General features: G+C 44.7%; 1 protein-coding gene, 5 long non-coding RNA genes and 1 pseudogene across 9 annotated transcripts; 2 read left to right on the top strand and 5 right to left on the bottom strand.

Annotated features, from left to right (window-relative positions):
- Positions 1–31,715: 31,715 nt before the first annotated feature.
- Positions 31,716–679,577, bottom strand: CLSTN2 (calsyntenin 2). The gene is made up of 17 exons (XM_021071127.2): positions 679,255–679,577; positions 431,998–432,120; positions 183,613–183,808; positions 182,683–182,891; positions 175,564–175,713; positions 143,360–143,545; positions 132,377–132,625; positions 124,295–124,416; positions 73,734–73,896; positions 57,955–58,121; positions 47,206–47,354; positions 42,838–43,055; positions 38,650–38,820; positions 38,010–38,155; positions 37,762–37,885; positions 36,800–36,984; positions 31,716–34,603 (listed from the first exon to the last, which is right to left on the bottom strand). Exons 1-17 carry the CDS (start codon positions 679,358–679,360, stop codon positions 34,397–34,399), a joined length of 2,871 nt encoding a protein of 956 aa, XP_020926786.1. The 5' UTR covers positions 679,361–679,577; the 3' UTR covers positions 31,716–34,396.
- Positions 53,992–54,636, bottom strand: LOC146397499 (large ribosomal subunit protein P1 pseudogene; annotated as a pseudogene).
- Positions 250,800–399,217, bottom strand: LOC146397496 (uncharacterized). Its single transcript, XR_014824053.1, has 2 exons — positions 399,055–399,217; positions 250,800–255,022 (listed from the first exon to the last, which is right to left on the bottom strand). It is a non-coding gene; the product is annotated as an uncharacterized LOC146397496 (long non-coding RNA).
- LOC146397498 (uncharacterized) lies at positions 316,000–324,238 on the bottom strand. The gene is made up of 2 exons (XR_014824052.1): positions 323,179–324,238; positions 316,000–322,232 (listed from the first exon to the last, which is right to left on the bottom strand). It is a non-coding gene; the product is annotated as an uncharacterized LOC146397498 (long non-coding RNA).
- On the top strand, positions 388,151–394,413 carry LOC146397497 (uncharacterized). Its single transcript, XR_014824049.1, has 2 exons — positions 388,151–390,275; positions 390,655–394,413. It is a non-coding gene; the product is annotated as an uncharacterized LOC146397497 (long non-coding RNA).
- On the top strand, positions 639,216–647,755 carry LOC146397495 (uncharacterized). Of its 4 annotated transcripts, XR_014824045.1 has the most exons (5): positions 639,250–639,598; positions 639,719–639,848; positions 642,051–642,092; positions 644,426–646,354; positions 647,275–647,755. It is a non-coding gene; the product is annotated as an uncharacterized LOC146397495 (long non-coding RNA). The 4 variants fall into 4 exon arrangements; XR_014824043.1 differs by lacking the exon at positions 644,426–646,354 and having other exon boundaries at positions 639,216–639,598; XR_014824046.1 differs by lacking the exon at positions 644,426–646,354 and having other exon boundaries at positions 647,270–647,755.
- Positions 671,299–675,186, bottom strand: LOC146397494 (uncharacterized). The gene is made up of 2 exons (XR_014824051.1): positions 675,007–675,186; positions 671,299–674,071 (listed from the first exon to the last, which is right to left on the bottom strand). It is a non-coding gene; the product is annotated as an uncharacterized LOC146397494 (long non-coding RNA).
- Positions 679,578–909,902: the final 230,325 nt, after the last annotated feature.

Genomic DNA, 909,902 nt, shown 5'->3' with positions numbered 1-909,902 from the left:
CCATGTCAAATGAAAGCACAGGGCAGTGGAGAATCAGATAGGAGGGGACCTGGGTCAGTGTGGGGTGGGGCGGGGGGCCGGGGGCAGGGAAGCTATCCTCAGGAAAGTGGCATCCAAAGTGAAACCCAAGTGATGACCAGCACTTGACAGATAAACTGGCTAAGAAAGATGTTTCAGGTGGAGGGCACATCAGGAGCAGGATTCCAGAGATATGGATGTACATAGAGTCCAGGGATGCACCAGTAGTTTGAGCTGTCACTCAGAGTGTCCAGAGAGGAGCAGACAGAAAAGAGGCTCAATAAAAATGCAGCGGCGAGATCACCAGGGCCCTGGACTACCATGCTAAGGGGACTTGTACCCTCGGTGATGGGGAGGCATTGAAAGAGGCAAGTGAGATTTCCATATAGAAAGCTCACTTGAAGCAATGCTGAATTGGATAGGCGTGGGGTAATTAAGACTGGGGCTCGTGCAAGAGTATGGGTAAGAATAGCTCTGTGCGAGAAGAGAAGGTCCAAATATTAGGAAAAAAAAAAAACTAGAGGGAAAAAAAGGCTTTGGATGATTTGGGATTTCCAAGGACACTGATCCAGGTGTCTGGGTTGATGTGATGAGAGAAGGGACAGAGGAAGAGGAGTAGGTTTTGTTGGGGAAGCTGACAAGCTGCTGGCGGTTCTTAGAGGACATTTCAGTGAAGATGCTCCATGAATGGGCACCAGATGCATCTACAGTGCTGGGGAGGGATCTGCCATGGAAGTGACTTTTGTAAGTCAGTGAAGTCATAAGCTCTTCAAGAGAGAAGAGGACATAGCACTAATCACTGAAACCCTAACATTGAAGGCAAAGAAGTAGAGCAATATGCATTGGAAATTGAGAAGAAATGGTCAAAATGTAGGAGAAAAATCAGTCTCTGGGGAAGTTTTCTTGAATTTGAGCATGATCCAAGAACAAGATAGAATCAGACAGAGCTTCCAAGGAAGCCCCCAAAATGGCAAGAGTGATTTCCATTTTACAGTGCCAGGTTCTCTTCCATATTGGCATTATCTGGTTATTGCACCAGTAATTTTTTTTTTCTTTTTAGGGCCGCACTTGCGGCATATGGAGGTTCCCAGGCTAGGGGTCGAATTGGAGCTACAGCGGCTGGCCTACACCACAGCCACAGCAACGCGGGATCCGAGCCACATCTGTGACCTACACCACAGCTCACGGCAATGCGGGATCCTTAACCCACTGAGAGAGGCCAGGGATCAAACCCGAGACCTCAGGGTTATTAGTTGGATTTGTTTCTGCTGCATACCAGTAATTTGAAAGAGAAAACTACCTCCATTTTATTTTTATCTTTCCTTAGGGGTACTTGAGAAAATACAAAACCATAGGACTCTCTGTATCTGAGGTAGACACTCATGCCATTAGCAGTGAACATAGACAAATATGAAATCATTGAGGTTTTGCCTAAAATTATCCTATGACTTGCTATCTCCAAAGCCTAAAACATAAACTAGCTTTTGCATATACATGTATATTTACCAATGAAATTATTTAACTCTTATTATATTTTAGTGTTGCCTTCTATTTAGATGAATACAGTTATTCATCTTTTTGATTGATTGGCCAGAGTAGTGCTATGTAGCTTAACACAGCAAAGGTTTCTTTCCCACTCATAGTTCATGTCTAGCATGAGTCAGTGGGAATTCTGCTCCACCTGGTTCCTTGTGACCAGGCTGACAGAAAGTCTACCATCTTGAAGCTATACTATCTAGAACCTTTGGCTTCCGTTGTTACTTTAGAAAGAAGAAGAGAGATGCTTTTTCATGCCCTAGCTCTACAATGTGTTGTCCCAGAAGGGATATGAACCACTTTGATCCACAATCCTTTGGCAGGGACTAGTCATTCAGATCCATAGCCACGTCTAGTTTCACTGGAAGCAATTTACTTTTTAAAAACCCTAATTATTTAGATGTTGACGTCTTTTTTGATATATTATTTTACCACATTGACATTATATATTTTCTAATGTTAATTTAATTAAGAGTAACTAGATTCTTTCTTTCCTTCCTTCCTCCCTCCTTCCTTCCTGTTTATAGCTTCACACGTGACATATGGAAGTTCCTGGGCTAGGGGATCTAATCAGAGCTGCAGCTGCAGGCCATAGCCACAGCCGCACCGGATCCAAGCCATGTCTTCAATCTACACCACAGCTCATGGCAATGCCAGATCCTTAACCCACTGAGCCAGGCCAGGGATCCAACCTGCATCTTCCTGGATACTAGTCAGGTTCTTAACGCACTGAAACACAATGGGAACTCTAGAGTATTTCTTATTGTTGTTTTTATATGAAAATAAGCATAGGAAATTCAGAAAACTATAGTCATAAAAAGTTTTGTCTTTGCTGTAAAACCCAATCTCCGCATAATTAAACACATCACGATGTATTTTTTCTTTGCTTCTTGTTGTTAAGTGCTGAAAACTACAGAGATAAAACACACAGTACTTATAAAGAATTGAATTTCAACAAAAATGAATTCACCAATGGCATTTTCTTCTCCTGCCAATTTTCAAGGAAATTACTAGACTATCAGATATTAAATTTCCCAGTGTTATTATCTAATACTTTCTTTTTAATTTGGCACTAAACTTCACTACAGAGTTTCCAAGTTTGAGATTCCCAGTTATTTGGAGAAAAAAAAGCTTATACACAAGATTTTTTTAAAAGTCAGGGAATAGTTTCATTTCCCCTTTTTTTTTTTGGCTCAGAATCCACCATTTCTTAGGCCAAGATAGAAAGTAACGCTTTTTCTTTTTTGTTTGTTTTTTTTTGTTTTTGCCTTTTTGCTATTTCTTGGGCCGCTCCCGAGGCATATGGAGATTCCCAGGCTAGGGGTCCAGTCGGAGCTGTAGCCACCGGCCTACGCCAGAGCGACAGCAATGCGGGATCCGAGCCACGTCTGCAACCTACACCACAGCTCACGGCAACACCGGATCCTTAACCCACTGAGCAAGGGCAGGGACCGAACCCGCAACCTCATGGTTCCTAGTCAGATTCGTTAACCACTGTGCCACGACAGGAACTCCCCATTTTTCTTAATTTTTATTTTTTTCCCGCTGTACAGCATGGGAATCAAGTTGCTCTTACATGTATACATTTTTTCCCCACCCTTTGTTCTGTTGCAATATGAGTATCTAGACATAGTTCTCAATGCTACTCAGCAGGATCTCCTTGTAAATCTATTCCAAGTTGTATCTGATAACCCCAAGATCCCGAACCCTCCCACTCCCTCCCTCTCCCAACAGGCAGCCACAAGTCTATTCTCCAAGTCCATGATTTTCTTTTCTGTGGAGATGTTCATTTGTGCTGGATATTAGATTCCAGTTATAAGTGATATCATATGGTATTTGTCTTTCTCTTTCTGACTCATTTCACTCAGTATCAGAGTCTCTAGTTCCATCCATGTTGCTGCAAATGGCATTATGTCATTCTTTTTTATGGCTGAGTAGTATTCCATTGTGTATATATATACCACCTCTTCCGAATCCAATCATCTGTTGATGGACATTTGGGTTGTTTCCATGTCTTGGCTATTGTGAATAGTGCTGCAATGAACATAGGGGTGCATGTATCTTTTTGAATGAAAGTTTTGTCTGGATATATGCCCAAGAGTGGGATTGCGGGGTCATATGGAAGTTCTATGTATAGATTTCTAAGGTGTCTCCAAACTGTTCTCCATAGTGGCTGTACCAGTTTACATTCCCACCAACAGTGCAGGAGGGTTCCCTTTTCTCCATAACCCCTCCAGCACTTGTTGTTTGTGGACTTATTAATGAGGGCCATTCAGACTGGTGTGAGGTGGTATCGCATGGTAGTTTTGATTTGCATTTCTCTTATAATCAGCGATGTTGAGCATTTTTTCATGTGTTTGCTGGCCATCTGTATATCTTCCTTGGAGAAATGTCTATTCAGGTCTTTTGCCCATTTTTCCATTGATTGATTGGCTTTTTTGCTGTTGGGTTGTATAAGTTGCTTATATATTCTAGAGATTAAGCCCTTGTCCATTGCATCATTTAAAACTATTTTCTCCCATTCTGTAAGTTGTCTTTTTGTTTTCTTTTGAGTTTCCTTCGCTGTGCAAAAGCTTTTCAGTTTTATTAGGTCCCATGGGTTTATTTTTGCTCTTATTTCTGTTGCTTTGGGAGACTGACCTGAGAAAATATTCATGATGTTGATGTCAGAGAGTGTTTTGCCTCTGTTCTCTTCTAGGAGTTTGATGGTGTCCTGTCGTATATTTAAGTCTTTCAGCCATTTGGAGTTTATTCTGGTGCCTGGTGTGAGGGTGTGTTCTAGTTTCATTGCTTTGCATGCAGCTGTCCAGGTTTCCCAGCAATGCTTGCTGAATGGACTTTCTTTTTCCCATTTTATGTTCTTGCCTCCCTTGTCAAAGATTAATTGACCATAGGTGTCAGGGTTTATTTCTGGGTTCTCTGTTCTGTTCCATTGGTCTGTCTGTTTTGATACCAGTACCACACTGTCTTGATGACCGTGGCTTTATAATATTGCTTGAAGTCCGGGAGAGTTATGCCCCCTGCTTAGTTTTTGTTTCTCAGGATTGCTTTGGCGATTCTGGGTCTTTTGTGGTTCCATATAAATGTTTGGATTGTTTGTTCTAGTTCTGTGAAAAATGTCATGGGTAATTTGATAGGGATTGCATTGAATCTGTAGATTGCTTTGGGTAGTATGGCCATTTTTACAATATTGATTTTCCCAATCCAGGAACATGGAATATCTTTCCATTTCTTTACATCTTCTTTGATTTCTTTGATTAAAGTTTTATAGTTCTTGGCATATAAGTCCTTTACCTCCTTGGTCAGGTGTATTCCGAGGTATTTGATTTTGTGAGGTGCAATTTTAAAAGGTATCGTATTTTTGTATTCCTTTTCTAATATTTCATTGCTGGTATACAGAAATGCAACTCACTTCTGAATGTTAATCTTATATCCTTCTACTTTGCTGGATTTATTAATCGGTTCAAATAGTTTTTGGGTTGAGTCCTTAGGGTTTTCTATGTATAGTATCATGTCGTCTGCATGCAGTGACAGTTTTATCTCTTCTCTTCCTGTATGGATGCCTTTTATTTCTTTTGTTTGTCTAATTGCTGTGGCTAGGACTTCCAAAACTATGTTGAAGATCAGTGGTGAGAGTGGGCATCCCTGTCTTGTTCCAGATTTGAGTGAGAAGGCTTTCAGTTTTCCCCATTGAGTATTATATTTGCTGTGGGTTTATCATAAATGGCTTTGATTATATTCAGGAATGTTCCCTTTATACCCACTTTGTCAAGAGTTTTGATCATGAATGGATGTTGGACTTTGTCAAATGCTTTTTTTGCATCTATCGTGATCACATGATTTTTGACTTTTCTTTTGTTAATGTGGTGTATGACGTTGATTGATTTGCGTATGTTGAACCATCCTTGTGAACCTGGGATGAACCCTACCTGGTCATGGTGTATAATTTTTTTTGATATGCTGTTGGATTCGGTTGGCTAAGATTTTGTTGAGAATTTTTGCATCTATATTCATCAATGATATTGGCCGATAGTTTTCTTTTTTGGTGTTATCTCTGTCTGGTTTTGGAATTAGGGTGATGGTGGCATCATAGAATGTCTTTGGGAGTATTCCTTCTTCTTCAACCTTTTGAAAGAGTTTAAGGAGGACGGGCACCAGATCCTCTTTATATGTTTGATAGAATTCGCCTGTGAAGCCATCTGGTCCTGGACATTTATTTGTAGGGAGTGATTTTATGACCTCTTCAATTTCATTTCTAGTGATCGGTCTGTTCAGTTGGTCTGTTTCTTCTTGATTCAGTTTCGGCAGGCTGTAAGATTCTAGAAAATTGTCCATTTCTTCCAGATTGTCAAACTTGTTGCCATACAGTTGTTCATAGTATTCTCTTATGGTTTTTTGTATTTCTGCAGTATCCGTTGTGATTTCTCCTTTTTCATTTATAATTTTGTTTATTTGAGTTATTTCTCTCCTCTTCTTAGTGAGTCTAGCCAGGGGTTTGTCAATTTTGTTTACCTTTTCAAAGAACCAGCTCTTGGTTTTATTAATTTTCTCTATTGTTTTTTGAATCTCTATTTTATTGATTTCCTCTTTGATCTTTATAATTTCCTTCCTTCTGCTGACTTTAGGTCTTTTTTGTTCTTCTTTTTCTAATTCGTTTAGGTGGAGGGTTAAGTTGTCAATTTGGGATCTTTCTTCTTTTTTGAGAAAGGCCTGTATCGCTATAAATTTCCCCCTGAGCACTGATTTTGCAGCATCCCATAGATTTTGAGAGGTTGTGTCTTCATTATCGTTTGTCTCAAGATATTTTTTAATTTCCTTCTTGATTTCCTCATTGACCCATTGGTTTTTTAGTAGCATGTTTTTTAGTCTCCATGTAGTAGGTTTTTTTCTCATTTTCTTTTCCCGTGGTTGATTTCTAGTTTCATGGCATTGTGGTCAGAGAAGATACTTGAGATAATTTCTACGCTCCTAAATTTGTTGAGGTTAGCTTTGTGTCCCAGTATGTGGTCGATTCTTGAGAATGTTCCATGTGCACTTGAGAAGAATGTGTATTCTGATTTTTTTGGATGTAGTGTCCTGAAGATATCAATTAAGTCTAACTTTTCTATTGTTTCCTTTAGCATCTCTGTTGCTTTATTGGTTTTCTGTCTAGAGGATCTGTCCATTGGTGTGAGTGGGGTATTAAGGTCTCCTACTATGATTGTATTCCCATCAATTTCTCCCTTTACGTCTGTTAATATTTGTTGTATGTATCTGGGTGCTCCTGTACTTGGGGCATATATGTTGATGATAGTAACATCCTCTCATTGGATGGGTCCCTTAATCATTAAATAGTGTCCTTCTTTGTCTTTCTTTATGTCTTTTGTTTTAAAGTCTATTTTGTCTGATATGAGTATTGCAACACCTGCTTTCCTGTCATGTCTATTGGCATGAAATATTTTTTCCCACCCCTTCACTTTCAATCTATATGTATCCTTTGTCCTAAGGTGAGTTTCTTGTAGGCAGCATTTTGAAGGTTTTTGCGTTTTTATCCACTTAGCCACTCTGTGTCTTTTGATGGGAGAATTCAGTCCACTGACATTTAAGGTGATAATTGATAGATGATTATTTATTGCCATTTTGAATCTCATGTTCAAGTTGATTCTATGGTTCTCCATTCTTCCTTTCTTTTTTTGTTTGGATGGTCTCTGGTTATTTTCTGCTTGAGTGGTTTTTTTTTTCCCATTTTTTGCAAAAGCAATGTTTGGTTTTGGCTTGTGGTTGCCCTGTTTTTTAAGTATGCTAACCCCTTCCTATAATTGTGTGTTTTAGTCTGATGGTCCTGTAGGTTCAAACACTTCATTACTATACTAAGATTAAGAAGAGAAACAAACAAACAAAAAAAGGGTCTATTTATTTCCTTACTTCCCTTGCCCACATTTTATGATTTTTATGACTCTTTTTTTTCTTTTTAATTTTATTTTGTTTGAAACATGTTCATGATTAAATCTGTGTGCTGGCTTATTTGAGTGACTGCTCTCTGATTGTAGTTTCCTCAATCCTAATTCTTCCTTTTTTTTTTTTTTCTTTTTCCTTCCTTTATTTCCTTCCTTTTTTTAGGTTTAGAGAAGCCCTTTTAATATTTCTTTTAGCCTGGGTTTTGTATTGCTATATTCTTTTAGACTTTGTTGGAAAAATTTTTTATTTCCCCTTCTATTTTAAATGATATTCTTGCTGGATAGAGTATTCTAGGTTGCATATTTTTTCCTTTTAGCACTTTAAATGTCTCTTGCCATTCCCTCCTGGCCTGTAGTTTTTCTGTAGAGAAATCAGCTGATAACCTTATGGAGGTTCCCTTGTAGGTAACATTCTGCTTTTCTCTTGCTGCCTTTAGGATCCTCTCTTTATCATTAACTTTTGCCATTTTTATTATGATGTGTCTTGGTGTGGATCTATTTGGGTTCAACTTGTTTGGGGCCCTCTGTGCTTCCTGTATCTTGAACTCAGTATCCTTTAGATTTGGGAAGTTTCCAGTGATAATTTCTTCAAATATATTTTCCATCCCCTTATCTTTTTCTACTCCTTCTGGAATTCCTATTATGTGTAGATTGGCCCACTTTATGTTATCCCATAGGTCTCTTCTTTTGCTTTCCTGTTGTTTCATTTGGTTTTCTGTCTGCTGACCTGATTGGATGAGTTCCATTATTCTGTCTTCTACATCACTAATTCATTCTTCTGCATTATTCATTCTGGTTTTTAGTGCCCTTAGCTCAGTTTGTATCTCTGCAAATGAATTTTCTAGTTTTTCTTGGCTCCTCCTTATATTTTCTAGTTCCTTTCTGAGGGTATCTGCATTACTGTTCATATCTTCTCTTAATTCCTTCAGTATTTTCACTATTTCTCTTTTGAACTCCAGGTCTATCGGACTGCAGAGATCTGTTTCATTGTTGATTGCTTTAGGTGAGTTCTCCTGTTGGTTTAACTGGGGGTGGTTTCTCAGCTTCTTCATCTTACTTGTTGTTTTCTTTTTCCCTGGTGGAGTTGTATTCTCCGTGGCTGGACAGTGTTTGCCTTGGCACTGCTGTGGAATGTTTCCTGAGGGCTGGCACTGTTGGTCAGTCTTCTTTGAGGCAGCGTGGCTTTTCCAGAGGGTGGGCAGGGCTGACCGGGTCTCTTTGAAGCAAAGGAGGACTTCCTGAGGGCAGACAGGACTGGGAGGTCTGCACCGTGATGGAAGCAGATTTCACTCAGCCGGGCAGAATTTGCTCTGGTGTTTTGGGGCTGTGGGGCTCTTGCAGGGGGCTGGCGGTGTTGGGCAGCTATTCCACGGGAGTACAGCACCCCCCAGGTGCTGGAGCAGCTAGCTGGGCTGCTGAGAACCCAAGAGGCTCTTCCCCAGGGGAGCCGGAATTGGAAGGACTGCCTGAGAATGGAAGCAGATTTTTCACGGCCCAGCCGAGCTTGTTCTAGCTTTTCTGGGCTGCAGGCCTTTTCCCAGGGGTTGGCGGTGTTGGGTGCTGCTTTGCAGGGGTGTAGTGCCTCCAAAGGGCAAGCAGGCCAGGGCAGGGAAAGCTCCTGTGGTGGTAGGCTCTGGCAAATGTTGAAGCCAGCCCTCTGGAATGGCAGGCAGCCCCAGGTCCAGAGCGTGCATAGGGGGAGGGGGGATGCACTGGGAAGCACAGCTTTCTGATCGCTAGCAGGCCAGTGAGCTCGCTGTGGCATGGGGAGAATTCTATAGTGGCCCACCCCTTCTTCTCTCCCCTCCCCAACACTGGTGCCCTGTCTCTCCTGCAGATCCAGCTCTTCTCCCAGGTTCCCTCTGATGCGGCTTTCCACTTCCCAGCCCTTAGCGTATTGCTTCCTCCCCCTGCAACGCTCTGCTTTCTAGTCTCCCAGGCAGTCTCTGCCCTGTCAAACCTGACAGACTGGTTCCTAGACACTCCCCCAAGCAGTCTCTGCACTGCCCACCCCAGCCTGTTCCAGGGGACTAACCTCCAGAGCCGAGGTCTCTCTGCCCAGCCCCCACCCAAGCGTCTCAATTTTTGGTGACTGTGCCAGTAGTTCAGATGATCTGTTCGGTTCTCACTCTGCTTTTCAGAACTCCAACTTATTGCTGCACTCTTCTCTGCATCTGGAGATTCCTCCAATTCGATTGATCTTTCCGTCGAGTAGGTGATCCAGGGTGTGGGATCCCTTTCTCCTTCACAGTTCCCTTTCGGGAGCGCCCGTCCAGCTTGGATTCCCCTTATCTCACTCTCCTCTTTTCTCTTGTTTTACCCAGTTATGTCTCGAGATTCTTGCCATTATTGGAGTTTAGATTCTTCTGCCAGCAATTGATTGCTGTTCTGTGTGAGTCGTTTAACCTGTAGATGTGTTTTTTTTGTTGTGTTTGTGAGAGAGGGCAAGTGTGTCCCCCTACTCTTCCGCCATCTTGCCTCCACTTTTTTTTTTCATTTTTAAAAAAAGAATTTTTAGCCTTGTGTAAAGAAAATGATTCTCCCATGATTCTCCTTTAGTCACACACTCACCATAGTTCTGACAACAGACATGTGGGCTTTCTACACATCAAGCAGCTCTCTGAGATGCTGGCTGGATGTCCTTTAATTCACTTCGACTCCGACCAATTTACCTGGACTCAGTTCCACAAGACCGCCCCACTTCAGGCACCAATGGCATGGTTCTAGGTTGGTGCCTGTATTTCTGACTGACCAGTTATAACCTGGAGGTCCCTCGACACCCCCTTTGAGCGCCATAATTTTCTGGACTGGGTCACAGAATTCAGGGAAAGATATGTTTATCAATTCATCATAAAGAATATAGTCAAATGGAGAGGTACAAGGTATGGAAGGGTCCTGAACATAGGAGCCCCTTTCCCCGTGGGCTGGGGTGTTCCACCATCCTGGCATGTAGGGGTGTTCACCAGCCCAGAAGCTCTCTGAACGCCATGCTGTTGGGATTTTTATGGAGACTTCATCACAGAGGCATGATCAATCATTAACTCAATCTCAGATTTCCCATTGTGGCTCAGTGTTAACGAACTGACTTGTATCCACAAGGATTCAGTTTGATCAGGGGGTTAAGCATCTTGCGTTGCCGTGAGCTTTGGTGTACGTTGCAGACATGGATAGGGTCTGGTATTGCTGTGGCTGTGGTGTAGGCTGGCAGCTACAGCTCCAATGTGACCCCTAGCCTGGGAACTTCCATATGCTGCATGTGCAGCCCTAAAAAGACAAGAAAAGAAAAAAAGTCATTAACTCAGTCTCCAACGTTTCTCCTCCTCCCAGGGGCTGGGGCTGAGAGTTCCAAGCTTGTAATCCCACGTTGGTCTTTCTGGTGACCAGCCCCATCCAGGAGCCCACCCAGAGTCACCTCATTAGAACACCAGGCACTCTCATCACCCAGGAAATACCAAGGGTTTTAGGAGCCCTGTGTCAGGAACCAGAGACAGAGACCAATATGTGTATTTTCTATTACTTCATACCTTAAAGACATTTTCACATTATTTTATGTTTATCTTAAGCTCATGTCATTATACCTCAGAATAATTTTGGAATGCTACCAGTTTCCATAGCATACACGTTATTGAAAAGTTACACTTTAAAATTAGTAATTAAAATGAATTAATTATAATAACATCTTATTTTTTACCTTGAACTCATTTTGAAATTTATGAAAGATATAATTTGCTGCTCTTTACAAACATGTGTGTATATGTCATTTTTTTTTCCCCTGGTCAGAATATATTTATTTCTTAGGAAGCCTTTTTAAAAGAAGTTTTTAAAAAGCAATCTTACAAATGGGGTTTTAGACTTTTCAATTACATTTTGTATATTGGAGACAGCCTTACTTATCAGACACTCTCTTTCTGAGACTTCCAATCTCTGAATGTCATTTTAAAGCTATACATTATTTTACAGAACGTTTGTGTAAATTTATAGAATTCTAAGTTCACAGCTTTTCTTTTTAAAGAGCTAAGTCTTTGTATTTGAAGTGAGAAGAAGATTAATATATGGTATCAAGAATCCATTTACTTGTAAATTACAGAAACCCAATCAACATTGGTTTAACAGATAACTGGGGTGGGGAGGGAAGGCGGGAAGGGTCCAGGCTGTCACTCTGACTCAGTAAAGCCACCAGGAGCCTAAGCTCCTTTGTATCTCCCTTCTTGGTCACCCCTCGTTTGCCATCCTTCAGCCTTGGTGTTGGCATCAGACAATTACAAAGTGGTTTCTGCCCCTTTAATTTCCAGGCAGGAAGAAGGACAAAGGAAGAAGGGGGAGGGTTACCTCCTAACAAAGCCTTGCCTTTTAATTCAGGCAAGAACTTCTTCCTCAGGGTCTTCCACCCACATCTTATTGACCAGAACTGAGTGAAGTGGCCATTCTTAGCTGCAGGGAGATTGCATATTTGTAGAGTTCTGTTCATAAGAAGGGAAGTGGGAATGGACACTGAATAGGCAATTAGCAGGGTCTGCTGAACTTACCTGAGTTAAAATAAAGGTACATAATTAAAAACTTAACACTTACATGTTTATTTGACCTGTACATGAGTAACATTCAATGTTATTTATAATTGGCCTCCTTTTAAGATTTTCTTCCTCTAAAGAGCCATCTTAGGAGTTCCCATTATGGCTCAGTGGTTAACAAACCCGACTAGGAACCATGCGGTTGCAGGTTCGATCTCTGGCCTTGCTCAGTGGGTTAAGGATCCAATGCTGCTGTGAGCTGTGGTGTTGGTTGCAGACGTGGCTGGGATCCCATGTTACTGGGGCTGTGGTGTAGGCCAGCAGCTGTAGCTCCTATTAGACCCCTAGCCTGGGAACCTCCATATGCTGTGGGTGCAGCCCTAAAAGACAAAAAGACAAAAAAATAAAAAAAAATAAAGGGCCATCTTAGAGTTCCTTGGTGGCCTAGTGGTTAAGTACCCGGCATTGTCTACTATAGCTTGGGTTCCGTCCCTGGCCCAGAAGCCCGGAACTTCCACATGTTGTGGGAACAGCAAAAAAAAAAAAAAAAAAAAAAAAAAAAATAGAGAGAGAGAGCCATTTTAGAACATTTAGAACATTTCTCAGCTCTATTCTTATAACCTTCTATATCTGATATCTGTAAAAATAAATAAATAAATAAAAATAAAAAATAATAACAATTAAAAATAAAATAAAAATTAAAAAATTAAAAAAGGAGTTCCCATTGTGGCTCAGCGGTTAATGAACCCAACTAACATCCATGAGGATGCAGGTTCGATCCCTGGCCTTGCTCAGTGGGTTAAGGATCTGGCATTGCTGTGAGCTGTGGTGTAGGTCGGATCTTGCATTGCTCTGGCTCTGCTGTAGGCTGGTGGCTACAGCTGCAATTAGACCCCTAGCCTGAGAACCTCCATACCATATGCGAGGGTGTGGCCCTGAAAAGACGAAAAAAGAAAAAATGTATATATACATGATACCTTGGTATTTATCCTTTTTCTTTTAAAATAGAAGGGTCTTTGTTTATTTTAAAATTAAAGTGAGGAGGACTCTTTTGGTTAATTCGTGAGATAACTAGACAGATGCAAACAGACCTAAGTAAGGAAATGCTAGAAACCTTAATGCACAACCCCAAGTATGTTGAATGACCACCAGACTCAGAAATGTTACATTTCCCAGCTTTGTTCTAGAACATGTTTTAGTTGCTTTTGAATTTGCTCATGTGAAAGTCCAAAGCAGGCATTCCTGTTCATTGGGCAGCTCTGCCTCAAGTGGTCCATCTCCTGGTTCTGCCATCGTCAACCATTGCTTCCAAGGATGCATGTTGATAGGCATCCAGGGGCAGAAGGAAAAGAGCCTACAGGACTGACTGTTCACAGCAGTCAAGGGCCAGGCTTGGAGTGGCTGGCTCACTTCCATGCACATGCCATTGGCTAGAACTTCCTCACAGGACCACACTAACTGGAGCCCTGTGGGAAGAAGCAGGCACTGGGTACTGCTTACCAGGAAGAAGAGCAAAGGGGTTTGGGAAAGAAAGAGCTGGTCTCTGCCTCACAGGGCTGATTCGGCTGTTTAACAGTTAACCTTCTGGTAAATACTGGTTGAGTCTGGCAAATGGGGGTTGGTGAAGCCATATCTCTCCTCCACAGTTTTGCTGCCAAAGAACAATAGAAACACATTCTAAACTCAGTTCTGATCAATGTACCAGAAGTCACAATATAGTCACAGGAGCTCTGCTTGTGAACAAGGTAGTCCTCACTCTATCATTAGTGACTACTACGAATGCTTTGCATGAAAGGTTCACTCCAGGGTGGACTCAAAGGTGTTCCAGACATTTTGATGGCAGGACCAGCCAGCCATAAATCTGGGGGGATGGATGGAGTGCCCTGGAAAGTGGTCCCCAGGGCCAGTGAGCTCTAGACCTCAGTGCAGTTCTGATGGAAGTGGGCAGCTGCTCTTTTCTTACCTGTTCCTTTTTTTTTTTTGTTTTTTGTTTTTTGCCTTTTCTAGGGCCACTCCTGTGGCACATGGAAGTTCCCAGGCTAGGGGTCTAACTGGGGCTGTAGCTGCCAGCCTACGCCACAGCCACAGCAACACCAGATCCGAGCCGAGTCTGTGATCCACACCACAGCTCACGGCAACACCGGATCCTTAACCCACTGAACAAGGCCAGGGATCGAACCCACAACTTCATGGTTCCTAATCAGATTCATTAACCACTGAGCCACGATGGGTCCTCTTACCTGTTCTTAATACAAGGGCCATGGAGACCCAAGCCATCTCTGTGGGCAACAACATATCCTGAACCACCCCTCTCTTCACCAATTCAAATTATTTATTATTAGTAGTAATAGTAGTAGTAATTTGGACCTCGGGTGCCAAAGTGCTGACTCAGTGAACCCTTTAGCTCATGTCATGCTGTCATCATTGGTCTTTCTCTCTCTCTCTCTTTTTTTTTTTTTTTTTTTTTTTGTCTTTTTAGGGTAGCACCTGTGGCACATGGAAGTTCCCAGGCTAGGCTAGAGCTGCAGCTGGGCCCTATGCCACAACCATGGCCACACCAGAATCGAGTTGCCTCTGTGACCTACGCCACAGCTTGTGGCAATGCCAGATCCTTAATCCACCAATGGAGGCCAGAGATCCAGCCCACCTCCTCACAGGGTCCTTAACCTACTGAGCCACAATGGGAACACCTTCATGTATTTATTTTTATTTTATTTCCTTTGTCTTTGTTCAAGGCCCCATTCCTGCTCTTGTTCTCCTCCCTCACATATGTAATCCACCTAATGTTTTGATGTGTGTTCTCTTATCTATATGTGTTCTTGAAAACATGTATAGTTTTTGTTTTGTTTTGTTCGCTTTTTAGGACTGCACGTGAAGCATATGGAAGTTCCCCGGGCTAGGGGTCGAAGCAGAACCACAGCTACCAGCCTACACTACAGCCACAGCAACACTGGATCTGAGCCACATCTGTGACCTACACCACAGCGCATGGAAATACCAGATCCTTCATGAACAAGCTGGGTGTTCAGGCAAAGAGAAGAAAATTTGTTAAAGGGAAAGGAGAGGGTGTCTGACCCTTGGCGGGTCCTTCTTATACCCTGTGGATGGGAAATTGGATCCCCTGAAGTTGGGGGTGGGGGTGCGGTGTTAGTTTATCTTTAGCCTGCAGCTGGCCTCTGGTGGTCATGTGGTCATGAGAAAGTCAGCGGTGCCCACGGTAGGGTGGTCTCATAATCTTGAGAAAGCTGGAGGTGTGTGGTGTCCTGTGGTAGGGGGGTCTCACAGTCTTGGGAAAGTCGGCACCAGCAGTGAAAACAGGATGTCACTTGAGCAAGTGGTTAGTCTCATGGTTCGAAGTGCCCTCATATTTTATTTGCAAGGTCAGCACAACGAGCCATTTTAACAGTGAGCCCTAACAACCCACTGAGAAAGGGCAGGGATTGAACCCACGTCCTCAAGGATAGTACTCAGATTTGTTTCCCCTGCACTACAACCACAGCTCTGAAATATGTATAGTTTTGTGTGCATTTTTGGTGAATTTACCTTAATTAGAGATCTCATTCTGTTAACATTTTTCTCTTTCCTGTTATCACGGTTCTTACATGATCTACCCATGTTGCTATGCGTGTAAGGTTAGATTTCCCAGGAAACAAATGCTGAGGTAGAGATCAGCATGAAGTTTACTGGGAATGTTCTTTGCTTCAGATCAGCCCCTGGGGGAGAAGGAGGGAACAGGGGAGAGAAGTGGGGCTACACAGTGGGCGGAGCTGAGCTATGATGCCGAAGATGAAGCCCTCACGAGGAGCTCTGGAGCTGGGGCCCCGGCATTGCTGCCCTGACTTAAGGCAACAGGCACCTCAAGGCACCGACCAGTTATGCGTTGTGGGCTGCCCTGGGTGAGGAGCTTGCTCCAGCTAAGAGCAACTGTCAGAGAGGGATGAAGGGAAGAGCCTCAGTGGCCAACAATTCCAGGGTCTGGAGGTATGCATGCGGCTTCCATTCTGAGAGAAGTCAGGGAGCACACTCTACTATCGGCTACTCCACACGTTAAGTCCAGCCTGTTATTTCTAAGCCTCACTTCACATCCCACCATGTTTACTTGTATGTCTTCAGATTGATAGAGGTGGAGGAGGATAGTTACATAGGTAGTTGCAGAAGTCCCAGTAAGGGACCGCAGATAGAGAGGGAAACCTAGGGGACTTTGGGAGATCACTGTAAGTTAATAATTGCCCAAGAAAGCCATCAGCACAAGGCAGGCTTGCTTGACTAGTGGAGGCCTGAGATATGCCTCAGGTCATGGGGTGGGGGAGGGGGTGAGACCTGCCTTCCGGTTCAGACCAAGGGCAGGACCACCCTTCCGCTGATCTGAATAAGCACTGTGACTGTCCTAGTTTGACCTTATAGGGTCAAATACCAGATACCAAGGAGGAGCTACTCTTGGAAGAAAGAGGAAGAGGTCTTTTCCCACCCCCACTCCCCTTGGATTATAAAACTGTAGCCCATTAATCCTAGGGTAGAGCCTCTTTGCCTGCCCACTTATATATCTCACAAGGGCTTTATCTTAATAAATCTCTTTCTTGCCTATCACTTTGTCTCTTGCTGAGTTCCTTCTGTGCTGAGGCACAAAGAACCTGAATCTCAGTAAGTCCAGACACCGGGTGAGCGATCCTAATTTAAAAACTGTGGGTTCAAATCCCAATCTGGGTTCTGGCTGGGTTCAAGTCATAAGTGCTATCAGTTTCAAGATGGCCTCAACTCCCTGGTACCACAAATGATGTTGAAACAAACATCCCCATTTACCAGGTGGATCCAAGAGAGCTTCTCTGGAGATTGTCGGAATGGAGTCCCAGGTTCTGGGTAAAGGTGCTGGTCGCCTTCTGGAGCGGCTGTGTTCCCACTGCTGCCTCCAAGGGGTGTAGCCTCCACCAACTTTTGATGCTATCCAGCTCTCTAATTCTTGCTAATCCAGTGGGTCTGTGATTCTTTTTTTTTTTTTTTTTTTTGCCTCTTTTAGGGCCGCTCTCTCGGCATATGGAGGTTCCCAGGTTAGGGGTTGAATCGGAGCTGTAGCCGCCAGCCTATGCCAGAGCCACAGCAACACGGGATCCGAGCCGCATCTGCGACCTACACCACAGCTCACGGCAGCGCCGGATCCTTAACCCACTGAGCAAGGCCAGGGATCAAACCCGAAACCTCATGGTTCTAGTCGGATTCCTTAACCACTTCGCCATGACAGGAACTCCTGTGATTCTTGAGTTTGGTTTAAATTTGCATTTCTATCATTGCTAATTGGTTTGAAGATGTCTTTGTATGCCTTTTACCCCTTGAGTTTCCTGTTCTTGGAATTGTCTGGTCCATTTTCCTCTTGGGTTCCAAAAAGCATTCCTGATCTCTCTTAAACTGGTAAACAAACCTCCTGTATAGATTTTAATGATATCAAAAGAATTTAAGCAGCCCTCTCTGGGAGTGTGGATTCCTGCTGGGAATATTTTAAGTGTTAACTACCATTCTTTTTCTCTCACAAGCACACAGTGCTGTTTATTATGAAGTATTTTTGAAGAAATGATCACTTTCATTATGTAATAATTGTCTAGTTAATTTTTACCTGAGGATTTCATTGGAGTGGCTGATTTTATGTGTGTGTGCTTTAACTCTCACTGCTTTCTTTGTGCCTATTATTAATCCTTTTGCATCTAAATCTACAAAAAACTTAAAATATTTTGTACTATTTCAGGGTTAGAACTCAGTCAGTGAAATCTATAAAAGTGGCTGAAGCAGAAAGTCTGGTTTTCTTATTTCTCCTTCTCTCCTGCCTACTCTCTCTCCCTCTCCTTTCTCTGTCTCTCTCTAGTATTTCTCAAAATAAGAGCCCAGGAAGCCCTGAGTTCTATGATTCTAGGGATTTTCTTTTCTTTTCTCTTCTTTTTTTGTTTGTTATTTTAGGGCTGCACCCGAGGCTTATGGAAATTCCCAGGCTAAGGGGTCAAATTGGTGCTGTAGCTACTGGCCTACACCACAGCCATACCAGGTCCCAGCCACGTCGGCGAGCTACACCGAAGCTCATGGCTCACAGCAACGCCAGATCCTTAAGCCACTGAGAGAGACTAGGGATTGAACCTGTGTCCTCATGGATGCTAGTCAGATTCGTTTCTGCTGATCCACAATGGGAACTCCTCTACAGATGTTTTTAAGGTGCATGATTTTGTCTAAAACAGAATACCCCGTTTGAGGGAAATTTTTTGTCTGTTTTTTAGGGTCACTCCCGAGATATGTGAAAGTCTCCAGGCTAGGGGTCCAGTTGGAGCTGTAGCTGTGGGAGCAGACTGCCTTCAAAATGGACTGACCCTGCAAGCTGAGTGTGCCCCCAGTCCCAGGAAAATTCAGTTTCCACTCCAGCCAGCACACAGTTCTGAAATCAGTACCTAAAATTAATTTTCTCAGCTGGAATTGGCTATTCCAGCTTTTTTGTTGTTGTTGCTTTTTAGGGCTGCACATGTGGGACATAGAAGTTCCCAGGCTAGGGGTTGAATCAGAGCTACAGCTGCTGGCCTACACCACAGCTCACAGCAATGCTGGATCCTTAACCCACTGAATGAAGCCAGGGATTGAACCCTCATTCTCATGGTTCCTAGTTGGGTTTGTTACCACTGAGCCATTGTGGGAACTCCAGAATTGGCTACTTTTTTTTTTTTTTTTGTCTTTTTGCCTTTTCTAGGGCTGCTCCTGCAGCATATGGAGGTTCCCAGGCTAGGGATCAAATCAGAGCTATAGCCACTGGCCTACACCAGAGCCACAGCAACGAAGGATTCGAGCTGCGTCTGTGACCTACACCACAGCTCACAGCAACAGGATCCTTAACCCACTAAGCAAGGCCAGGGATCGAACCTACAACCTCATGGTTCCTAGTTGAATTCGTTAACCACTGCGCCAACAAGGTAACTCCAGAATTGGCTACTCTTTAATGCACCACATTGATAGCACCTTTATCCTTGAGTCTAGACAGCCTATTTCCTTGTCAATGAAGGGGCTGAGGAAATCTATCCCTCCAACTGTTGCAGGTGTGGTGAACATGCACCCAGACCGCCCACCTCTGAAAGCCCTGGCCAGAGTTTCATGGGACTGAGCAGATTGTCCTACTGCCTCTGTCAACTCCAGTCTAAGCCAGAAGAATCTTAGAGTAAAAGAAGCATGCTTCCAGTTGTGTTTGGGTCAAAATCTGCAGCTGGCTTTTGTGCAAACCTTCAGGCTACTGTTAAGAGAGAGAGAGAGAGAGGGCACCAGAGGGTCTTTTTAATCAAAGTGTTCTCCCACCAAGCGACAGAGTTGATGTATTTTTGTCAAGCCCAAAGTTACTTTATCATTTATTAACAGAAGGAAACTGGACAACGCAGCGTTTCAATTTTTAACATGTCCTGCCTGAGAAGGCTCGTGCCGCCCATCCCCAGCATTGCAGATAAATAGCTATATTTTTCCAGAAAGAAGAGATCACTTCACCTTCCGGCATGCTTGGTTAAGTCTGATGGGCACAGGGAGGAGCTCTGGCCAGCAGGGCTCCATACAGGAAGGAATGGTTGGTGTGTGTCTGTTGTAAGTAGGTGGTGGCCTGCTCATTAGCTGTATATCATGAGCCGTGCAGTGGGTTTCACTTTATCTTGAGGTTCCTGGGGTTTCTTGGTGGCTTTTGAGCATGGAGGTAGCATAATCTTAATTGACAAAATCTGAGCCCATTTGGATACAAGTAGCCCCAGGCCTACTCTACACACTCACTGACCCTCCATCGGGTGCCTCGTCGTCACTGAGACCGTGTTTCAGGACATAGAATCATAGGGAGTTTGGGAGTGAAAGTCTTGGGGACAAAATAGGGAGAGGAAAGCAAGATGGAAATCCCTTCAGATATGCAGCCCCCATTTGAATTCGGGCCTCGGTTCATTTCTTCTGGAGAAGGCATAGCTGGGAGATGTTTCTGGAAGATCAGATTCTCTCGTCTCCCCAGTGATTCTGTTCCTAAGTATCTGCTGCCTGCAACTGGCTAAAGGTGACTTTCCAGTTTGCTCATAGGAAACGTGACCTTCCCCTTTCCCCCTCTTCTCTCAGCCTGATCATCGCTGTAGGGGCCTTTGGCTTTCTGGTGATGGGAATCCACCCTAGTATAGAGCCCCTAACTCCAGAAGTGACTCCTTTGCAGTGTTGATAAGTGCAATTGTACCCTAATTTATGGGTTATTAGATAATTATTTCTGTCCTCCATTTAACTGGACATCCATTGACGGTGGGGAGCTGGTGTTGCTGGTGTCCTGGTGCCAAGCACAGTGGATGGCTCACAGGAGGCACTGAATAAGGATTGTGGAACCTCTTTAGCCAACAAATAGACAAATGAATGAACGAAGACTCCACGTTGCTCTCAGGATCATCATCGATTCCAGGACAATGCAGAGGTCAGCAGAGGCCCTGGGGAGGAATTGCTTGCCTTCTTGCTCTGGGAGAAGAGACACATTTGCCCTTGTTTCTAAGTGTGTATTTCCATGTAGTTTGCTCTCCTATTGGTTTTTAGACTCTCTGGTTTATATATTTTTTAGCACTTGTTGTAGTTTAGGTACTGTAGTTGTCTAGTCAGGACTTTTCAGTTCTGATCTGCTGTGTGCTTTGGGACTGGTGGTAGCCCAAGGCGCTAAAAAAGGAAAACGGCATTCATCACTGGGCCCTGGCACCCACACATTTTGCGTTCGTGAAAGCAACATTTCCCTCTTCAAGGCTGGTTATTTCCTAGCCATGTGGGCAGACGTTTGGTTCAGCAGCCCAAGCCCAATGTTCAGAAAACAACATCTGCTGGGGAATCTGGGCTCTGCCACTCACCAGATGTGTGATCTTGGGAGTAGACGTCGTCTCTCTGGAACCCTGCTCCTTTATGTATAAACTGAGGATGAAGGTGCTTTCCACATGGGGCTCCTGGAAGGATTAAGTTTAGAAAATACCAGTGAAGTGCCCGGTCCAAAGTGAACATCTCCCCTTTTCTTTCTGAAAGCCTCCACTGAGTGATAAAGAAGAGGCCACCCCTGGCGAAAGTTGTCCAGGCTAGACCCAAGGACCGCCGAATGAATGAGTGAGTAGAGGAAGGAAGGACTGAATGAATGAGGGTGTGACCCACACTGCCTATGACTGGAGGAGATCAGAGCTTATAGCTGGGGTGACAGTAATTATTTAGTGAGTGTCTAAAGGGCTGAACATTATAGCAGACTCTTAATGAAAATCATCTCCTTAATTATCACAAAAGTCCTTTAAGGAAGGCACCGTTATCACCACTTTATAAATGAGGAGATGAAAGCTTAGGAGATTGTCATGGAACAGTGGTACCATAACTGGTAAATGGTTTTATTAAGGTATCATGAAAATGGGAGGCCATAGATATGCATATGTGAGCATAGGCGTATTTGCAGGTGTATGTATGAGTGTGTGATACTTAACTTCATCAGAGGAAGACGGTAGGCACTTACGACATGATTGCGCAGTTACTGGATGACAGTAAATGTTGGTGGTAAGTAGAAGGATAAAAGTAGATAAAGTGAAGGGTGGAACAGGAATAATGGTTTGACAGTATAGCTTTGAGGATGGGAACTCAAGGTCAATCCGCAGAGGGCTTCCAGAGCTGCCTTCCTGTCTTTAGGGGAGGAGAGAACCAGGCTGAAGGCCCTGAGCGAGGTCAGAGGGCTGTGCTTGTAGATCCCAGGAGCCAAGGCTGTGTCCAGCAAGGGTCCTGGTGAAGTTCATGGGCACATATGGAAGTCTCTGCCATGTGACCAATGTACATTAGCACCCAAATCTTGCCCTCTTGGCGAGGTTTCTAGTAGCTCTATGGTTATAATGATGCTGGGGCCTACCTTTGGACTGATATATGGGTTCAAAGCCCTGGGTGTGCCCAATATGAATCAGGAGGTGGAGGTAGCTCTACCTGAGACCCATAGAAGCTTAGGGAAGTGCTGTGGGTCTCTACTGGCTATGTGTGTGTGTGTGTGTGTGTGTGCGTGTGTGTGCGTGTGTGTGTACATATTTATGTAATTTTCAAGGTCACCCCTGCAGCATATGGAAGTTCCTGGGCAAAGGGTTGAATCAGAGCTGCAGCTGCCAGTCTATCCCACAGCCACAGCTGGATTGGAGCCACATCTGTGACCTACACCACAGCTTGTGGCAATGCCAGATTCTTAACCCACTGATCGGGGCCAGGGATTGAACCTCACTAATATTATGTCAGCTTCTTAACCCCCTGTTCCACAATGGGAACTCCTCCACAGGCTTAAGATGGGGAGGCAGCCCATCTTCGTGGGCCTCCAGAACAAGTGGCCCTGGGTGGCAGCTGGGTGTAAGGGAAGGCCCACAGGAATGGAAGAGCAGGAAGGAATGGGCTAGGAGAGAGAGCTGTGCCCAGCCCGCCTGCCCTCTGCAAGCCTGTCAGCCTCTTTGGATCTCATCTTCTTCATATCCTCTTCTCTCTCATCTTCATAGCTAAGATCACACATGAAGCTCCAGCACTTTGTAGGTACTCAATAAATACCTCAGCATTGTGTTTGTATTGATCTCCAGTAACAGTGCTGCTGAGTTCAGCTCTGGGGGGCAACAGGGTGCCCTGATGGGGGCCTGATGGGGACCTGTTTGCCATGTCACCGTCCCTCACGTCCTCTGCCCCATTCTTCCCATGCATGGATTTAGGACAGAGCCCCAGAGAGTACTGACCCAACCGAAGCTATTCTTGGCATCTCACCTCATCAGATAGTCTAAAGAAAAAGAAAACTCTCTGAGGTTGTCTTTACTGTGAAATTCTAAAATCATATTTATTCACCAATTCACAGAAAGTGTCGTAATGACCACCAACATGAATCAGTTTGTAGGCATTTACAAGCCAAGGCTGAAAATAAATATCTGTGTTGAATAGGCATTTAACAAAGTACTTGGAAATGGCAAGAATCTTCATTGTTCGAAATTTCAAGTGTGTGATTCAAACAGGGTAAGATCACAGTCATGGGAAGAAGCTCAACAAATTCCTGTCACGGTTCTTAGTTCTTCCTACATCTTTATATACATACAGATTCTCAGTGCCCCTCACTGTGTCAGCCTGGGTAGGACAGCTCGATGAAACAGGAGAAGGGTGCTGAGAGAGGGTGGGAGGAGGTGAAAGGGCATTTTCTCTGATTGTTTGTGACTGGGCAACCTCATTCATCGAGTAGACTCAGCATTCTATAAATGCATACTGTCCTTCTCACGAGATAGTCCAGGGTTTGCAGTGTATCACACTCATACACACAATAGTATATATAGCAAAAAAACATATTTTCTCAATTGAAGGAATTCACTCTGAGGCAGCTGGAAGAGCTCAGTCTGACGCGGGTGCCGGGCACACACTGGCTCACCCAGGGAGATGCAGGAAGCCATCACAAGAGGCACTCTGGCCAACCTGACAGTAATGCTTGCACAGCAACAGTGGTTGAAGTTGATTCTATAAAATGATGCTGCTGGTCCTTCCTCCGTCTGCAACATCAACACGCTAGAGGTTTTGAGGAGAGAGAGCTCATCACACCTTTCCCCCTCACAATACGGCTGGGCAGATAGGAATGAACAGCCACCCAAGCCGTCTTGGGTGCCAAGATGGTGGCAGCATCTCCAGATAAGGGAGAAGGGAAGGGTTGGGAAAAGAATCACCAGACCTTTCAGATCAGCTGAGTCCAGAACCTTTTCATTTAATTCCAGAACTGTATCTGAAATTGGCCAAACTCAACAGCATTTCGCTGAGTGTCTAGGAAATGGCAGAGGCAATAGGAGGCGAGCCCCGAGCTCCACACCCTATATGCAGATGTGGTTTAAGTGGTACCCACTCACTTAATGCTATAGCCCATCACTGATCACTGTCAGAGAGCCCAATTCAGGATTTGCAGCTTGCTGAACGCAGTGCCAAACCTGTGAATCCGCAAAAGCTTCTGCTCCGCTAGTTGTGATGATCTACAAGGGGGATGTGGCTGCGCTGCTTCTCTGCAGCTCAACTTGGTGTATACAGTGATGATACTAAGCGTCTACCTAGAGGTGACAAATGGACCTTCAATTTCTTCCTACCTTTTTTTGTTTTGTTTTGTTTGCTTTTTAGGGCCACACCTAGGGCATGTAGGAGTTCCCAGGTTAGGGGTTGAATCAGCTGTAGGCTGCAGCTGCCAGCCTACATCACAGCTCACGGCAATGCAAGATCCTTAACCAGCTGGGCGAGGCCGAAGATTGAACCCGCATCCTCATGGATACTAGTTGTGTTTGATACCACTGAGCTACAACGAGAACTCCCTGGACCTTCAATTTCTAAACACTTGTTAAATGCCTACGATGGGCCAGGCATTGTTCCAGTGCTTTGTAAGCCAGAAGTAGACAACCACTAAAGAAAAAGTGTAACATCCAAACCAAGGAATGTAATTAAAATGCTTCCAAGAAATTTAAAATGTGTTGGGACCATCAGTATATTCATTCTAAATCTCACTTATTTCTGTCTCATAGATAGGCGTATGACATATATTTAGCTATCCTTAGCTATCATCTCTGATAGTTTACAGTGAATATATTTTCCAAACAAATGCCCCACCAAGTCATTCTAACTCTTACCTTACTGACATTATAATGTCCATGACACACCCACTCTAATACCTACAGATTTCTCTGAAAACAACTGATTTCCTCATACAATTTCTTTTCTCAACTACCAACTGGTTTCCTTCAATCTCCCTACAAGCCTGTCCAGCTCAGGATACCAACAATCCTTTTTGGAAACCACTGAGGTCAGGCTGGAAGCAACCAGGTGGACTGAACCATCATGGCTAGTTTAATAAAGAATTGAAACAACCTTCACATAAGAAGCAATTCATCTGATAGCCTCTGGGGTCACCTGGCCAGACTCACCCACAGTTGGCTGAAACCTGGAGGTGGCTCTCAATACAGAACAATCCTCTGACTTCCTGGGTGACGGAAGTCCCCCCGTTGCTTTCACTCCTGCTTAGCCTCACCTGTTTCCTCTCAACTCTGAGTCACCTCTCCCCTCAATCTCTTCTCTTGCTTTCTGAGTGATCAGCCATGGGTCTCGTCTCTAGCTTCCTGACCTCCAAAAAACTTGTTTCCATCACTTGAAATTGACTAGTGAAGATGGGCAGGACCACTCCTGAATCCCATGTATCAGCGGCTCCCCTGCAGGCACTTAAGGGAGCTGGGGGGGGTGGTGGTGTCCAGATCCTTGGGTTCCACATTCACCAGGGCGATGTCCCTTAGTCTTGAGGGGTGGTTGTGCACATCATATTCCCATCTGCAACCCCCTCAGCCACAAGAAGAGCCCCCATCACAGAGCTGTTAATGAACCCCTCCAAAGGGCAGATGTCTCCTCACCCCTTCCACTGCCTTTCCCACACAGGGGCTGGAGCCTACAGCTGAGACTTGTGGTTGATTCAATCTCTGCTTCTACACATAGACACAACGTGTGAGCTCATTTCTCTGACAGCTTTTTCTGTTAAGGAAAATAACCCTTCACACGTGTGACTGTGTGTGTATATATGTGCTGTTTCTGCTTTGAAATGCTCAGGAGAAAGGGTCTGGGCAGCAGAGATGCATTTTCATTTCAAGATAGAAGAAAATGGACATCAGAGCCGACATGTTTCTGTGGCATGTGATTAATACACACCCTCTGCATTTTTGGCCTTTCTCATGGCTGTCGCCCTCTCTCCGTTAGTCTCTTGGGAATTGAGCTTCCTCTTGATGAATCTCCTCTGCAGTGAATCTGTTAACAGGGCCTGGAGAGCAGCACAGGGCTGGGAGTATTAACAGAGTATGGCTCTTTCCTCAGTTGCGACACTGCCCATGACCTTTGGGGCAGACAGAGCAAGTGGGCTCATCAAGGCTCACCTACCCGCTCCTTGTCTCAGGGCTCCTTTGATTGGTTATAGCTGGGAGGCGGCAAGGGGTGGGGGTCCCTCTTCAAATAACCCCACTCCTTTTTTCCACTGGGACTGCAGGAGTGTTTTCCTTTCTATTCTGTCCTTCCATCCTCCTCTATGTGATTTTATAAAAGACCTCAACTTGTACATGGAGAGAAAGGAGGGAGGAATTTTCCTCCATGTGAGCATCTTAATTTTTGCAATGCTGTGCATTTGTGGGGGCTAAGTGATCTCGGATATTCCCTTTACTTCAGTGTTTATGGAGCACACACTGTGAGCCAGGTGTGTGCTAGACACCCAGGGTGTTTCTATAGATGTTACTCTTCTTGCTTGAGGAGGGGGCCTGTGAGAGCAGAGGAGGCAAGATTTGGGGAACCATCCTAGCCTCACACAACCTTGTTTTCTAGGGTCCTGGACACCATCAGCTACCCGAAAAGTGAAGGCTGCAGTTCCCTTTCACTATACTGAAAGTTCTCATGGAGAGGGGGGCCCCTGACTGTGGAGATGTGTCACCACCATGGCCCAGAGGTACTGGCTTCCCCTGCCACTCAGAACTGGAGGAGCCAGCTGGTGCTGGGACATGGTTCTATTGTTTCTGATAAATGTAAATGGCTGGTGTGTCCTGCCCAGTGACACCCCAGGTGTCTCACCTGCACCCAGGCTTCCCAATGAACATGCCCCCTTATTCACTCACACCACCTGGTGTCCTGGCTGGATCTGAGCCCATCACCCTCAGTCCGCAGTGCACCCCTGTCCTGCCTGCCAGCGAGAACAAAGCCCACCCTGTTTCCAGAACTGCCAAAGGCTGTGCCATCCACTTTCTGCCACTCCATTCCTCGCCCTTTTGTCCCATAGGAGCCTGTGTAGTAAGTGACTGGCCTCAGGGAAATATATAAAATTGTCGAGGTCCTGGATGAGAAATGTTTCCTAAGGGAATTCACAAAGAGAGGCTGGGCGGTGAAGAGAAGCGCTTCTGGATCTAAGCAACATGAAGCAAGGCTTTACCTTCTCCTCTCGGGTCTGGTTCTCCCAACACAGCTGGCCGATCCTATCTGTTCTCATTTGTACGTCCCCGTCTGTTAGAGATGAGTTATTCCCAATGGGATCTCTGTGGTCTCAGAGACTGGGCATGTGATCGGAAGAACTTTTCCAAGTTGGGCGGGAGAAAAAGAAGGGTCCTGCAGGGTGTTTGTGAGGACTCAGCGAGGAGAGGCTGAGAGGACCAGGAATGATCAGGAGGGAATCGGAGTTCATAGGAACGAAACGGCAGGTGCTGGATCACTGAGGCCATGTATCTGGGCTCCTGCCCAGCCCATTTCTCCTCTAGGCTTCCATCCCAAGCCCAGTAGCCCAGTCCTCTGACTCCAAGCCTTAGAAATCCTTACACCAAGATGGACTCTGTACCCACAGCTAAGTGTCCATGACAGGTAGGGCACCAACTAGCTCCTTCCAAAGGTTGGTGGACCTTCATTGAGTCAAAACCATAAAACAAAAATCTAAATCCATCATTGTGAACCTCGGGGATCTGGTTAATGGGGAAAAAGAGCCTTGGTGGAGCCTGGCACCTTTGTGGGTCTTAGAAATTTGAGGGCCAAGACATCATCTGTAGGGAAGGTTGCAGGTTTGTTTTGGGGTTTTGTTTCCTACTTTCGGTAACATCCGGCATGAGTTACTGCCCTTCCAAGAAAAGCCATTCCTTCCTCATCCAATTTAGTGCCTGCCTTGTGACACTGCATGCCCCAAACCCATCACTAATGGAGAGATGCTGCAGTAAACAGGCAGTGTCCTTAACTGACCGGCTGCCCTCCTGCCAGGCACCGGCTGGCTCCAGGCTGTATAGAGACCACTTCTGGTGATGCAGGGTCATTGCTGCAGTTTGTTTCTCCCTAAAATGTGGACCTGCTCAGCTTACAGGAACCATGGTGGTGGACTCCCTAGGGATGGGCAGCCTCACCACAATTTCTCCCGGGCTGTATCTTTCTCCAGGATGAAGGGAGACTGGTAGGAAGTGGCTCATGCCCCAGGGGAGGAGTGGAATTGGGACCAGGACCAGGGTTCCCTGAAACCACTGCTTAAGGGAGTGTGGATTAGAGCCTGGAGGCCCTGGAGCGGGGTGGGACCATCTGCCTTGGTCCCCTTGTATCACTACACAATTATTTATTATTTTATCTTGTTAACCATCACATCCTCCCAATGCCAGCTCAAATCCTCCTCCTCCTCTGAGTGGTTCTCAAACCTTAGTGTGTATCAGGATCAGGGAGCTCATTAAAAACATGGATGCTGGGCCCCGCCCTGGAGTTTCTCGGGTAGGGCCTGATAATTTGCATTTCTCACTAGACCCCAGGTGATGCTTCTGCTCTGGTCCAAGGACACACTGAGAACCTGGGCTCCAGAGGGTCAGGCATGAACCTGCAGTGGGTCCCCCCAAGTCAGGCCCTTCTTCCCTCTTTAGCTCTGACCCAGGGCCTCTGAGGTGCCCTCTCACATCAGGCTGTTCCATGGCTGTGGATCTTGGCTCACGCTGGCCCCTGAACCTGGGTTATGCTTCTTCACTTCTGAGGTCTGGCTGCCTGCTCCTTGTACTTAAGAACTTCTTTTGGCTGGTTTCACTGAATCTCACCATCAACCACGTTATTTCTGCCCAATAGGCAAGGTGACCGGCTTTAGGTGAACTGAGTCAGCTTGGGTTGGAATTAAGAAACACAGAAGGGAATTCCCATCATGGCACAGCGGAAATGAATCCGACTAGGAACCATGAGGTTGCGCGTTCGATCCCTGGCCTCACTCAGTGGGTTAAGGATCCGGTGTTGCCATGAACTGTGGTGTAGGTCGCAGATGCAGCTCGCATCTGGTGTGGCTGTGGCTGTGGCTGTGGCTGGCGGCAACAGCTCCAATTAGACCCCTAGCCTGGGACCCTCCATATGCCAGGGGTGCGGCCCTCAAAAGACAAAAAACAAAACACAAAACAAACACAGAGGGAGGCATAGCCTGCTTTCCTAGAAAGTTCTCCACTTGGCTTCAGCAATACGTGGCAGGGCTCCCAGCATTGCACCTACCACCAGCCTCCCACAGGGCACAGGAAACATCCCAGAAGCTGGCAAGACCAGGAGATCCTCCTGGGCAGGGCCGCCTTTCATCCACCCTCCATTCCCTGTACCTGGCACAGGGCCTGGCACACCACAGGTGCTGAGCAAGGGTTTGCTGAATTATATGAAACATAACGGCAAACACAGAATCCCATCTGTTCACTGATGGCACACAGGGGGTGTCTGATTGCTTTCTGGGGTGCTGGGGGAGGTAACAACTTCTGTCTCTTTTCGTCTCCCTGGGATAGTCAAGTTTGGCCTCTCGCCCACCGCCCTTACCGAGCTAACTCTTCTTTCTGGTTGGTGCTCAAAGGACAGCTAGAGCAAGATCTATAAAGTAGGTACAGAATAAATTTATAAAGTAAAGCAAATCAAGGCAGGGAAATGAAGGTGCTGGAGTAGACTTCAAAACTTTCATTACTCATTTCCTTTGCCTACAGCTGGACAATGGAAAGTGGTTACATGAAAATTAAATTGTGCCCAGGGCTTTGACTTGTCAGTCTCGATAAATGTCTGATGCAGATAGAGAATGGTGTAGCATCCTAGCCTGCCAGAGTGCATCCAGGAGGCTTTGGGCATCTCCCAAAGGCTCAGCATGATCTTCCCTGAGAAGCATCTACTTTGCACTGGTAAATTGTTTCAATGGCTTAGACCAGCTCGCTCACTTTTTGTGTAAAACCAATTTGGTTAATTTGAATGAGGGGATGGCTGAGAAAAAAAAAAAAAAAGACCTCCCTTTTTTCCTCTGGCTAATATTGAATCACACGGCCAAGAAGACTGCTAATTTTGAAGTGTGCTGGGTCGGGTTTTCTACTGATTATGTTGTATTGATTCAAACAGTCACAAGTCTTTAAGATCATTTTTAGAGCAATGGCATGAGCAGGGCTGAATGGAAATCAGTCTGAGATAATGAACGTTCCTGCTTAGAAATCAGTATGGGCTGAGTCGCTGTGGGAGGCCCTGCACCTGGGAGTTAGCCCTTAGCTAACTCAATGGGGATCGTGCTCAGTGGTCAGCCAGTTCCTGGACCCAAGACTCTCAGCTTGTGATGGGTGCTTGTCTGTGGTTGAGTCAATGCAACAAGTAACAGGTATTTTTTGTTTGTTTGTTTTCCCCCTGGAACATGGATTTTTTTTTTTTTAAACAGCTTAATGAAGGACTGAAGAGTTGTTTGCTAATCATTTTGGAGGCAAAGTCCACTGGGTAGTTGATGAGAGGGTCTAAGATAGTAATTTGCCTTCCTTGGCAGATGGAGGGCTGCTGGCCTCACATGTGTGGTTGGGGTGTGCAAACTGAGACCCACAGGCCAAATCTGGCCGGCTACTAGTTTTTATAAGGCCTGTGGGCTCAGAAAGGTTTCTACATTTAAATTTTATTTTATTTGTATGGTCACATCTGCAACATTTAGCAGTTCCCAAGCGAGGGGTCGAATTGGAGCCAAAGCTGCTGGCCTATACCACCACCAAGACAATACCAGATCTGAGCCACATCTGCAGTCTACACTGCAGCTCACACAACCCTGGATCCTTAACCCACTGAGTGAGGCCAGGGATGGAACCCACATCCTCACAGAGGCAATGTTGGGTCTTTAACCTGCTGAGCCACAACAGGAACTCCTCTATTTTTAAATACTTAAAAATCAAAGGAGTAATACAATTTTGTGATGTGACAATAATATGAATTCAAGCTTCCTGCTTTTTTTTTTTTTTAAGTATTCATAAAGAAAGTTTTGGCGGGGAATATAGCCATACCCATTTTTTAAGTATATAGTCTGTGGCTGGTCTCATTCATGGTCAGATGCGTGGCATTGGGCTAAACCTGCTGGAATGTACTTTGAGTATCTTTTAAGGCCTATGACCAGCTAGCTGATGGCTGTACTCCATTGGGACAAGTCATTCTGTACTGGCTTTTTCCATTTCAACCTCCTCTTTCTCTTCCTCCTTGTCACCTGTGTCACGTGAGAGGTGTTTCAGCCTGTGTGTTTTCAACCTCCAGAGAGCAGGATCTAGTCATTCCCTTTGGCAAGACAAGCAATGGTCTGGCCTGTGGCCAAGCCAGTCAGCTGTTCCTGCTGGTACAAATCTGCATCTGCTGCTGCCGCTGTCTGGGTGAGAGGCCACAGGGGACCTGGCCATCTGGGAGTTTGGGTTCCCAGATGCCAGCAGATGGAGGCTGGAAAGATGCTGGGCTGATTAATGACATTTTCTACCTGTGGTTAGAATCCCTGGTAGAGGGCAAGTTACATTACTCATCACTCACCCTGATGCTCCCTGAAGCTTCTGTTCCTTTTATGTAACTGCCCCTTCTTGTTCTCACCCATGGTGCTGATCAGGTAGGGCACTGGGAACACAATAAACGCCCATTGACCCAGCAGCATCATTTTAAGGGCCTCGTCCTTGGGGCTGGCATGCAGAGTGACCTCCCACGGCAGGGTTGACCCTAATATTTCTCTCTGTATGAGTCCAGGCACAAATGAATCAACTCCGCAGCTCTGGCCGAGTGCCACTTTCACCTGCTCCATTACCCCTGCAACCCTCTCCCTCCACCCCCACAAGCATATAATGATTCCATGTGCCCCAAACAGCTCCTTCAACCATGAATAAGTGATGCAGCCATCGGAGGCAGCAGAGGGCACGAGGACCACTTTCCCCAGCCCAGCCAAACCGAAAGGCCCAGCAGAGGGAAACACTTTCATGAACACCAGACTTAATATTTTAAATCAAAATCCAATTCAAAAAGAACTGATTTTAAACATTATAAAGTGTTCACTTTACTGCCATAATTTTAGAAGAATTCTATGAGCTCCGAAATGCCTAACTGAAGAAGCTCTTTTTTTATTCAACTAAGGGGATTGTGAGGACTAAAAATTCAAGATTTTCTCCTTGTAGATGAGCAGACACAGCCTGATAGACAAGGGCTATGTGACTGGGAGAATTCACACAAGTGTCTCTTTCCATTCAATGACTGAAAAACCCCAGACTCCTGCTAGGGTTTTCTCCCAGGAAGGGAAAGTAAACGTATGAGTTGAGTTTGCGACCATGTCCCTGTTCTCCCCATGACTTCTCCTCTCCCTCCCTCTGCATTTGTCTCTTGTATAATTTCTATGCCTGATGCCTGATTTCTTGTCTGCAACTATCAAGTCCTTTGATGGAGGTGTTTTATCTGTTTTCCTCCTTTCCCACAGTTGCTGGTAGAGCGCTTAGTGCATAGTAGGTCCTCAGCAACACCTCTTAGCTGCATGAATCTGAATGTAAGTAGAATCTGGGTGGTGGGCACTAGGCCAGGAGTGGATGGTGGGGAGTCTGGTCTCCTATCTACCTCGGCATGACTCTGGGCAAGATGCTGAATCTCTGAACCCCTGTCTACTCAATCATGAGAATGGGTCTAACAACAGATGTCTTAACTACCTCACAGGATTATTGTGAGGATCAAAGAGGGAACCGATGTGAAAAAAACTTTAGATGATGGAAAGAGGTGCAGAAGGTGGTTTCCTCAAATCAGAAGCTTGCTAAGGTCTGTCAGGGGTCCTCACTGGGTGGGGGTCAGGCTAGAGGACACTGATGCCTGTCCCCCTTTCTAAGCTTTGAGTTGGTGATACAGGGAGAAGAATGAACAGATTCTGGACTTTCTTTTGAACACAAATGCCCTGTGACTAGGGACCAGCTCTGTCCCAAGCCAATATGGGACAGACTGGGGAGGGTGGGGACAGATGGTGCACATTGATGACAAAGCCTAAAACATTTGAAACAAAGACGTTCACAGAGCCTTGTCGAAGTCCTATAACAGTCTTCGCTCTTGCCTGCTATTCTTTTGGCCACAGAAGATCACAGACCAGTTACTATAGCAACTCCCAAAGTGTCCATGTTAAGATGGAAATGGAAAAGATTTCCTCATTTAAAAAAAGAAGAAAGAAAGACAGAAATTAGGTTTTGGATATATTTGCCCTCCACCCAAAAATGTTGCTCCCTTTCTGAGAAGAAGAAAGAAGCTGTTATTTTTGCAAATACGCTTCTAATTTCTAGCAGTTAAATCTCCAAACTCTTATTTTAGATTTGGCAGGGTTCATGCTTGTTCCAATACATCCAAGAGGAATGTACCTTTTCAAGAGGCAAAACTGTGAACTAGGGGACAAGGGACCCTAAAACTAGCTGGTGAGAGCCTTGTGAACTTCGGGGCCCCCTCCGGCCCTGGGAGAGCCCAGCCACCCCCATCACCCAGCTCTGTATCCACTCTGAAGCCCAGCCCTGTTATCAGCCCTTACTTCTAATCCCTGGCTATAGGCTTGTCATAGCTGTCACCTGGGGCAGAGCCTGTGTGGAACACTTCCTGGCTCCCATGGTGTCGTGCGGTGGGAGGTCCCAGCAGGGCAGCCCCTCGGGGCTCAGGAAGGCAAGTTCTCAGAGAGCTTTGGCTAGAACCAGACCTACTATAGCCAAGGACCTATTTTTTTTTTTTTTTTGGTCTTTTTAAGGCCATGCCTGAAGCATATGGAAGTTCCTAGGCTAGGGGTTGAATCGGAGTTGCAGCTGCCAGCCTATGCCACAGCCACAGCCATGCCAGATCCAGCCACATCTGCAACCTACACCACAGCTCATGGCAACACTGGATCCTTAACCCACTTATCAAGGCCAGGGATCGAACCTGCATCCTCACAAAGACAATGTAGGGTTCTTAACCAGCTGAGCTACAATGGGAACTCCCAAGGACATATCCTTGGTTTCCAACTTTTCATATAAGCTTCTGTGGCCTCAAAAGGGACAAAGAGGAAAAACAAGGACAAAGGGAAAGGCTCTCCAAGCTGAGAGCATGCGTGCATGTGGGTGTGCGCGCGCCCAGCCTTGGTAAACCTTTCCCTGTAAACTTAATTCTGCTTTGTCAGGATGTTCCTTTGAAGTGCTGAGGACTGAGATCTCAGATCTGTGAAACCTGACCACCTGCCTGTAGGGTAAGGAGAACCCACCAGTCTGTGCCAGGTCCGTGCACAGTGGGCTGGAACCTAAGGGCTCTGGGAATGTGGAGCCCAGGTAGGTGAGGGACCTAAAGGCCGCCATTCTCCCTTGCAGGGAAGAGCGAAGGCAGAACCCACAGATGGGCTGATAGGATGCTGGGTGAGCCCAGGGCAGGAGAAGTGGGGGCTCCAGGACAAAGGCCACCCTGAAGTCCCCATGGACGATGACGCTGGGCTCCTGCGAACCGCCCCAGGGCTGGGATATTGGGGAGTGCCCCAGGCGTAGAGAGTGGGTTCCCGGATGCTGGGGAAAAGACCCTCCCAGGCCTGTCCTAGAAATCAGAGGCGACATGTGATAGACTCGGGCGGACGTTGGGGTGGGGCTTATAAAAGGAACACGTGGGTGAGCGCGGACGTGGGCACTAATAGGGGAGGGTAGAGTCATCCCACTCCAGCTGGGCTTGCCTGGCTCCACTCTGCCCACGTCTGCCCCTGCCCACCCCTTCCTCCTCCTCCTCCTCTTCGCTGCCCTCAGAGTCGCTGCTGCTGGAGCTACCATCTTCCTCTGCTTCCTCTTCCTCCTCCTCTTCCTCTGTCTCATCTTCCCCACGTCCTGGGTCTCCGTGTTTCTGGATGTCAGGGAGAGAAAGGACATGCTCATCAGGGGCCAAGCAGCAGCCACACTGGAGCTTATTTTTCTCCCTCCATTAAGGAAATCTTGAGGGCCCCTGGGAATGCCTTCCCTTAATGCTAAACCCTTGGGCCAGGAGATAGGCTTTCTGGAAGGGAAGTCCTCTGATAAGAGACAAACTAGATGGCTAAGGACCAAGACAAGAAATAGCAAATTCCAGGACACAAGCTCAAGGTAAATGGTTGTGTTTTAAACACTAGACATTTAAGCCAATCTCATCCATCATTCAGTGAGCCTTTCAGGCCGAGGTTTGTTTTCTGGCATTTCCGGAACCTATCTACATGTAATTTTCCAAGTCTCCAGTGAGGTGCTTCTCAATGAGAGAATGGCATTTAGGCCTGTTCCTCTTTTTCAGGTGGGAAAATAATGTCTCTGGGAGCAGAAGGTCTTATAAGTCAAGATTCAGGTGTGCTGCTCCTCAAATACAATTCCCTTCAGAAAGACCAAGGCCATGGCCTTCATTATCCACGCCTGGACTTCGTGTCCTCAAACACTACCCCACTCTTTTCCAGTTCCTTCCCTTCTTCCCCAGATTTTTGGTGATCCCAGCCAAATCTTATTTCTGGATTTCTGTTTTGAGTTGTTGAATGAGCCATAAAAGATGTGAGCCCACACTTGGCCATCCATGTCCTCTCTCTGGAGTATTTTCTCTCTTACCTTTGTCTCCTCAAAGTCCTACCCATTCTTTAAGGCCTCTCTTAGGCTCTGAGAAATCTTCTGTGGACACTCCGGCCCCAAAGACTCTCTTTCATGAGCCACTGACTGCTGGCATCGCCAAGTGAGCCCCTGGTAGGTACCCTCTGGCTGGGTACTCAGACTGCTCCAGGCATCATGATCTTGCTTCCTACAGCCAGTGCTGGAGTCCCCACAGTGGCGTGCTTAGCACTCTCCCTACAGCACATGCTGGAAGAAGCCGAGCTGCAACCTAACAGTGGCTCTGAAATTGGAGTGTGAGCCAGGTGCTGGGGAAACTGGGGACCGGCTGGGATAATCTTCTCTTCCTTCTTCCATGGCTTCTCCTGATGGCCAATGACTCCTTTGCTTTCCTACTCCCTCCTTCCCCTCCACCCAGCACCCAAAGGGCATGATGGAAGTGGCTTTTCTCCCCACTCCTGACCCTCGCAACACACAGAAGTTCCCAGGCCAGAGATTGAACCTGCAGCACAGCAGTGACAATGCTGGATCCTTAACCCATGAGCCACCAGGGAACTCTGAAAGTGGCTTTTCTTGATATTCATATGTCCAGACCAGGGGCCTTGGACACTCCTCCGTGGGATTTGGGGGTGGATGGCTAACTAGGACTGTAAGAACTTTAGAATCAGCTATGACTTTGAATACTGCTGCTGCCATCACCAGCTCTGTGAGTTGGAGCACTTTACCTTCCTCTCTGAGTTGGTCCCATCTTGGTAAACCAGGAGGGTGGCACTGAAGGGATTAAATGAGGTTCTGGTATCATAGGGGCTCCGTAAATGGCAGGTATTATCATTGTATTTTCGTGTTAACCTATTTTGAGCCTTTAAGTGAGCTCTGCAGGCAGATGGAACAAAGCCATCTAATTTATATTGTTAGCTAATCAAAAATTCAATCCTGAGTCCCTAAGTGTGAGTCAGCTCTGAGCTAAATATTCTGGGGGAGGCCAGGGACAGACACCACATGGCTGCTTGCCTTAAGAAATGTCTGGTTCTGTTTATCATGTGAGAACAATTCACCCTGTGTGTGTGTGTGTGTGTGTGTGTGTGTGTGTGTGTGTGTGTCTTTTCAGGGCCATACCCATGACATATGGAGGTCCCAGGCTAGGGGTTGAATTGGAGCTGTGGCTGCCAGCCTATGCCACAGCCACAGCAATGCCAGATCCTTAACCTACTGAGCGAGGCCAGGGACCAAACCTGGGTCCTCACGGATACTAGTCGGGTTCATTACTGCTGAGTGAAACAATAACTCCCAATTCACCCAGTGGTTGCAGTTGGTGGGAAAGTATGGTCCATTCAGGTGAAGAAGGCTGGAGGAGCCCAGAGAAGGGGAGGATGGAGGAGTGGGGGCTGGGCTAGCTGGGAAGGGCTTCTGGCACAAGAAGGATGGAGCTGGGGGGAGAGGAAGCATCTCATTCAGTGCCCAGCCCCTGCATGAGGCTCACCTCCATGGGGTTGACCGTGATAGTGAGTGCAGAGTCGTCCCAGTCCATCTCGGCTTCCTTGGCAGCCTCAGCCTCCTGGGTGAAGTGCTGGTGGGCGATCCGGACGCGGTACACGCCCATGGCCACGACAAACACTAGCATGCACACGGAGATGATGATGACCACTGTGGCGATGCTCGGGACCACTGGAACGCGGACAGAATTCACGGGACACGGTGAGCAAAGGACTAGCTCCCTCTTGGGATGGAACATGATTGAAACATCCACATGTAGGTTAAAATCTGCCCTTACATGTCCCAGCTGGGGAACTCTGGGTCAGCTCCTTTCTCTGCCTGGGCTTCACTTTTGTCCTCTATATGATGGACTTAATCATTTCTGTCTCATGGGGAGTTGTGAGGAGTAAAAGAAACCATCTAGGTGAACTTCCGCAGAGGCACATAGTAGGTGCTCAATGCACGCTATTTTCGCTCTTGCTTTTTCCATCAAGGTATAGAGAATCTCCTCCCACCCTACCCCCCACCCCTGAGAGCCTGGAAGTGGAGATCAGTCAGGACAGACAGAAGTGCCCATCAGAAAGGCAGGCAGTATGGCAAGTGCCGGGATGGAAGAAGGGGTAGGAGATTTTTGCAATATGGTGCATATGTGTATGTGAGCATGTGTGAGGGGTTCAGGGGAATGTTTCCTACAGCCTGCAACTTTGCATTGGGCTTAAAAGGACTTGCAAAATTTTACCCTGGCCCTTTGTATGAACATCTGTTATTGTATATTGCCTGTAACTTCCTGTGTACTTGCCTGGCTCCCTCCTGAGACTGTGAGGGCCTCAGAGCCAGGCCATAGCTTCTCCATGGCTGGCCCCCCCCCTCAATTCTGGGTGTCTCTGGCTGCTGCATCCTGTCTGTTTGGTTGATCCTTGAGTCACAATGACCACCAGGTGTCCTGCAGTCCCTGCACAGGTGACTTACCTGAACTGCGCTGGAGGCTACTTTGGGACTCGGGGTGGTGGACCGACTGGAGGAAGGGAGGCTGCACAACAAGGTGGTTGACATGCTCCTTGTCTGGGACTCTGACCTCGTGGAGGACGCTGACCTGGGAAGAGCAGGGAGAGGTGCTGTGGGCTGGGAGCAGCAGGTGGGCCAGTGGCGGCAATCCTGAATGAACCAGGGGATGAAGGGGTGAGCCGGGGCTGCCCTCCACCTCAGGGCTCACTCACCTCCAAGTTGAACTCATTGCTGGTGTAGCGCCCATTGAGCTCCGAGCACTTGATCCTGAATCGCCGTGCCTCCAGGGCAGCCGGCTGCCAGTTGCGGTAGCGGACATGATGCAGCACTTGCTCGTAGCGGCTCATGGAGCCCACACCTGTGCCGAGAGACCACAGCTTCATAAGAAGCCCAAAGAGGACCTGGGGGAATGGGCTGTGGCCGCTGGGGCCTGTGGGTCTCCTGGACTTGGCCAGTGTGAGTGAAATGCTTAGGGGCCAGCAATGTGCCAGAGCAGAGGTTCCAAGGAGCCAACTAAACGGATGCACAGAATTTCCACACAGATTGAATTCTGGCTGGAACGTCCGGCCTCACATCTGCCAAATGCTGCTGTAATATCTGCTGAGATGGAACATTCTAGGAGCAGGTATCCACCTAGTTTCTACAGATTTCCCCACGAGTGGAACAGGCGCCAGGGCCTCAGGATACTGAAGTGGCTCACCAAAGGAGGGGCTAGAAGTCCAAGCCTTGAGGTCAAGGGTTCCCTCCTGTCCCCTCTTCCAACAAGCGATAGAGCTGCCATCACACTCGTGACTCCCTGGACTCCCCACTCTGAGAGGGTCACACCGGGTGGAGGGCTGAGCATGGCCTCACCGTAGATGGAGTAGCCAGCCGTGGAGTTGGTGGCGTCCAGGTGTCGCTGATGGAGCTCACTGTGGTTGAGCTCCAGGCACTCCTGTCTTGGGTCCAAGTCCCCTCCCAGCACTAAGATGTCACAGAAATCTAAGTTGTGAAGCATTTCTTCTAAAACTGCTGATTTGGGGGCTGCAGGAAGACAGACACATGTAAAACACAGGTGTGAGGACAGCTCAGACGCTGGCTTGTGCACATCCTCCTCCTCCTCTGTGATCATGCCCCAGGTTCTGGTGGGGTCAAGAGAAGAGGCGGTGCCATCCCAAATATCACCTCCTCTGCTCGGAGGGATGTCCAGGCAGCCTGAGGTTGGGCAGCATGAATCTGTATGAAGAGCGTGAATACAGCGGTCCAGATGTGAATCTGAAAACCATCGCTTCCCCTGAGAGGCTGCATGGTGTCAGAGGCCCTCCCTACTCCTCAATTTCTCAACCATAAAGAGGCTAAGGGTCTTGAAAGGATGGAAAACAGTGTCTGGCCTGTAAGAGGTACTCAGGAAAGACTGGTCTCATTTGGGATCAGAGATAAGTACCCACCACCAGGCTCTCACATCTTTCCCCATGTGGTCAGGGCTTGTGTATCTTTGCTCCCAGCAGATGCTGAGTTTCTCAAGGGCAGTAGCACTTGACATGACTGACCCCTCAGTATCTGACCCAGGGGGTGGCATGAAACAGTGTTCTTAAGCTATTTTCAAGTGGAGCTGCATCATTGATATAATTGAATAATTACATAAACTGGTTAGTCCGGTTGGCGAGCTGTTGGTCAGGCTAGCTGTCCTTGCCTGATATTATGATCCCGAGTTTTGCAGAGGAGTGTCTGAGTATTTGAATGCAGGACAGGTTGGCAGTCCTATATTTAAATCCTACCTTCAAATAACAGTGATTGGTATTTATGGAGTCCCTTGTTACGTGCCAGGCACAGTGCAAAGGAAATCCTAACAGGTAGACAGGGGGAAATTATCCCTATTTCACTGATGGGGAGTAGAAGGTTCGAGCTGGGGCTACATAGACAGCAGGGAAGATGGTGCGACAGCAGCCACGGCTTTCTGATTCTACAGTTTGTGAAGTTTCAACCTCTGGGCCAATGGTCTTCAAATGTTTTTGATTTTGTAGCCTTTTATTGAAAAATGTATGAATGGAGATCATTTAAATACATATTTATGAAGCCCACTCATGTATTTTGTGCATGATAAAACATTTATGAAAACAAATTTTAAAAAGATTCACAAAAGATGAAAGCTATTTAAAATTATTTTATTTTGTTTAATTTTTTTTTCTTTTTCGGCTACACTCATGGCATATGGAAGTTCCCAGGCCAGGGATCGAATGTGAGCTGCAGCTATGACCTACGGCACAGCTGAGGCAATGCCAGATCCTTAACCCACTGTGCTGGGCTAGGTTAAGGATCTGGCATTGCCTCAGAGACAACGCTGGATGCTTCCTGGATGCTTTTCCCACTGTGCCGCAGTGGGAACTTCCTATTTTGTTTAATTTTTAAGGGATCCCAAAAATATGCTTTTGTCCTCACTCGAGAGATACTGTTATAAATAATTTCATATGCTTAATTTTTAAAAGCTTGCCAACCTCAATGGCTTTGGGTATTGCTGGCAAAATCCAAAAGAACGTTAATATACACTTAACAAGGTCTACCATTGATAAGGGTGTATGTAGGAGTTCCCACAGTGGCTCAGTGGTTAACAAGCCCGAGTAGTATCCATGAGGACTCTGGTTAGACCCTTGGCCTTGCTCAGTGGGTTAAGGATCTGGCACTGCTGTGGCTGTGGTATAGGCCGGCCACTGTAGCTCTGATTCGATCCCTAGCCTGGGAACCCCTAGGGCCGAGTGTAGCCTTAAAAAGGCAAAAGGCAAACAGTAAAAAATACTGGTGTATGTATATCTCTCTTTCAAATGGCCTTGTGGTTTCTTGGGTTTGGGGGCCACATTCTTGTCAGGTCAGGTTGGGTCATCCTTGCTCCTACCTCCCAATGTGACTGACTGGTTACTCATACTAGGTGGGGGGCATGTTCGCCCTTTTCTCCTTGCTCTCTCATACTTGCATTGTGGGACGTGTCTTCCACTGGCAGTTTATCTGGTTCCCACTGTGCTAATGGGACTGTACTGGACTCATAGATTTAGAGGCGGGTCAGCCATGGCTGAGCCCTGGAGGAGTGCCTGGTCTGGTTTAATAAAGATAATCACCGCGGAGGGCTAGCCAACATGTGTTAGAGGGAGCAGAAGATGATGCTGGAGAGGGTCCTTGGTGTCAAATGCCATTGGCCTGCTTGTTTAAGGCACCCATCATAATGATTATCCTAACAACAGTAAGAGTAAAATTTTAGAAGTACTAAAGTACCCTTGGGCCCTTGGCTATGCGGTCTGCATGCAGCTCTCATAAACAGAAGGTGAAATGTGGACCCAGATAATTGCTTGTCCCTCAGTTGCCTGGATGCTGGTGTCAGGTCAGGCCTCGCAAATCCATGCCTCAGCTATGGCCTGCAACCCCCACAGCCAGAGGCCCTTTCTTTTTCTGTCTGATTTTAGCCACAGATGAGGAAAGAGAAGATCACCTGATCTTCTCTTTCTTCATATTTGGAGTGTAACTGGGAAACAGTCCTTTATGGACAGGTGGTACAACACCATCTATTTTTGTGAGCTAAGAAGGGCTGCCTTGCCAGGCACCCCATCTGCTGGGGACCAGCGTGGTTTAAGGCAATGGGTAATTAGGATTATTATAGAAGCAGCCCTTCAGGGACTCAGGCCCATGGGCACTAGCACATCATTAGCAGCTGCTTTTGGAGGAGGAGAGGGAGAGTCAAAAGTGATCCCCTGGAGGAGGCAGCAAAAGATGGTTCTCACACAGGTGTTCCCCCCAAAGATCTGGGCCCCAGGTTTTTCCTGCCTTCCTTCTTTATCCTTCCATCCCTCCCCCTGCCTTCCTCCCAGCAGAATCTATGGTAGCTTTCAGTGCAACTCAGTGTTTCTTCCTGGCAGACAATTCTAATAAATTACCTTTACTGAACAGCCCTCCCAACAATGAAACTGTTGGAAAGAACAACCGGAAAGTTTCCTAAGAGTTGCGAGTAATATTGCTGAACAAGACTCTTTTGGTGTGTATCTAAAGATGCAGCTATACTTTTTTCTTCATGCTTCTTTATCATTTCTCTTGATTATCAGAATAATACATGTTCACTATAGAACATTTTGCAGTTGTAAAAAGTGAAGGGGGGCAGAACAGATTGGCTCTTTTCCTGCTTCTCAGAGACTGCCACAGTTAGCATTAAGGGTGTGTGTTTTTTCCCCTTCCTTCCTTCCTTCCTTCCATTTCTCTCTCTCTCTCTCTCTCTTTTGGCTGCCCCATGGCCTATGGAGTTCTCAGGCCAGGGATCAGATCCAAGTCTTAGTCACAACCCATGCTGGGTCCTTAACCCACCGTGCGGGGCCTGGGATCAAACCAGCGTCCCAGTGCTCCCAAATGCTGCAGATGCTGTTGTGGCACAGCGGGAACTCTGAGGTGTGTTTCCTTCTTGATAGTTTTCTGTGTATTTTTTTCTTTACATAGTTGACATCACTCTATATGTAGATATTCCATAATTGGCATCTTGCCTTTTTTTTTTTTTAAACTTATCCATTGGCATAAGTGCCTTTCCTCCAGCGTCATACCTCTTTGATGGGTGTTCCACAATTTGCTAACCCATTCATTCCCCTCTATTATTTACCTGCATTGTTTCCAGGTTTTTATTTATTTATTTATTTATTTATCTTGTCTTTTTAGGGCTGCACTTATGGCACATAGAAGTTCCCAGGCTAGGGGTTTAATCAGAGCTGCAGCTGTCAGCCTATACCACAGCCACAGCAATGCCAGATCCAAGCCGAATCTGCAACCTACACCACAGCTCATGGCAGTGCTGGATCCTTAACCCACTGAGCAAAGCCAGGGATTAAACCTGTGTCCTCATGGATACTAGTTGGGTTCCTTACCGCTAAGCCACCATGGAAACTCCCTCCAGGTTTTTTTTTTTTTTTTTTTTAGATTCTGCTATTATAAATTACTCTGCTCTGGTGAATAATGCTGTGGCTTGAAGTAATTAGACGAGAGTCATACTTTCTGAATTTAAGACTTACTGCCCCCCAGCCCAGCGTGCATGAGTACCTGTGGTCTTCAAGTCACCAGCGGCCTCAGCTTTAGTGAAGGTGCTCACAATCTTGATGTCGGGGAAGAGAATGACCCCTCGGGCGCTTTCAAACTGGGCAGCGGGTCTCCAGAAGCGGTCAGTGCCACGGAGGGTGATCTGGGGTTCGATGGCCTGCAAAACCATCACGTAGGCATCCACATCGGGGATACTGATGCACACGTCTTCTCCAAAGCACCTGGGAAAACAGTAGTCATGGCGACTGGCCCACCCCCACCCTTATCATCCAGCCATGGACCAGGATACCTACTGCCATCCCTGGTCCTCGGAAAGGCATTCTCACTGCCTGAGCACCTCTGAGGATGTCAGCAGCCATTCAAATTTCAAGCCACATTATAGTCAAAACTACTAGCAATCTGGGGACTTCAAGACTGGCTCCTAGGAGAAACAGGAATTTTCTATACCAGCAAGAAGTAACCATTAAACCTGTAATTATCTTTTAACAAAGTAATCAATGACAATGTTAATTAGACAGCAACGGCTTGTTATATGAATAAGGGTTTGGTAAGCAAATTGTCCTCTCACTGGTTAGTTACAGCCATCTTACTAAGTGAGACCCCAGGGCTAAATTCTCCTGTGGAGAGGCTAGGCTCTTTGTTCTTTTCCTATGAGGATATCACACTAGTGTGCGACTACTCTAGGAATGTCAGCAGAATGGTATTGTAATCCAATTCCTTTTTTCCTGATATACTGCCACAAAAAGCTGGCAGCCAGAATGGTATATCACAAGAACAAGGCCTGGGAAGTAAGACAGACCAAGGTGCATGCCTGGCTCTGCCACTATTGGGCTGGAAGGTTCTAAACAAGGAACATGACTCCTCTGAACTTCATTCTCTTCATCTATACAATGGGGATGATAATAATTAATTACCTTATGGTAGTAAGGCTTAAATGAAGAGGACATGTAGAAAAGAAGCTGCCCCAGACCAGGACCTGCATCATGATCGAAGCTTAGCAAATGTTGACAGATCTGACATTCTTTTTTTGTCGTTGCGTTTTTTTTTTTTTTTTTCTTTTTAGGGCTGCACCTGCGGCATGTGGAAGTTCCCAGGCTGGGGGTCGAATCAGAGATACAGCTGCTGGCCTACGCCACAGCCATAGCAACATGGGATCTGAGCCACATCTGCTATCTACACCACAGCTCACGACAATGTTGGATCCTTAACCCACTGAGTGAGACCAGGGATTGAACTCGCATCCTCGTGGATCCTAGTTGGGTTCGTTAACCACTGAGTCATAAAGGGAACTCCAAATCTGACACTCTCATCAGACCTCATCAGGCACATGTGTCAGTTACCTTCTCTGCTGGTCATTTAGGCCAAAGATCGAGGCCATGATAGGGAACCCCAGGGTCTACGTGGAAGCTTTGGGAATGGTGGGTAGACTCTAGCTGGTAGCAGCTGTCAACTTGCATCCCGTGGCAAAGTTCATGGGGAAAGGGTAAGCTGGGTGGATTCTACACTGAGCCATTCCATCCTTTTCTCCAGGGTGGGCAGGGCATGGGAGTGGTGATAGGCTCTTGTTCTCACCTTTCTTCAGCATTTGTGTCACCAACCTCACCATTTACAGAGGACACCCCTCCCTGTGCTAGTTTATGGAAGCCTTGTCCCAGAGGAGGAGACTGGCCAGTCTAGAGACTCTGTCTGGTCCCTCTTCTTCACTGCAGTGTAGAGCTGAGCTGGAAGTGCCTATTCCCCATCCTGGGCCTCCAGGGGTGGTCTTTAGTGTGGAGATGGGAGTAATTCCTCCATCACTAGAACTATTGAATATAATTGTCGTCTGTGGGCTTTATCCTGGCATCGGTTCTAGGCCCCCAAAACATGGCAGTCAAAAGATCCATCTTTCCCACCCTGTTCCTGTCTTTCTGGGTCCTTCTTATGGTTCCAGGTGTCTTTCTGCTTCACAGGAGTTATTCTGGTGTCTCCTTCCTCACTGACCTTACAGGGCAGTGCCAAACAGCTGAGAAATGATTTGACAGGCCAGTAAGTTCATTATTTAAAAGTCAGGGTGACAATCTCATCTCCTTAATTTAACTCTGATCTCTGGGGACAAGAAATGTGCCTCCTCTTTTTCTTGCATACTCATGATAATTAGGAGCTCAATCAAAGTTGGATTGGTTAATTTAATTCAATTAATAAACATTGGTTAAGCATGATACTCTATGTAGAAAATCCTAAAAATACTACCAGGAAACTATTAGAATAAATGAATTCAGTAAGTTACAGGATACAGAATTTATATTCATAAATCTGCTGCATTTCTATACTAACAAAAACCTATCAGATAGAGAAATTAAGAAAAAAAAATCCCATTTATGATTGCACCAAAAAAAAAACTAGGAATAAATCTAATTAATGAGGTAGAAGACCTATATTTGGAAAACTATAAGACACTGATGAAAGAAATTAAAGACATTACAAACAAATGGAAATATATACCACGATCATGGATTGTAAGAATTAATATGGTTAAAATGGCTATGCCACCCAAGACAAGCTGCAGATTCAGTGGAATCACTATCAAAATGCCAATGACATTTCTCATTGCAAATAATTCTAAAATTTGTATGGAAGCATAAAAGACCTCAAATAGTAAAAAAAAAAAAAATCTTTAGAAAGAAGAACAGAGTTGAAGCTACCATACTCCCTGACTTCAGACTATACCACAAAATTATAGTAATCCAAACAGCATGGTACTGGCACAAAAACAGAACATAGACCTATGGAACAAAATAGACAATGCAGAACTGAATCTATGCATATCTGATCAATTAGTCAATGACAAAGGAGGCAAGAATATAAAATGAGGAAGACAGCTTCTTCAATAAATGGTATTGGGAAAATTAGATAGCTACATGCAAAAGAATCAAACTGGACTACTTTCTTCCACCATATACAAAAGTAAACTCAAAATGAATTAAAGAGTTAACTGTAAGACCTGAAACCACAGAACTCCTAGAAGAAAACACAGACAGTGTGTTCCTTGACATCAGTCTTAGCAATATTTTTAAAAATTTGTCTCATTAGGCAAGGGAAACAAAAGCAAAAATAAACATACGGGACAACATCCAACTAAAAAACTTTTGCACAGTAAAGGAAACTATCAACAATATAAAAAGGCAGCCTACTGAGTGGGAGAAGATATTTGGGAAAAATCTATCCAGTAAGGGGTTAATATCCAAAATATATAAATAACTCATAAAACTCAACATCAAAAAAATAGACAACTCAATTAAAAGATGGGCAGAGGACCTGAACAGACATTTTTGCAAAGACATACAGATGGCCAACAGAAACATGAAAAGATGTTTAGCATCACTAATCATCAGGGAAATATGAATCAAAACCACAAGAAGGTACTACCCAAATGCCTGTCAGAATGGCTAACATCAAAAAGGCAAGTAATAAATGTTGGAAAGGATATGGAGAAAGGGAAACCCCTATGCACTGTTGGTTGAATGTAAATTGATGCAGCCATTATGGAAAACAGTATGGAGATTCTTCAAAAAGCTAAAGATAGAAATACCATATAATCCAGCAATTTCACTTCTGGGTATTTACCTGAAGAAGATAAAAATGGTAATTTGATAAGATAAATGCACCAATGTTCACTGTAGCATTGTTTACATTAGTCAAGATAGGGAAGCAACCTAACTGTCCAAGGATAGATAGATAAATAAAGAAGATATTACATACATATATACACACAGTGGAATATTACTCAGTCATAAGGAAAAATGAAATCTTGCAATTTGCAACAATATGGACAGATCTAGAGGATGTTATGCTAAGTAAAATAAGTCAGAGAAAGGCTGTATGATTTCACTCATATGTGGAATCTAAAAACAAAACAAAACCAGGCTCACAGATATAGCAAACAAACAGGTGGCTGTCCAAAGGGAGGAGGTTGCAGGTGGATGAAATAGATGAAGGGGATTAAGATGTACAAACCTCCATGTATAAAATAAAAAATCCATAGGAATATAACATACAGCATAGGGAATATAGTCAATAATATTGTAATCACTTCATATGGGGACAGATGGTTACCAGGCTTATCATGGTGATCATTTCATAATGTATACAAATGTTAAATCACTATGTAGTGCACCTGAAACTAACATAATATTGTATGCTGAGTATATTTCACTTGAAAAAAGAAGAAAACAAAAGGAGAACATAAATCCATTGGGGCATCCTCCTACAGACAGCAGAGAAGCTGCCAACAGCTGAAGAGAGGTGAATCCTCTTTTGCAAGACAGCATTCCCCAGGAACAACCCCTGACGCCTTGGCTGTGCCCCAGGCTGCATGGCATCCACTCCACTCACTGGACTTTGGAAGAGACTTTTAAGCGCCGCACACCCGCGGTTGGGAACTGCCTGGAGTTGATGTAGGAGACCTTCTGGAGGGCACGGTTGATGTTTCCAATGTCATCACCTTCCATCACCAAGACGGACTGCGAGGGGTTGAAATGATACTGAAAGACAGAAAGGGGTGTATCACAGGAGAGAATGATCAATGGTGTACGCATTCCCATGGAGACACTCCATCTCCATGCAAAGGTCCTAAGGCCAGCACAGGCATCTCCAAAACATCTGCAAGTACAGCAGCTGTGTGAACAGAATGACTATTTCAACCCCTTAAGCAATCCCTGCAGTCCCCCAGTGGGCTTTGGGACCCCCTGAGTAAGATTCCTCAGGGATTATAAAACTCCTGGTAATACCACCTGGAGCAACAGGATGGAATTCTGAAATCCTAGTCACGGCACTCTTGTCGCCCAGACTTTGGTAGGGGTGACCCATGCTCTGGGATACTGTGGGGTCCTGCCCAGAAACTTTTGGCTCTTAGATTGCCCCTCCCCTCAGTTGACAGCCCCAAAACTTGGGTCTTTGGTTCCTTTTGCTTGCCTTTGGCCTTGAACTTCTCCTCCATTCACCCTGCACTCCACTTCCTGAGCCAGGTCCCATCTTTTTGGGTTTCAATCCTAAAGCTCATTTTTCAATTAATGGTCTTCCTTCTCTCTTAGATCTCATCTTCAGTTTTTCCTTCTTGGTGCTAAGGCTGGTTTCCCAAGAGTTTTACTCACTGTCAGCTTCCCTAGGTTTGTTATCTATCTGTCCCATCTGGGTCCCTGGTATCCCACACTGGGTGAGAGCTCAGGGGCTACGATGCTCTCCAGTGAGTCACTTGGGTCCTCAAACCAGATAAACCAGATCCAGACTTTTGTCTTTCCCATGGCGTTCCCAACAGTTACTCTTCTTTGACTGGAGCATCAAGAACTGCTTTCGTACTGGCTTGAGTTTTGGACCCTGACACACTTCTGAGTAAGAATTATTAGGAGTTGCTATCAATAAGATGTCGGGAACTTATCCTTGGATTCAGGTTCTGTATCCAATACTCATGCCATGGGAAAGACAGATATGGGTATATATATATATATATATATATATATATATTTTTGTCTTTTGTCTTTTTTGTTGTTGTTGTTGTTGTTGTTGCTATTTCTTGGGCCGCTCCCGCGGCATATGGAGGTTCCCAGGCTAGGGGCTGAATCGGAGCTATAGCCACCAGCCTACGCCAGAGCCACAGCAACGCGGGATCCAAGCCGCGTCTGCAACCTACACCACAGCTCATGGCAATGCTGGATTGCCAACCCACCGAGCAAGGGCAGGGACCGAACCCGCAACCTCATGGTTCCTAGTCGGATTCGTTAACCACTGCGCCACGACGGGAACTCCCAGATATGGGTATATTTTTATGTAGCTGCTTGCCAATAATTATTTATTTATTTATTTATTTATTTATTATTTTTTTTTTTTTTTGTCTTTTTGCTATTTCTTGGGCCGCCCCTGTGGCATATGGAGGTTCCCAAGCTAGGGGTTGAATCGGAGCCATAGCCACCGGCCTACGCCAGAGTCACAGCAACACGGGATCCGAGCTGTGTCTGCAACCTACACCACAGCTCATGGCAACGCCGGATCGTTAACCCACTGAGCAAGGGCAGGGACCGAACCCGCAACCTCATGGTTCCTAGTCGGATTCGTTAACCACTGCGCCACAACGGGAACTCCTATTTATTTTTTTGAATAGATAATATAGCCACCTGGCTCAAATATACATATGTGCTAAGTCAAAGTGTCTATCTTAGTCTTATCTCCTATCCAACTAACCAATTTCCCCAACCCCATCCCAGAGGTAATCACTGTTCCATTAATTTCTTAGTGACAAATTACATTATTGTTCATAATTACTTGCTTCCTCTCCCAGCAAATGGCTTATACATGCTTGCCCTCTTTTTTTTTTTTTTTTTGGTCTTTTGTATTTTTAGGGCCGCACCGCAGCACATGGAGACTCCCAGGCTAGGGGTCAAATCAGAGCTGTAGCTGCTGGCCTATGCCACAACCACAGCAACATGGGATCTGAGCCATATCGGCGACCTACACCACAGCTCACGGCAATGCCGGATCCTTAACCTACTGAACAAGGCCAGGGATCGAACCCACATCCTCATGGATACTAGTCGGGTTTTTTAACCATTGAGCCACAGTGGGAACTCCCCCACTCTTGCCCTCTTGTCAACAGGCTTGATCATGTAATTTATGGTACCCTTCCCTACAGGATAAACATTTTTGTCCTGTTGTGCTTGATAGTGGCCATTTGACTTGCCTGGCCCAACAAAATGTGAGCAGAAGTATTGTTTGGTTCACACCCAGGTGAACGATTTAACAGCCAGTTAGTTTGTGGTTTGCTATGTCCCTCTCTCTCTGCCATGAAACCTGCGAAGTTCCCTAACCCTCTACCAGCCTGGGTCTCACAGTGAGGGGCTAGGGATCAGGGCTGCAGCCCATCTTTACTGGAGGGGAAGTGTGAGAAATAAAAAAAAAAAATTGCTACAATCCATTGAAATTTTAAAGCCATTTGTTACTGCAGCATAACCTAGCATGTCCTGACAGTTATACCTAAGTATTTCATGAATATATAATCGATGAATATAGATTCCCATTTTTCTCCTTTCTTCTACAAAGGAAACTTATTACACACTTTAGTGTACTTTGGCTTTGCTCACTTAGCTTGTGTCTTAGAGATTTTTTTTTAAAGTTGTGTAATATTATTTAATATTAAATATATTTTTAAATCAGTCTCCTAATATGAATATTTGGGTTGTTTCCAATCTTCTACTAATAATGCCACAATGAATAATCTTGTATCTATAAGATTTCCTAAGTGTATAAATCTGTAAAATAAACCCCTACAAGTGAAACTGTTAGGTCAAAGAGTATCTGCACTTTTAAGTTTGACAAATGTTATCAACTTTCCCATTGCTATGGATTATGTCCATATGCACCTCTCACAATGAATGAGGATGCCCCTTTTCTCAAAACCTGAGCAACAGAGCATGCTGTCAAACTCTGAGATTTGTGCCAATTTGATAGGTGATAACTACTATCTTAGTGTAGTTTTATTTTGCATTAGTCTTTCCATGAAGTAGACTCAGTAGGTTTTCAAGGGTTCAAGGGAAAAAATCTATATTGCCTTTTCCCTGATAGGACTCGTATGTCTTTATAAGAGCTCCTCATTCTGTGTCTGGACCCAGGCACAGGAGGTAGATGACTCAGAAGCACTGTGGTGCCATTGTGTCACAAATAAGTCCCTTGCATTGTGGCCCCAGCCAACCAACAGCACAGTCTCTCTCCCTCTCAGCTATCATGAGTGTTCATTGTTACCTCCTCCTTGAAGCTTCCCCAGCTTCCCTCACTTAGGTTCCTTCCAGGCTCCTATAGAGCTAATGAAGTGGTAGCATAATTTTTATAGTACAGTGACCACGCCCTCACTGAGGTCAGGGGCTCCAACTCTTATTCCTGAACCCCAAAACCTCTTCCTGGCACCTGGGAAGGCCCTGTTAGATGAATGAGTGAATGGTTCCCTGACCCCCATTTTTCTTAGTAGCATCTCCTCAAAAGGACTCTTTTTTTCAATCACTTGTCTTTCCAGTCAGGCCTTGGTGCAAGTCATCATCAGTGCTCACCACAGCCCATTCCTCCTTCCTTCCTGGGTTTCCTGGAGACTGCACTTCCCAGCTGCCTTGAGCCCCTGAGGCGGGGCCATGTGACTGTGGTCTGGCCAATGGGATGTGAGAGAAAGTGAGGCAGGCACCCTGGGCTGAGGGCGTGAAGAGCCCTGCTGGACCTACTAGCCTTTTTATTTTCTTTTTGACATTTTAGGGCCACACCCAAGGCATATGGAAGTTCCCAGGCTAGGTGTCAAATCAGAGCTATAGTTGCCCATAGCTCATGGCAACACCGGATCCCAAACCCACTGAGTGAGGCCAGGGATCAAACTTGCATCCTCATGGATACTAGCCAGGTTCATTACCACCAAGCCACAGCAGGAACTCCATGAGCCAACTTTTTCCTTCTCTGCTCTGGTGACCTACGGCGTCCTAGGCAGGAAACCTACCTTATTTCCCTGACTTAGTGTGAGAGAAAAATAAGCATTAAGTGATAGAACTTTTGGAGCCATTTGCTATGGCACATGCTCAGCCCACTGGAAGAATTCATCCCTTCCCTCCCAGCTGTGAGCCCCACTTCTCCAAGGCTGTGTGGCTCTTTGGAAGATCGTGGGCTGTGTGCACTGCCATACCCGGTTCCAGCACAAGCTACAGAGCAATTTAGGATTATTTACTTCCCTTTTCTGGGCTTCATTTCCTCATTTAAAATAATGGAGATATTAATATCTACCAATCTGGAGCTTAAATGAGATAATGTGTATAAAGTCTTAAGCACTTAAAACGCTGTTCAATCAATAATAGTTTTTTTTTAATTATAACTCCTCATATTTCTGCACTGAGTCTGCCTGTGCTGGTACCACTGCCCTCACTGTTCTTCTTGCCTTATGATCCAGTTCCCTCCTGTCCATAAAGCTCTGAGCAGGGTCTCTCTGAGCTATGACCTCTGGTCACAAGCTCTCTTCCCTGTGATGGATGGGTGGGGGGCGTATGCACCGGTGATGCCACAGTTGGCCTCTGGTTGGCTTCTCTCTTGCTGTTGCTGACTCAGCTTAGCGTGGCAGCTCAGGGGCGGCCACACGCTGGTGAGTTATTTATGGTTCTGAGTATTTTACAAACCATCCATTTCTGATTTGAGCAGATTCAAGGTCATTCTTCTAAACACACCACTTAAATTTCCATGTGTCAGAGTTCCCCTGATGGCTCAGTGGTTAACAAACCCGACTAGTATCCATGAGGATACAGGTTCAATCCCTGGCCTCATTCAGTGGGTTAAGGATCTGGCATTGCCATAAGCTGTGGCATAGGTCACAGACGTGGCTCGGATCCCGGGTTGCTTTGGCTGTGGTGTAGGCTGGCAGATACAGCTCCCATTAGACCCCTAGCCTGGGAGACTCCATATGCCACAGGTGTGGCTCTAAAAAGACAAAAGATAAGACAAACAAACAAAAAAACCAAAAAACAAACAAACCAAAACCCAACACATTTCCATGTGTTTTTCACTCCCCGCCCCTGCACCTGCCAGTCCCTGCTATAGCAGAGTCCTGTGGTGCTGTTTCTGTCTGTCTGTCTGTCTGCCTTCCCCAGCGGACTGTGAGCACTTTGAGGGCGGTGTCTACTGATTTCTCTCAGCATCACCAGAGGGTCCAGCACCTGACAAGCATGAGATAGGAAGATGCCCTCAGCATGAGGGCTGAAAAGGAAAACCAAGCAGTTCTTCCAGAGGGATGGATGGGCAGCGACCTGTGGCCTCAGCGGAAGGCATTCCCACTGCAGCCCTCGAGGGAGGGGACAGGTTAGGGAATGTGTTGCATCTCTAGTTAATGCCCACGTCTGGCTGCCAGAGTAGCGCAAAGACTGCTGCAAGGCATGAGATGGACAGTGGCCCGGTCATCAGTGCAGTTTTTGCTGGATCAACAAAGCCTTCCACTGAGGTAGGTTTTGTCTGTGTGTTTGTGTTGCCTTTTGCAGCCTGACTGAGGGTCGGTCTCTGATATTGCGGGACACAGGGTCGAACTGGCATTCCCATAAGGGCAGGATATGGCTTTCTGAGGACCCAGCAAAGGGTGACAGCATTCGCTCCCTCTGGAAAGCTGGATTGTAGCCACAGTGGTTCCTTTTTTGAGCCACGAAGCAGTTAGATAGACGGCCTTTGCAGAATGGACAGCTGTCCTGGAGGGTCAACTGATGTCACCAGCCACACAGCAGGTGGGACATAGGTGAGGTTCTTGCCCAAAGCCCTTGCCTGTTCTTCAAGGACAGGCTGGCCATGGGCCTCCACACACCTCACTCTTGGACTCCTGCCAGCCACTTTGGGCTGGGTCAAAAGAAGATTTGCCACAACAGAGGCTTTTCTGTCACGGCTGTCACCTGGGCTTACTCTTCAAAAGAAGCTGAAACAGCAGTAATGCCAAGTATAAGGCCAGACCATCAGGAGAAGGGAACTGTGATTTGTTGAGAGCCTATTAGGTTTTCTGGGGGAAATCTATAACTTTTCTACCTACATGCATGACTTTGCTACATCTGCTATTATAAATATGTGTATGGATATATAAAACCATATATACTTCAATTCTTACATCACTACAAAATAATATGAAGTCCATTTAACACATGAGGGAACTGGGGCTTAAAGGATTAAAGAATCTTGCCCAAGGTCACTCAGCTCAAATATCCATACTCTGCTTTGAACTTAGGAGTGTTTTGTCCCAAAGTCCTTGTAATTTCCCACTCTCCTATACTAGAGATGACAAATTGGCAGGGATTACGTACGCTATGGAAATCAGAAGGGAGTATTCCTCAGGAATGTGGTGATTCCACACTGTCTTATATGGATACATAACAGCAACCACCTCGACCATTTAATGACTCCAGACATACTAGAAAGATATCCAGAAATATGCATGATCCAGGGGAAAACAAGCAAGAAGAGGAACTGGCATGGGGCCCTGTGATTGGACAAGACATTTCCTTAATCATGGGAGGCTCTCACTTTAGGCTAGCCAGAGAGGAGGGTGAAGGCCAGGAGCCAGTGCAGAGAATACTAGTCATTAGTCAAAATGAAATGAGAGACAAAGGAGGTGGGGCAGGTAGGAGGCAGTGTTAATAATTTTCAAGAATGACTTATTTATTTTTTTGGCCACACCCATGGCATATGGAAGTTCCTGGACCAGGGATGGAATCCGAATTGCAGCTGAAATCTATGCTACAGCTGCAGCAACACCAGATTTTTTTTTTTTCAGCAAATAGCTCAGCTTTTTATTATTGAATGTGTTATAGAAGTTTAGTCAGAAAGACCAAAGACCATATCATCATCAGACTCCTCAGATTCTTCTTTCTTTGCTTCTACTTTCTTCTCCTCAGCTGGGCAGCAGTGGTGGCTGGGGCAGGACCTCCTGCTGGTGCAGCACCAGCTGCTAGGGCAGGTCCTCCAGTCCCCACATTGCAGATGAGGCTCCAGATATTGACATTGGCCAGAGTCTTTGCAAACAAGCCTGGCCAGAATGGCTCAACATTTACACCTGCTGCTTTAATGAGAGCATTGATATCCTCCATGACTGTCACCTCATTGTCGTGCAGGATGAGGGCAGAGTAGATGCAGGCGAGCTCTGAGATGGAGGCCATGGTGCGGACGAATGTTAGGTGGGGGCTGCCTGGCGTGGTGCTAGTAGCCAGATGAAGTGAGGGCCTCACCCCAAAGTGGCCTTAGCTTCCTCGGAAGGACCGAGCACCTTAGCGGTAGCTGAGGAAAGGGGCAACACCAGATTCTTAACCCCCTGCACTAGGCCAGCAATCTAAGCCATGGGGGCTTAAAGGACTAAAGTACCTTGCCCAAGGTCACCCAGCTCAAGTATCCATACTCTGCTTCTTAATCCACTGTGCCATAGCAGGAATTCCAAGAATGCCTTCTAACCTGAGATGGTGGTGTGAAAAAAAGAGCCTAGACTTATTTTTGACAAGTCCCTGAGCCCTAATCTCCTTATTCCTGAAACAGGGTCATAAATTTAATTTGTTGTGAGGAGTAGGGGTAATGAACTTAAAATAGCCCCCAGTGGGTGCACGGTAAATTGTGTGTCTTATCATTAACTTGTCACACAGCGCTCTAGTTCTTGCCTGTTGTGCCCTAAGGATGGAAAAGGATCATTTGCAGTGATTGGTGATAAGCAGGTGGTATCCTAAAAAGTCGGATTAGCCTCCTCCACCCCCTACAGCTTTGGGTGCCACTTAATTCAGCACATCCTCTTTCACAGACTAGGACTGCTAGGTAGGAATTGCTGTGGTTCTTTATTTATAATTCTAAGTATGTGTGGCTTTTAAGGCCAGTGTCTTTGATTTATTTGTCCTGCAGTGCTTGGGATCCTGAAACTCTGGCACCATGGGATGATCCAGAGCGTAGAAGATCCACTGAGAGGCAGGGAGGAAAGCCAGAATCAGAGAGGGTTGGAGGAGTGATTCCTGCATAGGTGGCTTGACAAAACACTAAGAGAACAATACAAACAATAGGTCAAAGATCAAATCCTAGCCTCTGTACGTGAGGATATCTGCATGAAGTGTGCCACGTACAAGAGGCGTGCATGGGCCAGCTGCCATGGAATAGACCAGTAGTGGCCTTTGCAATGCAGGTGGTCTTGTGAGTTTCCTTCAAGGGCACCTGTGTATATGTTTCATGCATGTTAAACAATGTTCTGGAAAGCCATTCTTGCTTTACCCTGCCCAGGTAGCCCTCCCATCTTCCCCTCTGACCCAGGCTCCAGAGTAAGCATTCTGAACCCCACACCTGTCAAGATTATGCTCCTTTATGTGAGGCCCTTCAATGGATGCTTGTTGCCATCAGAGAAAAAGCAAACAGCAGACATTAATGAGGCGCCATGACATAGTCTGTGCCCACCTCTCTGGTCCTACTACCTACCTTTCCTCCTGAATTTGAGCATTTGTCACACTGGCCTTCAGCCTAGAGTGATTGCGCTGCCCTCTCCCCCACCACTGCCTGTCTTTTTCCTGGTTGGTTCTTCCTCATCCTAAACAACACGAGGAAACTTCACCTCCCCTACGAGCCTTCCTTCACTGCCGTTCCCCCAGGTTCTGAAACTCTGGAGCAGAACTGCCTAGGATCACATTCTGGCCCCACTCACCACTCACTCTGAGATCCTTGGCAAGTTTCCTTTAGCTTCCAGGCCTCAGTTCCTCATAAGCAAAATGGGAATGTTTATAATACTTTTACCATAGAGCTGTTCTGGGGTTTAAGTGAGTTAAACCCATAAAACTTTTAGAACAGTGCCTGGCACCTGGGAGACCTTCAGCATATGTTAGTGCTAGTATCACTGTATCATTTATTGTACTGGATGACAGGTATCTGCTTGGGCCATTGAGTTCCACAAAGACAATAAGCTTGGAGCACTCATTTTTGTGTCCTTCTACCCAGCCCAGAACTGAATTATAGGGGTGTCAATGGAATGTTTGCTGAAGTGACTACAATGTAAAGAACAGCATGATGTGCTTAAGTCACAGTGGATTAAGGATACAGCGTTGTCTCTGAGACAGTGTGGGTTTGCTTGGAGCAGTGGGTTAAGGATTCAGCATTATTATAGCTATGGTGTAGGTTGCAGCTGTGGCTTAGATTTGAACCCTGGCCTAGGAACTTCCATATACAGTGGGCAAGGCCAAAAAAGAAGGAAGGAAGGAAGAAAAGCATGATGTGCCCAGATCACTGGTTCCTCCAAGGCTACCCCACATCAGAGCCCCATAATAAGTAGGTCGCTAACAGCATAAATGAGAGGGCTCTCTTGTGGAGGAAGATGAACCCCTGTCTAGGAGAGGCAGGCCTGGGGCAGGAAGGTGAGGGAGGGGGCTCCAAGGGCAGTGCTGAGTGGGGACAGGAGGCAGTGGGAAACCTCTGCTCTAGCCGTGATTTTCTTGGGAAACCCTCACAGCTGCTGGGGCCTTATGGGGCTGTCCTGTGTCCCTGGAGGCAGAGGGTGGGCCGCCCAGATTTGCAGAGAGGAGACGGAGGGGCTGCCTGCTCTCACAGGAGTCTGTTATACTGAGCAGGGGCTGCCATGATGTTTACCCTGGTCTTTGCTCAGAACCCCAGGGCCCAATGGCAAATGCTCCTTGGTCCAGGTGAGATCAGTGCTTTACCCGCCCATAGTGGGGGGTGCTTGATGAGAACAGTCAGCTACATCCTGCCCTCTCAGGAGGAGCTTTTCTCAAAATGTAGCTTGGATTCCCTTGGATCACTTGAATTTTTTTTTTTCTTTTAGGGTCATACCTGAGCCATATGGAAGTTCCCAGGCTAGGGGTAGAACTGGAGCTATAGTTGCTGGCCTGCACCCACAGCCACATCAACTCAGGATCCGAGCCATGTCTGTGACCTACACTACAGCTCACGGAAATGCCAGATCCTTAACCCACTGAGCAAGGCCAAGGATGGAATCTGCATCCTCATGGACCCTGCCTCCTTGCTTGGGTCCTTAACACACTTGAGCTACAATGGGAATTCTGGATCATGTTAATATTTTTATTTTGCTTGAATGACAAAAAATCATGAATCTGCTCATATTCCTATTGATGGCTAGACATTGTCTGGAGCCAAACCTGTGCTTCAACTTAACAACGTTAAGACCCAGTGACCCCTGCATCTGCTTTCTAATTCCACCCACCCCAGAGTAACCTTCCTCTCTCATTAGTATTTTCCAGGGTCCACACTTTGAATTCTATTTTCTTGTATTTCTCCAATGCTCTTTCAGTTTCCGGAGGCAAATCAACAACAAAGCAAAACCACCACCAACCAGACAGTCATCAAGTAGAACTGCCTCCTGGTAGACACTGAACAAGTGCCTGCTCTTGTGCACAAAACTGATTACACACAGGGCTTCATCTAGGAATTTTAGGAGATGGCACAAAGTCTTTTGGGGAGTCAGAGTCCTGAATCTCCCCACCATGGCAGCACCTCTGCTGTGGCACCATCTCTGCCACATGGCAGGAGGTAACTCCTTTCAAGAGTGCCCTGGAGCTGGGCAGCCTCACCTCACCAAGCCACATCTTACTGGAGGCCATGTGGCTCCTTCCTTACCTTTATTCCTTGGCCCAGGCTCTCCAGGGAATTGATATCCAGCCCTTCCTTGCAGGCCTGCAGGCAGGAAATCACCTTCTGACTGTCCATTCTGCCCGGGCGGATGGTGAGGCTGGCCAGGCTGCCGTGGAAGAATTGAGCAAAGCGTGGTTTGGTGACTTCTCCTCCTAAAAGATAGAGAAGTGCCATCGTTTTCCCTATGGAGACTGGGTAGGAAATTCCATTTCAAGATGCCATGGGGAGCTGGGGACTCCGTGGCTGTGTCCCCTAAACCTGAGCTTTTCCTTTCAAGTGGTGAGCGCAGAGTTGTGAAGCCAGAATCTCAAGAGGAGTTACCGGCTGCCAAGACCCTGGCACTCCCCAGCTGCACCTACTGAGGAATCTGGAATTCCTGAATTTTAAAACCTTTACTTTCAGAAACATTTACTTTCAGAGGTGTGAAATAGTAGGAGAGAGGGAAGCTACCAGTGGTAAGAGATGGACTGTGTGCCAGGCTGTCTGTTGGCGACTTCACCTGAGTGAGCCTGCAGAGAAGGGATCCTTGCTTCCAGCCAATGGATGAAGAACCCTGAGACTCAGAATGGTTGAGGGACTTACCCCAGGACACACAGCTACATGCTGGGGCTGGTTCGTTAGGCCTGGTCTGTCTGAGTGCAGAGCCAGCATTTGATCCCCTATATTCATTCCATGGAGAGGCTGGCATGTAACTGATGGGTCCTAGAAACCCCAGGTCCCTGGGCTCTGCCTCTCTGGCTGGTGAGTTAATTTCACATCTGTTCAAATGTAGGTTCTTCGGCAGATAAGGGTTTCCTTGATTCTTTTCTACCTCTGACCTTTTTCTCACCACCTAAGAGCTTTCTGCTGTTCCCTTTACTGGCTGAGCTGTCTGTTCAAGGCAGCTCATGTTGTGAGCAGCCTCACCTCCTCTCATTTTCTCCCTCATTTTCTTAAAAGCCCCCCTAAGGTCCACTGGAAGCCTCATCTCCTCCAGGAGGCCCTCTCTACTGGCTTCACCAAGCACAGGTCCCTTCTAGCCCTGGGCAGCCAATGTCATTGACAATCTTAGCCTTGATCTTGCACTTCTGGTTGTTAAGAAAGGTAGCTGAACATATGGGAAAGATGGATCTGGGTGGAACTCCAGCTTTGCTAATTCCCCAGGGAGGTTCTGTAGCCTCTGACTCTCCACTTGCTTATAGGGGATGCTGCTGGGCTTTGCTTCCTGGTTCTCCTGCAGTGTCTCAGTAGCACCCCCAGCACCTGACTTCTGTGGCCCCCTCCCAACACTGCCCCCGCTATGTGCTCCATGAGAAACTTCCCTGTGAATGGCTTTCCCTAGCACTCGGGAGGGCAAGTTTTTGGAAGGTTCTGCCAGGGTAACATCACAGTGACTCTCTGCCCTTCAGTGAGCCATGTTGTATCAGCAGAGTCTGGACTCAGCCTGGGAGGCAAAGGGCTCTCCACTGCATGCTCAGCCCCGGGGGAGTGGGTATACCTGATGTCTGTGTGTCTACAGTCTTCAGCCTTCTCTCTGCTTAGCAGCTAAGCCTTCATTATCCCAACCCTCTGTTATAGTTAATCATTCCTTGTATTTCCTTCTTGAAATTACTGTGTAGTTTCTCTCTCCTGACTAGGTCCAGACTGATAACACCCTCTACATCTGCACGCACGCCTTTGCTCACATCCATTCCTCCTCACACTGAGATACCACCTTCAAACTGCTCAGATCAGGCAAATCCCACTGGTTCCTCCAGCCCCATAAGGCCCCTGCCCACCATGCCCTCTCCCTGCCCTGAGCCTTGGAACACCGACAGTTCATTTTAATGTACCACTCACACCTCAGCATTGGTAGTTAATGTACGTGTGTTTTATGTCTTCAGTAGCCAGTAGGTGGCTCTCAACTTTGGCTGCACATTTTAATCACCTGGGGAAACTTTAAACAGACAAAGTGATTTTCTGGTGCGGGTCCCACCTCCAGAGATTATGATCTAACTGGTATGGGAGGTTTTTTAAAAATTTAATTGAAGTGTAAGTTGATTTACAACATGGTGTTAGTTTTAGGTATACAGGAAAGTGATTCAGTTATATATATATATATATATATACACATATATTTCAGATTCTTTCCCCTCATAGGTTCTTACAAAATATTGAGTAGAGTTCCCTGTGCTATACAGTAGGTCTCTGTTGGTTATCTATTTTATATGTAGTAGTGTGTATGTGTTAATCCCACCTTCATAATTTATCTCTCCCCTCCACTTTCCCCTTTGGTAACTATAAGTTTGTTTTCTATGTCTGTGAGTCTCTTTATGTTTTGTAAATATGTTCATTTGCATCTTTTTAAAACCATTCCACATATAAGCGATATCATAAGATATTTGTCTTTCTCTGTCTGGCTCGTTTCATTTAGCATGATAATCTCTAGGTCCACCCATGTTGCTGCAAATCACATTATTTAATTCTTCTTTATGGCCTTGTAATATTCCATAATATATGTGTACCACATCATCTTTATCCATTCCTCTGTTGATCTTCTTCAGGTGAATCAAACATGAAGCCAAAGTTAAGAACCACTGGGCTATAAGCTTCTTGAGGCCAGGCTTCTTCAACTCTCTCCTTTGTTCCACCTGCAGGCTTATTCTTGTCCTTCTTCACACACTGCCAGAATTTATTTGTTTAAGTTTTTCTCCTGGATGCAGGGAGCACACATGCATGATTCATTTCAGTGAAGACAACACTGAACAGGTATTAGGGGCCGAGGGCTTCCCCAGGCACTTTGCATAACTTGGCTCACTTATCCCTCTTAACAACATGGGCCCCTGTCCCTGTGTCATCGGGCATCCTGTATCCTCCCTGACACACAGCAGGCACTTGATAATTGTCTGCTGAACTGAAGGAAATGGTCTGGCAGAGCAGTGGAGACTGGTGTCTCTCTAACATCCATCTCACTCCTGCCCTTTGCCACAGAAGCCCTGGGGTTTAGGGGTTTGACTGAGTTCCATGGATGGATTCTACTAAGTCAAATCTAATTAGCTTATCCTGTCTCCATTGCTCCAGTGACTGAATCAGGTGTGGACTTGGGACCCCTGTACCAAAATGAGGCCAATCAGCATCTAGCATGCAGAAAGCCACAGGGGTTGGTTCAGGGATAATCATGAAACCAAATTTAGGCCAATGAGATCAGCAGAGAAGGTGACTGGCAGACTCTAGGAAAAGAGCTTCCATCTTTGCTCTAGAAAGTTCCTGGAAACTACTCCTTCTCTGTTTCCCTGGAGATCATGATGTGTGGATAGAAGACTGAGAGCTGCTGCAGCCATCCTGCCAGCAAACCAAGGACAACCAAGGCCATGCCTGGAGGAGGGCTGGAGCCAGAGAGTACTGCAGGCTGAGTGAACCCCGGGCAGCCCTCTTCACTGCTTCACTGTGGGTGTCTTCAGCTGTGGGAGCCAACCATCCATCTTCATGGAGAAAATATTTGCAAATGAATCGAATGACAAAGGATTAATCTCCAAAATTATAAACACCTCCTACAGCTAAATACCAAAACAAACAAACAAATAAACAATCCCATCGAAAAATGGGCAGAAGATCTAAACAAACAATTCTCCAAAGAAGACATATAGAAGGCCAAAAAAAACATATGAAAAGATGTTCAACATCACTCATTATTAGAAACCACTATGAGGTACCACCTTACACCAGCCAGAATGGCCATCATCCAAAAGTCTACAAACAATAAGTGCTGGAGAGGGTGTGGAAAAAAGAGAACCCTAGTACACTGTTGGTGGGATCATACATTGGTGCAATCACTGTAGAAAACAGTATGGAGATTCCTCAGAAAACTAAAATTAGAACTACTATTTGATCCAGCAATCCCACTCCTGGGCATCTATCCAGAGAAAACCATGACTCAAAAAGACACATGTACTCCGATGTTCATTGCAGCACTATTTGCAGTAGCCAAGACATGGAAACAACCTAAATGTCCATAGACAGAGGAGTGGATCAAGAAGATGTGGTATTTATACACAAAAGAATATTACTCAGCCATTAAAAGGAACGAAATACTGGCATTTTTAGCAACGTGGATGGACCTAGAAATTATCATGCTAAGTGAAGTCAGCCAGACAATGAGACACCAACATCAAATGCCATCACTGACATGTGGAATATGAAGAAAGGACACAATGAACTTCTTTGCAGAACAGATACTGATTCACAGACTTTGAAAAACTTATGGTTTCCAAAGGAGACAGTTTGGTGGGTGGGGCAATACGCTGGGGGTGTGGGATGGAAATCCTATAAAATTGGATTGTGATGATCATTGTACAACTATAAATGTAATAAACTCATTGAGTAATAAAAAAAAAAGAAAAAAAACACTACAAAAAAAAGCTCTGTTTCAAATCTTAGAAAGAAAAAAAAAAAGCTGTTTTGACTTGCACTCTGGTTACTTGCCACCCAAAGCATCATCACATTGGAAATGAAAGAAGTCTCTATTGAAGGGCTCAGTCCACAGATCTGGCTTTGAGGGATGACCTGGGGTGGGTGTTGCCTTGGGTCTGTAGGGGAGCCAGCTTGGGGCCTTTCCATTTAGACCCTCGAAGCCCTCAGGGCTAAGGTGTCCCTCACAGCCATTAGCACGTTCCTCGCTCAGCAAAGGGATGCTTCTGTTAACCTGCAGGAAGAAGGCTGAGACTGGATCTGAATGGTAGAGCTGCCACCCTCCAGGGCATCCAGGTGGTCATCTCTCCCTGCCTTAGCCCCCACTTTGAGTGGCAGATCCAACCACAGCTCTCACTGGGCACAAACTATGTGCCCAGCATGGTGGGAAGTCCTCACCACACATTATTTTAGGAATCTTCATCTAACTCTTGGGGGGTAGGTACTTATTCTAGAGTTACAGAGGAGCAAATTCAGGCTTGGAGAGAAGGAAGTAGCCAAAGCCACATGAGTAGAAAGTGGTGAAATGTGGGCTTCTACAAAGTACATCCATCCAAGCCCAGGACCAGCTGGGCATCCTGGTGGTACTGGGCCACCAAGCCTGAAGTATGGCCGGGAGAGAACCACTGCAGTCTGCTGTCCAGGCCCCTTCAACTGCTCACTCAGTTGCTCCGTCCCTTTTTTCTTTTTCTTTTTGGTCTTCTTAGGGTCATACCCACAGCATATGGAAGTTCCCAGGCTAGTGGTGGAATTGGAGCTGTAGCCACTGGCCAATGCTACACCCACAGCAATGCCAGATCTGTCACAGCAACACCAGATCCTTAATGCACTGAGTAAGGCCAGGGATCAAACCTGCATCCTCACGGTTACTAGTCAGATTCATTTCCACTGAGCCACAAGGGGAACTCCCAGGTGCTCTATCTTTAAAGGCCACACTTGGTGACTCTCCTGGATGCCAGGACATTTTCCTACACACTATTTTTTTCCTCAGAAAAACATCCATGTTTTATATTTTTAACTCAAAAATCCCAGATCTGTGGTGCACTCTCTTAGTAGCTTGGCTCTAGGAAAGCCATTCGATTAGCATTTTGCCTTAGGAGGCCAGCATAAAAGTTGAAATAGATTTGCACCCAGAGGTGGTTGTGATGCAGGATTTTAAAAAATAATGTATACATTGAAAAATCTCTTCTTTTAATACCTAGAGTGTCTGTATACACCACATGGCTCCTCTGTTCACATTTAGACATACACATGCTTGTGAATTATTTTAAGAAAAAAAAAACCAACCTGATTTCTAACACAAAGAACCTTTGCTAAATATTTGCAAACACGATTTTGGATTCCTGAGGCTACATCTGCACACATTTTTAAAATGTTTGCTGTCTGCCTAGCCTTCTGTTCAAATCAGTTGATTATAAGATGGGACCGTGTTCTCCAGGAGCTTACATTTAGTTGGGAGAATAAAGTATACATACTGGGAAAGTAAAATAAAAATATGAGTAAATTGCCAGTATAGTAGATGTTCTAAAGCAGCGAATGATTAATTTCCAAACACGTAATATAAATGACGTGTTCAATAGATAAAAGGGGAAAAACAATAGTCATGATATATTAAGTCCTAAAAACATAGCAAGCAAATTCTTTCATATGCTATTTTATTTAATACTAAGTGGCAGGATAGATAGGGAGATAGATAGTGAGATCTTATCCTCTCCTCTGGTTTCCTCCATCTTACCCTCCACTTAAACACAGCTCTGCCTTGTGCCCATTGCCTAGGAAACGGCTGTGAAGGGAGGTGGGATTGGGGGGGGGCAGGTGGGGCTGAAGCTGAGTCTCTTTCTCAGTTTCATTTCCAGAATCCAAAACCTTTAAGGAGGGTGGGGAAGATGTGGGTATCTTCAACATTTGGGGAAAAACAGAGGAGGAAACTCTAGCTTCCCGCAGTCTAGAAAACGATACTTCAGGCTTAGAGGTGGCAGGGAAGAGGTGGAGGATAAGAAAACAGAGATTCAGGGTGAGGGCACCTGAGACCTGCCACCTGGGCTTAGCCCTGGAAGGGGTGTGTGATGTTGGGAGGGACTGTCAGCCTGGCGCATCTGGACAGATAGACCATAGATGGTCTTACAAAGACCTTGAGAAGAAGCATCACTATTTCTGTGCCCCTAAATAAGGCAAGGAAATACGGAGAGCACTGATGGCCCTGAGGGACCATTAATGAAAAGAGATGGACCCATTTCAGTGGACGCCCGCATGGAAAGATGACTGGAAGCACTCAACATCCCAGCACCTTACATATCCCCCTGAAATCAGTTAGCACCTCAAGGAAATGGGAGCATTCCAAATTAGCTGTGGTTAATCTCCCCTACTCAGATGGAAAAGAGGGCATGGAATGAAACTAAGATGGAGGTGGAAAAACTACTTTTTTCTTTGTGAATCCAGATTCTCTCCCACTAAACGTATAGGTAGGTTTTCAAAGTTAGGTAACTTTCAAAGTTAGCTAACTTTCCCAAAGCTGCATAGGCAGAAATCAGTGAAGCCCAGCTTCAAACTCAGGTCTTGTTTGCTCCCAAGCCTTAGACTTACAATCCATACAATGAGATGTAGCCGTTAGGGTTCAGGGAGGATTTCTTGGAGAATGTCCTAATTGGGACTGGAGGGGACTAACACGATGCTGGGGGAGAATGTCCAATTATACTGGGTTCTGTAGACACTGAATGGCTTCAGCAGAAACTCCCAAAGCTTTGTGTCAAGTCTGCTGGGAAACACAATTGTCTGGAGAAATAAGAGTATTTGGCAAATGTGATTTAATAAGCTGGACTTATTCTGAGCCACAGTTTGCACTGGGAATGAATTCTTCCTCAGCTTTCTTTCCATTGAGAGGTAGGTCCACCCACTGTACACCTAGCTATCGAATCAGTAATATTCACTTTTCTCTGAGTACAGGATCTAAGTGTGAATGTACTCAGTCTCTTCTCTTTGCAAAGTGTGTGCAGAATGTTGCTGGTCATTTTTCCCCCTCCTCCTGTCATTCCCACAGCTATTTAGTCTGAGAAACACATGGAAAGGAGTGGAGGCCACATTCCCTTTCACTAGAATTGGATGCTGCTCTGCATGTGGCTTGCGGATGGGGATGCCCCTCAATGAACACAATTTCACGGATGGTTGGGTATCAATTTTGAGCAATGCAAATGGTGAGACTGTCTGAAATCTCACTTTCTCTCATTTCTTCATTTCAGTGATGGAGACACCCACGGAATGCGAAGACTAAGCAAAGTGTGTAACAGACCCCAAAGTTGTGGCTTTAAAGCTGTCCACACAACCCCTGGGGGATGAACCCCTGAGGACTGAGTCCCTGGTGGTTGCAGGGACTTGTGGGTGTGGATGCTCTGCCTTCAGGGCTGGCCATGACACAGTCTCAGCAGGCTTTCTCTACCCTTCAGGGTTTTTTTTTTTGTTTTTTCATTTTTGGCTACCCTGTGGCATATAGAGTTCCCAGGCCAGGAATCGGATACAAGCCGCAGTTGTGACCCTATGCTGCAGCTGTGGTAACACCACATCCTTTAGCCCACTGTGCTGGGCTAGGGATTGAACCTGTGTCCTGACACTGCAGAGATGCCACTGATCCTGTTACGCCACAGTGGGAAATTCAACCCTTCAGTTCTTACGTATCCACCTCTCCAGCCTTTCTATCGAACATTTACACGGCATGATCTAAGTGAGCAAAACATCCATTTATGGGATGACCTCCCAAAATCAGGACTCAGTGGTTGCGGACCTAAATTCACGGAGCTGGAAGGGCCCTCATATATCACCCAGGATGGCCTCTTCCTTCCTCCAGGAGCACAGAGGCAAGACCCAGTCTTCAAGATCCAGAGCAGATAAGCAGCAGCCGTGAGGGTTTAGAATTCTCTTTGCACTCCAAACTCAGCCCTCCCATGAAAGCATAATGCCCATTATCTTCGGCCTCAGCATGATTTTGTCTGACCTGTGGGTAGGGAGTCTGGGTAAACAACTAGACCACAGATTTCAGAATCCTCTGGTCTTCCTCACTTGGCTGTGAAATACCCTCTGGACTTACATGTCCGCAGGAACAGAAGTGGTGAAGCAGCATAATAAAGGCCAAGCGCTCTGGGGAGCACAGCCTTGGGTGCAAATCCAGACTCTAGGTGACCCTTCCCAAGCTACTCATCTTTTCCGAGTCTCAGTTTCCTCATCTGCAAAATGGGGATGGTAACCACACCCATGCTGTAGGGTTGTTAAAGAGAAGACAAGCCAGAGCTTAGTGAAGGAACTCAAAACTGGCAGCTAACTCTGGTGACAGCAGGAAGCAAGAAACTTTGAGAAGAGATGTGTCACGTGGGGCTTCTTTTCTTTAAGGTAGAACTGAGTTTATTAAGGACAGCCTTTATTGTAACCACTCTCACGTGTAAAAAAAATAAAGGGTGATTAAATAAAATTGAGAACTCACTTGGACGTGCTGTTTGGCCTTTCACTGGCTGTGCTAAAGGGTGGGAATCTGGCCTGATTCTGAATCAACTGGTCAGTGGCCTCTTTCTCGCTCTTTTTTTTCCCTCCCTGCCTGATATGTCTCTCAGAGAAGCTAACATGATCCTGTTTTTGCTCTAAGACTCTTGTCAAATTTTCTAATTAACCTGATTTTCAGAATAAGATTCAAAGTTAAAATAACTCAGTTATACTGTGTTCCCACACATGAATCACTGAATTTTGAAGATGACTTCATCTGCGTTGTCTTTAAACCAACACACCCTCATTGAATGAACCTCAGCGCCTAGAAGCATCTTTTCTTGGTCTTTTTAATACAGACAGTGCCAAGAGATACCCTGTTAGTCATCCCTGTGTGTCAGACCATGAACCATATGCCTTTGTCAAAACAGACTCAAAAATGGGATATAATTCAATAAACATTATCACTGACCTTCTCCCAGACAAGATGTAGGAGGAAGGAGGAGGGGAGGGGAATCTTGGAGAGCAGGTGGTCCCTGCCTTCTACAAACTCAAGTCCTCTTAGGGGATGCAGACCTGCACTGATAACTCCAATGACATGTTTCCCAAACGGTGCTCCCAGAACACTATTTCACAAAGAGTGAGTTCCATGATGAAATAAGATTGAGAAACACAGCTTAAGTAATGTCCAACTGAGTTGCTTTTCTTGGTGGGCTTTTGAGAGCTTTGAATAAGTGACTGTGCATTGTGCCTCTCCAATGTGGGGCTGTGGGGATGGCTTACACCGTTTCCCAAACCTGACCTTGGCCTCTTTGAGGAGGGGGTGGCCCAAGATGCTGAGCTTCACAAAGCCCTCCCTGAGAAACACCATTTGAATGTAAGGCAGGCTATGCTAGCACGTGCCTCTTTTTCCCAGTGGCAGAGACCCCAGGGATGTAGAATAATTTTAACACAGACTTTATTAAGAGAATTTGTACTAAATTATACCAAGCTTATTAAGTGAAAGCATGTACTCCACGTCTCTGTAATAATTTTAGTGTCTGGCAAAAAAAAAAAAAAAAAAAAAAGACCTGAAAATGTACACGAGCTCTCAGACTCCCCTCTGTCTGAGGATCAGAGGCTATTGACTACCACAACCCTTAGGGTTAACCAATTTATTTATTTATTTATTTTAGGGCTGCACCCACATCATATGGAAGATCTCAGCCTAGGGATCCAATGGGAGCTACAGCTGCCGGCCTATGCCACCACCATAAGCAACGCCAGATCCAAGCTGCATCTGTGACCTACACCAAAGCTCATGGCAACACCAGATCCTTAACCCACTGAGTGGGGCCAGGGATCGAACCCAAATACTCATGAATCCTGGTCAGGTTCTTAACCCACTGAGCCACAATGGGAACTCCTTTATTCTTTTGATCGCTCCTATCTTTGCCTTGGTTCCTCGCAAAAGCCACAGTGGGGTTCTGTGTCTGTCCCTTAACAGGTCTGCATTTTTAGAACCATCCCTTTCTCTACCTCTCACTGCTTTATTTGTTAAGCAGAGAGTAGGACTCAGCCAGACCAGGAGCTGGTCTAGAAAGCCCTCCTCTTCCAAGACCAGGGAGGTGCCACGGTCAGGAACAGGCAAAGCTGGACACTCTAGGAAGCCCGAGGTCCAGAGCACTGGGGGAGAGTCCCCAGGAGAGGTAAGAATGAGACAGTCTCTGGGGACAGAGCCACAAATGGGGAAGTGTGTGATGAGCTCAAGCAGGGAGCAGGATGGTACCTTCTTGCACATGTGTCTAGAACCATGCATCTTCCAGCATGTGCAGCCAGTTCATTAAAATAATGCTTGCCCTGATGGCATACAAAACAGGTAACACAGAGCTGCTCTGGTCGTGGTGTTGGAGGAAAGGGGCCCTGGGATGCCACCTGCTGGGGCATTTCTCTGAAACCCCAGGGGCCTCCCTCAGGCCCTAGTCTGGCCTTCTTGACTCACCCCCAAGACAGCTGGGTTACAGGCCCACCCAGTGTAGAGGTCCAAGTGCAAAGCAGATGTGATTATTCAATTTTTATTATATATGAGAAGAATTTGAATTTTTGTTAGAAATGGATGACTAGGCGCTCTAAGGGAAAGGACAAATTAATTAGCCTTTAAATGATCTTCTTCCATGGTGTGACCCAGAGAGAGACAAGGGACCTGGTATTTGCCTAAAGGCAGCCGTTTCTGAGATGGCACAGGCTAAGCTTGAGTTCATCCTGGGAACACTGACATGGAGCACGGAGGTGATGGCAAGGTGGTGTGTACCGGCCACACAGAGCAGGGAGGACTCTCTTGAGATGTCCTGACTTCAAAAGTCCATCTCTGGAATGAAGATATGCTGCCTGCTCCAGGTTGTGCTGGCCACATTTCTTTTTTTGCCTTTTAGGGCTGCACCTGTGGCATATGGAAGCTCCCAGGTTAGGAGTCTAATTGGAGCTATAGCAGCTGGCCTACACCACAGCCGCAGCAACTCAGGATCCGAGCTACATCTGTGACCGACACCACAGCTTCTGGCAATGCCGGATCCTTAACTCACTGAGCAAGGCCAGGGATTGAACCTTCATCCTCAAGGGTATTAGTTGGGTTTTGTTAACCACTGAGCCATGATGGGAACTCCCTGGCCACACTTCTTAAATGTAAATTAAGTCTCAATTTTTTTTAATTGCTGGAAAAAAAAATCAGTGAAAATGAAATTCCATTGATGGCTATGGCTTTCAGATTCACTAAGAGGATGTAGTGTGCTAATTAGGGCTGCAGAGCACTGCCCAGCAACAGTGCTGGAGCCAGTTCCCAGAAGCACCCAGCAAGCAGCTGCAAGCACCTTATTTTCTATTCTCATTGTTAAACCCTGAGTGGAAATTTCACAAATGGGACCTGGTTCCCTTGCCAACCTCAAAAGTACCTGAAAAACTCCCCACAATTACAGGCCCAAAGCAATCAGAGGTTCACACAGCAGGATTATAATATGTATATAAATGGACTTCAGAAGGTTTGGAAACATGCTGAGATAAGGGCTGCATTATAGGCCATCAATTTCATAGCACCATGTTCAACTGAAAGACCTTTCAATGTGTCCTTCTAAGACAAAAACATGGCTCCAGGGAGGATATAAATATTCATGAGAATCTAAACTCCAAACAAGGCAGGATGGCATCCCGTGATCTGGCCTTAACCCCTCTTCTCAGCCTCCTCTCCACTCACTTCTGTCCAAGTATGTTCTAAATGATAGGGCACCCAGAGCATGCCAATGTCAAACTTCTCTGCCATGCCACATACTGTTGCCTTCTCTCTTCCTAGTGAACTCTTAGGCATCCCACAAAGCCCAATTTTAAAGATTTTTCTCCTATACTGAAAATTTACCAGTATCATCCTTTTCAGGGCAGATACCCAAATCTTTTCCATGCCCAGAAGCCTGGATGATGTAGGCTCACACCTACACCACCATCTTCCAGTACTTGTTTCCTGACTGACTTTTGTCCAGCCTCAATGACCTTTGTTTTGACCTAGAGATGGACCTGGGAGGGCAGGGTCTGTGTGAAGGTTAGTCCTAGGGAAGGGGAGCAAAGTTGATGCATGCAGGGAGCCACAGGAAATCTGGAATCACTGAAGCCAGAGTGGACCAAGGTCTTGCTGACAATCTGCCACATTGGGTTTAACTGCAAGGACGTGGAGGAGGGGACCAGCAGATATTTTCAAATTTACACATTCTTTTGACTGAAGCATGCCAAGCGCACTCCATGTGCCTGTCGCCTAATCTTTATAATAACCCTGTGAGGTAGGTATTATTCTAGATAAGAAAACAGATGAGAAGGTAGGAGCTCAGGGAAGATAGGGAGTCTGTTGGGTCCACACAGCTAATAAGTGGCAGGGCTGGGATTTGACCCAAACTCAAATTTTTTATAACTCAAAAGTGGAAACTCTTTTTTCTTGTTCTATTGAGAGTCAGTTAAGGGAATACACAGCAAGAGATTAGCAAAGGTAATTGCAGAGTTCCTGTGGCTTTTTGATTCCAGAGTTGCTAGATATTTCAGAAGGTAAAGGGTTTATAACATTTGTATCAATACACATCAACTCCTGCATTTTACTTCCTTCTCAGCTATGTGGCTGCTCTGTCTGCTTGGGTCCCAGGCTGAAGGAAAAGCAAAGACGAGCCCCCATCTTTCTGCAGTAAATATGAAGTGAGAATTGCTTTTAGTAACTGAGAACTGGGGCTTGATTGTCACTCAGCACAACTTAGCATATTCTAGCTGATTCAAAGAATTCATCTTTATTCTTTACAAAATCACTTTTTATTTTGGTGGCACTGTTCTACCCATTTGGCATATAACTGGGAAACAGTGGTTTTAGCTGGCCTGATGCAGTCAGGGGTGGGTTCCCATGGCAGGCTGGGGTCACAGGGATCCAGATGTAATCTCTCAGGGCCTCTAGGGAAGAGTCATGGCTAGGTTCATGGTGAGGACATGACTAGGGCTCCCTTATCTTATGGGCAGCACCCAAGCTATGTTCCAAAATATTCACAGGCTAGCTGTCTGGGGCACTGAGCCACAGGAGAGGACCATTGCTCTAGCACAGTTGTGTTAGGTGAATAGTGACTCCCGTGCAACTTCTGAATCAGTGCCGTGCTATACTAATTTTATGGACTTTTCCCGGATGACTTAGTCTTCCTTTCCTGATGTCCTGAGGAGTTCTGCAATATTGAGGAAGTGCTCATCAAGTTCTACTGAAATGGTTGAGAAACTTCTTACTATCACATAACATAGGTCAGACTTCAAGTAGGTGACTTCTCAAAAATACACTCTTATACTCAATGATAGAAAAGAATGACTTAATGCCATCTGCAGAAACATGGATGGACCTAGAGATTATCACACTAAATGTGGTAAGTCAGACACAGAAAGACAAATATCATATGATATTGCTTACATGTGGGATTTAAAAATATGATACAAATGACCTTCTTTACAAAACAGAAAGATACCTGCAGACAGAGAAAGCAAACTTATGGTTGCCAAAGGGGAAAGCAAGGGAAGGGTAAATGAGGAGTTTGGGAATTAACACATATACACTACTATATATAAAATAGATAAACAGCAAGGACCTACTGCATAGCACAGAGAACTATACTCAATATTTTGTAATAATCTATAAAGAAAAAGAATCTTGAAAAAGAATATATATACGTGTACCACACAGCCATACAAAAGAACAAAGTAATGCCATTTGCAGAAACATGGATGGAACTACAGACTCTCATACTCAGTGAAGTCAGAAAGAGAAAGACAAATACCATATGATATCACTTATATCTGGAATCTAATATAGGACACAAATGAACCTTTCCACAGAAAAGAAAATCATGGACTTGGAGAACAGACTTGTGGTTGCCAAGAGGGAGGGGGAGGGAGAGGGATGGACTGGGAATTTGGGGTTAATAGATGCAAACTATTGCCTTTGGAATGGATAAGCAATGAGATCCTGCTGTGTAGCCCTGGGAACTATATCTAGTCACTTGTGATGAAGCATGATGGAGGATAATGTGAGAAAAAGAATGTATGTATATGTGTGACTGGGTCACCTTGCTGTACAGTAGAAAACTGACAGAACACTGTAAACCAGCTATAATGAAAAAAATAAAAATCATTATAAAAAAGAATATATGCATTTATATATTCAGATACATATCTATCTGAATCGCTTGGCTGTACATCTGAAACTAATGCAGCATTGTAAATCAACTATACTTCAATTTAAAAAAATAAACTCTCTTCCCTTGTCTCATTCCTGCTTTACTTCCTTCTTGGGTTTTGTATCCCTAGTGCTCCCAAGGCTACACGTGTGCCCTTCTTTCTATCTCCTCTTGCATGGAGCTTCCCAGAACTCACTCTTTGCCCCCACCCATAGGAGCCTACTTCTCTCTTAGAGGGAAACAGCTCTCTGAAGGCATATTCTTATACCACAGTCCACTTTCCCCCTCAGCCCCATGGCAAATGGTCAAGGTCATAAATCTTGGTCAAGGTTCAAAGAATCTATCAACACTAGTTTGAGTCATCTCAAAGTGCTAATCTGCTTATTTGGGGAGCATTTTACTTCCTCTCTGCTTTCTCACTGGTATTTCAAAGCAACCCAGGTGTTAATGGAGCAAAACCAAAGATACCAACAGATCTAAGTGGGGAACAGAAAGGTTACATGCGTGCTCAGAGAACTTGTTTTCCTGCTTCCAAAGAGGAGACTTGCCTGGATTTGGGGACCAGAGGAGAGGCAGCAGGAGAGGAGGTAAGGAGAGGAATAGAGACCATTGAGTGAGAGCTTCTGCTCTGGGGAGTAGGGAATGGGCTCAGAGCTGAGCTGAACTTGAGAGTGGCCTCCCTTGGCCTGGAGCCTATGGATAATCCACACCCCCTGCCACCAGAGCCCAGCATATTTGCGAGTTCCTGGAACAGAGGGGTGGGGTCTTGGACAATTTGAATGGGGATAAAGAGAGATCCTTGGCTCCTGACCAAAGTAGCTATCAACAGAGCCAACTGGCAATTTTGATACAAGATTCCACATTCAGGCTTTTATCTATACAGCCCAGTTTGAAACCAGATAAGGTTCCAGAACAATAAAAGGCATTAGCAACTCAGAGGCAACCATGAAATTGCTCGTGTTGATCTCAAATCAAAATCTTGTCTCAAGCCAAATGCTTTATTATTACACAAGCTTAGTGCCTGAATTAATCTTTCTAAGTCCTGCTTTATTAGTAAATTTTCCTGGCTGATTCTCATACCAATTGCTTTGCCCTCTTCTCTGTCAATTATCTTTCATGGACATACAGAGATGGGCCAGGGAGAAGGGTGGGACTTAGGGTTACCTTGCCAACAAGCGCCGACTGTAAGTTGCATGGCTATATGAGATGGATGAATGGGCCAATCGTTGGTCACCAGGTATGGTTCATACGTTGCTCCATCCATGTATAGGGTAACCACAGGAAACTCCACATTGATGACATAGTAATGCCATTCTTTGTCACAAATCTAGTGAAAAGAAAGAGAAGCAACACTTAAAATTGAATATGCAATGAACCACCAGACTTTTATTCTAATTATGAAAGAGGAAAAAGACTTTTTGGGGGTCAACAATTTTTATTGCAAAGAACTCAATGAACGTAATGGTTGGATATGCACTGAGGTTATAGGAGCTCACATCTAACATGATGGGGCCAACCATGGGGTAGAGGAAGACCTGAGAGTCCAAACATCAGGCAAATATTTGACTACAGGTGGATTATCCTGGGCACATAATTACCAGCTGTCTAGGCTGGCAGATTCTTGGTGGACAGGTGTGAGTTGTCAGTTTAAATCTGCCCTGTATGAAATTTTACTTAGTTCTTCACTAGAGAAGAAGTTAAATTGAAATTGCTTTCCTAAGCTTTGGGATAGAGGCAGCTATAAAAAGAAGAATGCTAGTGTGCAAGTAGATATGAAGATGAATATCGAGAAGCGGAAGAGGAAGGGAAAGAGAAAGAAGAAAATCGAAGAGGAAAAAATTCTGAGTTAGAAAGAAGTAAGGAGAGGAGTTCCCATTGTGGTGCAGTGGTAACAAACCCGACCAGAACCCATGAGGATGTGGATTCCATCCCTGGCTTCTCTCAGTGGGTTAAGGATCCGGCATCGCTGCGACCCAGACACAGCTTGGATCCCTGAGTTGCTGTGGCTGTGGCATAGGCTGGTAGCTGTAGCTCCTATCTGACCCCTAGCCTGGAAACTCCCATATGCACACCCGTGGCCCTAAAAAATAGAAAAAAAAAAAGAAGAAGAAGAAGAAAAGGAAGAAAGGAGTAAGGAGAAATCAATGAACATGGAAGGAGGAAGAAGGATGTATTTCAGAAGAACAGGAACAACCCCCAATTCCTTTGTCTCTGTATAAAGGTTCATCCAAGGAGCTGTTGTAGTCTAACAACTTTTGCACCTGGGAACCAGACCTTGAGATACCAATTCTTATAGCACCATCCAAAATAGAAACCAATATGGTGTGTCTTGGGAAAGGACATAGGAAGCATAAAAGATGGCAAGGGTGGAGAATGGCATCCCCTTCCTCCCAAGCAAGTGCCTTGGAAATCATGTCAGACCCTCTCTCCTCCACGCTCCCTCCCCCTCAAAGTCCTCTGCACCCTGTGGAGTCTACCTCTCATGCGCAGCCTCTTATTTCCTTTGCTCCTGCCATCTGTGGGAGCAGAGACAGATGAGTTCCACATGAAGGTGACCCCAAGTGAGGGATCAAAGCCCTCCCTACATTCCATGTTGGATTAAATGTGCTGTTTCTCATGAATAGATAACACCAACAGGGATGCTAAATGATCTTTTCCCTTTCATTTTGGAATAAAAATTTTTCCCCTTAATGCTCTTTTTTTTTTTTTTTTGTACTGCCCTGTCACATGTCTCAGAAAATTGCTCCTTTTGAAGTCCAATAACCTGATAAAGCCTGATGAATATTGTAGGGGCCCTTAGAAGGCAAGCAGGAGTTTCCAGGCAGATGTCTCCTAAATCCTATTACATTTCACTGAGTGTACAGCTCAGCACCTATTATGTCTCATGAGAGGTCCCAACTCTATTTACACTCCCCTCCTTGATACCTGAGATCAGACACTGGGCTGGATGCAGGGATCTTTGGGATGGGTCTGTGACCCAGGTGAGGCTGATGCAGGGGTGTAGGTATGTCACAAAGGAAGACCTGGAGACAAAGTCTGGGGCAATGGAAGAGTGGGGACTAAGGAGAGTTTTGAATGAAGAAGCATCCAATCCAAGGAAGTGCAAGGTATCCTGAATTTGGGGTTTGCAATCAAGGATGAGCACTCAGAACATCCTGGGGATGTTCTTTGAGGCATCAGGAGACCTCTGGCCAGTCCCAGGGTAAGGAGGGAGCAGGTGGCAGTTCCATGACCCCATCCATACCCCATGTACTTTGAAACATAGGCAGGACAGGAGCGTCAACCAGGCAGCACCAGGGGCTCCCCTGTTCAGGCCACCATCACCACCTTTCCAGTGGCCATCCTCGTGGGCCTGACTGCCCTGTTGAATCCACATGCTGGCTGACTCTACAGTGCTCCACATCGGCCAAAATCAGATGCCAATGATTTCACAACACTTAAAGCATCTCTGTAGGACAATATTAAACAAAAGTCCAAGGAAGAAGTGAAATAAGTCCATAACTCAATGGGAACAGCAACCCCTGTCAACATTACAGTCTGTTCCTGGGCAGCCCCTTCCCCTAGCTCTTTTGAAATGTGCTCCAAGAATAGCAGCGCTTGTGATGTCCTGCATGAAAATTGTGATGCTGAACAGCAAGCCTTGGTTTCGTTTTTCGTTTCTCAATTTCCCATTTCATGAACATATCCAAGGCTCCCAGCAACCTCAGGGTATAGGCCTATAACAACTTTTTGGAAAATGGGACTTTTTCATTTATCATATTCCTAAGAGCATCCTGTGAAACAGTGGCTGGGAAAGGTCAATTTGTATTACACTGTACATACAACCTGCTTGTTTCACTTAACATCAACGTTAATATACCTTTACCAACCTCATTTTAAGTGGCTGTATAATATGGTTATACTACATTACACTATATATTACACTTAATTAGTCCCTTACCAGGTATTACTTGTATGCCAACAATTATAAATGATACTATAATGAATTTCTTTTTGCATTAGTATTTGTCTGCATTTCTGACTATATCCTTGGAAGAGATTCCTGGAATGGAATTACTAGGTCAAACAATGGAGGTATTATGATGGCTCTTGATACATACTGTCAATTTTTTTTCTGCAATAGTTTGTGCTTATTTAAACACCTGCCGCAGAGTGTGAGACTGCTCGTGTGTGTACACCTGCCACACTGAATATTAAAAAAAAAAAAAAGAAAATCCTGGCAATTAGAAAGGGGGATCTGTTTGACTTATTTTAATTTAGGTCACAGGAGATGGCAAGATTTATATTTTTGAGATCAGAAGGTAGGGCCTTCTGGGAGTGGGGAGCAGCCTGGGCTGACTCAGAGGTGGGAAATATTGGGAGCTTCCCCAGTTAGCTCCCAACTGGGCATCCAGATAGGCTTTTAGCACAAACTAGGCTTATAACTGCAGACTTCTTGCACCAAGTAATCTATGATGAGAGCTAAAGAAAACACCTAATTAGGGTTTCATAAATGTGGATCTATGATCAGGAAGAGACCCGCTTTAGCCTTCTGCTAGAACTGCAGGGACAGATTTAATTGAAAAATGATCAAGCCAGGAGGCAGTCAAAATAAATGTGTCGAGGCGATGGCTCAGCCATGAAAGGAGGAAATTAGGCAAAGTGACCTTTCCTTGGGGGAGAGAAGAACTTTAATTCCTGACTGTTTGTGAATCACTGGGGAACCCAATGGTACCAGGCCTGTCCAATACCACCCCCTGAGACGATGCTTAAGGCCTCAGTTGGGCCAGAGATGCTTTGCCTTCTGGAAAACTACAGATGTGTCCCAAGGTGGCTGCTGTCAGCTGCTGTTTAGCTGGCAAGTGAATCAGAGACAGAGGCCCAGGGACAAATGTTGGGGAAGGGTGGGGAGCAGGGACAATGCCAGGGAGGTCTGAGCTGGGAGTGAGCTGCTGCTTAGGGTGAGTTAGGGACAGGGAAAGCCTTCCAGAGACAGGAGGAGAAGATCAGGCTGCCCACGAGTTGGTCCAAATGTCCTTCAATGCACCACACTGCGAGTTCTGAGTTGGTTTTCCCAGGAAATCAGGTCTTTTTGCATGCAGTTATTCAATGTGAGATATGATTTCCTATGAATCAGTATGCAAAGAAGGGTACCAGGGGCTGCATGGGATTCAGGACTTGTCAGATATGTGCTTTGGCTTCAAGAGTTTCTATCCAAGGGGGGATGGGGTTAGGAATTAAGTACACAGAAGAGTCCAATGCAGTGGGAATTGAGGTAAGTCTTACAGACCAGGTACAAAGCACTATGAGATCCTAGGAAATGAAGAGCTGACTTCTGGCTGGGAGAAGATGGCATTTAGGATGGACAGACCTGTAAAGAGTTCATTAGGAATAGATGGCAAGGAAAAAATTCCAGGCAAATGGAACACCAACCTTTTATTCCTTCATTCATCTGTCCTTTCTGTTGGCCAAGAAGGTACTAGGTTTGAGGCAAATGGAGATTCACACATTCACTTACCTCTGAGAGACATTGACTGAATGCATATCCTGCTGTGTGAAGAAAAGAAAGCAGCTGCCCCCAGGGAGCTTCCAGCGCAGACACAGAATTGACAGAAAGGCTTGCAACAGTTGTGACTCATGCCCACACATTTGTGCAAGCCACCAGGGTGACACGGTGGAGGGGAGTGGGGTGCCTGATTGCATTGGAAAGAGGGAAGGAGCACAGACCCAGAGCTTGGAGGAGTCACACTGGTTTGGGAAAGGTGAGGAGTGGGAGCTGAGGCTGCAAGGAGAGTTTGGAACAGAGGCCCGGGGACCTGGTCAGCTTTTCTTCTGTAGGCAACATGAGGTATGGGCTTTGGGGGGCTGGAGGAGGACAGTAGTCATAGCAACAATCCATCTTGGAACATGCCTCTCAATTGCAAAGCAGCCTTTCCTATTCCTTGTACTAGTTAATCCTCACTGCAACCCTAAAAAGCCGGGAGACCAGTTCTATTTAAGGAGAAAATTACTAGAAAATAAAGGGAAAGAAATGACGTGGTTTTTAACATCAGGAGTTTCTATTGGAAGTTAGATGAGCCACACCCCCCACAGGGGCTTCCACGCTCTGCCTCTTGTCTTTTCACTCCACACACAACCAGTGGCTCAGCTTCATATGCTCACTGCCAAACCTGGACATTGAGCAGATACTTAACTCCTGAGTGATGGTCTCACATGTCAGATTGCCCCTGAATGGCCAGCTTGATGGTCTATGGGCCCTTCAAACTCATCAGGCCCCAAATTGAGTTCTACACCCCGCCTCCAGCCTCACCTGCTCCTCTGCTATGCTCCTCGCCTCAACAAACGCTCCCTCATCTGACCTGTTACCACTAAGCTTGGATGATGCTTCTCTCGTCCACGCTCAGCTCTGCACTCTCACTCCTACTCAGCACTCTCAGTATGTGCTAGAGAGGGGAAAGGCTGAGAAAGGGTGTCTGGGACAGGTGACCACAAGATGGAAAGGATTCCAGCAGGAGGAGAGGACCAAACGTAGCAGGGGAAGGCTGAGAAAGCTTTGGTCTGACAGAGCAAGGGGCTGCCCTGGGGCTGAAGGCAGTCACAGAATGCGGTGAGCAGGACAGCCAAGGAGGGGGCAGAGAGTCCATGGAGACCCAACCTGGAGGTCATGGGTTGGATGTTACACCTCCTTTAGGAATTTCTGGCAAATCATGTTCTGGACTTTAGGAAAATAATGAAAGCTTCCCAATCCTTAACGCCTTCATCCGCAGAGTAAGGATGATACTAGTATCTATACCATGGGGTTATCGTGTGACTTGAGCTAAAATAAAGCATCTACAATGCTTAGAGCATATTTTAACCTAAATAGATACACCTTTCCTTTTCCAATTATGTTGAGAAGCTGCATAAACTGCAACAACAATAAAAATAAAACCAAAATAAGAGAGTTAGAAAGGTCCAGACTATCAGCCCTGGTTTCAGATCCCACGGAAATGAGGACTGACTCAATTCCTCTGCACAAAGGAGGCTTGAGTCGGCATGTCTGCATAAAGCTTGGTACTGTCTGAAGCCTGGGTCCTGGGACCACCCATCATCATCCTAGGGATGAAGGGAGGCAGCCAGTCAACCACTCGACCAAGCCTCCGCTGAGACATTACATCCCCACACCTGCTCTGAGCTCCCTTGTTGTCCCCAAGTATACACAGCCCATGTGGTGTGGACATCTAGAACTCAGACACTATTTAAAATTTTTGTTTTTGCTCTTCTTTTTTTAGGGCCGCACCCCTGGCACATGGAGGTTCCCAGGCTATGGGTCGAATCAGGACTGCAGCTACCAGCCTACACCACAGCCACAGCAACGTGGGATCCGAGCCGCATCTGTGACCTATACCACAGCTCATGGCAAGGCCAGATCCTTTAACCCACTAAGCAAGGCCAGTGATCGAACCCGCCTCCTCATAGATGCTAGTGAGATTCGCCTCCACCGAGCCATGATAGGAACTCCCAGACACTACTTTAAAAATGCATTCTGAGAGTTACTGCTGTAGTGCAGTGGGTTAAGAATCTGCCTGCAGTGTCTCGGGATGCTGAGGAGGCACGGGTTCAAACTATGGCCAGGAGCCATGCGTTAAAAGGATCCTGCATTGCTAAAACTGTGGTATAGGTCTTAGCTGTGGCTCAGATTCAATCCCTGGCCTGAGAACTTCTAACTGCTATGGGTGTGGCCATAAGAATAAAATAAAATAAGAATGCATCCTCAAAAATTTTAGGCCTGTGGCAAAGACATACTCTACACCTCTGGACAGCCATGTGCACACAATCTAGGGTACGAGCAGGACAATTCCTCCCAGAGGTGAGCTCATAGTAAACGCATAAAACAAAAAAGAAACAATCTTTTGTACATGTGAGAAAAAGCAGACACAACAAATGATCAAACTCACAGTCCAAGAACGAAAGAAAACAGAGTAATTGGAAAGCAGGGGAGAGAGAGGGGAAGGCGGGTTTGAAGAAGAATCAGGTAGAAATTTCCAGAGATGAAAGATTCAGTTGTCAAAAAAAAGAATAAATTGAGAATGCTGATAGTTCATGACTTGGAAGAGAGATGAGATGGGAGCAAAATGGAAAATTTGATAAAGCAATTAGGAGAGAAATGGATTCTATGCATGATGGAAGGATACAGTCCAACCAACATCCTGTCAGATGTGTGTGGCCAGAGGTGAAGCTGGTGGGGAGCAGTGGGGCTGCCATACAGAGACGCTTGTACACCAAGCCAAGGAGTGTGTTACTTTACTCTAGTGCCTTGTGTTCTAGGAAGCCATCCTTCATTGCACCATCTTTATCACGTGTTTGATTCAGATGACAGTGGACACAGAGACCTACATAAGCCCCTGCCCCATGGGACACAAGGTCGACGCTGAACTTAGTTTCCTGAAATGGGGAGAGAAAACCATGCACAATGGGTCTCACTGAGGACCTGCAAGGCTGTCTGGCCTCAGGCCACTGTTTTGGAACATGAGTAAGATGAGGTTTGGGTCAGTGCCAAGATCAACCTCATGCCAAAGCAAAGATGCCACTCTCATTTGCACATCTATTTAAGAGCTCCCCAGGAGGTTGCCCGCGCTTCCGAACTGGCAGGGAGAAGTTCAGCATGTTTTCAGGGCAAGGTGATTATGACAGCTCAGAAAGCACCCCGCTGGGCCTTCTGTCAAAAAGCAATCACTGACTCAGGGCAGTGGAGTGCAGGGAGCAAGAAACATGAAAGGTAGCCTGTGTCAAAGAGACCAACCCCATTCGCAATTTGGTCGAGGAACATTTGGGCAAGTGCCCAAAACCATCTTGAAAAATGGTCCTGGCAACTGGTGCTTGGAGAGCATAAATCAAAAACTGCTAGCACGCAGGATTTAAACTCATCCGTGGGGGGAGAAAACACACCTTTATTATGCACCAACGATATGCCTGGTACCCCAGCACCAGACTATAATTTTTGTCTATGGTAACAGCTATGGACCAGCTGGTTTATTCTTTCCCACCACATCCCAGTATGACATCCTGGGAAGATCCCTTAACTTGCAGGTCTTACTGCTGGGCCTCATTGCCACGTAATTAAAAAGTGCACTTCAGGATAAACAACAAGGTCTTCCTGGACAGCAAAGGGAACCATATTCAATATCCTATGATAAACCATAATGGAAAAGAACATTATATATAAACATATATATAAAACTAAATCACTTTGCTGTGCAGCAGAGATGAACAACATTATAAATCAACCATACTTCAATAAAAAGTGCACTTCACACCTATAACTTTTATAATATTGTGCATCAACTATAATTGCAGTTTTAATAATGCACTTCAGGGTCTCTCATGCAGGCCAAAGCCTCTCTCGGCCACTGTGGGGCTGATCAGCAAATTCTGCAAAACTCCACAGAGTTATTAGGGTTGTTTGGGTTGATGTGGGGGCCAGAGATTAGGGCAGAAACCCTGCTCTCAATGAAGTGGGGATTGTGCATTCCAAGGGCTCTGTCTCTCGCTGGCGTGTAAGAGGGACAGGACCAGCCAGGGGAGATGAGGCCCTTTACTAGCCATCACTCAGGAAAATCTTCTGCTTAGACCCTTTCAGGCTTCTTTCCCAGCCGAGTTTTATAAACACCATCCTGCAAGATGTACCATGAACAATGGTGTCCAGTGACAAGAATGTTTTAGAAAAGCTTCACTTAACCCAGTGGAACAGATTTCTTTTAGCAAAGGTAACTCAGAGCAGTAGTTCTCCAAGTGTGGTCCCTGGACAAGCAGCATCAGCATCGCATAGTGTTGGCAACTGAATGTCTGCATCCCTCAAACTTCATATGTTGAAGGTTTAACCCCCAGTATCTGCAGATGAGGTCCCTGGGAGATAATTAGTTTAGAGGAGGTCATGAAGGTGGGGTCCCTATGGTGGGATTAGTGTCATCCGAATGACCAGAGCCCCCTCTTTTTCCCTCTGCCAAGAGAAGACACAGGGAGAAGGCAGCCATCTGCAAGCCAGGGAAGGGCCTTCACTAGGAATCAAATCTGCAGGCACCTTGATCTTGGGCTTCCTGGCCTCCAGAACTGTGAGAAAATAAATGTCTGTGGTCTAAACCGTCTGTAGTATTTTGTAACAGCAGCCTGAGCCAGGACATTTAGGAACCTGTTAGACATGCAAATTCTCAGGCCCCACACTGAACAGAAACTCTGGCGGGTGGGGCCTGGCCGTCTGCATTCTAACAGGCCCTCCACGTGGTGGTTCAGATAGACTAAGTTTGAGGACCCAAGAACTTAATATGCAAATGTGAGGGAAAGAATAGCCAGTTTGCCAAATTTTCTGACCTTCTTTATTGTTTTTTTCCGGTGAGGCACCTATGAATACCACCTGGAACAAGGAATCTCAGAAGACATGCACTCTGGGGTTCAGTTAACACAGAGGATTGAGTGCCCACAACGTCCCAGGCCTTCATGGGCACTGGGAATGTGACAGGGAACACGACAGGAAGATTCCCACCACTGTCCACCATATGCCATCATCTCATCTCACCCCTTCTACGCCCCACCCCGAAGCCTTCCTGCCTCTGAATGCACATTTTTCTCAGAGTCCCTCCCTTAAGCATTAGGATGCCACTGCCTGCTCCCCCCCACCCCCAAATACAAAGCCTCCTAAGCAGCCCAGCTCGCTCCCTCCTCCCCAGTTTATGTTTTCAGGATGTGCCCCAGAATCCATCTGCAGATATTCTCCTCCTGAATTTCCTGAACAGCTGACATCTGTCAGGGCCCCGGGGCACGGATTGGAGCCTCAGAGGCACAGCCTGCCTGCTGTAGGTTGTAAGTGCCCATGTACAAAGCGAGTTTCATATTTTAACAGGCCAGGAAGCACATGTCTTCAATTTGACAATTAGGAAAGAGACTATGCCATCTTCTCTGGTGTTCTTTCCCTGATCACAACTGACTGCACCAAGACCAAGCAGGTCCCTTGGCTGGAAAAAGGAAATGTCTTGAAAGCGAGTCACTTTAGGGTGGGATTGAGGTGGTTAGAGTCCCATGCTGTGGGCATAACCCCCCCACCTCCTGCGAAAGGCTGTGAGTTTTTTGTTTTTCGTTTTAGACCTGCATCTGCGGCATATGGAGGTTCCCAGGCTAGGGGACCAATCAGAGCTGTAGCCGCCGGCCTACACCAGAGCCACAGCAATGCAGGATCCGAGCCGCCTCTGCAACCTACACCACAGCTCACGGCAATGCTGGATCTTTAACCGACTGAGTGAGGCCAGAGATCAAACCTGCAACCTCATGGTTCCTAGTTGGATTTGTGTCCACTGCACCACAATGGGAACTCCAAGGCTGTGAGCTTCTTAAGGTACAGTATGAGGGAAATGATGACCACTTAATGATTAGCATTTCTAAAATGAATGAATAAATGAATGAATTATTATAGCAAAAGCCAGCAATCGTGGAAATGGGGGCTCAGGTTGCTGCTGTGGCATGGGTTTGATCCCTGGCCCAGGAACTTCCGCATGTCGTGGATGCAACCAAAAAAAAGAAATAAACAAATAAAAGAAAGAAAAGACAAAGAAAAGACTGACATGGGTCCAGCTCAGGAAACTGGAGCATGGTCATGGAGATGAGGCCATATCTGTGTCAAAGTTACAATTCTGGGGGCTTTACCAGGCTGGCAGTCCTATAGGAAGGGTTGAGAAGGCCCAGCAGACATGGAAGGTTTGGGATAGAAGGTGGGAGCCTTATGGGGTAAAGGAAACAGAGTGAAAGTTGTCAGATACAGGTGAGTCCCAATAAGACCCTGGGGAGGGAAGGGGTCATGCGTACTGTTCAGGCCTGGGCCTGGCCTCTGGCTTTAATGCCCATCCTGGTGGCATCAGCACTCCCTTGTAGTCCCTGGGGCTTTGGAGTGAGCCAGCTCAGGGGAACTTTCCACTCTGCCCTCTTCACTGGAATGGGACCTGAGGCAAATTTCGTAAACTTGCTGAATGCCAGTTTCTTCATTATACAATGGATAGAATACCCCTGATGCAGGAAGATTTGATTATTTATCCAAGGGATATCTACTGATAGCCATTATGAGTCAGGAATTATTCTAGGTGTTGAGTACCTAAGGTGAGCAAAAAGAGATGCAGTTCCTTCCTTAAGGGAATGGATGAAAAAGAAAATGCTCACATAAATAAATGTAAGTTTCTGTCTGAAAGCAATACTCTGAAGGGGAGGTACCAGCTGCCCTATGAGCTCATAACTAGGAGGCTTACCTAGTGGTGGAGACGGGAAGTGATGGCGAAGGAAAGGAGGCAGGCAGGGAGGGAGGAATGGGATGCTTGTGGGCAGCTGCAGAAGAGGAGGTGGGAGGGTCCCCTGGAGCCTTCGACCAGCCTCTGGGCCCAGAGAGTATCAGAGACCCATTCAAGGTGAAACAGCTTGTTAGTGGCAGGGCTGAGCCCAGAACTCCTGTTTCCTGTCCTCAGATGCCTTGGAATGTTATCTCTCGGCAAATATAAGAATGAATCAGGAGTTCCCGTCGTGGCGCAGTGGTTAACGAATCCGACTAGGAACCATGAGGTTGCGGGTTCGATCCCTGCCCTATGCTCAGTGGGTTAACGATCCGGCGTTGCCGTGAGCTGTGGTGTAGGTTGCAGACGCGGCTCGGATCCCGCGTTGCTGTGGCTCTGGCGTAGGCCGGTGGCTACAGCTCCGATTCAACCCCTAGCCTGGGAACCTCCATATGCCGCGGGAGCGGCCCAAGAAATAGCAACAACAACAACAAAAAAGACAAAAGACAAAAGACAAAAAAAGAAAAAAAAAAAAAGAATGAATCACATGTGCTGTACAGCACAGATTGATAGAACATTGTAAACCAACTATTATTTAATAAAAGTTTTTTTTTTTTAAAAAAGAATGAATCACAGGCTCTTTGAAGAGGACCCCAGTATATTAAATAGGCTGCTGAGATGCAGCTAATGATTCAGTAGAGTATTTGAAGACAATTCATTTTTCATTTTGCCACTCAGAATACTGAGGCTGGCTGTCCGGAAATACACAGCCGGACTCCTCTTTGCAAGTTAAAAAAGAGAGAGAGAGTTGCGGGGGGGGGGGGGATCTCAGAGGATATCATTAGAGTAAATGTAGTTTTAATTTAGTTGACATATTTCTCAGTGAATAAAAGCTCCCCTGAATAATTCAAAGAATACATTGGAAAATTGAGCTGATTTTGAATGGAACTGGCTAAACGTTTCCACCTCCCATGACACAGCATGTGCCAGGGCAGCCAGCATGTCCTGCATTTCAAATCCCACCAGGATTTCCTCAGGTATTGGCTCCATAAACCGAGTGCCCCATGGCTAACCTGTCTCACCTTTGGCCACATGTCCGCCTGTTGTGTGTCTGTCAGCGGAGCAGTGAGACGAGTGTGCCTTCCAAACAGAGGGACTAAATCTCCAGCACAGACCCTTCAGTGGCCTCTGGGATGCCTGCTTACAATTAAAGGCTGTCAGTGGGCCTTGGCCATGAGCATCACATGGCTGCTCCAGAAAGATCTATCCTAGCCACACGTGGTTCCCCTGTTCCCTGAAAAAGGATTTCTGTTGAGAGGCCAATTTGCATTTCACAGGGTCCTCCAGGGAAAGCATGTGAACAGGTTGCTCTGCTTGGAATTCCACAGCGAAGAAACTGGGTTCTTTGTTTGAGTTACAAGTCAGTCCATTAAGTTTGGGAGAATTTGTAGAAATCTTTAGGGAATAGTTGCAACATTAAATCCATTAGCACATCCAAGATCTTACGATGAGTCTGTTAGGGAGATGTGCCACGTGGAATTGTCACACCTGGTTTTAGTCTCATACAAAGCTTTGGGAACAGTTCAAGATGCAGAAATACCTCTTCTCCCTCCCCATGTCCCCTGCCCCCCACTCCTGCCTGAAAACACCCAAAGAAACACAAAAATCTGCCACACCGACCTTCTCTTGCTTTGGGAGGGTGGGGTCCTCTGACCAGTCCCAGGCCCAGGTCAGTTACTCAGCAGGGACTTCTGAGAGCAAAGCACTCCTGGTTTCAAGCTTCATTCTGACTGCAGGTGTTAGAAATACAAATGGGCCTCCACATGAAGGGAGATAAGTGTGGCTTGTTCATGCTGGCTTCCACCCAAATGACACCATTCTTGGACCAGGTTTTATAAAATCTCAAATAAGACTGGGAAGGCCTATGTCCATGACTCCATGTTGGCCTTTGTATCAGGCTTCTAGGGCTGCTACAGTGGAGGACCGCTCGCTGGGCAGCTTAAAACACTAAGAACTGTTGGCCTTCCAGTTCTGTGGGCTAGAAGTCTGAGGTCAAGGTGTTGGCAGAGTTGGTCCTTCTGAGGGTCCTCAGGGAAAGCCTGCTTTATGCCTAGTGCTTGATAGCCACAGGCCCTCCTGGCTCACAGATGCATCCCTCCAAATCCTCCATCTTCACATGGCCATCAGGATGCCAATCATATTGGGTTAGGGGCCTACCCTACGCCATCCAGTATGACCTCATCTTAAGTAAGTCCATGTGCAACAATCTTTGCAAATAAAGTCACATTCTGGGGTATTGGAGGTTAGGAATTTAACATCTGCTTTGGAAGTACCCAATTCCACCCCTAACAGCCTTCTCTTGTTCCCACCGTGTTCCCACCTTGTTCCAAAGTACAGGGCTGGGGCCAAAGAAAGTGCTCAAAGGTTGTGCCCAGCATCCCACTCTATCATACAGGATAACAGAAACAGTAGGGTGGCCACAGAAGTCACCACTGCTTTTTGGTATGATGAAAGAAAATTCTTTGAATCCTGTATAATAGTGGTGTCCAGGAAATGTACACAAAAGGAGAAACCCTAATTAAATAATTTAATCCCATTTAAAGGTCTGTAGACTCTGTACTCAGTCGTCTATCCATCCATCCATTTATTCATCCATTCAATAGATATGCATGCATCCCACAAGGTGCTAGGTACCCTCCCTCGAATGAAAGAGGCTGAGGTCCCACGTGGGGAGCCTGGAGCCTTGGCTCTGCCAGGCAGGCCTCTAAAGTTCCCTCTCTAGTGATCTGGCAGAAGTGGGAGAGATGTTCCGACTTCAGACCACTTCACAGAGCATTTATTCTTATGCCTGAGTATGAATAAGAAAGTAAGAACATATATATATGTGTATATATATATATATATGAAATAGGTAAATAAAATATTGGTTTCTACCTCCACTTCCTGACCTAAAAACCCTTGTAAATAGAAGAAGTTTTTGTTTTAACATTTAGTCTTTGATCCCAGTTCCTGACATGGAGCTCCTAAGACCTTTGCAATTTCCTGAGTGATAGGAACACCTGGCACCAGGCTCCAACACCTGTTGCAATTTCCTCTGTGATAGAAATGCTATTTGTTCTACTGTTACCGTATGTAATGACCAGAAAGACCAAGCCACGATGAGAAGTTTGGAACTTTCAATCCTACCCACTATTCTATGGAGAGGGAGAAAGAGAGAGGGACTAGAAAAAAAGAGTTAATAATCTATCATAACTACATGATGAAACGTCCAGGAAAATCCCAATAGTATGGGGTTTAGGGAACTTCTGGATTGGTAAACACATCTGTGTACTGGGATGGTAAGACATCCCAATTTCTTTCTTTTTCTTTTTTTTTTTTTTTTTTTTTGTCTTTTTGCCTTTTCTAGGGCCACTCCCATGGCATATGAAGGTTCCCAGGCTAGGGGTCTAATCAGAGCTATAGCCGCCAGCCTATACCAGATCCACAGCAATGAGGGATCTGAGCAGTATCTGCAACCTACACCACAGCTCACAGCATCGCTGGATCCTTAACCCACCGGGCAAAGTCAGGGATCGAACCCCAAACCTCATCGTTCCTAGTCGGATTCATTAACCACCGAGCTACGACGGGAATTCCATGACATCCCAATTTCATAGGGACAGAAGCGCCTGAGCTCAGGACCCTTCTAGACTTCACCCTATGTATCTTTTCATCTGGCTGCTCATCTGTATCCTTTCTTTGCATACTTTATTGAATAGCAGACTGGTAAACATAAGTAAGTGTTCCCCTGAATTCTGTGAGCTGTTTCAGTAAATGATCAAATGCCAGGAAGGGGTCATGGGAACCCGAGCTGGATAGAAGTAATGGGTAACCTGGGGACCTGCTACCCAGAGTTAGCATCTGAAGTGGGGAAGGTGTCATGTGATCCAGCCCTTAATCTCTGGGGTCTGCGCTAACTTTAGTAAGTGTTCAAACTGGATTGAACTGTAGGACACCCAGCTTGTGTTGGAGAACGTTGCTTGGTGTGGAAAAGAAAAAAAAAAAAAACCCACATCTGGTATAAGAAGAGCTGTGAGTGTGGTGCAGTATGAGAGTAAAGGAAAAATGCACAGGAGAGTTTTCCTACAAACTCTGAGATGCTAAGGGAGTTTTTGAATTTATCAGGTAAAGGGAGGATAGTGCTGAGGAGAGGGAGGGAAGGCCATGGGCGTGATGGCGTGCTCTCCCAGGACCTCATGGCCTGAAGGCTGCCTCACCGCTCTGGCTCTTCCTGGGAGATCCTGGATGAAGGAGACTATGCCATGATGCCATGTATGACATGGGCCCTCAGTCCCTGTATGGGGGGGGATATTCTCCTTGCAAAACGGTTAATATAACTGGGTCACAAAAAGTTCCTTTTTACTGTTCCAAACTCTTGGATAACCTTTCTCTTTTTTAGGAACTTCCATAATAAGTTGCATTTCTCACAAAATTTCTCACAGATACATTTAAGTTACCCCAGGAGTTCCTGTCATGGTATAGTGGTTAACAAATTCAACTAGGAACCATGAGGTGGCGGGTTCGATCCCTGGCCTTGCTCAGTGGGTTAAGGACCCGGCGTTGCCGTGAGCTGTGGTGTAAGTCTCAGGTGTGGCTCGGATCCCGCATTGCAGTGGCTCTGGTGTAGGCCGGTGGCTACAGCTCCGATTAGACCCCTAGCCTGGGTACCTCCCTATGCCATGGGAAGCAGCCCTAGAAAAGGCAAAGACAAAAAAAAAAAAAAAGAAGTTATCCCAAATATGTAGGTAGAATAATGGCTCCCAAAGATGTCTATATGTGGGACTTCAAGGCTTCTCAAAGGAGATAAAACTCAAAAAGCCTCTGGCTAGGATAAGAATTACTGGACCCTTATCATCCCACCCATCTCATTGTAATTGTTGCAAAGATGCTGAGTCCCCCTCCCCGTCTGAGCAACCTGCCCTACTTCTTCAGGCCCTCTAGTAGGAAAGGTATGTGGCCCAATCCTCACCCCATCCCTATAGGGACTTATATGCCCCTAACCAACCAGAAAGTGTATCAGAAGACCTCTTTCCCCAACCAATTAGCAGGTTAGAAGGTATATCATAAGACCGCTCCTCTCTTTCCTTTGTCCCTGTGCTATAAAAACAGGCACAACCATGCATTTGGAGTCGGCTCTCCCTGATCAGCAGGAAGTCAGTCTGCTACGTTAGCAGCATTCCTTGCCTCAGTAAACTTGTCTTTTCTTCACCCTGCTCTGAGTCTGGAAATTCTTTTTTTTTTTTGCCGTTTTTTTTTTTTTTTTTTTTTTTTTGCCTTTTCTAGGGCTGCTGCTGTGGCATATGGAGGTTCCCAGGCTAGGGGTCCAATTGGAGCTGTAGCCGCTGGCCTGTGCCAGAGCCACAGCAATGCCAGATCCAAGACACGTCTGTGACTTACACCACAGCTCACAGCAATGCCGGGTCCTTAACCCACAACCTCATGGTTCCTAGTCGGATTCGTTAACCACTGAGTTTCTATGGGAACTCCTGGAAATTCTTTTCCAGCCCACACATGGACCACAACATATACCCTAACCCCTAAAATCTGTGACTATGTTCCTTCACACGGCAAAGGGACTTTTCAGAAGTGGTTAAGTGAAGAACTTTGAGATAAGAAATTAGCCTGGATCATCCAGGGAAACCCAATGTAATCTGAAGGGTCCTTATATGTGAAAGGGAGGCAGGAGAGTCAGAGGGTGATGTGATGAAGCAGAGACTGGCGTGGTGTGTCTGCTGACCCTGAAGATGGAGGAAGGGGTTTGAGCCAAGGAATGCAGGCAGTCTTTAGGAGCTGGAAAGGGCAAAGGAAACCCATTCTGCCCAAGAGCTTTCAGAAAGAACTCAGCCCTTCCAACATCTTGATTTTAGCCCGGGTTTCAGACTCCTGACCTCCAAACTATAAGATAACAAATTTGTGTTGCTTGAAGCAACTAAGTGAGTAGCAACTTGTACAAAAGCAATAGGAAACTAACACACCCATCTCACCCATCTCAGCAAGCTCATAATCCTTGCTTCTCCAAACACACCAATCCCCTTACTGTCCCCTTTAGGTACCAGGCTCCATTCTTGCACCCCACTCCTGTGAGGCTGGCCACACATAAAATGGCTGGCACCCTCTGGAATCAATCTCCCTAAGGCCAAGTTTCCCCACAAACTAAATGCTAGGTAACAGGGGCTTATTTTCCTAAAATGCTACCAGTCTTTGAATTCAGAGGTGTGTAGGCCTTGGCTCCATGCAGTATTAAGCCTAAACTATGTGTGCTTCAAAATCTCTGAAGTGTCTCCCCAGGGAAAGCCACACTTAAGAGAAGGCCCTCATTTGGTCATCCCCTGATCACTACCGATCACTGGTATGGTGAGTGCCACCCTCTCTCATCCATTTTGTACCACTCAGGCGAAGAACTTTGCATGCATTGCCTTATTCAGATCTCCCAACAACTCCTGGAGGTAGTACTATGATTTTCCCTCATATTACAGATCCACAGAGGCTCAGAAAGGTTACATAACTTGCCCAAGGTCACACAGTGAGTGTGTCTAGAACCTGGCTGGAAAACCTTGCTGGGCAAAGCATGAGCCATCTATCAGTAGCAGCACCTGCTGGCAGCACAGGTGTCCCTGGGGAGCTGGTTAGAAACTAGCATCTCAAACCCCACCCCCACCTTCTGAATCAGAATCTGCATTCTGATAAGATCTCTAGGTGATCTGCCTGCACATGAAAACTGAGAGGCACTAAACTTTTACTCTGTGGTACTATGGTTCAAGAAAGAAAACCAATGAATTATTGGATGTGAATTTGAATAGGGGTCTGGTAGGGATTCTTGCAGGTCAAATGGAAGGAGGCACTGTGGGAGGCTGGAAGGCTTTGGGAGAGGAGAGGAGCCTCCATAAGCACTGCATTTAATCCCCTGAGCATTGAGCTACAGGGGCTCCTCAAGCTCTCGGGGGCTAGGGGAAGAAGGGGGATTTTTTTACAGGTTTGCTGGTGTTTGTTCTCCTATGGCCCCATCCTTCAAGCTGATGACCTGCGAAGGTTGTTAGAGTGTCAGAGTGATGGGGACTGCTCTTGCAAGCATCCCGGTCTGGACCTCATCTTTAGTCCCTTAGTCTAAGGAGGAAGGGGTAGAAATTCAGGCAAACCATGTGGTAAGAAGGAGAGAGAGAGATAGAGAACAAAAGCAAGGCAGGGAAGGGGTTGCTTTGGGGAAGAGGCGCCTCCTGCAGGGGACGTGCTGAACACAGGGCTGGTTCTCTCCATAAACCACATTCATTCCATTCTGCAGTGTCAGGGGACCTCTTCTTCCCCCAACAAGCACCTAGAAGTGAGAGGAGCCAGGGTGATACTCAATCACTATCATGATTGCCTTTAAACCCAGCTATCTAGATCTCATTTATTTATTTCTATCCACCTCATTCCTCATCAGATTTAGGATTAATTTGTATTAATAATAGATACTTAATAACCATCATTAATGGCAACAGCACTCATCATTTTCCATTAATGAAATAGTACCTTATTCTTTTTAAAGTATGCACAATATGATCTCATTTTCTTCTCAGAGTCCTTGGGAGGATAAATGGGTGAGGGTCTGACAAATGAGAAAAGTAAGGCCTGATTCCATCAGAGGAAGCTTATAGAATGGGGTGGGGGGGAAGTCCTCCTGATTCTAGACAGCATGGCTTCCTTGGTATTTCCTCCAACCCAGTAAACACACACAAAAACCAAATCAGCAGTAACAACATAATACTAGTCCAATGCGGGCAGAAAAGACAGCAGACCTGCCACTCTGGCTCAGACCTGCCAGTTATCCCCAGTTCCACATCCGCAGAACACAAGCCGTGTTTTAGATTCATGACTCCTGCTTGAATGGTTCACTTTGGTTCCATGGTGGGATTGCCAAATCTATTAGGAAGTTTCTCTCTCCCTCACAGATAGGAGTGTATTCCTAATTTTCAAATATGCTTTTCTTTCTTTTTCTTTTTAAATTGAAGTTAGCTGATTTACAATGCTGTGTTATTTCAGGTATAGAGCAAAGTGATTCAGATATATCTAATATACATCTTTTCAGATTCTTTTCCATTATAGGTTACTACAAGATATTAACTATAGGAGTTTCCTGGTGGCTCAGCAGGTTAAGGATCCAGCCTTGTCACTGATGTAGTTGAGTCTGATCCCTGGCCCCAGAACTTCCACAAGCCACAGGCATGGCCAAATAAATAAATAAATAAATAAATCCTGCGTATAGTTCCACACAACAATAGGACTTTGTTGGTTATCTATTTTATACATAGCGGTTTGTGTCTGCTAATCACAAAGTCCTAATTTATCCCTCCTTCCCATCTCCCTTTGGTAACCATAAGTTTGTTTCCTGTAAAACAACAGCAAATGAACTTATTTTGTTTGTTTTGTAAATAAGTAACTTTTGTAAATAAGTTCATTTGTATCATCAAGTATGCTTTCCTTCTGTGGTCATCTGTATATGTGGATGTGCTGCTTGGTGAGTTTTCTCAATTTTCTAATACTTCTTTCATCCTTAAACAATTACCAGCAAGGCTGCTATGGGGACGAGCCTCTGATATGCAATGAGAAGAGATGCCATCGTGTTATGCTGAGAGAATGAAGGAGGAAATATTTATATCCAGAATCCTCGGGGGTCATAAGTTGACTGAATTCTGAGCCCCTACTTGGGGGTCCCTAACCTGGACCTTCTTGGCTCCCCATGAAATGCTCTGATATCCACACCCTGCTTTTCCTTCAATGAAGACCTCTTTGTCTTTTCACAGGAGTCTTAGGTATGTGTATGCCCTGCAAGACAAGGGGTGAACTTCAGGTACCTGGGCAGACCAATGAGAGACATCCCAGGAGAAAAATTTAGAGATGGAGGGACTGTACTACCTACTACACTGAGGGCACTTCTACCAGGGAGCAGAGCTGGTGGCACAAAGACCAGCCCCTCTATCTCTACATGCTGCCCCAGCATCCCAAGCCTTAGGGCAGCTCAGCACCCTGCTGGGTCTTTGTTTGTGGGGCTGCAGTTCTCAGGGCCTCAGTACAGAAAAAGAAAGAAAAGAATGCCCAAGCGGAAGGTGTCCTTTCACATGCTTGGTTGACCATTTAATTACAAGGTTCAATCAAACCAATTACACTTTCTGGACCTTGAAGACAGTAGGTAATTAAAGACTGCCTTGCTGCCAAATTCCGTAGAGGCAGGTTATTTTCAGAGCCGTCAGTAGGTGGGGCTTGTGAGTCATGCAGTGAAAAGGAAACTTGAGACTGAGGCAATCAGGAAAAGAAGCATCTGGAGACACAGCAAACTCTCCAAGGGCTCAATATTGGGTTGACATTTTCAGAGGTAGCATATGAATTTTTTTTCCTCCAAAATCCATCATTGCATAAATCTGGTTTTGTCATCAGGTTATATGACTGAGCCACAGCTGGTAGGAGCTGAGTTATGCGAAAATTAAATGACATAAGCCAGCTCTAGTGCAGTGTTGGGCATAGAGTAAATGCTCAATAAATGGTTCATATTATTATATAATCATTGCTCATTATTTGAGTTAGTGCAAAACCATTCATCAAGTGCCCACTGTGCCAGACGCAATGCTGGGGATTCCAAGAAATGCTGTCCTTAATAACAAGTGTAACTAAGACTTAGAGGAAACATCTCAGGAAACCAAGCCTTACACTTGGTGTGAGATACAGGGTCAAGGCTACCTAGTTGTGTGAAGAAAGGTGGTACCTCAAGCATCTGCTTTAGCCACTCTTGAGGGTGAAAGAGGAGAGCTGCCTGCAGGCTGTGACTCTTCCTGAAGAGGCCAGATTAGCACACAGCCAAGACTGTTTGTTGCATTTTATTTATACCTTGGCCCATCCAGAAACAGATGCCATATGGCTTGTGAGGATAAAATCAATACAGGTTAAAAAAGAAGTCAGAGATAAGAAAAGGAAAATGTGGGAAGGGCTGTCTGCCAGACACCTCCCTGGGCCACCTTGGGTCTTGGCACCATCTCTCTGCGGGAGGCAGGGATGGGCTGTGCCACTCTCTGGCCCCAGCTGCCGTTGTGGCAAATATCTCTGCATGGTCTGCCCAGTGCTGTCCAGTGATGGGCTTCTCAAAGGCACAATCCAAGAGCCCTCACCTTGCTGTGGGCTCCCTAGCCGTCTCTGAGTCATGAGACAGAGCAGTACTCATGTCACCTAGATGTACAGGGGCCTGAATGCTCCTGGGACAAAGGGAAGATGGGTGCTTGTGGACAAATTCTTCTCCCTTTCTCTTTCCACATGACATAGTAGTTAACTACTTACAGTTAATAATGGCTTTGGAAGAGAGATCAGCTGAACTTGATCACAAGCAGGGTCCGAGCTTGGTAACCCAACTTCTTTATCTCCCTCATTCTTGCCCTGCTCCTCTTTTCTCTCATTCTCATCTCCCTGGGTTTACACTCCTTATTATAAAGGAGCAACTCATACATGTTTGCCTCAGGCTTTGCTTTCTAGGGACTTGGGCTAAGATAGAAAGTTAAGAGGAAACCTTGGAGGGAGTATATGTGATTTGTCCCCTAAATGTGTACGTTGTTTGGCAGAGGGACTGCCAGTGCGGTCGACACTCCGTACAAGCCGAGGCATGGAGGAAACCTGATGAGTCAGGTTGCTGTATCGCACTCATGAACGAAGACAGCTTTTGTCAAAGAGAAGCAGAGCTCTTTCTTGTACTGAGTCCAGACAGAAATTCCTCTTGTGAGTTCTCAAAAGGAGACATTGTGTGAAGCAGAGACACCATTGTTCTCAACATCACCCTTTATTAATCTAATAATGATTTTGGAGGCTAGTTCTTACAACACCCTTCAACGTGGTCTGAAAATTTAACCTCAGGGTGTACTCCAGTAAGAATATGGAGCTAGAAAGATAGTGTGAGCTTAACAACAGGGCTTTGACGTGGCAAGGGTTTAGGTATGATTTCCAGTTTCAGACCATCTGTGTGACCTTGGGCTAATTAAACTCCCTAAGTTTCAGGATTCTTCATCTGTATGAGAGTTTGTGGTTAAGGACAAATAAGACAATGTACAATATGTGCTCAATTCAACACTCAGCACACAGTGAGTCTTCAGTAGAACTTGCTGATGAAACTGTTCTGAGTAGTATTCCATTGTGTGTGTGTGTGTGTGTGTGTATCACATCTTCCTAATCCAATCGTCTGTCGATGGACATTTGGGTTGTTTCCATGTCTTGGCTATTGTGAATAGAGCCACAATGAACATGTGGGTGCATGTGTCTTTTTTAAGGAAAGTTTTGTCTGGATATCTGCCCAGGAGTGGGATTGCTGGATCACAAGGTAATTCTATGTGTAGTTTTCTAAGGTACCTCTATATTGTTCTCCATAGTGGTTGTATCAGCTTATATTCCCACCAAAGGTGCAGGAAGGTTCCCTTTTCTCCACACCTCTTCCAGCACTTGTTATCTGTGGACTTATAATGATGGCCATTCTGACTGGTGTGAGGTGGTATCTCATGGTAGTTTTGATTTGCACCATGCTGTACAGTGGGAAATAAATTGTGTTGGGGAAATAACAATTAAAAAAAAAAAAAACTATTCTGAGAGGGACCCTGGGATGAAGTCCAGGTACAATGTGGTTCTAAGATGGTCTGTCTTAATTCAAGGTCTAAGTGTTGAGTATTTTGAATTGTAGCTCTCATTTCCCCCCAAATAACCATATATTTTAATCATATATTTAATCATATAAATAACTATGTATCTTAAGTTGTGACAAATTCTTTGAAGCAAGAGCATAGGAAGTGACAGAGCTTTAATGGGGGTCCTGTAGTCTGGGGGTTGGAAAAGGCTTGCTGAAAACCAGTGAGGAATCCTGGTGGAGAATGAGCCTAGGCTATGCCTCCCTCCTCTGACTAGCATGATGGGCAACGTGATTCACAGCAATGGGTAAGGCCAGCCTTCACAGGTGGTGGGCAACTCAGCCTCTCTAGGAGGCAGTGTGCTGTAGCAAAAACAACATAGCTTTTTAGAGAGCCCAGCTTAGGAGCAGTGTGGCTTAAGACAAAGCACTTCGATGCTCTGAGCCTCAAGTCTCCTGGCTGTGACATGGGAGTAATGCTTCTTCTTTGCAGACTGCCGTGCTGATTAAAAGAGTGAATGCAGGCAAAGCACTAGGGCAGATTCCAGCACAGAAAGGCTCAGTGATGTTCAGTCCTTCAAACCCTTTCTCTTTTCTGTTGAATTATGACCTAGTAATGTCTTTCAGCTCCTGATATGACAGGGCAGGAGTTATGCCAAGTATTTCTTTGTGACCCCCTCAGACCCAAGCCTAATGAGAAGAAGGTATACACAGTAGGTGCTGCTCACAACATATTTGACTGAAGAAGAAAACTTGTCACATTGCCCTTAAGTTCCATGACTAATGCTACAGTTAGAAGAACAGCACGGCTTGAGATTCCAAACAAACCCTGTAAGGCATGTAAATGATCCTCCACTATCCTAAATAATAACACAGATTTAATTAAAAACACTTTAAAGACATCCTTTCAAAGCCTTGCTCCATCCCTCTGCTCCTTTATCACACTCTCGATTTGCTGACTAGAGTGTGATTTTTGCTGAAACCTCTGAATGGCAAATCACATTTTCATCCCAAAGTGTCAGAGATAAAGCCATGTAAGAGAATAAAATAATTAAAGGCCAAAGGGGTAAACCCAGATAGTAGTGCAGTGGAAAAACCTAAGTGGGCCAATGATGTTCATGGACATTTTCTTTTGCTGGTTAAACCAAAGGTCTTTGCTGTAAATTGCAATGGTGTCCTCCTGAAATATTAATCTATGTTTTAACTAAAAAAAAGAAAAGTCCATGGTTGATTGTAACAATTCAAACTGCTGGTAAGTGTCCCTGGCAAAGATGAGTAGGGTTTATCAAACTCTCTGTGGAATATTGCTTACCTGGTGGAAGGTTCCCACCTCCAGGGGGAGCAGAGTTTACCTACAGACTACTGCTTCCCATCTATGTTCATTTTCACCCTTCCACTCACCCACTCATCCATACATCTACTTACCCACCCACTCATCTGTCCATCTACCCATCCATCCATCTACCTACATACCCACTCATCCATCCATCCCTAATCCACTTGCTCACCCACTCACTCATCTGTCCATCTATCCATCCATCTACCCACCCATCCATTCATTCATCTATCCGTTCATCCACCTACCCACCTACTTATCCATCCATTCATCCTTACATCCAGCATATACTCTCTGAGCCCCTGGTATGAGTCAGGCACAGCTTGAGTCTTAGGAAACACAGAAGGAAATAAGACAGATGAGGTTCCCACTCTCATGAAGAAAGACTACATAGTTACATAAACAAATAGTTACCGAATATAGAGCATATGGATATTCATTCAACCAAATCTCCTCAAGCAAAGTGCAAAAGCCAAGACCCCCTGATTGCTGATGAAGCAACTGTGTTTTCCTGAGAGGGAAAGGGCCAACTTTGATTTAGCTCTGCATTCCTAGTACCCACCATGAAACCCAGGACACAGTAAACACTCAGTAGAGGTGTGTTCAACAAGAGAATTTACTCTGGGGCTACTCAAGGACAGAGACACTTTCTCGTTTGCCTCTGCATAGAGCACTCCTGATAGGTTCTAATTTATTCCACTATCATTTCCTGAAACCCATTTATTTCCCAAATATTGTATATGCTTTTTAGTAAGTACGTGCTGGGTAGACTACTAGGAGAGCTGCTAAGAGCTACTAGGAGATACTGCCAAACAGTTTTCTAAAGTAGTTGTACCAATTCACATCCCCACAGGCAATACACAAGAGTTCTAGTTATTTCATGTTCCTGTTAAATCTTGGTATGTTCTTTTCCCTTCTCTTCTCTTTTTTTCTTTTCCTTACTACAGCTCGTTGTGGATTTAACTTACATTTCCCCGATGTCTAACAAAATTCAGTCCCTTTTCATATGTTTCCTGGCCATTGGGATAATCTCTGTGAAGTGCCTGTTTTGAAAGTCCAGGACATTTGCCTGCTTTGTTCACTGCATATCCTCAAGCTTCAGGACAACTCCTGCCAGCTACTAGGTGCTCAAAGGAAGTATTTGTTAAATAAATGTGTAAATTCACGTACCTTTTCTGCTATCATTTTCTTAATATTTTTTTTTAAGTCAACTCACTTTCACTTAAATAAACTGACCTAAAAAGTAATTTTATATCATTTTGTAGCTCTGAAACCAGGGGTGTATTGTGCAAGTTATACTTTTTCTCTTAATCATTAAAATCAACAGGTAACAATTCAATTTTTTAAAAATCCATTCATTTATTTCTCACTTCTCCACCTCTGTGCCAGTGGTGATATGTTAATATCTCCCACATTAAATGGCTTGATTCCCATGATACATTTACGTGTTCTTATGGGTTGGCTATGACTAGCTTTCCTGTACACCAGTGCCGTGTGAACCACGACTGCAGACCCAGGGCAAAGGTGAAATGGGCACTCAGGAAACATGAAGGTCAAGCAGTGGTGCTGCAGTCCCTGTGATATCTTTAGAAAAATGGTCAAGACAAGGTAGCCGAGTGGACAAAAGGCTGGAGGGGCCCAGATGGGTGAGATACATGGAGACATGGGAAAAGGAATTTATACTCGACTCCGGTTGTAATGTAAAGTATATCTTTCAAGATTTTAAGTGACCAATTGTGTTTTCCTCTATGGATAAAAAGCCTCAAGTCTATTAGGGACAAATGACTTGTAGGAGATTGAGACTGTGCTAAAATCTTATTAGATGAACAGGCTTTAAATGTCCTGCCTCTTGCTATTAGATGAAATGCAGAACTGCAGCAGCCTCTAGCAATAAAGTATAATGAGGAAGACTTCTAGGCTTCTTTAACTGACCACACGTGAGCCTGCTCCGGCACCGCAGCCAGCTAAACCTGGCCGTGGGAACGTTATGAGGTGTGGGGTCTGTCTCGTGCAGACAGAGCCAATGATGGTTTCAATGTTCAGCCCCTGACACTGCCTGATGGAAAGACTGTGCTTAACTGAAAGGTGGCAAGTCACTGAGCCCTGCTCTCAGAAGACAAATCTGCTCAGAACATAGTCCTAGGGCATGTGCCACATTCTGAAGTCATCCTGGTAGGTAGGATAAAAGCCCTGTCTGTGGGTTCTGGGATGAGAGCCAGCAAGAGCCCCTAGTCTAGAGGCAAATGATTCTGCAGTGATACCCATTAGCCGCTGCTTCAGGAATGAGTGTCTAACATACAGGCACAAGGGACATTCATGTACAGCCCTGGATCTGGTAGGCAGGATCTTTCCTTCAAAAGGAGATTTAAAAGCCCCATTCCAAAAAAAAAAAGCCCCATTCTACCTCTATGGGGGTGGAGACATGAGTAGGGAAGTGATGGGTATAGAGCCCATATAGTCCACAGAACAGAGACCTAGGCTACAATGCTCCTCCAATAGGCTAAGCAGTGAAGGAGGCAGACTTAAACCTTTCACATCTTTAGCCTGTGCTGAGTCTGTGCTTAGACAAAGGTCAGAATCTCTGCAGTAGGAACAGGAATTGAGATGCCCCCAGAGTAGCCTGTGATGCCCAGGGAAGGCTCCAATCAGACAGCAGGGACACAGAAAGCCTGGAGTCAGAAAGCTACACAAGGTGCAATGTGATGCATTATTACATTAATTAATTAATCCTCCCGGCCATAGGAGTGTTATTTTATTCACATTTTATAGATGGGGAAACTGAGACACAGTGGGAACTTACATTCTCAAGTTTACACAAGACAGAGCTTGGATTCAAATCCAGGAAGTTAGATTAAAAAAATCTGTGCACTTAACCTCTAAGCCAGGCTAGCATCCACTGCCAAGTGCCCCAGAGGGCATGGCCCCTTGTTTCCTTAAAGCGCAGAATTCCAAAATCCTCCAGGATGGATTCAAACCAGCCAAGTCAAGATTCTGATCTCCAACATGGGCAAAAAATAGTAAAAGTAAGGACAATAATAAACTGATGTAATTTTTATCAACTAGCACGAATTAGATGCCTTATGTACATATTTAATGCTCATCTACCTTTTTTTTTTTTTTCCCAGCAGAAGTTCCCTGGGGGATCCCATGCCACAGCAGTGACCTGAACCAGAGTGGTGACAATGCCAACTCCTTAATCACTAGGCCACCAGGGAACTCCATCATTAATCTATTTTTAGGATGAGAACATGGGGGCATGGAGGGGCTAAGTTATATTCCTTTTTTTTTTTTTTTTTTTTTTTTTTGTCTTTTTGCTATTTCTTGGGCCACTCCCGCGGCATAGGGAGGTTCCCAGGCTAGGGGTCGAATCGGAGCTGTAGCTGCCAGCCTATGCCAGAGCCACAGCAACTCGGGATCTGAGCCGCGTCTGCAACCTACACCACAGCTCAGGGCAACGCCGGATTATTAACCCACTGAGCAAGGGCAGGGATCGAACCCGCAACCTCATGGTTCCTAGTCGGATTCGTTAACCACTGCGCCACGACGGGAACTCCCTAAGTTATATTCCTAAGTCCCCACTACTAGTGGGTGGCCATGGGAATGCAACGTGAACCTGAGATTTTCTGCTCAAAAACCATGTTCTCGCTTCCTTATGCTTTCTTCTGCCCTCATGAGACTGTATATTTTCTCCAAGTATATCACACACAGCCATCCTTCTTCCCTGGGGCATTTGAATGGTAAAGCCTCACTGACCTGGCAAAGGGGCTCCAGAATGCCCAGGGCAAGCCTGTGCCAATTCACACGTGCCCCGTGGCATACATGTAATGTACCCTCCCCATGCTTGATGCTCTCATTAAAGCAAAAATCTGTGTTATTTTGCTGTTGTACTTGGTTTAAAAAAAAATGACTTTTTAACTTTTATCATTTGTGCTTTTCTCTTGCCATCTCTTCAACTCCTGGCCTGCCCTTCCTGCTTCCAGAGACCTACCAGCTATACCTGTCAGGGAACCTAGGCCCACAATTTTCCTAGCCAAAGACTATAGAAGACTGGCTTAATTCTCAGCTCTTCTGTTTACTACTAGTTGATGGAGGGTGGGCTGTCCTACACCCGGTTTAAGTCTCAGTTATCTCCCATCTGAGTAATGGGACCCTAAGGCCTGGCAGGAACTGATGAGAGGAGGAGAAGCTGTGTGACCTGTAGGGCAGGGTGCCCACATTCCCCAGTGAGCTCACACGGCATCTCCTCCAGATCCAAGGCAGAGTTACCATCATCCCAGTGGGCCTGCACTGCACCCGAAAGTGGTGGGCACTGAGGGTTGTTAGGTCCTGTCCTTGCTGTTCGTTCCAAGCCTCAACTGCCTCCCCCCCACCCACCGAGGGCTGGCTGTGTCCTTCTCCTGCCTATCTTTTGCATTTCCCTCTCTCCTAGCTCTGATAATGGTAATCAAACTACCCTCCTCTCCCATTTGAAGCCAGGTTCCTTCAGGGCAGAAGAGAACTTCACTCACTGCAGTAGCACCTACCAAGGTCTCCAGTGCACCAGCACTTCTTTTCTTTTCCTTTTTCTTTCTCTCTTCTTTCTTTCTTTTTTTTTTTTTTTTTTTTTTGTCTTTTTAGGGCCGCCCTTGCAGCATATGGAGGTTCCCAGGCTAGGGATGAAATCGGAGCTGTAGCCACCAGCCTAAACCACACCACAGCAACACCAGATCCGAGCTACATCTGTGACCTACACCACAGCTCACGGCAATGCTGGATCCTTAACCCACTGAGCGAGGCCAGGGATCGAACCTGTGTCCTCATGGATAATAGTCAGGTTTGTTAACCACTGAGCCATGACGGGAACTCCCTCTTTTCCTCTTTTCTTTTCTAGTTTTTGGCCACATCCTTGGCATGTGGAAATTCCAGGGATTGAACACACGCCGCAGCAGTGACTTGAACCACTGCAGTGACCACGCTGAATCCTTAACCTCCTGAGCCACAAGAGAACTTCTGCTTCCTTTCTAAGTTACTTTTATATCATAACATAAGATGCCAAGAGCCACACAAAACAAGTGTAGAAACAAATAAACTATTATAGTGTGAATGTCCTTCCAGCCACTGTCGAGGCTGAGAAAGAGCTTTACCAGCTCCTGGGAGCCCACCCCAGTTACAATCTCTTTCCTCTTCCTAAGAGGATCCAGTGTCCTGAATTTTACTGTCTTCACTTCGACAGTTTTATCACTCAAATCTGTATCTCTGCACATTGCTGCTTCGCTTTTGTTATTAAAAAATGAACTTATTATGTTTTAAAGTCTTTTAATCTATAGATTCCTCCTCGATCGTGTTTTTCCCTCACAATTTCTCTGTTGAAGAAAGCATGACAGTTGACCAGTGGCATTTCTCAGTCTGGATTTTGTTAACTGCACACTCACATGCAGCTCAAAATGTTGCTTTGTCCCAGATCCAGGCTCATATTGTTCATTTTCTGCCTCAAACCTGGAATTAGCTATTTCTTCAGGAAAACCTAGTTTCTTTCAATGCAGATGATATGCTAAGATATCCGCAATCTGGTTAATGAGAGCAGAGACCTATCAAAGTTCTGTTCACCAGAGCAGTGCTTGGTATGGAGAAGCTGCTAAAAAAGCAGGTATTAAATAGATTTAGTGGAGTTCCCGTCGTGGCGCGGTGGTTAACGAATCTGACTAGGAACCATGAGGTTGCGGGTTCGATCCCTGCCCTTGCTCAGTGGGTTAACGATCCGGCGTTGCCCTGAGCTGTGGTGTAGGTTGCAGACGCGGCTCGGATCCTGAGTTGCTGTGGCTCTGGTGTAGGCCGGCGGCTGCAGCTCCGATTCGACCCCTAGCCTGGGAACCTCCATATGCCGTGGGAGCGGCCCAAGAAATAGCTAAAAAGACAAAAAAAAATAAATAAATTTAGCAGTAGGCGGGTGCTTATTCTAGTTTATCATCTATCTATCTATCTATCTATCTATCTATCTATCTATCTATCATATATCTACTTATTTATTCATGCATATGTATATTATGATGGTTCTGGCCCTATACCACACTTCCACAGGTCAAATGTTCTGCCCCACTCCCTCATTAACTTTTCTCCACAGTCATCATACCATTTAATCCTCACAACCAACTCTGGGGTGTTTATAAAGATCCTCATTTCACAGATGAGGAAACTGAGGCTCAGAGAGGCAAAGTGACTCACCAAGGTCACACAGCTAATAAGGGCAGAGCTCAACCACAAACTCAGGTCTGACAGACTCCAGAGCCTGAATGCTTTTCACTGCTCCTTCTTGAATATTTTCCCATGAAATACTTTGTACATTTTAAAATGTAATCTCGATTGAGACTTGCTATAAATGAGTGAGTGAATAAATGCCTAACTTCGGGGGGCCGAGGGTAGATATAGCCTAGCTTTGCACTCTGTCCATGAAAGAATCTTTCTTTCCTTTTTAAACATTATTTGTGGTTTCCAATGTGATAGATTTTTGCTAGATATGGCAGAGGAATATTTTTGGCATTTTGGAATAAATCTGAAGGAGTATTTTTGCTTTTGGCTTGTGAGGCTCAATTTATTCATATGTTTACAGATGTAAAAATAAGTGGATGATATCAGAAAATTCTTCAAGTGACTCATGCCTCAGTACACATTAAATCCCAGTTGTGAGCTCACTTTATATTTGAGTCTAGATAATAGGTATAAGAGTTTCTCTTTGCTTTGTGCCCACCTAGCTAAGGCCTCATTGTCCCCTTATGTTTGCGATGGTAATGAAACCTTTTGAGAAGGTTGTGTTTGATGGAAGGGTACGTGACCCTTTTAATAGAAGCAGACCACATTACAAAGCTGCTACCAAACTCTGTTTCCAGGGCAACCTAAACAGAAGGACAAGGGGTACTTGGTATCTAATACTTCCTGTAATGTCACAGAGGCGGATATTAGACTTTCCTATTGGAAGAGGGAAGAATTCTCTTTCCCATGAGCACTGGGAAATTACCACTTACCCACCAAAGAGAAGGTGGCAGTGGATCCATGGGGCCAAGGGCAAGGATGGCTGCAGCAATGAACAATCTTCATCTTGGACAATGGAGCCAGGACAGTGTTTGGAAGAATAATTCATCCCCACTGATAAAGAGGAGGGAAGGCCAAAATATATTTGTACCTTTAGTTAGCCTAGAAGATTATGAGGCAATTGACTGCAGAGCCTCTTAGAAGCTGATTTGGCTCTTGATGGCAAAATGGCCACACGGCCTGGAGGGGAGAGATGAGGATTTCAGGTAAAGCCAAGAGAATACGAGAGGCTCCTGATGCAAACGCAGGATCATGTCTGAGATCTTTGTGGACACCCTAATTTATAAATATTATTTATAATTTCCCCCTTTAACCTCTAACTTATGGCTAAAATTATTACTTTTGCAGACCTCCTCACTTAATTCACCTTCATGACCAGCATAAAAATCTGAACAAAGAGTAATATTTCTGTTTAAAAAGGGGAAAAAAAAGACACTAATTCCATCTTGGGTATGCTGATTATCTGATGACACTCGCAGGCTTCTAGGCCTCTATGGGCCTAGGTACACAGTTTTAAAATGTATCTAAGATGTGTTTTAATCACATATGGTAAGATACACCCATGAAAGAAAACTTTTTTTTTTTTAAATGATTGTTTTATTTTCTCTCTCTCTTCTTTTTTTTTTTTTTTTTTTTTTTGTCTTTTTGCCATTTCTTGGGCTGCTCCCGTGGCATGGAGGTTCCCAGGCTAGGGGTCTAATCGGAGCTGTAGCTGCCGGCCTACACCACAGCTCACAGCAATGCAAGATCCTTAACCCACTGAGAAAGGGAAGGGATCAAACCTGCAACCTCATGGTTCCTAGTCGGATTTGTTAACCACTGCGCCACGACGGGAACTCCAGAAAACGTTTTACTCTCATAGCTCCCTAGAAACAGGGGGCATGGCACACTATGCAGGACCACACAGGGAAGCGCAAGGGTTAGTCAGGAGACAGAGGGGTGAGAGGAAAGGTGGGTGGGAGGCTTTGTGTGTGTGTTTTAGGAAAAAAATGGGTAAGACCAGGTAAGCAATCTGAATAGGTTTAGTATGAGATGGCTCAAAGGATTTCAGAGTGCACTGGACTACAAGGGCAGTAGTCCAGTACCTGGCCCTGGAATGCTTTAGGGCAGATGGTTATTGCCCTGGTCTGCAAATCAAAGGAGGAGGTGGGAGTGTGGACTCAGGGTTGGTTGGCTTTCATGGTAAATAATAGCCCTCGCAGACAAATCATTTACCATTTCTAGCAATGAACTAACCCTGGGAAGGACCATTCTTTCCTGGGTGGCACAACACCCCAAAATTAAAGCGTCAAAATATAGGGGGAAAAGCCAAGACTGATACACACAGACAAGGCTGACATTGTTGCTTGAAGCCCTGAAAGCAGCAAACTCCATCTTGCTCTCTTGCCCCACACTCCTGGGTCATTTTCCAAATCCCTTAACCTTGCACCTGTTGGTTCTCATGCTTGATTTCCAAAACCCAAACCTCAGAATTTTCTCTTTTGGCCCTCTATAACCCTGTTTCATGGCAAAGAGACAAACCTACATCCTTAAATATTATGCCCAATTCCCATTCAGGGTTGAGAGGTAAGATCGGGCCTTCCTTCATCATTGATACCACCTCCTGAGCACTCTCCTCTCCTCAAGCACTGTCTAAGAATCCTAGGTTCGATTTCTCCATTCCCATGCACATCAACTGTTTGTTTCCATTGTCATCGCTTTTGCCCATTTGCTGGTCTGCGTCAAGAAATCACCAACATCCTGAGCTTGTATTTTTTCTAAGCATCCCTTTAATCTCATGGTCTCTACTTTAAAGAAGGCCTTCCTTCATATGCATCTTTAGCTTATCCCAGTATACTTAGAGCTAACATTATAACACTTACATAAAATGTGAGAACCAGGGAGTTCCCTTTGTGGCTCAGCAGGCTATCAACCCGACTAGTATCCCTGAGGATGCAGGTTTGATCCCTAGCCTCACTCAGTGGGTTAAGGATCCAGTGTTGCCATGAGTTGTGGTGTAGGTCACAGGTGAGGCTCAGATCCTGTGTTGCCATGGCTGTGGTGTAGGCTGGCAGCTGCAGCTTCCATATGCCACAGGTGAAGCCCTAAAAAAAAAAAAAAAAGCAAAAAAAAATGTGAGAACCATTCAACAGTGGAACTCCATTTATCACCCTCATCATTTGCTCTATGGTGTTTATGAATTTTATATCTATATATATAAGCCCACGATACACTATTGTTAATTGTTAAAAGTCATGTTCATTTAAAGAAGTCAAGAGGGAAGGAAAGATGATCTTTTATATTCACCAATATATTTGCCATTTCCAGTGACTTTTTCCTTCTTGTAGGTATTTTTCCATCTGATACCATTTCCTTTCTATCTTGAAGACCTATTTTGTCATCCCATGGTCTTTTGGTGTCCATCATTTCCAGTAAAATGTTAGCTGGATTCACATTTTTGTTCTCCCATGTGAACATTTTCTTTTTCTCTGGGTGCTTTCAAATTTTTATTTTTGACTTTCAGCAGATTGAGGATTATGTGATTAGGTGTGGTTTTCCTTGTATTTATTCAGTTTGGAGATTGTTTATCTTATTCAATCTTTAAAATGATGTTTTGCACCAATTTTGGAAAAAATTTACCATTATCTTTTCAGTTAATTCTTTTATGCACCATTTTCTTACTCTTGTCCTTTGGTCCTTTTGAGACTTTCCCCTTTTCTCTGCCCCTTTCTTCTCCTTTCTCCATCCCCCTCTCTCTGGCTCTAGATTTTAAGAAATCTTTCTCCTCTCCTCTTCATCCCTCACATTGTACAATTGGTTTTGATTTCTCTTCCAGATCACTAACACTTTCTTCTTTCTCTAATCTGCTGCTAAACCCATTCTTTCATTTTAGATGTTGTATTTTCCACTTTAGATTTTACATTTCTGGAGTCCCCATTATGACTCAGCAGTTAATGAACCTGACTAGCATCCATGAGGAATCGGGTTCAATCCCTGGCCTTGCTCAGTGGGTTAAGGATCCAGTGTTGCTGTGAGCTGTGGTGTAGGTCACAGACATGGCTTGGATTCTTTATTGCTGTGGCTGTGGCATAGGCTGGCGGCCACGGCTCCAATTCAACCCCTAACCTGGGAACCTCCATACACCTTGGGTGTGGCCTTAAAAAAAAGACCAAAGAAAAAATTTTACATTTCTGTTTAGTTTCCATTTCTTGGCTGATATTCCCTATCTATTCACTCATTGTAACAAATATTTACTTTACAGTTTTAAAACATATTTAAAATAGTTGTTTTAATTTTCTGCAATTTTAGTATCTATATCATCTCAGGGTTTGCCTTAAATTATTTTACTTTGGACTTTAAGTCAAATTTTCCTCTTTTCTCTCATGTCTAATAACTTATACTTTATACTTTGAACTGTGGATTGTACATAGTAGAAACTCCAGATTCTGTTATATTTTTCTGCGACTGTTCATTTTTATTAAATTACTGAATGGTCACCTTGTTCCTATAGAGTTTAGTTTTATACTACATAAGGATATGTCTGTTTGGGCTTACTTTTATTCCTGCACAAGTTACTTAATCCTGGCTTATAATATTTACTTCTAATATATGTCTCTTCTGGCATTTCATTGGAAAAAAAATTGATGTTTACTTAGTCCTTCTAACTTGGAGAAATTAAACAAATTATCTCATTTGCAGTAGGTGGTAGCTAAAATCTCTGGTAAGTTTTTCTCATTTTTCCTGCTATTGCTTTCCAATGGGTTTCTGAAGTCTCATCTGTGTGTGCACAGTTCAAGGATGAGGCAAGAACTGCGTTGAGGGAAATTTCTCTTCAGAATTTGGGATTTTGGGAGTTTCCATCATGGCACAGGGGAAACAAATCCAACTAGAAACCATGAGGTTGCAGGTTCTATCCCTGGCCTTGCTCAGTGAGTTAAGGATCCGGCATTGCCCTGAGCTGTGGTGTAAGTCAAAGATGTGGCTTGGATCTGGCATTGCTGTGGCTGTGGCATAAGCCGGCGGCTGTAGCTCCAATTAGACCCCTAGCCTGGGAATCTCCATATGCCATGGGTGCAGCCCTAAAAAGACAAAAGACAAAAAAAAAAAAAAAAAAAAAAAAAAAAAAAAAAAAAAGAATTTGAGATCTCTTCCTGTATATCCCTCCTTTCTGGTATTAAGTCCTTAAAATTCCAGGAATTCTGACATTGATAAACTTAATCTTATAACATTTCAAAATTAAAGAACTATGGCTTGCAGAGTTCCCGTTGTGGAGCAGTGGTTAACGAATCCGACTAGGAACCATGAGGTTGTGGGTTCGGTCCCTGCCCTTGCTCAGTGGGTTAACAGATCGGGCGTTGCCGTGAGCTGTGGTGTAAGTTGCAGACGTGGCTCGGATCCTGCATTGCTGTGGCTCTGGCGTAGGCCGGTGGCTACAGCTCCGATTAGACCCCTAGCCTGGGAACCTCCATGTGCCGCGGAAGCGGCCCAAAGAAATAGCAAAAAGACAAAAAAAAAAAAAAAAAAAAAAAAAGAACTATGGCTTGCTTTCCTTGTTCCTTCCTTCCTTCTGTTCACTTTTCTTTCCTTTTTTCAATTATTACTTTTTATTTTTTTTCAATTATTACTTTTTATTTTTTGCCTTTTCTAGAGCCGCTCCCGTGGCATATGGAGGTTTCCAGGCTAGGGGTCTAATCAGAGCTGTAGCCGCCGGCCTACGCCAGAACCACAGCGATGCGGGATCTGAGCTGCGTCTGCAACCTACACCACAGCTCACGGCAACGCTGGATCCTCAACCCACTGAGCAAGGCCAGGGATAGAACCTGCAACCTCATGGTTTCTAGTTGGATTTGTTTCCCCTGTGCCATGATGGAAACTCCCAAAATCCCAAATTCTGAAGAGAAATTTCCCTCAACGCAGTTCTTGCCTCATCCTTGAACTGTGCACACACAGATGAGACTTCAGAAACCCATTGGAAAGCAATAGCAGGAAAAATGAGAAAAACTTACCAGAGATTTTAGCTACCACCTACTGCAAATGAGACAATTTGTGGTTCCTAGTCGGATTTGTTAACCACTGAGCCACGATGGGAACTCCAATTTTTACTTTTAATAGACTTATTGAACAGCTTTATATATAAAAATTATTTTATACATCATAAAATTCACTCATTGTAAGTGTACAAATCAATAATTTTTAACAAATGTATAGAGCTGGCACTAGTTTTTAAAATATTTCCGTCACCCACAAATGGCTGTGCTCATTTACAGATGACTCCTACTCTGACTCCACGACCTAGGCAACTACTGATTTGCTTTGTCTCAAAATTGCCTTTTGTGGACATTTCATGTAAATGAAGTAATGGAACATGCAGTCTTTGTTATTTAGTTGTTATCATTTAACAAAATGTTTCTTAAATTCATCCATGCTGTGTAAATCAATAGGTTGTTGCTTTTTATTGCTGAACAGTATTCCATGTATGGATATACAATAGGTTATTTATTCATTCACCTGTTAAAGGACATCTTGGTTTGTGGAGTTGTTTTGAGGCTTTTGTTCAATGTTCCCTAGATGATACTTACATAGCCAAACTGGTCCTTATAGATCTATGGTCCAGTGTTTGGGAATCACAGTACAGAAGATCAGATTATGACATTCGGACAAGGGCTCATTTTTTAAAAATTTAAGGAGCATTTATTGGACATAGATTTGTGGTAGACACTGTGCTAAAGACGAAAGCAGTGAATAAGACATGACGATCCAGTGTCGTGGAAGAAATGAACCAACAAACAAATATGTGTGATAAGATGATGTGATAAAATCCTAGAGGCCCAAATGGAGTTAAGATCAATTCTCTATGGGAGAGGGAATTACAGGGGAGTCTTTATCAAGAATGTAAACCTTGAGTCTTGAAAGACGGTCTTAAAAGATGAATAGGTAATTGGCAGGTTGGATAGTGGAGATAACTTTTGTCCCTGTGACACATTTTGTTTTATTTTTAAAAGCCATCCCAACAGGTGACTACATAGTCATGTTCAATCAGCCTGTGCCTGGGAATTGCATAGATGCAAAATATTTCTGTGAGTGTCTGCTGATATCAATGGATGGAGAAATATGGCGAAAACTTGGCAGATATTTCATTCTGCCAAGCTATGTAAATACTTCTCAATAAAATAAAGACATAATGGAAAGAATATGGAACTTTGGAGAATGGTGGACTTGGTCCAACACTTCAGGCAAATTACTTAATCTTTCAGAGCCTTAATTTCAGTATCTATAAAATGGAGTTAAGCAATAACTTCAAAATTAACTGTGCAGTTTAGACTTAATATATGCAACTCAATGAGTTTAGGGATTGGCACACAAGAATCTCGCAAAAATGGCTAGTTTTCCTTCTTTCCCTCACATAATATTTTGTTTGTTTTTTCTTTTTAGGGCTTCACACAAAGCATATGGAATTTCCCAGGCTAGCAGTCCAATTGGAGCTACAGCTGCCAGCCTACGCCACAGCCACAGCAACATGGGATCTGAGCCGCATCTGTGACTTATGCTGCACCTTGTGGCAGTGTAGGATGCTTAACACACTGCGTAGAGCCAGGATCGAACCCACATCCTCATGGATACCACTTGGGTTCTTAACCTGCTGAGCCACTACAGAACTCCTCTGTCACAGAGTGTTATCGGCTAACTTGGCCATTCTTGCACCTACGTCTATAAGAAGTTAATGCAATCACAAGGCTTATTTTGTCTTTTGATTCCAATTTCTACTGTCTCAAGAAAGGTACCATCTTCTAAGTAACCAAGGGACGCAGTAGCTGTTTCATAATGAGACCTTGATTCCTTCTAAATATGCACTAATTGTCAAGGTGATGGAGGAGCATCATTATTTAAAAAGCGTAATTAAAGGGCACTTCCTTGAGCTACACTAATGAGCAGAAAGTGCAGCAATATTTGCATGTTTAGACATTAAGAATGGAAACAGATGACTCATAGGAGAATGAGAGGAAGCAGAGAAGTTAAGGCAAATTAATCTCACTGCTCAGGGCCTCTGGGGTTGTTGCTTTGCAAGACATCCTCAGAGGAGTGGTCTTCCCTCAGAAGTCAGCTCCACTGTCTTCTCTTGTTTTATGGAATTAACAGCTCTCTCACCACTGTATCTCAGGAGCAAAATGACCTTTGCTTCAAAAGATACCAAACTATGATTCCTGATAAGCTGAGCTTGGAATCTGTTTCTCACTGGACACCCGTGCCCTGTTCTAAACACTTAGGTATCCACCTGGATATTGATTCACTCTTATCACTCTGTGTATTCACTAAGGTTATAAATTCTCCCAAGTCAACAATAGTGTCTTTGACCCTCTTGGTATATGTATGTCTTGAGGTCAGATTCAAGGTTCTTCCATTTATCAGATAAGAGATGTGGAAAGCACCCTGCTATGTCTCCTATTCTTTATCTTTAACCTGAGCGTTTTGCCTAAACTGCAAGATGTCTGTTAGGATTAAAAGAAAGGGTCTGGTGCAAAGTGAGAATGAAAGTCATGTTCGGTCCAATTCTCCTTCTCTTTACGGTGGTCAGTGGCTTTGCCTTGTGTCTCCTGAATGAAGGGGTGAGCATTAGACTGTGTCATTTTTATATTGGGTTTCAACTTTGCCAATTTCTTGTCTTTCTATACTATGAAAATGACAGAGAGAAAAAATATCTTTCATACAACAAATGCAGACACTTGGGTTTGCTGCCAAGGAGGCGTCCCCCTTCCCTCCCACTGGTACCTGATCCCTGAAGCAGCCTAGAAGGACAGAAGCAAGGCACAGCCAGTGTGGTGACCAAGTTAAAGCTGCTTCCACTGGGACCACCCCCAAGACTTGAGCATCTTGTTACTAAAATGGTGATTTGATTTACTAAGCATTTGTAATTGTGTTGACATTGTTTTCTTCTTTTTAACAGTAAAATGAGAGACACTGGTTTAAAATATGTGTTACAGGATGTGTACTGAAAAAAAAATGCATTTGTTGCCTCTGGGCAGATGTACAGGGTAAGACATAAATAATGATTTCACGGGAGCAAAAGAAATTACTGAGCAGATGCTCATCTGGGGAAAAGAGACCAGAAAGGAGCCAGGTCTGCCAGCAAAGGGAGAAAGGTATAGAATAATTAGCATCTTTGATTTGTTTAAATTTACCAGTGCTATAGCCTCCTAATTCAAGTTGGAATGAGAGTGGGAAAGGTCAGGAAGACTGTGGCAGAAAAAGAGAATTGTAACCAAACAGGACCCTAGGAGGCCTTCCTGGAACAGACACCCCGTGCTCCCACCCCCACCCACCCGCTCTGCCCATGTCTTCTGCCTGCCTCTTGTCTGTAGAAAAACTTTAGCCTCCTAGGCCTTCCCCAGGTTTCAAAGAATAAATTTAATTGGAGAAGTGAGAAAATGTAGAAAGGAAAACAGTCAAGCAAGACAAAATAATAACAGTTTAGCCATTAAACAAAGTCAAAGACCTTTAGTTCCTCTTCAAGGGCTATAGATAATACTTTGAGAAATGCCCCTTGAACTGTTTCACAGATACTAAAACCCCCACCATGTGGAAGAGTTAAATGTATGCTGCCCACAACCATGGAGACCCCAGACAGGCTGGAATCGGAAGGTTGATGATACTGACTCATGATTCTACCACCACCAACCAATCAGAAGAATGTCCAGAAGCTGATCACTCACCCCACAGCTCCCATCCCTTACCCTGTCTTTATTTATTTATTTATTTATTTATTTATTTATTTATTTATTTAGTCTTTTGTCTTTTTAGGACCACACCTGCAGCATATGGAAGTTTCCAGGCTAGGGGTCTAATCGGAGCTGTTGCTGCCGGCCTATGTCACAGCCACAGCAACACCAGATCTGAGCTGTGTCTGCAACTTACCCCACAGCTCAGGGAAAACACCGGATCCTTAACCCACTGAGTGAGGCCAGGGATCAAACCTGCAACCTCATAGTTCCTAGTGAGATTCATTTCTGCTGCACCATGACGGGAACTCCCCTTACCCTGTCTTTAAAAACATTTCCCTGAAAGCCACAGGGAATTTGGTTCTCCCCCTTTATTTATTAATTTATTTATTGTCTTTTTAGGGCTGCACTCATGGCATATGGAGGTTCCCCAGCTAGGGGTTCAACTGAGGCCATAGCCGCCAGCCTACGCCATAGCCACAGCAACGCTAGGTCCGAGCCACATCTGAGATCTATGCCGCCAACTTGCAGCAATGCCAGATCCTTAACCCACTGAGCGAGGCCAGGGATGGAACCCACGTCCTCATGGAGACTAGTCAGGTTCTTAACCCGCTGAGCCACAATGGAAACTCTGGAAAATCAGTTCTCTTAAGCATTATGTGGACTCCTTGCTTGGCGCCCTGCAATAAACATTGCACTTTCCTTCACCACAACCCGGTGTCAATAGATTGGCTTTAGAGCACATAGGTGAGGAGACCCAACTTTGGTTTGGTAACAGAATGACATTCCTGCAGCTCTCAAGTCACCAAGAGTTTAGATTCTCCTTTGGCACAGTCTCTTCAAATTAAAGAAAATCCTTTGAGTAAAAGGAAATCCAAGAAAGCCTTGAGAAAACAGCTCTTCAAGCAAAAGGATCAGAAGGTATTGATAAGTAAAGCTAGGGAAACCCTCAACAGGTTTGTGGAGATGTCTCTAGTACAACACAGATGGAATTTGTCATTGGCTCTTACTGTTCCCTAGGCACATGCTCAGCTCCACTCACACCTGGCAGCACTGATCGGCGCCTCACTAAACTTGCTTCCCTTCATTCACTTCACTTTGGTCTCTTGGTAACTTCTTCCTTTGAGGGCTGATGCTGTCCCTGGAACTCTGCAGAAGTCCCTTTTTTCCCAAGAATAATAGCAGTGGCTGTTTGTTTTTGATCTACTGCCCATTGTAGATCAGAACCTCTACTGTGCTACCAGGGTGAACCAGAGCAGGGAGTTCATCTGGGAGCTGGTTCTAGGGAGGAGGAAAGAGGAAGCAGGAAAGGGAGTCAGGGAAGGAGAACAAGCCTGTCCAAGGGGGCATTGTCAAGGTCACAGCTGTGGCAGGGACTTGCAGAGGGTGGGGACTGACTTCCCCTCGGACTCCTGACCATGAAAAGACACGGAAGAAACTTGAATGAATATTGCTAAGTGAAAAGAGCTAATCTGAGAAGACCATACACTGTATGATTCCAACTATATGACATCCTGGAAAAAGAAAAACTATGGAGACAGTAAAAGGATCAGCAGTTGTCAGCCATTAGAGAGGAGGGAAGGATGAATATGTGGAGCACACAGGATTTTTAGGGCATTGAAACCCTCTGTGTAATCCTATAATGACGGACAGATATCATTATACATTTTTCAAAATCCATAGGACATACAAATAGTAAATCCTAATGTAAACTATGGACTTTGAGTGACAGTGATATGTCCATGCAGGTTCACTGATTGTAATAAATGTACCATCTGATGCAGGATTTTGATAGTGGAGAAGGTTGTGTATATGTGGGGGTAAGAAGTATAAAAAACAACTGCAAGGGACACCCGCAAATGCTCCCCACCTCCACACCCAGCTGCTCTGGTGCCCTCTGGGTGAGGGGTGCTCCTGGGGTGGTAAGGCTGCTGCTCCTGGACCATGTTCCCTGGATCCAGCCGGCTCCTCTCGCCTGGGAGCAAACCTAAAGGCACAAAGCCCAGAGCACAGTGGGGTGAGGTGTGCACTCCAGGGGAGACCTTCCAGTGAAGCAGGTTCTGTGCTTCAGGGCAAGGACAGATATTACCCGGAGAAACTCATTCATGTATCAGCTTTGTCAATTTTAAGCTTCCAGGTGAGGCTCTGTCAAGGGAAAGAGGATTTTCTAAGTCTGTTTTAGCATTTTCAGAACTAAGCATCAAGGACTTGGTATTTCTTCCCTAAAGGCAGAGAGGTATCTTTCGCACCTATGATGGTTGGTGAGGGCGCCAGCACCTTAGGCCAGAGGAAAAAGATGGCTTAGGGCAGAAGGAAAGGCTAAATCTGCCCTTGGGGATGCTAGTCCAGAGGTTTGTGTGGAAGCAGGCTTGGTGAAAAGCAGAGCAGGCTGTGAATGGGGGATGTTTGAAGGGCAGTGCCTCTTCCTCCCTCCCCCCCTGGGGTCACACCTCCAAGGGGCGGGGCTCTGTGGAAACAGGCAGCTGAGGCACCACACAGCTGGGGCTACAGCAGAGTCTCTGATCCTGCCTGGGAAGTTGGGCCCAGGGTCACCTCAATAAAGTGTAGGGAGATGGGAGGTGGCCTCCCCAAGGCTCATGAACGATATATGTGTCTTCTATTGCTGCTGTAAGAAATAACCTCAACCTTTGTGTTATAACTAAGAGAGATCTTTTTATCTTTCAGTTTTGGAGGTCAGGAATCTGAAATGGGCTACCATCAGTTGTCAGCAGGGCTGCGTTCCTTCTGAGGGCTGTCATGGACAATCTGTTTCTTCTTCATTTTGTCCAGCTCGCAGAGGCAGCTGCATTCCTTGGCTCAAGGCCAAGCAGCATTCTGACCTCTGCTTCCTGTCACCTCTTTTCTGGCTCTAACCCTTCTGCCTCCCTCCCATAAGGAATGTCGTGGTTACACTGGATCCACTCAGCTAACCCAGGATAATCTCCCTAGTACAGGATCTTTCATTAAATCACATGTGAAAAGACTCTTTGTAATATACAGTAAATTATTCACAGACTTCAGGGATTAGGAGGTGGGCATTATTCTGTCTACCACAGAGGGGCTCACCGGGGACCCTCAGGAGCCCAAGTGAGGTATTGTGGCATGGAGGTAACCAGTACAGCAGGATGAAAGGCTGCTAGGAAAGGAGCTTGGAGGTGGAGGGAACACAGCATAGGCAATGGGTTGAAGGATGCCAGCCTGTTGGCATACTCTCTAGAGAAAACAGAACAAATGGGCTGACCATGACAGCAGTCCCCTTCCAGAGAACAGGGAAGCAGGTCACTGCGCAGTCCCAACCGAGGGCTGAGAGTGTCCTATGAAGGTCTGAGGACCCTTCTCTGCCAACACCACAAAGCCACAGATGCTATCTCCCACCACATGTCCATCAGTTCTTAGAGATGGGAAGAGGCAAGGAGAAGGACTCTGAGAGAAGTGGCCCTTTTATGTTACAGAGAAATAAAGAAATAAAGTATTTGTGACTCTCCCCACTTCCACTCTCCACTCAGAACAACTCTGCAAGTTGGCATCTTAGACAAAGTCCCTTGAGATTCTGCCCAAAAGAGAGACAAGTGAGATTCTGGACATTCTTCCCTTCTCTCTCCTTGGGTCACACGTTCCTAAAGGAAAGCAGGTCACCGTAACGGCCAGTGTACAGGGCAGGACAGTGAGTGGGGAGACAGCACAGCCAATGCATCCAAGAGTTAGTCTTTAACTGAGGAATTAGACTGCTGACAATGCCCAATTATTCTGCTCATTAAGATGACTGGTCCGGACTGGACTGCCCATTCTCCAATTAACTCCTTGGCACTTGGCTATAATAATGATTGAATAAGCCATTTGACTCCCAGTGTGGTAAAAGAGCAGATGCGAATAAACTGATTCTACATCATTCGAACACTCTTTCCTCACCTAGAATAAAGGATGTAGCCTCTTCCAGGAGCTTTAGATTTCTATACAAGTAGAATAGACTCAGTGGGCAAAGGCACTGGCCTGACAAATGTGAGCATTTGTTTCAAATCCCGGCTCTGTCATTTGTTTCTGGCGGAAAACAAGCCTGTGACTTATTCTCTCTTTTATGTGGGAGGAAAGGAGACCATCTGGGTCTAAGAGACCCTGCCCCACTCACACCTGCCCCTTCCCTCTGGTGTGGTGAGGAGCTACTGGGGATTAGACATGCCCCCTCTTCCTGCTGATGCAGGGAACTCAGCATTCTCCATGGGGTGGGGGGGTGGGGGACAGGGGGCCAGGACAGGACATGCTTAGAAAGGACAAGTGGGCTTCACGGAAGAAGATCCAAACCTCATGTTATGGTGTGGTTTCCCTGTGTCCTAATGATAGTGGCATTTTTGGTTTGTTCGTTCGTTTGTTTTTATCAGTGACCAGACTATAAATAACAGAACATTTATTTGGACTGATGATATGTTTCTTTTGTTTTGTTTCTCTCTTTTTTCTTTCTGGTTTTTTTGTGTCCTTCTACAGTGACTTTTCCTTCACTTCTGTCAGGGGCTCTAGGGATATTACCAGCTGATAACAGATTTCTATGTTAGTTCATCAGTTTGGGGTTTTCTGGGGTATACTGATAGTAAATTTTTTTAAAAATACTTTTTATGGACATACCTATGGCATATGGAAATTCCCAGGCTAGGGGTTGAATCAGAGCTGTAGCTGCAGGCCTACATCACAGCCCCAGCAACATCAGATCTAAGGTACACCTGTGACCTATGCCATAGCTTGCAGTAATGCTGGATCCTTAACCCACTGAGCAAGGCCAGGGATTGAACCTGTATCCTCACGGACATTATGCTGGGATCTTAACCTGCTGAGCCACAATGGGAACTCCTGATGATATGTTTCTAAATGATAAAATATTAAAAATTAGAAGAGTTTCTGTAGAAATCCAATTTCCCACTTGTGAAAGATTGATTGGAAGTGCAGCAAGCACCAAGCCTGGATTCTTATGTGGCCTGGAGCTGTGTGGTGGGTGAGTCTGAATGAAGACCCACCTTTACCCAGCCAAGCATCTGCACTCACCTTGGCTGCTACTCCTACCCATAATTATTAGGGTTTGGGACTCTTGCAGGAGCATGTTCCCCAGTAACCCTAAACTGGGCTTAATCTGGGCAGGGCCCTGGGCTCTGGAGGCAGGGTTGTTCACGACCTTCTTTCTTCCTCCTGGTGCCTGTTCCAGGTTCCAGTACAGAGAAGGCAATGGCCAACAGAACAGATCTCACTTCCACTTCCTGGGCTCCTTGTAATTTTTTTTTGGAGATGCATTTTTTCTTCCCTTGCCTGAACCCAGGGCACCTGTCCTCTTGCTGGTCTGTTAAGGCTGTCACTCAAGCTGTGTCTTCCAATAAGTAAACATGCTGTAAAGCATCAGGAGGTCTCCCTTCCAGCACCAGAAAGTCCAAAGGGAAGATCATTAGAATTCGTGATGCTGAGTCAACCATATCCAAATAATAGGAGAGCTGGGAAGGGTGTAAATTAATAAACCTTTCCTGTGTGAGCTGGCAGCTGGGCCCTTTCCTCTGCTCCTGTCTGAGTTTGCACATGACTAACTACAGGCTTGAGGGATTTGCATTGGACATCATAAGTAAAAATCCCATTGAAGTGACAGTCTCCTCATTGATATGATCCCTTTTGGAGGCACATGGTAGATTGCTGGGGCATTTCTTGGATCTGCCCAGTAATGGATTTATCTGGCAGCCCACATACCCTGGCAAAGGCTTCTAAGGTGTGGGGCAAAGGGGTGGGCTTTTGGAAATAGTCAGCTCCTCTGTGGCAACAGCCACACTCCTGGACACAGGACTGAAAAGCTATGTGGAAGCCAGCCTGCCTATCATGCCCTGGATTCCATGTTCACAAGCAGCATCCTCATGTGCCTGATCTCCTGGCTGTGGAGAAAAAAAGGAGGAAACCCTGATTCTAATGAAGCCCCTGCTACTGGCCCCACTGAACGGCCTGACCTGAGTTACATTTGTTTAAATGTGATGTATTTTATGAAAATCCTACTAGTATTTCCCACATTTACATCACCAAAATTCTCAGTCTTCCATTGAGCAACAAAATGCTTTGATTGTGGCCCATTCTTTGTGGACAAACTACAAACTCAATACGATAATAAAATAAAAGCCTCTTGAAGTTCCCTGGTGGCTCAGTGGGTTAAGGATTGGGTGCTGTCACTGCTAGGAATCTGGTTATGGCTGTGGTGCACAGGTGTGGCTTTTGGTATTTAATTCCCACCTGCTTCTCCAAAAAGGGTCCTAACACCTGCTGAAACTATAACCAATTCCCTGTATCCCTGTATTTTGAAGTAAAATGCTTTTGCTTTAGTCCCCCAGGCTTCCCTGAGTCTCAAAAGTCTAGCTCAAGAGTTAAAGCTTAGGAAACGTGAAGCTGTCTAAACAAAGAATAGCTGTTGGATGAGGAAACTGGTAACAATTTAGACTATAAACCAGCCACAGAGCAGAGTCACCCAACTCCCAGTTCTCTTAAAGATCGAAAGGTCTGACACATATGCCCAAGTTGTTTTTACAGGAAGCAGACCCCCATCAACTGAAAATTGCTGATCAAAAGCATGCAGACCCCAGACTGGTTGAAACCAGAAGGCTGCTGATGCTTGAAACTTCACTTTGATGCCAACCAACCCGAGAATTATTCATGAGTTAATCATATACCCTGAGGTCCCCTCCCTCACACTGCCTGTGAAAACCTTTCCCTGAAAGACATTGAGGAGTTTGGGTCTTTGGAGCATGAGCTGCCCATTCTCCTTGCTTGGTGCCCTGCAGTAAATGCTGTACTTTCCTTTCCCACAACCTGCGTCAGTAGCTTGGCTTTATTGCATGTAGGTGAGTGGACCACAAGTCCATGTTTGATACCACTGTCAAAGTCCTCCCATTCCACCCTGCTCTTATGCCCTGACACATAGAAAGCTTACAGTCTCCTGAAGATGGACCTCTTGATCACTCCCTGCCAGCCTGACTGCTTGGCTCCATATGACTTAGTCCTCCCAGCCCTCCTGGAGGCTTTCCTAGACCTTATCCACAGGCCCATGGCAGGTGCGCCAGAATGGGCTCCCACAGAGTCACCACACCTGGCCCCCTGCATTCTGTCCCAGTATCTATTACATAGGATCGTACACTGTTCATTTATGTGTTTGTTTGACCCAATATTGTGGATACTTCCAGAGACTGGAGGCTTTATTTTAACTGCTGATCCCAGTATCTAGTACAGAGCCTGGCACACAGTCTATGCTCAGAATTAATGAGGTCTCATCAGGCAGGAGAGCATTTATTATGCTTCTAGGGTTTACTATGCTATTAGGACTCCTAGAAGAATCCCTAGGGTGGGTCAGGAATTTGAATACACACAATACATTAGACTGGCTTGAGCCCTTTCTGGTGAAGGCCAGAAAGTTTTGTAATAGTTACAGAGCTACTGGCAGTAAATTAGGTAAGATCTTTGAAAGAATAGATCAGGATTAAAGCTGAATATTTGAGATCCAGAGAGTGAAAAATGGTGAAATTTTAGAATTAAAAAAAAATGCTCCATAAAAATGGATCAAAAGATCAATTAATCACTAGGAGGTTTTAAAAGATCTCCATTTTCTTCTCTTCTTTCATCTCTCCCTCCCTCACTTCCTCTCTCCCTTCTTCTGATCTCCAGGATAATTCACTGATATGCAAACATTTACTGGGCACCAACCAAGCTTATGCCCAGGGCTATAATTTGCACTGGGGTTGGAGAGAGTAAGACACAGTTCTGCCCTGCAGGATCTTAGCATAAAGTGAGCAGAAAGGCAGGACAAATGGGTAACTAGGGTACAGTAAGTATTACATGAAGTCTGGGGAGCAAAAAGGAGAGGCAAACTACTCAGGGGGTGACCCAGGATGGCTTCCTGAGGGAGGAGACTTCATCAGGTATACACAGTTTGGGCATCAAGTGATTTACATCCAAGAAACTTCTGGTAAGTTTCTATCTACACAGGGAATTGAATAGGGGACAGAGGAATCTGGGCTGATCTGCATGTACCACTGGATGGCTATCACGTGTATGGTGGAGGTTTTCCATATCATGGCCATGGTGGCTCCTTTCAGAGGGAGGGAAACCATTCAAGTGAGCTGGGGCTTCTGATCATCAATAGGCAGCCTTAAGTTAAATGTTAATTTCTTTAGTAGAAGAATGCTATAGACCCGATTATGTTCAGGCAAAATCCATATGTTGAAGCCCTAAGCCCCAACATGGCTGCATTTGGAGATGGGGCCATAGGAGGTAATGAAGCTTAAATGAGGTAACAAGGGTGGGGCCCGATCCAACAGGGCTTGTGCCTGATGAGAAGAGGAAAGTATAGTTGAGTTCTTTCCACCATGTGAGGACACAGGGAGAAAGTTGCAGTCTACAGCCAGGAAGAGGGCTCTCATTGCGGGACAGAACTGGCCAGCACCTTGACCTTGGACTTCCCAGCCTCTAGAACTGTGAGAAATAAATGCATGTTGTTTAAGCCACCCAGACTATGGTATTTAGTTATGACAGCCCAGACTGACTAAGACAAGGAAGACAGAGCTTGAGCAAAGTGAAGATCTGACAATTTCATAGTGATTCATCAAGACTATAAACAATTTGCATTCTGCATGATTCCAATCTGTAAATTCAAATTATGTTAAATTAGAAAATGAAACCCTTTTCAATTTTAATTAGCAAGCCACCAAAGATGCAGTATAATATAATGGAAAAAGTAGGTCCTAGCCATGGTTTGCTGTGTGACCTGTGTGAGTTGCTGGACTGTGATCTCCTGCCTCATATCAACCACTGGTATGAGGCTGAGACTGGGGCAGAGATGAGAATGTGCCACTCACGCAGCGAGCCTGGCACAAAGCAGGCACCCAGGAATGGGATGAAATGAGATCAGAGTATCATGGAAGGTATTCTTCAGTGATTCTCAGCCCCTCCTTAAACTGACTACATTGGGAACAGATTTCAGAATTCCTAGACCCAGTGTATCTTTATCTGTAGAATCAGAATTCCTTCCTCATCTATTTTAAATTCTAAACCCTGTGACTTCATTTGCCTGTATCAGTGCTTCTCAATCTCATCACAGAAAATGCTGCAGGGCATCTATAATGATCTCGGCCAGTATAGCAATGTTTTTATTAAAAACCCTCACAACATGGATTGTATTTTAATTCACCTCAATTCACATTATGTACTTAAAACATTCCATATAAGCCATATGGCACTTTAGAAGGTAGCTGACAGGTTGCCGGGAAATCAAATAAAGTCAAGATAACACAGTTTCTGCAAGACCCAGAATTCCTAATTCAGAGGGACATATTCAGATGCTGTATTTCCAAAAGCCTGGGGTCCAGCAGAATGGGATTTACTGGCAATGGATTAAACAGTTGCCACTGGGCTTCCTCAAACATCATTCCCATCACCCTGGCATCTCTGACCTTGTCACACTACCTGATGTTCCACCATTGAGATATTTCCCGAGGTTAATGAATCTCTCTTTTAAGGAGCCTATGTCAGTACTTCTGTGGGGAGGGGATGGGGTAGCAATCATTTCCATCTCAGTGGAAATGAGTTCCTTCTGGCATGCTTCCCAGCGACTCACTCTGAGATGACCCCCCTGGGGGCACAGGAGCTTAAACAGAAAAGGAAGAGAGTGGGGTAGACAGAAGTAATAAGGAGAGAAAGGAAAGGATTATGAAATATTCAGCCCTAGACCCAGTGAGGCGGGTAGCACGCACAGAGATTTTGGAAGGAGGACAGAAGACTGAGGGCCCCAGAAGCTCTCAGCATATGAGTTGGGAATAAAGAAAGCAAAGAGAGATGCTGGGGCCCCAGGCAGTAGAAGGAGCATCATTTCATCTGCTTCATTAAGCAGCACCCATTCTACAACCCTCTCTTCCACCTGCTGTCACTCTCCCTCTTGAAAATGTAAAACCATTGAACAATATTCATGCCCCCCTCTTCAAATCTGAGCAAAGGCCAACTCTAGGCTTGCTGCACTGAGACTTCTTCAGTGGCACAGCCACCCAGAGAAGTACCACCTCCACAACCTCAGCCCGGCAAAACCCTCAGAAATAGACACTTCAAAGCTTTTGATTCAAACCTGATACTTCATGTGTCCTTGACAAGAATGCCAGTGGCCGTTGTGATCACAAGTTGTGAGGCTCTGAAGCAAGTCAGAGATTTTCCCACTTCAGAAAAGAACAGGCACTGCTCACAGGGCACAGTGTTATGGATGACTTCAAAGTCCCCTGGACCCTGTTCTCAACCTGTGTCACCAAAAGCAAGGCTGCACTGTCACCCAAAGGAGATAGCAGGACAGCAAAAAGGAGACACAGAGCATTTATGACATAAAGACGTGCTAACAAAGATCAGAAACTGGGCCTGGGGATCAAGGGGATCAGATTCCCAGGAGCTCCACATGGAGCAAGTGGATAAGACCCACACTGGCAGGTCCACTGATGGGTGGGAGTCCAGCTGGGAAGTGTGGCCCTGGCCACCTCTGCTTGGTCTATAAGGCAGCACCTTCCATCCTGTCTTTAATATTGCTGCCTGTCTCCCTGAGCTGATTTTTCCTGCAAATCAGCAAATGACTGGAACCTAGAGGTCCCTGCCCACTGCCGTCACCCCTGGACCACACCAACCATCCCTGGGCAGGGGGATCAAGGGCAGGTGCGCAGTGATTGCCGTACCTGGTCCAGCTTCCAATGGAACTCCGCGGGGCGGAAGGTATCTGCCTGGTCGAAATCTTTGCGCAAGAGAAAGACGAGCCGGCAGTTGTGCACGTACAGGGCGTAGTGATGCCGGTTCATTTCTGAAAAAGCAGAAAGAGGATTTGAGGGGGGCCAGAATCCTTGTGCCAGCCTCCGCCAGAGAGTTTTCCTGTTTCATCACTTAGCACATGGCAGAAAACAAAGAAACAGGCCTTCTAGTTTTCTCTTTTACGATTGGATCTAATGAACAGTTCTAGAACACACATGATGGAGTGATCTGAAATGGAAGAGGAAGATTCAAGAAAGCCCAATGCCAGGCTTCTGCTGAGAAACAATTTGGGCTTTAAATACCAACCTAACATATTCAGATACTGCATCAGATGCTGGATAAAATTATGCAGGCTCACAGGTTCTTTTTTTTTTTTTAATACATATATTTGCGGGAGGGTCAAGAGGGCTCTCTGACAATCGCATCATCCACTCTGGGCTTCTTTAACAGAGGTGGCTTCTCCTAGAGTTCTGGGCTTTATTTCATCAGGCTTGACAACGGGAACCACAGGGAAGATCTCCTGCTCCGCCCAACCTGTGTGCAGGTAAGGAAAGCTGCTCCCCTTTTAGTTGCTGGGAGGAGAGGACAGACTGATTTTCTAGCATTAGACACAGTTCCCTGACTTTCCAGAGCAATGGATAAATACCTCTTTCCTCTTATACAGACAACAGATGGGACTTTTTTCCTCCCCTGATTAAAAAACTTCCTTTCCTGCTTAGAAAATCTCATGGCCAGGGTCCCAGCCATGATGTCCTAAGAGCCACAGAATAACAGCCATTGGGAAGAGGAGCTGTTCTTTGACCAATACTCAAGAGAATGCATGTACTACATGGTAGTGCATGCAGAAATCTAATATAATGCCCAAGCCCCATAATATTGGGTGAATGAGCAGATAACCAAGTACAGCAGAAAGAGCATAGGCCCTAGATTGAGGCAGACTTTGGGTGGAGCTGTATCTCTGGATGATGTTAGGAAAGTTATTCAGCCTCTCAGAACCTCAGTTCCCTTAACTGTATTATGACGGGGATGCTGGATTATCCTAATGTATTCTGAGACTAGGATATTATGATGGATTCTTGTTCATTCTATACAGGTATGAGTGGGAGGAATCAATACTGATCCCACTTCTAGGCAGGGACTCTAACTGGTTTCTGCCAAATAGGCTCATGCAAATTCCCCTACTTCACTGACTAGTTCAGGACCCAAGCCCAAGTGCAGAAGTGCAGGCCATTCTCCTAGCCATGAAGCTTCTTCAGGAAAGGGACTCAATTCAGACCAGTATTCTGGAGCTTTTCTGAGTGGTTCTGGGAAAGAACTCTCTCTCTTTTAGCAGAAAGCAAATAGAAGAGACTCCTGCCCCTCTCTAGAAGTTGTAATATATAACTGGGAAACTTGAAGCTGCTGCAGCCATATCTGCTAACATAAAATTGATACATATAATGGCAGCAGATGTGAAACACTACAGAGAAAAGGTTCTAGGAACTTGATCAAACTTTACCTGAAGCTTTCATATATCTGGCCATTTTTAGTTACAAGAACCCCATAGTCCCTTTATTATTTTGACTTTTCAATCATCTGCTATCAGTTTTATCTACACTTCCTGTTCCTTGTAACTGAAAGCATCTTCATTGATACAATGAGGAAATGTGTGTAAAGCATCTGCCCAGAACAGATGCTCAATGACTGTTAGTTATTATAAGGACAATTACACTGCCTCAGAACCATGACAACATAACAAAGTGGTGTCAGATGCTATTTTCACAAAGGGATTACCATTCTTCAGGATGCAGCCAAAGAATGGAAGGAAGGGGAACGGTCAGTTGCCAAGTGTGGCAGGGTGGGCCAAGACCAATGTTCAGGTGACCACTCTGCCTTTATATTGATGATATACCCAGGCCCGGTTATGAGGATTTACTAAATATTTCTTGTCTCCCTCACTATTGCTTGATTTCCTATAGTTTCTGTTGATAACTCTCGGGAAGATATAGAAAGAAGACTTCTCCCCTTTAGTTTCACTTGGAATCAGGAGAGGTTGTGGTGAGGAGGTGGAAGAATAATGAAAAGACAGACCTCATGGGGAGATCTACAGCATCCTCCAGTCTCCCTCCAGAGGTTCCTCCTTCCCCTGCCCTCTGTTAGCTGGATCCCTGGGGTCACCACCCATGCCAGGGTAACTGGTTCTCTCATGTGCTGATGACATGTTACACTCAGGAACCAGCTCCACTTCTTTTCCTGTCCATCAGTGTTCTCCATGGCAGCTCCCCTCCCTCTCTTTGCCCACATCTCTGGCAGACCCTAAATTCTTCTGGCCACTTTCAGATATTAAAATAGTCTGGAAGGGTTCTCTCCATAACAAACACCAGTGTCTCATCAGTTAAAAGATCTTCTCCTCTTTGCACTCAGCCTTGCCCCATGGCTTGGGGCCACCAATGGAGAAAGGAGGAGGAAGATGTGATCTTTTACTCTTCTTGTTCCACTGCCCCAACCCCCAGCCTCCTCCCAGCTCCAGTCATGTTCAGGGGCAAGAAAGGCAGATAAGAAAGAGCCAGTGGATGTTGTCATTTTCCCAGGGATGTCGAATAGCCTGTCATGTGGGGGTCTACCTATGGCCCCCTTCATGGTTGCCTCCTATGCTGAGTTTTGGAGAGGCCGTGGAACCCATGGCCATGGAAGTCGGTTTGGACCTTGATAAAATATACTTCCAGGAGTTCCCTGGTGGCTTAGCGTGTTATGGATCTGGTGTTGTCACTGCTGTGGCTCAGGTCAATGCTCTGGTGCAGGTTTGATCCCTGGACTGGAAACTTCTTCATGTTGCAGGTACATGCATCTATTTGGGCCCAAATAAATGAATAAATTACACACACACACACACACACACACACACAAACACACTTTACTTTCAGCCCTTCTCTCCTCGCCCCACCACCTCAATCCCTACACCTTCAGTAAGAAAGGGCCTGTTATGCTCTTTATGTAGGAATTTATCAGTAAGTGACTCAGTCCCTTTCTGGATGGCCAGGACATTCATGCCAGCTCCAACCCCACCTTTTTTGGCCCTTACCTCTCCATCCCTCGTGTAAGTGATGCTTCTCATGCTTCCTTTGATGATTTGCATGATGGATGCCTTTCATGATTCCTTGCAGCTCCTGCCCTCCCGCAGCAGCCCTCCTCCCAACACCAGCTCCTCCTGTGGGATCCCCTCTTCCTGGACGGCAGCCCTCTTGGCTCTAGCCTTAACCATTTCTGGATGCCAAATTGGTTGATAGGAAGAAGAACAAAAACATCTGTTTTCCGTCAGATTGTAGTAGGGCAGCCTCTCTTTCCTCACCCCATCAGCTTCTTGCCTTCAGAGCCGCCCTGAGCAAGAGTCAGGCCCAGCTTTCATGCACCCTAAACTCCCAGAAAGTGAGTCAAACCTGCCCAGTGTTCTCCTGGGCTCTGTTCCGACACCAACCTGGAACAAATGTAAGAGTGTTTGCAGCTCAGCCGACAGGCAGTGGGGAGTGAGTTTCCCACCTCCGCTCTACCTCAGACAACCTCAGTTCCTCTGAATGGTTTTCTAGGCATCTCTGGGAGCGTGGGAGAGCCCCTTCCTTTCCCAGCAGGCTGGGGGCCATCCAGGCACTCACTACCAGGCTGGCACCTTTGCCTCTGTCATCCGGTGAATGGTGGGCCAGGTTGGCCCCTCTGTCTTGGAAAGCATTGTATCAAAGTAGCCAGCACTTCCTGTGGCATGCACCATTCAGACAAAACTCAGAACTAGTGAGAGGGCTGCTTGCCAGGAAGAGGGGATTCTTCAGGAGGAGCAGATGTGCATGGGGAGAAGAGTTTCTGAGAGAGGGCAGGAAAGAATGTGGCTCACCAGGAATGGGAAGATAAGGGCCAACAGAGATGGGTGGGAGGGAGACAAGTGCGCCACATGATAGCCTTGTGGTAGAGCCATTGCTAGGCAGCCACCTAACTTTGTTTCCTCTGCTCCCAGACACACAGCTTAACTCATATCACTAGTCAGGTGGGGACCTGGGACCAATTTCTCACCAGAAAAGTGCAAGCATGTGATTTTCTGGTCTAGCTAATAAAAGCCTTCTGTGGAGTTCCCGTCGTGGTGCAGTGGTTGACGAATCCGACTAGGAACCATGAGGTTGCAGGTTTGATCCCTGCCCTTGCTCAGTGGGTTAGGGATCCGGAGTTGCTGTGAGCTGTGGTGTAGGTCGCAGACGTGGCTCGGATCCTGCGTTGCTGTGGCTCTCGCGTAGGCCGGCAGCTACACCTCTGATTGGACCCCTAGACTGGGAACCTCCATGTGCCACGAGAGTGGCCCAAGAAATGGCAAAAAGACAAAAAATAAAATAAAATAAAAGCCTTCTGTGTTCACCTCTCCATTTTAACTGTCTGTTCTCTGGTTGAAAATGGCAGCGGCAAACAATGGAAGAATCTTGGGTGCCCAAATGTCTGGGCAAAGCTGGGCATCTTCATCCCCCAGTCCCACCTAGGCTGCTGGACAATGGCATGAGGAAAAAATGATGAAAGCGGTGTTAGGCACCGAGACGATTCTTGGTGCTGGTAACAGTGGTTTTATTTTCTCTTCTTTTCTTTCCTTGTCTTTTCTTTTCTTTTCTTTTTTTTTTTTAAGGGTTGCAGGAGCGGCATATAGAAGTTCCCAGGCTGGGGGTCGAATCAGAGTGTAGTGAAGCCTACACCACAGCCACAGCAACACCGGATCTGAGCGAGTCTGCGTCTTACGTCACAGCTTGTGGCAACGCCGGATCCTTAACACACTGAGTGAAGCCAGGGATCCAAACTGCATCCATGGATACCAGTCAGGTTTGTTTCCACTGAGCCACAGTAAGAACTCCAATAGCGGTTTTCTTTCTTTTTAAAAACGGTAATTAGCCTTGATGACTAACCAGTTCTGTTATAAATGGCTTCATAAGCCAGCATTGGTAAGTTTTACTTAGTGGATAGGAGAGAAATTAGTGCAAGCTTCACAAAGGACAATTTGATAATTTACATTGATGGCCTTCCAACATTTATATTCTTTGACTCAGTAATGTGACTTCTGGTCAGGAAATAATCAGAAATATCAATACAGATATATACAAGAGTGCTTATCATACAGTATAAGAATGCCTATTATAGCACTGTTTCATTTGCATTTAAAAGGAGGTAATCTAAATATCTAACAAAAGGGAGTCAGTTAAATGAAATATAATAAAGCCTCATGACAGAAGACTGTCTCGTAATTCATATTTTTCAACAAATGTTTTATCCCATACAGAAATGATCTGGATACATGCAATGTTATTTAAGAGAAACATAGCATAACAGTATCACATGTATTATAAAAATGATTTAAAAATGTAAGAACATTCTATATACACATAAAAATAAAAGTAAGATTTCATCTGGTAGTGAAATAGACCAACTGTTCTCAGAAAATGCCTCTAATTTTTAGAATTTTAGGTGACCTGTGTATTCTTTTATACTTTTCTGTGTTTTTTAGGTTGCCTGCTGTAAACATGTGTTGCTTTTATAACTTGAAAAATGTTTTCTGATATATGAAAGCAAGCTTTAATTTATTCTTGATAATTTTTTATTTAGGTCATGGAGATATTTATGGTTATATTTTAAGCCTGAGAAATTAGAGAAAAATCTTTCCCATATTTCTGTGCCATGTTAAGCTGATCTGTAAAGTGTTATTTTATACTGAGGCCAAAGCTGAACAGAGCCAGATCTTGCTGGTGGGAGGGGCTGACATGCCTGTTGGGGGCACTGCTGTGATGACAGTGAGGCATCATTCTCTAATGCAGATTTTTCTGCCCCAGCTCAGTAAGTCAGACTTTGACTTACTGAGCTGGGGCAGGGCCCTGGCATCTGGGTGTTACTGCCATGTCTCCAGGTTATTCTAGGACATAGCAGGGTTGACAGCCACTAGTCCAATAGCATGTACCAGGAATGCGGGCCAGAGGAGCTAGGGGTAGGCCTCTTTCTTCAGTGATAAGTCATGTTATCCTAGGCCAGTTGCTCAACCCCTCGCACTGCAATTTCCTCCTGTGTAGGCCAAAAGGTTTCTATCTGTCAGACTTGCCTCCAGGGGCATTTAATACACTTCAGGAAGGACTCTGTGTGTGGCTGCTAACCCAGGCTGGGGCTGCTTTGCCTTTGGGCTCCTGGATCATGAAGGGAGCACCCTGGCAGGCAGTGCAAAGATGGGACCACAACGTGATTCCTGGGGTCTTGGGCTGAGCTCTGGGGTCTTGGGCTGAGCTCTGAACTCAGTTCCAAACCTCAGTGCCACCTCATGAGGGCTGTGGGGTCCTTCCTACCTGAAGGCCCCATGAAAACGAGTCCTTGGTACTGGCTCTGATGTAGACTTACCATATGACCAGGAAAATCCCTCTATCTGTTTCTACACCCAGAAAATGCATGAACTTTCATTGCAAAGGTTGAGTGAAATAGGAAATATGGGGTCCTGGTTGTAGCATAATGTAGAATAAAACCATGAATATTCATGATTATGATAATAACATCACTGGGTAAATTAGTCAAGCACTGATTTTATATTTGGAGCTGCTAAGTGATTTGACACATTATTTCGTCTTTATTTTCCCTATCTGATATATGGGGAAACTGAGTCTGGGTGAGATTAGCAACTCCTCAGTTTTCCTTAAACAGTGGAAAAGCTGCAAGGGGAACTTTGTCCAGGAGCAGGCTGCTGAGCGGTCAGTCTTTCTTCTATCCTGTTTTCTCACTGTAGTATCAGCTGTCATTATTTACTTGGGGTATTTTAACAACAGTAGCATTTAAAATGGGAACTTGTGGAATTTTAATTTAAGGTAGACAAAATTTTCATAAGACATCAGAATATCATGTGTGTGTGTGTGTGTGTGTGTGTGTGTGTGTGTGTGTGTTTGTATGTGGAGTGTGGTGACCAGAGTATAGGTTTGGAGTTAGTTGCATCTAAGCTTACATGCCAATTGTGATACTTGGGACAAGTAACAGGATGCTTCCTTATCCTTAAAACAGAGAACACAATAACTCTTTTATAAAATTGTTTGGAGAGACGTGAGGCACTGTTTAGAGTAGGAAGAGCTAATACAAATTGGACTTCCTGTGTGCCAGGTACTATTCTAAAGTGCTATATGTTCATTAAGTCATTTGATCCTGATAAAAATCCCATAAGGTAGACAATACTGTAATGCTTGTTTATAGACTGGGAAAGCGAGGCACAGGGATGTTAACCAACTTATCCAAGATCACACAGCCAGTAAGTGGCAGAGTGCTTTTAACCACCAAGCTGTGAACTGCCTTACACAGGCTCAGCATGCTGAAAAAATGCCTAACAAAGCTTAGCTATCATTATCATGCACTGCAGTGATTTTCAAACAACTGTTTTAAATTAGCAGGCCCTTTTCATCGAAAAGAAACTTTTGGAAATCTGTCCCTATATAATACAGTGAAGGTGGAGGTGCTTTGCTTGAAGTAAGGGTAAAGCTTCCTCCTCTACCCCCTACCTCATATAGCAGCCCTATTACTCCTGGGGAGGCTTATGAAGAGCCCAGTCTGAAATCTACCAATCCTGGCTTTTGTATTCTTTTTTTTTTTCCTTTTAGAACCATGCCCATGGCACATGGAAGTTCCCAGGCTCTAGGGGTCTAGTCGGAGATGCAGCTGCCTGCCTACCGCTCAGCCACAGCAACCTGAGATCTGCGCCTACACCACAGCTCACGGCAATACCAGATCTTTTAACCCACCGAGAAAAAGTCCAGGGATCGAACCTGTGTCCTCATGGATCCTAGTTGGGTTCGTTACCACTGAGCCATGATGGGAATTCCATGGCTTTTGCACCCTTCATGTCTGTCTCCTGACCCCCTTTCCTGGTCCCACTCCACCCCAAGCCTAGGAAATCATCAGCCAGAAAATCAGAGACCAGAATAGTTTCACGCTCTTGCTTTTCTCCCACGTCCTTGGTGGCTGTGGCTGTGCCTGGGAGGGCTGGACGCAAGACTCACCAGTTTTATCTGAGTTGCAGAGGATGGTTTCCTTCTCAGCTCTCACGCCAGGGCTGGGGCCGTGCTTCATCCACATGGTGATGGTGAACTGGTCCGTCAGGTTCTTGGGCACAACCCCGTCAGGGATCTTGGCACCCTGCCTGCCGTCAAATTTGAAGATCATCTCGCTGCTGTCCACCAGCAGTCCTGCAGTCCAGTTGGTGGCGGTGCTGGGGGATGGCAAGAGGTCAATGATTCCAGAGGAGGCTCCTGTAGGGGGTGGGGAGAAAGAACAAAAGGTCACTCCTCCCTGGGTAGGTGTCCTCACCTCCTGTTTTCTGCTCCTGGGTCAGAATGAACGACTTGACATACCTGGAGCTAGGTGCTCAGCCCTGAGCTAGGTGACTCGGGAAAAGGATTATATGCTGTCCTTGTCCAAGTTGCTTATGGTCACCCTAGAGCGGCATCAGTAATTCATAGATAAAAATGTTGCATGTGGGAAGACAGAGTGTAATTAACTATTATACAAGAAAAAAGTTCTGGAGGAATTTAGAGAAATGAGATTACCCCGGAGGCTTTGATAAGCAGGGGTTCATGGAGAAGGCCAGGGTTTGAATCAGATCGATGGATTCATTCATGCACTCATCCATCCATTAACCTGTGAGCCATTTATTGAGCACCGACCAGGTGCCAAGCCGGTGCTGGGTGCTGGTGAGGTAAAAGTGAATCAGCGCAGTCCCTGACCCGGAGATGCTCAGAACCGACAACTTGACAGGCAACTGGGATGCAGTGTGATCAGAGCTGGGATTGGGGAAAGTTCCAGGTCCTGATCCCATGAGAAAGAGTATGGGTCCCTTTGCATTCACCATACTTTTTTCCAACCATTGAGAACACCAATTGTAAAGTCAGCAGTACATGACTTTGACGCCGGTGGCGGTGCGATTCGACGGCCAATTCTGACTCTCCACTCACTTCTCTGCCATCTCCCCTCCCAGGGGTCATGAGGACTGAAATGAGAGGCAGCAGGAGCCCTTGCAGCAGCATGCTCAGCACACAGTGAATGGAATTCATTCCACGTTTGCTGTCACTTTGTCACCATCCTTAGAGCTACCCTGTGATCCCAGGCTAAGGATAACCTGAGGCAGTGGGAGTGACACGGGCAGATTTGTGTCTTGGGGGAATCACACCAGCAGCTTCGTGAGGAGCAGAGCCGAGGTGAGTGGGAGCCGCTGGCCCAGAAGACAGGATGGCCCAGCTGGGAGGCTAACTGGGCGGCTGAGGACTTCCCACTGAAGTCTAGTGCTGCCAGTAGAGTTCTCCACATCCTTACATTCCACAGACGTGCAGGGCTCAGCTACTCAGGGAGGAGGGCAGCCAGGGCCTCCCAAGACCAGGGAACTAGAGTCCAAGGCATGCCCAATGCTGGGGGCCAAGGGTGTTGGGTCTCCCTCCTGGCACAGCACTGACCATGTGGCCATAAGCACTGATGGATTTAAGAGACAATGGTTGTGTGCATTACCTGCCATTTGTCGGGTAGACCCCTGAATTCTGTATAGCAGAGCCTCATCTCACCCCAAGACTGTGTTGCAAAGTCATCCATCACAACATCTTCTACGGTTAAAGTGACCTTGAAAATCCCTCAGGAAGGTGCCATACTGGAAACCAAGGTACTTCTTTGAAAATGTCTAATTCAGCCAGTTTTTTTCTCCTTGGAACAGATGCCCATTGCAACTGAAGGCTGGCTGTGTGAGAAATACATGTCCTAATACAGTTCTCTGCTTAACCCTGTGAGAGGTTTGCCCTGAGAGAAGCCTCTGGGAACTCTAGGAACTGCAGTATCAAGATGGGGGGGATTCTGGTCAATTAGTTCACGATCACCCTGCAGCTGTGCTCATTAAGGGCATGGGTGGACAGCACTGACTACATTATTTACATGCATATTTCTTTTTTTTTTTTTTTGTCTTTTTGTCTTTTTAGGGCTGCGCCCTTGGCATATGGAGGTTCCCAGGCTAGGGGTCGAATCGGAGCTACAGCTGCTGGTCTCTGCTAGAGCCACAGCAACTCCAGATCCGAGCCACATTTGTGTCTGCAACGCCAGATCCTTAACCCACTGAGTGAGGCCAGGGAGTGAACCCACAACCTCATGGTTCCTAGTTGGATTGGTTTCTGCTGCACCACAATGAGAACTCCTACTTATATGCATATTTCTTAAGGCTTTTGCTTGGTAGTGTGCCTGCACATAGTAGGCACTTCGCTGATGTTAATAACTGCCTTTCCTTCTACCCAGGGCCTCCATGAGATGCTTCTGGTCGCCTACCCAATGCTCATGGGAGCCTGTTCATCCTGTTGCTTGTCCATGCCCCACCCCCATTATCAATATTTACTTGTTCTTCCATAATCCTTGAGCTTTATTTGATATCCATTTTTTTTATTTGCTATCCAGTTATCTAATAAGCTAATTCACACTAATGTTTTTATGACCACAAAGCCTTAAGGGTTATCATCCTCCATAGATATTTGAAAGAATGAAATCTATCAAGATGCTAGCAGGTAGAGATTTGAAGGTGTTTTGGGAGTGGGAGATATGCAGTCTTAGGACAGTTCATCTTCCTAGGAACCCCCCCCACCCCCAGAATAATGCAACCTGGCAACAGCTTCTCTGTCCCACAAGTGAGTTGTCTCGGACACTAGGATTTGTCCAGCATGATGACAGCTGGTGCCTAGGGCATTTACAGAATGCGTGTCACTTCCCGAAATTTCAGGTGGCCAGAGAGACAAAGGCGGAGCATGCAGGGATCCTGACTTGTAGCTCAAGTGCAGGCAACACAGTCTAGCCGAGCCCAGTATAGGTGTGTATCTGGTGGCCGCCAAGGCCAGCTTCACCACCATACAGAGCTGCAGGCCTGCACACTTGGAAAAAGGGCGGGGTTGACAGGGCTTATTACTCCACTCCTTGAGATTCCTTTTTGACTGAGAATCTTTTTTTTTTTGGCCTTCCCTTGGCATATGGGGTTCCCAGACTAGGGATCAGATCACGCTGCAGTTGTGACCTACGCCACAGCTGTGGCAACACCAGATCCTTTAACCTACTGTGCCAGGCTGGATCAAACTGGCTGTGGAGATGCTGCCGATCCCATTGTGCCACAGGGGGAACTCCTTGACCGGGGATCTTGCTCTTATAAAGGGGCAAGTGTTGCTATCAAATTCGCACAATAATTAACATCTGAGACTAGTGAAGGAGCTGACTGTAAATTTTCCCCAAATAAGTTTGGACAGAGGAGGGAGGTGCAGAGCAAATACAAGTGGGAGGTGATGGGGCGAAGACATGAAGAGAAGGTGAGAAGGTGAAACTGGTTGTTTTGCCAAAGCCCAGCCCTGGCCAGGGTTATGCTATACACATATATTTAGGGAACTGTACTTTTCAGAGTTACAGATCTTTATTATTATTTTCCTCGGAATATTCAATTGGGTACGGAGCAAGTACCAGACCCAAATTAAGTGCTTCAATGCTTCCTCTTCGTTACTCATCTTTGGTGAATGCTATTCTAATGCCAGTTTATAACTAAGAACCCTGAAGCTCAGTGAGCCCGGGATTATGGCACCTCGTGAGAGGACCTGTCATCAGGACTTTCTGGCTCCAAAGCCCACACTCCCCGCTGCACCACCTCAATCAACCTGGAGGGAGACCTCACAACCTCCTGCACCTTTTGCAAATATGCAAACCGAGGCCCAGAAAGGGGACATGACTTGATCAAGATTTCACAGCACCACACAGCTAGCTAGAGGCAGGCCCAGCTCTCAGACACCAGCAATGTTCTTTCTACCTCACAGTGTAGAGCCCTTCCAACCCCAGCCTGGATCTCAGGGCCTCACCTCCCTCCCTGTACAGGTGGCTGTCCACAGAGAGGCCCTGGGCCCTGGCAAGGCCACTGATGTGGAGCTCCTATGTCCCCCCTGAGGAGGGGAGCAGCTTGCCGCCCGCCCAACCCACAGATGTCACCTCCGGGAAGGCATCACACTGCATTTAAGCAGATGGTGCAGACTTCGCCAGACTTAACAGATCGTATTTCACTTTTCCGTGCCCTTAAATAAACGGAGAGAGATTTCCTTTCTTCCCCAATTCTCTCTTCTCTCCCCAAGGGATCCCAGGGAAAGCAGTGGGGAAACAAGATGCATAACTCACAAAGATGGCACGGCATCATCTTGCATGTCAGGGCATATTTAAGATGTCCTTGGGAATCCTTGTGAAGGTCTCTGGAACCTACCAGCCTGCTGGGACCTACTCAGCTGCAGCTTGAGTGCAGGGGGCTTGGAAGCTGAGGCGAGGTCTGATTTGAGGTCCCTAAGTCCTGTAAGGGTGGGGAAGCCTCTCTGAGCCAGTAAGTAGATAAAGACAGGGGCGAACTAGGCAGATTTCAGGATGCACTGTGGATTAAGAGCCCACATGGAGCCTGGGGGCAGTGGCAAATGCCCGGACTTCTTAACTGCAGGGTTTGCATGCTGCTCTGGATGGCCTTGGGGAGGGCAAAGTGTCCTTAGCACGTCACTGTGGGCCTGTGGCAATGGGGACAGATGTGGAGCCTCAGTCACGCCTCCTCATGGTCTGCCGTGGGGCACAGGAAGGTTTGGAGAGAGGGGAGGGTCTCAGGGGAGAGGAACCACGGTCATCAGGGACACAGGTCTCGTTCTGTCTCATCTACCATGAGTCGTGCTATCAAATCCATATTATTTCATTAGAGGTTTATGTAATGACTCAGTTACGCCAGGCGCTGGGGTGAGAATGCAGCAGTGAGCCAGACAGAAGTGGGTCCTACCAATTTAATTAATTAATTATTTAATTTATTAAAGTATAGTTGATTTATAACACTGTGGCAGTTTCTGCTGTACAGCAAAGTGACTCATGTATACCTTCTTGTTTATCCTTTCCAAAAGTAGTAGTATGTATCTGCCAACCCCAAACTCCCAGCCCATCCCTCTCCCTTTATTGGTAGAGCGGGGAAGCCAGGGAGGCCCTCTTGACAAAGGTCTTACTTGAGCTGCATGATGGTAGAAAGCATTCTGTTCTCAACAAGCTTCTCTGCCCACTGACAGCCCTTGGCCATGTGACTTGCTCTGACTAGTGAAATATGAGTGCCAGTGACATATGTCATCTTAGGGCAGAAGCCTTACCAGCCAGTACATGGTTCAACACTTGTTTTTACCATTGACCATGAGGTCAACAACCTTCTAGACAGAGGCTTTTCTGTTAGTCTGGATCCTGGTGGGAAACCAACATGGAACAGAGCCCCAGTCAACTCAAGAGGCGCATGTTGTTGGAATGATAAATAAACCTTTGTTATTTTAAGCCAGTAGATTTTGGGATCATTTGTTACTGCAGCACAACCTGTCCTATCTTGGCTAATAAGCCACGCATGTGACTGACATTAGCAATTACCATTCCCACTTCCCTATCTGCATACCTTCACCACGGATGTAGGGGACTTTGTGATGTCCTTTCTGGAGCTCACCCCCTGTTGACCCTACCATTAGACTATCATTCCACCTGTGAAGTCCTAGACAAGAGGGGTTCTTCAAAGGCCTTGGAGTCTCCAGGTGAAGCAAGCTGGGTTTCGGATGAGGGTGGTCAGCTAGGCTCTTGGGGCAGGGCTGTGAATACCCAGTGGCTGAACAGCCTGGCAAGGCCACTATAGGCAAAAACCTTCTCCCTGGAAGAGGAGGGCATGCTGTATGGGAGCTGCTTAATTGACCTCAAAGAAATCAGCAAATCCAGGGAGAGGCCCATTGCCTGCTGTCATCATCCATGGGTCACTGTGTGCAGCCCTTGCTAACATGAGTAGTGATTTAATCGGATTCCCATCAGGTATGCACTAGTGCCCACTTGAAGAGTCAGGTTCCCACTTCAGCTCTTTGAGAATGGAAGCAGTGGTTATGCCTGGGGAACTGATACTGCCCTCCCCTCCAAAGCGCCAGCTCTCTAGAGGTATTTTGGAGGAATGGATAATGGCTTCTCATAGTTGGGCTGTTCTGAGGGTATAAAAGCTTCTTGTCTGTGATTCTTAGTGAGGACAAGCTCTGGTTAGCTGCACAGTATAGACAAAAACCAGGGACTTATTTTCACACGTCTGTCTTCCCCAGGAGACTGGATTGTGAACATGGTCTTATTACCTTCCATTTAGCCTGCAGAGGGAGAGCATGTGGACACTGCACAAATATTTGTTTCCTTTACAAAAACCTCCTGGGCTGGGCTCACAAGTGTATAAATCCTGACAACAACACACTGTCTGGCCATCTGAACTGGTCTGACAGATCTACCCCTTGATTTAACAGCACGCTCTTCCTCTGCGGCCTTTCCATCAACAGGACCTGTCTTCAGTGCTCTTGACTCTGTGTACAAAGCATCTAACCCCAGGCATCCTGTGAGAAGGTGTCGGCCAGCTGCCAGGAGCCTGTGATCCCAGGTACAAGCAGCCCCGGCCTCTGGGCTCTGAAGGACATGTGTGTCACAAACTGCTTGGCCGTTTACTGTAATCTGCTGTGATTCAGGGGCATGGAACCGGGTCTTTTCTTGGACTGTGGTTCATGCCAAATTTAATCTGGCCAAGAGGCCTCACTGGGGCTTCATCGTGCCTTTCATACTCAAGGCTGTTCTGGAACATTTCACTTTGGGAGAGCTTGGGACTGAGATGACAGAGCCCTTCATCTTGAATCTTTGCATCCAGAGGAAGTGATAAGAAGCTTGTCCAGCTTCCCTGAGAGGCCTGGCTCCATGTAAAACAAGGGCAGGTGGGGACCATGTTAGGCTAAGCCTGCTCCTCCAAGCTGGAAGGGACAGGTTCCAGGCCTGCATCACTTTTCCAGGTGGAATGGAAGGATCTAAGTATGCAAACCTCAGGCTGCAATATGCCTGACATCCAGGGTTCCAATGGAACCCAAGAGGCTATTTCTGATGCTCCTGCCCCTGCCAGGCACTTTCAGACAGCAGCTTTGCCCAGCTACTCTCCGACACCCCCTCGCTCAGGATGCCATCCCTGCTCCTTGCAGAGTGAAATCGTAGGAGGAGAAAGCAGGTGGACACCTCCTGGAAGACCCCCTGCCTGGGTCCCCACATGACTACAGGGTCACAGAAGGGACACCAGAACTCAAAGACACCAGGAAGCCCCCAAGGACTGCCCCCCAGAGAGCACAGAGGGCAGAAGACTGTTGACTGACCTAAGGGAAGGGTTTCGGATGGTGAGGAGGAGAGAGACTCTAGTGGGAGAAAACATGAACAAAGGCTGAGGGATGAGAATGCACTGGGGACAGGGACCAACAGGGTACCCTGGCCAAGAAGAGGCAGGACATCAGGAAGAAATGGGCTATAAGGATGGATGGGCAGGGTGCAGGTGGGAGGGTGCTCCTCAGGAGGTGGAAAGTCTGTGTAGAGTTGGGTACTCATACCTGGATGGTCCACAGGTACCATCATCCTTGTCCCCTATATCTGCCCTTGCCCTGAATTTCTCTTTCTGGTTGGTGGCACTCTCGTCCAGTTAGATGCTCACATTAGAATCTTCTAAGATTCCTTCTTTTTTCACTGCTGACAGCTAATCAATGATTGACTCTTGCTGATTTTGCCTCTGAAATCTGTCTTAAATTCATCCCTACCACCACTCCCCCAGTTCAGAAATCATTATCTCTTGCTTAGACTATGGCAATAACATCCTAATTGGTCTCCTTGTTTCCATCCACAGTCGATAAAGATTTGTACCATGAAAAATGCATGAATGCCGGGGCTTAAAGTGGCATGGTAGCTTCCTGGTTGGGAAACCCTGCCGGCAACGTGTCGACCATCCACTGAAAACACATAGAGGCTTGTCTCCAAGAACCTCAGGTGCCCCACGGGAGTCAGGAATTAAAACCCAGCATCTGTTTCAGAAGCGACCTGGTCTGCCTTTCCCTCCAGGTTTGGAGAGAGCACGGGGCTGATGAAGGGGACTCCAGCACACATGCGGATCTGTGGGACCCAGGGCTTCAGCTCTTTCTTCTGGAACACTCCCTCTCTGGAATCAAGAGAGTCCTGATACAGAGGCAGGTGTGGCCCTGCCCCTCAAGAGTTCCCAGAAATGCAGCGGGTGGCACTGCCGGGAAAGTCACCAGAAAGACTTCTCTTAACAAAGGGTTGCTTCCAGCACCAGATAAGCTCATATCTGGGAGGGGGCGGGAGAGGGGGCTGCTTTCCTGACTGAATTAACCTATCTTCCTGCCAGGCGAGGCTGGCAGCCCAGAAGGAATGAGCTCTCTTAACAAGCAGATGCAATTTTGTTCTAACGTTTCTTCTCTCAAAAACATTCTTCTCACTCTCCCTGTCTCCCGGTCTCTCCCCAGCAATGCTCAGAATCACATCACAAGTGTGTGCCCCTGGGCCCATCTGCTCTTTAACAAGCCCGTTCCACCACCTCCTGTGAACCTGGAGGAGTTTAGGAAACGACTGTAGCCTGCGCTGGCGTGGGGTTGGGTTAACTTATAATTCAGGTGCGTGGGGAGAGAAATGGGATGTTCATTCAAAGTAAGGTATCAGCAGAGATGGCTTCTCAGCCTCTCAGAACGAGAGCACTGGAGGCGGTTTTCTCAATACTGCGGGCCCCTGGTAACCATTTTCACAAGAGCAGTTTGGAACAGTGAGGCTGTGATGTTTTCCCAATTTACTGCATCATTCCGGAGAAGCCTGCCTGCCCACAGGCCCTCCTGGCCAGTCTGGTGACATGATAAATGGGACATGGTGATATCCAAGCAGAGTGTAACTTCACATTCAGTTCTAAAAATTGTCACTTGGTCCTCTGGGCAAAAGCAGCATGAGTGAAGGTGTGTGTGTACCTGTGTGTGTGTACCTGTGTGTGTGCCTGTGTGTGTACATGCGTGTATACCTGTGTGGAACTGTGTGTGTCCCTATGTGTGTGCATGTCTGTGTGTGTACCTATGTGTGCACCTGCCTGTGTGTGTCCGTGTGTGTGCCTGTGTGTGTATACCTGTGTGTGTACCTGCGTGTGTCCCTGTGTGTGTATCTGCGCATACCTGTGTGTCCCTGTGTGTGTACCTGTGTGTGTGTGTACCTGTGTGTGTGCCTGTGTATATGTGTGTGTGTGTGTATGTGAATGGGGGAGGGCAATGATGAGGAAAAGTGCCTGGAAGATAGTAGTGGAGGGTCCCCCAGGAGAGGATGGCAGGCTAGACTGTGTGTTCAGGAGCCTCTTTTCCTTTCTGGGGATAGAGTTGCTCCCAAGTACAGGCCTCATCTAAGAGTAAGATCTTAGAAAGGCTAGAGAGTCAGTGTGAGTGCCTGAATATTCTTGGAGAGAATGAGAAAGACATGAAATACATGCTGTGGGGATGAAGGAGGCCCATCCACATGCCCACAGTCTGGTTTACCAAGCACATGGGACCATACTGGGTATCTTATTCTGCAGCTGACTTGAGAGGTTTACTTTCTAGCTCCAGAGGCCTGGCCTGGTGTCCCACTCTGCTCCAGAGCCCAAGAGCCCTTCATTCCCACAGACCTATCTTCAAAGTCTGGCTCTGTCACTTTCCTTTTTTTTTTTTTTCTTTTTAGGGCCATACCTGTGCACCAGGCTAAGGGGCATGGAGCCGCAGCTGCTATCCTATGCCACAGCCACGGCAATACTGGATCTGAGCCGCATCTACAACCTATGCCATAGCTTGCGGCAACACTGGATCCCTAACCCACTGAGTGAGGCCAGAGATCAGACCTTCATCCTCAGGGATACTATGTCGGGTTCTTAACCCACTGAGTCACAACAGGAACCCCTGACTCTGTCACTTTCTATCTGTATGACCTTGAACAAATCATTCCACTAATTTTCCCCTCTCCAAGCCTCAAATTTTCCATCTTTAAAACTGAACGAGGAGTTCCCATTGTGGCTCGGTGGTAACAAACCTGACTAGTATCCATGAGGACGCAGGTTCGATCCCTGACCTCGCTCAGTGGGCCAAGGCCCTTGTGTTGCTGTGAGCTGTGGTGTAGGTCACAGACGTGGCTGGGATCCTGTGTTGCTGTGACTGTGGTGTAGGCTGGCAGCTGTAGCTCCAATTTGACCCTTAGCCTGGGAACCTCCACACGCCACAGGTCCGGCCCTGAAAAGACAAAACAAACCAACAACAAAACCAGAACTGAATGAGTAACACCCTCCTCAGAGCGAATGGGAAGAATGGGACAGGGTAGAGTGTGTGAAGGGTCTGGCAGGGTGCACACAGCAGGTGCTCAACAAAGCTAAGCTTCCTTGTGCAGCACCTGTCAGACTGGCTCCTTGTTCCAGCCTGCTCCTTTCTCAGGGTGCCATCTCTCAGCCCACAGACAGCAAGCAAGTCTTCTGTCCCCCGCTTGGACCCTCACCTCCCCCACCTCCACTCCCACCCCGGCTCTTCTCCGACATGGGCAGCCAGGCCCGGCTTCACTAGCGTGGGTCCCAAGCAATCTCACGGCACACCCAGCCTGGTTTAATGCTTTGCTGTCGCTGCCTTCAAATTCTTAATAATTTGGGAACAAAAGGCCCACACTTTCATTTGCACCCAGGCTTGTAAGTTCCATAGCTGGTCCTGTGGGTGGGGGGGACCCATCTCTCCCCAAATGAGGGACACCACCCTCATACTGGCCCTAGGCAGGAGCGTCTCTATAAACCAACGCAGTGGAAGGGAGTCTTGTTTCCTCAGGCCCTGTGCTAGGTCCTCCTAAACATGCTGTGCCATGAATCCATATTACACTGATAAAAAATAGAGCCTTTGTCATATCACTTGCCCACAGCCATATAGTTGGTACGTCATGGGGTCTGATCAGGTGTGCCTGATGCCGAAAGCTGTGCCGGCTGACCCTTTAACTGTAATAAGTGAATATAATATTCATCCAGGGGTTCATATACTGATGTTGATTCTTTCATAATATAATAAGGTATGCTTTGTATATATTGTGTAAAAGCAATTAATAAAAAAAAAATATCCCAGCAGGGGAAAACCTACCACATAATTTCTGCAGGGATTTCTCAGAGTAGGTCTCACGGTCACAGCCCTTCCCGATGTAGTTGGTCTGCAGCTCTGTGGTGATCTGGATGGAGGACACGGCCCCGTCACACGTCTCCAGGTGGATGCTGGGGAACAGGGGCACACTCCCTGAGCCAGGCTGGTACTCGATCCTCTTGGTCCAGTCTGAACAAGCAAGGAAAGGATGACAGCAAATCAGGCTCAGACAGTTCCGCTACAACACTTGTTTTGAAGAATGTGAATTTGTTCCAATACAATTAACATATTAGGAAACAATCTGAGGATAATGGGAATTTCACATTTGCTTATGCAAGACTTCCTCCCTGAGAAATACTAGGTGAATGCAGAAACCTGCACCCTGCTGAGTTGAGCCATGTAGGAATGCACAAACTAGGTACATGAGCAGACATCGAACATCTACCAGCTACTTGTTCATGGTGTGATGAGCCACACCCACCCGCACCTCAGTTACTTTTCATCCCATTCAGAAAACCCTCTTCATAATAATGCACCGGCTCCATGCTGTCCTATGACCACTTCCACAAACAAACCTCAGGTCTCTACCTATGGCACAAGTAAAGTGCCATATTTATTGTAGTACTTATATGTTTCTTAACCATTTAACCCATGTAAAACTAGCCTTATGTTTTTTCTTTCTCTCTTTTTTAGGCATCATGGATGATGTTTTTGCGCACTGAGCTCCTTGCCCCATTTTCCCCATTTTGCCCAGCAAGGTGATTTTTAGGAACGCATACATCCGTGGCAAAACTAAAGAGAGCACTGTGATTAGGAATTACATGAGGCCACGGGATGAGGTGCAAGGATTCTTTCCTTTTTAGGACTGTGACCCATTTAATTGGGGCTGATGGTCTTATCCCTGATGTTCAATGGAAAAATACTTTGGAGACTATCAAATGTTGGAGAGGAACGAAATTGCAATCAAAATGGCACCACACAAAACTGAGCAACCAATGCAAATAAACGCCAAGAGTGAGTATATGCATGAATTGATCGAAACAACAACAGCAGCCCTCGAAAGTCAGGCCGCATCCAAGCCAAGCTCATGGTGAGTGGCAACAGCGCTTGCTGACAATGACACCTGCCTGAGAGCTCCAGGCAAGCCTGAGCCAGACTAGTGGGCAGAAGAGTCTGAACTGTTAAGGAACAGGAGTTGTGGATACTATTAGTTTATGAATCTCAAGCATTTGTCACATGGAATGTTGCTAGATGGTATCCTTTTGCTGAAGGAGAAATGAAAATCTATGGACAGCCTGCCCTCACTCTTGAGAAATTCAGAAAGTCCCATGGTTATAGTCAGTCATCAGCCACCAAAGGGCTCCCCACAAATACCCTGAGGGCCACTGGCCATCATCTCAAGGAAACCAGTAGAGTGGAGAGGCTGAGCACAGGGGTCACCAGATGGCTTTGTCAGTGAGCAAGCATGTGTTTGGGGTTTTTATGCACCTGACTCTACCTGAAGCAGCACGAATACAGCAGCAAAGGAGTCAGGAAGGGTCCTTGCCTGGTGCAGCCAGAAGAGAGGGGCAAACAATGAATAAACTCGTGCTGTCCTAGCAGGGAGAGTGAGTGCTATGAGAGGAGAAGTGGTGACAGAGAGGGACTCTTAAGATGGAGAGAATTCCTGTTGGAGCTGAGATCTGAATGTCAAAAATGAATGCCCAAGGGAAGCCTCAGAGAAGCATGTGTAAAGTAGATTCAACAACAGATCCTGCCCTGACTCCATCAGGTCGGGAAGTTCTTGGGCAGGTTGGTGAAGGTCTTCAAGCTTCAGTTGTCTCATCAGTGAAGTGGGGACCACAGTGTGGGGGTGAGGACAAGGTGCAACAATGTGGGCCTGATGTGTCCCAATCCATCTTGTTCCTTCCCCAGAGAGGAGGGGAGATGTTCATACCCCCTGCACAGCAACCCTGCTGCATTCCAGATAACCAGGTAACCTGGGTTTAGCTCTGAACTCCAAGGTCAACCAGCCACTCTTGAAGGGGTTTCTCAGAGCACACCATGAGCAAAAACTGCACACCTGTTGTGAGGCTCAGCACAAGGAACTTGCCATGGGAGGATGTTTAGATCAATGACCACAAGCAAACGAGAGTATACTCAATTATACATTTTGCCTCAGACCCCCCAGGAGCAGTGTCTGAAATGGTCCTTCACCTCCTGGAGGATGGAATCATGGAACTAGTTCTACAGCCCATGCTTTGGAGGTCCCAAGGTCAAAGGGTAGATCACTGGCAGACAGAAGGGCTTTTTGCCAGGGGTATCTGAACATCACAGTGCTGTAAGTGGCGGTCCACACACGACCAGATTTGTGCCTTAGGTACAATATGTTTCACCCCATTGTGCATTTCATTGTGTCATTTCCTCTGCATGGAGTTCCATTTCTATTCCCTTATGTTGATCATCTCTTCCATGTAACCATTCAGGATTTCTCCATTCTGGAAGGAAGGTATGCTCACCACTATACCACCACTGCTACTAGGATTTCTCCATTCTGGATAGAAACCTTCCTCTGTGCTCTCCACAGCATCCTCATCATTAGACTAGGAAAGTAGGCACTAAGGTTATGGTTACCCTGAAACCACATCTTGTATGCCTGTCTCCTCCTATAACTAGGAAATCTTTAAAGGCAGGAATTGTGAGTTAAATTTTTTTTTTTTTTTTTTTTTTTTTTTTTTTTTTTTTTTTTTTTTTTGCTTTTTCAGACTGCACCCGTGGCATATGGAATTTGCCAGGCTAGGGGTCAAATCAAGCTGCTGGCCTATACCACAGCCACAGCAACGCAGGATCCGAGCTGCATCTGCGACCTACACCACAGCTCATGGCAACGCAGGGTTCCTAACCCAGTGAGCGAGGCCAGGGATCAAACCCACATCCTCATGGATCCTAATTGGGTTCATCAACCACTGAGCCACAAAGAGAACTCCATGAGTTTATTTTTGATCCCTCCATACATAGTTCTGAGCACAGGAATTATTTGCCAGGTGGATCTGGGAAGCTCCAGAGACCTAACCTTGACTTTGGCCATGGCAGTCCTTTCTGAGCCACAGACAGAACCCATAGCCTGTCTGTAGCTTCTCTGGCACTGCCTCTGTCTGCCCCTACCCTCAGGCCTGCAGAACCATCCATCCCAAGAGTAGCCCAAAAGCAGCCCATGTTTTGTTCTCTCCGTTCTCAGTAAGGCAACTTGTCCAGAACTGATGATGGTTCTAAAAGTATGACCTCTAAATTCAGCGTGCATGGGTTCAAATTCCAGCCTTCCCACTTCCTGTGCAACTCTGGGCACATCACTTACCCTCCTTGAGCCTCGGTCTCCTTTTCTATAAAAGTAGTTCCTATCACCCAGGATCTTCCCAGTAACCAGAGATAGTATCAAACAGGAAGCCTCTTTTCCTTTCCTTCCTCCTCTTTCCGTGGCTCCTCCTTTTCTTTAGAGACGCAGATTTAAAAAACAAACAAAAAACCAAAACAAAACAGAAATGGTTTTGTGCCGGGGGGCCTTGGCATGGCCTACATCACCAGTTCTTGAGTCTCTCCTCCTGCTAGGGGGTAAGAGACCTCCCACAAAACTGCCTTCTGGAAGCCTCTTCTGTTGGAGAAGCCCAAGACATCCTCAATATCAATTCCCTTTATTCGGGGGGGGGGGGGGCGTCTTTCTCATCTAAATACATTAATGGTTGTCTTTGATGAGAAATTCCACCTCAAGTCCTTTTTAGAAGGAGCATAAATAAAGGAGCAAATAAAGACTGAGGGGCAAGTCAGTGGAGGCACAATCCTAGCAAAGTTTTCATTCCTTCTGCTGCCTCTGGTTGGGGAGCAAGGCCCTCTCTGGGGAGAAACCAGGCACAAAAGAACCTTAGGACCATCTACACCTGCCAGCTGCTTTGGTGACCTTGTGAGGCTTGTTTTGGAGGGTTTATGAAGAGAAGGCAAAATTGCAACCATTTAGTAAAAGAAATCAATGAAGCTTTCTGAGTGTAGCAACCTTGAAAGAGTGGGAAACTCACACAAACATCTTTCATTTTCCAAGCAGGAGCTGGGGTGGGGATTCAGAGAGCAAAAGGCAAGTCATCAAACACAGCCTCTGCCACATGAACTATTCATCTTTATTTCTTGGAGGGTAGGATGGCTGGATGGCTAAAAGTATGACCTCTAAATTCAGGATGCCCGGAGTTTCCGTTGTGGAGCAGTGGAAATGTATCCAACTAGTCCCTGGCCTCACTCAGTGGGTCAGGGAGCAGGTGCTGCTGTGAGCTGTGGTGTAGGTTGCAGACGTGGCTTGGATCCAGCATTGCTGTGGCTGGGGCACAGGCTGGCAGCTGTAGCTCTGATTAGACCCCTGGCCTGGAAACGTCCATATGCAGCAGGTGTGGCCCTAAAAAGCAAATAAATAAATAAATAAATAAATTCAGGGTGCCTGGGTTCAAATTCCAGCCCTCCCACTTCCTGTGCAACTCTGGGCAAATCACTTTATCCTCCTTTAGCCTCAGTTTTCTCTTCTATAAAAGTAATACCTACCACCCAGGATCTGGGGGGAATAAATGCAGAGTTGTTTCAGCCCCAAACATAAGGGGCATGTTCAACAGATACATTATTGCTAAATTACTATTTATTCAATAACATTTATTGCAGGAAATGAGAACATATAATTACTAAGCACCTTGTAGGTGCTAAGCACTTTTACATCTATTCTTCATTTTATCCTCCTAGCAACCCAGGGAGTGGGTTTTACTATCTTGGTTGCACAGATGGTGAAACCGAGGCTGGGAGTTGGTGTGACTTGCCCAAGGCCACGTGGCTCTTTGACAACAGCTCTTCCATGATTCTGAGGATCTGCTGGAACTGAGAATGGTAGTTTTTACAGATTCAGTTTTGAATACTCAATTGACACTTACATATAAAAAAAGATGATAAGCTCTGAAGATGGCAAAGGATCAAGGAGTGTTGTCAGTTTCATCACTACTTGACCTTGAGGGCAGTTTGTAGGGGCTGAGGGTTAAGACTGGAGAGATCTGGACTTGAATCTCATCTTCCCCAAATGTAGGTCATGTGACCTTTGCAAAGCAGTTGTCATCTCTGGGCCTCTGTTGCCCCATGTGTAGATTTGAGACAGTTATACCTCCTCGTGGGTTTGTCCTGGGCATTGAAGGCTAAGGGCCCAACACAGCGACCTTCCTTCCTGCTAAAGTCTCATGATAGAAACATCCCACTCCTTGGTTGACTAAACTTCCTAAATTTCTCTGAGCTGTCCTGCTTGGAAACAAAATCTTCTCAGTTTATAAAGCACCCAGAGACTAATTAATGAATTGTGGTTCCTTTTTTTTTTTTTTTCTTTAAAGAAGAGAAAAGCAGTATACTAATCAGGCTCAATGACATCATAAGCATTCCTGAAAAGGCTAGCACTGGAATGCCTTTAGGGATATAATTCCTTCTCTGCAGATTAAGGATTCTGAAACAAAATGATTATAGCTCCTGTTGAAATAGGGGAATACGTATTTTCTCATCAGGAGAGTATTAACCACCTGGAACTCTTTTTTTTTTTTTTTTTTTTTTTTTTTTTTTTTTGTCTTTTTGCCATTTCTTGGGCCGCTCCTGTGGCATATGGAGGTTCCCAGGCTAGGGGTCGAATCGGAGCTGTAGCCACTGGCCTACGCTAGAGCCACAGCAACTCGGGAATCGAGCTGTGTCTGCAACCTACACCACAGCTCACAGCAACACTGGATCCTTAACCCACTGAGCAAGGCCAGGGATCGAACCTGCAACCTCATGTTTCCTAGTTGGATTCGTTAACCACTGAGCCACAATGGGAACTCCACACCTGGAACTCTCTTATTGGATACCTGAAGGTGGAAAAAAGCTAATCGGAGACTTCCGGAAAGCACGGGCTTTGAGGGCTCCGGCCCATTGTTCCAATTCTGCTCCCAGAAGTGATGCAGAAGGACAAAAGAGGAAGAAACAGGTGTGTCTGAATGTTCTTCTTTCCTTGACTTGCATGTTCAAAGGAGTCCTTCCTGGTCTCCGCTTCTGCAGAGGAAGAAGCTTTGGGTTTTCTAGGAAATTGCTGGATTTATACAAGGGGACTGGCTAGATGTGGGGATGCTGGGGAGTGGGAGGGAAAAGAAGGGTAACCCCTTAATCAGCAATTGTTCAGAAAGCTGACATTCTTACCAGTCTCTGCAGGCATCAACCACCTGGCATTTTTCAAGACTTTCTCCTAGAGACGACCGACTTTGATTTGGCACCAGGAGACTTCCTTTCCTACTGGGGGAAGCTGAGGAGGATCCTACGCTCAACAGGGAGCATCTTTATCCCCATTGACCATCCCGGGCATCTGAGTTGGGGTAGCTGAGGAAGTAGAGATGGGTTGGAGAGGTAAGTGGAGGTCAGATGATAAATGCTGGCTAAGAGGTTTGGATTTCATCTTAAGGCCAGTGAAGAAGAGCCATAAATGAATGTTCAGTGAGGACATGAAGAACCCAGACTGAGCTTTGGAAAGGTCATTCGGAAACTGGATTAGGCCTGGTTTTCATTTTCAAGACCCTAGAACATTGCCAACTGCCACCTCTCAATCAATCCACACAGAGGGTCACCTCTGACAGGGTTACACAATGGGGAATTAATACTAATTCGATGTAACTAAATTCAAGGGTGTTAACTCTGCAGTTGGACGACTCAGGTCTGAACCCTGACTCTGCCACTTCTTGGCTGTGTGGCTTTGGCTAAACCAATCAACCTCTCTGAGCTTCATTTTCTCATCTGTAGAATGAGGCTAACACAAATCCGCCTTGTAGAGTTGCTTTGGGAGTGGGAGAAAAGTTAGGCAAAGCACTAGGAACAGAGAGCTACTGCTGCTACTACTGTCGTCAGTCTTGTACTATTCTTATCATTGTTCTAGATGCCATGTATTTACTGAGCACCTACTAAGTGCCAGGTAGGGCCCTAGGCATGTGGGCAGAGAAGTGTCTCTTAACCCCTAACTTGATGGTTCTGATGGTCAGAGCAGTGGCAGTCACACAGCCAGCTTTAAGGCAGACAGAGGGACAAAGAGCAGACCCCAAAGAACAAGGAAGGGGAGGTAAGTTATGCCAACTAAGGTGATCAAGGGAGGCTTCCTGGAGGAAGTGACGTGGGCTTTGTTTTAATGTAGGTTGTGTTATTATTTAAGTGTGATAAGGCCAACAGATCAGGGTATTATCGACATTGCAAAGAGAGTTTGCTCTTCTCACAAGTCCCAAAGAAGGGGGGCCCCACAGCACCAGGGGGCACATGAAGAAGCCCTAGGGTCACTTAGGAGGCAGAGGGAGAGGGGAAAACCTTGCGGAAAAGAGCCTTTATTGTGGTTTCCATGGGAACAAAGAGGTGAGGCAGAGTAAGCAGCTTTAGGATTGCCTTGTTTGTATAATTTCAGTGGCCTCTGGGGCTTACAGGCTGTCTCTAAATGTCTGGTACCTGGCCCTGGGGTGTTCGAGGCAGACAAATGCTGGCAGGTGTGTGAGGACTTGATAAAAGAGGTGGGTGTGGGTGTGGATTCTGGGTTGGATGGTTAGTGTTTGAAAAGCAAAAGGGTAAGTTGTTTGCTCTCTCCAGGAACTGGCTTATCCTAAGAGGGGCCATCCCTCTAGGCTGAGCACAGCCCCAGCTGTTAAAGCATCAGGATGCAGACAGCAGAACACATGGTTAACACAGCACTGCAGAATGCCGGCCGTGCCCCGGGCCAGAGGGAACCCCAGGGTGTCTCCACCACGGCCTTGGCCCTTACAATGCCAAGGGGTGTTGTTTAGATGGAAAATGACGTGAACAGTGCTCCCACTTCAAGTCATATAACTCAGCAGCCCTGCAAGACTCAGCAAGTGTAGACAAGTGTGATGGGGGGGTGGTCCCCTAGGAGGCCTGGTGCTAATTGGACCAGAACGGCCCTTTGGGGCCAGATTACAAGGGATTTGAGTACTGGGTCAGGGGGTGGGCGTTTTTGTAAAAGGGAGTGACAAGAGTTGGCTTCTGAGAGTCACCTTCTCTCGCCTCTCCCCACATGGCTCCTGGGGTGACCTCCCCCGTACCCCAGCCTGACCTCGGGTAGGACCACAGTGACACTTAGACCACAGAGTATAGAGTCGGACGCCGCCCCCTCTGCTCACCAGGTAGTGCACCTTGGGCAAGATACTCTGTGCCTTAACTTCCTCATCTATAAAATGGGGGAAATCACAACTGCCTCTCATGGGATGGGGGTGAAGATTTCGTAGGATGATACAGGTAGTAGAGCCAGGACCTGTGCCAGGCCTAGGGGAAGCCAAAGCCAAACCCCCAAAAGGAGTCCTCTCTTTTCTGAATTCATTGTCTTTTTTACATTTCCTTTACTGCAGCTGTGGGTCTATAATCCCGAGGTGGGGCATCAGCCAGGAGGCAAGAGGGGAGGAGGGGAGGAGTCAGAGACTGGGCATCCAGTCCTGGCTCCAAACCCAGCTTCATGGGCTAAAGGGTCAGGAAACTTGGTTGAACGTTCTGCTGTTGCTGTTGTGAAAATCTTAGCGATTTTAAAGCAAAAGGCTTTTCATGCTCATTTTGAACTGAGACCTGCAAATTACAAGGCTGCCTTTACAGTTGAATAACCTTGGGCATGTTCCTTAATGTTACTGAACCTCAGTTTCTTCATCTGTAGAACAGAAATTTTGTTTCTGTTTTCTTTATAGGGTAGCACCTGCAGCATTTCGAAGTTTCTGGGCTAGGGGCTGAATTGGAGCTGCAGCTGCTGGCCTATGCCACAGCCACAGCAATGCCAGATCCCAGCCACATCTGTGACCCACACCAGAGCTTGCACAATGCTGGATCCTTAACCCAATGAGCGAGCCCAGGGGTCAAACCCACAACCTCATGGATACCATATCATGTTCTTAGCCGCTGAGCCACAACTGAACTCCTGCAGAACGGAAACATTAATTAACTACCTCAAAGGGAGGAGGCCAGGCTTTGGGGTCAGACCCAGGTGTGAGTCTCAGCTCTGCTACTTGGTACCACATATCTGGGGCCAGTCACTTCCCTCCCTGCCTGAGTTTACTCACACAAACACTGGGGATATATCATCACCCATTTCAGAACTACTGAGAGGGTTTATATCAGATAAAAAATGCAAACCACTTAGCCTGTGCCGGACACGGAACAGGCACATCTTTTTTTAAGCATTAAATTATGTGCCTTTCCCTTCCCCAATTAAAAACAATTACACGCAGGCACAATTTAAAAAGAAACAAAACACAAACTCTCTGAACTCAATTACAAATGTAAGGAATCCTTTCCCTTCCTTTATTACTGACCTCTTTCCATTTACTATATCATCATGAGAGCATTTTATTACCTTTTAATTCTTACTAAAAAGAGAGATCTTAATTAACAACAAAAGAGAAGGAGGGAGAGCAAAAATACCCACTGGTTCAGATCAAGGGGTACAACTCAGGTCAGCCCTCTGCTGGTGCTCAGTCCCTGCCCCCACTGTGGCTGGTCCTTCTCTTCCTCCAGGCCCCATCTCCCATGTGACTTTGTGAAGGAGGCCATCTGGGCCTCACCTTGATGACCAGCCACCCCTCCACCCCCAACCCCCACCTCCATCCAACTCCCGCCTGGACTTCCTTCCCCAGAATTATTTACTCCTTTGTTTATCGTCCATTCATGTTCTGGAGCATAACTTGTACATCACTGTGCAGCCCTGGCCCATAATAGGTGCTCAATAAATATCTATGAAATGAATGAGTGATTATTTATATGTATGAAAATCAGAACACACACACACACTCCAGTTTTGACTGTCAAAGACAAAGAAGGCAATCATCTGGAACCCAGGGAGTGTGGACTGCCAGGCATCAAAATGGGAAGGATCCAAGTTCCCGTCATGGCTCAGCGGAAACGAACCTGACTAGCATCCATGAGGATGTGGGTTCAGTCCCTGGCCTCGCTCAGTGGGTTGAGGATCCAGCATTGCTGTGAGCTGTGGTGTAGGTCACAGATGCAGCTCGAATCTGGCATTGCTGTGGCTGTGGGGTAGGCCAGCAGCTATAGCTCTAATTGGGACCCTGGCCTGGGAACCTCCATGTTCTCTGGGTGCGGCCCAAAAAATAAAAAAAGACAAAAAATAAAAAGGGAAGGATCTAAGACATGGTGCATATGTATGTGTGTGTGTGTGTGTATGTGTGTGTGTGTATACATGTGCACACCTCGGCCTGACTTTGAGTGTCTGTGGGCAAGTGTGTATGAAGATGAAATTTGACATGACTCCGCTGTTGGAAACGCTCATGTATTTGCAACCCATTTAGTCCCCTGAGACATCTCAATAAATGTCAAATGAAATAACCAGTAAAGCTGAAATTCTGTCCCGCCTGTGAAGCTCTCTCTAGTTTCCTGATGACAGAGGGGATTTAATTTTGCCCCAAATCACCATGGTAATTACCACCTCCTCTGCCTGAGAAAATCCTTGCTTGTCACCTGGGCAATTTCAGAGTCAGGTACTGTCAAACCTTATTCTGGGAGCACCTAGGAAACTCCAGACAGTTTTCTGTCCAAAAGCTTCTTGCTGAAGCCTGAGGCTTCCATTGTACCCTCTTCCCTGGCCTATCATTGTCAACCAGGAGATCCAGTGCCCTGAGGTAAGGACCAGGTAAAGATGGCTTGTGATCAGACTAAATTGGAAAGATAATCCAAGCCTAAAGCATTTCCGATTTAGTGGAGGGCAAGGGCAAAGACAGGCTCTGAGGCAATGCTACTCACCATGGTCCACGGACAAACCGATCCTCTGTGACCTCAAACCACTTGTTATAGGTCTGCCATAGAAATACAGAGTGGCATTTAGAAACTGTCACAGCAATCTGACAGAGTAATTTTATATTTGTTGAATCAAATAATACTTTAAAATTGGCTTATATTGTGAATGTCTGTGCTATTTATTTCATTTTTTTAAGAAATTGGTCTCTATTATGTTTTTACAAAATCATGGTCCATGATTACAGGGAAAAAATTTATCCTTCACCATCAATGATTTGAGATGTGTAATTGGGAAGAACAAATCTGACTCTGTTATCAGATCTGTTTCTTTCACTTTAACCTTTGTATTCTGTTGCTTTTCTTATAAGTTAAAAATGTTGCCTATAGCCTGAAATATACAGGATAGCCCATTCTGAAGGCTCAAAGTATAGTTATTTTCATTCATAGAGAGATTAAAATTGCAGAACAGAGACTAACGTTTATCTTATTGGAGGTTCATAGTAAGGTCATGACCCGACCTATGTGGATACCTGCAACAACAAAGGATTCTGACACCAAGAAGTTTGCAAAAACCAACCACCGCCTTTCCCTTCTGTCTCAAAAAAGCCGGAATTCCAACTCAGGAAAGGTGGTTCTTTGGGAAACTAGTCCACCATCTTCTCGGTCTGCTGGCTTTCTGAACAAAGTCACTATTCCTTGTCCCAACACCTCATCTCTTGATGTATTGGCCGGTCATGCAGTGAACAGTATAAGTTTGGACTCGGTAACAGAAGCATTGCCCTAGATAATACCCTATTTAATTATTTCCGAAAACTTACATCCAAAGACTTCAAATCTAGAAGGCGATACTTCAGAGCACTGCAACATTTTACCCTACATATCCACAGGGCCATTAAGGCCTTCTGTTTCAGAATTTTAGATGACTGTCAAGATCAAACCCTCTTCGTTCTAGTCTTATGGGCATCATCACGTCTCCCCTGGACCAATCACTATGACAACTTGCTATGTTACCTCTGTTTGTCCCTCTTATCGACAGTGGTCCTCATTGCCCAACCACAACACGTCCAGTTCCTCTTCCAGGAGGTCCTCCATGATTGCTCCGACCCAGACCGAGCTCTTTCCTCCTCAATTCACAGGTCTTGCAATTTACATCATTTATGTGGGGCTCACACTGTGTTCCCCAAACTCCTGTCTATAGACAGGTACAGGGTCAGGGCTGGTCTTAGGAGAAACCTATAAAACTTCTCAAGACACTAATTCCTGGGCCCCACCTTGGGTGATTCCAGGAGAAGATTTTGAGAAGGCCCTGGAATCTGGCATTTTTACCACCCCTCCTCCAAGTGATCTGGATGCAGGGTCAGACAAGGAAACCACCCAGCCCAAACAATATTGGGTATTAAACTCCCACTCCATCTCTCAGCACGTTCATGAGTCCCAGTAGTCAGTGGAGGGGGCTGAGAAGGAATTTATACTCCCCATGCTGGATGCCTACAGGGAAATTTGTTTGCTGCCTGGAAACTGACCCAGCAGGGTAGGACTTCACATTAAATGAGTTTAGAACAAGCATTCTTTTCTCTTTTTTTACATTATGCCGGACAGAGTAGAGATTCCAGTCCCAGAAGAACTGCAGAGGCAGGACCAGGGCTCTCAGTGGAGAGAGACCCACCTCTAGTTGTGGTGCATTAGAATAAATCTCCTGACTATGCCCTTCCTCCCACTGGAAGGAGTTCACACCCCTGCCCTGGTGATTTTATACTTGGCCATGTGACTGGCTTTGACCAGTAGACTAAACTATTTATTTCTGTGATTGTTTTTCATCTGCAACTCTCATGTCTCCCTACCCTGCCTGGCCCCCCTTGCCCCATCACGAGATCCACAAGAGCAGGGACTGTGTCTCTTTTGCTTAGTTTTTAAATCTCCAGCACCTGGTGCAGTTCCTAAAACAGGGCAGGTTCTCGCTGGATATCTGGGGAATGAATGAAAAGGATGCCTCACGGAAGGTTCTGGGCTCTGTGAATTTCCCTGGCCCTCTTGCTGTGGTCAGACTTTCTTCTTGTTGCCTTCCTTGTGGATTTCCCTGCTTATTTCCACCCTCTCTGAATCGAAGATGTTGTGGTTTTGCAGGGCTGGGTTTGGGGTTCACTCTGTGCTGCCTCTCCAGGACCCTTGGATCCACACATAGTCTTTGCATGAATTCTGCTCTGCCCCTATGCCTGTCACAGGCCCCTGGACACTGCACCCCAATCTGGTCAGCCCCTGGCCGTCTGTGTGATATGAGGGATCCATTCACTTTGATGTGGCTCTCTGATGCCCATGTAAGTGCATAGTTTTCCAACAAGCCTCTGAACTTGCTGGCATGGGCACCACCTCTTTAAAGCCTGGAATCTACCCTTTCACTCTGGCTCCACTGTCTCTGGGGTCGTCATGGCAGCAGTCAATGCTGCCATCTAAGTGAACCATATGGGTGACACCCCCAAAAAATTTTGGCTGCAACTTTCTCCCCATCTTTCATCACCAAAGATCCTCAGCTCACATGCTTCTTGGCTCCCAAACAAAAACATGTCCAGCAGAATTGATGCTGGAAAGGTGCAGAAACTCAGCAATTTAAGAGCAGCCCTTCTGGGAGACAGTTCTCCCAAAGGGGAAAATATTACCTCAACCAACCAGGGTACTTCCTCTTGGATTTATAGAAACTCTTCTCTCTTATGTCTAATAAACATGAGCATTTTCCAGGCAATCTTCTTATCTTGGGACAAATGCATTATTGGTGCAAGATGGAGTAGCTATTCTTCAAGAATCTTTACTTTTATGGCCTTGAAAAGCATTTTCAATGCATGCATATGGTTTTTCAGGCATACGATTTCAGTCTTTTTGAAAAGATGGCTTATGTCAACTTTTCATACTCTAGGAACATACATTTTTTTAATAGATAGATTAGTTGCACATGGTGCAGAATTTATTTTTTTTTTTAAATAAAAGGGCCAGGACTCCAGGTAATATTCGAGGACTGCAGGACTTTTCATTTCACTGAATGACTTTCTAAAATTGGAACAGAATTATCATCTCTTCAGAAACTGTGGTACAAATCTGCAGAGTCCATCAAATACATTGGAAAACCCGAGAGTGCAAGTGCACAGGGATGGGGAGAGGTGTCCCTCACACAGGTGGGGGCAGGTTGAGCCATCACAGACCACTGTTCCAGGGATACACTCCTGAGAAAGTAATCCAAAACGCAGACCAAGCCTGTTTGCACAGATATTCACCGATGCACAGAACAGAAAAGTGGAACTAAGCTAAAGCTGGACAATTACACTATCTGATTGCAAGGACCCCGTCAAACACGTGTGACCTTATTGGGGAGCACCTTATGCAGCCACTGGGGGGGGGGAGGTTTCCCAATGGGAGACAATACTTTCGGCACTACGATAAGTGGGGAAAAAAAAGTTCAAGTGACTATGTATGAAGGGAGAAAAACAGACTCTCATATTGATAATACTGCATTAATTGGGTCATGGGGCATTTTTTTTTTTTTTTTTTGTCTTTTTGCCATTTTCTTGGGCTGCTCCAAAGGCATATGGAGGTTCCCAGGCTAGGGGTCTAATTGGAGCTACAACTACCGGCCTACACCACAGCCACAGCATCACCAGATCTGAGCCACGTCTGTGACTTACCCCATAGCTTACAGCAACGCTGGGTCCTTAACCCACTGAGTGAGGCCAGGGATTGAACCTGCAACTTCATGGTTCCTAGTTGGATTTGCTTCCACTGCGCCACGACGGGAACTCTTAATTCTTTAAATGTTTACATTAAAAAGTCACAGTGGCTCAGTTTCTATCAATTACATAGAACTCCTAAATGTTGCCTGAATGTCACCTCCTTCCCCCTTATCTTGGTGCTCACCTGGGCAGAGGGACCAACCACCTCTTCCCTTTGCCACAAAGGGCTCCTGCTGGCCTGTCTGAGGGCTGCCCCACACAAGGCAGGGGTGCTTTGTCTCACATTCTACGTCCACATCCATGGGGGCTGCGACCAAAAGCCCGGGAGGCTGGGAAGGGGATGACAGGCTGCCACTGCTTGCTTCCGGGCCTGGAGCCTGGAAGAAGGTGGGTGATTCAGCCTGTGGGAGGCTGTCATTAGCCAAACCTCCCAGGGCATGGATGGGCCCCTGCTCCTGGCCGCAGGGTTCTGCAGTTGGCAGCTGTCACCTGGGAATGCAGAGTCTCAGGCCAGAGACAGCTGCCGGCAGTGGGGACTCTGAGGGGTTTCTGGCCTCCAGCAAATGCCTTGTTACTGAAACAAGTTAAACAAACACCCCACTTGTCTTACACTGGCTGAAACTGTGGTCACATTTTACTCTAAATACTAATCTCCACCAACCAGGTTATCAGAAGTTTGTTGTCCTCAGCATACCAGTTTCTAGAGGCCTCAGACAAGTTCCCCACATTGGTCCATGGTCTGATAGGGTGGTTCCAGGCCCCACAGGCCCCCTGAGCTTACACTTTGCCCTGGGCCCACATGTCCATATCTGCTGCTCCCATGGGAGACCTTGCCCTGCCCCGCCTGACTAGGGACCCAGCTTTCTGGTGGAGAGCACCAACAATGAGCCCTCTGAAGGCACCCAGACCACAGCTGAGGCCCACTTGCTCCTTGGGGCCAGGTGAACTCTGCTTGTTATGCCCACTGCCTTACAGAATCTCTCTGCAAAGTTCTGCCTTCTTCATTCACCTGCAATGGAAATCTGACTGCATCTGCCATGAAACCAAACAAGGAACACACACACTCACCTCACCACCTCTGCAGAGCTTTCTCCACTCCCTTCCTTGCAGCTCAAACACTTGTCTCCTGTCAGTCATAGAGCAGGAGATGCTGAGCAGATGTAAACTTATTGCTGGAAAGTGCCAGCATTTAAGCACCGAGCTCTCCTGGGGTCCTCCTCAGGCCCCACCCTCTCAGTGCACCTGGCAAATTGTACTGACCCTGAGACAGAGCAGGACCCTATGGTCCTTCCCCTCTATGTCCTCTGCCTGCCTTTTATCTGTAGAAACACTTTAGTCCAAGAGTAAGTTTAATCAGAGAAGTGAGAAAATGTAAGAACAAAGGAAAACAGTCAAATGAGACCAAATAATAATAGTTTGTTTAGTTATTAAACAAAGTCAAGGAACTTGAGTTTCTCCTCAAGGGCTATAGATACTGTTTGAGCCATATCCTGTGAGCTGTCCTGTAGATACTGATACCCCCATCAGATGGAAGAGCTCCATGATGACCAGACTTTAGCCATGACATAAGCTGCCACAATTCCTAGAACTGGCCTCAAGGAAATGGGAAAAAACCAACACTGGAACTGAAGATTAACTGTACTTAAAACAATCAAGATGATGCTGGTCAGACCAAGGCATGACCAATGTCAAGATGGCTGTCTCAGCCAACTGTGCTGTTTCTGCGTGCAGCTGCCTCCCTCTGCCTATAAAAGCTCTTGCCCACTGATCCTCGGGGGAGGGCGAGCTGGCCCATTGGACAGAAGTCTGCCCAACCCCCTGGTTGCCAGCATCCAAAATAAAGCAAGCTTTCCTTTCTACCAAGCTTGCCTCTTTATTGGCTTTAGAGTGGCATCCAGCTGGACCCCACTTTTGGTAATCACCCCATAATGCAGCTTCGGTGCCACCTCATCTGGGAAGCCTTTCCAAAGGGTCTGGCGCCCCTGTTCTCTGCTCTCCCAGCCCCTGAGTCCCCACTCACTGCTCTGACTTCCCCAGATCAGAATCATCTATTCAGGATTGGGTCACCTACTTGCCTTCAACCCACCACTCCAGCTCACGCTCCCCAGGGGCTCATTACTCACCTGGCACAGGGCTGGCCCTGGGGCAGTTCCTTGAGTTGAATGGAAGCTTTAAGAGCTTCTCTTGTGTGTCAGGATCACAGCCACCCCTCCTCATGGTTAGACTGGGGTCAGCGTTCCAGGCCCTGTCCTGGCATTTCCAGAGTCCTGACATGCTCCACGGTGTGACTCCAGGGCTGACTCACAGCTCTCCAGCCTGCCCCTCAGTCCACCAGGAGCCATGTGACAAGGACGCTGAGACGAGGGGGCACTCTTTGGGCCACTTCAGAGATGAGGATGAGTATGATAAGGAGAGGTGGGGTAGCTTGCTGTGATCTCCTTCATTACGAGATACCAAGTGGCTAATTGACATGCAGACAATATCTGTCAAGACTGATACCACTCAGTAATGCAGAGCAAGAAGGAAGCCACCATTTAACAGCTCCGTAGCTGGGCCTCTTACACAGGTGTATATCTGCATGATATCCATCTGAGGAAGGGAGCAGGAAGAGGGCTGTTTCATTGATGGGACTGCTGAGGCTGAAATGTGCAATGACCTGCCTAAGGTCACAACCCCAGCAAATGACACTGATAGCCCTGCCTGACTCATAACCCCACTGCAGAGGCCTCTGTTTCTTCTCTACCTTCATTTTCCTGTGGGTTGCATGGAGCTGTTCCTGTGTGTTGAGTACAGGTCTGCCTTGGGACGACCCTGTGGGACACGTACTCAATAGCTTCATTTTGCAGATACCGCATCTGAGGACTCAGAGTGGTAAGTGACTTGCCCAGTGTCCTTGAGCCAAGGCATGATAGAACCCTGATTTCAGCCCAGATCCTTCTGGCTTTGAAGCCAGTGCTCTGAAGTCCCATCCTCTGCTGCCTGTAAAGTCCCATCCTAAAGCCCCACCCTCTGTCAGCTCAGCCAGGAAAGTGGTTTCCGCAAAGCCTGTGGCTAGATCAGGACGGAGTTAGGTGCTGATTCGAGTCCTTCTCACACCCATCCAGCTCCATCTCCACAGGTACAGGACTGTACCAGACTCCTGTCTCCTTGCTCCCTGCTCCCCCACCACCTCTCTCAGTGTTGGGTTCAGGGCTATACCTGGGAAAGATGAGGGGAGGAATCAGAGGAAGAACGTGGAATGAATGAAAGGGGAGGTGAGGAAGGTGGAGAATGGGGGCCTATGGAAGGAAAGAATTCTGATAAAGAGGCGAGTCAGGAGGACAAGTGAGGGCACAGGGGATAAGGGAGAGCTGAGCACCTGGGACGAACCTCCAGTAAAGCCAGGTTCTGTCCTACTGATGGAATGGTAGATGGTGGATAATTTCCAGGCTCATTTCTCTTCCAGGAGAAGGTAGTCTTTCTGCTCCGGTATGAGAAGCTGAGCTTGGGCCTGGCATTTTGGGGTTTGAAGCTTAACACCCAGGTCTTGGGCTCACATGGGGTTTCTCTGGCCCATGAGATCACCAGAGGCAGCTTTAGGTTCAGCCAAGTAGTATGTGAGAGACAGACAGTCTACAAGCATGGGTTTATCTTTCAGATGAGTTGTAATCTTAAAGGGACAGTGTGCTGGAACAGGCTCAATTAAGGAAATGTGAGTTGGGTAAGGCAAGGAGGCAGGAGGAGAAAGAATACTGGGTACCTTTTAGGTGCCACCCATGTATTGCTTTCGTGAGTTCTAGCTACATTTTCAAGCTAAGTCTCATCACCATTTTGTAGATTAGGTGATGGAGAGGTTACACAGCTTTCCTAAGGACACACAGGTTGTGTCTCTTCTGAACAGTTTTCTGAGAGGCCCTTTTATAAAGCTGATTTCATGCCCTTTTGGAAATTCCCAACCTTCTTGTTCCCTCCTCCTTCTTCCTGACCCCTTGGGGCCTCTGGGGGTAAGCGGATATGAATCCGAATTTCATCTCTGCCATTTTCCAGCTGGGAGGTTTAGGGCACATCGCTCAATCTCTCTTGGCCTAAACTTTCCTCCTCTGTAAAATGGGTTAGAATTGCTCTTTCACAGGGCATTCCTATCCTCTGTGCAATGAATCTCGCTTTGGACTTTTGTCCCTCTTTGCCTCTGTCTAAATTTGTCCATTTCTTGTTCCATTTCCCCCCTCCCCAAGACTGTCCTAGACACTCCAACAAACTAGTTCTCACTAAGGTGTCAATGGACAATAATAGCTTTGTATGTGCATCAGCAAACATTTTCTGGAAAGGGCCAAATAGTAAATATTTAGACTTTGAAGGCCATCTGGTCCCCATGAAACTATTCAGCTCTGCTGTTATAGTGCAAGAGTTGACTTGAGGTAGTATGTAAATGAATGAATGTATTGTAGGCCAAAAAAATTTATTTATGGGACTAAAATTTGAATTTCATGTAATTTTCATGTGCCATGAAATAGATTCATCTTTTGATTTTTTTCAACCATCATTTAAGATGTACAAACCATTTTGTAGCTCACAGTTTCACACACACACAAAAAAAAGATCGACTAGATTTAGCTTGTGGGTTATGCTTTGCTGACCTCTGGCTTAACAGTGACTCCTATGGAGGCATTTGCAATTTAAGTGGGGATTATCTTATTAAAAAAGAAAACCACAGGCCTAAAATGGTGTCACTTGTGCTAAAACCCATGATACCAAACCTAGATTTAATAACTGACCTAATTGTAGTTTTCAACCTTCCTTAGTAATGTAATCTTAATCAGCCAGGCTGGAATTTTCTATGGCACCAATGATGTAATCTGTCATGTGGGCCCTCTCCACCCTCTCCTCCCCCAAAGGAAGAAGAGGTAATCTGCATGATAGACCCTTACCCTTCCTCCAAAAGAAAGTGCCCTGAAACAATTCTTTTCTTGTACTAATAACCTCCTTGCCTCACCCTCCCTCTACAAAAACTCTCTATTTTGTACAGTCCCTCGGAGCACCTGTTTATTTACTAGATGAGATATTGCCTGATTCATGAATTATTGAATAAAGCCAATTAGATCTTCACATTTACTCAGTTGAATTCTATGGTTTTTTGTTTTTGTTTTTGTTTTTTTAACAGATTTGGTGGCAGCAGTGGGATTGAAGTTAACTTCCAATGGCATTTAGGCGCAACAGGAAACATAGGCTGGGTGCCTCAGGAATACTTTTCAGTTCACTGTCTTTCTTACTGTTTTCCTGGGCCATTGGTAAGTTCCTCTCAGTCTGAGCTCTATTCGCTTTGCTTTCAAGCTCCCAGTATAATTGGCTTTCCTTTACAGGGCAGGTCAGCTTGAGCTGGTAAATGATTCTGCCCGGAGCCAATTGAGCTAACAGATGATTCTGCCTGGAGCCAAGCCCTTTGCTTTTCAGACTGCAATTTCCAGGTTTTTGCGTGGAAAACTCCAGGCCTTGATTCTGTTCCCAGATTCCGTGATGAGAACTGAGGAAGGGTTAGAGTATAATTCCCCATTTGCTTGGAATCTTTCCTCAAATTCCATGTTGGGAACTGTGGGGGGCAGCTGCAGTTCTCTGTTTTGTTTGGAATCAATCCACAGTCCCCATCCCTTGGGCTTTGCTGGTTCAATCCTTTTCCCCAGTCGAAGGCTCCATGGGAATTGGTGGTGCATACAGGGCCCTCTTTTTGCTAGGACACAGAAACATCCCTTGGGTACTACTGATATATTAAGATGCACATGTTTGTTCCATTTTGTGTAGAAAAGGCTAATTACTAATGAGATCCTTTATATCCAAAACTTGAATGCACACCTTCTGGCACATCTGCTTATTTTTTGTCTGAGAACTGTGATTCTGGCAGCTGTAGGCATTTGCAAAAATGGCAAGAACTTGCTGAGCTTGTTTTGTGTCCTGAGATCTTGGCCTGGTAGACACCGGGTTGAGGGTTTCAAAATATGGCCAAATAGAAATATGAGCTACATTCCACTCGAGGCTAGACATGGTTGGATAGAAATGTGGATTAAACTCCATTTGCAGCCAGGAAGCTAGGAAACTGCTGTCAGCCCTCAGAGGAATTATAATAGACATTATGAGGAATAAATGAGATCATTTAAGAACGTACTTGAAAGCAAGGGCTCCCAAATCATATGGACAGAATGGGTATCTTTTTTTTTTTTTTTTCTTTTTCTTTTTAGGGCTGCACTTGCAGCATATGGAAGTTCCTGGGCTAGGGGTCGAATTGAAACTGCAGCTGAGGCCTACATCACAGCCACGGAAACACAGAATCTGAGCCTCATCTGCAACCTACACCACAGCTTGTGGAAACGCTGGATCCTTAACCTACTGTGCAGAGCCACAGATAGAACTCGAATCCTCAGGGACACTATGTCTGGTTCTTAACCCACTAAGCAGCAACAGGAACTCTGGGGTATCTATTTTAATTAGTATGCTGAAGTCTCCAAAAGTTTTCAAAAGTCCAAAATACCTTTATTGAAAGGCTTATTGCAAAAGCCTAACCAAAAAATTAAAATGAAATGAGACATAAAAGGTACCTAATACAAAAGCTAAACCTAATTCTTTGGGGAATTGGAAATAATTGTCTTTGCCTTGCAAATCTCTCTGCAGGACCAAAGTTGTGGCTCCAAAAGTTCAAAGTTCACCAGTCTCTTTTTCTTTTTCCTTTTCTCTTGTCAATCTCCAAACCTTACTTATTCCTCTCAAAATGTTAAAAAAAAAAAAAAAAAAAAATCAGGGCTTTGGAAACTGAATTGCCCTGAACCTAATCTGTGCCTTTGTGATGTAAAATTTCCTCCCCCAGTCTTCTTTAGGACCTAAGAGCCATTCTTTGAAATGTAAACTTAATAGACAGTTTCTCAATAGAAGGGGGAGAAAAAAAGAGAGCAAGAGACAGGAAGAGGAAGTATTTGGAAATTGGGCTAATGAGAAATCTTATCTTTTCCTCTAATATTAGTTATGATAAACTCTCTGCAGCTATATGTTTGTGTGTCTATACATGTATGTTGCAGATACCTTATGTTTTTCTACCTTGAGATGATATTGCCAAAACTAACTTGTAAAAGCTCTATTTAGATGGTTTGAAGGAAAGTGCTTGTATGAATTGGTCATTCTGAAATTCTCAGAAATATAACAGAAACTAAGTGAAATACTTTTCAAGTTCACAAGATTTTCGATAATCTTCAGTAAATAAAAGCTAACATAAGTTTGCTGGTTTAATTAAAACAGACATGTGTTTAAGGTTATCAACATTGAATATAGTGGAAATGAACAGCCTTTACCCAGGTTTACTAGTCAAATTCATGTTTCTCTGTTGTACAACTGGTCAGCAAAAAATAAAATAATTTAGAACTATGGCTGATTTTTGTCCAATGTCTCATCAAGTTTTTGTGGGTAATTAAAATATAATTGATGGCAGCAAACGATTCAGATACAAATGGGGTAAGAATTTATATACCAACCTTTTAACAACAATTATATTTTATGAATATGTACTTTAAAATAGCCTCCAAAATCTTTTCAGTAATTTGAAACTTTTGAGTTTTCTTAGTAATAGGGGACATGAATTTATATGCAAGGAAAGCAGGATGTATTTCTTGACAAGAAAAAGATGAGGTATGGAAATGAATTCTTGTTAAGGGAAATGAGGGTGATTTTGTCTAAACTAGAACTTCTCGTTATGAAAGACAAACTAAATGTATACAAAAAGTTGAAGAGAGAGAGAAAAAGAGAATTTTACCTTGTGTAATCATGCTGGCTAAAACCGAATCGATATCATTAGGGTGTTAAAAATATGCTTTGATATCAGTAATATACTTATGCAAAACTAAAACTTTTTTTTTTCCACTTGCTAAAATGACAAAGGAGATTGGTTTTCCCACAGGCGCTAAAAACCAGACTCCCAGATTGAGCAAGTAAATGCAGTGAATAAATCCATCCCCTGGTTGGGAGTAAATACAAATGAGATAGAATCAGAAATCTCTCAGCTCTTGCAGACATTGCAGATTTTGCTGCGAAAGCACTAGTTGCCCAGCAAACATTCTTAGACTCTCTGGTCAGGGTGTTTTTGGTAACATAATAGCCTTTGACTATCTTTTAGCTGAACAAGGTTATCTGTACTGTACCTTCCACTTCTAGGAAAGTTGAAACCAGTTACACAGGATTACTGAACAAGCTGCTTGGCTTAAAGGAATGACTCCTTCAAAAGGGTCTTCCTTTGACTGCTTTGGGTCTTGGGAACCATGGCTCTAAAGTATACGCCAAATATTGAGAATTATCCTGCTTATTATAATCATAATAATAACCCTGGTGTGTTGTGGTCTCTCAAAAGCCTTATTAAATGCATAGTTGCAGTTGCTAACCACCAAGCAAATGATCTCCTTAGGACTGGAAAGTCAGACAAAAAGCAAAGACAATGACTGATTTAAGGATTATGAGCCTAGAACCTGACCTGTGAATGTCACAGGGATTAAGCAAAGATGTGATGTGACCTATGCATACCACACCAAGGATCAACAAAGCTGTGAGAATTAAAGAGCAGTACAAGAAAGTGGTGTTAATGCCTTAACTTTTTATCACATCTCTCAGACTGAGAGTTTGACCAAAAGGGGGGAATTATTAAAGAGAAAAACACAGCCCCCCAAAGGCACTATTTGTGCTAAAGTCTGTGATACCACACCTAGATTGAATACCCACCTGGTCCCTGATTTTGACTGTGACCTTCCTCGGGGAGGTAATCCTTTCTTTTTCTCTTCCTTTCTTCTCTTTCCTTTCTTTCTCCTTTCTTTCTTGCTTTCTTCCTTCTTTCCTCCTTCCCTCCTTTTTTCTTTTTTCTTTTTTATGGCCATACCTGAGGCATATGAAAGTTCCCAGGCTAGGGACTGAATCAAAGCTGCCGCTGCCGGCGTAAGCCACAGCCACAGCAACACCAGATCCAAGCTGCATCTGAGAGCTACGCTGCAGCTTGTGGCGACCCTGGATCCTTAACCCACTGAGCAAGGCCAGGGATCGACCCTGCATCCTCATGGATACTGGTTGGGTTCTTAACCTGCTGAGCCACCCCACTGGATCTCTTTCTTTTCTTTCCTTTCTTTCTTTCCTTCCTTCCTTTCTTTCTTTCTTTCTTTCTTTCTTTCTTTCTTTCTTTCTTTCTTTCTTTCTTTCCTTCCTTCCTTCCTTCCTTCCTTCCTTCCTTCCTTCCTTCCTTCCTTCCTTCCTTTCTTTCTTGCTCTTTTTCTTTCTTTTTCTTCTTTTTCTTTTTTCTCTTTCCTTCTTTCTTTTCTTTCTTTTTCTTTCCTTCTTTTTTTCTTTCTACTGAAGTATAGTTGATTTTTTCTTACAATATATTAGTTTCAGGTGTATAACACAGTCCAGTGATATAATCTTAGTGGGCCAGTCTGGAGTTTTCTGGTCAGGACCAGTGAGGTGACCTGTCACAGAAACACTTTCCATATCCCCAAAGAAGAAGAGGTAATCTGCATGATAGATCTTTGCCCTTCCCCCCAGAGAAGGTGACCTAGCTTGGAAAATTCTTGCTTTTCTTTTGCTAATGACATCTTTGCCCATTCTCCTTCTATAAAAACCCTTCACTTTGTATAACCTCTCAGGACACTTGTGTGGGAGGCTGCATAAAGCCAACTAGAGCTTCACATTTACTTGGTTGAATTTTGTTTTTTAATATCCTTTAGAACAAAAAGTTGGTACCTTAACAGTGGAATCCTGGACAACCTGGGAGGACATGATGGAGAGAACTGAGGGTCAGGAGCCATCCTTTCCTCTGTCTTTCTGGCCATGCTCTCGTGTATCAGCCTGCAACAATGCTGGCATCATCATAAATCCTCCAATGGACACCTTCTAAGCCCTGTCTGTTTCTGTTTCTTTAAGCAAATCTGGGTACCTTCATGGGCTTATCACTCTATGATTTGAAATCAATGCCTCTCAAGTAGTAAAACCTAAGTCAGGTCTTTGGTGTACTTGATCAATAATTGATTTGATTTTGGCAAGGGGGAGGGTGAAGACGGCTGACCCCTGGGGTCTGGGATTTTTCTCCTTGGCAGGGTGGCAGGCAAGTGGACAGCTGCAGAGAGGACAGAACATATACTTGACAAGGCTGAGCAGGAGCCTTTTCTACCCGCAGACGTGCCTGACTGCCAACACTGACCCCTCACTTGCCTATGGGATCTCGTGGGATTTGCCTGAAAATCTAACCTCCTTTGCTGCCCCATGCTTTGAACTGGTTCTGGAGTGAATACATGACTTAGATACTTTTCCAGAAATGCTCCATTTAGTACACTCAGGAACAATCATCCTTTTCAGCTGCTCTCCCTGCCCGTTTTTGCATCCTAGCCACCATCTATGTGGTTAGCTAAGCAGTGCTTCTGCTTATTCTTCCTCTTCTTCCTCTTCCTCTTCTCCTCCTCCTCTTCCTTCTCCCTCTCCTTCTCCTTCTTCTTCCCCTTCTTTTTTTTTTTTGGCCATACCCACTGCACATGGAAGTTCCCAGGCTAAAGGAACCTACTAAAGCTGAGGCACAGCAGTCACCTGAGCTATAGCAGTGACAATGCAGATCCATAACCCACTGTGCCACCAGGGAACTCCAGTCCTTTTTCTTTAAGATCCCCCTCGCCATGCCAGGGTGTGAAAGCCTCTGGGCTCCCCTCTGCCACTAGGGTAACATAGGAGGGTCCCTCTCCTGATCCAACCCCCTCTGGCTTGTCTAGTCTTCTCCCCCATGCCCTGGCCACATAATGCTGGTTGGGCTTCAAGGCCCCTTCAAGGAGATTAAACTCAGACTCTGGCCAAGATTAGAATTACCAAACCCTTATCATCACCCCACCCGTCTCATTGTAATGCCCCTTCCCCCACCTTGAGCAACCAGGCCTATTCCTTCCTGCCCCTATTAGGAAAGGTATGTGGCCCACTCCTCACCCCACCCCTGTAGGGCATTATACACCTCCAACCAAGCCCCAATCAACCAGCAAGTGTATCATAAGACCCCTCTTTCCCCAACCAATCAGCAGGTCAGGAGGTGTATCCTGAGACCTCTCCTCTCCCTGGGTTATAAAAACAGACGTGACCACGCGCTCAGCTCATCGTTGGCTCTCCCTGTTCATCAGGAAGTCATCCTGCTGTGCTTGCAGCAGCTCTCATCTCAATAAACTCTTCTTTCACATCACCTTGCCATGCCAGAAAATTCTTCTTTTCGACCTGTGCGCATAGACCACGACAATGCTCCCTCCCACTCTCCTGACATCTGCTCTCCAGTCTGGAACACTCTTCTTTTCTGTGCTATAACTATAAGCCCTCAAGACTGAGGCCAGGGGCATCTCCTCCAGGGCCCCTGCAAGGTTCAGTGTCTCTCCTTTGTGTCCCTAGTGCTCCCTCCCTCTGAGCTTGAGTACTCCATACTGCCATCATCTCCTTCTATACTAGGAGTCCTGGTAGGTTATTTTTTCTCTCTATCCCTTCAGCACACAGTGGGCCTTCAGCAAAGGGTGAATGAATTCAATGCAGAATATTTCCTATTATGTCATGTGTGTATCACCTTCAGTTATCTCACCATGCAAATAGATAAAGGGAAATTAATCACAACCAGCAGTTTTCAGGCTGCTGTCTTTTCAACACAAAAGTCTTAGACACAGTCTAGGTGTTTAGTAATATTTTATGTGTGACCTTCTCACTCCAAGCGAAGGCCATGGAGCAGGAACTTTCAGACTCACTAAGTGAGAATCTGGATGTTGCCCAGCCTCCCAGGTACTCACGTGCACACTGAGATTTGAGAAGCACTTTCTAAAAGACACCCCCCACCTCTTCCTAACTAAGGCCTAATTTGCCAAATGGTGGAAACACTGGGACAGTGCGATGCACCTGGAGAATTACTTAAGCCTGAAAGAACAGAGAAGAAATGGCTCATTACATGGCTGCATCTCTCTTTCTTTCTATGGTAAAGAGGACACCCTACTGTGAAGGTAAAAGGAGCAGGAATTGGGCCCGAGGGAGAAGCTTGAGGCATTGACAGCACTGGGCAAACGGATGCTGGATGAGGTGTAATTGGCTGCTGTGGGAGGATGCTCAGGGATGAGGAGGCAAAGGGAGATGGGCTTCTGCCGGAGCTGAAGTCTGGGAAGGCTGATTTGATCCAGGGAAGTCAGATCTAGAATGCCTGGTCAGCATTGTGCCTGGGAAAGAAAGGGTGAAGGGCCAGCAGAAAAGCAAGCAGTGAGTCTCTTCAGAGGGGAACTGCTTTGCATAAAGGGACAGTGACAGACTCAACTTTGGGTCTCAGCTGGCAGGAGCCTGTAATAAATGCAAAATCTAACTTGCAACAGTAAAAGGGAAAATGTACTGAGCAAGTGTTGTGCAGACAAGGTTTTCAGCTTGAAATGCAGACAGAGACGGGACAAGGGATTATCAAGAACAATAAAGGAAGGGATAAAAAAGGGATGCGTCTCTCGATATAACATTACGTAACATAATTAAGAACGAAACAAACGGAGTTCCCATCATGGCTCAGCAGAGACGAATCTGACTAGCACCCATGAGGATGCAGGTTCAATCCCTGGCCTCACTCGGTGGGTTAAGGATCTGGCATTGCTATGGCTGTGGCATAGGCCAGTGGCTACCTCTCCAATTAGACCCCTAGCCTGGGAACCTCCATATGCTGCGGGTGCAGCCCTTAAGAGACAAAAAAACAAAACAAACCGAAACAAAAAAAATGAAACAAACAAAAGTCTCAAGCCAGCAACTGAATTGCCAACGTTCCTCTAGGACACAATCTGTGGCCCCTGGAAAGAGGGATCAGCAGCACCACCTCTGACTGCATCCATTGCTGTCACTGCCCCATCACCGGAGAGCCTCTGAGGGCACTGCATCGTCTGCAGTGCTCTGATCCATGGATGGGTACGGATTCTTCCCGCAGTCCTCAGGCATGGGCATGCATAACTACTTGGCAAGAGGGAAACAGACACTGAGAAGACTGCAAGTTCAGATGCCTGGCATGAAGGGCACAAGCTTGTTTTTAGCACATGGCCTGCTACAGATGCACCCTTTTCCTGGTTCCTTATAGACTCTTCCATCTCCATGAATAAGAGCTACTGAAGGGATACCATGAGTTCTCAAGAGTCCAGGACAAAACACGGAGGTTGAGTTGTCCTTGCACCCACATAGGCTAAGCTGATGGTTTGAAGACCCTCTTCTTCCCTGGGAAGCTGAGAATGGAAGCGATATTCCCTAAGGCAAATCTCCACCTACCTGTGCAGAGTGAGCCCACCCTTATACCTACTCAGATTACATGCTTAGAATAGAGCAGAGAAGACAACACTCTCGTCACTCTCGTAAGAGCAAGACAACTGTGCCTGGTACCCAGGGGTTATTTTCTGGATTCAAAGCCTTCCTGCCCTTGCTGCCAGTTAAGCCTCTCCTAAGCCCCTTTCTGCCACTGGTGAGAGAAAGCGGTAAGCAAGCTTTTAGTTTATGCTTAGGTGATGGGCAGAAAGTTCAGTGAGTGCCAGGGGCTGTGAGCCATGGGGTTCTGCCCTTGGGGAGCCATATCATTTCTGGGAAGACCAGATTCATCCACAGTGAAAAAGACAGAGAATGGAAGAGCACAGCCCAAGCAGAGGATGCTTTGGCCAAGGTCCAAAAAACAGGTGGCAGCAGAGCCAGAGTGTGGGATGTCCATGTAAAGCTGGGTAAGGCCAGCATCGCTTTGGGGGAGCTGCAGTGCTACACTCCTGGAAGGGGTTACTGTGATGGAAGACACAGTAACAAGGGAGTTGGGTGGAAGGGCATCCCTGGAGTCTGGGTGGAAGGGAGGGTTCTAGCTGGGGGTCGGGGTGGGGGTCCCTTGCTCCTCTAGGATGGCTCCCAGGAGACAGGTCCTTGCAGTCAGGGCTGGTGACTATGCTGATATAGAGGGAGTGCTCCAGGAGAGACAGAAGGCTCTGAGAGTGATGGATGGCTTTCACTAAGCTGCAATCCCCTCCTGCCTGGAGGGAAATGACTTAGAACAGGTACAAGAATTTGAACTGCCAAACTGCGTTTGCTTGGTGACTTGCTGCTTGCCAGAAGCCAGCTCATGAGGAGCCTCTGTTCTCCTGGGCAATTAGTCCTGGCACACGCCCACAGATCCCTCACTCAGTGGGGGCTAGGGGTCATTGCCGCTCCTCATCCTGGCATCCCAAATCATGACTGCCAACCCTCCCCTGTGTCTGTCCTCTCAAAGCTCACTTTCTCTCACTCCCCAGACCCCATTCCCTCCATCATCCTATCTTTCTGATATTGTTCACTGTACCCTGAATGCTCCTCTCCCACTCTATACAATGAGGCCTTTACCCCACACCTGGCTCAGGAAGAGCCAGCCTTTTCTCCTAGGAACTCGATGACCTTGAGGGAGGGGCACCATGCTTCATTGGCCATGAGCAACACAATAAAATGAAAAACAAGCCAGTAAAGCATGGCTCCCTTCAGTTTGGCCGAGAAAGTGGGGAGAGGGGGCTGGGCAGGGGGCGTACATCTGGTTCCAATGGTTATGCTCATCCTTGGAGAAAGGAGCACTTCCAGCTCTGAGGCTGCAGCCCTGGCTGGGAACACAAGGGAGGACAGGCCCCAAGCTGGGTGGGTTGGAGATGAGGGGTTGCTCAAATGGGGGAGTAAAGTGGACCTGTATGGTGGAAGGAAGAGGAATTCCTCTCCAGGTCTTGGGGCTGGGACAGGAATGCCAGGAAGACACTTTGAGTGACGCCTCACACATCCGAGAACTTGGAGAACCTGTCTGTGATCTGAAAGCCTGCTCGGATGATGGCCTGGGAGAGAGACCTCATGGTTGTCTACATGAGCTGGAGGAAGGGGGGCTGTGATGCAGAATGTAGCATCAGCTTCTGCCATCCCAGGCTGGCAGACTTAGACAGGGAGTCACTGTCAAGTAGTTGGTCCTGATGTCATACCTGCTTACATTGTTTTGCCTGACACAGTGAACTGATGCAGGGGTGGCTACTTCCCTCTTGTCCTTGTTGCACAGAAGGCTACCTCTGTCACCATTTATTTGTCCACTCAACACTTGCCAATCACCTGCACCACACCTGGTCCGGTGCTGGGCACGGTAGACATACCAATAAATGGATGGCACCCTCACCTCCAGGAGCTCACTATCTAGAGCTGAAAAGAGCATCTAGCCCTGAGGTAGCAGCTCCACGCAATCCTCACACAAAGAACAAAACATTATTAACATGGTTTACTTTGCATACATTTGACACTGAAACAAGTACAAACTCCGTTGGGAAATTACATTTAAATATAGGTACAAAAATGTGATTCCCAAATCTGTAGGTGTCTCATTTATCAAAGACAAAAAAGATTGGGATGATTCTCCAGATATGGCCTTGTATTTCACTTTCCTTATTTAAAATCCCATTGTGGGCATGCTCTATGCTTAGAAAGCTTCTATATTCTTTCCAGCTTCCTTTTCAAAAGCCAGTTATTATATGTTAAAATAAAATCAGATGAGTTCTTCTTTATTCAAATAGCTTTTCATTCATTTGTTCATTCATTCATTCAATGACTATGTCTTTTTTCTTTTTTTCCTTTTCTTTTTCTCCTGCACCTGTGGCACATGGAAGTTCCTGGGCCAAGGACTGAATCTGAGCAAGAGCTGTGATCTTCCCCACATTTTCGGTGATGCAGGATCCTTAACCCACTGCATCCCAGCAGAAACTTCCAATGATTATTTCTTGAATGCTCACCATTGGGGCCAGACATGTGCTAAGCCTGAGAAATTCCACTGTGAACAAGAGAGACAGAGTCTTGCCTTCAGGGTCCTTAGGGTCTAGTGAATTATACTCAACCAGAGCTCAACCCCCTGAGGTTAGGAACACATAGTTTCCCACTATGGCCTGTTCCTTTTCCTCTGTCTCCTGCTTGATCCTAAACAGATAGAGCTAACTCTATCTTGTTGTTTAAGTCTCAGATGTCTTACCTGTGTCTCTCCTACCATTTCATCTTGTCTACTTTGTTTGAAGACAGATGACTCTGGCTCTTTCCAGAGGTGGATTTAATTACCCCTCCCATCTTTCTAGTTGAAAGATCATGGAAGAGAAAGTCGTGCAGGGGATGATCTGTGGGCAGTGACCCAGGTGGGTCCTCAGGGTTCCTTGTTTTGCACTATTAAGTCCTGCCAGTCTGGCCTGATGAACTGGTTTTGGAATGAATGCTTGACTAAAAGGCAACTGTTCAAAGTCTGACCAATCACCTATATGGTGCTCTGAGATCAGTCTGCCCAATGGGAATATGAATGACCAGCATAGCTAATCACACCCTCTCTGGGGGAGTTTCAGAGTGAAAGCTACAAAGAGAAAGAGAGAGAGAAAGAGGTAGAATATAACAGGGGCTCTGAAGCTTAAAGACTTAGGAAAGGAAGGTATAGGACTTTAAGGCCTCTTCAAGGAGTTGGAACTCAAAGCCTCTGGCCAAGACAAGAATTAACAGACCCTTATCATCACCCCACCTGTCTCACTGTAATGCCCCTTCCCCACCTTGAGCAACTGGACCTACTCTTTCCTGCCCCTGCTAGGAAAGGTATGTAGCCCACTCCTCACCCTGCCTCTACAGGGGCATTATACACCCCCAACCTACCAGCAAGTGTACTGTAAGACCCCTCTTTCCAACCAATTAGAAGGTCAGCAGGTGTGTTGCAAGACCTCCCTTTCTTCCTGGGTTATAAAAACAGACAGAACCACAGCTCAGGGGCAGCCCTCCATGATTATCAGAAAGTTGACCCACTGCACTAGCAGCATTTCTATTCTCAATAAACTCTTCTTTCTTTTCACCTCACTATGCTGGAAAATTCTTTTTCCAACCTGTGTGCACAGACCATGACAGAAGTAGGAGACAGAAGCCACAAAGCAGAGAAGTCCATGGAGCACCATGAGTTAAGATTAGGCAGAAACCCACAGCAGAACCAATGTGTGAAGCAGAAATAGGGACAGCTGAGCAACCCAAATGGTGGCCCAAAGATAACTCCAGCATCCCTGCTTGGCTACAGGACCTATTGGTGCCACCACAAGAGTTCTTGTTATTCCATAAACCATCCAATCCTCTGTGAGCTCCATCTCTGCAACTGGCCTTGCCCTCCTTATTCTGCCTTAGCTCTGTGGAACACCTCCAGCACCTAAGGGCAACCTGGACCTTCTGTCTTGGCGTCCTAAAAGATCTAAACTAGCACAAAAAAACCCACCTCTGTCTAAAGCCGTTGCTTCTCCATTCCCAGAGCCAACATTTTAGAAACCATCTAATGCAGAGGCTGGATTCTGAATCTTCATCCTCTGCCTGTATGCCCTCTGTGCAAGCACAGGAAACACACAACCTTCCCCAGGTGCTGATCAAAACTTGAAATGTCCCTGCTGGACTCTGTACCCTGAGATCATGTGAACAGGCTTGCTGGCACATTCTTCTGGGATCATTACTATTGACTGAAAGATGTCGTGAGATTTGAGAAAGGGCACATTGGACAAACCAGGCATGCAAGTGAGATGAGTGGCCTCGGACATTCTCAGCTCTAAAATGGGGGTTATACATCACCCAGGAGTTTACTCTGTTTCTTGCAGCAGAGTGGCTCTGCTTTACAAACTCCTCTAGGGACCAGCACCTGCCTTCCCCCAACAGCAATGACAAAGGCAGACCCACCTTGCCAGCCAGGCTTGCAAACTGGCTTCACATCCACCTGCACCAGGGTGTCCTGAGCTGCAGGCTTCTGTCCACAGTCGTAGGCGGTCACCAGGATCTCATACTGGTGTTGCTTGTCATAGCTCAGCTTCTCTGTGTTCCTGATGTTGCCTGAGGACACAGGGACATTGAAAACCATATCAGGTTAAGTTAACCACGTTGCAGCTTTTCAAAATTGCTTCTGCCCTCCTCCAACCTTCCCCAGAATAAGCTGTCCCCTTTCCTGATCTCTTTGTAAGAAACAAGGGAAAGTAGTGGTGTAATGCTTCTGCATGTGGACTGCTTGCGCCTTGGTGGCAGATTCCTAGGAACCACTGGCTGGAGCCACCCCAGCCAGGGAATTCTGTGCACACATCTGGAATCCAACTGGTTGTGTTTTTAAGTATGGGGTTGCCAAAAAACAGCCCTAAGCTGTGTGGCTGTGTCCCTGATGGAGGGCACCGAGTACTCATCTGACTCAAAATCTCTGGGAAAAAAGATGGAATTCAGAAACGTCCCAGTACGTTTTTTTTTTTTTTTTTTTTAACATCTGGGCTCATTGCCAGGAATGTTCACTGCCTCTTCTCACATTATTTTGCTACCAAATAGGAAGTAAAATCAATAAGAGAACGTGTGACCTCCCTTCTGAAAGCTACACAGAATAACAGATTCCTTGCCCTGGTGACAAAGACATTTTTCTTCTCCAAGAGAGACCAGGCATTGTTTCTGAGTCATTTGTGTGATTTTGTTCCTGTGGGTTTGGTATGACAGTTCAGAAATAAAATAGTTGACAATTAATGAGCAAAACTGTAATTGACTATTTTTGCTGAAATACAATTTTGGTTTCAAAAAATGAATTGAGGCCCAACAATGCTTTTTGATTCCTAGAGATTAAAGTCTTCCTTTGTCGAGAATAATTTCAGTCTTGCTTTTTTTTTTCCTCATGGTGGAGCTGACAGCAAATGAAAACTCAAATGGTATCATCATCCTTTGCCAGAGGCAAGATCAAGAAAATGGAACTTAAAAAAAACAAATAAAACAACAAGCAAATACACAAACACGGAACGGCTGACTCAGAAATATTTTTATATCTCATCAAAACTGAAGGAAATCTCCCTGATGAGCTTTCTTCTGTTCCAGCTGATGTATATTGTTCGTGTGAATTCAGACAACAGGGTCTAACTCAAGTAAGTGCAGAAAGTTAGAAAAGCCACATCATGTTTTAAAGATACGAAAAGTTGATCCACTCACCACTCAACATTAGTAAGGCAGCGCTCAGTCCTAGGCCATGAGCAAGGGCTACAAAGGTGAGCATAGCTGAGGGTGTGGAGGGGGAAGACGTATGAAGTTGCCCAAGACCTTGGACCAGGAATGGGAATCATTTCCTTTGTTATCTGCTCTGGACTGTTCCTAAAAATGCAATTGCAGCCATCTATTGGATGTCAAGTTTCTCTTCACAAAGCCAGTTGAGGATCTCTGAATAAAAATGGATGTGCTCTATCTTTGGGCTTGTGATTGATGTTCAGAATCCTTTTCATCTTCCTCCAAATATTTGTTTCCATCTCAGCTCAGGGGTCCCCGCGCACGTCTGGAACAGCTCAAGATGGTGTTGGTAACATTCCCTGTGGATTCTATTAACAAACTAGTTCGTGGTTTTAAGCATCACAGGGGAGGGCTCCTGTCAGGTGGAAGCATTGTAAAATCACCATGAGAAGGATGTTCCAGCAACACTGAATTGAATTTTGAACAAAAACTTTTAACTTTCTCTCTCTCTCAAGTTAAATGGCTCTCAGAAGATACACCTAGTAGAGGAGGAAGGCTCAGGGTTTACAATCCATGTGACATTAAGCAGACCAAACACTATTGACTGTGGTAGAAAAAATAAACACACAAGCCCGCAATCCTTGGCTCAATTTGCCGCAGCGCCACTTCAGTAACAAGTCTTAATGAAACTGTCTGAGAAACTAATTTACTTTCTCCACCACCACTGACTTCATGCATGGGAGAATGGGCTCCAGAGCCCAGTATTTGAAGCATTAGGTAAAAAAGAGAGTGTAAGATTGTGGCCAATGGTTATATAGGGAAGGGGCAGGTTTGGCTAAGTCACAGATTTAAAAATTTTTTTGAGGAGTTCCTACTGTGGTGCAGCATAAATGAATCCAACTAGTAACCATGAGGTTGCGGGTTTGATCCCTGGCCTCGCTCAGTGGGTTAAGGATCCGGCATTGCCGTGAGCTGTGGCTCGGACCTGGTGATGCTGTGGCTGTGGTGTAGGCCGGCAGCTGTAGCTCCAGTTCGACCCCTAGCTAGGGAACCTCCATACGCTGCAGGTGTGGCCCTAAAAAAAACAAGCAGAAAAAATTTTTTTTGAAAGACCAGAAAAAGGCATCCTTTCTGCTTCTGTGACAAATGTATTATTTCCTGCATGTCCGAATGATTTCTCCTAGTAGTACCTTCTCAGGAGACCTGAGTCCACAGTGAACCCAGGTGAGTCCTGAGACCTGGGCTTATTTCTCTGTTCCAAATGAACCTAGGAAGCTAACTCTTAAAGAACCATCAGTACCTACCAAGTGTAATAGTGAAGGTTTTGTTTTGTTTTGTTTTTTTTAGCTTCACCTGCAGCACATGGAAGTTCCTAAGCTAGGGATTGAACCTGCACCACAGCAGCGACCCAAGCTACTGCCAGATCCTTAACCTACTGAGCCACAGGATAACTCCATAGTGAAGGTATTTTTTAAAAACTCAGGTGGGGCAGAGGATGCAATGAGAGAAGTGTACCAACCTGCATCCTCTTTCTGACGGCACTGAAATTGGAACAGCCCTTGGGGAAAGCTGTGCGGGCCAGTCACTTTGCAATTGTTCATATTTGGGTATTTGGGGGGCATGCAATTCCACATCTAAAAACTAACTCCAGGAAAATCCACATCTGAAAATTGACTCCAGGAAAATGATCAACATTGCAGACAGAGGTGCAAATAGGTTCATCTAAGCATGATGTATTACCCTGAAAAAGAGGAAAGCAACTGGATACCCAACAGTAAGAGGAAAGCTGGGCCTGAGTCTCTGCTTAGACGAAATGCTATTCAGCACTAAATGTGGTAGTAATGAAGGGTTTTTAACGGATGGAAAAAAATCCATATAATTGGATGTTAAGTGAAAAGGGGAAGATAAAGAAAAGCAAGGAAAGCATGACCTTACTTTTGTTAAAAAACATCACAGAAAAAGTGCTGGCAAAATATCAGCAGTGGTTCTCGGTGGTGGGATTACAGGTGACTTTCTTCTTCTTCATGCTTTTCTATGCTTCCCCAGATTCCCATGAAAGGCGTGCATTACTTTTCTATTCAGGTGGAAGAGAAGTGTTTTCATTTACTTGGAAAATAAGCAGGACACAGTTTGCTCAAAGGTGACCAAGGCCCAGTTCTCACCAGGGCAGCCTGCCTTCTAAGAGGGCTCAGCAGAGGCTACAGGAGACCAACCACTGCTTGGAAGGGAGAAAAGTCTGCCGAGTGGAGAGCAAGTGGCACTGAGAGCCCTGCTGCCCCCTCTGTGATCATCCCCACGCCCGCTGAGTGCTCTGTGCCGATGCTCTGGAGAGCCCCGCATTTGCAGTTCATCTGCCCTCTCACACAGGCTCAATGCTTAATTCCCATTTTACAATGAGGCCAGGTTTAGTAATTTATCAAAGACCTCTCTCTCTCTCTCACACACACACACACACCGAACAGTAGTTGTAGGCTTAAGACACAACTTTGTAATCTTGAACTTAAATACCATAGCCATGGGTTCCTGTTCAATATCACTGAGGACAGTGATAATATCACCAGCAGAAAGATCTTGGGGCCAGCACTCAGGGGACCTGGTTCTAGTCCCCACTCTGCCACCAGGGTGACTGCTGCTGTATGGCCAGCTCTTTATGCTTTAGGAATCAGGTTTTCTATGTGTTCAATGGAAGTGAGGATCCAGGCCCTACTATCTAGGATCTCAGAGAGGCCAGCCAAGGGCTAGAAGATGCCAACAGGGGCGGGGCAGGGGTGGGTTGCTGGAAGCCGTCTGAAATGGATCCAGAACTCCCCAAGAGGGAGGCAGTATTCCTGACTCAGTTACCTGTTCTTAATTTCAGCCTAGAAATACATGGGGAGCAAAAAGCCTTCATGTCCTAGTCACCCAGGTAAGTAGCTAATAATCATGGCACCATGCATGGAACATTCTCTGTATACCAGGTACCCTTGAACGTGGTCCCCCGGCACTGCCTCTCCCTGAGGCCTCACTACCCACCATAGGGCAGGGTCTGTTACTGCCATGATTTTATGGGGGAGGAATTCAAGGGAAGGAAGGCCAAGGATCTCTGGTCTGAAGAGGTTGAATCTTACATTAAGATGGGTCAGGCCAGGAGTTCCCGTTGTGGCTCAACAATAACAAACCCGACTAGTATCCATGAGGATGCAGGTTCAATTCCCAACCTCTGATCCTGCATTGCTGTGGCTGAGACTGTGGCCAGCAGCTGCAGCTCCAATTCGACCCTTAGCCTGGGAACTTTCATATGTCACAGGTGCGACCCTAAAAAGAGGAGAAAAAAAAAAAAAAGATGGGTCAGTGGGTCAGGCCGACTCCATGTACTGTCCTCTACCCTCCGTGCTGCCATGTCCCTCCTTCCTTCCCCTACAAGTGACAAGCCTGGCAAGTGGGAGGGGCCAGGAGCCACCTGCCTAAGTCACGGAACCTGAATGAGTGGACCCCCAACTCAGCAGTACCTTTCCTAACATGCACGCAAAGATCTTCTTCAAGGAACTGGGAAGGTCGCCAGGAGAAGTGATGGATAAGGGCCAACGGGGAAGCTCATTAGAATGGGAGCCGCTTCTGTGTCTGCCCTTAGGTCCTGCTTTCATTACTGGGGAAAGGCTTTTGTAAACCTCGCCACTGGGGCCCACGCTCCCTGGGAGTGCCTGCTCTCCTCATCTCGCGTTGTGAACCAGCGTTGGAGGCTTAGGCCTGGCAAAGGACCATTACTCACTTTTAATGAGACAGCTAGGGAAATAAATTGGCATATGTTAGTGAAATGGCTCATCAAGGTGAGTAATTATCTTCATGACTGGGGCAGTTTACCCTCGGATGAAGGGATTTGCATCTCCTCTCTCTCAGGGCTGCGGCTTTCCAGAACCAAGGCAGGAGGCCAAGGGGAACTTGACCGGATACCTCCACCTGTCCAGTCCTGATCTTCAGCAAAGACTTGTCCCTCCCCAAGTTCCAAAGCACTTGTGGACAGAAACTGCACAGCTCATCATAGGGGAGAAGAAATAGTTTTATAATTTGTAGAGTGGGGTGTGTGTGTGTGTGTGTGTGTGTGTGTGTGTGTGTGTGTGTGTGAGTGTGGTGGGGATGACAGGCCAGCCACTTCACAGGGACTGTAGGAAAAGCCAGCAGGGGAGTTCCCATTGTGGCTCAGTGGTTAACGAATCCAACTAGGAACCATGATGTTGCGGGTTCGATCCCTGGCCTTGCTCAGTGGATTAAGGATTCAGCGTTGCCGTGAGCTGTGTAGGCTGGCAGCTACAGCTCGGATTAGACCCCTAGCCTGGGAATCTCCATATGCCTCAGGTGCGGCCCTAAAAAGACAGAAGACAAAAAAAAAAAAAAAAAAAGCTATCAGGAGCGGTTATGACAGGTTTTACTCATTGAAATTACCTGCTTCTTAGTCCTGAACCAAACTTCAATTAAAGTCCAGTATTTCCTCCTTTACTTTCTCATGCATTGATTAGCATTTAGTGATGTCCAGGGGTCTGTCACTGCCCACGTGTTTTCACATCTTATAAGGAAACTTCCTTAGTACTCTCTTGCCTATTTTATGAATATTGGTTTCATCTTCAGAGACAGATCATAGAGTCCTGGAGGTCGTTATAGGGGTATCTCCTTGGTTTCCCTGCCCTGTGGAATCTACTGCAGTTCTCAGGATGCTGGAAACTGTCACAGGGTAAGTTTCTGTCTGGTCTCTACATCAAGAAGCACGGGAAGCACCCAAGATTTGAGAGCAGGTGGCTGACGGTATTTCCTCTGAGCAGTGGCCACCAGGAGGCTCAGGGCTAATTCACTGCCTGACCCTGGTTCATGGCATGCTCTGTACGCCACCCTCACCCTTGACGCTGCTAGAGTTTTTATCTTTTATTTTGATTTTTTGTGTGTGTTAGACGGTAAGCTCCATGTGGGCAGGCCCACATCTGTTTTCAATTCCCATCTACCTCCATTCCTAGTTTCCAGCACTGTACCTGGCACTCAATAATCAGAGTGGATGAACCTCAGGTTTTGCAATCTTTGCATCTTTGCTCAGTACTTAAACCCTATTTGAAACAAAATGGGGATAATACACATATACCCACAAATTCATGCTAATAATGAACAATATACTTAATGAATAATTATCATTTGATTCCTATCAAGTAACTGAGAATTACAGTTAAAGTGGGCTGAGTTGACTGGGCCTCTGGCTGTGGCATTGACACTACAATGTATTTCTTAATAATGGTGATGGAGAAAATACCCCAATGGCTTTCTGGGACTGTTTTCAGTTCAGTAAGTTCAGTTTGAGATTGGAATGTGGTGGGAAGGTTCTTTAATTCTTCATTCTCACTGGGATGGAAATACTCCAAAAACACTGGCAAGAGATTTCAAGATTCCTGAATGGATCTACAGCTTAGAGGGTGTTTCAGAAACCTCCACCTTCTCTCTCAGCACCTCTTTCTCTGCAGGTGGAAGCAGACAGTGATAGTGGGAGGTAATGAGAAAACTTGCTACACAGGAAACTCAGAAATGGCTGAGCTGAGGGCATGGCTCACATCTGGATGATAACAGGAAAATTCTACCAGAAAACCAACAGGTGTTCAGTGTCCAAATGAGTGGCATCGCAAGTTCTTATAGATTATTCCCTGAGTAGGTTCCCAAGGTGTCCTGGGACTGCTCATTATGTCAGGTCATCCCTTCCAGTGCAGGGCTGAGCTCTGGGTTACAGAGGCCAGACCAGGGACATCCAGAGCTCCCACTTGCCCTTCAGAGGGGTGAGTGGTGGTGTTGAGTCCCTGCCTCCCACTGGGGTCCTCTCCAGACACTCACCATTTCTGTCAATGGCGAAAGGCACATCTGTTGTGACGATTTCATAGTTGCAAATCTGGCTGTACTGGGGGGAGCAGTCCTCGTCGACAGCCTCCACCTGCAGGATGCTATCGTAGATCTTGCCCTCTGTCACCACGGCCTTGTAGGCTGGCTCTTTGAAGGTGGGAGCAAATTCATTGACGTCCTTCACCTGGATATGGACCACGGCCCTGGGACCACACACAGAACAGAAGAGATGGTGGTAAAGAAGGAATCACACCATCTCCCACACCTTCTACGGGCCCAGGCCTGAGAGAGTGTGGAGAAACCTCAAGCCAGTCCCTGCGGCTGTGGTCCCAATACTCTGTTCTCCCTCCCATCCAGATCCCTCCGCCAGTCCTCGTCCCCATCCTCTGATGCTCTGAGATGATCCCCTGTCCCAGAGAAGCACTTGACCTGCCTTTGTTACCCAGCTTTAGGCAACACACTTCCTCTGGAGCATCTCCCCTCTCCCTCATTCATTTCTCCCCTAAACCACTCTTACTCCGAGTTAAGTGCTGAGCCAAACTCCATGTGAGACAGAGGTACAACCCTGAATGGAAAGTGCTGCCACAGAGAGAAGCACGTAGCCTGGCAGAAACCCAGGGAAAGGAACCAACTAGGTCTGCAGGGATGGAATGGCTCACGGAAGTCTTCCAGGAGGAAGTGACACATAAACTTAGTTCTTTTGGTAAAATAGGAATATCTTCAAGTGAAACAGAGAATAGAGTATTCCAGGTGTGGAAAGCGGCCCATGCTGATGCCTGCAGGGGTATTAAGGAACCGGTCAGCAGTCGGCAGGCCGAAGAGGCAGGGTGTGACCACTGCGCATGCGCATCTGAAGAGCCATGCTTGAATGAGAATTGTGGGCAAGGGTGGGAGGGGTCCAAGGAACTCAGCCTGGCCACTCACTTGTGGGACTTCTTCCAGGCGGTCACCTGGGGTCCTGCGCCACAGTCATAGGCCTGGATGATGAAGGTGTACTCCTTCTGCAGCTCACAGTCGATGGGGCTCTTGGCGCGGAGCCGGCCCTCTCCCGACGTCTTGTTGAGCACCACGGCCTCGAAGGGCAGCTCCTGGCCGTGGATCTTGAATGCACAAATTTCTCCTGCAGGATGGAAGGCAGAGAGTGGAGATCCTGAGAACTGCTGAACAGAGCTTCTACTGGACCAGATTTGCAAACCCCAAACCTCCAGGCCACTTCAGACCCAGACCAACACATTCATTTCCTGGATGGTAAAATGGAAATGTCACCCATCCAGGGTACCCAGCAGGAAAAGCAGGGGAGTCATCGTGCAGGGGAGCTGGCTGATTGCCCCAGTCTGCCACTTTTCCTAGCAGGCTTCCTGCTTGCCCTCTGCCCAGCCTGAGATGAAGGAATTTGCCCACTGTCAAAAGACGATTTCAGGAAAAAGGAGAGAAAGCCCAAAGCTTTCATAGTCTTTTGTTCTGTGACAACATCCTCACTTCTTTTTTTTTTCTTTCTTTTTTTTCCTGGCCGTGCCTAAGGCATGTGGAAATTCCCAGGCCAGGGATCAAACCTGCTCCACAGCAGCAACACCTGAGCTGCTGCAGTGACAATGCCAGATCCTTAACCCACTGTGCCACAAGGGAACCCCCACATCCTCACTTCTTGAAAGTGTGCTCTGTGAAGCAGTGGCTTGGACAACATTTGGGAGCTTGTTAGGAATACAGACTCCCAGGGGTTCCCTGGTGGCTTAGCAGTTAAGGATTGTCATTGCTGTGGCTGAGTTTGGACCGTGGCCAGGGAAATTTGCGGCTGTGGCAAACAAAACAAAACAAATCAAAAAACCCAGACTCCTAGGTCCCACCCAGATCTCCTGAGTCAGGATCCATATCTTAATGAGGATCCCCAGGTGACCTGTTTGCTTGGTAAAAATATGAGCCACATTGCTCTGCTCTGTCCTTTACTCCTGGTTTAAACACCACCTGTTGCTGCAGTCCCCTCCCCCTCCCCCCTCCCTTCAGGTCTCTCACCTACCACTCCCCTATGGGGAAAGGGACAGAGGCCACTTGGAATTGCCATTTTCCCTCCAAACAGTGGGGGTGAGTCTCTGTGAGTTCCAGAATCCCCATGTAGCCAGAAAAGCCAACTTCTTAAAGAGCAGAACCTGTTGTGAAATGAGTGCATTTCTCTCCGTCAGCTGGGTTAATGTGTATTATAACTCTTTCTCTGTATTAGAATGATAAGGCCATGAAAATATCTTCATCTCAATTGATGGAAATTTCTTTCCCTTTCTTTCTTTCTTTCTTTCTTTCTTTCTTTCTTTCTTTCTTTCTTTCTTTCCTTTCTTTCTTTCTCTCTCTCTCTCTCTCTCTCTCTCTCTCTCTTTTTCTTTCTGTCTTCTGTCTTTCTAGGGCCCCACCCGTGGCAATGGAGGTTCCCGGGTTAGGGGTCCAATCACAGCTACAGATGCTGGCCTACACCACAGCCACAGCAAGGCCAGATCTGAGCTGCATCTGCAACCTACACCACAGCTCACGGCAATGCTGGATCCTTAACCCACTGGGGAAAGCCAGGGATCAAACCTGCGTCCTCATGGATGCTAGTGAGATTCATTTCTGCTGAGCCACAAAGGGAACTCCAGAAATTTATTTTTTGAACATGGACTTTAAGCCCTGTAGTCAGTGTCCTGGGAAGTACTGAAGATTTGAGACAGTCTCTTTCTGTGTTGAGGGAGTTTATGGGCTTGCTGGGGAGATGATGTGTAAGTGTCCAGAAAGACCATTCATAGTGCAAAGGGACATGTGAATGCCATGTGATGTGGGCAGCAAGGGGTTCTGCCACAGGCTCCTGGGGTGTAAAATGCAGGCTTGAGCCCAAGGGCCTGAGTCATAGCTCAGGTTTGCTACTTACTCCCTGATTTCATCAAATTATACTGTCTCTCTGGGTTTCGACTGTGTCACCTGTAAAAGAGCCCAGGATATAGTGTCACCAGGAGAACATTTACCTGACATGTCCCAACCCTGGTCTGACATTTTGCCCTAGCAGCACTGCTGGGACTGGGGTGAGGTGCCTATAGGGTACAGTTTAAGGCAGTCCTCACACTCAGGGTGACCAGGCACTTTCCCAGCTGTTCCAAAGAACAGACAAGAGTGAGGAGAAGGGATAATATGATTGCATGCCCCTTCTGTGTCAGGCACCGAGCTTTGTACCTCTGCCCAGGTGATCTTGTTTAATCCTCACAACAAACCTGCAAGGTAGATGCTGTACACCAATTTGTACAAATTAACAACAACAAAAAGGATCAGAGGAGCTATTACTTGCTCAAGGTCATAGAGCTCAAGTTGTAAACGCCAGGTAGGGCTGAGTGCTAACCCCACATTCTTTCTGCCCCGCCACAAAGTCTCCAAGCAGCCCCGTAACTCCTAAGGGGACCACCGAGGGGATGCCCTCCAGGAATGTTCGATATTCCCATTCAAGCCTCACTTTTTACATATAGGAAGCCCCCATCTTACTTATAGGAAGTGTGCCCTGATCTCTTACTAACAATGTTTTCTGAGATGGTCAATCAATACCAATTTTACCTTTAGGCTTTTGTTTTTTATTATTTCATCGATCCTCAATTTCATTATGAACACTCCATTTTCACTGCATTCCCTCCTAGCCATTTCTCAGATGTACTTGTGGAATAATAGGCAAGACAGACAGGGTGTTGGGTCAGGCTCTAACCAGAAGGCTGGTTCCTGCTCTGCTGCTGTTGCTCAGGCCTGTGCTGCCTCTGGGGCAAGGCCACCTCTGCAGCCTTCAGGGCAGGAGAATGGGTTCATCCCATCCTTAAGTGTCCTTTCTGCTGGGGTTGAAGGGATGGACTTCTGAAGTGCTTGTGGTGGAGTTCCATTCCAAGATCAAGGATAATACAGGAGTACTAGCAGAAAATGTGCTCAGCCTGGTTCTGGGGTGTTCTCTGGAGTACCCAACTACTGCCATGATTCTGAAGTAAGAGATAGATGGGTCCCAGGCTGAGCAACTGGACTCTGTTCCCTGTGGACAGATAACTTCAAGATAAAAACTGCATCCTGCATGGATAAAAGATCATCTCTTTCTCATTCTTGGGGTCAAGGAGACCTTTGGAACTACACATTTACGGAAAGGTTCCTCAGGGGTCAGAGAAAGGAGGGGCACCAGACCATAGTACATCCCGTCAACTTCCCAGAGACCCTCGTGCTGGAATCCATCCTGGCGAAAAGATGGACACGCACACAGGGGAAGACGCTGAGCCAGGCCGAGGGTGGGCTCAAGGCCAGACGGAGCAAGATGACTGGCCAGAGGAAGCCCAGGAGGACTGCCCCCACACAAGTGATTTAAACCACCTCCAAAGCATGTGCCAGTCTCTTCCTTTCTTGCTCTTTCTCTCTCTCTGTACCCCCACCATCATTGCTTGCCTGTGCCTTCTCCACCTCTTATCTTCTCTCCTCTCTTAATAACACTTACTTGCCTCACTACTCCTCAGTCTCTTTGCCAAATTCTTTCTCCAAAGGGACAAGTTTCGGGGACCTACATCAAGTGGTAAGAGTTCAGCGTTCTCACCACACAGCCACCTGGGATTGACTCGAAGGCCAATCAGACCATTTCTCTTTGAAAAGTCCAGTTAAACCTAAAATAAATGACAGTAATTTTCTGTTAGAGACATTTGATCACATTGAAAGTAGTTCTCAAGACTCAGAAAGCCTGAAGTGTCCTAGTGGCTCAGCAGGTTAAGGATCTGGCATTGTCCCTGCTCTGGCTCTTGATACTGCTGTGGTGTGGGTTCAATACCTGGCTCAGGAACTTCTGCATGGTGCAAGTGCAGCCAAAAAAAAAAAAAAAAAAAAAAAAAAAAAAAAAGACTCAGAAAGCCTGAACAAGAGGAAAGGGGAGGAAGGAGGAAAAGGTGAAAGAGGAGATAGAGGGGGAGATAAAGTAAACCTATGGGTGACATATTTTCATCAAGCTCAACTCAATGGAACCAGTATTTTTTGAGAGCAGAGTAAGCGTGAGGCACTGTGCTGGGCCTGGAGACACAAAGAAAAGGACTTGGATACCTTAAGGCATAAAGATACCCCATGCTCAAGTCCTCATAACCTCCTAGGAGAGACAGTAAAGTTCACAGGGCCATGCCATACTCCCTACGTTTGTAGTAGCTCAGAGGGAGATGGGACCCAGCCTCCTTCTAACAAAAACTAGAATTCATGTCACCCTCATTTATCTGACACTTGTGTTCTGGTTGCAAAAACATTCATTCACTTATTCATCGATTTGCTCACTTCATAAATGTTCATTAGGGACGATGCTCCCAGCCCTGGTGAAACAGTGATGAACAAAACCCACCCAGTCCGGGCCTATAAGCTGCTGGCCATCCAGTGGGGGAGGGAAATAAGGAATCATCATCCCCTTCCTTCATGAAGAATGGTGCTTGTGGTATGTATGCTGAAGAAGGGCTACCTGGTGCTGTGCAAGTTCTGACCCCGTCGGGCTGGGCAGAGAAGTCTAACCTAAGGCTGTGATGGCTGAGCTGAGGTCACAGCAAGAGGATGAGGGAGGCACCCAGGCCACGAGGGATGGAGCTGGGTTTCAGGTACAGGGGGCAGCACACCGTAGCACACAGGAGGGGAGCAGGGGTTGCAGAGGTCTATGTGGCAGGAGGGGCCATGGGCAGAGCCAGCTTCAGGGGTGGGCAACCTGAGAGGTATATGAGGGTCCCTGGCTCAAGAGGGCTCTGAGTGTGCTGTCGCCATGCTGAAATTCTTACTAATTTTATCTTCGAACTTGGGTTTTGTAAATGAAGTTGGCTGTTTGGACAATGGATCATGTCCCAGGCAGAGGTGGTGTGTGCCATACACATGCCTTCCTGTTCCTTGCTGTTCCCTGTCCCATCTGTAGCTAGGGTTCAGGATGACCCATGAGCAAGCATTCTGGTGGACCCAAGAGATGGGGGACTTTGGGGGGACCCAGTGAGAACAAGGTAAGCATATGACTACAACTAAATAATCAGTAATTGGGGAGCTGACAGCCCCAAGAGGCTACCCCTCCTGCTTGAACCAACATTGTTTTGAACACAGGAAGAAGGCAAAGATGTTTTGAGAAACATGATCATCCCTTGATAATTTGTTAAAATGACAAACTATTACATTTAGAATGGATAAGCACTGAGACACCCCCCCCCCCCCGCCGCCCGCCCTGTACAGCACAGGGAATTACATCCAGTCTCTTGGAATAGAACATGATGGAAGATAATATGATGAAAAGACAAACACACACATATGTATGTATATATATATGATTGGGTCACTATACGATACAGCAGAAATTGGCACAACATAGTAAATCAACTTTACTTTAATAAAATGATAATAAAAAAACAAAAAGAAACATGATCAACCAACCAAAGAACCTTGGCATATCCTTTCTTACTAGGTTATTTCCCCTTAGTAGCTAACAACTTTTACTGAAAATGATGACAGAGAGGAAAAGGAAAGATGAAACCATCCATTGTTCCTTTTGTTTTCACCCCATCCTTACTATCAGCAAGCCAAAGGCAGAATATGCACATATCAAGAAGTGATTATGGTTTGCGTGGCATTTATAATGCTCTGGTGAAGAATTAAATGCATGCACATACATGGGCTAGGACATGCAAATTCTGTAATTTTCAGAGATTCAGCACAGCAGGTAACTGCTTTCCTATTTGCATTTAAAACTGGCATTAAGCCTTATAAAGACAGACTGGAAGAAATGTCCCAGGATCCAGTCTTGAGGAGAACTGATATTTAATACTGTAGTTCTGAGCATCTGTGTATTACACGTTCAACCGTCTTGATCTTTTACGAAGCCTGTTGCTAGAATTCGTTATTACTAATAAAGCACTGTAGTGGAGGGTGATGTATTTTTAAAATGGTTTCCATATAAAATATATCACGTTTAAGAACGACAAACACCATTGGATATCTCTTAAAATACGGCACAAACTTGGAGTTCCTGTCATGGCGCAGCAGAAACAAATCCGACTGGGAACCATGAGGTTTCGAGTTTGATCCCTGGCCTCACTCAGTGAGTTAAGGATCTGGCGTGGCCGTGAGCTGTGGTGTAGGTCACAGATGCAGCTCAGATCCTGCCTTGCTGTGGCTGTGGTGTAGGTCAGCAGCTGTAGCTCCAGTTTGACCCCTAGCCTGGGAACCTCCATATGCCATGGGTGCGGCCCTAAGAAGCAAATAAATAAATAAATAAATAAAATATGGCACGAATAAACTTATTTATGAAACAGAAACAGACTCACAGACATAGAGTCTTGTGGTTCTCTACAAGTAAGGGAGGGAGGGATTGGGAGTTTGGGGTAAGCAGATGCAAACTATTATACATAGAATGGTCAAACAATAAAGTCCTATGGTTTAGCACAGAGACCTGTATTTAATATCCTGTGATAAGTCATAATAGAAAAGAACATAAAAGAATGTATATATGTCTGTATAACAATCACTTTGCTATACAGCAGAAATTAACACAATGTTGTAAATCAACTATACCTCAATAACATAACAAATTTAAAAATTACTTTTAAAATCTTGTTTCCATTCTGCTTTCTTGGGTGGGAGAACTGTGTGCCAGGACCTATGTGTGGAAGTGCTGTGCACATGAACTTTGGACTAGTGATGGGCTCTGTCTGGAAGTGGGGACAGCAGCATGGGGCTATCTCACAGTGGCTCTGGTCTCAGGTGGCTGAACTCAGTTTCACCAGGAGTCCTCTTGAGGGGCCAGCCCAGAAGATGAGCCCCAGTGCCTGGGTGGGCATGTGGGTCCAGTCCCTCATCACCCGCCTCCACCTCACAATTACCTTTTCCTTTGTAGTAACACACCTCCCATCACACCAGCAGAAACTGGTCTAGTTGTCTTTTAATTCTTCCCATAAGATTGTGGGGGAAATCAATGTTTGAATGAATGAGCAAACGAATGAATGAACAATTTTTTTAATTTTAATTTTTATTATAAAATGTGCTTATTTTTATTATAAAAATATGTCAAAGTTCCTTGGCCAGGTATCTAACCTGAGCCACAGCAGTGACAACATCAAATCCTTAACCACTAGACCACCAGGGAACTCCTGGAATTACTTTATTAGAATGCATATTTTCCCTAACCTTGAATACCATTGAACAATAGATCTGATTCGACTTTCCAGGTGAGGAAACTGAGTTTCAGGGAGAGTAAGTGGTTCACCAAAGGTCACTTTGATAATAAGGAGCAGATCAAGGACTGATATCGAGACACTTTGAGTCTAAATCCTGTGCCCTCTATTCTTTCCTGTTGCTTATCCCTGGGTGGGTGTGACATTCTAGGAGAGAGGTCTTCAAAATGTGATCCATGGACCTGTCAGGTCCCCAAGGCCCTTTCTGCAGGGTCCATAAATTCAAAATCATCATCCTATTAACACCAAGACGTTATATGTCTTTTTCACTGTGTTGACATTTGCACTGATGCTATAAAAGCAATGGTGAATAAAAGTACAGGTGCCCTAGTAGCACCTGACTGCATTTTACGTGACATACAGTCAGAGTAAAAAGAAAGAAAGAAGTAAGGCCAATTTCACTTGAGAATGACTTTAATGATGCAGTAAATGCTACCGATTTTATTAAATCTCGACCCTTGAGTACAAGTATTTTAATAGTCTGTGTGACAAAATGGAAAGTACACATAAAGCATCTTTGTAGAGCAAAGTATGCCGGTTCGCCTCTAGGAAAAGCATTTGTGTGATTTAAGTTGAGTGAGAGCTGAACTAGGACTTTTTTGTAGAGTAAGCTGTTTTTCCTGAAAAGAATGATTGACAGAAAAACTATGTTTATTCAAACGTGAGTGTGTGGCAGACTTTCTTTCAAAGGAAGCCTGTCACTTCAAGGAAAAGAACTCGCAGCATTTGTTGCCGATGCTAAATTTGAGGCTTCAGTTTTGGAAAGTCTGTGTCTGCCACCACGAGCCGGACAATTTGCCAATGCTTTAATACTTTTCTGATGAAATGAGTGTGATATGTGACTGTTGTTGTATAATGACATAGGTCAACTTTGGAAACAACCATAAGTCAGTATCTTCTAAGTGACCAGTGCATATAGTTAAGGAGTTACATATGTTAACCTGTAATGTGTTTGTTATTGTGATTTTTTTTTTTTTTTTTTGCCTTTTTTTAGGGCTGCACCTGCAGCATATGGAGGTTCTCAGGCTAGGGGTCTAATCCGAGCTGCTGCCGCCAGCCTACACCAGAGCCACAGCAACTCGGGATCTGAGCCATGTCTGTGACCTACACCACAGCTCACAGCAAATCCAGATCCTTAACCCACTGACCGAGGCCAGGGATCCAACCTGCAACTTCATGGTTCCTAGTCGAATTCGTTTCCGCTGCGCCACAACGGGAACCCCATGTTATTATGATTTTTAAATAAACTAATAAATAAGCATTTGAAAGTTTCTCAATTTTAGATTCTACTACAGTAAACATCAGTAGATAAAACCCCACATAGACGAAAGCTCTTTAGGGTCATTAGCAATATAAGGGCATAAAGGAGGCATGAAACCAAAAAGCTTATCATTTACCAACCACAGTTTCCACCCAGATCATGATTCCTTATCTTATTCCTGATACTTGAAACATGATCCACCACCTCTCAGAAAACTCCCAATCTCAGAGCAATTCAATTTTCTCTGCACTCAAAGCTGGGGCATTTGTAGTGAGAGTAACCAGGCAAAGCTCAATGCCCACAGAGTGCTGGGGGCAGGGGGACCTCATTTCTACACATTCGTCCAAGCACCGACGGTTAACATCTGGCTCTGGAGCCAGATAGGCTGGGCTCAGATCCTACCTCTATTCACTACCCATGTCACCTTGGGCAAGTCACTTCCCTCTCTGTGTCTGTTTTCTCATATGAAGTAGGATGATATTAGCAATAGCTACCTCGTAGTGCTGTTGGTTGTTGGAAGGACTAAATGAATTACTGTAAGCAAAGCACTTAGCAAGGCTTGGCATGGAGTATAACAAGGCCTGGCACAAAGTACTACATAATACAATTCCATATAATGGCAGTAAGTACCCTCCTCACTGTCACTATATGGAAGAAAAGCCGCATACTTCTGGCAAACACCCTGTTCATGTCTGAGAACGGAAGACGCCAGATGTGGAGATCATTTCACCATCAGAAATATTTTGAGGAGTTTCCATTGTGGTCCAGCAGTAAAGAAACCAACTAGTATCCATGAGGACATGGGTTCGAACCCTGGACTTGCTCAGTGGGTTAAGGATCTAGCATTGCTGTGGCTGTGGCCTAGGCTGGCAGCCACAGCTCCAATTCAATTGCTAGCCTGGGAACTTCCATATGCTGCAGGTGTGGCCCTAAAAAAAAAGCCAAAAAAAAAAAAATAGAAATATTTTGAATGTATGTCACATGTGCCATTAAGAAATAGTCTGGCTCCTTGAAGCATCTCACACTTATTCAGCCGCAGCATACATATTTTTGCTTTCCTGAATATTGTTGGCCAACAACTGCATACTACACATTTGCAAAATCTCATCCAGGGCCTGTACAGTATTGAAGGGGTGGGGTGTTGCTCCTCTGTTTGATTTTGCTCATTACAATGACCAGAGTTTGCTAATGGCCTTGAATGGGCAGGAGTCAAGGGTGCTAAATGTCCCCCTCTGAGCAGGTGAGTCTTTGCCTCCAAGAATCTTACCTGTAGCATCCCCTTGAGCAGCACTGTACCCCACGCATGCAGCTAGTCTTGCTGGAGAAAACACTAGGCCAAGTTCACCACCCAGGTTTGAGGAAAAGCATAGATCTTGCCAAGGATTCTCCTCCAGATTGGTGAGGTCCCTCCAGATGGAGGATGGTACTATCTGCTACCAGCTGCACGGTCTGGGTCTGTCCTCCCAGTGTACATACTTAGCAGGCAGGGAACACCAACTATACCGCCACAGGGCTGGGCAGAAGGATTTCTTAAAGTGTATACTACACCTCCACACAGAGCCATCTGTAGTCACTTTAGGTGTAATAAAATGGGAAAGGACAAATGCTAATCACACCATGAGGTAATCATGCTCAGAATATCAAATCAGGGCTGAATTGAGAAATCTATACTTTAAAAAAAATTGATTTTAAACCCTGCTACTTCAGATAAAAGCTTGAAATTTCCAAAAGTAGAAAGCTAACGGGAAAGGTCCAATGGAGTGTTCTTGAACTTGGTTGCTCCCTCATGTGTCTGGGTGGCAGGGAGATCTCAGACAGGCCAACCAACACAGGCAGGTGGCCTTGGTCTGACTCTCAGCTCTGCTCTTCTCAGCTGTATGACCTTGGGTGGTTCACGAGTTCCTCTTCATTACAACTCAGGAAAGAGCCATGCCTAATCCTGAACATACCGTGAGGCTGCAATGACATACTAAATGTGAAAGAACTTCGGGAAGCATAAAGGTCTATCTACCTTTTATTATTACAATTACAATAAATCCTGCCTCAAAGCCTGCATAGCTAGAAATGTATTGGCAACTTACTTTGTTTCTATTAGAAACCAAAGGTGGGGGTAGGGGGTGTCAGCATTTACAGCTTTCTGTCTACTTAGTATTGAGCAAAAATAAAACACACTCTTTAACTTAAGAAGTCATTTTCATTTTCCTAAAGCTTTGTGCTGAGATCAAAATCCCCCTCCTTTTGGGAGATGAACACAGCACTGTTATTTTGTTGCTGAAAAACCAAAGAAGACAATGCATTTTTCCTCCATTAGCAATATTGTTGAAAGAATAAATGATGTAGCAGCTAATGTATATGCGAGAGACCAGGAAAGGCCCCCCAGGGCTCAGGTAGTCACCATCCGGTGGAAGAGATGTCGGTCGGTCATATGGTCCGGCTGTGCCCATGATCTGGAGGTTCAGGACTCCAGGTCCAAAAATGTGCGGTAGTCATCATTCACTCAGTAAATCTTCCCTGGCCATAAATAATATAGTAAGAAGAAGAATGCAAGTAATAATAAGGTGTAAAATTCACTGTAACTCACATTTATTGGGTGTTTACAATGAACCAGACACTTATTTAGGACTACAGCGAAAACGAGTGGCCTGCTTCTCTGCATGTGCTGACCTGCCTGGCCAGGGATGGGAGGTTTGGGTGAACCAGAGAGACCAGCTCTGTTTTCATGGACAGGAAAAAGAGTCAGATGCACAAAGAAGTGAATGCAGGAAAGTACTGTTGAGGCTGCGGTCGATGTCTGTTCTGGGTGCTGTGAGAATACAAATGATGAGGAATCAGTCAGTCGCACCCCTAAATACTCCCAGAATCAGTTGTGGCTGTGGTGTAGCCCCTCCAGAGGAACACTGTACCTGCAAGGAAGCAAGCTTTTCAGCCTAAGTAACTCTGCTGAGACACGAGTTACTGTTGAACACTTTCTCTTTACCACCGTGTTTCAGTGCTTCTCTTTCCAAGAGAAGGTTAGTATAGGGCAGTGCCTAAGACTTGAGTAAACCTAGATTCGAACCCGGACTCTTCACTTGCCTTCTCTGAAACTCCAAGAAAGTCCATCGTTCCCATACCTCCATGTCCCCATATGACAATCAGAACAGTATATTTTCTTTCTGAAGCTGAGAATTTACTCTGGCACCATCTGGGTTGAGAGATTTGTGTAACACTATGTAATTGAATTCTCCCCACAGCTGTATGAGGGAGTCGGCAGAAAGTGATGGCAGCACATCAAATGGCCTCTTTTCTGGTTCCACCACTGTGACCTTACCTGTGTTAGTGACCCTTAGCCTCCTGCTGACCTCATTGGCTGAACCCAGGTGCTGCAATTAGGGTCAGATTGTAGGTAAGAGGAGGAAGGGAGCAAGGCAACTGCATTGAGTAGGACAATGACTATGTCTATAATGGCTGGATTTTTAATCATTGACAAGAGAGTGTTTTAAGCCCTGGGTCTCAAAAATTACTTCTTGGATTACCGGATGGGAATAAATACTTTTCCCTTTGCCAAGCAGGAATGTGGATGTGTCAAATAAGGGTAGAGAATCTTATTTAAAAAATGAAGGGGAAAAAAAGCCACGAAGGGGTCTTGTCGGCCCGTAACTGTTGGGTGCTGGTGAATCAGACACACTTCATAATCATTACCCTGGACTCTATCTCAGCTAACTCTTTTTTTAGGGAACATATGGATGTTGAAACAGCAAGAAGAGTGAAAAAGTCCCATACAAATGCAATGGCTCTTTACTGCTATCCAATCATCTGTATTAACAACATTTTTGTAAGGATCTACTTCCTGTGACAAGGGAATCATACTAGGTACTGAGGTCCCCAGAAGCCTAAGGCTCTGTCTTTACTCTCCTGGGGCGCAAGATTATATTTCAGAAATAGAAGCTATATATTGGACCAAATAAATTAGGTATGAGTAAATAAATTAAAGGTGTTTGTGGTTAATGAGTGCTAATGAGTTCTCAAGATATAGAGGCTGAATAGTGCAGCCTCCTCAATTAACCAGAGGAAGACCTAATAATATTCAAAGAGAGTTGGTACAAATCATGCTGATAGCTAAAATCTTTAAAATCTCTTTCTGTCCCCCTTTCCTCTGTGTGCAGACAGGGGCCACACACTTAACCTCAAGACTGAATCAGTCAGAGGTTCAAACCCAGATTTTTTTAAAATTTATTTTTGCCCTCTACCTTATTCTGATTTTTCTCTGATCTACAGTGTCTTTCAGACTTGGATGGACAAAGGGGTAAAGCTTCTCTCCAAAGAATAACCTGTCGAATGCTCTACTCTGCACTTTTCAGCATGGAAGCCACTAGTCACAATGCAGCTCTTGAGCACTTGAAATGTGGCTGGTGGGGCTGAGGAATTGGATTCTTAATTTTATTTAATTTTTATCACTGTGAATGTAAATTTAAGGACAGATACTCAATATAATTACTGGGAAACTTTTGAGTATGTTTTGGTACGGATTTAAAAGGCTTTTAGGAGTTCCCTTGTGGCTCAGCGGGTTAAAGATCCAATATTATCACTGCAGTGGTAGGGTCACTGCTGTGGCACAGGTTTGATCCCTGCCTTGGGAACTTCCACAAGCTGCAGGTGCAGCCATAAATAAATAAATAAAGACTTCTACATGAAGAAAAGAATGTGAAATTCTCATTAGCTTTTCTATTTGATAACACATTTAAATCACAATATTAGGTATTTTGGGTTATATAAGATATATTAGTAAAATCAATTTTACCTATTTATTTTTACTTTTTTAGTGAGGCTACTAGAAAATAGATAGTATGTATGTTCTTGAATTATGTTTCTGTTGGACAGTGCTGCTCTACATTATTAATAATATGCATCATTGAAGGCTAATTTTTCCATAAAAATAAGTATAAAGTAGAGAGATGTTCTAACTACAGATTGTTCTGCTTTAATGTTGATTTTTATTTCTTAGCATGATCCCTAATATTTAGGAGATTGCTCCAACTTAAAAAACAGCCCATTTGGCCCTCTTTGGATGATTAAGCCAAATTTAGCTCAAGTTCCCAAAGTGCTGATTGTTAGGCCTTGAACTGGCATTGCCTCTTAATGACTGCTCAGGTTGTATTGTTATAGGACCAAAAGTATTTTGAAATTTTAATGACCTTGAATATTTAAATAATAGCACATTGGTCATGTATGCAAATTCAAATACATGTACTGACAAACAATTTTTATTAATTACCAGCTAAGGCAGAAGTCTTTTGGCAAGAGAATTCTAGTTTGTAATTTACTTAGTCACTAGAATTGAGAATGTAGAATCCTTTATAAAGAAAATTTTATTTTTATAAAAGAGATTTAATAATATTCCATTTGCACTCTATTAATACTGAAATAATAATTTTGTTTGTTTGTTTGTTTTATCTTTTCTAGGGCCACACTTGCAGCATATGGAGGTTCCCAGGCTAGGGGTCTAATAGGAGCTGTAGCCGCCAGCCTATGCCAGAGACACAGCAACTCGGGATCTGAGCCGTGTCTGCAACCTACACCACAGCTCACGGCAAATCCGGATCCTTAACCCACTGAGCAAGGCCAGGGATCGAACCCACAATTTCATAGTTCCTAGATGGAGGCATTTACCACTGAGCCACAATGGGAACTCCTGAAATAATAATTTTATAAAATAATAATTATATATCAAACAAGTCATATTCTGTCAATATTCTTATTGTACTTTTTCCAATTAGAATTATTCAGAGCCACACAAAATGTAATGCATTGGGCTCATTTCTCTGTAAATAAGGGGAGAGAACACTTGAGACTGTAAAATCTACAAGTAAAGGGGCCTAAGGTGTTCTGCTTCTGATGCGGGTTCCTAACACAGACTCTCACAACAACACCTATAGTCCTGAGAAAATACCAGCCCTCCCTCAAAAAACAAACAAACAAACAACAACAACAACAAAACCCACGAAAAACCTAAGGGTCTGGAGAGTGATTAAAAATAGGCAGATTTTAGAGAACAGTGGAAAATCAGAGGACGCTATCAACACTGGGTGATTTTCTGTTTTTTAAATTATTTTTTAAAAAATTGTGGAAAATATATATAACAAAATTTAATGTCTTAACCATTTCTCCCTGTGAATTTCAGTATTACTAAGTACATTCATGAGTTTTCTGTTTTGATTCTTTGCCTTGAAGTCAGCTATGGCCCTGGTGGGGCAGAGGGGCTAAAACTCTGATAGAAAGCCTGTTGTATTTCTATCCAGGTTCACAGGAATCTGGAGTGGGAGGAAGGAATTTTAGAGTGGAGTGAGCCATGGAAGGGGAAGCTTAAACTCTATGAGTAAACCTCACCCAAGTCTCTAGTTGGCCTCAGAATAACGCATGTGGGGGCAGACGGAAAGCCATCTGCACAGAGATCTGAACTGCTGCCCACAGCAGGCAAGAGAGAGTTTATAGTTTGGGTTGAACTAAGTTAATTGCTTATTAAAACAAAACACCACCAATTTTTGAAGGGCTATGACAATCCAGAGTCCTCTTGAAATAACATTCAAAACCACCAGGATGCAATTCAAACTTACTCATAACATGGTCAGGAAAATGTGACCTTTTCTCAAAAACAGGGACCAACCCCAAGATAACTCAGCTATTTGCATTCTCTAACAAGATCATTAAGTTCTTATAAGGTATGTAAGGCTATAAAAGAAAATATGTTTATAATTAATGAAAAGACAAATACAGGAAAAAGAATCAAATACAAATTCTATAACTAAAGGAGATAATATTTGAAATAAATTATTCACTGATGGACTTCATGGCAGAATGCAGATGACAGAAGGAAGGTCAATGGATGTATGACAGATCAATATAAAAGTAGCCAACCTGAGGAAAAGAGAGGACAAAATTAGAAAGAATTACACAGAGCCTGGTCAACAGTGAGAAATATGAATTAGAAAGAGAAAAATATTGAAGAAAAATATAATCTCAGGGACCTATGGGTTGATGTCAAAAAGCTAACATAACAGGTAATTGGGGTCATAGGAAAGAGAGGAGATGGAGAATGAAGCAAAAATAATAGGCAACGAAATAATGGCTGAACACTTTCCACATCTGGTGAATGACATATATTTACATGTTCAAGAGGCCAGTAAATCCCAAGAGGACTAAAGATGAGTAAAACCACACTTATGCACATCAAAGCCAATGAGAAAGAGAAAGCAGCCACAGAAAGATGACATTTGATACAGAGGAACAATGATTACAATGTCTGTGAACGGATCATGACCATGGAAACTAGAAGGCAGTGGAACAACATCTTTAAAGAACTAACACCATAAAACAAAAAACGAAAACAAACCACCCTGTCCATCTATCATTTTATAATAAGGGAAAGTAGCCTTCAAGAAGGAAGGTGAAATGAAGACATTTTTAGATTATCTCCACTAGACTGGGCCTACTAGAAATGTGGAGGAATTTTTTTCTGGCAAAAGAGAAATGATATTGGGGAAAACATGGGTCTTTGGGGATGAAGGAAGATCAACAGGAATCATAAATCAGCGTAAATCCAAAAGATAATTTTCCCCTACTAATTTGCTTAAAATATATATTTTTAAAGTACTCTTTAGAGCAAAATTATAACATTGTCTGTGGGGCTTATATATAGATGCAACACACACATGACTGCTGTAGCACAAAGGATGACAGGAGAGGGCTGGTTAACGAACTGATATGGTTGCAGGTTTTCTGCTGTTTGCATGAAGCTGTAAAGTAACAATTCTAGGATGGCTATGAAAATTTATAGATATAGATAAAGAGCAAGTAGCCACTAAAAAAATGAAAAAAGGTATAGCCAAACTCAATAGATAAGTGAAATTCTAAAGAATATCCAAATAATCCCAAAGAAGGCAGGAAAGGGGCAACAGAGAAACAAGCATCATAGGCTAAACAGAAGACGAATAATAAAATAGTAGATTGAACTCCAATCATATCAATCATTATAGTAACTATTCCAATAAAAAGGCAAATGTTATCAGAATGGATAAAAACAGAAGACCCGGCTATAGTCATGTTGTCTATAAGAGATGCACTCCAAATTAAAAACACAGATAGGTCAAAAGGAATGGGTGAGAACGAATCCAGTACAAATAGCAGGTGTTGGAAGACTGAAGCAGCTAAATTCTTATCAGATGAAACTGATAGCAAACAGAGATTATTGCTAAAGAAGGACTTTTTTAACTGTAGAGGGAAGACGTAGTGATCATAAAAGCATATGCACCTAATTATAGATCCCCCAAAACACATGAAGTAAAAATGGAGAGATTTAAATGGAGAAGTAGACAATTTGACAACCACAGTAGGAGGATTCCAGTAAGGGAGAGAACAACTAGACAAAAAACTATCAATAAAGTCATAGGTAATCTAAATAACACTATCAACTGTTCCAGCTGCTATTTATAGAACACTACATTCAACTGCAAACTACTCATTCACTTCAACCTCACATGTCATGTTCACAAAGACCATATGCTTTCCAGAAAACAATGCAATCAAGGAAAAGGCTGAAATAGAAATCTGTTCTCTGATCACAATGTGATTAAATTGGAAACTGCTAACATTTAACGGTAAGAGATCTGGAGAAATAGGTATTTGGAAATTGAACAATACACATTTAAACAGTATGTGAATCAAAGAAGAAATTGAAAGGGATATTGGTAAACGATTGGAGCTGACGATAATATGGAAACAATTTATGCAGATGCAGATAAATCTGTGCTTAGAGAGAAATTTATAGTGTTAAGTGCGCATGTTATAAAAGAAAAAGATCTAGGAGTTCTCGTTGTGGCGCAGTGGTTAACAAATCCAACTAGGAACCATGAGGTTTCGGGTTCGATCCCTGGCCTTGCTCAGTGGGTTGGGGATCTGGCGTTGCTGTGAGCTGTGGTGTGGGTCGCAGACGTGACCGGGATCCTGCGTTGCTGTGGCTGTGGTGTAGGCCGGTGGCTACAGCTCCTATTAGACCCCTAGCTTGGGAACCTCCATATGCTGCAGGAGTGGCCCTAGAAAAGGCAAAAAAAAAGAAAGAAAAAGATCTAATATCAAGAAGGTAGGAAAGAGAAGAGTCAGGTAAATCCAAGGTAAGTATATTTTTAAAACTCTATTGATTATTATCATATTTAAATCCTATTAAATAATTCAATAATTTTTATAAAAAGCCCTTCCCCCATAGAAAACTCCACTCTAGGCCAGGATTGTTTCATTAGAAAATTAATTCTACCATATATCCAAAGAAGAAAAACACCAACCATACATGACTTGTTTATAGGAAATAGAGGAGGAAGGAACATCTCTTTTTAAGGCGCTGGTATGACCCCAATACTAAAGCCTGATACAGACATCAACAGCCATTGTGAGTAAAGGAAATTACAGACCTCTACCTGTCATGAACATAAACACAAAAATCCTTCATAATATACTAGCAAATTTAACCCCATTCTGTAATAAAAAGGACTATGACTAAGTAGAACTTATCCCAGAAATGCAAGATCCAGTCAGTGTCATTCACTGTATTAATGGGATAAAGGAGAAAAACCACAGGGTCTTGTCAGTAAACATAAAAAAGACTTTGCTGAAATTCAACACCTGCAGGTAATAAAATCTCCCAGTAAACTAGAAATAGAAGAAACTTGTTCAACCTGATAAAGGGCATTCGTGATTAACCTACAGCTATCATAGTAATGATAGAATATCAAACTCTTTCTTCTTAAAATCAGGAACAAGGTAGGAGGACTGCTGTCCTTTCTGCTATAATACAGAGACAATTACTGATTATCCAATATGGACATCAAAATTGATTTGCAATTTTGATTCCTGAGTGTTTATTTTATGCTAGGTACTGTGCCAGTGGCTGTAGAGCAACTCTTTGTGCAAGTAGCAATGAGAAGACTGGAGCACAGAGAGGTTAAGAAACTTCCCCAATGTCACAGAGTACCCATAAGGCAACATTTACATTCAGATGCACCCGTCCTCAGAGTTGGCCTCTCATCTCAACCATCTTCTAAATAGTATACTAATAGGTATCATTATAGGAATCTGGAGGTAGGGAAAGCCTTTGCGTCTGGCTTCTTCATACACTCTCCTCCCACAGGCCCAGAGGCAAAAACAACTGCTGACACTGGTCCACCAGGGACAGAGCAGGCACAGGCTAAAAGGTAGGTGGTTTCCAGGAGATGCTAGAAAGAGCCGCTGCCTGATTTATGCATCTCCATCAGAGACGCCACGCTATCCATCACCAGCTATATTCAAATCACAATGGTATTTTGCTACTCAAAGTGAGTCTAATTTGCTCATTTTCATTATTTAGAGGCAGTTAATTAAAAATCCAGCCGATATTTATTTTGCTCCCTTCACATCACCAGTGATTTCTTGCTGCTGTGCTTTCACGGCATTACAGTTTTATGACTTGCCACGGCCTGTAGTGGGTTTCTTATGGTTGTGTCTCCCATTATTTTAATTTCAAGCAAGACATTAAACTGCTGTGTTAAGAATTTCAGCCACTGCTGGTGAAGCGTGAGGAACAACTGCGGTGCTCATCTTAATACAGAGAGCAGGCACTACTGGGTTATACGCCAGGGAGTGGACCCTGGTCCCTTCTACAAGGAGAATGGAGGGAGGGGCTTGGCTTTGGGGCAAGCAAAGGATTGACCTCAAAGTTATACCAGCTAGAAACTGACAAGCTTAACCCTATTTCCATCCAGCCATTTCATTATCACCTAACGATGGAGAAGGATGCCAAAAAGTGGCCTGTGTCAACAGTAATGTTTCACCAAAGGTAAAGTTTTATTTCTTTGGAGGCATGCTAATTTTGCAATTCACTCTATAAAATATCTCGATATCTCTGAATATGAAATTAATGTTTATCTTTGCCTCTTCGAGTAGAATTAATATTCTGAGAAAATGTGACATGCTTATCTGTCATGCTTGGCGAGGGCCACTTCAGATAGAGAGAACTTCTGCTCTGAAATTGCTGGGTGAAGGTTAAAATATCAGAGAGTCAAATGGCAACTAATGCATAATCTGGAAATTAAGAAGGAAGGAAAAAAAAAACACTAACAAGTAAGTTTTTGCAGTTTATTTGCAAATAGGAACCTGTGGAAACAGAAAGGCTTGAAAGCTGCCCAACTGAGAGGTTAGTAAGCAGCTGCTATTACCACCAGCAGCCTTTGTTCCTAAGGAAATGAGGCATCTTAGTTGTTTCTGAGGTCAGCTAACAAAGTATCTACCAGGAGAACTCCTATACACGCTTCAAAACCCAGTTTTAAAGTATTGCCTTCTTTGAGGAGACGGCTCTGGCTTCTCAGGCTGAGATGGGCACCACTTCCTTGGTGCTCCCTCTCTGCCCCAAGCTTCCCCACCTCCCCGCACTTTTCCTCCTGCCTTGGCAATTGTTTCCACACATCTTTTTTCCCTATGGAGCTTCTGAAGGCAAGAATCTATACTTATCTCCCTGACTTTACTGCTTAGCTTAAGGCCTGACTTAATATAAGTGCTTAGGGAGGAAAACTGGTATGATGGTTAAGGCTAGAGTCTTTGGAACCAGCATGACTTGGCTTCAAGTACCAGCTCTAACATTCCTAACTCTGCGAACATGGGTGGGTGAAATGCGTTAACTTCTCTAAACCTCAATCCTCTCATCCATACAATGGGAATAACAACAGAACCTATATATTGGGCTCTTGTCAAGTATGAATCACCAAGGTAAAGAGCAGAAAGCACTGACATGGAGAAAGCGCATGCTAAATGTTGGCAACTGCCCACATCAGTGGTAGCACCTTTGCCCTGAAGCTGAAACTCATTTTTTTCTAATTTCAACCTCCCAGGAGAGAAAGAGCCTCAGAGAAGGTCACTATCCAAGAGAGAGAAAGATCCCAGCAAGGCCGTCTCTAGGACCCCACCTCCAGGTTTCTCTTTGCCAGTTGTCAAGCTCTTTCCTCCTTCGCCCAGTCATTTCAAGCTCCTTCACTCAGTCATTTCAAGTCTCAGACTCCCACTTGCTTCTGGGACTCTGTTCCATGATCCATCTCTGGTGGGCTGCCATTCCAGGTGCCAGGACTCCTCTAATGCCTGATGCCCTCCCTGAGCTCACCTTGTGGCTTCTTCTGAGCTGGATACACAGCTGCATCCTTCCCAAATCCACTGGGCCCTGAGCATGCTGCCTGCATGATCTTACAAACAACTCACTTCCAGAAGGTAGGTATTCACCCCATTTTACAGATGAGTCGACTGAGGCACAGAGCAACCAGGTGACTTGTTCAAGGTCACACTGGGCCATGTTTTCCTGGCTCTGGTGCTCAGGCTTTACACCAAGCTGTCCCCTTGTACGGCACAGCCTCTGAAATCGATCAACAACTTGCAGGTATAGAAGACCTCGCATTTCCACACCTTGACATGTTCTGCCCACAATCCATATCTTGTACTGAAGTTCCCAAATGTTCAGGTGGGGAACCCCAAAGGGGCAGGGGCATATTTTAAATGTTTAATTCAAGTTAAGGCAAGTGTCAGGAAAATCCATATTTCCAGCTGCAGAAGAAAGAGAAATGGCAGCCCAATCGATATTACAGAAGTATATGGACTCTTTTACTGTTCTATCAATTCTTGGAGCTAATAAGTCAGCATCTCAGGGGGCAGCTTCATAGTTTAAAACCAAAGTTCAGAGGCCACAGCCTGTCAGGCATGACTCCAGCTTTCATTCTGATCAAGGTGAGTGGGAGACAAAAGGCCTCCTTACACAAGGACCAGATGACCCCTGGGCACCGCTCATCAAGGCCAAGGCTGCTCAGCTGATAACAAGCGCCTCCGATGTGGCTGGCTAATTCTTCATTTCTTTGTCATCGACAGCGCCTGCAAAGCCCCCATGGAAGGCAGGCAGATTAAAATGTTAAATCAAGCTCAGAAGAGAAATTTGAAAATCAATTTGAGGTTCTCAAAGAAAAGGCTGGGGAGGGTAATTAAGACTCATAACTTCCAGCTTCAGCAGCTTCGTTTTCTAATTCTGGGGCAAAATAAAACCATCACTTTCCAAGGAATCAGAGGAAGCAGAAATATGATGGTGGGTCCGAACATGCACCCCAGGCTGAGAGCCACAACGGCCAAGGCTCAGTTCATGGCCAAGGACACCCACCCCAGTGAGCCAGCCTTTCGGCAAACTGACTGGAAACAACTCTCTCATTTTCTTTACATGTATGTTTTTTTTTCCCCTGGCAACAGAAAGCCAGTGCAAATGCAAGAAAGGTTGGCTGCTTCCAAGTTTACAGTAAATAACTTGAAAGAGCTATAGATTGCCCAGGCCCTGGGTGTCAGGAGCTAATGCATTCTAAATGTAACCCATTTCCAGCAGAGCCAAACTCTGCTTTGACATTTTCCTTCGTTGCACATGGATATTTGTATTATCGGTGCTTTGCTTCGGCTCTAATTTGCTATTGTGATTCACACGAACCAGCACTGCTAATAGGATGCTTCATTTCCCCCTTGGGCCAGTGCAAGATAAATTATAGCTTCGTGATCCATCTCACTGTACAGTAAATACTCTTGTGATTTTTCTTATTTTCCATGCAAAACTTATGTGAATATAGTTCACTTTTTACACTAACAAGAAATGGAAAAAGAGAGGGAACTCTTCCTTCTCTCTGTAGGGGGTATTTATAGAAGACCCAGGAGAATTTAATTCCCTGGCTCCCAGCAGTGAAGGTCACATAATTATTACTGTCTCCAATGAGATCCAAAATTTTGCATTCCCCAGAAAAATAAAATTGACAGAAGGAGTCATTTCTGCAGCTATTCAGAATTGCCAGTTTTTATCGATTAGGAAGTCTGCATCACATGTTTCTGCACAAAATTATCAGCCGAAGTTTTTCATCCTACACCTGCTTGGCGAATGGCATTTGGCCTAGAGCTTCCACGATAAGCTTAGAGTTCAACTGCTTACATCCTTTGTCACTTGTTATTCTCCTAGCCAATCACACTCATGCATGGGATGTTAGGAGAATTAAGAAACATCTGTTATACGACAGACATTGCAGAGGAGGCAAAAGAAAACAGAACCCTAAGCTGACATCCTCTTAGGAAGAGGAGCTGTGTGCACATAGCAATGTGAGATTTCAGACCAAAGAAAGATTCAGAGCTTTTATTCTAAGGTTTCTCAACCTCAGCGTTTTCAAGGATCACCTTCATGATTCTGGCTATAATCCACAAAGACTTACAACATTTTGACTTCATAATTTAACTAGATTTGCTTGATTTTTATTTAAATTTAGTTATGAAGAAGATTTTAACTATTACTGTACCTTGAAAAACAACACAATCATTCACAAAGACAAGGCCTACTTAGGTACGGTTTGACAGTGCTGCTCTCAGAGTGAGAAAACAGACGTGTCCATCTAGGTAACATAGCACTTGATAAGTACAATGGAAGGAGGAGTTAGCCAACCGTGGGGGGAGGGGAAGGTTTCTAAATTGGGCTGGAAGGATAGTTAGGAGTTTATCATAAAGATAAGAAAATCTTGGAGTTCTCGTTGTGGCTCAGTGCTTAACGAATCCAACTAGGAACCATGAGGTTTCGGGTTCGATCCCTGGCCTTGATCAGTGGGTTAAGGATCCGACGTTGCCATGACTGTGGTGTAGGTTGCAGACGCGGCTCAGATCCCGCGTTGCTGTGGCTCTGGTGTAGGCTAGCAGCTATAGTTCCGATTAGACCCCTAGCCTTGGAACCTCCATATGCTGCGGGAACAGCCCCAGAAAGGCAAAAAGACAAAAAAAAAAAAAAAAAAAAAAAAGATAAGAAAACCTTCCATATGCCTTTGTGGTCTCCCTTGTGCTTTTGGCAATAGCCAAAATGTCTTGGTGTTAATTTACCTGCCATCCTCAATGGAATCATGCAGAGATAGTCAATTACTGATTATCCAACCCGGACATCAAAATTGATTTGCACCAGCACCTTTCAAACTGCTGAGGCAGTTGCCGTGATATGATCTGATTATTTCTTTCATGAAACAATGCTAAAATGTTGCCTGTCCTCACACTTGGCATGCCGCATTTGTTTTGATTGCTATGCTTTAAAGACCACATTGCTGGCTACACCCACTTTCTCCAGGTTCGGATCCCCTGCTGGGGTCAAAAGCCCCATCTCTCTAGTTTGCCAAGAAAGTCCCAGTTTTCAAAGTGCACAGAGTTTAGGTGGCAGTGACTCTCTGAGCTGAAGAATCCTGGTCACTTGACTGTCACTTAGAGGAAAACCCCCAAAATCCTTTATTTGGATTTTCTTCATTTCTCCTCCTTAAGGCATAGAATCCTCATCCTTCTCACAGAGCATATATGAAGCATGCTTGTAGTTTATGCAAAGAATAACTGCCTCTGAGGTTTCCTTTTTTTTTTTTTTTTTTGATATCACTTCTTTGTGGCAGGCAAGTTTTTTTAGCAGTTATTCCATCAAACTGAGCCCCCAAAGGAATGGGGTAGAGCACAGCCCATGGATACAAAAAAAGATGGCACTGGCTTCAGGGGTTCTTGTCACTTTCCACAAAATTGAACAGACTTCTTTGGCAAATCACATTGATTAAATATCACTCAGTGGAAAGTAGAGACTATGAATCATTCATTTTCCCCTGATGATCAGTCTCCCTCAGCCTATGGGGCCACGTGTTATCTGGAGGAAACAGTGATTATTTCTGTCCATTAGATACCCACAAAACAGCTGCCAGCACCCACTGGGTATAAGACCAGAGTGAGACGGGAGGTAGCATGTGGAAAATAAACCCGGCAGGGGACCTGCAGTCTGAGATCTCCTCTAATGGTGAAACTGAGCTCCTTTGAACCCAAGTTCCTCTGCCAAATTTATGATTAATCTGTGTCTCCAAAACTTTATCCCCTCTCTTCCTGTCCCCTGCCTGTTTCCCTGAGGAATGAGGGTATCAAAGAAAAGGGGGGATTGAAACTGAGCTGGCATCTATGGGGACTTCCCAGGGATGGACCTCCACCCCAATGCTCTGTCCCCCACCTCTTGTTGGTAGAAGAGCTTTAGTCTCCCAGACCTCCCCTGAGTCTCAAAAGACTGGCTCAAGAGTTAGTGATTGGAAGCATGTGAACATGTAGTATAAAAGATAGCAGTTAGGCTAAGAGAACTGGCAACAATTTAAACAATAGATCAGCCATATTGCAGAATCACAGAATCTTTAGCTCCTTCCTGAAGGACATAGATAAGTGTCTGATGCACATTCCTGAGGTTTTTTTTGTTTGTTTGTTTGTTTTTACAGAAATCAAGACTCCCACCAGATTGAAACTGCTGACCACAGGCATGGAGACCCCAGACTGGTTAGAACCGGAAGGGTGATGATGTGACTCCTGAAATACCACCTTGTATTTCATGCACCTATCAAAGAACTGTGGACCTGCTCATCACGCACCCCAAGACCCCCTCTGTCTTCTTCCTTTTGTCTTTGAAAACTGCACACCCCAGCCAGCCAGTAAGATGAATCTGAGACAAACTGAAATCTCCCATCTTCATGATCAGCACCTTCTCTTTCAATAAACTTCTCTCTGTTTAGGTTTGTTTGGCCCATGTGTCAAGCACATGAACTTGTGTTCCATGACATCAGAAAAGGCAGGTATCAAATGAATAAGACTGAAGATGTGATTACAAATTGGGTTTAACTTTAGGGTGGGAATGAAGAGGAAAATAATTGGGCATGGGGGGGATGGTAGGTGAGTAATGAATGGGAAGAAATTAGACAGACAAGTTGGGAACTTGGGAGGGAGGGTGGAGGGTAGATGCATAGTGCATTTGGGGTAGAAAAAGAGCAGTGCAAAGGCCCTGAGGCAGGAGTATGCAAACCTCCTCTTATGGAGACAAAAGGGAGTCTGAATACAGTGAGGGTGGGTTCAGTGGTAGGTACAACGAAGGTCAGAGAGGAAGTTTTCTAATTCAAGGCTTTCTAGTCGGATCCCAAATGTATTCCTTAAAGACCTCTTGCTTTCTGGGATCCACCTTTGTGGCAAAGGTGGCCTCTGTGAGGTTGTTTTAAAATGGCAAGCTCCAATTGCTCAATTCAACAAACCCTGATACATCACCAGCCTTGGGTTGGCTCTGTGCTCTTGCTGGTGACACTTGGCTGGTCAGCCTGGCTGGGAGGCCCCTGCTGGCCTCCACCCTTGGACCCTCCAAATGGAGCCAGAGCTGCAGGGTCGGCTCTGTGGGGCTTGCTCGGCCAGATCTCTCCCCTGATGGAGTAATTATGTGGCTAGTGCAGCTTGATAATAGCAATGGGAACTTCCAGTTAGGATGAGCCGGGCATCATGCTGTGTGCTTTACAAACAGAACTTCATTTAGACCTTGCAATGACCTTGGCATTAGGTGCTTTTTGTTTGTTTGTTTGTTTTACAGAGTAGGAGGTGATTGAGGTGAAGAGAGGTTGGGTGATCTCCAAGGCAACACCCTTGTTGGGCGGCTGAGTCAGCTGTAGAATCTGTCAGGGGTTGAATGGTTTCTCCTGCAAAATTGTGGTGAAGTCCTAATTTCAGAATGGGACCATATTTGTTACTAGGGTCTTCCTAGAGATAATGCAATTAAAATGAGCTGGTTAGGATCGGCTCCAGTCCAATATGGCGGTGTTCTTATAAAAGGGGGGATTTGGAGGCAGAAATGGACGAGCACAGAAGGAAGGTGATGCAAACACAGAGGGAGAAGATGACCATGTGACCGAAGTGTTGTATCCACCAGCTAAGAAACGCAAAGAACCGACTGCCAGCAAATACCAGCAGCTGGAAGAGACAAAGAAGGCCCCTCCCCACAGAGCCTTCAGAACCAGCATGCCCTGCTGACACGGGATTTCTGACTTGCAGCCTCCAGAACCGTGAGACACTAAGTTTCTGTGGCCTTAAGCATCACTCTATGGCATTTTGCTATGGCAGCCCCTGGAAACTAACACAGCAACCAAACCTGAGGCTAGCACATGGCTTTCTGAGCTGCAAAGCCCACACACACATTTTTGTTCGGCTGCACTTCAAGTCCACCATGCGTGTCCTGTGCTGGGCTGAGGTTGGGGGGTGGGTGCGTGGGGATGCAGAGGGAGAGAAGGTCCCAGAAGGACACCCAGGCTGGCCAAGGATTGTCATATATGTGTCCCATTCATGTTCACCAGCCCTGTGTGAGCAGATGGGACTGCAGCACACAGTGTGGGTTTGTTAAATACATGAGGAACTGTGAGTCAGAGTCAGCCACAGAGACTCAGCCTAGGGGCACAGACAGGGGTCACCTGGGTCAGGTGGGAGGCTGGGGTCAGCAGGAAAGCCCCTCCAGAGTTTGCCAAAGGTGCTTAACCAGGCCTTATGCCTCTGACCAGATTTTTCTCAGGAGGAAATGAAAATAATTCTTGCCAGTGTTTCTAAAATTTGGAAGAATGGCAGACTTAAAAAAAGAAATTGTCAAGTACTTCAATAAAAGGGCTATAAATAAGCCTGTTATTATTTCATTGTTATATTGTGTCCCTTCAGGGGGCCAATCTTGATAAGCATTCCAATTTACACCTGGCTGGACAAGATCAGAACACACATGGATGTGTGCTTTGCTCTTCTCAGGAAACAGGGCCAGGCCACAGTAGGGGCCTCCACCAGGGCCCCCAACTGGGGCTGCTTCTGATGGGGTCGCCCGGCTCTATGACAGGCACACACTCCCTAGTGCTCCTCACAAGCATCTCTGGCTGTTTTCAGAGCTCAGCATTGTCAGAGTGGCGAGGGGTCAGGTACACACACCACTGTCCGGGAGGGGTCATTGAAGAGACACAAGATGGCTCTCATTCCAACAAATATAGCCCTGGTGGAGCCTCGAGTTCCACCAGCAGAATACTTTTCTTTAGGCTGCCATCTCTTGGTTTTTTTTTTTGTTTTGTTTTGTTTTGTTTTTTAATTTTTTAATTTTCCTACTGTACAGCAAGGGGGTCAGGTTATCCTTACATGTATACATTACAATTACATTTTTCCCCCCACCCTTTGTTCTTTTGCAACATGAGTATCTAAACAAAGTTCTCAATGCTATTCAGCAGGATCTCCTTGTATATCTGTTCTAAGTTGTGTCTGATAAGTCCAAGCTCCCGATCCCTCCCACTCCCTCCCCCTCCCATCAGGCAGCCACAAGTCTCTTCTCCAAGTCCATGATTTTCTTTTCTGAGGAGATGTTCATTTGTGCTGGATATTAGATTCCAGTTATAAGTGATATCATATGGTATTTGTCTTTGTCTTTCTGGCTCATTTCACTCAGTATGAGAGTCTCTAGTTCCATCCATGTTGCTGCAAATGGCATTATGTCATTCTTTTTTATGGCTGAGTAGTATTCCATTGTGTATATATACCACCTCTTCCAAATCCAATCATCTGTCGATGGACATTTGGGTTGTTTCCATGTCCTGGCTATTGTGAGTAGTGCTGCTATGAACATGCGGGTGGCATGTGTCTCTTTTAAGTAGAGTTTTGTCCGGATCATCTCTTGGTTTTATTTTTGTTTCATTTTCAATTTTGTATCTTTATGCTCATTAGATAAAATTTAGAAGTATAAGAAAAGGTAAAAAAAAAGAATGGTAATCCTACTTCTGGGAAGCAATTGACAGTAACTTTTAGACATTTACTTCTAATTTTATTTTATTTTTTTTCTTCGTCTTTTTGCCATTTCTTGGGCCGCTCCCGCGGCATATGGAGGTTCCCAGGCTAGGGGTCTAATCGGAGCTGTAGCTGCCAGCCTACGCCAGAGCCACAGCAACGCAGGATCCGAGCCGCGTCTGCGACCTACACCACAGCTCACGGCAACGCCGGAACCTTGACCCACTGAGCAAGGGCAGGGACCGAACCCGCAACCTCATGGTTCCTAGTCGGATTTGTTAACCACTGCGCCACGACGGGAACTCCTAATTTTCTTTTTTTTTTTAATGATTTTTATTTTTTCCATTATAGCTGGTTTATGGTGTTCTGTCAATTTTCTACTGTACAGCAAGGTGACCCAGTCACACATACATGTATACATTTTTTTTTCTCACATTATCATGCTCCATCATAAGTGACTAGATATAGTTACCAGGGCTATATAGCAGCCAATTTTCTTTTGGGAAACTTTTTTTCTTTTTTTAAAAATTATTTCCCCAATACATTTTTTTTTCCTACTGTACAGCATAATGACCCAGTTACACATACATATACACATTCTATTTTCTCACATTATCATGCTCCATCATAAGTGACTAGACATAGTTCCCAGGGCTACACAGCAGGATCTCATTGCTAATCCATTCCAAAGGCAATAGTCAGCATCTATTAACCCCAAGCTCCCAATTCATCCCACTCCCTCCCCCTCCCCCTTGGCAACCACAAGTCTATTCTCCAAGTCCATGATTTTCTTTTCTGTGGAAAGGTTCATTTGTACCATATACTAGATTCCAGATGTAGGTGATATCATATGGTATTTGTCTCTTTCTGACTTACTTCACTCAGTATAAGAGTCTCTAGTTCCATCCATGTTGCTGCAAACGGCATTATTTTGTTCTTTTTTTATGGCCGAGTAGTATTCCATTGTGTATATACAGCACATCTTCCTAATCCAATCATCTATCAGTGGACATTTGGGTTGATTCCATTTCTTAGCTATTGTGAATAGTGTTGCAATGAACATGGGGGTGCATGTGTATTTTTTAAGGAAGGTTTTGTCCGGATATATGCCCAAGAATGGGATTGCTGGGTCATATGGTAGTTCTCTGCATAGATTTCTAAGGTACCTCCATACTGTTCTCCATAGTGGTTGTACCACTTACATTCCCAACAGTGTAGGAGGGTTCCCTTTTCTCCACACCTTCTTCAGTATTTGTTGTTTGTGGACTTATTAATGGGAAACTTTTTTTAAACAGTAGAGCTCATGCTTTATGTACAATTCTGTATCCCTGTAACTTTGTTTCATATTTTAAGAACATTTTCTTAGCTTATTAATGACTCCCTGCAGGCATTACTTTCTTTTTTTTTTTTTTTTTTTTTTTTTTTTTTTTTTTTTTTGTCTTTTTGCCTTTTCTAGGGCTGCTCCTGTGGCATATGGAGGTTCTCAGGCTAGGGGTCGAATTGGAGCTGTAGCCGCCAGCCTACATCACAGCCACAGCAACTCGGGATCCAAGCCGCGTCTGAGACCTACACCACAGCTCGAGGCAATGCTGGATCCGTGACCCACTGAGCAAGGTCAGGGATCGAACCCGCAACCTCATGGTTTCTAGTTGGATTCGTTAAGCACTGAGCCACAACGGGAACTCCAGGCATTACTTTTAATGGTTGCATAATATTCCATTGTATGGATATGGCAAGCATTTTTAACTGTTTCCAAAGGGTTGAAATTTAAGTTGTCTCCAATTTCTTACAACCATAAAGAATCCTGGGGTAAACAGTTTTTACATGTTTTAAAAGAGTCTTTGGTAAAATGGTGATGAATTCTAAGAGGTAGAAATATTGAGTGCAAGGGCACAGATGTTTTAAAAGTTCCTGCTATGTTTCACTATTTTACTTAGAAATTCAGGTTTCCATTCTCCTTCCCACAGTAGGAGAGTACATTTTATCACTAACACTCTGCTCTTCTAATGTCAACCTCCTAGGAAATGGAGCCAGCCTTCCCATTTGTGGGGTGGACACTAGCTGAATGGCTATGATATGACCCCCAGCAAGGCACATCCATGCTACTCTGAAGAGTCATTAACCCCCTCTTTCCTAGGACTGGTCCCCTCGTGGACTCTGGGGGCATCCCTCTCACTATGGTCCAGAGATCATCTGCTTGGTTTTTGGCCAGGCTGTTACCCAAGACTATCAGCGAGAAACAGCAGGTTCCTGGCCACTTGATGAGATGGTCTCAGCTCCTGCAGCAGACACCCGGAGGGAACTAAAGGGGAAAGGGACTCATCTTTGCCTCTTCATCCCCCCAAGAATGTGGGGCCCTTTGGGGATTTTCAATTAGCACCTCTGCCTCCAGACAGTAGGGTGGGAATGGAATGGAATGAAGCAGAATGAGCTGTTGCAGGGGAAGCGCAGCTGCTAGACTTTACCAGGTAGCAGACAGGCTCAGGCTATGATTTAGGTCACAGAGATTGCAACAGGAAGGGGAAGGGGGGTGGTCATGCCATCTTTAAGTGTGCATCTACTATTCATCAAACACTAGAGGTGATGTTTTGTGCACATCAAGGCAATTAATTCTGTGTACACTCTTGAGAGCCAGTTATTTTACCAAATTTTAGAGAAAATGAAACTGGAGCTCAGAGAGGTTATGTGACTTGCCCAAGGCCACATAGTCAGTAAGTAACTCATAGGCTTCAGACACAGTCTGTCTGATTTCCCTGCTCATGTGCCTTCTGGGTACCAGTCTCTAAAGAAGCTCTTCCTGGTGGAGCCTCAAGGTGTCCCTGTCCCCAGGCTCAAATGGGTGATAGGGTCCTAGTGCCAGTGAGAAAGCCTAGGTCTCAGGTCTCGAATAGTCCCAGCAATAAACAGATTATGGTCAGTAAATCTCAAGCTCCACATTTCCCAGTTCCAACAGAGAACTCTCAGTCTTTGGAAAGACTCCATGATGTCAGGAAAGTTGTAGACATAAGCCTGGTGCATGCAAAGAGTGTGAAGTGCTTGCAACATAGTAGATAATAGATACGTACAAATATTAGCTCCCTGTCTCTGTTAGGGTCAGACGGCTTTGCAGTTCATTCATCAAATATCTACTGAGTATCTACCATTTGCCATCCAGAGTGATTCCTGTACAGATCTGCTACCAGGAGAAAGTAATAAGGGAACATTCACAGTAAGACATGTTCTTTCCCTTAAGTGCCTCTGGCAGGAGTGTGGTTCCTGTCAGCTCTAAGAACCTCATCAAGAAATGTGGATAGAAGAACAATCTCAAACCCAGCTCACTGACCTTTCATGATACCTCCTTCTTAGGAGTCCTAGGAGAATAAGATTACAAATAACATGATGGCGTATTTCAATTAGTCTGAGACATGGCTCTCCTGTTGGCAAATCTTGCCAAATGTCCTGGGATTGTAGACAGACAAAACACTGGATTTACAGCACCATTTCTCACAGGGACTCACACAGCGATATGAAAGAACAACTTTGTTCTAGGATTTAAAAGCAAAATCCGGCATTCCTGTTGTGGCTCAGTGGGTTAAGAACCCAACAAGTATCCATAAGGATGCAGGTTTGATTCCTTGCCCCACTCAGTAGGTTAAGAATCTGTCATAATCAGAGCAACTGCAACTCTGATTCAACCCCTAGCCTGGGAACTTCCATATGCTACAGGTGAGGCCCTAAAAAGAAATTTAAAAAAAAAAAGGCAAAATTAATGTAGAGTTTACCTATTTGGAGGGAGATTTGGAATTTTGACCAACTAATTTGGATTAGTCAGTTAGGTTCTTTGAGCATATATGGCTAAATACTAGGTGAATAAAGATGAGGTAGAGGGATGATGCAGATGGGGGGAGGGCTTTGGGAGCGGGAGGTTGTGATGTTTCAGTGGGATCATCTGGAAGGAGAAAAGCACCCAGCCACTCTCCCTTCCCTGTCCATCACAGCCCTTGGGTAGGAAACCTGTGGCTGCAGTCAAGAAAGCACAGTCTTGAGTACTAACTGTTGCCATCCTGATAGATGGAGCAGGTGGAGGTGGGGCAAGAGATGGAAGTTGAAAACTGAGCCAAGCTGAACTGCCCAATCAGATCCCTCTTCCTGGTATTTAGAATTGATTGACAGTGACTGCGTCAGTTAGATGGTAGTAGGTTCTGGACTTATAAGGCATGCAGACTTGAGCTGGGTGCTTAGGCTTGGCCTCGGGAAAGCACATCTCAACTGTCTGGAGAAGGCACATCAATCAGAAGCAGAGAAGGAGAAACAAGGACCCCAGAGAGAGACACAGACAGAGAAGGTCATTTTTTTCTAATGAGTTGTATTTCTTATTTGTTTATTTATCCTTTTTTTCGGCTGCACCTGCTATAAATGGAAGTTCCAGGCTAGGGATCGAATCAGAGCTGCAGCTTCAGGCCTGCACCACAGGCACAGTCACACTGGATCTGAACTGCATCTGTGACCTACACTACAGCAACGCTGGATCTTCACCTGCTGAGTGAGGCCAAGGATCAAACCTGCATCCTCACGGACACTATGTCAGGTTCTTAAACCCCTAACTTGTGAAGGGAACTCCTAGAAGGTAGTCGTTGATGATAATGTTCCATTTCTAATGAGGCTTAATTATCCTTACTGCCCTTCAACTCTTGGGTATGTACCTCTAGCCTCACAATAAGCCTTCATTGTACAGAGATAGCATGAGTGGCTTGCTCTTTCTGGCCACTCAGGATGTCCTTTCTGAGACATGGACAACCCTCACAACTGGTTCCTTCATGATGCTGCCTCAAAACTTGCCATTTGGTAATTAAAGAATATAAAAGGCAATAAAGAAACAGTATGCTATCAACAATAAGATGAATCAAGGTACAAGCCATTTAAAACAGCATGAAAGGCAAATAACAAGGCTAAGATAGAAATGAGCAACATAAAAATAAAGCTCAAAGTAAAAGTTGAATATGATGAGAGAACTAGTAGATAAAATATCAGCCAGGAATAAAAGCACAAAGGAGATAAAAGAAAGCCGTTAAATTGTATGTCAGCTGAGAACAATTAAAATACAAGAAACAAAAGAGCAAAGTGAATACTGAAAGGATATAATCCACAAACTATAAAACTAGGATAATCAGGCCATAAAACAAGATGGATAAGAAGATAGAGCTCCCTTGGCCCTGGGGCATATGCTGAAGTCTTGAGTCTCTAAGAACAAAGACCATCAGGGCCTCTCCAGCCACAAGGAGTCACTGCTGGGGCACAGGCTTCCATGACTGTCTTCCCAAGATAGCTTGGGCAAAGGGTGCCCAAGAAAATGTGCTCTGGATAGAGAGCCCCAAGGTCAGAGAGCAGGATATACGTCCTCTCCTCCCCCCTTTTTTTCCTTCAGTGTCTGCCTCCTCCTTCTGCCGGCTTCTTCAATGCACCAGAGTGCAACCTGGACTAGAGCAGCTGCTCTCCATCAGTCCCTCAACTACATTTTGTGAGCAGGAAAGAGTGGCGCCCACTCGTGCAGTCCATTAGAGAGGCCAGGTGGCAAGACCTAAAACTCCTGTGGGTCAGGGAAAGGGAACCCCTTAGGCACTGTTGGTGGGAATGTCAAATTGTACGGCCACTATAGAAAACAGTATGGAAGTTCCTCAAACACTTGAAAATAGAACTTCCATACTAGCCAGCAATGTCACTTCTATTTTTCTGAAGAAAATAAAAGCACTCATTTGAAAAGATACATGCACCCCTATGTTCTTTGCAGCATTATTTGCAATAGCCAAGATATGAAAGCAACTTAAGTGTCCATCAATAGATGGATAAAGAAGATATACATGGAGTTCCCGTCGTGGCGCAGTGGCTAACGAATCCTACTAGGAACCATGAGGTTGTGTGTTCAAACCCTGGCCTTGCTCAGCGGGTTAAGGATCCAGCATTGCCGTGAGCTGTGGTGTAGGTCGCAGACGTGGCTCAGATCCTGCGTTGCTGTGGCTCTGGCGTAGGGTGGCAGCTACAGCTCTGATTAGACCCCTAGCCTGGGAACCTCCATATGCCACGGGAGCGGCCCTAGAAAAGGCAAAAAGACAAAAAAAAAAAAAGAAGAAGAAGAAGATATACATATATTTAGAGATAGATAAATATACATAATGAAATATTACTCAGTCACTTGTGACAACATGGATGAACTTGGAGGGTATTATGCTTAGTGAAATACGACAGAGAAAGACAAATACCATATGATGTCATTTATTTGTGGAATCTAAAAAATCCAAAACAAATGAACAAACATAACAAAAGAGAAACAGACTTATAGATACAGAGAACAAACAGGTGGGAAGGAAGAGAGGCGTGATGAGTGAAACAGGTGAGAAAGATTAAGAGGTACAAACTTCCACTTACAAAATAAATGAATCCCAGGTAAGAAATGTGCAACGTGAGGAGTACTGTCAATAACTGTGTGATATGTTTGCATAGTGACAGACGGTAACTAGACCTATTGTGGTGATTGATCATTTTATATAGAAATACTGAATCACTATGGTATGCACCTAGAACTAACATGGTATTGTAGGTCAATTATACTTCAATTAAAACAGATTCAGAACCACCACCCTGCCTACTAGATGCAAAAGGAGGTGGAAGGCTAAAGGCCTTGTCTGTCTGAAATTCTGCAAAATGCACAGAGGTTTTGCATTGGGCCGGCAAGACTAGAGGAAGTCATTGGCATAACACAGTTGTCTGTGAGCAGCTGGCCTCCTTCTTCCAAACTTCACCAGGGTACTAAGAAGGGTCAGAGGGCCAACATCAGTCAGGTGATACTGAGATATATTCTGATGCTATCAGTGAGTTATCACAGAGGTCCCAGCATGGTCAAAGGGAATAGGCGTCTGGGTATGAAAATTACTGTTTCCATTAAGTTAAGAGTTATAGGATCATTTAGGTTTTCCATTTCTTCTTTCATCAATTTGAAAAGCTGTATTAGATAGGGGTTTTTTTGTTTGTTTGTTTACATCACTTATATTTTCATATTTATGGTCATAGTCATTTTAATCCCATTTGATTATCATTTAATATCTGTGGCCCTCTCTTTTTATTCTTGGTATAGGTTATATCTTCTCTTTTTTTAACTTGATCATCCTTAACATAGTGTTATCAATTTTATCAGTGTCTTCAAAGGACCAGCAAATCCAAAGACTAGAAATTAATGAAATAGCAAGCAAACTTACAATAGAGAGGCTCATTTGGGCAAAAAAATAAAAAGATATTTATAAAACACAACTAACAACACATGAGAAGAAGGCTAATGCGGTAAGAATGTTTAGTAGTAGGTGCTGGTGCTATCGGAGGAGATCACTATGCCAAGACACAGCAGGCAGGATGTGGAATTTCAGGAGGGCTATGAAGAGTGGCAGTATTTACACAACCTGAGAGGAGGAGGTAGAGGAGGAGGAGGAAGAGGGGAGGGGGAGGAGGAGGAGGAAGGGGGGAGGGGGAGGAGGAGGAGGAAGGGAGGGGGAAAGTGTGAGGGGAGGAGGGGGCGAGGGGGAGAAGGAGCAGATGGAAGAGGAGGAGGGGAGGAGAAGGCAGAAGAGGAGGAGTTAGAGGAAGAGGGGAAGGATGAGGTGCAAGAGGGGGAGAAGGAGGAGGGGGAAGAGGAGGAGGGGACAAGGGGGAAGAGGAGAGGAAAGAAATGGAGCAAATGGAGGGGGAGGGTAGAAGGAGGAGGAGGGGGAGAAGGGGGAGGAGCTGGAGAGGGAGGAGGAGGAAGAAGAGAAAGAGGAGGAAAGGCCTGAGCAAAGGCACTGAACAGACAGACTGACTGATTTGGTTTCTCTGCAAGGATTTATGCTCACACAGCAGCTGAGGGCCAGATCACAAGGGGCTGTGATGTGAAAGCCAGTGGGCATGGGTGTGTGGCACATCCTCAAGTTAGTGGGCATTGAAGGAGCGTGGCGGATGAAGGATGCAGCCCTGTGGGAGGCCCTCTCCACAGAGGGGTAGAGGGGAAAGCAGCTGGACAGGGGGACTGCTCGCAGGCAGTGGGGACCATCCAGGCCCAGTGATGGGGTCCAGCCGTGGGAAGCCTGCAGAGATGGAGAGAAGGGTCTTGAGCTGGAGCAATCAGGAAGGGAAAGAGCTGGGGGCACATGAGGTGTCCAGTTCATGAGGGTGGGCTCATCCTGGCAGGGATGAGTGGCCCCTGTAGCGCTCCAGTGCTGATAGGGAGCCTCCAGCCTCTTTGCCCTGATCCGTTTCCCTCCAGCAGAGTGGGAAGACAGACTCCACCTCACTCTTCAAAAGAAACCATTTTCTTCCTGATTTTCCCACTGCTGGAGCCTCACTCGTGACAGTGTATGTAGGTCAGAATGATTGCTCCTTTGCCCTAAAATAGAGTTCTCTCCGTCCTGAGCCAACAGCCCTGATTGCCAGTGCCCTGCACACTTAGAGAGCTTTTTCCACTAATGACGGTCCCCACACCTCGAAACAAACAAGGATGGAGCAAGTCCTTCTGAGCCATTGGTCTCTGATTCTTCTGCTCCTTGTGACAGACAGCACAGACGGGAACGGCACTCAGAATGGACCTTTGTGGGAGCACAGTGAAGCAGAAAGCTGACATTTTCCATTTGAAAATGTAGCTGTTCACACTGGGTGTGTGTTTATGCCTGGTGGTCACTAAGGAGCAGTGGGGGCAAGAGGTCATATTTCTCTCATGGCTGAACTGAGCTTCTCCTAAGAATAAGGAATGACAGCCCTCAAAGTTCCATTGAGATTCTCTTGTACTATCAATGTTAAAATAGTATTATGATTGCGTTTGCTAGAGTCTGTTCTGCTGTTTTTTAATGACTATTATACTCATTCATTGGCCCTTTTATGGATACCTGTGTTAAGACATTGCTGAGTTAAAAGAGGTTTCTGAACTCCAAGACTTCTTGGAGCCTTGAATATGCTCATTTGTACCACAGATTTCCAAGAGTGTGGGATTCCCAAGACTCTGCATTCTTGGAACTATCGTTTTGTAGAGCATCTCATGCAACTAGGGCTTCACAAGGTACCTTTAGGGAAGATTGGATTTCAACCTGGAAACTATGAAAGCATTATAGCCAGGGACAAAGGCATGTGTGTTTAAGTGTGGAATTCCAGGCAGGACAGGAGTAAACACAGTTTCTGTTACACCCTCCTGGCTCTGGATTTCCCAGGGTGGGGCCAGCCCCATCGGCTGCACATGCACACCCTTCTCCAGGTTCATCCTATGCCCTTGCAGCTATTCCTACTCCACTCAGATCCTCCAATTACAAACTCTCTTGCCATGCAGCCGTTTACTGTCTTGGTCTTTCTGGGCACCCAAGACCCATCATGAAACATCAGCTGTACATATGTCCAGGAAGGGCAAGGTAGATTCCATGGGTGTCCCTCTAGGGTGAGGATTGGATGAGGACAGCATGCCTCCTTCCTGGCAGTGCCACTGTTTCATGTGAAGCTCCCTGACCCTAGATTTGCTGAGCATATCATACTCAGCCATTGAACCATAAGTGGTTTGATGGAGAAACCCTGAAATGAATAAACAAATGGCCCCAGGTGAGGCCTATAATTTCCCTGAGTTGCACTTGCTCAGACGAAAGAAAAGATACTTTCTGCTCAGGTTTACTTGAGGAAGGGTTATGTTGGATGATGGACATTGAGGCTCTAGTCTGAGCTTAGACTGGACTCAATATACCCAGACCTAGGGGGCCCACTGGAGGCCAGGCATGGAGGTGAGAACGGGAAGGTTGCAGGGCAGCCACTTAGTGGCTTTGATGAAAGCCAGGGGTGGAGAGTATATTTGTTTGCTCAGGTTGTGCCACAAACTGGATGACTTAAACAGCAGAAATTTGTTTCAGCTATAATTCTCCCAGACTTCAGACAATATTACAAAGCTATAGTAATCAAGACAGTGTAATACTGGCACAAAAACAGACATACAGACCAATGGAATAGACCACAGAGCCCAGAAATAAACCCAGATAGCTATGGCCAATAAATCCTGGACAAAGCAGGCAAGAATATAAAATCGTACCACTTCAGCAAGTGGTACAAAAACTGGACAAAGGCATGTAAATCAATGAAACTAGAACACGCCCTCACACCATGCACAAAAATAAACTCAAAATGGCTTAAAGACTTAAACATAAGACAAGACACCATAAAACTCCTGGAAGAGAACATAGGCAAAACATTCTCTGACATCAACCATACAAATGTTTTCTTGGGTCAGTCTCCCAAGGTAATAGAAATATATAAACAAAAACAAAAACAAATGGGGCCTAATCAAACCTACAAGCTTTTGCACAGCAAAATAAACCATAAACAAAATGAAAAGACAGCTAATGGAATGGGAGAAAATATTTTCAAACAATGCAACAAGCAAGGGCTTAATCTCCAAAATATACAAACAACTCCTACAACTCAACATCAAAAAAAACAAGCAACCTAATCAAAAAATGTACAGGAGACCTGAATAGACATTTCTCTAAAGAGGATGTACAGATGGCAACAGGCACATGAAAAAATGTTCAACATGGAAAAAAAACAAAAACAAAAACAAGTTCCCATCGTGGAACAGTGCAAACAAATCCAACTAGGAACCATGAGGTTTCAGGTTCGATCCCTGGCCTTGCTCAGTGGATTAAGAATCCGGCATTGCTGTGAGCTGCAGTGTGGGACACAGACGTGGCTCAGATGTGGCATTGCTGTGGCTGTGGTGTAGGCCAGCAGCTACAGCTCTGATTAGACCCTTAGCCTGGGAACCTCCAAATGCCACAGGTGCAGCCCTAAAAAGACAAAAAAAAAATTATTAGAGAAATGCAAAATCAAAACTACAAGGTACCACCTTACACCAGTCAGAATAGCCATCATTAATAAGTTTACAAATAACAAATGCTGAAGAGGGTGTGTAGAAAAGGGAACCCTCGTACAATGTTGGGAATGTAAATAGGTACAACCACTATGGAAAACAGTATGGAGGTTCCTCAAAAAACTAAATATAGAACTATCACAGATCTACAATCCCACTCCTGAGCATATATCCAGACAAAACTACAATTCAAAAAGATACACACACCTGTATGTTTGCAGCAGAACTATTCATGATAGCCAAAATGTGGAAACAACCTAAATGTCCATCAACAGAAGAATGGCTTAAAAAGATATGGTAGATATACAGAATGGAATAGTACTCAGCCACAAAAAATAAAATAATGCCATTTGTAGCAACATGGACGTAATTACAGATCCTCATATTAAGTGAAGTAAGTCAGAGAAAGACAAATACTATATGATATCTCTTATACGTGGAATCTAAAATATGGCACAAATCAACCTATCTACAGAACAAGAAACAGACTCATAGACATGGAGAACAGACTTGTGGTTGGCAAGACGGAGGGGAAGGGAGTGGAATGGACTGGGAGTTTGGAGCATGTAGATGCAAACTATTATTTAGAATGGATAAACAATGAGGTCCTACTGTACAACCTATATCCAATCTCTTGGGACAGACCATGATGGAAGATGAAATAAGAAAGTACATATATGGGTGACTGGGTCACTTTTCTGTATAGCAGAAATTGGCACAACATTGTAAATCAACTACAGTTTAATTAAAAATTACAAAAAAAAAAATTGTTTCAGATCTAGAAGCTAGAAGTCTGAGAGCAAGATGCTGGCAGGGTTGTTTTTTTCTGAGGGTTGTGAGGGAGAATCTATCAAGGCCTCTCTCTGAGCTTTTGGTGACTTTCTGTCATCACCCCATCTCCACCTTCATCTTTATATGGCGTTCTCCCTGTGTGTGTGTCCACGTCCAGATATCCCCTTTTTATAAGAACACCTGTTATATTGGACTAGGGGCCCACCTACTGGAGCATGACCTCATCTTATCTAATCATATTGGCAAAGCCCGTATTTCCACATCAGGTCACAGTTTGCGGTATTAGGACTTGAGACCTCAGTGAGTTTTGGAGGGACAGCATTTCACTATAACAGAGAGGAATGTGGGATGACTCAGTAGCTTTGCCTGAGACCCGGGAACCGCAAATCTTTGCATGGTTTGCAGCCTGCATTATGCCAGTGTCAGGAACAGCCTGAATGTCATGACATACATATTGGCATTATATTACCAGTTACTGGTGTGGAGGTCCCATTTGCATCAAAGATTGTTGGGGAAACTATCTTATGTACAAAATGCCTGGCGTGAGTCTGGTCCTTAATATGTGACAGTTCCTGTCTCCTGTCCCCTAACTCCTTGTGTTCCAGCTAAGCATGTTTTCTCTTCAGTCCTTTGTAGATTTGTTTGTTTGTTATTTTTCTGCAACAACCTTCCAGGGCCATGTCTTCCAGGCCCAGCCTTTATCTTCAAAGATTAACATACATACTGCCTGTGGCTGGACCCCTCCGCTTCCCAAAGCCCTGTCAGATCCCTGCCTCCAAAGGTACCTACAGTGACTCACAGAGGGCACCCCCATGTCCAGCCCCCTTTATCTTTTAGCAGCCTTGGTGCCAGGGGAATTGCTGAGTGAAACATGCCACCTCTGAGAAGTGAGAAAATTCCTGCAGAAGGTGTTTGCCAGAGAGACAGCAGAATGTGTTGTTTTCACTTAGCAGGTGTTTAAATTTTTATGAGTCACACAAACTTGTGGAAATTGCAGAATTTCAGATGGGTGTTTGATAGCCAGAGCCACCATGGTTTCCTAGCCAAGTTGCTGGAACTGGTGTGGTGTGGGTTTCATTGGGGTGGGGAAGTGCTGGGATTCTGGTGGAAGAACTAGCATGTGCTCATGGGTCCACTACGGCCCCCGATGGGAGCGAGGCATCAGAAAAAGGCATTCAGCCCTCAGAAATAGACTCATCTTTTTTTTTTTTTTTTTTTTTTTTTTTTTTTTTAAAGGGCTGCACCCGTGGCATATGGAGGTTCCCAGGCTAGGGGTTGGATCAGAGTTGCAGCTGCCAGCCTACACCACAGCCACAGCAATGCCAGATCTGAGCCACATCTGGGACCCACACCACAGCTCACGGAAATGCCGGATCCCCAACCCACTGAGCGAGGCCAGGGATCGAACCCACAACCTTATGGTTCCTAGTCGGATTCATTCCCACTGAGCCACGATGGGAACTCCCTCGACTCCTCTTTGAAATGTGTAAGCTTAAATGGCACTATTTTTTCAGCTACATGTACCTTTTACTTAAGCTTGACTCCAGACTGCCCAGGGTGAGGGCATGCTGAGTAAATACTGTTCTCTCAGGCTAGTGGAGTTATCCTGGGATCTCCTCTTCCTCCTTCAAACCTGACATAACCACCATATTCTAGAACAGCAAAATCAGTACCAAGCTGGGTCATGAGCTTCCCATGGAAATTCTTTATTCCTTCCTTCCATAAGTATATTCTAAGCATCTACAATGGGCCAGGCACTGGGTGGGGTGAAGGACACAGGGTAAGCACCAAGCCCACTTGGGTCTTCAGTCTACAGGCAAGCATAGGCCCCAAGATTTCAATGCAGGACTGTGCTTCAGTTCCATGAGTGTTGACTTTAAGCAGATGACCTTGGGACCAGTGATTCTCTGCCCTGACTGCCCATGAGAATCACCAGGGGGAGCTTTTTACTTATGCTGGTCTCAGGCCTCCCTTGGAGCAGCTGCATCAGACTGTGGCTTCTAATGCAGAGCTAGCATTGAGAAGCCTGTCCTAGGCCACTCAAGGGCCCCTTTAGATAATCTGCGCACATGTCCTGTCCCCTGTCACCCACCCTGGTTAGTTCCAGTGACTGAGAGGGGTGTTTCTAGACAAGGCATGGAAGTCATGGAGCAGGGGACTCAGACGGAAGGACATGACCCCAAAATCCTATGGCAGGAAAATCCTTATTAATTCCAAGAATAAATAGGTACTTTCACATGTGGACACACGAGACACACCTGTAATATAAAATGGCCCCCAGAAACAAATTATGGGGGGGCTACTAGCTGTTTTGCATGGTGTTACCCATGGCAGGGCATGTATGTCCATCTCCAGCCTTGTTCCTCTGCAAATGGGGATTTCAGCTCCTGGAGGTAATACAAGGCTGGAACAGAAGTGAGTGAAGCAGGCTGGGTTAAGGATGGCCTGTGGCAGTGAGAGCTTGGCTATAGGAGTACTGATGCCAGGTCTAAAGTGGGGGTGGAGGGGGGGCTGTTACTGAGCTGCCACTCATTGTGGCCAAGCAGAAATTGAGCACGTTAGCATCTTCAGATGATTTTGCAGGTTTTTATGAGAAATCTCCTGATTTTAAAATATTAAAAGCTAATTATTTAACAAAGTATTTAAAACAAGTGAAAAACATACTGGGGCAATGCAGGTCAGACAGGTCAACTGATCACATTCGGTTTCCGCACTAAAAGGATGGCAAGTGCTATCCACAGGCAGACTTTCCATGATGGATCAGCACTGCTAGCGTCTGTTGGATCCCAGGCTCAATTAGTGACATGAGATGCAGGAAAGCCCTCTGTCTGGCATCCCTCGGCTGCCTGCCATGAAATGCAGGTATGAAGTTTCCCAAAGAAAATCTCTCGGGCTGACTCAGTATTGACTCATAATGGCTGCTGATGAATTTTACACAAGACAGTTAAGTAGGAAGCTATAACAATTGAAGTGCCTGGACTCCAACTGATGAGTTTGCTAATTACTCTTCCTCATCTCAACCATCGGTCCTAGGTGTTGCGGGGTAACAGAGCAGCCACAATCTAGCCAGAAATTCATTCTTTTACTTAAAAATTGTTCCTGAAGCTTCAGATGGACATGGTGAGTCTGAAGGGATGACAAGTCCTGGCCCTTTGTATGCTCTCCTAGAGGAGAAGAGTCGACAGTTAGCAAAGATGCCTCAATCGTGTCCTGACTGTGATGGGAGGGCAGTCAGGCTCACCATGCTGACATGCAGGAAGGAGTTGGCCACCTTTCTTTCTAACTACTTTCCAGATTTTTTTTTTTTTCATTTAAAGCTCACACAGAACACTGTAAGAAAATCAATGACTGATGATGGAGCTATAAAAAATAACTCTGAAATTTCTGCAGCGAAATGAACAACAGGCTCTGGGCCCTCTGGAGAGAAAGGGCAACTTTGCTCTCTGACTATGGGCGAGACAGAGGCAGGGAGGGGATGCAGGTAGGCCCTACAGACCTGGGTCTGTCTGGGTGCTAGTCTGGCTTTTCCTTGTCTATTATTATTTTTTATTTTAAAATTTATTTAAAAATGTTATTTATTTAATTTTTTGGTTGTACCTGCGGCATGCAGAAATCCCTGGACCAGGGATTGAACCTGCACTACAGCACTGACCCGAGCCACAGCAGTGACAACACTGGATCCTTAACCCACTGAGCCCAGGCAAGTCCCTGGCCCAGCTTTTTAATACCTCCCATGGATCATCCTGGGGCCTTCAAGCATAAGCAGAGACAAGGACCAGTTGAAAATTAATGACAACTTGGAAGCAGTGAGAAAGATGAGACTTGGGCTCTGATCCTCTGAGGATTGGGGCTCAATTCAGGTCAAAGACTGTGTCCCTCAATGGGGTTTGGGTGGCTCTGAGTCCCATCCTTCCTTCCCCCAAATGCTGTCTCCTTTAGCCAGAAAGGCTTCTATCCTTCTAGTGGGTTACTCCCACATCAGAGCTTTTCCTCACGGAGTCACAGAGGCCCAGCCTCCTCCTCTACATATTCCAAAGCCATCTACTTCTGAGGCCAGCTTTAGTCCTCTGGAACCTTCTTCAGCAGGAAGCCCTTCCTGTCTACTTCAGCTCCCTTCTGGAAGTTCCTGCACACAAGCATCTATTGAGTGCCTACCATATACCAGGTGCTTCATCTATAAATTAGCTTCTTCCGTTCTTACCAGCACAGAGGAGAAGACAGAGGGTCAGAGAAGTTCACCAGGAGGTGTGGGGCGGCCCAGCCCCTGAGTGGCAGGTGTAGAGTCTGACCTCATAGTGTTTTCCCTTTTCTATTCCTTGAGACAATCCCCATGCAACAGGAATGGGCTCTGAGAGGCAGAAATTGGGGAGGTGCTCAGAGCCATGTGTAAGGGAAATGTTGCAGGGGAGGTAAAGGGGACTCCAGTGGACATGGGCCTGCGGGGTTAAAGAGAGGAGTCAGCTCATTTACTATAGGGTGCTTCTTTCAGTCTTTCCTTCAGGAAAAATAAAGGTTTTGTTGTTGTTGTTGTTGTTGCTTTGTTTGGTTTTTGTTTTTGTTTTAGGGCAGTACCTGCGGCATATGGAAATTCACAGGCTAGAGGTCAAATCAGAGCAGTAGCTTCAGGCCTATGCCACAGTCACAGCTCCCAGCTGCATCTGCAACCTACACAGCAGCCTGTGGCAAAGCTGGGTCCTTAACCCACTGAGCAAGGCCAGGGATTGAACCCACGTCCTCATAGATACTGGTCGTGTTCTTAACCCACTGAGCCACAAGGGAAACTCCAATATAGATTCTTTTTCGAAAAGCATTTTTAAGGATTCATTCTCTTTATTTTAAAACTTATTTTATTTTTAATATCTTGATAAATGGAATTACCACCTACCAAGTGTTTTGATCCAGAAATCTGGGAAGTTCCCTAGATTTCTCTGTTTCCTGTGTCCCTCATGTTTTACATGTTATTAATCCCTGAAATTCCCACCTCCTCATTATCTCACTAATCTGCCTTTGCCCCTCCTCAAAATTTACCTGGACTATTGCATTAGCCTCCTAACTGGTTCCCCTCGGCTCCTCCATAAGGCAGCTAGAAAGTTCTTTCTATAAAGCTAAGCTGATCATGCTACCCCAGTGTTTAAAATCCTTTAGTGGTTAACGTTTATCTTCCAAAAAGCTCTCAAGTTCATTAGTTTTAGCACCAGGCCTCTCTGTATGGGATCCTCTCTTTCTTCTCCAGCACAGCCCCCCACCAGCCTCCCATGCAAAGGGCCTTGCAGGGCCCAAGGCCAGCTTCAGTCTTTTCACATGGAGTGGGTTCCTCTTTACCTCCCTCTGCATCTCATCGCTACCTGTAACCAGTCACAGTCAAGATGAAAGGCAGGTAAAGGGACTACTTACCAGGGTGAAGTTTCAATGGAAAGAAACCCCAGGTACTGGGATAGGACCAGGGACACAGACACCACCCCGGGGCCAGAGTGGGGGTGAAGAAGCAGCTTCAGGGATCTGAAACCCAAGGCCAGGATGACAGGGCCACCTGATAGGACCTCTGGCTCTTGTTCAAGGGCACATCTGCCTACAGTGGCCAAGCAGGGAGGGTGCCAGGGCAGTGGGTAACCTGGCATCACCCTCCTTCTCTTCCTCTGAGCTCCTGCCAGCCCCAGTGGCTAAACCAACTGAAAGCAGAGAGTAAGGCATGGAGAAAGGCAGAGGAGGAGGGCTCTGGGGGGCAAGGGGTCCCTGAACCCAGCACCCACCTCATCACTTGGCCCCAGCCCAGCCACCTCATCTGGGAGGCCCTCTTGATCAGCCCATCCTCAGCTAACTCAGGTGTGCTCTGTGACTGGCTCCATGTGGGGGCTCAGAGAAGGTACACTGAGCACCTACCCTGTCTTAATTTTGTTGTGGATTGTTCACTGCTAGCCTATAGAAACACAATGGATTTAGTTTATACTGATCTTGTATTTGTGACTGGCTAAACTCATATTAGTTTTAGTAGAATTTTATTGATTTCATAGGATTTTCTACATCCAGATTCATGTTGTCTGTGACCAAAGACAATGATTACTTCTTCCTTTCCAATCTGAACATCTTTAATATCTTTTGGGGGTGGTTCTCGTGTTTCCCTGACTTAGAAACATCAGTTCAATGCTGAGAAGAAGTATTGAGAGTGAACATTCTTACCTTGTTCTCATTTCATGGGGAAAACTTACAGTCATTCATCATTAAATACAACATTAGCTGTAGGGTTTTTATAAATTGTATTTATTAGGTTGAAGAGGTTGCTCTATTTTTAGTTTGAGTGGACATTGAATTTTTGTCACGTTTTTTCTCTGTCGAGATGATCATGTGGTTTTGTCCTTGCCAATTGTGCCCATTCTCATATAGATGGTATAATATATTACTTGGTTTTTAGATGTTAACCCAGCCTTTGATTCCTGGGATAAATTCTACTTAGTCATGATGTATAATCTTTTTTATGGGTTGCTGGATTTGATTTGTCAGTATTTTGTTTTGTTTTGTTTTGTCTTCTTAGGGCCCCACCCATGGCATATGGAAGTTCCCAGGCTAGGGGTCAAATTGGAGCTGTAGCTGCTGGCCTACACCGCAGCCACAGCAACGAGGGATCTGAGCCACATCTGCAACCTATACCATAGCTCATGGCAAAGCCAGATCCTTAACCCACTGAGCAAGGCCAGGGATTGAACCTGTGTCTTCGTGATACTAGTCAGATTCATTTCCACTGAGCTATGAAGGGAACTCCTGATTTGTCAGTATTTTGAGAATGTTTGCATTTATGTTCAGGAGCGATATTGGTCTGTTGTTTTTTTAGGATGTCCTTATCTGACTGGTGTAAGGATAATGACTGGCCTCAGAAAAGGAATTGAGAAATGTTCACTCCTTTAGTTCCTGAAGAGTTTGTGAAGGACCCGTGTTACCTCCTCTTTAAATATGTGATAGGAGTTCCCCTTGAGCTCAGTGGAAATAAGTCTGACTAGTATCCATGAGGATGCAAATTCAATCCCTGGCCTTGGCCTTACTCAGTGGACTTAAGGATCCGGTGTTGCCATGAGCCGTGGTGTAGGTCACAGATGTGGCTCAGATCCCGCATTGCTGTGGCTGCGGTGTAGGCCAGCAGCTGCAGCTCCTTTGATCCCTAGCCTGGGAACTTCCATATGCCATGGGTGGGGCCCTAAGAAAACAAAAAACAAACAAAAAAAAAGTGATAGAATTCACTCATGAAATCATCTGGGCCTGGGCTTTCTTTGTGGGAAGATTTTTAAATTACTATTTCAATATATTTGCTTGCTAGCGGTCTATTTAGGTTTTATATTTCTTTTTGAGTCCGTTTTCATTATTTGTGGGTTTTTTTAGGGATCTTTCCATCATTGAAACTGTCTAATGTATTGGCACAAATTTATTCATAATATTCCTCCAGTCTGTCTTTGCTTTTGTTGAATTTCCAGAGTCTGGAAATGGTTGTTTTTGATACAATTTTTGTTTGTCCTACTGTCCTTTTTTTGAGGCGAGAGTTTTCCAAGCTCCTCACTCTACTATTCCTTCTCTTCTGGTTCTACACCATGTCCTCATTTCTCAGGGAAGGACTCAGTGTGGATGACTAGGTCAGACATTTGGGTTTCTAGTCAGATGACAGCTTCTTTGAAAGCCTTGCTTGGTCACTGTCCTCTCAGATGCCTCTTCACCCTCCCTGCCACCCCAGGTACTTATGATCACATCAGTCAGTTTTCATGTATCACACGCTGATCACTATCTGAATGTATTCTATTTATTCCATCATTTTCTCCCTTATTTATTGTCCGTTTCTTGCTCTGTACCTCCCTCAAGCCTCCCTGCCAGAATATTCATGCCAGGAAGACAGAGGATGCCCTCAACTCTATCCACAGCTATCGGGCACCTTGAGGGGTTGGTAAATATCAGCTGATGAATGAAGGAATGAAGGAATAAAGAAAGGAGGGGTTAGAGGAAGAGTAAGGCCTTGATTTCCAGACCAGTGCTTTTCCTGTCCTCTCTTCTTCCCTCCTAAATTATAAATGTGTTCCCAGGAGCACAATGAGGGAAAAACTCATATACACCAGCTTTGCTGCCCAAGAGAGACAGCAGACATTGACTGCATATTTCCAAGCTTTCCCCTGAAGTGAGGGTGGGGCCAATGACTAGCTCTGGCCAGGAGAACCTAACTGGAAGTGAGCATATTATGTCTTGACTGTCCTAACTCAGCAAGACAGATATTTAAAGATGTGGCTGCCAAATGTTAGAGGTTAAGCAAGATGACCAACCTCACCCAACTGATAAAAGGCGAAGCCAGCCCTCCTTTTAACCCTAGTTCAAAAGATTTGAGATCCTTTGTGTCATCCTTACTGCACACAGCCTACATGGGAGTAATTAGGTCATTAAGTTATTACAAACAATTAACACCATAAATGGTTTATTGTGAATTAGGCAGAGAATCAAAAGCCCCATTTCTTTTTCCTTTTGCTTCCTTAATGCGAGTATACAGAATGGTTAGCATCAGCGCAGCCCTGGCTAACTCTCAAAGTGATTTTTATGCTGACATAATTTAAAATTTAGGACAGAAGAGCTAGTTGAGTAGGGAAATAATTTCATTATATGATGTTCCTGGTTTAAATTTAAGCCTGTGTATGAGTACTTCCAATGCTTTTGTTCACTCAATCACTCACCAAATGTTTGGTTTGATTTCCTCTATGAGGGGATGTAGATATAAGGACACTTTCCCCCTACCCCGAAGAGCTGAGTCCAGAGGGAGAGGGGACGATAGGCTGCTTTCCCCACAGACACCAGGAAATAAATGACCATCGCCTGCTTCTGCACTGATTCCCAGGGCAGCACTCGTGGCAGATGTTGTTGGCGAGGGTGGGGGGGTGGGGAGGATGACTGCAGACTTGGAGATGACATCTTTAATTGACAAGATCTTTGCTCTTGGCATAGATGTTCAGATGTCAGACAGCCTGGTGGCCCGCCCTGCCTGGCAGGGCCATTTGGCTGTTGCCTGCGCTCTTGGGTTTTTCTTTTTCTTTTTTGCCTCCTGGTGATTGCCTCTATGTGTTCCTGTGTGGGGAACCCCACTGCTCCCAACCTCGTTGCATCAGCACCTATAAACTAATGGCCATCACTGAATCAGCCTTTCCCTCCCCAGGTGCAATCATCTGTGGCCTTTAAAAACCACCCATGCTGTTATCCCATCCCCAGACTAATTAGATCAAAATAGGGGAGTTAGGGTAGAAAGTGGCTATAGAGATCGAAACTTCTGAAAAAGCTCCCAGAGGATGGTAGGGTTTGGAACTGGAATAACATTAATCTAGAATCATCTCCTAGTCCCCTTCCAGCTCTGTGTAGAGGTTCAAATACGCAAGACATGCTCCAAGAGAGGGTCATGGTCTCAACTCATTTCCATGGCCGAAAGGCATTCCTAATGCCTTGCCTTTTCACATTGCCTTCTGTTTCTCTAAGTGCTTTCATATTCATTAAGGGAACGATCTTTAAATACTAATAATACTAGAGCAAGATAGGTATTTTAGGCATTTAATAGATGAAACATTTCATGGATGAAAAATCCCCCTCAAAAGGATAGTTCAGAGTCTCTCCCAAGGTCACCAATGATTTAGTCACATCCTGGGACCAGAAACCACTCAGGCTGTGGACCCTCAGACCAGAGTCTCCTCTAGGGGTTCTTATGGCTCCCTAAAGCCAAGAAGTTTCTGCGAAGTTTTCCAAGGGGAGGTAGGGGAGGTTGGCCATGTTTCCCACACATTTTGAGAGACTGGAGGTGGGGGTGCAGGCTTCAAATAATTCCAAGTGGAGGAGACCCATCAACGGGCTACCCTCCGACATACAGCGTGGGGAGCCCCAGCCTACCCAGTAGGCACTCTGCCAGCCCTCGGTCTGATGGAGGACCAAAGCCATCTTAAGCCTGGTGTGGATGCAGGTAAAGCAGCCTCCCTCAGTGTCAGCCTGGCTCAGGCTATAACAGGAAGAGGCATTCTCTCTAGGGAACTTCATACTTAGCCCCTTACTATTGGCTAATGGGCTGTCAGGATCCATAAAAAAGCCTGTGTTTCTGCCATGCAATCCAGAACTGCATCATACTATCTTCAGTATTAAGTTGCCAAGGCCAGTCAGCTCAGCCCGGGATTAAAGGGCTCAGATGGAGAAGTTTGAGCTCCCAGGGTACTCTGGTGACTCTTGGCCAGGCTGGAAATGATGCCCCCAAAACACAGTCCTCTGTGCCCTGCATGAGACAGCCTGAGTCCCAAAGAGCCCCTTCTCCAAATGTCATTCTAAGGTGGAGAAAGTACCAAACGAGGGGGACCACAGAGTCACCACTGAGCTCTGACCCAACAAGAAGCATCTCTTGATGCCTCTTCTCAGCCAGGCTCCCTGTCCCTGTCTGTAGTCGCTTCCCTCACCTAAAGGGACCATCTTGGGTCAATGAGGCAAGTGCCACGTGACAACAATAATAAAAATCCCTACGCTGGGTGGGTCCATGTTGGAGGCACCCAGCCCAGCCTAAGGCCAGGAAAGCTTCTTGGAGGAGATGTCCAAGCAGCAGAAGGAGCACACAGTAAGTGCTCCATGACTGCTGATGGGGACGGTGAAACCTCACCCTGCTCAACAAGGTGCCCATGGACTTTTCTTCTATCTTTAGGACTGTAGATGAGACAACTCACATCATAGCAAGCATCTGAGTTGGGGCAGTAGGCCAGGCCTGACTAGGACCTATAATTCTGATAATTAAGGGGGAGCCCAGAAAACATCTGGCTGCAAGGACAGGAGGGCCGGCAAGGCCCTTTCTTGCCATATTCAACTTTGGTCAAGGGTTGTCTTGATTGTAAGCACCAGGCTCCCCAGGACACTGGAGCCAAGGTCACAGAGACACCAGCTCATCAAGCTCCAAAGAGGGTCCCCTGGCATTCCATCTTACAGCTGGCTTCTGGAGGGATTCTCTGCCAGGCTACTGGGACAGAGGAACACTCCTGGCTGGGGCAGCCTCTGTGGGTCGGTCCTCATATCTGTGCATCCAGATGTGAGAGTAACTCGTGTGACTGCATAGGCTGTGTCCCTAGAAAGGGTAGTGGATGAACCCATGGAGGTGGCTCTGATGTGGCTGGTCCAAGAGCCATGTTCAGATGCGTGGGGTCAGTTCTTCTTTCTGGCCCTTTCCGGCAGGGTAGTCTTGAACCATCTGATGTAATATCCCTTGGAGAGTAACTACTGCTACCAATTGAGAGGACTCATGGGACCGATTGTATTTAATTGGTAACACTTCAAGCAATTTAACAAAAACTAAGATCTCTTAGACACCTGCTCCATTCTTTAACATAAGATATCTCATAGGAACTTTAACATAAGATATCTCATATCATCTCAGTTTTCCAGATGGAAGTGCAGGGAGTGACTTGCCTGAGACCTCACAGCTGTTGCATGGTTGATCTCAGGTCCAAGCCTGGATCAGACTCTATGGCCTGGGGCTGTATTCCTCCATAAGCCGGTTTCCTTGTGGACTGAGACACAGCATGGAACATGGCTTACAGAGTAACTGGCACCTAGTTCATGTTCATTCCTAATTTCATTTCCCCTTTTCATTCTGTAAAATGCTAATGCAAACAATAGTGCAATATGTATTAAAGTGAAATACACATTACATGCATAGTGCAATACATATCACATCTTTTCTTTTCTTTTGGCAGCACCTGCAGTGTGCACAAGTTCCCAGGCCAGGGATCAAACCTGCACCACAGCAGTGACCCAAGCCACTGCAGTGACAACACCAGATCCTTAACCCCTGTGCCACCAGGTAACTCCCTAAAGTTTTCTTTTTAATGGAAGACAATTATTTTCCTAGGTATTACCCAGCTCAGGTTGATAAAGAAAAGCCTTTAATCTTGTCTTCTCTCACAGGGAGTTTTGTCAGTTGCAGGAGCTTTGGGTCAAGGATAGTTCATGGAAAAGCTGAACTGTAGCCTGCTTTATGGATCCACTCCTGAGCTGTCCGCTGGGGGTGATCTCTCACTCTGCTGACCCCCAGCTCACTTTCTGCTCCCTCTGATGATGGTCTACGCCCATGTTTGTCTTCCCTTTAAATATTTATTGAGCTGTGGGTCCAAGCCTCTTTGGACTGCTGGCCACAGTCTCCTCTCTAGAGGAGCTCATAGTCAGTGGGAGAAACATGATCAATAGGTGGCGAGTGCTGGAGGACCAGGGACTGACCATGGTGGGAGAGGCCCCAGCCCAGTCTGCCGGAAGGCTTCTGGAAGGACATAATGATGTCTGAGCTGTGTCTTCACCAGCATGCATTTTATTAGATGCTCAAAAAAATTTATGGTTGCCTTTTCATTTATTCTTATTCAAAGGAAAAAGTTTACATTGATTTATGATTTTAGAAGGCAACAGACAGATGTTCACCTACCAGGAAAGAAGCGAAGCCTTGAGTGGAATAAACCTTTCATTGTGATGTCCTGGACGCAACTCCCCATCCCCACTTTTCCTGGGAGTAAGGGATTCTGTGAGTGGGAGACAAAAAGCAGGGCGACCCCAGCCTGCCTTCTGTCACCTGCACATGCTCGGGCTGGCCAGACTACCTCTCGTGTTCCTAGACCCACAGGGTGCAAACATCACCCTTCTTCTGCAGGATACTTCCTAGGCTGTGCCAACCCACACTGACTCTTCACCCCTGAATCCTGGTGGCATGTCCTGGCCACCCTAGTATTGTGTCTGATATTGCTGACCGCTCTCTGCCTATGGGCGTATGCCATGCTAAGTGCTAAGAGTGTTTTCTCACTTTAGCCTCAAAAGAATCCTCTGTGATTAATATTAATATTCCCATTTTACAGATCAAGAAAGAAAGGCTCAAGGAATCCAAACAAGCATGTGAAACAGCAGACAAATTCCCTGAGTCACACTATTTATTCAGAAGAGTAAAGGTGCATATGTATGTTAACAAAATTAAATAAGAAGTGTCATTTTAAAATTAAAAATGCCATCAAAAGAAAGGTATTCATGAACAATTTAGTAGCAAAGCCACTTCTTTCTGTAAAGAACCTCAGACTTACATGTTAGCTTATCTGCTCCTCTGAGGATGCAATGAGAGTTGGGTGTGCAGCCTCTACCTGCTAACTCACTCGGAACTCACAAAGATGGGCAGGAACACAAGGATTGTACATCCTCAGATACCTAAGAATGTGACACTGTCTGGAACACATGATGGGGTTTGAAGAGGTGCCCACCCTGAGGAGCCTCTGCCAGAGAGCAGTACACCTGTGCAGTGGGCAAGGGACTCCCTCCAGAAGGGCAGCCTAGCAAAGGGAAATGTGAAAACAGTGAGGAAGATGCACCAGTGAGAAAGCTGAGTCTCCCTTTCAGTCTCTCTCACAAGGAAGTCAAAAGGGGTGACTTCACGCGCTTGATTCCCACCAACCTAGGCTACTCCAGATTCACCTCTTCCATGTTAAAATATGATACACCTGTAATCACAACACAGACTCGGGCTGCATGGTTGGGAAGTGCACCCTCAGGGTGTCTCAGGAGATGCCTGAGGGGCTGGTGTGGGAGAGTTAGGAAAGGTGTGAAACAGGCAGAAATACTTTTCCTCAAAAGCACCACCCAAAGTGCTAGAACACTGACCAATGATTGTGTACCATCACACATGGAGTGACACAGAAATGAAGTTTACAGGTTGTCACAAGGGGTGGCAATGGGGTGGGTAGAAAGGTACAACTGTCTGACAAAAGCTATGAAGTTTCTTTACAATTAAAGGACATAACCACACAAGGTGCATAATCTCACAAAGCTAGGTGCACAAACATTCCCAGATGGAAGTCCAGCATTCTCCTGTGGCCCAAAGTTCTGCCCCAATCCATGCAACTATGGTGACACCATCGTGTGGCAGCTGGGCACTGTCAGGTGGGAGAAGCTCCACTTGCCATTTTCAAAAGGGTCTTTCCTAACTGCTTCCAGGCTCACTTCCTTTGCCTCTCCTTTCTCTTAGATAGCAAGCCTCTGTACCCAGCCACTCTCCAAATAGAAGGAACCATTGCAAAACAAGCCCACACACTCCTGAGTGGTTGGGTGTGATGGATAAATATGAAGGCTGACAGCCCAGGCTGACCATTTTCCACTGGGCTGCACCTTCAGACCTGCCTTAGGTCCATTCCTGTAGTCCAACGTCAACAGTCTGATGCTGCCTCAGCCTTGGGGCTGTCCCTCTGCTCCAGATCCCCCAGGAAGTCCATTTGGTTGAACACAGGCAAAGACGGATAGTACTGCAAGGTATCTGTATCATTACTCTGACAGGATTACTATTTAGACTTGGAAGAGAAAGATGTAAATGGCCCAGAGTAAACACTTCATCATCATCATTTATTAATATTTCATGATGGTCATCTGAGTGGGTTTTAGAGCTGCCAACAAAGGGCAGTTATTACTGGCAACCTGAATGAGACAGAGGTAGCTCCCTGGAATGATGGGGTGGGGCTGAGGTTGGATGGGGAGAGATGAATTCCTCTGCTCTGAAGGAGATAACTGGTCCGATTACTCATGTGTATGAGCGTGCACACACACACACACACACACACACACACACACACACACACACACAATCTAATAATAGGTGCAATTTTAAAGAATAGCTTTGAGTAAGCACAGGACACTGCTGACAGGGCCATAAGAGAAAGGGGATGCTATATTTCTTAGACAATCTCTTAGGGCTTTAAGGAATGGGTAGGAATCATTCTTAATTAGCACATCCACTGTCGGAATGCAAATGGGGTTGCAAACCTAGCCGCTTTGTTCAAAGTACACTAGCTGTGTCCTTGTTTACAAGGTAATTGTCCCCAGAGCCCTAGTTTATAAATGGCTGTGAGGGGTAGAAGAGTAGGGGGATGAGGAGATTCTTAATAGGAATTCTGAGAAACCCTGGGCTTCATAGTGCAGTTGAGTATTGAAGGGAAAGGCTGAGGTCTTAGGACAAAGTCCCAAACACCAGACCTTAAATGGTAAGGAAGGGATAGGACTTCCCACTCATGATCCCAGAACCTACGCTTTCCAACAAACTATTGTGGATTCAGCTGTAGCCCTAGGACCTCCCATTGATTAATAAAAAATACTAATGATGATTTTACAATTAAAAGCTATCCTTTGCTGAGTCCTGGAAAATGCATCATCTCTTTTAACTGTCACAGAAATCCTCCGGCAGGTCCTATAATCCTTAATTTTGAAGTGGGAAAACTGAGGTTTAGTAAGATTGGCTCAACCCTCTCAGGTCACTCACTGGAATTAGAACTGTCTGGAGCACTTTCTTGCCCACGTATATTACTCAGGTACACTTATTGCTACAGGTAAAATGATGGCTGATTTCTACCCTAAATTATCTAGCTTTATTCCTCAGCGCTCCAGGAATTTTTACTTGCTTATAGCTCCCCAAAGACAATGTGTGAGCGCATGCCCAATGCCTTTGCATTTACTGTTTCCTTTACTTGAAACTTACAAAGGAAAAAAAAGCAAAACAAAAACCTAAATTGAAAATATTTTAAAAGATTATTATGTGATCCTTTAAGGTCATCACAGAGCAGATGCTACAGCTTGTGGGCCAAATCTAGCTAACCACTTGTTTTTGAAAATAAAGCTTTATAGAAACACAGTCACATCCATTTATTTAAATATTATTTAGGGCAATTTTAGGGCAGTAACAGCAGAAGTGAGTAGTTGCAATACAGACCGTATGGTCTACAAAGTCTAAAATATTTACTGTCTGGGCCTTTATAAGTACAGTTTGCTGATTCTTGCTCTAGAGGGATTTGGCTGTATTTTTCTTACTGCTTACAATTGATTAGAACCCAGACATTTTGTATTCTGTAAAGGCTAGAGGTTAACATACAGAAAACATGAGTTTTCTGATAAGGAAGAGATGCAGTAGGAAAGAACCTCAGAAGTTACAGTTTCACTGTCCTGTCAGAATCACCCAGCTTTGTATCTAATTTATCTCTTCTCAGCATTCCTTTTTACACCACAGACTATATAAAATCCCAGTTCTCCTATTCTCTTTTGCTCTGATTTGGTCATCTTGCTGGTTTGCACATTGAAAAGTTAAAGGAGAGGGTTCTGGTTGTGGCGCAGCAGAAAGGAATCTGACTAGTATCCATGAGGATGCAGGTTCGATCCCTGGCTTTGCTCAGTGTGTCAGGAATCTGGCATTGCTGTGAGCTGTGGTATATATAGGTCACAGAGGCGGCTCGAGATCCCGCATTAATGTGGCTGTGGGGTAGGCTGGCCGCTACAGTTCTGATTGGACCCCTACCCTGGGAACTTCCATATGTCACAGGTATAGCCCTAAAAATAAAACGATAGAAAGAAAGAAAGAAAGAAAGAGAGAGAGAGAGGGAGGGAGGGAGGGAGGGAGGAAGGGAGGAAGGGAGGAAGGAAGGAAGGAAGGAAGGAAGGAAGGAAGGGAGGGAGGAAAGTTAAAAGAAACTTTGATACTCTCTCTCTCCCTGCCAACCCTCATTTTGAGAAATGTGTTTTGACCAGCTCTTCCATCTTCTCCTAACCATACCTCAATGCTTATCTGAGTTGTCCCCCTCCCTGGGCAGTTTTTCCTCATCGCATCCTGGTTACTGGCCCCTCTCTCTGTCCTTGAAGCACCCTGAGTACCCTTTTTCCCAGAACTAATTCTCATAGGTTGGGAGGAAAACAAAGGATGCTGCCACTAAGGACCACGCTTTCCATGGGTTCTGAGGGAAGAAACTGCTCAGGGTTGGTAGGAGAGGGTGGATGGGGAGGGGTCTGTGAAATACCTAATCAGCCCTTTGATAATTTTACTCAAGGACTTTCTCCACCTCGAGAAGTTAATCTCTTACCCCAGGCTTAGAACCCCAGGCTTCAGTAACCTGGAGTCCAAAACAGTAAGTCATTAATTACCTGGATGATGGGAGAAACCAGAATAAGTGCCTCATCCTGTGCCTACCATCTGAAAAAGGCTAACAGGAGCTTGAAAGCATCTTGTGAAAAACTCTGGGAAGAAGGAATCCAAAAAGTTTCCAGCAAACTAAGAGTAAATGGGTGAATGGAACAGAATCACACAGTACCCACTGTTATCACTTTGAGATGGTACTATGTCACTGATATGCTCATTACTCAATGTGTCCTTTGTGCTTTACTTTCAGAACCTTAAAACATGTAGAGGGGCTCTCAGTAGTCACATGCCAACCACACCCTGCATCCCATTTTCTGCATCAGATCTGGTCCTTCACCACAGGACTTTCAGGAACCTAACAGCCATGGCAAAGCTTTGTGCTGAAGGCGGAAAACTATAGCCAGCTTTTTAGCTTCCACATAATAGCTGCATTTGCACGTGCGTTTTACATGAGTGAAACTCCTCTAGCCGTTATTACCTTCTGAGGGTAGTGTTGCTTTCCAGCAGGTAGTGTTCTTGGCATTGTTAAAGAAAGATTTGCTTTTCTGGTATGTGCTCCTTTCGGCTTTCTAAAGGTATTATCTTTCTTCCTGTCCACCCCCACCCTAAGCTGCCACCAAGCCAAGAGGCAGGACCTCCCTTGCTGTTGCAGCCAGCTCATGTCCCTTGGGGATTGCAGGGTGCCTGTGTGTAGAAGGAGCTTTGTTAGCCCTCAGCCACTGCCTGACTCTTGGCTCTCCTCCCTAGACATCTGCTGAAGTTTCCGAAACTGTCATCGAAATGAACCTCTCAGTCTTACGGGAGATGTCAACGAGGAGAGAGGCAAGGAGAGTCAGGGCAGGCTCTGGAGAGAGATACTGGGATGCAGAATGCAAACCAGCCAGCAGCACAGAGTGACAGATGGGGAAACGTGTGGCCGCTCATTTCCCCTTCACCTGTGTATCTGCCGGGTCTTGTTAGAGACAGTAATGTGTGCGTGGAACCAAGGTGGAAGGAGAGAAAGAAAAGGGCACATGGGTACTTGTCCCTTCAACTCTGGGTCCTGTTATCTTGCAATTAGCTTTAAACACCTGGATTCTCAAATATCTGAGCAACGATTCCAAAGACTTTTCCATTCCAGAGATTTCAGATGTGGCCATTCTCAGCCCTCATACCACACTCACCATGGCAGCTGTAGATGGGCCTCCCACTGGAGTACCACTTACCACCTTCTTGGTGAATCTACAGGATTATATAAAAAGTGACCAATGCATGTTTCTTGAATGAATAAATGGATTATTCCTACTGTGAAAGGATTTTCATTAAACAAAAGGAAATATAGCCTCCCTTCCCTCCCTGTTAAATTCCTCCAGTGCATTCTAAAAGTAATTGGATTCAGACCCACTGGTAGAGAGTACGTTCATGGTGTAGATTGAGGAAACACAGTCAGCCATAGTAATGACTGATGGCCGGTCCCAGTAAAGTCACTGGGACCCTACTTGTGCTGTAATACGGGACATGGAGGAGGGGTCTAGGAGAGGAGGGGGAGAGCCTGGCTGGAATTCTGGGCTCCAGGGAATTTACCTGCACACACAGGCATGCTGTGTTGTGTGTGTGTGATCGACACAGTGGAATCTTTAGGAAAGGAGTTCCTTCAGCTTAGGTCACAGGGCAGTAGGGCTGGCCTCATGTATTAAGCAGATTAGGCCATCATACATGTGGTATGACTCCAAGCATAAGAGAAAGGCCTTCCTGTGTGAAATTATGTCTCCCATCTACTATTATGGTCTACTTTCCTGTAACAGAGGTGTTTCAATTCCCAGAGAAAGTTTTTTTAAAAAGATAGAAAAACAGTGAACTCATCCTGAGATCTGAGATGTAAATGACTAATAGCACACCTTTTTTTTTTCTTTTTTTTTCTTTTTTTTTTCTTTTTGGCCATACCCACAGCATGCGGAAGTTCCTGGGCCAGGGCTGGAGCCTGTGCCACAGCAGTGATCCGAGCCACATCAGTGATAACACTGGATCCTTAACCTGCTGAGCCACATGGGAATTCGAGCACATCCTTCTTAAGAGCAGACTGATGCTGATGCCTGGTTGGCAGGAAAAGTGGCCTGGCTGACAGGGACACAGGAACTGAGCAAGGAGAATATAAGGCAACTGGAGATTGTCTTTGTGATTGACCCTAAGTGGTAGCATGAATATAAAGGTGAAACATCTCTTTTAACTTGAAACGGCTATATTTTAAAAGTTAGAACACTTGGGTTTGGGTTCCAGTGCTCCAGAAATTAAACCACAGAGTTTAATTCAGCCCACTCAAGCCTGTGGGATTAGATGGAAAGACTTAGTTTCCATCAGCTACATCTTGTTTGGATAACTCCACTAAAGAGGAACTTTCCTAAGGGCCAAAGCTTTATAACCTGACCACCACTGGTTAACTTTTCAAGTCTAGGAAATATCCAACATCACTGTCATGACCCTTTCTTTCTACTCAGGTGACAGTCAAGGTTAATTCTTCATAGCATCCTCTGTACGGGGTCAATATTAAGCATCAGAATCCTTCTCAACCTGCCTCCCTAAGCTGCCAGAATTAGCTGATTGGACTTGGCTCTTGGGTCAAAAGTTATTCATTTTCTCTGTTGAAAGCAATGAAGATGTTCCACATATAAATTATTCAAGGATTCCAAGTCTAGGCACTTTTTCCCCAAAGAAGCAACTCAGGGTAGGACATTCTACTAGATATGCTGCAGACCTATGGGCATTTGATGAAAACTCATGTGAAAAGAAGCACAGGCAATTGACCCCTTTAACAATGACTCTTGAGAGGCAGACTGAAGGAAGCATTACCTGGAGATTGTAAAAGTATATTTGCTATGATTGCTAGCTCTCTGTTGCTTTGAGAAGAGAAATTATTCATGGAGGCCTTCTCTACACAGAGCTCCAGCCATTCTCAGCAAGAAAGAAGTGTTGTAGTCTGGGTTTTAGTGATTAATCAGATGTCTGCTTCACCAAAAACAGAGGAACCATGATGGGATAATAAGACATTCCAGGTGACTCACCTTTGCCACTCTCTGGTTTAGGAAGAGCTCCAGGAAAAACAACTGGAGCTCACCACTAGGGCAGACCCTGGAAAACCGTCCTGTGAATAGCAATTAAACAAAACCAAATCCTCCCTGGGATTTCCAGATTGCTCAGATTCCATGTCCTCAGAATGATTTAATTTCTCCTGTTTAACAAGGAAAACTCAATAGCAAAATATTTTTGGTTTTTATTTTGTTTTGGGATCTATTAGGAGATTACCAAAAAACCCCACATTTCACTCAGTGTTTCAGTCAATGGTGTTTTGTGAGAAAAGCATCAAGAAAATGACTCTATTAAAAATGTGTGTGTATGATTCTCAGGAGAAAACAGAATCTGGGCCCCTTTGAATAAAAGAAAATAAAACTTTAGTAGAGCTTGAAATCCCTCCCAGAAGAGAAAAGTTATAAAAAAACGAAGTGAGATAAGATATTCTCTTTCAGTGTTTACTATCTATGTATTAGAAGAAAAGAAAAAATATGATGACCTAAAGGACTAGTATAGGTAGGTCTATGTTACTAGCTTAGGCAGGTTAAGTGGATTGGTAGGTGCAGGGTCACAATATTAACCAGTATTTCAGATTCTGTGTCATCTAAGGAAGGCCACACTCATTTCAGTCTCTATCCATTACCCATGATTTTCACAGTCACATTCAAGGTTGTCATTATCTCACTTTTTCAGGTGAGCATCATAAAATGCTGAAAGATAAAGTCATTAGCTAAGAGTCACTGGGGAAAGTGAGAGGCTGACTGTACAAAGAAACATAACATATTCAGCCCCAAATTTAGATAAGTAGAGATTGAAAATGGCTCAGTTCAGAGTTTCAGCATATTTGACTCTTGTTCCTAAACTTCCTTCATTCTCATAATTCAGTCCTACAAGCTTATTGAATAACTCCTCTGTGCAAAGCCCTTGTGCTAGCCTACAAGGACACTTCCCGGATGATCTGAATGGACAAAACTGGGAAGATGGACAGGCAAAGCACAACACAGGGCTGTGGAAACACAGAATGGGTTGAAGGAAAAAAGATGAAGGTGTCAGACACACCCTATAGCCTGTCTCTAAATGAGAACACCCAAAAGAAGTTGTTTGGGGGTATTCCATGCAGGGTGGCCACATGGACTTGGCTGACACAAAATCATAAACTTGAATCAACAATGTGGTATTTTATCTAATGAATTTTACAGCCAATTCTTAAAGGTGGGAAAAACACCTTTGAGATGGCGAGATTCATCTGAACATTTGCAGGGTGAGTGGAATTAGAAAGGGCATCAGAAGAGATGGCAGGATTTGGGGCTCTGCCAGTCCCTGCCATCTCTCCTATTCTGTGTATTGATTTGGAAGAGCCTTTGGAAGAGGCTTCATCCACTCACTTCTCTGGATAAAGACCCAGCCTGGGAAGCTATGCGTGGTTTCAGAAAGCTGAGATGATGGGCAATTATATCTAAGAGTACCATACTGAATTGGGCAAACACAGATAATTGAGTTACCTTCAAACTGATCATTCCCAATGAAAGGCTTTGGATTTCTCTAAATGGGGAGCAGCTGTGACTTTAAAGTACCACATGGCAAACATATAAATTCCCATTCCTAGCCCCATTCTGAAGAAACGGAAGTGCACTGAAAGCAGCCTGTAAGTCTGTCTCCTCCACCCTCCTTTTCGCCTTTGGAAAATTCCAAACAGAGATGAGTGGCAGCCACACATGTTACTGCCTTTAACCACATGCACAGCCTTCTGCTCCACACTCCCCGCCCTACCCCCTTTACCCAAAAAATCAACACAGGAACACCAATGACAAATCAATGACAGATCCCACATAAAACAGCCACCATGCCTCCCTGCCTTGAATCCTCCAAGCTTACTACTTAAGGAGAAAACTGGCAGCTAATCAGACCTACTCCTCATCTAAGTCAAGATAGGAGGAATGAAATTCAAAACAGGCAAGCGAGGATCTGATGTCCTCCAGCACAGAACCCAAGCCACATGGTCTATCTACCTATACTGACTTCCCAGTCTCCGCATGCCTCAAAAGCAGATGGCATTTGTTGGACAGAGTCAGCTGTGCCCAGACGGCTGGGATGGTTTATTCCAAATGGCCCTCCCACTTGGAAATGTCAAAGCCCCAGCTTCCCCAGAGCCGTCAGTGTAGAGAGAGAGCACACCCCCTCACCCAGAGCCACAGACACAAAGTGCATTTTCTCTTCGAACCTCCTCTGAGTTCACGTTGTGGCTCAGCAGATTAAGAAAGTGACTAGTCTCCATGAGGATGTGGGTTTGACCCCTGGCCTCACCCAGTGAGTTAAGGATCTAGTGCTGCCGCAAAATGCAGTGTAGGTTGCAGATGCGGCTTGGATCCGGTGTTGCCGTGGCTGTGGCGTAAGCCTCAGCTGAATTGACTGCTAGCCCAGGAACTTCCAGGTGTGGCCATAAAAAGAAACAAAACAAAACAAAACAAAACAAACCTTAAGCCTGTGCTGTATGCCTGGGAAAGAATGGTGACTCAGATGTGGTTCAACACTCATGGAACAGTGGGGATGACAGAGACCAACAGATACATCCACTTGGTGCAGGATGCGAGGATGTTACGGGAACTCAGAGGAGAGTCCAGGCACCTCACCATGTTATCAGGGAAGGTGACCCAGTGGAGGTGGCTCTTGCCTGGAATCTCGAAAGATGAATCAGGGAGTGGGATAATTTGAACTCCGAGGGAAGAGTATTTCAGGTCAACGGGATGCTCAATGAAGGCCCAGAGGCCAGAGAGTTCATGACACTCGTAAAGAAGTACCAGGAGTGATAGATTAGATCATTACTCAGGAAATACTCGAGCACTCTACCCCGGCCTCCTAGGAGGAGTCTGCTGGCTTGCAACTTGACTTTGGGCTAAGAATATGACTAGTTTTGGCCATAGGAATGTTAGTTGACAGGATGTAAAGAGAGGCTTCTGTGAGCAGTCAGATTGGCTCTCTTGTGCACCTGCCTTTTGCCCTGAGAACATGTCTCAGATAGCTTCAGGCCCAACAGTGAGATATGTGTAGAGTAGATATGAACCCTAGCTTAACTGAGGTCAGCTTAAATCAGCCAAACTCCAAACAATGATATTTTTGTATGCCAACAAGAAATGGGGTGGCTTGTTACGCAGCATTACTAAAAATACAGTAAACAGAGTTCCTGTCATGGTGCAGCGGAAACAAATCCGACTAGGAACCATGAGGTTGAGGGTTCGATCCCTGGCCTCGCTCAGTGGGTTAAGGATCCAGCATTGCTGTGAGCTGTGGTGTAGGTCAGACATGGCTCAGATCTGGCTTTGCTGTGGCTGTGGTATAGGCCGGCAGCTGTAGCTCTGATTGGACCCCTAGCCCAGGAACCTCCAAGTGCTTCCGGCGTGGCCCTACAAAGAAAAAAAAAAAAAAGTAAAAATACAGCAGACTGATACACTGGGCAAGGTCAAGAATGAGAAGAGAAGAGGCTGGAGAAGGAAGAATATGCCAATCATAACCACTTTGAAATAAACACAGCAGAGAAACAAAGGAAGCAAGAAGCAGCCCCAAGACTCAAGGGCAGGGTCGGCCTTCTTTTGGATGGTCACTCAGGCCTGATCCTTAGTGAAAGTCTGTGACACAGCAGTCAGTAAAGACAGCTGAATGATCAAACTAGTAGTTCTCCATCAGGAACAAAGAATGGGCTGCACATACATCAGCAAAGACAGGCTGCTGGTGGCACTGGCACCAAACTATCACAGGCAAAAATTTAGCTATAGCCCACAGTCTAGAAATGCTTTCAAATTAACAGAAAAATCATATGAACACAGTCAGTGTAGCCAGAACTTGCATGAAGATTAAAGAGGAGTAAAAATTCCTCCTGTTTTTTGTTAGAATCTTCCCGGCTCAAAGGAAATCTCTCAAGCCTCTAATATAGACATTACTGAGTATAATGAATGCCCGGTCACTGAGGTCAGAAACATTTATTCAGTAAACACTTATTAAGAACCCAGTGCATGTGCTGCGCATTGGTAGATGCTGGAAGACACGAGTTCACTCTTTAAGGCAGCCTCTTAAAAGCAAAGATTTACGTGAAATCTTATTTCAAGTATGTCAGTCCCCAAATTCTTTATTGAGCTAACTTCACAATAACCAATGCTGTGGTTTTGCCTTAAAATGAGCTTTTTCAAGGTGATATGGTGTTAGCTGTTCTTAGGATCTCTAGAATTGAGAAGCAGAAGGTTCTCAGAGCCACTGGAGATATTGAGAGGGAATAAAGGTCCCCAACAAAACCCCAGGAACATCCTTTCTAGCCCGTCTGGAGGGTAATTTCCACTCAATCTCTTTGATTATGGGGAGGCCTCTGTGGTGAAATAAAGGAGAGCAGAGAGCCTGAGAGAAGAGAGTGAGGAGTTAGGGCCCATGGGATAGGGCGAGGGAAATACACTCCAGGGAAAGATAAAGTTAGGGAGGGAACTGGGGTGGATGGCCACAACACATCCCACCCACAGGCTCTTCATATAATGTGGCTTTGACACTCCTCCTACCTGGAGTGCTTCTGACCACAGTGGAAGCCATGCCACGTGACTTCCAAAGCGTCATCATAAAAGGAAACAAGTTTCTACCTGATTCTCTGGTCACCTTTGGGACCCTGAGATACCATGGGTATTCCCACTTCCCTGAGTGCCCTAAGTATTCTGAGGAAGCCCAGTTGGAGAGGCTATGAGCAGATGTCCTGGCCACAGCCCCAGCTTTGTTCTAGAGGACAGCCAGCATCAGCTGCCAGGCATGTGAGTGACGATAGCTTTGGATGATCGCAGGTCTCAGGTGTCAAGTCCCTTCCAGCCTTTGAATCTTCCTACCAAGGGCCCCAGACATCAAGGGCAGGGACAAGCCATCTCTGTTGTGCTCCTTCTAAAGTCCACAGCATCCAGAAATGGCTGCTGCTTTATGGCACTAAGTTTGGGGTGCTTTACTAGACAGCAATAGACCAATGGAACAGGAACCGTGATGAGGATTGCTTCTCTGGTTTTCCCTTGAACCCTCCTCAGCTAATGGTTAGCAATCATCCACTCTACATGGCAGAAGTGCTTGGATTCCCCCAGTCCTCAAGCAGAAACACAAGCCTATCCAAGGGGTGTGAATGTGTTGCAATGTACAGGACCTTGATAGACACACATCCCTTAGAATTGTGTTCCCCACTGAGGGAGATTTTCCTCTCAAGGGACTTTTGGCAATGTCTGAAGACATTTTGGGAGGTTTTGCCTTTTTTTTTTTTTTAGGGCTGCACCCCTGGCATATGGAAGTTCCCAGGCTAGGGGTCGAATCAGGGCCATAGCTGCCAGGCTACACCACAGCCACAGCCACAGCAGATCTGAGCTGCATCCACGACCCACACCACAGATCTCAGCAATGCTGGATCCTCAACCCACTGAGCGAGCCCAGGGATCAAACACACACCCTCATGGAGATGAGTTGGGTTCGTCACCTGCTGAGCCACAACAGGCATTCCCTGAAGACATTTTGACTGTCACAACTTGGGGGAGCAGTACTAGTGTCCTCTTGTGGGTAGGAGCCAGGGGTGCTGCTAAACATCCTAAAGGCACAGGACAGTCCCCCATAGCAAAGAATAATTCTGTCCACGATGTCAGGAGTGCCAAGATTAAGAACCTCTGTGTGAGAAGACAGCAACCACCCAGAGCTGCAAATTTTGCTGAGAAGGTTCCATATTCACAGAGGAATGCTACCTGGGCTGGGAAGATAGGCTACGACAAGGTATGATCAAAGGCTCTTTTCAAGAAATGAAGTGTTTAATCAAAGAAGTACCGTCCGCAGGTGCACCCACTCCCACAATGTCCTTTCTGAACCTTGCCCTCTGCCCCAGGCTCCCTTTAACACTGAACACTTAGCTGCCTGCTCTCAGATTTGCTCTGGAGAACTGTTTCTTTTGAAAAACAAGGACAGTAAATTTTAAGGCAGTATGCCTACGGCAGGTGGCCAGGAAACTGTTACCCTAGGAAAAGCTGTCTAATTTCCATGCATCGCTTTCACTTGCTTCTTTGACAAAAAGCCAGATGAAAGGAGGGAGGAAACCACTACGGTTGACTCATTTACCCCACTGAGACAGGACAAAAGCTGCCCAGCCCGGAGCTGGGGGATGAGTGAGTGACTGGAGGTGTGGAGCAGATTGTCTTCCTAGCTGCTGGGTGTTTTCAGGTGGCTGGTTAAGAACTCCTATGGAGTTCCTATTGTGGCTCAGTGGTAATGAATGCAGCTAAGATCCATGAGGATGCATTTTCAATCCCTGGCCTGACTCAGGTGGGTGTTGCTGTGAGCTGTGGTGTAGGTTGAAGACTCAGCTCAGATCTTGCATTGCCGTGGCCATGGCAAAGGGCAGAAACTGCAGCTCCAATGCAACCCCTAGTCTGAGAACTTCCATATGCCGCAGGTGCAGCCCTAAAAAACAGGAAAAAAAAAAAAAAGAACTTCTCCCTCAGCAAGATTTACACCCTGTTTACCTTGGGCAGCAAGGAAAAAGGGCAACTCAAAGTCCCCTTTATGTCTACAGCGGAGGGCAAGGCTCCCGGCTGATTTATGGGCCTGTTCACGCGGCACCATCAGAAGTTACTCTGCATGATACGGATACACCCTCCATGAGGTAATCGGCAGGGGCCGAGGTCAGGCTCACACTCAGCAGGAACTGAGGCTGCAACCTGGTGGCCTCCTTGCAGGGACTTCCAAAGGAGCCGTGTAAAAACCAAGCCACAACAACATAGAAGGAAAGGACGAAAGTCCGATGAGACTTTGTCATATTTTTTTTCCCCCAAAAAATGAAAATATCTTTTTTCTCCCTGATTACCAAAGTAATTATGTTCACTGGAAGAAAAAATTTTTTTTCAGATAATACAGAGCAATAAACAAAAGAGTACAGTCCCTTTCCTGGAGGATTATAACTACCTTTACAGTGGAGAAACCGGACAAACTTGACCTCAGCTGGGTGATCAAGGTCAAATTCAACAGTGGCAAGTCAAGTGGACAGTATGTGCCCTTGATGTGATGTGATGAAAATGACCCTGGAGCTCTGTGATCTTCCTCTCCAAGACTCACAGCCCCAGTCTAATCATGAGAAAAACAGGAGACACATCCCCAATCAAGGGACGTTCTTCAAACTACCTGATCAGTATACCTCAAAACTGTCAAGGTCATCAAAAACAAGGACAATCTGAGAAACTGTCTCAGCCAAGAGGAGCCTGAGGAGACAGGATGACTAAATAAATGTGATTGTTATGCTGGATGGGATCCTGGAACCAAAAAAAAAGAACATTTGGTAAAAAGTCAGAAATCTGAATAAAGAACGGACTTTAGTTAATAAGAATCTATCAATATTGGGTCATTAATTGTAACAAATGTACCATATTAATGGGAGATGTGAGTAAAAAGGCACACTGAGAGTGGGATATGGGAATTCTCTGCCTTACGATTTGAAATTTTTCTGTAAATCTAAAACTACTCTAAAAAATTAAGTGTATTAAAAAACAAAAAGGAAATGAAAATCATCTGTAATTGCAGACAAAACTACTATTAATACTACGCTTTACAGCCTTCTCTTTGCCTATACAAGCATTTTATATGTATATACACTTTATGAGTTTCATTTTAACTTTTTTTAACAAAAAATAGGATTATTCTGTAAGTGTTAATCCTTTTAATTCACCCTCCGGCACTCATTTGCAAATCTAGTCAGCATAGATTACTACAATCCTCCACAGGCAAGGGAAGGTGAAATACTTTAGAACTTTTTAAAGTCAGGTCCACTTCCCAAGTTAGCCTGAGTCAAGATGCACTGCGTGGTTGAGGAAGATATCTGCCAGCCAAGGACTAGTTTCAACAAGATCATAAAGGGATACATCTGAGCTAGAGCCAAGGGAATGGGGGTTAGAACCCTGACCTGATTTCACACACCACTCACTTTACAACCTCCATCTCCTTAATTCTCATAGAAATCCTGCAAGGTCAACCCATTTGTCCTCATTTTCAGGAAAGGAACCTGGGGGACATTGCCCCTTGCCCAAGGCCAGACAATTAGTCAGTGGTGGAGCCAGTGTCTGAACCAAGTCCAACTCCAAAATGTGGGTTCTTTCTCCTGCATAAGGCAGTGTCGTGGCTTGGACCAGGTCTAACCTTCAGAGATGGGGAAACTATGGCCAGCTGGGTGTATGAGCAACGGTGGCGCAGCTGCTAGAATATCATCAGTGCAGTAACATATGCCCCCAAGTACTTGTTTTGCCTAGTTTGAATACCTGAGTGGTCTAGCAGTTCTACTCTACTTACAGGAACCATGGGACACATGTGGTTTGGCTGAGGATGAAAAACTTCTAAGCTCCATTTCCAGGGCCCCATGGCTCTGAGGAAGCACAGTGCCAGGCTGAATGCAAAGAATGGTGGGCCCTGGTCCCAGGGATCTCATTAAATGTGTCTGCTTTGTGACCTGAGGATTAGCATCTCTTTAAAGTTCCCCAGGTGATGCCAATGCACAGCCAGATCTGGAAACCACTCAGCTGGATGGTCCCTTCTAAGTTTCTAAAAGCAATGGATTAGCAAATGAAATGCCTGTAATTACTCTTCACAATCTCACTGTAATTCTAAAGGGTCTTTTCTGGTCTTCTTAATACATTTTCCTTGGAGAATGGGGTGGGGTGAGGTAGGGAAGGGGGAAAGAGAGAGAGAAAGAGAGAGAGAACCATAGTTGGCCAACACAGAACATCGATCATGGGGCCAGGGCTCTTCTTGGGATTTCAAAAAAGCACAAATAATCCAGATGGAAAAAAACATTCTTGAGATGCTTTGATCCAGCCCCTTACTGTACAGACAAGATACCCACATTCTGAGGGCCACATTCAAACCCCAACTGCTCTCCTCAAGCCCACAAACCACTGTCTAAGAAGCAGATGGTCAGGTGCTGCTGGTCAGCTTTGTGGAGAGGAGCCAGGACACAGTGCGACACTACCCCATTTACTCCTAATAGAGCAGCATATGCAGGTCTGTGTCAGGTCACCAGAGCCCTCATCTCTGTCCCCACCTCATTAGCTAAGAGCTCATAGTGCCCATGATCTGTTTGGAAAAAGCAGACAGCAAGCTCCATGTACGTCAGATTAAGAGAGCAGCTGGCCAGGCTGAGGATGGGGAGGACATAGCATCTGTACACTGAGAACCCTCAGTCCCGAGAAAGAACCATCCACACATCCCCTGTCTGCTCGAGTGTATGTGTCCTCCAGAGTCTTAGGCGGGAAAAGCCCCTCAGGAACTAGTGCCAGGTTTATGTAGTAATGGGCTCTAATCTCTGTGCAATTATTACACATGCCTCCAGGGACCCGCAAATAAGATCTCTACACTGAGTTCAGGGTCCCCCAGCGCCCAATAATTCCAAAGGTGCACTTACTATGAACGCCGCCTCTTACCACACGCCCCCTATGGGCCACAAGTGGAACTGGAAGCGTTACCTGCATTGCCACGTGACATCCTGGCTGCCATCCTTGTGGAGTGATGTTATTGTTTCTGCTTTACAGCTGAGGCTCAGAGGGATTAAAATACTTGCTCCATTGTCAGAGCTGTGAATTAAACTCAGGCATGAGCAGGGATGGCTCCCGGAGGGCCTGTGTTATGGTTATGGATGTAGGTTTTATTCTAGGAGCTGTGGGGTCCCAGACAGATCTGTGGCCCCAGGTTTGCATTGCAAATAGATTCCTGGGGTTGATGTGTGAAGGGAATGGGGTCCATTTGGACACTCATCACCAAGTGCCTAGAAGGTTAGAGACAGCAGTCAGAGGAGTGGAAGGAAAACCAGGCCTGCAGATCAATGACCCCATCTGACAAAGTCATTTCCATGGAAACAGGAGGACCCTGTTTATCAAAGTGTGACCAGAATCACTACAGGTGCTCTTAAAATTCAGATTCCTGGGCATCATCTCAGGGACAGGGTGGGGGTGGGGAGCTAGAAATCTGCATTATTGAGAATTTAGGATTAAGGACTTGGGCTCTGGAGTCAGAGTGCCTGAATATTCATCCCAATTCTGCCACTTCAGTGAGTTCACGCAAGTTACCTGCTGCCTGTAAGACAGGTCTCATGCTAGTAGCCACCATAAATGGAAATTATAGGGGTTAAATCAGTTAACACATATAAACCCCCTAAACTAGTTCTAGGACAAGATTAAGAGCTCAATTAGTGTCCAGCTACCTCTGAAAAGGATAATGCAAGTGAAATGTCAGCCAGTGAAGGTTCAGGCTCTATCGCCCTCCCTCCTCCCACCCCCCAGCAGAGACACTTTCTTCACAGGCTCAGGATCTCCGAGCAAAGAGGATTCTAGGCTCCATCTCAGGTACAGGCTGCCCCACACCCTGACATTCTCTACATGAGCTGTGGTGGCCAATGCGTCCTTGGTTCCCATGCAGATTCAGACACAAAGGCAGCATCTCAGCTGTCATGGGCGGGCTGTGTCCCCACCAAAGATGTTAAAGTCCTAACCCCTGAAGCCTGTGAATGTGACCTTATTTGAGAATATGGTCTTTATGGATGATCAGGTTAAAATGAGGTCAGGAGGGTGGGCCCTATCTTACATGACCCTGTCCTTAGCAAAAGGGGAAATTAGGACACAGAGTGAGACATGTACAGAAGGAAAGTGATGGGAGAACACCATCGGCAAGTCAAGGAATGCCTGAGGCCACCAGAAGCCAGAGGGAAGGCTTAACAGAGTCTCCTGCTCAGCCCTCAGGAGGACCCAACCTGCCAACCCCTTGATTTCAGGCTTCCAGCCTCCAGAACCCTAAGACAATAGATTTCCGTTGTTTATGCCATTTGGTTGCTGTTTGTTACAGTGGAAATTAATACATCTTCCAACACAGAATGGGCAGTAACTGGGCCCTAGAAGTGGAGTGAGAGCTGCATGGAGCCTCCCAAGAAGGTGTTCCCCCACTCCTGAATTTGGAGCCTAGAACTGGCTGGCTGAGCCCCAATGGACAATGGCCCTTCCAGAAACAGTAACATCGCTGCTGATTGGGAAGAGGCAGCTGCTCTGTGCTTTTGTCTCCAGGTGTGGTGGAGGTAATACCACGAGGACCACTAGCCTTTCTCTCTTGGGCAGCTGTGCAATTTGGTTCACGATGACCCAGCAGCCCCAGTTAGCACCTATCTGGTGAAAGCTGCCAATCAGAGTCTCTGGCCGCTGATTCCCTGCAGCACAATTCACACAGAGCAGTGGCAAATGGCTCCATAAAGAAAACCCCAAAGACCTCCCCCAACCCCTTCGAGGACTTCAGCTTTTAATACATTGAGAGCAGTTGGATTTCAGCAAAATCTTCGCATGCCTACGCAGGCTCTGACAGGTTGATGAGAGCAGGGGTGGCTGTGTGCACAGCAGAAGGTCAGTTCCCAATCCCACATCATTAGGTAGGGGTCTCCGGGCCTCAGAATCCAAGTCCTAAGCAGTGGGAGAGCTCTGCCATTCTGGGGGTGTGTCCACACTTCAGGGAATGCCTGAGAGAGGCCAAGTTCACAGGCAGCACCTGGAAAACTACAAAGAAGGAAGGCTGAGTCCATAGAATGACACTCAAGAACCTTCAAGGATTTCCCTGTTGGCCTAACAGGTTAAGGATCCAGTATTGTCACTGCAGCAGCTCAGGTCACTGCTGTGGCACAGGTTTGATCCCTGGACAGGGAACTTCTGCATGCTGCAGGCGAGGCCAAAAAAAACCAAAACAACAACAACAACAAAAAAGGACCCCTCATAATTCATCTCTAACTATAGCCCAGTCTCATCTCCTTCCTCCCCTCATGCACTTGGCTCCAGAAATGCTGAACAATGGATTATTCCTGAATTCAAACCCTGTTTCCACCTCGTACCTGCTTTGTGAGCCTGGATATGATACTGAGCCTCGGTTTCTACCTCTGTAAAACAGGGGGACAAATATCTGTTCTTTCTGGTTTACGTGGGATTACATGAGGTAGAATGTTCAGTGGGCCTTCATGGTGTCTAATACACAGTCAGCATGCTGGAGTAGCTGTTATTGGTCATCATTAACTCACACACTGGTAACCTAATTCCACAGAATTCAACTTGCAAATAACTCTGCTGAATGACGAGAGAATTACCAGAATCAATTATTGACTCATTGAACCTGGCTCCCCTGTTGCTTCCAAAGGCCCAACCATGACTGTAAAAGACAAAAGAACAGTTTTCTGGTATCTAGTATCTAGCTTAACTTGAACTCTGGTGTGACCTGGAGCCATGGTTCCAAGGGAGGGGAAGGGGTTCCAAAAACCATAAAGGTTGGAAGAGAGTAAGTCATTCAGGGCCTGCCCACACCTTGCTCACCACACACACACAGACATATGACACTGCACAGACACTCAGACACACAGACATTTATACCCACACAGACATACAGACAGATACACGCACACACACCAGATATACACACGCATAGACACATAGACATATATACACACAGACACACAGACACATAGACACTCAGACACACACAGACACATAGACATATACACACATATATACACAGATAAACACACAGAGACATACATAGACAAATACACAGAGACATGTACACACAGAGACATACCCACAGATACACACACAGACACACAGATGTGCACAGAGTCATATTCGAGTCTTTTTCAAGTTCATTTTCCCCTCCTCTTGGAAGAATTAATTTCCCTGGCCCCCAAATTTTAGATGCATGATTGAATTAGTATCAGCATGGTGGAAATCAGCAGCTATCTGAAAAGATCTGTTCACCTAATCATATTCTCCCTTCTGTCTTTATGACAAATAATGGGCATCAATCAGAAATGCAGTCTCTAAGGCTTCTGATCTGATTTATCCTGTCTTAAACTATCTTTGAGACTCTGGCCATGCCAGTTAGGGGCAACCAGACTGCAGGTTTCTGTCTTAGAACACGGTGGACCCAGACCTGCAGGGGAGGGGAGCACCTCAGAACCCAAGGATACACAGAATCCTTTCATTCAGGTCAGAAAATAAAGCCACTTCAGATCTCAGTGGGGACTTTTTGCCTTCCTCATCTTCTGAGTAAGGAAACACAGCCCTGAGTTCCCCTGATAACATCCCCCTGCCTGCTGCCTGCCATAATCGATCTTTTTCAAGAATCAGAAGGTTTTGCTGAAGTGTCTATCTCTTTAACTACTTCTACCCTAATTTGAGCCTTAAAAGATGTGTCCTCCATGTGCCTTGCTCCATTTCCTACCACAGCCACCAAATAAGTCACCAGGTCCACAGGTCCTGAGGCCAGAGATGGGCTGCCTGTCCCACACTTGGATTTTAATCAGGACCAAGATGGAATTTATTATGCACAGAGCAGGACACTCAACAACAGAACCATCCAGAGAAGGAAGATGCCCCACCTTTGAGGCTTTATAAGGCAACTTTCAGCCAGAGAAATGGCTGATCAGGGTCAGGAGCCAGCCATTCCTTCAAGAAGCCCCAGTAGCCACTCCTCAGTTGGCATTTAGACCCTCCTGGACACTCAAGCCCTCTGGCATCTACCCATGAGGAAGCGCCAAGAGGGAACAATGACACTGTATTTCTGAGGCTCTGATGTAAAGGGAAGGTTGACTTCCAGGGTCAGCAGCCAGGCAGCTGGCTTGGCTTACATCTGCTTCCCAATCAATTCCCACACCTTCCCTCCAACTTCTGTCTGTTGTTGACATTCAGCCCAAACTTGAGGCCCATCTCCCTTGCTACTGGCTGGCTCCCCTTCCCTGCCAGCAAACTCCTTACCCATCCTATAAGACTCCTCTTAAAGGCTACCCCTTCTGTGCTCCCTTCCAGATTCCTCTGGATGACTCGGTGATCCTTCTTTTGACCTCCCACGGGAATATCCCTTCATTCTGCCACTGATTAGAAGATATTGCAGTTGCTTTTTAGTGGGCCTCCCCACGTGGCTCTGAGATGGTCTAAGGCAGAGCCCTGTCCTTCCATTTGTGCCTTCACAGCCTAGCCCAGGGTCTGGAACAGAGAAGGTCTTCCGCAAATGTTGTGTGCTCACTGAATGAGTGAGGGGTAGGAAATGCACGATTAACACAGTACAGAAACTTTCGAGTCAGGCAGTGATGAATGAGGCCACTGGGCTGTTCTTGCATTTTAATATTTTAGAGCTGCTACACTTGGCCCATTTATTCAGGTCACACCCACGAGAATGAGTCATTTCTCAGCGGCTGGGGTGGATGACCAGCATTGCTCATTCTACAAAGCATTTCTGTCATGAGTGATAAGCAGTGACTTCAGATACTGCTGCTCCCCTTGGGGTAGCACTTGAATATCTTTCCCAGTGCACCTCTGTGTGCAATGTCTCAATCAGTGTGGGACACCCACGAGGGATAAGAGCACCTTCATTCTGCAGACGAGGAAACCGAGGCCCAGGAAATTAAACAGCTGGCCACGTGTTAAGCTCAGATAAAGCTGAAATGAGGCTTCCACCCATGCCTTCTTCTGTTATACCAGCCACAGCGCCAGTCTGCCTGTCCTTGATCAGAGTGACATATCCAGACATAAAATGAGCAGACAACTGCTCATAACATCCTCAACAGCAGGCTGAAGGTGGAGTCACAGGTACTTTTGGGGCTAGTGTTTCTGCCTCAATAATTGTGTAGATGGCCTCGTCTAGTGAAATCACCAACTCTATCCCTTTTTATAAGCTCAGGCTTTTTTTGTCTTCCCTTCAGTAATACTCGTAATAAAATTTCAAATTAACTCAGCAGGAAAAATTCATGTATATTGCCTCTCTGCTCAATTCTCTTAGTTGCTGTGATGAAACAGAATGAATGAGGGGGCAGTAGCAGAGAATTCCACTGGGATAAGAAGGCAAGGAACTGGAGAGTGGAAAAGTGAAATCCAGGGATGGTGTGAGTAAAACTGTAGTCAGACCACAGGGGTAGGGGCCCTCGGGCCAGCTTACATGCCATGCTAATAAAACATGTGGGTTTTATTCCCTAGATGGTGTGTAGCCATGGAATCATAGCATTGTATAATGTTAGAGCTGGGAGGACTCTCAGAAATGATCTGGTCCACTCATCCACTTTACAGATGGATATGTTGAGGTCCAGGGAGGGAATGTGACTTGCAAACAGTCACGTGATGAATTACTGGCAAAGAAAGTGCACAATCAGAGCTCTGATTCAGGAAGTCTTCACGAGCAGTGGCACGGAGGTGGACTAACCTGCAGAACAGAAGGTGGGTTGCACGATGCTGTCACACCTTAGGGCTTGTGTGTTTACAGAAAGGGTGGCCAAGAGAAGTGGAAAGAGACTCGTAAAAGAGCGGCAGGTGGAGAGGAACAAGCCAACATCTAATGAACTCCATCTTTGGTCACTGTCAGAGTCAGACTCTGGACCAGGCATTTGTATTGTCTCCTTAAATTGTCCAAACAGCCCACTGAAGGAAAGACCACGGACTCCCATGAGAAGGAGATTTGAAGTTCAGAGTTTGATAACTGGCCTGAACTTGAACTGGGCTTTGAATAAAGGTCACTAAGACACAAAGACCCCAAGCTCTTGAAGTTTTACAAGGTCTACTAAGATTTTGAGCAAAAAACAGAGACCCCCCACTCCCAGCCCACTGCCAACCCCCTGTCTGCCTCTCTTCTTGCTCCTGTCTCATGCCTGTGTCCAGAAGAAGAACAAGGAGGACCTTCCCATAGACTTTCTCACCAGAAAAGACAACGAGATGTGTAGAGCAGAAAACCCAGGTCAGCTGTGTGAAAGTGATGGGGATCAACAGAGGTGATCAGTGCCTCTGATCTTTATGACTCAGCACCTTCCAAGTGAGAAGACCAAGTCCACATCCATGACATTTCTCATTTACTCATTGGCCGAATGTTCATCCCAACCCAGGGAATCCTCATTCCACACAGGTTCCCATCCAGGAATATAGGTAAATTTAGAGGGGGGGAAATCAATTTAATTTCTACTATTTGCAAAACAGAAGCAAGAGTGAAGCCACTGGGATATCTCCCATTTCTTGACAGTCAATTACTGTAAGCACCTTAGTGGGCTTATCTTGTAGCACAGGGCCTTGCTTACCACAACCCTTCAGCCCAGCCTCGTCTCTCTCTTTACTTTACCTCCAAGTTTATACTCCAACAACACTGAACAGTGAGAGCCCCCTGTGGACATTTTTTTTTTTTTTTGGCTTTTTGCCATTTCTTGGGTTGCCCCTGCGGCATATGGAGGTTCCCAGGCTAGGGGTCGAATCGGAGCTGTAGCCACTGGCCTACGCCAGAGCCACAGCAACGCGGGATCCAAGCCGCATCTGCGATCTACACCACAGCTCACGGCAACACTGGATCCTTAACCCACTGATCAAGGCCAGGGATTGAACGTGCAACCTCATGGTTCCTAGTCGGATTGGTTAACCACTGCGCCACGATGGGAACTCCAGACATTTCTTATCTCTTTGTCCTTGAACTTGCTGTTTTCTCTTGGAATGCCCTCCACATCTCCCACCCTCCACCTTTACCTTGTGTTAGGAGAACTATCAGTCACTGCCTCCACTCCAGGCTGGGGAAGGGGCCTGACCTGATGCCAGAGCCCCTGATCATTCTTCTCTCATTGCACTAATCACCATTCTATCTCTGCCTGTCTGCTTGTTTGTCCCTCCCCAGGACAGAGCTGGGGTCACTTCATGGCTGCAGAACCAGAGCCAAGCACATTATTAGAAAACTCTGAATACATCCTAAAGAATAAACATATGAATAAATGAACAACTACATGGCTCCCAATATGTACTATGGTGACACAAGTAAGCTTGGAAGCTTACTAGAATGAGTGGAGACTTAAAAACAAATACTGGAGAACATGGGACTTTGCATTTTAGGAGAAGAGTAAGGGACAAAGTCTCTTAATCTTGGGTTTGTGGCTAAAAGGGTTGGGTTGGGTTTGTGGCTAATAGTCAGACACAGGGCAGAAACCCAAGTGATTGAGGACCACTGATGGCCTATAAGGCACCTTCGTGTGAAATGGAAAAAAGTACCTTCTTGGCACGGATACCAACCTGAAACCACATGGCCTAGAGAATGAATGGTCAATACCATTGTGTCAGGAACCCGTTCTTTTGCTGGATGCAGCCCAGCACTTGAGGGTGTGATCAGTGAACAGAACAAATGCCACCTTTCAAACTCTTGCATGAGGTACACTTGTACAATGCCTGACCTGTACAACTGTATGCTGTGGCCTGTCCTGACAGCCCAGGTAAGGTATATAGTCAACAAGAAACACAATTATTTTCATAGAATCTGACCTTTAGGGCTATTTGACCTTTTCGTCAATTGCCAAGCTTCAAAATTCACTTCTTCCAGAAATCCTCCCCATATTGTACATCCTGACATGACTCCCCCTGAAAGCAGAGCCTGAGACAAAGGACTTGGTGATTGACTTGGGATGTGTCTCAGGAAGGCAGAGTGAAGGGATAAGGAATAAGACAAGGAACCTTGGAAATGTGAGGAAATGGGCTAGTTATTACTGTGGGCAAAATGGGCTTGATCCTTCTGGGGAACCTTGGAGAATCATGTAGAATGCACATCAAGACTGTCCCTCTAAAGGGCAAGCAGCTGGGATATTTACTGACCATCTTCACTCGCTATTGCCCATGAGTGGGGAGTTGTTACTGGGAACTTGTCCTTGCCCACACTTTCAAGCAGTGCCTGGGTGTGAGGCTGGTGTTCCAGTGGATGTAGGGATTATGACAGCATGCACTGACCTGTCCTTCAGGACTGCACTGAGACCAGATGGGCTGGGCGGCAGCACATGGAGCACAAAAAGCATCTGCCACAGCCTATGATTAGGTTGAATCCTCTCTTTACTTTAAGAGGTCAGGAAGAGGAGCACACCTCTAGCCCCCCTCTCTTCCAGGAGAAGCCAAAAATGTTGGGTGCAGACCTGGCTGTCTGCCATTCATTCCCCAGCATCCAGCATCTAAGAAAGGCAGCCTCTAGCTATGAATAATAAAGGTGTAGGTACCCACCAGTACTCAGGAACCAAGCAGGGTACTCAGGGCCATTCCTGCCTGAAGATGGGAAGGAAAAAGCACCAGTTGGCTCTGGCTCTTGGGTAACATTGAATTACTTACATTTAATATTTTATGGCAGGAGTAATGATATAAGCTTCATTCTTCAGCATCCATTAGAAATGAAGGAACATTTATATTTTAGTGGCACCCAGCCATAGATTTCCCTATGCCTGCTTTTCTGGGGCCAGGCCATGAATACAGGAAGCAGATGAGAAGCCATCGATCAGAGCTTGGATCTTAACCCCATAAATATGACCTGAAGTGCTTACACCTATTAAAATCAAAGGAAGGAGCTGTTTTTTTATGAGATTGGGCTGAATTTCTTTTTTAATTCAAGGTATGTAACATATATTTATAAGCCCAAATCACAATCCTTTCAGGAAAAGGTTGGAGATTGTTCTGGGAATACAGAATACCTAGCACAAGAAATAGATAAGGGAAGGAGGACACAAGTAGGGGGCTGGGCAACAGATCTCTGGACCAGCCATTTCTGCCACATCAATCATAAAGTCATAAAGTCAAAAGATGCAAAAGACACTGCACACCCATTAGGATAATCACTATTAAAAAAAAAAGAAAATAACAAATGCTTTGAGGATGTGCAAAAAATTGGAGCCCTTGTGTACTGATGGTGGAAATGTAAAATGGTACAGCTGCTAGTAAAAATGTATTATGGGTTCTCCAAAATTTTTTTTTCTTGTCTTTTTAGGGCTGCACATGCAGCATATGGAGGTTCCCAGGCTAGGGGTCGAATCGGAGCTGTAGCCACTGGCCTACGCCACAGCCATGGCAGTGTGGGATCTGAGCCATGTCTGTGACCTACACTACAACTCACAGCAATGCTGGATCCTTAACCCAATGAGCAAGGCCAGGGATTGAACCTGCATCCTTACTGATGCTAGTCAGATTCATTTCCACTGAGCCACAACAGGAACTCCAGGGTCCTCAAAAAATTAAAAATGGAATTACCCAGCAATTCCATTTCTGGGTATGTACCACAAATAATTTAAAACTGGGAATCAAGGAGATAATTTTACATTTATGTCGCCTGTAGCATTATTCACAATAGCCAAAAGGTGGACGTAAATCAAATGCTCATCCATGGATAAATAGATAAACAAAATGTGATACATGCAATAGAATATGATTCAGCCTTAAATAAGAATGCAATTGTAACACATGACGCAATGTGGGTAAAATTTGGGAATGTTGTGCTAAGTAAAATAGGCCAGTCACGAAAGGACAAATTTTGTATTATTACAGCATATGAGGTATCTAGAGTATTCAAAATCTGAGAGTCAACAAGTAGAATGGTGGTTGCTCAGGGATGGGAGCAGGAAGGAATGAGAAGTAATTGTTAAATGGATACAGAGTTTCAGTTTTGTAAGATTAAGAGTTTTGGAATATTCATTGGAGAAAAGCTGAAAGCCCTCTTGCTAAAATCTGGAACAAGACAACGATGCCCACCCTCACCACTGTTATTCAACACAGTATTGGAAGCCTAGCAGCAGCAATCAGACAAACAAAAGAAATAAAAGGCATCCAAACTGGAAGAGAAGAAATTGTCACTCTATGCAGACGACATGATACTATACACAGAATACCCTAAGGACTCCACACAAAAACTACTCAAACTGATCAATGAATTCAGCAAAGTAGCAGGATACAAGATTAACATTCAGAAATTGGTTGCATTTTTATATACTAACAATGAAATATTAGAAAAGGAATATAATAAAATTATAAATTAAAATTATAAATTAAAATTTTAAAATTGCACCCCCAAAAATTAAATACCTAGGAATAAACCTGACCAAGGAGATGAAAGACGTATATGCTGAGAACTATAAAACATTAACCAAGGAAATTAAAGAGGAATCAAAGAAATGGAAAGATATTCCATGCTCCTGGATGGGAAGAATTAATATTGTTAAAATGGACATACTACCCAAAGCAATATACAGGTTCTATGCAATCCCTATCCAATTACCCATGACCTTTTTCACAGAACTAGAACAAACAATCCAAAAATTCACTTGGAAATATAAAAGACCCAAAATTGCCAAAGCAATCCTGAGGGGAAAAAAAGCAGGAGGCATAACTCTCCCAGACTTCAGACAATATTACAAAGCACGGTAATCAACTCAGTATGGTCAGGTACCAAAACAGACATACAAACAAATGGAACAGAATAGAGAACCCAGAAACAAACCCAGACACCTATGGTTAATTAATCTTCAACAAAGTTGGCAAGAATATAAAATGGGAAAAAGATAGTCTCTTCAGTAAGTGGTGCTGGGAAACCTGGACAGCTGCATGTAAATCAATGAAACTGGAACACGCCCTCACACCATGCACAAAAATAAACTCAAAATGGCTTAAAGACTTAAACATAAGACAAAACACCATAAAACTCCTAGAAGAGAACATAGACAAAACATTCCCTGGCATCAATTGTACAAATGTTTTCTTAGGTCAGTCTCCCAAGGCCGACCTTTATTTCAATTTCTATTGAAATAAAAACAGAAATAAACCCATGGGACATAATCAAACTTATAAGCTTTTGCACAGCAAAGGAAACCATAAAAAAATAAATAAAAAGACAACCTAGGGAACAGCAGAAAATACTTGCAAATGATGCAACTGACAAGGGCTTAATCTCCAAAATATGCAAACAACACATAAACTCAACAGCAAAAACAAACAAACAACCTAATTGAAAAATTGGCAGAAGATCCGAATAGACATTTCTCTAAAGAAAATATACAGATGGCTAACAGGCACATGAAAAAATGCTAAACATAAGTAATTATTAGAGAAATGCAAATCAAAACTACCACTTCACACTGGTCAGAATGGCTATCATTAATAAGTCTACAAATAACAAATGCTGGGGAGGGTATGAAGAAAAGGGAGTCTTCTTACACTGTTAGTAGGAATGTAAATTGGTAGAAACACTATGGAAAACAATATGGAGGTACCTCAGAAAACTAAATACAGAACCACCACAGGATCCAGCAATACCACTCCTGGGCAAATATCCAGAAGACTTTCATTCAAAAAGATACTATACTCCTATTCGTTGCAGCACCATTGACAATGGCCAAGACATGGAAACAGCCTAAATGTCCATCAACAGATGAATGGATTAAGAAGATGTGGTACATATATACGATGGAATATGACTCAGCCGTGAAAGAACAAAACAATGCCATTTGCAGCAAAAAGATGGAACTAGAGACTCTCATACTAAGTGAAGTAAGTCAGAAAGAAAAGGACAAATATCGTATAATACCACTTATATCTGGAATCTAGTATATGGCACAAATGAACCTTTATACAGAAAAGAAACAAACTCATGGACTTGAAGAACAGACTTGTGGTTGCCAAGGGGGAGGGGGAGGGAGTGGGATAGATTAGGAGTTGGGGGTTGGTTGATGCAAGATAATGCATTGGAGAAAATAAGTAATGAGATATAGCACAGAGAACTATATCCAATCACTTGTGATGAAACATGATGGAGAATAATGTGAGAAAAAGAATGTATGTATATGTATAATGGGGTCACTTTGTTGTACAGCCAAAAATTGACAGAACACTGTAAATCAACTATAATAATTTTTTATTTAATTGTACAGTTGCATTATTTAATTATACTTATCATAAATTCTTTGATGGAGAGGAAATCAGAATCAGATCTAAGAAGACTTCAGCATTCCAAGAATGATGTCAAATGATCCCCTTCATGGTGGATTATGCACTTATTTACTATGAGATACATTTCTTCTCCAGAGATTCCTTGTTTGTGTATCAATTGTAGATTTTTGGTTTGCAGTTATTCTGAAGTTTTGATATAAGAGTCTATATGGATATGAGATTGTTTTAAGTTGTTCTCTTAATTGAAAGTTCATCTCCAGTGCCCTGCATTTGTACCCACCTCTTCTCATGATTTCTGATTTTGGTGGTATAATTGTGCATGGATGATTTTGTATCTTTACTGTATCTATACCTTTACTGGTGAGCCTTGTCATTTGTGGCATTTTTGTTTCCCCTTGCTATCTTTTCTTTTCTGCCTAGACAAGTTCCTTTAGTATTTGTTGTAAGGCTGGTTTAGTGTTGCTGAATTCTCTCAACTTTTGCTTATCTTTGAAGGTTTTGATTTCTCCTTCAAATCTGAATGAGAGCCTTGCTGGGTAAAGTAATCTTGGCTAGAGGTTTTTTCCTTTCATCACTTTAAGTATATCATGCCACTCCCTTCTGGCCTGCAGAGTTTCTTCTAAAAAATCTGCTGATAACCTTATTGGGGTTCCCTTGTATGTTACTTGTTTCTTTTCCCTAGCTGCTTTCAAGATTTTCTCTTTGTCTTTAATTTTGGTTAGTTTGATTAATATGTGTCTCAGTGTATTCCTCCTTGGGTTTATTTTATATGGTACTCATTGTGCTTCCTGGATTTGAGTGAGTGGTTCCTTTCCCATGTTAGGGAAGTTTTCGGCTATTATCGTTTGGAATATTTTTTTTGTCCCCTTCTCTCTCTCTTCTCCTTCTGGCACCCCTATAATACGGATGTTGGTCGTTTCATGTTGTCCCAGAGTTCTCTGAAACTCTCTTCATTTGTTTTCAATCTTTTTTCTCTTTTCTGTTCTGCATCCGTAATTTCCACTAATCTGTCCTCCACCTTGCTTATTCGTTCTTCTGCCTCCTGTATTGTGCTGTTAGCTGCTTCTAGTGAATTTTGTATTTCAGTTATTGTATTTTGCATCTCTTCTTGTTTAAGTTTTATATCTTGTATCTCTTTGGTCAGTGTTTCCTGTAAGTTATCCATCTTTGCCTCCAGTTTATTTCCAATGTCTTGCATCATCTTCAGCATCAACAATCTAAAGTCTTTTTCCTGGAGGCTGAGAATCTCCTCCTCGCTTAGCTGTTTTTCTGGGGTTTTTCCTTTTTCCCTCCTTTGAGTTATAGTTCTCTGTCTTTTCATTTTTATAGGTTTTTGGTGTGGTGACCTTTTTACAGATAATAGAATTGTAGCCTCTCTTACTTCTGGTGTCTGTCCCCCTTGTGGCTGAAGTCAGTATGGGGGCTTGCTGTAGGCTTCCTGATGGGAGGGTCTGATGCCTGCCCACTGGTAAGTGGAGCTGATTCTAATCCCTATGGTGGGTGGGTCTTAGTCTCTGCATGGGATTAGAGGCAGCTGTGTGCCTGAGGGGTCTTTAGGTAGCTTGTTTACTGAGAGGCAGGGCTGTGATCCCACCTGGGTTGTTGTTTGCCCTGGGGCTTCTCAGCAGTTGACTGATGGGTGGGGCCAGATTTTCCCAAAATGGCCACCTCCAGAGAAAGGCAGCTGCTGAATATTCCCGAGAGCTTTGCTTTCAATGTCCATCCCTCACAACAAACCACATTCACCCCTGTTTTCCCAGGATGTTCTCCAAGAACTGCATTGAGGTTTGACCCAGATTCCTATGGAGACCTTGTTCTGCCCTGGGACCCAGTGTATGTGAAAGTCTGTGTGCGCCTTTTAAGAATGGGGTCTCCATTTTCCCCCAGTCCTGTGGAGCTCCTGTGCACAAGCCCCACTGGCCTTCAATGCCAGATGCTCTAGGGGCTCTTTCTCCCAGTGCCAGATCCCTGCATGTGAGGGTTTGATGTGGGGCTCAGACCTCTCACTCCTGTAGGTGAGTCTCTGTGAACCAGTTAATTTCCAGTCTGTGGAGCTTCCCCCTCAGGAGGTATGGGGTTGTTTATATTGTGAAATCACCCCTCCTACCTCTTGATGTGGCCTCCTCTTTTTCTTCTGGAGTAAGGTATCTTTTTTAAGGTTTCTGGTCCATTTGGGTAGAGACTGCTCAGTCTTTAGTTGTGAATTTTGTTGTTTTTAGGAGAGAAGTTGAGCTCCAGTCCTTCTATTCTGCCATCTTAATCCTCTCTTCATAATAATTTTTTTTAAAGATTAAGAGTTTTGGAGATTGATGATGTAATGATCACACAATGATGTGAATGTAATTAATGCCACTGAATTGTGCACTTAAAAATGGTTAAGATGGTAAAATTATGTTATTCATATCTTACCATAGTTAAAAAAATTTTAAGAGATATAGGAGGGGAGAAGATCAAGATGGCAGAGTAGGGGGATATGGACTTTACCTCCCCTCATGAACACATCAAAAATACAGAAAAAGGTCTCTTCTACAAAAAAGGCTGTAAAGAAAGATCTACAGGGAGTTGGGTAGTAAGGGAGGATAAGTGATCAGGTCAGGAAATGGGACCCCTAGCAGGGAACACAGAGAAGGAGAAAAATATCACAGGCTTGGAGAGCCTCCTTGGGGAGTAGGTGGTTTAAGCCACATATTGGGTACCCTAGCCCTGAGGTCTAACATTGGGAAGATGAGTATTGTTAGCTGATTTGAAAACCAGTGGGCCTAACGAGATTCAATTTATGAAAAGCATACACACACACTTGCTTACTCTTGGAAATAAGTGGAGGAAGCAGACTGAAAAAGGCCTGGGGTTGTGGCCAGTTTCCCAAGACTGTTTCAGACACTCTCGATTTGGTTAGCTCTATATTAAGGAGAAGACTGTCATCGTCAAGTAGACTGTGCACTTGGAGCGGGGGTCAGAGTTGGCTTGAACTTGGGCCTGCATCTGAATGGGGTGAAGGGTGGCTTTTGCCAGCAAGTGCATGAAGGTGGTAGATTGGAAGCAGCCTAAGGCTCTGACTAGCTTGCTGGGGCCATCTCAGCCAACACATCAGCCCACACTGTGCACTCACTCCAGCCCCTCTTACTCTGACACTGCTTTCCATTAGAGTGGAGGTGCCACTGGTGGGAGTTAAGGGAGAGTACACAATTAGAGGAAATGTAACCGGCTTGGATCTGACCCTCTGGGCTTCTGCTCCAGCATCTTGGATACCATATCTGCCCCTGATAGGGTAGTGACAGTCACTGAACATAGAAGAAGCCCTGGCTCACACTTCACACTGGCCCTCCCAAAGCCACTGTCCACACAAACTCCATATGTCCACATAAGGACATACCTTAAAGACTAGGATAGTTAACTGTTTCACTCAATTTCATAGAGACAGAGAAAGTTAAACAAAATAAGAAGACAGAAGAATTTGTTTCAAATGAAAGAACAACAACAACAACAACAACAACAACAACAAAAAACTGAAAAAAAACCAACTAATAGAACAGATAAATGATTTACCAGATAAAGAATTCAAAGAATTAGTAATAAGAATGCTAACTGAATTTTGAGAAAGAATAGATAAACACAGCAAAAATTTTAACAAGGAACTGGAAAATATAAAAAAGAACCAATCAAACTGCAATAACTTAAATGAAAACATACTAGAAGGAATTAACAGGAGAGTGGTTGATACAGGAGAATGCATAAGCAACCTGTAAGATAGAATAATGGAAATTGCCCACTCAGAACAGCAAAAGGCAAAATAAATTTTTAAAAAGGATGGTTTAAGAGACCTCTGGAACAACATCAAGCATACTAACATTGGCTCTGTAGGGGGTCCAAGAAGAGAGAAAAGTGTAGAAAATGTATTGATTGACTTATGGCTGAAAACTTTCTGAGCCTAAAGAAGAAAACAGATTTCAAAGTTCAGGAAGTACAGAGGGTCCCAAGCAAATGAACCCAAAGAGATTCATCAAGACATATAATTAAAATGGTAAAAGTTAATGATAAAGAAAGGATTTTAAAGCAGAAAGAGAAAAATAAGGAGTCACATAAAAGACCCCTATAAGGGTATCAGTTGATTCTTCTGGAGAAATTCTGTAGGCCAGAAGGGAGTAACATATATATTTAACGTGCTGAAAGGGAAAAACTTACAACCTAGGATACTCTACCCAGCAAGGTTAGCATTCAGAATTGGAGGCGATATAAAGAACTCCTCAGACAAACAAAGACTAAAAGAGTCCATCAATACTAAACTGACCTTAAAAGAAATCGTAAAGGGTTTTCTCTAAGTGGAAAAGCCTACAACAAAAAGTAGGAATTTATAATTTGCCACTAGTAAAGGAAAATAGGAAAGGCTGGGTATCAACCACTTAAATAGGTAAGTACAAAGATTAAAAGACAAAAATTGTAAAATTATTATAACTACAGTAAACAGTTATGGGATAGACAAAAGGATGAAAAATAAGACATAGCACTCCTTGGTATGTATCTGAAGAAAACAAAAATACTAACTCGTAAAGATATATGCACCCCAATGTTCACAGCAGTATTATTTATAATAGCCAAGATATGGAAACAACCAATGCATCCATAAACAGATGAAGAGATCAAGAGGATGTGGTAGACATATGGAATACTAAGTAATATAATGGACTATTACTTAGCCATAAAAAGAATCAAATTTTGCCATTTGTGACAACATGGATGGACCTAGAGGGTATTATGCTAAGTGAAATAAGTCAGACAGAGAGGACAAACACATTATGATATCACTTATGTGTGGAATCTAAAAAATAAAACAATTGAATCAGTATGACAAACAGAAACAATCTCATCAATATAGAAAACAAACTACTGGTTATCAGTGAGGAGAGGGAAGGGAGAAAGGGAAAGATAGGGGTAAGGGATTAAGAGGTACAAACTACTACATATAAATTAAACAAGACAAAGATATATTGTACAGTGCAGGGAAAATAGCCAATAATTTATAATAACTTTATATGGAGTATAATCCATAAAAATATTCAATCACTATGCTCTACTTTTGAAACTAGTACAATATTGCAAATCAATTCTACTTTAATAAAAACTAAGTAAATGAATAAAGATGTAGATAATAGGAGGGCTTTGCAGATGATCTATTTCAAGCCACTAATGATACAGTTGGGAGAACTTGAGGCCCAAAGAGCAAAAGCAACTTGATTAAAATCACATACCAAATTGATAAAGGACCCAATAATAGAATTTAGTTCCTGACTCCCAGTCCAGTGCTCAATCCTGTATTAACACACCTTTTTCTAAAACATTGTGCAAAGTGTGAATGAAAAGTTTATGGAACACTTAACTACATGCTAGAAACCATTCTGAGGTCTTTCCATATACTAGCTTATCAAATGCTCACAAAGATGAGGAAAGAACTATTATTTCAATTATTATTATAACTTTATATATGAGAAAACAGAGGAAAGGAGAGCTTAGAAAATTTTCCTAAAGCCATCCAGTGACAGAACCAGAGACTGAGCCCACAGTTTTCTACTCCAGAGTCCACTGTCTTAACCACTCTACTGTGTTTCTGATGCTTCTCAACAGAATTCCTCATGGCCCATGTTTCAAGGGAGGCTTCCCAACTATAAACAATAAAAAGAACTGTACTATGAGGAAAGGCCTCGGTTTTCTTCTAGCCATTGTGTATGTGCTGAGCTTCCTTGGGTTTCAAGCTTAGGCAAAATTAGGAAAAACAGAGGAATGACAATCATGGAAAAACAGCTAACATACATGCCCACCCCCATATTCCAGATGTGTTACCATCCAATGAGAAGGTCACTGAAAGAAGTGTCTGTATGGACTGGGAAGCTCAGTGAAATTTCTCTGTGGAGAATAGATTTGCCCTGAGTTTTGAAGAAGGAACATGACTTGGCTTAAGGGTACAGTCTACGTGTGTTGAATATCTAGTGTGTAGTCCCATCCTGGAAAATAGCATCAAAACACACATGCCATTTATTTATTACTTTTCAGGATGCCAGGAAATGTCTGTCTAGTTGGGTTGGAAGTAGGATCCATCTCTTGGAACTTTCTAGTTTAGGGCTAGACACCTAGTTTATTTCTGAAGAAGCTGAAAGAGTTGCAAGGCCAGTGTACATACAAAGAAGGCACAACAAATACAGAGAACAACAAATAAACAACCCTCCTCTGTTTCCCACAGGCTTTCGGACCCCCACAGAGTACTGGGATTGAAGTACAATTCGCCTAAGGTACTGGAACTCCAAATCTCCCGCCCCATGCTTTCTTTTAACTAATTTAACTGTTATGTTTCTAAGTATGATTTTACCAAACGAAGGGCCTTGGCTAAATATCTCTGAAAACCGCAGTAATAAATTCACATGCTACACTGAATTCTCAGATCCCACAATATGATATGGATTTTCAAGCACACTAATATTTATTGAGTGCATGGTACTAATTTCAACTAATCCCCACAAAAACATTAGGGGGTAGGTTTTACAGTCATATCCACTTTAGATACTAGAAATCCAAGGCAAATAAAGGTTAAGAGACTTGCTCAAGATCCCCTAGCTCTGTGTCAGTACAGCCAGTACATGAACAGAAAGCTGTCTGACCTCAAAGCTCATATTCTCTTGAGTACACCAAGCAACATGTCCAGAGTTTTCCCTGACCCCATCTTCTGAAATTTAAGGAGAGGTATGAGAGAGGTCTAGCTAGCAGAACTCAGCAGACCTACACCTCAAATTTGACACCAAAAGCACACTGATCCTTTAAGCCCTTCTCCGGCATGTGGGCACCTCATAAACCTCCCCTGTTTCTCCAGCAACAGGGGCAAGTTGTGAGTGTCTGGGGTTATCGTCCTTGTTATTGCCCCCCAGAGGGCAGGCTGAGGGTTATGTTGTGGAGAGCAATAAAAGCATTTGTTATCATAGTGCACAGTGGAGCATCAGATTTTGATTGGGTACTAGTAAACCTGGCTTTAATTCTAATAATTCTCAATTTTCCCCATAAGAATGAGTCCTAGCTCATTGAGGGAAGAGACAAGATAGACTCATTCTGTTTGTCTGTTGTGTGCTTTCTGGCATTGCTTTGATGATACTGACCTGTTTGCCAAGAGCTATATGCACAATCACTTCAATGGGGTGTTATTTTTTTCTATTCAATAGATAATCTTATTTGATTGCATTTTTAGTTATTCTTCAGGGCAAACACTTTGTATTAATCTTAGCAATGATGGATAAAAGGTCATGTATAAAATATTTCACTTTCAGAAAGTCGACCTTTCACTCTTAAAATTGATGTCTAAAGCAAATATGGTTGTAGAAAGCACTTTGGGAAAATGTCATGCCAAATTGCACAGGTCAATGAGGAAGTTTTGTCTGAAGGCACAAAGGTAAAAAGAAAGCTGCAGATTCTAACATGGATCTAAGCTCTCATTCCTTTGGTCTCTCATAATTGGCATAATGTCACAATGTTCAGTACCACGGCCAGCGCCAAGGCATGTCCTGTCTGGATAAAACTGGCAACTGGTCAGAACGGCGTAATTTTTGAAGAATTCTGTCTCCTGGCCTCGTGAGTCCTCGAGAAGAATCTGGCTTGGAAAAATAAGCCATGAACTTGGACCTCCTATCTTCCATGTATGAACATGCAAACTTCCAAATTCCTTAACTAAGCAGAGCTGATTTTCTTCTGAAAATGAAGAAAAGCTGGGATGATGAAATGAAATTGTGTATGGAAAATTTGCTCAAAACATTCTAGGTTCCCTGTTCCTCAGTTCCATGGAAGATTTAGGCAATTCACAGCCTCGGATAATGGCAAAGCCCAATAAGAACATGATCTGTGGAAGCTTCAGACATGCAATGTTGGGAAGATCTTGCCTTTGGGGGCCTACTTCCTTTTCCTGTCTTGCCTCACCAACCCCATATCTAGAAACTTTCCTTACTGATGGCCAACTACTAACCTATGAGATGCTCTGACAGTGACAAAAAGCTGTATCTCTCAGAAGGAAAACACTGTTTGGAAGAATCTTAAGAAATAAGGGGCTAATCAAGGCTCAATGAGTAAAGCAATAATTGTGGAAATTCAGGTCTGATGCCAAGTGATCAGGGAGTTTGGAGATGGTTTCTGAAGGGTAGAATTCTGACACACCCAGTGTTTGTTACAATGCATGAAAGTGGCAGTTCTTTCTGTGGCTAATACTTCATTGCAGAGTGAGACTGTTGGAAGAAAAGTACATATTTGGCTTCTTATAAGCTTTGATCCAGTCATAAGTTATGAGCAAGGCATCTGGGGGAGGGGAAGTCTTCATGAGTAACTCGCTGATGGTGAAGTGAACTGCATTGTCCACTTAGACGTCAAATCAGTTCTCTGGAAACCTTACCTCATGCTTTCTGATTTGTCCCATCAAACTTCTTGTCTGGAGGCAGCTTCAGCTCTTTAATCTATTTTTAATCAAAATATATGTCTTAATAAAAGGTATATGCCAGTCCTCTTTAATTTGTCCCAGAGAGAAGCTGGTTTCCTAAGTCTTCAATATTTTTGTGACACATTTGCAGTCGCAGCAGAGTCACCCAACCTGCATCTCTGTGGTCATCACTACCACAATATCACTTTTGTTTATATACCCGTTTTCACGGCAAGGAGGTCCTCTCCCTCATCTCTCACTTGTTTCAGTAAATCTGTTAAAAATGCATGAGATGCAGAGACTTTCCCACACAGTTTGTGCTGCCTGTTCACATCGATTTGGACAGAATAGAGAGATATAAATACACATGCAGTTGCATGCCAAGAAGGCATTCTCTGTAGTCAGGCTAAGCACAATTATTTTTTAAAATTATTTTTCTCTCTGTTAAAAGAGTAAACAAGTAAATTATAGAATTTTTGAACATTGTAGGAAAAGATAGAAAACCAATCAATCAGGCTTCCACACCCTAGAAAAATCAATGTCAACACTTTAGTCTGATTTCTTCCAGTGTATTTTTTTCTTATACATACTTTATACAGATGTCTGTTTTCCTTAGTGGAAATAATGTGATGCATATACCTTTTTATTTTACTTGCTATACATTATAGAGAATTTGTGCATGTCATCTAAAACGATTTTGTTGATTTTTTTATAGTTCCGGATTAGAGCAGAGCAATATTGATTATTAACTCATTCCCATACTGTTGAAAAAAATGTTTCCTTTTTTTCTTGCTTTTAGAAATTCTACTATAGTTGGCCGATTTCTACATAAAGAATAAATATTCTGAGCATGATAGTTTTTTTTTAATAACTGAGTGTTCCTTTAACTGTTTTTAATTAGTAGCAAAACTTTTGTGAAGGTCTAATGTACACACAGTCCTTTTCAAGATGGCATATGAGAGATGTGACAGTATGAGTCATATTCCCAGCCTTGAGCCATATTCAAGGAGGTAGGGCATAGGCTTTCATCTGGTTGTTCTTCAGAGATCTATTCATTTTCCTTACTGGTAGACTTGGTAGTCTATTGCTATTAGGAGGACTTCCACTCCTGGGCATGGCCTGTGAACACTGTTGAGTGGGGATGTGATGCTGGAAACTGTTGGAATCATCCTTGAAGAAAAGCAAGGGACCAGTCTTGGAATAGAAGCCAACACTGGAACTTGGATCTTCAGGGATGTCGCTGAGTTGATATTCAATTTAACTCGCTGCTGTCCTAACTGTGGGCTTCTTATATTACATTGAGAAATATATTTTTCTCTTTCTAGTTTTTTTTTTTTCCTAGTTGAGTTGGACTTTTTATCAATTGCTGAAAACCTCCTAACTGGTAAGTAAAACCAACACTTGTCATAACAACGGCTACCATTTACAATCTTGTTTTACAGACCTCATCTTTAATCCCTTCATTGTGTGAATGGAGAGACTATTAGAGGAGCTAAGCACCTTGCCCTGAATCACAGACTTCAGACTTGAATCCATATTTTGATGAGTCTGAGGCCTTGTTGATGCAGGGATCAGAGAAGTGAAGAGTGTCAAGCATATTGCTTGTGAGGGTAAAGAGGAAGCAGGTAGCTTCCTTAGCTTCTGTGCCCTTTGTAGAAATGTACACGGCTTTATAAAATCTTTTTGCATCTTTTTGCATCTATTAATTTATTTTATCCTCCCCCAGATATCTTGTGGAGGAGGAGATAGGTCCACAGAGGTTTAAGTGCTCCTATCTCAAAGGAGAGGACTAGTGGGTATCAGAGGCTGAACTGGAAGACAAGTTCCTCAACCAGTGATTCAGACCTCCCTCCACTAGAGCACTGCTGGGGAAGCTTGCTCAAGGGAAGAATCCCCTCCCCTCTTCCTGGTTTTCTCTCTTTAGTCTCCACCATCGATGTTTTTATTTTTTAAAGCACAGCATCTACCCTGTGGTGCTGTTAACAAATATAATACATCAGAGAAAGAATTACAAATATTTATGGCTGCAATAACCTCCCACCCAAAAAAGGGGGCAGGGATCAGATCATTAGAGAAAATCAACCCAGCATGAGGTGTGCTTTTTATTTTTTCCTTTGATTTTAATTCAGATAATGTACAGGATTTTCTGGAAGTGAGAAACTTTGGCTCAGGGAAACAGGACTTTGTATGAAAGGGATGCTGGTTTGCAAAGAGAGGGTTTGATATTCACTGACTCCATCAGAACTTTGTAACCCAGACACCCCCCTCAGAGGTTTTCCAGTTGGGACTTAGAGATTCCAAGGGTGATGAGAGCATTTTGGTGGATGTGTGAGTCTGGGATACATCTTGTCTTCTCTCACACTCTGTGTCTTGCACAGCTTGTATTTGGGCAAATCTTCTTGCTAATTTATTTTTAAAGTTCAACAAGAAATCATAAAAGGGTACATTTAAAAAGACTCAGTTCAGGAGTTCCCGTTGTGGCGCAGTGGTTAACGAATCCAACTAGGAACCATGAGGTTGCGGGTTCGGTCCCTGCCCTTGCTCAGTGGGTTAACCATGTGGCGTTGCCGTGAGCTGTGGTGTAGGTTGCAGACGCGGCTTGGATCCCGCGTTGCTGTGGCTCTGGTGTAGGCCGGTGGGTACAGCTCCGATTCAACCCCTAGCCTGGGAACCTCCATATGCCGCGGGAGCGGCCCAAGAAATAGCAACAACAACAATAACAACAACAAAAGACAAAAAGACAAAAAAATAAATAAATAAATAAATAAAAAATTAAAAAAAATAAATAAAAAGACTCAGTTCACTGCCAACTACTCTAGAAAATTTCTCTGACTCCCTCCACCCTCAGTCTGGCTTGAGGCTCCTCCTCTACACCCCTGCAATCCCTGGAGATGACCCCCTTAGGCATCTATCACTGTGCATCCCAACTGGTTGTCTTCTCATCCAACTCTCCCACTAGACTCTGAAGTCCTTTTAGCAGAAACCGTATCATGGTTGTGTCTGTGCTGCCAGCCCTTAGTGTGGAGTTTGCCACAGGGATAAGCCCCCAACCCCTCCTTTATTCCATCACTCCTAAATGGCACATAGGAACACAACTCAGTTGGGTTCACATCCATGTTCAGGCTATGAATTGCAGCCAGGTTCTCTCTGATGAAGACCAGCAATGTAAAATGTAGTCAAGGGGAAGCCCCACCTCTTGATTTGAAATTTGGTCTCTTTCCCCTCACTGACAAAGTCCTTGTGCTGCGAACTTAGCTGTGATTAAAATTCTGCCCTGAGAACAATCTCTGCCCTAGCATATCCCTCCTCCTCTGGGTCTGCAGCCTGGGGAGGTGGAGCCACAGAGGGTGGTAGATAGTGCTGGGGAGGGGCCCGGGGTCTGCAGCAGGGTTAGAGGCTGATTCAGCGGATCTGCTCCAAGTGCCAACACTGTGCTGGACAAGCCTGCGGCCCTCCTTCCCTAGGACCTTGGATTCCCTGAGAAGCTGGGGAGAGGAAGCTTTAAAAGCCGGTATGAATTGGACACTAAGATAGCAGAAGTGGGAGAATTTGTATTTCCAAGATCTCTTTGCAAGAAGGATAATCTGATCATCTCGGGGTTTGGGTGTGGACTGAGGGGCCACCGTATCTCTGGTTATCTGAGGGCTGAGGGGCCACCGTATCTCTGGTTATCTGAGGGCTCTGGTTCCTCAGTGGGGTGTGCAAGCCCCCGCCCCCCACCCCCACCCTCAGCCTCACTCTTAATAACGTGCAGCAACATTTTAAGGACTATCAGCTTGAAGGGGTGCTAAGTTATTAGCTTCCAGGTTCTCCAACAGTCTCTCTCTCCCTGCTGGGGGAGGGTTGCAACCTGAGTGGAATCCACACCTGACAGTGTAGGAAGCAAGCAAGGAGGTGGTGCAGACTGGACAACACAGGCCACTGGTGGGAGCTGCCAAAGTCCAAGAGAAGGAAGAGGAGGAGAAGGCTTGGGGCTCACCAACTGGCTGGGCCAGACCCCACCTTGCAGGTAGTTAGGTAGGAGATTGATTTTACTGAGAAGGGGGTGTTGAAGATATTGTCAGAGAAGAGAGAGCCAGCTGAGGAGGCTTGAGGATGCCTGGGCTGGTGCTGGGTTCATGGCTATGGAGGGTCCTGGGCAAGCCCTTCCTAACCTCATCTTCATGCCCCAAGGCCCCCGTTCCAGAAACAAGCTGCACTCTGCCCAAGGCATACCTGTACAGCCATGGAAGCCACCCTTCTCCCCAGTCGTTTACCACACTCAGGCACCACCAGTCACCTGGACATCCTTGCCTTTTACCCTTTGTAACCAAGCTTGTTGATTTCAGCATCACGTCCCCCAAAGATAAGGGAGCACTCTGCATTCTTCCAGCATATCCTTGGTATGGGGACCTTTTGGGGAGTGTTACTCTCAGCACCCAGTAGAAATTATGTCAGGTAGTTTTCTCTGTTGCCTCTGCTCACCTCCCATCAAATAACAAGCAAATGTAGGCAGCCAGGTTTCTTAGCGACCACATTTATCTTCTGTTTCTGCCTTCTCTCAAGTCTGTCATCTATTCCCTGCATTTCCAGTGCTGCTAAAGGTTACAATTGCATTCCCCCAAATGGCCTTTGCCTACTAGAGGTGGTTCCAAGCTCAAACTAATAATGAGATGCTCCTGAATCTCGTAAAATCCAGAAGATACCTAAATTAAGCTCCCTTTCAAATAAAAAGGAAGCATGGGCATTTCCTATCTGGAGGTAGGGTCTGGTTGTCACCCAGCTCTCAAGGACACTGCCTTTGTGTGGGCAGGCCTGAGGTGTGCACTCAGTGCCAACAGTGTACCCTGCAGTGTGCAACACCTACATTGAAAATCACCAAATCAGGAGTTCCCATTGTGAATAAGAGGGTTAAGGACCTGACATAGCCTCTGTGAGGATGTGGGTCCCATTCCTGGCCTTTCTTAGGGGGTTAAGGATCCAGCATTGCCATAAGCTGTGGTGTAGGTCACAGATGTGGCTCACATCTGGCGTTGCTATGGCTGTGGTGTAGGCCAGCAGCTGTGGCTCCAATTCAACCCCTCACCTGGAAACTTCAACCCCTAGCCCCTGAACCCATATGCTGCAGGTGCGGCTGTAAAAAGAAAAAAAAGAAAAGAAAAAAAAAAAAAAAAAGGAAATCACCAAACGAAGACCACATCTTTATCACTCCATCATTTTTCCATCAACCTTTTCACACCTTCTTTCTCCCCTGCAGGAGAAGGTGATAAGGCTGTTACTTTCATTTTTGGACTCAGGGCTGGGACTCCCTGCTCTGCGTGTCTTCTTACCTGGTTTCTCCCTCCCCTACCTGGAAGCTACAAATGGGGTGAATTCTGACAATACCAATACCAGATCTGTGATGGCCTCCAGGTGGGGGGATGTCCTGGCAACCCTGTCACCCTGCCCCCACCCCACCCCATCCTCAGGATCTCCTGGCTGGCTTGCACCATGCAGGGCTCCTGCAGGGAACTCAATAACAAGGGCTGTCAGAGCAGCTGGGCTGAGGGGACTTGCGATGTGTGGTTGCCTGTGTCAGAGCCTGGATGTACATCACGCCCTGAGATGACACTTCAGATGAGGATGCATTTCACAGCAGGACAAGGACGTCTGCTTAGGACACTGGAACACTGCATTCAGAGACCGTCAGGAACACACTTGCAATAAAGTAAAAAGCCATAAAGCAGCAGTGAAACGTTTTCAGTGAGAGTGGCCTTTTCTCTGAGCGGAAGTGGCTGAGGTGCCATGTCTCCAAAGCATCCATGTAGTGCTGTGCCTGGGGCGAGTGTCCAAAGAACAAGGGGATTACCATCTGACACAGAGACAGATGGAAATTCCTAAAAGGGTTTGTGCCTTCACTTATTATTACAGTGATGTACAGTCATACTCAGGTGCAATCTCAGAACTTGTCCCATGTCATCTCCTTATTCTTCGTGATAAACCTCAGTGATGGTACTTGCGGTGGACACAGTGGTTGGCTGCCTTCCTGGCATCCATGTCCTCATCCCTCTTCCTAATTAGATCCTGATTTGACATGCAGCCAGCCAGCCCCAGCCCCACAGGGGCAGCCTGATTACTTAAGAAGCAAATCAATGCATGGTGTTCCTTTGGCCATTGTCACTCGACTGGGAGGGGACTCATGAGTGTGGCCCAGACAGACTGAGGACAAGGACACATGCTGCGTGGTTGGGGAACTAATTCTCTCTCCCTGAGGGGTGAGCACAGCGTGGCACACAGACCCAAGTGCCATCGGTGACCACCTTATGATCTCAGGGAACTTCCCTTAGCCTGGCGCCCACACTGAGAACAGCAGAGCAGAAGGACAGGAGATCTGGGTCCCTGATACCATTATCACTGAGCTTCTGGATCTGTCCCCCTGCCTCCCGGCTCCCTGTGGTGTGAAACAAGACATTCCCTTAATCCCTGATTCAGGGTAAGGTGGAATTACTCTTGGTACTTGAAAAGGTCCTAATTGATCAAGGACTATTATTATCTTCATTTTACTGATAAAGAAGCTGCAGCTTAATTAACTCTCCTAAGATCCTATAACCAATATAATATCCAGGAATAATTTGACTTCAAAATCTAAACTCTTAATAATTGCTACATATATAGGCTCTTATGATAATAATATGCAGAAATTTTATAGTTCACCTCTACTGAAAAGAAGACAAATGTTACATTAATATTGTCCCCCAAGAACGCAGAGCATCGATTGTTTTGTAGGGAGGGTTGCTTTTAAATATTACTTTCAAATTCACATCTTCCACTTGACTCTCTCCCCTCTCCTCCTCAGCTAGGTAGAGAGTAGGCACTCAACCTGTGTTTATTAAATGGCATACCTCCGTCCCCCCAGGAGGGAATGGTGACTCTGAAGAGGGCCCTTGAGTTTCTGGACTCTTTTTTTTTTGCCTCACAGTAATTCCCTGGAACTCCAGCATGTGGACATATGAATATGACAGTGTGAAGGAAATAATCAGCTTTCAGTACTAGCAAAGTTTTCACAATTAATCACTAATACTTAGATCTCAGCATGAGACCTGAGAAACCCCTGTTAATCTCCTAGGAATGGGCATCCCAGTGGGGCTCTTCAGTAACCCTCTGCCCCACCAGATGCCACGAGGGCTTCTGCAGAAACCAGCATCCTGACACCATCCTTTGTTGGCAAACAGGGATTCCTGATCTGCCCACTGTCTCTGCCAAACCTGGTCCCACTTTCTGCTCTCCCCATCATCCTTGGGGTTCCTCTCACCACTTAGGTCCCCTCTTTGCCTTTCTCCTTGTTGAATGGACTTGGCCAGTCATTGGCCCACATGTCTGCCTCTGCCCAAGGGTCCTGGGATTTGCCTGGGTAGTACCACACCTGGGAGGTTTCTGGAGAGACGAGGTAACACAGGTGCTAAGAGCATAGCCTCGGAAGCCAGTCCACAAGGCTCTGTCATTCACCAAGTGAGTGACTTTGGAGAGGTCAGTTCATTTCCCTGGGCTTCGCTGTCCTCATCTAACAGAGGAGTTGTAACAGTCCCTGTATTAGCCACAATACACACTGCCCCACAGTCACAGTGTAGTGCACAGCTCTGGAGGGCGCTATTGTTGTGGTGTACAGCCTGCATATCAGCGCAAGGTGGTGCTGACTTGCACGTAGCAAGAAATTAATACATTTAATACACATTTCATGTTAGGTATTATTATTATTATTATTGTTATTATGATTACTTTTATGGACTAAATTCCCTGGGATCCTCTCTGCCATCCATGCCACCTCAGCTGGTCCCTAGCTATTATGGCCCTACAAAAGGAAAGAGAGTCCCTCAGTGCTGTGTTTGGCATAGATCTTACTGTCATGGGGTGTGTGTGTGTGTGTGTGTGTGTGTGCATGCAATCTCTAGAAGCCTGATTACAAGAGGAACAAAACTGTGAGGCTTCCTAGGGAAGTAACAAACCTGTCATTAAATGTGAGGGAGGACACACCTTTAATATGAATTTCAATATTTCTCACTTATCTAACAATTGAACATTGAGTCAGGTATCCTTAACAAGCCCTTATCTGTTTATTTTTTTAATTGAAATAGTATTGATTTTCAATGATGTATTAGTTTCTGTGGTAGAGCAAAGCGATTCATACACATATGTTCTTTTCCGTTATGGTTTATTATATTTACTATGGATATTGACTATTTCCCTGTTATATAGTAGGTCCTTGTTGTCTCTCTCTCTCTCTCTCTTTTTGGCCATTCCTGATGCATATGGAAGTTTCTAAGCCAGGGATCAAATCCATCTCAGCCATGCTGTGACCAATGCCACACCTGTAGCAATGCCAGATCCTTAACCCACTGTGTCACAGCGGGAACTCCTGTTTAATCTCTTTTATATGTAGTAGTTTGTATTTACTAATCCCAAAGTTCTAATTTATTCCTCCTGCATTCTCCATCCCCTTTCCACTTTGATAAGCATAAGTTTGTTTTATATGTCTCTGAGCCTCTGTTTCTGTTTTGTAAGTAAGTTCATTCTTAATCCCACAGAGAACTGGGAGAGTAAGTTAATTCCTAAGGCACCACCTACACTGTCTCATCTGAGCCTCAGTGTCCCTGAGACATAATCAAGGCAGAGAGATTTCCTATTCTGCATGTGAGGAAAAGAGAAAATCTGAAGTGGTGACTCCTGACACAGAGGGTCACCTCTGGGTTTGATACTGGGGTTATGGGCCTGAGGCCACATGGGATTACGGGCTTCTCCATGTGAACTGGGGCAGGCCCAGCTGGGAGACTCTGGCTCTGAAGCCTCACCCCTTAGTTTCGGTTGTATCAGAAAGCCGTAAAGCTGTGCTTTGCAACCACCAAGGTGACTTAATTAGAGGCGCCCTCCCAGAAGATGTCTTCAGCTTTACCACCTGCACTTTCCAAAGATGACACAAAGAGCAAGGATCCTGTTGATCATTGAGCCATCTGGTCCACTCAGCACTTCTTTGGTACAATCCACGGAAATTGTCTTCTTTGTTTGTTTGTTTGTTTTTTAAAGCCTCAGCTTCATTATAAAAAAGCATTGTTCCCAGAGGATCCTCTAATCAAGGAAATCACCAAAACTCTCAAATGGAAATGCCTCTAATAATTCACTTTCTCTATGCCTCTGACTAACACTGAGAACTTAGTTCCTTGATTTCCTCAAGTTGTCTCTAAAGGGAGACAATTTTCCCATCAGCATGCTGACAGCCTACCCTGCATTATTCCACGGCAGGCTTTATTTGCATTCACAGTGAGTTTAAAACTTGGAGTAGTTGGATGAGATTAATATGAGGTGTCTCTTCAAAAGTTGAGTGGTATAACGATTTTGCAATGCCTCCGCTAACTATGCAATATGAAATATTAACTTCACAAACACAGTGACAGATTAGACTATCATTTGCCTCCAAGGCAATTAGGGCTTCTCATCACACATCACCACCACCCCTGGGAAAGGTGGGAGCTGCTCTGTCTATCACTCCCCAAATGGCATTCAGTGAACACCTGCCTGGGTCCCAGGCAGCTCTGGGAGAACTGAGACACAGTCCCTGGTCTCAGGGAGCTGACACACTAGCAGAACTGATGATTAAAATGGCATGTGATCAAGGGGCAAAATGGGTGACAGAGACACCAGGAGATTTTGAGAAAAGAAGACAGTGTGGGTTGGAGAAAGGGAGCCACAGAAAAGGTATTAAATAATTGTGAGAGTATAGGCACCATTTGGCAAATGCTACCATGCTAGGCACTTGACAGAGGCCATTGAATTCAGGCTTGATCAAAATTCTCTAAGTCTAAGGTTCACCCAAGCTCAAATAGCTGTGACTGTTGCTACCAGCATCGCCATGGTTCTCCATTAGGACCTAAGATCTGGGTCATGACTCACGCCAGGCGAGATAACATGCCCTGCACTGCCCTCTGGAAAGGACTTATCTCCTTGACACCATTGCACACACCGAACTGTCATTCTGTGTTAATCTGTCCTCAGACGGGGCTGTGAAGCTCATAGCTGGGTTTCATTTATCACCCTATCCTTGGCACCTCGACATGGAGCCTGACACACAGCGGGAACCCAGCAAATGGCCATGGAATGAGCTGTGAGCCTAAACACCTTCAATTCCCCTGGGGCTGGGGTAGATGCATGCTTCTCTCCAAGCCCATTCTGGCTCTTTCTTCCTCCTCCAAGCTCCCCTCCTCCCTCGCCCACTGCCTCAGGGAGATGGAAATCATCTTGGAGGCAGAGACCAAACATGCTCCACTTTTTATCTCTCCTGCCCTCTACCCCAGACCTTGCACCATGCTGAGCCCATAGCATGGGCTCCGGAAACCGACTTGGGTTGTGACCTTGCTGAAAGACATCAGCTCTGACTCGGGATTTTTTTCTCCAACAGATGTGGCAGCGGGGTACCCCCTGCCTCCCTGGGAAGGCAAGTTGCTATAGGAGGAGCCTCCAATTCAGGAAACAAGCACTCCCTGGAGCTCCACCTCCCCACCCCCACCCCAGGACATTAAAACTTTTTACTTACCCTCTACTAACTGAGAAGCAGTTTGATAACTAAAAGATTTGAGTGAGGCAATATGGAAGTGCTTCCTTGAGTTTGGTACATTCGGGAGGCAAAAAAGCCACTATGAGGGGAACACACCATCCACATGAACAAATAAACATTTTCATAATTTCCTGACTAATTAAAACAGCAAATACAATCAAATCCAATTAACAGCGATTGGTCTGTGGGGCTTTAAATCAGAGGAGTCTGGTTGATTGCTCTGGAGTCATTAATTAGGTCTGACGTGATTTCTTCCAAGCCAATCCTCTTGGCATACCCCTTTCCCAATTACGGGATTCCTGATCCGCTGGGAAATCACAGGTGTCGTTCAGGACTGGACTTTTGCAGGAGCCTGTTTCAAGGCTTTCATTCACTTAGTTCCAGGAAGGCCTTCTGTGCTTCCAAAACTGGTTCCAAACTGTGGTGGTCCCAGGGTCCGAGGCAGGATCAGGGATGGGAGTGATGGTCTCCCCCCTCCCCTGGTCTTCACCCTTTCTCTCATCAGCAGTGATTTTTGCTGTCTACATCCTGCCCTCCACAGGAAGCATCTACAACTGTCAGGCCACGGTCCTATTTCCTTGGCCTAGCCTGCAGAGTGAGATAACTCTCTCATCTGAGATGAACAGAAACTTAGTTCAAGTGCAGGGTCCCTGAAGGATAATTCTTGGTGCATGCTTGTGCTAGAGGGTGGCCTTGTGTTGGCAGAGGCCCTGCCCTGAGGAGCACAGGTGTGTTTCCTCTAGGGAGACAGACATATACAGGGATGGTTACTCCAGTGCCCTCAGGGGCCAGACCTGGCACAAAACCAAGGAAGTGGGCCTCACATAAGACAAACCTGGAGAGATGGGACTATGTCAAAGGGAAGCCTTCTTCCTAAGTGAGTGGGCACACCTAAGCCTACCTCACAATGCTGGCTTCCTATCAGGGATACACGCCCCACTTCCTAGATGCTCAGGTCTACTCAAAGGTTAGAAATCCAGATCTTGGTGCAAAAGTCCCTGTTCTTGTTCTTGTTGCTTGGTTGGTTTTTCTACACTGGCTTATTAAAAAACAAAACAAAACACAAGGGAGTTCTCTTTTGGTGCAGTGGGTTAAGGATTCTGCCTCGTCACTGCAGCGGCTTGGGTCACTGCTGTGGCGTGGGTTTGATCCCTGGCCCGGGAACTTCCACATGCTATGGGTGTGGCCAAAACAGACAAACAAAACAACACTGGAACATGGAAACATGGGCCACTTCAGGGTATTACGGAGATAAAGAGAAGCAGCCAACTCTACCATGTGTGCAGTCCTATAATATCTTCAGGGGAACAACCATGTGGCCTGGGTCATGACTACAAGCAGGTCTCATCCAGATTAAGGAGGTAAGGACAGGTAGGAGGCATAAGAAAGAACACAGGAAAGGTTATGGGTTCAAGGGGGTAAGTTGATCCCTTCTCCATCCCAGGGCTCTTGCAGGTGAACAGCCATCCAGGAGGGATGCAGCTAAGGGAAGCTCCATGTCAGGAAGCCTAGGGTGTTTTCTGTATGGTGGACAAGTTCTGGGCTTTGAATTAAATTCATGAGATTTTCTTTTTACTCCAATCTTTCCTAAGAGCTTGCTTTCAGGAGAGCTATTTAATGTCTCAAATGGAAGATGGAAACGAGAAAAAAAAAAAAAACCCACTTCATGGCATGATCATAGGGATTTCATGAGACCAAACATGGGAAATGTGCAGAACCTGTCACCTGCTGATGTGTGCTTTACAGGTGATGTCCTTCATTGCTGCCAAAACCAGCAGTGGTCCAAAGCATTCTCTTTCCTTGAATCAGGCTGCATGGCACATTCTGGTCCTTTGACTCTGTGGTTACCCAAGGACTGGGCTTGAAGTGGGTCAAAGGGCAAAGAGGGCAACCTTGGAAGACAGCCTGTTTCTGTTCCCACTTTGAGCTGCCCTTGACATCTCCAGACTGGCAGAGGTCAACTTGCCAAAGGCCTGAGGACCAATGGCAGAGAAAGTCACCATGCATTTTTCTGTGATCTGGGGATGGGTGCACCATGTTTTGAGTCACAAAGCCATTATGATGTCTAGACTTTTTACCGGTGACACACTTCACATTGAGTATAGAAAGAGTCCCTGAATAGCTGGTGCCGAGGCACTTGAAAGCTATAAAAGCCTCCCTGTCAATCTCTGAGTCGTATCAGTCCTGGAATCATTATGCCCCTTTGCTACAACTTTATAACCCATTTGTGCTTCTTCTAAAGCGCTGACTGCAGCGGCTGCCTCCTCCAGGCGTTCTCAGCTCGCCTCTGCTCTCAGCCGCTCTCAGTGGTAATTTGTCATATAATTCAAAATGACACCGTGCTCCACTGAACTGCCATCTCTTCATGGAGTTTTCGTGAGGTCCCTCCCTGAGAGAAAGGACCGGGCCTCCCCCTTAGGGGCTGGGGACTGCCCTGGTGAACAGAAGGGGCAAGGGATTTTGAAGTTAGAAAGCCCGGCATCTACTACTCCCTGGCCAGCAACCCTGGCTGACTTCTCTGAGCCTCGGTTTCTTTTCTTTTCTTTCTCTTTTCCTTTTTTCTTTTCTTATTTATTTATTTATTTATTTATTTATTTATTTATTGCCAAGGTATGCAGCAGCTTTACGTAGGAAGTCACTTCCCAGACCAGGGACTGAACCTGGGCCACAGTGGTGAAAGTGCTGAGTCCTAACCACTAGACCACCACGGAACCCCCTGAGCCTGTTTCCTTAGCTGTAAAAAGAACTAACAGTCCCTCCTTTGAAGGGTTATTATGAAGATCAAGCAACAAGAAATGCACAACACCAGGTATCTGATGTATAAAGCGATTCAATGTGAGCCATAAAATGGTTTATTGCACTTGTTTTTCTATCCTTTCTGCTACAGGACAAGTTTCCAGATGGTAGTGACAGTGCCTGACTCATCCATCTTTGTAACCCCAGCACCTAGCACAAGGGTTGGCATATTATTTGATTCACTCAGTGCAAATGCCTAAAATTTTTTCCCCTAGAAAGCTTGCATTATTTCTTTAATTTTTTTTAATGTTAAAAAAATTAACAAATACAGCAATAACACAAAGCAAAAATTGCCCTGGATTAGGGTGAAGACCTTTGGAGACAAGCTAACAAATAATCCAATTGTTGAAAATGTCAGCCCTTAAAAGGTTTTGCTCTCAATTATTAAAACAAATGCAAATTCCCAGCTCTATTTCTCCCATGTACCACTTCCAGACTTTAAAACCAAGGCAAACCAAAGCGTGTTCTTCCAAAAACCTCCCATTTCCCCCTTGACCCCAATTAATTACAATTTCATTGTGGTCTTATAGAGAGTTCACTGCTGGCTGCAACTCTCGGGCTTATCCTGGTCTTGACAAGGCTCATAATGCAAGAGGAGGAGGGACCAGAAGGCATTCAGTGCCCACACTTCCAAGTATTTTAAGAGAGAGCTCAGAATTGTCTTGCAAGCTCCCAAGACAGAAGCGATGGCTTCAAACCAGCTCTCGCTTCATTCCCTACCTGGCAGACTGAAGGTGATAACCATGGCTGTCAAAACAGCCTGCCTATTTCCCTGGGGGAAAATGGCTTGAAAGAAAAATAAAGAGAAGGAAAGTCAAACTCCTCACATGCAATGGTGATAGAGTAGGTCAGGGGCCCAGCTTGACAAGACTCTCTGAACGACAGCTCCCCAACCAGCCTGACAGAGGCAGGTCACAGAGCACAGAACACCTGCCCCCGCCAGAAGGGAGGAAACCCTTTATTCCCGTGTAGCTGGAATTCCAACTCATAAAGTAATGCTCACCTAGTGATCTGAAACCAACACTAGCAGAGAGCAAACAGCTACCAGGAGGAGATCTTGGATTCACGTCCTAATGAAACTCTTGGCTCTCTCATTAAAAATAAATGTCTGCCTTGCTTCCAAGCATTTGGGGAAGGCAGACACAGGCTGCAGGGGAGGAAGGAAAGCCCTGTGGGTCTAGATGAACCGTGGAAAGCAGAACCAGGCTTAATTGGATTACCTCTAATTAGGTGCCTCTAACGAGAATTGGAGAACATTGGATGTATGTGTAGAGAAGTAACTGGAATAATCTTCATAATTAGAGATGCAACTTTAGATAAGGCTTTTCATTCCCTGGGTGGTTTGTTAGTACAAGCTTCCTCTCTGTCTTCCCATCCACAGAGCCCCGGCTCTGGGCCCGTGCCTGGGTAGAAATCCTGGCCCACACTCACATGCTGTGGGATGCAGGCAAGTCACTGAACTCTCTGTGTCTCTCCCTCTCCTCATCAGCTGGAGATTAAATCATTAAGTGCAAACGATTAAAATAGCACTTACCTTGTAGGGTTCTTGCAGGGATTATAAGAGTTATTACATATAACCTATAAAGCCCTTAGGACAGTGTCTAGAACATAGTAAGTATTCCTAAACCTTTGTTGTTGTTAATAATGCCTGCATCCACCCATCATCATCTATTTATTGAAACAGCATTTATTAAGTTTTTATTTTTTCATTTTTATATTTTCTTTTTAGCACTGCACCTGCAGCATATGGAAGTTCCCGGGCTAAGAGTTAAATCAGAGATACAGCTGCCGACCTACATCACAGCCACAGCAACGCTGGATCTGAGTCTCATCTTCTGGCCTACACCACAGCTCATGGCAATGTTGGATCCTCAACCCACTGAGGGAGGCCCAGGATCGAACCTGAATCCTCATGGATCCTAGCTGGGCTCATTAACTGCTGAGCTATGAAGGGAACTCCCTATTAACTATTTTCAACCTCCTCAAATCTGGGCTAGGAATGTCTGGTCAATTCAGATCTGAATTATATATGGCTCTGACCAACCATGCTCCCACTCCCAGGGCCGTGTGTGTGTGTGTGTATACACATATAGGGAAAGTCTAGCTCCAAACTCTAATTCAATGGCTTCTTACTTTTTTAATTGAAATATCCTGAATTTACAGTATTGTATTAATTTTTGGTGTATAGCAAAATTACACACACACACACACACACACACACACACACACATGGCCCTGGGAGTGGGAGCATGGTTGGTCAGAGTCATATGTAATTCAGATCTGAATTGACCAGACTTTCCTAGCCCTGATTTGAGGAGGTTGAAAATAGTTAATAGGGAGTTCCCTTCATAGCTCAGCAGTTAATGAGCCCAGCTAGGATCCATGAGGATTCAGGTTCGATCCTGGGCCTCCCTCAGTGGGTTAAGGATCCGGCATTGCCATGAGCTGTGGTGCAGGCCAGCAGATGTGACTCAGATCAGAATTATGCATGGCTCTGACAGGCCATGCTCCCACTCCCCAGGACCTTTGCTCAGACTATTCCCTCAGCCTGGGATGCTCACGAAGGCAGAATCTGTATTTGCTTCTGTGTGTATGTTTGGGTGTGTGTGTGTGTGTGTGCTTGAATCCACAGCACCCAACATCAAGGCTGGTCTGTACCAATGTGTTTGATTAAGAGTCATTGAACTCATGAATAATAAATCGATGAATTAAAGATCAGTGCTAAGGCACGATGGTACTAGCTAACACTTATTTAGTGCTTGCTCTGTGACAGGCACTATTCTGAACACTTTCCTTATATTATCTCATATCCACTCTGGCTTAAATGGCATGAAATAGAATAGCCGGAGAGCAATGTACTGGAATAGGACTGGGTAGGATTGGTGATCCCAGCCAAGTCAATAAGGGAAGAAGAGCTATAAATGGACCACGAAGATCAGTGAGTTAACCCCATGGGAAGGGAGGGAAGAGGGCATGGAGCAGTTCAGAAGTGACCTCTCAATTGTGTTTGCCGACACTGAGGATGAGCTCACTGAGGTGATGAAATCCTGAAATGAGGGCTAAAGGACCAGTAGAGAGTCTACTTCTACAGGAAGGAGGGGGGGCTTTCCAGAAAGAGGAACGGCAGCTGCAAAAGCCAGAAGGCTCAAGAGGGCCTGGGAGACCAAACCAGTGTATGAAACAAGGCAGCGGTTACTCATTAGGGAGCAGTGAGAATGGGGCTGGGGAACCTTCAGTTTGGGCCTAAATGGGCCCTCCTCCCAGACACCTTCCCTTGGACCTCCATTTCATGCTCCCAGCACCCTGTACTTCTGCTTTTCCTTGTTTGTCAAGATTACAATGTGAATAATTACTTGTTTAATCATGTATTTAATGTTTGACTCTCTCACCTGACTCTATGAGAGCAGGGACCAGGCTGCCTATTGATTGCTATTTCTCTGGTATTCAGAATAGAGCAAAGCACATAGTATGTGCTCAATTAATATTGCTGAACAAACCTGAATGAATAACAGATGCAACCATGGCTCAAAGACCACATGGCCAGTAAAAGTTTAATCAGGATGCAAATCACCTATTCAGCACAGGCTTCGGGCCAATCCAATTAGGAACTAATTTTTAGTGGAGAATTTGCCCTTAGATTTACTTTAGGGTGGTACTTAGGGAAGCAGTGAGATGGGGGAGGGAGATGAGGGACCTGACATGAATGTTGATTTTCTGAGAATATTGGATGGCTTAACACAAAACTGGAGTGAGGATTGTGCTTCTGAAATGTTAAGTACTGTTTAATAATTTGACACCGTAGGATGAGGGGTTTCTGTCAACATGGAACATGCTGCACTCCAGCTGGCTGAGAAATGAGCAGGGTGGTTTTGAAAAATTCACTAGTTCCCTTGGGAAAGACCGACTAATCTGATTTTAACACCTCACACAATGATTTGGAATTGCGTTCATTCACTGCAAAACTGTGCTTGCCAGGATTAACTAGGTAGGCGCTCCCAGAGGATATGCAGGATCCTCCATCAGGACCACATTTATCTATCAGAATGCAGCGTGCATTCCAACAGGGACTGCAAAGGATGGATAACCACTGGAATCCTATGGTGAGCCTACTATGCGCTGGTCTGTATGTTTCCTTCCTCAGCATTGAGCCACACTCTGAGTAGGCGATTTTTTTTTTTAATTAAGTTCCCAGGCCAGGGATCAAATACCAGCTACAGTTGTGACCTACATCGCAGCTGCAGCAACGCCAGATCTTTTAACCCACTGTGCTGGGCTGGGGATTGGACCTGCATTCTGGTGCTGCAGAGATGCCGCTGATCCCATTGTGTCACAGCAGGAACTCCTGTGTTGGTGGTTCTTACTCCTACGTTGTGATGAGGGACTTGCCTGGGTCCCAACATCCAGCATGGGTGGGGAAGGCCTGGGCACCTGAGGCCCTCTGGCCTCGAAGCCTGTGCTCATCCCCCAGTTCTATCTTGTCTAACTCTGGGTTCCTATTGGTGCCATCAGTGTTCTAGAATTGAGGGGTCTGTACCTTCCACTGATGCCAAGAGCCGACTCCAGTGTGAATGGCTACCCCCAGGTGTATGTTTCCAAAAGGCCCAAGATGGAATTGACAGTCTCAAAGTTCAGCAAATGCATGAGGCAGGAAGTTTGTCTATTATGGGGCTTGGTTGGGGGGAGGGTCTGTTGGTTACCCCTCACCTTCAAGGAGAGCCTCCTAGTGAGACTTGATGTTTGGTCTGCATGGTTACACCTGCAGACCATGTTAAAGGGACACTTAACCGACTCCAAAGGAAGTCTTCACCATACAACTCTAATTGTTCAATGTAGACATTTAAATGCTCCATAGTGTTTCTAGTGGGTTTGGCTTTGCTCTGTTTTTCAATATACCAGAATCTTCAAAAAGTAGAAATGGCTGAGACCCCTCTGCTTCCATGAGTAGGGGAAAGCATAAAATTCACAAAGAGGGTCTGGCCCTTTTAGGGAAGTTGACTGCAAGATAGGGGATGCCAGGAATGATGCAGGAGCAAGACACAATGAACCAAATTTAAAAAATATTCAATCAACAAACATCTAACAAGCATTTACTCTGTGCCCTGCCCTGGATCAGGCGTGGTCCCAGGGAAATGACTAAGCACAGCTGAGTACCTGCTGTATCCCTTTACCTTATGCCCAGTCCTGAGGGGACTGTTTAGAGATGATCAGCCTCACCTTTCTGTTTGTGCAATTCAGGGAAGTGAGGCATGGATGGGGGTATGTCAGAGGCACAATCTGTGCCCTGCCAAAGGGGGTCCAGGAAATGGGCCAGGAGACCCCAGGAAGAAGAGCAAGAAGGGTGGGGGAGGGGCAGCACTGGGCCCTGTGGAGTGAGTCACAATCAGCTCATTGGACAGAACTGGGGAGATGCCGCACAGGGTGAGGGAGTCTGAATTACTCAGTGTTGTTCACATAGAAACAACAGATATGGAGAAATAAATACAAAACCCAAACACAGATCCCAGAACCCCAGAATTCTGAGGGGGAATGAAACAAACTATCCTAAGTAGAAAACCACCTCAGTGACTAAGAAATATCTTTGCTGGAAAAGCCACATCCTGTGAGCACTGAGACCAGAAGCTGAGCAGTAATAGGACTGTGGGTCTGAAACAGGTGAGTGAATTGAGGACATCTAGCTCTCTAAGCAGGACAAGAGCAGCACACAGAGGAAGAGGGGACAGAAACGGGTGGTGGCAGGTGCTGTTCTCATCACATTTATTTTCTCTCAAGCCCCACAAAGCAGATTCTGTGTTTTGCTTCCTTCCCTTTGGCAGAGGTGTATATAGAGACTCAGATTGTCAGCAATTTGCCCAAGACCACAAAGAGGTAGAGTCAGGATCAGCTGGCAATGGAGCCGGGAGCAGCGGGTAGTGAAGTCTGTGGTTCTTCTCTGGGCAAATGCAACCGGCCTCTTAGGGGAGCTGAGGCTCTGGGGAAGAGCTACAGCTTCTAATGGGAGAGGTCATGGCGAGTGTTTGTATCAGGGAAACAATCAGAACAGGAGAGATTATCCAAGGCATGTGGGTCACTGATTCAGAGTATTGATGAGGTCCGGCTGTGTGCACAGAACTGTCCCAGCCACTCCTGTCACTAACACGATGGGAATCCCCTGAAATCAAGGTGGTGCACAGAAAGCATGCTGTGGGTATATTTGGCAAGGGCCATCTGGTGGAGACTGGTCTTAAAAGATGAATGGGATCTGGATTTGTGTGAGAAGGAGAATTTTTTGGGGTGGGGAGTGCACAGTATGAACAACTGATGGGGGTGGGGTGACTGCAGTCTATACAGGCCTCTTGAATTGAAGCAGAGAGATGAATACTTCAAAACACCATTCCCTCTCTGACTGTAAAAGTAACAGATGCTCACAACAAAAATCCTTGGAAAGAGAGAGTATAAAGAAAAAAATAAAAAGTCATCCATCCATTTTTGGTGTTTATCCTGCAAGGCTTGGTTCTGTGTATTAAAAACAAAAAGCTAACAAATAACAGAAACAAACAAACAAAAAAACTAATCCATGATCAGACTATATGTTCAATCTCCTGGCTTCTTTTTCTTTTTTTAAGACAGTTCACTTAAATTCTCTTACAGCTCTTTATTTTTCAAATTTTATTTTTATTAGAGTATAGTTGATTTACAGTGTTGTGTTGTTTTCTGCTGTACAGCATAGTGACCCAGTCATACATATACATACATTCTTATTCTCATACTATATACCCTGAAAACTATAAGGTGCTGATGAAAAAAAATCAAAGATGACACAAACAGATGGAAAGATACACCATGCTCTTGGATTGGAAGAATGAATGTTGTCAAAATGACTATGGTATCCAAGGCAATCTACAGATTTAGTGCAATCCCTATCAAATTACCAATGGCATTCTTCACAGAACCAGAACAAAATTCTTTAAAATTTGTATGGAAACACAAGAGACTTAAGAGCCAAAGCAATATTGAAAAAGAAATGGAACTAAAGGAATCATGCTCCCTGACTTCAGGCTATACTACAAAACTACAGTCATCAAAACAGTGTGGTGCTTGCACAAAAACAGAAATATGGATCATGGGAAAAGCACAGAAAGCCCAGAAATAAACCCATGCACCTACAGTCAACTAATCTCTGACAAAGGAGGTAAGGGCAAACAGTGGAGGAAAAGCAGTCTCTTCAATAAGTGGTGCTAGGGAAACTAAACAGCTACATGTAAAAGAATGAAATTGGGACATGAACACCGTACACAAAGATAAACCCGAACTCGATTAAAGACCTAAATATAAAGCCAGATACTATAAAACTCCTAGAGGAAAACATAGGCGGAACTCTCTTTGACTTGCCTTTTTTTTTTTAACTTAAAATATTGGAATTATTTTGTTTGCCTAAAATATTTTTCAAGAATCTGACTTTCCATGGCTGTGTGGGCTTGGTTTATGGCTTCCTGAGTTCTTCTTTGGCCCCTTGAGCTTGTTGCCCTGAGCTGGCTGACATGGACATGGCTCTTTGGAATGGGGAAACTGGTCCACCTAGGCCTCCTTGGGTTCCTCTTGGGGCACTTCCTGAGGCCCGAGTCACCTTCTCCCTTGGCAGGATTGTGCTCCCCTCCTCCACTCCTCCCATAGGTGTCAGGTCTAGTTTGGGGTGAAATAGAGGAAATAGAAGGAAAAGTCTACTTTCCCTTTGGAAGCAAGAGCACCCAAATGCCTTCACCCTATCACACTTGCAAACACAGCCACTAGAGGATTTTAGAAGATATTCTGTAGAGGCAGTGGGGTTTTTATATTTTTTAAGATTTTTATTTTTTCTATTATAGTTGATTTGCAATGTTCTGTCAATTTCTGCTGTACAGCAAAGTGACCCAGTAATATATATACATATGTATATATACACACACACATGTATATACATTCTTTTTCTCACATTATCCTCCATCATCTTCCATCACAAGTGACTAGATATAGTTCCCTGTACTATAAAGCAGGATCTCATTGCTTATCCACTCCAAATGCAATAGTTTGCATCTACTAACCCAAAACTCCCAGTCCATCCCACTCCCTCCTCCTCCTCCTTGGCAACCACAAGTCTCTTCTCCAAGTCCATGAGTTTGTTTCTTTTCTGTAGGTAGGTTCATTTGTGCCATTTATTAGATTGCAGATTTAAGAGATTCTCTTTTGTTTGTCTGACTGCTGTCAAATGATGTCATATGGTATTTATCTTTCTCTTTCTGAATTATTTCTCTTAGTATGAGAGTCTCTAGTTCCATCCATGTTGCTGCAAATGGCATTTTGTTCTTTTTAGTGGAAGAGTAGTATTCCACTGTGTATATGTACCACATCTTCTTAATCCATTCATCTGTTGATGGACATTTAGGTTGTTTCCACATGTTGGCTATTGTGAATAGTGCTGCAATGAACAAAGGGGTGCATGTATCTTTTTCAATGAAACCTTTGTCTGGATATATGCTTAGAAGTGGGATTGCTGGGTCATATGGTAGTTCTATACCTAGTTTTCTGAGGTACATCCTACTGTTTTCCATAGTGGTTGTTCAAGTTTACATCCCCATCAAAGAGGGTATCCTTTTTTCCAAATCCTCTCCAGCATTTGTTATTTACTAACTTATTAATGACAGCCATTCTGACTGGTGGGAGGTGGTACCTCATTGTAGTTTTGATTTGCATTTCTCTAATAGTGATATTGCATTTCTTCCATGTGCCTGTTGGCCATCTGTATATCTTCTTTAGAGGAATGTCTATTCAGATCTTCTGCCCATTTTTTAAATTGAGTTTTATGGTGTCTTGTCTTATGTTTAAGTCTTTAAGCCATTATGAGTTTATTTTTGTGCATGGTGTGAGGGCGGGTTCCAGTTTCATTGATTTACATGCAGCTGTCCAGGTTTCCCAGCACCACTTACTGAAGAGACTATCTTTTTCCCATTTTATATTCTTGCCAACTTTGTTGAAGATTAATTGACCATAGGTGTCTGGGTTTGTTTCTGGGTTCTCTATTCTGTTCCATTTGTTTGTATGTCTGTTTTGGTACCTGACCATACTGAGTTGATTACCGTGCTTTGTAATATTGTCTGAAGTCTGGGAGAGTTATGCCTCCTGCTTGGATTTTGTTCCTCAGGATTGCTCTGGCAATTCTTTTGTGATTCCATATAAATTTTTGAATTGTTTGTTCTAGTTCTGTGAAAAAGGTCATGGGTAATTGGATAGGGATTGCATAGAACCTGTATATTGCTTTGGGTAGTATGTCCATTTTAACAATATTAATTCTTCCCATCCAGGAGCATGGAATATCTTTCCATTTCTTTGATTCCTCTTTAATTTCCTTGGTTAATGTTTTATAGTTCTCAGCATATACGTCTTTCATCTCCTTGGTCAGGTTTATTCCTAGGTATTTAATTTTTTGGGGTGTGATTTTTTTTTTTGGTCTTTTTTTTTTTTTTTTTTTTTTTTTTTTTTTTTAGCTATTTCTTGGACCACTCCCGCAGCATATGGAGGTTCCCAGGCTAGGGGTTGAATTGGAGCTGTAGCCACCAGCCTATGCCAGAGCCGCGGCAACTTGGGATCCAAGCCGCGTCTGCAACCTACACCACAGCTCACGGCAACGCCGGATCGTTAACCCAGTGAGCAAGGGCAGGGACCGAACCCGCAACCTCATGGTTCCTAGTCGGATTCGTTAACCACTGCGCCACGACGGGAACTCCTGGGGTGTGATTTTTAAAAGGTATTGTACTATTATATTCCTTTTCGAATATTTCATTGTTAGTATATAAAAATGCAACCAGGAGTTCCCGTCGTGGCGCAGTGGTTAACGAATCCGACTAGGAACCATGAGGATGCGGGTTCGATCCCTGCCCTTGCTCACTGGGTTAACGATCCGGCGTTGCCGTGAGCTGTGGTGTAGGTTGCAGACGCGGCTTGGATCCCAAGTTGCTGCGGCTCTGGCATAGGCCGGTGGCTACAGCTCCAATTCAACCCCTAGCCTGGGAACCTCCATATGCCGCGGGAGTGGCCCAAGAAATAGCTAAAAAGACAAAGAAAAAAAAATGCAACCAATTTCTGAATGTTAATCTTGTATCCTGCTACTTTGCTGAATTCATTGATCAGTTTGAGTAGTTTTTGTGTGGAGTCCTTAGGGTTTTCTGTATATAGTATGTCATCTGCATAGAGTGACAATTTTACATTTTCTCTTCCAATTTGGATACGTTTTATTTCTTTTGTTTGTCTGATTGCTATGGCTAGGACTTCCAATACTGTGTTGAATAAAAATGGTGAGAGTGGGCATCCTTGTCTTGTTTTAGATTTAGTGGGAAGGCTTTCAGTTTCTCTCCCTTGGCCATGGGTTTGTTATGAATGGCTTTGTCTATGTTAAGGTATGTTCCCTCTATACCCACTTTGTTGACTTTTTTTTTTTAATCATGAATGGATGCTGGATTTTGTCAAATGCTTTTTCTGCATCTATAGAGATGATCATGTGGTTTTTGACTTTTCTTTTGTTAATGTGGCATATGACATTGATTGATTTGATTACACTGAACTATCTTTGTGAACTTGGGATGAATCCCACTTGGTCGTGGTGTATGATCTTTTTTATTTTTTATCATATATATACATATATACACACACATATATATTTCTACTGTACAGCGTGGTGACCCAGTTACATTTACATGTATACATTCTTTTTTCTCACATTACATGTTCCATCATAAGTGACTAGACAGAGTTCCCAGTGCTACACAGCAGGATCCCATTGCTAATCCATCCCAGAGGCAACATTCTACATCTACTTACCCCAAGCTCCCAGTCCCTCCCACTCCCTCCCCTTCCCCCTTAGCAACTACAATTCTATTCTCCAAGTCCATGATTTTCTTTTCTGTGGAAAGGTTCCTTTGTGCTGTATATTATATTCCAGATATAAGTGATATCATATGGTATTTGTCATTCTCTTTCTGACTTACTTCACTCAGTATGAGAGTCTCTAGTTCCATCCATGTTGCTGCAAATGGCATTATTTTGTTCTTTTTTATGGTTGAGTTGTATTCCATTCTGTATATATACTGCATCTTTCTAATCCAATCATCTATCAGTGGACATTTGGGTTGATTCCATTTCTTAGCTATTGTGAATAGTGTTGCAACGAACATGAAGGTGCATGTGTCTTTTTAAGGAAGGGTTTTGTCCGTATATATGCCCAAGCATGGGATTGCTGGGTCATGTTGTAGTTCTTTTTTTGGGGGGGGGGGGGACTTTAGAGTTCTTGTTTTTTTTTAATTTTTTACAATTTTTTTTTAATTAAAAAAAATTTTTTTTTAATTTTCCCACTGTTGTAGTTCTATGTATAATTTTCTAAGATACCTCCATAGTGGTTGTACCAGCTTACATTCCTATGATCTTTTTTATATGTTGCTCAATTCCATTGGTTAAAATTTTGTTGAGAATTTTTGTGTCTATATTCATCAAAGATATTGGCCTATGTTTTTCCTTTTTGTTAGTATCTTTGTCTGATTTTGGTGTTAGAGTGATAGTGGCTTCATAGAATGTCCTTGGGAGTGTTCCTTCTTCTACCTTTTGGAAAAGTTTGAGAAGGATGGGTACAAGGTCTTCTTTTCATGTTTGGCAGAATCTGCCTATGAAGCCATTTGGTCCTGGACTTTTGTTTGTGGGGAGTGTTTTTATTGCATACTCAAGTTCATTTCTAGTGACTGGTCTGTGCAATTGATCTATTTCTTCTTGATTCAGTTTTGGTGGGCTGTAAGTCTCTACAAAGTTGTCCATTTCTACTAGGTTTTCAAATTTGTTGGCATATAATTGTTCATAGTATTTGCTTATTGTTTTTTGTATTTCTGGAGTATCTGTTGAGATTTCTCCTTTTTCATTTCTTATTTTGTTTATTTGAGTTCTTTCTCTCCTATACTTGGTGAGTCTCATCAGAGGTTTGTCAATTTTGTTTACCAGCTCTTGGTTTTATTTATTTGTGTCTATTGCTTTTTGAATCTCCATTTTATTGATTTCCTCTCTGATCTTTATAATTTCTTTCCTTCTGCTGACTTTAGGTTTTGTTTATTTTTCTTTTTCTAATTCTTTTAGGTGGTGGGTTAAGTTGTCCATTTGAGATTTTTTTTCTTTTTTGATGAGGGCCTCTATCACTATGAATTTCCCTCTAAGCACTGCTTTTGTGGCATCCCATAGATTTTTAAATGGTTATGTTTTCATTATCATTTGTCTCAAGGTATATTTAAATTTCCCTTTTGATTTCCTCATTGACCCATTGGTTTTTTAGTAGCAATGTTTAGTCTCCATGTAGTTATTTTTTTTCTCATTTCTTTTCCTGTGGTTGATTTCTAGTTTAATGTCATCATTGTCAAAGATACTTGAAATAATGTCTATATTCTTACTTTTTTTGAGTTTAGTTTCATGCCCCAGTATGTGGTCAATCCTTGAGAATGTTCCATGTGCACTTGAAAACAATGTATAGTCTGATTTTTTTGGATATAATGTCCTGAAAATGTGAATTAAGTCTAACTTTTATATCATGTCATTTAGGATCTCTGTCTCCTTATTGATTTTTCTGTCTAGAGGATCTGTCCATTGATGTAAGTGTAGGGTGTTAAAGTCTCCTACTATTGTATTCCCATCAATATCCCTGTTTATGTCTGTTAGTAACTTGGGTGCTCCTATATTGGGGGCATATGTATTGACAATTGTAATATCCTCTTCTTGAATGGACCCTTTTATTATTAAACAGTGTCCTTCGTTGTCTTTCTTTATGGCCTTCATTTTAAAGAATATTTTGTCTGATATGAGTATTACAACTCCCACTTTCCTGTCTTTTCCATTCTTAGGAAATATCTTTTTCCATTCCCTCACTTTCAATTTATATGTGTTCTTTGCCCTAAGGTGAGTCTGTTAGAGACAGAATATTGTAGACTCTTTCTTTTTATCCAACCTACCACTCTATGTATTTTGATTGGAACATTCAGTCCATTGACATTTAAGGTAATTATTGATAAATACGTATTTATTTCCATTATAAACCTTGTTTTCCAGTTGATTCTACATTTCTTCTTTGTTCCTTTTGCTTTTTTGTTTTGTTTTTGGTTGGATGATTTCCTTTTATTTTAGGCACAAGCAATAAATAAAAACAATGAGGTTTAAAGGAACCTGTTTCAGGTTTCAGAAGTACTAAGAGATCCAATTTCTTGTTTAACTCTTGTTAAAAATGAGCACATCAGATTATCAATACACCAGTGGAGAACCTTCTGACCCTGGCTTGTGAGGTGACAGTTTGAATCTACTTTACAGGGTCCTCAGCATAGAGCTGAGGCTGCCTGGTGATGGGGGAGGGAGGAGGCAGCATGTGCAATGTGTGAGCATGTGAGTGCTCATGATTGAGTGAGTGAGTGTTTGTGTGTGTGTGTGTGATAGAGAGAGGGAGAGAGAGAGAGGGAGAGAACCTGCCTGATTCTGTCCCCCAGGGAGAAGCAGACCACCATGCATCACTTACTACTTACATGACCTGCTGGGCACTAGGCACTTGATCTAGGTAATTTTTTGTTGGGTTAATAACAACAGGCATAGAAAGAACATTTTCAGCATTTCTCACCTGAGGAGATAGAGAGGTTAGCCTCTTGTCCATCTATGTAGATGACACACCTACTATGGTGGGGCTAGGGTGGGGATTCAGATCTGCCTGGATGCAAAGCCAGCTTTCCTTCCATGACTTCCCACCTAGCCTGCCCTGTCTTAAGGAGGTTGGAGGCCCCCTCAGTCTCCATAACCACATCCCCAGTGATCCAGCAGCAGCATCCAAACCTCCAATAGGAGCTCAAGTGAGAGCCCCACTGTCAACAAAGTACTCCATCAGGCACCGAACCTGGCATTTTGGAAGATTATTATGGATAAAGACAGAAATGTAAAGGGCTTTTAGGTGAGCCACAGTTATCAGAGAATTCCAAGAAATGAAGTTTCATGTAACTACAGGCCGGGGAAATTTAATCTTCCCACTGTCAATTTCTTAGGTAACCACCTAGCTCACTCACATCCTTTTCTGAATATCATGCATATCAGCCATTTAATCCATATAATTCCCCTAATGAGTGGGGTTTCTGATCACCATTTCAAAGATAAAGAAAAGGAGACTCAGAGAAAGGAGAAACTCACTTAAAATCGAAGAGAAAGAGTGACATGTCCTGCTGCAGACTTCATTTTCCCTGAGATTATTCTAGATTCCTACAGTGTTGAGGGAGCAAGCCTTGCCCTGTGAAGGTGACCCCATGTGAAGCCAGAGCGAGGTTCACAGTCATGGCTAGTCTCCTCACAGCCTGGCCAGAGCAGGTTAACAATTCCTAAGATATAGGCGTGTTTCTTCTTTTAGAAGATCTGGGTGAGTGGAGCCAAGTTAAAAGAGCCAGGGGCCAGGCCGGGACACTGAATGATCCCTCACTAACAGCTTTTGCAGACATCTCTAGAGACCCACCTCATCTGCCCCAAATGGCTTTCATCTGTCTCCATCTTAAAATTTGGAAATGAATGTGTTTTGTAAACTGAAGAAAGCTCTATGCTGGGAAGATGTAATTATAATCACACTTGGAAAAAATTCTGAAAGGATTATTTAGAGATTATCTCTCTTTTATAGGTGAAAAAATATCCAAAGGAGCTAAATGACTTGTCAGATGGTGAGGTTGGGTGATGGCAGTACGGAGACCAGGGCCTGACCTTTCTTTTGGATTCAAGTCTGTGGAACATTAATTGCGCACCTACCATGTACTCAACATCTTGCTAGGTACATGGGAAAAGAAGAAGATGCCAGTCCCTGAACAAGAAATTTCCAAATTTTAAGATAGAGACAGATGAATGCCATTTGGGGCAGATGAGGTGGGTCTCTAGAGATGTCTGCCTAGCAGTCGGCTTGACATCAAATACATACTTCAGAAATGCCTGTTGAACAAATGGCTAGACTCATTGATGCTCACACTCTTGTTTCCTCTGGTGAACACTTAGAACCTAAATGGCCTACCCAAGGCCTGAGTTCATCCAGGAAGGCCCAGGGCTTGCCTGTCATCATTCCCCACTGTGTTCATCTGCATCTCCAATAAGATCACACTCTCTCCAAGGGCACAGTCCCTGGCCCTGCTCTTGCTTCTCCTGCTGTGGACTCAGCAGTGGCCAAGGAATCACAGTCCTGCACTATCTCTAGGACTGACAGCCTCGCGAAGGCAGGCACACACCCTTGGCCAGCACCAGAATGCCAGCATCCTCATGTGGAAACCGAGCCCACTTGGTTCCACAACAGGGTCCACACCATTCCCCCTACAAGCCACCATTCCCACCCCACATCCCCTAGGAGAACACTCCCTTGGGTACTCCCCCGCCCCCGCTGGACAGTAGGCCATTCTGCGGCCACCCTTTCTATACCTCTGACAAACCCAACACCTGCATCAGGATTTTTCACACAGCAGGTACTCGATAAGCTTGTGTGAAACACAGGAAACATTTTAACCACACAATGTTTGGCTTGTTTTCAATGAAGTTTTGCTGGCCTTTGAGGGTAAATGCTTTGAAGACCGTATTTTTCAAAGAGTTCCTATGCGAAGCCAGAATTAATAAGCATCTAAATTACAAATCTCACCATGTAGAACAAATTGGATTTCTTTTCATTAATAGCAAGGAAGCAGAAAACAAGCCCAATCCCAAGGGAGCCAAATGAATACAGTTATTCACCATTTTTTGCTGGCATTTTTTTCCATCTCTAAACCCATATTTATTCAATTATGCAGCTTATAAATACGGTCCCCGTGTGTCAGCACAGTTAACAAGTGGTCTCCAGTGTCAGGGACCTTCTGACAGCTCACCCAGCCTTGCAGGAACAGAGTCGAGGCTCTGAGCACGGGATTCTTTTTTCTTTTGGAGAAAAACAGCAACAACAGAAACTAGCAAAAACCAACCAAGCCTCAAATGATCACAATGTTCCAAATGTTATGATGTGGGCCTAGTGGCTTTTTAATCAAATAAATGTTAATGCTGTTCTCTGTAATAACAGGCATAGAAACTCTGCTATTGATGGAAAACAAAGGCCAGTCTATGCACAGAATATTTTTAAGTGTGCCTTCTTAAAAATGTACTTGCTTTAAAAACAGGCCTCTTTTGCAAAAATCCAAGTTATCATAATAGCAAAGGCTCTTCTCCAAAACAATTCCTATAAGAGCTGGAGAAAACTCCATTTCTGTGCTGGGGTTGCTCCTATACATTCTCATTTGCCTTGCTGGGCAGGGCTGGGGATAGCCTCTAGGACAAGCACTTGGTCCCCTGCCTGCAGAGCAGAAGCCCAACATCTAGCAAGATGGCCAGTCACACATCCTTTATCTCCTTGTCTCCAAAACAGAAGTTCTCCAAGTGCAATCCAGGGCCCCCAGGGGTTTTCTGTAACCCTTTGGAGGAAGAGCCCATGAACTCACAACGATTTCCATAATTTTATATAAATATTTTCATGTTTTTCACTTTGATTAACTCATGAGTGTACAGCAAAGTTTTACAAAAGCTACACAAGGTATAATATTACAATAGATTGAGTGAAAAAGCCACAATGACAATTCTGCTGTCTTCTATGAAGTTGGATCTTAAAGAGATTTGCCATAATGTAAAGCAATGCCAGGTTTCTCACTGGATTCACTTTGTTTTGGACAATATAGTTACTTTTCCAGTAAAGACGTTATTTATGTCCACAAGTAATGGGTTGATTGTTGTTGAATTAATAAATACTTCTAACATACGTCATTTTTTTTTTTCTTTTTAGGGCTGTACCCACAGCATATGGAAGTTCCCGGGCTAGGGGTCAAATCAGACTGCAGCTGCTGGCCTACCCCACAGTCATAGCAATGCCAGATCTGAGCCATGTCTGTGACTTAACACCACAGTGCACGGCAACACCGGATCCTTAACCCACTGAGCAAGGCCAGGGATTGAACCTGCCTCCTCATGAACATTATGTAAGGTTCTTAACCCACTGAGTCACAGTGGGAACTCCCAAATATGTCAGTTTTAATTCTAATAAGGTAAGTGTTGATAGAAAGAACCTACCTACATAAATAAGTCCTTTGTGGTTCTCAGTAATCTTTAAAGAGTGTAAAGAGGTCCTGAGACTAAAGAGCATGAATGGCCCTGCCCCAGGACCCTCCTCAGCTCTGCCTGGGCCGGCTCTACTCCAACTCATCCTGCAGACCCATCCCCAACACGCCTTCTCTGGAAAGCCACTGCAGAGCCTCCAGGCCCCAGGCAAAGCCAAGGCTCTATAGCTGTAGCAATTACTTAGTATTGCATCCATAGATTTCCCTGTCTGTCCTTTCCAGTGTCAACTCTGTAAGGTAGAGCTGGGAGTTTTGTTCCTGCATTCTTGCTACCCAGGAAGCCTTTGCTAAATGCTGAAGGAAGGAAGAAAAGCAAAAGGAAGGGAGGCAGGCGAGAGAGTCCTTACAGGGATTTGGGTCTGAAGGGTGTTAATCTAAGAGCCAGTAAGGCCCATAAAACTCTCAGCCACAATATTTCACTGAGGGCCTAATCTTGGCTCAGCTCTGTGTCAAGGTCTAGGTTTCTATATATTATGTAAAAAGATGCCTTGATGTACTTATGACACTGTAGATTTGGGAACCCTACCCCTGGAGATAGACAGCAAATCCCTGGTGGGTGCTTTCCGGGCAATAGCTTCCAGGGAGGAAGCCAAAACTACAGTTTTCTGAGGAAACAAGAACAAACGTTTGCAAGCTGTTGACAATTTGGAAGTTCTATCAAAAGACAAGGCTGTACACAAGACCATCATCCCATGTGGCATTCCTCTAACCACTCACAGAAGCACTATCATCACAGGGGAGGAGAGAGACATGTTGCCCTCAGAGCTCCAGCAGGTGAGTTTGCATAAGTCGGTGCCTAATTCTGGAATGGCACATGTCCATGCAAACTGAATGAGATGGAGATCACTAGTGTGATCGAACCCAGCCACGGTCGACAGAGTCAGCCAGCCCTGCAGCCCCTTCATGACATGGTGAGGTGGGATGTTGACCGCGTGGGGCACAGCTAAAGTTCAGTGGTTGACACAAAGTCACAGGGATGGGAGTTCCCATCGTGGCTCACCGGAAATGAATCTGACTAGCATCCATGAGGACACAGGTTTGATCCCTGGCTTTACTGAGTGGGTTAAGGATCCAGCATTGCTGTGAGCTGTGGTGTAGGTCGAAGACACGGCTCGGATCTGGCATTGCTGTGGCTGTGGTATAGGCCAGCGGCTACAGATGCGATTAGACCCCTAGCCTGGGGACCTCCACATGCTGATGGTGCAGTCCTAAAGACACACACACACACACACACACACACAAAGTCACAGGGACAGAAGAGGAAGAAGGCGATTTGGACAGGCTAAGACGACACATACCTCCCTATACCTGGTTAACGGTCTTACCACTTCTCTGATGAGCAAGGATGGTGGGTAAAACAAGTCCACCTCTCACACTGGACTTAAACATGAATTCCCTGCAAATTTGCAGGAAGTTACTTAATACACTCAAGGTATGATTATAACAGTGCTTTAGTAAACATAATGGAATTTATTATGTGGTGTAGTTTCATTCTCAACTAATTCTTCAAACAATCTTTTTGATTAAGGACTCCTGAAGGCTCATTTCAGAAAGAGGGATTGGAACAGGGGGTGCCCATGTAACCACTCAAGTCAACCACTCAAGTCAGGATTTGGGCAGCAGGAATGTGGCTGCCAGGACAAGGCCTGCTCCCATTCTGTTGGGCTGTGTACTGCAGCTATTGGAAACTTTGTCCTGGAGTAATCTGGGAGGACTTCCTGTAGGAGGAAGCATTTGGCACAGGGCCGTTAGGAACCAGTAGTGTTAGGCAGAGTAGAAGGGAAAAGCGGGCACCTTAGTCTATGGAGATTCTGAGGCCAAGGAGAAGCAGCAAGGTTGGAGGCCAACCTTGAGTTGGGTGCTGCATATCTATCACCTGGCAGTGAACTATTCAGAGTCTATTGTAAAGGGCCTGCTGACCTTTCCATTCAGCCTGGGCCCAGACCTCACATCCCCAAGCCACCCCTTGGCTCAGGCCTGAAATGCCCTCCTTGCTTCTTCAAATCCCTCTGTCCCCTTAGCTTGGCTCTGATGCCCCCATCCTCCCCATTCTGCCCAGTTGGGTTTCTGTCCCTGTGCCTCTTCAGTCTCACAGCAGCTTACTTGCATATCCCTTCAGGTCATGCCTTAAAGTCTGGTTCCTTGTGTGGTCATCCCCACCCTGCTCTCCTCCAAATGCTTCCCCAGTAGACAATGCACACACAGGAAGTGCACTGTCCTTTGCCTGGCCCATAAAGATTTTATGAATGAATGAATGAATGAATGAACAGTGTAATGAGTCTCCCTATGCGATCCTGGGCAAGTGATCTCCCTCCCCTGGGCTTTGTCTTCCCCATCTCTGCAACTTGACCATTGACTGTGGCCTCCCCAGTGGGAGGTGGGTGGGCTTCTAGCTAGAGCTTCTTCATTTCTCAGTGCTTCCTGTTCCCTCTGCACAGTCTGTTCCTGGCCTAAGCCTCCTCACCCCTCCAGAAACAACACAAACAGCTTTGTCCTGCTGACCTCTTTGTAGCCCCTCTGGGTCCTAGGCACTTCTCATCACACACACTGCAGCTATGAGTTTCTATGCTTTCTCTTTCTCTAGACCACGAGTTCCTTGAAGGTTCATGTAAATTACAGGAAGGTTCAATGTAAGGTACAGTCTTCGTTATCCTTACTACTGTTAATAGCTTCCATGGAATGGGCACCATATTCCAGGCATTGTTTTAAAAATTTTACATAGATGATTTCCTTAAATATTTGCAACGGGCCAGTGAGCTAATATGTATTTTACAGGTGAACTATATTGTGCCTATTTTACAGATGAGAAAACAGAGTCAGAGATGTTTCCTGAATCCCCAGGTCACATAGCATATAGGTGGAAGGTCCAGGAATTGTGTTCAGGCCTCTCTAAATCAAAGCCAGAACTTTAAATGACTTTTTTTTTTTTTTCTTTTTTGGCCTCCCTGAAGCATACGGAGTTCCTGGGCCAGGGATCAGATCTGAGCCACAGTTTCGACCTAAGCCACAGTTGCAGCAATGTCAGATCTTTAACCCACTATCCCAGGCTGGGGATCAACCCTGGGTCCCAGTGCTCCCAAGATGCCACCAATCCCATGGTGACACAGCAGGAACTCCTAAACGACTATTCTTTGCATGATCCCACCTCTTAGCATGAGGCTTAGCACATAGTAGATGCAAGGTAGATTGTTGGTAATGGATGAATGAATGATTATTAGGTTGAGCCATCATTATGGAACTCGAAAGCCCTACATAGTATCCTCTCTGCTCAAGGAAAGATGTCATATCACGTCTTTGGGCCTCAGCTTCACTATGTAGTCACTTGCCATAACACTATAAGTTGAGGGTCTGCAAACTTTTGCACAGACTGCAGGCTAAGCATGGTTTCTATATTTTTAAATGTAAAAAAGACTCTGACCTTTCAAGAAAATGGTTGCTCAATTTTGCTCCTTGGCCTGCAAAACCTAAAATGTTTACTATCTGGCCCTTTACAGAAAACGATGTGCCAAGCCCTGCTTTGTATAGTAAATACTTCACAAGTGTATTGTGAGAAATGAATAAATGTTGTTGGAGGAAATATTCTGAAAAGGAAGATGTGGTAGCAAAGGCATTTCTATGAATAAGAACTTTTTTTTTTTTTTTTTTTGCCTTTTGTCTTTTTGAGGGCCACACCCGCAGCATATGGAGGTTCCCAGGCTAGGAGTCTAACTGGAGCTACAGCTGTCGATCTACACCACAGCCATAGCCACGCCAGGTCTGAGCCACGTCTGCAACCTACACCCCAGCTCACGGCAATACCAGATCCTTAACCCACTGAATGAGGTCAAGGATCGAACCCGCAACCTCATGGTTCCTAGTTGGATTTGCTTCTGCTGCGCCACAACAGGAACTCCAAATGATAACTATTAGTATTAGTTACAGTTTGGATGCTGGGGGTGACTATCTTTCCCAAAGTCCTTTGTGCCCATTAAAAAATAGTGGGCATGAGAGTCTATCGCTTCTAAGCCTCTGAATGGCTGTGTGGATTCTGTGCAAGATTGATTCTCATATCGATGCAGAGATCACTTCAAGGACTGAGACTGACTGACTAAATGCCCAACTGGATAAAATATTTGGAAAGCAAACAAATCAAATTGAGTCCACATGTTTCCTAATTAGTTAAAATATTAGTAAAGAGCCATTTACTTTAAATAATGCCCAGAGAGTTCCACAGGGAGGAGTGGCTGCAGGGTTTAAATTTTACTTAAAGGTATTGGGCACACCCAGGAGATGGCTCCTGTAGTCCAGCCCTTGTCTGTCCATGTCTATCCATCTGGCAGACCAGTTACTCCTGCTGGCTCCATCCAAGCTTGCTCTTCTCTCTCTCTCTCTCTTTTTTTAGGGCGACACCCATGGGCATATGGAAGTTCCCAGACTAGGGGTCTAATTGGAGCTGTAGCACAGCAATGCTGGGTCCAAGCCACATCTGAGACCTACACCACAGCTCATGGCAATGGCAAAGCTGGATACTTAACCCACTGAGCAAGGCCTCATGGATACTAATTGAGTTCTTCTTTTTTTTTTTTTTTTTTTTTTTTTTTGCTTTTTAGGACCATACCTGTGGCATGTGGAAGTTCCTGGGCTAGGGGTCAGATCAGACACGGCCTATGCCACAGCCACAGCAACGCGGGATCCGAGCCTTGTCTGTGACCTATACCACAGCTCATGGCAACGCCAGTTCCTTAACCCACTGAGTGAGGCCAAGGATCAAACCCTCATCCTCATGGATCCTAGTCAGGTTTGTTAACCACTGAGCCACGACAGGAACTCCACTAATTGGGTTCTTAACCTGCTGAGCCACAAGAGGAACTCCTCCTGTTTCTCTCTTGAATCTCAGGTTCTAAACTTGAAAATTAACTCAAGTTAACCCTCTTCTCTCTATCTAATAGGGCAGTTATAAGGAACTAATGGAAAATGGATGGAAAAAGGAACTAATGGATGTGATGGTATACCCTTTGCTATGACCAGAAAGAATAAAACAGCTCTCACAGGAGAGATGGTCGGAGCCAGAAACCATAAAGAAAATATTGGTAGATTTGACTTTATTAGTTAAACATTTAACTAATATTTATTAAACTCCTATCATGTGTCAGGCATACACAAAAATTCACATACTTCCACAGAGAAAACAAACTTTTAAAATGCGAAACAAATTTTTAGAATGTTTGCATTGTATATGACAGACAAAGGGTATCATTAATTTATAAAGAGCTCTTACAAACAGGTAAGAAAATGGTGAGCATCTCAATTAAATTACAAAAGGATGTGAATTAGACAATTCATAAAAAATAAACCAAGTGAGCCGTAAACCTCTGAAGAGATGCTTGGCCTTACTAGTAATCAAAGAAACGCAAATTGAAATGACCCATGGGATGTCATATTCCATTATGGCAATGAGCCAAGGAGGTAAAGGGCCTGATGTGGGCAGAGGTGGGAGGGGAAGACAAGAAGGTAAATTAGTTCCCAGAGGGCAACTTATGTATGTATCAACATCTTCAATCAACACACCTTGTCTTTACCAACTTTCCAACAGGACGGTTTTTAGGGAACAGATACAGTGGTTCTAAAGATTCTAAAGATCACCTTCAAGAATAAATATGTGAGGACTGCCAGAGAGCTTCAGAACAGAAGGTCTTTCCAGATCCCAAGACAGTTAAAGGTAGAAAGCTGTGGGTTGTAGGTACAAGAGAAGACATATAGATCAGGAGAGGTGCATGGAGAATTCATAAACAAATCCAGGAGTAAAGGTTGCATTGGAAATCAGGGTGGGAGTGGGGGCAGAGGTGACTATTCAAACAGAGGAGGCTTGGGGCTGTTGTATAATTCTTCAGGGAAAAAATAAAGCTAGATCTTCCCATCACATTTTAAACCAAAATAAATTTCAGAGAGATTAAAGATTTATATGTAAATAATAAAAGTATCCAAATACTGAACAAAAATGTGGGTAAATCCCTTTATAATTTTTATAAGCTTTTCTGTAAAGGAAAAAAAACTATGATAAAGTTAAAAGATAAATTTAAAAGCTAGGGGGATTATTTTAACTTACATGATGGATAAAAGGCTAAAATCCCCAAAACAAAAATTGATTCCAAAGTCACAAGGAAAAGTTCAATATCCTTTCCCCTAAATGGATAAAGAAAGCGAATAGGCAATTTATAGTGGAAATATAGTCAATAAACATATGCTCATCCTTGCTTATGATAAATATAAAGAAAAACAAGATATCATTTTTTTCTAGAAAACTGGCAAAACAATATATATAAAGCTATGTATTGATATAAAATTTTAGAGAAAAGGGAGGGAAGGAGAGAGAAAATGAATGCTCATTGATGATGAGGTTTGAATACACTCATACATCATGGGTGGGGATGAAAACTGGTCCCCAGCCTCAAGGTGTCTCTGCTCCCCCACTGGCTAAAAATGAAAATGACAATAGCTCCCTGAAAACACTACTACTAATTGAAATATTGGTATTGGAAGTACTCTATAATTTCATAAGGCACAGTCATGTACCTTATTGTGTGCTGTTCTCCTAGCAATTCTGTGAGTAATATATCCCCTTATTTGGCAGACGATGAAATTAACCACGAGAGAGGTTAAATAACTCGCTTAATGTCACTTGGCTAATAAACATGAGAAAATGAATTTACACCCAAGGCTTTGGACTCTGCATCCTGCATAGTTTTCTTCTCTGTGTAGCCCTTGTTTTAATGGCCACCAGGAAGGCTGGGGTGAGCAGAGATGGATGGTGCAGCTTGTGGTGGGGGTGTCAGTTGGTTCATTCTTCAACAAGGATTTGGGAAGGAGTTAGTGCACGGCCAGCATGACGTGAGATGATCAGGACCCAGTTGTGTTCAAGGCAGGTAATGTTCTAATGTTCTAATGAGCTCTATTTTAGTGAGGCAGATAGGAGAAGGACAAATATCAATGGCATAATGAACTGGATGAACCAGAGAAGGCTTAAATGAGATATTTGGGCCAAGACGCTCTTAACTAGATGGAGGCAGCTGAGAGTTGTGGCATGGACAGAGCCACAGTCTCTAAGGGAGGGACCAGCAAATGCACAGACCCCACCTGTTGGAGGAACAGAGAGACCACAGGGTCTGAGAGTCCAGAGCAAGGGCAAGATCGGTGGGTGGGTGAAAGGTACAGGAGGCAGCAAGCCCCCCTCCAGGCCCTGGGGGCTTTGCAGGTCACGGGGAGGGGCTGGCTTTAATCTCCAAGACATCGGAAGTCTTCGAATTGAATTAAACAAGGGAGAACTATGATCCAGAATTTGCTTTAGAGGACCCTCCAGCTTTAAATGAGGAATGTACAGAGGAGGGGCAAGGACTGGAGAAGAGAAATCAATGGGGAGGCTCATGGGGTCCTCCAGGTGGGGGATGACACGACCCTGGCTGTGGATGGACAGGGGGCACTTAGCAATGACTGGGAGTCTGAGTGGTTGGGAGCCTCAACTTTAGCTGGAGAGGAATGAAGGGTGATGAACTCAGGTAGGAGGAGGGGACAGGGCTCTGCTTTGACATTGGATTCAAATGGCTTGGGAGACAGTAGAGCAGAGATGACCAGTAAGTAGGGGAATGTGAAGGCCTGGGGTTCACAAGTGTCTGGCCTGGAGAGCGGGACTGGTGAAAGCACTGCCTAAAAGACCCTCCAATATTCAGCTACCTGATAGAAGAAGAGGAGGTAGCAAAGGGACTGAGCAGAAACTTCCAGGGAGACCCTGGAATCCCAGAGCCTAAGGAAGAAGTGTTTCAATAAGGAGAGGGCAATGGGCACCTCTGAAGGATGCGACGCCCAGCAGGGAGCAGGCAGGGGAGTGTTCATCTGATATGAGCTTCGTGCTGACTTTGACAAAAGCAATGTCAGCTACATGCTGGGGAGGAGGACAGATTGGGGGGGTGGAGTAATAAAGTACAGGGGTGGGGCAATGAGTACAGGCAACTTGTTGGAGATGAACAACGGCTAACAAAGAGTGAAAGTGGATCCTGGACTGGCCTTTTCTACATGCTTCACATGGATTCACTGAATGTATCAAAGATTCTGTGGGATGATTATTGTGACAGCCCCCTTCTATAGATGAAGAAACTGGGATGCAGAGAGATGAGCAGTGCTTTGCTGGGAAGGTTGGTAGAGATCTTTGGATGAAGTTAAAGGTGAAGAACGGGGAGGAACTACATTTTTTTTCTCCTTTTAATTGCAGATAGTTGGGCCTGTTTGTGTGCTGACAGGAGTGGTTCCTTAGCAAGGGGGTATGAAAAAGGGCATCACTGCGGGTCAAGTGATGGATTGGCTCTGAGAACAGCAAGGCCTCACCTCCACTGAAGGGTGGGAAGTTTGGGAGCTGTTTTCTGATGGCTTCTATTTTCACAATAAAGTATGGGGTGGGGTCATCAGCTAGAGGAGTAGAGGCTAAAGGAAGTTTTATGACTACATATTACATTATTCATGTCACACTCCCACGTGGAGGGTGAGTCAGGATCCTGCCAGGATCTAAATCAGGGGAGAGGCTTCTCCATGTCATCTTTTGGCTACGCTATGACTGGGTGTATTGAGTCTGCCCTCCCCGCCCCCGGATGGACCATGAGCTTCTAAGACATGGGGGTGTCCCTTTTGTTTCTCCTCCTTCTCTTCATTTGCAACAGTCTCCACCTGTCCCTCAATCTCACCTCAAAGGCTCCCCTTTGAGAGGACTGACCTGGTCATCTGTGTCCAAATCAAAGACCTCCTTTCAGACGGATGGATGCTCTCCAGCGCCTTGCAGGATCCTCCTCCTGCTCCTCCTCCTCCCAGAAATGGGAAGCTCCCAGAAGGCAGGGCTCTGTCCTCTTAGCCACCTCTGAAACTTCCTCTGTTACCAGCCCCCAAAAACTCCCACCCAAAGCTGACTCATGGGAATGGCTCAGCAAATGACTGCAAGATGAACTCAATCTCATGCCAAATGAGGCTCAAAAAAAAAAAAAAAAAAAAACTCATAAAATGGGAGTTCTCAGACAATTCCAGAATCCATCATTATCTTAAACATGCAAAAAGATAATGGAAGTCTTTCCTGATGCCTATTAGCAAAATTAGAGCACTAAAGGGATTTTTGATCTTTATTTCTCCACCTTTTACATAAAGTCTGGTTTTAAAAGCCTTAAAAATGTCTGTTCAGCATCTAGTAGTCTGGTCAAAGAGGCTTCAGAGACTATTTTACATGCCTCACAAGCCCTGTTTCTAACCTGAAAACACAATTTCACCTGACTCAATATGAAAATTTGTCATCATTTAGCATATATGAGCTCTTGATAAAATCTTATGTTTTGGGTCCTTAAATCTTGTCCGATGTCTAAGAAACTTATATATGAGACAATTGACAGGGTTATATTTTCAGTTCATGAGCAAGTTGGCAGGGATGTGAGTTTAGAAAGGCAACAATTGCCCAATTCTGTCCTTCTACGGGTATATCCTGTGGTACATGGGTGTGCTCATTTCTTCACTCATTCATTCATTCAACAAATGCTACTCAAGTCACCTGTGATATGCCAGCCATTGTCTGTTAAAGAAGGAAGGGAGTAAAGGTTTACTCAAGTGTATGGCCTTGACTCTGAAAACAGTGAGGAAGAGGGCCTGAAGTAGGACAGGGGCCTGGTCACATGGCGCCAGAGCTGGGATCATGCTGTGGAATTAGGCTATGGTCCCCGCAGGTGCTGTTCCCTGACCTTAAGTTTTTGGCCCGTTGCATATAAAGATTAATTAGGTACCTGAAGAAAGACCTCAGTTTCTGAAAATACAGACACTATAGATGACAACCAGCTTCACAACTGGACTCTGAACCAGGCTGTCTGGGTTTGAATCCCTCACGTCTGTTTCCTAGCTGTGTGACCTTGGACTTCTCGGTGCCTCATTTTTCCCATCTAAACAATGGGCATGATGCCACAGCTCATCTCGTGGAATTCTGAAGATTAAAGGATTGAACACGGGGAAAGACCTTGGAACCATGCCCACGCACACTATAAACATTTATACTGCCATATTGGGGCTACTCCTTGCTGGGTTTTGTGGACACCAAGGGAACAACTATGGTCCCTCTCCTCAGAAAGCAACCAGTGGCGATCCTGGAAGACTTCAGCACAGTGTGATCAGGGCAATAATGCAATAGCAGAGCAGCAGTGACTCAGGATGGGGGAGGAGAGGTGTCTGTGGAGGTGGCAGAGAAAGAATGCAGTTCACTCAGGAGGCTGTTGAGAATGCCCTGGCCTGTGAGGAAGCGGCTGGATTTTCCCCACTAATAGGTTAATTCATTAGTGTCCAAGCCTAATTCATAGTCAGTTTCATAGAAATCTCTTGGAAGGTGCTAATGGGACCTTCTGAGGCATCGATGATGGCATTGCAAGCGATAATTAGTCCATGGTGTTGGTGGAAGCAGGAGCTGCTAACTGGAGCATGGTGAGAAGAAGGAAAATCAAAACAATCGATCAGCATTTCCTCCATCCAATATGCAAACCTCAGAAATTATGTCTGGACTGGGGAGGCTGGGTGCCTTGAAGAAACTTAGGGAATCATCGTGTCCCAATCAGCTGCTCTCTTCCCCAGCCAGCACTGGAAGACTCTTTCCAGAACATCCAGGTAACGGTGTTTAGGGATGGCAAGAAAATCTTTTCCCAAAGAGCCGGGTCTCTGAGAGAATCCTAGGGAGCAGGTATAATCACTCCTTACTTCCCAGGGGCTTGGGTGAAAGGGGAAAGGCCAGGACAGTGAGTTGCCTGTGCACTGGTCTCAACATGCGCCCCGAAATAGAGGCCTTTCCCTCCATTTCCTCCTGCCTTTCTCCCTCCTTCCTTCTGCCTTCCTTTCCACATGCCTTTCTTTCTTCCCTCAAATTTTCACTTCTATTTTTATGTGATATGTGTCCATGATTAAACACTCAGAGATGACAGGAGGTATGTACATGAAAGGTAGGCTGCCCACACCCATCACTGATCCTCCTGTTTGCTGTTCTGCTGATTGCTTTTCAAACGAAGGTTAGGCCTTGTCTACTGGGAAGAGGAAATGATGAGCAAAAACCTGAGCTAAAAACTTCTTGATAATCAGAAGGTAGGGTCCTCCCCTGATCCAAACCCACTCTGGAAGATGAGATGCTGAGTCCTCAGAGATTTTGGAAGTGCTGTTTGGCTCATTGGTCCATCCTTCTCCTCCTGAGCACTGGAGATGCTCTCAGGTGGAGAATCCAATTTGAGAGGCACAGATACAGTACCTGGCAAACTGATCAGGAGAAGAGCGGGGCCTGTGTTGGAATTCTGGCTCTGCCCATTTCTCACAAGCTGTGTGACCCTGAGTAAGTCGCTGAACATCTCTGACCCTAAGTTCAGAGTTTGTAACGTGGGAATTTAATACCTACATTACTGGGCTGCTTGAAAGATTTACATGAATTAAGATATATATTAAAGTGTGTGTGTGTGTGTGTGTGTGTGTGTGTGTGTGTGTGTGTGTATAAACTATTCCCTTCTTTAAGAAAATAAGCTATGTCTCTTCAACTTTCACCATTGTTATGGATAACCTTTTTTTTTTTTTTTCTAAAAAACAAACAAACAACTTCAGTGAGATATGAATGAAGTGCAAGAAACTGCATACACTCCGAGTTTACATTTTGATTGGTTTGGGTCTGGGTATATATGCGAAACCATCCCTGCAATCAAGATAAAAAGCATTTTCATCAGCAGCCTCCCACCCCCATTTTTTCACATCCCTTCACAATTCACCCATCCCTCTGTTCCCATCCCAGGCAACCACTGATCTACTTTTCATCTTCAGAGATTAGTTTTCATTTTCTGGAATTTTACATAAACGGCAGAAATGGAATCACACAGGATGTTCTTTTATCCTTTTTTTGGCCTAGCTTCTTTGACTCAATATATCAATGATTTTGAGATTATTCCATGTTCTCTGCTTTGTATTGCTGAGTAATATTCCATTAACTGCACTTTCTTATCTGTTAAGGCCACCTGAACAAATCACACAACATCCTGGAAAAATCAGGAAGCCAGAAAGAGCCTATTACCTCTCTTTCTCAGACACCTTTGCTTAGTGTTATATTTTACTTTGAGACATGACACCTACTCCTCAGCAGGGCTATTGAGGCCCTTCATTATCTGCTCATTGGGTTGAGCCAGTCTCTTTCCTCTCTGCTGACCAGTCTGATGGCTCATTCCAGGCAGGCTAGTCACCCACACTTTCCAGAGCCTTTCCAGCATCCATGTCCTGGTCATGCATGGCCGAGAACAGTCTCTTATCCCCTTGCCTCTAAAAAGCCTACCCATCCTGATGGTCCAGGGCCCACCTTGCCTCCTCCAGACCCAGATGTTTCTCTGGCTACCATTCAGTCCCTCTCTTGGGCTGAACTCAGCATTGTACGTCCAGAGGCTCCTCCTTCCTTCATCAAACAACTCTTGTGGGCTCAGGAATCAGGAGAGAATAAGATGGTCCATGCCCTCAAGATGCTCACAGGCTGAAGCTGGCCATGGAGGCAGACAAACGCATCCTCATGCCCAAAGGCGAGGCTGTGCATACATCTGTCTGTCTGTCTATAACCGGGAATTGGGGATGGGAATCATCCAACCATTCTTTGCTCCTCAATTTGTCAGGGACATTCTGGAGCAGGGAGCAAGCTTTGTGCCCCTCCTTCCCTGCACCCCATTTCCAAGCAAACATATCTATACAGGGCTGAAGAGAAACAACAATCAATATTTAATTGATTTGAGGAGAACTGGTCCAAACAGTCTTTCCTTGAAAACATCACGCCTAACACAGAAAGACATCCACGACCAGGTGGGAATCAAAGGCTCTGTGCAGAGTTACCCACCGTGGTTCATCCCACAGGCCACCTGCATTGCCTCAGGAGAATCAGGAACTGGACAGAGGCTGTACTTCTGGATGCTGGGTGGGGATGAGATCAAGCCTCTTGCTCCGGAGTCACCTGCATCCTCTGCTGTTAGAGAAGCAGCTCATCCTAAAGCCCAGCACTAACATTTCCCAGGCATCACACACCACCCTGATTCCCACAGGCGCCCTGGGAGGCAAGTAGAACTGTGCCTAAACTTCCCATTTGCTGAAGTCTCTGAAGCACAGGTGGCAAAGTGCCCTGATGCCTCCAAGGAGGTGATCAGCCTGTCCTGGTTTTTTTGGAAATATTCTGGTTTTCCTGGAACTATTCTGGTTTTCTGTTCCTGGTGCTGGGCAAACCAGGATAATTGGCCCCCGCAGCTCCAACTCACAACCTCTGGCCTACCTTTAATGTGAGCCCAGGGATTCTGGAAATGTGGTTACCTGACCAGCGGAATAGGCATCAAAAGCCCTCGGGCTGGCCATCAGTAATTTTTTAACAAGGCTTACCGGAGCTCCTGGCGCTCCCCCCGATTTGAGAACAACCGCTGTAGGTACGTGTGTTGCAAACAGTCTCATGCAGGGGTATCCATCAGCTCCTGCCTCAGCGACAGCCCCCAAAGCCCCTACTTTGCACCTGTGCTGCTCTGATGAAGCAGTGATGGGAGTGTCTGCAAGAACCACCTGCACCCACGCATGCTGATGGGTCCTGTGGGGTGTAACCCTCCCTTGAGGCCACAGGAGACAAAGCCAGTGGGTATATATAACACCTCCTTCTACCCCTTGGGCCAGCAACTTGAAAGCATAGTCTATACACACTCAAGAATAAAAATTAATTTCAGTTAAATAAATGTAAAAAATCAGTTACTCAGAGTTCCCGTTGTGGCTCAGTGGGTTACGAACCCAACTAGCATCCATGAGGATTTGGGTTTGATCCCTGGCCTCGCTCAGTGGGTTAAGGATCTGAGTTGCCGTGAGCTGCGGTGTGGGTCGCAGATGTGGCTCAGATCCCGTGCTGCTGTGGCTGTGGCCTAGGCCAGCAGCTGTAGCTCAGATTTGACCCCTAGTCTGGGAACTTTCATAAGCTCCAGGTGTGGTCCTAAAATTAAGAAAAAAATAAAAAATAAAACAAAACAAAACAAACAAAAATAAATTCCTCAACCTCACAGGACACATTTTAACCATCCAGTGGCTAGTGGATACAATAGTGGACACCATGAAAACATTTTTAGATCAGGGGAGGTTTCCTTGGGCTCCATTGAGCCCCTGGAGGTTGCTACTCTGTATCAGCTTCTCTCTGCTTCCCTCTTGCCCTCCACTCAGTCCCCTGGAATCCGCAAGCCTTTGTATTGCTGAGGTTTCTAGGAGCATGGTAGGGGGTGGGGTGGAGGGCCAGGTCAGGGAGCTGTGAGGACAAAGCTATCCTGACTCTGGCCCTCTGCTGGTCCTGAGCACTGTTTGTCCCTCTGCCCCTGGTGTCAGGCTGAGCTGGCTGAGCTTGTGGAGGCTGTGCTGCCAGCCCAGCCCTCTGTTGACAGAGAAGGGTCTTTACATTGAGAAATGTGACCTGAAGATTACTGGAGAACAAAGCCTCCAAAATGAACTGTTTTGGACAGAAGTTAGCATTGACTTTAAGAAGATTTGTGCTGCTGGAGCCTTTCTTTCTATAAAAAGCGGGCACCTCGGTAGGGGCTTCTGGGCAGAGTGGCTCCTGAGGTAGGAAATCCACAGTAGCAACACACACCCCTGATTTGAGAACTTGGTTTCCACCATCCCCTGAAGTGTGTGAATAATGTGATTTTCTTAGAAAAAAAAAATCATTCACATTTTCTTTAAGACTCCATCTCCATCAATGCTATATACGTGGATCAGCCCTACAATTGCTGTTACCTTAAAGACTGCTCAAGAGTAATGGTGTCATGACGTCTTTTCAATTTAGTTCAATTTGACAAGTGTTTACAGACTAATTATGGTGGGCCTAATATGGTGCTTTTTAGCCCAGAAATAAAAGAATCCCAACCTATTCTTTTATTTTAAAAAATCTAATAGCATTTAGATTTTAAAACATACATAATTTTTCATTTTAACAAAAACCTACCTGGTTTTCATATGTTATTACTACATCTTTGGTAAAGGCTTAATTTCAGTAATAAATACCTTGCTGCTTTCTCTTTCAAAAAAGATATGTTCTTTTGGATGACAATTGTATTTGATCAATAATTGCATCAATTCCTGCCAAAAGCACATATGAGCTGCCCAAGGTGAAATTTACCAGCTTCCAATTTTTAATTAGCCTGAATCTTCCTTACAATTGGAGCTTCTATCAGAGAATTAGAGCAAAGTAACCCACTGAAGAAGGCAAGTCATGCAGAAAATGCCAATATCAATTTTCTAAACAAATCATAACTTAAATGCTACCCATCCAGCTCCCAGCCCTTAGCTTTAAAGAAAGGAGCAATCAAAGAAACTGACTGGGCAGGGAACATTATCAATTAATGGGAGAAGTTAAAAGGAAAAAAAAGAATTATAACATAAGTTGTAAAGATTAAATTTCAACTGAGGCTATTTGCAATCTGAGGAGGAATGATTTTTCTGTTTAGACTAATCCACCTTTGCCTGTGATGTAGTGACTCAGAGCAAAGCAGAGCCCCTGCTGTGTCTGGAAGGGAGGTGCCCTGGAGACAAGTGAGGAGGTCCAGGGGCAAGTCTGGCTCTGCCATCTGGGAGACTTGTGTCCTCTTATCCCCTCTTGAAGTTCTTATTCTTCCTCCAAAAAGTGAGAGTAACACAATCAGCCCACTAACCCCACAGGCTCACTGAAGACACCATTCAAGATCTGGGGCAGTAAGTGGAGCATGACACACCTATAAGGAAAAGTCAGAAACCTGTGTGGGTGTGCGTGCAGGCACACGTGTGTACATACAGTGCACATGTGTGATTGTATGTGTGTACTAGTATTGTGTATGCATGGGTGGAACCTCCTCAAAAACCTTAGATTCTGGCTCTCAGAAAGATGGAGGGGTGCATGGAAATGATTAATACCAACTTCCTGCTGATGAAATCTGGAAGATTTGGTCAGAGAGGGGCACATAGGGCTTTACCTGAACTGGTCATGTTTCATTTGAAAGCTAGATAGTAGGAAAACAGGGTTTAGAAGGATTAGTCTTTAGAAACTTCAGTATTTTGAAATCTCCCTATCTGCCTATCTCCCTGTCTATCTATTATCTATCTATCTATCTATCTATCTATCTATCTATCTATCTATCTATCTATCATCTGTCTAAAGAACAAAAGGATAAGCCTCCAGTTCCAATAGGAAAATAGGAAGTCTGATACTATGACTTAGGGATTGTACCTTATCCCTAGCTGAGCCTCCCTGTGTATCATTTCTGGGGGATATCACAGCTCAGTTTTAGAGGAGAAAGTCATTTTAAGGAGTGTTCATCACTTTCCTTCTGAGAACAGCAGCTCAGAGACTCTTCCGCAATGGAACCCATCCTCAGCTTGGCGAGGATGGACTGCACATGATAAAAGTCGAGATGCCTGAAACTCTGAAGTATAGCACAACGAGGGTAGTGTGGATCCCTTTTAATGCAGATCCAGTTGCAAAATTCAGTTCCTCTGGGAACTTCAGCAAATCACCACACCACTCTCTAAATTGGTTTCCTTGGTGTACACAGGATACTAACAGCCCCTTAAGCAGATGGAGATCGCAGGTGGGGAAAGAGATGGAGCAGAGGAAGGAATTTTGGACCAAAAAAAAAAAAAAAAAGTTCCAGGTGAGGTTCTTTGGTCCATAGAGTGTTTTTTAAAATTGAATTTGTTGTGGATATTTTAAATTTGGGAGATCTCACAGGGAGTCCTGACTTCTAGCTTATTGGAGAATCAGAAGTTCTTCCTCAGCCAGCACTCCTTCCCATACCACAGGAGGCTGCAGTTCCTTGGCTGCTACGTGCTCTCTGGGCCACCCTGGCCCTTGCAGGCCCACTGCAATGCCTGTGTCTCCTGTTCACCTCTGCAGACTTGAGACCCTGGGCGGACGTGAATGAGGGACATAGCTCAGTAGCGCATCCCCACCAGTCTTTGCCAAATAGGATAGACTGTTTCTCACTGGTGTGCTAACTGCCTAAATAACCCACTGTTCAGCTTTATTTCTTTGGGTTGGCCTGGCCAATTGCCAGCCTCCCCTAGGAAGCATGCTGGTCCCCATGCCCTGTCCTTTTTGGACCAGTTAGCTGACCTGATGTAGCAGTGTGTGCCTGGAGGGCCAGTGCTTGAGAGCGGTGGGCACTTCCCTAAGGCTGGGCTTTCATTGGTTTCATGTCATCTTTCCTGCTTGTGGTTTCCAGGCTCGTCGCTGGCTATCTCTTTGATAGTTTCTTGTCTCATCTTGATCAGAGGGCTTCCTCTAGATTTCCCCACTCCCCTCCTTCAATCTCAAAACTTGGGCTTCTAATCAGTTGTAGGTTGAGGAATCACACTGCCAAGCTTTTTTAAAATCAAAGAACTTTTTTTCCATAAAATTTTGATGAGTGGACTGTGATTGGAGGGCTGGGAGCGCATCTCAGTAAATTAACTAGGTAATAAGAAGTGCCACGCCCGCGCCCCCCCCCCCCGCCCCCGTGTTTCTGGATTAAGAGACATGGGCAAAAGAGCTGTGATCACAGAACCCCTAACTCTGCTCCACCTGTAGTGAGCAGCATGTGGCAAACAGTTTCTCTGCCCCAGTTTCCTGGGCTGATGTGATCAGGGTGAGCTTCATGCTTTTTGTGTGTTTGTTTTATTTTTTTCATTTCCAAAAGTCCCTCAAAATCCAGGAGCTCACTGAGGGCAGGAACGCTTTTTTCCTTGTACCTCCCACTGTACCTACCACCTTATTGGCACTAAATCAATATTCATTGAAACGCAAAGAATTCGTTCTTATAATATTCTGGTATTTGAGGCACCCACATACATTTAAGAATCCAGTCAAGGGAGTTCCTGTTGTAGCTCAGCAGTAACAAACCCACCTAGTATCCATGAGGATGTGGGTTTGATCCCTGGCCCTGCTCAGTGGGTTAAGGATCTACCGTTGCCTTGAGTTCCGGTGTAGGTGGCAGATGCAGCTTGGATCCTGAGTTGCTATAGCTGTGGTATAGGTCAGCAGCTCCAGTTCCAGTTTGACCCCTAGCCTGGGAACTTCCACATACATGTGCAGCCCTAAAAAAAAAAAAAAAAAAAAAAAAAAAAAAAGAATCCAGTCATTGTTCTGTAGGAATCTCTATGGGAAAAAGAATAGATATATGTAAAGGATTCACTTTGCTGTAAACCTAAATCTATTACGACATGGTAAATCAACCATGCCACAATAAAAATTTTTTAAATAGTTTAAAAATAAATAAATAAATAAAAAGACTTTGCTCAAAAGTATTTACAGGGTTCCTACTCTATACGATGAGCTCTTTAGATGAGATTTTAAATATTTAGCACTGCTGCCCCAGCCCTTCTGAGGCCTACCCACCACACACATGTATTCACACTCACTCCGTGATCTTGAGCCTTAAAAGGGGACCTAGAGAAACTCTGAACCATGGTCACTGTGCCCTCCGTGGCATCCAGGACAGATACTGCTAGTCAATCATGTTAATCATGTCAGCCTCTCTTACTGAGCCAGATCCTACCTCAAAATCCTCCACACACTCCCCTGAAAGTCTCTGCTAATTAAGTGTAATTGATTTCTGAATGAACAAAGTTATTTACCATCCCAAATCAAGCCTAGTGTACCAAAGCCCTGATTTTACCAAGACCAGGGCCAACCCTAGACACGTTAGGTCCCTAGCACCCATTTTCCAAGTCCCCAGTCACAGTCCTGGCTCTCCCGCCCCCCCAGGGCATCTCACCTAGGACCCCCAGCTGTGTCACTGCATGTGACTGCACATGAAGGCAGCCTGCCCATACATGTGCAGTCTACAAGGCATCATGGCCCCAAACAGCTGAAGAGAAATGCAAATCTCTCCTGTGCTGTCTCAGAAACCATCCAGGGAGAGTTTATCCATAATGCACAGCAAGACATTCTGAACATTCTCTTTCTCAGTTCCTCACAGGCATGGCAGCTGCTTCCCAATGACTTTGGCACCCTCCTAACTCAGAAATTCTCCTCTCCCCGGCCCCCTGCCTCTGGCCATCCCCTCTCCTTGGACCTTCCAGATAACTCCAGTCATTTTATGCCTTTTTCAATGCAAATAAATCCAGCCCCTCAATTTTCCCCGCTTACCTATTACCGTGACTCTGTGCAAAAAAAGCCCAGGACCTGGTGTGACAGAGTCAGCATCCCACTTATGGGGCAGAGGATGAGAGAAAAAGGCTATTGAAATGGTAATTATGGCTTTTAGGCACACATATTATGACATAAGATTCAGGAATGTTAGGATTTCACCAACTTTGGACATTCCTTCTTCCTGGCTCAAACCTCCCTTTATTGGAGAGAGGATGTGAATATTTTAATTTGATGCACCCCTGATTCCCTGAGCTCACTTCTCTGGCTCAGCCCCGTGCTGGACTGCAGGCACAGAGATGAGCAGAGCAGGGCCCCGGCTCTGGGAGCAAAGAGGCTGCTTGGGGACTGAAACGGAAGAGAAGTGAGCCCGGGGCTGGGTTAATTCCCCAGGGATGGCCAGTGTTGCTCCAGCAAGGTCTGCTCGACTTGCTCGCCTCTTGGACAGGCCAAGAGGACACTGATGAGGAAAGAGCAGTGTGATAAGGAAGGAGCACTTCCCCAGATGGGTGGGAGGAAGGAGCCCTGGTCATCGACACAAGGGTATTTGAAAGAACAGAAGTTGGGATTCTGCATCGATTTCTCCCCTCCTCCTTTGTTCATTTGGCAGCAATGTTAATCGACTGTTAACATACTAGGCTTCTGTACTAGGCTTCTGCTAGGTGCTAGGGACATGGGGACAAAGAAGGCAGACTGCTGACCTTGAGAGGCTCATGTCCACTGTCATTAAGCAGATGTCACCTGCCATCCTGAATTCACCCAGCTGGGCTTGAGCAGAGACAGAGCTGCGTGGCTACAGTGATCAGGCAGAGGTGAGTCATTTCAGGGGCGGGGACATGGCAGAGCAAACCAGGAGTTTCCCAAGAGCACAGCCATTCTCTGCCCATACCCATCAGAGCAGTTCCATTTAACTCCATTTATCTCCCTGCCCGTCTCCTGGGAGTACACCTAGGACTGCCATTTCTCAAAGAACCATGGCCTGCAGCAGCTTTAACCCACGTGCAGGAGCCTGATTACCCAGCAGTGACCTGATCCCAGTCCCCAAGCCCTGAGATCTGGTGCTAAGCCCTCAGAGGCAGGTGGGAGCTCCGTCTGCAGCCCTGGGCTTGTCTCTGCCTTTGCCCAGTCAGGAGTCCCCCCAGTTGGAACTGAACTAGAGAGTCCTGCAGGGGACGAGCTCAGGGTACATAAAATGCCATTATGATTGAGCCTCACAGACATGACATTGAAGGAAAGAAGCCAGACACAAGTGTCTCTCTGCGTGATTCTATTTCTATAAAGGCCTGCAGCAGGCAGAGTTGACCAATGGTGATTAAAAATCAGAAGAGTGGTTATGCTGGGGGTGGGAGGCAAGAGGAGGCTTTCTGGGGTTCTGGAAATGCTCCATACCTTTGTTTGTACAGTAGCTATATCCTTGTACAGATATGCAAAACATATTCCTGTGCCTGCAAGATTAGTGAACGTTATATAAATTATATCTCCATTGAAATAAAAAATACGTTTGGAGGGCACTGGCGAAGAAGTCATTGTAGATATGCACAGATGAGCTCCCTCAGACAGCAGATGGCTCTGGGTACCGCTCTGGAGCATGCTCTGTGCTGGGCCCGGGACAGCCAGGAAGAGCCATAAGGATGATCCTGGCAGAGTTCACAGATTGGCTGGGAGACAGCTCTTTGCTCCCCAGAGAGGAAGCAATGGTAGGGGGGCAGGAGGCAGCTGCAGGCCAGACCTGAAGGGTGAGCAGCCTTTGGCCTGGAAGGGGGAGAGGTAGGCTTTGTGGGTGAGGGGCGGCTGGGAGGAGCCACGGAGGTGGCCGGGTTTGCATGAAGGCTAGGAGTGCAGGGCGGGAAGGGGCAGGGCCCAGACCTCACAGTAACACCTGAGAGTACCCGGGGTCTGCCCGGACTTATCTCACTGCATTACTCAGGCCAAGACTATCCAGGGATCTAGAGGATGACCTAGTACAATCCAATTTAGAGCCGTCAGTCTTGAATACCAAGTAGATGCAGGAGCTCAGGGCAGGACCATCCCAGACTACCCAGATGATGCCCTCCACCTGATTTCAGCCTCAGCCTTATTTCAAAGGGCTACAGTCAGTGGGAGGGGCCTCAGACCTGGCATCTCCCAGCACTGGAGGGACAGCCTCAGCTGCTCGTTTAAGATGCAGGTGAATCCTTCCTCTGAAAGCACTGTTGTCACAACCAACAAAGAATTATTTCTTGTCTACATGTATTGTTTATTTCCTCTTTCAATGAAGCCTCATGGAATACGGATATTCCTTCACTTCCATTTCTATTAATTGCCATGTCTTTGAGGTGAATAATAAGCCTGAACAATCAATAGTAATGATGGAACCACTGCACACAAACAATATCTCCTCCACTGTCTCTCCCCCAGCATCTATCTGCTTTATTAAGTGGCAAAGTATATTATTTTTAAAAAGTGCACTGGGAGGGGAAACAAATCTACAAATAATTATTTTAAAAAATTAATCGGTGGTATAATTCAATGATGCAGCATGCAATGCAGAAAAGTTCTCTTAATTACAACAGAATTGAATAGCACATTCTTTAGCCTTAACCTTGTTATTTTTCAAGGTGAGCTATTACTAACTCAAATCTAGGGTGGTTTTCAATAGCCTTTCATTGTAGCAGCCATCTGCAGAACTATTCTGAAGGGATGTATGTCAGGCGGGATGCAGCTGGAGATGGATGGAGGATAAGCAGATGACTGGAGACCTCAGGTGAAAGGCAAAGTGTCTAAAGCTGGACACCCTTGCCACCAGAACAAAGCCAGTGACCTTGGGGAAAGCAACTTAGCCCCTCAGACCTGAAACTTACCCCATGGCCCCTACCTTGCAGAGTTTCATAGCTGAGGTCACAGGTACTGGGAGCTGATCTTACTGATGCTACCACCCACGTCCTCCTAGCCCACATCTGAGTTCACCTGCAGCTTTATGGACTGTTCAGTGTATGCTAATGGCTTCTTATCTCAGGAGTCTGCATCTCACTGCTTCTCTGCAAGAGGGCTTTCTCCAGGGTCGAAATAGCTTGCTTCGCCCCTAAGAAGGGGCAGCCCCAGAAGTACCAACTCCCAGAGGCAACCCTTGACCAATGAGGGACTTGTGTCAACAATTACCCCAACCTCCTGGTCTGCAGGTGCACGTTCTCGTGATAGCAGTGGCCATCCTGGTTTGCAAGGGACTGAGGCAATTCCCAGGATGCAGGACTTTCAGTGCTAATGCTGGGTCAGTCTGGCAGGCTAGGAAGGCTGGTCATTCTAATTATACCTTTGGTCCCCAGGGGGTCACAGCCCAGCTGCCTGCGGCAGGAGCCTCTGGGTTATTCTCCAATCATTGGCTTCCCTCCCTTCTGTCCCACATTCCCCACTGCTGTACTTGAGCTTCCTGGGGTCACCCCTCAAAACACCACCTACATCTTTGTCTCAGGGGAAGCCCAGACCAAGGCAGCACTTGGCTGTGAGATGGTTCTCTTCCCTGTAAAGAGAAAGAAATCTGCTCTTTGATTCACTCCAGATTCATGCTCAAAACTGGGGTGAGTGTAGGCTCAAGTGGTGAACAGGGAGTTCCCATCATGGCTCAGTGGTTAACGAATCCAACTAGGAACCATGAGGTTGCAGGTTCGATCCCTGGCCTTGCTCAGTGGGTTAAGGATCTGGTGTTGCCGTGAGTTGTGGTATAGGGTCGCAGATGCGGCTTGGCTCCTGCGTGCTGTGGCTGTGGCTTAGGCTGGCGGCTACAGCTCCGATTAGACCCCTAGCCCAGGAACCTCCATATGCCATGGATGTGGCCTTAGAAAAGACAAAAAGAAAAAAAAAGAGGTGAGCAGGACCTCGAAGGAAAGGCTGCTAGCCAGAAGTTAAGCAGAGTCCCAGGGCCTTCATATCAGGCATGCCGAGGGAGATACATATCTCACTGCATCCTCAGTGGTCTGTGAATGGTTAAGGTGCTAGGAGCTGGTCCAAACTAGGACCAGCCTGGACATTTCCCACTGTTCTCATCCCATGGAGCTACACTGGGTGGGGATGAGAAAGGTGCATTCTTAGCTCTCTGGGTGGGATAGGAAAGGCAGGTCTCCGGTTTACAGTCAGGTTCTCTGCTCAACCCATGTCAAAGCCCAGGCAGCTGAGCCTCCTTTGTCTCTGGTCTCTAGTCCCCCAGTGCTTGGCCGCTGCTTCTGCATCTCTGCTCCTGTGTTTCCATGCTTACATCCTCTCCTGTCTAACTCCTACCCTTCAAGACTAAGTGTAGGCCAACAGCATCCAGGAAGCTCCCCTCCAATAGTCACAGCCCACTCTGATGTCAATCTTTCCACAATTACCTGCACTGCTCTCTAAGTGCTCACTGTGACTTGTGTGCTTCTCTGCTGCGCCCCCTGCTGGAGGTGAGTGCCAAGGGGGTAGAATCTGAGCCCAGATGTGTGAACTGCACAGGGCACACAGGGGGAGCTCAGAACCTGCTGTGAGGACATGTCTCAGTTATCTCTTAATGGGGCTCCTGAGAGGCAGACCCTGAGATGCAGGTTCCTGTGTAAGTGATTCATTGAGATGTCCTCCCCGGGAGACCTATAAGGTAAGTGGAGTTGGCTGGACAGGGAAGGGAGGAAGTCAGCTGAGGATGTGATTTCAGGTAGAGTAGCAAGGAGGGTGGCTTTACTCCTGCAGGGGGGCTCTGGAGTGCAAGATACAGCTCAGAATTGTCCTGATCAGAGACAAAGAGGGGCTGTACTTGTATCCAGCCTGTATCTAGACAGTCACTGGTTCGGGATGCTCTGGGGCAAGGTTCATGGATCCCCAGGCACTCATCTCTCTGTCTACAAGAAAAGCACTTCCAAGAGCCAAAGGCAGTGTTGCAAGGAAGAGACTCAGCTGTTGGCCGCCAAGAGCCAAAGCCCAGGAACACCCCTGCTGCCTACTCTGGCTACCCAGGCACACAAACCTCCATGCTCTACACAAGTTGCTGCTTCACAAAAGCAAGCATCTGAAAGTTCCCCCAGCTCCCCACTGAAATTCGGACCCAGCTGCTCTGGCTCATGTTACCCTCTGCTTTGCCCTCTGACCCACAACAGCTGTGCCTCGCTCCTAGAATCTGAAGAGATCTTACAGGCTAAGACCTCTGACTTCTCTCTTTAAAGATGAGCACATCCTTCAAATAAAATAAGCTACTTCCAGAAGCTCTGGGAGCTGTCCACACTGCATCCCATCCCAGGACCTGCTGTGGACCTGCCTGACGGAGCTGCCCTGCCTCAACTCTCCCAACATCCTGGACATCCAGGAGTTTCAGAATATGTGGACAGAACTGCCTCCACCTTTCTGTCCTGTTACAGTGTGAAGACGCTGGCCCATACTTGGCAATTTTATAAAGTCTTTACAGAGTAAGGGCCAAGTTACACAAATGATTACTATGGAGAGTGGTTGGAGGGACAGAGCTGGGGCAGCCTCAGGCAGACTCTGGGGAACTGTTCCAAGCCTTCCTGTCAAGCAGTAGGGGCTGTGTCTAAGCTGTCCTTGAGAGAAGCAGTGCCAAAGCCCCATCTCCTGATGTTTTTCATCTAGGAAGACAGCCTTCGGTTCACCTGCAGGCCCCACACCTACCCCCCTTGATTCATGTATAGTTGGTGCTGTGTCCTGCCCACAAGGGGCTTCAGTGTTTGGCTCAGTGTCAACAAGCGAGTGCCAGCAGGACAGAGGTCCCTGAGGTAGAGAGCAGGCCACTCCTGCTGGCTCTGACCCTGGAGGTGGAGGGTGGAGTTGGGGGCAAGCTGTCCTGCAATCTTTGCTCACCACGTGTCACCTGAGCAAGCCGCTGGCCACAACTCTGTGGCATTGTGAGTTCAACCATCAGACATCCTCTGAGGCCTTGTGAACCACTCCAGCCCTGCCTCCTTTTGGAATGAATCCAGACCTCCCCAAAAGTCACTGGTGTTGACAGGGAGAGAGTGAGGTGACCACATCATATCCACGACGCAGCTTCCTACAACAAAATAGCCAGGATTTTGACCTTTGGTCAGAGCCAGCGCTCTGACTCCAAGGCCAGGAGTTGGTAGAGTGGGTAGGTGATTCTGTGGGACTGTTTCCTGGGGCTTTCCCAGGAGGGCCCAGGTGGGAGTGTGGGGAAAGCAAGAGTGAGCATCTGCTAAGAACTGACTTTATACCAGGCCAGGGGCTCTGACATGGTAGCTATTTTATTTTACTTATCTTTTTAAAATTATTTTTATTATTTATTTATTTTATTTTTGCCCATGCCCGTGGCATATGGGATCGAACCTGCACCACAGCAGTGACCCAAGCCACTGCAGTGACAACCCCAGATTCATAAGCCATTGCACTGCAAGAGAGCTCCCAAATATTCTGTTTAAAATCGCACAACAGTGTGCACAGATTTTTCCTCTGGACCTTCTTCTTCTTATCCCTATAATTTTCATAAATGTATTAAAATATTATCCCTTTTCTATGTCATATAGGAAAAATGTGAGTTGGGGAATCATCCTAAGGACAGATTTATACATGAGGCTTCTGTTTCCTCAGCCATGACACTGCTGTCAGGGTTAACTGAATTCACGTGCTCACCGTATCTTACAGCATCGTGGGTGATCAAGATTTTTAAGGAAAAGGGGGAAATGAGTAAATTTTCCAACCAGCAGAAATTTAAAGATCGGGGGTAGGGGGAAGCTGATTTCAATGGCAGAGTTGTTGTTCGGGAAGTTTGCTGTCAAAATGTGAGTTCCTTCCATCTCAGGTGCTCTGTCCTCATCTGAATATGTTGTGCAGGACAGCGGAGCGAGAGAGGACAGGGGATATGGGGGCGGGGGGTTGCGAACTCCCAAAGAATGAGGTCTATGTGTGCGAGAGCTTTCCCTCAAGGTTTTCAAAACAGAACCAAGACTGAAAGGAACAATGCCAATCACAACCCTCCTTAAACATTCTAAGATTTTCCCATCTAGTAATCAACACAATGAAATGCAAAATAAGGAATATGATGTCTTAACTAGTCATTCCAATTATAATAATCACCCTGATTGGCTATCGTGTTACCCTGTGCCCACTCCTTCCCACACTGGATCTTGTTTCTTTTCACGCTTACCCTGTGAGGCTTTAAATTGCAGACCTATTCGTGTCCTCTGCATATTGATTAAATTGTCACTCCATGTCTCATATCAGAGGGGAAGAAACTGAGGCCAGAAAGATGAAAGGACTTTCCCAAGATGACCTCAGCTAGCCTCGGAGGAGCTGGGATGCGGTTGTAGATTTAATGTGTTCAAAAACCTCTTAAGTTTCTTTTCGCCACATCACTCCACAGGCTTTTATAGATATAGGTATGAACAAAACAAAACCAGGGTAGCTGCTTTAAACACTGTGCTATGATCACAATGAGCAGGAAAAGGAGTCTGGAGAGTGCAGAGATGGTTTCTGTTGGCACTTTTATCCTAGAAGCTAAGTGTTCATTGGTTGGAGTAACCACATTTTGCCTCAGCTGGGAACCCACACAGATTTGTTTGTTGGCATTACACCAACACACTTAGTGTGAATTTCACAAGGTCTCCTTCTTTTGAAACTAGTCAAGCCCAGCGAGCAGCTTCATGCCCAACTAAAGGGGGAGATGTTCTGGTGAAGGTGACCATCAGCCTGGAGGGGAGGCGAGCAGATGTAAGCACTCTGAGCAACCTGCTGCTTTTGCCCTTTTCTTGCTTGGACGTTGGGTGGCATTCAGGCTTCTGCCTTTTTGTGTGTCCAGGACCCTGGTAAGCAGAGGTGACCTCTGAGAGATTAGGGGATAAATGATTATGGAATGCAATGGCGCTCTAAATCCATACGATTGGGGGCAATGAGGCACCAAGCCATCAGCTGTTTGGTGAGCCAGGACAAGGTGATTATGATGCTCCCCAGAAGGAAATCACCCAGAGATGCTGGGAAAGAATTATCTGGCATGAGGATGTTAGGGAGTAATTTCTCTTAAATTATGACTTTGTTGCAAGGCAATCCAAGGGTGCTAAACTATCTCCGTGCTGGGATGAGAAGTCAAAGGCAGACGTCTCACTGTATTTGCTGGAGAGGAGGGATGTTGGAGGAGCTTCCAGCCTCCCCTTGGGAACTCTCTGGACCACAGGTTTCAGAATTGTCCTCTCAGCATCCAGGTGATAATGCATGTGATTTTCAAGTAAAATGATGCTCCAACCATTCTGTAGGCTGCAATGAAATCATCTGGAAATGCTGAGTGTCCCTGTGGCAAGTGTTTCCAAACACAGATCCACAGTCCCATGAGGTGGACAAGATGGACCCCTGCACTGCCCTGGCACCCCACCCCTCCTGCACCCCCACAGCCAGGCCTCGCAATAGAGGCCCCTGTCGTTTATGACCCAATGCATGAATCGTTCAGGTGGGAGACACTGGGGGTGACATGGAACTGACAGTGGATCACCCATGTTCTTCTGTTTTCCGACTGTGAATTCGTCCTCACAACCATACTACAGGTGCATCCCAAGCAAGGACCTTGTCTCATTTTGTCACAAGAGCAGCTGATGTAGAAAGTGGGTGATGGCCATCTTTGGTTAAGGCAGAGTAGAGCCAGGTGCCTCTGGGTGTGAGTCCAGCACCAGCACCAACTCTTACCCTTGACCTCACTGAGTCTCCACCTCCTCCCCTGTGTCAGGTGGTTCTGAAAATGGCAGGTGAGTGAGCGAGGCAATGAATGAAGAGCACCAAGCAGGGGCCACATGAGTAGCCCTCTCAGGAAATGAGCCATCAACCCTCATTCACTAGGACATCTAAGCAGTTCCTGTATTACTCTTTCCTAATTTCCTTGGCATGTTCATCTGTGAAGATGGGCTAAATAATATGCTGGTTTTGAGGTATGAATGCACCCCTGTCTGTAAAGTTGGAGCCCAATAGGGAGCATTTGCTGGAGGAACCATCCAATACTTCCTCCCCTTTGCTTTCCATCTTTCTATCTTTAGCACTTTGAACCCAGCAAGTCCTCATAAAACCCCTCTGAGATGTACAATTATTATTATCATTGCCATTTTACAAAGGAGGAGACAGAGACTCAGAGACATTATGTAATTTTCCTGGGAGCACACAGCTGGTGAGTAGGATCTGAACCCAGGACTAAGCCCCTTCTCTTAATACCACCCCCAAGATCCTGTGGATCCAGAAGCTTCCTGGGGACACAGGTCAAGAGCTACATGTCACCTGGTCCCAATGTCCTATAATACTTAGTTTGATTCCCCATTGGTAAGAGAATTGTGCTATGCACAGAGTTTAAATCAATAATAATGAAAATTTTTTCTTTCCAGAAGGGTCCACTGTTTAATCACCTCCATTTCTGTGAACGCACTGCAGGCTTGGGCCACTCTGCCCCACAAGTGTGTCAATCATTAGATTCCCGTTAATTAATATGGAGTGTAATCTCCTTTGATTACAAACATTGATTGTTGCTGATCTTTCAGCCATCCCTGCCAGCGGGTATGTATCTGAGTTCCAAAACACTCAGGCACCATCATGCCAGGAGAAAGGTGAAATGAAACATTAAGCTGGGTTTATGGTCAATTTAATTAATGCAAATGTGCAGCTTGGTTCATTTGTCCCAGTAACACTTTCCAATCAAGCTACTGTGAACCAATGCTTCTTGACTGTTTATTTTCTATGTCCTCTTGAAAAAAAAAATCCTTTCTGCAAAAAAAAACTAAGCAAGGAAGGGCCTAAAGGACACCATTAAGTTTTACCCAGTTCTACAACTCCATAGCAAATCTGCCTCTTGACTAAAGTCCTGAAAACAGAGATAAGGGTCTCTCAGCAAAGAGAGAGCAAGCTTGTGTATAGGCAGGGCTGGGAGTTCCTGTCATGGGTCAGAGGTAACAAACCTGACTAGTATCCAGAAGATGTAGGTTCGATCCCTGGCCTCACTCAGTTGGTTAAGGATCCAGCATTGCCATAAGTTGCGGTGTAGGTCGCAGACGTGGCTCAGATCTGGCATTGCTGTGGCTGTGGCAGCTGCAACTCCGATTCGACCCCTAGCCTGGGAACTTCCATATGCTGTGGGTGCAGCCTTAAAAAAAAAAAAAAAAAAAAAAAAAAAAGGACAGCTGATGGTGGAAAGTAGGTGTAAATGAGAGGGGAAAAAAGCAAGGTTGGGGGGATGAGAAGCAAGAAGAGGTTGGGGCAGCAAAAAAGCCAATCACCCAATGGAAAAATGGGCAAAAGATCTGAATAGACCGTTCTCCAAGGAAGTTGTACAGATGGTCAACAAACACATGAGAAAATGCTCAACATCGCTGATTATAAGAGAAATGCAAATTAAAACTACCATGTGATACCACCTCACACCAGTCAGAAGGGCCATCATTAATAAGTCCACAAATAACAAGTGCTAGAGGGGTTGTGGAGAAAAGGGAACCCTCCTGCACTGCTGGTGGGAATGTAAACTGGTACGGCCACTATGGAGAACAGTTTGGAGACACCTTAGAAATCTATACATAGAACTTCCATATGACCCCGCAATCCCACTCTTGGGCATCTATCCGGACAAAACTCTACTTAAAAGAGACACATGCACCCACATGTTCATTGCAGCACTATTCACAATAGCCAGGACATGGAAACAACCTAAATGTCCATCAACAGATGATTGGATTCGGAAGAGGTGGTATATATACACAGTGGAATACTACTCAGCCATAAAAAGGAATGACATAATGCCATTTGCAGCAACATGGATGGAACTAGAGACTCTCATACTGAGTGAAATGAGCCAGAAAGAGAAAGACAAATACCATATGATATAACTTATAACTGGAATCTAATATAGAGCACAAATGAACATATCAACAGAAAAGAAAATCATGGACTTTGAGAATAGACTTGTGGCTGCCTGTTGGGAGAGGGAGGGAGTGGGAGGGTTCGGGATCTTGGGGTTATCAGATACAACTTGGAATGGATTTACATGGAGATCCTGTTGAGTAGCATTGAGAACTATGTCTAGATACTTATACTGCAACAGAACAAAAGGTGAGGAAAAATGTATTACATGTAAGAGTAACTTGGTCCCCATGCTGTACAGCGGGAAAAAAAAATAAAAAAAGAAGAGGTTGGGGAATGTGATGTTTACTCACTTAGCAGATTTATTAAAGATTTCCCTGATCCATAAATCAATAGGTAGATATCTACTGAAAAATAATATTTAACATCTGGTCCATAGCACCAGCACACATGGTAAGACACAACCAACAATCAATGTAGGGCTATATTATGGTTTCCATCGTGCACATATAAACAATGAGACTCTGAGCACTTAAGTGGGCTGCTTAAGGTTACACAACATCAGAGTCAAGATAGGGGCTGTGAAATTCTAGTTCACTGTCACTGGGGTGCTGTGCACAGTTGTGCAGTTTGCACACTGCACAAGAGTGTCTTGGCACTGCCATGGTTCACAGACTAAGTCAACAACAGGGCTGGGTTACGGACTCAGCTAAAAGATTGGGACTCTTCCTAATTTTCATAATGAGGCCTCTGCTTGCCAAGCCACATGCCTGCAGGTAGCATCTGTCCAGAAAAGGTGCCATTCTCTAATATGCCCCAAAGTGCCTCATGGAGTAGCCAGTCCAGCCTGCTCACCCCCTTGTCCATCAGATCTATCTCAGCACTGGGAACAGTGCCATGTGCACATGTTTCTCTACAATCACTTCCCAAACTTCTTGAGTGGACAAACTGAACTTTGCTCATCTCTGTGCTCCTAATGCCCAGCACAGGGTTTCTAAACCCCATGAACGGAAGTTTGGTCAAAGGGCAGAGGGGATAAATGCATGAAGGCAGGTGCACGTGCAGCGCCCCTTTCACTGCACACTCCTGGATGAGCCCCTCCTCCTCTGAAGACCCAGAGCCCTCGGTCCTTCCCTGTTGGGCCTAAGATCACTTTGCTCTTACTAGAGTAAGCTACGTGAGGGCAGCCATGGGGCAGGGTGATGAGCCTTTTCACCCCTGAGCACTAAGCCTGGCATTACCTATTATTTTCCTCCCCTTTCCTCTGCCTCCAATTCATTCTCCATTTTTATGTGATCTGTTTCTCAAGGACAAATCATAATGTGTGTGTGACAGGAGCTAATGGATGTCAATGTGGGTATAATTTCATTTCACAGAATCGACCAGAGTCCAAGAAGAGCTCCGCCTTCCAGGAACCAGGTCTTCCAGGATGTACTTCTGAAACCTTTATTCACTGTCCCTTTGCTGCAGTTTGTGAGCCACAACAGACTTCTCAGGCCTCCAGAGCTGAGGGCCATGTGAAGCTGAGGCCGCAGACAGATGACAAAGCCCTTCCCCAGGCCAACCAAACCAGAAATCACTGAGGTTTTCCTTTCTACTTTCAAAGGCTTACCTGTCTGCTGGCCCTGGGGCATAGCAGACCACCTGGACTCCTGCCTGAAGGAGGCTGTCCCATGGTTTTAAGCAGTTTGCACCTTGAGAATCTAGGCGTGTTCCCATCTGACAAAGGATGGGTCTATCCATCTTCAGCTTCCTTAGGTAATTGTTCTTGCTTGATTCTTTCTGCTTCAGCGAGGTTCAGCTTTTTCCCTGACCTTCATTGTTCCCTCAATACCCACAGGCTTTTGTCTTGCTTTGAAACCCATAAATGTGCAGCAGACATGGGGATTGGAACATGGAGATAGAAATGCTTAGGCCAGGGCAGAGGCATCCCGCATCAGAGGATACTTACGAAGGAGCAGTGTGAGTTTGCTCCAAATCTCATTTATCTAGATTTGCTCCTTAGGCCACATCCTCCTCATCCACCTTATTAAGGAAGGATCTGAGGCTTCCAGAGAGTGGTAGATACTCAGAAGAGCCTTGGTGGGTTGAAAGGGAGACCCAAGTGTTATAGCAGGAAGATACACCATCTCCCCCAGCTACACACTCAACCTGATACCCAGGGAGGAACCTGGTCCATCCTCCTTCCTCCTAGGTATAGCTGGTTTCCAAATGTTGCGATTCTAGTCCAGGGATGGAAAACATGGATCTCACTAGTCCCCATTTCTCTCTACCTCACTCATAGCAGACACTGGTAATTGATCATGATACTGTTCCCTACTGAGCCAATTTCAGCCTTGGAATTCTTTCCAACACAATATTCCAAAAAATAACTGTCAGCGTTGGCACACGAAAAGCCACAGCTCTCTTCATGCTCTCCAAAAAGTTAAGGACAGATAATTGGTTAAGACCCACAGACAGGTAGGACTACCAGTGGAGCTATGAATTGGGACTATTTAAACTTACAGTGGAGTGATCATTTGTTACTCTAACAGCATCTTATGTGGTGGTCATTTGCCTCAGACTACCCTCTCAGAGCTTTCATGCCTGGCACAAACAGGATGGATGAAACAGAAACATGGCAATGGAAATCCAGACACATTTCCATTCACTCAGCCTCTACTCCAGGCAGAACAAGCTACTTAAAACAAATGGTGAGTTCTGAATATCTCAGCATGATGCCAGTGGATGCATCTTAGAATTGTTCTCTAGGCATACACACATGTGGATGAAGCCCGGCATTCCTTCTAATTAAAAGAAAGTTGGAAGGTGCTCTCTTCATTTTGTAAGAACACTGAAACTACTTTATAGAAATGAGCTCAATCCTTTTCCAGGTTTGCTGTGGTTGTTTTGGACCTTACTCTTGGGCTGTGATTTCCAATGCTATTTTCCTTCCTTCCTCTCTTCTACCCATTTCTTCTTTTATTGGTCCCATTCCTCTCTAAGATCAGGAATTCAGGAGCTCAGGGAAACACCTTTTCTTCATTCCCTCTGGAGACTGGGAAAATTAAAGGACAAAAGGATTAAGGGGTCAGCAAGCCAATACTGAGTGCAGAGAGCAGGACCAGGTGTAGGATAATGGAATAAGTCACCCTTAGCAATCCTACACCCCTGTTTCTGGGGTTAGGCAATTGAAGAGTGTCAGGTGCAGTACTGGAGGATTTGATAGGGATGCCCATGAACCAAGTGGATCTGTTGTAGCTGGCTGAGCAAAGGCAATGCAGGAGTGATGTTTGCACCAGCTATGCCCACGAGTGAGGGGTCCAAGAACCCTAGAGCTGAATTTTCCCAGTGTAGGAGTGCCTTCTGAATTTATGGCTGTGGATCACAGGAGGGAAAACTCAGACTGGCGCAGATGCCTCTATTTCCCCTAATTTTCCTGGGCCTCCAGCCCTGATGCTCTCTGATGTGTAACACTCTTGCTGACTTACAAACTTCCCTCTTCAGGAACTCTGTGTGGGAGTGGGAAGAATGAACAAAATCTAGCCCTTACCTAAGAAAACTCAAAGCCTTTCCCTTCCAGCTAAAACTGGCTTTTATTTCATATCTGCAGCAGGAGAATCACTCTTAAAAGTCAGTGCCAATGGAAAGTGGATTCAAAGTGTGCTTCATCATATTCAGTGGAGACAGGCTAGCCCAAGGGAATGCCCTCCCCCCCCTTTTTTTGGCTGTACCTGGGGCATATGGAAGTTCCGGGCCAGGGATCAAACCCGCATCCATCTGAGGCTCAGCCATGACAAACACCAGATCCTTAACCACTAGGCAACCAGGAAACTCTGGGATTGTGTTTTGTTGACAAAAGCTTGTTTTCTTGAAGGCTGGCCTCCAGGAGACTCGGATGGCCCACACGCAGCTGTCGTTTAGAATTCTGAGCCTTTGGAGACTGTGCAATGCCCCCAGTCTCTGAGCCCTCCCTGCTCTGCTCTGAAGCTGTCAGGTCACACTTCTACTACTGTCTGAGTTCTGCAGGTGACATTGGCCCAGGGCTCCCTCTCAGGGCTCCCTCAGCCCCTGCCAGCACCACCAGTGGAGAGCACCTAAAGTCTGGAGCTGTGTCTGTTTACACATCTGTCCCCCAACCAAGAAGGGCCGTTCAGACCCATGATCAAAAGCATGGTGTCTGCAGCTCCACATTCTGGATCCAGTTCCTGGCTCTGAGTGAATCCAGGCAAGTTATCTGCCTCAGGTAGTTCCTCTAAAACGTGGGAGTAGGAATAGTACCTCATCTGCTCACTGTGGAGATTATTAGATGGACTACGATTGTGAAGCACCACCATGATGGCCAGCACACACCCAGCACTGTAAGTGTTGGGGTGGGGAGGAGGGGATCAAGGACCGTCAGCTCCTTGGGGGAAGAGTCCTGTCTAAGTCACATCTGTAATCTCAGCATCTAGTCTGATACAGAAAGGCTCTCGATAAATGAGTAGAAGCTTAGATCTGCCCCAATGGCCCAGATCCCAATTAATAGCCATTGTTCGACGAGAACCACCAGTTCTTCAGCTGCCCTAAAAATCATTGACCAGACCTGACTTTCTCCTCTCTCTGCCCAATGCTCCTGGAGTGCTTCCCTAACAGCCTAGAGATTATCTCTTGCTGGCATGTCAATGGAAGACAGTGCATGGGAATCACTCTTGAAGGGAATTGTCACCAACCATTGTTGATTCCTGTTATTTGCTGTACTTATAATCTATAAAGTCACCACAAACACTGAATTAGCCAGTACTGACCTACTGCCCCAAGAGAGAGACACGGGATTAAGTTCCTAACATCCTCTGGTCATATTTTCACCAACTGATAAATGCAAAAATTTGTTTTGGGCATGTTTCTATTTAAAGACATCTTACTTGATACATACCATTGATTCATTAACATTGAACTCATGGCCAACAGCACTAAAACCAACACTTAACGAAGCTCGTCTAACACGTTTAAGAAAATAACATATATTTTCTCTATAAGATACATCGCTGGCTCTCTTGTGCTTAGAAAGACTAGACAGGATTTGGAGGCCATTTTAAGCAGCAAAATCACCAATAAGAAAACACAAAAATGCAAAGAACATGGCACTAAATCGACCGCGAAAAGGACTCTTGTTTACAGGACGGGCAGAAACAAGAGGGCAGATCATCGCCTTGCTCTACCTCAGCTGGAACCCAGTACATTGGGCAACTCAAGCTTTTGCCACTTTGCACAAATCCACAAACAATCATGAAGGCACTGTGAGTATTGTTGTTGGGTTGCAAATACCTTTTAGTAAGTGAAGTCGCAATTATGGAATCCACAAAAAATGAGGGTGGACTGTGTTAGGATGGTGAAAAACAGAAAGAAAACACTCACTATGGCATTTGCAATGCATGCCTGTAAACTGTGGCTTCAAATATTCTCAGACTATCAAGTTGAGCTTTAAACTTTCTTTCAGGGATGTTTCTTCTCCTTGGAACCATCAATGAGTAGTTAATAAGTACGTTTCCTCATTTGAATAAGGGATGGAAAGATGTGTCATTATTCCTCTCAAAGGTCGGCCTCATCACTCACATACTGAGTCTGATCCCCCTTTGCCTTCACCCCCCATCAGCCCCTCTTCCTGCCACATTATATATTTTTCATACCCTGCTGGATCATTTCCAACTGCAAATAAGCATGCACAGAAACACAGTATATATAAACACAATTATCCTGCCAAGTTTTTACTATAATCTCCACCTTCTAAATTAAAAAAACCAACCTCAGAGAGGCTAAGAAACATATTGAGGTCACACAGCTAATCAGGCAGAAAAGGGCAACTCTAAAATCTATAATTTTTACAGCATTCTCCTAATTAGCTTGGGTGTATGGCTGACCTTGAGATAACTCCCAATATCAATGATAACTAGCAGAACAAGCTCTAAAGATGTTATGATGGCTAAGATAGGCTATAAAAGCTCTATGGAGCTAATATACAATTACCAAAGGGACTGACCTCAATGTGAGTCAATAGTATGAATACAGACATCACATTTGTGAGGTTCTCTACTTACTTCCAAGGACTCATCCAAATGTTGCTTAGTGCCCCCTATGTAAACAGTCATGATGTTACATGCATATCACGATTTTCATCCATGAGAAAGCAGATATTGTGAGCCGGTATTGAAAATAAAGATAATTACACAGAAGACCTTTTTTAAGCACTCCTTGTCATTAGACAGCATCTAGTAATCACACAGCAAATACAAGAATAACGAACAACTCCAACATTTTGTTAAAACCCAAAGACATCTTGCACACCATTGAAAACCCAAACCTCAAAAATATTAAGCTGGAAGTTTCCACAAAAGACATTAAAGGAAGAAAGAAAAGATGAATAAGGAGGAAGTAATGGAATTTAACTGTGAGTAGAAAAATTCATCCTCGCCTCAGGTTTGAAAAGAATACATATCACAGCGGCAAATGGGAAATGACAAACCTCCCATCAGAAACATGACTTTTCATTCTCATTGTGGCACATTCACAGCTTTCCCAAGGATTTGACTCAAGAGAGCCAGAAGAAGAAAAAAGGAAAAGACAAATGAATTGGAAATGACCTCATCTATTACCTATAGCCACACGGAGGAAATAATGCCTTCCCAAAGCTGGGCCATGGATTAGCTGTCAAATAAAACACCTATGTATAAATACTTGACCTAAGCACAAAGCATTAAAGTAATTTCAGCTACATACGGTCTGAGAAAGTCACTACTTGTGTGAAATTAGCAAGTGGGTAGATAGAGGTCTCCACACTGGGCTTTCTTTTCCTGATCCCAAGGTCTGTTTAAATAACTTTTCTAAAGAGAGCCTAACACAATAAAAGGAGGCTGAAAAGCTATGAACAGAGGATGTGTAAAAGAGAAAATTAAAAATGTGATTAAGCATTGGGGAAAGTGCTCAATCAATAATGAAAGAATAGAAAATTAAAACAAAGATGAAATGATTTTGAGACTAACACAGAAGAAATATCTAGTAATATTCAGTGCTGGCAGGATCTGTGAAAAGGTAAGCACCTCAACACCATTAGGGGGAAAGGAAAATGACACCTCTGAAAAGAATATATGTGGAGAGTCTCAGAAATGTTTATATCCTTTGACCTAGCAATTTCTCTACTGGGACCTCATCTTAAGGAAAGACTCTGAAATGGAGAGTGATATTTTGGCACAAGAGTGATGACTATAATACTTTTTAAAATATTTATGTTTATATCTGCAAAGGTTTGGAAACAACCTACACGCTCAACAGCGGGAGAATCGTTCATTAAATTGTGACACATCTATATGTCAGAACAGTTTGCAGCCATTTAAAACCACATTCTCAAGACACTCTTAATGGGCATCGGGATATTTAAGTTATACAGGAAAATAATTTTCTACATAGAATGTGATCTCATAGCACACACACACACACACACACACACACACACATACACGCACACCCCGCTACACATAGAATACTGGAAATAAATAGGCTGAAATACCAACAATACTTGCCACCCCCTCCCAGTGAGACTACCAGTGACTTGAATTTTTTCTTAATAAACAACTGAACAATAATGAATTTAAAATACAAGAAGGTACTCTCATGACATTTATGATCTATGATAAATATTTTCCATCATTTCTCCAAGTAATATAAGATTTTCCTCATTACATAGGCAGACTGTGTTACTGTTGTCTAGTCCACTGTGTCGTGGTTTTTTACTTATCACCTAAGCATTTTCCCTTATTAAATCAGTCTAATCCCTTAAGTGATCCTCAGAGACTATTCCACTTGCAGCATGCGCCAAGATCTATTTCTGGAGCATACACTTAATTCTTATAGAGCCTTTCTTTAGTTTGAAGCAAATGTGCTTTAAAAGTTTGAAACTGATCCTCTACACCCTTGGTCAACACTTCCAGTGAACACTGAAGAGTTTCACGAACACATTCATTTATTTGAAAAATACTTACTAAGTGCCCAATCTCTGCCTTTCTACACTACACATACTGCTCTTGAAATCTCCCTGTGCCTGAAGCTTGTCACCCCAGCCACACCTGGGAGTGAGACATTCAACTTCCAGCATGCAGCATGGAGTTAGACATAGAACAAACACACGCCTGGTGTGTGGAAAGACATGTACTTCTTATACCGAAATGCAAATGAAAAACAAACAGAAATAAAAGCAAAAATAAACCAATGGGACCTAATCAAACTGATAAGCTTCTGCACAGCAAAGGAAACCAAAAAGACAACTTACAGAATGGGAGAAAATATTTTCAAATGATGCAACTGACAAGGGCTTAATGTCTAGAATATACAAGCAACTTATACAACTCAACAGCAAAAAAGCCAACAACCCAATCAAAAAATGGGCAAAAGACCTGAATATACAGTTTTCCAAGGAAGATGTACAGATGGCCAACAAGCACGTGAAAAAATGCTCAACATCACTGATTATTAGAGAAATGCAAATCAAAACTACCATGAGGTACCACCTCACACCAGTCAGAATGGCCATCATTAATAAGTCCACAAATAACAAGTGCTGGGGGGGGGTGTAGAGAAAAGGGAACCCTCCTGAACTGTGGGTGGGAATGCAAGTGGTACAACCACTATGGAGATCAGTATGGAGGTATCTTAGAAATCTATACAGAGGACTACCCTATGGCCCAGCAATCCCACTCTTGGGCATATATATGGACAAAACTTCCCTTAAAAAAGACACATGCACCTGCATGTTCATTGCAACACTATTCACAATAGCCAAGGCATGAAATAAACCCAAATGTCTACTGATAGATGATTGGATTAGGAAGATGTGGCATATATACACAATGGGATACTACTCAGCCATAAAAAGAATGAAATAATGCCATTTGCAGCAACACGGATGGAACTAGAGACTCTCATACTGAGTGAAGTAAGTTGGAAAGAGAACGACAAATACCATGATATCACTTATATCTGGAATCTAATATACGGCACAAATGAACCTTTCCAAAGAAAAGAAAATTATGGACTTGGAGAATAGACATGTGGTTGCCAAGGGGGAGGGGGAGGGAGTGGGGTGGTTGAGGAGCTTGGGGTTAATAGATGCAGACTATTGCCTTTGGAATGGATTAGCAATGAGATCCTGCTGTGTAGCCCTGGGAACTATGTCTAGTCACTTATGATGGAGCATGATAATGTGTGAAAATAGAATGTGCACATGTATGTGTAACTGGATCACCATACTGTACAGTAGAAGAAAATTGTGTTGGGGAAATAACTATTAAAATAATAATAATAATAATAAATAAATACAAAGAAGAAAAAGAAAAACAAACAGACAGTTCATGACTGAGCCAGAGAAGGAGAAGCTGCAATAAAACTATTTAAAAGAAACAAACAGTGTCTTACAAACATTAAGTGCAAGGGGTCTGATGAGATTTTAGTTAATGATATTTCTTTGGCTGGCTTTCTGTTGTACTGAATCAAATGGAAGTTTCAGACAACAGAAAACTTTAACCTGAAAACAAGGGAAGAAGTGTATAGTCTTGAGAAATACTCTTTCCCAGCACGTCAGATCCAGCTTATGTTCTTGGATATAAGGCAGGGAAGACAGAGTGAAAATACCAATCTGAAACTCATTCTGAAGGATGCTAAGGCAAATGACCACTTCTGAGCTCCTACTAAGGGCCTGGCTCAGAGTGACGGCAATTTCTCATGTCATGTCACTCAATCTGTACAACTGACCCAGTGACACTGATGAGATGGTACTCCTTTTACTGAGCTCAGAGAGGGGAAGGATCAGATGTCCATTCATTTGGTGAAACAGGTTGTAACCATTCAAATACACACTGTCCTCTAGGAATTAGTTTGATTGTGAAGTTAAAACACAGCATTCTTAAGGTTTCTTTTTGGAGCAGCATGGCTCAAAATGAAGTTTACAGTCTACCTTCCTCAAAGGGGGGATAGGAATCCACATTTTGAGAGGTCCCAGTGCCAGCAGAAGATCAGGGTAAGAATGGGTGGGTGGGCTCTTGTGGATATGTTTAAGGAAAGGTCTCTCTTATGTTCATCTGTCTAGAACTAACTTTGACCTAGAAATAGAAGTGGGGTGGATGGGGAGTTTAGTGTTGGTAGATGCAAACCTAGTACCTTTAGAATGGGTAAGCAATGAAGTCCTACTGTTCAGCACAGGGAACTATATCCAGTCTCTTGGGATAGACCATGATGGAAGATAATGCAAGAAAAGGAATGTATATATATGTATGAAAGGGTCACCATGCTGTACAGCAGAAATTGACTCAGTGCTATAAATCAACTCTCCCCTAATAAAAAATAAATTTGATAGAAATAGCTTTGTCATCTCACACTACCTATGAACTTATCAGCAAAATGTGGGGAAAGGAAATATTTGTGTTGACAGAGATCTAACTTGTACACACAAACATCAGTTTTCCAGATTCAGGATTTAAGGATCTTGAGTGTTTTCAAACCCATCTGAATGTCCTGGGTTACGTACATGGAGCTGATAATTTCTGTTCTTAAAGTTTGAGCTGGAGTTGAAAGAATGGGCATCAGACCTCTGGTCACGTGTCCAGTTTCTGGGAACAAGTAGGCACATGGCCAATAGATGCTGAATATTTTTATCCCTCAGTGCTCTCACAATAACCTGGAAATAAAGGATCTGCTCTGCCTCATGCACAAGGATAACACCAGGACCACATGGGGCATATCTGAAGGCTCCTCAGTTCTTAAACTATTTTAAATCACAGCCTTTGCAGTTTTATAAATGACACGGCCTTGCTTCCCATACAAATACACCAATGCACATACACAAATATTGTACCCACAATTATTTCAGACAGTTCATGAAATTCCTGAAGCCACGATGAATCCTAGATTGAGAAACTGTCTCATAAATTACTTATGGGAAACTCTTATAAACTTCCTCTCCACGAAGCCCAAGACCACCTCATCCCTACTCTCCTTCTTGCAGGAAGCCGAGATTATTTCCATCCCTTAAATAAGGTTTGCAAAGACATGCATCTCTCCCCAGATCTGCGATGTATTTGCAACGAGAGATGGGAACATGGGAAATCTGCAAATATCTTCTAAAGAGTCCCTCATTACCTATTTCATGATTTCTAGGAGAGAATGGGAGAGATGTGCCCCAATTAAGCAAGGGACCCACGATTTCTGCCCCAAGGATAGTTCCAAAGGAGACAGAATGTGTCTCCATGATGGCTGTGAAAAGTTACCCAACTGCCCCCAAGAATGGTCTGCCTGTGGCTCTGAGCAGAACTGACAGCCCAACCCATCACCAGGCATGGAGGCTCTGACTCCAGGAGTGTCACTCAATCAGACCCCCACATCTGTCAGGAGGATGACCTGGCAACAGTTGAGTCTCGATGGTGCTCTACCTGCAGGAAAAATCTGAAGACTGAAACTCTTGGTGCACCCCTGTCTTCTGGGATCCTAAACTTTTGATCTCCTTGTAATGAAGAGAATTCTGCTAAGGTCTGTCTCAGAGAAGTGATCCCTGCTCCTGGCAGATCTAGAAATAGCCCTTCCACTTCCTGTTCCTGGCTGCATTCTTGCTCAGCACACCCACCCTTCCTTGGGAGGAGAGGCTCGAACACCTACCTGTCAGGGGTCTCTACTTGTGGTCTCTCTGGCTGCACTGTGCTGCTGTTGTTATTGTTTTTTTCTTTTTTGGCCACCCCAGGGGGAGTTCCTGGGCTAGGGATCAGATTCAAGCCTCAGTTTTGACCTAAGCTGCAGCTGTGGCAATGTGGGATCCTTAACCCACTGTGCAGGGCTGGGGATTGAACCAGCATCCTGCACTCCCAAGATGCCACCAATCCCATTGTGATACAGTGGGAACTCCTGCACTATGCTGTTTTGAGTTAGTTTTTTCTTCTTACCACTGCACCTGGGCTAGGGTTCCATTTGGACCTGTACCTGAAGTCTGTGCAACAGCCACAGAAACACTAGATCTGAGCCACATGTGACCTATACTGCAGCTTATGGCAATACCAGATCCTCAACCCAATGAGCAAGGCCAGAAATCAAACCCAAATCCTCATGGAGACAATGTCAGGTCCTTCACCCACTGAGCCACAAGGGGAACTCTGTTTTGAGTGTTCTAAGTGAGTTATAAAAGAGCACTTAAACAAACGACTATGTAACATCATAAACAAATGTAGCTTCTGCCAACACTAATTAGAGGCATCAACTCATTGGGTCCCACCTGCACAGCACCCCTGAGCTCAGAGCGGCTGCTAACAAGAACCTGGCAGTGATCACAGCAGGGCTCAAGTGCTGCCCTTGACTAGCCCCTATCTTACATGGGCAGCCTACTCTTTGCCCATGACCAAGATTTGCTGACTCTGTCTTTGCAACTATAACCATAACCTGGAATCTGTTGTCCTCCATCCCTCTCCATCCCTCTGCCTTGACCTTGGATAGGGCTTCCACTGTTCCTTGACTGGTGTACCTGGACTATATAGGGAGTTGGAAGGATCCCAGTGATCAAACTCATGTGTATACAGACTTAGGCAGAGCTGCACATTTGGCCAACAATGAGACATTTTAGACTGGGGTTGGGAGGGAGATGCAGGGATTGGTATTAACTTAGCACTTTGGCCTGGCTTTCATGGAGACACACCAGCCAGCACCAGCAATCACTGGCTATCATAAAATTGGCTGGGTCAGGGCTGAAGAGAAGCTCAGTGGCTCCCTCAGCTGCCCACATGTCCCTTCCTGAGGCTGAGTTCCAGCTGCAACTTCCCTGAACAACATAATCAGCTCAGCAAGACGCATCTGTGCCTCACGCTTTCCTAACATGCTGACACCTTCAAGATTCTCCTTCCCACGATCCTCTGCAGACATGCTTCTCAAATTTCCCCATAATCCAGATGGTTCAGAGCACTTGTTAAAATGCAGATCCTGATCCAGGAGTGTGGGCTGAGGTTCCATGTTGCTAGCAAGCCCCCAGATGAGGCCCCTGCTGCTGGTCTGAGGACCACACTTTGAGTAGTGAGTGTCTCTAGGTGCTAGTTTAGGACCTCAGACAAAAGTGGGCTGCATACATCCCTACACAAGATGGGATTTTTAAGCCTGGGGCTTGATTCTACAATCTGCTCCCTCTTTTCCCCACTGTCCACGAAGCCTGCCTCCTGATCTCCTCATTTCTGCCCTGCTCTCATCTATCCCCTCAATTCTGTTTCCAAGGCTTGCTTTATAATAAAACCCATATCTCATTGTGTTGTTACTGACCTGGGTTCTTGGTCTTCCTTAATCAAGAGGAATTGATAAGAGGCTAGACAAGAAATTTAGGCAAGGCTTTATTGGGACCCCTACTGCAGTATGGGGGGAGTGAAAAGAAGCAACAGGTTCCCTTGCTTGATAGCTCCCTGAAGTTGAGGAGGGGGTGAGCTCGTTCCTTATATGGGATGAGGGTAGCAGTGGGTTCAGGGGTCAGACCAGAGGGTGGCTTAGGTAATCCACTCACCTCTTTGGTGATGCTGTGTGCAGGGGGCATATATAGTACCCTGCTTTTGCTCTGGGCTTTTCAGAAGCAGCAGTTGGTCTTTTCTTCTCTTTTCTTTTCTTTTTTCTTTTTTTTTTTGTATCTTATTGCCCGTAATTTGCCCCAACTGCACATATATGTAGTTATTTTTAGGCCTTCACTTGCTTTGTATTTGTTGCTCAAGGAGATGTTTATCTAGGTGTAAGCATTGCAGCCACTGCAGCAAAAGGTCTCAGGTCCCAGCTTGTCTCAGTATCATTCCCTTGCTTGAAATTCATCAGTGTTGCTCTGCTACTAACAAATTTCTTAGGGTGGCATCTGCGGCTTGTTAGAACCTAACTCCATCTCCCCACAAGTGTCTTCATATCCTGAGCTGCTGCCAAAGCAAAGAGGCTGTGGTCCTGGGTGTGTTGTGGCTCTCAGCCTCCAGGCTTTGAAACCTCCTCCTTCCAGCCTCCCCCCACTCCCACCCCCAGCCCCCCAATGCACCTGAGCAACTCTTATGCCTTCTCCCAGGCAGGGCTCAGATTCCATGACGGCCAAGTACCAGGCCAGGCCTTTGTGCTGTCTTCTCACTTCTATGTTTCCCTCTCTTGACAGCGTTCCATAAAGGTGGGAACTGGGTGTCCTTTCCATCATAAGCACAGTGTACTGTTGACAGCACAGACCATGGGGCTTGGCTCAGAGAAGGTGCTCAGTAAGTCTTTGAGGGAGATGGAAGGAAGGAGGTGGGGGGAGGAATGGAGGGAAGGAGGGAAAGAAGGAAAGAGGGAGGGAAGGGGCCAGCAACTGCCTTTGGTGACTTTCCTCTCCACCTGTCACCCTAGTCAAGGAACCAGGTGTCAACTAACAGGCTAGAGAAGAGATGTTGTCTCCAAATTTCATGAAACATTTTGAGCTTTTCCTGCCAAAATTTCGAAGAAAGCAAATTAGCTCTTCAGACTCTTAGTCACAAAACATTCATTTAATAACTAGGCAAACTATCAATGTGTAGAAACAGATGCTGAATAAATAATATAGTCCAGAAAAAATGTGATAGTAGAAGCTACTTATGATGATTCTTTTTCAAAAGTTTTCATAAATGTCGAGCTCAGTGGCCTTGCCCCAGAGGAGATGGCAAATTTTAGTACTGAGAACGATGAAGTGACCTTCTGGTAATGCCACTCATTACCTCCTTCTTTCCTTCCAAAGTCCGTGCCTAAATGCCTACCACGTCGGACTCAGAGAGGTCTGGCCAGGAAAGATGTGGTGCTGGCACCCAGAGGGGATCTCGCACCCATGTGTCCCCACACTCGGGCAGCCCGAAGGAGTCACGGGCAATATATGCTTGGCAGAAATGTCACAGGGTGGTGGACACATCTGCGACACGGAGTACCCATCAGTGGGGAAAAGACTCTTTTCGGAATTCGTCTGCTTAAGAATCTTTTATAATTCCATGTTGTCAGTTGTGGATTTATTAAAGGTCACAAAAAAAGCAATATTCTTTCCCACTAAAAAACCAAGCTTTGAATTAAGGTCTGCCTAAAACCACATTTCACATTAATGAAGACTATATTATGAAAATGGATTTTTAGTTTTAGCGATTTACTCTCAAGTTTGGGGAAAAGAGTGATTAATTAAAGCGAAGGCTTTCCTTTCTTTTCTCCCCCTGGGTGGGTTTTCACACCCATTCAGCCTAATTACCCCTGGCCCAAGGCCTACCCTGTGGCCGCTGAGTGCAGCCGGGCTCTCCCTGTGTGTGCGGAGGAAGGTCTGGCTGCTACCCTAGAGGCTGGGGCTCTTACAGAGACAGTGGTTCCCATGCCACTCCAGGAAGGCCTGGAGCAAACGGCATTCCATTAAACAGATATGTAGAGTAATTAAAATAGATTTTTCTCATTTTTTCCCCTATCAAAACTTCATGAAGCATTAGCCCCAGCCTCCCCAAAAGGCGCAGCCAAACAGTTGTGACACTCAGCTGGAACTGCCTGACGTGGAAATTGCTAGCTGATTCTCCTTTCCATCGTCAGAGTTGGGGCACATTGTTTGGAGGGCCCTGGAGGAGTGTGTGCCCCTGGAAAGCAGAACCAGACCGGCTTGCTCAGTGTTCCTAGAACCCTGCACAGTGTGGGCGCCAGTGAACTATGCTGAGGGAACACATGCTCGCTGAGACACGCTTGCTGTCGCCCCTCAATGTCTGGTTGCTGGATAATGTCTCTCTCCCCAGGATGTTGTCTGTTAGTCTTGTTTGGATGTTTCCCACCATAGCACAGACTATTCCCACTGTTTCCCATAAAAACTGAGGCAGGCTCTTTGCCAAGCCGACTGAGTTGATCTCTGAAAATGGATCGCAATTCACTTGATCCAGAAAATCCCACAAAATCAAGTAAATCAAGAGGTTCAAATCTTTGTGTTCACTTTGCGAACACCCAGCTAACTGCCCGGGCCATTGGCTTTGCCTGTGCAATAAGCCTGAGAGATGTCACTGAGCGATGTATCTGAGAGATGTCACTTTATAGAAGCAATGGGGTGCCACTCTGTCCTTACAATGGTAGAGCTGGCAGATGTGCCCAGGTGAAACAGTGGGACTGGACACAGGGTCAGGGGCCCCAGAAGAGTGCTGTTTTTGCTGCAGATGCTTAAAAGTGCAGAGAGTAATGATAAACTTAAGGGTTGGGAGGTAGGGTCATGGATCACATCCAGGTAAACAAAGCCACTCTATTTATAGAACTTGAGGTCGGATTAGCCCGACATGAACTCTGCCTGTTGCATTGAGATGATCTTTCCTAAAGAAGAACAGATTGTTCCTAGACCCCAAGAGGATGTTGCATGGAAGAAAAAGATACCCTAGAAGAAACTGCTGAAACAAAAACTTATGGCCCAGGAATACATTCAGCATAAAATAAAAGCAAATACATGTTGAAAACATTAAGGAGGTAGCTTTTGAAAGGGCCTCTTGCTATTTCTTAAATTGACATGGTTCCTGGCTAGCACCTAAGGTCACACTGCTCTCTCTCTGGACTATCCCTGCGAGCCGCAGGCCATAAGCCAGGATACAGCCTGTGTTGGTCCCCATTCTGTTGGTTCTGTTGCCCTGCAGGGCGAGGCTCTCTGGTGACTGTCTGAAATCTTTCCAAGCTCCCCCTTGACATCTCCTGTCCTCCCAAGGTCCCTCATCTGTACCCACGAGTTATAGTTGTTCCCAAGAATACAGAGTAAAATGAAGATATCTATAATTTAGTACGTGACAGGAAAGGAAATAGGCTTTCATGCCAGACTACCTGGGCCACAAAGTAATTCTCCCTTATGAATTTCCAAAGCCTTAATGTTCTCATCTGTAAAATGGAGATAATCAGGCCCTAAGGTTTGGAAGCCAATTGAATTGGATAAAATCAGCAAAGTGCCAATACTGTATCTGGAACATTATAGGTACCCCGTATGGAAGTCATGTGCTGTTATCCCAACCAGCTAGCCTAGGTCATGTCAGAAGCCATAAGCCTTGACCACTCCCTGACCATTTCTTCCTGAGAGTTCCAGCCCCCAAAGCTATATGGTGCCCAATAAGCCCTCTGCAGAGCGTCTGCTCAACCCTCAGCCTTGTCAGACTTCTTAGGCTATAGGCTGGGCACGCCTGCTAATATGCTTGTGTGAGCTGCAGGGCAATTGCTCCAGCTAGAACATCTGTCTGTGTCAATTTATCTTCATTTTAGCTTAGATTTTCAGCTGTACTTGTTTGAACAGAGAAATAACTTTGGAGGCAGGACAGTCTCTCTTGAGGGTCTGTCCATTGAAGTGGACATCTTAACAAAGGTCTGGCTTGGCTTGCACAAGCTGGCTGGCGTCTCAACCCCTCTGTGGCTCCAGGAATTGTAAGGACCTACTTAGGAGAAGAGGGGTGGGGGAGTGTGTGTGTGTGGGGGGGGACTGTGGCTGCCAGCAAGGAATCAAAGACCCCCAGGGGTAAACTCTTCCTCAGGCCCCTTCTCTCTTTCCAAAGATACTATGGTGATTCCTTTTGCGTCATCTTAACTGGCCACGGGGTATCCTGATTAAACATTACTTCTGGCTGCATCTGTGAGCGTGTTCTCAGAGGAGATGGGTGTTTTGAGTTGGCAGATGCGGTGCATTAGATTGCCCTCCCCAAAGGGGGTGGGCCTCACCCCACTCTTTGGGACCCAAAGAGACCAAAAGTCAGAGGAAGGATGAATCCATCCCTTTTTTCCTGCCTCATTGATTGAGCCAGGACATCTCATCTACTCTGATCCCTGGGCTGGGATTTACACCCCCAGCTCCTCTGGTTCTCAGACCTTCAGTCTTGGATTGAATTAAACCACCAGCTTTTCCTGGGTCTTCAGCTTGCAGAGAGCAGATCGTGAGACTTCTCAGCTTCCACAGCTGCATGAGCCAGTTCATTTTCTCTCTCTCTCTCTCTCTCTCACTCTCTCTCTCTCTCACATACACATACACAAGTTCTGTTTCTCTAGAGAACCCTAATATAGATACTGAGCTGAAACAAACAAATTTACAAAGTATCTGAACTAAAAGATCTTCTGGAAGTCATCTGATCCCCAGCTCTCATTTCAAAAGTGGGCAAAGGGTGGCCCAAGGAGGGAAAGTGACTTGTCCAGGGTCACACAGTGACCTGGTAGGAGTGGGAGGACCCAGGTTGAAACCTGACCTCCAAATCTGTGAAATGTAGCTCCTTCCATCTCCTGTGTGCACAGTTTATAATAAACTAATCTTCAAACACTATGGAAACCCTCAGTTGGAGGAATTTTATAAGGACACCTTTGGTTCATGTGCTGATCCTGCACTGGTGTGAACAGGGGGAATTGCTGTGGTCAGACCTCAGCCCCCGCAGACATGTGATGAGCTGACATCTGAGAGTCCCTGGTGCCTCAGCCTCTCCCTCACACCCTAGCATTTTAGCCATCCCCCTTCTGATTGCTGACAGACATCCTCTCAGGTGCTATAGCTGCAAGTTCTCAGAGAGTCTCACATGCACTGGAGGGCAAGGTCACATAACTCATCACAGCCCAGGAGAGGTCTGCTGCCCACAGCATCTGAAGAAGAGCCTTAGTTTCTCTTATCTGTTTCCCTCATCTCTGCCCAAACTAGCCTCCTCCTCTTCCCCATCCCCCCTTCCTCCCCCTCCTCCTCCCCTGCCTCTTCCTCCTCTTCCCCCTCTCCCTCTCCCTCCTCCATCCCCTTCTCCAGGCTTGGGGCTGCAGCTCTGCAGCCCCAGCCAACACTGCCTGCAGGAATCAAGACAATGTGCCTTGTTCCTCATGGGTGGCTCTCCACCATGGGGCCCCTGGGCAGCACAGCTTTTGTCCCTACTTCAAAATGGCCCCTTTGGCTTCACTTACACCCTATTTTTGTGTGGGATGTTAATCAAATGCTTTGCTCTGCTCAAGGAATGGACAGCATCACCTCTCATCTCCTCTCAGACACCCGTGACCGTTTTCCTTTGAAGTTCCCCCCTCACACATGCATTAATCTGTGCCCTCAGATGCCTGGGGTAGCGGGTCTGAGTAGTGCTGATATCTGGAACCCCCTGCTGCTCATACATCCTGTTTGATTAGAAATGTGATTTCATTTTAGAGTCACTTAGGAGTCAGGGTATTTGCCGAGCTCTGGAAGGCAGGAAGAGCGGGTCCTGTGGGGTTCAACTGGGCTAGGGCATGAGGAGCCTGCCAGGGTGCTAGGCTGCTTTATGTCTTTGTCTCTTGCCACATAAAGGGGACAGAGGTTTTGTCTGGGGAGGGTTTGAGGGACAGAGGTGCACCACAGCCTTCCACACACTGAAATGCCTACATTTCTTACTGAAACGATACCCGTTCACAAAAACAAGCAAGCATGCCAAAAACCATTAGGAGGGGAGAACAGCAGCAAAGGAAATAAATCACATCATTTTGTTTTACTTTAGAGACCCAGGTGTTCTGTGTTCTCATGCTTGTTTTTTAAATGGAAGAAATCTGTCTAATATTCAAGGGGTTTGAAGTTGATGTATTTTTAGGCTTAGGGAAAAATTGGCTTAACACAAATGTAGTTCTGGGCACTACAAGGATGCCAGGGCTTCCCAAAGGTCACCTCTCATCTATAGGGTGACAAATAGGGGCACGAACCATCTAGTTTGCCTAGACCTAAATAGTTTCCCAGGATGCAAGACTTTTAGCGCTAAAAATTGGGAGAGTCCCAAAAAACCTAACGAGTCAGTCACCTATACCAAGATCCTAACTGCTGAGGGACCGGGTCCTTAACCTGGCCACAAAGGAGACACAGGATTAAGAATCAACCCTCATGGAGCAGATATCACTTACCGCCAAGTCATGCCCCAAGGTCCATGTGAAGGACTTTTCATGGTCTTAAGCTCACTGTTCTGAAAACCAACCAAAATCTCAATGGCATTCATCCCTGATTAGAAGAGGAACCTTCATAAACCTTTCATGAGGGATGTGTTCCCCACTCTGCATCTTCTAGTACCAGCTCTAACCTTGGCCCCAGTGTGTCATGCACCAAGAATCTTGACGATGCTTCCATTCATTACTCATGGTCCTCAAAAGAATTGAAAACAGTATTATTATTCCCATTTCAAAAACTCTAGGATTGGATCCCAAGTCTATCTGAATTCACAGCCCACAATCTTTTTTTTTTACTATGTTTGCTGCCTCTCAGAAACAAGTGAGTGTCTTCCAGGGCATAATCAGCAGCTGCTAAAGAGCCCACCATCCCCTCCTGGAATTCCTCCTGACTCACCACCCTACCTGCCCAGAGGTGCCCAGTCACGCTCAGGCCAGCCCTTCCTGGGAATGATTTATTAGTCAGAGGTTTCCCATTTTTATTGAGATTATGGTAAAATAATAATAGTATCATCATCATCGGAAGAAGAAGAAGACCACCAACAACAACACTGAATGCCCTTGATATGTGCCAGGCATTTCACAACGCATTTTACAACACGTTTCATGAAAACTTCTTCCTATGAGTTGGGTATCATGGCCACTGTTCAGCTGAGGAAACCCAGACTTAGAAAGACTAAATAAATCAAGGTGTACACTGATGGTATGGCTGGGTTTCAAAACCACATGTTTGAGTCCTTCTCCTGGCTTAGACAGACCAAGACAGAGAAAGGCATCTGGAATAATGCTTTGAACTCATGGCGGTGAAAGTTTCTGCATTAGAAACTGCCCACTCAGAACCACAATTATTTAGCAGGAATATCCTCTGATGGAAGGGGCAGGAGGTGCATTCAATTAACATTTCAAGCAGAGTCAGAATTCATGACTCTCCTGGGGAAAATCATAAGACGTCACCTTAATCATAATTAAAAATGATACTCAGCTTCCATCTGATATGCATCTAAATCTATTTTAGTGTTATTAGTGTGGAAACAGATTCTCCATCAGAGTCATTCCTGGCTCATAAATAAACTAAAGTAAAAGCAAAATAAATTTTAAGTTGGAAGTATCAACGTAAATGCATTTTTACAAGTTGTCTTATTTACAGTCACAGATACACAGTTTATTGATTGCAAGCTTTTTAAAAAAGGCTACACATATCTGTACTGCATAATAAGAAGACTTTAAAAAGAGAAGAACGTGGCAGATACACATGCCCTCAGTAGATGCCATTAGCCACATGCTAGAGCGGGGTGTACACTCTACAGCAGCCTCCCTGGGTTCCAGGAGAACATTAAGTAAGGGGGAGTTCACAAAGGGTGAGGCCACTCCAAAGCCACCAGGGATCCCTGAAGCCAGGACACATTGCACCTTCCTGAATCAGTGCAAGGCCATGTCCCTGCAGAGCTGCACTGCCTCTGGAGACAGAAAGACCAAGGACAGCTTCAACCCCAACACCTGCCAGTCATTAGATTGTCCTTTTTGGAAGTTACTTGTCTCTGGCACATGGCAACATGTTTCCCCCACGGTTTGGGAGCCCTTGACCCGTGCAGTATCCTGGACCATGTCCCTGCGTTACCCTCCCCTCTCCTTGTGGGCCTGGTAAAATCATCGTCATTCTTCCAAAACCCACTGTCGTCATCACGTAGTTAAAGGGTTAAATATTTCCTTTCCTTTGCAACCTCCAAGCCTCCTACATCCATCATCTGTCCCACTTATCCAGTCAGGGAATTTCTATATTTACATGCCACTCTCTCCTTCAGCCTTTGAGCTTCTTGTGGACGCAGCTGAGTTTCCTTCATGTCCATATTCACCAGACCTAGCACAGTGCCTGGCTCTGTAGCAATTACTCATACATGCTCACTGCACTGGATCAGAGCTAAATGGAACACTAGCTGATCATTTCCTCCTAAGATCTGGATCAAAATATTGCGTCTCACCATCATCAGCCTCTGGATCATGAGCAATCTCATCCTAACTTGGGAAGGGAAGATCAAAGCACACTGCTATCCCTGTCCATTCCAAGAAGGCTCTGTCACTGTCACTGGCCCTGTGCATGCTCCAACATGATGGTGGGGGGTGGGGGGACTGAACCAGGAGGCCTCAGAAGCCCTCTGCCCTCAGAGTGTGGATCAGAAAATGAGACTAATGCAATTAGCAAACATGGGCTTCTGAGGGTCAGGGAAGGAGAAAAGCACAGTGGGCTGCAGTGGCTTGGCAAGAGTTCTGGAAGAATCAGAGCTTAACAAGGAGTCAGGGAGATGAAAAAGAAGTGGGCATTGATAACAACAAACACATAAAAAGTACAGCTACCCCTGGCAGTGTATGTGAGTCCAGAATGAGGGAGAACTAAGTCAGCCCAGGTCCTTCACCCGGGAGGGGTGGTGATCATTTACCCATCAATGGCTTTCCTATGGTCCTCCAGGAGGGCATCGCTTGGGGAAGGCACATTTCTCCTCCACAGGCTGTTGGGCAGTGAGGACTCTGTCAGGCCCCATCACCCCTGTGACTGCCAGACGTGGCAGCCGGGGAAATGGGAGTCATGTCCTCTCATAAAGTTCAGAGTCCCATGAGCTCTCACAGCTTGTAAGTTTCCCTGTGGGAAGGTGATGGCTGAGTGTCAAAACCACTCGAGGTCTATAAAAACCCAGTACTGTCTGGCCACATGTGAAGATGCTGTGGTGGGGGCTGCGTCTCTATCTCTCACAGGGAAAACTCAATGTCCCTGGTCTCTGGGAGGCCAGGGCACAGAGAATGGATGTTTGGAATAAGGCACACCAGGTTTCCAAAAGGCAAAGTCAATTTGAATAAAAAGTACTCTCAGAAGCTGGCCCATAGTAGATCCATGGCCACCTTCTCCAAAATTATATCTCAAATGTTCCTAATATTTCTGCTCATATGTCTCATAGACAGGTTTTCCTAGAAAATATTAGAGATGCATTTAAAAATGACATTTTTCTCAAGGAAATGTTCACTGATTGCTGGACTAAGCCAGCTTCCCTCATTTGTATATATTCATAATATACAATACAGGCTCTCTCCTCTGTAGCAAGTCAGGGAGCTGAAATAATAGCATGTGTGCCAGTTGAAGACCTATCTTTCTTTCTACATCTGTCTTGTTTGTGATCTATCCCTAGATCCTAGCACAGTTCCTCATCACAAGAAGCACCCAATCAAAATTTGTTAAATCAATGAATGAATACATCATCTAATCACTTGTGATGGAAGTAGCTGGGACACTAGGATTGGGGCAAGCTGCCTAGGAACAGTTAGTTGCAGGATATTAATATCCAGACAAGAATCAAGTATAGGATCAACTTCCTCCTTGGTCAGCTCTTAAATGCTTATTCTAACAAACATATCTGAACAAGTGGCTTGGACCATAGGTCAGGGTCAGTGGATTCATGGAACAATAAATGACTCCATTCTCCTCTTCCTCATCCATGGCAGATATTAAAATTTAAGTCCTCTCAGAAAACTTAACTGCTGAACATGGACATGGCCTGAGAATGTTTTACAACAGAGAATTCCCAGCAGTCGCTGCCAATTGCTTGAAGATGACAGGAGATATAAAACCTATTTACCATCCTGACCATAGGTGACAGGGATGGACAGGAATAATTAGACAAAATGGACACAAGTCAAACCATAAGATGGTACTCTTAAAGTTCCTTTTAAAAAACTAACTTGCTGGAGTTCCTGTTGTGGCTCAGTGGAAATGAATCTGACCAGCATCCATGAGGACGCGGGTTCGATCCTGGCCTTTCTCAGTGGGTTAAGTATACAGCATTGCTATGAGCTGTGGTGTTAGGTCGCGGACACGGCTCAGATCTGGCGTTGCTGTGGCTGTGGCATAGGTCAGCATGGCTACAGATCCGATTCGACCCCTAGCCTGGGAACCTCCATATGCCACGGGTGGGGCCCTAAAAAGCTAAATAAATAAATAAATAAACAAACAAATAAATAACTACCTTGCTAAAAACATTGAGAAACAGAACACAGAGAATGAGAACTTACACATCAAAATTTCTACAGCTGATTTCATGGATTATCATTTTTGGTGTTCTGTCACATTGTCAACAGTTACAACTCCCCATCCCCTGGGTTGTCAGTACATTACAACCTGATGACAAGGGACACAAACGATTTTTCCCACTCAGAGCCTCCTAGAGGATGGTCAGAATGTCATCTAGGAAGAGGAAGGTTCTCTGATGGAGAGGATGAGTATAGAGGCAGGGTACCAAGTAGTGCCACACACACAAAAACTTTGCCCTCCTCTTTCACCCCAGCTTCAGGACACTTCTTATCCCCTGGTCAGTCTTTATTGCTTTAATCTCTCTACCTCTCTATTCTACTGCTTTGCTAGGAGCAAATAATCATCTACCTTCAGCAAATGCCCCACCTCATGGCCCACAGAATGTGTGTCAGCACACTGGAAGTATAAGTGAGACCCATGTGTGTATTATTTTACATTTGTATAAATGTTATCTTATCTACCCTCTCAACAAACCTGTCAAGTTGGTAATACTGAACCGTCATTTTCAGATGAGGAAATGAGGCTCAGGAAGGGTATGTAACTTAGCCAAGGTTTACAATTGGTAAATATTTTAGCTCAGTGGGGCTCAAATCTTGTCATTTTGTTTCTAAATATCATTCTTGCCCATATGTCATGAAGTCTCTCATGCTTATTTTCTTTGTTTATCACAACTTGCTCTCTAAGTATTACCATAAAAAGAGGAGGGTATCCAGGTGCAATTAAGGTAGAGCTCTAGCTGAGGCTGGGACCAGTGTTTGGAGAAATGCCAAGGCCAGAGATAAGTACAGAAATGGAATATCCGTGCCCAGGAAAGGTAGAAAGGTGACCTATTCTCTGGCATGAGATTCTACAAGATAGGAAACCTTTGTTTCTTTTACAAATGTTTATATATATATTTGTGTGTATGTATATACATGTATATAAGTTCATATCTTCTAAGATGCATTTTTTTCATATTTTATCACTATTGATATCATGATGAATCTTCCAATCAGCGGTATCTCACAATTTCTGGCCAGGCTACATCATAGTCACAACATAGTTTTCATTGCCAGTGTGTACACATCAAAATTTGCAGAATGGATTTTAGTACTTGGAGGAAGTTTTGGATACAATCATGAAGAACTTTTTAAAAATGCTGCATGAGCAGTGCCTTAATGGCATGAGGGATAATATTGTATTGAAAAACTTGGGATCAGACAACTCTGAATGATAGGTGATTAGAAAATTCTGCCTCTAAATGTGAAGATAATTTGAAGGCACATCAACAATTTAATTTTACCCATATTGCCATTTTAAATATGCATGAGAGTAATAACATTCTACTGTTTGTTTTAATAAGTCTTTTAATAAGTATCAAATATGATTTTTTTTAAGTATTGAGAAAACATGCATCATAGTTTAGCTGGCAATGCTCTTCCTTTCTCGGTGGTAGAAATAATGGTGTATCTTACATTTGATGGCTTCTTAGCATCAATAAATAGAGCTCTCATACATATCGTGTGTGTATTCATATGCATCTATTCTGCAAACGTGAAGAAAAAATGAGTTGTAGGTCTGGGCTGAATCAAAATTGTGAAGTTATCTTGGTTTGCTTTTCATGCCACTGACCACCCAGCCCCATCTTGACAGCCAGTATTTGGGGAGCTTGGCAGCAAAAACTGTGATCCATTAAGGCCTTCCTGTAACCCAAATAGGGCAGGGATTGCTAGGATAGATGATGGGAGGCTGAGTAACTTTGAGAAATGTATAGATCTTTTTTTTTTCACTTTGATTTCTCCCCCCAAATGAATCCCTTCAATTAAGTTGACAATCTGATGTCCCTTTTAGGTCCGCATCCATTGTACTTTACACCATGAGCACTGAATTAAAACTCTGGAATTCAACTCCCTTCTTGCCTTAGTCATTCTATTATTTCAATGCATCACAAATTTTTTTTTTGTAGCTGAACCCAAGGCTCTAAGGCATTCTTGAAATAGTCTTTTTAAAGCTGACATTTTTTAATCACCCTTAACTCAAATTAAAATGGTTTTGACATGGTGTTCTGAGAAGGCACAGCACTTAATCGCAAACACTTCTCATGTATTAAGCAGGATTAGTCAGCCTAATTCTAAAAAGATGTCATAATGAGTATTCTGAAATAGATGTTTTAAAACTTGGGCCAGATTTGCTTCTATTTTTTTTTCCTTTTAATGTCTTGGAACATGAAGGGAAAGTTCCACTACTGAAAATGAAGAGAAATCTCCTATTACCAATTACAAAACATGATGCAAGGAAAATGGATGAGGTTCAGACTTATTATTTCTTTTCCTAGTAGAAGTAAAATATATCAAAAAGTAGTTGCTTCTGGACAGTATATATGTTTTTTCCACTCTGTGCAGAAAATTTCCTTAAAATAGAACACAGAGAACTTTACCTAGTTGAAAACCATACATAATTCAGTGAAGAGAGTGAACTATAATCTCTTTACTCTGTTTGGGTAAATGGTTTGTGCTCTGAAAACAGGAATTTTCCAGATAGCAGTGAAAAGTCAGATTATATTTCTCTTCAATATGAGAATCTGTCACAAATGGAGGCTCTGGCAATCCATAATGTGGCCCCAAAGGGTCAAGAGAAATGTCTTCTGTTCTTAGATCTGAGACAAGATGCAAATACAGCACTAGGGTTGATGCTTGGAGAAGCACCCATGCTTAGCTCTGAGTGCATGGATGAGCAGAATGGGTCTGTTCCTTTGAGTGCTGGATATTTCATGTCAAAACACATATTCATTTCCTTCTTCTGTAATAGGGAAATTCCAAATTATCACTTGTAAGAAATTTGACTTGATTTTCAGAAATAATTTTTGAGACAATAAAGCCTTGTATTTAAGAACATGGCTTCAAATCTCTGGCTACTCCAATCATTAACCTTGTAAGTATGGGGAAACTCCTCAACCTTTTTGTGCCTCAGTTTCACCATCTATTAAAACAGCAATAAAAAATAGTATCTAACAAAACTTTCACTTCCCACCATGATGGAAAAATAAGAACCTAATTCCTTAAAAAAACAGAACACTGGGAAAATGTAGAAAACAATGGTTTTTGGATATTTTACAGCAGATAGCATAACACAGTGATTTCTGAAAGAAAAGAAGTATGAAAAAACTACCAAGGTTGGGTGAAAAACTACTGGAAAAAAAACAGGCAGAATAATCCCTGGAGTACTAGGAATAGTTTGTGTTCCCACCATCCATGGAGGAAAAACCTTGTAATGCATGAGGCGTGGAGTAATGCCTCAGTAATGAGGACAAATTATTCCTAGACTAACAGCTGATCTGATCCTAATGAAGCTTAAAAGCAAGCCTTGAAAAACTAAAATTGTTTCCAAGAAACTTAACTGCATTCCAGAATGAAGTTGAAAAATATTTAAAGGTATAAAAATATCCCACAACTTAACACCACAAAACTCACTATGTCCAGTACCCAATAAAATTTACAAGGCATGCAAAGAAGCAGAAAAAAACATGAGGAGAATAACCAGATGACAGAACAGACCAAGAAGTGGTACAGCTGATAAAATTAGTAGTCAAGGACATTAAAACAACAATGATAAATATATTTCATATGTTTAACAAGCAAAATAAAAAGAATGGGCAGATAAGAAAAGATATGGAAAATTATAGATAGATATATAAGTAGACAATTAGACAGAATGAGAGATGTTTACTGTTATAGCTATTTATCTACTTATAATAGATCTAGAGATGAACAAAAACAATACCTGAGGTTCAGGAATTACTGGATGGGATTAATGGCAGATTAGACACTGAAGGAGAAAATATGGTGAACTTGCAGGCACAAGAACAAAAACTATGCAAAATGAAATAAAGAGAGAAAAAAAGATTGATAAATAAAATAAATAGAACATTAGTGTGTTATGGGGCAATATCTGGCAGCCTAATATTCATGTAATTGTAATCCCAGAAAATAGATGAGGAGAACTAGGGAAAACGTTTGAAGAAATAGTGGTTGCAAATTTTACAAATTTGGTAAAAACCATAAACCCACAAAAGGCTCAACAAACAGAAGAAATGAAGAATACATAAAGGCATATTTTGCTGAAACCAGTATTAAAAAGTGAAATCTTTAAATTAGCCAGAAAAAAAGAGATGTTACACATAGAAACAAAGATAATACTGACAGCAGATTCCTCATCAGAAACAATACTAGTCAATATAGTTGAGTACAATTTTTAAAATACAGTTTTAAAATATAGAAATTAATTCAAAGCTGTGTTAAGATTTAGAAGAGGAATTATTTCCACTTTAAATCCTTAGACTAGCAAAATCAGGCACTATTTAAATACTTGGTAAATGAAAACAAAACAAAACAGTTAAAAACTTCCTTCCTCAAGAGATCCTAGAATTTTAGGTGTGTGGAAAGACTCTTAGAAATCATCAAATCCAAATTAACAGTTTAGAAAATTGATATGTGAGGTTCAGAAAGTGGAGGCCCTTGGTCAAGGACATGCAGTGAGGTACAGGCAGCGTCAGCTCTGGATCCCAGCAACTCATGGGTCCTCTTGTCACCATATGCCATAGTCATCATCCATGACCAACCACCCAATTTTTTTTCCAGAGCCACTCCTACTATTGTTTTTCACTGATACCTTCTCTGTATCTGTGGCTTTTCTCTAAAAATTGCTTTCCTCTGAATTTGCTTTTCTCAAGTATTTTATTCTTAATTCCCTTTCTTCCAGCAAATAAAGTACCTTCACCTTCTTTAATCATCTAGCTGAAAGCACAGTTTAAACTTTGAATGAAGGCAAGTGCCCCATTCACTCACAGTTTGGGGAGGCACTGGTCTACATACTAGGAGGAGGCTTAGGAATATCAAGGATGGCCTGGGTCTTCCCCTTGGGGCCCCTACATCTCCCAGCTCCACTGGCAAAACAGCTCTGGAGCACACTAGCATAGACAAGATAGAAGCAAGGGCTCCTCACCAGGGCACAGTGGAAAGGTAAGACCAGCCCTGTGTCTAATCATAGCAAACTGGAAGTTTAATTAAAGCAATTCAGACCAACTGATCGGTCTCCAGACCTGCATGGCTCTGGATACATCTTTGGCCCTGATTTGTCATTTCCATTATGTTCACTGAATATGCATTTAAATATCTTTCCAGGAGTTCCCGTCGTGGCGCAGTGGTTAACGAATCCGACTAGGAACCATGAGGTTGCGGGTTCGGTCCCTGCCCTTGCACAGTGGGTTAACGATCTGGTGTTGCCGTGAGCTGTGGTGTAGGTTGCAGACGTGGCTCAGATCCCACGTTGCTGTGGCTCTGGTGTAGGCCAGTGGCTACAGCTCCGATTGGACCCCTAGCCTGGGAACCTCCATATGCCAAGGGAGCAGCCCAAGAAATAGCAACAACAACAACAACAACAAAAGACAAAAAAAGACAAAAAAAAAAAAAATCTTTCCAAACAGACCAATCCATTTCTGCTCACAGCAGTCCTTCCTCTAACACACCCTTCTTCTTGGAGGTGGGGGTTACATGCTAACCTGGAAAGTCTTCAGGACAACCAAAGGGTATAAAAAGAGCTGGTGTGGGAATGTCAGGGCCCCCATCTGGCCCTCAGAGGCCGATCCCTGGGAGCAGCACTGCTATCCGGGGCAATGCATGTTAATCAGTCTATGTGCCAAGAGACATGTGCCAAAAGCATGGAGGACAAAATGAGTATATTTTGAAACTACTATGTGCAAGAAATGTTTATTAAATTATAATTAATCCTCACAACAGCACTGAAAGATAAAAACACTTCCTAAGTCTCACATACAGTGCCCTCATCTGTCCTGGGATTATATGAGCTCTGGGAAAGAGGACAGCACTGTGGGCGGGGGGGACCACAATCCTGGGTGGCTTCCTGTAGGAAGCTGCATGGCTGCTGGACTTTGAGAAACAGGCTGAGACATAGGATGAGAGCATGTGAGCTTAGCGGAACAGCATGATGAAGCAAAAGAGCAAGAATGATCAGGGCAGTGTGAAGGGCAGTGAGAAGGCCCATTGATGGGGACAGAAGCTGAATGACATCAGAATGGATGAGATGGATGGATGCCAGTTTTGATCTTTTCTTCTCACTGGGGCATGTACATGACATCATGCAGATGAGAAAATTTTAGGAATCTGGCTGTTCCTAGAGAGTTATGTTCTTCCTTTTGGGGAGGGAACCCCCAAATCCAGGAGACCTCCTTGGAATTTCTTGCTGTGGTACTAGAACACAATTGAACATGGTCATGACAGCTGACATTTATGAAGCATTTTAAATAAACCAAACACTGTGATAAGTGCTCTCTACTATAACCTTGGTCATTGGATATTGCTTTCATTGAGCAAATTTCACAGAGGAGGATACTGAGGCCCAGTTAAGAACCTTACTTGCTCCAGTTCTCACCATAGGCAGTGAGATTCCAGAGCCTATGCTCCACATCCTCACAACCCAAAGTGTGGGCTGCAGAGCAGGTGCATGGGCCTCACCTGGGTGCAGTAATACTTGCATTTGAAGATCTTTTCTTTAATGAATATGAGAGTACTTAGAAAAACATAAAGTGTTATCACAGGGAAAGTATTAGGGATGCCTTTCAGCCATGGAAATTAGATTTAAGACCATAACACTTTCTTGGGTTATGCCTTGCATATTTGAATCGGCACAGAGCCGAATGGGCCCAGATGCTCTTGAGCAAAGCTCTAAAGCAGGCATTGGCAAAACTATTTTTTGCAAAGGGCCAGGGAGTAAATATTTTAGATTTTGCGAGCCATATGGTCTCTATCACAACTACTCAACCCTGCCCCTGTGGCATGAAAGCAGTCATAAACAGCACATAGATGAACAAAGGTATCTGAGTTCCAATAAAACTTTATTTACAAAAACAGGGGGAGAGCTGAACTGGGCCCACAGGCTATAGTTTGTCATCCCTATTCCAGGGCACCAAATACTACCCTCTTAAAGAGGGGCTGTGGAAGGGAGGGAAAGGTGAGAAAATATGATTCAAGCTGAACAGACTTTCTACTAGCCCCCTGGATGCAGGTCATTTCAATGAGAGCAAGGAATCTTTGGATTCTAATTGTCTGGGATGAACATCACAACTACTAATAGGGTGAAGAAGACTATCAGACTATTTATGGCAGAGAGACTTTTTGTGCTTTCATATGAAACTCTGGTTAGATGGGCTCTACAGAGTGGAAGGAAATGTCAACGAACATCCATCAACTCTTTTTAATTCACTTATCTTCACTGAATGATGACTATATGCCATATAGTATAGATAAGCACAGGATAAATTATGTGGTGTCCCTGTTCTCAAAGAGTTCATAGCCCAGTGGGGGAGGAAGATATAAACAGGCAGCCCACCAATGTGGTGCTTGCTAGCTGGCGGGAGCCATGGAGCATGGCATAAGTGAGAGGAGGGCCCTCCATGGACCAGGAGAAGGAGATCAGAGCAGCTTTCTGCGAGAAGGTAAGCCTCTGTCAATACTTAAAGGCTTGGAGGATGTAGAGTCAACTAAGTGAAGGAAGAGGAGCAGAGTGAACAATGTGCAAAGGCTGGAGGCTAAAGCAATCGGAATGCAGAATCAGAGAATTAGTCTGAAAAAGGACGGAGGATGATGAGTGAGGGAGAAATCTGGGGCCAGACTATCAAAGACCTTGCACCCTCTGAGGGAGGTAGGCTCCATTCTTAGGGCAACGGGGTACATAGAAGGCTTTTAAATCAGAACAAAATAATGCATGAATTTCTATTTTAAGAATCTAGAGAAATTTTACTAAAGTTTCACTATGGAAAATGGATGGACTGGGATGGGGTGCAATAAAGAGGAGAGGCCAATCAGGAAGCTCTGGCAGTGACAGGGATCAGAGAGAAGAAGACAGCATTAGAATGAAGAATTATAGAAGGAGGACTGATGAAACTTGGTAAGTGCTGAAATGTCAGTGGTGAGAGTTAAAAGCATCCAGGTTTCCCATGGAGTAACTGGGTGGGTGTTGGTGCCACTCACAGCAACATTCCTTACAGAAGGAGGGTCAGGCTTGGAGGAGAGGTAGTGAAGTAAGCTTTGAAGTCGGGTTCTACGGACAGACTAGTGAAGACGTTGAGTAGGTAGGTATATGGGACTGGAACTTACAGAGAGATCTGGGCAGGAAGTAGGGGTTTGGAATATCAGCCTGTAGGAATTGTTATCAATTCATAATGGCAAAGAGGGAATCACACAAAAAGTGTACACAGCATAAGTGCAGAGGGCCTGAGAGGGATCCCAGGGGAGATATGGTCAGAGCAGGGAGACCATGAGGAAGAAGGGAAAGGACACCCATAACAAGGAAGGAGGACAGGAGAGAGTGACATAACATTATTGTCAAGAATGGCACATGGATTATCCCCTGTAATGCTCCCAACAGTATATGGCTGGATCTGAATTTTCTTCGTTTACAGATAAGACAACTGGGAATCCAATGGGGAAAGCAACCTGACTAGTTTGCAGTGCCAGTTAGGTTGGATGGTGGGATTGAAACATAGTTGTTTTTTAATTTGAAGCTATGTAATTTTATCCCATAAGCTTCATCACAGCTTTTAATAATAAAACAAATAACATTTATTTGCATGTACTTGGCTCTAGACACTGTTATAAACATTTAAAATATATTCATTCATTCAACTCTCACAATAATTCAGTGATAACCAGTACCAATAATACAGTACCACGATTACCTTCATTTTTCAAATAAGAAAACTGAGGCACAAATTTAAGACCACACACAGCTAAAAAAAGTGCAGATTTCAGATTTGAACAAAGAAAGTCTGGCTCTCAAGTCTGTATACCTAACCCTACACTGTACAACTTGAATTGATCTGAAACCTTTCAATCAGCAAAGGCTAATGGAGTGATTATCACATCCCAGGCATCATGCTCAATGCTACAACTTAAAAATGTGCCAAAAGATTACAGTTCCTACACAAATGGATCTTACATCCAGTACCTACTAGAACTGATTCTCTATCATAGTTAGAAAAGACAGACAATGACGAGGCAATAGAGTAATGGAATGTGGAGGAAACTTGAACTGGGGACAGGTGAGAGAAGTGCAGGCTTTTATTGAACATCTCAGTGTGGAGTACTCTTCTGGACTTAAGATGAGCTTTAAATGGGCAAACTAGTTTACAGGCAGTGTCACTTAAGGATATTTGAGATTTGTCCTGACCTGAATTTGTCTCCCCTTGTGTCTTCTGGTGGAAGGTATTTTTTGTGATGGTTAATGCACTGCTCATGTGATGGCTTGTACTTTTTTTTTTTTTTAATCATAAAGCTTTTTCAGTCTCCTTTGTATGATGGGAATAGACTTAGACATTTAGAATCCAGAGGGCTGGGATTTATGGAATCATGGAGCTCATCCACTGCTAGATGGTAGGGAGGATATTAACAACTCTGGAGCCAGGAAAAGAATGAGTATCTACTTCAGGTGGCAAGGACACTTGGGCGACATCATAAGATAGTGGGACCTTTCCTCCAAAGAAACTAAGACACATATTGCTTCTTAATTATGGTTTATTCCATCTCTCGAAAATATCTCCCTTCCCAGTGCCCACCACAGGATTTGATTGTTACAGAGATGAGAAAAGTCTGAATGAGGAGGAGTGTACTATAGATGTTTCATTGTGGAGAAATAATAGATAACTCACAAAAAAGTGAGAAAATTGCCCCCCACCTTATTAAAAGCCAAGTTTGAGCTGTCTCATTGCCGTCAGGAACTGCCAGGTTGACCTATAAGGCTCTTTGTCCTCTCAATATTACCTGAGATACTGGGGAGACTACAGTATCCTGAGGGTGGTTTGGGAGGGATCCTCTCTACAGATGTCCAAAGGCAGTTTCTGAAATAGATGAATTACTGTTTGAGGCATACTTCAGGGACTGAACTAGCCCTGCTCACTGAGAGCATTACAAATAGGTCTAAAACACCCATAGCTTTGACATATCCCTTTGCACTTAGGCTTAGATGCCGGTTGGGCCACACAATACTACTATGTGTAAACTTCCAAGCAAATACCTTGGTGTCATGTTACTGCTGTCAGATGTATTGTTCCTTACATAGGAAATCAATGCCAAGATGCAACTAGAGATTCTCATACTAAGAAGTAAGTCAGAAAGAGAAAGGCAAAAAACATGTGATATTACTTATATGTGAAATCTAAAATATGGCACAAATAAATCTACCTACAAAACAGACCCGCAGGCATAGAGAACAAACTTGTAGTTGCCAAGAGGGAGGGGAAAGGGAGTGGGATGGACTGGAAGTTTGTAAACTATTACATTTAGAGTGGATAAGCAATGAGGTCCTATTGTACAGCACAGGGAACTATATCCAATCTCTTGTGATAGACCATGATGGAAGATAATATGACAACAATAATATATTTGTATGACTGGGTAACTTTGATGTACAGCAGAAATTGACACAATATTGTAAATCAACTATACTTTAAATTTAAAAAAAATTAAAAAAAGAAATCAATGCCAAAACTATTTCCTGCTCTTGCTCACTGAGGCCTGATATTTATTTCATCAGTGCCCCCTCCATCCATCCATCCATTCATCCACCCCAATCATCCAGAAAACAGTGGATGAACATTTATTTCACTGAGTCTTACCCCGGGGGTAAAGAGATGAATCAGACACATTCGTCAAGATGTTCATACACTACTAGAGAAGACAGATGGGAAAGCAATAATTTCAGTATAGCATGGTAGATTCTATAATAGTTGTGTATCAAAAACAAAAACAAAAATAGGTTGAGCTCCCATCTCATATCCTGTTCAGAGTTACAATCATGAGAGAGAACACAAGAGTGAGAGGACTAGCCAGCAGAAATCTGTGTCTATCTATATCTCCAACAGGCAGAAAGAAATACTTCATTGCTTTACCTTTAACAGAGCAAGAGCTTCATTTGCCTTTGGAAAGCTGGGTCTAGAGGAGCCCTGGAGGAATCTGTGAAGGAGGCAAAAATGGGTAGAGTATTTCCATGCTACTAGAGTGAGCATGGTAGGCTCCCTGCTTCCTTCTTCACTTCCTTGTTTACCTACTTCCTTACCTGGCTGAATGACTTTTAGCTCTCAAATAACCACGTGAGGAGCATCCCAGTTTTTTTTTTTTTTTTTTTTTTACTTTGTCATAGAAAAACAACTTAGGATGCTAGGGAGCAAGATGGTGGAATGGGAACCTTCAGAGCCTCCTTTTCCAGTGGAGAGACAGATGCAGCAACAACATATGAATGAATTCCCTTTGTGAGAAAAACAGAAACCAGTTAAAAGGATCCTGCATCCCAAGTGAATACACAACTAGCTGATATAAGATGTTTTATGTGTGCCCCATGGTAACCACAAATAAAATATCTATAAATGATACACAAAAGAAAATAAGAAAGGAATCAAAGCATGTTCATACCAAAAAAAAAACAAAAAACAAAAAACAAAATACAAAGGAAGAGAGCAAGAGAGAAAAAGAGGGACAGAATTGCTATAAGACAGACAGAAAAAAATAGACAAAATGGCAATACTAAGTCCTTCCCTATCAGTAATTACTTTAAATATAAGTAGTTTAAACTCTAATCAAAAAAAAAGAGTGCCTGAATGGATTAAACAAAACAAGATCCAACCATACGCTGTCTACAAGAGACTCACTTTAGATTTAAGGACTCATATAGCCTGAAATGAAAGGATGGAAAAAAAGATATTCTGCAAAATATCAACCAAAACAGAGCAGGGATACTCATACTTATTATATCAGACAAAACGGATTTTAAATAAAAACTGTCACAAGAGATAAAGAAGGACATTATATAATGATAAAGGGCAGTTCATCATAAAGATGTAAAAATTATAAATATATGAACAAAATATCAGAGCACTCAAATATATGAATCATAAACTAACAGAATGAAGGAAGAAATAGAAAGTAATACAGTAATAGTAGGAGACTTCAATATCCCACTTTCGATAATGGCTAGAACATCAAGACGGAAGAACAATAAAGAAAAAAAAGACTTGAACAATATTATAGACCAACTGGACTTAACAGACTATAAAAAAACATTTCACCCAACAGAAGCAAAATGCATATTCTTCTCATGTACACCATGAACATTCTCTAAGATATATTGTTTTAGATAACCAAAAAAAGTCTCAACAAATTTAAGAAGATTGAAACCAAATATCTTTTCTGACCACAATGGAATAAAACTAGAAACCAACAGCAGAAAACTAAAAAATTCACAAATATGTGGAAATTAAACAAATTAAAATAAAAGCACAACATGCAAAAACTTATGAGATGCATCAAAAGCAGTACTAATAGGGGAGGTTGTACTGATACACACCTAAATTGAAAAGAGAAGAAAGCTCTCAAATAAATAACATAAATTTACACCTCAATGAACTGGAAAACGGAGAACATACTAAGCCCACAGTTTGGAGAAAGAAGGAAATAAATAAGTGAAATTGAGAATAGGAAGGCAATAGAAAAAAATCAATGAAACTCAGAGATAGCTTTTTGAAAAGATCAACAACATTGACAAACCTTTATCTAGACTAATAAGAAAAAAGACTGAAATAAATACAATTGGAAAGAACCATTTCAAGTGATGCCAAGAAATAAAAAGAATTACAAGAAACTTCTATGAACAATTACATACCAAAAATTGGATAGCCTAGAAGAAATAGAAAATGCATAGAAACATACAACCTACCAAGACTGAATTATGAAGAACTAGAAAATATGGACAGATCTATTACTAGTGAGATTGAACCAGTAATCAAAAACCTTCCAATAAAGAAAAGCTCAGAGTGGCTTCATTTGAGAATTCTTCCAAATGTTTAAAGAAGAATTTATGACAATCCTTCTCAAATATTTTCCCAAAAATTGAAAAAGAGGGAACACTTCCAAACTCATTTTTTTCCCCAAACTCACTTTTTGAAGCCAGTATATCCTGATACTAAAGACAGCAAAGTCACTACAAGAAAAGAAAACTACAGGCCAATATGTCTGATGAATATAGATGCAAAAATTCTCAACAATATATTAGCAAATTGAATCAAAAGCACATTAAAAGGATCATTCACCAAGATCAAGAGGGATTCATCCCTGGAATGCAGGGATGTTTCAACATATGAAAATCAATTGATATGATGCATCACTTTAAGAGAATGAAGAGTAAAAAAAAAATCACATAATCATCTCAATAGATGCAGAAAAGCGTTTGAAAAACTGTAGCACCTTTCATGATAAAACACAGAATGAACTAGGAATATCAGGAAATTACCTCAACATAATAAAGGTCATAAATGAAAACACCACAACTAATATCATAATCAATGGCAAAAAACCCGAAAGCCTCTTTTCTAAGATCAGGGACAAGACAAAGATTCACACTTTCACCATTTCTATTCAACATAGTAGTGGAAGTCCTAGCCAGGACAATAAAAGCAGCATACAAATAAATAAAAAGCATACAAATCAGACAGGAAGAAGTAGAATTTTCCTTGTTTGTAGACAACATGGTCTGATACGTAGAAAACACTAATTATTCCATGAAAACTTAGAATTAATTAACAAATTCAGTAAAATTGCAGGATACAAAGTCAACATGAAAAATCATTTGTGTTTCTATACACTAACAAGAAACTCTCTGAAAAGGAATTTAGGAAAACAATCCCATTTATAATAGTTAGAAAAAAGAATAAAATGATTAGGAATTAACTGAGGAGGTGAAAGACTAGAACACTAAAAACTAAAAAGCATTGATGAAAGAAATTAAAGACACAAACAAATTGAAAGGTGTCCTATGTTCATGAATTTAAAGACTTAATATTAAAATGTCCATACTATCTAAAGCAATCCACAGATTCAAAGCAGTCTCTATTAAAATTCTAATTTTATTTTTGGCAGTAATAGGAAAAAAAAATCCTAAAATTCACATGGAACCACAAAAGATCCTGAACAGCCAAAATAATCTTGAGAAAGAAGCAAAACAGTGGAGGCTTCACACTTCCCAACTTCAAAACATTATAAGGTTATAGTAATCAAAATTGAATCATACTCACGTAAATATGCACACATGCATGTGCGTGCGCGCGCACACACACACCAATGAAATAGAATGGAGAGAGAAATAATCTATGCATATACAATCAAAGGATCTTTGACAAGGTTGCCAAGACTACACACTATACAACAGGGAAAGAATAATCTTTTCAACAAATGGTAGTGGAAAAACTGCATGAGCAAAAATAAAATTGGACCCCTATCTTACACCATAAACAAAAATCAGGAGTTGCCTTCCAAGCTTATCAGAAATGAATCTGACTAGTATCCATGAGGACACAGGTTCGATCCTTGGCATCACTCAGTGGGTTAAGGTTCCAGCATTGACTTGAGCTGGTCGCAGACGCAGCTTGGATCGCATTGCTGTGGCATAGGCCAGAGGCTATAGCTCAGATTCGACCCCTAGACTAGGAACCTCCATATGCTGTGGGTGCAGCCCTAAAAAGACAGCAACAACAACAACAACAACAACAAAATTAACTTGGAGTTCCCACCATGGCTCAGTGGTTAACGAATCCGATTAGGAACCACGAGGTTGCGGGTTTGATCCCTGGCCTTCCTCAGTGGGTTAAGGATCTGGCATTGCCGTGAGCTGTGGTGTAGGTTGCAGACGTGGCTCGGATCCTACGTTGCTGTGGCTCTGGCACAGGCTGGTGGCTAAAGTTCCGATTCGACCCCTAGCCTGGGAACCTCCATATGCCACAGAAGCGGCCCAAGAAATGGCAAAAAGACAAAAAAAAAAAAAAAAAAAAAAAAAAAAAACTCAAAATGGATCAAAGACTTAAACATAAGACCTGAAACTATAAAACTCCTAGAAGAAAATGTAGAGGAATAGCTTCATAACATTAGTCTTCACAATAACCTCTCAGAAACAACACCAAAAGCTCAGGCAACAAAAGAAAAATTAGACATGTGGGACTACCTCAAACCAAGAACCTTCTGTGTAGCAAAGGAAACAATCAGCAGAGTGAAAAGGTAACCTATGGAATAGGAGAAAGTACTTGCAAACCATATATCTGCTAAAAAGGCTAATATCCAAAAAAATAAGGAACTCCAACTCAATAGCAAAAAATGCTAATAACTTAAGACACCAGCAAAGGACCTGAGTAGACATTTCTGCAAAGAAGACAAATGGCCAATAAGAATATGAAAAGATGCTCGACTTCACTAATCATAAGGGAAATGCAAATTGAAACCACAATAGCTATCACCTTACTCCTGTTAGGATAGCCACTATCAAAACAAAAGCAAAACAATAAACTAACAGAAAATAAGCAGTGTTGGCAAGAATGTGGAGAAATAGGAACCCTTGTGCATTGTTGATAGGAATGTAAAATGAATCAGCTGTTATGGAAAACAGTAAGGAGTTTCCTCAAAAAATTAAAAGTAGAACTACCATATCATCCAGCAATCTGACTTCTGGGTATTTATCCAAAGAACTGAAATCAGGGAGTTACCGTCGTGGCACAGTGGTTAACGAATCCGACTAGGAACCATGAGGTTGCGGGTTTGAGCCCTGGCCTTGCTCAGTGGGTGAAGGATCCGGCATTGCCGTGAGCTGTGGTGTAGGTCACAGACGCGACTCGGATCCCACGTTGCTGTGGCTCTGGCGTAGGCTGGCAGCTACAGCTCCGATTCGACCCCTAGCCTGGAAACCTCCACATACCGCAGGAGTGGACCAAGAAACGGCAAAAAGACCAAAAAAAAAAAAAAAAAAAGAAAAAAGAACTGAAATCAGGATCTCTAACAGATATTTGTACTCCCATGTCCATTGCAGCATTATTCACAATAGCTAAGAGGCAGAAATAACCTAAATGTCTGTTAATGAATGAATAAAGAAAATGTGGTATATACATTCAAGGGAATATTATTCAGCCTCATAAAAGAAATCCATCATGCACCGCAACATCAATGAACCTTATGCAAAGTGAAATAAGCCAGTCACAAAACGACGCACTGCATGATTCCCCTTGTACAAGGTATATGTAGCACCCAAATTCATGAAAACAGAAAGGAGAATGGTGGAGTACCTGCTGTGGTGCAGTGGGTTAACAATCCAGCTGCAAGTGGCTCCATGTGGCAAGAATGGAAGGGTGGAAGGAAGGAAGGGAAGGAGGGAGGGGAAGAAAGAAAGAGATTGGAGGAGGAAAAACGAGCAGTTGCCTTCAACAGTTATAGAACTTAAGGTCATGCCCGATGAAAAAGTTCTAGAGATCTGACATACAACAATGTGAGTATAGTTAACGATAATGTATTGTGTCCTTAAAGCTTTGTTCAGAGGGTAAGTTTTATGTTATGTATTTTTGGCTCAATAGGAAGAAAGGAAGGGGATGGGGAGGGAAGGAACTTGAGATATGTAGCCTAGAGGCCTAGAGTCAAAGAAGAAAACAAGGGCACAAGACAAGGGAACTGAGTCATGTGCTCCCTGGAATGTGGAAATGTGACTTCTTGGACACTTCAGCAGCCCCAGCTTATGAGTGAGGGTTCAAACAGAGATACCAAGTGGGCCAGTGGACCATTGCTGGATTTTATTACTTTGATTATGAAGCAACAGCATAAGTGCTGTTGAGACAGTGGGAACTCAATTTTGACCAATTATCTTATTTATACGTTTCCAAACACACACTACCATGGTTTGCTCTTATATTCATCCCTTAGCTCCTGGGTGCCCTAGTGAAGAGAAAGGGAGCTGGCCAGTGCTTGGGGCTATATAGACTCCCACACTTCCGGAGCTCAAGCCCATGTGCATGGCTCTGGTCTGCAGAATCCACCCTGTCAAGCTCCATGGTGGGGCTCAGGCGTCCCTCTGTGGCTCCTAGGAAGACTAAGGAGAAACCTGTATGACTGAAATCCCCATTCTCTTGCCTCAAGGACCTCCTTCCTTTGTCTATGCAGAATGGGCACATGTTCTTCCTCTGCTCCACGCCAGAGGCTATGTGGTCTGCTTTGATCTCCAGCACTGCAAAGTTGGGTCCTGTACCTGTTCTCCGCTAGCCTATGGTTCACATTTCCAATATGTGTTTTTCCCAACACCTTTTTATGAAAATTTTCAAACATGGAGAAAAGTTGAAAGAATTGTTGTACATACGCATTTGTATAACACTCAGTTGTACCATGAATTCGCCTTTATCACATTATCTATACGTCAAACTTGTCATCCATCCATCCCTCTTATTTTCATTGTGCTTTTTAAATCAAACATTTTTGAGATAATTATAGACTCACGAACACTTATAAGAAATCATGCAAAGAAATACTGTGTACCTTTTATTCAGTTTTTCCCAGTAATAACATCTTGCAAGACTAGAGTAGAATATTATAGACAGGATACTGGCATAGATACAGGCAAGATACAGAACATTTCCATCACCACAAGGACCCTTCATGTGACACTTTTTTCCTCTTCTTTTTTCTTTTTGGTCCTGCTCATAGCATGTGGCAGTTCCTGGGCAGGGATCAAACCCGCACCACAGCAATGAAAATGCCAGATCCTTAACCCACTGTGCCACCAGGGAACTCCCCCTCATACGACAATCTTCTAGGCACACTTACTATCCTTCTTTCCCTACCCCCTCCTTAATGTCTGGCAACCACTAAGCTCTTCTCCACCTCAACAATTTTGCAATTCAAAAATGTTATGTAAATGGAATCTTATAGTGGTAGCCTTTTGGGATTGGCTTTTTCATCGAGCATCATACCCTGGAGACTCAGTTATGTATCAACAGTTCATTCCCAATGAGATTTCAAAGGCGTTTTCACACTTTGATGGAACTCCTGAAGAACTTTATAGAAATCAATATCAGTCAATAAAATCCCTGGCGATGTTATAGAAGCAAGTATATTCTGTATATTCTTTTCTTTTTTAAAACAACCACCTCACAGAGGTTTTGACACTTTATAGCAATGGCCACAAATATTTTGAAGGGTTTCCAGTGTGATTTTTGTGCATGTGAACTTGAAAAGGGAATAAAAATGTCAGTGGCCATATTCATTTGGCATAAAATATTTGAACTTTATGCTGCACTAAAACAATAAATCGTCTCTGTAATAAGACATGGGCAATTAAACAAGCAAGAGAAACAATTCATGTAGCTTGAGTTGAATAGAAGCAGTGCAACTGAAGTAATGTAATCACACCCTAGGAACTCAAGAAGGGGGGGTGGTGTGTGCCCAGGAGAGGTGACTGGTTTATGCTTCTTTATATAATGCATAAGGGAAGTGTAATTTAATTTGCAAATAGCAATCTTTAGAAATCAATTAGGAGTTTATTCCAAAGAGGACAAATGATTTATAGACTTCCCTATAAGAAGAGGGAAGTTTAGCATTTAGCGCTCAAGTCTTGCCCGCTATATCGCCACAAGACTCACTCCCAGGGGGAGGGGGCAGGATGCGGTGGGGCCACAAGGAGAGGAGTCCTTCTTTTCAAGTAGCCCCTTGCTTGGGCTCCTTGGTGGAAGAAGAGACCCTGCTATTTCTCATTATAATGCAGACTTGCTTTTTTGCTCATCTCTAGTCATCAGTTTCCTTCATGTGTGCCTCAGAACATAGAACACAGGCAGTTACTCTAATAGGAATTAGCAAGCAATGTTTTTGTGGTCATGTGAGTTTGGGGAATGCTGGTTTAATCAAAGTTTAGTAGGTGTCTTTATGGCAGGACTGCTCAGTCCCTTTGATAAGAGGCTGTGCAGGAAAGATCTACAGATTACTATAAGTAATACTATATAGTTAGAATTACTGATGATAAAATTATAATCAGGATTTTAAAAATTTATCTGATCAGGGGACCTTATTTCCTTGTAAAGCTTTGCTCAGATGAAAAAGCCCTGGGTCCCATTCTGAGGAAAGCTGACCTCCTTTGTTCACATCGTGTTCCCTGCTGTATCTCCACTCCCTAAGACAGTGCCTGGCTCATAGTAAGTACTCATTGAATGCTGGTGGAATGACTAAAAATAACAGCTATTATTGCTTGAAGTCCAGGAAATGTGCTAAACACTTTTCAGGTATTATCTCATTTAACCATCAAAATGATATGGAGAATGGGGTCTCAAGGTTACTCCCTTTTATAGATGAGAAAGCTGAGGGTTATGATGGTTCTGTAATTTACCAAGGTCACAGGCAGGAAGAGGCAGGCTGGGGCTTGAATCCAGGTTCAAGAAATAAGCAGGGAAGAGGGTGACTCCCTCTGAAATATCTGGTCTAGGCTCTGTGGATGATTCACTCTTGGAGCAAAGATGGACACAACAGAATTTCAAAATGAATGAAAATATCAAAATTGGGTCATGTCTACCTTTTCTCCTAACTCTGGTTTTGGATAAACAATGGCATGGTTATATTTTTGCTTTTATATGAAGAAAACCCATTGGGGTCAGGCAAACATCAATGTTTGTCTTCAGAGTGACCGTCTGTCTTGCTGGCCTTCTGGTTTTCACATCAGCTCTGGTGTGTTTAGTGAGATGAAGTGGCCTCTGAGTGTTGGATCAACTCCAGGGTACTGATAAACTCTGGTTTGGGGAGCTGCAGTGCCAGGGTCCCAGTCCCAGCTGCCCTATGAATCCTGTAGACTCCGGATTCTGGGTCTCCTCCAGGTGCCAGCCAACCTTCAGCACAGTTCATGGTCAACCCCCTGCAGGATGTAGCTGTCACTGGAATTCCTGACATCTGGTGGCACTGGAATGAGACCCCCAGGGGATCCAGACCCAGCCCACCCTCCAGCCTCCTAGCATTCCATGTCTCAAGCATTTTTCCCACATTCTGATGGGATGTTTAGTTCTCAGCTGCAGGCGTCCTCAGTGGAGTGCCTAAAGCAATAACTATGAAGTAAAGTCATAGGCAAAGACCCGAGGACAGCAATCATGAGTTTTAAGTTTATTATCCTTCTGAGTAACTACCCCCTCATGTTTCACACCATAAGAGCCCTCAAATGATATTATTAATTCATTCTGTCAATAATAGAAAACACCTTTTCAGCAATAGGTAAAGGCTCAACATAGTCCAGATACAAAGAATAAGACTTAGCTCTTGATTTCTGCTTGGATTGGTTGTACCTTCGAAGTCAGACCCCAGTATGGGACTGGGTTGTGTTCAGAGCCTGGTAACTCCTCCCCTGTCCCCTCCTCTCTACCTGCTCTCAGTCCGGTCTCTTCACAGTACCAAACCCACAGTCCTACAGGGCCAGTGCCTCAATTTCCTTTCTTCCCTGCCTGGCCCCGGAGGCCAAATCTACTAATGCAGATAATATTGAACTCACCAGCTGACGGTGAGGCTCCAAGGACACAGTGTAGGTGAATGTGCTGGATACACCATCCTGGGCGTGCAGAGGCATCTGTAAGGATCAGCCTCCTTTACTTCCCTGGATGGAAACTGCCTTGTCTCTATCACAAATCAGCACAAAATGACATTTGGTCCTGTTCTGCTTGTTCTCTTCTCTGACTTCATGCGCTAGCTTTTGCTTTTGGATTTTCAATTAGATGGAAAGCATTATGAAGCAGGCGCCAATTCCGCTCATGTATCTTCATGATGAATTCCTACTGAAGACATTTCTACTGAATTGGATGGAAACGGCTCTCGGCGAATTTGCCTCTGAATGTGCCCAGAATCCTCCTCCTGAGTGATGGAATTAATAGTAAGAGACCCGGAAGGGGTGCTTGATATGCTGTCCAGGCGAGGATGCTAGGTTCCAAAGCTAAAGACATCCACACCAGTTTAAGGCTAAAATTGGAAATGGTCTATAAACTAACCACAGGGCTCCGATGGGAAGACCAGAGGCCAAATTCCATATGTGGTCTGACAATGTCCACAGCTCTATTCTGCCAGGGAACCCACACTCCCTGCTTCTACAAGTGTTAGAGGCTAGTGACCAAATACCTCACTGACATATTGTATGAGAAGTACAATGCGATGGCACTTGGAAGGTGAGTCACTTCCACCAGGGGGCACTGTGGGCAGACTAGCCTGCAAGCCTCTGAGACCTGCAACAGGTGACACGGCACAGGCTGTGCCTGCGCAGATGCTTAAACTGGAAGCAATGCACTTAACCATTTTCATATGAGTGTTATTTTCCTTAAGACGGGGAAAACATGAGAGGCAGGATAGCCCAGAATCGGAGCCCGACTCTCCGGCTCTGCCGCTTAACAGATATTGACAACATACCTGAGCCTGCCGTCTTCCGCTCCCCTATCTATAACTTGAGGACCATAAAAGTGCACACTGCCTGGGACTACAGTGATGCGGGATGAGTAAATATGGCCAAGGCTCTTGGAGTAGCATGGAACATAGACAAAACCATAGGTAAGTGGCAGATGTGATACTGACGAAGCCGTCTTCTGGAGATACTCCTGTCTACCTGACATGTACATTCCCAGGGAGGTGCTGAGCTCAGCCACGAAGGTTGGAAGAAGCCAGGCTTCCAAGCACGTGCTTTCTCGATGACACTCTTTACCAAGAAGATGGGGAGAAAACTCCAAAGCGCCAGTGTCAGAGCTGAACCCACTGGCCAATCTGGAAAGGATGGACACTGCCCCTCCATCAGGGCACCACAGAGCTCCTTCCTACTGTATTTACCAGCCTCCAGGACACCAAGATAGGACTTGTTCTGAATGAGGATGAGCAGCATCCATAAAACATTAAACAAATATATCAAGAAAGGGAACTCTGGAAACGAGATGGCTCCTAGATAAAAAGCCACCTTGTTTTCTTAAGGAGCTCTGAATTCTCTGAATGGAGGAACTGTGGCTTGAAAGGTTACCTGCGGGAAATCTGGAGCTTTTAAAGCCGAGCTTTAATTAAAACTCACTCACGCACAACTAATGTGTGAGCCCAGAGGTCCCCCACGTGCTCTCTGAGAAGGCAGGCTTGAGAAGGGCTTGGATAAGATGAGAAACTCCCAAGTCCTTGGCACGCACGTGAGGCCTCTGCGCCTGTTTCCATTCCCAATGCTTCAGGAAATGTGTTACGTCCTACTCTGCAGAATCAGATGCACTTGGGCACCTGAGGGTCCATTCGTGCAAATGAAGTATGATGGCTATTGTGGTGCTACCCTACTGGGCCACAGCATAGTTGGAGTTGATGTGCTGCTGGTATCATATTTTTAAAAATTCTTTATTATAATTATTATTATTATTTTGTCTCTTTAGGGCCATACCCATGGCATATGGAGGTTCCCAGGCTAGAGGTCAAATTGGAGCTATAGCTGCCAGCCTACACCACAGCCACAGCAACGCCAGATCCGAGCCATGTCTGCGACCTACACCACAGCCACAGCAATGCCGGATCCTCAACCAGGGATCGAACATTCATTCTCATGAATACCTGTCAGATTTCTTTCTGCTAAGCCACAATGGGAACTACCTCAATTATTTTTATAAGTTTTATTGAAGTATAGTTGATTTACAAGGTTGTGAAAATTTCTGCCATACAACAAAGCGGTTCAGTTCTACGTGTACACACATCCATTCGCTTTCAGATTCTTTTCCCACAGAGATTATCACAGAACACTGGGCTCCCTGTGCTGTACAGCAGGTCCCCATTGGCCAATCAATTCCCAATACCTCAGTGTGCATATGCCAATCCCAAACCCCCAGGCCATCCAAACTCCTCAATTATTAAAATTAAAAAAAGGAGTTCCCATCGTGGCACAGTGGAATCGAATCCGACTAGGAACCACGAGGTTTCGGGTTTGATCCCTGGCCTTGCTCGGTGGGTTAAGGATCTGGCGTTGCTGTGGCTGTGGTGTAGGCCGGCAGCTGTAGCTCTGATTAGACCCCTAGCCTGGGAACCTCCATATGCCGCAGGTGCAGCCCTAAAAAGAACAAAAGACCAAAAAAAAAAAATGCTTTTTAAAGAAAAAGTTAGGGCCGTGCCCCACCTACAATAATTGTGTGTGAACCAAATGCTGCCAATTGGGATTTCTTGCTCTACCCAGGCTGGGTCCCCCTCCATTGCTACTCCACCAACCTCTGCTCATGTTGTTCACTGAGATGGTTCAAATTATTGCATCATCTGATCCTGCCTCACGTGAGCGTGTTTGTGAAGGTTGTTTCTATACTGCTGTCCCTCTGGGGACTCCACATACTCTGTTATTAGAAGCAAACTCTCATCATCATTTTCCTCATAGGATCCACCCCAAACACTATCTTTGCTCCAGGTGTCATGGGGCTTGGGATATTTTGTAAAGCTGCTACTCTGCCTTGAAAGGTTTCTGGGGAGAGAGCTCCTGTGGGCTAAATTTGGCCCAAAGACATGCTTGCTTGACCTGCTCAGTGTTTTTTTTTTTTGTTTAGTTTTGTTTTTTGTTTTTTTTAAAGTGAACTAGTTGCTGATATGTAAAATTCAGGACTTTTACATGCATCGACTCAGATTCCCCTCAAAAATCAAGAGAGTTAGCAATGTGATTGAAGAAGGTAACAATGGAAAGGTCCTGCTTTCCATGACAGCAGACCCTCTCTGGTTCACCAGGATCCCAGCACCCCTCCATCTAGTACTCTGTCCCCTCACTCGCATTCACATCCTGTTTGGTCCTGGGGTGGGTCTTTCCAACCCAAGAGGTAAGAATCAAATAAGTGAACAAGGTTTCTGAGAGCTCTGATTACACTGAAAGCACCACCCCAGAGCCCTAAAAGCTTTGCAACTAAAGGGACGTGCGAGGTTGCATCTCTGCTTCCGTAGCATGGATGAATACAGGCCAAGCAATGGTAAGTGCAATGACTCCCAAGGGTGTTGCTTCCCAGTACCGGAATCTCTCAGCTACTAGGCATGGCCCCCTTTGCTGACAAGAACTGGGAAATTTCTGCTGACAGGAGCTTAATTACACAGACATTGTATTTTCACAAGATAATAAATGTTATGTTTTGAATCAACATATATTTTGTTTTGCTTTGCTTTCCAGAGTTCCAGCTCTTTGAAGAGCTCTTGAAAAATGACTATAGGTCTTATTCCTGGTCATCTTGCTGGGGAAGATAGAATATGGGTCAGTTCTTATATGCTGAGTCAGCCATTAGGACTTCAAGGAGGATCTGGTTCATTCCAGGGCCACAGGAGTTGTTAATAACATGCTTCATTCAGAGCTGAAGCAGAATGTGGTTTGGTTTCTTCCTTCCTTTCTGCTTTAGAGAACTTTTAAAATTTAAAGCATAATTTCCAAGCTTCCTCTGCACTTGACATTTCTTAAATAGTTTCATTTTCAAGTCCAACAACAATGTTCCTGCTTTCTAAGGCAAATATGGCTTTTTTTTTTTTTTTCTTCTCTAGAAGGAGCAGAGTGAGAGAAAACTAAAGATGAGGGAGGGCTATCAGAAGAAATATGTCCTGTCACAAAACCTAGGGCCACAAACTTCTCTTAAGACCAACCATTTCTAGATCTTCCAGATCTTGAAAATATGCAGAAAATACTATATTCATATTATGGAGCAAGGTTCATTTTCCTTTCTGCATTTTCCTATTTTTAAATTTTTGTCATGTAAAAAGCAATGAACCAAACAATTTTTTAAGAGTGAGTATCCAAAGATGATTGGTTGTTCCTGGATCCCAGCAAACCTTGGAGGAGGTGCCACTGTGGGCTGAATGAGGATGAATTCTAACAAGAAAAGTCAGTTCTTGGGGCAAGTCATAAGTTGGCTCCACAGACAGCCATCCTGGGGCAGAGTAGCTGAGCTTACCTTGTCAAATTATTTTTGATAGGAGAAAGCATCCCCAACCTTGGTGGAGAATTGCTTTTAGAAGAGTAAAATAACAACCTGTGCTTTTTAAAATAGCCTCTTCTCTGAGGATGTAGAAATGAAACTGGTGGATGTAATAGACCCTTGGCTTCAGCCAGAGCCAGTTCCTGGGGAATCGTGAAGTCAGCCTTCTCCAACCTGGCAGCCTCTCCTTTCTCTGATACCTGGCAGTTAAGAAACTGTCCTTCACATTATTGGGATTCAAACCCCATTTATTAGCAGCATGACCTTAGGCAAGTTACTTAACTTCCCTGGACTGTAGTTCCTCATCTGCAAAATGTATATAATGATAGTATCTCCTGTACTATCCTTTACTAAGTTTTTGTAAGATTTAAATTTTGTTAGTACACGTAAAGCCCTTATACCAGAGCCCAGCACATGGTAAATTCTTACATGTGTCAAATTATCATGGACATTCTTACATTCCAATGCTAGTTGATTTCCCAGGTTTTCTTATCTGCTCTTGGATTCACCATCTGGGCATATCCCTCCCATGTCACTCCAATTACCATCGAAATCTAATATCTGCATGGACTTTTGAAGTTTACAAAATGTTCTTGCACCCTAAACCTCACATACTCTTTGTATCAACCCTGGGTATTACCCCCACTCTGTTTGATTGTTTTGAACAACTTAACATCACTTTCTCTCCTCTATGTTTTGTCCTAGACAGGCCTAGAGTCCTGGGAACTAGATTTCTTAGAAATCTAACAAACAGTGGATGGATTTCTAGTCTATCTTTGTAAGTGTAATAGCAGAGAGGCACGTGTGGGATTATTTGCAGGTGGAGGAGGTGCCAAGTCCTATTGCTCCTGAAGCTGTGGGGGTGGGGGGAAGGGTGGTGGATGGATAGAGCAATGCCAGGAGCCTTGGGAATCCTCCTGCAAGTCATCCCCGCTTGTGCTGCAATTCCTGACTTCCTAAATGCTAGTGGTGGCTTTCCCTTTCCCTTTCCTTCACCCCGCAGCTTTCCCTTCTATCCTCCAATCCCCTCTATGAAATCCCTTCCTGTTGGAAACACCTAGAGTGGTTTCCCTTTTTCTGACCAAAACCAGACTGATATGCCTACTTCATATTAGATAACACATTGAGCATGTACCATCTACCTAGCACGGTTTTAAGCTTTTCATACAAATTCCTTATTAAATCTAACAATAATGCAATTTGAAAGCAGTGCTATTATCCTGATTTTTCAAAAATAAAAAGGTGGGATAGGAGTTCCCATTGTGGCACAGCAGAAACAAACTCGACCAGAATCTATGAGGATTTGGGTTCAATCCCTGGCCTCACTCAGTGGGTCAGGGATCCGGGGTTGCTGCGAGCTGTGGTGTAGGTAACAGATGAGGCTTGGATTAGTGTTTCTGTGGCTATGGTGTAGGCTGGCAGCTGTAGCTCAGTTAGATTTCTATCCTGGGAACCTCCATATGCCACAGGTGCAGCCCTAAAAAGCAAAAAAAAAAAAAAAAAGTGGGATAAAGAGAGGTTATGTGGCCTGAGCATGATTATTACTAGGCTCTCCTGACTCTCTTGGTTTACTGAATGTTTGATCTATGCCTGGCATTGTGCTAAGTGTCTACATGAGCAGAATCTCAGGTTTCTTGAGCTAACACAGGTAGTTACAAGCTGAGCAGGGAATCCTATCCCTTCCCAACTCTGCTTCCAATGTTTCTTTCTCTCACACCTCTGCTACTTCTTACATAAAAACAGCTATCATGGGGACAAAGGCAGATGAACTGTTATGGTTAAAGGGCGTCTGGCTAAGAACTAGTTGTCTGCCTCCTTACATTTTACCAAGGAAATAAGCCTGCAGCGGTGGGTCTTGGGGGTCAGGGAGAGTTTGTGATTATCATACACAGAAGACGTGGGGGAAAATGGGAAAGGAGAAGGGGAATGAAGAGAAAAGGAGGTGAATGGGTAAGAGGAGTGAAGGAAAGGGCAGGGGAAGAGGAAGAGGGACGGAGCAGTAAGGCAGAGCGATGGGCAGCTTTTCTGATATCAAACCGTCCAGTGGCACCAAAGAGCAAGGGCAGAGAGAGAATCTTCCTAACCTCCTATTTCTACCAGGGAATCCAGGTCCCTGTCATTGCAAGGACTAAGTGCAGTTACTAAAATATTCATCCTTCTGCCCTAGATTTACATCGTAATGCACAATCCATAGTGTTAGTTATTTTGGTGGCTTGCTAAAAATTTGATACGTTCGGATTAATGCACATATAATAAATAGTCTAATTTTATTACGCTGTATAAAGACTTCCAAAATATATGGTGTCTGTGCTTTTCCAAAAGTGTAAGGAAACAGATAAGGCTTCAGACAGTCAAAGAAAGATTGCTTTCATTAAATTATGCAGTTATTGAATCTCTCCCCCTCTGCAGTACTCTCCCTGATCTCAAAGCTGTCTGCCACATGAGCAATCACTTGGGGTGGGAATTTTCCCTCCATCTCTGGATGTGATCCTTGAAAATCCTATTTAAATAATTGGGAAATTCTTTATTGAAGGATGTGTTAGAAAGAGGTCAGATGAGCTGGTAAGTGTTGCACTGAGGCTATTTGGAAAGGATGCACGCTCCGACTCTAGTCCCTGGGACATCTTGCAGCTAAAGAATATTGATCACCTACTCTGTTCTGGGCACTCTGAAAGCGCTTTCAAAGTGTGTGTGTGTGTGGGGGGGCATGTTCATCCTTTTTCCTAAGTATAACAGATACGAAAGCTGAGGCATGGATAACATGATCAAATATATCCTTTGAATGGCTCTTTTAGGGGATGCCTTATAGTCTAAGTTCTTTATTTTAGATTAGAATCATAAACCAAGCTGGCAGGCCAACTGAACTTTCCAGGTTACTGAATCTTGAATAGATTGGCTCAAGGATGGGAATTAAATTTGGTCTTCCACCTCCTCTGGGGTCTCTGAGTTCCCTCTGCTCTCACATCTTCCAGTAAACCCTCTTCTGCTTCAGCTAGCAGAGTCCATTTCTGTTGCTTGCAACCAGAGCATTCTGATGGATACGGGGCAGGGCTGGATTTGAACCCTGATAGGGAAGCGAACACTCACTCTCTGTGAAGGATATGAGACTCCCCACTCCTGCTAATCCCACCGAGGGCCCTGTATTCCTATCACGAGGTCAGGCCTTAGACTGCGTGAATGAGCGTAGAAGTCCTCACTAGAGGTCCTTCTGGTCCAAAGAGAGAAGAGAAGACCCTGGGCACTAAGAGCTCCTCCCCAGGACAGCATTCCTGCCCAATATTCCGGGCAGCTCTGGGCCTGCCTTCCCAAGCCCAGCGGGCAGGTGCTCCTCACTCTACTCTCATAAGAATCAGTAGGTATCTCTAGTTTCCTTGGAACTGGCTTCCTCCACAGTTCTCACCAAACAATATGGTCCAGGGGAGGGATTATGTTCTCTTTCCCCTTGACTCACTGGCATTTTCTAAGGGCACTCAGCATCCTCCTGGGCTCCTTTCCCCCTGAACACACCCGCATTCCAGGAGAAAGAGTCTCACCCAAGGTCATCCCAAAGCCCATTCCCAGTCTGATCCAAATCTGCTCATTACGCCTCCTCTCTCACTGGGGCTTAAAGCCGTGTAGATACCAGGTGACATTAATAGAAGTATAGTGGTGAGATAAGGGAGGGGATAATCCCAAAGAGCCCAGGGCTCACTAGGCTTTATTCCCTCCTAAGAGTGCTGCATTCCCTCCTAAGAGTGGCACTTTGAGAGAGAATTTTCCAAACTGGGTCCATTCAGGAGGCTGCCTGATGTTCACAGGGTCTAGAAACCAAGGGGCAAATATTTGACAAAAGATTAAGAAGAGCTGCTAGTGGGAGACATGCCAGATCCTATCACACATTTGGAAGGCAAGTGTGGAGAGGGGGTACACTTCTTGACTGAGGTCCCAGGGGACAAAAGTAAGAAGAAAGGGTGGGGATTAGAAGGGGGAAGACTTTGGAGTTTCTGCTATGGCACAGTGGGTTAAGAATCTGACTACAGTGGCTTGGGTCACTGCAGAGGTGCGGGTTCAATTCCTATCCTGGCACAATGGATTAAAGGATCTGACATTGCTGCAGCTGTGGCATAGGTTGCAGCTGCAGATTGGATTCAATCCCTGGTCCTGGAACTTCCATATGCAGTGGGTGTGGCCATTGAAAACAAAAGTTGGGGGGTGGTGGGCAGAAGACTTTGGTGTTATATGGGGACTGTTTTTTTTTTTTTGTCTTTTAGGGCCACACCTGCAGCATATGGAGGTTCCCAGGCCAGGGGTCCAATCAGAGTCATAGCTGTTGGCCACAGCAACTCAGGATCCGAGCCACGTCTGTGACCTACACCACAGCTCACAGCAATACTGGAACCTTAACCCACTAAGCGAGGCCAGGGATCCAACCCATAACCTCATGGATGCTAATTGGGTTTGTTAGCCACTGAACCACGACGGGATCTCCAGGACAAATGTTCTAATGAGGGTTGTCTTCTCTGATACTGGGCACTCTGTTATTTTAAGTATCTGAGCAAGAGTGGGAAATGGCTGCACAAAGATGCTACTGCAGGAACTCCAGGCTCTAGGGCAGAAGATCTGATCATATGATCCCTGAAGTCCCTCTCTTGAAGATGCCAGGATTACAATGTACTTAAATGTTGATGGACAATAGGGGAGTAGCTAAAACTGCTCTATCCACGTCAAAATAAAATACAGGAGGAGTTCCCATCGTGGTTCAGTGGTTAACGAATCTGACTAGCATCCATGAGGACGTAGGTCTGATCTCTGGCCTTCTCAGTGGGTTAACGAACCAGTGTTGCTGTGAGCTGTGGTGTAGGTCGAAGACACAGCTCAGATCCTGCATTGCTCTGGCTCTGGTGTAGGCTGGCAGCTATAGCTCCAATTTGACTCCTATCCTAGGAACTTCCATATGCCGCTGAGTGTGGCCCTAAAAAGCAAAAAGATAAAATAAAATAAAATACAGGGCATGGAACTTTCAAAAAATAAAATAAAATAAAATAAAACTGTTCTATCTACATTCAGAAATCTTGAGAACCTCTAAAAAGAATGAATTAGAGCTAAAGGTGCTAGCACAGAACCAAATGTACATTTGTAAACTGGAAAAAGCAAGCTGCAAAGAGATATTTCCATATAATACTGTACATTCTGGAGGAGATGTGGGTACATGAATACAACATGCAATATACACACAGGTCTGAAAAAATAACACAAAATATAGGGGAGGAACCTGGGGCTGGAAATGGTAGTTATGGGAGCTGAGCATCATTTGACATTTGCAATGTTTCTCTCCTTCCTTCTTTTTTTTTTTTGCTTTTTAGGGCCATACCTGTGGCATATGAAAGGTCCCAGACTAGGGGTCAAATCAGAGCTCCAGCTGCCGGCCTACACCACAGCCAGAGAAACGCCATATTTGAGCTGCGTCTGTGACCTACGCCACAGCTCACGGCAACGCAGGATCCTTAACCCACTGAGTGAGGCCAGGGATCAAACCCACAACCTCATGGATACTAGTTGGGTTCTTAACCTGCTGAGCGACAAGAGGAACTCCTATTTTGTTTTGTTTTTTAAATAAGGAGAGTATATTCATACATTCCTTCTGGTATTAAAAATGAAAGAAAAGTGCTGATGGCTATAAGGTTATAAAAATGAAAGGAAAAGTGTTGATGGCTATGAGGCTATTTCTCCCAGGTAGGGAATCTGAAGTTTAATCTCGATTGATGGTTGGTTCATTCATTCAACAATAGCTCTTGAGCGCCCCCTGTGCACAGCATGGTTATGAGACAGGGCATGGTGGAAAGACAGCTGGAGTTTTCCCCTTCAAGGAGCTTAGGGTAGAGGAACCAGGGATTGCAATATAGTAGAATGTGAGCAGAACAGGGTTGGGTGGGAGGCATCAAGATCAGCTTCCCAGAGCCTGAGGGCTGAGGCCTGGGGTGGGGGATGAGTATTCTTGGCAACAACATAGGGCCATAGGGCGAGGTCAAGAGTGAATAGGTGGCCTATTTGAGGACATGAACTAAATTTGCTATAGCTGTGGCAGGGTGGGTAGGTGGCACAGAGAGAAATGAAGCTAAAGATAGAGGCAGAAGGCAGATATTAGAGCAACTTACGAGTCATGTTCAAGAGTTTAGACTTCAGCCTAAGTCAGTAAGGAGTCAATGAAGAATTATCAGTAGATGAGAGGTTGATGGTGGGCCTTTAGGCTAGCTCAAAGCAGTTTGTAAACTGCTATGGGTGGTTCTCAGAATACAGCATGTAAGTTTCCTACTTACATATACCACAGTCTTGATTTCAAAGAGGTATAACCACATCAACTTGTAATGACATATATGCAAATGAATTGCTTTGTGGATTACCTGTGGCAAATGAAAAATGTTAACATAACTGATCTTCCATTCTTGCACAGGACACTGATGGATGCCTTTTTGTCATTAGTCACCAACTTCCTTAGGCCTGCAAACTCATTTGAACATTGGATGGAGCCAAACTAAGTCAAGAAGGAAAATCTCTGCTGTGAATGATTAAAATAATGCATAAGAAAGACAAGTGTAAACATGCTCATGCAAGGGAATGCCCAAAACAGGCACCCATCATGTTCCTGAGGAAAGGAATGTCTAAGGTGGATTCCACGCCACCAATGCAGGAAGCAGGAGACCTGGTCATTGGTGCCACTGCATTCGAGTCCTAGCTTCTCACTAGATCCCTGGTGCTGGGCAGGTCACTTCAGCCCTGGGCATCAGTTTCTCCATCTGATATCTAATATGGACAATGCAGAGAAAAATCTATGCATATTTAGGGTCAAAAGTCAACAGGCAGGCCAAGAATTGGAAACAAAGCACAGTCAAAACTGCACTTGAAAAATAAAACAACAAAGCCTTCAACCCGCTTTGAATTGTGAACACTAAGCAACTGGACGCCCAAAAGGTTCCAGTTGTTTACTTTTATTTTTCTTTCCCTGTGTTTTCCTAAGTCACTGGAGGCTGAGGGAGAGATGGTGAAGAGGGGCAGGGGCAGGGGATGGAGAGGTAAGAGAAGTGGAGGTTTCTCTTTCAGGATCCACCCCTACTCACATTCAGGTAAATTAAAGGTGTATCAGGATTCAGCTCCATTGTAACCACTGTGACTATTACACCCATCTAACCATTCTCTGTTGTGGGGGTTAAATGGCTATGTGTGATATATGACTTTGCATATATTATGTGTTTTGGGGCCCTCTGCTTTTTCCCACTGATCATGGATAACTGAGAACAAATTGCTCATCCCTGCAAACCGATCACTCTAGAATGGATTTTAAATAACAGAGCTGGAAGTTGCTTTAAAATAATCTAAATAGGAGTTCCCGTTGTGGCTCAGCAATAAATAAAAAAAACCAAAACTGACTAGTATCCATGAGGATGCAGGCTCGATCCCTAGACCCGCTCAGTGGGTTAAGGATCTGCTGTTGCCATGAGCTGTGGTATAAATCACAGACACGGCTCAGATCTGGCTTTGCTATGTCTGTGGTATAGGCCGGCAGCTGCAGCTCCTATTTGACTCCTAGCCTGGGAACTTCCATATGCTGCAGGTGTGACCCTAAAAAGACCCCCCCCCAAAAAAAAACCTTTTTTTTTTTTTTTTTGTCTTTTTTGCCATTTCTTGGGCCGCTCCCACAGCATATGGAGGTTCCCAGGCTAGGAGTCGAATCAGAGGTGTAGCCGCCGGCCTACGCCAGAGCCACAGCAAAGCCAGATCCGAGCCACGTCTGCAACCTACACCATAGCTCACGGCAACACGGGATCCTTAACCCACTGAGCAAAGCCAGGGATCGAACCCGCAACCTCATGGTTACTAGTCAGATGCACTAACCATTGAGCCACGACAGGCACTCCAAAAAATCTTAACAGAGTTGCTGAATTCACGGCCAGGGAAAGGAGTGATGCACCAGAACCACACTGCTTGTGAGTGGTGGGGCTGAGACACGGTACTGACTCTCCTGACAGAAGTCTTAATCTTACTCAGTTCCGCCATGTGGAGTCTCCGCAGGAGCCTGGCTCTGCCCATCCAGGCAGTGAGGCAGCCCCTCCAACCCTAAGTCTACAAAACCGTTCTTAAAACTCATGCTCACATTACAGTAGAGACCAGAGCCTTTGGTTACTGTCAGTGAAATACTTGGGAGTGGGAGGGGGGATATTAGGAATTTGGAGACTTGAAGCTTCCTCAGAAGATGAGATGCTCTATTATCTTTGACTTCACGGCTAAGTATTTGTTATAAACCCTGTCCCCAAATTCCACCCCAATGATTATAAATAGGTCCATTTTGAGGGTTTCTATAATAACCCTCCTCCCTCAAGCCCACTGCATTGATAGAGCCCACCAAGCTCTACCAAATATGAAACATCCAGGCAAGTGGCTTCCTCCCTCAGGAATGATGCAATGATGTACCTCCCGCAGGCAGTTTCACTGAGATGAATTACCCAACCCAAAGAGAAGCAGCTTCATGTTTTCTCGAGCCTCTCTGACCTCAGCTCAGGTCTGTGCATGATTTCCCTGAGGACAACAAGAGCAAAACTGAACATTTCTTTCAGACTTCAAAAGTCCGTCCTCCAGGTGGGCCTGCCGCTCTCCTGCTGGGCATGTGTCATGTCAGTTGACTGGCTCATTGATGCCAAACACCTGCCTGAAAGTATGTAATACTTGCAGAGGTTTCTTGGCATCCAGCTACAGCAGACTCCAGCTACTGCACTTCTATTGATTTGAACACTGCTTCTCTGGTTTGAGAGTCGCATCCTTGGAAACACTGATCCTTCACAGGATGTGTGGGCCGGGGGGCTTAGGAAGCATGAGGGAAGGGGTTTCATTTCAGGCAAACAGAAGGTCAAATTCTGGCCCTCCACTGACACAATCAGCAAGTTCCTTGTGCTCCAATTCCTCATTTGTGGAACAGGAACACAGCAACAGCCTCCCAGAGTCATTACACAGACAGAGAGATGCAGGTAAGGCTCCTAATACATGAAGGTGATACAGTAGGTGTTCAATGAGGAACAGATTTTCTCAGAAGAAACAGAGAAGGTTCTGGCTTGCTCACTACTCTTTCCCCTTAGCACTTAACACATGGCAGGAGCTTGATACGTATGAACAAGGAAGGGAATGAATGAGTACCTGAGTGACCTCTGATTTGTAGCCCTTGGAGGTACTTAGAAAGTCCTTGAAATCTATGCTCGTAGGGAAAACATGATTCATTAAGGCTCCAACTTATACTTAAGTTAGAACCATCTCAAAGCTGAATCACTGAAAAACCCTCTTCCAACCCTTCCTGAGCTGAGTTCACCCCCTCTCATCATTCTGGCTGTCTTTATGACACCGGTCCTCTTCAGCTTCTAGCCTATGGAGAGAGGGGTGTGCAGGGTGCCGCTACCTTCTCAGCCACTGAATACCAGGGTGCTCTGCTCGCTCAGCTGGGGAGCTGCAGGTTCAGACAGCAACACAGACATCATTGCACTTCAATAAGGATCCACATCCTGGAAGAGCCCTCACTTAGCAGCGATTGCTGTAGTTTCCCTCGGTTCCCCAAGGAAGCATGTATGAAGGCATCACAAAGACACAGCTCACAGAAACACCAAATCTGGCCCTGGCCGTTAACCTCCTACCAGAATTAAGAGGAAAATGCTATCTCTCACCAATACCATGGAAGTGACAAACCCATTAATGGCCACCTGTAACTCAGTGGCTGAGTTGCAAACCTGCTGTTTCAAGAGTCCATTCATTCTCCTGATCGATAGAGAAGTGCAAAGTCAGTACCCACCCAAAGACTGAGCCACCTTTTTTCCTATTGAATGTTTCCTGGTTTGATGGACAGATCGCTGTCATCCAAGCAACATCCCCAACTCTCCACCCTCACTCCTCTGACAACCACCAAGATACACACATTATGGGTTTTATTTTTATTTTTTATTATTTACTCATTTATCTATTTATTTTGCTTCTTAGGGGGGCACCTGCAGCATATGGGGGCTCCGAGGCTAGGGGTCGAATTGGAGCTGCAGCTGCCAGGCTATGCCACAGTCACAGCAATGCAGGATCGGAGCCACATCTGCGACCTCCTCTTTAGCTCATGGCAACACCAGGTCCTTAACCCACTGAGTGAGGCCAGGAATCGAACCTGCATCCTCATGGATGCTAGTCAGGTTCATTACCACTGAGCCACAATGGGAAGTCCTTGGTCTTTATTTTGTAGATATTTGGAAGTACCTAAGTTTCAAAAATCTGAGAGCAAGAAATGGGTGTGGAGTAGATAAAATGGCATTGACCTACTTTTCCTAAATAAATGTTTCTCATAGAAAAGCTCTGTGATGGCGACAAAGATATGAAGAAACTTGGGGGCACATCAAAGTAGGAATTATTTTCTATCCATTATTTCCTTTCAGAGTATAAAATAACCAGAAAGTGGTACAGGGTATTGATAATAATAGATAAGATTAACTCTCTCTGTTTTCCAGGCATGGCTACAAGCTCTTTATGAGTATTGATTGATTCTCCCAATTACCCTCTGAGAAGTAAAGAGAAGTTACGCAGCTCACTTAAAGTCACAAGGTCTTTAGCTGCAGAACTGGTTAAAAGACAACAGGTTAAAAGACAACAAATAATGGGAAAACCTCACAGAATTAATTAAAACAAGATGAGTGGAATAAAAAGGACGGCAACAGAACCCCAGAACGCAGCATCAGAATGAAAATTTGACAAAAGCAAAATAAATGCTGGAAACCGAGTCAGTCATGAAAAAAATAAAATGAGAAGATGCCTGTGAAGGCATGATAATGCCAAAGCAACAAATGACAATGTCCAAACATATAGTACATATAAAGGGCAGAGATTCTAAGCATATCTGCATTTGAGGGAAAGAGAATCAGTAAACAAAGATATTACAAGTTTCTCCTGGCTAAAAGAAAAACAAAAAAAGGTACAGTAAAACAAAACAAAAAAGATTAATCCTAATTATAAGATTAAAAGATCTTAGTGTATTCCATAAAAAGAAAGTCAGTGAAAAGAAACCTTTTCCTATTACAACAGCTACATTTACTAAGTTAAGGATTAATAAAATAATTTTAAGACAATTAGTAAAATATTTTTACTCATAATAAATTAAGTTAGATACCCATCTCCAATCCTACATCAAAATAAATTTCAAATACCTGCATCCCTGCTTTTCCAAAGGTTGCTTTATGCTACTTCACTGTTTTTTTGTTGTTGTTTTCTTTTTATGGCTGCACCCACAGCATACAGAAATTCCCCAGACAGGGATTGAATCTGAGCAGCAGCTCTGACCTACACTGTGGCTGTGGCAATGCTGGATCTTTTAATCTACTGCACTGCCCCAGGGAGTAAACCTGCCCCTCTACAGTGACCCAAGCTGCTGCAGTTGGATTCTTAACCCCACTGTGCCATGGCGGGAACTCTGCTACTTAGTTTTTTTTTTTTTTTCTTTGAAAGATCTACATTAGTACCTATTTTCACTAACTGAAATAAATCCAAAGAAGCTTTTCACTTTTACAAAAAAAAAAAAAAAAAAAAAAAAAAAAGCAAACAGCAAAAATAGCATCCAGTGTCTGTTTTGCAAGGAACCCCAAGTACCCTGACCAGAAGGGCACTGTCAGGCTCCTTCCCCAGGAACTACACTCAGTACCTTGGCATCAAGACACCATAACTTTGAACTGTATCTGTGAGCATCTGTGTTTTACTGGAGTTATTTTGTGCATCCATTAGCGAGATGTGTCCTAAGGTAATTGCTCTTTGCTTTATACCATTTTGGCTTATGAAAGGTTTCATAGAAACACTCTACTTCCGGGTAGTGGGGGAAACCTACAGTTTAAAGAGTTAATTTAAAAATGAGCCATGTATAACCTTGGGGGAAAAAACTGTATTAGCATTGTTTGGATTTTTGAATGAAGAACCTTTTTTCTTTGTGCTTAGAGCAAAAGGTAATGGGAAAAGCATCATGAAAGAAAACATCAATGGATTTGACTAATACACTTTAAAACATATCCAAAACAAGCTCACCAAAATTTAAAGGCATAAAAGAGTAATATTTCTTATAAAAAATATGGCAGTGGGTTACGATTAAAAAGAAGAAATTAGAGATAGATATTTTGCATTTTGATAGGGAAGCAGTAATCACCTTAATTACAAATACATATGAATACAAAGGTGACAAAACAAAACCCATACATTCCCCATACACATTTTGGAAGTGTTCACATTCCCCAACAAAATGCAAAAGAAAATGTGGCTGCAGTTTTGCTTATTAAGTGGGCAAAACCGAAGAGAAAGCAGCTTGTTTCTTAACAGGTGGTAAGTCCATTCCTTTCTGGAAGTCAGTTTTGCACTGGGGACCAAGGATACTAATGGTGTACACATCTGACCTACCAATTCAACTCCTAGGAATGCATCTCATGCGCTAACAAAACAAGGTATACGCAAGAGGATCTCTACAGTTGCAGGATGCTCTATCTATGCTGTTCTAGGTAATTTAAAAAATTACCATCAACGTCAGCCCTCACAGGTGTTTCAACCTTAAGAATTTGTGGAGCACATTCCCAAATGTCATTTTACTTAATTTTTGAAATAACTCCCTGAGGAAGGCATTATTATAATTTTCCCCACTTAAAGACACTGGAAGACAAAAAGGGCAGCTCGATGTGGTCTGAGTTAAAGGTCATAGAAAGTTTTCTCTGATGGCTGAAATCATGCCACGAAGACATGAAAATGTAATGATAGAATGGGAAAGGTGGATCATCTAGATCAGGTCCTTCCTCGTACAAATTAAAGAACGAGCATTTAGATCAAGAAAGATTCTTACTGAGGTTCACGTGGTGATTCTGGAACCCTCTTTCTCTTGCATTAACTCACTGTAAAGTACAAATATTCCTGGGAGAGAAGACCTACTCTCAAACTCTTCTCTTGGCTCTTTGTTAGCTTATTAGCTAAAATGCAGGCACCTTAGATGTTGGAAGTGGGACATGTGATGGATCAGTCCTGATGGAGAGATAGGAGGTTACATCTGAGAAAAGGTCTGGAATCTCCCAGCCTCCCAACCCTCACAGGGTAGGGCTCTGGTCACACAGGGATCCTGATGAGGCATAAAGAAGTAGGAACAGGAGAAAGTGAGAACCAACCCCAGCTGCCTACTCTACTGCTCAGGCCAGGCAGGCTCTGATAGCTCTCAGGACTAGGAACTCCTGGTTCAGGAAGCTGTATGTGGACCTACATCTGCCATTTCAGGCCAACCAGGTGCCTATCTGAGGTTTCTTTGGAAGGACCCTGGACATCGGTCCACCAGCATTCCAAAGAGAAAAACCCATCATACCCTCCCCAACCCTAACAGGGCAAGTCCAAAGTCCCCCTGGACAGTCCACAGGGAGCTTCACTGGGAGATTTTATTTAAATGGTCTCAGCTGCTCTCCTTGGCTGCTCTGAATCCATCTGGTAGTACATTTATCAGATACTTCATTATTATTTTTTTTTTTTTGTCTTTTTGTTGTTGTTGTTGTTGTTGCTATTTCTTGGGCCGCTCCCGCGGCATATGGAGGTTCCCAGGCTAGGGGTTGAATCGGAGCTGTAGCTGCCAGCCTATGCCAGAGCCACAGCAACTCGGGATCCGAGCCGCGTCTGCAACCTACACCACAGCTCACGGCAACGCCGGATCGGCAACCCACTGAGCAAGGGCAGGGACCGAACCCGCAACCTCATGGTTCCCAGTCGGACTCATTAACCACTGCGCCACGACGGGAACTCCAGATACTTCATTATTTAATAGAAGAAATCCTGAAGAGTTGGTTGGGGAGCTAATTCAGGTCTGGAAGAGGAGTCGGGTTTGGCTTTTACGTGTCAGGTGTCCTCATATTTGACAAGAGCAGACAACTATTAATGCAGCCAGATCTCTCCTAGAGCACTTCAAGCTCATTTCCTGCTGGCTGGAACCGCAATTCCTCCATCAGTTCCTTTAGGGCTACTTTGCCAAATCCCTTCCCTGCCATTCATCTTTAGCGTCTGCCTTGGCCTCTGCTCCCAAGCTGGGGGAAGCCGGCCCTATGCACGCCGAGGGTATCCTCCCCACCAGGCCTCTGCCTCCCTCTGAGCTCAGGTCTCCACTCCAGAGGAGGAGAAGGCATCCTGTGGGTTCCCTCCCTGCCTCTCTCAACTCCCGGACTCCCCTTCCAGATAACCTGCCCTCCCACCCCGGGGACAGACTAATTTGGCTTTGTTTACAGCTATAGATCTCAGCAGCAGTATTTCCATGGCCAGTAATTTGTTACTAATAAAAACAAATGTTCTGAAGTTTGTGAATGATTTCCTTTTTATTTTTTTAAATAGCAGCAGATTCAAGGTTATATCAATAATAAAATTTCTTACTCCTGTACACTCTAGTGCATTTTCTTCAGGGACGGAAGATGGGGCTTGCAGCCCCCAGGGTCACAGCATACACTCTACCCACCCTGAGGGGCAGTCTCGGGCTGACCAGTGGGCACTGCTAGTTTGGATTTTGTGAGGCCTGGCTGTTTGCATTTATCAGGCAGGAAGAGCTCCTTAGGGCAGAGATCTTGCCTTTTTGTCTTCTGGGCTCCAGCCCCAGACACAGTGCCTACATACAGTAGGTGCTCAGTCACCATGGAGTGGCAGAAGGTGGTGTTTTGACTAATGAGCTCATTGACTAACCAAAACCCGAATCATGACCACGCGTAGCACGTGGCTGTGTGGGGTCAGGTCCGAGCAGCAAGGACACACAATCCTCAGTCTCCTCACCCCTCCTCTGAGGATTTCCTCACCTTATCTGCTTTCCAAGCTCAGTGTAATATGTCTGGTTCCACCTACCTTTTGTGAGTCAGGAGGTATTCACCTCTCTCTGAACCCCTGCTTCATGATTTGGCTAAATGGACAGGACATTTATCACATGCTCTGGTGCTCTGTGAGCACATCCTGCATCCTTGTCTCCACTGAGCACTCCTCAGCGGTGGCCACAATGTCTTCTGCCTCTGCACATATTCCCCCTCCCATTGAGCACTCAATGTAAGCTCCAGGAGCATCTGAACAGAGTTGAACCACACATAGATATAATGACAAAGACATCAAAAAAAAAAAAAAGTAGTTGGGTGTTAGTAGTTGGGTGTAGTCAGGTGTTTGCCTGGGTTCAGATTCCAGCAAATCCCTTTGGATGCTGTGTGATCTTAGGCAATGTGCATAACCTCTCTGACTTTTACTTTTCTCAATTTAAGATGATAATGTTTACTTTGTCATGGGAAGGACAAAGGCTATATCTTAGAGAAAATGCCCTCCTGATTCGCCTTCTCCCCACCATATTTCGAGCCTTTAAGAACCATTAGCAGGTCAATAATGCCATGAAGTCCACCAGTGCACTGTCCTTAGGGATGACCAGTCCCTTCCCAATGCTTCAGAGAACCAGAAGAGGGGACTGCAGGCCTGACCAGTCATAACGACCACTGCAGCCTGGCTGCCTGTAGGGCAGTGACTAGGGTAAAAAGACTCGAGTCAACTGCAAGGACCTCAACGGGGCTCATGTTGCCCCTCAGATGGGAGGGACCCCTCAGCACATCCGGGTGCCCCAGGGAAAGAACATCTGGGTGCACTTGGATTGACAGGATGAGCATCACATTGTTACACTTAATTCCAGAATCTTCCTGGAAGTTCTGCCCAGGTGGCACATTAAGTACAACCAACCAGCCAAGGAATGTGCCTTTTTCCAAATTAACACAAAAGCACACATGTGCAAATAATTCTAAGCGATAATTCACCAAGAAATTATGATGTGCCAGACACTGTTTTCTGTGTATGCATTCCTTAAAACACTCCTCAAATCCAGGACATAGGTACTGCGACACCCTTCACTTAGGGGTGAAAACGGGGGGCACAAAGAGGATCAGTGACCTGTGCAAGGTTGGAAAGAAAGGACAGAGGATAAGCCATCCGTTTGGTTTCTCTGGGCCATCGCTCCTTCTGGGATGGTCCTAAAGAGGAATAGCCGCCACGTGTGGATCCCAGCCATGTGCCAGAGGCTCTCTCAAATATTATAATTCCTATCTTCTGGAAGGGGAAATTGAAGATTTGAGAAGTAAAGTGACTTTCCCAAGATCACACAGGCAGAAAACAATGAAGCAGGAATTGAAAGTCGAGCTTTTCTAACCCGCCACGCTGCATCCCAAAGGACCCTTACCTTTGGAAAATGGAGAACGGAAGGAAAGGAGTGATCCATGGCGATTTGCCGCCACAGGCAATGTCCTCATAGGGTGGTCCTAGCTGCCTCTACTAACCAAGACCCAGGATGAGACAGCCTTCTCTAGGGTCTTTATTCCCTCCGCCAGCATCTGCCCCGGTTTAGATGAGGCAGAACCTGGAAGCTTAGTGCCTTCGCATGTTAAGTTCAGATTCCAAGTTAAGCAAACTCTTTGCAGCGTTTCCCTCCTCCTCCTCCTCCTCTTCCTCCTCTGTCTTTGAACTTAGCGCTGTTCATTACCATCCCTGGAAACCCTCCAAGACAAGCACTGCCAGGAGAAGCCATTGTCTTGTCAGAAAAGTCCATTAAGGCTGTCAGACTCCCTAACAAATCAATCAGGCACCAGGAGGCCTTTCAAAACGATATCATTTGCTATTCAGGCGGAAACAAATAACTCTCCCAGGTGAGCGGCAGAGGCACGGGCCATGGGCCAAATTGCACCATGGTCTCGGGAAAGAGGCTGCCGTTTTCCACCAACAAATAGCACAGGGTGTGCTTAGTTCTCCCAGATTGAAACAGAGGAACTCTTTTCTTGACCCCTCTTTCCCCATCAGCTAGTACCCCGTTCTTCGTTCTTCTTTACAGAGACCAGAAAGAGGATCTGGACTCACTGTCACCAATTCCTTCCCATTTCCTATTGCACCGTGAACTGAAGTTTGGCCCTTGCCATCAGCCTCTACACAAAGTAAAACATGAGCCGCCGCAGCTGCCGAACCTCAGCACCCCCTGAGTGGAACTCAGGGTGGAGACTAGGAATCAGCACTCTGTGCTTTGGGAAAAGTGGAAGAACAGGTCCTCAGAGAGTTAGATACTTCTAGATTTTATGAGCCCAATTCTTGCATCTCCTCATATATAGAAAAAACACTCAAATTCTTCAATGATGACTGATGTCTGTGACTAGTAGTAACCTCCACGAAACCAGCAGCAAACTTCTGCAAAATGTGTGGATGGCTGCGTGCACCTCCCCCTTCACCTTTATGACATAAATCTTTTTTTTTTTTTTTTTGGTCTTTTTGTCTTTTTAGGGCAGCACCTGTAGCATATGGAGGTTCCCAGGCTAGGGCTCCAATCAGAGCTGTAGCCGTTGGCCTACACCACAGCCACAGCAATGCTGGATCCAAGCCACATCTGCAGCATACACCACAGCTCACCTCAACGCTGGATCCTTAATCCACTGAGCAAAGCCAGGGATCAAACCCACGTCCTGGTGAATGCTAGTCAGGTTTGCTAACTGCTGAGCCATGATGGGAACTCCATGACTTATATCTTAATATTCCCCCTTTCTTCTTTAGGGCAGTTATCTGAACTACTTCCCCCTGGCTGTAGCTAAGTGGATAAAACAAAGGATGTCACAGTCATCTGTGAGAACAGCCACTCCCAAGGGTGGGCCAGTGAGCCCTGAGGGAACTCAGGGAAGAAACAAAGAAATCAAGAACCCATAGCTGAGGTGTGTATCAAAGGAGTGAGTCCAGTGAGTCCAGACCTCTGCCTCTTCCCATAGAAACTGATTTTCTGTAAATCTTTTTCTATAAATCTGGTTATCTGTAAATCTTATTTTTTTCTACTACCTTCCCTTTGTTGCAAAAAGTCATATATCCTAGTTTCCCCCCTAGCCTCCTCAGAGCAGTTTCTCAGGGCTATCTGAGATGTTGTCTCCTGGGCCTAAGTCCTAATTTTGCCCCAAATAAAACTTAACTCTCAACTTTCAGATTGCAGATTTTTTTTTTTTTTTTTTAGTCAACAGGACCTGAGACAATTCTCATGCTTCCACTAGTCTGAACTCTGGTCTCCCCCCACACTTCTCGAGGTCATTGAGGACTTCCATGTGGCTACACAAAATGATATCAACACCACCAGACCGCTCTCTTTGTCAGAGATACTAAGGCTGTAACAACCAATCCCCAAATCTCAGTGGCTGAAGATAATAAAGAGTTACTTTTCACCATAACACATTCCAAAGAGTTGTGCATTGTTGGGGGGGGGCAGGGGGTACTGCTCCACAGGGTCATTAGGGGTCCAGATTTTCCCATTCTCAGGCTCCACTGTCCCCTGAGGCCATGGCCCTCCACTGCTCTAAGAGAACAGATTTCACTGGCCAGGCCTGGAGGTGGCACATAGCACTTCTTCCCACATTTCAACTGTCCAGAACTTAGTTACATGGATGCACCTAATTTCAAGGGCAGGTGGGAAATGTAGACGAGGTACGTGCCCAGGAAAAAGAGGAACTGCTTTGGGAGCATCTCACTAGTCTCATCCATCCTCCATCCACATGTTCTTTATTTCCAGACACTTAATTCTCTCGGGTTTTTTTCCTAATTCACTGGTCATTTCTTCTCTGTCTCCTTTGCTTATCCCATTTCTTCTCTTGAACATCTTAATGTCCCATGGCTTAAAAAAACCAGATGTATACCAACAATTCTTAGTTTATTTCCCCAGTCAGACTGAAACTGAGAGCACTAACGGCCTGAACCTAGCCAGAACACGAACTGGGACTTGAACCCACATGCCAGGACTCGAACCCAGCTTAAACTCAGACTGGGACTTGAACCCACATTTTAAATTAGCACTCACCCAATGTCTGGACGTACTGAGGTTCAGGTTTGTTATGCCTCTGTGCAGAAGGAATTCACTGAGAGACAAAGTGATGGGCAAGAAATAGATTTATTAAGATAGGATGCTTGTGAGAAATGCAAGCGGGCAGGCAAGGAAGCTCTTCCCTGAGGATCCAGTGGGCCACAGTTTTATCCTCCAAGGGGAGTGGGGGTCAGAAAAGCCCGCCTCTTCCTTTCTGAGAGTAGCAGCTCCTCCTTGGTATCTGGTAAGGTGTGTATTCAAATCCTCAGAAAGGTGGTCCTCAAACTCTTGCCCTTGGGCTGAATCTGACTGCAGGCCTCATCCTACCCCCCACCCAAGGACCTGAGGCAATTCTCATGCTTCCACTAGTCCAGCAAGCCTGCCTTGTGCTGATGGCTTTCTTGAGCAGTTATTAACTTACAGTGATCTCCCAATGTCCCCTAAGTTTCCCTCTCTAAATATGGTCCTTTATCGGGACTTCTACAAGTACCTGCGCCTACTCCATCCCTATCAAGCCCTTCCTTCCAAACCCTAAACTTGAGATCCAGTTGCTGACTTCATATCTCTACTTTCATGCTAGAAGACAGAGCAATAGAATATTCTTTTTTTAATTTTTTTTTATTTTCTCACTGTACAGCAATATTCCCAGTTACTCTCATAGTAGCCAAGATACACCATGTTGATTTCACTGGTCCCGGTCCTGTCAATCAAAAACTTCCTGGCTCCCCACTGGGTACAAACTCCCAGGCTGGCAGTGACTGTTTCTGCCCCGTTGCTCTTGCCTCACCATGGCTCCCACTTCCTCCACATATAAGGCCTGTGTGCCAGACAAAGGAACACTTTTTCCCTTGTGCCTCTGCTCCTGGCTTCTCTTCTCCTTTTGAATGAAGACTCTGGGACCCAATCATCTTTCAATGGCCAGTTCAAGAAGTACCTCCCACACTGAAGCTGAACTGGGACCATGCCTGTCTTTAAAGGTCACAGTGGACTTGAGGGTGTCTCTCATGTCGGCCTCCTCACTGAGTGGATGCTTAAAGGACAGGGCCTTTATTATATATTCACCTCAAGCAACAAGTAAAGGGCCTTTAAACCTCATTTATCTACCTTTCATTTATGTGCAAGGATGGGGGACCTAGAGGCAAGTAGGTCACCTTCTCTGACTTGGGGGCGGTCCCTGCTGGGAGAGGAGAGAGTTAGACAAATGAGCCCTTAAGGTCATGTTATTGGGTAGAAGGAAGTATTGGGGGATGGGTCAGTGGGATGGGGGTGGTCAGCAGAGGAGGGAGCTGAGCTGAGGCTGAAGATGGGGAAGGTTTTGTAAAGAAGAGGCAGGGGAGGAGCAGCATCCCAGAGCAGAGCCCAGGGAGAGCCTTGATAATACTGCAATTCAATCTTTGAGAAGTGTTCTGTCTCTGACACTCTTTCGCCTTTTTTTTTTTTTTTTTAAGGCCACACCCACATCATATGGAGGTTCCCAGGCTAGAGGTCCAATTGGAGCTATAGCTGCCAACCTGCATCACAGCCGCAGCAACGTGGGATCTGAGCCGGGTCTGCGACCTACATGACAGCTCATGGTAACGCTGGATCCTTAACCACTGAGCGAGGCCAGGGATGGAACCCACACCCTCATGGGTACTAGTTGGGTTCATTACCACAGAGTTACGACAAGAACTCCCTCAAACATTTGATGTGATGCACACAACACCTTAATAAGACTGAAGAATAACTCAGACACCCTAGAACCAGACACACTTAAAAAAAAAAAAAACTAATACAGGATCTTGAATTTCAAAATAGCCTTCTTAATGCTTTCAGATGCTTTCACATCCATGATACATTTTGTTTTTCACAACTGTCCTGTTGATATACAGAATATGGTAGCAACACTCTGATTTCACAGATTTAGAAATAAACTTGGAAATGCTGTAGGGCTTATTAACGTGACAAGCCAACTGTTTTAAACACAGGGCCCCTCTCTTCCCCTCCTAAGATTTTCTGCTACATTTGGGGGTTCATATCTGGGGTCTAAGGATGGAATGGTTTAATGAATCCTTAAAACTTGTATGAAATTCTCCAAGCATTTTTCAGGGCACTGAGTTCTGTATCTTTCATTAGATATTATAGGGACTATAATTTTAAAGTGTGTACAAAGCACTGCACCATATTAAAACCAAGGCCATTTAGAAAGAACAAGAACATTTTGACTTTCACGATGACCTTGACAAGGACACACTCGGGGCTGGTTTATACAGCTCCTGCCTAAAACCAAGCTTCTAGGGGAAGAAGCACAAAGCTATGTGTAGAATACAGACTCCTTGGAGCTGAACTGCCATCACGCCTGCCTTAAAGGTCTCCTAGGAACTACCTGGAAACAGCCACCACCTCCTCCAACACTAGCATCACTAGGGCCCTCCAGCCAGAATGTGAACTCTATTTGTGCGCAGTGTTTGGGTTCAGTGCCACTAAATTTAAAAGACCTCTGTAATTTCTAAGAGCCATTTTATGATTTAGATTAAATGTCATTAAAGTCTAATTAAGTGATTGCTAGAGGTGAACTCTGCTAGGTCCCCTTGATGTCCAGGTGAAGGCTTTTAGTGTGTTCATCACTGTGGGTCTTTGGAGAACAATTTTGAAAAACATCAGATTCACTGTGGTGCTTATTAGTCATCCAGCTATCTGACCTCATCTCTGGGAAGGCCAGCTGCAGGCAAGTGTGGGGACTCTGAGATGGAAGAGACTGGGAGAAAAGATGTCCCATGTTCTTCAACCCTCCCTGGTGACAATAACTACCTAGGCAGCAGCTTAGGTGGTTTGATCAGCACCCTGTTGATTGGAAGCACTGATCTATTTGGTCATTTCTGAATCAGGCTCTGCATCAGAATTGCCTAGAAAGTATCAAAACAATTCTGATTCCTAGGACCTACTGAGTTGAAATCTTCAGGAATGAAACCCATGAATGTGATTTTTAGATTCGTAGAGGGTTTTGATATTCAGACAGGGAACAGATGATTGGATGAAGGGTTACTCTGATGGTGTAAGCTTGGACATCCACAGAGCCTTCCTCTCATTTCTTCCCAAAGAGGGCCCTCCCCACCTCTCCTGTCCCCCACTGGCAGTGGCCAAAGGGTCAGAACAAGTCTGAGGTAATAACTATCCATTCAGAGACCAAGACACTGAGATTGCAGACAGAATGACCACCGGAGACCATGCAACTTGCATCCAGTGGACTGATTTTCCACCTCTGGCCCAATGGAGACTTGAGAGAAACAGAAGGAGTCAGCACCTAGATGGAAGATGAGCAATGATTAAGCCCCTGCACTTGTGGGTTCCAATCAGGCCTTGGAGACCCAGACGTGGGAACCAGACCTGGGAACCTAACCTAGGAACCAGAATCAGACCCACTTGGCTACTGATAGAGTCAGGCAATTAATCTAAAGCCCTGGTGTCTCAGTTTACTCATCTCTAAGGTAGGAATGTTATTACCTTCAGCCTAATAGGACTGTTCAGAGCAGCGAGTGGGCACACTCCCATGCATGGGCTAAATTCAGCCTGTCTGTTTTTTACAGCCTGCAGGCTAAGAATGCTCTGCCATCCTCAAAAGGTCACATTTTAAATGGCTATATGAAATACCTATGTAATAGCTTTGATGTTGCTTCCTGAACTGCAAAGGCTAAAATATTTACTATTGGACCCTGTAAGAAAGTTTGCTGACTCCTGGTTTAGAGGAATAAATGAAATAAGCAAATGAAAAATGCCTGGCATGTATTATATGTTATTGCTTTCACAAGAGCTGTTAGGACCTGAGAACATTCCGTGGCTGGCAGCCAACAAGAAAGCAGGAACATCAGTCCTACAGCCACAAGAAGCTGAATTCTGCCAGCAATCTGGAAGCCTGGAGGAGGACCCCAGCTCCGGGTGAGAATACAGCCCTACTCATTCCTTGGCTCTTGCCCTGTGGGACCCTGAGCAGAGAACTCAGCCACAGACTCTCGGAAATGAGATGATAAAGGGAAGTGGTTTTTTCGTTTTGTATTTCTTTTTAGGGCCACACCCATGGCGTATGTTGGTTACCAGGCTAGGGGCCAAATCAGAGCTACAGCTGCTGGCCTTACCACAGCCACAACAACACTGGATCCTTAACCCACTCTGCAAGGCCAGGAATTGAACCCAAAACCTCATAGTTACTAATTGGATTCATTTTCACTGCGCCACAATGGGAAATTCAACAGGTTTTTTTTTTTTTTTTTTTTTTTTTTTTTTGGCTTTTTAGGGCCGAACCCATGGCATGTGGAAGTTCCCAGGCTAGGGGTCAAATCAGAGCTATAGCTGCAAGCCACAGCCACAGCCACAGCCAGAACCGAGCTTCATCTGTGACTTACACCACAGCTCACGGCAACGCCAGATCCTTAACCCACTGAGCAAGGCCAGGGATCAAACTCGCAACCTCATGGTTCCTAGTCGGATTCATTTCCTCTGTACCACTATGGGAACTCCCAGATGTTTTTTTAAAGCCACTGAATTTGTGGCCCTTTGCTAAACAGCAAGTAAAAATTCAGGCAAGCCTGCAGACACCAAAAAGTTGACTTTTCTCACCAGGAAAAGGCACTTTGACTTTACCCTCACTCTCTGAAAGTCTTCTGTCTACTTTTCTCTGCCTCACTTTTTAGGTTCCCTGCCATCCATGGAGCCCCATTGTCTATTCCTTGCCCTCAGGGAGTTTGTAGTCTTTGGAACACAGGGCTTTGGGAGTGCTGCTCAGCTGTGCATGAGTTCACCCATTCCCCAGGGATCCCTTGGAGGGGCAGGGGATCCTGACATGAAAAAGCCAAACTTCCGGCATTCAATGAGTTGCCATTTCAGGTAGAGCTGAGTATGGTAACACCTTCCATGCAGCGGATGTGGAGAGAGAGAGAGAAAGACCTGGGCTGGGGCTGTTAAACTCAGCAGTGTTCGCTGAGGACTTTGTGTGCCTGACACCCTGCTCAGCCCTGATGGCAGAGAATTAATTCAGCCTACAAAAAGCACACCCAGTCTTGTGACTTTGGCCCAGCCTCACAGTATCTAAGGCTACTGCATTGTCATTTACCTCCAACCTAGCTCTAACATGCCTCCCCGTCAAGAGAGCGCCAGGTCCTTTAAGGCAGGAACTGAATCATGCCCACGCTTACATTCTACCCCATGACTCAGAGAGAGTTGAGAATTTAATTTACCAATTCAATTTGCCAATTCTCAAATGCCCTCTTGTCTAAAATTTAAGCAAATTCCTACCTGTTTGCCTTCCACTGACCTTCACAAAAGCATTAGCAATGAATCTTTAATCCACCTAAGGTCTGTTCTCCACAATTATAAAACAGTGAAGTTAAGCCCTCATAAAATAAACACAAGTGAAGTGGTTGAAAGGTTTAATCCTTTGCCAAATGTGTGGGCTCATCTATGTGTATGTAGGTATGTATGTGTGTTGTGTGTGTGTGGTATGTTGGCAAAGAAGTAATTCATGGCCCTTAAGGAAGTTTTTTCCTTTGACCTCCACTGGCCAGCTGAGCCAACCCAGGAGAATGGAGCCAGGGTGGTCACCCACGCCGAGGGGTCAGTTGTTCTTGTGGTTGCCAGAGTCTGTGTGCCCATAACACACAAAAAAAATCATCGGTTCCACAAATATTTTAGTCCCACTGCTAGCTGATCTACCTTCCCCAAAGGCACCAACACACCATGAAATACACAGCTGAACCAGCCCATGGAGACACAATCATTGGCTGGTTCAGAGCAGGCAATTTAATTACTAAGAAATTGAAATTTAACAGGACCATTAACTAAGATCAGATACAATGAGGTGAAGACATTTTTTTCTTTTGCAGAATTCATAGTGTCATGCTATATAATGTATTGATGCCATCTAAAAACTCTCCTTACTTTTGCTTGAAGCCTCAGTACATTTCATAGGCATTTTCCAGACCGCTTCAAGAGTCACAAATAACAGTCTACAGTTTCTCAGGATCTGTAGGGTATAAAAGCTGGAAATACCTTAGACATAACATAACCCAATCTAACAGTCTATACCCTTGATTTATACACAAGACAACTGAGGCTTAAAGAGAGGAAGCAATTTTTCTAAAGTTACATTCTGAGCTAGATGCAGAATAGAAACTAAAACTGATGCTTCCTTCTTTCCAGATCACAGTTTTTTCAATCTCAACACTATTGATACTTTAGGGGAGATAATTCTTTGGCATGGGGGGCTGTCATGTGTGTGTACTGTAGGGTGTTTGGCAGCATCCCTAGTCTCTACCCACTAGAGGACACAGCAACCCCTCACCCCATTAAGAAAACCACAAAGTGTCTCTGAACATGGTTGAGTATCTTCTGGGGGACAAAAATCACCCATCTGAACAACCAGTGACCTCAAATGAACCAATCTACAAAACAGAAACAGACTCACTGACATAGAAAACAGACTTGCGGTTGCCAAGGGGAAGGCGGGAGGGAGTGGGGTGGCCTGGGAGTTAGGAGATGCAAACTATGCACTTAGAATGGATGGGCAATGAGGTCCTTCTGTATAGCACAGGGAACTATATCCAGTGTCTTGGATATAGAAGAACACGTTGGAAGATAATATAAGAAAAGGAATGTGTGTGTGTGTATGTGTGTAAAGACTGGGTCACTTTGCTGTACAGCAGAAATTGGCACAGCATTGTAAATCAAAACTAGACTCTAATAAAAAAATTTCTTAAAGACTGTTAACAAATTAAAAAAAAAATAAATAACAGTGACCTGAATGAATGATGTCAGCGTATGTGAAAGCTGGCTCAAAGATTTACCTGGTTGAGTGATCTCAGCAAGTTGCTAAAACTTTCTGAGCTGAATTTCCTTATCTTTAAAGTAAAAATAGGGCTAGTTTATAAGCTTATGTGATTGGTTATAAATGAAGTTAAATATTAAGCCCCTCAATAAAATGCCAGGCACACAGTAGGCAAGCAATGGATGTTATTTTTATTATTTTTGTGAGATGTAATAGTCTGACACCAGTCTATTTCCAGCTCTTTCTCCTCTCTGCAATTTGCTGCAAATACCACCATCATTTCATAGGGGGGACAGCTACCTTGGCAGTGAGCTGAGTCTGTGGCCTTCTCACATTTGGAGAAAAGGGGGAGTGCTTGCAAGTCAGGCAGGGGTGTATTTGCTGTGCAGGAAGACAAACTATGTGCTATTTGTTTGTTTTTGTCATGTCTTTAAGCTTCCTTATCTCCAGCTGCAGGATTCTGCAAAATAAAATTCAATTAGTATTTATCATCCTTTTCCTAGCTAAGTCAACTTCTTTTATTGCCGAAACTCATAAAAAAATGTGGAATTGCCAAAGACCTCTGAAGATTTCAAGGTTTTGAGATGGAAAGGCCTGAAAGTAAGAGGAGAGAAGTAATTTTTTTTTCATAACAAAATAACCATGCTGCCATTGTGATCACAGATACTGTTCAGATATGAATATATACAGAAAGTTCAAAGCTGAGGTTTTCAAACTTTGGCTTCTCCATGAAATCTGTGTGAAGAAACATAATACTGTCCAATACATGAGAATAGGGCAATTACTGTTCAGGCTGCCTTTTTCTGTTTCTACTTCCACCATCTGTGTTTATGCTGGTTGGAATTTCAGGTAACTTGAAGATACATAAGCATCTTCACAGTCAGGACCGATCATCTCATATCAGCCCTAATGACCAAAAAGGGTCAAAGGAATTTGTGATGCAACTTATTTGGTTCAACCCTGTCTCCTTTCTAGCCCAGAAATGGCAAGTGGTAACCATGCCATTCCAGCCTCTGGTTTGACTAGGCCAGCACATGCTGGGACGGCTGATCTTGACCTTCACGCTCATCTCCAAGATCTGTCCATGCAATAATTCATGCCCAAACCCTACCTCCAGATGTCAGCCCTCCCATTTCCTTGGCTTTCATTAGTGTGACCTGGATTTTTTTCTACAAGCCACCATGAGGTTGGGGTAAGCTCTGCCATCTGCCAGATCCAGGTCAGGGTACCCTGATGTAGCTAGGAGGTTCTCTCTCTTTCAGCTGTCATTGGAGCCAATGTGGCTGCCGCCAGGTATTTGTCTTAGGCAATAAGAAAGATAACTTTGGATTCCTGGGGAAATCTAGTAGGACTAACCGTCAGAAAGATGGCCTACCCAGCAAGCTGACCTTAAGAGTCCCATCTATAGCTGAAAATCACTTCTCCATCATGATGGCCACTATAGAAGGGTGTGTTTTGTTTGTTCATGTAAGCTCCATAAGGAGAAGCCCTTGACTGTGTCTTTCACCACTGTAATTCGCACACAATAGACACTCAATTTATTATGAATAATAAATGAACAAATGTGAGATAAGGCAAACATCCCTCTTTGGCAGCATGCAAACCTCCAAGTATATGAAACCTATAGTTTTTTATTCCTCATTACCAGAGGTCACAAGCTGGTGGCCTGGGGCAAAATTCAGCCAGCAGTGTTGTTTAGTCTGTAGACTATCTGTCCATACAATGCTTCATAGATAAAATTGAATTATTCACTAAAAAAAAAAACAAACCTGGAAATTTCACTCAAAACTCCAGATTTCAGGTGTTTTGACAAGACTGAGTAGCCTTGGAATTACATTTATAGATGAAAACAAACAAACAAACAAACAAAAAAAAAACAGGCTTTTACCTATTCTTCCCACTAAGCACAGCAAAACACCCTGGACAAGATATACAAAACAAACCAGGAAGACTCTGAAAGTTGGAGACAAGAAGGCAATTCAGGGAGCACAGGACCTGAGAAAAGGCATGGTATTACAATCCCTGGGTTTACTTTTTTGCCTCACATATCCCAAACTTGGAACTGAAGGAGACTGCAGTGGGCACAGCAAAAACCAAAACCCCAAGAAAAAGGTTGCCTTCTCTATCCAAAGGACAAGAAAAAAAGAGATTCCCAGAAAAAATAGATAACTTTCAAACAATTGCCACTCTACTCAGATCAACTCTACATAAAAACTGTGGCTTTACCCCTACCAATGCCAGAAAAGGCTTAGTAAGGCTCCTAGACCTCCACCCTCATGAGGCTGTAATGAGGTACCCCTAATATCCTGGCTGAGGTGTTATCAGAAAATGTCAGGGAGGATCGGGGACTTTCATCCTTGACAGCCAATAATGAAGACCATCCTACTGTGTCAGTAAAGACGATGTGGGAAGCTTGGATGTCCACCCTCACTCGGCAGTAATGAGTCCTCCTCACTCCCACTGGGGTGGTGTCAGAAGAGGCTTAGGAGAGAGTCAGGACTTTCACCATTTCCCAGCTATAATGAGGCCATCTCCACTCCAGTCACTGGAGGCCATTTGGGAAGACAGAACCGCCACCCAATCCAGCAGTAATGAGAAACACCCCCCTCCCTCTGGTGTCAATGAAAGCCAAACAGAGAACTTAGACTCTTACCTCCAGTAAGGAGGTGGTGCCTTCCCCCTTCCTGTGGTGGAATAGCGTCAGAAAAAGCCAATTAAAACAGAAGGTTTAAACAAAATCTAGAGTCTCAGAGAATAATAATTTTTTTTTAGGTTTCAATAGGGAAATCATTCATTATATGAAAAACTAGGAAGATAACAAACTGAAAGTAAAACAGAATACCAGTAGATGTTACTGCTGAGATAAAAGAGATATAAAAATGCTTGAATGGTCAATTATGAACATGCATGAACCAAAATAGAAAGAATAAGCAAGGAATTAGAAAATCTCAGTAAAGAAATAGAAGAAATAAAGAAGAACCACATGAAAGTTTCAGAAAGAAAAACGTAATGACTTAAGTAAAAATCTTTGTGAACAGACTTACCAGGAAAATGAAGGAAAGAATCAGTATACTAGAAGAGAGAAAAATTGGAATATCCAATATGAGAAACAGGGAAAATGAACTAGAGGGAGAGAGAGGGAATTAGAGAGTTTCAGGGACTTGTGGGACTATAACAAAAGATCTAATATTCAAGTCATTGGAGTCCCAGAAGAGAGGAAAAAGACAGAAGTGATGAAAAATACATTCCAAAAAAAAAAAAAAAAAAAAACAGTGGCTAAAACTCCCCCATTTGACGAGAGACATGAGCCTATGGGTAAAAGAAGTTTTGTGAATGTCAAACAGGATAAACTTAGAGAACTCCAGTTAACATAATTAAACTTCTGAAAATGTAAGACAGAAAAAAGAAATTAAAAGTAGTCAGTACAATACTTTACATATAGGAGAAAGCAGTAGAATAACCAGGGGTTTTTAACCAGAAACCAAAGCAATCAGAAGGAAAAAGCAAAATATTTTTTAAATGCTAGAATGAAATGATTGTTAATGCAGAATTCTATACCCGGCAAAAATATGTTTCAGGAATGAAGATGAAATCAAGACATTCTCAGATGAAGGAAAACTAAGAGAAATGGTAACCAGAAAACTTACTCTGAAAGAATGACTAAAGTAATTTTTTGAAACAGAAAAGAAATTGTAAATGAAGGAAACTTGAAACATCAGGAAAACAGAAATAACATGACATAAAAAAAATATAGGTAAATATAATAGTCCTTCCTTCCCCTCAAGTTTGCTAAATTACATTTGACTGTTGAAGCAAAAATCATAACATTGTCTGATGTGGTTCTAAATGTTTGTAGAAGAAATGTTTAAGACAATTATAAACAGGGGAGAGTAAAGGGACATAAATGGAGGCAAGGTTTCTAAATGTCATTTGAACTACAAAACAATGACACCAGTAGACTGTGAGGTACATATATTAGAACAACACTAAAAAAGCTAAACAAAAAGATATATACAAAAGCACTATAAATAAATCAAAATGAATTCTGAAGCATTCATGTAACTAACTAGAAGGCAGGACAAAGAAAACAGATACACAGAAGAGAGAACACAGAGAAAACAGTAAGTAAAATGGCACTTAAACCCTAAAAATGTCAATAATTACATTAAATGTAAATGGTATGAATACACCAATTAACAGACAGAGGTTGAGACAGTAAATTAAACACAGGCCTAATACATTGTCTATAAGAAACTTACTTCAAATATAATGAAACCAAATCACCAATAAAAAAAAATAATGAAAAAGGTAGTAAAGTAAAGCAATAGAAAGTAAAGCAATAGAAAGTAAAGCAATAGAAAAAGTTATGCAAACATTAGTCAAATGGAAGCAGAATGGCTATGTTAATATCAGATAAAGTTAAGTAAAGTAAAGTAAAGTAATTACTGGAGACAAAGAGTGACACCATATAATGACTAAAGGGTCAATCCACCAAAAAGATATAGCAATTCTAAACCTGTATGCACTACACAACAGTGCTGCAAAATATGTGCAGTGAAAACTGATAAAACTGAAAGGAAAAAGGCAAGTTCATGATTATAGTTGAAGCTTTCAACAGCCCTATCTCAACAATTGATACAACTGGACAGAAAATCAGTTAGGACATAGCAAAAATCAACAACATTATCAACCAACAGGATCTAACTGATATTTTTCTAACACTTCAACAAACAATAGCAGAACATATGTTCTTTTCAACTGCCCAGAAAATATATCCAGAGATCAATCTTGAGCTATAAAACAAACCTCAAAAAACTAAAAAAATTTAAAATCATACAAAGTATACCATCTGACCACAAAGGAATCAAAGTATAAATCAACAACAGAAAGACAGCAGGAAAATCTCCATACATTTGGAAACTTAGCAACACACTGATAAATAATTTATGGCTCAAAGAAGATGTCTCAGTGTAAATGAAACAAATACCTTGGACTAAGTAAAAACACAATACATCAAAATTTGTAGGGCACAGATAAAGCAGTGCTGGGAGAAAACAGATAATATTTAATGCAACATTAGAAAAGAGGAAACATCTCAAATCAATAATCTACATTCTCAACTCAAAAGCCTAGCTAAAGAATAGCAAAATAGACTGAAACAAGTAGATATAAGAAATACTAGGAACAAAAATCAATGAAATAAAAAAATAGAAAAACAACAGAGAAAAATCAGTGAAATAGGGATTGATTCTTCAAAAAGATCAGTAAAATTGGCAAATATCTTGCAAGTCTGATACAGAAAAAAGAATAAAAACATAAATTTTCAATATCAAGCATGAACTAGTATATATCATTAAAGGTTCTTGCAGACATCAAAAAGATAAGAGAATACTAAAGAACTCTATACACAAAACCTGCCAATTTACGTGAAATGGGCTGATTCCTTGAAAAACATATGTTACCACACTTACTCTATATATAATTTGAATAGCCCTATAACTATTAGGGAAATCTAGTTATAATTTTAAAATTCCCCAGAAAGTGTTTTCACTGGAAGACTACCAAATGTTTAAAAAAGAATCAACACCAATGTTACAAAATCTTTTTCCAGAAAACAGAAATGGGGAAACTATTTCCCAATTCATTTTATTAAGCTAGTATTACTCTCATATAAAACCAAATAATGGCAATCCAAAGAGCAATATCTTTCATGAATACTGACAAAAAAATTCCTGAATAAAATGTTAGAAAGAAAAATTCAGCAACATGTAAACAGAATTATACACTATGACTAAACAAGGTTCATTTCAGGGAGCAAGGTTGGTCCAATATATGAAAATCAATCAATGTTTTCATCATATTAATAAACTAAAGAAGAAGAACCAAATATTCATATCAACACAAATATTCATGTCAATGGGTACCAGAAAAAACAATTTGACAAAATAAAAACTAATTTATGATAAAATAAAAAACTCTCAGAAACCTTGGACAAGAAATCTGCCTCATCTTGATAAAGAATCTACGAAACACCTAAAGGTTAAAATATAACGTGGTGAAAGACTGAATGTTTTCTCCTATGATCTAGAACAAGGCAAGAAAATCTTTCTAGTCAGTGTAGTTAAGGCAATGAAAGGAAACACAATTGTTCCTAATTGCAGATGACACAATTGCCTCTGTAGGAGTTCAGCAAGGCTGCAGGACACAAAGCATATAACCAAATAAAAGCAACTGTATTCCTACAAATATGAACAACAAAACTAAAAACACATTATAATTTATAGTCATTTATAATGAAATATTCGGGTATAAATCTAACTAAACATTGTGCAGGATTTGTATGATAAAAACTGCACAACACTGATGAAGGAAATCAAGGAAAAGTGAAACAAATGGAGAGACATACCAGGTTCATGGATTGGAAGTCTCTACATGGTAAAAATGCCGATTCTTCCCAAATTGATAAACGGATTTAACTCAATTCCTGTAAAATCTGAGCAGGATATTTTGGAGATGTAGACAAGATATTCTAAAATCTATGTGGAAAATTAGAGGAACTAGAATAGATGAAACAATAAAAATAAACTGAGTTTTATTCATTTACCCAATTTTAAACTTATCATATACCTACAATACCCATGACTGTGTAGTTTTGATGAAGCAATGGACATACAGATTAATGGAACAGAAGGGAGAACACAGAAATACATACACAACTATGCTCTACTGATTTCTGACAAATGTGAAAGAACAATTCAATGGAGAAAAAAAAAACAAAACATTTTCAACAAACAACGTGGGAGCAATCAAATGCCCATGGGGTAAAAAAAATTTCAACCCGTCTCATTTTATACAAAAATTAACTTATAATGGATCATGCACTTAAATATAAAATGTAAAACTATAAGATCTTTAAAAAAAAAAAACATAGGAGAGAATCTTTAGAATCGAGAGCTAGGCAAACAGTTCTTAAACTGGACACACAGGGAGTTTCCGTCGTGGCGCAGTGGTTAACGAATCCGACTAGGAACCATGAGGTTGCGCGTTCGATCCCTGGCCTTGCTCAGTGGGTTAAGGATCTGGCGTTGCCGTGAGCTGTGGTATAGGTTGCAGACGCGGCTCGGATCCAGCGTTGCTGTGGCTCTGCCGTAGGCTGGTGGCTACAGCTCCAATTGGTTCCCTAGCCTGGGAACCTCCATATGCCGCGAGAGCGGCCCAAGAAAATGGCAAAAAAAAAAAAAAAAAAAAAAAAAAAAATGGACACACCAAAAAGCACAATCCCTAGAATGATAAACTGGACTTCATCAAAATTTAAAACTTTCCTTCTGAGAAAGACCCTACTAAGAGAAAGAAAAGGCAATTTACATAATGGGAGAAAATATTTACAAACCAGATTACTTGACAAAGGATTATTATCAGGGAAATCTACTCAGTAGTCTGTTGTAACTTATATGGGAAAAAAGAATGGATACATGTATTGCTGATTCATCTAGAATACATAAAGCACACTTAAAGCTCAATAGTTAAAACACAAAAAATCCAATTAGAAAGTGGACAAAAGACATGAAGAGACAATTCACAGAGGAGGACCTAAGCACATACACATGGCAAAGAAGAACATGAAAAGATGCTCAATATCATTAGCCAGTAGAGAAAAACAAATTAAAACCACAATGAAATAACACTGCACACATATCTGAATAACTATAATAGTGATAACCTCGAATGCCACTGAGGACGCAAAGAAATAGGATCACTCATACATTGCTGGTGAGGAAATAAAATGGTGCTGCTTTTACTCTGGAAAACAGCTCAGCAGTTTCTTAAAAAACCGAACATGAAAGCACCATGCCACCCAGCAATCGCACTCTTTGATACTTATCCCAGAGAAGTAATGATTCATGTTCACATAAAAAAAAGTATACAAATATTTATAGCAGATTTATTCATAATAGCCCCAAACTGGAAACAACCCAGATGCCCCTCAGCGGGTGAACAGTTAAACAAACCAGTATATTTATAAACAAATCGCTACATTTATATCAAGGAATACCATTCAGCAATGAAAAGGCAAGACTACCAATACAGGCAACAATATGGATTAACATCCAGAGAATGATGCCAAGTGAAAAAAGCACCAACTCTGAAAGGTTGCCTACTCTATGATTCCACTATACAACATAATGACAAAATTACTGAAATGGGAACAGAATCCTGGTTGCCAACAGTTAAGGAGGAACCCGGTGAAGGAAAGTCAGGGTGGTTGTGGGAGGACAATATAAGGGACTCTTGTGATGATGGAATTGTTCTGTACCTTGATTATCAATGCCAATCCCCTGGCTGGGATACCATATTATCTTTCCACAAAGGTATCACCATAGGAAACTGGGCAAAGAGTACCCAGGATCTCTGTGTTATTTCTTACAATTGCATGTAAAACTACCTTTGTGTAAAATAAAGAATTTAATTTTTAAAAGTCAATTTAAAAAAAGAAACTAGTAAGCATTGATTAGCAGCTGCCTCTTCCCCTAGGTAAGGTAACCCTCCACTAGCACAGGGAGTTTCTCTGGATCCCCACAGTCCCCTCCAGTCCAGATTCATCCAAGCCAGATCTCTTCCATGGGTAGGGCTGTAGTGATCTAAGAAAGACACCAGCTGGGATGGCTTTTCTCTCAAGCACACCAGAAGGCCCTGAGAAGTCAGTTTCAGCGATGTGGGAAGTAGGTGGGGACTTCCTGAACACCGGTGTCCCACATAACTACCCCTACACTTCTCAGCAGTGGGTTGTAAGCCACTTGGTCCTTCCAACTCAAATCAGCAAGTATTTACTGAGAACCTCTAAGCTAGATTGTGTGCCAGGACATAAGGATAGACAAGCCCACGCTGGTATAAGGGGCAGGCAATGAGAGATTGTATTGAAAACACAGCAGAATCCAGGCTGAGCCCAGGAGCAAATAGGTTCAAAGCAACAAGAGAAGATGATAGGTCAGTTTAGGTACAGGATGTAATATCGCTCTCTCATTCATTTATTCCACTGATGTTCACAGAACCCTATTCAGGGTTAAGTGTTGGGGACACAGAATGGATTCAGACATAGCTGCTCAAGACCAGTGAAGAGGCAGGCTTGTGAATACGGTCACAGCCCACAGTGGCAACTGCTATGCAGAGGAGAGAACAGGCCATGAGGATGCCACTTGGAAGACAAGACATGATGGAGGAGTCCTGGCAGAGGGGTGAAGGCATGATCTTCATACGGAAGATCATGTGGAATGGCCCCGCTCACCACTCCTCTGCTACCTGGCTGCACACACCAGCTTGCACGTGGCTCAGAATCCTCCAAATGAAGTTCAGACATTTAGAGTCACGTCTGATGGACTGGATGTGGGCATGGAGGAGGGGTGAGTGGAGATAATCAGTGGAAACCAGACAGCAGGTAGGAATACCTGAGCTTATTGAGAGGGAAGAAAAACTACCAGTGAGAACTCAGATGCAACGCAGTAGTACCTCGAGTTGAAGGCTATGCAGCACAGCTTGGCCTGCCCATGAAACCATCCCACACACCTAAAGCTTGGGAGCACCCATCCACCTCTGGGAAGGGGGACCTTTGCAGTAAAACAGAAAGAACTGTAAACACTAGGGGTCCGAACAATGTTTCTGTGGAACCCTGAGCAAGAGTGGGCAGGAAGAGGAGAAAGGCCATTTCTTCCCAGACTGAGTGAGAGAGGTGATGAGGGGAGGTGATAAAAAATCAGCGCCCTATCATGTGGGCCCATCAGCACCATGGTGGCCCCAAGGACAGTGCTGGAGGGACAAGTAGGTGGGCAGTGATGGAGCGCCCACTGGTGGAGCTTGAGATGGAATACACCCCAAATGGTATGGCCAGCCCACCCCATGTGAGGCTGGTGTGGAGCCCCGCTGTGAGGCAGGGGCACTGACAGCCCAAGGCAGACACCATAGGTGTCCAGAAACAACACCAAGAGGGATGGTCCAAGGATCACCGAGATGGAGGGACAGAAGAGAGGCTGGCTTCAGTGAGGGTTTTATTTGGCATCTTACCTCTTTAGGACTCTGTGAGAAAGACACCGAAAAGGGAAAAGGTCAAAGGTGCTCTTGGCACTGGGCTTGGAGCCCAAGAGTGTCATGTTCATGTTTTCACTCTTGCAACCCTCAGCAAAATGGGCCTCAGCAAAATGGGGGCTTTGCAGATATGCCAACACTTTTCAGATTGCCTTTTTTTTTTTTTATTCCCTGACCTTGAAATTTTGCTATTAGTATCATTAATGTGCAGAAAGAACTCCTGCCACCTTTCTACTAAAAAAAAAAAAAAAAAAAAAACCCAAAGCATAGTATTTTAATGAAGTCCACAGCCACCCAAGCTGACCATTGCCAGGGATGTCATTTACCATGGCACTCAGCTAGAACTTAGATAAATAATAATAATTTTTAAAGTTTGTAGATCATATTGAACTTGGCTTAATAGGCCCTCTCTCCAAACCTCTGAAAGGATGGCTCATAAAAAACTAATTAGTTTATACAGACTGTCAAGGTTCGTGGAGGACAGCTGGCCTTTGATGCCTCATCTGTGATTACAGGCAGCTACAAGATAATAAAATCGAGCTCTGAATTCACGCCAAAGTATTCAGTGATCTCACACCGGACACAGTGCCAAGCAGAAGGACTCAACTACAAATGCCTGCTTGTACTGACGTTCTTTGATTTGGAATCTCAAAACAATCTAAGACATTTAGGACTTGCATTCATAGGTCCCAAATCCCTATTAAAGGAAAACAGCTGACCTTACAAATTCATGTTCATAATTAATATTTGTGATGGGGTGCAATTCCAGGCCTATTCAATATGGCTACTGTCATAAGCCCTAGGAACAGCTTTTAGAGAAGGGATTTGAATCAGTCTAAGCTTGGCTATTAAACGGTTCAATTACAGACAGTAAGAGCTGGTTTTCAATTATCATTGATTTCACCGTGATGATCACCGGTTATGGCTTTTCAAGAGGATTTCTTCAATGTTTTCAAATTCCCAGTTCATTCTTATCTATGCTGTTCCCTTATCCTAACTTTCTCGGGCTCTTTTCTCTCCTGTAGCTCAAACAATGCCTCGTGCCCTCAATATAGAAGACTACATTAACAGATGTTTTTTATTTGGACTCTCTGTTTCCAGGGACAGAGATTATTTTAGTCATGTCAGGACAGAGAGTGGAGATACAAGTGTCACAAAATCACCAGGACATCAGGACCACTGGGGAACTGAGACCGCAGTTCCCATCAGAGACCTAGACTCTGTTCTTTCTGGGTACATCTGTTTCTCTCTAGGACTAGCTGCCTCCCCTTGGTCTGCAGACTAAGCACTCATACTGTGATACACATGTGCCATCCCTACCCTCCAGTGTGGCCCTCAGCACTCAAACCAATTGGCCTGGGTGGTCTTTTCTAATCAGGTAGCAAGTCACAGGCTGTAACTAGCCAACTCATTGGCCACCTAGAGTCAGGTGCCCACCCCAGGTCCAATCACAGTCAGGCAATGGGGCTGGGTTATGTGGCCAGGGACGGTGAGTATGAAAGTACCAAAAACATGCTGGCATCACACTTGTCAATAAGGCTGTAGACTGGGAGTCCTTCGTGCTTTGCATTTAAGTCTGGAGCTTGATGGGTGCCTGTGCCTTCTGAATTGTTTCTCCAGAAGAAACAAATGCTTTGTTTTGTGTGTGTGTTTCCTGATTTATTATAAAAGGAGCTCCTGACTTTGGAGTTAAGGTCTGGCCCATTGTCTTTGGTTGAGGCTGGACAGAGTCAGGGATGCTGATGTGGAGATGAATGAAGCTAAGAGCATCCCTAGGGACCGAGGCCAGGGCCTTGACCTCAAAGGCACTGTGCCCATTCCCACTGAGTCTACCAGTCATGAGATAGAGCAAAACTGAAGAATGATGAAAGAGAACCATGGTTAATAGGGGGAGGTTGAGAACAGTGGACTGGGCAGCCCTCCTACAGAACAGAATTACTCTCACAGTGAGAGGACCTGGCAACATTTTTCCAGCGGGAATATCAGGACTGCTCAGGCAAATCCAGCAATGGCTATGTGTCTCCCAATTCCTTTTTTTTGATTAGGAGTTTATTGAGGTTTTCTTTCCCTGGAGGGCGTATGGGTGAAGATAACTTATCTTTCTAGTTCACAGGTCTCTGGATCAAGAGGAGCTATAGCCAGATGTGAGGAGGATCACAAAATCTTGGGCTTCAAGCCAGATGCCATGACTGGATACCACTTTTGGGAGTCCCAGGATGTGATACGAATATTTTGCATGAAGAAGGGATATGAATAATTGTGGCCTAAGGGATAGAATGACTGCACTGATGATCCTAAGTTGTCACTTCTCCATGCTTTTTGGTGGTCTGCACCTATTCTGGGCTTGGCTATGTGACTCATTTAGTCAGTAGGAGAGTAATAAAATGTCCCAAGGAGCTGCTTACAAAAGTCCTTGCACATTTCTGTGCTTTTAAGCTTCTCAGCAATCAGCACAGGAATGCATGTGCTCTGGTTAGCCTGCTGACATGCCTAAGCCGGTGTGCTGGGAGATTACTTGAGGGAGAACAATGGCATTCTGGCCAAGGCCACTCTGGACCAGACAGCCAACAGTCTGCCCACCAGCTGTCCAAAGACACCTGAATGAGCCCAGCTAGGACCATCTGAGTCTGACTTAGATTAGCAGAGCTGCCCGATTAACAGGTAGACTCATGAAAAAGAATTAATGGCTCTTGTTTGAGGCTCCTAAGTATTGTAGTGGTTGCTGCAAAGCAATACTTAACTGAGACATCAACTTCATCACTTGGAATTATAACTTTGCCTTTTCTGCTCTGTTCTGAGCAAATTATACAATCTGATTTAACTTCAATCTCTCTTCAATAAAATAGGATAATGAGAATGCCTCTTTCAGAGGAATTTTACATTTTTTTAATTTGTAAAAATCAAATGACTGTAGTATGGGTAAGATACCTACTACAGTGTTCCTAGAATGGGCTCAATAAATGTTAATTTCCAGTGCTGTAAGTTGTTTTCTATACAGGGATGTACAATCAATGGGGACCATTTGGGGGTTAAAATCCACCTCTTTCTTCCCACTTGCCCAGTCATGTGCTCTGGTTCTGGACAGTGTCTGTCTGAAAGAAAGGGCATCTGTTTCTAACTGGCACAGTTACCATATGGGCTGGCAATAGCCATGCTATTATTACTGATTTCATTGTTCACTTTTCACCTTGTTTTAGCATATCATCATTAACTCAGCATCAGGAGACCTGAAATTCCTACATTCGAGGGTTTCTCTCAAGCTCCCTCCCAGGGGCCAGTACTCAAGTTTTCCACCCTGGGACTCCACATCCTTCCTACTGGCTCCAGTTGACAAGGACTTTTTCAGTTTTAACACTGAAAGTCCCACGATCCAGGAAAATCTCAGTCTCAATCACTGAATGTCCCTTATTCACCCTTAATAAGGGCAGCCCACAAGTTTCTAATGGTTCCCCTTAAATGTTAGTTTTTCCTGGAGCATGACCTTGACACAGTGTTCTACTCGAGAAGGTCAGGGTCACTAGTGGTTAGCTTCCCACCTCCAGTCAGACCACGGAACCCAACTCCTGTTGCGGGGATTTACCTGGGCCTCTAACCCTCTTCTTCCTCCTCATCTGACCACCCCTTACTCCTGCACTCTTTACCCTGTACACTGACTCTATCTCCCCATCCAGCCATCCCTCAAAGGCATCCCCTCAACACCTGCCTCTGACCACCCAGCAGAGAAGAAGCTTGTGTGACCACACTCCTGGGATCTCCAGTGGCTTCCAAGGAACCAAGTCCAAGCAGGCTCCCGTGGAGAGGTCTGAGATACCAGGATTTAGCATAGAATGGGATGAGGAGAAGTGATGGGTAGAATCTTTCAGTCAGGATGGACCATTCACACTTACCAAGGCTGAGCTGCCATATAGCCTGCAACACAAGAGAAATTAAACCACCACCACAAGCAATAAAAGGCCATGTGGTTGGGGATACATGGACAGACAGCTTCAAGAACACAGTGAGCCAGTTTGGGGGTGGAGGACAAAGAGGGTAATTAATGAGAAGAAGGATTTGGGAGGCTTTGTTACAGCTGAGAGCAAAAATCAGGACAAAGACCCCACACTGATGGGCAGCGGGGAACCATGGAAGTTTCTTTTCTCCCTCTAGCAAAGAAGCTGCACCCCAGAAAGTGGCAGCAGAAGTGCTGTGTTCTCTTCTCAGCAAGGCCAGGGCTTGGTGCCCCAGGATCCTGGAGCGCAAGGATGATATGATGGCCCCTGTCCACCCCAACAGAGCTGAAATCTGGCTTCTGAGCTTCTCAGCTCTCAGAAGACAGGAGAGAGGTGTAAAATGTGTGAAAGGGGAAGAGTGGAGTGAATGCAGTGCCCATGAAGGGATAACGAAGAAAGGACCCCAGAGAGGTCCCTAACCCCCCATCAATCACTGTCAAGGTGTGTAGCCACCAAGCTGCCAGAAGAAAGACACCCAAGGAACAGAAATAATCAACACTTTAATTCCAGAGTGTGGATGCATCAGGCCTTTCTTCCAGTCTGCTGGACACATCCCTCCAGCACCAGCAGAACCAGGACCCCAGGTGTGGTCCAATAAGCCTTGCTGCTCCAGGGGACCATAAATCGACCTTTTCACTGTCACCGGCCCAGCAATCATAAGCATCAACTTGACCAGCTCTTGAGACTTTTTCACTGGTTGCAATGACCTCGCCCCTCAATTTTTTTCAGCTTTAAAATGATTTCTGTCTTGTTCTCAAATCACATCTTGCCTACAGTTGGAAACCCTTAGCTCACCATCACTATAGTGAGGGGGAGACTCCGCCACAGGGATGGAGAAGTCTGTGGAGATGGCGACAGGGGGCTCAGCCACAGCCTGCAGGCATGTGTAGGAGTCCTGTTCAGTCCTTACTTCCCCATCTAATTTCAACCACCACCATCTGCTCAAAAATTGAACCATCACAGATCCTGTCAGAAAAAAACATTTGACAATACAATCTCAATTTGTCACCAAAAATAGAACACATCTGTTTTTTTACTCACTATCTCTGAACATAAACATAACATCCTGACTCCTGTGTTTACATAAGAAAGGTATTTCAAGTGAAGTTGCCCATGGCAGTGTTATTTTTTTGTATTGGGAAAATATGGTAAACAACTCAAAGATACAAAGATCATAATAGGATGGTTAAGTAAAGATGATATGGCTACAATGATACATAATTATGCCTACACTTAAGTAATATTTTTGAATACATTTCAATCCACTTGGAAAATATTCTGTGAAAAGAGAAAATGCAAAGACTCTAAACCATACATACTATGATCAAGTTAATAAGAACTATGCATTTATTGATGAATGTAAAAAGTCTGGCAGGGTCTTAGGGATGCTAGTCAGGTTTTCTAACCACTGCACCACAGTGGAAACTCCCTAGGTTGGGTCCTTAACCCTCTGAGCCACTGAAGGGGAACTCCTGGTCCACATCTTTCTGCTTCCTGTTTATTATACATTCCAACTCTGTGAGGTCTAAGGCAGGAGCCCACATTGTAGATTCTAGAGCTGTATGAACCCAGTTCTCTGCAGGGACTACTATGCTGTGACCTCTGGCTGAGGCCAAGTGAATGCTCAGAGAGCAGGAGGGGACTACAGCCTCTGGCCCTCAGGAACGACCCCCACACAAACCAACTTGGAACACAAAGGCACATCCATGGTAAGGTTGACATAGATGATGCCTCTGCTGCCACAATCAGAGTCCAGAGAGCTATGAGACAGGACAGACTGAAGATGGCTATGTCCAATGTGGGTGGTCCTGAGGTTGCTGGATGGGGCAGTGAGGCCAGATGTGGTGGTTCCATGGTATCCCAAATGGTATTCAGCCAAAGACCCCTTTCATGGTTTTGTCCACTGCCATAAACTACCTATACACTTGTTTACTTATATTTTTCTTTAAATTGGGGTTTTAAAAAAAAAAAACTTCAATGAATTTATTTAAAAAGAAAAAGGAAAAGCCAGCAAATAAGTGTCTCAAATACAGCATAACCTAAATAAAAGACAACATAACATTATGAAAATTCTAGCTCCGTGCTGTTGTCTATGGAGTGCTACAGGACAGAGCTTGCTCCGTCTTTGTCAAAAAGTGGGATTGGCAAATATTTGAGGTAGTATGTTGAAGACATCTTGAGCCTCCCAAACTGTACCTTTCTCCCTAACATAATCAGAAAGATTTGAAAACGAACTTAAAAGGGAATAACTTAATCAGCATGGAATTCAGCATTCTTATCACTATGTCTGGGTACCATGGAAATCACCTACGGCCAATGAGATATATCTCACACACTAGACAACTGGCAGAGGGGAAAGAGGGAAGGACATGGAGTCTGAGGGACTGGGATTGAGTGACAGGGCTGTTCCGTCCTTAGCTTGATCACCTAGAACAGTTGCTTAATTTCTCTAAGTCTCAATGACCTTATTTGCAGAAGAGAATCACAACAGCTGACCTACTTGTTCCATAGTGTTGGTATTTTGTGTGTTGGTAATTTTGTGTGTGCAGCAGCTAGAACTCGTATGTGTGTGTGTGTGTGTTTATAGTAAAAAGACATAAGGTTTACAGTAATCTAAAAGTCTGTCTTTTAGAAGTTCCCATTGTGGCTCAGCGGAAATGAAACTGACTAGTATCCATAAGGATATACCTGGCCTCGCTCAGTGGCTTAAGGATTGGGCATTGCTGTGAGCTGTGGTGTAGGTCACAGAAATGGCTCAGATCCCCGACTTCTGTGGCTGTGGCGTAGGCCGGCAGCTGTAGTTCCACTTTGACCCCTAGCCCGGGAACTTCCACATACCATGGGAGTGGCCCTAAAAAGACAAAAATAAAAAAATAAAAAAATAAATAAATAAAACTCTGTTTTGCAACTAATATATTACTCCACAGGGATAGATGAGAGAGAGAATTTAAGGATATTTATTTCCAACTAACATTTACAGAGTTCTGCACAATTCACTGGCTACTTTCCCTGCAGTTAACTGATTGCCCCTCGCACTGCCATGTAACCAAACAATCCAGGTAACATAGCTTGATGGTGCAAGTGGATGATTGCATCAAGCCTTTAGAATCAACTGCAAACTTACTCTTCTCCTTTCCCGAAGATCGTCATCACAGAATATAATCACATCATTGTAATCAACTAAAATGAATAAAACACTTATGGCTTATTAATGATAATGAGAATTACTATTACTCTGATTACTCTCATTATTACCATTGCTAGGATTATCAGAACTATGATATGTTAGGCATCTCCCTGGCTACCAGTGCTCTTGGCACTTTGCATTAGTATCTTATTTAATCCACATATTAACCCAGGAGTAGGTACTATATTTACCTTTATTTTTTTTTTATTTTAATTTATTATTTTATTTTTTTTAATTTTAATTTATTATAGTTGATTTACAGTGTTGTGCTGATTTCTGCTGTATAGCAGTGACCCAGATGTGTGTGTGTGTGTGTGTGTGTGTGTGTGTGTATTCTCTTTCTCATGCTATCTTCCACCAGGGTCTATCCCAAGACATTGGATATAGTTCCCTGTGCTACACAGTAAGACCTCATCACTTATCCATTCTAAATGTAATAGTTGGCATCTACCACCCCCAAATTCCAATTTTAAATATGAGAAGACTGCTCTTCAGAGGAGTTCAGTACCTTATCTGAGACCATACAGCCTAACTTTGAAACCATGTGTCTGGCCAGATCCTGGGACTATTCACAACCAGGATCCCCTTTTTGTCATGCGATACCATCACTATCCAAACCCTTGGGGGCAGGGTCACTTCCATCAGGCAGCTGGGGGGCCCAAAGCAAGAACAGGCTTTAGATGGGTCCAAGACAAAGGGACAGAGAGATGGGTGGATCCTGACAGAGCAAGGAGGACCCAGGGAGGTAAACAGGGAGGAAAGAGTGCCTTCTGCCACAACCAGCCAATCAAACTTGGCCAAATCATGTCCCAGGCAATTTTCCATGCTGCCTTCAGAGAGTCACACAGGCTGAGAAGCCAGCCAATTATGCCTGATCATTCTCTGCAGCCTTGTCCTCACAAAAGACAAGTCCAGACTGGCCCAATGTGGACAAATGAGCAGTTCTATTATCTCTGAAAGGCAATCTAATTCCCTTCAAATTTAAAAGTCTCCACAGTTTCCTAACAGGCCTCAGTGGGGCTCGTGCAGAAATTAATAAGTTCGTGGAATTCCCAGCTTGCTTTCATTATCATTTTTTTTTGCCATGCAGTGGACAGAATTTTCATTATGACTCACACATCTGTCTGAATCTAATTCCCTAAAATCATGTCCGCTGGGCTCAGGCACCAGGTTGAGAACTGGGTCAGGTCTAGCGGACTTGACCGAGGTCTGAGGGAGGTTTCTTGGACAGAGAGTGAGTGTCTCTACTAATCAGCTGGGGCAGGGATCAAAGGAACCATCACAGGGGAAGGGAACTTAACAGCAAAGATGAAAAGCCCTGGGCTCCCATCCTAGCCCCACCACTGGCCTGCTTCAGGGCACTAAGCAATTTTCTTGGCTCTCTGTTAGTTATCTCCTCTATGAAAGGAACAGAGGGAAAGATCATGAAAAGGAAACTTACATGTGTGAAACTTCTTCTATATCTTGCATCATTGCAATATACATCCTATGCATTCTTGAATCAACACACCACCCTGGGAAGCTTACATCTTATTTTACAGATGAAGAGAGTGAGACTACTGTAATTAGTGATTCCATCTTATTGCCACAAAACCATTAGAATGAGCCATACAGGGCCAGGGAATGAGAGATTCATCTGAATGGGTCTGCAAACTCATACAATTTTTTTTTTTTTTCCCAGAAAGCAATTTAACAGAATTCAGGAACTTTACACCAGTTGACCAATTAACTCCAATTCTGAAATCCATCCAAATGATAGATTCGGAAATCTCAACACATGTTATAATAAAAAAGACTTGACACTGACAAACTGCCCATCATCAAATACCTGTTAGAATGACCATCATCAGGAAGACAAGCATTAACAAGTGTGGACAAGAATGTGGAAGAAAGGGAGTCCTTGGGTATTATTGATGGGCATGTAAATTGATACAGCCACTATGGCAAACAATATGGAGATTTCATACTGTTTTAAACATTCAATATTAAAAAACAAACTACCATGTGATCCAGCAATCTCACTTATGAGTATATATCCTAAGGAAATGAAATCAGAGTCTTGAAGAGATATATGACTCCCATATTCTCTGCAGCATTATTCATAACAGTCAAGACATGGAAAAAACCCAAGTGTCTGTCAATGAATGAGTGAATAAGGAGATATGCATAGACACAATTTAGCCATAGGAAAGAAAGAAATCCTGCCATTTGTGACAATGCAGGGGGACCTTTAGTGAAATAATCAGGCAGAGAATATCAAATACTGGATGATCTCACTTATATGTGGAATGTCAAAAAGCTGAACTTATAGAACTTATAGAAACAAAGAGCAGAATGGTGGTGACCAGAGACTGGGGATGGGGAAATGGGGAGATGTCTGTGGAAGGGTACACATTTCCCATTATATAAGTTTGGAGGAATTAAGGTCCAACACGGTGATTATAGTTAATAATACTGTATAATAAACTTGAAAATTCCTAATAGAGTAGATTTTAAGTATTCTCACCGCAAAACGGAAGTGGTAATTATGTGAGGTGATGGAGGTGTTAGCTAACACTATGTGGTGGTAATCATTTTGCAATATGTAAGTGTATCAAGTCAACACATTGTATACCTCAAACTTACACAATGTTATATGTCAATTTTATCTCAATAAAGTTGGAAAAAATAAGAGAATGGTAAACCACAGTATATGCATTGGGTCAGAAATCATGCAGTCATGTAATCAGTTGTAGAAGAGTATTTAATAAAGTGGTGGATCTTCATTCGTTTAGGAGGAAAAAATAAGTTATAGTATTGAATATGAAGTGTGATCACAATTTTTGGATTAAAACAGTAGAAAAATGACTGGAAGGAAATATCCTAAAATGTTAACAGTGGCTCTCTCCAGGGGAAAGAAATTTTCACGTTTTCTACAATAAACACATTATTGTCATAATCAGGAGATTATATTCAGCTTTTTTTTTTTTGCTTCTGCTTTTTAGGGTCTCACCCATGGCATATGGAGGTTCCCAGGCCAGGGGTCGAATGAGAGCTATAGCTACTGGCCTATGCCACAGCCACAGCAACACGGGATCCAAGCCGTGTCTGCAACCTACACCACAGTTTATGGCAATGCTGGATCCTTAATCCACTGAGCGAGGCCAGGGATCGAACTTGTGTCTTCATGGATGCTAGTCAGATTTGTTTCTGCTGAGTCACGACTGGAACTCCATATATACAGCTGGTATAGTATATACTGTATCCCCGAATTTTGCATTTATCCACAAAATGCAATCATGATTTTAATTTAAATGAATGATATTCTGGGAAAAAAAATTTAAAGGGGGGAAATCTCAAACAAACAAACAAACAAATGACTTGAGCAAAACTGATATGGATGGATCCATCCCCCAATGAGCTTACAGCTCACCCCACAGGCTAAGTTGGAAATAAAGACCCACTGGGATGAGGGTGGAAAAACTGCCACACAATACCAGAGGAGTTGATAAGGGGGAACCAAAAGCTGCAGTTGACTTCGAGAAGTGATGGAGCTGACAGATAGGAATTTTTCAATTTTATGAGAATGATAGGGATCTGAAATAAATCTTCAGTATTTTCTTTTTAAGATAAATGTTTTAAAATAAACGCCTGCAGACTGGATGGATGGTTAGTGCCTATGTCCTGTCTTAGAGTTGATCATAAATAACACTGAGAAAAATAGCTTTGACCATTCTAAAAAGCATCTTTATTTTTTACCCTTAAGAGCTTGGAAGATTATATTTTGATGCATTAAGCTAGATTTTTCTTAATGCAGCTGCAAATATGAGGAAGAGAAATCATCTTCAGATGGAAATAACTACTTAGGGCTTCACTTAGAAGGAAACCTTAGTTTCAAGAGGTGTCAGAAAACCTGTGGTCACATCCAATGGTCAGAATACAAATCTGGGGTTAAAAATACTTGATGGATTTATAATTGAAGGAAATTCTTTGGTGAATCTTCAGATGAAATGATTGCTTGTCCTTCAGGCTGACAACCAAGGAAGGTAAATAATTTGTTTGTATATTCAAACTTTCAGATATCAGATTTGCTTGACATTTTGCTTTTCCATTTTGGTCTTTACATTAGAGAGTTTATAACTTTACTGCAGAACAGCCTGTTCAACAACCTCAGTTTCCCAGTTCACTATTGGACTCATCCAACAGAGCCACACTGTTGCAAACATCAGAATAATCAGATATATCCCTCATCTTTTGAAGTATTAGCTTTGGAGTTCCCATCATGGCTCAGTGGTTAATGAACCCGAATAGTATCCGTGAAGACCCAGGTTCGATCCCTGGCATTGCTCAGTGGGTTAAGGATCCAGCTTTGCTGTGAGCTGTGGTGTAGGTCGCAGATGCAGCTTGGACCTGGTGTTGCTATGGCTGTGGGATGGACCGGCAAGCTGCAGTTCCGATTTGACCCCTAGCCTGGGAACCTCCATCTGCGGAAGGTGCAGCCCTAAAAACACAAAAATAAAAATTAAAAAAAAATAAAATGTTATCCCCTCTATACTAGCTTAATGGCATCTGTTTACTTCCCATTTAATACATCATTGTTTTTCTCCTTACATTTCAAAGAGGGGTCACACAGTTGAATGGGAAGATGAATAAAGGAACCGCATGTGGGAAAGGTCTCTGGCGCCAGAGAGAGGCCGAGGGAAGCCAGGAGCACATGTTCAGAATTACGAGGAAATCATAACACAGCTCTGTATTTCAGATCTGATGCATCAAGACAAATTGGAATCCTAAAGTTTCATGCAAAAATCTCTCAACTTCTAAATGTTGCCTCTAAATTCATTTCTCAAAGCACACAGCACATGCCAATCTAAACATTCCTAGGACCCCAACACTTTTACTAGAGTTTGTCTTAAAAATCTCATTTCCAGGTGGTTGGTGAGAGTTGCTGCTTGACCCCAATATAGTTTAGTTATATCCAAGAAGGAAGATTTGCTGGAATATTCCTGGGCTCGCAAAGAAGGTTTGGGGAAGACATCTCATCTTTTGTGGAAAAGACAGCAAGGGATTGATACTGCCAAGTGGCATTTGGTTGAGCTGGGACCTCCGAGGACAGCTGCAAAATGTATGGAAATGTCCCAACTCTAAAAACCATGGAAGTCACAGTTAGGTACCCTGGGTGGATATCCTTCTACATAAAATAAAGATAAAGCCTTCTTCTGAGAGTCTAGGGTATCTTCCTCATGCTCTGCAAGAATGCTTATGGGTTTATCTTCACGTAAGGCTGAATTTCCCCATTTAACCCACCTTCTCGCCTCTTACTTTATAATGTTCCATAATGAAAAAAAAAAAAAGGCCTTCACAGAGCTTATCTCTTAGAAGTATGAAAGAGCCAATTTTTTTTTCTGCCCAAGTAGCTCATAATGTAGCAGACAAACTGTCAGAAAAAATAGACTTTATCATGGTGAAAGCCTCAGCCTGGCACCCATCTATCATAAAGCAATCTTTCAGAAATCTTGAAAACCTTCATTAAATTTCCTGTCTTTCTCCTGACAGTTATAAAATGTTAACAATATTACTCATGATTCAGGCATCTTCAGAAAGTCTTTGTCCAATCCCTCCCCCACCCACCCATCCCCTTTCTTTGCCAAAATCGATGGAAACATGAGACACACATCCCTCCGGGGGCCTGGCCCTTGCAGGAGGTTAGAGGAGGGATCAGGCATCATCTTGATGGCAATAGGCAGGCTCTCCAAGCTACAAACTGCAAGGGCAAAATGGCATGTCCTCCAGATTCCTCCTCCAAAAGCCACACCCACTTTGAAGGTCAAGAGCACAACCCTGTCCTGCCATTAGCAACTACCTCCCCATTCTTTTCCTTTCCTTTTTCTCTCATCAGTCTATGAAGTTACAAGCCTTCATCTGCCTATGATATGTGAGTAGTGGGAACAGTGGGTCACACATCTTCTCACGTCTGTGGGTCATCTTTCTAGAGGGAAAATTCCCCTACGACATTGCCCGTCTACTTCTGCAACCACAAGGGCTGCTTCAGCAATATACCATCTCTCAGGGTCTTGTATTGAGATGACACCAAGGAGCAAGGCCATAAGGAAATATAGAATCCATTCCAGGAATTAGAAGAAGCATACAGCTTTGAGAGCACAAGCTGATATGAGAGGCGCAGGTGGTGACAAAACAACCAAGCCCAAGCCTGGGCTTTGTGGAGGTTTCCAGACATGTCCTTCAAATGGGCAGAGCCCAACCACACTAAGCCATCATCTCACCTGCAAAAGGAACTGGTGCATCTTTATCCAGGGCGACCAGTGGTGGGTCCAAAATGACTGTGTCATTGTTCTCTGTTATGACTCCATGATACGAAGTCTCAATCCATGGCTTGTGTTTGTTCACTAGAAAATAATGGATACAAGAAAACAAAAAGATTGACATTTGAGATCATCATTTGAATAACTAATCCATAATAATATTATAAATACTGCCAAATTCTATTTTTTTTATTTCTAGATGCCCAGTATAGATAGAGATTTTAAAGAATTGATCAAAAGTTTTAATTCTCAAGAGGGAACCCTCCTACTCTGTTGGTGGGAATGTAAATTGGTACAACCACTATGGAAAACAGTATGGAGGTACCTCAGAAAACTAAATATAGAACTACCATATTACCCAGCAATCCCACTCTTGGACAAAACTTGGACAAAACTTTCCTTGAAAAAGATACATGCACCTGTATGTTCATGGCATCACTATTCACAATAGCCAAGACATGGAAACCACCTAAAAGTCCATTGACAGATGAATGGATTAAGATGTGGTGTATATACACAATGGAATACTACTCATCCCTAAAAAAGAACAAAATAATGCCATTTGCAGCAACCTGGATGGAACTAGAGACTCTCATCCTAAGTTAAATAAGTCAGAAAGAGAAAGACAAATACCATACAATATCACTTACATCTGGAATCTAACATATGGCATAAATGAACCTTTCCGTAGGAAAGAAACTCATGGACTTGGAGAACAGACCTGTGGTTTCCAAGGGAGAGGGGGAGGGATTGGGATGGACTGGGAATCTGGGGTTAATAGATGCAAACTATTGCCTTTGGAATGGATAAGCAATGAGATCCTGCTGTGTAACACTGGAGACTATATTTAGTCACTTGTGATGGAGCATGATGGAGGATAATGTGAGAAAAAGAATGTATATATGTATGTGTGACTGTCACTTTGCTGTAGAGCATAAAATTGACAGAACACTGTAAAACAGCTATAATGGAAAAATAAAAATGATTTGGAAAAAAGTTTTAATTCTCAAATATTACTATCAATTAATAGATGTTTTGGTGTTAAAGTCCATGATCAATCAACAAACGTGCAGATTACAACTGTGTGCTGGCATTTCTGACTTCAGCCTTATATGATCCATCATTAGGAGGTGATACTGAATTTTATAGATAGATGATAGATAGATAGATAGATAGATAGATAGATAGATACCAACATATGTGTAAAGATACAACAATTGAATATTTGTTTAAAGATTATGTCTATAAAATGGTCTAAATTACCTAAGTTGCTCTTCAATGATTTGACCAGCTGAAATATATACTATATAATGTGTGATTAATACACTTAAAATACATTTCAAATATATGTTACTAGTTGAGGTGTCTCCCAAAAAAAGACAGATTGGAATCCTAATTTCCAATGTAAATTCATTTGAAGATAGGGTCTTTACAGAGGTAATCAAGTTAAAATGAGGTTATTAGGGTGGGCTCTAATTCAAAACGACCAGTGTCCTTATAAAAAGTGGAAATTTGGATACAAAGACAGACATGCACACAGGGAGAACACCATGTAAACACTGAAGTTGTGCTGCCATAAGCCAAGAAACTACCAAAAGCTATCAGAGAGATCGTCGGGGCAATCATGGTACTGCGGACAATTTGATTTCAGACTCTTGGTCTCCAGAACTGTGAGACAATAAACTCCTGTTGTTCTAAGCCACCTAGCTTTGTTATGAGCAAATGAATATAAAATAATGTAAAGCCAACCAGTACTAAGACATCATACCAGGATTGGTATAATAGTCCTATGTGAGAATCTAACCTGGTGACTATCTTGTTTCCGCTAATTCCATCTCCTTGATTTGTTTCTGGACCAGCTCCCCTATCTGGATAGCTGCAGTGCCCTCCTGATGGTCTTCTAGTAAGAGGTCTTGTCCCCACTCTAGTCCATCCTCCACACTGGCATTAAGAGTGAACTTGTTACAGTCTTCATCTAATTCCTCAACTGGGAACTCCTTGGTTTGTCTTTTTATTCCTCCACGGAAGTCTGGGTGTACAGTAGCTGCTTTAGAAATAACAGGGACAGGGGTTCCTATTGTGCCTCAGCAGGTTAAGAACCCAACACAGTGTCCATGAGGATGTGGATTCAGCCCCTGGCCTCGATCAGTGGTTAAGGATCCAGGATTGCTGCGAGCTGCAGTGTAGGTCACAGACGTGGCTCAGATCCCAGATTGCCATGGCTGTGGTGTAGGTCAGCAGCTGCATCTCCAATTCAATCCCCAGCCTGGGAACCTCCATATGCCACACATGTGGCCATAAAAAGAAAAGATGAAAAAGAAATAAGAAATAAAATAACTGATTAGAGGGAGCCCCAGAATTATCAAAGGTGTCCTGATGCCAATCCTCACACCTGCTTCACAGTGTAAGAGGTGTTGTCACATACGTAATGCTCCCTGTAGCAACTTGAGTGGTAGGTGTGATCATTATGAAAATGATAAAGAAACTACTTTCCTAAGGTGTAACTTTCCTAAGATGGCCACAGGGCTGATTACTAACAATTGTGAAAACCTAAAACTCTTTGGTACTTCACGATACCCAAAAAGTGTGCATGCATGCACACGCACACACACACTTCTATTACAATATATGTAATTCCCGTTATACTATATAACCCACATTACAATATATTATACACACAATACGATTATAAATTGTTTCAATAGCCATGGCAAAGAAGGAGCTTATACATAGATTTGAGAACAGCTCTATGGTGGTGTCTCCTGCTTCCCCCTCCATTAAGCTTAAAAGGCCAGTTAAGCACTGTTCCAGGATTAGTAGGACCACCATTCTACCCTTTGTCACCCATTCCACAGCAGTTGTGAACTAACCCAGGGACAGCTTAGTGGGGCAGGGACATATGCATTGCTATTCTCAGGACTTAGCCTCTGAGACCTATTTCTGATGATTGAATCATGCCCAGGGCAGAGAGCTGCTCTGCCTAGAGCAGGTCTTAATGGGCAGCAGGCTCATCCAGGCTCACGTGTTGGCATTCAGACCGGCGCTTCATTATGGACCCTGAAAGAATTACAGCCACTCTGGGCTGTCCACACACTCCTTTGCTCTTTTATTAGCCATCAACACAAATGCAATGTAAATAATCTGCAACTGTTGGGAGAAACAATTCATCTTTTTTCCCTTTAATTAAGCCTATGGGCCTATTCATTAGAAATGTGTACAGAAGATATGCCAGGAGCTCACCCAGTGTTTCAAATTCATGTGCCACTTGGCTCAGTGGCAGACAACGGAATCTAGCATCCCAGTGGCTGAGTTTCAGCCCTGGCCTAGCCACTTCAGGGCTGATCTTATGCAAGCCAGTTGGCCACTCAATGTCTCAACTCCCTCAGCTTTAAAATGGGGAGCAGACACCACCCACAGAGTTTTCATTTCATTCAGATGTCCTGGGCTGGGCACACAGCCCCTGACCTTTCATTACTCAAACTCGACCCTCTGATCTCTGGGCCGAGACAGTGTCTGCAGGAAGGGTGCTTTGCAGACCCTGAAGTTAAGAAATTGAGGCTTCTGCCTCCTTAATGGGGAGTCTCCTCTCTATCACTACTATCCTTAGTGGAGTTTGTACCACACTTTAGGCACTTTACATATGTTCATTAATCTTCACAGCAATCCCTCTAGCTAAGACTTTGTATTTCATTGTGCAGGTGAGGAACTAAGGCTCAGAGGGGTTTAAATGTTCCCTTTATGTAAAATAAGAAGGCTCATATCCCTAAAATTTCTTAATTTCCTCCCCACTTTCTAACTTCCTTCGGATCTTTTCTTTGTCAAGGTTGATAAATATTTACATTTATTTTTATGGCCGTGCCCACGGCATGTGAAAATTCCTGGGCCAGGGATCAAACCCGTGCCATAAGGGTGACCTATGCCACTGCAGTAAACAACGTCGGATCCTTAATCCACTGTGCTGCAGAGAACTTCTAAGGCTTTGCATTTCTGAGGAGTAACCAAAATTTTATCTTCTTCACTTTGTGTGTAGATAAAATTCTAAGGGTTATAAACCAGTAAGTTATATCTACATTATTCTAACTATGAGGATACCATTCATGGCTGAGCCAAGTATTGTGCAAGGATTATTTTTCTTTCTTAGTGATTCAACAGTCATTTCAAGAATACCATTCCTCAGGAGTTCCCCTTGTGATAAAATGGAAACAAATCCAACTAGTATTCATGAGAATGCAGGTTCAATCCCTGGCCTCGCTCGGTGGGTCAGGGATCCAGTATTGCCATGAGCTGGGGTATAAGCCACAAATGTGGCTCAGATCCCGCATTGCTGTGGCTGGCATTGCTGTTGCTGTGATGTAGGCAAGCAGCTGTAGCTCTGATTCAACACCTAGCCTGGAAACAGCCACATGCCAAAGGGTGTGACCCTAAGAAGCAAACAAAACAAAACAAACAGACAAAAAAACCCACCATTCCTGGAGTTCCTGCTGTGGTGAAGTAGGTTAAGAACCTGACTGTGGCAGCTTATATCACGGTGGAGGCACAGGTTCAATCCCTGGGCAGGACACAATGGTATAAAGGATCAGGCATTGCTGCAGCTGTGGCCTAAATCTCAGCTATGGCTCAGACTCAGTCTTTGGCTTGGGAACTTCCATATGCCATAGGTGCAGCCATTGAAAAAAAAACAAAACAAAGCACCATTCCTTGTATCTAGACCAACTGGATTCTTGATTTGTTCATTCCATCAAATGGCTGAATCATACTTCTTTTTATTTTATTATTTTATTTTATTTATTTTATGTATTTTATTTTATTTTTTGCTTCCTGTGGCATATGGAAGTTCCCAGGCTAGGGATGGAATCAGAGCTATAGCTGCCAGCCAACACCACAGCCACAGCAATGTGGGATCTGAGCCGTGTCTTCGACCTATACCACAGCTCACGGCAAAGCCAGATCCTTAGCCCACTGAGCAAGGCCAGGGATTGAACCTGCCACTTCAGGGTTACTAGTCGGATTTGTTTCTGCTGCACCATAATGGGAACTCTCATACTTCATTTTAATTTGCACTGTATTTGGAACCAGCCTGTCCTGTGTGTGTGTGTGTGTGTGTGTGTGTGTGTGTGTATTTGTTGTTGTTATTTTCTGAACTTGATGATTGTCTTTTTATTTCTGTTGAGTAATGAAACACAGGAATTCTTCCCCATATCTCAACCATATTATAGTTTTTTAATCTTTCTATCTACGGCTCATTCCTCATTTATAAAATGGAGATATTTTCTTCATAGGAATATTGTGAAAGCTCCATGATTATCTAGGCAAATCTAGTACCCCTGACATGACTAGGTATTTAAATACTTACTCTTAAGTTCCCCGAGCTCATTTCATATTTCTGAGTAGTTGAAGTGTACCTTATACTCTCAGATGTAGTTAGCCCAGCTTCATCCATTCAACAAATATTTATGAAGTAGTACCTAAAATTTGCACAATTAGTCTTAGCATATGTATTAAAATGGAGGAAAATGTCCCTGAAAAAAAGCATTTGAAAAAATTCAACATCCACTCATACTTCAAACTATCAGCAAATGAGGAATAGAAGGAAACTGTCTCAATCAGATAAAGAGTTTTAGAAAAACCTATAGCTAACACCACTCTTAATGATTAAAGAGTGAATGTTTTCCCACTCAGATTGGAAATGAAAAAGTAAAATTGTCTATTTCCAGGGACTAGGATGATCCATGAAGCAAATTCTATAGAATCTACAAAAATGCAACTAGAACTAGTAAATAAGTGAGTTTAGGATGGCCATAGAATTGAGTATATATAAATCAATTGTATTTCTATGTAGTAGAAATAAACAATCGGAAATAAAAAGTTAAAAATAATATAACGGCATTAAAAATGAAGATGCTCAACATCGCTAATTATCAGAGAAATACAGATCAAAACTACTATGAGGTACCACCTTACACCAGCCAGACTGGCCATCATCAAAAAGTCTACAAACAACAAACGCTGGAGAGGGTGCAAAGAAAAGGTAACCCTCTTACACTGCTGGTGGGAATGTAATTGGTATGGCCACTATGGAAAACAGTATGGAGGTTCCTCAAAAGACTAAAAACAGAACTACCATATGATCCAGCACTCCCACTCCTGGGCATCCATCTGGAGAAAATCATAATTTGAAAAGATGCATGCATCCCAATGTCGACTGCAGCACCATTCACAATAGCCAAGACATGAAGCAACCCCATGTCTATGGACAAAGGAATAGATAAAGAAGATGTGATACATATATACAATAGACTATTACTCAGCCATAAAAAAGAATGTAATAATGCCATCTGCAGCAACATGGATGAACCCAGATATTATCATTCTAAGAGAAGTTAGACAAAGACAAACATCACAATACCACTTATATGTGGAATCTAAAAAAGGGATACTAACAAATTTATTTGCAGAACAGAAACAGACTCACAGACCTTGAAAAACGCATGGTTATCAAAAGGGACATGTGGTGGGGGGGATGGACTTGGGGTTTGGGATTGGTATACGTACACTGAGGTACATGGAATGACTGGCCAACGGGACCTGCCATATAGCACAGAGAACTCTACTCAATACTCTGTGATGATCTATGTGGGAAAAGAATATGAAAGAGAATGGATGTGTATACATGTATAACTGAATTGCTTTGCTGTACAGCAAAATTTATCACAAACTTGTAAATCAACTATATGTTAATAAGACTTCAAAAAATGAAAAAAAAAAAAAAAGATCACTACACTGAAAACACTGCTATTTTGCAGAATTTAATGAAGACCTAGAGCGGTCTTAGTGGAGAGATAGGCAGTGTTCCATGGTTTGGTAGACTCCATATAGTTAAGATGTAAATTTCCCCTAATTGATCTATATAGTATCAATGCAACCCAAGTCAAAGTAATAGAAGAATTTCTTTAAACGAATAAGGTAATTCTAAAATTTATACAGAGATAAAAAAGACGTGATATAGGCAAAACAACTTTGAAAAAGAAGAGCAAAGATAGAGGACTTATACTACCTGATATTTTAAGACTACTGTAAAGTTACTCTAATTAAGGTAGTGTCATATTAACATAAAGACAGACATATAGATCAATAGAAAGAATGTGCAGAAAAAGACACATAAATACATGGTCAATTAATTTCTGAAAAAGGTTCCAAGATAATGCAATGGGGTAAAAGATAGTGCTTTCATTAAATGCTGTTTTGGATATTACATGCAAAAAAAAATGAACTTCAATCCTACTGCATCTATACATAAAACTCATTTCTAAATAGATCATGGTCCTATATGTAGAAGTTAAAATTTTAAAACCTTTAAAAGAAAGCATAGGAACAAAACCCTGAGTGTCTTTTGGTTAGGTGAAGATTTATTAGAAGGGACAAAAACCAGTATGAATCATGTAAGATAAAGTTGGTTCATCAAATGCTATAAAAATTATAAATTTCTATTCTTGGAAAATAATTTTAAGAAATATTTTTTAAAATTACAGACTGGGAGAAAATATTCAAAAACATCGCATAAGAGACTTGTATCCAAAATATATAAAGAACTCTGACAATGCAAAAATAAGACAAATAACCTATTTTAAAAAAAGCAAAAATTTGAACACACCTGTCACCAGAGTAAACAAATGCACAGCAAATAAAAACAAGAAAAGATGTTCAATAATAGCAGTTATCAGGAATTTGTAAGTTAAAGTCCCTACTGGATATCACCAAGTCACCACTAGAAATATTAAAATAAGAATGACAAGACCAAGTTCTTATGAAGAGGTGAAGCAACTGAAACTTTCATCCACTGTTGGTAAGAATGTAAAATAATGCAGTCACTTTGGAAACAGTCTAGCCATTTCTTATAAAATGGCTCAGCAATTTCCTTCCTAGGATTTACCCAAGAGAAATGAAAACATAAATTAGACAAAACACTGGTAGGTAAATGTTCATAGAATCTTTATGCAGAATAGTGCCAAAGTGGAAACTAAAACGGCCATCAACTGTGAAAGGATAAACAAATGGCAGCACATCCCTATGATGCACACCTATGCAGCAATAAAAGGAAATCAACAACTGATCCATACAATGAAATGAATGGATCTCCAAAGCATTTCTCGGGTGAAATGAAAGAAGTCAAACACCAAAGACTCCATGCTGTTTGATGCCATTCATATGACCTTCTAGAAAATGTCTAAGTATAAAGACAGATAACAGACCAGTAATTGCTAGGGTCTGGGGGTAAGATGCCATTTGCTTGCAAAAGGATGCAAAGGAATCTTCTTGGATGATGGAATTGTTCTGTATCTTGATTGTGGTGATGGTACACCTCTAAGTGCCTTTGTTAAAATTTATCAGTCTGCATTTTTACAAAGAGTGAACTAGGAGTGCTCCTCGTGGCTCAGCAGGTTAAGAATCTGACTAATATTTGTGATAAGGATGTGGGTTCGATCCCTGGCCTCACTCAGTGGGTAAAGATCAAGTGTTGTCTCATAGGTTGCAGATGCAGCTCTCAGTTCGGATCCCATGTTGCTGTGGCCGTGGCCTGGGCTGGCAGCCACAGCTCTGATTAGACCCCTAGGAAATGGGAACTTCCATTTGCTGCAGGTATGGCCCTAAAAATGAAGGAGAAAATTTTAAAATTAAAAAAAAAATAAAAAGAGTGACTTGTACTGTGAATAAATTATAACAATAAATATGGGACAAGAACAAGGTCCTTTTCCTCCAGAGACAGTCAGATGAGAAATGGACCCATGATACCACTCTGGCAAGAGGTAGGTAAGAAGAGGAAATGCAGAGGGCTATGGAAAAAGAGAGGAGAAACACTCACCCAGCCATGGTAATGCAGAATTACCTCCCAGAGAAAGAGATTCTAAGCCACGGGCAGTAGGAATTAAGCAAGGATCCACATCCTTGTGGAGGACCCCAGGCAGAGGAGTATCAGATGGGCAAAGGCCCAATGGGAAAAGCACCTGCTGTACCAAGGGGGCAAGGAATGAGAACAGTTAGGTTTGGTTGGAGAACATAGTTTGAGGGAGCAAGGTGCACCAAGACATTCGACTGATGGAGCCGTCTACATCACCCAGGGCTTAGAGGCTGGTACAGGATCAGTCCAGGAGCTACTTTCAAACCCTGGCTTCAAGAGACAAGAGACACTGGAAAACCATTACCTTGCCAGAAAGAAGCAACAGGTGCTGTGGCTTGGCTGTAATTTCTTATTTCACTGCTTCCTTTCTCTGTCAAATGTTTTGCGTCTTTGTTCCAGCAGACCAAGGCTAGTCACATGGCTCCATTTGGTTGTAACTTCAGAAGAACTGACTTTTATCAGCTCTTCACAAGATAATGGCCCTGTTTACAGTACAACTCTCCCCGAAGCTGAGCTCTGTCACATCATGCCCCCTGAGGACATGCTTCTTGCCTCTGTTTTGTCTCCTTTCCATGTTGTTTCAGCATCTAGAAATGCCTGTGTCTTTGCACTCATATAGAGGAAACATCGGTGTGATGTTTCTGCTCCATTTACAGAGAAATTAGGTCTTGCCACTCAAGGCGCCTTGACCTAGAGCACAGACACATCTTTATCCTTGGCTCTCTTCTCTCTGCTTCCACCTCTGAAAAACTGCATTAACACTCAATCCAAGCAGCAGGGTCCGGTGATGACATACCCTTTGAATCTTTCTGCTTACATCCTACAGTTGACCCTCTGGCCATGGCTAGCTCCTCGAGACTCAGAACTCCAATACTTCTCCTTGGGTAAAAGTGAATTTTGAGTAAACACATACCATACTGATTGCAAAATGTTACAGTGAGGTTAACTGTACTCCAGTAAAGAGGTCATCCTAGTGATCAGACTCCATCCCCTGGTAGAGTAAGTCCCCCAGGCACTAGACATCCATCCCAGTCCAGGCAGCTCCACAAGGGGATGGAGTCAGAAGGGGAAATTGGGCATGGCAGGAAAAGAAGTCTGATCACTAGAATGACCTCTTTACTAGGGTGCAGTTAACCTCCCTGGAGTAGGCAAGGCCAGTTGATTAGCTCTCGAAACTTTCCTTTAAGAGGTTCAGAAACTATAATGGATCTGGCGATGGGCACTTGAGATGAAAGCTCATAAGGAACCGGTGCTGGTGTTCACACAATGATCATCCCCCCCAATGTTTAGGGGGAGCCAGAAAGCCCCCAAAGTCAGAGAAAGCTCATCAGTCAGGAACAGAGGATCTGGGAGCCAATATACAGAGAAAAGAGAAGCTCCTCCAAGCAGCTGCAGGAGATAAAGGGGCTTCCCCCATGCCTGCTCCCCAGTTCAGGACCTGCTCACCCTTCCCATACCTGCTCTGGGGTTTCTGCAGACGCCAAGTGAAGCCATTCAATAGTCCTTCCCCCAACCACCACTTTTAAATTTGTACTAGTTTGAATGGGTGTCTGTTCTTGCAATAAAATGACCCCTAACTATAATCACTGTGATAGTATTTTAAGAAGTAGTTTTATCCCCTGCTTCAGAGTGAGGGTGGGATAGGATCCATGTCTAGGTAGAGGTAAGCCTGCCTAAGGGCAAATCTGGTCCTGAGATTCCCTGCCCAGGATCTGTCAGCAGCTCTCCCGCCCTCCACCCTCGAGATCAGAGAAGCCACCCAAAGACACCAGCTCCCTCCACAACCCATGATTTTGCCCTCATTGTGCTGTCTACCCCTCTCTACACTCCTTTCTCCTGGCTCCTGCCTGTTCAACCCTCCAGATGCAGCCCCAGCCCCGCCCCCTCCAGCCGTCCTCCTCTGTACCCTTCCTCACTCTGCACTGCCTGTTCTCAGGCCATAGGTCTGTTGCATGGCCACTAGCTGTTTCTTTGTCCCTCCTTCCCCCTTTTCTGGGAGAGGGAGCATCGTAGTCACAATGAGGTCCACAGATCCTGACACAGTGCCTGGCACCTTAATAAGTGAGGTGAGCACACTTCTGCCTTCCCGGCACCTCTAAGGTCTGAAGCAATTAGCAGCACTTTTGATTCCAGTGAGCAAGTATTCCTACATAACCCAAATAGAAAGAGGGCGTGCCTAGCTAAACATAGGGTGACATGTGCCATCACTTAATTAGAGGCAATGTATACCTCTCGCTAGAGGTACCAATTAGGGAGTTTTAAATGCAAATCCCATGTGTGTGACTCATACATGCAAAGATTCATAGAAGATGAGGGTTACATTGCACTGTTTTAATTGGGTTGAAAAATGGGTTGAAAAAGCATTTGAGGAAAAGACAGCTGAGTCATTAATCCTTAACTACTTGATGGGTGCTTTTAGTCAGGATGGACCAGTGCTTCCCTTCAATTCCTCCCTCCTTTCCTTCTATCCATCGATTTATCCACCATTCCTATTTTTTTCTTTCTATCCGTCCATCATTTTTCATCCATAAATACTCAATTGTTTAGAGTGTGGGTTCTCTCAAGGTCATTAACTAAACTGGTCCAGCCTGGGGATGAACCATATACCATTATCCCATTGGGTACTGGCAGGTGGTGGATCAGGAGCAAAGCTAGGAAGAATTGCGTCATGGGGAATTGTGTTACTTTTCCAAAAGTGGGATTTTTCAGTTGACTCTGTGCAAGCCATCCAGATAAAGCCAACTGCCCAAAGCTTGCCCTAAGGGGACCCTGAAATTGGGTGCAAGGGGCACTGGGCTTAATGTCCTGGTTCTGTTACTATGTAATCAACAGGTATCTTAGTCAAGTCCTTCAATCTTCCCAGACTTTTGTTCACTCTCCTTTATAAAATAGAGGTAATACCAATCCTGGATGGTTATGGGAAGCAAGATAAAGTGAGACCCCAGGTCAGAGCTGACTCAGTGACAAACACCTTATAGGTTCCCAGTCAAGGCCCTTTGAGTGCAAATCTCAACACCCACAGCCTGTGGCCAGGACCCACAAGGGACCCATTGTGCCCTGGATGGACAATACCCAAGTTACCCTATGCACTTACTGGTGGGCTGGGGAGATTAGATTAAGTCTGTGAAGAAGACTGGGAGCCATTCAGAAAAATAATCTCAGAGTAGGAAGCAGGGGAACAGACTGTGATGGTTTAATGTTCCTATTCAATTGTTAGAGCCAACTCATTTTCCCAAGCAAAATGTCTTACCTGCTCAACAACATTATTGGACTGAAGTGTGCGCTAAATTGTTATATCTGTAATTCCCCAAGACTGTTATCACTTCCCTAGCTCATCCTTCGCTGCATTTTAAACATCTTTAACCCCTAAAACCAGCCCATTACTTACTTTGGAACTGATGCTACTAAATGTAATTGTCTGCGTCTCTTTCTGTAATTGCCATTGCTCAGCCATCACCACTGTATAACTAATCAGGAATGGCCACACCGGAGGGCCTACTATGTGCCAGGCTCTAGAGATGTGATCTCATTACATCCTCGTAACTGCCCCTGTGGGAGGGCTGCATGGGCCCCTTTTCATGGATGAGGTTATGGAGGCTCAGGGAGCTTAAGGTAGTCATTCAAGGTCATGGTCCCTAATGGAAGAATTGAGGGTTATTCCCACACAGGTTATTCCTCCTCCTGACCAGAGCTCAAGGCAGTAGCACACATTGTTTCTATCCTCTGTGTGTCAAACTTTGGACCAAGGGTCTGAGGGGGCACAAGGAAAGATGAGAGCCAAGACTGAACTAACTGGAGAACAGTCAGAGTCCCCCAGAGAAGTAAAACCAATAAGAGACAGAGATGGAGATGATCAAGATGGAGATGGAGATGGATATAGAAATACACATATACACATACATATACATGTGTGTATATATGTGTATCTGCATGTATATTTAAGTATATATAAAAAAAATTGGTTCACATGATTATATGGCTGGCAAATCTAAAATCCATGGGGCAGGACTGAAGACTGGAAGCTCAGGCAGGAGTTGATGCTGCAGTCTTGAGGCAGAATTTCTTTTTTCCGAGAAAACCTTTTTTTTTTTGCTGTTGTTGTTTTTTGTCTTTTCTAGGGCCACACCCATGGCATATGAGGGTTCACAGGCTAGGGGTCTAATTGGAGCTATAGCTGCCAGCCTACACCACAGTTCATGGCAACGCCAGAAGCTTAGCCTACTGAGCGAGGCCAGGGATTGAATCCAAAACCTCATGGCTCCTAGTCGGATTAGTTTCCACTGAGCCACAATGGGAAATCCGAGAAAACTCAGTTTTTGCTCGTACAGCCTTTCAACTGATTGAACAAGGCCCACCCATATTATTGGGGATCACCTCCTTTACTTAAAATCAATTGCCTATAGATGTTAACTACAGCTCCACAATACCTTCATAGCAACATCTAGATGAGTGTTTCACTGAATAACTGGATACTATAACCTAGCCAAATGGACACATGAAACTAAGCATCACACTCACCAAAGAATCTTTTTAAAATGTTATATGCAAAATGAGTAAGAAGATTGGATGTGACAGAGCAAATTCCTTTTAACCTCAGATAGAAACACTGATTTTTTTGTTTCTCTACTGGCAAACTAATAAATAAAACCTTTGTGGCTTTTGCTATCAACTTTGTTCTAGAGGGTAGCAATTGTGAGATACACTTTTATTGCAAATTCCATTTCATGCCTTAGATCCCAAGATGTTCAGAACAACAAATGGCAATTATCTGGTTTACAGTATATTCACTGCAAAATGTGCACCAGCTTCTCAATGCTTCAGAAAGAAAGCACTGGCAGGCCAATTTCACGTCTTATTTATGTGGACTGTTATCTGCACTTCTGGCTCCTTCCTGGGAAGTTGGGCTATTATAGGGACAGGATAGGCAAGAAAAGCCTCCCCTCCACTCCTGCCAAACACAGGATCATCACAAAGCCGAAAGCCAAGTACCCTGGGTCACCCTCGCTATCAGCCCTGGGTATCAGGGTATCAGACAAAGTGGTTCCCTTTGCATTTAAATTGTATTACCTGCACGCTCACCTGCTCAGCTCGGCTCAAGCGCCACTAACTCAGGGAAACATTCTCTGACCCTTCTCTTCTTCCCCACTCCTAAAGAGATCCCCCAGACTGAATTAGCTCTCTCCGGGTCCTCCCACAGCCCCCTGCCTATCCACAGCACATCAAGGACTAAACTGGGCTGCCGATATCATTTTGTGTCTTTCCACTACCAGATGGTTGGGAAAGGTGCTGGCTCTTCTATGCCTGTATCTCTAACCCTAGCACAATAGTTTTCAAAGTATGGCTTAGGAACCCTTAGGAGGCCCTGAGACCCTCTGAGGGATTCACAAGGTCGGAGCTATTTTTGTGAAAGTACTAAGATACTATTTGCTATCTCTGCCCTCACACTCTTCAGAGGAGTTTTCCAGAGGCCATAGAAGAGGTACCCCAACAGACTGAATCCAGACACAGATGTGAAAAGTCAGCCATATTCTCTGAAGCCAGACATTTGCAAAAATGTGAAACAATGGCACTCTCCTCGTTATTTTTAAATTTGGGATTACAGTTATTTTTAATTAAAAAGTATGTTATTTTGTCAATATGTAATGGGTTTCTAATTTTTAACTGAATTAATAAAGATACATATATTAGATTTTATTAACACTAATGACTAAAGCAATAAATAGCAATAGGTATAATCCACAGAAACAAAAGCTCAGGATCTGTTAAAGACATTTAAGAATCTTTTTTTCCTCCTTTTTATCTTTTTAGGGCTGCACCCATGGCACATGGAGGTTCCCAGGCTAGGGGTCTAATCGGAGCCACAGCTGCCGGCCTACACCACAGCCAAAGCAATGCAAGATCCAAGACACGTCTGTGACCTACACCACAGCTCATGGCAATGCCTGATCCTTAACCCACTGAGCGAGGGCAGGGATCCAACCCACAACTTCATGGCTTCCAGTGGGATTCGTTTCGCAGCATGACAGGAACTCCTAATATTTAAGAATCTTAAAGTGTTTCCTTGACCACAAATTTTGCTGTATGGCCTGGTAAAGGACTTAAAACATAGTGTGTACTACTCATGTAGGAATAAAGAGAAAAGGCAGGAGCAGAGGAACAGAAGGGAGAGTAAACGAAGAGACAGAATCGAGGGAGGGAGAGAAAAGATCTCTAAGCCTACCAAGGCCAGACTCACATAATCAATTCTTAGAGTCAGTTGGGGTAAAGGCCATCCATGTGGTGTCAAGATCAGTTCTTTCTCTGGTGCTGGTTGTGAAAGGAAAGCAATTGTATGGCTAAGCAGCTTGCACACCAACTGTTGAAATGCCATGTAGGTAATAGAGCCTCTGATTTTTCTGGAAAAAGAAGGAAGAGCATCCTCTCTTGCTGTAAGAACTTGAGCGCATGCTGTCAAGGGAATAATTGTCTGCAATCACAGTCCTTATATCACTTGCAACCTGGTTGCAGAAACTGCCATAAGAAGCAACAAACTTCATAAATCATTCCTGCAAAAGGCTTCAAAGGTTAAAAACCTCATGATGAATCTGTGAAATAAATCTAGACTCTGAAATTTCAGAGCGTTTGGGAGGCAACCACTGTATCTCAACAGAGAAATCAGGATCTTAGCAATTTCAGAGGGCAACGCCACTGCGAAAGGTGTCAATTTCTCCCAAAGATAAAAAGAACAGGTGTTTGGCAGCTAGAAGAATCTCTCATCTTTTCCAGAAGAAATGTACAGGATCTCTGATCTGAGAGCTTCCAAGGACCCTGGACCTGGCACATGGCAGGTGCCCAACAAATGTGATTAAAAGATCAAAGAATGAATATGCTCGTAGTGCTCAGGTCAACCATCTGCACAAAGACTGCATTTTATGTGGAATCACTATTCCTCCCAAACTGTAAATTCTCTGAACAAAGATTTCTGGTGTGGACTACTAACTTCTGAGGAACTCTTGTTGATCAGAGAATGTCGCTTTCCACACACACCAACGTTACTTCTGGGGATAACTGCACAGAGGGGAAACGAGGAAATAAAAACCAAAGAGGATGGGTGGACAGATAGAGAGAGGAAATTGGCAAAAAGAGAAATATCAGCCTGGAACAGTTCAGCATGGAATGGGAAGTCCATGGAATTCCATGGGGAATTGAGAAGGTCTCAGGAGGAAAAGTAACTCTGACTCATGAAATCAAATTGTCACAGGGCATGTGGTAGGGAACATGACATGCATATTATCCGTAACAAAGCACACAAATGGACTAGCAATGAACTAATTGAGGGTTGGGAAAGTCTCAAAGATTCTTACGAGCACAGAATGATAAATGGAACTAATTGTGCAGAGCTCATTACACTGAATTTAAGATGAATATCATGCTGGTGATAGTGTATTATTTGGTGTGCTGCATATTAGTGAAAATGGAGAAATTTTAAAGTTACGTGTTAATTCTCAATATAATTTAAAAAATTTTCTGAAACCCTTTTTGTAAAATGTGGGTTGAATTTCTCAACAGGGACACCTCCTCCCACTGCACCTTTCTAAGAACTCAATCCACTTCACAAATGGCAGGGGCAAGACCTCACCTGCTACCCTGCTGGCATCTGGTAGGGTTAATACAGCCCTGTCCCTTCTGAGGTCAGCAAAGGGTGCTAGTCCAGGTCCTCCAAGAAGCAAATGCTAAGAACAAAGATGGGGGTAAATGCACAAGAACTGTGTAAAGGAAAACGCAGTTTAGACCTTGGTGCAAATGTAATCTCAGGGCAGGAGAGAGGAAGAGAAAGTTGGGTGAAAGGTTCTCATACTGACATGCAGTCTACGTGGGACTCTACAAATCCAAAGTTAGCAGTCAGAGCAACTTCATGTCTCCCAGGAGCATTAGTGTCCCCCAGTGTCCCCACACTCCACAGGAATAGCCCGTGGAAGGCAGGGCCTCAGAGCCCAGACAGTTCAATTCCCAGCCTTTGGTTTTATGAGAAAGGGAAAGCAAGGGTGTTCGGCTTTCAAATCTGAGTTACCTGCTCATTTCTTTTTTTATAATCTTTTTTTCTTTTCTTTTTCTTTTTTTTAGGGCCACACCTGTGGCATTAGGAGGTTCCCAGGCTAGGGGTCCAATTGGAGCTATAGCTGCCAGCTTACGCCACAGCCACAGCAGCGCAGGATCTGAGCCGGATCCTGAGCCTAGTCTGCAACCTACACCACAGCTCATGGCAACACCGGATCCTTAAACAATTGAGTGAGGCCAGGGATCAAACCCGCATCCTCATGGATCCTAGTCGGGTTCATTAACTGCTGGCCACAAAAGGAACTCCAGCCTGCTCATTTCTTAAAGATGCATCCATGACCAGGCATAATTTACCATCCCCATTTAAATGTTTAGGAAATGCTTCCCTCTGGCTGCCATTTGGGAACAGGACACAAGTGTTGCTTTCCTCCCTAGACACGGTCCTCACTGCAAGGGCACCATCTCAGAAAATGGCACCGTTATTGATGCTCAAGCAAAAACCTCCGGAGGTGCCTCGATTCTGCCTTTTCCTCAAACAGTCCTTCCGCATCCACACACAATCCATCAGTAGGTTCTGCCGTTTTTACACAGTATAGAATGTGGTGCCCCCCCATCCTTCTACCTGCCAAGATTCTATCCACAGCCAGTACCAGCCCTTGCCTGAACCTCTGTGAGAACCCTCAAATTTGCTTTCCTGTTTTCCCTCTTCTCCCCTACAATCCCTTCTCCACAGAGCTTCTGGAGCAACGGTCCTACAGCAGGCCATGGCCCTCTCTGCTTAGACCCTCTCAAGATGGCCCATCACACTTGGAATAAAGTTGAAATTTCTTCCCATGGTCTACTGGACCCACCCCTGATTCATTCCCACTATTTTTCCTTCCCCACAATGCCCCAGCCACATAGGTTTACTTTTTATTCCTCATACTGACCAAGATGAGTCCCACCTGGGGTGCTTGCTTTTACAGACATTTGCAAAAATGTGAAACAATGGCACTCTCCTCGTTATTTTTAAATTTTGGATAACAGTTATTTTTAATTAAAAAGCATGTTATTTTTTCAATATGTAATGGGTTTCTAATTTTTAACTGAATTAATAAAGATACATATATTAGATTTTATTAACACTAATGACTAATGCCTTTCCCCCATAGCATGACCAGGTGTTGCTCATCACTCTGCCCTCAGCTCAGACCTCAAACAGCCCCTTCCTGGAGACCTCATCTCAACTCTCTCTCCCTGCCCACACAATCTCCCCATTATTCTTTGCATCACAGTGATCACACCCCAAATTACCTTCTCTAAGTCTTGACTCTGTGAGGGTCTGGCCCCTTCTGGATTGGATGCCTGCTTGGTTTTGTCCATCACTGTTTATCCAGAGCTGAGACAGTGCCTGGCCCATGAAAGGCACTGATAAATCCTTGCTCAGTCAGTTAATAAACTGGCCTGCATTGTGACTATCGGTGAGGCCAGGGAAGTGTCTTTTCGACACTAGGCCCCCTCTTGTCAAGCCCTTTCCTGGCTTGGCTCAGCTCTCTCTGGAAGCCCTATTCCCCCACTGAGTTCTCTCCCACCCCCACCCCACCTCTGAGGCTGCCATCATAGCCCTCTGCTCAGCCTCCCCACTGCCCCCCACCCAAGCACCATTGGTGAATGATGCTCAGACTGTATTTCAAGGCTCTCATTTTCATCCAAAGACAGTCTGAGAAATCCAAGGGTCTTTTAGCCTCCAAAGGATGAAACTCTCAGAGAAGTAGTTCAGGAGAGAAGTAATGATTTTGAGAATGACCTCTCTGATTCACCTGTGCCTTGATTTCCTTTTTTTTTTTTTTTAACAGCCACATCTGCAGCATATGGAAGTTCCTGAGCTGGGAGTCAAATCTGAGCTGCAGCTGCAGGCTTACACCACAGCCACAGCAACACCAAATCCGAGCTGCATCTACAACCTATGCCACAGCTTGAGGCAATGCTAGATCCTTAACCCATTGAGAGAGGCCAGGAATCAAACCCATATCCTCATGGACACTATGTTGGGCTCTATTTTGGGAACGCCTTGATTTCCTTTTTAACCTCACCCCACCATCCGCAGAGGTACACCTGATCCTCCTAGCTCTTCCGCAGCATCCGCAGCCTAGGCTGTCAGAGACTGGTTAGCAGAGCTCACCCCAGCACCAGAGGGGGAAGCCCTGCTCAACACTGCTCCTGGGCAGAATGCTGAAGCCCCAAGCCAGAACTGTGGGCACATTCCCACCCCAGGGAGGTATCTCCAGCCTTGAAGACTGACACACACAAAGGCAGAGTATTGCCACGCTTTTGTGGGAGGTGGTTTGTGTTTTTACCTGTCTGGCAAGCCCCTTGTATTCCCTGTGCCAATGGGTGCACCTGCTCCTGCATCCTTATTTCTTTATAAAGCAGCCCCTATCTTCACAGTCTTGGTGACATGGTCCAGAATTGGAGCTGAGAGAAGACATGTAGGTAACGAGGTTCTGGGATGCCCCACCCCCACCCCCAGGGCAGAGGCTAAAACCTCATTTCTTCCTCTACAGGAGTTTAACAATCCCCATACCCTGGCATACAATTCTGAAACTCTCATACACCAGGCTCTCGGAGACGTCACATACCCCAGGCAGGCACCCAAGCTCCACGGCCCATGAGGCCCGGAGCATGAGGGGTTCAGGCTTCCTTTGGGAACATCTGAGCTGAAGTTAGTGCCTGTGGGGACAGTCTTGGTCCCAGGACCTCTCCTCGGGGTCTGTACATAAGAGGCTCTCTTTCAGAATTTCTGGGACTCATGAAGCATTTATATTGCGGAGATGCAGCTTGCCTCCAATGCCACTGAGAATGGAGCCGAAGAAAATGGGATTTCCTAAAGCACAAGGGAAGGGAACTAGCTATAAAGCCCTTTATGATACGAGGGCTGCTTCATCCTAGGAGTTGAAAGAGACAGTGGATTTATCTCCCAGAAAATAACTTTCAAAATGGTTTCCACCAAAACACAGGGCTGGACTAACGGAATGTAACACTGATTGCCCATGTACAGGGTGTAAGGCACAAGTAACAGTTTCATTCAACAGATATTTATTTAATGAGTAACTGTTGTACATAGGAGGGACGATGCTAGGTACTGAAGGTCCTGTACTATGTAATCACACTGGTAATTAAACAGGGATCAGTGCTGAGGAGATGTACAGGATCCTAAAAGAATACACGTTGAGGTGACATGACCTATTTGAGGTTGTTGGAGGGACCACACTTCAAAAGTGACAGGTGAGCTGAAGAGACAGAAGAATGTTCCAAGAAGGGAAAACCTCTGAGAGAGGCACAGCAGACCCATTTGAGAAAGAACTACAAAGAGACAATCGAGTGTGTGTGCTGAGGGAGATACAGAACGGCTTCTGCTTGGAGAAACTCCCAATGACAGAAGGAAATGAGAAGAAGTTTCAGAATTGTAGCATGTGACTGGGTAGCTCAGATGTAATTCTGTAGGAACTTTGGAGGCAGGGGAGGTCAGTAATGACCTTTGGGAGGTGGAGGCTGGTCCTCAGCTGGGTCTTACACAATGAGCTGTGTAGACAGAGAGAAAAGGAGGGTCAAAACCCAGGCTACCCACCTCCACGTCTCCCTTCTCTCCCATCAGTTAATTTGTCTTTTACCATATATATTGTATATAATGTCCCTCATAGAAATGTCTCCTGTGGGTCTGCTTTCCACCCCCCTGCCTAGTCAGAGCCCCATTGTGGAAGAGTGGCCTGTAAAATGCAAGTAGGACCACACCACCTGCTGCTCGCCTCCTTCTAGTAGCTCCCATCGCCCTGTGAATATAGATGACTCCCTAGCCTGGCAAACAGCCTCTCGTTCTGTAATCACCAAGTGCCTCTAACCCCCTGCTTATGGCCTAATCCCCCACATACACACACACTCCTTGAGATACTTCCCATTTCCTGGGTGTGGCCTTCTCTCTCCAGCACTGCCTATGACCAGAGCTTCTCCTAGAGTCTCTGGGGGATACAACACTCTTCCTACATGACCTTATTTCATGGGCCAAAGGTATTCTCAGACACCATTACACAGACACAGACACAGACACAGACACACACACACACACACACACACACACACAGGCAAACCCTCCTGAAGCTATTTATATCTGAAAATGACTTTCCTATAGAAGTTTATTCTTCATCTGATCTCTGGAGACCGAGCAGTGAAAGGTTGCCCAAGCACTTATTGAGCACCTGCTGTGTTTCCAGGCCGACAAGAGCCATCAAGGGAGGCCTGGGGGCTGGCATGGGCCTTGCATTGATCACAATCTAATGTCAACAATATCACCACCAGCAAGGAGGCCCTTTCTAAGATGTTGAGGGAGCTCCCATGTAAAACTAGATCCATGTTGTATGTTTGACTCTGCTGTTGCCATTCTTGGGTTGTTGTCATCAGTGTTTTCCATGATTGGCACACCTATCCTATGTGCCTGGAACTGTACCAAGCCACGGAAGGTGGGCTTCCCTGGAGAGCAGACTCTAAGACAGAGTTTAGGCTACAGGATGTTTCATTAGGAGTGGGCTTGGGGTCACAGCTGTGGAAGAGGAGGAACGGAACCAGGAAGGGCAGAGGGAGAAGTGATGCAGGCTCAGTGAACCCAGCAATGCCCTGGGCTTGAGTGGCCCTTTCTGTGTGGTCCTGGGTTGAGCTGAGATGAAGAGGCCTTTACGATCTTGCATTTAATCAGTCACTGGATCAACAATTCCCCCAGCAGCTGGGACAACTAGTACTTTACTGAAGAGGGGTGTGGGTGGCACATGGCAGGGTTCACCACACAGCTGCTTTCCATATCTCACTTTGGAAACTCACAAACACCCAAGAGGCAGATATCATTTTTACTTTATAGATGAGAAATTGAGGCATAGAGAAAGAATCACCTGACCTAAGTTCTACAGCTGGATTTGAACTCGGTTCTGATTTCTCGGCTAGTGCTTGTGTCACTCTGCAATGTTCACTCCTCCCAAGCAAGTGGGCGGGGGCTCAGAGTGTGTCCCCTGCATGGTCCGAGCATATATTGGACAGTGAGGACCTCCTCTTTGTTGAAATAACCAGGAGGATGGAGGCGGAAGCAGCACGTTTGGATCAGTCTAGGCATAAGTGGATTGTACCACCACATGTACTCATCTATACCTCTCTTGCTGGCATGGGGTCTCATCTAAGCCACATTCAGGACCCCAGGAGAAAGTACCAAGTGTGGGACTCATGGGTGCAATTATCTTACTTAAATAAAAACACAGGAAGCCCAGGTAAATTTGAATTTCAGACTGACAACAAATGATGAATTTAGTATTAATTTATCCAAGCAGTATTTGAGACACACTTCTACTAAAAAGCCATTTGTTTTTTATCTGGCATTCAAATTAACTGGGTGCCTGGTATTTTATCTGTCAAGGTTTCTCACAGGTGAAGAGGGAGGCACGCATCCCCGTCTGCAAGAGGATTTCAAGTAATCTACAGATTCCTCAGACCAAGCTCTCTCCTGGTCTGCAATGCATCTTCCTGCACTCAATGTGTTTCATTGCACAGTTAAAGCTAATGCACCCTTGGGAGAGGGGACCTGTGGGCTACACCTCACCCCCTTGAGGTATTACTGACAGCATGTTTGGGGAGACACACAAGAGAACACAGATGAAGAGAGGAGGTGCAAGGAGTGGACATCACGAAAAGGGGAGGGCTCAGATGAAAGAACAGGCTGATGCTGTGCAGAACAGCCATGAGCATCTCCGTTTTTCTCAGTCAGGCTCCCTGAGAGGGGGTCCCAGTCTTTTAGGAGGGTTCAACTAGCTCCTGGGCTCTCCTCTCTCTAGCTTGGAGAAGAACACTCTATTCCCACCCCCACAACAAATCCCTGCCCACCAGCAACACGTGCACCCCTGACCTGCTTGATGGGCCACCCAGGGTCCAGTGGCCTAGTACCACTGTAGCCAAAACAGACCCAGTGATGCAAACCTCCCAGGTTCCTGCTCAGAGTCTCCTTGCCCTTGGCCTAGATCTCAGTGTTTCTCAGCAGCTCTGTGATATTAAAAGATAATGTACAGTGGAGAACAGAATTGTGGCTGCCAAGGGGGAGGAGGGGAGTGGGATGGACTGGAAGTTTGGGGTTAGTAGATGCAAACCGTTACATTTAGAATGGATGAGCCATGGGGTCCTACTGTACAGCACAGGGAACTATATCCAGTCTCGGGATAGAACAGGATGGAAGATAATATTAGAAAGGGAATGTACGACTGGGTCACGTTACTATACAGCAGAAATTGGCACAACATTGTAAATCAACTATACTTTAATAAAAAAGTATTAACAATACTGAAATGGATGAAACAGAATCACACGAAAAAAATAAAATGTCTAGACCATCAAAAAGGCCATCACGAGTGACCTGAAAGTCTTCCTTTTCCCCCAACTTTCCAAATAAGCCATTCCCTTTTATGATCCAGAGATTCATAAAAATGCATAAGTGAAGGCAACAGCTTAAACAGTTTTCTTTTAGGAGTTTAGCACTAAATACATTAAATGAATTCCTTCAGCCCTTGGACATGAAGCCATTAGATATGGACTATTACTTGCATTATCATTACATTAGAGGGTCGTTATGAAAAATAAAAGTTCTAATCAGCATGAACATTTATAAAGTGCCATGATGGGGAATATGCCAGGCTGGGCTGTCTCAAATATCTGGATGAACCACAGTGAATAATGACTTTGAACAAAAAGAGGTTGAACACAAAGAATCACTTCAACAAATCCCACTCAAAGTCATTAGCAATTAAAGGCTTTAGGGAAAAGGGCAGGTCCACCCCCAGCTCTCCAGCTAAGCAAGAGAGTTCTCTAAGCACTTCTCAGTGGCCTGTGATGACACTCACTGTCTTGACCCTCCTGGCCCAGCCTCCAGGGAAGAAGCAGACCCGACATGGTCCTGACAAGGTTCTAGGCATCCCTCAGAGGTAGCTCAGGGCCACAGCAGGTGGCAAGAAGCAGCTCCATGAGTAGCGTGGTGGACCCGCCACCCCTCTTAAATGCTGTCCTTTCTCACTCATCTGTCTGTTTCTACTGTGACCCTCTATGAGTGATCCTCATTCTAGATGATTCTGGAATGAGCTACATTCACTGCCTCTAATACTGGATGACCTTACAGGGACCTTGGTACCCTCTTGTCATGTGGCAGGGAATGCTGTCGCATGCATGGAAAGTGTGGGCCAATCCCATGGGCTGGATGCCAGGGCAGGTCCTTGGCCAAAGGCTGGATCTGATGGCTCAGCCACCTTGGAGTGGTCAGAAACAAAATGAATGAGTCAGCAAGGGCCAAACCAAGAGAGTAGTCAGGCCAAGGATCCAGTGGGGAGGCTGAACCATTCCTGGAGGCCAGGGATCTCTGAAGGGGGAGGGCTGCATTTGGGGGCCATAGGCAAGGAACAAAGTGGCCATGAGACTGGAGGGTCCCCTCTGAAGGCTGTGCCTCAGGACTCCTTCCATCCTCCTCCAGGACACTCTCTCTGACTTCCCAGGGCGAGCAGCTCCCTCCCCAGGGCACCCACTGGGTCCTGCACAGACTCCTATCTGAGTATGTGGAAATAGTCTCAGTGAATTTTTTACTTCCATATACTGGACTGTGGCCTCTGCTAGGGAAGGGGAGTATCCAGATGCCCTCATCATCCTTCCATCCATCTGTCCATTCGGTTATTCAGTCATTAACTGGCTTAGCAGATTTGTCAACCAACAAGTTCCTTTCACAGTGCCAGGTGCTTACCTTGTTTCTACATCCAGCACCAGAAACAGAGTCTGGCATACAGTAGGTAACAAGTAAATGTTGATGAATAAATGCACAGGTGACCAAAGACTTATTCTGCTAAGGGGGCTGCATTCGCAGGCGGCCCTCTTGCTGGAGGAATGGAGGTGAGGGTTGAGGATGATGTCACTGTGGTTAAAGTCTCTGTGTCCAGACCGATATAAAATCCCCTCTTACCAGCAGCATCTCCTTCACTGCTCCATCCTGGCACACACAAAAAAACTCTTTTATTCCAAGCACTATCAGTCTTTTGGATTAAGGTATTTTCTCCAAGTGTTGCCAATAAAATGTTTACGAGATTACTTTTGCCCCTCTGGAGATGCAATGCAAGTTCTTTTGAAGTTTGTTTCCCCCAATTGAACTTCCTCTGAATTACCTATCTGCTTTGTTTAGCAGAACCTCAAGGAGTCTTTGAGGAGGAGAAGTGCTCCTCATTTGTCTCCTCAGCACTGCCCACTGCATGGAACCCTGTCATTTCACTTCCCCGGGGTGCTGCAGCTCATGCTCTCACTTTGTCTGAGTGATCTCGCCCTTCTGCTTTGTGGCACTACCCTAACCACGCTCTGCTGAGCTTTTGCTATTTCTCTAATACCCCTTTCCTCATAAAAACAACCTGGGTTGCACGTTGCACTTTACAGTTAAATTCTTCCTCCCTTATTGTGTGTTCAGCAACTTTTGGGCATCCCAGCTATTGTAACTTATTACACACTTAGTTGAACTTATTAAATTCCACTTGTCTCCAGTTTTGTTTATTTTCATTTCTGTAATAGAGTCTGTGTCCTTTGGTACAGACTTTTCAACAGGCTTTCTAAGCCAGCGTGGATCACAGGGAATTCGACCTCGCTGGGGAATGACAGGGGGGCTCAGGGGTCCTGGGAAAAGGTCTTCCCAGAGTCTGCACTATGACTCCAAGCATTTTGGTACAACCAAGTCCCTCCAACCAATTCCCAGAAACCAAGCAGGCTTCCCATGGAAAAGCGTTTTGAAACAGCAGGCTGTCATGGAGGCTGGGCCGGCTCCCTCACGGCAACGATGTTCATGGGACAGAATGTTCTGCCACGCCATCTGTCCCGCATGGGTGGGATGTGTCAGAAAGATCATTTTGCCAGCTCCAGAAATGATATTCTTTGAACCCAAGAAGCCCTCCTGTGCTTGGAAAAGGCACTGGAATCTTGCCTGGAACTTGTTAAACTGCAGAAGGCTGAACAGAGCCCAAGATGAAGCTAGAAATGTGTTGGAATTTGCCACCAGGGTTCTTGGGCAGGGGGCCAGGGCAACCCTGGGCAGGGTGCTCTTTAAGCATTAATCCTTAGCAAAGCTGCATTTCCCACCCCACACCAGCATCTGCCCAGACAGCTGAGAGGGATTTCTTCTAAGGAGCCCCTGGAGAGCCTATGCACTTATTCCAGTGATTCAGCCTTGCTGGAACCATTTGGAGCGTTTCTCTCTGAGAACTGCCTCGAGAAGGCTGATTCTCTCGGCAAATGCTTTACACAGCCTGTATGTGCTGTGCAGGGCACGTGACCCACACCATTGATTTCTCCTAGAAACCCCATGCCTTTAGCGATCATCTTTTCCCTTATACGGATCAGGAGATATTAGGCTCAGAGATGCTGAGGATTCCCCCATGGCTCCCATGATTCCTGTGGACCAGGAAGCAAGGTGAAATTAGGTGGTCTCATGTCACAGCCTGAACTCTTCCCGCCCAGCCACACTTCTATCTAACTGTCTAGATGTTTGAACAAACACTTGCTCAGATGACGTCATGTGTGGGACCCTCTGCTGAAGGCTGGGTTACAAAGGTTTAGTAAAGATCTGTCCTCTTGATTAAAAAGTAGTCCCAATGTAGAGAACTATGTCATAACTCAACTCTTCTAAGATGGAAAAAACTGCCAAGGAAGTGTGGACAAGGAGCAGCAGGGGTGCAGGGGCAGGAAGCCATCTTCTTGGGGGAAAATCTGAGGTGTGAAATGCACTCCTGGAAGATACACACTGAAATGACTCTTTAGAGACGACAAGGAGTTATCAAGCCTCCAAAGAAAGGGAGGTTGTTTTAGGAAAAAAAAAAAAAAATCACATGCAAAAGCCCAGGAGCAGGTGAATGTGCAGCCTCTTGGGTGAATAAAAATAGTTTGGTATGACACATGCTAGCATGGGGCTGAGGATGTAAAGAGGAGCCCAGTGCATATTCTTTATCCATTATTATTCAGCCTTAAAAAGGAAGAAAATCCTGCCATTTCTGACACCACAAATGAATCTCGAGGATCTTAAGTGAAATAAACCAGTTACAGAAGGACAAACACTGAAAGATTCCTCTTATATGAAGTGTCTAAATTAGTCAAACTCATAGAAGAAGGAATAGAATGGTGGTTGCCAGGGGCTGTCAGGAAAAGGAATGAGGAATCGTTTTTCACTGGATAGAAAGTTTGTTATTCGAGATGAGTAAGTTCTACAGATTGGTTGAATAATGTAGTACCTATAGTTAACAATACAGTATTGTGCACTTTAAAACATGTTGAGGATAAGAGTTCCCGTCGTTGTGGATCAGCAGAAATGAATCTGACCAGCATCCACGAAGATGATGGTTTGATCCCTGATCTTGCTCAGTGGGTTAAGGATCTGGCGTTGCTGTCAGTTGTGGTGTAGGTCAAAGACGTGGCTCTCATCCTGCATTGCTCTGGCTATGGTGTAGGCCAGCAGCTACAGCTCTGATTTGACCCCTAGCCTGGGAACCTCCATATGCTGTGGATGTGGCCCTAAAAAGACCCAAAAAAAAGTTAAGGATAGATCTTGTTTTAAGTTCCCTTATTAAAAAAAAAAAAAAAAAGAACACAAGGAAATTTTTGGAGGTGATGAGTACATTTAGTACCTTGGTTGTGGAGATGGTACCATGGGTGTGTGCATATGTCCAAACTCGTCAGATGTAAACATTAAATGTGTGTCCTTTTTGTATACAATTTATATCTCGATATAAAGCTATTTAAAAAAAGGATTCAGCATCACCATCTTCCAGGACAAATTGCACTTTGAGCCTAATCTGGCCAGCCTTAGCTGCGCTACTTTGGGATTTTTGGCCATAAGGACTCTGAAAACAACCTTCTTTAAGAAAGAAAATAAAAATAAATAAATCTTAAGTACTTCTTTTTTTTATCTTTTAAAATTTTTTTAAACTTGTGGTTGCCAAGGGGGAGGGGGAGGGGGAGGGAGTGGGATGAATTGGGAATTTGGGGTTAATAGATGAAAACTATTGCCTTAGGAAAGGATAAGCAATGACATCCTGCTGTATAGCTCTGGGAACTATGTCTAGTCACTTATGATGGAGCATGATAATGTGAGAAAAAAGAATGTATACATGTATGTGTGACTGGGTTACCCTGTGTACAGTAGAAAAACTGACAGAACACTGTAAACCACCTTATAATGGAAAAAATAAAAATAACTATAAACAAAAAAATTTTTTTCAATTAAAGTATAGTTAATTACAGTGTGGTGCCAATTTCTGCCGCACAGCAAAGTGATCCAGTCATACACACACACACACACACACACACATACATTCTTTTTCTCACACTATCTCCCATCATATTCTATCCCAAGAGATTGGATACAGTTCCCTGTGCTCTATAGTAGGACCTCACTGCTTATCCATTCTAAATATAAAAGCCTGCATCTACCAACCCCAAATGTAATCAGAATAAGCATGCCACCTCCTAAGGTGATGGCTCTTAACATCAAGCCTCATTTGGGGGCCTGCCCACATTAACAGGAGTTCTTTATTTGTTTTCACCCCTTGTAATCATTACTAGTCACTGGAAAGACCTGGGGAAATACCAGTTTTCCAGCAAGTCAGCCAGTAGCCTGTCGAAAGCATCCATCCGATCCCTGAATCTCCAACTGGACTGAGCTCCATGCCTTTCATGTGAGGAGGGGGCTCTCTCTCCCAGGGCTCAGCCTGAAAAGAATGGTCTTGAAGGCTTCCGTTAATTCTATCTGGCTGGAGCGCTGGGGAGCACATTCAGCTCAAAAAGACATCTATTAAGTTGTCAGTCATGATATCATTCGCCTTAACAGTGTTTAGTATCTACCAAGCTGAAGCTGACATTCAGCACAAAGGCGCTCTGGGAGGGAGAAGGCATGCTAATTAGCACAGTGCTCTCCATGGGCCTGCACAGGTTAGGAAAGCTGGAATCACAACATGTCTTTCTGCACGTTTCCTTCAAAGATTTCAGGCAAAGAAGCCATGGGAAGGAGTTTGCTATCAGAGCATCCTAAATTCCTACACAAATGATATAGGCTTTCTGCCTGGAGCCTGTCCTACATTGCGGGGCAACGGACACAGCCAGCACGCAGAAACATCTTCCTCGAAATGACAGAATGTGGTGAGAGGCAAAGAGGGTGAGCCATGGAACTCTAGAAGAAAGATGCTCTTCATCCAGGGCCCAGGAAGGCTTAGCAAAGCTGGTTCTAGATTGAAACAGAAGTACTGACAACTACCGTAGGGAAAAGGAAGGGAAGGGAATTCCAGGAAAGGATGGGGTCCATATGGCAAAAATATCTACATTCATGTCTATGAAGACTATCATCAGTCTAACAATTACAATCATATAAGCGCAGCTGCTTTTTGTAGACTACATGCCAGGTACTTGTTAGATGCTACACACACATTAACTTAATTCACAGCAGCCCAACAGTCTTGCTGTGATGAAGGGGCTATTATCCTTATCAGATAGGTGAGAAAATGGAGCTCTGAGAGCCCACTGGTCACATCATTAGCAAAAAGTGGATGCGACTTCAAGTCCAGGTTGATCCTTATATTTGGAGAGTTTAAGGTTGCCTTCGACATCCCAATGCCTCTCCAGGTGTCATCACCTCTAACTTCCCACAAGGTAGATGGGACAGGTGTCATTCCCATCTTACAGCTGAGGAGACTGAGCCCAAGGAAATATGGTACCTGAGATCACATTACCTGAGATCACAATGGGCTAAGCCAGGATTTCAATGCTACCTCCTGCCTCTGGGGACTTCTCTCCAGGTCACGACAGGGTTCAACAGCATTGAGTCAGTCATTCCTCGAGCAAGAAGGTCCAGGCACAAAGACAGAATGATGATAATTCTCAACACGTGAAAAGGGGATTTGAAAGTAAGAAGGAAAACTATCACTGAAACCCAAGTGTATCACTTGGTCACTCATGACACTCTCTGTAATGTGTGGTGATGGAACCTGGGAGCCTCTGGCACCTGGTGTGGCTTTGGCCAGGAGGGGGCTGGCTCTGCACAACTCCTCAGCTTTTTTCAGGGACATCCATTTCCCTTACACCCCTGGGGTGGAGCCTTCTCACTGAGAGGTCCTCCTCAGCCTGGGCAGCCTAGACAATCTTGTGGTCCTCAAGCCTCACTTCAGGTTGGGGGTCCTCTGCGAGCAGCCTTCATGCTCTCAGGTGACCTTTGTCCCCAGCAACTCCCTCCATGCATCCTGATGATGTTATCAATAAAACCAACACCATCCTCAGCGTCCACACACAGGAGGAAACGTGAGCCAAACTAGGACTTTGCAAACACACACCCGATGCCAAGATTTACTGAAGGATGTGTGCCCTTTAACCTAGCCGCCTCCTTGGGCCGATCAAAAATGACTCTATTCATCAGACAAATGAGGCACCTAAGTCCAAGAGGAATGAACTGAGGTGTCCAAAACCTCAGGGCTACAAGTGGACCTAGAACCTGGGACCCAATCTTATTCCACCCCCAGGGAACAACTCCTCTGTGTTTTGATTTCTCCCTTGATCAAGGGAGGAAAGGTTGCAAATGACTCAGGACAAGACCGCCTTCTTGGGGGAAGCATGGTTCTTGGAGCAATGAAATGCACAGCAGAGTCAAGACAAGGTTCTTTTTAACAGCAGACCTGGGCAGAGCCCACAGTCTGCTCCTCGTCCTCAGGGGTGCGGGTAAGACCTTCCACTGTGCACCGTATATGTGCTATGTGAGGGGCAAGTCTTAGCCCTCTGCCAAGTCTGCACAGGGCCAACAGCTGGGTTTCCAGTCAGCCGATGAGGCCAGCAGTGGATGAGCCCACTTCTGGGACCGTACGTGAACTCTAGCCTAGAGACCACCTTCGGGACGTCTGAGGGACTCCGTCAGCAGCTGTTGCCCCACGCTGGCCAGACCAAGGGTTCTCTCTTACTAGTTATTACTGCCCTTATTCTCCCAAGACACAAAGCTTCCCAGAAACTTAACTACAGCAACTTCCAGAAGACACAGCTGTAGCCATGCTTCCTCTAAAGTGGCCCCTGTGATGAGCCTGTCCCTGTCACTCTTGCTGTGCCTTCCCCAGGGGACCTCCAGCATGGCCCCTGGCACTGTCCAGTTCTGCTGATGGCAAATGGGGTCCACCTGGTCAAAGAACAAGACAGAGCATGACTGCGTGGAGCTGCAAGGGACCCCAGCCTGAGGACTCCACCCAGCAGGCACAAAGCAGGATTTAGAACCTAGTCCAGACAGCAAGCACTAAACTGAAACAGAGACCTGCATAGCCTCACGCTGTGACAGAAGCCACACTTGGAGCAGGGGGAAGAATGAAGAACTCCATGTCCTTCAAGGCCTACTACTGTACCTCCTCCTCCTCTTCCAAGAGACTTTCCTGACCCCTGCAACCCACAGAACCTCCCCACCCCTGGCTGGCTCCCCAGGAGCTGGTCTGTGGAAAGGAGCCTTTGGGCCCTGGGTCACTGGCTGTCTCCCCCTGCTATGGTTTTGCTGCACACCTGGAGTGGCTCTTTGAGCTTCCATCCTTGATAGAGACCACAGAAGGGTTCGAAGTGAGCTAGGGAGGGTTCTCTGGTCACTTCCATGGTGCCTGGAACACGGCTGAGATTACTGCAGGAAGCCAGCGATGTCGGGAGCCGGAGTGGTAGGTGGAGAGAGGCAGGTCTGGGAGTTAGGCAGACTTGAGTTCCAACCCCAACCCAGCCACCAGAAAGGTATGCTTAACATGTCGCTTAGTTCTCTAAGTTTGCTGAAATGGAGGTGGTCATGCCTACTCATGTATTTGGGGAGACTAGAAGAAAACACTAAAAGGAGCTAGGCTGCCTAAGCCAGGGATTCTCAAAGTCTGGTCCCCAGACCAGCAGCAACAGCATCACCCAGTAACTTGTTAGAACTACAAATTCTTGACCCTACATCACACCCACTGAATCCAAAGCCCTGGGGTCATGCCTAGCAACCTGTGTTTTAACAAGCCCTATGGGTGATTTTGATCACTGAAGGCACCTAAGGGCTTAAGAACCTTTGTCAGACTCAGTAAATAATCTGTCCCCAGCCAGAGATGAACAATGACCTTCATCTGTACTGACTTTCAGATATGGAGATGAAGTAAGAAAGTGGCCAATGGCCAGCCCAGTCTTGACATAACCATGATCATTTGGGACAAGTCACTGGGTACAGGCTGAGAGCGTTGTACCAATGACTTAAACACAAGTCAAGTGTATGTCCAATTCAATTTAATCCAATAGGAATTTGAGTGGTTGCTATTACACAGAGTAATGAACTTGCCTTAAAAGCAGGCACTCAATGCACACGGACGGAGTCAGAGCCGGTTAAATACGTGCTGCCACTTGTCTTTCTTTAGATCTGCTCACCCCAAAAGCAGAGGTCTTCATCCCTTGCTGTACATTAGGATCATCTGGGGAGTTCCAAAAAATCCAGATGCCCAAGCTGCAGCCCAGACCACTCACATCAGCATCTCTGGGAGGGGATGAGATTCAGGGATGAGCAGATTTTAAGGCTCCCCAGGTGACTGCAGGGTGCAGTACAGGGCTACAAACCACTGAACCAGGTGGCTCTGTCTGTGATGCTGGGAACCTGCAGGCAGGTAACTTCCTTCATTCCCACCCCTCCCCCTCTTGGTCCCCACAGACTCAGCCATTCTCACTAAAGAGGCAGGAAGCTGGCTCCTGAGTTGGAAGAAGTCACTTGGACTTCACAAAACTTTTGGAGAAAGGAAGGGCAAATGCTATTATGTCAATTTTGTGAAGAAAAAAAAAAAACAAAAAAAAACCAAAACCCTGCCCCTGCGAGATTCTGAGATGCATTCAGTAGTTGTGGGGTGGTCAGAATGGAGCCCTGGTCCCCTATATTCCAAGAGGCTGTTCTACTGTGACATGGCCTCCCCCTTCTTTCTAGAAAGCAGCCATTTAATCAGTACCTACTATGTGGTAGGCACTTAACATCACCCCCAGTCTTTAGCAACCACACTGCCACACAAGGCTTGATTGGTCATCTTTTACAAAGAGCAAACCCAAATGCAGAAAAGTAATTAACTTGTCCAATACAATACTGATAGTAAATGACAGCACTGAGACTGGACCAGGATCTTTCTGTTCCAAGTCTAATGCTCTTTCCACTGTCACACACTGCTTTTCTGGGAGATAGGACACAGGAAAATGCCAATACAGCCTCTCAAAATGGACTTTGACTTGGAGCTGTCACAACAAAGTAACTCAGAACCAGAAAGAGGTACATCTATTTTCCTAATTGTGCATAACTGTCTACCTTTTTTACAAGTCCTGGATGAACCAGGAGCAGAGATGGACCTCAGATGGCCGTGCTGACCTTGGTGAGAGTAGAGGGTGGTCTGGCGATTGACTGGTTCTAAGAGAAAGCCATTCAGAGCAGGTGTCCATGTGCTTCCAGAGCCTGCCAAGCTCCAGGAGAAGGTGCTGCCATGTCTCCCAATGCCCCGCCAGGAGAATTTGTCCTTCAGAGCTGAGGTTCAGACTCAGGCCCCCATGTCTACCTGGCTTCACTCAGCTTGATCTCAGCACATCCTTCAGGGCTGCTGCCTCAGGGCACCTGGATGGTGCACCTACCTCAGGTGAGTCTGACCCAGGAAGGATGATCCTCCACAAGCACTGGCCCCATGGCTGCCTGGGCTCCCCACTTTGCTGGACAGGGGCTAGACCGATGGTCTAACACAGCCAAAAACCCACAGCAAGCCACACTGTGGGGGCAACAAGGCTTATTTCTTTTTCTTTCTGTCCCAGTCCCTTGTCACAGAGCACACTGTCCTCCCTTCCAGCACAGAGTCTCAGGAGAAATCTGCTATCTGCCATTTTGGGTATTTACAGCATTCACAACCCATATACCCTATCATAGTCTGTTAGACTTTTGCTAGCCCTCAGGAAATTAGGCAAAGGTAAGTAATTTAGGGGAAGGAGAGGTCCCAGCTAGGGACCCATCACTCGCTGCACTGGCCACTGGATTTTGCATTTGCATGTGAAAACTTCCTCTGTGTGTGTGTGTGTGTGTGTCCCTTCCTTCTTTAGGACTTCTATTAAGCAAGAAGATTAATAAACAAATTAAGATAACAGAGAAAACAAGGATTTAGAATCACACCTGAATTTGAATCCAATCCTAACATGGCTAAGCCCGCAAGATCAGACCTTCATTGATTTCTTATCTGAGTGGTGGGGTTGGGGGCAGTGCAGAGAAGCAGACTCTGCCTCTAATGAAGGTGTCTGTCTCAGGAGGCTGAGTGAGAATTCAGTGAGGAGAGAGTGAGGCAGTGCTTTGTAAACGGCAAAAGTTTTATGTCAATATTAGCATAGTCATAATAATAGCTGCCATTACTACATCTCTTTGTGATCTGCAAGTATGCTATGCCATACACATTCAAATTTTATCCGTATTGCCTCACTGCCACATTACAATCCCTGGGCTAGGTATAGTCTTTTCTATCAAGAGCTTATGGTCTAGGAGGAAGGGGTTCCCAGCCAGAGGACACTGAGTGGTGGGTGCTAAAGTAGTGGGAAGGGAGCACAGGGAGAGGATGCAGGTTCCAGAGGAGGGACAATTAACATAGAACAGTAGTCCAAGAAGGCTTCATGGAGGAGGTGAGCCTTTGCCCTGGAAGCTGTATAAAAGTGATGCAGGTCAGAGTTCTCACTATGGTGCACTGGGATCAGCAGTGTCTCTAGGGTGCTGGGACACAGGTTCGATCCCCAGCCTGGACAGTGGGTTAAGGATCCAGTGTTATGGCAGCTGTGGCATAGATTGCAACTGTGGCTTGGATCTGATCCCTCGCCCCAGAACTCTATACGCTGTGGGGTGGCAGAAAAGCAGAGGAGAGGAGAGAAGGGGAAAGGAGAGGAGAGGAAAGAGTGATGATGTGAGTTGGAAGAATGGGGATGGTGGGACCTTTCCAAGCTGAGTAACAGCATGTACAATGAAAAAGAGGAAAGAACAAGTATACTGCATTTGAAACTTCAGTAATTTGATATTGGCAAAGTTCTGAGCTCTGCTGAAGCTAGGCCAGGAGGAAGATAAAATTCCCCTTGTCTTTGACTACAGAGCTAGGCCTCATCAATGATTCCTTCTTCAGAATAAATCAGTGCATCCCCAGTACCTAGCCTAAATCCTGGCACACTGTTGGTTCTCAATAAGTATCTACTGAATAAGTGCATCTTCAGCCTCTAATATAATCTAGAGGTATCAGGCTGTGATTATTATAAAATTAACTACAGATTATTAAAGTCTTACATTTTTATAGGCATTTCATTTGTACACTGACTTCAGCTGTCTCAGTGACCTACCATATTTTCTGCCACCCAATCTCCAGAGTCCATAGCTGATGTTAAACCCAGACACCCTGGCTCTATCCAGCCACAAGCTCCCCCCACCAAGTTCAGAGTAAGAAGCAGTCATTCATCAGCCACCTGCTCCCTGCCTGGACTGTGCTCATGGGGATCCCTAAGTTTCCGATCCAATTCCCCAACAATGCTGCAGGGCAGCTGAGAGTCACAGTGTTTTACAGAGGGAGAAGCTGAAGCTCAGAGAGACAAAGTAATTTTTCCAAAGTCACACAGCTGGTTAATAGAGTCATAATCCCAGCTCACGTTCCACTGACTCCTCAAACCTGTGTTTTTTGCCGCATATTTAGTTAAGCTTCTACTTGGGCTCAAGTCCAGAGGCATGGCCACGGACCAAATAATAATAAGAGGAGCAACAAAAATAACATATATATTGAGTGTCACGTTTCTCACCAACAAAGCAAGGCATTAACTGTCATCTTACTTAATCCATACAATTCCCATGAGATAATACCACTGCTCCCATTTTATAAATGTGGATCTCAGTGTCAAGAAAGGTTAATTAATTGCCTCTAAGTCACAGCCATTAAGTTGTGGAGTTAAGTCTGTCTAATTCCAAAGTCTGTCCTTTTCCCACAACATCATTTAGTGCCAACTACCAACACAGCAAGACTCAAGGGGGAGATTTGTCTGTTTTCAATAGGAATCCAAGATCCTACTGGGGTTTGATGACTAAGAGTGATATATATTTTTAATTACTACAGCTCTGTTATCTATCCAAATCATTTCTGGGAAGCTAGGCTGATAGACATAATCAGCTTCACTCTATTTAATAAGCTCTGAAGGAACTGCTCATAAAGAATGACAGTGACCCTCACTCTGCCTTCCCGGATCTAAAACCTTCAAATCTTCTTATGTCCAAGATAAATAATAACTTACTCATATTAGTGCCCCAGGACAGAGACTGAAATATCCTAAGTGTACACCTGCTTTCACCAGTGCTCTCAAGGTGAAGAGCAGAAATAGAACTTGGTCTGGGGATATAAGATTTTAGAGATAAGGGTTTAAGCCAGATTGCCAAGATGGAGAGGCTCTGGACAGGAAGAGGCTCACACAACAGAGACCATTTCTTTTACAGACTGACTGCAGCTATCATATATCCACCACCAGATTAACATGTCCATTTGTTAAAAAAAAAAAAAAGGCCAATTTTATTGTTCCACATGTGATCACGGGTGCTCTGCTATAGTTCTACTCTCAGGGTATAAGCTGGTGCCACACACTGACCACATCATCCTGTCCTATCTGCTTTCATTTCCGCTCTTCAGATGCTTTTCTTTGATCTTCCCAGAAGTTCAGATGCTCGTGAATTTCTTCTACCAAAACTCATCTATGTTTAGAGAATGTGAGACGAGAAACACATGAGAAAGGACACATCAGATCAAGCTTGTTCTCCATCCAGCTCCAGACCCCACCTCTGAGGATGGCCGCCCCACCAGGATGACACTGAGGACAAGTGTGATGGAAACTCTGGGATTTCCCAAGCGTGTGTCCCCAAAGAGGGAAGGAGAGTGGCTAGGGATAGCAAAGAGGTTTCAGAATCAATGAGTTTGGAAATGCTGAATGAATCAAAATTAAACAGGCATCTTTACTATAGACCTCAGAAACTTTTATAAGCAAATGGGCATTGTATATATAACTCCAAAGGATGGCTATGACTATATGACTATGTCCTCAATATATCTTTTTTTTCTTCTTTTTTTTTTTTATTTGGTTTTTTTAGGGCCACACTCATGGCATACAGAAGTTCCCAGACTAGGGGTTGAATGGAGCTACAGCTGCTGGTCTACACCACAGCCAAAGCAATGCGGGATCCGAGCCATGCCTGCGACCTACACCACAGCGCACAGCAATGCTGGATCCTTAAGCCACTGAGTGAGACCAGGGATCGACCCCTCATCCTCATGGATCCTAGTTGGGTTTGTTAACTGCTGAGCCATGAAGGGAACTCCTCAATATATCTTTTAAAAGGCATCACCTTGGAGTTCCTGGTGTGGTGCAATGTGATCAGTAGCATCTCTGTAGCACCTGGACGCAGGTTCGATCCCTGGCCTGGCACAGTGGGTTGGAGGATCTGGGGTTGCCACAGCTGTGGCATAGACTGCAATTGCAGTTTGGGTCTGATCCCTGGTGAGGAACTCCATATGCCACCGGGCAGACAATAAAATAAAATAAAGTAATTTTTAAAAATAAGTAAAATAAAAAGCATCACTTTGGACTGTTGTTATTATGGGGAATGCCTTCTTGGCAATACTGTTTATACCTTTCTCTCCCTCTTTTTTTTTTCTTTTTCTTTTTCAGCTACCCCCAGAGCATATGGAAATTCTGGGGTCAGGGAGAGAATCCAAGCTGGGGCTGTGGACCTAGATGACAGCTACAGAAATGCCAGATCCTTAACCCACTGTGCCATAGCAGGAACTCCCCTGTCTAAACCTTTCTTGAAACCATTTTTGTTTGTAAAGTGATCATGTCCTGGGACAAGAAATTCCACCTGTTCTCCATTCTAAAATGTTCTTATATGAAGCTTCCAATCTTCTTTTTACAACCTAGCTTGGGAAACTCTTCACAAGCCATCCTCTAGGGGGTTGCCGCATGTAGTTATATATTTTGGAGCTTGGGATGAATATGACGTTCCCTGGCAGATTTGTCAAATGACAGCACATAAATCTTGGGCGCTAAGTGACAGCTACTCTCTCCCCCTCCCCTCCCTGCCCCAGCCCAGCTCTGCACTAAAGATCTGCAGGCATATAGCATGTTGTCTGGTAGCTTTGTGCTGCACTGGGAGAAATTCATAAAGACAATGTTCAGTGAGTACCTAACTATCTTCTAAGCTGATAGATAACTCAAGTGATAACTCCCTTTGCCCAAGGAGGCCCGAGCATTCTCAGCTGTGGCATAGTTTCTATGAAAACATTATTTTAAGGAGAATGTCTCGATTCAAATCTCCCTTTGGATGATCCTATGAGCCCCATGCACAGTTGCCTTTCCCAAGAAGCCAGTTGTTTGGGGTGCAGGCTGGTCTGTCCTGACTCATGGAGAAGAGCCAGCCTGTCTGACGTTGGCCAGAGAGCAGAAGACTGACATACCCAAGGCTGTGAGAGCTCTGTGACTAATGGAAAGACTGCTTCTATGCCCAGAAGGGAAACAGCCAGCTCAGAGTACACGCCCACAAGCAAGACGGAAAAATAAAGGCATCTTCACTGCTTACCACTACATGATAAATTGAGGAATCTGAGATTCAGAGGTGGCAAAGTTATATCCTGGGGGCCTCGAAGGTAAGTGATGTAAATGGGGCTTCATGCCAGGTGAGAGCTTTAACTTCAAGTCAGTTGCTCCTTCCACTCTAACTGCAACCAGTTACCCACGGATCACGGGCAGGGAGAGAAGCCATCAAAGCTCTGACTTCTTGAGGTCCAAGTTGCAGCCAGCACTTTCCTGTTGACTCCACAGTGGGCTACGGCTATTCTAGTAAGGACAGATACTATTCCCTCATTTCCAGAGAGAATACCCCAGGTTTTCTATGCTGCACTGAATGCCCTGCATGGAGTACCTGCATTTCTACATCCCAAACTTTTCCAGTACTTTTTCAGTACTGCTGGCCTCCTAGTAACATCTGTGTATGTTCTTGAACTGGCAATAAAGGTGGGCTCCTGGCTTCCCCGGCTTTGTCCCTCTCTAGGAGTCCACCTTCAGATGCTGTGGGAGTGACCTAGGCCTTTCAAAACATAATCTTGGGCATGCTTCTACTAGGTCCCTCGTTATTAATTTATCAAGTGACCCTTGCCCCCAGGTCTCTCTGGAAATATCCTGGCTCTAAACACAGTAGCCTAAGCATGAAGCAAGACTTTGTCTATGATTACACTGAAGAATCAGAGCTCTGCATGGTTTCCAGGTCAGCAGAAAGATGCCTGCTCCATTAAGCAAACATTTTAAGAGTACTCCATCTCCATTTAACAATACTTTAAAATGATGACAAAAAGTCTATCTTTTTCCAAAGACATTGAACATACTTTCAATACAGTATCTTCAAAATGAGACTTCCCGGGGTGGAGGGTGGGGAGGGAGGATGGGACTAAGGGGTTTTACTATCCCCTATGGGGACACAGATGCAATGACAAGAGACTAAACATTACCTAGCTGTCGAGTTTCTCTTGTAGGAACTGTTTAAGATGTCCTTTGCTATTAACAATGTATTTCAACTTTAAGAAATTAAAAAATGTTTTCAAAGAACTCACTTCTCTGGAGCACCTATTTTGTTTGGTTTGGTTTTTAGGGCCACACCTGCAGCAGGTGGTGGAAGTTCCCAGGATAGGAGTCGAATCAGAACCACAACTGCTGGCCTACACCACAGCCATAACAATGCTAGATCCGACAACGCTGGATCCTTAACCCACTGAGTGAGGCCAGGGATTGAACCTGCATCCTCATGGACACTAGTCGGATACTTAATCAACTGAGCCACAACACAAACTCCCTGGAACACCTATTTTCTGCTACATATTCACGTGTCTTCTCATTCAGTCTTCATGGACACCCTATTGTGCTCAACATCCAGCCATAAAACTGAGTTTCAAACACATGGAACAACTTCCTACACATACAGGGTGACAGAGCTGGGACTGGAAATTGGGTCTATTAAAGCTGGCGATCCAGGCATTTTTCCTACCCCATGCTCCTCTACATTTCACAGGAGAAATATTTTTTCTTCTTTTCCTGCATGGGGAGATGAAATTGGTTTACAAACTACTTTTAGAGGGTTTATGCATTCTAAGCGATGTTACCTATATTAGCTTGAAAATGTAAGAAGGAACTTGAGGATCTATTTGTTATTCACCTTCAAACACAGAAAAAAAAGCATTCTTTAAGTGCTACTACTGGTAAAAAAAAAAATCATAGAAATCAGAGGAAGGCATTTCCCCTTAAAGTGAGGAGTCTTTTACATTCTTTCCTCCTGTTAAACTTCAACCAACATGATGAGTTATGTTAGCCCGCCATGCAGAATAGCGATATGTATCATAATTGCAGACCTCCATGTGAGCTATCTATCAAAAACCTTAATGTAATTGCCAGACGGAATCTTAACTCATCTCTGAGAGAAGCTTATTACTTTGGGGGTGTTGTATCACCTGCTTTTAAATCACACACAAGTACAGCCGCAATGATCTATTTAGTCTTCAATGTTTTAAATGTCTCTGCCTGTGTCCACATTAATTCCCCACCTGCCAACTGGTTCAGAAAAGACACTGGTCAACTACGGCAATTTTAGAGCCCTCTCTGTATCAGTGTTCTTATCTCTGTCTTTTTCCTTCCAGTCCATCACCCTCTACACAAGTGCCAGATATAACACGAAATCACCTGGACCATACCCTGCACAAGAGCCTTGAATGGCTCCCCATCATCAACAGCACACACAAGACTTCTCACCATCCATCACCTGCCCTTTCTACCCCCATCTCACACCTCCACCATCTTAAAGCAGAATTAAAAACAACACTGGAAAGAGTTATCATCTGGTTTGAAATTGCCAAAGGGAGTCAGGCTGCCTGTTTCCTCATGGGGCTGCGGATATTCTGGATGTAAACCACAAACTTGACTACCTCACTCAGAATGCAGAAGGAGAAGACACAAAGGTAAAATTCAAGATAGATAAAATGATCAGTGCAGATGACCACAATTATCAAACAGAAACATAACTTTTATTCCAGAAGAAAACACCCATATGATATACTGTATACAAGCAACAAATAAAGATATTAAAAAAGAAAACCTCTGTGGAACCAAAAAAATGACCTAGAAAGATCACTGTATTAAAAAAAAGTTCTTTGAAGAAACTTACTCTTACTAATCTGAGAAAATTTGGATTTGAAAGGACAAAATATAGTCTCATTAAGTACCTGAGCAAAAAATTATAAGATGCGTTTGCTGCCAAAGAAAGAGTCAGGTGCCCTCAGACTGACTTCTCCTTTGGTTCACAAGCTGCCAGTGCCAGATCTATCAAGCTGTGAGGGACAAAGTGGTTGTAAGCCAGCAGAGAGACGGCAGCTACATTGTCCTCCATGCAGTAGAAAGACTACTACCTGCGGCTCATAAAGGCTTGCAAAGCCTGTCACTGATGTCTGCTTTCCAGGGGAGATGGTATCCAAGTGCAGCCATGGGAATGCTCTCAGCCCAATCAAATCGATCAGAAAGTAAAATTAAGAGCTGGGAATAGAGAGCTCCTGTGTAAAAAGGACTATCCAGTGCTGAAAATGCGGGATCCAGACTTTCATTTTGAATCAGGTTACAAACCACAAATGCAAAAATTTCTTGAAAACAAAGCTAAAAAACATGAAATCAGCATCTACACATAGAAAAGCATCGTCAGCTCCAGCCTCCCTCAAGCTGGGTCAGGACCCCTCCTCCCAGCCCCACTGCTTCTCTCTGTCACAGCACGTGTCTCCCTGCCACATTTTTTTCTTTTTTGGCTGCCTCATAGCATATGGAGTTCTAGGCCAGGGATCAAATCCCAGCCACAGTTTCAACCTAAGTCTCTGCGACAATACGGATCCCTTAACCCACTGTGCTAGGCTGGGATCGAACCTGCCTCCTGGTGCTGCAGAGGCACTGCTCATCCCATTGAGCCACAGTGGGAACTCCTCACTGTCACATTTTAAAACTGTTTCGTGTTTGTTTCTTTACCACTAGTAAGTGAGTTCCCAAGAGCTGGGGCTATTTTATTTGCATCTCCTGCCCTCACAGTATGGCATATAGTTTCTAATTGTGAATGTTTCTTGAAAGAATGAATAAGGAAAAAGAGGATGTTCTTTATTACACCCCAAGGAGCCTTCGCTGAGAGCAGGATCTCTGATTCCAGGCAGGGCATCAGGGAGGGTTTTGTGGCACATGCTTCTAATACCAAATGTGAGCATCAGCGAAGCTTCCCTCAGTGTCTCGGGAGAAAATACAGTGAGGGTGCTCCTTACATAGCGAGCTCCCCAGTGGCTATTAGTGTGTAAGTGCGGAGGCCACGGTGTGCTGCGGTTCTCCCCAGCATTCTGGCACTCTGTTATTGCCACCCTTGTGAGGCAAAGGGTGCAACTGATGCTCACAGCAACTGTGTGACATTACCAAGCGCACATTGTGAGGGGTGCATGGGAGCTGACCGCGTCCTCGGCTGTGACGCCCCCGCGCTGCCTCCATTTTCTAGCCCTGGCCTTCCCCTCAAAACCCATGTTAGAGACAATCACATTATGATGCACAGAACTTTTATCTCCTGAATGTCAGCTGGCCAAACTCGGCATCTGCCCACCAGGTGCCTCGCTGAGGCTGCTGGGTATGCTGAGGAACTCGTGTTCACTGTACATTAAGCAGCTGGATTTATCAGGAGAACACGGCGTCCCCTTGATGAATAGGGTCTGGGTTGCATTTACATGAGAGCACGCTTCCTACGCGTGATAAGGGGCCGAGTGATGCATCACTCGCTGTGCCGGCGTGCACAAGTCAGGAGTGATGAATGGGGCTCCGAGACGAAGGGCGCAGAGCAGTGCCAAGCTTCAACACACCAGGCCCAGCTGATGTGGTGCCTGATTACAGGTTCCAGAACAACAACCCGCTCAAGATCCAGTCATTCATATATCCCTCCGCTTGTCAGCAGTTGACTGAGCACCTGGTCTGAGCCAGTGCTCGCTAGATGCTGCAGCCAGAGAAGGAAGACATGGTCCTTACCTACCTTCCAATTATGAGATCATTGATTATTGAATATTTACTGTGTACCAGACATTGCAGGTGCTTCCCCTCCCAGAATCTTCACTACTTTCCTATGAGGTAGGTATAATCTTCATTTAAAGAATGGGAAAACTAAGACCAAGAAGGATTCACTAACCATCCCAAATCATCACAGCTAATTACGGAAAACACCTGGGTTTGAGCTCCAGTCCACTGACCCCAGGAGTCCTTGCTAGTAGTTCTTCTACAGAGACGCAGACAATGGTAGCTATGGACAAGGAATATCCTAGATGTGTCAGGCATTCTGCATGCTTTGTCTACCTTTATTCTCATGACAATCTCATGAGGTAGATATTATTTTCCAAATTTTTCAAATGAGGAAATCTGGGCTCAAAAAGGTTAAGGCATTTGACCAAAAACACACAGGCTGTTAAGAGATTGAAAACGGTATGTTGGCATCTCAAATTTTTCCAAAAGCCTCATTGGGCTGCCAAGGTAGTGGCCAGGAGAGGTGTTTATAGGCCTTCAGTCTACAAAGTGGGTGCCTCTCACCAAATGGGACCCTTACACAATGGCACAAGTTACACCTTAAAAAGTGGTAGGGGTCTGGTTTTGATAATGTACTGTCACCATGGGAGAGGCTGGGGGAATAATCTCTCTGTGCTAATTTTCCTTCTTATAAGTATATAGTTAATTCAAAAGAAATGCTTTTTAAAAAGCGGTAGAGGAATCAATTCAATTTGACAAACACTAAATTGGGATCGAATTTATGCTGCTGTCAGGGAAAATGACATGGTCACTTTGTTTCTAGGATCACATGTTTTGTTTGTTCATTTGGTTTTTAATCACTGCACCCAGGGCACGTGGAAGTTCTTAGGCTAGGGACTGAATCCCAGCGGCAGCTGAAACCTATGCTGCAGCTGTGGCAACACCTGATCCTTTAATTCCCCACACCAGGCCACGGATCAAACCCACACCTTCCGAAGCCACCTGAGCTGCTTGCTGAGCCACAGTGGGAACTCTGCAAGTTTTTATATTTATCTACACATTTTATTGGAGTACAGTTGACTCTTCTCATTCTCATTCACAACATCCTGCTCACACCTTGTAAAGAATCCCTTTTTTAGCTTTCTTTGAACTACCTAATTTGACTGTGCTACCTGTATCCTACCAGGATGCTGTCTGATGCCATCTTTGAGAGCAGAAACCATATTTAATGCATTATTTCATTACCGACGATATCAACCATAGGGTAGAAGCAGGCCCACAGTGGGTGGGAATTGCCTGATTACCACTCACCCAAGAGTAAGACTTGTGGCAAATTTATTTAAATTGTGGTGGTTTTTTTTTTTTGGAGATGAAATTTTATTTTAATTAGGAGAGCTCAATGTTTCCTAACCTATTTTGGGTGGGACACGGATCTCTTAAAAAAAAAAAATCTGATGAAAGCTCTAGGCCTTCAACCTAGGAAAACATACAAATGCATGTTTTTACAAATGTCTGCATAAATTTTCAGGCAGTTCATAAACCACAGGCTAAGAACTCCTGCAATGTATCCATTATTTATGAAAACAAAGCTTCTATTGCAATGTATTTGTTTCCTAATTCTAAGACATAGTCAACTCTAAATGCTTTATTATTATTACTATTAAAATGGGGATGGTGCTCAAAATTTACAAGTCAGTGTGGTATTCCCAGGATCTGAGATAAAATACACAAATTATGGATTCTTAGAAAAGACAGAAGAGAACTACAACAGGAACATTTAGATAGCCCTTACTCCATGCTCCATGCTCAGTCCTAACTGCTTTATGAATACTAATTGATTTAATGCTCATGATAACTCAATAGTCAGTTCTACTCTAATTCCACTCTAGCCTCCTCAAGCTCTTGAGATTAGCCTGAGTCTTTCCATTCGTAAAGGTCAAGGAAATCACTTTTTTTTTCTTCTTCTTCTTCTTTTTGCCATTTCTTGGGCCGCTCTCACGGCATATGGAGGTTCCCAGGCTAGGGGTCGAATTGGAGCTGTAGCCGCCGGCCTACGCTAGAGCCACAGCAACGCAGGATCCGAACCGCATCTGCAACCTACACCACAGCTCACAGCAATGCCAGATCCTTAACCCACTGAGCAAGGGCAGGGATGGAACTCGCAACCTCATCGTTCCTAGTTGGATTTGTTAACCACTGCGCCACGACGGGAACTCCAGAAATCACTTCTTGACTGGGAAATTAAGACTCAGGAAGGAAATGAGAGCCATGATTCCTGACAGCCCTCTCATTCTACTTCCACAGCACTCTGTCTTAGCACTGCCATTCCACTCAGCCATCTGCATCAGAGTCCCCTGTTGGTGCATTGCCCTTGACATTACACAAGTGGTTTTCAACATATTTCCCATGGTAACACACTTGACCCAGAGCATAGGCTGCAGCATGTTAGTGACAATAACTAAACCAACAAAGTTTCGAGATCTCCCTGTGTGCAGGACTAAGCCCCGAAGAGTTTTATACCCATTTCACCTTAGTTAGTCCTCATGACAATCCTATCATTAGGAGTGTTATTATTCCCCATGTTACAGATGAGGAAGCAGAGGCTTAGAGAGGTTAAGCAATTTGGGCTGGGTCAAATGGCTAATAAGTACTTGGACCTGGGATCTGAACCCTGGCAGGTTTACCCAGATTATTACTGCCTTCCATAGTTAAGATACTGCTGTGGGGCACTCCCACGTAACCCAGCCCAGTGACGCTAGCATCACCCCGGTTTCTTCCGCTAAGGAATGCATCCTTGCAAGTGAGGTATGCAAGTGAGGAAGAGTGGCAGTATTGTGATAAACTTGAACCTGCTCTGACTTTTTTGAACTCAACAATTTGCTAATTGCCTTATTTTAACCACTTCCAGGAACTCAGTACTTGTATCTTCTGACAAATGCCAGCCTACTCTCATATCTGTGTGCATTGTAAGTGACCCACTGTGTTAGGCAGGATGCAGATATGACCGTTTCTGTGTCCCCAGCACAGCTGAGGCTCTCAACATTTTAAATGAATGCATGCAAGGGTGCCTGAATGAATGAAGCTGGAAAGGATGACTGTCTTGTCTTAAAAGTCAGGTAATAAGAAAAAAAAATGCAACATGATTGGAAGGAGAAGCAAGTGATGGAGAGACCACACTACCACTTCCTCCCCTTATGTCACCTGATATCCCTTCCTGATCCTCAGGCCCATCTGCCAGTTTCTGTGGAACTCAGAGAATGTCAAAAGCAAACTGACCTCAATACCTCACTCAGGGCTCAGCTTTGGATAGTCCCTTTACCTTCTTAGTCTATCAGAAACCCAGAAGGCCCTAAGGCATTCATATAGGACTTTCTAGTGGTAGAAGCTAATTTTTTGTGTCTCAGAGTCTGGGGGTGAACAGGTGCCTTTTGGATCCCCACTGCCGCTTCCAAACCCATTGCTGCATTCCTTATTCAAAACTTCCAGCTCTTTGAGGCATATCATCATACTGCTGTCATCTGCCAACTTCTTGGTCACCCTGTCCAATGACTTCAGCCCTACCTTCCTGTCTTCTTGCAGGGGGACCTGAACATCCAGGAGAATGGTCTCTCTATAACCATGGCCTCTGAGAACCTTATCTCTTTTTTTTTGACCCAATCTTTTCTTTTTTTCTCCTTCTACCTTGGGTATCCAGTCCTAATTCTTACATCATCATCAATCACTGTACCAACTACAAAATTTCTATTTATCATCCATTCCTGACCATCACCTCCCATTCCTCCTGCTCATTCACTCTGGTATAAATGCACTACCAATTCTTTGACCCCCATAGGACTCCACACTGACTCTATAGATGCTGCCAATTCATTGCTGTCAACCACGTCCCCATGCCCATATTTCCATCCTATTCAGCTTAGAGTCCATTGTCCAGCAATGTAATCCTTCCCTTGCAAACCTGCTTAACTGCCTTGGGTCTCTCTTTCTCTCCTTCTTGACTCCAATCCAAGTTTAACCCAAGTACCCCCCTTCTCAGACCCTGCACCCATGTAATTGTGCCTAGAGAAGATCAAGTAAATGGCTCTAGCTCCGCCTATAAGTATGACTCCAAATTTCCATTAGGTGCTCAGCACCATGGACAGTGCCATGACGTTTCCCCAGTAAATTCACTCTCACTTGATTATTTCTCACCCTCCCCTCTCTGCTTAAAACTCCAACACTCCTTCCCCACCTCCTCACTCTCAGCTGATGATTTCGCCTCATATTTCACGAAGAAAACAGATGAAATCAAGGAACTACCTCATATCTCTGCCCTTAACTTCTCTGGATCATTGGCATCTGTTCCCACATACTCTGCTTTCCTTCCTATTGCAGTAGAAGACACCATGCTCCTAAGTTCAAGCCTTCTCCTTAGGCTTTATCTCTTTTTTTAAAGGATTACACCTGTAGCATATGGAAGTTCCCAGGCTAAGCATAAAATCAGAGCTGCAGCTGCTGGTCTACCACAGCCACAGCCATGCCAGATCCCAGCCACACCTGTGACTGCTGCAGCTTGCAGCAACACCAGATCCTTAACCCACTGAGTGAGGCCAGGGATCAAATCCATGTCCTCATGGATACGAGTCAGGTTCTTAACCCGCTGAACCACAGTGGGATCTCTCCTTAGGCTTTAGATATGTCCCTCTTAACCTCTCAAGGCCTTTGCTCCTACAACTGCCCTCTCTCTCAAATAGTTGACTTTGTTCTCACTGTAAACATGCCTTGATGTTGACTCTCTGAAACATTCCCCACCCTACAATTCAATTCCCCCCTTTAGCCACTGCCCCACTTCCACATTCCCATTCATGCAACCTTTCTCAATGGTTGACAATATTCATGGTTCTCACTTCTTCCCCCTCATCCTCCCTCAACCCACTCCAGCTGGGTTCTGTCCCTACTGCTCCACTGAGGCCACCCCCTTCCCATGGATACCTATCACTTTTGTCCTGCCAAGTCTAATGGTCAGTTCTCTAAGGGCCTCACCTTATTCAGCCTCAGAGAAGATCACACTGAATCATTGTCTTCTCTAAGACTCTACATCACCACACTCTCTTGGGTTTCCTCCTACCTAATGGCTGCTCTCCCCTGCCTCCTTGGCTGAGTCCCCACTCCTGGACTCAGTGTTGGCCAAGGGCTTGGTCCTTTGCCCTCTTCTCTATGTGCACTCACCTTCTGTATGTTCTCATATTGCCATAAACCTTAACTCCTATATGCTGATGAGGCCACTAGTTCATCCCCAGGCCTGAAGTTTCCCCCTTAGCTTTAGACTTGAATATTCAACTCCCAACTCTGTCAACATCTGCAGTTGGATGTTTCATGGGCATCTCAACAGGCTCAGAAATAGACTCCTGATTGCCTCTCCCAAACCTGCTTCTTGCCCAATCTTTCCCATCCCAGTTATTGGTAACACTATCCACCCAGCTGATCAGGCCAAACACTGGGGAGTCTTCCTTAACTGCTCTTTTCATGCTGCCTGCCCATCTCATTCATCAGTAAGGCCTGTGGCTCTACCTTCAAATGTTCCCACAAATTCATCCACCTCTTATCTCCCACTACTTTTCCTCTAGTACAAGTCACTATCATCTCTTGCCAGGGCTACCACAGTCGAGAGCATCCGATCTCTGGGCTTTCATCACTGCCTATTACAGTTCACACCTCTGCAGCCATCTGCTTACAATCCTGGCTGCTTCATACGGTAACATTAAAGACCAGCTATTAGGAGCCCCTCCCCGATTTGTCCCTGGATTGCCTCTCAGCTTGTTGCCCACCCATCCCCAAACACTGACTAGCCATGTTAGGCTTGTTTTTCAACACACTGAATAGGTTTTCACCCAGTGTCTTCGTATGTGCTGTTCCTTCTGCCTGGGATGCTGTTCTCTCTATCTTTTCATAGTTGCTATCTTAGATTCAGATTTCAGCTCAAGTGCCATCTCCTTAGAGGCCCTCCCCGAAAACCCATTCTTGGTGGCTCTTCTCTTATTTATTTTCTCTATAGCACTTAACAAAGACTTATAGCACAGTAACCATGCTCTAGGCACTACTTTAAGTGTATTGCAAATATTAACACATTTAACCTCACGCTAAACACATGCTATTAGCTTTATTATTGTCACCATTTCACAGATGAAGAAACTGAAGCACAGAGACTGTAGCAACTTTCCCAAAGTCCCATACTGAGCACAAATCAGGGTCAGGATTAGCACTCAGGTGAAGGCATTCAAGTGTATACCTTCCGGGGAGTGAAGGGGTCTGATGTGCCCTGGGAGTAGAAAGAGCTCTAAGACCTACTGCATGACCTCAAGTGGACCCACCTCTCTTGGAGGGTCCATTTCTTTATCAATGAAATGAGGACTTTGGACTTGGTGACTTTATGAGGCTTTAAGGCATAACCATGATTGTTTGGCAGCCTTGACATCAATGGGTGGATAATCCAGGACCTTAACTCAGGTGTTTCAGGCACTACTAGTACCACTACCACTCTGACTACTAATACTACTTATAATATGATGATGATGGTGTCTAGAAGTTTTGGTTGAATGTCTTCTTTTGTGGCCCTTAGCCTCATAACCTCACCTAATCCCCATGACCGCCCTTGAAGATTACCCTCATTTTACAGAAAAGTGAGACTCCAAGAGGTTAATAAAATCACTCAAGATCACACAACCAAGAACTGGTCAGGCTAGATTTTGAAACAAGGTAGACCAGACCCCTCTCTTCCCCAACCACCTTCCTCCAGCAGTTCCAACTGTTCTATTTGCATTTACTTCTAAGCACTTACCACCCTCTTACATATGTACTATGTGTTTTCATTGTTTCTCTCTCTCCACTACAATGTGAGCTTCCTTGTTTACTCTGACCACTGGCATACCCCACATGTGTCCTAGGACAGTGCCTGAGCAACTGACTTACATACAGGGTCCCTTCAGTGTCATGTCTCCATTTGCGAAGCTCATGAACCTACTGCCTCTCTGGCTTCCATGGCAAAGATGGGCAAACTACCTCTCAATGGCCACACCCAGCCTATGCCCTGGTTTTGTACATCCCATAAGCTAAGATTGGTGTTTTAATTTTTATTTTATTTTATTTTTGCTTTTCAGGGCTGCACCTGTGGCATGTGAAAGTTCCTATGCTAGGGACTGCATTGAAGCTACAGATGCCAACCTGTGCCACCGCCACAGCAATGCCAGATCTGAGCTGCATCTGAGACCTACACCACAGCTCACAGCAATGCTGGATCCTTAACCCACTGAGCAAGGCCGGGGATCGAATCCTCATCCTCACGGATACTAGTCAGGTTCTTAACACTCTGAGCCACAATGGGAACTCCCAGTATTTGCATTTTTTTAAGTTGTAAAAGAAGAAGAAAGAGAGAAAGAGGATGAAGCAGATAGAAGAAGGAAGAGAAGATAAAACTTCATTGCAACAGCAACCAACAAGAAACACTGAATAACTATGTTGTGTAACAGGAATTAAGACAGTGTTGTAGGTCAATTATTCTTCAAAATAAAACAAAGTCATAAGAAAAAGAGATAAGATTTGTGGTTACCAGAGGCCAGGGGACAGGGAGGGTGGTGAGGCAGGTGGAATAGGATGAAGGTGATCAAAAGGTACAAACTTCCAGTTACAAGATAAAAATAAGTAGTAGGGATGTAACACACAACATGACAAATATAATTAACACTGTGGTATGTTACATATGAAAGTTGTTAAGGGAGTAAATCCTAAGAGTTCTCATCACAAGGAAAAAATTTTTTTTCTATAAGATGATAGACATTCAGTAAACTTATCCTGGTAATCATTTAAAATATATACATATGAATATATGATAGACGATATGGCCACAAAGTCTAAAATATCTGGCCCTTTACAGAAAACGTGTGTGGACCCCTGCTCTAAGAGACCAGGCAGACCAGTGGGCATGCCTCACCCTCAGGGACCCTCTAGAGAAGGTGCTGTGCCCACTGCTTGGCCACCCCTTCAGACAGACACTGTCACCTAATGACCCTGAGTGACACACACTCTCCCTGCACCATTAATTCATGTTTCCAGCCCATTAGGGGAGCTGGTGTGTTACAGGGAAGCGTGCTCTGAAGGCTCTTCATTGGAGCTTCCTAGGAATCCATTTCTTGGGAGTAAAGGCAGCCTTTATTGTCTCATAAAATAGTTATATTGTGAATCGGGAGTCCCTGATTCAGCTAATGAATCCCTGATCCCATTAGCAGTTACAGCTGCTCCTCATCCTTTGGTTTCTGTTGTGTACCCAGCGTTCTTCCCCTCACGTCCATCCACTGCGTTTTGCTGGCTTTGAATTTAAGAGTAGCCACCCAGGCTGGCTTCCTCATAAATGTCAGCTCTGGGCAGCTAATAGATTCACATTATTAAGGATGCACTGGCAAGCTCAGGCAGCGGGAAGAGATGTCCACTGGCTGCAGAAGCCTCCGGGGCTGAAGGCTGGTGTGTGCCCGGCCCACGAAAGTTAGTACTGTAGTCATGCCTAAGCAATTGTGAGGGGCAGCATGAGAAATGCTGCTGCAGGACGACGGGAGTGAGAACCACGGGAAGATGCCCTGAGCTCAGCTTTGCTCTGCTCCTGACTGAATCAAAACTATAATGAACAATCCCCCTTACCGCTGTGTTTTTACTCTCCTTAAAGCTATTATTGGTGTCAACTTCAAACAGCAGACTTGTGTATTTTCCCACCAATTCAGACTCGGTGAGAACTGGCTTTGTCAGGAGGGAAATCGAGAGGAATTCAGGATTCCCGCACTTGCCAGCTGGCGGCGCCATCCTCACCCTGAGGGCCAAGGCCTCGCTCTTGCAGGGGTGATTGCCAGAGCTGGGCCTTCCTTTGCTGGGGAAAGCCCTCCTCACAGAGGAATTCTCCAGCCCTGAAGGTGAAGAGTATTCCCACTTCAAAATCCAGTGAGGAAGCCCTAGAGGCACCCACTTTATGTAACAAGAAATCGAGGTTCAGGGAGTGTCCTTCCATCCAGCACCCACGTGGCAGCTGAGGGCTCCAAAGGCAATGCTTCCTCTGAGCCACGGTTGCCTGCTGCCTGCGCATGCGTTCCAGCACTCCTGCGCTCTGACGCACCTCTTACATGAACCCGTGCTGGCGCCGGCTGGCTTACACACCCACTGCTTCACTGAACCATGCCTTGTCTGGACGTCTCCTTTGCCTCTCTCGGGAGTAACTGGAGACCAAGGCTTCTCCTTGCTCCCACTCCTCAGTGTCTAGTGCTAGACATGGTCGCTCCACTTCCACAGCCCGAAGCCTGCTTTTCCCCATCTGTAACTCAGAGCTGGCAGCGCCTCCGCCAGGGTAACGATGCAGACGTCATGAGGCAAAGTGGGCAGATCCCTTGACCCAGAGCCTGCCCATGACAGCTCACAGACTTTCTAGCTCCCCCAGAAAGGAGCTCACTGAAGAGGTGGGTCTCTGACTGGGAGAGGGGAGGGCTGCAGAGATCAGCTCTATAAACACTGTAACTGTGTTCACTATAACCGCCCCTTCTCCTTTTATTTATGCCAGGGTTCTAATCGGAGCTACAGCTGCCGGCCTACGCCACAGCCACAGCAAAGCAGGATCTGAGTGGTGTCTGCAACCTACATCACAGCTCAGGGCACCTCGATCCTTAACCCACTGACCCAGGCCAGGGATCAGACCTGCATCCTCATGAATACTAGTCAAATGCATTTCTGCTGAGCCACGATGAGAACTCTTGCTCCTTCTCCTTTAATGGAAATTTTGTTTTCAATCACATTGATCCAATGCTTTTAGTTTTTCAAAGAGCTTTCATAGTCATAGACTTATAGGATGGGCAGAGCAGCTCTGGGACAGGAGGGACAGGTGGAGACATGCCCATTTTACAGATGGGAAAATCAGGGAGAACCCAGGGCATGCATGATGCTCATTACTGGTTTTCCCATTTGTGAAGTGGGTGTGTCTCCACCTGCCCCTCATCCCAGAGTTGCTCTGCTCATCCTATAATTTTATGACTATGGATGTTCAATGTGGTCAATAATAAAATTTTCATTAAAAGGAGAAGGGGCAATTATAAGTGTAGTTTAAACAATACTGAACTTTGCTGCCCTTTCCTACCCTAAAGGAAACCACCTCTTTCATGGTCTCCTTTCTTGGGGAGCTAGCAGGCCTGGGAGCTGTCATGGGCAGGCTCTGGGTCAAGGGATCTATGTTCTTTGCCTCTTGACATCTTCATCATTACCCTGGCGGAAGCACTGCCAGCCCTGTGTTACAGGTGGGGAAAAGAAGGCTTTAGGGTGTGGAGGTGGGGCAAGTGCACAGAATCCCAGCTGTCTGACTCTAGAGCCTGTGCCCTTGGTCCTGTGCTGGACCAAGCCCTACTTATAGGTACCTGGGGGCACTGAGGTGTTGTAAGACACATCTCTGGCTTCAAGGAGGTCCCAGGCTACAAAGGCCACTGTGATGTAATGCCCAGGACAGGAGAAAAGAATATGATGGAGCAGGGGTCACTGTTCACTATGTGGTGGGTGAGAAACAGTCACTTGAGGATGGGGACACCTAGGCAGAGCTTCGAGGGCTGAGAAGGAGGCAGGGCAAGAAAGGCATTTCAGGCACAGGAACAGCATGGTGTGCTCAGAACCAGCCTAGCAACACCGGTCCCCTGCCTGCGTGGGACTCTGGAGAGGGAAGAAGAGGGGGAGTCAGGAGTACAGGAGTGATGACAGAAGGAGGGCCAAAAGCAAAAAGCATCCTGGTTCCATAAGAGGCAAAAAGGCAGATGCTAGAAAACCTGGTAAGATCACTCTGTGGATTGCGAGAGGTACATTAAATGGGTGGTGAGTGAAGACTTAGCAGCAGCCACAGCTAAGAGCGAATCAAGCACAGACACACCAACCCAATCTCTCTTCCAGTAGGGCAGGGGGTTGGAAGTAGTTGGTGTTTTCCAAGGCTGTGCTCCAGGAGCAAACTGAAGAAGTATGGGGGCCTGATAATGAATGATCCCTACTCACAAAGGGCTGGGACCAGAGCAAGGCAAAATGAGGGCCCAAAGGGTAAAAATTTTTAAGTTGAAGTATAATTGATTCACAATGTTGTGTTAGTTTCTAGTGTACAGCAGTGATCCAGTTATACACACACATATTCTTTTTTTCATTCTTTTTTCATATTATTTTCCATTATAGTTATTAAAAGGTATTAAATATAGTTCCCTGAGCTATAGTAGGACCTTGTTGTTTCCCTATTTTATATACAGTAGTTGGTATCTTCTAATTCCTAACTCCTAATTTATCCCTCTTCCCCACCCCCCTTTGGTAACCATAAGTTTGTTTTCTATGTCTGTGAGTCTATTTCTGTTTTGTAAATAAGTTCACCTGTATCATTATTCTAGATTCCGCCTATAGGTGATATCATATGGTACTTGTCTTTCTGTGTCTGACTTATTTTGCTTAGCATCATAATCTCTAGGTCCATCGATGGTGCTGCAAATGGCATGATTTCATTCTTTTTTATAGCTGAGTAGTAATTCCACTGTATGTATACACACACACACACACACACACACACACACACATCACATCTTCTTTACCCATTCATCTATCAATTGACTTGGGTTGCTTCCATGTCTTGGCTATTGTAAATAGTGTTGCTAAGAATACTGAAGTGCATGTATCGTTTTGCAATCCCTATAAAATTGCCAATGATATTCTTTACAGAACTAGATCAATATATCTTAAAATTTGTATGCAAACACAAGGACATAGAATAGGCAAAGCAATACTAAAAAGAAAAAATGGAACTGGAGGAATCAGGCTCCCTGACTTCAGACTCTACTACAAAGCTACAGTTATCAAAACAGTATGGTACTGGCACAAAAATGGAAATATAGATCAATGGAAGAGGATAGAAAGTCCAGAAATAAACCCAAACACCTGTGGCCAATTAATCTATGATAAAGGAGGAAAGAACATAGAGTAGAAGACAGATAGCCTCTTCAACAAATGATGCTGGGAAAATTGGGCAACTACATGTAAGAGAATGAAATTAAAACACTGTCTAAGACCATACACAAAAATAAACTCAAAATGTATTAAAGACTTAAATGTAAGACCAGACATTATAAAACTCCTAGAGGAAACATAGGTAGAATGCTCTTTGACATAAATCACAGCAACATCTTGTTTGATCCTCCTCCTAGAGTAAAGACAATAAAGACACAAATAAACCAATGGGACCTAATTGAAATCTAAAGCTTCTGCACAGCAAAGGAAACCATTAAAAAAATGAAAAGACAACCCACAGAATGGGAGAAAACTTTTGCACATGACTCAACTGACAAAGGTTTAATCTCCAAAATATACAAACAACTCATACAACTCAAATTTCACAAGATGGGGCTTAGGTGACTGCTGCTGGCAAACATGAGGATTTCCCACTATAGCTCTTCCTCAAATGGCTCAGTTAGTTTTCCAGGGGTAAGGAGCCTCATGTCCCCAGCATTAAGCGCTAATGCACCAGACACTCTGTTGACTGAACCAGAAGCCACAACTGCCAGGTTCAGCATTGATACCGGGCTTACATTTCCTGTGGAAACGATGCAGGAAGCTGGCTGTTCCCAGAACTTCTCAGCAGAACTGCTGAGCCCACTCTCGTTCACTTTAGCATGCTCCTCCATGCAGCAGATTTCTGATCAAATCTGGGAAGCTACTTTTTCTTTCCTGAAGAGTGAGAGCCTCTGACAAGTAACTGTTCAATGGGAACAGTATGATGGGGACAGCTTCTTGGTAAAGGTGTTCATGTTTCAGTCCATCTTTGGGAGAATGACACCGTGGTGACCAAAGAGGGTATGGCTCTGGTGCCTTTCCTTGAAAAGAATCCCAAACACAAAGCCTTTTGTACCAGGCTGCCCTCCCAAGGTGTAGAGATCTGAAGGGGAAAGACTGGTTTGGGAGAAAAATCTAATCAGAAGCAGAGGCTTTTTCTGTCTGACCTTTGTAGATGACCTTCTGTTTTCATTTCCCTGATCCATCCCTGCACCAGTGGGAGTGAATCATGAGCTCTCTTTCTAGCCTACTGAGCAGAGGAAAGGGTGCAGATCCAGGAAATATGTGACACCTCCCCCTAAAAAAAAAGCAAGGGATGAGGCTGCCTGGTGTTCATGACATGATACCTTTGAACGCTGGAAACACACACACAGAGAAACGCTGTGCATGTTTTAAGGAAATGCCAGGTACCCCCCTTTAGTGCTCTGTGACTGGGGAGGCAAAGACAGAATTACAGAAAGAAAATAAGTAGTTGTGTGGGCTGAAGAATGGAGTGCCATTCCTAAATCCGCTTCTTACTTGCTCCAGGCACGTGATTTAGAATGAACCTTGTAACTCATTTTTTTCTTTTGTCTTTTTAGGGCCCCACTTGTGGCATATGGAGGTTCCCAGGCTAGGGATCCAGTCAGAGCTGTAGCCACCAGCCTACACCACAGCCACAGCAGCACCAGATCTGAACCTCGTCTGCAAACCATACCACAGATCACGGCCACACCAGATCCTCAACCCACTGAACGAGGCCAGGGATCGAACCCGCAACCTCATGGTCCCTAGTCGGATTCGTTTCCATTGCACCCATGACAGGAACTCCTAGAATGAGCCTTGTAACTCTTGAAGTCTCAGTTTCCTCAATGGTAAAATGGGCGGGGCTTCCTCCCTTCAGAAATAATATAATCATCAGAAAGCATACTGGAAATGAAGATGTGTTGGCCACACCAGCTAACACTTCCCTTATTCTAAAGAAAGAAAACTAGTATCCAAGCCCAGGAGCGGGTCCAGAAAAATCAAGGTGTAAGTCCCATCAGGGCAGGAAAGGGGAGGCGGCAGCTGCTCTCACTAAAAGGATTCCCAGGATGGCTCCTGGAAAAGCAGGCATCTGGCATTGGAGAATGTTAACCACTCGAATGATGGTCAAACTGTGGGTACAGGGTGAAGGTGAAGGTCTTTGTGCAGCCAGGATGATGAAAACCATATCAACCTCTTGGTGATTCATTTATTATTTTCGTTCAACCAACAAATATTTGAGTGGCACACCCACTGTGTGCCAGGCACCAGGAATAGAAATGATAGAACATGATATCTTTCCTCGAAGACCCTTAGAATCTGGTGGACCCTTGAAGGAATGCACTCACTTGAATGCACAAGTTCTGCTGTGGGAATCAGAGGGATCTGACTGAAAGAGTTTTGATCCCTTTGTCTAAGGCCATCCCTTCATTCTCCCAACACAAAACTGCTTGAGTAGCATGGGCTAGGAGACACAGCTTTAGAGACAAGCTTTGTGAAAGCCTGCTCCCCAGAGCTTATAGGCTAGTGATGGACACAGACAAAGACAGGGAAAAGACAGGATGCTACATGATGAGTCAGGACAGAGGCAGGGGACAGTGGGAGGGAGCCCCATGGGGCTGATGCAACGCAGCCCGCAGGCAAGGACAGGTAGAGTGGTGAGCTTCCTTTGCAAAGAAGCAACAGATGCAAAGTTCTAAAGGTGAGCAGTTCCACTGAGCTGGGGACAGCAGGCAGAGTGGGGAGCACAGCTGCTGAGAGGGGAACTCCTAAGGTGAGGAAGAGTGACTCGAGGTCTGCCAGGAAGAGGGTGCTCGGAGCCCTGTAGGAAGAAACAAGCAATCTGGGCTTTATCCTGAAGGCCAGCAAGGGGACTTGGATGGACTATAGCTGTCAGTATGCTGAGGCAGCTATAAGTTACTTCAGGCCATCAACAGTCCCCACAGCATCCTGTGTTCATTGGCATGACTACCACAGTTATCCATGCAGCTGGCGCCTTCCCAGGGTGATAAATAACTTCCCACATTTCCTGTCACTGACTCATATGTGATACACAACACACACACTCAATTGCTTCCTTCACTTTGTTTAAAATCAACCTTTTTGCTCGATCTGAGTCCTACACTACTGCCAGTGAATGACATGATTTTGCACAATCTATGCATCCAATCGCTCTCTGCCTTATTGTCCTTGTCTGCAACACAGGAATGACCATGCCCAACTTAACTTGGAGGGTTATTATGAAGGGAAAGAAGACGTTTTTCAGGAATCTTTGAAAAATTTAACCCAAGGCTAAAGGAATTATGAGACTGAAACTCTTATCCCCACAGTTCCATCTCCACCTGTGTGAACAGCGCAATAGGAATGTGTGTTAAAATCAGGCCTCCAGGAGGGCAAGGCCCTGAGATGGGAGCTCAGGTGAATGCAGAACCTTAGTCATGCTGACTGGGGGTCAGCTCCACCAGCAGCTTGCAGTGAAGACCCAACAGCCCGTAGCAACAAGGGAGAGACTCGAGGTCTACATCCAGTCTGCAGGCTCTCTGTGGCTGAACCCCCAGGTTCGCAGTGTCCCAATAGACTTTTGAGAGGCACTGCTGGGGTGCTGCTGGATATCCTGAATGTGATGTCAGTTGGGCCAGCTCGTAAACCAGCTCTCCAGAAAACAGAAACAAAAACCTCAATCTGTAGCACTGGCTGATTTCTGCCATGTAAAAACTCCAACCCTGACCAGTTTCAAGCCACCAAAATTCCAGAATATTTAACAATTGGTTCCCCCAAGCTGGCAGGGCCAGCTCCAGCTCAACACTGAGGCAGCCATTGGAAGGATGGAGTTGGCATCCCGGGGCTTCTCTAGAAAATTATCACCAACAGATTTAGGAGCCATTTTCTGGGATAAGCATTTGCACTTCAATTTGGTTAAATGAAAATCAGCCACAAAGGGATTTTTATAATATGCTTTTCTAAGGTTCCATCTCCAAAGGCATGTTTGTAAAGAGAAACTTTCCGATGTGCCTCTCCATAGCAGCAATAAGCAGGATTGGCCCAGAGCCCTACAGGACAGACAGCCCCCTTTCTCTTACAGTGCTTGCTGAGTCTGACATGCGTCTTAGCCCAGATTTATCTCACCCTTGCTTAGAACCAGCATGTCCCCTGGTCTGTATGCATCCATGAGAAGCCAGAGGTAAGAGTGAGGGCAGCCCGCAGATTCACCTGTATTTGACAGAGGAATGAGTAACTCATTCCTTGTTACTGAGTTTACAAAGGAAATTCTGGCACTGTGTGTAATATACAGTGTGTGGCTATTTGTACCTCCACCACCTGTTCCTTTAGATTTTCCCATGAAGATGTGCTCCTATAACTTATAAGCCTCCTTATTACTGTGGAGTTTATTTATGTACGTATTTATTCATTTATTTTTACACTTTATGGCTGCACCTCAGGCATATGGAAGTTCCTGGGCCAGGGATTGAATCCAAGCCACAGCTGTGACAATGCCAGATCCTTTTAACCCACTGCATCGCTGGGGATTGAACTTGTGACTCCCTAGCAACCCAAGCTGCTGCAGTCAGGTTCTTAACCTACTGTACCACAGTGGGTTTTAAAAATGTTATACTGAGAAATTTAGGGGAAAGGTAATTATTTGAGCATAGTGAAAAACACGCTTTTAGTATTTGCTCCTCTTCCCTGTTACCTCACTTCATTTGTGATTTCAAAAGCAAAATAAGCTTCAAAAATACTGGTGTTTCTGAAGTCACTTAAAAGACAAGCCATTAAAGGAAACTTTCTCTTCTCTTTGCCACCCTCTCTCAGGACAGAGTTGAAAATTCCATCAAGATGGCTCTTTCTTTTCTTCTTAAGCAGGAAACGAAAGCAGTTTCTATTTTGAAGAAAGACAGTGGTTTCAACAAACTAAAGAATTCCTTCCATTTCTTTCATTGGGGTTTTGAGCTGAGCCAGTGATACTCGGCATCTTTACTCAAGTGCTTTGCATACACTTTTGTATTGTCAGGGTTAATTCTCATAGGCCTTGGTGAGGATGTGGAGAAAGGGGAATTCTTGTATGCTTTGGTGGGAATGTAAACTGGTGCAGCCACTGTGGAAAACAGTATGTGGGTTTCTCAGAAAACCAAAATTGGAATTATCATATGACCCAGCAATTCCACTCTTGGGGATATATCTGCAAAAAACAAAAACACTTAATTCAAAAAGATACATGCACCCCAATGTTCATAGCAACACTACTGACAATAGCCAAGCTATGGAAGAAACCCTATTGCCCATCAACAAATCAATGGACAACAAAGATGTGATGTATATACAAACACATACATACATACATATGTACATTCATACACAATGGAATATTACTCAGCCACAAAAAATGAAATTTTGCCATTTTCTGCAACATGGATGGACTTGGAAGGCATTATGCTAAGTGAAATAAGTCAGACAGAGAAAGACAGATGATATATGATATTGCTTATATGTGGAGTCTAAAAAGTACAACAAACTAGTGAATGTAACAAAAAAGAAGCAGACTCACAGTTATAAAGAACAAAGTAGTAGTTACCAGTGGGGAGAAAGAAGGGGAGAGGGGCAAAATAGGGGTAGGGGAGAAAGTGATACAAACTATGATGCATAAAATAAGCTATAAGTAATTTGTACAACATGGGAATATAGCCAATATTCTATAATAACTATAAGTGGAGTATAACATTTGAAAACCATGAATCAGTATATTGTACACCTATAACATATAATATTATATAGCAACTATACTTAAATTTAAAATGACACTTTAAAAAAGCAAAAAAAAACACAGGCCTTGAGGTCAGACTTGGCATTTGAAGCCCAATTTTTCAGCCCGTGAATTGTGTGGCCTTGGGCAAGTCACTTGTGCTCTATAAATTTGTTTCCTCATCTGTAGAGGAATACTCCAGGAACATTCTGAGGATTAAATAAATGGGACCTAATTAAGCTTAAAAGCTTTTCCACAGCAAAGGAAACCATAAACAAGATGAAAGACAACCTTCAGACTAGGAGAAAATATTTGTAAACGATGATACCTACAAAGGGATTAATTTCCAAAATGTACAACAGCTCAAACAACTCAATAGCCAAAAAAAAATTGGCAGAAGATCTAAACAGACATTTCTCCAAAAAAGATATACAGATGGCCAACAGCTGACAGATACATGAAAAAATGTTCAACATCACTAATTATTAGAGAAATGAAAATCAAAACAATGCAGTATCACCTCATCCTGTCAGGATGGCCATCATTAAAAAGTCTACAAATGGGGGTTCCCACTGTGGCACAGTGGGTTAAGAATCTGTCATTGTCTCTTCAGTGGCTTGGGTCACTGCTGAGGCACGAGTTCAAAACTGTGCTCAGTGCAGTGCGTTAAGGATCCAGTATTGTCACAGCTGTGGCATAGGTTGCAGCTGCAGTTCAGATTCAATTCCTGGCCCAGGACTTTACATATGCCACAAGTGCAACCAAGAAAAAAATGTCTACAAACAATAAATGCTGGAGAGGGTGGAGAGAAAAAGGAACGCTTCTACACTGTTGAAATGTAAACTGGCACAACCGCTATGGAGAACAGTATAGAGTTACTATATGATCCAGCAATCCCATCCCTGGGCATATATCCAGAGAAAACTGTAATTCAGAAAAAGTACATCACCCAATGTTCATAGAAGCACTAATTACAATTGCCAAGATATGAAAGCAACCTAAATGTTTATTGACAGATGAATGGATAAAGAATGGATATGGGAGTTCCCGTCGTGGCGCAGTGGTTAACGAATCCGACTAGGAACCATGAGGTTGCGGGTTCGGTCCCTGCCCTTGCTCAGTGGGTTAACGATCCAGCGTTGCCGTGAGCTGTGGTGTAGGTTGCAGACGCGGCTCGGATCTCGCGTTGCTGTGGCTCTGGCGTAGGCTGGTGGCTACAGCTCCGATTCAACCCCTAGCCTGGGAACTTCCATATGCCGCGGCAGCGGCCCAAGAAATAGCAACAACAACAACAACAACAACAACAAAAAAGACAAAAAGACAAAAAAAAAAAAAGACAAAAAAAAAAAAAAAGAATGGATATGGACACACACACACAAAATTGTATGTTAGCCATAAAAAAGAATGAAATAATGCCATCTGCAGCAACATGGGTGGACCTAGAGACTATCATACTAAGTGAAGTAAACCTTTAAGACAAATATATGGTATCACTTATATGTGGAACCTTAAAACAATGATACAAATGAACTTATTTACAAAGTAGAAAAAGACTCACAGACATGGAAAACAAACTTAGGTTATCAAATGGGAAAAGGAGAGAAGGAATAAATTAGGAGTTAGGGATTGGAAGATACATACTACCAATGTGTAATACTACCATATACAGAAGAGATAAACAAGGTCCTACTCCATAGCTCAGAGAATCATATTCAATGTCTTATAATAATCTATAGGGGGAAATAATCTGAAAAAGAATATATATAAATTAAATAACATAAATATTTATGTATTTGTAAATATAAATGAACATATATGAATATATACATATAAATATATATGTGTACATATGAATCACTTAGTTGTGCACCTGAAACTAACACAACTTTGTAAGTCAACGATACCTCACTAGAATAAGATAAAATGAGAGTGCATATAAAGTCCTTAGCGCAGCCGCTGCTGGCAGAGTGGGCACTCCATGTATAATGATGACAGTGTGCTCTGGCTGCTCCAATACACATGCCTGGTCTTTCAACTATACTTTGACTACCTGAGGGAATGGGTCATTTTTCTCACTTTGTACATCCCAAGAACACATAGAGTATAGATGCTAGGTAAGGTATTGCAGACTGCTATGTTGTTGAATCAGGAGGTGGGGACAAGAAGAAAGAGAGCTAGGCTCAGGCAAGAAGGAAGCCCTCGGGGGGGAAGAGGGTGTCTCCTCAGTGGAGGTGGTGGCCCTTTGCTGAGACATCCCAGCTGGGACCTAAGCAGGCACCCTGCTCCTCTCCCACGTGGCTTCAGACTTGTTTCAAGGTAGCCTCTGCTTAAGGGACCTCCCCAGATCCCTGGTGGCTCATGTTTCCATCGAGGAGGACACCTCTCTGACTTGACTAACAAAGGCAGGGTCTTTCTGAGCCTGCCTCTGTGAGCTCCTCACCACAGACTGGGGGGATCTGGCCAGAGGAGATGAACAATGAAACGCAGTCTCAGATGGAGAAGGCAGGACAAGAACTGACACATGGAGCAGGACAGTGACTATGTCTGTGGGGATGGAGTAAATATAAAGCATAAAAAGAGAGATGACACCCCTGAGCACAGGGCACTGCAGACTATCCAACAGAATTGCTGTCCCTCCTTGGAACAGTGAGCTCAACAAAGAAAGCCCATGTGACAGGAAGCATGACAGGATACACGCTGAGCCTTGAATGGGCAGCTTCAGCCCCTGAGGACAATAGGAGAAGGGGGTTGAGGAGCCCAGGACCTCTCTGGAGCACAGTCAGACCCTGGACCATGGTACCATTCAGCTAGCCTACCGTTCTTTCCCAGGATTTAATGGTAAGTAATATCCTGGCCTGGGGGTTCAGGGGGGAGCAGGAGGAGAAGCCATCACCCAACCCTCCAGGGGCATACTGTCTGGCTGGGAGGCAGGGGTACCCAGAGGCTGAGGGGCAGCAGAGACAACTCAGGACTAAGAGTCAGATAGTTAAGCCCTTACTCCCTGCATGATTGAGATCAAGGAATCTCGAGGAACCTCAGCTTTCCTCCATCTGCAACAGAAATAACAATCACGATCCCAGGCATTGCAGCAACATGTCTACCCTCCAAGGGAATTATTTCAGAAAGTTCATAGTTAGTTTTAAATTTTTTCTCTAATAATAGAGAACACATGAAAGTATTTAAAGGAAGAGCAAAATGAAAAGTCCTAACCTTAGAATCAAGGTTCTCTCCTCTCTCCAAAGTGTAGAAAGTCCTTAATTCAATAACACGGTGCCCCACCGTGTTTAATATTTACATTTTCTCTTGTTTATTGCTAAGATATTACTGTGAACATACACTCTGAGATTACTTTTACAACATGGGCCATTCCCTGATCTTTTACATTTCTTGTATTAACAGTCAGGAGTGGGCGGCTCTTTAAGGAACATGCTGATCATCTTAACATCTATTTGAAACTCAAGAAGTTCATCCTGATGAAAAAGCCCAAGGAATCACAGACCCATCCAAGTACCACGCTTTTCAATAGAAAAGGATTGAGAAATTCAAGGTAAAACCTGAATATTAAGGTGGAATTATTCTGATATTATTCTGATTTTAAGATGAGTGGTGATAATGACTTGAAATCGCCAGCTCTTTAGCATCAAGAGACATTTCAGCAAAACCAGGCATAAAACTGGCACACGCAAGATGAAAATCATGGCTCTGGGAAAGTCAATGAAGTCTAACATGACAAGAAAGAGTTGGATGGATGATTGTGATCAAATGGTCAAACCAGGGGGAAACCTAGAAAGTTTTAAGGAATACCTTTTAGTTACTGCAGAGCAAAACAAGCCCCAGAGGAGAGCATGGCTTCCCTCAGCCACTTGGGTGTTAACTACAAAGCATGGCCCCGGGACTAGGTCACATGAACCTTCACCATCACTTCTGCTCTAGGCTAATCCTTTGGTTCCCGTCTCTGTGCTGCCTTACAATTCTTGTTCTAGAAACAGGGGGCCTCTTCACCCAGAGGGGAACTTCATTGGTTCCCTCAGAATTCTCCCAGCCCTTCTGAAGGCCTGCATAGTGCTTTATTATAGCACAGCCTCTGTACAGTTTGCCTAAATTCCAATAGCCTTGGGAAGACCAAGGAGGAGTCTTCGAAAAAGGCTCATGGCCCTACCATATCCATCAATGGCCTCCAGAGCCAACAGGAAAGAGCCTCTCCAACCACTTCCACCTGAGCCAGAATGCATCATCCCTCAGTCAGGACACTTCTCCCAGTGAGAGCAGATCAAGGCTCCTCAGGGCACAGGTACAGCTAACAAGTCTCCCGTGCAGAAGTCCCAGACTTTCCCAGGAAGCAGGCAGAGATGAGCTGCCAGGAAGCCATGTGATCTTTCTCAGAAACACCTGAATTTCTGGGAACAGCAGAAAGTGTTCCCTGGAGCCAAAAACCTCACTTTTTTCTTCTGTTTTTTGTTTTCTTTTTATAGTCACACCTGTGGGCTATGGAAGGTCCCAGGCTAGAGGCGGAACTGGAACTGCAGCTGCCGGCCTACACCACAGTCACAGCAACGCGGGATCCGAGCCACATCTGCAACCTACACCACAGCTCATGGCAATGCCAGATCCTTAACCCACTAAGCCAGGTCAGGGATCCAACTTGCATCCTCATGGACACTATGTCAGGTTCTTAACCCACTGAGCCACAACAGGAACTCCCAGAAGCTCACATTGGGCAGCTGCCCAGGCTTCTTGGGCTCCAGTAATCCTTTAAAGGGCTTTCTGCCTAAAGCTTGTTCGAATATAATGGAGACTTTGATTTCTAAGTAATTACACATAATACATTATCAAGGACCAATATTTAGTACTTTAACGGGCAAGCACAGTTCATGGTAAACACACTCCAATTTCCCCCATGCAAGCTAAGACTGAAGGTTTGAAATGGCCCGTGTAAACTCCCGGACTTGATATGGTGGTTCTACCTGCATTTGCATAATTACTAGAAGAGTCAACATTAAAATTTCAGAAGACAATTCCACCTGGAGAATTCACATCTGTATTTTTACCAACTGGAGAGGGACACCCATGCCTGGAACACAAGAGGCCACTCTTTTTGGCGGGGCTCCCTTATCCATCTTTCACTAGCTGGCACACAGCAGGATGAGAACAGTGGGCTCAGCTCAGTTTGGGGTCCCCTGTTGCTACTGGCTGGAAGGCCTCAAGCCAGTCCCTTAACTTTTTTGAACTTCTGTATTCTTAGTTATCAAACTGGAAGACGGAAACCTATGTTCCTGCAGTCTTGTGAGGATTAAAAGAATAAGGAGAGGGAGTTCCCATCATGGCTCAGCAGTAATGAATCTGACTAGTATCCCTGAAGACAAAGGCTCGATCCCTGGCCTCGCTCAGTGGGTTAAGTTTCCAGCGTTGACGTGAGCTGTGGTGTAGGTCACAGATGAGGCTCAGATATGCAGTTGCTGTGGCTGTGGTGTAGTCTGGCAGCTATAGCTCTGATTCGAACCCTAGCCTGGGAACTTCCATATGCATGGGTGTAGCCCCCCCCCAAAAAAATCAAAGATCCCCAAAGGGCTACTTTTGGGGGAGCCAGGGCAGGACAGGATATGAAGCCATCACCAAGGACCAGATCACTGTGGAAGTTCCCCGTGCACAGATTCTAGCGTGTTCTTGTTTGTCTTTTCCCAGCACTCAGCAAAAGAATCCATCTAGACTGATAGTCCTCTTTGAGAAAATCTTTCTCATTAATGCACAGCAGTGAGGATGTGTGAAAAAGGACACATTGTCACATCATTAATTGAGTGATCACTTACAAAGTGAGTCCCCCCGTCCCACTTGCTGTCCCCTCTGCCTACAGCTTAATAGTGATGGAGAAAAAAACTCAACACTTGACTTAGCATAAAGTAGCACACAGGTGCAATTATAGCACCATTTTGATAAATATAAGATAAAATAAACATAGTTTATATACATAGCTTTCATAGTTTTGAATTCTATTTTTTTATGCCAGTGTTCTAAAAATCTATTAGAAAATTTTGCTCTCTTGTTTTTATGAAGACCCATTTTGCAAGCAGCCTTTCTTCTGTATAAAATCTGCATACAGAAAGAACAAGGGCCCTGTGCTCTGCCCACTATGTTGTGGTGATCTGGGGAGACTTAACTGACCCTCCTGCCACCTTAGGGGCCATCCTGGAGAAGGACCTTGTCCTCTAGAAGTACAGGCAGAAACTGGCATGTGGTGCCATGACCAGGGACATGGAGAAAGACACAGGACACTGGGACCATTGAGGGCGGACCTCCTGCTCCTTCCCATGTGTCAGAGAGGATGGCAGGCGGCAGCATCCGGCCCACAGGGTCCAGGTGAAGGACCAGGATACAATTCTGGGCTTACTTGGTCGGTATCTGGGGAAGAGCCTTGATGAAAGGTGGATGTTCAACCAGGGTCTGTCATGAACATGACTATTAACAGGCACCTGAACGCACTTTGTCAGGAACTTTAGTTCAACAGCTAAGTCAGAGGGATCGGAATAGTTAAAGATTCATCCTTAAGAGGATGAATTTAAAGAAGTAAGAGGGGGTTGGAAAGGATGGAGTGGGCATTTGGGATTCGTATATACAAACTATTATATATAGGATGGATCAACAGCAAGTTCCTACTGTATAGCCCAGGGAACTATACTAAATAACCTGTGATAAACCATAATGGAAAATAATATGAAAATAAATGCATGTGTATATCACTTCGCCGTACATCAGAAGTTAACACAACATTGTAAATCAACTATTCCTCAATAAAATAAATTAGCCCCTAAATAAACTTGGTACTTACCTCACTAATTCTTTATTTTTTCCTTTTTAAAGTTTTATTAAGGTATAGTTGATTTACAACGTTGTGATGTTTACATATATAACAAAGTGATTTGGTTATATATGTAAACATATCCATTCTTTTTCAGATTCTTTTCCCATATAGATCATTACAGAATATTGGGTAGAGTTCCCTGTGCTACACAGCAGATCCTCATTGGCCAATCATTTCACATACACAGTGTGAACATGCCAATCCCAGACCCCTAATCCATCCCTGCCCCCCACGACCTGTCCCCTTTGGTAACCACAAGTTTGTTTTCAAAGTCTATGTGCCTGTTTCTGTTCTGCAAATAAGTTCATTTGCATCCTTCATTTTTAAGATTCCTAAATTGCAAAAAAAAAAAAAAAAGATTACACATCATCTTTTAATTATCTTTTGTACTATCAATGTATATGGAAGTTCCCAGGCTAGGGGTCAAATTGGAGCTGCAGCTGCCAGCCTACACGACAGCCACAGCAATGCCAGATCTGAGCCATGCCTGGCATCTACACCACAGCTCACAGTAACACCAGAGCCTTAACCCACTGAAAGGAGTCAGAGATCAAACCCGCACCCTCTTGGATACTGGTCCGTCGAGTTTGTTACTGCTGAGCCACGAGGGGAACTTCATAATTCTTAACTGCTATTAGTCACTACTTATCCTAAACCTGGAACTATCTCAAGACTTGAATACAACACTTCTTTCTAAGACACCTTGAGTCCTTGCCCTACAATAAGATTCCTCCCATGTTTATCACCAGAAATTCAGGTTTGCCTTTGTTTTCTGTTTTAGTAAAAATTTATCTTTTTATCCTGGCTTTGGGTTTTTCCTGGCTTTTGAATATCAACTCTTTCTGAGCAGAATGAATGGGAATGTGATAAGAGCTAGAGTATCACATTTTGCACAGTTGCTGAGGCTATAAACTCAACCCAAAGAGCTATGCTATACTATCCAGTTAGCAAGCTTGGGGGGTGGGAAGCAAGAAAAGTGGGGGCTCATCTCAGCTGGACATTGCTTAGTTGCCAACAAAGAAAGAATCCAAGGTCTTTTCCCACATGTGTGCCAGGAACAGAATAGAAGCATCTGCTGCTGGCAGCTCGCACTGGGAGGAGAATGATGGTCTTCCAAGTGGGGGAAGGTTTATACTTCAGAGAGTTTCTCTCATCCTCCTGTGCCCCTAGCCCACTGCTCTATGAAGAAGAGGGCTGGAGGACAGGACTAACGTTGGAAGAATCCAGGTTATCCTTTGAAGAGGGTCATTCGACCCTGATCACCGTTGGTGTCAGCAAGTGGGAAAGACATCCTCACTGACCGCATGAGAGTGAACTGGACAAGTTGGCAATGTCTGATTAAAGCTGTACACGTCCTTCCATTCCGGCGAAAATGGCCAGCCTTTAATGTGAACAAGTATCTCCTTGTTCCCTGATAAGAACAAGGTGAAGATAAAGTTCTAATCAGCTTTTGCAGTTCCCTCTACCATCTCCATCCATCACGCCCCGGTTCTCTGGAGATTAGAATACCACAGTTTTTCAACAACTGGCAGGTATTTTGTTCTCTACCTGGCATTGTGAAGGCTTTTTTCTTGTATTTATCTTCCCTCCCCATCTAGTTCAAACACCCGCTGAAAGCGCAACTGGGACTGAGTATACAGTAGGTGCTCTACAAAGCCCTGTCCCATTCGGTGTGATTCTCCAAGACTTCAGCAAAGCCACAAAAAAACAAGAAAAAAAAAAAAAAAGATGTTCTCCCCTGGAATATTACTTTGTATTTTATTTGTGACAGTCTAGACATGGCTGAGCATGCTTCCTGGTTCAGACTTAACTCCACCTTTTGTGACTAGGATTCTGGGATCACAGCTGAAATGCTTCATGCCTCACTTATCCATACTGCTGATGGAAAGATAAATGCATAATCTCTAAATAATGCCATGAAGAGCCTGTGATGATGATGGAATTGGAGGCACTATGGTGGGTGTGGGAGGTTGAAGGGAAATTGTGAACAGAGACTTCCTGTCTCCCCTGCAAGCTCACTGTGAAGGGTGTGGCCGCCTCTCCTGCACTCACAGGAGGCCAGCTGTGCATCGTTCATTCTGTTCTGCTGCATCCAGTGCAGAAGGTGGTGTGAAGGCAATGCAGAAGATAGCACCCCCTGGCTCGGCTAAAGGGACAGACCAGCCTCCTGTCAAAAGGAGATCTCTCTGAGTGTTCCATCCAGCTGCTGCAATGTCACAGATTGAGCCATAACTGATGCCTGGGCCCCGTGAGCATGGTCAGGCCTATGAAACAGTCCTTTAATGGAGCATCTATCCTCTTTCAGGAAACAAGCTACATGATTTTCCTGCTTTATTTCAAATGTTCACAACAAAAATGGATATTAATACCCCTACCTAACAGGTGAAGGCCCTGAGGGTCAAGGGAATTGAGTCAATTTTTTATCACATGGTACATTTTAGACCTTAGGTATGGGGCCATCAACTTGACCCAAGTGATCTTTCAACTACTGACCATTCTGTACTTACTCTACCTAATAATTCTTGGTTTCCTGTGTATGCCTCAATTCTGAATCCCACCATTAATGTTCTCTTTCCAAGGCCCTGCCAGCACCACCTGGTGAAGCTGAGGTTTCTGTTTTCCCAGCTCCTAAGAGCAGTATCATTAAGAATGGGAAATAACAAAGGAGCCATCTGGGTCATGGCAGGACCTTAACTTCCAGTTGAGATTCTGTTCCCTACACAAGGAAATGACCTCCTGCTTACAGGAAATCTTGCTAGGCAATGCACAGTAATGTGTTTAAAGTTTCTACTTAGAATCAGAGGCGAGACTGCCTGCAGTATGTCTCTTGATCTGCACCCTACCCTGCTGTCCAAGGGCCTCACTCCAGAGACCTCAATATGACATGTGTGGTCTGGCTTGAAATGACCAACAAAGAAGCGGTGCCCACAGAAGCTTTGGGTTGTATGAAATGAAACCTGAGCACAACAGTTTTCTTGCCTCCAAAACATGGACTCTTGGTCCTAGATGGCCCATGGAAGATCAGGCCAAACTCCGTGGTATAATTTCTGTTTGGGGATGCCAACTCCCTCCTACATGTCCTTATTAGAGAACGTGCTTCCAACACAGCCCTTGCCAAGGGGGCAGTGACTATGTGGATGTGACTGTGGCACTCCTCATCACAGATGATTGTCCCAAGAGTGGACGGCTATTTACAGAAAGCCCACTGGCTGGCCGGCAACCTCTGTATAACATGCGTGGCTTGGCTTGAAATGAGGTCCTAGAAAAATAGCCATGTTCTTCAGGAATTTCAACTAAGAAGTCCTCAGGGCGCCGTGACACTGGCTATGAAAGACATCATAGATACAGAGTGTGGCAGAGATAGTTCACGTTCACAGATGCCCATGTGCTCAGTCTCAGCCTCCCTCACCGCTGAGCTGTAGCTGCATGAACTAGTTCTGACCAATGAACAATGAGCAGAACTGAGCAGGGTCACTTCTGGGCCAATGCACTTAAAGCGGTAATGTCTTTCCCATCGTCCTGCAGCCATATGATGGAATCAGTCTGAATCTCTGGATCATTCCCCAGGAGAGCACACACCTACCCTGGCACATTGGAACAGCTCAGCAAATGCAAGGGTGATCAATAATAATGTTAATAGCACTACTACTGTTTGGTGATTGACTGATAACATGGCAACCAAGGTCAGCCTGTAGCCAGCATGAGGAGTGTAGTCCACTCAGGATGGTAGGAGACAGAAACTCACACTTACCAAATGAATGCTTCCTGTGGACCAGGAACACTGCCTCATTTGATTCTTATAAGAATCCTAATAATAAAGGAGAAATTAGCTGCTTCATTTCACAGATTAAAAAAAAAAACTGGAAAAGTGACTGAGAGTGCCCAACATTAGGAGGGAAAGCCAGCTTTGAGCCCTGGTACATCTGCTACCCTCTTCTTGGCAGGTTCCTACAATCTTGCCTTTTCCTTTGCCCACACAAGGGCCTGCAGTGTTACATCCTGACCACAAGGGGCGTCACAGAAGCTCCCAGTAAAGACCAGCTTGGCATCCTCTCTAAGAGAACCAGGGACACAAGATGAGAGCAGAAGGGGAAGTGTAATCACACATGGGCATGCGTGCCATCAGAAAGCATCACCTGGGGATTTACGGTTGTCTGACAAGTCTTTATAGGAAGCTGGTGCCCTGACAAAGCCTCTCCCATCTTGTAGAATGCAAGCTTCATTAGCCCAGCTCTGTTGAACAAAGGTAAGAAATTATCCCCAGCCCACAGATAGGACCATGCCTCTGTCCCCACACTCAGCCTGGACCCTTGATGGTGTGGGAGGCTTCGTAATCAGAAGTACATTTAAGAAAAGGGGAGTTCCTGTTGTGGCTCAGTGGGTTAAGAACCAGACATAGTGTGACCTGTGAGGATGTAGGTTCAATGTAGGTTGCAGGTGCACCTCAGATCTGGTGTTGCTGTGGCTGTGGTGTAGGCTGGCAGCTGCAGCTCCAATTCAACCCCCAGCCTGGGAACTTCCATATGGCACAGGTACATCGAAAGGAAGGAAGAAGGGAAAGCAAAACCTTCAGTGAGTGCAGATTCCCATTTCCTATCACAAGGTCAGGTTTTAAAGAGAATTTAAGAGAATCTCATTGTTTCCAGTCTTTTATTTTTAGGACCGAAAAGTGAATATTGAAAATGACATTTTTAATCATTTTCTTCTGCTTAAAAAAAAAAGGCACCCATCTTGGTCACTGCTGGAACTTAAAAAGTGGAGGATGAGGTGCACTGCCTTAGGGTTGCAGATGGTCACGTTAATACCTCGGTACAGACCTCAGACAGCCAAAGACCTTGAGCCGGGAGCCGCCTCCGCATCGACTGAGAGGAGGAGAGAAATAACAGAAAAGGCCCCATGTCAAGTCAAAAAGGGAAATGAGTGCACAGCAAAGGATAAGAGGAGTCATTGGGTAAATAAACAGGGCAAGGGCTTTCCAAAAAAAAAAAAAAAAGTTCACAAGTGTTGCATGGTTGAAAAAAAATGCAACTTGTCGAGGGTGGTGATGCAGGATTTTAGAAAGTTACTCAGCATGTGCAGGCCAGCGTGTGTTTCTATGAGAGAAAGGAAGGAAAACACTGTGTGCCCTCCCAGGAGGAGGGGAAATCTAATACTGCCAGCCTGCAGACAGGTCTCTGAAAGATCTGACTGTCAACTGTCAAAGAAATTAGGAGCAAGAACAGCATGCTACCCTCTCAGGACCCTCTCGCAACAGAATGGCCCAGAGCCTGGCCGACAGAAAATGCCCTGGTCCCCTTGATCCATTTTCAGTTCTTGTGTTCATTTTACTCCTTAACCCGAGACACCCAATTTCTACAGGGTTGGCAAACAGATTCTTTCTACTCTGCCAGCTCTAACTGAACCTGTGACATCACACTGAGAATTCCCGGTAGAAAAGCATCCAGCTAAAAACGTGCATCTCTCAGTCTCAGTCTCCCTTGCAGATAGAGATGGCCATGGGACCCTATTCTTGACAATGAGATGGAAGCAGCAATCTATTTTTTTTCCGCTTTTTTTTTTTTTTTTTTTTTTTTAAGGGCTGCACCTGCAGCACATGGAAGTTCCCAGGCTAGGGGTCTAATTGGAGCTACAGCTGCCGGCCTAAGCTACAGCCACAGCAATGCAGGATCTAAGCTTCCATCTGCGACCTACACCACAGCTCACGGCAACTCAGGATCCTTATCCCACTGAGCGAGGCCAGGGATCGAACCTGCAACCTCCTGGTTCCCAGTTGGATTCATTTTCCACTGCACCACGATGGGAACTCCAGAAGCAGCAACCTGATGGGTGTAGTGGATTGAATACACCCTCAAAGATATGTCCATCTCTGGGACCCTATGAACGTGATCTTATTTGGAAAAGGGTCTTTGCTGATGTAACTGAGTTAGGGATCTTGACAAGAGACAATCCCGAATCATCCAAGTGGGCCCTAAATCTAATGATAAGGGTCTTTATTAGGACACACTGAGGAGAAGGCCAGGAGTCAGAAGAAAGTGATGCAGCCACAAGTCGAGGAATGCCTGGAGCCACCGGAAGCTGAGACGGGCAAGAAAGGCTTGTCCCCTAGATCCTTGAGGGACCCCAGCCATCTGTACACCTTGATTTCCAACTTTAGGCCTCCAGGCTGTGAAAGAACAAATCTCTGTTGTTTTAAGCACCAAGTTTATGGTAATTTGTGACAGCAGACCTGTCCACAAATGGAATGGGATTTTTAGGAGAGCTCCTTAAAAAACCAACAGTTACTCTTTTAACCTTAGGTTCATTAAAATCTGTTCCAGCAGAGACTGTCTTGTCCATGTGTGGACCAGCAGATTCTTGTGTCCTTTTCTGGGCTGTGGCATCTGGCACACCTGTCACTTGGCTGATGGTCCCAGTGTAGGACTCACTGCCTCAGCTGTCTACAGAAGAGCTCCCCTTTAAATACGGCCCAAACCTGTGCTTTAGTCCTAGATTTCTGATCTGGCCTGGAAAGTGTCTGCTAATTTCTTTTTGGCATGGCAGTCCAGTGAATGTCATCTCTCCGTGCTGCTCCTGAGTGGGTACTCAAACTCCTAATTCTTTTGCATGATATAAAATAATAATCATGAAAAATAACCATACTTTTAGGAGCACAGATTCTATAGCTCAGTAATTTAGGACCATGGAATAAGTTGTTTAGAAGCCAGAAAGGAAAAAAGACATAAAATTGTGTGTGGGGGGAGGGTCATGTTTACTATAAAACAACAAACTACATCCAAAGAGGATTACATGTTTTTTGAGTATTTTGTAATTGCCTCCAAAAGCCTGGGGAATGGCAGCAAAAGAAAAAAAAATTTTTTTTTACTGCCTTCAAAATAGTAAATATGCAGTGACTATACTTTTCCAAACAAACATATTTTGATTAAGCTATTAATGTCATTTTATAGCTCTTTCTCTCTCTCCCCCAGTCTTGCTGAAGGATTTAACATAACGCAATTCAACGGTGACAGCTGGCGAGAAATCAGCTTTGAGATTTCTCATTAAAAGTAATGCTGTGTTAGTAGCCAAACACTTGGAAATGTGAAATGTTAAAATTTAATGGTGCGGAAAAGGCTTATTCTAACTTTGCAGATCACCCCGTCTTTGTGGAAGTTGGTAGAAAATCATCCATTTGGGTTGTGGAAGGCCAAGTGAAGTTGTAAAAACAAGAGTAGTCTGCAGACAAAGGTACTCACCAAACTGCAATCCTTACTGTGATTTGCTTTGTGAAGTTCTTAAAACCTCCAGCTGGCTCTCCCCCTTGCACAGAATATACTTTCCCATTGGTCTCTGCTTCCTCACTCGACACATATACCATTACTGTCTTTTACGCTGAATAGACAAATTTATCCAGTTTATAGTATCTTCCCAAAGCTGTTTTCAGAAATATTCTGCCCAATGTCTTAGAGCAAACGCCTTGTGTTAAGCATTGAGGAAATTCATTTCTCTAAGAGGAATAGCGGGAAATAAAGTTTCCTTTTGTTTTCGATGGGGATCAAAAATACAAGGACTCCTAGCCAGTATAATCAAAGCTGCCCATTTGCATTCGGAGCAAATAATGACATTCTTTATCTCCTGATCTGAAATCACTTCTTGAAAACCTCCAACACCTCTGACGATGAACATACATGTATGTACAACTACACAAATCTGTCAATGACTTCCATCTGCAGCCTTCCAGCCCTGTAGTTGCACTGGAATGGAGGATAGTTGGGAAGAGGAGGTAGGTGTGGGCTCTTTGGTCCACCCTATCCATTTCTTTTCTAGAATTTGAAAACACACGTGCAACTATGTATCATTGTGAATAATTGGTGTGGTTCTACCTCCATATGCCATATTAGTATGCCTTATCTCCTCAACTTGACTGTGAGCTACTCAAGGGCATACAGTAAAAGCTGAAGAATATTAACTGCTATGATTAGTATTATGACACTGGTTATCTCAAGAGAAATTGTAGCCCCTAAGTAAGGCTGAAAAAAAGGAGCCCATAAACAGAAAAGGAGAATGCCCAGATCAGATGGTATATCTCTCCAGTTTAAGGAAAGAGTGGAAAGAGAAAAGGACTGATGAGTTTGCAGAGAGGCAAAGCCAAGCCCCAGTCCCAGAATTTCCACTCGGTAATCTTGGATAAGTCACCCAAACCTTCTAAGGCTTGGCATCTTCATGTTTAAAGTGAAGGTGAAAATAAATTTGCTATTATTATTACATATGTAATAATATAAGTAATATATTATGTAATAATATATATGTAATATTAATATATTAATATGTATGATACTCTAGGTAATAATAATAACATAGTTGTTATTATATTTGAAAAATATATGTAGAGTCCTTGGCACATTATAGGTCCTCAAAAAGTTTCCACTCATTTGAGATGATAAACCTTTCATAAATATTATACCCAAGATTGGGGCTGGGTAAGTCTGAGAATTCGGCTACTCCAAACTCTTATAAATGAAGAAAGCAAGGCTCTAAAAAAAGAGCTGGACCACTCAAGTTTAGCCAAGAACCAGACTACACAGGGTTAAAGGCACAGCAAAGACTAGAACCCCAGCGTCCTGCACCCAGACACCAGCTCTATTTACCCCTGCCTACTGCCCCTCTGGCTTCTTGCTTCCTCCAACAGAATACCAACTCCAAGAGGATTAGCTATGTCCCTTCTCTTGTTTGCGCCACAGCACAGTGGACCAGTCCAGGCTGAGAGAACACAGATCCCCTGAGAGATGAAACCAGACCAACTGCTCTAAATCAAGACCTTGAGTCCACTGCCTAATATCCAACATGGGCCATTTCTATCTCTGGGCATTTTCAAAAGAAGCTTTGATGGATCTTCACCTGCACTGAAGCACATAGCAGCTAATGACCCCAGCTGATATGGTCCTGAGTCATGACTTGAAGACTTCCCTACAACCAAGCATCACTAGAAGAAGCTGTGGGGATGGGGGCCAGTCATTCAGCAACAGAGTGGAACACCAGGAAAGTGTTCCCACCCAAAACCCTCTCCCAGCACCCCATAGCCAGTGTCACAGTCTACCACTCAGCTTCACCCCTCCCAGCTCTGACATGCATCCTCTGCACATCACAAATGCTTTGCGAAGATGTAAAGTCAACTGGGGTATCAGAAACCTTCCACTGGGAAACCTGGGAAACTTGTGAGTAAAACATGATTTTCAATAGACAGCACTGGCTTGAGAGAAGAGGGGGCAGGAGTTAGAAGCAGAATGAGTTATGCCATGAGCTGTTCAGGGAGCTGGAGACAGTAGGAAACCACTGGACACCACAGGGAAAATGAGATTTCAGGAGCAGGAAGGCAGGCAGAAATATGATGCAGTTTGAGAACTCTGAAATTGGACCTTGAAGTCATTTGGTAAAATCGAATTACTTTCCCTTTAGAATCTCGTCTCTGGAAACGGCGCTTTTGTTTTTCCAAGAAGCTGGCTAAATTGTCATCCAGCATCCTTAAATGTCCTAGTCTACCCATTGTGCTTTATCTCCTAGGAGAGCAGCTTGACACAACTACACAAGCATTAGAGACAAGAGCCCATCACAGACAAATCAACAGCAACCCACTCGCCCACACTGTGGGTGCCAGCTTGTAGCTCAATTACTTCCAAGTCCTAAAACTAATTTACAGGGTTTCGAGCGGCTGTCGCTATCCTTGGAAAACCCACGGCACTAAAGAGACACAGATGTTTGTCACTGATCACTGACACGGTCCCCAGCCCCCGACTGTTCTTTTCCAGCCACTCACTCTTCCTCTCCCATTGCTGCAGAAATTTGAGTAGAAAGTGGTGAAGAGCCATAACCAGGACACCAGGCAACGTCTCTGGATGCTTACTGAGAATTGGGGGTGTTCGCAGCTGAAGTGGAATCCTATTAATAATCATGCCAAGGTCTGATGCTAGGCAGACAAGGCATGTCATCCGCTCTCCATCAGCTGATGCTTTCAGGAGTGGAATAGTTGTTAGAAGCCCACCGGTTCTGCCCGTTCTCTGGTGGCCCTGGGCTTCCACATCCATACCCACTGTCCCTCTCAGCAGGAGATATGTAAGATCTAAGGAATTTTCCATGTTTGATGTTTGGCTCCAGGGCATCAGGGAGTGTGGTCAAGCAGCCTGGGGCATGGGAATAAGGAATGGGGCCGAGGGACAGACAGTTTCAGAGACTGTCCTCCCCACGTGGCAGTGATTCAAGAGAATATTCAGAACAGAAGGTAATATTGCAAGTGCATCTATTCTGCCAATTCCATTAATTTTCTCTCCACCATCATTGCTCCCAACCCCAGAGAGCCTTAACACAGCTATGGTGTGGTATTGGGAGAGAGACCAAACTCATTGAAAAGGGATAGAGATTTAGCTCCTAAAATGGTTGTGAAAGTCTCTTGTGAGGTTGAGGACACCACCTGCTTCCCATAATGTGGGGGCCTCGTGCAGTCAATAAAATCTGCTGAAGGTTCTAGAACCCGTTTCAGTCTTAATCGAAGGTACTTCAAGGCCTTAAAGGGGCATCGATGGTCCCACTGGTCCTGGCAATGACTCTGAAGTCCTGGCTGCAGTAGATTCACTGATGTATTAGAACATTGTTGTTGCAAAGTTAGTTTGCTACACATGAAATCTGCCATGAGGAAAAGACAGTATGTTCACAAGACCTCAAAACAGGGCCAATTTCCACATTCAAAGGGAGCTTCTTGACAGTATGTATTGGAGACACAGACCTTGTCGGAGGAGAGGGTTTTTTTTTTTCTTGCCTTTTCCAATGTTTGTTGCCATTGCTGCAAAAGACTGAAAGATATAGTATTAATATTGCACAGCACTCTAGCTGCTTAATTTCAGCACTTATGATGTTGCCTTTCTAAATTAGAAAGAGTTTTGAACCCTGAACATTTCATTTGCTAATATATTTTTCCTTTCTTCCCTACAGAGGCTCTTGCACTATTTGAAATAAAAATTCATTTCCTTGAATACATGGAATTGGTGCTAATTAAAATGCCTGTGAGAGTTAAAGGAATCAGCCAGACCCAGGAAAACAGAAGGTCAATTTTATTTTTCAAAGGGCATGGAGAGAAATTAAAATACCCTTAATTCAAGTCATAGATCTCCTAGAGTTCGAAGAGACTTTAAGCTCCTCCAGGAAAGTAAGAGAAAAGGGCATGGGCTCTGAAGTCTGAAAGATGCGGGCTTGACGTTTATCTCCGCCTCTGCCTGGGTCTGTGACCTTGGACAAGGTCCTCCGTGGTGCCCCACCCCACAGCTTTAGGAAGAGGTTTTGGGTGTGTTTGTCAAATTTAGGCAGCAGGAGCTTATGCTCTGTCTTGGTGTTGGAGGTTGGGAGCTGGTGTCTTTCATAATAAGAAAGGTACTATCATTGGAAAATGGAGTCAAAACTCTGCTAATTGTCTGAATTTCTCCTCTGGAACAGACAGGCTGGGTTCAGGAGGAACTGCACCCTCTCTGGGTCCCCCTGGGCAGTGTCTCCAACACTTCAGCCCCTCCCACAATTCCCTTTTCAGTTTCTTGCCATATATGGACACTGTATGTACTTTTATTTACTCTTTGTTATCATTGAAGTGACTTTAAATCACCTCACTTTACTGAGTTATCCTTAAAATATTATTGCCTCTATCTGAGAAATGATTGGTTCGACACGTTCATTGTATGTATTTTTATATCCAATGGAATCAATACAGAGCTCTAAATCAGCCAGGTTCACCCCGCACCATTCAAAACCCTTTTGCCCACTGCTCTTGGGAACATCTTCTCGAGCAGAAAATGAGGCTGGTATATAGCCCTGGTTTCTTCCCAGCCCATCTTTAAAACAATCAGATCTTTTTCAAGGAAAGTTTTGTCCTGACATATGCCCAAGAATGGGAACTGCTAGATCATATGGAAGTTCTATATTTAGTTTTCTGAGGTACCTCCATACTGTTTTCCATAGTGGTTGTACCAATTTACATTCCCACCAACAGTGTATATAACACTGGGAACTGTATCTAGTCACTTGTGATGGAGCATGATGGAGGATAATATGAGAAAAATTATATATATATATATATATATATATATATATATATATATATATATGACTGGGTCACTTTGCTGTACAATAGAAAATTGACAGAACACTGTAAACCAACTATAATGGAAAAAATTAAAATCATTTAAAAAATTAAATTAAAATTCAAAAATTATCATTTAAATATGAAAAAATAAAATAAAATTATCAGATCTGTGCCACATCCCTGCACCCTGTGGATGGAGCCAGAGTCCACCCCCTCAGTCAATGACCTTGGGTGACACCGAGACACAACAGCCAAGAAAATGATGTGTACAATCCAGAGGGATGAGAAGGACCTTCACGGGGCTCCATCATTTAGGGATGAGAGGAAAAGAGGAGGGAAGGGGGCTGGGGGCCAGTAGGAGAGAGGTTAAAATAAAAAGAGGAAAGCAGAGAGGAGCTTCAGCTCAAGGGAGTGTGAAGCAAAGTAGGGCTACCTCCTGGCAGGATGCTGGGTGCCATTACTGTTACTTCAACCATCACTTACTCGACTTTAAGTGGACTCTGGCTTTTACTGAGACTTCAGTAAAAATACTGTCTGTGAAATAAGGGTTCGAGGGTAACCACAGGGGAAAATGCCCCTCCCCCCGCACCTATGCTGTGGTTAGGGGAGTCACGTAGCAAAATGGTACTATGGCTGGTGGCCTTTATACATTCTCTCTCTCTCTCTCTCTCTCTCTCTCTCTCTCTCCCCCCTCCCTCTCCATCTTTCTCTCTCTCCTTCTCTCTCTCCAGTGCTGTAGCTCCTGGCTGAACACCTTGGGTCACAAAGGGCTTAAGTCCTCCCAGGAACCCCGATGGTACGTACACATCACACATCATGGAGAAGGACAGATGGATTTGGTGGCCTCCAGAAGAGTAGAGCAGCACCCTCCCAGCCCTCATTCCTGGTCCTTGCCCCCCGAGGCAGCTTGCTCAGAGTGGAGGACCCCCTGCCAGCAGGAGCATCCAAGGCCCAGCAGCATCCCATGCCCCCCTCCCAAATGATGGTCAGAGAGGCACTGTGAGCAGAGTGGGGGCAGAGGGTGGTGGAGGTTCTTTCAGGATCATCTTTTCTCCACTGCTCTATCCCCTCGCTGTATCCCCATGGAAGATGGTAAGCGCAGAGTGAGATCACAGGGAGCAGAGCTTTCACCATTAAGTGCAATCCCCTCGTGTAGTAATTAACTTGTTTGAAGCCACAGAAGCTTCAAACTGATTCCCAGCCCACTGCTCTCTGCAAAGTGACTTCACCTCTGTTTCCATTTCCCAATGTGGCCAGCCTGGAGCACTGCAGGACCTGTGAGCATAAGCCCCAGAGGAGAGATCCTCAGGGGGGGTGACCACTCCGCTTCTCAGCCCTGAAACCTGAGGCAAGACCCTCTCTTAATTCCCCATGAGAAAAACAGTGACATCTCTCTCTAAGGCTCCTGCCAGGAGGAAAGGAATAACATCTGTCAACGCCAAGCACATGCTAAGCACCGGCCAGCTTCTTGCCCTGAACTGTTCACTGCTGCCTGCCCAGGACTCAGAGCAAATCATGGCATCGGTGTCACGCTTCTCCTCCCATCAAGGTGCATGTTTTTGCTGGAGGGATCACCCAGTTTGTCCCAAAGTATGTTCCCAGTGGATGGTTCTGGGAAGAGTCCTCAGCGAATTGCACAGTGAGACCACATCTCAAGTCTACACATTTCCAAGTAGGGCCAGAAGGTTTGACGGTGCACACCCTGGACTCCCAGGAACCTCAAAATCTCATCAATGACGCAGTTTCTGAACCACTTCCCCAGGGGCCTCTGTAGATCAGGGGCCAGGAGGAAGCCCAGGACATGCTGTCTTTAAAAGTCCTGTGGGTGATGGCGAGGCACTGCCAGGCTGGAAGAACCGCATCGTTATTCATTTCACCAACATTTCCTGAGCACCTACTCTGGGCTGGGCACTGACTGGGGACTGGGAAGATCATAAGGAATGGAGGAAGTCAGGCCAAGCAAACGGAAATCTCATGATGATGTGATGAGGCGTAAAGGTGGGTGGGGGGCTACTGTGTTGTTTAACACAAAAGGGAACTTTTAAGCACAGCATCTCCAGGATCTCTCATGGAATGCTCTTCCTTTTGTGTTTGTTTCTGAGACTTTGTGCTTGGCTCAGAGGACCCACAGAAGGCCTGGAGTTGTGGGTGGTCCAGGGGTGTTACATTTCAACAACAAAAAGTGAAGAAATGGTTTCATTGACTGAGCCATTTAGGAAAAAGATTTCATAGGGAAGTGCATCAAGTCACTAGAAGCAGTTGTGAAATGTCTTCAAACTATATACTAATTTTGGGAATGAGATACTCTCCGTTTCTTTCTCTGTCACCCAGGCAGGCCAGGGTGTTTACCAGGAATTCCTTCCCCCAAGGAAAGCTGGGCACTGACACAGCCAACAGGTGAAAGAGGGGAAACCCATTCACTGGTGCAGCTCTTGGGAAGCCAATCCCTTGAGAGTACCGTGGGGAGTAGATTTCCCTTTTTTATTTTATTTTTATTTTTTATTGAAATATAGTTGATTTACAATGCTGTGTTAGTTTCTGGTGTACAGCAAAGTGATTCAGTTATACATTGTATATAGAAATATATATATATATATATTCTTTTTCATATTCTTTTCCATTATGCTTTTTCAAATTAGAGTATAGTGGATTTCCAGGGTTGGGTCAATTTCTGCTGTACAACACAGTGACCCAGTCATACATATATTTGTCTTTTTCTCTTATTATCGTCTTTATTATAAGATGTTGAATATAGTATAATTCCCTGTGCTATACAGTAGGACCTTGTTGTTTATCTATTTTATATATAGTAGTGTGTACACGTTAATCCCAAATTCCTAATTCATTCCTCCCCCATCCCCTTTTCCCATTTTTAACCAGAAGTTTGTTTTCTGTATCTGTGAGTCTCTTTCTGTTTTATAAATAAGTTCATTTGTGCCTTATTTTAGATTCCACATCTAAGTCATATCGTGTGATGTTTGTCTTTCTCTGTCTGACTTAGGATAAGAATCTCTAGGTCCATTCATGCTGCAAAAAATGGCATTATTTCATTTTTTATGGATGAGCAATATCCTATTGTATGTATATGCCACATCTTCTTTTAGATTTCCTCTGTCTCTAGATTCTGCAGCACTTTTTTTTTTTTTTTCAAACTAAAGAGCTTCTGCTCAGGTCATGTGATGAAGGTATGTCCTTCAACCTGGCTGGCAGTGCCTGGGTCTGTCTGGTCCCCCATCACTCTGCACACAGCCTACCTCACACCATCGGGACCAGGGTTCATGGAGCAGTAACCATCTGTTGGGCACCATGCTGTATCTGGTGTTGGTTCCCACAACCGCTTCAGGGGGTTGCTGTCATTAGCCTACCTTTTAAATCAAGAAACAGTGACTGGCTCTGAGTCATAAACTTGCTGGAAACACTACCGCTGGTGACAGAGCCCTACTCTGCCCAACCCTCCACACCTGGAGGAGCCCAGAATCCTTGAGATTCTTCCAGCAGCTTCCCCATCCCACAACCTTCAATGCTCCCCACTCACATGTCCCACCTGGCACTCATGGGCCTCCAACTTCCACAAAGCCCTGTTCTATCCCCCAAAGCTCCACCTCTACGCCCCCACCTCCTTTCCTGTCTTTTTCACCCACATTATGCCCACCCTGCCTCAGAGCCTGAATCTCCCCATTCATTACTTGCCCCCCTTCCCTAGATTAAGTTTGCTCTGTACTTCAAGGGTCACATTCATTCTGAGGTTCTTCAGGAAGACATCACTGCTGGTCCAGCCTTCTCCTCCCAAGAGAATCCAGGGTTCCCTGATTATGGTCTGTGCTGAGTGCCATGTCCCCAGTAGGAATTCAGTTCCCAGAGCAAAGGTGTCAGGACTTGACCTGACTCTTCTCTCATATCTCCTGACATGAGGCTAGACACCCGGAAGCCTTTCAAATGCATGTGCCCATTCCGTGACAATGTCCCTTGTTTTTTCTCATTGATCCTGGATGGAGCAGATAGATGGATATAAAGACGGAAAGGAAGATGACCAAGATGGAGTAGCCTTGAACACGCAGGGCTTCATTTCTCTCCTAACGTCGTGGGTGCCTGCTGAATAGGTAAGTTCCCCTCTCTATCAGGCCGATCAGAGGGCAGTCCTGGGACAGTGCCCCCCTGGAGAAGCCAGGATTGGAGCCTACACTCGAGGGTGTGCATTGAGGGGACCTTCCTCAGGGTTTAATCACGGTACTCAGAGACCACGCAGTCCAAGGTCAAATCTGAACGTTGGCCAAGAAGGGAAGTCAGGAGTCAGCCCCCAAAGAGCAGAAGGACCATGTTTGATTTCTGAAGGGCACACGAGGTCACACTTCAGAAAATAAGCCCCAAGTAAGATTCCCAATAAGTCCAAGCAAGTGGAACAGAAGTGAAGGGGTGAATGAGGACCAGGGTTCAGATAGCTGTGCACCTGGGTTCAGGCTGTGCTGTACATGAGTCGCCTCTATGCTGATGGGTCTCAGGAATCTGAGACATAGACTGAAAAGGCTGAGGAGAATGGGCCAAGATAAATGAAATCCCGTTTGTAGGTCTTGCCTCAGATAACCTCCGCGAGCTGTGCAGGCCCCTCCGGCAGCCCCAGGATAGCCTCAGGGATGATGCGTGACCTCACCACATCCATTGTGGCAGATCACATCACCCTGCTACTGAAGGTCTCCCCTGCACCTCTAAGACACTGGGGTGGAAGGTTTGGGGTTAGGGGGGTAATAGGATGGGGCCAAGTGACAGCTACCATGGAGAGCTGGCTTCCTTTGTTTTTCTGCAGTTAGAATTCTGTGAAGGTCAATTCAAATTACCTTGAATGTCAGTGTCAACTTGGTGGACATAAACGTGAAATGGGGTGGGGGTGCTGGCTCAGCCATACTGTAGATTTCAAATATAAGACTTTCAGAAAAACGTCTCCCCCAACAAGTTATGGTGTGTCCAGGTGTCATATAAAAGTCAACCTTGATATATGTGTTCTGCACAAGAATAAAGGAGACTCTGGATTATAAACTGTGTCTGGAACTCTCTGTCTGGCCATTATCAGAACAAATTCCATTCTCAGATAATGGACATCTGTTAAATCTTCCACTGTTAATAGAAAATGTTGCCTGTGGGACAGAGACGTTGATGAGCACACCACCTCTTCTGTGGTAAAAGTGTTCTAAATCTTATTTTAACCAAGTGATTGTATTTGCATCTGGTTTTCTTAGGCGAGAAAGAATAATGGGCCACAAAGAACCCAACGTGTAAGAAATGTCACAGCATAATGAAGGGCTGATGAGACACCAAACGCTCCTGCCTTCAACCTTTCATCCAGCCCGCAGAGATCAGAAGCTCCAAGCTTCTTAAGATCCAGACTCCATAAGTTGGACTATGAGACCCTGAGGGGTATGGGTCCTGCCCCATAGTCCTGCCACTCTTTTGCAATGTACACTCCAGCCATGCCAACATTTTGAAGTTTCCAAATGATCCATATTACCATATCTCCCTGCCTTGCCACACACAAAGAACTTCTCTTACCTGGTTAACTCAAAACTCCTCTTCTGAAAAGCCTTCAGCGATATTTCTGTCCCATCTCTGGTTGAGTTAGGTGTTTCTTTTGCGGACCCCACAGATATTAACGCTGGTTTCCATTTAAGCCTCACCTTAACGTGCAGGCTGTGTTCACTTTTTTGTTATCTTTGCTTAACTTTGAAAGTACATTCTTCAAAAGCCTGGGTCTGTCTTATTCACCTCCTTATCCATAATAAAACAATTCAGCTGAGGGGTGACTCAATGGCCGAAGTCTTGGATGGACAGAAGAATGGACCCATCCTGAGAGAAAGATTCTGGGAGGCAGAAAAATGGACCTTCCAATGCAGGACACTAAGAGACAGTTATAAATGCAGAGGATATTATGAATCAACCTAGGATATTAAAAATATAAATTCAATTAAAAGCATGGCTACCATTTATATTTTTAATTGTTCATTGGCTCTTTGCCTGATCCTTGACCATACGCCTACCTGGACTTTATCTTAATTTCAATGACCTGTCTCTTGACCTACTGAAGAAACTTAATATAATGTCAGGGTCTTTTTTCTACCTCCTTCCCGTAAATTTAATAAAGGTAAAAGGGGCATATCAAAACTCCTAGAACCTTGGTCTTGATGACACGCTCCTGATCCAGAACTTTACCTCAGCCCAAAAAGCCCATCCATCCTCTTCCTTCTATTTAAAAAAGCTCCACCAGACAAAAGGTCTTCAAACCATCTCTCATTTGAGCAATGATCTGGGTTTGAATTCAGGTTCTGCCATCTGCCAGCTGAGCAATCTCGGGCAAGATACTGAAGGTCTCTAAACCATGGAGATATTGAAAAATTCTCTAAGCCATCTAAGTGTTCTCATTTGTAAAATGGAGATGATCACAGTGTCAACCTGAAAAGACTGCTGGGAGAAATAAATGAGACAATGGAAGAGAAGTTCTTAGAACTACATGTGATATACAGTGACGGACACCTAATATGCCACCAACATCTGTCAAAGGTACCTGTGTAGTAATATGGAATGAGACTAATGCCTAAAGATCAGGCAATGGTAAAAGCCTTAATTTTTAAGAAATGAGAAAGCATGAATCCAAAAATAAATGTCGTAAGATATACAGTGATGTCCAAGAAAACTGTAGAAAACATCTTAATGAGATTGGTTATAAGCCCTTAGAAAATAAAAACAGTAATTCTGAGGGCCCCAGGTGGACTTGGTAATAACAAGGCATCAGACTAACCTTATTTTTTTCATTGTATTGGCGGTCAGGGACCAATTGCATTAACAATTACAATAACAGCAAGTACTTATGTTGCACTTACTATGTGCCATTTGATTCAATCCATGGGTAATCCTTTTGAGATAGGTACCATAGGTATCTTCAAATTTAGAGATGAAAATAACAAGGCTTAGAGGGTTTAATTTGTCTAAGATTTGAATTGAAGAAGTCCAACTCCAGAGTCTGTGTTCCATACATTCCACTAAACCCAGCATACACACCACCACTCTGCTATCACATTCCCATAGCAGACATTGCTAATCAGTCCCAGGATTCATTGTCAATGAGCAGAGACAGAGCCTAAATGTTCCTCTCAAGATAGTACTTCAGAAGGACCACACTTAATCTATAGGCATGGTCACACCAAAGGAAAACCCTTTGTCATTCCTGCCATTGGCATAACATGCCTAAATGTCCACAGGGTCGTCAGCAAAGTCTATTACAATACTCTTATGAATTAGGTGGAGAGAAAGCTCCAAGATAGATTTGAAGTCGCCTGAACACATCTAAAAACTTCATACATCACTGATGGGTCAATGTTCATCCGAGGGTATCTCCAGGAGTTACCCCAAATGATCTGTACTTAAGCTGGGTTGACCCAATGTGATTGATCAAGGACTTGTACAAAGGGCTAAAGCACCAGATCTGGCCAATGCACAACTGAGTCACACAGGAGATCATAGTTCCAAACCTCCTCTGAGACTCCCAATCCTAGGGCTTCGGCAGGGGCCAAGTTTTCAGTCTCTAGACATAGTTTTGTTAAACCTCTATCCAGCAAGGTGCATGTGAAATCGTAGCAGCAGCACAGGAGGAAGCAGAGGCAGGATGCTGAGAGCCAGGTGTATCAACGTCCCACCTGAGATCAACATCCCACCTGCAACTCAGCAGATGGATCCTGGCACCCAGCTGCAGACCACTGGTCATGTCAACTCTCTGGGCAGAGTCGGTGCCCCAGAGGATTTAGATTCTCACGAAAGATGTTCACAGCCTGACTGACCCTCCCCACTTCAAGCTGAGGGTGGTCCCAGGAGGTAGGACAGTGAGCAAGGTCCCTAGTGTGTTGAATATCAACTCATACCACAGCCCTGCCCGCAGAGATGTAAGAGGAAAGGAAGCAGATCTAATGCTGGTCAGAAGGACTGTGTCTGGGAGACAATGATGCCTCCCAGTTGCTGGCAGTTAATGGCTTCCTGTGCAAACAGAGGAACAAAATGGTCTGATCCACCATTTTTCCTTCGGAGCAACAGTGCAACAGCAATGGCACCCATCTGGTTTGTTGATTTCTTTTCTATAAAGCAGGAAATGAGGTGTCCACAGGGACCCTGGATAAATAGCATGTAACATTTGCAAACAATCAACCCTCAATTAACTGTACTGGTGAAGGGAGACTGGAAGGATTCAAAACATCTGACAACCCTAGAAAAATTTGATTTCTCTTTGAAATGTTGGGGAGGTAAATGGTAGGAGATTTAGTCACACACACTGAAAACACACTCATGGATTACACATGCTGTGTATAACTGCATTCACACTCACATATACTTACATTCACACAGACACACAGAGGTTGGTTGAGTCCAATTCAAAGAGCAACAGGGCTTCATTAGGAGAGCACTGCATTTGCTGTCATTGGAAGCGGGTAGGCAGGAGTGAAAAATGCTTATTGCAGATGTTGGAGAGGAGATTCGAGGATCTGATGAGAGGACTGCCTTTAGGCTTCCCTTAAGCCCCTATCATTTCTGTGTCTGGAATTAACCCAAGTTCAGCAATGGATTGTATCTTCTATCAGTGTGCCCTGCACTGTGTAGTACATCAGAGAACCCAAATATTATCTCCTTGAATCTGTGAATTGGGTAAAACAACCATAATACAGCAGCATATTCTACTGCAGTTGTTTGTGGGCTTGGTTTCTGACAGACGATGGCAGATGCTCAGCTACTGCAGGAAATTAGATTTTATCAGGCATCTTGAATATGCATGAATGCATATGCAACCATATATAGCCCTAATCCTCACCTTAGCGAAAGCCATGGATTTTAAAGGACTTGCCGGAGCCTACACAGCTAGTTAAAGGCTTCACTGAACAGGAAGCCCATCTTCCCATTCTCTGCGCATTTCTCCAGCCACTTCCTTGGGCTGGTAAGAAAGGAGGGTATGCTGAGTTATTTAATAGGATCCTGCCACCCATACACATAGCTCTCTGTCTTTTGGTCACCAACACAGGGTAGTGATGCTGCAAGCACATGTTGGCACCTCTCAGAAGGCAGATGAGAGCTGCACATGCTCCCAGTTTTCCCTAAGAAAGGCAAAGAGGGGGAGAGGGGAGGGAGTGGGATGAATTGGGAGTTTAGGGTTGGTAGATGCCGACTATTACATTTAGAACAGATAAGCAATGAGATCCTACTGTACAGCACAGGGAACCATGTTCAGTCTCTTGGGGAAGACATGATGGAAGACAGTATGAGAAAAAGAATGTGTGTGTGTGTGTGTGTGTGTGTGTATACACACACATATATGTATGTATGACTGGGTCACTATGCTGTGCAGCAGAAACTGACACAACACTATGAATCAACCACACTTTAAAAAAGAAAGAAAGAAAGAAAGAAAGGCAAAGAGCACAGGAGATATGAGGAGTCACTGGGACCTGGCCCCCCATTCCTCTGAGGTTGTACACAGCATCAATAACCAGATATAGTCCCAGACCAAGAGAACCTATAACATCTCTTTTGGTAACAGCTTTCTAAAGGTAATGAAGAAAGTCTCCTACCAATCTCAAGTTGATGTGCCACATCAAAAATATAAGTATCAAGAGTTGACCTTTGGTGGTTACTGAATGGACGCAGAGGACCAAAGTTCATCATGAAAAAAGAAAGAAATCCTCAAAAAGATTGTTGCTTAGAACATGTGGATGCTGATGTTCCCCTATTCATTACCTATATCTGCGTCCTGCCCACAGATGGCTCTTAGGCAACGTTCTCACCAGAACTAAGTAGCATCACTTTGCCAAGGGAGGGCTCTCAGGGATAGATGAGCTAAAAAAATAGAAGGTGGGAAATCCTACACTGAAAACACAAACTCATCATGTACCACGTAACATAAGAGCTGGTTCCTACCCCTGGAAAGACAAAGACACTCAGTGTCAAGGGGTTCAGGGATGACAGAAGATTGGAGGGACCAAGCTAGAGGGGAAAAGAAGATATCTGGATGTCTTTGAATGACCAGTGTTGCTATTTGGGAAGGACTGGTTTTATTCTTTCAATCATTCATTCATTCACCCATCCATCTTTTCTGCCATTCATTTGATACAAAGTAATCAAATAGCAACACGGATTTGCCACTGTGCCAGGTCCTGGATATAGAGGGGCGAACAAATTAGATTGCCTTCACCACAGAGCTTACAGTATTGAAAAGGAGACATAAAATATTCAAATCATCACAAAAGCAGATCAGTAAAAATCTATGATAAATGTTAAAACGGAAGAGTTCAAAAAGTCAGGAATGCTTATAAAATGACCCCAATATAGTGGTCAGCAATCAAAAGGGTTCCATGGGAAAGTAACATTTCAGCTAAAACCTAACAGAGCTTAATAGTTCAAGGAAGAGGAAATAGCATATGCAAAGGCCCTGAGGTGGAAGTGAAGTTGTTGCCTGTGGCTATACCCATTTAGAAAATGCACACATTTTCTGCATGCTCCTGATGGCAAGCCCTGTGCTTGCTACTGAGACAAATATGGGGAATACATAAAAGATACAGCCTGGATGTATGTTCACTGCAACTGGGGACCATGTTCAATTCTCCCTCATATCTTCAGCACCTATCATAAGACCCTGGCAAAGGTCAAGCCCCAGAATGAGCAATAAGTAAGAAACTGTGGTAAATCATAAGACAGTTCACAGATGAGTTAAAATGATTAGAAGTAGTACAGAAAAGCAGCAAGAATACCCCAAGAAAGGGAACAAGAGCAAGGTCTGAAGGCAGTCACACATCTGAGGTATGATAGGAACCAGAAATCCACTTCTCCACGTGGTAGGGGTTATGCAGAAGCATTAGAACTGTAGTAAGGGGCTTGGAGAAGTAAACGAAGGTCAGGTTCTGGAGGATCTTAAAATCTGAGGTGAATCTAACACATTTTGATCCCAGAAATGAGGCAGAATGGTGATATACCATTTCAAGAATGCGTTTCCCAGACTCTGCATGTCATCTACAAAGCTAAGCCTGGAAGGATGGCCCATTCCTACAGTTTCTCAATGGCTTTTTTTCTTTTATCTTTTTAGGGACACACCTGTGGCATATGGAAGTTCTAAGGTTAAGGGTCTAATCAGAGCTACAGCTGCTGGCCTACGTTACAACCACACCAGATCTGAGCCACATCTGTGACCTTCACCATGGCTTAACCCACTAAAGGGAGGCCAAAGATCGAACCCATGTCCTCATGGATAGCAGTCGGGTTTGTTACCACTGAGCCATGAGAGGAACTTCAGGTTTTTCAATACTTAAACCCCCATGAAAAAGCAGTGTGTTTTCCAACCATTTCCCCTGTCAGCCCTCTGGATACAGCACATGGCCCTCTGAAGTCAAGGAGCAGGAGAGAAGCGGAAAACAAACAAACAAACAAACAAAAACCCAACCACAAAAGAGGAGCCTAGAGCCCTCAAATCAGGTCAGGAGAAAGATCACAAGAAAGGATTAACATTCCTGCGTTATTTCCCAACACTTGGGCACAGAACAAGGCTCATAATCCTCTCCCTGGACACCCACCTACTGGGAGTATGGACTGTACTAGGCCCCCACCTCCTGCTCCAGCTAAGCAGTATTGTCACTGCAGCACTCCTAATAGGCTTGTTATCCTGCTGGGGAGAAATGTTGGGCCCCACACTAACTCCAGGCAGGCGGAGGGTGGAGAACAAAAGAGGGGGTTACAGTTAGTTAAATGAATCAGCCAGTAGGTAGTTATATCCGCATTTTATATAAAAATAATAACGAACAAGCTAAATCCAGAGGGGTTTAGCAACTTGATGAAGAACCAAACAGCTATGAAATTGCAGAGCTTGATAATTTACCTCCACGTTCTCTTTGATCTGTACAGCAGAAGGATGGCTAAATCCAGAGTTACCCTATGATACAGGGATCCCACTCCTGGGCATCTGTCTGGAGAAAACTATGATTTGAAAAGACTCATGCACCCCAGTGTTCATTGCAGCACTATTTACAACAGCCAAGACTTGGAATCAACCTAAATCAACCTAAATGAAAATTGACAGATGAAGAGATAAAGAAGATGTGGTATACGTACCTACACACACACACACACACACACACACACACACACACACACACACACACACACACACTGGAATATTTCCAGCCATAAAAAAGAATGAAATAATGCATTTGCAGCAATATGGATGGGCCTAGAAATTATCAGATTATCATAGTAAGTGAAGTAAGCTGGACAGAGAAAGACAAATATCATATGATATTGCTTATATGTGGAATCTAAAAAAAATGATACAAATGGACTTGTGTACAAAACAGAAATAGACACATGGACATAGAAAACAAACTTATGGTTACCAAAGGGGAAAGGGAGGGGGGAATAAATTAGGAGTTTGGGATTAACATATACATACTATTATATATAAAAGAAATGACCAACAAGGACCTACTTTCCAGCACGGGGAACTCTCCTCAATATTTTGTAATAACCTATAAGGGAAAAGAAACTGAAAAAAATATATATATATATAACTGAGTCACTTTGTTGTACACTTGAAATTAACACAATATTGTAAATCAACTATATTTCAATTTTTAAAAATGAGCAGGAGTTCCCTGCTGGCCTAGTGGTTAGAATTCAATGCTTTCACTGCTATGGCCCCCGATTTAATCCCTGGTCTGGGAACTTCCACAAGCCATAAGTGCAGTCAAAGAAAAAAAGTCTTAAAAAATGGGCAAAGCTCTCTACCTCTCACTAGGCAGCTTCTTGTAGTCTCCCTCTCTGGAGCATTCAGAAGTGCTGCTGGGTGTTCCCATGGGGGATCAGCAGAAACGAACCCGACCGTATCTGTGAGGACTCAGGTTCGAGCCCTGGCCTTGCCCAGTGGGTTAAGGATCTGGAGTTGCCATAAGCTGTGGTGTAGGTCACAGATGTGGCTTGACCTGGCGTTGCTGTGGCTGTGGTGTAGGCTGGCAGCTGCAGCTCCTGTTTGATCCCTAGCCTGGGAACCTCCATATGCCCATTTGCGGCCTTAAAAAAAATTCAGAAGTGCTGCTAAATGAGGTAGGGGTGGCATGATACTGGGGCAGCTTAAAAAAGATAAGGGGAAATAAAGGAGTGACTGGACCAGGACAAGATGGGTGGGGGTGGGGACAGGTCTGGGTGGAGTCCGGGGAGGGGGCTGAGGAATATGCCAGCTTGACCTAGCAGTGCCTGGGGCTGCAGAGCAAAACCCAGCAATTTCCTCTCCCCATTCCCTACTAAATAAAATCAATGGCTCTGCCTCCTGTCACCGTTTGCATTTTCAATCTGATTCATGGGGAAAGCATTGGCAGGTAATCTTTATCCATTTCAACTGTTTAACTTTTCACGCAGAATACTAATGGCAAACTTGAGAAAGGAGAAACATCAACCTTGGCACCAAGAAATTAATCTTTCAAAACAAAGGAACAAGCGAAACTTCCCCGTGCTTTTAATACTTTCGTATTCTCCATCTTTTCCTCCCCATTCATTTTTAGTAGGATCTTGACATCTGTGAGGGATTTGCCTGAAGTGGGGGAAAATAAACCCGAACTGACAGATACCACAATGGGACAAAATTTCCCCGCTGAATGTGTCTTTTCTTGCAGAGGGCCATCACTTTCTCACACCTTCGCCTTTTGTTCTATCCTGTCATCAACCCAAGCACCTTCTTTTCTTTTGGAGGTGCATTTTCCATCAGGAAATAGTGAGTTTTATGACATCCCTGAGATCACCATGTATGTTGTGGAGCTGAGGGTGTAGGAGGCCAGGCAGCCACCTCTACCTCAGTGACTCTCTTCCACACACAGCAATCTTACGGTGTTGGTATCAAACCTGTGCTTCGGTAAACTCACTACGTAATAGGTATCTTCAGTGCTACTGTAGAGATGAAGGGAAAGACGCTCAGAGAACTAGGTGTCCCAGAGCAGATAATTGACAGAAGTAGACTAGACTGAAATCTCCCCCACGATGTCACCGTGAAATTGAGCAGGACCCTGTGGGGCTCTCCTGGATACAATTCCATGACCCCTGTTTCTTGTCTGTAGGGTAAAGGCTTTAGCTGCCAGACCTTCCTAGAGTTCCAAAAGGCAGAGTCAAAGAGCTACCCATTAGGGAAGTGAGGAAAGGCAGAAAGAAAAGAAAATCAGTCGAGAAACAATACTGCAGTGATAAAGTAGGTCCGGGTTCCTCCTTAAGGGATATACACCAGCCACCTATCTTTGAGTTCTTCTGCAGGAACTAAGGGCCCCCACCCTGGCAGAGCACAAGATTCCTGGAACCTCACTATCAACCAATCAGAAGAAAGTCGCTCACCCTGCATCTCTCCCCCCCAATTTTGCCTATAAAAACTCTTCCCTGAAAATCATCAGGGAGTTTGGTTCTTTTGAGCATGAGCTGCCTGTACTCCTTGCTTGGCCCTTGCAATAAACTGATCTCTGTTCCAAAGTCCAATGGTTCGGTGTACTGGGCCTCACCGTGTGGTGAGGCACAGGATCTCAGGTTCAGCACCAAGTGTTTATCCTTGTTACACAACCTTGTAATCATCTCAGTCTTGTGGAGAACCTTGGATGTTACCTCACTGTCCAGCCCCTGGGAGGGCACTGATTTGAGGGGCTCTGGAGCAGCAGCCTCATAGATGCAGGATGAGCAGACACAGCCAAGAACTCAAGCTGCAGGTGGGGCTGTGGAAGCCTATGAAGGTGGCAGCACTTTGGGTATCATGGAAACCAACCAGGGGGAAGCAGGGATTGGGCAAGCTCAGGATCCTAGAAGACCACAGGAGTCGGAGGCTTGGGAAGGCTTTAGTCTTGATAAAAAAAGACCCATGTGTAGAATCCCAAACAAGGTTGAGTTGGGATAAGCATGAGCCCAAACAGGACCCTGAATAGACAGATGACGATGACACCCACTTTGGCTTAAAGGAAAAGGGTGGGAGCTGGACACCTGAGTACTATCTTCCAATATTCATTCAAACAATGTTTCCTAGGCACCCACGATATGCCAGCCACCCCTACGAAGGTCCTGGAGGTTCAGAGGTGAATAACACACAGTTCTTTTGCAATTTGGGAAAATTATCTCACTCTAGAGATAAAGACTGGTGAAGACATGAACACAGTACAGTGAGTTAAGTGGGGTGATGGCAGAGACCCAACTGCCTAAAGAAGGGCACCCTCTCAGCCTAGGATGGGAAGAAGGTTCAAGGAAGGTCTCCCAGGTGCCCAGATCCTCTCCTTCCACGAAGCAGCAGGAAGACCATGAGACCGGAGGGTGAACCCAGGCCTCACTCCAGCTGTGCAACTTGGGTCTATATTAAATATTCTGCCTCTATGTCCTCACCTGTAAGATGTGGGTAAAATACCTTATATCACTGAACTGTGAAAATAATGTATATGAACATACTTACTGCAAAGTGGGTATATATTAATTTCTCCCTACCACATAATCAAGTATAATCAAATTTATGTGCATGGGATTATTTAAAAATCTAAACATGAAAACCAATACATTCTTCCTCAGATTTTTTTCTAGTTTTTGGACTTCCCTTGGTGACTCAGCAGGTTAAGGATAGGGTGTTGTCACTGCTGTGGCTCAGGTCACTGCTGTGGCATGGGTTTGATCCCTGGCCCAGGAACTTTTGCATGATGTGGGCATGGCCAAAAAAAATATGTCCACCGGGATAATACTAAAGATTTTCAAAAAATTAGTTCATTTAGATGGAATGTTTATTCATTTACTTGGATGAATTTCATCCACAGAAAGTTTTTAAAATGAATGAGAAAACAGTGAAATGAATACAGTATTCATATACAAAAAAAAGAATTCTTTCTAGCTTTTTAAAAATAACAATTTGAGCCTCATTTTGCCAAAAAACAAAAACAAAAAAACACCAATCTATATATAGTCTTATTCCTCCCTTCCATCCACCCAGGTAATCTTTTCTACAGTGTCCGTGATATCTGATCCTTCCACTTCTGCTGGGGTATTTCGAAGGCCTGCTATTATCTTTTGGAGGGACTTTCTATATCTTTCAGAGACTTGAGTTCACTCTTAATCATTGATATGAATGTGATTATTGTTTATCAACAGACCCAAAAAATTAAATGCATCATGCAATTCTTTCTCGGCCTGTGACTCAGAGGCCATTGAACTGGGTGACCATAATGAGATATGAATTCCAAGATGGTGATGGCATCAGCCAACATGGTTTATTTACAGAGTAGCTGTTTCCCACGGGAGCTCTGTTGGATACTTTTACAACTACGCAGATGCTCTTTGAACCTCATAACCACCCTGGCTAGAGAGATACACTTCTCCTGTTTTGCAGATAAGTAACTTGCCAGTGATCATGCAGCTAACAACAGGCAGAACCAGGATTCAAAGATAGGTCTTTCTGACATCAAAGATCACACTCTTTCCCCTGGAACCCCAGCATCTCCTGAGCTTTCCTCTGTCTGCATAGATATTCATTTCCCATTTGGTCTTCTTTCCAAAGACTGTGAAGATTCCATCATTATCTGACCCAACATGGCTGCTGTGTCTACCAGACAGTTGGATTTTTTCCTCCCCAAATTCTCATTTTCTCCAACTTACAAACAAAAAGGAAAAAGTATCAAGTTCATAACCAATTCAATAAAAACCATCTCAGAAATAAACGACTGCATTTATTATCATGGCTCTAATACTATTGATTTTCCCCCGCACCATTTCCCTTTTCTTTGCTCTCTCTATAAGCCACTAGCAGTAGGAAAACTCACCATTAACCCCACAGACAGCACTAATAGATCACCACGCTGTCACTCTCGTCCTCTTTTGTGATCAAGCATAATAATTCCAGGCTATGGCACAGCTTTTCACCTATCAGTCATCAAGGTCCCCTGTTGGAGACAATATACCCATTACATGAGACTCCTCAAGCTGCTGTTGGCTTGCAATCCTGCGTGGGAAAGTCACCTTTAATTTTCTAATGTTCCCAGCCATGTATTATATCACGCTTTGGTTCCATGTTGGCAAAGGGGAGGGGGGGTCAGTTCTGCCTCAGCCATCTTCCCTAGACCACAGTGACAGACACTGTGCATTGGCCAGCTCCAGGTTCTGATTCCCAATTCTTTATTCATGTGATCCGCCAGCAGAAGCTAGATTGGTGCCTCTGTGCTTAATCACCTCATTGGGGAAATAAGCCAAGCACAGAGCAAAGTTTATTACAGGAGAGCTGCTCTGAGCATCTCCTAACACTGATCCAAGGGACGACGGGGGTGGCAGAGGGGGTGTGTGTTTCCCTTTTGTCTGTCCTTCTTCTCCTCCCTTGCTACCCCAAATGAAGTTTCTCCATGGACCCTCAGCAGAGAGATTTCTCCAACAATCCCACCAACTTCTCATGGTTGATTCTTTCTTCTCCAGTTTCAACCACTTCCCCAAGATGGAACTACAGGCTTTCACAAGCCCAGTCAAATCTGGATTGGATTCCAAGAGTCTACATGTAAATCACCAAACAGTTAAATTCCAGCAGAGGAGCAAGTGAGTCATTCCAAACGCCAACAGCTACAGCCAGGTGAGCCTTTCATAGTGGAGGAAAGACACGGCAAGAAAGGGCTGTGTGGGCAGTGGGAGAATTTTCAAACCAGAAGGATTAAGCGATTTTTTTTCTCTCCTGTCAATGAAAGGGATGCTGACAAACCCCTCCCCAGGAAGGCATGATGGGATTATGTAGGAAGGCTGCACCAGCTGTGTACACAGGCCCTTCTTAGAGCCTGATTCCACTGAGAAGAGGGTGCCTCCTCCATCCCTCACATCAGAAAACTTCCGTGTGGTAACAGTAGGGACAGAAGCATCTGAAGCATCAGAAACACTGGTAGAACTCTTGGGCTCTTTAAGAACCTTGCTTTAAGGAAGAAAACTTGACCAGATCCTGACAGAAAGAAAGAGAACCTGATGATGTATATAAGAGCTCTCTGATAGGAAACCAGTCAATCAGCCTGGTATAGGCTGCAACAGATCAGAGCAGAGGATATCCTGGCAAAGAATGACGGAAGAGCCAGCGGTTAGCAGAGAACAGCTAGGACAGAGCAGGTCCAGAGCAGGACCCCAGCTCCAGCCATGACCGTCGAAGAGAACACCAGGCTGACAGCGAGGATTCTCTAAGTATCACATGTAGTTGATCAGAATGTACTTTTTACTTAAGACTGCTTCTAATAAGTGTGCTATGCTTTCCATGTCATTGAGAGAGTTTGGCCTTTTCAGATCACCTTAGAGTTAGCTGTCCTTGTCAATTCAGAGGTGGAAAGTGCAATTCAAGCATTGAGCATTGAGGGGCCAAAGTCAAGAGAAGGGGTGTCTGGCTGGGCCTGGTTGGGTGGGCAGAGCATCTCCCTGGAAAGCAGCTCTGTGCAAGGTGGTGTTTGGAGCCATGAACCCACGGACTGCAAAAAACCCGGTCTCCATGTTCATGGTGTCTTCACCCTTCAAGGCATCCTCGTTCAAGCCAGGAAGGCCAAGAGCTATCAAAATACAGAGTTCACATGGCATAACCTGAGTGTCAAATCAATCATGCAGGCATTCACTGCTGTGGGGTTCACAGGCGGATCAAGGAAGACTTCAAAGAGAATTGGGCCTGGAAGGGTGGAGAAACCATGGGTGGTAAGAGGTCTGTGAAAGCTCCACAAGAATGCAGATGTAAACGGCTTCACTCACTGAGGTTTCTATAGTGCCTAGAAAAGCACCCCAAATCAGCACTCCATAAATATTCATTAAATGAATGAATGAAATAATATTGACTGACTCCCCAGTGGTATCAGGCACTGGAGTTTTAAAGATTAATAAGAATCTTTTACTCAAGTGGAATCTACTCCACTGGAAAAGACAGAAGAGAAGGCAAATGATTCCAATTTAGAGTGTGAGGTGCTATCATGAAGCTGTGCTCAGGATATGCATAACCACCAGGCCTGGGAATATTGGCCTCATTTGTCTGTTTTATCACATACCGGGGATAAAAGACATAGAGACCTCTCATGTTTGAACTACGGCAGTGAGGGCATAATGAGTTCAGTTCTAGCATAATGCTCTTAGGCAATGTATCAAAAGCAGAAGAAAGAAGGACCTCTCACTGGATCCAACAATTCTATGGATTTATCCTAGGGTTAGAAAGATCAGAGATGTACATATCAAATTAACTCTAAGGTTATTTATTGCAGCACCATTTATAGCAGAAAGAAAAGAAAGAAAAAGCCCAACAATACAATATTGGTTAAATAAATTATGGGGCATTCAGACAATGAAATACAAGGCAGCCATTAACACACTATACCAGACTATTTATTGACACAGAAATATGTCTCCAATATATACTTGGAAACGTAAATTCAAAGAAAATGCACACTGTAAGATCCATTTTTTTTACAATTCGCCTTGAGGAAAGTCTGAAAAAATGTATCAAGAAAGTTAAAGTGATTATCTGTCAATGATGACACTGTAGGAGGGTTAGCCAGAGTGAACATGCATTGCTGTTGTATAAGGAAAAATATTATTTTAATAAAAAATGAACAGTCCCTCCTGCCCCATTTACATTCCAGGCAAATACCACAAACCAAACTGGCCATTTGGCTCACATCGAGTGAGTGAAGACTCCACACAATTCAAGGCCATCTTTCCTGGGGAAAGCCCTGTGGCTGGGATCAGCCACCCCAAGGCTGCTCCAGCTCTTGGCCAACTGTGGATTCAGCATTTAACTCCACCAATTAAGGACTTAAAGAACTGACACCTGGCAGGTTACAGCCCCAAAACTCAGAATATTGAGACCATATTCTTTCTGCACTCCTCCTTAAAGAACTTACCCTCTCACTACTTCTAGCTCAAATGACCTCATTATAAAATAGAAGGGTCTAGAAACTCCCAGGTCTATTTATTATTTATTGATGATCTCTGGAAAGGACAAGTGCTGGAGCAAATTCTCTCTCCAGCTGCCTTGAGTAATTTGACAGCAAAGAGATTATCTCCAGGAGGGCAGAGAAAAAAACATGCTATGGGGGGAGCACATGATAATGAAAAACCCACGTGCCAAATAATGACCAGACTCCTCATTTTTCTCCTTAATATTTGCTAAGGATGAACCACCTGGATGGACTTGTTTTATGATGGAATCATAAAGGAGCCGCTTGCCGGCAGGTCTGCCCATCAGGTGTAGTGTGGGAGGCAGGCACTGACATCCGTCGGTTGCTCAAATGACATGCCACTCACATCCCAAGGCAGGTCCTTCCCTCCAAGCTATTTTTGCATTTTTATAACTCGTTTTCTGCTGCTCTGACTGGAGGAGCATTGCTCCTTCCTGTGGGTGGCTGAAATGCGGAGACCCGGTGGGCGATCAGAGCCCAAGTTTGTCAAAAGCTTCCTCCCTTCAGGAAGTCTGGAGGGAGCACTTTAATTAGTGAAAATGAGCACGAGGCAGGAAGTGAAGGGGTAACTAGCAGAGTGACGAGACCTGGACCCCCACCATCCCTCTGCTAACACTGAAGCTCTCATTCTTCACATCCCTGATGACTGTGAAATGGAGAAGAGGCAGTGGCAGAGCTGAGCTTTGGAACCAGGAAGATCTGGCTATCACTGGACTGCCCTCCTCTCAGGGCCCCCATGATTCCAAGTCACACATAATAGCTGTGGCACATAGAGGTGTTTAACCTCAGTGGCTTCATCTGTGAAATGGAGATACTGCCACTGCCTGAGCAGGGAGGGTGTGGGGAGATGCCATGAGGAGTAAGCTCCTCCCCCAGGGGTGGGAGTGAAAAATGGGAGAGTATTAGCATTTAAGGAAAAATCAATCATCAAAAGAAAAATCAATCATCAAAAGATGTGGCTCAGGGGTAACGAATCTGTCTAGTATCCACGAGGCTGCAGGTTCCATCCCGGCCTTGCTCAGTGGGTTAAGAATCCAGCATTGTCGTGAGCTGTGGTATAGGTTGCAGAGGCAGCTCAGATCTCACAGTAATGTGAGGCATTTTGCTGGGTGTGACTGGTGCTCCCAGAGTTGGCTTCTGCCTGGGATTCTGACAATGCAGGGGAGAGAGGAGACATGTATCTATGCAAAGTACCATGAGGAAGAGATCTGGGGCAGGTGAGGGCTCCAGGCAGGAGGGTCAGAGAAGAGAGAGGCCCTGACAGGGAAGCCAGAGAAGCCACTCCAATAGGAGTGAGAGCAGAACCCCTGCTGATTCCTCCAGCCAGAGCCTTTAATGCCAAAGCGACTCACATGATCTGAAAGAAGAGTGCATCTCATGGGGGCCACAGGGCAGGCTGGGGAATCACCTGGAACTAGAGATGACATCTGCAACTAACTAGCTTGTGACCTTGTGCAAATCACTTAATTGCTCTGGGCCTCTATTTCCTCACCTGTAAAATGGTAATAATAAGAGTACCTCCCTTACAGGTATAACCCCCCTAGACTTCAGACAATGCTACAAAGCTACAGGAATCAAAACAGCCTGGTATTGGGGAAAAAACAGACATGTGGATCAAGGGAACAGATTACAAAACACAGAAATAAACCCACACACCGACAGTCAATTAATCTTTCACAAAGGAGGCCAAAATATACAATAGGATAAAGATAGGCTCTTCAGCAAGTGGTGCTGGGAAAGCTGGACAACCACATGTAAAGCAATGAAAATGTAAAGCTTCCTCATACCATACCCAAAAATAAACTCAATGGCTTACAGACTTAAACATAAAATAGGATAGGCATTCTCTGACATAAATCATAGCAATGTTTTCTTAGGGCAGTCTCCCAAGGCAAAAGAAATGAAAACAAAAATAAACAACTGGTACCTATTCAAGCTTACAAGCTTTTTCTCAGCAAAGGAAACCGTAAAGAAAATGAAAAGACAACCTACAGAATAGGAGAAAATATTTGCAAACTGTGGAAATGACAAGGGCTTAATTTTCAAAATATACAAAAAATATCAAAATAAAAAAACACAAACAACCCAATCAGAAAATAGGCAGAAGACCTAAATAGACATTTCTCCAAAGAAGACATACAGATGGCCAAAGGTACGTGAAAAGATACTCAACATCACTAATTATTAGAGAAGTGAAAATCAGAACTACAATGAAGTATCACTTCACACCTGTCAGAATGATCATCATGAAAAATTCTACAAATAATAAACACTGGAGAAGGTATGGAGAAAACTGAGCCCTCCTAAACATTGGTGGGAATGTAAATTAGTGAAGACACTATAAAAACTAAAAAATAGAGATACATATGATCCAGCAATCCCACTCCTGCACACCTATCCAGAAAAGATGAAAACTCTAATTCAAAAAGATACATGCATCCCAATGTTTATAGCAGCACTTTTTTTCCCCCACTGTACAGCATGGGGATCAAGTTACTCTTACATGTATACATTTTTCCCCTACCCTTTGTTCTGTTGCAATATGAGTATCTAGACATAGTTCTCAATGCTACTCAGCAGGATCTCCTTGTAAATCTATTCCAAGTTGTATCTGATAACCCCAAGATCCAGAACCCTCCCACTCCCTCCCCCTCCCATCAGGCAGCCACAAGTCTATTCTCCAAGTCCATGATTTTCTTTTCTGAGGAGATGTTCATTTGTGCTGGATATTAGATTCCAGTTATAAGTGATATCATATGGTATTTGTCTTTCTCTTTCTGACTCATTTCACTCAGTATCAGAGTCTCTAGTTCCATCCATGTTGCTGCAAATGGCATTATGTTATTCTTTTTTATGGCTGAGTAGTATTCCATTGTGTATATATAGCACATCTTCCGAATCCAATCATCTGCTGATGGACATTTGGGTTGTTTCCATGTCCTGGCTATTGTGAATAGTGCTGCAATGAACATGCGGGTGCATGTGTCTCTTTTAAGTAGAGTTTTGTCCGGATAGATGCCCAAGAGTGGGATTGTGGGGTCATATGGAAGTTCTATGTATAGATTTCTAAGGTATCTCCAAACTGTTCTCCATAGTGGCTGTACCAGTTGACATTCCCACCAACAGTGCAGGAGGGTTCCCTTTTCTCCACAGTCCCTCTAGCACTTGTTGTTTGTGGACTTATTAATGAAGGCCATTCTAACTGGTGTAAGGTGGTATCGCATGGTAGTTTTGATTTGCATTTCTCTTATAATCAGCGATGTTGAGCATTTTTTCATGTGTTTGTTGGCCATCTGTATATCTTCCTTGGAGAACAGTCTGTTCAGGTCTTTTGCCCATTTTTCCATTGATTGATTGGCTTTTTTGCTGTTGGGTTGTATAAGTTGCTTATATATTCTAGAGATTAAGCCCTTGTCCATTGCATCATTTGAAACTATTTTCTCCCATTCTGTAAGTTGTCTTTTTGTTTTCTTTTGGGTTTCCTTCACTGTGCAAAAGCTTTTAGTTTGATTAGGTCCCATTGGTTTATTTTTGCTCTTATTTCTGTTGCTTTGGGAGACTGACCTGAGAAAATATTCATGAGGTTGATGTCCGAGAGTGTTTTGCCTATGTTCTCTTCCAGGAGTTTGATAAGGTCTTGTCGTATATTTAAGTCTTTCAGCCATTTTGAGTTTATTTTTGTGCATGGTGTGAGGGTGTGTTCTACTTTCATTGCTTTGCATGTTGCTGTCCAGGTTTCCCAGTAATGCTTGCTGAATAGACTTTCCTTTTCCCATTTTATGTTCTTGCCTCCCTTGTCAAAGATTAATTGACCATAGGTGTCAGGGTTTATTTCCGGATTCTCTATTCTGTTCCATTGGTCTGTCTGTCTGTTTTGATACCAGTACCACACTGTCTTGATGACCATGGCTTTATAACATTGCTTGAAGTCTGGGAGAATTACACCTCCTTCTTGGTTTTTGTTTCTCAGGATTGCTTTGGCAATTCTGGGTCTTTTGTGGTTCCATATACATGTTTGGATTGTTTGTTCTAGTTCTGTGAAAAATGTCATGGGTAATTTGATAGGGATTGCATTGAATCTGTAGATTGCTCTGGGTAGTATGGCCATTTTTACAATATTGATTTTTCCAATCCAGAAACATGGAATATCTTTCCGTTTCTTTACATCTTCTTTAATTTCTTTGATTAAAGTTTTATAGTTCTCGGCATATAAGTCCTTTACCTCCTTGGTCAGGTGTATTCTGCAGTATTTGTTTTTGTGAGATGCAATTTTAAAAGGTATCATATTTTTGTATTCCTTTTCTAATATTTCATTGCTGGTATACAAAAATGCGACTGACTTCTGAATGTTAATCTTATATGCTTTTACTTTGCTGGATTTATTAATCAATTCAAGTAGTTCTTGGGTTGAGTCCTTAGGGTTTTCTATGTATAAAATCATGTCGTCTGCATACAGTGACAATTTTATCTCTTCTCTTCCTGTATGGATGCCTTTATTTCTTTTGTTTGTCTAATTGCTGTGGCTAGGATTTCCAAAACTATGTTGAAGAGCAGTGGTGAGAACGGGCATCCCTGTCTTGTTCCATATTTGAGTGGGAAGGATTTTAGTTTTTCCCCATTGAGTATTATATTTGCTGTGGGTTTGTCATAAATGGCTTTGATTATGTTCAGGAATGTTCCCTCTATACCCACTTTGGCGAGGGTCTTGATCACGAATGGATGTTGGACTTTGTCAAATGCTTTATCTGCATCTATTGAGATGATAATATGATTTTTGACTTTTCTTTTGTTAATGTGGTATATGATGTTGATTGATTTGCATATGTTGAACCATCCTTGTGAACCTGGGATGAACCCTACCTGGTCATGGTGTATAATTTTTTTGATGTTGTTGGATTCGGTTGGCTAAGATTTTGTTGAGAATTTTTGCATCTATATTCATCAAAGATATTGGCCGATAGTTTTCTTTTTTGGTGGTATCTCTGTCTGGTTTTGGAATGAGGGTGATGGTGGCATCACAGAATGTCTTTGGGAGTATTCCTTCTTCTTCAACCTTTTGAAAGAGTTTAAGGAGGATGGGCACCAATTCCTCTTTATATGTTTGATAGAATTCGCCTGTGAAGCCATCTGGTCCTGGACTTTTGTTTGTAGGGAGTGTTTTTATGACTTCTTCAATTTCATTTCTAGTGATGGGTCTGTTCAGTTGGTCTGTTTCTTCTTGATTCAGTTTCAGCAGGCTGTAAGATTCTAGAAAATTGTCCATTTCTTCCAGATTGTCAAACTTGTTGGCATAGAGTTGTTCATAGTATTCTCTTAATGGTTTTTTGTATTTCTGCAGTATCCATTGTGATTTCTCCTTTTTCATTTATGATTTTGGTTATTTGAGTTCTTTCTCTCCTCTTTTTAGTGAGTCTAGCCAGGGGTTTGTCAATTTTGTTCACCTTTTCAAAGAACCAGCTCTTGGTTTTATTAATTTTCTCTATTGTTTTTTGAATCTTTATTTTATTGATTTCCTCTTTGATCTTTATAATTTCCTTCCTTCTGCTGACTTTAGGTCTTTTTTGTTCTTTTTCTAATTCGTTTAGGTGGAGGATTAGGTTGTCAATTTGGGATCTTTCTTCTTTTTTGAGAAAGGCCTGTATTGCTATAAATTTCCCTCTGAGCACTGCTTTCGCAGCATCCCATAGATTTTGAGAGGTTGTGTCTTCATTATCATTTGTCTCAAGGTATTTTTTAATTTCCTTCTTGATTTCTTCACTGACCCATTGGTTTTTTAGTAGCATGTTGTTTAGTCTCCATGTAGTAGGTTTTTTCTCATTTCTTTTCCCATGGTTGATTTCTAATTTCATGGCATTGTGGTCAGAGAAGATACTTGAGATAATTTCTATGCTCCTAAATTTGTTGAGGTTAGCTTTGTGTCCCAATATGTGGTCGATTCTTGAGAATGTTCCATGTGCACTTGAGAAGAATGTGTATTCTGATTTTTTTGGATGAAGTGTCCTGAAGATATCAATTAAGTCTAACGTTTCTATTGTTTCCTTTAGGATCTCTGTTGCTTTATTGGTTTTCTGTCTAGAGGATCTGTCCATTGGTGTGAGTGGGGTATTAAGGTCTCCTACTATGATTGTATTCCCATCAATTTCTCCCTTTATGTCTGTTAATATTTGTTGTATGTATCTGGGTGCTCCTGTATTTGGGGCATATATGTTGAGGAGAGTAACATCCTCTCATTGGATGGGTCCCTTAATCATTAAATAGTGTCCTTCTTTGTCTTTCTTTATGTCTTTTGTTTTAAAGTCTATTTTGTGTGATATGAGTATTGCAACTCCTGCTTTCCTGTCATGTCTATTGGCATGAAATATTTTTTCTCACCCCTTCACTTTCAATCTATATGTATCCTTTGTCCTAAGGTAAGTTTCTTGTAGGCAGCATATTGAAGGTTTTTGCCTTTTTATCCACTCAGCCATTCTGTGTCTTTTGATTGGAGCATACAGTCCATTGACATTTAAGGTGATAATTTATAGATGATTATTTATTGCCATTTTGAACCTCGTGTTCCAGTTGATTCTATGGTTCTCCATTCTTCCTTTCTTTTTTGGTTGGATGGTCTCCGGTTATTATCTGCTTGAGTGTTTTTTGTTCTCATTTTTTGTGAATGCAATGTTTGATTTTGGCTTGTGGTTTCCCTCTTTTTTAAGTATATAGCAGCACTTTTTATAACAGTCAAGACATGAAAGCAACTAAGGGTGAATCAACAGATGAATGGATAAAGATGTGGTATGGAATATTACCCAGCCCTAACGCAGAATGAAATAATGCCATTTGCAGCAACATGGATGGACTTAGAGATGATCATACTAAGTGAAGTAAAGACAAATATTATATATCACTTATATGCAGAATCTAAAATATGATACAAATGAATTTATTTATGAAACAGAAACAATTCAGACACAGGTTACCAAAGTGGAAGGGGGGGGATAAATCAGGAATTTGGGATTAACAGATACACACCAGTATATATAAAATAAACAGCAAGGACCTACTGTATAGCACAGGGAGCTATATTCAATATCTTGTAATAATCTCTCATGGAAAAGAATCTGATACACATATATACCCATACGCATATCTGAATCACTATGCTGTACATATGAAACTAACACAATATTCTAAAGCAACTATATATACATCAGTTAAAAAAAAAAAAAGAGTACCTCCCTTAAAGGTTTGTTGTGAGCATTGGAAGAGATTGGTACAGAGTACATGCTCAGTTGCATTGAGTATTACTATGAATATCATTATTGTTTTTATACATCCATGAACATAGTTGAATATAACAATCTGGGCAGGGAGACAGAACTGTCCTTCTGTAGACAGACCCAGATAACTTGAGACCCCCGTCCCTCCATGTGCTCAGCAATCATCTAACAATCACCTCTTATGTGCCAGGAGCAGTTAGGATTTCCACCAGGTGGTCGAGAAGCTGCTCAGGAGGGAGGGGCAGCTGCGGTCACTGCCCAGGCCAATGCACACTCCAAATTGTGCTTCCTGGGCAATGCTCCCTTGGATGGCGCTAGGAGGTGGGCAGTAGGGGAATCAGGCAGGGAAGGTGGGGAGCTCTCTCTCAGATACTGAAAGTCAAAGGATCAAGACAAAAATGGATGGTAACAGCCCTGAGCAAAAATGGGCAGTCTTTCCAAAAATACACACTTTACCTAAGGAAAATCCAAGGTCAAGTGGTTGGGGAAAAAAAAAAAAAGGAACAGCAAGTTGTAGCTTTGACCTAAGTTTTTATGTCAAAAGCTTTGGGGTTGGTGCTCCTGGGGCCAGAGATGGAGGAGGACAGGCTGCCTGACCAGCCTCCCTGCGGCAGCAGCCCCAGTGTCTGGGCCGCCTCTCACAAGGGCACACAGCCTGTGCCTTCCAGGAGCCTCCAGAGAGTGGGGAGAAGCAGAAGTGGACAGAGTTCAGAGCTTTGCAGGCAAGTTCTGCCAGGCCCAAGGACCATAAATCACAGAAATGGAAAACAGGAGTGAGAAATAAAACCCTTGGCTTCTAGCGAACTGTCAGCCACTTTCTTTGGGTTGTAAATAACCACAGTTAAACCAAGCACCCTTTGCACTCCTCAGCAGGGAAGTGCATGAAAACATCAGATGTAAATATTTTAAATGCTTAAATGCTCTCTGCCAACATCTACTTAACCACCCAGAGCAGTGTGGTCCAGATCTTTGAAGTGAGCCTGATGTACCTCTTTCCACCTCCTCCCTCCACTGCCCCTATGACCAGCTCAGGGGACCCTGACTGGTGAGGGGCTGGGTGGCATCATGAGTGAGAGCAGGGGTCAGTTAAGCCTGGCAAAAGGAGGTGGGTGGCCCTGAGCTTCCAGCCCAGCTGCCCACAGTGTCAGCTCTGGCACTCACCATTCTGTAAGCTCCAAACCAATGGGCTGATGAGTTAAGTGGCTGGTGAGTTAAGTGGCTGAGTCTAGATCCAAACCTATGTGGTCCTGGCTCTACAGCTCTGGCATGGTTTCTACAGGCACATCACAGGCTACCAGGATATACATCCTGGGGGGGACAGGGACAACAGGGACTATGACTTTGGAGCTGGGAGCACTTTTTCTCCCCTCGACCCCTTCTTCCAGCCCCTTCTCTGTAACTCAGATTTCACCATATTCCAGTGAGCCTGATAGTCAAGAGCTTCGATTTTGGTGACTCTGCATTTTTATTATGACCATCTCTCCCAAGTCAATGAGTCAAGGCATGTTTTGGACCATCTGGATGGCCATCTTCTTTTTTTTGGATCTTTTTATTTTTTTCAGGGCCACACCTGCAGCACATGGAGGTTCCCAGGCTAGGGGTCCAATCAGAGCTATGGCTTCTGGCCTACAGCATAGCCATAGCAACACAGGATCTAAGCCGTGTCTGCAATCTACACCACAGCTCATGGCAACGCCAGATCCTTGACCCACTGAGCGAGGCCAGGGATTGAACCTGCATCCTAAAGGATGCTAGTTGGGTTCGTTAACCACTGAGCCATGACGGGAACTCCAGGATGGCGATCTTTTAATCAAGAACTATCAGAAGATGCAGCACCATCCTTGGGGTTGCAGGGTCACTGCAAATGAAGATCAAAGGACATCATGGAAGTCTATGAAATAAACATTTCAAAGGAATTTGAAAAGAGAAAAGGGTTGGGGTGGTGGGCGAACTGAGTCTTCCCGGTAGAATAGGTAAAACCAGGACTCAAACATGTAGTCCACAGGAGTCTGCGCTTGTGCGTGTGTGCACCACGCCTTGACTCATTACCGATAAACACAGCAGTAAATACCCCAGGAAGAATGTTTCTGGCCTCCGTTCCAATGATAATTAGATTTATTACTATTTAACACACATTTCAATAAGCAGGATGCTAACCTTATCTTCAAATAAATTGCAGAAAGCTTCACTGAATTCTCAACGACAGCTCATTAAAACTGGCATTTGAGGGTTTTGAGGAGTCGTGGATCTGAACAGCCTGAACTAACAAGCGAAACCTAAATGTATTTACATAATTTAAAAGCCTATTTATGTAAGCAGGTCGTTTTTTCATTTGTATTATTGAACTGAAAGTATGGGTCCTATATATAAAGCTGAATCCATGCCTATACAACCCCATTGTTAATACGCATCAAAAAAAAAAAAAAAAGTTCCCATTGTGGCTCAGTGGTTAATGAATCTGACTAGGAACCATGAGGTTGTGGGTTCGATCCCTGGCCTCGCTCAGTGGGTCAAGGATCCGGTGCTGTCGTGAGCTGTGGCGTAGATCGCAGATTCGGCTCAGATCCAGCATTGCTGTGGGTGTGGTGTAGGCTGGCAGCTGTAGTTTCGATTTGACCCCTGGCCTGGGAACCTCCACATGCCATGGATGTGGCCCTAAAAAGCAAAAAATAAAAAAAAAATACAGCAACCGCCCTTCAGTTTCAGCAGAATATATACATCTTATAAACTTAATAGTGTTAACTTGATTTTACTGGTTTTGTATTTGTTTGTATGTACCCTACACATTTTCTTGATTTATAGGATTATAAGAACTATAAACCCATCAGGTTTTAGATTTAGTTCAATAGTTCCACATTTTAAAGACACCTCATAATAAAAACAAATTCAATAGTATGGGTTTCTGAGAACTTTGTCCCTTAAATGGAATGGCTGCACTACTCAGGTTTGAGAAACACTGACACAATGAAACCTTAATGATGGGTACTGAGGTCTTTCCTGTTATTTACTAATACAAACAATGGGCAATTAATCTCTTTTGACGTGTATCTTTGGGTCTTTGAGGATACCTATAGGATAAATTTCTAAATGTGGCAACACAGGTCAAAGTACAGATGAATTTACAGTGTTCATAACAGCAGTCAAATTATCCTGGAGCAAGACTGCCATTGCTTTTTCCAAACTATGTATGCAAATGTCTGTTTCCGTGCACCCTTGACACTTTTTATATCTTTGCCAATCTGCTAATCTGACAGGTAAGTTAAGATACATCAGCAATGTTTTAGTTTACCCTTCTTTAATCAGGGGAAGAATGAGCATGTTTTCCATATGTTTATTTGAAATTTTTCATTTCTTTATTGTGTATTATGAACTGCCTGTTGATGCTCTTTGCTCATTAGATTGTTTTATTATTTTCTCATTCATTTGTTGACACTCTGCTTATAATCTCTGCCTCTCACATTGAGGCTACTTTGTTTTTTGACTTCCCTGTGGTAAATTTACTGTGCAAGCTTTAAAAAAATTAAGTGAAATACATCAATCTTCCTTCTTTTTTATTTCCTTTTAGCCTTTTTATCACTCCATTGATTATTATTAAATATTGTATCATCTATAATTCCTTTCATAGAAGGCATAGGAAAGCACTGAGTTTTTTCCTTTCGCTAGATATCAACATTGGTTGTTTGTTGCTTTTTAGGGCCGCACCTGCAGCATATGGAAGAATGTACTAATTAATAGTGGAAAAATTTATACTTTTGAACATTGACTCTTACCATCCAAGAATACATTCTTTCCACTTACTTATAGATTCATTTTTGCTCTCAGTAAGATCGTGAAGTTTCCCCCATAGATACTGCACATTTCTTAAGTATAGTGTGAGCTATTTTAGCTGTTTTTATATTTATTTATTGCCACACATAAAATTTTTTGTACCCATTGACTTTGGATCAACCCACTAGTTTAAGGCAAGGCTTATAACCAGATCTACTGACTTTTCTATAATTGATGGAGAACTCTCATGAGACCTAGATACCTCAGAAATGCATGCAACATATCTGAAGTAAATTTCCCTGGGAAGGCAGTCCACAGCTTTCACCAGCATCTCAAGATCACTGCCCACTCCTCTGCCCCAAATATGAGATGCCCTGACTCAGGGTGGGTAAAGGCCAGGACTTTGCATTGAAACGGAACCCAAATATAGATGACCAGGAGGATCATCCTGGCCACAGGGTCAGGGAGAGTGAGAGCCACCCATCCGCCCCAGCTTTCTGAGGTAGGAGTCACCACCAGGTTTACGGATACTTTCCCACTGTCATTCATATGAGCAGTGCTTCCTGAGGGCAGAGGCATCTCAGAGTGCTCGTGGTTGTCCATCTAGCCTACATCCAAATTTCCTTGACTTCCTGGCTGAGGAGCTCTTATTAGAGACCCTCTATACCACGGCCAATCTCACCTCCTTCCTACGGAGCTTTGCTCAGCCTAACTGCTTACTGGGACCATGTTACTGAGAACATGTTACTGTTGCCAACTGCTCCCTAATGCCTTGCCAGGATCCTCCCCTGGCCCTCTGCTGGCCCTGGAGTCCTATCCTTGTGGAGAAGAGTGGATGGGTGGAGGAAGAACATAGCCTAAAGAGCCCAACAAACCCAAGTTCAAACCTGGCCTTGGCCAACATGTGTTATAAGGCAAGATATGAACTTCTCTGACCTCAGAGAAGTAAAATGCAACATGCACACCTCCTGGTGTGGCTCTCAAGATGGAAAGAGATAATGTGTAAGAGCTGAAAGCCACTCTCACCATGGAGACTGTTATCCAGCAGTGCATGGTCCTAACTCACTTTTCATACAGCCAACTGGCATCAGTTAGACTCAGTCTCTGCCAAGAAAACCTCTGGAGACTCTCTGAACTCAGCCCTTCCTCCCAGCAGGGCAGAACTTCTGTGGGGGTCTCAGCAGTCGACACTCAGGAGACATCCACCATGCCCTGCCATTAACCTGATGCCTTAGTGCCATGGTGTATCCAAGATGCCCCCCATAGGCCTATCACTCTCAAGTCAGAAGCTTATGTCCTGACATTGAAAAAGGCTGGCCTAAATGGAAAATGAGTATAGGACAATCTGAGATCCAAAATTGTATCTCAGGCAAAAACATAAACTTAAGTTTTTCTCCTCTTGTTTTCTTTCCATGCCCATGGCATACAGAAGCTCCCAGACCAGGGATAAAATCCATGCCACAGCAGTAACTCAAGCTTCTGCAGTGACAACACCCAATCCCTAACCCTCTGTGCCAGAGGAAAGATCTTGGAAGAGGAAGACTCTCTCACTGTCATTTCCCAAGCCTCAGTTTCCCTGTCTGCAATATATGGATAAAAATAGGACAGCTAAACGTAAATGGACACTTACTGTGTGGCAGGAGATAATTCCTCCTCCAAACCCTATGACAGAAATTCTATTATCACAGAAACATGAAGTCATTAAGTCATATGCTTAGAGTGGCCAAAATGATATGTGAACCCAGTAATATGATGTTAAAACTGACTCTTTTTACTTTTTATGGCCACATATGGAAATTCCCAGGCCAGGGATTGAATCGGAGCTGTAGCTGGGACCTACACCACAGCCACAGCAACACCCGATTCTTAACCCACAAGCGAGGCCAGGGATTGAACCCACACCCTCAAGGAGACTACATCAGGTTTTTAACCCACTGAGCCACAGTGGGAACTCCTAGAACTAACTCAGATATCATGGAGTACTTTAAAGCATATATAATTCATACATTCCCTTCACTGAGTTGGCCCCATCATAGATGTTCAATGCATGATAGATGCCCTTTTTTTTTGAGGCAGAAATTGGTCCTCACACCAGGAACTGGCCTCTTACCACCTGGCCATCACATTAGCAATTGGCCAAATCTTCAAACACTATCCACTCCATCAGGAATCAGACATCTCATCAGAAGTTGTTCATCATGACTCAAAAAGGTCACATTCCAGCTAAATCCTGCCTAAACAAAGTATCACAAAATGGCCTTCAATTCAACAAATGTGTATTTTTCTTCAGTGAAAAGAAAAATGAAGCACATTACTACCAAATGCATCTATAAAATCCAAATACTCAAGGATTCTTTTTTTCTTTTCTTTTCTTTTCTTCTTTTTATGGCCAAACCCAAGGCATATGGAAATTCCTGGGCCAGGGGTTGAATCAGAGCTGCAGCTACAGGCCTATACCACAGTCACCGCAACACGGGATTCAAGCTGCATCTGCAGCTTATGCCATAGCTTGTGGCAACACTGGATCAGTAACCCACTAAGTAAGGCCAGGGATTGAACCCGCATCTTCACAGACACTATGTCAGGTTCTTAACCCGCTGAGCCACAATATGAATTCATATGCAGGGATTCCAAAGTCCATTTGGATGGGAAGAAGGAAAAGATACAAACCCAAGGTAAACAGTCTATATGGAACCCAAAGACAGTCTACCCTGTGCCAGGCATTGTGCCAAGAAGCTCCAGGTATCAGTTTACCTGGGCCTTAATGCTGAGGGTTCCTTGGGTCTCTTTGTAGATGAAGATTCTGAGACCCAGAGAGGTTAAGTGAGTCATCTGGATTCCTGGATATTCAAAAGCAGGTGGCCCCAGGCCCTTTGCTCCAAACATCAGGGTCACCCTCCTATTGGTTTTTATGGATCCCCACAGGAAGAGTAGCATATGCCCAGGACAGATTCTGCCTCCTGCTAACTAAACCGAGGCTGGCCCTGCTCTGGACCAGACCCTCTGTCTCACTTTAAATCATCTCCTGGGGAGTGTCTGGATGTAAGTTTCTGCCACTGCCATGGGATTGGGAGTCCTTGAGAGACAGAGATGTGTCCTCAGGGCCCAGCACAGGGCCTGGGACAGAACCAAACAAGTCCCGTACACACAGGGTCCAGACGGTCCAGACACAACCTGTGCCAAGAGGGCAGAGCCTTCATGTCAGTCAGAGAAAAGGCAGTATAACGCGTGTCACTTGTTTTTACCCTTTTTAGGGAAGTGGCAGGACAAGGTGAGGAGACTGGTTATTTCAAGATCTCCATTTCCAGAAGCCAATGAGTCAAAGACACCAACATCCAAACAACAGAAGCAGCCCCATTTCTCCAGGAAAATGTCATTCCTCAAATGGCCACCTTCGGGGAGCCCTTGTGATACAGGAGGTTGGGGAGAAGGGTGACGGCGCCCACAATCCAGGCATTTCATCATCAGGCGCACTCAAATTCACATCCCTCTTGACTATGCGTGTGATCACTGGGACCTCGTTTAACCCTTCTGAGACTCCATCTGTTCCTCTCTAAAAGGAGCATCATGCCTACTTCCTTGGACTCCCGGAGGTTCATATAAGATCATTTACATAACATGCCTGGCACAAAGAGTTCTCGATTTAGCGGTCTCCTCAGGACAGAAGCAGCAGCACTGACATAGGACCGCAGAGACCCCAGGGACGTTATGTGTCTGAATCTACAGGAAGTAGATGAAGGCTGTGCATCACCCCATCAACAGAATTGGATAACAGAACAAGCATCTGATCGCTGCAGAGGATGATAGCAATAACTTCTAAAAACAAAAATTGAGAGAGAGAAGGAAGTCAAGGTTATTCAGTCCAAACCATGTGTTGGCCCTGTGGTGGGAGCTTTACTCAACGATCTTGAGAACCCAACAAGTAGACCACAGGGTCCCCAGTTTAGAGAGGAGGAGGCTAAAGCCCAGTGAGCTCCTGTAACATAACTATGTTCCTCTCTGAGCTAGTAAGACATCTTCCCATTACCCTACATCACCCTGTATAATTCACCATAAAGTCACACAGGCTGGGGGTTCAGGGAAGGTCAGGGGTCAAACCTCTCCTCCCTCAAGATTGATGAAATCCACTCCAGGCATCTCTTGCTCTGATTAAAATATATGGATGATAAATAACTAAACTCCTTGACATGGAAATGTGACAGAAATCCCGCTGACAACTGGTCCAGGGTGGTCATCACAGAAGGGGAAAGAACAGCCACACACAGCCTACCTCCTTGCTGACTCCTAAGCAACTGTGAATGTCTGTGGGTGAAGGGCAATGCAGGTGATGCATTAGATAGGGATCTGGAGATCAGATGCTCATAGATGAACATAAACCAACAACCCACTGCTTTGGCTTAATGTACCAGGAGCCCAAGAGCAGGGCTATTTCCCCCAATTTAGCAAGAAGGTAAAATGAAAAGCATCTGTCTTGACAACCAACAGCCTCTCCTGTTTGTGCCTATTCCTTTCTGATAGAAACATTCCTGCACAAAAGTTTTGGAGCCTTCAACCTTGGTCACTTTCCCGCTCTTCTCCCAGAAAAGCATCTCCTAGAAATCACTCACACTTTTATGTTCATATAAATTAGCTGTCTTCTCTCAAAGGGTCACTTCTTCCCTTGGCCTTTTCTCTCATTATGGAACAAAAATATGGTGCCTGAAAACAAGATTCCAGGCATCAGAAGAATGGGGTGACAGACTTGGAAAAACACCAGGACAGAGGCTGTGTAGCCTCCTTGTAGAAGTAGAAAGTGGGAGACTGCTTCTCCAGCTCCCATCTGTGCCTGCAGACAGATAGGTTGCTGTGGGGCTCCCAACAGACACCCTGGAGAAAAGGATGGAACATTTCAGAAAATATTCTTTCTGGGCTTTTGCCTGCCAGGAAAATTATAAGATGATGGAGTAGAAAAATCCAGGGCCTTAGAGTCAAGGTATAAATCTCACCTCTGCCACTTTTCAGTTGAAAGACCATTGGAAGGTTTTTGAATTCCTTCATTTACCCATTCCGTTGAATGGGAATAATAATATTTGCCTATCACTTGGTGATGGTGAGTGTTATGCAGAATAGTGAATGGGTGGCAAATCATGGGAACTTGATAACCATTAGCTTCCTTTCTCTTGCCACCATGGTCGAGCAGATCTTGTAAGATAAATTCTTCTGTGGAATAGTAAAAATAGCCAATGAAGACCTAATATTCCCATGCAGCACTTTATAACTCATGGGTCTGGCGCCTCTGACTCCCAAGGCTGTATTTGCCAACAAGATACTTTATATGAATAAAGCAAAACATGAAGATGTGTTCATTGGTCCCTGGAAATTGACCCTTTTATTTTATTTTATTTTATTTTTATTTTATTTTATTTTTGTTTTGTGTTTTAGGGCCGCACCTGGGCATACAGAGGTTCCCAGGCTAGGGGTCAAATCAGAGCTACAGCTTTTGGCCTATGCCACAGCCACAGCAACACCAGATCTGAGCCGCGTCTGCAACCTACATCACAGTTCACGGCAATACCGGATCCTTAACCCACTGAGTGAGGCCAGGGATTGAATCCATGTCCTTTACTCCCTTTCTTACCTTTAATCTTGTGCATTTGTGTTTCATCTCTTCTTTTCTGATTATATCTAAGAAGAGCATGTCTATTTTGTTGTTTCTTCAAAGAACCAGCTTTTAGTTTCACTTATAAATTCTAATGTTTTTCTATTTTCTAATACATTAATTTCTACCATACTTATGGTTTATTGCTTACTAATTTCCTTAGACTTCTCTTTAACTTCTTGTGTTGAATGCTTTATTTATTTTCATTTTTTCTCACTGATTATTAAGCATTTAAGGCTATGATTTGCTTTTAAGTGCAGCTTTGGTCACATTCCATAAGTTTCCATATATAGCATTATTCTATTAATAGCTTGTAATTGTGGGTTTGATTTTCATTTGTACCCAAAAGTCATTTGAAAAAGTTTCTTCTTTTCCTTCCATGTGATTAGATTTTATTTTGCTTTGATTTTCATATCAAGTACTATAGTATCACTCTCCATCAGCCTGGAAGACAGCATTCTACTTTTCAGAGAGGAAGAAACTGAAGCATGGTGAGGTTAAGTTTCAGGTTAAGCCTGAAGCTTCTAAGATAACAAGCAATGAACCCAGTAAAGGAGAAACAAGAATCCAAACCTTTTGCATAAGGGGATCATCCCCAAGGTCCTTACTTAGTGACAGGAAATGCATAACTGTCAGTGGACTTCTCTAGGGCTGGGGAGGGACATGAAGAGTTTTCGGCAGCCGGAGGCAGGGCCTCTAACAGGGCGTGGAGGTCCTCCCTCGGCCATGATGAAAAGACACCTCCCAGGATGCTGTGCACCTTATTCACACTCCATCCCTGGGCAGGGTGTACGGAGGTGAAGGGTGAGCACTCCACCTCCCAGACCAGCAGGAGCAAAGGCCCTGGAGAGTCTCTGTACACATGCGCTCCAGAGGCAAGACTTACAGCACCCATAGGTCTTAGCTAGACTCGTCCACGCAGGGCCAGTGCCCAGGCCACTCCATGGGTGCTACTTCTAATTATATTTGTCATTTAAGCCTATAAAGTAGTTCTCAGACCCCTTCACTGATAAAGAAACCAAGGCTCAAAGAGGTTCAGGAGCATTTTCCAGGACAGGGTTGATGGTGCAGGACGGCATGTCCTCAAAGGGTGACAACACACTGTAGGAGAATATGGTGCGGTGGAGACATTCCTACTTCAGAACAAGCTTCTGAGGGGACTAAGGATGAACCTGCAGAGTTCACCCAGGGTTTTTAACCTGTCTTTACATACTTAACTTTTAAATGACTTATTTCCAGAGTTCCCATCACAGCTCAGTGGTTAACGATCCCGACTAGTATCCATGAGGATACGAGTTTCATCCCTGGCCTCGCTCAGTGGGTTAAGGATCTGGTGTTGCTGTGAGCTGGTTGCAGACTTGGCTTGAATCCTGTGTTTCTGTGGCTGTGAGGTAGACTAGCAGCTGTAGCTCCGATTCAACCCCTAGCCTGGGAACTTCCATATGCCATGGGTGTGGCCCTAAAAAGCAAGCAAGCAATCAATCAATAAAAAGATTTATTTCCAGCACTCCTTTCCTATACATCCTCTTCCCCCTCTCATGTGGGGAGCCTTAGCCAGCCCTGGGGAATACAGATTGAGGGTGGCACTGGCAGGTGCTCAGGTAACATGGTTCTGGGGAGGTTTCTTTACCCTTCTCCCCCTAGTGTGGGGCTTAAGCTACAGAGTCTGACACCAGTAAACTGCTAGGAGTGGAAGAGCCTGGAGGGACCCATGTAGTCCAGGGATTTACTGCTGAGATTCATGGGTACAATGAGGGGGTGCCTAAAATTTGGACAGGAAACACATCCTAAGCCTCACTGATTGCATAGCAATTCAGGATTTCCTTCATCATGCATGAAGGCAGCAGACCACAGTCATCCCAGCTGTGGACCTGGGACCTGAGACTTTGTGGCCAGTAGAAATCACTGGGAGTTGCACGGCATATCACAGTTGTCACAGACATCTCAGGATATCATTTACATTCATCACTGCTTCAGAATTAGGATAGGTGTTATATCCACAACTAGGTTTTGTCCTGAAATGTGTTAATAAATAACACATTAAATATATTAATATATATTACACCATTACAATTTAGAAGTCTCTCGATAGTTATTTCAATATTATTAGTTCCCTTTATAATCCAATGTATTTTTTTATGGTTGCACCTGCTGCATATGGAAGTTCTGGGGCCAGGGGTCAAATCAGAGCTGCAGCTACAGGCCTACACCACAGCCACAACAACAATGGATCCAAACTGCATCTGCATCTGCAAACAATGGATCCTATGCCACAGTCTGCGGCAACACTGGATCCTTAACCCCCTGGGCAAGACCAGGGATCAAACCTGCATCCTCATGGAGATTATGTTGGGTCCTTAACCCACTGAGCCACAATGGGAACTCCATAATCCAATGTATTTTATTTTACTAATTAAAACATATGATTCTGAGAAGGAGTTTATATGATTCAGCAGATTACTACAGAGGTCCACAGTACAGAAACAAGTTTAAGAACTCTGGCTAGGAGTTCCTGTCATGGCTCAGGGTTAATGAACCTAACTACTAGGCATCCGTGAGGATGCAGGTTCAATCCCAGGCCTTGCTCAGTGGATTAAGGATCTGGTGTTGCCGTGAGCTGTGGTGTAGGTTGCAGACATGGCTCAGATCCCGCATTGCTGTGGCTCTGGTGTAGGCTGGCATCTACAGCTCCAATTTGATCTCCAGCCTGGGAACCTCCATATGCCACAGGTGCAGCCCTAAAAAGATGAAAGAAAGAAAGACAGAAAGAAAGACAGACAGATAGAAAGAAAGAGAAAGAGAGAGAGAAAAAAAGAAAGAGAAAGAGAGAAAGAAAGAAAGAGAGAGAAAGAAAGAAAGAAAGAAAGAGAGAAAGGGAGAAAGAGAAAGAAAGAAAGAGAGAAAGAAAGAAAGAAAAAGAAAGAAACTCTGGCTGTATAATTACTAGAGAAATGCATATCAAAACCACAATGAGATATTATCTCACACTGGTCAGAACAGCCATCACCAAAATGTCTACAAATAATAAATGCTATAGAGGGTGTGAAAGAAAGGGAACCCTCCTACACTGTTGGTGTGAAAGTAAATTGGTTCACCCACTATGGAAAACAGTATGGAGGTTGATTAAAAAACTAAAAATAGAGCCACAATGTGATCCAGAAATCCCACTCTTGGGTATATACCCCCCAAAAAACAAAAATGCTAATTCAAAAAGAGCCATGAACCCCAATGTTCACAGCAGCTCTGTTTACAATAGCTAAGATATGGAAGCAACCTAAATGTCCATCAACATATGAATGGATTAAGATGTGGTACATATATACAATGGAATACTACTCCGCCATAAAAATGAACAAAATAATGCCATTTGCAGCAACGTGAATGGAACTAGAGATTATCAGACAAACTTATGGTTATGAAAGTGGAAAGGGAGGAGGAGGGGATAAATTAGGAGTTTGGGATTAACACATGAACTAGGTAAGCAACAAGGATTTACTGTATAGCACAGGGAACTATACTCAATATCTTGTAACAACCTACAACAGAAAATAATCTGAAAAATTACACATATAATTTATAAATATATTACAATAAAATAATTTAAATATATTATAATGTATAACTGAATCACTTTGCTGTATACCAGAAACTAACAAAACATCATAAATCAACTAACTTCAATTAAAAAAAAGAACTCTGGTTTCAGATTAGGAAATAGACCCAGAGAGGAGAAGTAATCCACCCAAGGTCACACAGCAGAGCTGGGCCAGACTCCATATTCCAGCCCCACTAGCACAGGATGAGTTTACAAGATAGGGCACACAGGGGTGTGGGTAGTGAGCATACAGCTTAGTCATACGATGACTCTTGACAGCTGTGGAGGGAGGGTGAGGCTCAGCCAAGGCAGGGTGAGGGAAAACGGAAGGCCAGCCTGCAGAAGTCTGCAGTCAGGCCTGCATAGCCAGGGAGGCCCTCTAAGCAACAATTACAAGTATTTATTATTTGTTTTCCTGAAGTCTATTCACATGGAACCAAGTAATAGATTAAATGATCCTTCAGTGGCCACATGAGAGGGTGGTGAGGCTTGATTTGTCTTTGCAGTTAAAATCCACATCACGTACATGCATTCTTTATAATCATATTTGAGCATCTTAGAGAGAAAGTATAATCCCTCAATACAATACCTCACAAGGGTGGGTGTGCTTGTCTGTAGACTAGGAAGCCCTCCACTTGGAAAATGGTCCTTTCCCCTCTACCTGAGACTTGCTGAGGTCAGTAAATTGGAATGAGAAAGAAGGTGCTTCTCAGAGGAGGGTGTTCATGTGTTTAGGGGGGACTAAGTCATTGCACCCAGCATTTTGCAATCCAGGTGCCTGGGACTCCTAGCACCCACTCATTCTCCTGGCCTTCCCCGGATGCCTGACTCATCTCCTCATGCTGAGCCCTCACTTGGAATGCCTTCTCTACACTTCACCACTACCACTATTAATGAAAATAATAATAATACTTATGACTATTACACAGAAGTTCCTATAGCTTGAGGATTTCTAGCAGGTAGGAACTCTCAGTCTGTAAGGGAACTGCCACAAAAACAACCATTTAAAATACTATGTGACCAGAAGTTCCCTGGTGGCCTAGTGGTTAAAGGACTTGGTGTTATCACTGCTGTGGCTCAGATCACTTCTGTGGCTCAGGTTTGATCCCTGGCCCAGGAACTTTCACATGCCATGGGCAAAGCCAAGAAAAAAAAGTACTGTGTGATCAACACCTGGGATGGTGAGCACAGGCTTCTGGGCCTTTAGCTAAGAATTGACGAAGCAGCATAGGCACCAGAGGAATTCCAGGTAAAGAAAACAGCCCATGCAAAAGCACTGTGGCAAGAACAGCATGGCCCATTCAGGCCTCGGCAGGAATTTCCATCTGTTTGGCACAGAATGCAACTGTGTCATGTCCCAGTAGGCTGCAACAGTCTAGATGGGGATTTCTTGGAAAGGCAGACTTTCTTCTGGTCTTACAGCCTGGCAGGAGTTCGGATAGGAGAGAAAAGGTAGAGAGAGTACTCTTGGAGGAGGTTCCAGCCCTGAAAAGTGGTGCAGGGCACTTACTACCTCCATCTCTAGGAGAACACCTGCCCCAGACCTGGAGAGAAGCCGGGCTGGTGGGGAAAAGTGTCAGCCAGGTTCCTGTGTGCAGCTGTGGAATATCTGGAGAGATGTGCTACCTATAATTTCAGGAACATCCAAAAGGGAGTGTGCAAAATGAATCTGTGCAGTGAGCTTCTCATTCCCACGTGCTTACAGAGTGGGAAGCTGAGGGGATCTGTGGACCTGCATTAGCAAAACTCCAGATAAAGGAAGTTGTCCATTCACATGCTTTTATCTGCCTGCCTTTTAATTCTACTCCTTTGAAGGTGATTACAAAATAGAAACTGATCCAGAAGAGCTCACTTTGAGAAAATGACCAGTATCACTATTTTCATGTGAACTGAGGAGACTGGAGTCTTAGGGAGGAAGCTTGGGGATTCCCTTGGGGAATCTTGCTTCTTGGCCCCCAGGCTGAGTGACAGGTGTCTCCTCTCACCCTCTGCTCAGGGCTTCCCTCTGCCACTGGTCCAGTGCCCAGTCCTGGTCTGTTTCCTCCTCTGTCCTCTCTCTCTAGGCTGTATATTCACTGAAAGCAGTTCATCCTTCCCAGGGTTAGTTGGCACAGACCTGGCCTTAAGAGATGCTCAAAAAATGTTAAATAAATGACAGGAATCTCAGGTCCAGACTCAATATATAGGTCTGTGAAGACCAAAGGTTTCCCTGTGTTGCCCACCACTGTGGTTAATCAGTTACCGGGTCAACTACAAGCCCACAGAGGACAGCCCACTGGCAATGGGCCCAGACTCTAAAGGGTTCACTCTAACACTCTGCAGAGAAATTCCTCTGGACCAGGCATCCCTGAGGCCCTATCACATCAGTCTTCCCACCTGGCCCTGCCACTGTGAGGCTCAGGCTGTTTAGACAGCCAGGGTGTGGCAGAGCTGGGACCCCTGAGATCCAGGGCTTCCACATGTCTGGGAAAGCCAAGGATGCCCTTGCCCTGGCTGAGTTCACTTCTAAGAGGACTTTGGGGCTTCTACCAAGGCAGGTCTTTGTCAAATCTGCAAGTTAGCAGTGGGGCAGCCTTGGTTATAGTTGTAAAAAGCATTCCTCCCTTGACTCCCATTTTTCCATCCTCACACACCCCTTCCCCAGTAATAACACACCTGACCCTCACTGCCAAGTTCATTCTCCTATGTCTGGAGGATTAGCCTCTTAGCTCTCACAGCAGAACATATAAGTAATATGATACCCCTGAAGCTAGGCTATCTGGGTGTAATAATAGAAGAAAGAAGGGTAACAATCCTTTATTGAACTCTTCTTACCTGCCAAGCACCATGCTGGGTTATTCATAAACATGTTATTTAGTTCTTCTAACAGCTGTGGAGGAGTCTCATTATCCTCAGTTTACAGATGAGGAAACTGAGGCTCAGTGAGATGAAGCAGTTTGTCAAAAGCCACAGAGCTGGTCAGGGGCAGGTCTACGGCGAGAGGCCAACTCCTCCTGAAATCCGACTGTAACGAGGTTATTCTTTTTTTTTAATTTTTATTATAGCTGATTTACAATGTTCTGTCGATTTCTGCTGTGCAGCAAAGTGACCCAGTTATACATATATATGCATTCTTTTTCACATTATCCTCCATCATGTTCCATCACAAGTGATTAGAGTTCCCTGTGCTATATAGCAGGGCTTCATTGCTTATTCACTCCAAATGCTATAGTTTGTACCTACTAACCTCATCGTTAAATGAAACCATTTAGATCCTGAATGAACCTTTGCTACATAACTAAAAGTTCCTAATTTTTGTGGTTTAAAATGCATACTCTCTTTGGACGTTTTGCTTTCTTAGTAAACTAGGTGATTCTGTTGCAATTTAGGAAATCAGAGATTGACCATCGATCCATGAAACAGTGTGGGATGGGAAGACACGAGGCCAAGGAGCAGACCCACCCGGCTGTCTCCCAGTGAGTATCTTCAAAGGGCCAGTTCCTTCACTGCCCAGACCTCAGTCTCTCACCTGAAAAATGGGAATGATCATCCATCCCGTCCTGCTCAGAGAAGGCCACTGGGAGGACTGGGCACAACAGTAAGTGTGCAAGGGCTGGACACGCTGGCCTGAGGAGGCTGGGATGAGGTGGTGTGGTCCCCTGATCATGATCACACTTATCTCCACCAAGAGCATGCCTAATGTCCCAGGTCCTGGCACATCGCTGTGAGTCATCTCTGCCAACCTGAACACACATTTCTGGAGCCCCCATTGTGTCCTGGGCATGGTTCCAGGCCCTGGAGAGACAAGAGTTCACCAGCATTGCAGTCCTGCCCATGTAGAGCAGCCAGCCTCCTGGGGATCAAAGCCCGGGCTCCCAGGGCACTCATCACAGCTGTTCCATGTCACTGGTGCACCTCTGTTCACTTGATGCTCTGGGGAGCCAGTATTACAGCTAAGGAAACCAAGGCATGGGAAGTTGGGTTCATTGCCCCAAGCCACATAGGTGAGAAACAGCAGAGCTGGGTTGGAACTCAGTCCAGCGCCAGAGCTCACAGGCCACCATCAATCACCCTCTGCCGCCGCATCTCTCTATCTGCTTTCGCTCTGACACCGAGCCCTTTCAATCCACAGCTTCTCCAGTCTTCTGCTCTTCTTTCTGCAGTCCCTCCCCCTGGCCCAAGCCCTTGTCTGTCCTTCTAGAAGCACAGCAGCCTTCCTCTGGCCTTCCTGCCACTTCTATCCTCTGCCCAGCTCCCACTTAGCCTCTCACCTCCACTTGGTCCTGTCCCCCAGCCTAGCTGGGTCCCAAGAACCCTGGCCTCAAGGCCCTCCACCTTGTGCTCTAATACACATTTCTGCATTTCTCTTTCTGCTCCCCAATGCTGTTCACAGAAATTCCCCTCCAAGCCAGTGAGTCTAAACTTTTGTTGTTGTTTTTTTCCCTTTTTAAGGTCATACTTGCAGCTTAAGGAAGTTCCCAGGCTAGGGGTCAAATTGGAGTTTCAGCTGCCAGCCTACACACAGTCACAGCAACACAGGATCCAAGCTGCATCTGCGACCTACACTGCAGCTTGTGGCAATGCTGGATCCTTAACCCATTGCGCAAAGCCAGTGATCAAATGCGCATCCTCACATGTCAGGTTCTTAACCTGCTGAGCCGCAATAGGAACTCCTCCTCTCGGGCCTTTTTGTGAAGTTAACAAAAGTTATGCACCATCCTTCCCCAGGAAATAAACACGTTAGAATGCTTCTCAAAGGTGGCACACGCCTTTTGCATGCACTACATGATGCCACCACAAAGACCCTAGCGATAGACACACAAGTCTTATTACTGTTCCTCAATTCCTTAAATATGTGTCTCCCTCTCAACGTGTTCTCCTATCCCAGAGGCTTCCTCCATTCCTCTCTTCTATCTTCAAATCCTTGTGACCCATCAAAAGCCAGCTCCAGTATTACTAGGCCAGATGAGAGCACTCCCTGGATGCATTTACCTCAAGGGGCCCACATGGGGTTTAGTGCTCCCTGCCTAGAATTTGGGAATCACATCTCATTTCCACCTACCCCAATGGACCCCTCTAAGAAATTTATGTGGGTTTAGCAGTCTCACAGTCTTTCACCTCATGTAGCACAGAGCTCCATAGACAGCAGGCATATTGTGTCCATCCTCCCCCCCACCTTTTTTTTTCTTTTTGGGGCCACACCTGCAGCATATGGAAGTTTCCAGACTAGGGGTCAAATCCAGAGCTGCAGCTGCCAGCCTACACCCCAGCCACAGCAATGCCAGATCAGAGCCACATCTGCGACTACACCTCAGCTCATGGCAATGCCGGATATTTAACCCACTGAGCGAGGCCAGGGATTGAACCTGCATCCTCATGGATACTAGTCAGGTTCTAAACCCACTGAGCCACAACACAAACTCCATATTGTGTCCATTTTTGGAAAAACTGACAACTAGAACCAGTCATCCTTATCTCCAAATGGCAGATTCTAAGAGGCTAATGAAATGGACTTTTCATCAGCTCTCTCCCACTAATGAGGCCCTGCTGAGGGTGAACTCTTGGAAAACTTCACCAGACATAAACCTAGGAAAACGACCCTTGCCTTTGCTGTTTGTTAACAATCTAAACAATTTCATACCCACTTGTTACTGCAGTTCTTGAATTCCCATTTAAATCTCTATCTCTTTAGTAATGGTAACCTAGTTTAGGGGAATCTATGACTTTGAAATAAGGTCGGATCCTGATAATTAGTTATGATCCATATTTTGTATCTGATAATTAGCTTATAACTGCAGTGAAAACTGGGCCCCACATTTTGGGGAGACGGAATCTTTTAAGTAAGCAAGGTATTCATGTGCTCTGATCTTCTCTGCTTTGTTAAAAGGTTGTTAAAGGGAGAACTGTAATATAGGAGAAAAATGAATACATTTGCTCTCAAGATGCAATTAAAACAGAATGCAAATATGACTAATGAGACGATTAACTTTTCTAGAAATATGCCAGAAAATCAATTCCTGGGATGTAACATTTCTGTGCTGAAAAATTCAGTTTGATGGCACCAGCAACCAAAGGGATCAAGGAAGAAAAGACAGTGCTACTGTCAGGGAAGGCTGAGGAGGGCATGAAAAGTGCCTGGTTCTTTCCGGCTTGATCTGCTCAGCTATGAAACATCTGCTGTTGCAAATGCTCCCATGTGGCGCCTGCAGGTGCGCTGCTTCGAGCAATTCTTTTCCAAATGGCACCACTAGAATGGCATTAATTCAGGACTCAGGAACCTCTGGTTCAAATCTCAGCACCATTACTTACAGCTAAATGGCCTTGGATGGTCCACATCATTGCTCTGGGCCTCAATTTCTGCCTCTGTGAAATGGAGATGGTGACATTTGACTCAGGCGTTATGAGGATTTCCCGAGCCAATGCATGTAAAATGTCTGGTATGGAGACTAGCTGGCCGGTGTGTCCTGGGGAAATTGCTACTGAAGCTGCAGAGCTTGGAAGGCACAGACACATTCCCTGTGGCAGGAAAAGGCTCTGGCATGAGGGAATTCTGGCAAGGAGGATTAAAGAATCAGGATCCCAGGCCCCACCTTGCCCTTCGAGTTCAAGCCAAGTGATCTTGGGCACGGTGTCATGCTTTCAACATCCATAACACAACAGCATTTCCCTAAGTGATTTCCAAGGCGTTGTTCTAGGAAACCAGAACTGTTCAATGCCACAAAACAGGTCACATTTTTTCCAATTAGCCTGCATTTCTCCAAAAATGACCTATTTGCCCCTTATTTGGGTTTAGGTCCCCAGCTTGGTGCCCATAAATACATTGCAATTAAATAGCCCAATGTGTAGCCCTAAGGGCCTCTGCCTTCTGCAAATCCCCTCTCTCCTCTCTTTCTCAGCCCCCATCCAGGAATACGTGTCATCCTTCCTACCCATGTTTGTGAATGTTGATCCAACACACATGTTCTGTGAATCAGGCTGAGGATACAGAGCAGGATCCTGTCCTCAGGAAGACTGAAGTCCAATGGGGGTGACAGACCAGAGACAGATGAGGCCAACCCCTTGGGGCATGGTCTGTGACAGAGGGTGCACAGGGGCCCTGCAGGCAGAGAGGGGGGTTGGCAGGCTTAGAAATGGCTTCCTGGAGGAAGTGATGTTTGAACTGAGCCTTGGTCCTCCAACAGACATTTATCCAGCCAGCAGTCTGCAACTAATTATTGAGCACCTACTGTGTGCAAGGCACCATGCTTGATGCTGAGGCTGTTACCACGTTAACATGTCACTTGCTATCTCAATAATCCACAATGCTGGGCATACATCCAGAGAAAACTTTAATTCAAAAAGATACACGCACCCAGATGTATAGCTAAACGTCCATCACCCAATGAATGGATAAAGAAAATGTGGTATATTTACACAATGGATTAGTCAGCCATAAAAAAGAGTGAAATACGGCCATATGCAGCAACATGCATGGAACTAGAGATTATCATACTAAGTGAAGCAAGCCAGACCAAGACAAATATATATACATATATAATGAAACACTTTGCTGTATACCAGAAATTAATACAAACTTTAAATCAACTATACTTCAATAAAAAATTAAAATTAAAAAAAAAAAAGAATCCACAATGGCTTACCCTCATCACTCACTGCATGCTTGTTTTATACACTTCTGTTTCACTGATAGGACTTTCCCAATGTGACCTGCCACCCCCTGCCCTCCCCTGCCCCTGCCCCCCACCCCAGTGAGCAAGCATCTTTGTTCCCAGGATGCCCCTACATTCTAGACTCCATCTCCCCACCCAAATTCAGCCCAGCACTCTCCAGTTCAGCCTCTTCCCAGGCCTCCTCTTTATACAGATGACAGGTGCCACTGTGCTTATCTGCTCCTGATGGGACCACCATGAGGGACACCCCAGCTACTTTACCTCCATGCATCTTATACCCCTACTCAGCTCCTTTGAGCGGGGGGCCCCTGTCTCCCTCTTCTTTTATACTTTATTGTGCCAAGAACAACTCTTAGACGCCGAGCAGACTGGGAGACTGATTAACCAAGCGCTGAAATGAGATGTTTCCTCCTACTTGTTACCACCTTCCTAAGATTAGCATTAAACCAGGGCGTGTTGTGCTTTCTTGTCAAAGGCAGCAGAAGGAAAAAGGCATCATTTACTGAGTATTTGCTCTACACTACGTGCATGTGCATAGTACCTAGTATCCAGCTAGGGACTATGCTGGGTGCCTTAGTTTTAGCTTTCTTTTTAACCCCTTCCACAACCCTGCAGGCAAGCATCTTTATTTCCTTGTTGCATGCACAGAAACAAAGGCACAAGGAAGTCAGTTAACCTGCCCAGGGTCTCACCACTAGTGGGCAAAACTGAGGTTTAAACACAGCCATGTGATTCTGAAATCTAAGCTCTCCTTCCTGCAGCAAGCTTTTTCTCAGGAACACATGCCTCTCCTGCTTCCCAAGCCCTGCCTAAATGCTCGAATCTGGAAAGATAAAGAGCACTTGTTTGTTTTGTGATGGTGACTGAAATCAGGTGAAAATTCAAGGCCTCCTCCAGGGAGAGCTAGGCCCCTCTGAGCCAGGGTTTAAGCAAACAAGATAAGAAGAATAAGAAAATGGTTTCTGGACACTGCCATCCATCTCTAGGAAGCCTTAGATAGGAGGCAGCAGGTGATGAAGTAGAATACAATTGTGAGGGAGAAAAAAAAAGATGAAAATGGAGGTTTACACATCACTGAGCTGCCTTCCTATCTAGAGAAACCCAACATTAATAAAACAGAAAACCTTCAACAAAAATCAAAGCCAATTTTTCCTGTCAAGTTCAGAAACAACAGTACATAAACCTGCAGGTGTTTCCCAGGTGTATTCCAAAAATAGCCGGGTTTCTAAGAAGTTGGGTGGAAATCAAATTCAGGGTGAGCTTAGTTTCTGCTACCTGTGTGATGGGCAGTTGTCTTTGTGGCTGCAGGACAGAACAGCATGAGTGCTTCTTGTGACATCGGCTTTAAGTTTTCCTTCTAAATGCCCTCCTCTTCCTCCTCCCCAAGGCCACCCTTGATAAGGAGTCAACAGTAGTCCACAAACGCTTTAGTGCACAGGAGAGCACTCAATCAACCTCTGCTAATAAAGGCATCCATGAAAAAAACAACCTAAATGTCCATCAACAGATGAGTGGATTAAGAAGATGTGATACATGTACACAATGGAATACTACTCAGCCATAAAAAAGAACAAGATAATGCCATTCACAGCAACATGGATAGAGCTATACTAAGTGAAATAAGTCAGAAAAAGAAAGACAGTCACCACATGATATTACTAATATGTGGAATCTGAAGTATGGCATAAATGAACCTATCTACAGGACAGAAACAGACCCATAAACATGGAAAACAGACTTGCAGTTGCCAAGTGGGAGCAGGGAGGGAGTGGGGTGGACTGGGAATTTGGGGTTAATAGGTGCAAACTATTCCATTTGGAATAGATGGGCAATGTGGTCCTGCTGTATAGCACAGGGAACTATATCCAGTCTCCTGGGATAGACCATGATCAAAAAGAATATTAAAAAAAAAAGAATGAAAAAACTTTGTTGTATATCCTTCTACACATTTCCCTATGCACACTCATTATAAAAATACAGTTTTAAATATAGATTAGAATAAATGAATAAATATTTGCCCATGAAGAACACACACACACAGTGCAGGGTCTCTGACAGACTTACTTGTACTCTACCTGTAAGTCAGGTGGGATGCTTTTGTCTCCTCCCTGGTACCAGGTAAAGGCCTCTGGAGGAGACAGAGGCAGGTGTCAATGGTGTGAAAGGCAGTTACAGCAAAGTCTGTGGGGGTCAGACAGGTAATTTTGAAAGCCTTCCCACCACTTACTATTTGCATGGCCTTGGCTTTGTGCATCTTATACCCCTTAGCTGGCCCCTTGGGTAAATCCCTTATCATCTCATTATCACAATGTCCCAGCATCCGTCCAGGAGGGGAAACTATGCCTATTTCTAACCTTAACCTAAGAAGAAAATAAAAGGACAAAGTAAAGTTCTTGGCACAGTGAGGCCACTTGGATAAAGGCCTGGCCTCCTTGCTCTCTCTGTTTACCCTCCCCAAATATGGCCAGTTCTTAAAGGCCCAGCTCACCCTCACTTCCTCCAGGAAGCCTTCCCTGACTATCTGGGTCCCCAAGGACCTCTCTTTCCCATGAGCTCTATGGTACCATTGGTCACCACCAGCCCCGTGTGGTCACTCACCATCTTGTCCTATGAGAGAGAAGTGTCTGTGTGTGCTGGGACTTCCCAGCCAGACCGAGCTGCCTGAGAACCATCTATGGTAACCTACCAGGGTCAGGCCCAAGCCTCCAGCAGTCAATAAATATGTGTCTCTAGACACATTCAATCACCCAAGAGGGGTTCAGTGATGGAGAGATTCCTCTAACCCTGACTATGTCCAAGCACTTGACAGTAATCATCTCATTCTATCCTACAACAATCCTCTGAGACAGGCATTGTCAAGTCCATTTCACAGATGAAGAAGCTGAGGCTCATGGAGGTGAGCTAGTTGCTTCCCTAAAGCCCAGAGGCTCAGAGGGGCAGGAATGGAGGCAGAAGCATGAGGAAGGATGAGAAGAAGGAGAGTAGGTGATGGTAAGTGGGGAAGACTAAGGCAGACGGTCAGACAAGAAGAGCTCCTCTCTGTTGAGCACCTGCTCTGAGCCAGCCTCACGCATGCCCCTTTCCTTAAGGATCCCACCACACTGGAGGCATCTGGCACTCTGGCTGCACGCTCCTGTTTATCACACCCAGTGACAGCTAGTGAGAGAGTTACCATGGCCCTGACCTCTGTCCCTGCACAGCTGACCAGCCAGTTTATCCTCAGATACAATCCAGTAACTCTGGAGAACTCTAGATTGCCTTCCTCTAATAAAATTTACGGTGTATACAAATTCAATTACATCATTGTATGCACCAATGGTGGCTGAGGGGCCAAGGTCACTTACACACATCCATCACCAGGGTGCAGAGTCAGGGGCATGAAATTACCTCCCACCCAGAGCACAGAGGATGGCAGAAGCACAGCGAGGGCACAGCAGGGCTGCCGATTGGGAGGGCTCAACTCTTGCACAGGTGGCTGTTGCGCTCAGGGCCTATCCTCCCTCACCCAGGAGGGAGAGGGAGCTAACATAGATTGCCAGCCCGACCCATGCAAGGGGTCTGTGTTCACCCCTGCAGGCCCATGCTTGGCGGTGCTTTCCTGATGGCAGCTGTGTCTGCCCCTACCACACAGCCTGGGGAGCGAGATACAATGGGCTGTGCCCAAACCCAAGGCATGCTATTTAGCCCTCCCCAAATCCTCCTTGTATAGACAGACGTGAGGCTGTCAGAGAAGGAGGGTAGGCTCAGAGAGATTAAGTACCCTGTCCACAGCCACAAGGCCTGTGAATTGACAAGCTGTGTTTGGAACCTAGGTTTGATGGGCTCCAAGTTCATGCCAAGAGTTTTCCAAGCAGGTGGAAGAAAGGGATGCACTTCAAAAGAGAAGCTCAGGGAGGCTGCACTTCAAAAGAGAAGCTTAGGGAGTGTTTGCAGACCCATTTCATGGTGGTGGGAGAGAGAGCTGGCCAGAAATAAATAATTTAGACAGGTGCTTCCTCCCCCCACCCAGGAATTCTTATGATTTGGAAAGTCTAGGAAACATAGACTTATAAGAATAAACCTAGAATGGGGTGGGGAGCAGGTTTGGGTCCTGTGATCATTTAATACCAGAAATACTGGAAGAGAATATTGGCCCTCTGCACAGGCTCAACCAACCAGGCCTGGAGAAGGATAAACAGCCTTCAGTTCTCTATCCACTGAGGGTCATTTGATCTCAAGCAAATCATCTAAATGCTCTAGCTTCAGTTTCCCCTAAGGCAGTGGTTCTAGAGTGTGGTCCCCAGACAAGCAGCATCGGCATCATCTGGGAACTTAAGAGACATGCAAATTTTCAGTCCTCATCCTAGACCTACTGCATCAGCAACTCAGGGTGGGGTTGGGGTAGAGGGCAGGATGTGGGTTTCCAAGTCCTTCAGGGGATTCTGAGGCAGCCCAAGAGCATCCCTGCCTGATGGCCGTGGCCCTCACTCTGGGTGCACACTGGAGCCACCTGAGGCATTTCTACAACAGTCCCAGAACCCAGGCCACATTCCAGACCAATGATATCACCACCTCTTATGTAAATGAGGTGAGACCTGGGTCTCAACACTCTTTTTTTATTCTTTTTTTTCTTTTTTTTTTTCCTTTTATTGGGGGGGGGCACACCCGTGGCATATGGAGGTTCCCAGGCTAGGGGTCAAATCAGAGCTACAGGTGCCAGCCTACACCACAGCCACAGCAACACGGAACCTGAGCCGAGTCGGCGACTTACACCACAGCAACACCAGATCCTTAACCCACTGAGCAAGGCCAAGGATCGAACCTGCAACCTCATGGTTCCTAGTTGGATTTGTTTCCGCTGCGCCACAACGGGAACTCCATGGGCCTCAACACTCTTTTGAGGCTTCCCCCAGGTGATTCCAGGTGCACTGCTCCCTGGAGATGATCACCCAGTCCTTGCAGGAAGTGGAGAGCCAGGTCTAAGAACAGAGATGGAGTGTGAACAAGGTGTCCTCATGGCCCCTGTGCTGGCAGATGGCCCACTCCTCCTCTCTCTTCCCTGCCTGTGGGGCAAGGCCTAACAAGCATGCAGGTGGGTATGGATGAACGATGAGAGAGCTTTTAGGAATATGCACAGTGGTCATGCCGAGGATGTGTCGGCAATCAACCAAAGGTAGAAGAGTTTTCAACTTTGATTGTAACAGGCCTTCATAAAAGTTGGCGATATTTTATCCAGGTCCAATTGTTTTTCATTCATCAGAACAAGTTCTGAAGGTCTGCAGACTTGTGCAAATTGCACAGGCTCTAAGATTGATGGCTTCTCCTGACGGCCTCTCCCTGGAGCAATTTGCCATTTAAAGCCCAGATCTACCAAAGACCTTGAAGCCGTTCATGCCATCAGCCTGGCCTGGGCTTTGAAGAGGCATCAGATGCTATGTGTCCTGCCTCCCTTGGCTTGGGCCTTAGGTCCCAGCCAGGAAATGCTGGAGGCAGTGCAGAAGACAAGACAGCCTCCAAAGGCCCCTTTGTGGGGGCTTTTCTTGTGGTTGCTCCAGTGTTGTGCGTCTTTCTTTGATGTTACTTAACTCTGCACCCCCATTCACACTGTTTGACCTTCAAATCCCCCAACAAGAGTAACAATGGGGACAGCAAGGAAGTGGCCACCCATCTCAGGCTCACTGCTGGGCCCTCATCTGAACCAAAGCATGGCAGCTGGGGACTTGCCCTCCCATCCCTGCAGACCATCCCTGACCTGTCCTCCATGTCTGGGAGGCTGACGTCCATCGTCTGCTTCGTCCACACTCCCTTGCCCTCCGGTCTGGCAGGGCTGAACCAGAGGGAGGTGCATAAATGACAGGAGGAGTGAGAGGTTGGGGTGCCTGTTCCTCTGGCTCCCTTCCTCGGTCCCAGCGGAGTCCCTGTTCCTCTACAAGGATCTCAGCTCCTGCGCACAGACCTGTCTCTACAGCCCCAGCTCTGGACATGGCTCAGTACCACTCCTGCCCCTTCAGCCAGAAGTGCTGCTAGCTGCCACAATGGTTGGCCTGGGCATGCCGCTCTTCCTTATTGGCGTCCCCTTAACACTGCCCACACTTTGGGACCACATGAAACAGCTGTGTCTGTAGGTCAAAAATGGCCAAATCACTGGCAATTCCATTTGGTCCATCTGGTAAGGAGGCCCTTCCTTATCTCTCTTCTATGAACCTCCCCAAGTGGGCTCAACCCACCCAGTGGGTCTGGGAGGTGCTCTTAGCCTCTGTTCACAGATGAGAACAGAGACTCAAAGACCTTCCCTGACTCGTCGCAGGTCACCTAGCGTCCGACTGAAAAAACAATTAAGACTGAGCATTTCCTGTGTGTCCCTCACTGTGCTAATAGTTCATAGAGGTGTTTAACCCTCAAAATTCTGAGGTAGGGAGTTCCTGTCATGGCTCAGCAGTTAACAAACCTGACTGGTATCACCAAACTGCACACGGGTTCGATCCCTGGCCCTGCTCAGTAGGTTAAGGATCCTGAGTTTCTATGGCTGTGGTGTTGGCTGGCAGCTGTAGCTCTGATTCGACCCCTAGCCTAGGAATTTCCATATGCCATGGGTGCAGCCCTAAAAAGGCCAAAAAAAAAAAAAAAAAAACCCTCTGAGATAGAGACAGTTATTCTATCCATTTTACCAATGGAGAGACTGAGACTTGGGTAAGTTAAGGGCAAGTACCCCTTTCGCTCAAACTCAGCCAGAAGCAAGAGGGAAGGGAGCTTGGAGGAAGCCGTCCACAGATGTCGCCCCACCAGGGCACAGGACAGAACCAGAAAAGGCAGAGATGGGCCTGAAGGGACAGGAGGGGATTAACAAGCTCCTGTGCTTTGGGTTCAGATAAAAGGAGAGTGTGTGTTGGCCCCATACTGCAGGGCTGGGGAGTGGGCTCCCTGCAGACCCTTAGTCACAGCCCAGTTGCCTCCCTCAAGTCTGTTGGCTGCTTCCCGCTGCATGGTACTAACATTCGCTCTCTTCATTCTGCTGCTCCCTCCCCGCAGCCAGCCCTGTCTTATATAGCACAGCATTCAGCACCTAATAGAGCTTTAGGAGATGACGGAGCCACAGGTGAGAGGGATTAAGCCTGGGACATGCCAAGTGGTCACCACCGTCTTGAAGCTTTGTACTGGGGCACAGCCCGCCTCTCCTTTCAGCAATGCTTAAGTTCATGTCCAGCCACTGGGACCCCATCACGCTCCTCTCACAGCCATAAAGTCAACAGGAAGTTTTGGAGCCACAGAGACCACTGCCCAGCACTAGCATCCCCTAACTCTGTGCCCTGGCCCCCTCCCCCGCCGCCCTACAATGCAACACCCTCCCCTTCAGGGAGGTAGGATCCCCTTCAGGGAGATGAAGAAGATGAAATAAGATAGCAAAGCTACAATATGTTGTCTCCATAAGTACTTGATAAATGGTTGGTTCTGCTCCTTCATCCTGGAAATAATAATTCTAGGCTGGAGATTATAATTGCTGGTTTAAAAAAAGAGGCTAAAACTGTTTATCACACATTGATTTCATGCACCTGGGATTAGAAAACTTGCCTTAAAAGATGATTCTCTTGGTTTTACTGTTAAATTTCAAGATTTCCTTGGCAACAGCCTTCAGGAAAACAAAGAAGTCTGCCAAAGGCCACCGTAAAGCGGGCTAAGTTGAAGGTAATTTCTTCCTCTTTGGAGCCAGCCTTCTTCAGGGCATGCTGGTCACCGCGTCCTCTGTGGAGATGCCTTCTCTGTCTCGATCAGAATTAACCCCCTGCTCCCCATGCTACCTGGTCCCTTTGATTGTCTCTCCAGCTCAAACCCAAGTTCTAGCCAGTGCCACCTGCCTGGGCTTCCCCAAGAGATGGGGCCCAGAGTGCAAGGACCGACACGGGGTGGGGGGGTTCACAGTACTGCCAGGAGGGAAGAGAGATGGTAAAACAGGGGGGAGCCAGATACTAGTGGATGAGCATCTGGATGAGCTGGAGCTGAGGGTAGGATATGAGTCTGGCCTTTGCCCCTGGGTATGGTGGGGCTGGAGGGGCTGAGGCAGCTGGAGGGCTATGGCCTCAGTGGGAGTGGATGCCGGGCTTGCTGGCTCCCCCTCCAGCCTGAGCTAAGGGCCTGAACACAGGACCACCCCCAGAGGAGGGGCCCACACGGCCCCACCAGCTGGGAACAGAGGCTCAATGGGGCTTGAAGTCACCCTCCCCAAGTTCACATCCAGCTCTTTTACTCACTAGCTCTGTGACCCTGGGCCATCTATTTAACCTCCCTTTGCCTCACTTTCCTTATTTTTACAACGAGGAGGAGCATAAGAGTATCTATCCAATAGGGCTGTGGTGAGAAATAAATGAATATATGAAAAGCATGGGGAACAGTGCTGGCCCTGTAAGTGCTACATCAGATCGGCTGCCATTCCTGTTAGCAGGATGGTGGCCAAGTCTGAGGGCCACTGGGTGTGCAGACAGGACCTGAGGAAACCTTCAGCCCCACCACAGCTCATCCCTGGGCTGTGGGCATGGGGCCCACAATTCCGCTGCAAACCACCACTGATTCTTGGATGCATTCATTCATTCGGCCACTTAACTCTGATCTAAACCATATTTCCCAAAGTATGTTCCATGTACAACCGTGGCGTACAAGTTGACAGCAGGGGTTGCACTGGAGAGTGTTATTTTAATTTTAATAGCCATGTATATTTTTAAATTCCCTTATATCAATATTTAAGGCAAGACATACCAGTTTTCCACTTAAATAAATAATGCTAATATCTCAGATTAATGTGCATCTCTTTAGATTCTTAGCTACAATCCTGCCTCCTCTGTCTCCTCTCAGTCACCATGGGAATAATATCCTTCTGGTCAATTTTTTATATTTTGTACTTCAATTTTCATAGCCGTGCATTTCTTTATTTCCTTATAACATTATTTAAGGCAAGCAATAATCATTTCTCATTTATAAGGGTGACATAGTTTTCTCCTTAGATGAATTTCTTTAAGAAGTGAGTTAGTTAAAAGAAAATACGATGTAAATGAAAAGCATGAGTGGAATATTATATGGCAGTTACAAATAATGAACGACTCATCTATATATAAACACAGAGAGATAGTTAAGATATATAGCTTATGTGAAAAGAATGTTGTAGACTCAAAACGCATTTTGCAGCATCATTGATGGAAAACTCAAAAGGTGACTACTGGCATTTTTCATAACTACATGTAAATAACTGAACAATATGAAAACTCACTAAAAGGATGGTGTTTCTCATGGAAAGAGAAGGGGAAAGAGAGAAAGGAAAAGGAATATGGCCAGGATATATGATCAAAGGGGATATAAATTATTAAGTTTTAATTCCTTTTTCTTAAGGAGAGAAAGAGACTTGGAGGAACCTGGCAAGCTGTATGGACGCAACACGGATATTTACCCAATATTCTTGCCTGTTCCTTTATTCTAAATCTCTGAACATAAGTAACGCAGAAGGTATGCAGATGTGCAAAAATATCATCCAGAGGGACAGCTGGAGGTGGTGACACCAAGCTAGGCCAGTTGCGAAGTTGCAAGGATGCGGACATGACAGGAAAGTCCTGGCTCTCACAGTGTCATATTCAAGTGGCAGATTCAGAAAGGAAATGGTCCCAAATCTGTGACGGGGCAAGCCAGAAAGACCTAGAGTAGGTGACACCAGAACTGTCAGTAAGAATCAGGGCTGGGCCACATCAATCAGTAAACAAAGAGAAGGCAGTACATCTGCACAATGGAACGCTACTTGGCAATAAAAAGGAATGAAGTACTGAGACATCCCACAACACAGATGAACCTGAACGACATTGTGCTAAATGAAAGGAACCAGACACAAAAGGCCACAGATTGTACAACTCAGTTTTTATGAAATGGCCAATGAACAGGCAAAGCTATAAAGAAAGCAAGTGGATCAGTGATTTCAGGGGCTGGGGGAGAGGGAGGTTGGGGAAGTGAAGAGGGGAGGGGAGAGCTGCTAATGGGTATGGGTTTTTTTTTTTCTTCTGGTTTCAAATGCATAAATCAAATGAACTTAATTGTGTATTGACTGCCAATACGAATGGGGTTTTATTGATGAAAATGTTCTAAAATTGACTGGGGTGATTGCTGCACAACTAGGTGAATATACTAAAAATCACTTAACACTCTTTAAATGAATTCTATGACATGCAAATTCCATTGCATAAAGGTTCTGTGATAAAATACTCAGGACTAGGTTTCGACAAGGCAGGAGGGATTATGACTGAAACAGCTCAGCCCCATCTCCCTACTCCTGCAAAGGTTTATCTCTCCCACTCTGCATAATCTACAGTGCAGATGCTGAAACCCAGTGGAGACCCAGGCAGACAGGACCCCTGCCCTCAGGCGGGTTCTTGCCTGGTGAGTAGAGAAGCAATGGCACCGATGATCTAAAATGACAGAGATGCATTGAAAACTCTCTGGGGGATGGTTAGATCTGGAAGGTAGGGCAATGCCTTTCAGGCAGAGGAAAAGGTGCCAACGTGTGGAAGCAAGAGAGACAGTTTGTGTGGGACATGGACACTGAAAGGAGACGTCTCTAAAGAGACAGGCAGGGCAGAAGAGCCAGGGGCCCCACCCATGATGAAACCTCACCCTCGCCGCCTACACCTCTCTCCAATGAATAAAAGGAAAACTGTATGTCTGCTGGGCCTGCTCTCTGCAAAGAGCTTTCTAAAACAGCGCCAAGTTCTTTTGTTGGCTCCAGACTTCCTGGAGGAACCAGAACCTGCCTAGACTCTTCTTAGGCTGACCCCTCTGGTTTCTGGAACACAGACTTTGTGTATGTGAACCAAAAGGACTCTTGTGCAGAGCGATGGCCATCTCGGCCAGAAGCGAGCTCTTCGTGGCCAAGTGACCCTCACAGACAGGACTGGCCTTGGGAAGAGACTCTAAATAAACTTGCTTTGAGTCAGTTAATTAAACTTGTGATCACATATTGTCTATCTCAAGAGGAGACAAATGAATGCTGATGTCTCCCCACTGCTCTCTGGATTGAATGTGATAAATGGCAGGGGTAATACATTGCATGACGAGCTCACGGAGGTACCGGGGGAAGGTATCGCCCATCTTTATTGCATTGCCTCTTCTGCAAGCATACCGCCTGATTGGGAGGGCACTTATTTCCTTCATCTATCACTGCTATTGGCAACAGGAGTTGGATGTCAAAGCCCCATTTTCTTCTCTCATCCCCACCCCCCACCCCCATCACATAAGACATGACTGATTGACTAACAGCCAGATGCAGCACACTTCAGCTTGTAATCATGAAAAATACTCTCTCCCCTTCAACGGGACTGTCACTCGCACAGCATCATCAACAGCCTCCTGGTCCCAGACTTTGTTTCCTCTTGCCATGGGGTTCAAAAGAAATAAGAAGTGAAAGCCCATTTCTAAACAAATGGTCCATTTTCTTTAATCTTTTCAAGTTGCCTGGCCACTCGAACTCTTCTTTTCGCCAATGGGCAAGAACACCCGTGCTGCATAAAACATTCTAACGCCTGGCAGCATCTGGATGAGGTGGCATCAGGCTGCTCATGGAGGAATACTAACACGTGCACGTGGGGGGACATTAGTCATCGGCCCTCTTCTTTCCTTCCACCTCCTGGGCACAGAAACTGCATGTGAGCATGAGACAAGGGGTAGGAATCTGCTCCCGTGTACAACACACTTCAGAACGGTTCCATTCGGAGTCCACTCTATTGAGCCTATGCAATGCAATGCATCCTTAAAAAGGTTCAAGCTGTTCCTTTCTTTGCTATTTAGCACTCATGGGTGTGGACTAAAACTTCTACAGTGTGTTTCTATGATAAATGGTGCTCCAGAGGAGCTTGGAAGCACAGATGGTAGCGTGTGGTCTGCCTCAGGGCCGGGATGGCCTCAGCTGTGTGCAAGAGGGCACTGCCTAAGAAAGACAGCAAAGGCAACGAGGAATGGAAGGCAGAGCTATGGGGAACAGCTGATGTTCAAGGCACTGGAGAAACAGACCAGGTGAGTTCAAAATCTGGTCGCTCTAGCACCATAGTGAGCAACAGTATGAAGTGAGGAAGCAAGCCTGGTCTATAGGAGACCAACAACGAATTTTATTGTACAAAGGGATATTCAATACTTGAGCTTCCATTTCTTAGAACAGCTTAAAATAAAGGAAGAAAAGCTCCAATTTCTCTAACTCAAAATAATTTAGGCGTAGTTCAACATTTTTGATCCTTAGGAAGTTCTCTGGTGGCCTAGTGGTTGAGGATCCGACATTGTCACTGGTGTGGCTCAGGTTCGATCCCTGGCCCTGGAACTTCTGCATGCCACAGACCAAAAAAAAAAAAAAACAAAAAAAAAAAACAAAAAAAAAAAAACCCAACACCCAACTCCAAAAAAGAAAAAAAAAATTCCACCAAAAAAACATTTTTGATTCTTAGAAGTTGTTACGGTTATCTTTTCATCTAGATTGTTTAATATTTCTGCTCATACTTTAATTAAAATGTTTTATAATATGCATATGCATTTACTGTATGTGTGTATGTGTGTATATATATATGTGTATATATATATATACATACACACACATATATCACACATCTACACACCTAAAATGGAATCTTCCCCCAGAACTTAGACTCCCAATCCTCAAGTCATTTTCAGCCTGACAAATTAACCTGGTGGCAGGGGAGAGATATAGGGCACTGTTGCGGAGAAAGAAATCAATAGCATTTTTAAGACAGGCCCTAAATCTGAATTAGCTATAGCAATGTCATGCATGGTTATAAAATAAAGAGTCAAATTTATCTACAAATAGTTGCACGTGCTTTTTAATAATGTTAGTGCTAATAACGTAAGTATTAACATGGCAAAGACAGAGGTACAGTCTAAACTATCCATGTGATTAGGAGTAAAGAATTTGTCCAAAAACCCAACAGTGAACAGTGGTAGAAGCAGGAGAGGAAAGCAAGTTGGCAAAATGTACCAAAATGCCTTAAAAGGTCTCTACCGCTTGATCTAGAAATTTCACATTCTAGGAATTCATCTTAAGGACATAAGCAGAAATATACAATAAAGATTCACATCCAAATATGTTCCCTGCAGCCATATTTACAGTAGAGAAAAATTAGAAACAAAGTATCCAAGAAAAGGAAATGGATTAAATCATTTATAGTGGATGCAGGGGACAGACTTGCCACCAATTACACAATTGAATGAATGAATGAATGAAGTTCCACATCAAGACTAGCCCAGAAACCCTTAAGAAAAGAAGAGCAGTGAGTAGGAACTGGCCTTACCAGATATCTAAGGATAAGTGGCTCAGATCATCAGGATCAATGAAGTTACATAAAGACAAATTCACAGGGATAGCTGTTTGACATCTAAATGTTTTCTCTAAAAATAGGTTAAACCATGAAATTGCCAATATTGGATCCCTTTAACCAATAACATGACAATTTCATGTAGTTTGACCAAATACATTTCCTAAGCTCTAGCTAATGAAAAGACTGGAAACAATGAAAAAGCCAGCAGCAAGGGCATCCTTATTACCTAAAAAAACATTTCTAGTAAAAGGAACAGAGACTCCTTAGAGAAATGGCTAATTCAAGGTCTGGGACAGAAGATGAAAAAGATGAGCCATGTGCAGCCCATGGATCTTACCATGACAAAAAGAAAGGGTGTCATCAAAGACTCTGGAATTGCGTCTCCAAGAATGCACGGGTCAGTCTGAAGAGGCTTCCACTGACCGAAGATGGGACAATTTAAGTCTCAGTATATGTTGTTAACTGAAATGGACTGAAGCACATTTGATGTGCTTTCACAGAACACAAAACACACATTAGTTACCTTCGAGTAAGAAAGATTAAGGAACCAACTCTTTATTTTAAAATCTGCCAAAGAGTTAATGAAGGGAAGTTTATGTTCTTAAAAACATGTAAAGTCTTTAATATCATCAAATAGACAATGTTCAAATTGAAGGAGAGTTTATCTTAATAAAGGTACTTCAGCTAATAAGTGCAAAAGGAATGATAAAATTGGAATATCCCTATTTCCAAGGTCTGAGTGAAATGATTACTTAGGCAATGCTCAGTAATGATGAGTGACACCACAAAAGTAAGGACCATCAGACATTACACACCATCTGATAGAAACAGGCTACACCACACATGAGGACCTCTTGCTAAAACTTCAAACCAGACCTAGCAAAGTTCTAGAGGTAACTATCAATTTACAGGACATAAAGAGGAGAGTGGAAAATGTTATGGGGACAGCACAGGGACATAATTTCAGGCTATGGAAACTACAAAAAAAAACTAATATACAAAGTACAAGAAAAAAATGTGTGTATGTGTGTGCGTGCACACACGCACGCCTGCAAGCATATGCGTGTGTGCACAGAGGGCTTTTTAAGTTAAATGATACTTCTGAGACATAACAGCCAATTGCAATTTTTGGACATTATTTGAACCTTATTCAAATAAACTGTAAACATCTTTTATAAGCCAATTGTGGAAATTTGCACAGTGACTAAATGTTTCATGATAATAAGGAATTACTATTAATTTTTAGGTGAGATAATGACACTGTGGGATGTATTTAATAAGGTAAGCCCTTATCTTTTAAAGACAGGTATATATACACAATGGAATACTACTCAGCCATAAAAAAATGACATAATACCATTTGCAGCAACATGGAAGGAACTAGAGAATCTCATACTGAGTGAAATGAGCCAGAAAGACAAAGACAAATACCATATGATTTCACTTATAACTGGAATCTAATATCCAGCACAAATGAATATCTCCTCAGAAAAGAAAATCATGGACTTGGAGAAAAGACTTGTGGCTGCCTGATGGGAGGGGGAGGGAGTGGGAGGGATCGGGAGCTTGGGCTTATCAGACACAACTTAGAATAGATTTACAAGATCCTGCTGAGTAGCATTGAGAACTTTGTCTAGATACTCATGTTGCAACAGAACAAAGGGTGGGGGGGAAATGTAATTGTAATGTATACATGTAAGGATAACTTGATCCCCTTGCTGTACAGTGGGAAAAAAATAAAAAATAAAAAAAATAAAGACCCAGGCTCACATATTTTTGAAAGAAATGATACAATAGTTAAGAGCACCTTCAAGATACCTCCTTGGCAGAGGAATCAAAAGTGTTGAACCCGAGGGATGGGTACATGAAGGTTTATCACAGTGGTGTGTTTCTTGTCATAAATGTTTGAAATTTTCCAGGCTCCTAAATGTTTTAAAAGTTTGAAAATAATAATTAAGATTGTTAAAATGTGTCCTGAATGTATTCATTTACAGAAAAAGGGTGTTACAAAATTCCATGTACTATATGATTTCAAATTGGTATCTAAATATGTACGTTTAACACAAGAGAAAAGACTAAAATTATACACTCCAAAATGCAAACTGTAATTATCTTAGGGTGCCAGGACTATGTACAACTTTTATTTTCTCTATACGTTTCGGTATCTTGAGTTCTTTATAATTACCACATATGCTATAATTAAAAAATATAATTAATTATTGCTCTTTACCACTAACAGTGTACATAATGTTCAAGAATTACATCAAATTTATCTTCATATATAAATAAATATGATCTAAAATGTAGGTCAAAATTAATGACAAGGTGCTAAAGGTTGGAAACATTCCAATGAGTGACAGAATGTCTTGCATGTCATCTGACGTTCTGCCTCCTGTAAATCAGATCGAGCATCCTCACTGATAAGAATAATGGGGGTAGGCAGAGCATTCAATGTGATGCTGTCATTTGGACATTCATACTGTGTCCACTTCATGCACAGTGAGGAAGGAAAGTACAATCTTAAAGTGAAAATCTAAATCCATTTCCAAGTGTCTTAACTGTATCCAAATTTGGACTTTTTACCTACATGTCTGTATTATGATATGCCAGGATGTCATTAATTCCAACTTACTTCAAACAGACCTATCAACAAGGAAATGTACAAATGTGCAATGCCATCTGATTTTTCAGGGTAAATGCTTGACAAGGCCATGGGGTTCTTCAAGACTTGAGCCAAGCTGTCTCAGACCAGGTCCTAATTAAAAGCAGCTCAAGGAGTTCCCGTCGTGGCTCAATGGTTAACAAACCCAACTAGTGTCCGTGAGGATGCAGGTTCAATCCCTGGCCTCAATCAGTGGGTTAAGGATCTATCGTTGCTGTGAGCTGCGGTGTAGGTTGCAGATGTGGTTCAGATCCCACATTGCTGGCTGTGGCATAAGCTGGCGGCTACAGCTCCGATTAGACCCCTAGCCTGGGAACCTCCATATGCTATGGGTGCAGCAATAAAAAGACAAAAAGACCTAAAAAAAAAAAAAAAAAAAAAGGCAGCACAATTCACTCTGGATTTGGAGCTGGGCTGGAAAAGACCCTACCTCAGAGATGCTGCAAGCTCAGTTCCAGAACACGGCAACAAAGTAAATATCTCAACAGTGAGTAATGTGAAGTTTTTTGACTTCCTGTGCATAGAAAAGTTATGCTTACACTAACTGAAGTCCTTTAAGTATATCTAAAAAAACAATGTACATACCTTGATTAAAAATATTTTATTGCTAAAAATGCTAACCACCATCTGAGTCTGCTGCAAATCGCAGTAGTAACATCTGGGATCACTGAATTGAGCATATTAACAATGAGAAAGTTTGAAATATTCTAAGAATTACCCAAAGGCAACACAGAGACACAATGTGAACAAATGCTCTTGGAAAAATGGCACCCACAGACTTGCTCGATGCAGAATCGCTGCAAACCTCCAATTTGTTTAAAAAAAAAAAGCAGTATCCGTGAAGTACAATAAAGCAAAATCCAATAAAAAGAGGCATGCCTGTAATGGAATGGAAACTGTTCTGAAAAGTGAAACAAAACATAAGTGAAATGTATGTGCTTACTAGGGCTTCAGAAGGTCAATGCTCAGCCATTCATTCGCCAGACACTATCAAGCATCAAGATGGTATCGAATCCCAGGCTGGGCACTGGGAGACAAAAACAGGCAAACAAAGCTGCCCCTGGCCTTGCAGAGCTCACAGTTTACTGGGAGACACAAATTTTAATCAAATAAAACCATAAATGTATAATTACAAGTGGTGATAAACACCCCAAGGCCAAAGAACAAGCTACTTGTGAGCACAGGATGGGAGACGTGATCTAGCACTGGGTGTTCGGAAGCAGGCCTCTTCCAGTTGAGATGGGAAAGACGTAAAAGCAGCATGTGTCCCCCAGGCAACTAGACAGGTGAGCTGGGGGGAATATGCATGAAGCTGAAAAGAGTTGTCTTCAGGCAGAACTTTTCAGGGATGAAGAAGAAACAAATATGGCAGGACCCCAGGTGGGGAGCTCAGGATGAGACTGGGGAGGTGGGAAGACAGTGCTGGGGTCCTGTCATTTAATCCATTTAATCCAGGAGTAAGATTAGAGCTAGGGCTCAAACCCCAACTCCAAAGTCCACCCTCTCACCCATGAGAGGGTATGCCCTCTGTGTTCCCAGGGGTTGTTGGGAATGGCTGGCAGGGGCAGGTGAGAAGGAAGGACTCCCTCCCACCCCCACGGAAAGGAGGCTAACACAGTCATCTGTTTCCTGTCACCCTGTATACTTCCCAAAAGCTTCCAGCACACTTAAGAAAGACATTCCAACTGATAGGCCATGGCTACATACTCAGTGACTCCCTTGTCAAGGCGCCACTGGTATCTCCAACCTCTCTTCCAATCTTGGGACAGATCAGAATTCCAAAGGAGGTGAAAATTCAGTAAAAGCTCCTCAGGTTTGCATCCTGGATGGCCAGAATTTAAAGCTCTACAAGGAAAAAAAAATTTTTTCAGAAAAATTCCCGTGTGTACATATGATTAGGCAGAAAACAATGTCCTTCATCCCTAAACCAGGGAAGGGTAGGCACCCGGAAATTCCCAAAACAGCCACTAGGGGCATAAGAAGGCCACACATGGGACTCCCAAAGCCCAGAAAGGAGTGTCTATGGGTAGACAGCTTCTTACCCAGGAAGCGATTAACAGTGCTTCAGTCCTAATTACTACTATAGACCTACTAGGTACCCGGGCTTTACTTTATCAGTATGCCTAACGGCCACCCCGTGAAGCCAGCATTATACTAGATGGATGATAAATGTGCATTTGGATCTAGGTCTTATTTGACTTCAAGCCTCTATCCCTAGAGTAAATGAATTATTGAATGAAGAGGTTGTAGGAAAAAAGGTGATTGATATCAACAGATATCAAACTCAAAAAAAAAAAAAATCCCCCTGCTTTTCCTCCATGCTCCTAGAGGCTGGAATTGCAGCTGAAGAAGATGTTCTGATGAAGGAGAGGAAGGCAGGACAGGTTCCCCTAAACCTGGAAGCCCCCTGGGGTCAGCATCTGCAGGCACACCACTCACGTGGAGGGCCTGATGGCAGGATGGGGATCACCCCCAAGCAAAAAGCACAGAGTCCCTCTGTAGGGAGGACAAACCCCATTTCAAAGCTTGATTCCAGTTTGGCATTTGCGACTGCTGTGGCCTCTGGGATTTTCAGTTCCTCTTCCTCTGACAGCATGGTGACACCCGACTCTAGGTTAATGACTAAAATATGAGAATTCCCATGAGACACTTCCCATAGCACCTCCCTCTCTCCCACTGCTAGAGACAATCTCTATAAAAATCATTTGCTCCTTTCCACACTGCACAGACTTGGATTTAAGCATTCATTCAGTTGCCTCAGGCTGTCACCAAGAAAATTACTTATTAATTTCTATGCACTGCAAAGCTATCTCTAAAACAAATACAGAGTTGACTTGAGAGTGTCAGTGTTAACCCCCATGCTCTGGCTTTGTGCTTCCTGTCAGAGCCCAGAAAGGTTTCTAATACAGAGTCATATGCATTTGATCACATTTACAAAATGCAAATTTACTCAGCATTAATTGAAAACATTCATCGGTGAAGTCTTGAAAGTTTGCACCCTTTCAAGCTGTTAAAGGGCTAATGAGAGACATTTTCTTCAATATATTATGACATAGCTAATTATTTCAACCTCCTCCTGTATAAGAAAAAAGAAAAACTCAGTAAATTAATAGGCTGTAACCTTTTGATGCTCAGCCCTTTAAGAATATGAAGAGAACTATGGACGCTCTCCACAGTAAAAGCCACCACCTCACCCAGTTATGCCCATGCACCAAAAAAGGGTAATTTTGCACAGACGTAAGACACAATTTCAAATATTTCCAGGTTCACCTAAGATCCCAGGAATCTTGAAGAATATTCTGCCTCTCTTCTTTATTTTCAGGCTATTCAACTGTTTATTAAACTGATGGCTGCTCGTTTCATTAGAGAATCAGTGCTGAGGGAAGGAGGCTTGCAGAATGATAAGCGGTATTTGTGTTTATTTCTCAGCTCCCATGCTAAATTACTGGGTGTCTTGCATGCACTCTAAGAATGTGCTCATGGCCTCTGGAGAAGACAAATAAACACCCCCACTAGAATGGGGGGTGGGGGGGAAATTCCATTCCTGACATCCCAGGGAAGTTATAGCAAAAGAGGAAGGTGCTTCTCCGAAGCCCGAGGTGGGTGTTCAATGAAGCTGTTTTGGTTATCACTATGAAGCCACCGCCTTTGAGTGCACAGAGATGGATTCCTGCCAGTTCCCTGATGCAGTTAAGTTGACCCTGCCATCACGCTATGTCCCTTTGGTCTATGCAGGAGGTCTGTACAGAATCAGGGTTCTCTTAAGATAGGTCCCAGAACATGCATATTATAATTTTTATACACTATCTACTATGTGCCAGGCCTCTTATTTCTTTTCTTTCTTTCTTTTTACAGCCGCGCCTGTAGCATATGAAATTTCCTGGGCCAGGGGCCAAATTGGAGCCACAGCTGGGGCCTACGCCATAGCCACTGCAACATGGGATCCAAGCCACATCTTGACCTATGCTGCAGCTCACAGCAACACTGGATCCTTAACCCACTGAGCAAGGCCAGGGATCAAACCCACATCCTCACAGACACTATGTTGGGTTCTTAACCTGCTGAGTTGCAGCAGGAACTCCCCTATTTCTTTTTTAATACTGAAAGAACTCTCTAACATAGAGCTCATCATTCCAGTTTTACAAATAAAGACACCAAGGCTCAGAGAGGTTATGGGACTCATGCTGGCTTACTGACAGATAGATGGTACAGCCAGATTCCATCAGACCTGTCTAACTCCACTGGCCTCGCTCCACCCCAAGGGCCAGGCTGCCTCTCCCATCTCAATGGCACTTTTCACTTTGCTCATACCCCAATTCATTTCTCAAAAACAAACCCTGAGGAATATTCTGTGTCCCTCAATTTGGTAAACAGGGAACCTGAGAGGCAATGAGACCAAGGGACTTGCCCAAGATCATGCAGATGGCAAACAGTGGATGCAGGGCTAGGAGCCAGGTCCTGAGTCCCGAGCCACTGCAGACCCTGAACCACACCTGATGCCCAGCTGGAAGGAAGCAGGAAGGCATACACACAGTAAGAAATGGTACTTACTGGTTCTGGAAGCCAGACCTGGTAGGAGCAAAGACGGAGCAGAGGACTAAGAATAAATTTGAGGCAGACTCATAAAAAAGGCTACATGGGAAACATATTTAATGAAGTAATTTTTCCCCTGAGTATATTTATGGGCCTGTTGTCCCTAGCAAACCTGTTCATTTTGCACAGACATAATTTTCACGACAAGCCCCATGCTATATGTCCAGGGCTTATACCCTCCTTTCGTCTGGGGGAAGAAGGTCCAAGGGTCCCTCCCACCTTTATGTGCTTGCTCTGGGCGCAGAGCAGTATGTGCAGTTTCCTCCAGGCTACAGGGTACCAGGAGAGCTGAGTGGTTTGGCGGTCCTGGGGTCTAACCTCCTCACTTTCCAGAGGGGTCCTGAGCTCCAGAAAGAGGAGAGATTTGCCCAAGGTCACCAGCCAGTTGTGCAGCTGCTGCAGGCACAGACAGCAGAACCAGACTGCGTGGTTTGAATGCCAGCTTGGCCTCTTACTGGCCACGTGACTGCAGACAGATAGTTCAGGCTGAGAACAGAATTACTCAAAAGACACAGGACTCCTCCTCAGTGCATCTCACATCGTGCAACCTGCCGTCCACCTGATTTCTTCTTCCCAAGGCCAGCTTTAGACCATGCCACCTCATCTCACTGCAGCAGCAGAAACCCAGTTCTAACAAACAGCTTCTGAGTCTCCGTTCTCTCCATGACATCAAGTTCTAACTCACTCACGTACACCATCCCTGTTGTCTAGATATGCCTGGAATAAGGAAACTACAAACATCCCTTGATCTTCAAACCCAAATATTTGGATGCTTCTCCCAAATATAAAAGCACATGTTATTACTTGAATCTGTCGGGTCCCTGAAAGTTGGATAGCAAAGTCGCAAGAGTTTAGCTAGTAAGGGATACCTGCCCTACCTCAAAACATTTCTCCAAATGATTAGTCTCCTGAATTGGGACAGAATGACTTACAGTAGTGATGGATACGTCCCAAGATCCTTCTGGGGGGCCACCAGGATTTGGACAGCCAACACCTTAGCCACGCTAGGGATATGGTGGCTGTGTCCCTCCATCCACTGAGAACTCTATATTGATCCTCATTAACAAATAGCCAAGAATGACCAAACAAGGCTCCTCCCATCCTCCTCATCCAAGAATGTCTTCCCTCCATGTGCCACTGTGAAATCCAGTTTGATTTACAGCAAAAGCGAACAGAAGCAAAGCACAGCCTCCTCCCCTGGCTTGCTGAAAATACCAGTTTTTTTACCTGGATTTATCGAAGGCCCTTAAAAAACAGCAAGCACATCCGGGGAGGTCTTTGGCAGAAGGGTGTCCTAGCCTTTTGACATGGCGCTGTCACGATATTCCAGGACGAATAAAAGCTGGAAGAGGCAGTGTCAATCTGACATCTCCTCAAGAGAAGGGCTGACATGAAAAAGGAAGGGAACGTGCCCACCCATTCATCCAGGCTCCTCTTCCCTCAGCCTAATTTATGCCTCAGAGCCCTTATGCTTCTTCTGTGACTATAATGTCATGTCCCACCCAGGGGACTGCAAGGAGGAAGGTACAAGTGAGCTGCTATTTGGAGCACTTAGGGAAAAATGTTTTTGGGCATGTGTTTTTCAATTAATACTTCCAAAAGTGCATTAAGAAGTTAAGACTTCAGATAAATCATCTCCAGTGAGGCAACAAGACCATTTTTTCTTGCAAAAGGCTGAAGAAGAGTATGAAAGAGCATTGAGTGTCCTGTACCTGACTGATCCTGGGTCCTCCCATCCTGAGGCTATTTCCTCAGTGGAAGAGTGTGGGGAATGAGGTCTCCACAGCCCCTCCAGGCCCATGTCTCCCGAGTCTTCCACCTGGCTGGCAAGAGGAGACCTCCTGGACCCATCAGAAGACAGAGAAAGTGGAGGCTGCGGGTGTGAAGTGCACTCCCCACTTCTGTGTGCTTCTTAGCCTCCCAGTGATATAGCTGAGCACATACCCAGTTTTAAAGAGTCGGTATCAGGGAAAGAAGAAAGAGCGGGAGCTCTGAGGGCAGCCATGCTGGGACGTGTATTCTACCTCTAACCAGAGTATAACACTGGGGAAGTTACCTAACTCTTCCTTTCCATCTCTCTAATGGGTATAACATTATCTACCTGACAAGAGGATTATGGGACATGCAGTATGTCCACCAGATAGTATGTGCCTGGCAGAACATTATCTACCTGACAAGAGGATTATGGGACATGCAGTATGTCCAGCAGATAGTATGTGCCTGGCAGTTAGCCTTAGCAAGCCCCCCAGACAGGAAATGGTGAGTGGGCCATGGTCCTACGGTTGCCCCTACTCTACTGTGTTTGCCAGAGCACAGTTCCTGACAATTCATGGTGTTTCCAAATGCAGGGGTGAACAGTGTGGGTTTTGGGGAATTTTTGTTGTTGTTTTCTTTTTACAGCTGCACCTGCAGCAGATGGAAGTTCCCAGGCAAGGGGTCAAATTGAAGCTGCACCTGAGGCCTATGCCGAGACATGGCAATACCAGATCTGAGCTGCATCTGCAACCTACACTGCAGCTTGGGGCAATGCCAGATTGTTAACCTACTGAACGAGGCCAGGGACTGAACCCGCATCCTCAAGGACACTGTTAGGTCCTTAACCCACTGAGCCACAACGGGAACGTGTTTTAGCCCTGAAATAAGAACAGAAAATGCAGCACCAAGGCGAAGTGCTCAGAGAACCAGCTAAAGCTGGGACCTCTCAGAAAGAGCTTTGGCTTTTCTAAACTTGGCTTTGGGAACTCCACGGGGCATCTGCCGTATTCTGGCAACTTTGAAATTCACTGAGGTCTCCAGCTTGAGTCCTTGGAGATCTCTGTGGCAGACTAACCAGGTGATACACAGGGATCAGCAGATGGAGAACAGAAATAAGAAGGAATCCTAGAAGAATCAAAACGATAATGATCCCAACACAAGAGATGAAAATAACGCATATGAGAAAGCTCTGGAGGAAATTTAATTTCAAAATTTACAATATTTAGACATCTGCAATACAGCACGTCTCAGCTCTGTGCTTTCTATCTGTGCATTTATTCCATACAGATACTTCCCTACCAAGTTCTGAATTCATTGAGGCGGATAGCTTGGGGAAGACTCTTCTAAAGGCTTGGCAATGCTTTTAGGACAATGACTTCAAATTTCAAATGACAAAGTTAAATGTCAACATGTGGGGCATAGGCCTTGCACGTGCAGCCCTGACATCTTTGTCTGCATTCTCTTTCCCCCCGGCACTCTTTACAGATCTAAATTCAGCTGCAAACGTAATACATGTACCATATGGACACCAGACTTCAAGTCACAAAACTCATTATTTTTGCCATACTTAACATGTAGAAGTGCAGGGGGGGAAAAAAACAACAGAGAAGAGAGTTCATTTCTCTTCAAAAATTAATGTTTCCTTTCCTCCATTTACTGCAAATCACCTCCACTCTCGCTCCAGACGGAAGGAGAGAAACCTCTAGAAAGCCTGAGAGAATATATTGCATTCTCAGAATGCAAATGTTCCAGGACCTGGGAGTCTGGGGAGGAGGCGGAGAAAAGAGGACATGGAAACAATTTTTAGATGAAACAGCATGCATATGGAAGTGACCCACTGACCCCATGGCACCGTTTCAGAAGGAGGAACTCAGTGTCCTGCACAGCCTGCCTCGGACTAGTCGACGGTGCTTTTTATATGTCATACGGGAGCCCCACCACTCTCTCTGCAGGGGTTGTGCTCTTCTTAACCATAGCCTCTGGAATGGTTAATTCCACATGTCAGCTTGACTGGACCCCAGGGTGCCCAGAGAGCTGGCAAAATATTATTTCTGAGCGTATCTGGCAGGGTGTTTCCAGAAGAAATTAGCACTGAGTCAGTGAACTGAGAATCCGTTTGCCCACCCCAGTGTGAGTGGGTATGATTCATTCAGCTGAGCCCCTGAATAGAACCAAAAGGCAGAGGAAAGCCGGGTCAGCCCCTTCCTGCCTGGTTGTTGGAGCTGGGACGTGGATCTTATGCTTTCTGAGCTCCTGGCTCCCGGGCTTTCAGACTCAGGTTCAGTAATACCACCGGCTTTCCTGGTTTCCCAGCCTGCAGACAAGCAGACTGAGGGGGCTTCTCAGCCCCCGTGTGTGCATCAGCCAATTGCACATAACAAATCTCCTCACAGGCGCACATGTGTGTGTGCGCACGTGCACATACACACCTCACTGGTTCTTTCTGGAGAACCCTAACACTGCTTCTAAGACAGAAAACCCAATTTGGAGTATTCTCATCTTCTCAAACTCCACCCCTTTGGCTCAACCCCCACACCTCACCTGCCCTCCTCAAAGAGACAGATCCAGGACCCACCCCTCTCTACCTGTCCAGATTCTAGGGCTGCGGGAACAAATCGCCACCCATGGCATGGCTTAAACACAGAAACCTAGTGGAGTTCCCTTAGTGGCTCAGGAGATTAAGAACCTGACGCAGTGTCTGTGAGGACACAGGTTCGATCCCTGACCTCTCTCAGTGGGATAAGGATCCTGCATTGCTGTGGCTGTGGGGTAGGCTGGCAGCTGTAGCTCCAATTCAAATCCTAGCCTGGGAACTTCCATATGCTGTGGGTGTGGCCCTAAAAAGAAACAAACAAATAAATAAATAAATAGTTGAAAAAACCCAGAAGCCTATCCTCTCACAAATAAATAGTTGAAAAAACCCAGAAGCCTATCCTCTCACAGTTGTAGTGTCCAGAAATCTGAAATCATGGTATCCTCAGAACGGTGTTTCCCTGAAGGCACCAGGGCAGGACCCTTCCTCGCCTCTTCTAGCCCCTGATGGTTCCTGGCCTTCTTGGCTTGGGGCCACCTCCCCTTCACATGGCCTTCTCCCCTGCATCCCTGTGCCCTCTCCTCTTCTTATGAAGACGCAGTGGTGGGATTCAGGGCCCAATTAACAAAATATAACCTCACCTCAACTGCTTATACCTGCAGAGATCCCATTTCCAAACAAAGCCACCTTCCGAGGTTCTGGGTAGATATGAACTAGAATGGACACCAGTAAACCTACTGCTGCATCCAAGGTCAAGGTGTCTCCTCCACCTGGCCCCAGAGGTCAGCTGGGCTCTGAGGAAGCCCTTAGGCAGACAAGAGCAGAAGAAGGACTGATCCTTGTTTTTCCAGGTTCCCCTGAAATATGCAGCTGAAGGGGGAGTCTCACCACCAGCCCCGAATCTACCCTGTGATGCCATTGGCAAGAGTCCCTGGAGTTCCATTGGGGGAAGGCTATTCCCCAGGTGCTGTGGCATGGCACTCCTGTGGTCACTGTCACATCTCAGGTCAGGAACTTCCATGCACCTACCAGGAGGAAGGGAGGCACCCCAGGCAAAGGCAGTATGGGGTGGGGAGGGCTCTGAGATGGGGCCTCCCCTCCCCTCTGTGGGCCCTCATATCCATCTGTAAAACCAAGAGCCCCGTCTGGATCAAGGATGTTCCTGATAGGGAACAGCGAGCTAATGAAAAAAGGAGGGTCCCGGGGGTGAAGGTCCCACCCTGAACCCACCCAGCCCTGGAGGGTCACCTGCAGTGAGGGGCTGAGGGCCCTGAGGGGCCGGAACTTGGACTCTAGCCACCCCCTTCCATCTCAGCGGCCCATCCAACAAGAATCAAGCAGCAGTTCCATTCCTCAAGTCCCCTGACAGTCTGTGACACAGGGAGGAAGCAGAGGAAAGATAGCCCTTTATGGGAAGGCAAATTTTTTGGTCTGTTTAGCTTTTTTTTTTTTTTCCTGCTTTCTGAGCCTTGGGACACATTTTGCACATACACACCCCACGCGGTACATAAAGGGCACGGTGATGTATCTGCAAGCACTTCCATATACTATTTATTTTACCTCCTGAAATATCATTTCTGTCTGGGAAAGATATTGGGTATGCTCGGCTTTTATGCTCTTGGCACTTTCCCCCTAACAAAACCCTTCCCTATAAATCTGCACTCCACAGCCTGACTTCGGAAAACACTTTAATAGTTCCCAACTCCAATATTTTCCATAGCGATATATTCTCATGTCAAGAATAGTGAAGTACTGAGGCTTGAATTCATCCAGGAGTGCCTCATGAACACCCTGCCAGTGGGGTCAGGGACTCAATCTCCTTCCCCCACCCATCCCCCCCCTCCGGGGATGCAGGGGGTGAGGGGATATGTTGCAGAGGAGAGGGTCTGCCAGCACCACCCATCACTCCCCCCTCTAGGAAGCAGGAGCAGGTCACCTGGAGGAAGGGGAGGGATGCCTTTCACTGTGATCAACAGAGGCCATGGCCACTGTCCTTGATCCCATGTAACTCCACACATGGTACTTCCTTCATTCCCATGCGTGCCCTGCTCCAGCCATCCATCACTTCCTTGTGTGACCCAAGATCTGCTTCTGTGCCCATCCCACTCTCAACTCTACCCTTATCCCGATAAGACACCCAGCAAGATTGGTACAGCTGAAGAGCTCAGCGAGGGCTGCATCATGCATCACATGGAACATGTCTTCTAAATCTCCCTCGGACATCTCTTCAGCCTCACCGCTCTCACCTCTTCCTCCTCCTGCTTTGCCCATGAAGAACGAATTAACCCCACCTCATCCCCCACCAACATCCCTTGGGGGGCAGTGGGAGATCAGAAATAACCGTCTGTAATATTAATGAGAACAAAACCCCTGCATGGCCATATCATTTGCTTTCATCTCCACTGGGGAAGCTGAGGCTCAGATGGGATGCATAACTGGTTGAAGTCACACAGCTGGACAAGGAGCAGAGTCATAAGCCCAACTCTGACCTCTGCCTTGCAAAGTGAACACCTGGAAAAAACTGAATCCCCTGCCTCTATGCCCATCATTTTTATGGGTGATTTTAAGGCCTGCCCCTGGATGGACACATCTTTGGGTTGGGTCAGCATTTGTATGAATAAAATTTAGCTGATAAAAATTCTAACGTACCCAAGATAGCGAATGGAAACAAAACTACTTGGGGAACAACATCGTGGCCACTTTCAAAGTTTCTATTTACCAACAAATAATAGGAAGCAGAAGAGAAAGAATTTGAGAAACAGCAAGGTTCCTGCTGGGTGTCCTATTGGGATAAGGGTAGAGTTGAAAGTGGGAGATCCCAGACAAGGGACCACGCCTTCATCTGCCAAAGGCAAGCTGTTGACTCTGATTCCTTCCAGCTTTAAACTTCTTAGTCTAGTTGAAATAATTTTGTAAGTGATCACTGAAGTTTATTCTAAAGGGCCAAATCCCTACCGTTAGGTATATTCATTTAACAAAAATAGGAATTACTATTTTTTTTTGAGCAGCAACTATGTGCCAGATGTTTTAAATGCAGTTATCTTGAGACTGAAAACAATCCTGCAAGCTAAGGGTTATCATTCCCATTTTATAGATGACAAACCTGAGGCTCAGAAAACCCAAGTGACTGTCTCAAGGACAGAGCTGACATTTGGGTCTGAGCATCTCTACACGCAAAGTATGTGTCTCCTTCACCTGTAGGACCACCATGAGACTGAAAACGGATATAGTCCTGCAGTGACAAGGAGCCATCATACAGACTCAGCTGTGTGAGGTGTGGTGCTCTCCAGGCCCAGCCAGCTGTCAGAGCCACAAGGTATTTGCTAGTGACCAGCCCTCCACTGGGACTGGGCTGAGGTTGCTCAGGGGGCTGCAGAAAAGTCCTTTAACCCCTCAGTGATCTCCAGGAAAGGAAAACCTTGCTTGGAGGGGAAAAGGACACCTGGCTAAGGTGAGTCCTGCCTGCAGGTCTCCCTGGAAGAGGGCAGCACACTCCCCAGGCTGCCCACATGTGTGAGGGACAGGCACAGGGAAGGACAAAGGCAGGAGGCACACGCCCTGTGCATGGGACGCCCGTATATGGAACACTGCTACCTCCACGCTCAGACTTCATACAGCTTATCGGTAAACGGCACAAGGCAGCTGGAGTTCAAGGATCACGAATGATGCATCCAGAAGCGTGTTAAGAGTGTTACTCAGACTGCCTGGTTGAATCCTCCCCTTCTACGCTGTAGGTATCCTTACCCATCCCCACTGTCCAGGTGAGACCCAGATTGGCTGTACTCTCAGTGAGTGGAGCTGGGGTACGAACCCAGGGAGACTGGCTTCACAGGCTGAGTGCTTCTCCGCTGATTGCCCCCAACCCCCATCATCTCCCACAAGACCCTCCCCGCTGCAGGGAGGACTGGAACAGGACTCAGAAGCTCAGGTGGAGGCCACACCCAGACTCAGCGGTTCTAACCTGAGCCCTCTTCCTTTGGGACCAGACTCTGGTCACGAAGCAGCAGTGCCTGTGAGGAGCAGGGCAGGGACAGTGGCAGTGAGACACACAGCATCCTGGGAGAGTTGCCTGGTAAACAAGGAGTATGCTCAGACATCCCCCGGGAACCCTGACACCACCAGCTTGAGCACCTCCAGGGACAGCAGTGAAAGTCATACCAGTGGCTCTGCCCAATGAAGCCAGGGCTGGGACACTGGGCACAGGGCAGCTGGTCTGTGCAGAGGTGCCGCATGCCGGCCCAGGGCCTGCCTGCTGAGGGAATGGGCCATGAGGTGCCCCCAACCTGGGGAGGCCAGGGCCCCAGCATGTCAGGGACACAGAGTTTCACCCTCAGAGAACCATCCAGTCTGCTTTCCCTATTACAAATGAGGACACAGGCTCAGAGAAAGCAAGGGCTGGCCTAGGGCCAGACGGCGATTCTTCAAGACTGGAGAAAACAATGCTAAATTTCCTCTGCAGGAGAGGTTTCGACGGGCCCTCTCCAGTGCATCTGAATTTCAGGAACAGAACTCATCCCGAGCCGAGAAGGAATGGCCAGGAGGTAGCCCAGTTCTCAGATCGGCGGATCAACCTTTACTGAACCTCTCTCTGGGTCCTCACTCGGAATGACAGGGTTCTTCCCAACCTTCTCCCTGCCCCCTGTCTCCCTCAGTTCCTACTGAAGAAGAAACCTAAAACTCACAGAGAGCAGCCCCTGGGCTTCTCTGTCATGGCGTGGATCACTGCGGGATTAAATCACTTGCACGGAGTCTGTTTGCTCCCTGTCTCTCCCACCACCACTCAGTTACTCCAGAAAGGCCAGGGTGGGTCTGCCATAGTCACCGGTGGACCCCCCAATGACAAGCAGAGCTGGCACACAAAGAGACACCATTTGTACAACCATACCAGAAATCCATCTCACAAACTAGTGGTTCTTCAAAGGATACCTTTCTAAGATGGTGCATTCTGCCAGTGACTCTTGGCACAGCCTGGAGTCCCTCTTAGGGGCCAGTTTCCTGGGATGCCCTCCACCCCCATTCATGCCGCCAGTGTCACACACCTGGACCACAGTCCCAGCCACTCTCTGTGAGGCCTCCCTCCTTGAAGGTAACTTTTACTTAGAGGGAAATCTCTCCTCTTTCTTTTCTGGACCTGGTTCCCTTCTCCTGGGGGTGAGATCTAAGGCATTCTGTGTCTGCTCATTGACCCATGGATCCTGGGCACGTGATGGTTTCAGGGAGCTGAGATGGGACAATCAGTAGGCCAGCAGGGCTGGGCCACGGACATGTCTCTCCCCCTAAGGACAGAGGTCACCCTGGAAGGCTCAATCTTTTCTCTTCCAACTCTGCGTCACCTCCCTCCCCTACCCAGCACCTTTCCAATATTGGAGGTGTCACAGTGGGTCCTGGAGGGCACCAACCCTGGGAGACCCCCATGTGGCAGAAAGGGGGCTCCTGATTTCATAGGTCTTGTTCAGAGCGGCCACTTCTGGACCCGTCTGCAGAGGTCCATGACTAGCTCTCATGGAGCCAAGTATCACATTAATAATGAAACTGTCTAATATTCCACAAGCCACATCAGCATTTGCTTTATTTTATAAGGGTCTGGCACTATTAGGTAACACCCACCATTTCCATCCCGTTCTCTACACAGCAACACCACCACGTGTCCTTCTGCTGAAGCCCCTCAGCATCCCCTGGACCTCCAGACTGAGCTTGAAGGAGCACCCTGACCAAACAGCCCTTGCTATGGGCCTCATTCCCTGGCACATCGTGTCTGCTACTGTCCACTTTAGCATCAGAATATCTGCACCTCCACCTGCCCACGCGACCAGCCCATCCTGGCCTCAGCACACGCAGCTCCCTGGGTTCTCTTCTCAGCTGGCACTGTCCTGGGTTGCCTGCCTCCATCTCCAGGTGGGGCTCGTCTCTCTTTTCTGCAGATTCTTCCTACGCATCTTACATAAACTTGTCCTGGCACCTGCTTGTGACAGTGTTGACTCTGCCGTCTATCTGTCCCTCCCAACGGTCAGTCCTCTATATGGAGGGGGAGCCTGGTGCCTGTTCAGCTCCGACACTACAAGAGGGGCCAGGGCCCAAGGACAAACTGAGCTCCATAAACATGGGGGCTTTGTAAAATACATAAAAAGCACAAGAAAATCTCATTTCTTTGATGACACTCCTCAATTTGCCCAGGTTCAATCAATTGATGTATTAAAAAATCTTACTTAGAAATGACTCTGAGCCCTCCCTTTTTACTGAGAGACCACACATGGACCACTACATCGGTCCAGGGGAAGCAACCCAACCCCCCCCCCCAAAGCTGATTACCCCACTGAGGTCTCCCCAACCCTTCCTTGCATTTTTTTTTCTTTTTTTGGTCTTGTAGGGCCACAACCACGGCATGTGGAGGTTCCCAGGCTAGGGATCTAATTGGAGCTATAGCCACTGGCCTATGCCACAGCCATAGCAACACCAGATCCAAGCCTCGTCGGCAACCTACACCTCAGCTCATGGCAACACCAGATCCTTAACCCACTGACCGAGGCCAGGGATCGAACCCTCTCATGGATACTAGTCAGATTCGTTTCTGCTGAGCCACAATGGGAACTCCAACCCTTCCTTGTATTTATTGGTAGGGCTGAGGAGCGAGGAACAGATGGGACTGCAAGCAGCAGGGGGCAGAGCCCCTGGGAGGAAGGCCTGGAGCCTAGGAAGCTTGCAGACACAGTGAGGGGATCAAGGAGCCAGCGCATTATTAATGCAGGAGGCGCCTCTCACCTACACAAAGGGATGGCTCAGGCCTCTGTGGCCAGTGCTCCTTCCCCCGCACCTAGCAGGTTGCCTGGCTTCTTCTAAAGTCACCTGGGAGAGTGAGGGGTCACATACAAGCAGAGCTGCAGGGACCTCCGGCCCCTCTGTGCTTCTCTTATCTTGGGTATCCAGGCTGTGCCCCATTCCCACTACTTCCCAGGGACCCCTGCCCCCTGGAGTGGACCCAGCATTCCTGGTATAAGATCTGCCTTCACCCACCAAAACAGCCTGCCATGAACCACATTCCTTCAGCATCTCTGCAGGCTATTTGTCTTCAGAAGAGGTGTTTGGGTCCCCACTCTGCCTGCTGCCAGGATGGGTGAACCACACTCTTGCTCTGATTTTTAACTTCCACCCCAGATGTGTGTTGGATGGCCATTTCTCATGGTTAACAATCAACGGCTCCACACTCTAATCTGAACCAATGTATTAACGAGGGAGAATGGCTCCATTCTGGCCATGAATGAGATTCTTGTCTTCAATCCCAAGGAAATCCATTGCTTATGGGCAGAACAGCAGAGACAGTGGTACGTGGATGCATAAAAATGTTTGAACAAAATATATACACTACTATACATAAAATAGATAACCAACAGGGACCTCCTGTATAGTACAGGGAACTGTACTCAATGTCTTGCAATAACTTATAATGGAAGATAATGTAAAAAAAGAATATATGTATTTATATATGTATAATTGAATCACTTTACTGTATACCTGAAACTAACACAACATTGTAAACCAACTATATTTCGATAAAATTAAAAAATTAAAATTTAGGACGTCCCGTCGTTGCTCATCAGTTAACAAACCCGACTAGGATCCACGGGGACCCAGGTTCGATCCCTGGCCTCACTCAATGGGTTAAGGATCTGGCATTGCCCTGAGCTGTGGTGTAGCTTGCAGATACAGCTTGGATCTGGTGTTGCTGTGGCAGTAGCTGTGGCCGGCAGCTGCAGCTCTGATTGGACCCCTAGCCTGGGAACCTTCATATGGCACGGGCGCAGCCCTTAAAAAAAAAAATTGAATTAAACATTTTTACAAATAAAAAAAAATTTTAATCACTTCGGGAGTTCCTATTGTGGCTCAATGGTAACGAACCCAACTAGTTAGTATACATGAGGTTGCGGCTTTAATCCCTGGCCTCCCTCACTGGGTTAAGGATCCGGCATTGTCACGAGCTGTGGTAAGGATCGTAGCCACATGTTGCTGTGGCTGTGGCGTAGGCTGGTGGCTGCAGCTCCGAGTCAACTCTTAGCCTGGGAACTTCCACATGCTGCATGTGCGGCCCCCCCCCCAAAAAAAAAAAAGGAAAAGAAAATCTTAAAAATGTACTTGTTTTAAAAAATGTTTGGGAGTTCCCATCATGGCACAGAGGAAACAAATCCGACTAGGAACCAGGCTGTTGCAGATTCAATCCCTGGCCTTGCTCAGTGGGTTAAGGGTCCGGTGTTGCTGTGAGCTGTGGTGTTGGCCGGCGGCTACAGCTCCGATTAGACCCCCGGCCTGGGAACCTCCATATGTGGCCCCAAAAAGACAAAAAAAAAAAAATGTTTGGACCCATGAAGAAAAGGGATTTCATGGTGCCCCCTCAAATCATCCCAAAGTAGTCCCAGTGATCCTGGATGGTAAATTTAAAATTAGCCCCAATATACACAGACACACTCATGTACACACAACCTACCCAGCCCCTATTAGAACATCAGGAACACACTCATGACAGGGAGTTTTCTAGAAGAACAGAGCTTGTGGGTGTCTCCAAGCTAAGCATAGAGCAGAATAAGCCTGGCTCCTGGAAAACCTGCAGGTAAACCGACATGATCCCTGCGTGGACCTGGCACTCTTGACCTGCTTTCAGCCCATCATCAGCCCACATCTGCCCTTAGAATCCACCTTCTCTCAGGGCTCTGGGCTGGAGGTAAGCTGTTCTGGAAGCTTCCAGTCCCTTCAGCCCCCAGGAGCATTAACAAGCACAGGGGCAGTAACTCAGAGTACTTAAGAGTATGCAATAACGTCATGGCACTTACGAGGCAGGGGACTGTCTGCGGAGCTAAAAAGGATGCTTCCCCTGCAGAGAGAGATGGGGAAAACTGTGGCGCCCAGAAGCATTGTGGGCATCAGATGGGAGAAGCTTGGAGCCCCACATAATGAAAGTTATTATCTCGCAGGAGAGTACTTTTTTCTCCGATTTGTATCCAAATACGAGGTGGAAATGAGTGCTGGGTGGAGAAGGGAGCACAGGAGCATTTAAGTCATTTGTAGTTTACATTTTTACGGCACAGCAGAGATCGGCATCCGTTTTCCATCTGCAATTAGAAGATGGAGCAGGCTGCCAAGGCTCCGTGTAAATTGTGCCTATTAAAAGAGTCTACGCCATGCAATGATTGATCAACACCGAGGATTTATTCACTGAGCTAACAGCGGTTTTTACTTTTGCCATTACCCGGGGTGATACATAACAATTTAGATAATGCACCCGGACAGATACATTTATAACCCTGGTGTCAAGTCCTGCCTCAGAGGCCAGTCAGCCTGGGGTGGTCTGTGCGGGACGTGGCTCCCGGTCCCTCACAGACCAGTCACCACAGAAAGCCCAGAGCCTGCTGGCCTTGGACTTGCCATCTCGGTGGGACACAGCCCACATGGGAGCCACAGGGAGGACTTGGGGCAGAACCACTGCCTCCCTCCCTCCCTCCCAGCACCTTGAGCCTGTCTGCAGGCAGGGGCCCCTCACTCTCTTCATACAGTAACAGGGACCAGGATGAGACAGCTGCCATAGGGGACAGAGAGAGGGGGGCTGTTAAGCTAACATGGGCTACTTGGTGGCAGGTTTGCGGAGACTCGATTATTCCTTAATGCATGTGTGTGCATGGGGGAGGGGTCTACCCAAGCACACACGGGTGCACATGGACAGCCTGCCCCTACTCTGTCCACCACAAGCAAGACACGGCCTCCCTCCAGGACAGGGTCTTCTTGGAGTCTTTTTCCATTTGTTTTTCTCAGCTGGCACCAGATGGTATTGAACACCTCTGCTGAGTTCTGGGGACAGGTATTGGATGTCCCCCTCAGCATTACTCACTCATTGTGCCAGGCTCCTGGGTGAAATCTAGGCTATGGGGATTGGGGATTGGCACATGCACACTGAGGTACATGGAATGACTGGTCAACAGGGACCTGCTATACAGCACAGGGAACTCTACCCAATATTCTGTGATTAATCTCTGTCGGAAAAGAATCTGAAAGAGAGAATGGATGTGTGTACACATAGAACCGAATCGCTTTGTTGTACAACAGAAATGACCACAAACTTGTACACTAACAGTGCCTCAATAAAACTTTAAAAATGAAAAAAATAAAGACCTTGTGGGGCAAGGCTCTTGGACAGCTGTGCCATGGTAATGATGCTCTGGAAAAAACATGGACAGCTCTACCCACTCCACAGGGTTTCAACCACCCCAGGGTTTCAAGCACCTCATCTCCCAAACCTGTGCTCCCCAGGCATCTCCCTCAGGAAGAAGGAGCAAAATTTGATGTGCCCCCACCCCCGCAAGGGCTACCAACTCCCCACCTGTGCAGGCCCCTCCCCAAGTGTGGCCTTCTTGGGTCCCTTGACCACCAGCCTTGCCCCCAGCAAGACCGCCCTGGTTGCAGCCCCACCCCAACAATGCCTGGCGACACAGGAGGGCACCCAAGGTTCTCTCAGCTGTGGAAAGGGCACCAGGGACACAAGAGCAGAGAGAAGGAAGCAGCTCTCCACTCAGCCAAAGGGCAGAGCTCTGGCTGGTCCTGGAGGCTGGCGGAGGAAGCAAGGAGTGACCGACGCTGGTTGGTATGAATGCCTGCATCCCAGGCGCTGAAGAAATACTTCGGGAGAGAGATGTAGCCCAGAGCTAAGCTCCAGCCAGGCATCGGGAAGGATGCTCGGACTATAATGACTTAGGCGCCCCAGGTACACGTGGACCCTGCCCGCCACCTCCAGCAGAGGTGGGGGACATTAGCTTTCAGCTACTTTTTCCAACTGGTCCATTGTCTAAAGCATTTCATACCCTTCCCCATTACGGCTTTGAGCTTGCTGACAATGACAGGCTGGCTATGCTATTTATGTTCCTGATTATTTTTAGTGTTTTGCAATTAAATTTTCTCAAATTAAAACTTCAGACCCAAGCATCAGAGTGTCTGTAACGTACCGTGATGTGTTCATAGATGCAGTTTATATATATTTGGGTTGCAAAAGCCTCAGAAAAAAAAGACATTTCAATAGCTGGCTCCCAAAGGCCTTGTTTCCACATCACCCACCCGTCTCCATGCACTTCTTTCTATTCCCGCACTTGGCAACACCCTCCGGATCCTTGTGAGCCAAAACAAGGAGCTCAGGGAAGGAACTAGGCTCTCGTTCAAAGTCACTGAACCCGGCTGCCCTCTCCTGTCATCTCAGCACCTCTGGGGAGCTGGACCCACATGCAAACAGCACAACCTGAGGACCCTGCCCTCAGCCCTGGAGCTGTGCAGCCCCAGCCCCTCACCCAGAATTAGCTTCATCAATTGCCAAGAAGGCTGCCTGGAGTGACATGGCTTACCCCCTCAGTCACGATTTACCCCCACCATTCTCCCCAGTGGTGCTCTCCTAAGACAGCTCCCCTCCCACAGCTGTGCCTGGACCATCCATCCACTGGACAAGCTCTCCTCCTTTGGCCTCCATCATGATGTGCTGTCCTGACAGCCCCTGGCTTTTCCACCTCCTGCCCCCAAGACCAGGACCGCACTGTTTTTCCAACAGCCACATTCACGCACGGTTGTGAGGCTGTGAGAGACACCTCCCTGTCTCTATCTCCAGCCCCACCTTCAGGCTGCGTTTTTCCAGGGCCAGCCCTGCTTCTGTCTAGATGCACCTTGGACTTTTAGGTTCATCTGTTTCCCTCCTAAAGTGTTTTTTTGTGCATTTTTTGTTTGTTTGTTTTTGTCTTTTTAGGGCCATACCTAAACAATATGGAAGTTCCCAGGCTAGGGGTTGAATTGGAACTGCAGCTACTGGCCTATGCCACAGCCACAGCAACACCAGATCTGAGCTGCATCTGTGACCTACACCACAGCTCATGACAACGCCAGATCCTTAACCCACTGAGCAAGGCCAGGGATTGAACCTGCAACCTCATGGTTCCTAGTCGGATTCGTTTCCGCTGTGCCATGACGGGAACTCCTTGTTTCCCTCCTAAAGTGTTAATTTAGCCTGCAATCGCTCAGTCACCCAGGGTAAGCCCAGAGGATCAAGGGCACTGGCTGTTGTTCACCCACCCCTTTTCCAACCCTTCTGGCTCGCCTGCCTCACGGCAGAGGCTGTGGAAGCTCATGATTCACCTTTCTGTGGTTGGACATGGTATGAGACTTGGTTCTGTCTACTGAGTTAGGAGCAGATGTCTGCTGGGGTGTCTGAGGAAGCTTTTGCTTTCCTGAAAACATGGTTACCCCCCCTTTCAGCTTCCCCATCCCCTGATGTCCCCCCAACACTGATGTGTATCTGGAGCCACTGCTGCAGCCCTGAAGCCCCAGGGACAGACAGCAAAACCAACAGGCATAGAGAGGAGGTAAATGCCAGGGACTTGGGTGGCATGGCTGAGTCATCCCTCAAGCTCTGGACGGCCTGCCTCCTGATAGCTTATTCTGAGGGAGAAAGAGGCTTGCATTGTGTGTTCTGCTGCCTCCTTACTGATACACTCAATCCATTCTTCTCCCTCCACTCCTCCCGCTTCTTGCTCTCAGCACAACTTCTCACTCAAGTGTTCTCTTCCTTTTTCCTTTCTCTTGCCCCCTCCTGTCTCTCATCATTGTTCCTGCAATTGCTTGTTTTTGGAGGACGCACTCTGGACAGGCTCTGATCTGGGAACTGGTGAGGAAGCCAGAGGAGACGGCGGTGGCGACCTCGGTGTGGGCAGCCCACACAGGCAGCCTGACAGGTTAGGCTCCCCTGGGCACCTTAGGTTGTGCTAAGCCTCGTCAAGTCTCCAGTCACTGTTCCATCTGCCTTCCTCAATGGCTCCCTGCACAGATCCAGCACAAGCAACACCTCAGGTTTCCTCCATGGATGGACTGCAATGACCCTCAGCTCTCCTCTCTGGCCTCACCCTCCTGACTAGGATGGTACTGTACCCAACCTTAGGTCCTTCCTGTTATAGCCCCAGCTTTCGGGCCACCCCACTGCCCTGGTCACTTGAACCCCAAGCTCAGCACTTAGAGCCCACCCCCAGACACTCACTCCTCCTGTAGGGACTCTGTGAAACTTGGTGTGTGGGCCGCAGCAGCCAGGGAAAGGGGCCCCAGTGGTGCAGGGGTTTACAAAGGACCAAGGTTACATTCTGGCACATCATCCAGAGCCAAAGAGCCCTGTGAGAGTCATCGGAAGGACCAGGCCAGGGAAGTAATGAGCACTAAGTAATCGTACACTCTCTGCTAAGCCCTGGGCTACTGGCATCCATATATTATCTCATTTTTTTAAAAACTGGAGTATAGCCAATTTACAATGTTGTGTTATTTTCAGGTGTACAGCAAAGTGATTCAGATAAAATATACACATTATCTGAATCACATTTTCAGATTCTTTTCTGTAACAGGTTATTATAAGAGATTGAATATAGTTTCCTGTGCTATACAGTAGGTCCTTGTTGATTATCTCTTTTATATACAGTAGTTTGTATCTGTTAATCCCAACTTTCTAATGTATCCCTTCCCTCCATTCCCCTTTGGTAACCATACATTTATTTTCCATGTCTGTGAGCCTATTTTTGTTCTGGAAATAAGTTCACTTGTATCATTTTTTTTTAGATTCCACATATAAGTGACAGCATATGTTATTTGTCTTTCTCTGTCAGACTTACTTCACTTGGTATGATAATCTCTGGATCCATCCATGTTGCTGCAAATGTCATTCTTTCATTATTTTTTATGGCTGAATAATATTCAGAAAGCCTATAAATAATAAATGCTGGAGAGGGTGTGGAGGAAAGGGAACCTTCCTACACTGTTGGTGAGAATGTAAGTTGGTGTAGCCACTATGGAGAACAGTACAAAGGTTCCTTAAAAAACCATGAATATAGTTACCATATGATCCAGAAAACTCACTCTTGGAAAAGAGGAAAACTCTAATTTGAAAAGATACATGCAATCCCATGTTCACAGCAGCACTGTTTATAATAGCCAAGACATGGAAACAACCCAAGTGTCCCTTAATAGATGAATGGATAAAGAAGATGTGGTATAATGTCTCATTTTAATTGGAATAGTTTTCCAGAGAATAGATTCCAAGGTTCAGAGAGATTCCGCAGTGGGTCTGAAGTCACAGAGCAAATAATGGGCAGATCAGTGGTCTGAGGTCAAGAGAAATGCAGTTGGAGGAGCTGGTGGTGTTCAGGTCAGAGTTGTAGGTAGGCGTGTCCTGGAGCAGAGAATAGTCCTTTCCCGGGGCTCTGTCACTGGTTCTGCTGAGACCCTCTTCCTAACACTAGGCACCCACCAAAAACAACAGCTGTAACAGAGCTGACTCTAACACAGTCACACCACCAATCAAAGGATTATGGATCCTTGGAAACTCTGCACCCTAATCCCTGCCATGTTAGCAGCATCATGGCTTTGGCCCAGAGAGGGTCCCTGGGTCTGTCCAGGAGGGTCTGTGAGAGCAGCCTGCCCACCAGAGCAGCTCAAGCTCTCACTGTGGGGAGATGGCCCTGGGCAGGTGACGAAGGGACCTGCTTCACTGAGCAGAGACCATACCTCCACATGACACCTCTGTCCCCTCTGGAACACAGAGGCCACTCGGCCACACCTGAGGAATAAGGACCAAGGGATTTCCAAATCTACAATATGAAGAGCCCTTCTTTTTTCAAATTGTTTTATAAGGGCCAAAGTGCTTTCACATCCATCATTTCATCAGGTCCTCACAACAATCAAGCCAGCGTTATTTTTCCAATGTTCTACAAGAACAGCACCAACAGCAGCAAAGGCCCTGAGAGGTCGGATGTGTGGAGGGCCGAACAACAACTCTAGAGTGTGGTAGACAGTGGGAACAGTCAACTTCGTCTTCCTGACATTCCTCTTGGTTTCCTTTAGGACCCTGAGGCCCCGTGGACCCCACGTCCTTGGGCACAATAGACGGTTCAGAGAAGGGCCTGGGAGCTGAGTCAAGCCACTCAGAATCCTCCATCCATGTTTGATGGAATCCTCAGGAGAGAGCAAGATGCACACCTGGAGTGACCGGTACAACTGGAGCCACCACCCTCCCCAGGACGCTCACCAGAGAATGAGGCCAGGTTACAGGAAAGCCAAGCCCAGACATGGGAAGATGAATTTCTATGAACCATTGTGGAGCACACAATGCAGCCAGGCCTGTAGCCTATTCCAATGTTGGCATTTTCAGATATGTGAGTTAATAGCTTCTCATCTTTGTCATGACAGAAAGAGCTCCTACACCAACACCTTTTACTCTTACTCTACACCTCTTACTCTTTAGTAAGACCCATGCCTCCCGACTGGTGGCAGGGTACAGAAATCTCCCAAAAGACAGCAAAGAAAAGCATAAGGCAACAATTGACAAGTACTTTTACTCATTCAACAAATATCATGCTAATTGATTAGAAAGATCCCTGTCTTCAGGGATCTTAATAGGACAGGAGAATCACAGACAGTATGAGAGGGCTGGAGGTGGCAGCAATAATAATACCAAACTAAACTGATGGGGAGTCAAGAAAGGCTTTCTGAGAATATGTCATTTAAATTGAAACTGAAGAATAATCAGATGCAAGCATCACAAAGCAAAGTCTGGGTAGGTACAACAGCAGAGGGAAAAACCCATTGGTGAGAAAGCAATTTCATCACCAGTGACTCATGAATACTGGGGCATTTGTGTGGGGTGAGGGTGGGGGGAACTAACACCTTCTTTTATAATTTGGATGTAAGTATACATGAAAATCTTTCCAAAATAATCAGATAAGCATGCCAAGAAATATTTACAAGGACTTCTGTTGCAGCAGTGCTTATAACCACAGAAATTTACAATAATTGAAACTTCAAAATAACAGACTATGTCAATATGTCCTTCCAAGTGAAAAATATTTAAAAAGACAATATAAACACATGTGTATTGACTTGGAAAGATGTGCACGTCCAGGAGAAATAAGTGGGTCTCAAAGAATATATATAAGATGATTTCATGTATTGAGTACAAAATAGGAATTCAATAAATATTTACTGAATGAATGGCAAATAAATGCCTCTGAACAGATAAACATCAAAACATTTGCAGTCATTAATTCTGGGTGATGGCAGTATTGGTGATGTTAAATTGTTTTCTAGATCTGCTTATCTGAACCATCTAATTTTTTGTACAGTGACCAGAGTTACTTGCATAATAAAAAGGAATGAAAAGATATCTTTCCAAAGCAAGCAATGACTTGGCAAAGTCAGTTTTAAGAGCAAGATGTATAATTAGGAAATGGGACCTTAAGAAAGAATAGAAAATAGTGTGGCTGGATAAGTCTAACAGATAAGAAAATAGCCCTCCTCTCAATATTGGAGAGAAAAAACACTTTCTTCAATGTCACAGCCAGAATTTGTTTAGCAGAAGCCCATTCCATATATCAAATTTATTCAGCTATCTGTAACACAGCACATTAGTTAAATATTAGTAAAGGAAAACATTTACATTGATGCAAAAATGAAGTCAATAGGCTTGTGTTTGTATGATGCCAACAAAATCATTTTTAAAAGCCTATGTATGCCAAATGTCTAAATATTTGGGCAAATCTGCAAACAAATGCCATTTGAATCAATTTCTGAGGTGACTGATTGCATCGTCCATGTTTCTCCCGGATGTTTTAGCTGAATAGAGAATGTGCCCTTAGACAGCCAAGCCAGTGGCTGGGCAGAATCACAGCTAGCTATGCTGTCCCCGTCACTAATAGTATGTGCTGGACAAATAGCACTACCTACCCGCTGATGTCCTTTTGCAGCCAGATTGTAATCCTCTGATTGTTCATATCATTAGGAAAATTCCATTAATTTTGAAACTCCAGAGGTCCTGAGGGAGGCAAAGCACTGGCTCCGATCCTGGCAGATCTGAAGAAGCACACATCAGGTGCTGTGGAGAGCTGGCCAAATAGAGAGCTAAGCCCTGGGACCCTATAAATTTCAAGAATAGGAGTTCCCATCGTGGCTCAGTAGTAATGAACCTGACTAGCATCCATGAGGATGCAGATTTGATCCCTGGACTCACTCAGTGGGTTAAGGATCTGGCGTTGCTGTGGCTGTGGTGTAGGCCAGCAGCTACAGCTCCCATTGGACCCCCTAGCCTGGGAACTTCCATACGCCGCTGGTATGGCCCTAAAAAGACTTACTTACTTCCTTGATTGATTGATCAATTGCAAAAATAGCTACTTGTACCTTATAAGGTCTCCCAGGCCCCCCAACCTTTTGGGGATGCCTCACCCACCAGGCCACACCTCCTCACTTGGTACAGCCTGAAGGAGGTCACAGGAGACAGAAGGTCAGGAGAGGCAGACTGCAGGAGCAGGAAGTGAGGCCACAGTACACCGACCACTGCAAAGACCTAGGTTGTAGCTCCTGGGACAGCTGGACAGCTCCTAGCTTCTCCCCTAAAGAAGCATGGGACACTCATGGAGCAAACTCAAGGACTTGGGAAAGCAGAAAGACCATCACCCCACAGAATCATGCCCCCAACATTATGTGCCCTGTGCTGAACATCAGCTATTTACATGTAGTCATTCTCCACTGGAACACAAGCTCCCAAAGGTAAGATCGTATTCTACTAGGCTTGGCCTCCTTGAGGCTGGCACCGCATTTGACCAAGAGTCTTCACTTGGTAACTACTGGCAGTTAATGAGTAGTTGAATGTCTAAAATAAAAACTGCATCTCACCCAAGACTAGGTTCTAAATCACCATGACTCACCCTTTGTGAGAGTCCTGGTGAGCAGAGAGAAAAGAAGACCTAGGAGGCTGGTAGGATTACTTTAGGCAGCCTGAGGAAATGAGCCAGAAACTAGAATAATAGGAAATCCCTCAAACTGGCCAGATGGTATATAGAGCCAGCCAGAATCTTTCCTCCACCACTAGACAAGGTTACTGGTTCTTCTGCTGAAAACCAGAGAAAGTGGTTACCTGGCTCACAGAGCTACCAAGGTGCACAGACTCACACGCGCGCGTGTGCACGAGCGCACGTACACACGCACATGGACCCATTTGGCACTGCAAGGTTCTCACACCATGGGGGGTACTTGGGAACCTAGGCCCGGCTGAGCTTCCTGATGCCCCAGGTCTGCTCACTCTGGGACCCATTTGCTCAGAGGGGGAATACCAGAATCCCCAGCATTATTTCAATTGTTCTCATTCTCTCCTTTTCAAAATTGCTGGGATGGACTGGGAGCTTGGGGTTAGTAGATGCAAACTGTTACGTTTAGAATGAATATGCAGTGGGGTCCTGCTGTACAGCACAGGGAACTATATCCAGTCTCTTGGGAGAGACCACGATGGAAGATAATATGAGAAAAAGAATGTATATACACACACACACATATATATATGTACATATGGCTATACATAGAAATTGACACAGCATTGAAAATCAACTACAATAAAAAAATTGCTGTAAGCACAAATAAATGGAGTTAAATTCATGTATGATGGGTCTCGACTATACTCTTAACTGGATTACCAAAAGCTGAAAAAATAACTGGGATGCGATGCGATGGGATAAGATGGGACAGGATGAGAGAAAGGAAAAAGTTGCCTCCTCAGAGGGCAGCCCTGGCTAGCAGCCTTCATGGTCACCACCCAAGCTGTGCTAACCATGCTAGCACCTGCCTCTCCTGTTCCCGCGTCCTGTTTCCACACCTGTCTGACTAGGCCCTAGCCTAGGTGTACACTCCAAACCCTTCAGTCCCAACTCAGGCCTCGTCTTCCTGGACATGTTCACGTTTTTCCGAATGCTATTCCTTCAGCAAGCCCAAGAGGTGGGGGAAACCACCCTGCAAGATAAACACCCCCACCCCCCCCACACACATACTCCATTCCATTTCATTTTCAGATCGCTAGTAGGTGACTGGGTGGTGGGCCAAATAGGAATAAAAGGGCAGGAACAGGCATGGGTGTATAGTTACAAATCAATACCAGTGCCATGCCAAGCCACAGTAGAGCCAAAAGGAAAAATCAGTAACACTGATCTTATATGTATTTAAGATTTTGATATTTTGTTCATTATGGATTTTCACAGTCATTTTGATTTTCTAAAAATATTGCATTAAAATCGTATTTATCTTATTTTGGAAGTTTTGTGTGTATGTGTGCGTGTCTCCTTAAGTTTTACCCTTGAGGTTAGTGCCTCACTCATTTCATCCTAATCCTTACTGATGGAGCTACTATTTATTGAGTATCCATAATATATCAGACACTGCACTTGAACATTACAGATAAGCCTCACAGTACTCCCATCAGTACTTAGGAATATTCCCATGTGACAAATGGGGAAACTGAGGCACAAAAGTTAACCTTATAGAAAGTGGGAAGCAGAAGTGAGAACACAAATTCAGAGGCAATCAAGTGGACCATGCTTGATTAGATAACACCAATCTACTGTGTATCTTGTCTGGGGGGGGGAATGGCATGGGGCAAACATGGTGGGGTGCTCTACAGCCAGCCAGAGAGATTTAGCATAGACTGCATGGTGTCTGCAGAAGTTTTAGAGACTTGGAAACCAAATGCTTTTGTGAACTTTTTTTTCTTTTCTTTTTTAGGGCTGCACTGAGGGACAGGGATATTCCTAGGCTAGGGGTCAAATCAATCGGAGCTGCAGCTGCCAGCCTATACCACAGCCACAGCAACACCAGATCTGAGCTGCATCGTGACCAACACTGCAGCTTGCAGCAATAATGATTCCTTTAGCCACTGGGCAAGGCCAGGGATCGAACCTGCATCCTCACGGAGATTATGTCAGGTTCCTAACCTGCCAAACCACAACAGGAACTCAGCTTTCATGAACTTTTTGCATAAGGACTAAGAAAAGGCTTCCCAGCTAGAGGATCCACACACTGAAGAAAGTCTGGTAGGTTTTGGAAAAACCAGGCTTTGAATCTTTCATAAGATTATTTTAGATTTGTGGGAGGAAGATTACTACAAAATCTGTGGCCAAAAATCTTTTTCTTGCAATTTAAATTTTTCAGAAAGAATAAAAGAAAATATCTCACAGGAGACATGTCTACTTGGATGTCAAGCCATCGGTCAGCCTTCTTTATCTGCTCATGAATACCACATTCTCGTTAAGGCCCAGAGATCCATGGAAACCCCACTAAGAAACCATGAAATACCCATGGGAATTGAACCAGGACCTGCTTTTCCGAGGATGTGTATGTTTTATTGAATACCAATCTATAAACTCTGGCTCTTGAACCATCTTGTTACTAATATGAGCAGTAGCATGAATGAACTTAGATGTTGCTAACTCTAGGCTAGATCAAATACATCATGTTGCTCAGGCTAAGCTGTCAACATTAGAGGATGTGAGTTATAGCCACTCTGGTATGTGTGGGTTGGCACCCCTACAACTCTGTTTATCATTTCTTTTGCCATGGTTGTTTGCCAGCCACCTTGCCAGCTGGCCATGACCCTGGCCTAAGTCCAAAAGTAGCAGGGGGAGGGCACATATCCCAGGTCAAGATCTACTCCTTCTCCTTCTTCAAACTACATTCACTTTTCTCTCATCAGATTTTCTCTAGCACTTATCAGCAGCACACCATTTAGCACATAATTAATTAAAGTCCCATCTTAAAGAATGGAGAAACTTGGGTCCCCTCAGGTAGAATGTTCAACCACAGGAATTTTGTTTCCCTGACTCACTCACACAGCAGTCAGCACAGGGATAAGTGCATATTAGGCTCTTGGTTAAAAGGTTTACGGAGGCCCAAAGGAGACACAAAGGAAGGCAGGTGGGCTCTGTGGGTGAGGCCTCTTGGGCAGAGGGTGACCGAAGGTCTAGGAGCCTGTCAGTGCTATTTGGACAGCCAGAGGAAAAGTGGCCAGAGTCTGGATCAATACCAAAGACAGAGAGGGAGTCCACGGTCACCATAGAGTGTGAACAGATAGGAACTACTGTGAACAGAGGAATCAATAATCACAGTACAAGCTGGGAGGGTATGGAATGAGGAGAGGGACAAAAACCAGCCCATGCATGTGGTTTAGGACCAAGGCCATGCCTGACATGAGAGTACTGGAGGTCACTCTGAGAGCTGAGGAATCATGAGATGCTGTCCACCTCAGGGCTGTCCTGCCAAGAACTACCGCCATCCCCAGGGCAGTGTCCGTAGAGCTTCACCCCTCTACCCTTGGGTTCCTGGGGTCCAGCTTAAGCTCCATCTTTCTCAATTGGGATGATACTTAGGCCTCTCTCTACTCCCTAGCCTTCTCCAGTGGCCATAGGAGATGAAGGCTACCTGATGTCCTTATACCTGTCTATGAATCACAAACTTTGGTTCCAATGGACCAATAGCAGGGGTATATTATATGGCCATATTGTAGAGAACTGAACAACAGGGCCTGCTCTAGGCTGGAGAAGAATTTCAGACGTCAATAGTTTGCTCAGCCCCCAGTAAAAACCGTGGAGATCCCACAAATAAATCTAGAGGGTCTTTCATGATCTGGCCAGAGTTTACAACCAAATTATCATAAGAAAAAGAATATATATGTATATATATATATATGTATGAATATATATGTATATATTCATATATATGAATATGTATGTATGTATATACATATGTATAAAAACTGAGTCACTATGCTGTACAGCAGAAATTGCCACAACATTGTAATTCAGCTATACTTTAATTTAAAAAAAAGAGAAAGAAGCTCTTTGTTATCAGTCCTACTTGGATTAGTTGAAGGGACTAGAAACTAAATCTTCCTAACAGAAAGTCATTTCCTTTTTCCAATTTAAACATCTTCCCCAAGTCTTCACTCCCAGACAAAGAGCTTCAATGTGCTAATGAATTCTTGAATGGCCACGAGGGCAAGAAACTTGGTCCCCGAGAAGGCCTCTGCCTCAGAAAAAGTCTCTAAAGAAAGACCTCCCAAATATTTCTAAAGCATCACCCTCCCTGCTGCCCCTGTAAGTGGCTCTCAGCACTAACTGTCATATGGGGTTTCCTGTTAGGATCCAGATGGCAGGGGTGGCTTTACACTGACTTTGCCCACATCCCACCTCATCAATGTTTGCCCTCCTCTGGAAGGCTCTCCAGATGGCACCTGTCATCAATGAAAATTAAGGTCAGATTCGCCATTGGCTTATATTAAGAAAGCCACTTTTTTGACATGACCTGCAGTAAATATGTCTTTTGACCTTTCCCACCAATTAAACCTGGTGATGGTACAAAAGTATCTATTATATTTTCTACTTAGAGTATTTTATCATAAAAATAAGCTTAAAGTGATGAAAATATCAAAAAAAAAAAAAAGAAAGAAAGCCATCTTCCAAGAGATTGACTATTTCTGTCTTTAATAATGTGATTAGGACTTCCCATCATGGCTCAGTGGTAATGAACCCGACTAGTATCCATGAGGATGCTGGTTTGATCCCTGGCCTCACTCAGTGGGTTAAGGATGTGGTGATGCTGAGTATGGTGTAGTTCTCAGATGTGGCTCAAATCTGGTGTTGCTATGGCTGTGGCACAGGCTGGCAGCTGCAGCTTGGAATTGACCCCCTAGCATATGATTCCCATATGCTGCAGGTGTGGACCTAAAAAGACAAGAAAAAAAAATAACATAGATAAACAAGAGGAGCACATATTAGTTAAGGTACTTGTTTAATTGTTTGGTGTCAGAGAAACCGCAGCTTCATCAATGAGGAAAACTGCCTGACTATGGAAACTTTTAAGAAGCATTGAGCACTGACTGGTGTGTAACATATAAGTGGATATGTTTTACTGGATTGAAATGATCATTTTCTCACCTTACCTACCTTACAGAAATAAAGGGGAGCACTCTAGGATAGAAAATAATATTAGAACTTCTTTCTACAGTTTTCTGTATTCAATGACCAGCACAAAATAAAAAATTAGAGGACATATGAAGAGGCAAGAAAATCTGACCAATAATCAAAGGAAGAAAAATTATAGAAATAGACTCATGTATTACCTCAATATTTGACTTAAAGACTTAAAAATAATTGTGATTAATATGTTTAAAAGAGAAGAAAAGAATAAAATGAATGAGACTGAAGAGCTGCAACAGAAATTATAATGCATAAGAATTTTAAAAGGTGTGTTAGGAGTTCCCTGTGGCCTAGTGGTTAACGGATCCAGTATTGTCATTGCTGTGATTCCAGTCACTGCTGTGGCTCAGTTTTGATCCCCGGCTCAGGAACATCCACATGCCATGGGCGTTACCTAAATAAATAAATAAATAGAAGGTTTTTCAGCCTGAAATATGCAATGTACCAGATGAAGAATTCTTCAGGCATATTTAAGAGCAAACTGGACACAGCAGAAGACAAGATGAGTAGATATACTAATGTACAGAGAGAAAAAAGCATACAGGGAAAAAAGAGAGACAGTAAGAGATTGTGGGAAGTATCCACATGGTCTAACATACATGTGATTAAAGCTGTACTATGTTCTGACTTCAGAAAGACCTGGGTTGAACCTCATCCTTCCCTGGAGTTACTTACTGGATCCCATACTAGAGGAGTGAAGGGTATGCTTGACAAATGAGCTAACTCCTTTGAGCTTCGGTTTCTGCATGTACAAAATAGGAACAAGCAAGCCAACACTGTCTGCTTTTTAAGTGAGGCAGGAGGATACACTGAAGTATGATCTATGTGCTTCTCCCATCCATGTCTGCCCCAAACCAAGACACAGGCCAACAACTGCCAAGGCCTAGAATAAAGGTCTGAATGCTGAACTCTGAGGCTCATAAGCCCTTGGTTAGTGTGAAAGATGGAAAGAGAGGGATGCAGACTCATGGTGTGGCTTTTCCTGTCTCCCAGGCCCAACGAGAGAGCACAGGATGAGAAACTGAAAAAAGGAGCAGTATTCTAGGCCGGGGAAGAGCAAGATGAGAAACCTGGGCTGCTAGCACCATTCCTTCCCAGAGAACACAGGGAAGCAGCTTGGCTCTTAAAGACGCTCTGCACTTGATGACCACAGAGATGGGACAATCTAGACACAGTAGGAACAGTGCTCATCTGGGCCCTGATACTCTGTTAAGTCTCGTAATTGACCCTCTCCATTTGGTCAACCCTTATTTTATGGATCAAGGCATAGATAAAATGAGGCAATAATTCCAATACTCAGTAACATTATTCAGAATATTAATTATTGATTATTATGACTTACTATATATCATTTCATTTGTAGCTAGTGTTTAAGGAGTGCATACTATGTGCCAGGCACTGGTCTTAAGATTTAACATGTATATTAACTAATGTATCACAACAATCTTCTAAGGTAAGTACTAACTAAATATCTTCCTCAAGGTCATCCAGCTAATGAGGTCATCAACTACTTTTTTCATATATTTCAAAATTATAGTTGTTTTATAATGTTGTGCCAATTTATGGTGTATAGCAAAGTGATTCAGTCATTCACACACACACATTCTTATATATACATATATACATATATATCATACACACACACACATTTTTTAATATTATCTTCCATCATGTTCTGTTCCAAGAGATTGGATATAGTTCTCTGCGCTGTACAGTAGGACCTCATTGCTCATCCATTCTAAATGTAATAGTTTGCATCTACTAACTCCAAACTCCTTGTCCATCCCACTCTCTACCCCACCTCCCCCTTGGCAAGCACAAAATGTCTGTGAATCTGTTTCTGTTGTTTAGATATGTTCATTTGTGCCATATCTTCTATTCCAGATATAAGTGATAGCATATGGTACTTGTCTTTCTCTTTCTGACTTACTTCACTTTGTATGATCATCTCTAGTTGCACCCATGTTGCTGCAAATGACATCATGCCATTCTTTTTTATGGCTGAGTAGTATTCCATTGTATATATGGTTCACATCTTCTTAATTCATTCATCTGTCAATGGACATTTAGGTTGTTTCCATGCCTTGGCTGCTGTGAATAACACAGAGGTGCATGTATCTTTTTGAATTATAGTTTTGTCTAGATATATATATACCCAGAAGTTGGAATGCTATAACATATGGAAGTTCTATTTTTAAGTTTTCTGAGAAACTTCCATACTGTTTTCCATAGTGGTTGTACCAATTTACATTCCCACCAATGGTGCAGCAGGGTTCCCTTTTCTCCACACTCCCTCCAACAATTTGTTATTTGAAGACTTACTAATGATGGCCACTCTGACCAGTGTGAGGTGATACCTCATTGCATTTCTGATTTGCATTTCTCTAATAACTGGCAATGTTGAGCATCCTTCCATGTGCTTACTGGCCAGGGTAAGGATCCAGCATTGTCCTGGTGTGGCTAGGGTTCAATCCTTGGCTCTGGAACTTTCACATCCTGCCAGTGTGGGAAAAAAAAAAGTCCCCCAAGGCAATAGAAATAAAAACAAAAATAAACAAATGGGACCTAATCAAACTTACAAGCTTTTGCACAGCAAAGGAAACCATAAACGAAACAAAAAGACAACCTACAGAATGGAAGAAAATATTTGCAAATGATGCAGCCCACAAGGGCTTAACCTCCAAAATATATAAACAACTCATACAACCTAACAGCAAAAACACAAACGACCCAGCTGAAAAAAGTGGGCAAAATACCTAAATAGACATCTCTCCAAAGACACACAGAGGTCATCGACTCTTAAATATTACCCGAAGGACGGGTCCTATCACCTGAGTGCCACTGCATGTTAGGAATCTTTTATACTTGGGCTGGTTGAATCCACACAGCAACATCTGGGGCTCAGTCCCTCATCTGAAGTGTTACTAACCATTTCTATCTCTGCAGCACGGCTGTGAAGCTTAAAGGAAATGATTGTATAAAGTGCCCATCAGAGTGATCAGCCCACTGTCAACACTTATTAGACATGCTGTCTCTTACCTTTCACTTGTGTGACAACAGAGATGTCAGGGAAAAAAAAAAAAAGAAGATCTGGAATTTTTAAAGTTCCATACATATAATTCGCACAGAAAATGAGAGATACAAACATCTACTTTTCTTGTTGCACTTTTTTCAGGTATTTAATGGAAGTTAAATAAATAACAAATGTGCCTATCTCTGATTTGGTTTGTCAACTATAGCATCAGAGCTTACTGAGACCTATCAGAAACACTATCTTCGTAGGTCCTGTCCCTGTCAGGCAATCTGAGATCCATTCAGGCTCCCAGAACAAGAGCCCTCTCTGGCCAAGTAGATAACCCCAGGAGCCCCCATCAAGGCTCAGATTCCTCCTTAAAGAGCTACACAGGTAGAGGAACAGCCCCAGGCCCGAGGCAGGCAGGTGCAAGATGTAGATTTATCCCCATCCCCAGGAGTCAGGATCAGAAACTTCAGGGCACCTGGGGCCACCACCATGGAGACTGCCCCAAGAGGCTGATGCCTAGAGACAGCTCCTCTCCAAGGGTGGGCACAGCAGCATGTCTGCCCCAGGCAGGGCAGGCCATGGGGACAGGCCAACATAATGGGGCCACCGGAGACTTCAGAACAAAAAAAACACAAGGTCCAGGGGGAAGAGGAAAGCTGAGTCTGAAACTCCTGTTCTTCCCATCAGAGGTAATCTCATTTGAAACCTGGCATCAAGGTTCCCAGAAACCTATTTAGATCTTGTGTAGCCTCTGCGTGTGACCAGAATGTAAGTCAGAACATCAGTTGAGGAGATGGGGCTGTTGGCTTCTGAGACCACTCTGAGCCAGGGCAGGGAACTGATGGGAAGGGCCCCTGAAAATTCTGAAGCTGAAGAGAGATAGCCAATGGCCCAGTCTTGTTGTGATTCAGGGAAGGTAACCCTTCTCTCTCTTTTTTTTTTTTTTTCTTTTTAGGGCCACACCTGCAGCATATAGAGGTTCCCAGGCTAGTGGTCCAACCAGAGCTACAGCTGTGGGCCTACATCATAGCCACAGCAACGCCAGATCTGAGCCGCGTCTGCGAGCTACACCACAGCTCATGGCAATGCTGGATCCTTAACCCACTGAGCAAGGCCAGGGATCGAACCTGCAACCTCATGGTTCTAGCTGGATTCGTTTCCACTGAGCCACTATGGGAAGCCGCCTTTACTAGGTTCGTCTCTTGCATCAAGTGCCAAACTCTAAACTGCAGACCTTACAGAACCTTCCCAGAGCCCTCTGGTATGGATACTACTATTCCCAGTCTCAATAAAGGAAACTGAGGTTAGGAGACACTTGGTCCCTACTCCATGTAGGTTGATGCAAGGTTGAACAGCCAGGTCTGTGTGGTTCCCAAGCCCAGGGAACCTCATTTCCTGGCAGCAGGCTCTGTTCTGATTACTAAAGTCTCCAGACACTCTACAGACATGGTTTCATCTTAATTCTCACAATTCCCCCCTGGGAGCAGGAAAGAAAACTTTTTAACCAGATGCCCATGAATGTGTTTTCTAATATAAGACCATATAAACCTTGGACTGGCAAGAAAAAAGGAGGCACTATCATTTAAATACATGTCCTGTAATTCCAGGGTCCTAAGGAAAATATCCCCAGGCCGCTCTCTCATGGAGAGATATACAACATGCATGGAAAGGACGTTTTCATCAGTACAGAAATGTTAGTGTTCTCCAAATTAGCCTGTACATTTGAAGCAATTCCATTCAAAAACAACAGCAAGCTACTTGAGGGGGCTTCACAAATTGATTCTAAATGTACACTGAAGAGAAACAGACAAAGCAAAGCCCCACCGCTTCTCCAAGAGAATACAGTGAAGGAACTTACCAGATACAGACTACACAGACTAAATACAGAGGCGTGATAATTAAGACAGAAGGGTGTTGGCTAAGGACTAGAAAAATGACCAACAAACCAGAACAAAGAGCCCAGGAAGAGATCTTCACATATGTGGAACTTTAATATATGAAAGAGACAGCATGATCATCACAGGGGGAAAGAAGGGATAATTCAGTCCACAGAACTGAAAAATGTGTTTCTTCCTTCTGTAAAAACTGAAACTGGATCTCTTAACTTTTCATTCACAAAAATCGTGTGTGTGTGTGTGTGTGTGTGTGTGTGTGTGTGTGCCTGTGCCTGCGCGTGCGCGTGCACATGTGTGTTTAGCTATCTATCTCTCTGTCCCTGGAACAGGAAAACGTTTCCTAAACAAGATTAAGAAAGTTCTCAGAATGCAAGAAAAGACTGATACATCTGATTTTATCAAAACTTAAAACTTTTGTTCATTGAAAGATGATTCAAAGCAAGAAAAGGGAAAAGCAACAACCCAGAGAAGATACCTGTGGAATAAGAGGGCCAACAAAGAATTAGTATCAAAACCATAAAAGCACCCCTCCAAAAAATAAAACAGAAACAACCCAATAGGAAAATTAACAACAGACATTACCAAACAATTTCACCGAAGTGAAAACACATACAACCAATAACATAAGAAGAAATGCCAAGCCTTGGTAGCAATCAAGAAGTTAGAAATCAAGACCATGAGATTTCACTGTACATTCACTCAGCTAGAAAAATAAGGCTGGCAACATTCAGGGTTCAAGAAAATCCAGTTTAATTTTGATATTTTACACATTCCCAATAGGCATATAAAATGATACAAGTATTTTGAAAAGCAATTCAGCATCACCTTGTAAATTCAGACAGTCAATCACCCAAAGGCCCATCAAAGGCAGAATGAACAAATAAAGTGTGTATATTTCACAATGGAATATTAAACAGATATACCCACAGTAACATCTAAAAGTTGGCTGGGAAAAAAGTCCCAAAAGGCAATATCCAGTAAGATTTTTTTTAATAAAGTTCAATATAAGTAAAATGAAACAATTTGGGGTTTAGGTAACATGGGTGATAAAGAAAAAAACTTTAAGAAATAAACAAGGGAATAAAAGAACCTTCAGAATCACGGTCACTTCCCTGGAGTAAGGGAAGCATATAGCTGGGGTGGGGAAGGAGGGCGCGGGTGGGTATGACTGGGTCATATACAACTTCTTGGTTTGAGGCTCGAGGTCATAATGTCTGTTACATTTTCAAACTAAAAAAAGAGGGCCAGTGATAATAGTGTCATGAAAAGAATTAGAATTAATCCAATTCTGTATACCTAAGGTTCAATTTTAAAAATCTGGGATACTGGCACAATGAAATATTGGAGATTGCCAAACACTGCCATCTATAAAAAGTATCCATCTGTGTATAGATTTCTAAGGTATACATAGAACTTCCATATGACCCCGCAATCCCACTCTTGGGCATCTATCCGGACAAAACTCTACTTAAAAGAGACACGTGCACCCACATGTTCATTGCAGCACTATTCACAATAGCCAAGACATGGAAACAACCCAAATGTCCATCGACAGATGATTGGATTGGGAAGATGTGGTATATATACACAATGGAATACTACTCAGCCATAAAAAAGAATGACTTAATGCCATTTGCAGCAACATGGATGGAACTAGAGAATCTCATCCTGAGTGAAATGAGCCAGAAAGACAAAGACAAATACCATATGATATCACTTATAACTGGAATCTAATATCCAGCACAAATGAACATCTCCTCAGAAAAGAAAATCATGGACTTGGAGAAGAGACTTGTGGCTGCCTGATGGGAGGGGGAGGGAGTGGGAGGGATCGGGAGCTTGGGCTTATCAGACACAACTTAGAATAGATTTACAAGGAGATCCTGCTGAGTAGCATTGAGAACTATGTCTAGATACTCATGTTGCAACAGAACAAAGGGTGGGGGGAAAATGTAATTGTAATGTATACATGTAAGGATAACTTGATCCCCTTGCTGTACAGTGGGGGGGGGGAAAAAAGTATCCATCTGGAAGTTCCTGTTGTGGTGCAATGGAAACGAATCCAACTAGTATCCAGGAGGACGAAGGTCTGATCCCTGGCCTTGCTCAGTGGGTTGGGGATCTGGCATTGCCATGACCTGTGGTGTAGGTCGCCAGTGTAGCTTGGAACCCGTGTTGCTGTGGCTGCAGTATAGGCTGGTAGCTGTAGCCCCAATTCAACTCCTAGCCTGGGAAATTCCATATTCCACAGGCACAGCCCTAAAAAAAAGCACCCATCTAACAACCACACTGCTGCAGACTAGAAATGACCATGGCAGACATGGCAGACAGTAATGGATCTGCTAAGACTTCAAGCTCTTTCTCCACACAGGTCTCCCTGTAGCCACCTGTGATGAAGCACATGTGAAAGCGGCTGAGTTCTATGCAAAGAAGCCCGATCAGGATGTCAGAACCGCAGACAAATTCAGAGAAGACAAGTTCCAGGGATCACAGGCAAGAGAGAGGAAAAAGGTCAGCTGATGGAGCAAGATGCAAAGTCCATAAAGCTGCCATGTGGCTCCCTATTGATAGAGCAGTGGGCATAAGGCCCCACCTACTTGGTTCTCAGGAGGAAGGAAAAATCAGGATAGACAATAGCATATTTAACTTGACATGTGGGAAATAACACTATTCCATGAGGTGTGGAAGCTGGAAATGAAAACCAATTTCCCAAAGAAATATCTCTGTTCATGGGTGACTGGTCATTTGGGGTCCCAGAGGGAAAATTCGATGTTCAGAGCTCAGGAAAGAAATGTGATTCCTCTAACGCCTGCCTGGATGCTCACCGTAAGCAGGACCTCAGCCTGGACAGATGGATCCCCAAGGAGAACCAGGGCATGGCCTATATACCGCCAGATTTCAACTCTCCACATGCCCCCAAAGTTCCTCAAAATCAGAGCCATGGCTCAGAACAGGCACCCAGCAAATGTCAGAGAGACAAAGGTCAAGACACTAGTAATACATGGTTTTCTTCTGGTTCAAAGCCAAAGTTTTTTGAGCCTGAGACCTGAGTCATTTGGGAAAGACATCAGGATTCTAAAGAAGGAAAGAAGGGGAAGAAATCATGAGGGGGGAATCATCTTTCTCTTGTAAACTCCCTAGTGGTAAAAGAAACATCTCCTAATTCTTACAGCACCTTCACTTCCTGGCAGTATATGAGCAGAGCATATTCTCATTAAATACTATCGACTGCCTAGTCAATTTCTCCAATCCAAGAGTCTCAACTAAGCAACAGGAAATATGCCCAGGAAGGATGCACCTGATGTTAATATCATATAAGCACTCAGTAAGAACAGAGGCTGGGGGAGCATAATTAGCAGCAAGGGGGAGGCAAGGGGAATCAGCCCTCTCAAGGGCACTACACATTCTGGAAGGTTTGCTTACTATCTAGGAGCTCAACTAGCACAGGATAATAAAAGCATTAAGATCTTACAAAAAATTGTCTCCATGGAGAAATAACAAAGATAGAATGCCAGTTGTGGTGACTCAGAGCAATAGAGTAAGCATGAGATCAGAAATTAGGAGATCTAGGCATTCCCTAGTGGCCTAACATTTAAGAATCTGGTGTTGTCACTGCTATGGCCCATGTTCACTCCCTGGCCTGGGAACTTACATGCAGCCAAAAAAAAAAAGTAAAAGAAAAAAGAAATTTGGAGATCTAAAGTAAGCCATCATGCTTCAGCTTCGTTATCTGTCAAATACTACCTACCAAGGTGGTGTATGGATCAAGAGGTGTGGAGGCTGAAGTATGATATAAAGTATGGAGCACAGCGAAGGAAACACAAGCAAGGGTCACTGGTAGTTTCTAAGCCAATTCAAAGACGGGACTGGGAAAAGGCATGTGGAGATTTCTTAGAGGCAAATGCACTTCAGCACAGGAAGACAGAGTGCCCAAAGCCAAGACCTGGAGGGTTACAGACATACCAGGAAAGTTCTGGGTCCGCCTGAAGACATGTGTGTGAGCTTCAGTCTCCACCCCTGACCCCGGCAGGCATAAAGGGCAGGCAGGCCATCATCCCTAGGCACTAAGCCAGGCTGAATCAAGCACTCCAGTGAGAGTCTTTCCCTAAATCCCGGTGAAGATCACCACGGATGCCCTGGGTCCCCCAGGAATCCCCCATCAAGCAGCTTCTGTGGACCAGCCCTACTTCTAAAGGTTTTGTTTTGTTTTGTTTTGCTTCCTTAGGGCTGCACCTGTGACATACGGAAGTTCCCAGGCTAGGGGTCAAATCAGAGCTACAGCTTCTGGCCTATACCACAGCTACATCTATGCCTGTGAGCACCTGAGACAGAGCAACACAAAACAAAGGAAGTGGGAAAGGAGAAACAATGACTTTTCTGCACCACATGTGCTCTTGAGCCCTGATAGATGCTAGGTATGCCTTTGTGCTTCCTCTCTCAAGTGGAGCTCATGGTGTTAGAAGGTACCACATGGAGAGAACCTTTGAGAGTAAAGAAGAAAGCAGAGCTGAGATGGAAGAAGCCATAACCCTAATAACACTGTCTGAGCACCTGGATCCAGCCATGCCTGAAGTCCACATCTAGTCTTTTCATTCTGTGGATCTACAAATCCTTTGTCTGTTTGCTTGAGCCAGATTGAGTTAGTTTTTCTATCATTTGCTCCTGAAACAATCACCATTTCCCAAGGGACCTAACAGAGGATGGTACATAGTGGACGTTCCATAAATAAATTAAATCCAACAACTCCAAGGCAGCCTATTCAAACCCTGGCCCTCAAAAGTACAACTTAAAAGCTCCCTATGCCATCCTGGGAAAAAGAAAATCCACCTCTTCTTTTTGACTTCTGATCTCATTGTGACATCACTTTGGTTCCTCAGGAACTGCTATAGGGAGAAGCTTATTGTCTTCTAACTTTTAGAAGAGCACTTCTAATTAAGGCAATATTAAACAGTAATAACTGTCTTATAATTTTATGGCAATGCCTATGATCATATAAATAAGCATTTTATATCCAATTAGCATTTTATATTTATTCAATCCTAAAACAATCTAGCACTTTTATTAATCAAATAAAACAGCATTTAATAGATATGGCTGTTTTAGCTTCTGAAATTAGCTGCATATAAAATAGCAGTACATCCAATTATGTGATATAATGCCCCAAAAGAACAATACGTGCTTGCCAGGATTTCCATCAACATGACACCCATATTTACCTAAGCAAGCTAAAACCACCACTTTCCCAAATTCCATCATTTGAATAATACTCTCACGATTTCTGTGGTAGCCACATGCCACCTGTAGTAGTATTTACTTAAAATAGATTCATATTGTTCATTTAAATAATCTTATTTTTAAAAGGAAACTTTATATCATGAATTTGATATGCTAGATATGCTTTAAGACAATATTAACATAAGGACATAGCTGTTAACATAAAATGGTTGATCTCCATACCTACTTAAAGCCACTCTGTGTGCCAACAGTAGTTGTCATGGTACATTTGGGGGAAATGTGAGTTAAACCATTCCAGTGAGAACTCCAAGGGCATCCTGTCTGGCATCTTCCTGAGCTTACTGATGTCACACAGCATCTACCTGTTTGGGTCTAACACATCCAGCCTGGTCTCCACCTTGGACCTCCCTGTGGTGAGACTTCTCTGTATTAAGCATTTTGTCACTTATCTTAGTGCTAGACCAGGAACTTGGCAGTAAAAATCTAGGATCATCTTTTACATGCTCGGTGACCTCTTTGATTTTTCAGGACAGTTGCATTTTAAGCAAAGGGTATATTTCAGGAGGTGTCGGACAATTTAAATCAGGCACATTTCCAGACCTAAGGATAAATATAAAATAAGGTGGATGAACCCAAGAAGCACATAAATCTTCAAACCCTCTTGCATATTTTATTTGAAAGCTGCTTTTTATTTTCTCAGCGTTGGTCCTAATATCCCATGGAGTGCTCACCCCTACGTTACTCTGTAGTCTACCCCAGCAGTGCCCTGGCCTTCTCCTAGTAATTTATCAGGCTCAAACTTATTGACATTCAGATGCAATTTTCAAGACAAATAATGCTTCTTAATGAACACATGCATGACATTTATGCCCCTAGAGGGTATTAAAAAAAGGATCCCAGAGATAAAAATGGTGCATATTAAAGTAACAGCACAATGGTTACCAAAAGGCCTCGAAGCCTGCCAATGCATGCAAGTTAACAAAAGGATCCCTAGGATGTGGACAATGAAAGGGATATTTCTGCCTACAAGTTCAAGGGCGAGCGCAGTTTATAGTTCAGCCATCTGGCTTTGAAAGCATGCAATTTGTGAAAGAAAAAAAATACACGAGGGCCAGATGACTTCCAAATTTGTACATAAAGTGACACTTTTAAAACTTCCATATCACACTTTCAAATCTGCTAATCCCATTGCGCATGGATTACACTGTTGCTGGCAGGGACCTTTTAGAAGGGAGGAAATTGGGAAGGAACATGGATGGCATGTTGGGTGGGAGCAGCCTGGTGGTGGTACCTTTGCCATGGCAGGTGAGCTCAGCACAGGGCAGGAGAAGGAGCCTGTCACTTGCTGGCACCCTAGAGGCAGTAAGGCTTAGTGCAGAAGCCTAACTGATCCCAATTGATTCTCACACCCCTTTCTTAGAGCTAAGAAATCGCAAGGCTCTGGGAGGTTCCAGCATTTGCTCACCTGTGCAGGTTCTGAGAACTCCACTCCCCAGAGAAGGCAACCTTTAGTTCAGGCATAGAGAAGTGAGAGGAGACAGAGCAGAGGGGGGTTCAGATGGTTGGAGGGTGGGAGAGCTCTGTGACAGACCACGTGGAGGTAAGGAGCACAAAGCTTGGGCAGAGGATGGTGGGCATTCTGCAAGCAGGGCGCAGAAAACCACACAGGAGTAGTGAAAACGCCCAAAAAGGCAGGAGCAGAGGAAAACTGAAGCCCCAGAGCATGGGAGAAAAGTGAGAAAAGAAATCTATAATGGGAGGCAGAAAAGCGGCATCCTGGCTTTGCAGCTAAAAGGCTGGGCCCTAGGTAGCTGCAAAGATGCCTACAAGCCCAAGACAGGCAGAGGACCAGGTGCGGATAGGGGCTGCAACATCAGAGCTGAAATCCTAGAGAGGTCTGGGACCCAGCTTGACCATTTTCATCTGCGTGACCTGGGGTGGCTGACGTTTCTGCCCTCAGAGGCCTCTGTAAGGATGGACTGAGTCACACAAGCCCAAGTGCGCCCCAAGTTGAAAAGCATATGAGAGGCCTGTCCCAGGGTAAAGGACTTTCCCTGTACCTGCTGAAGGTGGAATGTGACTGGACTCCTTTCCATATATACACGCATGAGATGGCAGGCATATATCACAGTCCTTTCACTGACCAAGGACTAATCACTAGTTAATCACTATGCAAATCCATCTGTGACAAGCCCCAGACCTCTGATTTTGATTCATATAAACATCTTCAAATCCAGGCAGGGCTCCACCAACCAGCAGTAGCCTATTTGCACAGAGATATTACTGAGCTCCCCAATATTCAAGCCCTGCCACATTCTATGACGACTGCCTACAGCTTTCTCCACATGCATATCCTTCCCACGCCTCGCCCGCACGACAGTATCACCTCCCTCTCCAGGAAGCGGTCCCAATTCTGCAGGCAGACCAACTCAGCTGCCTCACCTTGGTGTTTTCACCTTAGTCTCCCTGTGAAGATCAGGAAATCCTTGAAGCATGGACTCCATCTAATTCATCCCCGTATCCCATGACCTAGCAGAGCAACCAGCACACAGTAGATGTTTAATAAACTTTTTTGGATGGTTTTATTATTTAATTTTATCTACTTTTTAACTTTTTAATATTTTATTTTTTATTGAAGAACAGTTGATGTACAATGTTTCAAGTGTACAGCAATGTGTGTGTATATACATACAATTATATAACTGAATACATATATTCACTTATATATGTATATGTAATTGAATCACTTTGTTATACACCTGAAAACAGGTGTTCCGATTCAGCTTTGTTTGTGGGTTCTTTTCCATGATAGGTAATTACAAGATGTTGAAAATACTCCCCTGTGCTCTACAGTAGGTTCTTTTTGGTTATCTATTGTATATATAGTGGTATGTATCTGGGCTTAATAAATTTTGAACATATCTATACTATACAAAATAGATGATTAGCAAGAACCTACTGTACAGCACAGAAAAATCTCAATAGCTTGTAATAACCTATATGAGAAAAAAGACTGGATATGTTTATATGTATGACTGATTCACTTTGCTGTACACCTGAAACTAATACAACATTGGAAATCAACTATATGCCAATAAAATTAAATTAAAAAAAAAACCTCTGAGAAATAGAAACTAGGTACTGATACTGCACAAATACTGTGGGATTATGGACCAAGGAGTCAATATATTTGGGGATTCTTTTCATTATGGTGGTACTTGGCTCTCAACATTGTACTTTCAAATTCCAGCCAGCTGAAGGTTGCCCATCTCTGTGATGACCAGCATGATTGTTCCCCTTTGTTTTTCTTTTTTGGCCGCTCCAGGGCATATTGAGTTCCTGGGCCAGGGATCAGATCTGAGCTGCAGGTGAGACTTGAATAGCAGCTGTGGCAACCTGGATCCTTAACTCACTGTGCCAGGTCTGAGACCGAACCTGCATGCCAGTGCTCCCAAGACACCACCCATCCCTGTGCCACAGTGGGAACTTGGGTTATTTATTTATTTGTCTGTTTAGGGTGGCACTGGTGGCATATGGTGTTTCCTAAGCTAGGGGTAGAATTGGAGCTGAAGCCGCCAGCCTACACCACAGCCATAGCCACGCCAGATCTAAGCCACATCTGCAACCTACACCACCGCTCACAGCAACACCGGGTCCTTAACCCACTGAGGAAGGCCAGGGATCGAACCCGCATCCTCATGAATACTAGTCAGATTTGTTTCTGCTGAGTCACAATGGGAACTCCTGTTATTTGTTTTTAATGCATGAACTTTAAAGGGAGAGGCTGATTGGGACCAATAAGAAGGGAATGTTTGTGATGCCAACTGGTGGATCTAAGTCAGTGCTGCCCTAAGAGGACAACAGTGCAGGGCAGTGACAACAGGCGAGACAGTAGCTCTGTCTCCCTCAGCAAAGGCCCAAGGTCCCCCAAGCAGCATTCCCATTAAGATGTCTTTAGAAAAGTGCCAGTTGTAAAACACTAATACAACTAGAAAAGCTGGGAGCTAGCTAGCTCCAGCCTCCCTGTGCTAAGGTGGAATCTAGCCCGTTCTCTGGGTCTGAGAAAAAAGAATCAAGTATTTAGGTAAACCCTAAAGTCGATGTTAGAGACTATGAGAGCAGTACAAGTTCAGGAATGATTGCAGCTGCTGTACAGGTAAGACAGGTTTCCAAGAGCAAAATCAAAAGCCATCTCTTTAATTTATCCCAGTTCCTACAGATCAGGAGCTGAGCTCTGAAGGGTCTGGTGAGTTACCTGCTGCTCTCGAGGTGGGCAGTTTGGCTTTTTGTATGCCTGGCACCTCAACAGGCCTCACCAGAAGGATCAAAAGCACCGGAGGCAGGAGACCTGGAAACTTTCTACTACCTGAGGTGGGTAAACTCCACTGCCAGCAATGACATCTCTTTACTGTTTGGTGATGTGCATATAAATAGCTTTAAGGAAGTGCTTTTCCTTTACTATGATATCTCTGTTATCTAAACTATAAGCTCCAGACCATTGACGTAACAGCAAGCAGCCCTTGGAAGGAGACCCTTAATGCTGAGAAAGATGGGACTAGCTGGGGGCTGAGCCACAAGATGGGAAGGATGAGCTTGGATGGCTGTTTTTAGGGGTTCCACTTGCCATCCAGTCTCTGCTGTTATTAGATAACGCCATAATTAACATTTTAAATATACGTGTATGCCCATTTCTTATATTCTTTCCTTAGGGTAAATTTCTATGACTTTAATTGCTAAGTGAGGTGTTTCAACACTTTAATACTTACTGCCAAAGCACCACCACCAGCGGTTTGTAAGGGCCTGGCACTGGGCACGGCCACTGCTTAAGACCTTTTCAACAGCTACAAGCAGAAAGGAAAGGGCAGTTATATTTTGGTTGCTTTAATTGGATTATTAAAAACATGTGACTCCCAAAAAGATAGCAGAACTAACATCATTGAAGGTGTCTTCTTTTCTCAGGATTGCTAGGCTAAGGGGGATTTTTTAAATAGCTGGGTAATAGGCAGGTATTAGGCAGGTAATATGCAGGCTGGATAATAGGCAGGTAAGATCTATCCTTAAATAAAGGAGGGGACATAAAAACAATTGCTGAGGATGATTAGATGCACTTTTTTTTTGCAATATACAACTCACAGCAACTGTTTCTCAGCCATCTCTACCATATTAAAAATACGGCCCAGTAACACCAGCTGCATTAATCCAGATTTGTCACTCCTTACAGCCGGGCAAGAATGCATCAACACTGACCTACCACTAGGGGCAGAGCTGAGCAGGACTGAGTAACAGGAATGAGACCGGCCCAGAACATCAGACAAAGTTTGTTAGGCTCTGAACAGTCTGGGCTAAAGGGGAGGGGAAACCAATCTCTACCACTAGATGTGACAGCTACATGTTCTCCACAGACAAGAGCATCAGGGATGGACGGAACAAACCTCCCCATAGTATGCTGGACTCTGTGACAAATGGAGGAAAGCAGGGGCTGCCTGCAGGAGTGCAGACAACTCCTTCGAAGGGCTGGGATGAAAAGTAAACAGATAACACAGCAATATCCAGCAGCACAGAAGCATGCAATAAAGGGTGGCTGCTTTTTAAAATAATCACAGTAATGTTACACAACAAAAACCTTTATGCACATGTAGTAACATTAAAATTTTCAATACGAAATTTTGGAACATGCACTATAAAAACTTAGTGCTATTCCTAGAAACCCAGGAAAATCATGAGACTATTTCCCTAATAATGCCAGAGAGGAACACACACCTGATCTACTTCCCAGGGTCAGGGTGACATGAGAGAAGACACGAGGAGTTGGAAGAGCTAAAGTGCTAAACGACACCGGGGTGATTCATTCACATCTATTACACTTGGGCCACTAAGGCTTGAGGTTGCATTGTCCAATGTGGGAGCCACTAGCCATGTGTAGTTATCTTACTTTAATAAAAATTAGATAAATTTTTAAAATTTAGTTCCTCCATCACACTAGTCACATTTCAAGTATACATGTTGCTAGGAGCTGCCATACTGAATGGCACAGATGTAGAATATTCCTTTCACTGCACAAAGTCCTATTGGCCCACAGTGCAGCCTGGATAACATAGACTGGACCTCAGAGCAATCTGACCCTAAACACAGACCTCCCACAGGAATTGTAGAATAAACATGATTCCATTATCTTCTTCCCTTAACTTTAAGTCAATACATTTAAATAAGCTACTTTTAGTGGCAGCTCTTTGAGAAGTTTTTGAAAGCAATGGATTCTAGCTCCAAGAAAAATGATGCACATAAGAATACAAACACACAATCATACACACGCACACACAATTTTGCAAATGATGTAAGTTTCAGGAGGTACACACCCATGGACCCCTGACTAGGAACTCAATCTAAAGAACAACCCAGAAGGCCTCTTTTATCAAAATGATTAACTGATTTAAAATTGGAACACCTGGAGTTCCCGTCATGACTCAGTGGTTAACGAATCCAACCAGGAATCATGAGGTTGCGGGTTCAATCCCTGGCCTTGCTCAGTGGGTTAAGGATCCAGCATTGCTGTGAGCTGTGGTGTAGGTCGCAGACATGGCTCAGATCCCGCGTTGCTGTGGCTGTGGTGTAGGCCGGTGGCTACAGCTCCAATTAGACCCCTAGTCTGCGCACCTCCATATACCGTGGGTGTGGCCCTAGAAAAGACAAAAAGACAATAAATAAATAAATAAAATAGGAACACCTAAGAGGTTTTTTAAGAAAGGGAACTCAAAAAAAGAGACCTCCCTTTCTGTTTCACACCACTTTATTTGGGGTGTTCCTGCCTTTGTCCTTAATTAGTCAGAAATGATCAGCTCCTAAGTGACCTCACTGTCAGGCTTAACCCACTCCACCCTGCCCATGTGAGTCTCACATATTACAGCTGAGTTTGGATTTCAGGAAGAGTACAGTGGGCATCCACTGGTGGGTCTTAAGCAGGATGTGATATGATCCTAGTTATCTTTTTTAAAAAATCTGTTGAGTGGACAACTGCCTGTGGATAATGAATTGTTGAGAGGACATGAAAATCAGAAGCAGAACAGGCAATCTAGGTGAAGGCGGCAGACAACAGTGACTTGTACGTGGTTGTGGCAGTGGAGATTGGGAGAAGCAGGCAGACCCAGGACACATGCTGGAGGCACTGTTGCTGGTTTGGATGTAACGGGTAAAGAAAAGGGTTCTGGCTGGAGCAAACATGTGGTGCAAATACGAAAAGGAAAAAACTTGAGATCAAGGATGGAGAACAGGTGAACAAGAGTTCTGTTGACCTTTGAGATATTCAACTGGGACCCAAGTAGAAATACCAAGCAGAGAATTAGAGATGGAAGGCTGGAGTTAGAGGTGTAGCTTTTGGAAAGTTTCATGCTATGTCTGTATTGAAGACCTCTCATCACAGGAAGGGATGGAGTCCCCTAGGGGGAGGTGCAGGGAGGGCTAAGAAAAGTACCTTGGACAGAGCCCAATGAACTGGCAACAGGAAATGGTCAGAGAAGTTGGAAAGGGGCCAGGCAATCAGATAGAGGAGGATGGGAGGGAAGAGGAATACAAAGTTTAGGATCCCAGCAGGCAGCATTTCAGAAAGGAAGAGGTGACTGTCTATCTTAAATAGACAGTGTGAGGTCCAGTAAGAAGAATGGAGAAGGCCCACTGGAGTGAGCTGTAGATAGAGAGCAACAGCCTTTATCTACAACAGAGTTGTAGCAACTCAACAGTACACAACTCCGGCAATGGGAATGGGTCGAAGGGCAAGTGGGAGCAGAGAGAGTGACCAGATGCATCTTCTGCCTCCTTTGGTAAACGATGCTCTACTCTTTTGGAGCAGATACTCCTTGTCTGTGAGAGGCACTGAGCCCCTGTAGCCTCCATAACCATGGGTCATCCTGGAGATTAGTTTTGGGGTAAGAACCTGGGCTCTCAGATAGAAGCAGAAGGTGTCAGACCCCTTGGCTGCCATGCAAAGGGTACCCGCCTCCTCTCGTCTCCACTGCTTCTGCAAACACGTTTCCCTAGCAGTCCCCTCAACTCCTGTGATGAGTATTTTTTGACCATGTCATTGTTATCAATAACCATTGCTTAGCTCATTAAAAGAGGTGGACTCATTTATGGAGTGACTCCAAGGAGTTTTACTTTGGGTTCTGAGAGAGAACCCAGAGAGGTAGAAAAAAAACTGTAATGAAAGAAGACCATTTGGGGAGGTTGAATCGAATTATAAATGATTAAGAGGGAGTTCCCATTCTGGCTTGGTGGTTAACGAATCCAACTAGGAACGATGAGGTTAAGGGTTTGATCCCCGGCCTCGCTCAGTGGGTTAAGAATCCGACATTGCCATGAGCTGTGGTGTAGGCCGGCAGCTGCAGCTCTGATTTAATCCCTAGCCTGGGAACCTCCATATGCCGTGGGTGCAGCCCTAGAAAAGACAAAAAGACCAAAAAAAAAAAATGATTAAGAAATAATACTGCCCCCCCCCCTCTTTTTTTTAACTTTTTAGGGCCGCACCTGCAGCATGTGGAAGTTCCCAGGCTAGGGGCTCGAATCTGAGCTACAACTGCCGACCTACATCACAGCCACAGAAATGCCAGCTCTGAGCCTCATCTTCAACCTACGCCACAGCTCATGCCAAAGCTGGATCCTTAACCCACTGAGCGAGGTCAGGGATCAAACTTGCATCCTCATGGATACTAGTCGGGTTTGTAACCTGCTGACCCACAACGGGAACTCCCAATACTGCTTTATATATTCATTTTCAGCAGCATTAGATTGCTGATTTTAATTTCATATGATTACAAATATGCCAAGCTAATAACATGCTATTAATTGGGTAAGCTCCCAATTAAAATGTGATGCACTTTATGCAAAAGATATACAGTATCTTTTAAATAATCTGGGATTGACCATAATATATACTAAAAATTACATGCCAAGTTATTTCATAGTTTTATACTACAATGTGGCAAAAGAAAAACGGCATTTTGATTCTCCAAGAAATTCAAATCACATGGGTATTTGCAGATTTAATAAAAATGGGCTCTCCACATAAAATTCTGTATTTTTAGAAATCCAAAGGATAACACTCTTAGTAACAGGCAATAATTTCTCCTATCCCTGAAGTTCAAATATAATAGCATGTGGATTTTTATGGCTGTAGGGTTAAAACAGGGTTATTTCAAGGCCTTGGAATAAATATGTGAGCTGAGTTATGATAGTGAATTAAAGATAAAGCTCATTTCTCTCTTAGGAGTGCTTGTAGGCATGTTTCTCCAGATGAGACCCACAGCTTAGAAATTCTTTCCTAATTAAGATTTTAATGTGGTTAGATTATATTAAATCAGATTTAAAAAAAAAAAAACCACCCCTCTCACCTTCTTTTCAGTCTGCTCTTTTTGTGAACAGATTTCCACATGAGTGGCTGCTTCCAAAAGGTAACACTCACATAATCAAGTTTCACTGATCAAAATATGCTGATAAGTCAAGCCAAAACCACCCCCAAGTCTTTCCATAATACTGAGGGGCAAATAGCAGATCAGAAGCAGATTTTTACATAGGAAAGAGCTCTGAGGTTTGTATTGATTGCTTTTTTTTCCCTGAAGTGTCCGTGATTGCCCTGGAGTACTGTTTATTATGGTGCCCTTTGAAACATATATTTTCTTTTAATTTATATCTGGAATCTGGCTAATATCAATTATTAGTCAACTTATGTCAGTAGCACTGCCTATGTCTAGTTTCAAGCAATTTTTATTAAGTGCTTAATGATTCTTTCTCTTGTATCCTTGTTGTACACACATTTCTTCTTCACAGGGTGCAACAAAATCTGGCTCTCAACTTTAGCTATGATGTAAATCCATCACAGAGGGATTTTAGTTGCAATGCAATGAAACTATAGATGGATGTCTACTCGCAGATAGGTTAAGGTCTGGATCCCATCACCCAGTGGAGGGGAAGAGTTGGCAAGTCTCTGCCCTGGTGCACAGCTTTTGCTCAGCTCTATGGAAGCTTGTTAAGTTGCAGATGCCAAATAAAGAAGCCTCTCCAGGCACTGTTAAAAAGATCTCCTAGCATTTCTAACTATCAAGAATTATCACTCCACAGAAATTAAGCCCCCACAGGAGCATTTAAATACCAAGTCTATCACATTTGCCTAGGAAGCCATGAAAATTTTCTAAAAACAAAAAAAAAGAATATATATATATATATATATATATATATATATATATACACACAATGTTTGAATATTACTATGAGACACTGTCATTCACAAGTATAAATATATTAACAACACCAAAAGACCTCTCTAAAGCATAACTTAAGTTCATTTGGCCCCTCGTAATCTAAAATTAAATTAAAATAGGCACAAAAGGAGTTCCTGCTGTGGCTCAATGAGATCGGCAGCATCTCTGAGGCACCAGGACACAGGTTCAATTCCTAGCCTGGCACAGTGGGTTAAAGGATCCAGTGTTGCCACAGCTGCAATGTAGGTCACAACTGCGGCTTGGATCTGATCCCTGGCCTGGGAATTCCATATGCTGCAGGGCAGCCTGAAAAAAAAAAAATGAAGAAGAAGAAAAAAAAATATGCACAATGCTGTAAATCAACTATAATAAAAAATATTTTAAAAATAAAAAGAGAATAACAATACCCCCAAATACAAAAACTCAACCAGAAACAAACACACAAAGAGACAAAGTTAGCAGTATATTTTAACTTGTGGCTGAACACTTAACTTGGTTGGGAAAGGCTGCCCACAGTGCATTTGGCTTTTCCTAAATAAGAAATAAATTATTATTGGCTAAATTAGCAAGCTCCTCATCACTCAGGTCTAGTCTTCTTTGTTCTGCCAGTAAAGGTAAGGGAATACACAAGTCATGGCAACTTTCCCACCAGCATTGTTTGAATACTGAGGAGAGGTACCGACCAGCATGAGAGGGAGGGGCCAGGGCTTGGCAGCCCTGGAACCAGACAGGTGCTCCACCTGTGAGTCTCAGCCTGGAAACTTACTTTCTAGCCTGCTTACCTGGCAGTGTGAGCCCAAGGGAGGCAGAAGCTCTCAGGGCTATTCAGTGGTCCAACATCAACGTGGCTAAGAGGGAAGAGCAAAGCCTCTCCCTGAGAAGGCAACCATCCTGATTCACAAAGCTGCCAAATATCTTTATGCAACTAATTGAAACTAACTTCTCAAATTCAGGGACACAGTTTGGAAGCCTGGACTCTCTGAGTTCCTTTGATTTAGTCTGTCTCACCTCTTTCACCATTTAATTCTAATTAGATATAGCCAGAAAACTGAGCTGGTAGGAGCAGTCAGTGACATTTAATTAATGTCTATGTTTCCATTTGTTGAAGAAGAAGATCCAAGTAATGGAAGCTTAACATAGCTACCCTGAAATACAGGCAATGATACAAGTTATGAGGTGGGGGCCTATACTTTTGAGGGGCGCTAATACCCATGCAGACATATGCTCTTTTCCACAGGTCACTCTGGCCCTGCCAAGAGACTAATCCCATCTATATCTCCACTTCCTAGAACAGAAGTAGGAATGCAGCAGATGCTCAAAAACATTTGTTAAATATCACTACAATTTCACAAAGAGGGAAATCTGGGAGTAGGGGTTGCATCACTCCCATGCACAGAGCCAAACCTTTTCAAAACGTCAGTTAAGAGAATGACATTTTCTGAAAAATTCAAGAGAAAAGAGATGATGCCACTAAGAAACCTCAGTAAAGCTCCAATATATGCAGGTGACCCAGAGACAGAGATCACCTTGATTTGCTCACACACACACATGAAAGTTTGTCAATGGAAGGGTAGTTTCCACTCCATTCTCTAGCCCCTCAATAATAAAACATAATTTATTCCATACACCTAAGCGAGAATTACAAGAAAAAACAAAGAAGGCAGTGGGCTACACCCACAGCTGCTCCGAGAAGTCAGTATAGGTCACTTTCTGTGGTGTGACATATTCTCTGTGACAAATCGAATAGGTGTGACAAATCGAATGCAGGCACAAGCCCAATGCCTCTATATCCTACAGTCCCTGGAAGTGTTATGCCCATAGTATCTACACAGTTCATTCACTGGGTTAGTTAACAAATATCTACCAAGTGATGGCACTGTTCCAGGGCTACGGCTGTATCAGGGGATCAAGGTAACAAATGCTCTCATGGAGACTACAGTCAAAGAGGAAGAAACATAAATGTGTGTGTGTGTGTATTTACCTGTTTAGGGCCACATCCCGTGGCATATGGAGGTTCCCAGGCTAGGGGTCTAATCAGAGCTGTAGCCACCAGCCTACACAGCACCCACAGCAACGGCAGATCTGAGCCATGTCTGTGACCCACACCACAGCTCACAGCAACGCTGGATCCTTAACCCACTGAGTGAGGCCAGGGATCAAACCTGCATCCTCATGGATGTTAGTCAGATTCATTTCTGCTGAGCCACAACGGGAATGCCATAAACAGATATATCTACAGTGTAGAAATGGCAAGTGCTATAAAGAAACATAAAGCAGGAGAAGGGGAGAGACAGTGACGTGGAGAAGCAGTGTCATTTTACACGTGATAGTCATGGAAGTCCTTTCTGGTGAGCTTACATTGAAGCAAAGACCTATCTGAAAGGAAGGCATATGGACATCTGGGGGTTCTAGCAGGGAACTGCAAGGTGCAAAGGCCCTGAGGCAGAAGCAAGCTTGAAATGGTCAGGAACCTTAAGAAGGGCAGTGTGGTTGAAGCAGAGAGAACTGGAGACAGAATGATGGGCAATGCACCTGGACAGGTGGGCAGATCATACAGAAAGCTGCTAACCATTGTGAGGCCTTTAGTCTCTGCTCTGGGTGCCTTTGGAAGGCATTTGAGTTTTTTAAGATTTCCTTTTTAAGATGGTAGGTCCAAGGTGGAAGTAAGAAAATGTCAGTAGACTACTGCAGTAATCCAGGGGTGGGATGATGATGGCCTGGACCAGGGATAATGGCCTGGATGGGTAGAGAAATGGATGGATTGTGGAAGAAATTTCAAAGCAAAATTCACAGGATTTCCCAATGAATGGGATGTGGCATGAGAGAAGCCCATAAGAGCCAAAGAGAACTAAAAGATGGCCTGAAGAAGGGGGGAAATGGAAATGCCATTCAATGGCATGATGATGATAATGATGACAATGACAACATAGTGGAACACAAAGTGAAGAACTCAACTTGATTCTCCAAAGTTAAAAACAAGTCCTCAGGGAACCAAGCCAGAAGCCCGTGTAGAGCTCTCTAGGAACATGGTCTTCAGCTGCTTGCTTGATGAAAAAGAGGGGAACCAGGCAGTCTGAGTTCCATGAGCAAGGAAACGAAAATGACAAACAAGAGAAGTGCCCATACTCACCCTGCCTGCACTCAGAGAACAAGTGACAAATCTCAAGGGCTCTGCTACGCTGGGCACTGGGCAGTGGTCATTGCTAAAGAGGCCCTCGCAGAGGAAGCAAGGAGCCCCCATGGTCACCAAAGATTGGCCTGGCCATTTATCGTGGATCAGAAGCCACTGCTGGACAGGCCCCAGAAGTCAAGGGAGGAGTTCCCTGGTGGCCTAGTGGTTAAAGATCCAGTGTTGTCACTGCTGTGCAGTTAGATCCCTGACCTGTGAACTTTCACATGCCTCAGGTGTGGCCAAAAAAAAAAAAGTCAGGGGATCAAGCTGAAGTGGGTGGACACATCCTCTGGCGTGGGCCAGGGGACCCACCAAATATTCTATATCCATTTTTTAATATTTTCCTTTTTAAAAAATGTGTGATTCCTTTTTATCAAAGTCCTACATATACAGAGTTAAGAATCAAACTGTTCTACGGGGCTGGTTACAAAACAGCAGTTATCCTGACTCTTCCCTCTGCCCCATTTCCCACTTCCCAGAAGCAACTGCTTTTAACTATTTTAGCTGTCTCTTTCATTATTTACTTCCATATCTCTAAATAAACCTGTTTATGTCGCTACTTCATTTCTCCCCTCTAGGTATCATCTTTCCATTTTAGAAGAAGAGAATTTAGCTCTTGTTCTCTCTCCATTCCACACACTAAACATGGGGACACACAACCACCCCCAATCTTCCTAATAGAGCTGGCTATGCTACAGTCTGGTTAGCCGGGTATTTAGTGTTTACATGATTGTGATTGTGTAAATGCCATTCCCAGCTAAATTATGCAAATGCCTTTAGTCACTTGTCCTTTTCTGTTCAACATCTTATATTTTCTTTTCTTTTTTTTTGTCTTTTGTCTTTTTTTTTAGGGCCGCACCTGCGGCACATGGAGGGGGTCAAATCGGAGCTACAGTTGCCGGCCTACGCCACAGCCACAGCAACGCCAGATCCTTAACCCACTGAGTGAGGCCAGGGATCAAACCAGCAACCTCATGGCTCCTAGTCGGATTCATTTCCACTGCACCATGACAGGAACCCCAGCATCTTATATTTTCAAAACATAATAAACATCTTGGGAGTTCCCATCGTGGCTCCATGGAAAGAATCCGACTAGTACCCATGAGGATGCAGGTTCGATCTCTGGCCTTGTCCAGTGGGGTGAGGATCCAGGCTTGCCGTGAGCTGTGTGTAGGTCACAGATGTGGCTCAGATCTGGCGTTGCTGTGGCTGTGGCATAGGCCGGCAGTTGTAGCTCCAATTTGACCCCTAGCCTGGGAACCTCCATACACCATGGGTGCAGCCATAAAAAGCAAAAATAAAAATAAATAAACATCTTGATTTCTGTCCTCCTGTTTTCTATGTACTTTCTCTAAGTTACTAAGCAGAATCTATGCCTGTAGACTTTATAAGCTCACTCTGACTCACCATGCCTCCTGTGCTCAATGTCAGGGCATTTTTAGTGACAAAGGAGATAGTACCCCCAGAGTAACTTTTCAAAAATAAATTCATAAGCAGTCCCTGAAAAAAGAGCTTTATATCCAGTAGTGTGGGAAAGGCCTGCAGAGCACCTGGAAACAGCAGCTAACTGGGTCTCCTTGGATTCAAGTTTTTGGAATAACTGAATCGAGCTCAGAAGTCCCCCTGTTTTTCTCCCAGTTCTGTTGAGACAAAGCCTCCCTTTTGGTCCTCCCTCAACTTTGCACCAGCCCTTTCTCTGGTGTTTGAACTTGGCACAGTGTTCTCCAGAAGCCGATGCTGCTCTTTGAGGGTCTTCCTCAGAACCGGCTCCTCCCACTGTCAAAATGAGAAATATCAGTGCCCCCCATGTCACCGCATGTCACAGAAACAGGCCAGCAAGGGCAACATTAAGAACATGCTGAGCAGAGAGCATGGGAAAATAACATCGATTCCAAAGCTATACTTCTCTCAGCAGGTGAAGAATAAAAAATAATGTGATTGACCTCGTCCCTGGCCAGTACACAGAAGCAACTGCAGGTCTGTTCTGTGCCAGGCCAAACAGACCTGATAAAAATCAGCACAAGGGAAGGAAGATCCCCGAAATATTGCAAAGCCTGTGAGTTAGAACAATGCCTATGGAGACTTGGTAATCCTGATGCTAGAATACTTAGTCTAGCAGGGGCCTCAGAGAGTCACAGGTGAGGGAAAAAAAGGCACAGGTATAAAAAAAATCTGCACCACTTGACACTGTTTATGGCTAATGCCAGCCATCATGTTGCTCAAGACCAATGTGGGAATTTTGGAAGGAACAAAAGAAGAGAGGACAGGTGATGAATCTCAAGCCTTGCGGTGGCTGGGACTTAAGGGGTGGCTGGGGCTCAAGGGTGCTCGACAAGGCTATCTCCACTCATGGGGTTCTCCCCACCAGGAGCTGGTTTTCTCGGTGGTCCTTCCTCCCTCGGTCCTTCTCCCATCCCTGTCCAAACCTCCAGTGAACTTGCCTGCAGGGTTCTGAGGCACTATCCCAGCCCTTTGTTTAAGGAAAAGTGGCAGGATCAGGTAAAGATGCCGGAGGATGGGAGAAAACAGCAAGAATCACAGCAACTCCCATTCTCACCTACAAATCACATGTTAGTGCTGCCAGGCATGCCCTGGAGGGTGGGAGGTTTTGTCCTTTCTCTCTCCCACCGAGTCCTATTTGCGAGTGGCTGCTGGTCCTTCCCAGGCCTGGAGCCCAGGTGACAAGGGGCTGGAGCAGGAAGAGGAGGCAGATGGAGGGGGCGGGTGCTTCATTACTGGAAGTCTCCAAAGGAGCAGACGGCATATTTGCATTCTAGGAAGTATGACTGCCAGGGAGGGCTGTAAGTCTCACTTGCCAACACACTTGCGGGCACACGTATATCACATCCATACACACACAGCCATACACAAACACCTCCCCAGTCATCAACCTTCAGCATATTTGGCATCCTTATACTACAGAGGGGAAGAAGAGGCTAGGAGAGGTGAGGGCACTTGCTTGTGGCAGGCTGCCTGCTGGGCCAGGACCTGGGACTGTCGTTCTTTCTTCCGGCCCAGCCATCTGCCTGCTGGGTGACTCCACCAAGGGCCTGCTGGTTGGCACACTGGGGTGGGAGGAGTAGGAAAGGCAGGGGCTTTGGGTTTTGGCAGACTCCTTTTGAATCCTGGCTCTACCACTATTGGTTAAGTGGCTCTGAAGAGTTGTTGAAGCCGCCCAGCCCCCACCACCAGCCTCAGTGTCCCTCATCTGTACCCTGAAAAGAGAATTACCTACTCCCTGCCTGGCTTCAAGGATTCTGCAGGATTCCACGTGTGCAGCACCTGGCCGAGTGCCTCGAGCACAGCAGCTGTTCCCTTAAGTGGCAGCTGTTAGTAATTCTCATCTTAATGTGCAGATTTGTGGCAAATTTAGATGGCTTGGCCCATCTTGGCTGAGCCTTAATTCCCGGGTGCTCCCAGGGAAAGGGGTCAGCACCAGCAAGGGAACTAAGGGCACTGTCATGCTGGAGGCTCTTGACCCCAGGGTGGCAGAACAGGCTCTTCCCAAGGTTTCCAGGCCAGTCTGCCAGGGTCAACTGCTCTGCAGAAAGAAGTATTTGGTAATAGCCTGGGACAGATTCTGAAATATCAGTGGTTACACACAGAACTCATGGTAATTTGGTTAGTTGTATTCCCCAGGCTTTTGATGTAAACTCACTCCTCGGAAAACTCAGCTCAAGGCCTAAGGCTACCCTGAACCTCAGGGTCTGCATCCCAGTAACCCCTCTCGGCTGAATCATGAGTATTTTGTGGAGTCAGGGGTCCAAAGCTTTCAGCAGGTGCCTGACGCACTACAAGAGCTCAGTGAAGACTTCCGGTCATGACGGCACTTGGCACTTGTGCTAGGGCTGCTGTTACAATGACCATGGCCATGATTCAGCAGGCTACCCAGGAACCAGGGAGGAGCATTATCTGTGCATGTGAATCAGGGCCCTTTTGATTCACTGAGGATGCACCCCCTGCAGAAAAGTGATAGGGGAATGGTCCATTCATCCATCCACTCACTGGACGAGCACTCACGGAGCCCCACTCTGTTGCCAGTCTGGCCTGGATGCTGGGACCCACACAAGACCAGGACCTAGTCCCTGGTCTCCAGGACTTTGTGTTTTAAGAAGCCTGAAGCTGTTCACTCCTATCACTGCATATCTAAAAGGCAGAGGTCACCAGTCCTTTCTTAGAACCCAGATTTCCTGAATCTTATTTTTCAATGTCTCCATCAGGCCCTTAAGGTCTGATTAAGTTGAATGACGTCCATGCATGGTACCATATCATATTTGAGGTTAATACTGGAAATAACTGCATCACTCTTTGGTTCAAGAACACTTAACAGGCACTCACCTCCTCTGCAGAGTGATTCAGTGTCCTGGGGATTGAATGAGATAAAGCATGAGCTGGGCCCTGGCCTCAGGGAAGGCAGTGCCCCACCTTCTGAAAGCCCTGCACACATGGGCTGGCTGAGCCCCTGTGCCCAGCACAACCTCAGAACAACCCCCTCAGCTCACTTCTCTAAGATAAATATCTGGGACCTCTGGATAGGGCAAGACGGCAGCCAGGATGCAAAACCCCTCAGGCCTGGCCTTTCAGAATAAATTACAGCACGAGGAGTTAGACTCATTAGCAGGAAACCAGAAACTGATTTTATGTATAACTTGGAAAGAGAAGAATATTATTGCACTTTGTTTTCCTGTGGTTATTATCCCCATAAGAGCTTATTTCTACATCTTAACAGGGGTTTACTTGGACTGATAAATTGGTTAAGGATCTTTCTGCCCAATTTCAATAGATCCAGTGCAATATACACTGCAAAACATTTAGCAGGAGTATAACTCCACACACTGCTGTTCTCCCACCGGCACTCCTCTCCCGTTCATAGGGCTCAGTGGAGATCACACAGTAATTTCTGGGGAAGCAGAGGAGCAGGGTCCAAAGAGCCTGGGATGGGACAGCAGACAACTCCAGTACCATGTATAGACATGGGCAGGAGGGCAAACAGAGAATCCCCTGGCTGAAGGTATTTTGGCTTCTGTCTGAAGGACAAGAAATTTTAGTCCTCAACCTATGGCTCCTGTTCCCAAATCATTTCTCACAGGATGGAGAGTGTCATCTTGAGGCCCCAAACCTGCAGCTTCATGCTGCTTTTCAAAGTACCCCCCCCCTTTTTTTTTGCTTTTTAGGGCCACACCTGTGGCATTTGAAAGTTCCCAGGCTAGGGGTCCAGTTGGAGCTGCTGCCGGCCTACAACACAACCACAGCAACATGGGATCCTAGCTGTGTCTGCGACCTCTACATCGCTCACGGCATCACCGGAAACTTAACCCACTGAGAGAGGTCAGGGATCGAACCCACATCCTCACGGATACTAGTCAGATTTGTTTCCACTGCACCACAGTGGGAACTCCCCCCCCCCAAATATTTTTATGGGATTGCTTTCTCTCAGGCTTACAAGTACCTTGGCTTGGGTGGAGACAAGAAATCGGCCTCTTGGTTGGCCAATGAATGGCCTCTTGCCTAGCCACATGACTGGGCCATGTGGATAATTCAACAGCTTCCTACCCAGTCCAGACACCAGACTGCACACAATCCAAGCTGAACTCTTCCTCTGGCCATAACCACAGGACCTACCCTTTTTCAGAAACCTGACAGTGGGCAATATCAGCTTCCTGGAAATGCCATTCTCTTGCAGCCAGGCAGGGCTCAGAACCCAAGTTCCTATCCTCCTTCAGCCCCACAGCCCCATCTCAGGTGTCAGAGGCCAGCTGATGACCCCTTGTTCCTGAAGCCATGTCCTTCACCAACCCCCATTCCTCTCAACACCATGTCTTTAGGTTGGACAGATCTCCCCTCCTGAAACCATGCCCTGAGATGAGCCCTCTAGTGCTCAGCCAAGTTTCTAAGTCCAGGCCCTTAACCTGAGTCAGCTACAAAGGTGGCTGCAGCTGGCAGTCAGCAATTGGGAGGCCCAAACATCTGTCTGCTTCTCAGCCACATGCTTCCCTCCAAGCCAATCACAAAGAGGTGGCTCCTCAGTGATGTGAATACCTGACAGAGGTGTGGGTGTGGCTCCAGGTAGGCCATGCCCTGCCAGCACCCACTTCAGGGCTGCCAAACCTCCCATCAAGGGACCCTGGTTTCAAGGACCCAACCCAGGCATCCACCAGGAACACTCTCCATGCCCAGCTCACAGCCAGCACTGAATAAGTGAAAAAGCGTGGTCCTTTTTCCCAACAGCCTGATCAGAATCCAATTATCCAACATCTCACTCATATTTAAAACCCTGTAGAAATTCATTTTCTTTTTCAAGGTAGAATAAAGGAGCAGTGGATTTCTAACAATAAAGACAGCTGTGCGGACAAAATTCCTAGCAAAAGATGCCAGAGGGCCAGTTCCATTTCTTCATTCATTCATCCAGTCATTCATTCAATAATTGCCACTGAGAGCTAACTGAGGGCCAGGGCAGGAGAAAGCCATGCTTCTATAATCCTCTCACTCTGACCTGGACTGAGGCAGTGGGTGCACCACCAGCACTGCCTCCAAAATTCCCATTGTGCACCCTGTGCACTGCAGAACTGTCATGGTGTCATGAATGCTACTGACCACACTTTACTGAGAGCCAGCCAAGAACAGTGTCTTCTGCCAAGGGCTCTCATTGATGACCTCACAGAATCTTCATAAACCTTTGAGTAATTGGAATACACTCATTTGCCTGAGAAGGAAGCTAGGCTTTGAGAGGGAGCTGGGTGGTGCTGGCAGGAAGTGATGGAGCTGACTGTGCAGCCCACTGCCAGGACCCATAGTTCGTGCTCTTTCTTCTTCACTAGACTGAGAACTTACAGAAACTCAAATCCTTAAGAGGTGTGCATAGTCACATGATTACTTCCTCCTTTGTGCAGCTCCTGCCTGCAGCCTAGGGGAGGGGCAGAGGACTGAAATGCTTTTAGGGGACCTGAAAGAAGAATGAATGAGAACCTTCCAACCTGTGAAACCCCTATCCCTCAAGGTCCCATCAAGCCCTTTCTGCCAGGAAGCCCTTGTAGATGCAGAGTCTCTGTGACCCTCTTCAGCCCCTAAGGGCAGGGATTCAGAGACTATCAGAGGCAGTGCTGGCTGACAGAAACATGAGCCCAGTGGGCCTTGGGGCCTGTCATACACAGGCATGGAGCAGAGCTGGGGCTGTGACCTGTGTCTACTGTCCTCCTGGCTCCGTGGCCTGCTGATGAAGGAGGTTCGGTCCTGCCCAGGCCTCTAACTATAGGCCTGGTCTACATTCCACAGCCATGTGTGGGCCCAGAACCCAGAGCACCTGCCTGCTTGTGAAGGTAGTGCTGCATCCCCAGGTGAGCCCAGCTCACCTGGATGGAGACCCCTTCCTTGGTTCAACAACTCCATCACTGGGTACCTCCTCCCCTTCCTTCAAGCCTGGCTGAGGCCACACCTCCGCCAGGAAGTCTGCACTGCTTTCCATCCTATGCTTCTCCTCAATGGACATTGATCTCTCTCCACAGACAGGGACTGTAGCTCATTCCTCTTCATATCTCCAGGCCCCAACCCAGGGCCTGGCTCAGAGGAGCACTCAACAAATGACTGTTGAATAAATTTTGTTGAACACACCAGAAATGATACAATACCCTCAGGCTCAAATAGACATTTCATTATCTGGTGAGGAATTAAAAGATGCCAACTCATCTTGAAAATAATCGACTGCTCTTTTATGAGGCCTCTCATCTCCTTCCTCTACAGCTCTGCAGAGCTCTGAGGCACCTCAATGCCCCTCCTGTTCAGAGGTATATTTATTCTATAAGCGTTTAATTTAATGGCACTGAGATCCCAAATCTTCGGTGGTCATTCCTTTTCTCTGGCTTCAGGAAGGACTACTAATAGCTATTTAGTCCAGAGAAGAGCACATGAATGCCAAGAAGAAAGCCTGATAATTCTACACCATAATCTTTCTCTTGATTGATGTTCTCAAGGCAAAACTTGGCCGTTAAAGGCAGCGTTCGTGACCCAGGGCTTTACAGAGGCCATCAGCCCTCTATAACATTGCGAGGTGTATCTGACACTGGGCAAGGGGCAGGTGTACAATGGGTCTTGTCATCACTCTTTTAGCTTTTCCAGAAGCTGAATCTTATGTTTAAGAGCTATTTCTAAAATGAATGTCCTCACTCAGCCACTGGCCGATCAGGACTTGGTGAAGAGAGGCCAAAACTCCCCTTGGAAACAACAGCTTCAGCACCTGGTCAGCTCCTGCCTAGCAGGACTGCAGTGGGGCCGGGGGCACTCCTGCAGGTGCTGCTTCCAAGGGCCCCGGAGGACAAGTACAGCTGTGCTCAGTATGAACTCTGCACAGCGGTCCACAGGCCACCTGGGACAAGTGTTGTCATGGTCACCATAATAGTCACCAGAGGTTACTGACACATCATACTGCTGACACAAACAAAGCACATGCTGCTCTTATGTTTTATACTTAAGAACTTTGTTCAGGCCATGGTGTGAGGTGCTGTGGGGACACAACACTGAATCATAATTGTAATGACCCCTATTTATTGACAGCATATGGAGAACATCCTGCAACCAGATGCTTCACACACACCATCGCATGCAGTGCCAGGATCTCTGGGCAAGAGAGGTTTTATCTGAGAGTAAGCTCTAACCTATCTGCTCAGGCAGGATTAATCAGTGACTCTCAAACTGTGCTGTTCATCAGAACCATCCAAGGACCTTTTAAGATTTTGATGCCCAGGCCACAGCCCAGCCCAAATTTCTAATCTCTGAGAGTGGGATGGAGACCTCCTTTTTGGAAGCCCTGCAGGTGACTCCTAACAGCCGGCTCAAGTTCCCATGGCTAGGTGTGGGAAGACAGGGCAACTTGGACCCATATGAGCCTGACTCCAAAGCCGGTGCCCCACCCTTTATGTCACACTCTCTGTAGGTTGCTGCCTCCAAGTTGCTCACAGACACTAGAAGGGGAACGCGGCCTGTCTACAGTGTTGCAGAAGAGAGTCTGTCAAAGCCAGCGTGGCTGCGAAGGGTTCAACGGAGGAGAGATCCTTGAATCTGTGGCAAGTGGATGATGATGGTTTCTTTGGGAAAGTCTCATTTGGGAGGGGCCAGGGGCACAGACCCGCTGAGTGATGGGGGGAGGTGGTACAGGTGGCGTCAACAGCCTACATCACACAGGGAGGCAGGGGAGTAGGCAGGACCCGCGGGAGCACAATCACTCAGTGAGGGTGGAGCAAAGAGGCCTCGCAGAGAGAAGGCAGAGGCAGAGAGACAGGTGCGTGTGGGGAGGACATGTTGATTTCCGGGGTTGGCAACAGGAAGCCCCTGAAGATTCTGCAAGGGCAGTGGAGATGCTCTTGGAAGAGACCTCTGGCCGTGGCACAGGGGAGGCACTCCTCCAGGTCTACTGGGAAACAAGAAAATGACTGGGATATGAGGTGGGTTGTGATGGAGCTCAACTAGGAGGAGGAAGCAGCCTTCCCAACAATTAATATCTGACCCAGGCTGGGGCAGTGAGACTGGAAGGAGGAAGGGCCATCCAACAGCAGAACAGATAAGACCTGGAGGTGACAGACAGTGTGGGAGGCCTTGCTTTTGGCAGCAGCCCTGACATTTACTCATTACAAGACCCTGGGGAAATCACTTAACCCTCCATGCCTCAGTATCCAGCTCTGATGAATGTGAAGTATCAAACCCTCCCTGCCCATCTCACAGTCACAGGAGAGAATGCATACAACACGTCTGGAGGAGTAAAAAAGCACTGTATACATAGCCCTACACCATTTCATGATGGCTTTAATACCCTGCATGTCTGCTTTACTTTTCCAAGCTCTTACACATGAAGGCTATGCTACCATATGAGAAAAAAAATGTTAATAATGATCTCTTTTATAGCTCAAAGTTATGAACAAATAAAAAGAGTTTATGTCTTTTTGCTGCTGCTAGAGAACAGACCTACCAACATGAATTTGAATTAAAATGTCAATAATTTTTCATTGGAGTTTCTTAAAATACATGTAATTTCTTTTTATATTTTTCCCTTATTTTATGCAGCAATATATTCTATGTATTGAGTTTCGGGGATATGTCAAGATCCAAACTAACCAGAACACAAAGTCATAAAAAAGTTACCTTCTGTCTTTTGCTTACGGAAAAGAGAAAAGAAATTTGTTACTGGAGCTCTCAGAAGATGGTGGTCATCAGGGTCATAATGTTTATTTCAAGAATATAAGAACGTATAATATAAATATATGTTACACAGAATATACATTATATGTATTATATGTGTTATATGTATTATAAATAAAATACTTATAAGTAAATTATATTTCTTAAAACTCTGGTAACAATATAAAAGGGACTGCAAAAGAGAAAAATTTTGAAGGTTAATCCTCTATTATCCTTCAAATTCCAGTAACTAGTACTCTTCAGTTCCAAAAAGTCCAGTCCTTGCAACTGTGGATTTCTAGTTAACCCTGGCCTCCAATTTACCTTATGGCCTCTAGTTAATTCTTTGGCCTCCAGCATGGGTACCAAATTCTCCAAAGATTTCCCATGTTCAAGAAGGCATATGGACGTTCTTACTGTGGCTCAGCAGTAATGAACCCAACTGGTATCTACGAGGGTAAGGGTTTGATCCCTGGCCTTGCTCAGTGGGCCAAGGATCTGGCATTGCCGTGAGCTACAGTGTAGGTCACAGATGCAGCTTGGCTCTGGCATTACTGTGGCTGTGGCATAGGCAGGCAGCTACAGCTCTGATTCAACCCCTAGCCTGGGAACTTCCAAATGCCGCAGGTGTGGCCCTCAAAAGAAAAAAAAAGAAGGCATATGATGCCATCCACAAGGAGAGTCTCATTTAAGTTCCTTAACTTATTCTAAACCAAATAACCAATCATTGAGTATTTTGATTATGCCAAATACTTAATGATGTTTCCTTCTATGCAAATATATAGGTGTCTATGTATATATACACATATATACACACATATACAAACACATATATATGTGTATATGTTTGTGTGTATACACACACATAGACAAGTCCTTATTATACCTTCACAACAAACTAGCACTATTGCCCATTTTGCAGAAGAAGAGGTTATATAACTTGCTAAGGAGCACACAGCATGGATGTAGTGCTATAAAATATTTCAGCAGACCCTACATCTTGCATTCATTCTCATTTCTAAAAGAACCTGAATGTGAGACCTTGGGGCCTAAGAGGTGTGAATCCTCTCATGCAGTTCTCTTCACTCCAACAGAACCAGCAGGACTACCTGGCAAAGTGACCACCTGACAAATGGGTAAGGCCTGCATGCATGTTGCCATGTGTAAGTACTAGCGGAGGTGGGTAAAAACATGGAAATGTTCCATCATTTTAAATAGCTATTTGCCATAATGTCAAAACATCCAAAACACAATTGGAAAATTTAATTTCAGGGATAGTGGGAGTTCTCATTTTTCAAGCAAAGAATAAATTGGCATTCACTTTTAACAACAAAACAACTTCTTCTAAAGCAGGAGGGCAGACAGAAAGGCACCCACAGCCTTAGAAACAAAATTATAAAAGAAAGCACAATTAGGCTCTCAGAAAATGTAAGGGGTTTTATCCTGTAGCCACCTTGAGTTCCATATGCTAAATTCCCTTGGCTTGTTCCTGAAGGACAAATGTGGGGGACAGTCATGACCATTGTCTAGTGGTCCTTCCTTGGAAGCCTGGGTGGTGCCGAGTGCAGATGGAAGATGACAGGCGGTCACTGCTGACAGCTGATCTGACCCCAATGCCAGGGAGCTCAGGTAGAGGTATAACCAACTGAGAAAACTGATCACCTCCTAATGGGTGTGATTTAAAAGCTTCAAAAGACAAGGCCACCATGCAGGTAGCTGATGGATCAGTCACAGAAGAAAGCAGGGGAATGGCTGAAGGCCTCCCACTCACAAGATCCCTCAAGAAGAGCTCTTATCCCACAGCTCCTGAAATCCACCCTATTCATCCATCATCCCTAAGGCTTCCACTCAGTGCCTGACTCCTGTCATAACCAGGGGCAGGTGTTCAGGACCACCAGCCTGGAGACCAACCCCACCAAGGCCATCACTAGGGATGGTGGCAATGATCAGGCTGAAGCTTAAAGAGCTGCAGGCTTCCTCCACCCTTAACACGTTTACACACATCCACGCTCCTACGCATTTTCTGTCCCTGATTTATACTCTCAGCTTCCCAGCCTGAGAGCCTGGCTGCCTGGTTAGGGGCTTATCCCCTGCTTGACTCTTACTAGTGACCCTTCTCCTCAGTCCCCACCTCTAGCAAGCCCCAAGCACAAAAACAGACTCAACAAAGACTGAACCACAGACCTGACTCGGAGCACCTTCCCTTCACTCATTCAGTCCATCAACAAACATACAAGGACCTTTGAGGACTGCAGTCAGTGACCTCAACGATTCCATGCTCTAGTATGGGGAGAGAAGTAAATAAATAAGCCATGAGAGTGCAGTGTGGCCAGTGCTGCAAGGGGCAGCAGGGAGCTGGACAAGCTTGGCGAGGAGGCTCCAACCTCAACCTGCAGCAGCCTGGGAGGGCTTCCTGGAGGAGGTGAGGTCTGGCCTTATGGAAAGATGAATAGGAATTAGCAGGCAATCTGAGTGGGGAGGGAACACATGGTCATCCCAAGCAGAGAAAACAGCAAAGCAGGAGATTATAGCAGTCATGGTATATGTGTGGGAATTCTAACCCCAGGGTCCAGTGTTAGGCTGGGGCTAGATCATAAAGGACCACAGATGCAGTTAGGGAGTTTTGACTCCATCCTCGATGTGACTGGAGTGGCTGAAGGGATTTAAACAAAGACTAGAGTTGCTGAGGGGATTTAAACAAAGAGCAGCATACTGGAATCTGGGTTTGCGGATGGCATTTCTGGCCACAGAGAAGATGATGGGTTAGAGATCTTGGGGAGAGCTAAAGCCTGAGGAGAAGGCTGCATCAGTCACCCCAGGTGTGGTGCTGAGGCTGAAATTCAGTGTCGTCCCCACTCGCAAGCCAGGACCTCCTTGGATGGCAACAGAGCCCAGGTCTTCTATCATTTGGTCACAGTGAGTCAGAACCCAGGGCACCCCTTCCACTAGCTTGTCCATTCTCCTGACCCTGGCTCCTCCAGGACCTCCCCACCCTCAACGCCAGCACCTCCAGAACACAACCATCAAACTACCACCTGAGAGCAAAGTGATTTTGAAAGACAGCAGCAAGAGAAAGGCATGTGTTTTCCTGATGGCGAGCAGAGAGGCACACCGCAGAACACTGCAGGTGAATTCTGAGGCTTCCGGAGGATGCGAGAGGCTGTGCAAGGACTCTGGACCTTCACAGAAGGAGGGCAGGTCCCTGAATGGAAGAAAGCTAGGCTCTAGTGCCTAGCTTCACTCTCAAGACAGCCGCACCAGCTCTGAGAAAGGACAGTGTCTGCCTCCCTGTCTTGATACCATAAGACAGAGCCAGCCACCCTGCTTCACATCTGGATGGAGGATGAGAGAAGAAACAGATCAGCCTGGCTTCTGCTCAGAGCTGCACAAGACCGAATGCTCCCTTTCTGCCCTTCTGCTCATTCACAAGTCTGAATGCTCCCTTTCTGCCCTTCTGCTCCCCTTTCAGGCCATGGAGAAGGTTGTGAAGGGCATCCATCACCCCATATACCATGGCAGAGAAGTGGATTCAGACAGCGCTGATGTCAAGGAATCAATCACTGCTTCGCCTGCAGAACCCCTGCCCGCAACCAGACTCGGGCAAAGGATAGAGCTCTTCATTCATTCTTTCAAACAGCCTTTGAACAGACTTGCAAAAATGCATTTTCTTTACCAAATGACGCTGTGTACACTTTCCAGGGACCATGAGAAGGTGGCACTAAAATCAAATGCATGTGAAATGAAATCACTGAAGAAAACTCTCAAAAGGTATAAAATATCAACTGTGGTGGTGTCGTCTGAAGCCTGCCATCAAGATGAATGGAGGTGCCTGGGAGAAACATCAGATGGCATTTGTCAACTCACTGTTTCTGAAGGACAAAGCAGGTCACTCCCAATAGAAGAGAAGGGAGGTGTCCACAACACATGTGGCCAGGAGATGGAACCGAACCTCCTGGAAACAGTGGCTTATAACACTGGAAAAATGAATTTCTCTTTTGTTTAAATAAAAACGAAAAAATAGAGAAGACAAGTCATCCCAGAAAATGTTTGGGACTGCACAGCTCATGGGACTGGGGAGAAGACATAAGTGTCAGCCCTTCGGTGCCCAGGGCCTGGGTCTCACTCCATCTGCAGAAGGCGCCCCAGCCTAGAAGTGCACACCATCCCTCCAACTCCACAGCCCACCCCCAACCACCCCGGAGGCCCTCCTGGGGGCTTGGCCTTATCCTGCCTGCTAAGATGCAGCGGCTCCTTCTCCCTCAATGCTCTCTCCAGCCCATGCTTTGAGCCCAAGCTCAGGTGTCACCTCCACCCAAGCACCTCCTGGCTCTTTGGGATGGTTAGAACATGGTGCTTACACCATGCCCACCTTCTTCATCACGCACTCTCTTAGATGCAATGGGCTCTTCACCTGCTGTGCAGAACACCTGCCCTGCCCCCTGCATGGCCCGGGTTGGATTAGGTGATAGTTCTCCTTTTAGACCAGGAGACCCTTGACAGCTCTTTCTGTAGGGCTCCAGGCCCAAGACAGAGGATGCTGTAGGCATCCAACCAACAATGAGGTGAGCTGAAGGAGGACGGTGACACTTGAGCCCCAGTTCCCAAACTCTGTGCCAAGGCACCCCAGTGAGCCAACGCAAACTCACAGAGACACCCCTGGATGTTTTAGGTATTTGAGGGAGACAGTGATATCTGCCAGATGCCAGGCAAGTGACGAGCTCAAGGGAGCTCAGTTTCAAGGTTAGATAGCTGTCTTCCTTTCACAAAGCCATCTTTGGAAACTTTGGTTTTCAAGGTTGTTATGATAAAAAGCAAGAACTGTGTAAAAATCAGCGGGGAACAAAACACGAGGATGGCAGTGTCCATGGTCTGCGACAGCATGCAGTGCCTTGGAGGCACCAAGTTGTTAGAGCATAAATCACTATTAAATTTGGGAGACCAATTGATTTAACCAGCAGAACTGTTGAGTGTTTCATTTGGCCTAGGGGTACTGTAAAAAAATCTCTGCTGCACAGGTGAAGGATATGGTGAGCTGAGAAACTTGGGGACCCTCTGCCTTGGTGATGTCATCCAAGACAGCCTACAGAGCTATTCACTCCAATAGCCACTGCCACCGTGTGCCAAGCACTGTACTCAGCACAGGCTGTGCAAAAGCTTCTCAAGGCTGAGTCCTGCTCTGGCACCTGGCCCAAGTTGCTGGCTAGGAAGAGCTCCTTGACAAGCTGTCTTGAGAGATGGATAGCCATCATCCTTCCCACAGAACAGAATGTGAAGCAGGAAGCAAAGATCTTCTGAATAGAACAGTTCCCAAACCAAGCAACCCCACCCTGCTATTCACAGAACTCAACCAAAGTTCTTATAAGAAGCATCAAGAACATCTTTCTTTAGGATCAATGAGGTGAGTGGCTCAGAGAAGAACAAGGATACATTAGCACAGAGACCTTCTCAGCCCCAGGGATGCTGGGCTGCAGGGCCCCAGGACAGGCCATGTGAGAGCTGGAGTTCTTGGGCTGTCACAGTGAGCAAAGGGGATGGCCCTAGGCTGCATCTCACTACCTAATGTGCTCCCAGGAAGAAAATGATCTCAACCCTTTTCTTGCCATTTCAAGGCTCATCCCAGGCCCTCAAAGAGTTGTGCAGTCTGGCAACTCACTCCCATTAGCAGCCATCTTGGGTAGGTTTCCCCAAATCTCTGAGTCATGGTTACTCATCAGAAAAATGGAGAGGAGTTCCTGTCGTGACTCAGTGGTTAATGAATCCGACTAGGAACCATGAGGTTTCAGGTTCAATCCCTAGCCTTGCTCAGTGGGTTAAGGATCCACCATTGCTGTGAGCTGTGGTGTAGGTCGCAGACGCGGCTCGGATCCCGCGTTGCTGTGGCTGTGGCTTAGGCCAACAGCTACAGCTCTGATTGGACCCCTAGCCTGGGAACCTCCATATGCCAAAGGAACGGTGCTAGAAAAGGCAGAATGACAAAAAAAAAAAAAAAAAAAAGGAAAAATTGAGATAATTCTAGTCCACATGTTTGTTATGAGTGTTCAATGTCATGACATATGGAAAGTTCCTTGACAAGAAATACAGTTCCCCTCCTTTACTACAGCTCTCCAAAGCACACAACCTAACAGTCTATATTTTATGCTGTACTGCTTTCTCGTTTGTATCACATGCTTTAGGAAACCTTCTTTGATCGCCCAAAGTAAGTAGGTTTGATCCCTCCATCCTCTGACTACCGATGACATTTAGTTTTCCCTTTATGTAAATTCATGCATTCATGTGTTCAACAATTATTTACTGAATTTCTCTTCCTGCCAAGGACAGCAAGCAAGAAAGGCCAGTCTGCCTTGATGGGAGTTTCCAGCCGGTCCCGCAGTGTGGTTGCTTCCACAGTCCCCCACCCACCCCTCCATGCCCACCCTTCATACCAGAAAGAGCATTTAGTGCAGAAGAGGAAAAGGAAGGGATGTTACCAGCGGAGGGCTAGATCATCTCATCACAAAGGATTGTGAAGAGAGAGAAAGTTGAATCTGCACAGGACACTCCAATCAAAGACCAGAAGGACATGAGTCTATCCATCTGAGGAAAAGGGAAGGGGCCTGGAGGTATGATGAACAGAGACAAGACTACAGGCTCAGGGTGAGAAGCAAGGGTGAGAAACCACTTGTGCACAGAGCATCCCCATGCTCATCCTCTGCTGAGCACCTTAACAAGCAACAGGAAGGGGGTCTCTGTCCCTCCCCTCACTTCCACTCCTCCCGACCTCAACTTTGATCAGGGAACCAGAGCGACACTCATGAGCCAATTAAAATAACTTAATAACTATTATTACCATCATTATAATGCATCAATGTTTTGTCCTAAGAAGTCATTGCTACTAACAAAAGATGCCAGTTCGTTAAACATACAACTACCATATGACTTATCCATTCTTTTCCTAGGTATTTACCCAAGAGAAGTTAAAGCATAGTTCACCAATGACTGGTACATGAATGTTTATTATTCAGGAACATTATTTGAAAACAACCCAGATGTCCATCAGATAAATGGAAAAGCTAATTTTGGCCCCTCCATGCAATGGAACACTATTCAGCAATAAAAAGTAATGAACTATTAATATATGCTACAACAGATGAATCACAAAGTAATTATGCTGAGTAAAAATAGCCAGACAAAAAGAAAAGGAGATTTTGTACAATTCCATTTCTGTAAAGTAGAAAACGCCAACTAACCTGAAATAATAGGAAGCAGAACAGTGGTTGTCTGTGGGGTAGCAGCGAGATGGGAAGGGGCAGCAGGGGAGAGCACAAAGCGGCAAATTTTGAAGGCAGTGGAGCTAGTCATTATCTTGGTTGTGAGGATGGCTTCATGGGTGTATGTGTGGGTCAAAACTTACCTAACTGTACACTTGAAATATGTGCAGATTACTGTATATTAATTATACCCATTAAGAAAATGAGGATAGGTGCTCCCGTCATAGCACAGCAGAAGCGAATCCAACTAGAAGACATGAGGTTGCAGGTTCAATCCCTGGCCTCATTCAGTGGGTTCAAGATCTGGCATTGCCGTGAGCTATGGTGTAGGTTGCAGACTTGGCTCAGATCCTGCATTGCTGTGGCTCTGGCGTAGGATGGCAGCTGTAGCTCCGACTTGACCCCTAGCCTGGGAACCTCCATATGCCATAGTACAGCCCTAAAAAGCGAAAAAGAAAAAAAAAATGAGGACAGAAAAATAAAGGGATAAAACAGGAAGATAAACCAATGGACCCCTCTTAGAAAGAAATTTGGCAAAATGTATCAGGGACCTTCAAATGTCCTTATTCCTGGCTAGCTACCTCTTCTAGAATTGTATCCTAAAAAAAGAATTGTATCCATAAAAAAGATACAAAATTTTCACAGTAGAATTATTTAAAAAAAAAGAAACCACTAACATATCTGACAAAATGACTGCTCACATAAATTATGGTATACTCACATATTGAAATATTATATAGCCATTAAAGGCAATGTTTATGAGGAGTTTTTAATAACCTGGAAAAATACTTATGTGATGATGTTAAGTGAGAAAAGCAAGATATAAACTGTATATATGGTATGAATTAAATTCTGTAAAAATATGCATCAAAAACACTCAGAAATACTTTTAGGATTATCTGAGTGATGGGAAATATGGTAATTTTTAATCTCAATGCAAATTTTTTAATGTTGTTACGATTTTTTGTGCTTTTCCTTAATTTTCTACAAGAAGAGTGTATTTTTAATTATAAAGTGGTGACATTCAAAGAAACCCTCCAGTCTTTCTTGTTCCTTGAAAAAGCAAGCCCTGTTATAAGGATAAGAAGCAGATTGCCTTTCTAATCCTTGCATCTGTGAAATGCAGACATGTCTTTGCAGCAAATTGCCACTCTGTAACTTGAATCCATGCTCCTTCCTCTACTTTTAGAAAACCTAGAGAACCAACCGTGAACACCATATGTTGTCATCTAATTTTAGTCGTTATTTTGTTAAAGCTCCACTTCTATCCACATTCTGAGTGTAAGCCCTTTGAAGGCAAGGGCAGGGTCCTTCCCTTCACTTCCACCTCCCCTGTCCCTCCCATCCCTCCCCTAACATCCAGGAAAGCACAGAGAGGGCCGGGACACACACACACACACACACACACACACACACACACACACACACACACACACAGTGATGACACAAATGAAAAATAATGTCACATCATGTTCTTAGGCAGTCGTCTTTTCAGATTTACCTCCTAATTTAATCAAAACCTCCACAAAACAACAGTCCTGGGAGGTGGGTGGTAGGGTTGGTGGGATTTGGGCTGTGTTCTGTAAAGAGGAAGATGAGCTCAAAGCACTAAGTAACTCTGGCTGAGACTCACTTCTAGAGTCTTTCCCTGACTCCTCTGTATGAACAGTAGACAGAAGGACTGGTCCATGGTCACTTACTAGCCAGTGAGGTTTGGCTGTGTCTCACTCTTCTCTGCATCTCTACTGTCCAGGCCAGGGAAGTATTTAGTCAATTCTTATAATTTCTAGAAAAAAATGGGTTAACCATGAGGCAAAGGGATGGCTAGGCAATTGAACTCATTTTCTCTAATGTAACACATACCCAAGAGAATCTTTAGGTTTTCAAGACCTATTTAATAATTTCCTAAAGATGTGACCCCCCTAACCTGTAATTTATTGCATGAGCATCTTTGCAGGAGCCTAAAATGAGTGACACACTGAGATCTGCTCCCTATCTCCAGAGTCCCCCAGCCTCATTCCCAGCCCCAGGGGTAAAGCTGACTCAACCCCCTGGCTTCTTTCATGGTCACCACCACATAGACCAGCCAGCAAATATTCTAAAATGGGGAAATGCCTAAAATAGGTAAAGTAACAGAAGGTACAGAAGGGAAAGGATGACAAAATGTCAAGAGAATTAGCAAATGGGTCCTGGCCCCTTGTGGCTCAAGACCAGTGTTAGTCCAGGGAGGAGAGCTAAGAGTAGAGAGACAGCCACATCCTCCAGAATTAAGGCCAAGGAGGCTGTCTCTGGTATTCTTCTAAGCAATGGGAAATTCCCAAAGCTTTTCAATTATAGGTTGATATACTCAGGTCTGGCAAAGGATGCCTAGAAGGGGAAAGAGCCTGAAAAGGCAATAAGGAGCCATATTCGCAGGGGCTTCACCTAGGCTGAGACAGAGAAGATGAGACCAAGAGGATGATGCAGAGGAGGGGCATGCAGAGCTGGCTCATGACAGCTCATGAGAACTGTGTGTGCATCACCTCCCAAGTCCACGTTTACTGATGTCACAGTGGTAACTTGAAATCACTGCCAAGATGGGAGTATCAGCAAATGTTACAAATCATATAGAAGTCACCTCTCCTCCGAGACTGCTGGGAGTGAAACATTTAGTTAAACATTTTAACACATCACCGGATACAGAGCTTGGAAACCAGCTGGATGTGGGGGGGGTGAGTGAAGAGAAGGGTCCAGGATGACTGCCTGATGATTCTTGTCTGGATGTCAGGATGGATGAGGCTCTGTCCCTGGAGAGAGTGAACACAGCAGGATGCACTGGCATGGGGTCAGGGGTGGAGAAAGTGAGTGCAGCCAAAGATACTTGGAGTGTGAGGGATCTGGAGGACAACCCAAAGAGTGTGGCTGCAGGATAGTGGAATTCTCTGTCTGAAGCTTGAGGGACAGTTCCGTGCTGCAGAGGAGTTATATTTAAAGCCATAGCTGTGGGCGATGGAGTAAAGAAAAGGGCAGAGGGATGACCCTGGACCCTGCAGGACCTAACATTTAAGGGAGCTGCAGAAGAGATGACTGGGCAAAGAAGACGGGGGAAGAGAGAGAAGGGGTGGATGTCCCGGGAAACAGGAAGGAGGGTAATTTAATAAATGGTGGCGCTACTGCCAAAGGCTGCAGACACAGCAGCTTCTAAGGCTGGCACCAGAGGGGCCACTGGTGACCTTAACTTGACCAGGTTCAGTAGAATGTGGTGCTTTAGGGAAGAAAAATAACAGCTCCTCAATATTTAACTTTGTGATGCTGTATCTTTGTATCAGTCAAGATCTAACCGGGAACAGAGTGATCACACTAAGTACTTCAAAGAGAGAAATTTACTGTGGTACATGGAATGCCTGGCTATCAGGGACCTGCCGTGTAGCACAGGAAACTCCACCCAATATTCTGTGACAATCTATATGGAGAAAGAATCTGAAAAAGAATGGATGTGTGTACAAGAATCACTCTGCTGTACAGCAGAAATTATCACAGCATTTTTTTAAATTTCCCCAGTATATTATTTTTTTTCTTCTGTACAGCATGGTATGCCAATTACACATACATGTACACATTCTATTTTCTCACATTATCATGCTCCATCATAAGTGACTAGACTGAGTTCCCAGTGCTACACAGCAGGGTCTCAATGCCAATCTACTCCAAAGGCAATGGTTTGCATCTATTAACCCCAAGCACCCCATCCATCCCACTCCCTCCCCCTCCCCCTTGGCAACATGAGTCTACTCTCCAAGTCCATGATTTTCTTTTCTGTGAAAAAGTTCATACTTCAACAAAACTTAAAAAAAAAAAAGAAAAAAAGGAGTTCCTGCTGTGGCTCAGCAGGTTAAGAACCCAACTAGTATCCATGAGGATATGGGTTTGATCCCTGGCCTCACTCAGTGGGTTAAGGATCCAGCATTGCTACAAACTGTGGCATTGGTCGCAAATGCACCTTGCATCTGGCGTTGCTGTGGCTGTGGCGTAGGCCAGCAGCTGCAGCTCTGATTCAGCCCCTAGCCTGGGAATCTCCACACGCCGCAGGTGCGGTCCTAAAAATAAAAATAAATTTTTTAAAAAATTAAAAAAGAAAAAAGAGAAAAGAAATTTAATGCAAAAAGTCCATTACTCAAGTGATGGAAAACAAGGAAGCTAAACAGCAGGGGGCAAGATAGGAAGCAACAACCAACCAGCCCTGAAGGGACAAACAGAGGAGGAACCGGAGCCCAGAAGATGGAGCGACATGGCAAAACCTGGAATCTCAGCAGGGACATCAGCAAGGCCAGATGTGCAGCAGCAGTGATACTGTCCAGGACAAGGAGAGGGAGAAATTCTTTGGCCTCTCCCTTCCTCCCTCTCTCCAGTTTCTACCAAGGCCTCCCCTGCGTCATAGGGAACAGAGGCAATTGTCAAGGCAGCTGAGGAACAATGTAGTGCCCTCCCCTACAGAGCCCAGCAACAGAAGGGGAGGGACAGATGTGACAGCACACAAGCAAAGGGATGACAGGTATTTATCAGATTTCATCACATTTCATCATATTTACAACATTCATTATAAGACCCATCTTGATTTCAGAAACGTGAACATCTGAAAGAACAGTCGTCATCCTAGAATTGATGCAGACACAGTGGGATGGCACAATGCTTCACGGAGCATCTATTTTCCCAGACACATTGGGTTTCCTTTGCGTGACAGTGTCATCTAATCCTGACTCTACAGGGACACATGCTGACCCCTGAGAAGGAGCATGGGGTGGCCAGGTGTGTTTCTCGGTAGGGTCCTAGTGGAGCTCCCTCCCCAGTGCTCACTGCCCCAGCCCACCAGGTACACCATGACCTCAGGTACATATATCATGTCTTCAAGTTCATCATGTCAACCTGGGCAGAAATAAAATGTATTTTATCCATTGATGTTCCCACCACATTCTACAAGGCATTTCAGTCTTCTGTACAGAAACGCAGGCTATGCCATAGGAGAAGAGTAACAACTGAGGCAGAAGAAGAAGAAATATGGAGTACAGAAAGATAAAGCTAGGAGAGAATGAACAGGCATCACTGCCATACCTTCTAGACAAGTGCTAGAGGTGGGGCACATACCTCATGTGGTCGATAAGCCCTCCCAAGAGTGGGCCAGCAATATTTGTGGTCCTCATTGACAGTTCCCACCCCCAGGCTCCTAGAAGACACCACCAAAGAGCAAGGGTTCTGGCGGCCATTATCCTGTCCAGTGGCAACCATGCATCCATACTACACATCAGGCAGGAGCAGGCATTTCTCTGCCCAGCCTTCTGAGCAACAGTTGGCCCCTGAGGCTCCCAGCGAAAGCGAGCAAGCAACCTGGGCACCCTGGCTAAGCCCTATTTCTATACAGCCCCGGCTGCATCTGTGGTGTGGATCAATAACACAGGGTCCCCCACCACCGCTACTGCCAGTGGTCAGCAGTTTTCTCATAGGCAGTGACTCAGCAGAAAAACAAGGAAAAGTGCTTTGCCTTTGAAGAGTTTGAAACATAGCTTCCTGTGGGAATCCTGAGACCATGAGTGCCTGAGAATATTTCCTGTGCCAGTCCAGCCCTCTGGCAGGGAGGCTTAACATTAGACAGGGGGTGCCTGGGAGTTCCCATGGCTCAGTGGTAATGAACCCAACTAGTATATGTGAGGATGTGGGTTCAATCCCTGGCCTGGCTCAGTAGGTTAAGGATCTGCTGTTGCCGTGAGCAGGGGTGTAGGTTGCAGATGTGGCTCAGATACCGCATTGCCGTGGCTGTGGCACAGGCCAGCAGCTACAGCTCTGATTCGACCCTAGCCTGGGAACCCCCATATGCCATGGGTGCGGCTCTTAAAAAAAAAGAAAGATAGGGAGTGTCTGTTCACCCCAGGCCTTCAGATGGCAGCCCATGGCAAATAGGCTGGTCTCCACTTGTCCAGGACACAGCACACCCTCTTTGCTGACTCTGGGTCTTTCCCTGACATCATTAGCCCTCTCCAGAACCCTCAGAATCCCACACTCCAAAGCGTCTCATTGAATCAACAGTCATTCATTCCTGTGTCCACTCGCCCAGTCAAAAGTTTGTTAGTTACCAGATCCTGGGGAACAGGGCTGAATGAAGAGATGAGCCATGCCCCTTTAGAGACTCTACTAGGCAAATCTAGCTTTTCAAAAAAAAAAAAAAAAAAAAAAGACTAAGGCTTGCATGAACCCCAGTAGAGGTATCAGGACAATCAGGACATCATTGTGGGAGGAGAAAGGTAAAGAAGGAAAAGTCCTCGATGAAGAGACTTGATCTCTCTCCACCAGTAGAGACCCGGGATGGAGGCTGTATGTGGGGAGGATGTGAGAGTATCCTAGGTCCTTCGGTGTAAGAAGTGGTGCTGCCTGGAGGAGAAACACCTGGTTCCTTCCCCAAGCTCAACGTGCCAGGCCCTGGCCAGAGACCAGGCTGGAGAGCAGGGTAGTCCCTAGGCACAGACAGCCTCCAACCAGAGCGGTCATTACCTCCCTTCCTCATCTCCGCCAGCCCCCACTCTCCCCTGTTGCCCTCCTGCCCAGAATCATCATCCTTGAATATTTTAATCTGTCAGCTTGTTGGTTTCCCCCTTAAACTTAGATCTTTCTATGTCTCTCCCATCGACAACATTCACCCAAGACATCTCTATTCCCAACAGCCTGCTCAACCGGGAAGAGGGGGTGAAGGTGCGGGGTCAAGGCCGAAGCAGATCCAGCCTTGGTGAACTTGAGAAAAAGCAAATACTCTAGGCCATGCAGTTCTTAAGGCAAAAAGACACTGACTAGCAGAAACAGATTATGTGATTTTTTTTTTTTAAATTAGGATCTTGAGCTTTTCAGGGAATTTTATTACTGGTGATTGACAATCAGCATTGTGTTCAGGTTTTTGTCATGTAAATTCCACATCTATCCAGCAGCTTTAACCTGTCAGAGTCATTTAGGGTATTCTTTGGAGGGTTTCCTTTCTGTTTGCTTCATGGTTATTGCTTTTAACCTGAAAACGGGAAAAAAAGAGAGAGAGAGCCTGTGCCAAATGGGACATCCCTTTAGTGGACCTTCTGTGTTTCAATTTCAAGACTTATACTTCAACAATAAACGAGAACAAAATTTCCTTTGGAGACTAGGATATGGGCAACAATACCTTCCCTGCTGCTCTCAATGCACTGGCACCCAGCTGGTGGGGTCATAAGACAGAGGATCGCCATGCTGGGCTCCCGGTAGGGATGGTGGCCCCTCCACCTGGAACCAGGGCTATTTTCTAAGGGACTCCCATGCTCACAGGAGGGGAATATAAGAGGAGAAGACATGCTCTTGCCCTCAATGAGTACAGAATGGAGTCAGGGAAAAGGATGAAAGCACAATAAACAGGGAACAAAATATGGAAGGTATCGCTAAGTGGAAGGCTGCCTACCAGAGCCCTATCAACAGCATGGACTTAAGTCACACATCCGGCTTCAAGTCCCAATGCCATTATTATTACGAGCTCTCAGAGTTTGCTTCTTCAACTATAAAGCAGAGAAATTCTCACACGCACCTCACAGAGTCCCTGTGCAGATAAGCTGACCCGAGCTGATGGGCGTAAAGTCTCTAGAACACGGATAACTATGCTCAGAATCTGACCACCCCATCACCCCCTTCCCTCCAGCCTCTGGGTCCCACCTCCTATGGGGACCCATCTTTCCTCCTGAGGTTTCACCATACATACTTCCCCCCACATAGCATGTGCTCCAAGGCCAGGAAACGAGTGTGTTCCATCCTGTCTCTCTTGGGGCACGAGAGAGTAGAGATCACTTTAGCTAAGGCCACAGTCAAGGACAAATAGAGTCAAGGAGAAAACACAAGTCATCGTCTAATGAGAGAATCCCCTGAGGTGAGAGGGGCCTGCTTCCATATGACTTAGGAGAGGGATCCAGCTGGGCCACAGAGCAGCCTCTACTTTGTATGCTGGTGAGAAGTGTGACAAGTCTTCACGCAGGATGCAGAGAGGAAGCTGGACCACACACAGGAGCCCCAGCTGCATCCTGTTCTTGAGTCACCCAATCTGGACACCAGGTATGGGAATGAAGAAACTTCCAGATCATCCCAACCAGCCCCCAGTTATTCAAGACCACAGACATCATGAAGCAGAGACAAGATATCCCTCCCACACCATTGAAATTCTCAAGCCACAGGATCTATGAGCATAAAAAATGGTTGCTGCTTTACGTGACAAAGTTGCGGGAGTCAGGGGGGAGTAGTTTGCTAGGTGGCAAGAGAAACCCGAATGCTAGCTTCTTCTATGCCAAGTTTTTATGTCCTAGAGCTTACTTTATCTTGAGCATCTTGAGATAAGATTAAATAATTTAATCTACCCATTGTAGAGATGAGAAATCAGACTCTCAGAGAAGTTATGCAATTTTTCACAAAAGCCCATTACTCCTAAGTGGCATAATCAGGATTCACACACCATTCATATACTATGAATCAGTCAGCTATCCAGAATTAAGGGAATTTTTTCAATAAATCAGGTGCTGTCCTCTGTACCTAAAATGGCCTATTTACATATTTATATATTTTATTGGACTTCCCGTGTGGCTACATATATATATATATATATATATATATATATATATAAATGTATATATTTATATATATTCAACTTAGTTTCAGTCACATGGCCCAGCTCAAGTGGATGGGATTTGCTATTTTTTTTAATTTTTGGACAGCCAAATGACTTTCAGAGGAGGGTGTTCTCAGCATATAAAAGACACATAAATATATCTTTATATATTTTATATAAAGATATATAAAAGATATATTTACATATATTTTTATATAAATACGCACTTACATATATTTTATATAAATATATACTTACATATATTTTATATGCTGAGAACACTCCCCTGTGCAAGTGATTTGGCTGTCCAAAAAATAAAAAAAATAGCAAATCCCATCCACTTAAGCTGGGCCATGTGACTGCTGCTAAGTTGATGGGCTAATTCCCATCAGCCTGCCCAGCAGACAGTGGCTCAGCGCATTAAGTCTCTCAGAGAAAGGGCAGAATTTGTATCAGTCAGGTTTTTCACTGCCTTACCTGAAATGACAGACTGACCACAGTAATTCAGAGACAAGGGCCAGCTGGGGTGATTGGAGTGGAGAGATTTTCAGTTCTGCCGCCTGTTTCACATCTGTGAAGGAAAAGCTGCAGACAGAGGTAAGTGCTCTGCAAATTCACTTATAGGTGCTCTGGGAAAATGCTGGAAATAGACACTAGAGAAATCTGCCTGAGACTGGAGATACCAGATGTTGCCCCAGACATGTGGATGATGTGTTTTGCAGGCATCGGCCAGATTCAACTCATTCCCCACCCCTACCCGGGGTGGGGTGGCGCCTACCTCAGCCCAGATCCTGGAGAAGGAGCTGGGGCAACCCTGCCCTCAAGGGGTCTTCAGAGTTCCGGGCACCAGAGAAGAGCCGCCCACCCACCGTTTCCAGGGCTTGGGTCACAGTGCTGCAGAGCCCTGCACAGAACTTAGCTACAGGACGCCTCTCACCAGGGTAGGTCTGAAAGCCTAGGTAAGTTCCACCCAGGAGCCCTCCAAGTTCAGTGAAGGGAGACACCAGGCAGGGGTAGCCAAGTCTTCCAAATGCTCCATGAGCCCCCACAGCTGCCAGGAGAGTCTCACAAAGGTGCACAGGAATCCCAGCCAACATCTCCTAAAATATCAGATTTACCATAGAGAGGGGGCTACAGAAAAGGCCACAGAGAGCACACAAGTGCTCTCTATAAAATACCTTCTCTTGGAATTCTCCTGTGGTCCAGAGGGGTTTAAGGATCTACTGTTGCCACTGCAATGGTTCCTGCTGTGGCACAGGTTCAGTCCCTGGCTCAGGAACTTTGACATGCCATGGGCATGGCCAAAAAACCCTACCTTTTCTCTTTTCCTCCTTCTATTTGGGCTCCCTTGGGAGCAAGCCCCACCTGAGACAGGGATTTGAGCGTAGGTGGTTTCCCTGGGAGGTGGTCTCAGGAATGACCAGTGGGGAGAGGAGAAGTGACTCTGGAACAAAGGGTAAAATAGAAATTGTGGGTGAGTGGTGCCCCCGAGGGGACTATGTGAAAGGCTGCCCTATTCTTCCACCTGAGGGACAAGGGAGTGGGGGCACTGATCCACTAACTCCTACGAGTGGAGGACCCTTCCTGGGGATGTTAATTCCCTGGGCCTTCAGAGCCAGCACTCACACAGGCGGAGAGGGCTCTCAGGGCTGGAGAGACCACACAGGCAAAGGGCAGCTAGTGCCAGAAGTTGGGCCCGAATCCATGAAAAAGGCAGAAGCAGAGGGAATGTGGGCAGGGCACCCTCAATGGCCACACACATCCACATGGCTATTGACTAGTCTCTCTGCAACCGGAGTCTTGAGCCTAGTGACAACGTGCACTGGAGATGGGACAGAGATCTGCTGTAAGGTCCAGCCTGAGTTCACAGCCCCTCTGAGGAGGGGTCTTCTAATTCTAAGCCCCTGGGAGCAGGTTCCTCTCAACTCGAGAGCTGTTCTACTTTTCTAGCCCAGCTGGATGGGGTGGATGGGAAAAGAACTGGCCCGTCCCCAGCCTGGACTGGCGATGGGGAGGTCCGCTCCCAAGGCCCCTGGTAAAACCAACCAACAAACAATAGCAACGAGTAATGAGGCATTTACCTTACGGGGGTCAGAGAAAAGTTTTAAAACTGATTTATGGGGAGTTCCTGTCGTGGCGCAGTGGTTAACGAATCCGACTAGGAACCATGAGGTTGAGGGTTTGGTCCCTGCGCTTGCTCAGTGGGTTAAGGATCCGGCGTTGCTGTGAGCTGTGGTGTAGGTTGCAGACACAGCTCGGATCCCGCGTTGCTGTGGCTCTGGCGTAGGCCGGTGGCTACAGCTCCGATTAGACCCCTAGCCTGGGAACCTCCATATGCCGCGGGAATGGCCCAAGAAATAGCAAAAAAAAAAAAAAAAAGACAACAACAACAACAAAAAATAATAATAAAATAAAAAAAACTGATTTTGATGACAGTTGCGCCACTTGATACATTTATTTTAAAAATCATTGAAACAGACATTCAAACGAGGGGATTTCTATGGCACATAAAATGTACCTCAATTGTTCACAAAAGTTAATGTGCTTAAAAGAACATTTTAAGAATAAAACCCCTCAGGACTCCACAAAACCACTGACTGCATCCTAGGGCTGCCTGAATGTAACCCCTGATCTTAATTGCTTGCCTAAGAGTGGCACACTGGATTCTTTTTTTTTTTTTTTTTTAAGAATTTATTTATCTTTTTAGGGCCACACCATCCACTTGAGCTGGGCCAGGTGCGGCATATGGAAGTTCCCAGGCTAGAGGTCGAAGCAGAGCTACAGCTGTGGCCTACGCCACAACCACAGCAAGGAGGGATCCTTAACCCACTGAGCAAAGCCAGGGTTGAACCCGAATCCTCATGGATACTAGTCAGGTTTGTAACTGGTGAGCCAGAATGGGAACTCCTGGATTCTTGATAAAATTCATTTACAGCATTTTTCCCTTGGAGAGTCAGCGGATGCTGAAATGAGAAACAAACGTAAACTCTGACTCATCCTGAAATGCCTAAGAGATACTAGAACACCATGCCCTAGACATCTGTTTTACTCCCCAGTTTTTGTTGGAAACACTTTTGTCCATCTGTCAGAGGAATTTCACTACAACCTCGGGCTTTTCCTATAGTGATTCTACCTTTCCCGAGTTCAACCAGAGCAGGTGACTAAAGATGTAAATTCCCCACATAGTTAAAAAGAAAGATTCCACTTTCTAAAAAATCCCCGAGGAACCAATGTAGGGAGAAAAGAAAAACCCAAGGCAGTCTTGGAGAAGGAGGTGTTTGACTAAGTTAAGTGGGAAGGGTGGGTGCAGAGAACTCACCCCTCCCAGCTGGGTCTGTGCAGGGAGCTTACAGGGAAAACGCTTTTAAATGCACAGCCCACAGTCCATTATAATTGAAAATATGGTGCCGCATAAAAGATGATGTTGATTTTAGCATCAGAATGTCAACCAGGTCTTCTCATTTCAGAAATACATACATCCCTGAGTGCCCTGAAGTTACTGTTAGGCTGAAATTTTTATAAACTCAACTCCAAGTCAAATATGACGGAACTGCCAAATGTCACTGAACTACTTATTGAGGGGATATGCTGTTTCCCATTAAATCAAAATATTCAAATGTACTTTTGTCTCAAAGTTACTAAAACTCTGCCAATTCAGCCTCTTTCCTAGCAACACCTCAAGCTTATATGGGGGGAGGGGGACACGGATAAAGACACCTAGACATTAATAACAAAATTGAAACCCTCATCCCTCTAAATCAATGAGAACACTAAAGAAGAATTTCCCACCCAAGAGAACTGTGTTTTATCTCTGAAATATCAGTACTGACCATAATAAATACTCTAGCCAGTCTGTTAGCATTTAATCCATCTGGAGATAAACATGAAATTCAATTATGCTGTTATTTTTACCCCCTACAGTGCTATGTCAAGCTCCTCTTTGCCACATGGCAATTGCCCTGAAGATACTCCAGCCCAATTCCACAGCTCTTCATAAGATTACTAAGACTCCATCCAATTCATTTTTAAGCTCTAGCCTCCAAACTGATCCAAAGATCCTCTGCTCCCCTGGCAAAGGCCAGGCGCTCCCATCTCCTGACGGAGGGCCTCGTGTGGTCTGATCTTCCCCACTCCCCTCCACCCAACTCTTCCGCTTGTAGGGAAGAGAAGCAGGAGACAGGAAAGATGAGATGTCTCCATACTTAAAGCAAAGAGTGTCCTCCCAAATATGTGGTATTCAGCACTGCTTGTAAAGGAGGGCCCTCATGACTAAGCTTTATCACTGATGGGAAAGTGAATTTACATAAATTATCCCGGAAGGACAAACACTCTGGAAATGGCCCCCGGAGCATCATCAGCCCCAGAGGTTCAAGGCCCTGAGCCATCTAACTTCCCAGTCCCTAACCTATCTTACCCCCAACATGTCACCTGCTCCCAGCCTGGCTCCATCTTAGGCAAAGCAGTGGTCCTCTCTTGTGCTGCTCCAGCCCCTCAAATGATGCTCCAGCATATGGTAGATGGGCTCAGCATGGTTTTCCAACATGCCTCACAGAAAGCCTCCTTCAGAAGGTCTTCTTGTGAAGTGGGACAACCTCTTTCAGTTGTCCACAAGCTGATGGCATTTTCCCTTTTGCCCCAAAAAGGATACAGATCCAGAACTTTTCTCCCCCTTTAAGCCATTTTCACTTGCAAATACATATGAGATCCAGCTTTGGTACCTCTTAGAAGCAGGAATTTATAAGTCTCTCTCTCTCTCTCTCTCTCTCTCTCTCTGTGTGTGTGTGTGTGTGTGTGTGTGTGTGTGTGTGTGTGTGTATTCAGGGGGGTATCTTCCAGGTACCTCTCAGCCTGAACATCCCCCAGCATGCCTTCTAGAGTTCCACTAATTGCACTTAAATGAGTCAGCTAAATACTCTGTATAGCTTTAATAAACCCCAGGTGTCTCAGGATTACAACCATCCTATGAGTTAAGGGCAGAGTGTACTATGTCTTGTTCAGAATTTCACCCAAAGCATGTCACCATTTCTTACCATCACATCACCCAAATACTGACCATGATATTTGACTTGCTGATTCACACACCTGGACCCACCTGCATTTGGAATTCACAGCCAGCATCTATTTCACTACTTTTTCTAGTATAGTTGGGTGCATGCATGACATGTTATTGTATTATACATTATTTTCCTTTTAGTTCCTTTATATTTCAGTTAAGGCACTGCATTGATTTGTCAAATTATATATACAAGCAAGCAGTAATGTCAGTATCTTTCATTCCAGGATAATGGGAGCACTACAAAATATTTGTTGCAAAAAGGAGTCCATTCCAAAGAAATGCAAACCAATGGTCTGGATTCATGCTGCTTTCTGCTTATTTCCCTGTTATGCACCCTGAGCCTTTAGTCAAACCCAGCTGGGTCTAGGCTCCAGCCTTGATATCTATAGAGAAATGTTGTTTCCCTCTAGAGTCAGAGTAACAGGAAGGGGGCAGCTCTATCCTGTCCAGGCTCCTGTCCCAGCAGCAGCATCTATAGAAAAACTTCTGCCTCAAGGAGAAAGGGGGGCTTCAGGGTCAGAGTCAGGGCTGTCAGCCACCTGCCACAGACTCCCCTGTATAGCTCACATCCCAAGGAGCCCCCCAGGAGCTTCACCTTCCAACACCAGCCTCAGGGGTACTAGATCTGGGTTGGATGGGATGGTGGTGTTTCCCTGTGCACAGCGTCAAACTCAGAACTGAACCAGCATATCCTTGGATTTAGAAGTAAACGTTCTGACTTTGAAGGATTCCTACTTGCTCCTTTTTGGGGGGACTATGCACACACCTGGGAATCTCAGCACAGCCAGACATTAGCAGCTCTTCCTGTTCGCCCACTTCTCTAGCTGTGAGGACAGAACCCCACCGGCTGCATCATGTGTGACCACCTCCCTCTAACTGATGACAAAGCTTTTCCAACTCAAAACCTCATGCTTGCCTCTCTCCGCACATGCATCTGATATAAACAATGCAAATCACTTTTAATAACCTGTTTGGAAAAGGAGGCCTGTTACAACATACATATATACTGTTTTATATATATACATGTTGGACTTCTACAATCTGGGGTTCAGGAGGATCCCAAGGAGCAAGGAGGATCCACGAGGAGACATGGGACATAGTGTGCTGGGTAGAGCCTTAGACCCACAGTATGTGCTGGTTACAACTTAATTCTCATCAGCGTGGTGACAGAGGATGTTCTCCCAAATTATGTGGCATTCAGTGCCTCACATGAAAGAGGGAGCTCATGACTGAGCTTCATCATTGATGAGAAACTTAATGCACATTAACTATGTCAGGATGACATACACTCTAGAAATGGACCCCAGAATCATCAACAGGTCAAGGCCCTGAGTCATCTAGCCTCCAAGTCCCTAACCTGTCTCAGCATGTCACCTGCCCCCAGCCCAGGCTCCATCTCCCCACCCCTGAATCACCAGCTCATGCCAATGACAGCCAGCACCCAGCAAGCAATGTTGACCTTCATAATCAAATCCTACTCCACCAGCTCTATTCTGGTGGGCTTGCACCTGGAAGATGGGCACTGGGGACCAAGGGGAAGGAGAAAGATGAATCAAAGGAAATCTCCACCCCAGCCCTGCATCTTCACAAGGCAATGAGCTGGATTCTAGGGAACTCCAGCCACCATGTACCCAACGACCCTCTGCTAGACCCTGAACTACTGGGAACACAGGATGAGGACGTCACAGACTCTGAACTCAAGGAACAGACAGTTGAGTGAGGAGGAAGCAGGTGGGCAATCTGGTAAATTCCCCCATATTGGAGCTGTGTCATGGAGGTTGAGGGGTAAGAATATCTCCCAAGCAGTGCCCAGGGATGGGTTCTAGAATAGGCAGCAGGCTACCAGGCAAGGCGGGGTGTGCACTGGCACAGGGGCACAGGAAGGCTCATGGGGCAGGGAACTGGGTTCCTTCCTCAGGTCAGGAGAAAGTGTGGAGAGAAGAGTCACTCATCCCAAGAGTTCCCATTGTGGCTCAGCAGTCACAAACCCAACTAGTACCCATGAGGATGCGGGTTCAATCCCTGGCCCCACTCAGTGGGTTAAGGATACAGCATTGCCATGAGCTGTGGTGTAGATCGCAGACGAGGCTCAAATCCTGTGTTGCTGTGGCTGTGGCCTAAGCCAGCAGCTGCAGCTCTGATTGGACCCCTAGCCTGGGAACTTCCATATGCTGCAGGTGTGACCCTAAAAAGACAAAAAAAAAAAAAAAAGAAGAAGAAGAAGAAGAAGATTCATTCATCTGCCAGGAACAGGTGGGCACCCACTAAGGGCCTTTTGAGATAGGCTAAGGAAAGTGGACCGGAAGTGAGGAAGGAAGGCATTTTGAGCGGGGGGAGGGGGGAAGACTTGGTGTGTGTGTGTTTGGAAGAGCCACCAAGGGCTGTGTAGAGTTGAATTGAAAGAGGATTCAGTCCACAGGCTGGTAGGATACCGAAATGCAGTCAGACAAGGAGAATCCAAATGACCAAGTGCTCACCAAACAGTGGGGGTCCTGCCTCTCCACTCCTTACTGCTCCCCCCACCACTGTCCTGAGTTGGCTGCAGTAGAAAGACCAGAGTCAGGGGTATAGTGTCTGCCATAAGAAGCAAGGACCTGAGACAAGGACATCCCAGGACACTGAAGAACACAGCAGAACAACAGATAAGGATCAGTGTTCTACAGGCTGCTGAGTCAGGAGCACTGGCAGCCACTCAGGAGAGGCCCTGCCCCGCCTTTAAGCAGATGCAGTCCATCTGGAGAAGCAGGTGAGTCCTTGTGGCTAATGGAGGGGAGACACTGGGCTGGATACCCGTATCCAGGCAGCATTTCTGTGCTTGAGTCTGAGCACCCCCAGTCTATACATCTGAGGCTCTCGCATCACCATGGACCACGGCCCCCTTTCTCGCCTACTCAGGTGCTCACATAGGTTCACTGGCGATTGGCAGGGCTCAGGGTCCCCAGAAATCAAGGCTGCTGTGGTTCTGGGAGAGGGGATGTCCAAGTGCACTGCTTCACCTGCCCCCACAAAAGCCACCCACATCAAGGACCAGGCTGTCTCCATGCCAGAGTCCAAGAGTGAAAAGACATCAAGACCCACCAGGACCAGCAGCCAGCATGGGCAGGAGCCCAGCCTTTTAAGGATCTGTAGCTGCCACTGCCAGCGTTCAGATGACAGAAGGTGTGTCTCCTAAACTCATCCCTGGAGGGCCTCCACAATTCGGGCACAGGAGCTAAATCACTCTAATATGGATTGAGCGCCCTGACAGAGACCAATCTGCTTCACACAGCCCCACGCCCCCCAGACTGCCACCCTGCCCAAAATGCCACCAGGGTACAAATGTATACGCTTACGGCTACATGGGTACATTGCCCTCTAAATGCACATGTTGCCAAGTGAAATTACGCATCCTTTCCCATTACCTTAGTTTACAGGAATGTCAGTGTTTCCTCTCTGATAAGATGATGTAAGTAGAGCTTTAGGGCACCATGCCCTATGGACAAGGATGGGGAGGGGGCAGTCATAACTCCAAATTTCCTCTATGAAGGCCCATTTGGTTGGAAGTATGAAACACAGGTGACTTGTTTTGAAGATGTGGCTGCACAATGAGCTCTCTGTCTTTAGTAAGAGTAAGCGGTTCTGATCCACAGAAATAGCCAAGTTTCCTAAAGACACTTCTATTCACATTTCCCATTAGATTGAGAAAATAAATTGTAAAATTAGGAGGATAAATGATTTTCACCATTATTGGTAGAATTTTCAGGAGTGGCTTCTAAGGAGCAGCCCAACCCCACCTCCAGAAGCAGTCCTTGGTGCCACCAAAGTGTTAAAGAGAAAGATCTTGGAGGGAAGGGGCAGGGCAGGAAGAGAAGTTGCAGGAGAGAGAACAGTGGATGAGAAGGATGCTGAAGGTGCCCCAACAATTCTGTCAGCCCTTCCCTTCTCCCTCATGGGCTCTGAGATAAAAAGCTGGGACATGTCTGAAAGCAAAATGCCAGGAAAACTCCATTTTCAAGAAAGGATTCTTGACTGGTCTCTAACTTAAATTCCTCTACACAAAGGGCTGGAATTTAACTACCAGAAGACAGGGGTGGAGGGGAGGCAGAGGAGTGTTTAAGAGCAAAAAGATTCAAGTGCAATAAAAATGATTTATTCATGATTTCTAGTTAAAAGAATAAGTCACTCAAGAGACTTAAATGTAATTTCAAAATTAATATGAAATGAGATCCTACTGTAAAGCACAGGAACTATATCCAGTCTCTTGGGACAGAACATGACAGAGATAGTATATGAGAAAAAGAATGTGTTTATATATATATATATATGTACATATATACAAATGACTGGGTGACTTTGCTATACAGCAGAAAATGGCACAACATTATAAATCAGTTGTTTTTTTTTTTTTCTTTTTAGGGCCGCACCTGTGGCATATGGAAGTTCCCAGGCTAGGTGTCCAATCAGAGCTGAAGCTGCCAGCCTTTGCCACAGCCACAACACCACCAGATCCAAGCCTCATCTGTGACCTACACTGCAGCTTGCGGCAATGCTGGATTTTTAGCCCACTGAGTGAGGCCAGGAATTGAACCCTCGTGGATAATAGTCGGTACTTAACCTGCTAAGCCACAACAGGAAGTCCTGATTTTTTAATTAATATTTTAATTAAAAATAATAAAATAAATATGCAAGATACAACCATCTTGATATTTCTGATGATGATGCAAGGTGCAATAAAGCCAAAAGAATTGGTTTTCTTCTGGAAAAAATAATTTTTTTTTTTGGTCTTTTTAGGGCCGCACCTGCAGCCGTAGGCTAGGGGTGGAATCGGAGCTGCAGCTGCCGGCCTACACCACAGCCACAGCAACACTGAATCCGCCAAATAGGTCTGCAACCTTACATAGCAGCTCACAGCAATGCCAGATCCTTAGGTCTTGAATGTTAAGTTCTTTTCACTTTTTCCCTATTCCAAATGACCATGCACCCTCTCACAAAGACACACAAGAAAGGAAGAAGAGGATGGAAGGGGCGTGGGGGGAGGGAGAGAGGAAGAATGGAAGGAAGGAAGGGGGGGAAGGAAAAAGGAAGAAAACAAACCTTAAAATACCATGAACTGCAAACTCTATATTTTCTCTCATTCCCCAACATTTCTGTGAGTTTCCTGAGTGATGGCTTGTCTTTTAGTTCTTGGCTCTAAGTCCTGATTCTTAATCCTCCCATACAGGGTCTGGAGGAGAGAATGTGATGCATTTTGCAGCAGACAAGTGTGCCAAGAAATGCTGGCAGAGCCCAATGTACTGAGATTCTAGAACTGTGTGGGCTTATATTGCCCTTTCCTGTTGACTTGAAGACCCGAGCAAGTGGTTTTTTAACTCCAGAAGGAGGGAGAAGAATCAACCCCACTTCAGCATTGTTCTCCTACATTCTATTTCGTCTCCAACCACTAGTGAGGCATTCCTTCGTATTAACATTACCCTTAGGAGGTTCAAACCACCAGATCCAGGGCACACCATAATCTGGAGCATACTTCATTTCAAAGGGTTTGTGAAATATAGTGAAAATCTCCCCCTAGGAGAGCACTTGTGGGTTCGAGAACTTGAAGGAGCAGAAAGAGTTGGAAAGATAAACATTCAAAACCTCAAACTACCGAAGACTCATTCAATCGGATTAAGAACATGCTTACAGAGTCTCCTCCCCTGATTCTTCATAAGCTTTTATAAGGCAAGTCCCACCTTCATCTCCCCAATATGCAACCTCAAGGGGGCAAAGAAAGTCAGTCCTGCAAATAGGCATGGCCCCCACAGGAGAGCGGCACTCCTGGTGACAAGCAGCTCCAGAAGCCCTAGGGCCTCCCTCGGGCAGCTGTCCTTGAGAAACAGGCTTTCGGCTAGATGGAAGGCAAATCCTTCTGCTCTCAGGCCCTCACTTGCCACCCCAGCAGGCTAAGGGGCATCAGTCTCAGCCCCCAATTCAGGCCTGAGCGACCCCAGATGACGAGCTCAGGCCCCTCTCCATCTCCGTCACTCCTTGTTTGTCTCCCTCCCAAGGTCTTGTTCACCAGCCCATCCTCAGCGTCAAGATGGTCAAGGGCAGGCAGGAAAAAGAGGTACAGCAACCCGCCCTGGGCATGACCCTCGGATGCCCCAGCAGGGCACGGAGACCCCATAGCCATACCCACTTGGGGATGCCCTGTCTGCAGCCAGGCCCAGAGGTGCTGGGGTGCATTTTGAGAAATAAGGCAGAAGTTTTCTTAGAGCCTCTGGCCTGAGCGTCAGGCAGAAGTGTCTCTGGCTAAGAGACGTGCTAAGTGTTTCCTGACAGTATGAGAGAGCCTGAGAACCTTCCCGCATTCTCAAGCTACAGAAGTCCACGATAAACTGTACCGCTGCAGAGAAAATCATAAATAATGCATCTTAAGACTGGGACTTCAATATTTTTGAAGGGTTTCATTTCTCCTCCCTTCCAACTTTGATATATGTACTTACTTAACAAGGGTCTGGGGAGGGTTAATTGAATTAATATATGTAAAGTGCTTGGAGTTTGAAGAGAATACGCAATATAAATGGAAGTGTCACTAAAAAGGTTAATCTAATTTACATCTAACACTTTCAGTTCATGGTGTTAATGAACTATATCCTTTTAGAGAGTGATTAATTTATCGAAATGTGATTATTTTTCCTAATGCTATATATGGGTCAGCTTCTCCTATTACCCAATCTAACTTTATAGGAGAATTCAGCATTTTATAAATTAAAATAATAAATCAAATACCCCCTTAATGGTTATATTTCATTAATTACAAGGAGACATGCATTAGATTAACATTTATCTGTTTTAATTAATTTGCTGCAATGCAGTTATCCATGCAAATTGGAAAACGACACATCAACGTGACATAATATTAACAGTTTTGACTGGTTTTTCCCTGAAAATTTATGGGCCTGCAACTGCTGCATCTCTCACATAACCATGGTGACCACCCGCCATGCACCATATGCAGACTGCACATCAAAGAACTGGGAAGGGCCTTAATGCTACATTCAGACTTCTCCTGAAAGTATCATTAATTAATTAAATTGGAAAGACAGTATAAACATGGGTTTTGTTGTGTGGGGGGGGTTGTTTGCAGGGGAAGGGGTTGAGTCCTATAGTCTCAAAACAAATTGCTTAAATCGGATCACCTTATTTTCTTAGGCACTTTATGCTTCCGCGGGGTGTTCAGAGCTCTTTGCACATGGATACTCAGAACTTTCCTGAGTACAGAACACAGGTGCCGTCGTGTCCTTTCTGCACTGGGAAAAGCAGATCCCAGACGGCTGAGTGATGTGCCCGGAGCCTCACACTGACCATTGGATTCAAGTCACATGACCTAGAGACCATAGCTTTCCTTCCTCCTCCACAGTGATTTCCTTGTCAGGCTTCTTTAAAAACTGCAGGTTGGCTTAATTGTATCATACAACAGATATCATGGAAATGCAAAGTGGCAGAAGTCACCAAAATGATGTGGAGGGTTTTTTTTTTTTTTTAATTGGGAACATTTAAGTCAAAATTTAGCCAATTTAGCACGTTAGGACCAATAAGAGTGGCATTTAGAGCCTTTTTCAGTGAGAATTCCAAGGGCATCTGTTGGACCTGACTCCCTCACACATCTTGGTGTGGTTAAGTCCTCCTGACTCTTCTGCAGAACTGAGGGTTTGCAACCTTTACAAAGTCCTGAGGGACTCACAGCCAGCATGCTGGCATCACCCTAGCATCCGGTCACTCCCTCAACACTCTGCATTCACCCTGGACCTCAGACACTGCTGGGCACTAGCCACACAAAGGTGACTAGGATGCCTCCCCCTCTCGGGGCTCACAGTCTGCCTGGGTAGTCAGGGGCGATAGGCACTTTGATGTGGGAAATTAGAGGTGGTAAAATAAAGAGGGACTAGGCTCCCCATGCAGGAGCAGCCCTGCAACCATACGAAGAAACTAGGAATTCCCTGGAGAACTGTTGGCAGTTGAAAGGGGCACTTCTTAACCTTGGCTGAGCTTTAGAAATGCCTGAGAGCTTTCAACTGAATCGCAGGTCCTAGCCTAGAACAATGACACCAGCATCTCTGCAGGTGCGTTCTAGGCAACCCTGTTATTTTAAAACTCTCAGGTGGTTCCACTGTGCATCCAGGGTGGCGAATCACAGACACAATGGAGAAGAGGGTGGCCACTGAAACTAGACTCTATCTATTCAAATCCCAGCTCTGCTGCTTTACTAGTTGAGTGAGCTGGGTAAGTAGCTCAACCTTCCTGGCCTCAGTTTCCTCACCTGTAAAACGGGGATTCTAAAAGTGATTGAGTGGCTGAAGGACTGAATTAATATAGTATTAATACCTATAACGCACTCAGAACAGTGCCTGGTACACAGTAAGCTTTTGAAAGATGACAGCATTTACTCTCTTGAAATTGGTGGAAAGTTCACTGAGAGAAGAGGAGGCCAGATGAGAAGTGAAAGGGAGAAACCATCAGGGGACACTTATTTGAGGCTGCAGAGTTTAGATCTATCTTGAAAGGCCTGGGGTTTGTCACCAGGAGTGAGGCTCACTGTTCTAAGAAGGTAATGGGGCCCCTGTACACTCTGCTGTTGGGTTGCAAGAGCAAAGGCAGAAGTTCTCTGTAGATACTTGGTGTCCAGGCCTTTGCTCTATCAACGTCTGAGCTCCTAGAAGGGGTGACCATAGGGATGGGAAAGGTGGAACATGGGAGAAGGGCTGGTTTTCTCCAGGAGGGGAACCAGTGGCCTATTCCATCTCCTAACCCCACAGCACCCCCAGAGCAATAAGAATGAAATGCAGTATGAGAAGAGGACTTCAGGTGGTAGAGCCCCAGAAGCACTGGCAGCAACAGCAACAGGCAGTGCCTGTTCTGAGGATTAGAAAACCACTAAGAAGTGGGAGAAATGGGCTTTGGGTGCTATCGTCTAAGACATCATCTGGCTCCCTGGTACTGGGTTACAACCTAGTGGCAGCAAAGTTTCCGCTGTTCATAGAAGTAGTGAGTCAGCAGGGAAGTCAAGAAGTCATGCTATTTAGACAATGAGCATCACAATGAGCATTTTTTAAAAAACAGGCCCAGGAGGAGTTCCCATCATGGCTCAGCAGAAACAATCTGACTAGCACCTATGAGCACACAGGTTCGATCCCTGGCCTTGCTCAGTGGGTTAAGGATCCAGCATTGCCGTGAGCTGTGGAATAGGTTGCCGATGCAGCTGTAGTTGTGGTGCAGGCCAGCAGCTACAGCTCCAATTCAACCCCTGGCCTGGGAACCTCCATATGCTGCAGGTGCAGCCCTAAAAATACAAAAAAAAAAAAAAAAAAAAAAGAAAAGGCCCAGTCAGTGCCATTTACTATACACGTTGAACAGCCTTTGAGACCCAAGGGCTCCCGCATGAGGTTTCCTACTTTTTCTTTTTTGCATCAAACAGGTTCTTCCCAGAACCTGCTTACCAGGCTTACTTGAGGCAATCCCAAGAGTGTTAATGCCATTCTCAAAACCCTGGGATAGTAGGGTGGACAGTGAAGGGTGGAATTCATGATGATTGGGATGGAATGTCTTACAGGCCTGGTAGGACCCATCCTGGCAGCTGTGTTGTGGATGGGATGAGGTGGGGGCGCTTTCATTCCCAAGAGATGCTGAATAAGGCAGTAGCAATGGGCATGGAGGGGAGTGGGAAGGCTTTAGGTCTTTAGGGGAAGAATCAACTAAACATGAAAAGGATGGGGTGTGACAGAAGAGGAGAGCTAAGGAAGCTGGAGAACGCCGGGGCTCCAGCCTGGGTGAGTATGCAGATGTTGCACCTTTCATCCATACACAGGCCACAGAGCAAGCAGCAGAGCAGCAGATTCCAAGAAGGAAGATGAGAGGCTGGGTGGGTACACATGATACCAGCCAGAGGTACCCCAGAGCATCCTAGAGGGGACAGACATTGAGCGAACCTTGGAGGGGGGGCTCAATACAAGCTAGGAGAAGAGTTAGTCACAGTCCTCTTGAGAGGCCTGAAGTAAGCACAGGGTACTGAGCTGAAGACAAAGCAAGGTCCTGAGAAAATACTGGAAACAAGTGTCTGTTCTGATGATTAGAAAACCACTGAGAAGCAGGAGAAGTGGCCCATGGGTAACCTGATCCAAGACATCATCCGGCCCCCTGGTGCTGGGTTACAACCAAGTGTGAGTAGTCTGACCCCTCAGTCTGATTCCCGGCTCTGCTGCTATGTGCCTCTGTTGTGCTTATTTACCAACCTGTAAAATGGGTATCTGTGGAAAAGACAACTGACATATATACAATGCTGCCAGGGCATCAGAAGAAAAGGTAGCCTAAGAGCAGTCAGGTACCTGCTGCTCCATCTATGCCATCTCTCACCTTGACACCTTCACCTTTCAGCATCCTCTCCTTATTGTCCCCGGGTCCAGGCTTCAAGTACATCTAATACACTTGAAAGCATTTGTGGTAGCTTTTCTTAACCCTGCCTGTTTAAAAAAAACAAAAAACCAAAAAAACAAACAACAACAAAAAAACAAAGCAGACAAAAGAGAGCCATGGGCAGCCCAAATGAGCAACTGCTGGGAGGTGGTTCTGGTGCAGGAGACCCCTCCAATGGACCATGCAATGCAGACAGCTGCCTTCTCAGCTTGAGCCCAGGCATGATGGGGGGTGAGGAAGGCTTCCAGCTTCCAGGGGCTTGAAGAGAGAGACCACGTTCACTCCTGATGGAGAAGGGAATCGGAAAGTGGGGCTTCCAAAGAAACCGGTGCTTTCAGCAGTTTGGGAGTGAAACCCAAATGTTCTCGGATAATGAGATGCCTTCCAGGGCAGAGCCTCTCTGGCCCTGCTCAGACCCTTCCTCGAGCAGACACCACATCCCTCTGCTAGGCAAGCCTGGGTGATGAGGGAAATTCACGTCTGCCACACTACTGTGGGTTCAAATCTCAGTTCCACCATCTCTGTGAGCCCTCAGCCAAGTTTACTTCCCTTCTCTGTGCCTCAGTTTCCTTCTCTGGAGAGACAGGATAATCATTCTACCTGCTCCAGAGGGCTGGGGTTAAGATCAAACCAGAGGACCCATGTTAAGTTCTTAAAATAGTGCATGGCACACAGTATGAATTCAATAAACATTCCCTCATTTATTAGTTCTGTCATCTGTATGCAGAAATATATCTGTCTGGGGCTGGGCTCCCTCCTCATTCCTGCCAGTGCACCAGGCAGGGCATTCTTGCCTTGTATCTACCTGCCCTGCCCCCCTCCTATCTGCTTACCAGACGCCTACTCACCCATCGAGGCGCCTTTCATTTCCTCCATAAATCTTTCCTGGCTTTTCCCATCCTTGCTAGTTTCTTCCTTTCCTATAAACTTTTTTTTTTGATGGGGGGGGGGGTCTTTCATGCACAGTCTACCCTTTTCCTAGAAGCTACCAAGTTCTCTAATAGTTTGGGTCATGTGTGACCTTTGCCTTAGACAGAGTATGAGTTCTTTGGTATCTGAAATCTGTTTTATCTGTTCATTCCCCTCACAGAGAATAATGGGAGACAGAGAAATAGCTCTTGGCTGATACGGCTAAAAACGGGGCCCACTGCATGTCTAGGTTGGCCTCACTTTGACCCCAGGCATCCTCCTCTAGCCACTGCCCCCTCCTGCCTCCCGCCTGTTGCCACACCCCCCAAAATCTGACGGCATGACGGGTGTGGATGAATGTTTGTGTGTGTCCTCCCAAAATTCACATGTTGAAAAGCTACCTCCCCAAAGTGATGGTTTTAGGAAGCGGAGCCTTTGGCACACCCTCTCCTTACAACCCAAATCCCAGCACATAAGGATTAGAAGAGGTCATAAGGGTGGAGCCCTCATGAACAGGATCAGTGCCCTTATGAGAGCTGGCTTCTTCTCTGCATTCCACACATAAGGACACAACAAGAAGTCAGTCAGCAGTCTGCAACCCCAAAGAAAACTCTCGCCAGACCCCAACCATGCTGGCACCCTGATCTTGGACTTCCATCTCTCAAAACTGCAGAAATGCACGTTTGTTACAGCAGCCCCAGCTGATTCAAATGGCAAACTTCTGTCCTATTCAGTGCCAGTGTCTTCAGCTCAGCATGCTTTTCCAGCTCAGATGGTCCTCTCACGGTCCATCTGTAAATCCACCAGTCCAGTGGAACCATTTTCACAGGGTCCATTAGTGGCGGGCTAGATAATAAATAACAAAATAATGACCTGTTTCAAGCTGTCACTTGGTTATCATAGCTTTAGTTCTCCCTTTCCACCTAAACATGTATCATTACAGAGGTTGTCAGTATCTTAAACAAACGAAAAATGCTCCTCTGCTTCCTGGGACAGTGGGGCTGGAAGGAAAGTTCTCACTGGACAGGGGACTTCTTACAACTCAAATCACACCAATAAAGCTCTCGCTCCCAATACCAGAACCCACACCTTGGACACTAGCACAGGGAGATGTTTATTTAGATAACTGCCGATTTCTTCCTCATAGCTGGCCCTGCATTAAGTGTCAGGGCTTTTGAGATGAATGAGACAGGGGTCCAGGCTCAAAGGCATTCAAAGACTAGTGAAAGAATGTTTTCACGATTCAAGTCAAATGTCTGTGTGTGTGTGTGTGTGTGTATTTATATATGATTATATCCATACAGATGCACATATGGAGACAGAGACAGAACAGACTTGACTAGAAGGAATGTATGAACAAAGCATGAGCTGCCAAGAGGTCAGTCAGAAAGGAAGAATGTCACCAAATTTCAGATGCTAGAACCCAGTGTTTAAATGATCAGCAATCACTACATGTCGAGTGCTATTTACATGCCATGAACTGGGCTAGGTGATCTCTAAAGGCCCTCCTGACAACCATCTGGCAAGGTAGATCTTTGTATCCCCATTTTATAGATAAAGAAACTGAGACTCAAGAGGGATTAACTAATTTTCCCAAGACTATATAGCTAGGAAGCAGTAGGGCCAGGACTGGAATCTAGGTTTCTCTGGTTACTAAACCCAAATTTTACTTCCTATTGGACAGGAGGAAACTGCCAAAATATCTATGTCATGAAACAACAGCATCACAACTGCAAACAGGTGGATTCACAAAGCCAGTCACTACTGACTGCTCAGCTCACATCGGAGGTCAGGCAGCAGGGTGGTCCTGGAGATGCTGGAGAATCAGGATGAGGTTCCAGCCCTCAGGGCTCATGGGGCGGTGCTACAGCCAGACAAGGAGCACAGGCGCGCCAGCAGGAGAGCCACAGCCTGGGGACCAGCCTGGGGGACCAATCGAGGAAGGCCATGTCCACACCTGCCTGGAGTCACAGAAAGAATCAGGCTGAGGAAGGTAATCAATCAGCCTGAAGACATAGTCTAAAGGGTCCGGGGCAAAAACGAGCATATCCTGGTCCAGGAACCACAGGTGCTTCAGGAGAAGTGCAGGTCAGAGTGCACCCTCTGAGCAGCACTGAGGACTTCCTGTCACTGTGCATCAGTTGTTGGGGAAACAACCATCACACCACTAGGAGACACAAGCTACTTTCCCAGAGATGATATAGGACAATTTGCCATGAAAATGCCACACCACTTTTGCCCGCATGGGAGCTTCTGCCTGTGCCTTTTGGAAAACTCTGATGGTTTTCAAATCTGTGAGGGAGAATGAGGCTGCTGCTCGAAGCAAGAACACAGGTTTCCATGGATGAGACTATTCCCCTCACCTCCCAACATGCCCCTGGGAAGGACGGCCCTGGATTCTCCTGTGTGCGGGACCACAGGGCTCCTGGGGATCTCAGAGACGCAGTTGGCTTCCCTGTGGCCACTAGATCTGCCTTTAAAACCAAAGGGGAGAATATCTGGTGAATGGTCGGGGGCACTGGGCACTGTGAAACCTTCTCAGGCTCACCCCAGTGTCCCATCCTCCACTGGTGGTCCTGGCAAGTCACTGACCCTCTCTCAGACTTGGTGTCTTCATCTGTGAAGTAGGCGAAGCTACCAACAGCAGCCCTGCGTGGGTTGTCAAAATGAGAGAGCCCAGGAAAAGGGACCAACACAGTGCCTGCGACACACTAAGGAGAGGTTCCACAAACTGCAACTACTACAATGACACCACCACTGTTAAAATTCTGCCCTGTCTTCTCCCCTCCCTACAACCAAATGCTGCTCTTGTAAGCCCTCTGCCCACCCCACTTCCCTTGTCTGTGTCCCCATCACATAGTAGTATGCTTGGCACAAACTCCACCTGCTGTCATGTTCTTAAAGTTTTCATGTAAAAAAATCTTGTCTCTCCAGCCAGATAAAAGCTCTCAAAGCAAGGCACTAGTGAGATGGGAATGGAGTGGGGTGGTCCTCTTATATTTGCTATGAATTCTCCAGAGCACTAAGCCAGGCCCTGGGAACACAGGTGGGCACTATGTCAGTTGTTTCTGATGGTCTATAGTCAGGTATTGTCCTGAACAACTAATGACTAGATGTTGAGAACTGAAAAAGGTTTGTGTACCAGGTCCTTGAGACATAAGACCACTGATACATCACCAAACTTGGCATCAATCTTAAGATGTTTGTCTAGATTGTATTGTCTTTTCTCTCCTAGATAAGACATCTTTCTCTGCTCCAGAGCCTCCTTGTGTCCACAATGCCTTCTCAGGTTTGCTCATAAAATATGTGCATGGGATCTGGTCTTTTCAAGGCATCCAGGAAGCATCTGTCTTTTTTGAATAGCCAAACTACAGGAGAGTAGAGGGAGGGGGTTATAATAGCTGCCTATTATAACTGGGAATATGTTTGCACTGAAAATACAGCAAGTCTGTAAAAACCTCAAACCGGTTCGCAGAGATTAGCTGCTCGACTCCCTATAGCAAGAAGCAAGAAATACAAAGGTAGCACAAGCTGTGCATCACAAACACGACATCGTACACAGCCCAAGCTGGGAGGACGTGTTTCCAGACAGCTGTCCAGAGGGTGCATTGAAGTCTGCCAGGCAGTTTGATGCCCCACTCCCAATTTTCCTCTACACATGAAAACAGAATTGTACGGAAGAAGAAAGCTATATTTTTTTTGTTCAGTCTTATTTGTATGCCTTCATGACTTTTCCCTTTTTAGTGTCTGTAATAATAACAGCATGAACCTTAGAAGTCAGGGCAGGATGCATCATGCAGCAAGTGTACCTTCATTTCTCAAATGTTTTTCAGAGATGATGTGAAATTTGGAAATGTAAGATGCACGTGCATTGTAATAAGGAAAGTCAGTCCTATAAACCCTAACTAAAATGTCATAATAAATGTCTCTGTTTTGATCAAATATAACATATTTGTCTTATAAAAAATAATGCAGCTAAAGTGCCCTTTGCAGCCCCCCAGTGGTTGAAAAGAGAAAGAAGGAAGAAGGGCGGGGGGGATTCAGAGAGTAACTCTCACTGCGCTGGGCCAATCAACTTTTTACACTGCAAAGACTAATGGCCTGTTTTCACCAGGAGATGAATATGTTCTAAGTGGGGAAGATGAAAAGCATAGGTTAAAACGTACAAAATCATTCATATATACATAAATCATTGAGCGCCTAGGTTTTGTTTGTTTGTTTGTTTGTTTCTCTCTTTTCAGTCTTTCTCTCCCATCTCTACCAAGCTTTCCATTCTGACCTGGCAACTCAGGCATGCAGAAGCATATCCAGTCTTCTTCCCAAACAGGTTTTTCCTTTCTTCACTTGCTGTGAGCCCCCCTGATTGTAGACATCTGCTCCTACATACACCATTTGCTCTGCTACAAAGCAAAAACATCTTCCAAAACATATCTTATGCCTATTTAACAAAGTATCTATATTGGGAAAGGAAAGCAAAAAAAAAAAAAAAAAAATTCAATTGTTTTTATTCTTGTTTTCACCAAAACAATGGTCTCTTTGAAAGATCAGTGACTTCTTCACATATTTCTTTACCTTTACCACGTGTGAGACATTTTCATAATCAGCTTTTTTGTCTCCCCCCCATCCCAAGACACTACCAATCAAGTCTGGGATGGGTGGGGATGGGGAATTGCCGAAAAGAAATAAGATGCCTGCTTATAAAACAATGTCACCAAAAAACCTGAAAGATTACAGGAGAAACAGAAACTCTCCTCAAATGTATCACTTTCAAGTTCGGGAAGAAGCATTCCGCGAGGTCCAAAGGAGATGAGACGGTCTGCTCGCACCCTCCCCACCTTCCAAGAGCAATGAAACCTAGTTTATATTCTCTCCTGCGCTATGTGTAAGCTATAGTTCAAAGTCAGCTTGCAAATTAGGTTGTCTCTAATAGAGAGCCTATGTACCGGCGCAAACTCCTCTGTTCTCTCAAGATGGTCAGTGGATCACGTTCCTCCCTAGCTGGTTACCTGGCAGATTTGGACACAGCCCTTAAACCAAGCGCACGCCCTCCTAGTCAACAGCGCAGAGAATCAACAAGTCATCACTAAGCTGGACGCTCCAGCCTACAACTACCACTGCCTCCCCTGCGCCCACTGCCGCCCACCTCCCCTTTCCAGTCCACCCCCCGCCCTGTTCCTTTCTCGCCTCTCCCACCAACGTCCAGCAAGCACGTGACCTTATGTTTCAATCCGCCCTCCAGGCGCCCCCACTCCAGCGCTCCTCCCCGCACTCCCAGGCAGCAGTCAAATTCCGAGACTCGCTAGCCTACAGTCTCCTGACAGCGCCAGGTGTTCACCAGGATCTAGCTTCCTCCCGAGCGGGAGAAGTGAGGAGGTCAAGAACTCCTAGCGAACAGCGTTGGGGGTAGGGAGGTCAGCAGATTCCCCGCCTCTGCTCTGGGGTGGCGAAGCGGAGTCGGAGAGGCTGTGCGGAGTGCCATATCCCGCACTTCTCCCGGACTCTGCGGCCGACGCTGAAGGCGCGCGTTCCCAAGGGAGGCACGGCAGCCCTAGGGCAGACTGAGGCCAACTAGGGAGGCATTCCCTAGAGCCCACAAGTTTTCACCTCAAGCCTGAGCTGGAAAACGAGCTGTGCTCGCTCCTTTGAAGGCGCCGCCGCTGATCTCTCCCTCTGGGCAGGAGCAGACAACTGCCTCCCCGTGCCGCGCCAGCGCCCTGCTCGAGCCATTCTCGGGCCACTACGCTCCAACCTCAGCACAGACAGCCCCCAAAGTTGTCCAGACTCCCCAGACCTCGCCTTCTCCTTCGTCCCTAGACCCCGCCCAGGTCTTAGGCCGGCGTCTGCAGGTGGAACCTCTCTCGTCCAGGGCTCAGGGCGCTCACTTCGGGGATCCCGGGCGCACGGAGGCCGGGGAAGCTGCGGCAAGGAAGGGTGTGCAAATCTAGTGTAAGCCGGGGTCTCTGCCGGTTGCACCCTCAAGCCCGCCCTGCCTCCCTCCGTGTAGAAGAAGAAACTTCCCCAGCACCCACCTTTAGCCGCGAGAAGACGGCGCTGCCGGCTGCCCCCGCCGCCGCTGCCGCTCCCTACGCCCAGAACCAGCAGGAGCGACACCCAGCACAGCCTCCCAGTCAGCATCCTCGCCGCTGCCGCCTACGAGCTGCCGCCGCCGCCTACTGCCGGCGCCCGCTCTCGCCTCCAGGTGTCCGCCGGGCCGCGGGCCGCCTCGCCAAGCCGCTGGGTGCGCTTCGGGAGCCTCCGCGCTCGGCCTCCGGTGCCCGCCGCCGCGCCGTTCGTTCGCCGGCAGCAGCCGCGCTCACTGGCGCGGACCCGAAGCGGCTCCGGCGCTCACCCCGGGACGGCCCGTGACGTCACGGAGAGAGGGAGGTGGCTACTGAATATTCATGAGACGCGGACACCGGCGGCGGCTGCTGCGCTCGCGGCTCCTTGGTCCCTATCCCCAACTTTCCTCCGCCGTCCTGAGCTCTGGGGCTCCAGTCTTCCCGCCCCAAGCGGGACCCGGCTCCCAGAGGACCCAGGGGGCGGCTGCGAGGAGCCCTCCGGTCCCACGCCCCCCCTCCAGTTCTCAAATAACTGCCTCGAGGGCTGGCGGGCTCCCTCACAAGTGGTCCCCTGAGACCGGAGAGTAGTATGCGGGGGCGCAGGACACGGTGCCCCGCCACGCCCTTGGCGCTGACATCCAAGCGGAGAGGCTGGCAGGCGTTGCTGTGGGTCCTGCCCTTGGCCGGGTCTCTGGACGTTCTATGCCTCCTGGTCTGGGGAGGGCGCCAGGCACACGCTGGAGCTGGAAAGCGCGAGTATCTCTCCGAGTTGCCAAGCTGGGTAGGGCACGGTGGACCAGGAGTGCAATGGCCAGACTCCGCACCATCTTGGAGAGGCAGGGCATCCACGGCTCTCAGAGTCTGATAGGCCAGATCACAAAAGACAAACTTGGGGTGCGGGGCCTGCTGAGGCTGCAGAGGGACAGAAACTTCCCCCCAGTATGGTACCCAGGAAAGAAGTTATCACCTTTTTCATTCCACGTATCTTAAGACCAGGCCACCCGATGTCATGCCTTGCAACCTCTCCCTAGTAATTGTCAGTTCCCGGAGTGAAAGGACCATGCACTCTTGACGACCTCCTGCACCCCCAGGCTACACAAGGTTCACAGAGGTACTCCATAAACATTAACTAATGGTTCAGAATAAATCCTTGACCGCATTTGCCTACATATATGCAGTGCCAATATCACACACAGGTCAGGGCTCATAAGGAATAGATAAGGAAATAGAGAAACCTAGGAAGAAAGGAAAGTTATTTATTCATTGATTCACCACGTTTCCTGAGCACCTAGTTAGATTGTGTCGCCCTGCCACCAGGCACTAAAGTAGACATTAGAGGTCCAAAGACCAAGGAGAGTTGTCTGTCCTCTCCTCAAAGCCTTTGTTCCTGAGAAGCCAGAGAGGGCGGTAAAAGGCAATTACAATGCCTTGTAAGTGTTATGGTCCTGCACATTCTTTATGCTGCTAGATATGAGCCTATACAAATCAATTAAGAAAATGTATATGTTGCAACGGTGTCTAAGCAACATCCTATAATTAATAACTGTAGTTTGGGGTACTCAACAAAGCCATAAAATCCATTAACAGCTCCTGTGCTGCTCAGCCACCCTGCACTGTGCTGGCAGCTCACCCAGAGCCGCTGCAGGCAGACTCCTCTACATTTTCAGGCACCAAGAGGTGCGTGGGGGGCAGCTGTGAATCACAGTGGATAAAGGGAGGCTCAGCCCAGGCAGGGTGCTTTCAACTACAGGCCTCCTTTAACCCATACAACCCATATCTATGCTGTTATTTTCATTTCACATATGAGCAAGTGGAGGCTGGCAAAGTTAGGGAACTTCCTTGCCCAAGGTCAAAGGGCTAATAAATGCCTCAGGCCAACACCAGGCTCTTGCCATTTTCAGACTTGGTGTCAGGATCCAGAAAGGATGGCATGGAGAAGGGGAAGCTGACCCAGGCAAAAATTAAGGAAACCAACATGAGAGGAGAAATATAAATTCATCTTATTTTCTTCCATTCATGGTCCAACCAATAACATCTCTGCTTCCTTTTCATTTTCTAATGGGCAGGCTTACCTTACTGACTTACCTGCACTGTCCCCTGATATCTTTCTACTGTGTTTCTTTAAGACCAATCAGTTAATCCCCAAAATTTTACATGAAATGTCGAACACAAACCAAATGATAAGAAAGAAGGGGACATACAGATGATTGGAAAGCTCCCCACTCCATGCAGTAGATCACCGCAGAGAACACAGCAGAGAAAGACACCAGGGGGGCAGGCCAGTGATGAAGAGGCCCAGCTTTACTAGGCTCCATTTCCTTCTCTACAAATGGGGGTAATAACAATGCCTATTGTGGAAAATCAAGTGCACTAATGGCCCATTTGTTCACGCCCCTCTGAATTCATTCCCTTTGGATATACTCTCCCATCCCAACACAGAGCTTGGCCATAGGACTTGCTTTGGCCAAGAGAACAGTAACATGAATGATTCTCCTTCCTCTCTTAGAGCCCTCACCCTGAATGAAAACAAGCCCAGGGTGACCTGCAGGAGAGTGGGAGACCACATGGAATAGAGCTGAGCTGTCCAGCCTGTCAAGGCCATCCTAGGCTGGTTGGCACCAACTGACCACCTACTTCATAAGGTCATTACAAGATGTAAATGAGAAAATGTATGTGAAATATCTTGCCTGGCACATAGTCCATGTCCAATAAATGTAAACATATCTCCCTTTTATCCCTACTTTTTTTTTATTTTCCCACTGTACAGCAAGGGGGTCAGGTTATCCTTACATGTATACATTGCAATTACAGTTTTTTCCCCCACCCTTTCTTCTGTTGCAACATGAGTATCTAGACATAGTTCTCAATTATATTCAGCAGGATCTCCTTGTAAATCTATTCTAAGTTGTGTCTGATAAGCCCAAGCTCCCGATCCCTCCCACTCCCTCCCCCTCCCATCAGGCAGCCACAAGTCTCTTCTCCAAGTCCATGATTTTCTTTTCTGAGGAGATGTTCATTTGTGCTGGATATTAGATTCCAGTTATAAGTGATATCATATGGTATTTGTCTTTGTCTTTCTGGCTCATTTCACTCAGTATGAGAGTCTCTAGTTCCATCCATGTTGCTGCAAATGGCATTATGTCATCCTTTTTGATGGCTGAGTAGTATTCCATTGTGTATATATACCACATCTTCCGAATCCAATCATCTGTCGATGGACATTTGGATTGTTTCCATGTCCTGGCTATTGTGAATAGTGCTGCAATGAACATGCAGGTGCATGTGTCTCTTTTAAGTAGAGCTTTGTCTGGATAGATGCCCAAGAGTGGGATTGTGGGGTCATATGAAAGTTCTATGTATAGATTTCTAAGGTATCTCCAAACTGTTCTCCATAGTGGCTGTACCAGTTGACATTCCTACCAGCAGTGCAGGAGGGTATCCCTACTTCTCAAGACCCTAAAATGCCAGTCATAATCCTGATTTGTGTGGTTTTTGAGAGAAAGGCACCAACAACCTGGCTTAGAGGGGATGAAGGTGAGTAAGTTCAGCCTTGGAAAGACTTCGGCCCTAAGAGTCACAAATCCATGTCCTCTGTATGGAGCACTGCTGTGCTCTCTGCCTGGGCTAGGCCACTGCAGGTACAAAAAGTGGGTAAAGCAACCCAACAGTTAATGTGCTCCCATTCACTTGGTGCCAGTCTTCACGAAGGAGGTTTTGCATTCCATACTTTTTTTTTTTCCAACCAGACTACTATCAAAGAAAGTTTGCATAACTTAGCTACATTCACCTAATTGTGCAGAATATGGCTTCATGACTACCTAATTCCAAAATTTCAGCTTTCTCCCACACATCATGGTTTTCAGGGACACATTCAGGATAAGTAAGCAACAAAAAGTAGTTTCGCAGACTCACAGACATAGAGAACTTACTTGTGGTTGCCAAGGGGGAATGGGGGTGGGGAAGGGATAGACTGGAATTTGGGGTTAGCAGATGCACACTATTATATATAAAATGGATTAACTACAAAGTCCCACTGTATGGCACAGGGAACTATATTCAATCTCCTGTGATAGACCATGATGGAAGAATACGAAAGAGAATATATATGTGTGTGTGTTTGTATGTGTATGTGTGTGTGTGTTTGTGTGAATTACTTTGCTGTACAGCAGAAATTAACACTACATTGTAAATCAACTATCTACTTCAATAAAATAAAAAGTAATTTCAAATAAGAAGAGGCAGCTTTGGGAATTCAGTTAAGAAATGTTTATGCACTATCACTTCTGAATAATGACCATTTAAACAGCCAACTGTCACCAAAGTAGTGATACAAATCTCTGAATTCGTTAAGGTTGCATCTTTTATTCTTAACTCATTCCTGGGGCATGTTTCTGTACATACTTTGCTTTAAAAAAAAATTGTAAACAGAAAGATGTAAGGTTTTGGTCACTTTAAACTTCACGGCCAGGGCCCCACCTGGTGATGCGGTAATGAGTCTCAGACAATTTATTTGGGTCAATAGTTTTTAATAAATAAATAACTCTCCTGTTTCAGAAAATAGAATCTAACAGGAACAGGCCTGACATAAACACAGCCATTCCCTCTCATTTTCACCAGGGTCATTAATGCCTTGCCCAATTAAGCACCAAACACAGCCCCTGAATAATTTAAACTGAATAAATGAAGAAAATAAATAAATTATACCAGCTTATGGAAACTTATTTTTAAAAAGGAAATTAAACTGCAGCTTTCTACATGACCCAAATTTAATTTAACTAAAAGTACTTAACTTTAAAAGAAAGGTCGAAAACCTGATTCTTAAAAAATTGGAGTCACTTATTGCTCCCCTCCCCCATCTTGGCAGGCAAAGCCTTCAGGACCCACAAGCCACTGGATAGGTTGCAGAATTTTCCACATCTCTCAGATGTTTTGGTGCTAGTGCAGCTGCTGCTGCTGCCAAAGGAGTTTTCTAAAGTTTAGGCATTTATCTTCAAGAGAAAGCAAGACAAGCTTGCTCACAACCAAATCCAGTTTGTGTTCGACATTGTTTAGATGTGAGCATTGTATGCTTGGCAAGACAGAAGCCCTGCCTAAAAACAAAGATGTCATTGATAATAGCAAGGAATTATTCTGGTACCCTGTCCTACACTTTCCTTGGACCTTTATACCCTGCGGTGATTAAAATAAAAATGCCATACAATTCTCCCATTGAGAGATGGAATCTATTTTTCTCTCCCTGAATCTGAGCAGCCTTGTGACTGCTTCTAGGGATAGAATTTGGCAGAAGCAATGCTTTGTGACCTCCCAGACCAGATCATGAAGGCAATGCAGCTTCTACCTCACTTATTAGGATGCTCACTTTTGGAGACTGGAGCCTCCATTGGCAAAGTCCAGCTGCCCTGAGGCCGCTGCCATGTTGTGAGGATCCCAGGCTCTGTGAGGGGGTCATGTGTAGGTGCATGGACAGCCCCAGCTGAGCCCAGCATTTGAGTCACCCCAGAACCTACAGGTAATTCCATTTCCTAGCTGCTGAGTCACCTCCAGCTATTTGGATCTTCCCAGCTAAGGCCTCAGACATCAGGGAACAGAGTCAAGCCATTCCTACCATGGCCTGCTGGAAAGCCTTAGCTACAGAATCCTGAGTGTAACAAAATGATTGTGAAACAGCACATAAAATATTGATATGCTTAAACTGATTTTGCCTCCTTAAATAGATGGTTGATTAATCAAACCTTGAGTTATTTTACTGAGACAGCTCTGTGAATAGGCAAGACCCACGTTTCTAGGACGACCCCAAGACCAAGAACCTTCAGTCAACAGAACTCATAGAAATGTTGCCACCAGAGGCATTTCCGCTGTGCCTCAGTGGGTTAATAACCACCAACTAGTATCCATGAGGATTCGGATTCGATCCCTGGTCTCATTCAGTGGGTTAAGGATCCGGCATTGCCACAAGCTGCAGCATACGTAGGTCGCAGATGCAGCTTGGATCCAGTGTTGCTGTGACTGTGGTTAGGCCTACAGATGCAGCTCTGATTCAACCTAGGCTGGTAACTTCTATATGCCTCAGGTGCAGCCCTACAAAGAAAAAAAAAAAGGAAAGATAAATAAATGTTGCCACCAGAGACCTTACAAAGCACGAAGTCCTTCACTAAGGGAAATCTGGCATCCAGGTTGTATAGACTAATTTAAGACTAGACAAACAACTTCCAAGTTTGAAAGTCCCCTAACCCCTTAAATTTCACCTGAACCTTGTGAAAAGAGCTTTGTCTTTTGTCTCATTGCTGGTCAGCCTCTCAACAAAGCTCTTTCTTTTCTCAAAAGCTGGTGCCATAATATCAGCTTCTATGCATGTTAGGCAGTAAGCCTTTGCTGGATCACAATTGTTTATGCCACTAAGTCTTGGTGTAGTTTCTAATGCATCAAGAGTAACTGTAACATAATTATTACTCTAACTTGTTCCTTCCAATGAAGACTGGGAAAAAAAGAAATATGGTGAGGTCAGTCATGCGTAATGTTGTTAGTCCATTCTGTGGCTCAAATGTTGAGACCTGTAGAGACTAAGGAAAGGAACCAGTGGGGCTTAATGAAAAGAGAATAATAGCATTGAGAACTATGTCTAGATACTCATGTTGCAACAGAAGAAAGGGTGGGGGAAAAAACTGTAATTGCAATGTATACATCTAAGGATAACCTGACCCCCTTGCTGTACAGTGGGAAAATAAAATAAATAAATAAATAAATAAATAAAAATTTAAAAAAAGAGAATAATTTTTAGAATCAGAGAAACCTAGGTTCTAACTCAAGCTCTACCATTTTCTAACTATATAACTCAAAAAGCCGCTTATTTTGTTTGAACGTTAGTTTCTTTATCTACAAATTGGGATGCAGTATGTAACTTAATGTAATGAGGTTGTTTTAGGGTTAAATGAATTGTAAAGAGGTGAATCCTTTCCCTGCCAAACGGAAGTGATACAGTAAGTAAAGTCAATGAGAGTGATAGTGGATACTCCCCCAGGGCCATGCCTGCTGATGGTGGCCTTTTTCTTGACTCTTAGTCCAGCATTTTGTGTTTTCTATGCAGGAATAATGTGGACACACTTGAATCCTCATGGGACCACACCAGCTCCAGCCCTACCAGCTGCTCTGCCAACACTGCCACAAGAAGTACAGCCTTGGAGTTCCCGTCATGGCGCAGCAGAAGCGAATCTGACTAGGAACCATGAGGTTGCGGATTCAATTCCTGGCCTCGCTCAGTGGGTTAAGGATCCGGTGTTGCCGTGAGCTGTGGTGTAGGCCACAGACGCGGCTCGGATCTGGCATTGCTGTGGCTCTGGCGTAGGCTGGTAGCTGCAGCTCCGATTAGACCATTAGCCTGGGAATCTCCACATGCCACTGGTGCAGCCCTAAAAAAAGGAGAAAAAAAAAAAAAAAAAAAAGAAGTACCATCACACATGCCCTGCCAGAGCAGCTCATGTGTGGCATGAGCATCTAAATCTGCTCTGTCATTCAGGACTTTGTTCCACCAAGGGGGATGAGAAGGAACCTGCCATTTATCAAGCACCTACTGCAAGCAAGACATTATACACATTGCCTCATTTGCTCCTCCAACTCTGGAAGGTGACTTACTATTCCCATTAGACACCAAGGGGAACTAAGGCTCAAAGAGATTAACTTACACTGTGTGTTAGGGTTCTCCAGACATCAGAACCAATCAGATAGATAGATACAGATATATATATACATCTATGGTGTCTATCTATATATATCCAACTTTATATGTAGATATATAGATATTCAGAGAGAGAAATAGATATGACTACCCATATCTATTTCTATCTCTACATCAAATATAGATGACAGATAAATGTAGATATATATATGTGTGTGTGTGTATCTACATATATATATAGTCAGCTCTATATATAGATATACAGAGAGAGAAATAGATATGATTACCCATATCTATTTCTATATCAGTGATAGATGATAGATAGATAGACAGACAGACAGATAGATAATAGGCTGATAAGTTCCAGAATCTGGATCCCGGACATCCAGGAAGCCAGTGGTGTAGCCCCAAATTCCAAGGCCTGAGAACCAGGAGAACTGATGGTGTAGTTCCATTCCAAAGGCTGGCAGTTTAGAGACCCAAGAAGAGCTGATAGTTCAATTTGAGTACAAAGGCAGAAGAAAGCCAGCGTTCCAATTCAAAGGCAGTCATGTGGGAGGAATTCTCTCTTACTCTAGGAGGGTCAGCCTTTTTGTTCCATGCAGGCCTTCAACCGGTTGGATGAGGGCCACCCACATTAAGGAGGGCAACCTTCTTTACTCCGCCTGGGGATACAAATGTTAATCACACCCAGTAACATCCTTACAAGAATACCCAGGATAATGTTTGATCAAATGTCTGGGCATCCTGTGGTCCAGTCATGCTGACACATAAAATTCACCTTCACGCACATCTATAAATGAGGGAGCTGGGATTTGAACTGAGGTCTGCCTGCCACTGAAGTCATGTTTTTCCAGCTGAGAATGTGACCGGCCTCCATTGTGACTGTAGATAGGTGCAGGGTTTGGAGAGAGACCAGGAGGGCTGCCCTGAGTCACGCTGCCTGTAATCCCAGCACAAGTTCCTCACAACAGCCTTTGCACAATTTCCTAGGATGCAGCCTGTCACCCTGCTGTCAAAGTCACTACTGGAAGCTCTTCCAGGATATGCTTCTTCCTCCTCTCTTTCTCTAGAGTCCCATGCCCTAAGCCGTCCTCTGCCCCCATCCTCTCCTGCATGGTCTTATACAACCAGCTGCCTGTCCATCAATATGCAGTTTCCCCCTCCTCCACTGCTGAGAAAAGCTTCAGGGCTCCCATGACCTAGAGCTGAAAGTCAAAGTTCCTTCACCAGGATTCAAGGCCCTCACCAGTCTGGTCTCCACTTCCATTGATAACCTGACCTCCTGTGACTCCATTCCATGTACACTATGCGCCAGGCTCCTACCTTCACTGTCTGTCCACAGGCACCATGACAACCCTGCTTCTGCACCTTTATTCACACAGTATCTTCAACTGTTATGGGTTGAATTGCACTCCCCCCACCCCAATTCGTATGCTGAAGTCCCACCCCATCACCTCAAAATATGATTATATTCAGAGACAGGGTCTTTTTTTTTTTTTTTTTTTTTTTTTTTAAGGCCACAACTACAGCATATGGATGTTCCCAGGCTAGGGGTTGAATCAGAGCTGCAGCTGCCGGCCTACACCACAGCCAAAGCAACACCAGATCCGAGCTGAATCTGCAACCTATGCTGCAGCTTAGCTTGCGGCAGTGCCAGATCCATAACCCACTAAGAGAGGCCAGGGATCGATCCTGCAACCTCATGGATACTAGTCGGGTTCTTAACCCCCCGAAGCACAACGGGAGCTCCAGAGATAGGGTCTTTAAGGAGGTAATTAAGTTAAAACAAGGTCATCAGAATGGGTCCTGCCTAACTCAGTATGACTGGTGTCCTAAGCAAAGGAAATGTGGGGACACGCATGGAAGACCATGCGAAGACATAGGGACAAGCCAAGGAGAGAGGCCCAGAAGAAATCAACCCTGCCAACATCTTGATCTCAGACTTCTAGCCCCAAGTATTATGAGAAAATTTATTCCTATTACTATTATTATTATTATTATTTTGCTTTTTAAGACCGCATCTGCAGCATATGGAAGTTCCTGGGCTAGGGGTCAAATCAGAGCTAGAGCTGCCAGCCTACACCAAAGCTCACGGCAACGCTGGACCATTAACCCACTGAGCGAGGCCAGGGATCAAACCCTCATCCTTATGGATACTAGTCAGATTTGATTCCATTGAGCCACAAAGGGAACTCCCAAGAAAAAATTAATTATTTAAGCCATTCAGTCTGTGTTGTTTTTTCATGGAAGTCCTAGCAAACTAACACATTACCTACGGTCTCTCCCTCTTCCTCCACTAACCACTCAGTCCTATCTTGATTAGATGTCTCGTCCTAACTCACCAGCACCTATTCATCTCAAAATCCTCCAGAAGCTTCTCATCACACTTAAAATTAAAAAAAAATTTTTTTTAGTCTAAGTCACAAAGCCCTACTGATGTGCTCCTGCTTGCCTCTCAGACTCGCCTCTCCTGGTCCACTGGCCTTTGGCCCTTTGAACATACCAAGCTGCTCTCTGCCTTAGGGTTGAACCACTTCCTGAAGCTGTGCTTCCCTCTTACCTCATCTTCAATGTCATCTCTCCAGTTACTGTCTGGTGAGTTACTGTCTCACATTTCCTCTTTTCATTCTCCGCAATCGCTCATTGCCGATATTTACTTGCTCATTTTTTCTTACCTCCTCCCAACAGAGTACAGGCTTCAGGAGAGGAGAGATTCATGTAAGCAGGCTCGTGGGCACCAGGCAGTTACTTGTTGAATGAAGGAACAAATGGTTTGCTTTCTCTGAACAGAGCGCTTTTCTCTGTATCTCTCTTTCCTTTTTGACTGTTTCACCAAACATTGTATTACAAAACCATACAAAACCCACTCTTCTTAGAAAAAGGGAGAACTTATATTTTCATGTAGCATCATGCTGGCATTTTTTTTTTTTTTTTTTTTTTTTTTTTTTTTTTTTGCTTTTCAGGGCTGCACCTGCGACATACAGAAGTTTCCAGGCTAGGGGTTGAATCAGAGGTACAGCTGCTGGCCCACACCACAGCCAGAGCAATGCAGGATCTGAGCCACGTCTGCAACCTATACCACAGCTCACGGCAACACCAGATCTTTAACCCACTGAGCAAGGCCAGGGATCAAACCCGCAACCTCATGATCACTAGTCGGATTCTTTGCTGCTGCACCACAATAGGAACTCCCCAGGCTGGAAAATCTTTTAAAATGCTTACTGGTGGGGATGATGGTAAAGAGTAAGAGATGGTTTTGATGAGTGGGTGATGAAAGTATTGTTTTCATTTTATACACAGGATCCTGGCAGCAGAGAGAGGTTAAATCATTGGCTTAAAGTCACACAGCCTGGGCAAGAGTCTAGCTCTCGATTCCTGATTTGGAGCTTCCTCTAGACCATGTCCAGGTACATAGGGGGGTTAATAAGTGTACAAACACCAATGCTTAAAATGCCTGGAGCTGACCAGACTAGGGGCCAGGAATTGCCTGCCACACCAACAGCCCCATGGAGAGGTTCCTGTGAGACAGAGTGAAAGGGTAATAAACATGTCTTTGCTTTTCCAGTTCAGAGAAAGAGGCTACCCGTGCCCGCTCTTTCTCTTTCACAGCCCTCCTGGCTTCCCAGACTGCTCCAAGGAAATCATTTCACCCAAGTCATTTTAAAGTTTTATGTCTTTCATATTTCTCAATATTTAAGAAATCTTTTTCCGGGTTGGCATGGTAAGGTGTAGTGAATCATGTGTCCAAAGGGGACAGGATATATTACAGCACCTTCATGTGATGCTCTACAACATCCGGGAATGTCAAAAAGCAGTGTCGTGTGGTGGCACATGATAAATGGTATATACTGCCCAGCGGAGGAATTGAAGGACATTAAAAACCTGATTCCTTCCCTAAATGGCAAAGTGTAGCTCCCTCCCTGCTTTCGCCCATAAGCAACTGAGTATTGGAAGCTGACTTTATCGTAAAACATCTCAAGCTATTTTTTGGATTTAGAGTTTAGGGATGAATACTCTTAAATCAGACTACTAAAATCCAAAGTAAATTCATTTTCCTAAAATTGGTCTAAAGGTTGATTTAATACTGCCGCTTACCTAGGAGAGGGAGAGGGAGGGCGGGGGAGAGGGGAGGAGAGAGACAGGGTTTTTCAAAGAGCAAGTGGGCAAACAATGAAAAAGGATTTTGAAGATTTATGTAATGCAATTCATATACACGAACATGATACTTTGTACTTTACAAACAGAGATTAGGGTTTCTTTTAAACTTTTACAGAAACTGATCAGATGCCTGTTTCTTCAAAGTGCTTAAAACATCCCTGTAATTAATAGATTCCTTAAATAGCTGAGCTGTTGTTGAGGAGTGAATATGAAACAAAGACACTTTCAGGCACCCAGTGTTAGTTCACAAAGAGGTCCTCACGGAAGGAAACTCTAAGATGAAAGAAGGAATAGTGAACAATAAAAACCGCATAGATAGATCTATACAAGATGTAGGCACTAAGCAATAAAAAAAAATAATAATGAGTACTTTGAGAGTGGCATGCAAACAAAACAGGAGCAACAGACTAGGCAAAAATGGCACGAAAACTAGAATGGAAAGATCAGAGCTTACATATTCTTTCCTCACAAGTATGCTTGTTAAAACGTTAAGGGTAAGCAGTTAAAGACCAAATAATTAAGGGAAAAAGGGGAGAGAAGAAAACATGATCAATGCAATAAATGAGAGGAAAAGAATTTTAAAAATAAGCATAGAAAGGCAGATTTATTAGAACCAAATAAATTGATATGACAAATCCACATACCATCACTAAACATGAAATAAACTTACCTATTAATAGAGATTCGAAATTAGGTATTTTAAGAATGCCACCATAAGCTGCTTAAAGTGAAACACCTAAAAGAAGTTAAAAATTAGAGTGTGTGTATTTATAGTTAAATGCATGTATTAAAAAGTATTACTGAGGAAAACATGATGGAGGTTTCTCAAAAAACTAAAAACAGAACTACCATATGACCCAGGAATTCCACTCCTGGGTATATATCTGAAAGAAACAAAAACACTAATTCAAAAAGATACATGCACCCCAATGTTCATGGCAGCATGATTTACAATTGCCAAGACATGAAAGCAATCAATGAATGAGTGGATAAAGAAGATATGATACACACACACACACAGACACATATATTCAATGGAATACCACTCAGTCATTAAAAAAAAAAAAAAGAATGAAGTTTTGCCATTTGCAACAACATGGATAGACCTTGAGGGCATTATGCTAAGTGAAATAAGTCAGATAAAGATGCTTTATGATATCACTTACATGTGGAATCTAAAACATTACAAGAAACTATTCTTAATTATGTTTATCTTCACATTGTACAAAGCTTTTGCCTCTAAAAAATACAAGAAACTAGTGAATAAAACAAAAAAAGGAGCAGACTCACAGATATAGAGAATACATTAGTGGTTACCAGTGGGGAAAGGAATGGGGAAGGGGATGATATAGGAGTAGGGGGAAAAAAGAGGGTTATTGTGGAATTATATGAGGTCATGCATGTGAAACTTTTGAAAATTGTAAAGCACTTTAGAATTTAAAGAATTTTTCATTCAATTTTTTAAAAGTATTTCTAAAAATAAATGAGGGTCACTACATAAAGATAAAATGTTAAATCTGTCAGGAAGATATAAAACTTTTTTTTTTTTTTTTTGTCTTTTTGCCTTTTCTAGGGCCATTTCCATGGCATATGGAGATTCCCAGGCTAGGGGTCCAATGCGGGATCCGAGCCGCCTCTGCAACCTACACCACAGCTCATGTCAACACCGGATTTTTTTTTTTTTTTTTTTTTTTTTTTTTGTCTTTTTGCCATTTCTTGGGCCGCTCCCGCGGCATATGGAGGTTCCCGGGCTAGGGGTCGAATCGGAGCTGTAGCCACCAGCCTACGCCAGAGCCACAGCAACGCAGGATCCGAGCCGCGTCTGCGACCTACACCACAGCTCACGGCAACACCGGAACCTTGACCCACTGAGCAAGGGCAGGGATCGAACCTGCAACCTCATGGTTCCTAGTCGGATTCGTTAACCACTGCGCCACGACGGGAACTCCAGGAAGATATAATACTTCTAATTGTCCATGCACTTAATAACATAATCTCAAAATACATAAAGTAAAAATTTACAGAATTACAAGAAGATTCATGAATTCACAATCATAATAAAAGATGCTAATGTACTTCATCTTGTAATTTGTTGGTCAAACCTGTAAAATTTAGTCAGAATAGAGAAAATGTGAACAATGCTATCAGAGATTTGGCTCTAAAGGATAAATATAAACTCAGCAATGAACAATTAAAGAATACAATTTAATTTTCAAGCACAGACTGGACACTCTCAAAGCATCAACAAATACCAAGACATCTATTATCATATAGACCATATTTTTATTACTATTATACTACAATACAATTAACAGAAATGTTTTTAAATGCTCACGTACTTGGAAGTCAAGGTGAAAAACTTCTAAATGGTTAATGGCTCAAAGAGAAAGTGAAATTTTAACATTAGAAATTGAAAAATAGTGAAAACATTACATATTAACAGTGAATGAAGTGAACATGGTATTTAGAAAGAATAGGCCTTAATGCTTATCTTGGAAAAGAAGAAAATCTGAAGATTCTTCAGTTGAGTATCCAATACAAAAAGTTAGAAAATGGACAACAGTACTTAGTATTGTGTGAAGCAACAGACAGAGAAATGGAATAGCAGAGAGAGCCTAGAAATAGATCAACACATATATAAACACATGTGCTTAGAGGTCAGTGGGGAAAAGGATGGACTCTTCAATCAGTGGCTATTAAAGAATTCCAGTTGAAACAAAGGTTTCATCTGATAAATGAAAAATATTCTCTCTCTCTCTTTTTTTTTTTTAAGGCTGCACCCACAGCATACAGAAGTTCCCAGGCTAGGGGTCGAATCAGAGCTGCATCTGCAGGCCTACACCACAGCCACAGCAATGCAGGATCTGAGCCGCATCTGTGACCTACACCACAGCTTGCAGCAATGCCAGATCCTCAATCCACTGAGCAAGGCCAGGGATTGAACCCGCATCCTCACAGATACTATTTGGGCTCTTAACCTGCTGAGCCACAATGGAAACACCAAAATTAGAAATTTTAAAAGAAATTTTAGAATATTTTTACAGCTTAAAAGTAGGGAAGAATTTCTTAAGCACAAAACAAAAAGCATAGATCATAAATAAAACCACTGATATAAAAGCACTGAAATTGAGATCTTCTGTTCATTAAAAGACACCACAAATAAAATGAAACGTGGAACCATGAGGTGAAAATTGATATTTGCAATCTTTATAACTAACAAAGGGTTGGTATCATAATATACGAAGAATTTCTACAAATCAATATGAATAAACTAAGCAATTAAGAAACTAGAGGAAATTTATAAACTGTCAATTTGTAGAAAAATAAATCTGAAAGGCTATAAACACTTTAAAAGATGCTCTATATCACAGGTCACCAGGGAAATAGAAAGCATAAATGATAAAATAATATTGTCTGAATGTTTGTGTCCCCCCAAAATTAGTGTTGAAACCTAACCCCTAAGTTGTTGGCTTTAGGAATTGGAGTCTCTGGGAGGTGGTTAGATTATCAGGTGATTATGGAGTTCCCTGAGACTCAGCAGAAATGAATCTGGCTAGCATCCATGAGGATGCAGTTCGATCCTTGGCCTTGCTCAGTGGGTTAAGGATTCAGCATTGCCATGAGCTGTGGTGTAGGTCACAGATGCGGCTTGGATCTCATTGCTGTGGCTGTGGTGTAGGCCAGCAGCCACACTCCGATTCGACCCCTAGCCTAGGAACCTCCATATGCTGTGGGCGCAGTCCTAAAAAGACAGAAAAAGGAAGAAAGGAAGGAAGGAAGGAAGGAAGGAAGCTTATTACGTGATTAGGCTCTGCCCTCACGATTGGGATTAGTGCCCTTAGAAAAGAGTCTCCACAGAGACCTCTTACCCTTTTAGCCATGTTGAGGTTACAATAAGATGGACACCAGCAGAAGGCCCTCGCACAATCAAGCTGGACCCTGATCTTGGACTTCCAGCCTCCAAATCTGGGAGAAATGAATTCCTGTTGTTCAGATGCTCCCCAGATTGTAATATTTTGTTAAAGCACCCCGACCAAACTAAGTACACCACAGCACACTTATCAAATTAGAAAACTTATTAAAGTCTAATAAAACCACCCATTTGTAAGGAAAAGCAATGGTCATGTCCATACACTCACTGAGAGTGGGAATATCACTGATGCATGCAGGTCAGAAAGCACTGGCAGAATCTAGTAAAACTAAGCATGCACCCATTCACTATGATCCAGGTTAGTTTCCTGGGGCAATAGTAACAAAGAACCCCAAGCTGACTGGCTTAAGAAAACAAATTTATTCTCTCACAATTCTGGAGGCTAGAATGTGAAAGCAAGATGTCAGCCTGCTTGCTCTCTCAAACACCTTCAGGGTCGAACCTTCCTCGACTCTTCTGGTGTCTGGTAGCCCTGTCCCTTGCCTGTGGCAGCATCACTCTCCCTCTGTCCTCACATGGCATCCTCCTTGTGCCCTGGCATATCCACATAACTGTCTTATTACAAGGACACCAGTTGACTGGTTTCGGAGCTCACCCTGCTCCAGTATGACTTCATCTTTGCTGAACTAATTACATCTGCAAGGACTCTCAAATCAGGTCATATTCTGAGTACTAGGAGTAAAAAGGGACTTTTGTGGGGGGAGGGATAAAATTCTACCTAGAACACCTAGCCATCACTATTAGTTACATATTTTAAAAATATACAGATGCACATGAAGGCATGCATATATACGTGTGTGTGTGTGTGTGTGTATAATTCACTGCAGCATTCTTCATAGCTTTGAAAACAAAAATAGAAATATCCTTCAACAGAACATGTGTTCATCAGCTATGATCTATTCATGCAATGGAATATTAAATAGCAGTTAAAATAAGTTAAGTGAACTCATATCAGATGGGAAAACCAAATACATGATGAGAATAAAATACAAATGGGAAGTTTGCATTTTGAACAACATGATAAATTAGATATTAAAATAAGAGACAAAAACAAGGAAAGTTTTAAATACATTGCTGAGCTGACACAAAAAGAAGGATTCCGCAAAATGAAAAATTAAGTGAAACCCCAAACCCTGGGAAGTATGTGAGCAACAAAGCTGGCTCCACCCTGGGTGATTTTGCCAGCCCTGTAGATCTTGATTCTCACGTTTAACATCTGCCTGGCCCGTGATGCTCAGAACTCAAATCTACCTTCCACTTTAAGAGGCTGCACCTTTATTATGAGAGTGAGAAATAAACCTCACTACACAGAAAGGGACAACAAGGACACTTGTCTAAGGCTTAGCCCTGAGTAAGTGAAAAAACATCTCTCCTGAGAATCCATAGATATAAATCAGCCCTTTCATGTGTGTGTGGTTTTAAAAAAATATTATCTGTGCATTCCAAAACAAACAAGCAGAAAATTAAAATTAAAGTCCCAAGGTGGTAGCACCTATAGGTGACAGAAACAAATGTAAAAGAAATTTTTTTAGGAAAAAATTCCTGCGTAGCCCTCAAAAAATTACCACAGGTAAAACCTGGAGTAAAACAAATAGTAGAAATTCAAAAACTACAAGCACATATATGATTACAAACAGCAGAAACAGACACACAAAAACACTGGATGTTGGAATTTAGAGACATAAAAATATAAATCAGTATGTTTAATAAACCTAAAGAAATAAAAGCTTGAATAGATCAACAGAAGAGAAGCAACCATTAACAAATAACCTAGCAGATTTTGGAAAGAACAAAACACAGTTTTAGAAATAAAAATATATAATTACTGAGGTAACCAACAAAACAGACAAATTAATCAACAAATTATATGTATCTGAATAGATAAATTCGGAACTGCAAAATAGATCCAAATAATTAGTCAAAATTCAGGCCAGAGAGATTATGCATTTAAAAAATATAAAAGAAAGGTCAAAAGACATGAGAGGTAAGTGGAGAATTCCTTATAATTGGTACTGCAGAAGAGGCCAAGAGAGAAAAAGGGAAGGGACAATATAAAAATCGTTTCTGAGGAGTTCTGCTGTGGCTGAGCAGTAACAAACCTGATTAGTATCTACAAGGACAAGGGTTCAATCCCTGGCCTCGCTCAGTGGGTTAAGTATCCAGCGTTGCCATGAGCTGTGGTGTAGGTCACAGATGCTTGGATCTGGCATTGCTATAGGTGTGGCTGTGGCCTAGGATGGCAACTGCAGTTCTAATTCAACCCCTAGCCTGGGACCTTCCATATGCTGCAGGTATAGCCCTAAAAAGAGAAAAAATAAAAATAAAAAAGTTTCTGAAAACATTCTACAATTGTTGAGAGTCACTGAGTCTCCAGTTCAGAAATTCTTATAAATTCAAAAAATGGTAAATACTTTTTAAAAATCCACACCAAAATACATCAAAGTGAAACCTGAGAACACTACAAAGAGAGATTACCTACAAACAAAGAGTGATTTGATGCTGGCTTTTCTGTAGCAACAGTGGGAGCCAGGACACAAAATGCAGAAAGAAAAGTCCTGTTGAAATACTGTAAAGAATGAAAATAAAATAATGCCCTTTTTCAGAACCAAAAGAGAGGGAAGTTATCATCAAAAATTACTCTCTTTAGCATAAATTACATGAGAATAGGGAAATAATTCCAGATGGAAACTCTGAGTTACAAACAAGAAATGGTGGGGTAGGCAGAATAATGCCACCAGTGATGTCCACATGCTAAGCCTTGGAATCTATGAATATATGATATCATATGGCAAAGGAGAATTAAGGTAGCAGATGGAATTAAGGCTGCCAATCAGCTGATCTTAAAATAGGGAGATAAGGAGTTTCCATCATGGCTCAGCGGTTAACAAACCCAACTAGCATCCATGAGGACAAGGGTTCCATCCCTAGCCTTCTTCAGTGGGTTAAGGATCCAGTGTTGCCATGAGCTGTGGTGTAGGTTGCAGACACGGCTCGGATCCCCCGTTGCTGTGGCTCTGGTGTAGGCTGGCAGCTATAGCTCCGATTTGACTTCTAGCCTGGGAACCTCCATATGCCAAGGGTGCGGCCCTAAAAAGACAAAAAGACGAAAAAAAAAGGGGGGGGGGAGATGACCCTGGGTTATTTGAGTAGGCCCAGTGTAAGTAATCACAAGGGTCCTTAAATGCAGAAGAGCAAGGCAGAAGAGGAGGCCAGAGAAATGACAGCATGAGAAAGACTGGGTCCAACATGCTGACATTGAATATGAGAGGAAGAGAGCCACCAGCCAAGGAATGAGGGCATCTTTTAAAGGCTGGAAAGGGCAAGGAAATGAATTCTCTTCTCCCTCAAACTTCCAGATAGGAATGCAGCTCTGCCAACACCTTGATGTGGGTCCAATGAGACCTATTTTGGATTTATGAACCACAGAACTGTAACATAGTAACTTTGTATTATTCTAAACCACTAAGTTTGTGGAGTTTGTTACATCAGCAACAGGAAACTAATACAAATGGGGAGCCAGGGCATTGATAAACATTGATTTAAATAGAAACAAACATTTACATTGTAAAATAAGGGGAGCAATGCCAATTTGAAGGAAATAGGGTAGAACTGAAATATGACAATAGTGGCATATGTTTTAGATATATATATATATGTATCGGTCAGGATCTCATCAGGCATTAGAATACCCTTGGTAACTTTGAAAGGGCTGGAGTTGGCACAGGTAGTTGTAGAAGGATCACAGGGAAACCTAGGGGACTTTGGGAGACCACTTTAAGTGGTGCCACAAAAGCCCTCAGAACCAGGCAGGCCTTCCTGACTAGTGGAGAATTGCCTCAGGTCGTTAGGGTAGGGGATGGAACGAGGCCTGCATGCAGGTTCAGACCAATGTCTGGAGTTGAGGACCCCCCCTTCAGCTGATTTGAATACATACCACCTTACAGGACACTAAGGAGGAGCTACTATTAGAAGAAAGAGGAAGAGGTGGGCTTTTCCGACCCCCACTCCGCTTGGATAATAAAACTGTAGTCCACCAGATCCTGGGGGCAGTGCTTTCTTGCCTGCCCGCTTGCATCTCTCACAAGCATCCCATCCTAATAAATCTATTTCTTGCCTATAACTTTGTCTCTTGATGAATTTCTTCTGCGCAGAGGCATAAAGAACCTGAACCTCAGTAAGTCCAGACATCCTGTGACTCTAATTTAAAACGGCTCAAGTCCCAATCTGGGTTTAGGCTGGGTTTGAGTTCCGGCACGTGGGTTCAAGTTCCAGTCTGTGTTCTGGCAAGGTTCAGGCCGTTGGTGCTGTCAGTTTCAACTTGAACACAGAAATTTTAATATAAGCAATTATTAACAGGAACTGGAGTAAAATGGAATTGAACAGTAAGCATGATAGAAAATTACAAGGAAGACAGGAACCGCACATATATAAGAAACAACCACTATCCCTTGAATAAGTCAGAGGGTCCAGGGAAGTCATCCACACTTCCCCCTGGACTGAGATCCAAATATCACTGAGAAGGGCAATGCTTGGCTCACTGGACAGCAGAGAACTCTCCGAGGTGCAGCACTGGTGGGACCTATGAGGGCCGATACTCTGGGGTGACAACAGAAACCACAATCCAGTAGATATCATGCCTCAGAATCTGGGAGATGCTAGAGGAAGCTGCTGGCTACTGGAAGCAGGAGCTGGAGAGGCCACCCTCTGTAGGAATCTAGGGGATGTCCCTATATAGCTTGGGTCAGTGTGGTTCCAGGCCAGTTATGGGGGATGAAGGTCAAGTAGAGGGGCTGCCATAATTTGTTAAGTATGCAGGCTAAAATAGCAGTGCAACCACTGAAAGAGTAAACGTAGATATAACTGCCCAAGAAGTATACTGAAAGGAACCATATTCAATAGCCTATGATTAAACCATGATGAAAAAGAATATGAAAAAGAAGCATACTGAAAAAAATTAGAAGAAAAACAACACTAGCAATAACAACTCAATCAAGCCACAGAAGACAAGAAAAATGTACCCAGAGATGACCATACTAAGTCAGTCAGACAAAGATAAGTATCATATGATGTCACTTATATGTGGAATCTAAAAAAAAGATATATATACATACATATATAAAGGAATAATGAAACAATGCCATTTGCGGCAACATGTATGGACCTAAAGATTATCACACTAAGTGAAGCAAGCCAGACAGAGAATGACAAATATCATATGTGGAATCTTAAAAAAAGATACAAATAAACTTATTTACAAAACAGAAACAAACTCAGACATAGGAAACAAACTTACGGTTATCAAAGGGGAAGCCGGGAGAGAGGGATAAATTAGGAGTTTGATTTTATACACATTACTGGAGTTCCTGTCGTATGTAGCTCAGTAGTTAACGAACCCGACTAGCATCCATGAGGATGAGAGTTCGATCCCTGGTCTCACTGGGTGGGTTAAGGGTTAAGGATCCAGCATTGCCATGAGCTGTGGTGTAGGTCGCAGACGTGGCTCAGATCCCACATTGCTGTGGCAGTGGCATAGGCTGGCAGCTACAGCTCCGATTGGACCCGTAGCCTGGGAACCTCCATATGCCACACGTACAGCCCTAAAAAGACAAAAAAAAAAAAAAAAAAAAAATACACACACACTACTATATTAAAAAACCAGGTAAAAAAACAGGGTCTTACTTACAGCACAAGGAACTATATTTAATATCTTGTAATAACCTTAATGGAAAAGAATCTGAAAAAGATATATATAGGGAATGAGTAAAACTGGATCATTTTGCTGTACACTGGAAAATAACACAACATTTTAAATCAACTATACTTCGATAAAAAAAAATAATATTGACTCAAACAATATAGGAATGATCTAGTAATTTAAATTTTCTCTCATAAAAAACACTAGGCTACACATTTTAATAAACATTTAAGGAACTCATAATTCTAATTTTAAATAAAATTTTCCAAACCATAGAAAAAGCAAGAATGGTTTCAAATTCCTTTGTGAGTTTACATCATCTTGATGACCAAATCTGACAAGGACAGTACAAAAAGAAAGAAAATTACAAGATAAACTCCTTCATACACACATGCAAATATTCCCCTTCCCTCAAAAAGAAAATTATCAAGCTAAACTCACCGAGTATTAAAAATTGGAGCTTATTTCAGAAATGCAAGGTTCATTTAATTTTAGAAAATAGAGTATGTAATTCACACAATAACATATTTAAAGAAATAAATGGAATGCTAATTTAAAAGATGCAGAAAGGTATTTTTAAAAACTTCAGTATATATTCATGATCTTTAAAAAGTCTCAGAAAACTATGGATAGAAACCTCCTCATCCTTTAAAATGAATATACGTATATCTGTATACATATCTCTACACGTTTATTGTTTTTAAATCTATATTATATGTTACATATTAGTATACATATTAATCTTGTGTTAAAAGTCATATGTTAAGTGTTAAACTTTGAAAGCTTTCTCTTCTGTGACTGAGAATAAGGCAAGGATGTTACTCTCACCTCTTTTTTCCAGTTTTACATGGAGAATTTAGTGAGCAAGATGGAAGGAAGGAAGGAAGATAAAGACTGGGGGAAAAAGGAAACAAACCATTACAGTCTGCAGATTATAGGACTGAGAATGTGGAAAGCAAAAAAACTATTAAAAAAATCATTAGAATCAAGAAGAGCCTTTAGCAAGATTATTGGATACAAAAATAATGTGCACAAATCATTTTGCCTTTCTATACACCAGCCACAAATAATAAAAATTGAAAAATAGAAACATAAGAAATAACAAAAAATAACTACAAAAAAAGACCTCTAAAGAGAATGTTATAAAACATTTTCAAGAGATATTAAACAGACCTAAATAAATGTCTAGAGATAACAAGTTATGAGATTGAAAGTATTTTTTAAAGACATAAATCCTCTCCAAAAAGAACATATCAATTCAATGCAATCCCAATAAGAACTCAAAAATGCTGAATAATATTTCATTATATATATCATATCTTTTTTATCTATTAATCTAATGATTAACTTTTAGGTTCTTTCCAAGTAATGCTACAAGCAGGTGCAAATATCCCTTCGAGATACTGATTGCAAGTCCTTCTGATGTTTACGCATGAATGGGATTGCTGGACCATACAGTGATTCAAGTTTTCATTTTTTGAAGATGTGGTATACACTATATACAATTAAATACTACTCAGAGCTGACAAAAAGGAAATCTTGACCTTTGCACACATGGATGGACCCTCATTAGTTTATTATGAGAATTATAACCTCCAGATTGTCCAAAATTAAAAGCCTGATTGTCCCTAACATTGATTACAATGTGGCCCAATAGGAACTATCTTATCCTCCTGGTGGGGGCAGAAAGTGCTGCAAGTCTTTGACAAACTGTTACGTGGTAAAGAAAAATCTAGTGACCCAGGAGTACCACTCCCAGACATTTATCCTAGAGAAACTGTTGCATACCTGGATCCCAGAGACATCTACAGAAGTATTTACTGGCACACTGTTTGTGATCGTTTCAAACTAGAAACAGCCCAAATGTCAAACCACAAGAGAAGGATAAATTCATTGTGACATCTTCATTCAATGGAATATAAGAAGTCAATGGAAATAAATAAACTACTGCTATCCTTTCAAAAAAAAAAAAAAAAAAAACCAGATAAATCCCCCAAAAAACATGCCAAGCAAGAAAAGCCAGACAAAAAGAACTGACTCTATGTGGCATTCTTCCACTCATATCACATTTCCAACCTAAGCAAAAGAAAATTATATGTCTTATGATTGGTTTCATGTATGGCAAAACTAAAAAGCAGGGCACAGAAGCGATTGTGACAAAAACCAAGATTGGCTTTCTTTTGGAACTATAAGTCCCCTGAGCCTAGGAGCCAAGTCTTTTCCTCTTTATCTTCTGCATCCAACACAGGCCAGACTAAAGACATTTTTATTTCCATTAGATGCTATGGTATCTTCGATATAAGTTATTAAAGCTGAATTGTTAAACATCCTTGTCATCTACCCTTGTCCCCATTCAAAGTCATAGGTCCCAGACAGGACAATCACAAAACTGCCCCTGCTGGCAGTATTTGCTGAGAAATCTTTCAATGGACATAAAAAATAAAAATGCATTTTACAAGACCCACAGCTCTTTCCCAGGAGGCTCTCACATCATGAAGTGGGGGCGGCGGCGGCGGGGGGGGGGGGCAGGTGAGAACAGAGACAATGACAAAAAAGTGTAGGACATGAAAGTATTGCTAATGATTAAATATGTTACACCTCATGTGGAAATGAATTGCTTAGACTTCCTACTGTGGCTCAGCAGTTTAAGAACCTGACATAGTATCCATGAGGATGCAGGTTCGATCCCTAGTCTAGGTCACAGACACAGCTTGGATCTGGTGTTGCTGTGCCTGTGGCGTAAGCCTGCAGCTCCAACTCTGATTCAACCCCTAGCCTGGGAACCTCCATATGCCACAGGGAGGGCCATAGAAAGAAGGAAGGAAGGGAGGGAGGGAGGGAGGGAGGAAGGGAGGAAGGGAGGAAGGAAATGAATTGCTAATAGCAAGGGCCCTCCATCCTTTAGCCAGTCACTCTCCAAAGGAGGTGGTGTGAAATAATTCAGCCAGTGAGGAGGGAGGGCAGGAGAGATTTGCTGGTATCCCAACCTTACCACTTCTACTTATGTCTACTGCTTGCTGCTTACTACTTCTAGAAGGAAAAGTACTGATTCCACCTACCCCCCTCCCCTACCCCCTACCACTACTTGGTATTTGCATGAGAGGCTAGGAATGTGTGTTGGATTTTGATAATGAGTGTCAGGGGCCAGGAAACATCAGAAGGGAGTGAGGGGCATAACCATGGAGCAGATGGACCTCTGATGAGGTATTTCTCCTTGGAAGGAAGATTGGGATTGAAGAGGGGCAGCATTCCTACAAGACTGTGCAGTGGAGGGTTCAGTTGTACTGGCCAGATCGGTAGGTGGAGATGGCCTCTAGCTATGGGAGGTGGTCCAGGAGGCCTCCCGTAGGACACCAGATGGATGGAGCTGCCAGTTATATGCGTTTATTTCCCTAGTGTTACCGGGGAGCTTGTAGTGGAGTCTTGGTTAAATATTCCTGCCTGTTGCCAGGTGCTGCCCACAGGGAAATAAGTGAAAAGCTGCACGTCATTAAGGTTTAGAAGGGGAGTGCCCCTGCCTGAGGCCACCATGGTGATGGCAGCAGTGACTTGCCAGGAGTCTCCAAGGAGAAGCTGAATATCAGAAGACAGGAATCTGGACTGCCAAACCTAGCCTCCCCTCCCCAGCCATGTCCACCTGACAGACTCCAAGGAGGATTTATTTATTTATTTTTTGTCTTTTTAGGGTCACACCTGTAGCACACGGAAGTTCCCCAGCTAGGGGTCGAACTAGAGCTGCAGCTACTGGCTACAGCCACAGCAATGCAGGATCAGAAGCGCATCTGTGACCTACTGCACAGCTTGCAGCAATGCCCTCCACAGCTTTTGGCAATAACCAGGGATCAAACCCACATTCTCATGGGTACTAGTCGGGTTCTTCACCCACTGGGCCACAACTCCCTAGTGAGGTTTTATTAAGGGAGTCAGCAGATTCTGCTTTGTCAGGGCAGCTGACTCTGGGCCATACAAGGTAGCAGAGGGGCTCTCTGTTTCTCACCAGGAGTCTGCACTTTCCCAGCAAGCAGGAGGGCCAGGAGGATGCTGTAGTAAGATGCACACTGGGGGACCACAAAGCAGGAGAGACGGGGCTCATGGCAACCTCTCTTCCAAATTTATCTCAAAGGGTATTTGAGACAAAGGTTGGTATCTCCCCAGGACACAGGAGTGGAGTACCGTCTAAAGAGCCAACCTCTCTCTGCGGCCTAATTTGTCATTCTCAGGTCAGGGAGCAAGTATGGGTATGTGGCTGATTTAGTTTCTGCCTTGTCACTTTCCCAGTGAGAGATTTCCTAAATCCAGCAGATCCCTCCATTGGGTTTTCATAGCTGTGTGCTCTGTGGCCATCCCCAGTCCATGCAAGAGGGGTTTCCAGCATAGACTAGACTCCCAGCTGGGCAGAGAGTGAGCTGCATCCCTAAATGAGGTTTTAGAAGCAACAACAACCAAACAACTCTAATAGGGAACCTGGGACAGACCTTCTGCAGCCCAGCCTGACTGAGAAGAGCACTTCCCTTCCAGACTCCAAGATTCCAGACCCCAGGGGCCAATGTCCTGGAATCAGGCTCCATATGTAATCAAGGCTATGAAAAAAAAGGAGATCATATTTCCCTGTCAGTATGAATTAAACTGTGGGGAAATAATGATTAACTAGAGCCTGAGACTGACAGTTTCTAGAAATACCAAGGAGAGCAGCCACATGCCATTTGGAGGTACCCTGCTGCTGTCACGGCACAAAGGCATCTCAGATGTTGCTCCCTGACTATCGATCCAAGGTTTCCTCCTTGGTTTTCAATCCAAGAAATAACATGGAGACATTTCGATTCCAGTTCCAGATTATCCCTCCAAGCACTGCCTCTCCAACTATATCTCATCCATTTATAAAGTGGGGTTGGAGGGAAACAAATGGTCTTAAAATCTGGGGAATAGCCAAATCGGCCCATTGTTTTGATGTGTCATTGCAGTTCTGCTGAAACCTTCAGTTTATTTCCACCTGGAATTTTTGTGCAGGGAGGATGAGATTGGTAAGGAGTAGGGAGAAGCCTCCCCAGGCGCTGTTGAGATGAGAGAGGAATAGAATGAATGGGGTGAGTATTGAGGAGATTCAGGAGGTGACTTGATTTCTTCATGCCAAGCCCTGCCCTCTGGATCCCCTCTCTTCCTGGTAGAGCGGAGATGGCCACAGCTAGGGAAGAGACCTCTGATCTCACACCTGTCCAAAGCCTAAAGAGGAAAAGATACTTCCAAGGATGAGAAATGTGCTGGAAAAAGGCAGGGAATTTTCACTTTTCATAAGAAGAAAATCAGACTGCTGTTGAGAGAAATGAGAATGGACTTCTGAAAAGAGATACATTTGGGAGTTCTGAGCAATGGAACATGGTCTGCTAGGTTTCACAGATCAGGGGACATATCCTGTAAAAACCAGTAACTCAAAAGAAGAGATGGGAATGCTGGATAAGCTGTGCTCCTGTAGCCTGCACACAGATGTCCAAATTAAATTGCTTAGGTGCTGGCCCTGCCCAAGAAGGGTCTGCTTTGGCCATTTCCACCCAAGCCTTTAGTGGTAGGAGTTTCGAATCTACACTGTGCTTCTGTCCTCAGACTGTGATATGCTATGCAGGCCATCAGATACCTCCATTTGCCAAGTGCCACCTGGCCTGGTCTGGCAGAGTGCTCTTTGCCAAGCTCTTTGCCAAGCCCTAGGCTCTCCACCCTCCCAACTGTGGAGTCCTGCCTCCCCTTGTGTCCAGTGTCCTACCCAGCCCATTTGGCAGCTTGGAAATAAATGGAAATCTACATATTGGCAGTGTGGGCAGCTGGCCTCTTCCTCTTCTTGCTGATGAGGTTATGGTTAATGCAGTTCACTCCAACGCAAGCCGAAGATGACATAGATTAGAACTCTTTCCCCTTCTTGGAAATTATTCCCCCTTTGCTTTTCAAAAAAGATTAAAAAAAAAAAAACCCTTAAAATTAAGGAGACTGAATTACAAGTGTCTGTTATAGGAAGTAGTGAGATGACCACTGATTAGGTATTGAAGAGCGAATCACATTTCACATTTTGCAATGCCCCCTAAATAACAGTGTGTTCCCAGGGAAGTTAATCCCTTTAGCCTTGAACTACTCACCATGCACACATGCACATACACAAATTATGTTTTCCAGGATACCCAAACCTTTTAAAAACTGAGATTTGATTCACTGATGTGGAAATAAACATGACTCAATCCTGTTTGTTAACAGAGTGCCACAGGTGAAAATGGCTTCAATGGGAACAATAAAGGTATTATGATGGGTTTTTTTGCTTGTATTAATCTTCTAGGTCTCATGGGGAGTTTACCCTCCCTGGACTGTAGGAGGCAGAGGCAGTGGACATTTTACACAAAACCCCCCTTCTGGGAATGGCTGGAACATCCCTCAGCAGGCTGGGCGGCAAATCACAGGCCTCTGCTTGCAAGATGGTTTTCAACTGAATTCAGCAAGTATTTATCGAGCTCCTTGCTGTGCCCCAGGCCTGAGCTGGGCTAAGCCACACACAGGATAAAAGATGGAGTAGCACTGCCCCCTCCCCTGCCCTGTGTCAGGGTGGACTGATAGCTTCAGCTTGAGAAGAGGATGATCCAGGCTGCAGGGAGAAGTTCCTCAACCTCAGCAAGGTCAGGCTTTGGGATGTGTCAGCCCTTAGGGTTTGTTTCCACACTACTCACCCAGAGTCTTCAGCAGGTTACACCAGGGGCCCTTTGTGGGAGATAGATGGAAGGAGAGAGCAATTCAATTGCCTACATCCCTAGTCTGCAGGAAGAAGAAGGAGAGGTGAGACAGAGCCCAATGTGTTCTGAGGAGCAATCAGACCTGTAGCCTGGAAGTAAGGCAAGGGGTAAGTTAAAAATGTACGTGGTGGAATCCCCGCTGTGACACAATGGGATCACCAATTTCTTTGGAGCCCTGGGACACAAGTTTGACCCCCTGCCCAGCACCATGGGTTAAGGCTCTGGTGTAGGTTGCATCTGCAGCTCTGATCTGATCCCTTGCCAGGGAACTCCATATGCCATGGGGCAGCCAAAAAAGAAAAAAAATGCGCTTGGTCGCCAATTGTTGAAGGCCACATAGGGAAAGCCCCTAAACCCATCGGTTCACCCATGTTTCATTTCCAGATGGCAACTGCTCATCAGTGACAATGGCCCCAGGGATCCCAGCTCTCTTCACTGTGATAGTGGGTGATTTCATTCATGATAAAGAACAAAAGCTCCAGGGTATATGTGCTTGGGCTTCAATTTCAGCTCTGACAATTCAACTTCTAAACCTCCATTTCCTCACCTATAAAGGAGGATAAGAGTAATAATACCTCCCTGATAGGGATAATGTGAGGCCCAAAGAGATCACTGAAGTCAAGTAAGTGCAGGGCCAGGCATCATGATTCAGTAATGTTGTCTATTGTTTCATTTATTTCTTCAGTAAATATATATTAAATGTATACTAAGACTTTCTCAAGACATGTGTTCTGGGCCTCACCTCCTGTCCCTGCCCTGACATGCATCCTCTTCCCATCTGGGCTGCAGACTGGCCTCTCTAAAAGGTTACATAAACCACTTCACCTCCTTGGTTCATAATCTTCAGTGGCTCCCCCTTGCCTTCACGATTCAAGCAAATCTCTTCAGCATGGAGGTTTAACAACTTTCTGTTCACAGATGGGCTACATAGTTTTCAAACAGTACAACAGAAAAAGGAGTAAGTGTAAGCAGCTACCTGGAGATTATAGAACAGGTAGGGCTGGTTTCAGAATCATTCAGTCCCTTGAGTCCATCCATGTCATTGGCCAATACCCCAGTCCCCAGTACTGCCAAGCACCAGCACGTCCTAGAATTTCAGGAGTGGGAAGGCCCTTAGTTGCCAGAGAACACCCTTCCTCATGCCAGACCTTCATGTTGTGGCCCCTGAGGACACTCTCCCCTCCTTCCTCTTCACACCCCTCCATGCCTCAGGGGATGCATACTCTGGCACCATCCTTTTTCACTTCAGACTTCTACACACGCCTTTACTCTTTTCAGGTTCCCATAAGGTCCTTTTATCAACCCCTCCTCCCATTTCTTTGCATACTAATTACTACTCATTTTTTAGGACTCATCTCAAAATTCACCTCTTTCAGATCCTTCCAGAAATCTTCTATGATGCCTTAGGTCAATTAGGCATCTCCACTGCCACAAGTGGGCTTCCTTCCCTCTATCATATCATGTCCCACATTGTTGTCCTTACTGGCTTCTCCTCTACGTAGTGAGCTCCTTAAGATCAGAGGCTGCACCCTGTCCATCTTTATAACACCACTACTTAGCACAGAGATCTAGCATGGAGTCATGTTGACTAAAAAAGAAAAGAAAAAAGAAAAAAGCACAACCTAAAAGTTGAGAATTATAATTGGTGGACTTTCTGAGGACTCAAGCCCAGGAGGTAACCTCTCAGATAGCTCTGAGGGTCTGCCCACAAGAGGTAAGGGAAGAGCCAAGACATATAGGGGTTTTTGCAACAAAAGCCAGATAGTTGGAACATCAAAAGATTATTGTTAGAGAAAACTAGACATCTCAAGTTAATGAACTTAGTGCTTTTCTAAGCATGGGAAGATGCAAGAGTCTGGACTCACTGAAATCATTCCTTTGATAATTATCTAGGGCCAGTATCTCAATTTTCTCCATCCTAAATATTCTCAGGGTGAACAGTTTGGGGTGGATGCAGTGGCTGCTGGCTTGATAGCTGCAACATCCTTCGTTTACTGATATGGCAGGTGACATTCTTTGTTCACAGTAGGCAAGACACTACTGTGTCTAATGAATTCTTTAAAAACTTATGACTAAGTTTGTTTCTTTGTCATGAGGTTCATCTAGATGCCAGACAACTGCTCAACTCTTGCCTCCTCCAAATAGGTAGCTGCAGTAGCATCCGTTTCTAAGTATGAGGACTCAGTAACACACTGGGGTGGGGGTGTGGGGGTCCCTGTAGGAAGTATTGTTTGCTACAAAGTGGCAGAAACTGGAGCAAGTGGCCTTTGGGGAGTGTCACCATTTAATTGTTATATCTTACCTTCTCAATAATTCTAAGAAGCTGGCACAGAAGATGAATTATTAGACATTCCCCCAAAGAAAACAGTTTCATAACTTTTCTCTTAGACAGAATCTCCATGGTTTCTAAACTGGATGGGAAAGTGGAAAGTAAGTCCTTTGCTCATATCTTAGATTGGGTAGGGGTGGTCTCAGACTTCTCCAGCATCTTCAGCCCTTTCATTCTGGTGGGTGACACCCTGGCCCTACACAGCCCAATACACCAGAAAGTCCTTCCTGGTACTTTATTTATTTATTTATTGGTTTTTTTTGGTTTTTTAGAGCTGCACCTGTGGCATATGGAGGGGTCCAATCGGAGCTGTAGCCCACAGCCACAGCAACGCAGGATCTGAGCCGTGTTTTCGACCTACACCACAGCTCACAGCAATGCCATATCCTTAACCCATTGAGCAAGGCCAGGGCTTGAACCCACGTCCTCATGGATGCTAGTCGGGTTCACTAACCACTGAGCCATGACAGGAACCCCCTTCCTGGTACTTTAGCACTACACAAGAATCTTGGGGAGTTCTTTGATGGCCTAGCAGGCTAAAGCTCCTGTGTTCTCACTGCTGTGGCTCTGGTTGCTGTTGTGTAGCACAGGTTCCATTCCTGGGCCAGGAACTTCCACACGTTGCCGCTATGGCAAAACATTTTAAATTTTATTTATAATTTTTTTTTTTAGGGCTACACCTGTGGCATATGGAAATTCCCAGTCTAGGAGTCAAATCAGAGCTGCAACTGCCTGCCATGCCACAGCCACAGCAATGTGGGATCCAAGCCGAGTCAGTGACCTACACTACAGCTCACAGCAACGCCAGATCCTTAACACACTGAGCAACATCAGGGATAGAACCCACATCCTCATGGATACTAGTTGGGTTCATAACCCACTGAGCTACAACAGGAACTCCAAAAAAATTAAAAAAATTAAAAACGAGAACCTGAAATAAATGTTGCAACTCTCATTAAAAAAAAAAAAAAGAATCTTCGAGACCATATAACCCTACAGCTTCATTACAAATATCAAAAGAACAAATTGCCAGGCATGTTTATAAGTACATGTGTACTCCATCTGATTAAGTGCACACCTAAAACAGCAAAAAACTGGAGAGTATTCCAAGGTCAAAGGATTAAAACTGCTTTCTTCTAGGGGTTTTGGGTATGAGGTCTCTCTCTCCAGAAGCTCAGAGTCTGGCGAGGAAACAGATAGTATAACTGGGAAATCATAAGCCAAGTACAGGAATTAGTGTAAGCACTGGCAGGGAGGAACAGTTAACCCAGAACAGGAAAATCGTCCCTAGCCTCTTGGGGATGGAACTATCTGGACTGAGCCCAGGTAAAGGGGCTGGGAGGGTAGGGAGCACAGCATCCTAGACAAATAAACTGCATATAAAAGCTTTGAGCTAAGAACTCATGGCAAGTTTTTAAGATGGTAAGTGGCTCAGAAAAACTGAAGCTTGGATTGGAGATAGGGTGGGGAGCCGTGGGAGTGGAAGCTGAAAGGGGGGCCAAGGTCAAAGTATGAAGTGCCCTGGATTGTATTAGTAATCCATACTGATGCTGAGCAATTCAGACCTTTTCCTGAGGTCAGTGGGGGAGAAACTGAAGGGGAGTGACATGAGTAGATAAGCATTTTCAAGTGATTATTTCATTCTGGCTGCAGGGGGAGAAAGAACTTGAGAATCAAGAGGAAGCTACAGTCAGACAAAAGGGGAGCTGCAGAAGGGGCAGGAGCAATGGGAAAAGGGCTGGAGGGGTGAGAAATATTTAAAAGGGAGACTTGAGAGTTCTTGGTTACTCATGGATGTGGGAGGTTAGGAATAGGAAGGAATCAAGAGTGAGAGCAGGTTCTGAGAAGGACGACCGAATGAAGAACAGATAAGAGGAGGGACCAGGGTGGGACTGGGACAGAAGAACTGGCATTTATTAAGCACGTATATGTTAGGCATTAAGATGGATGCTTTTCGTGTTATTACCTCAATTAATCCTCACTACATTATCAAATAGGTAATATTATGATTCCTAATTTACAAATAAGATACTGAGGCCCAGAGATATTGAGTATTTTTTCCCAATATTTTACGACTCCTAAGTGGTTGAGCCAAGATTCAGACGCAGGATTGGGCAACAATACTGTTCATTTTGGAATGCTAATTAGACATACAAATGGAGATATGAGAGGTTTCTTGGAGGTCAAGATGTTCCTGGTGAAAAGGTTCTTGTCTTCTTGCAGAAAGAACTCAGAAAATGAGATGGAAATTGAGAAAGGAAAGTGAGGATTTATTTAAGGGAGAAATGTATACCCAGAGAGGAGCTGGCAGACAGGTGAGTAACTGCCCAGTGTTTTTGACAAGCTGGTTATGAGGGGCATACAAATGAAGGGGCAGGATATTCATTGGGAAGGTATGGTTTGGGGATCTTCCCTGATTTCCATCCAGCTCCACCCTCCCAAAGAGAGGAGGGGGTTTTGTCCTTATTTAGCCTTGATCAGAAGTGTTATGGTAAGGGTGCATGATGGGAATGTCTTTTTCTTTTTTCTTTTTTTTAGGGCTGCACCTGCGGCATATGGAAGTTCCCAGGCTAGGGGTCTAATTGGAGCTGCAGCTCCTGGCCCACACCACAGCCACAGCAACACTAGATCCGAGCTGCGTCAGAGACCTACATCACAGCTCATAGCAATGCCAGACCCTTAACCCACTGAGCAAGGGCAGGGATCCAACCTTTGTCCTCATGGATGCTGGTCGGGTTCATTACTGCTGAGCCACCACAGGAGTTCCATGATGGGAACTTCTTATCTACAAAGCTCATTCTATTGTAATGAGTGCATAATGGGCAAGAGGTTATATTTGGATGCTGGAGAGTCACACCTTTTCCACCTCTCTTCACCTCCAGGACACTTACCCCAAAATGTATGGTTTCCTGTCAGTCTGGAGGTTCCTACTTTTCTTTGCCTATGGACCCCTCTGTTTACAAGATGCATGGTGTCCTGCCACTTGGCCTGTGACCCCCCCTTCTCTTGGCTCATACCTAGCTATCTGCTTGTTGTATCAAAGAGGAGAAAGGGCTTCAAAAAAGAGGGAGTAATTGCACATGCTACTAAGGGATGAATGCCAAGACGGAGACTGGATTACTGCATTTGGAAACATGGAGGTCATGGACCGCTACAAGAGTGAAATTAGGAAAGTGGTGAAGACAAAAGCTATTTGGGGTAGGCTCAAAAAAAATGGGAGGTGAGGTAGTGGAGGTAGTGACTGCTTCCAAAGAGCTCTGCTAAGAAGGGGAGCAAAGCAATAGGGCAGCAGAGAGGAATATGGGGTCAAAGACTGGTTTGTTGTTAAGATCGTGCCATAATGTTTTAAGAGAGAGTAGAAAAGTCTAGGAGAAAACCTCAATCCAGGTGGAATGGCTGGCTTCAGACATGAGTGAAAGGAGTACTTCAGTTCCATTCTGATGGGAAATTGAAGCCATTTTCTTTTCATTTCTTATGTTTTATCAGTGAAAGAAGAAGCAAGATTACAATCTGCGAATAAGGAGATGCTGGAAGTTTGAAAAAAGAGGAAAAATTTGAAACACTGTCTAGATCTGGGGATGCACTTGAGATCTGTGACCATAAACTCAGAAGGAGACCTGATGTTTTTCTCCAGCCCTGTTTAACTTTGAAGATGCAGCTGTAGAATGGGTGGAATGTTGGCTTTAACAAACAGGATCCGGGTATTTAACAAAGAGGATCTGGGTTTTTTCCAGCAAAGTGCAATGAGAAAAAAGAGAAGCAACAGTATATTCAAGAGCAAATAGTGAAGAGACTATTGTGGTTGCCAAGGCCCTGGGCAGGGAAGTGGGTGGGAAGTGGGATGGACAGGGAGTTTGGGGTTGGCAAATGAAAACTATTACATTTAGAATGGATAAGCAATGAGGTCCTACTGTACAGGGCTGGGAAGTGTATCCAATCCCTTGGGACAGAACATGATGGAAGATAGTGTGAGAGAAAGAATGTGTGTATATATATGTATGACTGGGTCACCATGCTGCACAGCAGAAACTGACACAACACTGTAAATCAACTGTACACTAATTAAAATTAAAAAAATAAAAGAGTAAATAGTGATGAAATTTAAATTTGAAAATAAGGCAAACAGAGGTGATGGGTAGTGAAAATGCAGCTAGGCTCAATGTTAGTATCTCAGGGAGTCCAAGAACAGCTAAAGTGAAGGCACCAAAGCAAACAGATGGGAAAACTGGCAGGGGCCGGAGTTTGCTGTGCTTTGGGTTAAGACTTTGAGGTTATAGTAACTACTCACAAGAATGCCTTTGGATGCCCATGGGAGGGGTTATAAAGTGGAAAGGAGGCCGATTTCATAGAAGATGAGGAGGTTAAGCAACTGAGAAGTCAGGAGGTTGGGTGCCTCATTCCACAAATGCCAAAGTCACCAAAAAGGATAGCAGGAACAGTACAGGAGGGACATACAGTGAGCCAGGTAGACGAATCTTTGATGACTTGTATCTGAAGAAGAATGAGTGCAAAAACAATACATAACTGCAACAGACAGGGCTGGACAGCAGATAATTCCATGAGAGGTGAGGCAAACCAGAAGAAGGAAGAAGTGCTTATCAGAACAAGGCAATCGGGAGCGGAAGGACATCTACCTCAAGTCTAGGCTCTGAAGGAGAACAGACAGCCTGCACTTGAGAAGGCTGCAGAGGAAGCCAGGCTCCTTGGAAGAAAGTCAGGTGTCAGTGTGGGTAAGGGAGTGAAGGGACCATTCAGATAAGTGGTCTTTCTAGGGGGCTAAAGGGACACGTAGAGGGTATTGGCCAGGGGCCGCCCAGAGCTGTGTGGATGAGGAATGAGATTCAGTAACTGGTGTTGGACTTCAGGGCCCCTTCAAAGAGATAGAGCTCAGAGCCTCTGGCCACTATACAAATCACCAGACCAGAGTTCCCGTTGTGGCTCATTAGTAATGAACACAGCTAGTATCCATGAGGATATGGGTTCATTCCTTGGCCTCACTCAGTGGGTTAAGGATCTGGTGTTGCCATGAGCTGCAGTGTAAGTTTCAGATGAGGCTAGGATCCTGCATTGCTGTGGCTGTGGCGTAGGCCGGCAGCTGCAGCTCTGATTGGACCCTTGGCCCAGGAACTTACATAGGCCATGGGTATGGCCTTAAAAAACAAAAAACAAACAGAAATTACCAGACCATTATCATTGCCCCCCCCTGTCTCACTGAAATGCCAGGTTCCCCTCTTCGAGCAACCTGGCCTACTCTTTCCTGCCCCCTACTAGGAAAGGTACGAGGCCCCTCCTCGCCCTGCCCCCAACCAACCAGCAAGACCCTATGTTTCCCCAACCAATCAGCAGGTCAACAAGTGTACCGGGAAGACCTCTCGTCTCTCCCTGGGTTATAAAAACAGACAGGACCACAGTGCTTGGGGTCGACTTTCCCTGATTATCAGGACGTCATCCCACTGCACTAGCAGCATTTCTATCCTCAATAAACTCTTTCTTTCTTTTCACCCTCTAGGAGTCCAGAAATTTTTCTTCTGACCCGAAGTACAGACCACAATAACTGGGGCCCATAGTGATGAGATTAATCCTGATTGTCCCTTAGGTCTGCTGTGTCACAAGTCCTCCTTGGGGTGCACTGAACCTTGAGATGCCTGCAGGGCATCCAGGACACGCTGATGTCCAATGGGTGGTGGCAGCTACCAGTCTGAGAGAGAAGAGAGAGCGCCCAGCTAGAGGTACAAGTGTGGGAGTCGGCAGCCAACAGAGGGCTGCTGAAGCCATAGGAATGTGTGAGAGCGTCCAAGGGTGGCAACGTCACAAGAAAAGGACCCAGCACAAAATTCCCAGCAGCACCAGCATGAAGAGATGGCAGAGATGAGGAAGGTCACTCAGGAGACAGAAGGGGCATCCAGAGGAGATGGAGGAAAACTTGAAAGCCCTGGGGCCACAGAGGCTGCCTGTGGCAAATGCTGTAGAGAGGTCAGCCGAGGTGAGAAAGGAAAACTTTCCACTGCATTTAGAAACAGCCATTGGTGGCCTCTGAGAGCCACTGCAGCAGCTCCGTGGAGGAGGAAGAGGCTCAGCTGCCCTGCAGGAGACGGGGAGTGGGAAGAGGTGGGGAAAGTCCTCTCCACTCCTCTCCTTCCGTGCCCCATTCCAGCTGCTAGCTGCAGCATCTTGAACAACCTTCTTGACCTCTCTGAATTTCTGTTTTTTTTTTTTTTTTTTAACCTGGAAAGAGGGGTATTAATCCTAATCCTACGTGGTTACTGAGATGAGGTGAAATTAGGTAAAACTGTGTCTGGAAAAGAGTAGGTGTGCAAAAAAAAAACGGTGATTACAGTTAAACGTGACAAAAAGTAGGTGTCCAATAGATGGTAATTACGATAAACACAACTCAGATTATCGCTGTTGCTTGGCCATAAAGGATTTGAGAAAAAAGATTGGAGCAAGAATGGGATGTGGGGTTAACTGATTTATTTTTCTTTCTTTATCATGGATTAGAGGCATTGGAGCATGTTCAGAGATGGAAAATATAGCTGTAGAAAGTGAAGAAAACTGTCCCTTGTTGAAATGAACCTATGACCTTGGCTGTACCAGCTCCATTACGAGGAACAGAGCTGACTAGAAAATTCTCAAAGATGTCTGGAAAAGCCACCAGGGTTCCCAGAAAGTGTAGCTGTTTGGAAACCTCAGGAAATGCCATCCACAGCTTCAACAGGCCTTATCATTCCAGTTATAATATGCTTTCTGGAATGAAATGTTGCTGATTATACAGCCAGGCTATGATTTTCTGATTTGTGCAACAATATCTCTCTGGAAGGAAGATAGATGGTCATGCATTGAATTCCTAATCCAAAGCCTAATTTTGTCCAATATGCTGTAAATCTTGAGGTGTTACCTGAAGGGAAGACTTCGATTTCTAAAAAATGAATATTGTAGAGCTTTCTATGACCCGGAGAGACTTGTGCAGTAGGCATGAGCTGTGCGGCAGGGATGTTTGCCAGCTGCACTGAGGTGCTGAACAGAGAAAATTGCAAATGCTGATCCTGACCAACTGCCACCCTGTGTCCAGTGGCCCCTCACCCTTCAGCAAACTCAACTGCTGAAAGTCTGAATTAGCACCAGAAATAAAGGAGGAGACGATGCTTCTCTTTAGCAGATGAAGTACAAAAGAGTTCATTATTCATGTATGTGTTACTGAGGTATTTTTGGTCAATCTAAAGGGTCTGTAGGAAAACCCTCCAAACCTCAGTCACCTCTCCAGGCCCTTGGGGAGACGATGGGTGGGGTCAGAAGATTACAAAGGCAGTTTGAGATGGGTTGCCAGGAAACAAACTTGATTATAATTTTCTTTCTTTCTTTCTTTTTTGGCTTTCAGCTATTTCTTAGGCTGCTCCCAGGGCATATGGAGGTTCCCAGGCTAGGGGTAGAATCAGAGCTGTAGCCACCGGCCTACACCAGAGCCACAGCAATGCGGGATTGTAGCCACGTCTGCGACCTACACCACAGCTCACGGCAATGCCGGATCCTCAACCCACTGAGCAAGAGCAGGGATCGAACCCACAACCTCATGGTTCCTAGTCAGATTCGTTAACCACTGAGCCACAATGGGAATGCCTCGAATATAATTTTCAAAATTAACTCAGTTTACCTCCTCCAGGAAGTCCTCCCCGATATCCTTAGGCTTAAGGGGTGTGCTCTGTGTTCCCACAATCTCCAGTGCTCAGACTCTCAAAGATCTTACTTACCGAAGCCTCCAGACTGTCTCTGCAGGAATGGGTTAATAGGCTTCAACCTGGTGAGCAAAGGCCACTGGACAGTGTATTCCCAATCTTTTTCCTGGAGTGAGGAAATACCAATCATCCCCGTGAACAATTGTGGGGAGGGAATCCCTGGAAGATTAATGAAAACCTTAGCAATAGGCACACATCTGCACATTATTAAGTACTTGAGAAGAGTTTGTTGAAGTTATTTAATTGATAGACTGTTTTACTTGTGGTCTGAATCACCTCTTGCCAGTGGGTTCTTTGAGCTCACATCCCTGCTTGCGTACTTCCTACCCACAGCTTTGAGATGCTCTAGAGGAAGAGAGAGCGGGTTGAACTGGTATCAATCAAGAAAGGTTTTAAAAAGAGGTGTGCGAATCTAAACTGATTTCAAAAAGACATTAAGATTTCTGAGAATAAAGATGAGGGAAGAGCTTAGCAAGTAGTAAAACAGGTATAAGGCCAGGGGCAGGGGACAAGTGACCGCACCTTGGACCATATCCTAAGGGGCCTTTCCCTCGGCTCTAGGACTGTGAATGTAATTTAGCATTTAGCATATAATGGGAGCCTCAGCAGGTTCTGGAGCAGATGATTCTGACAAAACCTGTCTCTTACAAGACACACGGCCCAAATTTACATTAAAATGATAACTTTAAGTATCCACTGTTTATTTTATTTTTGTTTGTCTTTTCGCCTTTTCTAGGGCCGTACCTGCAGCATATGGAGGTTCCTAGGCTAGGGTCAAATCAGAGCTGTGGCCTCCAGCCTACGCCACAGCCACAGCAATGTGGGATCTGAGCAGTGTCTGCAACCTACACCACAGCTCAGGGCAACGCCGGATCCTTAACCCACTGAGCGAGGCCAAGGATTGAACCTGCAACCTCATGGTTCCTAGTCAGATTCATTAACCACTGAGCCATGAGGGGAACTCCGAAGTATCCACTGTTTAAATACTAGGCACTTTCTGGAATAACCACTGTTTCCTGAAAAATGCTACTGATGCATGTGGTTCTCTTCCATGGATAGTAAAAACAAGATCATCTGGGTATGTTTTCTAGTATGACAAGTCAGTTTATCTGACAAGTTCATAATGAAATCCCCACTGCACACAGCACACTGCAGGGCACTGGGAGAGTAGAATCAAATTTCCACCCTCCAGGAGCTGAACACTCAGAGGAAATATAAGGTAAATATAATATAGTAACACAAATTAAGATTTTTGAGAATAAAGATGAGGGGAGAGTGGAGTCAGACTTGTTCAGAAACCCACTCGAATTAGCAAGAACAGGTCACAGACACAGCCATGAAATAATACATGAAAAGGATCGAGTGATTCAAGGATCCAGGAAAAGGCAGAGATGCTGGGCCTCCCTAAGGGTTGACAGGAGAGACTGGCAGTTTTCCCCTGCCACCCCTCCCCCTTTCTCTCCTCTCACCCCCCCCCCCGATTCCTCTCTCCTGGCCAACATCTCTGCAGCACAGGTCACAAGGCTGCCCCCACCAGCCACACCCCAAAACACTGCTTTTTGGGCCCAAATTAGTATCCTCAGGACAGAGTCCATTGGCCTGACTTGGGTTAACTGTCGTCCGGCCTGGTCCAATCAGCTGTGGAGACAGGCTGAGTGGTACAACTAGGACTCCACCCTGTGACAGTGGGGTGGCCCTCTGTCCAAATGAAACTGACAGCACTTATAGCTTGAACCTAGCCAGAACCAAGACTAGGACTTGAACCCATGGTTTTTAAATTAGGATCACTCACCTGGTATCTGGACTTACAGAGGTTCAGGTTCTTTGTGTCTCAGCACAGAAGTAAGAAATAGATTTATTAAGATACAGTGCTTGCCTTCTCACTCAAATCTGGAACAAGACAGGGATGCCCACTCTCACCACTGCTCTTCAACATAGTTTTGGAAGTCCTAGCCACAGCAATTAGACAAACAAAAGAAATAGAAGGCATCCATATAGGAAGAGAAGAGATCAAACTGTCACTGTATGCAGATGACATGATTCTATACATAGAAAACCCTAAGGACTCAACCCAAAAACTCCTCGAACTGATTAATAAATTCAGCAAAGTGGCAGGATATAAGATTAACATTCAGAAGTCAGTTGCATTTCTGTATACCAGCAATGAAACATTAGAAAAGGAATACAAAAATACGATACCTTTTAAAATTGTACCTCACAAAATCAAATACCTCGGAATACACCTGACCAAGGAGGTAAAGGACCTATATGCCGAGAACTATAAAACTTTAATCAAAGAAATCAAAGAAGATGTAAAGAAATGGAAAGATATTCCATGTTCCTGGATTGGAAAAATCAATATTGTGAAAATGGCCATACTACCCAAAGCAATCTACAGATTCAATGCAATCCCTATCAAATGACCCATGACATTTTTCACAGAACTAGAACAAACAATCCAAACATTTATATGGAACCACAAAAGACCCAGCATTGCCAAAGCAATCCTGAGAAACAAAAACCAAGCAGGAGGCATAATTCTCCCAGACTTCAAGAAATACTACAAAGCCACAGTCATCAAAACAGTGTGGTATTGGTACCAAAACAGACAGACAGACCAATGGAACAGAATAGAGAATCCGGAAATAAACCCTGACACCTATGGTCAATTAATCTTTGACAAGGGAGGTAAGAACATAAAATGGGAAAAGGAAAGTCTATTCAGCAAGCATTGCTGGGAAACCTGGACAGCTGCATGCAAAGCAATGAAACTAGAACACACCCTCACACCATGCACAAAAATAAACTCCAAATGGCTGAAAGACTTAAATATACGACAGGACACCATCAAACTCCTAGAAGAAAACATAGGCAAAACACTCTCGGACATCAACATCATGAATATTTTCTCAGGGCAGTCTCCCAAAGCAATAGAAATAAGAGCAAAAATAAACCAATGGGACCTCATCAAACTGAAAAGCTTTTGCACAGCAAAGGAAACCCAAAAGAAAACAAAAAGACAACTTACAGAATGGGAGAAAATAGTTTCAAATGATGCAACTGACAAGGGCTTAATCTCTAGAATATATAAGCAACTTATACAACTCAACAGCAAAAAAAACCAATCAATCAATGGAAAAATGGGCAAAAGACCTGAATAGACATTTCTCCAAAGAAGATATACAGATGGCCAACAAACACATGAAAAAATGCTCAACATCGCTGATTATAAGAGAAATGCAAATCAAAACTACCATGAGATACCACCTCACACCAGTCAGAATGGCCCTCATTAATAAATCCACAAATAACAAGTGCTGGAGGGGCTGTGGAGAAAAGGGAACCCTCCTGCACTGCTGGTGGGAATGTAAACTGGTACAGCCACTATGGAGAACAGTTTGGAGATACCTTAGAAATCTATACAGAGAACTTCCATATGACCCCGCAATCCCACTCTTGGGCATCTATCCGGACAAAGCTCTACTTAAAAGAGACACATGCACCCGCATGTTCATTGCAGCACTATTCACAATAGCCAGGACATGGAAACAACCCAAATGTCCATCGACAGATGATTGGACTCGGAAGATGTGGTATATATACACAATGGAATACTACTCAGCCATCAAAAAGGATGACATAATGCCATTTGTAGCAACATGGATGGAACTAGAGAATCTCATCCTGAGTGAAATGAGCCAGAAAGACAAAGACAAATACCATATGATATCACTTATAACTGGAATCTAATATCCAGCACAAATGAACATCTCCTCAGAAAAGAAAATCATGGACTTGGAGATGAGACTTGTGGTTGCCTGATGGGAGGGGGAGGGAGTGGGAGGGATCGGGAGCTTGGGCTTATCAGATACAATCTAGAATAGATTTACAAGGAGATCCTGCTGAATAGCATTGAGAACTATGTCTAGATACTCATGTCGCAACAGAAGAAAGGGTGGGGGAAAAAACTGTAACTGCAATGTATACATCTAAGGATAACTTGACCCCCTTGCTGTACAGTGGGAAAATAAAAAAATAAAAAAAATAAAAAAATTAAAAAAATAATAAATAAATAAATAAATAAATGATTTAATGATAAAAAAAAAAAATACAGTGCTTGTGAGAGGTGCAAGCAGGCAGGCAAGGAGCCTCTGCCAGATGATTAGGTGGGCTACAGTTTTATAACCCAAGGGGAGCAGGGGTGGGAAAAGACCACCTCTTCATCTTTGAGTAGTAGCTCCTCTTTGATGGTGAGAGAGTATCTGACCCTATAAGGACTGTCATCGTGCTTATTCAAATCAGGAGAAGGGTGGTCCTATAACTTCTGCCCTGAAGGCAGGTCTCATCCCATCCCCCACCCAATGACTTGAGGCATATCTCGTGCCTCCACTAGTCAAGCAAGCGTGCCTTATTCCGATGGCCCTCCCAAGTGATCACCAACCCACAGGGATCTCCCAAAGTTCCCTAGGTTTCCCTCTCTATCTTAGGGTCCCTTATGGGGACTTTTACAGCTACCTGTGAAACTATCCTACTCCATCCCTATCACAAACAGGAGGCAACTGGGAGGTAGACTGACACCCCAAACATACCTCCCTTGCTAGTGCAATGGCAGGATTGTGGAAGGCAAGTGGTCTGTGGGTTCAGAGGAAAATCAGGTCACTCCCAACTGAGGAGTGCTTGGAACCTTCCTGCCCTCGAGGAGCAAGTACCTCCAGGAGGGGAAGAACCCACTGGAAAGGTGAGAGGAAACTGACACCATATCCAACAGCTTTATTTAATTCCTCATGAAGGACTACATACAGTTCTGTTCATATGAAGTCTGCTAGTTTTTGCAAACAAAGTAAAATTAAAGGAGGTGGAAACCAGAAAATGACTTCATCATTTACAGACTTGTCACCAGGCTCTTTGCATCCTTGCCCTGGGAGGAAGGTAGGTGTCTCTAGGACAGAGTCAGTCTGACAGACAACCAGCTGCAGCGTGTTCCTTGGAGATGACCACGTGTGCACCCGAGCCAGTGGGTGGGTGAGAGGGGTGGGCGTGCAGGGCAACTGGGCCCTAAGGCCCTGCTTGGTGTCATGGGCAGGTTGGCACCAGCGGACTCTGTTCTTCCCAGAAGTGGTCCCAACACAGAGGAAAGGAAGCCAAGTGTCAAATTCCAACTCCACAGCCTGTGATTCCAAAAAGATGCAGCATGTTCTTACAGACCTGAGGACACCTTAGAAGTTGTTCAGGGCTGGGACCTAGAAGTGACCACAGGCATCCTCCAGCTCAAGAAGAGGCACCAGCTGGGCCTGGAGCAGGTCCTCCAGACTCCACATGGGGTGGTCCTTCCAGTAAGCCCAGTGCCTCCATGACCCAGCCTTGCTGGAGCTGACCTTCTGTGATGACACAGGTGCTTACTGTTGTCTGGGACCAATGTCCAAAGGGAGGGATGCTTGCTTTGGTCAAGGCCATTCAATCCTCATTCACCTTCACACCTTCCATCTTACTGAGGGCTTCTTCCTTACTTTTCTCCTTTCTTCCTTCACTTATTCATTCATCAAATACTTGTTGTACTTTTACTGTATGTCAGGCACTGTGTGAGGACCACGTGGTCAAGATAGATGGTCCCTCTCCTCATGGAGTTCTTAGGTGATGAGAGCAGAAAGAAACTCACACACAAATAGACCAGTAAAGATAAAGATAAGTGCTGAGCACAGGTCAGAATGGCCATCATTTAAAAGTCTATAAATAACAAAAGTTAGGGGGGTATGGAGAAAAGGGAACCCTCCTACACTGATGGTGGGAATATAAATTGGTGCAGCCACTAAGGAAAACAGTATGGAGGTCCCTCAAAAAACTAAAAATAAAGTTGCCATGTGATCCAGCAACCCCACTCCTGGGCATATATCCAGACAAAACTATAATTCAAAAAGATACACGCACCCATATGTTCAAAGCAGCACTATTTACAAGAGCCAAGACATGGAAACAACTTAAATGTCCACTGACAGAGAAATGGATAAAGAAGAGATGGTACACATACACAAAGGAATACTACTTAGGAATAAAAAGAATAAAATAATGCCATTTGCAGCAACATGAACGGACCTAGAGATTATCGTACTAAGTGAAGGAAGTCATAAAAAGAAAGACAAATCCCATATATCATTTATATATGGAATCTAAAATATGACACAAATGAACATACCTACAGAACAGAAACAGACTCACTGATACAGAGAACAGACTTGTAGGTGCCAAGGGGCATGGGCGATAGGAGAGGGAAGGATTGGGAGTTTGGGATTAATGGATACAAACTATTATATAGAGGATGGATAACAACAAGGTCCTACTGTATAGCCCAGGGAAGTACATTCAATATCCTGTCATAAACCATAATGGACAAGAATATGAAAAAGAATGTATATATATGTATAACTGAATTATTGTACTATATAGCAGAAATTAATACAACATTGTAAATCAGCTGTATTTCAAGAATTTTTTTTTTAAAGGAAAGTAAGTGCTGTGAAGGAAACCATCAAGGTGCAAACTACAGAAGAAAGGAGCAAGGTCTACTTAATGGTCTTGCATAGATGGTAAACTGCCCTTCCAATCTCCCTGAGGAGGTGAAACTAAAGGTAAGACTGAAATGAGAAGCTGGCTATGAAAAGTGTCATTCCAGGTACCAATTAGCATGTGCAAAGACCCTGAGGTCAATGTGAGACTGGTGTGTCAGGGTGGAGTCCAGTGACTGAGGGAAGTCCATGTGAGGTGAGAACAAAGAGGGACAGGGGCAGGTCACAGAGGCCTAGTAAGGTGCAGTGAGTGCTTGATTTTGTGCAAAGGGAAATGAGAAGCTCTTAAAGGGTTTTAAGCAGGGGTGTGTCACCAGGACAATTTAAATGTTTGGTTCCTTTTGTTTTCTTGTTTTGTTTTGTCTTTTTGTCTTTTTAGGGCCACACCCACAGCAGATGGAGGTTCCCAGGCTAGGGGTCAAATCAGAGCTGTAGCTGCCGGCCTACACCACAGCCACAGCAATGCCAGATCCGAGCCAAGTCTGCAGCCTGCACCACAGCTCATGGCAACGCTGGATCCTTAACCCACTGAGCGAGGCCAGGGATCAAACCCGCAACCTCATGTCTCCTAGTTGGATTCACTTCCACTTCACCATGACGGGAACTCCAGGAGAATTTAAATGTTAAGAGGAAACTTCTGGCAGCTGTGTAGAGAAAGGATGGGAGCAAAGTGAATGCAGGGAGGCTGCTGCAGTGTCCCGGGTGAGAGAAGATGGTGGCTAGACCATGATGGGGACCATGGCGTTGGAGAAATATGGACACAGCTAACTGGACAGGACTATGCTGGTGGACTGTAGGGGCTGAGAGAAAGGGAGGCATCGAGGGGGCTCCTAGGTCCCTGGGAAGGCAGGAATGCACTCTGTTCTGGAGGGAATAGTTAAGAGTTCCAGTATGGAAGGGCTGGCTTATCATGTCTTCGAACTTTCCAGGTACAGTCAGAGTTGTGCAAAATCAGAGTGTAAAGAAGAGCTCTGGGCTGAATGATGCACTTAAGGGCAGGGAGAAGCCCCTCAAGTGCACTTTAAAAAGTGGGATTTGTTATGAAGGTTCAGAGGAATCTTACTAAACCTGAGAACACAAACTAGGCAGGCCTCCCAGGGAGCAGCAGCTGGCAAATGCCAAAACAGACAGTGTCTGTGCTCCTGTACCCTGATGGACCCCTAGAGCCTTGCAGAGTCTGGGACTCCAGTCTATCTTTCTGCCCCTTTTTCTTTACATCTACTGTGTGCGCCTCTGCACTTTTCGCCACATCTGTCACTGGTTGTCTCTGTGTCTGTCCCTGTGTCACTCTCAACATGTAGCTACATTTAAGGAAGGGTGCCTCGCCCTTTGTCTTGCATCGCCAGATTATTTTTCTTCTTTCCTCTCTTCATGTGTTTAGGAGTATCTGAGTGCTTCTGTCTCTGTCCATCTGTCTGTCTTGAAAACATGTACAAGCCCCCGAGTTCCTCTGTTTTGAAGTAAAAGCCTTTTCCATTAGCCTCCCAGGCCCCTCCTCAGTCTCAAAAGGCTGACTCAAGGGTTCATGATTAGGAAATATTGTTACAGCTAAAAAACTAGTTAAAACAGTCTCCATTATGTTATGTGCTTCCTTGGCCTGCTAACTTAACTCTAACTGGCTTTTCACAAATGATTTCTTCCTTGCTTGATCGCTTTCTTTTACTAACAGTTACTTTCTAGTCCGAGTTATACTGCACATGGTGTTTTCTTTTCCTTTGAAACATGCCCGAACACTCCCTTTCTTTTGTGAGCAGAAAGAAGGTCAAGGTGCGATAACCCCAGAGACCACCATAAAACATCACTGGACCACCTGACTCTGGCTTTGATGACTCTGAAATGATCTCAGAGAAGAAGGCATGCACCCTAATCCTTATTAACAGCCATGTTTTTTTTTAAGCTAAACCTATAAAACTCTTTGCTACCCCCTCTTAAGAGAGAACACAATTTTGAGTGCATTAGCCTGCTGTGGCCTCCTTTACCTGGCAAAGCAATAAAGCTGTTCTTTCTGCTCCATCCAAAACTCTGTCTCTAAGACTTAACTGGTGCCAGTATACAGAGGCCGGATTTCGGCCACAGTCTCTCTCTCTGACTGCACTGCATCTTAAACTGCTTCCTTTGACATGCATTTTTCCTTCTCTCCCTGCTTCTGTGTGCAGATGACCAAACATGGAGGCCCCCATGCAACACTGACAACATTTTCTGATTCATCTGCCTAACAGAGACCGACCACCAACCCTGAATCCCAATTCCAAATTCCTGGGAGATGATCTGATTGGCCCAGCTTGGCTCAGGTGTTAATTTCTGGTTCAATTCATCTGTGGCCAGGGAGGCTTGAAGCTTGGGCACGGAAGTGTCAGGTACTATAAAAATGACTGTGTGCTACTGATCAACCAAGCACAAAGGTCCTGGCCAATGAAAAAGAGAAAAAGGAAAAAAGACTTTGAAAAAAAGATAAAATGCTTACTCTTCAGAAATATTATAAACATCTAACTGGAAACACTAGGAGAGCTTGGCAAAACTTTATGGGTTAAAGGACAATCTTACCCATCAGTATCATTTCTTTACACCAGTAATAACGAATTAGCAAATATAATTTTTAAAAAGATACAGTTCACAATGGCAGAAAAGTCTATCAAATTTACAAGAATAAAAAGGACCTATTTCAAGGGAGTAAAATTTTAAGTTCTAATAAATAAATATATACACATATATGATCTGAATAAATGGAAATCCATTCCAAGGTCATGAATCAGACAATTTAATATCATAAGAATATCCATTCTTCCCACATTAGTCTATACATTCAAGGCAATTATAATCAATTTTCCAAATGGAGTATTCAAGGAACTTTATAAATGTCTCTACTCTTTACATGGAAACAGGAGACCTGACAGAATTCCCTCTGAGACATCTGGGCCTCCCCAAGCAGGGGATGCCGTCTCTTGGGAACACAGCCAAGAGGGCTGAAAACCTGCTGGAGCCTCACCAGGGGCACTGCAGCAGCCCTCTGCAAACTGGAACAGGACAGCAGGGCAGAGAGGTCTCCTGAGGCACAGAGATGGGGTGGGAACGGAGGCCAGCATGAACACGGCACAGCAGAGAGTGCTCCTGTGGCTCAGAAAGCTGGCAGCTGAGCAGTAAAGTGTGGAAAGATACCCAGAGTCTCAGGTCCCTAGATCCCTATTCCTCCTGAAGTGGAAGTCTTGATTCTGCCCTCAAAATACTTAAAGCCAATGGGAAAGTGAAAAAAATTAAAGGCGCGAGAAAGCCCCAGACGCAGTTCTCTTAGAGGGTCAAGTGACTCAGCTCCACTAGTTGCCTGAGAGAAGGACCATGCCTTTTCTGGAGGATGGAATGACTTACCTCTGTCTCTGCAGCTCTTTTTCCCACCATGGCTGCCATACACATGTTTCAATTATGAGACATAAGGGGCCAGACTCATTTACTAAAACAAAAACAAAACCAAAAACATCCTTCTCAACAAACTGGAAACTTAGTTTCCTACTGCTGCTCTAACAAATGACCACATATGGGGTAACTTAACACAAATATATTACCTCACAGTTCTGGAGGTTGGAAGTACAACAAAATGGGGTCTCCCTGGATCGAAATCCAGCTGTGGGCAGGACTGCATTCCTTTCTGGAGGTTCTAGAGGAGAATCTGCTTACTTGTATTTTTCAGCTCTTAATGTTAAATCTCTCTGATCATTTTTCTGGAGTTATATCCCAGGGTGATTCTCTTCTTCTGCCCCCTTCTTCCTTTTTTAAGGAACCTGGTGATTACATCAGGCCATCCAGCTGATACAGAATACTCTGCTATCCTAAAGTCAGACGACTGGCAACTTACATTCCACCAGTAACGCGGATTCCCCTTTGCCATGTATCTGGACATGTTTGAAGTTCTTGGTATTAGGATGTGGTTGTCTTTAGAGAATCATTATTCTGCCTACCACAGAAGGGAAGTTTCTTTTTTTTTCTGATATTTTTTTTAGAGGTTGAATCAGAGCTACACATATTGGCCTACACCACAGTCACAGCAACGCAGGATCCAAGCCACATCTGCGACCTACACCACAGCTCATGGCAACACCGGATCCTTAACCCACTGAGCAAAGACAGGGATCGAACCCACAACCTACGGTTCCTAGTCGGATTCGTTTCCGCTGCACCACAATGGGAACTCTAGATGGGAACATTCTTGATCTCATATAAGGCATCTGTGAAATACAAGCAGTTACTAATCACATTTGATGGTGAAACACCGAAAACTTTTACCCAAGATTGGGAACAATTCAAAGATTTCTTCTCTCATCAATTTTGTACAATACTGTACTGAAAATCCCACCTAGTTCTATAAGGCATGGAAAAAAGGCATAAAACTTGGAAAGGAAGAAGGAAATGTGTCCTCATTTTAGAGTGACAGAACTCTGCATATAGAAAAAAACTATAGAATCTCCAAAATTTTGTTAAGTGATATTAGCAAGGTTACAAGATGTTAGATCAATATTCAAATATTTTATATATTAGTTATGAATAATTAAAAAACAAAACTTTAGGAGTTCCTGTTGTGGCACAGCAGAGATGAATCCGACTAGGAACCATGAGGTTGCTAGTTCCATCCCTGGCCTTGCTCAGTGGGTTAAGGATCTGGCGTTGCCATGAGCTGTGGTGTAGGTCGCAGACATGGCTCGGATCCGGCATTGCTGTGGCTCTGGTGTAGGCCAGCAGCTACAGCTCTGATTAGACCCCTTGCCTGGGAACCTCCATATACCACAAGTGCGGCCCTAAAAGCCCAAAGAGACAAAAAAAAAAAAAAGCTTTAAAAAGACATCTAAAATAGTATCAAGTAAATCAAATAACTAGGATGAATCTAACAAAGATAGGCAATATCTCTATACTGAAAATTATGCAACATTTTTGTGATAAATTAAAGACAACACAGATAAATGAAAAGATATACCATATTCACGAATTAGGGTATTCAAAATTGATAAACTGTCCATTCTATGTAGATTAACCTGCAGATTTAGTGCAATCCCAAGAAAAAACTCAGAAGAATCTTTTAAAATAAATTGAGAAGGTGATTCTAAAAATGTATACGGAATTGTAAAGGATTTAGAAGAGCCAAAACAACTTTGAAAAGTAAGAACAAAATTGGAGCACTTAACACTATCTGATTTCGAAACTTACTATAAAACTACAGTAATCAAGACAGTATGTTATTGGAATAAAACAAACCAGTAGATCAATGGAACAGAATAGAACATCCAAAAACACACCCACACATGTATTGATTTTTGACCAAGGCACCAAAGTAGTTCAATGGGGAAAGAAAAGACTTTTTTTAACAGGATATGATATCTCTGTGAGGAAAAAAATTGAGCCTTGATATCTATCTCAACCCATACACACAAAAAACAATTTAAGGGAGATTTTAGATATAAATGTAAAAGCTATAAAGACAAATATTGGAGTTCCCATCGTGGTGCAGTGGTTAACGAATCTGACTAGGAACCATGAGGTTGCGGGTTCGGTCCCTGCCCTTGCTCAGTGGGTTAATGATCCGGCGTTGCCGTGAGCTGTGGTGTAGGTTGCAGACGCGGCTCGGATCCCGCGTTGCTGTGGCTCTGGCGTAGGCCAGTGGCTACAGTTCCGATTTGACCCCTAGCCTGGGAACCTCCATATGCTGCGGGAGCGGCCCAAAGAAATAGCAAAAAGACAAAAAAAAAAAAAAAAAAAGACAAATATTCTTGAATAAAATAAAGGTAGGATAGTATCCCTGTGACCATGAGTGGGTAAAGATTTCTTAATCAGAATTCAAAAAGAACCATAAAAAATGATAAATAAAACTTCCACAAAAAATAAATGCATAAATATTAAAAAAAGACTTCCACAAAATAAAAAAAAAAATTGCTAATCAAAAGTAACCAATAAGAAAATAAAAAGAGAAGTCAGGAACTGGAAAAATATTCATAATATACTCTTCTGACAAAAGACTCATATCCAATAGATTAAAGTGGGGAGGATGTGCTGAGAACTACAAGTCAACAATGAAAGATAAATAATTCAAGAAAAAAAATGGGCAAAAGACATGAAAAGTCACTTCACAAAAGATTAGCCAATAAGCATGTATAAAAGTGGTCAACATCATTAGTCATCAGGGAAATGCAAATTAAAACCACGATGAGATATACTTCATACCCAACAGAATAGCTTCTATCTAAAAACAGATAAAACCAAATGTTGGTGAGGACGTGGAGCAACTGAAACTCTCAGACACTGCTGGTGGAATATAAAATGCTACAATGATTTTGCAAGATAGTTTGGTGATGCCTTATAAAGTTATACATAAGCCTAAACTAAGACCCAGCAGTTCTTCTCCTCGGTATCTACCAAAGAGATATGAAAACCTCTGTCTACAATAAGACTTTCAACAGTAATATTTATAATGACCTGTTGTATAATATATAAAAACTTGAACCAATCCAAATGTCTACTAAGACACAAATGGAAAACAAATCTACTCAGCAAGAAAAAGGAAAGAAATGCTAATATTTGTAACAATAGCAATGAATTTTTAAAAATAGATATAAAAAATGTGGACTGTTTAATTTCATTTATGTGAAGTTCTAAATCAAAGAAAATACTGGTTTATGGAGTTCCCATCATGGCACAGCAGAAACGAATCCAACTAGGAACCATGAGGTTGCAGGTTCGATCTCTGGCCTCACTCAGTGCGTTAAGGATCCGGCGTTACTGTGAGCTGTGGTGTAGATTGCAGACAAGGCTCAGATCTGGCATTGCTGTGGCTGTGGCATAGGCCGGCAGCTACAGCTCCGAATAGACCCCTAGTCTGGGAACCTCCATATGCCAAGGGTGCAGCCTTAAAAAGACAAAAGAAAACAAAAAAAGAAAATATTTGTTTAATAACAGTATTGAAAAACTGAAACACAAGAAATAAAAGCTGGATTCCTAATTAAATGTCACTTCATTCAAGTAGATAAAGGATCTAAACATAGAAAGGAATTCCTAAAGAATATTTCCAAAGTACAAAGCACATAGTAAAAAATTAGATCGATTTTTTTCTTTTTTGTTCTTTTTAAGCTGCACTCATGGCATGTGCAAGTGTGGAATTTCCTAGACCAAAGATTAAACCCATTCCACAGCAGCAACCTGAGCCACTGCAGTGACAACACTGGATCCTTAATCTGCTGCATTACAAGGCAACTCCTAGATGGATTTGATCATATAAAAATTAAGTATTTTTCAATTCAATGTAAGATATTTTAGAAAGGTAGTAGATGACAGAATGAAAGCCCATATTTGTGGCATTTAATATCAAAATAGAATTCATTATTTAGAGTACACAAGAAACTCCTACAAATCGAAAGGAGTATGGACAGCATCCCCACATTAAAAATGGTGAAAGATATGATTTAGCAATTTATAGAAAAGAAAACTCAAAATGGTGAAACTCATTGTTAATCAGGGAAATGTTAATTAACAAAGAATCATCTCTTTACACTTATTAGACTGGTAAAACTGGAAAACTAGATAATGCTACATGTTGGAGGAATGTGGGGTATGAAAATTTCTATGTACTGCTGCAGAGAGGGGTGCAGCCATTCTGGAAGTGTCCAGTGAGTACTTGGTTAAATCAGATATAGAAATACCTATGACCCAGAAGTTCCCGTAGTGGCTCAGCAGTTAACGAACCTGACTAGTATCCATGAGGATGTGGATTTGATCCCTGGCCTCGCTCCCTGGGTTAAGGATCCAGTGTTGCTGTGAGCTGTGGTGTAGGTTGCCAGTGAGGCTTGGATCCCACGTTGCTGTGGCTGTGGCGTAGGCTGGCAGCTGTAGCTCTGGTTGGACCCCTAGCCTGGGAGCCTCCATATACCACAGGTGTGGCCCTAAAAGGGCAAAGAAAAAAAAAAAAGAAGAAAGAAATACCTATGACCCAGCCACCTTGCTTCTTGGGTATATATCTCAAGAAATTCTCACACAGAATAGACCTTTGGTTTCCCCAGGGGGATGGGGAGGGAGTGGGAGGGATTGGACCTTGGGGTTAATGGATGCAAACTATTGCTTTTGGAATGGACTAACAACGAGATCCTGCTGTGTAGCACTGAGAACTATGTCTAGATACTTACAACGCAGCACAACAATGGGAGAAAATATTATGTATGCATGTAGGTGTAACTGGGTCCCCATGCTGTACAGTGGAATAAATAAATAAATAAATAAATAAATAAAATGGTGAAAAAATAAAATAAAAAAGAAATTCTCACACAGTCCAAGGGTCACAAGTATGAGGATGCTGAGTTGTTGAAGGGGGTTGCAAGAGTGCCTAGGTATATCACAGTGGATGCACGTCATGGCACACGTAGTAATCAGCAGTTGCTAGCAATGGATCAGATATGTACACGGCAATAAGAATGGATCTGGAGGAGTTCCCATCATGGCTCAGTGGTTAACGAACCCTACTAGTATCCATGAGGACTCGGGTTCCATCCCTGGCCTCGCTCAGTGGGCTAAGGATCTGGTGTTGCCATCAGCTGTGGTGTAGGTCACAGATGCAGTTCAGTTCTCTCGTTGCTGTGGCTGTGGTGTAGGCCGGCAGCTACAGCTCTGATATGAAAATACAGAACTCAGTAAAATAAGACCGAGAACAAAAAAATATGATACAATGCCATTTAGGTAAATTTAAAATACACACATACAAAATGACAATATGCCATTTGCAAAAGGCATTGCAATAAACAATGCCTGAATGATTATCTGAGGGTGAAAGGAAAGGAGAATGGAGAATAAAATAAAATAACAGAAGGACCTTGCATGGACCATAATGATTTGGGGCACAGTGATAAAAAGAACTAACTCAAGCTTCTATACCTGCAGCTTAAAGCTAGTTTTAGGAATTCCTTCTCAGGGGAAGGAGAATGAGGTTATGAAGTCAAAAGGTTACTGAGAGTCCACAGCGAACCAAAGGATTAAAAAGGAAAGGTCTTCATCTCCTCTTTTTTAAAGAAGATATTGAAGTTCAGGGAAACTAAACAACTTGCCCAAGATCTTAGATTGTAAGAAGCAGTGCCAGAATTCTGATTCAGTGTCAAGATACGTCATCACGTGACTGTCTCTGCCCTGACCCAAACCAACATGGCCTGTCAATGGGACTGCTACCCTAGCCTTCTTACTGTTCTCGCTGCTCCTACCCATGCACCTCTAGTCTACCCCACACCACAGCACAGCCAGAGCATCCCTGTAGAAATGTAGGCTAGATGTCCCTTCCCAGCTCAGAAGCTGCAGGGTTGTCCCAGTTCCACATCATTCAGAATGAAATCTAAAATGCCTACATGTCCTACAAGCCCCCAGATAGCCTGGCCCCTGCCTAGCTTTCCAGGCTCATCTCTGATCATTCATCTGGCTCTTTCAGCTCATAACATTGACCTTCTTGCTGTTTCTTAAAAGACTCCTAGAACATTCCAACCTCAGGACTTGGGACTAGCTGTTTCCCTCATTCTCACATAGCATTCTCTCCACCACTTCACTCAGGTCCCTGCTCCAGTATTACCTGCTATGAAAGGCCTTCCCTGACCACCTTATCTATAACACATCATTTTTCACTCATCCTTCTTAAGGCTTTACTCTGCTTTGCTTCTACCACATGTCCCTATTTGATGGCACATTATCTATATTTTTATTGGTTCATTTATTTTTGTCTCCCACCTGAGGATGAGGGCAAGACACTGCTCTGGATCACAGGCTCTGACCAATCCTTGGCCCAGGGCAAGCCCTCATGCATGCAGTATATGTGGATGACTGTTTGGATGTCTGCACTTAGACCCATGTCCTTTCCACTGGACCACTCATGGCTCCCAAACAGAGGAAGGAAGTATGGTAAAAATAGGAACATCAGCAAAAAGTGGAGGTGGCCCCTGACTCGGAAGTAGATGTGTGGGTCAGAGAGAAGACATCCCAGACTTGATGGGGTTAAATAAAGTGGGGGCAGGATGAGGAACCAGCAGGCATTGAGATTTTAGAAGCCTCTCTGATCTTTCTGCTTCCAAAAAAAAAAGGATGAAAACCAAACTGACCATTTCCCCCACCTCCCAAACCACCCTTAGATCACTCAATATCTGAACCTGCTCTCGTGAACCTCAAGGGAGGGAGAGATTTCACAATTGCTCCACAAAATCCCTTTCCCAAGTCTAATGACCATCACAATAAGAAATCCATCCTTACTACAGGCATTAATTTCTCTTGCTGCAATTTAATCCCACTTCCTTCAAGAAACATACTGTGTAATTGAGAAATAAATAAGAGGGTAAATTGCTATGGAAATCTAACATCATTTACACAACTCAAATAAGAGATTTTCCCCTGGATTGTAATTGTGTCTCTCTTGCTAATCCCACCTAGCTCTCAGAATCTGGCTCTTTGGGCGGAGCTTGGCAATCAGCTTCCATAAAGACACCACTTAGTATATGTCTTTCCTAAGGGACACTATTGACAGGACCATTAAGAGGAGAGATGCCTTGGTGAGAGGAGAGCAAACTCTTTTCTCCTCAAACAATTCATTGCCCTTCTGCTAAAAGTACATTCACTATTCATTTTCACCCCACATTAATGTTGTTCTTAGTAGCCTTGGAAGAACTCTGGCCTGGCTACAAAACCCATTCTGGTCTGCAAAAGGAAGCCAGGCTATTCTCCCTCCGGCACCACCTGAAATGCCATCCACATGGATTCATTCCTTTTTGCATTAAGCATTGCCCTCGTCAGGTTCTATGTCTAAAATGTCAACAGCTGAAGGTGAGAGAGACAGTCTCACTGTAATGGGTAGTACTGCTTCTGCTGCATCTGCTCAGCCATCCTTTTTCTGATAGCTGCACCTGTCCCATACATACATCTCAATTTCATGGCAGTAACCATCATCAGTTGCATCCGTTAGTTTTTGCTGTAGTAATGCTGCATAACAAACAATCACAAAATCTTAGTGTTCACAGAAATAAGTATTCATTGCTCATAGTCTGGAAAAGCTGTAGGTTTATCTCATCTGGGCTTGCTCACACTTCTGGGGACCACCTTGCTATTCCAAGACAATTGCAGTGATCTGACTCTGTTCCATGTGTCTTTCACATGCCTGGGTATCTGGAGTTCCCGTTGTGGCTCAGGGGTTAACGAATCCAACTAGGAATGATGAGGTTGCAGTTTCGATCCCTGGCCTTGCTCAGTGGGTTAAGGATCTGGCATTGCCGTGAGCTGCGATGTAGGTTGCAGACACAGCTCAGACCCTACGTTGCTGTGGCTCTGGCATAGGCTGGCAGCTACAGCTCCAATTCACCCCCTAGCCTGGGAACCTCCATATGCCATGGGTAAAGCCATAGAAAAGACAAAAAAAAAAATAAAAAAAAGACATATGCCTGGATATGTTCTCCTGTTGGTGACAGAGGTGCAAGAGAGCATGGACAACATTTAAAGTCTCCTGAGGCCTTGGCTCAGAAATGGTACAAACTCACCAGCTATCGAGTAAATGCAAACTTAAATAGAAGGTAACTTGTACACTTATCAAAGTGGAAATATTAGACAAATGTTGAAGCTCAGATTTGGTGAAATGGAATTGAATGTTCCCGTACTCGGAAGAAATAGAATCAACTGGTAAATTTCCCTAGTTGGTGATTTGGCAAATGTTTTGTCCCTTTGATCTGGACACAACATTTCTCAGGGTTTATCTTAAACGAACATAGAAGTGTACAAAGCTATGTATACAAATATACCTAGTGCAACAGCTAAAAGTTGAACAAGTTAAATGTCCAACATTGGGAGACGGGTGAAACAAAGGATAGTACTTACCTGCAATGGAACATCATATATTGTATATTATACATGGCATTATAGATGTTAAGAGATATTTACTCTGCAGTTGGTTATCACATGTTGTCTGATTCTACTTTTGTTAAGAAACCACACATATATGCAGTAGCTGAGAAAAAAGTTTATAGAGAAATACCAAAATATTTATTGAAATTATCTGTCTCTGGGTGGAGAATTATGAGATTTTCTTTTTGCTTGTCTATATTTTTTCACTTTTCTGCAGTGAGCCTGCATTATTTAAACTCTATTAAAATGTGTCTAGTTGTCCATTCTGCTAAAGATCTTTCTAGCCTGTAACTTCTATAGGATTGTTTTGCCCACCCTGAACCCCAAACTCCCCTGTCCCTTGACCTGACTCTGCTCATCAAAGCTGGTGTCAAAACCACAACCCTCTCCAGTTTCATTACTGCAGCGGGTTTATAATCCTGTAACCATCTAATTCAAGGGTAGGAACTGCAGAGTGCCAGTGGCCCCTGGCTCCCTAGCACCATCCAGAGGGTGCAGCCTGGTGACAATAGCCTTACCCCAGGGCTATAGTTCTCTTCCTGGCAGGAGGAAACTAACCAGGCTCCTTTCTGTAGGAGGCAAAGTGCATGAGGTGAGAAGTGCCTGTCCAGCCCCAGAGCTGCTGCTGATTACACCTTGGGGACTGGAGCCCTGTACAGAAAGCACCAACGAGCTCATTACTCAAATATGCCCCGTGGCAAACCATTTGCAAAGCAAGCAAGCTGTTTGTAGAGTGAATGATCACTCTAGCATTGAGTTTCACTCACAAGGAATGTTAACGGCACAATGTAAACATTATTCATGTTAATATTGTTTTTCTTCAACCCTGCATTTTCAGAAAGAAACATTCGTTCACCTGTCCCTGATCCAAAACTTATATATACTTGTAAAAAATGTATCTGGTTAGCAAATAATGTTTTTCAATTTGTATTCCAATGTCTGTATTGGCTTTGATTTGGCCTTAAAGACTTGGCCGACCTTCCTAGACAGCAAAGTGACAGATTCTTTCAGACACACAACTAGGATGAGTGAGAGCAAAGATCAAATTTGAGGCTCATATAATCTTCCCGGAGATGTCCCTGGAGGTGATTGGAAATGGGCTCTGTGACCCCCACACCTTTCTCCTCCCTCCCCCTTCCATCTCTGCAGGTCTTAATCCATTCAACTGCTATTATGAAAATACTCTAGACAGGGTAGCTCAAACAATGCACATTTATTTTTCATCATTCTCAAGCCTAGAAGTCCAGGATCTAAGATCCAAGATCAAGACAAGGAAGGGGAGAGGGATCTCCAGGGTTTCTTTTGTAAAGGCATCGATCACCTTCATGAAGGCCTCCTCCCAAAGGCCCCACCGGCACACATGACTGCACAGGGGGTTAGGTTTCAGTATATGAATATGTGAGGGGACACAAACATTTCATATAAAGCATTGTACTTTATGCGCAGGATTCAAGGACCCTAGAGTCCCTGACTAATTTTTGTTTGCTCGATCCATCAGTGTGTGACAGCTCTGGATTAACACCTCACACTAGGACTGAGGACTGTCCATTTCTCCTTGCAATCCTGCCTGTTTTTAGGCCTTGTTATTAGGAATGTAAGGTCATAATTATTGTATCTTGATGAATTGCACCATCTATCAGGCAGCATCTTAATGCTTTTCATCTTAAAATCTATTTTGTCTAATAGAACATTTTCTTTTTGGCTAGCATTTGCATGATATGCTGTTTTCATCCTTTCTTTTTAACCCTTCTATATGAATTTTATTTATGACTCTTAGAAGCAGCAAATAAGTGGACTTCAAACCTTTGTTCTAATTTTTGTGTTAACATGATAGGCCCTGTATTTTACTAGGTTAGTTGAATGTTTACATCTGGATTACTACATTTTTAAATTGTTTACCATGGTTTTCCTGTCAATTTTTTCTTTTCAAACTTCTCTTTTTCCCCTGACTTAATTATATTTTACTTCTCTTAATCCCCTCTTTTTTCCCTTTGTTGGCTTGACGGTTACAGTATCTGTTTCTATTATTTTAGTGTTGCTTAAAAATTTTAATACATATTTTTAATTTTGTGTATTTCCTAGCAAAGTCTAAAGTTTAGCTTACCTCTTTCTTCTAAGCCACATGGAATCACCTTCATTGTTGATACTGTTTGGAATTTCAGTTCCATCTCTGCTGTAGAGGTAGGAGAGAGAAGAAAGAAACAGGAGGTGGAGGAAAAGCCCCTGATGCATTCACATTTCTTGTATTTTCCACAGTTAAAATCACTTTGCTGTATCTTTCATGATTTTTTTGGCCACACTCATAGCATGAGGAAGTTCCAGGGTTAGGGAGCAGCAGGGACAACACCAGATCCTTATCCTGATGAACCACCAGAGAACTCCCCTTTCACGATTTTTTAGAATATATTTACTGTGAAACACTTTCAAACAATACAGAAAATTGTAAGAGAAAAATAAAAAGCAAAGTATCTCTACCCTGAAATTAACTAGACTTGGGTGACATTCATTCTATATCTCTGTATGCAGATAGATATAGATTTTATATATATATAAACACACACACATTTATATTTTCATAAATAAATTTACATATTCACTTTTAAGATCAAATGACTGCATTTATTGAACTTTTTGGAGTTTTGCTTATCTCTCCTCTACTCTAAAACAAACGTCTTATATAACCAATGTATTAACAGCTTACCTAAACATCCTAACTTTTTCTAGGTTTACTTAATCACAGATAAATGAGATGCAAAGAAGAAAAGAAAAAAAAGAAAACAAGGAAGAAGAGAGGAAGGGAAGAAGGAAGGAGGGAAGGAAAGAAGGAAGGAGGGAAGGAAAGAAGGGAGGGAGAAAGAAATGAATAGAGAAAGAAGATAGGCAAGCAGACAAATATATAAAATTTCATTGTTTATTTTATGAAACTAGGATTCTGTCACTACGCTTTTCTGAAGTTTGCTTTTCCCACCTTATAATTCATCTGTAAATCCTCTGCAGTCAGCTCCAATAGACTTAACTCAGTCTTTGTAGGCTTTTATTATGGAAATTTTCATACATACACAAAAGAAGTGAGAAAAGTATAATGAACTCTCACATATCCATCACACAGCTTCAACAATGATCAATATTTACATTTTGCTGATCTTGTTTCATTAATCCTTCCCATGGTGGGCAGAATAATGCCCCTCAAAGACGTTCACATTCTACCCTCTAGGAATTATGTTACCTTAACAAGGCAAAAGGGATTTGCAGGTGTGACTAAGTGAAGTGCGCTGAAATGAGCTTTTCCTGAATTATCGAGGTGGGCCCAACCTCATCACGTGAACTAGAGAAGAACAACCAGAGAAATGAAACCTTGCTGGCTTTGAGCACAGAGACATAGGGCCTCAAACCAGGGTCTGAAGAAGCTGGAAGAGGCAAGGAAACAGATTCTTCCCTGGAGTCTCCAGAAAGGACCACAGCCCTGCCCACAGCTTGACTTGAGCCTAAGGAGAACCATGTCAGACTGCTAATCACAGAACCGAAAGATAACAAACGTGTGGGGTTGCTCTGGCTACTAAGTTTGTGACAATTTGTATGGCAATAATAGAAAACTAGGAGTTCCCGTCTTGGCGCAGCAGAAACAAATCCAACTAGGAACCATGAAGTTGCAAGTTCAATCCTGGCCTCGCTCAGTGGGTCAAGGATCCGGTGTTGCTGTGAGCTGTGGTGTAGGCTGGAAGCTGCAGCTCCAATTCAACCCCTAGCCTAGGAACCTCCATCTGCCATGGGTGCCGCCCCAAAGAGCAAATATATGTATATATGTGTGTGTGTGTATAGAAAACTATATATATAACTAAATACTAAACTAAAAAATCTCTTTCCCTTTCCTTTCTCCCTCTCTCCCTCCCTCTCCTCTTCCCTTCCATCCTTCCTTTCTCATATGAGCTGCAACAGTTTTTAGCAAATTTCAAATATCATCATATTTTACCTTTAAATACTTTACCATATATTTTTAACAGGTAAAGCTTTTAAAAACTATCACAATACCTAATACATCTTAGAAAACAAACAGTTGTTAAATAACATCTAGGGATCTGTGTTCAGATTTTCCTTATTAAAAAAAAAGTCTTTTTTTAATACTTGGTTTGTTTAATCAGGTTCTAAAGAAGGTCCTTAAGTTACATTTCACTGCTACTTCTTTTAAGTCATTTTTCATTCGTAATGGTTTCTTCCTCTTCTTCCCTTTTAAACATTAGGCCATTTTTTGAGTAAAAAACTGGCATGCATCACTCCCACTGATATTCCATTGGTTAAAGGAAGTTATGTGGCCAAGCTTTATGTTAATAGGGTGGAGAAATATAATGCTCTTGCAAGAAAAGGGAGCAAATAATGGGAAAAAAAGTCATATATCATGGTCACTATCTGTGTGTGACAAAAACGGCAGCAACCTTGGTGGGCCAGTTCTGTAGTGGTGTCCTGACTAGAAACTCATCCTAGACCCTGCTCCTCATGCCTTCCCAAGGACTGGGTCCCCACCTCATTCTCCATATCCACTCACTTTCTCCTCACATTAACTGTAACTGAACTCTGCCACAATATGGATGCATCATGGTTTATTCCTTCTACATTGATAAGTAATCATTTATTAACATATGCTACTAAATACAATGCTGTAACAAAGTCCTTCAAAATATGTATTTGAATGCTATACCTTTATTCCTATGGGATAGATTTCTTTCTACGTACGGGATGACAGAGCCAGAGAGTATAGGTTTGTTTTGTTTTTTTTTTTTTTGCTCTTTTTGTCTTTTAGGGCCGCATCCATGGCATATGGAGGTTCCCAGACTAGGGGTCCAATAGGAACTGTAGCCGCCAGCCTACACCACAGCCACAGCAATACAGGATCCTAGCTGAATCTGCGACCTACATCACAGCTCATGGCAATGCTGGATCCTTAACCCACTGAGCGAGACCAGGGATCAAACCTGCATCCTCATGGATACTCCTCAGGTTCGCTAACTGCTGAGCCACGATGGGAACTCCAGTTTTAATTATAACGATTATTTTCATACATTTTTATAAAAAGCTAAAAATTCCAACTTTTTCCTACATGTTTACCAGAGGTATAGAAGCTAACTCTTCCGTATTTGCTACCTGATTAATAGTGTCCTTTATTTTGCATGTCTCTGACCACTAGTGAAGCTAGACATTTTTTCTTTTTTTTTTAATAGACTAAGGTATAAATTACGTACCATAATATTTACCTACTAGAATTCTACAATAGAATGATTTTTTTGGTAAATTTATAGAGTTGTACAATCAACACCATAATCTAATTTTAAAACATTCTCCCCTCTCCAAAAAGTTTCCTCATGCCTGTCTGCAATCAATTTCTACTCCCACCACAGCTTCAGGCAACCATTGATCTGCTGTTGCTTTAGGTTTTCTTTTGGATGGCATTTTATATAAATGGAATCATATAATATATAATTTTGGGGGGTCTGGCTTCTTTCACATAGCATAACGTTCTCAAGTTTCACCCATGTCATGGCGTCCATCAGTATCACCTTCCTTTTTATTGCTAAATACCATTCCATTGTCTGGATATAGCACAAACTATTTATCCACTCACTGGTTGATGTACATTTGGATTGGGCTATTTAAATAATGCTGGTACAAAAATTTGTGTACAAGTCTTTGCATGGACATATATTTGCATTTCTTTTGGTTATATATCTGGGTGGATATGCAGATATAATAAATTTATATTTAGTTTTTTTTTAAAAAAAGTGCCAACATTTTCCAAATTGCTGTAGCAATCTACTTTTCCAGTAGTGATGTATGAGGGTCTGTTTCTCCACAGCTTTTGACCACAGCCATTATAGTGGGTATGTAATAACATCCCATGTGGTTTTAAATTTCACTTCCTTAATGATTAACAGTGTTGAGCACATTTTCATGTGCTTTTTAGTCATCTGTATGTTTCTTTTGGTGAAATGTCTACTCAAATCTTTTGCCTATCTTTAAATTAGATGGTTAATCTTTTTGGTTTTTGTTTTTGTTTTTTGTCTTTTAAGGGCCACACCTGAGGCATGTGGAGGTTCCCAGGCTAGGGGTCTAATCAGAGTTTTGGCTGCCAGCCTATGCCACAGCCACAGCAATGCGGGATCCAAGCTACATCTGCAAGCTACACTACAGCTCATGGTAATGCCAGATCCTTAACCCATGAGAAAGGCCAGAGATCAAACCCATGTCCTCATGGGCACTAGTTGGGTTTGTTAACCACCGAGTCAAGGCAGGAACTCCATGGACAGTTTATCTTCTTATTCTTGAGTTTCAAGACCTCTTGATCTATTTTAATAGGAATCATATATATATATTTATAAATATTTCTCCCAGCTGTGATTAAGTTGCTGGTGTTCAGCACTCCCTCCTCCCTAACCCTGACAGAACCACTTGAGCAACCAAATTCAGAGGGAGGAAGTGAGAAAGAAGAACAGTCCCAGATAAGAATGCCAGACCCTGTTCCTGCCTGAAGCTTAGTAGGTTTTGCATGAATAAACTCTTCTCAATGTGTTGTTTGCCTCTGGTCAATTTCTAGACTTCTAAAATGATTATTTGGGCATTTTTTTCCAATATTTTAGTTGTGTTTTGAGGAGAGAAGTCACCAATCTCTTCATTCCTCGATGCCTAAAGTTGCAGGTAACCCTTTTATTGTTTATGGGTTGGGCTTCTTAACAGCCCCAGCAGGTACCAAGGCTGTGTTTTATTATTTTGAATTGGGACTGGGTCCTGTGCCCATCCCTGAACCACTCACAGTGGCCAGGGGATTACAAGGCTGTGACTGGCCATGCCTGAGTGCCCTGCCCACCCCCAGTGTCAGGGAGGAAGTGAATTCTCACAGTATCTAGTCTGCGAGTAGAGAGAGCTGGTCCTCCAAGAGTGAGCTGGGAGGATAATTTTTCCTTGAAAAGAGGGAATGATGCTAGGTGACCAAGAAAAAAACGAAAAACAAACAAAAAAAAAACCTGAAAAGGAGTTCCTATTGTGGCGCAGCAGAAACAAATCCAACTAGGAACCATGAGGTTATGGGTTCGATCCCTGGCCTCGTTCTGTGGGTTAAGGATCCGGTGCTGCCATGAGCTGTGGTGTAGGTTGCAGATGTGGCTCAGATCTGGCCTTGCTGTGGCCTAAGCCAGCAGCTACAGCTCCAATTAGACCCCTAGCCTGGGAACCTCCATATGCCGTGGGTGCAGCCCTCAAAAAAAAAAAAAAAAAACCCGAATAAACGAACAAACAAAAACATGTTTCTATTCATTACAGGCTCCCTTTAGAGTTGAGATTTCCAGGGTGAAGCCCTTATGTCACAGGCCAGGGCCCAACACCTACAGTACCAGCTTCAGGATGATCGTACCTGGTCATGTGGCCTGGATGATGAGCTCTTAATGATCCAGACAGACAAAGATTCCCACAATTCTGCTCGCTTTGGATGTGAGGAGATTTCAGTGCCCTCTGAGATCACCTTAAATTTCTCTTTTGTTTTATATTGTATCTTTTCTCACATTTCCTTTTAGCCCCTTATGCCTTCCTTTCAGCAACATTTAATTTAAACATCCTTTACCTTCCCCATTCTAAAAACCTTCCCTGTTTTTTTGTTTCTGCCTGGCATTCTCTGGCACGCTGTCTCACTCTCTCTCTCTTTTTTCATCATCAACATCTATTTATTGAACACCCACAATTGTCAAGCAGCGTGCACTGCTGCAACAGTGCAAAAACAAAGATGTATTAGCTACAATCCCTTCCCTCAAGTTTACAATGTCTTTGCCAGAAAAAAACCTATCATTCACAGCAAGCTTAACACAAAAATACAGCATGTAAGTGCAACGTGAGGGGCGCTGACAGTGAGGGTGCTGCATTCTTCCAAGGCTGGCCTTGAACACAGACAGCTCAGCAGAAAGCTTCTGTAACTAGAAAGAAACCTCAGCCCCAGAATACCTGACTCTTCCCAGGGCTTGAAAGTCCTCACTTTATCTCTTAAGGCTCCTGAAAAATCCCCCAAACTCAAGAACCACTAGGATGCTGAACACCAGGCATGTAAAACAGAAGATAAATTCATTCCAAAAGGTAGATTGAGTCTTGAGATAGGCAGTATTGACTGAAATGCAAGATGGCAGTTTCGCTTTGGTGGGGGAGGGACTCTGGAGAAGGGAATTCACGCTGAGGAAGTGGGTTGCCTGAGGATCCCCAGAGGGCATTCTGTACCTGCGATGCAGGATAAGGGGTACAGAGGAAGGAGGAAGACCTAGACAGAGAAGGAACCTCCAAGTGTTGATTCCACATACTTCATTTCTGTGTCAACCATCAGAAATCTATCCATCTATAACCCCTTGTTGAATTTTCTTCCTCTGTGCTTTTCCTTTCCCACTCAGCTGCCAGTTAGTGGGCAGTAGTTTATATATGATTTAGAGCTCAGAGACCTAGACAAGGCATTTTGACTTTTGTTGAAGTTTAAAAATAGTGCAATCCATGTGATCAACGGTTGCTAACGTCCCAGGCTGATGAGTAACTGTAAAGAAAAGCAAAATCTTCCATTCCATTATGGGCTCCATGGCATCATAGTGAATTACCACGAGGGCAAGCCAAGTGCAGAAACACCCCTTTGGAGAGGGGGAAATGGAGAGGATTATTTATGCTATGGAAATTTTGAGAGACTGAAAAAAATAGATCCTGGAAAAGGAGGGAATCACACAATAAAAAATGGAAAAAAAAATCTCCTCACCTTTGAGTGTGAAATTAGTTTACCTTCATTAAGACTCCAATCCCATGAAAACTATAAATATAGCATCCTGATTATTTAAGAGAAAAACGCTAATTTTCAAGTTTGTGCTATTTCTAGCGATTCCAATCTGCTGTGCAGGAAGTGTGAGAGTGCTGATAATTAAGGAACACTATGTTAGGCAGTGATAACACACCGCCTCTGGATCCCAGCTCATGGTACCTTGTAAATGTGACAAAATCAGATTTGATACTGCTAAAATGTCAGGGATACACGTTAGCAAGTCTCTTATTTCAACACAACTCAGTGATGCTTAACTCCACACTGCAATTCTTGTGTCTGTGTTCCTTGTCATAGGTAATGTGAATTCCAGATAATTATTACAAGGAAATATCAAAAAGCCACAAGCTGAAATAATGTACAAATCACTTCTCTCCCCCACCTCCCTTCCCCTCCCCTCCACTTTCTGTTGCTGACCTAAACTGCACAATCCATAGTCATGAGTAAGGGGAGTTGATGGATCACCTCATGGCCTCTGGGCCTGTGAAACATTAGGAAATAATTGTCTTAGTCTGTCTACCCAGCCCTAGACCCTGTTGATGGCCCCTAGCAGTCACCCAAGCCCTAACCTGGATGTATTTCCACATTCCTCCTCGTCTCAAGCCAATCTCACTAAATCCTATAGAGTTTACCTACTTCTTCAACCCCAGGTTCTGTTTCAGACCTCTCCATCTCTTAAAGTCACCTCCTATCTCTGGGACTGATCCCTCCAACTGACCACCTGAGTGAGGTATCCAAAACGGCAAATCTAACCATGTCTCCCTGTCTTGCTTAAAAACCCTGCAGTGGTCCCCTCTGCCCCTAGGTTGAGGTTCCAATTCTTTGTCATGCCAACATGGCACTCTGAGATCTCCCCCACCCATCCCTCTGACCAGATGTGCCCCACCCCTGCTACCTGCATCTTGCACTTCCTGCTCAAACCAGAAATACCAAACCTTGGAGCGTTCCGCGCACCCCACACTGCTCTGGCTGTACACTTTTGTTCCTGGCAGCCACACCCACCACCTCCACCTCGAGAGCTACGCTCATCCTTTAAGACTGTGCTTTGTGACCTGACCATGTCCTGACCTATGTGGACCTGAAAGAACAAAGGGTCCAACAGCAAGAAGTCTGCAACAACTAACCACGCCCCTCACTCAACCTTTGCTATGAAAGGGCTTTGCTGAAAGCCTTCAGGGAGTTCAGGATGTTAAGGCATGAGGGACTTGTCTCCTTGCATGGCCCTACAAAAAATCTTTCCCTGCTTAAAAAAAATAATAAAATAAAAAAAGACTGCAGAAAAGCATCTTTTCCAGAAAGTCTTCCTTGAGCTCACAGAGAGGAATAACTGTGCTTTTGCCTGACTCTCCCATCCCTCTGTCCCATCGATTGCTGTGTACCTTCTCTTCAACCTTGATGGCTGGGAGGTCCCTTAGGGCAGGGGCTGAATCTCATTCATCTTCCTATGCCCAGCATGGAACAGCAGCCCAGGGATGTTGTAGGCATCCTGTGTGTCTTCTGAAATTCGAATCTGATTTTGGGTTTAAATTGCGAGTAAAAATTGTACAAATTCAGATTCTGTCACTTCCTTCAATTACTGCAATTCCTATATTAAAGGAGCAGTAGTTGAAATATTTATTCAAATAGGTCATAAACTTCAAAATCACAGACTGTGTATTTATTCATCTACAACATATGTTGTTCTATGTTCTGGGACTTACATAAAAGTGTCATTCTTTATGTTTTGAGATACATCTTGCTTTCTTCACTCAATAATGTGTTTTTTAGATTTATCAATGTTAATATATTTAAGATTTAGCTCATTCATTTTCATTGCTGTGACATATTCCATTGTATGACTATATCATGGCATATATGTTCATGATTGTTATTTTTTTTTTTTGCTGGAATATTTGATCAATATGTAGTGCTTCTTTTTATTTCTAATAATATTTTTTCCATGAAATTCAATCTTCTTTTGTATTGGAAATGCCACATAATTTCTTTCTCTTGACTTATTTGTAGGTATAACTTGCTCACCTCTTTATTTGCAAATATCCACTATGATTTTGTATTAGAGATGTTTAAAAAAAAAAGAAAAGCTTGATTTTTATTATTTGTAATCAATCAGTTTTTTTTTTTTCTTTTGATAGGTGATTTTAAACTTATAAATGCTGGGAGTTCCTGTCGTGGTGCAGCGGAAATGAATCCAACTAGGAACCACGAGGTTGCAGGTTTGATCCCTGGCCTCGGTCAGTGGATTAAGGATCCAGCTGCCTGAGCTGTGGTGTAGATAGCAGACGCAGCTTGGATCCGTCAGTGCTGTGCCTCTGGCATAGGCCAGCGGTTACAGCTCTAATTCGACCCCTAGCCTGGGAACCTCCATGTGCCATGCATGCGGCCCTAAAAAGACAAAAAAAATAAATAAAATAAAATAATTTTATTTGTGTGTGTGTCTTTTGTCTTTTTAGGGCTGCACCTGTGGCATATGGAGATTCCTAGGCTAGGGGTCTAATCGGAGCTGTTGCTGCCAGTCTACACCACAGCCACAGCAATGCCAGATCCAAGCCACAACTGACCTACACCATAGCTCATGGCAATGCCATATCCTTAACCCACTGAGCGAGGCCAGGGATCAAACCTGCAACCTCATGGTTCCTAGTTGGATTCATTTCTGCTGTGCCACGATGGGAACTCCAAATAAAATAAATTTATAAATGCTGATATATTTAGATTTCGTTATTATCGGGTAATTTTTTTAATTTACTTGCTCCTTTCAAGTTCCTTTCTTACCTTTCTTACCATGTATTAAATTAGTAATATTTTCTTTTTTTCCTCTTGACTGGTTTAAAAGCTAAAGACTATTTTTTTTTTACTTTATTTGTGCTTACTATTTAAAAAAAAACTTGAGACACAATTCATATACAACTGAACCATTCAAAATGTATACTTCAGTGGTTTATAATATATCCATGGAATTGTGGAACCATCACCTTAACATCCTAATAAACTTTAGAACATATCACCCCCCAAAAGAGCCCATACCCATTAGCAGCAACTCCCCTTTCCCCCAGGCCCCTCCCTCCCAGCCCCAAACAACCCCAGTCTACTTTCTATCTCAATGGATTTCCCTGTCCTGGACATTTCTTATAAATGGATTCACACAATATGTGGTCTTTTATGCCTAGCTTCTTTTACTTAGCATAATGTTTTCAAGGTTCACTGATGCTACAGCACGTCAACACTTCATTCCCTTTTATTGCCACATTTTATTTATTCCTTGACCGACTGACAAACATTTGAATTGTTTCTACTTTGGGGCCCTTATGAGTAATGTGGCTATAAAAATTCAGGTACAAGTTGTTGGGTGGACATATGTTTTTATTTCTGGGGTATTTCTGGGAGAGGGATTTCTGGATCACATAGTAAGTCTATATTTACCCTGTTGAGGAACTGCTGCGCTGTTTTCCAAAGCAGCATTTTACATTTCCACTAGCAGTGTATGAGGGCTCCAATTGGTCCACATTTTCACAATATTTGTTATCCGACTTTCTTATTCCAGCTCACCTCATTGTGGTTTTGATTTGCATTTGGTTGATGCCTAATGCTGAGCATTTTTTCAAGTGCTTTTGGCCATCTGTACATCTTCCTTGGACAAATACATATTCAGATCCTTTGCCCATTTAAATTGGGTTATTTGTCCTTACATCACTGAGTTATAGGAGTTCTTTACATACTCTAGATCCAACTCCCTTATCAGATACATAATTGGCAAAAACATTTCCCCTTTGTGTCATTTTTTTCATTTTCTTGATGATGTTTATTCCAGAACAAAGGTTTTTTAAGTTTGATGATTTTCAGTTTACCTCTTTTTCTCCTCTATTTCTTGTGCTTTGGGCATCATATAAGAAACTATTGCCTAATCCGAGGTCATGAAGATTTATACCTAGGCTTTCTTCTTTTAATTTTTAAGATACATACTTAATTGTGCCATTTCCTTTATTCTTTTCTTCTGAAAATCGATTTAACACACTTTAGAGTCTCTCCATTCTCTTAACTGCTTTTTAAAAATTTTAATCTATTTATGCTATATTCCAAATGAATTCATGTCGACTAGCTTTCAATTTTTTCAATTTCCAATCTAAAGTTGACTCCATTAATATTTTAATTTTAATATTTCATTTGTTTATTTTTCCAGGATTTCAAATTGTTCTTTTCAACATCCACTGGTCCTGCTTCATTTCGCCTATTTAATTTTATAGATGTCTCTTTTATTCATGGAGGACATTTCTTTATGTCTTTGAAGATCCCAAATACACCTTTTTAAAAGTAATTTTCACATTGTCATTTTTATTTCATCTAGAGTGGGTTCAGCAAACAATTGTCAACCTTTCTTAGCTTTAGATTTTCTCTTAGGTTTTGGAATTTTTATTTCCAAGCTCACCTTGAGTAGGGAGGTTTTTTCTTTAAACCTCTGTCTCTGAACTCAAGACACATCATAATTGCTCACAGTCTCTTTCCAAACGTGATGGTTTGGATATTTCCAAATAGCCAGGCAGCAAATGTCACCTTGGCCTGGACCTCCCTGTGCCCTGCACCTCACCCCCAGTGCAAAGCAGCTTTTCATCAGCCAGTGCTCCAAGCAGCAGGACTTCATATATCCAATTTCTTTTTCTCTAAATAACAAGAAGACCCAGGCTCAGAGACGCTATGGAGCTAACTCAAGGTCACACAAATGATAAATCCTGAGACCGGGATTTAAGCTCAGTTCTCTGATTCCGAAGCCCAGAGTGCGCTGTGGCTCTGAAGGAAGGTAGACAGCAGTCTTCACACAAGCCCTAGGTCCCAATCAGAGAAACCCCCACAGCCTGAGGCCTGCCCCTGAGGTGGCTACACACAAACAGTCCTTGGTGTGAATGAATCACACACCAACTGGTTACCACTCCCTTGAGCAGCTTGATGTGCCTAGGAGATTCTAGAGTAAGTGGGTGAGTGACACAAATTCCAGTCCCAACTCTGCCCCTTCCATTCCGGGTAGCTCAGATTATGTCACATCTCTGAGCCTATGACCTTAGCTGTGAAGTAGGACAGTGAGGCTTATCTTCATAGATCATTAGAAGGATTCCGTGAGCAGACTCACAGAGCAGGTACTCTCAGTCATGGTGGCTCCTATGTCCCTTCCTGGGGATGTAGTCCGTTTTGCACAGGGGCCTGAATACTGCTGAGAGCACGCTTTTCCTCCTTCTGTCCCTGGAATCTCCAAAAAGCACATGCCAGAAAAATCCAAGGCAGAGCACATTAGACCCCCGCCTATGAGATGCATTCCCCTATCCTGGGGGTGCGTAGGAGGGGATAGCACATGAAGGCAAAACCCATGAAGGCCCAGGTCTAGTTCCCTTGAGAGAACATTTTCCCTTGATAACCTGGAATAGAACAGAGCCTCTGGGAGGCAATAATTCTGGGTGACAGCTGATACACTATGAGGCAAGTCTCAAGAGCATGCTTTTTGTTTCAAAGAAAATAGGAGTAAATCAGAGACTTGGGATTTTTCCCTGAATAATGCATTTGAGCTTCAATTTTGAACAGGCTTGAACACCAAAAACTCCTTAAAATAAGACTTATGCCTTGGGTTAGGCAAATATCTCTTAGAGACGACACCAAAAAGCACAGAGAAAAACAGTAATAAATTGGACTTCATCAAGATAAAAACTTCTGCTGACATTGCTAATAGAATGAAAAGACAAGCCAACAGTTGGAGAAAATATTTGCAAACCACATATCTGATAAAGAACATGTCTCTATAATATATAAAGTAAAATGAAAATAAAAAACACAACCTTTTTTTTTTTCCAGCCACACCCATAACATACAGAAGTTCCCAGGCCAGGGATCGAATCCAAGCTGGAGCTGTGAGCTACGCCATAGCTGTGGCAACACTGGATCCTTAACCCACTATGCAATAGCAGCAACTCCAACAATACAGCTTTTTAAATGGACAAAGATCTTAACAGACACTTCACCAAAAAAAGACAGAAGAATGGCTAAGAAACACATGAAAAGGAACTCAACATCAGTGGCACTGAGAAAATGCATATCAAAACCACAATGAAATACTACCACACATCTATTAAAATGACTAAAATGAAATATATTCACTATGGCAAGTATTGGTAAGGAACTAGAAGTTTCATATATAGACGGTAGTAGTGTAAGTAGAAGAATAATTTCGGAAATCACTTTGGCAAGAAGCCAAACTTATCAGGTGAACCAGCCGTTGGACTCTTAGGTGTTTATCCAAGAGAAAAGAAAGCATGTGCTCATACAATGTTCATAGTAGCTTTATTTGTAATAGCCTCAAACTAGAAATGACCCAAATGCCCATTGACAGGTGAATGGTTTACAAAGTACGGTATATGCATGCAACAGAATACTACTCAGCAATAAAACAGAATGAACTTTAGGAGTTCCTTGGTGGCCCAGCAGTTACAGATTTACTATTGTTACTGCTGTGGCTAGAGTTCAATCCCTGGCCTGGGAACTTCTACATGCCACAAGTGTAGCCCCAAAAAAAAAAAGAATGAACTTTTGATAATGTGCAATAGGGAAGATTCTCAAAATAGTTTTGCTGAGCAAAAGAAGCCATAGCAAAAAAGGGTATGTACTGCATGACTCCATTTATATCCATTTATATAAAACTCTAGTAAATATAAACTAATGTGAAATGACAGAATATAGACCAGTGGTTGTCTGGAGCTGGGTGGGCAGGAAGGAGCAAAATGAAACTCTGGGGACTGATTGTTGTGATGCTTTCTTGGGTATGTACATACGGTGAGACTATCAAATTTTACACTTTAAATCTGTGTAGTTTATTGTATGTCAATTATATCTCAACAAAGTTATTAGGAGAAGGAAAAAGGAGGGGGAGAAGGAGCTCTGTGTTCAGTGATTCTCAGCTATTGACCAGTCCCTCCAAGACACGAGCAAAAGTTCCAAAACTTGGGACTACTTTCTCAAATTTGGAAATTTTCTTTGTTTGTTTGTTGTCTTTTTGCCATTTCTTGGGCCGCTCCTGCGGCATATGGAGGTTCCCAGGCTAGGGGTCGAATCGAAGCTGTAGCTGCCGGCCTGCACCAGAGCCACAGCAATGCGGGATCCGAGCCATGTCTGCAACCTACACCACAGCTCATGGCAACACCGGATCCTTAACCCACTGAGCAAGGCCTCCACTCCAGCCTGCTCCCTTCAAGTCTCTGACCCTGAAATCTTGTTTCTGCCTGCCATTCTTGGCCTGCTCCTGCCCTCTAAACTACTGGATGTACTTGGCTTTTTATCTTTACTCTAGCCTTTGTCCTCTGGCCTACCAATCCTGGTCACCCATGTAGGTCCTTGGCCCTAGCCATGGTCATCCAGAATTCAAACACAGACCAGACACACATAGCACCCGTGTGTAGGGGCCAAGGACAGAATTGCAGAAAGGTTGTTCAGATCCTCTTCAGCTGGACTGTTCTCTGACCTGCAGATAATATCACAGGTTCCTTTAGCAAAGCGTAGACAGTTTGCTTCCCCAGGTGGCTCTCAAAGCATCTCCATGGAAACGTCCTGACCCCCACCCCAGGCTGGGTTGAGTGCCCCTTTTCACCTCTAGGATCCCACATTCCCCTTTGTCATTCCACTTACTTGGTTTTCTTTGTATTGTCTTGCCTTTCCCCAATTCACATCCCTCCCCCCAAATGGGAAACTCTGGAGAAAAGGAATTTGTGTCTTAAACATCTCAGTATTCTCAGCACAAAGCATAGATCCAGGCTCATAGGAGACAAACAGACAAACAGTTATTTTAACTTAGAACAGTGACACCAGCAGGACCTGAGTTGACCAGGTCCTGGAGACCATCTGTTTGCTTCAGCCACCACTACAGATGTGGTTCCTTGACTTTCGATTTTTATCAGTGTGGTTTGGAAGGAAGCATTGACCCTGTTCTCTGATAAACTTTAAAGATTGTCTAAGCCTTAAAGACATATAAACACTAAAGAAGAATCAATTTTTTCTTCCCAGATGAACTCCAGCCTGCTTTCCAAATACATGATATTTCTCAATCCGACCCAGCAGCCAGACAGCTCAGTTAGTTACATTCCTCAAAAAGAGAGATGACCAAGATTCACATCCCCTATCTCTGGCCAATCTACTTCCCATGAGTGCCTGAGAGGCCCTTTGAGAAGGAGAGCAGAATGATTCACTCGGGAAAGTTCACTCTGAAAAACACTGCACCCCAAAGATGCTCCTGCCTGGGGGTGGGCTAAAGAGTGGGAACCATATGGGACCTCTCCTACCCCTCTGGTTTGGGGTCTATATTAGAGGCCCAACCAACTGTCCTGTTCTTGCTCTGATTCCCTCTGGCACCTGCTTGGATAATGTCCACTGAGCAGGAGGCATTCTCAGACCTGTCTGGTCACAGTGCCCCTAAGAGGTAAGACAATGGATATTGCCCATCTTTCCTCCCTTCCGTTTCTGGCTATAACCTCTTTATCCTGCCCCACCTCCCTGGGTGAGAAGGTGATGGTCCCAGAGGGCCCTTGTTCTTGATTTGTTTTGCCTACACCTGAGTTCATCAGCCCTGGGAATGGAGCCCTGGGAATGGGTGAGGCCAACAGTGGGTGGACAAGTGAATTGCAAAGCAGGATCATGAAGGAAATCTCAGAAGATGGCAGCGTGAGCCCTTATTTCTGATGGCCCTATCACTAAATTCCCCGTAGCAGTAACTCAACAAGAAAGCAAAAATGACAGTGTAGGTGGGAGTAGCCCTGATGTCAAGGCCCAAAGAAGAGCCAAAATGTGTGAGCTTTCAGGTTCCAAGGGACTGTATGCACAATGGTCAACTTCTGTTCCATGGGACCTGCTTCCATCACCTGGAGAAAACAGGATGCAGTGACAAGGGAAGAGAGGTCCTTTGTAGCCAGGCCTGGGGTACAGACATCTGACCAGCCGGCAGCATGCACAGCCCAAAACTCTGTGCTCTGAGCTCCCAAAAGCACAGAGAGAGCAGTCCCTGCTCTCGGCACTGAGAGAAAACCAGTGTCCTTCACGCCCTCCTCCTCACCCCCAAATTCTCCAGTCCACCCATTTATGAGATCCTTCACCTGGACTATTCAAGGGCTAGGAGGAGTGAATAAGTGTAAGTCAGGAGCATAAAGAGCAACCAAGCAAAGAGCCAGACCTCATCCCAAGGAGGAGCTTTTGTGAAAGAAACAGAAGAAAAACAAAAGTTCAAAAAAACTGCATAAAGTTGTGCAACTAGAAAATAAAAAAGGAATTGGGTAATTAAAAAAATCAGAATTGGAGTTCCCGTCGTGGCTCAGTGGTTAACGAATCCGACTAGGAACCGTGAGGTTGCGGGTTCGATCCCTGGCCTCACTCAGTGGGTTAAGGATCTGGTGTTGCCGTGAGCTGTGGTGTAGGTAGGAGACATGGCTCAGATCTGGTGTTGTTGTAGCTCCGGTGTAGGCTGGCAGTTATAGCTTCAATTAGACCCCTAGCCGGGGAATCTCCATATGCCTCGAGTGTGGCCCTAGGGAAAAAAAAAAAATCAGAATTGAAAAATTCAATTGCAGAACTAAAAGATAGGACTGATTCAACTGAAAATTGAAATTAGTGACCTAAAACATTAAGTAGAAGAATAGTATAACTACCCAAGAGCAAAAAATAAAAAAGAGTGAAAAGAGTAAGAGGCATGGAGGAGAGGTCCAGATGCAAAGTGCACAGTTTCAGAAAGAGATAAAAGAACAGACCTAAGAGAAGCAAAAATGTTTTTAAAAAGAAAAAACTCTGAGTTGAAAAAGATAAATTTTTAAAGAGGAATAATGGGGTAAAAGGATATACACTTGAGAAAATTTCTAAACTCTGAAAGAGATTTGCTTACAGGTTTCCAAACATGGCAGGAAAGTTTCAAAAGCAGGAGAATCAGAGCACAACAGATTTCTCATCTGCAACTTTGGACACTAAAAGACAGTGGAACAATATATATTTAGTTTTTTCAAGAAAAGCACTGTGATCCAAGAATCTTACACTATCCAATAAAATATTCAAATGGGAAGAGAAAGATTTTTTCCAGCTTAAGAAGAGTCATAATGAACACCACCCAAGTATATTTCTAAGTAAATTACTTGAGGGAATACTCTAGTTTAAAAAAAAAAAAAAGGAACAAAAAAAATTTCAGGATGAAATATTCAAAGAGTAGGAGTTAGTAAAAAAAAAAAAAAAATGTTAATTTTGTTCTAGCACAGAGTGGTGAGCAAGACAGAGCCTTGGTCTCCAGAAGCTCCTATTCAGGTGGTTAGTGTTATGAAGATTTGGTGGGGTGATGCAGAGAAGAGGAAACTGAGATGCTGGTGCTGCTTTGGCAGAGTTGGCGATGGCATTCGAGTTGAAAACTGAACGTAAGGAGGAGGCAACCTCACATATGTATAGAAGAAGAGCATTCTGAGAACCACGGCTCTGCGAAGATCATAACCCTCGTGTGTTCTGCTCATTCAGAAAGAATGGGTAGCTGGTGGCCGGGCATCGGAAATTTGAGCAGAAGTGGAGGAAGATAAGGTCAGGGAGGCAGTGTAGCAGAGACCACCACCAACTCATTGAAATCCAGGTTCTTTTTATTGCAGGACACGCTGCTAGATCAATTCCCCAACCTCTTGGGAAAGTGTGTGTGGCCAGGAGAGCTCCAGCAAGTGCAATGGTGACATTCAATTCTGCTCCATAAAACCCACCCAGATGTACTCCTCCCCGCTATTTTCCCCTTGCAGCCAGTTAGAATGGAAATGAGCCCTGGGGTGACTTTGAAAGAAAGAGAAAAGTTGAAGATGACAGCAGCCTATATCCCTGACCTTTACCAATCAGGGCAGGTATGTGAGCTAGAAACAAAGATCTCCATGATTTGAGCCATCGTTGAGTACTGGGGAAATCTGTTATAGAAATTAACACACTCTGACCACCACAGGCATGCAGGATCTTGTGGGTCCATAGTATAGGGTTTAATTTGCTCAGCAAGTATAACAAGAAGGGATAGAGGGGGAAGGGGAAGAGGAGGGGGGAAGCAGTTCAGGAAGGAAGTGACACGATCAAATTTATATTCTAGGTTCTAAGGGCAGGGCTCCTGACCAATCAAGAGGCCACTGCCATAGTCTTGGAGAAAACTCACTGTGGCTTGGAGAGGAGCTTAAGAAAATGAGAGGTTATGGGAGTTCTCTTGTAGCTCAGTGGGTTAAGGATCTGGTGCTGTCACTGCAGCAGCTCAGGTCGCTGCTATGGTGTGGGTTCCACCCCTGGCCCAGGAACTTCTGCATGCTGTGGGTGCAACCAAACAAACAAACAAACAAACAAACAAACAAACAAAAAAAACGGATGAAAGAAAGACGCTATGTTGTGATTCAATGAGGAGAAATTCTGGAGGTAAAGATGGTATTTTGGAAAGGGGATATGTAAAGAAAAGGAATAAGGGATGATTTATGAATTGGAGGTAATTTACCAAGAGGTAGACAATCACAATAAAAGCAAATTTGAGGAATGGGATATTCAGATTTTGGTCTGTTCTTCTTAAGTCCGAGATGTCTATTATACATCCAAGGGAGATGTTAGAGGAATCTGGTGTTTCATACAGTAAAGGAGGGTTGAGGAAAGAACAATGAGAAGCATCAGTGTCTATGTTTTTCTGAAGCCTGTGGCTGGGGTCTCTTCAGGGAAAGCACTGATGGAGAAGAGACTGGCAATTATAAAGTTCTGGTTGGCAAGGAAGAACCAATGATGGAGATTGGAGAATGCCACTGATGTAGGAGAAAAGCCTGAAAAGTGCAGATTCCCAGGAACTTGATGAGATTTTTGCCAGCAATGTTTGACTATATACGTGAGGATGAAGCAGATGGTCAGTTGTAAGTAATTCTGGGCTTTTCCAAACAAGTACTTAAGCAGGATATATGAATTTCTGAGGGCCGCCTAACAAAATAGTGGCTAAAAGCAACAGAAGTTTATTCTCTCTCAGTTCCAGGAGCTAAAAGTCTGAAATCAAAGTCTGGGCAGGGTTGGATCCTTCTGGAGGCTCTGAAGGAGAATTCACTCTATGCCTCTATCCTAGTTCCTGGCAGCTGCCAGCATTCCTTGGCAGTTCTTGGCTTTCTTTGACTTGTAGACACATCACTCTGATTTCTGCCTCCATCTTCTAATTCTGTGTTTCTTCTTTTCTTATAAATAGCACTTATCATTGGATTTAGAACCTGCCCTAATCCAGGATGATCTCACCATCCTTAATCATGTCAGCAGAGATCACTTTTTCCAAATAATATCACATTTAAAAATTCCAAGTGGGTGTACATTTTGCTAGGCCACTATTGACTCACTACAAGGAGGGCGGGACAAGTGGCTAGGTCAAAAGGATTTGGAAGGGGCTATAGGGCTGGATCATGGAATAAAGAACTGCATGAGGAAGGAGAGGAGGATTTGGGAGGGTCATGGAGAGTTAAGACTGGTGAGATAAGAAGGGAGAGTGGTTGAGCAGAAGAACAGAAAAAGGAGCTGGGGAGGTGGGGTGAAAGGAGGGATGACATCACAATGGCTGAGAGAGTTCAGTTACTGACAATGACAGAGTCCGGGGGAATGGGTACCTGAGTGAGTGACTACGGTGGCACCTGAGAACATTCCATTGGAGGAGAAGGGATGGGACACAAAGAATGTTGGCTGAGCCGCCAACACAGGAGATAAAACCCCAGAGTGATGACAGGAGTAGAGAAGGGGGACCAGTAAGCCAGAGACCAGAAGCATCAATGAGTGAGCAAAAGACAAGGGGTGAGGACAGCAAATAGGAGAACTGGACAAGTGACAGTTATGGCTAAAACAGAATAGATGAATGAAAGGGATTAAAAGATACAGACATTCTATCAGGATTAAAAAAAATAAAAGCAGGGGATAGAAATTCCAAAGGATTCCAATAAAACCAGGAGGTGGTAAGAGAGGAACAGAGGCAACAGTGAAGTAAACACATACTAACAGCTTCACTTTTAGGTAGGATGTGCAGCTCAAGTTGAACTGAATGAAACTACACCAAAAAGTCTTCTCTTAGGAAACCGGGGCAGTTAGTATATTGATAGAAAAATACAGATTTGAACACACTCTTCAAATACATAAATATATATACACACACTCACACACACATATACACACTATATATATATACCCACTAAAAACAGAAACATCTAGAAAAGTGTCCAAATCACCATAAGCCAAAATAATAATTAAAAACTCTATCAATGAAGTAAAAAAATTGGTTAGAAAAAAAAATAGGAACAAATAATACATAATAGCACAAAAAGCACACAGCAAGATAAAATAAGGTCAAAATGTTCTTTTTCAATTGTGGCCACTGTGTTTAATGTCCCTACTAAAAATAAAGATAAAAAGTTATTAGGCATTCATTTAAAACAGTCATTGTGGGGATCATTTCATGGGTGAACAATTTTGCACTTTGAACTATACAGTTAATTGTATATCAAGTACACTTCAATAAAGCTGTTTTTAAAAAAGAACAAAGACTGTAAGATGGGGTGAGAAAGAAATTTCCAATTTTATATTCTATGTATATACCTAAAAAAGGCAGAGAAAGGTTGAAAAGAGGGGTGGCAAGTGCAAACAAATAGAAAACAGAGGTGACAATGTTTATATCATATAAAGTAGATTTTGAGGCTATAAGTATTATGAAACAATATATGTATATTTTAATGATAAAAGATAAAATCCACAAAGATGTTCTAATAGCTGAAAAGCTTTAAAGCACCAATAACATAACTTTAAAATATATTAAGCATTAATTCCTAGAAATACAACATGCAAATCCACAATCATATTAAAACACACTAGTACTAAACGTAGAACATATGATCCATCAATCCCACTCCTGGACATCTATCCAGAGAAACCCATAATTTGAAAAGAAACACACACCCCAAAGTTTACTGCCACACTATTTACAATGGCCAAGACATGGAAGCAACCTAAATGTCCACTGACAGAGGAATGGATAAAGAAGATGTGGTACATGTATACAATGGAATATTACTCATCTATAAAAAAGAACTTCATAAAACTTCAATAAAACTTTAAAAAATGTTAAGCAAAGGAAAAAATGCTTAACATCGCTAATTATTAGAGAAATGCAAATCAAAACTACAATGAGGTACCACCTTGCACCAGTCAGAATGGCCATCATTAACAAGTCTACAAATAACAAATGCCAGAGGGGGTGTAGAGAAAATAGAACCCTCCTACATGGTTGGTGGGAATGTAAATTGGTACAACCACTACAGAAAACAGTAAACAGCACGGAGGTACCTTAGAAAACTAAACATAGAACTACCATATGATCCAGCAATCCCACTCCTGGGCATATATCCAGACAAAAATTTCACTGAAAAAGATTCATGCACCCACATTTTCACTGCAGCACTATTCACAATAGCCAAGACATAGAAACAACCTAAATGTCCATCAACAGATGAACAGATTAAGAAGATATGGTACATACACACAATGGAATACTACTCAGCCATAAAAGGAATGAAATAATGCCATTTGCAGCAACATGGATGGAACAAGAGACTCTCACACTAAGTGAAATAAGTCAGAAAAAGAAAGACAAATACCATATGATATCACTTATATCTGGAATATATTATATGGCACAATGAATCTATCTACAGAAAGAAACGAACTCATGGACATGGAGAACAGGCCTGTGGTTGCCAAGGGGAAAGGGGAGGGAGTGGGATGGACTGGGAGTCTGGGGTTACTAGATGCAAACTACAGCATTTGGAGTGGACAAGCAATGAGATCCTGCTGTATAGCACAGGGAACTATGTCTAGTCACTTGTGATGGAACATGATGGAGGATAATGTGAGAAAAAGAAGGTATAGGAGTTCCCATCATGGCGCAGTGGTTAACAAATCCGACTAGGAACCATGAGGTGGCGGGTTCGGTCCCTGCCCTTGCTCAGTGGGTTAAGGATCCGGCGTTGCCGTGAGCTGTGGTGTAGGTTGCAGACGTGGCGCGGATCCCGCGTTGCTGTGGCTCTGGCATAGGCCGGTGGCTACAGCTCCGATTCGACCCCTAGCCTGGGAACCTCCATATGCCGCGGGAGCGGCCCAAGAAATAGCAACAACAACAACAACAACAAAAGACAAAAAGACAAAAAAAAAAAAAAAAAAAAAAAAGAAAAGAAAAGAAAAAGAAGGTATATATAACTGGGTCACTTGTATAGCAGAAATTGACAGAACATTGTAAATCAACTATAATAAAAAATTTTTAAATAAAAAATTTGAAAAAGAAACTGGATCAAAAAACCCCACTAATATACCTCAATACTCTTCTCTCAGAACTTATAAAATCTAGTAGATAAATATGAAGTAAATCTATACAAGAACTGAATAATAATTAACAAATAACTTAATACATACAGACATGGAACTTATACTCAACAAATAGAAAATTTACATTTTTTTAAATACCTTAAAGATCTGATTACATATTAGGACACAGGTAAACATCAGCTACTTACAATGCATATAAATCATAAAATAAAACTAGAAAATGTCAAGAAAAACCTAGCCCATTAAAAAGTAAACAAACGAACAAAAATCCACTTGGAAATTTCGAAACCTCTTTTCTAAATTATCTTGAATTAAAGAAGAAATCAAAACTGGAATACTATTTAGAAAAAAATCAAGAAGATTACATGTTTAACCTTATGGGAATCAGCCAAGTAGGGATATTTAGTAGAAAATGTGTAGCCTTAATGTTATATGTTAGGAAATTTTTAAATAATGAACTGAACGTCTAATTCAAGAAAATAATAAGAATCTAGAATAAAACTAAATGAGATAGAAAAAAATCATACAATGATTTTCAATGAAAACAGAAAATACTGAAATAGGAAATAAAAAACTATGGTCATTAATAATAAAATAAAAAGTCTGTGCTTGAGCAATCTTTAAAACAATGGAAAGTCTATGCCTTTGACAAGAGAAAAGGCAGTAAATCCATCAGGAATGACAAAAACCGATAAAACTACAAACAATGAGAAGGTTTTAAAATTTTAAGATAATCTACCGTATAATTACTTAGAAAAACTAAATGTGATCTCCAAAAAATATAAATTACTAAAACTGACTCAACAAGTAGAAAACCTAAACACTTAAAAAAATTAAAAAATTAAAAAAACAGAAAAAGTTAAGTCACCAAAGATATCTCTTAAAAATGCTTAAATACAGAAACAGAAATATAATGCTGCACACCAGAAACTTAGGTAAGGTTACAAACCAATGTTATCTCAAGAGCAACAAAAACAAACCCAGAATATTTCCTGTACCCTTACCAAAAAAATACTTGGCACATTTATAATTTCCAGGGCAATGGAGACGCCGCATGAATCCTTGCTCTTCCACCTCAGTACAGTTGCCAAATTTAGCAAATAAAACTCCGGTACAGCCAGTTAAATCTGAATTTCAGATAAACAGCCAATAATTTTTCCTGTATGAATATCCCCATTCATAGGTGCTTTTCCCCACTTTGGATTCAGCTACCTGTGGCCTTATTCAGGTGACTTGACTTTTTCAGCCTAATGTAAAACAGGCCTTTAAAGAAGGTAGTAAATGTATGGAAGGGCTTCTCATACCTCAGGGACTCTTAGCTTTTTCTCACACAGAAAGCACAGCTGTGACAGTCAAGCCTGGTTTTACTTGCATAAGTTTTCCTCTGGGGTGAGTTTTTATGTGGGCTCTTCCCTAGCGAGAAACAGCCATTAAGACAGAGAGAAACTGGAGTTCCCGTCGTGGTGCAGTGGTTAACGAATCCGACTAGGAACCATGAGGTTGCGGGTTCGATCCCTGCCCTATGCTCAGTGGGTTAACGATCCGGCGTTGCGTGAGCTGTGGTGTAGGTTGCAGACACGGCTCGGATCCCGGGTTGCTGTGGCTCTGGCGTAGGCCGGTGGCTCCAGCTCCGATTCAACCCCTAGCCTGGGAACCTCCATATGCCGCGGGAGCGGCCCAAGAAATAGCAACAACAAAAAAGACAAAAGACAAAAAAAAAAAAAAAAAAAAAAGACAGAGAGAAACTTTGCCAGGTCTTTGCTTCTGTCTCCCTGGGTGGTACCATTCCCCTTCGTGAGCAAGTCTCAGAAACACTGCTTGCTCCCCCAGATCACGCCTGCTCCCCAGTGGGAACCTTGCCCTTTGAGCCCCTGCTGAGCGCCTCCACCAGGCCTTTCCCTGCCAGCTGCCCATGCCCTTCCTCCCTCACCTCCCTCCACTTCCAGGTACAGCTCACCCTGGGACTTTTCTGCAGAGATGGAAAGGTTCTGCTTTGCCTTGTCTCCGTCTCTGGGCTGCAAAGCCCTTGGGGGCCTGTTCTGATGAGGAAGAGCCCCCACATCCTTAGCCTCCATCTGCTTCCCCACACTGACCCTGCTTCAGCTCAACAGAACAGATGGTATTTACCCCCAGTCCCTGAGCTCTATGCCTTCTTCAGGTGTCTTTTATTTATACTTTATAGTTGCTGCTAGACATTAAGGGCTCTGCACTTCGATCCTGGATGGAAAGGCTTTATTCCTACTCAAAGAAAAGTAGAAAAGTAACATCAGCTGAGTTCCTACTATGTGTCACTAGGCTAAGCCTCATGCCATGTAGTTTTCCTTTTTTTTTTAAGTTTTATTAAGTTATTAAGTTATCTGCAATGCTGTGATCATTTCTGCTGTACAACAAAGTGACTGAGTTATACAAATATAAACATCTATTTTTTTTTCAGATTCTTTTCCCATATGGGTTATTACAGAATACTGGGTAGAGTTCCCCTGTGCCATACAGCAGGTCCCTGTTGACCATCCATTCCATATACAATAATTTGCATGTTTTTCTCACTAATTCTCTAATAATGTTGTGAAAGAAATGTATCTCCATTTTACAAATTCAAAAGCACAGTTTTAGAGAGTTTAAGTGTCTTACCCAAGGTTATATACATGTCAGTGGCAGAGCTGAAATTTAAATTCAAGACTCTTTAATGATAAAGAGTATCTTATCTTTTCCACTCCCCCACACTGATTGATGGCTGTGGAAAATTTGCTTTAAAATGTGTGTGTGTTTATGTTTGTGTGTGTATTTTAAAATGCACTAGATATGGGTCTATTCCATTTCCTCTGGGTCTCTTGGTGTCCTTCCTGCTCTTGGTTATGGGTTTGTGGCTTTACCTTCCTGTCTCTTTGATCTCATGGTCGGCCAGCTCAGAAAGGAAACCCAAGCTAAGGAAAAGCAAGGTTGCTGCTAGCCTCTTGCGGCTATGGTGAAACAGATCCCAGGATAAAAGCTCAAATCTCCAGGCAGTGCCTTGCCCGAAAGCATAGACCCTTACTAAGTGGGAAGCAGCCAGGCTGGGATGCACCTCAACCTTGACCCCTGCTCAGCTTACTCATCAGCCACCAGGGTCATGTCTGCATGCTGGCCCCAGACCCTGAGCCTATTTCTCTCCACCCCACCACCGCTCCCCCCAACTCTTTCTCTTAGTTGTTAGGGCTTCCATAACAAAGTACCATGGACTAATTGGCTCAAACAATAGAAAAAAATTTTTTTCACAATTCTGGGGGCTAGAAGTCCAAGATCAAGGTGTCAGCAAGGTTGTTTCTCCTGACGCCTCTCTCCTTGGCTGGTAGATGGCTGTCTTCTCCCAGTGTTTTCAAATGATCTTGACCCGTGTTTGTTTCCTATTCTTTTCTTATAAGATCATTAAACCAATCATATTGGGTAAGGGCCTGTTCCAATGATCTCATTTAACTTAATCATCTTCTTAAAGACCCTATCTCCAAATACAGTGTTAAGGGTTAGGATGTCAACATATGAATTTAAAAGGACAAAAATAGCCCATAATACATTAATTCTCTGTCTCTCAGACACATACACAAGTACACACCTATTAATACTTAAGATGCAGGCTGCACCTGTCTCACTGGGGATTGCTATCTTCTAGGTTTTCTCAGGAAGACACTCAGTGCCTCAGCCACCTGCTCCTTATTACAAAGAAGGAGGAGTTATGGGTGTTGGCCAAAGGCTGGGGATGGGGATGATTTGCATGAGTGTAGAGGGCTTGGAAGGGGGCCTGGAGATTTCAGGGAGAGGCTTTTGAGCCCAGTGCTTTTCTCACTTGTGAGTGTGAAAGACTGAGAAGATGAGAATAGGAGAATTGAGACCCATGGTTGAGCATTTTCAAGAACTGGAGTCCATGGTCATATTCATAGAGTCTTCAAATCCTCAACCAGGGCCATTTTAAAAATTCATGTTTTCAACTAAATGATCATCTAAAATCATTAACATAAGTACATCCTGAAATATCAAGATGACCACCTAGATGCAAGGACTGCCATTCCAATGCCTGCATTTGTGTTCATTTCCATCATTGTGTTAGTGCCAAAGAACACTATTCTTAAGTGCTTGGAGCCGAAGAGAAAAGAACATATCTGAATTTATGCATAGATATAATAATGTTTATGCAAAGTGAAGGCCAAATAATGGCATACATAGCACATGGTATAAGCTAGAGTTTCATTTATTTGCTGGAAGGGAGAAAAGAGGAGAACTGAATCACTGCACAGCACAATTAGAAACCTGGCACTTAAGAGATAGCCCCGTATCTGAATCTATCACTCATCACATTAAATTAACAATAATTAATGCTACTGCTTTTGTTTTAAAGCAACTTTTAAAATTGGTTAAATTTTTTAACCAATTTTTTTTGTTTGTTTTTTTGTCTTCTTGTCTTTTTTCCTTTAGGGCCACACTTCCAACATATGGAGGTTCCCAAGCTAGGGGTCAAGTCGGAGCTATAGCCACCGGCCTACACCACAGCCATAGCAATGCAGGATCCGAGCCCCATCTGTGACCTACAGCACACCTCATGGCAACACCGGATCCTTAACCTGCTGAGCAAGGCCTGGGATCGAACCCACAACCTCATAGTTCCTAGTCGGATTCATTTCCGCTGCGTCATTACAGGAACTCCTAACCAAATTTTTAATTCATTTAAATGCTTAATTTGTTTTGATTTTTGTTTGTATAGCCTATTACTAAAATAATTTGAATCTAGCTTTACATTTATACATATTTAAGAAGTATATTCAAGTACAGACTTACACTTCTAGTTAAAAATGGTGTAGCTTATATCAGATGAATGCTCTGGGTAAGAAAAACTGTAAGAGGCAGATAATAATTCAAAACCAGCTACTTGATGGCATCAAAGAATAAACAAAGTATCTAAGACTTGAGGGGAATGCTTTGTGGTGAGCCCTGAATTCAACAGCTTTCCTTCTTGAGTCATTTATCAAATCCTAGCATGAAGCATAAAAGGCAGGAAAAATAAACAACAAAAGCAGTGGTCTCAGAGTTCCCACTGTGGTATGGGAGGTTAAGGATACAGCATTGCCACAACTGTGGCATAGGTCACATCCACAGCTCAGGTTCAATCCCTGGCCCAGGAACTTCCATAGGCCATGGATACAGTAAAAAAAAAAAAAAGCAGTGGTGTAAAGTTCTAGTAGTCTCACTGGGCTGCTGGGTTGGACAGACACAACTTGGAGCTCAAGCTACAAAGAGACCTTGAGAAAGAAGAACCACTGAAAGATAAAGATGATCTCCAACCTGAATTTCCCCTTGAGTCATTTTATGATTTCCAAGCTACATGTTGGAGGCAATATAAAGAAACCAAGTGGACAGAAGTTGCCAAGACAGTAAAAATCTAGGCATGGAATGTTGTAGCCTCATGGTGCTGGCAAGACAGAAACTGGGGTTTAGAGCCAGCCAAGAGTAAGGCCCTGGTAAAGACTCAGGAGTTTAGTTGAGACCCCAGAAAAACTAGGTCTGGGGTAAAGACAAACAAGAAACTGAAAAGCCTCCACTGAATCAAGGTGATCTTACCAAGTCCTATCTGCTTGCAATACTCATTCTCTTTCTGGTTCCAGCCTGGCAAGAGCAAGCTAAGGTGACATGGAGCTTCTTCTCCACAACTTGCTGACCTCATGTGTGTGGAGAGTGGAGCCCATGGCTTCTCCCCTCACCTCCAGGCCACCAAAGTCTGCACTGGCCCTGAAGAGTTCAATCCCAACGTGGTGGCACATATGATACCTAAGGTGGGATAGGCAGCCCTTCTGGAGGAGGCTGGTACCCTGCATCTGACTGAGGCACCCCAAGAGCCAATTCATATTGTGAGTGTGATGAAAAATTTCTGAGGAAGATGCACCACAAGCTACAAATGTGTTGGAAGGAACCCTGCCATGTCCAGAGCCTAGACATCTGTTCTGCACCAGCAGCAGGACCCCCAAGATGCTGCTGAGGGATGTGATAAGGAAACTGAGACTCAAGCATGCCAGAAACCAGTTTTTCATTGGGCATCCATGTGTATCTTTGGTTTCATGTATCCTGTTTTCTGGTCCTATCGTGTGTGCCCCCAAGGACACAGCAAACACACATTTTTTTGAGCTCTCTCTCTATATATATTTTTCTTATTGAAGTTTCAAAAAAAGGAAGAAGATGATGACAACAATAACTTATTCTTCTCTGGAAGAAGAAAACCTCATCTCAAGTCTCTAAAAAAATTTAAACACAATGTCCAGAATTATAGAAAATTACCAGTCATGCTAGCAAACAAACCTAAATTAGTGAAGCCCAAGAAAAAAACAGTCAATATCAATAGGCCCACAGGTGATCTGGATATTAAGGCTATCAGACATATGCTTTAAAATAATACTATGTTCAAGAATACATACAAAAATATAGACCATTTTACCAAAGAATTCTAAGTTTAAGAAAATAAATAGGAATCCTGTACCACCAAACTCAGCTATTGCTTAGTCTAGAAACCTAGGTCTAATTTTCTATTTTTTATTTATTTATTTTTTGCTTTTTAAAGCTGTACCCACAGCATATGGAAGTTCCCAGGCTTCGAATCAGAGTTGCAACTGCCAGCCTATACCACAGCAACAGCAACACCAGATCCGAGCCAGGTCTACAACCTAAGCCACAGCTCACAACAATGCTGGATCCCAACCAACTGAGCCAGATCAGGGAGAGAACCTGCGTCCTTATGGATATTAGCTGGATTCGTTTCCACTGTGCCACAACGGGAACTCCCCTAGGTCTTATTTTTGATTCCTTCATCTTATTCGGCCTGTTCCCTCTGCTTCTCTATCCATTGCTACCGTCACCTCCCTAAATAAGGCCAACCTTGTGTCTTACGCATGTCCACACTCCATCCCACAGAATGAATGTTACTGTAAACCTGACTGTTCCTTGTCATAAACTCATTCAGTGCCTTCCCTCTCACCTTCGGAATAAACCCCAAACTCCTGCCTGTGTTTTACCAGGCCACGCATTCCCTGACCCTGGCTTTCCTCTCTTGCATGTATCTTGTTTGCAACACTCCAAACCCCCGGCAAGCACTTATCCTTCAACAATAGTAAATTAATTTCAATTGTTAAATATACTGTGCTTTCTCCACCTCCTGAAGAAATGTGTATACTATTTCCCTTTCGTGGCACCTTTTCTCTCTCTTCACTTAGCAAATTCTCACCCACCCTTCTTATCTTCTGAGAGGCTCTCTTTGATCTCTTAAGACCTCTTTAGCCCCTCCCCGCAACATAACATGCCCTTTATCAGAGCATTTATCATGTTGAATGGTAATTAAGTGTCTCCATGCCCATCTCTCCCACCAGATAACAAATCCTCTGATGGTAGGAACCATGTTTGCACAACTCACATATTATAGTTTAATTATATATTACATATATGTTATAGCCATATATTATATTATAGTTTATAATGTATTATATATTATAGTTAATACATAGTCATATTATATATATATATATATATATAGACACACACACATTATATTCACATAGTATAACTATAATGTAGCCACATATTATAACTACCTATAGTTACCTGAGGATTGGTGGCTGGGAGAAGGCATTGCAAGCAAGAGCCTGAAGACAGAAGCTCAGCATATTTTTAAAAAGGATTCAGCCCCCAAGGTGGGGGGGTTCAGGACCCAAGGATCCACACAGACATAGTTATTTGCCTCCATCCACATGAGTAACTGGAGTGAAACCAGTGTCCACGGAGCGCTGCTAATTACATCCAAGCCCAGAGCCTCTGGAGCCTGGCACCCCTCCATACCAACCCACAGACAGTTAAAAGGCAGCATTCCATTTCCAAATCCCGTGAAGGTCATAAGTATAAGGAACACACTCCCCAAAGGCCCGTCTTCAAACTGCAGGCAAAGAGTAAAGCTCGCTATTCTCTGGCTGCATCTGCTTTCCAAATGGCCTATAAACGTCTGTGTTCTTCCCCAAAGTTATCTTTTCTCTGAAAGCCTATGTGGTAATCAGCTCTGTCCTGCCCACCAACTGGAGAAAAGAACATGTGTTTAGAAAAGTTCATTCAGAGTGATTATACAAACATAAGGAGTAGCTAATACACTTCTGTGGTTGTCACACAGATTGGAATAGATGAGGCTGTTTCATCAACAGGGAATCTTGAGATGTCTTCACGGCCCTTCTTTCACAGCCCCAACACAGTGATCCCCAGCACGGCTGTGACCCAATGAGGTGGCAGCTTTTTAAAAATTTTTTAATTATAGTTGATTGATTTACAACATTCTGTCAATTTCTGCTATATAGCAAAGTGACCCAGTCATACATATATATACATTCTTTTTCTCACATTATCTTCCATCATGCTCCATTGCAAGTGATTAGATATAGTTCCCCAGGCTATACAGTAGGATCTCATTGCTTAGGAGATGGCAGCTTTAGAAGCAGCTTAAATAGTAATAAGACTACAAAAAAAAAAAAAAAAAAAAAAAAAAAAAAAAGACTACAGCTTAAATAGTAAAAAGACTACAAGCAAAAAATAGCTACAAAAAATTTTATCTGGCTTGCCTTTTCATCTTTACCATGAGCCTTGAGGCTGAGGATCATTACCTCCACTTTGGAGGTAAGGAAAAGGGAGCTGAGAGGTTGAGTAACTTGTCTAAGGTCACACAGCTACATGCAGCCTGGATTCAAACTCAGGTGAATCTGATGGAGGCAAATATCTGATGGTTATTTCCCTTTGTGTGCCAACAACTATTCCAGGCATAAGTCGCTCCTGTTCCTCTGGGATGCTCAGGACTCCACTTGCAAATGATGTGCCTGGGAAGAGGCAAACACAACTGTGAAATCTAAGCTTGTAAACCTAAACTAAAAGAGCTGTAACATCAGAGTAGGTCAAGGGTCAAAGCTATCTCAACTCTACAATACCATCTGCCCAACAGAAATCTGTTTCTACCCTTTTTAAGGTCTCTCTTGCCTACAGCATCTCTGCTCAGGGGCTGGATGGCATTTGGGCAGAGCAAACTCCCCCGTGTAAGGAGCACCAGGGCCCACCCCGGGACCAGTGAACCGAATGTTTGTGTGCCTGAAATCTCCTTCCAATGAGCACAGGCCCTCCTGGTCCTTTGATTGCACTTGATGGTACAAGATAAAGTAAAAAAGAAAGCTTCGTAATGATGATGCACTGCTTCCTGCTGCAGCCATAAGGAATGAAAAGCCCACTGCTGCCTAATTCACATGACAGCCAGCAGCAGCCCAAGTTCATTCCAAGGTATAGGCATTATTAACTCGTAACCCAGCCTCAGACCCAGGCAGCTGTGAAATGTTTCAGTTGAAAAACAAAAAAGAAAAAAAAAAAAAAACCCTCCAGAACATATTGCTGTAAAATGTTTACACTCAGTTTAACAAATTTTATAGTAATGATGCTTTAAAAATGTGTTTCTCATGAATGGCTTTGTGATACTGAATGCAAATAAAGAAATAATGAGTTTGAAATTGCAAACAGATTACCTCTGCCCTGGAGTTGATGGTATCAGCACGTTACCCACCCCAGCCAAACCCATATACATGGACTTGCCACGTGACTCCCAACAGATCCTATAATCGACATTTTGGCCACCTTGTCAAGTTACATGGTTACCGCTGGAAGGTTCCCTACGGCTGCAGGCACTGTGACAAGAGACCAGACTCTTCTAACAAAAAAACAAACAAACAAAAAAAAAACAATAATAATAATAACCAAAACATCCTAGGGCTTTGGTATTTGGCCATGTGAGCATCATGGAAACAAGAGAAACTGAGGAAAGTGAAACAACTCCCAGACCAGCCTCAGAATGTTTGGTCTGGAATAAATCTGCAACACGAAGAAATGCACAGAAGCAGCAGAGAGGGGACTTTAACCCAGAGAAACACAGCACAGCTTCTACGCATGATGGGGCCGGAGGCTAAAGTGAGGGTCAAGGCACACCTGAGCCAGCCTTTCAGGCAGGACCTGCAGACCCTGGGGAACAACTGGGTCTGCGAGGCTTTCTGTCCCCCTAGACTCTGGACACACAGAATGGGCAGAGTTCAGTTTCATGATCTATGATTGCTCAAACTCACACTCGATACTCCCAGGCGAACACCACTGCGCAGCTTGCTCTGGCTTCAGTTGCTGCCCAGTGGGGAGGGCGAGAAGGTAAAAGGGGTGCCTCTGAGTGAGCAGAGAACTTTCATCAGGGTGCAGAGAACACAGCCCCTGGGATGAAGGGAGAGTCCGGGCCCCAGGTGGGATGACCAACATGCCCCAGATTGCCCAGAACTTTCCCCGTTTTAGCACTGAAAGTCCCTGTCCCAGGAAACCCCTCCATCTCTGGCAAACCGTAGCAGCAGGGCACTCCATGTAGAGAGAAGCAGAAGCTTCAGCCGCAGCAGCCATCCTTGAATTAAACCCAAGGCTAATCACACAAAGCTTAGGAGAGGGAAGCAAAGCCTCCTCAGAGGCCATGCTTATGATGGATGTGGAGGGCTTGCAGAAACAAAACCCAAGAATTTGGCCCCAAATGTCTGGTGGGAAAAAGTAGATATCCCAGTGCAGGCCCCTCTGGAGTCCAGGGACACATGGTCACAAAGAGGAGCCGCAGAGGGGGACCAGTCCAGGCTGACGTGCTGGTTCTCCACAGTTCCTTGCAAGGCTTAGAAATGGCCATCAGGGGAGTTCCCGTCGTGGCGCAGTGGTTAACGAATCCGACTAGCAACCATGAAGTTGCGGGTTCGGTCCCTGCCCTTGCTCAGTGGGTTAACGATCCAGCGTTGCCGTGAGCTGTGGTGTAGGTTGCAGACGCGGCTCGGATCCCGCGTTGCTGTGGCTCTGGCGTAGGCCGGTGGCTACAGCTCCGACTCAACCCCTAGCCTGGGAACCTCCATATGCCGCGGGAGCGGCCCAAGAAATAGCAACAACAACAACAAAAAGACAAAAAATAAAAAAAAAATTAAAAAATAAAATAATACTAAATAAATAAAAAAAATTATATATAAAAAAAAAAGAATGCTTCTGGGATCATGTCACATGTAAGCAGGCTTGGCCTGACCAGTGGAGTAACATTTTGGTTCAAATCCTGCTTTAATCTCCCCCCTGGGGTTTTCCCACCTCCATGGGCCCCTTATAGAGCCCTGTCTTGATAAGGGTCCTGCAGTCTCGGTGCAACTCTCTCCTACAAATAGGATTTCATAGCCCAAACGGTGATGGGATTCAGGCAGAAGCCAGAGTGATTCTGATAACAGATCCGAATGAGGGTCTCTATGTCATTCATTCCTGACAGAGGCTACAGTATAAAATCACTTTAAAAAATGGCTTTGAGGAATTCCCACTGTGGTACAACAGGTTAAGGATCAGGCCTTGTATCTGTAATGGCTCGGGTTGCAGCTGAAGTTTGGATTTGATCCCTGGCCCAGGAAATTCCATACGCCATGGGTAAAGAAAAAAAAAAAAAAAAAAAGCCTTTGAACATCTTGTGACCTTGTGTTATTATATACGGACAAATATTATTATTAACTAGTATTATTGTCAGAGATTAGAGTGGAGTTTGACCTACCCTTCCTCTCACCCCTCCTGCCCTTTGAGGCCCTGGCAGACAGAGATTATCACTAGAGATGCTAGCTAGGAAGGGACCTGTGGCTATTTGGGTCATAAAGGTGCCCACTCACCCCAGGCAGATGGGGCTGGAGAAGATGGATGCTTTTCTTCACTGCCCTTCTGTGACTTGAAGACCACAGGCTGAGAAGTTGAAGAGAGAGAGCAATGGTCCAGGCTGGGCCTCCAGAAGCTGACCTCACCTAGTAACCCCTGCCCAAGTAGAGACTTTCAAATGTAAGTGCCCCTGGTGACTGGGGGTTGGCCAGTACAAGTATGCAGGGCAGCTGTGTACAGCTGTGCAGGTTGTGCACTGCACAAAAGCGCTCCCTGAGGGGGCAAATGGGAACTACGGTCTAGCCCCGACTCTGCTCACCAAGCATCCTATGGATGCAAAAGGAGCACACCTGTCTTGGCACAAACATGTCATCCACTCACCAACCTCTGCCCAGATGGGGTATCAATTTCAAATTCACAGAGAGGCACCAAAAGTTAGTCTGCTGTCTATAACCCTACTTTTAATGTCCCCCTCTGCTTTCTGGTCATTGTGTGGCCACCTGAATGTTAGCAGTGCCACTGTCCTTGGGGCAACTGTGTTAGCACATGGCAGGAGGAAGCCTCTTCTCTGTGGAAATGGGAGGCAGGCAGGATTGGGGTTCTGCCCTATTTCCATCCGAAGTTTGCCCACATATCCAAATGAGCTAAACAGCCAAGTTTACAATCAGCCCAGGGACACCTGCCCTCATAGGGGCCGAGGCCAGTGGAGGAGTTGTGCCCTCACAACTTCCAGCCATGCCACACATCACTATCTGAGGGCCTGTGGGATGGGCGGTTCAGCTGTTACCCCCAGAAGCTTCTAAAATGGTCAGAAGCCAGTATTAAATAAAACCACTCCAAGTCCCCACTGGACCTTAGGCCAAAAATCACCCTGATTATATTTCCCATCTCAAATTTCAAGCCACACTGTCTGATATAGCACAGCAGAGGAAGCCATACCACAAACACCACATGATAGCACAAAAATACCCTGAGGAGCAATTTAAAAATACCCTGAACTTGAGCTCTGTGGAGCCCTCTCCATTATTAAATTCTAGGGGAGAAATCCAAGTTCAAAACTGGAGTTCCCATCCTTTGGCAAACTAAAATCCCAAGAAATAAAGGATCTTCCCTACCCGATTTGAATCCCCAAGTCTCTGCCAGCAGAGCTCCCCCAGCTAGGGCCTGGGTGTCTTCTTGAAGGCAGTTGCTCTCCGCCTAGCCCCCCTGGGAATGGAAGGGTGTGTCTCCTGCCAACTAGGAGGTTGGATTTATCCAATCCCAAATCGCTAGTGTCCTGCTTTTCAAAGAGTCTGGAAGTCAACAGGGCACATAAGAATATCCCAGCTCCAGGCCCACACCCACCAAATTTAGCCAAACAACGTGATGTTCTCAGAACCCATGTTTCTGCGCCAGCCAGGGGATGGAACAGATGCTTGGTGACATCTGGGAGAAAGGAGTTAGAGAAAACAAATGTAAGACAGAGAGAGAAAATATTCTGGGTCTCAAACTCACTAGAATTGCCAGGAGGAAGACTGGTAGGTGCTGAGGTGCTGAGGGACCATCTTCTCTGCATCCAGTCCATATTACAAAAGTTCCTATTTCTCATCGCCCCTCAGCGGCTTCTGCTCCTGGCAGCCCTGGTGCTGCTTCACGCGAACAGTGCCGGCTGCCCCCTCCCTCCTGGGGGCAGGAACCTGCCCAAGTCAAGTGTGTGCATCTCTGCTCTCCTCACACCCCCACCCCTCTCTGGGGCTGTCACCTGCGCCCTGGCTGTTTCCTACCCTGCCCTGTATTCACTGCTGCTGCTGTGGCCTCCAGTACAGGACTTTTAAGCCTATCTATTAAAGTCTTTTCCTTCTCTGTAGTTTTTGACTCAGCTGCAGGAATGCCAGGAACCAAAGCTGCTGTTCTGAGGCTTCTGGAGGAGCCCATCTCTTCCTGCCATGGCTTCTTTCCAAAACTTCACCTCTCCTCATCTTCTGAGGTTTTCTTCCTACTGCCTCCTCTCCTGTCACAGTAGGACAGCCCTCTGGTGTCTCAACTCCTTCTGGGCTTCCCTGACTCCTTTCAGGCTAAGGTTTAAAATGTATAACTTGTGAGTTCCCGTCATGGCTCAGTGTTGGCAAACCCAACTAGTATCCATGAGGACTCAGGTTCAATCCCTGGCCTTGCTCACTGGGTTAAGGATCCGGCATCACCCTGAGCTGTGGTGTAGGTCGCAGATGCAACTTGGATCCAGCATTGCTGTGGTTGTGGAATATGCCGGCAGCTGCAGCTCCAATTCAACCCCTAGCCTGGCAATTTCCATGTGCCACACCTGTGGCCCTAAGAAGACAAAAGGAAAAAAACTTAAAAAAAATGAAATGTATGACCCGGATTTCCCTGGTTATAACCTGGCCTATCAGGTTAAGGATCCTGTGTTGTCACTGCTATGGTGTAGGTTCAGTCCCCAGCCTGGGAACTTCCAAATGCCATCTGTACAGCTGAAAAAAAAAAAAAAAAAAATATATATATATATATATATATATATATATATATAGAGAGAGAGAGAGAGAGAGAGAGAACCTGCCTATTCAATATTGCCCTTTTTCTTCTCTACCATGTGTAGGGCTAGTATTGTTTCTGGGTCCTGAAGCTTTCTTTTTTTTCTCCTTTTTAGGGCCGTACGTGGGGCATACAGAAGTTGCCAGACTAGGGGTTGAATCAGAGCTGCAGCTGCTGGCCTCTACCATGGCCACAGCAATGCTGGGTCTGAGATGCATCTGTGACCTACACCACAGCTTGTGGCAACATCAGATCCTTAACCCACTGAGCAAGGCCAGGGATTGAACCCGCATCCTCATGGACACTACGTCGGGTTTTTAACCCAATAAATTGCAACAGGAACTCATGAAGCTTTCTTTTATTCTCCCATTTCATTTCCTTCAGGCCCAGATGTTTGTGGTCCCGGCCTTCTACTGACTTGTCAGGTATGGCCCCATGTAGCAAGACAGAAAACCAGAGTCAGAGGCAAAGTATCCATTACTCAAATATGCCCTGGCTATCTTGGTCACATCCTCTTTGAGAAGCGGAACTTCACCAGGGCACACCTTCTCAACAGTCATTCACCCAACAAATACCTGTGAAGGACCTACTATGTGCTAGGAACCATCCTGCATGCTGGGATATGGTGAACAGTCCCTACCCAGGGGCTCACACCAGCCCAACACCTCAGGTAGACCTCACTCCGCCCTGAAATTTCTACCTGTCCTTCCCCACCCCCAGTTTCCCTTCCAACCCTAACTCCACATGTTTTCTGTCACATTTCTTCAAAAGAAGTGCAGTTCCTACTGTGGCATAAAGAAATCAGAGGCATCTTGGGGGCATTGGGGAGCAGGTTCAAACCCTGGCCCAGCACTGTGGGTGAAGGATCTGGAGTTGCTGCAAGTGCGGTGTAGGCTGCAACTGCAGCTCAGATCTGATCCCTGGCTCGGGAACTCCATGTATCTTGGGGTGGCCAAAAAAAAAACCTGTACCCACCTTCTCTCCCACTTGTGCTAAGTATCTCACCTTGAAATTTGCCTTAATGTGCTGAAATCATTCTCCTGGGATCATTCTCATCTTCCCTCTCAAAAGCGGGCAAACCTGGTTTAACTCACCCCAGTCTTTGAGCAGGGGTTCCCCAGATGCTTTTAGCACATACTCTTTCTAGCTAAACCTTCCAATTCTTAGGCATAGGATTTGTAATAATTCCATTTACTTTTTTGGCACGTCAGTCCCCAAAATTGGCATATGGCTTGTACAACTGAATCCTCATGCCTCTTTGTCCCCTCATGGATAAAAATCTTCTACTTCTCTAAGGAAAACCCTACATTTCAGGTCTCTGGATCTAGACTCCTAAGTTCCAGATACTGGACCAGACACTAGATTTGCTTTTTTTTTTTTTTTTGTCTTTCTGCCATTTCTTGGGCCACTCCTGTGGCATATGGAGGTTCCCAGGCTAGGGGTCAAATTGGAACTCTAGCCACTGGCCTATGCCAGAGCCACAGCAATGTGGGATCCAAGCCGCGTCTGCAACCTACACCACAGCAACACCAGATCCTTAACCCACTGAGCAAGGCCTGGGATCGAACCTGCAACCTCATGGTTCCTAGTTGAATTCGTTAACCACTGAGCCACAACAGAAACTCCCAGACACTAGCTTTGTAAAGAGTAATTACACCTGAGAAAGCAGGGAGGACACACATGGAAATAGAAGCCACTTCTCCATATTTTAAGAAGGAGAGACTTACTGTAAGTGATTTAATACTTATAAAACTGATGGGTGATCTTAGAAGTAATGATAATGAAAAACGAATGATGGCTTTCAAGAAGTGAGAAAGTGAAAGAACTACCCAAGCTGCCATCTGCCCATGCGTGGATCTGCCATTCCTACAAGTAAACAATAACTTGTCCTCTTCTTTTGACTTCCAAACCCCATGCATCAGCCTCTCCCTTGAATAATTTAAACTGGAACTCTGCTGGTAAGAGGATCTGGGTAAGGTAGTTTCCAGATGTTCAGCCTCTGTGATGCAAGGACAAGCTTAGAAAGTCAATGGGGGTGTTGAGTATCAGCAGGCAATTGGTAGCATGGCACACCAGTTCTACTAGAAGGGTCAAGAAAAGTCTCCTGGGAGTTCTCTTGTGGCTCAGTGGGTTAAGAATCTGGCATTCACTGCTGTGAATCTGGTTATAGCTGTGATGCAGGTTCGATCCCTGACCTGGAAACTTCCACATGCCTCAGACACAGTCAAAAAAAAAAAAAAAAAAAAAAAAAAAGGCCTCCTACAAGGTGACATCAGCTGAGTCTTAAAATGAGAAAACAGGGAGCCCTAAAAGGAGTGGTGCGAATAAAAACAAGAGTGGCAGAGCCTCCAAAGGAATGTTAAGTTCATGAGTCCAATCAGAGCATGGATTAGTAGGAAATGGGGCTGGGATGAGGTCAGGCAGGTAAGCAGACAAGACTCTGGAGGACACAGGGAGCTTAGACTTTATCCAACCAATAATGGGAAACCACTGAAGGCCATCTAGGGAAGAAAGTGACAGAATCAAGTACGTACGTTTAAAAGATCGCTTTGTCAGTGTTGAAGAAGGCCTGTGGAGGAAATGGGGAGACCAATGAGAAGGCTTTGCTGTCATCCGATGGGGGCTCAATCAGTAGCCGTGGGGATGAGACAGGGGCTGGTTTGAAAGGCAGCAAGGAGGTAAGGCTGAGTGACTTACGGCCTGTGGGTATGAGAGAGAGGGAAGAGGCAGCCAGGCTCCTGGCTTGGGAGCTTAGGGGATGGTGAGACTGTTCAGTGACGTGGGAGCGTGGGAGAAGGATCACATTTAGGGGGTGCAGGAGGTGGGGCTTACTGAGCTTGGTTCTGCTCCAGTTGAGTCTGAAGGGCCTGGGTGATGGAGAGGATGATGACACCAATAAGGTATGAGCTGAAATCCTACTGGAGACCTGGTTCATGCCGGGTGCACATGACAATCCCTACCCTGGAGGAGCCTCACCAGTGGAAATCCTTGGGGAATATTCCAACTTCACCTGAGGCATATGTTTTCAGTTCTACAATGTCAGCAGTTAAAACTTCCCTAGAGACTTTCAAAAGCAAGTTGAAAATGGGTGCTCATTCTCCTTCCTCTGGACTCCAAGGTGGGCTAGGAATCATGGGAAGAGAGGAAAAAGTTCCTCTGCCATTTACAGTGATGGAACCCCCAACCTCTCTGAGTCCTAGTTTATCTATCAAACAAAATGATTGGGTTTAAGACAAGAAAGATTTTTAAGCTGACACAGGGTGATTTCAGAATGAGTAAGACAAGGCTGGAGCCTTGGGCAGCCAGTTCACTCTGTGGCAAGGCTGAGAATCATTGGGGCTGGATCAGAAGATGCTACTGAAGCACTGGTGTGGGCTAGGGTGACCATTTGCTCCCATTTTCCTAGGTTTCAGCTCTGAATCTCCTGTGTCCTGGGAACCCCTCCATCCCAGGTAACCTGGGACAGCTAGTCACCTTCTGTGGGGATGCTGTGCCTCTCCAGACCTCCTCAATAAGTTCCCCATGAGGATGGGGGAAGGGGTCACAAGACATACTGGAGCAATCTCAGCCACTCCCCCAGACCTACCACCAAACACCTGTCAACCAGGAGAAAGGCACCTGACACAATCTGTGTCAAATCCACTTTCTCAGGGAAAACCTATCTGGCTGCTTCACTCACTGTGCAACACTGCTCAAAGTCCCCAATTCTTGACCTCCTTTCCTCTGCTTTATTTTAAAAATGTATTCCATGACATTTTCCAGCTTCCATCAGACTAAGTAATGCATGTAATTACTGTGTTTATTATTTATTGTCTGTCTCACCTGCTAAAATGTAAACAAACTCCTTGAGGGCAAGAATAGTTTACAATGTTTGTTTCTCCTTCTTTTTTTTATGGCCACACCCATGGCCTAGAGAAGTTTCCAGGCCAGGTATCGAATCCTATGCCACTGTGGCAATGCCAAATCCTTTAACCCTCTGTGCCAGGCCAGGGACTGAACCTGTGCCACCAATTAACCCATGCCACTGCAGCTGGATTCTTTTTGGGTTTGGGTTTTTTTTTTGTTTTTGTTTTTTTTTTTTTTGGTCTTTTTTCTTTTTCTAAGGCCACACCCGAGAGGCATATGGAGGCTCCCAGGCTAGGGGTCTAATCGGAGCTGTAGCCGCCGGCCTAAGCCAGAGCCAGAGCAACGTGGGATCCTAGCCACATCTGCAACCTACACCACAGCTCACGGCAACGCTGGATACTTAACCCACTGAGGGAGGCCAGGGGTTGAACCTGCAACCTTGTGGTACCTAATCGGATTCGTTAACCACTGAGCCACGATGGGAACTCCTGCAGTTGCATTCTTAACACACCGAGCCACAGCGGGAACTCTCACAGCATTTGATTCGTCATGTGTCACATTTGTCTGGAACATCATAAGCCCTTCATCTACCTTTATGGAATGAATGAGTGAATTAAACATGCTCTCAAGCTATAGCATTTTAGACAGAACATGAACCAATCTTGACTTCTTTTAATTCAAATGAGACTAAGGAGACATTTGCATTATTTCATATTCAAAGCCGACTGTTGACACATTTAATCTTGCTAAACTCGCCAAGTGTGGCGGCTTTCTCCTGCCAGCGGGTTATATAATCTTCCAGGCACACATCTGAAGCACTGAGCTAACCTTCGCGCATGGCAGCTGTGGGGTGGTAATTGCGAGGGGGTGTCTCTGAAGGGCTGGAGAAGGCAGGCCATCTGCCACAGCATCAGGGACAGCCAGGGGCGAAGATGCCGGGCCTCCCGTGGTACCTCATCTGCCAATTAGCTCTCCCCACGCTGGCTGAGTGCGGGCTGCAAGCTCACTTGCTCAGCTGGCCAACCAGAGCCTCAGATGGAACAGAAAGGTCCCAGCATAGGGACCCATCAGTCTGCCTGTGCTGGAGCCCGCATAGGACTAGGTGGGTGTCAGCATCAAAGTAAGCAGGCAGCTGTTTCCATGTTCCCATCCACAAGCCTGAGGAGGGGACGGACTGAGATGTTCAGGGGAGCAGTCAGTCAGGGTACCCTGGGGCTGCCTGGCTCCCTGACCACCCTACACTGAGCCTCACACCTGAGCTTTGGGCAGATGGGGGTCTCAACACCTGCAAAGCCTCCCTGCACCCCCCGCCCGAGAATGGCCTGGTGAACATCCTTTCACGTTCAATTCTCTGCAAAGATCTCGCCTCTCCCATGTGATCTTTCCTGACCACCTGCCGAAAGAATTAGTCACTCCTTAACCTGAGCTACTTCAATTATAATAAGAAAAACAACAGGAGCAGCAGCAGCAGCTGGAGGCGCTAGTCACTGTGTCGTGCCTTATACATGGCACTGCCCTTCTGGCCCCTCATGTCTCAGTCTTCACTTAGGGGCATGGTGTCTCCCCACTTGCTCCCACTCCTCTGGGTCTCAGCTCCCAGGAGACAGTCTGTGTCTCTTTGATTCTTCTCCGTAGGTCAGGCTCCAGTAGTGCTTGGCAGGTAGTGGGTGCTCAGAAAGCAGTTCCTGAATTGATTAATAGTATAGGTAAAGAGCTGGCACTGTGGTAGGTTGACCCAAATGGATCTCACAAATTAGGTAATTAGGAGTATCTAGAAACTGTGGCAGGCTTGAATCCACATCTACCTAATCAACCTGTATTTTCTTGGGGTGTTACGAATCTGGGAGAAGGGCTCAGCCTCTCTGGGAAGAAGGATGCCAGTGGCCACTGCAGCCCCACCCTCCTGAGGGTTCTCGGTGCTCTACGATGCCCAGGGCTGTGTACAGAGTGGGACTCAGGCATCCAATGGCTGCCCCCAGAAGATGGAAAGTAGGATGGAGATGTGCATAAACACAGGTGCCTCTGTATGAATATTCCAGAAGGGCCAGACCCATGTGGGAGCCCAGCTAAGGGTAGTAGGGACCCGAACAGTGAGGATGGGAGTGTCCTCACTACACCAAGGGCAATTTTCCTCTCCCCATGTTCCCTTGTCACTGCCCTGTCCACAGGGCACCAAACCATCCAGCTAAGAGTGGAAGGATATGAGATAGGATAGGACTTGGCACGTAAGAGCTAACACCTGACAGTCAGCTCTGTGAACCATCTGATCCTCCCCCTCAGACGCAAGGAATCCTCCTCTGCTCTTCCTAACATCCAGCATTGCCCAGCATCAGCACAAGTGGCCCATATCCCAGGAGGCTGGGAAACACTGGAAGGAGCCTGGTGGGGAGAAGACATGTCCCCATGCCTGGCCAGGGCTCTCTGGCTCCTCTCTCTGGTGGCCAAGATCTGGTTTCTCAGAGCACCCAGGATGGGGGGATACAGATCATACCTGCTGCTTTCCCTCTCCTGGGACCACCTGCTCCCCCTGTAAGATATGCTGCCACAGACATGGCTGGAGATGAACACCACCACCCTAACAATCATGACTGTGAAAATAATTATATGCACAGAGAACCCACCCTGTCCCTGGCTCTGTTCCAAGCATTTTATACGCAATAACTCATTTAAGCCTCACGACAACTCCTGTATGTCTTATTATATCCAGTTTATAGATGAAGAAAATGAGATACAGAGGCTAAATACCCCCAATGTCATGTAGGGTCCCTAGGAAGGTACTCAATTCAAAATACCTCTCCCACTAATAGCCAAATTAGACCTTTTTGCAATGAAATTTCCCCAATAGAAAAAGCCTAATGGATAGGAGACGTGGTTAATACTTTAAGCTCATTGACTTACTTCCTTTCCAACCATGCATCAGCTCTGTGACCTTGGCCAGGCTGCTAAACTTCTCTGAGCCTCAATTTCTCTACATAAAATGGAGATAGAACTGAGTCGTCCTGAGGATAAAAATGAGACAACCCTTGTTTAGTACACCATAAACATTCAGTCAGTGTTGGCTGCTGTCATTATCATGAATATTGGATTCCCTTATTGGGAATGTGTTTCTCTGTTCCTTTTTTCAGCGTCTCGTGCAGAAAGCAAAGTCTTGGTGGGTTGGGAGAGAGGCAGTTTTTAATGAGAGGCATGCGAACAGAAATCATTTTGCCATCCGAATTTCTCTCCCAGGAGGTCTGACATGATATAGAGAATGAGAAAGGGGTCCCATGAGGACACAGGTCCCACAGAAGAGGCGCAGGAGGAAGCAGACTTCCACTGAACATGGTGGGATGGTCCAGACAGAGGAGCTTGGCCAGACGCGGAGCTGTGCAGCCGTGTCTGAGCTTTCTAAGCCATGGATGCACCTCAGCAGCCTCCAGCACTGCCAGCTTTTTGCTCCAAGACAAGCCACAGATGCAGACGGAAATACCTCACTTAAGCTGCACCGGGGGTCTGAAACGGTGGGCCCAGGCAGAAAAGTCTTCTCTGCTCCCACTGCCAGGGCTCAGAGGGATGTTTTTCTTTCCTTTGGGAGGAATGTTCTTCCAAGAAATGGTTGAGCCATGAGGCCAGAGAGGAGGCGGACTTGACCAGATGGCTCTATCTCCTCTGCTACCCGCCCATTCTTATACAAGATCCTCATGACACACTTCCTCCTAGAATTAGGAGCCAGGAACGGGGAGCTTGCCGACTGACCAGGCACCCTGCTTGCAATAATTGTCTTCATTTTCCGGGTAGGAAACCTCATGCTCCAAGAAGCCTAATGTCTTGTCCAACGTCACACCTTTGTTTGTCTCTCAGGCACATTTTTCCCCTCCAGTATGGCATGTCACCCCACTTCGAGAGATGTTTACTTCTGTGCTGTTGCCTTTTTCAGGTACAGAGAACTCAGTAAACAAATGTGCTTCCTTTTTTTTTTCCCCCAGGGATGCCATGAATTGGAGCTAAATTTAGAGATCACTATCTCTTATGCTGATTTCCTGATGCAATTTCCACCTTTCCTTCTTGTATATCTTTTTAGCAAAGCTCTTTTAAAAATCTCTGTCTTAACTGCCCTAATTCATGGGTAAGCTGCCTCAGATCCCTCTTGGGGATAAGGATAGAATAAATAATAATTTTAAAATATTTAAAATTACACGGCCCCCTGATACAGAAAATGTGTATCTGGGATGTGAGATGTTCTGATGGCTAGGATATGCTGAAGGATGGAGGGATGGGCAAGCCCTAGTCACAAGGCAAGCAGGAGGCTGGCAGCTGGCATGGTGTGCTCTGAGGACTGTGTAGGAGCTGGATGTGTAGAGATGGCACTTGCCCCGATCCTGCCTGACATCTGGTACACCACAGTTAGAGTTCATTTTTCTGCATACCATTTTCCTTCCCTGTTAAACTTGAAGTCCCTCAGGAAATGTGGAAGGTGGAAAGGAGTTGCAAGCTGGTTTCAGGGGTGGCCACCCTGGTGTATCGCTATTAATCAGGTCCTCTCTCAGGCCGGGGGGCATGGTTTACAGGGGATGGGACCACTCTGAATGGGTCACGGAGGCACCCTGCCTGCACCGTGCCACCTGCCAACACAACACCAAGCATCCTTTGCCTCACTGATGCCCACAGTGTTAGTTCTCACCTCCTGCTCCACTTCCCCTCCTCCACCTCCAGCTGCTCTCACCCTTCCAGTGTCTGACCCCACGGCACCATCAAGTTGGTGACACTGGCCCTTCCCCATTCCACTTTCCTGATTCTAGGCCCCTCTACACACATGCAGCTTTCCTGCCCCTGTGCCTGCCCTTCAGCTTCCTCGGGAGGGTCCCTCCCCTTCCCAAGTTGCTTTCCAGAGCTTTGCTAGGCTCCAGAATTCTCTCTCCCTTCATCCTCCACCCAATACCATCTTGGGTTTTGTACACGCCACTTTCAGGTAGACAACGGGAAGCAAAATTATGTGACAGGCTAATGCCCACGGGAAAGTGAACAGTGGCTAACACCTTACACACGTTACTGGGGAAGGAGGGTAGAGAAGGAAGGGGTGGCAGAATGGCTCCTTCATTCTTACCCGCTCAACCAAATTTCCACCTTCACCGGTCAGCTATTCTTGGAAAGGGGTCCCTTCTTCTGCCCAGTTGCTCAAGTCAAAAACTAAGGGACTTCCCTTGCTTCTTCCTTCAAATCACAGCCTGTATCTCATCCATTACCCAACAGCTCTCGCCCTGACCCCCTCCTCCCACCCTCCTCTGTCCATCTGCACAACCTCCCTCCTGGATGAGGCCTGCATCTCTCACCTGGACACTCACAGGGCCTCCTAACCATTCTCTCGGTTCTCCCTTGGTCTGGCACAGTCAGTTCTCCAAACAAGAGTGTGAGTGATCTTTGAAAAGCATCCACTGGAGCACATTACATGCTCCCCTACCCCATCCAGTCCTTCCCAAGGCCTCCCATCAACCTCAAGGAAAACACAAGATCTTCATCCCATGGACAAGGCCTCGCTTGATCTGGTCCCTGCCCCCTTCTCGAATCCACTCCCACCCCCACTTCACCCCAGCCCTACTGGATTTTCTTCTGTGCTTTTAACTTGCTAAGTTTATTCCCACCACAGGGCCTTTTCACATTCCATTCCCCCTGCCCATGGCTGTCTCCTTCTGGGTACTGAGTCTCAGCTTGGGTATCTCTCCCCAGGGATGTCTTTGCAGAACACTACCCTTCCCAGGTCCCCATCACGCCACCCTGGTGCCATGTCTTCAGGGCACTTACTGCTTCCCAATACTGTCCTGTGTATTTGTTACCTGTCTCTCTCACCATGTTATAGGGCTTTTTTCATGGCTGTGTCCTCAGTGCCCAGTGGTCACTCATATACAATGCGTTTAGTAGAAAGAAATGGGCTTTGGGTCAGACAAACTTGGGCGCTTGAGCCCTAGCATCCCCTTTACAATCTCAAACCTTCGACCTTCTGCTCCTTCGTGGGATTTGGGGGCTGTTGCTTACAGACCTGGTTATCACTAGAAGCTGCAGGGCTGGGTGAAGTGGAACAGAGAACTGAACCTGGTTACTAGAATTGCAGGTGTGTAGAGGGCTGAAGAGTGTCCCCCCAGATTCATGTTCACCTGAAATTTCAGGGTGTGAAATAGGGCCTTTGTGGGTATAATTAGATAAGGACCGAGATGAGATCATACTGGATTGTTGTGGGCACTCAATCCAGTAAGAGCGTCTTGGTGAGAGACAGAAAGGAACACATGGACATGCAGAGAAGAAGCTGATGTGAAGACAGAGGGGAAGATTAGAGAGATGCATCTCCAAGCCCAGGAGCACCAGTGCTTGTGGGCAATCACCAGAAACTGGAAGAATCAAGGAAGGATTCTCCATCAGAGCCCGTGGAGGGAGGCCACCCTGCTAGCACCTAGCTCGGACTTCTGACCGTCTGAACTGTGAGAGAATGTATTTCTGTTGTTTCCAGCTGCCCAGTCTGTGGTCCTTGTTATGGCAGCTCTGCCAAAGATCAGGAAGAGCAAGAAAAAGAACACACAGACACTGTGGGAGCCTTACAGCGCCTGGACCACTGTTACTGTGTGATGCTGCTGGGCCCTTAGAGCAGCCACAATTTCTTCCATCTTGTAGATGAAGCCTTGAGTGGCTCCCTGGCTTTCTCCAGGGAATGCAGCTGTCAGGGTAATGGCGGGTGAGGGGAAGGAAGAATAGCTGTTTCATCTTTCGGCCCCATGTTCTGACTCCGCAGTGAAAGCGTGAAGTTTACACATTTACTCAACAAACACCCATGGACTGCCCACTGTCCAGAAGTCCACATGCTGTGTATTCTAGAAGAGAATGGAGGACAACTTGCCCTCACAGTCCCCACTCTGAAGGCAGTGATGCAGATGTGAACACCAAGATATAATGGACTGGGTGAAAAGACAGGCAGTTGAGGCTGCTTTGTGATCAGAAGGGTGGGAAGACAGTGCCAGGGGGTAGCATGTGGAAGTGACAGTGACTGTCTCTGGGACCACCTGCCTGCCACTGACTTGCCTGGGGCCCCAAGAGCACAGGAAACAAGTTGGATTTAGCATCTCTGAAGCTCTCCCAGTTTAGGCACTCTCTAGTTTTCTAAAGTTACTGTAGTCAGATCTGTGGTTCAGGCTGAAACCCTTAATGGTGCCCATCTCACTTTGCCAGAACACATAGGGCTGCATCCACCCCCTCCTCTGAATCTGATGTGACAGCACACTCGAAGGGGGCTCACCAGACCTTCAAACCCAGCTTTGAAGTATTTCTGTTGCCTGGAAACCCAGGCCCAGTTCCCTGCAGCTAATTCCTCCACAAGCTGAAGAGCCAGGTAGACTGAGGTTCTGGAACCATTAGTGCAGCAGGCACCCAGCAGGGCCCTTGAGGCAGACAGCTGGGAGCCTCATTCCCCAACCTGTACCCCACAGGAGGGAGCAGCAGGGCCATTGGCTGGTCTGAGAAGGAGGGGAGGAATAGGCTCTTTTGGGCCTGCTGTTTTTTGTTGGTTTTTTTGTTTTTGTCTTTTTGCCTTTTTCGTGGGCCGCTTCCCACGGCATATAGAGGTTCCCAGGCTAGGGGTCTAATCGGAGCCGTAGCAACTGGCCTACGCCAGAGCCACGGCAACAAGAGATCCGAGCTGCGTCTGTGGCCTACAGCTCACGGCAACGCCGGATCCTGAACCCACTGAGCGAGGCCAGGGATTGAACCCGCAACCTTATGGTTCCTAGTCGGATTTGTTAGCCATTGTGCCACGACAGGAACTCCTGGTCAGCTATTCTAAGCCACCACTGCACCTGCATTCCCAGTACAGCCCTGAGGCTCAGTTCCACAGCTTCATCCAGCAGATGAAATCCTTCATGGATTCAGCCAGTCTCTGCCTGCAAGAGATTAATTCTAAACAGGTGATTGTTTCCTCCTGCCTCCACCGGGTGCCTTCTAGGCCCACTTGCGAAGTGTTGGGTGGGTGCAGGCGAAGAGGGCTTTTTTTCCCAGGTCATGGCCACCCCACCTAGGTGTCTAGCTCCTCTTTTCTGGTCCATGGAGAGCAGAGGGTTGGCCTGGAGTGGTAGGATGGAGGCTTGGCAAAGCCTCAGGGCCTAGGAGAGCATCATTCCTGCAGTCATCAACACTGATCTGCTGACTGACAATGAAGGGTGATCGCTCCGGCTGCATCTGATAGGATGGCTCCTTGGCTGGGGCAGTGTCCTCTGTCTATTTGATAGCTTCCCTAAGGACACTGATGGCCCTGCTCAGACAGGACTCTAGGCCTTGGGGTTCTTCTTGCTGACTTGGGGACAGCTTTAGAATCTTTGTCTAGTTTTAGGCTGTGTGTGTGTGTGTGTGTGTGTGTGTGTGTGTGTGTGTGTGTGTGTGTTTGGCTGAAAAGGAAGGGGAAATGAAACTTTATGGAACCACTAAACTTGCCTTTTTTGCCTGAATTTTGAATTCCAGAGCCAAGAATTGGACATCTTTGTTCCCTGTTGTACTCTGAAGCCTCCTTCCCCAGGGCAATGCAATTCCAGTTTGAACATGGAGAAAAGCCTCAGGATACAAGGAAGTCAGGTTCAGAGAGAGTTGGTTGAAACAAAATGTTATTTGAACACACAATCCAATCTGAAGTTAATATGCATAACTCATTATATTACAAGGCATGACTAATTATTACAGAAACATTTATTGAGCATATACTATATGCTTTATGCCAAGTAATATGCAAAGGTCTTGGGAGAATGGGGAGAGATGGCATAAAGATAAGACAACTTCTACTCTCAGGCAATCTACTAAAGGCAATAAAATACACAGACACTACAATAATTCAAGACAGGATATAAAGGCAATGAGATAACTTACAGACTGCTTGCTGAGGAATAAAGGCATAAAAGAAAGAACAGCTTAAATATGATAGGGAAGACAATCTTGATTCCCTACCTAGAAAACCCAGGAGAGTACACCGAAGAGCCTTAACCAACAAGTGAGTCTGGGAAGGTGACTGGATACGAGACCATACAGTAACCAGTTACCAAATGTCATGAGAGGAAACACCTTATTCATGTCCACATCCCAAACTATGATACATTTAGGAATAAGTCTAACAGGAAATGTGCAAGATCTGCTTGAAGAAAGCCATGAAACTTTACCAAGGACATGAAAAAGGATTGAGTAAAGAGAGAGATATCCTAAGTCATGACATACAAAGATTCTTTGTTGCAAAGATGATGATTTTCCTCAAATGAATTTGTTATTCAATATAGTCCATTCAAAAATCCAATAGGTTTCTTTTTAGAATTTGATGAGTCGATTCCAAGCTTATCCTGGAAAAGAAAATACGCAAGAACCACCAAGAAAAATGGTAAGAGAAAGAGAGGAAGAGGCAAAGAAGGGAGAGTGGAACTTCTTTACCATAAGAAGGATAAAGTAATTCAAGCAGCATGATATGCATGCAGGATTAGGTAACTAGAGTAAATTGGGGGAAATACTCCAGAAACATGCCCATATATTTGGAATTTAACATGTGATAAAGGACATATTTCTCTAGCAGGAATGGAGTACCAGTGAATGACACTGTCCTTGAACCCATTTTTTTTTTCTGAGAAAGGCATTGTGCAAAGTTTGGTTTGGGAGTCAGAGAAGGCTGGATTTGAACCCCAACTCTACCAAATAAAGCTGTATCACATTGAACACATTTCCTCAACTCTCCAAGCTTAGCTTTCTTTGAAAAATGGGGAAATCAATTCCTATCCATCTACATCACAGAACTGTGATAACAAATGAAACAATCTATATCTAGATAGACAGACAGACAGACAGACAGACAGATGGAGATTTGTGTGTTGTCATTCTCAGGATTCTTGGAATGAAGGCCCTGGGGTTAAACAAAACAAAAACAAAAACCCCTTATGCATCTAAAAGCCTGAAGTGTCACCGTTAGAACTCTTCCCTTATTTCAGGGTCTTGGTTCATATTATCATGTGAATTCCTGGAGAGGCAGCTCTTTAAACTCTCCCCAGCCATGGATGTCTAGAGGAAAGAAATGCTCTGCGAGCAGGCTTAAATGAGCAAGACAAGTATGAAATCAGCAGAGGACAAGCCCGGGGCAAAAAGGCTGAGAAGACTAAAAACTACCTTGACCACCTTCCAACGACTACAATAGGTCAACTCTTCCACCTTCATGAAGAAATATGGGTCATTGGCTTATTTGCTCTCATATCCGTTCCCTTCACTTTTCCTTCTCTACTCTGTATGGTACATAACTTTATTTCCTAGGCTCCCTTGCCAACCTACTGCCAGGTAGGTTCAGCTAATGGGAAAACACTAGTGGAAGACTGGGGGGTGGGAAGAATGAAGAAATCAGAGTATTACTCCTGGTCTTGCCTTATCCCTGCTGGTGTCTCAACAAGGGAAGCAGCAATGGCTCCAGAGAGAGACCCTTCCATTATTCTCCCATTCTCACTGCATAGACCCTACTGATAGCAGTTTCCCCACCATCCCATAGTTTGTTGTCTCAGCTCTTCTATTATGTGCATGGCCAACTCCCTGTATTAAATTCCTATATTTGAAAGATCTTGAGTGGTTTCTGACTGATAGGGAGTGTCCTGGAGAAAATATTAGATACTAACACTAACATTAATACCAAGAGTGATCTAAAATTTATTGAGTACATATACATGCCAGGCATTGTGCTAAGGGCTTAAAATTGTTTTATTTATTCCTCCTATTGATTCTAGGAGGTGGGCACATTATTTTTTTATTACTTAATGAACTTTATTACATTTATAGTTGTACAATGATCCTCATTATTGGCTCTAGGAGGTGGGCACATTACTACCCCTATATTACAGATTATACAAACAAGGCCTCCATTCAAAATTTAAATCATGTCTTTCTATGGAAATACTTATTATTTGGGAGTGGGTAGCTGATTTTGAAAGAGGAGAGATCTGAGTCAACCCACAAAACCCTGTACCCCATAACACTGTCATGTTTCAGGAGGGTCTGTGGCAGTCTGTGTCCTCTTCCAAGGCCCCATGTTGTCAGGCCCATCCTAAGTTACAGCCCTCCTGGAACCTCCGTGTGTGGCTGCAGGCACCCTCTGGCTGACTCATCAGCTGTAGCGGACACTGGTTCTGGCCAGAGACCTTTTGTCCAGTTCTTCTCTGAGTAGGAAAGAAAGCATGACCATGACTAGGAGATGGTAATCTGTCCTCATCTAAAAAAGCCTATGTGGTGGCTTTGATGAAGAGGACTTGAGCTGACACCTCGGCCACTTCCAACCTGGAATCTTTTATCACCAGCCCAGAGCCTTTGCTGAAGGTTAGGTTGCTTGGGCCTTTTCCTTCCTGAATCTTGTCTTTGATCACTTCTGCACAGAAAATAGGAGGTATTATTCAGACGGTACAGAAAAGCCTGCGAATTGCTCCTCTGTCCTAATGCTTCACAAAAACATCATTTCTCCCATAACTCTCCTTCCCATCCTCCCTCAGTCTCCATCACTACCACCTATTATTTTAATACCATCCCAAGGTGACTACACTGAAAGCCCATGAAAGATAGCTCCTTGGAGGTCTTCTCTCTGCTTCAGCTCTCGCCTTCCAATTCAAGGAAGGCGATTATTATTTTCTCACGTATTCCTAAACACATTTCTCCTCTTTATCACCTCTTGAGATCAAGAGGTCGTGGGCTCAACACACAAAAATTTGTTGGACTCTTTTCCAAATCTGTATGCCTGTCCCCTTCTAGAAAACTCCAGGTGTTTCCTGCTCAGTGGAAGTACTTAATTCACTTCAGCTGATAAAACATTAAGACAATAGATAGATGAGAGAGAGACAGATCATGTGCATGGGACCAGTTCCCCCCAATTCCAGCTCTGGGAGAATATAAAGAAACAACAGAACAACGCAAGGGTGTGCCTGTTTTTGTTTGTTCTGAATTTTTGTTTTGCTTTGTTTTCTAAGGGAAGGAGGTCCCCAGTGTCTTCTCCAATTTGGTTTAAAAACAAGAGACTAAGGAACCCAAAGTTTATCTTTTGTTCAAAACAGACACCTCCTTTTCCCCACTACCACAGGGCCAAATGGGAACTAGATGTGGCTCTAGTTTATCACTCAGCTTCTTATAAACTAGAAGTCACCCATATCTGCTTATAAGAGGATTCAGCTGGAGAAGAGATTCAGCTTTTCCCTTCTTGTGTTCTATTCACTTTTAGAAACAATTAGGCCATGCAATTTGAACAGTGTAAGCAATTACTTAAGCCAATGTAACTTCACATCATGTCAGGGGATCTACTTTGTAAAGGAAGAGAGTTGCTGGTGAGAAATTGGAAATGTAATGCCATCTCTGCATCATCAATCAATCAATCCGTCTCTAACTTCAGGTGTGAGCTAACTCAATGCTGGGCCCTGGGAGGAGCAAGACGTGGTTGACCCAGCCCCCCTACTCTCTGGATTTACCGAAAGTCTGGGGAGAGATGATTAGTAAAGGTCACACCTTGAGCCTAAAATGTGCTCCCTTTAAAGTAGTCAGAAGGGCAGCTGGGCTCACTGGGGGTATGTTTACTGAGGGACCTGGAAGCCTCCTAGGAAATACAACAAAACACTCAAGTTTGGCTGCACAACAATGAGCTGGTTTGGTGACAGGGGGAGAGTTGGTGTGTACTTCTGAACGTAGCCTGATTCCAGAGTCTGATTCCTGTCATGGAGATAACTTGCTCAGAAGTGTCGGTAGACAGGACTGAAAAAGGCAAGATATAAACTAAAGGAGGAGTTCTACATGTTCATTAGGACTCTGGTTGCAAGTAACAGAAACTGGATGAGGCTGAATTAAACAGAAAACAATTTATTTTAAGAGTGTGGGTCAGCTCTTGGCACTAAAGGATCAGAAGGCAACTGGAAATCAGAAAGGTCTAGAAGCAGAAACGGAAAACTAGCAGGAGTTCAAGAGCCTTGTTTCTCCATCTGTCTCCTCTGCTTCTCTCAGCTCATGGGGGACACTACTTCTCATAAAACTCATTTTGCTACAGAGGCGGAACCTAGAAGATGGAGACGCTGACACAGTGAATGTCAGAGTAAAAGGAAATTCTACAGAAACACTGATCCCTAATGGACAGTACCTGCCAGTGGGCATTTTTACTTATGCGATCCAGGAGATCCTCTTTCTTCTATAAGCCTAATCATGTTGATGTTTTCATTAATTACGATCCAAAGCATCCTAACTAATACAGAGTCCGAGCTAGGAAATTTTATTATTTCCTTACATCTGGACCTGCAGTCAAAGAACAGATGCATTGCCACCCAACAAGCATCTAGAAACAACTATCTTTACTTGTCTTGTGTGGAGGAGGAGGGATGATTGAGTTTATTGGGCTTTTTTTATTGTGGTGAAATATACATAACATGAAACTGACCATTTTGAAAAGCATCAAGTACATTTACATTGTTGGGCACTCATCACCACCATCCATCCCCAGAATGCTTTCATCTTTCTCAACTGAAACTGTAGCCATTAAACTACAACTCCTCACATGTGCCCTTCCCCAACCTCTGGCAACCATTCTACCTTCCATCTCTATGAATTTGCTCTACGCACCTCATCTAAGTGGAATCATACAATACTGGCCCTTTTGTGGCTGACTCCTTCCACTGAGCATAATGTTTTCAAGGGCCATCTACATTGTATTAGGTGTCAGCATTTCCTTCCTTTTAAAGACCGAATAATGTCCTGTTGTACATAAATGCCACATTTTGTTTACCTGTGCATTTGTTGATAGACACTTGTTTCCACTTGTTGGCCACTGTGAAAATGCTGCTATGAATATGGGTGTACAGATGCCTGTTTAAGTCCCTCCTTTCAAGTCCTTAGTGTGTATACCCAGAAGTGGAATTGCTGGATCATACAGTAACTCTACACTTACTTTTGGGGGGAGCTTCCATGCCACACTCCACTGGAGTTGCTCCATTCTACACTGCCACCACCAAAATACAGGGTTCCAGTTTCTCCACATCCTCACCAACACGTATTTTGTTTTGCTTTGTTTTATAATAGCCATCCTAATGGGTGTGAAGTGTGAATTCCTTTTTCATCAGCCCCCTGTCAGCCAGGCAAGTGCCACTAGGAGATGTCATACCTTAGGTATTAGCTGATGATGATACTATGGGAGTATAAAGATGAGACCCCCTAACTGAGCATGGATCAAATAGGAACTGTTCAATAACTATTAAAAGAGTGGGTAAGCAGTTTATTTGAAGTGACCCCCCCCCCAAAAAAAAAAAACTGCAGAGAATTCTACTGAGAGGCTGGGAAAGTAGAACGGGTGGGAGGCTAATGGCAGGAGGTATAATGTGGGGCACCAAAGCGAGGGACGAGGGTGAAAACAGGGGGTAAGGTCAAGCCCCCCAGAAAACTTTCTAAGGACACCTGTCCCTGGCATGCCAATCCTTCCCGTACCCCTTTCCCTAGTGGGCTGCTTCATCTCTGTGTAGCACCCTCCTTCTGATTTTTTAGAGCCCGTCTCCTGGACTAGTGCCCTATAATCAGAACATTAATGATGGCTATGCAATGTGTGTCGTTGTGACCACTGAAGTTGGGTTTCCCTTTCCAATCTGTATCCTCTCACGCTTTAGCAGCAGAAAGGTTCTACAGGGGCCTGAAACTCAGTAAACTCGCCTGAAATCAGCTGTGGGGTTTCTCCTTAGGACTTGAGACTAGGGTTGATCAAATCAATACTGTTTCCCTTGGGAAGAGCCTGGGGGCGGGGGGTAAATACTAAGAAGTTTTCAGTAGCATCAAGAACACATCAAAGCATCTGGAACTTCTGCCTCTCCAAGCTCGTTAAAGCAATCAGGTATTTTTCTAACTTGTCCAAACCACTTTGGTCTGGACACGAGGTCGGAAATCTCCTAGGAGGCAACCTCTTTCTAGAGCTTGCTTTTTCTCTTTCTAGGGAGGATGGAAATAGCACATAAACAACAATGCCACCTTGATTATGTGTTTTCTCCCCCATAAACAGGCCATGAGGAGGTTGCATGTTGTCTTCCTGTTTTCTGGGCTCTGCTCTGGAAGCTGTGGATGCCGTTTCTCTGACATTTTATTCCTCCCACCAGTTTCTTCCCCGACTCACTGATGACTCTTTATCTTCCCCTCTTTCCCTGCACATTCTATTCTACAAGCCAGCCAGCCGCAGCCTAGGGCTCTCCCAGGGATAGATGGACAGCCCAGTGCCTCCACAGTGAGGGAAGAAAGGGCAAAGTGCTCTCTGCACCCAAGGTCAAAGTATGTAAAATAGCCAGTGAATTCCTATTCTCTAAAATATATCATTCTGGCCCAGATGGCTTCACTGAAGAATTCTACCAAACATTTTAGGAAGAAATAATATCAATTTCACAAATTCTTCCAAAAAGTAGAAATGACAGCAATGAAAAGGAACAAACTACTGATATATGCAACCACACAGATGCATCTGGAAAGCATTATGCTAAGTGAAAAAAGCCAGGCACAAAAGGCCCCACATTGTATGATTCAATTTATATGACATTCTGAAGAAGACAAAATTATAGTGAGAGATACAAGATCAGTGGTTTCCAGAGGCTAGAGGTGGGAGGAGAAGTTTGGATGCAAAGATGCTTTTTAGGCTGCTGGAACTGTTCTATATATTGATAGTAGTTGTGGTTACGACAGTATCCATTTGTCAAAATTGAGCTGTACACTTTAAATGAGTAGACTTCACTGTATTAAATTATACCTCAAAAATACTGCTTTAAACCAAAAAGAAAATCCAGAGTTTCCCATTGTGGCTCAGCAGGTTAAGGACCTGATATAGTCTCTGTGAAGATTCTGAAAATCGAAGATCCTGGCCTCACTCTGTGGGTTAAGGCTCTAGCGTTGCCACAAGCTGTGGCATAGTTCACAGATGAAGCTGGATTCAGTGTTGCCATGGCCCCAGCTATAGCTTCAATTTTCCCCTAGCCCAGGAACTTCCATACGCCATGGGTGCAGCCATAAAAAGAAAACCCTAGCTTTCAAAGCATTAAATTTCAACATATCTAAAACTAGCTTTAAAAAGCAGAGGGAAACCTGAGGGATGTAAAAGCCAGACTGGGACTTAAACCCACAGTTTTAAATTCGAATTACTCACCCTGTGTCTGAACTCACTAAGGTTCAGGTTCTCTATGCCTCAGTGCAGAATGAACTCAGTGAGAGACACAGTGATAGGCAAGAAACAGATTTATTAGGCTAGGATGCTTGTAAGAGACGCAAGCAGACAGGCAAAGAAGCTCTGCCCGAGGATCCGGTGGGTCACAGTTTTATCATCCAAGGGGTATGGGGGTTGGAAAGGCCCATCTCTTCCTTTCCAAGAGTAGTAGCTCCTCCTAGGTATCCAGTAAGGTGTATATTCAAATCAGCTGAAGGGCCAGCCTCAAACTCTTGCCCTTGGTCTGAATCTGAATGCAGGCCTCATCCCATCCCCCACCCAATGACCTGAGGCAATTCTCCCACCTCCACTAGTCCAGCAAGCCTGCCTTGTTTTGATGGCTTTCTTGAACTTACAGTTTCCCTCTTTATCTATGATCCCCTATTGGGACTTCTACAACCACCTGTGCCTACTCTATCCCAATCACTTATACATGCACAGTCTTTAAAATCCAGCTCCAGACTTTAGGAATGATAGAGACAAACTTTTCTGTGTGCAGAAGAAAACAACCAACAAACAGGTAAAATGATTCAAAATAATATCCCATGAGGAAATAGATGGAGTTTAGCTAAGAAGACCGGTGAGGCTCATTCCATATAACTCTAGAAAGTAAAAGCTACAGGGAGATATCTTGGGGCTCAAAATGAAGAAGCCTTTTACCACCACAGTAGTCTCAATATAGAAAAGGATACCTCAGTTTGGAGCGAGTTCCCTATCCCTGAAGGTGTAGAAGCAGGGGTTGTGAAATTATTTCTCAGGAATGCTGCTTTACCTTGAGTGGGATATATACTGTAACTTATTAGTATGCAGTATACATCCACCATGTGCCAGGCACATGATCCTGGCCCACAAGGATCATGGGTCCAGTGAAAGAGACACACAGTTACCCAACTCTGTGAACAACCATCAATGCAGTGATAAGACGGAGCACAGACCTTGGGGAGCACAGACCCTAACTCAGCATTGGGATCATGGAAAGCTTCCTGCAGGAGGTGACCTGAACTTAGTTTCAAATGATAAAAAGGCATTAAATAAGCCACCAAGGTTCAGAAAAAGATTAAAGTAGTTTTCAGGCTTGCACCACAGGCCCACAGGGCATCCACACCGACTTTTGAGGGGCTTCCTAGGAGTAGGAACAGGTGGTCAGAGTTTAAGACACTTCCTCTACCTCAACAAAAGTGGGTCATCAACTTGGGAATCAACTTAAGATGTTCAACCAAATATCCTGCATCTACAAACAAATCAAAGACATTAAACCAGTAAACCATATCCAAGATTCTGTGCTTCCTAACTTGAGGCATGCTTCATGGAGCTCACGGGTTCATAATATTGGAAGTATGGAGGCAGTTTATAATGGGGAGAGTTCCCATGGAGCCCCAGACTCAACCACTGTCTCCCTGTTTCTGCCATTCAGCCATGCTGACGGGTGCTGGAATACTGCAGTGATTTCAGGGGGAATCGAGTTCATTTCTTTTTCCAGAGGGAGCCTATGACTTCAGAAGAGAAATAAGTACCCAACATATTCAAAGTGCTAAGCCATGACATGGTTTTCCAAGCCCTCCCTCATGAGTCTGGGGAAGAAAAATTTCAGCACCAAGGACAGTCCTACATGTTTTCAACTCTCACCATAAGGGGAGATCAAGCAAGAGAATCCAGCCTTAAGCCCTCCACACCTGTGCAAGCTGTGCCTACATCTCTCCAGTTGATGAAAATATTGGTTCTACACTTAGGCTTCTTTGGGGCCCCATCTTACCAGAAAATAAGACTCTGCTGCACTTAATCATTTCCTATCTAATTTGAACAATCTCCTTTGATTCAAAAGTATAATTAGCCTTAAACATAAAGGTGCACCGCTCACCTCCAGGACAAAACATATGAAAAGAGAACTGAAGAGGGACCCTAGCATTTTCTGTGTTCTCTGCCAAATGCTAGTAAAGCAGCCAATAAACCACAGTTGGGGGATGATGGGTTTTTGATGGTAAGGGGGGAGTTTTGCAGAAGGAATTACCTCATAAGTCAAGATGAAAGTTTACCCCCACAGTGCAATAAGCATATGAGGGGTAAAGTTAACCCCCACAGTGCAAGAAGCGTATGACAAATTCTCCTAGGTCACAAGGAGATAGTCAGGAGTAGGTGAGAAGTCAAAGTCTGAGTTCTGGCTTTCTAGGACACAAGATGATTGGTTAGAAGCAGGACCATTCATACACCTGGTCTACCTCTTGGCCGAAGCATTGGTAAGAGACTCATCTTTGACAGCCTTTACTTCCCCATCACTTGAGGAGACACTATGAAACAGTGTAATGGGCACTTGGATCTGGCCCCAAACATTCCTCAGTAAGAGTCCCAGCACACCCTTGGCCCGTCACTTGAACTTGCCAAACCAAAGTTTTTTCCTAAGTAAACTGAACAAAATATCTCCCTTCCTCCATTGGATCATTAGGAGGGTAAGATGAGAAAACTGATATGAAAACATTCAGCATGGTGCTAGGTGCATAGTAAGCATCAGAAGTATTACATTCTGTCCTGCACACTTGGAAGAAATTTATTCTCTGCAGTGGCTTGATATGGTTTCTAAGTGGCTTATTAATGACTGTCCAGAAAGAATAAGCCTCTCCCTCCATCTGCTCACTTTCTGCAAAGGCAGGCAAACAGGTTTGTGCCAGGTTCTCAGCCCAATCTTATCTAAACTGGCCCTTGACATCATCAGCTCCACATGCTCAAGCGAAGTCAGAAACAGGTCAGTACATTTCGTGTGGGGGTCCAAGCTGGCTCTTCCACATCACTGGTTTCTCAATTACAAAGGAAATGAGCCTGAAAAATGTCTATAGTTTAATCATTAAAGGTGCTTTAGCTGAGGACCAAAATCCATAGTTTTCCCCCCTTAACTAGAAAGTGATGGCTAAGCATTTACTACATTGACTACTGTGCTTAGTCCATTCTGGAATGATCTGTATTAATGACCCACTCTGTGCCAAGCATGGCTCCACTGGCCTTGGGTCTTTGTCTGATGTGGTACTCTTTGTTCTTAGAGACTCATCTCAGGTGTTTCCTCCTCCAGGGAGCCTTCGATTCCTCACCATGGCCTGGGGGCCTCCTCTCTGTGTCTCCCTTCCTTCCTTTCTCCCTCACCCAACCAAGCTCCCTTAGAAGAAGGCCTGAGCCTGATGTTTTTGTGGCCTCGTGCCTGAGGCAGAATTTTAGCTGCAGGTGGTCTGTTGGATGCTTAATGAACATGCCTAAAATCTCCAAGGTTAGAAATTTCCCAAGTCTATTCCACATCTACTCCAGGGGTTATTAGTAGCTATTACGTGAAAAAAAGGCTTTTGTGGTCAATTAAGTTTGAGAAAAGGCACTGTTGAAGAGGTTTCCTTGTTATAATTAACAAGGATTAATGTCTGAGAACTTTCTGACATGTTTATGTGACCTTTGAATTTCTAGGGACAAACCAGCAGAAAGGCCTCCCAAACGTGCTTAAACTTGGAATACTGAGGGGAGAGGGAGGTTAAGAATGGAGAACAGGGATGTCAGAGGACCAGAGTTCCATGGAACACACTTCAGAAAACACTGTCCTAGACCAGCTTACAGGAGGCTGCATCTCATAAATTTAAGACTCTGAAAGATGATGCAAAGCACACTGTCCCCAGGAAAGATGGCATTTGGGGAGCTTGATGATTTGGGCCATGCATCCCAACCATCCCTGTTCTATTGGAACAATGGAACACAAGCCTCTACAAACACAAGCACCTGTAACCAGGGAGCTGGGTTTCTTTTGCCTGGGAATCTGGGGTCTCACTTGCCCCAGCTTCCCTGGAAATGCAAACTGAGAGCAGCTGGCAAGTCCCTGTCAGCTGCGGGGCAGCCTAGTTGCCCTAGAGTCTCCTTATCAGGAAAATGCCTCCTGAGGCACTTAAGCCTTCTAAGAAACCTCCTTATCAGAAAATGCACTGCTGTTCAAACGGACTGTTTGGGAAGGGAAACTCAGGTGTACAAGCATGGCTGAGGTGTCTCCCTTGTCATTCCCGCTAGCTTGTCCATCTTCTCCACTAGACTCTGCCCATCTCCCCTGTAGCCTCTCATTACTTGTGGGCCAATTGCATTTGTATCCTCCAGGCAGAGCCCTACAGGGAAGCTGCTGATGGGTTCAGCTCACAACCATCCCTGCTGCTGCCCAGCTCATCATTTCTAGCCATCCTATAAACAGATCTCTCCTGGCTCAAGGGCTGATCTCTGGTCCAATCAGCAGCCATCCTCCCCTACAGGAGACATAACACCATGCTGTGTCTTTTGCCACAGTGGCTGGGGAAGGATTCTGGTCCTGCAGACATCAAGCTGGGCATGCCCAGGACAAACACCTTCTGACAGCATTGCCAGCTGCCGCCATGAGGGTGCAGCAGGCAGAGTTCCTTCACAGTCTTTTACAGCAACACAAACTGAAGTCACACAGGTAGCCCTCCCTCTGAAGACCTCAGGGTTTGCTCACACATGTAGAGGAGGGCTGAAGTGCATGAACTTGGCAATAGATTATCTGGATTCAACTGTCCAGTGCTGACATCTGCTACACACACATTCTAGAGTGAGTTACTTAGCCTCTCTGCACCTCAATTTTCTCATCTGCAAAATGGGTATAACAATTAACCTGATTCAATTGGTTAACCAAATGTAAAACACATAGAACCCTGCCAGCCCTTAACAAACTATTATCCCTACTCTTCTAAGAGGCAAATCTCCTGAGTGGAAAATCTCTGGAAAATCTCCCATACTCAGGATTCAGTCTGAGGGGAACTAGGTGCTAAGTGTTTGAAAATCACTTGGTTGGATAAAACCAAATTCAGAAGGTAAATGTTAGTCTTCAGACACTGAGACCCATTTGATGAAACTTGTGGATGTAGCAGGGTCAGAGGGCTTCTCTCTGGAAAGGGGAGTAACCCACAGCTCTTAAGAAAGAACAAGTGTCTTTCTCCACCAGGGACTTTACTGCTGGCATCAAGTATATCTTGGCTTATCCCAAGGAGTAATATGCAATGGAAACATGGTAACCATTGCATCCAGTTGGGTCAACTTCCATATATATCTTCCAACTACTTTTCTCCTTCTCGGCTGCCCCATCCTTGCCCTTCTTCCATCCTCCATCTGGGCTGTCACTGTCTCCCCTTTAGTCATAGTCAGCACTGGGACCCTTGAAACACATTAATCAGATCAGGTCTCTCCTTGCTAACATGGCACCTCAGCCCCAGGCTGCAGTGGGCACCAGGTCCAGGCTCCCAGGTCAGTCATTTTCTCTCCAGCTCTCTCCCTGGGTGCCTGGCCTTCTGCCGAGCAGCCCTTCACTTCATCATCAAGTTCCTCAGCCCCACATGGCCCTGTCCACACTGCTCCTGGGCACAGAAGTCTCTCCTGGCTCATCTCTTGGGTCCCCCAGGCTAATCTGACCCCCATCACACTCTTCTCTCATGCCTTCTGCCTTTCATTCTTGGTTTCCATCATTAGTTACCTTGTATTTTAATGTGATTAGATGTCACGCATGCCATCTGGTACATTCTGAGCTCCTAAAACCATAGATTGTGCCTGTCCTGTTCACCACTGTCTCTTCTCAACCTCAGCTCAATAAATATTGCTTTAATGAATGAAGCCAAATATGGTCTCTGAAATCAGGGGCAGTCAGCAGAAGCAGCCCCCAGGATGCAAGCACCACAGCAAGGACCACCTCCAAAGCTCCCCCAAGCAGGTGGAGCTGCTTTGAGGGAAAAATTTAATTTTATAGGAATTATCGAGCTGCTTGGCACATAATGGGGAGGTTACATACTGGTGGTCTGAGGGCCCAGTGAAGTCCACAGACATGTTTTCTCCTGTCTGCAGTGTTAGCAACTAAAAAAAAAAATTTTTTCTTACTTTAATATCCAGATTTCCAGATAGTGGTGAAGATCTAGAAGATTCAGCAATGCCAAGAGCATGTTCCCACATGGCATAGCCCACTGGAAGTACTGCCTACCCTCCACTGTGGGGCCTCACCCCCCCCCACCATCTTCTTGGCCCCCATTGGCATTGCAGTTTCTGGCCTGGCTGCTGTCACTGGAAACCCTGAAGCAGTGCTGACGCTGAGTGCGAGGCACAGAGGCCCTGGACAGGTTGGACCTTCAACTCCCCTGACTTAACCCAGGTGGGAAGACCTCTAAACCAGGAGTCAGGAAGCCCCCAGCTGCAGCTCTTCATGCAGAAGGAGCCCAGGACCTGGTCCTTAATTTCTCCATTTGATAAGATGACAACCTTCGCAGGGCAATAGGAGAGCCCCAGCCGGCCACGATTCGCTGCTTCCCGCTCATCACTTCCAGTTTGGTATTCTGCCTCGGCAGGCCCTCACCTGCATCCCCATCTTGCTGTTGCCCAATCCTTGCTCAGAGGAAAGTGGGATGGCAGGCAGCAGTGTGGCCATCTGCAGCCAGAGGCCCCCTGGCCTCCATACACAAAGATACAGAGGGGCTACATTCTCCATCCCTGAGCAGACCAGCCCACTCTCCCTGAGGGGCTCTCTGATGCTGCCCTGAAGCACTCCATGTACAGCTTGTGAATTCCAGGAAGAAGCTAGTCAGCCAGCTCAGGGTAACTGGCTAACTCTGATCAGAAAGGCCCCATGCCCTGCCAGGTAATCCTACCCCAAGTGCACATCCACACCCCAATTCTCCACTTCCCTATAATTGTATTCTCATCTTTACTGTTACTATGGCCTCATGATGGGAAAGTGTGCTTTCCCAACCTCAACTCTGGGCTGAACTGGGTACCTTGCTTTGGTGCAAGAGATGTAAGCAGCCTTGAGGCTGGCAACATGCTTGACTGGATGGTATTGACTCCTTGTGCTTTTGCCATCACTCTGTGAAAAACATGCTGTAGCTGGCTGGCCACTGGTTCAAGGAGGAGAAACATAGGATACTGACCCAGATCATCTTCAGCCTGGAGTCAAGTCTGGCCAAACCCAGCCCGGCCAGCTAGCTCAGCCAATCTGCCACCCAGATGAACTGCAATCACAGAGGTGAGAATACGTGTTTTATAATTGAGTTTGGGGCAGTTTGCTATATGCAAAAGCTAGCTGATACACATCATCCTGTCAGTGGATTTTTGTGCACTGCTCTATGATTCGACACTCCTCTTTTCCCCATCTGCCCCTCAGCCTGCCCTGGGTGGGGAGTGAGTCATGGAATCACAAATGGGGAACCAGAGATGCCCAGGAACAGTGCTGTGGTCTTATCTGCCAGGATTTATCTGCAAGCAGGAAGACTGGGAAGGATCACCTGAGACCTGAGCTTGATGGCTTTTATAAGCATCTCTGATTTTGTGCTCATATGGTCTCTTTTTTCTTTCGTTCTTTCTCTTTCCTTTCTTCCTTCCCTACTTCTTTCTTTCCTTTCTCTTTCTTTTCTTCTCTCCCTCTTCCTTTCTTTCTTTCTTTCCTTCCCTCTCTCACACTCTTTCACCCTTCCCTTTATTTCTTTTTTTTTTTAAGGAGTTTAGATTTCATTCTAAGTGCAATGTTATTGTAAAGTTTTAGAGGGTGTTTTGTGTTTGTTTTGTTTGTCTGTTTTGCTTTTTTTGGATGCTCCACAGCATATGAAGTTCCTGGGCCAGTGACCTATGCTGCAGCTGTGGCAATGTCAGATCCTGAACCCACTGTGCTGGGCCAGGGGTTGAACCAGAGATGCCAACCACCCCCTTGAGCCACAGCAGGAACTTTTTTTTTTAAATTGAGATATATTTGACATATTAGTTTCAAGTACACAACATAATGCTTCACCGTGTGAATCATTCACACTGCAAAATGATCACCACAATAAGTCTGGTTAACATCTGTCACCTCACATAATTACAATTTTTTCTTATGATAATAACTCTTAGGATCTACTCTCTTATTTCAAATATGCAGCTATGAAAGTCTGTGCTAGTCACGTTACAGACCTTTACAGTACTCCAGCATTTTCTGAGCAAGAGGAAGTCACAATTTATTTAACATCTAAATCGTTTTCCTAGACTCTTTGCTTATTATATTGTTTGGGCTCACCAGAGCAAGTGCTTCAGTATGAAAACTCTTCTCTGTTTTCACACTTGAACAACTTTATGGCTTTTGTGGATTTTTCTTATAGCTCTAATATATCCATATATATTATATCTATATCATGAAATTTTGACTATTAGCTACAATTTTGTAAGACACAAGCAAAGTATTACTGTAAGTTTTTTAAAATTAAATATTTTTATGTACTTTTGCCTAAATATATATATATGCATATAGAGAGCACATATATTTCAAATTTATAATACAGTATTATTAATTATAGTTGCTAAGAAGTACATTACATCCCTAGGACTTCTTTATCTTCTAACTGGAAGTTTGTACTTTTGGATCCCCTTCAGCTATTTCACCCGCTTCCATACCCCACCTCTGGCAAACACCAATCTGCTCTCTGCATTTATGAGCTTGGTTTGACCCTGCAGGGGGTTTGGGGGATTGTTTGTTCATTTTAAGTCTCTTTTTTTGTTTTTGCTTTTAGATTCTACTTATAAGTGAGGCTATATGGTATTTCTCTTTCTCTGGCTGATGTTTCACTTAGCATAACATCCTGGAGGTCCATCCATGTTGTCAAAATGGCAAGATTTTTTAAAATTTTTATAATGATTTTTACTTTTTCCATTATAGTTGGTTTACAGTATTCTGTCAATTTCTACTGTACAGCAAAGTGACCCACTGACATATATTTATATATAATATACACACTCTCTTTCTCACATTATCCTCCATCATGTTCCACCATAAGTGACTAGATATATAGTTCCCTGTGTTATACAGCAGGATCTCATTGCTTATCCACTCCAAATGCAACAGTTTGCATCTATTAACCCCAGACTCCCAGTCCATGCCACTCCCTCCCCCTACCCCTTGGCAACCACAAGTCTGTCTCCAAGTAAAAATGGCAAGATTTCACCTTTTCTATGGCTGAACAACAGTGTATCCATATTATTTCTTTATCCATTCATCCATTGCTGGGCACCTAAGTTGTTTCCCTGGCTTGGCCACTGCAAATAATGCTACAATGAACATGCGGCTGAACATATCTTTTCCAATTAGTGTTTTTATTTCCTTCAGGTAAATATCCAAAAGTGGAATGCTGGATCATATGGTAGTTCTATTCTTAATTTTATGAGGAACTTCCATACCGTTTCCCATAGTGGCTGCACCAATTCACATTCCCACTAAGAGTTCACAAGGGTTCCCTTTTCTCCACATTCTCCTCAACACTTGTAATTTCTCATCTTTTTGATAACAGCTAGATGTGAAGTGATATCTCATTATGGTTTTGATTTGCATTTCCCTGATGATTAATGATGTTGAGCATTTTTTCATGTATTTGCCAGTAATCTGTATGTCTTCTTTGGAAAAAGTTCTATTCAGGTCCTCTGCTAATTTTTTAATAAGTTTTTTTTTACTATCAATTTCATGAGTTCTTCATAAATGTTTGATATTAATCCCTTATCAGATATATGGTTTGCAAATATTTTATCCCATTCTTTAGGTCACCTTTTCAATTTGTTGATGGTTTCCTTTACTGTGCAGAAGCTTTTTAATTTGATGTAGTTCACTTTTTATTTTTGCCTTTGTTGCTTTTACTTTTGGAATCCAAATCCAAAACATCACCACTAAGACCAATGTTAAAGAGTTTACCAATCTATGTCTTCTTCTAGGAGTTTTATGGCTTCTGGAGTCATATGTTCAAGTCTTTAATCTACTGAGTTAATTTTTGGTGCATGGTATTGGATAGTGATCAAATGTCATTTTTTTGCAAATGGTTCTCCAATTTTACCAGAACTATTTACCGAAGGAACTGTCCTTTCCCCATTGTACATACTTGGTTCCTCTGTCATAAATTAATTGACCATACATGTATGAGTTTGTTTCTAGGCTCTCTGTCCTATTCCTTTGATATGTATGTTTTATGCCAATATCATACTATTTTGATTACTATAGTTTTACAATATCATTTGCTATCAAGGAGCATAATGCCTCTAGCTTTGTTCTTTTTTGTCAAGACTGCTTTGGCTATTCTGAGGTCTTCTATGGTTCCATACAAATTTTAGGACTGTTCATTCTATTTCTATGAAAAATGCCATTGGTATTTTGACAGGCATTGCACTGAATCTGTAGATTGCCTTGCATAATATGGAAATTTTAACAGTATAAATTCTTCTAATCCATGAGGATGGAATATCTTTCCATTTGTGTCTTCTTCAGTTTCTTTATATTAATATCTTATAGTTTTTAGTGTATAAGTCTTTCACCTCTTTGGTTAAATTTATCCCTAAGTATTTCATTCTGTTTGATACTATTGTTAAGTGGGATTATTTTCTTATTTTCTCTTTTCAATTGCTCATTGTTAGTATATAGAAACATAACTGGTTTTTGTATATTGATTTTGCATCCTAGTACTTTACCGAATTCTTTTTCTTTTTTCATTTTTTTATAGCTACACCTGCAGCATATGAAATATCCTAGGCTAGAGATAGAATCTGAGCTGAACCTGCTGGCCTACATCACAGCTGTAGTAATGCTGGATCCAAGCCACATCTGTGACCCACCCCACAGTTTGCAGAAACTCTGGATCCACAACCCCCTGATCGAGGCCAAGGATCAGACCCTCATCCTCAGGGACACTGTGTCAGGTTCTTAACCCAATGAGCCACAAAGGGAACTCTAATTTTTTCCCTGCTGTCTTTTTGCCATTTCTTGGGCTGCTCCTGCGGCATATGGAGGTCCCCAGGCTAGGGGCTGAATTGGAGCTGAAGCTGCTGGCCTACACCACAGCCACAGCAACGCCAGATCCTTAACCCATTGAGCAAGGCCAGGGATCAAACCTGCAATCTCATGGTTCCTAGTCAGATTCATTAACCACTGAGCCACAATGGGAACTCTAAAGGGAACTCTGATTACTGAATTCTTTAATTAGTTCTGTTTTTTTGTTTGTTTATTTTGGCTATTTTGCTTTTTAATTTTTATTTGTGGTGTACATAGTCTTTTTTTCACTCCTCTTTTCTTTTTCCCTGATGCGAGGGCAAAACTCAGAAATCCACCTCCTTACACCTCAGCTTATTTCAGTTGAATAAATGTAAAGGCATAGACTCACATCCCAGCTCCATTACTTTTTTGTTTGTTTGTTTTTGTTTTTGTTTTTTTTTGTCTTTTCGCTATTTCTTGGGCCACTCCTGCGGCATATGGAGGTTCCCAGGCTAGGGGTCTAATAGGAGCTGTGGCCGCCAGCCTACGCCAGAGCCACAGCAACGTGGGATCCGAGCCGTGTCTGCAACCTACACCACAGCTCACGGCAATGCCGGATCCTTAACCCACTGAGCAAGGGCAGGGATCGAACCCACAACCTCATGGTTCCTAGTCGGATTTGTTAACCACTGCGCCACGACGGGAACTCCACAGCTCCACTACTTAAAAAAAGTTTTTAATAAAGTATAGTTGATTTACAATTTTGTGAAGTTGTGAAAGCATCAGTATTTATTTCAATAAACAGTCAATAATCAAACTCTCAGACTCTAGTTCACTATCTGAAAAACAGACTAACAAAGACCTTGGGCAAGTTATTGAGCTTCTTGGTGCCTCAGTTTCCTTATCTGTAACAGTGCCTACTCCACAGCTTCACTGTGAGAATTAAACTTTTTTTTTCCTAATAATTTTAATCTCCTCTCCCTCCTTTGCCCCCAAATATCTTCCCTCATACCCTTTGACCTTTTATTTTTTTTAATTTATTTTATTTTATTTTTTTTGTCTTTTTTGTCTTTGTTGTTGTTGTTGTTGTTATTGTTGCTATTTCTTGGGCCGCTCCCGCGGCATATGGAGGTTCCCAGGCTAGGGGTCTAATCGGAGCTGTAGCCACCGGCCTACACCAGAGCCACAGCAACGCGGGATCCGAGCCGCGTCTGCAACCTACACCACAGCTCACGGCAATGCCGGATCCTTAACCCACTGAGCAAGGGCAGGGATCGAACCCGCCACCTCATGGTTCCTAGTCGGATTCGTTAACCACTGCGCCATGACGGGAACTCCAAGAATTAAACATTTTAACACACATAAAATTCTTCAGAGAGTGTCTGACCAACAATAAGCTTTTAATACTGTTGTGAGGATTTTTAAAATTGATAATATGTGTGAATCAGCCCAGAACAGTGCTGAACACATGGCAGGTGCACAACGAAGGCTGTTTTCCCCACTTTCCCTCTCCTTGCTTTCCAGTGAAAGGCTATCAACCCTGAGCAGATAGTCACTTTAATTAAGATGCAATTAAAAGTTATACATTCCAGGGAGTTCCCGTTGTGACACAGTGGTTAACGAATCCAACTAGGAACCATGAGGTTGGGGGTTCAATCCATGGCCTTGCTCAAGTGGGTTAAGGATCCGGCGTTGCCATGAGCTGTGGTGTAGGTCACAGACACAGATCGGATCCCTTATTGCTGGGGCTCTGGCATAGGCTGGCAGCTACAGCTCCGATTTGACCCCTAGCCTGGGAATCTCCATATGCCACGAGAGTGGCCCAAGAAATGGCAAAAAGACAAAAAGAAAAAAAAAAAGTTATACATTCCATGGCCAGGATTTGCCAGTTCCTCCATCTTTAACTCGGAAGTCTTCCTTGGGTCTCAAAATGCCTTCTAGAAAAATCTACTGGGATGTCCTGGAAGTCCCCCAAATCCACATGCTCAAAGCAGAGCCTTCTGCCACCCTGCCCTGGGACCCTAAGCTTGGTTAATGGCACTTCCATCTACCCAAACATCCAGAAAGAAGAAAAAAAAAAAACCCTTGACTTCACCCATCCTTCCTGTCCCATATTCATTTAGTCCCCAAGGCCTGTCACTTCTTAGATATGATCCATATGTCCACTCACAGTCCCAGGGGAGAGCCCCTTCAGCTATAATGCAGGTGACCACAGTCACCTCCTGGCTATCTCTCTATCTCTGAGCTTGCTCTCTTCTCTATGACAACCAGAAAGACCTTCCCAAATCACACATGAGCCCCTGGTGGCCCTCCCTATCACCTACAGGATACAGTTCAAGCTCTTGCACTGAGTATACAATCAATGTCCTCCCTGGTCTAGCCTGATCCGCTTCTCCATTTGCATGAACTGTACCTTTTGTCCCCAAAGCAAATGGTTTCTACTTCCTTATTTAATCCACGCTGGGTCTCAGCCCCATGGCTTTCTTTACGCCAGTCCCTTTGCCTGGAATGCCCTTCATGGCAGTCAGGCCAGAATGAGTGCCACTTTCTGATAATCATCCCCTGACAGCGTCTCCTCCCATAATGAGTAAAAATAACTTGTAGAACCAATAGGATATTACAGAAGTGACAGTAGGTGGATTTTGAAGCAAGGTCATAAAAGACATTGCAGCTTCTGACTCACTCTCTCGTATCATTCATGCTGGATGAAGCCACATTGTGAGGATTCGCAAGCAACCTGATGAAGAGGTATGTCTAGAAAGGATCAGGAGCCCCCTGCCAACAGCCATGTGAGAAACCCATCTTGGAAGCAGATTTTCCAGCCCCAGACAAAACTTTTCAGAAGACTGCATCCCCAAGTAGACATTTTCACTGTAGACTCATGAGAGGCCGCAAGCCAAAACCACCTCTAAGCTGCTCCCAAATTCCTGAACCACAGAAACTATACATGATCATGGTTGTTTTACTCCACTAAGTTTTGGGGTAATATGTTACATAACCAGATATCTAGTATATCCTTTATCCTCTCCTCTGCCTGCCTGACTCTTCAGCATCCTTCAGTACTCTGTTCAGCCATGAGCTCCTGCAGGAAGCTATTTCTGGCTCTTCTTGAATGGGCAGGCATCCACACTTGTCCTTGGAACATACCTGCCAAAATGGTTTTCTATTTACTTTTCTTTCTTCACTACCAGACTTGGGGTGCTTCAGAGCAGCATCCAGACTACTCCCCATCATTTTCCAACACACAGTGGGTCAATCCATTGGCCTTAGTAAATAAATGGGCAGAGAAGACCAGTTTGTGAAAGAGCCTGGAGTGGAACAAAAGTTTGTTATTCCACCCCCAGTTGCTCTCTCCCCTACTCTCAGTGACTTCCTAGGATTTGAATTCTCTTCTTTTTTAGCAAGGACATAGCTTTTGGAAAACTCTGCTTTTCTCTCTCTGTAGAATTGTTGGGATTGCCTTTGACCTTCCTCATTCAGACTCTACTTGACCCAATGAGAAGCCAGCCCCTCCCTAGCACAGCCCACCTGGTGGCCCGGCCCTTTTCTGGAAAGTTTGCTGACTTCTTCCTCCCCCCTTCCAGTCACCTCTTTTCTCCAACATCCTCAGATGGGCCATGATGGGAGGACATTTCTATAGAAATCCTCCACCCCTCTTCTAGACTCTGAAATGACCCTTAGTTCACTTTCTTCTGGCTTCTGTGGCTTAAAGATGCAGGTGAGAAGATGAGATGCCTGGATGCAGGACAGAGCCCATCCTTAGGGATGGAGCCCAAGTGTCCCATACAAGCCTCCAGCCCTTTTGGTCCTGGATCCCCGGAAGGACTTGGGTACTATCTGATCCTCCCCTGGCTGGCGGAGGCAGCTCACCCAGCTTCAGTTACGAAGGCTTGCTGATCACTGTGCTCAGAGGGAAGTAATTCACAATGGGTGTTCATAAATCTGCAGGATGGATCTGAAAGGAAAGCATTTCTTATTGCCCCCTCCGGTGGTTTCCTCTCTACACTCCCACAGCCTTGCTGGTCTCGGCCATTGTTCTCATACTCTGCACCTCCCCCAGCATCCAGAGAGGTATTTTTTCTAAACCTCCAATGGCCTAGGATTGAAGCCCAAGTTCCTGATCAGAAGGACAGAACCACTGTAAACTAGTTGGATTGATCTATTCACCCACCTCTCCTAATCTCCCCTTAGCACTTATCGCTGCCCAATCCCCTGACAACCCCTAAACCTGTAACTCTTGCTTTCTTTCCTTCCTTGAGCTTCAGAGCCTATGTTTCCCCACGTCCTGCCTATACCTATTACACTGGTAACAAATTACTATGAACTTTAGTGGATTAAGCAATTCATATTTTTCTCTTACAGTTCTGGAGTTCAGAAGCCCTAAAATCAAAGTGTTGGCAGGAGGCTCCAAGGGAGGATTGTCCCCATGCCTTTTCTGGCTTCTACTGGCCACCTCTCTTCCTTGGCTTGTGGGCCCTTCCTCCATAATTCAAAGCCAGAAGCAGAGCATCTTTCAATCTCTCACTCTCCGTTCTGTCATTACATTACTTTTTCTGACTCTGATCTTACTGCCTCCCTCTTATCCTCTTTATGGTTACATTGATCACACCCAGACAATCCAGGGTAATCTCCTCATCAAGATCCTTAACTTGATCACATCTGCAAAGTTCTTCTTGCAGATACAAACTAAAATATTCACAGGTTCCAGGCATTAAGATGTGGACACTTTGAGGGATTGTTCTTCTGACCACCAAACATCCCCAGTTCAAATTGCTCCTTCTCAAGAGACATCCATCCCAATTATTTCTGGTACAGAAAAATGACTCCCTGTAACCCAAAGTCACTTTTCTTCTACAGGCTTGCACTGTAGGCATCTCATGGGTATGCTCCACTCCATTTCCTTAGAAACAGCTGCTCCTCCACTCAGACACCTTGAGGAGCCCATGTAATCCAGCAGCAGTGGAGCATTCATTTTCCACTGGTATGTTTATTTAACATTTCCTGACTGCTCTGGGCCAGACCCTGTGACAGTGATACAGAGCTAAAAAAGACAGAGTCCCTGCCCTTGACTGGATTACTCATATCTTTTCATATCTTATGTCATGTCTTATTCATATCTTCCCTGAGTCCAGCTCCTGCTTGGGGTATGGTACCTGCTCAGTAAAGAGTCTGTCGCGATTAAGTGATCTGAGCTATCGCTCAGCATCATCATCCTACTGTGAGTTCTCTCTGCCTTCCTGCTCACATCACCCTCCGTACCACTGAGGGTTCAAGGCAAGAAGTGCCTCCCACTATACTGGAGCCCAGGTGAGGGCAGGGGACCTGGGCAGACTGTGTGTGTGTGTGTGTGTCTGCTCTACTTAAAGTGTGATGGCTAGAAGTCATGCTCCTATGTGATAGTCCACAGGTCCACAATAGCCTAGGCTATTATGCTGTGTGATTCTGATCCACTAACACTTGTTGCATAGAGCAAGAACCTGCCTGACCATGCAGACACAGGAGAGACTCTGAATGCACTAAAGAAACATGTTTCTACAGCTAAAGTCACATTAAATATTTATGCCTGACAAACTAGCATTTTCTCCTACAAGGAAATAAGTTGGGAGCAAACTCAAGAAGGGCTCTATCCTAAATAACAACAACAAAAGCCTCCATTGCTTTGGCAATGGAGGGGTTGAGAGAACCACTTATTTTGTTCAACAAATGACTGAAGGCCTGCTGCATGCCAGGCACTCCTGTGGACACTGGGAGATTGGCAGTGAAAGAGAGAGTCAGAACTCTGCCCCTTTCATTGCTTGCTTTCTGGTAATAACTGACATTTACTGGATGCTAACCATGTGCCAGGCACTGTTCTAAGTGCTGTAACAATGTTAACGTCTCCTGATCATCTAGGGACTATTTTTTCTGGTCCTGCTTTACAAAGGGGGAAACTAAGCACAGAACAGTCAACTAGCCTGCCCGAGATCACAAAGCTTCAGGGGGATCAGTCAGGAGTTGGTCCCAGGCATCCCTGCGCTGTAAATCCTACAATCAACTGCTTCTTGGCTCCTTCTCATGTTAGAGATGGAGAATTTAGGGAAAAGTCTTAGCCTCCCAAGAGTTAGCACAGAAAGACGGACTCTTTGGCCTCTGGGATTCGGAAACTGGGAGGAAAGAAGGTGAAAATAAGAAGTAAGAGGAAAAGGTAGTAGGCCCCCTACTGGTCTCCATAAAGCCTGATGTCCCATCATTAAAGGTTAAAGACCAAACATCACCATGGTCTGAGTAGAGCTAATGTCTTCTGAGCTTCTTACAAAGGCCAAGAGGGCATCAGACACATTGTATAATCTATCTTAGTTAATCTCTCAGTCCTTTAAGGTCAATGTAACACAGTTCATCAAAGGGTAAAATCAGGTTAGACTACTCAATGAGAGAGGTTTCAAACCTAGGCATGTGGACTCTTTCCGAGACCCACCCCTCCCTTTTTGGCCTATACCCTCAATATTATTTAAAGCATTCAACTGTGTCAACCCAGAAAACCTACTTCTAAAAATCTGTTCTTAGAAATTAGTCAGATGGGAATAAGAATGTTATTGCAGCCTTATTTACTTTTTTAATTAATTATTTATTTATTTCTTGTCTTTTTAGAGCCACACCCACAGCACATGGAGGTTCCCAGGCTAGGGGTCCGATCAGAGCTATAGCCACCAGCCTACACCACAGCTCATGGCAATGCCGGATCCTTACCTACTCAGCAAGGCCAAGGATCAAACCTGCAACCTCATGGTTCCTAGTCAGATTCGCTTCCACTGCACCACAATGGGAACTCCTGTTTATTGCAGTCTTATTTACAATAGCAAATTTTAAAAGTGGGGGGAGGGAATAACACAAACATCCAGCAACAAAAAAACTAATTAAATAAATGGTGGGACTCATCTAATAAAAATCCATGTAATACTTTCATAAAAGATACATTTAAACATGGACAGTTGTTCCATAGATATTAGACAAAAATAATCAAGTTCTGAAATAAATATGGAGGCTTGCATGTACATAGCTACATGAGGTAAAACCACTGAAACTGCCATTTTGTAAACCAAAAATGATTGAACATTGGCAATTTTATGGAGTTCAACCTAATATGAAAAAAAAAATCTGACAGATATACACCAAAATGCTGATTGTGAGTCTCTTATTGGTGCTTTCAAAAGGATTTTCATTGTCTGCGCTTTTTTATAGTTAAATTTCTTCCAACAATGTGCATGCATTGCTCTTGATAGAAAATCCTATTAAAATAATGCAAATAACTGGAAACATTAAAAGACTATTTGACATTTATTTTTAAGAAGTTCGCTTGGTCTCTCAGATGTTATGATCTGAGAATAGATTTTTTTTAATGATCCAGTTCCAGTGGTTAAATTAAGAACTCATGACCAAAAAAAATTGAACAATTGGGGAAATTGATTTGTGAAATGACTTCTTTCTCCTTTTGGAAACATTTGAGCTCTGAGTTATCAATCAAGTTTTGTGTGTAACTTTTAAGGTAGTGAAATCACTGGACCACCTTAAAATTGCATGAGAGGGATATGGCATCAGATTAAAAGCTAAGCCCTTTTGCCTATGAGGAATTTGTAACTGGCTGAATTAACTGCAAATCAGTTACTGTTTGTGTGCCATAAGGATGTAACAGTTCAAGGTTGAGATGATAAGCCAATGCATGTCTCCAGTAGAAATATCACAATACTTGAAGTCAGAGTTTAGTTTTCTATTTCCCTTGAGAAGGTTGGACATTTACTACTTTAAGTGAGACTTCAAACTCTGAGCCACAGGAAAATGCAGGGGGACCTGGAATCTTTATTGGGAAAGACAAAACAATCTACATTATACAACACGCAATACACATTGATAATAATGATTCTATACAAGGGAAGCGAAAGATTCCCATTGACAATGGAATATCAAGGAAACCCCCATAAACAGTTTTGCTTGTTATATGTACTTTGATATTGCAAACATATGGTGTGGTCTTTAGCCAGGACACTGAAGCCACTGTCTTTGTTGACTCTTAACTCCAAGCTCAATTCCAAGCTGGTGATTCCACACCCTAAAGAAATAAGAAGAGTCTTCCAGAGCTATGCTCTTCTCTTAGATTAGAATGCTTAACTTTGGATGTTGGTTTTCCTTACAGATTTGTGGTTAAAAAAAAATTTTAAGTTCTTTGTTCTTTTGTTAATGGTGAGCTCCTCGAGGAGCGAAAACACTATTGACACAATTCTATGCCTGCCATAATCATACATGCTCGTAGACAAAATAAGAAAAACAGGGTTTATATTAAGACAACATTAAACTAATGTGTTTTTACCCTTTCCTGCACAAACCATTTTTCTCAGCCTCTAGCCAGCTATTATGGTGGGAGAGAAAGAGGGAGCAGGAATGGCACATGGGAAACTCTTTTTAAATAGGAACCAGAAGCAGAAATTGCACTGTTAGTGAATGAGAGAAAGGGACAATGAAGCAGAGAGAAGAAGCAGGTGAGAGGCCTGTTCTGAACTTCCCTCCAGGTAAGGGAGAACTGTACAAAGGCTAAGGGGAAACTAAGGCAGAGGGGCTTTTGTCCTGCTTCCTATTCAGGGTTCAGGAGGTCCCCCAGCAAATCTGGGGAGACCATGATAAATTCCAAGTAGCAGCTCAGAATGGCCAAGAGGACGGGAGCCTGAATTAGCATTCCCAACCAGGCTCAGTGGCCATGAGCAGAGAAGAAACCAAGCAGGCCAAGGGATGGAGTCAAACTTTATTTTCTGGGCCATGGAGGGTCCGTTCCTGTGCCAGTCAACTTCTCCCAACTGGCTTTAGGCCATGCCCATCTTACCTCCGGTGCTACTCACTTTTCAGGCTGACTCCACTCCCATAGTACCAAAGGGGAGCCCACTATAACCCAGCTTTCTTGGTTATCTCATTCTGGGGATGCCCTCCTGGACACCCGCTGCTGGCAGAAGCCAGAGGATGAATAGCTCACTCTGGCTCCCCTCTGTCACCATCCCAGGAGCTCCATGACCAGAGATCAAGTCCCACTCCCTAGGGGGGTCTTTAATCCACCTCAGGTGGTCATAGGTTGGCTCCTATCAAATACAGTTATCACACTGCCAGGAAGAGAAGCAAAACCACACCATTCCCACACATGCATGTCTTCTTGATTGAGCCAGAATCAAAATCAACATCCAGCTTACCATCCCTCCACAACTGCAGCAGGACTTGGTTGTGATCCCCTGAATGTGTATGACTTGTGGGATGTAATATGGCTGCCTTGCTTGAGCACAGCTCAGAGGGATTCAAGACATGTCTGGTCTCAAAGCCTGTGACCAAGAAAGGAGGCTGGGACAAGGACAGGGATGGGAACAGAATTTACACCATCCCTCCTTCCAGCCACAACACTTCTAAAGATTCATGGCCACTCTGCATGTGCATGTCATCTGTCCATTCTGCAGGTGTCAAATGAGTACTCCCCTCTACCAGGCCTGTGCCACTCATGGAGAATATGACAGGAAGCAGCTAACCATCTGCAGTGGGCTGAGTGCTAGACCCCAAAAGATATACATGAGTTGTGATGCCTGAAACCTAACACCATGACCTTATATGGCAAAGGTATGATTAAGTTAAGGATCTTGAGAAGGGGGACTATCCTGGATTATCTAGGTGGACCCTAAATTCAATCATGTGCATTTTTATAAGAGAGATGCAAAAAGAAGGAGGCAATTGACCACGAAGGCAGAGACTGGAGTGACGTGGCACAAGCCAAGGGACATCTGGAGCCACCAAAAGCAGGAGGTGCAAGGAAGGCTTCTCCCCTGGGACCTCAAAGGAGGCATAGCCCTGCAGCTTAATTTCAGAACTGTAAAGGGATACATCTCTGTTGTTTTAAGCCACCCAGGTTGTGGTCATTTATTTCAACAGCCACGGGAAACTAATAGAACACCTATTAAAGACAATGTCCCAGAACCCCCTTCTCAAGCGAGGAAACCCTTCTCAGCCCCTCTCCCTGAGGAAGGGCTCAGGGGTCTCTCCTAAGTGCAGATGTAGGAGAGTTTAAAACCTCTTCCTGGTGGATCCAATTAATCTTCTATAATAAAAGACTCTAGAGGGAAAGAATCCTCTCCCAGACCTTGTTCTCTAAGCAGGGGTTCATGGTTTTCTCCAAAATTTAGCTATGGAGAGAACAAGCCAATTCCTGGACATTATTTACACACTCTCTGTGTGTTGTCTTTCATAGAATCTCTGTGGCAGTGAGTACCTACTCATGTGGACTGAGGCTTCAGCATGACATCAGGTGAGTCTTGCACAAGGCTGCCTGTCTCTGGGTAGGCAGCGGTTCTGATCAGCAGGGCCCTAGCAGGCCATAACTAGGCCAGTGCTGGCCAAAAGAACAGAGCACTGCAGACCCAGGCTGAATGACTCTGAACAGTCTTCCACTTGAAGAATGTGCTTGTCTAATTTAGTTTATACTTTGACAATGGCTAGGTACTAAGACGTTTCAGCCAACGAATGAGAGATTTCCACTGTTGGAGTAGATTTCAATACAGGACTTCCTGTTGTGACTCAATGGGTTACAAACCCAACCCTAGTATCCATGAGGACACGGGTTCAATCCTTGGCCTACCTCAGTCAGTTAAGGATCTGACATTGCTATAAGCTGTGCTATAGGTTTGCAGGTGTAGTTCAGATTCAGTGTTGCTGTGGCTGTGGTGTAGGCCAGCAGCTGCAGGTCCAAATCAACCCCTAGCCTGGGAACTTCCCTATGCCATGGTGTGGCCCTAAAAAGAAAAGAACAAGCAGCCACCTCAAGGGCCAAGGCTACCATATTGCACGTGGTTCTTAGCCATTCTTTACTTGTCTCAATGCTGTATTCTATGTGAATGGAACTCCCTGAACTTGGGCAAGGTGAAGATCCTGTCTTGGACAGCCAGGGAGGCTCACTAAACTGATGGAAAACCACAGAATGGTCACTCTGGGTGAGACACTGCACGGGGACATGCCACAGGGATTGAGAGGGGCAAAGAGCCCTGAGGATGGCACTTGGTTAGCCAAGAAGGTGAGAAAACATTTCTGGGAACACTGGTATCTCAGCTGGATATGAAAACCGTACTATTTGAGAGAGGTTCTGCAGCATGTCTGGGTTCGATCACCATCTCATTTCTCACTAGCTTCTGCCCTGTGCCATTTGTGACTGCCCAGTTTTTAAATAATGTAATTCCTACTGCTTCTCATCCAGAATCATGCTTCATGAAGTTGCCTGAGTGGGAAGCAGCTCAACTACAAATCAATCTGTCTACCTGGAAAGATCAGCACTTGGGATTTTTGATTTGAGGGTACATGTTGGGAACTTACGTTTGTCTTCTGCACCCACAGTGTGCTAATAGACAGGCCATGTGTCTTACAGCTGGCAGCTCCTGGGCCTCTCCTTGTACATTATTTTAGCTACTACAAAGTGATATGCATACTACCTTGAGGTACCCCCCGGACACTCAAGCCTTTCACAGAGATCACATGGCCCATACTTTATGGAAGCCCATCTCAAACATGTGTCCTAAGTTTGATGACAATTGAACCTACTGCTTTCATGTTTTGCAATAAGAGGGGATCTTGGTTTCCTTTATACAAAGTCTATCTGAGAATCATTAACCAACTCCTCCCCTAGGGAAGCAAAGAATTTCCACCACCAAGAGTGTGTCTACCCAAGGCCATCAGAGGCAGTATGGTCAGCTCCAAGAGCCAGATATGCTCTCCCAAGAACCAACCTTCAAAGCCATGGATCAAAAGAGCAGAAAGAGGAGGATGAATTTGCAGGTCACAGCCAAGGGCATGGGAAGGCAGAAACAGCAGGTGTGAGAAATAGGTCAGGGCAAACTGTTAAGAACTAAAGCTATGAATGCTCAGAATGTGACTCAAGATGCCAGATGGTTCAACAAAAATACCTGAAATGCCTAATAAAAAATGTGTCAGTTTCAAAATACATGTATATCTGATTTGGGAATGTTTACTAACAATTAACATTACCCACTTTTACTTTGTATAGCATCAGGTGGCTCTTAACCATTCCTTTTTTCCCATCTCACTTATAAAATGAAAATAAAACAAATTGTATTCGGAAGACCCATATAACCTTCACCTATCATCAAGGTACATTTTTTGCACATTTACCCACTCTCACTCTCAAATAGTTTGGCTAAACTATATAAAATAGGCACAGATGGAGAGTTTGAGATGGTGGCATAAGAAGTTGCTGAACTCAAATCCTCCCACAGACAAAACAAACCTGAAAACTGGATGGAAGTCTCCACAACAAAGAGTAAAAGGACAGCATGAAGAAGAGTAGAAGGAACAGAGATATGGACTCGCCAAGAGAAAAACCACACCCCAGCTATGGCAATCCACAATAAGGATGTAACACAGAGGTGTGGCTCTTTTCCCTGAGAAATTAAAGATGTGAGCTCCACATCAGGTACCACAACCCTTAGATCCTACACACGAGAGACAATCCCCCCAAACAGCTGGCTTTGAAAACCAATGGGGAAAATATCCAGAAAAATTTCAGAACTACAAGGAATAAAAACCCCACTCTACAGGGGCATGTGAGCAGACTCACTTAACAACAACAACAACAACAACAAAAACTGGTGCAAAAACTCCAGATTGCGCAGCTCACAGACTACAGAAGAGGATCCACTTACAATCTCGAAAAGAGTCAGGAACCAGTCATTCCCTGGGGACTGAGACACTGGGGGGAGCCACTTTTGCAATACTGGGCTATCATGCTCGTGCAAGCGCTGGTGGATGTCATTTTGGAAAACTACCTCTAAATTGCTAGCACTGGTGGGAATACCCTGCTGAGAGTCCCAATCACCCCTGTGCCTCGACTGGAACTTACACCTGGATGTGTGTCAACCCTGCTCACTAGCACCTGGCAGCAGCCATGATGGGCCAGCAGCTGTTCTGGGGGCCAGCCCTGCTCATGAGCACACCATAGCAGTATACTGCAGCAGCAGCAGCCATGGTTCCACCACAATAAGAGGATGCAATCAGCCCACATAAGGAACACCTCCTTAGTGTTTGGTCTGGTGGCCAGGTGGGACTGTGCTTCTGAGCCTCATAGGACATCTACATACATCACTCCTTCAAAACTGGGAAAGGTAGCTGACTTAAGTAATACATAGAAATGAACACAGAAATAAACAAAATAAGGAAACAAAGAAATATATTCCAATCATAAGAACAAGACAAAACCACAGAAAAAGACCTAAACGAAACAGAGATAAACAGTCCACCTGATAATGAGTTCAAAATAATGGTTATAAAAATGCTCACAAACTTGGGACACAGTGAGAACTTGAGCAGAGAGAGATGGAAAGTATAAGAAAATACCAAACAGAACTTATAACAGAACTGAAAAACACACTAGAAGGATTCAACAGCAGATTGGATGAAGTAAAAGAACAAATCAGCACACTAGAAGACAAAGCAGTGGAACTCACCCAGACAAAGCAGCAAAATGAAAAAAGAATTTTAAAAAGTGAAACTATCTTATGGGACCTTGGGACAATATCAAGCAGAATAACATTTGCATTATAGGGATCCCAGAAGGAGAAGAAGGAGATGAAGAGCCAGAAAAATTATTTCAAAAAACAATGGCTAAAAACTTTCCTTATCTGGGGAAGGAAACAGACATCCAGGTCCAGGAATCCCAGAGTTCCAAATAATATGAGTTCAAAGATACATACATCAAGACACACTGTAATTATACACCACCATAATTAAAATGGTGAAAGTTAAGGTTTAAAAGAGAATGATAAAAACAGTAAGAGAAAAACAACTTGTCATACACAAGGGAAACCCCAAAACACTATCAACAGATTTTTCAGCAGAAATTTTACAGGCCAGAAGGGCTGAAAGGAAAAAATTTAAACCAAGAATTCTCTGTCCAGCAAGATTATCACTAAGAATTGAGGGAATGATTAAGACATTCCCAGATAAATAAAAGTTGAAGGACTCCACCATCGCTATAACATCTTTATCAGAAATATTAGAACTCTTTGGAATTCCCATTGTGGTGCAGCAGAAACAAATTCAACTAGTATCCATGAGAAGGCAGGTTCGATCCCTGGCCTCGCTCCATGGGTCAGGAATCCAGTGTTGCTGAGAGCTGTGGCGTAGGTTGCAGATGTAGCTTGGATCCTGTGTTGCTGTGGCTGTGGCTTAGGCCAGCAGCTGTAGCTCCGATTTGACCCCTAGCCTGGGAACTTCCATATGCTGTGGGTGTGGCCCTAAAATAAATAAATAAATAAATAAAACAAATAAATAATAAAATAACTCCCCTTTAAGCTGAAAATAAATGGCACTAATTAATAATAAAACACATGAAAGTAGAAAATCTCACTGGAAAAAGCAAATCTACAATAAAGATAATGGGTCAATAACTTGTAAAGCAAACATGACAGTTAAAAAACAAAAGTAGTAAAAATAACTAAAATTATAATATTTGATTAATAAGAGATGTATAAAATAAAAAGATGTAAAAGGTGTCATAAAAATATAAAATGTGGGAAGGAGTAAAAACATAAAGCTTTGGAATGTGTTCAACTTTAAGTTGCTACCAACTTAAACTGCTATTTACACATGGATGTTATATGTGAACCTCATGGTAACCACAAGGAAAGAAAAACTGACAGTAACTACAGACAAGAAAGTGAGAAAGAAATCTAAACATAGCACTAAAAAACCACCACAAAACAAAATAAGAAAGAGAAGAAAGGAACAGAGAGGAACCACAAAAACAGAAAATAATTAACAAAACAGCAATAAGTATATACCTATCAATAATTGCTTTAAATGTAAATGAAATAAAGAAAGACACAGAGTGGCTGAATGGACCCAAAAAAGCCATCTATATGCTACCTATAAAAGGCTCACGTCAGTAGTAAATACACTCAGTAGACTATAAGCAAAGAGATGAAGAAAGATATTCCATGCAGATGAAGGAAAAAAAAAAAAAACTAGAGTGGCTACACTTGTATCAGACAAAACAGACTTTAAACAAAGACCATAATAAAAGACAAAGAAGGGCAGTACATAATGGTAAAAGGGTCAATACAGGAAGTAGATATAACATTTATAAATATATATGGACCCAAAGTTTGAACACCGAGATATACAAAGTAAATGCTAATGAACTTTAAGGAAGAAACTGAAAGCAATACAATAACATTACAGGACTTTAACATACCACTCACCTCAGTGGATATATCACCCAGACAGAAAATCAATAAGAAAACATTGGACTTAAATGATACATTAGATCAAATAAACTTAGAAGATACATACAGAAGATTCCATCCAAAAGTCACAGAAGGCACTTCTTCTCAAGTGTATATGGGGTATTCCCAAGGATAGATTACATGTTAGGTCACGAAATTAAGTCTCAATAAATTCAAGAAGATGGAAATCATATTTAGCATCTGCTCCAAATACAAGGGTATAAAACTAGAAATAAATCACAGGGGGGAAAAAAACACACAAAAAAGACGGAGATTAAGCAACATGCTATTGAATGGGTATCAAAGAAAACAAATTATGAAGTTAAAAAAATACCTAGAGACAAATGAGAACAGAAACATGATACATCAAAATCTACAGGATGCAGCAAAATTCGTTCTGAGAGGGAAGTTGATAGCAATACAGGGCTACCTCAAGAAACGAGAAAAATCCCAAATAATCTAATTTTACACCTAAAGGAACTAGAAAAAGGGCAAATGAAGCCCCAAATTAGTAGAAGAAAGGAAATAATAAAGATCAGAGCAGAAATAAATGAAATAGAGAGAAAAACAACAGAAAAGGTCAATGAAACTAAAAGCTGGTTCTTTGAAAAGATATACATTGACAAGCCATTAGCTAGATAACTAAGAAAAGAGAGGGCTCGAAGAAGTAAAATCATAAATGAAGGAGGAGAAATTACAACAGATACCAGAGAAATGCAAAAACATCATGCGACTACTATAATTATGCATGCATAAATTGGACAACTTAGAAGAAATAGATAAATTTCTAGAAACATACAATCTTCCAAGAATTAATCATGAAGAAATAGAAAATCTGAATAGACCAATTACCAATAAGGAGACTAAAACAGTAATAAAAAAGTTCCCAAGAGCTCAGGACCAGATGGCTTCACTGGAGAATTCTAAAACAAAATTTAAAGATATAATACCTATCCTTTTTAAAACTCTTCCAAACAATTGAAGAGGAGGTAAACATTCTAGGCACATTGATACCAAAACCAGATAAAGACACTGCAAAAAAATAAATAAATAAATTACAGGCCAATATCCATGATAAACATAGATACAAAAATCCTCAACAAAATACTAGCAAACTGAATTTGACAATAGATAAAAGGGTCATACATCATGATTAAGTGGGTCACTCCAGGATTACAAGGATAGTTCAATATATACAAATCAAGTAATGTGACATATCACCCTAAAAAGGGGGTGATCATCTCAATAGATGAAGAAAAATCATTTGGCAAAATTCAACATCCACTAACGATAAAAACTCTCATCAAAGTTGGTATAGAGGGAGCATATCTCTACATAATAAAGGCCATTTATCATAAATCCACAGCTAACATCACTTTTCTTTGAAAAGTTGAAAGCCTTTCTTCTAAAATAAGGAACAAGGGTTTTCACTCTCACCATTTCTATTTAACATAGTATTGGAAGTCCTAACCATAGCAATCAGACAAGAAAATGAAATAAAAGGTATTCGAATTGTAAGGGAATAAGTAAAATGGTCACTATTTGCAGATGCTATGATACTATATATAGAAAATCCTAAAGTCTCTGTCAAATAACTATTAGAACTAATAAATGAATTAAGCAAAGTTGCCATAATACAAGATTAATATATGGAAATTGGTTACTTTTCTATATACTAATAATAAACTATCAGAGGAGTTCCTGTGGTGGCGCAGTGGAAACAAATCCAACTAGGAACCATGAGGATGCAGGTTCGATCCCTGGCCTCACTCAGTGGGTTAAGGATCCAGCATTGCTGTGGGCTGTGGGGTAGGTCACAGTTGTGGCTCAGATCCCACATTTCTGTGGTTGTGGTGTAGTCCAGCAGCTGTAGCTCCAATTCAACCCCTAGCCTGGGAACTTCCATATGCCATGGGTGTGGCCCCAAACCCAAAAAAACTAAAACTAAAAATAAATAATAAAAACTATGAAACACTAATTAATAAAATTGAAGATGATATAAAGAAATGGAAAGATGTCCTCTGTTTATGGATTGGAATAATTACTGTTAAAATGTCCACACTGCCCAAAGCAATCTACAGATTTAATACAATCCCTATAAAAATACCCATGACATTCTTCACAGAGCTAGAACAAATAATCCTAAAATTCATATGGGACCACAAATACCCTGAACTGCCAAATCAATCTTAAAATAAAAGGACAAAGCTGGAGGTATCATGCTCTCTGACTTCAGACTATACTACAAAGCTACAGTGACCAAAACAGCATTGTACTAATAGAAAAACAGATATATATATATCAATGGAACAAAATAGAGAGCCAGAAATAAATCCACACACTTATGGTAAGTTATTCTATGACAAAGGAGGCAAAAATATACAATGTAGAAAAGACAGTCTCTCCAATAAGTGGTGCTGTGAACAGCTGCATGGAAATGAATGAAATTAGGATATTTTCTCACACTGCATACAAAAACAAACTCAGAATGGATTAACTACCTAAATGTAAAATCTGAAACCATAAAAATCCTAGAAAAGAACATAGGCAGAACACTCTCTGACATTAATAGTAGAGATATATATATTTTTTTGGTCTCCTAAGGCAAAAGCAACAATAGCAAAAATAAACAAATGAAACTTAACAAAAATTAACTGATTTGCACCTCGATAGAAAACAAAACAAAAAGACAACCTACAAACTGGGAGAAAATATTTGAAAATGATATGATAAATAAGGGGTTAATATTCAAAATATATAAATAGCTCATACAGCTTCATTTGAGAAAAAATAAACAACCCAGAGTTCCCTCCTGGCCTAGTGGTTAAGGATTTAGCATTGTCACTGCTGTGGCTTGGGTTTGTCCTGGGAGTGGCCAAAAACAAACATATCACCCAACTGAAAGAATGAGCAGAGGAGCTGAATAGAAATTGTTTCAAGGAAGATATTCAGGTAGCTAACAGGCACATGGAAAGATGCTCAACATCAGTAATCATCAGAGAAACAGAAATGGAAACCACAATGTGATATCACCCCACATCAATCAGGACAGCTATCATCAGAAAGTCTACAAATAACAAATGGTGACGACATGAAGAAAAGACACTGTTGGTGGGAATGTAAATTGGTGCAGCCACTATACAAAACAATATTGAAGTTCCTCAAAAAACTAAAAACAGAGTTACCATATGATTGAGTAATCCCACTTCTGGGTCTATATCCAAAGAAAAAGAAAACAAAAACACTAATCCAAAAATACATACGTAACCCAATGTTCATAGCAGTATTATTTACAGTAGCCAAGATTTTTCAATAAACTAAATGTCTATCAACATATGAATGGATAAATATGTTGCACACACACACACACACACACACACACACACACACACACAGGAATATTACTCGGCTACAAAAGGAATGAAAGTCTGCCATGACAACAACGTGGATGGACCTAGAGGGTATTATGCTAAGTGAAATGAGAGAATGAGAAAGATAAATAACACAAGGTTTCACTTATACTTGGACCTATGAAAAAAAGGAGATGAAACAAAATAAAACAAAACCAAATTCATAGATAGAGAACAGATTAGTGGTCACCAGAGGGAAAGGGGTCAGGGGTTGGGGGAGGTAGGGAATGTGGTCAACTATTTGGAGACAGATGGTAACGAGACCTGTGGTGATCATACTGCAGTGTATATGAATTAAACTAAAATGCTGTACACCTGAAACACTTATAATAAAAATAAATTTTAAATAATAAAGTAAGGCACATACGTCAGGACACTTCAACAACAAATACATATCAATTGTTCTCCTGTTTTGAAAACTTACATTTTCTTACCAAAAGCCTACTTTTAAGGATGCAAAACTCACTAATAAAGACTTCACACCATGTGTTGTGTTCACTGGTCCATGGATTACCGCCCAACAGTCTTTCATACAGTGCAATTTTAAACAGAACGCTGAACCCTTTTACGTACATGCTCTGCAGAAAGAACATACTCAAATATCTAACATTTCAGGTCTTGAAGGAATGGGATGGGCATCAGGAAGAGTTATCTCAGCCCCTCCAGGAGGTGCAGTGGGAAGGTCCAGTCAGGGAAGTGGGCAGTGGAGCAGGGGACAGGGCAGCAACCTTCCGGTGCCCTCTCTGTGGGTGATGCCATGATGATGAGGGTGCAGGAAGTGGATTCTGGGAGAACTGACATGGTGACTGATTACAAAGACCAGAGAGAGATGAGAAAACAAAGAGAAGGGCTAAACAGGAATGTGATAACAAGGATGCTGCTGTATTATTAATAATTATGCTGGAATTGATCCCTGACCACTTACTCTGCTCCAGGGGCTGACTTCACACTGTCCACTACCCAGCTTGCTTAACCCCTGCTTCCTGAGGAAGACTGTACTATCCTCATTTGGAGGACAAGACAGAACTAAGAAAATGTCCAAATTCACAGTATTTGTCAGGATGCTCTCTGATAGAAGTGATTCTCAAACCAGTTTGTGTTGGCTCACATATCAGAAGACTATGGTTTGGGTGGGGCCACACCTCAGGTCAAGGTTGGGGTGTTCAACTCGTGTTCCTCTCCCACCCACTCCACAAAGCTGGAGACCTGCCATGGGTGCAGGCAGAGGTCAGACAGTCAGTCTCAGGAAGGCCTGCAGTGGCCATTCCTGGGGTCAGAAAAGGAGGCACAGAGGACTAGGGAGTGTTGGGGTGTCCAGGTTAGTCCCTCAGGCCATAAATATCTCCTGCCATGGGACTGGTCACTATCAGACCCTTCTGAGGCAAATGGGTAGCATCTTCTCAACTAGTGCTTTACCCATGGAGCAAGTACCACTGGACATGACAAGCTTCCTGAAAGCCCAAGGGAATGTTTGAACCACCCTCACCCCATTCCCCCACCAGACCCCTGAGTCCAGCTCTGTGTTTAAAGAAATAGGCATGGCTAGGACCCCAGTCTGGGTCCTCCCCTCACTGCCCACCACTTCCAGAGGTCACTGAGGACAGGGCAGAGGGGCTGCTTCCAGCCCAATCACACCATCCCTATAGGCTCAGCCCAAAACCTGGGCAGGTGGCCCCACAGAGCAGGAGCTTTTCTTTTGCTGGGATAGGAGACCAGCCTGAGCTGATCTGACAGAAAACAGCCCCACAACTCCAGAACCCCTTTCCACAGGCCATGGTCCAGTATGCACCTGCAGCCACCCCCTACCAACCAGGGCCTAAGCCAGGTACCCCAGGGCCTCCTACATGAGTGGCACCTGAGTTGGCTCCTTCCTTGCTTTTCACAGGGAGGCAAAGAGAGGCGTGTCCTCCAACAGTGTGTCCTCCTGGGCTCCTCTGACCCCACTAGCCAAACAAGAGAAGAGTACCAAAAATAGACCTTACTGCAGAGAGAGAGAGAGCAATGCCTCAAGCAAACCAGAGCTCTAAAAGCCTGCACCCATTACAGCCGAGCTCCACCCCCAGTACCCAAGTCCTTACCACCCTCCTCTGGGTGGAGCAAGGGAGTGAGAGGGCCTCACTGGCCTTGGCCTTCCTGACCCTCTAATTTTGTCCTCCTGCCTCTCTGCCTGCTCTGACCTCAGGGGATACTGCACCCCCTGCATCAGTGAGCTCCAGCTGCCATAACAAAATACCACCGACTGGATGTGCGAACAAAAGAAATGTACATTCAAATTCACAGCTCTGGAGGCTGGAAGTCCAAGATTAAGTGGGTTTGGTTTCTCCTGAGGCCTTTCTCCTTGGCTCACAGGTGACCATCCTCTCTGCATCCTCTGGGTTTTTTCTCTGTGTGCCCACACCCCAGTGTTTCTTCCTCTTATTATTAGGACCCCAGTCCTATAGCAGCAGCGCCCCAGCTTTAGGAACTCACTTAAGCTCAATTACCTTTTCAAAGGCCCTATCTCCAAAAACAGTCACGCTGGAGGTCGGAGGTCAGGACTTCATGAATTTTGAAGGAACACAATTCAGTGCTTATTAGTTACATCCTCAGGCCTTTCCTCACTGCCCCATTCCCATCCTGCCCCACCTTTTGACCCCAGCCAGGAAGTAAGGAAGGATTCAGGTCTCGGAGCACGCATGCCCACTCACTCCCCACACCCAGCCACATGGGTAAGAGAAGCAGCAGCGGGATCACAGCTAAGTCTCCTCCCTCTCAGGCATTTCTGCTCAGAGCCTGGGGCTTTTCGAAGCCAAGTTTTTGTTTCTATCCCCCAGTAATTAAGGAGTGCAGCAGAAGGGTGCTTTCTCAAGTATAATGACTCTTCTTAGTTAGCACCATCCAGTAAATGACTTCTTAAATTGAGGCCCAGAAAGCACTCAATTTTCTGGATATTTACTGTCACATCTACAGCAACACAGCTGCCACTGAGCGTGTGATTCTCAAGGCTCACGCTGAGACAGGAGGCGACACCAATCTTCCAGCACTGAGACCTCCAAAGGAAAATAACAAATGTCTGCTGGTCTCGGGGCCAGCAAGGTCACAACCATTCTCACAGACCCTCCTGCATGCATTCCAGGGGAAGCTGATCCTCCAGACACAGGCAGGCACAGCTGTCTGCTAGGAGAGGCAGGAGGGAGGCATCTGATCTGGGTGCAGAACCCACACTCACCTCCTTCCAGTAAAACGCCCAGCACGAAGCACTGCCCTAGTTCCATCCCAGTCCTGAGAAGTAAAATGCTTCCTTGGAGGAGAAATCAGATTTGGTGCATTCTAGACACGGTGTCAGGGTTTCTTCTGAGCAGGGAGGCTATGGGTAGAGAAGAAAAGCTGAATTCAGAAGTTAGACTGTGTGCCTGCCTGGAAACCCATGTCTGGTTTCTGCATTGCTGATAGCTGATGGGAGAGACAGGGTGAGGTCTCAAGGCATCTCTGCTGCTGCAGTGAGGAGCCAGCATCACCTTCTCTAGGTTGCTTTGAACTATCTCCTCTCTCCTCTGTGTGGCACAGAGCAAAAGCACTTTCTCCGGCGATTGAGAAAGGTCTGAAACCCCAGAATGCCTTGGCTGAAGTCAAAGCTCTCTCAGGGGAAGGGCCATCTCCAGATGCTGTGAGAAACCAACAGTAGTATTTCAGCCTTCAGCTGACTGGAGCCACCTCCTGCCCAGCAGGGTCTGGGGAGGCTACAGAGATGACAGCTCACATCCCAAGAAACACACATCAGTGCCATGCTGGTCTCGCACCAGCAGCAAAGACCCGGGTGCCTGCCCTCCACCCAGCATCCACTCCCCGGGCCTTTCCTCTACAATACAGCTTCCTGCAGCTTCTCTGGAGGGGATGCCAAGGCCAAAGGAGATGTGATGCCCACTCAGTCTACTCCAGGTACCATGTTTTCATCTACTGACACTCTCACCAACCAGGATGCTCTAGCTCCTTCAGGCCTGTGGGCCCTGTCGCAAGCTCTTCCCTGTGCCTAGAAGGCCCCCCTCACCCCTTCATCCCCTATTGACAGGCAAGCCCTTGCACTGGGAGCCACTGTTTTGGGAACCCACTGGGAGCCCGTGAAGAGAAGCAGTATCTTACGTGTCCACTCCCCAACCCATTGCCTAAACCTGTGCCAGTGGTCGTTCGCTTAAAAACCCTTTGTCATATATGTGAATACCAATTTATTAGTTTTCTGTTGCTGCAGAAACAAATTACCATCACCTGAGCAACTTAAAGCAACACACATTTATTATCTCACAGTGTCTGTGACTCGGCAGTGTGGGCACAGTTTCAAAGGATCCTCTGCTCAGGGTCTCACAAGACTATAGTCGAGGCATCAGCCAGGCTATGTTCCCATCTGGAGCCATGGTCCTTCACCAAGCTCATGTGGTCAGGCAGAATTCAGTTCCTGCGGTTGTAGGACTGAGGACTCAGCTCCTGGCCACTGCCCAAAAGTCCCTGCTGGGTTAGACTGCTAGCATTACAGCGGCTCCCACCTTCACGACCAGCAGGAGTCTCTCTCTCTCTCTCCAGGCAAGCTAAGGAATCTCAAATAACATAATGTGACCGGGGGAGTCAAAGCCCAATACTATATAATGTAACCTAATCGAGCTGAAAAACTCCATCACCTATTCACATTCTACTGGTTAGGAGCAAGATGCAGGTTCCACCTACACCCAAGGGGAGGGGATCATCAAGGGCACAACTCACTGCGAGTCACCCTGGGGAGGTCTGCCATAGTCGACAACTCAAAATGACAAATCTTTTTAAAGCTAACATTTATCGAGCTTTTACTATGTACCAGGCCCTGTTTTTTGCCCTCTTAAGCATCATCCAATGAATACATAAAGTACAGAACCTGGTGAATGGATGAAGTATAGAGAGAGCCTGGAAACCCCGTCTGGATACCATGATGTGGGAGAGAACAGGGGGAGGAGTGAAAAAGCAATGACACTGCCCCCCCCCAAATATTCCATATCCCCCACCAGGTCATATGGTGACTCAGCTCCAAATCAGCGAGTCACCTATCTTTGCTCATAGTCTAGAACCTAGGTTCCCTGCTGTGACCAAGCCCCCGTGCTGTGACCCAGGTCCCCTCTATCTGACACAGACCCTCTGGACCCGAAGTGCCAGCCTGCCTGCTGGGCAAAAGTGGGCAGGCCCCACAACCCCCTTCCCAGCAGCTGTGGACACTAGAGACCACACCCTCTTTGGCCCTCTGTCCCCCACTCCTGGTTCCTTCCTTCTCTCTCCTTCTCTCTGGATGGTCCTCTTTGCCAGTCCTTGAAACTCACTAGGGCCCAGGGATCTGCTTCTGGTCTCTCCTCTGAGACCCCCTCCTCCAGCCTCTACCCCTCTAGACATGGCTGACCTCACTGTCCTATGACGACTCACACCTGTCCCTGCACCCCAGCCTCCCCACAGAGCTTCCGGCCCTCAGCTCCAGCCGCAGGGGACGGGCCCACAGCTCAACTCCTTAAATGGAATTCACCAACTCTTCCCCAAACCCGCCCCTCCAATGTCCCCCTCCTGAGTACCAAACACAGCACTCTGGCTCAGCTCTCCCTCATACCCACACCTCATCCTGCTCATTCTACCTGTGTAACATTTCTCATCCTCTCCCTACCTCTGCCCCACAAGTTCTCTCGTGATCTGCCCCAGTCTACTGCTGAGTGGCATGTCCTATCACCCCCCTCTCCCCAAGAACTCTGCCCTTCAGCTACACCAAGCCATCTTCAGTTTCCTGAAGAAATGATTTTTCTCTCTCCTCCAGGACCTCACCCTCTGTACCCCCTCCAGCTGCTTAAGTCTCCCCCTGTATACTCTTCTTTGACTGGCTAATTTCTATTTGTCTTTCAGGATGCCAGTTAGATGCTACCTCATCCAGGAAGCCTTCTGGGACTTCTCCAGGCAGACTAGGTTGCTGTCTTTGGGGCTCCCAAACCCCTTGTGCAATCTCTACCAGGGATAGTGCTATCATCACACAGTGCTAGCATCTCCAAGATCCTCATCACACAGTACTAGACCCATTTGTTCCCTCTCTGGTCTGTGAATTCCTCGAAGGCAGAGTCTCTGTGTCTCCAGGGCTCAGCCGGGGCCTGGCTCATAGTGAACAGTGACAAGTTTGGGCTGGCAGTGTTAACAAATGAATCACTTGCCATTCGCCTGCACCACCAGCTGTCACCTGTCCCTTTTGCCTGCACACCCACCCTATCAGATTTAAGACTGTGTCCTGCTATTTCTGACCAGGGTATGAGGCTGTAACCCCTGCTTGCCTGAGTCCATTTCAAAGATCTCAATATCACTGGGTTCCAAGGTTATACTGGACACGGGGCTAATTAAACAAAGCTTGCCTTTTCCAGCCCCAGCAGACACATACTCAACTTTATTTTGCCTGGACTCCCTCCTTTCTTTCCCAGCTACTTAATCTCTATCATCCTCCAAGACACAAGAAAGCTGTCACCTCTGCCAGGAAGTCTTTCTTGACCCCCAAGCTGGACTGGGCCCCCTATCACTGTGCTCACACGGCCCCCATACTCCCCTCTATGGCACACTGAACCCCCCTGCATTTCAATATCCTATTTACTCTTTGTCTCCCCCACTAGATGGGAGGTGCTCTGGGACTAGACAAGAGTATACAAAAGCCAGAGTGCCGTCTAAAGCAGTCTGGGCTCACCACAGAGGGACCCCATTGAAGGAGCTGGAGCCATGGGACAGCAGAATGAAAAAGGAACTGATCTCCATTCTGGCTGCTTTTAACAGCTCACTTTAATGGCTAAAAGGAAGATTCACTTGATGAACTCTGGGCCTGAAGATGCTTAAAAGATAAATATTTTTGAAACAGAAAAGCTACCCTTTCTACCCTGGATTTGGAAAAAATCAAAGCCTTTCTTTCAAGTCAGTTTGAAAGATTTATGAGGCCTGCTCCTTGCTGTGTCTCTGGGTAGATGTTCCCTATGAATGCATTAATGAGTAGCAGAGAAACCTCACAGCGGCCATGGGAAGTATGTACCACCAGAGTGTTATCTCATTGTGATCCTTGCCAGGAGCAGGGGCTGCTTCGCAGGGCCATCACCCATAAAATCAGTTCTGTCAAAGCTCCTGTACAAGCCTTTATGAGCAGCGTCTTAAGTCCTGAGCTTGGACTCGTGGGCAGCCTGGACAGGAGCCTTTGGTGTGCCTACAACCCCACAGGTGTCACCATTCATGTGGATACGAGTGTCAGGAACCCAACTCAAACTGGCAGAAATACAAAAAGAACTTTATGGGCTCACAAAACTGCAAAATCCAGTGGTACGTCTGCCCGCAGATCTGATCAAACTCAAGGTGCTCCACCCAGGCCTGCAGGACCCAGGCTCTCCATCCCACAGCAAAGCCTTCCTCCATGCTGCTGTGAAGGTTCACTCAGACTGCCTGCACGAGTGCCCCCCAACCTTCCATCCTACCTGTCCGGCAGCCCTGGAAGAAAGGAGAGGCTCCAGTTCTGGAACACCTGCTAGGTGTTCACCTAGGCCTTCACTCTGTATGGCTGTGAATCAGTGCACTGAGTTACATGGAGTTGCCATTAAGCAAAGTCACTGGCTGCTGTGTGGAGGATGGCTGGAAGATGAGGCAAGAGAGCTGCAGGATGAAGACCAGTTAAGAGGGAACTGCCACAGCCCAGGAGACAGCAGGGTGGGCTTCATGGGCCTGTGACCTGGGCAGTAACACAGACCCCTGAGTTTAGAAAGCACCATGCTTGGCTTACTGCTCTGCTGCCACTGTCTTGAAATTCTTAAAAACTGTTGAACAAGGGGCCCTGCATTTTCACTATGCACTGGGTCCTGCAAACTATGGAGCCAGTCCTGGGTGAGAGATACATGGGTCTGAACCAGGGCAGTGGCCATAAAAACAGAAGGGCCACCTTTCTCTTTGGAAAAGCAATGCCCATCTTTCTCACTCCCCAATGTCCCGGGCAGGGACCAACAACAGGGCCTGGGGGTGCAGAGAACTGATTGCTGTAGATCTGGTACAAAATAAGGTCGCCTGAGCCAAGGCATCCAGGGGCAAAAGAAATGCACAGTCTTCCTCTAGCCAGGCTGGAACAATGCTGCCAACCAAGAAGGGATGGGTGTTGTCTGCTAGGCCTGCTTTGGGAGAGAGAAAAACACCACCCATCCAGCAACTGGAACCAATGAGGAGGCATTTGGGGGTCGAACATCGAGGGAAAAGAAGGCATTTCTCCCCCAGAGGCCGGATATGGGCTGAATGCTGGGCTGCAGTGCCAGAGCTGCTCCCTGAAGTCAGGCTGGAGGCCAATATGAGTGGGTTCAACCATCTCAGATTTTCCAAGGGAGCCCAGGGGGCAGTCATTATGGGTACAGACTCCAGAGTCAAGGGCATCTGAGTGTCCATTCACTCCATCACGATCAGCCCTGCCTGTGACTCTTGAGTCATTTATCTAACCTTTCTGAGCCCCTGTTTCTATCAAATGGAAAACCAACAGTACCGGCTGCATGATGGGCTGGGTCAAATCAAATGAGATCATGCACTTGTCAAATCCTGAGCCGAGTGCCTGACTGACTGAGAGAAAGTTACTTAACCTCCCTAAATCTCAGTCCACTTAGCCAGGAAATAGGCAGATAACATAGTCCCTATGTCACTGTGCTGCCACAGGATTAAAGCAGGTGACCGATAGGGTAAGTATCAGATATGCGTGTTCTGTGGTTCTCACCACTGCGTGGGCCCTGCCGCTAAGAACCATGTGTCATGACACCACCTCCAGGATGAAGCTGTGCCCAGTGGAGCATCCCACCTGCAGCACCGACCCCACAGGAAGCTGTGTCCCGCCATCTATGCCATATGAGGAAACACATGGATTCCTGGTGCTTCCCTGGGAGATACCCAGAGGAACCTCCAGCCCATGTCAACATGCTGTATCTTCATAGTGCACTCAGCACTGTGGACTCCACAGCATCCTGGAATTTGGGTGCATGCATGCACGCAAACATTTACTTGGATGAGGGACAGACTTTCTTTAAATGATCAAGGGGTGGTCACAAAGATTCCCAGGAAACTTCCATCCCAACGACCACCAAGGAAGCATGTGGTCTCTCCTACGCTCCCACAGTGACCAGCCAAATTTCTGACTTCTCCTTTTCTTTTGGACATGGGCCAGCTTCAATGTGTTTATAAAACTCTTTGCTAAATAGTGTGAAATACTCAGCTGCCTTCTGGCAGTTGCAGAGGTCATCATTTAACTGAGATGGCATTTCTCAACTGTGCTCACAAGGGAGACAGGTAAAGACATGAATTGCTGGTGGGCAGAGGAGGGAGACAGGGGAGCAGCCTCACTGTCCTCCACCCCAATTCTCCCAAAGTTGCTTCTGCCCAGCCTCAGAGGAAGCCTGGAAAAACACTGTCCTTGACAACAGTTTCAACTATAGCCATTGGTTCTGAGCACCTACTGTGAACCCTAGGCACCGCGTGACAGCAAAAGCACCCTCGGTATGTGATTCTTGTAACAGCGCCATAGAAGCAGAAAACATGGGCTCTGGAAGTAGACAGCAGAGTCAGAGTCGCTGCTTTGGCTTTATCACCTGGGGGAGCTTAGGCAGGTCACTTTAGCCTCTGAGACTCAGTTTCCTCACCTGTAGAACCAGTATGATGGTACCTCCCTGCTTCCCAAAAAACAGTAGATACCAGCTCTCATCATTACTCTGGGTTCGGTGATGACAAGTTGGCAGGCTGAAATTAACCACGGTGAAAATATTTATACCACGCATATTTAAATGATTAAAACTACACATCAAGAGTAGTTTGCTCTTCTTAGAGAACCAGTTGTTAACCACCTATCAGCATACCACCGCCCCCTTCATATGCACAGAGACTTAGAAAAATAACAGCTCTTTGTACAGTGCCTGGCACGTAAGTGCTCAAAAGTTGATAACTGTAATTGTGAGTCACATTTTCATATGATGCAACTGGTATCTAGAGAGACTGTACAACTTGCCCTTGGCCACAGAACTGACATGAGATGGTCTGGTTCTATCTGGTACCATGGCTTTGCCCACTACTCTGTGCAGCACCTCAGACAAAGTACAGGTAGAAAACCATGCTGACCCCCTTGTTGACTCCTGGATAGGGAGATAGGGGTGGGAGCAGGAGAGAAGAAGTGAGTAGATCTGGAAAGATAATGGGACTTAGATAGGCCTCAAAGCCTCTCCAGGCTGGGAATGAAGTGAGCAGAGGCACGTGAATGGGGATTGGTGTGGCCCGGCAGCAGAGTGAGGGGCCATGGGGTCCAACTCCCTCCTGCAGCAAGGACTCAACCCAAGCCAGACTCAGCCCCTTCCCAGTCCTCTCAATGTTGGCAAAGCTTTGGGGCCTGCAGCAGTCTGCCCTTGGGTTTACACAGCTCTGCACTTGGTAATGCTCTCTGCCTCAAAGCACTACAGTGTGCTCATCCTTCTCACAACCTCTCAGATAAACAGCTCCAACTGTTCCTCCAAGTTCTATATAGCATCCTTCACTTAAGTGGTTAGATTTCAATAAAATATACCCAATTACATTTAAAGGTAAATAGTAAAGTTTAAAGTCATCATCGTCATTAATCGTAGTAACACATCTATGGACCATCAAAATTGTTTAATTCTCCCTGTGAGATTGGTATCATTAAGCCCACCTGACAGATGAGGAAAACTTAGGCTCAGATTCAGTGACTTGACCAAGGAACATCAGCTGGGAGGCAGCTGTGGCAGGACTCAAGCCCAACGCTGTTCAACACCTAAGTTCCTATCCTTTGCACGAAGCCACCCACTCCTTTTCTGGGGGCTGTTTCACTCCACATGCTGCTTCCTGGCACCAGCCCCTGCTGCTCTACCCCAGAAAACCTTCAAAGAACTCAGAATGCACATTCTGATCCTTATTGCTCAAACAACAGATGCTCTTCGAAGGCACTCCAGGGCTGCAGAGTCACCTGTGCTTGAGACATTGCTGACCTCTTGAGCACATTGCCTGTTCTGTACTCACTGCATAGGGGTGACTTCATCTCAGTGAACCTGGAGGAGTGTGCTCCCAAATGTAAGCTCCAAGCAGCACCCCCAGAGATGCAGGTGAGCCAGGCAGCCTGGCCGGGAGCAGGCATCCCAAGATTGCATCCAGAGAGTCACTCCAGATAAACAATCAGAGGGCAAGGGCTGAGAGATAAGGAGCAGATGCCCACAGCCTCCTCCCGCTGCCAGGCAGCTGGGCCTATTGAAAAACCCATGTGCCTAGAATCAGGAGGTGGGTTTTCATCCTGACTGCTAATGCTGGGAGTGACCTTGAGCTAGACACGCACCCACAGGTCTCAGGCTCCCTAGCTGTCAAGTGGAAAGAGTAAGCCCACCTGATCTTCCTCGTGCTTTTACAGAGAGCCTTTCTCAATGCTCAGCTCTTTCAGGAAGCATCTTCCAATTACTCCAGGCCAACGTTCTTTCCCTCCTCTGGAATACTAAAAAGAAGTTGCTTAAATATACTGGTTAAAAAACATGGTATATTAAAACTGTAGAAAATTTGGAAAATAAGTAAAAGAAAAAAAAACTTAAAATTACTCATTATCCCACATGCATAAATATGTATTTTTAACATTCTGCTATCTTGCTGTACATTTATACAAATGGTGAAGATAATTCTCTACAAACATTTCTGCATTTTTAATTTAATGCTATATCAAAAGTATTACATGTCGCTAAAAACACCTTTGTACACAACATTTTGCAAAATATTCCATTGTATGAGGGGTTGATCTGCTTCCTCCACTGCTGAGCATTTAGAAGGCTTCCAATATTTAAATACTATAAATTGTACTGTATGAACATCTTTGTTCATAAAGCTTTTTCTTCTCCACTTCTGATCATCCCCCCAGACATATTTCAAGAAACAATGCCAGCTGGTCAAAAGGTAGCAACATTTTGAAGGCTCATATGGCATACAGAAATGTCACAGAAATGTTCATTCCATCAGTGGAGTGGGACAGGGCCAAGCTCCCACTGCCTTTCCATCATTTAATTATTATCTTTTTAGAAAGTCTTTCCAGGAGTTCTAGCTGTGGCACAGCAGGTTAAGGATCCATCATTGCCACAGCAGTGGTGTAGGCTGCAGCTGCAGCTTGGATTCGATCCCTGGCCTGGAAATTTCCATATGCCATGGGTGCAGCCAAAGAAAAAAAAACAGGAAAAAAAAAATGTCTTGCTATTGTGATCCATATAAAGTGGATTCTCGATGCTGCTTCATTCAGATTTTTAGAATTACATGTTAGGTGATCTGCTCATTTTCTTAGTGGGTTAATGTTTATTTCCTTTTTTGTTTTTTGTTTTTTTAGGGCCGCACCTGTGACATATGGAGGTTCCCAGGTTAGGGGTCAAATTGGAGCTGTAGCTGCCACAGCCACAGAAACACCAGATCTGAGGCACGTCTCTGACCTACGCCACAGTTCACGGCAATGTTGGATCCTTAACCCACTGAGGAAGGCCAGGGATTGAATCCGAAACCTCATGGTTCCTAGTCAGACTCGCTTCCGCTGCGCCATGACAGGAACTCCCTCATTTTCTTAGTGGGTTTAAATCTGCTTTGCAGATTTGTTTTCCATTGCATAAACCTGTATCTTACATCTAATCTCCTAAGACACAGTCCACAGTGGTGAACTGAACCAAAATTCCTTCTCCGGCCCTTTTTTAAATGTTTCAATATGTTTCCGTCACTTTTCCGCCTTAGTCTCCTGTGCCTGTGTCTGGCTTCTCCTTTTACTAACTCAGGATCTTAAGAGGCTTCCAGGGCAGCAGCATGCGTCAGGGTCCAGCAGCCAGAACTGAGTGCTGCGATGGTTCATGAGTCCTCCTCTCCAGCTAGTCTGTAAGCTGCTTGAGGGGCTCTCTGCTTCCTTGGCCCAAAGTACGAAGGTCCAACCCCAAAATCCTGCCAGAAGTACCACTTAGACATGTCTATCCCTTCTCCATTCCTAGCCACTCCTGCCAACTTGTGAGCTGGGGGAGATGGGCAGGAAGGCATGTGCTTGGTTCCAGCCATCCTCTGGGGCTCTCTGGTGGGGCTGCCTACCTTCCAGATGCCCATCCTTCTCTGCACCCCGGAGCATGAGATAGCCCCACACAGGCAGGCTTCTCCCCTGCTGTGGGTGCCAACATCAGGCCAGGTCAGGGGAGTTGAGGGGCGAGAAGGCCCCAAATGATCTCAGATACAAATGACCCCTCTCTCTCTGCCATCCCACCACACCATCCATAATGCTGGTGGTTATGTCCCTCCCTAACTCCTGTATACAGCATACATCTCACTGGCCTAGAAGTCATCAGAGAAGAAAAGAGAACTCTGGGCACCTCAGATTCTGCAACACCCATAAAGGTGTCAGTAAAGGCTGGCCCAATGGTCTTTCCACCCTTTTCTTAAACTAGGTGAGGGGACACTGGAATTAACAAATCATTTCTAAAATCCATGAAAACTGACTTTTTCTCTTAGACCATTATTTCTCAAATCTACTTCTAGGTTCTATGGGCTATGGTTGGGCTATACATGTAAAAAAACGTTATGTGATCAGTTTTCATTAGAGAAACATTACTAAACAAAGCAAGTAGATCTGTCACCCATGAGACTTCTCAGGGTCTTCCATAAACTAGTATATGCCGTACCTCTTCAAGAGGGGGTTAAGGAATGTGTTTCTCAATCATCTTTGACTCTAACCCCTCTGTCTGGGGGCATCTTTCAGGACTACAGACCGGTAGAACACACCTTGGATGGTCTGCATTATGCAGCCTCAGCCAAATGCTTCTGTATTTCCTAGGAGGAGAGGCTTCTGGTCAGAAGGGAAGCTCTGACTCAGTCTCTCTCGGGGCCAATCCCCTCTCTATACACGTTCCAGCATACAATCTGGCGCTAAGTCTGCCTAGATGGTATAGGGAAGAGGTAGGCCAAGTTTTTCTGTAAAGAGCTAGACTGTCAATGTTTCAGGTCTTGCAGCCATATAGTATTGGTTACAACTGCTCTTATCTGCTGTCACAGTGGGAAAGCTGCCACAGACAATACGTAAACAAATGGCACAGCTGTGTTCTAATAAAACTTTATTTACAAAAACAGGTGGTGTTTAGTCCATGAGCCATAGTTTTCTGACCTCAAGTGTAAGGCATCTCAGAGCAGGGAAAAGGGCCTCTGGATATTGAGTGTGAAGCAATAAGCTGGAAAGGGCAAAGTCATGATAATCCTCCAGTGGGTAACCCACTTCCAGATGAGGGTGCCCCCTCCACAACTGCCACAAATCAACTAATGGAGAAAGGCCATGAGCCCTCCCAGCTCTGAGGGCATAGCCAAAAGCCCAGTACCCAGTGCTGCCACCCTGTGATCACAGAACATCTCTGAAACTCAAAAGCCCCAAGGGAAGTCACATGAGGCCTGTGTGAAGCCCTCAGCATTCCTGAAGCTTTGTCTTTCTGAGGGTGAACCGAGGGTCAGTGGCCTCATCTGAACCAGGATGCTTAAGTGGGGAGCAGCTGCTGTTGACCTCAAGGCAGAAGAGCAGGACTGAGTGTCTGTCCACATTCCACCTCAGTGCTGCTCTCCTGGGCCTGTAGCAGGGGAATGCACAGGGAATCTGGGGACCGTCAGCAATGTGAACCCCAGAGTGGTGGGCCATGTGGGCTGAACAGGCTTCAGAGACACCCAGACACACACCATTCTCTGTAGGATGAGTTCTTATTCTCCAGCCTGTGATGGAGTGAGCCTCGTAGCCTGACCATTCAGAGTCCAGGGCTTTGTCAGCAGTGTGAGGGGGCTAGAGAGGGAGGAGCACGGCCACAGACAAAGCCAGCTTAGAGAGCTGGAGCCAGAAATACAGCACTGGCTGACTTCTATGTATCAGGGATCTTATTTACAATAGCACAGATTCTTATCTGTGGGGTCCATATTACCCCATCTTACACTAGAAAACTGAGGCTAGAAAATGTACGTGAGTTATGAAAGTTGACACACCAAATAAGAGGGATGGAGCTGGGATCTGGACCCAGATCTGTGTGGTCCCCACTGGCTACTCCAACGTGCCAATCTTCTCTCTTTCCCCAGCTCTCTCCATCTTCTAAACCTGACTGCTGCATTGGGCTGGGGATGCTCCCATTCCTACCTATACTGTCTAAGCAATGCCCGGCCTTGGAGATGCTGATGGTAGTGGTCTGATTAATAGGACGCGAAGTTTTCCCAAGATCTGAGATTTCTGTATACAGACCTCACATGGACCATGCTAAGAAGTGGATGGCAAACAAAACCCTGAGAGTCATCAGGGCAGCCTTTACCAAGTGGCATGGCTGACAGCTCAACATGCCTGAGTTATAATAAAGGAAGACATTTCATAGTTCATCTTCCCAACTACCCCCTGAGTTATATACTATTATCATGCTCATTGTTTTTACAAAGGAAGAAGCTGAGACGCAAAGAGGTTAGCGGGCCTGATCGCATATCTAGCACAGCCTCCTTGAGGGTGGCCCACATGCCCTCACCACTATGCCATGCTCCAAATCCACTTCTAGTCTGTACCTTCAATCCAGACCATCATCTGATTTCAGATCCTGTAGACAGAGGGACACAAAGGATTCCCCCAGAAGTCAGCCCCATGCACGTGCCACAGAACACCCATCTTTAGGGGATCCCCACCTGAGCCTGCACATCAATGGCTTGTCCAGGCCAGGGAACAGAACTCATTGTAATGGTACACCCTGGATTCATCCAGAAAATCCAGATTTAAAATGTTCAGCTCCCATTTTCACCATGAGTCCTAATTTGTAATTTAGAAAATTCACAGTAAATCGACTGTAAGTAAAAAAGAAAAAAGAAAGAAAAGAAAATGCACAAAAGTGACTATTGGGGCGAGATAAGGGTGGTAACCTAAGAATTTGGGAGTGAGTTCTACACAGAAGAGGCTGCCTGGGAGGTTCATGTTGGAAGAGGCAGAAATATTAAATATTAAACTTCCTGGGTCATCCTCAGAGTGAAGAGAGGCTATGGTACAAGGTGTCTAAAATGAGATGCTGCTGAAAGGCCCATATGTAGGTTGACAAGGCCTTTTTGCCTTTCTCATTCAATCTTCCACAGACCCAGGCCCAGAAATAGCAACACGGGAGGCTGGCTGAATTGATTTTTTTTTTTTTTTTTTTTGTCCCCTGATGAATAAAATTCAGTCAAATTAGAATAAAATACAAACAACATTGCTGTCCTGGATTGTGGTCCCTGGAAGCAGAGCCCAGGGTTGGGGTCTTTATTGGGCTGTGTTCCCAGGGGGAGGGAAGCAGACGGGGCAGGAGAAGAGCTGAGCAAGTTGTGGTCTCAGCTGGAGCCTGGTTTCTGCCTGACCCCACAGAGAGCACTGAAGCACAGCTTGTTCCAGAGAGCCAGTTCCTCCTCCAGCCAAGGGGGTCAGGCTTTTGTACACTCACCCCCTGCCCCCAACCAGAATCAGTTTTGGTAGCCTGTCTCAGGTGTGACCTCCTAGACAGGGTGGTTCCCTTGCAGCTGAGGACAATGCTCTGCAAAACAGGGGCTATGACCCATGGGCGGCCAGCACGCGCAGTGCTGGGAGGATGGGCGTACCTGCCTGGTGAAAGGGAGCTTGGCAGGGCACCAACAGCATCATCATAATTATGTAAATTATAAATAGGGTTTGCAGACCAGAATCAATTGGGTGCCTACCACTTCACCATTAACCACAGCCTGATAAAATTAAATCAAACCATAGAGGCCGTTCCTCTTCAACAAGTTTATATTGGAGACCAGCTGGGTAGGAAGCCCCCTAGGGGACGCAGGACCACCAGTGAACTTGCCCTTGAGGAGCGTGTCATCTATTTAAGGAGTCATGAGGTTAGATGAGAAAACTATCCCCCAACAATGTATCAAAATAAAACCATATCCTTAGGCAGTATTTTGTGCCTGCTAAGGGGCCTGAACAGGAAAGAAAAAACAAAACCGAAAAAATTGTTGATCTGAAGAAAGGGGAAAAAAATGTGTTTTGGCCAAGTCTGGGAACTTTTCATGGAGAGTTCTCCATGAGAACTGGAGGAGATCTTCAAGACCATCCAGCCAAGGATTAATTATTTGCCGTGAACCTCTCCCTCAGCCATGGCAGCATCGCTAAGCAACCACCGGGCTCTTGGCAGCAAAGCGCAGAAGCGTACTGCTCTGAAGAAAGCACAGCCAATCAACCAAAATGGCACAGAAAACGAAAACTGCCAGCAACAGTAGAGAAGATGGGCACCTCGTGTCCTATGATCAAGGCTTCCCCCCAGGGGTTAACGAGAGGACCAGAGCCCAAGCCCCTGCCTCCCAATCCTGGTCCTTCCATGGCCATAGAGGAAGGGACTGCCCACAACTCCTCAGTGTGCATCACATACTGGGAACCCCAGGTCCCCCAAGATCACTGCCTTTCCTGCTGTGCTGCAATTCTTCCTTAACAGAAACCCAGATCCAGAGCTGACACAGGGAAGTTCTCAGGAACCACTAAGGACTCTTCCTGAGGGGTAACATCCCTGAGTGCCGGGTATAGTCCCCCAGAGGAAGGGGTCCCTCCTCTGTAAGGGAATGGGGTAGAGTAGGAAAGATAAGATGACTCCATCTGGCTCTATAATAAGGTGTTGGAATTAGCTTTAGGGGGAGGCAGGATGCATTCATCCCCCCCCCCCACCACCACCACCATGAGTGTGAACTTCTAATGGTTCAGGCCAACCCTCTCTCTAAAGACTTGCCCTTGGCTCTGTCCTAGAGGATACTCTCCACCTGCATGGAGGTGGGTGTGTTTTTTGGGTAGTCCATTGGATGGAGCCTAAGAGGAAATAACACGCTTAGGGAGGTTAACTTTGCAACCTCACATTTATGAAATCCATGGTTCTGAAACCTGCACAGACAGAAGAATCACTTAGGGGTGGGTGATTCTACAAATTGACTCTCAGGCCTCCTGCACAGGCAGACTGAGGGACTGCAGTGAGAGGCAAAGACAGCCCCGCTGTGCACAGGAACCCCTCCACCACAGAACTGGCCACTGTGGCTCCTCTGATAAAGACCACACTCCTAACCCATGGCCTTCCAGGCCATTCAAGGTATGGTCCCCACCCCCTGACAGCAGCCACCACCCTCCCATGTCTGTGCTCTGGCCACAAGGAATGGAGATAAACTATGCTTCTTCCCACCTCAGAGCCTCCACAGAAGCTGCAGGAAAAGCCAGGACCCCACTCTCTACCTGGTTGAATCCCACTTCGTATCTCACTACAAAAGTCCCATCCTCAGAGCTTTCCCTGAAGCCCCCTGCCCTTTGCAGGCCTGACCCACCAGGCTATACACTACAACGTGGGCTGCTGTGCCTGGTGTCTTAGCCCAGTGCCCGGCATACGGTGAGGACCCAGTAACAGCCGTCTGGCCAATGGCCTTGCCTTAGTGCTACTGTTCTTGCATGCTACAGCATTCCTCCTCCCAAATGTTTACTGTGGCCTAGGCCTCCAGCCAGGTTCCAGGCATCACAGGACAAATCAGACATCCAACGCACACCCTCTACCACATGGGGGGTGTTTGGCTTGTGGGCGCCAAGACCTGCAGACCCAACCTCTTTGGAATATCAAAGGTTGAAACATGCCCAGCCTTGGAGCCTCACCCAGGGCCAGGCAGATACTTTCATTCTAAAGCAAGGTCATATATCCAGCCCCCCAGGATGTTCTCTCCTCTCCCAGGTCAGAACACAGGTGGTTTGAGCTGAGCTATGGTTATGCTGGGAAGACAGTGAACAGGGGAGAACCAGCAAGGGCGGTGAAATGCTGTCTCTGTCAGGTCTGTACAGGGGCTTGCTTGATGCCCAAAGTACATCCAACACCCAGTGCTGAAAACTGGTCCTAAGCTGCTTCTTGCTTCATGACAGTTCGTTCTCATGTTAAGCTGCCCTAGACCACCACCCACAAGGTAACCTGTGCTGTCCCACGGGGCAGCCTGCCCAAGCCATCTGACTATTGGGAGGTACCTACAACATCATCCTTCCTCATGTCACCCCATGGCTTTGGACCACCTGGTCTAAACAAGCTCAGCTCTTCTAGAACCAGAAGTGAAGCATCATGGTTAAGTCTGAAATGGAGAAACAAAGGTAGCAGTGCCCCTCTCCCCAGGGAGGGGTGAGGACAGCCACCTGGGAAGAGGAGACTTGGCAGGGCCAGGGTAGTTCTGGTGGCCCTAGGTGTGCAAGCACCTCCCACCCTCCAGGAGCAGTCCCTGGGAAAAGCCAGCTACTGAGGCCTCTGGGAGACAGATCCACAGCAACTGAGGAATGTGAGTGGGCGGGGAGTCAGACATTGGACCAGCATCAGATGTTGAGGCCAAGGCTGGCCTCCTGGGAAGGCAGAGAGGTGGGGTAGGGGTGCCTGGGGGCTCCCTCTTACCAAACGCCTCTCTGGCCTGCCTCAGAGCCCCAAGCTGCCCTTACACAACCCTCTGCACTAGGGCTCCCCGGGCTATATTCAGACATCATGGAGCACACAATAGGAAGGCATTATTTAGTCTGGTAAACCGGTGATGCCTCAAACTGACTGCACAGCAGAAACATCTGGGAGATTCTTAAAACCCAAGGCACACCAGGCCAAGTATAGCAGAATCTCTGGACAGAGACTTGGGCATGAGCGTTTCAGCTCCCCAGGTGTTTCCAATGTGTGCTCACACCTTGGTGCAGGTTAGCTTCTCCAGCAGGCCCAGTCTGAGAGAAAGGGGATGGCACACAGGTGTGGAGGAACCGGCCAGGTGCTGTAGTGATGTAGTCCAGCCTCAACGAGATGCCTACAGCAGACACGTGAGGGGACTTTATCATCTTCAGGTCCGCCATGAGTGGTCCAGAGCCCCAGAGCTGGGAGAAGTGAAGTGCCAGAGCAGGAGCCAAGCCCAGAGCCTTCACTCTTCTCAAAATCTGCCCTGCCACTGGGGAGGGCTGACAAGGAACACTGAGTAACTGGGGACACCTGGAGACAGTGTAACTGTCCTGTTATTGGGGTGTATACTGTACAGGTATGCTGCCAGGGGCTCAGGTCAGGCTGGGCATGGCAATTTGACAACCTGATGAACCAGGAGAGCAGCATTTTATTTCCTGCCTCAGAAAAGTCCCGATTCTTCTGAAATCTCCTCTTTGTGCACCCTGTGCCTTTGTCTTAGGCAATTCTGACCACCAACACCAGCTTTCACACAGAGTGGGGGACTTCCTAAACCTCATAATCTGAGAGGCACAAGAAAGACAGCCAGGTGCCTCCCACATGCTCCTGCCCCACCTGAAGTCCTATCACACTAGAGCAGCGGGCCTCCCAGGTTAAAGCCCTGGCTCCTGAGCTCTACTGCACATTAGAAGCACTTGGGAGCTTTTACATCTCTGGATCGCACCCTGTATCAATTAAATCAGAATATCTGGAGGTGGGAGTTGGGCGTCAGGAGTTTTTAAAGGTCCCTGGGTGATTCCAATGTGTGGCAAAGTTGGAGAGCCACTGGATCAGGCAGTGCTCTCAGCAAGCCCCTCAGAGAGTGTAGAAGGCGGGAGACCCTTCACTGCCTCCCTGCCCCTACCCAGGGCCCCAGTGTGATGCATACGGCCAGTTCTTTCCCCCCCTGCCCAGGAAGGCTGTGGCGACTTATAACACCATTTCCTCCCATTTCCTCCCTCATCACTGAGCCAAAGCCAGCTCTGGAAAAAAAAATTCTCACTGGGCTGACATATATTGTCTCTTTCCTCCCTCTTTTCTGGAGCATGGTTTTCAAACTTCAGCAGACATCAGAATCCCCTGATGGGCGTGTTCAATCCCGGAGCACTAACCCCCTAGAGTTTCTGATTCAGTGTGTCCTGGGCTGGGGCCTGAGAATCTGCATTTCTAAAAATTCCCAGAGGATGCTGCTGCTGCTGCTGATAGAGGGACCACAGAGGGAAAAGGACTGATCAGAGGGAAGGAAGACAAAGGGGTTCTCAAAAAGTTCACAGAACAGTAGTTGACAGGGGCTCCACGCAGGAGACCCCCAGGGTGCTCAGAGAAATGCAAAATGATTCTTAACGAAAAGAAACCTCATCTCTCCAGCTCCTTCAAAACCCATGAGAAGGAAAGGCTGAAAGAGAGGCACTGAGTGAGGGATAGCCAGTCAGGCAGGTGATCTGGCCATGGTTTGTGCCTACCCTTGGCATGACCCAGGAAGGGGCTCCAGCAGGGTGTGAAGGTGTAAATTTTAGACACCTTTTGTCCAGAGAACAATCTCAGTGGAAATCTGGTCTTCCAGGGAGAGACCTGCCTTAAGTAAGCATTCCTTAATTTCCTCTCTGAAGGCAAAGTCTCCCTTGTACCATCAGCTTCGTTTTCTGTCACTCTGAGAGGCAGCAATGAAATAGTGCTCAGAAAAATTACATTCCCAGCAATTTCAGAGCGTGCCTGGCTCATGAAGCATGCACATAATTGCTACTTCATAAAAGTTTGATAAATGAGATGCAAAATATACAGCTACTTCCTCTGAACATGTAAGGGGCCTTAATTCCAGGGGTCATTTTAGATAATGCAAACCACAACTAATGAGTTTGATTAAAGGATTCATTAACGGTAGACAATGTTTAGAAACCAAAAACAAGCATCTCATCCTGGGAGTGTTGAGCAAGTCATATCAGTTCAAAGCCTGACTGGCCAGGGTTTCAAGGGAACAGGTTTCTGGGCTCTGTTCCATCACATGACCTTCCTGGATGACCTCGGGAAAGTCCCAGACCCTTTTCTGCCTCACTTTCCCCAGTGGAGGAGCAGAGAGTACCACCCTTGCCCCTCAATTCTCAGATACTTGTCCTGTGCCTGGACTTTGCCACCAAACCAGTCCCTGGGGTTGGAGCATGGAGAGCCTACCACCCTATAGGCCACTCAGAACCAAATGAGTGGCACTAGGTGACTTTCCATCCAGATGTCTGGTTTCTGAACACAGTGGAGAGGGTAGTCTTGGCAAAACAGAAGAGCTTCCATCTCAAATGACCATTTCAAATTTCACAATAATGAACAGTGATAAGCACGTGTGTTTATTCAAAACTGGGAGGGAGTGTAAGCATGCTGTATGGATGTGTGTTTTATGAGTGTTTATAATGAGTGTGCCTGAGTATGTAAGAGTATGGATGTGAGTGGGTGGACTGTGTTCGTGTGTATCTTTGTATACATGTATTAATAGGGGTATGCATGTGTATGTGAGTGTATATGCGTGTGTTCGGATGTGCATGGATGCAAGTGCGTGAGTGTGGGCACATAATGTTTATGTGTGTGCGCATGTGAGAGTGTGCATGTGTACCAGTTTGAGGTGCCTGACTTTCACCCTCTCATAGTGTGCTTGCCCCCTGCTGGTCTTTATATTATCGCCCAGCACTATCCTCATAATAACCCCAAGATGCAGTTCAATAATGTAGGCTGAAAGACATGAAACAACCTAAATGTCCATCAACAGATAAATGGAATACTACTCAGCTACAAAAAATGAAACGGCATCCATGTTTCCATTTGCAGCAACAGAGATGCAACTAGAGATTCTTATACTAAGTGAAGTAAGTCAGACAGAAAGACAAATACCGTATGCTATCACTTACATGTGAAATCTAAAATACAACCCAAATGAACATACTTATGAAATAGGAACAGACTCACAGTCATAGAGAACAGACTTGTGGTTGCCAAGGAGGAGTGGGAGGGAGGGATGGACTGGGAGTTTGGGGTTAGTAGATGCAAACTATTATATACAGAATCGATAGACAACAAGGTCCTATCATATAGCACAGGAAACTGTATTCAATATCCTGTGATAAACCATTGGAAAAGAATAGGAAAAAGAATGTGTACATATATACACATACATATGCATATATATGTACAACTGAATCACTTTGCTGTGCAATAGAAATTAACACAACATTGTAAACCAACTATATTTCAATAAACTAAAAAAAATCCATACAGGCTGAGATGTGCACAGCAATTTGTAACAACTTTTCAAAGTAAATCATTTTAAGCAGAAGACTACAGCATTATAACAGCAGTACCACCCCAACACATCCATATGTTGTTGAAAAAAAGAGCAGGTTTTGTTCAGGCCAAACCAAACTGTGGTCCAGAACTTAAGACCCTGACAGCTGGGAGAAAGCAGAGGAGAGTGCATATTTAGAAAAGGGCCAATTATTTCCAGGCCACAAACAGTGACATTATTAATGCTTAACCAACAAAAGCTCTCACTTTAAAGAATGCGCAAGTATTTCATGAAGACTTGAATATAGTTGACCTAAGTCCATTTCAGATTTAACTACGAGAAATAAACAGATGCGTTCAGCAGGATGAGCTGAGGACATGTGACTAAAGGCACCCAATGTTCTCCATACATCAGAACAAGGGTTTGTGGACACTAGCAAGTCCTCACCACCTACTTGGGTATCAACAGGGCCTTATCCAAGGAGGAATCGGCATGTGGGACTGAGAATGGATGGGTCATATAGGAATGTTCCAGGAAGATGAGGACATGGGCTGTGGCTCAGAGGAGGAAGGGAAACCCTCTCAGTTCCAATTTTCCAACTTGGTGTCTGGATGTAGCAGATGCACCAAAAATTTTTATAAATTAAGGGAACATGTGAATAGATGAATCAATCAGTTCAATAATGCTAAGGAAGAAAAACAACTTTCATTAAAATGAGTCTTGCCAAACAGTGTTTTTTTTTTATCCTTGTGCCTATGTGATCCTCAGAAATGAAGAATTTTCCAGAAGAAATTCTAATAGCAAAGTAATAATTTTCAAACATCAATGTTTTTGCCAGCCAAAGGGACCAAATGTTATGAAGCAGTCTGATGTGAATGCAGTGGCTCTTATTGTTATAGTGACTGCTCATTGTAAAGACATCTAAAACATTTTGAAACAAAGCAACTTTTTTTTTTTTTTTTTTTTTTTTTTTTTTGCTTTTTAGGGCCGCACCCACAGCATATGGACATTCCCAGGCTAGGGGTGGAGTCGGAGCTGCAGCTGCCAGCCTATACCATAGCTCACAGCAACGCCAGATCACTGACTCACTGAGCATGGCCAGGGATTGAACCCACATCCTCACGGATACTAGTCATATCCATTTCCGCTGTGCCACAATGGGAACTCCCTCAACTACTTTTTATGAGCAACAAATCCTTGTGCTAGAGGCTCAGCAGACAGGATCCCCACCAGAAAGATGACACCCATTCCTTGCTGTAGAGCTCCACATTTCCTCACTCAGAACCTACTAACACTAGTTAGCACACAATCTTGGTAGGCTTGGAGAGCTGCACTCCGAGGCACAAACTCATCACTTTAAAACAGAAGGTAGTTTCTAGAGACAGAGTGATAATGACAAGAAATGATACCATATATTAAAGAAAGAGGAATACATCCATGTACCCCATGAAGAAATCTCTAGGATCTATCAAGTGCCAAAGGCAAGGTAGGGAAAATGTATAGTATGCTGCCAATTACCTACAAAAGGAGGATTTATAAATGTACAAAACATATTTGCTTAAAATAAAAGCAAATCAGAGCTAGATTTCTTTAAATATACCTTGCTTTAGAGATTTAATTTTTGGAACCATGTAAATATTTTACCTAAGTATAAACTAAAATTGAAATTTTAGAAAAGTAATCCCTTAAAATAAAAAGCAAAATGAAATAAATGAACCTAACTCTATACTCTGCTGGTAGCATAACCACAGAGAGGGGGATTATTCCATGTGATTTTAAAACACAGCAAGCTGACTCCACATCCATCCCTAGTGGAATAAATCTTAAGGACAAAAAGAGAACTGCAAAAATTTGTAAGCCCATGTTTAATTGTTTAAATCATTATGTTCAAGGTATATTTGTGTCATTCTTAGACTACTGTGTCTAAGTTGTACAATTAGGCAAATGAGGAATTTCTGGTGACATTGAGAGATGCTACTTGCAATATGAGAAAAAAAGGCATACAGGTTAAGTAAAATTCTATAGTCCTAAATCCGACTTAGTAGCAGCAGTATTAACCCACAGTATATATTACCTTAAATATATATACATATATATGTATATGTATATATATCCATTTTTCCTATCTCTGTCCACTCAAAAGCCCTAGAAACAAGGTCCAAACCAGCAATATTGAGCACCCCTCATGCCCATTTCCCAGTAAAAGAAATCAAGCATCTTTGGAGAAATGTTTAATTAAAGCAGTCTAGGACATCTTTTAAAGAACTATCAAAGTCTTGCAGGGTCAGGTCAAAAGGACTTGGGAGGAGTTCCCGTCATGGCACAGTGGTTAATGAATCCGACTAGGAACCATGAGGTTGCGGGTTAGGTTCCTGCCCTTGCTCAGTGGGTTAAAGATCCAGCGTTGCCTTGAGCTGTGGTGCAAGTTGCAGACGCAGCTCGGATCCCGCATTGCTGTGGCTCTGGCGTAGGCCAGCGGCTACAGCTCCAATTAGACCCCTAGCCTGGGAACCTCCATATGCTGTGGAAGCCGCCCAAGAAATAGCAAAAAAAGACAAAAAAAAAAAAAAGGACTTGGGAACAAATCCAAAAAAGCTCCTACTGGTCAATGTGAACTTCAATAATAATAATAACTGGAGTTGATTCGAAGACATCAAATACATTTCAATCCACGAATTCATAAAAATCAAAAATAAACTATTTAGTCATCACTGGAAGGCACAAATGAACAACTAATTATCTGATAGCTGGTGAGGAGAAGGGGAAACAATCAAGCATTAACTTGATTTTCGTAAATGAACTTTCCCTCAGGGTGACTGTAGCACTGACAAAGAGAAGCATCTATTTATAGACGTTCCCTGCTAATAAACAAAGACTGCGTCACAGAATTGATGTTATCAACACTTTGCCACTGTGAATGAGTTAATGATGGAGGCAATGAGGATCACTGTCACACAGAGAGACAGCCAGGCCCTGCGTGCCTCCTGATGGACACAGCACTACCTGTGAAGTGGTCGTATAAGCTGAACCTGAATATATCAAGCATCTAGATCTAACTACCAATTTATAAGAAATACAGGCAACAGAGGAACCATTAAACTGCACCACACAAATACAATCAGCAAAATCCACAGTGTGATAAACTTTCCAGAACAAATGATCCAGACTAGCCTTTCTAACAAATAAAACACAAAGGAAAAAAATATAAGAAAATCTGTAAATCAAAAGAAACTTACAAATTACATCACGATGTATGGGCCTTATTTATATCAAAATTCAAATGAACTGTTGAAAATATATATGAAGAAGATTTCCCTTGTGGTGCAGTAGGTTAAGGATCCAGTGGTGTCACTGCTATGGCGTGGGTTCGATCCCTGGCCTGGGAACTTCCACATGCTGTGGACATGGCAAAAAAAAAAGTAAAAAAAAAAAAAAATACATGAAGAATTCATGGAAATTTGAGCATAGACTGGTTATTTAATGAAATTAAGGAATTACTGCTAATTTTTTATGTGATAATGTATTATTGTGTCATGATTTTTTTAAGATTACAACTTGAAATATTTAGCAATGAAATGATACAACTGCTAGAATTCACTCTAAAATAACCTCGAGTTGGGTGGGAAGGAAGTGGATAGACAGTATAAAGGAAAAAAAGACTAGCTATGAATTGATAACCATTGTGGCCAGATGATGGATAAATGGGAGCTCATTATACCATGTTCTCTACTTTTGTATATGTTTGAAATTTTCTATAATGAAAAATACAAGAAAAAAGGCAGCTGGCAGCCTCATAGTGAAGAGAAGCAAAAAGATAAATAAATAAAACAATAAAAAAGCAACAAGCAGTAGGCAATGGAACAGATTGTCAAGAGCCTTCTCAATAGAAAAAGGAACCAGACAACCCATATAAGTTCCACTTATCCAAAAAATCTTGTTTCAGGAAGACATTAGCCTCCAACACCACCATAAATGGAGCTTCACCAAATTTTTAATTATAAAGATGCCATATCTTTCTCTATCTACCTACCTGCCTTCCTTCCTTCCTTCCTCCTACCTGGCTAGCTACTCATCTATCTGTCTCACTTTCTAGGTCCTAAGTAACTTCTTTACACATTCTCAAATTTCATGTGCCCAACAGCTCTGTGATGATGTCATCATTCCTCTTGTTTTACAGATGAGAATGGTTAAGTCTCAGAGATGTTAAATGACTTATCCAAGGCCACACAGCTGGTCAGCGCTGGAGCTGGGACCGCAGGCCAGGGCTCATCTCCCCTGCAGCAAGGCTAGGTTTCCACCTCTCCACATCGGCTTCTCTCTGGGAGGGACACCTGTGACCTTCAATGGATCCAGCCATTCTCTCCCTTGAAGAAGTGACACTACCCCCCCTCCAAAATGGCACATCCTGCCTGAAGCAAGCAAACCTTCCACAATCTGTTGACTCTCCCATTCCCAGGGCACCCCCTTTTTCATCCCGCATGCCATCGCTGTCCAATTTAATCACATTATTAACGTTGAGGGATGTTTTCATTAGTGTTTCAAGTTTCAGGCACTTGTTGATAGAAATACTTGCAGGTGGCAGCTGTCAGCTCGTAAGGAGGGTTGTTACAGCTCAACACACTTAACACAGTGCCGTGGGGGCTCGTTTCTGTGGTGACCCCCCCCCCCCATGCACTGAGGTAGAACCCCTCCTCTGGCCTTCACTCCATGGAAAGAAAGGCCTCCCTTAGTTTAGCAGACAGTGGAGCCGGATAATTTGTACGAAAATCAGCCAAACTGACTCAGCTCCTCGATACACAGCAAAAAGCAAGTCCATCAGCTGAGAAGGTGGGTGACGCTGTGTCACCCTACCTGCCCAGTACTGTGACACAGAGGTCCCATTAGGGCAGGAGTGCAGGGGTTTGTGTGGCACTGGCAGTCAGTCCCTTCATCCTCCAGACTTCACAGTCCCTATCTCCCACAGTCCCCATCTCAAAGATGAGGGTGATAATCCCCACCAAGCCTAATCCTGTGGGGCAGAGAAATCCATCTGTGCAGCTGTCCTGGGATCACTGACATCACAACACCTCAATCTCTCGGGTCAGCCAGCTCCTGGAGCCAGGTCCCCGGTAATAACAGCCTGCATTCAGCAAGTGTGGATGCCTGCTGGGCATGGGCTTCCCCACAGTTCATCCTCACAGAGAGCCTGCACAGAAGGTAGGTGGCACTATGACCCCCACTTACAGGTGAGGACACTGCGACACAGAAGGGAAGTGTTCAGTCACTCAACGAACGGGTGGCAGAACTAGGACTAGACCCAAGTCTTGCTGATGCCAAAGCCAGGCCCATAACCTCTTGTTACCCTTGGAATCCTAGAACATAGTTAACATGTGCTAAATAACCAATCAACATTTTAAGCAAATCAATGAATAAATAAATGAAAGAGTGAATGACTAGTAGCCCTAAGCCCCAGAGAGAAGGATGGGAAGCTCATGCTGGTGGGGAAGTGATTGTTTAGCCTGGTGCACTGAAACTGCATGTCTCGTGTATTGTGGGGTCAGAGATGCCCTGGGTTTTATAAATAGCATTTTTCTGCTTATAATGGTAATAATACATGTTTGCAGTAGAAAATCAGGGAAGTGTGCAGAAGTGTAAAGAAGAAAATAAAACCTATCCATAATCTACTCCTTGAAAGTAGGAGCTGCTGACATTTGGACCATATTTCACCCCAGGAAAAGAGAAAAATCTTCAACATTTCAAGGCCTGAGGCAGCCCTTGCTGCCTCCACGTGGGTTCTGATACCCTCAAGGGTTTCTGCACAACTCTGCAGAATGTCCCCCCTCTCCAACAACAACAACAATAATAACATTTCTGTAGCACTTAACATGTTGCAGATACTATTCTAAACACTTCACATATTAACTCATTTAACAGCAGGGGAAAGAGCCATTTTATAGGGCAAATTTCAAGATTTTACAGCACCATAAAAACCAGCCAATAACCTTAAACTCTTCTCTCTTCCCTTCCCCTGCCACTCACAAGGAAAAAAAAAATCATTTTTAAGTAATACATGAGTAATGACTTCTTAAGCATCTGCTTTTACCAAAAGAGCACTAGGCAAGGCTCCTGATAAAAACAAGGTCCCTTTCCCCCACAGGCTCTTACTGGGTCATAAAGGAAATGCTGTACAGTAGAAAAATTGACAGAACACTGTAAACTAGCTATAATGGAAAAAAATAAAATTCATTAAAAAAAATAAAAGGAAATGGCGTGAGCCCACTGAGCAGTAATGATCACTGTAGACCAGAAACATCAGCATATCTGGGAACTTGTTAGGAATGTCAATTTTTCAGCCCCATCTCAGATCACCCGCATCAGAAATAATGAGTTAGAATCCAACAGGCTGTGGTTCAACACACCTTCTGGGTAATGTGACACGAACCAAGTTTGGGAACCTCTGCTTTAAGTTATCCTAGTCCTGGCATGAAAAGGTTGATGCCAAGTGCCCTTGATATCTGACTTGAGGGAGGAAAGCCACCGTGGGCTGTAGCAATCAGGGAGACCTTTCTGGAGGAGGTGATTCATACCTAGAGCTCAAAGATGTTCTCTCTAGGAGAAGAAATGGAGGGTGAGGGCACTGGCTGGGCTTTCCAACTCAGACAGGAGAGGGGTGCCTTACTTTGCTGCATCTGGGGCAGCACAGCCAGACAAGGAAATTGTTCACTCCCTCACCTTCAAATTTCAGCCCTGTCACCACTGGTCGATAGCCATCAATGATGATTACTATGAAGAGGCAAGGAAATGCCGACTGAGCAAAACAGCAATGAAAGGTGTGGGTGGTGAGCAGTCCTGAGGTGGCAGAGAGGTGAGGCCTGGAACCCGCAGGCGGGCCCTCATTGATCGTCCTGTCCCTGCGGGTCACCCCCCCCCCGCCGCCGCCCCGTGTCCTCTGTTACCACCAACCTGCTAAACCTGCACCCCAGGAGTCTGCAGATCCAAAAGATAGCACTTAAGGACCAGAGGGCAGGAATCAGACACCCATCAGTCTAGGGTAGCATCTTCCTGGAGGGTCCACCATGTGAACAGCCTTGGACTGGGGGTGGGGACCTATGCTAGTTGTGCTGTCCTGGGACTGGTTTTGCTCAGGTCCATGACTTCCTCTTTTCTGACTCTGCTCTGTCAGACAGAGGGGTCCACCCCTCGAGGCTGCATTTCCTAACCTCTGAGATGGGTCAGCTTCCAGCTGGCTCAGCCAGTGAGGAAGGCAGGGGGAAGACCGAAGCAGGGCTGTGTATCCTCTCCTCTCTCTGCTTCAGGAGCATGGCCAGCCATAGCCTCTGTGGTTCTAGCACCCAGTGTGCCACCCCCATCATGGGATGCCAAGCTCCTTCCCTTTGTCCCCACCCCCATCTCACCAGTGCCTGCCACTGCCACTGCTGCCAGTGGTGTCACCATATCCAATTTGCTCCATCAAACTGTGTGATGTGGGTTTTCTTTCCCTGTCTGACCATCTGAGCCAGTGCCCACCCATCCTGGCCACCTCTGCCAGTCCACCATCCATAATACCCCAGAGTGTTCAAAGCCCTTCTGAGGCTCAGTTCTCCCAAAGGTCCAGTCTCCCTGGTAGGCCCTAAGCCCCCCTCCAGTTTCATCTTGTGCTCTGCTCTGACCAGAAAACCTTGCCAGTCTTGTGCTCCAGGCCTTGCCCTTCCAGGTATCTTATCCTGACAGGATTCACCTTATGGGTTTTGCCCTGTCAGCACCATCCCTTTCCCTCAGTGCTCAATGTGAATGTCCCCTCCTCCAGGAAGCCTCCCTGCTTGCCCACCCTCTCCATCCTCTGATCCTGGAGGTCTCTTCTACCCCCTCCCTGGGCCTGTCTCGCCTGCAACATTAGAACATCTCCTAGGGATCTGCCCAGCTCTGGTCCCCAGCTCTGTGAGGGCAGATATTCCAAGCCTCTCTCCCCCCATGGCATCTGCTATAGAACTTTCCACAGAACAGAGTCCTAGAGGATAGCCACCAACTTTTCCATCTTTCCCATCCAGGGGTCATTCGAAATTGATCTTTTTAGCTGCCCAGGCCTTCCGTAAACCCTGCGACAGCCCTTCAGCTCCCAGGATAGAGTCTGCACTCCTCGGCATGGCCCACAGGCCCGCCTTGATATGACTGGGCCTGTGGTGGGTGCCCCAGACCAGCTACTGCCTGAGGCTCCGGCTTTTGGCCTGGTCTCTGCCCTACTCGTCCTCCACCCCTGTTCAGCACTGGACACTTGGGTGGCAGGTGGCAAGTATATGGTAAACGAAATGTGATTCTTTGATGGATTTGCTAACCTGACCAAGTATTTTCCACGGATTCCAGCAATGCTTTAATCCTTTCCAACCTGTTGCTGGTTTTTAAGAGCATGAGAGAGAGACTGAGACAGACCCAGACTTGAATCCAGGCTCCACCACTTGCCAGCTCTCTCTCTTCCTTCTCGCCTTTCTTACAGTATATGAGCACCTCCCTAGAAGGACTGCAAAATGATCAAGCAGGACAGTCACAGCACACACACTGCCAATGCCCGGAAAGCACTGGATAGCGAGTTTTCATTGCCCAAGATACTCCTCCCCCCTGAATCTCTTTGTCCTTTGAGACTTTGGGGCTAAACAGGTCTTACCCCTGCATGCCGCTGCGCTGGAGCTGGGATCTCTGCTGCTGTCAGACAACCCACTTTAAACCTTCCTGCTTTCTCCTTCCCCACATAGCATGAAGACAGTCAGCCCTCCACCCAGTCCCACAGCTTGGCAAGAGTCTCATACTCTGCATATTAGAGCATGGAGAATCCTGGTGGAGCAACTTAGGCATTCTAGATTATCTGTGCTTTGGAAAAACTGCCCGCAGCTCAACCCTCTGAGGTACTGGTACCCTCACTCCATCTCCTCACTGGTGGCTCAGCCCTGAGGGAAGAGGTCCCAGAGCCTGGAGAAGCTCCATGGTTTCTGCCAACCAAGTGATTGTGAAATTAAGAGGCATGAGGATTCTTCCCCAGGGGGACAGAAGTGTGTCTTCAGCAGAAACCTCAATTTGGATTGATAAATATCTAGGAAGTGGCTACCACACACCAGGAACCAGAGGAGCAAAGACCATGGAGTTTTGAGAATAGTATCTTTTCACTCTGCATCCTCTGGTCCTCGCATAATGTCTGTGTCTGCCAAGGCTCAGGGGACCAAAGGGAAAAGAAAGAAAAGGAGCTTCAAAGGAGAAAGCAGAGTTCCTTGTGTGTGCCAGGACCTGGGAGCTAGAGATGGGATGAGGAGCGGTCTTGATTCCTTAGACATGACAGCGCTTGGGATAATCTGTCTCCCACCTCATAACTCAGCTCTCTGCAGGCAGGGCCTCCCATCAAATCTTCTCAGAGTGGGGCCATGAGTGCGCCTTAGAGTCAGGAGGTCATCTAAGAGATACCCCAGGGGATACGGGCACAGCCAAGTGGGAGGCCTTGAGGACCGGGGCTCTTGCACCCTGATCTGGAAGGAAAGGTACTCACACAGCAGATACGACAACAGCGACATCCCAGATGGCTTCCTGGAGGAGGCAGGCATGAAGCAGAGCCTTGAAGGATGGGTTTATCTGAATGGAGAGGAAGGAACCAGAGCATGTGAGCAAACAGGACAGGAAAACATGCATCACGGAACACAGGGCAGGGAAGTTACTTTAGCCAATGAATATACCAAGTTGAGGTTCCCTATAGAAATGTGTTAGTACTACTATGTATAAAATATATCACCAAGGACCTACTGAATAACACAAGAAACTATACTCAATATTTTGTAATAAGCTACAATAGAAAAGAATCTAAAAATGAATACATATGTATGCATGTATAACTGAATCACTGTGCCATACACCTGAAACTAATGACATCATAAATCAACATACTTCAATGCAATTTTTAAAAATTATAAATTTAAATTAAATTTTTTAAGTTAATTAAATTTAAATTAAATTTAATTTTTTTTTGAAAAGTAAATGCCAATACAACTGTTAGCACAAACTGACAGCACTCTAACCATTAGCTGTTTATCACCTGCTCTCACACACACACTTCCTAAAGTTGTCCTAATGATCCTCTTGGCTACCATTTGGACATTCCTGGTCAACAGCTTCTCATATTCTCCTTGACAGTCACTTCACACCCTTCTCATATTCTTTAAGTTTCTACCATCTCTTCATGCCCCTTGCTCTCAGTACATGACCTGTGTCCTGCTTGACACAGAAATGGAGACCCTCTAGGATGCTCCTCATAGCCTCTCAAACTGAGTTAGATGTTTACTGCCATGAAGCCCTAGCATGAGCACCTGTTTATGGGGCTGCCCTTCCTGCCACACTACTAGTTTCTTTAGACCCTGTCTTAGCTATCCCCCATCTCCGGGGCCGTACGCATAATCTGGACCCAGTAAGTGCTTTGGAAACGTTTGCTGAAAGAATGAGTGACTCATACTTACTCATCAAGTGGGCATTACTTCCTCCATTTAGTTAAGGGAAATCAGATCAGAGATATTAATTGAACTATCCAAGGTTCCCTTGTAGTGAAGGGCAGAACTAACCCCTAAACCCAGCACTCCTGATTCCAGGGTTGGCACTCTTCAGACCATCAGATTGTCAGGAGAGGAGCCAACGAATGCCTCCAAGATGGGTCAGCCTTCCCACCTGGCCAAGAGGCTGCCCTGTGCCACCACCACTCAAGGCGGCAAAGACAGTAGAAATGAGGGACCCTATGGCAGCAATCGCTGTAGAGTTAATGCTTCTGATCATTTCTGATCCACATGCATGCTTCCCTGCCAGTCATCCACAGACAGTGCTGGATGAACGGTCGGCTTCTGGAGAAGCTGCGTGGGTGGAGCTTGGCCAACATATGGCTCCTATGCCTTCTTGTTTATGCATGTTGATGTTTCCCCACGCTGTGCGCCGAGCCCATATCTTCTGTTTGTTTTAAAGTTGGTATAATTAGTGAACTGGACTTGACTTCTCTCTCTGTGCCAGCTCTTGGCTCACTTCTAACTGAATGGTTCCATGTGAGGATTCTCCTGGGATGTGTCTCTCTACTGTGATACCATCACCCTTCCAGGGATGTGCTGACCTACCGACTGCCACATCCCACCCAGAGATGGGGTTTCCAAGTCAACAGCAGCACAGAGGACAAGATACTAGGTTAGACCTCACTTCAACCTCTCTCCACAACTACAGGTACCAGGACACACCATCCCCAAAAGGATGCTTTCAGGAGGCCTTTCAGCACACACAGGTGGCACTTCTTGGTTTGACTCTGCCACCCCTTCATAGAAAATCCCTCAAAGTGTCCCTGTCTTGGAGGGTCCTTCAGAAGTGCCACACATCCAGATTCCTCATCTTCCACTCTTATCTCCACACCCAGCTCTCCAGCTTTCCTGAAGCACTGGTTGTTGCAGTACTGCTCACCCGTGCTCTTGTTTCCCACACCTGAAATGCCTTTCCTGCTCTGCCCCCATGGGATCACATACAACACCGCATATTGAGAATTGCTGTTATATTACTGACAAGCATGGTTTACTGTACCCATTCTACAGATGAACAAACTGAGATACAGAAAAGTTAAGTAACTTATCCATGGTCACTCAGCTAGCAAGTGGCAGAGCTGGACTGTGACCTGAGATCTCTTTCACCACCATCTCTATGATTTTTAAAATTTGATGCTTCAATCCTGGACTCTCAGCTCTCACGATTCAATTCCTGCTTCCCCTCCTCTCCAAGGTCTCTCCAGACTCCTCTTTGGCCTACCAGAAGCTTCTCTGTCTGCCTCCCCTCAACATCTCTAGGGAGACTTGGAGCCAAGCAGCTGAAATGCTGTACAGCCTCTGGTCTCTCTCCCCACTGGACCAGGAACTCCATAGGTGGGGAATGGCTCACAGCCTGCTGGTGTCCCTGGCACTTGCTAAAAGCATGTACACACCCATAGGTGGCCACTACACTGGTTTTCTGTTGTTGTTGTTTGTTTTTTGTTTTTTACTGCCACATCTGTGGCATATGGAAGTTCCCAGGCTAGGAGTGGGGTTGAACCACTGCAGGCTTACACCACAGCCACCCCAACGCTGGATCCCAGCCACATCTGCAACCTACGCAGCAGCCTGGGTAAAGTCAGATTCTTAATCCATTGAGCAGGGCCAGGGATCAAGCCCACATCCTCACAGAGACCAAGAGAGGATCCTCAACCTGCAAATCCACCTTGTTCTATTTTTTATTTTTAAAGTTTAACTTTTTGCAGTTTGTGTTTTTTAATTTTTTATACAATTTCAAAAGTTATTTTCCATTTACAGTTATTACAAAATATTGGCTATATTCCCCGTGGTGTACAATACGTCCTATCTTATACCCAACTTTGTGTTTCCCACACCCCCAATACATTGTTTTAAAATGAGCTAATTAATGGGTGACAATGCCTGTAAGTTCAAAGGGCAGTAAGGAAAAGAAAAAAAAATGTTCTACACAGAGTTACACATCCCTTTTTCATCATTACAATACCTGGGGTGCTTTCTGAGTCTCCAGGGTTGCTATTCAAAATGCAACGGCTTCCTTCCGCCCCGCTTGCCTGCTCCGCAGCCAGCTCTCCTCCTATGGCGCATGTGCCCCTGGCGAAGGCTGGTTGGCTGATGCCTCTGGGCACGTGGCTAGCCCATGTCTCCCGCCCTCTCGCGCAGGGAGGCGTGGCCATGTAACTGACATGAGGCCATGATGTCCACACTTTCCCAGGCCGCAATCACCTGTTTAAATACTGATGCTCATGAAGTGACTTATGCAAAAAACAGGATAGAGTGCCCTGTCTTGCTCATCAATGCGGATCTGCGGCCTCATAACAGGAGGTCCGTAACCCTCCTTTGTCCAGGCTCTCGCCCACCTCCTTCACCTGCAATCCAAGCTCCCCGCACTTCCTCCACCTCCACACCGGGACATGGTTGGGCATTCACACTGAAAGTGACAGAGGGACTCATATAAGTCCCCACTAGTTGTGCTGTGACACTGCCAGCCCCAAGTCAGAACTGCTCACACTCACCCAACCCTGAGACGCCATGGAGCACCCACCTTTCCCTTCCTTCTTGTGGCCACATCCAGGCCCATCTGAGGGGCAGAGGGTGACAGCACAGCACAGAGACTCCTCCAAGCAAGGCAAGTGGGTCACCACCCTGAGCAGGGCAGGGCTGGGCAGGGGAGGCTAGGCAGGGCCCAGGACATTAAGGGGAAAGGAGCAGGCAGCTGAGAGCCTGGCTCAGTGAAGCAGGAAGGCAGGAGGAGGTGGGACCATGTATGAGCTGGGGGTTAGCCTTGGGTCCAGGCTGTGTTGTCAACCATGTACTTCACTTACAGAAATTCAAAAATGGGTTATTATGAATTTCAAGACAACAACCACAGAGCATTAAACCTCAAGTGTGGGACCTTCTAAATGCAGGGCCCTGTGTGATTCACTGGTTGTGAAGCTGGCCCTGGGCTAGATGGAGGGTCAGTACTCATGGGATCTCTAGAGAGTCAGGAAAAGAAGAGCAGAGGAAACTGTTTATCAGAATGAACACCAGGAGGTGAAACCTGGCCTCACTGTGAAGCCTGGCAAGATGGGACCAGGCAGAGAGGAGGAGAGAGCCTGGCCTTTGTTCTCCATCCCTGATTTTCAAAGTGTGGTCCCCACCAAGCAGCATCAGCATTACCAGGGAACTTGTTAGAAATGGACTCTCTCAGGCCTCAGCCTAGCCCCCTGAATCAGAAACTATAGGATGGGTCCTAGCAATCTGCATTACAAGGAGCCCTCCAGCCAATGTGAGAATCCCCAACCTAGCCAGTAGTTCCTGTAGACCATGAACACTCACAGGAATCCCAGAAGCTATCTACCACACAGGCAGTACAGGGCAGTGGTTCAGAGCAAAGGCTCTGAAGCCAGACTGCTTGAGGTTGAGCCCCAGCTCCACTGTTTGCTTAGCTGTGTGACCTTGGGCAACCCAGTTAACCTCTCTGTACCTCCATTCCCGTCTGTAAGATGATAAGGACCCATCTCATAGGGTTGTCCTAATGATCAGATGACTTGAGACTTGCAGGAGTGCGTAGCGCATAGGTGCTCTATACATGTTTGTCAATCAAATAAAATAGGGAAGGGAGTTAATATTGATCACAGACGTCTTATATACCCAGCACTGGGCTCTACTTGTGGTGATGATTTCATTTGATTCTTACACAGATTTTTGCTTCTCTTCTCATTCTATTTTGCAGTCTAAAGAAGCTTGGAGAGTGAGTCCCCAAGGCCAACGGAAACTGAATTCTGGATCCACTGCTTACTGGCCCCACAGTATTGAGCTCACTTTACTCTCCTCTGGAGAGAAAATGAAAACATCTGCCTAATTTGATTGTAGTGAAGATTAAGTTCTGAAATGAACCTGGTATGTAAGTAGGCCCTTATAACATGCTGGCTTTTCGCAGTCACATGTATTCTGTGACATTCTGTGGGACTTTCTCACCCTCAGCTGCAGTGTTATTTGCAGAATGAGGTTTCCCCACCATTTCTTTCTGGTTCTTAATTGCCACAGCTCTCTTGAAGCCCCACTAATAAGAGAGAAAGTGCCCTCCTGGCATTCCCAAACCTTGCCCTTTGAAGTGGCTGGGGATGGAGGCCTAGGCTTTCCCTCTGTCTTGGCCATTTCTGCTGTTTTTCTCTTCAAAGAAGGTATATAAATATTCAGAGAACGCTGGCATTTAGATGCCCTACAATTTAAGGATCTATTTAAAATTAAGCATGCCGAATAAAAGTCCTTTATGAGGTGTTCCAAACCCCTATAAAATACCATCGCTGACACCTGGGTGAGCGGGTTATTTGCAGCTTCATAAACAGGGCGAGTTGTGGGTGTCTCAGCTGTTACTTGGCTGTACCTTGGTTCCCTCTCATAAACGTGGATCAGACCCTTGGAATGCTGTGTTTATGAGCCTGGCAAGAAGGCATCAAGCCCAGCCTAGGACTGGGGATCCATCAAAGAATTATATCCTGGGGCATGAGTAATCTCTGAGCATCGGGGAAAAGCAAACTGAGACAGGGTTTAGGAAAACCAGCAGATAAATCTCAAGGTCTGAAATGTCCTTTCTTCCTTATACTGGCATATCCGCTTGTCTGGTGGTAAGAGCAGATGATCTGGAAGTACCCCCCCCCAACTCCTCCTGCAGGGCCCTGATGTGGATGTGAGGGGCTGAGACACCCCACCCCAGTGGCTCTTGGGCCAGTGCCCACAAAGGGGTCTTTGAGCTCTTTCCGGTGAAGCATTTTCTCCTGCTTTCTCAGGCAAAATAAAGTTATAGTTCAGAGGGAGAACCACACACGCACACACACACATTGTACCAATATTAGTTTCCTGGGTTTTATATTATACTACAGTGACGGAAAATGTAACCGTTGATGGAAAATGAGAGAAGGGGACATGAGATGTCTCTGTACTGCCTTTGCAACTTTCTGTGAGCCTGTAGTTATGTTTTTAAGTTAAAAAAATTTCGAGTTCTCTCATGGCGCAACTAGTTAAGGATCCAGTGTTGTAACTGCAGCAGCTTGAGTCGCTGCTATGGCACGGGTTTGATCCCTGGCCTGGGAACTTCCACATGCCATGGGCACAGAACAGATACAATTAATTAGTTAATTAAAAATATTGGTTGAAAATATTTCAGGAAGTTCCCTGGTAGTCTAGTGGTTAGGACTTGGTGCTTTCACTGATGCGGCCTGGGTTCAGTCCCTGGTATGGGAACTCCCACATCAAACTACTGCATGCTGTAGCCAAAAAAAAAAAAAAAATTTAAAGAGAGACACCAGGTTTTGAAGGATGCATTCTAGGCTGACTAGTGAATGGCACAGATGTGAGGGGGGTCGTCACCACTTGCCCTAGGGAACCATTTCCTGAAAGGGTTTGGGTGACAAATTTTTGGTAAACATCCTTTTAACTTAAACTCCAGGAAGGAAATTTGATTCACTAGACGTTTGTTAAAATGTCTCCTAAGTATCCTCCTCTATGCTAGACTGTTGAGTTTGGTACTTAAAGGAATTTATTCATTATAATTATAGCAAGCACCTGCATCGCATTATAGAGAGTACTATGTTTTATACGCTACTAAACTCTATAAATCTTCACACAGGCTAGTCCTTGGTCAGCACCTAAAATTTTCATCGATTGGCTGGCTGATTCAATGCTGTTTTTCCTGTATAAGTCTTGATTAATTTCAATACAATAAACGATTCAACAAATACCTATTAAAACAATTATGAGCTGAGTGCAGTGGGATTCACATAGGTGATGGCTAATCCTGGCCAAAATGACTAATCTTAATCATGGCAGTCCCAGGGCGCTCGTATGTTGTTTATTGCAACATTCTGTGTGGTGGGTGGTATCATCACCATCATCTCCATTTCATAAATAAAGTAGGGAAGTGAAATAACTCACCCAAGGTCACACAGCTAATGACTAGTAGAGTTGAGATTCAAACCCATAGGACGGTTGGAGAGTCTAAGTTTTTGACCTTACACTATACTGCCTCTTTCTAAGAGTCAGAACCAAAGGGTGTATAAAAGGCTCTGGGTTCACCAAGGCAGGAGCAATTCACTCTAGGATGGAGGGTGAGTTCTCCCAGAGGAGGTGACATCAGAGCTGAATTCTGAAGAGTAAGAGTTCAGTCAGCAAAGCCAGAAAAAGAGAAAGGGAGTCACCTGAGTGATTGAGCAGGCACTCTAGTGTCCTCCTTAGTTAAGTATTTTTTTCCCTCAGTGCCTGGTTATGCCCATACTTCAAAGCCCTAGGAACAAGGGTCATATGGGACCAGATATGTCCACCATCTGTGCAGCCTGGCCCTTGCCTTGTAAGCTCTCCAGATGATACTTTCAGCATCTGAAAGGACAGATTGTCTTCCACAGCCCCATTAGTCCCCTGTCCTGGGTCTCTGGATTGCACTGGCTTTTTGGTTACCCAAACCTGGCAAGGCTATGAGGGCTCAGATTAGAATTTTTTACTGTGGGAAAAAACCCATATGACATGAAATCTACCTTCATAGTTATTTTGTTTGTTTGTTTTTTGCTACTTAAGACTGCACCTGCAGTATATAGAGGTTCCCAGGCTAGGGGTCTAATCGGAGCTATAGCTGCCAGTCTACACCACAGCCACAGCAATGTAGGATCTGAGCCACATCTGCGACCTACACCACAGCTCATGACAATGCTGGATCCTTATTCCACTGAGCGAGGCCAGGGATCAAACCCGAAATCTCATGGTTCCTAGGTGGATTCGTTTCCACTGCGCCATGACGGGAACTCCCATAGTTAATTTTTAAGTGTACAATACAGTATTGTTAACTCCAGGCACTGTGAAGCAGATCTTAGGACTTTCTCATCTTACATGACTGAGCTTCAGGTATGAATTTGAAGACAGGGACTTGAGTCCCAGGCCATGGGTTGGGCATTGTCTGAGGTCCTATAATACTAATATCAGAGTAGCAGATTCTCAGTGAACTTCAGAACATAAAGAGAATCTTAGCTACTATTTTATTCAACAATATTACGAGGACTGCAAATGAGATAGAAATCAAAGAGATAAAGGTGGAAAGTAAGGGTTCCCGTCATGGTTCAGTGGTTAAGGAACCCCATTAGTATCCATAAGGATGCAAGTTCGATCCCTGGCCTCACTAAGTGGGTTAAGGATCCAGCATTGCCATGAGCTGTGGTGTAGGATGCAGATGCGGCTCATATCCCATGTTGCTAGGCTGGCAGCTACAGCTCTGATTTGACCCTTAGCCTGGGAACCTCCATATCCTGTGGGTACAGCCCTAAAAAGACAAAAGACCAAAAAAAAAAAAAAAAAGGTGGAGAGTGAAAGATTTTCCTTAAGTAGAATAAGCTAGAAAAAACGTACACAAGACCACTTTGGAAATTACAGTGTGAAAAAAGGTAGGTTGTTTTTCAGAGAAGACACTGTAGCCCCAATCTAATGAGCACTGGATGAGGAGTCCATTGTTCTTGAGTCCCAGTCCCAGTTCTGCTCCTTAGATAGTAATGCCTTCCATTCCAACCAACCTCACAACAATCAAAAATAAAAATGAGATACTGCATGAGAAAGCACTTTGGCATCACAAAAGCATTAACACATAAGATATTGTTATTGCTAGTACAGTAATAAATAGTGCAGCAAGCACTGCCATGTTAGACAGATTTATTCCTATGAAATAAAAATCTCTTAGGGTTCTGATTCTCTCACAGATGCTATAGAGTAAAGCTCTAAGTCCTCTTTTTATGGAATGAGCCAAGTCTGTTAATAAAAAGAAGGCCAGCTCCCTTTTGACAAACCCTCATCCCTGATGTATCCAAAGTGATAAGGCAGGACATTTGACAATGACCTAATGACAGGACAGGAAATTCACCATCTCTGGGGCAAATAATGAGGTGTCGAAATATGCAGAAAGGTCACAGGTCTGATCCTGTTAATCTAAACAACAGGTCCCAGAGGTGATGCTGGACAGGAGGTTATATTATCCAACTCCCAGCTAAAAACACTCACATCACATCCAAGATAGTCAAAACATGTTTATTCATTCTACAAACACTGTGGAGTCCCTGTGCTTTGTGGTCTCTGCCACCTAGTAATATGTTGGAAAGGGTGGCAGGAGTAAAGTTATAAAACATCTTGAGCCTTCAGCTGAGGACTTTAAATATCCCTAGAGTTCCCACTGTGGCACAGTGGGTTGAGAATCTGACTATAGCAGCTCAGGTCTCTGTAGAGGCTGGGCTTTGATCCCTGGCCCAGTGCAGTGGGTCAAAGGATCTGGCATTGCTGCATCTGTGGTGTGGGTTGCAGCTGCAGCTTGGATTCAATCTCTGGCCCAAGAATTTCTATATGCAGATGCAGCCCTAAAATTAAATAAATAAATAAATAAATAAATAAATAAATAAATATCACCCCTAAAATATGCCTGAAATTTTTATATTTAAGAATGGAAATATCAGTCTTGGTTTTTAGAAACATAGTGGAATTCCCATTGAGACAAAAAGAGCAATTAAGGGCAGGTATCTCAGCAGTCTAAGTTAATAGTGAAAAATAGAGCTACCACATGATCCTGCAGTCCCACTCCTGGGCATATATCTGGAGTTTATAGCAGCACTATTTACAACAACCAAGATGTGGAAGCAATGTAAATGTCCATCAACAGAGGAATGAATATAGATGTTGCAGCATATATATATGTAATGGAATGTTAGCCATAAAAACGAATGAAATAATGCCATTTGCAGCAACATGGATGGATCTAGAGATTATCGTACTAAATGAAGTAAGCCAGAGAAAGACAAGTATTATGATATTGCTTATATGTGGAATCTAAAAAAATTGATACAAATGTACTTTTTAACGAAACAGAAACAGACTCACAGACAAAGAAAACAAATTTATGGTTACCAAAAAGAGGGGGAGGGATAAATTAGAAGGTTGGAATTAAAATATACACAGTACTGTATAGAAAAGAGATAACCAACAGGGACTTACTGTATAGCACAGGGAACTCTACTCAATATCTTGTAATAACCTATAGTGAAAGAGAATGTAAAATATATATATATTCAGGTATATATATGAATCACTTTGCAGTATACCTAAAACTAACACAACTTTGTAAATCAACTGTATTTCAATAAAATTTTTAACAATAAAAAATAAAAGAGATGCAGCAGAAGGTGTAGGTTCCTGAAGCAATTTGACATGAGACTCTGCTGGGTTTGTGTCTAATAGGATTAGGGAAGGGAGAATGTGATGTAGATTCCTGGATTAGCATCTTGAATTGACATCGGTGCCATTTATCAGGCTATAGAATACAGAAAGAGAAGAGCAGACTTGGGAAGGTGGGATGGTAAGGATGAGGACTTCTATCTGGCATATGGTACATTTGCAGGCCCTGGGGGCAGGAACAGTCCTTGGTAGAGATAAGTCTAGGATGCAGGCAGAGCTCCTGGCTGGACTGAGAGTTGTCAACAAGTGGGTAGTAGTTAAAACCAAGGATTGGGAGTTTGGTCAGGCAGCAGGTAGACAGCGAAGAGACCACAGATCTAAGACTAAAGCCATGGGGAAGCCAGGGCACACTGAAGCAGAGAGGGTCTCATGGGAGACCAAGAAGAACCATCCAAAGAAGTGGGAGGAAATCCAGGCCAGCATGATATCAAGTGATGCGCTGCAGAGCCAGAATCCCCAGAGGTAGGATTTCTGTTAAATTTGCCCAGAATGAGCGGTGATGTTCTTCAAGGTGATGTTTTAAAATTCTTAAAGTAATAAATAATCAAACATTCCTTGAGTACCAGTCTTTTTTGAAAAATCTACTGAGGAACCAGAGAATCATACGACACCAAGACTGAACTCTCCCTCAAAGCACCCCAATCTATGGTATGGACCCTGAGAGCTGTGAGGAGGCAGAGAAAGCTCAGGGAACATGGCACTACTTAGGAAGGCTTTTTGGAGAGAAGAGTTGACACAAAGGTGGAAATGTGTTGGCACGTAGACTGGGGGCCCAGGACATAGAAACAAAAGCCAGAATGGAAAGGAATAAAGCTTCCGAGGGGTGCACCTTGCGTGGATGCTCACTGTGTTTTTACCTACCCTCTGCCCTGCAGCCGTGTTAAACAATGTGCAAGTCCTTTAAGATTCCAAGCTCTGTCTGCCTCTAGGCCTTTGCATGTTCTGTGTCTGCTCCCTGGGCTGCCTTAGACCCCTTCTACAATGCACATGCCGCCCCAGACAGATCAGCACACTGTGAACTCCTTGAGGACAGAAAATATATCTGATCTCTATATATCTAATTCAAATTTAATGCTATTAAGCCCACACTATCACACTTGTTGAATAAATAAATGAATGCTAAGAAGCAGCATGAAGCAGCTGGAAGAGGCAGGGAAGAAGCTCTGAGAAGCAATGTGGTTTTTAACAGATTGATCAGGTGTTTGAGTTTATAAATTTACTTTTCATGATCCCAATGTGAGACTAGCCGACAGATCAATAGATTTGATAGTGGCAGTGTGAGGCTTGAATTAGATTTAGGGAGAGACTGACATCATCTCCAGATTTAGAATTTTTTTTTTTTTTAGCCTATCAACTTTTTAACTATAAAAATGCATTTTAATCCAAAGCAGCTGGGTAATCACTTCTGAAATATTGCAACATATCAGTAACAGATCCCCTGGAGCCTGGGAGCCTCGGTTTATGGGAAACTAAATGTTTCTCTTTGACTTTTTAATATTCAGAGAGTTCTCGGCTTGGGAAAATTGTGGGTGAACAGTTGCCACTTCCTGCTGTACTAGGCTGAACCCACTCATCTCCCCAGTCCCATTCTAAGAGTGCTGACGGGGAGCGGCTTCCTGGAGGCACCAGGCTCGGCAGCCATTTCTCCTCCCCTCCTGGCTGGAATCACTTCACTTTCCCCTCCTCATCCCACCTCACCCTAACAAACAATGTGGGCTCTGCAGCCAAACTGCCTGGGTTGTGAGCCTGTTTGCTACACTTGCTAGCTAAAGGATCCTGGAGAAGTCACCTAACTTAGCTGAGACTCCATTTCTTCACTTGTAAAGTGGAGATTATAATTCTCTTGCCTCATAGGGCAGTTGTCTTCAACTGGATGCCTTTTTGCCTGTAGGGGACATTTGAGTGTGTCTGGAGAAATGTTTGCTTGTCGCTATTAATGGTGAATGCTATTGGCATTTAGTGCGTAGAGGCCAGGGATACTGCTAAAGAACCTACCATGCCCAGGACAGCTCCCACAACAAAGCATTATCCAGCCCAAACTGTCAACAGCACAGAAGTTGAGAAACTCCACTCACAGGGTTAAAATGAAGCATTTGATAAAGGTTACCTCCTCCTCATCATTTCCCTTGGCCTCTAGCTCCTTGTGAAAATCCTCCCCTCATCTGTTCTTCCCCTGATCACTGCCACAAATATCCCGACAAGAGCCCACAGCTTTTCATGCCCAAGATCTTCAGACATTCACTCATTCTCTAATTTAGCTTCCTTGGTTCCCATTGTGGAACAAATCTCCTAATGAAACTGTGGACTCCTCACTGCCAAGGCTTGGTATTTTCTTCTAGGTGTCTTTAGCACCAATTGCAATGCCTGGCACACAATGGGTGCCAAGTGAACATTTGCTGGACCAGCTCAAGATGCATGTCTTACTGAACTACCAGATCATCCGTTCCGATACTCCTCCAGGCACTAACGCCCAGAAGGTTCCTCAAGGATAAAATGTAAACATCTTAACCATCCCCCCCCCCAAAGTCCCAGTTTCCATTTATAACTTCATTTTCCACCACCCGACATGAACCTTTCTTTCAAGTCACACTGACATGTTCACTGTCTACAAAGCACATCTTATCTAATCTTATTTCTGAACATTTGTTTGGTCAGTGTCCCCTACCTTGATTCCTTTTCCCTTCGTTTCAAAAACCAACTTCTATCCATCCTTCAAACCAAAACTCAAACCCACTTCCTCCCCAAAGCTTTCCTAATGACCCCAGTCCATTAGCCCTTCTCTCTTTCTGTGCCCATGGTCACCTTGGATATGATGCTTCCCTTTCTGGGACTCGGTTTCCTCATTCTGTGAGGCAGGCATTGATGGAGCCTATTATGCAGCACCAAATCTGCAAACTTTTTCCAACCAAGTGTTAAAACCATTGAGGAATAGGGCAAAGTTTGAAAAATAATTCTACATTTTATATCCATAGGTGTTATTAATGTTACTTGAGTGTCTCTCCTAGCTTTTTCTTCAGTTTTTCTTGCTTTAAATTGTCCAATCCTTCTCAAGGTAAGAAGGACAGATCATTTTATTTAATAATATGGAGAAGGAGGGGGGAAATCAGGAAAAAAACAAATAGTTATTAAAAATCCAAGTCCCTTGCCTCCTTATGCTCCCTCAGCCCCAGGCTCTCAGAGTCGAAAGTTGACCATATGTTCCAATAAGTTTCCCCCTCAGAAGCTCTTAGCTTCCATTAATAAATGTAATTGAGAGTGATGAAACATTTGGATCTCACTTTAATAAGTCAACACAATGTAAATAAAGACTGCGGTTGGCAGAAACCTTTTGTCCTTGAATAGGAGGCATCTCTTTCTGCTGCAGCCTGCTACTTAGGGGACAGGCTCGGATTGGAGGATGAAACCTGCTGGGTTTGTGTATAGATGGCCATCTATAGATGAGGTTTGGGGGGCACTCAGAGAAGCCCTCATTTCCCTTGCATCTCTGCCATCCATCTGATACAGCTTCTGAAACCCCACTAGTAATGGGTCAGTGCATGTCTACCCACATCTGGCTCCTCCCTCAGAGTTCACTCCTAACCCTTCCTTTGAAACTGTTCCTACTTTGGAAGAATTTAAGCAGGTTGAGAGAGTAGAGAAAGTACCAGGAACTTTTGCATCCTTTGGAGAGCCTGTTAAAGTTGTCTTTTTTTTACATGATACTCATCGTTAATTTGCAGTCACACACTCACTCAGAAACCCCAGCCTCAGACTATCACAGGTGAAATGTCATAGATGAAGGTGGAAAAATGGTTCCTGTCCTCAGATCTTCTAACCTAATCTGGGAGACAACCCCACAAGGGCAAAGCTGGCAGAGAAAACAGAGTGAAGGAATAGCCTTGGCACCAGGGGGCTGGCAGCTGTTACAATGACTTTTCAACCACAATGCTTGACCCAGGAGTGGTTCTTTCATTTACACGTTGAGCAAACATGGTGTACCAAGCCTGCAGATCATGATGATGACTATTTCAGTTCTCTGAGATCTGATGTCTGCTAAATCTCTGGGGTTGATCCATCAGTTTCACTTTATGGAGGGTAGATGTGCACACTTTGATCCAGCAATACTACTTCTAGGTATTTATCACACAGATACTTTTACACATGTTTTGCACATGTGCAGGTGGCACATAGGCAGGCATATCTGTGATAGCAAATAACTGGAAACAACCTAGATATCCATTAAATAGGAATGGTTAAATAAATTAGAGTAGAGCTGTGAAAAAAGAGGTCACGATGGATGTGTAAATCAAAAGCAATCCAACATATTTTGTTAAATTAAGAAAACAAGATGCATGACAGTGTCAGAGGAGAATATTATTCTGAATATCTGTTTGTATCTGTAACTGCACAATCCCTGGAAGGACACACAAGGAGCTGGCAATGGTGGTGAGATTCGGGAGAAGAACTGGATGGAGGAGGAAGTAGAAGGATGGCTGACTCTTTTTTGTGTTTCCTGTTTGTATCCTTTTGAACGGGTGCCAAATGCACATTTGCAAAGAATAAGCAACTTTACAAAGGAAAGAAAAGCAAGTGTTTTATGTAAGGGTTTGAGTTCTGGCCCATCTATCTACTAGCTGCGTATCTATGGTGGGCTTTCGAACCTTGTCGAGTTTTGGTTTCTCAGTTTCCAGGCAAGGGTAATGTTATCTCCTATACTAGATTATTGCATGGACTGGAGGATAGCTCATGCTGGAGGCTCAGTATACGGTACCTATAGCCGCGAGCGTCCCAGCCACTGACATCACAATGATTGAAGAGCACCAAGTGTCAGCTGAAAGGCTGGTTCAGGGCCTGCGTCAGAAGATGGTCCTGCTCTCTCCTTGGCCACAGGCTGATCCCTAACACTGACCAAGGCTGACCCTGGCCTTGAACTCACGATATTCCTAAATCCTGTTCAGAGAACTCCCTAACCATGATCCTAATCATGGCCAGGGAAGGGTATTGGTATAAGCAGAGCCTGCAGGAAAACCGGAAAAACTGTGGAGAGTCAGGCTAGAGATGAGGCCATGACAATCTTGTTTTAAAAACTTTCCAATACAGCAGCCTTCACTGCTGGCAGGAATGTAAATTGGTCCAACACTTTATGAAACTGTTAGGCAGTATTGACTAAAGCTAAACATAAAACTACCACATAACCAGCAATTCCATTTCTCAGTATATACCCAACAGAAAGGAGTGCATATGTGCACATGAAGACTTGCACAGTAATGTATGTTCATAGCATCTTTATCTACAATAGTCAGAAATGATAATAACCAAAATGTCCAACATTAGAAGAATGGATAAGCAAATTGTAGTTTGTTCATGCAATGGAATACTACCTGACATTAAGAAAGAATAAATTACTTGTGCTAAACACAACATGGACAAATCACACAGGTGTTATGTTGGGTTTTAAAAAAATCCAGACGCAAGAGTATACTGTATATATTCAACAACTGGCAAAAGGTGTCAATGGAGACAGAAGTCAAAACGGTCCTTATTGTGGGAGGGTAGGCAATGAGTGGAAAGAGGCACAAAGGAAACTTCTTGAGTGCTAGAAATGTTCAACATCTTGATCTGGATGGTGTCACATGGGCATCCACATAGGTAAAAAAATCATCAAGCTGTGCATTCAGTACATTTTTATGATGTGTATATTATATGTCAAAAATGTCCTAACAAAATAAAATACATTTCTCTCGTAAGGTTTTCTCAACTTGTCCCTGCAGTGACCCACCCTCGCTGGCCAGAAAGTCCATCCTGTTACCTAAGTTGTCATCCTTCCCACGAAGGGCCGAGACTTTCCCTCCTGGCTCTGGTCAAATTGATCTGGAAAAAATTATCTACCAAAATGTCCTCCTTCCTGAGAGGTCACCTTGTCCCTTGGTGTCTGGTCATGGCAACCATATCCCTCCACTGTGGAGACAGCGGCTCCCACTCTGCACAGCTTCCGTGCACACCGCTTGGGAGGGAAATCACCAGCAGCTCAGGGCAGGCGAGCAGTCTGCTCTCCTTAAGGCTGCCTCGCTTCCTCCTGGGAAGACCGCCCCCCTCCAAAGAGGCACATTGCCTCTGATCAGGTGAAGAGCAGAAATCCACCTGCAACTCCAAGGAGGGGTCCTTTGTTAGGTATTTGGTGTCAACAACAGAGAGAAACAGATGGAAATCAGAATTGCTAATGATCCCGTCTGAGGTCTTTGGAGGCTATTGGCTCCCACACCAAGCTCCCTCTGCTGGCTCTTTGGAAAATGCGCCTGCTTGGCCAGGATCTATGCTCTGGAGTGAACTGGTTGCAGCCAGGGCATTCCATGCTAGAAAGCTCCTTTCACATGTTTTTTTCCCATCTCTTTCCTGGAGTCCCAGAGGTGACCGTCACGAATATCTGGATCAGTCTTACGGCAGGAGAGCCAGGGAGCCAAGGGGCACCCGAGTGTGGCCTTGAGACAGGAGATCATTTTGGCATCCTCCCTGCCTCCAGCACACACACAAACACACACACACAGATACACATACAGATACACACAAAAACACACAGACAGGTGTTTCTGATGACTCTAATTCCTCAAGGAGAGACTGGGAATTTCACTCACAGAATAGTTTTCTTCAAGAGTATGGAAAACCACCCAAATCCCACAATCTTCCAAGCCCTAATTTACACAGACTTGATGGGTAGAGAAGAGGTGGACTTGGAGGCAGGTGTCACAAGCAACTTAAAATAAGCGAATCTATTTCCATCTCTGGGCCCCCTCCAGGGAATCTTGTCCCTCACGAATTCTCAGGACTGTTTCTATCTGGAGAAAGCTCGGAGATTTGTGAACTATGCCCAACTGAACATAGGCCTCTGCTTTTGTTCCAACCCAGGGCTTCAGAATTCCCTCCCGTGTCATTAAAACCACTTGAGGCGTAATTATAGCTCTATTGCCCACTGACCCCTGGGAGTAGGGGGCTCAGAGGCGAGAAACAGAATGCACTCTTTTTAGAGTCTTCAGCTTTTTTCCAGTAACAGCTATTTAAAGGCCTGTCAAGCTAACCAATTGCTGCAATCTTGTCAGAAAGATGTCTGTCTTTTTATTTTCATCCTTCCAATTCTAAGACGAGATTGGATTTAGGTAAAAGTTAGCTTGAAAGTCCTTAATGCATGTTTGAAATGACAAAGAAAATAGGGGCATCAATACACAGTGCAGAGCCTACCTCTGCTCTGGTTTCTGCCTGGGCCAGTGTTTCTGGCACCTTCAGTATTGGAGAACATATTTGTTCAGATCTACAGGACCTGGTAGGACAAAGTGTAAACATCACAAGAGCCTGGACTCTGAGACAATAGATTTGGAAACATCTGGTCGATTGTTTAAAATGTTATTCAAGTAATAATCCCTATCATTTGTCTAAAGCAGCTGGGCTTCCTATTGTATGCACTTGGACCACATGATGGATGAGAGTCACGTGGGTGTCACATTCCCAGGGGCTGGCCCGAACTGTGCATGATTCCCTTGCACACTCCCCTCCTAGCCATTGCCATTCTCTGCACTCAAGGAGGCATCTTCCGTGCCGGGGAGTGAGCATGATGCTCTTATGAGTATAGCAAGAAATCTCCTCTAATCTGTTCAAAAAGTAAATCTCACAAATAATGGTTTTTCAGGACAGACAGTGTTGAATCTTGGGCACCTGGGAACCCACTGGCCGAGTTTCTCCAGGGTCCCTTCACACACATCATCCACCTGGTCTTCCCTTGAGATTGAGGTTAGTACTGCTCAGCCCTGACCCATTCAATTGATGGTGGCTGATGGTGGCTGGAAAAAGATCATGGAATACTTGACATCATGGAGAGATGCTGAGTGGCCCCAGAGCAGGACAGGAACTGGCAAGAGGAGGCAGAGGAGGATCATTGGACAGAAAAGCCAACTGAGAAAAGTAGGCATGGCCAAGAAGGGGGTGATCTGGAGACTGGACAACTGCTTGATAGGCTGCTGGAAGCAGGAGAGCCCAATACACAGCCATCCAGAGCATCAGGTTGTCAATAGTCACTATGCCCAGGAGAAAGGAGGTTTGAGTGACCAAAGAAGTTTGGGGAATGTTTGATCAAAATTAAATGGGTTTCTTCTCAGCAAGATTTCTAAGAGCCTTTAATGTACAAATGATGAAGGTTATAGTTTGTGGTACTTACACAGCCTGTTAGATCTCGGATTCCCTTTCTTTGATTTCCAAAGCATCTCAATAGGTTAATTCCTTTGTCCCCTGGGTCAGGTGGGAAGCTATGTCTCCCAGAATCCCCTCCTCTCCATGGTTCCATGTTCAAGTTTGCTAAGGTGGAACTTGCAGGAGACTTGGAAAGTAGAAATGAAGCAGTAACCATTTCTCCCTGAAGGTTTCTGAGGTCAGAGAAAGTGACAGACAGACACAGAGGAGCCTGATAGATTCCACTTTGCTGTTTACTATCTCTCTGTGCCTAACTCTCCTTCCCAATTTCTAGCCCTAACCACCAACTATGGTCCCAGGCTCACCACTAGATTCTTGGTAACCACAAAGGCGGCAGTGGGAGGTGCAACAGCTTCCCATAGACCCCTCCTTAGGTTCCCCCTTCATGTTTCCTCTTCAGTAGCCCAACCTGCCTGGATTCTCAGATTTTTCCTGCAAGTCCAAATTTCTAACCATGTCAGAACTATAGGAAGATAGGTTGGGACTCTTTAAGATCCTCTGGCTTCCCCATCCAGAGGGTATTAGTTTTCTTGGGCTGCTGTAACAAAGTGCCATGGGCTGGGTGACTTAAACAACAGGTATTTATTGTCTCACACATCTGAAAACTAGAAATCTGAAATCAATGTGTCAGCAAGACTGGTTTCCTCCAAGGCCTCTCTCCTTGGCTTGTTTATGGTGACTTCTCTCTGTCTTCTCCCATGTGTGTCTGCGTCGTGATCTCCTCTCTTAAAAGGACACAAGTCATATTGGATTAGGGCCCACTCTAGTGGCCTCATTTAACTTTAATCACCTCTTTCAAGACTCTGTCTCTGAACAAAGTCATATTTTGAGGGCCTTGGGAGTTAGGGTTTCAATAAATGGATCTGGGGCAAGGGACACAGTTCAGCCCATAACACAGATCTTCTCTTCCAAGCTCCTCCCACTATTGTGGAAAAGTCTGATTCTTTTCATAAATCCTTTATTCCAAGACATGCACAGTGGCTCCGCTTCCCTCAGTCCTAATACAGAAATTGATATAAAAGTGGGATGCTGCTGTAAAAGAAAGTGAAAACAAGAGGCATTGGCTTTGGGACCGAATGGCAGTGGCTAAAGAAGTAGTGGGATCAGGGGGTGCCCCACCCTTCAACCTGCCATCAGCCTGCAGAGACAGCGGAGGGCTCTGGCTGGGTTGGGCTGGGAGTCCCTCAGGGTCAGGGATTCAGGGGATAGCCCTAGACCAAGACTTCCACAGCAGCTTTATCAGCCCAGCCATGACTCACTGCACCTATGGCTGAACCCTGAATCTGAAGAGCCAGCCCAGGTCAAGCATGTCCAACCTGGTCTTGCTGCCAAGCAGAGCAGCAGACAGAAGCCTCCAACCCCAAGGAAACACCCATCTTCTCCAGATGACCCAACACACGTAAAGCAATTAAAGGACCACCTAAGACTAACTGTAATTAACTGTCTATGCGTATGCCACAGATAAGCACATTCCTTCTCTCCCCCACATTATGCTCCAGCCAAACCAAACCACTTAGGGCTTCCTGAAATGTCAGGCTATTTCACGCCTCAGGGCCTTTTTTCTAATGCTTTCTCCCAGCTGGAAGCCCTGCTAGCTTGGCCACCTAGCAAATACCTATTCATCTTTCAAGCATCACCTCTTCTATGAAGCTTTTTCTTTGGGCCCCCGGAGTGCTGTCATTCATTAAGCACTTGCCATGTGCCAGGAAATGTGCAAGGTACTTCATTTCATCTTCTTGATAGCTCTATGAAATAGATATTCTTAGCTCCCCATGGACAGGTGGTAAAACTAAGGTTCCAGGAAATAAAGTGATTTGCCGAGTTCACCTGGCTTATAAGAGGTGAAAATGGGCTTAAAATTCAAACCATTATGATCTAAGTCAGGCTCTACACATATTCCTACATACAGTATAGACTGCTCTTTCGAAGCCAAGTTTGAGCCAGAGACTGAGGCCAAGCCAGGATCCTTATTAGTATCCTGTTATGTATTATAAATGTCTGGAGGTCAGGAATCCCATCCGAGAGCAGCACCTTCTAAGCATGGCACCCATCAGTGTCCAGCTCTCTCCTGAACCCACTGGACAGGGCACAAAAATGCCAGTCACATCAGGAGGGCTACTCCCTGCCCACCAACTGATAGCTCCTGCCACGTGTATATTGGAAATTTATAGATAATTCATGTGACATCACAGACAATGGGAGAAGGAAAGATTATTCAGTGGTGTTAGGAAACTAACTTGTCATGAGGAGGAAAAAAGCGCCACATCATCACTTTATACCAAAAGATTCCAAATAGAAAAAAATACCTAAGCATGGAAAGTCAAATTATAAACTTCATAGAAGAAAATATAAATTGCTATCTATAATCAAATACCCCAAAGCACAAATCATAAGTCTATAAAAAACAAAAATAAGTAGATATCACAACTTGGTATCATGGGGTTTAACAAAGAGCACCACAGACAAAATTAACAGATCAGTGACAGACTGGAAGAAGATATAGCAATACCTAATACAATAATGGATTAATAGCTACCCTAGACTCCACCAGGAACTCCAAGTCATCAAGAAAAAAAGGTAGGAGGCCCCATTCTTCTTTAAGGGGCCAGGATATAAATAGGCAGCTCACAGAAAATGAATAAAGAGTTGATGTTCTTACTCCCTAGTAATCAAAGATATGAAAATTAAATCACACATGAGGCAATGCTGTATAGCCATCAGAGTAGCATAAATTAGAAAAATGGGCAATTCAATTCCAGGTGAGGAAGTGATGAGATAGGAGCACTTGTGTACTCCTTGCAGGGAGTCTTAAGTTGGTACAGCTGTGTAGGAAAGCAATTTGACAGAATTTAGCAAAATTATGTGTATTTATGTCCCATAACTGGCAATTCCACTCCCGTTTGTACAGCCCAGAGACTTTTCCACAGATCTAATAAGAGAACCAGTATGAGGATATTTGTCAACAGTGTTATTATTTCTAATAGCAGCAAGTTAAACTTGGGGGGGGGGTCCACCACTGGTAGGGTAATTAAGTGAAATGTGCTAGAAAATAAAATACCAGGCAGCAGTGAGAAACTATGAACTAGAAGCACATAAATCAATTAGGATAAATCTTAAAAGCACAGATTTGAATGGGAAAATCAGAACCAGAATGGGTTTTATGGCACACAACTCTTTAAATCAATTAAAGCCAAGCATGCATAAAACAACTCCAGATATTTTATAAGGAGACATGCATATTTCAGATTCTTACATAAAACTCCTTAGAGTAAGAGCTTATGGGGAGTTAGGTGGAGATGGGCGTGGAGATGAGAGGAAAAGAACCATTTCCCCAGCAATGGCTCTGGAGTAAACTGCCTGGCTTTTCATCCTGGTTCCACTGCTTAATTTGACCTTGAGCAAATTACCTCACTGGACTCTGTCTCAGTCTCTTCAAATGTAAAAATGGTAGTGCTAGCAGTCCCTATGTCAAAGGATTTTTTGAAGGAATGGTTAGATGGCATCCATGCCTAGCACCCTGTAAGTATCAGGGGGTCAGTGAGCAGTAGCCATGATTACTTCCATATCAATTCTGCACTCATTAGTAATGCCATGTACTTTAGAAGCCTAAAATGACGTGAGAATGAAGACACATGCAGGGTCTTGTAATCAACCACTGCATGGATTATTTTGTTCTACCAGCAGGACATTCATTCCGCCTTTGACACTGTCCCAACTACCTTCTCCCTAGAAACTACAGTGGCCCCTTCTGCTGCCTCTTTTGTATCAGGCAAGATCTGGGCAATCCTGCCCAGACCTGGATGGGAGAATAGGGAGGGTGTGGCTCTGAAGTCAGACCCACCTGGTTTTCTGTCCTGGGTCCCCACTCCCTGTGTTCCTTAAATTCTCTGTGTCTTATTGTGTTTATCCATATATATAGATAAAAATAGCATCCCCACAAAGTCATTATGAGCATGAAATGTCATAATGGCAGAAAGCTTCTGGCACATATCAAGTGGTTTGTAAGTAATAGTTACTGTTACTAGTGCAGGAAGTGGAAGGGAGAGGTGGAAGAGGGGACCTTCTGGATTAGGTGAGAACACCCTACCAAAGACCAAAAGAGGAGAGGATAGTGTGTGTAAAGCCTACAAGGAGCCCTTAGTTCTGCTCTAGTTACTAGCTAGGAAATATGATGGGTTTCCTGTGCTGAAAGACCCCCAGTGCTTAAAGGGGGGTGGGTCTGTTTTCAAAACAGCACTGAGAATCAGCACCGCTTCCTAGCTGAGCCTGCCAGGAAGCAGACACTGTCAGACCTCAAAAATGATTTTATTATTCTCATAAATGATTATTCTACTTCCCTTGGGAACTCAAGAGGAGCTTATAAGAGAGAAACTTGGTTTCCCAATGACAGGGCTGTTTTCAAATCAGAGTTGGCATTTGCATCAGTTTTGCTGAGGGTGAGCAATTCTTTTTTCCCTCTCCAGCATGATGGAGTGGGATAAAAGAGTTTGGTTTCTTGCACGAGAGGAAAATCTGTCTGCAACTGCAGCCTTAGGGAAGAGATGAAGGGTGGTTGGCTCCGCCAGTGTGATGGGAATGATGACTCTGATGAGAAACATGGTGTGGGGCTGATGAGGTCCAGCAGGAGACTTCGAACAGAGCTCCTGGCCTTCTCTCCAAGGCCTCACCCAGCGACGGAGGGAGGGCTGGGTGAGGGCGGCTGCGGTTAAGGGCTCCCCAGCACCCACTGGAGAGGACACCTGTGTCCCAACAGGGAAAGTTCCCATTGGTTTTTGCTTTTAATTAACTTAGATTTTGTTCTGATTTTGCTGATTTCTCATCACTGCCCCCTCTCAGCCTCCCCATCACAGATCTCAGGAATCTATCCAGGGCCCTTGTCTACATTTGATGTTCCATGGCTTGGACCCCTCCAGTGTTCCCCATGGCCTCAAAGTCACTTTAAATTTCCTAAGTTCTTCCTGCCTGAAGCCTACTTGTCCAAGAGTAACTCTATTTTGGTTGGATTTTTATTCCCCCCAGACCTTCAAGGCCCTCCACCACTTTGCATTTCTGATCTGGACACCCCTTGGACCCTCTGCAGACCTCCTCTTCACCTCTTCACTCCCATGGCTGCACTTTTGCCCACCCTGAGATTCCCTCTCCACTCCTTCCAAGCTCTCATCAGCAACTCCACTCAGCCCAAGTGCGCTAACCTCTGCCCTGGGACAGGGCAAGGAAGACAAAGGCAGAACTGCTCTCACAGAGACAGTGAGGGGGAGAGACAAGGAGGAGAGACAGGCCACAGAGACAGGGAACTGTGTGGTCAGCAAAACAGTAAGAGAGAACATACGGCACACTGGGGGCCCCAAAGGGCAAACAGTCAGAGAAGGTCCAGGAGATCCCCTTCCAAGCTCCCAACCTGGCTCCACCTACTGCCTCTAGGAAGGCTCCTCTGACCCTGCAAGCATGATATTCTCAAGCCTCACCTGAGCATCTGAGTGGCAGTCAGTGCAGGGGTTAAGAGCCTGCACTTTGAAGCCTGGCTGACGGAGTTTTGAATCCCACCTCTATCACATACTAGCTGTGTGACACTGGGCTGGTTACTTAACCTCTCTGAGACTTAGTTTCCTTATCTATAAAAGGGACGTAATAATAGTACAGACCTGCCAGTGTGACTATAAGGATTAAATGGTAAAAATATGTAAAGCACTACTTGAAACAGTGCCTGGTACAATATTCCTGCTACAGAATGGTTGCACTGCCTGTGGGTCTTCTCATGCCAAAAGCTGCCCTATAAACACTGTTGGAAGGTGGCATTCAGCAAGACATTGACTCTCATTTATGTAAATACATATATATTACCAGAACATTCTGCGTTTATCTCCATAATGACATTACTTCTATTGATCGTAATCTACCCTAGTGGCTCACATAGTATCCACAGACTCCCAAAGAATGCTAATAGCATTACATTTTGATTGGCATTTTTAAAAATAATAGTGATAAAAGCAACTTCTCTCTTGAGTGTCCAAGAATAGATTCTGCATAAGTCTTCCAGCTTCAGGCCTGGGACAGAATTGGAAGAGGAAGTGATCATTTGTCGTCTTTCTTTATAGGCTGCATTTCTGGCATCACTTCGATGCTAAATGGGACTTTTTAAAAATAGCCTTAACAAGCCTTTTGACAGACTCCATTCTGGATACCAGAGAATGTAGCCCTGGAGAGTCAGCTCGTGTGAAATCTGACCCAGCCCCGGCCAAACAGCAAGTGACTGCCATCCCCTCCCTGGGGATGTGTCTGGTGGCAGCTGGGACAGTGGCTTAAGAGGACCATTTGGGAATATGTTACTGGTTTGGCACTAAAGTCCTGGATGCCTCCCTCCCACAACTGTCAGTCATTCACAGGGGTGCAAGGTGGGTTCGGCCAAATGAGAGGTTGTCCCTCCTGCAGTGCTCGCCCCTCTCCTGAGAGTGGTGAATGAGACCCTTAGGGGATACGCCCCAAGGTAATCTTTTTGGAGCTTTGTCTCTTTAGGATCAAGTCCAGGTCAAATCTAAAATGCCAGTAAAGATAAGCTGAGTGCCTTTGTACACATGTGGTAGGCCCCAGAAGGAGGAGTTGAGCTATGAGGGAAGAGTGGAAACCCTGTCACCTCAGGGCAGCCTTGCAGGGTGGAACGAGTGAGGTCTGCAAAGGCAGAGGATCCTGGGCACTGTCCTAATCTCTGTGCCTTCCAGTTCCCATCTGTAAAGTGGAGATCATCATAATTGCCTAATGGGAAGATGGTAAGGGATTGCCCAGCTTGATGCTGAACATAGGGGAATGATTGCTATTATGATCATACCAGCAGGAGATAAGACCCTTAGGGGCAGGGTAAGTTGGTGGACACAAAGCCAGGTAAGAAGGTGCTTCATTCTTGGAATTCCCACTGTGGTGCAATGGGATTGGCAGCATCTCTGAGTGCTGGGATGCAGGTTTGATCCTGACCCCATACTGTGGTTAAGGCTCCAGCATTGCAGTGGCTATAACTGTGGCATTGGTTGTAACGGTGGCTCAGATATGATCCCCAGCCCAGGAACTCCATATGCCATGGCATGGCCAAAAAAAAAAAAAAAGGAAAAAGAAAAAAAGAAGTTGTGTCATTCTGGGGAAAACAACAGGGCTGCCAGCCAGGATCCCAAAGTAGTCACTCCCTACTGCTGCAGTGGCATCCACCTCAAGTGGCTCCAAGGATCACTTACTGAAGTCCACAGCTATGCTTGCTATTGCTCCTGACTTTTCCTGAATCCGTCAGATGTTGCTGCCAATTTCAGACCTTCCCTTCTGCTCTACTCTTCTGCAGCCCTGGCCCTTGGCTTTCTCTTTCTCCTCCCCCTGTTACTTCTCCTCCTCAAACTTCTTCTTCTCATTCCCCTCCCTATCTCCCTTCCATCTCCCTTGTCCTCATCTTCCTCTTCCCCCTCTCCCAACTCCTCTGTGTGCTCTAATTAAGCTGCTCATCTTTCAGTCTTTTCTTCTGGGCAGAAAGAAAGTGAAAAATTAAGTTGGGATTGGGGTATAGAAGAGAAAGGAGCCACTCTGAACATCCCTGACTCAAGCAGATGTGGCCACCCACAGAGCAAGGGCCCAGGGCTCTGATCTAGGTGGGCTCCCATGGGGAAGGGCACGGATGGAAGAAGAAAGGAAGTCCCCAGAACCCAACCCAAACTAGCACACCCAGGAAAACGACAGCCCAGAGAGGGAATGAGAAGCCCCTGAAAGCTTGTGGCAGAGCTAATATTCCAGACCCCTGTCAGGATCTTTCCCCTGCACTCAGTCGCATGGTGTCCATGCTACAAGCCATCTTTGAGACCAAACCTCCAACCCTTTTTTTTCACAGGTGGGCTGCTGAGAACCAGAACCCAAGCCGCAGGCCTGGTATCAGCTGAGCTAAATGAAAATACAGGTCCCTCCATTTCTCACATCCCTTTCTCCCTCCCCACCCACTTGTCTATCAGCTTTACATGAAAGTGTGAACAACTTACACCCAAACATTCCCTCTTTCTCTCTTGCTTGAGCACATGCATGTTTCACCTGTTGATAATGGCAGGTATGGGGATGGTTTCTCTATTACCTCTTTACCTTTCAAAGACATGTATTAATTTATCAGCATTTGCCAATCAACCAACTTTGATTAATTCCCTGATGCTCAGCACTGTGTTTACTTTAACTGAATAATCAAGGCAGAGGGTATCAAATTTATCCTCAAGGAACTCACAATCCAGGTCAGGGAGACTGGCCAAACACTTAACATGAGCCCCAGCAGAATGGATGAGCCATTGCTTGGGAGAAACCCCTGGGAGAATTTAGTGGGGGGGAGGCTGCAGAGAGATGCCCCGTTCAGATTTTTTGGACACCTTTATGAAGATACAATTCATATACCATACGATTCACCCACTTAAAGTGTACAATTCAGTGTTGTTTAAAGCATATTCACAAAGAGTTATACAAAGACCTCTGCAATCAATTGTCCAACATCTTTGTCACTCCAGAGAGAAATCCTGTATCCACTATCAGTCACTTGCTAGTCCCCTGCCCACAGCCCTAGGCAACCACTGGTCTGCTTTCTGTCTCTATAAATTTGTCTACTTTGGATGTTTCCTTATAAAATGAAAACATGCAACGTGTTGCCTTTGATGACTATCCTCCTTCACTTAGCATAATGTTCAATGTTGAAGCACCTATCAGTACTTTGTTCCTTTTTATGGCCAAATAATATTCTGTTGTATGGCTATACCACATTTTGTTTATCCATTTACCACCTAATGTACATTTGGGTTGTTGCCACTTTTGGCCATTATAAAAAATGCTGCTGTGAGCATCCAGCACAAATTTATTTTTGTAGGGACATGTTTGCATTTGTCTTGAGGACATATCTACAAGTAGAATTGCTAGATGGTAACTCTGTATTTAACATTTTGAGTAACTGCCAGAGGGTTTAGAAATGGGCCCTACTATATTACATTTTTACCAGCAGTGTATGAGGGTTTCAATTTCTCCACATCCTTGCCTACACTTTTTTTTTTTTTTTTTTTTTTGGTCTTTTTGCCTTTTCTTGGGCCGCTCTCCCTCGGCATATGGAGGTTCCCAGGCTAGGGGTCTAATCGGAGCTGAAGCCGCCGGCCTACGCCAGAGCCACAGCAACGCAGGATCCGAGCCGCGTCTGCAACCTACACCACAGCTCACGGCAACGCCAGATCGTTAACCCACTGAGCAAGGGCAGGGATGGAACTTGCAACCTCATGGTTCCTAGTCGGATTCGTTAACCACTGCGCCACGACGGGAACTCCCTTTGCCTACACTTCTTATCTGTCTTTGATTCTAGCCATGCTGGGTGGGTCTGAAGTGACAACCCGTGCTTTTGATTTTCATTTTCCTAATGGCTAATGGTGTTGACATCTTTTCATATGCTTTGGTCATTTGTATATCTTCTTTGGGAAACTCTCTATTCAGATTCTTCGCCCATTTTTAAATTAGGTCCTTTGCCTGCTTGAATTTTTAACCCTTTCCCTAGCAAATAGATTGACTTTCAGTTGCATTAGGACTAGTAAATATTTTAACCCCATCAAATCTAGAAATACTCATCTTCGCATGTTTTTGACTTGCATGCCTCAAATTCTATCACATTTTTCATGTTATCTCCAGTTAAAATGGAAAAACTAGATCATCATACAGCTGGAGGGACAGACATGAACTGTTAGGAAGACAAGTTCAAACTTCTATCCTGAAAACCAGAGTTTGTGAGCTCCCATTTCTTAGCAGACATGAGGGGACTCAAAGCTGACCCTCTCCCTTACAGCTGGGCAAGTAGAGTGGGAACCAGCCTCAGATGGAGGGGAAGCAGCATCTGCCTCTGAGGCAGGGGCCCAACTTGACCTAGAGGCAGCAAATCTGGAAATGGCTTGCCCCTACTGGGGGCTCCTGTGGCCCCCATCCTCCACCTGCCACACTCTCCCTCACCCCCACAGAGTCACTCAGCCAGACTGAAGGAGATCAGTGATGTACGTATGCAAGTGCAGATCAGACTGTCCTGTTCCCTGAGAGGAGCATCCTCTGAGCATCTATCATGTGTCAGACTCTGAACTAGGCATTGAAGTCTTCAGCAAACATTCCCTGATCTTAGTTAATAACAGCCTGGTGGGGAAATAGATGGTGTCTATACCATGCGATCCACATTCATAACCAAGTGAGGTTTGGGGGTACAGTGGTAGGGCTTGGCTTAAACCTGGATGTCCTGGGAGGCTTCCTGAAAAAGGAACCCCAGGGTGGCCCTTAAGGATTTAATAGAGGTCATTCAGGCATTCTTGGCTCAGGACCTGGCCAGTACATACCCTAGGAAGAGGGAAAACTGCTTTGACTGCAAGTTCAAGTTTGTTTGATCAATAATGCTCAGAATAAGTGAATGTCTGTCCTTTGGGCATTTTTTTCTTCATTTGCTTCTAAATTTAATAAATTTTGGTCAAAGAAAAAAGGACAAAACCCCTATCTACAAGAAATCCCCAAATTAGAGGCACTTTCTCTGCCTTCTCTGAATTCCTTTGCATTCACCTCCAGATTCGAACAGATGTGGTTTATGTTCACAGATGGACTATAGCTTTCTCAGAAGCAGGGACAATTTAGCAGGGACAAGACATAGAACTGCCAGAGGTCAGACACTGAATCTTTTCTATCTGAGTCTGAAGCCCCCACTCAGAAAGCGTAACATGGTGCACAGAAGGGTCCTATCAGCCTTGGAAGGTGGAGGGCAGCCTCCAGGTTGAGCTTATCAGGGCATGGGCCAGGGGTTACTCATGGGAGTCAGTTTCTACAATACTCATTTTGGGGTTCCACCTACACAGAGCCTTGCAGTGCCCTGTACACAGCTGACATTCAGTGCATGGCTAGTGAATGCATCTGAAAAACCAAGTACAACCATACCATTTTGATAGAATACCAGCCTCTTTTTTTTCAGTGCCTGCCATATGTGGAAATTCCTCATCCAGGGATTGAATCCACACCACAGCAGTGACCTGAGCCACAGTAGTGACAACGCCATATCCTTAACTTGCTGAGCTGCCAGGGAACTCCTGATGGCCTTCTTTTTAGATGCCTTTCTGGGAGCGGGAAGAGGGCCAGTAAGAGTGCTCTGGAGAGGCCGATGCCTCCTCCCTGTCCCTACCCTGGGTTCCAGGCTGAGGTCTGCCAACCGAGAGGAAGCACCTCAGGTGCCAGTTGAGCCTTCCCCTTAAACAAGGGTTTCCACTTCTCAGGGGAACTGGCCCAGTGGCTGTGGTGGTTACTGGGCTAAAGAAGCTGTCTTTCTGTCAAGAAGACTTGCAAGACTGAAACTTGAATGTGGGGCAGGTAAGAGAAAGAGAAGAGATTTTTTTTTTTTTTAGCATATTAGCACTAGGGATCCTAGCCAAACAAGCACAAAGCTTTATGAGAAAATTCATTTTAAAGCTTTCCAAATGCTTTAAACAAGAGAGTTCCTGTTTTGGCTCAGCAGTAACATGAGGTTGTAGGTTCAATCCCTGGCCCTGCTCAGTGGGTTAAGGATCCGGCATTGCCATGAGCTGTGGTATAGGCCACAGATGTGGCTCGGATCTGGCGTTACTGTGGCTGTGGTGTAGGCCAGCAGCTACAGCTCCGATTTGACCCCTAGCCCGGGAACTTCCATATGCCATGGGTGTGGCTCTTAAAAAACAAACAAAAAGTTTTTCCAAATGGAAGAGGAAGCACCAAAGCACCAAGCTATGCAAAGGCATGAGCAAGTATCAACATACACAAAGTGGTTTGGTCACCACTTTACCAGACAAAGCCGAGTAAAAATGATTTAACTCATGTGACATCATTAGTTGGGTTTTAGAAATGTGTTCATGCTTTTGCTTTTTTCCCTGTATATAAAATAATACAATGCGTGGTATTAAGCAATAAATAATGCCATAAAGTTGACAATGACAAGAATTTCCTGCCATGGCACAGCGGGTTAAGGATCTGGCATTTTTTTCTACAGTGGCTCAGGTGGCTGCTGAGGTGCGAGTTCAATCCTCAGCCCATTGCAGTGGGTTAGGGATCTGGTGTTACCTGTGTGGGTTGTGGCTGCAACTCAGATTCTACCCCTCTCCTGGGAACTTCCATATGCTGAAGGAGTGGCAAAAAAAGAAAAAAAAAATTTAGGATGACAAACAGTGTCTCCTGAGTTCAGCTGTGGCTGGACCCTGAAGAGATTGATACTTAGTCTTTAGAGTCCCCGTTTTGCCAAGCCCCTGCCAAATCTTTGTCCCTAATTTTGTATTTGTAATTCTTTTTTAGAGGTTCCCCAAATTATGATGTTTCAGGCAACACAACATCTGGACCTACCCCCTGTCTGACCTCCTGATTATCCTTTATAACCTAGTCCTACTCCTCAAAGGAAGAAAAGTTCCAACTCTTCTTCAAGTCTTTTTTCTGGTATGTATCTTTATCTTGCTAAGTAAGACACTTATGAGGCCAGTCCTTGCTGTGTTTTAGGTGAGATCTATCATCCATCAACTTCTGCTACAAAAGGTGAGGAGGGAGCCCTCTCCCCCTCCTTCTTGCTGCCTCTGCCACCACGTGACCTTTCCTCCCCGTCTGCCCAGCTGAAACACATCACAATTTTTGGATGAATTATTATAGAGTGTACATTTCTGGGACCCTATAAATACAGTTCAGGACCGAGCCAAATAATGTATTATTAACTACATTTATTTTCTTGTTCACATTTTCATTTTTCCTAAAGTTGAAATCGCCTTTCCTTTTCGTTTGCTCGTTTCCGGGGCATCCATCACTAATGCGTGCAAAACTTGGACCCAGTTGTAAAACAGCTCTCATTACTGTTAAATATATGAGATAATCTCTACATTCCACTTTTTTCTCCTCCAGTGACACCACTCTTGGGCCAGCCTCCTGCTCTAGTCTTAAAAGTTGTTCTCCGGGGCTGCAAGGCTGTCACGTAGGACATCCTTTGTCATCAGCTGGCAAATCCCTTCACCTCTCTCTGTGTTGGCTCCTCAGTCTCCTGGATTTTCTTGTGTTTTTATTTCCTTAGACTACCTTTTTTGTGGAGCACACCCTTCCAAAAAAATGAGTGCACGAGGGGTCACTGTTTTATCCTTGACAGTTTGGCCATGCAGAGAATTCTAGTCTGGGAAACATTTCCCCTAAGGATATTGAAGAATTGCTCTTTATCTGCCAGCATCCCGGGTTGCTGTTAAGAAGTCTGATGCCGTTTTGATTCCCACTTATTTTTATATGATTCATTCCCTCTCCCTACCCCTTTACCCCCTCCCTCCCGCCCTCTCTCTCTCTGAACATTTTTAGGATCTTTGCTCCATCTCTGGTACTCTGGCCTTGGCGTGGGTCATTTTTCACCCACTGTGCTGGGCATATGACAGGGCCTTTGTCTCTGCAACTGAAGTCCTTCAGTCTGAGAAATGTACTTTTATGATGTCTTTGATAATTTCCTCCCACCAATCTTTTTTACGCTTCCTTTCTGGAACTCCTATTAGTTAGATTTAGACCTTGTAGATTGAGCCCATAATTTTCCTTTCTCTTCCTTTTCTTTTCTTTTCTTCTTTCTTCTTCTTCTTTTTCTCTGTCGTATTTCAATTTTTTGGTTCTCCAACCTAGAATACTTTTCCCGACTTCTGCATGGGAGTGACAAGCTAGGCAGTCAGCACACTTGCGGGAGCTGAATGACGAAAGAGGCTGGGCTCTCTCTAATCAATTCCAAACTTTGACTTGATGATCCTCTTTCCTTTTGTTTTTCTTTTCTTTTTTATTTATTTATTTATTTTATTTTTTTTTTATTTTCCCACTGTACAGCAAGGGGGTCAGGTTATCCTTACATGTATACATTGCAATTACAGTTTTTCCCCCACCCTTTCTTCTGTTGCAGCATGAGTATCTAGACATAGTTCTCAATGCTATTCAGCAGGATCTCCTTGTAAATCTATTCTAAGTTGTGTCTGATAAGCCCAAGCTCCAGATCCCTCCCACTCCCTCCCCCTCCCATCAGGCAGCCACAAGTCTCTTCTCCAAGTCCATGATTTTCTTTTCTGAGGAGATGTTCATTTGTGCTGGATATTAGATTCCAGTTATAAGTGATATCATATGGTATTTGTCTTTGTCTTTCTGGCTCATTTCACTCAGTATGAGATTCTCTAGTTCCATCCATGTTGCTGCAAATGGCATTATGTCATTCTTTTTTATGGCTGAGTAGTATTCCATTGTGTATATATACCACATCTTCTGAATCCAATCATCTGTCGATGGACATTTGGGTTGTTTCCATGTCTTGGCTATTTGTTTTTCTTTTCTTATTCTTTTTTTTTTTTTTTAAGGGCCATACCTGTGGCATATGGAAGTTCCCAGGCTAGGGGTCAAATTGGAGCTGTAGCTGCCAGCCTATACCACAGCCACAGCAATTCAGGATCTGAGCCACGTCTGTGACCTACACCACAGCTCACGGCAACCCCAGGTCCTTAATCCACTGAGTGAGGCCAGGGATTGAAACGGCATCCTCATAGATACTAGTTGGATTCATTTCCACTGAGCCACAAAGGGAACTCAGATGCCCCTCTTTTCAGTGCCATCCCAGGGCCCCCTCTGTTGTGTGTCTCCAGTCCTGAGTTCAAGGACTCCCTGGCAGAGTTTCCTCAGAGCCATCCCCCATCACTAGCCAAAGAAGAGGAGGTCTGGGGTCTACCAGCTCCCTCCACAGACTCATATTCTATCTACCTGTCTCTAATCTTACCCTTGTGTTCAGAGCTACCCAGGCCTCCCCATTCTTAAACCTCCTGGCTGTGGGTGGGAATCAGTCAGGTCTTCACAGGCACCCCCACTGTGGCCACATGCATTTCAGCCTCACCACCATCTACATCCCATTTTCCCAAACTCATTGCTCTCTCTTTCCCACTTTGCTCCTATCTCTTTGTCTTGGCAGATTGATACCATTTTTATTCCTTCTTCTTACCACTGTATTGGTGTCTCAGGAGAGAGTAAGGATAAATGCCTGTATACAAACTATCCTGTTTAACTCCGAGTCTCTACTTTCATTTCTTCTTTTGTTTCAAAGTGGCAATTTTATATTGTTTCATACCAAACAGAACTGTGATTTGTATTTCACAATTTAAATTGCCAAATTTCTTACACTTGACAGTTTGAACACATTTTCAAGAGCCTTAAAAACTTCTCTTCTGGGAATTGCAAGAAGGGCTATATGCAGCCCACTTCAAACTTGGTAAGATCTGCTCAGGATCCAATCAGCAAGTATTCAATGGGAGTTGACTGAATTGTTACTGCATAAATTGGATAATTGGGTCTCTACAAGATCTAGGGGTGGTGGCAGTGATCCCATAAGGATGAGTTCCAGACTGATGGGGAAGGATGACTCCTTGGGGCAGCCTGGAAAGGAGGTGGGAGGGAGGAGGGCCCAGAGGGACATGAGAGTTCTACTCTTCTAGTGTCACTCTAGTTTCACTGTGCTGTTGAACGTTTGGGTGGTCCAGGTGTGGAACTGGACAAGGGTGAAGCCCAGAGTGGTGTTGAACCTGGTCTCTCCAGCTGGACAGTGCAGTTAGGAAGTGGGCCTTCATTCTTCAGACAGATGCTGAAGGAGTGAAATGAGATGACAAATCAGAAGGCTCTTGGAAAATCAAAGGGCTATATAAATGCATAGTATCATTATTGGATCTGGTATGACTCAGACAAGTCTGGCCCTAACTCATGACATTATGGGGCCAGTCCATTACAATAATCTATGGTGCATATAGAAATGGCCTGCACATGGCAAATGTTTAGGGTGTCTATGAAGAAATGTGGCATTCACTAAGGAAATTAAAAGCCCAGGGCATCCAAGGTTTCCCTAGGAAGGGATCCACTCCCTTCCTGGGATCTCAGAGGACATGCATTAAGAGGGCAGCATCCCTAAATGGAGGGCGTCTGGGGCCCGTGTCACTAGGTGGAGGTTAGCCTTTACTGACCTGAGTCGGACTTTAAGTGAGAAAGCAACTCCTGTGCTAAGTCACTGAGATTTGGGGATTTACTTGTTACCACAGCATAGCCTGACCTACCCTGACTAAGAAGCTTGAACGGAGAAGGGCTGCTGTCCCCACACAGGTGTCCAAGGAGGTGTGTGGTGAAGAGGTGATAAGAAGAGATGGGGGTTACCCAAAAACAAAGGCCCTTCCCTTGTGCTGGAAGGAGAGCTGAGACCAGAAATGGCTGCTGGGTTAGGCTTCATCAAGTACCCTGGGGGAAGTCCACAAGGAGTGGCAGGACTGGAAACAGTTCACCTCCCCAGATACTACTCACTCATCTTCCATGTGGATCCTGCCTTCCTCTGTCTCCTGTGCTCCCCTCACCATATGGCAGCCCCATGGTGCCATCTCTCAGCTGCTGTGGAAGGCAGTCCCTTGGAGGCCCATTCCTGCCTCACCTGTTTCAACGGGGCACATTCGCCACCTGACTTCAGAGACCCTGCCCCTCCTCAGAGGCTCGGGTCTCCCCTTCAACTGGGACCTCCTTTCAGAACTTCCTTGCTGAACTGCATGTCACCCAGCCGTCAGTCTCTGCCACAGAAACAGGTGCAGGAAGGGTACCTCTTCTTACCAACCGTCTGAGTTCACACTGAAACACAAGCACACCTCAGTCACAACTGCAATCATAAACTTTGAGAACTAGGAGTTCCTGAGACTGACTATATGTACATAGTTCTTAATTTTGTTTTTTCTTTTTATGGCCACACCTACAGCATGGAAGTTCCCAGGCTAGAGGTCGAATTGAAGCTGGAATAGCCGGTCTACACCACAGCCACAGCAACATGGGATCCAAGGCACATCTGCAACCTATGCTGCAGCTTTTTTTCAGTGGATTTGGGATCATCCACCTAGCCCCACACTGGGGAAACAGAGTCACTTTGTACCGTACATTCTAAAAGGAGCTCAAAGCAATTAGAGCCAGACACCCCCACCCCAGGGCTTGGGGGAAACAGGCCACCCTGCCCTTTGCCAGTCCATCTATGTGGGCAAGGAGTATTCAAAGGAGAATGGGGGTCAGCGGAGAAGAGGCTCCCACGCCCTTGCCAAAAGAGTCACATAAGTTTCCAGGAGATGACTGAGGAGCAGGTGAGAGGGGAGAGCTGGCTTCACACCCCCCGACATGGCTTGGCAGGCATGGTCCTCACAGGCCCCTCTAGTGCTGACACTGGATGGAGGGGAGGTTGCTGATGAATCTGGGGGAAAGCCTGACATGTGTTTCCTGCAGTTTCATGTGTATGTCTCAACAGAGGCTACAGGCAGCTTTTCTGCTAGGAATTTCTGAAGGTGGGAGGCTGGCTGTTTGTAGCAGCCCACACCAGAAAAGTAAGTTAGAATCATGGTGTGGAGAGCCCATCAGCACAATGTGTGTCAAGAGGAGCACTGAGGCTAGAGGAGCCCACAGAAGGAAGCTCTGAGCTGTCCAGGTGACCAGGGGCCCAAGTGAGACCATGACTCATGTCTCACTGGAAACGGGCATTAGAAACACAGGCTATGGATAAAATAAAGGAAATACTGTTTTTCCCTGCCTGGAGAAGTCCTCAGCTAGGGGGAAGCTGAGAACAGCCCCCAAAGCCCAGCTACACCATTGATGTGGGGACCACCACCTCTGCCGCCAGCCAGAGTCAGCACCGCACAGAACCTCTGTGAGGCCAGCAGCACCCGCCTCCCTCCGTGGCCAGTTATCACGGGTGAGGGAAGACTTCTGCTCCCTCTTTTTCTCCTCCTTGCACCCAACCCTTGATCCAAGGGATGGAGGAGAACAGGTGTCTGCACAGCAAACTCCACACCCCTAATTCTAAGGTGCCAGGTGGGGAAGTAAACAAACCCTACCTCCCTCCCATCTGAAGTCCTAGAGTCCCAGTCCTAGAGTCTTAGTCTCACAGTCTTAGAGGCTGGAAGTTCGAGATCACAGAGCCAGCATGATTGGGCAAGGGCTCTTTCTAATTTGCAGACTTCTCATTGCATCCTCACAGGGGAAGGGTTGAGGGAGCTCTGCTGGGGTTTCTTTCATAAGGAACTAATTCCATCTGTGGGGGCCCTACCCTTATGACATCAGTACCTCCCGGAAGCCCCACCTCCTAGTACCATCACGTTTGGGGGTTAGGATTTTAGCATGTGCTTTGGGGCAGAGGGACACATTCAGACCGTAGCACGAGGGCAAAGTCTTCCCTGGGGGAGGAAAGGAGAGGAGAGGAGATCTAAACAGAATTTCAGAGTGAACCTTTAAACTGGACTCGATGTCTAATTGTGGAAAGTGGCAGAAGAGTGATGGAATCTGCCCACAGTGTGGTCAAAGAGAGAAAAGAGAGTCAACATACCCAGTTGGAGGCAATGATGAGAGAAAGATGAAATCATCTCATGTTTCTACCCCAAGTCAGTTAAGACGGTTCAGTGAACCACATGTTCATCCAAAATTTGGCATCCTGTAGTAGTGACATATAGACACTACTATGTATGGGATGGATGAGTAACAAGGACCTACTGTACAGCACAGGGAAATCTACTCAATACTCTGTAATGACCTAAATGGGAAAAGAATCTGAAAAGGAATGGGTAGCATATGTATACATGATTCACGTGCTGTATACTTGAAACTAACAGAACTTTTTAAGTCAACCATACTCCAATACAACTGAAACAAACAAATTTGGCATTTCAAACTATTATGTATAGGATGGATAAACAACAAAGTCCTACTGTATAGCCAGGGAACCATATTCACTATCCTGTGATAAATCATGGAAAAGAACATGAAAAAGAATGTACATATGTGTAACTATGTCATTTTGCTGTGCAGCAGAAATGAACACAACACTGTAAATCAACTATCCCTCAATAAGCTTTCTTTAAAAATTGGCATCTGGGAGTTCCCATTGTGGCTCAGTGGTTAACAAATCCAACAAGTAACCATGAGGTTGCGGGTTCGATACCTGGCCTTGCTCAGTGGCTTAGGGATCTGGCATTGCCATGAGCTGTAGGTTGCAGACGCGGCTCGGATCCCGCCTTGCTGTGGCTCTGGTGTAGGCCGGTGGCTACAGCTCGATTAGACCCCTAGCCTGGGAACCTCCATATGCTGTGGATGTGGCCCTAGAAAAGGCAAAAGAGACAAAAAAAAAAAAAAAATGGCATCTGACTTCAATGTGTATTTGAGCAACCAAAGATTTTTTTAAAAGTCATCCCACCCATTTTATAGATGAGTAAATCCAAAGAGGGGAGGCAGTTTGGTCAAAGACACATAATTCATAGCAGAACCTAAAGAAACTGGCACCACTGACCGAAGTACCTGTGTCTGGTTTCGTTCTTAATCATCTGGCTTGGGCTGCAGGGGCAGCGCTCTGAATCTAAACCACTGAATAGTCTTTTGTGTCCCAGGATGGCCCAAGGCAGCGTGGAAGTCAGCCTAGACTGAAGAGAAGAACTCTTAGAGGATGTTCTGCATCCACTGGAAAATTTGAGACAGAGGACATGGGGTAGGAAGGTAAGCTGCACAATGTACTGTTTTGCTTGCAGCCCTATGAGTTTCAGAACACACGCATCCATCCTCACATATAAGTTGAATAAAGGCCAAACAAGCCAAAAAATACAAAGATTGTTGGGTGGGATACCACTTTGGAATAGCCACCTCTACTTGGCCCCTCCAGAAATGCTGACTGTTGAGTTTCCAGAGTTGACGGCCGTGGGGCCTAATTAAAGGGAGAAATGGAAGAAAATGTGAATAACGAATGCAAGTCTCACCTGCACCTTCAAGGAAAGATGTGTGTTTTCAAGTTTGCCTTAAATACCACTGAACAGTTTTATTTTTCAAAAACTAGAAGCCAGCCTTCCTTTCTTGTTAGAAAATTGTGCAAACATGGCACATCTTCAGCATGCCTTGCTAACCACAGATTCCATTATGTGTTTAATAATTGACTATTCAATAGAGCATTGATGCATTTTTTGTCTGGAACTAATTCACCTTTGTCTGTGCCTTGCCACAAATGTTCGGTGAATCACAGATGGGATCGTAGAAGTGCTCTGAGCACCGCTGCCCTACACAGAGCCACAGCCTTGCGATTATTCCTGTCAGGCCCCATGCTCACAAATGTTCTAGCATGCTAAAGCCACCTGAAAATGTGATTTATGAAAGCCACTGAGTGCGGGACGACACCTCTTCCCTCCTAATAAGAACTAACAAATCAGAGTCCACGGGCCGCTTAAACCAGGGAAGAAATTGTCGGCAGCAAAATTAACAAAAATGAACACCCTTACAGCCCATTAAGGCCATGGAGGTAACCCAGCTGGAAATTGGGCTAAGATGTGTTAGTTGGGAAAGCAAAGTGTGAGCAAATGCATACGTCTCAACTTCTCTGTGGTGGAAAGAAAATCCCTACTCCCTGCTAAAGAATTTATGCCTTGTCTTTGTTAGTTGGGATTTATGAATTGGAGCAGCACCACAAACAGCACAAATGGTGTATAATTTTGTGATGGACGGGGCGCAGCGTCCTGCAGGGTGCTTTCCTGGGAAGGATCAGCGCCATGTCTGGGCTGGGATGCTGATCGGGGTTGGCGTAGCATGAATGCCACAGATTTAAAAGAGGGAGGGACAGAACTTATTCCAAAATCATTTTTATCCATTGCAATTATCTTGGCTATTTTTGTACTGGAGCAGAGCACGGCCTGGAGCAGAAGTGCCCTCCAGCAGGAGAAGGCCAGGTTGACTCTGCCCAGCCATGAAATAGTATTCTAGTATGAGGGGTGGGGTGCGGTGGATATTTCTTTTTAGTCTTTTGTAGAGGCTGGGTCTATGATTTGAGAGCTAGCATATTGTTTCATAAAATTGTCCATTTCTTTAAAAAGTCCAGTCATAGCCTTTGATGTCAAGATGGCCTTCTTGTTGTAGCTTGAATTTATCAATGGAATTTCTATTGCTTGGGAATGTGAGATCTCTTTTTTATTTTAGTGGTTGTCCTAAAGTAATGGATGATTAAATTCATGTATTGCAGTAGGGGACTCTACTCTTCTGTTAATCTCAGGGAAGGAAAAGTGTTGCCTGATTTTCTCTGCCACCCTTGTGGCTTTGATTTGTTCCATTTTGTTGAATTGAGTACAGACCTGAATATCAGCATGGCCCAGGGGCTGAGGACCACCTGTGCTTCCCAGGGCAGCCAAAGCCTGTGATTTAAGCTGCAGTTATAATCAAGTCAGCTCCTGGGCCAAAGTTGGAAAAGTCTGGCCTGCCGATCAATTCTTTTTTTCACTAATCAGCAGAGTTGTTAAAATACCCTCAAAACCATTGCCCAGACCTCAAATCCTCCTGAATGAACAGACCCAGCTATTATTTTCCCTTTGTTATCCTTTCCCAGAATAGTCTGGCTAGAGAAGGAGCCCCCAATATTTTAAACTATAACAACAACTTAAACCTATAGAGCCCTTACTCAAATGCAGGCTCTGTGGTGTTTGTACGTATTAACTTATTTAATGGCCATAATCATATAAGTTAATTATCTTAAAATTATAACTACCAAGGCACAGAGAGGTTAACAGTTTGTTCAAAGTCACACAGCCAGTGGTGGAGCCAGACTTGGAACACAGGCCATCTGGTGCCACAGTCTAGGCACTAAATCACTATGTTCACTGCCTCGCGTGGAATAAAAATGCAATGTTTTGTATCATCAACGACTAAAGGCTTTTGATCTTTTTGCCATGATTTCCTCCATTCAAACTCCAGTATGTGCACCGCATTGTAAGAACCTTAAAGGAATAATAAAAGATAAATATAGAGTAGTGTCTTTCCCTCCCACAATCCAAAATAGAATAGAAAGCTGAGTATTATGCGATGGTGCAGAGAAGAGGCGTGGAGGCACGGGATTGCCAGCTGTGTCTCTTGGTAGCTGGGTGAATTTGGCAGTTTAACTTACCTCTCAGACCCCGTTTGCCCACATGAGCTGGCAGTCACTGCCCTGTGGCACAGGAAAGAAGGGAGGGGGAGAGGAACCCTGGCCCCCACAGGTGTCATACCTCCCTTCCAGCCCTTCCTGGTCTGACCTCCCACCACCGCCTGACTCTCAGATCCAGAAAAGACATTCATTTCTCTATCCCAGATCAGGGCACAGATTCCCAGGCTGGGGCAGTAAATTGACCCTACAGTCAATTTTTAGTCTTCCCGGAGAGCACGGCTTGTTGGCTGGTGATCTACAGTGAGTTTTTAATCACAGATCAGCAGCTCCCCCTCTCCCTCCTCCTGCCCCTGACAAGTCTCAGTGCTGCCTGTGCTGAGGGATGGGGGACTCTATTTGCCTAGGATCTACAGTGAAACTAATCAGGGAGGAGGATTGTTGCTTAAGCCCTGCACCGGCTGCTGAGCCTCCTGCAAACATTTTCATATGGTAACTGTCCCCTCAGTTCTGGGGAGAGTTCAGAGCTGGGAGCACTATGAGAGTTTTCTTATACGAGGTTATTAGGGCTGTTCTTACCAGAAGGGGCATGGAAGTTGGGGAAATAAAACTTGTAATAAGGGCCATTGTGGACCTAGGCTTCCCAAGTTATAAAACCTCTGGTGTCTGGGACCTCAGTGAATCTTCCCAACGACATAGGAAGAGAGATCATTAAAGCTGTTGTTGTACTGGATATTTATAAGATGCCAGGCCCTGCACAGGCTTGCTTCGTAAACACTATCTCATTTATATCCACAATGTCTCTGGGCCAGGTTCTATTAGGGGTCTTATTTCATAGATGGAGCCCAGGGATGTGACGTTTTTTGCCTAAAATCATACACCTGGGAGATGGGAGGTCTGGTGCTTGAATTCAGGTGTGTCTGATAACAAAGGCCATGCACTTGACCACTTTCCCAAGCAACACGCCCATTTTGCAGATAGAAAAATAGTACCCAGTAGAACCAGGACGGATTTGAGAAAAGCTGCAGAGAAATAAGCATGGGCTCTAGAGTCAGAATGGGATGGACATCTTGGCTCAGCCACTCACAAGATGTGTGTGTGGCCTTGGGCAAGTCACTGAATCTTTGTCTTCTCAGGTGTTAACCAGGGAAACAGCACCTGGCTTGCCAGATTGTTTGCTGCAAAATTCCTCAAAAAGCTGCTTTGAGAAAATCAAAAGATTTTCATTTCATTCATGTAATACCCACGGGGAAAAGGAATCATTACTATTGCTGGGCCCGATGATACAGGCACTGTGCTAGGCAAGGTTACATGCTTGAGACACGTCTGCAAGGCAGGGACTTTTGGGCATTGTATAGGTGAGGAAACTGTGGCAAAGGGAGGCAAGGTGAGGGTCTCAAGATCTGGTCTGGGGCAGAAGTGGGGTTGCCTGGCCCCACTGCCCTTGCTGCCTCATACTGCCTGTGATTTGTGTCAGCTGTCAATCACCTCCAGGAAACCACCTTTCCTTATTCAGGGCACCTGCCCTTTGATGAAGAAACAGGACCAAGTCTTACCCATATAGGTTTGGCTAAATTTTAGATGGCACCACTCTATAAGTTAAGAACTTATTTGGCCTTTTATGCTTTACTTTTCAAAATAAAATGCATTCATCACATGGGAAAGAGATTTTTCCTCCTGTTTGCAAATAATATTATTTAGTCTTCTTTGTCCCAAAGGGAATTTACTTAGAAGTTAAAAAAAAAAAAAAAAAGAGGGAAAAGAGAGAAAAAGAAAGGAAGAAATTACTGTGAATAGAAGACCTAGGGGACATAATTACAGAAATACTGCAGGTTCTGCATTAGCTGGAAAATTGCAGCCATTTCATTGTGGGAGTAAAGCTATTTTCTTTTATTTTAAAGTGGATCCTTCACCTTCCAAAGGGCTAATTATGGTGCTGCCTACATGTTGTGCTCATAGGCTCCAATTTCATCTTTTCATTAACCACAATGGCAAATAACAAAATTGTGCCTGCACTCTGGAAGCATCTTCGTGATGGCTCCCGTTACAGGCGGGAGGGATATGGCAATCACTCATCTCGTGACTCAGGCCATGTTTTCCATAATTGAGCCCACTGAGGACCTTGTCAGAGGCCCCTCCTCCAGCTCAGCCAAGAAGAATTTGTAAAACAAAGCAGGTGGGTGGCAGGAGCTGGGAGGAGGTCCAGGGACAGTGAGGGGAGGGAGGGCAACACAAAAGCTGTTAAAAAGTAAATGCCCTAAAATGATGTTTATGGAGAGTTTTTAATGATGTGGGAGAATGTTTGAAACAGGAGGCTTCGGAGAAAAAAGCAGGATATGCACTATGTGGACAGTATGATTTCAAGTGTGTTAAATATCTATATCTCGATACGTAGCTTCGTTATGATATTTGACTATACTTGATATTTAGCACATATGTCACCAGATTTTTTTATTTAAATTTTTAAATTTTTTTCTTTTTATGGCTGCCCCTGTGACACATGGAAGTTCCCAAGCTAGGGATCAAATCCAACCTGCAGCTGGAGACCTATGCCCCAGCCACAGCAATGCCAGATTCGAGCCACATTTGTGACCTACGCCACAGCTTGTGGCAATTCCCGATCCTTAACCCACTGAGCCAGGGATTGCACCCACATCTTTGCAGAGATCATGTCGTGTTCTTAACCCATTGAGTCACAATGGGAACTCCTGGATTTTTTTTTTTAATATCCAAATATAGCTCAAACCTCATGGTCACAGAAGTGCAGGCATCCAAAGCCTCCTTCTTGAAATTCCAAGGCTCCCCTGAGAAAAGGGGATTTCATTTTTCTAGGGGTTGCCCCTCACCTTATGCCAAACCTTCCTCCTGGCTCCGCTATCAATCCCCTCCAGGGCTCTTGGCACAGTTCCACTGTACCCTGCTCCTCTCCCTAAGCCACTTCATCCCTCTCAGGACAGGGACCTACCTCTTGCACTCTCCAAGGCACCAGCAACATCAGGCTATTTTGTGAAACAGACTTTGGTTCTAAGGATTTGAGGATGGAGGAGGGGAGTTGAATAACAGAGGATGGTGAAATGCTGAGAGCTGAAAATCAGGCTTTAGTCTCCAAAGTTCACTGGACCTGCTGGGCCCTAACCAAGCAAAATCGTCCTGTCTTCTTGTCTGTGGCCATTGAATGAATGAATATTTAACAAAGAGCCTGAGCGAATGATGACTCATTGCCTTGAGAAAACTTCTCCAGGCTGGTGCTGGTGTCACTGGGTTTTAGCTCTGCTTGCGTGTGTGTGTTCCTGTTCCCCTCCCGTTTTCTGTGTGTCCCTCATTGTGTCTTTCCGTGTCTCCTGCTCTCCATTCCATCCCTTTTGGCATTTATCTCTCTCTGGGTGTCCCTCACATCCTCCCTATATGTCTCTCTGTCTCCGATAACCTCTTAGCTTCCCACTGTGTTCACATCCTTTCTTTCTTGATTCCAGAGCCCCCCAAATGGAAGCCTTCCCATCCTGTCTGCTTTCAAACTTCTGTCTGATTAGCAAGCAGAGAATTCAGAAAAGTTTTCTTTCCGCATTCCCCATCCAGACTAGCCAGGGAGAGCAAGCCCATTAAGGTGTCTTCCCCAACAAATGTCTTCCTTGTCCTTCTGCCCAAATGCAGAAACAGCTGCAGCTTTAAAAATAGCTTGCTTTCATCTTTTGAAGGAAATATGCCAACACTGTAACACTGGCTGTCTTTGGGTGGCAAGAGATGCTTTGGTGTTATTTATTTCTTCCGATTTTTCTGAGTTTTCCAAATTGTCCAAAACAAGCCTGGACTACTTTATCATAATACAATCTCCAATGTATTATGCACCTGCCACATATCTGATCTAATCTTCACAACAGCCTTAATAGGTAGATACTAATGTGCCCATTTAGAGGTTCAAAAAGTCAGGCAATTTGCTCAAGGTCACACAAGCAGAGGTGGAATTCAAACTAGATGTTAGTCCTTCAGCCACCGAATTACACTGCATGTAGAGGCCCATCCCCTTACTTCACAGGCAGGTGCAGAGGCTTTCTGCACACCTAAAAGCTCACCAGATCATCACAGATGACTTGCTCCTCTCCTCATGGCAAATGCAAGTGATTCTGTATGTATGAATCACAAGATTAGCCTCCCCGCCTGGGAGGATTCTGCTTTCCGCCATCGGACCTATGACCTATGGGAGGACTATCCATCCTGAGCCTTTTAAACTTGGAAGTGGCATATGACTCACTTGGGTCAATAAAACACATATGGAAAGGCCATGTCACTTCTGCACCAAAGCAGTAAGAGGCAGCTTATGGTTTTCCATGTCCTTCTCCCTCTGCCACAAGGCAACATCCACGAGAAGGTCCACATGCAAACATGGAGCAGAGCTGTGGTTGACCCATGATGGACAAGTAGCCTAAGCAAGAAAAAGATTGTTATTTTTGTAAGTCATTGAGATGTAGGGCTATTCGTTACCACAGCAGAGCTTACTGAAACTGATTGATTCAGTATATGCAAAACTGCAAATGCATGGGGAGTCACTAATACATTTCATACTTCCTCCTCTTGGAAGGGAAAAGTAGGAGGAGTCTTGCCCAAAGCATTAGTGTGAACTTCCAATTGACCTTTTCGAAAATGATCTTGGGAAAAGGATCTCCTCCTCTTGGGTGTATTTCTGGAGCACAATCTCTTGATGGGGCCAGGCCATCAGAGTCAGTCCCAATGACAGGCTCTGGAACTGCCCAAGGAGACACTGCCATCAGTGCACAGCTCTATGTCTGAGAGAATCATGTGGAAGTGAGCCCTCTGCCTGCTCACCTCCCCTTGAGGGGTGCTGAACCCCTATCAACTGCAGCCACAACTGGAGGCTCAAGGCTCGGGTGCCATCTGGGCAGATGGGGAGCAATAAAGATGGATGGAGGGAAGGTAGTGCAATCAACTACCACCTTGGGTCTGAGATCCAGAGAGCCCCCAGCCTGCCCAGGCAATCTGCCGTCTCCGTGCCTCTAGCAAAGCTGCCTTCGAGGGAAGGATGGTGATTTAACCACAAAGCTGAAGGCTCAGAGGAAAAAGAATTGCTGTCATCACTGAGGAATAGGCAGGAGAGAAAGCAGACACTGCTTCTGCCCCTGGATGAAGCAGTCAAATGATTTTTCAGAGAATCCCTGAGGGGGGAGGTGGACGTGATCATCCCACCCTCAGTGACTCACTTGGTAGTTGTGTTGCTGAAGAATCTTTATTCAGTTTGGTCATTTCTCTGGCTGTTTCATCATTCCCGCATTCTTTTATCTGGACCATCATTCTCTCCTTCACTCATGCCATCATTTATTCATTCAGCCAGTGGGATCTCTCAGCACAGCACTGTTCCAAACAACAGCAGCCCGGGTGGCATACAGAGGAGGTGTGGGCCAGGAACAGGGCAGGACTCAGCTGGGGAGGATGCAGAACCAAGATTCAGAGCTGAGATTTTGCTCCTTGGGTGTAAGAACTCAGTGCTGAGGATTTCCATTTGAGCTATTATTTCAGAATCTGAGATATGAACAGAACTGTTTTTTCGCTATAGAAAAAGCCCTCACCCCTGACTCCTTTGCCAGAAACTTTGGCACGGAGCCATGAATAGTGTGGGGACCTAGGCTAGTCCATGAGCTCCCAAAGACAGAGACTGGTCGATGGAAGGTGTAGCGGACACAGAGATGCACTGCTCCATCAGCCTTTAGAAAGACTGGCTTCCCTAGTGGGAGCGGCGTGGCTTGCTGACAGCCTTCAGCCAGCAGCCCCAGCTTTCAAGCCAAAGTCCAGCTATGCTCAGGGCAAACCCCAGCCAATGACTAAGCAAAATGGGGGTACAGGGGCCTGGCTATTTCTCCCCAGCACAGAAGGCCTCTTGTGGGCGATCTGAGCTCCGGAGCGCCACCAGCTGGCAGAGTGTGGGGTCTGCATCACGGTCTGCAGCTGTCCCCGCCTATCCTGCTTCATCCCTGCCCCTCACAGGTGTCACGCCCTGTAAATCATTTGCACCTTTAACTCCATCTCAGTGTCTGCTTCATGGTAAACCAGACAGGCACAGAAGAGGAAACACAGGAGGGAGGAAAGCAAGCCCAGGTTCCTCTCACACCAGGAGCTCTGTAGTCTGAGACCAGGCAGTGTTTCTCCCAAGCTCCTTCTCAGAAGACTGATCAAAGTTAAGGGCTGACTGTGACACAAGGAGCCCTGTCCCCTCTTTCTAAAGCTCTCACCTGAGGCAGGAGGGCCCATTGGGGAGACACTAGGTTAATGGGGAAGGCCAGGACCTAGCCCTGTGACTCTACAGACCTGGACAGACTAGTCTTGTACAGACCACTCTGAATGTGACTGTGAAAGGCCCATGGTGCACTGCAGGCTCTAAGGGACCACTGGAGGTCAGGGCCTTGCTGAGGCAGTAAGGTGGAAAGAACTATGGGGTTTGACTGCAAGCACATGGATCATGGAGGACTGCATGGAGGAGGAGGGATATTTGATGTGAATAAACCAGAGCCTATGGCCTGTTCTGCACACAAGTATTTAGAAACCAGAGTGAAGAACAAGGTATCAGTCAGGCCTCTTTGGGCACCAGCAATAGAAATGGAAGCTGGATAATGTAAAAGAAAAGATTTGCATGGAGGCCACCAGGGAGCTTCTCTGAATGTGAACATTAGCACTGACTATGAAAGGCCCATGGAGCACTGCAGACTCTAAGGCACCACTGGAGGTCAGGGCTTAAGGTAGAAAGGGCTACATGGTTTGACTGCAAGCACATGGATCATGGGACTGTGTGGAGGAGGAGGGATATTTGATCTGAACCTTAAAGAGTGAGCTCCCTGAGGACACAGATATAAACCAGAGCCTATGGCCTGTTCTGCCCACAAGTATTTAGAAACCAGAGCAAATAACAAGATATCAGTCAGGCCTCTTTGTGCACCAGTAATAGAAACTGAAGCTGGATAAATGAAAAGATTTGCATGGAAGACACCAGGGAGCTAAAGGACCAGGCTGGAGGTAGACAGAAACTTGGCAGCTCTGGGGCTGTTGTGAAGCAGGAGCACTTCAACAATTCCACCAGGGTGCTGCATGAAAATGGGACGATGCTACCATTTTTAGTGTCTTAGTTTCTCTGCTCACTATTCAGTTTCTAGGGAGAGGTACAGTGTCTTCCCATTAGCTAGGATGTCACCTGATGCCTTGATTAGTGGGCCTGGCAAGGCGGGATGCACATTTCCAGGGTAAGAGGCGAACCAAGAGAACGTGAGGTCACCGAGCCAAGGGAGAAGCTTCTATGAAGGCAGTGGCCAATTATCAAAGGCAGCACATAGGGCCAGTCAAGTGAGGACAAAGATCTACCCACAGGAATTAGCCATCAGCAGAATGGTTTTAGTGTGAAGGCGGGGATGGAAGCCAGATGCCCTGTGTTAAGGATTCAATGGGAGGAGAGAAGATGTGGATAGGCTACTCCTTTGAGAAGTTTGGATAAGAAGAGAAGCCAAGAGGCTGGTTGAGAGGCCACTGGGGAAACAGAGGATTCTCTGTAGGACAGGAGAGACTTGAGGCTCTTTATAAGCCAAGAAAAAGGATCATAGTAGAGGCAAAGGTGAAAAGACAGGAGAGAATGGTGGTAGAGTCAGTTCCAGGGGCAGGGGTGTAGACTGAGAGCCGCAGGGCCAAAGGGCTGGGCTGTGAACTCTGTCTTTGTCATTGTCATCCATTTTCCTCTCTGCTCAGAATGTATGATACATCACAGGTTCTTGCTCCCTACTTGCTTAAGAAGATTGATTTAACCTCAATGTGGCCATCAGCTTCTTGAAGGCAGGAATTATGGCTCTAAATAGAACAGGAAAGGGGCTGCACAGGGAGTGGAGAAACCAGACTTCTAGAACCAGTTTGTATCATCAGATTGCATAAAGCTGTGTGTTTCTCATACCCAGCTATAGTGGCCTGGCCAAATAGATTTTCACTTTTCTTACAAAATGAGTCACCTGCAGGAAGGCAGTTCAGGGCGGGCACAGTAGCCCCATGGTATATCAGACCCCTTCTAGTTATCCACTCAGCCAGAGGATAAATAGCCTTAGCAAGTGACTTTGGAGTTCATGCTGTTCACCTCATAGAGTCAAGATGGCTGCTTGGCCTCCAAGCTCATATTCACATTCTAAGACAGAAGAAGGAAGGAGGAGAGGGGCGGGAACTCCTGTGTTTGGAAATCAGAAGCTTCCTGCTAATGCCCCATGAACTCTAATTTGATTCTCACAGCCATCTCTAGCTGCACAGCAGTCTCCTGCTTTAAACTAAATTAGTGTTTCATTATATCCTGGCCTCCCTGCATCCCTGGCTTGTTCCAAGCAGCATCTTTGGGGGTTCCTTTTAGGGACTTGCCTCTTTCTGCCATAGAAAGCTTAGCAGAAGAGTAAATTCAGGCAGCTTCCTCTTAGTAACCAGTGTCAAAGGGGTTTTCCAACACCTGCTCCAGGACAGCCAAGGGAGCATGTCTTTATCTTGGCCAATAAGAGGGTCCCTCCCAGGGAGTTCCCTGGTGGCTCAGCAGGTTAAGGGCCTGGCATTGTCACTGCTGTTGCACAGGTTTGATTCCTGGCTGGGGGACTTCTATGTGCTGCAGGCACAGCTGAAAGAAAAAAAAAAAAAAGTTCCCTCCCAGGGCCTTGGCTCATGCATGAGTGAAATAAAGACAGAAGTGGCTAACATTTTGTCCTCTATCCCTTCAGTGACAGTCTCTATAGGTCATTTCTGCCAAGATCATGCCTAGGATTTTTACTTTTTAGCTTTTCAGAATTGCCTTGTTTGTTTGGTTGCACCTGTGGCATGTGAATGTTCCGTGGCCAGAGATTAAACCCATGCTGCAGCAGTGACCTGAGCTGCTACAGTGATGATGCTGGATCCTTAACTGGCTTCACCACAAGGGAACTCCCAGAACTGGTTTCTTACTATCCCTTTTTAAGCATGGATTTTCAGCCTTCCTGTAAATTCTGAAGGTCCAATCCTACCAATAAATTACCTTCTACTCAGTCAGTAGAGACTGTTTCTGTTGCTACTAACAACAATAAAAAACCTAGCCAATACTCTGACCCCATCTCTGACCAGTTACATGTGAGCCTGAGAAAAATTTCTAACCTCTTTGAGTTCTCTCTCCTCACTGAAAAACTATGGGTTATTCCTAAAGTGCCTTCTTCCTTTCTTTTCTTTTTTTCTTTTTCTTTCTTTCTTTTTTTTTTTTTTTTTTTTTTGGGTGGTATATGGAAGTTCCCAGGCTAGGGGTCAAATCGTAGCTACAGCTGCCAGCCTACACCACAGCCACAGCAATGCCAGATTTGAGCTGCATCTGTCACCTATACCACAGCTCATGGCAATACTGGATCCTTAACCCACTGGGCAAGGCCAGGGATCAAACCCACACCGTCATGCAAGTAGCTAGTCAGGCTCATTACTGCTGAGCCACAATGGGAACTTCCTATTCCTAAAGCACTTTCTGTTGGGAAAAATGCATTATGACTTTGACCTCTTTCAAAAGGTCTGCTTTGTACCAAGTGGGCCCAGATAGACAGCACAGCCTGGATTAGAGTTTTAGCAACAGGGGGAGAATATAACAGCTGCATTAGGAAAGATAATTTACAGCACTGGAGTAGTGGAGCATTCCTTAAACAGTTAAGACCACTCCACTGCTGGGGTGTTTTCATTAGGGAATAAGCACTGTGTAGTGTTTTCCTGCCATAATTTCAAGGGCCCACTTCCAATGCCATGGTTTCAACTGTCCCTGATTCTAAGACTGCTTCATTGCACCGCTGTAAATAGTTTTCAGGGAGTCTTTGCTTTCATGTTTAAGTCCTTTTCTGCAGCAGACATGCATCTGCCTTACAAAACTTCAGAATACAGGGCAGAGGACTCTGAAAATTCATAGTCTGTACCTTCAAGGAAAAATTACTTTGTTAGAACAGCAAAGTGGCCCCAGTTTGGCCTTATGTTCTAGCAAAAGCTCATTGCTTCGCTGCATTTAATAATCCATGAAACATTTCTATTAACTTTAGTGTGTGAATTGTGTAGCTGCAGAGTGGGTAAAAAAAATTTAAAAAAAATAAAAAAATAAAAAGTGGGAAGCAGCAGGAATAAAAAATATGCAGAAAATGAAAATAAGCAAGATCTTAAATATTTGATTAAGATCTCTATTTTCAGGTAAGCAGTTACCATCTTGGGCCCTCACATGCCAACAGAAGTCACAGAACACTATTTTGAACTATTAAAATGACTAGGAGAAACTATTTCCTTTTTACTACTTTTAAATGAGTATATAGCCTTTTAAGCTAAACTTTGCTTAAAATATTTAACACAGACATTGGGTCAAATATAAAATAGCCAAAGCTCTCAGCTTAATATTCACCTGTGATTATGAATCAGATTATATAATACATCTCTCAACTACTCTTTCATTTTTTTCTTTTTTCCTTTCCCTGCTTCCATAATTCTTTCCAGTTTCCAATCTTAATTAGTTGAAGGACTGCACTCTAGATTATTTTTGAACTGTATGTCTACAGAATTTTTTTATATTTTTCAATGGTTCAATGCATTCATTCATTCAACAAATATTTCTTTTCTTTTTTCTTTTCTTTTTTTTTTCTTTTTTTTGGCTTTTTAGGGCCCCACCCAAGGCATATGGAGGTTCCCAGACTAGGGGTCTAATGGGAGCTACAGCTGCCAGCCTACACCGCAGCCTCAGTAACACAGGATCCAAGCCATGTCTGTGACATACACCACAGCTCACAGCAACGCCAGATCCTTAACCCACTAAGCGAGGCCAGGGATCGGACCCACAACCTCATGGTTCCTAGTCAGATTCGTTTCCACTGTGCCACGACGGGAACTCCCAACAAATATTTCTTGACTACCTACTAGGTGCCAGGCACTGTTCGAAATGTGGGGATATAGCAAGGAAAAAATATATATCAAGACTCAGCCCCAGAGTTTCCGTTGTGGCTCAGTGGTAATGAACCTGGCTAGTATCCATGAGGATATGAGTTCGATCCCCGGCCTCACTCAGTGGGTTAAGGATCCAGCATTGCTGTGAGCTCTGGTGTAGGTTGAAGATGCGGCTGGCATCCTGCATTGCTGTAGGCTGACAGCTGCAGCTCCAGTTAGACCCCTAGTCTGGGAACTTCCATATGCCACAGGTACAGCACTAGAAAAAGACAAAAAAAAAAAAAAAAAAAATCAGCGCTTCAGGGACCTTACACTTAAGTGAGGAGATAAATAATAAATATACGTTCTATGTCCTGTGAGTAGGGTGGTATGGTAGTGTTTGTTATGTTTTAGGTAGAGTGGTTTGTTAGAAAACTAACGAATTGGGCAAATTACCTTGGGAGTAGGGGGAGTAAACCATTTCAGTCAGTGAGAACCATAATGCAGTGGCTCTGGGGTACAGAGAGCCCCAGTGTTTCAGGGACAGCAACATAACCAAGGAGACAGAATTGGTCACTGTCAGAAGACAATGTCAGGGAGAGCTTGTCAGCGGGAATCTTGTGAGGACCTTGGAGGCCACTGGGGAGGACTTAGTGTTTTAGGCTAATTGTTGTAGAAGCTGCTGAGGATTTCTGAGCAGGGGCATGTTGTGGATTGATTCATATATATATATATATATATATATTTTTTTTTTTTTTTTCCTTTCCAGGGCCGCACCTGAAGCATACAGAAATTCTCAGGCTAGAGGTTGAATTGGAGCTGCAGCTAAGGCCTGTGCCACAGCCACGGCAACTCCAGATCTGAGCTGCATCTGAGACCTATACGGCAGCTTGCAGCAATGCTGGATACTTAATGAGGGAGGCCAGGGATGGAACCAGAATCCTCACAGGACACTATGTTGGGTTCTTAACACACTGAACCACAACAGGAACTCTTGATTCATATTTCGAAAGGATCACTTAACTTAATCATCAGGATGGCCAATGAAGCCAAGTTGGCAAAATGGTGGCTTTCTAGTGGAGGCCTTCTTCAGTGTCCATATCAGAAAGACTTGGCATTGGCATTGTCTATTCATTGCCTATAGGAAAAAGTCCCCCCACCCCGGTCATTTTAATAATTCAGAATGGTGTCCTGTGGCTTCTCTTGCCCTTTGAGGGCCCAAAATGGTACCCACCTTTGGAAGCACTTAAAAGGATGGAAAAGTTTGCCTTTTATGATCATTTTAAAAGTCCATCAGTCTCTCTTTTTACATTTTACTTTCACCAAACTTGCCCTTCCTGATAGCTCAGAAGTCAAGATAATGGGCTCATCCAACCACAGAGACAGACCCAGCCTGCAGTCCCATCACAATCTGTCCAAAAGCAAGTTTTCCAGCATGTTCTCAGGCCCACAGAGATCTTAGATATGCAGAAAGTGCCTCATTAGAACACCATTAGGTGACAGAAGGAAGCTGCAGCAGAGATTTAGCTTGATCTCATTTGGTAACCACATTTATATGCCTAGAAATAATTGGAAAATGTTCAAAATGAGCTAACCTGTGTGTTCCAGTTTTTTTCTCTCTAGAGACCTCCCTCCTTCGGGTCTTTCTCGGGTCAGATAATTCTGAGCCACCTTCTTTACACATCCTTTGCTTTCTAGAGTTTTCCTGCAGGATCAAGCTCCAATTATTTGTAATAGTAGCTGGCTTAATAATGAATCTTTTATTGGACTCCCAAATAAATTACTTGCACTTGAATACTTGTCTCAGGGTCTGCTTCTAAGGGACCCAAACTGAGATGTCCTCTGTGTAAAATCTTCCTCCTTCCTGAGGTGGCATTACCTGGCCACTTCCTTGACTCATCATGGCAGATAGGACTTAGGAGAAATGAAACTTACCTATAAGGGAGAGATAAAAAATATTATCTATTATACCCATAATCTGGTAGCCCTTTGTGCCCTCAAATGAAAGGCCTGACTCTCATCAAGATGTCTCTCCAGGATGGATTTCTCAACCCCTGCCTCTTACCCTGACTTGGGCCAAGTGAAGCATGGCTATTATATGAAGTTCCTACTTCCCACCACTAGGAAGCACTA

The sequence above is a fragment of the Sus scrofa genome, chromosome 13 (genome assembly GCF_054392235.1).
Source record: "Sus scrofa isolate SSC_HxYL_T2T_F1_AM1 chromosome 13, Sscrofa_HxYL_maternal_Yorkshire_Landrace_v2.0, whole genome shotgun sequence".
Lineage (NCBI taxonomy): Eukaryota > Metazoa > Chordata > Mammalia > Artiodactyla > Suidae > Sus > Sus scrofa.
The sequence above is the reverse complement of the archived record's forward strand: the minus strand, read 5'-3'. Positions and strand labels throughout refer to the sequence as shown.

Excerpts from the sequence above, each read along its gene's own strand:
- CLSTN2 (XM_021071127.2), bottom strand. The coding sequence starts at position 679,360 with ATGCTGACTGGGAGGCTGTGCTGGGTGTCGCTCCTGCTGGTTCTGGGC. Across the intron at positions 175,714-182,682 it reads TTTCGCCATTGACAGAAATG|GCAACATCAGGAACACAGAG; the intron begins GTGAGTGTCTGG and ends CTGTGTCCTCAG. Across the intron at positions 143,546-175,563 it reads TTGCAAGCCTGGCTGGCAAG|ACTGGACCAAGAGGATCGAG; the intron begins GTGGGTCTGCCT and ends TTGCTTGTTCAG.